The sequence below is a fragment of the Monomorium pharaonis genome, chromosome 3 (genome assembly GCF_013373865.1).
Source record: "Monomorium pharaonis isolate MP-MQ-018 chromosome 3, ASM1337386v2, whole genome shotgun sequence".
Lineage (NCBI taxonomy): Eukaryota > Metazoa > Arthropoda > Insecta > Hymenoptera > Formicidae > Monomorium > Monomorium pharaonis.
Genome location: NC_050469.1, coordinates 11,665,559 through 12,818,991, shown reverse-complemented (window position 1 = coordinate 12,818,991; position 1,153,433 = coordinate 11,665,559). Strand labels below are relative to the sequence as shown.

The window sequence follows — 1,153,433 nt, the reverse complement described above, 5'->3', positions numbered from 1 at the left end:
TCGCGTTTACATATATAACCCGAGTTAAGTAGGAACTAAACCCTGATGAGGGCTCTCACGAGGGGGCCGTACGGCTCTCTGCGGAGGATAAAGATTCACCTTCCTTTTCCTGAAGCCTATAAAATGGCCACGCAGCCCTGGAATATATTAATACCGCGGGCGTCAAGATTTATATCGAATATTGAAATAAGTATCATCCTCCGATATGCCTTCATGAATATCTCGCGCGACAGCCCGTATTTTTCGTTTAATCGCGTACAAGCGTGGCGCGATATTCTGATAAATCATGCTTTATATAATTTTTTGGTCTGTCGCCGCTGTGAAACATGAAGAAACGTGCGCGTTGAAAATTGACTTTAATAGCTGAAGAATAATTCACCTGTCTGATGTATGCGTATAAAATTAAAACGAGGAGGGAGGCTTTCCGTAAATAATCCGATAATCAATATTTTCGACTTTGCCTCTATAGTATTCTTCATTACGTAATAAGGAACTATCATTTATCCTATTCATTAGAAGTGTCAACGGACTGCGCAATTCTTATATTTCGTAATGTACACGCTAATTATCGCTTTTCCACGTTTTATAGGAAATTACTCTTCGCCAAGTTAAAGGATCGTTACACAATAATTGAGGGCTCGGGAAGTGGTTTAAACGAATCGTTCTAATAGTTAGCGATGATAGTTCAACCGATCGTTAAACACGGCATGTTAACTACTCTGATATTTAGAGGTACGTGCGCAGGTGGTTCGCGATTATATATTTATAATTAGAGGTGTGAAAGCGTGATCGCTTTACGCAATCAGCACTGAGAAGCAAACGGACCTTATACCGCCGTGGGCCGAGGAGATCGTCATCTAAATTGTAACGACTTATTGCTCGCAGTTATGCGTCGGCAAGCGTCCGCCACCGATCTTATCCGATTGCAGTAAAACACGCGTGACGCACCTGTCATCGTGCCATTATTATGTAACGATCGCGCGACTCGCGACACGTTTTACTCTGTCATTTTCATCGATTCGACGAGGTCGGGCGGTAATCGATTAAATTTAATGAACTGATGGAAGTAATTTAAAGCGGTTGTCATAATTAGCGCCTCATGCCAAATATATTGTAGTCAAACAATACTCAACAAACTTCATTAACTATCTGTTTCTATAAGCGCTTTTTTTATTGCTTTTTTTACAATGACGAAAAGTTAATAAGATATACAAATATTTTTCAATAAAACCAAGAACATTTTTCGAGCTTATCAATATAAAAGTATCAGACTTATGTATTTTACACGTAACGTAATTGTAACATATTTGAATATAATATGTCAGTGTTTTAATTGATGTGAGTCATCAATCAACATAAATGGATAAGTCATAAAAAATTAAGATTCGCGTGTTATAAGAATAAGTTCATGTAATAATTATCATTAGCGTGTTTTTTTATTGAACAAATTGGGTGTAATATGCCAGATGTATCTGCAACATTTTTCTTTTATTTATACTTGTGATATCTACGTAATACGTTAAAAAAACTTATTGCTTTTTAGCAACGTTAGAGAAAAATAGTTGATATAGAAAATAGTAATTAGAAATGTTTATTTAAACGGTTCATTTATAAAAATACTATTTATTTTTTAAAATATTTACAAAACACTTTAAATGGTATTTTTTATAAGTGCAGTCTCTTTAAATAAATATTTTTATTGAATTTATCTTTATTTTTTCCCAGCCTTGCTTTCTAGAGAAAGTACAAGTAATACCAAATATTAAATTTAAGCCAGGTAGTTTAAAAAGTAATAACGACGAAAGAACGAGGAAGACACATAAATATACAAGTAAATTTTACGTTATAACTTCAGGACCAGTCTTTGGATTATGTAAGGCCCATGTATACAAAGGCCTTAATAAACTTAAATCCTGTCTAAACGCGTACTTATATAAAATTCTACATGTGTCTGCGAAGCGTGATAAATCTACACTTCTCTCAACGGTATAAAGCATACGGGATAATTTTTGGGCTTCCTTACAGAGCTCGCTTCTTATGTTACCCACGTCTCACTTAACTCTGTGAGACCGGGGATGGTCGGCACCTCGCGAATCTCCAGAAGAGCGCGGCGGATCAGGAATAAAAAAAAAAAAAGCGGACGAGAGGTGGAGCGGGAGAGGAACGGGGCTCGTCGCATTATGCGACTTGAGTCCTACTTCATCGGAACGCGAGCTGGTAGACAGAGGCTGGCCCCTGTGCCCGCCATTATCTGATCCGAACCGGATAAGTTACTGACCACGTTCAAAGTTTGCGTAGCAGTTTCGCTCGAATTCTTTCGCCTAACAAAGGTGGCTGCAATTTGTGTAAAGTCTTGTCTAGCATTTCGATGTTAATTTATTACAAAGTTAAAATGTAGTGCGCGATAATAAAACGCGGAAGTGGAAAAGCTTGCATTATAAATGCTCAATTAGGTATTAGGATAAGTAAAAGGAAGGTAGTAAAATATCCATTACTCGAAGATACGTTTATAGCTAATAAATACTTTTGCAAACTTCATTAACATGCTATGCGAGTGCCGCATAATTTAATGGGAAGGGAAATGTTTATTAGTATTAAATGTCTCCATTACTATAATTTATATCAGTATGCTGATATACCTTCTACTGAATAATAGTGCATAAGAATAGAAAGAAATTGTTGCAGTGATTGTTGCACAGTGATTATTTTCATTTGAAAATATCAATGATAGACAATTAAGCTTTCTTCAATTAACTTTAATCGATGATAAATTTGACTATCAGAATCTCTAAAAAAGTATTTTAAACTTATAATATATGTATATTAATTCCAATCTAATCTTGTTTACATTTAAACAAAATAATATTGGTATTACTTGAAAAGTTAACCATCAATTAAGTTAACCGGACGGAAGTCGCTTGTAATTGATTCAGTTGCGTTCTTCGAAGATGACGAGATATTTAAAGATTCACAGTCAAACCTCGAACCTCAGGAATCGAAACAGATGGTAAGAGGTAACGAGACAACGAAAAGGAGGCCAACAGAGAAAACGCGAAAAGGAGGAAGAAGAAAAAAAAAATGAGAAGAAGGGTTTGAAAAAAGTTGTAGCATTGTGTGGTCGGAGGCCTACTTCATCAAAGCACGAGCGCGGGCAAACAACGGGCAAGAGCCCCGCGTATCCGCCATTGTTTGGCCCATGTGAGGAGGCATGCGGCCATGTTTCCTCCCGTGTACCGCGCGACCGGATAAAAAGAGGATGGCAGAAGGGGAGCAGGAGGTGTACGTAAGGTCGGCTAGGACGAAGGTGGTGGGGAGGGGGCTTTTAGAAGGGCGAAGGAGAGGAGGGCCGGTTGTGGGCCCGAGAGACCGTCGAGCCTACGCGGCACGCATGCCCCCATCCATACGTGTGCGTGAGTATGCGTGAGAATATACTGCCTTAGTCATATATCTATGATTATGTTTTTACATTGATAATTACAATAATTAAGATATTACATCAATTTCTAAGTAATTCTTTAAATCTAAATAAAGTCCTTTAAGATCTCGTCGTTTTTATTCTTTTTTTTTTAGAACGAAAGGTTTTTGAAAAAGTTTCACCTGGAACATAAATGTTTAATACATACCGTGAACAAATGCGTACACTTGCATTATTACAAGAATATATTTGCGCTTCTGTACAGAAAAAAATTAGTCTAAATCTACAATCATTGTCTCATATACTATAAGATATTCTTTAAGAACTTTGATAATCTTGAACGGACGTAACTTGTTCGCATAAGAAAATTCTACATAGTTTTATCGAGAAAAATATATTTATTCAAAAATAATTTATGAGAGGAGAGGAAAAATATATGTCAAACAAAGAGAATAACAATATTTTCCAACTGAGAATTAGAATTTTTAAATATTATCTATTATTATTATCAAAACAATCTTATATATTATGTTTTTTAGATGGCTATTATAATATTGAAATAAAAATACAATATTTTGCTGAAATTTAAGATTATTGGACCCCCCCCCTTTAAAGAACCCTTTAAATCTTAAAATTTTATATTCTTGCTTATGTATGGGACAATAATCGTTAAATTGATACTAATTTTTTTTCCTGTGCGAGCGAGGAGCCAGCTCGAAGTATCATTCAGACTAAGTATCATATATATACGTGTAACGTAAACGTATACACATGACTGCCTGCGTACGCTCGTGTACGTCGGAGTATGCGGTGTGTGCGAGAGAGCCCTCGGCTCGCCGAAGTAATTATATCCCGTAATGATCGGTCCATCAAATCTGATCGGTCGGACGGGGGAAGATCTACCACCTTGACGAACACCGGCACCGACACACCGACCGCGGCGCAACGACGACGTCGGCTATCCGCCGACGCGCCGCGCCAACTAAATGAAGCTTTTACGCACGCGGCTGGATTGAGTTTGTTATGGGATCAACACTTCCACGGCGCCGTACCGCGTTAGGCATACGCTCTCTCGGCCTTAGCAGCCTCTCTCTCCTCTTTCTCTCTTTCTCTCTCTCTCTCTCTCTCTTTCTCGCTTTCTCTTGCCCTCACGCATAATCGTTTCTTAAACGTAGACGTATCACTTCGACGGCTAAATCGCCGAGATGCTTTCTTACGTGCCCGTCTTCTCGTCCGTTTCTTTTTTGTTCCCGATACCTCATCGGGATGGTATACAGTGATCGTTGACTGTCTAATTAGAGCGCTCCATCGTAACTCTCTATTCTAAAAGTAATTTATTCCTTTCGCTCTCGGATGAAATAAATAAATAGGAAATCGACGATGAAAGAATTTGTGAGGCAAGGGGAAAATTTATAATATAATTCTTTACATGTTATAAAATATTCAGTGTTGCGTTTTGATAACTTAAAATTATTGATAACTTAAAATTATCTAGCTAAAGATAAAGCTAAATAACATGTAAATACATAGAAAAAAAGCAAGTGTCAAATTAACTCTTATATGCCCATACTAAACGCATTCATTGTTTCATATATACGCAACAATATATAATAATCTTAGAAGAATTTGAAAATGTTGAATTTTAACAATATTATAGTTTTATTTCAATACTATAATTGTTATTTCAAGAATATAATATAATTATTTTGATAATTTTATTCTAAGAAAATTATAATCTTCGATTTGAACATACAGTATTTTCTGTCCAATATTTTTTCCTTATAAATATCATTTTTTTCTTGATTAAACTATATGAAATCTTAAAATAAATCTTTATTCCAATAAATTTTTTTGATTTAACGCAATACAATCTTATTTCAAGATTTTCATTTTGAAACTAAAGATATTGTTAAAATAATAATATTCTTTTTTTCTGTGTATACATGAAAATAACATACATTCTAATAATCTAGATCAAGTTAAGATAGAGCTACTTCTTTATTTAAATAATTATCTAGATAATTTTGTATGAATAACAGCACACTGAAAATGTCCAGCATTACACGCAATTCCATTATTTGACGCTAGTTCAATGTAAATGAGATTTCATTGTGCGACCGGATTGCGCTATTTGTGTGGCTTTCCCTGCGGTTTTCATAAATGATTGATAAATAACAGCGATGCCCGAGCCATTGAGCGACTGTAACGAGCGACTCTAACGAGGAATTCACATTGAAAGCATTTAAAGCCGCCGTTTAAAGTCTGTATCCGCCGTCATAAAACCGGCAGTGCCTTAACTGTACATAGAACTCCGTCAAAGCCACTTAATACGAACTCCAAACGGAAAGGAATACACAATAAAAAAATGGCATGTTCAAGCGCAATGAAAATTGCGCGCGCGACTAAATTTTAATACACGTCCCCGAAGCCTTTGCAATACCATAAAACGGCGGTGGACTCGTTTTCGACATAATGAATACGCCCTTTCATTTTCACCCCGGGTCCGACGCGCGAATCCGCCTCGCCTACATCCCCTAACGATGTAACAAGCCGACGGCGGTGTGGAAGACGAGCGAATAGGGCGGATTCTCCACGGCAGATGTTGCGTCTCGGTCCACCCAGGAGATAATTGAGTATTGTAAGCCGACAACAAAATCAAACTTCCCTCGTGTGTACACACGTCCTCCCCCCCCCCTCCCTCCCGTCTCCCTTCCCGAGTATGGCGACTGCGACAAGCGTTTGGATTTCGTCGCCATACTCGTCAGTCGATTCGCTCGTAATTTTTTTTCCCCCCCCGTAATTCGCGCGCGGCTTAATTTTCGCGTAACAACGAAAAATTTGCACGCGACAGCGCAATTTCCGACACGCGGCGGCAGCTCGACGAGGATTTCAGATATCCTGTAGAAACTTGTATGTAGCAACGGCCGCTACACCATATTTCACACGTGCACACGTAATTTTCTCGCTCACCGTCTCTCTGTATTCTTTGCAGCGTTAATTAACTGTTAATCTTGGGCAGTAAACTTTGCTTTTACATAACAGTTAGTAAATAACGCAGAACGTCGCTCTGATTCAAAATCTTGCTTACTTAAAATATTTCACACTCGTGTATCGTAAAATTGTTTGCCTTGCCAAAAGAATGAAGGAATTCACATCCGAGGGAGAAATTTATATTAAATTCTCAAGCGTATAAATTATGACACGTACATATTTACCTATTCGAATAAATAAAATTCAAGCGGTCTTAGTAAACTTGATTAAGCGAGGCAACGCTAAGGATTTCCGGCATTGATACGCGTGCATTGTGTCTTCGTGCATTGTGTTTTCGTTTAAAGAGATAATATCCCATCGGGACGCATCCGTCATCTCGTTGTTGGCAGATGGAACGCGTGTGCCATTTGCGGTGTTTAGCGCGACGAATGGATCTCCGTGTAGGGTCAGATGTTCTCTTATTGGTTAGTTCGCGGAGAATCCCATCTACGAAGGATCCAGGAGTGAACAGATTGCAATCGTCGATTCGCGTCGTCAGAAAGTGCGCCGTATACACCATAGAGATATCGCGGCCAGAGGATTCGCGGTTGCAAATTATCCGCGGGCGTACGAATTACACCGTTTAATTAACGAACGTGATGATCGCGTCTGATACAGTTATCTTACGAAAAAATGCCTTTTATCCGCGTCGTTTTTCGATCGATTAATAACGAGAAAAACTTTCCAGCAAAGATCTTATTTGGCGGCAATGAAACGTAACAAATCTTACTTGTGCTCCGAACATTTTGTTAAATGGTGACTGACAAAAGTTTTTTGCTCGAAATGAATTTATAATACTTGACGGAGATGTAATTTACTCGAATGCGCGCATAAATGTCGCGGCGACGACTTTCGTAGAAAGATATCAGGGGCTACGCGGAATGAACGACGATAAAAATGTCAGGACGACCCGTCGCCGCTCCCCGCGCGGTTGCGAGAAAACGCATCCAGCTGCGCGCGCGCGCGCGCGCGCGCACGGAGAGAAGCGCAGAGGGTATAAAAGCCTTATGGCTTCCGCGAAGCCCCGCGTCACGGCCACCGCGGTCTGCGGCTTTATACAAATCCCTCTAACGAGTGTCGAATTAAAAGCGATTAGCCGGACAATTCCGCGAACGTGACCGCGGCCGAGAGTCGCCGACTCTCGTTGAAGCCGTCAAGCGATACTCTTAACGGGGCCATTCCGGCGCGCTTACCTCTCATCAAGACGTTTCTGATTGTGAACCATTACCACCCCGGGAGAGGAAAAGAGGGAGGGGAGGAAAAAACGTGGCCGTGGACAATGACGTCGATGAAAACGCGGTTTATTGTTCTTGCTAGGATTGTTACTTTTGAGCCGCTTTGGATATTCGTAGCTTCGAAGGAATTTGAAATTTCGAAGCTTCAAATCTTCGAACTTCAAAGGTTCGAGGATTCGAAGCTTTTTGAAGTTAACTCCGAATTTTCAAAGGTTCCAAATTAACCTCGAAGGCTTGAATTGAAGCTTCGAAGTTTGAAACTTTTACACTATAAATTTTTTCACAACTTTGAAAATTCGAAGTCGCCAAAAGTAACCCAGTCCTAGTTCTTGTTGTTCGAGTGAACAATCCACCGAAATTGCTTGCGAGGAATGTTAATGCGTAACGGTGGTGTGTGCATCAGGCTCGACGGTGCCAATAGTGCACCCAGCCTGACTCGGCTCGTTAGCGTATTGATCACACCGCCACCCTTTCGTCCTCCCTTTCCCTCCTCCTTCTCTTCCTCCGTGTCACGTATGCACTTTTAACGTCAGACCCTTCGCACCTCTTTCGCCGCGTCGACCTGCGTTCCGCGAGGCGCGATGGACGAGCTTTGTGCATGCGCTTCAACCCTTCCAGCACCGGATCCGCGTGGTTATCGAGAGAAACATCTGAATTCTTTATGAAGCCACTGTTAGACCGCAAATGTCTCGGAAAGCTCTTTTTGAAAACTTTGGATGACTCGGCTTTTCGCGTATATTTTTACACAGAAAAAAAATTAGTATTAATTCAACAAACAATTGTTTTATGCATAATTAAGAATATAAAATCTTCTTTAAAGAGTTTGATAATCTTAAATTTCAGCATTATTATAATAGCCATACAAAGATATATGATTGTTTCGATAATAATGGTATTAAAAGATTTGATTTAAACATGTGTTATATTTTACTCGAAATTTTTTCTTTTAACTTAATGAAAATCAATATTGAATATAATGAGAATACATTTTTTTTATAAGACTATATAAATTTTCTTCACGTAGCAAGTTATGTTTATTTAAGATTTCAAATTTTATAAAGAAAAGTTTATACTTTTGCTTATACAATAAGGTATAATGATTGAAGATTTGAAACTATTTTGTTCAGTGTGCGATTGTTAATTATGAGATAATTTGTATAAGTCTGTACGATGAATTTTGTGATAACGACCAGACTAAGTGGTTATTAATTGTAGGCAAAACGAATTTTCCATATTTTATACTACATGATAGTCTTCTGTATGTTACATTAATATTTATTTATGAAATGAATTTTAAATAATTACAAAGAATAAAAAAAAGTAAACAGAAATTAAGAATTTTAGGATTTTTAAGAAGCATATTAGAAAATTCTCTTTAGGTTTAATTGTTCGCAATTAACGATATTCTGAAACTAACATTTTATTTGTCATTTGTTATAAATATTTGAGTGCGATTTTATCACATTACATCTCCTTTTTATCATTTCAATTTGTTTAATCGGCGATCGATCGAGGTCCTCGCAATTGAAGCTTTAGGATCGCTCGTCATTTCGATGTGTACTTCGCGAGCGTGCTAATTAATCTCCTACGCAGACGTTGGATCGCGTACGTTAACGCCGAATCTCCTGAAATACGCGCGCTAACGTGCGCGCTAAACGGCTTATCGCGTTCGCGAGAATCACAACTCTTCTCTCGCCATTTACGCCCTATACACCCGAGCCAAGAGGATCCGTATGGGTATCGCGATCGCGATCGCGAAAGGATCGTGAGTTACCGGCGAGGGAGGGGCACGACCGGTAGCTACGTGCACGGTAGCTACCGGAGCAATTAAACGCGCAATTAAGTGGGAGCGGTGGTTGGTGGAGCGCAAGCGTTTTCGCCACCGCGCGCGCGAAATTCGCTTTCCCCGGCGAGGGCCGCGGGGGGCGTCCGTTAATCCTGAAACGACTGAAACGACACCTTCGTCGAAACATCCCTCATCCTTATCGCGAGCCCCATTTTCTTTTTTTCCGCTCGCGGGCACATTCTCCTTGCGCGCTCTCCTCCGTGAGTAACGAGCGCCCGATTCCCCGTGAATTTCCCCGGTCGGTCGTCCGACGGGTAACGTGACTGCTGGGCATTACCTTGGGCACCGCGGCGTACACCCGGCGCTACCGCGCCGCTCCACCACGCGATCTCTGTCACCTAATAACGCTCCTCCTAATCGGCCGATAAGCCGACACGCGAGTGTCGTTGCATAAATAAAGTCAAGATCCCGTGAGCGTGGCTCACGAGGAGCGGGAAACGAGCGCGCTCTCCGCGGCTCCGTGTTCGTTTCGTGGAACGCCGATGTGGGAGCCAAATTGCGAGAGCCGCGTTATAAACTTATAAGTTACAGCCATCCGATAGCCGGCACGATTGTTATTAACGCACCCGCGGTAATTAGGCATGCAACTCGGGGGCATGCCCGCGCGTTGTAGGTTTGCGCGTTCGCTCTTTTAACTTTTTCCCCGCGCGCGAAGAGCGCGGGGAAAAGTCTATCGAATCTGGTTAACGTTAATTTAATGACAAGTTGATACGGCTCTCGGCCGATATTATCCGGAGGGTAAATTAATTATTGAAAATTAGTTCACCGCGCATATACGTTCGAGATTTCTCCGCTCGATCGCCTCAAAGCGTGAACTGTTCACATTCCATCGCGGTGACTTACGACTCGCGATCAATCTACGTGTATTTATGCGCGTTGAGAAAACGCATTTGGTGAGGGGTCAATTATATCCAGCGTAGGCTTATCGAAGCTTGAGTCTCGATTTTTCTAAAATCATATTTCTTTCCTTCCGAGGCTGACGGATTTCTCTCAAATCCTTTCGCGAAAGATTCGTGTGACAAACAATTCAATTCGCAGAAAACCTCGCATTACTTTTCACAACTTCATACGTCTACCTTTCTCATGAACGGATTGTGGCAATGTCAAAACTTTTTTCAGCATCGCTCGTCATGCTCGAAGCTCATACTTTGACGGTTCAACAACATATTCTCAGACCTGAGTCCAGCTAAATTATTATTATATTATACACTTCAGCAAAACCGTTTCCTCCGGTGTAGCCTTGTCCAATTTTATATAATGCACTTAAAAGTGTAATTCTCGTCGCGAGGGTTGATCGGGACACCCCGATATCTCGCCGACAGCATCGTAACTAACGTCGACGTCATTATTCACAGTTTGTACAAGATTGATCCGCCGAACGCTCGTGCCTACGTACACACAACTCGCGCGCGTTCGCCCGTTGTCACGAACCTAATCGTGGAAGGCGGACAGCGACATGAACAGCATCGCCCGAGCGTCGTACCTCGCCAGCTCGCCTCGAGCTGAATCATTACGGGGCGAGAGCGCGAGGAGATTTTTACTTTCCGAATTCGTAGGAGAATAAATGTTGCCCGGATGACTCGGCATACGGGCGCTCTCTCGCGCGAGAGAGGTGCTATTCTCCCCCTACGGGTTCACGATGTTGTACCTACGTGTATACCTGAGAAAAGGCCCTCGCCCGAAGCCGCCGAGGACGTGGATGCATCGCGGGGCGTGACCGGGGAGCCCGCCGAGACGATTTCGTGGCCGGGATAGTGTTTTGACGTGTTTTGACAAACGGGCGCCATTATACGGCCGCCACGAAAGGCCCCAAAGGCGGCTTTAAACACCCGCCAGGGTCGTAGCTCGTAGACCGCGACCTAGGTGGCCTCTCTCTCTCTCTCTCTTTCTTTCTTTCTCTAGGGCGAGGGAGTTTTCAACGGCGGGATACCGCGAAACGGATCATTCCCGCCGGGAGCCTCTAGTTAACACCGTCGGGAGACAGCGCAGTGATCCCGGTTTGCGATTCCAGTCTCCCCGAAACCGGCCCCTCTCTTTCTGTTCCGTCTTTCGGATGTACCGAGACCGAGCTCGGCCTGTTAACGAACCGCTAAGCTTTTGACGGCGGATCACGGCGCCCGCGGCGACAATTTCATTCCTCCCGTCGCGGAGAACTATATCCCGCATGCATATGATTTACATGGGTAATGAGATAACGCTCGCAAATGAGCCGGCCAATCACGAACTTTTTTTGCGAAACTTTTGAAATGTGATGCTTTTAAACGCGGGCCCGCGGTTTGAAAGACGTGCGCGTCTTTTGCCATGCAATGTTGCGAAGCTGATATGAGTTGCGTGACACGGCGATTATTTAGCGTGCGATAGACCACGCAAAAGAAATTCTTGAAACGCGATACATATAGCGCACGCCGAGAGGTTCGATTTTAAATTTGTATCAATTGTCGGTAATTTATCCGACCGCTAGGGTTTTAATTTCACTCGATTAATTTCAGACACCCTCAAATATCTATTCGACGAGGTTCTACGGCTTCTTTCCACCCTCCACGGTTAAGAGTAGATGCACTTTCGTTACGTTTCGACGGGATGTGGAAATATTTCGGGTCGACGCCGTTTTCCTTGTCGCCGCCTTTGACGAAACGCTCCACCCTTCGATTTCGAGGAGACGAGGGAAAAGAGATGACGCTAAGAATCCGGTCCGTCGATAAACGTCGAGAAAGAGGGAGATCCCCGTTCGCATAATGCGCGTCGCGTGGGAATGAAAGTGTATATGCGGGACCTCTGATGTACGGTCTCTCTCTCTCCCTATGACAGGAAACTTTTTCTCTTTCCTCCCTTCCGCGCAGGAAAGAAACACATCTGCCGCTTTCCCAAACTTCGTGCCCCTGTCCCGGGGTCCACGAGTCGAAGACTCCTGTCGCTGCTGCGCTCTTGCGGTCGGTTCTGATGTGTCTTCGAATTGTGCACTCGAAGAGGCGGCATTTTAAGCCAGCAATGCCAATTTCGAGAATCTGCCACCAAGCTACGACTGCGGAGGAACAAACAAAATTAAGGGTGAGAACCAATGAAGAATAATATGAAAAATATGAAAAATAATAACTAACACTTGATAACGCATATCTTTGTTCTCGGATTCTCATAACACATAATCGTTCATTGTTCTGTTAATTTTTATCATGAAAGTTAAATAACTGCCATATATATTTTAACATTTTTATAAAATATTTGTACAATTGCATTAAAAATTATATGTAAGTGTTACAACTAATAATAAACAAGTTATTTCAGAAAAAGTTCACAGAACACAAATGTCCAAGGTAAGCGTTAAGTGTTAATAATAAAACTAATAACCAATATAATTAAGAATAATATCTAAAAAACAACATGTTTAATAAATATAATAGCATAAATATTTTATACATATATTAAGGGTTGGTTGTTCCAACTTCTTGGTAAACTTATCTACCAGGTAAGCATGTGTCTATCTTCACTTCTTTTCTTAAATAAATAAAGACAAGCATATATTTATTTGATAGGTAAATTTACCAAGAAGTTGGAACAACTGACCCTTAATATAGTAATAATATTTTTTAACATATAATGCATGTTTTACTTAGTCACTTAATAATAATTTTTATTGATTGTTGCGTGAAATAATTGATATTTTGAATTGCATCGGGCGGAAAGAAGAAATTTTTCAGCTTTATCTGCGTAAATTATTTAATTCTCGCGGAGCTAATTAAGTGACCCGAGAAGTGGCTCCACTTTACACCGGCTGCAGTATCGATTGCGTTTCTCGCTCGGGGAAGAGATTGATATGTCATTGGGTTAACAGGCGTATTCTTCCGCCGAAGGATCGATCACGTTGCGTACGATTAACGGTTGTTTGCGACGAAACATGGTGGTCAATAAACCGTACCGATTAGAGCATCCACTCGAGCATGCGTGCGGGAGTGCGCGCGTGTGTAAGGCGAGTATGCGCAAACAGTGCGTTAACGCGTGTCAGCGGTGTCTCTAACGTTGTAGTCGAGCAAGAGAAAGACCGAGAGAAAGGAAGGGAAGGAAAGAGTGTTGCCCCCCCCCCCCAATTTTGCCTAACGACCGGTTCGCCGTTCGTAACAACAGCACCGTGCGAATTTCCATGATTACGGAGTCACGAAAACGTAGACGCTCGCTCTTAAACGCCGAACTTTAATCACTCTCGTATTCCAAGTGTATTCGCAATGCGGCGGACGAGGCCGCTTGGAAACGGTCGAGGAAAGGTTAATCCGAACGTTTCGATCGCCAACCCGAACTTTAACGGTCGATCGAACGGAAGACGATTTGCCTTTCGATTTCATTTGTCGAGAAAGGTTTTCGCATTATTCTTGTAATTCTGATCAAAAATTAATATACTTTTAATTCAGATTTTCTATCATCTCACTATATCGTGAACAGCTCGTGTGGAAATTTAAAGGTCTAAGATTCTGGACAGTTTTTCCAGATCCATCTAGCATTCACCTAGGAAAATAACTAATACCGAACTATATATATGTAACCCTCTGAATCTTAGTCCCTAGACTGAGGTCGCCTTTAAATCATCGAACACTATTTCGGAATATTGGATAATTCTAATTTGAAAATTCCTTCCTTGTAATCTCGGAATTCTTTTTATTGCCGCGCCAACTGCCAGACACATTCAGCAGCATTACACGCTAATGCGGATTTGATAGGCTTCGAAGGTTGTTCTGCCATCTCGCGATTGCCGTTGCCAGGGCGTAACCAAACAACGGCTAATCATTAGAAGTGTACGCCCCTACATGCGAGCGATAATGAATACATAGTATCCGGTGGGTGGGGGGTGGGGGGAAAGGGGAGGAGATTTCAACTGATCGTCTCTGGAGAATGAACGCGGTGTGTGAGACGAAAGTGCGTGTGCGTGACGCGCATGCTGCGATGTTGATAGATCGCCCCACGGAAAGAGGATGTTTCGATCTCGAAACGCGATAGGTGCAAGCGATATTAGCACTTTGCCCTTGGACACCTCGTTCGGGCTACGCCGCGTATCGAAATTATCACGTTGAAGGACGCTCGATCGCTAACGAGCCGGGAATTGGATCGCAAAAATTGAAAGGTCCTTTAAATAAAACAAACACTGTCCTAATATCTGCAGCAAAATTAGACGCAGTAGTATTTTTTTAGGATAACACAAGTCTAAAATGTAAGAAAAGAATTGAAAGTGAGTGTGGAACTTAACTTTCAACCTTGATTTCTATAAATCTGTAACGATCTGCTTTCGTGCAAGTCAACTTCAATTCTCGACGGCATTAAAATGTTCGGTTCGCTTGCAGGAACAAATCTTTTTTCGTCGCGTAATTTCGCCGGTATGCGTGTCGGTGATCCGTCGCTGAGAAAGCGGCCGGGGAATTGAAACGAGACAATCTGAAAATGAGACATCCCGATGGCGCGGTCTTGTGAGGAGCGGTCGAGTCGCGGCGGACCGGTTGTGAGGAAGGGTGGCTTGGCCTTCGGGGATGTCGGAGAGAGAGAAGAGAGAGAGAGAGAGAGAGAGAGAGAGAGAGAGAGAGAGAGAGAGAGAGAGAGAATTGAAGATATCGGCGAGGGCCGATGTCGGCGGATCAAGAGAAGGATGTCATGGTGTCGCGAGATAGGGATCGATGAGGTCTTCTCGAAGGCAGGGGGCAACCGGGATAACCATACGCTTCTACGCTGTCGAAGGCACGCCCCGGATGGTGCGGACAGTGCAAACACCGTTGGAACTCTCTGCGGTGACATTAACGGTTGGCAGCCTCGACCGCCTCGAAACCAGCCAGGTACAGATCGGCCGTTTCTCCCCTCATTGCTGCTTACGACGATCAGTCCGGTTCGATTTCGAACGTCTGTCAAATACTTTACGCGGCGACTATTCAGATAGGTAGCGTGTGTGAGATTTATTTTATTATTAAATGCACAAAATATCTCGCGTAACAAATATTTCGTCTCTGATAACAAGAAGATACACACATTAAAGTAATGGCAAAGGCACGAATAACAGCAAAGGAAAATTTATTGTGTCTATTCGGGTGCATAATTAAAATTTTTAGAATGTAAAAATGTAATAATAGAATTGTGCCCTGTGACAACAACATGCGGACATGCCATAAACATTTAGTTTTCGAATTCGACATCCATTCGCGATAGCTGGCAATAAAAATGCATGTATCTCTCGCACCTCGGCCCACCGTAATATTGTACATCAGATGATGATCCACGCAATAATGCGCTGTAAATAGGTTAAACAGGGCAACAAGACGATGCGTCGGCTGTGTATACGCGGTGACATCAATGGTCGGCAATTTAAAACGGCCTGGGTCCAAATATACTGCTGCCTCCTTTTTCTCTGTCCAGATCTATCTAGATCTTTTGTAAAGACCCGCACACTTAATAGATCCCAAGGAGCCGAGACCTACGATAATTTGGTTGTCTGTGGTATAAACAGAGCGACACCCAATGATCTATATGGCACGTATCGGCACGAAAGGGACCGCAAACCACTTTGGTGTCCGAGATGGCCCCTTCGACATCATTTAAGGGTGAACCTTTAGGTTTATCGAAGGGAAAAATGGGGAAAATTCAAAACATTAATCTGTCTCAGCTCTTCAATAAGATACGTGGTTTACGACTTGTCTCAAAGACTATTCTGCATTTAACTGCATTAATAACATTTATAGAAACTTTAGAAATTGACAGGAAATAGGATCGAGAGACTTAAATCATAAATGTATATAAAATAATGCTAATTTCTAACCAATAAAGGAGAGTTAGAATGGCCATCACATTCTCCTGATTTAAACCCTCTTGATTTCTTCTTATGGATTTCTTTCTTCGTCAAGGATACCATTAAAATCTCTTAACTTGTGCTTTGTAATCATATTAATATCATATCTGTAACAATTAAGATACGAATGTAATAAACAAACTATACTAATGCTATTGGATATGTTAAGTTAATAACTATATCACTATGGTTGATCTATATCACTTGATTAAAAACAATTTTATTTTTTTGCGCCATCTATGCAGTGGCTCAAACTAGAATGAGCGATGGAAAGATATTTATTTTATGGTTTACAGTTCTTTTACGGCGATTTTTCTTGCCGGCAACAAAGTTTTTCAACAAAAAGGTTTTTCGTGTCGAGCCGAGAACGCTATATAGATGCGGTCTGCATAATATTAAGAATGCAACAACGACACGGCCACCCAGAGTGTTCACAGACTTCTTGTCTTGTCGGATGCCACGTTCAAACCGATTGACTCCGAACGATTTCTGAATGCTTGGATGATTTCATAAAGCAATGACATGTGACGATTACGACAGCGTCTCAAAATTATTCATGTTCTAATCATCTAATCTATGAAATAGTTACTCGATCTTTTGGGACACGAAGCAATCTCTGACAAAGTGATCAAGCGTGCGGGATTTGGGGAGAATTGTCGCGCCGAAATGATTATTGCGTGACTTTTTCGTACACTTGATTGACGGGAGAATGAGTTACTTGTACGAGCAAAGTATCCATGTACAATCAACGACTTTGCGGCCGGTAAAGGACCACGAAAAGGATATTTTTGACGCACATGTAACAAAACTTTACTTTTTTCTATTTTAATATTGACAATAAACCTTCTTTCTTGTTGCAGCTAGAGATAAATAACTTTCTTTCTCGTTTTTGCCAAATTTCAAATAAAGACCTTACCCATTATGGAATAGACTAACACGCCATGTGAAAGAAGCGAAGTTGATAAAAGCAAATGAGTGACAAAGCAGATTTCTGTCCGGAGGTTTGGGTTCTACTCAATTGTATATCTGTAGTCTATTATAATATGCTACCGTCCGGTCTATTTCATCTTTAGTTTTCCCGTTTTTGTTAGTTTACTGGTGCCTTTAAAAATACATAAATTTCATTTTAAATAGAATGTATATTAGTTATAAATAATAGGCCTAATACGTTGCGATTGATAAGAAACTCGATCAAAATTCAAAGGACTTGTAAAAGATCCATTTTGTGCGAAAGCATCATGGAAACCTAAAATGAAAATTAGGTCACGCGCCGCATGCATTAGACAAAACACACACGAGCAGTAGAACACATGTGCAATGTCCATATAAAGATGAAAGAAAGCGGTAGCATGAAAGCAGGTATTTTCTTCGTTTTCTTCGTTCGATCTGAGAGGTATGAGGAAGAAAGGTTATTTATTTGTATATTTACCAAAAAATAAAAACTTGGTGTGAAATATTTATTACCGTAGACAAAGAGTGCTTTCTCTTGAGACACATCTGTGTTTTGGAAACTGTATTTCACACGTGTAATATACACAATATTCTGTTAAAGAATGAAAAAAAAATAACCATTGCGAAGTGGTAATTTAAAAGATAATTGAGTATCAGTAGTAAATGTGTTACTTTCCCTTGGACATAAATTTATAAGGTTTAGAAGAGAAAAGAAGTTATTTGTAAACTTACCACTGTGAAAAGAAACGTCAAATATTTATTACAGATACATCTATCTCTGTTTAAAAGAGATATACACCTTTAGATGCGTCAAAAGTTTACTTGTCAAGTTATGTTTTAAAAAAACAACCATTACTGCTTTTACAAAATTCATTTGAAAGTCAAATAAACAGGCTTTTTTAAAATTAAAACACAAATTTAGTTGTTAACGTATGTAATGTTTTTTTTTAATATGGTGTTCAAACAAAATGGTAGCTGGTAAAAATCAACGATCATTGTCAACTACAAGAATTAAGGATTATATTATTTAAAAAATTTCAGATAATTTTAACATCTTTATTTAAGATTAAGAGGCCCTTTTATCCTTTTTATTTGTTTATCTTTATTTGCTATGGCAATGAAGGCAATGGAGAGTTGAAGTTCGTGAGCTCATGAAGATTTTAAATCTGATCTACATCAATTAAAAAAAAAAATTTTGTCATACATGTTATCATTTCTATTACATGTATAAAAATTACAATTATTTACACAAGAATTTTGTTCAAACATATATAAACATTTTTAAAACGTCTCAATGTGAATATATTTTAAACGTACGTCCAGTAATGTTCTCGAAACATTTGTATTACGTCAATGGACATTTAGACCAAAAATGGTCCAAAATCAGATGTATGTTGTGTGTCGTCTGGGTAAAAAAATTCTATGTAGCGAACTAATATTTAGTGCTTAGAAAAAGTAAATTACAAGTAGCCTTATTGTCAAGGTACATGGTCACGCGGTTTTTTACAGTGGTTTTAAAAACCACATTTTGAGAAAAACGCGTTTCAAGTTTATATTCTGTTTACGACATCAAGAGTTTTACAGTGAATTGTCTTCTTAGGGTTATAAAACTGACCTTCTGTTGGAGAATGCTTCTAAAAAATCGCTTTGCCTTCTGTCGCCTGCGACGTAATCTCTTCCTTTGTGCATCGATGCGGTCGACTATAATTTTATGTAACTTTTTAATTTTTTTTCTATTGGATTGTTTTAAAACTTTATAGAAATATTCTTAAGATATTAAACTTTAGAAATATGTATTCAGAAAAGAAATAAAATTGTTGAACTCTTTTAATTATATACGTCCCGTTAAGTTTTTTTCTTCGGCAGCTTTGGCCCGAGAAATCGTATTGTTAAGATACAGAACAACATATTACAAAAAAAAGAAAAAAAAAACGTAAAATTAAATTACGCATAAAAATGTAAACTGCAGGCTTCATTTCGGGATGCATTTGATGACTATGCACATTTTCAGCATCCAATTCCATGGAGTGTTATAAAATGCTGTGAGATGATACATCTCACGTTTACACCGGGGCCCTTTATTGGGAATCTACCGGGCAGAAATACGGGGACACCTTGGGTGGGATTAAAGGAGCGGTCGCGAAGGAAATCATTTTACCTAATACGATGTTTCAAAGGGAGAAAAGTCCCGGGGGAAGGACATAAGAATCACGACAAGGGGTAACAATTACTTTATTTTGACTTTGCGGCTCGCCGTCTTTAGACCGTCCCGCTTTCCATTGTCCCCCCGGTGGCTTCTGTGTGCGACAAAAAGCGCGGGCGTGAAAACGTTTAATAAAAATGGGCGTCCCGGTGTGACAATTCTGCCGGAGAATTGGAAAACTTCGGGCCGAATTGGTTTAGATGACTCTTTACGAATCGCCGAATTGAATGTGAGATGGAGGGGCAGCATGTGGTAGGTAGCTTAATAGCCCTTACGGCTTTCTCCGTAAATATGCGTGTGCATTTCGTACAATGTGCGCTCGCAAGGAATTTAATTCGATTGGAATTTATGACGCAGAATCAAAAACGACGCTATGCGGAAAGCGACGGCAATAAATAACATGAGAAAACTCCTTATATTTGCCACATTTATGTATAACACAGATTTCTCTATTTATCATGAGCAGGTAGATGTAGATGAAATGATGTTGCAGTGTCGAACAAATAAGATTATTTCGAAAAGAAAATGGAAAAAAGAACAACGACAACTCTCTTTATCTGCTTACAGAGGTGATTCCGTATTCAAAGCTTTGAAAATTTCAAATTCCAGTGGTATAATATCACGGAGAGGTGACACCTCAAGTGAAAAAACCGACAGGGGGATGCGACGGTCACGTCGTTCACGCGATGATAATGCGACATTAACGCGAGGATACCGGTTCGTTTCACATGGAAATTCATGAACTCACCTAGCCGATTTTCACGGGCGCCTCCGCACGAAAAATCCGTATTTTTCGTGGAAAAAGTACTCGAGAGAGCTCTCCCTCTCTCTCCCTCCCTCCCTCTCTCTCTCTCCTTGGGAGCGGAGAGGACGTTGAAGGATCGCCCCTCGTACGCCATCGACGCCCTGCTTTGCACTTGAATAACCCAATTTCGGGATGGCGCAACCTCTTCGGGGTAAGTAAGCTTACGTCCGCAAACAATCCATTCGACGAAGATTTACGAGCTGAATTTTATCGCGCGCACGCTTCGCATTCCCCGCCGGTTACATACGTGCCCGCCGTGAAACTTCCTTAATGCGGCTGTACTTCCTCCTACTTTGTTCTCAACGTTTGTAAAGAAACAAAACAAAAAAAAAAGAAGAAAGAACGAAAAAAAGGAGAGAAACGATCGTGGACGAAGGTGGGCTCACGCGGGACGTTTAAGTTCGTGAATGGCGCGGATGCATTCGTCACGGATGTGTCCCTCGGACGCGATCTCGCGTTCAGCGCATAAAAATATTAATACGCATTGTTGTAATATGCGTCCTCTTTTTTTTTTTTTTACATTTCTCAGGAACGGTCTGCGTGCGCTTTGCCTGGAAATGATTTCAATGACGTAGGAACGCTCTTCCGGAAATTGAAATGGATCTAGGAATGCAGGATGTGTTTATGATAATTCATGCTTTATTGCTTAATTATACGGACGGTCGAGCTTAGCCGAGGCCGCGGCGGGAGGGAGACGAATTTGTGAAATGAATTTCACGGCGTGGCAACGAGGGATCTTTCGTCGAGAAGAGGAGACGCGGCGGTTGTGAAAAATCGACCCGGTATTGGGATTAGGGGAGAACGGCCGCGAAGCGTTCCACCCTGCTTTGCACCTGAATGACCCAATTTCGGCGCCATTGCGGCGCATCTCACGGCGTGCGCGTTCGCGAGAAAGCGATCCGATCTATGCGGTGTCCCATATACTTGGTATCCGCGCTGCTTTGCAAATGAATGGCGAGACACTGACACACACACACACACACACACACACGCGCGCTCTTGAGAGTCCCGGGCAGGAAGGCACAATCTCGTTGACTTTTTTTCTTTACGTTTTCCCATTGTGAACCAGCCATGCGAGCGTGCGCGGCTTGCGGCTTCTCATCACAATGCAATTATGCGGGTCGTTCAGTCGCGCAAGATTCCGGCGAGATTTCGAGTCGAGGGTGGACTCCGCGCGCCCCGGTTTTCGAGAGCCCTCGCGTAAACGAACCGTTTACAAGCTCGTCCTTTCAGCTTCCCGACTTTCCGACTTGGGCCCTTTTGTATTTCGAGACCACTCGAGTTTTCACGTCGCCGGAATAACAAGTCGGCGGATCGACGTGTTTTTCACCTCCGAGAACACCTTCCAGAAGATTTATTTGATGTGATATGTCGAGCAAATTGATTAAAAAAAAAAAAAAAAAAAAAAAATGTGCCGCTCGTCAACGAAAATATGGATTACAGTATATACGTGAGGATGACGGCTGTGCAAAATTGTTTCTCGCGGAATGTCTGAAAAATGTTGTGCAATTTGTTAAGCGTGGCATTACGTTATATTGTTTGTAAAAGAAAAAGCAAATAAACGTGTCTGAGAGCTATTATTAAACGCGGTGGGAGACTTTATTGTGTCGCGAAAAGAAGCGTGTAAGCGTGACATCGAGGTGGACGCAAAGTCCGTTTTCAGGATAAACGTCGCAGCAGCGTAGTACAAATGCTGTTTCATTTTTTAGTAGCCACACGAGCCGGCTGAATCATTTTTCAAAGGAGGGATTATTCGCGCTAGAGCGTAACCGTACGCTGTCGGAGATCGTAGATCTCTGAGGCGAGACAATGCTATACCTTTTTCTTCAAGTGTGTCTTTATGACTGATAAGAATCTGCAATTAAGTCCTGCTTTGTTATAATATTCTGAATTTATATTTCGTAATATAATTGCACATGCAAATGATCCCCGAAAATTCTCTTCAGATGTTAAACATAAATATATCATGACACGGTGATAAATAAAATTTTATCAAATTTTTATGTTAAATAAGTTATTTAAGTTTTTTAATGTGTACCACTATACTTTATAATAACTACTTGAAGTATTGCCCTTTTACAGAAACAATATAATCCCACTTCACACGTCTAGTCTTTTCATAACCACACACATATGTATATATTTTAAATTTAGAAATAATGTAAAAGGTCACTAAATATTCCAGAATAACAGGAAATGCAAAGTCGAAAATCTACAGTTCAAAAATATGTTTGAATATGACATGGCTTATGATTATTACTAATATATAAAAAAATAACTTTTTGGTCTAAATGGTACGTAATACATTTTACATTTTTAATTTTACATGTGTATAAATATGTATTACATATGTATATATATATTAAATTGTATTACAATTATATAATTTTTTAAATTTCTTTGGATATTAAATATGATTTAATTAAAAACCTTTAATTATTGGAGAAATGTAATTATATGGTACATCAGGAGGATATGTCTGACAGTATATGTCCTTTCGAACGTAATATTTTGTCTTTTTAGGAACCTCCGTGCAGGATTTGCACTCGCGTTATTCAATCAGCTGCTTTCAATCCACGCACCTTGGAAAGCCGTTATAAATCGCCTGTCACGAGACGAAGAGAGTACTACCAGCCAACGACATATAATGCGAAAGTCGGTACGGATTTGGTATACGAATTTAATTCAGGTTCTTACAATGTTGAACGTGGTGTAAACAAAATTCAAGAACTGAAGAGAAACGTTCAGGATCCCGACAGACCGAAGTGTCATGACGAGACGGTAATTTAACAAACACATTGCACAAATAATAAATAATAAAGTAAGAATAGACTAGCTTTGGATTATATCTTGTGGTATACCGTCTTGAATTTTAGAATAAGTTTCAAGAGGAAAGTCTGTCGGAATCGTCGATGGCTAGAATTAATGATCTGAAGGAGGCTCATCGTGCGGTAATTACATGTTTGCGGGAAATGGAGAAAATAAAAATGTTTTTGGAAGATGAAAATTCTTGGTGGAAAATTCTGAAGGCACGTTCGACCGATTGTTGTCAACAAAAGATGCCACATTTGCATGGGGTTTTGGACGGAGCCTCGGTAACTTTAATGTTGCTTGAAGAGGGGACCGATGAGGTACAATCTCTTTTAACTTTTACCTTTATAAACGTAACGATAAAATGAAATGTAGAGGAAGATCGTCATTCCACTTACTTTTTCGAGTGTATTTCTTAAAATAAAAAAAACTATAAAAATATAAATACATATAACAAGGAATTTTATTGTGATTTAATAAAAGAAAATATTAACTTATAAACAATATCTTTCGGTAGACTCCACGTCATTTCGTAACATCGATGTCGAAAGAAGAAAGTAATGTTGCTGACTCTAGATTCGGAACTTCTTCGAAAGAATTGACGAGTGAAGCGAAGCGAGTCAAGCAGTATACGGATCGCCAACCGGAACACGCAGACGAGTATGAAAACTCTTATACAATTCCATATTACAGTCTCGATGTACAATCAGCATTGATTGAAGTTACAAAGTAAATCCTTAACCTTAAAAAATATCATATCATTCTTTTGAAATATATAATTACATTTTGCTATTAATTAGATTATAATACTTTATATTAATTATTCTTATAAAATTAAAATTAGGCACAAAAATCTAAATTTTAAGACATACAAATATAAAGATATTAAAAAAAAAGATAATTTTCTATCTTTTTCTTTTTAGTACCAATAGCTACGAACCGACTCAACGATACATTAAAAGAGCTGTTATGAGTGACCAAAGTATTGCTCCTTCTGAATTTTGGACAGAAGTACAAGAAGATGAAAGTGCCGAACACCAGAGAACAAAAACTCCAGAGAGGCTACATAGCGACGAGTATCAACGAGCGAAAACACCAGAGAGATCACGTAGATCCAAAGAAATACGTGACATACAATATGAAGCTAAAGAAAAGATCGAAACATCAAACAGTAAAACAGACAGAATTATTATATACATTATATATGTTATTTTACTAGTTATATTTATTTTATTACATACGCAAATTGATAAGAAAATAAAATCAATTAAAATTTGCTGATAATATTATTCTGGAATTATCAGAGTTAAATCTTTAACATATGACTTGCAGTTATGCCATCGAGAGAAATACGATATGATCGGAACTTTCAGACAACGTTTGAAGATCCATTAAAGTTCCAAGAGGCATCTAGCAGAGAAAATAATGAAAGCAAGAAATATACAAGCGATTTTGAATCGAACGTGGATTTAAACACGGTATATCAAACTTGTCTGTAAATCTCGTTTTTTAACATTTATTAATTCTGTTAAATACATTCTTTTTAGAAAATACCAGCCAGAAATATGTCAAGTCACAAACCAAGAGCAAAGACAATCGTTGAAAAAAGTGTTCGTTGTATTCAAACCAAACTTCCGACAAAAATATCAAGAAATAAGAGCAGAGATTAATTTTCGAAAATACAGATAAATCTTATATAAGGTATTTATTTTTTATATAAAAAAGTATTATCTTTAAAGAATAATTATTAATGATTTTTAAATAATACACACACGATATAATTACATCTGCATTTCGTATGATCATGCATCAGACGTGAAATATATCGATTATACTAATCGAATTTCACAACGTTCAACTTTCAAATTTTAGTTTATTGACTTCTTGTCTACATTTACAAAGAGTAACTTTATTATAATCAAAATATTTCATAATTTCGGCTTTATATCACAGAGTTGTTAAGTTCTGTAGGAATCTCTCGAAAAGGTTCCGAAATGTATGCACGCGATCTGCGAATAATGATAACCAGGTTGGGTCAGATTATCAGATTTAATTTATATAATTATTACTTATTTATTATAAATTTTATAAACAGTGAATAAAAAGAGATACAAATTTGTGTTTTGAATTTACGTATCAATTTAGACACGCGAAATGAAAAAAGTGCTTATAATAGCAAGAAGTCCAGCTTCTACTATTGACGATGAATTAAAAATGGGTTCAACGACCATCGTAATTCTTCGCGAAAGTGCAATAATGAGATCTCCGTTTCCTATTTCAAGTACTTCATTTACAAGTATGAGCTGGATATAAAATATTTGAGATATCTTGGTTAATGAAAAGAGTACTTAATTTATTTTATTTTAAAAAATTCTATTTATGGTGCTATTTTTAGAAAATACACTGTATTTTAACTCTACTTTAAAATGTTAAGATATATTGTATTTCAAAGTCTAAAAAAAATAGTTTAAAAAAAATTTATTTTACCTTCTATAACTCGAGCATTTTAATTGATATTTTAGATAAAATATTTAACTAAATTTGAGTTTTACAAATAATTTTTTGATTATTATTATAAATTTAATAAAATAAGAATAACATTTATAAAACATTTTTATTGATTAATAATAGATCGAAAAGATCGCAAATTTCGAAAAACTATGCGCTGATGAAGCGCAAGAAATCGGTCAATTGAAAGAGATTTCGTAGAAGAAACGAAAGAAAGTTCAACAATAGAATTTGAAGAAACATATATATTAATATTCCCATAACATGGAAAGGAAAGATGAAGAATTGACATCTGTTAATGGTTCTACTTATACCTTGACTTTTGAATCATTTGAAACATACCTGAAGTTGGAAAAAAATACATCAGTAGCTGACAAGAAACGATTAAGGTCATACAAATCTATAGAAAAGATGACATCATCTTCCTCTAAAAGCAAATGTCCAAAGTTATGCACAGAGTACAGAGAAATCAGTTAAAATGGGTATATTTTGTATTTTAAATAATCAATCTTGCTAAAAGAATTTTAATTGCCTTGTTAAATGTTTTTTTTTAAACATAGAATTTTATTATTTTAAAAAGTTAAGGAATTAATCAAACTATAAATTTAGATTAATCAACATTAATTATACACATAATATTAATATGTGTCTTCGAGATTTGATCAATATTTATTAAACGTGCAATTAATTGAACATGTCACATATGCCGATAAATATTATAATATTAAGAAATGGCATAGACATATCGGAGACGTACGTGTATACATCCAAAGAATTAATGGACACTTTTCTACATACAAGCCATCTTCACGCATTCTGCTCAAAGACGGTTCGGCCGTACTAATGTTAATTATACACTTTACATATATTTTAGACCTCAAACGTCAGACTGCAAACCGCAAGCGTTGCGTGAATCAGCCTATCGTCAAAAGAAGGCCGAGACAAAGCCCGCGGGAGAAATGCCACTGTTCGACCGACTGAAAACGAAAATGAAAGAAACGTCGAGGAAGTTGCAGGTTTTTTGTGTGTTTCTTCCCTCCGTCGCTGAAATATTTTTGCGCTGGACTCTCAATAGGCAACTTCCAACAGAGCGCTTTGCCAATTTTTAAGGAAACGACGAGGCATACCGTGGCAGAAGCGAGGTCCCTGTTTGTCGGCCTTAGGAAGAAACGAGCATTGGGTTTTAAGTGCGACCTGAAGAAATGCGACAGTACTCTAATAGATTGCAGCGCGGGAACTTGCAGGAAAAGGAGCATGCTTTTCGGTGAACCTAGTCGTCCGTCCGGTTCAAAAACGGTCAAGTTCAGCGTCAGTGACACTTTGACAGTGTCGAGCACAAGTGAAGATAGCTCTTAAACGTGTCATGATTGACGATGTTATTGTTACACGTTGTTCGTTTAAATATCTCATTTTTTATAAATTTTATTTCTCAAAAACTTTAATCATTATCCGTCGAGCGTTTCGGAAAGAGAGAACAGAAAAGGGGGAAAAAAGATAAATTAATAAAATTGGGAATTGCCGGATGCGTTTTCTGGTTTACGCGGGCATTAAATAGTGATATATCACTGCCTGGGTAAGCAGGCGAATCGACTTTTATTGCTTTGTAGCGCTTGTAAGCTGCACTTCAAGCCGCACGTGTAATCTGGAATGTAAAGAGCTCGTTATTACGGAGGCGCTATTCACGATCGGACTACCAACTGACACCGAGACTACATGCTGATAGGCGGATATGATCGCGATATTTTCTGTGAACGTGCCAGTTGTCGCTTTGTCGGCTTTTGTGCCACAGAAAATTTCAATTATGTTCAACAAAGCATATAATATACATGCTTTATAAATTCTTGCGTTATTACCTAACGCCAAATGGCAATCAATACCATGTTTCATAATATCATGTTTTTAAGAATATTTTCGTGATTTTACGTAAGAATCAAAAACGAAAAATTAGAAAACTTTAAATAAGAGGATTATACAAATTTTACATAGATATTACATTTTAGTTTTTAAGCAAAGCAATTTATTCGAATTAAAGGCCCTACTTTTATTATATTAAATTAATGTTTTAATGCCTATTCTTACTTGACAAATTAAAAAAATACCATCAATTAAAAAGAATTTGGAGAGCATAATTGAGGTGTTAAATCACATTAATGCGGGCAAGACGATCTTTAGGATACTTTTTTTTATCAAAATATAGAAAAAGAACTTTTGCTTTGTGGTTTTCCATTTATTGAAAATCTTATTCTTTTTACATGCTCGAATAATTTTCTCAGGATTTGAAATTTTTGAATTTTTTCAAAGCTTTATCTGAACTAGAAAATTTTACAGTTATTTTTAAAATATGTATTGTATACGTTATTACAATTCTTAATTCAAATAACACTCTTATTCAATTTTTTATAAACCTTGTTATATTACATTTTATTTTGTTCAAAACAAAGTACAAATATTTGTTTTAGCAATTGGAAAATATGTTTATTAATTTTTGGAGTTTATAAAAAATTATTTTAAATAGATGGAAAAGCCGGACGCGAGATACCTAATAAAAGTTACATTTTTTCGAATTATATTGTGAGGGTTAATTTGTTAGAAAACTTTATTTTGACTTTTTTTTTATTAACCGTTCGTGTTTACCCGCAATCGAAGGAACGAAGATGAATCATGCGCGATCTGTCCACCCAAAATCGAAGTCCCATAGCTTTCACCCGCGGATCGCATAAATCGCGTGTTTTCCTTCTTATGGCTGATTGAATAATACATGTAACCGAATAGTATTAAACTGGCTGAACAGGACACGCGAGGTCCATGACGCCTGTCATGTCGGGCGGGTCATGCGTCAGTATTTTGACGAGTTGTTTAAGGTCGATCAATTTATCGCTCAAGATACACACGGAATGGCTGCTTCGCCTGTATTTGTCGATGCAGAATTAACGACGTGATGCAAGATAAGAACCGCGGATTTATGAACGCCCTGTCTACTATCAATTCATCATTTCATATCTATGCTGCGTCCGTCCTAACGTTAGGCGGTTCGATCGACACGTCACGTTCGCAACTATTATTTACATTATTGCTCATGTTTCTGTATGGATACCTCGGTCAATAGTCACTCAATCCGACAAGGATTTGATAAGCACGGGAAAATGTATCTACGCGTACTTTCCAAATTTATTCAGTTATTCGAAAGGTGATAGACGCTCGCGACGCGCCTCTCTTCTGCCATTTACCGCATTTTTACGCAGAATGAGACATTATAGTTGAGCGAGGCGTATTACGACTCTAAATGGCCGTCGACATCCGTAAACGCGCGCAAGAAATTACGGTACAAGCGAAACGTCGAAGCACTGAGTAATATACAATTTCTATTACGACGCTTGCGTCCTTTTGCGAGACGCGTTTTCGCGAGAACGTTAGGTTCCTGGGGGATGTGGCCAACTGTGGCATAGATGCATAGCACTATACAGAGGAGGTCCCGCGCGTCATACATTAATCGCGTGCAATTTCGCGACGAAGTGTAACCAAAAATATTATTATTTCGACGCGCATAAACGGCAGCGGACGGAGGGAGAAAAAGTATTAATGACAGAGTATTACGTGGCCGAGTGTAAAAATGATCGCTAAATCACCGGCCGGGCGGCCTATAATCTCGCCTATATATATTCAGGGTAATTTATTACGCATTGATATTTGCGATCCTTTATGGTTAATATCTCTCTCCGCGTCGCGACGATTGCCACGCGCTGGCTGGTAATGCGAAACCTCCTCGTCCGTGAGGGCAATGATGATCCCCCCGAGATTGCATATTTAACCAACGAATTGACCTTCCTAGCGCCCCATTACACGACATTTGCGAATCAATCAAGACAAGTGGGCGGCAAATTTACATCTAATTACGGTGCACGCGGATATATCCGAGAGAGATGCATCACACGTTATTTCTTTGATCTCTTGCGAAACGACCGAGAATTGTGCGTTGCACGTTTGCTTAATAATTGAATTACTTAAAGTTAAACTGCAATTGAGAGTTGACGTCAACAGGATCGAGTTGACAATAATCGCTTTCAAAGAACCCACTCCTGTCGATCCTTTTAAATTCGCAGATTTATCAGATCACACTGTAAAAGATTGCGACCTTTGCGCGCTGCAATTCGTTCCATTTTGAATAAAAAGAGTGAGAATAGAATTCGAATCAAACACCATTTAAGCTCTTTGTATTGCATTGAAAGAGATATTTGAAGAAGCGATCGGATTTTTTGTCGATTAACAGATATTTACAATCATTTAATTGAACAAAAATTTGATCACGGTTTATTAGGAACAGAAATGAAAATAGCCGATAGAAACTGAAAACTTTGAGAAAAAACTTTGATAAAAAACTTAGTAAAAGAAGAGCTTTTGACTCCGATTCTGCAAGTTTTTTTGCTCGCACGGATATGTATTCTTTTCGACATTTAATATATTTATTTTGTTATATTTTAAAGTGCACAACGCGCGCTTTTGCCTTGATTAAAAAAAATTATAAATAAAACTATATTAAGTAATATAAAAATAACATAGTAACATTACGTTTTAATGATAAATAAGAAATTCTATTATATGTCTTTATTACAATATAATTGGTAAAAAACAGATTTTTTTCTGTAAAGAAGACTTGTCTTTTATTCAGTTTTTTACTTCAAAGTCCAAAAATACCCGTTTTTTATCTCTAATGGAAATAAAACCTTCGGAAGTGGACGAAAATATGTGTCAGTTACTTTTTGAATACGAATTATCCGTTCACTTCCGGACAATTTTATTCACAATAAACCCAATGATCCGATTGTCCGTTCTAAATGGTATCATAAAAATTTGTTATTTTTGAAAAGATATTTCGAAAGGGACAGTTTTCTTCGCATGGTGCCAATGTTTAGTTTTTTGGTTGAGCTTCAATTTCGCATGCCTATAATCCCTTGTGAATTTACTGTTAAGCTGAGAGAGAGAGAGAGAGAGAGAGAGAGAGAGAGAGAGAGAAGTAGGTGGCCCCACAACACACACATACACAAACGGGGTCCCAGCGGTTGCATAAATCACAATGAAACGCACGCCTCATTATACTTGCCGGCACTCGTGTAATTGCGACGGGCGTGTCCGCGCGTATTTACCCGTGCAGATCTGCTGGGCCGGCTGGTTGCCGAACATTATCGCCGCGTATGTGTGTTTGCATTTAGTTTCCATTTCTTCTTTTTCTTCTCTTCCGCCGCACATCTCGTCCTTTTCCTCCTCCAGCTCTGTCATTCTCTCTTTCTCCCTCGCCTCATCGCTATCCGCGACTCCAATAGAATCCGATGCTTTCCGCGACCGGAAACGGGAGGCCGGATATGGGCGTGATACGTGGCGCAGGTTTTAAAAGCGACGTGGAATTATACGCGTTTTATTTGCTGAAACGTTTCTCGCCGGTTCGACCAGAGCGGCGTTGCGGCTGATGGCCTCTTCGGCCAAGGCGAAGATACGCACCGTCGTTCCGATCGTACGGATTATTTTCAAAATCGATAATAGAGGCCTTAGACTTCGTATCGGAATACGTATAATGAATGATGGCAGATCGGGCGCTCAACGTGCAATTTTACGTGTCGATCACGATCTATTATGACGGATTCACTTCGGCCGGACCGGTAATGTTCTTCGCATGATGACTGTAAAATTATCTCAGTTAGCACAAAGGCTACATTTACCTGGGTTTTTGAATTTTTATGCTCTTCATCATACAAAGTATACGAGAGATTGGTATGATTTATTTTAAAAGATGAATAGAAAAGCTTATGTAAAGATCTAAAAGAGTATTAAACTGTCGAGTCATTTTTGGCAATGATTCCGATTCTCAGAGAGAAGAAGAGATTTTGAGGAGAAAAATTATGTAAAATAGGTGGCATAGAAGGTGTCAGTCATAGAAAAATAACATTTAAATAAGTATAAGAGAAATTGGTTCATAATAACTGCCACGGTGATTCCTGATTATATCCTGATAATATCCCGGCGTTTGACTTTTCAACTTCAGCGTTTTGACTTGGCACCCCGTTGGTCACTGGTGCCATTGTAAAAAAGCAAGTCATCTAAGTATCCAAATATGCAGCAAAATGTTAGCAGCATGCCGATGGACCAGTGATTCATTTATAACCGTAGAACAGATTCTATTCACTGTGTCGTTTTTAAACTTGGTTTCTCCATTACGTATTTGTCGGTCGTAATAGAATCACAATGATGTATCACGAATATTAGCATATCTTGTCATCATATCATAACGCAAGGTCTACTTGTTTTTTTTATATACTCTTGACTTATGTTAGAGAAATAGTAGGTTGACTTGGCCGTTGCTAGATTTCTATATAATACTAAGCAATGCACATTTGCAATACATGCTCTTTGCAAGCTTAGCTATCTAGATGCATTCAGAGAAAAAAAAATTATATCAACAACTATAAATTCATGAACAAATGGCATCTCAACTGTATTATAGTTTGTAATAAAAATAATAATTATTACAGTCGTACATTTAACTATACAGTTTATTGTATATGTGACAGTTCCACGAATAAAACTTGTGTAGTTGTCACTTGTATAGTTGCCACAACTATGGAATTTTTCTCTGAGTATGAAGTACGGTATAACAAATAGATAACAGTGTAAAATAAAAGTGCGTTATTCGACAATTAAAAAGTTTTAATTTTAATCCTGTTATTAAACATTTATCATTGTATACGAAAATTCTGCATTGCGGCGTGTAAGCTAAGGCAAGAATTCGCTGGGCGGACAACACGATGCACGTTAGGCAATTTTTTCAAACTCTCTTTTTCCAACTGTAAATTATACGTATGCGATATATCGAAGTATTGAACCCGCGCGTATTTGTGAAATTATTTATCTCTGTAAATCCGCGATATAAATCACGGAACAATATTAATAATTACCACATTAGATAGCAGGATGCTTAATGGAAAGGAATGTCTATCTAGCCGCTCGATAGATCACGGTAAATTGCCCGGCGAGCGCCATTGAACGTAAAAAATAGTCGGGGGAATACGCGCGTATCACTATAAAGACGTCGACGCAATTAATTACATCGGACACGTGGAGCCGAAGCGTACCGGCGATCGTTATCGGTTTAATCCTCAGCTACGAGTATTGATATTCGAAAACGTTACCTCTCCCTTCGGCTTCCTCTTGGTTTTGATGAATTGCGCCGCGATTTAACTGGGCGCCGCACCGTGGAAAACCATAACTCGCCGTGAAACAATGAAGGTGAAACGTATCCCCGAATAAAAAGAGAGAGGAGAAGAGGAAGACAGAGGGAAGGGGAGAGAGAGAGAGAGAGAGAGAGAGATAGAGAGGGAGGGAGACAGCTCGTTTGAGAAAGAGTGACGACCACCCACGGTGTTTGCACCGGAGTTCCGAAGTTTTCACGCTTTTCTAACGACCGGTTACATCTCTTCCACCCCCCCTCGCTGTATCTAGCGTCTCATGTAAATGGAGCACCGCTGTCGGATGAATACCAAGCCGGTTAAGGACGGCTCAGGTGTGAGGCCGTCCGCCGAATTCGTCACGGATCGTTATTCAAAGTCCACCGGCCGGGGGAAGGGGAGGAAGGGAACGAGTCGAAGCGGGGCGGCTATTAACCGGCGCTCAAGAGCGACGGCTAGGTATCGGGAGGGGAGGGGTTATTGATACCTCGGCGACAATTTATTGCACGCGGGACTTTGCGTTTTCGGCGCCGCAGAGGCGCTGCACGCGGCTCGACGTTGACGTTTTTTTTTTTTTACACGCGCGTGTATACGTGGGCGCGCACAATTGGCACGCGCGAGAATCCACCCCGAATCGCGCTTAGACGCGTAGAGTCGTCGTCGGTGGGCCGACGGTGGAAACCCACTCGGGAGAAATAACGGTCATTCTCGTCTCCGACGTTGAAGCGGCAAAAGTTATAGCGGGGTTATTCAATATGAAGGATTAACCCCGCGTCGCGCGTGGGTCGACGGAAAATTGGTACGTTGGTGAGGGACATGATAGAGGCGCGTATTTTGCATAAAAGAGTAGCGGACAATTGAAAGGGCTATGAACCCCTTTTTTCCCCTTTCCTATATACGTTAGTAGCCAGTTAAGAGTTCTACGTCAAAAGCTGCAATTGTGTGCATTTGACGTCGTCACTTACGTAACCAATTGAAGGCTTCCGACGCGGGACGGATTTGAAAAAATGCGAATACGTGATGAAACCTTCAATTTGCCCGGCGAGCTCCGCGCCTCTCTATAGTTATACCTTCCGCATTGTCGTACACGTTTATACCTCATGATTTCTATATCTTTCTCTCTTTCACAGAGAGAAAGAGAGAGAGAGGGAGGCCACGTGTACGGCGTGATCGCGTCAGATGTCAGATTACGTGAACGTGAGTTATATGCCGTGCTCGCCGTTGGATTTTTCTACTGAAGTATCGCGTTTTAAGTGCGCCTAATGAAACCGGCCGCCGCCGGTGTCTTTTCAGATATACGATACGTATCATATTTCTGGCGCGGAGCCATCCCGGGTCTTCCCCCTGCGATCCCGCGCTACCGTGATATGGTTTAATCTATGTTAATTCGGCAAGTTACGTTTCCGAGGTCGTGAACGCCAGAGTTAAGCTAAGCTCGCGCACGCTGATGAGTCAAATTTTTTTTCCGAGATACATTCTTAATGAGATACCCAGATATATGGCTGATTAACATTCGGTTCTAGAGCTGTTACTTTTTTAAGTTGCTTTCGAAGTTAACTTCTGACTTCAAAGATTCGAAAGTTTCAAGGCTTGAAGTTGACCTCGAGGGTTTAAGCTTCTAATATTAAAGTTAACTTCAAATGTCAAAGATTCAAAAAACAAACAAATATAAAGAGCTCGTAAATGCTAGGCAAAGATTCAAAGCTTCTTCTGAACTTTCGAATATTCAAAATTATCAGCAGCTCTGGTTGGTTCTATATCTGCTAATTAATTGATCTGTCCCCCTCAGCATCCGGAATTTTCGCAAAATCGTCAGATCGAGCGATTCCTTCTCCGACAACGAGACGTCTGGCCACTACGCGTGGAAATACTTAACTTATCCGTATTCACGGGGACTAATCAGCGATCTCGTGCATCTTTGATCGCGGATATGCCTGTCCGTCGGTCACGCGTTTACGTGCGCCGTACACCCACGCGCGCGCGCGCGCGCGCGCAAATCGGGCCCTCGCGATGCGCACAACGCAGCGCGGCGGAGCGCGCACCCGCGCGCCGGTGCCCGCGTCCAGATGATGAAACGGTGCACTCCAGGGCAATTTGACTTACGACATTTTGAAAGCGAGCCGACCGCTCGTGGGCGTGTGTTGAAACGTTGGGACGTCGGACGGGTTTTGCGTGGGCCACGGCATATTACATCTGGCCAGGTACGGGCCTTATGATGGACGAGACAGGTGATTACGCGTGTGGAAACCACCATGCGAGGTGCGCGCCATTCGAGACACTCGTACTCCAGACGCGCGTATGCATGCGTGCGTGCGTGCGTGCCTGAGTGCGTGGACGCGTTTGCGTGTACGTACACCGGAGGGTACATCGGAACAACGAGCGCGCCCGCGAACAGAATCGCGCGTGTTCCGTCTTATCCCGCGGGATCGCGCCGCTAAGAAGGAGGAGGATGATGGAGATGAATTTCTTGAGGAGGATGCGCTCGGCGCTTCGATAATTTGACAGCTGGGCGCGTTAATGCGACCCGTGATTCGCACGACCGATGCGTCGCCTTATTTAATTTGAATTAAATGTAATGTTGATTAATTTTGCGTCGATGGAGAAAGAAATAGAAAGTAATTCCATGATTTATAATTCTGCTGGTAATAAATACGGTGAAGTGCCTGCGGCTTTGCGCGGTCCCCGGAAAAGCCGAAAAGACGGTGTCGATTTTGCGCAGATTCAAAGTCTCGACCATAAGGGAATCGGTTCGTTGGGATTTGGAGCGTACGCCGGAATAAAAGTATAATGAGTTTGGATACATAATGACGCCGGCGTACAGTTATAACCGACTAAAATTGCGGTGTGTAATGGGAGGCATAATGGAGCCTGAAATTGTAATATGTGTAATTTATTGCAATAGCAATTACGTGAGATGATATCCTCTTTGTCGGCGACGTGTAATTATACATTATATAATCGCATGTATTAGCATTATTCCGGCAATCGGCATTTAAAGCTGGTTTTCATTATAATGACGTGCGACGCTTTGTAACGCACTCGATTCGAATCAGTCTAAATTGTAAGAAGAAGATCGTTTATCTCTTCTTCCCTTCTTCTCCCTTCAATATTTTAAATTTAACTTGACGGCAAATACTGAGGTACTCTTTGATTTTTCATATTTTTCATAGAGAAAAATAGAATTGAAGTTTTAATGGAAAAATTTTTGCAATTTTTTGTCCATTCCTTCTAATTTTGTAAGTTTATGTTCCATTTGATGGACTAAAAGAACGAACCAATTTCTTCCCATTTAAAGATATAGCATTTCCCCCCTTCTTCGTCCTGTTCCCCGTTCTGTTTGCATATATAACCACAAAACACAAACGCGCGGAACGAGAGGATCGTTTCGAATCTCGATCTCCCCCGCGCGACTCCGAGAAGCCGATACGGCGCGGTGTGCGTGATCGGGCGATGGCAATCACGCGGATCCATCGTGGATCGTTAATGTCTGTCTGTCAAGCTGTCGCGTGACTCGCCTACGTCTTCCTCCCGAAAGCCGAAACCTGCCCTGTCTGGATCATCCGCGCGTATACGATCGCTACTCCGGACAAGCAGACAGCTTGGTGGTTGAGGACTCTAACTATAAAGCCATTTAGTATCGAACGTTCTTTAGGAATCGTGACAGTCGAATAACTTTTTATCTTATTCCCCCGATATATTAAGAATTCTAGTTTAACAGTAATTTAATTGTAACACAATTATAAAAAGCTTATAAATATTAAAAGTAAATATTAAAATTATTGTGTCATTTTCCCACTCAAATTACTTAATAAATTCGTAGATTTTTCTTGGATACCATTTTTGAAATTTTAAATATTTGTTAGCATTAAAAGGATGCAAAGCAAACAAAGTTAAAGAGTAATCAATGTAAAATTGAGTTATCTTAAAGTCGTTTTTACTATATATTCCTCTTCTTTTTATCTCTTTCTCTATCTCTTTTTATCCTCGTGCGTATCGTACATTCCTATTAATTATACATATATATATATTTTTTTTTTATGCTCAAGACGCTTCCTATTTCTCATTTAAATTTTATGCGCATACATCTTCTACGGTTCAGAGAAAGAATGCGCAGAATCTCGTCCTATATGGTCGCGCACGCCTTTCGTCGGTGCACCAAGATCGCCATTTTTAGTTGTTTCGTTAATTAATCCTGAGTGGCTAGCGTGAAAGCCATTAGTTTTTGTCCTCGAGCGAGCGCGTACGGTTAACTTGGTCGGTGGTGGACTCCTTCGAAGCATGGCGGACCTCGGCACGCGAGTCGTGTTACGATCTTCTTTGCCTCGCCTTCCAATCGTTGTTCGCCTCTCTCTCTCTCTCTCTCGTTCCTTTCCACGTTCCTCCTCGTTCGTCCGCGAACGCTCGTCGCGATTCGACCTGCGTTTCTTCGACGGAGATTTTTCATTTCCGACCCAGTTTTTTTTTTTTAATCTCCGCCGTTCGATTAAAACGCAAGCTCTTTTTATGTCCGCGGACACTCCACAAAGTGGAAATGTTAAGCTGCTAAATTCGTTCGCGACATATAATTATTACACGCGGTGACACACGACATCATTATCTGCAGAATTTATTGCTCGCCGACAACATTACATATTGCACAAAAAAATATTGCGAAGCGACAGGCTTTTATGCCGAGAAACGTTTGCTGTAATGTGAACGAAATGTTATTCGTATTCGAGAATATTTTTAGCTTCCATTTCCATTTCCATTCTCCGAGAAATTCTAATGACTTTCCTCTTACACGTGTGCATGTGTGTATGACATTAATTATTGATATCATTAATATAGTCGTTAATCGCACAAGTCAAATTTCATATCTTATGAATAATATAAAATATTACTCTTTTATGCAAAAATATCAGAGAAAGGAGTATGTACAAATGTAACTTATAATTATCTTATATCTTAGTTAATAATTATATCTTAATGGCCTGTTTCTCTGGTATAAATATTTATTATCCTATGCATACATTGATACGATCATCCACTTAAAATAAAATAAGTATAATTAAATTTGTTATATGATTAATTTAAATGTGTTGTGCGTCTCGAATAAATGTTTCAGAAATTATTTTAGAATAATTTTCTCTACGAATAAATGTATCTCGCAGTTTTGTTCAAGCTTCATATTTGAACTGTATGGATTCTAATAGAATTCACATTTCTTTCTTCTCGCTTGACTTTCTGGACTGGTTCTCGCTAATAACGAGATTACACGTGTAAGTATACAAACGATAAACCTGACATCAATTTCCGTTCAGCGGAATATCGCTGGAATAACCGTGGCTGTAATTCATCGCCGGGGCATTAACGGCGTGTCTGTGCAGAGTAGATTTTTTTCCCCGAGGCCACAAGACGCTTGCAAATATCGCCGCTCGTAGGTACGTAACGACGAGCGAAGTCGAACGAAACGATCGGGTCGACTCGTGCGGCCTGCCGCAAAATTGAGAGTTAACGAACCTCGACGAACCCGCTGACACTCCGGGTTGCACAATCCCCCGATGACGGGTGTGCACGCCTATGCACACGTGCGCAAATACAGAGTGTCTCAAAAATTATTCCCTGCCCCTCGTGAATTCAGAGAAATGGATCTCAGATCCGATATCTTCTTTCCGGCAGGAACTCTGTTTATTTCTTTTTTTTTTCCTAAAACAACACAAAGTTTTGGCCTAAGATTAGTTGCAAAAAACAATTTGTAATGTTATTTCCTCATTAAATTTGTAGGTATATAAATATTGCAAAATGCAATTTTACGTGCAGTAAAGTGTAATTTTAATAATCAAGAGTAAATAAAAAATTAAATAACTTTTAATCTTATGAGAGAATTGTGTAAAACAATCTATAAAATTTTTATATTTTTGAACAGTGCTTAAAATGTGAGGTCTTTTATTTAATTTTATTATTTAATTTTTCATTTTGCGATGTGGAGACGATTGTATCTGAAACGTGCTGAGATTTCCAGTTCTCCTGCAATTAGCTGCTATTTGCAATTCAAGATTGCACCGACTTCTGGGACATTCGGTGCGCATATGTACGCGCGCACATACATGCATGCGAACACACACACACACACACTTTACGATTTACAGCTCGCGGCTTTGCGCGCACAATCTGCGGCTGCGAAGGCGCGATGTGTCGGGTCTGAGAATGTATGACAGGTAATTTATTCACCTGCGAAATATCGGGAGAGTTCGAGTTTCCGCGCACGTACGCACCGACAGGTCGTTTCCCTAATTGCCTGGTTAGTCGTTTAACGGTTTGTTTATACGGGAGAATTCCCGAACTCGCACACGATGAAGAGCCGCTGAAGAAACGCGCTTCTCGCTTACGTGGATCGCGACAGGCGTGGATGCGTTTTAAAAAACTTTATCGTCCAGCGGTTTTTTTTCTCCCTGTCCTTTTTCTTACGTCGTCCGACCTCGGACGACCTCGAAACTTAACACGGGGCGGCGAGTCCTTCGAAAGAGATCTCTGAAAAGCATGTGCGTCGTATACGGAACGTCGGACGGGCTTGACGTTATCTACTTCATTAACGACGGAATAACCAAAGTGCTCGTTTCATTACCCACGAAGTGGGTGAATTTTTACGAACTTTTAATTCATATTGCGCGGTACATGTATGCGCGTGTGTCGTAAGTATTTTTCCAGCGTTTCCGGCTGACGTGGACGTGTCAGCGCGTTAAATTGGAACGCGTCAGGGAAGAGGAGCTTCGTTTACGAAGTCACTCCGTGCGTTTCGCGGGGACAAAATCCTCGTAACGTCAGTGGCCGTTCCTCAGCACGAATTGCGGCCCACCATATACCACGGAAGGCGTTCTCGTTTCGTATGGGGCGTAAGGATCGATCTACGGACCGCCATCAAGAGAGAGAGAGAGAGAGAGAGAGGGAGAGAAAGAGAGCCCAAGAGCGTTTTCTGGTATCACCTTATGGCGAGCGGCAGATGTGCACCCGTGTTCCTGTTCCTATCTCCTCCCTTCTTTCTTTCTCTCTCTTTCTCTTTCTCTCTCTCTCTCTCTGACCCTCCGCGTCCGTGGCCCTTCTCCCCTCCCCGTACACGAGGCGTATTGTCTATTTTATGGACTCGTCGCCCCCGAGACCCCGGGTCCCGTATATTTACCATAAGGCCATAAGCATCGGCAAATACCTAAGCGACATTTAGCGACTACGCGGGCCACGGCCTTTCTAATGCTACCATTACCCGAAAACTTTACCGGCAATAAATACGCGAGGCGGTCGTCGGTAATAAAGGAGCGTGTTATCGCATAAATCACCGTTGAATTACCGATACTTAGCCCGCCCGTCTTCGCAAATGCCGCGTCGTTATTGGACCCGCGTCGGAAGAATCGGCGGAAAAATTGGCATCTCGCTCGCCGCTGCGAACGAGCTTCTCGACGTATGGTGTAATCGCAACAAAATAAGGTTTAAAATTTGTGTTTAAACAAAGAAAAAAACGAAATACAAACGTAAAAGAATACGTATGCACGTTAAAAGTGGATTATTTGCAAAGCATTTGAAATGAATCTTGTTTCTGAGATAAGCAAGATTTTCCGTTCAGGTTTGAAGGAAAAAAAAAATTCCTTTTTTGTGCCGGCGTTGAAAGCCGACACCATTTTGTTCCTCCTAATTCGGGAACATGAAAACGATACCGGTCCCGACCTTTCTCCGCATGGCGTCTTGTGGGTATTCCTACCTTGTGTGGCACAGACACACAAAGGAAAATAATTATCTCTCCTGCCGATGTAGACAGATAGGCGGGTGTATATAGACACGTTTTTGTAAGGTAAAGATTATTACTAGCCAGCAGGACGCGCATCGGTATTAGCTCAGGTATACAAAAAAGAACGTTAATCGATCCATCTTGATGAGACAATCTTAAAGATCGAATCGTCGAATGTTCTGAAATTTTAAGTACAGATTACATTAAAAAATATACAGGTTAGATAAAAAAAAAATTATTTTTATTATTTTACTAGCAAGTATAACTTGTTACTAATTGTAACCACAAAATTAATCTATATTTTATTTTGTTGATTTGGTGTGTAATAGAGAATTTACGTTATAATTTCATGTTAACACGGTATATTATATAAAATCGCTAGAAAAGAATTATAAATTTGTCTTAACAATTAAATATTTACCAAATTTTTGCATTTATTAAATCACAAAATAAGGGATATTGTCAAATCAATATGCTGTATGATCTATTGCGTATCAATTTTTAACAAATTTCTTTTATTATTACAAAGATTTATTACAAAGATTTCATTATCATGGGGGGGAAAAGGGGCAGGTCGAGAGGAAGGGATTCGCGACAGCCGAGTTTCTTTACGCATTCGGCACTCGAAGCCTCGTTTAGATTCTGGGATCCCAGGCACGATGAAGAATCTCGTACGGCGGACCTTCCTGACATTCCTGCGAGTGAGGCACCGACGACAGAATCTGGACGCGTTCCGTTTGAGAGAGTCCGCGAATTCCGCGGGCGCCGGTCGACCGCGGGACGGCAAACTGGAATCGGGGTCTCCCGGGTTCTTTTGATGGGTGGAATAAAAAAATGGGCGGCGCCTTGGATGTGCCGGGGCCCGATCTAAGCCCCGAGACGGGGCGAGCCGAGGCCGGACCTTAGATCCGTCGGTCCCTTTCCTCCCCTCCCCTCCCGTTCGTTCGGGCCGCTTTCCTCTCCCCGCGCGTTTCATCTCTCGTCCATCCGGAGGGGAATGGAAGGGCTGACGTCAAGGGAGCAAGTGGATGAAAACGGCCAACCATCGGCAGCCTGCGCGGCGACTTACGACAAGAATATCAAGAGTCTACAGGAATATCCCGCTGTAGAGACCCGGACAAAGGCGACTGTTGTTGTTGTTGTTGTTGGTGTTGGTGTTGTTGTTGTCGACATCGTCTTCGATGGTCGTCGAATAAAGTTATGGGCTTTGCTCGCACTCGTTTGTCCTTGTTAGGCTGAGATGCCTCGGGGCTATGGATCGAGTCGGAGTATCGATATCCCTCGGCGAAAGATGCCGTTTTACGCGCGGGCGCGATGCGTGTTTTGATATCGCAATTACTTGTAATGAGGATCGATCGAAGAGAGAGATTGATTAAAGTTTATTTAGCCTTCTTTAGCTATTATGTTTTACATAAATTTACATACATGCTTCTTTAACATTCGTTTAAATACATCAATTCTTTCACAACTTCTAATTTCTGCTGGCAAGGTATTGTATAATTTTACGCCCTTGTAACACACGCTTTTTTGTGCACTTTTAATTCTAACGAATTTTATTGCGATAGTCCCTTCCTGTCTTGTTTTTCTTCCATTTTTATTACTAATTACTTCTAGTCTATCCCTTAAGTAATTTGGCGCCAAGTTGTGTAAAATCTTAAATATAAATATACATACATTATAGTGTAGTCTCTGTTTTATAGACATACATTGCAACGCTTGTAACATATGTTCTATTTTGGTGTATCTATTACATTGTAATATTACTCGCATAGCCCGATTCTGTGCTATTTGCAATTTATTCAATTGCGTTTCTCCCATATCTACCAGTAGAAACCAGGAGAGACCGGGAGAGACCGGGAGAGACGGGGAGAGACTGGGAGAGACGGGGAGAGATCGGGAGAGACGGGGAGAGACGGAAGAGACGGGGAGAGACCGGGAGAGACCGAGAGAGACCGGGAGAGACCGGGAGAGACCGGGAGAGATGGGGAGAGACGGGGAGAGACGGGGAGAGACCGGGAGAGACCGCGAAAGACCGGGAGAGACGGAGAGAGACCGGGAGAGACCGGGAGAGACGGGGATTGATTGATTAAAATTTATTTAGCTTTCTCAGCTATACATTATAGTGTAGTCTCTGTTTTATAGACATAAATTGCAACGCTTGTAACATATGTTCTATTTTTGTGGTTAGAGAGAGAGAGAGAGAGAGAGAGAGAGAGAGAGAGAGAGAGAGAGAGAGAGGGAGAAATCGTTATTTAATAAGCACTTTAATTAAATAGTCTCAAGTGCTGCAAACAATAAGTAATGACAAACAGGATATACAATATTAAGAATATTGCAAAATACCAATAATAAAAAACAAGCAAAACAGAAAAATAAATAAACTAATAGTAAATAGTACATTCAACTAGAATTAAGAAAAATACTAGATACTGAAAAAGTGTAATAATAAAATGTATATTAATATGTATATTTAAATAGGAGCATCTATCGTTGCAACAAAATGCTTATAAATTTGTGCATAATAAATAATATAATTAACATAAAGTCGCGCAGAGGCAATGAATGCTTTGTAGGATTTTATTCCAAAATTTACGATTAGTCGCACAGTTACAAAGAAAAGACGGTTTAGAGAATTTGGCACAGCAAATGACAGATATCATTAAATAACAGGTAAAACATATAATAATCTTATACAGCATAAAAGTTTATTATGTAAATAATTAAAGAGAGAGAAAGAGACGAGATATCCGAAAGCAAAGAGTATGAGCGAGGAAAACTCAATTAATTCTGCTGATCTTTTGCGCGACAGAAATTCGATTTGATCTTTAATCAATTTCGCATCTTTCGCAAATTTTCATTTCAACGTAAATGCAAACTTAAGTCGCTATACACAAGATTACGCAAAGATTATCATATTTAGTCAGAAATTCACGAAAATACACGCGCTGTTCGCTTCGGCACGCATTAAACTTTTCTTTCGCTGTTAATTTTAATTTACGCTACGATAATCAATAGGATAAAAACTGAATTTAGCCCAGTTAGTAATTTCATCTGCAGAGGTGACCGACCGATTCCAATTGCCGACACGAATCTTCGAACTCATAAATTCTAATCATAGAATTGCAGATCGCGACGGGCCGACTCATATAAAGTCGACGTGAGAGCTGTTGCGTGATTGCTGCGACGCTCGTCCTCTCTCTCTCTCTCTCTCTCTCTTTCTCTCTCTTTTTCTCCTTTTATCCGGAGGCCCCGACAACCCTCGGGAAACGACGACCCGATAAGCGGGTCCGCGAACGGGAGGCGAAAGGGAGACACCGTGGAATGAAATATCTCTCTCGCAGGCCACCGGTAGGAGAAGAAGAATTCTCGTTTCGTCGGGTAACACACGCGCGTGCCAGCGTGCGTGACGCGCGCGTCCGCGGCTGTGTTCGCGGCCGGCCGGTACGTATTAATCACGCGATTCGTCCATAACCGTATTTCAGCTGGTTCGCTCACTTGAGCCGGGCGGCTTTAGCAACTGCACTTCGTGAGACCGGCTCTTTCCTTCTTCATATCTCTCTTTCTATCTTTCTTTCTCTCTCTCTCTCTCTCTCTCTCGCCTTTTCTCCTCCCGTCTCTCTGCAAGGGAAGATTTTTGTCCCGGCGATTACGTCTGTGCGCGAATTTTTGCCGAACTGTCGGCTCCCGTGTCCGCATCGTGTCCTACACTTTAATTTAATGCGTATCTTCTCCTCCCGTAAGCGCTGCTGTCCCGCTCAAGATTGGTAGCCCTTGGAGAGAGGCGTTGCTCGTGATTATTAACTCCCGTGACAAGCACCACGAATCATATTGTCGGAACGGATTTTATTGCCTTATCGCTTTTTCGTTTGGTCGATCGTAAGACTAGGTTTGGTTTATTCTTACTATTTTTTTTTTTATTCAGATAGAAGTTTTAGACTTTCCACGAGACTACGATTATTACAACGAGGCTGGAGCTAAGTCAGGTATAACACAAAATCACAAAATCAAAATGATATTTAGTATAACAAAAAAATCATTAGGAGATCATACTCAATATACATTTAATAATAATTTTAAATCTTCGATATACCATTGCTTGTAAGATGTTAAAGTTTATTATCAAAAGTGTTATCGAGTGAGATCATAATGATCTTTTTTTTTAATGACTTCTTCTTGATCTTATTAAGATTCTGTCCTACCTGGAAATGAAACTTAAATGTTTTGCAAAGTAGCTTTAGTTCAGTTAAATTACATCTCGACTAAGCATTCTTGATTTATTAATCAATTGATAATCGATAAAGAGCAACAGGATTCGGTTGTGAGGAGGGAAGACTTTTAAACGATCCTTACGACACATAAATATTTATGTTAAACAATCGCTGCGGTCGAGCGTAAGTCGATTGATCGAATTCTCGGGACTCTCGTATTCAATTTCGCGACTGCGAGAGCAGAGAAACGTCGGGAGGGACAGGGACAACGAGCGCACCGATGAGAGGGCTGCGCGAAGGGAAGGGGGAAAGAGAGAGAGAGAAAGCGAAAGAGAAGGAGAGAATCACAGGGGGGGAGAATGGGAGAGTCTGAAACGAGTATCGTAAGCGCGGTGAAGAAACTATAGTGAATTTCGTCTTGGGTGGTCCAGGATCGGCAGCGAGCCCTGTCGCGTCCCCGCGCCGCGCGAGCCACCTCGTCGGAACGAGGGGGCTTCTCCCTTCCCTCCCCTCCCCCAACCCTCGGGCCCCGCTGCAACCACCGACGCTCCCGTCCCCGTCCCCCGCGTCCTGTATACCCCACTAACACGACGGCGGCACACTGCGAAGAAGGCGAAAGGCCACTCGCTGAAGCTATATCGCGGCCGCTACCAGCCGCGAGTGGAACGCGGCTCGGGACGGGAGACGGCCCGCCGTGCTCATTTGTATGTCTGTAATTAGATAGCCACCCCCTAATACGATCCCCGCGCGAGTGTTATTATTTCCAGCCACGAGAAACGCCGGTCTTTCCGTCCCTTTCTTCCCTCCTCTCCCTCCCCTCCTTCGCGGAGAAACGGCGAGTCAAAACCTCTCTCGGTCTCGTCGATCCTTCCTGCGGCCCGAAAAAGATAATCCGTCGCACGGCGTTTGCCGGCGTTCCTTCATCGCGAGATACCGAAATGCGCCGCGGCTGTTATACTTGCAAACAAGGAATTCTCGCGTAGCGCGATATTCGAGGGCGGGATAAAATAATTTTGAAATCGCCTCGCTCACTCGAGCTGCGCCGTAACCTTAGTCGCCGCGCCTGTGTTCTTTTGCGCATGGGCATTTGATAATAATTAACAGCGACATTGGATTTATCATGCACGTCAGTACGTGTTGTTCGAGATTCACCCCAGATATATATGTTGCTGCATCTGCACTTTTCGTGCGTTTATGTTCTGAGGAAACATTTACATAATGAGATTCGTCGCGTATGTTCACGCCAACGAAAATTTAAGCTGATAATAATTTTAGGTAAATTACACAATCGTTTAACTTACGTCAGGCGGCGGTTCTACGTCGGCAAAAACGCCAAGTGCTAAAACTACCAATCTGAATGACGAATGAGTTAAATATACGCGTGCGCTTCGCAGTTTATTACTAGCGAAAATTACACATAATAACGGTGCCATCCGGCAGGGTTTATATTTATTATTCAATTCTGTTTGCGCACGAAAATAATTACAACTGCGATTGTTAATTTCAGATTTATCCGAGGTGACAAATGGAGGGGGAAGAAGACCGACTTTTTTGTTCTTGACATTTCACTGCCTAATGTGTAAGGTAAAAACTTGGCGAGATGCCATATCATTTGCTTGGACAAAAATAATTACATAATTGTGGAAAATAAAAACAAGTGCTTTATAAAGCTCCCTTTGGGCATAAATATAATTTCGCATCAGATTACAATTTTATTTGTAATCTTATGTGCCACTTATATACATTTATTTTTTCTTCATCTTAACTCTTTAAATTTATTTTTTATCATAGCAAAAAATTATAAATAGAATTCTATTATGAATTAATACAAACTCTAGTCCGTAAATTAATACTAAATTAATATATCAGTCTAATCTACAAAAATATATTAATTTTTTTAAAGTGTGTACGTGTGCACACAAATTTCTCTCCTTCTGCTATGAGATATCAGATAAATTTCAATCGTTCATATTTACACAGCGAAAGAGCAGCTAGGATTTATTTACGCTAGTCAAATGATTCAGTAATAAAGCGTGCGTTGTAGGGGAACTAGATTACCGGGGCCTGCAAACAATAGGATTCAATTAAACGGCGTAAAAATGTAAGTCGGCCAGTCACACGGCCGCGTATATACGCGTCACAAACGAGGGGGAAAGGGGGGGGGGAGGGAGGGGAAGGGATCGTAGGTGATAATTTACGATTCCTCCCCACTTGTCGGATTAATAGAGGGTTAATTTAGGCGAGTATCCCGACGCGCCTGTTATCTCCCACGCAGTATTTGCACAGCTCATCCCAAATCGTACGTATCTCCCCCATCGGCCGCATAATTATTGCCGCAACGGCCCGTCACGGCTCGTGGCTGTGAATTTTGAATCCCCGACGAGGCGTGTAATCGACGCGCGCCGTTGTATCCACGGCTATCCACGGTGGATTTTCAAATATCGCGTCTCCCCTCCTTCCGCATGTGTTTTTCGCGTTTGTTATTGCCCGTCGTTAATTGTCGCCGCCCGCGCGCGCGGTGTAAATAATCGCGCTTATCGACCGCGCGTTTCGACGCTATTTATTTATTTCTTCTTTTTTTTCCTCCCCCCCCCCCCCCGATTATCCTCTCATTATCGACGCACCCGGCGCCATTTCGTTGGGCACGTTAGAGAATCGTCGTTCTAGAAAAATGACCGAGTGGCGAAATGATGTAAAGAAACGAATCACGAATCGCGTACTCGTGACGTCTCCGCGGATCACGACGAACGCAGTCGTTCGCTCGGGCAACTTACTCACCGCATCCAGACTCCGACGCGCGCGGGACCGGGTCTCGTTATTGGCTCCCGTCGTGCCAACGCAAACACAGATGGCTCGATTATTTCGCGCGGCGAGTAAATGAGAAATCGCGCGAGATCTGCGGGCCGTCCGTCCGTCCGTCCGTCCGTCGCTCCGAGCGAGACCCGTCGTGCTCGCATGGGAGAATCGATTTACGAACGACGACGGGCGCAGCAGCAGCGTAGTCGTCCGATTACGCACATCGCGTAGTAACGACCGCCTCTAATCGATGATTAGAAGCTACCGTTCGTGTCTGCGGCTGTGCGTGTGCGCAGCCACCAGGCACGCCGATCGTTTCGTCGTACTCGAGGTTCTCGTGCTGGATCCTCGTATTACGCACACTTAAATCATCACGCACACAGACTTTGCACACAATTGCACAGGTGCTCCCCGTGAAGAAGGTGGGAAATGATTCTCCTCTTCGGCTACTCGAGTGCCGCTGAAAATATCTTATCTTGATTTTTTTTTTTTTTTTTTTGATTACCCATGTTATTACATTTAAGCTTCTCCGCGGACCTGTCTTTCACTGCTTGGACAACTGTCAGGTCATGGTTCCTAAGGGATTTTGGGGCTTAAAAAAAAAAAAAAAAAAAAAAAAAATCCGAGAAAGGTTCTCGAGGCAAAATCGGCGAAATGGGAAAAATTGTCCGGGTCGATATGAGACTGTGACCAGTTGAGTCCGCGGAGGGTTAATACCCCTTTTTATTTTTGGTACCCTTTTTAACAATGTAGACTACACGGAGAAAATTTTCTCTTAAAATTTACCATCAAAATCTGGTAATTGTAGGATAATGTGTTAATTCGAGGAATTTTACTAAAGTGTATGGTAAAATTTTTCGAGGTCACACATTATCCCACAATTACCAGATTTTGAGGATAAATTTTAAGAGAAAATTCTCTCCGTGTACGAGTCACTCTTTCTTTTCGAACGACTTATTTTTAAAATCGTAACTACCAACGACTTCGTAGCTCTTACGAAATTTGCTATCAAAAAGTAATCCAATATTTCCAGCTTTATTTTACAATTGCAAAATCATAAATTGAACATTCTTCAAGGAAAATTGAATCTTATTATCTTAATTTACCCGCAAAAGTCTACTATTATCGAAATCAACTGTATCTGTTCTACTGGGGTACTCTACGTAGCACGTGCATCTACTCGTGCGCGAGAATACCGCCGCTGATAGTTTCCACTTAGCGCGTACCATCAGGTTAATTGTCGCTCCTGAGATACATGCGCTTACATCGTTTCCACGTCGTGACCGAAGTGGAGGATCGTCGTTGAGCGTGGACGTGGGCAATTTCCACGGCAAACAATTCCAGCCAGCTTTTTTCGCGGCGTAATACTACGCTCTCGCGTTTACGTGGTACTTTAGCTGAAGATGATCGTGTACGTGCGGCGCGGCGCCGCCGCGAGGGAAGACGCCGATGCGCTAACGCGAGATTCGTTAGTCAACAGTTCTGATGACTGCCTTCCAAGACGCTCGCCGTCAGGAACACAAGTCATAAGGAAGACGTTGCGAAGCTCGGTTCTGCGTTTAAAAGATCTCCAGTTGTCTGGAGAGGAGTTTTAATACGACTGCAATTTGCTCTTTTTCATTTCTCAAAATAAGTCGATATTTTTCAAAGGTAAATCACACGCCGTGTGTAAAATTACTCTTCTATTCCAAAAATGCGTTATTTATTTCTATTATTGTAGATCAATTTTATATCTCAGATTAATTTACTTTTCGTCCCTTTTCCCTTTAAAAGTGAACTCGAGAAATTGTAGCGACGGTATTTTCTCTTTGAAATTTAGAGAGAAGAATTAGAAAAATATCAAGGATAATTAAAATCCGAGATTAAAGTTACCTTACATTGAAAGTGAACATCGGGCAGTTAAGACGTTCCTTCCATCCAGCTCGTAAATCGTCAAGCGAGTCCCTGAGTACCTTATCGCCCGCTTGCTCCACTTAAAAGATTTCAGATCCTCCGTGATCCCGGCGGTGAATCAGGAAGAATACGAGGAGACGCGTGGAGACGGGAGAAATCGCGGTGCTCGCGCGGTGATGCATCTCTCATTCATCGGGCGCATACGAATGCGCATGGTAATTACCCGAGCTCTTCTAATCGGTCAACGTCGTCGTGGGTTATTAATAAAGACGCAAGCGCCCCGCGCTTATGCCTATCCGCGTCCGAGTCGCTGTATTCCATTTACGACAAGATCCGCGGGCCCCGACGCCGACGTCCGCGCGCCGCCGGTTTCATCCGTAGTCATAATCACTCATTCGGACATTAATGTACGAGCGTATTAATTAATTCGGTTTCATCGTCGGTAGCGTTCCTCGCCGGCAACGGAGACGTTTCCTCCTCTCCCTCCCCCCTCCTCCTCCTCCTCCTCCTTCTCGTGGGAGAAGTATCCAGCGATACATCTGCGTGCGAGATATGCGCGACATATGAAAACGCGACAAAAACTCGTTGACACGTCGTCGCTACCGTGCGATTTTTCATTTCTTTTTTTCCTTCGCTTTCTTTCTTCTTCTTCTTTTTTTTTTTTTTTTAATTCAAACGCATCGCCGCGTATACGACTTTTTATCCGACGGATCGGCGAGGAGAAATCTCATTAAGCGCGATTAAATCTAACGTGGCAGGTGTCACACGAGGACCGGCGATTCCTCGCCCCTTTTTTTCCCTTCTCCGAGGCCCGTCGGAGTCTCATCGGGACTCTCGTGGAATGACGCTCGGAACTGCGAACGGGTATAATGTAGATCCTTTACGTGTACTCGGGGCGCATCGCGAATTCAATTCCATTAGCGTCAAAGAAACCGAGGGCCAAAAGAACGACGCTAATTTTCTGTCGTTAAGAGAGCGGCGATATACTTGGCGAGGTGACACGGGATACCTCGCGTTACCGGCGACGACGACAGCTGGCGACAGAATTCGGCCGACGAAGAAGTAAAAAGGTGCGGTGCGCCCGTAACCGACAATAACAATTAATTTGCGCGTTAAGGCTACCCTGTGAATTCAAGCGTGTAAAAACAATTAATGCCTCACCCGCGTGAAGTAGCAGCGAAACGTGTTGAACTACGTTTGAACTACGTTTGAACTACGTTTGAACTTGTAAATACATATTTCTATGCGTTATGCATTTTTTATTATTTTTCGCGCGGGGAAAAGTCACGCGCGCGAATGAAGGATTTTTGACGCACTCGGATTCAGAGCGCAAATGATGCGTTGACGATGTTCAGGCAAATGCTGAATTAATGAGGTAATTCGTCCGGTATGGATGCGCGATGATGGAAGAAGTCGTTTGCGATTAAACAACCGTGCTAAAAACGGGACGAAACGAGTAGCGTGAGTGGAAACTCATCCTGTAGTCATGGATATACGTTCATGAAGACGTGCAGGGACGGGATTATATGGAAATTAATTAAAATATTATATTTTTTTCTCATACGAAAATCAATAGGCAAAGACATCACGTTTGGAATCTTGAAAATAATGACCGGTAGAATTTAATAGAAGGTATTTTTCCTCGCATTATTATAATTATATTGTAAATAATTAATCATGTAATGTATTGTATTACTAATATTATAAAAGTTAAAATCGATTAATGAATTATGATAATTTATATTATTGATAAAATGTTATAAAGATATTAATATAGAAATCTTCTATAAAAAATATTAAAATCTGTTAGAAATAAAGACAGTTATTTCAAATGAAGAATTTTACTTCACAAGAGCCACGTGTATCGCAAAGTTCGATGTCAGTTGTTGGAAGGTCAAGGGGCTTATTCTCGAAAAATGTGGTACACATCACGTTACGTGGTATAGCTTTAAGAATAGCCCCAACGATTCTTCGTTATCGTCACGCTGCAAAAAAATCGCAATCCGTCCCTGCGTAAGTGCTGATGCGCCGATACGTTCCTGCACGAGGACAGGATTCAAGGCGGAAAAGTTGCAGGAGTTGCTAATTGGAAGATTCTGCCTTGGACATTGTCGCGACAACTCTTGCACGAAGGATATATTTCAAGGCTGTGCGTTTCGATAACGAGATTCTTAATAATCGAAGTGTAACTTTGTCAAATTATCCCTCCGAGGCTTAATTAAAATTTATATACTGCCGTCCTTCCCAGCCGCTTTAATATTATTCCCGGACGTAAACTTCCCTCCGTAATGGTATTTAAATTACAGCAGTTTCCATGCTGGACATAAACTCCTGGATACGTTTCATTTGTAGTCGTTGATATAGTTTAATTACTCTTTGTTTTAATTTAAAAACACGGTATAATTAAAAGAGAGAGAGAGAGAGAGAGGAACTGTCCGTCAAAAAAGCATATAATTACCAACGTGAGATGTCACTCTTTTAAATAGGTAGAATTGGCGTTGTAATGTCGTTCAAAGGGGGTCTTAGTAATTATTTGCCGAACGACGTAAATTACCCATCATCATCAACGTAATTTAATACCCGGCCCGCCACGTCGAACCGTCAATAATCGTCAAGGGGACCGTCACGGGGCAAAAAGGAGGAGTCATCTGCGAGGCGTCGTCGTCTCGCGTTCGCCCGCCGCGAGGACCGTCGTGGGATCGCGTCACCGTCGCGGTACGTGTTTCCGGCTTACTTTTCCACCAGCGCTAATCGGTCCCACGCTGCGCCGCAACCGCGAACGGCGCCGCGCCCGGCGTAAAGACGACGCGCGGGCTCGTCGTAAATTTTTTCCCCTTTCTTCCCCTTTTTGACACCGCCGGAGCGGAGCGTGCGACTTCACGCGGCGACGCGCCGCGCATACGGCTTTCCACGGGGCTGACAAATCGACACCGACCATGGCATTTCCATCGGCGGTTTTTTTTTTGCCCGGGCCCCGCCGTGGCATGGGTGGTCTCAAGCCTTCTCCGCGGGACCCCTCGAACTCCTTCGTCCTTTCGCGTGAGCGAGCATCTTCCCGCTTTCCCTCTGCCGCGCACGCGCGCGTTCATTATTATTTTATGCGGCGGGCGCGCGCGCGCGCGCGCACGCGAGACGAGGGAGAGACGAAGGAGGGCCCCTGTAAAGGGTGCCCGTCACAGCGCCGGGAATCGTTTATGGGAGATTATGGGACACCGGCGTTGTACGGAGGGGTTGGCGAGGAGATTTTATCCCGCCTTTAAGCGAGGGCAACAAATGCCATGGCACGTTCGATCAACCGACGCCTCACGGCGCGCCGCGCCGACCGCGGCGACTCCGGCTCGGTAATTTGCATTTCCGAGACCCTGAGATGATCGCCGAGCTCTATTACCGAATATAACATCGCGGGAGAGAACCGCCGCGGGAAGTTAAGCTCGAGGGTGGATAGGCTGCGCCTTTATTTATCCAAGACGTATGCGCGCAATCGCACGAGTAATTGGCCGTGCAATTAACTATAAATCATTTGTTTATCTTTTGATGTGGCACTTACGGCACGATATCTGGCTAAGATTTAAAAGTCACCGAGCTAGACTGTCGTTTAACTTACGTCAGCTGAAGGACTCTTAATCGCCAGGGTTGGAAAAGTTACACGGAATTGAAATTAGTATCGATTCAACAACTATTGTTTCGTATATAAACGAGAATATAAAATCTCTTTTTAAATGCTTGTTCAAGGGTCATCATTTTTTAACTGTTTAATTATATTTTCGTTTGCGTTATTTCATTCATGTTTAAGTTCATACATATTGGTAATTTATTATGACTGAAGAGGACTAAGTATATAGTCGAAACGTTTCGAAATTTTTTAACACAGCTGTTTTTTTAGTCGCGTTTATAATTATATAATGTTTATTTAATAAATTATATTGTATTAAGAAAATTTGTCTTGGCGAGCTCTTTATATTTGTTTGTTCTGTCTTTTTAAAGAGTTTGATAATCTTAAATTGCAGCGAATTCCTCAGTATTACATCACACGTATACAGCGGAAATTGTGTCACAAATAGATTCAAAATGTAAAAGATAATAATAAAACTGTTAAATTTGTTGCTGTAACTGGATTATTGTTATCAGTATGTTACTAAAAAAAGAAAAGACAACTGTAATGATCTACGTTACTTCCCGACCCTGCTAATCGCCGTATTATACGTGTTCTCTGGCAGAGATTACATCATCGATCGTGGCGACGATAAATTTCGCGCGAACGTCACGGCCGCAAACGTCAGGCAAATAAACTTTTATTCGTCAACATTTAACTTAATTAAACGACGGCATGCCATTACGAGCGATACCGCGCAAGAAACGCGCAGCTCGACGAATGGCCGCAGAAAGAATCGAACTTCGCTCGTCAGAAAAGATTCCCCGGCGGAGTGGCGGGGTAGGTGGACATTGGCGTTGGCATTTTTGAGAATTCGAGTACTAAATAAAACATCACTCGGCAATGCCTCCGGTTGCCTCCTTCCTACCCCCTGTCCCCCTTCGCCACCCCCTTCGCTGACCAAAGGAAGGACTAGTCGTTAGTACGTCCGACGTGTACGTCTCGCGCACACGATCTGGTTCTCGCGGTTACCGCACCTCCCGTCTCGCCTCCCGTCCTGCCTGTCGCCGTCGTGATCTTCTTCTTCTTCTTCTTCTTCTTCTTCTTCTTCCTCGTCGTTGTCGTCTTCGGCCGCCATCGCGTCGTCGACTCTCCGCGCCGGTGATAGAGAAGCAAACCGCAAGGGCGTCCATCACTGTCGTCGGGTACAACCGGGGCGACACGCAGTGCGCGCCCTCGCCGACGAGAAAAATCCCGCGAACGAGAGCGGAGAAGAAAGGGGAGAGGAGAGACAACGAAAGGGATCGACTGGCGGGGCGGCGCGAGACGGCACCGCGAGATGCGTTCTCGCATTCCGCGGCCTTGTCCCGCCCGGTGTTTACAGAGGTAAACGCGAGCGCACGTGCGCACCGCACCGACGTGCATCGAATATCGCGGCGCGAGAAAGAGGGGTCGTAAAGTCAGATGGATTGGCGTTAATTGGCACTCGTGCCGAAACGAGACGACACCAGAAATGACATCGACGGCGCGAGATCGGTAGCGAGAACGATGGACTGTGCGCACCCCGAAATTTGAGTTCTTTGCACGGGAAGTTAAAAAAAAAAAAGAAACAATTGTCGGTGTAAGCATATAAGAGACCGATGGCGTTGTTGGCAAAATAATTTCAGCTGGTTCGAGGAGAAAAAAAGAGACAGAAATCTTGAACCACGAAAAGGAAGGGGTTGGTAAAGAAAATCCACAGTTTATTCCACGCATCGTGAAACGATCTCGTGCAACAACGTTGAGTGCGAATGCGCAACAAATGACCGGTTGTCCGTCTATTGCGGCTTCCTTTCCATTTCACATCGATAGGATCTATCGATCGGACGTATAGGTATACATTACGTACAATGCCAGCCTTAGATCGCCGGCTCTCGCTTCAATCCGGTATACCGTCGTGTCACGGCAGAAATAGCCGCGCGCCAGATGGGTCGAACCGATATCGGGAAAGATATCGCGCGCGCGCGAGGTTCGCTCTGATCTGATTTGAATAACAAAACGCTACACGTCTTTGCCGCTGTCACGTATCCCGAGAAGGAGGTATGCGACGCGTTAACGGGGAAAACGATCCTTCCGGAGGAAAGTCTATCGAGGCTTCACAGTTGCTCGTGTCTTGTAGGAAGAATACATAAATATATATAAAGTTCTATCGTATAAAGAATGTATAACGAATTTAATCGAACGGTGAAAAGGAAATGAAAATTATATTGAATGATTATTTCTTAATAATCTTCTAGTGTGATAATCAATAATTTTTAATGTAATTAGTTTTTAAAACTCATTTTTCTTACAATTAGTACAAAACTTTTTGAGATTCGGATTTTGTCACACGTGGGCATTAATTTTTTAACACATACAATCTGTAATTTTTTTTCAAAAATTCTTATCAGTTAATATTGTATAAAATAAATACAAAATATTATTTTAAGAAACGTATTAATGTTTCTTCAAAGGTTTCAAGAACATCATGAAAATATAAATACTCTAACTTGCTAGAAGAATTATTTTTTTTACATTAATTTGTATAATAAAAAAAATAATCTATTTTATAAATATCTTTAAGTATTTAAATATTACAATCAAATTTAAGTGCTATAAAAAGTATATTTGAGATTAATAACAATAAATTTCTGTGTTTGGATATAGCGACACATTTACCTCGTTAGAATAATTTACAATAAATCTATTCTATTTCAAACTGCCAACAAGCAACGTTATAGATTTTAGTTATGCGATCAATTATATTATTAATGCAATAGATCTATATTTGCAAACCGTTACGTTCCACGCTAAATGTGCATTACAAATACGAGTCCGGGGTGTTGAACAGTACAAAGTGGTTGGAAGTGATTTAAGGTTGAATGTGGGTAACAAGTAGCGAGAGCGGGGCATCACCATGGGAACCGATATCGATTGTGGAGAGGGGCAAACGGCGCCGATAAATGCGAACGGTGCGAAATCGCGTTCCTTTTTTTTTTTTATTTTTCAATCTCTCTTTAAAACAGCAATATCAAGTAATTCAATCCGCCGTCACTCTGATCCAATTACCCGCTGTCGTCTACCCGTGCCGAACCTTTTTTTTTTTTTGTTGCTTTTCGCGCCCGAGATAAAGCAGATTCTCAAGCGGAAACTTTTCGTCCGTGGAATCGATCGACTTTGATGTTGCTATCGTATTTTCGTAGTTTCGCGCTCGACACGAAGTCGAGTGTTTATTCAAACGTTCATTTAATTATCTACAAGGCGGCTGGTTGCGTGCACGAATCTCGAGATATCCAGACGTAAGCGTGTAATTTCTCAAGTGCAATATGTCAGTTATAATTTAAGCGTACGTCGGCTAGCCAGCCGGGCCGGGCCGGAGTGTATATATGTGTACGCCGTTTGCGCTCTCTCCTCCTGCAATTGTATACTCAAATCAAATAAAGCGGGAGAGAGAGAATGAAGTAGCGCGATGTTATCGCGCGGCACCGTGGCGAACCAATTACCGGCGCGCTCCTTAATTTACGATCGTCAAATTAACCGGCGGGCCCTCTCTTACCGATAACAGCCACGATGGATCGTTTATTCATCGCGATGCGGACAATTCCGCTTTCTTCCTTCCTCCCGCCCTCCCTACCCTTCCGGACGCTCGAATTTCATCGTCATAAAAGGGGGTGGAAAGCGCGATTCACTACGTTTCCGTGGAGCAACCCTAAGGGCCGAGGGCCTCGTAGTGCCTCGCCCCGCTCCGGCGAGAAAATCAATTCAACGCTCGGAATAAAAGATAAGGCGAGAGGGCAGGCGCCAGGCTAATGTATCAATCATTCTGTTTACGTAACCTCTGACACGTGTTCGTCGAACGCGCGGATGCTCCCGAGCTCCATGTATGCGCGCGTGTACGTACACGTACACATACACATGCGTGCGTGTGTGTGTGTGTGTGTGAAGAGAACCGGAAGAGCCGTGTTGCAAGCCACACTAACCCCCGCGGAATCAATAAGCCTATGCTCTTCTGGCGCTCTCCCTCCTCGACCCTTCGGAATGTTCTCTCTCTCTTCCTCCCTCTCTCTCTCTTTCTCTTTCTCTTTTCTCGTTTGACCCTCCCTTTAACCCCTCTTAGTCTCCCCCGCGCCTTGGCGCGGCGCCCATCTTTCCGCGCCTTTTCACAAACCAAGTCGTTTCCCCTCTCACCCCCCCGTCCGTCCTTCCGCCCCATCGCCTCCACGATAGTCGAATCAGTTTCTTCGTTCTCCCCTTCGCGAATCCGCATCGCCACCCTTCGACACTTCCATGGCTGACGCGGGGGCTTTCCGGATACTTTTGAGAAGGGGAACGGAAGAGAGCGTGAAAACGATTCCCGTGAGGAATTCCGCAACGCCGACAAAATGCGCGTTGCGGATACGATACGCCCACGGGGCGGGGGAAGGATCGCCGAAATAAATTGAATTTTCATTTATCTTTTAATCGCAACCTGAAAGTTTTTAGTCCCGGAACGTTGAGAAGAAAATAAATAGCCTTTGAAACTATTCCCTACAAAACAAAATCAATCGATCACACGAGGATATCGCTCTTGGATTGCGCAATTCAAATTTTTTTTTCTCTTCGTGGGGATGAGGGAAGGATATGCAATTTTACGCGATACCTGCCCTGGGTATTTAAACTTGTTTATTCGCTTGAGCCTCGTTTCTCCCTGCCCCAGCGTTAAACGTTTAAATATTTACGGAAGCGTAAGACGAGATAAGCTGGCGAGGGCAAAACGCGTGGACGACGCGCGCTCCTCGCGCAGCACAGCATGCACGCTGGAGTTCCGGCGAGATCGACGCGAGATCTCGGGGAGGTCTATCGTTTCATCTCTCCCCTCGTAATGAGGCAACGGCGGAGGCAACGCGCGGATGCAACGAGGATCGTTCAATCTCCGCGAAAGCGCGGGAGTCCGCCGCGCCGGGAGGCGGGGGGGGGGGCGGGTTCCGTTCGAGAAAACCGAACGTTCACCGATGCGGACCGATCGGATAAACCGATACGGCGGAGAATGTGTTTTCGTTGTGGATTCTTGATTTCTCCCCCCTCCTCCTCCTCCCCCGTCCTCTTCCTGCCTCCCGATGGACGAAGCTTCGCCGGGGGGCGAGCCGCGTTCTCTCCATTCATTAAGGCGCGCGGGCGCTTATCGGATCTCTCTTACCGCGCGATGAAGGCGCTTTCGCCTGACCGGCGCGCCGAGGTGTTACGGTTCACGTTTAATTAGGAGCAACGCGCCGGAATGAATAAGTTAATTAAATGGCGACGCCGGGCGGGGAGACGCGGAAGAAGAAGGAGGAGGACGCGCGAGCTGGATTGCGCGGCTTCGAGTCGCGGGGATTAATCGGGAAACGGGAGATGGGGGGAAGGGAAAGGGGCGGAGAAGAGAGAGAAGTTTTCAGTTTGGAGTCGAACGTCTCTTAATCGCGGCCGCCAGATGAACGCGCACGGGGATTTCATATCGCGGCGACGACGCTTGCGAGGCGAGTGTGCTTCCGCTCAGCGAGTTTTCACTTCCGATGGTCGGGCACATATATATATATATATATTTTTTTTTTTATCGCTTCGTTTTATTAGAATGACGTCCTCGGATTCTCGAGGTAAATCTAGCGTGAGATGCAGGGATCGTAATTTCTTTCTTTTTGATCCGACAGCTGCGCGTTACGCCTGGAGAGGCAGAGTTTCAAATAAAACTGTTTGAAATTGAATAGGAAAGGAGCACCTTGAAGATTTGATTTATGCCCCCAATAGCGCGACGTGTATAAATAATTATATACCGTTAATAATTATTATTATTATTACTGAAGCGAAGAGAGATTTATCGAAGGAGACGTTACGCAATGTGGAAGCAATGTGCGATGTTCGTAAGCCTGTAGATCTTTGATTAAATTAATGGATGGATCGGGGATGGAATTAAATTAATTAATTCTAACACGGCGCTTCCTAAGGTGTCGCGTTAGAATGCACGAAATAAGATGTAAAATGTTACATTTTTGCCTATCATCTGTTCCTTATTTCACGTTTTTGGCACTAAATGTTACTTGTTAAGCAAGTAAAAATGTAAAATATTGACGAGATTTGCGATTTAAGCGACCGGAGACCCGGTAGCTCCTTCCATACTGCGGCGCATAATAATAAGTATCCCAAAATCTTCGTGTGCAATCATATTCCGATATTTCTTTTTGCCGACCGCCGCGCCCTGGCGAGCCGAATCCGTCGCGATGCAACTCGGACGATGCGCAGCGTTCTGCGCGATTCTCCCCCCCCTTCCCCCGCTCCCCTACAGGTCGCATCTGAGCGCGGCGCGAGTTCTGCTCCGCGAGCGGTTTTCTGTGCACGCCTCACGTGTGCGTATGTGTGTGTGTGTGTGTGTGCGCGCGATCGCTCGCGTGACTCCTTCTCAGTCTTTCTCGCGCCCTACCACCCTCATTACTGCCCTCTGCCTCGTCGCGGGCTTCGGGCGCCGATCGAAATAACGAGCGAACGACCGCGCCGATCGTAACCCCGTATAGTCAAGTGGTATAGGTAACGTGTCCGATCCGCGCAGCCGGGTCTGTGGAAACGGCGGCGTCACGAAAATGCGCGCAAATACGCCGGCGGGGAAACATGGCGGAATTAATTGCATATTACGACCGACCCTTGCGCGAACCTTGCACTTACGCCGCCGGTCGATCGGAGAGAGAGAGAGGCGCAACGTGTATACCGGCGAACCATATTAACGCCGTCGAGAGATACACGTCTTTATGACGGGAAATACCTCGCTGTCGTTAGCGAACGTACCGCGTCGGCCAGGGATGACGTGTTCTCGTCCGATTTGCGATCCGTTTCGGAATTGGAAATTGGAGATGAGTCTGGCAAAGTCAAGCGCGCGATCGACAATTGATCGATACGTTCTTTGATGCGTCTAACTAATCTGCAAATCCAAGTGTTCTATTTTTATAACGCTTAAAATTCCTCGTAGTCACTTTTTAAGCGTTTCGTAAACGTATTGAATATAAATTAGTGTTTTCTGTTTTGTGTATAATAAATAAACGTGTTACTTATGTAAAACAAATTTAACGTTTTATAATAAGGCATTATGGTGTTTTAATCCAATGTATAAAACGGTTATCCTGTTTTACTTTCATATATTTGATCCGACAAAACACTTTAATGTTTTCGTTTTAAAACACTTGATAAAACACTTAGATTCGGAGAGTACGCATCTTCGACTATGCGAGCTAATAAAAAGGGCTGTCTCCGAAGAATTAAAATAGCATTGTCGCATCTCTGTCTTCTTATTTTAATACGTTTATCTTAACGAAGTGAATGACGATTAATTGTAAAGGAGAATTGATTGATTCAACTGTTCCTCTAGCGAATCGGTTGGGCAAGATGTTTCTGTCGCTATGGAAAAGGCATTCCCGCAGATAACGTGCTAACGAATCGTAATCGCTTGGAATTTACATGGCTCTATGCGCCAACTGGCCAGACCTGCAATTACGCGCACACGTGAACGGACGCGCCGCGCTATTACGCTCTTATAACTGATATTATTTACGGGCGCGCTCGCGATCTCGGGTCTAACCCGCGAGAAATAACGTCACGGAAATCCATAAGTGTATAAAATGCCGCTTTCAATTACGATTGCAATTAAAAGAACATTGCGGGAAACTAATCAACGCGCGCGTATTAAACGACTGTATTCCCCGCACGGTAAATTATTTCTTATCGCGGGCAGCATGTTTCTATATGTAAAGAGAGCGCTCCGCTGTTTCCTTGCATTTTATTTGTAATCACGAGAGAGATATATGTGCCTGCATTGTGGTCGACGCGATGCGGATATTCTTTCTCCTCCTTTACCGTCGTATTTCTCTTTTACTAATTTATAACATCGTTATGTAATACACGTCTATTTATCTAGATGCATTATGATACCGTAACAGTTACGTAAAACTGCAGAACGTAAAGACAAATAGTAAAAAGTGCCTAAGAACGAAAGGTTCACTGTATAAAATCTCAACATTCGTATCATTTTATTATTATGTAATTATTTTTCTAAAAAGAAAAAAAACCGTGTGACGCTTTAAATCAAGCTTTTGGCGCTCTAATGATCAGTTGGTAGTTGCATGGCTCTTTTATTACTGCAGTACAGTCGAAAGGTTCGTTTAGAAGATCTTTAATTCCACAACGTGGAAGTCGCGTCGTGCGACTTTTCGCGCGCGATTTTTCATCCAAAACGATTTTTCTTACTTTTTGGTTCCATCTCCTCCCCCCCCCCTCTTGTTCTCGGGCTTTCACGAGTTGGTCGTAAAAAGCGAAACGAAAGAATCTGCTTGGTTGGCGAGAACTGCGAACCGGTGCGAGCCGAGAGCGGCGCGAAATAGGCTCGCCGAGAGAGAGAGAGAGAGCTCCTCTTGGCAGTGACGGCCTGACAAATCAAGCTGAAAATTGAATTCTGGGGGCGCCCGTGGCCTTGTACGTACACGAACGCACGGTGTGGGCGTGCACGCGCGTGTAGAACGTGCCGGCGAGGGCTTCCCATCGCGTTTGTTTCTCACCCACCGCGCGCGATGGGTGAGAGATCGCTAATCCAGGCGTGTACGACGAAGGTGCGGGCGAAAAATAAAATTTCACGAAACAGATTAAATTCCGCCGCCATTTTTGTGTAATTACTTAAAGTCAGCGTTATCCCGTTTGAGTTACGGGACACCTTGCGAGTCACCCCGCGATTATTGCGTGATTGTATTTGAAAGAGAAGTACGCAGTGGAGTTGGAGAATGTTAGTATTTTTAATATATTAATATTAATTAATAAGAACACGTAAACATTATTAATAATGATTTAAAATATTATAGAGCTTTACATCATTATTTTTGCGCTCCTTTAAACGTTTTACACAAGTCAAGTTTCTCGTTCGCCATACTCTAGATAAGATCTTGGCTCTGAAATATACGAAGTCGTCAAACTAGGATAGCGTTCAGTTTCGCATAAAAAAAATCATGTGATAATTTTATGGCATTTTCTATTACCGCGATGAATTCGCGATTTCTTCTGAAAGAAGAATGGAATTTTAATGATCTCTGAGACTCGTTTAAAGAGCCATGAGTAGAAATGTTTTACGAGCTAAAATAAACATCTATTCTGTTATTCTGATTAGCTTATGTGTTTTACGCAATTTAAACGTAAAAGGAATTTTTAGAAAAGGTATATTTATAAGTAAATTGAGTGAGTGAGAAAGAGAGAGAATTAATTGTAATAAAATTGTAACAAAAGTAATATTATAATATAATTGTTTTAGATAAGAAATAAAACAAGTTAATTTAACGAGGAATTCGTAGGAGAAAGATTTATTAAATATGCCGCTCGATATTTAAGCCGCAGGTTATTTAGGCACGTGCACATGATTCGTAAAGTACCAATAGCTGCTTATTCACTTGTGTATTAATCATATATAACTGTATCATACATAAGGCACCCGACGTGACACGTGTACTTAAGGAACTGCCAACCCGAGGCGATGCTGTTGACAAGTGGGTTGCTCTATGAAAACCATAATCGGCCCTGCGACATGGCTTATCTCGGTAAGCTGTCTCCTGGCCTATGTCACGCGACACCCTAACAAATTTCCAACCCCTCTTACATAAATAGGCGCCTACTGCGAATCGAGATCGCACCGTTGCCCGGATATTGGAGGCACGGAATACCGTCGGAACTCTGCAAAATAATTTATTTATATATATTAATTCTGATTTGTTTACATAAAAAAAAAGATTTTTGTTGTCAGAGTGAAAATTTAGTTTTTTTTGGACAATAAAATGTATCATTTAAATGTTTGGTAATTGCAATAAAAAATTGGTTAGATCAACCTCAACGAATTCATGTGTTTTGCTTCTTCAATAATACATTTACTTATCAAAAATAGTAACATAATAACGTCAACCAAATCTGTATAAATATTTTAGTTCCAAATAAAGATTAATTTAAACCAGAAATAAAGAATAACTTTTTCAGTGTATATCTCTCATTTTTTGCAACAACAAATATTTTATAACAATTACATTTCTTTTTCATTATCGATAGAAGCTATCGCGAATTGTTTCCTTGCATGAAATAAGTAAGAAAATAATGTAGAATAATATTAATCCACTTACCGTAACCGAGAGCGTCTGGAAACCGTAGAGGGGAGAAAAGAGAGCTCGAAATTGGTTAATTTGAGTCGCGTGCTCGTCCCGTTTTCGCAAGTCGGGAGAAATACGCGGATGCCATTTGCTTTCGCGTTCTAAAATATTCCGCGATGTCAGCGATGTTGGGTATAACCGCCGTTCCTCCACCCCCCTCCCCCTCCACCGGTCCGCCATAATTATGCGGGCGAAACTCGTTCGCGTACTTCGTTTTAAGCAGCGCGTCGCTACCGGAATTTCAAACCGCGCAGGAAGACGCGAAAAACCCGCGGCCGCCTATTCTAATGGTATCTCATTAGGTTCTTTTAATCACCGACATTACGGCAATCCGAATAATTGCCGTTGCTCCGGGCAAACCGCCTGCCGCGCGTTTATTACGAATATAATGAGCCGCGGAGCACCTGAGCTTGTGCTCCTCGAGGGGTGAAGCGGGACCACCTGAAGTCTCGAAAAAAATCCCCGCTCTGACAGGTGCCATTTTTTTTCGGGCTTCCAGACTGGGCCATGCCCGATCGATACGCGGCCCTAAATTTTTCATTTTGAAATGAACTTATGGACCGCGTACTCCTGGCGATTCGCTTGATGGATAAGTTCGGAGAACAGGGGGTGAGAGATCGATGGAGGAGCCATGCTTGAATTTGCGATGCTTGGTATTATATTAATTGCAAGATGATAATTTATAGAGAATTGGATTTGAAGAATTTTTCGAATTCCAAAGTAATACGACGATGCGATTTTTATGTTAACAACTCTGGGGAAAAAAGGTACGGTGTTATAACTTTGGAGTCCACGATTAAGTAATCAATTTATGTTGACTGCACATAATCTTAATTTTACGTTTATTTATTCTTTCAAATTAATCCCGTGTAACTAAAATTTGCAATTAGCTATTTCAAAGATTTTTAAGTTATACTAATCAAATCTCTCAATTAGTTCCGTCGATATCCAGTAACGCAAAGATAATTTCTATACCTATGTGGCATTAATCAAAATATTAAGTTGCTTAACAACAAAAAAACCGGTCAAAATTTTTCTTAGAGATCTCATTGCACCCAGTCCGTCATTAACGTAAATTGAAACAAAGAGATCAGATGGTGATTATTATCGCATAAAAACAACTGAATCCAAATTGTTATTGCTGATTAGGATATGCAATTTGTATTTCGTGCGAAATTAAATGTATTTCTCATTTAATTATGACTTTAACGTGATAGGAACATTCGAGCGGGGACACGAATTCAATTTGATCACGGGATGATGCGATGACAAATATTTTCGTCGTTTTGGCGCGCTACGAGAGAGAGCCACTTAGACGTTTTACATAAGGGTGCGACCTACGAAGGGTCTGGTATGCCAGACACGCGCCGTGATTTGTTTTCCCTTTCCACAACGACCGGTCCCCTCGCTGCAACTGTCCGGGAAAATATTAACTCGATCCGTACCTCGTGCTGGTGATTGCGAATGCTCCGACCACGACTTCACGTCCCGGTATCGACGTGCCAATGCCAATTCGCATTGTTTTGTTAGCCCCACGTCATCCGGGTCGTTCGATTTATTCGATTTCGTTCTTTTTTCGCAAAATAGGTGGCATCTTTTATGTAATGTACCGTTTTACATTTTCTCTTTTTGGTAAAAGGGGAAAAACGCGAGATGATTTATTTTCGCGTGCATTGCCTTGTGGGATATTAATAATTTTTCAATTTTTAGTCACGTAAATAGTATAAAAATTCACGTAGATATGAGACATCTGAGTGCTTAAATGCCCTCTTGATGCTCAATAATATTTTTCCAGAATAATAAACTCAATATTACAGATTATAGACTATCGATAATATTATTCAATAATTTGTACAACGTTTCTCTAAACAATACAAAACTCAATATAGTTTCTAGACGACCAATAATATATCGTGCAATATTTAAATATTGTATAATGTTAGATAATGTAAAACAAATTCAATGTAGTTTCCAGATTGATAACATTGTGCAATAACATCGAGCGTCTAAGGATCGCTTCGTGAAGTTGAAAGCCTCTTAAAAGTGAGAAACAATACACACAGAAGCGCGCATTCATTTTAATGAGGCCGGCTGCGATCTCGAACGAGCGGATGTACACTGTGTTTTGACGTTCGCTTGGGACCCGCCGTTGCGGATCTATGCAAACGAGCGGCTAATTATGTTGCGAGCCCGTAAAAACTGCACCTTGTTATGCTGCGGTAGCGTGACGTAACGACGAGCGTATGAAATTCGCAAAGGGAGAGAAAGGAGATTGGCAGGAGATGCGAGTGCTCTCCCCGCACGCGTTCTGCTTCCTTCGCTGACAATCAAGGGAATTTGCGTGAGCAATTGGAAAGGAAAAGAATATGGAATTTGACGTGGGCTCTGATATGCTTCGCTAGTGCGCGCGGTGAACTCAAAAAAATAATCTTGCAACTTCAACAAGAACTATGTGTGTGTAAAAATTAGCTAAGATTGCTAAACGATTAGCAAATACTGTGCTATGCATATGTATTGCACTTAATCAATTTAACTGACAGAAGCAGAATTTACAAATCCTATACGTTACAGCCAAAATTCTAGCACATACAAAAATTACCCCATATCGATGTCGATTCGATGTACTATTTTTCACTGGGTAGCGATACGTTTTGGTTGTGGCGTCAAGAAGTCTGTTTATATCAGCAAAAAGAATTGTTTGGATGTGCCTTCAATACTTTCTTATTATCTATTATTGTCAATATATTGTCGGTATTTTGGTATTACAGAAATTCAGTAGTCTAATACCTATATATTTCATTGTTGCAGTATTTCCTGCGTAAGCACAGTGTAGCAATAAAGCAAAGTTAACACTTTTTGTTCCTATTGTTTATACATCATATTAAATTAATCTGGTTACGTCCACGAGTAATGCAACATCATTGTATCGTAATATCTATCTATCTCGTGAAAAGTGCAACCTTTCTTTTTTTCCGATCAGGCTCGGGCGATTTGTAATAACGTGACAAAATTGGCACGGCCGGCTAGTTGGACGTTTACGGCGAGGCGTATTTCCTAGAAGAAACGAAACGAGATACGCGAGATGCGGCGCCGCAGCCACGATCGGGCAGCTAATTATTTTCTTCGGCACCATTCCAGTATCCAGAAAACGCTCAAGCCGGTGCCGGCTTGTGCGTTGGATTAGCGATCCAGAAGCCGGTCTCGTCCGCGCAGCGCAGATACGAGACGACGCGCGAGAGCACCTGAGCGTACAAACGAAGCGAGGCTAACGAGAGGAAGGAGGATGGTATTAGACGAGCCGGTAATAAGCCGAGCCAATGGGAGGGCCAAGGAGGGTAGCATGTCCTCCGCGAGGAATCGGAGGAGGACACGGCGAGGCTTCCTAAAGTAGATTCGTGCCGAGCGGCGGTGTATAATGACGCGCTCGCACTCGCTTGCTCGCGCGCGCGCGCTCGCGCACGCGAGGGCAAGAGGCGAGGGGGCGACGGAAGGGTAACAAAGGAGGAAAGAGGACCCGACGTCGTTCGCGCCGTGGGGTGAAGCGAGACACGTAGACGGAGGCAGTAAGGGTGGAAGAGCGAGGTTAACAATGAAGGAGAAGGAGAAAATGAGAAAAAAAAAGATGCGACGAGGAAGAAAGAAGAGGAAGAAGCCGGAGAGGAGAGTGGAAGGAAAAGAAGAAGAAGAAGAAGACGAAGAAGAAGACGACGACGACGACTAAATAGGAGGGGGAAGCTTCGAGTGTCGGCACCTCGCCGCCAGAGCGGACCACACACGTCGTCAAGTGGCTCTCAACTTGAGGATATCCGCTACGGATTGCAGCGGACCGAAAGGCTCGTCGAATTTATGATTTTCGTCGGGGCTCAAGATTATTTTTCTTTACACGTTTACATCTGTCGCTATCTCTATCCCGCGATCTCTATCCTTTCCCGCGCGAGGTGATTCCCTACGCAACAACATCGACAGGCGACTTGAAAGTAAACTATATAGTCACTTTATAATATTGTCTTATAATTTATCTTAAAATAAAAGAGGCGTTAACTGCGCGTGAAATAATATTTTTTATCGAGGAGACATGATTGTGTAACATGGGGAGCTGCGTAGGATTTTGTTGATCCTAAAGTTTCGCGTTACGGATAATACGAAAGCTCGAGAGGGTTCGCCTCGCAGGAACCGAAAAAGCCTCTCGATTAATCAGATACCGCGAATCCTCCGGGGAATCGCATATTTGAGCGTGGGAACTCGTGGCCGCTATCGCGCCGTCGCATCGGGAATGATACGTTACTTTGTATGAAAGATGTGCCCGCCGCCCTTGTTGCGAGAAGAAAGCGATATCTCGTGATGGCGTGACAGGTGAAATCACGGCGAGCGGTTCTCGCTCTACTTCCGCAGGGAGGACACTCGGGCACTTTTGGCACGGCAATCTCGTCCTACAGAATTGTAATGTTACATGGACTATAACATCCCACGATCCACTGAAAAAAGAATTTTGTTGTAAGAACAAAAATTTAGACTAAACAACATTTTGAAGTACAAAAAATTCGTGTGTTTGTTTAATAATACCCTCCTAGAAAGGATTTCTGATACCAAGACGAAAAATATTCTTGACATATGATCTTACTACAACCTCATGTAGCATAAAAATAAAACAAGATTAAGATTAAATCAGAAATTTCTATCTTCAGATCGGTTTATTCTTAAATCTAGAATATCATAAGATTGTCACAAATTTACTAAATTCTAAGAAAATTAATAAGATAGCATCAAAAGTCATCTTATTCTAGATTCAAGAACTTTTTATTTAAAAATAAAATATTCCTTATTTGATAATAAATATGATTGGCGCTATACCGATCCTATTTTATGATAGATCGAGGAGTAATAACATTAGGTCCAGAAATCTTTTCTATGGGTGTACATTTACTTACAGTGTAAATAGAAACTAAATATGCTAAATCTATACAAATATCTTTTTAAGTTTCAAGTAAAAAGAAAAACTTTTTTTGATGATGCTGTCGTATTTGGAATCTTGATAACGCGCGCGAAATCGAACGCCGAAATTACATATTTCTCGCGGGTAAAGTGTAAAAATATCGGCGTGTCCATCAACGCGCGCGTAACGCGTGTAACATTGCGTCGCGGCGACCATCGAGATAATAATCGATTCGATCTTGGGTCGTGTTAACGTATACATAACGCGAATTTCCAGCCATCGTCCGCTTCGCGTCGCCGCGCTCGTAGCGGCGCATTAAAATTTCCAATTAAATGCGCGCGCTGGTCGCCGAGCGGCAAAACAATATTGCGGATATCGTGTCACGCGGGGCGCTTTACAATAATGAGATGAGATGTACGTTAGGACGGGGCACGCCCGCGAATTATAAGCCGAGCCGAGGAATAACGATGTTAAAGCGTGGCATGACGGGTGAAATCTCAACGAGCGGGCCCCGATTCGCCGTGCGCCTCTCCGCCGCGTCTCTCCCCGTAGTGGATGATTTTGCGCCGCCGCAACAACACAATGATACAAAAAAGTATCTCCGGTTGATTAAAACGGAGAGAAATGTCATCCCCGCAATTACCGGCCTCTCCCGGTGCGCGGTCATCGGTATGCGCGCGGAGCGCATGCACGCACAATCATGCGCCAATGGCCATCGATCTCGGCCAGTCCTAACAGGCGTCGTCGAATTACCGTCCTTCTTCCCGGGCATCTTTTCATCGTTCTCACGGTGACGACACCGGGGAAGAAAAAAGGTTTGATAATGATAAGCAAACTTTGAAATAATTTTAAATGTTTTATTGGATATAACCGAATGTTTAGTAATATTTAGTAATTCTATCAATACAGTCATTAATTGTAATAATAATCTATCATCGATTACTACACCGAGAAAAAAATGTTTCATAATTTGACTAAATTTTCTAATCGAATTAAATTTTGTCTATTCAAATATTTATATATTTCAATTAACTATATAAATACTTGAGTCGAAATTTGTGCATTTAAATTAAATGCATGAATTCTTGAACTGACAAAATTTTAATTTAGTTGGCAAATTTTGTCAACAAATACTTTTTCTCAGTGTAGGTTTACAATAATTATTAACAAACTATTTTCAGCATGCACGATTTTAAATTGCAGCAAGATCGAAATTTAATTTAAGACTCTCTTTACACTAATTAATACGCGGGTGTCCCGAGTCCACGCATTCGAACTGATATACTGATTATTTCCGAATAAAATGATCATCTCATTGTGGGGGGGGGGGAAATTCCACGCTACGGTGCGACAGTATTAACTTGAACGGCGACTGTCACTTTACGAGTCGTGGACCTTCGGATTTCTTACGGGAATACCTCTCGACTCTTCGTCAATCCCCCGATTCCTTTTATGCGCACGAATTTCGTACGAATGCCCACGGACTCCTTTGACCCTTTCACAGCCGCGAGCCACGCTGGCCGGGAGGCTGGGAATATCGTCGACAACGCGCTGGCTGCCGCATTCACATGCAAATCGCCATTGAGTGGTAACGTTCTCAAATATTTGATCACTTCGATTGCAATAAGGGAAGCTGGTTTCGAACGGAAACATTGACTTTCGTCTCGGCGATGTGGACACTGCGGAGAACACAATTTACACCTCACCTTAATTATAACCTTGCACTTAAGGCGAATCTGATTAATTATGGGCATGCTTGAAAATTCTCCGGCGGTGGAACGATGAAAGTCTGGCGCGAGTTGACGAGTTATCTTCTCGTTTCTTTCTTTTTTAACTCGTCGATTTTCTCCCGTGTTATGTGCGCGTTTGCAGTACCTTTAATTAAATCGAGAATATTGTAATATTCGCGCTTATGTCGCACTTCGTAGTTTCAATCAGGTTTTATATTTATTTAAATTCGCCATACGTAACGGCGCTCAACCGCGGCCTACATATTTAATAGCATATACGACACGACGTGCAGGCTTCAGTTCGTTCCATTTTCTTTTTTTTTTCCTTGATCGTTTTTCCCGCCTCAATCTGCTACGAGGACTTTCCATTCTGCCCTTTCAATTTTTCCTCGTCCGTGGCCCGTTTTTGCCCTTTTTTTTTTCCTACTCCATACTTCGATAAAACGGCCGCACGCTAATACATTCCGTGTTAGTGGCAAAAACGCTTCACGGGCGCGTTTGATGGCGCGTTTTCGAGCGTGTCGTTTCCAACGGATTCGCTACGCTATTCGCGGTGCCGGCGAAAATGGAAATCTGGAGAGCCTCACCTGGTGAAGCGATAATGTCGAACTCTGCCTGATTTTTTGTACCTGGAGAAACTGGCGTTCCCGATTCTCATTATATTGCCCGTCGTCATATATGTATATACGGCTGGTCTTAATAATAAATTGAATAACACAGTGACTTTAATATATGAAATAAACGATAAATTTTAGTAAAAAAAGCATTCCATCGAGGATTCCCATTCTATTGTTATATATAACGTAGTATGCATTTGTATAATATACTCTGCAGTATTGCTTATAAAATGTTGAGATGTTATTAGCCCTGTATTCGTGAGAAATTTCCAGTAAGATATGTAACTTAATAATAAACTAAAATTTTATTATTTCACCATTAATTGTTATAAAATTCCTTTTATAGTCGCTTAAGAATCAAGAACCACTCGCACGTTATGCGAGTTCGACTCAGGAAACCCAGTCGTGCGGAAAATCTTGAAACTCTTTTATAAATTTTGTTATGATTTGCAGAAATCTCTCTTTACACGGCAAATTAGAAGAAAGGCGATGTTTGACTTACGATCACACAGATCGCGTTGAAAATCACGGTGAAATTCGTGTATCTCCTACGAGTTAATCGCTAAATCCTATTTGTTGAGCCGGTCCTCTTTCGATGCGCTCGCCGTTGCCGAGCAGGTATAAACGTGTGTTTGCGTTTTTCTTTTCACGCCCTGTCACCCTTCCAAATGTCGAGTGTCAAAACAGGTTGACGGACTATTTTCTTGGCGAACGCGGACTATTTTCTAGGTGAATGGATCGAATTTCCTACTTTCGCAACGCTTAGGATTTTGTAGAGATCTAGAAACACCATTTTACTACCTCGCTGAATTTTCTTACCTAAGTCTGAAATTCTGAAACTAATATTAGATATAGACAAATATTAATCGATTTTCTATTTATTTTTTTTCTTATTTCGTTCTAACATATTTATTTGGAACAGCGAAGTATCAAAAGTTTTTAACCCTTGTTTGTACATTAAATACTTTTTCTATATTTTATTATTATTAACAAAAAAAATAATATATCAATAATCATTACAATATTTTTTGTTTTGTAAATTCTTCTTATCTATTTATTTTAGTGCATATGTATATGAGCATAATTGCTATAAATTTGAAATAAATATAACTAAACAAAAAGTTAATTTTTTTCTTTAACACATTTCTAGCTGAAGATTGTTATGTCTGTTGCATAAAGCATAAATTTTATAGTTTTACCACTACAAAAAAAAAACAGTACTATGAATTATCGTTATTATGATAGGTTTTTGGGGATAAAAAGTATGATTTGTGATTTTAGGAAAAGTCGGTCCATAATAAATAAAGATCTTTAATATCAATGTTAATCCGAGAGACAAGACTTATCTGTTGTTCGTAAATATAAATTTTATATCGCATAAAAAACTTATAGAAATAAAGTTTTTAGTATTTTATGCTTTAGGAGTACACCAGGAAACGTCTCTCATGAGACCAATGTTTTTCTGCTAGAAGAAATCGTACGAAGGGATGGTCAAACGTGACATAGTTTTGACATCTTAGTCACAATCCGATTTGGAAAATCCGATTATCTCTCTAGGAAGTGAGAAAATCCTTATATTTTGTCACTTCACCTTCACGGTGTTAGTAGAAAAGTGTGTCCTTACTCGTACGGGTGAACACACTCGCCTAGAGTTCACCTTCGGCTCGTGCGTCCATTTCCCACACTCCAAGGAAATAGCGGACTTTCCTCGTTTGTAACGCAAATATCTATTGTGACTTGAAAATTATGTGCCAGGCAATAACTATCCTATTTTCTAGAACGATAAAAATTACATAAAACTATTTGTGATTCGTAATGAGTAAGTAATTTGACGAACGTTTTCAGTACATAACATTTTTTGTGCAATTCGATTCAGTCATTTTTAAACAAGAAAACAGGTGCGCTTTCCAAGCAAAAGGCTTTTGTCACGCAATTGGAAATAATAAGCAACGTGGCCTTCTGTCACTGTCCTTCAAATCAATTATAATACTTTATACATTTTCTTCGAGTCTTTTAGTTCAAATTAACCCTATTATGCTCCTTTTCATCCGAACCGAATGTCTGAACTAAGGTTGAAAGAGATATATTTAGAGCTTAGTTTAAAGTCGCCACATGAGATTCAGAACCGCAATTGTTGTCGGTAAGTAAAAAGAAATTGGAATAGTTCCGCTCAGCCTTTGAACCTTGGCGTCGTTTTACGCTTTAACGCTGACTTTGGAGGAACCTTGTCAGGACATGACAGGAAATGACTTATTCATGCGAACAGAAAAAGTTAATTGGAAAAGTGCATTATTCGCCAACGTAATATCATGTTGATGACAAGTATAATTTATTGTCGGGTATGCATGTACAACGTGCATAAATACGACAAACTACGTGATAAGGAAGTTCGCCATGTTTATACTTGTAGAAAAGAAGAATATCTTCAAGTACGAAAAAAAATCTCTTATTGTATATATATTTATAAATAGTTATTTTTTTGTAGTAAAATTTCCTTGATATATGGCGCGTGAAAATTATATTGAGAAATTTAAAACAGAAATATATAATAGAAAAGTACGAATGCGGAAAAAAATTCTTTAGATACGTTTCGAAAGGTGATTATTGGATTTATGGAAATTGTCGTAAAATTGAAAAATTTCCTAGCTACATGCTTATGTTTTTCTAGTGACAAGACAGATCGAAATGAATTCTTCGAACGAAATATGGATTCTTTTCACGCATATCTCGTGAAAGAAATTTAGTGATTCGCCTCACTTTTTTTCAACTAATTTGATTTTGAACCGTTGCAGTTGTCTAACAATACAAGATTGCTTGCTTCTTTTACAAACTTTGTTGACGAAAGTATAATTGACTCGTGTAATTCTATTTACGACATGATATTGTGAGTAAAATATTATATAAATTGTAAGTAATAATCTTACAGGATGATCAAAAAATCTGAACAAATTGTGTGCACTTATGAAATATATGAAAAAAAAAAATAATGAGGAGTATAAAATACATATAGAAAAGAATTACATTTTTATTTACAAAACAAAAGGAAGAAAAAGAAAGGAGGCAATATTTTGATACTGCACTGCAACATAATTTATTAAATACATTAAAAGAAGTAATAAATTATTCATGATATTCTGATTAATCAAGCGTTGTTAATCTTTCGTTTCAAAGATTTATGACATTATTCGTAATTGTTAGTTTAAAACAGATTTTCATAGAGATTCAATCAAGATGCATTGCACTTTTGCTGCGTGGCAGAGCAGCATGTTGAAAACACGCATGCCTGACTAGAGTATGTTGTACCTCCTTTATAAATTACTACCCTTCGGCGTATAAAACGATAAAGCATGATTAATGGCGGTATACTAGAACCTCATTGAATTTATGGTCGCATCGCTCGGCTGAGACAATCAATATATAGAACCAGGGTCTCGCGGAATTGAATTTACGCGTCTCTTCTGACCATTGACGACATATGCGCGAGCGTGTAGATAAGTGACATACTTAGAGTCGTAAGAAAGAAAACTTTAATGGCAAACGTATAGCTTCAGAAAGTGCAGGACGAAATTAATAGAACAGTATCTAAAAGTTTTATAGCACATAACAATTAAGTCTTATATCATAATTGAAATACCACTTTGCCAATCGGTTTGGCACACTGAGAAAGTAAACAATTCACTTTGATAAGACCAACAAAAGGATTACAGTATCGTGATAGAAACATAAGTGAGAAAAATTATTGTAAATTTCATTGAATAACAATGGATTCCTCTCAGCGTTCGGGGTCCTAAACGATCTAATTTAAAATGCCTGTCGGAAGATTCTCCACTTCGACAGTGAGGGACCATCGTCGTTTTTTGTTTTTTTTGTTCGCCGACAGTTTTTAGCCGATACGATATCATTAGGCGTTCCGCAAGCTCCGGCATCTCCGCGCGGCCGAATATGGCGCTATACGGTTGGGATCCTCTCTCTGGTCCGGTGAACAATGTCCGAGGTAACTCGAAGGTAACGACCACGATCGTTCGACCACGTAAGCTGGGCAACGGGTTAAGTAGAGGAGACGGCCGCTCGCGTATCCCCTTCCCGGCAAAAACCGCGTTGGTCGAGGAGTGCGCGGCCAACCGGGCGGAGATGCGTCCCGCGTCTCGCGTGTGTATGCGTGCGCGATGCAAGCCGGGATGTACGACTTACATCTATTTTCCGTGACGTTCCGTCCGTGTACGCGACGGACGAAGGTTTACGGCGCGCGTACGGGGGATTGCGCATCCTTGTAGCAAATGAATTCGTAAAGCAGCCCCCCGCGCGCAACCGGAGAGATACACGGGTATTAAATGGGACGTTAATTTTTCAGCGCGTCCCTTCTCCGTCGCGAAAACTGGCAACTACTGTCCGCGCGCGAGACAAGTTACATTATTCGGCGAAGTTTATTTCCGTATGAACGACCGTGCCGTTTAAGTTAAGTCAATTACGGCGTCCCCGTAGTGGAGAAACCACCTGGTTCCCTTAAATTGTTACGTGATGTACGGTAAGATGGTAAAACCGTGGTACGTCGGTGCCGGCGAACTCTTCAATTTAGCCCCCGTAATCTCGCCGTGACGGAAGCGTCATGGTAATCGCGGGTATTGTCGTTTCCCTCGGACGTTCACGGGGCACTCTCGATGCACACCCGAGGATGATGAAGCACGGAACCGATGGCTGGCGCGGGAGGGGGGGGGGCTGCTTTTACGGGGGAGCGGTCGGCGGGGACAGTTTCCGCGGCGGTGAGGGTGAGGCTGAGGCGCAAGATGAACTCGCCTCGTTTATCACCTCCCCGCCGATAAATCAGTATACGCGCGGAATGCTTTGCGGTTCCCCATCGTGTTAGAACGGTTCATAAGCAGCGGGGGCTTCCCTGGGGTGCGGTTATCTTCGCATGTACCGGGTGTGCATTATCTCAACCGGCCCCTCTCGCGCGCGCGCTGCCGTATCAAACGGCGCGCGCGCGCCCCGCGTCCGCGCGAAACGCCGCCGTCGAAAGCATTATCGAGGGTGGAACAACGGGCGAGAGTGGGTGTGGTCCTGGTGTGTTTATAAACTGGATTAAGGGGAATCAACAGCCCGACGTTCCGTTCCGCTGCGCCATTTATTCAGTGCACACGCTCGTCCGACACCCCGGCGCGGCCCGTCGGACGCTCGCTCGTTCGCCCGATCATTCCGATTGATCACGTATTTAGCTCGAAAGTATACCACTTGCGTGTGGTCCCATTATTGAGGATCGTGCTGTCCGGCGTAATGGTTTACTGTGAGAATGTATACGCACGAGAGGGATGCAATCGGCGCTGGAAGGTTACCAGTTAGAATCGTTGATTCAATTTGGTTCTTATCGAGTAATCTTCGTTTATTGTTGAACAGTGAGTAAAATTACAGGTTCTTGTGTTCAAACATTTTTATAAGTGTGCAATTATTTATTAGCATCGGATTAGAGACTAAAGGATTTGGAATAACGTAGAGTAGATAATAGAGAACATCACAAGCTTCTCTTAAACATACTTTTCAACGCGCCATCTATGTAAGGCACATGGCCAACTAAATTAAATTCTTTTTGTATCGGGTACACCAGTCCTTTAACAGCAAAACTGTATATTTTTACTCAGCATTTAGCAGTTAAAGTTTCACAACGGAGAATAGGCACACGTGCGTGTTCCGACCCGGCTTTGCCACAACAACCGTTGTAAAAGTTCAAATTCACAAACCACAGACGAAGGGGATGAGAAACAGCTCTGCGCAATATTCTTTCTCGCGCGCGCATGATTACGCGTAGGATTCTGCGTTGCTCCAGAAAATATTGTTCAGCTTCGAAAAAAGTGTACGGTGGACGAAGTCGCGTCGGAAAGAGAGAAGAGGGGAGCTACGGAGGTTAGAGTCCCTCGGTCGCGGCTGCACGCGAAGTTGCATGCGAGCCTCTCCCTCCCCCTGTGGGCGGGTGCTCGCGCCTGATCCCGCCCACCGTTTCCCCTCTAACGGTCGAACAGTGGGGCACCCGTCGTGCCCATTGGCCGCGGACCGGTTCACGAGGTCGTACCCGCATTAATTATTCTAAATAAGTCGTCGCCCCTGCGGCGGCTGATTATAGAGTTTGCAGTGCCATAAATAGAACCCGTTTACAAATCGCGCTCAGGGAATAATGATCGCCGCGCGCTAGAGACCCGCGCGTCTCGTTGCTCGCTTTTGGGGTGAGGGGACTCGCGAGACGAAAAACCCAATCAATCCCTGACGTCCCAGAGCGGCGATTGGTTTCGCCGTAGGCGTTTTCTCTCTTCGAAAGACTTCACGGACCCGCTTGCGGCGCCGCGCGCGCGTTCTAACGAGGGGAATAAGGTTTGCATTTCGGTGATTTGCCTCTATTTCAATGCACATAACAAGCGATGGACCAGTGGCTCAAATAGGAGCGCTTGTAGTAATCTACGTTTAAATCGTTGATGACGTAGCCAATTTGGTCTTGTGAATTGTAATTTGTGACTGATATATGGTGTAATAAGGTTGGAAGACTTCTCAGTAGTCACTATATTTATGCCACTTTATAAAATCAACTTAATAAAATCACGCCGACTAACAAGGTATAAAATATAATTTATTTTATACATAAAAAATTTTTTAATTATTTTTTACAACGTCCTCTCTCTCTCTTTCTCTCTCTTTCTATTAAGAATAAAAAGTAAAATAAATTAATATAAAAAAACATCAATCTTTATCAAATCTCTCTTTATAAAATTAATAAAACAACATAAAGCACATTTATATGGTTGCATCCTGTTGTATGTCTCTCTAATCATATTCTTCATTATTAATCAAATTACTGATAGATAATTAAGCACTATATTTCTTTCATTATTTATTGAACTAATGATTTCATCGAAGTTTTCTTCATCAATAAATTTAATAAAGACACAGTCTAAAGTAAAAGAGAAGTTATTCAATAGCATCTGGTAAGCTCGTACAATCAGTCGACCTTTTGCTTTTGTCCGATAATCACATATGGAAATTCTCGAAGTCTAACCCGGCCTGGCTAGACCTTATTGATAGATGGACATGTTGCAGTTATTTATGGTTGCTATCTTTATTATTGTTTCTACACAAGGCGATCTTGTGGCTAATGATCGCCCTGCGGCTTACGTGGCAGCTGGTGTCCCTGTAGGTGTGGCCATTAATAAAACCGTCGACCGTAACGACAATCTTATGCATTTCTTCGTAGACTTTGCGACGAGGGAAACAAAGGAGCCTCGCCTTCTGTCGGGTCGGAGAAACCGAGAGTCGACAGAAGCCGAGCAGCGACAGTTATCGACGAGGATACGAAGGGCGCACGTCCGCGCGGCAGAGAGGTATCTGCCGTTCGAAGTTGGTTGTCGCGTTCATCACAGGGAATTGTATATTCTCTTTCTTGGAATTTTGGGTCTTTACGCGAAAAATGAGAGACGTAAAACGAGCGAGGTGGAACAATTCGCCGACATTATAGACTACATTGTGGCGACTGAGGACGCCGGTTCTCGAGATGAGTATAAAAGATACACCTCGGGGTAGCCACGTCAGTTGTTGTAGCGGCGCGGACGATAATCACAGAGAATTGCGGTACCTTCCCTTTTACCCTGTTCATTGCTTAAAAAGAAATTTATTTTATTTTCAGCTCTAAGCGTACCATAATGCAATAAAGTCCGATATGATGGAAATAACCGCATATTCGAGTTTGACAGGTACGCGAAAAAAAAAAGAAAATTAGTAATAAACATTAATTAAAATAAATAATAAATATGTAAATAAATATAAAAATATATAAAAATATATTTATGGATATACCTTTTAATTTCACATTCGATTTCCACATTTTCGTGTTTGCGTAATAAAAAAAAAAACGTAAGTGCAATTATATTTTACCTATTGACAAAATTTGGCATTTATTTTAAGTTATGTTTTATGATTTATTGCTTCGTTATGTTGACTGACGAGTGATTTAATTATTGCAAAATTATCGGATGATCAGCAGCAGACGTAATTAAATAAGATGAGAGATATGTTAATGAAAGAAGGTATAAATAGCGTCATTAACCAGCGGAATCAGTGGCTGGTAAATTGTAGTGTATTATTCGAAGGCCATCGATGTATGGACAATAATTGGCGTAAAAAATGAGTATTCCATAATTTATGATGACGTTCTACCTAAGGCAAAGTCAGGTGAACGATGATCAACTGATCGCTGATAAAAATGTTGATTTGTCGAGTATACATATAACTTTTTTTTTTTGAAAGCTTACTTCAGTGCATCACGTTAATTACACGCTTACTCCTTGCTACATATTATTCTATCAAATAGCGTTAATGAGCTTATTAACTCAGGACACTTGGCAAAACAGTTAGTTAAAGTTCATTACTTTGCAGGCGCCTTGTGAATTTCTTAAATGATGCATACCTTGTTAAATCATCGCAGAAGTCGCATTAGTTAGCGATCTTTTTACAGAAAAAGTCGTAAAAATATGCATCTGATATGGCAGTCCATGAAAAGAGAACATTTTTTACATTTTATCTGATATGCTGAGGTACATATAAGTTGCTTGTATATCGGATAAGAGTATTTTCCATTTAAATTTCATATCTAATAAAAATAAATATTTTTTCTAATATTTTCTCTATATTTTTTTTCTCTCTAGGCTACTAAATATTTCTAAATTTATCGCTTATTGTTTTTTTTTTCCTTCAGATATGTGCAGAGTTTTATTGAATTTGCAGATTGATCGCGTCTCTTGGATATAATTTTCAATTTTACGTTGTCGCGTTGATCAGGCGTGTTCTTCTAGGCGTGAACGGCAGGTCGAGTGTCTCCGCCAATTACCATGCGAAACACTTGACTTATCGCGTGCGACCTTTACATCACGAGGCGGATTTCTTTACGAGCTTTAATTGCAACCGTTTTAATGACGAGTCTTTATACATCTCGCGTGTTTCTAATGCGTAGACCCGCTGCTTTCATGTCAGGATCGAATAACACTTCAAACGGAGGAAGAGTATCTCATAAGTGATTAGACGTTAAAGAGTTAATGACCGTAATTTTGTTCCGTTGATTAACAGACGAGAGTATCGTCGTTGTTGTTTCATGTAATAATCGCCATGTAGCAAGAAAAAAGAACACAGCTTGACGAACAGAAAGTATCCGAGACGCCGATTCAGTCTAGTTTCTGATAAATCGCACAGCATGTATAAGAGAATAGAATTACAACGATCTCGGAAAACATTGTCAGATGGTAGATAATGCCACTTGTTTTACATTTGTCGCGCGTTAAGAGTTTCCCATTTTTAGACAAATATATTAAGCAGGTATATTTTCAAACTCTGACGTATTTTGATAAAGTATTGTAAAGGTGCTCTTTAAAATTTTAAATATTCAAATGCGATGCGTGTTAAGATTTACGAAGCAGAACTGATTACGGAAGGTACATTACACGGTAGTTGCATCGTAAAGTGCCAAACAAAGGCTTGACTACGCTGTTCCTCTCTTTCCAATTGTCCCGCTGAACCGTCAGTATGATTAAGCGATCTAGGAATAAGTTACACTGAGATATATAGATATAGAGGTTAAAAACTGTACAACATACATATGAATGTAGAGTGGGGAGAGAAAGAGAGAGAGAGAGAGAGAGAGAGAGAGAGAGAGAGAGAGAGAGAGAGAAACATTGGAAAAGGAACAAAGAGGGGAATGGCATCTGTCATAGGGTAGGTAATACATTTGTTCGTTAACCGTCGCAAAGCCGTCGGAGCCAGAAAAAAAGGAGAGTAGCGGATCATGGCGCTGATGGTGTTCGTGCAAATTTTTGTATGAAGCGATTCCGACGCGCGACGATAAAATCCACGTCTCATTGGGTTGAAAAGGGAAGAGTCGAGAGAGAAAAAAGGAGAGCACTCTTTGGCTTAAAGAAACGAATTAGTCGGCTTCAACCTGATCGAGTCGACAACATAACCATGGTGGGGAGGAACAAAAGTATGGAGTAGTGGGTAGAACACAGTGGGAGGGATGGTAGGGTGGGCGTGGTATTGTAGGGGAGGGGCGAGGACATGGGCGAGACCTGGGAATGAAACTTGTGGTGGGGAAAACTCAAATGGGGGCGGAGAGAAGTAGGTATTCTCGTTATTGTTTGCAGTGGCGCGAATATTTGTATATATTCCCAATATGCACAATGTTAAATGAACTATAAATCTCTGCAAACAAAATTTCGTAAACGGTATTTTACAACAGCTATTTATCTGTCTATTCTTGTAATAATTTCTTAAACAGAAGTTGATATTGATCTAAGAAAAATTTTATTTAAAACGTTTTTATTTGTATACATTTATACATTTATGTATATTTTTATATTAACATAATGACGTCGATCTAATATAATAATATATCTAATATAATAATAAAATTCTGTATAACAAAATTGACAACATTTTTCAGTATCATGTTATATTAAAAGTTAAAAAGTATTTTTTTTCTCTTTGTTTATTCTTAATATAGACATTTTTATAGTGTTCAAATTAAACTGTACAGTATGTTATATAAGTAAAACACAAATCAGTTTCCTAATAATTGACTTATTCGGTTAAATGTAATTTACTCAAATATAGTAAATGAAATGTTTGAACTGTGTCACTGCACAAGTTTAATTTTTTCACCTATTAATTGACTGGTTATGGCAAAAGTGTAGAATTAAAGAGAGAAACGAATCTCGTTGTGAAATTGGGAGTCTGGAGGTAGGTATGTTTGTAACATTGATCCGTAGGAAATTCGTGAGCGCAGTCCCCTACTACCCGTACTACAGGCGGTGGGGATGACGACAGGCGGAAGGGAGTACGGCACACCTTACGCCAGTGGGCGGAGCGTTTGACCGAAGAGTTAATAGAGATACAATCGAGGGTGTCTAGTGCACTGCACTCCGGACTGCGGCGTAGGAGGAGTGAAGGGACAGGGGTGAGGAGGGACAGGCGGTAAGTAGGGACCCCAGGTCCCCTAGTTTAGACATCACTGAGCGACGGATGGACAGCCAGTCAGACCCGTCACAGCACTCGTTGGAGTACTCGGAAATCTCGGGAAAAGCCGATAGGAGTCCTCGGCTTGGACCGGCTCCAAAGACGAGCCGATAATTAACACGCCGGGAATCAAACTATATTCGACGTATTAATATTTCTAAGAACTTCAACGTGATCCCCTTTACAACGACACGGCACGTGCAAAATTTTTATAATGGATTCGACAATTTTGAAGAATTGATTGAACAGTGAATCACAAGAATCACAGTGCAATCACGAAGGGATCCGTGGTAGCCTTGGAGGAATGCAGCGCGTGGACAATATGCCTCGTCGCGATCATTGGTGACACGTGAACAGTGTATACGAGAGATTTTCGAAATTAACAATACAGTTGCATCAAGTGACAACGGTGGAATTTTATTCAATGCGACAGGGCGAACATTGACAGCAGTGAATAATGAAAACATGCGTTTTCTTCTAATATTGTCCTAACGATATAGTGTCGCTATTGACTTTTTATTTTCTTTTATCGGACAAATTTCGATATATGTATATGTATTAAAATGAGCGTAGCACTTGTGACTATGGATACTATGTACGGTCTGCGACTAGGAGTCACCAGCCACCAGCCCCATCATCATTATCGTCATCCTGTGCTGTCGCCGGAGAGCCACGTAGTGCCGCCTGAGGATCGTCAGCCTGCCCATCAGCCGGCTACCGAGACACCGTTACGTTTCAGCGTCCTCAACATCCTCAGGCCGGATTTCGGTCGCCAGGCTATTCTTACGACGAAACAATCCGTTTCTCCTATATCGTTGCAATTACCGCGCAGTCCGCTCCCCCTTCCACGTGACCTCAGTCTATCGTCCGCCCGATTGTCACCGCAGTCGGTCCACAAAGAAAAGGACAGCTTCCCGTCTCACAATGGGCTCACGTCACCTTTGCACAGGCAAAACGGGCTGAGCAGAAGCGGCAGTCTTGAAAGCCTCGCGTCCAGCAGGAGCTCAGTTACTAGTAGCACGGTCACCGGCTCGTCCTCCTTATGTTCTACGTCGTCCACGATTGGCGGTGATTCTCTAAGCGGCGACAACGCATCTGGCGGCGTTACCGGTAGCACGTCGTCAAGTCAGAAAAATAGCACGAACGGCCAGAGCCAGTTGTGGCCCGCGTGGGTCTACTGTACCAGATATTCAGACAGACCGTCCTCAGGTAATTTCGAAAGACCTTCTTTTACATCTTTGTTAATATTTATTGGCAATAAATTTAGTGGTAATATTTCATAAGGAGGCGACATAATTGCCACGGACCAAAAATGGTCGATGTATCAAAATTACATCTTATTTTAATAATATTAGAGAAATAATTTATTTTAATTTTTGATTTTTTTCTTTCTTCGTAACGTGTCGCCTCATCGCGGGTATTAACTTCGCGCTTGGTTATTGAACTGGTACGTTCTAACGATGCTTAAAAAGCAAACAAGTTAGAAATTCATCAGATTTTCCGTGCGCGTGGTACGTGACTTGCGTTTAGCTTTGCGCATGCAAGAAGAAACTTGCGTGGTAGCAACGTCGGAAATGTCTATCAAGATGTTTTGTTCACTTATGCGCCTCATAATGCGCTCCAGTTACAAAATCACGATCGGCCGCTAATTAAAATCCCTACCGAAACGTTTGAAAAATTATGCGGCATGAAGATAAGTAGAAAATCCTTTCACGAGGCAAAACACGTGGCTTTCGTCCGGCGGCTTATCGCGAAGCTTTGTACCTGGAAGTCACGGATCGAGGAAAAAGCCGCTCCGCGTTCCCCCGGCGCGATTAGCGGGAGCTTAAGTATAATCGCTGCTTTTTACATATGTATAATCGCGATCCCTTCGCATGAATTATACTTTCTTAATTTAGCGACTCTATTCGTTTTTGACAAAAAATGAAGAGAGAGAGAGAGAGAGAGAGAGAGACGACGAAATAGACGCGAAAGCGCATGCACGAATGCGGCGCATGGAGAACGCGATGAATACCCTAATGGTACGAGTGCACGAGAGACGAACGGATCGCGATCATAAACCGTCGCGATCGCGCATCGATGAACTTATTTAAATGATTAATCGCTCGCGCGAACTCCGCGCCAACGGCGTCCAACTCGTGCGGACGCGAGTCGTCATTATCCGCGACGCCTCGTCGACAAATTGCAGCCGATCTCTGCCTCGCGAGAGTATCTAATTACGCGCGCTCGCGTTAGATAACAGTTCGCTCACACAAATAAATTATGTGATGGGAAACATACGGGGGAGGGAGAGAGGGGGGGGGAGGGTGGGCTAATGTCTATCCCGCCGCTCGATATTACCGCAATAAGTTATTACACTCCGCGCAACTTCGTACGAAAGGATACATCGCTACGTCTAATTGTACGTATAGCTAGGCGAAGCTAACGTACGGCCCGATGCCACCTGCCATCGTTCGCAGAGCTTAATTGTGCAGAACCTACATTCTGCGAGCTACATTCTGCAATCACTGCCCCACATATGACGCCGCCTTCTCTGTCGCGTCGTCTTTTTTTTCCCCCGTGCGCCTCTACGTTTATCCCTCTTTCTCCATCGGGTGAATGCCCATCGGCCTGTCCTCCACTCGGGGTGGTCCGTGAGTTTCGACCCGATAATCTAGTTGTTAATTGTCGAGGATCGCCCACTTATCTTTCGCGAGCCTCTTCATCGTCGTGCATTAACCTTTAAGTGTGGTTTCGTGTAACGTTTTGTACCATTTACTGATATGTAGAAAGAGAGAGAGAGAGAGAGAGAGAGAGAGAGAGAGAGAGAGAGAGAGAGAGAGAGAGAGAAACAAAAAAGAATAAAAATGTTTAATATACTTCCGCAACTTTATTAAATTTTCAAAAAGTATTTTATGATAGATAACAAAATTAACGCAATCATAAATTAAACAATTCACTATTACTCTTTGTTTTTTTCTCTTATTTTCTTATGAGTACTTAGTGTATCACGCGCTGTTTGTCATCTCGAGTTTCTCGATTGCGTTGATCTCAGAGAAGGTTTCTCGAATCTCTGTGAAAACCTACCTGACTCTAATTATCACGGTCTTACGTCACAGCATTAAGACTCGCTTTGTTTGCCTTCGAATGTGAAATTGCACTTGCTCCGCGTGCGATATTTTCGCGGACCCTTGATGCAATCGCATTCATCGTTTCTCATATTAATGCATTTAGTATGCCTAATAATTTTTTTTCGTACGGATTGTAAGAAACGTTTTACGTAACTCTACGAATTCATTCCTAATCTCAGACTCTTTTCGCACCTCCCGCTGCGTTTCTGTCGCGCCGCAAACAGCGGGGGGGGTCCCCGTTTGAATGAGGAATTTCTTGGAAATACGTGCGGGCGGAGCAGTATTTATTATTAATAACAAAGAGACCAAAGGAGACCATTGAAAATCTATAAATTAGAAATTATCATATATATGGTCGTTCAATGATGGGATTCCCCATTCATTATTTATGATTGAAACTGAAGCGATGATCGTGGCGAGAAGCTTTACGGGTTGCGTTTCCAGCCGGTGGTGACGAAATTAATGTTTGGTATTTTTGAAGCGACAATAATGCCGACAGTTAACGATCGGTATGTGGAAAAAAAAAGCGATCGGATATCCTTTTTTTAAAATTACCAAGTGTCGGAATACACGACTCCTTTCAGAGGTAATAATAATGCCGCGACAATTATGTGTGCTTAACGTACAACTATCGCTAGTAATTGCGTCCCGTCGTGGAGATATATTTTAAGCTACAAACAGCTGAAACGATCGGTTAACGGGTTCGCCCCCGAACCGATAATAACAACATCGGCGATAGCGCGCGCGGAGGCACGCGGATGTATCCCCGGCTCCGAACATCGTTATGCGTTATCAATGCAGTTAAATAAAAATCGAGAGCGTGTAATGCTAATGCCCGGGGATTCTCCCGGCGATGAAACGCTACCTTCGGCACGGCGGGGCGAGCGAGGACCGGAGGGGCACACTCGTTATCGCGTTTAAAAGCATGCCCCGCGAAATTCCGATCGTTAACGTGAGAGAGGACGCATACACGCACACGTATATACGTGCGCACGACTCGATCCTTGACTTTTCAATAATGTAACCGTATCACATTAAGTCGTACGGAGAATATAAACGGTAGACCTTAGCGGGAGAATAGTCGCGTAATACTGCAGTTCCCCATACGAGCGCAAGTGTAATTTCAGATACGCCGTGGTTAGACGAACTATTTCCGCCTTTGTTGGATTCCAAAGCGGTTGTTCAGATATAGTTATCCTCCTTCCTCTCTCTCTCTCTCCTCTCCCGAGCGGATCCTCTTCCTACGAGGCGAGCGAGCGCGTTCTCTCGTCGTCGCGAAAACGCTGAATCACGGCGGTGTGTGGACAAATTGATGAGAACGCCCACTTTCCCCGCGATAATGCCGCCTGCCTCGCGAACTTCGGCTCACAAAAGTCGACACGGGAAGATTAATGCGTCGCTCCCTTTTGTCGTTTCAGGACCGCGCACGAGACGAGTGAAACGCTCGAACGGGGAGAAGCCCGGCCCGCCGGAAGAGAAGAGGCCCAGAACGGCCTTCAGCGCCGAACAGCTGAGCAGGCTGAAGCAGGAGTTCAACGAGAATCGGTATTTGACGGAAAAGAGGCGGCAGCAACTCTCGCGGGACCTGAATTTGAACGAGGCGCAGATCAAGATCTGGTTTCAGAACAAGCGGGCGAAGATAAAGAAGGCGAGCGGGCAGAAGAATCCGCTGGCCCTTCAGCTGATGGCGCAAGGCCTTTACAATCACTCCACCGTGCCGGTGGACGAGGACGGCGAGGAGATTGTGACCGGAAGGGATCATTGAGACTCGCATAAATTCAAATGGCAGCGACGAAACAGCAGAATTAGAGACTAGAGGATGACACGTGGCTATATAAAGCGCTCTTACAAGCCGTTGTCAACGTTGAACGCTGTCGACAAGAATAAAGCCGTCAAAAATATTATTTATGAAGAAAGTCCGAGTACATAATGATCACTATACGGATTGAGTAAAGACTGAGAAACGGAACACAAGGAGCAGAACTTATTATTATCGTAACGAGGAATGATATTCGCGTGACGATTTTATAACAGTGCAATTGAAAACTATTGAACGGATATTACGTAAATTAATATAGATAGTCGATAGATAAGATGTGTTTTTGTAAAGATTAGCGCCGAGAAATTTTTATAGAGTATCGTAGAAAATTATCTGGTTTCAATATTTCCGCGCTTAATTAAACTAGAATATCTGCAGAGTATTTGCCGAAGAATTTCAAGTAAACTAAATTATATTGTACTTTGTAAAAATATGCTAAAAGAATAATTTATCAGTAGTCATCTGCACTCGATATATTATATTCTCATGTAAAGTTGCGCGTTAGTTCCCATTTATTATCCATTGCCGTCCGTCGCAAAAGAAAAAGTATCTGTATATAACACATCTTAACATTTTCAAATTCAAATCTGGATGTTGTTTTGGTCACACGAAGAAAAACGTTTCTAATATGAGGACTGAAATTTAGATTGTATCTAGCAAGTACGTCGTTAATTCTGAGACTTACACTTATTAGCTTATATATAGCAAATAGAATTAGCTTCAGTTTAAGGATAAATTATTTATTTGTATATAATGTAAATATAATGATAATTTGTGTTCTTGTTTATATGTAAGATATAAACTAAAAGATACAATGGCGATTATTATACCACTGCGTAAAACAATTTCGCATTGTATATTCTTCATTCATATACAAGCCTAGATACATATGTTATACAGCTTAGATAGAAAGTACGTATAACGTATATATCCTAGTGTTTTCCGCAATAAGTGATTATAATATTCCATGTAATCTGCTTATACTTCGTCGCCAATTAAATCGAAGTAAAGAGAACATTTTACTCCTCAATATCTGCATTCTTTTCTACCCTTTTTTATCTCTCTCAGAACTTTTTAGTTTTAATAATTAAAGAAATAAATATTGATAAAAAGCTTAACAAAAACTTTACAAGTAGTAACTTTTACATTATAATATTATAAATTAGTAAAGTTTGAAAATAATGTAACGTAGACACGTAATAATAAGTTTTAATGAAAATTACTGATAAGCATTTTGCATTTTTCCTTTATGTCTTTGTCAAAAAATGTAAAATATAAAAAATACGTTCCAAAGAGTTAATAAATTAATTCAAAAATTAATGATGGAAACAACAAAGTATAAATTTATGTCACCTTGTGAAATTCTTTATATTTATATATTAGACATGTAACGATATAATTTAATTCGATTGTCAATTAAACCATTGACATAATTAGTAGTTTAATGCAGGAAATGTTTCAAGCACTATGATAAATTAATAATAAAATCGTAAAATAAGAAAAATGTATTTAGTTATGAGAATCAGGTTAATGATTAATTAGGATGTGGAACGCGGTCATTCAAAAAAAAAGACTTATTCCCATGTCATTTTTACTTACACGAAAGTAACAGGAATAATGATATAATGATTCAATCGTCAATTAAACGTCCAGCAATTACATCGCCGAGAGGCGCTTAGAAATACCGTCATGCTGCTGCGGTATAAGCACTCGAACTAAAATTATCCTCACGTTAATTAGTATCGTTACCATACCGGCGCGCGGCGTTCTCCACGCTATTCGTGCGAGCGCACGACAAAGTCACGTTTTTGGAAAGGCGTTCTGTTTCACCGGGAAAACTCTCAAAGTTCCCGTTTTCGGTGACGCCTCGCAGGATACTAATTGATCCTGAACTAACGAGCCGTTCGGTATCTCGAGCGCAGCCAGTGAGGTACTCAAGTGGAAGTCTGGCCAATGTGACATGTGATCTCCGTTACCGCTATTAATTTTGTTCTACTTTAGCGCGTTTGAAATTTATCGGTATGTTGCACATCCGGATTTGCAAGTTCAGGTATTAAGCGCGCCTTTTAAAGGTAAAATTAAATGCGCGTTTAATATATGTGTCAATTTAAAATTTTACTTTAAAAACTTAATAGATAAAATTTTTATAAAGGAATTAATGCTATTTAATATAATACCTTTTTTATTTTTAGTGAATTACATTAAAAAAGGGGGTCTCTTTGCATTAATTAATTTGGAAAGCAAGAAGATTTAAGTGCATCTTTTAAAAAATAATTAAAAAGCCTCGAGTTCTCCCTAGTGAAAATATAAATCGGAGCGTAAGTCGAATGTAAGGGAGAGTGATAGAAGCGTTAACGAAACTTCTGTGAAGCGTAACTTGAAACAAGAAGCGTTAAACGCCCCTTTTATATTTCATTGTTTCAATTTACGCTTCACAGAAGTTTCGTTAACGCTTCTATTACTCTCCCTTTATGTTCGACTTACGCTTCAATTTATATTTTCACCAGGGCTATTATAATAATGACAAATTCTGTTTGGCTTTAGCAAACGCACTCAATCATGGATATACGTACATGCAGTCTTGTTAATCAAATCTTTTTTTCTCAGTGTCACATAAAAAAATTTTGTTTGTCATTGATTGAAATAAGAGTTAATTATTGTACTATTAAGTAAGTACAGTACACCTTGATGTATAAATCTTACATTATTTCTTTTTCTTTTAATCAGAAAAAAATTTAGCTTTCCGTCAGTTTATTTTATTGAAAGAAGAAACGGCGAATGTTGGCTTTGAGATGTTTTTAACGGAATTCGATCGAGGATGACTGTAGGTACGTCAATATTCGAGCGTGTTCGCACGCGGATTTGCGGCGATCGACCCGAGATAAGCGAGATACGTGTGCACCTGTTAGACGATATTGCGTGCACACGTATGCGTTTAAGTGCTCACAGAGATCGGATTTACGAGCGCGTTTTTTTTCGGCATCGTGTAGCAAAGCTATCGGCAGTCGCGAAAGGATTACGATCGTTGAAAATGCGAGACGATATCGCACCCGTATATTGCTTAATTCCGACGTATCGAGAATAATATGCGAATAATACGTATACGTAAGTGTATGGAGTCAATTAAAAATCGAGTGATCACATTAATGTTTATTAGAGATGAAATTCGCTGCTGCATGTAGATTTTTTAGACAGTTTTCGATTCTTAAACATTTTTCGCGAAATATCTTCCGAGCCACAAGCATCATCTTAATTTATTATCGTCGATTTGATCTCGCTAAAAGTGACTTTGGAAAAGCTATAGTATATAAGAAATAAAAATTTTTTCTTTCCTTTTATAAGTAGATGCCTTCGTTCAGCATCACATGGTTTCAGTATTTACGTACAGTTTGTAAAATGTGCGTACAGGTTTAAAAGAGATATTCGTATATTTTTTTAAATAACTGTTCTTAAAGCATTGTGAGCGAATTCATCAAATTGTGATGCGTGTTATGAACGTATATAAAAAAATCTAAGCTCAATGTAATAGGAAATGTTTCACGATGCGCGCACGTAATAGAAATAATCGTGAGATAATAATTGCGCGCAAAGGCACTGAAGCTGTTATTAGCAGTAAAAGCCGCGAACATCGCGATGGTCATGAGAACGTCGATGAAACACGTGCTACGAATTTTTATTTTACGAAATATTTTTACCTTACATCGTTTTATCACGTCCTGTTATCATTAGCGCAAGGCGATTAGTAACTTCATAGCATCGATCGTTCTTTCGTTAATCAACATTCCTTAATGATCCTCGCGTCAATTAATTACGGGCAAGCGGGAAGTAAGTAAGCAAGCGATACGTGTGTCGTTCGCGCGAGCTCGTAAATAAGACTTGCAAATTCGCGTTGTTTGGCCTTTATCGACGCGTCCATTAAATATATGCACGCTGCGCGTGTGTGTTGTCCGTGTGTAACATATATTATTAATTATCATAAATTTGAATGAAGAAACGGGGAATACGAATAACAACGACGGGCTCTGTCGTTAGAGATTCATACGCCCACCGTGACGGAATAATTCACGGAATCGTATGCTTATCGCCCATATAATATAATGAAGATCCACAATTAATATATTATAAATATCGGTCGTACGCATGAACTGAACGCGTTTATGTACGATAAATGTACGCACTGTGCGCTCTAAATCCCCAAGCAATAATTACTCGCGCGTTATCGCGGACATCAATGTTAAATTTCTAAACAAGAAGTAATTTGGGTGGCAACGTGATGTTTTTGTATAATCCGCTGATAATCACCCGACCCGTATTTCACGGCCTGGCAACGTACGTCGTCGTCCCGTGCCCACCCAGCATTATTACTTATCATTAATTTAAACGAAACGCTGGGGTGGCGAATGGTCGCGGAACGCGGGCGCGGAAAGGGGCGGCGACGACCTCCACCGTCGTCGTCGTCGGAAACAAACGCACGGGCGGGCGGACGGTGGCCCAAAACCGGGGATAAATTACAGAGTCGTTGTCCTGGCCATTGTATTTAACTGCGGCGATGCGTAATTGCTGGAACGCCGTTGCATACGGCGGGCGGGGTAGGAAGAGGGGAATGGGGAGAGGGAAGGAGGGGGGAATTCTCACCGAGGGGGAGTGATCCGATAGGAAGCGAGAGGGAGCGACGAAGGGGTAGCCGGCCGGAACGGAGAACGAGCTAGAACGCTGGAAGGGACCGTGCCTCGCCGTCGAGAGGACCTGGGGAACGGGGCCGAAAGGGGAATTGCCACTGTGGTCGAGAACCATAGTCATCGGAATGGCCATTAGAGGTCTGTACGTTCCCACCAGTGGCTCACTAAATTTCGCCTTCTTATGCCCCCGCGGACCACACGACCGCCGCCGCCTTCCGCGCGATCCACGTGAATTAATGGCCGTGCGCGGTGTGCGCCTCGCGCGCTCTCCGTTTATTACAATATCAGCCGCTGTGTGCGAGTTCCAGCGCGGAGCTCGAGCGCGCGTTGCGCGACGAGCCGGTTTCCTCGGATCGGAAATCCACGTCCGTCGTTAATTACCACGCTCGAAGTTACGCGGGGTTTATACGATTCCGGTCTCTCACGCTGGAACTCAATTCGAATTAATATCGGCTGACATCTTTGTGAATCACGTCAGAAGATGCAGTCTTCGTTTTCTTTATTAATCATTTATTGGAGATCGATTAATACTACTATTGCGTGACCAAAATTTTCAATTGTAATACGATTTGTACCCCTTCAATAGCTCGATGCGACATGAGTACACGGTAAAAAAATTTTGTGTTAAATTTAACACATTTCACATGTCCCAAATCATTCACTCAAATTTTTGTATTAATTTAACATATTAAGCATATGTTAAATAGTAACATAAATATTGTGTTATATTTAACATAAATATAAATGTAAATTTTATCATTTGACATAATTTTTATGTAACAACTTAATGAGAAAAATTGTCAAAGTCAAGTACGACTTTCGAGCAATCTGACCGTTTAATTTCTTTCAAGCAGACGATGTAAAATTTCACAAATTGTTTTGCAATTCAAGAAGAACGTGCACAGAAAAAAAATGTAATGTAGCCAATAACATATGTGATTGCGGGCTGCCAACTACATAAAATACTCAATACAATAATATTTGCTATTAATACAAGTACAATGTTGATACTGCAATAGCATATATTATTGTATTGAGTATATCTGTAATTGGCAGCCCGCAATAACATATCTTATTGAATATATTACTTTTTTTTTCAGTGTACTATTACAATTCATTATTTTCTGTTATTGATACATTACCACTTGCAGGCTGTTTACAAAAAATATTATTCTCTTTGAAAGTAATTACGCATAATTACATAATTAAATCGATTCTCGTGACGCATGATTGAGAAGGATCGCTCCGTCTTGAAAGCCTTTTCTAGGTATCACAGGGAAAAAAAAAGAAGAATCACAGATCGGCCGCGCTTTTCTCCGCCGCGTTCTCGTTCCTCCCTCTTCGTTCGTCGCTAACTAGTGTAACGAGGTTCCGGCCCGTCAAATTAAAGGCGGATGGCGCGGCACGAGCGGCGAACCAAAATTTATTGTCGCGCTTTCGGGAACGAAAGTCGGGATAAAGGCCACTTAGCTGCCCGTAAATGCGTCGTCCCTATGACGACGCGCGGCCAGATGGTTCGCCAATAGATCACTTCGCGCGAGGAAGAGAGAGAGAGCCGCGCGTCGTGTTAAAGAACCACGGCGGCGTCTCGAGACGCCACAAGAAATTCGAGATCCGCTCGCGATTTAATTCGCGGGTCGCGACGCGTCAAAGAAAGAATTATCGCCACATTAAATCCCCTACTTACTGTAAAATTTATATCTTTCGGAAGTTTCAAAGGAAATTTAAATCTCCATTATTAAGCTTCCTTAATTCGTATCTATTTTTACGTTGCGCCTTAATTAAAAGACAGACATGTCGTAACCGATACGTATCATTAAAAGCGTCAAGCGTATAATATTTTTACGTGCGATTGTCTTGCCGAGCCGGTACGGTCAAAAGCCATCTGCTTCAAATTTGTTCAATGTTAACAAACGTCACGAGTACAGATTTGACGAGAACCAAGCTCGCTGCTCCCCGATTCTCGTAATCGACGTAAATCGCGCGAAACGGAGCGACAACAGATGTTCCCGTCGGCCGTTACGACTCGGGAAACGCCGAAAATAGAAAAATCCCGGCGAAATATAAATCCCGGCTAATAAGCGGACTCCTTCGAGCGAGCCTCTTCGAATCCGCAACCGCGCGCGCGCGCGCGCGCGGACGCGCCGAAAGATACGTGTCTCGGGCCGTAACCGCGCGCGTAATTGGCCGGGCCCGCGAATGCGACATTAGATCCTCGTTATCCTAACGAGCAGAAATAGCGAACGAGCGATTGCGGAGTGGAAAGATCCGACGAAAATCCCGCGCGATCCGCCCTTCAGCGCCTGAAGGATGCCGCGCGCGATGGTTGCTCTATTTTCGCGAGCGGAGCGTGACACGACCGCGCGTTTTCACAACTTCGAGATATTCGAGGGCGATTTGTTAGGGAGGCTGGGATTTATCGCGCGCCACGAACCCATTCGTGAAGAGCGAACCGTTGGTCAACAAATTGTTACGAATGCGTTGAAGAGCCAATAACGATAATGATGATGATGATGATGATGATGATGATGACGAAGAAGATGGTAACTATCCCAAATGTTCTGCATAGAAAAAAAGCAAGTGTCAAATTATCTCTTATATGTTCATATGAGCGCGTTTATTGTTTCATATATACGCAATGATACATAATCTTCTTAGAAGAATTTGAAAATCTTGAATTTCAACAATATTACAGCCTTATTTCATATCTATAATTGTTATTTCAAGAATATAATATAATTATTTTGACAATTTTGTTCTAAGAAAATTGTAATCTTTGATTTGAACATATAGTATTTTTTTCATTCAAGAAAATTATTCTTAAATAACAAGAATATCATTTTCTCCATTAAACTATATAAAATCTTAAAATAAATCTTTATTCAAGTAAATTTTTTGGATAAAGATATCAAAATAACAATATTCTTTTTTCTGTGTGGTTACTGTATATCCTGTATATTCCTTATATTAACGAAACAATCTTATGTTGATCATTATAGCTTTGCAATGTTAATTTGTTAAAAGATAACCTTTGTTCATATTACGTCTGATTAAGTAAAATTAATAAATGCTTCATTAAAAGACTGGAAATTACGGTAAAAGTGGTAGCAACGAAAGATCAAGTTGGTCCTGGCAGAAGATCTCCTAACTTCGGTATGCAAATACGCAGCCCAAGGCACGAGACGATCGCAGCTGGCCGGGCACGAAAGTACCAGGCGAGAAAAGTTGTAATGTATCGTTCAAGATCACCAAGTCGAAACGATTCGATTCGGTACGTGGATAATCATAGGAGATGAAGGCGGAGCGAAAGGACGTGGGGCAAAGCGCGCGCGAAACGCGCGGATTTACAACGACTGGGCGTTATCACGTCGGTAACAATGGAATAGATACGCCTTTTATCACAGCGGCGCAAGATAGCTACCGTAGAGACTCGAACGAGCTGTGCAAATCAGAACTTTAATGTTAATCATATTAACGTAGAAAAGTCTCGTGTGATGTGTCAGAAGCAAATTGATAATATAATATGACGATATAATTATGTTATTATTTTCTTTTCAAACTTACCTTAGTATACTTTGCGATCCATTCTCGATCAGTAAAACATTAAAGCGTTGTATTCTTGTACGGCACATTTTAGTTCAGTGATCTGTTAACGATAACGAGATACGTTGTACAGAAGATTCATAGGGATACATTTCGATCTGCCAAGTGATCATGTACGGATTATTATCTGACGAAGCCCTGACGATGTCGACGCGACATCGATCGATTCGGAGTTCGCAAAAGGTATAGGTATTCTCGCTCGTTACCGTGACGTTTCAATACCAAGCGCTCGTATACGATATATCTACCTCAGACTACCTCAAACCGAGCGAATTAAAGGTAGCGCGCTGGGCAAGGCTCTCCGCGTTCTCTCGCTTCCTCGTTCCTTTTCCGGTTCGCTGAAGCACGCGTACAACGTTCACGGCGTTTCCCTGACGGCCTCCCACGTGCGCGCGTTTTCCCGTGCGCTTGAGCTCACCGCCGCGGTGTATAAGGGCATAAAGGTTTGCTCTCGCTCTCTCCCTCTCTCTCTCTCTCTCTCTCTCTCTCTCTCTCTGGATTCGCCCGTCGTCGTCATCGTCGTCGTGAGGGTACCCGAACACGGTAGAACGTGTGCACGTCTCTCGGTTATATGGGACCGGAGGAGTCGGTAAGAGTAGAGAGACCACCCAACGCGATCGCGCGAGACTTCTGGTGAGAGAGGGTGGAGAGAGAGGATCAGAGAGAGAGAAAGAAAGAGAGAGAGAGAGAGAGAGGGAAAGAGAAGGAAGCAAAAGTGAATACAACGGAGGAAGAGAGAAAGAGAGAAAGAGAGATTGCCGGGGGACGAAACGGGGGAGAGAGTGCGGCGGTAGGGGGAGGAACGGGCATCTGGGCAAGGAATGCTTGTCGGGTCATTAATGCGTCTTGCTATGCACGCTCCTTATGGATCTGACCAAATCAGTGACCGATTGCCCTCACCCCCTGTGTCCCTTTCCCTTCCCATCCTGCCCTCCCTCCCCTCTCCCCCCCCCTTTCCGTTTCTCTCTGCGGAACGGCAAAGTGGACCGCGGGTAGATCGGCTTGGGTTTGCCGATGTATCCGTGATGTCGGGCCACAAAGTTCATCCGATGTTTGATGCCGGTGGCGATGTTCGTTCCGGTGCGCCCGCTAGGATCGGCTAACATTTATCGGATCGAGAGCGAGAGAGCCGCAAAAGAGCGGACGAGCGCTCGTGGAAATGAATTCTGAGAAACGAAGAACATAATTGTAACGGGCGCGGAAGGGGAGCATAGAACCGCGACCGTGTCTTCGCGTGACTAAATCAATCGTTTCTTTTCTCTTTTTTTTTTTTAGCACAGCGGCGTAAAAGTTTTGTTGGAGCTTTTGGTTGCGTTAAAAGAAACTGAAAAGATGATCGCCACGAAGCAGGGAGAGACAACTGCTCGCCACCCTAACATAGTGAACACAAAGATTGCTCTCCGTCATCATGGCCGAAACGATACAATTATTTACACATTCGTGTGTATAAATTTCGGGTAAAATCAAAAGATGCGTTAGAAATGTAAATTAAATATTAGATGGCAGCGTATAGCCGTCAGCAATGGTCAAAATATATTAAAGTTTAGACAAAGAAGATTTTCATTTAAAATATACTCTCAAAATTGGCACAATTTAAATTTTATTAAACTTATAATAAAATTCTTTGAAATCCACGTTGTTCCCACAATTTTGTGTGTGAGAGTAAATTCTGAAAGAACATATTTGTCCTTGTATAATCGGACACGTATCGCTTGAAGTTAACGATCATAAAACCGATCGAGTTGGCACGAGGAGGGGTGGCGGCGCAGGGTGCAAAAATAGTAACGCATCGGGCCCTAATAAAGCTTTATGTCGTATCCATTTCATGCGTAATTGCAGCGCCAATGGCGGGAGGTACTGTCGGTAGCGACGCGGGATACCTGCCATACGCGCCGGTAATTAAATTCTTTGAGAGAACGATCGCGGAATGTACAGGCCGGGGGCACGCAATTAAAAGGGAAACGTTTCGTTTCGTGGCCCCAAAGGACGCCGGTAATTAAAAGAATACGGCCACGGTAATCGAGCCCGAATCCCTCGGCCGCTTTTTTTTTCCATCCTCCGCTTGCTTCGCTGATTTCTTCCTCTCTCCTCTCTTTCCCCCTCTCTCCACCCCTTTTTCGCACCCCGGCTTCTTTCCTTCCTGCTTCCACCGCTTCCTCCCTCCCCTCCCCCTTCCCGTTCTGCTCCTTGAAGCGCGAGGAACCGCGTCCTCGAGAGAATCGCGTAGGCGAGAGGCTGTCGGCCGGCATGCTAATATTCTTTTTCACCCAATCCTTAACCGACCACCCCGTCTTCCACCCTCGCTTTAAAAGGCGTGACGTTTTTATGAGAAGGCCGGCGGAGGGGCCGCCCCCTCCGATTGAAATAGTTCCGGACAATTATCACGCGCGGGAACGACCCCATCTACCGCCGCGTTACACCCTTATCAAACGTCGCCCAGCGGCTCTCTCTCCCCCTCCGTCTGACCAATGGCGCGAGAGAAAAAGTCATTGCCTGCCGCGTGTAAGATCACATTTTCTTGGGCGGGCGCGGAAAAAAGGTTTCGCATTCCTGCGCGATCGGCCGGGCATGGATAATATTTTTCACGCCGACGAGTCGATCGTCCGCGCGGTCGTGGATTTTTTCAGGTTTTCGGTTTCATCGATCGAGAGTGGAGTTTATGTACAAGGGTGGCTCACTAGATAACATGATATTCGTCCCCCGAGCGGACGAGGGGGAACAACGGAGGGCGCCGCCGAGATAATTCGAGACGCGGCGCGCCTCCGGGAGATTTGCCTGACTTCTTTCAGTTTCAGGCACACGCTCCGTTGTAACTTCGGTTGTATCTTTATTGCAATACTTTAATAGGACTCCCGACACGCGAGGCGGTATAATAACCGACGGGTCATTTAGGCATCGGCGAGCGCGCGGCCGCGCGCGATTCCGCGTCGCTGTTCGCATTACAATTTCAAATCGGCCGTCCGTCCCCGAGCGCGAACGAGTATCGGGGAAAAATCAGCCGTGAGATTCGAAACGCGAGACACGTTTATGTCGGAGGGGGTGCCATAAACGGCGCGACGATAGGGATCGAGGGAACGAGGTTCCCGCGAGGAAGAGAGAGAAAGAGAAAGAGAGAGAGAGAGAGAGACGGAAACTTCTTTCGAGTTTTATTGCCCCGGCGTGGCTGATTCGGCACGCTTTCAGGCGCCGCTCAAAAATCCGACTTGATTAAATTTTTGATCAAATTACTTCGAGTTAAATAAACATCCAGCCGTGCGGCGCGGGTCAGCTCTCGTCTCTCCCCTCGAAGAGTCGCAAAAAGGGGCGGACCAACCCCCTCGCGCGCGAATTCCACGCGTTCGTTCGTTTGTTCGTTCGTTCGTTCGGGACAATGTGAAACGTTTGACAAATTTCCTCTTCTTCGGGTTCGCGCAATTGTGCGATCGCGGTTAATTTACCATTTTGATGACAATCGATTGACTATTTATTGTGCCGTAAAGAATTTTTTACTTGCGAAACCACGATATTCTAAGAATTTTACAATATCTTTCTTAAAACTTATAACTTTGAATAAGAGAAAGTATATTTTTCAATAAAGGTATATTTTTATAAAAATAAAGCTTTGGAAACATATAACAAAAAGTGTCTTTCATTTATACAGCAGGTTTTGTAATATCGATACATAAATTATAATTATAAAAAAATAACATAAAAATAATTCTTGGTATTTACTTCTTTAATTAATTTTAAGTAGATCACGTTTTTATTAGTAAGTATTAATATTTAGTTTCCCATATAGGTATAAATTTTCAAGAACTTTACAGTATTCTATACAAAATGTACAATATATATAGAAAATGTAGTTATATCTTGCACTCTCTCACGATTGTATATATATTTGCAATACTGTTTCGTACGTGTCCAAGGAAGACGAGATATGCCTAACAGCCATCGGAAGGCGGACAGAACTCGAAGCGAGGCGCCGTCTCGCACGAGCTGCGTTTCGGGGGCGGCACGATCGCGCCCTCGGATCCTTTAATTAATCGCGGGGCTAATGGCCTGAGAGAATAAAGTTCCTGCCCGGGTTCTCGGTATCACGGGAAACGAAGACGAAGAAGAGAGCAAGGGAAAAAAAGGAACGGCGATGAAGAGCCCGCGTTTCTTCGTCGACGCTCTTATTCGCGCTTCGTGTCGAGGGTGGAGCGTAACACCGGGTAATATAACCGGCTGTTGTCATTCTCTCCACCCCGGGGAAGAATATTCGCGTCGTCTAACCCCTTCGGGGACGGCCGGCAATGAGGCTAATAGACACGTACAAGTCGTAAAAAGCGCTCTCTCCAGGTCCGTAAAGTTAAATGCGAGGAAGCCCATGGATGGAAAGGGTGAAGCTTCATCGACTAAAAGTGCACGTAGTCTATTGGAGTGAAAAAGGAAGAGAAGATATTTTTTGCAAACAATGACGTAGTATAAATGTTTCTCTATCCTTTCTCTCTTCTTTATTACTATAAACTTAGATAAACGGACATACTCATCACTACGTATTGCGTTGCAATAAAATTACACGGGATTTCTTTAGACTTTCCCCTTTAAAGTGACCAACTGGTTTGGTAATTTCGTAAATGACATACGAATTCTGTAAATGACTCACAGTCAAGGCAACGAAAAATTACTTTCGCGTTCCCGAGGACGTTTTCTCGAAACGAAGTTCAGAGAATACGCTACGTCATGCTCATAAAGGTGAAAGTCTGTTGGGGAATAAGAATTTACTGACGGTGGAAAGAGAGGTCTTTCGCGAGAGCACGGAGATAAGCTACCCTTGAGCGCCTTCGTCTCGATGAAGGTCGACGTTCGCAGGCAGTTAATTAAAAAGCAACGAAGTCGAATTATTTTCTTTGAGCAAGTGGGAAAAGTTTTACATGAGGGACAGTGGAACTTTGCGTGCAATCACCAGCATGATGCGAAAATCTTCATTGTGACTAATCATCGTTTGAAGTATTTTTTTTTTTTTGGAGTTAAGTGATTCTTTGCAGAATCGAATTCCATTAATTATCGAGCGAAGCAATATTAGAAGTTACAATTTTGGTTTTCACGTTTCTCGATTAAATAACTGGCACTTAGCTTTAAAAATATTCAATTTGCTTAATAAGTTTCTATTTTACATTATAATAATTATTGTCATATCTTGATGGTTATCATTATAATTATAATTGATAACGTAATCATTAAGAAAATTAAACTTTGTTACTAACGTCTCGCCATCACATCTCGTAGGATTTCATTATTTCATTGACATATGGCGGCCTCGCACTTCGTCCCATTCGGAGACAATAAAATAATCCAGTCGAGAGAATCACATTCCAAAGGAGCGGGTCGGGTGTCCGGTATCTCGTGTTTTCACGACGTTTCTCATTGTGATGCACCCCCGTTCGCCCGAAACACAAGTCATGCACTTCATCGCCTGTTTCAATTCATCGGTGTGGTTATTTAATCAAACATCTCTCCCGGAGCTGGTGCTAAACGTCGGAGGGTGCGACCCTTTTCCAGCGAAGCGGTGCGGCTGCGAGAAGAAGGGGCGGGGGAGGGGAAGGGGTGGGAGGGAGGGAGGGAGAGCGGAGGCGAAAACCATTTCGTCCGCAGAATCCGACCTTCGTGCTATCGGCACCGCGCACCCCCCACGCTTCATCGCGAGTAGGGTGGCCCTGGTAAAACGACCCGATAACGTTGGATCACGATACAACACTTACTTTTCCGGCCGTTTGTCGGGATTTGCTCCGGGGGGGAGTCCCGAAGCGGTAAGCTTCGCACGTATTCATCTCGACGCCACGAGACAATATGTCGCCGATCGACTCGCAAGAGGGTCCCTTCTCGTTTCTCCTGTTTGGATTCATCGTATTTGTAATCGTCGCGACGCCACGAAGTGAAATCTCTCGTTCAACCGACGGTCTCCTTCGCACGAAATGACAAAGCGGCTTACGCGTCCATTACCGCGACTACCGGGATTACGATAATCGGAGAGTCAACGCAGGAGAAACGGTTTATATAAGTAAGACTGTAAAAGTTGGATTTGACTTTATTTGAATTCTATTTCTAGATTTATTATAAGTTACATTTAATCTTATATTTTTAATACAATAATTGAGAAAAAATAATTAATACCTACAGAAGAGCTATAAACGATTATATAATACTTCTTATGATTTAATATAAATTTTTTAGTTTTTAAATTGAAGCGGTAATATCAATATTTATTTATAGATATCTATTAAGTTATAATAAATGCTTGTTAGTATCAGTAATATTAAATAAATCAATTTAATATTGCGATATTACTATTCTGGCTCAACTTAAAATATGCGTTTTAAAAATATCTGCACTTAAAGAATTAGATAATGTATATAAAATTACTGTTAAAATTAATGTTATTATTTCTGTTAAGTTATGAATTCTTAATAATTTAATTTTAAATACTCAATAATTAATATGTACTAAGATCCTGCTACGACCGTTTATTGGCCTTCTCTAGATTTTAAATAATTATGTTACATGTTCATATTTTTAACAGTATTAATATTTTAAAAATCTGAAATGCGAGGAAAGAAAAATTAAGAGTATCGCTATTTCTTTCTTTCAATTAATTGTTTTATCTGAAAAAAAAAAAAAAATGACTGCGATGAAACACACGTTTTGCTTGGTTCGCAACGTACTCTCGTTCTATTTCTAAATCCCGGAACGTATTCGCGCGCGGTATATATATTTTCACGGCACTCGGAGTCAGCTCTGTCTATAACGACACTTCGGCGGGGTTGCCTCTCGCATCGTCCGCATCGCACAACGTTGACAAATGCGAGAAACGGACCGCTTGAAACGCGGGCGTCGTGGAATGCGTCGTGTCTCGGAGGTGAGAGTTTAATGTGTACCTGTCAACGGGCCTTTGAAGGTGGATCGCGCGGGGCTTCGCGCCGATCTTTTAACGATCGGCAGACCACCTCGGCACTCCCGTCAGAATCCACCAGGAAGTCGGCCTCACTTGTCGAATCGTTCGTTACCAGTCATTAGCTATGCTCATAAATGTATATAGGCATCAATAAGAAGACGCCGTCAGCAGCGCTGATCATTTCTCATGGCGGATCGGGGCATAAATATCGGGCCGCAGTGATCAGCGATCGCATTAATCGTGGCGCTCTCGTTCTCGCGGCCCGGAATTATAACGATTACCGGCTTAATAAGATCAATGCGCGGATAATGATTCTGTTAGCTGTGAAACGTTCAATACCCGAGTATACTAGACGCGTAAAAAGGCCTGTAAAGCGAATGCCGTTTGCGGGTAAATGTATCGTGTAATCAGCATCGCAAAATGATTTAGATATATTTGAAATTTCGTACCCATCTTACAATTCATATTTGCAACTCAGTTTTTAACCATTTTACCACGAAGTAATGGGTGGTTGAATTTTAATAAAAACTTTCGATTAATTAATATAAATTACGATATCGCTACGTTTCAGATTAAACTTGGTTTGACACGGTAATCATGTTAGTCGCATTTAGCCACAATGAGCGAGGATTAATGGCTTTGGGATAAAATAGATACGAGCGCGCGGACGTGGATCGCAAGATGGATCGGCGAGGATGGATCTGCCTCGAGAAACTTCTAAGGCTCAGACTCGGGGATATTCAGGGTCGTACGAAGTCGCGTGTAATATAATCGACGTGTTCTCAAAAGGGTACGTCGCGGCGAAACCATTAAAGCGCGTCGCGCCGGTGTCCGCTCGGGTTTGAATACGTTTTGAAAGCCATCGGCGAGACCCCGACGCGACTTAGAGAGAGAGAGAGAGAGAGAGAGAGAGACTCGAGGTGTTCCTCGAGGTCACAGGCAAAACCGAGCGCGATTTCCGTCGATAATTTATGGCGATTATTATTTTCGCGCGCGCCCGCGATGGTTTGCGCGGGTCGACGGGGGGAGGGAGGGAGGGCGAAGAAGGGTGAGGAGGACCCCGGGTGAATCAGATTTATCGCCGGTTTCTGAGTTATAAGGCGGTGTATAGGAACCGAGTCTAAGGCTCGTAAGTCATGCCGACGTATCGTGCGCGTACACGTCTTACACGTGTGCACCGTGTACTCGTCTTTTACCGCGGGGAAACGACGACAGAGGATCCGCGGCGGAGGCAAGAAGCCCTTTGTTCCTGATTGCTGACTGTCGTGCTTATAATTAGTAACGGATCGCAACGTTTGCGGGCATGGCCCTTCGTGTGCCAACAGGGTGTACGTCCCCGCGACGCCTCTGATGAAGTTGAAGCTTCATTCCCTCCCGAGCGATTCTGCGGAGCAATCATATTTGAAAATATTCGACAATTGTCTAGTTTTATGTAAGAGAAGAATGAAGATGTAATTTCCTTTAATTTCCTCTGTAACTACATATTGTCCGATCTTAAGTCGAAGGAAGCATAATTGTTGCAGAGTGATGGAAATCCAAATAATACAATTTTGGTTCACAGTAACGTGATGTTTATTAGGAATGTCGCAATGGCGAATTTGCTAGATAACCGAATAATCTGGCATGTGTTTCTACCGGATAATCGAGTATTACTCATCAATTAAATCATTAATTTAAATCATCAATTAGAAAATTAAAAAAAAAATTTAATCGTTGTTACATTAAGAAAGGAAAATAAATTAGAGATTAAAATTCGGTTAATTTGAATAAAATAAATAGAAAGGAAATAAAATGTAATTAGTTAAAATATAATCTCCAATTCATTTTTCTCAATTTGTAATGAAAATTTTAATAGAAGCTTAGTGAAGGTAAATAAGAGATGCGAAACTTTATCTCGAATAAAGGAATTTAGTAATTTATCTTTTCCTCGAGAGAGAGAGGCACTTTCTGTTAGAAGTCGAAAAGTATGTAGCTGCAAGTAAGAGCGAAGTCTTGTTGGAAGATTAAGAAGGGGTTAGTCTAGTGTTACTAGTCAGTTGCATGTGACATTCAGCATACATCATACCTTTTTATACATATACGTATTGTGTATAACGTAAATCACACCGTTCATCGATGATTATCAAAAGTGATAATCTTGTCAATTCTTGTCTTTGATTTAGAAAAAGTGTTTTTATTCTTGTTTCTCTGAAAAATAGTCTTTTTATCGTTCATATATAGATATATAAAACAAAATTAAATATTAATAAATCTTTTAAATTCTGTTAAAGATGCGACATATAAACACGACACGATTTCGTTATACTTTTCGAAATGCGTTGAGCTTTGCAACCAGGAATGAGGCATTGGGAAGTCTCGGAAGACGAAGATCGAAGGAAACCCGAGACACGTTGCGTACTACGCGCTCCCATGTCGTGAGAAATTGTAGATAATTACTCAACGAAAGAAAGGTATAACGTTACGCAACAAAGCGTTCGTTTCTACTATAAAAAATACGCACGTACTTCCACGCGGACAAATTACCGCGGAAGCTGTCGACCTTACCTTGGGCAAGGCAGACGAAGACAAGAATTTTCCCTTTAGAGAAAAATAGGATTGCGAGGAAGTTGCAACGGTCGAACCTGAGGGAGAGAAAGAGAGAGGAGTCGGGTGGCGCGCTTCGCGGTTGAGAAATCGCGAGAGTGGTTGGAGGGGAGGGGGAGGGGGAGGAGGTCTAACTTTACGAGTCGGCGAAGTGTAAGTTATTGTTTATGGGTGCGACCGGGATGATCTATCGCGATGGTTGCGCCGGGCCACGATAGCGCCCGGCGCAAAACGTAGCCGCCGCGACCCGCGCGCGGCCGCGTTCTCAACCCCATTACAAAGTCACCGATGCCGGGACACGATCTCAAATACACACTCCCCGAGGGCTGCTTCTTATCAGTGGAAGAACAGTCGTACACACCGGGAGCCTTGTCATTAATCAGCAGAAATAATCGCACTTTCCACCGTCGACGAGGACCTGATGTGGTAAGACGCGATCGTACGCTTTCGAGGGGGCACTATCGCATTTTACAAAAGGCATTTTACCAACGGAAATCGTATCGGTGAATTGCTGGTGTTCAGATACGCGCCGCTGCGTTCGTGGGGTAAACGGCTGAAAGCTCTGATATCTTTTGCAAATAAATGTAGAAGCTGTAGTTTAGACTTTAAGGCAGCTGTCTCACTTTTTAAGGTGCGTGTTGCTCTTTTCTATCTTTACTTTGTTCGTTAATTCATATTTCTTTTGTTATCGCAATTTTAATAAATTGTTATTACTGTTATAGCAGAGGAGCAACATTTCTTCCTAACTATTTCATAAGTAGTTGTGGAAAGTGAGATTTAAAAAAAAAAATCACTATTTCATATATAATTTCTTTTTATAATTTAAGAAAGGTAAGAGATCCCTTAACACTCTCTTTTTTCCGCATCACGAGACCCATCCGTTATTCCGCGCGGAATGTAAACGGCGCATCGTCAATCGGACATACCTCGGCACCGAAGATGAACGATCTCGTCGTGCTCGTCGTGCGTTTTAAAGTAATGAAAAGTCGTTAACCGTGCCAGCATGAAAATGGCTTCGGCGAAGAACAATTGAGGCCACCGCGGAGCACCGGGCTTCTTTCAAGTCGCGGGGGCCCGAAAAAGACGGTGGGGACCGCGTAATACCGCGCATCGCACGCGTACACACATACGGAGCGATGATCGAGACACTCGCTCTCGTGGCTCTCCGTCCTGGACACTTCTTGCTCGCAGGACTCGCTGTAGCGTTCCCCGGATGACAGCCGAACGCTTTTATTACCCGTAATCGGCAGTACTTAAGGCTCGTTCACTTGCGCGATAACGCGCGGCGCTTTAAAAGAAATGCCAATCCCCCCCCCCTGATTCGTGCCCTGCTCGGAAAGGACGATCGTTTCCGATCGCGTCTCTCACATTGACCATCAATCCTGATGGCATAAAGATTGTCGACAAGAAAATCGTTATATTTTACAAACATTAATTTATTTGGAATAGTTGTTGAACATTAAATAATTTTATTTTGAAACTGTAAATTCTGACGGAATAATATCTGAGGTGAGAGTTTTTTAGAAATTTTTAAGGGATGAAACAGAGGAGATTTTTTTGTACACACATATCATACTTAATTTATTTTCAAATCGTTATCTCTCCACAAGGTTGATTGGGAGAGAAACATCTCCCGTGTCTGCCAGCACACAATCTCTAGAATACTACTTCTCGCAGATAAAGGACTCACGCTCTCGACAAATATCGTCGCAGCGGCTTTTCGTGGGGGAGGAAGGAGGGGGTGCGCGGGATGCCACGCGTTCTCACGAAGATCTAACGGGTGGCGCGTCGGATCGCGCATTCCTGCGTCCCGCACGACGGGCGGGCGGGCGGGCGAACGAAGACAGGGGCGAGGGGGGGAGGGTGGAATGGGTGGGGTACGCAGGGAAGGGAGGGAAGGATACGAGAGAGGCAGGAGGGGGGTACGTAACGGAATGAGATTTCGCGTGTAGCAATATTTAATAAGGTCCTTAGCGAGGAAGCCACCGAGGGGTATAATAGCGAGAGATGGGTGTTGTGAACGCGTCAGCGGAATGGGACCACCCAACTGGGCCCCGTGCCAGAGGCCCCGCATACACGCGTGCGCATACGTACACACACGCGGTCGGCGGTAACCCGTGGAACCCATGGGGTCCCATGGATCACTTTGCGTTTCTCTCTCTCTCTTTCTCTTTCTTTCTCTCTTTCTTTCCTTCTTCTCTCCCCTTCGTCCAATCCCCGCCCTGGGGAATGTCACTGAAGTCACCTAAGTCGGTAGCCGAATTGTTTCCATGCAAACGAACGGGCAGCGATTAAGAAAGTGTCCGACTACGGGCCCCGGAATGCCAGGCGGCTTGAGCGGAAAGGGACTTATCGAGGTGTCCATCTTCGTTCTCTTTTTGTGCCTTCGTTCGTTTTGTAGAGCAAAACTTACACGGCGCTCTCGCACCGGGCGAATCGCGTCACCGTGGAACAACTTTCGTTGGGCGCGCACAACGTGGGAAATTTGAATATCGCCGGTAAATATAGAATTTGAGCACTAACATTTATTTGCGCAACTAGAAGCGTTGTGGGTCTCGTCACACTTATCCTCTTCAGCGTTTCGTTTTAATTAACAGTAATAATTACAGTATCACGATCACAATTGTAGATAAAGTATGTAAAATATCCACTACTCGCAAATTATGTACAGAAACATTTTTGTTAGCGCAAAAATTTCAACGCTCAGGTTTTATTGCTTAACGTAATATAAATATTATGCGTTAAGAATTGATAGGTATGTGCATATTATTTCGATGCCAAGCGAGTAAAAAGACGCGTGTGATCGTTAACTCGTGGATCGTGTAATTTGTGCAGATTGAAGTTTACAGGAACTGAAGAGAAAAGAGAGAGAGAAAGAGAGAGAGAGAGCTCGCTTTCGCCGTTTGTAAACATGTACGCCGCTTCGGGAGAACGTTTATGGCGATCGTTAACGCGGATGATTATAAATACGTCGCAAAATGCAAGTGGACATCTTTATTTGACTTGCAAATGCGTTTATTCAATCTTAATCCCCGTACCGCGGCGATTAGACGTGAGAAGTGTGATCACCGCGTAGCGGCTAATTTATTGAACGGATGAATAAGTAATGAATCATCGATGAATATTTATCGCTCGCGAATGTTACGCGTTGCGCCATCAAATTCTGCATATCGAAAGCTTTTATCGTGACTACCGTTGCGTCAGCCTGCGACGGTGAGGTACGAAAGAGAATAATCTTCCTGAAACGCTGGCGGAAGAATTTGATGTTTGCAAGTTTTCGGATTTCATTAAGGAACGCCGTAGATTGCGCTGTAAAATGTCCGAAACGTTCTCTTCTTCGCTTCGGTTCTTTTTTTTTTTTTTATAGGAACGTTTGGAGCCCGGTCTATTCCAACGATTTCGACGTAACTCGCGGCACATCGCATGTAGAGCGCCATATAAGGGTTTCACGTATAATCTACCGGTTTATCTTAAGCATCTCATGTTGCAGCTTTTAGAAGAGCGCGCGGTATCCGGTTTTTCCTCCTCGCATCCCCGCCCGGTGAGAGCCGTGTAAGTGGCCGTCCCGTAAAATCACGGTCACCGGCGATCGAACTCGAAAATCTAAATCCACCGTACAGTTATGCTCTCAGCTGCGCTTGCAATTAAGGATCGATAGCGCGACGAGTAAGACATTACCGTGTCGAAGACGAATTCTGTCCGTGTGGTTTTCAGGCCGATAACTTTAACGACGGCCGAAGTCCCCGAGCGGAACGTGTCGGTTCTCTTAGGGAACGTCTCTCGGCAGCGCATGCCGCATGCTGGTAATTAAACAGAAAATGGACGTTAATAAATTCTCATGAACGCCGACCAGTCAGATCCGCCGTCGTAAAATGCACCGTGGGAAGAGGGATGCACTTTCTTTCTCGGTGATACTCTTTAAACCGTTCGTGTGCGCGATTAAATTTTTATCGCGCGCATGAATTATCCCGCGTGCGCGGCAATCCTTTTTTCCACAAATTATACATAAACGATCGCGTCCAGATATCCGCGTCCCCGCGGCAGCAGTTTTTATTCCAGGAACGTAGAACATCGAGTCCAACCGAATGCATGCACGAGATATTTCACTTGCAAAATTTTGATTGATAATAATTGGCGGGAATTAATTGCTATTATTTTGTAGTTAGCAATTTTTGGAAAAGTAACCGAAACGTCTTGCGCTGATTTAAGCAAATTAAATTACGACAAATGGCATTACATTAATTTATGCGTGAGCTTTTTAGAAAACTTGGTACGTATATATAGCAAGAAAAAAGTAATCAGTATAGTATTTAATTACAGGACACTCTCTAAATTCTTGTCACTGCAATTCAAAGACTTGTTTGGACAAAATTTTAACGGTATCGCCTATTTCACATTTATTATTAAAAACTTTAAGATTATCAAATTCTTTAAAGAAGATTTTACGTTTATACTTATATACGAAACAATAATTATAGATTTGAGGCTAATTTTTTTTCTATGTGCTGTGAAATCATTTAGAGTCGTAGAATCAGCTTTCCGAGCAAAAATCGCGAGTTGAGAGGCACTGCGCTAGATGAGACGACGCTATCGTCAAATTTATGCAAGAATGTTGTACGAGAAAACGTAATAACGAAGGTCTTTTCAGGCCGCACGGCTCGGAAACTATCTGGATCACGGAATTTCGCTTTTTCTACGTTCTTATGTCAATGTAGCGGTGGGGAAAGTGTTGCGCGCTCGCGCGATACATTCATTAACGCGTCCGATAGGCGCAATTGAAAATGTAAATGAATTAACAATTGGACACGGGGGGGGGGGGATTGGGCGATCGATTACGCGCCACGTAAATCGATCGGCGGCTACCGGCGTGATAAATTCCGTCGCTGTAAATCAGCGGTTATGGTTTGCGTGCGCTACGTACGCCTGTAATAATTAAGCGATGAAGAGAAGATTGGTTACCTGATTACCGCGCCCTGTTTGCTGTACATTGCGCGATCGATCGTCTCTCGGCAGTTAAACGCTGCCCCTCAAATTACAAATATCAAACGTAAATTCAAATTGTTAATTATGGTGAAGGCACCGCTTTTGCCAAGCGATCACGTGAGGTTTTGCAAAACAGTTTGCTTGCGAAATTCGGCTGTCGAATACGCGCTTGCTATTCTTAAAAGTCCCGCTCGAAAGCCTTGGCTGAGAAAAAAATCTCGAGTTTCCACTGTCTTTTTATTTACTTCATGACGCTAACAGGTGCCTGTGCGATTTTCAGTTACTCAAGTATAGTGATCATTAACGTGAAATTATCTACAGCATAATTAACGCGCCCTCTAAATTGTCTTCGATAATAACAGACGCTTTTTAGAGAAAGAAGATCAAGTGTCTGATATTACACACCGAGTGACTTATAAGTATCAACGGCCGATCCCGAGGGGGTTGAGAGTGACACGGATGGGGGAGGGGGAGGAAAAAAAGGGAAGCAGCGGAGAAGGGGGGGGGGGGTGGGCGAGGGATCGTAGGATCGTCGCGGCGAGAACGCACGCCCGAACCTCGAGTTACCGGGTTAGATTCATCGGGCTCTGATGGCCCGCTCTCGCGAGGTAATGGCCGATTTTTTGCTCGATCCGGAGACACAGGCACAAACCGGGGGCTTTTATTGGGGCTTAAGCTGCCGGGAAAAGAAGGTGGCTCCATGATAGATGCGAGCGAACAACGGCTACATGGGTGGCCTGCACCGTCACACGCGGCGTACTAGCCGCCCCGAAGACATTCGCCGCGGCTGCACGGTGATACCGAATCGTGTGCGCTTATATTCGACGTGGCGAGAGCGTCGCGACGGGCGCGACTCCTGTCCCCCCGGCGCAATCGCAAGGGCGCCGGCGCCTCGCCTCGCGAGCTGTTGCGTAACATCCGAACGGTATCGATAGGTCCGTAGACTTCGTCGAACATTGAACATACAATTGGCTGCTGTGCCACTAATTTAAAAATCCTTATCTCTCTCTGTGGAAAGTGATTGGAATAGATTTTAATGGGATTGTTCGTTGTGAAAAAAAAGATTTACCGAGGAAGAAATTTTGGGGGAGATTCTCCAGCGGTTTTATTAAAAAATCTTAGATAAATGAATTTTTTTTTAATGCAGCTTTGAAATAAACTTATTAATGTTTCCTTAATCATACGATTATATAGAAAAGTTTTGAATAAATTAAAAATGTTGAAAGGATTTACATATGAATTAAATATGGCACATGGTCCGCAATATACTCAATGAAAATAAAGAATTCGAAAGGTGATTAAACATACAACCACCAATTTAGACTAAATGTAGTGTAACGTCTTCTATTGTAACTAATTTTTTTAATAAAAACTCGCAAGAAAAATGTACATGGGTTTATTGCTAATTGATTTTGCATCCTTCCAAAAACATCCTTGAGCACAAACAAAATCCATAATTTTCAAAGATAAAAAATAAATTTTCACAAAATTCTGAGCTTTTCCGATAAGTAAACATTCCGCGGTGTATGAAAAAAAAAAACCTTGGTTTTTATAATAATTACAAATTGATCATCGCGTATATTTATTTAATTACAGATACGCCTTTGTACAGTCGAGAAATCGGCGATTTAACGGGAAAGACGGCGGCGGTCGCTGTCAACGAGCGGCTGATCTCTGTGATTTTCCTCTCTCTTTCTCTCTCTCTCTCTCGCGGCTTTCTAATTCCGTAAAGGGATTTTGTTATGTTTAAGCGAGAACGAGTTGACAAAGCGAGGACAAAGCGTGAAATTTAATGAGTCGAAAACCGCCGGTTGTACCGAGAATCCGCCGTGCGGCGCCCGCGCGCGGGCGCGAAACCGTGGGTATCGCTTAAACACCGTGACCACGTTTCGCGAGGCCGGCCACAAAAGCAAAGTATCGCGCTAACTGCACTTGAAACGCGTGAAAATGTCTGCGGCCGTTATGTTTACGATTACCGCCTCCCGTTTATTGCTCCCCTGAGAAGACACTTAACCCTCCGTGCGCCGCGGAGAAAATTGTAAACCGTAAACCCCGGGGTCCGCGAGAACCGTGCGGATCCGCGCGGCGCGCTACGACGAATTTACAAACCGCCGTTCCGTCACACAATCGCTCCCCTTCGCGGCCTTATCGTTATTCCGGCGAAATTTTAATACACACAGCGGTAGATATTTAAATAGACGCTGCATGCGTTAAAATTGTTAGTCTCATGAATTATTTCTCACACACCGAAAAAAACGTTTATTCTACCGCCGAGAAAAAAGCAATTGCTCGATTTACTTTTTTTTTTTTTAACAAGTAATAGTTATCTTTAATAAAGAATATTTTCTTGATAGTCTGAAAATATATATTTATCACGAATTTTTGAAAAACTCATTATCGTGTACTTGAAAATAGAAGTTGTACTTTTTTCGCAGATAATTGTAAAATTCAATTGAAGAGAAGCCGAAGTAATAAATAAATCGAGTTTTTATTTGAACTTAATATTTTTAATTAAAGTATTAAATTACGATTTAGAATATATTTTGACTTAATTTGTTATTTACGATATGACGAACTGGCAGACAGCCAAAAGCGGGAATCAGTTCATGCTCCATTTAGAAAACATTCTTTAGATCGTGTATTAATAATTATACGAGGAAACCTTCATCTACTTGAAATAATTTCCACAAATACTGAGTGTTTAATCTTATCCCGGACACTCTTGAATTATCACCGCCTCATTTGCCACTTGCCACTTGTCAACCGTCCAGTACTCATCCGTCCGTTCTCAGATTGAGGTATAGTTAATAACAGTAAAAAAAAAAAAAAAAAAAAATGACAAGTCGCGTACGCACGCGTTTTCTTTTAGCGGAGCGTCCTCTCCCTTCGCTAAGGCAATTTGTGCGTAATACGTGAAAACATCGATTCGACAGCGCTACGCGATATCACTCACGCGATCGTTATATCGCCCGCTACGCGAGGCTGCCATTTAATCGCGCTTGAATTACGGCCCCCGGAAATACAAGATACGTATAATTATCACGTTTACGTTATACATGTGCCTCGAGAATACGGTGCGCCACACGGCGACGGTTGCGACACGGTAACTTCATGTTTAATGCGTCGCCGTGTGCGGCGATCGCAACTTCATCGCAATTTTTTTTTTCCCCCCCTCTTCGACGTATATCTATTCCGCAGAACGTCGCGCTATTGTCGCACCGTAATTGATCGTAATCCCGTCCCCGGCGCGACGCCGACCTCGTCTGTCTCGTTCCACGTGTGTGGGGCACGCGGGCCACCCGCGAATTAAGGTGATACAGAAGGGGACGAAAAGCGCGCGAGGGACGAGAGCAAGGAACGCGTATCGAGGAATCCTTCTCCGACGACTGCCCGCGGCGTGATTTTGTCGCATCATTATCGTGGCCGACATCGCCCCCGGGATCGCCGCGGTATTATACGACGACAGTCAACGGACCCGCTAACGATTTCCGAGTGACTCCGGCCTTTCCCACTATTCCGCCTTTCGGATCGTTCGGCCGCGATGCGCTCGATTACGCCTGATCTGTTACAGATTATTAGGGGGAATATTGTGCGCCGGCGATTGATTCGGGCATTTATCTTATTTTACATGAGTCGAGACTTCGAAAGGGGATCCATTGTGGATTCGCGTCGCTTTAACTTCGTTCGCTTCGTTCGCCCCGCGATGCATATGTTGGCCGTGGCGTTTAAATTGGTATCGGCCGTCTGCATGCTGCACAATGCCGATACGATGCCAATAGGTTGGAAATGTTTCAATTAAAAAAAAAAAAAAAGATTTTACCCATAATTATTACGAAGTACGAAACTTGTAAGTTTTATTGCGTTAGTTACGATTTTGTTACTTGTAACGTAAAATTTACGTGTAAGAATTCCAGATGATAAAGCGTAACACGTTGCACACCCGTAAAATTCACGGTAATAGATTTACTATTCCTGTCGTTCTCTCGGTGGCATTATGTAAGCCTATTAGGAGGACACACGAGATATTCGTGAAAGGGGTACAGACGACGTTTGAGGAATGCCGAAAGCCGAGAGAACAGGGAGGTCAACCAGCGGCGGAGGCTAAACAGCGAGGAAGGGAAGCCAGAAGCTCGATGAGATCCTGGTTTTAATTAGTTGAAACCGACATGTCGAACTATCGACAGAATTGATGATGTTACAGATATGAACGTGCCTCTCCCTCCTGCAACTTCGTTCGGTTCCGAATACCCTTGTCAGTTTATGTCATGTCTTCATATGCAATAACCATTTGCAGTATACGAGCATGTTAATTGTACATGTACACGTTCTATAAAACGGAAAACATATAATTATTGATTATTTTTAAAAAAATGCAATTATTTTGCAAATATTTTCAAGGAGTGCAAATGCAATATACAAAATAATTAATATTTTAATTCCCAAACATTTATTCCAATGCGAATTAATCGTAATCATTAGATCAACAATGAGTAAACAAATAAAGTGAACTTTGTAGATTGAAAAAAAATTGGAATTTTTTAAATAAACTAAACGTACTAGACGTAAGAAATCTGCTGCGACAGTTTTCCATTTGATCCGAGCAAATTCGTGCGCGGGGTATAATGTGGCAGGCGGATAATCGGGGCGAGCAAACAACCGCCGGATGAGAGCCACTGGGTCGTTTACAATTAAGCAATGTAACCGAGTCGCAGACGCGTGGAGCGTCGTGTGTGGTCCCGGAGCTCCGGTCCCACCTCTCTCTTTCCACTCTTTCCACTGTAGTACCACCACTCCGTGGCGGTGTCCCCACCACTTAGAGGTTCTCTTCGGCTGCTCGTTTCCTCCTTTTTGCTCTCTTTACCCCTTTGCTCTCTCTCTCTCTACCCTCCCTCCGTGCTCGCCGTGACTCTTTACGTTCTACGCTCGGCCCGAAGATGGTGACTCATCCACCTATTGGCTACCAACGATCGTTCGGGAATTCCGCGTCGCTGATCGTTCTCCGATTGTCATAACTGAATTTGCCGAAGAGAGAAATGTCGACGTGTCGCGCGCGCTCGGACTTTCATAAAAAATTCTTTATCGAAGTCGCTCTCGTTGAAGGTGAAGTGGCGATAGAGCTCGTCGATGAAAACAGCAACACGATACGGCGACGATGGTCAGTATTGAGTCGTTGAGCGGAATGGCGTATGGTACAACTCACTTCTTTTAGTTTAACAGGCAAAAGAGAAGTTTTACGAGAGAGTTACCTTCCTAACGTAAAACCTGGTTATTTCGTCGTCATAATTCTTCGCCGTGGTCGTACTATAAAGAGAACAGTCTGAGAACTCACATTACGTTCTAACAATGAAGGCACTGAAATGCATTTCTACATGAAAGTACAGTTGTCTTACTGCGGAATGTAATTTCTATTAGAAGAGAAATATTGTGTTTCCTTTTAATTTAAGGGTAACCTGTTTTTACAGGACTCGCCGGGAAGTGGGCACCAACGGGTCCCGCTGTTGGATAGAGCTGTGACGCGCAAGGGAGTTCACAGGAAGACGTGTTTGGAGTTTGGACTTGTCCGGAGGCGCGGATGCGTTAAGCTGGACATGACACTATGAAACTAAATACGGATCACATCGGGCCCGTCGAGATTCTCCGTGATTCAAAAAGTGTCACAGGCCATCCTATGTCACGGCACTCTCTCACTTAATTTTCGTTAAGATCGATCTTACGGGTCGGATCAATAGCGAGACAATATCGCCTTACAGACGCCCTCTTCTATCCACACCATATTGGGTTGCAATGAAATCACGCGATAAGTTTAGGTTTCTATTTCCTTTCACATAAAAACACGGAACAAATAAAAATAGAGCGTCGTACTCTTTTTTTTTATTTCTCTTATGCAACAAACGGATCGAAATCAATTTGCGATAAATTCCTTATAATTGACAGTTGAAGTTATTCAGTGTTCATAAAGTACAGAGAAGATATCGTAGCTAGATAAATTGCAGTAGATAAGTGATACACTAATGCGAGAAAAAAATATGTGTATGAAATTGTCACTATCTTGGCGATAATAAAAATAAGTTTTTCAAACTCTCATTAATTTTAATAAAAATCAATTGAAAGTCAATATCAATACATCTGATATGTAGGCATCGGAAACAAATAACATTGCTGATATTGAACGGTAGTATTTGAAACATTCGCAAATTGGATATTGTCTTATCATCAACGCGCAGACTGTTGATTTGCACGAATAACTAATGTGATAACGATTTTATCAGAAATTATGCCCACAGATTCAACATTATCCGCATAGCAATGGAACATCCAGTGATTAATATCTTTTTTGCAAACATCGAAATTGCTTTGTTATTTACATAAACTCTTGAAAAATATTGCAACCTTCATAAAATTGTTTATTATTTAAAAGATAATTCCTTGCAATGTTACCTTCTCGTCCAGAGGCGAGTGCCGTCGTTTCAAAGAGGAGAAAAAAAAAAATGGATTTCACGTCGACGTCGATTTTGCGAATCGCGTCCGTCGCACCCCTCGCGCGCGCGCGCGCGCGCGTAATGTTCTGCACGGTTAATGAAGAGTTCGCCGTACGTCCCGGGATGGCAGCTGACGTTGCATTCATGCATGAGAGCGGCGCGTCCCAGTCATTTGGCCGCTCGTGCGTCTAAAAACAAGGCAAACGCGCAAGTTTTGTCCCCATCGAGTTTTGCCCAGGGTAAACGCGCGCCTTCCATGGGAACTCGAGCCGGAAAGAAAATTTCGGAGGGGAGATCGCGCGGCGGCCGTTTGGCCCACACATCGTGTTGCCGGAACATGCGGATTGAGCCATTAAGGGCCCTGGTTGTGGGGCCCCTCTTTTCGGGGAAATTCGCGAGACAGAGAGTTCGTTATTATCGCCGCGCGGCGCGTCTGGAATCGCGCGTTAAGCAGTCTAGACTGCCGGGCATATCGAGGCAGAATCGTAGGACTATTTTTAAAACGGCAGGAACGGGTCCTTTATGACGCTGTAATATAACTTTGTTGATCTTTTTTTTTTTCTTTCTTTGATATACGCTTTTAGCTTCTCTCCAATTTTAATCGTATTAGATTGCATTATCGTTGCAATTATTATATTCTATATATATCATCTGCGCAATGTACATAAATACTTTAATGTCTAGAAATGTTATCATTACTACAATAAGACTGCCAAAAATGAAGTTAACGAAGCTAATGAAATTTTCACTCGTCTCATACGGACGTGTCCGATAATCGTCGCTGACGCGCTCACTTCGTATCTTCCCGTGCAATCGAGCACCAATACCAAGAGATCGACGAAAGAGCGCATTTTTTTCTGTAGAAGGGAAAGAGCGAGAGGAGATCGGCGGCCATCACGTGCGAAACCTCCCTCTCCCTCCTCCTTCAGAGGGAGATAATTTATTGGTCAATCAAAATGACGCATGGAGGTATAAGGTGACACGTCAGCGTACACGGCTGACCATTAATTTTAATACCCGTCAGCATCAGATCCTCCGACCGACGTTGCTTTCCGACGTTCCCTCACGTCCCCGCACCCCCCCCCCCCCTCCCTTCCACCCACCCACCCGGCCACGGTGAGCGGTGCGTATCCATCGGCATCGGCTACCGTGCGACTAATGCCCCGTTCCTCGCCAACGACAATCATCCTCGGGAATCTCGCTCCGATCTCTCACGGCCGCCACGAATTATTATCCTCCTCTTAATCCCGGGGATCGCCGAGCGTGAACGCCGAGCGAGCGAGCGCGCCGCGTCGCGCCGAGGCGTAACGCCGCGCGGGAAAAAGAAAACGTCGCGGAGATACGATCGGTTTCGAGGCTGCGCGCGCGAGCGAGCGTCGAGAGGAATGCGAGTGTGAGCGCGGCGTGTCGATTGATAGCGCGACGTTCTCTTATCGGTACATTACATCTACCATTGCGCATTAGCCGCTCGCACGATCCGCCATAGATTTTCCGCCGCGCGGCTCCCATCGTTCGGTTAACGATTATCGATGGGTGCTCGCGGTAATAGATACCGGACGTGCCGGCCATTACGATCATTAATTTTACGAAACCCACCCTCTCTGTATCGTCTCGCTCTCTGCCGTGCTTGAATCCGCGTGCGAGCGGTAAATTTTCCGACACGTCCGACAGTCTTGTAGGATATCTGGCTATTAGGCAGCTAAATTCATTAATTAAGTAATCTCTAATAATCATCTCGAGGATATTGCACCTTCCCCACAGTCGCCTTATTGAGTAACGGGGAGGAGCGACGGAGCCCGTTTGCCAGAGAAATATATCCGTTAACGCCTTCAATTTCCCGTTCATCAATTCCAGGAAAGCCGTCAGCTACTTTCGTAAACAAGCGGCCGGAAGTGCTTGATGGTGTTTAAATAACGAGCCCAGCGTTTTCTTATCAGTCGCGCAACGGGGTTAAAAAATGCTTACCGCGCGCGCGACTTCGCCGGAAACGATTCCGGTTTATCATCTCATAAATGCGACTGAAACGCGACATTGCGACGTATAAATTGTCGTCTCCGAAGCGAGAGCAAAACAGACGTGCAGCCATGTGCAATAATATGCGAACTAGCGAACGTTAACTAACAGTAAAAAAAATCGTCTTCAACAAGTAAAATATGATCACGAATTCAAAAAATGCTTCGACAGGAGAAACTCGAGTAGATCGATAAGTGATCCGATTCTCAGAGACGGGATATTAACGCTAAACGTGGACACAGATGCCTATCTCCGACCGGTATCGCCTCGCCGTGAGTAACGAGAGAGATCGTCGAACGAATCACGAGGCGAAGACCAACGAGACGGATGCATAATATGAAGTCCCGAGTTCCTCTCTCTCTCTCTCTCTCTCTCTCTCTCTCTCTCGTTCACGAGAGATATACGCGGAATCTTCGAGAATGCCGAACGAACAGGTCGGCCGGGGTTAATGCCTGCGTACCCCCCTCACGTGTATCCGCTTTTCTCTTGGTTGTATCTCATTTGTAAAGATTCCGGGACAAAGGAGGAGGCCAGGAACGATCGTCTTTATGGATCTGGCGTGGCGTTTGACCCCCCCTCCCCTCCCGACGCCCAAAGAGCCTCCGCATCGCTCCGGACGTACGGACAGACAGAAGCGCGAGTCTGTCAAGTACCGCGATTCTAATCTGACAGGGACGTATTGGGCCCCGCCGGCGCTGCCCGGCAGCGGGGGCCCCGAGGGGTCGGTCGGCCGATCGGCCGGTCGGTCGGTCGGTCGCTCGTGTATACCACTTATTATGAGTCGTCCTAACCGAGCGCGGCATGGATTTCCATATATATATTCCCCGAGCGGTTCTCGAAACGCGCATGATTTCGGCGTTTCATCATGAAATTCGAAAATACGCGTCGAAAGGCAAATCAGATCGCCGACGATACGTTCGGCGACGGCCGAACTATGCACATTTCTTTCCCCGATATTATAAAGTCCCTTCTCGAACGGGGGGAGAGGGGGGGTGAGAGGCAAGAGGGGAAACTGCTTGAAGAGAGAAGCCTTGACACACGAGAGGCACACATTTTTCTTCATTAAACGTAAACGCGAGCGAACGAAATTAATGGCACCGCCACATGTATATAGCTGGATGCGATAAAAAGTTTTACGTTATCAACTATTTTTCAAGATAAATTATGATTTCGCGGCTTCGCACGCGCGCGCGCCATTCATTAGTCATCTAGCTTGCAAGTTTCTAGTGCAAGAGCATTCCGTTTATTTCGGAGCCAATAACGGCCGAGCATTTGTATCCCGCGTATTGCGTGGAAACCTCAAAACGGTGTATCGATACGTCTAATCGTCATGGCGTTAAGGAGAACCATTTCTTCTCGTGGACGAGGGTATAACGGAAGTTCGCCTAGTCGAAAGTGACTATATTCGTCGATTATTCGTCATGTCAGTCCTTCCACTCTGCCGTAGCTTGTACGTTAATGTTACCTATTACTTACCAGGCGTCCCTTTTGACAGCAGCGTTCGAGTCTCGATCTTCCCTCCGGATATCATCGGTTTTTAACCTCTGACGACAAAAGACGTTTAATTGCAATTCCCCGTGGAGGAATTTCAAAGTTGGTCCGATTTTAATTTAAAAATGCGGAAATAATTGCTCTTTTCTCCCTCGCCTCAAAATGAGAAAACTCCGGATCTCGGAACAGCGATAGCGGGTGTCAAAGAGAATCACGGTTATCATTCGAGGATTTATACGCAAAATATTCAAATAATATATTATATAATTATATATTTTTAAACGATTTTGCGGATTCTCAACGGCGCCGTCCGTTCAGAGAACAAACTCGTTACATAAGAGTTACGCGGCCGCTTTCCCGGGGGAAAAATTCAATAATTCCCCGTAAACGATGTAATAAAGAGATGCGAAAGGGAGAGGAGACAGGGACAGTACGTGGTGTTTCGCGCGGACGGCGATAGCGGAGTTAAATGAAGTATGACGCGCGTTAACCGACACCACTCGCGATCAGCGTAACGCAACGCACGCAGCGCGTTTACGGTAAAACGTAGGCGTGGCTGGGTTGATATCAACGATGGCCACCTTTTGACTGTAAATCAATCGATATCGCGGCCGCAGGAGGGGCTTTTCATGGGGCCTGCACGATGCCTGAAACGATGCCGGGGGTGGAAGCATGCGCCAAATGCTGAATGCGAATCGACCCGCCCCGCCGCTTTCATCCGCGTAGAGATCGTCTCGACCGTCGTTCTCTCGCTTTCCTTTGCAACGGGCTGGAAATATTTCGAAAAAAATCTGTCCGGCACTTTTATTTTGTTTACGTCAATACGAATTATTCGCGCAAGACAAATAAAGTAACCGAGATCTATAGAAATTAATAGAAAGTGTAAAACTTTGAATTTCATCTATTACTTCTTCTGTTTACGGTAAACTGTACAAGAATAAATTATTTTAAAGCCATGCCTCTTACAATTTTAACAGAAAAAGCTTTGTATAAAAAATTTGCAAGTGTATTAATCTTTTAATTACGTTTTCTTTAAACAGCTTAATTTATGAGACACGTTTCTGTTGAATCTAGCATTATTCAAATAAGTAATTCGTTTTCGTTTCAATGATGCATCAACTTTATATATTTGCCTGTTACAGTCATCGATCGTGACATGCTTCGCGGATGACATGTCGCCACGTCGTAATTCATTAATCGGGTTCCCGGCGCGCAGCTGTCGACGTCCGTCGCAGATTATATTTCGCCCCGCGAGCAAATATTCACGTGGCTTGGCGGGAGAGAGGTAAGGTGTTGACAAAATAAATCATGCTCGCTGGCTTGATAATGGGAATATTTAATTCGAATTTAAATAATCTTACAAGTATCAGTTGTCGCGTGATCGTTTCGTATGCGCGCTCGCTACGCCTCATATACTATACGTAAATAAATAGCTAAGTTACATTTTAAACAGTCTATCGGGACAACGTCCGTCGCTAAATGGTAAATTATGTACACGTCGCTCCGCAATTACATATACAACACACCTATACATAACTCGTCTCTATTTACTTCCCTCTTTATTATGTATAATTCTTCTATTGCACGTCGCAATCACTCCAGTTTTTCGCGATATATAATATATCTTACATTTGTACAATAAATTAACGAAAAATCTGATCCTCCCCCCCTCCTCTTCTTACTCGTCCGATCCCGCTTTTCCTTTTCGTCACCAGACGGCTCTCTCAGTTCTCGCGTAAACAATCTTGCCGGAAAGAATTGCAAAAAATGGCACTTGTTAATCTCCTTCGTAACAAACTAACCGCTGCATGCCATCGCACAATACACTAATCGAATATATTTTTTAAAATTAATTTTGCGAGAAAGTTATCGAATAATATCAATATCTTCTTGTTGAAAAAAGACCGTTTCTTTTTCTATCGATAGAAAATTCTTTATTAGTTACATCTTAATTTTTTATAATCAAGAAGACAATATTTTATGCAAAACACTTCAGGAAATACGTTTGTTCTCCGAGGCGCCTTGCATCGTCAATTGCTTTCCCCCTTACAAAGTCTGAATCCAACGTGTGCTGCGATCTAGGAACGTGTAGCATTTATCGTATTTTCTTTTAAAGCGATGGCAGGGAACGGCGATCGTAACTTATATTCGCGTAACCATCTCGGTAAAACTAATCTTCCGCTCGCGATTATTTCGAACGAGCTGGTAAGCAACATTCGTCAAAACTGTTGTTCTATCGGAAGCTCTAATTACAAGACAAGAATTCCTCGAGTTAACTCTAACGAGTTGTACTAATACGTCTAGCGAAATAAATACTCCAGTCTTTCATTTTAAGGAAGAGAAACGACAGACCGTTGACCTTTGGTCCGCTCTATAAGTTTTTTTTTTTTATTAGCTTTTTGACCTGATGATACTCTCTTTAAAAGTAATATACTACATATATTTAACATTTTTTAAAATAAAATATACCAAGATTTACACCGCGCTTTGGTTGATTTGTTTTCAAAAACCCGCAGTTGGCAAAGAAAGACGAAAATGCGATATGTATCACTGAGAGAAAAATTCATAGTCGTAGCAATTATAAAGTGACAACTATACAAGTTTTATCCGTAAAACTATTACACATAGTTCAATAAACTATGTTACAGTTATTGCAACTACAATTTTAATTGCAATATCTATAAAAATAGTTTGTATTACCACGGTAACATAATTTGTATAACTATTAATTTATAGAGAAATAAAACCTCAACTATAATTATATAGTTATACAGACTTCATACAAATATGTTTTAACAATATTTTTCCAATTTACGGCCGATGTATACGATCGTAATAACTATATGCAGTGAAACAATCGTGGCGTAGCATCTTAACTGTTAGGAATCAAAACGGAAGGAATCCGAGTTCGAATCTCAGGTATTTTAGTTTTTTCGTCACTTACATTTGTATTACTATTTTTTCACAGTTTTTCCAATTAGAAATTCACTACAAATCATTAATATTACATTTTCTTAGTTCGTACTTATTGTTTCTATTACAAACTATAAATACATAGTTGAGGTGCTATTTGTTCATAAATTTATAGTTGCTAATACAATTTTGTTTCTCCAAGTGTACGTATGTTCTTATCCTTTTGCGGAAGAAAAGATGTTATTTTCAATAAAGAGGATATTTTATAAAATCCTAATATTATATTAAATGTCTGTTGATTCGTACTAAGAGATTTTTTTTGTATTAAGTAATCTGGTATTTTCACATTTTCTATGTTCTCTCAATTCTTCTAAAAAATACTTACGAATTAAAACCGAATAGAGGATAAATTCGACCTTCACTTATAGCTTCTTTAAAGTCAGAAATTCAGGAGTCAAAGTTTGCAAAGTTAAATTTTGCCGAACGTTTATTTAAGCTTGCAATCGTCATTTCGCTTGAAGCTCCGCGGCCTGCTCCTCTTCCTCCTTGGTAAGCGGTACCGTCGAATGATTGTAGAGCCCTTGTGCCATCAGCTGAAGGGCCAGAGGATTTTTCTGGCCGCTGGCCTTCTTGATTTTCGCCCGCTTGTTCTGGAACCAGATCTTGATCTGCGCCTCGTTCAGACCCAAGTCCCTCGAGAGCTGCTGCCTCCGTCTTTCCGTCAGGTATCGATTCTCCGCGAATTCCCTCTTCAATCTCGCTAACTGTTCACCACTGAACGCGGTCCTGGGACGTTTCTCTTCGGGGGTGCCGCCGCCGCGTCCGTCTGTCCTCTTCACTCTTCTCGTGCGTGGACCTGAAACACGGGATGATTCTAACGTTAACTCATATCTGTCAATATACCCACCCAAAAACATCTCTATTCAACGCGTAATTAATATTCTATGCATGTAAATACCATTCGGTTTGAATTCAAATAAAATAAAATTTTCCAAATAAACTTATCTACTTAATTTGTACAAGAATGTGTACAAAAGCTAACTTTTTTCTGTGTTTCTTTTTATATCTTCATTCAGATTAATCAGACTCTTGCGTGGGAATCAAACTGACTCAGACAAGCTGCAAACTTACTCGTTACATATTTAATGTAATAAAATATTTTCAAAAATAGGAATTTTTTATAATTTTAAACCTTTTTAGAATTAATATTTATTACAACAAAATTAACATTTGTTACTTTAAAACATACCTTCGTTTATAGCTGCTTAGAAAACGCTAATGTCAAAAAAGTTACGGTTCGCTTATGGGATCAGCGAAATTTTTTCGAAACGTATTTTCTCTGTCATAAAGTTTTCATTGTTTTTTCCCCCCTTTTTTTTTTAAATAAAAACGTGAATTTCTCAATCGCTGTTGTTATACGAAGAAGTGGAATCTCACAGATGACGATACGCAGGACGTTCTAAACAATGCTTCGCAATACCCGCTTCACGGGCAGACATTGATTCAGCAAGTTTACACGCCGATAAATCTGAGAAATTAACGAACCACCGGTTGGCAAGTTTTACGGCAACTTTTATTGTTTAGGTCTGTCTTAAGTGTTTTTCTCTCTAAGTCTAAGTCCGCGTTATGCGCGTGTGCGTCTATAACAAGCCAGTTGCGCTTGGGAGGAGCCGCGAGAGGTCGGCAAGTTCGTCGATGGAATAAACGTCCGGCTGTAAGGATCGTCCTCTGCCGACGAAGTAAATCCTTCCGTCTCGATTCTGCCTGCCTTATCGTGCCTGCGGACGCGTTCGCGCGGAATCGCCGTGACGTCGGACGGATCGCCATCGTGGCGGCGGCTTTATCGTAAATCAAACGCATTATTATTGCCGCCACGTTGCGCATCTTATGCCCTGCCGCGCAACGTCACTATTCGCACGTTCACGTTGCGTCAGCGCGGAGATCCGACCGCGCGAGATTTCGACAATGAAATCCCAAGACGAGTCTCCTCCCGAGAATGAGATAATTAGAAACAAAAAAAGAAAAATTAATCTTATACTTAAAAAATTTATATTCAAGTAAAACTATTTTATTTCAGTATTTCCTTGATCCAAAGAAATTTGTTTTGTAAATTTGCAAAGAAATTAATTTATGCTCGTTAATATTTACTCAAACATGGGAAATAAGAGGAAAATAAAAAGACTTACTCGACAAATTGTTTTCCCATTGTCAGTGTATATAATGTGACAAATATATTCGGTTATGTTTCGTAGTTTCGTATAGAGAAGTGTAATCCTTTAGAGCCTGTTCGGAGCTCGAGTTTTCACGCCGGCGCATCGCTTCGCCAACAAGGGCATTTACGCGATTCTAGATGCAACTCGTTTTCCCCGCGTGACTACTTCCACTCCCGTGTGATTTCCGCATGTAATTCCCAGCTAATAATTCACGGGATAAACACTGTGCGCCGCCTGGTGCGACACGAACGTTTATAGTTTATGCGCGCGCGGCACCGGCAGCTATAATTGCGTATAAATCAAATCATAACGATCGGCGTTATCGGTCGATCCGATCTGCTGGATATTCCGTGGAAATTTCGAGCCTCGCGATGATCGACCTGCGCCGTACACGTCGATACAAAGCGAGAACTCACAAAACATCGTGTGGAAAAAAAACGCGTAGATCGACGGCTCTTTACGCGATTTCGAACCATCGATCACATCGCGCGGTGTCCATTGAAGTTAATAAAGCTGAATATCTTGAAAGCAAAAAAAAAAACCGATTGCGAGAGCCTTTGTACATATAGCGAATAAAATTCTTATAATAGTTTTCAACTTATTTCACGTTTCTTGATACCATATTTCACGTAGTTGTTATATTTAAAATTATTCTTTCTTTAAAGAATTGATAAAAGTTCGAAAACTACTAGAATAGTAAAGGTGACTATTTGAATTTGAATTTTTTTTACAATTTCGAATCTAAGCTCTCTAAATTGCAATCAGTGCATTTTCACTAATTCGCAGTGGTATACTTATAACTGTGATAATTAGTGTTCATTGACTTTTAATGATTTTTACTTCAGAATTAATTTCAGTCTATTTATTTTACTGATTGACGAGTTATAAGTATACCACTGAAATCAGTGCATTTTTACTAATTTCAGTGATTTTTCATCAATTAAAGGGAGAGAGATTCAAATCGCATATTAAAAATTAACTTTATAAAATCACATTTAAAATAATTATATCATGTAATTAATATTATTTTTCTTACATAATCATTTTTTCCCCATTATCCGTATCTTAAAATTCAACCTAACAATAATTATGTTGTCAATTAAAAAATGTTTTAACGATTCAATTAAATTTGTATAAATTTTTGTCGGCGTTCAAAAAAATTTGCATATTTTCATTTAATATATTCAATTAGCTATTAACCTTTAAGAAGGGAGTAGTCGCGCTACAAGTATGAAGTATCAAATATCCAGATAGAAAATTCCTTGATTGCGATCTATAATACGTAATGCCAAACAGTTGGTCTGTGACCGGGCTTTAACGATCGACCGGGTGAGATCAGAAATTACAGGCTTGTGGAATACAAGTCGCATTGCAAATGATAATTATCGAATGTTGCTGCGCGCGCGCGGCAGTAAATTCCCGTCGACTAGTCGCCGAGAGTCGTCCGGCACGTATGAATTTTCGCAGTAAAAATCATTTTACAACGCGTAATCATTCAAAGCGAAGATCGTAGTACATGCTTTAAGTAATATTATCGGAAAAGCAGTTTGTTCCGCACGATCAAGCATCGTCGGCGGCACGTCGACGAGACTTGAGTCGTTAGTTTCCCGTCTCCGATTGGCTCTTACAGCCGGCGACGCGATCGATTTCTACACGTGTGGCCATAAAAAAATCTCTCACGAGAAATTCATCTTCGTCGAGGCCCCGATCATCGGCGCCCGTAAAATATCTCACAAGGAAACTGCGACTGCTCGCGACGCGCCGCTGCCTTTTTTTTTCCCTTGCGTTTCGCCAGACGTGCCGATATTTAGAAAGAGAAATATTTATCAAGATATGCAGCAAGATGTTTAACGACAATCCGTCATACGCTATATTTATTAAACGATTTTTATCTTTCCGCGAGTTTACCTCTCTAATCAGCAAAATTTATAATGAAAGGTCTACATCCTCAAAATTTCTAAACTAATTTTAAAATAAAAATCAAATTCTTGGCACACACCGAGAGGGCAGGGAAAAGTACATAAAGAATAAATAATTATTCAGAGCGCCTTCCGGTAAAACGATGAAACGCGGAGCGAGTATCGCGGGGGTATATCGAGACGTCGGCTTAGTCGCGTTAAAACGTACGCATACCATCCCCTGGCAGTTTTCTCGTCCTCAGGAATGAACTGAGGTAACGAACCGCCGGCAGTCTAATTACTTAAGCGCGAGGCAGTCTTGCAGTCAAGCGTAGGAAACGCGCGCGCCAACGAGAAGAGCTTCTCCAGACTCCTCTCTCTCTCTCTTTCTCTTCTCATTCCCGCCCTTCCCACTTACGGGTAATCCCTCTCCAAAGACTCGAGGGTAAAACCAATAATGCTAAGACGCCCTTCTCCTGCTTAAGCGCAACCCCAAAAGTACCCTCGGAATAACCCGGCGACGTGCGGCCGTGGAGAAACACTAATTTCCTTGTCCCACTCCTAGAGATAGACGTCAGCTCGTAGCTCGGTCTGTCAGTTTAATTGCATTTTTTTTTTTCGCTGCACAATCGTGCACGCGCGCGAACGCGAATGCGTAGCGGCATGACATTTATATTGCTAATCAGTTCGAAAATTGCTCTGGCAAGAGTGATTTTGATAAACATCACTAATTACCTATTTGCATATGAATAATTTTATCGCATAAAAAAATAGTCTCGAATCTACAATCATTGTTCCATAATTGAAAAAAATATAAAATCTTTTTAAAAAAGTTTGATAATCTTGAACGGATGTGACTGGCTCGCATAAAGAAATTTGTATAGTTTTGTCGAAGAAGTCTAATACATCTTAATTCAAAAATAATTTCACGAGTAGAAAGAAAGAAATTATCAATCATGGAATAACAATTATATTTGAATTAAGAATTAAAATTGTTTAATACTATTATTATTAAATATCAATCATACGTCCTCTTTAGATAACTATTACAATATTAAAATAAAGATATATTTTAGTGAAATTCAAGTTTATTAAACTCTTTGAAGAAGGTTATATGATATTCTTGTTTATATACGAGAGAATGATTATCAAATCGATACAAATTTTTTTTCTGTGTGCAAAATATAGACTCGACTCTTCGATGTCGGACAAGAAGTGAAAAAGTGCACCGCATAATATTCACGCTACCGGTCAATACAAAGGATAAAGTTGTAAGATCGCTCGTCGATCCATTGGCGATCGGCCGCACTACTAATTTTCTCGTTCTATTCTTGAGATAGATGTCAGCTACTGGCCTCTAGTTTCTCCTTCGGGCGATTCTCTCGCGTAACGAATAGCTATTCTAGTGATCGCCCTTTCAGTCCGTTGCTCAACTTGCCCGTCACGTTGCTTTTAATTACATCCGTATCGGCAGAAACGCGAAGGAGGCGCAGCGCGGAGGATAAAAAGGAAGAGCGGTGTCTAGAATTCGTTAAAAATGATCTGTAAATTAGTAGGATTCCGCGCGGAGCAAATGGCCGACGATCGTGTTCGGGGAGCGAATTGCCTCGCGCTCTCTGCTCTGTTAAATTTAAAGCAATATTTTAACTAAACGGCGTAACGAATGGCACGATCGGAACGCCGATGTGACTAAACGTGTCGTGAAATTAATGACGAAATATATATTTTGGATAAATGTGCATACTGGCAAAAAAAGCTTGGTAATAGCTACCAAATGTTGAGTAAAGTAGTATTAAATAAATACTTAGCTCATATAACAAAAAAATATACTTGATAAATATTTAAAAATTGTTAAATAAATCGATAAATTATTTTGAGTATATATTAATCAAACGTTTTAATATTTGATAGATGATAGTTTATCAAATATTGAAATAGTTTTAATTAATAAATATTCAGTTAGTCTAATTAAATATTTAATATTTTTAGTAACCGTTTGATAATCGATTGCTTATTGTTAACATAATTAATGTTATTATTAATTATAAATCTTACATTAATAAAATATTTAATTAAAGTAATGTTGTCAAATCTGAATTATTATTATCAAACCTTATTTCGGCGCACTCGTTTATATCATTCAACTAGTTTGTAAAGATAAATTATCATACCCGAGGCGAGAAACCCGAACGTAGAAAGCTGAAACTGCAGTTTCATCTGACAGAATTAGAAAGTACGAAAAACAATACGATAGAAATACTTCAGAATTCAGTCGTAAACTAATAATAATCGTAAAAACTTCTGCAACGGCGCACACAGCTTTCGCCCGAGTCCCGCGGCCTTTCTTCCTCCGCCGCGGATCTTTACGTCCCAAACGCCGCGCGTGACGCGATAATTACAGCGTTTACGAACGAAACCACTCCGTACGGAGCGTGTCGACGACACAATGAGAGTCGGCAGTCATCCTGGATGATGCACCCGGGCGAGAGGGATGCCCTCTCCTCTCGGTTAGTTGCGCCTCTCGCTTTCCAGATAGGCCGTGTGCGATTAAAGTGGCCGTAGGCGAGATGAGCCGTGCCAGTCACGGATCACATATCGATATGTAAAGCGATCTACCGCGCTAAAGTGCCGTCCGACACTCGCTCGTTCGCGCGGAACGTAGAAGCGGAACGTCGCCGGAAGGGAAACGCGACGCACGAATGACAAAGTTGAGAACGCCGTTGTCGAAGTTGTCGTCAAGCGTAATTGACGCTAGGGACGATTCGCGCTTGCAATGACGCACGAGTTCCACGCGTGATGCGCAAAATGTTGCTCCGGATAAAAACGACCTGCGTGTCGGTTTGGGTCGTTTATGTATTCATGACTAAAGGCGGCCCTTTCTCTCTCGTCCCCTTTTCCTCTTGCTCCTTCCGTCGACCGATGTCGTCCGGTGATCACGACAGCGGACTAGCATTGACAACTTAATGATAAGGTTTCGTCGCTCGCGCGCGCGCAAAAAAAAAAATACGATTATTACATTTTAATGGAACGCACTTAATCGAAATTTGTTACAAGAACGGGTTCTTTTGCGAAACGTAATTTTGACAATTTGAGCTCGTTATCGTTGTAGACGGGACACGTCGAATGAGGCACAGCAATTTACGAATTTCATTTGGAAACGGGCGACGTCGTCACGGATGTGGGGGGGGGAGGGGGGCACGCGTTTCAATTGAGAGAAGAAAAATCCACCTTGTTCACCTTCGTTCGCGTACATTATCGGATTGCCCGGTGTCCACGTAGCGAGCGTTAAATCAGCGTTGCGAAATTTATCGCCGATAATTATGATATCCTCGTTAAAAGGCGGCGACTGAGCTGATACTCGGAATGATACGAAGGTAGAGGAGAGAGAGAGACGACGACGCCGTGTCGTTAAGTCGTTAAGGCCATTGCCACGGCGCGGTTGAGCGAAGGCGCACTTCGCTCAATTTTCACCAATTACCCGCGGCAAGCGCTCGCGATGACGAGTCCTAATGCCGTGCAAATAGTAGGTGCAACGCTCTCTAGCACGGCCGTTAGCCGATATTACCTAGAGGACGAGATAATCTCGCGCGGGAGTGACATCTTGAATTCTCTCCTTTTCGGCAGTCCAGAGTTTTATCCTTACGCTCACCAATTATAGAAATTCGAAAAACCGCTCCGAACATCCTTGATCCGACGATGGTACGATTAATTCACAGGTAACAGCTAGGCGACTTTAAGAGCAATACGGAACGCGGAGAAATATCGGATAACGACGCGCGAGGATTGGCCGCGCGATCGAGCGGTCGCGTCGTTCTTGTCGCGAATCGAAATGGAACGATCAAGTGATCGGACAGATGCGCGAGCCTGATCGACCTGTCCTTTCCGTGAATCTGATCGTCTCCCCCCTTCCTCCCCCTACCGCCGGCCTTGTCCGGGTATGCGCGTCGAGATATGTAGGAACAAGCCGCGGGAGCGGAGCCGCTTGAGTTATGACTACGGCCATTACTTGGGACAAACGAGGCTAAAGCGTGTCGACACGGAGCCGAGCCGAGCCGAGCCGAGCGGAGCGGAGCGGGCAGGTCTCTCCTCGATTCTCCCAAGTCATTCTCGACTCTCGAGAATTACGAGTGCTCCATCCTTCTTTCTCTGTCTCTCTCTCTCTCTCTCTCTCTCTCTCTCTCTCTCTCTATCGCGAGTCGCGGGGCCTTCAGCATTGCTCGCGGCTCCCGATTGACAGTTTTAAGACCCGACGTTCGATTCCGCGACGACGGCACTCGTTATCCGAGAGACGCGGATTCCGCGGACAGGCAGGCAGGCCGGCTTCATGTATTTCCTAAGCTCGCGGCGGGCTGCTAATATACGATATCGCGAGCGGCATAGCGATACCATGTATAACCCACATTTTCGAATTATTTACCGTCGCAAGGTTTTTGCGGGCCGCAGCTGTCTCTGCGTCAATGCCGGTGGTATTTCAGAGGGCATAAATGGTACGAGGTACGGAACGAGGTGAGACGAAAAAGGTGGTTTATGACAGCGCAGTCCTAAGGAGGGTACTAATTCTCTCTTCGGAATTGAGAAAAACTCTCATATCGAGTAAAATTCCACGCACGCGCAAAGAAAGTGGAATCGAAATGGAGACGCGGAATCTTGGGAAGCTAATAGACGCGTTTAATAGACGTGTTCTTGAGTATTTGGAGAGAGAGAGAGAGAGAGAGAGAGAGAAAAAAATAGTGCCTCTCCAAGTGAACGCGGTACTCGACGTCAATATACTTTCAAAGCTGCATATGTGATATATAAATTAAACGTTGCATTAATTTAATTAGAGTGCAAATCACAAAGAGGTGAAAGTCGTCTTACATTTTGATGGATCAATCTCATTGCAAACCACTGGATATCCGTATACGCGTCATTGAGATATCGATTTATACACGCAGACGTGCCATCGATCGAGAGCCAACACGTGGCAACAAGCTTACACAATAAGCGTATTAATGGCTTCGTCTCAGAAAAGCTCACGTTCCCCGATGCCATTTCGTCATTAGTCTCGTCTAGCCCGAGTACGACTCGTATCTGTTGTGGGTCGTTACTTACTTCGTCCTGAGAACAAAAAAGAAAAAACACACCGATTAAAACTCCTGTCCTTTCCGAACAACTTTATCAAATGCACATTCTATATTTATTTATTGAGTTTTTGCGCACATAACGTGTCGTCCGTAAAAACATCTTACACATAGACATAGTCAATATAAAATTTCAAACGTCGATAATTGTTACAACTAAGCGAATTCTAAGATTCAAAATAATTTTGGAGCGCACGCACACGTCCATACTGACATTTCAGTTCTCATCTCGTTAAAACGCCGTTGGCATGACTTTTCAGTCAAGGAAACGGTACTTGCAACCAACGTTAGGATTTTTCGTTTACTCGATAGATATTATTGCGAATAACGCTTGTTACGCGCGGCGGCTTCCCGTCGCGATTGGCCGGATCTCTTATTACGGGGTCTCTTCGTTAAGGTGTTTCCCCCGAGTTAACCCGTAGAACTGTACGAAAAGTAGCCATTGGATCCGCGGCTATATCCATAACCATAAATAATGATCACTGATTGGTCACTCGTCGATCGTTACTCGAGTGTACGTGACTGCGTTTACGTTTCCACGGGTCGTTAACTCGTTTCCATTAAGGCGCGGTCTCTCTTGCCCGCTTCCCTTCCTTTATCGCCGTTTCTTCCCGTCCCTTTTCCGCGTACGTTCCTCTCTTAACGTCGATTAACCATCATCCGATTTTAGACGCGCGCGGCATGTGTATCTTTACATCACGGCGATTAAGCACCGTTCTGAACGCGACTGGTATTTCTTAAATGACTCTTCGGTATAAAACACCGATGCATCATGTTCTTCGAGTTTCCATATAAGTCTAGAAGTACTTTCTGGCAATTGTTATTGTTGCGTAACTCCGGTAAAGTGATCACATCTTTTTCACGGTAGGTCCGACGTGACGAATTAAATAATTATTCAAAATTTCAATTCTTTTTTTATGTATACCTCGAAAAGTTTATTCTGGGTTTTATAATTAAGATTTTTCTTATTGAGACTGTAATCATATGCCTTTTTCAAGAGCGCAAAATTATTAAAAAATTTAATCTTTAAAATGTATTTTTTTTTTAAAGATTCATCTCCCCCCTTTCTCTCGATTTATATGCAAATTTTAGATCTTTAGAATTCACAGACGGGAGAATAGAAGCTCAACCTTTCAGATATTAATTCACACGCGAGGGTTGTGCAGCTCGCGATAATAAGCATCGAAAATTACGAGCAGAAGACATTTGCGAGTAATGCGTAGCTCCAAGAGACGATTAATAGCTTCATTGCATCCTACGCTGTCAATGCAGGAGTACCGGTTCCTCCAACGAGACCGCCCCTTTCTTATCCCTCTCGGCCTTTGTATTTGCTTTCGATTTTCCTCCTTCTCCTCCTCCCCCTCCTCCTCTCTGACTTCGTCACCTATTCTCTTCGCGCAACGATTAAGTATGCAATGAGCAGCGATAACTTTGAATACAGTCCCCCCAAGTTGCGGTTATTTATTACTTTTCACGAATCTATAATTAGTCGTTCATCGACATTTTAAAAAAGTTCAGTGAGAACGTACACATTTTGCTGTTACGTTTCATATGCACGCGGTGCAATTGTACAATTTCTCGAGACCATATTGGTTCTTACGGCGCTCAAGAAAGACGTGTCTCTACACTTGGGTCCCGAGGATGAAAGGGTTTAGAAAGCGGCGATCCCACAAACGAGCGCGCTGGATCCCAACACCAACCGCCAACGTGGCGCAAAGCAGGAACTATAATCCGACGTCTTTCGCCATTTAGTTTTCGTTGTAGCCTCGATGTTATCTCGAGGAGGAAAGTCACCGCGCAGGGATCATTGAGCCCCAACGCGCAGTCACGATCGCCGTATATTGCTACACATCGGCGTCGTGTCTTGTATGTAGTAGGCGTGACCGGCGTTGTTGAGATCTTTATCGGTTCGTCATTATTATTACGTTACATATCGGGATTACATCGCTCTCCTCTCTCTCTCTCTCTCTCTTTCTCTTTCCCCTCCCGACTAGGAGGGGATTGTATTGTTACGTCGAGGCCCCGAGTTAACGAGCGGATAAGCGCGCGAGACATACGACACCGCGAGCTGGAGTTGCCATCAGCGAAACGGACCACCGCGACGACGCGCGCGATGTACATTGTTCTCCCGCGTTATTAATTATTATGTTGCGCGTATATACCGCGAGTTATCGCGCGGATCATCGATCGTCACGGCCCACGGGTCGTTTTCTTGCGTTTATCTCGTCTTTCGGCGGAATTACGCGGGAGAATTTGAGACTCCGGTAGCTGATTCGCGTCAACGAGCAGTCATGTATAATAAATGCTTTGGCAAAATCTGTTTGGGATTTGAGAGAAGGGTGGCATCTCGATTTTAGAGTTGCTACAAAGTTGAAGCAAAGATTACTCGAAGACAGCTATCCAGTTTCTTTTCTTCGAGTAAACGGTTCACTTGTTTAATAATTTATTTGATATTTTTATGCATGTAAATATACAATCAATATTAAAAGAAGAAACGAATAGATACAGATTCTCGATCAGTAATGAAACTATCTTAATATGTAAAAAAACATCGCAGGTGATTACTTTCGGATTAAATTTAATTTTTGGTATTTCATTTTGCGTATAAACCGTTATAACATATTTTTTTTAAGCTCGTAATATTACAACGCATTCGCAGCGAAGATGGATTTGCCGACGACGTGTGCTCGAAGTCCTTGAGAAATACGGAGCGAATACAGAGAACCGAGAGCAAGAGGCAAAAAAGAGAAGCTCGTGTACGTAGAATTTATTAAACATGACAAGTAAGTAGATTTATTCCGATACGCATGATTTACCTTTGAGGCCATCTTGGGATTACCGATTTACGAGGCTATCATCTTACAAGAAAATTATTAACGTTTTCATTCGCATATTATAAACGAGATATCGTAACTTTGTGCTGAATAACGCCGTTCTACTCTTAGATATTCTGAACGCTGACGTAATGACGATTAATTGAATTAAAAGCGAGACGCATGAATTCGCACGGATTCGCGCTCGTTCGCGGATGATTCGCGCGCGCGCGGCTGGCGCAACGCGCGAATGAATTACGATGCCGGTGCACATCGATGCCGCTTAAGTATCATTAATCAGTGAATTCGCGAGAGGAGTCTATATTTCGAGCGGATCATCGCAAATGGCAATTATGACGCCGTGATCTCGCGCGCGCGCGCTGAGTATCGTCTTCCAAACGTCTTTCCCACGACGGGGATGAAACGTTTTCGCGCGTCGACGTTTCACGCGAACCCGCGCACGTGCATGCACGCCGGCGCGTAGAATCCGCGCGTACCCGCGATTTAACGATCGGTCGGCTGCACATCTTTACGATCGAATATACAGCATTAACGCTCGCGATTGCTCGCGATCACGTAAGCCCCGCGGGTTTTTCATCCCGATGTCGTGAACGTAATGCGGGGTACTTCGGCACTTTAAGCTTCGATTCACCTCACGACAGTCGGCACTTTATTTCTCCGAGGCTTCAACTTTCAATCACGCTCGTTTAAAATGGACATTAAAAAGTCCATTGATTGCCTCGTATTCGGTTATTCAAGTTTAATATAATCTATTACAAAACTTTTTTCACTTGTAATGCATTAAAAGAAAATTAAAAAATTTTTTTACCGTCTTGAATGACTTCATATTTATTACTTATAATAATTGTAATTTAATTGTTAAAATTTTGTATTGATCTATCATATAGGCAATTATATATTAAACATGCTAAATTTATCGCAATTGAGAATCAAATTAGTTGATTTAATGTCTGCATTTGCAATACTTCTTTCCAATTATATTCATTTATTATAATATATTCAACTTATTATTGAGATACAAAATTTAATTTGTAATGCTACTTCTTTATCAAATTTGCAAATGAAGTGCGATTTTATGTAAAAATCAAGAATAAATCAGCAAAAAAATTAATTTTTAAATTAATAAGAGAATTACATTCAAATTTTATAAAAATACTTAAATGTAATAAACAATGTAAATATTTTTAATGATAATACTCTGAAACGTAACACATCCTTAAGCTGCATCTCGTCTTTTGTCTGCTACCAATTAGTTTAAATGTATACTGCATATCGTCTGCATGCCAACTTGTATTTGCAGTCCAATAAAGTTGACATTATATTAAATACATATAAACGCGTTTATACTTATCGGAGTTACCATTTCGTACGTGACTTGTTATCTTGTTGCTGTTCGTGTTAAACGAAGATAAGACGTTTAAAGGGACGATGTTAGGTAGAGACGTAATCCGTTTCGCACGCGGTTCCCTTCTGACGCGCGAAAGGTCGCGCGCGTTAACACGCGACGCGCATTTCCGTGCGTTTTCGCGTATTCTGCACCGTGTTATTTATCCAGGCGCGCGTTACACGTATGTTCAACCTTATTTTCAAATGCACGACATTATCTCGCCTCGTTGAGCGCGACGGGATAACCGCGCGCGTGAGGAAACACCGTGATTACCCGCGCGCTACCATAGATTACGCTCCTCCTCCTGGCGATTTTGTCGAATGCACGTTTGATATTTAACCCCGCGAGAGATTCGTTCTAAAGTTGATAATATTAGCACCGCTGACTGATTTATGGAAAATGATTAAATCGAAAGACGGGCTTCCCTCCCTCCCTTCTCCTTCTCCATCTACCTTTGTGCTGCGATTCTTGCTTTATCTATAATATTTTTCTACATATTTTTTTGCTCTTCTCATAATTATTGTAGGCTTCTTATATCTCTCAAAGAGAAATAATCTTATATTCTCATACACATTTGCAGTCAATTGATAATCACCTTTTAAGTATTTAGAAACGTATTAAATATAAAGACATAAAGTGATTTTTTTCAAAACACGTGTTTTATTTTGACGTGGATTTAATGGATTTAAAGTGTTTTAAACACATACATGTATTCTTAAAAAATACAAAAATTCGAGAATATTTTATACTTAAGATAAACATTTTCACAATTCTGTTCATTCTCATTTTTCTCAATTTCTTTAATAGACCGACAAAGCAATAACATAGCATTAACACAAAGTTCCTAATTTTTTCGTACTACGAAAATGCGATCAGACCACTGTGCGATGTATAAAACGGTTGTCCTATTTTATCTTCATATATTTGATCCGATAAAACACTTTAATGTTTTATTTTTAAACACATTATAAAACACTTAGATTTAGAGTATACACAGACGATGAATGTTACGATCGTCGTTTCTCTAGATATAAAGTTAAATCATATCAATTATTTCTTCGTTTAGCGAAGTAAACTGCGACTGGGCTTCATGCCGCCGCTCCCATTCCCGTTTGCTCATAGATCTCCTCTTAACAGATACTTTAATAGACACTTTAACCGCTCCTCTTTATCTCCGGACTGCTTCCTGGTTCGTGAATTTAGCAGTTTGATTAAATCTCACGGACGCGCGTTTCACTTTCCCTCGGCCGGGGAGTTATGTTTATCTGATTCCTGGTCGAGTCAATACAACGAGAATGCGGCGCAATTAGTATCTCATTAGACAGCGCGAGACTGTTCTAATTCCTTAGTTTCGCATTAGAAACGTCACTCCGCCGTGGAACGTAACGTGACGTTCCCTCGCGCCGGCTCTTCGGCTCTTCTCTCTCTCTCTCTCTCTCTCGCCGGCTCACCCTCTTCCGCGCCCTATTACGTTCCCTCGGCTTCTCCAAGCATGTGGCGAGGAAACTTGGTACGCACCAAAGTAAACTACCACCACTCTGCCCGCTCTTACACGATGATTGACGCGAGCCGAGTCGGTGTCTGCTCCGCGAGATGGTTATCCGTTTACCGTTTCAAAACGTGTTATCGAAATGGGCTGCATCTTGCGATCCCTTAATGCACCCATCGTTTACGTTCTTTAATAAGAGAGAAGAGAGTAGCATCCTCTTCGAAATTTACTCTCTAAACTACAATCAGTTACCACTAATTTGCAGTAGTATACTTGTAGCGAGTATTGATTGTCTTTTAGTGATTTTCTCTTCAGAATTAGTGTATAAACTGAAAGATCGCGGTGTATTTATTTCACTAGTAGACAAGTTGCAAATACACCACTGAAAATCAATGTATTTTACTGTTATTACACGGAGAGAATTTTCTCTTAAAATTTATCCTCAAAATCTAGTAATTGTGGAATAATGTGTGACCTCGAGGAATTTTACTATACTTTTTAGTAAATTTTACTAAAGAGTATAGTAAAATTTCTTCAGGTTACACATTATCCTACAATTACCAGATTTTGAGGGTAAGTTTTAAGAGAAAATTCTCTCCGTGTACACGATAAAAATAAAAAGTTCTGACCAACTCAATTCGCTGACATTTCGCATAATGCAGACCTCATTGATTTCCTATCTCCATCGAACGTGTCGTAAAGAAGTCTCTTCGCCGGGACGTGAGACGTAATTTAACGGTGATTTGATATGAAATTAGCGGGGCTCGCAGCGATTGCCACGAGGGTGGTCGCAAGAATAGGCACGGCTCTTTATCACTGTCTTCTCGCCGTTCGGACTCTCTTCTTCGCGATCGAGCCACGTGCCCGGGAAGTTGCCGTTTCGCCGATGTAAACCATATCGCATTCGCCGGAGCGGCACGAGCTCGGGAACGAAACGAGGTGCGCCCGACAATGAGAGCGCACGAGAGCGGCGTGAGTTGATATGAAATATGACTAAGGTAGACGCGCGGAGAGGACATGACGGAGTATCAGCGCGATGAGAGGCGACGCGGGCGAGAAAAGCGAGCCGGCTGGCAAAAGAGAGGATCGGGGAAGCCGGAACGGGGGAGAACGAGCCCTGCTGATGCGGATACGTGCGGAAACAAACAACGGAGCCTCCGTTCCTGCGCGGTTAAATATAGGAGAACGCACTCGAATAATAAATGATGGCCGCGCATTAGCGCGCGGTTAAACGAGCGTGTAAGTAGAAGAAGAGAGAGAGAGAAACGCACAACCGTTTGTAAAGAATCGGAAGCGCGAGCGAAATGCGTTTCCATTATTCCATGAAGGCTGTGAGTCGCTTTAAACAACGTCGTCGTCGTCGCGCGAGAAGAGGAACGAGGAGGCAGCCAGTTGGTCGGTCGGAATCGCGGATGCGTAAGCGCGGTGGAGGATAATTATGGAAGAAAGGCGATTTGTAGTAATTAGCATATATATGAAACTTGATGATGCTGCGTATAAGATATGCCGCGCGCGTATTTACATATTTATGTACTTATTTATAACTAGTCGCCGCCGCTGACGGGACGCTTTGCAACGGCAGGGCGTCCTCTTCTTTTCGCCGGACATCGGTGCGATAGACACGCGGGGGAGTAGTTTTAAAAGGACACGCGTACACGCGCGCACATTCCAACAAGATTTTTTACGTACGCTGTTTGCACGGCGACTCGTACGCTTGTTGATGTATGTACTTCCGTAATAAACGTTTATTCGCCAATATAACACATTATATCGGGACACGCGGTGCGATAAATGCGAACGCATGTGACGCGTCTGTTTGTACACCCGCGACCTTTCTTTCAGCTCGGTATTGGGTAACATTATTGAGATAAATACCAAGTAAAGGAGATGATGATGAACTCGTGTTCCAAAACAAGCGGACGCATTTGACAGATTTAATGTAAGCGAATACCACGCGGGGAGAATTTTCTCTGAAAGATTACCCTGATAATCGTGGTAATTGTGAGACAACGTGAACCTCGAAGAATTTTACTGTACTTTTAACAAAAAATTCATTACATTTTGCCTTTTAAGGGTAATTTTTTTTAAAGAAAATTCTCTCCGTGCGCGCGTATTCGAGAGATATAAACAAGAAGTTGTAGAATGTTGTGCCCACGAACGTGCGTTTCCGGCTGACACCGGAGCAATAAGCAAAATGTCAACGATTTTAGCGCGACGACCACCGTCCGGAGAACTGCGCAGGAGTGAACCACCCGAGCAGAGCGATCTATACTTCGCGTGAACCCCGCGATGATCCGCGCGAGCGCACGTAGGCGTACTGCGCGCACTCGAACGGTAATTTACGTACCTGCGCAATTCGCGCTAACACTAAAAAGGGCGAAGGAAGCGGAAAGAGCCGAGGAGCGAGTGGAAACGCACTCGGGGGGCACGGTGGAGGAGGATCGGGAACGTAAGGGACGGAGGGAGGTAGAAGGGGTTACGAGGAGGAGGTGGAGTACAGAGACAGGAACGAAGGGACAAGGAAGGGACTGACGAAACGACGGGAGCGGGAGAGAAGGAGATAACCGCGGGGTCGGACCGGGTGGTTGAAATTAATGTTGCCCGCTTAATTGGAGCCACCGAAGAGTGTGCGTGTGGCCTAAGCGGTTCTCAACTCAAGCCGTGTGCACGCTGCGCGAGGCTACGTCCCGTTCATCGGTCCCGGGCGTGCTCTCGCCCGATGACCGGGCCTGATGACGACTCTCTCTCTCTCTCTCTCTCCGATGTTTAATCGTGTGCACGTCCGTGGGACGGGCGGAATTCTCCGAATTATGTCGATCAAATTTACACGCCGGATAATAAACGAGGCGCGGTTTTACGTGTAAAATTTATTTCAATGTAAAACACGCTCCGAAATAATATGGATTCTCCGGTCAAACTTTTTTTATTGTGCGCTGTAATAAATTTATACGTGTATGCGCTCTTTCCTTTTCTCATATATAATTTCTGACTTAAACACACAATTCAATATGTTTGTAAAGTAAATGTGAGATTCACGCTTGGCGACATGAAATCTCACGTTTTCATTGGAATATCGGCAATCGAGCTGGCGTGGAGATTTCGCGCACCCGTAATCGCGATTAGATTGATTTGTGAGGAAGTCGCGGTGAAAAATTTGAGTACCAACGCTGGCGAGGAGGTAGCGAGGAGAGATGGTTTGCGAGCAGGTTCGTAGCAGGTGCCGGGTGCCGGGTGTTCCGTGCAAATGCACACTGTGAGGGTTTCGACTCTCCGTCCGATGATTTCTTCGTGCCCCCCACCTCCCTCCTCTTTCTCAGGATTTAGCCCGATCCTCCGTCCGCGAGGTACGTCGGGAACGCGCGTTTTCGTCCAAGTGCTTTTTGCAAGCGTCGCCGGCGCGATACTTGTTATTTGCGTCCCGATCGCAGCAAGAACAACTGCACCAGCGTCGTTAGCACATCGTCGAGGGACGAACAAAGTTGCAGAGGCCGAACGAGGTCGTTCTTCTTTATTGTGCGAGATTCTGGGCAACTTTTGGAGGCGATTCCGAGAAGCGTTCTTTGATACGGAGTTGCAAGGCACGACGAGAGGCGAGAGACGAATCCACACGCGTAAACCGCCCGTTCTCCTAATAGGCGGTGATATCACTGCGGCCCGTTTCTGGCAATTGGAAACAGCGCCGGTTTCGAACGCCGGTAGTATAGGCGATGCCTTTCTATCTCGCCTTCGCGATAGACTCCAAAACGATCGTCTTTTTCCGAGTAAACCTTGAGATCGCCGGGCGGAGAGTTACGCGGCGATTCGAAACACGCGCTGCACGCGTCAGCGATATTGAATGACGGGTGATGAAACGGATGATTTTTTTTTTTTGTGCTTGTGTGCGTATACGGGGAATTTTGAAAGTGAGCCTTGAGAGATCGTCGGTACGAGTCATCGATGCGATTCGCCACATGTGGCTGACGGCGAGGAGCGCGTCGGCGGGTGAGCGAGAGAGAAAACTGAACTTCTATAAGTCCTGGAAGTCGAAGGCTTGCAGCACCGCCGCGTCGACGCGCGTCGTCGTTCGTTGAAACGAGAGGAACGCCGGTAAGTATCGCATAGATACCGTACGAGGACGCGAAGAGAGTGCGAAACGCGCCGTATTTTTTCAAATGCCTCCCTCGCCGCCCTCTTCGGCCGCCTACGTGTCACAACCCCTTCTTCCTCGGCCCTCCCGCGCTTTCTTGTGCGTGCGCGTCACGCGAATGTCGAAAGGGAGACATGGACCCTTCTATACTTACGGGTTACGGGGTTTTGGCACGCGAGCGGAGCTAATGTGTTAATATAACGTATGGAACGAGAGGAGGGAGGGAGGGAGGTAGCTCGCCGGCGCGTATCAGCGCCCACGTAAGGACACGCATGTACGTACACGCGTGCACGCATGGTAAGAACGGCGCGGGCATGGGCCGCGCCATAAAGTCGACCCACTCAATCGTCGCCGCGCCACCATTCCGTCGTCGAATTGCGCCCGATTGTATTCATGAAGGTTAATCGCCGTTCGTCTCGTGGTAATTGCGACGACGCGTTCGTCCGTTCGCTTTACACCGTCCGTACCGTTCCGTTACCGCCGTGCCTCACGCTAATGATCTCTTGACAGAGACCAAATAGGAAGATGAATGAAAAGCGCTGATACAAAAATCTCAAAACTGGTAACGAAATTATATCGAGCATTATGGAAAAGAGAAAGGAAGAGAAAAGTATAAACAAAACAATTTGACGTTGCTATAAACATGTAAAGTAATACCGTTATGTACCAACAATATATATTCACTGTTGTTTAAACAAAATAATTTGCAAAAGAATTGTAAGAATATTATTTTTGCTTTCGAAAAATTTGTTTTCAGCTGATTTTATGTAGAAATAAGTCATAAATAAATAAATTATAAACTTTTATTTGTTTAATTATTTAACCATGTTTTTATCAATATTTAACGTACAATATTTCGTTTATGAGAAATAAAAAAGTATCATGTGTGTTGGCATTGATAATTTTCCTCTATGTCCAATCGTGAGCATTATATAAATGAATAAAAGTTAGAAATTAAACATAATAACTTAAACTTGACACTTAATTTACTATACTTAAATAATTTATACGTTAAATTGATAGTCAATTTAACTGAAATTTTATTTGACACGTACAAATAAAATAATATCAGGCACGAAAAGTTAAATGGCTCGAAAGCTGCGAGTGCTGCACAATTGTACACGTCATTATATTTTACGATAGAAATTGAGGTGGACATTTTTTAGCAGTTACTCGTAATTTAATAGCAAACGCTATTTGTAAACCCGTTCGTCTTGTGCTCAATTTTAATATCCGTTTCGTGAATCGTCAATATCGTCATGCGGGCGAAGTCCCGTGGCATCTGTTTTCACGATCCGATTTTACGATCATCGACGGCCATTATGTTACGGCGAAGCCGGGTTTTTTGTTTTGTACACGCTTGAACAACGATACGCGTGGTCACGCGACAATCGGTCACGGGATGCGATGGCAAGAACGAGAATAAAATCGTGCCCACCCGTCGTGCTATTACCCCAAATTTGTCCGCTCTTAAATCCATCACGGCGCATCGCGCTGATCGCCCTATTAATCGCGATATTCACGCGCGTTGTAGGCCTGGCATGGTGCGCGCGACCCGATCGCACGTGTTTTATGTCGATGTGTGACGTAAAAGAATACTACGATTCGAATTGGCCCCGCGCGTTCGTCGTATTTGAAAGAGGCAGAGCAGTCGAGATCTCCGACTGACAACGAGATATGTGACTTTCTTTATTGCGTAGTAAAATTCTTCAGTCGCGCGGACGACAGATTCACGTTTGTTGAGAAGATAAAATAAAACTTGTAGAAGGAAAACACAATCTGAAATTGATATGTCAGTCCACTATCAAAGAGTGATTTCGGGACAATGGAATTCTCTAGTGAAAACTCAAATATAACTGCAACGATAATTCGTTGTAAGTATAATTTATGCAAGTTAGACATTGTGAATGATCAAATAATTGAAACAATGTCGAAGTAATTTGACGGTGTCGTTATAACGCTGACATCTCGTCGATATCTCGAGATGTGATTTCTCGTACGCACACATGTACCGGTATTTACAAGACTCGTTAGAGACGATGTCCGGATTTTTAAGGACTTGTTGAACAATCGAATGGACTTCGAATGGGTGTGCTTGATTCCAGACGGACCCCGTTGCGGAGGCGGAAAGGCGCGTAGGCGTTGCGACGGATGCAAATTGGCCACACCAGATTTCGACGATACATCTTAATTTCCTGGCCTGCTAAAAGTACCGGCTCGTGCCAAGCGCCAGATTTACGAAAGACTTCAGCATATTAATAGAAGGAATGTGCCCAAAAAAAAACATTGTTTAACCAGAAATTGAATTTACATAACAATACACCAAGTATAGTAAATATTTATCATTAATGAAATGATTAATGAAATTAAATCTTTTAACCGTTAATGTTTAATTTAAAATTCTTCGCGTGAAGAAATTTAACAATTAATAATTAATAAACATATAGACAAATTGTGGAAGACAAAATTTTGTAAAAATAAAAAATAAGTTTTATTAATTGATTGCAAACTTTGTTCTACATATTAAAAAATTAATAGAGCAGATTATTTATTATAATGTGCTATGTAAACTTTAAAAAAAGTTTTAGAATCCGAAGAAGAGAAAGTGTTTTTACTTTGACCCTAGAAAATTTAATTTTCGCGTTTTCTTAACAAATTTATCAAATTTATTCGTGTTTCTTTTGAGACGAGAATCGCACGCTAACCTGCCGTTACCGAGACACACGTTGTTAAGGAACGTTTGAGAAATGACTTCCTGATAGATAGAAATTAAGCTATTAATTATTCGTAATAGCCTCAGGCTTGTGCCACGTTTTACGCTTACATATAATCCCACTTTATAAAGACGACAGTTTGCAACGAACATGTGGCCATGTCCTTTTTGGAAGCAGATTAATTTCAATAAAATGTATCGAGGGCAGTCCGGTGCACGCAGGGGTATGACGACTGAATGATATTACAACCGAAAAAAAGACAATAAAAGCTTTATGTAACAAACTTATCTTTGTTATATAATGTAATAAGAGTTTATTACAAAACAAAGAGAGAATAATGTCAATATTTCGGTAGTAAATTATTTTGTAATTCATGTATAATTAATTTTTTAGCATTATATTTTTTGGGATTACAATATATTCAAACATTTTTTAAATAATTACAATGTTCTTATACAAACATGTTTGTGAAAGCATTCTAAATTTACAAATATACACCGAGAGAAAAAAATAGTTGCAGTAACCATATCACTATAATTTATAGTCATGTCTGGATTCAACCATATTTCTATAATTATACAATAATATAAATTATAATTTACTTACTCTCTAAATTGCAATCAGTGTATTTTCACTGATTTGTAGTAGTATACTTATAACTGTGATAATTAGTAATTATCCACAGGCTTTTAGTGATTTTGACTTTAGAATTAGTGTATAATCACTGAAAGATCCAGTATATTTATTTCACTGATTAACAAATTATAAGTATACGACTAAAATCAATTTTGATTAATTACAGCGATTTTTCACTGACTGTAATTTAGACAGTACATTATATTAAAGTTCTCATAATCATAATATTGGTCTATGCAACTTGTAATATGGATGCCATAATCAAAACATAGATTTTAATAGTGAGTTGTATTATACTATAAAATAATTACTCTAAGAATCACTATAAGCATATGGTTATATTTACCAATATTATAGTAATAATTGCTATAAAAATGATATTCCGGACTAAAATTATTTTACTGTAGAATTATAATCGCAAATGTCATTTTTTTCTCAGTGTAATAATTCAGTATTAAATGAGAGATTCTTCTAAAAGATCTTCCCTACTTTGTTTCTTATTGCGTCTGTGAAAATTATGCGTTACTGAATAACGGAGCCGAAATCCATGCGTAATATTCCCAATGACGTTGGCACGCGTTTGTCGAGAGGCCAGACATCGCAATTTGTTCCGATGGGCGAAATGTACGAACATGTGTTATCGGTATGTTTCTCATTTGCGGACCAAATAAAAGACGACGGGTGCGTAAGACTTGAATCCCACGATTCGTGAATACATGAGCAGCATTCGCAAGGCCATCTCCGGGAATTCCGCTTCCAGGAACAAAACTCCTTACCGAATGGTCGCATTTGTTCAAGTGATTAAACCTTTGAGGCTACTGTCTTCCATTCTTCTAAATATTTGCCACTGCCAACGTTGATTACCAATCGTTATATATGTTTCGGACCGTCATTATCTATGTAGCTGAAGCTAGCAGCCAAAGGCAGCAGCTAAACGCCGAGCGGCCAGAGCCAAATGTCATATAGTTGTTTCCAGGAAGCACCATTCAATCAAACGTTAAAAATTCCCTGGTTATGAGATTTTTAACAAACTTTGAAAAATTTGCATAGGGTTAAGTCATTACAATACATAATTTTAAAAATATTTATAACAATTAGGAAAATGCACGTCCTCTCGCGAATGATCGATCAGTCGATTGTACGTTACGGAAAGATATTTCCAGCCATATTCGGAGGAAATCGTATTTTGCGTTTAGGCGTGAGGCGCAAAAAACGATAATAATTAGTTAAAAAATTTATAATATACAATTGGTAAATTACAAGTCTTGTCGCAAATGATCGATTATGTATTGTAATGGCTAAACCCTATGCAAATTTTTCAAGGTTCGTTAAAAAACTCATAAGCAGGGAATTTTTAACGTTTGATTGAATGGTGCCCCTTGGAAACGCCTATATGACGTTCAGCCCTGGCTGCTCGACGTTTGGCTGCTAGCTTCAGCTACAATCATTATCTTTCTATTTTAAAATAATTCCTAATAAATTTATCGTATTCAATCATGTCTCGTTCATTATTTTTTTGTTGCAATAATTTTGTTGGTTTTTGCGAGAAATTTAAAGATACAGATATATATCGTGTTTTGGAATAAACTCGTGCGCTCGCAATTATGGTTACTATTTGTAACGTATTGACGCTACACATACATCCGTAGCACACTTTGCGCATTTCAATAGTCAATGACTATTAAATTTAACTGTTATGAAGATTTGTAATGAACATATCGAAATGTGGGTCTGTCTCGTGGCATCTCGATTCAGAGATACATCTTAGGCAAATGGCTCTACCGCGGTGGTCGTGAGATTAAGTTTAATTGGGCGGTGGTCCCGGCTGAATTGAGATTTATGAAGTAAATTCATTGTTTCGAGTCGCCACCGTGGACCACCAACACCGATCCAGCGCGCTCGTTTCCTTCCCCCGTCCACCGCTATCAAACGATGTCCCCTGCAACGAAGCCCACAACAACATCTGACAATCCGGCTACTGTGGGCCATCCGAATAAGAAGAAGCCAACCAAACGGTAGCCTCTACATCATCTTGACTTCCTTTATTGGGCTGCCCCGCGTCAAGATTGTTTCCGGACGGAATAAAACGGGCGTAAATCGAAAGTTTAGATTGACAGTGCCCTGTGAAACTGCAATGAAACGACAACTCGGCCATTCATCATGGAATAAAGTCAAGCTGCTGCACGCTTACATAATACACCGCATTAGAAAATAAAACATGAGAGCGTACGTTTTAACCGGCGTAATACGACGCGATTATTCCGCTGCATAACGATCTCCTTTTTGTAACTGTTAAAGAAATAATGAATGATAATGTAGTTTGATTCTGAACGCGGGGATTTCATTCCCGACGCGATGAAGTTATGATCAATACCATTTATTCCGGTCGACCGACCAACCGCTTATAATCGAGAGTGTAATCTGAGAAAGGTCGTCGCGAGATCAACGAACCATACCGTAGGAATAGATTTATTTATCGCCGACGCAAATCCGACCGATCAAACAGAAATGTTTCACATTGTCCCGCCGAATTAATTCGGGATTAATAACCTAGGCGGGGCGTGCGTTTAATTGAGGCGCATTACACGTTACGCTCGCGCGGGATCGAAGTGTCTCCCCGTGTGGTCCCGCGAAATCGCTTAATTTCGTGGCTCATATGAGACCAAGGTGAATTTAATATACTCTCTCTCTCTCTCTCTCTCTCTCTCTCTCTCTCTCTTTCTCTCTTTCTCTCTCCGAGAAGCGGGAGCCCGCACGGGCGGGTTGACGATAATGATGAGGGAAACGGAGACGGAGAGAAAGAGAACAGCGTGACGAAAGCCAGCCAGGGAGAGAAATGTCGGGGGACGTTCAAAAGCCCGGATGAAGACAGATATGCGGCGCGCGGGCAAATTTACTGTCGACGCCCCTGTCGTACGTATACGCTCGTCGAACGTGCGATATTAGCGCAAAATTCTTACTTTCAGCGGAGATGCGTCCGCGCGTCGAGCGACCAACACGGATGTTATACGACAAGGAGAGAAATTTCTGACGCTAAAATATTTCCAAAGTATTTGAGCGATAAGATATAGAAAATACACGTGACAGATGCCGTCATTCGACCAACGAACATTAGTATTAAATGATCGTGGTGGTCGACGTGCGTCGAATCTACGCTCGCGTCGAATGCGCGGCGTAAAAACCTCACTGACAGCTTGTTGCAAATAAATATACCTGTATCGCGACATCGTAATGATAGGCTGAAACAAGAAGAAACCATGATTGCGGGTTCTATCGAGAGAGAGCGAGAGAGAGAGAGAGAGAAAATGAATTGAGCAAACACGAGGATCGAGAATACGCGGTAATTTCCGACGCGGTGTAACTTTGCCTGCCTCGATAAAATGGCATTACATGTCAACGGAACTGGACTATATGCGGCACAACGCTCAATTTGGAACAGCCACGGTTACGCAGAGATACGCATGAACGCGCAAATGCACGACGCCACACGCCGCTCGGTACCACACACATGCTGGCTGGCAAATGCGATTCCACCACGCTCTTTTCACGGCTTCTCAAAGCCGCGTTAGCTAGACCTTTACTTACTCGGTGGAGCTACAGAAGACCGCAAGAAGTCGTTTACCGCGACTGTTAGTCGAGTGATTCGGTCGATTTTAAAGAGTTGATACATATGTAAAATTAAATTTACTCTTTTTCGGTGAAGCTCTTCGTAACTAATTTAAAAAGTTTATAATATTAAAATTCATTAGAGTTTGATGTCGTAAAAGTAATATATGTAACATCCAGATGCCAAAGAGTCGGAGTTGTAAAGTTCCCTTTTTCTTTTTTACTGCTCGAGACAATCTCTTTCTTTCGTCAATATTTCTGTATATTCTTAATTCGTTTTATAATTCTGCACACACAAAGTATATTTTTCTAAATTTATTTAGTTAAAAGATCAAATAAATTATTAAAGAATGTTTAACGAAAGCCTTGAAAGAGTTAGCACTAAAATATCAAAAGTTAAATCTTAATATCAAACTTTTCAAAATCCATAATCCGAGACATATCTAAATCTTCTATGTGTGTTACGTACTCTCTGAATTTTTACTGTAATTAAAAGTTACTTATATATTTATTTATAATAGGAAAAAGTATATAAATTATATAATGTAACAAACTCTGTTTAAATATACGTGTAATCACTCGGAATAGAGTGATTAAAGTTTCTGTAAACAGCAATTTAGAAAAGTATTGATAATTAGAACTTTTATGAATATTTTTGATTTTAGCAGAGATTGTGAACATTCCTTCTCCGTGTAGTACTTGATAATATTAACTTATCTTTTTTACTGCAATTTGCGTGACGAATAATTTACACAGAAAGCGAGGGGCCGAAAGAGGACGGATAATCATGCGGCTGTAATCTCTTTTCATCGATGACACTACGATACGAGGCGGATTAGCAAAGTATCATGTGACCAGTCGTGCTTGGAATTCTCGTGGAATTTCAGGGTCTACGGTTCCAGCCGGCGCAGGGCGCCTCGAAGAATTTGCTACAGTGAAGCATCCGAGACTTTTATGGGTACATCGCTCGGCCGAGTCATTAGAAGCTTCGTGATTTGGTTCATATAATTCCCCAACAATTTCTGAACTCGTTAAATAAATCTCACTGCAGGATTTATCATCATTGTAAATCCGATATTTAAAAATATCTGGTTATCTATTTATAACGCTAAATTATCATTGAAATTATAATTATTTTTATTTGTCGCTTTAAATATTCTTATATAACATTGCACAGAAAAAAAGGATATTGTTATTTTGACAATACCTTTAGTTTCAAAATGAAAATCTTGAAATAAGATTAAATGATATTCTTGTAATTTAAGAATAATTTTCTTGAATGGAAACGAAAAAATGTTAAATAGAAAATAATGTTCAAATCAAAGATTATAATTTTCTTAGAATAAAATTATCAAAATAATTATATTATATTTTTGAAATAACAATTATAGTATTGAAATAAGACTATAATATTGTTGAAATTCAAGATTTTCAAATTGTTCTAAGAAAATTATATATTGTTGCGTATATATAAAACAATGAATGCGTTCATATGAATATATAAGAGTTAAATTGACACTTGCTTTTTTTCTGTGTGATACCGATATTTTATTATCTCTTATATTATTTGTCGCTTCTTAAATACCAATATTTCCTGTAACATTTTCTAATTCTGGACATTTTTACTTAAAAATATGATTCTGAGAATATATTCCTTTTACATACAGTTAATTACCTCGTTAGTAATATATTGTAAACTGAGCTGAAGAATATCACATGAAGGAAACTTGAAAACGATGCAGACCACGCGGTTAAGACGTTGCGGGGTCACGAGACGACAGGCTGCGTCGACCTCGCCGAAATAAATTTCAGAAGGGACATTTTGTACCGGACCGTCTTTCAAGTGTTAACGGACTCGTTTCAAGGCGGGTTTCGCCGTGCAACGAAGAAGGAAATAGGGAGAAAGAGAGAAAGAGAGAGAGAATAAGTGACATAGGTATAACAAATGATACAACGCGCGGCGATACGTGGACGACGACGTTGTTCGCAAATGTGTCGAAGTTAAGACGTCTCGGGGTCGTTGCACGACATGCCTCGGCGACCTCGTCGAAATAAATTTTGTCCCTCCCGCGAGAGAGAGAGAGAGAGAGAAAGAGAAGGGTCAGCGGTGACCTGAACGCGTCGGAGTCGCGGGGTAGGTCCGCAGCCCGCGGAGGAGGAAAGGCAGCCGGAGCACCCAAAGTACCTCGTAACGCACCGAGAGATGGGATCTCGCGCGCGCGAGGGGGACGGGGGTGAGGTCGGCCCGAAAGCGCGGGCTGTCGTCGACGGGAAAGAGTACGACGGGTCAGTGAGCTCCGCGGCACCAGACGGATAACTCTTCGGGAGGATCGCTCCTCGGAGTGCGAGGGGCCCCGGGAGTGGAGTCCTCTCCCCCGCTTAAATACCTACCCCGCGACGAAGGTGAACCGTGACGTAGTGGTATACGCACTTTCTCTTAGGAGGCGAGACCCACGGTGAACCCACGGAGCTCTTAATAATATCCTCCCCACCGGCAGGAATGCAATCTCCATAAAACTGCTTCCGCTGCGAGGTATGCAACCGGCTTTGCAAAATTTGAGTTAAGTCCACTCCCACCCTCGCTGTCTATTTATCTTACCTCCTCCGGTGGTGCACGCCTTCATGCCTGAGCACGTACGTGCGCACACTTTGCCGAGTGTGCACGATAAACCCCCCCCCCCCCTTCCCTCCCCGTGCCGCTGGATGCGCTCGTTTGTGATGACCTTATGACGATCGAGCCAGCGCGAACGCGGAAAAACTTTGGCCGTCAGTTCTTGCCCGGATCGGCGCGGTGCGACGAAAAATGTGATTTCCGTTCGAGCGTGACAGAAGGGAACGCGCCTATTTCCCGTTAATTGCTCACAATAGTTATTTGATGAACCTCGAAGCGTGAAAATGCGTCCCTCTTTCCCTATCTTTCTGGAAGCTCGAGAGCCGTTACGTCCACCCGGATGATTCGTGATGGACTTGGTGGCCATGTAGAAATTAGTATTGATAAATATTCGATGAACTAAATATTCGAGAACGTAACAAAACTCAGATCTAAAATAAGATTCTTGCTGAGAATTAATGACGAAATAAAGAGATTTCTATAACGCGTCATGATTCTTTTTGAAACATACGTTACTTGCGATAGACGTTTGCATGAATTTAATGTCTTTTTCGAATTTCCTTCCTTAAATGATAAATGCAACAATACACGTGGGACGTCGTTGATTTTCTAACTTGAACTCGTACGAATATGTGAAGCAGGAGCGTGAGCCAACTTACAAGCTTTCTCTCTCTCTCTCTCTCTCTCTCTCTCTCTCTCTCTCTCTCTCTCTCTCTCTCTCTCTCGTGTGGGCTAATATAGTGACAATGGCTCGCAACGCTTGACTTTATGAGGATCGCGTTAGCGGGCAGAAGAGAACGTCGAACTCCTGTCCACGAAAGGTGAAGTATTTCAAGGATCGCCGCGTCAATAAAATACACGTCGCTTAAACGACGGGGCTTTGTATCTCGAGGACCACCGTCATCGAGCGACCCAAGTGGATCGTTTCGTTCGAGGGCGAAGGCCGTCTCGATTTTCGCGGTTACGATGTCCTTACACAGAGAAACGTTAGATCGGCACGCCGTTTTTTGTATCGCCATAAAGAGTCATCAACAAAACGGTATCAATCGTCTCTTTTCCTTGTGGGACGTACACGAGGTGTACCTCAAGGATATTCTAAAAGTAAGAGACAAAAATTTACGATATAAACGTAGCTTTTCATTTTTTTTTTTTCATAATTTTATATTATATTACGTCTTTTAACGTATTTTATATTAAATTTTATTACACTGAATCCATTCAAATGTTCCATTAGAAAGATAAGTGCGCATTTGTGATTGAATCAAATTTCTATAATTACAACGTGAACGTTATTTTTATATGATATCCTAATAATGCCTGTAATTTTTCCAGCTGATTATATTTATTAGCAAATTGGCATTATATAACTAGTAATTAAAGGGTCAAATACTTCTGCTGCATTTCCTGAACATTGGTCAACGCGGAGGAAGGTCGTCGCACCGCGATGCTCTCGCACGGTCGTTAACATCCGCCGTAAAACCGAAAATCTTCTATTATAGAATTAGTGAGATGATAGACCCGTCAATAACAGGTCGCATCGGCTTAGCCAGGTCTTTCGGGGAACGCGAGAGAGCGGAGAGGTGAAATGGAGACGGAGAAGACGGAGTGGATGGAAGGCTGGAGTTCCATGGAGGAGAAAGGAGAGTCGAAAAAAAAAAAGAGAGAGGAGTCAAGGCTGACCCATAAAAACGTCAAACTTCCCCTAACCTAGAGAAACGTCTTCATTACCGAGGAGGCTCGGCTTCCCATCGGGTAGGTCGGCTGGGTTATACGAACGATGAATAGTGACTATGTATAGTCTCGAAAAAGGATGAAGACGAGGGACCCGTTCCCCCGCGTGATTTCTGTGTGGGACCTTTCCATTGCATCGAGTGCCCTCCACGATGTTTTCTCGGCTGACCAAACACGACCGAACACACGGATTCTATTTCGGAACCGGGCGCGAAGTGCGCGACCAACGGCGGAGAGGTGCGGACAGCGACTCCAACTTAGTTTACTCGTCACCTTTAAGATAAATAAATTCGTATCCCTTTAAAGTAAATAATATAGGCCGGGAACGGATATTAGAAGTCACGCTTGTGTGGCCAAGCTTGAATATGGTTATTGACTCAACAGAGGATGTTTCTTGAAGGAACACACGAAATAGCCCGTGGCGAAGATTCCCAAGTGTTTATGTGACGTTCATTGTTGGATAAGATAGTTTAATTATTAATATTAGCACGTACATACTGACGTGTTAAGTGAGTGGTAACGTTAAGTCCGTATTAGCAGAACCATTTAGAATTCGGATCTCGAATATTTTCTCGATCTCACATTTAATCATTTTCCTTTATAAAATCCTGCTATTAAAGTGCGATTGGTAAAAAATTCCAGAATCCTCATGCTTCGAAATAATTTCAGTCGCGACTGGAAACAAAGATCTCTCGTACAAGCTTTTGATCTCAATTAATTCGAAACGACACCCTATATATGCTTAATTCAACTGGTCTGTCAAGTCTGGCTGAAATATTTGAGGACCCCAAGGAGAGAAGTCGCAGCTGAGGTCGTGCAAGTCTTTGGAATAATCGCGTAACGCCCAAAATGCATCCCCCAAAAGAAAGTAACACGAGAGCCTTCATGCTCCAATTCGACGTAATTTGTTCTCTCTCTCCATTTCTCGTTTCCCCTTCCTCTCTCTTTTTGCGACGTGATGCGCGTTCGCTTCTAAAAATTAGGCGACTACTCCGGAGGTCCGAGCCGGCTGCTTTGTCACTTTGTGGCAACACAACGCTATGCGTTCACGCACCCGCTCACGTAGAAAGAGGAAAGAGCGTGGCCCAGGCTTCGTTAATAAAGCAGTCGACGTTTTAATACTGTAGGACGACAGGGTCTCTTTTACTCTCTCTCTCTTTTCTATTTGTTGCTCCCGCCCTCCTCTCTCTCTCTTGTGCGAGATGAAGCAAGATGAGCCGCGGTGTCCGGAAGAGAGGGGAGACGGTTATAATTAAATCGTGCAATCAACTGGCTAATTTGTCCTCAAGCGTATTAATAAAACTCGACCCACCAGGCTCTCTTTCACTCTCTTTCTTTCCCTTCTGCGTCCCCCACCACTTTCTCTCTCACTCTCATTCTTTCTCTCTTTCTTGCTTCACGCGTACGTTCCTCTTCATCGTCTGCCCACGCTCACGCGAAACTATTCTTATCATTTCGCATTTTGCGTCTCTCCGCGGGCGACGCCAATTTTTCATTCCCAGATCCTAAACTCTCGCTGCCGCACGAAGCTATTTTCAGGATTTTTCATTAAGCCCCGTGAAAGCTATTTAACGGCATGTTGCACGGCGTATGCATCATGTACGCACGCGGTATACGTAGCGCTGGCGTATAATGAAAGACGCCTTGGCGAAGGCGTCTCGTTAATAGGCAGACACTCGAGACGCGCGTTGCTCACAAGCACGAGGATCGTATCGGTTCCGTGAGCACGAAATGTCTAAATCAACGTTCGCCTTGGCATGAACGTTCGAGCGGAGGCTAGCTCCGGAAGACTATTTAACGACGTAAATAAATCGCATGCATTATTCATGGCACAATTAATGCATGCGAAGCATCGCGGAGAAGACGCGTCTGTTTCGCCGCGTGTCGATTGAGACGAATTCGGCATACAATTCGGTGATTCACAACGCGGTAAATAATCCCATTAGTAATTTATGTTATGTGACGAGTAAACGAGGGCCGGTCGATAGCGGGGCGACCAGCAAAATCACGAATAACTTGAATTTAAATTGCTTCCATTCCTCGCGCAATAATAAAACCGGCGATCCTCTTCCTCCCACGCGAGCCCGCTCGATGAAGCTTCAGGGACCGCGAATACAATGAGCCGTATAATCGAGATTAAAAATTCGAGCCCCGTGAAAACGTCGGTGCCGAAATCGGTGATCGTCGTCTCCGCGACGTTCGTCGATGGAGCAATCGTCCATCTGCCGTCCACTCCGGCCGTTGGTGAGCTGCGCGCATATCGACGAAAGAAAAAGAAATGATTCAAGTCCGGAATAATTTCTCTCGGTTTTACAGCTTTGTTAATTCGCCCGGTTGTCCGAGGAGCCGCTTTCATTATCTCGTATTATCTCGACTTAAACGCGATACCTTTCCTTCGGAGGAGATTCCCCAATCTCCATTTATCCGACGGGTAAGTCGACGACGACGACGACGATCCGAATGCCCGGCGAATTAGTCAAAGTCGCGGCAACGACGTGACGCGCCGCGGCTGTCGTCCCGGCTGTCCGAAACCCGCGGACCGGTTTCGCAGCGTTTCGCTCAATTGAGCGATACACCGTCGACCACACGTGCGCGCGAGTGCGCCTCCACCTTCTCGTCTCCGCCTACCCCTACTACAGCACCACTTCCTTTCCCACTCTCGCCGGACACCCGGCGTGTGTGTGTGTGTGTGTGTGTGTGTGCGCGTGTATATCGGTAGGTAGTAAGTAGGTATGTCGTATGCCGCTGGCAAGTTAGTCCAACAATATGGACGATCGAGTACATGGTTTAACGCTTACGAGTCTCACGCACCCGATACCCCGGATTCGCATTGCTCACACTGAGAGAAAAGTGTCTAGTATTTGCAACTATAATTGCATAGTAAAATAATTATAGTTGCAAATATCATTTTTATAGTTATTATTGCTATAATGTTAGTGTAAATAACCATATATGTATAGTTGTGCCAAACAGGGTAAAAAATTTTACTATAGTAAACTAAAAAGTTTACTATAAATTATAATAATTTCTACCATACATATTCTACCATACATAAATCACAATTTATTATGGCACGTTTAACCATACATACAGCTGTATGAACGAATGCTTTAGCTATTGTAACAATAATATAGTGTTAAGTTAACTATAATTTATATTGTTAATTTAACTATAAAAATATTGTTACGGCCAAAAATAACTATAAATTATGGTAAATGCAACTATTTTTTTTCTCTCAGTGCACCTTCGATTGCTTGTAGCTACTCTACTAATAATTCATTTATACAAAAAAAAAATTAATGCATAAATTCCAAGCTTTTCAAACAATCTATCGACCATTCACTCTTGAATTTGGAAAATTTGAAACTTATGCGTTCATCTTTTTTAAAACACAAATAATTGAATTATCGGCAGAGTTTGACAATAATCAATCAGAGATGAAAGACGTTTTTCGTGAAGAAAGTTTTCATGAATTTTATTCGGTGTAATTACCTCGGCGTTTAGTCACAGGAACGTTTAATATGAAAAAAAGGAAGGAAGACGCCATATGTATAAATTTTTCCTTAATTGAATTAGATTCATCCGTTCGTCAGCCAATTGAGAGGACTTACCGCACATATGTACACTCGAGACAGCAGCCTGGGGAGTTAACGCACAAGCCGGCATTCACGCATCCCGGACGAATAGGCTCGCGTTATTTTCTTTAGCGTAGGAGAGAGAGACTGCTAATGCAGCGTGTACCGCGCGCGTGTGCACGTGTGCAAGAAATGTGAATAAAGTGAGAGATTTAAGATGCGCATACGCACGCTGGCGCGTTACACGCTATTCCCCCTTACGGTGCCCGGTACTTTGTCGGAGGGACGGTAAACGATACGCGTAGGTCTTCCCTGCACGCTTCTCCTTGTACAGGAAAGACTCCAGACAAGTAATTCCACGTGTAAAAAAAACCGCCCTTTCACATTACACAGCGTTTTTCAACGCGCTCTGCGAACAAACTGAATATGCCCGAATCGATACGTTCAGTCGGGCACGAAACTCACCGTGTTACCAGGGATGGTTGAGAGTCGTCATAGCCTTTACTCTCTTCGCGGTCGTCAGAAACGATCCACGCGATCGTGCCTAACATTCTCTTTTAAGAAAGACAGATAGAGTAAGAGAGAGAAAGAGAGAAAGAGAGAGACGGATGCACTGACAGATCGGTCATGACTTCATGACAGCGCGACGGTGCATCAAGAGGCTCGGTCTCTTACACGAATCTCGCGGCGGCTACCACACAGCCGACAGTGTTTGAACGCGTAACTAAATGCGCGAACTTACGTGACGAGAAACGAACGAGGAAAGAGACGTACGGCGCGAGGAGGGAAACGGAAAGTCCAGTCGGGAGAAAGAGAAAGAGGGACGGAGAAAGCGTTTCTCGCGTGCATATCACCCCGTGCGGAGGGGAACGCAGGGAAACGGGAAGACGAGAGAGAGGGAGGGAGAGAGAGAGATAGAAAGAGAGAGAACGAGAGGGCGAAGTGCAGCGGAACACAGGAAGGGAGGGGGGGGAGAAAGAGAGAGAGTAAGGAGTAAATGAGAAAGAAGGAAAGAGACGGAAGGAGGGAAAGGGAGAGAAAGAGGAAGAGAGAAGGATAGAGTATATAGTGCACATAGCAGCGTGCCCGTAGCATAGGGGAGTGCCTTGGCAGGAGGACGTGGACCACCCACACGGTGCCGCGGGACCACCGTGCTAGCCCACTGGCATACATTAGGCGCTCCACGGCTCCCCGAAAACTATACCGTAGCCCGGTACACTCGCTCCGCGCCGATCGGTCCACGGTCGCCTCTCCTCGCCGCCGCCGCCGCCGCGGCCGTTAGGTATTTTGATACAGTCGACACCCGTTTAATTAGCATTCGATACGGACGCCGCGGGACGGAACTGCCGGACGAGGCCGCGAGCATCTCTCCTCCTCCTCCTCCTCCTCCTCCTCCTTCTCGTCCTCCTTTTCTTTCCTCGTCTTCTCTTCCTTTCCGCGACTGATTTCCGTGTTTCCTGGACCCAGGACGACGCTTCTTCGAGAGACGACCTTCACGAGAGAGCCTGGATATGAAATTAGCGGTAGTTTGCGAGTGGATTTAATTTACCATAATAAGGTAGGTGTAACTGGATAGCTTGCTTGTTATTCACATGAATTACATTATGTAAATACAGTAGAAATTAATAAACCGAACAGATCGGTGCTCAAAAATGAATTCTGACAAATGAGCGAGTCCAAGGCTCAAGGCGGATTGAAAGCGGACATTCTTCAACGAGAGCGATTTTTTTAATAACCAAAATTGCAATTATTTAAAAAAAAAAAGTGTACGCCTGCGTAATCGACGAAAAGTCCATTTTCCAGAGAAACGTCATCTCGATCGCGTTGAATGCAATGTGTCCTGCAGAAGAAATTATGAGCTTCGTTGCGGAATCTTTCAGCCTCGGACGGACGTGATTCACGGCTCACGATCCTTGCCTCGTCGCATACACACGGGAGAGGGGGGGGGGGAGGATTCTAAACCCGCGTCGTTCTCTCGTAGGCGTGACGTCATCCACGTTTCAGGTCAGTGGAACGGGAGATGAATTGACTCGTCAGCGTCGATGCCACTTTTTTAACTCGTGCCGATGAAATCACCAGAGCGCAGTGCGCTCCTCCCGGAGGGTGGGCTAACAGTGATAAATTGCGGCCGAAACGTCTCTCTCTCTCTCTCTCTTTCTCTTTCTCCTGTTCTTCCCTTTTTTGCGTATCGAAAACTCGCAAAGCTGCTCCTCCTACCCCGGGATTACATACTGCAGAACGAACGACTGTTGTCCGGATGTTAGTCACGAACCTTACGATACGATGACTCGTCCGTGCCAAAACCGTGACGGCGAAATTTGTGCATTATCGCTCGCGATGAAGAGACAGTAACGTTTAATCTTTAATTTGAAGAATAACGAAGGAATACGCTCGTATATTATAAGTGCAGTTTCGTATTAAGTTTCGGTCGTTAGGATTTTTTTCTAAATGGCACTTTTAATGGATACGAAATGCATACCGACGATCCTGCAAAGAATCTCGACGCGAGATTCCTTCTCTCGTGCAACTGTTATTGTTATTATCCGGTAGGGTAATCGCGTGAAGGGGCCTCTCCTCTCCCTTCCTCCCCCCTCTCCTCCCCGAGTTTTTGCCTTTAATGATGATTGACCCGCTCCGCGATAATTTCCATATTACTTCCTTTATTTTCGTTGGCAGCGCGAAAACCGTACAGGAGTCTGCAATTAACAACGGCGCGGCGATACGCCCCTCGGCAAAATTGCCTCCTTTGCAATACTACACGTACTTATTGCGACTTCACTTCGCGCCATTAACAGACGTCATAAAGGGCGCCTTTTTTTCTTCCTCTCCTGTCGCGGAGGGTGGGCATCGGGGTCTTTATTGCCAGGATTATTGCCGGCCGGCGACGCTTTTATTCTTGCAAATCGCGCGATTAGCGACAAATTAGTGAGCCCCGCGAGGAGGAATACGCGCCATCCGCCGTCAGGGAGGCTGCTTAATTATAGTTCAGTTTACGCAATCTCTTTTGCGCCATTAACGGCACTCACGCGATTCGCAGTAAATCGCGTGCTTTAGTCCACGAGAGAGGGACAACCGCGCGGGCGCTTTGCACTTTCGTGTATATACGCGGCAGCGTCGGCGATTTACGCACCGCGACCCCCGAGAGCCCGTGTATACCGTGGCGAATCGCGCACCGTGCACCGGGTATATACATTCCGCCTGCATTATTCCGGGAATGGCAAAAATGCAATTTAAGGCCTCTCCCCCCCCCCCCCCGATAAACGCGAACTGCCTTTCGCAACGCGAAATTAAGCGGCGATTATTTTCGACGAGTTCGTGAATTTACGTGGACCCTAATGCGACGCGTGCTCCCGCAATCGTTACTCACAGGATCCACCGCCGAGGGTGGCCCCCGTAGGAGAGCCGGGTTTCCGCCTTAATGATGATTAACCTGCCCATCGGTCGCGTTTTGCACCGCCAGCCACTGGCAAGGACACGCTGAACCGCCCGCGCGGGCGCCCGAACGTCCCTCCCGCGAGAGAGCCACGATAAATATTTCGTTCCTTGAACCTCGTAACGAGCTGCTCCTTCCTCCTCCCCTCCGCCGTTAATCGGAAATATTGTATTTTACAGTGACGCTTAATTGCCGACCGACGTAATTACGGGGGCGTTTACTCCGGCATACACCGTCGATAATTTTAAACTTGCCAGGACACGGCCTGCAAATAGAAATGCAGTCGGCCCGCGCGCGCGACTTCGTAGCTCCTTCATTACTTTTCCGCGTATATTTCTCCTGCGGCAGTAAGGTAGATTGTAATTTTCTCTTCGACTTCTGCTGATTTGAAGATTTTTCATTACAGTTACAAATTCCGCCTGCGCAATTTTAATCAATCGTCACGTTCATCCTTTCGTAAATAAGACGACGTTTAACGATCAATTGTTTTAAACAATTATTAATACCAGTGTATAAGCAGTGAATATTATAAATTTCAAAGAGAGAACACACCGATCCTGATTTTTGCAAAAATATTAAAGTGTTTATGTATGAATCTCAATCACAGATATTAATATAATATTAAATATTTTTAATGTCGAACATTTCCAACAGTTTTCCCGCGCACTGTAAAAGCGCAGCGTTAATCCCCGATATTACATCGTTGCAATCTTCAGGCTTAATAATTCGTGAAATTAATTCATTACTAACAACGAGCAGCCGATCTGGTTAGGTCTGTTGTCTGTTCCTACCTTCGGCCACGCTCCTCAATTTGACCGGATTGCGTTAAAGCGTTAAAGTCGGCGAACTACTCGGGCAAAAAAGTCGAGAAAGCTCGTTTCAGGAGAACGCTCGGGCTTGTCTTAATCAAGGGCCCGCCGTTACCAATTGCAATCTGCATCGGGCGCCGCGGCGCGTAGAACCGGATATCGGCGCGCACTGGGACTTCCCTCGTCGCGCCGGCAATATTTTTTTTTTCCCCCCGCGGGGAGAGATATTGCCCTTTATTAGCGGCCGACAAGCAGCGCGCGGGACGACTTTGTAATGTTTCCGCCGTAATTAAGAGCGTACGCAAGGGTTTATCTGACGAGTGCTCATGTGCGTGCGCGAGCGCATACAGACGTCGGACTTAACGACGTGCAACATTATTATGTAGAGGAGCGCGGCTAAATGGGTATATCGGCCTAAGAAGGGAATGAAATTAAGAAAACTGTTCTCTTCTCTCCTCTCCTCTCGTCAGCGCGCGCGACTAGATCTATATCGATAGAAAAGGAAAAGGAAAGGCACGAGGTCGGCGAGCTACGTCGATTCATATTGCTACCCGCGGGAAGATGTATTTGTTTTCGCTCATTTTAGGATAAAATAAAATCTTTTCATATTCAGTATATCCGGTCGATTTTTATGTACAAAAGTTTCTTGAAATTTTCGAAATTATTTGAATTATACATTTTATAATATTTATTTCCAAATAAAGTACATGACATTTGTTTCAGAATTTTGAAAGTATTTTCATGCATTTTTTTTTAGAGATTTTTCGAAGTACTTTGAGTGATCGGAATCGACAGTACCTATTCACAGTACATTAATGGTTAATCTTTAATTCTGCAGTGTAATATAAAGATAATTATTTTACATGTAAATCGCATTATAAAAACTCGTGAATGAATTAATTAATAAAATACTATTATGTTTATTAAAAGAAATATAAAGCATTTATAAAATCATATAAACAATTGTTTTCTAGTAAGTTTCCGAGATACAATTTTTCCAAAAAATATACTCACTTGATGGACGTTTCGCTCTAAATTCCCGCAGCTCTTTCTTGCCCTGCAGCTTGTTATTTTCATTTAATTAGAGGAAAACCGTTTCCTCGACGCGGTGCAAAATATTTACAGGCCAGTACATTCGCCAACGCGCGATATATCATCCGTGAGTGGCGCGGCGATTGCGGACGGCGATAAACCGGCGAATTTAATTGCGATTAGGGCCGGCGTAAGAAGAAGAGAATCGGCGGACGTCCCCCCGTCCATCCGTCGTCGTCGTCGTCGTCTTTGCATATTTCATAATTATCCTTGTGAAATTGCCGTTTTGTAAACACGTCCGCCGGCGGGGTCGCGCAGGAGCACGCAACGCCACGCATGATGCACACACGCGGGGGCATTAACGTGCGCGACGCGCCGCTCGTAGAGGCCAAGTTATGCGGAGTCGCTCGGACCATAAGCGAAGAAAGGCAATTGCCTTTTACACATCCTCGCTCCCATTTTCTCCTCCTGGGCGAGCGGGTGCCATTACGTCTCCTAAGAATCGCCTGTGTTACCTCGCCCGTGCGTGTAGCGCAGCCCGAGTGTTTGCGCGCGCGCGCGCCTACGTGCGCCTGTAGTTACGTGTGCGGTCGCATGTGCACCTGTATACGCATATTGCATGTGCACGCTCGTCGTCGTTCCCGGTCGCCGCGGCGCGCCGCGGTGGCTATCGATCGACGACGGTGCAACATCGTGTTACGGCCGCGCGGTTTCCTCGTCCTGGCGACGTATATACGCGCGCGGAGGCTGGGATTTAAAAACTTCCGCGGCGATCTCGGAAAAAACGCCGTCGACGCACGACTTCATTTATCGCCTCGCGCGAACGTTGCGAACGGCCGGCGTTCGTAAAGATTGGCCTACCGCCGAACACGAAATGCCGCGAGATGTTTCCGCGAAGCGGTATCCCCGTCCCGCTACGCGCGTTTCGCGTTTAACGGCGGTTTTATTTATCGCACAGGCGGGAAAACCGCCGCGAGTTGACGGCCGATAATTGCCGCAACGTGCAGCCGGCGCAAATTCGACGAGATTTTATTTATTGATTATTTCTCTCGTCGAAAGCGTATATATCATGCCGCATTGCGTCAGGCTTTGCCCACCAGGGTCCAAAGGTTGTGCTTTAAAAATGACTTATCGACTACGTGGCAATATTTAAAATTTTCCTGGTGCTGAAGATGTCGGTAGCCGAGTAACTCTACAATATAAGTTAAAAACTATCGAGATTTAAAAACTGTAAGCTCCTTAGATTTATTTCTTTCTTTTTTTAATCAACAGCGAAAAACTTTAGCCCTGAGACCGACCGCAAAGAACGAAACAACGAAAAGTTTGACTTATAATTACTTATACGGAAAATTATTACATTTTGCTACAGTTTTTGGTAAGTAACTTTCGAAACGTGGATTGAAATTAATTTTCGCACGAATCTTCATTAAAATTTTATTAGTGTATGTAAGAATTTTGATTTAATTCGTAATACTATTTTCTCATGAAATTCAGCAAAACGATTTCACATCACAATCGAGAGTGAAAAAAAAAGGAAATTAAATAATCTTGAAACTAATTATATATCCTTGATAATACTTCGAGATGTAATATAATACATGCATTTTTAAGTATGAGTGTTAAAGACTAATTTCCCTCACGACCAAACCTTCTTTTTTAAAATAACGCAACACGTATTTTCGAAGCTTTTCGAAAGGAATGAATATATCCACGAAACTTCGCGTTTCGTTTCAAAGTAGAGAGACGTAGACCTTAAGGCTCCCGTCGCTTCCACCGTTCCGGTCTCACGGTTTGAAGGAGAGCCGTCTCCACCGGTCAGGAGAAATTCCAGCCATACTTGGAATCGAAGCTGGAGCCATTAGCACTTCTAAGTCCATCAGCGAGGAACGGAACGAAGTAAACGGAGACGACGGCGGAAGGCGGGAATGGCAAACGTCGGGACTGTCGAGAGAAGTGCTGGTAACTACGCGACTCGGGGAGGGGGGTGTGCATTAAAAGGGGAACACAACGAGTTTAATTAAACACACTTAATTAACTCTAATGTATGACAGTGAGCACGTACGCGAACGGAACGAGATCTCACTTCTCTCCCTCTCTCTCCTCTCTCTCTCTCTCTCTCTCTCTCATTCTCTCTCACTCCTTCTCTTTTCTCGTACCAGCGGCACACGTGTCTGCAGTTGTACGGTTGTGCAGCGCGAGCATAAATGGTTTTGTACAACACGTGCTTGGCTCTTGGAAGCCGGTCGCATCAGTGATTATCGACAGCGTACGCAATTACGCTACGTAACGCTTCTCTCTCTTGGAAAATACGTGCGTAAGGAGCACGCGCGTCCAGATTTATTCGACGGAATGGAAAGGAAAGAGGATCGTTGCGCGCTCGGGAAGGATATTTTCACACGTTGCGCGTTTAATATTCTACCGTACATGCCTAATAAACTGATAAACATAACGCGCGATATTCGTCGCTTCTTAGGAACGGCCGACGATTTTACGAACATCTACCGGCGATTTATGTACCGCGTCGGTCGTATAGAAGGCACAGTCACATTTGTAGCGCGATTAAGCGGATTTAATTAATTCCGACACGCGACCTTTGGTATTACGAGCGAAAATGACTTGTCGCGTTGTGATCGACGGTGAGTACATAATATTCATCAAATTATGCTAATTTCGTTGGTGTGTGCGCACGGAACACCCGGCGTACCGTAGAACGTATGGTCCATTTTAATTTCCTCGATAAACATACAAGAGTTAAAACGCCGTCGTAACTACGATGTAAGGAAAATATATTATAATGAGTGTAATCGAGAGAGGATCATAAAGAAGGCTGTTAGACGCGGGAGCCGCGTCAGTACAGTTAATAAACAATTTGTCAGTGCCAGCTTTGACGGTACTCGCAGATAAATTCAACGTTACGCGCGACAGTAATGTTCATCTCTCGAATAGATTTCGTTGTTTCTACTCTCCTGTGCCGTCTGTCGCGAGCTGAGCAATTACGAATACCGTGCGTACAGTGTATTTGCGATTCTGGACTTCGCATAAAACGAACCATGGAGCTATGAGTGCGTGTTCCATGCAACGAAAGTACATCATGACAATCGATCGGGAACGAATAATTTGCGCGTCGATCGTCCAAATCTCGTTATTCTCATCTCGAATGAGAGAAGACGGTACTTGCAGTCTGTAACTCTGTTTCTATAATTTTTTCGCGAGAATACTCCCAACAATGATTTGTCGTAGACGCAAGGCGAAGGGAATTTTCTCACAGATCAAACGCATATACGAAGAGAGATATTGGGAAAAATAATCGTTTTTAAAAACCACAGGACTTTAACCGTATAATCGTTTTCCGAAGTAATGACAGAAAAGCGGGGCGTGCCCGAGTTATTTCCGGTCGTCTGGTCGGCTTTTATTACTCGATGACATGCGTTTCCCCGATTTAGCCCTTCCACTCTCCGATCACAAATGGATCCATAAGGATGTAGCCAGCGACGTCGATTAGCAGCCATGCCGGGAGATGGTACGCTACTTAAGGAAAATTGTTACCTACTTGGGAATCCCCCCCCCCCTGGCCGTCGTGAAACAGGTGCCCCGCTATGAGGCCCCTGAGAGGCTCTTGAGGAAGGAAATCAGGTATTTATACACGCACTAATGGTACTTAGGCAGGAGAACAGGATCCATTCTGTAGAGATCCGCGCAAAGTGTCTCGAGAATCTCGTGCGTAGCGAATTGTAATTTGTCGCTGTGTCTAAGCTTTCACCCGGCGATTATTTGGCGACAATAAGTATAAGCCTACCTGCCAAAGTAGACATTTTTCTTTCCACGGTTATTCACAGGTTCGGGGCTACCGGCGGCTACCGTAGCCAATAAAACTGCTGCGCCGGTTGTAGCGGCGGTGGCGGTGGTGGTTTTAAGAAGAATGGCCGACGTTTACGTCCTTCCGGCAACAGATGGTAAATGAAGGTTAAGGGCTACTAATTATCTAAGCGACCAGTGGTGCAGACGTAGCTGAATATGGTGGCACAATAAACAGCACAGTAAAATTATGCATTGCAGTTGAATCAACAGTAATAAAATCTATTCGAATATTAAAATGTTTGAATATATTTTTTCACTATTCACGAAATGTTTTTAAAAAATATTTTAAATTGTTATGTATTTTTCTTTCAAGTTACATCGGTTTCATAAATTTCATATTCTGTAATGCGTGACACAATATTTTGTCGTTTATTATAAAGATTCAGGAGCAGCGCTGTTGCATATGAATAAGTCAATTGTATTAAAATCCAGTGTTTATATCACGAAAGTGTATCATAAACAGAAAAATTATCTGAACATCGTTCCTTTCCCTCAAAGCGGATTTTACGTCGGAGGAACAAAGAACTCTGGCAGTTTGTGTGGGGCGGTGTACGCCGTTTTATGCGGTTCGCATAATAAAGGGATGTGCGTGCGCGAAAAAAGAGGGGCAGACGAAAAAGGGGAAAGAAGAGAGAGATTTAAAGCCGACCAGTACTTCATATTCGAGCGAAGGTGCCACGACGGAAATAGGTATCTGAAAATCGAGGAGCACGATACCATCTCGCACTTCGAAACTCAAAAGAGCGGGCGGTGGACGCGAGGGGTGACGAGGGACGAAGGGGAGGAAGAGAGGGAGGGGAGAACAGAAGAGGAGAGCGGACTCAAAGAGCAGAGAGGAGTCGAAGGAGGACGGGTTCCGCAGCGGCTCGTCGTAACTCAAGTCTAGTTAAGGGAGCCATAATTCAGGGGATAGCACCAGGTCCTCAAACGGCCCATAAATTATGGGCTTTTAATTTCGCGATATTAACGGGACGATCGGACGAATGCCGAGGCGAGCGCGATTCTTAAAGCGCTTCTCGCGGAGGCGCTCCAGCCACCCCTCACCTTTCCCCCCTCCCCCCCCGTTCCTCCCGCGAGCACTGACGTCAACCTCAAAAGAGTCCGACGGGATCCGCCTCGATTCTTACAAGCATCCTTCTGGTTCTCATTAAATCGCTTATACTCGATTTATATGCCACATTACCTCAGCGAACGTTTCTGCGGCCACTGTATGCGGTAGAAAAAAAAAACGTTTTGTTCTCTTTAGAATTTTTATGAAGAATTAACCGGAAATGTATTAATCTCGTGCTATTTTTGGTATTAAATCTTCGAATTGATGGAAGATTTTTAATTTTTGTGTACTGAAAATGTATTCAATGTTTTATTCGCTGTAATTGCATTTTTAACGAGATTATTATTTGACTTCGTGGTATTGAAATTACGCTCGTCGCTGAACGATGAATAGACATCCACGCCATTTGTATTACCTACATCAACGTTTACCTGTTATTCATGTACGGTGGATACTTGCACGAGAAACGATCTTTCTCATGTAGCATTTAATAGGTACAAAAGAGTTCTAAAGGAGGATATTCTCAAGTCTTGGCGCGCCAAGATAAATATCTCTCTGTGCCATTGCAGCAACGCACATGTAAACGTTTTGTAAAATTTCATCACACCAGCTACATGGTACGTGTACCTCTACGACGGAGAAATATCAACCTCAGTTATTCAGCTTAATATTTTCTTCTTTTCTATTATACATATAGTTCATGGAACTTCGGTTGTGGTTAAAATCTGAGAATTATAACTCTTATTCTTATCTATAAGTTTTTTTGGAAAAATTAAAGTTTATTTCTCTGGAATAATGAATAATTATTATTCAAATCATTACTAATAATAAATAGTTCAGTTATATATACATCTTTTTATATGTATATGTAAATATACTGTTCATATGAAAGATATCTTTAATATTTTTATAACACATGGTATACAAGATATTTCATACATCTTTAAATTTATTTATAATGACGATAAAAAATTCAAACATTGAGCTTGAAAAACAGGTAATGTACCATACGTATCTCTACATCATCTTAATTTATCATCACAACAAGTTGTTATGCCGGTTATAATTATGATATATTATTTTAAATGTCATTTTGATTGGACGGACAAAAAAGAAAAGTTAGTACCAACGCACCACATTTGGATACTTCACTGCGTGCTGAATTGTTATTCAAAGAAAAACCCAGCCCTTCTAAACAATTTCAAAAGTATACGTTGTAGTTTATTTTGTAATCTCTATTAAATTCGTCAACTAATTCAACGCAAATGATTCGTACTGATTGCCATTGTTAATTGATCTAATGTTTCGCACGGCGAACTTCAAATCCGCTTTAATTACGCTCGTGGCGGTTGTAGCCAATCAAAAGTTTATAATGAAGTGTTCGCCCCGAGGAATTTGCGGCAGTTTTGTCGAGGGCTTATCGTGCCACGGCACGATAATAAAACCGTTTCCCCTCTGCGACAATTATTTAATGGCTCATTATCGCATGGCGACACACCTCATCCTTAACATGGTCTTTTCGCGGATCGCTCCGTCCTCCGTTCGAATTCACATAATTAATTCGAATGCTAGAATTCGTTAACTCACTGAAATCCCCACGAGATAACATCGGCGGGCAGCCGAGTTGCTTAAAAGAAATTCTGTCGCGGCACATTATTCTCCGTCGGCGTAATTAACCCTAAAGCCGGATTCTCAAGGTCGTCAAATAATCTTTCGCGTATCTAACATTTCGTGAGAAACTTGAGGAACTTGACTGGTATTCAACTTCTGTCATATATTTCTATTGTAAGGTGTATTTTTGTCTTATTATTATATTTATATTCCTCCTTACTTACACACATACAACTTGTACTTTTAACAGACGTTCGTGATGCTTAATCATTGAATCTCAATTAATTTACGATATAATATAATTATATGTTAAACCATTAAAATTTTATTCAATTTCATAACGGAGAGAAATATCGATTGATAATCCGTAAAATATAATCATTGAGAATGCAGTGTGCTAAGCTTAGCTCGCACAAATTGGAGCTGGCAAGAAAAGTATACTCTCTCGGGGCCACCGTTAATGACTCCGCGATTCACGCGATCGGCTGGTCCAGGATGAAGTCATAAACTCTGCGGCAGGTGCACGATCCGATGCTTATCTCTCTCGCTCGAAGGCTTTTAATGCCGAACTAACAAAATGCCTTTTCGTTCTTACTTTGTTTAAACACTCAACGAGCCTATGATGAAGCTACAAAGATTACAAGCGTTACAGCTATAACCACGTATGCACCGCGTGTAAGCAGTTGTATTATATTTTATCTTTAATTACATCTCGCAATAAAAACAATTTGCGATATATTTAGTTGCGAACGTTGCGTACATTTATCGATGGCAGTATTTCTAATTAGAGCTAAAAAGATACTTTTCGGATTTAAAGTGCGACGTGAAATTGCGGATTATCTATCACCTAACGATGTCTGTAATCTGCCTTCACACTTGATATTATTACCTTTCACAGGTGTACGCGTCGTCCACGACGCTGCTTTGAGTTTGTCGGTTTGAGTACTAATTTTCATATTCATTATACAGATCTTGGGATTAGCATGCTAATTGCAGTAATGAGCCGTGGGGTAATGCGAGGACTGTTACGCTCTTTATCTGCGTCAGTCAACCGCCATACATCATCATCCAACCGTTGCACTCGATTTCGATTACAATCTCGCGAAAAGTCATGGCGTCGCTTCGACCTATTTAGTTATATTAGCTTTGTGGTTTTTCTTTTTGGTCTCTTTCTTCCTCTACATTTTCGTCTCATGATAACTAAATTTTCTGCATCAAATTAACATAATTACGAACGGGACGTTCATACTTGAGAGTTTTTTTTTAAACCGCTTAATAAAGTTATTTAGTCCGACATTTACTTAGAGACCGGTCGAGATTATTTCGCAATACTGATGAAGTCGGAAATTATCGTACGGCCTGCGTAATTAGATTTAAACGGTATTTAACTCCAGCAGAGATCGGCTGCACGTAAACGTTAAGACATCTTGCGCTTCGAAAGGACGAAAGGAGGGACTCGTCACGAAAGGGATTCCGCTTTCCCAAGCCGGCGGCGGCACCGGCTCCTCCGTCATCGACCTCCGGCGTCGAAGGTTGAAAAGTGGCCGGCGTAAAACGCGCGCATTACTACCGGCGAGGTACGCGGGCCTCCGTGCGTTATAAAGTCGCGTAACACCTGTTAGGCTCGCCGGCGTTCCGCGCGTGACGGGACGGGTAATTCTATTCGCTCGCTAATGCGCCCCGCATTGATTTACTAGCGAATTTACTCTCCTCATCTCTGGTTTCCCGACCCGCGATTTCGCGTCGCGCCGAACGGTTTCCGTTTAAACGCGCGCCGCGGAGAAGCGAAAGGAGGAACCGCGCGTGTTTGTGTTTCCCCTAATAAGGAACCGCGCGCGGCGCGGCGCGGCGCGGCGGGAGCCACTCTCAAGCGAGTGTGGAAGACGACGGGCAATAATTCCTCTTTTACGCACTGGAGTTACGTGAGTGATGCGTAACGCGGCATCGAGAGGCAAGTTATCGCCCGATTGAGTACTTAGGAACGACGTGAAATTATTGCGAAAGAGAGAGAGAGAGGGGGAGGGGGTGGGGAATGCGTTTTACCGAGAGTTTCGAACGTGGATAAGAAAGTTGCAGGTATAATCAAGTAACGTTTATTATCTTCGCGCAGTAAATTAAACTGTTCCACGTGGGAACGATTCTCCAGAAGTCTCAATTTTAAATTAAAGATGCAAAGGTGAAAACGTTTCCTCCACTGGCGATAGCCGCGCGAATAAAATAGAAAACGGCGTCGTGAATCTAACGATGCGTGCCAGTTAATTTCCGCAACGGTTTCGCAGTAGACCATATGACAGTCGACGCCGAGCCCCTGCGGGGTTAAGCGAGCCCGCCGCGTCGGGCCACGCAAAGCGCAACACGCTCGGGCGCGCAACAAAGTTCCGAGCGCGAAACTGGAGGCCGCGCTGTAAATCCGGACGGTTGCCGGCGGCGCGTAATCGAAGGGCCTCCCGCGCGGAATCGCGCGGACGGACGGTCGCGCCCGGGTCATCCGGTTCATTCATTCATAAACGACCGCGCGCGGTTCGTTTCCGCGCGATCGAATCCCAAGAAAGAGAAAGATAGATAGAGAGAGAGACATTGTTGCGTGCGTGCGTGCGTGCGTGCGTGCGTCCGACGGTTGCGCCGCGCGGCAGGTGTGTAGGTGTAGATCGCGCGTTCTCAACGTACACGCGACGCTCGGTGTGTAGGTGCGTGTATGTGCCGTCGACAGAGAGTTGTGTAGGAACGGCGTAAGCCGGTCTACTTGGGTGGTCCGTCGAAGAAGGGACCGCACGCAGCGGCCTGCTCCCCCACCAGAAAAACCACGCCGTCCTCCCCACTTCGGGGAGCAACCGCTCAAACGGGCCTCGCACACACTCCGCGAGCGCGGCTCGTATACGGACGTATACGGCTGACCGTTGCTGTGTGTGTGTGTGTGTGTGTGTGTGTGTGTGTGTGTGTGTGTGTGTGTGTGTGTGTGTGTGCGCGCGCGCGCGCGGACCAACAACACACGGGGGAGGGGGGTGGAGGGGGAGGGAAAGGGGACGGCTGGAATATCTCTCAATCTAGCGGGCTGAATTCCGGCCGATGCTTACACCAGGACTCCGGTGAGGTGGGAGCCCGATGGTGTAGCCGCCTAAACGCGCGCACACGTACGCTACATCCGCGACGCCCGATGCGCGCTCGCCACGAGCATCCCCCGGCTTCGTGCAGCTTAATTAATTAAGTGGAGTGTGACTCTTTAAGGCCGGCGGCCTTAAGCCGCTCCGGAATATCGGGCCAGGTCCGTCACGTACGGCAAGAAGCTTCTCTCTCTCTCTCTCTCCCTCTCCCTCTCGGCTCTGCACGCGCAATTTGCATAGATCCGCGAGGAGACTCGAACTCGATGCGTCTTGCACGCTTTAATTGAAATTGCCATTTCCTCGCGTTCAGATATACGCTCGGATAAATTAACCAGGGGCCTCGCCGAATTTGCCTAACCCATTTTGAGATACATCGCGATCCGCACGTGCTCGTGCATCCGCGTCCTCTACGTGTGTGTTCGCGCGCAGCCCTCGAGACGATGAGAGGCCGCCTTACCACGTGTTCGTGCTGCCGTTCGTTTCCTCGAGGGAAAGGGATCGATTGATCGATCGGTACATTAAGGTACGATACCCGCAGCCGGGGTGATCGTGGGCCCACCCCCCGTCCTCTCGATCAAAGTCGTGAATCCCGGCTCGAGGATCCCCGCCCCCTCCCCCCGCCCCTGGCTACCCCCGAAGGAAATCCAGATTAAAAATCGCCTTTATTATCAGATCTCTCTCGTTAAATACTCAGCCCCGTGATAAATGGCGGCACGAATTATCGTATTGTCTTTAAGGAAGTCTTATCGGCCTCGTCAGATCGCGACCGTGCATCACCCGTTGGACATCCCGAGGCAGAGAGCTTGCGCAGAGAGCAGAAATTAATTTTCACCTTTGCACGCTCGATTTTGTTCCTGGTTCAAGCGAAACTAGAGAGAGAGAGAGAGAGAGAGAGAGAAGGCGGAACTAGAGAGGAGAGACGAGGGAGATGATCCTCCGCCCTATAATGATCTTTTTTTATATTCGAATTGCTCAAGCTGATTGCATCATAGTCCAAGAATTGAGATCGTCCGGTAGAGATTTGTACGTCCAGTCCAGGTTCTTCCCATGAAATTGTGCGTGGGAGTCCCCGCTGTCACAGCTCGATTTACGGGCGAAGTACGCGCTCGTCACCTTCGCAAGCCAGCGAGTTCAAACATCAATGCGCCGGGGAACTTTAATCGGCGTTCGTATCCGTAAACAATTGAGCCGATGCCAGACAAGGCGCCGTGTACAAATTACGCACAAACCGGTTAATTTACATGTCAATTTGTGTCGTTTATGTCATAATCGAGTGGCGCTGAGAAATTAATGGAAATGTAAAAGAAAAAGAAAAAAAAACACGCCAGACACATGTAAAATTGAAAAAGAAAACAAAAGAATTTTAGACGCAGCTATTCTTGCTTTCCGCATTCGTTGCACCTTACGCGCGTCGATAGTTAGGCGGTGGTAAACCGGTCGTTTTATATGCAAATTTTCCACTATTTATATCGCGAGCGAATCGTAATGACTAGTCACACGAACGTGCGACTACAAGGGCTTTGAGCTCGCCAGCGTGGTTTTTACCTCTCTCGATGATTACGTCGTCAAAGGCGACCAGCGGCGACACTCATCCATTGGCGATTAAAGAGAAAGAGAAAGAGAGAGAGAGAGAGAGAGAGCCGCTAGCCGCGGTCTGCACGCTATGTTTCCGCAATAATCGATAATTATTTTAATTAAACGTCGAGATAGCGTAAATTACAACGGCAACATCGATCCAATGATGAATCTCTTAATTATCTCGCGTCACTCAACTCGTAAAAGTCCATCCTTCACAATTGATAAAATCACGCGTGTTAAGATCTCCATTTAGCGCGTTTTAGATCTCCGATTAGAATCGGGTCATCAATTATCTCGCGCGAAATCTGAAAGTAACGCCGCGTGTAGAAGTGACAAAAATTTTGTAAAAATAGCTGTCCAATAACTTCCATTATTAGGGAATTGGAGTCCGGATTTAATACAGCTACCTTCGTATTTTTTTCTTTTCTTTTTTTTTGTGGTCCCTGAACCATTGGGAGAGAAAAGATCGCGCGTTTTTCCGCGCGGAGCACGTCGTCGAATCTGCATCCCGTGCATTTGGGTCGAGGCTAATAAAGCGATTTCGCCCGGTACTCCGTTCAAGTATAGGCTGTCCGTCGGTTTAACCGAATAAAACCAGTCCACTGGCTGACAGTGCAAACAGGCCCCGCAATTTTCTCAATGACCCCGGTACTTAACCAAAGTAACCGCTAGCAATAAGGGAGACCTGGCGATTAGGTGGAGAGTACCGTACCCGGGGGTCTTCCCTGTAGTCGGTCCTCGACGGAGAGAGTCAATCGTATAAGGACTCGGCCCGTTCGACGACTCCGGCTCACTCGTCAGCGAGTGAGGTAGTAGCCTCCCTTTAAACCCTCGTGTTTCGTAATTGAGTACCCTCGCGCGCGATTAACGCAGACGTTTGCGGGCAAAACGTCTCGCTCGCCCGTCGCATACCCGGCCCCGGCCGTTGTTGCGTGCCGCATCATTTCTCTCCGCGCTGGTACGCACGGATTAAAATGTACGTGAGATACATATTCGTGCTCGGTGGGTTTTAACGAGCAAGAAAGAACGGCGTGCGTTTACGTCTCCGAGATTTTCTTCTCTTCCCTCTCTATCGTCTATCGAGATATTAACAGCTGTCGAATTATTGTTAGCTCGCGCTCCTCTCTTATCTCCTAACCCGTTAATGTCGGGCGCAATCATCGTCGTCCGTGACCACCGCGTTCGTACTATCAGACATCTTCATTTCTCCCTATGGAACCGGACCCCTCGGACTCCAAGCGACTCGGACCGCGGTCGCTAAACGAGATCGCGGAGACAAGGCCGACGTGGCGGTCCGAGTTTTGGAAGGATAAAAAACGAGCTGCGTCGTACGCGTGTGTCGCCTGGTGGTGGACCCCTCTCACCTGGGACAACAAGTTATATAAGATCGGGACCCAAAAGTATCCATTATATCGGGCACGATATCTTCGTACCTGGTCGTTAGAGAGAGAACAGTCCGCGACCACGGAGAAGAGCGCACTCCGAGAAGAACTCGTTACGTTACAGAGTGGGAAGGGTGGACCGTAAAGTGGCCTTTGTCATTGGAGACTTCCTTGAAACTGGTCGCGGGTCTCTTTCCGATCATTGAATAGCTACTCCGTGCGCCTCGGTGCGCTACGGGGCTTTGGGTACTTTTCGAGAGCAAGCTGTCCGACGCGAAAGAGAAAGAGAGAAGAGATAATCGCTGCAACGAGTTGCGTGATTGCTAACGGCTCGCATCGGGGCGAACTGCCTCGTTTCATTGCCGCCGAGAAACGAGAGACATAATTGCAAGTTTCGCATTTTTTTCCCCTCTCTCTCCGTCGGATGTGTACCACGCGAAAAGTAAGTCCTTCTGCGAAGACATTTCTGCTCGGATGATTCATTAGCGGTAATTGTTAGTGAGCGAGCGACCGAAAAAGTCTGGTACTCGCATCATTTCCTTCTTTTTCTTTATCTGCTTTTTTTTTATTTAATTAACTTAAGCTAACTCGCGTAATTTCCAAAAACGCTGTTACACTGTCCGTAATTTCCACAACGGCCGAATGCACTTGTCAAACTGTACGCGGTGCAAAAAAAAAAAAAATTGCGAATAGCGCGAGTCGTTTTTGAGTGATTAATAATATACTTTATGTCGATGTGCGCGAGGGCTTATATCATGTGTTAAAATTGCTGCCCTTTGGCAGCCATATAATCACGAGATACCCGAATGATAGATTACAGATTGCGCCGTTCATCTGATAAGAGGTACATGTGCCTATCGATGCCCGCGTTACGTTGTACGTTGCCTCACGAAGTTGATACTCACGTCAGCTGAAATGCTCGTCGCGATCAACGAATTAGAACGCTCTAAAAGTGTTGTACTTCAATAAATTTACATGACGTAAAGCGAATAAAATTACACTTAATTTATAAGATTGTGTTCGAGTTCTGACACGTACTTTTAGGATAAAATTGTTATACGCTTAATAAATCGAGCAAAATGCAAAAGTCAAACTGGCCTTTTGACAAGTTTATTTCACATTGAACGAGAAATCCTTGTAAACGGCAGACGAATCGAACACGTTTTGTCTACGAAGACTCGTGATTCACAGGCAGGATGATCGACTGATAACATAGACGAAAGGAGGAGAGGGAGAGAGTAGTTGAGACATATTAAGTCGAGTTCACGTGTACATCGAAGGGGCGTGACTTCGTGCCTCACCTGTCTCCGTCGCAACTAATTGTGGAACACGGGTGACGTTGCATTGTTCCGTGCTGTGCCATTCAGATGCTAAATTGCCGAACATTTTCGTACTTCTCACACACTTCTCAAACACACTAAACATTTTGACAGAATTTATAGGCAACCACAGATTACAAGTCAATTAAAAGACGAAAAGTTATCTTGATAATTAAAAAAATATACGACTAAATAAATCGATACAAAATATATCTTTGTTTCGAAAATTAAAATCCCACACACACAGAAATTGCTCAGGGAAAATGCTCTTTTAACATAAAAAAATGTAACTGCTTATTTGCTACAATAATAACATAACGATTTAATCTGATTGTATAGAAACAAAAATAATGAATTCTTCATTCATTTCTCATCGGAATTCTCTTTTCTTGCAGATAAGCAAAAAAAAAGACAATTCTCGAGTTTATGTCGCTATCGTAGCAAATGGCGATGCGTTTCGATCACGGTCGTGACTGCGTTACGAGCTGTGAACTTTCGTCGCTTCCGTTTCGGTTCGGTCGCGCCGGTTCTGTCGCGCGATTTCGCCGACTGCAGCTGCACCGATCGCAGCACCGACAGCATTGACCCGCGCTCGGTGGTGGTTTCGACTTGGGGGGAGTGAAAAAAAAAAAAGAGAACTCGCCGCTGCCGGACTACCGCGTGGGCGGAATGCATTCAGAGTCCGGTTGCAATAAAGTAATAAGCTTCTATAAATAGCGGCACGAAGCGGCGTGGAAGGAACACCGTAGAGAGAGAGAGAGAACCGTGGAAGCATGGATGAAGAGGCCTGACCGCGAAAGTCAAGAACATAATCATAGACTACGATCAAGCGGACTCTTCGTCCTGCGCTCATCCCTTTCCCTTCTGTCTCTCTCTCTCTCTCTCTCTCTTTTCCTCTGCCTCTCCCTTGCACGCTTCGGCGCGTCCATCCTCTTGCATTGAAAGGCGACGGAAACATCGTATAATTTTCTTACGGACCAATTAATGTAACTTCGCCACCCATGCTGCCACGCTGTCGCAAAAACGTCCGGTCTGCCCGAGCCGAGCGCGCCCGGCCTGGTGTGTAGGGCCGACTTGGAAATGAAGTGGTGTGGCCCGACGATAAAAGGAAGAATGCGTGTCCCTGATATAATTCAAGCCGAGCGGAGCCGTTGATTGCGATTGCGCTCGCGAAGTCGCGCATCGTTTTGGCGTAGAAGATTACCGCGGCCTTCTTTCCACCGGCAATAGACGGCAGATTTACAGCGAGATTACTCGCGGCACCGCGTGATTTATCGATTGCCTTGACGCGTTCTTGGAACGTACGTACTTATACGTAGACGTTCGGAAAAACTGCCGATGCGATGAAGACGAATGATGGACAGTTGAAAATCGGGTAATTGAATTCACCTGGCTTCGACAATTAATTTACTCTTTCAACATAGCCATTCTTTTATCCCCCTCCCCCCCCCGACGGTACAAAGGTACGTTGATTGTCACGTTCGTACAGGTCGCTTACGCAAACGTCGCGCAGAACGAAATCTGCGATCTAAAAACTCGGCCGATCCGATTTGGCTTCGATAAACGTGGGAGAACGTTAACTGACCTTGCTGCCGTACAGGCGAACCACCACGCGGGATATCGTCCGGGGTTCGTCGTTTCAATCGATTAATAGTATTCAGGAACGTATTCAGAGTCCGGGCAGGCCACCCTGCAGTCGACTTTCGCCACACACCTCGCCGGGATCTCGCCGTAGGCAAGAAGGCGGTCGGCGTCTCGGCTCATTAAAGCTAATAATATGGATTTACTAATCTCCCTACTCTGCCGGGCGGACGTACCCCCGGTGCCGCGCGCGTATCTTTCCCGATGTTTACTCGTCCTCGGTCAACTTACTCGATGAATTACGGAAATTCGCGAGTGACTCGGCTCGAATAACCCGTTCTCCCGCATCTTCCCAGGGCGCGTACTTGACACGATAGTAATTAAAGTAGAATGTCAAAATTATCACATTTGTTCAGTGTAGAGGCACCGCAAGTTATTTCCCAAAGTAGGGAAAGACGCGGAAAATGTATTTGTAATTGCTGGACGAGTGTCACGCGTAGAAAAATTACGATCTGAAAGGAAAAGCGCGCAACGGACGTGTGCATGCCTTCGAAGTGACAGTAGACACTCGACTTGCGAGAGGAATATGCTGTTTGTCTGTGAAAAATTAGCCCAAGTTCTACTTCTCCGGGGGAAAAGAAATGAAGTGTAATGTACGATGAATGAGAGGACGGGAAAGGGGAGGCATAATGCGAGGTTTCAAGCCTGACATAATTAACCGGCCCCCGAGCGCCAGTTATCGCGCCTGTAGGAAACTTATGGTGAATACACTGAGAAACCCATATAGTTGAATCAACTAAGCTCTCGTTTGGATATGAGCAAATACATTGGTTGACGCGAGAAAAAGAATGTAGTTGAAATATTTTGTAACAAACTCATACTAGTTGAGAATCAACTAAATTTTTGTTTGGATATGGGCAAACAACTACATTGTTTTGTTGCGTCAACCAACGTATTTTTGTGTCAACCAATGTATTTGTTTGCCCACATTCAAACAAGAGTTTAGTTGACTCAACTAAACGTTTCCCAGTGTATGTATGGCGGTCGTTATGTAAAATCTCCCGCGGAAAGCCTAATTGGATGTGGCGTACAGCTATTATCATCGGCAGGAGAAAACTGCGATATACGAGAACAAAACTGTGGATAATAATATTCCAGCGGTTGGAAAAAAATCCGCGGACTAAGTCTCAGATTAACATCTCACCGCGGGAATATTGAATTACACGCTGGTTAGAGCCGGCTTGAAATAATTCGGAGGAACGGAGCGCGTTTTCTTTTTTTTTCGTCCCTCTCGAAACGGTTCGTTCGCGAATCCCCGCTCTTATTTCGATAACCGGCTATTAATCGAAACGCCGCCGGTTTTGTTCTCGACGTTTCGGTTAATGGCACGTTATTACCTATGCGCGCTCTACGAGAAATATCGCGCGAACGTGCCTGAACTCCGTGGTAAACTAGCGCGATGCAAAACAGCGCGCGGGAGTTTGACTCCTACGTAAGGATCGTGTGCTTTATTGCGATTACGGGCGCGATCGTCGTAAAGTAGGTATACGTCGGGGCCAGCGCTGGCCACTTCCACAGCGGATGAACGTAATGACACGAGGTGTGTACGTGTGTATGCGTGGCGTACATAGATACCTGTTCCCTTCGCGTCCGAGAGACCCGACCGCTCGACTATCGTCGAAGGATCGTAAATTTCGGACTCTCGAGCAATCACGCGAGCGCACCGCGATTACGTAAAGACGAGCGGATATTTATATCCATAAGCACCGTATCGCGCGGAGTGGAGGATACCCGGCAACCACTCCGTTGAAAGGTCGATCATCGACCTGCGCTTTATTCTCGCTTTACCTCTAACCGGGTTATAACGCGGATAAATTCTTTATTTTCCCCGCGATGCCCCCTCTCCCCACCCCCCCGTCCTCCCTTCCGCACGTACACGTACGTGCATTTCGAGTAATACGTTCTCGAAAATATGTGTGCCGTGAGACTAGACCAGGTTCTAGTGCACGCCCCGAGCGAGACTGAGACATTTGTTAACGATGTTACGAGCAAACTTCACGGGGCCGCTGTTAGCGTTGTGTAAATCTTTAAGATTGCTTTAGTTAGATCGCCGTGTGTCGCCGCGGTAGGCACGCGAACCCCGGAATTATGCACGACTTGTTTTACTCGAGGCTATTAAGTTACTTCTGCGCGATACCGTAATTGTCTTATATCGGTATCAATGTCGTTCAACTTTTACAGATATATCCCGCCGCAGCGTTATTTTTGCTTTTCTTTTCTACGAAGATGCGAACTATGGACTCAACGCGTGGCTTTCTCTTTTCATCCCCTGGGAACACGAATTCTTCCGGGAGCTACTTCTGCAAGCCGGAGAATTTTTGGAGTCTCCGCCGAGAATGGGGAAAGTCCCCCTCCGAGCCTCCTATAAATTCATTAAAGCAAAACCCCTTCGACGCAGGGTGTCGCGCGCGCGACGTCGATCGAATTCCAGACATACCCGCCACGAGGGTGAGCGGAGTCTTTTTTTTTCGCACCACGTGTCCCCGGCCGGGGTTCACGTGGGGTTCGATAAGTAACCCCGTCGCGGTATTTGCAGTTGATTTATGTTGTATCCGCACTTTTCCTTTCGCGAGCGTTAAAGCGGACACATTTTTTTAGTCTATCTGAAATTCCTCTCGTACAACGTGAACGTCGCTTCGGCACTGTTGCGGCGCGTGTAATCTTCTTAATGGACCCAAGATTACGTAACGTCCCGGTATAGGACGGCTCGGACGACTGACTAAACGATTAAGCTTAACGATTGAATTTTTATATCGCGACGACGTCCGTTCTAACGCGTTTTGCGAACGTTCTGAAGTTCAGCTCATTCCGTAAAGTCGGCCGTTCAAACGCGAAACGCTGGTTAGCTACTTTAGCGGTCAGATAATCTCCGATACTTTATGCTCCTCCACCTCCACTCTCCCACATATCTCGCGTAGGCATCGCGAATTCAAAGCCGTAAACGTGTCTCCCTCGTGACGCGGCGACGTCTCGAAAGAGGCAACGAGATGCACGAACGAAAAATAACGAAGTTGTAGAACACAGGCGGAGGGTGCGGCGGATCGCGCGGGGGTTCAAGAAGAGAAAGAGGTTTGCGGTAATTACGTAAGAGAATCAATTAAGCGCGCGAATACCTGAAGAGCTATACCCAATCCACCTACCTACCTACCGAGATTTATTAATTAATGAACTCGTCAGATATCCGTTAAACGTACCCAGCTCGATCGTGTGGCCGCACTCTTCTCTTTCATTCTCTATTTATCTATCTATCTCTCCCTTTTGAGTGATTATTCGCAGGTCCGCCGCCGTTATTTCGTAGGCAACGAGGACGAAACGGTAATTAATATTGGAGTTCATGATGCTGGAGGGTGATCTTTAGTGGATGGGCCACAGCTAGGGTGGGTCCATCCGGTGGCGCCGCCCTTGATATATCAAGGGGGTGTCTACGTAGATAGATCGAGGGGTTTGCCTTATTTCCACGCTGAGAACACTTAAGCTTATTGGATTTTATGGTAAATACATCGCCGCCCGGTGGAAGATCGTAACTACCGTGGGAGGGTACTTATTGTGGTCCGCTTGAGCGATTTTTGTTATTTTCGGATCGGGGATCGTTTCTGTTAGGTTCGTAAAATTAGGCGCAGTAAAGATTACGCGCGGGGGATTTTGGTGTCGCTTAGAGAGACGACGGAATTCTCTTACCATCTGCATTTTGGTCTGAATGACGCTCCTCTCGCACTAAACACCCTCTCAAACATTAACAAATGGCTCGAGCGCTCGGCTGTTTTCTATTTTCACACGTGGCACACGGTCATTAAATCCTGCCTAAAAGTCCCACAAATCTTTCCCTATCTCTACAGTTTAAGTACGCGAGGCTCCATGAACCCCGTGACTTCCGAGCGGGCGTCACGCTATAATGAATTCCGCGATTGCGCAAGGCCCGCGGTATCGTAATGCGGTAATGCGGTATAGATATAATTCAGATTAGATAATCGGGCAGGATAATCGCGCGTTTGTGCCGCGCGTATTCAATTGCGGAGCGCAATTAACTTCCACGGGCCGTGATTAATCGAGACGCGTCCATGAATTTATGGATTTCATTTAATATCTCAATGCGCGCGCCAAGAAAGTATAATTGAAACACGGCCTTGCCGATTGAAAGGCAGGCATCGGGAATGAGCCGGGAATTAAAAGGTACTTAACAGTATGACAAAGTAATTAACCATAAAGAGAAACTTTAATCAGATAACGTACCGCGGGGCGCGCACAGTTGACTGCACCTCGCCGCGAACCCACGTATACGATGTAAGTAAGCGCAACGGTATAAATCTCCACGTGTTTCTTTTACGAGCTCGCGGAACGTTCGGCGCATTTTACAACGGCCGCGTATTGTAGCACGCTCGTCGGAAATATTATTAACATTTCAATCGGAGAGAAGTGACTGCACATTAACTTTATATGTACATATATTCACCCTTCATCTGTCTCTATAATACATTTCTTCATCTGTCTCTTGACCATTTTCCAATCATCAATCATGACGCGGCAGAGATAGGAAAGGAAAAAAAGTTTACATCGCGAGAACGCAAACGCGATAATTCACGATAATCTTCTTTTTCCTCTCATTCTCGAGAAGATTAAATTCTGAAGAGAGGCAATAAAATTCATATTATAAGTCGACGAGATGTAAATCTCCGGTATGACCTAACTCGGGGCTGATGATTATGGAAGAAATCATCGTTGTTTCTTGCGAGATAAGTGCGCGCAAACGAGACGGCGAGGAGATCAGCTCGGAGTTCGGAGGTGGACGGGAGAGGAAGAACGCGTTCCGCTGGCATACGTGCAAAACGCCTTGGCGACGACGACGACGACGACGACGTCGAGGCGAGCTGGAGCAAAATGACGTAACGATACCTCGCTAACGACGTAAGCGGGATCTCCTCCTCCTCCTCCTCCTCCTCCTCGACGAGCGAGAAGAGATCCACGTCGATCCACAAAGAAACGCAGGAGGATGCCATCCTAATCGCTCGAGCGACGGTAGGGTCGATCGCACACGCGCGCACATCGACGAGACGTGTTCTCCTTCTTCCGCGCGCGCATTATCTCTCTCCCTCGCTCTAACGACCAGTCAGTCACTCCGGGGATAAATTATAGCCGTACGGAAGGAACAGCGGCCGGTTTTTCGGGCCCGGTAGTGTGGGTGGGCCTGTCGTGTCTTCTCGAGCACGCTTGCACATACGCACGCGCGGAACGCGACGCGCACGCAAGTACACGTATGTATGTACGTACGCACTTGCGTATCTCGCGCGTGTCGTGTGATACGGCCGCGCAACAAATTTCCACCTGACTACCGGGGGCTTAACGAGTCACCGCGATCGGATAGATTTTCGATCCCGCCAGCGGGATGCTTTTTGTTTCGCCTTCCGCGAAACCCGCCCGACCGGTTACCGAGGTCTTTCCTCCCTCCGATTAAAAGTCCACCATCCCTCTCGCTCCTCTTCGCGGTAGTGCGCGTCATCCGTCATTGCGCGCGCCGATCTTGTCGCGCACTGTCAGCGACACGTGAAATACGCATAGCTCGGTGTCGATGATGCCCGGACGACGGTTCTTGCGGCCGTCGCGTTTTTCGCGTCGCCGCCGCAATTTCGCGCGATGGTATGCCCGTTGATAATTGACGAAAGGAAGTGTCCCCCCCTTCCCCGTCCGCCCTGCGTGCCGGCGCATTCGTCGTCGCTTGAATTCCAGCTCTACTCGAACTAACCATTTCTTCCCTCCTATATATATATATATATATCGGAAGGGCACCTGTTCGCGGAACACGGCGGGGCTGAAAAATTTTATCGCCGCACTATACCTATTGTTATTAAACCTGTCCGGTCTCTTCGAGTTGTAAAAAAAAATAAAATAAAATAAAAAAAAAAGAGGATTGCTAAATTCCTGGAAATTTTTCAAATTCAGCGGAAATTTCAAACTTGTTCGAAAACGGGCAAACCCGATCCATCGCGCGTTAACGTTAATATATAACTGCAAATTGCGTGGCTTCGTGTTGCTTCCTTCAGCTTTGTGGGATAATTTAACACTTTCTAGGAAATCACGGCTCTCCACTCTTGTTCATCCTACGGTTAACGACGTATACGACGTGCAAAATATTATGCGTGTCATACGCATTACAATTTACGTTGCGCGCCCTCGGGGCGCCGTTGGTTGGTGAGATTTTCTTTTATAAAATATACGCGTATCGTGTGCGTACGACTGAAACAAGAGTTGAAAGACCAATTGGTCACGCTACGGTGAACTATCATTTGTGTGTAAACTGTAATACGAATGGGAGACATTAAGAGGCGAGGAATTTTTATTGTAGGTTGCGGTTAATTGACGGTTCGACCGCCGTAATGTAACGATTGTGCGTCCGATAATGAAGAAACTGTCGTTACACATTTCGTAAAGTATACACCAAGTATTTTTCTAGATGTTGTCACTAGGCGGCGCTCCGGCTCTCGCGTGCGGAAGGCGCGCACCAAAACGCGCGCGCACGCGGGGTTTGTATCCTATATCTCTGCTATTGCTAATAATTTCCTCAATCTCGTTAACAATGAAACACGCAAACACTTCGCGGCGGCGGCGGCGGCGGCGCACGCAAATGAACACGGCCCATTCGTACATGTATACACGTACGATTCCGAGACGAGAGCGAACCGGCATTTTTGACTTCGCTCGTCTTCCACGAAGTCGTCCGACCGGTTGCCTCCCGCCTTCCATAAATATTCTGCCCCTCGTCGTAATGATGTCATCCATTACCACTACCGCGAGTCTTTTTTGTCGCATTATCGATGAACGAAATATAGATATCTCCGAGGCGAATGGCAGTTAATATGATAAGTTCAATTAAGAGCCGTGTCTCGCATACCCGATCGTCCTTTTTTTTCCCCTCGCTACCTCGCGCAAAAGTCGTCGGTAAAAATTTATTCGCGGTACGCCAGGCTCGTAACAGAATCTATCGATTATACTTGGTATTTATGATCGAAAACGGTTCCTCTATAAGAAATAAAAGACATATACATCAATGCGTTATCGGCGAGGAGATAAGGGAGATTTTTGTACCAGCAATTTAGAATGGTGGTTTATACGCTCGCGCGTGTTACGTTCCCGTACAATTAAGCTTATATAAACGTCAGCGTGTACAAATTTATTGCTAGTACTCGATTATAAGTGGACGTAAACAAGTCCGATTATTTCTCTCTCTCTCTCTCTCTCTCTCTCTCTCTCTCTCTCTCTCTCTCTCTCTCTCTCTCTCTCTCTCTTTCTCTCTCTCTCTCTCACCGGAGGCAACGCGACGGAGCGTGTCAGAGTGCCGAGCAATCCATCTGTTCATAAATTTATAAATACCGTACAAAACGACGACGTAAGTACGAAAACAGTCTCGCGCAACAACAAGATGTGTATTTTCTTAATACAGTCGTCACGCGCGAGAAGAAGGCAACGAGGCGCTAGACGCTCGGAGAGAAAAAGAGAGAGAATAATTTACCGAATCTTCCGACGATCTTGCCACGTGTCGTCGCGGCGCCCCCCCATCATATGGGAATACCGCGTGCCCGAGGAATCCGTGACGCGCGAGGCGGCCCACCCACGTACGCGTGCAAGACTCTTCTCTCTTTCAACGCAACGGTACCGCACAATGTACTCCGATCCTCGTGCGAACGAGCGAGCGAGCGAACGAACGCGTACGTTCACGGCGGAGGCGAAGAGAACGCGTTCATCGTTGCTCGTCAACGACAGGACCGACTTCCGGCTCGCATTTGCGCGCTCGAGCGCTTCCTCGTGTCGCGAACGAAGCCGGATCTGCCTGAGGAGCTGCGAGGCGACGTGATTGACGTCCTCGGGATGGTCAACCCGTGTGATCCACTATGCTCGGCTTAAGAGACTTGGCTCTAATCGACGCTGGTCTCATTTCAAGGGTAGACATGTATTCGTGTGTGTGTCGCCATTAGTACGTTATACGTACGTCTTATACGAATGGCAGCAATTATGATTGATATCTACAGTAACGATTGCGTCCACTTCTGTCGATTAACTCTAATCTCGGTTTAACTTATTCTCCATCTTTTTCTAATTCTAAGAATTAAAAAAGAAGAAAGTGTCAAGTCGAGATTCGTTTTACGTTAATGGAAATGGGTATTAAAGTGACGCATTGAAATATTCGGAGACTTCAGACATCGTGTCGCTTGAACCTCTTCGCGTCCATCATGACGTAACGAATTTAAATGAATCAAGAAAATTTGTTAGTGTTGAATGTAGACTTTTTGTTTGATAACATATGGATAAATTAATCGAGTATTGCGACCGGTCGGGTTTTCCGCGGCTCCTAAAACAGTAACTTAATACGCGACTGGTACACGCGCGGCTAAACGGACGATTTTCAATTTATACAACGAGCGCAAATGAGAGAGCATGTCCGATACGTGTAAAACCACTGCCGCCCGATGTAAGCGTATTATAATGTACGTCGTTGTGACATATTCGGTGACTTACGTGACTGCGGGCTGAATTAGCTGCGCCCAGTTACGGAGGAACGTAAGGACGCGATCATTATGTCGTAGTCTCGGAGCGACGACAGGTCCACTCTCGTGTGTGTCGGTCTAAGCACTTTCTCCTCTCCGTGAATTATTCGCCACGAGAGGAGCCCGACTTCGTGTTCGGCTACGAGACACGGCCGTTTCCACAAAGCCGTTACCTAAGCGTTTAGATGTAAACGCGAATAGGTCCCGATCGGGACCTTCTGAAAAAACGTCTTTTAGAAAGGCAACTTCTTGAATTAAATAACATTCATTCGAATCAATCGACGGTGGTAGTCGCGTCCGCGCCATTGTCGTACGTCAAGCGTGTGAATTTGTTGGCTGCCGTTGTTGGCGACAACAACGGCCATTTAAAGCGCGTCCGTTATTCCGACGTGCATTCACCACCGCCTCGATGTGTACGTACCGAGAGAGATGATTGATGTCCTCCAGAAGACACAATCAACCACTGAACGCGTATACCCATACCAAAGAGGGAAGGAAACGCACTACCGTCCTCAAAATCACGCGCGACTCGTCGCGAAAAATTTTAATAACAAGCGGAGATTTATTTTGTCATTTGCAGTCCCGCTTAAAGAGTGATCAACACACCTCATTGATGCGACGAGTCCCATCTCCCTTCCTCTTACGTGTTCCCGGAATTAACAAGCACAGAATTCGATAACCGTCATACGCGCGGGATATGTCAATGTACGCGATCGTAATTTGTGATGTTGCAGCGTTGCAAGCCTGCAACGGCGATCATTCAGCACCGATTCTCCGAAACGAAACAATTTCAAATAAAGCTTCTAGGAATTTACGGCGCACGTGTCACACGCGGTGACATCGCGGGTCCTACGCGTGTAAAACGCGATTATACGAATTCGTGATTGGTGTCACGAGGCGGATGGCGATGGTAATTTCCGTCTATAAAGGCGTACGACAAACAGCTTCCTCCCGTGAGACACCTACGCCCGCGTGGTCTTATTGCTACGCGTGTAAATCTTGCGGTCGTGGCCGATGAGACAGGCACCGTCGGCGAAGTTGACGAAAAAAAATATGCCCGGTAACGATGAAAGAGATTCGTGACTAATTCCGACGAAACTTTGTTTGACATATTGACAGAACATTTTAATAAAGTGATATGTTAAGCGCCGCTAAGAAAAAAAATTTGCATCGCACGGCACTAATTAAACCGCGAGATTAGGATGTAGAAAACAAGATTGATCGTCCAACACGCGGATACGAAATGCAAACTAAAATAAGAGTAAATTTTTTAATTAAGTAAAAAGTATTTAAATATTCAAGTTTATCTTCTAGAAAAGAGCGTCCAATACCTATAGTACTATATTTATATAATTAATTCGTCTAAATGTAATTACAAAGTTAAAACTTGACTGTCACATTTTTAGCGGGGAAGAACATCGAAGGAATATAATCCTACGATAATAACGCGGATCCGCATTCGTTTCTGATGCCAGAGTGGATTCTGCGATGAGTGCGCGTTTTGCGCGCGGATCCGAGCTGCGATTTCCTTTCACTGATAGATTCTTTATGCCTCCCTGGATACCGATTAGCGGCGAACTCAATTTCTAAACGCGTAATCGGCCGCGTGTGCCTCGCATTACACCTACGGATTGCCTGTCTGTCAATCCGCAGGCTCATTAGCGGGGCTCGGTATAACGTTCTTTCTGCCGTTTATTAACCAGCCAGAGATTATCCCGATATAGCGATACCAGCCGCGCACTATCCACCTGGCGTAAACAATTTCTAATTGAAGACACGCATACACTCGCAACGTCTCTTTGTGCCCGTTCCACCGGCCGCGTATACCGATAATGTATTTAGCTGTGGCACCGTTATCGCGTCGCGCAATATCGCACGCTCATCATTCTCCTATCGACATCGGCTTTTAATTACTTATTAACTGCTAATATATTACCGAGAAGATCGATGGCTGATCGAATGCCTCGAAAGGACCCCGTGAAAGGTTACCTCCGTAACCGCGCGTCTCGTTAGTGCTACCGTGAATCATTTCAATCGCGGCGGCGGCGCGGCGGTTTCGCAAATTTTCACGCTAACGAGATATTAGACATTTACACGCCATTTTAGACCGTATACAAACAGCCCTATCGATGTGTGCAAGCAAAAGCGCCGACGTTGTACTTTAGCGTCGGCGAGTTCGAGCGAGCGTAAACATCACAAATCGTCTCTCGTCATGATTAACGCACTTAGCGCCCGTTGCCACCAATGTGGCTTAAACTTACGCTTTATCATTTCCCAATTCTTAGAATTCCTATAGAAAAACAAAAGAAGTAAGTTAAACCGAGTTTAAAAGTACATTGGGGTACACACAAAAGGGTCTGTAACGGATTTAGGATAAACTTTTGATCGCCTTTCAAGACGTCTCGTTACATTCGCGCATATTTCAGATAAGGAGCAGAGATCTGATCTCCGATCGGCGAGTAAGAACGACGGCACGGAGAGAATAAGGCCTATCTGTCTAACCGTGTAAAAAAGTTCGCTTCGTTCCAAGCTAATACGCTCATAAGCCAGTAGACATTCGAATGGCAAGGGGAGGTGCATTCCGCAGTGCACACAGTAAATGGATCCCCCGTGGTGTTACCCCACCGTCTACGCGCGTCTCCTGCTAATCGCAACAACTTGCGCGCCGGGAGGATTCTACGGCGTAACGACGTCCCGGGAACGCTGACTAATATTGACTTAGCCATTAATTAATTCTACGGTGACAACGCGTAACGCGAGCCGATGACACGCGAATTACAATACGAGACAACTACACACGCAAATATTACACGTCAGACGGTGATCCGAAGAGAAGAGGGGGAAAAACGTATCAAGAGAGCTGTGAGTTTCAAATAAGACGGATTGACAGTTCTAGGTTGCGCGATACGATCGTTTCATGGTAAAATGGCATAAAATTAATCGAATGATATTAAGCCGTGGATCTTATTACGGAGAACCAATTTCAATCTCCCTCCAGCGTGACGATAATCTATATCTCTGTGCGATGATACTTACCGACTAGTACCTACTTCTTACGGTGGCATCTAATTGTGGTCGACACAATGTTTTCCTCGGGGGGGCCCCCGTGCACTTCAACTGCACATTTCATTCTAATGGATCCGCAAAGTCTCAAAAGGCTATTAATTATCCCGCGCCGTCGCGTACTCATCGCGCCATTAACAACAGCTTCGTACTTGTCACGACAAAATTTTCAACAGCGAGCTGCTCCCGTAAATCGCGCGTTAAATGACGCCCTCAGGTACGCGCGGTTTCCCCATCTATCTATCGCCTCTTTCAGCTATAGGATTCAATTTTCCGTATGCGCGACCGGGAAGAAGTTCAATCCGGTTGCGCGATGGACCGCAAATGATAATGTCTGCGGACAAGAATGATAATTACCGGAGTCATTAATAGATCGTTAGGCGGGATTTCATTCGGATGATGAAACGAACGTAACATACAACTCGACTCTCTTCTTTTTATCCCTCCCCCCCCTCCCCCTCGTTGTAAGGCGTCGCGTCCCTTCGCTCCGTTGCTATTACCTCTGCCTGGCGGAACGGAAGCTGCCCTGTGATTGTTACGCAATTAACGGACGTGGAATTGACAGACAATTACCTCAATGTAGATATAATGATAGTGTCTCGCGGCATCATCGCGACTCCTCGCGATAGAGACACATCTCTTCCGCTTTGTAATCGCACGATACGCGGACAGATTTTTTAGATTAATCAATCTCACCAGTCCATTTCCTCTCCTCGACGTAATACGCGGAATCTTCAGCTCATCCTGATGATCGCAACCTAATAGTCGGGGCGAATACGAACAACCAATGGAGCCCGGTTTGCTGCAAGTAGGAATGCAACGACGGCCGGCTGTCTTATCTGAAAATTCGCGTTACGGTATCTGGAGCGCGAACGGAAGCCACTCGTAGGTTTTGTAACCGCCTCCGGGGCCACACCGGGTCGGTATACACGGCTCCGGACTGGATTTGTTATCGCGTCCAGCCGTGGAGAACGAGAAGCACCTTCGATTTAACCCTAATAAGATCGATGGATCCCGCGAGACCGCCCGATACAGAGAAAGCGCGCTCGTTTGCACACGTATGCCAATTGCGCGTACGTACGAGAGAAAACGGGAGATAAGGAGCGCGAGAAAAGGAGAGAAGCGGAGCGAGGCCACGGGAATCAAGTCCGCGAATATTAATCCTTCCTCCTTATTCGTTAAAGGCCCGGTGTACATCGCTCGATGCAACGCGAGATGCCTCTATCACCAATCGCCGAACCTATATTTTAATTATCCAACGCCGCGCCAATTCCACTCCGCCGGCTAATAATGACGAACAAATATCGGCTATCGTTCTCCCTTCCTCACATAGGAACACAGACGGGATTGTTTCTCAAACGCGAATACAACACGACCTTTCGCGCGGGACAATTCGGCAGTGTCTTGGCTTTCGCGTGATGCAGCGAGATACCACCATAAATTGACAGCCACGTTAATCACGCGAACGATTCCTTCCCGTCGATCGCCGTTACATTCCCGTTTATGGCGCGCGTTGCGACACGCGTTTCAATGCGTTCGTCCGTCGCCGATAAAGCGTGCAGATTTTTCAAATTCTCGGCGACAAACAGGCGTATAGCAGAAAGAAAATTAGTCTCAAACTACAATTATTGTCTCACGTATAAGCAAGAATATTAAATTCTCTTAAAGATTTTGTTAATCTTCAATAGGCATGGCTTGCTTGCTTGCATAAAGAATAATCTTGTATTGTCCATAAAAAAATAATAATCATTCGTTGAATTGAGAGAGAAAAAATGTTGGATAAAAAATAATATCTTTAAACAAGAATGACTATTATATTATGACTATTGTCAATATATACACTAAAAAAAAAAAGTTGGTAATTTGACTAAATTTCCCAGCTAAATTAATTGTGTCTTTTCAAGTACTTATATATTTCAATTATAGACTACATAAATAAATTAAATTGAAATCTGTGCATTTAATTTAAATGCCTGAATTCTTGAACTAATAAAATTTTTTATAAATTGGAAAATTTTGCCAAATGAAACAATATTTTTTTCTCAGTGCATAAAATATGTAATATTTTGTTTAAACTTACCAGACTCCGTAAAGAGAAATTTATGCACGAAACAATGATTGTCGAATTGACAATAGTAATCTTTTTTTTTTTCCTCTGTGCAGGTATACTGCACTGTCCTTTTCCGACGGTGCCCCGCGGCACCAGTTCGAGCCTCGTTAACGGGAAATCGCCGTCCGTATCCGAGAGACCGAGGGAACTGATTAGCCATAACTTTCCGTAAATGGATTTTAGCGCGCGATACCGCCGGCTTTTATTGCACCTCGCGCGGTCGCGCTCGTTACAAGCCGAGAGCGCCGTGCCACCGCCGGCCGCCGGTCCGGTGCAAAACGTATCGGTCCGCGTCCGGCGCGACGTCCCCGTGGCCGCGAGAGATCGCAACGACTATTCGGCGACTGTCACGAACTTAATTATGCAACACTACGGAGCGCGCTGTTTTATTGTCGCGAACTTCGCCCCGTTCTCTTTCCGACGAGACGGACGATAAGTACAAACGCGCCGCTTGATCGATCGTCATCGCGTACTTTCCCACGTTACGATTACGGAATACAATTTTGCTCTAGAATGGTATAACGGCCGACGTTAACCTTATTATTATTTTTCATCTGGGTCATATAGGCGCGCTGCGTGACAGCTGCTCCGATGAAGTTTCATTAAATAAAATGATCTTTAATTAATTATCTGCATAAGCGACTGTTGTCGTCTTACGTAAGCGGGAAGGAATATGAGTAATTCGACGTTCGTCCATAAATCATGTTTAAGTATTTTTGAGAAATACAAAGTAATCAATGTTATCCCGATATGTATCCTCAAAGTACTTCAAAGTTGCGAGAGAGAATTCCTCTGAAAAAGAGTCTAATATTCTAGTGGCTTATCACACGATACAGTACATTTATACCGAAGCGTTTACGAGTCCCTAACTCGTAATTAGTAAGTGGTAATTGGTCGATAAATAGACCGATAACGAGGAAAGAATTTTGTTTTCGCATTTAATTACCGCGGGCGTGAAAGTCCCGGTGCGTGCGACCAGCGATACGTCACCGATTAGATTCGCGCTTGTCCTTCCATCTCGCTGAATTCCTCCGTCAATGCGGATGCGGCATTTATAGAAATTGCCCGGCCAGCCTTGTCGCGACCGTATCGCGCCTATTCACCGGATATTAATGCACGCAAACGCGCGAAAAGAATAAAACTCCTCGTGGATGCACGTCGACCATGATATCAATGAACTCGCCGCACGAGTGTAGCACGCGCAATTACAGTAATTAGATTTCATAGCGGTCGTTTTAACAGCTCCGCTTCTTATCTGCCCGTCGCGGAATTACGCGTTGTAAAGACATAATAGGAAAAGGTGATCCAATAATATATCTCCTGGCAAGAGTATTTATCTATTCGTCACGGTGTTTGGTGTAATAAACGATCCTGACGGCGATACATTACGATTATAAAGTTCGCGCATTGGCAAAACGCCGTAATGCGATGTGCGGTTTTCACTTAAAGGAAAATGTTATCGCGGCCGAGCGGGACAAGACTTTAACCGACAAGATACGGAAATACATATTACCGCAAAAAAAAAAGGAAAAAAAAAACGTTAGCATCCCGATAATTTATTATGTATAACCCCGAGTGTGTTACAACAATTGATAATTCTAGAATGCAAATCGTTATGGGCCGTAATACAAAGGTACGGAGTGCGCGCGTCGTGTATAATAATGCAAAATATGTAAAGCGTAACCGCGATGATGAATGTATTTATCAATTATATAAATTTATCGATCGAATTTTTGCGCAACGTCAACGGCAGGCGTCTTGGATCCGCCTAGAAAATTGTTACCCGGGGTACCGGGTGAGAAATGGCCGCGCTTGATTTATGAGGCAGAGAGCGGCTATTTCTCCGACTGCTTAACTATTGTTTCCTGACAATAAGCGTATATCAGATATGAATGACACGAAGAAACGTTCTCTATCATTCATCAAGCTGGCACTCGGCCGGGAAGTAAAGTAATTACACGTTTTCCTGTGTCACTTGAAAGGACCATCTATCTGCCGCCGATGCTGCAGAAAAAAAAAAGCGGTAATAATACCGGCATACTTCTTGCGGAAAGCAGATGATAATTAACTGTCCGATCAATAGCGTTAAGGTGCCGTGATACATAAGCAGGTCGTTAAAAATAAACTTCAGGCAAGTCGCGGATCGTCCACGTGTTGCACGACTGTGTATATGCATTGAAAAGCTACATGATGGTAAATCATGTTTTGCCGATAAATACGCAAACATATGTTGCTTAAATTAAACCGATAAGGATCTTAAATTATTTGCCATAGGACAAGGATATAGCCACGGTCTCCGTGCGTTTACAATGCACGAGAGAAACTGTTTCGTTTATGAATTACGTGATTATTTTCCCGCGCTTCCAAACACGTTTAATGTGTTTATACAGCTGCACCACATTTTCGCCTATCGAAGCATACCGTAATTAATGTGCGTATGTGCCACCACGTTTTCCCTAATTAATTATTATTTGAAAAACGTGGCAGCCGATTTCACGAATGAGCGGTTTTATTATACACGTCAATCGTGACAGTAGTAAATTGCAGGCCGTTTTACAAGCGCTTTCTCGCACAATGGCGAGAAGCATTTTCTCCCCGGTGTTAAATATACATTTCTTCTCCGGCTAAGAAATTTATACATTCGGCATCCACGAGCCATTATACACGCTCTTAATGAGAGGCTCCATCCAAGCGGATTGGGCAATCCCGCGCGAACAATGAACGCGCGCAAAACTCGCATCGCCATTTAAAACGTTCCGCAATATATACATCTGCGAATATTAACTACACACGTAACCGCAAACTTCTACGCGACGGATAAACAATGGTGGTAAACCTTGCGATTAATCATATTATTAATGCAGTATATTTACCGTTACATTCTCACACGAAAGTTTGTGTAAAATACGTAGAATTTTGATGAGATCATAATGCGAATTGTCTGTCATACTTCAACGACGATGTAAATCATTGTCCCCGTTATGACAAATCGAAGCCCCGTCGTCATCGTGACGGCGTTACATAGGCGGTTGCCAAGATTTCGCGTCGATTACAGCACATCTCGATAAATAACTTTCTCGAATAACTGTTAAAATAAATTCGTCTCCCGATAAATTGCTATCAAGCTAGAGACACGAGGCAAGAAGAGAAAAAAAGACAATTTACATAGCGCAGCGTCGCACGAATATCGCTCTCAAAAACAATATTGATAACTTACCTGAGGAAGGCCTGTCCGAGTATCTGGTGCAGTAGACCCACGCTGGCCACAGCATCTTCCCAGGATCGGTTGCCCCCGCTGGAGCACTGGGCGTCGAGTTCCCGGCCGAAACACCGGTAGGCGAGGCGTTGGTCGTCGTCGTCTCCGAGCTGCTCCTCTCGGAAGTATCGGAAGACGACTCCAGGAAGTCTTTCGTCAGATCGATCGGCCTCGAGGACACTTTCTTAGGCCGGGACTTCTTCAGGGAGATAGGATCTGTGATTCTCCTGCCGAAGTCCGCCTTTAGAATATTATCTATACTGAACTTTAGGCTCGCTTGGTGCTGCAGGTTGTTGTTGTTGTTGTTGTTATTGTTATGATGATTGGCGTTGTTGCTGGTGCCGATGCTGTTTTGTACGCCATTCGCGGCGGGCAGGGTGCGCCCGTCCTCCCTGGCGACGGGCGACGCCGGGCTTCCGGGTTCCCGTTGCAGAAGCTTGCTGACCGAGAGCCGATGCTGATGCACCGGATTCGCCGGTACGTGTTGCACCTGCGAGCCCTGATGCAGATGCGTGTGGGCGTTTGCGTGATGCAGATGCTGACTGTGATGCGGCATCAACGAGGTAGTTTCCCGCGGGTCTCTGCAGGCAGTCGGATGGAGAACTGGCGTCGTTGCTTGAAGCCCGGTGACCGTCATGGCCGACGGCGGTGACAACGAGAGCCTCGTTACTAGAGGAACGCTTATTGGGGTACGATGTAACCTCTCTACAGTGGGATATACGATTTCGTGACCTAGGCCGTGCTGAACTCGCGCCGTATAGTCGGAAATGTCGGGTTCCCTGGAGGAGTAACGAGTAAGGAGGTGTTGCTGATGACTGGATTGGTACCTAGGTGCGATAGCCTCTTGTATAGCTTCCGGCCGACCTGGGGACGAGGCGGTAGCCGAGGAGGAGGCCGGAGATCTAACGGAAGACGCCGTAGGGGACGATGGTGGTTGACTGTAACCGGGCGGACTCGGTGCTGGAACGTGATTACCGGATGTACGCTGGTAGTATAGGTCGTTGCAGCTGGCGGAGCTGGACGGCGATGGCGTTGCCGACGTTCTCGTGTTCTCCTCGTCGCGGAACTCGCCCCGGCTACTCGCGGATTCCCGGTCGTATCTCGTGGAGCCGCATACACGCACTCCAACCACGCTGGTCGGCGTCGGCTCGCTGCCAACGCTCAGAACCTCGCTCGTGTCGCTCTCGCAATCGCTGTCCGCGTTATTGCATTCCGTCCCTCGCGTCTCCCGATCCCGTTTCTCCGCGTCCTCTGGATCCTGGTCCAGCCGCGCGATCAGGTGGCTCGATCTGATCTCCGAGTCCGACGAGTCCAGACCCATGGGTGCCTCTGGGAGTGCACTTGACATATTTACCCGAGGGAACACCTTCCCCGCACAATGACGAACTTAGTTTTTTCTTTTTATCCAATCACAATGGAACTTTCGTAGATCGCGTTTTCATGATGCCCCCTTCTCCCCGAAACGCTTCTTCAAATCAATCGTAATTCTCTTTCCACTCAATAACATTTTTAGTAATCTATCTCACGGAAATGATCCGTCTAGCACTGACAGATGACGTCATTCCCATATTTGTATCTTTGTCGTTACTTATTTGAGTTTCACGATTTCTTTTTAACATACATGATCGATCAATGAGATCGTAACTAACGATTTCCGAATGAGCCTCTTGCAGGGGGGAATTTCGCTTCACAATTTTGCACTTCTGTGACGTTTATCTTCGACCTCTCGCGAATTACTGTCTCACCGCTTAAACCGTGGTCTCACTCGGTTTCATCCCGACGGATAGTTTCGTGGAACTGTTTCAGTCAATATTTATGCTTCATCTCACTTTCATTCTCGATTCTCGTCCCTCGCTGTAGAACTTCTGGCGTTGTTTGCGTACCATAACCTGCTCCGAACAAATTTATAGCTCATCTGTGGTACAGGCGATCCCGATCGGAATCCCTGGGGCGCTATCTTGCGGCGGTTCTACCCTCGGTCCACGAAGCATAGCCTCTCAAAGTACTCGCTATATTAAATTTAACACGATGCACTCTCACATGTTCTCAGATCCACGACCGGTTAAAAAATGTTCCTTGCGGCGGGGTAGCGTACGAGACTCTCACTGACGTTCGTAATGCCGACGGCAACGCATCGAACGCGCGTCTCCGTCTTGTACCACGGCTAGTCCACGGATCAGGACGGAAGTAGCGGCTGCGACGAAGAGGTAAGAAAACGTCAGGAGTCGGCTGACCGTCCCCCCCGAGGTGGATCGTGCCCGATGAAAACGTGGAGTCCTTCGCGGCGCTGGTAGACGCGGGTTTCGACGGAGCCGTAGTGCGACGCCGTGAAACCGGACCAGACCGGGCCTGGTTGTCCAGTTGGTTGCCGCGGAACGTCTGCGGCGAGGAAGCGGCGGGAGGGCTCGCGATGGGCGTTCCTGGGTGTAGACGTGGAACCGCGTGCACGCCTCCCGAGAGTCCCAAGGTGATCCCGAAGGGACGAGGACGGCGGGATGTGAGGGATACGGATCGCTCGACATCTGGTGGCTGACACGCGAACACGCCGCACCGTAACGCCCCCGGCTCTCCCCCACTCGAGCGACCCGACATCTCGCGGAATCGCCTCATAGGTGGTCACCACATCCCACTCCGCGCCGCGAGCGGTGGCGTCGCCCTACCTCGCGCCGCGTCTACACAGGCTATCCTTCTTCCGTCCGTCGCCTCTCACCACTCGGCCGATCCCCACGCGGCCGGTCGGCGTTGGGTGGTGGAGGTCTATTGGGGCGACTGCAGCCCGTCCCTCCCTCCCTCCCTCCCTCTCTTTCGCGCGGACTTTATTCCGTCGCGGCTCACGCGGTGTGTGTATACTCGTGTATAGTCGTACACCCCGCGTTTCTTCCGAGTCCTGTATCTGCCCCGTATAGGCGATACAGCCTCGCCGTGCTATTCTATCCTCGTCGGCTCGTTTGTTGCCCGGCGTCTGTTGTCCCTCTCGCTTTCATCCCCACCGTTCTGCCCTCGCTCCTCGCCAGTTGCTTCTCTCGTTATTCTCCTCGTTCCGTCTGTTTCGCCCCGCACGTTTTACGCGTGCTCTTTTTGATTCCTCTAGCTTCTAGCTGCTCATATATGATTTAACACTTAGCCTCTACATACCACGCTTAAAACAAGATGATATCGTTGCATTTATCTTGTTTAGTTATACGAACGTTTCTACACATTTTCAGGTCTGTTGAACCTGCTCCGACTTTATTAGTTTCTGCCTTCTTTACATTTATGCTCCTCCATTATCTTTCGCTCGTTACCTCTTTTTGCCGTGTTCCTCAATGCGCGATAAAAATAAACTCGCCCAGAAATAAATTTTTACGGAGGATAGCATCGTAGCTATAAATCAGGCAAGATCATAGACTTGGATCTAGATGTGTCTATAATGAGATCCTCTCATAATTACGGAGAAGAGGAACCGAAGAATAAGGGAAGAGTTAAGAGAGCAACTCTCGCGTGACATGGAAATGCAAAGCAGATAAAGGCCGCGGAATCATCGGTAGCGATGGAATTACTCGACTATCGATTCTCCACGATGCATTTTATCCTCCTGGTGAAGATAGCGTGCATGCAGCTCGTGAATCATGTATTCATTTTTCGCTCGGCCGGTGAGGAGCTCGGGCGCGCGTCAACATGATCCCGAAGCGATCGTTAAAGCTCATTATAAGTCGATCTTCATGCGGATAAGGATGTAACGAAGGTAAAAACCTATCAGCTTGTAAATTCCGATCCTGCAGATTTTGTATTACGCCGGGAGATTAATCCCGCCGTCTCGCAGTCAATGTTACCGTCTGTCCGCGTAATCAATTTATACATCAGCATTCTTAACACTGTAAATATTTATAGCGAACATTTTTTTAAATAAGAATGGATATCTTATTTCGATTAACAATTCAAATTGGTCTTCTCGACGACGCACACTGTTAAGAGTGATACATTTAAGACCAACCAAGCCAAATTAAAATCCATACAATCTGTTTGAACAGATAAACAAATTCTGTTAGTCAATAAAATCCAATCGTTGCCCGCAAAATGTTTTCAAGAATGCTCTTTCGCTTTCCTTTATATCCCGCTAGTGTCCTCTCTCAGCAAATTTTCATTCCTTCAAGCCATAAGCGCCATCGTTTGCGGCTTTCGATACGCGCACGCACTTCTCAAGTCAACACGCACAAATAAAAAACTATGAAACCAATGTACACTCGGCTATTGTATAAGTCACCATAATGACATATTGTTAGCGGCACGTTAACACCTCGTAAATTTGAATAAGAATCCCACATTTTACCGGGAACCAAACAAGAAGTAAGACCGAAGTAATCGCGAAGTTTATTATTCTTCTCGCATCGAACTTACTCTCTCTATTATTGATTGTGACAACAAAATTTTATTTATTCTTATCGCGAAACAAGATGTGCTTTATTTATTTTTCACTAAACAATTAAAATATGAAATACGATTCTAAAAGAGATTACATGTAAATTTATATATGTATAGTATATAATAATATATATATATATTACATCTTCTTTCTGCATGTACGATGTATAAATTACGTATTCGAATAATGTTTTTCTCTTGCAGTTTTTCAACGACAATTTCGAAACGTATCTTTGAACGAGGCTCAAGAGGGAGGGAGATGAAGGGGGGAGGGGAGAATGCCTCGCGGTAATTCAGGTGAAATTGACGAAAAAAGGGATATTCGAGAGAAGCAAGAACGTGGTAGTTTCGTCGGGGCGTACGTAGTACGTATAATGATGGAAAAAAGACGTCGGTTAACAGCCGCGATCGCGGGATTAAGGACGATATCCACCACGCTCGCAGCGTGTAGCGCTCCGGCCTCGAACTCGTTACCGTCGGCCGGCTTCGTAAATTTCGTTAACGCGGGCTACCCCGCATTCCCGCCTTAACGAGCGTCCACGTGCTCGTTAGTATCCCTAAGGCCCCTCGCTTAGGTACACCCTGTAAGTTAGCCGGGGCTTGCTGCGCCCGCTAATTCGTAAGCGGCTACTCTCATTCGTCGAGAGGATGCAGCACTCGTGGAACGAGGTGATGCATCCTTCCCAGGGGCGGATCGGTGCGGAGCGCCGATGTCTGCGAATCCCTGCCGGCGTTTTCGTGGAAAAGCGACGACGTGCCTCGTCCTCTGATTCACCATTTTCGTCATCCTGCTGGATCAATTAGGCGCCGACAACATTCACCAGGACAATAATTTCCCGTCAATCGAGCCTTTTGTTTTTTTTTAATTAAACGAATAAATATTGCAAATATTAGTTGGTACGTATTTATTATTTAATAGGCACATCTAGGCGGCCTGAAATATTCTCGCAAATCAATTCGTTCAAGTTTAAATAAGAAAGTTACAAAGCAAGATTTTATATTGATTTGAGCACTTTATTAGTTTTTATTAAGTCACACTTTGTGTTACTCAAATATATAGAGCGAATTTTTTACAACTCTTTTATTTGCATTAGATTGCATTTTTTTTTATTTTTATTATAATGATGCAATCCGGCGTCGCGTAACCCGCGGGCGCATCCCCCATGTGAATCAATTTGCATAATTTACACCTTAACGCCCGAGTTGACTAATTCTACGCTGCTGATTTTTATCCCTAGATTTTATTTTAATTATGGCAACCGTGTTATTTACGTTCCGCGTAGATACGAATCCGCTTAATGATACAATAATTTACACCGTGCGAAGTTAGTGATGCATAATAAGGCTGGGAAACTCTTTTTAACGTGATTTACGACGCGCTCGTGTGAAGCGCGTAACATTGCAGCAAACTGAAATTCTTTTCGTGACATACAAAATTGCGCCTCACAAAGTCGGCGTTGTCGCGGAACATCGCATGTAATTTTTCGACTTATTTTGATTTATGGCACTCAACTCGTGCAATTACAGAAATCTTAATGTCTTAAATCAAGTAACGATGCGCGGCTACTCTTCCAACGGAAGAAACATTGACACTTTTAGCTCAAGTCATTCTATTCCACCTCGCAAAGTTTTTTGTTAAAAAAAAAATTAACATCGATACCTTCGTTATATTTCTCCCGCAGCGTATACAAAATACACGAAAGACTCGAGGTACTTTTAACGGGAGAGGCTGCGTCCCTGTTACGGTGCGTACGTATCGATTTCTCGAGTATCAAGCTACCCGGCAGCATTAGCATGGCAAAGAAGGCGCCAATTTGGTCCTGATAGTGGCCTGCCATGAGAAACAGGGAAGGACACTATTCTATCGCGTGTTTTGTTTTAAGCTGCTCCTTTTTGCTTCCACCTATTATATAGCCTTGCAGTGTCTACTTTTCCATTTAATAACGGTGATATGTCAGTGCACTTGTCATTTCAGCGAGAGACTATTATTTTCTCCGTCTAAACACACAAACGTACGTTATTCCCGATACGACGTGATTGAGCTTGTAACAAGAAAAGAAAAAAAAAGAAATGAAATAGCCAAGTCACGAGAGGCTCGCCGCTTACGCAATTAATTGAGGCAAACTTCGTTGAGATCCGTAGATAGAATTCTTCCTTAATTAGTTCCCCTTCGCACATAGATTATGGAGAATTAAATCTTACAAATCATTAATCCGACTCGCCTGACAGTCAGGTTGAAGGGAGCGCGGCGGGTAATGTAATTAAATTATTATTAATTGGACATTTAGATAGAACCTGCGATGGACAAATTGCCCGTCGTTTGATAAGGCAGATACACGAAATTGCGCCACATGCGCAATAATGAAACATCATGCGCTGCGCGTCGCAGTCCTGGAACCGTACACAAAGATAAATTACGACGGAATGCACAATGGAGTCTTTATCAGATTAGCTGGGGATTCGCTCGCTGCACGTCGCTCATTATTAGGAAACTCCTCTTCGACGGGGAATCCGTCCGGCGCGCGAATCGTCATTCTCGCAGTTAAATAATCGCGGTGTTGCAAATTGCCCCGGATTGTAATGGTGCACCGCGCCGCGGGCGCTAAATTTCGTGGGATCACGCGAGAGGAGAAGACCCCGACGAGCTATATTCGCGAGGGAAAATCACCGAGGTGCATCTATCAGACTTATCTGACGGCGGAGTACCTTTGGCAAACGTCCGACAATCTTATTTATGGCTCGCAACGAGAAACAGACAGCCGCGGTCGACGAAACGATTTCGATTGGAAACGATATCATTTAATCGATCGCATGCTGCCCGACGAAGGTTAAACATTTTCTACAGGTAAAGAGATATGACAGGGTAACGTGCTCGCGGCCGATGACACTCTTGTCAGATAGCATGCGAACGAGAGATTGTTGAATAATCCGCTGCAATTAACGGCTGAAGCTTTTTAATTAACACATAACGGTACGTGAGTATGAGAAATGAAAAATTCTAGGCACAAATAATCTTTTAAAAAATAATTATCTCTTTTGTGAGAATATATACACAGTAGAAAATATTTTCTATTTATGCTAAAACCGGTTTTTGCTAAATTTTTGGTGCTGAATTTTTAACATATTCAAATGCTAATTTAACATGATGTGATTATGTTATTTAAATATTTTGTGTTAAATTAATTTCAACATTTCATAGTATTAAAATAACACAATTTATGAATAAATAACATTAAAAAATGATGTATTTAGAACATAAATTCTAAGATTAATGAATGCACATATATATCAATATATTATAAATGTTAATTTTACTAAAAAAATACGCTAAACAAGCTAGTTATTTAGATATTAAATATTTTATTAACATGGGCTTTCATGGGAATCGATGAATTTTCAGGATTTTTCAGTTTTTATTATCGTATTAAATGTAGAAATAATGAACAGATGTTAGTGAAACTTACAACGATACATCTTAGCTGTCCAAAAAAGTACTATTAAATTTTTTAAACGATGCACTTGCTCGTTTGAGTGAAATAATTGATAAGATAAAAAAGTTTACAATAATCGAAGTAATACAGCACGTAAGTGTAGTAAAAGTTTGCTAGTGATATAATATATATTTCAAATTGTTGTATTTAGTTATCTAAGGATGATATAATAGCGAAGAATGTTGATTCTCAATTAAAAAAAAAATTATTTCAGTAAGAAAAGTAGTACTTTATAGCTTAATTTTTTCTTATATTCACCTATATTCACTTATATTAACTTTAGATCATATACAGCAAAAAAAAAAGAAGGCAACAAAATGGTCATTTGAATATTTTTCTTTACTTGAACCCCTGTACCACTTGTTGTGCCGAGCCTGAGCAGAGGACCTCCCTTAAGAGCCTTCTTTACGTCAGATTCATAAAATCAATTTGGTTTCCCGAACTAACAAAAAGAAACAAAATTCTCGCGAGTTAAACAGGCATACTGCTTATATACATTAGCGATCTTTTAACACTCGCTTCATGATAATAATACGATGAAATTTAGTTACGACGTAGCCCAGAGAACACGATCGCAGCCAAACGTAACTTCCGTCGGGTTCGCTATCTCAGCACTCCACACCTCTACTTTATTTGGACGTATGTACACCGTGTGTGCACGGTGTGCCGAGCTCACACACGTGGTGTAGATACACGCTGGCACGTACGTCAAGTAAGCGGATACGTATTCGGGCTCTCGTGTGCAGCTCTAACGGTACGAGGGTGTATTGGTGATCCGCACCCGGTAAAACCCCGCCTCTCGGCTCCGTATCGCGCGATAACTCGATTACCCGCGATAACCGAGTATTTATTAGCCTGTGAGATTTCATTTTGATATCCGCCCTCTTCCCCTTCTCCTTTTCGCGGTCCTATCTGTCTCTCGATTTTCTGCCTTCCTCCTCTCCACCTTTCATTCTTAACGCGTACATATGCGCCTTTCCCTAGCGACCGAATGAGATCCCATGAAAATTATATGTAAGTTTTTATGTTTTTAGAAATTATTTGTAACCACATTTGGGAAACATAGTTTTCAGCAAAATAATTATTTTAAATATTTTTCTTATTTCAATACGTGTCGATTCATTTTTTACATAGCGAAATAACTGCATGATATTTGCGTAAATTCTTTAAAATGGTCATTGATGACTATTGTATTATAGAGAGAATCTATACAATAATAGAAAATTTATCAGTTTATCACAATGTCTCTTTTTTTTCGTAGAATACTTTTATCTGGACGTTATTTTAATCTGGACGAAATTTGTCTCAGCGTGATTCTACATTTAAAAAAGTTATTTTATTGAAATTAAATTGATTTTATAAGAGGTCACACGTACACGGGGAACGATCGATCGTGATATACGTATGTATCGAATTACGAGCGCGGATTATCATTGGGCGAGGATCAACGGTCTGCCGGGGTGTACAATAATTATTTCTGCGTTAGCCATAATTATTGTCGGGATGGCAATTAATTCTTGCCGGAGCGGCAATTAATTTATTGTGGCTTGATTAATTACCGCATGGTAGGCGGGCGAGACAGTTCGTTACTGCGGCTGATTACCCTTTTGTTGCACAATAAGGTTCATGGCTGGTAACGCCTCTTTTTCGGAAAGAATTTGGTGACATTGAGATTTAATGCGTACATTGATAATTAGATCTCAAATAAACAGATTAATAGCTCTGCAATTATAGTGTACATCCTTTTCCCTTTTTATTTTTTATTAAATAGAATAAAATTCTATTTTAATTTTATCTTATGATGTGATACAAATACCTTTGTTGAGAAAGTTTATAATGACGTTATTCTTTAATTAATAAAACATGAAAAAAGAATTGTTGTTTATATATTATTTGATATTTTAATGCAGAATGTACACTGATATTATTTTCTGTTGATATTGTATTATATAAAACGTTACAATGATTGTCCCTTTTTAATCAGCCAATGATCATCAAATTTATGTAAGTGTAAACTTATGCAAGTAAATTTCACTCGTTGGCGACTAAATTCATTCGTTAAGACGCGTCCCGTCCATCATACTCTATCAGTCTATCTGTTATAAATAATTAAAGCAGAAGCAGTCCTCGAATAATGTTCTTCCCTTGTCAGATGAATCGAGAACCGGTCGTTTGGCGATTAGCGCGTTTTTCTTCCGTTATCGAGGGATCGGACGATAAATGACGGTCACGGTTCGTCTTGCAGATGAGATATTGCGTGGAAGTTTTCACATTTCATCGGGATATCCCATTTGTGGCGGCGATTGACCGACGTTTTTAGATCCGTCTCGTAAGACGAATGCGCTGTTTGAGAAACACGATTTGTTCCACTCCGTGACCATTATGCCTCGAAACATCTGAAATTTTTCAGGACCAGCCAGCCAGGTAGATCTCTGGCTTTCGTCACGCCGGTTTCTAGATTCCTTTTGCAAGCGATCACATGTCATAGTAATTGGCATATGTCAAGTACATTTATGAATATAAATATAAATAAAATAAATATTATATATATTATCTATAGGTACGGCTATATGTACAATTTTAACAAAGAAATTAAAAATTCATATTGTGTAATTTGAGATAATAGAAATATAAACCATCAAGCAGATGTAAATCAAAACATAAAGCAAAAAAATAAAGCAAAAACTTTATAAAAAGATATAAATAGTATTTTGATTAAAATCGTTGCTTCTCGTTTTAATATTGCACCCCCCCCACCCCTCAAAAAATAGAATATAATTTCAAATTAAATTCTTTAAACTTTTCTGAGACACGGTGGTTAAGATAGGATCACTTTTAACTTATTCGTTAATATCATAAGTCATTCCCGTTACAGTAAGAGGCTAACATTATATTTATGCGAGTTACGAACGTCAGATAAGACATGTCAGAACGCAATCTTCTTCTATTATTTATTGGAAACCTTGATACACTCGAGGAGCTTAATCATAAATATTATGAGTCATGATACAACACTATATTTACAGATAATTAATCGAGCAGTTGAGTCCTGATACTTAGCGTGATGCTCGAAGGACGGAGGGAAGAGGCACGGGGACTTGGAATCAATGTGGAGCAATAAGAAACGGAGGGAAAGGATGCTGTAATGTTAAATTATACGAAATGTAAAGAGGGGAACAACCAGGAGGGGAAATTAATATTTCACACATAGTGGCGATAAATCGCGCGAGGTTCGACAAATTTCTGAATAAATATTAAAACGAGAGAAGTGAGCTACGCGACTCTTTGGCGGGGCGGTCTCGTAAAATATTATTTAATCCTCGCTGGCCGTACACCCGATGCGATTCCGTGTAATTTTCTTCCATTCTGTGTTTTCTCCTATTATATAGGCTTCACACCTTCAAGATACTATGTATGTATAAGTATATAAACCTAAGCATATTCGTTTGTTATATAATTGATATTCAGTTAAATCTTAACACATTATTCACGAACATTCCGGAACGATAAAATTAAAGGATGCCAATTAATAAAGCAGCCAATTTAATTTTTGTTGTCATGTCTTCTTCCAAAATAAATATGTGCACTGATTAATTTCAAAACAATATGAAGATATTTTGTTTTCAAGAATTGTAGAAATTGTTTTCAATGTTGTGCAGTAACATATTTTGATTGTATATAAATTTAATATATATAAAAAATGGTGAAAAATGTATAATTTTTTATTTTATCTTGTTTATGAATATTTTTGAAAACAAATATCTATATTAATAAAATAAATTTCTTTTATTTTATAAAATTTTTGTAATTCTTTTGTTATAAGTAATAATGTAATATTTTAATTAACAACGTTTATCTTGCTGTTTGACATTTGTTAAATTAAATATTAGATATTTTATTAATTTATTTTAAAAATTAATCGTTTTGAGTAGTTGAGTCGCTAGTAAAACTGTTTTCACGTTCCTGAATATGGCGAGTAATGTCATAGATAGATATACATGTAAGTACTGAATCTTATCAACGACAATTAAGCGTCGTACTGACATTACGTTCGTTTTGATCTCTAAATGTGCCGTATGCGAGATCGAAATAAGCAAATAAAAAAAAGGACGACGTCATGTCAATTGCAAGAAAACTTATTTTAAATTACCGATCGACGCAGTAAATAAAGATCGAAGTCTTATTCTGTTGATCGCACATTCGACACCGAGATCGTGGCATTATCGACAACTTCTACCTCTATTTATCGATGAGCGATAACTCGCTACAGATACCTCACTTGTAACACCCCAGACAACACAATGTCTAAAATCGAAACATAAGACATTTTAAAGACATCTTTAAAATATTTTTAATCATATTTTTAAAAGATGTCTAAAAGACGTCTTATGTCCCGATTTTAAATATTGTGCAGTTTGGGAACATATACATCAATTAACGAATGAATATCGATTAACACTTCGGTAAGTAAGAGAAGCGAGAGTATAGCAGCGAATATTAATTATTTATATGTAAAAAAAAAGCATTCGCACACAAAGGATCGATGAGACCTATTGTATCCATGGGAGCCTGAATTATCGACGACTATCAAAATACGTAAGGCACTTCGCACTGTGTCAATCCCACGCTTATCTTAAGTTAATAGAGAGAAGAATAGAGAAGTTTGCATTTAAATAAACGTTCTCCTAAAATTTTTATACAAAATTTATATCTTTCCAATTTATATATATATAAAAAAAAAATAAATTTATTACCGTATATCAGCCAATGTTAACTTATCAGCAGCTCAAAGTTCAGTCATTTATATCGACCATTTCCTATCTTAACGACGCATTCTTATATTACCGGCGGAGCACTTCCTCGGCAGCTCCATACAAAAGATGCGAAGAACAATCGCAACTGAATGAAGCGAGAAGAAATAGGCCTCCGCATGCTAGAAATGTTACCCTAGTTGATCCGACCTTTGTGCGTCATGTAGCTTATACTATCCGACAATAATTTTTCTCGCGCTTGCCGTCGCATTCGCGAACACATGGCTAGTATCGTACCGGCCATGATACAGAAGAAGCCACAGCCGAGTCCTACTATTGTACTGGCCACTGTAGATCTCAAACACACCCTGTCAGTCGTAGGCTCGCTAAATCCTGCAAAAAAGATTGTAATCGTAAATTAATCTGTTTTATATAAGATTCAAATATACAATTAAATAAATTTGCTCATAACGGAAAAAATAATAAAAAACAATTAATTGTGTTCTGAATGTTCACAACTACTTTTTTACACAAAAATCTTTTAAATAAATTCTAAAACAAAATTTTAAAATAATAACATAGCATCAAATGTCTAAAGAAAATACACATCCAAGTAAAAAAATTAAGACCAGAGTAACACATCGTCTTTTTATTGAATATTTTACTTAAATTTTTATTTTTCTTATTGAGTTCGATTCTATACCTATTTGTTTGTTTAAGATACAAAAGATACATCAATTAAATTTATTCACTTCAATTTATTTGATAATTATTGCAAAAAATTCATTATTTTCTTCACTTTGAAGCATTGTATGTAATTTTACTTAAGTTAAGATTTGCAAGCTTTGCTCATTAAGAATTGCCATTAAAAAAGTGCAACTGCAATAAAAAAAGTGGAACTTCTTACTGACTGAAACTAAAAGATAAATGCACAGCTTGACGTAATTGTTCTAACAGTAAAAAGTTATGTTTTTGGTGTGTGCGTGCATGTGTGTGTGCATCTGCTTTACCGCTGCGAGAGAAGTTGGTAGAATTCTGGAACAGTTCCGTGTCCGCCTCGCCTTCCTGAAGAACGCGAAGAGACTGGAAGAGGTTCACGTTCTCCGACAAACTAGTTGCCGGTGTCGACGGTCCACCGATTTCCGACACCGATCGTTTCACCACATTCTTTGCATTTCTCCAATGGCAAGGTTGACTCTGAAATATAGATAAATCGTTTAAGCTTAAAATATCTATTGAACTGAAATATCTATATTTTCAAACACGAATAATAGAAATTAATGTGCTAAATGATACAGTATGAAAAATATCCATTTAAAAGTTAGATTGTCTATGATGTTTTTGTTTTCTAACGGTTATTTGTTTCATTGCAAAGATTAAGAAGTAATATAGATTCGAAGGATTATTAAATACGTCACATATATTATAAGACATTAAATTTTATGTGTAATAAAATAATATTGATGCCTAAAATAAATTTGAAAAGTAAATAATATTTTAGCATATTTAATCAAATTTAATATGATATTTAAATAAATTAAAATAAAGTGTAATTGATTAATATTGTATTAGAATATATCTAGTTACCGGACATCTTCCGTGACACATGCGAACATCGCATTCAATATACAGAGCCGGCGATCCCGTGAACCTAAATGTCTTCATATACGCAAAGACTTGCGTCTCGAACAGACCACTTTCCGACCAGGAACCACGAAACCGGCTGATCAGTTTGTCATCCACTGGACATCCGTATTGATCGATCAGTTGAATCCTTTTGTTCCCGCCATTATGAGCGTAACAGTCATTCACGACAATATCAAAGCCATCTACAAAGAAAATCAGCGTAAGCATTCACATTTATTAGAAAATCACAAGTGTTGTGTCTGTGGAAATGATAATATTAGAAGGATAAGACATAGTTAGTCATAAATTGAAGTCGATTTGAGTAAATTTGAGGAAAGATTACGACTTTAAGAGAGACCGTGATGGATACCTGAGATTCAGAAGACCGTTCCTGGAGATTTATTATAATTAAGTAAGCGATTATTAGTTTCCATGAAATATTCTCACAGTAACGAAACCAATTACTCAAAGGCGGCGAGATGAAGATAAGATATGACGTTCTGTACCTTCTGACACAGATTTGCATGACGTAAGCAATGTAGACGTAAGTACAGAAGCCTGACTCGTTAAAGCACAGACATCTGTCGTTACGTCGAAGCGCGCATATTTTCATATCTTCTCCGCCAGCATTTCCGCATCTTTCGCAAATTACCGAGCTCGGACTGACTTAGCCGACTGACAAACTCCTCTGCTGTTCATCTTATACCGTTATCGCTGTCGAATGATAGCTTGGCGGAATCGGACGTTGTATGATTAAGTTGGGCGTTGAATAAGAAAAGAGATATACACGAAAACGCGCGCTGTGAGTGATTTACAGGAATACTTGACACAATATTACAGATTTTTTGTCTTGGACAATCATTTCTGAATACACGATTGTAACACTAAATGTTCATTGGTACTTTATCATTGTTTCATATAAAAATTAGATTAGACTGCTTTCAAAAAATAATAAAACCAATGTTTATCGAAAAAAAAATACAAGCGATAATATGATTCAACTAAGTTGTTGCGTATAATACGACTGAGCCTATGGGTCATCAATCAGTTATTAACTCTGATTTTTTATATGTTCCACATAAAACGTCTTTGGTTTGCTGTTTCCATTTCGAGCGTTGGGAACCTAGTAAGTTGAATCCATTATGCGTTCTGGATGCGATTTACGTGGCGAAGCGCTGCGGTTAAAGCTGTACGTATGAGGCTCACCGTATTTGCTGCGCATGTAGATAATGAGAGTCAGGGGATCGCCGACGCGAACTGGTCCGGCCACTCTAGTTCCAGTGGTCCCGTAACCGTATCTGATTTCCATGTAGCACTCCGGAGGCTGCAGGGTGAAGACTACGGGATTTCCCGTGGCGACCCTGGAAGAAGGTGGGTGCGTAAGAGGCAGGAAGAATGCGTATCCGTTATCTCGCGAGCGCAGTACGGCCTACTTCGCGCCAGCAGGATAGCACAGATGTTAGACATTATCGCAGATATTACGTAAACGCCTCGCGCGCGAAACGTTCCATCGAGTCCGCGTAATCGGAGGTTTCAGACGAGATGGATCGCGTACCTCTCGCGTGCGTTACAAAAAACGACTCCGATCGTCTTTGATCGACATGAACCTTCGATACTGCTTCTAAATTCGAATCTCTGCATCCCAGCACTCTGTTTCAAAAGTAAAAAAAGATCAACACTCACTCGACGTCAAGAAAGGGAAACGTCACCGTCTTCCAGAAGTCGTAGCCGTACTCGCAGGTCACCTTAAAGTGCTCGTCGAATTCCTCCTCTATTAGCGGATTGTACTGCACCGTGACCGTGTTCCACATGAGATTTTTCTGGAAAGAGAAGAAAGAGTAAAAAATGCGAGCGGTGTCGCCGAGTCTTATTTCTCACGTGAATCCCCCCTTCCCCATTAGCCACCATCATAATAGCGATGACTAGCGGCGTTCCCGCGCGGTCTACGCGCGATGTGACATCTTATCATCTCTAATTATCGAGATTAAAAATAAGCCGCCGCCGCCGCACTCTCTCATTTTTCCTCGGTGCTGTTAATCATTATTATTCCTTGTCCGAGCGGCGGCGACGCGCCGGCGCACACGCTGAAGTAATAATCCGTCATTCCGCGACGCTCGTCTATTTTACGTACCGTCGGATTCTTCCTGCTGTCCTGATGATGAGTGTTCTCGCCGAGGGTGCCGCATCGATTCAGCTGAATGTAGAACTCGTAGTAGTCGCGGCCGGTCCCATTAACGTACATGCAATCGGGATCGTACGAGTAGCCTGCAATTAAAAGCGATTATTCTCGTTCATCCGGAACGCGGCATCGACATCGATATCAACCGATATCTTCGTCGAATCACGATCCTCCTCTCTCGACACGACGCGACTCAGGTGTGCCGCCGCGCGAAGAATGGGCGGACGTACCGTGCATTTTCAACGCGAGCAAATGGCAACGGCGAGGAAACGCGAGGCACGCTCGTTATAGCGTTGGTCTTGGGAAGTCGGAGATTAGGGTAATCTAACTTTTTCTTAGCCGTCCTGCCAGATTCAATCAGACGGAGCCTCAGTGTTTTAAAAGAAGCTACCACACCATCCCGCGTTAGAGCACAAAGGGGCTTCATTATTGAAATGTTGATTAACGGTCTCGTTATCGATCAAAACGAGAGAATCGCTGATTAGCAGAATCGGCATTGAACAGGTGCGAGGTTCAAGAAGAGGTCACCTTCCTCGTCGGATGACGCGCGGAGAAATCACTTCGCGATGATGCAGTTTTTTGTTGCCGCGGTTGCACCGCGTCCCAACCGCCGGGAGGTACGGCCGTTCTTCTTTCGAAATAACGGAAGTATCTTACTAGAACGAACAGATGGACTTACGACGGCAAAAGAAAAATTCTGGCGCGGCCGATGTGGACGGGCACCGATCGCTTTACGATAATTTCCGCCATTACCTCGTTAGCGCGGACTCGTATACTCGCCTCACTGTCTGCCGAGGTAATTGCGGATGCCGGCGATGCAGCCAGTTATGCGGCCACATATTTTAGATGCGGCATTATGTCGAATCTTTCGAGTACAATTGAAGAGTGGCATCACAAAAGTCTTACAATTGGCATCATTACTTTAATCAATATTTAATATCTGGTTTCAATATTATTATTGATTATTTATATACGTAATTAATATCGCAAAAATGTAATAGTGCTCGTCAATGATTTAAAAGCAAAAAATTTTTAGATAAATGGCGCGATAGTAGAAATAATGAGTCGTTAATAAGCAATTAATCATTAATTTTACCTGCTGAGTACAAGAGGCCAGCGAAGGATCCGTTGAATCCGATCCTAATTTTCATGTAGTCGTCCTGACATTCCGCCTCAATATCTAAAATATAAAGGGTAATTAACAATTATGCAACAATGTGTTGATTAAAAGAATTGTATAAATTTTAATCTCTATTTACACACTTTTTCTTCAATCAGCGTTTTTCATGATTATATCTGCATTCCGTTAATTTATATTTCATTATATGCATAATTCTGTTGATTCATCAGCGCGATTTCTATCTTTACATATTCTTGTATTTGCGAAACCAAGAAGGTCTAGGTGGACTCTTTGATGTCGAAAGAGATACGAAAAACTGTGTATCCGGATGTATGAATTAGCGAGAAACAACATATCGTGTAATATTACTGTCTCTATATTATGAATCAACTTTGGAACAGTAAATTAACATGTCACTAAGTGACCAATCATTTTTGCCTATTTAATTTCTTATTTGCTATTGATTTTTATATAAAATCGCGTTTTATTTGTAAATTTAATAAGAGAAAAGAAAGTAGCATTACAAATTAATTTTGTACATATAAAATGTACTCGAATAAATATTTGTGCAAAAATTTATTCCGATTCACTTAAAAGTTGTTCATCCAAAACTGTAGCAAAACAGAGTCATTTTCGCTGCATAAACAAAATTTTTCGTCATTTTTTTTCTTATTCACAATAAAAATTGTTTGTCGTTGATTCGGAAAAGAGAATGAACCTAAGAAACCGTGCAGTTTTTAAATTTCGGTAACTTTCAGCCAGTATTTTAGTTACAGTTTAAATGTAAAAAGATTTAAACTGTATATTATAATCGATGACAATCATACAATCGCAGACAAATTACTTGTGATCAAGGATCTATCCCACTTGAGGATCTACTCTGTTTAAGGAAACGCAATCGATGGTTCTCTTTCAGGAAAGCTGCTTTCCCGCGCAGAAAGGGTTCTCAGGGTAGCGCAAATAGCGTTACCATATCGGGCCGGGTAATTGTCATCTCGTGTTCGGATTCGAACGCAGGATCAATCGCGGAGAATCGAAATGTGTCGATCGGTCATCGTGTGGGCGTACGTTCGCGGTCAGGAGAGCCTGTCGTCACTCGCGTGTAGAAACCGGGCGCGGAAAATCGCAGATTCGCGGATAGGAGCGAGTGGAAAACCGGTCGTCGATGACGAGTGAAAGTAAGTTGGGGGTCCCGTATAGGCGCTCTTCGTGGTAAGAAGCCGTTTCCACTGTAGCAACGTAACCGCAAAGCGGAATGGAGATTGATGGAGGATGAAGATAGTTACACTCGAGGTGGCCGCCGATGATACAACCTTTTTCGTTTCGTGACCCACGCTCTCATCCTACGCACACCGTCGTCGTAGGACGCGCGGTCATCCTCACCGTGACACCTGTATATGTTTGACGGACGTCCCTATTATGTTTAATTGGCACATAAAATCATCAGGTTTTTCAAAATAAAATTCACAAATTAATTAATCATTATTAGGCACCAAGAACTGCCTCGATCGAGAAATGGCACTTTTTCTTCTTTTCCTCGTGTTATTACAAGATTGAGCGGTTTGACACTCGACTTATTAATTATTAATTTAAGTTAATTTAATTTTCGTTAAATAAATTTCAACGCAAATGTTAAAATCGACCACGAGCCAGGAGTAGGTAAAAATTAGTACATCGGTCACAATTCGATTCGCGCGGTAAACGGCGAGGTAACGAAAGATAGGCTTGACACGCGCTGGTCATAGATTCGTGGAAAAATAATAAAAGATAGTAATGAGGAGATAGTTACACCGGAGGCGCATGCCGATGATACAACCGTTCCGTTTCACCCTCGTCCTACGCATCGCGCCGTTACGATGAGCGTGTGCCGGAGCGCATTTTCGAGCGGCCGTACCGTACGCGCACGTATATACGCACGCGCTTATTAGAATTGCGGATACGTGGCTTTGTGTTCATCGTCCGGCAAAACTCTGTCAGTGGGCAGACAATGGAAAGAGGTTGAGCAACGCCGATATTTGCCCGGAGCGGTGGCCGGAGAACGATCGCGGAAAGACGCGGAGAGAATAGCGCCGGGTTCCCCCGACGGCGCCCCGGTGCTGCCGTTTTTAATATGCAAATGGTGGACTCGACTTTCGATGCTCGACGCTTTTATTTATCTGTCTAAATCCAAACTGGAGATCGATCGGTCTCCGAGGAGCGGCTGAAAACGCGGATCGCGTGGGAGAGACGGGGTAAAAGGTAGAAAAAGAGGTAGCAGAGTGGAGACTCGGGGAACCCCCGAGGACGTATGAGAATTGAACCTCGCCGAGGAGGATACATTAAACCTAATGGGCTCTCTTTCGCGTAATTGACGATACCGCGGGTGGCCTCAAGTTCCCGCAGAGAACGAGCGGCTCGACTTTACGACTTCATTGAGCCAGCATGCCTCACAGGCCGGCCCGTAGCATTCGTCATTGCCAGTGGCAGAGGCTCATCCAAATGTTTTAGGAAATTTACCGTAGCAATCGCCGATCATCGATCGTACTCCCGTGGCCTCGTGGTGCTTCGGGGGGCGCATCGATCTCTTGAGAAATTGGATCTGCTCGATTGTGGCGCGGTCGATTTTTCTCCGCGCGAAATTTCTCTTTTAAATCTACGCGTGGAACGATTTATCAGGGCGAAGTAGATTTATGCGGATCGCTTATAACTTAATCCCCTTTCGATGCCTGGCCACTGTACGGAAGAAGCCATTGTCTTGCTTAAACTGTAAAGCGACACCCTCCCCTCCCCTCCCGTTCCCACCCCGCCGCATACAAGCTTAATAAAAGTATTTCTCAATTTTAATTTTACGATTCTCTAATATTGATTCTCTGTTGGGCTCATGAATAACAGATGATCGTTCCACGCGAATAACAGGTATCGGCGCGGCAAATTGCCGTGTAATGATTTAGTTAAGAAACATGAAACGCTTAATTGCAGACGGTAAAAATGCAAAATGTAGTGCAAGAGACGCTTCGTTCCGCTCGAGCGAGCGGGCAGGGTCGAAACGACGTGTCGTTAAAGCATTTTTTCTCCGCAGAGCGCGGCTGCCAGAGTGTGGCCGTAATTTTCCGCAAAATGCAATTAAAAGGGAGCCTACGCGGGGAGGCATTTGATAGCGGTGTAGCTTGATAGCGATTCCGTCCCGTAAATATTATTTATTTACATTACCGCGAAATACACGGCGTAATTTTCTCCGGGGGGTATCAGGCAGTGACGTGCCCGGCCGCCACGTTGATTGCTCGCGCGTACGCGCGAACACTGCGTGCGTGTGCGTGTGTGTGTGTGCCAAGGCATTCACAATATGAACTTGTGGAGGGGCCTCCCCCAGAAAAATCGCATCGCGGCGGATGAGCGTAACACATACGCGCGGCGTAGGAAATTACACGCACGCGTAGGAAATTAATTTTGTTTTCGCAGGACATTGTCTATTATTCTTTCGTAACGGGACACCGCGCGCGTCGGCGCTATTAACGTCTTGTTCCACTGGCATTAATTACTGCCGCTCGCTATCCGCTACGCGGAGATTAAAACTGAGGCATCGGTCGATCAGAGATTTTTAATGGGACGTCACTGATTAAACTTTATTCGAACGAAATAAATGCAAATCATACACGGAGAGAATTTTCTCTTAAAAATTACCCTGAAAAATCGTGGTAATTGTAGGATAACGTAAGCCTTGAAGGATTTTACTATACTTTTGACAAAATTTACTAAAATTTTAGTAAATTTTTTAAAAAGTATAGTAAAATCCTTCAAGGTTTACGTTATCCTACAATTACCACGATTTTCAGGGTAATTTTAAAGAGAAAATTCTTTTCGTGTAGAGTCAATTATAGAGGCGGTAAAGATCCGTTGCAGAATCATGAAGCTGTGTAATCGCGAATGCGCATCGAATGCAAATCGGACATCGAAAAATCGATCGCCGTGAAAGAAGACCGGGTGCGAAAAGAAATCGCGAGATGATGACTGAATCGCAAGTTCGCGACGAGGATCTCGCTGTGCATTACAGCGACGAGATAACGTTAAATCATTCAAAGAATTCCCGCGGACCCGACGACATAGCTTCACGTCACCGTACGCGCCGGCGCGATAAGGGAAGGGAAAGGAAAAAAACTAACATAACGGCCGCTCATAAACATCATTTTCATTGCGACGCGGCGTCGCAATTTTCTCTCGCGGTAGAAGCGACGCCAGAAACGAGCCTGTCGTCGATTACCAGCCGCCGTAACATATACAGCCGCGAACGTGGCGTATCTCCCGCACACGGAGGCCCCGGCTATGCTCGAGTTTCCACGAGGCAATCGCGCGATCCAGATGCGGATAATGATGATCGCGCGGGACGATGATGACGGTCCCCTCGGCAACGATGATGACGATTGCCATCGGAGAGGTTGCCAACGGGTAAGCGCGCGGTGGTGTGTACACTCTGCCTCCGTACCCTCGATGTCGTGGAGCGTCGTACGACTTTCCGACACCGTTTTAATTGCCTCCTCTCTAACGGTAGGCACTCGCCATCGCACTCTGAATTCCCGGGACCGGGCGGCTACGGGGGTCCCCCCCCCCCCTCGAGATGGGGCCGAGATGGATGGATACATTCGCGGAGAGCGATTCTTCCAAGCTGATCGACCGAGACACACCGGAGGGAAGTACTTTTGTCCCATAACGCTCCGAGGGCTTCGGCCTCCTGCCGGATAATAGAGAGAAAAATAACGGATCGACATGGTAAAGCAGCGACGACGACACCGCGCTCTTTTCCTCCGAGGCATACTGACCCACCAGACCGATACCGTATAGACGCGGCGCTTTTTGCCGGCGCTTCTATTCGGACGGGAAATAGCGGAACCCCCCCGTTTACGTCCCGCCCAATTGTGGCCGCTAGAGAGTCCCCCCCATCGGTTCAAACGTCCTCTTTTCCTCTAGATGTGCTCTCCATAATTCTTGCCCGTGGACGCAATAATGTAATCGCAAGTTAAATTGAGTCGATAATCCATTATCGGTCAAATAGCGATTCCTGTTGGCTCCGAGATCGACATAATCAATACCCTTTCGTAACGTATTTCCGTTGAATTAGCGTCCTGATGCGAGCCGCCATTAAAGCTACTTACAAACCAGGAAATTTCTATTAGCTCGGGAGATTGCGCCGGCCGAAGAGTAATCGCCTCTATATAGCGTACCCACTTGGTTTATATTTAATTTACCTCACCGAAAAAGCGCAAACGGACTACTAATTACGGCACTTACGGGAGATCGTTTACCTTAATATTATCATCAAGTATGTCTACACAATAATAATTTAATTCAGCAAAAGGATAAAAAGAGTCGCGTTCGTACTCACGTTGCACTCTCGTCGTGTTGGGTCTGTACCTTCGGTGCTCGCGGTCCCACGTCTCGGGATGTCTCCTCCAGTCCTCGTCGCCGACTACGCCCGTACCTCCGCTTCCGGAGAGGCCTTGCAAGCCTTGGAGAGTCTGAAGAGCCTGAAGATTCGGATTCAACGGTCGGGTCTTCAATGAAGGAACTGGCACGTAAGCGGCGCCGTCGCCAACGTACACGACCTTTCAGGAAAGTAAAACCATTTTTTTAACAATGCAATTAGCATAATATGGATAATCGTTATTTGTGCAATCATTTAAATATATTATTTGTTTCGATAATCATTATATCTTTTCAATTGTTTGAAAATTGATTGAAAAAATTGTATTTCTTACAGCTGATAGATATTAATTGATTCTATGCTGAATGTGTAATTTGTCAATTTGTCAATTTAATAAAAAATTAACATTCTCTACATACAATTTTGTCCTGCAAATTTTTCTTCAAAAATTTAGAAACACTAAATAGTTATAACATTTATATACAATTCTTTTTAAACAGGCAACTATTCAAACACTTTCTAAAAATGTTAAAATAAAAATTATTAAAGGACTTTTTACACTTGTGAGACAAATAAAAATTAACTCAGAGCTCTCAATGTTTACACACCAGTTTAAATTTTATATAAAACAATATCATACAACTTGACGAGAAGAAAGCTCCGATAATTTTAATATATTAAACAAGTTTTTTATAAATTCGATTAAATTCAATTTAATCGAATTAAGTTCGATTAAATTGAACTAGTGCACACGTTGTTTGCTCAATTAATGTTGTTTCAAACTACCGCAATCTTATCAAAATGCCGATAATCGATGCTCAAACTTTACGTATAAACTTAAGTACGAACTACATATCTCCCATAATTATTCTATCCTATTATTAGAAAAACAAGCGCGGACCGTGTACGTTCAGACTTGATTGCTCACGCTAATAACAATCCTAATGACCGGCCACCCGCGCCAAATTCCTCATACAACTGATGATATTCATACACCGGGGGCTCGGAAAATGAACACGAGGAATCCGCTAACGAGTCGCAGGTAGTGATTTGCAGGTTCAAAGCCGTTAGCCCGCGCATTGCGGTTGCAAGCGGGATCCCGGCAAAATATTCTCGCGTATAAACACACAGGCCGGCTTATGCAAAACTATCCTGTCTTGCGGGAGCCCTGACCTCTTCCACGTTAACGATCCGGTTTAACCCCCAGAGCCCGGTGCGGATCGCTACCGCTCGAGCGATGAGAAAGGGCGAGAAAAAACGCCGGGGGGTCGAGAGAGAGAGAGAGAGAGAGAGACCGGTGAGTGACGCCGCGGTGAGGGGAAAACACGCGAAAGAGAGGGAGGTACGGCGACCGCCGTCGGGCGCGCTGCGTCGTCCAGAGACGGAGAGTCCAGGAGAAAAGTCGACAGGAGGAAGTCTGAAAAACGGACAGCACGAGTAGCGCGTGACTAACGCTTTACGAGCCCATTCTCCCCGTCCGAGCGTGGGTACCCGAGGTCTTTCCATCCGCGTACGGGTGCCGCGCGCAAGAAGAGGCGCAAGAAAAGCGAATGAGATGACGACGGCGGGGGCGGGCGAGGGGGAGGGATATTATACTTTGAGGCGCTTGTCAGCGGGCACGACGGCAGGTGGGTAGGCACCTACTCGGGCGGATCGCGCGGCCGAGGGCGAAAAGGGGAGGAGGACGCGCGGGCACGTGGTTAGTGCACGGTGTAGAGAGAATGAGAGGGAGGGGGAGGGAAGAGAAAAAAGTTGCGAACAGCTTCCATATGCCGTGACGACGAAAAAAACCGCCATTCCGTTCCGTGCCGCCTCCTTCGTCCTTTCCGATTCACCATCACCTCCTCCGTTCTCTTCCTCTCGTTCGCGTTGTTCTCGATGATGTTCCGCCTGTGGTCTCCGACGCGACGTAAAGATTGCCACCCAACAGACTCTCCGCCGCGGCGCAGATCGGCAGGGAAATTGCCTCTCTTCACGGATTCCACTTTTGAGGAATTTCAGGAACTCGAGTACGACGCTGCCGGGAAACGGAGCGGGGCACCGGCGAAGCGATGTGGCGTACGGCGTTTATGGGCCAGTAGAGTAGTTAGAAGATCGTTCCTCCGGCCAAGAAGCCGGGGCCCGAGCGGGGCCGGTGTCTGATCTACGTTCCGCGGAAAATGACCGGCGGTCTTTGAATCCGCCGCGGTATCTCATTGGAATGCATTACGGACGATAAGTGCCGATTACCCTCGGCTCCTGCTGTGCTGCTTAACTACGGACGCTTCGGTATTAACTGTACCGGGCTGGGTATAGGAAATGTAATAACGCGAATGCACCTTCGTGCCGAATGCGCCGCCGCCGTCGCCGCCGCCGATTCGATCTCCTCGCACGACAACCGTCTTCCGTTCTTTTGTGGGCTCCTCTTCCAGGAACTTATTACTTTCAATTTGACACAAATCTGTTTTCAATAACTGTTTCGAAAATTAGCATTCGCTAGAAGCAATTCGAGAGCAATATTTGTACGCATTAACGTCTTATACGCATCCGGCGACGCGGGTGCAATTTGTGACATTGAATCTTTGCGCATAATAAGAACATTTTCCTTAATGGTCATCGACATCCGCGATATAAGCTCATCTTTCATCAAAGAAGAAATATGAAGTAACCGTTTAGATTTCATCGTTTTGTTTCACACTGGGAAATGACGGACGGGATCAGATTTTTTTTCTCTCGGGTGAATGTTAATTTCTTCCGAGGACCTTATTTCATCAAATCGCGCCGAGACATGCGCATTCATGCAGTGATTAACGGTAGCGCGGTTAGAGTGTCATTAGTCATTAGCCGAAGTAAGATCGCTCGGATAGTTTGAATAAAAAATACACTCATCTCTCTAGGATCTTCTCCCAATGCTTATATAGATCGAATTCTACAAACGTCAAATTAAAATTTGCTCAATTATGCAAAATATACTCAATGGAAATTAATATATTTTTATATTAATTTCATGGTTTGTAAATATATCATGTATTTTTATTTTTAATTATAATACATTTTTCTGTAATAATATTTATAAAATATTTGCCAATAATTCATTTAGTTTTAATCTGATTGGTTCAAAATTTTTAAGAAATATTCATATCTTCTTCTCTCGTCCGATGATTTTCCCAGTAAGAAAATATCTTTAAAAAATTCTTTACTGTTTTTGCAAAAATAAAATTTTTTGACTTGGCTGTAGAGTTTAAAACAAGACTATATTTATTAGACTAAGAATCTTTTTTATTTTTTAAATTTCTGATAATTTCTGCAATCGTAACAACAGTGAAACGGTACTTTTTAACACGCCCATACAGATTTGCTAATAATTATTAAAAATATCTATTTTAATGTTCGAAAGAAATTTGTAAAGTATATTCATGTCTAAGGATAAATGTGCTAATTCAATTTTAAGTTTACGGTTTCTATATTTTTGTCGAAAATAATTCTCCTAAAATTGGATACACGCACCAGAAATGATATCCAAAGCGAGAATATCCCCTGAAGACAATTTTGAATCGATGCACTTCCGTGCGATTAGTCTTCGCCTCTTGAATCGGAACGAGCGGAAACACGTGGCAATATGCAGCGCAGATGAAATTGATCTTGTCTCCCGTTTCGCAACGGAACGCTCGTAAGCTAAATAAACCGCTTCTGGTGCTCTATCTTTTTCCTTCTCCCTCTCTCTCTCTTTCTCTTGTGTAATGGGGCCTTTCCCCGCGGAGAATCACGAGGCGCAAGAAGCGATCTATCCACTCGCAATTTGCGATATAACGAAGGTCGCGCACGGACGTGGCCGCGATACCCTTTCTCTCTATTCTACTGGAAACTGGTTCACATTTTTTCGCGATCTAAATCGATTCCGCGCTCGAAAACTAGTTTAAAAGCAATCCGTAAAGATCGCCGATAAAGAGCGATTAATCAATGGAATGGCCTTTACTTTGCTTCTTCCCCCTCGGTGCTTCCCGTGCACCTGATGCACCGAGATGCAACCTTCTGCCCTTCGTTTAGCAAGGGCCAGCGGTACATTCTACGTGCCACGGGAAGGAGAAAGATTACCGGGGGACGGAATAAACGCACCTGTGCAATAATTGATTTTTATTGAAAGCCGATCCTCTCGCCGATCTTTTATCCGATACCGATCAGCACCGAGGATGAGAGTCACACGAGGAAAGCAAGACGATTGACCGCGTCCGTCCGTACAATTTTCCCCCCCCCCCACTCGATCGGGGACACTCGTCGGCGATCGAGGCGTCGGTCTTTGCTGCGGTTAACTGTCGGCATTTCCCCTTTTTACTCTCTTGAATATCATAGCGGATGCAGAACACCTGCATCTAGGTTCTCCCTCCGTCGCCGTGCGGCCTTGCGCGCGAGCATTCGTTAACGAGAAATCACGCAAAACCGAACAGATGGGCAAGTATCATTCCTTCACTTCCTTTTTTACCACTCCGCTCTCGTTAGGTTCCTTTTTTTGAATCCACTTTCGAGGAAACCGTTTGCCAATTAAATATAACTGGACGGACGCGATCGTACGGCAGATGCGCGCACGCCTTTCCTCTTACTTCTCTCACTTTCCTCTTTGTTGTCACGCACATATTACGACATTTGTTGTCAGAAACCTGTAGGACTCCCCGATGACAGAGTTTACTGTCTATTGAATTTTCTGGCTTTGATAGCTTAATAATGAATAAAAACGTGACGATACTGTACAATTTTCATCTCAATCGACAAGTTAGCGACGTTAAATTTTTTTTTCTTTAAAGTTACGTAACGGAATCTTCTAACATTGATCCAACAAAGTGTAATATTCTGAACGATTTAAGGCACATGGTATTATTTGGATTTTTGCCAGTTTCTTTTGTGAGCCCTCACATGCTCCTTTCGTCAATCGGTGCGCAGCGGAAAAATAAATAAAATGCTTCGTATAAAGGTAACGGAACAGAGAAATAACAGATCGGGGGAGAAACTTTCTTGCGCAATATCTATCATGAATTTCAATAAGTAAGTGCGCAACGCGAAACAAATTGGCGGTGCGTGACTTACAGCATCGTGGTCGCTGGCCTCGTGGGTTAACGCTTCTCTGGTTTCGTTGTGAGAGGAGGACTCATCCTCGTCGGGTCCCGAGCCGCTGCCCGCCCAATAATCCTCGGTCGTGTCGTCGATAACAGAATCCTCGGAATTCCCCTCCGCCTCCGCGTTGTTCTCGTGACTAGTCGCCTTCAAGAGGAAGAAAATTGTCGCCTATGAAATCCCGTGCCCTTTGCGAGCAGTCGTAACGTGTCTTGAGCAAGATATATATATATTTACCTGACACCTCAATGTAACCGCCGTCAGCATCCAGACGCAGATGTATCTGCAACACAATATGTTATTTGTCATTAAAATGATATAGAAAGTTTGAAAGCCTCAAGAATTACGCAAGACGTATCGTGAAGCAATGATATTCCCGAGATTGCGTAGCGAAATATTTTTTGATACATATAAACGTCTCCTCATTTTAAATTCAAATTGTATCGTATACTAGGTCACTGCTCGTGAAATGCGGCTTGAGAGTTGTGGGTTTGAACGTAACTCTCTTACACCGGCGTGACCAAGGACGCTCATGCAGAGGCCGTTATACGAAGGAAAGCGCTTACGATAGTAGCAGAAGCCTCCGAGCGGACAAGACATCCGCAAGAAGGGTGTTACAGTGGAACGAATACAATAATAAGATAGGAAAGAAGAAAACACAAATATCCGGAAAGAGTTCTGTCGCCTTCGAAAGCATCAAAGTTACGAATTAAAATAATTACAAATATAAAAAATCATTAACTATATATATTTTATTAATAATTAAAATTAAAAGAAGGATCAAAGAACAATTTTATATTTAATAAATAATTGTAATAGTAAAAGATAATAACACTGCAAAATAAAACTGACTTGAATTTATTTTTGCAACTAACATATTTTGTTTATTATTACACTGAAAAAAAAGTTGTTAATTTGACTAAATTTTTCAACTCAATTAAATTTCTTTAATTCAAGTATTTATTCATTTAACTATAATACATAAAATATTTGAATTTTAAATCAAATCTTTATATGTATATTTGAGTGAAGCACACAAATATTTGAATTAAACAAATTTAATTAAGCTAAAAAATTTAGTCAAATTAACAACTTATTTTTCTCAGTGTAGTTTTACTATTAATATTTATCATCTTACATTAATATTCTTTGAGGAAATTTAATAGATTTTATAAAAATATAGATTCAATCTTTTAATAATAATTATAAATATAAATGTAAACTATTTTTCCTAAAATATAAACTTTTTTAAATAAAAATATAAAAATTCGGTATAAAATTGTATGATTACATTATCAAAGTATAGAAATGAAGAGGACAAGGGACTTGTCCTTTGATTATCTGAAAGGACTTGGAATTTTGTAAAGTCAATTTAAAGATATTTTTTAACACAAAAAAATCAATAATGTTCTCCAGGATCCTCTATAAAATATATGACGCGGTACACATTCAGACAGTCTCCCTTGTAAATCGTACACATCGCGCACACTACTATGAAACTTAAGTAACGTGAATCGTGACGTAGTCGGTGAAGTAAGAGCATCACAAAGATGACCCGCAACGTCGCGGACTTCTTGTTTTCACGTTTTTTTTTTTCCTCCATCGCGACTTCATCTAGGATGTGACTCATCTCTCCTGCTGCCTCCGCTGCTACTTCCAATGCACCTTCGTTCCCTTGCTACTTCTGCGTGAACTTCAAATGAGTTTCTTGCCTCCGCACTCACTCGCCGTTTACAGACCTTTTCGGTCTGTAACCGCCGGCAATCTCGCGCTATTCGCACGCGCTCGGCGACCTCGCGTCCCGGACAATTGTTCATATCAATCTCCGTCCTCTTTTCCTCTGAATCATCTAACTGGGTCGAAATTCACGGTAATTCGTAGAGTTTTCTACTTTTTGTTACGCTCCTTGCTATTACTTGTGGCCTATCGCTGGTCTATACTCACGTTTAAAATCTACAGAGATGCTTTGCTCTTTTTGCGGATAATGAGATAATCCCTCTTTGATTAAATCTCGTAAATACGGCGGTTTAATCTCACATGCTGTATTCAATAAGCGACTCTCCTCGCTTACCTGCAATCATACCGCGACTGTTTCGTGCAAAGATGCGTGAGATGCAAAGTACGGGGATTAATCTAATATAATCTAATCTTTGACCGTGCTACTTATCACTCTTTAATCTCGAGAGGTTCCCCGTCTCGAAGACGTTGAGAAGTTAAGCGGGGACGCGCTCCGTGCACGAGCAACGAGAGTTTGCAAGTCGGTGCACGTCATGTCGCTGAATCTTTCATACTTGGGCCTGCCCGCAAATGCTGCGGAGACTTCATCTCGCTCCACTATCCTCGAGTAGAAATTATCTGCACTTTCATCGTGTTGTAACAATAATAATTACTGCCAGTAGTTGAATAGCGCCGTTATCAATGCGGCTCGATCGTTCTCTCTCTCTCCCCCTTTTGCGATTTTCCCAGGGTCACGGGAATCGGCTGACCGTGGTTTTCCGAGACGTTATCGTCGGAAAGTTTAAGCGCGTATTACTTGGGTTACGAGACGGCCCGGACGCGGACAGTCGCGAACGTTTCATCTCGGACGGTTAAGCAGTAGTTTTGAAGGAAGGGAAAAAAAAGAGTGGAATGCTTCCAGCATGCCAGATAGCGAAGTTGCGCCGGGGGAAATTACTCGCATCAGATCGGAGAGCGCGCTAAGAACGCACGCGAGATTAAATAATACAGCGATGCTTTAGCGAAACCTGGGTCTCATCTGCGGTCGAGAAACTAATAGGATTACCACACAGATTCTAAATACCTCCCTATAATTTTGTTATTAATCTTGTTATTAAATTTGAATTTAACGCGTTGTCAAATAAATTAACATTTATTGCGGCCGGAGACATAAACGTGCAACGAACTTTAATTGCGATACCTGATTCAGAATCCAGTTTGCTAATAAAACGCCTTTTGCCGCGCGCGCGCGGTCAGCACGCACGCACGACGCGTTACCCGCCAAAAACTTATTTAACGACGTCCGTAATGTAATCCCATTATTTTCGCATTAAGGCAAAAGGGTGAATTAAGAAGAAATGGAAATGTACCCCGCATCGCCGGAGCGATTAAACGATAATTATCACCGCGTAACGGTCTGCGTCGCCGATTCGTCTTCTTCTGCAATATGTTAGACGATGACAAGGATGATGCCTTGATAGCAGTCCCAGAGAGAGAGAGAGAGAGAGAGAGAGAGAGAAAATATTGCTCGCGCGTAAGATGATTATAAATACCTCGCGGAGGTATTAAATGGGAAAATTCATCTTATCCCGGCGCGCAACGGAATCCGAGCCGCCGCGATTACATCGGTTGTCAACCGGGATAATGGGATAATGGCACATACATAATTATAATAATTAATTTATCGTCGCCGTTAATTGTACGAAGTGGCGCGGGAGGGGTGGGCGAGGGGTGTCGCGATTATCGTTAGGCGACAATCACGCCGACGCTTTACTCGCTTTTTCGTCACGGCGTCTTTCGCGATCGAGGAAATTAACGTCCCATCCCGGTCGCCGCGGTTCGTTGCTCATACTTCATCGAGTGTCGTCATTCAAAGGAGTGTGAGTCGTGTCTCTCGCCGCATGATTTACGACACACTTCTCCGCGCGGCGCCTAAGCAGCTGCTTAAACGTACGAACGCGCGGCGGCGCACTTGACTGAATTACCCGGGGTGACATAAGCTCGCTCTCTCTCTCTCTCTCTCTCTCTCTCTTTCTCTCTCGTCTCGAGATCGCAAAGGTTTAAATGGGGCGTCCTCGAAGAGACGAGGACAGGATCTCATCTGCGCGACACGTGCAACGATGAGTTCGCGGCTATTGAACGGACAGAATAGGATCAGCATACGAGCGATCGACTCGCTGGCTCGACTCGTGCTTTAAACTAACAGAACAGAAAAGTTTGTATTTTGATCGATACCGAAATAAATATTCCATGTATGCCGATCACTCGCCGATACGCGTCTGGCCCTCGGCGTCATCCTCGAGGCATTGGCGATAAGCACTGCCGGTTTCTCGTTCGCGATGTTTGCGCTACGCGTTACAGAAACGATCGATAATCCCATCGCCCGCGCGCGGTTCCCACGTCGCTCACCTGTTCGCCGAGGGATCGAAGGATCGCGTCCAGCACCCGACCCATCCCGCGCCCGCGTCTCGGGTGCATCGCGTGATATTAATTATTGCCGCCGAGCGCATTGGCAGCGATCGATAATTTCGCGAAACGTCCCGCGGGGGGCACTCACGAGCGCATGATGTAATTATTATTCGTTCGGCCCGTTCGCCGCCGCGCCGGTAAATGGAACGGAAGGTGTTAGGCGTGGGATGAACTCGACCAGGCCGCGGATCGCGGGCCGCGCTACACGATTATGATGATGGCTGTTAATCACGTGGCGTCGTGGAGCCGCATCATCCGCGTACGCGAAGTGCAACAATATATATATATGTGTGTGTGTGTGTGTATGCATTGAGAAAAATATCTGGTGAAATTAACCAGAATTCTGGTTACACGATTATTCACTATACGGTTTAGTAAGCTGAATTTGAATTCTGGTGAGATTAATCAGAAATACGATCACACGATTATTCACCAGAATTCTGGTTAATTTCACCAAATACTTTTCTCAGTGTGTGTGTGTGTGTGTGTGTGTTTGTGTGTATAGGCGATATGTACGCGATCGCCGTGTGCGTATCACGCGGTGCGTTGCACGCACCACCGCGCGAGGTACGCCGGCGGATCGCCGATCGCTTCGAACGACACGCCGACGTGCGCGCAATTAAGCCGCCATCCAGTTTTTCAGAGCACGCGCGGAGCGAGACGCGCCAGCCCGGCCGTGAATGACACGTTTCGCTTCCACTTTCGCAGTCACCTTTTTTTTTCCTTTGATCAGCTAACCGGTATCTGGATTCTCTCAAAGTCGTGAGACTTTGAATTTATAATTAAAACCAACGCATGTCCTGTTTGTTGCGGTATGTACATCATAAGGAAGAGTTGTCGACTGCGTTTAAGTGACCTTTTTTTTTTTGTACTTTTCACTCGATACGATCATTTGATACATTTGTATGCAAATAATCGTTGGAAATTATAGCTTCAGGTACTAAGTTAGCCTTTTACCAAGAACAAATTAACTTATTACAAGCTTTTTTGCAATATGCTGCAAAGGTTTTTTTAACAACCAAACACCTAAATCGTATCTCTGTAGATTCCCTAAGTTGCCTTTAAAAGCATCACAAATTTATAAATTGAAATAATTAAAAATATAAGGAATTATTTGTTGATACTTCTTCTGTTAATAATCAATTTAATATTTATATATAATAAATATGCGTATATAATAAATGTAAAATATTGTACAATATCTAAATCTTTAAAGAAAATGTAAAGTTGACGATTATATCAGTTGCATAAAATGCATTCAAAATTTAAAGCGCTAACACTTACACAACAAAATGCAATCTGTTAAAGGTTTGTCTCTATTATTCATTTCTTATATTTTTGTAATTAATGTTTATATTAAATAAAAATATATAATATTGAACAGATACAATTTAAAAAAAACGGGTTTGTTTAGTATCTTTATGTCTTTATGGACATGAAAAATGAGTATTTGTTTCAACACAGATCGGTTAAATTAAAATCGATGAGCATTCTGCAACTTTCTGGAAGCTTTATATTTTTTGATATAAGTATAACGGTACCGGAAAATATATAACGATATGTGTTGAATAATACTACGAGGAAACATAATTCACTTTATGCGAATATGCGGGCAGCGAGGCGGAAATCGCCCATGGCGCTCCCGATAAACACAATTAAGATGCTTCGGGAGTTTTATGGAATCCTAATCTAATGGTAGTCTCGATTAATACGCTAAATTCCAGGAATAATATTCCGTTCGCTCTATCAGACGCAGTTGGAATTACTACCGTGAACCCTCGAACGGTCAAGCGGCGTAAACATGTGTAACCTAATAGAGAAACAAAATCTAGATTCCGCGGGCGGATGTTTGCGCGAACATTTATAGATTGCATCGTATTTGTTCCGTGGGTGAATCTAACGCCGTTGTAACGCATCAATCATTCTCGCGCATCTCGCCGCACGCGCGATCGCGAAACGCGGAGACGGGCAGTAATTCCCCCGCGGTCTTAAAAAAAAAAAAAAAAAAAAAGAAAGAAAAGAAAAAAACGCAGAGCGAAAAATATTTTGTAAATTTTCAGATTATATCTCCTGCGCATTACGGGGAGCGCGCGAACGCATTAATGATTCAGCCTCGCGTTACTGCGTCGAGGAGTAGAAAAACGCGCGACGCCACGAGGTATGTACCGCGATGCACAAGTGCATACCGCCGTGAATATACTCAGCGTGCGAAGCCGCAAGTCACGCGCAAATGAAGCTCACGCGTCGAAATAGAGGGATTCATCACCGGCGGATTGCAACCGACGCGTATGCGATTCCCACTCGTGCTATAGGGTTTCGATATTAGGGATTATTTCGCGCCAATTGCCGTGCGACAGGCCCTCACTCCTATCGCAAACGATATTAAATAATGAGATGTCATCCCGACGTGCGAGGGAGAAATATCTGGTTACATTACGGTACGAGGCCTCCTCGGGATTTCCCAAGGATTTACCGTTCGTTTCATTCCGCTCTTCCGAGATCAAGACCCGTCCTTCGGCTCGCGACGCCGCGCAACCGGAGAGTTCCCCGCCCTCGCGTCCATTATTCCGGCGGACAATTATCAAATCACTCGCGTCAAATCTGTCTCGCGGGGGCGCGCGTTTCGGATTTTTTTCATACCTTCGCCCGCCTCTGCGACCGCGGGAACACGGCGCTATTTCGCCGCTCGCCGCTCGGGGAAGATTACGTCGTTGGGAAGTGAAATGAACCGAGCACGAGATGCCCGCGAGGGGCTTCTCCGGCGCGATCCGCGATTCCCCGCTACGTCGCATCGCCGCCGCCATCGTCTTTCAATTCCGTTACCCACCGACAGGCAGGAAACATTTTTATTCCGGCGCGGCCTGAACGCGCGCTGCGCTTCTGCCTCCGCGCGCGTAGCCCCGGGCGAAGGCGCGAGGAAAACTGCGCCGCATCGCACGCGCGTAATTGCGTTGCACCCGTCGTCGTCGTCGTCGTCGCTAGCACCGCAAGCCACGTTTAATCGCCCGGTGAACTCGCCTCCGCTTTGTTCTCGCTTCAACCTGCAGGACCGTCAGAGTCCCTGGACCTCGAAGTCCAGGTAGATTTCGCGGCTGAAGTCTGCGCTCCAGTGGGAATCAATTTTCCAAACGTTATCGAATGAAACTGAATGTTTACGAAAGATAGATCTTGTCTTGGAAAGACCGGTTCTGCTAAGGTATACAAACAAATTTAGTTGGATGCGGAAAACTTTTAAAATAATCATGCACTGAAAAAAAATATTCAATGAGATATGTTATTGCGGGCTGCCAATTACAGATATATTGTATACAATAATGTATGCTGTTGCAGTATCAACATTGTACATAGAAAGAATTTTCTCTTAAAAATTACCCTGAAAATCGTAGTAATTGTGGAACAACGTAAGCCTTGAAGAATTTTACTATACTTTTGACAAAGTTTACTAAAATTTTAATAAATTTTGTTAAAAGTGTGGTAAAATTCTTCAAAGTTTACGTTGTCTCACAATTACCACGATTTTCAGGGTAATTTTTAAGAGAAAATTCTCTCCGTGCAGCCCGCAATCACACATATGTTATTGGCTATACTATTTTTTTTTCTGTGTGTAAAACTCGCATTGTATCTGTTGTATTGATTATATTTATCAAAGAAAGAAGATTAATTAACGAAATTAGTTTAATTAAAGTAAACCACCTCTGTACACATTCTCCCGCTCGCACGTTTCGTTCGAGATAAACGCAGCGGTATATAAAAATAAAAGGTCTGAATACGTAAATCCGGTTCCAGATGAGTAAAGAGTGGTTTTACGGGCAAACGGTGTCTGAAAAGAAGTTAACTACATGGCGTTGCGCGAAACCGGAGCGCGCTCGCGGTTTACTTTCTCAGGCACTAAACGCATCCTAAAGTCTTCTTGCGGAATGCAAAATTATTCCCCGCCGGTGCAATCTTACCCCATCTTACGGTACTTATCCGTCCCGCGGCCTGGAAGGGTGGACTTTAGAAGATCGTTCGCGTCGTCGCTCATCCCCGCGAGAGGTTAAGCTTATTTACCGCACGCACGCACGCACGTACGCACGGGTTTTAGCGCCGCGTTTCTTTAAAGCGATCGTTAAGCGGACGGTTAAAAAGATCGCCTCGTCCGGGGAACCCGGGGATCTGCGGGAATCGAAAGTCAGTCGACCGAAACTCGAACTTACCGTTCGGCGGCTTTGCCCGCACAACGACACGCGAGGTACGCGGACTTAACGCCCGTCCAACCCTCGAAAGAGTCGGCGGTTAACCCTTTCAAACTGGAGCAGACACTTCACCGGCCGGGCGGCCTTAACTATGGCCTGGCGCAATCTTTCCGACGAGCCAGCCGTGTCGGAATAATCTTCACGACGACATACATCACGGCGTAAATGCGCGCGCTCGCTCGACGCTTTAACACCCTTTTGTTTCCGAAACGCGGACCGAACCTCCTCCTTTCATTTTACAACTCGTATGTAACAAGTGAAAAATCTTCGCGTTACGGTTCTACGATCTGAAGCACCTACACCCCGATACATTCTACCGATCCTCCGTGGCAGGTCGAGTAAGCAAAACCTCTCGATAACGCAGAGTTTACCTTCAATTAATTTCGGTATTCACATTCGTACGGCTCTTTACGCTCTGGTAAGCGGTAATTAATTGACGGATGACTGCACTCTCCGGCGGCAGCCGATGCAGCCGTTGAACTCTATCGATGCTGTGAGAATGCCCGCGGAGCTAGGGCAGCGGACATTGTTAGAATGACGCACAAATTTCATGCCGCTGAGAGACAGAAGAAACGCGCGGCACGTTTTACTCGATGTTTTAATCGACGCTTTAGTCGCTCGGCGTCCGGGAAAGGACCGCGGAAAAACGGCGCTCTCTCTCTCTCTCTCTCTCTCTCTCTCTCTCTCTCTCTCTCTCTCTCTCTCGCCGAGCGCCCAGCCGTATCTGAACGTTCTTCTTCGGCGCCGCGTACACATCATCGATCGCCTTTACGGGGCGATCCGCCGCGCCGCGGCGCAAGAACGTCGTGTTTACGCCGTTGTCATCGACCGCGAAGCGGTCCACTCGTTCGCGGAAGTAGGTGCGGGGAATATATCTGCATTTTCGCGTATGAAACACGTTTAATTGCGCGCCACGCAAATCAATGTCAGTCGCGTTTAGCGAAACGCTATTGCGAGGAGGAAAAAAAAAAGAGGGTCATTTACAGGACCATTGAGAGGTCGTTTATACGTGTAGATCCTCGCTTTATACCACCGGGAAGGGGGTGGGGGGTGGTGACGATCGATCCGCTCGCTTCACGCGTGCTCGGGTATTTGTTCGCCTCATCCACTGACATCCCAATCATCGCGATGTATATGCAAACTTACGCCTATCCGCATGCAAATCATCGGACAGAGGGAAACGTCGTATTTACTTTATGGCCTCGTGTAAGCGAAGCGCCGACTCATTCGATTAGTTGTACTACGCGCTGTCATGTTACGCGGGGCAAGATATACGGACCGATGCTCCACTTGGCCGCTGATATAAGAGTGCCGATAAATGTTTTCCGAGTAGTCATTCGGAAAAAGTGAGCTGTCTTCTTCGGTATCCTGCCGGGTTCGATTCGAAAGGTAAACATTTGTTGCGGTTTGCGCTGAGAAATAAAGCAGCGCGCTCCATTTAACATATAACACAAATTCCTGCGGTATTCTCATTCCACGTCGTACGTTTTTTTTTTCCTTTTTGGTTTCCTTGCGGGGAAAATGATATACAGGGGAGAGTGGCCGTATGAGTACCGGCTTATGTTACTTTTTATCACATTTCCCATTTGCTTGGAACACTGATCTGTACGCAAACAAACGTCGGGAATTGTTTCAGGTATACTTGTTACTACCTTGCTTGACCTTTCATCAATAAAAAACATAATTTATCATAAGCTTTCTTGCAACGTGCTGTAAAAGATACGATTTAGGCAACTGATCGGTGCTCGCACAGTATGCAGAAAGTATCAGTATTATTAAGTTAATTATCAATTAAAACTAATTAATGTAATGAGGCATAGTTCGAAGAATTAGAAAATGTATAAAAAATCGCGTAAGAAATATTACTTCAGCATTAAGATCTTGCTATGATCGACATCGGCTTTTCTCGATTCGACTGTCATACAAATCTCACACTTAATGCAGCCTTCTATCTCAATTACCGTTAAAATATACAAGTTATCGCTCCGCGAGAAATTAGCTCGACATCGACGCTTCCAAGTGATAATAATACGTTGTACACACAACATGGAAATTAACCCGGGATTTAAATATGATGATAAAATAGTTTTAAACTGATGAGTCAGATAATTAATGAGGCTCGTTGTAACACTCGATGAACTTCTCCAGCCGATAACTTCCGGTCATTCACATTCTCGTTACTGATATTTCCCACGGGAAGGCAGGCGAGCGGGGTGAAGCGCGAGGGGGGAAGGGGGCTATAATAAAGGGGCCACCACCGCGCTAATTAACTTCTACACTCGGGCGAACATTACCGGGCTTTCTTCCGCGGATCGCGAGCGCGGATCTGATTTCCCGGGAACGGGACGGATCTCATTTGCGCTGCCCCCATCGAGGTGAAATGTTTATTCGCTCGCTGGCTCGGTTACGATGCGCGGCATAAAGCCCCGAGCGCATCGTCGACAATTAGCGGCTGCTCGCTCAGCCGGTGCAGCCAGTGAACCCGAAGCTGTGTGAGAACCCGCCGCCGGGGAGGGAAGCCAGCCGGCCGGCCGACCTAGACTCAAATTTCCCGGTCGTCGCGGTCAGACGGCGCGGATACCGCGACGACGACGACGTTCGACGCGGGCCGACGACATTACGATCGAAGCGAGGTTGCGGTTAACCCTTCTGAAACTTGCGCGCTGTTAACCGTTCTACTCCTCCTCCTCCTCCTCCTCCTCCTCCTACTACTACTACTACTACTATCAGAAAAACATCCTCCCGATCTAACGGTCCGTGCGATATTTAGCTTAAAGTTATGAAACGTAAACGGCCGTGCGCACCAGGTAGCTTCCGATGGCCCCGGCCCTTATAGTTATCCAAGCCTTACTTCTAACACGTTCCCAGAAGATGCCCGGGAGGTTGGTACGCGCGATTAAACTAGTGGGACGGTGACTCATCGCGAGTATAGCGGTTACTAATTACATTTGACGTAAATTGCATGGTTTATATGTATTTTCAATCTTACAAGAGTACGATGTTGTTACTGGATACTCTTGCCCGGAGTATCGCTATATCTTACCGAGAGAGAGAGAGAAAGAGAGAGGGGAGGGGGGAGGACATACAATATTATAACGTATAACATACACTCCTCTTTTCAGATTGTCATGTTGCGGGACGCGTACTTTTATCATCTATACGATAGGATAGCCGCGAGCCTCGCGTTCTCATGTTCTTGCTTTCGAAGAGAATCGCGGTTTTGACTATCGCGGCATCGAGCGTCGCGCGTGGTGCGTGTTTTCCATTCTTCCACTTCTGCGAGAGATCCAGGATAATATATTGTAAGAGGCGGGACGTGCGTACGCATATATATATAAATTTTCAAACCACCCTGCCCCTCTCTGGAAACCGGAGAAAATGGACGATCGGTTAGGTGCCAGTTTGCACGCGGTGTACACGATAACGAAAAGTACAAAATGAGAAGATGAAATTGAATCGCGGCGCGCTGATGGAGCATGCAATTTCCCCTCCGCTGTACCCCGCGCGATTTTAATTACACATCGCGGTGATAAACTGCGTGCGAAGAAGGGTGGCCGCGATTAGGGTCATCCTCTCGGGCGTATTTCGCGTATAACGACGGCATTCTCGAACCTGCCGCTAACACGTTTGCAGTTTGCAGATATGCGGATATCGCGTGCGTAAAGCGCGCGCGCGCCGCTTTATGATGTAAGCGTCAACGTATACAAAGCCTGGAAGCCGCGATTTCAAGTAGCGGCAGTTACCTGTTTGACCAGGATATCGCGGAGAAGAGAGAAGGCAACCTCCCCGTGGAGCTCGCGTAAATATTTTTATTAGTCCGCGATTCCCGGCGCGCGGAAGACCCGCGGACGAAGACGGAGCGTCGTATAATTAAATGTAGCGCCCGTCATTAACTTATCAGTCGCCGTGCGTTATTTATTGGTTGTCTATCTAGTCGAGACTCGTCGCAATAATCGTTTATCACGAATCGAGTGCGGACGTAATCGTAGCGGTTTCCAGACGAGGCGTAGACGTGTACTTTATATGCTGCGTCTTTTTAACGGAGAATTAACGGAACGCCGGATTATTTGACGTTTTCCGGACGACGGCGATAAAAATTAACGGTATACTCGCGGTCGATTTGAAAATTTGCCGCGTTATCGCGATGCGTTTTATTTAACGTCGCGACGTTGTCGCCTTAAAGTAAAATTACAGTAAAATCTTACTACGAACACTGCAACGTCGATGAAAAAGTAATATACGTAACGATTATGCCTAGGTATTTATAGCAGCATTGATGAAGCCCCGATCATCTATCTTATTTTATGATTGTCTTTTAATGTCATCGTTATTTCTTAATTTATTTCGCGTACAAATTTATTGTTTAATTTCGTTATTCGCGAGAGTTACGACGTTTGATAACCTTCGCGTCATGTAACGTAGTTGTGAATATATTTTTATGTTTATTATTATATTATATATTATTTTAAAGTTCGTAATAGTGAATATAAGAAAAAATTCGGCTATAAAGTACTACCTTCATTACATGAAATAATTTTTTTTTAAATTAAGAATAAACATTTTTCACTACTATACCACTCTTAGATAACTCAATACAACAATTTGAAATTTATGTTATATCACTAGCACACATTTACGTGCTGTATTACTTCGATTATTGTAAACTTTTTTATCTTATCAATTATTTCACTCAAACGAGCAAGTGCATTGTTTCAAAAATTTAACAGTACTTTTCTGGACAACTAAGATGTATTATTGTAAAGTTTCACTAACATCTGTTCATTACTTCTATGTTTAATACGACAATAAAAACTGAAAAATCCTGAAAATTCATCGATTCCCATAAGAGCCCATGTTAATAAAACATTTAATATCTAAATAACTAGCTAGTTCAGCTTTTTAAAATTTCGACGGTCAATTTATATCACTAATTTGAACTTCTATACAAAGTTTCATGGAAATCTGTTCATTTTGATTTAGCAGCGGAACTCCCTTAAGCAGTTTCTTGCACCCATGAATCGCCGTGGTACACGAACGCACATACGCACACCGGCGCACACCCACCTTACGTTCACGCATACGTACGCACGTCGGATCATTCGCCTCGCGATTGTACGGCGAATTTGCATCTAACTGCAATTAAGAACGGTCTCGGTGCGCGGAGGCAAGGAAACGGCGAGACGAGAGAGGCCGGCCTGAGGAGAAATGAGGAGCGACGGAAGAAACGGCCACGGGGAAGGGCGTTGTATTCGGTTTACACGCGGAGCGTAATCCTATCTCGTTTTATAGTTTTTTTTTTTTACATAGCGACGTCGTACATGCGACGAGCTCGAGACATCCGGACGGTGGTAAATCCGCTTAATCCGTCGGTTACGCTAAAATAATGTAATATATACGAGTCATTCGTTTCGAGGAAGCAGCCAAATATAAATTCCAAAGATCTTATCGCGTTGGGATTTTTTAGCGTGTCTCATCTCGCTCATAAATATATTAAGTTATCGCGAGATCTGTCGCGCGTAACGTATCGCTCGCAAAAAGAACGAGAAAGTGTCTCACGGAGGAGGAGAGAGAGAGATATATTTTATTAATTAATATGCGCGACTAAAAAAAAATTCTTGTTGCGCGTGCAAATAGCCGCGCATCTCATTACCAGCTAAAGTCGCCAATTTTCATTTAAATTATAGTAATTCGTACTGATTATATGATTAATCGTAACGCGCAATGGGCGCGTACATATAAATAGCTTGATTTATGGGCACCGCGCCACTATGTGGTTAGAATCTATAAATCACAGCTGATAAATATACATCGCGCATAATTTACCGTTTATAGTCTCACATAGCGTGCATAATCCCCGCGCACGCTCTGCGAACGGAAGTTTCGTGTACTTGGGATTTTTTTCCAATCTTCAGCGCGGTCGCAGCGCGATTTTACATAAATGAACACGATCGTTCAATGAAAGATGCGTCCGTCCGTCCGTCCGTCCGTCCGTCCGTCCGTGGGACAGGGAGAGAAGTTCGCGAACGGGATAAAACGGGAGAAGGCAGCAAGAAGTAGAGAGAGGGAGAGAGAGAGAGAGAGAGAGAGCGATCGAAGGGACGAGAGAAGGGAATGATCCACGAGCCGAGTTACCGTTGCGCCTAAGTGAAGCCGATACGAGAGTGCAGCCTCGTAACACAATCGTTATTCCCTCGGAAATCGCAGAAGAGGGAAACGGAATATAAAGTTGCAGCTGTGGATGTTCGGGTCCGGTAAACCCGGGCGCGTAATCGTCCTGTCGGCGTAAATTTAACCTTCGCTCGTAAATAACGCGAACGCGAAGGTAGTAGCGCGAACGAGGAGAGAGAGAGATGAAATAAAAGGCGAAAGAGAGGAGAACGCGCGAGTGGAGGTAAGGATGTTCCCGCGCGGTCAATTAAAACGCACGGCCAGGACACCCGACGACGACGACGACGACGCGAGAAACGCAATCGCATCCTCTCCTGCGCGCAGGAAGGCCGATCGAAATCGCCTCTCTCTACGTTAGAGATAACAGTAACCGAACGGTTTTCTATTCACGTTCGCTGAAAACACAGCGTCGCGTTCGTTCCTATAACTGAGAAGAAAATTCTCGCCGTCGACAATCTCGAGCGATGACAATGGGAAATCTTCGCCTTTTCGCACGCGACAAAGAGATCTCCGTCTAATCTAACGTCCATCGTGCGTTCGTTTGCGAGGAGACGCGAGAGGACTTTCCTCCGCCGCGCGTCCTCGCGCCGGTTATTGACTTGATCGTTTAACAGTATAACCGCACTTTATCCGCGAAATCTGCGGACCGGTGACGAACCGGCGGCGTCACGGGCGGACGTTCGAATCACCGTGGAAGCCGGAAGTCATCGCGGACGTAACTGAAGTTTTACCGCACCGTTTCTTCCAAGGACGACGGAGGCGCAAGAAATATATCGACGCGCGAACATCCCCGTATATACCGTTGTCGATAGTCGCGCGTGTTATACGTACGTACGTACGAGCGTATTTTCAACGCACCGAACGCGTTTTGTGCCGCGTCACCTTATATTTCTCCGCTGCAGTACTTGCTTTTGCAACGCCGCTTTTGCTTTTTTTTTTCCCCCGCTCGCTCAAGTCCGACGGGACTTTCCTTGCGGCAACGGCTCTTTTGTGCACGAGTACAAACAGCGGCGCGCTCGTCCCTGTTCAGAGAAAAGCCAGAAAGCAACACGCTACATAATTTATTTATCGAGAATACATGTACCGATAATCTTCCCCGGAGCGCATTATGTCTCTTCGCTCCCGGAATTCCGCCGCACGAGGCTGTTTCCTTTGCCGCCCATGTTGTTTATCGGGAATGTTCGCGCGGATTCCAAGGAACGGAACTAGACCGATAACGTATCGCAAAGTTTCTCTCTCTCTCTCTCTCTCTCTTTCTCTCACCGCGATCGATCGTACGTTAAATCTGGCCTGGATACCCCGCCAGAAGAATTCGCCGCTAATGACGATACCGACCGTATTGGAATTCCGGGGCCGAGAATCGTGCCTATAAATCGGCCGGTCGGTCCCTGGCTCTCGAAGACGAGCGCGGAAGGGAAATGTTTGGTCACGCGTGGTTGCAGGCAGCTGAAACGGTAGCAGTTGCGAATAAACGATCTCCCGCCTCTTCTTCTGTTCCTCCTACCGAATCCCTTGCCGATTTGCATACTCGAATCCGTTAACTCTTTCGATTCGTCAAGAGTCGTCTCTTTTCCTTTCTCCCCCTTGTTTAGTTTTTTTTCATTTCTCATCTTCGTTACGCGACAAACAACCCCGATTACCGTCTCGAGAATGACTCGGGTTAGAGAGGGAAAGGGAAAGGGGAAGGGAAGACGATAGGGGATAATCCTCTAATGCATGTACAAATCCGATAATGACCGTCGCAATGTCGTTATCCGCGGTTACCACGCGGTCGTATCGTAATAACTGCTGGTAGTAAAAGCTAACGCAACGATCCGCATCAATTACCGCGGCAAGAAGGTGTTAATGCCGAGATGAAGGGAAACATTTATACTACCACGGTGCTATTAACCTTGTTGAAAAAAACCGTCTAAAGCCGCTATGCTAAGCAATCGATTTTCTTGCGGTTTTTATTATTTGCTTTATAAACACTTTATTTAGTATCGTAATTTTCTTCTCTTTTCTTTCTTATATAAATCATTTCTACTTGATAACAATTTGTGTTTGTTTTAATTAATCGATGGCAAGTAACACTTGGTGCAAAGCCATCTTTCAAAAAAATTATTAAAAATTTATATCTATGCATACATTTGTATACGTTTCAAATAATTATATAAATTATTATATAAAACAATCCTTTTACTTACGATTGTTTTAATTTACAAAAATTAACAAACAATTATTTGTATAACTGACGAAAGCATAAACATAATCCTTTTTCTGGGTGTATTCTTTTTTTGGAAGATGGATCTTATTTCACTACACCACAATAAATTGAGATAAACATAAATTGTTATCAAATAAAAATAATTAAAAGTTAACTTAATAAATTCAAGTGTTCTTCCTCTTCCTTTATTAAAAAATTAAGACATATTTTATCAAAAACAGTGAACATTCAAGAATTATCACAGTGAATATTCAAGTATTATACATATGAAACTTTACATATCAGCAAATCCGTGCTAATTTAATCCCTTTTATGCTTGCATCTCCTATTTTGTGAGGGCAATTCTAGAGGATTCGACGGAAAAATAAACAAGCGCGTGAATCAACGACGGACGTAAACCCAGCAAAGCACGAATACAATCGATTCGTTAAGCATGATCGGGCTTATCCGTTACCTCGTAAAAACATCGCGTATCGCGCACTCGCGAAGATCTACAGCGCTGTTTACGTTTAAAGAAATGAGAACGTTTGCGTTAGAACAGTACAGCGCCATTACGCAGGGCAGCGAAGCATGCGTCGCCGATGATTTCCGAGAAATTTGCCTCGATAGATCGTCTCTTTGGGAATCTGAATCGTGTTCGACTCGAGGAAGCAATAGATCGCTCTTATGACTCTTATGGCGATTATCGCGATCATTACGGGTAATTTGCTTTCGCCAGCGACGTTATTAGTTGCCGATCGGGGAGGAGCGCAAAACTCTTCTTGCGGAATCGATACGGCGATTGCTCGATCGCTCGATCGCCAAAGATCGTTCGGCGCCGAGCAAAATCGCGGTCGCGGTGGCTTTCAAGGGTTCTGACCGTCCCGCAAATCGGAATATGTATCTCTCATCTCGCGGTGGGAAGTCTGATCTGTAAAACCAATCTTATTTTATATGAAAATGTTCAGGCAGGAGAAAGGGTCGGGGAATTTTTCAAGTGCAATTGAAGGCAGCCCAAGAGCGTAAGCGTCTTTCGCGAGATGCTAATTTCATAAATGTTGTAATTAACAAACGTTCGCAATGTATAGATGCGCGCGCAGGAGTTCATTGACTTTCCCGGTATGGAAACAAAGATAACGTAACTGTTGATGAAAAACTATAAAGTTAACTTGAAACGTTAATTATGCAGGATATGCAGCTGCCCTGGCTTCCATTGTTTTCGATGACACGAAGATTTAGGGTTTGCAAACCTCATTATCATAGTGTTACGATCCACTTCCCACAATTGCGGCTGTGTTTACCGTAATGCTGGGGTAATAACATTATAGTTGCTGTACGGAGTCGCGTTGTTTAACAAGAGTAACACGCCACCGCGGGGCACCCACGTGGCATTCGAGTCTTCGTTATCTTTAAGCAGAAGCCCGTAATTATTATTACAATGTTACCTCGTAACAATATCCGCGAGATCAGACCGAGAGAAAGAGCGGCGGCAAGAGTGACGTAAGAATTAATATATTACGTACGAGAGCGAGCCGGGATCGCCGCTAATGGATTAGATCGCTGAACGAGATAGGCGCGATTAATTCGACGTAAAACAAATCCTAGCCGACGTCCTCCACCCGTCGACATATAGGTAGAATCGCCTCGGCAATTTATAACAGCGCGATGAAGCGGTAACAGTCGCCGTACGGGCCCGCATTGGGATTCTCTTCCGCGCTCGGGGAACCCCCTCCCTGCGCGCGCGCGCGCGCGAGCCCGGAACACGCGCGTTATATTTATAACTTTACGCCTCCTCCTACGAATTTGCAGATAATGGGGCGTTTCGCGGTTCGCTAATCCCGGAAAATGGGTCGTGACGCGCGTTGCACGCGGCCGGGGTTATCACTCCCCCCCCCCTCCCTCCCCTCGCCGCACGCGCGCGATTCTCCCCCGGTCGCCACCCTTCCATAACTGTTTATTCTAATCTGCATCATATCGGCATACACCGCGCCGATAAATCGCGACGGTGCACGCCCACCTCGCGCTTCCTCTCTTGCACGCTCTCGCGTGCAATTTTCGCCCCCTTACGCGGCTCGTTACGCACCCGCGCGCGCGCGCGCGCGCGCGCACGCCCGAGCGGTCGATCCGCCCGAACAATAGCCGCCGCCGTCTCTCCCTATATAATCAACGAATCGCGAAAAGAATCTCGCGGCCGAGATAAGAGCGCTAATAGCGTACTTTACGGTACGGTCTCACTCGTACACCGGCGTCGGCGATTAACGCGTTTCGCGCGCGATCATTGGGCATGCTCGATGAGCGCGCCATCGCAGATACCGTTGCGTGCCCGTGCTCGTGCTTTTATCAACCTGTCGGTGATATTTATCGAATTTATCTATCTTAACCTTACAGAATCGCCGCGGCCCGAGGAGGAGAGGCCCGGGATATACCTCGCGTCACACGCCAACACCGGGCGCGCTTATTATTAGCGATAACGTCGCTGGGGAGAGTCGGCTATAATACGGCGGGGAATTCTCCTCTCCGACGTTACGACGAGGATATATACGCGGACGTATTTATATACGCGTCTGACATCTCGAGCGTACAACACGGAGAATTTTACAAATTAGAATGTATATTATGTATATAGACGGCGTTCTAAAGAAATAATTTTACAATATGGTATTAACAACGGGCTCTATCACGAGACTTGTTCCCCGGAAAGGGAGCGCGCGCGGTCGGTTTAATGCGATTGAAACGAACGCCATTATCCGCTGTCCGTGCACCTTCGCGCTCGGCGCAACTGTCACGTTGAAATTGCCCGCGTCTTAATGCCCCCTTTGTGTATTATACATACACACCGTACGGCGACGTAGCGCGAGTCCGAGAGTCGGGGCGCTATCGCGATCGCCGGCGTTCGACGCGCGGCGTCGGTGACCCCCGCCTGCCTCGGCGAGAGAGATCGAGTGCGAGGAGAAGGCGCTCCTTGTGGCAGACGCGTCCCCGTCACGGTTGAGGTGGCACGCGCGCACGGATGAAGAGGCGACGCGAGGAGGAAGCGAAAAGCAAAAAGGAATCCGATCATCCGGGGGATTAGGGAGGGGGAGGAGATTGGAGCGAGGTTACGAAGCGCTCGCTGGGCCCCCCCCAAGCGCGCACCGCCGCCGCCGAGCCGATACACGGCGAAGCGCGATGGTAACCGTAGTATCTCTCCCGCCTGCGCGAACCGATGAGGCGTCGCCTTACCGTTATAAGAGCGCATATTCGCTCGCGCACCTGCGCGCCCGCGCGAGATCGTTAAGCGCAAAATCGCACCCGTAACGCTCTCGAATCCCGGCGATTCGTCCAGAGGCGCGCCGAGGAAATGCCGCGGGGTCCCCCCCCCCTCCCCCGTGTCTCCCCCGTGGTCTCCGAAGCGTTTATTTACGTTTTGCTCGATCGCGACGTGGAAGACAAGCGGAGTGACGTGATACGCCTCGGAGCCGAACGTTAAATTCCACGGCTGTATGCGTGCGCGCGCTCCTGGCGATTTAAATTAAAAAAAAAATATATATATATTATACATATTTCTGTACACGCGTAGGTAGACATATAGGCTGGCGTGGCTAGCGCGGATAAAGCGGAAGAGGCGCCCCTCGACGCAAGTCCCGCGTAGTAAATTGGTGCATTCCGCGGAGCTCGGTTTGCGATTTAAAAAAATTGCGTAAGTTGCAACCATCTCTGAATGCTTGCCTAAGCAGCGCGTTTACCGCAACGCGTGCCGCACGAGCTTAATCGGTGCCTCTATAACATAACGATCGAGAAAGACACCGTACGAGATACGTAAATGTGGGGAGAGAGGGGAAAAGTTCAACGTGAATTTATGACGGTAACGGAGGAAGCCAGCTGCCATCGAACGCCTCTGATAAGCCTGAGAGCCCCGATATTTCTCCTGATTTATCGCGGGGATATAAATCGCGCGCGTGTGGCACGCGCCTCGAAGACGGGGCTCTTAAGATGCCTCGTTACGGTTTCAGCGGCGTCTCTTAGCCGTCTCTTTGCGCAATCAAGATCGGCCTTTTGCGGTAAACGCGCACGCACGCATGGGTGTCCTCCGTGCGATTTGCGACGACGAAACGCGACGGAGCGTTACCGGATACGGTTTTCGGTGGGCGTAACCGGAAGAACGTCGCGGGAGATGATACATTGCGAGTCGACTTATGTATGTGCGAACTGTTATGGAGAACGTGCTCGTAACGAGTTCTAGTCTCTTTCATTTTTTGTCTGGGGATTAAAGCGATTTGAAAAAAAGAGTGCAAATGTTGCCAGCGCTTAATCAATAAACAAGTGTCTACAGCGCTAAGAGGAACTTTCTGTCTTGAATATTTTATTGAATAACCAGGAAAGAGAATGTGTATAATTTGTCTTTCTTTCCCCCCCAAAAAAAGAAAATATAAGAAAGTTATTACAAAAGTATAATTTCATAATCGATGTTTCACTGTATACTTTGATATCTCGCAAAACTAAAGTTACTTTCAATCGTGAATACGACATCGCGTGTCGATCTCGAGGAGCCTACCGATCGCGAATCTCTCTCTCTCTCTCTCTCACTGTCATCTGGGAACTACTTCCACTGGACAACTACGAGAAATTGCAGCGTGGGAAGAAAAAAAACGAATGCGCGGAAGAAAGCGATATTCGAGACGAAAAAAAGAAAAAAAAAGAGAGGAGACGAAGAATGAAGGTAGCGTGGGAGATGCAGTTAATCAATTGGCGAATTATTGCCCGTTACTGACCTCGTCCAATCGTTCCCTTCTCTCCTTCCTTTTCTCTTTCTCTCTCTCTCTCTTTCTTTCTGTACGGAAGTGTACATGCTCCGCCAGGCTATCTTACGTTCGTCGGACATCTCATGCCCCTCGAGCGAAAGCCGTCGAGCCGTACGATTAATCGAATCTAACCATCCCCACACACAACGACATCGCGGGCTCTCTCGCGCTCCCAGCTATGTCGCTCTCGAGCCCGTCCGGCGCGCTCCTTCGATCGGGAGGACGAGAGCCGGCCGTTCGAATCGCTCGTGAAGGCGCAATTATGGGATTCCCATGAATCGAGGCGAGGCGTCGAGTACCGATATCGGGGGAACTGGACGATTCCTAGGCGTAAGAAGCTCCAAGGCCAATGCGATCTCCGGGCATCGGGTAATCTGTTACATTTCACGGACGATCGTTGGAATCGTCGACCGCGGCTGTCACTGCACGCTCGGTTAATTTCTGCGAAAACCTGAAGGTTTAGAACGTGCCCGCGAACGCGCGTATAGAAGAAACTGATAAAGAGAAATGAAGACGATATAATTTCAATCCTGAATATACATTAATTTTTAATCTTAATGATAATTTTGTAAAAAAATTTACACTAGCTAGCCTATTGACAATTTCTAACTCTTTCGAAGCTTCGAAATACTCGTCACTGTCAAAAGCTACAGTCCTGAATTCGAATAAGATTCTTGTACTTTTAAATGAAATGAAATAACCGACGAGGGCAACGGTCATCTCGCGAAGTGACAAGTTCACGCTTTCGTGGCAAGTGTCGGATTAATTCTTAGTAGCGCCGCTAATATTCCGGATTATGCCGCTCTCTATCTCTCTTTCTCTCTCTTCACGGGATGAAGTAATAACGTGACGTGTATAGGCGTCCTCCCGGAGGAGAATAACTCGCCGTCGTCGTGAGGCTTTCTAGTTAACATGACGAATCCTGGCACGTTAATACCGCGTTTCACATTCCGATAATTTCTTTAACGGCGCATTAAGCGCACGCGAGGCGAGCACCGCGGGAGTTACGCCGATCCTGCTGAGACTCGATTACGACAGGATACGCGAGGGTTCCAGTAGATCGATCATGGAGAATTCACAGAGGTGTCGTGTGGGTTCAAGGCCAGGCCTGGATCGGCTGCCAGCATGAAACCCATTTGACTCTTGTTGCAATTAGTTACCGGCCGCTCCTGAGAGCCTGATGATCGCGACGTCTATCTCTTAATCATTGTCCGTCATTAATGTATCGTCCCCGACTGCGTTAACGTCACGGCCGATTGGGATTGTCGGCGATTTCAGCGCGGAATAGGATATTACGATTGATAGTAGTCCGCATGAAACGGTGACGAGCAATTTTGCTGAGATTTATACCTCTGGCGTATTACCTAGATATTCCTGTTACACTCGCGTAAGCTTTGCTTTCCAAAATTTCCAATTACGTACCAAGATTTTTTTTTTAAGTAAAAGATCAACGTACACATCTCTCCCCTCTTTTTTTCCTCGTGTATCGAGAGTCGCGCGATATAAGATTAAAAATAAAAATCTGCAACTGTACATACAACTAAAATTACGGGTTTGATCATGATCGACGAGCAATTCTGACCTTTTTGTAATTTATACCTCACCTCTGTCAAGACAACGCGAGCATGGCAGGCCGTAGACCGCGAATGCAAGTAATGAAGTGCGTGTTTAACAGATGCGTTTTTAACAGATCATCCGCAACGCTAGCTATTTTATTATACCAGTCGACTTCGAGAGCAACAGGATGTCTGGTGATACGCGAACTGGTCGTAATACGATCCTCGTAACCGCGGGCTAGGATAACTAGGTAACGGGTAGCAAGCACTAAACGCAACGTGTCCTATACCGCGGCACGGAACCTTCACCGTGCATTCAGAGGATGTTCACGTACTCTCGAGAGATACGTTCAGGATGCGCGAACGTATCATCGAGACAGCGAGCGTTATAGCGGGATAGCGTATATCGTTAAGTAAAGAAAATTCCGTAATCAATTTCAGACGTGTCTTCTCCCCGGCTTGTTTTATCCCTCGCAATCGTGTGTATCTCGCTTTATATAATAATAATTTGCCTATTTATTCCCATATATTTTCTAATTCTAACTTACTTGAGCCTTACGTGCGTTACACGTGGTTGTACACACAGCAAAAATTACCTGCCAAGATTTTACGCGGCGTGAAAGAATGCGGGTGCACGCGGGATAAAAGAAAGAAAGGAAGATTTCTGTTCCCTCATTTTTCCGTCCAATCTAAGAAATTCTATTGCAATAAGACTAGCCCATTTCGCCTCGCTTGTTTTACATTCGAATCCTTCTTTTATATCTTAATGCGCGGCTTGGTGCAAGTACATAACGAGCTATGACGAATGACATCGATGAAGTCGAGACGGCTCCTTCAAATAATAATACGCGTGAAGTAGATTTTCCCAACCGTTCGATCGAATAAAAAAGCCGAGAATCACCTCGCCGCTCTTCAATTACCCCACCCCACGGAGGGAAGATTCGCGCGATTTTTCATCCATTACAACACGCAATCCTCTCTTCCTCTCCCTTCTCTCTCTCTCCTCGCTCGTTACGCGAAACGAGTTCGCCTTCTGTCTTCGCCACGATTACATTACTAACCCCCGTAAATACGTTGCGGCGTATTTTTATTGGTGATACAGCGGAGTACTCTGCAGCCTTGCAGGTGGTCCGCGTGATTCGTCTGAGTTTATTGTGCATGTCGCGCGCATAAATGGATCCGTGGGGAAAATGAGGAAGAGGAGGGAGGCTTAACACACGGCGGAAAAGAAACAGTGGTCGGATTAAAAAGAGAGGAACGTAGGAAAAGAGAGAGAGGGAGGGAGAGAGAGAGAGAGAATCCTGCGGCCAGAGGATTCTCGCGGGCCCTCGGCGGGTATCCCCGGGAACTTTACGAGGATATATCGACGAGACGACAGAAATCACGCCGTGTTAACACGCTCCTACCTAAACCGTTATCGCGGCCGGGCGCATCTCCTCGCGGCTACGTTATGGTGCATCTGCATGCTCGCACTTAGGTGTATGTGCCTACACGGCAAATTGTCGACGCACGTAAATTGCCGCTCGAATAATCGCGAGGGTGCGCCGAATGACTGGTCGAGGCGTCGTAGGATATGCGCCGCGCTCGCACTCGCATTTAAGTACATTAATTTAAGACGCGCGCCTCCGGCGTGACAAGTGTGTGGTGAAGTCTCATGCTCAGCGCTTTATTTCCATTCTACTGTTTCTCCCAGGCAAGGAGGCATCGGGATAATTCTAAGGGAAACGGGGCAGAAGCGATAGCTTTAGCACGATCCAATCGCCTTTTGATCATAGGCTTCAAACGATATGTACTTATGCTACTACACAAATTTTAACTGTTTCTCCTCGTTTTAATAAAACCAATTGGAAAGTGAGCCAAACGTATTTGGATTTAGAAAATTTAACGAGGGATTCTAGTGTCAAAATAGTATATTCTTTTTTTATGCACCAATTAAAAGTACAACATTTCAATAATATGCTCATAAAATTTTTATAAACATAAAACACTCAAAAACTCTCCAAAGATTCCTGATTGGAAATATAGTTTTCTATTCAGATGTATGTGTGTGTCTGACAAAAAGATTACCGAGAGACAAGAGCGTTATAGGTTATAAAAGATTTAAAAGAGAGAGATCCAAAGAAGTTTGTGCAGTCCGTAAAATAAAAAGAACAATCCAGCAGATTTTTTTTCGAGGAAGAGGAAGGCATATTTTATGGTTCGGAATAACAGACAGTGAGTATCGTAAAACTTATTCATCCAAAGCTTTAAACGGGTTTTGCTCGAACCCATATTTTTCAAATTGACATGCGGGATAACTCAGAAACTAATTAACCGACTTTGCACAAATGTCATTCAGTTTGTTATGAAGTTATAAGTTTCTCCGAGTGGTATATCTAAAAAATTTAATTGTATCTTACATTTATCAACAAAATAAGATCGATCTTTTTGATGGAAAAAATGATTTTTTTTTTCGAAAGCTACTTTTTCAATATTTTCACTTTTTAATTTAAATTTAAGTATTAAGTTCAGAGATAAGCTAACTTTAAGAAAATTTTGTGACTTTCGGATAATTCAGAACTGTACAATGGCACGTGTGCACCACTGAAAGTACTTGTACTTTTATTGTGCGTTGCTGTGTACGTAACAAAAAAATTTAGGACACATTTCTTTCGTCAAATACAAAAGTGGGACGGGATCGATGCCTCGCTGATTTTCAGTGATTGTTTCAACGAATGCTGAAACCAGAGATAATCATTACGATAAGATGGCTGTCGGATCTGGAGTAAATCTCTTATCTCATTGATATGGGGCACATGAAAGCGTTACGCGAGAGAGTCAGTAGTAACGTTTTGCTCCTATAACGCTTATAAAGCCGGAGATAAGATAGCTTCATCTATCCAAGCCTGATGTAATATCCGATGTAGTTGCTCGTGTTACCTCATATCGGTACGTACTTCGCACCTTGAATTCTCAGCAGGATGCGGGCATCGCGTGTATATGGTGCACATAACGTAATATTATCCAAATGTTATCAGGTTTTGACGAGCACGCAATATTTTCAACAAGGATATAATTACAATAGGTGGGCATAACGATCTGAAATTACATCGAAAGGCGGATGCGTGCGCGATAACCAATAAGTACGATCACTATTGGTATTAAACTACATCCGCATTAAGTTTACCTTTTGCCGGCAGAGCCTGCGGATATAATTATATGGACGCTTTGCGAAAATTCGCTCCCGGCGAGATTGATCTGATTCGATCTGTATGCGTAAACGGATGTGCGCACGTTCCGTTTTGTTCTCCGCGAGCGCATTTATATTCATCGAGAATCATTCGGAGAGTTGAAACAAAGTTATCTTCTGTCAGGATAATCAGGCGGCATAGCGACAGTCGTCTTTGAGCTTGTTATTAAGGTACGAGGCAATAAGAGAAAGAGGAAGGCTGGGAAAATTATCTATCGGGAAGAAAAGCAACGCGAGCGCAGGGGAAGAGAAGCGTAACGGGCAAAGCAGAAGATTGCATTCAGCGAAGCAAGAAAAGGTCCTTAGGTTTCAATATTTGCGTGACGGCACACAAAGCATCTGTCAGCGGTTCGCGCGCTCACAATCATCATCGCTGTACTGTTAAAGCGCATGCCGCCTAAAGTCCTCGAGAGAATCTTCGCGCGATCGTATCTCTCTCTCTCTCTCTCTCTCTCTGCGGTTTCCAGGTTCGTGAAACGTTTGCCTTAAAATACGGTAAAAGCTACGCGGATTACGCTACAGCGACAGTAGCGCGATATTCAATAATTACGTTGATCAGGGTTTCGACTGAACTAGATGAATGGTCTGCCTGTCTGGCAGGTTGATAGCACCCTGTCCCGAGTGTGGATATAATTAAGAAACTGAAATTTATGCGAGCTGCAATGCCTCGTTGTGTGCGACACGCGCTCAAGCGAATCGGAATCTTATCCAGCGACACCATCGGTATCGATAGCAATACTAATAATTATTAGAAATAAAGCAGCGCGCGAGATGGACCGAGCGCGCAGCACGTGCTGCATTAACATTCCGCATTAACATGAAAGTGTTAAGTGTCACGGCAGAGCGCACGTACGATATCTAAACTCGAATTACCGTCTCGAAACGCGTCTCGTTCTATCGTACGCAGCGAGGCGAAAAGAATCCGCAACACGGAAGGCAACGCGTATGACAGATATTCGTACGATATGTGAAAATTATCGGGCGTAAATCTCCCGCTAAAGTCCGCGAAAGTTCCCGTATCAGCGGTAAACAAAAAGGCGAGAGCGGGAGAGAAGCAGGAAATCGCGCGAGGTGAAACAATTTAGTTGGCGCGATACGCGGAGAGGAGTTTAGTTAGCGGCACGTATTGCGCCGCGTAACGAAATTGATTTCTCCGTTCTCTTGCATAATTGGTTCCCATCGATAAAGCTGACGCAAGAAGACGAAACGAGAGTACCACGAAGCCCGACATGAGGAAGTGCACGCATTTACTTTCAAAAGGAAAACACGTTATCGATGCCACGCACTTGGATTAACCTCGCGTTTTCTTTCTCGCGCGGTTTGCGAACTTTTCTCATGGTTCAAGAAGAGAAGTGGCAGATGCATTGTTCCTTAAATGTTTCCGCGCAAAGTTGAATAAATTAATATATTTTTTTTAATTAAACTGAATGTAAAAAGTTATAACAAAAGTTACTTTAAAATTCAATTAAAAGTCAATTTCAAAAACATTGTTTATATTAATATTAGTAAATTAATTTTCTATTAAATAGAGAAAAAAAATATTGTTTTTATGTAATTCACTCTTTTTTGTTATATAGATAAATTTTTCAAGTTGGGGAAAAAAGTTAATTAAGTTTGAAAAATAACTTGTTAAAATTAGAAATTAATTTTGAAAATGGATAATAGTTACCATTATTTTGATTTTGTGCTAAAGTTGCCATTTCTAATTGTTAAATGCATTTCTAGCTCTCGTTCTCTCGCTCTCTCGTTTATACAACGTGGATTGATGTTCTTAATGATGGGCAAGTGATAGATACAAGGCAGGAGAAGAGGAATGCGTATCAGTTGGTTCGAGAGCATGCCGAGAAATGCAATTTATCGACCGCAACAACAAGGAAGCGAGGCGACGCGGAAAAACAATACTCCTTGTCGACTGAGTTAGCCACGTCGTTAGGTACACAAAACTGTCGGATTTTATCGCGTGGAGACGCAAAGGAAAAAAAAAACGGTAAATTTAAGGAGAAGTGCAAAGAAGCGCCAGGCGGTGAAAAAGTATAAAGTATGAAGATGAGAATAAATTCTGCGTGTTTTTTAATACAATAAACATACTCGTGTAGGATGACGCGTGAAATCAACGCGATTGCGAATCTCTTATTTGCAAAGCGGGCGTATAAGCGGGGCGGCGTTCCTGTGAAACGCGAATTTGTCGGCATCCGTCATCGTAGCGATCTTATTAATTATTTGTACTTCCTTTCTTATTACACGATCGGTGCCTTAGCTTGCGGTTTACTCTAAAAAAAAAAAGGACAACATACGCGTGATATCCGCCGCTTGTTCTTATTTGCTCGTTATAATAGTCACGATAGCGTTATGGGAATGTCAGACGATAAATTTTCTCGGCTGTGTACGTGACGCCCGTCGTAATGGGTTTCCCGCGGATTTCCGCGATGGCGAGACGATAATTACACCGCGCGCCTTTAACGTCCCGCTCGATAGAGCGTAATCGACGACGGTTTAGTTGAATTGCTTAATACGTATGAATCTGGAAGTTCGTCCGAACAGAGTTTTGAAAAGAGCGGCCGTGGCCGCCGTGTCCTTTACTTTTTCCACAAGAAACTTCCTTCAATGCTTTCCAACTACGTACGCTATTAAATTCGTAGTGTTGAATTATACTTACCCAATATAAGTTATTTTTAATCGTTCCTATAGCTTGTTGTTGCTCATATATCAATACATCATTAATTTAACTGAAATGATAGAGTCAAACAATTTGAAAAATGTTAAATTTGACCTAAATTTAATTCATTATTTATGAATGTTATGGAAACTAAGCAATTTATTCACAGAAATGATTTGATCGGATGTTGTTTTTTTGTTAACTACACGTTTTGTGTTAAAATATTAAATTCTGACAAAATAAAAGTTACAAAAAGCTACCTAATTCGAGAAATCGTTTTAAATATAACCTCTTAATATTTAACAGTATTACGTTGTACACTTGGCGAGAAGGGGGAAGGAGAGGATACAAACGGGACTCCGTATCGTAAGTCCGCGCACTCTCACGCACACCTGTAATTTATTGCGGGCGCGTTTGTTATTATTATTTATACGTATTTGCTTCTTTGACCCCCGTAATGGGTGCGTAATGACGATAACGTCGACGAGCGTTCTTTCAACGGGGGGCTACGAACGCCGACCGATCGCCTCTTTGCACGCGGTCCGCGTTATATATATACCCGGTGTCCGTAAATCAGGCCCCCGCCGTAGTGTCAACGGCAACGGGTGGCCATTAACCAGCGTCTCTCAAAGCGGGGCCTGACTTGGATCGCTCGTTAACTCACCGCGGCCCTTCTACCCGCGTCGCGCGGAAAAAAAGCATTGCGAAGGGTGCAACGAGACGGTGCACAAGCGCGAGGAAATATACGCTTGACGCGAAGAGCGGAAGAGAGAGAAAGAGAGAGAGAGAGAGTAAAGCGCAAAGCGAACGAATGACGATGGAAAAAGCGAAGCCGATGACGCGACATTACTCGTGTATCGGCATGCAGACTTTCGCGCAAAGAACTGTTCAGGCCAATGCAAATCTTGGTCACGAGAGACACATAAAGGGAAATTGGTTTATTAGGTCTATCGATTCGCAGATCTGCGGGTAATTTTAGCAGTTTCGTAAGACGAGACGGCTGGCTACTTCTTTCGCGGATCTACGTACAATTTCTCGGATTCTGCAAGCAAGTGCCGAGGTAGACGCGAGACAAGAGCGTGACTTATACCCGTTTTTTCTCTGTGCGACGACGCGCGAACGCGTTCAACCTAACTGACGCGCGGCGATCGCGGACGCGGACGCGAGAGGATCGATCGGGGGGGGGGGGGAGAGGGGAGGGCAACGCGATTTCCTGTTTACGGATGATCCACGGCGCGCCACGGATCCACGACGGCCGAGTCCATCAGCGCGAATTGACGTGTGCGGCACATACACGTGGCCGTTCGTTGTTCGGTAGAACGGGAGGGGAAATGCCGAGGGGACATTTACTCGGGGCGCCGCACGGAACGGGACCGTTAGACTCGGTTTCGTAGCGTAGACAGAGAGTCGTCGGAGAGTCTCTCCGCGCGTCTCACGGTCTTCCTTCTCGTGACAGGCGCGAAAGGGGGGGCGAGAGGGAGAGTCGAATTTTCCAGAGTCGTTTCGTGTCGCGCGACGGTATAATTATCGTCGGCAAACAACAACGACGGATGTGCAATAGCTCGTGGCGCGGAGAGGATACCTCTCGACTGGCGGCGCGTCGCGCGGAATATACACCTATCTCTCTACCTTCGCGCGCGATTATTTCGGTGCGTTCGTTGCGGGCGAGACGTAATAATGGTACGCACAATTATTTACAGTTAGCAACCACGCGGCGGTGGCGGCGGTGGCGACCGGGGCCGGGGCCGGGGCCCGGGGCCGGGGGCCCATCGCGCGCGAAGTATCGAACAGCCGCCGCGCGGCGCGCGATGGGGCTCTTAAAATATCGTGCTTAACGTCCACCTAACAGTACGATCGACTTAAATACGTAATTACGAGCGACTTGTTACGGCGGTTAAGGCAACTGTTTCGAGTTATCCGAGTCACGATGAAGTTATTTAGGAGGCATATATTTATGAAGCCGCAATTTCAGAAGTAGCAATCAGAAGAAACGCTCCGCGCGCCTCCCTCGTCCCGCCATTACGTTTCATTTTACGGCCAATTCTATTATTACGTCCCCCTCTCCCCCACCCCTTCGCTTTTAACGTTCTATTCCTCGTGAATTGAAACGTAGCGGAAATTGCGCGTAGGAGCAACAATTTTCTCGGATGAGGTGAGAATTTATCTCGAGGAGTGCTCCTTTAAAGTAAACTTTTACTTCACTTATCGCGCCAGCGCGACGACGACGACGACGACGACGACGACGACGGTCTCGCTACAGGGAACACGTGCTCTCTCGAGGTTCACGTGGGGAACCACTGGCTTTTCCTGGTCGGCCTGGCCGTGCCGTGCGCACCACGCTGTTTCGTGTTGCCGGATACTCGGTCGGGTACTCAAAGTCGTCTAATTGTCGGTGACCGTTATGGACTCACTATCGGTGAATACTGCCGCGTTAGGCAGCTGTTAGGCGCGCGACTTGCCATCTCTCTTTACTCCATTTATCGCGCTGTCGAAGAGAGAGAGAGAGAGAGAGAGAGAGAGAGAGAGAGAGAGAGAGAGAGAGAGAGAGAGAGAGAGAGAGAGAGAGAGAGAGAGAGAGAATGAGAGAGAGGCAGACGCGATCGCGTTAATACGAACCGGCGTAATCTCTGTATGGGATATAATGATAAGCGCGCGTTATCACTTGGATCTTGCTTTACAGCTCCTATACGGAGATAATGACAATGGCGATCCTGCTAATACGGGCGATTAAGCGCGTACAACCGCGAGGCTATTACCCGACAATTAGCGTCGGCGCGAATTGGCGCCGTCCCGATTTTTTTTGCCGCGGCATTTACTTTCGTGTTGAGTGGCACACATATGCAAAAGAAAAATACTTCGTTTAGCTTCGTTTAATATTTAATGACACAATTAAGAAGCACATGTTCACCGTGCGCAATTATAAATATGGATAATTAACAATCGTTCGTAATTAGAACCGTTATCTATGTGTGTAGACATATGTACGTTTCATAATAACTCCGCAAAATCTAGGCGATTAATTTACTATGTAACGTCGTAAAGCCATTAAGCCCATCGAACGGCATCTTGGAAATTTTTCGATAAACCACCTTTTCCCCCATCTTGACAAAAATCGCGAAACAAAAAAATCGAACGAAAGAGCGGCGGCTCCTTCCAATAGGGCGGTTCCGACTGCTTTTTGCTCGCTATTTAAGAATCGTTTCTCGGAATGTTACGAAGCGCGTTTTACTACCGTCCTGAGAAAAGGACGGGGCACTTCCTTGATCGCGGCCGGATTCTTTGAAACGACGCCTCGTCCTCGAAAAATCTATCCTGCGATAATCTTGAAATCGCTGAATCGCGAATAAGGATTTCGCATTTTGCGGGTCGGCCATTCCGTAAACCTAATCAATCATGCTTTATGCATCACTTAATTTCATGGTGTTATCGTCGCCAGTGCGGAAAATTATTTCCGCGCCCATGGGCGTTACTGCACGTTCCCCTACCTCTGAAATAATCATAGGTCAGAGAAGAGAAGCGTGAGCATTGCGTTGCCCAGCTATGCCACGAGAAAACGATTTGTTATAAAACGTAAAGAGCGCACGGGGGAAAAAAATGACCCTCGCAAATTGAAGCTTTTTATAACGTTGGGATTTCTTTTGTTCTTAAAATATCCTTTTGCACGAAAATCATTAATGTCGTACTGAAATATTTGATATTTTTGTTTTAATCGACAAAATCTACTTATTTCTTACTCTGCGCTCTCCTATTCCGACTTTTGTATCGCGTATGTAGGTATACAAGACTGGAAGTTTTCTTCGGCGCACGAATAGCTCCATTCCTCTTTCCTAGACACAATCCAGCAGTCGTATTCCGTTTTTATTATCCCTTCTGCTGCAGTTCATTCTTAATACATCGCGAATGCGTTGTTAGCCGCATCGGCGGCCGATACTTAGGCCTAATTACGAAATACGTCTGAGATCGTTATTCGTATACGAGACGGCCGTTCCTCGGCGTGAGGGGTAACTAAAGCAGGGCGTAACGCCAGCATCTCTCCTGTTTCCTGTCATCGGCGTTCGAACATTAACATTCCGGCGTCCCATGACGTTACGCTCCGGCGCGCCGCGTCAAATAATGATTTACGCTTTTATTACCGGCAGCGCTACTGTTCTTACACACGATCATTACTGTCGGGAATCTCTTTCTTGCGGAATCCTTGCGCCGCGGCACAAACGACGGTACACCGATTCGCCAATAACGCGCGGTAATTGCCCGCCTGCATATCGAGACCCAGATATCCCGATCCCGAACAAGTTTTCTTTTTCTCCCACTTCGCGTCGCGATCGAAAATATTTCGCTGAAATATTTTAGAAGGATAACAATATTCCGCATAATAAATACAAATTCTTTTTATTTGAGAAAAAAGACGACCCCCCCTAATCACCTACCTTCCATAATACTTTTCTCCCAGAGGACAATTAAGCCTCGGTCAAAGAGACTGCAGTCATGAAAATTGCAGGTTGCGGCCGCAACGAACGGCGGAAGAAGCAGGAGAGGAAGGATCTTAGTAGGTCTCTGCATTGTGTGTGATGTTTGAAAAATTGAGGACATGCGGGGGGGAAAAAAAAGAAAAGAAATAGGGGAACAGCGCGCGCGAGTTGAACGAGAAGGAAGCCCGCGAGGAGGAAGATTGATGTGAATATAATAGCGCTCGCGTAGTCAAAAGAGCGTGATTAATTGAAATCCCAACGAGAGATACCTAAGGGCATATATTTTACGCTGTTTATAATGCACACATATAACTCGGTTCTCCATCATTACCTCTATAATTTAAGTTCACCGAATGACAAAGATACGATAATCGAAGAAATTCGTACTTGTAGCCGAAATTCTTCGCATCTCGTGGAAAGATTGCCAAGACCAAGTTTCTCTCGCTACGAAAGTCGCCATTATACTATTCCTGGAGTAATCAGTCGATTCGTTGGAGAGCGAGTTAATTACGAGTGCGACATTAACCCTCGACTACCTCATCCGATGGCTGAAGAAATTCATATACCCGCGAGCCTGATACCTAGTTCTAGCCGCTCGTCAAAAAGATCATGCTGCATCATCGGGAAATAGAGGATCTCATTAATACATGGTGCGTCATTAATCACAGTTAACAACGGTGCGTGCCCCGATCGTAACTTTGACACCCCGAGTCACCGACATTGTTCGAGCGGTGAGCATTGATAAGTAACGATTAATGCTTTCCGGGCAGGTTCCATTTAAGGAGCGTCGAGCGCAAAACCCGGAAATGTATGTACTCGTGCGCGCGCGCGCGCGCGCGCGAGCCTGACTAATGCGCGCGATTGCGGATGCGCGTTTTGCGCTCTGCAATATTAATTTTCCGATGAAGTAAATCCTCCCGATTCACTTATAAATATCCAGCGGCTGGGACAAGTTAGACAAGAGATATACCTGTCACTCCGCGGCAACGGCGGAGAAGGAGAACCAGATGATAGTTAGTCCATTTTTCATCCTCGCGTCCCGCTTGTGCGCGAACAGTTTATTTTACAATTTTACATGAGACGCGCGTATAATTTTCGTAATTAGCTTCCGGCCTTTGCATGAACAAATGTGCAAGATACAAAGATACAAGTAATCTGTCTCTTCCTCGCGCGGCGGGGTCAACAGGTATCTTTATCCAGGACAAATCGGCGCGCTGTTTCCCGGACGTTTAACATGGCGAAATAGCGAAAATGTCGGTTGCCGGACCGTTGGCGAGAGAGCGAGAGGGAGACGCGGCAGGCGGGAGCGTGGTAAAAGGAAGAGAAAAGGAGAGGGAGGGAGGGAGGAGAAGATAGGAAAAGAAGCAGAGGAAGACCCGTTAGGACGACTGACACGTTGTTACCGTGGCGTCTGCCGTGCTCTGTTATTGGTCCGTAAAACGACCTAATGAATGCATCGCCCACGGCCCCCCGAGCCTCTCCGTATGCCATGTAAAACAATTTCAGGGTATACCCCGCGATCTCTATGTGTTATTTATCCCGCGGAGTAGGTCGGCCCTGCCTGCCGCGGGAAGACTTACCGCGAGAAGAACCCAGGGGTTCGTGCATGCGCCTGGACCCTGCCTACCTCCCCCCCCCCCCCCTCGTCGCTACCTTGTACTCGCGCGGTAAACTGACCAACCACCTCCGTGAAAACGGTCGGGTTGATGCGTGCGATGATGATAATGACGACGACCGTAGAGAAGGATACTGTTAGCGGGGAATTAACGGCTACTTTACCCGGCGTAAAAGGATGAGGCCGATCGCGCGCCGTCATCACCCTCGATTTCTTTCCCCGCGGACTGACCTTGGCGGCCGGTGGTAACGGAGTGGCCTTGCCGCGCACGTACCTGGAGAACGTGCGTGTCTTCGGGGAGATATAACTAACGGACGTGAATATTTCGTTCGCGCCGCGACGGGGTCGTGAGCGCCCCGAGAGCGAAACGCTTATAGTGGCTCGCCCGATGGATATGTGAGATAAGTGCGAACCGCGAAGACGGTTGAAGACGTCTCTTCTCCACCCCCTGCGGCCATCTCCTCCTCGGAGAACATTACAATCGGCTCGGCCATTGTGTGGTGAAATCACAATAGCCGCGCGATGGCGTACGATCACGTCGAAGCTTATTCGGAAATGAAAAATATCCGAAACCATTATCCTAATGGCACACGTTGGTTTCAATCCTTTCGGAGGGTAATGCTCAACGCGGTAACGACACTGGGATCTTTGAGGAGGCGAAGGCAACGATGACATCCTCGTGATCCAACTGTAAAACATGACCGCAATAAACGAACGTTATTTTCCCGGAATAATGAACGCCGCAATCTTAGCAATCTTCTGCGCGAGTGGCGAGCTGGCTATAAGTGTACATTCTTGGGTTGCCGAAGAGATAAGAAAAACGGGCGGGAGTAATGCCTTCCTCGTCAAACCGCCAAACGTCCTCGAAGTGCGAGGAGAGAGAGAAAGAGAGAGAGAGAGAGAGATTTTAATCTCGAAAATGTCAATCGAAACTCGCGCGCTGCAAATTGAAGTCAACCATCTCACCCTCGCTCCTCGTTTCAACCAGACAACTCCCACGTCCAGCTTATTGCGGTCTCCTTCGCGAAATTAATCCGCGTGGCTATCAATCACTCACTCAGAGTCGAGTCACCGAGAGAAAGAGAGAGAGAGGGGCAACGCGCGAGCGTAACGTTTTGCGTTTTGCGGGCTACACGTCGCAACGTTAATTCCGTTTACCCAGATACGAAGATTGCGAGGGCCATCATCTCTCTGCCACCGCGTCGTCCTCGCCGCGGATTCCGGGGCTCCGGGGCTGCAGGAATGTGCACTCCTTGCGATGCGCAGAGAGAAGTTAAAGTAGGTCTACTTCATCCGGCTGACTAACTGCTCTCCCGTCTGCTACCGCACGGCGGGCGCTGTGCACGGTGATTCGCGAAATTAACCGCGCGAATATACTGTTACGGGCCGCGCGATAGAGGGCCCATTCTGCCAGGAGATAAACGACGGCCGGAGCGCGGATCCTCCTCATCCCCCATTTTCCGGCACGGTGAGGAGAAGAGACGGCCGGCCGACCTCGAAATCTCTCGAGGTAACGGAGCGACCTTGCGCGTCATCAGCGCGGAGCCGGCTAACAGCTGTTCCTCCTCGCCTGTTGGCCGATAGGCCTCCGCGCGGATCGGAGCCTTCGTACGGTCGCTGTCTTCCGCAGCCGATGCTGACGAGCGTTTACAAACGTCGCCGCTAGTAACCTTGACATCGGCGCAAAGATTACGGCGCGACGTCGGCGTCGGCGTGTGGATGCCACGTTATGTCACGTCGCGGTGATTACGAGCGCGCGGTATTAATTATCCTGCCCCGTGCGCGAGAGATGACCGAGAGACGGCCGACTACACGACTATCAATTGACATCGGCTCGACGACGGTGTGTTTCCTCGTAGCTAATCCCCCGTGCGTAAATATAGCTTGGGATTTCTGTTACAAACGGTCTTACGGTGAATACACCGCGTTCGCATCCGTTACCCCCCCCCCCCCCCCACCCCGTATACTCGTTGCCGAGTTCGTTGTCGTTATTTGTATAGCGCCGTGATTAGAACATTATGCGGATATCGATAGCGCCTGCAGCTTTTTTTTCTTCTTACTGTTATTACTGGAATACCCTACGCGGTATTATTATAATCCCGCGCGCGTACTCATGATTCCCTTCTCACGGCTCTTCAACATTCTTTCCTACGCCGCGCGCCGTAGGGCCGATTAGTTCCGCGACGGATTCTGATATTCGGATAATGTACGCCGCGAAATTACACCTTGTCGGGGCTATAGGGGCATTAACTCGAAGCACGAAGCCATCATAATAGAGAGATCACACGGACGCTGCATATTGGCGTGCGGTGGCGGCGGCGAGAGAAAAAAAAATATATATTTGTCCGGCATGCAAATACGAAAGTGAGAGGGGTCCCCGGCCCGCATAAAACGAGTCGGCGAGAGTGTTTCTTCGTGTTCGCTTCGCCGGGAGAAACGGTGGGTGGCAAGGCCTGTCCTGCACCGTTAAGGTCAACGTACAAACACAACGACGACCTCTGCGACGGCGGGATGGGGAGGAGGGAGAGGAGGAAGAGACGCGACTTCCCACTACGGCACGATCGCTTCCAGCGGGATCCTCGGATGATGGGCTATACGTGTTTCGTTTGTTTACCCTTCTGTAATTCAGAGCAATTTGCCGTGATAATTAATAATCGCGGTAAGCCCAAGTTATTACTTCGTAACACGTTGCAACGTGATGAAATTGTCAGAGAATTTTGCTTATTTCGTTCTGTCAAGCATAAGCAACGTTTTACAATTTATTTTGTAACCCACGCGATTAACACACGTCGCTTTATATAACGCACAGCTGCGATTTATTTCATTGTAGTGTTTCGAGCTTCTATATTTTATCCCCTTTCCTTTTTCTCTGCTCATTCGAGTAAGGAGCAGGCGCCTGCGCGATATTACGCATTTCGCTCTTTCAGCCGAAGTGGCCGACGCAATTGTGGGAATATAAATAGCTTCTTCTATCTTTTTTTTTTTTCCAACAATAACAACGCCGGCAATAATTCACGTAATAATAATCATGAGAGTCGCTCGTGCCTAAACTTTCGACTTGCGCGAGTTATGTAAGTCGTGCGCGCGCGAGGCATAGCGATCAATTCGCCGGCTTCGGAGTCTATGGTTAGCCAAGCTGTACCGCTCCTCGGAGGAAGATTGAAGTGTCCCGGGGCGAGCGATACGCGGAATTATCCGCGAATGAAGATGCAACGACCGAACACAACGGCCGGTACCCCCCCCCCCCCCCCGGTAATCGTTCCCAGCCGTCTGCCACGATTAGCGGCTAAAAACCGCTCGAGTGCCGATCGACATTTAAGGACGTAAAACGGGCCCCGAAAAGGCGAGGGGCCAGAGAGAGAAACGTGTCAATGCAATTTGTCGGCATGCTTCCTTACGGGGAAGGTAGATTTGATGCTCCGCTGCGCCAGCCGGCCGCGGGGCGATTCGCGTGCTCACGCGCTTCCGTACCGGCACAAAGGCATCGGTGCATAGTGGTGTACAATATAATAATGTTGCGTAATATGTTGAAGTCATTGCCGGCCGAGTATTCGCGGGCTCTTCCTGCCGTGATACGTACTATATGTATCTAATTTTATAACGCTCGCCTCTCTCCCGCGCGCGAAGTCACAGACCGCCGGAATATTTAGACATAACGTTTTATACGCATATGTGAAATCTACTATCGGATTTGATTACTCGTCGTTAAATATTCAGTCGAATTTAAGACTCCTGTTCACTTACTACGGCCATTTGGAATTGATGACGAGGAAATACACCGTGAACATTCTTGCGACGTACATTAAGGTAAAGACGTTTTTCGATAAATTATCATTTTTAATCGATAGAGCAGACTTGCACGTACCGAAAACTCTCGTATCGTTTGGATCGTCAATAAATAATGCCGAATTAAAATGTGACCCGATCCAAGATGAAAACAAGACATTAACAGCTGTCAAATTAAAATACATTCATACGTAATATCGTAATAATAGTCGTATTTTAACACTAAAATAAAAATGTATATTATTTGTAAGAATAATTTATCCTTTTAATGTGCCATTTTTCACGCATACATTGAATGTATAAGTATGTGTGTAAATATTATATACCGATTCTTTCTTCTACCACTTTGAATTAAATCACCGCAATCGACGCTAACCTTGCAAATATCCAACTTTCATCGCAATTTAGAGAATAGTGAAAAAAATAATTTCCCGATACTGCTCAATGTATCTTTATGTCAAGAAATAGCAATCCGCCCCGATTTGTCTTGCGTTTCCAATGTATTCAAGTCCGTAGATGTACGCTGGTTCGAATTTACCCCTAAAAAGAACCCTTACGGTAATTGTGAAGACGGATAAAGCGATTTATTCGCGGGTCCGCTGGCGCAACGGGCGGCGTAAAATTACTCGGTGGAAAATATAATGGCAGGAACGATCATCGATCGTTTGTGCCTTTAACGATCCCGGCTTTCCATCGGTCCGCGCGGAACGTCCAAGCGGTGCAGTTAAGACGTAGTAGTAGTAGAAGAAGAAGAAGAAGAGGAAGAAGAAGAAGGCGCCTGCCACGATGGAAGCTGCGAGGGTCGGCCTCGTAAAAGGGAATATATCGGCCCCGGCCATAGTGAGCACGATGCAGATGCGCAGAAGGGATAGAGTAAGAGTACCGCGCGAGGAAAGGGACTTTGAAGAAGAGAGGAAATCGAGTCTTCCGGTATCGCAGAAAACCGCCGCCATCATAAAAGTCAGCTACGTCGATTTAACGACCGTTTGCGCCCTTCTCGCGAGGCAGGCCTATAAGGGCCGCGTGGAGGAAAGGTCCGAGAGGCAGTAACCCGCGCGCGCACCCCGGATCGAACGATGTTTTATCGTCGTTCACCCCGACAGGGGAGAGAGAGAGAGAGGACTATCGCGAAGTGGTGAAACGCGGCAGGATCGCGGGGAGATACGATCTTAATTAGAATCATTTAAGCGTGGCTGTAAATCATGTTTGACGGACGATGAGAGTTATTTATCGCCACTCATGGCGCTTCTATTACGACCGTTTATATCTGTGTGCTGAAGCACACGACTTTATGTACGTTTCTATATGTGCTCGGGTATAATTTGAAAAATTTTTTAATTAAAATAATTAAAAAATTTATAAATCTAACGTATTTCCAGAATAACAAACAATTATATTGTAGATACGTGCGCGTTATCAAAAGTGCGCTGTTTCAAATCAAAATGCAGATACAAGACGAAACACCCTTTTCACTTTCTTTCCGCTTCGAGCAAAAATCTATAAGAACGATAAAATTAAAAATTGCAAGCATATCGAAGACCTCGATCGATCAGTTAAGCTGCTTTAACATTAAGTTACTCTTTTAACGTTCAGCTATTGAAGGAAAATTTAATTTGCAGATTACTCTTGAATGATACAGGTACGTCTGTCACGGAGATATAATCACGTCATCAATCTATGTTGATCTAGCAATGAAATACTATCTAGCAATATATCATCACCACATACTTTTGTATGCTTATTTTAAAACTGGTTTCAATCTAAAACTATCTTTAATCACGTGCACATAACAAATGCACCTTGTACGGCACGATTTTGCAAATTATATTTCACGCAATCATATTATTATACTGATTAAGTGTAACGTTGTTAACGAGTAGTATCATCCGGACATTTTCCCGGCAAAATACGTATTTCCTGTAAATGTCCATTTCATGCCTAGTTTTAAGAAGCACAAATTCGAGGCAAGCGTTTCGTGATTACAGTGTACCGCAGTTAAAGAGTTAATACCGAAACGGTACTGGAGTATAATTGCGGCGGTGATATAGCGACAATGGTTCACAGGGGAGTGTCATTGTCGCCGTGTTCTCGTGTTAAAGTGTCACCACCAGTTATTGCCGCGGCGCGGTGCTCTGTAATATAACCCGCTCGAACCCTCTAACTTCGGTGCCGCCTGTGCAACCGATTGTTCCTCTTTTCTTCTCTCTTTTTTTTTTTTACGAGCTCGTGCCCGCGTTTCGAGATGTCAGCCACCCGCGAAAGAATACTCATAAAAGTTAATCGTCTCCTGGGAGGTCGGTGTTCCACCGTTCCAGATCTTGCTAAGCGGAATCCGCGCATTCAATTACACGCCTCGCGATTTTATATTGATGCGAAAATTAACCTTTCCTCGATCCGGGCGAAGGAAAGAAAGATTTTTCTCGTGCTTTTTTTCTAATTTTCAGATTGTAATTAACATCCTTTTAAGTATCCTTATACCTATCTCTTATACAGTACTTTTTACACGAATGATTATTGACTTTTTTGATTATAGATTTTCTTTCTTTATCGATTTTCTCTCATCTTTTTTATATTAAACTTTTATATCAAACATTCATGGAATTTTCTGTTGCCTACAATTTCTTAAGATACGTCTAAGGTTCAATTTCACGGAAAGTTTAAAGTCTACACGTGTATCGTGTAAATATCTCTGAAAAATCTCGTTGCACCAGTTCATCCACCGGAGATGCGGTCTTATGAAAATTGGAATAGCCACTCGCAATCGCCGCGCGCAACAACAGCAGCAATAACAGCAGCGACGGAAGCGGAAGCCGACGCGGAGTCTTCGAAGACAGGAGGACCGCTCAGGATCTCGTAAGAGGTTTACGCCGCGGTTATTTTATGTGTCGGTGGCTCTTTGCCGGATATACGTATTTCTTTGCGCACGAGCGAAGGAAGCTGGTAAGAGGGCGAAACTGTTTCCCTATTACCACCAGGCTACCGCCGATTTCCAGGTATGCCGGACCGCGCCATAGCGAAGTCCAGGAAGCAGCCCTTCGAGGAGCGATTTTGTTTCCCCTCTTTGCGCGTGCCCGCGCCTATATATCGCGCCCCCCGTCCTTTTTCCCCTTCACCTTTTTCCCCCTCTAGTCTCCCCCTTTGCCTCTCTGTCCATCTTTCCGGCCACTTCGCGAAATTATGACGCCAGTGGGATACCCTCCTGATTACAGAGGCGCGGAATCCGTCCGCGGATAAGCCGACTTCTTCGCTGTATAGAGAATGAACTCGAAGGGCCGATCGTTCGTCAGATATTACCCATTGCGAGAAACCGCGAAGGCGAAAGCGAAGATCGCAGCGATACTACGCCCGGGGTCACCGGCCGTGTCGCTGGCGATTGCCGTTTCCGGCTACAGCGGATTTTTCAGCGGCGAAAATTTCCAACCGTGATTGAAAGATTGTCCAACCTCTTCCTATAGCGAAATTGTCACGAAACTTTTTATCATTTTTATAAGAAATAATTACAAATTTTTAATTTAACTAATACGTGTCTTTATATGTAATTTCGTGTGCATTTTAATTCTTTCTGGTATTATATATCTTATATTCTTCTTATATTCTTCTTAGTATTATATATCATTAGCACTTTTTACTATTGTCGTAATAATTAATAAAAGCTTACTCTCTTGCGTAATTACGATTAGCACTGACGACAGCGGTAAAAATTGGACCAGTGTTTATAGGAAATTGCTTTCTTTTGGTAAAATAAAGTATTTTTATAGATTTTACATCAATATTTCATGCAAATATTGTATACGTATCTAAAGCGCCCTACACCCTTGTAAGTTTGCCGACGTTTGTAGAATTTTCACAATCAGATTACCACCGTTGCATAATATGACTAATGAATTATTCTCTCACTGTGAACTGCCGTAAGATAGGGATCTACCCATAAATCGTCGAAGGGAAAAATCCACCGTAACCGTTATGATCGTTCGCGAATATCATCTCGATATGTACTGACATTTCATGTTCCCGATTGACTCGCCTGATACCATCATTGTTGAAGGTCAGTCCCACCACGAAGGTCAATTTCACCCGCCCTCTCTGTCCGTCCTGCCCGTCATCTTCGTGCTCTTCATCGTCATATCTTCGTGCTCCTCGTGGTCACGCCGCGCGATCATTCGTCGTTCGCCGCGCCGAAGTGGATACGCGGCGGATAAAAAAAAAAGGGGGGGAGAGAGGGAAAAGGGAGAAAAACGGAGATGGAAAGAGGGACTGGGTGACTGGCCGGCTGACTGAAGACTCGATCGTAATTGCAACGGCGTCGAGTCATGGTCACGACGACAGTCAATGTCGTTGTCCTCTTCCTCGGCCGCGCCGCGCCGCTCCCTCATTCCGCACGGAAATCCTTGCCCCGTCACGAAAGCGAAGAAAGTCGGGGGATCTATACGTGCGCGCAATCTCTTTCCTCTCTTTCTCTCCCGACCCGGAGAAAGGTCGTGACGTAAATCACCTCCTCGGGTTACATACATCTCGTTCGCTTTCGTCACCGATCGATCACGCGGACTCTCTCTCTCTCTCTCTCTCATGGGACTTTTACGGCTGTCGACGTGATCTCGCGATTCAATGGCTTCGCGGTGGTTTAAAACAAAATGAAAACTAGAAGAATAATCTATTCGTTTATACTTTTAAATTAACTGTTGATAGTGCGGAAAAGAAATTTACAAAAAAAGTTACAGCGGCAAGAATTTGTATGTGATGGCTATATTTTAGTTGTACATATAACAGACTTACCGCTGCGACTGATCTTTATTCCGCGTGACATCTCAGAAAACAATTATTTCATACAATTTAAATTGTACATTTTCAAATGAAAATTATAAAAAAACAAGAAGTGTTTCATTAGAAGAAATAAGACGTGTCGCGCGGTGGGACGCGACTTTGTACGCAAGACAAACTATCGCATGGCACACTCGGCGATATGTGGATTAAATCCAGCACCTGTTGCACAGATAATAACTCTACTCCGTTCGCGTGACAAGATGCAAAAACTAGATCTCTATAGAGGAGCGAGCGGAACCCGGTCATCAAATTATCCAGACGCAATTACAAGATTATTCGTATACGCGATTCGCTTACGCGGCAGGTTTGAATGGCATCCTTAGTTATCCTTTAAATCAGCACCGCTGACTCGCCTCGCGAGTCATTGATCGCCGTACACGCGACGACGAACGGAAAATAAGTCGAGGGGGATTGCTTTGACACACGATGCGCCATTGAAGGCAGACGGCGCGGCGCGGCGCGTAAAGCAATTAAGCGTTTATCAGATTACGTCGAAAAACGTCGTAATTATCGCCGCTTACGGAATACATATGTAGTTCAGTAGCTCTTACCCGTCGGAAGCGGTAACGCGGTTAATTATGAATCCCCGTCCGTTTACAGCGGATTCGCCTGTTACATTAGCGTGACATAATCGGACACGTTTTGTGGCAACCGGTCGCGAGAGTTCTGCCTTCTCGCGAACGGATCCTTATTACCGCAAATCTCATCTCGCGAGGGAGAGAAAGAGGGGGAGGGGGGCGGGGAAGGAAAGGCGCGCGCTCGTTGCGCGGAGATAAGGATAATTAAATTAAAGTGGACATTTTGTTTTATTTTGTCTCGACAAAGTCGCGTTAACCAGGCACCGTTATCCCTTCTTTTGGTTGTGAGACGACCACGTCGTGGTGGCGCGCTGCATATTTGTACGTCTTGATCGGGAGACTCGGCTAGATCAGATGCAAAACCTCGAGCGCGAACGTGCGTCGTAAATCCCAAGGGAGAGCATCCCAAATTCACGACGCGCGCGTACCCTCGACGTTCTGTCCCCATAAGTACCATTGTGCACTCGTGTCACCGCTCGTAAACATGCCCATATTTCTCTCGCGCGAGAAAAATTCTAAAGGTCAAGAATCTCACCGCATTCTCACATTACAAATTCGCTTCATCTGCTTCCGCAGGTGCATCTCGTTAATTCTTTCGTGCATAATCGCTACAGCTTTCTCAAATTCAAATGTAAAGAGAACTGTACACTCTTGGAAAAGCGCGACACAGAGTAGCTCACAGAGGCATGTAGATTTACATCTACAGTGCGAGGATAACTGAACTTGAAGGAGGGGGGGGGGAGGGAGGAGAGTTACGTACTCGTGATCACGAACCGTATTATTTCGAAAAAGAACGAGATATTCCGCGCCGAATCGGCGTTTCTCTTTATCTAATCGTCATCGTGAATTTTGTCACTTGCTGACGATTTAACGGAACACCCGGTACCTCGGCTAGTTGAACACCGTAATTGACTTGCATGGAAGTTCGTGACTTCGAGTCGAAACTCGGTGATTGCCGGGAAACCTGTGAAACTTGCGGTACTATTGCGAATAAAATTCAGACGTATTCCTCGCTGTGAGCGATCGTGTAATAGCCGGCATATAATTATTGCGAGTCGCCATTACAGGAGGATATCCCCGCCGTTTCAAGCGGGATATCACCGTAGGCGATTACTGTTCATCCCGTCTTTTTTAATACGCTCAGTAATGCAATTACAAATCTACATTAATGAATAATAATCTTATTTTGAAATGCCGCGATGCCATATCTGATTACACGACTTTACATACAATTCATCGATCGTGCGATTGTCGATGCACCCGATGACGATCGATGCAAATGAAATAAGCCCGTTATGTGGCGATTAGAATTCAAAGTTATTGTCTGATATCGACAACGTTACCGTGCTGCTAACTGCGCTTTCCAAAAATAATATATGTGAGCTTGTAACACGAATATTCGAACTATTGCGAAAAGCTTTTAAATATTCCGAATATGCCGCGCATATATCTTTTTAAAATGAACATTCAAACACAGCTTACAACAAATTGCAAAAATTGAGATTATTTTCATTAATCGATGAAAGCAACAAAACGAAGATCAACCTAGATAAATGCTAAGCGCGAAGCTCGAGATAACTAATAAATTTATCTTACCGATCGCGTATACACACATACAAGTGAAACCATTCTCACGCACACGTACGTACAATGGTCAGTCAGAAATCGAGTTACGCGATCTCAGCTTTCTGGACCGCATGCCTCGTCGGCCACGATCCTAAGAGCGCACAATACGCCGTCGACCGGTCACGTTCGGCAATCGCTTCTGCGTCAGTTATGAATATCAATTTACGTCCACCTGACTACTCAAGATTCATTGCATCCAATTTACTACATTCGCGCTTGCTGCGCTCGGCCTTACGCGACGTATGAACGCCTACCTTAACTATGAGCTGATGAGCAGCTTTGAAATATGAAAACAACGCGCTTTCATTACCATCGATTTAAAACAATTTATTTGTTTCATTATTATGTAAATATTGATTGATGAGTGTCGTCAAAGTATAATTATACAATTAATTAAATCTTTCGTTTTTATTTAAAAGACGAGTAAAACACAAATAAAGATTTAATTGCTTGTATAAAAGGCATATCTATACTGGAAAAAATGTCCAGAGAATAATAATCAGATATCCTATTAAAAGTAACAAATCATCGAATGAAATCATTAAAATGTCTGAAAACAAGCGGAAAATAAATATCTATTTATCCCCTTTTAAACGCATAATGTACACGGAGAGAATTTTCTCTTAAAAATTACCATAAAAATCATGGTAATTTTGAGACAACGTAAACCTGGAAGAATTTTACCGTACTTTTAACAAAATTTACTAAAATTGTAGTAAATTTTGTCAAAAGTATAGTAAAATTCTTCAAGATTTATGTTGTCCCACAATTACCACGATTTTCAGGATAATTTTTAAGAGAAAATTCTTTCCGTATATTTTATCGAATATTTTATTCGAATATTCCAATGATTTCATTCCCAATAAAACGTGGTCAAATTTTTATCCGATCTAAATATCCATTTGTTACTTTGCGATAGGATATCCGACTATTGTTCTCTGGACATTTTTCTCAGTGTAGTATTGGATTTAAAAATAAAATTACATTTTATTATAAATTTATGAAGCTGAAATTATGGGGAGAGGAAGTGTATATTACATGTAGATAGACTGAACATACTGTATTACATATCTCGTAATAGAGAAGCAATATTAGAGTACATGATGGAAACAGCCGATCTGACCTACCAAGATTTGCGTACTTCACTTCACTTTACTGATGGAATTGCGAGGCAAAACCGACCTATAAATGCACGTTTCAACTGCCACTTAAGATTCCGCTCGCTGCTCTCCTTTTCTCATCTTCGGGTACGACGGATCAAGAGAGAGGAACAGGAAGAGCCAGGAAATTGTTCTCCTGGAACAATGTGGGGGAAAATAGCGCGAACGAATATTGACCCCGAATGAAGAGAGCAAAATAAAGAGTTACGAAAAGATTCCGGAATGTACGTGATCCGTGCGCGCGCGATTACCTTTGATTGATTGTTTTCATATTTTATAACGCAAAATAACAGAACAACTTTTCGAGAGAATTTTAGCAATATTTTTTTCAAGCGCCTGAGCATGAATCAAATTTACGAAGCCTTGAATAGTAAATGCCAGACAAGTAGCAGAACAGGGACGAACAGAACAAACGATGACTAAGATGAATAAGCGACTGGTGTGTATGAACTCTCTCTGATACGATTGGTTACGCAATGCGAAAGGAAGACCGCTGGAATATATCTGCGGTGAAGAGCGATCGGACTGGATGGTAACTCACAATACAGCTGGTAATTCACAGTATATAGTTTTTCACCTAAGCAGCCCGAGACGAGGAGCGATTGCCCGTGCCCTTGATGGGCCACAGGCTAATCGCCTGGAACGCGAGAATCAGACCGCAACCGAAGAAGCCAAGGGAAAGGCAGAAAAAGACGATAGACGAAAGCAGTGTCACGGAAGATCGGGGATTTTTCTGTGAATTTTACGCATCACGAAGCACCACTGCAGCACCGGCGCGATGCGCTGCGTGGTCTCGCAATGAATAAAAGATACAAATGTTATATGTACGGCATAACCGGCGCGGAATTTATATCGATATACATATATATTCGCTTATACACAGAAAAAAAGCAAGTGTCAAATTAACTCTTGTATACTGATATTAACGTGTTCATTGTTTCATATATACGCAACAATATATGTCTTTTTAGAAGAGTTTGAAAATCTTGATCAATTTCAACAATATTATGGTCTTATTTCAATCCTATAATTATTATTTCAAGAATCTAATTAGTTTGATAATTTTATTCTAAGAAAATCTTCGATTTGAACATAGAGTATTTTTCTATCCAACATTTTTTCCTTTCCATTCAAGAAAATTATTCTTAAGTAACAAGAATATCATTTTCTTAATTAAACTATATAAAATCTTAAAATTTTCTTTATTCAAATAAATTTTTATATTTAGCAATATAATCTTATTTCAAGATTTTTATTTTTAAACTAAAGATATTGCCAAAATAACAATATTCTTTTTTTCTACGTAGTTTTTTATTTTTTACTATATTATTAACATTAGCGGGCGACATGCAAGTTCAGTTGCGATCGATTATGTTCAACGTATGATAATTATTTTTTATTCCATTTCAATTATTATTCGTAATTGTATTTCTCAAACATTTATTATATGTAAAAGTAACACATTCATTGCAAACATAAATCTACGATTGTAATACAGTATTTATTTCTAAAAGTAGTGAAAAAATTGTATTTACTATATTTACTGATGCAAATATGGCTAAATATTATTTCTGTAATTATAATTCCTTTACTCTTCTTAGACTCTTGTTTGTATGCTGTATAGATATTGGTGTACAAACAATTGTTTACACGCGCGTTGTTACGATTTCTCTCTCTCTCTCTCTCTCTCTCTAAATATATATATATATATATCGATAAGATCGCGCATGGAATCCATTAACCCGCAGTTAAAACCTACAATGATACGTTAACCCGCGGTTAACGTGATTAGTATTAAAGTTACCGTTTATTACGCTCCTTACGAATGGGTAATAAGGCGGGCGTGGCTGTGGCGAGAAAAATCATGTTAATTTGGTGTTTTCAGCTGGAGCTGACTATCACGCTGGCCGGTCACGCGAGCTTTCTTGCGGCAACGTTGACGTTGCTCGTAAAATTTGGATCACACCGGGAAAATATCCCTCCCCTTCCCCATTTCCTTCGATCTCCTCTTCTGCGATGGCTTCATTAGGATTATCGACGCGAACGGAGAATCCGTGGGCGTCGCCGTTACCGCTGTGTGAAATTGGAGCTCGAGAGCAAACAGAACTCGAATATGCGTCACGACATTTATTGTGATGTGAGATCGTAAAGCGCGAGGACGACATTCCTGTCGAGTCACCCGTGAAAAAGCTTCCGCGTTGAACGCTTTTATCATCCCCGACGGCGACCGGAGTCGAAAAATCGGCTGGTATCGCAGACGGACGCTCGTAAAACCGAGATTAAGATATATCAACGGGATTTAATCGTTTAATTAAATGGGATGATACGACCATGACGGAAGACCATGCGACGCCTATAACGAACGATTCTTTCCCACCTGCTTACGTTCTGTAAATTACTAATCGTCAAAACATATCTTTTATTCTTAATTTTCACAATAATAACGCTGTATATTTTTGATGAGAGGCATAAGAAATTATATATAGCATTTATATTAATAGATTTAGAATAATTTATAGAATAATTATATCATCGTCTTAAAATTAGTGCAATACGGAGACCGCAGAGTCGAGTACCACGGTTGAAAGACTCAAGCAAAGTTAATCATGAGGATGATTACATTGATCTCGGTTCGTGATTGAGGAAACTGGAGCGTTTCCGTGATTATAATCCAACGATGTATTGACAACAACGTCGGAGCTGCAGGCTCCGGGAGGAATACAAGCTCTAGAACTAGCTGTAAATTAACCGCGCACCACGATCTGGTATTCCTTCTGATACATGTTTTTGCTTGTGTATATATGTCATGTTATATACATACGTAACTCTCCTCTCATCGTACCGTGATATATAGTTAGCATATATCGCTGACACGATCTCGCTTCGATGTATCGAAGCTCTAATATTATATCTTATTTTGTACGTGGTCCTCTTTTTTTTTCTCTCTACGATGAATAGTGAAATTACGTACAATAGCATAAATAAATAAATGTGAAAACCTTACGGCCGCCACGGTATGGTACTAGTAGCTTCGCGTGTATTTCCGCTATTATTAATTCGCCGCTGTTAGTGAGCTTCCTCGCTCGAATAAAACAAGACGAAAGAAATTCAGGAGCATTAAAACCAAAGAGCAAACATATAAACGGTATCGGGATAAATGGACAGTCTACGTATATCGTAAGAACTCGAAAGCAAAATTCCGCTCCGCAAAACGGAGCCCTCCGGACGGTATATATACCCTCCGATTAATTGAAGGCAAATACGGTTCTAAATGCAATTCCGTTGCATCCAGGCATTGTACGACACGCGTGTGCACGGATAGACGCACGCACATCAGCAACTGCCGGAGTAGCTAGATCGCCCGTGATCGCTTCCTTTCTCGGTGCATGCAAACTAGTGCACGATCCTCCCGAGCACTGTGGTTAATGTCCCGTTTGATTGGTCGGCGCACCGATGGTACGCGGTGAACGATCCAGCGCGGCGACGATCGAGCGCAAGATCGAGAACAACCTCGTCTTCGAAACCCCATCCTTTTTCACTATTCCGAATGACCGAGCGATTTATGCTCGATCTCGGATTTATCGCGTCCGATTTCTGTACGATTTTATACGTCAGAAAGAAATAGCGCGAGAAATTACCCGCCCTGGCTGAAATGAAAATTTGAAGTACACGGAGAGAATTTTCTATCGAAAATTGGTACGATTATATACCAGCGAGGTAACAGACCGTCATTGTTGCAAAAATCAATATGTTTATGACAAAAACTGGCTGTGTATACAATATTATATTATAGATTGAAACTATATCAACTTTTAATAACTAATATTCCAATTTTGTCGTGTTTTAGAAAATAGATTTGACAAAAATATTAAATAGTAGATTTCTTTCTAATTTTAGATTAATTCCATACCAAAAATTTCAATTGACAATTGAAATATGAAGAAACAGTACTGAAAACTTTAAAACTTAGTCTGTTACCATAACAATTAATGTAAGCAATCGTTTTTTTATTCAAAAAACATGGATATAAGAAATATGTATATGTTTAAAATGTTTTTAAAAATAAATGTTTTAAATATAGTTTTTTTAAAATCATGGTTGTTTTATTATTTTATGATTTTTGAGTAATACTATTCAAATTTAGAAGAAAGAGAAAAGAGGAATAAGCGAAATGGCAACGCGACGGGAGAAAGAGACATTACTGAAAAAGACATTACTGATTTTTGGTATGGTGATTCCTAGGAAATCGGTTGAATGTATAATTGTTCCCTAGATGTATTTACCATACTAAAAAATTATTAAAATTCTCTTCTAAAAAGTAGTAGAATATTCTCTCCGTGTACGTTTAAGTATTCCGCAAGATTTTTTACATAATATTCTGGTTAAGGTGTATTTGTTATGAAGTGAATTGAGAAAAAAAAATTGCGCGTAAAAAAGATATTGCATTTTAAAGCTTACGATTTATAAGCCTCGCAAAAATTTCATTGGTTTGCTCTTCAGCCGTAATCCCGGATAGTTATTTGTTATCCAGAAAGATTAAAAGGTGATGAAAATTTTAACTGCAAATAAATTTTCTTAGATATATCGATATAAAAGGTATCGATATCATTACTCGCTGATATCAACAAAGAACCGTAGCAAAAGATGTGCACAAGAACCTAGAAGAAACTGGGGCAAAATGACGGGTGAGGCAAGATAACCAATAATTAATAACTCTCGAGATTGCCGACATAAGCGATAATACATAGCGAACAGTAATTATGAAATAAGCTACTGTGGAATATACAGCAATAAGTAATGCCGCTCTAAAACAGGTCCTGCATTAAAGATGTTATATTCTCGGTGTGGCTATACTATTATTTTATACGTGTACGAGATTTCAATATGATGAAATAAGCTAAAAAATATAATGCTGGGAAAAATGTAACGTTTTTCCCAGCATCGCTATTATAATTTATTTATACGCGTGGTAAATTATATTAAATTAATTTTACGACATATATATTAAAAATAAGTATAATTAAGAAAAGTGACTTGTGATAATTAAACATATATTACTATTTTCCTACTGTACCAGATTTCTCGGTCTCTCAACCTTTTTTCCCGTATGCGTTTCTATTCCGCGAAAATGCGTGCGTCTTACGCGAAACGAAAAATCCAGTAAAAATCCGACAAAAAACTGAATATACCCGGCAGGATGGTAGCAGTTTCTTCTACTTGCGACGTGACAAAAATGCAGCAGTAACACTGATTTAGGTTTCGTAACGGGAGAAGATGGTATCTGTGCCGCGTTCCTTCCGAAAGAAAATGGCATAATGGAGTAATTATAATTTAGGCCGACGTACTGAGAGACCGGTGTACATAGCTTCTCGGAAGATCGGATACCAAGTAGCCGGATAATAGATTAACCAGATACATGTTGCCGTTCCGCTACGAACTAATCGATTAGGTATTTTTGAGGAGGGAGCTCCTCTCGCGCACGAGATTCTACGCTTTTTCGTATCAGCGTAGCAAATCGCGGCCGTGCCCGTGAAAAACGCGCGCGGTGGGTATAATATTTCTGATCTTCACGTAAATTAGTCGGTAATCAGTACTTGATACGATAGCGGAAAATAATCTATCTCGGAGATCAACCCACGATTTGGTATCGAGGTAAATTACATGGATTCATAAACGCATTATTTTAATTTGCCGGCCCGGGGGGTATAATTAATGACGGGCTGCGACGACTGTAATTACGCTCAAGTATTTTTCGTAAAAAGTCTCGCTGGCTGGATTATCATAATATCAAGCCGGTGCTGAATGTTGCGAGAGGAGGGAATACAATGGGAAGGAATTCGTCGTAAAATTCGCGTGGCGAATTGCTAGCCATAAATTTGCATCGCGATAAAAAGCACGGGGACTATATTGAAGGATCTGTGTGAACACGCGGATCTCCTAAAAATCTTCTATAAAGATACCGTCTTTGTTGATAGCTCTCTCGTTATCGGAACATCGAGCGATTCGTATCAGCTGAGAATTCGTGCGAAATAAATAAACATGGTGAACTTACAGCATGATCTTCCGATCCATTCTCGCAGCAGCCATTCTACCCGACGATCTCCTTCAACCCTCTCGGCAATTGGTCCGGCTGGGAGCGGTTTCTGTGAGGATCACCCGAGGTCTCTTAAATCTCACGAATCACAGAATCACTCGTAGAAAGCGAAAGGCGCGCGCAAAGCGTATATACACGGATATATACGGCCGCGATTTTCCGTTCACCACTCGTACGCGGGACAGGTCCTCCTCCACTTGCGCGCCTCCGACGCGCGATATCCGTTTATTCCCACTGCGGATGTCAATCGGACATCCCCGCGCGCGCGAGACGATTCCCCGGGGACGACGCGGACGACAGTGGAGAACAGAGACCGTTGGCGACCGCGCACCGGATGAGTCTTCACCGAGTATCGGTTTGTCCCTTTCTCCTTTCTCTTCTCTTTTTCTCCGCCGGTGGTAGATCGAACGAGCGGCCGCGGAGATTCGCGCGAGTGTACCTCACGGCGGTGCCGGCTGCGAGAGTGCGCCTAGAGCCGAAATAGAGCAACGTCTGCGCACTGTTCTCCGGCCGTAACACTCTGCCGAGATAACCGCCGCGCCGGTGGGCCGCGGTGCGCTCTTCTTCCACGGTCGCGGAAGGTGGGAAGATCAGGAGAAGGACGCGGAGCGCCGCTACGTAGAAACGTAGAGTAGAAGGTGACCGCGGTGACGGTGATGACTACGGGTGGAGGTGGCGGTGATGTACTCGTAGTGGTGGTGGTGGTGATGGTGGTGGTCGTGGAAAGGTAAGCGACGGTGGCGATGGTGATATGGTGGCGGCGGCGGCGGCGGCGGCGGCGGAGGTGGTGGTGATGGTGGTGGCGGTGGTGGTGGTGGGTATAGCTTCGTGAGAGGATGCTCGCTGTATGGAGCACTGCACCGTAATGACATGGTCTAGGAGATGCCAGTCAGTTTTGTAATGACGACGGTAAAAAGTGAATTTCCACCAAGGTGGGGAAACGCGCCTAGGGCCAATCCGAGGGCATGCTGCCCACTACCGGTGACCAATCGGAGCGCGACATTCCAGAATGGGACTATTCTTCTTCTTCTTCTTCGTCTTCTTCTTCTTCTTCTTCATCTTCTTCTCTTCTTCATCTTCTTCGTCTTTGTCTTCTTCATCCTCTACTTTATGTTCTTCTTCTAATGCTCTTCTACGACATGACATCCGCCCCTTGTACCTCCCCTGCTGCCAACCAAGAACGGCTCCAAGGTACGTGGCTTTAGGCGAAAGTCTTTGTGATGCTTCACGGTAGTTGTTGGAAATTGAATAATCTGCAATCATTATGTCATTACGCTCCATAAGTGTGCATTAAAGGGAAGTTGTTGATTGCAAGTACATGTAGTATAGGTAGTACAATGTAATATAAGAGCGCGGCGCATTGCGTGCACTCCTCGAAACCTGCCGCTTAAGTTCGGATGAGATATGCGAACGCGTTATAATTCCCCCCCCCCCCCGGATTATATAAATTAAGATAGAACGATGTTTACTATTTTAATTAGCGGAGTAATTAGGTTTCGCGACCTCCGTGTGCTCTAATTAGTTCTAACGATCTCCGTATCTCTAAGCGGAGACATAATGAATTAACTTGTATACACCTGTTAGCTTTGTCATTTCGCGCGGAGGATAAATAATTCCAACGATATTGTTACAGGCCGAATGCAATCTGCTTGCACTTCAGCAAAACTTCACCGGCGAAACATTCACTAGCGCAATAATCAGTTGAATAGTGAATACATTCGAATACTTGGCGCATCTCCGGTTCTGTTATCGTTCCATCGCACGCGTGTCCGTAACGGAGTACTTTGATTCTGAAAGCTGTTCCTCTTTTTTTTTCTCTCCTCGCAAACGATTTGCACCACCACAAACGGATTCCGGATACCACCCGGAAAACGTGCGAGAAGGAAGGGAATCATCTTCCTTCTGCTAACACTGACCCAGAACTCGAGGTAACCGGCCGGTTGCGGCGTGCCTCAGTACATCGAATCATCATTTTGCGAAATTAACGCGAGCGCAGCTAATCACTTTCTCCGCGTGGCATACGGGGAGGGATATTAAAAGCGGCAGACACGTGTCGGAGGAGGAACGTTATGAAAATCGAACGATACGTCGCGGCGGACAATAACGCGCGTCCCGATATTCAATTGCGAGCGAAACGCTATATTACGGTCTGGTATATTATTTCATCCGTCCCCGTGGTGGTTCGTATTTAATCGTAATGGGCGGTACAGTTAAGAGTAAGGTAGCTGTATCATCGGGTTAATATCCCGATAATTTATCGCCCCGACGTCTCACTCTGGTATGATAATTGTCGGGAGACGTGGCGCTCGATATTGATATGAAAATGCCGCGATTCACGGCGCCGCAACATATGTTGCACGCATCAATACGCAGAACGATAAGTCGTTCTTTATTGCATAACAGTAACGCGTGCGCGCGCGTATTTCTTAAAACCCATCGGCACAGGCGCCGCGTTATACTCCCCGGCCGCGCATTCTCACCGGTTCATTCTTGTTGCTTTCGTACATTGGCGAAGGTATGTATCCACAGGTAGGATACGTTTTACAGCTGTCGATGAAGCTGCGAATCGACAAATTTTACCGTTCCGCTTCCAGTTCACGTTCCTGCGTCCGCGCACCTGCCGATTGATTGACAATTAAACGCTCGAGATTAACTCATCGCTGAAACTTGTTCATGTAGAAACTTAGTATCGCAAAATACGGAAGGATTGCGGAAAAGAACTTTCTCCCGGTGTGTGGCATAAACAGTTTTATTTCATTTTTACTTACTCTGCGTAATCGGTGCAAATTATCCGAGTACTCGAAGCTCTTGGTATGCCACGAACATAATTGTCCTTCTCACACCCGAGGAGCGAGACACCGTAAGAAAACGTCTAAATCGCTCATTGGCGACCAGTTACGGTTACAAGCGTTGTTAATTTACTACGGACGATAAACACTGCGCGAATCCTTGCAGAAATGTCGCGCGTATCGAGGAAGTTTATCACTCCTTCCTTTTGTCTCAGTCGATTTGTGTATCGGTGGATTGTAGGACGGGTATAAAAAAAACTGACGGCGCTTAGGTTACTTAGGAAGAACTGCGTATACATTGGGCGCGTTCGGCAAAACAAATCTGGAGGCTATGTTGACACACATTCTGTCTTTGTGGTTATTTTCTGAAATTGAACAAAGATAGCACTCCGACGTCTGAGATTTGCTTTACCCAACGCAGTAATTGAGGATGAATTACCGAACGTATGCACACTTGGTGGTCGGGCGCGATCCACTCCCACTTTACAGGCTGATGTGCGCGCGTGCCCTTCCGCCATTACTTTTCGACTGTCTTCTTATCGGCCAGCCTGCTAGGCCCGCTCGCCAGGGTGCACTCGCTAGACTCGCTCGCTAGGCGCACATGCGCCCTCAAAATCAATCAAACGGGGCCTTAAGCCGCTATCGCTGCAACGCATCGCGCGTTGGCGTGCCCTTACATGAGAGCATAAAATAATTGGCCCGTTCTTTTTCGCTGCACTGCTGCACTGGTGCGATAAGTTAGAATGAGAAAAAATGTATTTGTCTTACTTTAACCTGTTGCACCAGTGCACAGTGTAGCAGTGCAGTGAAAAAGAACAAGCCACATATTTCGCGCGTCTGACCTTACAGGACAATAACGGCTATTGCACGTACTTTTCTGTAACCATTAAGAAATTGATCAATACGATTGGTTAATTCGATCGGTTACGGCTGATTTGAATTGACCAATATGATTGGTCGAAATCTTACAATTACGATTACGGAAATGTACGTGTATTTAAACATAAACTTGGTCTTTAAATATAAACTTTAAATATAAATTTAAGAGAAAACAAATGATATAGAGAGAAAGAGCGAGGGGGGAGGGAGAAAGAAAGAACATGAGACGGGAGAAAGGGGAAAAGCGGATAAAGAAGAGAGACGGAGGCGCGGAATAGGAATTCTCTCGCGCGCCTTTTCTCCAGTCGCAGTAAAAAGGGCTATTGTTCAGTAGGAACTACTGTCGCTTCGCGAAGCGTTTCCGCGAAGATTCCGCTTCGCACTCGGCTAACGGCATCCCGCGCATCGTCCGCAGGGAAATTGCCAAAGTGGCGGTACCGCCAGGCATTCCGCAATAGGTCGTTTCCGCGGCCACAGCGTGCAAGAAAGGATGCTTTCCAGAGGCGTATCCTGTCCTGCCGCTTGAACGTTCAAACGGGTCCTTAACGACGGATTTACAGGTCCGATATATCGATGATTTTTAAAAAAATCACTTTTATTATTGTCACTTGATTATTTTATTGAAACTCTATTGGTGTCTTTTTATAAAGGATAAATCTAAAAATAATTATTTAGGTAAACAAAGATCAAATCTGAGAGAGTAAAAAGTACACGGGAAAAAAAAGAATTATCTGTATAGCGACAAAAATCTGTGCAGCTGCTAAATTTCACTTGTGTACAGTTAAAATTTAACGCGGACCTTTGATATTGCAAATAACTGCAAAAATAACTTTCTTTCGTGTGTAAATTTTTTTTTAGAAATTTCTTTTTAAATCGCTGAGCAACGAGATCGCCAGTTTTCACGAGGAAATCATGTACAATCTGTACGCTTCCACATTTCTATCTGCGCTAAAGGCAAATGTTCAGCGCTCGGCATAACGGGAGCTACGCCAAACAAGATTTGCGAAATTGGCGGCGGCGCACGAGCTTCTCTCACACTCTCGGGGTAGTTTCGCGAAGTGAGGAAGTCACCTCGTTGAACGTTGTGTACACTGCACGAACGAAGAAAGGAATAATGAACGACACCGACTCGTCTTGTAATCTCGATTTCCCGCAGCGAGGCAACGGGTATAGCAATGAAATTTATTTATCGAAACTGAGAAGTTGAAACCCTCACGAGGAACTTTGACCTCATATGTATTATTGATCGACCTGGCGCACACGAACCCATCATATTTCCCATATGCAAAGTTATATGATGTGTTATTCGCAAAATGGCGTTTACGAAGGTACATATTACACGAAGCGATGATGAGAGTAGTCGAAAAACAATAAGACCACGGAAGATGTAGTCGCGCGTGGAATATTGAATATAGCGGAGGCGCCGCCGCCGCCGCCGCCGCCGTTTCGAGTAAGAGGCTCCCGCGTGTTTGCGCGTTCGCATAACGGGAAAGCGTATCCAGCGAGATATTGACGAAATTGACGGCAGGGAGAAACTTGCGTGGCGGTGTTTTGCGCGATCCGAGGAGGATGCTGCGCGCGGCAGCGAGTACGAAAAGGAGAAGTATAGAAGAAGAAGAAGCCGTCAAGGTTCCGGGTTCGATTCCCAGGGCTGCCACGGAGAAACGGCGCTTCACTCCCTCGTCCGTGCGATCTAGATCGAGGGACCTCAAGTACCTACCGGAGTACCAGAGAGAACACGAGCTTGGTAGCGATAAATTATTGTAGTACGGATGATTTCGCGAGGGCAGGGGTCACAGCCGGCCGAATACGGGGCGGCACGGAGGAAAGAAGGAGACGTAAGCGCTCTTACGTTACTTCCCTGACTAAAACTATATTAAGCGGCGCGCAATCGAGATTGCGTTTTAAGTCTAGCATAATAGAGAGAGAGAGAGAGAGAAAGACAGACGCTACAATGAAAGATAATTAAGAGATAACGAAATGAAAGAACACGCAGCTCGGTGCATTCACGCAGAATCGCACATCGGAAAATACGGTAATCAATCAAGGATAAATTCCAATTATACGTACGATCCATTTAATAAACATTTTGACATATTCGTCTAATAAGACAGATTATGAGATTGTAAAAACCATACACATCCTCAGATTTATTTATAAATTGTATGTTGCGTTTTGAAAAGCCTATTTGTATAACATTAACTCTTTACATCAAAGTGAAATTCTTTTAGGAATCCTTACATACATTAACTTAAGCAAATATTTTGTACAGATAACTCGTGTAAAAGGAAAAGAAAGGATAATGTGACACCATAGTGTCTCCTATGTCGGATTTAAAACATATTTTTGTCAAACGCTCATATTTGCTTATCTTACGAGATGTGTAGGCAAGGGATGCACGGAGGGGATTTACGGTTTACCCTTAACGGATATCTTATTTTTAAACGCAATAAAGTTTTGCTACGGATTTTCTTTTATGTTCGATTGTATAACGCATCTAAATCCTCCTCGCGGAACAATTTTTAAAACCGTTATTCCCACAGAGAGAGAGAGAGAGAGGGGGGGCGGGGAGGGGAGAGTACACACAGATTTTCAGATATTCCTCCAATCAAATGTTCAAAGGGTCGTAACAAACCGTAGAACGGTAAACATGACCATATAAAAAGAAATTATCCGTGAGAACGTCTAAAGAGATGCGCGATTGTGGTATCCCGCGTCGAATGCTCTGACGTAATCCGTAATCGCTGGTTAAAGAGATCGCCGGCTCTCATATACTCCTATCGTTTGTGCGCGATATTAGGATGACTTAGGATAATTGGGCTTAATATATATGTATTAGCGATATCAATATTATCTCGTAACAGTCGGCAATATTATCTTATAACATCGGGATCGCAAGCGAGCTTTTTTCTTTTTCTATTGTCGGGGAACTAATTCCCGATTCAGCTCGTTTTTGCTCATTAACATTCCATCCCGAAAGTTACTAACAGCTTTGGGAAACATTCTGAATGCGTGGAAGTTAAGCGATGCGTCGCGGATGTGCGCTTCGGAACTCGCCGCGTTCCAGAAAATTGCAATCTCTTGAATCTCCTTTCCACGATTGCGCATTCTTATTCCTGACGATCTGTCTACGGTGCAGAACCCCGCCGTATATACCCGCGGTACTTCCTTGTGAGGCTGCTGGAAGTCTAATTCGCGGAACGCGGCTGATCCGTTGCGTGAAATGAATCGGGTAACGTGTGTGTGCGTGCGTGCGTGCACCGCCGTAAATCAAAGAGGAGATAATAAACGCGCCAGGGATAGATAATAATAAGTGCCCCATTGTTCCCTAATCACGAGACTTTTCGGGGGACGAGGACGGGGAGGTTGAACCTTGATCCTGGAACGTTGCGCTCGTCGCGATCGTGAAAATTATCCGTAGGCGCGATGATAAATCGTATTTACGCGCGCGATGTCTCGCACAGCGCGTGTTTACGCACCGCGATTTTCGAACGGCCGCGCGGGCGGCGTGCAACAATAAAAGATGCTGGGCGCAACATCTCGTCGACGCTCGTCCGTGCGGCCGTAGCAGGCCCGAGCGGGATGATTTTAAGATGCCACGATTTTCCGGATCGCTCGGCCGCAAGAATTTTTACCGGTCAAACCGGAGGGAAACACTCTGTATACATAATGACAATGGAATACAGCTACTCCTGAGAAGCGAACGAACCGATCCATGTCCGTTACATCTGCCGTTAGTGATTTACAGGCAATTCCGCTTTCCTTTAATCTAGGTCTTTAGCGACAGATAGCTAAGCGCGACAAATGTGCATTACTAAAAGGATATTACCGTGCGAAACGTCGAAAAAACGCGCCGCCGCCGGTTAAACGGTGCCTCGCGCTCCTTCTCCTCAACGCCGACGGGCGCGATTCGATGTCGGCGGATAATCAAAGCAGTCATCGCGACCTCGCGACCATTTTTTTCTTCTTTTCTCTCTCTCTCTCTCCCCTTCTTTCTCTTCCTCTCCACTCGTCTTTTTTTTCCACGGCCATATTACGCGTGGAACGCCGCGACCAAGCGATAGCGATCGTGTCGTTCTCCAGATACTCGACCGACTGCTCGAGTTTCTCGATGATCTCGGGAGAGGACCCGGTTCACGCCCTTGCGCCTCTCGTTATTTTCCGCCGAATGAGGGTTAAACGGGACCGCAGAGGCATCGCGACGACGATTATGCTCCGTAATACGGCATGGGGGTCGATCGGAACCCACGATAGCCTGACGGTGACGCTGCAGTTTGACAAAGCGCACACCGTGCGGCTTCTTACGGCCTATTGTTCAGGGGTTTGTGTGTGAACTTTCGGAACAGCTGAGTACAGAGGAGCGAACAGCTGAGGAGGTACGTACGTGCACACACGTGCGTGTCGGATTCTCTGCACAGTTATGGCTGCGGCATCTCGAAACCTTGAAAGGTACCACGGCCTAGGTCGGCGCATTAACATCCGACATGGCACGCGATCTGATTTAGACGGATTTATACTCGCATCTCACTCCAAGGTCTCTCTTCTTCTTCTTCTTCTTCTTCTTCTTCTTCCTCTTCTTCTTCTTTCTCTCATATTAGCGAATTCAATCGCAGAAACACTTCTGCAGCGGCTAATCTCAATCGATGCTCCACTTGAGATCTTAATTATAGTTAATTAATTACATCATTTATAGAATCCCCAAGTGTGTACGTGTGTGCAACGAACGGGGAGCATTCTATTCATTAAAACGATGCAATTTAGTTCAAATTCTTCGTTACTACTTACGCCGGTACTGAACTTCAAAGATCAGTTTTTTTTAAGAGCTAGGTATCAAAGAAGTTTCTGTTAGAATTTTGTATTTTTTTCCTGATGTTAAAAAATTTAATCAAATACAATGAAATAAAAGTAAAGAAGTATTATTTTACATATTATCCTCGCATTTCTTAAATTAGTATTTTTTTCCACTTTTATTTATACGAGCTTATACTTAAATATAAAACAGTTTATCTCACATATACATGTAAATGGAATTAGAGCAAAATTATACTTAATAAATTTTACATGGTACATTCAAGTTTCGGAGTTTTTCCTCGGTATTTCGAGTGATTTGAAAAATACACCTCGATTTCCGGAATCCACTTAAATTTTAATAACTCCTGGTGTTAGTCTGCTCATAATGTATGAGGAATGGGAATAATCCGTGAGAAAGGATGGCGTCTTGCTTTGCACCACATCGTTCCCTCGTAAAAGTCAATCTCGCCGTACAAAGTAGAGCGAGATTTTCCTCTTGGGCAACTTCGACGAGCTCGGAAGCTCGGTTCCTTAACGCGCGGTTAGACGACCGCTCATATATATGGACCAGTAGACTTAATACTCGAAAGAAACCTCAAGGCTGTATGTATTCTGAGCACTTTGTGCCGTGAACAAAACTTTTCGTTCGTTTTCATGAACGCAACGTAAAAATTAATATTATTAAAGAATACAGACTTTTAATTGTAGAAAGGATTTTTTTGCATGACTGTACCGAATAACTAATAATTCGAATTAATTAAAAAAAATTTTTTACTTAAACTTTCAACAAGTAAAAATCGGTTTTTACCTTTAATTGCGGATGACTCCCTTCTTCAGCTAATTAAAAATCTGACGGAGATGTATATTATTTTTATTTCTCTCTCCCTCGCTTAATTTATACATATTTATTTAAAATATTAAACGGCACCGAGGAATAAATAGGTTACATAAAATTTTATTCCGTTGTGTTCCGAATTTTTGTTTTAATTTCTCTGATAATTTATACACAACATTATCTGTAGAAACAGATATCAAAATGGTTATTTAATTCCTATTTTATTGCCTCGTGCAATTATGCTATAAATGCGCGCGATATTAAACCTAATTTTCCAGTTGGCTTGCACTTCACTATTTCAAAACCCAAATGAGATAAGGCTCGTCCCATTAGTTCGACTAGACATTTGATTTATAATTAAGGATTTGCAATTGTTTATCGTTTCTCCTTGGAATCTTCTCTCACGGGAATTAGTCGGGCATATCAGTTCTCATTAACATGAAAACGGGCGCGGGCATCGCTACGGCACGGTACTCCCGGGCACGGAGAGCGGATTCATCTGGCATCTGGCTGTTGCGCAACTCGCGGCTCGTTTCCACGTAACATCCGGGTGGAAAAATGCACGAACCTTAGCGAAATCGAACGAGACCCTTCTCGCAGGGGCAATTCCGAGATGCACGACTCGCTGGAGCACGGGCAAGGATCTTTAACGCGCGGTTAGAAGAACGTACATACCTCGCAAGCGAGAATAATCGATGGGAGCACCTGGGAGATTACGTTCGGAAATCCACGAGAACGTGGCGGATCGCGCCGTCGTTGCTTCCGTTGCGGTTGTTGTTGTTGTTGTTGTTGTTGTTGCTGCAGTTGGTCCATCCGACTGTGGGATGGATCGACTCAGGCCGGCGCAGGCAGCACTTCTTAACAGAAGATCCACCTGCGGCGGAGAGAGAGTCTTGCCCTTGCTCTTCTCCTGTCTCTTAACAGCTCATTAAGCACGTCCAGCTTCCATCGGCCTCTCTATACGCGAACTGTGCTCTCGTCCTCGAGACACGCAAAGTCCTCGACCTCCGTGAATTCCTCAGACAAGCGGCGCCGGAAGACGCCTCGCTACTCTTTGGGCAGCGTTCAACGTTCAAAAGTCTCGCGAAAGATGTGATAATTAAAAAACGTCGGATTTACTTCCCGAATGCACAAGCTACGTCGGTCCCATGTATCGGGGATCACAAAATGTTCGTATTAAACTAAATGGGAATGCTGAGAAATGCGCGCGATGCGTGCACGTATCGTAGCTTTTTTTTGTAACTTGTTGCCTTACGCTGTTGTTAAGTAGCACCGCTGATTGCAGAATAATCTGCCTTTTTTTTTTCTTGTTTCCCATGTGACCGCGAAAACTCACAAGCACTCGCGGTGCGCACAATACTACTAAGAAAAATATCATAGATCTGAAAAATAGAAAGAATTTACCGGGTACTCGTCTCTTCACATGAATTCGGAAACCGTTATGTCGTTGAAATAATTTCATTCGGGATGCGTGGGCAAGAAGAACAATATAGAGCCTCTTCGATTCGTGAAGTCGATAGCGCAATAAGAACCAAATCGGATGCGCGCGGAAGATCTGTTAAAATCATTAGACTGCTCAATTAAAGCACGCCTAATTGTCTTGTCACATCCTAGACACTCGCCGTTAGATACATTAACGAATGTAATGTACGATGACGAATGGAATTAAAGATTGAATGATAAGGTAAATTGAAAGTAAAACGTTTACGCGTTAGAGAAAGTACAATAATTAATAGATACAGAAATAATTTCTTTTTTTTTTAATCGGTAAAAAGAGAGAGAGAGAGAGAGAGAGAGAGAGGACAGGAAGGAAAAAATATAGAAATATACACCAAAAATTTAACATAAAATCTAATTTTAATCTAATTTTAATTTTAATCAAAAGTAGGAAAATCATTGTATTTGTATTTATATACATTTAGCTACCATGTCAGACGTACAAAATGCGGAACAGAAGAACGTTGCAAGAACTAAAGTAATGGACGAGGGAGTGTATAGTCACGCGATCTTCGGTCGCATCAGAAAGCATCCTTTGCCGAGATCACGGGGCATTCGTGCTTTCCCACTGGTTACCCCTTTTACGGAACTATAAATTACATTTTCGAGCACCTACCTCGATATATCCAATTTGTTGTATAAATCCGTACATGCTATTTCGTTTACACTTCAGAAGATCAAGGTGAAGCAGGCCTGTTATTATTATCAATCTCTCTGATGCTGTAACATTCCTTTTAAGTCCCTAATATCGACGGAATAGGAAGCTCATTTGCCTATATCCATATGTTCTTTACATTATTATAACAGAAGATTCCTATAATCATATAATGAAATAATCTTTTAGAAATTTTTGATTAAGAATAACAATGCAAAAATAAGACTTACGATTTGCGTGCCTACAAATGGAATATTTCATTACCGCGCTGTAATTAAAAATGAATTTTAACAGCAATCGATAATTAGTTGCATCAATAACATCGATCCGTTGAATTCACTGGATACCCGCCAGATACTATCTTACAATGAAATTAATTTAATAATTATCCGCCCCGGCATATCTCTCTTCCACTCTCTCTCTTTCCGTCTTTCTCTTTCCCCGAGAAGATTTCCTTTTTAACGTATCGCATTCGCGCCGGATAAAACTAAAGGCGACTGTGACTCGCTAGTAAGTAACTTATAATTAAATCACGAGGAGGTATGTACGCCCATCGCCTCGTCTTCCTTCATTATTTCTGTACACGTCAATACCCGGCATTCGCCGGACGCGCTTCCGAAGAAGTTTTCGTCCGCAGAGAACGATTGGAGAGAAGCTCAAAATAATTTATTACTAGTACTTTAGTACTTCCATAGCACGGCGTTTTACAGCGCGTCATTCTAATTAGCCATTCTAATTAGCCAATAAATTATTCTGCAGATAGAAACATCTAATAACGACCGATTATTTCATCTTTCATATATTGCTAATGCTCTATTACGTTTTAATGCAATATTAATAATAAATTCGAATTTTTTTAGAATTAAAAAAAATATATAATTTTAGCGCCTGTCGATTTTTTTCCGCGATATCGACAAAAAACAGGGAACAAATAAAATTACCAATATATTGTTCTCCGACAACTCGTGGGAGTATCTGGACGTTTTCATGGTCATTTGCCGCCACGGTTCGGTGAACTCCCATCTTTCGTTCTCTTTGTTATTTTCCACAAGCGGCTAATTTCATTACCGACACGAAAGACCGACAGACACACATCCCACATGACGATGTCGGCAAAAGTTCTGAAATACGAAGGTATTATTAAAAAAAAAAAAAAAAGAATTGTTTCTGAAAACGCGAAGAGCAACGAAGAAAGCTTACGGTGTACATGTACGCGCGGGCACAGCATTACTCGATCCCCAGGGGAATTTATCTGTCAACGGATAATGCACTATATAGATAGATGAGCGGATAATTAGATAAGATTGATGAGCGGATCACGCGGGGCCGACAGATAAATCGCTAATACTCGCGCGTGCGTACCGCTAGATAACACGCGCAGATAAAGAGAAATACAGATAATATAGATCAATACCGTTTGAGCAATTACACTCGCCGACGGAAAAATGTAGATACACGTGTAACACAATAATTGCAAACATCTCACAGGTGCGTGACGTTCTTTCTCCCTTTCTCTTTTTTTTCTTCCTTTTAAAGAAAGAAATAGATTGTGCCTTGTTATCGGAGCACCCCCGCACGGTCTGAATAGTGATACGTTTTCTCGTAGATCGCTAATCGCGACGATGGATGCAGATTAGAATTGTGCGCGAATAAGGCGCACGAAATCGTCCGTGTGCTTCCGGATTCGATGAATAAGACGTATTGCGGATGTAATTCTAATGTACCGATAATGATCCGAGGGGTGTGGTCCGGCAACCGACAAAAGGCAATTATATTCATATATGATTGTAATTGAACAATTGTACGGCGAAAGTGGCAATTTGTATTATAAGATTGCAGCCTTCCTCTTTTCCATCTCGCCGTAGGAATTACTTTCCCTTTCTTCACGTGACGTTTAATAGATGTTAAGATGATAAAATAATTAAATGTAATGATAGACATAGCATTATCCAGCTAGTTATTATTTTCAAAATGCAGAAACCCGAATTCAATGTCGAACAAATGTTGTTGCGAGATACGATAAGATGATGATAAAAAATGAACACCGAGGGAGGATCAAATTGCAGTTGTATGCATGGAAAATATGTACATCGTCAAGCGACATCGGGCGATCTTCGTATGGATTTATTCGTGCATCGGTTGCGAATGCATTGATAAATAGTTTCAAATCATAGTCCTTCTTTCCCAGAGATCCGATCTAACTACAGATAATTGCGACTTATTCAAAGCGATCGGTTGTGCCCTACAGTTACCAGAGTACATCCAGGCTACGGAAGCCAATGGCTACTAGAGAGAGAACTCGTAAATGATGTAAGAATCGTGTTCTGCAGCCTATTGTGAATACAGAATGTCAGGCAATGAATTAACAGATCGAGCATCGGCGGAATTTAGAAGATAACAAATTTGCTAATAATTTATAAACCTAGTGGAACTTAAAATTGCGATTATGCGCATGTGTACGTGTGTGTCACATCTTACGGTAATATAATTAAAATTAAAAACACCGTTATGCAACGGTGCATCTTAATCAGAAGAAGATCAATAAGAATCGGCAGATGGGGAACGTATTAAAATTATCGTTGCGCTAATCTTTGCACTCGAAAGTTGGCAGACGCCTATCGAGACGTGCGTGCTATTCGCTTGGTAGATCGATAACTCGTCCCTCTAGCAATCTGCGATAAATCGTTAATTACACGATCTAATGATCGAATCCGCTCAATTCCAGGCGACGTGCGCAGACGAACACCGGATAAAACATGCGGCGGAAAATATTCCGATGCAGCCAGAAATTAACGAACAAAGGTACACGAGGGAAAAGTGTTTCTTCAAAACTCAAAGTTTTGAAGATATGTATGTTTTTCCAATAAATAATTTCCACAATTAACAATATATACATATAATAATAAATAATTTTAACGTGTTAATCAAATAAGCAAAATGAATTATTATAAAATAAGTGTAAGGCAGAAACATTTTAATCTTCACTTACCGTAAAGTCTCATTACACACAATAACAAGAATTGTCAAACACATTCTTTTATTCTCTGTGATATTATTTAATATATAAGTCAAATATCAAAGATTACGCGTTAGATTCTATCTTGGGGTTCGTTGATCCAAGGAGGGTGACCCTGACGATCAGGGTCGTCGCGGTGTAACAATAAGTTTGAAATCCTATTGAGCACAGGTCACCCGATCGCGTCGATGTACCTTTGTTCCTGCTCGTTTTCTTCGCCGACCCACCGATGTCATCTCACGCTCCGACACTCTGCGGTCAGTCAGTCGTCACGATCTGCGGAAAGGCTTTACACTGGCAGAGATTGATCCTCGTCGGCCAATAGAATGCTTCTGCTTAATAAGCCGCATTCTTTTTTTCTTTGCGTTCACGTCGAACAGTCGCAAAAGTTGTCTCGCGTCGGCAGTGTTCGCCTCCGTTAACCCTTTCGGTACGGAACTGCGCAATGAGGGAAACACTCCGTGTGGCCGCAACAAAAATAGTACTTCTTCTTACTCTAAACGTATACCATGTACCCGCAGACCGAAATGAACTCCATCCGAGCCGCATATACGCGCGAACAGCAAACTCACAGAGGGTTAATTGTGAGAAACGCCCTGGGTGTAATCCCCAGGTAAGGAGAGGAATCTCTACCTGATCGCTCAATTTACGCGAAAGTAAGTAATTATACAAGGCAAGTTGCGCCTCAGTGTCGGATCAATCTCTTGTATCCGCTCGAGCGAGGAATTACGAGCGAAGAATTACCGCAATTGCGCAAGATAACACTGATTAGTAATATGATTTTCTGAGGGAACACAAAAAATGCGGCTCAACACACTGATCATTTGAATTCAAAAGCAAATCTCTCGCCTCTCAACGACGAAGCACTAAATGTATGTGCTTTGCATATTATGCACGTTACATTGTTGCTCTAATGAAGCTGCTTGAAATAGTACCGCAATAATTGCACCCAATTATATCAATTATTAAGATTTGATCTCTTCCATCACGCGACGTATGCAATTAACATTTGTGATATTAATTCTATAATTATTAGATTTATATCTATTACAAATCTATTCTAGTAATCTATTTTAAAATATCTACATCACATTACACCTATAATATGTTGAGTAATAGTTTAAACAGAAGTTCAAACAAGATATCACCCGTCACGTATATATTCTGTACCTTAAAAAGATACTACAAATTATATGTAAAAAATATATTTGTATAGGTGATTATTTACTGGTCAAAATAAATAATATTAATCAAGAGAAGAAAATGCTAATTCTTGATCAAAGCGGATCTTTATGCTTAATGAAATTTATCAATTATTAAATATATTTTCTATTATAACTGCTTGTCGAACTTGAAATTATAGACTAAAACTAGAATTAATATCTCAAATGAAATTGATCGTCAATTTGATTGATATAATTCTTCCAAGCATCTTAAGAAAACTGTAAAAAACTCATTACAAAAAACATTACTTCAGGACTTGTTGAAATTTTACTTACCAAAATTAATGTTTAATAATTTAAGCAGTTGTTTTGCTTTTTTTTTTTGCTTTTAAACGGATAATAGAAATCAATGTAAATCGATAATTCTTTTTTAAACACTTTAGAGAAAATTATTAATTTTGTAAAATGTAAGGAAACTTATATTTAAACTTCTCATATAAAGGTGCCGTCTGAATGCCATCATTACAGAAATATTTACTTTGAGCTTTCACTTTTATCCGTACCCCACTTGTTTCTATAGGAATTGTGGTGTCACGAGGAAAGTTATCGGGTCGAAGGTGTGCAACGTGCGTGCTCTTCAATTAACCCTTCGCCGTATCGATAGTTCCGATCGGGGATCCGCGCGAACAATCGCGAGCGTATTTTCGTCGCGCTGCCGATTCGCAGCATGATTCGATGCTTGACAACGTTTCTGCATGATCCGACGTGCCGACTAGTAAGAGGATTCTTTTCTTTTTTTTTTTTGCGAATGCAACACACGAACGCACGCGCGCGTGCAAACGCATCAAGTCTCCTCGCGGTGACAACACCCCGCCGGTTGTACTCCAGTTGTTTCATCATCACGGTGCAGAATATAATAACCGCGCTATTATTGTCCGCAGCGCTGCAAGAAGGAGATTAAAGATGCGAGGGACAGTTTACTATTAATATTGCACGAAGTGTAACCCCCCGCGAGGCCCCTCTAGACACGAGAGCAAGTAGAATGGAAGTAACCGTCTCCCGTGTGCTCGTCGATTTATGATTTTCTAGCGATAGTGAATGTAAAAGAGATAATATCGCCAATCGGGATTGTACTGAGATGACAAATGTCTTTCTTGCGTGAGAAGGCACGTTCTGATCATATTTATACGAATTAATAATACGCATATGTTAATTATTGTAAGCCAAACGAAAACTGTTAATTGTATGTATGCCGTGGCATTGAGACAAAAATAGAAAATCATCTTTTAACAGTAACAGGATTTTATGCACTTTATGAGTGAGGCTATCTAAGCGTGCCAACTATATTGTGCCGTTAATCTAGCAAATCTCCCTCTCATTACGGAGTACGTAAACTGTTTTAACGGGATTACATGAATCACTGATTTTTATCTGCGACACTCCGCCATTTGCTCGCATTTTTCGGCTGCTTTGCGGCTAATTTTTGTCATATAAAATGACGATGACGTCGTATATCCATTGCGCGCCCATAAACCGCGCACCTCTTGACCGGATCCCGCGGACAGATGGAGGCTGTCATCTCGTGAGTCCTGTTAATTAAACACCTAGACATTTTTGCCAATTAAAAGCGCTCCAAGTGCTCGTTCATATGCACACACACACGCGCGCACGCACACGTACAAAATGTGTACTCGTATATATGTTACGCGATATAAACGAACGCGCGGAGTCTCTATGACTGGAGGCAACGGTGCTCGGTAACCTTGAACTAATTATGTACACCATATATTTCGCCAAAGCGGCCGGTTTTGCATTTCGCCGGCTGAGGAGTTTTACGCCTTTGCGGACGATCCCTCGTAAATAATGGTGTAGCAAGGAATGCGATTATCTACACGGAGGAATCGCTGCTCGGTGAATTAACGAAACTGCGATGTAGCGGGCCCTAGCCGCCTTTCCTTATTACGTAAAATGACAGGTTGCCTCATGGTATATCTAAAGATTTACGAAATACCACTTTGCATAAATTTAACGCTTTTACCGTAAAAAAAAGAGGGGGAGGGGGAGAGAGAGAGAGAGAGAGAGAGAAAGAGAGAGAGAGAGAGAGAGAGAGAGAAAATCGTACGAAACGGGTTTCTGATTTCCTCGCTGTCAGAGTATAGTAAGACTTTCTAAATTTTTTTTTTATTTTCGTAAAATAATAATACATATGTAAAACGTGCACCCGCACACGTCCGCGTGCAAGCACGTCATCTCGGATCTCTGCGAGCTATAAGCATCGCCACGAGAGCGTGGCATCTAGGAATTTTATCGGGCTTATATCGCTATTTACATTCCCCTGAATCTCTAAACGCTATAGCTCGATCTAACGCGCGTCCGTTAGCTTCTCCAACAAAAGGACGTCTCCTCTCGTGGAGTTCCACGTATATCCGGGTCCAGATAGATGCAACTCTCGCACGATCCACGGATAATAAAAGTGCACCGTGGTGCTCGGCCGTCGATCCGCCGCCGCGCCGTCGCGATGTCAAAACGCTCGTGGAAACGCTCACCATCCTGTATAAAACGCCGTAAACTCTCGCGCGCGCGCGTGTCCCCCGGGAGAATCGGGCCGATTAGTCGACATTGAAAGTTGCCGAGCGGTACCCTAACGTTAACGGTGTCTCGGGCAATTAAGCCTGCCGCGCGCCTCCGGCTTGCATGCCCCTCACCTATACCAGGCGTGCGTAGACACGCGTGCACGTATACACGTGTGCGCGTGTACACGCGCTCAGCTCGCTTACCTCGCTCGTACACAACAATTACCCTTTAAATTGCCGGTGATCTTGCAGGGAAGAAAGTTCAGGGTGACGTGCTCTTTTTTTTCTTTCCTCTCTCTCTCTCTCTCTCTCTCCCTCTCTCTCTCGTTCTCTGCTTCTTTCGCTCGTCCTCTCGAAGATTCACTCCCACTCGATCTATCTCTGTTACCAACGTGACCGGTCGGCTATACGGAATAAGCGTGAGAAGAAATGCCTCACTCTCCGTGGAGTATCCTAATACAGCGGAATACGCGCTTGTGAGATTTAGATGCCGCGGTTGACGGTTGAACGGATTAATTGTCGGGCGAGCATACCGAACGCTTTTTTCCCGCGTCGACGGCTCAATTGACTTCCTCGATTCCCCGGGTGTATTAGCGAATTCGTAACGCACGGCTACCGGGATGAGGACGCCTCTAATTGCGTGATTATAATTGGAAATTAATCAATCTCGATCGAGAATCTATCTGCGTAAGTGTAATAAACGTAAGGTACAGTTAGGACTGCACCAACTCAATGGACCTATTAATAGGTCATAAATGGCGTGTTTATGTTATCGTGACAATAACTAATAAAAAATAATTGGTATCAATATTTTAATTATTAATGTATATGAAAACAAATGTATGCCGATGTAAAGAAAATAGATAAATAAAACATAAGGGGAGTAACTACATGTAACTAAAATACATATATATTTTTCCTATAACATATAATATTAGATTTTAAAAAACGTTATTTTATACGTAACCTACTTTTTCTAATAAGTAATTTCTAAAATAGAGATGAAATTAAAATAATTTTAAATATCCGTTAATTTTTGGAGGAAATCACGTTTGCTAATGCATTTCCTTTGTGTAGTCTCGCCGACCCAGTTAAACGACACATTTACGTGTACGTATGTGCGCGTGTGTCAAAGATATTCGCTACGGATAACAAGATGTTAACATTTCAAATGTCCGATCTTCGCATGGATAATCAAATTGCCTCGCGTAATGGCCTCAACTTCTCAGCTAATCCCGCAATATATTGATGTAGTGTGTCGCAGTAAAATCACGTGATTGTAAGGCTAATTACACGAATGAATTCCCATGCAACACAATACGTTTAATAAGTTCATGCACGGAACGCATTAGAGGCAATACGTATACGCACTTATCGCATCTTAGAATTTTATTTTTAGAGGTACCGATGCCTTTCATTTGCTCTCAGGTATCGTAGAATTTGTTACAATTAATAACGCACAAATGCGTAAGGTTACAAAATATATTAAAAAAACAACAACGCAGCTTAATTCTACGAAAATAAACTCCATCTAACTTTCTGCGACAGTCGGCCGAGAAAGCGCAGGGGACGTGAAATTACGGAATTTTAGGAATCCCCGTTGCACCGTGCTATTTGCTACATCGATTACGTTACGTAATAACTCACGTTCCCTGGAATTCCGATGTGCACATTGCCTGCGAACGGCGGCGGCGGCGGCGCGGCGCGGCGGAAGCCGGCGTGCGTCACGCGCGAAATCGCCGAGCTGGCTTCCTACGAGGACGCGGGAGGATCTACGACCCGCGCCGATCGGAACGAAAAACCAGGCGAGGCTTCCTACATCGCTCGCCTGGAGGAGGAAAGGAGGTATAGGAGCGTTGAACCGGGACGGCGCGGAACGTCGACCTATACACATCGCTCGGGAGGCATGCGGACGGACGGACGGATAATTAGCCCTGAATCCATCCGCGGTGATATGGATTTGTCGGACGACGCGGGCACGACGGACGCGAGCGAGGGGGAGGCGGGCATTCCTCCGCGTGGCATTGTGCCACCGATCGGTAGCCGCCGATCGCTCTTCCCACGAAGAATCCGATCGGACACGCCTGCCCCGCCGCCGGGGAGAGGGTTGGGAGGGGATGGGGGAATCCTCGCGCGGTTGTAAATCGCGAATACACACAGGCAGCACGACGACATCTCGTCCGCCGTTGACCTACCTATAGAAGAGCGGTAATATCCCTTAAGAGGGCCGCCGCTTCATGAAAGTGATTATGTAAAGCAGCATCTCTTTGAATCGCAGATTCGAATTATCCCGGCCCGTACCGTAGGCCACGCTCGCGGCCACGCATTATGTGGGCATAAGGTCTACGGCCCTTCCCTCTCACCCCTCATTCCACCTACGATAAAGATCGAGAGTACATATTTCCGTAATACGTGCTCCACGAGGATGCACGTACGAAAGGAGCGGGGATCACTGCAATGCCGCATGATCTACGACTGCTAAGAGAATATAATGGCTGATAATCTAGCCGGGCGTTGTTGTACGGGCGTAACGAGAAGAAGGACTGTGTCGCACGCTCTCCGTGTGATCTGCGCACCGCGATCTAGAGCAAGTGCGGTAACGAGGTGAGCGATCTTCAAGAAAGTTGATGTAGCTTATCTCTCGTCATTAACCTTTAGAAGACCGGAAGACGTTACAATGATATTCTTCTCTAGTTTGGAGGGTCGTGCCGCAACCAGGCTGTGCTACATTTTTCCGTTAGAAAAATATGAAGCTGCAATAAGTTGTAATATACAATTTTTATCAGATTTAAATTTATATATATATATATTTTTTTTTTCATGAAGAGAAATATAATTTTAAACTTATCAAATAGGGCTTAAAGGTTACTTAAAAAAAAATGCAGAAAATTACAATAATAAAATAAACAATTGTCCTTATCTCTCCGGATACGCGTGTAACTTGTGTAGTATAATTTTCAGAATATAATTCATAAAATGTACTTTGGTTTCACATCGCACATCTCTCTTCGGAATCTGTATTTAAGTAAGAGTTCACAGTTTCTTGACAAGTAGAATCACACACTTCCGTTATGTTCGATTCTGTCTCGCTATTCATTTCGGTATAATTATGTCGACGATAATCGCGATCCAGATGAAAGTTGTGCTTGAAATTTTCAAAGGCTGACCAGAGCTCCGCGATCTTCTGGTCTATTCGCTTCATTAAATCGTCGCGATGCTGTTGGGCCTGGACTTTAACAATATGCTCTATCCTACGTAGAAACTTTGCATTGTTCTCAATTTCGGCATTAATTGACTTGTAAGATTTATCTTGCTCTTTTATAACTGCATCACCGCAGTCGTACGCTTCGTATTTCTCTTTTCGAGCATTCGACGAGTTGATTGCATTTTGCATTTCAGACCTGCAACCATCGTATTTTTGGACTTGTAATGCAAATGTTGCGCAGACTATATCCTAACATATAGTGATTTTTGTCAAGAATTATAATCTTTAGAAGAAATTTTGTTTCGTTAAACAGAAATCTATAATTGTTTTTAATAATAAATTATTTTGATTATCTAATTTTTTATTGGTATAAAATATAAATTCTGTTCGATTTACGATTAATTCAATTTATGCTCAAAGTTTGGAAACATAACCCCGTTGTAAGTAAAGGGATATCTGCAATATTATTACAGGGAAAACATGATAGTAAGATGAAACTCTCAGAAACCAAACTGATCAACTTTACGAGAAATAGAGAAAATCGACAAAATTATAAACTAATCGATGTTCAATTGAACTAGACTTAAGAAATCTACATAAAATAAAGTTAATTAATTTGGCTCCTGGGAAGCTCAAGAATTATTCACCATGCTCGGAATTGCTCGTTCAGCTCGATCAAATTGTTCTCGTGTAAACTGATAACGTCCTCTTTAAGCCGCTTCTCCCACGCATCGATTTGCCTTTGAAAGTCAAAGTAAGATTTCGCGCTTTGCTTCTCCAAGGCCTCCAGATGTCGTTCGATATTATCGTATACTTTCCTTATGTCGCCCATCTCATCGTGTATCCTCCTCCTCTCCGCCAATTGCCACCTGGCTACTTGCGAGGAGATCCTCTTTTCGTGCTCATCCCGCCAAGTCAGCAGATCCCTCTGAAGAATTTCACATCTCTCGTGACTCTGGCATTTCTGCGGACCCTGGTATCTCTTCAGGGCTACGATCTCCCTCTCGGCTCGGGACAATCTGCACTTAAGCTGTTCCACGGTGGTCTTCAAGGACTTGTCACGGAGACCGACCTCTGCCTCGTCATTGTCGCCGGAAGCTTCCGCCTCTGGAACACGCATTCTTGTGTGACATAACAGGTACACATATTCCGTTTACTTTATGCAATGATAACGTGGAATGTTAATGGAAAGCACGAAGAAGTCCCGCGCGTTTTATGACATTTCCAATTATTTTGGTTATATCCCCGGCTTTACGCTTCAATTTTTTATTATATCTTACGCGCGCTGCTTCTCTTTACTAATCTCTTTCGCGTAGGAGTTTCAAAAAAGGCGAAAATACCTTTAAAAGAGTCCGATTCAAAACAAAAATAGCTGCCTGTGACCCTTCTAAGTTGATGATAACCTTCCTCCATTCGTTCGCCTCCGGAGCTACTATTCCCTGCCGAATGAATCGATCTTCTTATACGTTAAAGTGTCAAATTCTTACATCGGTTCTTGCTATCGATTCTTATTCTATCTTATTCACAACGCACGTCTCTGCTACCTTCCGATTTTGTCGCTATCCTTTGGTAATCATCGTAGGAAGATCTCGTCATCTGATAGCCACTTTCTTCGCTGAAACTGGTAGATGCTTCCTTAAAAAGTACCGTTGATTCGGATTCCTCTTCGATAGGCGACAAGTTGCCAGCCACTCCGAAATTCTCCTCGCTTTTTCGCACGTACCCGATTCTGTTGCTGACGCATTCGACAGCCTTTGGATCTTACATACATCTCACATGAATAAATAGTAATGTATACCAGTAAAAGAAAATACATTATATTTTTTAAAGATAGAATAAAATTAAAAAATTTATAAATTTAACATTGCTTAAAAAAAAATTTTAGTATTCATATACACATGCTTCTCTTTTCACGGAAAATTTAAATATCTTATTATAATAACTTATTAAACTTCTGAAAATTAATTATGAAATAAATATGCCTGAGAAAATTAGTGCGCAAAAATTCTGTTATTATGATACAATTCTATAAAAAGTAACGCAGTAAGCATCGACTAAGCTAACCCATAGCTCCCACTCTTGAATTCACAAAAGCTCGTCCCTTCGTAAATCCGACAAGAAAGTCTCTCTCTTCCAGTGACCTTCGTCATGCGCGACACGTGAGGAGCAGAAAAGAAATCCGCGTCCTTTGGTCGTTCAATCGCGGGAAAAAGAAATGGGGGGAAGGAGGGGAGAGGGAGGGAAGGCTAAAACGACGTGGAACGGCAGGACTAACAGCAAGAACGAGCTTAATGGGCCTGTAACTCCGGCAGCGGGCAATTTTCAATTTCGCTGACTCGCACGGAAGTGGCTTTCCCACCTCCGTGGCAGAATTGAGACGTCGCTACGAGTCACGGGGCACTTGGCACCGCCGGATTTGACATGGACAGCTGGTCGCATTGGACGCGTTAGGAACACCGTAAGGAAAAGGAGCGGATTTCCCCGGATAGTTTGTGCACGGCATTTACCCCCTCGCTGCTTGATATTTGTCTTTCTGTTGGGATAAAACGTGAAATTAAAGTCAAGATTAAAGGGCTCTCGAGCAAATAATGGGCGCGATTCTAGGCACCTAGACTTTCAAAGCATATTAAATGTATAATAAATGTTATAAATTTTCAAATGATGGTACTGATTTTCTAGCCCTGGTGAAGCATTTGGATTGGTGCAATAGATCTTGGACTTTCAACTCATATCAGGGACCGTGGGATTATTTTCTAAAAATTATTCAAATTTCGCTGACGATAGATTTAAATGCAGCCAAAAAAATTTTAACTTTGAATGCGCGCCTAGAACGACGTGCCTTTTCTATTTGCTCCATAATTTTATTTATTTATTTGCTTTGAAATTAAAATCTCTCCTGTGATGAAATAATCTCAATTAAATCAATATTTCTCTCTAACGTCGTCATTATGAAAAAGAAGTTTCTGCGGACATTAACTGTTCTCAGGACAGGCGTAAAACGTAGTTCTAACTTTTAACAAAGTGCAAAATATTTATCTTCATCCTGGCGTATGTAATTTACTCATAATTATATAGTTGATTTTAGAATACACGTTCCATCACGGAAATCTTACTTTTATTTTTGCGTATACGCCCGATAATGATCTTAACGTTGCAACTCTCGGAGATCTTCAAGATTTGATCTCTCATCTGAAATAAATAATAAGTATCTATATATATATTATATATATAAAAAGGCATGTAGAGTTTGTAATAATTATCGAAGATGCTTATCCGTTTACGTCAGACGTTATAAGGTTATTCGACTGCCGGTTCTCGCGATGTTCGCCCCGCACACGCGGAAATGGAGGTGAGGCCGGCCGTTCGCTCGCTCGTTCGCGGTGAATGCGGATCGTTGCATGAAATTAAGCGAGGAACGAGCCGCGAATCGCATTACGGCTACGGAGAGATAATCGGGGTGCCGAAGCTCGCGCGAGCCCTTCCGCCTGGTATCCCAGTTTCGCGGCGAGAGGAAGATCGGTCGCCTCCTTGTGTGAGAACACCTGCGGCAAACAAGAGCACCGCGGCGAACAAGAGCGGGGAGGAGGAAGGAAGCGTAACGAAGAAGGCGCCTGATGCACGCGGAGAGGGTACGAAAGAATGGACGGGCAAGAACGGTAAGGAGCAAAGAGTCGCACGGTGTGTGTTATGGGCATAGCGGACCTAGCGGTAGATACCTGCGGATAACGCGCTCATTTGCATAGGCAGGCGCATAAGTGTAAAGCAACGTGACGTTAATGAATTGCGTGCGTAACGCGTGAGGGTTATATGGGTGAAGAGACGAATGCGAATTTCTTTTTGTGGCGCAGGTCGATTCTCTCGTTTGTGTCTCGAATCGAAGATCGGGATGCGCGATACGTCGCGATTCATCAAATCGAAGCTTCATGTATGCGCGTTACTAAGAAACGTAACTAATAACATTAAGTATATATAGGGTATATATGGTTTTATTAACTTTATGTAGAAAAAAATCGACGGTTGCGCTAAAGCGGCACTCTTACTTTTTGCAAAATAAACATTGCACTATTACTGATAAAAACATAATCTACTTGGATTAAAGAAATAAAAATCCATAGTTTACACATTTATAACTTTTTCTATATAAAATCTATAAAGTAAAAAGATTTCTTTAAAAGCCCATCCACTTTGCAAAAAGGAGATGTTATTGATATTGTTATTGCTAATTGGCTGTCTCGCTATCTCGTTATCAAGTGATTTGCTTCACTTTGTGTCATTTCCAGCTGTCAAATTATTAATTTTGATAGTTACAATTATCGTTACAATTTATTTTTAAAAGGTAAAAAACAAAAAGCTAGCGCGAAGCGCGCGTCTGTAGTGTCTAATAAGAATAAAATTTGCTTAATTTTGTTTTGCAGTTGTGCCTATAAAAAATATGAGCTAAATAATATTAAACTATTTTACATATTTATAGTTTACTAAATTGCTTAGTAAATCGCTTTTGTTTTAAGATATGTTATCAAAAAACAAAATAATACGTCGGTATTGATAATCTTTCTTTATATTTCTTCATCTTTCACTATATTTATTTCGTGGGCACTGATTTTTTTAACGTAACTGCTTTTATTTTTCTTTATAGGTAAATATAAACTGAGACTCATGTTTCAAAGATAAAATAATATTTTTCAAATATTAAAAATCAGAAGAGAAATCCATATTTTTAAAGACACCTTATTATGTGACATTAGGCAAGTTTTTTAATTCATCACTTTTGTTTAACAGAATAAATAAAAATATTATTTAAAAAATTTTTGTAATTTTAATTTTCCAATGTGGTCGGTTAGGTATATACTCAACACTGTCTCCGAAGAAGCTGTATGCAAATGGCAGAAATGGAAGCGACTTCGCTATTGTTTTATCAGTTCGGTCAAATGCCGATAACGGGGGATCGTGAGACTGCTTGTTAGCAATCGCGAGAAAATCCGTGGAAGAAGAGGAGAATTAACGAGCGTCACGCTAGGCGATTGTTGCCGTTATCCAATTTGTACGATGATGCGATCAAAACAATATCGGGTGATAAATGCTCTACAGCCGAACGTAAACTATTCACGGCTGAATTCAATTCGAAGCGTTAAATTTACTCTCAATTTATTATAACAAATTTAAGAAATAAAAATTTATATCAATGTACACGTAGCCAGTAGCCATACTATAATGCTATATTAATTGAATTACTCTTTTTCCAAAATTGAAAACGTTTAATCATAGACATTGTACATTATGGAATAAAAATTTGATTTGTTTACAACGGCGAGAAGAACGGCGATACCGAGGCTGCCTCGATAAGATCACTTCAGCGTGTAACGAACGCGTAATCGAGCGTCTCTACATCGAAATTGTATTTTCAAGTTCACCTGCCATAGAACGGACATCAGCATCCGGTTATTGCGCCGCACAATGAAGAAGACGCGCGATGAACCACGCCGAAAGTGACTCATCTATTCCGCTGCGATCGGACACCCTGGAACCAATTGGCTTTGACGGAGCCGCTCGACTAACTTGTCACCGACCTCAGGCAGCATGTCATCAGAGAAAAACGCAATTGTCTGAGACCAAAAGAAAAAGGAGAGAGAGAGAGAGAGAGAGAGAGAGAGACGAGAAAAAGACGCGTCTACGATTAACGCGGTGCCGCCGTGACTCTTATCGCCACGCTGCGTCGGTAGCTGTCGTTAATTAATTTTATACCGATTGCATGGCCGTCTCCCGCGCGAAAGAAGTAACCGCAGACGGCGAACTTGCCGCAAGGTTGACGTCCACTTTTCAACCTTGGTCGGTCTATTCCTTCAATCAACCTTCGACACGTCCAGCCGCATCCTGCTTCTCTCTTTTCTCACTCTCGGTTTTCGTGGCCGGTTCAATTAAGTCTTTCCGCAACAGAGATCGCCACAAATGTTGGATAATGTAGATAATTTCACTGTCATTCGATGATCGTGCGCCGAAGAAATTGTTACCGCTTCTTAATGCTTCCTTGATCAAAGTGAATGTTGATCTAATCTCAAATCACCGCATAGAACAGTGAAACGCTACGGAAAAATTACAAAAAGTCGCCGATGTTGTGACTAGGTTTTCTAAGGTGACATCTTCTCATTTGCACTATTAATTGTAAAAACATGATATATGAAAACGTGTGGGTAATTATATTGTTGATTCGTTTCTAAATAAAATAAAAACGAATTCTTCAAATGCAAAAATAAAATTGTTATATCTATATTTATACTTTTAAAGTTCTATTTTTAGTTTAAAAAAAAATAAATAATCCAAACACAAAAATAATGTGTCAGTATATAGACAATCTTCCTTTAACGAACGGCGACGAAACCTTGAAACTTGAACATTTGCACATTACGGACATCTACAATATCCGTTGTGTCTTCTGTGCGCGTAAGACCGATACGGTCGGGAAATATAACGGTGACAAGAATGCCGTCATCGGCGGCGGACTTCGAGAGCTTCATCTATACGGTCGACCGAATGGAGATGCGGCGATAAATAATAATAATAATAATAAACGGTCAGCGCGCGCGCGCGCGTGGACTTTCTCGGTGACTCGTCGCGAACGTCACGGGGACGAGAGTGGCAACGGAAGCCGCGTGGATATCCCCCTCTCGAGAGAGTGTTCACCGGAAGGGTTAACAGTATCGTACCGATACGATAGCGATGCGACTATCTTGCCGCGGCGGTACCCACGGGCGCGGAGCGAACGATCGGGCGAGTAGCGGCCGTGAAATCGCGATACGACGATACTTCGTGCCCGGTATAGAATGATTAGAGAACGAAGAGAAGTGATTCTCACGAGCGGAACTCGCCCCGTCAACGGGGCCCGTTCTTACCGGCTTTCTTCCTTCCACTCGGAGCGAGGTGGACACGTCCGGAGCAATTTCCATTTCAGCAGTAAATCCCGATAATTCAATTTGGTACAATACTGATGAGACTTTTTCGATGAAAGGCTCACTTTAAGATTGAATATAAAGGCAGTCTAATTAAGGATATCAGCATTGGTTGAGCTGCAAGTTGATTGAGGCTAGGGAAATATGCCTCGAGATCAATTTGCGCGTGAAACTTCTAAGCATCTTATTCCATTGTTGGATAAAATGGATGATTGATGTAATTAATTTGTGAAAAAACAAAGTACATCATATATTGTGTTATAAAAAGTATTCTTCCCATACTCTGTTAATGTTAATAGAGTGCGTTGTATTTCAAAATATATCGTTGAAAATATCGTGCGCGCGCACATATGTGTGTATGTGTGCGTGTGTGCGTGTGTGTGTGTGTCAAGAAGATATTTCCAAAGAGACCCTTATAACATCTTCGATCACGCAAATAGGATGCGGTCAGGAAGGTGCTAAATGAGATTGTTGATGAAGTTGTCGGAGGCGCGGGATCGTTGTTAGGATACAACGCGTGCTCACGGCTTGCCGGGTACGTGCCGCCTTTTAATGTAGACATTGGGTTGCGCGGGATAGAAGAAATGCAGACGCGTTTTTCCACTGACGGATAGTACACACATTGCAAACGTGTGTGCGATGCATAGCTCCCTTCCGCAATTTATACGGAATGCAGTCCCGGGCGCCACGTTGCCCTTATACAATGAGAAACGCCGAAGAAACCACGGGACCCTACGTGGTTTCGTTAACAGCTAAATGAGCGTGCGATTTGATTATATAACGGGCATTTAACTATCTAATCGTTACGTGAACGAGATGCAGTAAACAGGATTTTTTTTTGCAGTGCTCGTTATGTTTTGCTAGTGCGTTAATTTATAATAAAGATTATTATCAAGTAGAGACTAATTATGTTTTTTTTTCTTGCTATTTATGTGTACACATGTCTACTTATACATATGATAGTTATGCATTTATAATATAAATATAAATATATTAATTATCTTATTTGTATAAACAAAAAGAAAAGAAATTTATATCATATTCATTCTCAGTATCTAAAATAACAAACTGTACACTGTAAAATGTACAGATGTCAAGCACATACAAAATCAATATGTGTTTGTCTGAAAATAATTTTTTTTTTTTAATTGTATCAGTTTTTCGCCGTACAAATAAAAAATGGGAGCAATTAATAAATCCTACAATTACCAACTTACCATACATTTTTGAAAATCACTCATTTATTTGTAAAATAAAAGTTTACACATTATCAAATATTATGAAACAACTAAACGCGCGCTGCGCTTCATGGTTCTTTTAATTCGCATATTGCATGCCCAAGAACATTTAAGACATTTCTGCCATGGATTCGATTATCAACAATCGTAATGATACATTAAATACAACTATAAAGAATCTACGCCATGTTCACACGTCTTCCTCTTTTTTTTTTCCGAGGTGACGACTCGCGGACGTGCAAATTCACTTACGCCGGTACATTTTATTGCACCGATCGACGAAGGTAGTGAGGTCCTGAGATCTGCGATAAAGCTGCGTCCACACAAGGAGAAGCGCGGGATAGAAGGGGATGAGCATGTGGGTGAAGGCTGGAGGGCTCTCCAGGATGTGTCGAAAGTGAAACTCAAGGTCTCATGCAGTCTTTCGCTGTGTGATACATGTACATATGCATGGCCATTGTCCGCCCTCATACGGGCTCGATCATAGCTCGCGATAAGTTTCGATTCAGATCCTTGGAACCTCCAGTTCGGCTCTGCTAAACGAACGTGGATCCTCCAAGACGGAGATGTTATTACACTGAGATAGTCGTAAGAAGTGAAACTTGCCTTCCGCTCAAATCCCTTTTCGATCTCATAAGATCGGCATAACTTACACCATATGCTTGCGTGTGCTTGGTATGAAACACGTAAGAATCATGCACACTAAAAATTAAATTAAAAATAGAAGATAACAATGTAGAGAAAATAATAAACTAACGTAGCATTGAATGTGATTAAATAAAACATTTAACGTAGTTCCTTTTTTTACATCATTTTTTTTTTAGTTATGATGCTGCTTATAAAATTGATTGATGAGGAAAATAAATAATTTGTTATTAATATTGTAATTCTTTAATACGTGTACGTATTTAAGATTTCTGAATAAAATGCATACTTACGCAAAATGAAGCCTGCCAGATTAATGATTGGTGCTATACAGCCACACTCGAGTAAAACAGGGAATAAGAGATTGCCAACTATCACTCCCATTCTTCCTACTATCATTTGCATGCTTACTGCCATGGCCCTGACAAATTAAAAATAAAACGTGCCCGTATTACAATTACCTTTTGTTTTGTAAAAATCAATAATAATATTACTTTGTGAGTTTAAATAACAAACCTCAAAGATGTGGGAAAAAGCAAAACAGTTGCGCCAACTACAACGTTAAACGTTTTGCCGAATAATCCAATGTAAAGGCACGTGAGTATAAGGGTAGTTAACGTATTTGAAGACCAAATTAAAGCTATTAGACATAAAAGCGAGCATCCAAAGCCGACAACTATATTCAGTAGAAAATAGTAGAAAAGTATAAAATATTAGTATTTTCTATTTTTTCTTTAATATAGAATAAAAACATGTTTAGTGTACAAATCTTACACTAAAAGAAACTTACGTAATAAATATCTATGTTGCATAAAATTAACCAAAAAACTAGCACTTAATATAAAAATACTAGTAGTGATTGCTACAATAACCGTGTCTCTGTACATTGAATCGGCTACCATAATCTGAAAAAAATTTTATTTTATGTAAAAAATGTAAAAAGAAAGAAGTAATAAAATATGTTAATATCTCTTAATTGTAAAAGTTTCGATAAATTTCTCAATCTGCACAGATGTATATTCTATGCAGTAAAATATTGCAATAATAAATAAACACGTAATATATAATAATTAAATTATACATGACATGTACTAATAAATATTTTATAAAATAATTATTATTGTATCTTACGATTTCACAACTTGATATTTCTTCTAATGTAACAGTTTTATTTGCACTAATAGACATTGAAATATCCAATATTTCGCAGAAAGTAGGATTTGTTACGTTCATATTAAGACTATAAAAATTGTCTATTGTCGCAAAAAGTTGTGGCTGCCAAAGACGAAGAGTATTCATACTGTAAGTATAATACAAAACATAAATTATTAATGTATAAATGTCAGCAAAATCATATAACATATGTTAAATAAATCATTAAGGTATACCATGAATGCATTAAAGTACAATATATAATACACTGAAACTTTTCAAATAATTTATGAATAATAATGAATTTATAAATAATGTTATTTTACCTTTTTCATTAAACTAATTAATTATTAATATAATTGACAATATTATTTATAAGGCCTGTATTATATTCAAATAAAAAGATAAAGAGTTTCTGTATGTATAAACATAAAATAGACTCTTTATATAATATGCTATCAAAGTTGCATTATTTATTTTGGAAATCGTCTCAGATATTTTAATTATATTATTAATGCAGTTATTATCAATTTAGTTGTTATCAATGCACGATCTACATTAATGGAAAATTTTCACCAAGTTCGATAATACCTCCGAGTATAAAGAGAGTACGCAATTTAATCGCAAACTGCACAATTGCACGATAAACACGTTTTTATTTTTGTTACTGCCATTGGTATGACGTCCCTTAATTTAAGAGAAGATTTTACCCGAAGATTTAGTAGAAGATTTAGTAGAAGATTTAGTAGAAGAGAGATTTGAGACTTCTGAACCGGGGACGATGTGTATTCAGTTTTATGTTTGTCTCACCGGCTGACATTCCTTTAATTTAAGAGAAGAATTTAGTAGAACATGTGATGTAGGCACGTAGTATCCCAAGGTATGTATCCACAGATAATGGGAATATATCTCAGTTAACAGCAAAACAGATGTGTGTGTGTGTGTAATTTCCGCGCTGATAAGGTTGTAAATTCTCTGTCATTCAATCATCAACGCGGCATTTATATGATACTAACCGAGATCTTACATTTTTACGACGAGTCATCTACCTTATTGTATTGTCGTGTAAAAAGAATTCTACGGGAGCATTATACTCGTACGAATATTATCACTATTACCATGTTACTCGCCGTAGCGATTCTGATAACTCCGAGATTTACAACCATGACGATCACAATCTGATGATTCTAGGCAAATTATTGTGCAACTAATAATACTGTCCGACGAAATTTAATCTTTTTTCGCAACACTAGTGTGAATAATTATTTCCGATTTATTTTTGCTTGCTGAATCCGAATCCAAATTTGATTATTAGGTAACAATTTTATAATAAGAAAAGTAGTGTTAAAAAGATAAAAAACAATAAAGGTTTTAAAGGTTTTTGGTTTATTTGTAGACTTTTTTATATTTATCATTATATTTAAAATACATTGAAAATGTTTAATTATGCTTACGTTGCAAAATAATGTTAAATTATGTAATTTATTTAAAAAAAACAAAAAAGTATTATTTTTGAATGCTCTAGTTATCGTAAAGAGTCTATTTAATAAGCATATAAATAATGTTGTACTTTAATACTTTTACACTTTTATAACTTTGTTCAATATTATAAAATATATTTATATTATAAAATATATTTTATAACAGTAAACAAAGTTTTATTTTAATTAAACAATTTACGTATGAGAATAATATAAAATAAAACTACACATAATTGAAAAAAATATTATACATATACATATAGCTTGTATACAAATAAAATAAAATACTTACCACAACATTAAACAAAATTGTATGGTAACAAATAATAAAATGAGCGACAAATATGGTTTAAAGAAAATAGGTTTCATCTGTTGTATTCCGCTCTTTAAGCTTGCTTTTGCACTGTTTTGGCAGTTTGATTGTTGTACAGTTGTATTGTTTACATCGCTCAAGTTGCGTATCTAATAATAAAAAATATACAGCAATATTTATTTATAAATAACTAATTTAAATAATAGTATTATTATATAAACTATTATAATTATAATTATGCTTACAGGACAGTTATCCTCAGGCAGACCAGTGTTTACACTGTAAATCTTCTTGAAAACTTCAAGAGCATCTTCATTACGATTTTGTGACATCAAAAATTTAGGACTCTCCGGAAAGAAAGAGAGACAAATAACACCTATCAATGTCGACACTCCACAGAGGGATAAATAAATCCTCCAAGAATTATAAACGAAAGCACCGTCCCAAAGAACGATTGACCATGGCTGAGGCACTACTAACCAAGCCAGTGCTAACAAGTGCATAAATTAGGTATTACTTTTACATAAAACTATATATTTATATTAGGAGATTGATAACAATTATATAATTTATTATATAATTTATAAAATTTATTTTCTATAATATAAATAAAATATTTTACCTGCATTTACTACGCATCCAAACGAAACTGAAAAGCCAACAAGAATTGGTATCTTCGCCCTATCGTTGGCGCCATAAAATTCCGCACAGTATGCCATAAGAGTAGCATACGGACCGCACACACTGTGATTAAAGTTTAATCGTTTATTAAGTTTTTTTATTAAACAACAAATATAGGATAAGCACTCTGACAAAAAAAATTATACATAGATCTAGAATTATCGATGATTTGAAATATATAACTTTGTAGAAGAAAATTGTACAACATGTTTTCTAGGATTAAAGAACGAAGTTGTGTGTTTCACATAATCAATTTGAATTCTCTTATTTAAAGGGCAAAGGTTTTGCTTTCACTTTTCTAACTTAATTTTCTTTGAAGATCCTTAGAAAGCGAGATAGAAAATTAAAAAGATTTAGGTATATATCAGTATATGACTATTTTTGTCAAAAAGCTTTTGTCAAAGAGCTTTTATTAATGAAAGTTAAACATGAGTAATTATGACAGAAATATACGGAGTTCGGTACACATAACAGTATTTTGTAGTTGTATAATTTTTTTTATTTTTATTTAATTTTATTTTACTATATTTTATTTTAAATTTTTAACATCTTTGGTTTTGAAGAAAAGTTATACAATTAATAATTTCTACAATCACATAAAATATTTTTACATAAAAAACTGTAATTACTTATAATGTATTACATTAAAAAATGCAATTACTTGTAATGTATTTAATAAAAATAATTAAAATTTTATTTTTACTTCATAATTACTCGTTTTGACACTCTATACAAAAATTTGGAATTATATTAAGATTTATATAAGATTTAAATAAATCTGTTTGGTATTTTCCTTCAAATAATTATATTATCAAATTCAAAATATTTTGTAATATTTTTCTTACATAAGACCACTGAGAAATTTAAAAAATACAAGCGTCCCAAAGTTCTGCGAAAATCCCGTAAGCACATTGCAGATACCATCCGCCATGTAGCCGTATACTATAATCTTCTTTCTTCCTCTGACATCAGCAAGGAATCCCCATACGACACCACTTAACACCATACCTAATATAAATTTGAATAATTATGAAAATTTTTTTGTATTATTTTATCTCTTTTATTCTTTTTTGTAAATTTATTTTTTTAATATTTTTAAAAAATGGTTTCAGTGTTACTTGAAATAATTTATTTAAATGCATTAAAAGTACAAATTTTTATACACACCTACGTAGATCATAGCATTTAAAAGTCCTTTGTCGAATAGTGACAATTTTAAATCGCATTCCGCCGATGCGAGTATCATCGACATGTTACCCGTATCTATACTCGATGCCCAAGAGGCCGGGATAATCGCAAGAATGAGAAGATATTGGAACTTCCCAGTGCCGGCAAGGTTAATCGCCGTTTCGAAATCCGCAGTTTTCTCATTTGGCACATCTTCGATTACTATAAGAATAATTCTAAAAATTTACTGCATATGCGTCACACATTTTTATTAAATAAATAACTAATAAATATATATAGATAGATAAATATTAATAGCTGTTTTCCAGCTGGGTACACAGACGACACAGTGTAACACTGTGTCCAACATAAAGTATTCCAAATATGACAGTATATTTAGACATAAAATATATCAGTATTACCAACTTTTTAAGAAGTTTTATATTTAATATGTGGTAACAATGGTAATTTTTAATATCAATTTTAATAACATAACTTAAAATTAGAGAAAAGAATAAGAAAGAATGTCCAAATAGCCAGAATACACAGTATAGGCTGAGGGCACACTAAAGACTTGACACAAAAAAAACGAATAACAAAGGAATAACAAAGTTTTACATTAGATCACTCATAAATAGAATCTAGAAAGCTATTTAGATAAATATGTTTTATTATTAAATTTGACAAAGTACATAGTTTAAATAAATTTTCTGGAAAAAAACTTTTTAATGTAATCTAATGAGACATAAATGTTAATTGTTACATTAATTAGTACCGTAAAAAATTTATAAATGTTGAAATCAGATAGCATAAAATATTTATAAAATATTTATAAGAAGGAAAAATATTTATGATAAATATTTTGTACATATTTTTATGTCCAAGTTTGTCAGGTATAAAAAAATTATGATAAATATTTATAAAAATACTTAATATAAATATTTATACTATTATTATCAAAGAATATAAAAAATATTTTAAGTTCATATATCATAAATATTTTTTAGTACATTTTAAAAATATATTCTATATATTGTTGATAATAATTTTTGTATCATTTTTAAGTGGTTTATAAAAAATAATTGTATAATCTTTAAAAAAATATTATTTGAAAATAAATTTGTAAAATATTTATAAATATTTATGATAATATTTTGTGCTATCTTTAGGATATGCCTTCAAATTAAAACGAGGAAGATTGTGATTAGTTTAATTTGATTGAATTAGTAAGAGTCTTTTTAATTTTGTTATTATATGTAGATATATGTAGATATAGCTTGTAGATGGCTGATCACAAGCTATTTCTGACAGTATCAGACAGTAGATCAGACAGTAAAAATATGGAATGCAAACACACTCTGCTGATGTTTTCTGAAACGAAGTTTAGAGTTCTAATTGTTCCAACAAAGTTACACAGTGGAACACAGTGTAGCATTAGCGTGTCCTAGCTGGAAAACAGCCAATGATAATAGAACCTGACGTGTTTGAACCGCGAAAATCGTTTCCTATAGCTATTTGATAATAAAAGTACATTTATAATACTTCTAAAATATATTTTTTATAATAAATTTTTAGCTATCATAAATAAAATTAATTAATTTTTAATTATTATGAACAAAAAAGAGCAGTTTTGTTTTAAAAATATTCCTTTATTTTTAAAATGTTAAATATAACGTGTTAAACAGACATAATTTACTTGCATAAAAAGTTTTGTGCAACTTTTTATTTAAAAAAATATATTCTCATTATTTAATAATAATTTTTGAATTAAGAGGAAAAAATAGCAAATAGAAAGTGATAATATTTTTCAAATCAAGAATTTTTTCAACACTATTATTAGATATTAAAATAATTATGTTGTGTATTTTAAGTAATCATTATATTATTAAAATAAAAATATAATATTTTATTGAAATTTAAAATTATTAAAATCATTAACCCTAATCCTACACGTCGGATAGAATAAACCCCATGGTTTTTGGTTTTAGTTTTAGAGTTAGTCTTTTGCTTAACTCCATAAATTTTTAAAAATGTTTTAAAATTTAAATTGCCCCCAAATAACTTTTAAACATTATTTTTAGAAGTTTGAGGAATATTAAAAATTTTTTAAGCCAAAATGTTTCACAATATACGAGTAATAACCATTTAAAGAAGCTGGGATATATTATACCCTTTGTAGAATACCGAATTATTTAATAATGTATAGGATTAGGATTAAATAATAATAAATGATGTATAACCAAAATTATGATTATTTTATATATATATAATATTTTTCTGGTATATTGTATGTATATATATATATATATATATATATATATATATGTATATATATTTACACAAGGTATAATTAAAAATATAATTTTTTGCTTATGACATAATGATTGTTAAATACTACATCATTTGAACCTGATTTTTTCTGTGTGCTTACTTGAATCTCGTTGTTGAATTTGTTTCTTTTCGGGCAGGTTTATTACGCTAAGTTTGATGTTAGATTTGTTCGACATCACGGAATACTTATTTCACGAAAAATATTAAACGATGGTCACACGACACATACTCCACGAATGATAGGATTTTCCAAATTTCCGCTACGTGTGCTTCAAAAGGAAACCGCGTTCCGTTCAAGCAGCTTCTGTAGAATGAGTGGAATACCGATAACACTGATTATACAGCATATATGAGACACACAGATTCTGCAGAGGGTAATCTTTCACGCGCAAGTTGATGAAATCACTCCTTTTTCAAAGACGTTTCCTCTCCCTGTCACCATTTCGAGCTCATCGCTTAATATTATTCAAACAATTTTATCACTTGAGTAAACTCCCAACCCGTTGATTTACTATGCGCAGTACTGTGCGATTCTAAATTTGCCGACGGAAATCGACAGCTTAGCTTAAAGACGTACACGTGTCTAATGTCACATCTATATTTAATTACATTTGAGTTTTTTTAATTATATAATTTATTTAGAATAGGTAAATTTAATTCAGCAGTTATAGAAAAAAAAAGTCTTTTGCTTTTTACAAAATTTATATAAACGCGATACTGATAAACTAAATTATTCTAAGATGATATTCTATTTTGTCCGAAGGAACAACGTCAAGAACCGTAACGTATAGCTCCACTCAATACTTCGTATTTTCATAAGTCATTTCGTAAGTCATGATATTCCAAGAATGCGGTAGAGATTTTCCTTCCTATTGTTTTTTGTGCAATAAACAGTGCGCGAAATAGATCTCTCTGAATTTATGGCTATGATTCTATTGGGTATAAAATCAATAAAGTCAATCCAAAGATATACGATCTACTTATATAAAATTCCAGATATTTTACTGTAATTTTACATTTAACTATAATTTCTCTAGACTCTACTTAAAGATTTTCAAAATAGAAGTTTAATATCTTTGTTTACTTACATTAAATTTGTTATTCTTTTTTCTTTCATTAATATTCAAGAAAAACAAAAAAGTATGATATCTGAAAATTATTTTTACATTTTGTGTGGGACACATGCTTATAAATTCTTTTATCAAACATTAGTTTAGCGTCTCTATAATATACATAGCATAGCATCTTAACAAAGTATTCGCTAAATGAATTATAACAGGCGCTCTGTAAATTCATTTGATAAGAAATTGTAAAGAAGACTAAATCCTACTAAAAAATCTTTTAATCCTTAATCAAGTAGAATCGTTGCCACTTATAATACTTGACATTTTTCTTCTTAACTTTCTTTTCTATTTTTTCTATTTATATATATTATTTTGAATATACATAAATTATTTATTTATTATTATCATTTCTAAATCTACGAATTAATCTACAAGTATTATTGTAAAAATCTTTCAATTTTTAAAATCAGCAAAACAATCAATAATAAACGTTTAAAATGTTATTTAATACACATAATATTTTTTTCTGTTAGCTTTTTCTTGCTTTTATTCTCTTATATAAAGACTAACAATTGTAAATAAATTTATGTAATTATGTAATTTATGTATGAAAGAGCATAGCAGAATAAGCAGGTGAAATCTACCCCCGCACTAATCGAGCTCAAATTGATATCATTAGTTGGCACCCTTGAGATGTAAAATTTCCCCAAAAATTAGCTACAAAATTGCATTTTTGGGAGAGTTATGGAGAGGAAAAGAAAAATAAAAAAGTGGTTTTTTTCGAAAATGGTTGAACCAATTTTAATAAAAAAAATATATGTTGTAAACATCGTTTAGACAAGTTTAAGAAAAATTTAAGTAATTTTTGTGATTAAAAAACCCCAATAAAAAAATTTTTGAATTTTTTGGGGGTAATAGTTCTGAGATACCACTTTTATATTTTCACAAAAACATCTCTAGATTTTCTTCTTTAACACGTATTTTTTTCAAATCAATCAGAGTGATGGAACATGGTGCAACATATAAAAATAATAATTTACACCGCGCCGCCGACTACCGCGCCGCGCCGGCTGGACAGGGATGGATAATCGCATGTAGAAAAAGTTTCCTACATTACACGTAAAATACGTATGTCATTCAAAATGTATGAAATGTAAATTACATACAATTATTCCACGGAGCGATAAGCGATAGCACATAATACACTTACATTCATCAGTGCCTAGAATTTTTCTGTCTGCATGCAATTCATTGCCAATTGCTAGATTGGCCTAATAAAAATGTAAATAAAAAATAATGTAAATGTATAAATAAAAATGTAAAAAAAAAATATAAATCTAAACTTTTTATATTCAAATACTTTTAATATTCAAGATGATTTATGTAAAATTTCATTGCAATGCAGGAATTAACACCTCAGTTAAAAAAGAATTAATAAATATCAAGTTGATACTATCAACTCACATCGCCGATTGGCTAATTTAATACATTTAATACAAAATTTTCTGATTGGTGATATACTAGAAAATTTCTAGACCCTGGCCGATGTGAATAAATAGGTTTGTTCGCGTTGCTTGAAATCTCCAAATTTTTTTACACTTTAAACGAGATAAATATATACTCGAGCACTGGAGAAAGAGAAAGCGAAGATGTCGAGTGCGAAAAGGGCAAGTAACGCAAATAGAATTTAAAATAAATTACGATAAAATTAACTGAAATACTTGAAATATGCGATAATATGTAATATATACGTAATAGAAAACCATCCATGTATATTACATAGTTTACTACGCGACGTATATTACGTAATTTACGTTACGTATTTTACTTACCTATCCCTGCAGCTGGCCGTGGCGTACGACGATTGTTATCATGTTGAACTTACATATGTACTAGTTGCAGCGTATGGCCAAGAAGCATGAGGATATGATCGTAGAGCATGCGCACATGGCTGCAAAGTGTCATGTCGCAACATTTCGTCGGTGTGACAGATTTTTTAACCTGAATATTCGTCAACTTTAACGATTAATATCTCGCTTCCCGGGGCAGAGTGACGCTTTTTTCTGCCAAATTCGTTTGTTTGATTCAAAACCGCGTCGAATAAGCACAATTACATCGATATTTGAATACCAGTGCCTAAACTGAATAATTAGCGATGTGTGCAATTGAGCTCGTGCGCAAAAGAGTTTGTAGGCAATCGATTTGTAGGCAAACGGTTCTGTGCGCAAAAGATTTGTTGGCAAACGGTCTGTCGGTAATCAGTGCTGTTGGCAATTAATTTGTAGGCAGTTGGGGCCCTCCCAAAACATAGACAATAGAGACAAAAATACATTACTGATATTTTTAGTTGAAATATCTGCGGATAGTTTTGGCGGAGAAAATTTTCAATTGTTACGTCAAGAATGCATCAATTATCATTAACATTCGTGATGTCAAAATGAGCCATTGTTTGCCTAAGAATTCCTTCTCGCGTTGTAAATTCGACAGATCTGAATAAAAGATTGACCTCAGCTGTAACTTTTCTCGAGATTCTATCGCATTGCATGTAAGTCTTACGTTAAATTATACCGCTCATCGGTATCTTTGTTCCTTTGTTGCGTCTTATACAGGAAATACTATATTCTTTCTTTTAGTTTTACGCTCGCGATATCTATGTATTGAAATGCTCGAGGGATTGCGAGAAAGCTGAATTTACTCGAGAATTCTGAGTACATATTAACCACGTGGCAGTGACTTATTCGTAATCATATCCCAAACAACACGCGTGTCTAAAAGATCTTAAAGACGTCTTTTAGATATGCTTTATGTCACAAGAATATATGATCTCTCGATATGTAGATAACATACCAAAAAATAATTACAATAATTTTAATTTTCCAAACACTCTAAATAAAAGCCTCAGAAATGTCTTATTAAAAATTATGTGTACAATTCTTTTTTGAGACATTTAAAAATATATAAAATATTCTAAGTAGTAAGAAATTTTGTATATATATAATCATAAATAAACAAATACACTAATATAATTTAACCAATACAACTTTCATTGCAGAACCGTGGAGATCTACTCGGTTTCTGTGTTAGCTGCGTGTTGATTTCTCGCAGACGACTTGACTCCATCCAAAAGAGAGAGTCCTCGACTTTTCATCCTACTAGATTCCCGGGCTTGTTGGTACGACATCGACTCCATATACTCAACCACCTTCGAAAAGAAAGAGAAAGAGAAAAGATATACGCAAGGTCAGCGTATCGTAAGAGAGCGAAGTTCGTTTCACCGGAGTAATTAAAGTTTCCTGCATTTGAGCCGCGGAACCGACGTTGCGTGGCAAGTGGCCTGCTTTTCGACCGACGGTACTTTTGTCGAACAAGGAGAAATAAAAATCGGCGTCCTTTTACTAAATGAATTAGGGTCAGCATCGAACAGATCGCACGGGGCGTATGATCTAACGCGTTTGTTTTACGAAGGTCGCGCTAAGGATGCTTGGAGCTGATAAAAATCGTTAACAACGGAAGTGTCGGTTAAATAAATGATTAATTAAATAAGATAACCGACTGGACTACAGTATGGTTTCCAATAGGAAGCTGGAAATATTTTCACCGATGAGCTAAGTTCTATTCGATTAGATTTGTAATTACATATTATATAAGTTGTTCAACTATATTTATAATTAAATACTTTTCAGCTGTGTGAAATAAAATAATGATAATTTAAAGTTATGAATAATTTTTAGCAAATAATTGAAGTTATATATTATCTTATATGAAATCTTATATGAAATTAAAAGAAAAGTGGATTTTTGTATTCCAGGTTTTTCAAACTTTAATAATATGTCTTATAAGTAGAAAAGTAAAAATGTTATATAAACATCTTAGGGTCCAAAATATTTTACTAAAAAGTTATACCAAAAGAATAAATAAAATTTTAAACTTATATTTATAATATATAACATTCTTTTTTTAATTTTGTTCAGAAAACGTAGTATTAAAGTAAAAATCTAATTTCTGGTAACAGCGCCATTAAATATAGATAAAAACATAATTAATATATAAAATTTTACTGAATATAACTAATGTGTTGCACACGGAAGCATCCAGCAGATAGGAGATGAACGACAATACCCCTGATGGAATTACGGAAGTTTTGCAAAGTAATTTGATAATTAATTACATGTTCCACCGTATAAATCTCTAGTGCACATTAAGCGAAACGTCTGTCTAGTGCACATTAAGCGAAACGTTTTATATAGACTGTCTTGTGTGATCAGTGCCCCATAATGAATGCAGCCGACATAATTAATTAATGATACACGACGTTTATGACTGATCATTGAGCATGCTTCGTTTTCTAGCAAGCAAAACTAATGCTTATTCAGATTGATTAATATAATCATTAAAATGTGAATAATTTAACAAAGAAAACATTTTTACTTTTTAAATGTGACTTAATATTTTGTATTTCTAGAAGTTAATTAAAAAATTATATTAACAAAATATTGATTATATGTAAAAAAAAATTCAAATAACGATTGATTCGTTAATTTATTATTAAAATCAATTATTTTTCTTTCTAAATTATGCATAGACAATTTAACTGACTATCAAAAAGTGATTAAATGTATAACCTGATTGTTATAATCGAGGTAGCCCACTAATATTTCATGTGCAATCATGCCAGTAATGCTTAGAAGAAATATTCTTTGCACTAATATTTTATTTTGAAGCCACTTAACCATGATGCTGAAAAATAAACACGTAATTATACTTAAAATATTTAAATTATTTTAATTGATTAATAAATTACCGTCTGGACAGTTTGGATATTAATCAAAACATTATTTATTCATAAATACATTTTTGAAATTATAAGCACTAAATTTTTTATCTTCTATGAGGATAAATGTTAAAATTTATCGAAATTCTAGCAAACCATAAAAATTTGATTATTGACAAACTTCATATTAAATGACGATAAGAATGAGAATATAGAAATATGTGGGAATATACATAACATAATAATTATCCAGAATATTTATTAAAGAAACCATTTTTTAATTTCTCATTCTTATTTCTCATATTTATTATTCATATTTAATAATATTCTTAATACCAAATTCCAAATATCAAATATTCGGGTAAAAATTTTTCACATAAAACGTGTAAATGATGCATATGTATATATGTATAATTATATGTATATATGAAATATGTCTATATATGTTTATATTATTTTCTTTCTTTTTTAATATTTTTGTTTGATGTTAAAATAATAATTATACTAAAAAGACAAAACTAATTAGTAACTAATATAATTTTTGCATTGTTTTTTTAACCAAAATTTAAATATAAAGAAATGAAAAATAATTGCTCATGTATAATAAAACGGGGAGTTTTGTTAAAGTGTCCACGTGCTGCAGTTTAGTGAAAACATATCAAAATTGGATAAATGGATTAGAAAAACTCCTCGTGCTGCAATTGTGGAGCTCCACGTGCCATTGCTGCTAGGGATGAGCGTCGGCTTTGACGGTTAGTTAGGACAAATCGGCGCGCTGTCGTCAACGAATTGACCACGCAAATAAATCGTGGAGCCTTCAGACAAGTATATCTTCAGACAGAACCCCGTTGCGCATTGGACTCTGCAACAGACACTTACAAGAAAACCTCGCAAACTCGAGAATTCAGATTTTTATGAAACTTGGCATAAATGTAAAGGGGGTAAATACATGAATTTAAAAATTTTTAGTTGGTGCCCAAAAACGGTTTGAAAGGGTAAAACCACCCTTCAAAGTTCAGACGATTTTTGCGGTTTTTCGATATATCTCGTAAATTAAACAAAATATAAAAAAATGTTTCATACGAAAGTTTTACAGTATAAATACCTTTATTTAACTATATTTATTAAATAAAAATTTTTTACAATTTTCTTTTTTTTCCGAAAAATGAATAACGTAGTTAAATGGAGGTATTTATGCTGTAAAACTTTTGTATGAAACATTTTTTAATATTTTGTTTAATTTACGAGATATATCAAAAAACCGCAAAAATGTATCAACTTTGAAGGGAGGTTTTACCCCTTCAAACCGTTTTTGGGAATCAACAAAAAATTTCTAAATTCATGTATTTAACCCCCTCAACATTTATGCCAAGTTTCATTAAAATCAGAATTTACGGATTCTCGCGAGGTTCCCTTGTCAGAGTATTGTAAAAATTCATCATTTTCCGCAATCGTGATAAATTTTTACAATACACAGAGCGTTGTAAAAATTAATTTCTGCAATAGGCTGACAATTCCAGAAAATATTGAATTTCTACAATACACAAAGTGTTGTAAAAATTAATTTCTGCAATAGGCTGACAATTGCAGAAAATATCGAATTTTTACAATACACAGAGCATTGTAAAAATTATTTTCTGCAATAGGCTGACAATTGCATAAAATATCAAATTTTTACAATACACAGAGCGTTGTAAAAAATAATTAATGCAATAGGCTGACAATTGCATAAAATATCGAATTTTTACAATACACAGAGTGTTGTAAAAATTATTTTCTGCAATAGGCTGACAATTGCAGAAAATATCGAATTTTTACAATACACAGAGCATTGTAAAAATTATTTTCTGCAATAGGCTGACAATTGCATAAAATATCGAATTTTTACAATACACAGAGCATTGTAAAAATTATTTTCTGCAATAGGCTGACAATTGCAGAAAATATCGAATTTTTACAATACACAGAGCATTGTAAAAATTATTTTCTGCAATAGGCTGACAATTGCAGAAAATATCGAATTTTTACAATACACAGAGCATTGTAAAAATTATTTTCTGCAATAGGCTGACAATTGCAGAAAATATCGAATTTTTACAATACACAGAGCATTGTAAAAATTATTTTCTGCAATAGGCTGACAATTGCAGAAAATATCGAATTTTTACAATACACAGAGCATTGTAAAAATTATTTTCTGCAATAGGCTGACAATTGCATAAAATATCGAATTTTTACAATACACAGAGCATTGTAAAAATTATTTTCTGCAATAGGCTGACAATTGCAGAAAATATCGAATTTTTACAATACACAGAGCATTGTAAAAATTATTTTCTGCAATAGGCTGACAATTGCAGAAAATATCGAATTTTTACAATACACAGAGCATTGTAAAAATTATTTTCTGCAATAGGCTGACAATTGCAGAAAATATCGAATTTTTACAATACACAGAGCATTGTAAAAATTATTTTCTGCAATAGGCTGACAATTGCAGAAAATATCGAATTTTTACAATACACAGAGCATTGTAAAAATTATTTTCTGCAATAGGCTGACAATTGCATAAAATATCGAATTTTTACAATACACAGAGTGTTGCAGAAAATATCGAATTTTTACAATACACAGAGCATTGTAAAAATTATTTTCTGCAATAGGCTGACAATTGCAGAAAATATCGAATTTTTACAATACACAGAGCATTGTAAAAATTATTTTCTGCAATAGGCTGACAATTGCATAAAATATCGAATTTTTACAATACACAGAGCATTGTAAAAATTATTTTCTGCAATAGGCTGACAATTGCAGAAAATATCGATATTTTACAATACACAGAGCATTGTAAAAATTATTTTCTGCAATAGGCTGACAATTGCAGAAAATATCGAATTTTTACAATACACAGAGCATTGTAAAAATTATTTTCTGCAATAGACTGACAATTGCATAAAATATCGAATTTTTACAATACACAGAGCATTGTAAAAATTATTTTCTGCAATAGGCTGACAATTGCAGAAAATATCGAATTTTTACAATACACAGAGCATTGTAAAAATTATTTTCTGCAATAGGCTGACAATTGCAGAAAATATCGAATTTTTACAATACACAGAGCATTGTAAAAATTATTTTCTGCAATAGGCTGACAATTGCAGAAAATATCGAATTTTTACAATACACAGAGTGTTGTAAGCCTTCTCCTAGTCACAATTTTTACTTCACCGAGTAGATGGACGATAGCGTATTAGGCGTGAAACATCGAAGAAGCATCCGCGCGGCGACCTTTGTTGGCAGAAGACAAAATAGACAGTGTTACGACGGAAGGAATATTTTCGTGGTATGGATTGGATCCACTGCTATCTATGGAAGGCACTCCGAATGCAAATTGCGTACTAAAATTTCTCCGGTCTCTCGCAATCGCGTCTTCCGCTCTCCTGCAATCGCGTGCCCGCGCGCGGCGGAGCGGAGAGCGCGCGCGAATTTCAATATTCAAATGCCACGCCACAGTCGCGCCGCGGCAGTAATTAATTCCCCGCGCGACCGTTCGGGGGCGCCAGTGTCGCGCCGCGCGGCGCGACCAACGCGACGTTCGGTCGATAAACAGCGGAGGCGCTTCGCTCCCGTGTTCTCGTTCCCATTAGTACCATCGGATCGTGGATTGGACGGTTGACGTTGACCACAAAGTTTTCGTTGTCTCTCTCGCTCTTTCCCGTCTCCCTATCCCCATTTCGTCGCGCGTGTTGGCGATTCGAGAAAACCGTCGGTGGGTATCGCGGCGTGACGGGAGCGACGGCGAATATGTCGCGTTCGCGTAATCAATCGTGATATCGCGGCCGCGCGCGCGTCGCCAGGACGTGGAACGGGTGACCGCCGCCCGCGGCACCGCGCGAACTTACAGCAGCGAGTCCGAAACATGCGTCCGCGCGACGGGGAGGATCGCGCGACGACGACGACGACGACGACAACCACCGAGGCTCCTTCGAGGAACTGTCAGGGGGACCGTCGCCACCACCATCGCCGCCGACGCCGCCACCAGCACCGTCGCCACCGTCACGCGTGAGTCAGTGCGGGATCGGACGGAGGCGACGCACGCAAAATGGCTTCGGGCGACAATGTGGACGTGATCGAAGTGGTCGAGACGACGAGCTTCCCCGTGCCGGCGACGGCGCACCAGCCCGCGGCAAAGGTGGACCATCTCAGACCGGAGCTATCCACCGTCGAGGAGGACTGTAAGTGTGACCCGTGACTCCCGTGCTCTATTTTCTCTCCTCCCCTTCCTCCCCACTCTGCTCCGACTCGTCCGACTGCGGACATAACCTATAACACCGCGATCCCGAACGCCGAGCGTCGTTTCTCTCGCTCGACGACGACGACGACGACGAGAATGACGATTCGTTCGTCGCGGCCGGCGGACCGCGAGGGTCGCCGCGCGCTCCTCCTCGTCGTCGTCGTCGTCGTCGTCGTTGTCGTCGTCGTCGCTCGGTCGATCGACTTTGAAACGTCAGCGTGACAGCTAAGTAATGGGTGTCACCCGACCTACAAAGCGCGGACGCGGAGAATCCGCAATCGTCCGGTCGGGAGATGCGAGGAACGATTCAATTGAAAATGCGCCTCGCGTGTCCGCTCCTCCCGCCTTCCGCGGGAGGACCGACCGAGATCGATCGGCGGATAAGTTTGACGGTCCTCCGTCGGTTTCTATCGCGGGAAGTAGGATGCTTCCTCTTGGCGAAAGCCAAGCGTCGCGATCTCTCTCTCTCTCTCTCCAAACGGTTCTTTTTATCGCTCGCGCCGGCGACCCGACAGCGACTGATCAGTCGCGAGGTCGGAGCGACACGAGAGTTCCGGGAAACCTCCGGGAGCTCTCTCTGCGTGACACCTGACTCCGTTCCGATAACCCGCCGTCACGGACGGAGATTTTTCAAGCGTCAAAACGTTAAACGCGCGCGCGTATTGTGTCGTGGACGCCGCGCCCGACAAAGGCGACTTTGTAACATACGTGCATATTCTCGTTAATAAAAACACCACGCGTTCCACGCATGACACACTTTCCTTCCGCGCGGCATCTCGCATTACGTAATTACACGTAGAGAGATATCTAGGCGTCGAGACTCGCGGGAGTCGAGGAGGCCCCCTGCACGGCGTTCGAACGCGGAGCGTTACGAACGAATACCCGTTTTTCCACGGTTTCGGTTAGGTTAGGTTAGATTCATATTCTGTCGGGATTTTAGAAAATTGGACGCGCTCGATCGAACGGGATGGCCCCGTTGAGAGATCGCCGGGATCGTCTCTCACTTCGTTGGAGAGGTCGGTTAAAGTCCCCGACGGACAGAGAAAACGAAGAAATAACAATTACGGAAAAATACTTTGTGCTTTTCTCAATGTTTATCGGTCACTAATTAATTTGATTCGAATAAAGAAATATATATTTCTACGAAATGTCTCCTTTCCTTATTAATTAATTATTAACGTCTGAGGTAAAATTTTATTTCGCCTCATCTTTTAGCAAAGATTTATTTCGGCGAAATAAAATTTTGAAGCTTCTCTCTTTCTCAGTTAGAGTTTCAAAATCCTCGTACAGTTTGTGAATTTTTAATATGATAGTCTGCAGGTTTCGACGTCATCCAACGTCGTGTATAGCGTTTGAGTTTTGGACTCGTTTGCGCTCTGATTTTCGTGTTCCACCTGGACGAACCGTATGAGGCTGACGCGGCACGGCAACGGCGGCGATTCGTTCGTCGCGACTTCGAGGCCGACAGGCCCGTGCGTTTGACAGCTGACAGGGCGTCGAGCCAGCGGCACGTGGAAACCCGTGCTCTCCGGGATTTCGCGTCGGATTCCGCGTCGATCGCGCGATCGCGATAACGCTCGCTCGTTATCAGATTCCAAGGAATGCATGTTTCCTCCATCACGGAAAAAAATAGTTAGAAAAGGCTCGTGCTCGAAATGTTTGTCTCTTCTTCGAATGACATCAGCTCTTTGTTGGGCAAAGATTCTTCCCGCCTACACAGAAGAGAAGAATATTCTTGTTTTGAAAACGTCTTCATTTTCAAAGGAAATGTTAAATATTGAAATGAGATTACGTACACGGAGAGCATTTTTTCTCTTAAAAATTGTATTCTGAAAATCGTAGTAATTGTGAGACAACGTAAACCTTGAAGAATTTTAATAAAATTTGGCAAAGTTTTAGTAAATTTTGTTAAAAGTATAGTAAAATTCTTCAAGGTTTACGTTGTCTCACGATTTTCAGAGTGATTTTTAAGAGAAAATTCTCTCCGTGTAACGTTAGACCGACGTAACTTACTTATATATTTTGTGAAAAATTTCGTACAATTTTATTTAAAAAAATATATACTATACATCGAATAAATATAAATATCGAATAAAAATAACAATATTAATTTCATACTATTATATTTAAAACAATCACGTATTGTGCTCTTTAGAGTGCGTTCCACTTAACGCTCGCAACGCTCTTGGAATTTTATCCTTGTTGTTTATCGAATACTAAACAAGGATAAATGATGCTTGCAAGCATTGCGAGTGGAACGCACTCTTAAATGACTATTATTGGAATAAGAATACGGTATTTTGCTGAAATTTAAAATTCTCAAAATCTCTTTAAAGTTTTCGAAAATAAAAATGTTTTCAAAACAAGAATATTCTTGATTTCGCCACATTCACATATTTTTAGACTGGAATTTCGTGAAGCTTCGGAGTACTGCTTTTTTTTCTACTCCATTGTCGTCTTTAGAAAATAAGGGAAGTTGCATTCTCATTTTGCGTTTAATCCTCGATGTTTAAAGTTTGTAATGTGAAGTATCATCATATTACGTATTCAATGGCTTTAATTCCTTCTTCCTTCCGTCCAGACGCCTCTGGGGACTCTTTGTCCGTCACATATTCTTTCTCTTGAGCATTACGCGACATTTTCGAAAGTGTCATTTCCTGACTTTTTGATAAGAATGTTATCAAACTTTATCTTTTTATCTCGTTTTCGGAAAATGAAGGAAGTTACGCTCTCTCATTACGGACGTTTCATCTCGGAATAAGTTTAAAGCTCACGATGCAAAATATCATATTACGCATTCAGTGACTTTAACTCCTTGCCTCCTTTCAACTGGGTTTTTCCTCTCGAACGATTACGCGACACGTAATAATCGGGATTATTTTCCAAGTTTCTTTTTTTTTTACGTCGAGAATGAAAGAACAAGAGAATATTATCTCGCTGAAGAATATCTTTATTATCTCAAGGATGAGAGAGCCTTAAGTCATCGTTTACATAACACAATTCATTCCGCTTCGAAAGGAAATAGGTTCACACGTTTCTCCACCGATGTACGCAACGTGTAGTTTTCCCTTTTCCGCGCAAACATTTGCGGTAGCTTTCAGAAATTCATTGACTTGGACGATTGATGATTTTATTGACGCCGCTTTTTTTGCGTTTTCGTTGCTGGAAAAAAAAATCTCAGCCGAACAAAGACCACCGCACGCGTTTGTGAGTCACACGAGCTCACAACGAGGAAGACGAGGGTTAAAAATAGAAGGCTAAGTAAGGACATCTTGACTCGTTGTACCCTTATTCTACGGGCTGTCATCATCCCAGGGGCCTTTTTTACTCGATATCGCAAACCGCTATTCCCTCGCACGTACACGTGCCGCTTTTTTTTCTGCAGCAGCAAACTCGATTATCGCTAGTAATTTGTTAATCCAAGATTCACTCGAAGCGATGAACAATTCGTCGTTCGTTATCGCTAAACCTATCGTGACTCACAGGCTCACGGAGCCTTGGAAACTTGTATGGTATTTAGCGATTTGCAAAAGTGATTTACTAATTTTGATTCTTGTTTCAAGAAGTTGTTTAAAAATGTATGTGAGAGATGTCATGTCACTTAACGTGTGACATGACATCTCACACACACATTTGTTATAATAAAAACGTAACACGTTTATTATATATTTAATTGTGAATAGCATATAAATATAGAACGTAAAATATAGAACATGAATATGTAACGTAGATATAACGTTTAATTACGTGTAATCTATACAGATAGTGTTGCCGTTTTTAGTGACAGTCTAAAAAAGAGCAGCATTGAAATAATTTGAACAATTAATTAACAACGTTTAATAGTAAATGTACAATAGAAATATGGTCCGTGAAATGTCAGTAAACACAATTAATATTTTTCAAGAGTCTATTAACTGCTGGAACATACACGTGTTGCATTAATATAAAAGAACCAATCTCGCTTTAGTGAATCGATCGCGCAAAAATGTCATTGAGCCTCCTTGTGCTACTTTTATCTAATAATTTTTTAAAGCACATTTTAAAGATTGTTGATTTTATCGTGCAAATTCTCAAATTTACTTTAAATGTCAGTGTTACATGTATTGTATTTACACGAATGTCTGTTAAAAAATTATTTTTAATAAAAAAAAATATATTTACCAAAACAAATAATGAATAATCTCTTGATTTATTTTATCGGATTATTTATATAAAAAGGGTCATTTAGTACTTAATTATTTGAAAAAATTATATAAAATTTTTGTACTATTATAATTGTTATTAATAATTTTATTTTTTACATAATTTTCAATACGTAAAGTTGCGGTTTAATAGTTTTTACGTTTTATACAGATCATACATGATGTATACGATTACTATACAGGATCTTCTTATTGTATGTGAAATTTAATTATTTATCATTATTTTATTGATAAAGAACATTGAATTGTTCTACTAAAATGTCATGTTGCTTATGTTTACAAAACGCATTATCAAATACGTGCGCTGTTTTTTTATCAAAATACATACATTATACCATGCAGCGTAATTAAAATGTCTTCCTCTCTTTTTGCAGATAAGTCGACCGGAGAGAAAATAACAGCATTTGACGTAAGTATTGATTTTTCCTTAAATAAATGTTAGTTTTAAAATATACGTTGCCGAAAAAAGTACGCGCGTTCCATTTTATTAAATGACAAAGACATTTTCTTTTAACGCTTCATTAGCACTTCAATGACCCGTTTAAATAATTATTAGCAATTAATACAATCACATAAATGAAGACAGATCTTCGATACGTGCGCGCGTGTCAAAAGTCAACTCATAAATAATAATTTCATTGTTGATATTAACAATTCAAATGAAATAACCACGTTCATTTACTTCAAATCTCAGAATATTTTTATGCTCTGTTTTGTCCTTCTTAATTATCTTATGCATTACACATCGCTGTCTTTGTTTATGATTAAATAATGTAATGTTTTATATAAAAGCTTGCCTAGCTTTTACTTCTTAAATAATTTTAAAAAGAAAGCATTGATGGAAAAGTCCCGACGCATGTGCTGCATTTCATCGTCTTTTAATTCTTTTCCGTTAACGCTTGCTCCACTTTTGCGCGGATTCACATTAATATTTCACTTATTGCTAATCGCGATCGCTTATATCCTCTCCATTTGATTTTTATCCAAGTACATCCGATAGGAGCGTGTTTATTTATTACATTCCAAATAAAAGTAAAAAATTTACAATACGCGTTTAAGATAAGATAGAAATACACAGATAATAATTTGGGGCAAGCAGATTGCTTAATTCCTTTTAAATTGGTTCAAAATAGATTAATATCGATCACAAGTTTCTCCAGTTCTTCTATTTACAGCCAGTCGCGCCAGTTATATCCTACGTTTACTCGCGAAATCATTTCTATTTTCGTACGACGTACAGTACAGACTGCCCGTCATCGGTAATTTACACTCGAGCATCCAAGATCGATTCTTGCACGCTTGCGAAGTTCGCGTGGAGTCAAATTGCGCATGAAACAGGTTTTTGAATTTGCGACTTGCTCTTGTTATTACAACTCGCAAAACGCGCGTGCAAAAACACGGAGAAGTGTATCATAAATCACCGTTGCACGATTACCGCGGATATCATGCTTCGATAATCGTACATTTTTTGCGAGATGTATAACCGAGCGCGGCGATACACTTATCGCGACGAAGCGGCATTTATACACCCCTTTATCTTCTTAGTTGTTTAATTATTCATCTGAATAATCAGGGACACCTTCGGTATTTCCTCCGTATAGCGCTAAATGCCACAGAAGATATTTTGTGACACATGTATATTACAAGACCTTGTGTAAGGCGAGATAGCCGGAACGTACAGCTAACGTCCTCTCTGCGCGCATTTCAGATCACACTAAATAATTATTAGCAATATAAGTGTGGAGATATTTTCCTCAAGTATATGTTCGGTGTTAACAAGAATATGTTATGTACTATCAATTATCTTTGCAGAACTCAATAGTACAACATGGTACGACGGGTGGCAAGATCCCTGTGGGGATATCAAGAAACAAATCGGAACGAGAGAGAAAGATTGGACATCGAAGAGTTGGAGTGGGAGGTGAAATCACGTATAAAAAGGTAGGGGAAGAATTCTGGTGTAGCACTTTTAATAAATAGTTTGCTCAGATCAGATTTTGTGCTTTGTAATCAAAGTTAAAGGGTGTTGTTAAATGAAAGAGATAAATAAATAAGCTTGTACTACATTATGTTGAGCAGTATGAGTGGTAAGGTCTTTTGATGTTAATGAAAGAGATAAGCTACTTGTCTTATTCAGCTATCAAAGAGTGATAATCAGCTACACATGTATTTACCGATTCAATCACTTCATTCGAGTTGCAGGAGATATTAGATTTTCTCTATTTAATAGCTTGAAACATTACTGTCATTTCCTTATTAATATTAATTATAGGCATGAAATTAAGAATAAGAGTATATTATACTCTATAATTTTATCTTTATGATTAATTAATTTATTTTATTTATTTTATACAGATCCAAACCACGCAAATTATGGGATCGATCCAACTGGGTATACAGCACGCGGTTGGCGGTCTCGCAAGTAAACCGGAACGCGATTTATTAATGCAAGACTTTATGACGGTGGAGACAACGAACTTTCCTAGTGAAGGATCAAATCATACTCCGGCCCATCATTTCTCGGAGTTCAAATTTAAAACCTATGCACCCATTGCATTTCGTTATTTTAGAGATCTCTTTGGCATTCAACCGGATGATTTTTTGGTAAGATAAATTTTGTTTTTTTTTTCTTTTTAAAAATTTTTTTCTGTATAATTATAATGTTAGCCTTGTACTAATTATAAAATATGCACTTAGATGTCAATGTGTAGTGCACCACTGCGTGAGTTATCAAATCCTGGCGCTAGTGGGAGTATCTTTTATCTAACGGATGATGATGAATTTATTATTAAGACTGTACAACATAAAGAGGGAGAGTTTTTGCAAACTCTACTTCCAGGATATTATATGGTATTCTATAAATAGACTTAATTAGAATATAATATTCATTTGACATGAAAAACTTTTTTATAACAACAATTTTCTGTTATTCTCTGCAGAACCTAAATCAGAATCCAAGAACGTTATTGCCAAAGTTTTTTGGATTGTATTGCTATCGGTGTAATAGTAAAAATGTTAGATTAATTGCCATGAATAATCTCTTACCATCATCCATAAAATTGCATCAAAAATATGATTTAAAAGGATCTACATACAAGAGAAAGGTTTGTAACATTACGATTGAATATTTATAAATATTGTACATTATATATTGTATATTGCGTGTTTATATATTGCATATTAAAAATTCTAGGCCTCAAAAACGGAACGTTCGAAATCTTCTCCAACGTATAAAGATCTAGATTTTATAGAGCATCATCCAGAGGGTATCTTTTTAGAAGCTGATACTTATAGTGCATTAGTAAAAACTATTCAACGGGATTGTCGTGTATTAGAAAGTTTCAAAATTATGGATTATTCTTTACTTGTTGGAATCCATAATCTTGACCAGGCTGCGAAGGAAAAAGCTGTAAATATCATGTGACATTTTTCATATCACGTAAATGTCAATATATATTTGTCTTTGCTATATGTGCTATACACATATATATATGTATTACAGCAAGAACAAAGATTATCGGCGAGCGCCGATGAGGAAGTTGATGAAATGGGTGGCGAAAGTGACGGATTCATTCAGACTGAAAGAGAAAAGGAAAGAGTGGATAGAATAGGCGCTGTCGCTTTAAATCGATCACGCAGTATAAATCGTCAAAGGTTGGTCGCTCACAGTACAGCGATGGAAAGTATCCAGGCTGAGAGTGAACCAATAGATGAAGAGGATGACGTACCGTAAGCATGATATATATTTTTCTCTAGATGAATGATCTATATATTAATATGTTTTTTAATTATAATAAGATTCATGTTTATGTTCTTAACAGTACAGGTGGCATTCCTGCCAGAAACGCGCGTGGTGAACGCCTTTTATTGTTTCTTGGCATTATCGACATTTTACAAAGCTACAGGTTGAAAAAGAAACTGGAACATACGTGGAAATCAATGATACATGATGGGGTAAGTGACATACATAACACACATGCGCGCGCGCGCGAGTTTATAGATTTCTTTTTACAATCTAATTCTCACGCAATATCTTCAATTTTTTTATTGATCTCAACATCTCTTATTGCTAATATAATAAAAATGTTTCTTATTTTCTAAGGATACTGTATCCGTACATCGCCCAGGATTTTATGCACAACGCTTTCAGGATTTCATGGCCAAGACAGTATTTAAGAAAATACCGTCACGTAAGTACCACCCGAATCAACCTGTCCTAACAAGTTTGACTACAAGGCTACACTCAGCAAAACTCGCTAATTTTTGAGTAATTTCACGCTTACTTAACTATCGACAACCATTGTTTTCTGGTTAATCACGTTAATTCAATGGCATTATACCATCAACTTCCTACAAAGGTAAAAAAATAAATATTAGCTATAATTAGGGAAAATAACCAATGCGACGTGTTTGAATTGTGAACATGAAACAAATATCCATTTATAATAATATTTGCATCTTGTGATTCAACCATATACAATGGTTTCGAATTGTACCTTTTATTGACGCTTTTGAGATATATTTTAAACATTTAATGCGAGACAAAAAACGCGAAAACTAGAACAAAAGTTCATTATAAATGAAGCTCAAAACTGGTACTTACAATATATATATAGTGTTACGATGATATAATTAGTAAGGTACTTGTATTGTTAAAGCATATACCAAATCTCATAGACAGCAGTAAGCCGTAAGCTAGAAAACTTTTTTTCTTGTTAAAAATTACTACAAAAGACTTGTTTTTACTTAATTTACTTAATTTACTTGTTACATAATTTTTCATCTAATGTGTAACAAACTCGTTTAAAGAGTTAGAATATTTAGGAGACTCAACAAAATATTAGCTTTCTTAAATATCTTACGCATAATTCTTATCAGAATCAACACGAGAGCGATGCCAGTTTTAACAACTTCTTTATCTAGTTATTCGTATTTTAAGAGTGTTGAAGCGCAGGTCAGCGATTCAATTTTGTCCTAACAGATTTTATCACAGATTTAGCCGTCCAAAGAAATGTTCTAACGATTATAATAGCGTTATAAGATATTTGAGTGACTGCAGAGAATGCGACAAATACTATGCGGATATCCGAAAATTATCTAGATGCGATATTTGCATCAATATCATGGTTATATTCGAATTTTATTGATCTATCAGTGCCTTGTATAAGTTAATGAAATATCATGCGTAAATCAGAATTATTTGTTGTAAAATAAGAATAATGCTTTTTAACAAATGCGACATTTACTAGAATTCAATCCGATCCAGAACAAAACTTTTCGGATACCTGCATTCGTTTCGAATCAATGCTGTGAATAAGATATATTTTGGATCTATGAGTGTCAATTGATCATTTCTGGGTTTTGTTTTGGTGTAACTAATTGCTAACACAATACACGTATGTACATTTTATTATATATAATTTCTTTATTTTTTGATAACTTTGTTTTGTAAGTTCAATCTCATTATGCATTTCATATTTTCTTCTGACACACAATTTTATTTTGATATATTTATTAAAGAAAGAAAAAGAGTGAATTACCAATCAGTGGTGTCCACAGGTATAGCTGAGTATTTTTTGTATATCGCTATATTATTAATGTTGACTTTTAACTTTCATTAACGTTTTCCATTTTATATTGGACTTTATTCAGAGCCATATTTGTAAAGAAAAATCGTGTAAACAGTAAGACTTCCATAAAAATATTACATAAATTATAAAAATTATATACAGGGTGAATCTTATTGGATGTCCTGGCCTTTTACCATAGGAAATGAATTACCGACTGCAACCTTAATACACACATGTACGGCCTATACACACACATATGGCGTAAATGCGTGTATTAATTAAGGTTGCAGTCGATAATCCATTTCCTATGGTAAAAAGCCGGGACATCCATTAAGATTCACCCTGTACATACATAGAATTATTTTTGATTGTTAGTGACTTTTTTTTATCTAGTCTGTAATATAGTTGAGAATATATGTGCACTTGTTAGTGTACAGGTTATCACGATTGCAACGAATTTTATTGTTTATAAATTTTTTTATCAATGATATCATATGCCAAAGTTCTATAGAAATTCTTTTAATGTCAAGAACAAATAAATCTTGACTGAAGTTTCTATTTATTCGATGCGCCAAAGCAATCATTGATATTTTCGTCCATCAAAACACATTAATAAAAAAAAGATATAGGACGCACGAAATACATCCGAGCATTCAAAGAGTTTGCATAGTATGACTGCTTTTTAAAAGAAAAAAATGCATGCTATAGTATATTTTTCCCGACAAAGGCTCTTTATAAAAAGGCTAGATAATTTTGTGCGCTCTATATACCTGTAGAAGAATCTCTGCGATATATAAATAATGTTGAACGTATATATTTTTGGCCATACAGTAGTAAATGTAGGACCGCGTGGGTGAGATTAATTTGAGGGAGAGTGCGAGAGTGTGAGAGCGAGAATAAGTATCGGTAGAAGTAGAATTTTTTTTATTGTAAAAATATTCAGCTATTGACTGAACATGGACACCATTGTACATATTTATATATTTTACAATAAACATTTTCGCTGTTTACAACTTCATTTCATTTATGAGCCCACCCATACACTTATAACTTACCGTTACTATACTACTACTATTACTCTACTATTACTACTACTACTACTGTTACTACTACTGTTACTACTACCACTGTTACTACTACTGTTACTATTACTAATGCTATTACTATTACTATCATTATTCTTGCTATACTGATACTACTACTGTTACTACCGTCATGTATACTACCATCATTATTGACATTGCTCCACTTATTATGATTTATATCCTCTCGTAGTCGTTATTCATATTGAGTTTCTTGCACCATCAGCGCGTTACACTTTGTATATTGTCTTAATATTGTATCGTGCAATGTGTTTGTTGTGTTACGTTTACGTTTTTTTATCCACTTGTCACTTTATACTTTACCATGTGAATAAACAAATTATTTACGAATTGACAGCCCAGACATCCTAGGGAAAGTACAATTAATGTATATCTTTCTCGAATTGTTATACGTTGAAGCATTGTTAAAACAGCAGAAATTTGAGTCGCATAAATCTTTGGTTCAATTTATCTGCTTAGATAATAATTTGAGACGGTATCTACGATATTAATTTTCCATATCCAAGTACAGAAAGGAAGCTTAAAGTCGCTTTGACACGTTTAAAAATTAGGTGTACCCTGGCTTTTCTTTAATGTCTCTATCTATTCTCGGCAGTGCTTATGATTTTTCATTCAAATGATCCGGTATACATAATCATATTATAAGCGGATATTAGCTAAATGTTGATGTTTTTGTGTCTCGTGCACTTCTTTTCGTGTCGACCCCCAATGACCTCGTCTGATCTGCTACCGATTGAAACTCGAAAATTGAATACCAAAAGTGGACCTGCCTGAGATTAAGGGGAATCATCGCAAATTCCGTAACCTCGTCACCAGCTACATAGGTAACTCTGTCTATGTGTGCGTCCATCTGTCCATTTTTGTACAAGTGTATGTATGTACGTTTGTTTTCACATAATCCTCTGCCTGTATATATGTTTCTTTTTATGAATGATCCGTTTTTTATGCTGTTTTTTTTATTTTACAGTGTGTGGATTTATCTCACCGCTTATTTTTATGCAATTTTGCATTGAGCAGATAAAACATCTATTATAATTTTTGGAAGAATTTGAATGATTGTTTTAAAATAATTATTACAAAAATAATTTACGAAATTAATGTTAGATTTCTCTGCATGCGATACTTAAAAATAAGATAATATTTAATATATAAGTATGGCACATTTGTTTTATTTTTACGTCTTATTTATTTTTCTATTTGTTGAATTAGAATTAAGAGAAATAGTAAATTGATCTATTTAAAAAAAATAATTACACGCATATATCTAAACCCTTATAAAAATGTAATACTGAACGGTTACGTTTTTGTAAGAGAAACTTGTTTTATATCCGCCAACATAAATATATTTTTTAAGCAATAAACTTTGAGCACTATTTTTTTGCTTACTAACACGTATATTTTTTTAACTTGAATGTTTGTACTAAAAAGTCTTTTTTAAACCAATTTTTTTAAAGTGAATTTAAGCGAAATTAGTGGAATTATGCGAGTGAGTTTTTTTTTTAACATCTATGAGTGTGTTTTTACTTGTGATGCTTTTGCAGCCATTGTGAAAATTGTACGCCTGACATGTACTGTTTTTTTAAATCACTTTTTACATATATTTCCGTTCTTTATTTTTTTGACACATTTTGCAATATACAGCCCAAGAACTTTTTTTTTATAAATCTAGGTTGTTCTCTCAATATATCCAAGAATAACAACCGTGATGTTAATTATAGACGATAGAACTCTTCACCCTTCTCCAACACTATATTTTTTCCACTTCTCAGAAAAGGATCAACCAAGAAGATTTCTATAATAACGTTTTACTCTCAGCACTACTTTCTACTTAATTTCTTTATCTCTATAAATTCTACACACAATCTTAAAATTTTTCTATCACATTCGGTATCGTGCAGCAATTAGTTTAGCCTAGACATACCCTGCAATCACAGCACGGACCGATAGATTAATGGATAAACGTCTACGCAATTTACAATAAAATCTAATTGTTACGTATGCATAAAGTGTATTTCTACAGACTCCAGCACAATTCTCATGTACGTACATATTTTTTCTGTGTGATTAATTACATAGGCATGGATTAAGATGTAGTACGTATACAGGTGATAATTGCTAATCGTAAAGACAGCTGTCGCTTAAAATCAAACGGGGCCAATAGATGTTATTCGCTTGATTATTATCGTTTATTCGCAATATATGTTAGATATTCTATGCCTGCGATTAATATAATTAAAATATAAATATTTTATGATAAGTATATATAATTTTAAAATTTCTTAACAGATAGAAAAATAGCATAATAATTATATATTAAGAAAAGAACTGTATTTATATTGTGGTGACATATGGCAAATACAGTGCTGTAGTGAAATTTGTCAAGTAGAAAATTTAAAAATATCTAAAATTGAAATTATCTATCTTATGAAAGAAACTATCGCAATATATATAAAATTTATTTACTTTCTGATTTTAAGATTAATTAACAGATAAATTGATATATTATGTAACTTACGCGTAATTATTTGAAATAATTAAAATAAATTACATATTCACATAAATTGCGTGTTCAGCTCTATAGGGCTAAAAAATTATATATTTTTTACAATTTTTTTTTTAGATTTTAGAATAATTGATTCGCGAGGTAACAAAGCAGAAAATAATTAGAAAATATTTTATATGCATAATTATTATAAAAATTAAATAATTCGATATTTTATTAAGAATTTAGTTTATGATAATTTTTGCAAACTGAAAACAGTAACGAAACGAAGTCAATAATGATCTTTGATCCTTGCTACTTTATGTCGGCTTTTGTAGCGTTTTAAGTCTTTTTGATAGACTTACTTAACATATACGTAATTTTTGTAACAATTTTTTAAAATAATTTGATGTTTAGGTCACACAGCTCACGCAAGAAATTATCATCATACGTTTTATGTTACAGCCTTGAAACATTCCCCGTCGAAGAGGAAAAGTATAAGCAGACCATTGAGGCCGCTGGAGGGTGATTTTGATTCAACCGGTAAGCCAAATACGTTTCTTTTATACTTAAACGACTTTTTTCAATTTTCTGTCATTCAAAAATTCTTTACGCTTGTTCACGATATCAGCGAGAAATTGATCGGTTTTCGGAACGTAATCAGTAATCGACCGTAAATAATTGTTTCCGCGTTTTTTTAATAAATGAATGTTTTTAATGTTTATCTTTAGCGCGTCTAAGTAATATCGTGACAAAAGAATTGATCATTAAAAGTAACGTCCGATTCCACGTAAGACATGTCGGCATCGCGATTAGAAGCTTTAAACATTGGAAACGTGAATTCCGAAAATCGTGGCCGAAGATTTCGACAGAACGTTTCTTCACGTTTCTATCATTGGCTTTTGCGCTGGATTTTACTGTAGCCAGGCACAGCGATCAGTGCAATAAACTTAGTTGCGGCATTCCCACGTTACCTGCTTCTAAAGCATTCACGGCAATACCGATATGCGAAGACATCGAGAATTCTAGATGAAGTCCCGTCCGATCCTATCCGCTCTCCCTGTCCTTTGCTCCAAGCTGACTCCACTACACATGAAAGGAGCGTATGTACATCTATTATAATCTCTAATTGTATAATTTAGTAGATAATCTTAATCTGCACCACAAAGGCACACGTTGTAAAGATTTTAATTATAAAAAATTCAATCTCACGTTAGTGTAAAGTTTCTCTCTTAATGGTGAATCGAAAGTTTAGAGAATTTTCCCGTCTGAAACGTAAGTTTGTACATATATTTCACATGGATTCAAGTCGCAGTCACAGCGATGAATAAGCGGTAAAATTAGTGTAAATATTAAATACAAAATTGTATATTGTACATAACGAAGAAAAAGCAGATTTACATCTTGTTAAATTTATATTTCACCTGGCAAAAGTGATTCCACCAGTGACACACACACACACACACACACACTCTCTCTCTCTCTCTCTCTCTCTCTCTCTCTCTCTCTCTCTCTCTCTCTCTCTCTCTCTCTCTCTTCTGCATCTCAATTCCACTTTATCTCCTTGTATTCCCGTAATCAGTCCGCTCACCGTCCTATGTATACAGCTTTACATCGTGAATGTCCGTCAGTCGTTCTGTTTCCCCGTCACACGAATGTCCTTTGCTCGAATCCTCGGGATTCTTTCGGCCAACTGGATACGACAGAGAAACTACGATCGCGCGATTTCGTCGGGGTTCCAGCCTTTATCGTGCTTCGCTGCAAATGAAACGCTTGAAGGAACTTTGCGTACCTCATGATGAAGCAGGGTTTGAACGATAATCGCGAGGAGGACGAATCGCTTGATCCCGATGATAAACACGCAAGAATGACTTACGCAATTTTGTCGATAATAGCACTAGTTTACAAATTTCACACTAATTTTAATTCAAGAATCTGTCAGAAAAATTCTATCGCGTCGAATTTCTTAAATATAACACGTTGGTAGCACCGTTCGACTTGACAATACAATGTATTATCGTTTCTTTAAAGAAATATCGCATAGAGCTATTGTTTTAATTTGTGGCATGAAAATGTCGATAAGATAAGTCTAATTTAAATTGTATTTTGTATAATCAAACGGTTTTTTTTTTCAATGAACTCTCGGTACTTTTATATTAGGGGAGAAAAGTTTTTTTTTTTTTTTTTTTTTTTATATCTCAAAACCGGATCTGATGGAAATATTTTAATAGATTTAAGCTCAGCGTCGAAAGTCATCTTTGAAACAGTCTTCATATGTTCTTACACAAAACCTTGTAAACTAGTGTAATTATCGAGAATAATTAGCGGAATTGAAAATGCGAAGCGCATATAGTCGCGCAGCATCGATAAATTCTACGTTGCTGCCATAACGGTTTCAAACCCTATGACAAAGAGATTTCGTGATGTCGAATACGAGATCATCTTGTGCTTGTGTAACGCGCTTTCGGCACTGAATGGCTTCCGCGTTTTCGCGCCTCCTCGAAATCCGCGTGGTGAGTTTCTCTGTCCTTACATAAGAGCTAAACACGTACCGCAGAACGGTAATGGCACATGGTGTTGTATGGTGGTTTAGCGGTGGCGGCAACTGGAGGTTCGACAATGCATGCTACGTCACCTACGAAGGCCGGTGAGTCTCATACGATCACTTACTCTCTCGTAATGTACAGTTGTTCATTGCCGTGTGGAAACTATTCTCAAGATTCGCGTCGCGATATCGCGAAAATGTACCGTTATCTTTTGAAACGGTATTTAGACTTGGAAAACGTGGCGTACATTTTTCTCATTCAAGAAGTAAAAAGAATGACTGTGAGAAAAATTTTGAGAAGCCGTGTACAAATCGTTCTCTATATATACAGTAATTGAGCCTATTTGAAATCGAATCTACTTAAAAATAAAGATGAAAATTATTGAATTGAAAATAATTTAATTGACTCCAATTACAGCAACATTTGTTGTAAATCATGTATCATTTGTCGCTTTAATTACAATTGCAAATGATTTTTTGAACGGGCTGTGCAACGTAAATTCGACGCATTCGTGAATCGAGAATGGTGCCAAGGGATTTCATATTATTACGCCTTTTTGTAACAATCTCGTAGCAAAAAGTGGACTTTACGTGGATATTACACTGGTCACGAACCTACCTTTGATTACGAGGACACGTGTATATTATAAATTGCGATATTTACAAACTATTGCGCCCACGGATCACTCTCGTGTAAAGTGAACCGGAGAGTGAACCAGAGAAGAATCAACGTTGCACGGTTCTACGATCATTCGACTTTTCTCATCCGGCTTCTCTGTTTCTCTCTTTTCGCCTGTCTCTCTATCTCTTTATCTTCCCATCCCGCGGCATCGCGACGCTGCACACGCGACTCCCCCGTTGAACCCTTGGACGGCCTCGAATGACCTCGAACGACCACGCAGCAGTTAGCTCGCCCGATCCTGCGATCAGCGCGACGAACGCGGCGGCCTCGGTGCCGATCGCCACCTCCACCCCGGTTAACCTTGCCGCCGGTCCGCTGAGCCCGCCCCCGTTGACCTTAGCCGCCGGTCAAGGGCCGCACCACGAGCATCCGCCCGGGGTCGCCCCCACGGTCAAGGTCACGAGTTATCCGGCTGTGCTGAAGGGTAGAAGCGCGGCCAGTCCGCCGAACCCGAATCTGGTGCCGTCCGGCAAGGTCCCGCCGCCGGTGCCGCCGCGGGGCATGGGCGCCTCGAGGACCGCCAGGTCCTCCGAGGATCACCGGGCGGCCGGCACCGCCGCCTCGACGACATCGTCGATGACTTCCAGCCGAGGTGATGAAGCAGCCATAATCACGAGATACCGCTTGCATGACAGTTCGTGCGACCTGCACCATCCGCCCCACCTATCTGACCATTCCTTTACCTCTACTTCTATCACCACCGCTAAGAAAACCGTGGCCTCTACTCTCACTGCTGTTGCTGCTGCTGCTGCTGCTGCTACTTCTACTAAAGCTACTTCCGCGACCGCGAATGCGTTGCATGCCCGTACATCGACATTCAATGCTTATCGCGTCACGCATCATCACGGTCATTTCGACCGAGAAGCTGGACGGGTTCGGCCGATGGATTCGATTCGAGATTGGTATACCGAAGAACTCACCGAGAACGAGGAAGAGTTTGTCAGCGTGGATAAGGTCGAGGACGCTTACTTCGTTAAGATTAGCCTGCATCCCGTCAGACCGGATAGGGGAAATCGTCGATCTTATCACTTGAATGATTCCGGTAAAACTATGGAAACTGATAATCGCAAAGTTTCGAAGGAGGATAGAAAGAGCAGGGGTGACATCAAGACGGATCATCTGGCGAAGTTTACGTACTTTTTAAATCCAGGCTCTCGAACTGATCTGATAAATTACAAGATGTCGCGAAAGGACAAGAAACACTCCGAGACGTATTACGAGAGGGTAAAAAGAAAGCAGAAGGACCTTGAAGCATCTATCACGACGATCACAAACCGTTACAAATCAATTGAAAATACGAAAACGTGTCATACAGGCATATCTCATGCGGAGGATAAATCTGCTGAAGAATACAAGCAAAAAATCTTGAAATTCGCGTCCATTAAAAAAGACAGTATTTTGCTGCAAAAGATTCGAGAGAAATCTAAAAGAAAGAAACGACTTGCGCCGAAACCGTCGATGAAGAAACAAATGTCTGTGGAAGAAACTTTTAATGGAAATTTAACCGAAACGGAGAAAAGAAAGGCAACGAAAGAGGATAAAATATTGTCTTTGAAAATGAGTTCTCTAAAAGATAAAAGTAATAATTGTCAGATTCAAGAGAAAAGTAATAAAAAGAGTGTAGATCTTTCAAGCGAAAGGCAATCGGCGATCAAATATGATGAGTCGAAACAAAATTGTTCTTCAGATAGAGAAAATAACCGTCTTGACAAGAGAAAGAACATCTCTAAAACTATAAATGATGAGCAACAAAATAATAAAAGCAGATTCAAAGGAATATTTGCGAATGGTTATCGTGTTGAAACCGAAATCACGGCAGATAAGATAGTTCGCGAGAAAATTAGTAAATTTGACCGACATGCTAACGAGAGATCAAAAAGATATAAACACGAGTTTTCGAAGGCCGATTGTAAAAATTGCGATGAACCTTCTTTCTGTAAGGAAGGATCATTCGACCAGATTAGAAAAAGTAATCTGAAAAATGCGAATCAATGTAAATTGCTAAGCACCAACAAGAGAGAAGAGTTTATATCTTCCAGTTGCGGTGATATTCGAAATAGAAATAGCGTAAAATCTTCCGTTTCTGATAAAGTGAAAAGCTTGGAGAAAATTAAAGCGGATTTGAGAGACGAAATGAAGAATGCTCGGGGAAAAGATGCACGTTTAGATAACCAGGATTATAGAAATGAAATTAGCACTATTAAACAAGAGTTTGCACTGCCGATCAATAAAATTCGATTGAAACGCAAAGAGGAAAACCTTGTGTTAAAGGGAAGATTATTAAGTACTGATCCCGAACAGAAAATGTTTAAATCGCTTTCGAGCGACCACTGCGACAATTTATCGTTTAATATAGAGTTTGGAATGTTGAAACCGAACGTTTCCTTCCTACATACTTACCGAAAATCATTCACCTAAAGATATTTCTTGGTTGCTAATTTTAGATTATTACAAAATTTAATAATTAATACATATATATGAATAAAGAAGAGAAAGCAACTTAAAAAGGTATTAATAATGATGAGAGTTTTGTATCATCGAATCGATAACGATTTTCGATTGCGTAAACGATAGTATATCAGATCTTTTTCCGAACTTGTAATCTTATAAAAAGAACCGCAGTTTCCAGCCTTATAAGGAAGAACTACAACTTTCATCTTTCTCCACTGAACGCTTACGTAAAATGTTTTTTGAACTCTTTCTATCACTGCTGCATGACAACACAAGCACGCGCGCTCTTACAATTATCATTTTCTGCATATCATCCGATCTCATATCTCAGTGATGATAGTATTTTCGGTAATCATCAAGAATTATCGAAAATGATGTGCTACGTTTACTATTAAATGTGTTCGGCCATTATTAATAGACACTGAAGATAACAATCTGTTGAACTAATATCTTCCTGATCTCTTTTCCACGTCTACGACGTCTGTTTCAATGTTAATCGATTTAAGACATCAACGAGGTACCGTTATATGTAGCAAAAGTCGTTCTCAAGTTTTCCCTGCTTATTGTGTAAAATTATCGTTACGTTGTGTGATTGATTGGCGATTCATTAGCGAGTTTCATTAAAAACGCACGCATAGAATTTCATTGCCACTAATGAGTGAATAAACGCAATCTGTCGTACAAGAAATGAAACTTCGTATCAGGTTATTATTCTCAAAATAATATCTCGTATTACTATTGTTATTAATTTACTCCATGTAATTGGATATACATTCATTTAATTAATTGCGTTTATTTACTTCTTAATCGTACTGTGCCATTTAATCATTTGTGTATATATATATATGTATGGAATCGTTCTGAAGCTTTGTTAATAAATTGTTCAGTAATCAATTATCTCACAACACAAGAGGACGTTTATACAAGTACGTTTATGACGTAACAATCGCATCGTATAAAACTGAATTTTTCCTACATGTTTTAGTTAAATTAGTGTATTTGCTGTTGCATTTATGTAAATAACATATAAACGAATCATATAATACTTGTTCGAAGTTGCTTCTATTAATTTTAAATATAAATGCTTTGTATTAACATTTCCAACGTTTTTAAAAATGCAATGATTTAAGTTGATAATATTATTGCAACATAAAATTTAGTCAGTTTGTCAGTTACCTTTTTAAAAATGTTGAAAATGTTATTTTGCTCTACGTAGTTTTCTTGCTGCGTATATACAATCACGCTTATAGAAAAAATTATTTTTCTCTTTTTAAATATTAGAAGTTGTTTACCCTAAGCTTCATTAGTCATATATATACATATAAAGGCAGAATAATAGATTCATCGAATTAAATATTATTACTATTTTAAATGCACATGTGTTAAAAATTTCTAACAGTTTTACTAAATTAGATAGATTTATGTATAGGATGGTTTAGAACTTTCGTTGATTTAATTTTTGAATCTGCATAAATGTACAAAATCAACAGTTTATATATATACATATAAAATATATAACTGTCTTGTATGTGTGTAAAAATTGCAAATTTTTCTTATAATGATAATCAAATTAACGTATGCAACTTGATATGATGACAAATGTCATGTTACGACAAAAAAATTTTTCCCAATTTCTCAACCTTTTTTTGGAAATACAAAAAGACCTTAAATCTTTGAAAAAAAAGTCGTGATATAAGAAATATATTTATAAAATATACTATTGCTATACGAGAAATAAATTGTTAATTTTCTGCCAAACATGTGTCGTCTTCGTAACATATATGAGTGTGATTATTAGTGCAAACGAATTTCTTATTTTATTCATCCTCTGCCGCCGTTCTATCCCTGTCTACTTCGGCGTTTATTGCGCGTGGTATTAATTAGGCTAATCGTAGCGCGCTTTTTGTAGGTGGCACCCTTCCTTCCACTTGCTCCACTCCGCCCCCGCCCTTTGACGATGCAGTCCGCTCGAACGACCAAACCCTGGCTTCCGGTGGTCATCTTCAACAAGGCGCCGGGACCACCATCCTCGCGAGCAGTCTAGCCTCTGCTCATCCCAAACCAAATAAGGTTGTTCATCACGTTACTCTCACCAAGACGTATCATGACACTGTAAGGTGAGTACTCTCATTTATTAATCGCTAATCATTGACAGTATTAAAATACTTCAATTCTCAACCAGTAACAAAATCAACAGAAGAATATTATCCATTATTTTGCATATTTGCATTTACAATAAAATTAGCTAACAAATTTAATATACTTACAATGATATAATTGTGAAATTTTTTTTTAAGCATACTTTTTTAAAAATAGATGTTACTGATTGACAGTATGCAATTAAAATAAGACATGTACACAGATATTTACACCGCTTGAACTTTTTTTTTAATATTAATATCTATATTTAGCCTAAAATATATTTTATGCTTGTCTTTGCACTTCGCACGCATCTAAACGAAAACATTCTTTTCTTTGCTTTATCACGGCAACACTTCAGGAAAAGGAGAATGTTAGTATTTGATTTTAATTTAATCACACATGGTTACTCGAATTCTTTGATTTGTCGACATTAAACATCACGTACGAATTTATCCTCAGCATATCAGACGTACATTTGGAGAGTAGCGGTAGCGGCAGCGGCAGCGGTGGAAGGGAAACCAAGTCGTCGCTGAGCGTCGAGAGCGGTGGCAGCAGCAGCCGAGGTGGCGGCGGTCTCACGTGGACCCCACCGGCTGGAAGCGCCGAAGGTTCGACGCCCACGTGGACCGAAGGCACGCCATCCTTCACCGAGAGCTCCAGCAGCGGTGACATAGGTAAGTTGCTCTACGCGCTGAACATCTACTATGGCTCCTGAAGGATACTGCCACGAGGACTTCTCAGCTTCTTCTGCTGATTCCTCCCCCTTCTTCTGTCTTCTCTGAACGCTTCACCGAGGAGACGCTTGTGCGAGAACAAACGTAGACGTCGTGTTAATTCTCGCGGTTTGTTGTTCAATCGTTAAGTGTTAACATAGATTTTTTAGATTTTATAGATTGTTGTCTTTTGCGAGAGAGAGAGAAAATCAACTTAATTTTTCTAAATACATATATCATGCTAATTTTGTGAAATCTAAAACTTTTTTAATAAGCTTTTTTGATTGATATAAATTAAATGATCTGATAGAATAGGATGTAATAGAGTTAATAATATTGACAATCATTTTGACGATAAGCTCGATAATTGTTAGTATTGTAGAATTATTGAACACTTGAACAGTTTTATACGTTGAATATTCAGTTCATGAAAACATTTCATCTTTTTAAACACTGAACATTTATTATTTTTTAAATGTTCCATATATGTAACACATTATTCTCATCAATTTTTAAACCATACATCACAATACAATTTCAGATTATTACATTCCAGTATCATAAAATACGACGAAAAATATTTTTTAATATCTAAAAAAATGGAGATATTAAGATTCTTATTTACAATAGAGTAAATAGAATGAAGACATGAAATTTAACGTATAAATTAACACATACCAAAAAGATTAAAACATAAAATATAAAATTACAAGTTTTAATTTTCTATATATTTAAATAATATTTTACTATGATTTTTATTTATTGTTATAACTTTTTTTAAAGCAAAGATTGTTTTATTAATGTACAATGGATAGAATATGATGGAATTTAATGATCTCTAAATACACATAAATGCGATGACTAAAAAGCAAAGATTTAACTTTAATGTTATTGTAATTAATCTTATTGTTGCGTATAGTTGCTTCACAATTATACTTTAATTGTCAGTCAAATGCGAGAGAATAATTTCTACTCAATTTTAATTAAATAAAAGCATTTTGCACGAAATTGTAGTTGTTTTGCATATTTTATTTTGTGCATTATGACAAAATTAATTACATCAAGAAGTCAAATAGAAACAATTATAATTGATCATCATTGTTCTGTCTAGCCCTGTCTAGCTAATTTAAATAAAGCTTTGTTAAAATGCTTGATATAACTATGAAAGAAACAATAAAGAAGAAAAAAAATACGAAAACGCGAAACTTAACTCTTTCACTATTCTCCTATCTATACGTTAATTTTATTTTTCTCTCTTTACATCTGTATATACTAAGTATATATACATTTTTTATTTTCAAGAATTATTTACGACCGCTGACAAATAAGTTTCAATATTTTTCTATTTTTTAATTTTTTCTCTGTCTGTGTATCTACTGTTGGCTCACGCACTTCTTCTCATGCACACAATTTCTCGAATGCACGATGTTTCATGTTTCGCCAAACAAGTTGCTAAATCTCAAGAAAGAGGACCATTTTCCATTTAAAATCATTTATATAAAACATTTATAGAGATGATACGCATATATTTCTCAAATGACATTTTGCACTGCGATAAGTATATTCATACATATATAAAGATTTCTTTATCTCTCACAGTTGCGATTGCTTTTTTTCGAATATAGAGCTAATTTGAAGAGATCACTCGGGGTACCTCTTGCCTTCCGTTAATGGTAATCTGCGAGGACCGGCATTATTTTTTTGCACGATGACGATTAACGATAATTTTAGGTTGCCCGACAACGCCGATCAAGGGTAATCAACGTCAGGCTGACGGTGGAAGGATCGCGGCCACTGTGGAGGAGGCCCTAGCGAGTCTCACGACTGAGATGGTAAGTTCTAATTCATTTTATTAATCTATCGGACACATAAAAATATAGCTGAAGTAATGGACAATCATGCTGATATTATAAAATAATATGTTTATCTTATATTTAATATATATCCATATGTATTGGAATATTTAATAATTGATTCACAAACGAAAAAAATTATTAAGTTAAGTCTACAAAGAGAAAAACTTATTTTGGAGGCATATCTCTTTTTCTTATTTTAGTCTTAGATTTCTATTAATAGAAGCTTTACTGCTTTAAGTATTTATAATTTTATTACTAATATATTATACAATATTATACTAGATATATATATTTTAGTCTTTTAGTTTGTTTACAATAATACTATTATGATTGTCCATTGCCACCGCTACATATTTCCATTGAACAGACGATTCATACGAGATGGTAAGTTTGCTATCGTCAGTGGCCGATTGATCGAATTATTTAAACGTTTTATTCCCCGAGTGACCGAGGATTACTGTAACCATTAAACCTAGGTGTGTCATAAGAACCTATCGGACGGTAATTGCGTCATCTTTAAACCCCTTTAACGCCCTTTAAGTATTGCAGGATTTTTCAAGATCTATGATTCTACTAATCGTGAACCGCATGGAGCGTGCCAAGCGAATTTTATTTAAAAAAAAAAACGAGATTGAAGCGCGCGCTCGAAAACGATACTACTGCCGATATTATTCCCGAGATGTTTCGCGCCGAGATATTCGCGTCGCGTGACAAATGCATTGACACGATGCGTCAATTCTCTATTACGCTGCGCCACGCGTTTTTATTGAAAAGTAAACAAACGCTTTATCGCAGGACTGATGACTGACGAAACGCAAAAATATGCGCGTGAAGTATACACGTCAGCATGATTTATGCTGCGCGTCACGCTTTTTGCTTCTCGCAAACAGCGTCGAATATATCGGTTTAAACGTCGAACAATTTTAACGTAACTGTCTTCGAATAAAAGGAGAATGTCGGAGATGTTTTTTGGAGATCGCGGGAGAAGTGAAGTATCTCGCATAATCGTCTACAACTCGGTAGCTAAACTAGTGCCAGAGTATCAAACCTCGTGAGAAGGAGAGAAAGAGAGGAGAGACGGCCACGTGAGCTGCTCTCTTCTTTTACTTTTTGAGGATAGGCCTTTCTCGGGCCTCATTAAATTCTGACGGAAAACGAACGGCCGCTTTGGAACGCTCCATGCGTGAGAGTCAGACTGTCTGAACGCTTTGTCTATTTTCCTGAATCAGGAGATACTGCAGCGCGAGTGAATGCACGACTCTCGTCCTCCTCCAATAATCTCCGTCACCTCGTGCACAACATGCTCTGTGGGGGTGATCTGCACCGCTGTAGCGACAAATCTTCGAGAAACTGAGAGGGAGAGGGAGAGAAAGAGAGAAAGAGAGAGAGAGAGAGAGTGAATGGCTAGCGTGAATGCGAGCGTGATAATCACGGAGAAGCGAAGTACAGTTTAACCCTTGATTGGTGTCGCGTTGGAGTAGGTTGCTAACTGTGCCCGGTGTACAATTCGCTTTTTAGGCTGTTTAACAGCTGCGTTTAATGTTTGATACTGCTGGTATCGGTACGTTGGTAGTTGGATTTCTCTTCGCAATAACATGTAATACTTTATAATGCTTTATTTTTTAGAAATCTGATTTTTTTTATTCTCCTCACGCTACCAGCCTCTTCTGTCATCGGAGTCTCTTACCAGGTTCTCTTAATTCTCGTTTTATTCTCCCTCCCTATCAGTTATTCATTTTCACTTTCATTCACTTACATTTGCTACTTAAATCATTTCCAATCAATTCTCTAGCTTAGATAGAGAGTGGCTCCTAAAATAGCTTGCAAATTGGAATTTATATATCAAAATATTCGCCATTCATTTAATCCTAAAACTACTTGATCGCAAGACTACTTAAGGGTTAAAAATTAAAGGGTGATACGAATAGCTTCATCGAGGATCGAGGCGAATATGTGATCTGTTCTTGAGATCGCAAAGACCATTCCATTTTAACAGTGCGTCTATGTTTCATTTACTGTGAAAAGTTTCGCTACATTCGAAACGTTTGTAGGTACTTAACGCGATTTTCAGCCATTAAACGTGTGTTCGGTAGAGACATTCGTCTCGATCCGCGACTTCTAGCATTAATCCGTTATCGACATGTATATCTGTATACATAAACACGTGGGCGATTATCTCACTCGAGTGTACTTCCCGCTATGATAAGGGAACACTTTCGATATATCCTTACATGGGCATCCGTAATTCTTCCTGGGTATAGGAGAGTCAATATCATTACGATTACGTATTTAACAAGAACGTGATACTCGTCGGCCTACAGTACTCGATAAAGTTTTTGACATTGTTCCAAATCAATTCTCTCTCTTTCCAGAAGTGATTGAAATGCCATTTTTTAAATAAAAGTTTAGAGGTACGTTATTTATCAAACATTATATTCTCTTAATTTAGGCTTCTAAACTTAATTATGATTCGGCAAAATTTATTTATTTTATTGTCTCTACTTTTCTTTCGTGCATATAATCTGCATTTGTCTACGAAGTAAATGTATATTTGTATACATAAACATGTGGACGATTATTTCACTCGAGTGTGCTTGCCTCTATGATAAGGGAACACTTTCGATATTCTTATATGGGCATTGCGAATTGACAGCTTTCGTCGTCATATTATATAAGAGTTGTTAAAAAAATTTATAATTTTTTTCTTTTTTACTAAAAAATTAATTAGAACCGTATACTAGCGGGGAGAGACAGATAGAGACCGTGAGAGACGGGGAGAGACCGGGAGAGACGGGGAGAGACCGGGAGAGACCGGGAGAGACGGGAAGAGATCGGGAGAGACGGGAAGAGATCGGGAGAGACGGAGAGAAACGGGGAGAGACCGGGAAAGACGGGGAGAGACGGGTAGAGATAGGAAGAGACGCGGAGAGACCGGGAGAGACGGGGAGAGACGGGTAGAGATAGGGAGAGACGGGGAGAGACCGGGAGAGACGGGGAGAGACCGGGAGAGACCGGGAGAGACGGGGAGAGACCGGGAGAGACGGGGAGAGACCGGGAGAGACGGGGAGAGACGGGTAGAGATAGAGAGAGACGGGGAGAGACCGGGAGAAACGGGGAGAGACCGGGAGAGACGGGGAGAGATGGATAGAGATAGGGAGAGACCGGGAGAGACGGGGAGAGACCGGGAGTGACGGGGAGAGACGGGAGAAACCGGGAGAGACGGGAGAAACCGGGAGAGGCAAAGAATGTTTCTATTGTATTTAAATTAAGGTAATAAGAAAAATAAAGATAGCTTTTATTTTATTGGAAAAAAAAAGAACTTATTTAAAACAGTCTTTTGAATGGATTTCTAAATCCATGGCAGCTTAGAAAAAAAGTTAGAAGTACGTGAATAAATGAATATTAGATTTATTAAAGATAGATAAATGCTTATTCAAAAATAAAATAAAAAGAGCAACAGTAAAGTAAGGCTCTTGAAAGTTAAACAACGAAAGCAAAGAAAATTAGAAAAAAACGTAGCATAAGAATAGAGAGCCACAGCAACGCGTGGCAGGGCTAGTTTAAAACATAAATATGTTTAATTCTAATTTTCTTTCTTGAATTTCCTTTATTCTTCTTTTCAAATTTTTACAAAAATGAACACGCGTCAGAAGAATTAGATATTTTTATAATCTATTAAAACCGAAGGCTTATTTTAAAACGTAAGAAAATAAGATAAAAGTATCAAAATATTCAGTTAAATAAAATAAACAATTTGGACTGAAAAGAATTTTGCAGATAATCGCGGAAATTGTATCAAGAGTTATAAAAAGTAATCGACATATATTCTCAAGGTTTAAAAACCTGTCAAAATGGCATTTCATCTACTTCCGGACGTTTTCACACTGTCCACACATAACTCAAGGGTCTTTTTCCTAATCGAGTCGTTGCCGTCGATAAACTAATATCGTAGATTTCACTAACACGTGAGAGGCTGTGCGAACAGGGTGACAGGAGCCACCGACATAATTAACGCACGGTGAACGAGGAGCTTTGTAAATAATGTGTGCTTGCGCATAGTTTCGGCTAGCAGAAGCCCCGCGCGATTCCTTTTTATTGCGAGATATATAGTTAGTGTTATGTATCTATATGTGTCTCACGTTCTGTCTGTCTCTGTATGTACCTATACATACACATACGTATACGCACACGCAAGAAACCGTGTGTATCGTGTATACAAATTATAAATACAACATGCTTGTGTATACTCGCAAAGGTAACACATTGACGAGTTGTTCCTCCCAAATTCTGATGAGCCTCGGCGTTAAAACAGTCTGAGAAAATAAGAGATGCATATTTTTTATATATATGAACTTCGCCGCGGATATGACGGGAACCCCTTGTTGTACAATGTACTCGGCGTATTTCAACAATTCTAGATATAACAACATATCAGGGATGATTCGAACAAAAGAATATTTAATATTTTGTAAAACATCCCTATCTTTTTCCTCAAAAGCGCCTAAACTTTATTTCCACGTAACGTAACGTAACGTCATTTCGTTTTTTTATAGTGTAATAAGAGTCAGTGAACTTTTTAATTTAAAAAAATAATAAAATTAAAAAATATTAACAAAAGACAGAACAAATTATATTGCATGAAACTAAATTTGTCGATTGTTTCTATAAAAATTTGCTCATTAGTTTGACATTAGAAATTGAACTCTAATTAGGAAAGAATAATATTGTTAAAATAGAAACCAAAATTTTGAAGAAATAAATAAGAAATAAGTTTAAAGGTAGCTACTCGAGATAAAAGATGTATGATCACCGTAAATTAATAAAGATCAAAGTTGTAGATATCGAAGAAGTTAACAAAAATCGCGGTAATAAAAGTGTAACATTACAGATGATAATACATGATATATTCTGATATGGAGAGAAGAATCGGAAGAAAGATATATTCTATTCAACAGAAAAACATTGTCCGATATCCTAGAGACGTAGCGCATCCATGTAGCGGAAGAGATCAAGCCTGCAATAAAAGGTAGACTTCCTTGCAAATTTTCTGCAAACATGTCCGACGCTCATCAGAATCAGGGTTCAATTATACGAGAAAAAAATGTTGCCTCTTGCCGGTGCTGTATTATACATATATAATAATGTGACGCGCGATGCGTGGTGTGAGGACGATTTTTGGCGAGGGGAAGAAGAAAGACTTCTAGTGCCGTGTACGTACAATACCCCGTAGTAGCAGAGCATTCAGATATGTAATCGCGTTGCTATAATAGTACGTGAGATTTATCGCGAATGTTTTTGAAACGCCAGAATGTTGTTCAATTATACGTATTATTATCATGAAACGCTTCTGAACATGTCGGTGTAACATTTATGATTGGCGGTAAAATCTCACCGCATCTCGGTAACGGATCTTTAAATTATCAAGTCATCTTCAAGATGCGTTTTTTTATTAATGTACCTTTTATTTCATACATCGGCACATTCCGTCGCGTATTTCCACGATGTATTATCAATTGAAGAGGCATTTAACCAGATTTTTTTTCCGAGAGAGAGAGACGCTATTCGAACGCGAGAAATTTTATTTGTGTCTTTTTGAGCAAAACGCGTACAACGACGAATGAGAGTATTAGTGTTGCAAATAATATTTTTATGATCTAGATCGACTGCACCTTACCGCGAGCGAGGTCGATAAGAATCCACGACGGTTATTAAATACGGTCGGACGGTTTTACCGTGGATGCAGATTTTACTGCCGAGATAGCTTCATGACACAGTAGCTTTGTTAACTCAATACTCCCTTGCGGGTATTGCTATTATCGTAATTGTTAGGATCCCGATCCCGCGTGAACGTACCACTAACAGCGTTAGCAATTTCGAAAGTGTGATATTTTTTTAACATATCCTCGGGAATTAAATATTGGAATCTCCAGATTAACGTTGGCGCAAAGTAATTTTTATTAAATCGCGCGGAAAAAAAAATTCAGGGAAGATGAGAATCGTCGCGTAAAAGTATGTGTGCGCGAGAAAGATTGCTGTGTTGCTTATACAATATTCTGAGATCATTCTAACATAATGTATGTTTATTAATTTCCCTTTTTTTTAATTGATAGAGGAAATTCTAACATAATGTATGTTTATTAATTTCTCTTTTTTTTAATTGATAGAGGAAATTGTTTACCGCTTAAAATTTTTTTAATGTGATTTTCAGCGATTTTGTCGTGCTCTGGATTACCATGTGTGCACATTCCTTCTCGATTAATATAAATCTCTCTTGCTTTTTCAAAGCGCCATGTGTGCTGGACGCAGATGTTTCTCTGTGTGTTTCGTGTGTGCTTATACAAAACTGACGTTGATACCGCTCATGAAATAACTTCTGTAACTTTTCAACTATTATTTGAAACAGATCAATGTGCTTTGTCAAATTATAGCAATGTGTCTTTGTTATTATTATATAATTATCCAAATATGCCAGTTAACATGCCTATATGTGCACAATATTACGTTCTCTTTACCTTCCGATTCAATCGTGCTATGTTCGTACATTATGGGTCGTTCTTCATAATTTACGACAGCATTAAAAGTGTTTGAGACTTAAACACTTAATTTTTATTTCCATAGCAAGAATATGACATATATCAACACTTTTAGCCGTTACATTAGCACTTATAGTTATGATTCGTCTTCTAATTGGCCCAATATGCACGCTATCACCTTTTATGATTTTACATTTTATATGTTAAACAAATATAATCACAAAAGTTGTAAAATGTGTATCTTAAGCTATAAAATTCTTATATAAATCTTGCAGTTTTTCATATTATTATAACAGAGATTATTTTTAATAATAACTAAAGACGTTATATATTCTTAATATGATTTAATTCAATTGCATTTTATTTTCTAATAAAATTTTTGAAAACTAAATTGCATTTGAGAAATTAGAACTTAGTTATTAGAGAATTATTGTGCATATGGGCAGATGAAAATGGTACAGTGATATCTTTCTGTGTTCGAATCATTCAGAGACGAACCAGCCAAGACGGGCAACAACAATTGGAGCAAAGCACATCCTTTTCGTTCTATCGTCAAATCAGGAGAAGCTTCAAGCGCGGTAGCTCGAACCACGTCGCGATCATGAGGAATATGCAAAGGGCATTAAACATTCGTCGGGCACCATGATGCACGCAGAGTTCATCAAAATTAATTTAAATGATGTTTTTGCAACCGTCCAAGTTTTTGCGAAACTAACAATAACTAATCAAAACATATAAAATGCATCGATTAAGTAATATCAAAGCTTTAGATCTGAAATGTGGTTGGATTGGGTCAAATTACATGACGTTGAAAAACTAATTCTCGATAATTTAACCATAAATCTAATTGGGCGTAAATAACTTTAAATGCAGGACGTAATATTAATGAGAATAATAATTATTTTCATAATATCTATAATAATGTGATATAATGATAAAATATTTTGAATAGTTGTGTTCTACGACAATTAATTTACAATTAATTTTATTTTTATTGTTTTTTTATAAATAACAATAATAAATTAATATGCGTTTCTGATTTCAACGCAAGGAGGAAATTAAAGATCAGTATATTTAAGATTTTAGTTAATTTTTTTAGTGACTTAATATTAACATACTTCATAAATTTATATGTATGTAATAATTTGTAAATTTAATAATGTTAAGTTTAATAATGTTAAGAAATTAATGAACAAAATGTTTAGCTTTAAAAAAATAGTTCTGGCTAACACGCACATATAATTCGCATCTTCCTTTGCAATACATAATAATACGCGCTATATTTATATCTATTTTATCGGTGAAGGAACGATAATTTCGCTGATAATCAAACTCAAATAAAAATTTATGTTGCAGACATGCATGTTTTTTAACCGTACAAATGTGCTAAGATTTTGACAATAGGCAAAGGGATTCGATACAGACACGTGTCTGTTCATGATCTATTGATCTACACGTTTCTTCCATTTCTGCATTTGTTTGCTATATTGTATCGTTTCAATAAGACTTTTTTTATATTGTATCTAAATTTTGTCCACTTACGCAAAAATTCGTATTACGGTCCGTAATTAATTAATATATTATTAAAATTAATCATGCATTAAATACTATTACTTTTAAATTATTAATATTACTCTATAGATATATTTGAATTTAATTCATGGTAGTACTTAATGATTATATATGAGAATTTTTTTCTATTATAATTTAATCTTTAATTCAATGATTTTTACATATAACTGTGTAATATATCAAAATTATATATATATATATTTACCTTTCCGACTAAATTATTTACAAAGCAGCAATTTTTTTACAAACGCCTCACGCCTTGTTGTAAAGCAAAAATGATGATTTATAATAATTTATTGGAGGTCTGGGTTTCCAATGTGTGCAAAACATTATAGAAACTATATTTTCTTAGTTCGTAGTTTTTTTTACTATTTTTTTAATTGTCCGCCCCAGAATGTCAATTCGTATTGCGACTAAAATAATTTGTTAGGTACTCAGATGAAGTTATATATACAGTATGTATTATATTTGGAGAATTTGGGATGGAAGTTGGGTTGAGAAATCACGTGCGTATGGCAATCGATAGCGATGGACTAGTTTTACCGAGCTTGACACTTCATGCATTAGATTTAAATGAAATAATCGATGCTTTTTCCTCTTAATTGTTAAACAATCTTCGACGTCAGTGTTATTAGAAGGAGTATATTGTCGACCGAATTTATGGCGCCTAGTCCATTCCTATCTGCCTGAAACTATTACGTAATAAAATAATTAGTTAATTTCAGTAAAAGAGCGATCGTTTAATTATGTTGTCACGAATGAATTGTCACTTAATCAAGATGTTCGGCAATATATAAATATACGTATATTATTAATATTATTTAAATAAAGCAATTATTATTATTATGATTGCTGCTGTTATCGTCATAGAATAATTTACACATTGGCCCTTCGTACATCGTTATATTCTGATGTTCTTCCTTTGCTAAGAAATCGCATGTTTTTTGATATTAAAATCACTGAAAAATAATTGCATTACCATTATCATTAAATGGCTCTCTCTTTCTGCTAAATACGCAGAAGCCTAAACTGTTGAAACATTTTATCGTTATGAAATATTAAATTGATCATCTTAAAAATATTATTATCTGTAGTATTCTTATGAACCTCCCTCGGTCTACTATTTATTTTTGTTTTATTTTATCGAGCGTTTCTTATTCTGGTTTCTTTATTTGCTACCTTTCAGACTCACCTGTAGGCAAGCGAACACGGAGATAATTGTAAAAAAAAAAGTGAAAAAAGAGCGAGACAGAAATGATTACGGAACATGACTGGCCTGACAGGTAGTTGGTGCATTTAAAAATCTCTGGAATTAGTGTGAAAGAGGCATTAGGATTATTAATGTAAGTCCAAATGTAGCAATAAGCAAGTGTATTCGGAACTGTATGGGATGTCACTGACATATTCCTTTATACCGAGAAAAAAATTAGTGCAATTAGATTCCATTAGAATTTTTACAAGACAATTAGAAAGTGCAAGTACAAAATTAAATTGAAGAAAATCATATTTTTGAGCTTGGGCAATCATGAATCATTGTAGATTATTTGCTCAAGAAGATATATTTTCCTCTCGGATATTTTCTGTTATATTTGTTCGTGAAAATCCGAGAAGATCTTTATTTATTCGAAACTCAATTTTATAATCGCTTAGTTAAATTGTATCATGGATTATGAATGTTTAATATAATAGAATCTCTTAGATTTTTCAATAACAAAATCCAGAAAACATTCTGGATGTATATCATGCATAATTTCATAATAATGCGCAAAGATGAAGGCAATTTCACATTTATTCGCGATAATTTACTTGTGGATATTTTTAAGATCTGGTCGACTGAAAAGAATCGGAAACACGTTTTTCAAGTCGATCACCTCGGTCTGCTTTCGGCAACGAGTACGCTACATTTAAGTTATTTATTTTTTTTTTGCTACCGTGCGCTGCCTTACATATCTATTTAAGGAATTCTTACGTGGCTATCGAGTACACGCAATGTGCATCACTTCCGGAAGTCTATATTTATGAAGACTGCTTTCACATTTCTATCGTCCTTAGAGTAAATCCTCTAACGATCCTTCTACCCAAAAAATCTCTCTTTTAGATCTTTTTATACTTTCGAGTATAATTATGCGCATAATCTGTCGAGAGCAGCGGTATTTTACTTATGCAGATCGTTTTATCAGGGCGCGCATCTTACGATTGCTGAAGGACAGTTTGTCATTCGATAGCGTTCGCGTTTAGATACATTTAGACGTGTCTGTAAATGCGTTTTTTGAAAGCTATATCCGCGAAACGTGAATGAACAGAGATCGTGAGTGCCGAGATATAAATTGCATTGGAAGATATTAGCGGTAAATAGCAATTACCTCAATAGATCCTGGCGTAGATATTCTAATGCGAAACTTGCCTCAATTGCCACGAGTTAATTGTCATAACAGGCACAAGTTTCCGTTGCGTTTCTCTGCCACTGGAACTGTCGAATCCGCCGCTAACATCGCGTTATCATTCCCTATGTGCTTTCACGAAAAACACATTCTTGCATAAATCTGAGCACTTTCAACCTTACCTAAATCATCGGTGATTTAGTGAAGTGTGGATAATTTAATATTAATAAGAGCGTTTTTTTTTTTTTTTAAAATTTAATTTGTACAACATTTCTTTCCGCACTTACGATCTCGCACGTTGCGATTTTACAGTTCGGGTTTCGCTCTTTGCAAGCGAATGCGGTTTTTTCGTGTTTCTTGTACACGCAGTATTAAAAATAGATGTTTTTTCGAGGAACAAGAAGCGACCGTGCGAATGTAACATAATTCAGGACAGCGGCAGCAACACGATTCCAAAAATAATTTGGAGATAGTTGGCATTTGAATTGTATAGAAAATGAAGAAGAAGATGATTATCGTTAAATTATAAGCATAATGATGCAATAATTATGGAAAATAAACGGAGAACGGTTGTTGACTTCTTTTAACAGCATCGTACTGATTTCTATTAACCTAATCTCTAATTTAGTATATTAAATTAATTCTATTTTGAAATACTAATATAATGAATTAGAGATTAGGAAGACAATAAAGTCGTAAACAAGAGTAGTAAACTAATTTATGGCGCATGACGAAGTATGTATTATTGTTGTAAATTATAAATTATATTATCAATTGTAATATAATATTTATTAAAATAATACATAAATTGTCAATTATATTATAAAAACTGAATAGTTGTTTCAAGAATACTGTTGTCTTTTATGACTTAATTGTTCCATTGATATGGACACGCGAGTGTAAAATATGAAGAAGTCAATAACCGTAAGTATTATATAGCGAATTTAACAATATACAATATTAATAAAAAAATTAGATAATAGGGGGTATCGAAGAATCTCATAACGATTTCACGTATCGCCCTAACGTGCGGTTCAACAACGGTTAAAATGTAATTCTCTACGATATCGGTGATATTATTGTGAGGACTCGACACGCTTGAACCCACGTTCAAGTGTCGCTCTCGACGTTCGTTCTGTATATATTCACAGGAAGATATTATTTGCAGATATTGAAAAATATATATTTATACATGTGTATGTATACATAGAAATGGCGCACTTACTCAGACGTAGCTACATCAGGCGAGATATTCGGCAATAAGCGTACTTTGTGAGCAGTAAAACAGCGATTTTTATCGAAAAATGAAAAATTTTTTAACGAAAACGTCTATATATATATATATATCAGTCTTACTGTAGGCAATTAAAAGCAAAAGACTTACGGCGATTTTGATTTTCGATAAAGTGTTATTCAGTTCATCACAAATATGCTTATTCTCGAACACTCTCTATATCGTCACACGACCACGCGCGGTGTCTTGCATTTACATTTTTTTCTCCTTTTGTGACATTTATCACGATGTCTCGATACCTCATTAGACGGATACATTAGTCCAGCCAACTGATGTACGATAATGAAGAATAAATTATTGTTGCGTCCTATTTAATTTATAGCGGAATTGATTTTACATGTTCTCTCTTCGATTTCCAAAAAATCCTGAATCTGTCCCGTCACAAAAAACACCGTTAATAACGTTTAAATACACACTTATTTTATTTATATTATATCTATTTATAAATAAGAAAAATCCTCATTACCCAGATTATTCTTAACAAATTGCGACAAGAAATATTATTTAAAAAAAAGAAGATGAGTACGTGAAGTGACACGCGAGAGCAAAACGCGTGAACACAAAAAATTTATGTCGTGCAGCTCACGTTCTAACCGGCACTTTGGATTCTTAAAATCTATTTTGGAAGATAATGGTGCAATTAATAATTTATGTTATTAAATATTAAATAAAGCCGACGAATTTTAAGTTGCGGATTATGTGCAGATCATTATCTTAATTAGAATATAATCTCGTAATAACGTCCTGTAATAACGAAGAAGCTGTTGGCGAAATTGACAAAGCCACGACGACGCCAGGGGCTAACGAGACGGTGACTCAGCTTATCCTAGAAAGGCTTGCGTCGATGAAGAATTAGGACGAAACCTCTATCTGCGGTTGGTTGCAACGTATTCTGTATACGGTAAGTGCTGTTTCGCAATATATGTATACGCTAATTCATAAATAAATCTCAATGAGCCTGGGGATTTGCAAGAAATCATTCGATTGAAGTGTTAAAAAGCAGAATTGGAAGTTTACACGTAAAATATCAATAATCAGTATATATTTGTGTAAACTACATGAAATCTACATGCAAATAATGGTAAATAATGGTAAATAATAATAGTAAATAATAGCGAAGAATAGTAAAAATTATATTCCATTTTTTAATTTTCTAATACGATATATTTTTACTTTGATATTAGTGAAAAAGTTTCGTGTAAAAATAACATAAAACGATATGTAAATAATCCATATAGTAATCTTGAAATGTATGGCAAAATCTTGTTAAAAACTTTTCTACCGGGTAGCTTAGCGTCATTCAAGATATTTCGGATACTTATACGTTATTATGCGATGTTTAGTATCGCGTTAAATGCATCCCCTTAAATTCTGAAAGACCCACTTCTCGATTCTGAAAGACCCACTTCTCGAGTTTCATGGATATTAAGCGATCTGGGAAGTGAACAATCAGTTTTGTCTGGGAATAATTCTTCCATTAGAATCAGTAATTATCAGAATCCTAATAAGTGAGCAATGTTTCTATGCCAAGCGAGACGATGATGATCGCGTTTTTCCTAATTTGTAACGGATCGTAATCGCGTACTTTCTCATACTGTGCTCGCACTAGTTTCCCCCGTAATCTCGTATCGCGATTTGCAGTAGATGGCAAGCTCCAAAAACGCTCTGAAATCCATAGTGTTACGCGAGAAGACAAGTAGATTAATTTTCTTGGAAACCAATAAAAAATAGGGTCCTCTTCCCACACATCGTATTTTATTTCAGAATGGGGAATTCATATGAAATCGCTCAAGTAGACAACAAAATTGAGAGAAAGAGATATCGCGCTACCTACTTTAGAGTGAAAGACGCCGATCTTTTTAAACTCTCTGCGAAAGTTTGAATTATAGTTTATATATTAAAATAATGTGGCGGTCGCGTTGCGTTTAGGTCGCCTCGATCAACAGGCGGACGTCTGCACGCGTCGCATTTATCGACCTCTTCTCGGGCGATCGATGTGTTTAAAAAGCGTGTACACTCGGGCGAGCGTACTCGAGCAAGTGGAGAGATCCAGCCGTATATGAGTCAAGGCTGTCGAAGGACCCTTACCTACTTTTTCCTTATATGGTACTGAAACGGACCGATGACTGTAACTGATGAGATGTAACGGCCGATCTTGCGCAAAAAGCTCACGTAACGATTTCGCGCAGAAGGTACATTAACGAATTACACGCGGATATTCGATTTATTGACGCGCGGGTCCCCCGTTACGCAACGCTCGCTGTCAATTATCGTCGGAAAACTACATCGTCCCGATAAGGCGACGCCTAATCTATAACATTTAACATCGCTCGAGAGGAATTGAATCGAAGCGATTGGCCCTAGATCGAATTATCGTCACTTACGGTATTATTTCGTGGAGAGGAAGAAAAACCATCGTTCGAGTCATAACGGATCGACCCTGACACGAGTTGATTCAAGGAGATCGAGGTGGCTATACGTTGACCCCAATGCCAAAATTATCAGCGTTGCACAAACGATTCCTAGCGTTATATTTTGTTGAAAACGGAGGTGCTGTTTTCCGACGGTCTACGTCAGCTCTTCTTCTCTCGCTATGTTGTACCCTCGCTCTGTTTATAGATAAATCCCGGAATGATCGTTTTAAATGTCACTCGCATCAGCAAGTCTCATAACGACCTTCCTCAAAACGAGTGACTCACGAGATAACAAATCGCGTTTGACGATTGAAGTGAGCAAATCAAGGTAAGAATAATAATGAAAATATGTTAATAAAGTAGCGACTGCATACGAAGCTAGGCTTTTTAGGAAATGTTGCAGTTCCAGAACCTCTAATAAATAACGAAAAAAATTAATCTCAATAAACAAGAATACAAAATCTTTAGAAAGAATGTGTTAACTTAAACTTGCTTACATGAAAAATTTTGAAGAATTTATATATATTCTTGTTTACACATGAGATAATGATTGCTGAATTGATGCTAATTTTCATTCCGTGTCCAAGCATCATTTCATGCGGATCGCGATGTGACTTTGACTTTGCCCCCGAGTTTTCGCGGACAACCGGTGGCCGATCGGAATCGTCGCGACGTCCAGTTCCGAGCTTCATCTCCCGCTTCGTGCTGCTTTCCGAGGGGATCCTCCCCGTCGTCGCCGAAATAGAGCGCACACGCACGCACTTACGCGTGTCCGCGATCTAAAGATAAATCCGCGGGCGGCGGCCGGTGTACATTTTCACAGATCCAGACGGAAGGGGAGGGGGGGTGGTACACACACGCGACGGTGGGGCGGCCTACGTCGTCGTCCTCGGCGATCTCGAGGAGCATCGCGAGAGAAGGTGGGAGCCACGGCGAAGCGAGCCCCGAGCGCCTCCTCGTCGCCCAGTCGTGACTTAGCCCGCAGATCGGACGCATCCCGGACGGATACGAGAACGTGAGTACCTTGCGCGTGAGTACCATGTGGTGGTACCCCCGTGCGTACCAAGGTCGGGGAGAGAGGGCCGCTCTCCTGGAGCGCGGCACCGGGTCGCCCTGCGCGAAGGATACAAGTGTGGTGCCTGCGTGTAAATATTAGTGGCGAGTGATACTTTCGCAAGAAACCGCGGCAAATAGGCCGGTTCTTGTGTTAATGTCACTCACTTGTCGGTTTGTACACATACACACGCATTATCTCGCGCCCGTCCTCGCTTCAGCGAATTCCGGCGAGCTTGAGTAAATAGTCCGCTCGCCGAAGGACGAGGATTCTCGAGACGAGTTCTCACGACGGGGAGATACGGCACTCGATACTTTGTACGTACAGGGAAAAATACTGTTCTCTTCGCGGAGAGAATTCCCCGACGAGATTGAGCATCTGCGAAAGGCGGACGAAAATCCTCAGCTTGGCCGGGTTTCGATTTTTAGTGCGCGAAGGAAGAAACGATTTCGATTCGGCGTGGCATGTGACCGTTGTTCGTTCTTACATCTTTTTCGATGACCATATTTGCACGTTTATTTTTCGAAAAAGAGTTGTCTATTGTCGTACTTTCCATAAATTTATATGCTATTTAACGTTAAATTGATGCCAATGTACAGATCAATTTTAAAACGGTCCATAGTACGAACGTAAGTCTCTAAAATTATTCCAGACAAGAATAGTACTCACGTAGCAAGCGAATCTATTAGCGGTAATCTCTGAAGCGTTTTAAGAATGTGAGTAAATAAAAGTAAAAACACAAATTCTAAGACCGAAGATTTATAATAACAAGGAAAAAGAGTATTTCTTTACAAAGATAAGAAAAATATCAAAACTGTACGTAGATTTTTTTTAGCAAGAATATTTGCGACATTGAACGCTTGTTTTACGACGTCTTTATTTAATTGAGGAACTGATATCGCCCAGCTTTATGATCTATAGTATCTATACGATATAGATATCGCATGGACAGAACATAAAACGATTACGTCCGGGAAGATGACTTAATCATCATTGAACAATGAGTGACGCGTGTCTATGGGCAAAAAGTGAAGTAACTCAATTGTTACGTCAAGTAGGATTACCTTCGTTCTTATTTTGGAACTGAACGAGATTCTTGAGCAACTTCACAGCTATGTAAAATGCAAAGAATCTTGACGGAACTCTTAAAAAGTAATTCTCTCTATTCGTAGTCTAGCAATTTTATCTTTCATTTTATTCAACTAATTTTCTTAATATGTTGAAGACAAAATAAAGTTACTAGAAAAAGAACGAATGCCAAATCTTTGAAAAGTGCCTTCAATTTCTTATGATTTACGTTATAATTAATATAGTTATCGTTATAATCTAATTACTTTCGATAATCGCCGAAAATAAAAGAGGCTTCGCAAAAATGCACACCACACGATAACGGGTTATCACAAACCGTGCGGTCGCTGTCTTATGGAATGCAGTGACTCACAGAAGGATTTTTCTTTTCATTCGCGAGTAACCACTGTGACAACATTGCACAGACTTCCGATCTTTTCGTAGTTACGGGGACAAATTTCTTCGGCGCGTTCCATCAAGAGTGCCGAGCTAAGCGCGTTTTACTCGAGAAAAATGAGCTAACGTTACCAGCGATTTACGATGCGTGCTAACTCGCAGAAAAGAAAACAACGTCATGCAACTCGCCGAGATTACATATATCCATATAGAAATCTTGTGTAGTATTCATTAATGGGAAAAAATGTATAAAAAGTAATTTCTCCGCGATATATGCAATTTAATGAAGAAACTATTATGAAGCATGGAATAAGTTAAAATTTCTAGTCAATCTCTAAAAAACTACGCAACAAATTTTTTTAGAAAGAAGCAGCATAACGGAGCCCCTTTGATTTATTTTTTTACAAGAGATTACTTGCGAATGCTATGGGAAATATAATTCTCCCAAAATACGGTTATGACCCACTTTATGGTCCATGACTAGGTAATCAAATCACTTGGATTGTTCGTTGATTAGTATAACTTGAAATAGATAAAATAGCTAATTGCAATTTCTAGTTAATACAGGATTAATTTAAAAAAAAATATAGGTAAAATTAGGGCAATTACAATCCAAATGATTTGAATGTTCCAAAATGGGTGTTATAACTATATTTTGGAGAAACTCTTTTTCCTAGAGTGATTAATATCTAACGACGTGAAATTTTTACAATCGCGGAAGCAGTCTCACGTATTCTCACGTACGAGAGAAAGAGAGAGAGAGAGAAGGACAGTCGAAAGTTCGCAATCGGTTTGCCTCCCGTAGCGCGTAACAAGACACCGCCGAGTTAAGTCACTCGGTCGGTGCGTTTGGGAGCCAGCGCGATGCCCGCTATGCGTAACCCGAAATGGTTCGGCCAGCGGCGACGGCAAGCGGCAACGATTCTTGCCGCTCCCCCCCCCCCCCTCTCTCTCTCTCTCTCTTTCTCTCTCTCCCGTTAACGCATAAAAATAACTCGTCGGACGTCGTGCGTTTTTGGATCGCGCGCGAGGATCGCGTTCCGACAAATCATCGATAGCCCACTTCTCGAGGGATTCCACTTTACGGGGGAATTTTGGTCGGCGGTCTCAAGATCTCTGCACCTAGACGTCCTTCTGTATCTAACGGAAAAGAAAACAAGGAAGAGAAAAATGAGAGAGGAACCAACGGAACTGAGAAATATCGTTTCGCTGGAATTGTATGTATTAAATGTTTGTAGAACCTACGATCACCGGTGCGCACCGGTCGCGTGTAACTTCGCAGAATCTTTCGGCTAGTATTCTTGCGAACACCGCGCAAACATCCATTTCCCTCCCGTTCTCCGCTTACCAGGCATCTCTGATTACCGGCGAGCTCGGAATCCCGCGTGCGTATTCGCTCGGCGGAAGAAGCTGCTAGATGCGACTCCACGTCGTTTGCAATTGCAGTGGCGCAGGCAAAGGACTTCTTCAGTACCTTTAAACGGATACGTTTAGTATATGCAACTGGCGAATTATTTTTGTTTCACTTTAAATCCACTTTGGTCAACTAGCAATTTGTATTTTTGCTGCCAGATGTATAATGACAGAAATTACTGAAGAAAAATATACTTGATGTCGCGTATCCTTCGACGAGCGGAAGAAAAGAGTGAAAAACAGGTTACAAGTCGGCTATACTATATATAAAATATGATTCTAATAATAATAATAATGTAGTAATAGCCTCGGGGGAAAAAGTTAAATAAAATCAAATGATCGCAGTGCCGTTCCCCGGTGTCGTCAACATTCAGTTAACAAACTCTCCTCGCGAAACGAAGTACTTGGGTCCTCAGCTTATGTCGCGGCATCGCGATAACGCCAAGTCACTTACATCCTCGCGTCTCCGCGACGGGGGGACGTGTCGCGATGGTATCGTCATTGAATTTCAAACCAACGCTTATCGGGATACCACCTGGAAACGGAGCCACTTTAAAGTTACTCGCTGCCTCGGACGATCTCGTCGAGGGAGGTAAACCGGCGCGCGCCGCACCGGTTTTCATCTTCTCTCTCTCTCTCTCTCTCTCTCTCTCTCTCTCTCTCTTTCTCTCTCGATCGCGTCATTCGGAGAATTCGATTCCGTACAAAGGACGGTCGCGACGGATTTTTGTTCTCCCCTCTCCCCCCGCGTGGTGCACGGAGCTCGCATACCTGAACGGCGGGCGTGACGTCACGACGACGAAAAGAGGCAGCGGAGCGCGAGCGCGGTTTGATATCGGCTTCTTCCGCGGCCCGGGCCTTTGCTCAGCGAGAAGCCGCCTCTATAAATAGGATATCCGGTCGCTCGCTAATTATACATCTATGCACACGCCTGTGCGCCTCGCGCCGAATGGCGAATCCGCGCGCGCAAAAGCAAAGCTCGGAATTTTCTCGCGCGCCAAGCGCGAGAGGAGGATCTCACTTCCGCGATCGACGAGTCTTCTTCCTCTCCTGCCCCCCCCCCTCTTCCCTTTTATATCCTTGAAACACCGTCGTAAGTTGCCGCGGAAGGATAACGGACCACGAGCGATCGCACGAACGATCGTGGCGTGCACCATTCCACCCTATATTGTTGCGAGGAGAGTCCGCAGAGTGCAGGCCGCATTCCGTCGAACAAAGAAAATTGCTGCACGCGACGAGAAGAAAAACCAGAGCATAATTAATCGTTCATCGAAGCGGTTTAGAATGATTCGCTTAGCGAAGGTGTGAAGAGAAGCGAGAGGAGGAAAAAATCTTGACGTTAATTAGAGGGCTTTGTATAAATTACCGTGGTAAATTGACGAGAAATTTTCAATTTGACAATCGCTGTCGCGAAAGTAAAATTCAGTAGACTTGGTAAATTAATATATTTTTTATCTTTTGATGGACCACGTAATTGCGAAAATTCTCGAGTCGGTATATCATTACAATGGCACTTTAAGTTTTACACACAAATTTATGTAATTAATTATGACGAATATTTTAATTTATTTAAACAGATCGGAAAAACACTATATTAATTCTGTTTCTATTATGAAAGAGAAGATTAATGCGTGCTCCTTTCCTAATTAATATCACAATATTTCGAACATTCCATCACTCGTAATCACATTCTCGTTTGATGCCACAGAATTTCTTCTATTGAACGAGTGAGGAGACACAAACACCACCATGGACGCGATCAAGAAGAAGATGCAGGGAATGAAGCTGGAGAAGGACAACGCGATGGATCGCGCGTTGCTCTGCGAACAGCAAGCTCGTGACGCGAATGCACGAGCTGAAAAGGTATAAGAAACAATTATTCGTCATGATAACTTTGAAATCAGTCACAGTTGTTCGTATAAAAATGTCTTAAAAATTAAGAATGCAAAATTGAATAAAACAAGTTGATTTAATATATGACAACTTATTTATATTTACAAATTAAGTTATAATAATACATTTATTAAATGATAGAGGAGAAATGATGAGATATTTTGACATGTAGGCTGAGGAAGAGGCTCGTGCTCTGCAAAAGAAGATTCAGACCATCGAGAATGAGCTTGATCAAACTCAAGAAGCTCTTATGCAGGTCAACGCAAAATTGGAGGAGAAAGACAAGGCTCTGCAAAACGTAAGTCAGACCAATTTTTTTATTATTCGACGAAAAGGAATTCGGGATTATTGCCCGATTGGGCGAGAAATTAATTTTATTTAGCAATTATTTTGATTCGAATTAATTGATCGAAATCAAATATTTATATATTTTGCGTTGCAGCCGTCGATCCCGCCTATATTCTCTTACTTGCTAAGTGTTCGAAAACTTTCCAAAGAATGTACAGAATTTCAGTTGCTTCCTACAGGCTGCTCAATCATCATAACACAAAATTCGGAAACGGAAGGTATTCAAAGAATTTCGAGAATAAATTTGATTTTACATTTATTCGTATAACAAAATAAGAAATATGACGTAACTGGTGCAGTTAATGTTAAGAAAAAAAAGAGGAATATTCTGAAATTTTGAACAACAAACTTTACTCGGGTAATCAGATAACTTGAAATATTGCGATACGCATTAAGACGTTAGATTGCGAGAAAAATCCGATAAATCGGAGAATCGAATGATACAATAAATCCGAGGACCTCTCGATCAAAATCGCGAAAAGCCGCGGCGTCAACAACAACAACAACAACAACAATACGAATTATCGGCGATACGCGATGCAAGCGTGCGCCGAGCGATGGCGCCACTCGCCCGCGCAGGCGCAACCCGCGTCGGCGCGAACTCTTCGTCGGCGTTACTTCATCGGGTGTCTCCGGGATCCTTTCCTCCCCCACTCGCGGTGATGCTCGACCGCGTGGTGGGGACGTCGCTCTCGCTCGTCGTGCGCGCGAGCGAGACAGACGCAGCGTGCCCAGCGCACCGCGCAGAACCGCGCGCGCCGTACTCCGTTCCTTTGTGTATGCAGCGGCGTGTGTGCGTGCAACGGTGCAACGCTACGGCCGGTGTGGACAGTGCGCCGCGACACTGGCGCGGGGTAGAGAGAGGACTCGTGTCGCGCGATCAGTGACAGACAAGATGGCGGAGGTGCGCCTGGTGCAGTGGTGGTAGAGCGGTGCATATCGCACGGGCCCCGCGTCAACGTGTGCTGTGCGGGGTAACGCGTGTGTGCGCGCGCTCGCGCGCGCGCGCCCTCGCGGGGTGGTGGGGAAGGGGAGGATTGCGGTCCCGCTGGCGAGAGCACCCTCCTGACAACGACAGCTGGACGTGTGACATGGAGCAGCGGGTGTTCTCGGCGGTGACGACGAAGCGCCGCGGTCACCAGCATCATCCGCGGCACACCACGCGACGACGTCTCGACGCCTCCAGCAGAGGACCCGCGCAGTGTGGCCCTGCTGAGGGAACCGTCAGGAATGTCACGCTCGACGACGACGACGACGACGTCGTCCGACTCGTCGCCGCGACGGAGCCATCCGTGCCGCAAGTGACACTGCGGCCTGCCACGAGGCAAATCGTCGACGACGAGTTCGGGACGAAGGAGGAGAAGGAGAGGAAGGAGGAGGATGAGGGAGACCGCAGGAGCGACGACGACGTCCGACAGAGGCTCGCGCAGTGTAGCCCGGACGTTCCCGCGCTCGGCGAGAGCAAGGACGCCGAGCGCGGCGAGATCACGCAGGATCACGCGGGGGGGTTGGGCGGCAGGAGGAGGAGGAGGCGGAGGTCCCCCCGATCCAGTCCACGTGGGAAGAGCCCCCCCGCCGACAACGGTCGTCCTCCGCGGAGCAAGAGCAACTCGCCCGAGCCCGAGCACGCGGTCGCGAGGGCCCGCGGCGACGGCAACTCCGACGACGAGTCCGCCAACGTCGAGGAGGACCTGGAGCTGGCGGAGCTCGCCAAGCTACGCTGCCCCAGCGAGCGCACGGAGGTCCAGGCCGAGCGGGAGGCCCGCAGGCGGAAGAGATGCGCCGACTATCCCGGGCTCGCCTTCGGCTGCTCCATATTCTCCAGCGACACGATGATGAAGTTCAGTCTGATAAAGAACGAACTCCAGAATATCATGGGCAATCAGCTGAAGCGGGTCAGTATCGCGCACGCCGTACGCTGACGATGACGGCGCGCGCCGTCGCCGATAGGTACACGCGTCTGGAGGTCTCAAGGTCGCCGGGACCTTGATAACGCCGATCGAGAGGTCCTCGGGGGTGGGGGAGATGGGGGTCGACTGCTATATACGTTTATATCTACCAACTCCCGAAATTCTTTGAATGCTACTTCCGCTCTCCCTCGTAGTTTTCTTCGAAAATACGTTTTTAGGTATTTGATAAAATTATATTGCTGATGCACCGAGATCTCGATGATAGTAAACCGCGACGAAGCGTGGACGAGGGCAATATATAAAGCTCGTAATATTTTTAAGATTGCTGCCTTCAAAGAGTAAAATCGATGTCCGCGGCGGTGTAACCTGACGTTATCAAGCCCGGCTTCTTGGCGATAACGTCGGGACATTATTAGTGCGTTACGTTGCCGTTTAAATTGACGACACGCATGACACGCGATGATAAATGATAATTATTCCAACAGCGTTTTGTGATACAAGGATATAATATAGTTATTCGAAATAATTTAAAGTTTGATTCTGAAATTTCGTCGGTTGAATTAAAAAAGTATTAGTAAAACTATATACTTTTTTTTTTTACTTTAACGCTCATCCTTTCTTATCTTCGACGCATGCACTTTCTAGTTTCGCGATAATAAAAACCGCATGTAACACGGATTATGTAAGCGACGACAATACAATCGCACGCGACTCCAAATTTCCATGGGAGACACGTGCGATTGGATAATACCGCGAGTTCTCGTGTTACCAGAAAATTGACCACTAATGACAATCATTACTACGTTATGCACTTTTTTTTTAACGATCCATTGATGTCACCGATCAACGTTAAATGAAACGAGAAAAACGAACGGACTTCGTGCCCGTTGCATACTACCGTGCCTGGTATATTTATGTGTTTATTTGCAATTGTAATCACGCGAGAATTGTCGTGGACTTTTTCTCCCGCGAAGATATGAACTCGAGTCGACTTTAGAGATTACCAGCAAGAAAAAAAATTTATATAAATGCGCCCTCTGAATGACTGCGAACAAATTATCTAACGTAGATTTTCAAGAATGCATCACGTCAAACTGATGCCTGGTTACCTTTACGTGTATGAGTATCCGTTATTTTCACATAACTGTTTTCCTTTTCAAGACTCCGACAACCTAGAACCGATTCAACTTTGCCACGAAAGATTAAAAAGCTTAAGACACTGCTATATCTTTTGTTGAGTATTAATAAATACTATCGTGATTAACGATCGGAAATCATTAAATTGCTATTTCATCTGCAGTGACAATGATTGAAGAATCGAATAGCAAAGCGTAATATAAGTTAATTTCTGTAACAGATTGAATTAAACATCTTGTACGATAATGTAATAAGCTACATTTTTTCAGATAAAAAAAACAAGGTTACTATTTTCTAATCTTTTAATTGATCTTTGAATCGTTTCGACATCTAACAGGATAATTAGATTCTCAATAACTATATATCGTCAAATCTCTATTAAAATTTATCGAGAAATTCTAATTCTCTATAGATTATGGTTATTTATTGCAATTGGAATATTTCTCGAGTTTATCTCAAATAAATGCCAGAATATATCGGACGCTGTATGAAATTTTTTAATATTAGAGTAGCGCTCTAAAACAGCTCCGCACGCAACATCCCTGGAACAACAGCCGAGAAAGTTACCGGTAACGACGTGTGTTAGTGCGAGATCCTCTTGGCGACAAATGGCATTTATTAGGGTTACTGAACGAGGACAATAGGTTACGCGCACACGATTCTCTTGCCCAATACACCGATAGAAAGTCGTTGCTACACACAGTGCATCGTTATCTACTCTATTTATTAAAGATATAAAATCTCTTATATTTCTCAATATGTTTGTCAATTTATTTTTCAAGTCGAGATCAATACTCATGTATTAATGTCTACAATATTTGTTAACATCTTTTTCGTAAATTGTCAGTGATTCAGTGTTTTATTATTCACTGATTTGTAATGCTATACTTATAATTGGATTATTCCAAGGATTATTCACTGTCTTTCAGTGATTAATAGGAAGATCCTCTTACTGATTGGAATCAATATATTATCATTAAAAGACCATATATCACTGGTTGATATAGTTATGAATATCGAGATTAGGCTATGTATGTATACTTATTGTTATTCAATTTCAATTTAAATTTTTGCCTTTTGTTAAATAATGCTTCATGTATTACGTGTTTCGATTCATTAGCACGTTTTCTCTGGGTTGCGCTTTGCAGTAGAAACTGGAACAGTTATATCGCATTGAACTTTATACTATATTTATTATTCGATTGTAAATGCTTTTATTTAATTTCTTTATTAACGCATTACGAATATTAATTCGAAGTATTCAATTGCTTTCTTTAATGACTTTATTTTTGAAGTTAAAGCTGGTATCCTAACGATCCATATCTCGTCAAACTACGAGAATTTACGATTAAATAAATATATCTCGCGCATATAATTAATTAATCGCACGAGGCGTATCTCCTTTCGAAAATATATTTTCCAAATTGTGTTTGTGATGTCACCGCAGTTTGTGCCAGGATTCGTCGGACTTTATTAAACGCTCTCTAATTATAGAAGCTTTAAAAATAAACGGATCATCCATTCTTGATTGTAGAGAAATGACTTTGTCTAAAAATAACTTTGTTAATTTAATAATAACTAAAATGGAAAATAAACCGAAGCAAAAAGAAAGGGTATCTCTCTTGCTTGCGACAGCCTCTGCATTACATCGAAGCCAACCGCATATAATAGGATATGTCGCATTACGGTACATCGAATCGTTACGGTATCCAAATATATTTTATGATTCTTCGATGACATCCGGGCACTTTCCCCATTTGTAATGCACGAAAACCAGTTTCGAGGATAAGATTATATGCCGCGGAGGCAAGGTAAAACACCTTCTTTATTTACATCGTATGATATTTGCATAATTATTTATTCAGATCCACCCTTTGAATTGGAAATTTCATTACGGCGTTCGAGTTTCATTGGCGAACTTTCTTCGTCATCGCGAGAATTGAATTTGTCTGTGTCGTCAACTGTCTTTATCCTCCCCAGTAACGACCAATTGAACGACCATCTCTCGGCGATGATCAACGCTACTTTGCTCGTTGTCGTCGTCATCGGACAATGGAAAGCCCCCGATCTCCGGGTTGTTCCTCTCGGCGATGCCACTCCGTCATTCCTTTTTCTCGGGGCCCCGCCCTTTCACGCTTACGCGTCTGGCAAGTCTGCACAATCTTACCACCCCCACGATTCGACTCGTCAACATTTTAAAAATACATGACGGCCGTGATCCAGCGAGACTTTTATTCGGGAGCACCAGATTGCGTAAGCTCTCGTTCCCGGAGCCTCTGCACGAATAAATCCGCTGTGCGTTATGCGCATCTAACAGAGAACGCCCATCTTAAGGTCAAAATTAAAATTTGGACAGTTAAAAATTTGAAAGATCTTCACATTATTCCGAAAATTAATAAAAAATTATCCATATTCCCCTCTCCCTTTTTACATTAATCAAAATTGGGATATATGTAGGGATACAAAAGTTGTATATTAATTTTTTTCTTCGAAGCAATTATATTTTTTCTTTCTCAAAGAACTTCAGCGCTCATCGTTCGCGAGAAATACCATGCCTTAAAAACCATGGTTGCTCGATTTAAACGATGAGAAAGTATCGGCTATCAAAGGCGCATCGACATAAAAAATTTAAAATCCATTTGAATTCCTATCCTCGTTGCGACGCACCGTTGCGAAACGCCCACGCGCAACGCGGGGATTTGGAACGCGCGCTAATTCCGTTCACCTTCGACTTCTTTGTCGCGCGCGACGCCGCTTCTGAAGCTCTTCCTTGGTTCTTCTCTTTTTCTTATCGGGGACGATGTTACCACGCCACATTCCGCGATTTCTCACGTTCCGACGTGCTACCATCCACGATCGATGCTCGACGATTTAAGACGCGAATGAAGGCTCTTTCTTTGCTAGGTGAAAGCCAAGATGATGGTCGTAGTCATCGAGTGTTTTACGAGCAGCGTGAGTCTATTATTTTCAGCTGCATGTATCTTTTACTTTGCGAAAGATTAAGGAAGAAGAAATCGCGAGGAAAAGAATAGATATCTCTCTCTTTTTCTTTCTCTCTTTGCCTTACGCGCGCGCCCGATTTCTCAACGAGATTGAAACAATGCTAAGTCGAATGCACCATTTGGAAAGCAGATGCAAATGTTTCTGATTGGAATTTTGAATCAATGAAACTGTTGAAAATCAAATCGATGACGTGATTAAAAGCATAAATACTATATGCGATAATATAATTGTCTTCTTTATGTACTCTTAATTTTCTTCTAATTGAATTTCTTTATTCAATCTGAAGCATCAACGGAGTTTGTGATATTGATGCTAATGTATCGAACATTTAAACTAAATATGTTTTTTACATTGAAAAACAGGAAATCTGTTGGAAAAGCGCAGCTGGAACGGCTTTCTCAACAGAATTGGAACAATGCCAGGTTGAAACGCCATTTGGAGAACAGGTGTAAACATCTTAAAATTTTAGGTTAACGAAATTTATAATTGGAATTACATCGCAATTAGCACACGTCGAGAAAGGAACATTCCGTTTAATAAAATTAAATTACAATTCAGATTTATTCGAATTCGGATATGTATTCGAATTTCATAAAGCGACAATAAGACTCTTATGTAAATATTGAAATCCACTAATTATGTGAAGCATTATGAAATTAAAATCACGTTAACATTATTATATTCGAAATTATTCAAAGTAAAATTAAATGTTATTAATTCTCGCTATTATGTTACAATTTAAACAAATGTATATAGTTCTTAGAATGAAGATTTTCTTCTTTTAATGGAAATTACACGCAATTAAAGTCGGAATTGATTCTAATTATCCGGAGCATAGGCGAGGATTATTTCATCAAAAATATAAATCGCGATAAAGGAGATTCATTGTGCTCGCGTGCGCCTTTAATTAAATAGTAACGGTACAATCGTTGAGTTGCGAACTATATACAAAGCGAGTTATGCAGAAATGGAACGGTAAAGGTTCTAATGTGATGCTTATGTGCCGTGGAAATTATTGCGAGTATAACAAATGCAGCGGAAAAAATTTATGATTGGCGTTCGAGCTTATTACATATATGTTTAGCTCTTTCTACTCCAGTGTGTTATACATGTGGATATCAGAACCATACTTATCGCGTATTTAATACTGTTTCTGCAATGACGAAAGATTTGCGTCATATTCAGCCTAACCGAAACGTAAAAGATATTATATTGACTGAGCTGTAGTGCCGAGTGCATTCATATTAACTAGAATCGATACACATCGAGCGGATGTGTTCTTAGCCATCTGAACGATAGGTTCTTTGAGATGCAAAATCAATCTTCACGATATATTTTATAATAAAGTAGTTAATTACGTACTAATTTAATTTTCGCTGATTTATACTTTGATTATCTTCTAGAAAATTAACACGTAACGGTTAATTATTTTATAATCATTATACATGTTTTTATATTAATAATTAAAAATAATTATTGACAATAATAATAATTAATTCAAAAAAATATTTCTCGATAAAAATGTAAAGAAAAATTTCAATTATCGATAAAGCAATCGCGCATGTAAGTTCCATTTTTCTTTTTGAATGGCTAAATAGCTCAATGCATAATTATCATCCAATTGTATTCCGTTTCTCAAGGCACGCAAGTTACGCACAGTTGCACAGCGTGCGAAATTAACCTTGGAAATTATCTGACTGCAATTATTATTACATTTCTCTTATCTACCATTTCTGTTTTCGTTATCTTGTTAAAGTATAATAAAAAATGCATACGGTATCATATGAGACATCCGAACCTACATATATAGATATACGAACACGTACATTAGATTATATCTATAGTGCCGATTAATGGCAGTGTATTGCTCTCGAGTGGAGTAACGCATGTAATTTAGACGTCATCATCCGAGAGCTCTGCCACGTGCTGAATATATTAAACGCATCTGCCGCGAGGTCACTGCGCAACCTATAAACCAGAATTGCGTTACACAGCGGGACAGCTTTATCGCGATGTAACGTCTAAAGGCGCTCGTGAATAGTTTCGTGGGAGAGAAAGAGAGCTGTTTTATTTAAAAAAGCATTCAGCAAACAGGACGCTACACATGTCAGTATGCGACGTGGCATATTGGATCAACGCGGTCTCGTTAGATTGCGCTTTTATGCAGCGCGAAAGCTCGAGATACCGCGGAGAACGGAGACATTTGAAATTCCCGCCCCAAGGACGGAGCGATTCAGGCGTTCTGCTTCTCCGAGTGTCCAGAAGAGGCACTGAGGTCGGAACGTCAAGCGAATTAAACGCAAATTAAAGTCCATTCGGTGTAAATTGCGTGTAAATTATTTGGAATTTGATAACGGCTACTAATATATTTTATTTTCTCTAAACTTTCGACTTACTTTTTCCGTATTCGAAATTTTAAACAGTTCTTAGTGTAACGAATTTAAAGATGTGCGAATCTAAAATTTTTTGACACCAAATCGAGTCGATAATTAAAAGAATAGATAATCAAAAAATGTCGACATAAGAAAAATAATATTAATTGTACGATATAGTAACTTTACATACAATTTTACAAGATTGTCAATACGTGCGATTCGACTGTATTCGAACATTTCTAATATTATCTTAATATAAGAAACAACGAGATAAAGCACCGAAATAGAACTTTACAATTAGATATAAATCCAAATCAAATGTACGCTTCGCGAGACAACATTCCACAGTGATCGACAACACTCGACTCGCGCATCGGACATTTCAATATACAAAAGAAATAGGCACTGGTGAAATAAGCAAGGAAAGATGAAAAAAAAAAAGGAAAGAGAGGGCTCGAGGGGCGGATAGAATGTTTCGAAACAATGTACGAATTGTATACCGGCGATTCGAACGGCTGGGCGCGCTCGCGACAACGGGCGCGGTATTTCCGGGCGGGGGGGCTTTGCGCGCGGCGGCGGCGACACGTCGATCGGCGTAGCGATACTCGGGTGCGCGCACACACACACACGCACACACACACACACACACGCGCGCGCGATTTGCACCGGCAGCGGCGGCGCGGCGCGACCACGCGCGGCGCGTGCAGGCGTGGTCCTGATCGCGATGGTCCCGCGCGCGATCGCTCGTCGCCGCTCGCTCTCGCGCGGACGGACGGCGTCCGCGGGAGGGAAAAAAAAAAGAAAGGGAGCCGCGCGCGCGACGGCGGCCCTTGACGCGCAGGGCCGCGCAGGGCACGCTGGACGGGACTACTTGACGCGCGGAAGGACGCGCTGCGCACGCGCGCCGCGACCACCGGTGGCGGCCATCTTGCGCTTCAGTCAACAGCGGCGGCCGCAGAGCAGCAGCAACAGAGCAGCCAGTGGTCGTCAGTGCACGACAGCTCCGGGTGCGCCGTACGAAAACCCGTGCTCTGCCTCTCTCTGTCGCGCACACCAGCGCTCGGGTTCGCGGCACAGATCGTCCTCGCGTCGCGCCGCGCGTCACTTCGCTCTCCCGTCAGCCGAATCCGCGTGGGAACCCGTCGACGGACCGGCTCGCGCGTCGCCGTCGTGTTCCACCTCCTCCTCCGTGTGTTTCTCTCTCTCTCTCTCTCTCTCTCTCTCTCTTTCTCTCTTTCTCTCTCTCGCTCTCCGTCTCGCACGCGCGCAGCGTTCAGTTAGTGCCCTTCGCGGCGTTTTAACGTGACACGTTACGTATATACCCGGGGGTCCTCTACTGGCCACCAGCATGTCGGCGCAAGTGCAGGGTACCCTCCTCGACGTCCTCAAGAAGAAGATGCGGCAGACGAAGGAGGAGATGGAGAAGTACAAGGACGAGTGCGAGGACTACCAGAGGCGGCTGCAGGTGGAAGTGATGCGCCGCGAGGAAGTGAGTGAAACCGAGAGACTTCGCGTCACGCTCCTTTTCAGCCTCTTCCTCCTGCAAAAGCGCGAGAGCGCCGACCCTCGGAAAGTTTCCAAGCGCTCCGCCCCTCCCCCTCAGCCCCCTGCCTTCCCTCGTCTCGCGAGGCCCCGATAATGTAGTGACTTCGCGAGATATCAATTTCGGCGACGACAATCGACACGAGAGCCACCATTGGCCTCGCGCGCGATCGCCCGCCGACGATAACTCTCGGGGAGGGACGATAATTCTCGGAGCACGGCATTCTTCGCGAACAGGTTTCCAGGCGGAACGTCGCTTCATCGAGGTTCCGGATTGATACGGACGGCGCGACGGCTCCGCGCACGAGGAGAGGAAGTCTCTCCTCTCTCGCGCGCGCACGTTCCTCGCCGATCCCGACGAGGAATGCCGCCGGGGAGCCGGCGTCCGCGGCGCTTGTAGAATCGATCGCGGGGGTCAGACACGTCGTCGTCAGGCCGCGACGGATGGTTGCGGGCGGGTGAAGGGGCGGGGGCGGGAGGATAAACGAGAACGCACGCCGACTTTCGAGACATTCCTGACGCACCGGCGGTCGAGGAGACCGGCGCTCGTCGTGAAGCTGTCTCAATGAAAGGTCAAAATGTGTAATGCACGGACGTGACCGAATCGATCGAAATTGTCCGGAGAGAACTCTGTTCCCTCTCGCCGTCACAGTCGACCTGACGTACGAGCGAACCGGATATCCGTGCGAACGATATCTTTGTCGAAACCGTTTGGGGACCGTTCGTTGTCGAGCACCGAGTCAAATCGAGAATCTCGCATGGAGATCGATTTGAGAGAATGAAATTTGTTTTTTGTGACAAAACGTCCACGATCGAAGTGGAGCGATTTCGTCGTTAACCGACAGCGAACGTGAATGAAACTCGAATTGAAACGAACTTTCGATGCGAGAGGCTGGATTGCAGAAAGCCTCTCGTAAGGGAACGTTTTAATTACCGGAGGGATGATTTTTTAATAAAGATTTTATTTCGTATACGTCATCACGAACCATTCGATTCCATTCGGTTAAATTTTTTGAGATTACCATCAAGTACGTGTTCAATTTGATTAACTGTATGATTGGAAGAATTTTTATTCGGCTTGATTAATAATTGATATCTGAGGATCTGTGTCAACACGTTGTAAACAACGAAGTGTTGTGCTTTAATAAATTAATGTTTATCTATTCATAACATACTAATATTATACATATAGATATAATTTCTCTAATATTATCTCTAATATATAAATGAAGTTATTAATAAATTTTATATATAAAGTTATCTAACGTTGTATTAGTTTTTTTACTTATATCTAAATATATCAGTGTTGTGTGTTATCTATATTTTACGCTATTATTTTTTAATAGATGTACTTTATATATATCGGACACTCTTTAATATTATTATACATATGTATAATATTAGTTATATTGATTAATTAATTTCTTTGAAAAACAATTTATTTTAACATTACCGTATGAATTGACGCAAAATGACGTGACAACAGATAAGCACGGCTCGTAAAAGAAACTGCGAGATATGTTTCAAAGAAACTACGATTATCTTCAGTGAATTCTGTTTGCGTTATTATTACACATTGGCAATAATATTTTGTTTCTTACATTTCAGATTCTATTAGAATCTGAACGTTAAATGCACGATGCTTTAAACAATCGTGCGAAAGACAAACGTGCGATTAACAGTTTTACGGAATTTTATGTATGTCGTTTTATTCATTAAAAATTTTTAACTATTGTTAACCGCGAGAAAAGCCGTAATCTTCTTTCCTTGTAACCGCTTCCGAAGCTGTCGTTTATTTGCAGTTTGTTGCACAACTGGCATATAAACTTTATTAAATACGCTGTTTATCTATAATAAAAACTAGCTATACGCAACGTGAAAGTGCATTAAATCTTGGGCTTAAGATTCCTCGGACATCCTCCGTTACGCCTTAATCCGTTAGGCTTTTCTTACCGCGAGACTACCATATTCGGACAATTACCAATCTATGTTCGCTCCGGGACTCTCCCCATAAATACTTTTTATGACACCTTTTTACACGAATACAAAAGATCAGGTCGTAGAACTCTTTTTCATCCTTTTTTTTGTGTAGAAAAATTTTGTATATAATTTATTATAATTTAGTATTATCGAAAAACATTAGAAATAATTTAGTGCTTTGCGATTATTTAAAAATATACAAGAATTGTTGCTTAAAAAAATTCTTAACAATCGATGGATTTACAGCAACCTGAAAATTCCGTACGAAAATATATAGTGAAGTTTGTTCTGACTGAAATTGGAATCGTAGCGTTCTGCAGTGTGCAGTTATGTCATGTGATATGATCGTCCCTAGTCACGGGAATTTTTCGCGACGAGGTGATGAGATCATTACGGGGGGGAGGGCTTTGAAGTTATAACATATTAAGTCACTTTGCCTATTTGTACGGGCATGCCAGCATACGTAAAGCACACGGCTACGTGGCAGTGTGCACAAGTGAGACAAGCCGGAGCCTCCCGGTGAGCCGTTCATCAGCCTCGATTTAACGGATTTAAACCACGATCTTGGCCGTTTCTCGCTCCTTTTTCGCTCGCAAATGGCGATATAACGCGCGTGCTTCACACCGAGGTGCAACAGTCCTCGTCAGGTGTCAAAGTCACGATCGGCCGATCCGTGAAATTGCTCTTAACAACAAGTACGGCATATCAAAGCGAAGTTGCGAAATAACTGGGATACGCGTGATTGAAACGATTAAATTGGGAAACTGATACGAAAACGTATTTTGATCGTTTGGAATTTTTTTAACAGTCGAACAATGTTATAGACAAGGAACATTTTAAATCGTAACTCTTAATTGATCTAATTTGTAAAATTAAAGAATTATTTTACAATTATAATTAGAGACAGGAAACTTTCCTGCATTATATTTTATTAATGACAATACAATATTATTATTTGATATACGGGGATGTTCAGTTGTAGCCTTCTGAAATTATAACGGACCGAATGATCGAAAACCCAAAGTTGTGCAATTGTTCGGGAGCAATGACACACAATTATATGTAAATTCAGCGCTCTGCCGTAAAATGCAGTGAGTCATGAAAATATAAAGCGATCCATTTTACTAAAATCGGCGCGTTGCGTTTTTGCTTTAGGTCAACGTATAATTATTCAAAACAATTTTCAGATTAATCTAGAAAAGATGACAATCTTTTTTTTTTTCGAGAGAGAGAGAATCGTTTCGGCGAACGATTTTATGCTTTATAATATTTATTGATTGTTGTACTGCTTTGTTCTGCTTGAGCAGAATATTACTTATCATCGAAGTATCAACGTAAAATATTTCGCGGACATTTACGTAACATCAGTTTAAAGTAGATATTCAGTCTTTTTTCAGTCAATCAAATGCTGTGATTTATTTTTAAGTGGAAGTATTGATCGTGTGACGTTAAAAGTACCTATTGCAAATATTTGCATGGAATGCCGAATGGATATGTCGTTTCTATCGCGTGTGGAACGTAGATGCATATTTGTTCTGCCGTCGGGCCGTATCGAAGAAGCCTATCAACCGCTTTAGTATCCTGTCCCGTATAAAATGGCAGGCGTCAGTATCCTAATTGAAAACGCGAACCAAGCTCAAATGCACTATCACTCATTACGGGATCATTTCAATCGCATAAGACTAATATAGATTACGCGTTGTTACATCATTTTATTACATTATACGCGTCGATCAGCAAGAATCACCGATTTCGACTTTCGTCATTTTTATACTGTTTCGTTTTACAATTATTTTCATATTCACATCAAGTACGAAAAATCTTTTGTAAGATAAGTTAAGGTAGATAAATTTTAGAAATCTTCTATGCGCGCTACGTCGAAATAATACATGTGACATGGCGAATCTAAATGACTCGAAATGGAATTTCTGAGCTGCATTTTCGCGCTCGGTGTGACGTAACGTCGGAATAATAACGCAGCGTGCGCGCTGCATTTTCCGGCGCAGTGGACAAGAATCCATCGCGAGGCTCCATAACGCGCACCCGCGTGACTGAATGCACCTGATAGTGCGCGCAATGCGTTTTTTAAAGGCAAACGGCGACGGATGCACTCGGTCAGGCCGCACTAATACGCTTTTGTCACGGAGCGGCAAGGTGCATTACCGCGATTTTCCCATCTTTTCTCCTCACTCTCTCCTCTTCGAGGCTTCCAACGCTACGATAATGAGCGATGCACCGAGCGTTTCGCAAGCTAATTCAATTATCGTAAGGCTTATCGTCGCTCGGACGTGATAAGGCAAGTCTTATTGACTTGCTCGCTCATCGACGACGGGTCGATCAGGCGCGAAAGCGATATCTCGGAAGATTCGGAGTGACCGTGTCTCTGTTGCCGAGAAGTTTACATAACAGAATGCCGATGTCTCTCCCTCTCGACGTTCTTCTCGCGATGCCTTGAATTTATTTACAAACGTATACCAGAGCCACGACGGCGCGCATATTTCGCCGATTTCCCCGCGAACGAATGCAAAATAATATCGTACACCGTGGTTCTCTCGAAAGCTTATCTTCGATTCACGTCAGAATAATCCTTAAATTCTTTTATATTAGAATCTTATTTGTGAGATCCGACAAAATGTTTAAAAATTGAAAAAATGAAAAAAGGATTTTGGAAGATGAAATTATTCGTTGAGCAAATGAATACCAGAATGATTTTTTGCATTTACATCTTGCAAATGTATATCTATTTCAAATACAAAGACAATGTATCTCGCGGATTCTCCCACTTTTCAAATCAGTTCCATTATTTTCTCACAAACAAAACTACACGGAAAACGAAATTACTAGATTGAAATAAATATTTTTTCACATAGTATCAAGCAGAAGTTTTGTAAAAAATAAATAATATTTATTTCAAATAAGATAATATTTTCTATAATTTATAAAATGTATTATACATTTTCTATCAATCTAGAAAATTATAGAAAATATTATCCTATTTTTTGATATAAATATTATTTATTTTTTACAAAACTTCTGCTTGGTGCTATTTGAAAAAATATTTATTTCACTCTAGCAAATTTTTCTTTCAGTTTACGATTTCTAGATCCCATCTCCTTTCAAGATCCTATCTTATCGATAAAATATCCACTGGCTGTAAGCTTATATCCAATCTGAAAATGTACTTGGCTCACTAAATTATTAGCGTGGCTTATACGATGTCGTTCGGAGTGCGAGGACGAATCAAATGGATCGTGATGGGTACGAGAAAGGGTCGGACGAAGCGGAAGTTTGGCACACTTACCAACACTTCGCCGCAAATACCGTCGGTGTGACACGACCTGTCCGCTCGACACGAGTGCGAGTGGGCGTGCCGATTTCCTCCGAATACAAAGTTCGCGTCGGTAAGGTAACGCGAAAGCGTGCGTAACGCGTTGCGTGCACGCACTAGCGAGCGTGGAACAGCGTGGCGAGCCACGCCGCGCCGCGCCGCGCCGGCTAGGTTTTCACAATCGTTGAACTCGCATCAATTTGTTGCGGAAGTTCAACAGTAGTAAATGAACTGCCCCATGAAATAAATAAAAATGTTTTATACAGCCACGCGTGTTTTACGTGGCACGTGGTTTTCGCGGAGCGGATTATTCCCAAATATTTGTGACACGATGTGCGAGTCAAGATTTTTTTTTATTGACGCCGGAATTGAAATCAAAATCAGTCAATTTTACTAAATCGACTTAAATTAAATGGAATTTAATCATTGAAACGTGATTTTTAATTAACTACATAATTATTAGATTAAATTTTAATATATAGATAATAAAAAAGATTTCTATATAGAAAAATAATATTGATTGTATAATATAATTCTGTTATCAATCAATCTTCATATATTGTATTATAAAATTGTCAATATACATGAATTGTATTTAAATCTCAGATTCGAAATTTTTGAATAGTTTGAATTCAAAACGAATAGTTCGCACATCTTTACAAATTTAATTGAAAAATTTCATAAATAAAAAGAAAATTTTATATCGTGTCTTTTTTATTTTCATTAATGGTAATTTTGTTCTGTCGAGATAACACAAATATTATAACAAAATTTAGACACCTCCATCTTATATTTGGGCAGAAACATTTGACAAAATAAATATAATTATGATAGTTCACAATACAAATTGAGCGAACAATCAGTCTGCTGGCGGGTCTGTAATTATCGCGATTCCGTTTGGATGATTATGCAATCATTGTTGTCAGTCCGCTGACATCACCCCCATAAAATCGACGAGGAGGTGCGCCGAAATCTATGAATACCAAGTTCACGCACCGCAAATAAAGCCGCGTTGTAAAGCGATACGTTCACTGCGTACGGGATGAATTAGGGCCATTTACGAGACGCACAATCGTAGGCAGGTGCAGCTAACGAGGACAAGGGTCCCGAATTGTGTACGCGGATACACGTGTAATCGACCGTTAAGTAATTTTTATTCGTAAAAATCGCACACTTCGCTCAGTCTAATGTAATTCTGTCGATAGAGTTACCAATTATTATTTGTAACAATAATTGCAATTAAAATTAGAACCTCATTTATAATCTTAAATTGTCTCCATTTCTTAAGACTTTAATAATTATTAAAAATAATGAATACAATTGAATACATTTACCATTAAAATTAGTATTTAATTGTCCTGACAATAAAATTGAAACAATTTTTGATAATTAATTACATTCTTTGACAGCAAGCATTCGTGGTTGATTTTACATTACTGTCTGAAACATTGCCACACTTTACAAACGCTTATCGTTTCATCGAAAAGCAATCTATCGTATCGCCAATCTGAAATCTAGTAGCGTTTATCTCGTCGACCATATCTACATCGATATATCTTTACTATTTGACGAGCGGTGGAGCAACGTGTATTTACGAGTCAAAAGTTTGGTTGAAACCGATGACGGCGATGATCCGTTCGATCCAACTCTTAATGCAACGCACGAGACCGCCTCGAGGTCATTGTTATGCACTCGGATATCTCTCTAGTCCGAGTGCTTTGTTGTTACAACCTCCGATCACGCTCGACACGTTACAGCATTAAATTGGATTCAGAATGTTCCTAATCCAGCATCGACATGCGCTCGATTACAACGTCGTGCCGGTAGGCCACGAACAATAACAGCGCATCAGCCGTTCGATCTTAAGTTACTTCGTTTTATGACTTAGCAAGTTACTGTGTTTTTCGTATATACATATCGTACAACAAATTATATTATTTATTTATTTAGTAATTTAGATGTAATCATATCATAGAAATAATATTCATTATATCATTGACTTTTATCGATGTATACTTTTCTAAATTTTTTATTTCTAATTCATTTTTTGTGTAAGTTTTTTAAATGATAATAACGTGATTATTTAGATGTCAATTTTTCCCTCTTTTAAGTTAAATTAGCATTTACTCCTATTTTTCTTCTTACACGCTGCACAAAAATGCGAGTATATCTTGCGTTGTTTGTCCATTATACTTTATTGTTTATTAATGATAAGATAATGTAAGATTAACAATTGCAAATCGCTTAGCCTTTATTTTATTCGAATTTCCTGGTATGTTACAGGCTGAGTCTGAAGTTGCCGCCTTGAATCGCCGTATTCAACTGCTGGAGGAGGACCTTGAGAGATCCGAGGAGCGTCTTGCCACGGCCACCGCCAAATTGGCGGAGGCATCGCAAGCTGCCGATGAAAGCGAACGGTAAGTGTCCGTTATGATATCCGCAACATAATTGTTGCAATTTTTTTTTTTATTTATGCGAATCATGGCTCTGTATATTACCTACAATGAGCAGTTATCAAGATACACATAATTTCACGTTTATTTTGTAATTGTTATATGATGTATAAATACATCTGAGCGCGATGCATAAAAAATAACTGCTCGTTGTTACGTATTTTCTCTTTTAAAGAATGATTAAGAGACATTGACGTTACGATTAGATATTACAGGTCAATTGTCAATTAGGATTGGCAGAATTTTTTATACATTGTAAACGGTAACGAATGAATAATAGATGATTGTTGAGTAGAATATATTTATGAAAAAACATACGAGATTTATAATATTTTACTCTTGATCATTCTTATTAATATAATTGAATAATTCTAAATTATTAATGAATTAATTATAAGTGAAATGCAAAAGTGGTGTAATGCAATACTTTTACTGTTTTAATTTTATCTCATTATTGTATAGAATTAAAGCTAAAAAATTCTTTGCCTTACATTTTCTCTATATTTCATTATGTATATGAAACATGAAAATTTCTCATAGCTAGATATTTTTAGAAAATAAAAAATATAAAAGTTTAAATATACAAATATATTTAAAAAATTATCTTTCCTCTAATTTTGTTTATACCACTTTTGCTATAAATCCATCATGTATTCTGTCTGCATAAGTACATTACAACATAGTATATAATGCAGACATAGAAAGAATTATTCTACATATATAATAATATTGAAAGACAATTTTAATATATCTCTTTAAAAGTATTATTTTTTTGTATAATTTCGCGTTAATCTTGCATTGCCTCACATTGAAAGGATCTGAAAAAGACACTAAATGTCTCTTGAATCCTTTTTGCGCGACTTAATTATATGCAATATAATGCATTGCGATTTGACATGACTAATAACGTGCCAAATATAGACTCGAACGCAACAGCTCTTTAATATTCTAGTTACGCATATATAATTATGATAGGTTGAGAAATTCACATAATTATTATACCAATTTCGTTCCATTATCGACAAACGTGCACAAATAGGTGTCTAATTATTGTATATAAAGTAACGGTGTCATAAACGATTTTAGTCGACTATTACAGAATTTAAAAATTAATACATATAAAAAAAGAAATAGTTTGCGATATTCTCTCTCTTTTGTACTTGACAATACCCTTCAAGTAGACTCGAAATGAAATCTTGCGGATTTTGGAACGCCACATCCTGACCTACTTTTTGTGGTCGCATATCGCATCCGCTACGACAATGATTTACTTTTTAGTACACAAATGTTTTCCGTGATTCTTACGTTAATTGAAAATAGATTCCAAATATCCTTTTTTGTTGATTACGTATTGTTAACAAATTTGCTACGACGTTGAAAGAATTAGAAACGCTGTATTTTTCTTAGTTTAATCTATTTGATTTTTTTTAAATATATAATGGAATGCATATAAAATATTGAATATAAAGGATGGTCATTAGGTGTATCATTAATTTTTAAAATCTAATTGCCGCTTATGATTTCTTTATGGCAGTACGTAAACGCTTAAAATAACGTTAGACTTGCTTATCGACATTGATAACGAATGACTTACGTGTACTTACGTGTGCTCCGTACGATTTTGCTACGATGTACTTTCTCACGTACGAGAGTAAAATTATCAAATACGTTCTTCTCTAATTTCTTGATTTTTCATAGTAGAACACAAAAATTCATCAATACTTAAACATAATAATTTGCATTGGCAGAAAAATTAAAAAATTTGATCTTATTACCTTTATATATTTACATGATTTTTTATTGCATTCTTGTTAAATTTAAAAAAATCGAGGAAATAATCACTTCGTGCGCAACGATGATCATTCTTTCAACGACGATTAACTTGTTTCTAAAAATCGACGAACGATCGATCATTAGGATACGCAAGGCTCTCGAAAATCGCACTAACATGGAGGACGACCGAGTATCCTTGTTGGAGCAGCAGCTAGCACAGGCTAAACTGATCGCAGAAGAGGCGGATAAAAAATACGAGGAGGTGGGTCACCAGCGAACAAAGAGCAAAAAAAACTAAGGGCCGAAGACCCTTGATTTCTCTTTATCGGAGACAAACTGCCCAGTCGTTTAAGACGTTGAGGTGATAACGTTTGTATTCTCGAATAAAAAAAATATTTGCCTTCTGTTTATCGGAAACGGAAGGAATAGCGAATTAGCTTACGAAGAATTTTTACTTTCGACACATTGGCAATTCCGTGTAAAAGTAGAAAAAGGTTCGTCCAGGACAGCGGCAGTTCGTCTCCGACATTATTTTCCAGATAAATTTCACAGGTAGACGAACTCACGTTGTGAGCTGTGAGCTGAGCTGAATTGAGCAGAGATGAGTTTTCCTCAACGATTGTCCCAGAAATCTATCTCTCTTAACTTAGCCTATTTGTGTAATCGACTTTTTTAACCGTAAACTCTTTCGTTCGACATGTGTCCACCTTAAAGCGCCCGCAAGATTCTCGAGAATCGCAGCTTGGCGGACGAAGAGCGCATGGACGCCCTCGAGAATCAGCTGAAGGAGGCCAGGTTCCTCGCCGAAGAAGCTGACAAGAAATACGATGAGGTTCGCGCGCCCGCGGCTACCACTGTCAAGCGTGTTGGATGCAGTGACGATGATAATCATGACGATGATGGTTCCTAGTCGATAGTCAAAATAGTGCCTAACCCCGTAACTCTCTGTCTTCTCTTTGTGTGCTCGAAAACACCGTGGTTCGATACGTATGTGTCTTCGCGCGCGGCACAGTTCCGTTAAAATCGCTGTCGGTTGGTTCGTCGGGGTTTCGACCGTTTGTTTAGATAAAAGAAAGAGAGAAAAAAAATTTGAGGTGATCTTTCCGCGTTGCCCGCGTCGCGAAGCGAAAGTTTCCGTCGATAGAGGTTGAGGAGGAGATCCGAGGATCCTCATCTCGCCCAGTGAAATCTTGTATATGGCAAGGGTAATGTCGTGAATGCCGATCCGCGATGATCGCTATCTGGGCTGCGTATGAAAGTGAAGTTTTTTTTTCCCTGCCTTTTAGAAGGGAGTTTCTTGCGCGTTCGCGACAAGTGCAGTGCTCGAAAGATCGTTCCTTTCATCTTGCTGTTAGCATAGAGAGGATTCTAGGGAAGAATCTAGGGAAGAAATAATAAGAGGAGAAAGAGAAAGGAGAGAGTGGTGATATATACGTACGAGTGTTCACGTGTTTTACGAGCGCGGCTCACGCAAAAATCGGGTATCTGTGATTTCCAAGTGTTTTTTTTTTTTTTTCGTTACGGTTACGACAAAAAAAAGAGCTACAACAACAAAACGTCTCAAAAGTGCCAGTTTCGTAAATAGAGTTTAATCTTGTTATTGCTGCATTATATATTCCTGTTACTAGATACTCGTAGATTATATAGAGAACGGCCGCGCGATCAAGTTCGGAGAAGTTCGTGATAGTTCGATCTCTTGGTATCGAAAAGTCGTCGTGGGAGTTTTTTGGGGACCGCGTGCTCGGCCTGTCGCTCGCTTCCCTCCGCGTTTCCTTCGCGGGACCGGCCTCGCTTGATAAACTTAAACAAGAGTTACATCGTCAATTGTGTTTGTGATAACGCCGCGTGAGGACCGCGCGCACTTTATCGCGGCCCTCCGCGCGCGTCAACGATATACATGGTGCTGCTGCGCTTTTGTCAAGCTTGTCTTTCGCTAAGATGAGAGCGCGTTTCGCTTTGCTGGAATTCGGAAAGTGATATTACGCCAGAGCAACGAGAGTTGTGATGGTAGGTGTCGGCCCGACGATAACGTTGAAATTACGGTGATACACACTTCGCTATTTGTCCGGAGATTACAGTATCGCATCGCCGGGATAAGATATCGCTCGAGATCTTTTTCGAGGCATCCGCACGAATACGTCTGATATTGCAGATTATTATTTGCGATTGTATGACCCACCGGTATAATTTTATACGCGATATGTAGAATATCACCGTGACAAAACGCATCACTTTTATTATATTTCCCCATATGTTTTTGCAATATTCATTATTTTCGGTTCAATTTTTGATAATATTTCGTTAATCTTAATTTTAAACAAATCTTGAAAAATTAATGATTATCATTATGAATCTATTGTTGTTTATATACTTTTAAAACTCACCGTAACTTCAACCAAGTTATCTTCTCCATCCGATGACGTTCCATGCGGTCTATTATAATCATTAATTAACAGTATGCGTAGAAACTAATCGCGGTATGCGAGATTGTTTTTGTCGTTATGTTAATTAAATTGTCCTGATTTATTTCAGTAGATAGTTGCTTCCACAATCGTCCGTTTTGATTAACGATCTAACTTGCCTGATCTTACAGAACTCGCAAACAGAGAAGTTCTAACAGCAACCGAGTGTACCGATGTTCTTCGTTAAATCTTTTGTTTTCTTTTTTTATATACATGTATAAGAAGACGACTTAAAATCTGTCGTTTGTTCGCAAAAACGTGTCGCGACTCCATCGTAAAATGGTCGGGACGTAAAATGGTCACGAAATAGGCGAAGTTTATCGCGCGCACAGTCATAAATTTTCATAAATTATGCGTCATAATTTTCCTCATAAATGCCACGCTAAAATAATCATGTTATAAAATCGCGACACGACGCGACAATCGCCGAGCTTTTTTGCACTTTCTCAACGAGTTAAATAAAATTCTTTGTTTTCACCGTCTCGAAATCACGGGTGTCACTTTTCATCGAGTATCACGCCCAGTCATTCATAGAATTGGCTGGGTGAGATCAAATTGAATGCGAGGCATCTCGAGACACAACGAGCGAACCTGTGTGCGCCAGCTGTGATAGAAAATTTCCGCGGTAAGAAGAAACGAGCGGGGAAACGCGGAAGTTGTTAATCGGAATCGCCGCGCTAATATCGTTAATCTCTCAATTGAACTTCTGTGGGAGAACCATTTTACGATCGATCGCGTGTCACGGCTGTGCGAAAGTTGTGCTGCTTGCATGAGCGGAAGATTGTCGTAGGACAGAATTACAGACACGTCTAATCGCGGCTAATGCATATATCAATCGCTGTTAAGAGGCGCTAAAAAGTTGTGCTCTACGACGATCTTCTTTCCCCCCCTCCTGACGTGACCATACATTGCCGTCTTACATGCGCTTACGAGTCCCATCAGGACTCAAGTCCGTCAGGAGCTGCAATTTGCGTGACGCGACTCGCGTGTTGTATCTCTCCGAATCGTTTGTTTTTCGACGGCCGTAGCCGATTGGAAGAGGCTACCTATTTGCGACCGTTCAGGAAGATTGCTCGGAGAAAATTGACGTTAATACAACAGTTTAGTCCGCCGTTAACGACGCGTTTTAATTTGAATGCAAATTCGAAGCCACGAGTTTACCGAGGGAGAGAGGATTCTGTGCAAGAAGCTGCATTATTAAAGTTCTCTCGATCGATGAAGTATCGTTACTTTTCGGCGGAAACGGTATACCGATTGGCTCTCTTTTTTTTCTCTCGCGATTGATTTGCATATTCACGGGTTAAACGCAAAGGCCACTGCACGAGTGTCGATAAACTTTGAGCGCATGAGAGAATCTCCGCGAAGATCGTAACTCTTCCAACCACGGCTACGACGGCGATGACGACGACGGCGACGACGAGACGCCGGTATCTCGTCATCCCGCCGCCTCCGGAGTTTTCAGAGGCGGCGTGGAGCTTGTTGAGGAGGAGGAAATGGTGGAAGGCAACACATGTTAGAAATCGTATGTGTGTGTCGTTTATACAGGTCGCCCGTAAATTGGCCATGGTTGAGGCCGATCTAGAACGCGCCGAGGAGCGTGCCGAGGCCGGAGAGTCGTAAGCATCGTTTTTATTAGGCATCTCTTTTTTTTTTTGATTCGGCACCTTTTGCCGAATCAAAAAGTGCGAACGATGGCATTTCTCCCCTCGCATCTCATCCAGCCGCCCCCTTTCTCTCCACGCATCGTCGAGCGCGTTTTCGGCTTGCTCCCGTAACTTTTGACAGCACCGTTAGCCCGCAACACGTTCGTCGTTCGACAACGACGACGAAGAAGGCGGAAGTACCCCCTTAACCACACCCGTGCCCGTTTTGCACGAATAACGATACCTTTCGTGAATGCGTTCTACCATTAAAAGCTATTGTGAAGTATATCCAACTGTAAAACGTCGCGGAGAGCCAAAATTACAAAACATTAATCTAATATTGTTAAGTAATATTGTCTCATAAAAACTAAGTATCTCGATGGTAATAATGGCTTTTCTACGACACCATCTACGTCTAAAGGAAACAAGCAAAAGTTACATTGAATTATCATCGAGCTTTCAGTCAATCTTATCTAATTTTTTAATACTGCAGTATCGAAGTACATTCAAAATCATTTGTCATGTTATTTGATCTAATTATCTGTAAAATAATTGCCACCTATGGACGTAGATGTGACCCCATGCGTAATTTTAATTAACATTGTGACACAGCGTGCACTAATCGTTTAGCAGCCACGGGACGAGCCCGAGAAGCCAGGAGACAACGGATTTTTTATGCGTCTCTGCATGCTAACACCCAAATTTTTTTTTTATATTACTATTTCATGTCCACTTCCATCACCTTTGTTTTTGCGCATGACACGTATGGCTGTTGATCACAGGTCGCCAGGAAACTAGTCATGATGGAACAGGATCTCGAGCGCGCCGAGGAAAAGGCCGAGCTTTCCGAATCGTAAGTGCAATCACATGCATGTGTTCACTGTGTCTCTTTTTCTTCATGTGCAACACTGCAACTCCCTTGCTATCGTTCGCTCGTAATACCATCCAAATATAAATTATCGACGAACGTTTTAATTACGTAATTAAAAAATGCAAAGACAAAGGAATTGATACATATTGTATGTTCTAAAATATTTTTTATTGATACAAAGACTCAATGTTATAAAACAGCTATATAAACTTAATTATTGATGTTTTTTAGATAGAAAAAAAATTTCATTTTATTAGCTTGCGCCATAAACACTTTTCAAATTATTTAATTATATTTAAAAAATAAGATATGTAAAAATATTGAAAACGTTTGTCTGCAATTTTTGACATATTTTCCTTAGAATGACTCACATACTTTTCAATATTAAATGATTAATTAATTTTACAGCAAGATTGTCGAGCTTGAAGAAGAATTGCGTGTCGTCGGCAATAATTTGAAGTCCCTCGAGGTCTCTGAAGAAAAGGTAAATTATTTTATGGTGATTTATTTTACGCGCCATATATATCGCAATCAGAACGGAACGTAATTCTGTGAAATTATATCGCTTTCCCAATTTTCATTTTATATTACAACGATCTTCTTAATCACACACACTAATCCGTGTCTAAAATACTGGAAAATATTATGGATAGAAAGTATATTAGATATTAGAATATACCGTTTTTATAACGTCCAATTTAATCGTAAATCATAAATTTGTGAAAATGCCTGCCAATAATTAGATTGAACATTAATGTACGAGCATTAATTTTAAAACAAATACCTTTTTTTAAGTATTCTAAAGTATTTTATTAGTCAGTATATTCTTAAGAGAAAATCCACATTATTACACGTGGGAGAAATAATATTTACGTAATTGTACGTAGGCCAACCAACGCGAGGAGGAATACAAGAATCAAATTAAGACCCTTACTACTCGTCTAAAGGAGGTACACATCCTTTGGGAGTGTCTTGCTTTGTATTTTTTAACGTGTGACCCATCCTCGCGTCATAGGTCTTGCCACTAAAATATTAACTCGCGTGCCCCTATCGTTTTGCATCTGACCCCATTTTTTTAAGAAGTAACTAAACAGTGTTCTTTTGCGTTGCGGTGAACTAACGAAAGCTTGTTTTGTCTTTTTGTTGTGCTTGATTAAAAATAGGCGACGCAACGAGAGGAGACATTTGAGGGCCAGGTGAAGATTCTCGATAGTCAATTGAAAGAGGTAAGTGTAAGCGAATAGGATGCATACTATCAGAAATTAAGATATTTTTCTGCAGATTGAAATTCCATTTTATTTTGGTTATATTATAATCTATATAATTTTAAAAATATAGAAAAATACACATATAATTGTATCGGAAATAAAATAAGATCTAAATATGACAAATAATCAAAAGAAAGTGACTTTAATTTACTGTATTCGAAAATGAAAAACTACGAGAGGCATGCATAATTTTCGAGGCTCGTATAAGCACCTAGAAATCTAAAGTTAAATCACAAGGTACGACAAATACAAATGTATCACAAAAGTAAGGTTTTTTTTTTAGTGAGCTTATTTACCAAAAAAACAGAATGAAGCATTGTTCTCGATAATAGCATATTAATCGTGCAATATAGTATGTCGCAACTAAACCTTTCAAGGCTTAGATTGAGATTCAGAGTGTAGGTGCAGTCATGTGTAACGTGAAATTTATTTTACATGCATGGCGTGAAACATTGATACCAATTATTAATTATCAACGTTAAAAAAAATCGAATTAAAAGTCTCATTGATTAATTGTTTTATGCGTTCCTGTGAAATAATTACAAAATAAACAGCTTTTTTCTTTTGTCTTGTCTTTTGCTTTTTTTCTTTAAAATCGATGAATAATTTTATTTAAAGTATGATTTCAATTATGACTGACTAAACATTGTGTTTGCGTAGGCTGAGGCACGCGCTGAGTTTGCAGAGAGATCCGTGCAGAAACTCCAGAAGGAAGTTGACAGGCTCGAAGGTGCGTATACGGCAAAAAAAGAATACGTACACACTTATATATTAATTATTTTCATTCTCTTCCATAATATAATTTAGCTGAATTCAATTATATTTTTCAATGAATGTGTCGACATGTGTTAGTACAGATATATTTTTATCTCACAGATATTCATGATTTTATAAAATATGTATTGAATTTCTTATCAAATGGAAAGAGAGAAAGAATTCAAAGAGAACTTTGCAGAGATATTTATAATAATTAGCAATTATTTTCTAATCGATTTTCTATCCAATTAGCTAGGAGTTCTAGAGAACTAAACTTCTCAATGCTATATCAATAAAATAATATCGAAAACACTAATCGTCACGAATAGTTCTTTATAAATTTAATATTTTTTAAAAAGACCAAAGAAATTTACAAGATTGTTTCTATCTCCATTGCTTAAATCAAAGTGGTCGAAGTTAAATATTTTTTAAAAATTCATCCTAATCAGATTTCTTAATTATTATATATATTAAAAATATAATAATTCGACAATCGTAAAGCAAACCCCAATTTTTCACCGTGTGTGTATGTGTGTGTGTGTGCGCACATCGTATTTTTTTGCGCATTTACCCATCTAACCGCCGAAACGCAGTGTATTACGCTCGCGTGTAGCTTGCCGTGTGTTACTTCCCTTTAACCAGTGATCTTTACAGACGACCTCGCAGCCGAGAGAGAGAAAAACAAATTGCTACAGGAGGAGATGGAGGCCACCCTGCATGACATCCAGAACATGTAGATCGTATTTTTCGCGGTGAAAATTAACGCGAAAATAACACGAGAACATTTAGAAAGCAAGAGAATAATCAGAGAGAAAGAAAGAGAGAGAGAGGGATTGAAAAAAACGGAAAATAAATACAAGAAAATAATAGAATGGCGGCAACGAGAAGTGAATGAGAAACAAACACGCCGTTACACGGCGCGAGCGCTTCGTATGTGGTGCACACCTTACATTAACGGATAAAAATACAGTCTTTAGACTAGTCTTATACCCTCCATTACGTCCATCCGCAGTGCGTGTATGTATTATGCGTGCTTGTATGCGTTCGAGAGTGTGTCGTATGCGTGTCGCGTGTCGTATTTGTATGTGCGTGACGTAAGAAACTGATGTGGGATGAGAGGAAGAGTCGAAAATGTGTACATGTGTGTATGCATGCAAGGAAAAGTAAAGAAGATATAGAACGAAAGGATCGGTACGACAGAGAGAGAGAGAGAGAGAGAGAGAAAGAGGAAGGATGTAAGAGATAGAAAGGAAGAAAAAGGAAGAAATAAATAATAGGCGACAAGAACAGACGGCAGGATAGTTTCGTACATAATATGAAGTTATTTGTAATCGAAATCTGATTTTTTAGCTTTAGATTTTAACTTACATATATGTATAGTCTGTCTTTAAATTTTAATTCGAGAAAAATTGAAAGACATGGCTGCGACCGGTTTGAGGCGTTCTTCGAACACGCTGTGATTTAAATTTGTTACGAAAATGATTACTGGCCGTGGGAGCAATACGTGAGTAGAGATTAGAGAGGTAGGAAATAGGAGAAACGGAGACGAGACGAATCGGATTATTTGTACCGAGAGAAGAGACTCAATGAGAAATTAGGAGCCAATTTTTTCAAGCGTGTCAATTTTATGCGCCAAAGACGATGTTTAAATACGACATGTTATATAATTATAATATTGTACTTACCCTAAGGTTCGATTTACGCTCAAAGCGCCATTGGCATCATTCTATCTTTATTTACTAAGGAGTAGAACGATAAAGATGGAATGATGTCAATAGCACTTTGAGCGTGAATTGAACCTTAGCCTTAATATATAATTATATAGTAAACTGCTCTCGACTTATCTGATATCTGCAATCAGGTTCCGTCCCCATTAAAGATAAACGATTATCGAGTAACAAATCTTTTTAGAAGTGACTTATGAAAAATTTTTTTATCCTTCAATTGATTTGTTTTTCATCGAATCGAACCTTTCATCGAATTTAGCGCGGTGCTTCTCTCGGTACAAAAATACGCGTAGCAGGATTGTATATAATGGAGGGAAATAGTGTTCATTTACTTTTCGCACCATTTTACATTTTGCATTCCACGCGGCTCAGCTCGTGCGAGAAGGGAGATTCTTTCGTCAGTTTCTTTCGTCTGTCAGTTTTTTTTTTTTACAGCGACACTATCGCGTTATCTTCTCATTGCCGCCGAAAGCAAAGACGACGAATGATGCAATAACTGTGCATTTAAGAGGACACCACTGCCAAACCTTCCCAGCAATTTTTCTAAAAGATATATTTTCGTAGTACGTTTTTGTCTTCGTTGTGCAATATTTAATCAAACAATTACAATCGAATTACCAACGTAGTATTGCCATAATTAAAATCCTTTTTTTCTTCATAATGTGAAATAATTGAGATTTTGTATCTGGCCTATCTATGCAGACATATGTATGTATCACGTATGCAAATTTAACTTAGAGCCTACGGAAAATTGATGAGCGCATAATACTTAAAATGCAAACAGGGAAGCAACTGGCTACTTGATCATGCAGTGCAGCTTCCCGTGCTAGCTGAGTCATTCCAATATTTTTTTACCGATCGTGCCTGTATATATTTATGATATAAATACTAACCACGGCCAAACATCAAACTTCGATGCAGGGAATGTGCTTCGTTTCGAATGTAAGAGCGAATGAAAGATCGGAAATAATTACCGATTGTCGAAATAATGCATATCCGATATTCTACTTCGCGACACGTAGGTCGCCTCGAATTTATTATAATTACTATTAATTGATACAGTTGTCTAATGTTACTGCTATTTCGCGCTCGCCATCGAGTATCGTTTATCTCGCGATTGAAATTTTTCTCTTCCAATCTTTTTTTCTTTCTACTGAAAAGTGTAATTTATGTCGCGTGTACTGCCTCGACCTCAATGGGTCGTAACCTATCAGAGTTATTCTTATAGCACTTTTCCTGCAACATTATTCTTGGATGGCCTTTTGATGTAGGAATGTACATCGTCCTCTTCCCGTTCCGATATATAAATGCATGTACATTATCGTCGCTCGCATAATCATTGGAGCAACCATGAAGTTATATTAGACTAAATCAAGTTTGCGTTTTAGGATCAACTCCCGATACTAAAAAGATAGAAACGTTTCGCCTTTCACGCGAAAAACACTCTAATTTTAACAATTAGCTTTTTATAGTTTGTTAACATTGCATTGATTTGTTTGTATAAATCAATATTTGTGTAGTATTAATATAATAAGTGTATTGTTACGTGATTTTGAAATATGATCACGTATAATGACGTCTACCTAAACGTTATTGGTGAAATAACGTTTTGGAAATTTGGACTAATTTCAAATTATATATCTCCTAAATATTACATCTTTATTTATACGTACGAAGATGGCGATGAACTATCCAAAGTACAGTAATATATCCGTTATCGAAAGGCCATCCGGAGACATCGTTTGTTCTCCAAATTAACGCCGCCACGTGCAAGCGTTATTAAAAATCAGGAAAATAATCGCGAAAAGCACAACCACGAGACCTATATGTCCTATCGTTGATTTTTGTTAGCTACAATTCTTTTCTTTCTGAATACACTACTAAAATTACGGAAACACAGATACTTGAGTTTAAGAGAGTTTTAGTTTCTTAATTTACTTAATATTAATAAAGTGAATGGAATGATAATAATACTAATATCATTGTAATAATAATTGATTATTATATATTACTATTATAAAACTGTTTATAATATATATTTTAATTTTGAAAAAAGAGTGTGTCTGTTTTGTTTTTCGTTGTCGTTTTTCTTTTCTTTTTTTACCTACGCTAACATTAATCCTCTACCGTTAATATAACGATGTATAACTCCACTGTCCACGCGATAACACTGTGTGGTCACATTGTTGTTAGACAGTCTCGTAACAAAATGCATGATGAGAGAAGACAAAATGGTACGTATCCCATTTACGGTGAGTAAATCTACTTAATCCGATTTTGCTTTTTATTGCATGACAACTCTTCCTATTTACAATATAAAACTTCACGATTGTCATAAAATAATTATGATTATTTTATAGATATATCTCTTCAGTTATTTACGTAATCTATTGATAAATTTCTTTTTATATATTTTTTATATCGATGTAATTATTTTAACTGTAAATAGTTGATCAAAAAATAAGATTTATTTTCACAAGTAACGTATAATAAATAAATAAAATATATTATCGAAATATATTTGGTAAAAAAATTTATTAAGAAGCTATTGTATAGAGTTAAGAATAGAACTTAAGTTAAAGATATTAAGGTACAAATTACATTTAACGTTTATAAGACAAGATTTTTAGCAAACATCGGAGTAATAGATTGATGAATTATTTGTATAAACCGCGTGCGTTTTAGCGCGAATTCGCGTGATCCAAGTTCGTTTAACTATTTTAGTTTAAACTCATTTACTTTCACTGCTATTTTTTCATCGTTCAATTATTTTCGTGCTTGGCCGACCCATATAGTACTTACTTAGCGCGATTTTAACAATATTAAACACTTTGATCTTTTTCGCACTTCTTTTTCCGAACATTTTTCACGCCATGCAGTAGACGAAATCTTTCTAACTAAATAACGATTATCTGTAACGTTGCAAATGCTTGCAGATGAGATGGTGACCGAAAAGGAAAAATTCAAGGAGGTCGGGGACGGCCTGGATATGGCGTTTTTCGAACTCTATGGCGTGTAACGCAGCTACTAACAACTCTCCTAATGCTTCAACAAAAATAAATGAAACAAAAAAGATACTGAAAGCCTTTCTTACAAATCTAGCTTACGCTTAACAAATCTTCTGTAAGTTTACCCGTCTATGCTTTTTAATCTGCTCATTACTAAAACTGCAGCTTCCTAACTGTGTCTTCTGAAAGAATCCTTTCTAAACGATCGCGCAAAATATTTCTATTTATCTTCTTTTTATACACCGCTTAAAACTAAATATTCCATATACGCAATAATTAAGCAAGGATCAAAAGTTCACGATATCTACATCTTTTTTGGTTTTATCTTGTATCAAAGTTCATGCAAATTATCAATGCACCTAATTCATACGTACTGAACGTGTCAAAATACAACTGATAAAGATATAGTAACTGCTTCATTTTAACAACGTTACGTTTTCTTGCAGACGAGCTCGTCCATGAGAAGGAGAAGTACAAATACATCTGCGACGACCTGGACCTCACCTTCACCGAATTGGTTGGTTAAATCGGCTATCAAATCTGCATCCACCGTCGAATTATCTGGCCATAATTATCAACATCGTGTTCATTATTCGATCGCGGTCGAGTCACGGCCATCATTCGACGCGTACACTTTCGTTATCGTAAACTAAAATCAATGTACTATAAATACGTTCCGCGTTCAATGTACTCCCTTTTTTTATTTATCAACGATTCCACTACTTTCGATTTCGTGCGTCGATCCGCTGAGCCGCGATTATTTATTTATAATTATTTATTTCAAAAACACGCATATATATATATATATATATATATATATATATATATATATATAAATAAAAGATCAAAATTACGAATTAACTTCTAACGCAGTTCTAATTACATTATGTTGCTTTGGTAAGCAATTGAGTGTGCGGTAAGTAGAGCGAAAAGAAAAGTATCCGACTTCTATACGTGTCATTAATAAAATATGATTAAATTCTAAAAATATATGTTAATAATTGTTCATAAATAGCTCGATTTAAAATTATTGAAAAACTGTACAAGGCCACTTTTGTTTCTAATACTTCAGAGAATAAGATAAATAAAATATCACATAGAATCTGATGTGCTGTCATTTTTCTTTCACACCTAAAACATCCTGTCCCTTATAATTAGTTAAAATAAATTGCAAGATATTTCTAAATATATATTCACTTTAATCTTATATTTTATCTTCCAAAACAAAAAGCCAATATTTTTTCTCAGATTTTAGATAATAGGACTAATTCAGTTAAGCATAATTTTCCTTGTCACTTTAAGCCGCTTTACAGATGTAATGATCGTCTAATCCTAAATGATTAACCACGAAAATTATGTACCCCTTGCGTTCGTTCTCTCTCTCTCTTTCCTATTAAAAAAGATTAAAATGTACACCCGATTAACCATCGTACCATCCACTAATACCACGTTCCCTCCCTTCTCGTTGCAGACGTGCTGGTAAACGAGCGCTGTAAATACAAAGCAATCGCCGACGAGATGGATCAGACGTTCGCCGACCTCGCCGGATATTAGCAGGCAGGCTAAAATGCATTCAACTGGGGGTTTTACACGCGGGGAAAAGAAAGAAAAATGAGGAAAAAAAGAAACGGTTTGTTCACGCTACGACAAAACGACACTGCCAGCACGCGGACCCTTCGCCACACGTCGTCTCGTCCGATTACATTAGCATTCTACACGTACTACTCGCTAGAGGAAAGTCGAGGACGAGGAGGATGAGACCGCTGACATTTAGCGTTAAATCGCGCGTGGCTTAACCGTTAAGCCGAGTTTTTCGCTGAAGGCACCGTCACGCGTTTCACATTCCTTCGACTCGATCGAAATCTACAGTTTGAGCAGGCTCGTCCAGCATCTTTTGTAAAAGTTTTACATAGAAATTGCCTCGGGAACGAAACTTTTTTGAATGGCGGTAAGATTGTCCTAAAGAAAATGTGCATGTCTGAAGACTCTTCGGAAATAAAAATATATGCGTATTCTTCCAATGAACCTTTCCAAAAAACCTGGCACGAAATTCCTATTCAATAACAGTGGTGATTTACTCCAACATTGGTTCTGTTACCTGCGCCCGTATCCCCGCACAGCAAGGTGTCTTATCTTATCTTATCCTTCACGTTCAATAAATTCCATTATTTTTGTCGAGATCTGTACACGCAAATTCATATTATTTTCTGAAATTCGCATAGCTTCTTATATCTGTAATGATATTAGTTAATAGATTTCTTGCAGGATAAAATATTTTTATCTTGCTCAACCGCATAATTTATGCTGAATATTACCAAGTCGCGCTGTTTCGTTAACAAAAAATACACGCAAAAAAGATATTAGCTCAAAAGTTAGATTTCGTCCACGTTCGTTCGAAAGCACAAGTCCATATGGCCTTAAATACAATATCCCAGTTCATTGCTACAAACGTGTTCAAGGCACATCTCTATACTATAAGCAGGAAACCAAAATAAAATGTACAAACCTCTAGCGCGACATAATTACAACCAATCTGTATCTATTGTATCCACAGAGATTAAAAAGATAAATTATAATTAATAAATAACGTCGAAGCGATTAGTATCTATAGAATACAAATAAATGACACATTTCCTGCTTATGATATTTCTATTTCCATTTTCGTTTAAGAAGCAGCGCTAACATTCATTATCAATCACAAATCTATTTTATATTTGCATATAGTCTACCGTACGATTAGACAGTGCGGTCTAATTAGTCAGGCTAACGCTTAAGTTTCTTTCCATTACATTTTAAGGAATACCATGTATCATTCCACATTTTCAAGCCACGCTTCTATGTTGTATCGTGCAGTATTGTGTCAAAATATTGATGAAATTATCGATTGACTTGCTAAAATATCTCGTTTTTAACGAGATATAAGTGTTCATTATAGCATATAAAGTTGCTTCTATGATTAGAAAGGTTTGCAAAGCGATCTGGGCTGGATTATGATACGAGAGAAATAGAAAGTCTAATGAAGATAAAATGACATTATAAATGCGAGAAATATATGTTTGAAATGATCAAATCGCGAGGTCGATCAAGTTCGATATATCCATGGCTCTCGGCAACATACTTTAATGCTGAAAATGTATATCTTAGTCTTTTTAATCTTATCCAATGCTAATTCAACAGTTTGATAATCACGCAAATGATAGAGATTGACAATGAATCTTGTGATGGACCAAGCTCAGAAACTTTCAAACATGCGCACTCGACGCAGCGATCTTGACTATCCTTATGTGATAATTATCATTTTATTGTATTTATATTACTTTCAATAAATATGCATATTTTATATCTCTGCATACTAAATGTTTTACTCGATTTTGCAATCTCGTCATGTCAATAATCATTAGACTGTAACGTTCACAGTTAATTCAATTCATGAGCATCTGTTACACGGTTGAATATTAATTGCCTTGCGATAATATCGAATATCAATACCATCATTGGAATTTGCATCTCTTTAAACAGTATTAAATACTCTAACATTGTCGTGATATTAAAACTTATCGCGTGATCATTTTAAAATAGATGCTTTTAATATTTAAAGAAAAATATGAACATAGTATACTAGAAAAATAAGAAGTTATTTGTTCAATTCTGTAAAAAAACTACTAATACATAATGTTTATCTTAATTATATATAAATAAAATAAAATATAAATAAAATTATATATAAATAAAAGAATTTTTCGGCGAATATCCAATTTACTGGATATGTTGATATGAAATAAGTGAGTAACAATAAATTATATGTGTGAATAACAATAAATTATATACATTATGATAAAAAAGCGATATATGTGACTTGTTTTTTTCCAGAATAAAGACTAGGAATTATTCAGAATGCAGAAAGGAATTCATCGATAAAAGAAGACAGAAAGGGATCATATTGAGTGCAATTACCAATAAATTGCATGGTTTACATAACATATTCATTATTTATGATTTGTTATAATAATATAATATTTGTCTAAACATAACGCTAACATATATTTCTGTATTTTGCAATTAAAATATGAAATCCTCTTATCAGCAATCTAATAATTATAAGAGTGCCGAGTAACATGTTTCCAAAAATATCATTCTCTTCCTTTATAAATGAGGTCGCGAATGACGTCGCGTGTAACAGATAACGAATTACTTATAACTTTTACATTGTTTCGTTAATCTGTACAATTCTTCGTCGGACATCGTTCAATAATATAATCTGCCTGTTCAAGTAAAATGGGATATAGATACATTTCTGAGGAACCAGTTTAGTATTAATTTAAAAACGCAATAAGGTACTAACACCTCGCAGTAGTAAACATGACATGTTAATGATCTCAATTCAAACGCAATTGTGACTACACGTTGACAAATGATGAATCAAAATAGAAAAACCTATCTAGAAGATTAATTGTAATGTTGGCCAACATAGATAATACTACATTTTTAAATAGAAATTTCATAAAAGGTTCGATATTTGGATAAACTAAATTAAATACAATTGATTTTCGATTAAAAATTTTTGTATTATTCGGTAACCTCAGAATCGTCAAATAAAATAATAACTTATGTCAACAATGTAAATTTAGAAAGAAATGCGAAGCATGTATGTATATTATACGAAATAAAACTTAAGAACTATGCAATAAAATATTGGTTAATTAATTTATATTTATATCATTAATTAATTGTGGAAATCATAATGATACTTAACAATAATTTTCATACTTCATTAAAAAGGAAGGCAAGCATCTTTCGCGTCAATAATATTATATTCCTCATTATTTTTATTTGCTTTATATTCGGGGAAAGACACGACGATTATTTGTATTAATTTTTTTGACATTAAATGAAAGCTACATTAATACAGCAAGTAAAAATTTGTTGGTATTTCTTATTCTTTCATATCCTATTCTGATGCACTTTCACATGCAGCTTACATTATGATAAAAAATCCGCTACTATTTAATAGTCTACACGAATAAGGCACATTGCAATTATTTCTTTTTGAATGCAACACAAGATTTTGTCCTTTCATTACTAGATTTCGCGACTAAAACACATTTATGAACCTTTCCGAAGAAGTAAAAAAAATATTTAAAAAATAATATATTACAAAGACAAGAAAAGAATAACTAGCTATAAATGCAAAATGGTCGGAAATATGAAAATCTGTATAATTGATTGGTTAGTTAATACAAGTTTATATCGAATAACAAATAACATAAAATTCTCGTCGATAAAAATAATGATTAACAGAAAGACTCATAAAGAGCCTGTTAATTGAATGAAATTAATATATATTTTCTTGATATTTATATTTTATTATATAATTTAAACTCTAAAAAACATCGAAACGGAAAAGTGATAAAAATTTCAACTAATAGAAAAAAAAATAAAAGTGACGCTATACAGAAAACTGCATTGAATGAAAGATATATCTTATACTTAATTCCTTTTAATTGTTGGTCAAGGCTTATGGTCGCTTCACAAGCTGTCAGAATTTAAATTGTGATCGGCACAATTTATCGCAGTTGTGTAAAGTTGGTCCCGTTATGGAATTTTAACATATAAAACTACTGTTATCTAGAAGCCGAAAATACTCAAATGGAATACTCGTAAAGTATATCTTCAACAAGTTTTATAAAACTGATTTTGATTCCTTCTTAAATCTGTTTCTTTTATTAATATATTTTGGAATACTCGGCTTCATCCAAACATACGTCATGAGCAAATTAATATCAAGAAAAATGAATTAAATTTATATTAAAGTTCCAAGATACTTTACAAAACACTTCAAAAATATCTAGTCATCTGATTTTTTAAGGTGACAGTTTACCATTTCAATCAAACAAATTGCCTAGGTCGAATAAGAGCCGAATAGAAGCTGCTTTATCTCGAGTATTGTATTACGTAATTTTTTTCAATATTATCCATTTCTTCGGGGTAAAACATCTTAATTAAACGCTCTGATCAAAGTGACGGCAACAATTAGTGAATGGAAGCTCGATCTGAAAAACATTTAAATCTGCGCCGGTGCGACATAATTAGCGGGTAGCATGCCGTGTCGTCCTGTACGCTGCACCAGTCCGGTCATCCAACCCTCATCCACGGCTGTGCAGTTAACAATCAAATCGCCATCGCAGAAACTCACTTCGTCGAGATCTTGCGCCTCGTAATCATACATTGCTCTGTACACTCTCTGCGAAATAAAATATTTTCATAAAGAAAAAGAAATGTAAAACTATGTAGTCATTAATTGAAAGACAAAATAATAATTGAGGAAAGTAAAGTATTACAGGTAATAAAAGTATTTTCTGTCAACTTGTGCTATTTTTGCTCTAGTTGTTATTTAAGAAACTTATTTAAGAAAATTACTTTTGTAACTTCTTAAATAGTTTTGACTTTTTTATAAAGATTGGTAGACATAAAATTCTCAATCATCGTTTTAAATTGTTAATTGTTGTAAAAATTTTATATCGTAGCGTAACAAATAAGTCACAAGAGACAACACAATGAGACAATAAGTAATAAAAAAGATATTTACTCCAACGTTGGAGGGCGGTGGTGGTGATTGATGTTGATGTTGATGTTGATGTTGATTATTGTTTATTGTCATGGCTGGCGTTAACGATCCATAATATTCGTTCACTGGGTCGATGTCGGCAACCGAGCCGATTTTTCGTGTCGGTGGATTCGTTACTGCAATGTATCATATTTTTATATACGATGTATAACTTATAGACAATTTTCTACATTTGTATACACTATTAGAAATGCTTAATTCGTTCTGTAATAAATCCTTTTGTCCTTCAGTTAGTAACAATTTGTTATTTGGCACGATCCTGTAATCTACCGCATAAATTATTTCATGGGTTTTCAGGAGAACGAACACGGAACCGCAGAATGAGGAACATTAAACAAAAGCGATTACACTTTCTATTTTCCCAACAAGGTGCACGCGGCGATGTCGCAACAATTAATCCCAGTGCAAATTGCTTCAACGATTTGTCTTTGTGATGAATCGCGTGTGACGACGATAAAGGCATAATGATGCAAGTACGAGCGTTTAAGTCTGATGAGCGACAATAAAGCTTTGGGCGACATCATTTGGGCGATCGTAAAATAAGTCTGGCATTGCAATGGGAGTAGCTAAGCGTTTGTCTTCCGTAAAAGACTAATTCGATTGAAGCACAATCTATTGAAACTAATTATGCATAAATATGAATCTCATCTCACATTCACTATAGTAAAATAATCGCGAAATACAAGTTAAAATCGAACATTGAATATTATTAAAATTCTTTTTCCATTGATCTTCCACGAATCTGAATTATAACTTAATTAAGATACAACCATGAATATATAATTTTAATACAACTATGAATATATAGACATCAGCGCGGACGTAAATAATACAAATCCCAAATGTCGTTCATAACATTAACAGCAAATTAGAATTCAGATATCAAAAATAACGTTACATATTAAATATGCAAATCGTATTCACTTATCTCAATCTACAAGATTATTACACTTTGCTTTGCACATGTATTATCTTACTTATATAAGTTGTATTACAATAAAATTAATGTTATAAAATATTACTATCATACTATGAGTTATTATTAAAATTAATGCAATTATTCTGTTATAATAGTATAGTCATGCAACGTCTCTACACAGCGAAAGGTTGCTGCAGCGATTGCAACCGCAAAGGTAAACGCACCTGGTCCCTTGTCGCTCGTATAAATGACAGTGGTAGCAGTTTGCCTTGCGGAATAGGGACTCGGCCTGGCTTCGCTAAGGGGATCGTAATCGGCGATTCTACCTGGTGTCCTCTGTATCGGCGAATTCGCCGTTCTTGCTGGCGGCGGATTGGCGTTTATGCTCGACGCAGGTGCGATCGTACCGTCTGTGTACTCTACGTACTCTATATCAACAATGCACGAAAAAGAGCTAGCGATACGTTCAACGAGAAGCATCTGCGATCTGCCCACCACAAACGGTATGGCGAATGCGTAATGAATCATGAACATGGCGGGGGAAAAAAAATTAAGCGATAAGAGTCCTAAATTTTGTCGAAATTTTACGCCGTCGTTTTGGTGGATTGATTGCAGCAACATGTGTATCTTTGCGATTGTGTTATTCTTAGTGTACAAACAATTTTAAGTAAACTGCGAATCACAAATTAGTACATAGCGAATCCACGAATACTGATGCATACACAATGTATAATCTGCAATTTAATGATTACACAGATACATAAATTGTCGTTAATTAACAATCAAGACGTCAAAAGTTAAACACGTAATTATACTGATTATATATGATTAAAATCGTAAATACAATATATTATGTATAATTACTGATACGGGATGGATGATTTGATTGTGAGAGAAATAAAGTTAGATAATTTATTTTAAAAGTTGTATAAGTTATAAAACACATATTGATATTTATGAAGATAAAAAAGAAGAACAAAAAAGATATTCCAAATCCCGTTAAAATTACATTTTAATCACTGTGGTATTTCCCAACGCGAAAATGAAAATTCACCTAACTTTGTTGCGACGGGCTTATAATTTTTTTTAGCTCGTGGTAGTAAAATTTTACACGTTTATTGTTATAATCTAAGACAATAAGAAATAAAAACTTCAAAACAAAAATGTATGGCTACATCTTCAGTTATTTTAGTTGTTAAATTGAAAAAGATATATTATAATAGAGAGAAAATGTTATGCACGCAAACCCACCGTCGAAGAATTCGCCACCTACCTATTTGCTCGCCGTTTTCTCCGGTCATTGTCCTCTTTTGCTCCATGATCGCCTTCTTCTCGAGTTCACCGTGATAAGCGACATTTGAGATAATCTTACTGTTCTGCTTGATTCTAAGAGTCTCCGGATCGTCCGCTACTTGTGTAAACTTCCCCTTCGCTTTCTCGAACTCGGCGTGATATTTGACGTTACTCTGTATCTTCGTGTTCTCCGCGATACGTTTCAACTCCGGTGTCTCTGCCATCGTGGTGGCTTTGGCTTTTGGTATATGTCTGCCCAGAAAAGAAAAAAAAAATTGTCATTTATAGAACGTCAAGAAATTGCTCCGAGAAATTATCCAAAACGGCTAAAAGGGCGAAGCACACTTAAACAGGAAACCGAATAAGTTCCAAATCTTTTCGGGCACCGTTTAAAACACCGTTTTGGGTACATCCGGTACGTCGTACTTCACACGAGTTTCAATTTCACGTTTCTCTCTTTCTTTAGCGAGAATATCTCGCATATACGAGCCTCTCGCATTATTTTACATAGATTCCCTCGGGGTGACTTCCTACACAAAGAAAACGTGGAAGTTTGCTGACTAATGCAAGTTCCAAGTGAACGACAAGCGGTCAATGACGTCAGTCTTATCGTGAGCATCCTTCGTGCAGCTCGTCGATTATAGTAGCTAATTATAGGAGAGGAAAAATAGCATAAAGCGAATTATTATTATATTATTTAGACGTCACACATCCGGAATTTCTTACGAAATCACGTACTTAATGTGTACTCTGCACACGATAGCGATATTTGCATTCTTGCTACCATCGCTACTCCATCAGGCAACGTTATCTACAACTGCAGAGAAATGTATGTCTGCTGGGAGTAGTTAAACGCACGAAATTGATATTTACACGCAGAAAATTTTTTACCTTCAGTTTAATCCGTTTTAAAACCTCAAAAATTGTTTTTTTATTTCAAAAACTTTTAATCTTTTATTTATACAACGAGATATATCTTTTGCTTGATTTTATACTTTAATAAAATATGCATGTACGTTATAGAATAACGACAATTAAGGTATATACCTAATTGCGACAAGAATTCTAAGTTGTGTCTCAAGCATGTTATAAGAACTTATTAATTAGACAGGCAAGAAATACGATATGTTCCGAGAGAAACCGCCGTGCGATTAACACATTTTGGCAAATTGAGCGTGCATAAACGAGCTATTTTAAGCAGATTATTCACCTCGCATGTGTAAAATGTGCTTTTTGCTGTACACGACGCGTGTTAACGTAGAACAAGGATAATTGTTAATCGACCGGCAATCGGGTGGGGCGAGTGAAATTCGATAGAAACCTTCTGGCCGGAAACTCGACCGATTTAATCGTGGCACAGGTAACTGTCCGGTATCTACTTAACGAGATAGAAATCAGTGCGTGAACGCATAACGATATACGTGCGTCAGTAAATGACACGCGTGAGAATGCAATTTCAGTGACACGCGTGAGAGTATCGACAGTATCGTATTGCGATCCGCATATTAAAAATGTCGGTGCTGACGCAATTAAGGAAACGCTTAGCATTGTATTGATAATTGAAAATTCCGGTACGTTAACCCGTTACCTGTTGCAAACTTTCTATTTCACGTTTTACGAGTTAAAAGTCTGTGTTTATGAACGAGTGTATATGTAAAATCTTGAAACTTTTAATTTGTTATATATTTACATAAAAATGCTATTTTATAAATTAAATCAAAAATTGCCCTTAAATAAATCTATTCTTGTAATAATTTTTCACGACTAATCGATCGGACCATGCGACTAAAAAACGATCATCGAAAGTAAATTGTATAAATTGTATAACGCACTAACCGACTTTGCCATACGCGAGGCGTAATCGAGATTTGTGTCACGACTTCGTTTCCCATATACGGCGGCGTTGTCTGACCCGGTAATTGTGCCACGCGATTACGTAATACTCCAGCGCACCGTACACGAATAATAGGCGTGCACTCTGACTCTCTTTGTTCGGAGAAGACGAGGGATAGTCATTGTTACACGGCCGACGAGGAAGAATTATCCTGCCGACCGATGCGCATCCGAGTTCCTCGGAATTTAATGTGGAAAAAGGAGGAGATCCGCTAAAAGTATCGCTGAGAACGGAGGAAAATTGGAAGACACAATGCGGCCCGCGTCTTCTCGTGCGACTCGTGCGTTGCACATTTCCAATTGTTATACAGATAACGTAATAGGTAGATGTGATAAGAGATAAAAAAACAATATTATATCTCATAACTTTGTTAGATAATCCAACGGAGATATGGATATGACAGAATTATAATTAAAGATTGGCTAACAGGATAAAAAGGCGTGAACTTTTAAATGTCAAATATCTCTACATTAAGGTAAACACGTCCCAGTGAAAAAAATAGCATTAAAAAAAAAAAAGAATTATCTACTAGCAAAATATAAAAAATTAAAATTAATGATTTAATTTACACACCTAAATAATTCTATGAAACAAATTTTTCGTAAGGCCAACAAAAATCTACAAATACACATGTGATTAGACAAATAATTTTTTTTCTAGGGACTGGCTCACAGACTATACGCCGAACACAATTAATACGCAACAAAGTGATTCATCGAATCATTTAACTACATATACATACGCGCGATGACTAATCTCTTAACAAACGCTTGTCTACGTACTATGATATATGTCCGTAATATTTATCGAGAATTTTTCTGCCTCGCTCAGAACGTATCTTAAGCGGAAAATGTGGGAGTTTGATGCCAATATAACATATGGCGCGAATAAAATATTTTTTCATCCGAGCATGCAAAGCATTTCATCCGAGTTGTAGTAGACTTTAAATGATTACACCACTCGTAGAGCGATGACGCATTTGATACAATGAGTAGTCATTTAAGAAAAGATACGTATCTTACTCGAATACATGGCCGAATTTTGATGCGACATAACAATTCGAATGTTCCTTTCGCAAATATAATACTGGCAAATATAATGTAACAAAATTGTATTTAAATTATTATTTATCAAACTTATAAAGACCAAATAATATAGTGATGAAAATTTACGTATGCATATCTATCTCATGTCTTATTGTGTGTTCGAAGCGAAGCTTCGCGTTGGATTACTTGTCTACATCACCAGTCACTGCGTGTGTAATTTATTGAATACTGCGTATATAAATGCCATCAATGTACCGGAGAGGATAACATCTGTTGCACCTGGATATCACACTGGTCAAATAGCAGCAGTGAGACGGTATCGATAAATTATGGCCGAGAAATCATAATATCGCTGGATAAACGAATAATTGAATATATGCATCATTAAACACATTAGTTATATGGGCAATAGAATTTGAAGATTCCAATCTGATAACATAAACGACAAATTTAAACAATGAAATATATTTTATGATTTATAAGGCTCTTTATAATAACATTTTCTCTTTTGAGAAGTTTGGAACAAAACTTTGTTAAATTGAGCTAAAGAGAGATAAAGAAAGTATTTTATAAATTTTCAATTCTTAAATTTAATTTTTTCTCTTATTTTTTTTTTAACATATCTAATAACATAACAAGTTATTAACAAATACCATTAATAAATCTTGAAAGAGTTGAGAACAAAAGACAGTTTATTTAGTAAACCCATTAAAATTAAAAATATATTTTACTTTTATATTTCAATCCACTTTTATTTTTCTATCCTGATTCGATCGAAAGCCAAGGGGTTTCTACATATGCAATTGTAAATTGTACGCTGTCGACCTTACAAATTTTATTTTCATAAAGTGTTTCTCTTTCAATATGAATACAGAAGCGGAATATAAAGTGGCAGCAAATACAAGACTCAAAAACCGCACTTCTCGTAAGAGCGATTACGTATAATATTATATCGATGCGCACGAAGTTCATAAAGACTCGCGCAATGTGCTTCTTGTCACTGGAGAAATTTCTCGGGGCGGATCTATTGGATTCCGTTACTGCGGTTGAGTCTCAACTCTCTTCGAAACGTGCTGCACGTCAAACGTGACGACAAAGCGAAGCCGTACGGTACGGCCCGTACTTCTGTGTCCGCATTCTAGAAATTCTCATGAAGGCCGAGATAAACGAGTATAAAAACGCCCGCGGAAAATATAAATTGTAAAGCTTTGTAAAAATATCAAAATTTATTTTTTTTTATTATTATCTCAAATAATATTTTCAGAATATAAAAATATTAAAAAATGTATATATCTTTTTTCATTATTATTTCAAATAATATTTTCAGAATATAAAAATATTAAAAAATGTATATATATATACATATAAGTGTTTTAAAAATACGATATAAAATTCTTTGGATGATTTAAGTGTATATATTAAAATGCCTCACATAATTATTTATTCTACTACATATTAATTATAATTTTATACTAATATATATTCGAAATTAAAAAAGAAATTAAATTAAATGTAATTGACGTTGGCAAAACTAGACGCCTGTTTGTAGCCTATAATCTGTTCGATTAAGAAATATTACTCATATCGTAATATGCAATTACTTTGTGATTTAATTAGCTATAGAAAATTACACTCATAAACAAGCATAAATCTCTGCGTTGAATTTGCCGTCTTGCTTGCATACGTTAACCTTTCAGTAGAAATTATTATCTCAACAGAAAATTGCCTTACAAAAGTTCAATGTACACTTTCCTCACTCTCCCCCACGTAAAACAATGGAATTGACCGTTTAGAATTTTTTTCTAGCAATATATACCTATTAGGATTTATATTAAAGATCGTGGACGTGCGTTTGTCATGGATCTTTGGTTACGGGACTACTTCACAAAGTAAGACGATACTCAAGCGTTTTGCATTCTCCAGTCCAGTAAAAGAAGGAGAGGCGTAAACGCTGGATGCCATGATTTAAAAAATCCCGTGACTCTCCCTTTCCGACGTAATAACGCGAATCTTATGCAAGTAATTTATGCAAAGCTTTACGCACTCACTTTCAATATCGGGCTGGAAACTCTGCACAACATACTACTCGCTCATTCCGACTCGCTTTGCGTGATTCGCATAAATCGCGCGCCGTGTTACGCAGAAGAGATAAATGCCGGATGCGAACGCGTTCATAGTGATTTGCTTTTAATCACCGATTTCCAGACGCGAGCGATCTTGATGCGTACGTTGCCCCATGCGTGCGGACGTGGACTTCGTATTGCAAAAATTTCATACCGCCCGTAAGCGACGGCAGGGCCCAGAAGTAGATGCATTGTGGGACAAGGTCGGTTCACCGTAGACACGCAGACAGGCCACGCTAGGCTGGGCACCCCTTTACGACTAGCTGTTAAATTGTTCGAAGCTAAAAGTCCGACGTGTCAGGCGGCGGCGGCGTTTCCTGTTCCATGCTCCTGCTTTCCCGTCGAGGCGAACGACTGCCAAATGCGATTCGGCATGGACACGTTTATGCGTTGCATTATACACTTGGTCAAAATTCGCCTCATTTTCACAAATACGTATATTTAGACACTGCGTTGTAATCGCCAAAATATAATGAATAGGATGTGTAAATAAAAATAATAGATGAATAAACATTTCTAAAATCCATAATACAATAAAATATAGATTAAATGTAAAAATGTGCATGTACTTATAAAAAGAAAAATCAAATAAATGCAAAAAGCGGTAGGCTAAAAATAATAAATAAATGAGTCAGTTAAAACCAAAATAGATATTTGTATTAAAAAATATCGGATTACAAAAATTTCTTACAAAACGCTAAATAAAATGCAATGCTTTTTGAAAGTGCAAATTAATCTTTTCCAGTACCAAAAAAAAGTAACAGCAGCAGTATTTTAATACAAGAAATTTATCCTCATAAAAAACTTGAATGTATTTTAGTATGATTAATCTGTGGTTTTGATTAAAATATACATATATATATATCCAGATTTGCCGCGAGACGTAAGCAAGAGACATCCTTTCCAAAGAGACGATCGTCGAAGGAAATGAATCATTCGTGGTGAACCAACGACAGTCACAAATGATATCATTGGTATGATTTTATTAAAATTTGGGGAAAAGGCGTGACAGGATATAAAAATAGTACGCGACTCGAGAAAGATAAGAAGATCGTAGCAAAGAAGAAACACAGTTAAAAACAAGGCGCTTAAAAAAAAATCACGTTTTTTTCTCTTAAATATAACTTTTTTACTAATTTAAGGGCAATGCTAATAAAAAATTAATAAAAAGTTTAAATATGTAATTTTCTTGCGTAAATATTTTATGTAATTTTGAAAGAAAAGTTTTTAATATAAAAATTTCTATCTGAGAAAGCACTTTCGTATTCGCGCCGACGACACGGCAAAAGTAAAGAATGAAGAGGGAACGCAAATGTGAAATAAGACAGGCGGACAAAAAAGATGCGGGTCTCACACGTGTTCTCTTTTGCTATCCGGCGAAGCGCTTAATTCGACGTGTATGTATAGCTTGTCGGCGAGGCGCGTATATATGTGCTAAGAGAGCCCTGAACACGTGTTTATTTAATCGTAACGTTATATCCGTGAAGAGACCACTTTACTTAATTCGCAATACTACTCTTAGAAAATCTCGATAAATAAACAATCTCCAAAAGTAGAAATTCAAATCAGTTTCAAATCACGCTCGATTGTACTCGTAACGAATTGCCTCAAGTAGAGATGGAATAGAAATAGAGACACGTAAGAATTAACGGAATTAAAATGCCTACAATTATCATGTAACGTATAACAACATCGTTAAAAATTACATTACCGTGATAATTACAACTGTTAAGCTAACTATATTCAGTAGCTGTATTACATAAAACAAATCTTCAGTTCATAAAATTTTATGAAAGTGTACTCTCATATTTTATTTGGAGAATTCCGTTGCTAAATGAAAATTAACAGATTTTCATGAAACTTCGTGAAGAAGTTCAAATTACTGGTATAAACTGTCAAAATTTCAGAAAGCTGAACTAGCTAATTATTTAGATATTAAATATTTTATTTATACATAGGAATCTATGAATATTCATGATTTTTGGGAGTCTATGAATATTCAGATTTATCGTCCTATTAAACGTAGAAATTAATGAACAGATGTTAGTAAAACTTTACAATGATACATCTTAGCTGTCCAAAAAAGTACTGTTAAATTTTTGAAACAATGCACTTGCTCGTTTGAGTAAAATAATTGATAGAATAAAAAAAGTCCATAATAATCGAAGCAGTATAGCATGTAAGTTTAGTAAATGTGTGCTAAAGTGATACAACATGAATTTCAAATTGAGGTATTTAGTTATCTAAGGGTAGTATGATAGTGAAGAATGTTTATTCTTAATTTACAAAAAAATTAATTCAGTAATGAAGGTACTTATAGATGAATTTTTCTCATATTTACTATTATTAACTTTAAATCATATACAGCAAAAAAAGCAATAAAATGGTTGAGTATTTTTTTACTTGAGCCTCTGTGCCACTTTTTGTGCCGGGCCTGAGCAGAGAAACTCCCTTAAGCATTTTTATATATAAAAATGCTTCAACAGAAATGCTACTCATATGACTATTAACACTACTCTGAATAAAAAATTTACCCACAAAATTTTTTCCAGAATATTTTCTTATTTTATAGATTTTGTAAGATTAAAATAATTAAACTAACTCTGTTTTAATGTAAATAAAATCTTATCAAATGTTATTATTTTAAGCTATCATTTTATTTTAATAACAAAAAATGTATTAAACTTGGCATAGCACAAAAACTCAAGTACTTCAGGATAAAAGTTTTTTAATGTTTCATGTATATTTCTTAAAATGACAAGTCTGTTTTAAATTAAAAACGTAAAACATAATGATATAAAAATTCACTTTAACAAGCTACATGTGTTTCATCAAAACGCTATTATATTTAAATGTTTGAACTATTGCAAAAGAAATTAAATAACTATATATAGTGTGGGAGCAAAAATAAATAAATTGAGAATGAATTGAGGTTAGTTCGCATAGGGGCAAGATAATGAGCGACAGAGATAGAGTTGTGTAAGAGGGAGAGATAAAAGAGAGGCAGCTAAACGAATGAATGAACGGACCTCGTAGCTCACATGTGTTCGGCTTTACTTACTTATTCAGTGTATCGTCTGATTCTACACGCATCGCTGACACATACCCTGTACGTTGTACGGAATACGAAAGTATCTTTCGATGGGACATTATTCGCGTTGACTTTGTGCCCATTTTCTTTAATCAATTTCAAGAAAGGCAAATGTCTCCTCGATAATAAATGCGGCTTTACGTCAAGTAAGCAACTTTCTAGGCAATAAAATGCAACGACCGTGTACGCGAGATGCTTAAAATGATACATAATAGCTCCAAGTAGCGTCTAAATTAACGAAAAGTCGTATTTTTTTTAATCGAACAAACGCTTGCAGTTTAAAATTTATTAATAATTTATGATGTAATCAAGTTAAATTCAAAATGTAATTTATGCGATACGTCACAGTACGTGTACTATAAAGCTTAAAATTTATTTCATAGATGCGTGGCCAATAAAACAGTGATCTTTAAATGTTAAAAAAATTTACGGAAACTGCCTCAAAATTTATAAAACTTATACAATTATTTTTAAAATTGATTTTATAAATTATAAATAAAGAGAGAGTTGTATCTTATTTGACGGTCTTTTAACGTTTACGACAACTTCATGATCGATCAAGTATTTTTCTCCATTTTGTGCGTTCCTTTTTTGAGTGTATCCGATGACGCTTTCTCGACGAGAAAAGAGGATTGAAGCGTCTCTCGAGCGAATTACTTGTCATTACGCAGCATTATACTATATGCCATATAAGTACTGAAGAGAGAATCGTAAAAAGAGAGAAATGCAGATTCGAATCGCGACTCGGAGATTTCGTCATCGTGATGCACAACCGGAATACTGTACGAGTCATCTCTCGGCGCAACGTGGCATGCCGACGTAGTGGACGAAAGCGCGCGCGCGAACGAGAAAGGCGAGAAATCGCAACGCATCCGATTGTCGTCAACAGCAAATCGAATCTCAAAAATTAAGGAACTATGTGATCTGCTCTCTAACGCGTCATCACAATAATTTAACTTTTATCGCGATCTGGGAAAGACTTTAGGTTTAACACATAACATCACAATCCTTATTTAAAATTTTTTGTAAATGTATTCTGTTCTTTTATTCTTAACATCGGCAAATATACTTATATTGTATTATAAGAATAAAAGGAATGAAAAAATATAATTGAAAAATAAGCGAAAAATATTTCATTCTTGATAAGCAAGCAATTTTTAATAAATAAACAATAATACTCCATAATTGTAACAATCTGAATTGAAATTATAAAATCTTTCTTTCTCTTCGATAAGTTAGACACGATAAGTAGAAAAATCATTCCGTTAATGACCCACAAACGATGCCATAAAAAATTGATAAAAAGAGATGTCAGGAGGTTATCGCAAGAAAACGTTAGAAAATTACACACGCTTCCTCTCGGGACCTCCTATTGCATAAAAAAAGTGCCATTAATATCCGTCGGGGCCACGAAATCAACCGCAACGTCAAGTTAATTTCGTCGTGTCACCTGACGACCCTATTTACTTTCAAATCATATTAAATGGCTCATGTTTAACGATACTTGAATAAATTCTAAAGATAAACGTTATCGCAGCGATATTTTTTTAACGGTTATTTTTATTTTCTATAGAATTTTCATTGTGTGCTGCGTTCAAACCACAACGTTTCTCACTTCGTTCAAAGGCAGCAGTTGGATCGCGACAGGAAATTTAATTTATAAATTATTATCGATGTTACTGGAACGAGTAAATGACTGTCGCAAGACGAAATCTCTTAGTCATTCCTATTAACGTCTTCGCTCGTTGCTTCGTCGTATTTCTCGAAGTAAGTAGCTTGTTTTTTTTTCATTTCGAAACAAAATAACGACGAGAAATATCCGTCACACGACGGTATTAATTAAAAACTAAATTATAATCCTTCCGGATTATTCATGTATACGTATGTATGTTTACGTTGTATTGAACATCACATCGTTATATTGAACTATAAAATCAAGTGGGACAGGAATAAAACTGGTTTTCGTCGATCGGTTATTATCGTTGCTTTGATCCAGCCATGATCTCTCAATCAGTACATTATATTCATCAATTTTAAATGCATTTTCCTGTTCACGAACAGTGTGTTTGAATTTATTTCCAACATGGATGAATACAATACAGGACGTTGCAGGAAATTGTCTAGAATTTTTAGGTTTAATATTACCTCAACAAACGGCCGCTAATAACTAAATTAAAGAAAATGCGCGGCGCAATCAAATGTAATATACGGTGACGTGCCGTCGCTTTTCAGTTTAATTCTTCATTTGGATGAAAGCGCGTTTAATTTGCGAGACGAGCATACGTCGGGACTCTAGGCGTAGAAGATGATATTTATTCAGCACGGCGGAGATGCCGTGTGAGCAGGACACCCGGGGTGGAGCTTATGCAAAGCGTTTACGCTACCGGCGATGTGTAAAAGGACACGCGCGCGCGCGCGCGCATTTAAAAGTCCTCGCCGCGTCCGAAAGGAGAGAATCCTCCTCCGGCTCGACAACCGTGCATTATCCCGCTCGGAACGCTTACGCGCTTTCGCTGCACTGCGTCGCGTCGCGTCGCGTCGACACGCCTGGTATGCGTTCATCATCAACTATCGGAGATCTTGCGCGCGCGCGCTATTTTCCTCTCGTGTGCTCTTCTCTTACACACGGTAGACGCCGAGTCCTCAGCCCGTTGTTCACCGGATATTAAACGTCGCGTTATTGCTACGCGTGCACACGAGGGTACCGAGGAGCCCGCGAGGCGCGTGCGTGTGCCATTAGCATCGCTAATATCGATGCTGCATTTCCTTTCCCATGGAGCGTCGAGCGTTATATGTATACCCGCAGCGAAATCAAATTGCGCGCTTAAAGAGATCTTGAATAAACATTTCGCGCGTTGCATGGATCCCTCGGCACTCGACCGCCGTGGCACGAAGACGACGTTTATGGTGCTCAAATGCGGGATGGGAACGGCATGTTTCTTCTCGAGTAGTCAGTAATTGCGGGAATGATTCGTTCTTAAATTAACTGTACGAGGATAGAAATGCGATACGTTGAATCGGGGACATTGCAGTCAATTTATATTGAAATACTGTGACAATAGCGATAAAATATATACAAAACGCATGAAAACACATGAAAACACAGTCGATATCTACTACAATGTAAAGCGCACAATACGAAGCGTAAAAAAGACTTGTTCACGTTTTCATGCTTCATTAATTTCCTCTCCAGACAATGGCTCTCGTCTCAACAAATGTTAAGATATCGCGATTAATTTAGCTGCGTAAAGCAGTTTATTACGCGACAGAAGAAAAAAAAAGGATAACGTGACGAACAGTTCGGCACGCCGACAGCAATTTTCACGGGTCAACTTTCTTTCTGCAGTAAAGTGGAACGCGAATTTCATCAGAGACACGAGAAGTACACGATCACGTAAAAACAAGAAATCAAGTACCAAGGCACACATAATGTTTCTACTTACGCCTCGCAATATGGCTGTTTGTTGAAACCCTTGTACGTCCTCATATTCAGGGTCATACCGCAGCCCTGACACTTGAAACACTGCTTGTGCCATATCTGTAACAAGGAAACGTTGTTACTGACATTCCATGTCGATTTGTCAGGTTCAATTGCATAACAAACAGTTACAGAAGGGAAAAAAAAATAAAACTTTTGAAATAATTCGAATTTTTAAATATTAATCGAATGTAAAATCTACTGTGATACAAGTCACAATGTGCGACGCGCACATTTCATTTAACACTTTAACACTTTCAATATTTACATATTAAAAAAATTAAAAAGTTGTTTTATAAGAACTTTATTTTGACTAAAGTTATTCCACTTTATTTTCGGTATACATATGTATCTTTAGAACTTCTATATAGCTTATAAAATATTTACTTTCACCAGAATAATTTCATCACGTAAAGTTTTATTGCACTGCACTTGCGAGAAATAAACGTCAGCGGTAAGTAACGATTGATATTATTGGCGGTGATAACATTACGGCACGACAATAATATCTTTGCGTCCTTATTCCGCAATATTATATTATGGACCGACAATATTTCATATAATGCTACCGATACGAAGGCAATCTAATTTCTTATAGATAATCATATAACATTAACGAGCAATTATCACAATTTCCTTTGCCATAATTTCTCTCTCTCTCTCTTTCTCTCTCAATGAGATATTCTTCAGTATTTAACTGCAATTAACTCTGCTCTGCTGAGAGATTAAAAACATTGTAATTTTAGGTCAAAAGTTTAATCATCATAGGAATGAATTTTAAGACTGTTAAAAGTTTTTGCCTAATCTTAATTAATGCATAGCAGGCAAAGAAACAATTAAATTATTTATAAATTTTTAAGCAGATATTAACAATATATACTGCACACAGTAAATACAAAATTATTTCAAAATAATTAAAATTATTAATGAATGATATAGAAACAAACAAAAATGAATTATGCTGTTTCTATACAAAATTAGCGAATGTTCCATCCTACACATAATAAAAAAATAATTATATTATTAGTTACTGATAACCTCGCAAATCACTAACAATTCTTCTGTCCCGAGAAATAATCGCGCATAAATAACAATGTATTCCGACCTAATTCGCAAAGTTATGTGCCGATAAGGGTGAGAAGTATAGTTTAATATTCAAGATAAAATTCTTCAGATACTTAATAGCATTAAACGTGCATCTATTATAACGCTTTCGTCTCGAAAAGGTTAAATGACATTTAGTTAGATCTTCTGAAATGGCACTCAACCTTGTCATGTTATACTCAATATGTCATTGATAAATAAGATACATGGCATTCGCGATACAGTGCAACGAGCATTAACCAAATATGTCTACTACAATCTAGCAGCTGTACGTATCATCATCCTCCCATAATCTCTTTCGCAAACATTACGAGATGCGTTAAGATTCTTCAAACCGGAATGATGATGTGCGAAGCGTCATTATGAAGCTTACGGTAAAATTATTCTAATATGGGTTCCCCTGATGCGTCTGCAATGTAATTCTAGATTTGGCAATACTTCACGATAATCTTTCTAATGAGCTGAATATTAGACATCAAATGGAAAGTGGTGTATTATAATTTATTTAGTAACTAATATTAAATTGATAAATGTGTTCTACAATACACATGTGTGTTCTTCATTGCACAGATTTGTAATTTCATATATAATATTCAATTCTTCACTTTTTACTATTACAATATATTTCTTAATTTATATTGAGAATTGTTTGTATCTACAAACTTTGGTATGTCTTAGTTTTTATGTTACGTAAATTTAAAAACACATTTTTCAAAATGACTGACGCAATTTCTCAGAAGTGAGAACTAAAGATAAAAACTGTCAACTTCTACTTTTATGTAAAATACGTGTTTGTTTATCGCCTGAACTAAGATTACTTGCAATACCTGTAATTAACTATTTTTATCATACACGTTAAATTAAATTCAATACGAGTTTGTTGGAAAATCAATATTTGTTCTTTAAAACCGCACAATTTTAATAATTTACAATGTTATAAATTTTATAATATCGTTTATTAATTCTAGTTTGTTCATTAATCAAGCAATAAAGCAAGAGTTGAAGTCAATAGCTCGAATAGTTTTTGAGAAATCTAACGTATAAAAGTTCATTTTTAAATTTACATAATACATTTGGCCATACCATAATTGCAGATATTTAGTAAATATATACAGGTAGATTTCTAAAAATGTAGAATAAAAATGTGCAAGTTATCTTTTCAAAAATTTCCAAAAATAAACCATTTTTTTCCGCGCTCTTGAATATTCTCTTAAGTCGATAACTATAGGTTATAAAAAGGTAAAGTTAAGGTAATCGCTATTTTTTTTTTTATAAAACTCTAGATTTAATTTTCCAGACTAAGAAACTTCGCTAACAGCAGGACAAAGCACATGTACGGCTTTATTCATCGCATCAAGCCATATATTAAGCTAATCTAGACAATCGAAGGTCGTCGTAGTCGTATTGAGGCCCTCGGCAATCGGCAAGGCCGTTCTCAGGAATCGACAAAGGTTACAGATCGAGAGAACGCAGTCGTCGACAGCTTGATCTTGATAGCATGAAAGACGACGAGATGATTCATAACTATAAAATGAATCAACTCTGCAATTTCCTTTTTATAATCCGTGTTGAAGAACGGGAGAAAAAACTACAGTAACTTTTCAGCTATTAAATATCTTTTGGCGTAAAAGTAAAAAAAAAAACCAGTATTGTATGCGAATGAAAACGCGCATACTTTGTAGTATTCGGAGATGTAGAGAGGCACGTTCATTAGCTATTCTTACATACATTTTATAATCACGCTAGTAGTACACAATTTTCTCATAAGACTTCCTTCGTTGCAAAATAGAATCACGAGCAGGAAGTTGAAGGCACACCGCAATGTTTTAACGATCCTTTCGAAAGCCACATATGTTAGAAAATAGTTACGGAGACAAAGGGGAGCGGATCCATAAAACAATCTTGCGAGCCTCGCGAACTAGTCTTCGTACTCGGCAAACTATAGTTATAAATAACTATGGTATAGTCATAACCATAGTTATTTATAAATAACTATATTTTATATTTTTCGAAAAAAAATTTGTCTCAGAAAAAAATTTTTATATTTCTTTTCTCTACCAAATATAAAAGTGGTTATATTTATTAGAAAAATCTCAACTGGCTAATAATTAGGCGCATTAGTCAATATCATCAACGTTTACTTTAACCGAAAAAATAAAAATAAAATAAAAATAAATCGCCAAATAAAGCGCGACTTCATTCGTGCATTGCAAGGTCGAAACGTCGCGAAGAGGAGTTTTGTATCGAGCGGCGAGACTTTCGCTCTCTTAATTCCGTAAAATATCAGCGAACGGCCGTATTAAATAAAACATTGTCGGTAGGGAATTTTTTCCTTTTCGGAGCGCCGCACGTTTCGATTTCTAGACGGCGAGGTCACCGATGTCAATTCACGAGACGGTGTCGGAATGCGACTGGTAAATGAATGCAACGGTACCTTATTTGTATCGTGCGATCGGCAAAATATACATTGTATTTGCTGCTAAGGAGCACGACTGTATTGTTAGACAGGCATGCCTGTGGTTACACAAATTGACCTCATATTTTATCGCTCATGTTTAATATGTCGCAATAAACCTTTACAGTCGAGAAAAGATTGCGTTAAAATTAATCACATAAAGAAAACAAGTAAACGTAAAAATAAATCGGAAAACCAACGAATTTTAACGTATTTTAAATTACGCGTACAGGATATAATTCCATTTTCTATTGTGCCAAAAAGAGGAAATTAAGGAATAAGGAATTAATTAGATTGTTTCGTACGTTTTATTATATATCGTGGTTATGCAAACGTGGACATGCGTGGGCTTGCTTTTAATTTGTAAGGATTATAGCGTACAGAGTTGTTCGGCCTGCCTGATAAGAAATCTGCATAGGGAATAATACTGTTGAGCGCCTTTCCTGACCGAGCACTTTCACCCGATTTCGGAATGTTTTTCGCCTGTGCAAGGCTCTCTTGTTTCGCAAGAGATATCTTATTTATAGTTGCCAGTATATACGGTGTCCTGGATCAAGAGGAGAGCGGTCAGCGTGCGGCAAAACCGCCCATACATCTTGAATGTGCCTCGACGTTACGTACGCGCGGCGCTATGGGATATGTGACCTTAATTATGTGCTTAGGTGAAAAGCGATTTAATGCCCCGATACGCATAAAAACTCAAGAATCCGATAATGGCCGTACTCGAGAGTGCTCTGTAACGCTCCGTTCTTATCGATGATGACTTGCGATAAGATAGAACTCCGTGATTTTGTTTGCCGTCATCAACCAACACCCCCCCCCCCCGGTATTCATTATACATAAAATAGACGTAATTACATAAACAATTTATTCCTAATAGGCATCTGTTCTAATATTTTGTTATTAAATACCGTGTTTGAGTATTTATAATAATTACTAAGCCACAGCGAATCACGAGTTGCTGAAAAAGAATTTGTTGTTGCTCGTTTAAGAGGAAGGTATTATATCAACAACGCGGAAATATATTTTCGTCGAAAAGCCGAGGAAGAATGGCGCTTAAATCGATACTATCGCCAAAAGTGAAAGTTCGGCTGCGTTGTGAATTGTCGAGTAAGTGGCAATCAGTGGAACAATGACAACCGATCTCGCGTGCCTTTCTAACGAGATGGATATTGAACGTACGTTACATGACAAGCGTGATGCAAATTACGCTTTGTTGAATACTTACGTCGATCGCGGTCACGGAATTAAACCTAATAAAAAATATTTTAAATATTCAATCGGTATGACGCCAGTAAAAAAAAATCCATTGTCAAGTAGAGGGTCCATCTAAATCAGTATAGGTTTACAAAAAAAAATAATAATAAATTACTATTTACAGAGGAAGTAAAATGTATATTTTATTATTCATTGTATCTTGACATTTAATCTCTTCTTTAAATAGTAATTCGTTGGTTTTTTTTGTGTAAAAAGCTACTTATTTATATCGCATAGTTCCTAGTACGAAGCATTTATCAAGCAGGTTATCAAATTTTAATAAATGACCTCGTAGGTCTATGTTTTATCTATATGATTGGAATTCATGTTGCCACGAAATTATCACACTAGCGGAACGAAGCCATTGTGAAACTGTCCCGTGTTCTTCGCTTATGCGATCCCCTACAGATTGTATATCGCGATGATAAAATATAGATTAGAATTGACTTATATCTGTGAATGGACCGTAAAATATAAAAAAAAAAAAAAAAAAAAACTGTTAAACGTTATAATAGCTCCATTTTTTCCGCATTTTTAAAGAACCGCGTATGCCACGCGTACCTCCTATGTAATCGCTATGTTCGCGCCTTCGCAATCGACGGTGGGAAACAACCGGATGCCGCACCGCATCGCTGGCATAGCAGGAATACTTAATGATTGAAAAGCAACGGGTCCAGAAAAGTGAGAAGTCGTTTATTCGGATCGCGGTCAATTAAATGCACGAATCGCTCTATGACTAAATCGAATAAACTCCCGAAACTTGCGCAACAATGATAAATTTATAAATAGGAACGTCGCGATGACAATACTACCGTATGACAAAATAACACGTTAATCCGACGATTTCATTCTCGCATATAGAAAAGATGCGAAAAACCGTGACGATTTCGACATACGTCGCATATAAACACATAACATTTCGACTGCGTAAAAGACTACATAAATGTTTCATCTTTGCGATATGGGCATTTTGCAACGAATTCTTCGAATTGGTGAATTTCTCGATTAACAAAGAAGCAACAGGTTGAGATTGACTCCCACCTGTTGTGACGCGCACGCGAAGCCCACGCAACGGGTAGCCTCGTAATTCGTTGCAGTTCGCTGCAGGTCGATCGCTGGACGCACACATATTCACAGTCGTAAACGATATTACCGTTCTCGTCGTGAATAAAAAGTTATCCCCGAAGCTTTATTAAAAATAAGTAAGAAAATTAATTTTGTTTTATAAAAATAATATTAATATACACATATCTTTTAATATGTATAATGCTGTACAGTACATATGTCAGTTATATATTTATTTTTCACCATTAAATTCTGTAGGGAATAATTAATATTTCTAATTTCAGCTTTTAAAAAATATGAATATAACAATACCGTACTAAGACAGTCTTGGTTTAGAATAGTCAAAATAAATATATCGTAATAAATTAGAATTTTTGCGTTCAATTATTTGTTGTTTTTTCTTTTAGGAAAATGTATTTTTTAAAAAAGTAATAATAAAATAACTTTAAAGTATTTGCAAAATATTCGCAGAATTATGGTCAAAATAATTATTTAAAAGACATATCGTGAGGGGAGATTGAGAAACAGCAAGTAGTTGCTCTTCACTAATAGAACATAAATTAATCACTGTTCCTCATAACATGGATCGCGCGTGCCGTAGAGAACGCGAGTTGCGCAAACCCGGAGTGAAGGCGAGTAAAAATTACATAATAAACAATCAATTTGAACATCTTTATATTCTTATAATAAATGCTTCCCATTTGTGACACAAGTCGATACAAGGACTTTTTTAATTACAAGCAAATATTGCGAACAAATATCGCAGTATTGCACAAAATATTGTATTTATCAATATTTTTTTTGAAAAGTCAGAATGATAAATGATGATGACGATGATGATGAGGAATGATCAATATCTATCTAAAAAGCAGCGGGATATTAAAATTATGAATTTCTCATCTAAGATTGAAAAGATAAAGTTTGATGGATTAGATTTTATGTGACCATTAGCACCATTAGAAAGTAACATAAAGAAATAGAAGAAATAAATAAAAAGGCACTACTCGCGCGCGAGTTTTCACAAAAAGAATTCCTCACTCGACACAAAAAGCCGATTAGCTACGAACGTACCCCTTCTCATTAAATCCTTCCCCTTAATTTTTCCTTATACACTTTAATCCGTCTTCGGTCTGCATAATGTTGTGCCTCGTCTCAATTCCTCCTTGTACCGCGCCGCTCTTCTTTCCTTCTCTGTTTCTTCGAGGGAATGCAGTTGCAACTTGCAAACCGCAATATCACAAGACATCGTGAACACACGGTGGAAACAGGCGTGAACCCCGGCGTAAACAACGATCTACACGTATTATAAAAGGGCATCAACCGTGCCGTAATTTACAAGTGTTCTAAGCGAGCAAGAAAGATATCTCTACTAATTACCTTCGTAATACACATGCTACTTTAAGTAATTCATAAAATAGTTTAGACGTAAACGCTAAGTGCATTTAATTGCTCTCGCAAATTAAAATCAAAGGAAAACAAATGAAAAGTAAAAAAAAAACATTCAAAAAAAGTAATTTGTAAACGATTGGATCGAGATATGCGTTAGTATCAGAATATTTTTTCGTTCTCTATTTTTCTTATCTTTGTAAGCCTTATACCGCGACGAGAGATTTTTTTTTTTTCATTGTCTTTGCGGGAGAGACACCCAAAAATGGATGAAGCGTGTGACCATGCAACGCGCGAGTGGATTTAGAAAACCAACGTGGCGATCATGCGGCACGATACACATCCAAATTTAGGAGCCTGACTTCCTCTACCTCCTCTCGAACGCCTGAAGCTTGTTTTCCGGCGAGGAATGCCGCCCACGCGATTAAGAAACTCCCCGTTAACTCGCCCGGCAAGTTTTATTAACCCTCTAGTATCGAGCTATACAAATGAAATACCTTTCGCGCATATACCACGGTGTTTCCTGTGTTACTCGGCCATTTAGAGATTTCACTGATATTAAAAAAAATAAGATCTCGAAATTTCGTGAAGTAATAGGCATGAAAAAAAGAAGACATGTGCTGTCCTCATATAATTTTTAGACTCTTCCAAAACGGAGCAATAAAAAGTTATATTTCCTTCCGTATTTTTTCATGCCATTAAAAGAATACCAGAGATCTCGAGTTACAAGAACACTGTGTATACTTTTATGTATACTTTTACATAACAAGTATCTTATTAAGTAGACAAAATAATCACACGGAATAAAATCCGAAAATTTATAAGTACAATTACTCACTGATTAAATTCCTTTTAAGGGAAATTTAAATTGTAGTAGAAGCTCATTAAATAACGTATTCGTATATTTGCATCCGGACGCATGAGAATAGATAAGAAAGCTAACGAAGTTTATTACTATTCATACTTCTTCTTAGAGCAAGGCGTAATTATGTAATACATTCGTGATAAAACATTTGATTTTATGAGAAATTCGCGGTAAACAAATATATAAATTTATATAAAAATTAACGATAAAAGCGACAGCGAACGGATTATCCTAAATGAAGCTGTACTGACGTAAGATTCCAAAGTTCGCGCACTTCGTTCTAAAGTTCATTTCTAATGCAATGAGATAAAACTTTGAGTACACAGCGTCGTCTGCACTTGAAGAAGGAAGATTCGGCATAAAACTGACTAAACAGACAAATCTTTCTCCCTCCCCCCCTCTCTCTCTATCTTCTTTTGCCGTTTCTCTTTCTGTATGCAAAGAGACTGCGCTCAGTATCGGTCATTCAACGTAAGGATAAACGAGACGAGAAATATCACAGCGAACTGAGGACGGCTCGGCGAGCGGAACTAAACGAGAACGGTACATCCTGTAATCTATCTCAGAAAAAGTTTCAGTCCGCTATAATGTGCTGATCTTCTCGACATCTCGACAACGGCCGCGAGAAAAAAAAAGTCTGATACTAAAAACGCATTAATTGTATATAAATTATAATTCTCCATTGTAAAAAATTAATTTCCTATATGACGTGCTTTTTGGAGTAAAATGTTTCATCGCATTTACAACAATGAAAACGGCACGTCAATTCCATGTGTATAACAAATTCGAGCTTCTATAATAGGAATAATTAATTCTTGAACTCTGGAGTTAAGTAACACAATTTCTCTCGGTTTTTTTAATATTAAAGTTATAGTCGAGTTACAAATCTCCTTTAAAAAATTAAATATTGCATTCCTTTGCCTAATTGCACGAGCCTACATTTCATAATGTTAACAAAAAATAACGCAAGATTGAAATAAAATTTATAATTGGCTGACTAATTCCAGACTCCTGGTCTTTCCGCGCGAATAAAGTCGGATAAATTAGCACAGCAAATGGAAGTAAATAGGAGCTGCACGCCACGGTCTTTCGCGATAAAAACACTCGACTCGCAAGGATTCGCATAGAGCTCGCACAATTTTTGAGCGAAACGCTCAAGTCATAAATCCGGCACTTCAAGGCTTATCCTCGAAAGCGGAAGTTGTTACGTATGCGATGAAGCAAGAGAGTATTTGCCATACATTCCGCTTGAGCGGCGGCTAGAGCGAAATAAATTTCAACGCGAGATATATTCATTTAGAATATACAGTTCAAAAGAATTCACATAGAAACCAGCGAGGCTAAAACGGGAACGGACATCATCCTGCTGCCTAAAAATTAGTCTTTTAGTCAACGTATATATCTCGCTTGTTTAAGTAGATACATAATGGAGTACCGTTACTGCGTAATTATACATGGTTACGTAGATAATACACCAGTACAACAGTTTCAACCGATATTCACGTAAAACTGTCGTGCCGCACATAATACATATTGTGACTGCTCTCGTAAAAAAATGCTAGGAAAATACCGAGAAAAGCACGAAACACATAAATGAAAAATAAAATAAAATGCGAAACACTCTTTTTAATTTTCTATACTCTTTCTCACATACTATATGTATCCTTCTTGCTGTTACGTTCCTTTCAAAATTGGCGCATTTACAATTTATGTTTTCATCCGTGGAAAAATACCAAAGAATAAAGCTGATGCAGCTATATGCACTTCCGCAATCTACATTTATAGATACCAGTTATAACGTAGAGTTGAACCATGGCAATCGGTTTGCGAACGGTACATCCTGCCGTGTACTCCCACTCCGTTTCTGCGTATCTCGAAAAAAGCTGCGTACCCGTTCTATGCCGTGCCATAAGCGTGACTACATATTCTACAAGCGTTCGGAAGAGAATCCTCGCAAACGGCACATGTCGCGCCTCGAAGAAACGATGCACGTTTAGCGCGAATGCGATTTCGGGACGCGATTTATCCAGTTCACGCAAACAGAGACTCATCCTTTATTATTAAATGTTATTGTCCATGTGTTATATGTCCATTTCCACTAATGTATGTAGATTTACTTCAATATAATAGTTAATTTAATTTATCTTTTATCTTTCTCTAGGGGCTAGAAAAAAAAGTAAAGAGTAAGCTAAATCGAGTGAAATAAAAATCAATCTACCACGGGTGGAAATGGACGCGAGAAATGTAGAAGCGGATGCCAAACATTATCCTAACATTTGATTGTATTCGAGAACGCTCTATGAGTGAAATCGGTAAGCCAGGTAAACAGGAATTATCAAGAGAGTTCGATAGTTCAAGACAAGGATGTAACGGAAAGAGACCTTTTTTACTTTATCTTCTCGCCTCGTGCCTCTCTATTTTGTGCGCGCTTTTAAAAATATAATCCATCAATCTCACATCCATTCATGTCTGATATACAGTTCGACGCATGTTCCCGTAACCGTTTGACATCTTTCGATTTTGTCCTGCTCGATTTGAATTGAAAATAAACACGAGTTTATATCGCAACGGTTTCCAACAGCTCCCTCGGTGCGTACAGCTAATCGAGTTCACTACACTGTACAGTGTCCAGAGTGTCCTCTCGCATCTTTGCGGCACGCGGTGGGGAACTGTCTCCTCTCGCGGTCCTTCCTTCCTTCCATCCGTCGGGTGAACTTTGCTCGCTCGCGTCGCGAGAACAGCCACGCGCAACAAGTGGAGATCTCTCTCGATTTCCTCTTTCCTTACGATTTTCAATTTTGCTCAGAATTATAATACGTATATACGTACGCATTTTATTCGTATGCTCGAAATCGAATGAAGCCGAACGAAACCGAACCATCCGCCCGGCGCGGCACGTCGAGAAGCAACAAGTAGACGACTCCCTTCGGCGAGGGTTCCCCCTCCCCTACCTTCCTCACCCCGTCGTTCCGCGACGTTAAACACGCGTGCATCGTGCACGCACGACGGCGAGGAAGGCCGTCGATCGGCCACGGCGCGAAGGCCGCCACTAGGGGCCGAGCCCTAACGCTCAATGAGGCCGAACGGATAAGGTACGGATCTCTCCCGCACTTCTTCCCGGCACTCCTCTCGGAGATGGGAATTCGAGAGGGGGTTTGAATTCCACCGGGATACGCTTTTACGTCGGAGACTCGCGCGGGGACTCGCCCTAAGGGAGAGAGACGGACAACGATGATGCGCGGACTACCGATGATGATCCTTACGTACCTTGTCGAGACACTTGAGCTCCTCGATCGGGTAGACCGTCTTCTCGCAGCGGGCGCACGTCTTGCTCATCTTTATCACCTCTTCCTCTGTAAGCCTCGGCTACTCTCGTCTCCTCTTCTCTCCTCGGCGTTCACCGCCACTCACTGAGAGATCCGCGCGACTACACACGCACGCACGCACATACACACACATACACACGCGCACGCATGCACGCACGCGAGGGTGTCCTCGCTCCTTCGTTTCTTCCTCGGCGGGTTTTCACCGAGACACCGAGGGCACGACACGACACGGCACAATACTCACTCACGCACGCACGCACGCATGCACGTTCGTTATACGTGCGTACACAACGATGGATCTCGGTATCGCACGTGCGTGACGTGTGTATGTATATATACTAGCGGCACATCCGCACGACCGCCGCCGTTGCTGGACAACTGCCTCCTCGGACGACCTGCTGCTGGCGCCAGCTCGCTCGCGAAAATCCGGCGGGAAAAACCGACTGGCTCGACCGTGTATTTTTCCGACGACTGACGACTCGACGGCGTCGGACCCCGTAACGCGGCTCGTTCGCGTCCCGTTCTCTACGTTCCCCCCACCTCTCACTCTCTATCTTTCTCTCTCTCTTTCTCTCGCTCTTATCCTTGGCTGACTCACACGAGAGACCCGCGGGAAACGAGCAGCAGCGGGAAAATCCTCGAACTCACACACACACACACACACCGCACAGTTTGTCAGCCGCACCGAACCGCACTGCCCTCTCGGTCTCGCCCTAATCATAAAAAAAAAACCCGTCAAATAACAGCGATGGTGGGACGCGCACTGCGCTAGTCAACGCGGTGTGTGTGACGACTCGGTGTGTCGTGAACTCCGCCGCGAGCGCGTGCGTCACGTGGTACAGACCGAACGCGCGCGATTGGCGGAACGCGAGCGCGGCTCAGGAACGGCTAGTTTTACTACTGGGCGCACTTTCGACAACTTCGTTTCGCAGATGCGAATGAAAATTAAGAAAATGTAATCATCTAAAAAGAAATTATATTTCTATATATAATGTAAACTTCTATTTTTACTATAAAAAAAATATAAACTAGTTACATGGACTTTAATAACATTTGCACAAAAATACGTTTTTAAAAGTTATCAAAGCAGCATAAAGAAATTTATTAAAAAATAAATTTTCCTTTTTCGACTACAGCGCATGAATAAAATAAAACAAAACGTTTACGCCCTTTTGTATACCCCTATTGTAAGAACTAACTTTCAGAAAGATACTCACTGATAATTAATATTAATACACGGAAAAAATTTTATAATAAAAATTATTATACGAAAAAGTTATTATACGAAATTATTATACGAAAAAGAATTTCAAAGAATAATATCATAAATATACTATGTATATTAATTTTATGAAATTCGTAGTAAAATTTTCATAATTTTTTTTTTGTTAGCGTTTACTATTTACCATAGCAATTTTTACTATAAAATTTTCTTTGTGTACAGCTATAACAATTTATACATATTAATTATGTTAGATTCGATAACTGTAAATTTCATTTTTGACATATTATATTTCAATTAATTCTTAGAATGTTTTTCTATATAAAAGAAATAATTATATTAAATATATGTAATAAAATTGAGCAGATTTCAGTACTACGTTAGTCAATGTTAGTGACATTAAAATATTACTATTTTATGGATTCATTTTCCTTTACTTTATGATTTAAAATAAAAGTACAATATTCTAAAAATTCTATGTATAACATAACTATTTAATAATAAAGTTATCTTTGCTATTTTATCACACTTTAAAATTGTATACTATAAAACTGTTGATAATATAGGATACTAACATATCAGCATGTAAATAATTATATAAATAGTAAAAAGTAAGTAACAGTTAATGTTATTATTTATATAAAACTTTTTTTATTAATTTCACAAAAACATAATTTTAAAAATTAAAAATATTATTTAAATTTCCTCAAAGCTATCACAGTTAAAAATTAAGTCACAAAAATCATTTTTTATCTTTGTAAGAAATATTAATAAAAAGTGAGCTTTCTACTCCATCCACATTAAATACACAATCTTGTTTTTGTTATTATTATTTCTATTATTTTTCTCAAATTAGATTATGTGTGTGTCTAACATTTTCGTCTATTCTTAAATAATTATAAAATTATGACACACAAAAACAAATATGCATGATTGCATGTACATAAATGTGAGTGCTCACATATTTATAAACTGATAAACTATTAACATGTTTGGTAAATTTAATGCAAAGTCTACAATGTCAGCAGGAGTAATAGAGTAAGGAGTAAGAGTAACAATTGACCAATTAAAAACCGGGAGTAAATGAAATGGACAAATCTCATTTCATATTTCTTACTTCTTAGTCTCTCCTTTCTTAATCTCCTACTCCATTACTCCTGTTGACATTGTAGACCTTGCATAATTGGAACAGGATAAAAATTTCTGCAAGATATAGGAATCATTTAGTCACTGTCTATCAACTGGTGCCCTCTACAGGTTATAGAATACGGATGAATAATACAGATTTATAAGCATGTGAAGTTAAGATGTTGGATTTAAAAAAAAAAACACAAAATACATCAACTTTTATAAATAATATCAAATACAAAATTCGTTTATTTTATTCAAAACAATGTATGTCTTAGTTTAATAAAACTTAATATAAACTTCCAAGTCTGTTCAATTTGTACCTTTAAGAAATTGGTAGATCACGCTGAAATCCTTATTCGAGAATCCTTGAGCGATAACTGCTCTATAAATTTGATGCGCTAAGGAACCGAGAGGAATCGGAGCTTGCATTCTGGTCGCAGCGGATTGCGCCAATCCCAGGTCTTTAGCCATCAATGTTGTTCCAAAACCACCCTATATTTTATGCATAAATTACATTATTTGCTTCATAATCATTCAATTCTTGCACTCAAAGAATAAAGTAGCAGCAATTAAAAATTTGAAGACAAATAGCGCCTTAACCATCCCGGGAAAAATATCTTCGTAAATATCAAAATAGATAAAATTATATCAGAGCGGATCTAATTTTACAAACCAATTGATAATTTGATTTGATCTATAATTTGATTCTTGATATGAAGAATTTTTCCCGAAATGTATTACAAAATTTTTAATAAGAACAGTAAATAAGTTACATAAACTAAAAAAAATAGAGTAACCATTTCTTGAATAATTATAGAAAAATTGTAACACAAATGTAGGCGATAAAAAAATTACGATGAAAGAACCTACTATTAATTCGAACTCTTTTGTTCTTACTTCTAACACCATACCATGATTACTTCACTCAAAGAGTACACAAATAAAATCAATTACGGACGATAATATTCAAATAAATACAATAAAGCAATTATGCCTACATAAAATTATTTACTTTCAAATACAATAAGCTATCAGTTTCATAGTCAAGAATTTCGCAGCGTTATAACTTTATAACGTTATCTTCCTCAATGTTACTTCAATTTCTCTGATTGGGAATCTGTTTTGGCGAATTTGCATGTAAAGAGAAAACTGGGATACATAGAAAGTCTTTCATACTAGATTACCTCATAATTCTTCGAACTGGGCACATTAGGCAAGATTCCTGGAACAGGATTGTAAACATCGGAAGACCAACATCGGCCTGAGCTGGAATTTACAATGTCCGCCAATACTTTGGGATCCAAGCCTAGCCTGAAATATAAAGAGTATTTAAATTACCTGCTTAAAGGGTAATGAAATTATCAATACATAGCCCACCGCTTGTATCTCACTTTTGCCCAAGGTTGAACGCCTCGGCAGTACCGATCATACTAATAGCTAATAACATATTGTTACATAGCTTAGCCGCCTGTCCCATGCCTATGTCACCACAGTGTACTATCCTAGACCCTAGAGCTTCGAGAATGGATTTCGCATCGTTAAAATTTATTTCTGAACCGCCTACCATAAATGTCAACGTGCCATCCTTGGCGGCATTTACGCCTATCGAATTAAAATATAGGGATTTTTTACCATAGATAACTTATTCGAGTATAATTTACGTCTACGTTAACTTAACACTGATAATAAGTATATACAATGACCATTTGTTTAATTATGTTTATGTTCACATATACATTATAACAGGTATAAAAACAAACCTCCCGAAACAGGACTGTCGATAAACCTCAAATTACGTTCCCGAGCCTGCGATGCAACTAACTGAGACACCGATGGATCCACGGTACTGCTGTCAATCAGCAAAGCATTCTTTTTCGCTGCACTAAAAATAAATTTACGATGACTAAACTAATATCAACTATGTAATATGTATGATGCATTTATTTAGCAAGTTTGAAAGAGTGTTGGATTTTAAAATTGTTGTTTAAACACCTAAGCACACCATTCTTGCCAGTGTAAACATCAAGGACATGTTCATTCGAAGGTAACATTGAGATAATAACTTCAGCTTCTTTCGACATTTCAGCCGCACTTGATGCACAACTCGCACCCGCCTCCACTAAACTCGTCACCGCCAATTTATTCACATCATATACAATGAGCTCATAGCCCTGTGTGAAACAAAATTAATTATTAATTATTAAGGCTTATTTAGAATTGAGAAAGACAGTAATTTCAAAAATAAGAAACTTTCGATTACTTTTTTTAACAAATTCTGTGCCATGTAACCGCCCATGTTGCCTAATCCGACGAATCCGATTTTTGAATAACATCTTGCCCCTAAATTAATTGTAACTTTATTATAACTATAGTATATGTATAATATAATTATATAAAATTTTAATGATTTTTTGTATATATATATATATATTATATACATATATAATATATGTACGCCTTGATATGTTTATTTAATATGTACTGATGTAATTTTTAACATCACATTCTTTTACGGAAAATTTTTGTGATTAGCCGTTTGTCAGTTGAAAACTTACGTCTAAGAAATTAGCATAGGAATCAAAAGGTTAATTATGTGCCTTTGTAATTTAATAGCTTAAACCTTTAGAACAATAACTGATACATAGCTAGATATATTAGCCTCTATTTAAAGCACTAAGGTCTATTTAAATCTCACTGTAGTACATAAGTATTTCGTGTCTTTTAGAATTTTTCTGTTTTCGAAACATTTGTTAATTACGTCTAGAAAAATATTCTAAAAACAATTAATTCGGCAATTTAAGTACACACGTAATTAAAACGTCGATTACCGAGACATTCAAAATAGTAAAAAATAATTATTTCAATGAATATTCAATAGTAGATATTTATTCATGTTTTTGCAAAATATTTTAAACAGTCTAATAATATAAATAAAAAACTGTCCGCTATCAAATATCAATATTTGCAAGTAACAAAAGTTAAACGTAATTTAATTAAAAAAACATTCTGTATTCTTTTATTTATAGCCTCCAATTTTTTTCTATAATTAATATAAATTACAACTGTAACGTCAAACATTATTAAATGTTATTAAAATTCTTATCTGTGCATAATAATAGTTTTATTAGAATAATTTCACGAATAGAAAATTTTATTGATATGAAATGGTATTTAAAGAATTAAATAAACAGAAATATTACCTGTTGATGTGTTAGTAGATATTTTTTTAAGTACCAGACGAACACTCATTTTAAACACTTCTTGAATAAGAGAGTAAATTATCAGTAAAATAAATTATGTTGTGATTTTGTAACCAAAAAACAACGAATATTGATTCTTATACTAATCAATTTGATATATTATGCTAATAAAAACTCGTTTCAACATGTAATTAGCTGCTCATTATTATACGTTTAAGTGATCAAGTAAAAGAAGCCGGATTAAGTGTCAAGAAATATAAAAATCTTTCGCGAAGAAAAGGATAAACTTAGGCTGTGAAAGAACAACACTGCCGAATGATACCAAAGTCACGACTGCAGCGACGTCTCACATTTATGACATAGCATGAAAATACATTACGTAACTTGATAAGAATTGATAATGAATGATGCTTTATTAGCGGGCAATTTGAATAGATTCTATAGTTTGCTTATTGGTAATTTTCGCAGTATTATTAAGAATATTACTTTACTGCTGATCCTCAAAAAATTAATAATTACAATATATAATTTTTTGTATAAATTATGCAAAGTTGGGCAGTAATGCGTTACTTATAACTTCATTACCATTACTTTTTTTTTTAAACGAAGTTTTAATGGCGTTATTTTTTCTTTATAACTTTTATGTATAAATATATAAATTTTGTTACTTTTTACAATTGGTAATTAATTATTATAGTTTTAGAATAATAGGTATATTCATTTCTCCAACACATTATAAATTATGATTTATTTGAAGCTCATGAACCTTTCTGTTTAACAGTCTTGTATCTTTTTGCAAATTGTTAGTTCATGGTCATGTCAACAGAGACCATTTAGAGAATATAGAACGATTAGGAGCGCATGCAAATTATTAATATTTCTATAATATGTAGTTGTTTAGACGACACAAGTATAAACACATCAAGATATAATAATCGTTATTACTGCCATGTCACATGTTCATTCTGAAAAGCCATGTCTCTGTCTCTTAGAAATATCTATATTAAATATAAACGTTTAGCCTTGTGACATTTTGTAACACATTGAAGAATTATTAACACTATGTTATAATTCCTTTCTTTTACTTATCTATCTTTATTTGCTTACTATATCTATAAAAATGACATTAAATGCACTTGTTTCTTATCCGAATAAAAACATGTAAATCTTAAAAAATTTTATTATATAATTTGCAATATTTGATAATAGTTAAACGCAAATTTGTTTGAAATATCAAATATCTGCACTAATTATTTGATTACATTTTATTAAATAAGTTATTCAGATATATGAAAAAATACAGATATTGATTATTTACTAAAATAAGACTCTTGAATTCTAATGTTAGTATGTCAGGTAATAACGTTAATTAATTAAATAAATTTAAATAAATTAATTAAACTTGAATAATTTAACTAATTTAGAAATTTAAAAATTAAATTATAATTAAAAATAAATTATTATCGGTATCTATATACAACCAAATTTTTAATGTAAATATCTATAACAATATTGTTAATTATAATAAATTATACTAATAATAAATCCTCTTTACATGTAAATGTATTATCATAAATCTTCATGATTCAAAGTAAATATTAGGAAAGTTTTTCATGCATATCTTATTGAATATCGTTATTCATTACTCCACATAAACACTGGACATCAAGTATCTTCACATAGATCGGTAGTGTCAAGGACACTTTGCGATAACTTATTAGACAACCCTTCTCTTGTCGAGATAACCGTAATAAATTTACCACGAGTTTCGTTGTTACTATCACGAAGCACATTATCGATCAATTTTTTATGGATCACCAATTAAGCTCGACGTACGCCACAGATAATTGCGCGTACATTTTTTTTATGCGTCGCGTAATTATACTTATGTCAACCATGTTGGTCGTAGCTTGTGTTTATTTAGTTATCAAGGTAGTTATCTGCTGTCAAATTGCACTTCGTGTGTCTCACCATACACAAAGCTACACAAACTGCATGTATGAGCGTGTTCATACAGACACTATCCTACGTGCAATTCCATTTGGAGTAACTTACCAAGTCGACTCTCATTTTCACGCTAGACTTATTCGTGTTATGTGACTTGCTGTCAAGTGTAATAATCTGACAAAAACAAATTTTCGACAAACTTATTGTGGCAGATAAAATAATTAAGCAAATCGATTTCGACAATTAAAAATTAATTTAATTGTAATTAAGTGTCTAAATCAATATTAATTTAATACCAAACCAATGATAACACTATTTGACTGATGCTAAAAGCGTTAACTCTTAATTAAGCCTTGCGTTAAAAAAAATCTTATATAATATGTTGATTTGCGTGATAAGTTATTAAATAGTGTTTATTTTATAATTCTGAAAAGGTTGCAATAATCAATACAGGTATGAGTAGATATAATGATTAAGAAAATAATGAAATATATAATACATATAAACACATACATGCAACATCATTAATTTAAGAGACAGTCAATTTTTTAACTTTTAATTTTTATATTTAAAAAATTTTTGAACATGCATAACTATTTATTGACTTGTATCACTCTTTAGATATAATTAAAGGCTATTTGCATAAAAGTTACATTGTTACATTGCAACAATCTGTTTAATAATGATTCATTATGAAAGTAAATGCAATATTCGGTGTTTTATCATTCATTGTTATTCCGGTATTAACTGACAAAAGAAATATTATGAAGAATTTCAAAGTGGAATCCTGGATTTCAACTGAAAATTTTACGACAATAGTTAAGAAATCGTTTCTTTACTCAAAATGTTGTAATATCTTTTTAAGTGGTTTGTATGTGCATATTTACTTTAAAAAAATATATAAACAATATGTAAAGTGATTTTTTTCTACAGAATCAGTTTACGATGTAGAAGTATTATTGCATCAATTTATCGATATTTATCCGCACGAATATCTTCTACATAAAATATTTTATGACTGTCAAGGATACTTTTTGCTGGGACCGACGGATAAGGAAATAGAAAAGGCTATGCGAATGTAAAAACCTATATATATTCATATGTAAAACATGACACGCGTGCGATAATAAGATTAAAATTATTATTTTAAAATTCATGCAAGTATATACTTTTCCGTCAGGGTACCTTCATCCATATCAACAACAGAGATTCTCGTTATTGTTAATAGTGAATTGAAAAATATTTCAACACTTTTTAACGTATCTCTATACGGGAATTCCAATGCAAATATTATATCAAGATCTGGTATTTGGACCTTATCAGAAAACTATTTAAAACCCAGATTTTTTTTAAAAGTAAATAGGTATGCAATTTTTGGAAATTTTATATGTTTACATTACAAACATCCAATATCTAATAAATTATATATTCCGATTTTTTTAATATAAAATGTAAACTAACAATTTAGACACTTTGAATGATGTAAACATTATATATTATAGTTACGAGGAATTGATGTCTGAATTCAACACAATTAATATGAGAGGAAGAGAACTGCAAGTGTGTACTTTTTATCAACCACCTTTCTCCTACCTCAAGAAAACAACTACAAAAATAATTAATGGCGTTGAAAAAGAAGTTTTTCTAGCAGATAATGGTGAATAAAATTACTTAAATTAATTTCAATTAATATTTGATAATTACTATCCCTGAAATAATTAATTAATACTAATTAATATCAAAAATAAGTAAAATTATAGAAAATTAAATAATTGTAAAAATAAAGCAATAACAATAATGTGTTTATGTGTCTTACAGATAAAGAAAAGGATGGAATAGAAGTGAAGCTGTTTCTAACCATAGCAGAAAAATTAAATTTTACTTGGACAATACAAAATTTAAAAGGAAATGACAGGTAATTTTACATATCATTTCTAAGTTCTTACCATGTATTTATCATGTATTATATTAATACATGATAAATCTTATAAATAAATTAATTTTTAGATATGGTCGGCCCGTAAATGGTACAGAATGGAAGGGTGGTGTTATTCAACTTATACGGGAAAAAAAGGTATAATTATTTAAAATAAATTTGAATAAATTTTCTAAATAAGAATTCTTTTCTTTGCTAAAAATATATTTAAATATTGGACTTTTTAAAATTTGAATTACAATATAATAAAACAATAAAAAATAATTTATAATCTCGTTGACAAAGGTTGATCTAGCATTTGGGAGTGTTTGGTTAACGCAGAATCACAACGAATTCGTAAACATGTCCACACCGTGGATTGAGATGTTCATACATTTTTTGGTACCGCGACCACAACCGATTGCCAATTTCTGGGCGCTTATGAGACCATTTTCAGTGCGATGTTGGATACTTATAATAATTATGTTGTTTGTTACCAGCATGTATATGTATATACGCGCTAGGATAGATCCAAAATTTCCGCAACGTAAGTTAATCCATTACGTACATTAACACTAAAACACAGAGCAGTATGTAATTTGGGTTTTTTTTATTCTTTATAAATGCATTTAATTTGATAAATATACTACAAATTTTATCACACAATTAGAATTTTTTAAGTGCTATATAGATTTGTAGATTAAAAATAAGATTTAGAAGATAAAAACGCAGTTCTTATCGTGCGCTTAAGTTAGTGACATAGAAGTTATATACTTAGTTCCATTTTATTATTTTTTTATTTCATAAAAATCAATACAAAACAATAATAATTTTTAATTTTAATTGCATACTATGATATAATATCTAGGTAAAATGTTACACAAAATGTTAAATAAAAAAACATTTTCTTAGGTTTTCGGAGCATTTTCTGCACAATTACGGAATTGATCGGTCGTTTAGTTGGCACATGGGTACCCAAAAATACTGCCAATGCTAGGTTCGAATTGCATTTGTGGAACACTACAGGATTCTTGCTTGTAACCGCCTATTGCAGCAGTCTTGCAGCAAGACTTGCGAGCTCGGAATACGAGGATAGGTAGCATTAATTCTATTATTTTTAAATATGAATTATTTTTATTTAATTAATTTAAATAAAAAGTTAGTTATCACTAATTTTACTCATTCTTGTAATAATTTGCACTTTTTATTTTAAAAAACAATTTGCATTTTTTATTATTAAATAATATTTTTATTATTAAAATATTAAAAGAAATTGCTTATTATTTAGGATCGATACTGTACGTCAATTTCTTCAGGCTAACTTAACGTGGGGTCATATGAAACAAGTGCCATATTGGTCTGACTACTTTGATATGGACGTATGTAAAATTAAAGTATGCAAATGTATTTTTTAATTATTCATAAACATAAAGAAGAGTTACCAAATACATAATTAAAAATTTGAGAAATTATTAATTATATTACTTATTTTATTAATAATTTATTGAAAAAAGATCAAATATTTAATAATTAACAAATAATAAGAATAATGAAAAAACAAAGACGTTAAGACTGGCTTCTATTTTAATTTTGCAATTAACATATTTTTATTTATATAATTTATTAGATTAACTATCACTACTTATTTTAATATTATTTATCGTAATAAATTTTGTAATACACTCTCTTGACATATTATGTATAATAATAATAATATTGATTTGATCTCTATAATAATTGCATATATATGTACATACAATAAATGTAAATATCTTGCAATAAAAGTTCTTTTATTTAAAATTCTTTAAAAATCTTTAAAAACATAAAAATTTAATATAAAATTACACGATTACTATCGGTAAGTTAATAAAAAATTATCAATTATTGTATCTGTATTTTTTAAGTGTTTTAGCATGCACAAATGTCACAAGATGTAACTTGTTAAAATTTTATTGATATTACTCATTTCTCATTTATTTCATATTTTTGTTATTAAATATTGCTTACGATTTAAAGTAACTAATATAAATTTAGCAATTCTCCCTCTATATGCCTTTAGGATCCTTACACAAGCCAATTACCGTCTAGATATATATCCGTGAGGGGTCAGGAAGCATACGTACACGCATTAATCAAAGAGCGTAAATTTGCAATTTTTGGGAAAATTATAGGTTCGATCTTCTTTCCTGAAGAAGATATGTTTAACGAGCATATTAAAGTAAGATGTAAGAATGCGTCTATTTAAAATACTAATATTTAAAATAAAAATAGCTAAAATAAACTGTAAACTATATTTATAAGGGTTACAGACTTATGAAACAAAGCATAAGCTATTATTATTCGTCTTTTGTGGTTCAACCATGGCTGTTAAAACCAATTGACACGGTAATACAATCGCATAGAGTTATTAATTATTATTTATATGCTTATCAACTTTGCTTATCAAAATGTCATAAAGATATAATGTTTTTAGTTATATTTATCATTTTTTCTTTATAAAAACTTTTAAAATATTAAATTTATATAATTAATATAGACATGTTATATGATTTTAATGTTAACAATTAAAATATAATTAATATAAATGTTGCTATTAAGTGATATGTAAGCAATTATGGTAAATTATTTGAAATAATAATACAAAAATTTGATTATTATTTGAAATAATAATACAAAAATTGTTTTTATCGTCTATTTTATTTTAATGAATTTAAAAGAAGTTTGTGTTGCGTAGATGTAAATTCAATAAAATGCTTTTTTTTATATTTAAAAAATTTCTTTATTTTTTAGATAACATTACGGCTGAAAGAAACAGGTATCGCTAGTTTTTATCTCAAAGACGTTGTCCATCGAAGAGCCACTTATAGTTTACGTGAAATTCACAAGGAGTACGATGGTCTCAATAGCAATTTTATAGTCCTCGGACTCACACCATTAGGCGCCGGATTTATGGCGCTCACCATTGGCCTTTTGGCATCAACAATAGTATTTTTTTATGAGTTGAAACAAGCTGCTAATTCGCGACCGATTCGCGAAGTGTTTCGAGATATTCAAAAGAAACGGGAAATATACAAATCATCGATTCTCTCTTACAAAAGAAAGTCGGAAAGAAGCTAAGCTAATGAATTACAATTCAAACAAAAGTTTCAGTTTATTTGTAATTATGTCTGCCACTTATATTGCAAGTACTGATATTTGCACAAAAATCGAATAAATAATAAAATTTCTCACAATCGTTTACAATTTTATATAACATATTAATATATATAAAATATTTCTTTTCCATAAAACATTAAATTAACATTAAAAATATATAAATATAATATTTATAAAAAAAAGAATACAATTAAAAAGAGAAATAACATATTAATTGAATATTAAATAAAAAAACATAATATATTTGAGATAGAAATCGTAGCTTAAGTAAACTGCATCTTAAGTTATATTAAATTTAAATAAAATTATAAATAATATTTATATAATAATACTATAACTTTACATTGAAACATAAACTTTAAGAAATAATTTACACACTAAAAGTGTTTTACTAATACAACGTGTTTATGCAATAATGGTTTTCTTTTGAACTGTACTAATGTGAGATAAAATGAACAAACATATGCGACCCTTGAACATTTAAAATATCTTACAGTTCGTATTATCAATGTTATTATCCCAATTAACAAAGTTTTTTAAATGTTTTCTTAATAGTTATTATTTAATAATTATATTTTATATACTTTATTTATAAACATAAAAATTGTATTTGTTAAACATTTGTTAAAAATTTATTTTATATTAATTGTATACTCCACATAATGTTTAAAAAAGTATTTATAATACTTGACGTTTATTTAACATTTATATTGCATTAATAATTTATTTGCAATATTAATTTTAAAAAGATTTATGTATGTAAGTAAATTATTCGATTGGCATGTTTTAAACATAAAGATAAAGCAAAATTGCCCATTTTAGTCTGTAGCGTATTTTAATGCTATAATTTTTTTATATATAATTATGATTTTTAATTTAACCACAATTGGTAATTTATTTTATGAATTTAAGTATATATTACAACGTTTCAATTCATCTTCAGATCCTTTTTAACCAAAATTAATAATATTAAATTAGTGGTCAGCGCCACATATTCTGCAGTGTGAAAAATTTATTAAGAAGAGAGAGAGATGGTAAAGATGTTTTTATCAAGAAAAAACATACAATAAATTTATAAAAAGATATTAATAATTTAAATCCGATATACAGCCGAATTATTAAGTTACTTTAACTGCTATTTTTCACTTTGTTTTTGTTTTCTTTCGAGTCACGTATTAGTCGCTATTCTACTTCCTTATTGTACAGACGTATTCAACCGTCACTTAACAACTTTTTAATTTCATCAAATTGACATTCACATTAACACGGGAGACATATGTAAGTCCACGAGATGAATTTGTTGGAACAAACTCATGAACTTATAACGTTCCCACGATATTAATTGTATCATTATTATTCATTTTTTAATACTGACTATCAACTTTATTTAAAAAGAACCTAAAGATAGCTCAAAATGTTGTAATACACACTTAAATTCATAATAAATTGCCAGTCGTGATTAAATTAAAATTTAAAAATCATAATATGGATTCTTTGTTAATTATCACTGGCGACTAAAAGAAGATTTCCTATTTATCAAACAATTTTTCGTGTAACAATCCACGTATTTTTTGTATTTATTAATTTATCATTATATAGATTTATTATTTTTATATTTATTTTTGTTTTTTTTTAGTTTCCAAATTAAATACATACAATATTTTTGCTAACAATAAGTAATACTATTAATATATTATACTTTTAATTAATTTAAAAGATTATAAAAAATGAAAAATGAATAAGATGATTAATAAAAGAAATGAATATTTTGAAGATATGACCAGGGCAAAACAATTTCATGATTTATTTTAACGACGTAGAAGTTTTTTAACTTCGATACGGGGAAAACTTCTGTGATCTGTAATAATCACGTAAAACAAACATTTTAATGATAGTCTCAACAGTATCTCCTACTGAACAAGTAGCATTGATAATCACGTAAAACAAACATTTTAATGATAGTCTCAACAATATCTCCTGCTGAATAAGTAGCATGACGTTCAAATCTATTATCGGCATTTTCTCAGTAACGGAAAAAAAAACGAAGATGCTTTATTACGCCACCAAATGTACTGAAATGTGAGCTCTATAAATCTTGCGTGGCGGAATAATCTGTAACATTATTGCCAAGCTTTCGAAATGAATAGAATGTGTAGTGCTGTATAGTGTTTCATCTTCGTTAATAACAAACAAGTTAAATTTTTACAATATCGTGTTATCGTGTATAAAGTAAAAACGTTTATTCCATTTATTCCAAAAAGAAACAAATTTCTATTAAAAGTAGTAAAAATAATACTAACGTGTGATTTAAACAGAAAGATGAAGAGAAGGCACATCGACGACGGTAAGTATGCCATTTTTTACTTATATAATTGAATAATTTTTATACAACACGAACTAAATGATGCGCGTTACAATTACGTACAGTTTAAAGATGCATTCATCAATAAATTATACTGTGTTTTCCTCTCTTTTAATAATGTATTTTTCGAAGAGTTAAAATGTTTTTATTTGATGTTTTCATACATTCTAATATGTTCTAATACATTATTATAAAAATAACAAAACAAAAATTCTTCTTTATATCTATTAGTATATCTATTAAAATGTAAAGAAAATAGTTATATTTATTATTAAAAATTGAAATTAAGAAATTCGTGAAATTAAGAATGTAAATCTGAAAAAGAGATTTTCATAAAACAAATTTGTTATCTCTTCTAAATTTTATTCTAAACTAAACTATTGATAACGTTTTATTATTATAAAAACTATTGAAATTTTAGCTTAAATAGATGTATTTTAATATCTGTTGTCACATCATGTAACTTAATTAATCTTATTTCTACATTTCTTACCATTAACATTGTTATGTCACTTGTATATTACTTCCTCCCATTTATTATTGTAAAAACTATTAAAATTATTTAATTTAATTTAAAACGAACGTATACAGAAGGGATCAAAAATTCCCCGTATGTCATATCCTCCTTTTAAAATAAAAATTTTGTTTAATGTCAAAATTATAATAAAAAATTATGCAACTATAATTTTAATTAAATTGAATTTAATTTATAGTGATTAAAACATTATAGGTTCAATAAAAATAATATACACACTGTTATATATAATTAATAAATCAAAAAAATAAATAAAGAATGATATACATTTAATAAATATAAATTATAAAATTATAATATATATAAGTAAATAATTTGAATTTATACATTTATATATTATTTTATTGTAGTTCAAATGTCAACGGTAGATGAACATTTTAATTTACTATTAAAGGATAATAATTTAATCGAACAAAATTTTACTCGTGTTACACATGAAGATCTTCCAAGCTGGTATGATGAAGAATTATTTAAAGAGTAAGTTCGTGTATGATACGTGATAATAAAGTATTGAAAATGCATTTATAGCTATAATTGATTATAATTAACAATTATGCTGTATTTGGTAATAAAAATGTAATCCATATTATAAATTAAAAGTTCTGTTCACTGAATATGTGAGAAAATAATAATCAACATATGGATAATAAATATAATTATTACATTATTCAATCTTAATGTCATATTTCTGTGATACTATGTATTTTTGTGATATACAAATGTGATATTAAGAAATTTATAAAATGCTAATTTTAATATGCTCAATGTATTACAGAAATTTATGAACTTTGTTTACAATGCACAAATAATACATTAATATAGTGCACCTGTTAAGCTATACTTTTTGCTGTTCATCTTTCTTCTTTATTTTTTCTCATTAAAAAAAAAAGATAAATTGTATAAAAAGTTCAGTTAAAAAAACAAATCTAATACTTTATAAGTAATAATATTTTAGTAGCAATTAGATTTGAAAGAACTATACATTTTCAGAGGTCAAAACTATTATAAGCGAAACATGATGCAAATGGTATTAAGCAGCTTCGTTGGGCTTCTCGCGATAATAGCATTCCCAGAAACATTAAAGGTAATAAAATTATTTATTTTTTATAATTAAATTAAATGTTCTTATACAATTTTTTTTATAGCTGTAAATAGTTTTCCTTATATAATATAAAAGATTTTTTTTACCTATTAATTACAATAATTCTAATATATTAAAATAAAGTTATTTTATGGAATATTTATAATTATTTTTCATCATGAAATAGAACTTGTTAAAAAGAATTAATAAAATATTATTTATCAAGTAAAAAATAATACAATAAAAACAAATTTATTTCTTTTAATAGATACTCAAATACACCGGAAAAAGCAGTTTACCTTGCGTAACTTTTAGCAGATATACTCAAACTCTTCTACATATTTACAAGCTGTATACGAGTGACCCAAATGACCCAAAATCAGAGTAAGTTTTATCAAAGAAAAGGCACCGAATTTGAAATAGTTTCTTAAATTGGAACTCCCTTATTTTTTGGAAATTAAATATCGCATCATACGTATACAGATAAAAATCTGCTTAGTTAATTAAAGAAATAAAAACTCATATTTCATACATTTATATCCTTTTCTACATAAAATCTGCTAGAAACAAATTCGTCAAAACTGAGAGTTATATTTGTACGATTCTGTCTCTTAGCCTAACGAATAACTTTGAGTCTGTATAGAACTACATAATACATAATAAGATGTATAAATCAAGAAAATGTAAAATTAATACTTCGATCGTATAAAAATTCCAAATTAGGCGCCCATTTCGTCAGATGCCCTTTTTAACATGTGTCACGAAAACATTAATCATTAAAAAAATACAAAATAGTATCATAATAATTTTACTATATTATTTGATAGAAGATATTTTCTAATTTGTATTAATTTCTCAACATTGTTTTTCTAACCGTTATTTAAGAAATATTGTTCAAAAACAAAATTATATTCCAAATTCGGTGCCTTTCACTTATGTGCAGTTTTTTATAGGATTAGTCGCTAAACACTAATCAGTAAATGGTTGTTTAAAAAATATTAAAATAATAGTATTTTAAAATAATAAATTGCAGATTAATTAATTTTTAGATTTTTACAATATTCATATATTTTTGTTAAAATATTACTAGAACATTACAGGCGCGCGCTGCGCGCGCGCTATTTGACTTTTCACTTTAAAAATAATAATAATTGCAATTTGATTTTCTCTATCTTTCGTTTACATTAATCAAACGTCTTCTGCAATTTTAAATTAAAAAATGTAAAGTTTAATTATATATACATACATACATACATACATACATACATACATACATACATACATACATACATACCTACCTACATACATACCTATTTGCATACTTACTGCTACCTAGCTACATATTTATCTAGTTACGCTCGCTCGTTTGCTCCCTCCCTCCCACCCTTTTTCACTCACTCACTCGCTCACTACTCGCTCACTCCTCGCTCACTCCTCGCTCAATCATTCGCTCATTCCTCGCTCACTTCTCGCTCACTCCTCGCTCACTCCTCGCTCACTTCTCGCTCACTCCTCGCTCACTCGTCGCTCACTCACTCGCTTCCTCCTCGCTCCCTCCTCGCTCCCTCCTCGCTCACTTCTCGCTCCCTCCTCGCTCCCTCTTGGCTCCCTCCTCGCTCCCTCCTTGCTCACTCCTCGCTCACTCCTCGCTCCCTCCTCGCTCCCTCCTCGCTCACTCACTCGCTCACTCCTCGATCACTTCTCGCTCAATCACTCGCTCACTCCTCGCTCACTTCTCGCTCCCTTCTCGCTCATTCCTCGCTCCCTCCTCGCTCACTCCTCGCTTACTCCTCGCTCACTCCTCGCTCACTCCTCGCTCACTCCTCGTTCACTCCTGGCTCACTCTTCACTCACTCACTCACTCTTCACTCATTCTTTACTCAATCACTTACTCACTCACTGCCAACCAGCCAGCCAGTCGCTCACTCGCTCACTCCTGACTCACTCCTTGCTCACTCCTGGCTCACTCCCGGCTCACTCCTCGCTCACTCCTTGCTCACTCCTCGCTCACTCCCGGCTCACTCCTCGCTCACTCCCCGCTCACTCCCGGCTCACTCCTGGCTCACTGCTGGCTCACTCCTGGCTTACTCCTGACTCACTTCTGGCTCACTCCCGGCTCACTCCCGGCTCACTCCTGGCTTACTCCTGGCTCACTCCCGGCTCACTCCTCGCTCACTCCTCGCTCACTCCTCGCTCCCTCCTCGCTCATTCCTCGCTCCCTCCTCGCTCCCTCCTCGCTCACTCACTCGCTCACTCCTCGATCACTTCTCGCTCAATCACTCGCTCACTCCTCGCTCACTTCTCGCTCCCTTCTCGCTCATTCCTCGCTCCCTCCTCGCTCACTCCTCGCTTACTCCTCGCTCACTCCTCGCTCACTCCTCGCTCACTCCTCGTTCACTCCTGGCTCACTCTTCACTCATTCTTTACTCAATCACTTACTCACTCACTGCCAACCAGCCAGCCAGTCGCTCACTCGCTCACTCCTGACTCACTCCTTGCTCACTCCTGGCTCACTCCCGGCTCACTCCTCGCTCACTCCTTGCTCACTCCTCGCTCACTCCCGGCTCACTCCTCGCTCACTCCCCGCTCACTCCCGGCTCACTCCTGGCTCACTGCTGGCTCACTCCTGGCTTACTCCTGGCTCACTCCTGGCTCACTCCTGGCTTACTCCTGACTCACTTCTGGCTCACTCCCGGCTCACTCCCGGCTCACTCCTCGCTCACTCCTGGCTCACTCCTGGCTCACTCCTGGCTTATTCCTGACTCACTTCTGGCTCACTCCCGGCTCACTCCCGGCTCACTCCTGGCTTACTCCTGGCTCACTCCCGGCTCACTCCTCGCTCACTCCTCGCTCACTCCTCGCTCCCTCCTCGCTCATTCCTCGCTCCCTCCTCGCTCACTCCTCGCTTACTCCTCGCTCACTCCTCGCTCACTCCTCGTTCACTCCTGGCTCACTCTTCACTCACTCACTCACTCTTCACTCATTCTTTACTCAATCACTTACTCACTCACTGCCAACCAGCCAGCCAGTCGCTCACTCGCTCACTCCTGACTCACTCCTGGCTCACTCCTGGCTTACTCCTGACTCACTTCTGGCTCACTCCCGGCTCACTCCCGGCTCACTCCTGGCTTACTCCTGGCTCACTCCCGGCTCACTCCTCGCTCACTCCTCGCTCACTCCTCGCTCCCTCCTCGCTCACTCCTCGCTCATTCCTCGCTCCCTCCTCGCTCACTCCTCGCTTACTCCTCGCTCACTCCTCGCTCACTCCTCGCTCACTCCTCGTTCACTCCTGGCTCACTCTTCACTCACTCACTCACTCTTCACTCATTCTTTACTCAATCACTTACTCACTCACTGCCAACCAGCCAGCCAGTCGCTCACTCGCTCACTCCTGACTCACTCCTTGCTCACTCCTGGCTCACTCCCGGCTCACTCCCGGCTCACTCCTGACTCACTCCTTGCTCACTCCTGGCTCACTCCCGGCTCACTCCCGGCTCACTCCTCGCTCACTCCCCGCTCACTCCCGGCTCACTCCTGGCTCACTGCTGGCTCACTCCTGGCTTACTCCTGGCTCACTCCTGGCTCACTCCTGGCTTACTCCTGACTCACTTCTGGCTCACTCCTGGCTTACTCCTGACTCACTTCTGGCTCACTCCCGGCTCACTCCCGGCTCACTCCTCGCTCACTCTTAGCTCACTCCTGGCTCACTCCTGGCTCACTCCTGGCTTACTCCTGACTCACTTCTGGCTCACTCCTGGCTTACTTTTGACTCACTTCTGGCTCACTCCCGGCTCACTCCCGGCTCACTCCTCGCTCACTCTTAGCTCACTCCTGGCTCACTCCTCGCTCACTCTTCACACACTCACTCACTCTTCACTCATTCTTTACTCAATCACTTACTCACTGTCAACTAGCCAGCCAGTCAGCCAGCCAGTCGCTCACTCGCTCACTCCTGACTCACTCCCGGCTCACTCCTCGCTCACTCCTCGCTCACTCCCCGCTCACTCCCGGCTCACTCCACGCTCACTCCTGGCTCACTCCTGGCTCACTCCTGGCTTACTCCTGACTCACTTCTGGCTCACTCCTGGCTTACTCCTGACTCACTTCTGGCTCACTCCCGGCTCACTCCCGGCTCACTCCTCGCTCACTCTTAGCTCACTCCTGGCTCACTCCTCGCTCACTCTTCACACACTCACTCACTCTTCACTCATTCTTTACTCAATCACTTACTCACTGTCAACCAGCCAGCCAGTCAGCCAGCCAGTCGCTCACTCGCTCACTCCTGACTCACTCCCGGCTCACTCCTCGCTCACTCCCCGCTCACTCCCGGCTCACTCCACGCTCACTCCTGGCTCACTCCTGGCTCACTCCTGGCTTACTCCTGACTCACTTCTGGCTCACTCCTGGCTTACTCCTGACTCACTTTTGGCTCACTCCCGGCTCACTCCCGGCTCACTCCTCGCTCACTCTTAGCTCACTCCTGGCTCACTCCTCGCTCACTCTTCACACACTCACTCACTCTTCACTCATTCTTTACTCAATCACTTACTCACTGTCAACCAGCCAGCCAGTCAGCCAGCCAGTCGCTCACTCGCTCACTCCTGACTCACTCCCGGCTCACTCCTCGCTCACTCCTCGCTCACTCCCCGCTCACTCCCGGCTCACTCCACGCTCACTCCTGGCTCACTCCTGGCTCACTCCTGGCTTACTCCTGACTCACTTCTGGCTCACTCCCGGCTCACTCCCGGCTCACTCCCGGCTCACTCCCGGCTCACTCCTGGCTTACTCCTGGCTCACTCCCGGCTCACTCCTCGCTCACTCCTCGCTCACTCCTCGCTCACTCACTCGCTCACTCCTCGCTTACTCACTCGCTCACTCCTCGCTCACTCCTCGCTCACTCCTCGCTCACTCCTCGCTCACTCCTCGCTCACTCCTCGCTCACTCCTCGCTCACTCACTCGCTTTCTCCTCGCTTCCTTCTCGCTCCCTCCTCGCTCCCTCTTCGCTCCCTCCTCGCTCACTCCTCGCTCACTCTTTGCTCACTCTTAGCTCACTCACTCGCTCACTCCTCGCTCTCTCCTCGCTCACTCCTTGCTCCCTTCTTGCTCACTCCTCGCTCACTCCTCGCTCACTCACTCGCTTCCTCCTCGCTCCTTCCTCGCTCCTTCCTCGCTCCCTCCTCGCTCACTCCTCGCTCTCTCTTCGCTCCCTCCTCGCTCACTTTTCGCTCACTCCTCGCTCCCTTCTCGCTTCGCGCGCGCTACTTAACTTTTTATTTTTTACTTTTTAAAAATAAATTACAACAATAAATGTATACATAATATTTATACAAATTTGACAGCTGTCAAAATTGCAATGACAGCTACTCTTGCAACACGAAATATGCGCAGCGAGAGAACCAATCGGCATCGCGGAAAAGCGACAACAATAAACTTCGAGAAATGCGAGCAATCGACTTTACATGCCTTTTTTTAGATAGGATTTTTATACACTACTTATTTTTAAACTACTTAAAAATGTAGTTATATTATAATAAGTAAAGCAATGTACCTTATCACATATTGTTATTAACTCACAAATGCAAAAGCGCTTTACCTATAAATCATTTATGTTCAAATATCAACAGATTAGAAGTTGCACTTTATATATCTAGATAAATAACTACCTTTTTAATTTTCAATTTTTAAAAAGTTAATTATTATTGTTGTAAAGTTTTTTAAATTAAAGTACTTTTTTGTATATATATTTTTCTTTTAAAATAAACACTTAAACGTCAATTACACGCATCGGTCATTAATTAGCTCACCGGTTTACTGATGGTTTTTGAATATTATCATCTTTTTAATAAACATATTACTTTCTCTTATTTCTTTAAAACATTACGATATTTTTAAAGAATAAATGTACAGTTATTAGAATTCAGTAATTGATTATTTTTTTCCATTTATGTACTATAATTCACAATATACATAGTGAATTTCTTATTGGTTTATTGTCTGGTTAATACAGTGACTATACTTTTCCTTTTACTAGATTTTGTTCTGTTGTTTCTGAACAATATAGAAAAAAAATACATAATTTTTAAAAATTTTATTATCAGATTTATTGCATAACATGTAATATTTTATTTTACATTTACATTTTACAATTTTATCTTTATTGTGGTTCTTTTTTTAGATAAATTTAAATTGAAATTTTCTAGAGAGCTAAATACTTATTATTTTTTATCATAATTTGTATCTGTAGTAATTTAAAAATAAACAAAAGCTTTACTTGGCTCTTTCTTAATCCACTTTGTCATGTATAATTTACTGTATAATCGCATATAAATACATCTGAATTTATTCTGTACCTTATTTGATTTTCACATCAAACTACATTAAACAAAATTTTTATAATGTAAAATATATATTTATGTACACTATTCTCAAATTTTTATGTTTTTTTAGCTTATATAAGACAATAAACGTAATTCATTTGAAACACAAGATGATTAGTAAGAGAGCAGAGAATGTTGGTATTGGAGGGATTTATCAACGAGATATGGCAATCACACAATTCGCTTTCATAGGATATATGTTAATCGTTCCAAAGTCTATTGGCTTGTACAGTAGGCCGCAAGAACAGGAAGCACTTAATCATTTTTGGCGTGTGATAGGTCACTTGTTGGGAATTCCTGATAGGTAATAGATGTTTCTAATTTAGTAACACAAATCGACACAAGTGTGGTTCCTATCTTTATTACTCATTAAATATCAAGGAAGATAAAATAACGTTTGTGTCAATTACGTATCATTAAATGGAAAGCATTCAATGTATAGTATAACATTAACCCTAGAACACGCACGGGGGTGTCTCTGGGACCCCAGAGCAATTTCTTCTTCTTGTTGCTTCATCCACTGCAACACCGAGATCCCGGACTGGGAGAGGGAGGGGGGAATGTTTATTAGTTATACTATAATTTTGAACGGTTGTCGGCGTCAATCGTCCTTCGGCAACGAAAACAAACAAATATAAATTTTTGCTTGAAGTCTCAGTGATCCCAAAGTGTGATAACGCTACTTTTTTAACAAATTAAAAATATACAACTTTGCAGTTAAGTTTATTATCTTGTAAGTATTATTATTATTGTTGAGAATTATAAGGTTTTATGTACTATTATATTGATATATGTGTGTGTGTGTGTGTGTGTGTAATATTTTCTTAAATTTTGATTAATTAATAAATATATTTTTTATATATTTATGTGTATATACTCTTATTTTGTCTTCCATTTAATTATATATTCGAAAAACAACGTGCGTATCGAAGAAAACCTCTTTTGAAAATCGATGATTTTTAATATGCGAAATAATTATATTTTTTGAAAGAACGCATAATGACGTATTTTTTTTAATTTAAACTTTTTCTTCAAAAAACTGTACTTTAAAGTTGTCTAAAAGTCATATTTTTATTTTTTTTTTAATCATGAAAAAAGCAAATTTTCTCCAATTTTGTCATAAACTCTTTCTCATATTTTTGTTTATAATTTTTTTCAATTTCTTAAAACGTTTTTTTCATGTAAATATTCTAGAACTAAAGATTCTGACAAACAAAACTAGACCTTAAACGTTTAAATCCGTTTAATTTCCAGGAAATCTGTTTGAGTGTTCATGAGGTCTCCAAGACCCCAGATTGGGTTTATGAAAGGTTCTTTACATGCATGTTCTAGGGTTAAAAATATATTTTAATCAACTCATCCATCAATAAATCCTATATTACGTAGTTTCTAATATAGTTTATATAAATATATTAATTCTATAATTTTTTTTATTAGTTTTATTAATTATTTATCATTATTTATAGATTAAATCTATGTCGTAAAACTGCAGCAGAAACTCACAAATTATGTCTAAAAATAAATGACATCTTAACAGATTGTTTAAATAATGCTCCATGTGAATTCTATCACATGGCATTAGCTATATTAGATGGATTGTGGTATATTGACATGACTTTAGATAAACATGCGTTTTTAAAATTTACTTATCAACTGCATGGTTTAGAATGTGAGTATTTAAATAGTTTTTCTTATTACTTACATAATTTCATTTAATGTTATACTAGATATCAAAATTGTTTTTATTAATAATTTAAATAGTTTTTATTAATAAAAAAGTATTGTTTTATAAAAAAAATATATTCCACAAAAAAATATCATTAACATTTCAGATAATAAACCGCTTGGATGGTATAGTAGATTAAATGCAAAATATCGTGATTTTGTACTTTATCTGTGTCGTAAGTGTTCTATATATAGATTTGCATATCTTATATGCATATATTATTTTTAATTTCCTTTCTGTTTTAGTTATACCTTATGTCGGAGCAATAGTAAAAACTTATTATAAGTACGTTCTTCTATTTACATTATGGCTTGTGCAAAAATGGCCTATATTAGCGTGGTTATCATTCGGAAAAAACAATTCCCGGATCACACTATATTAAAGATGTAATCGCATCGAATATAATTACCGTTCTTTTTTTGCTCTTACATAAATAATTTTTTTCATGTAACAGTAAATCTATTTAAGTTATACTGACAATTAATTAATTAACAATTAAATAACCGCATGTAATTCATTTATTCGAAAAATTTTACTTAATTACGGTGCTCAAAACTTTATATTATCGAAATCCAATATTTAAAAAAAAAACCTTTTAATGAATTCTACTATTTAAAACGAATCTTTTTGTAATCTAAATCTCCTTTAAAGTTTTATATAATTTTCTTGACTAAAAAGTTTTAAAACGTTTTAAAAAATTCTATTAATTTTATAAAGTACATGACTATAAATTTGTTAAGAGAGTTCCTCTGCTCAGACCCGGCACAACAAGTGGCACAGGGGTTCAAGTAAAGAAAAATATTCAAATGACCATTTTGTTGCCTTCTTTTTTTTGCTCTACCACCCTTAGATAACTAAATACAACAATTTGAAATTCATGTTATATCACTAGCACACATTTACCACACTTACGTGCTGTATTCAATTATTGTAAACTTTTTTTATCTTATCAATTATTTCACTCAAACGAGCAAGTGCATTGTTTCAAAAATTTAATAGTACTTTTCTAGACAGTTAAGATGTATTATTGTAAAGTTTCACTAACATCTGTTCATTACTTCTATATTTAATACGACAATAAAAACTGAAAAATCCTGAAAATTCATCGATTCCCATAAGAGCTCATGTTAATAAAATATTTAATATCTAAATAACTAGCTAGTTCAGCTTTCTAAAATTTTGACAGTCAATTTATATCACTAATTTAAACTTCTCTACAAAATTTCATGAAAATCTGTTTATTTTGATTTAGCAGTGGAACTCCCTTAAGACATTTATTTTGGATTCTTTTCTGAATTAAATGCTCTTTAGTAAAAAAAAATATATATATGTATAATGTGTGTGTGTGCGTGTGTGTATGTATGCGTGCGTGTATTGTAAATATGTTTCTAATTGTTAGTATTATCACATTGATTGCCGATTTCAGTTCCAGAATATCTGTCATTATAATTTCTGTTTAATTTACAAATTTCAAATAAAAACAAATGTTTTTATCTTTACAACTCTAAAACGTTTTAATTAAAATTCTTACATAATTTTTATTTTTAGATATATTTATTCTTGTATTTCGTATAATGTATTGATAAAGTGTTATTTTAAACTTTTTGATAAAAAATGAAATAACATTGTCGTTTGGCACGCTAAACGTAGCTGAGCGCGCGACCGGCGCGACGTGTGTATGCGTGCGGTTGGATTCGAATTACTCATAATCGCCGCCGAGCCACGTATTTTTACCTTTTCGCCGCGCACTGTTTCAATAGAGACAGAGAATAAACAAAAAACGATAGACGAAACGTCTACACTATCTATTTTGTTTATTTTCCGACTTATTCTGGCTGCGTTTCTTTTCGCGCTTACAGCGCTTGTAAACATCATTTGTCCTTGTTTAATCATGATGAACAACAAGGATGAAATGATGCTCACGGCGCTGTGAGCGCCAAATGAAAAGTAGCCTCTATCGAAATAGCAACGGTGGGCGGAGCATAATTATGTTACATAAAAACCAAGTGCAGTGCATTCAGTTCGCTACTCACAACTCTTGCGCGCTGAGTTGGGACAGACCTGTAAGTTTGCAACTGTAATTTTGTCCTAATTGTAAATTTTGTAATTGCACGTTATATTCCTAATCTGCATTCATAAAAAGGGATAAGCATATAAAATTATTGCAACGTGATTACATATAAAATTTGTTATTCTTTACTTTCTTTTTTGAAGCAATAGTGGTAATAGTAGTAGTAATGCCAGAGGTGATTTATCGTGAGCTGGTTAGTTTTTAAAAAATGACAGAGACGTAAATCGTGAGCTAACTATCCGGGAAAAAATGCACATGCATGATCATACGATTATGTGGTAGACACTCCATACTAGGGATGCGTGATACACTAACCGATACATGAAATATCGATGTATCGGCTATTAAATATCGATATTTTATATCAATATTTTATACAGTGATATATCGGTGTATCGATACTCTGCGAATCAATATCGTCTTTCAATACAATAAAGTATATAGAAACTATCAGAAGCATCTTTTATGCTCGGTCTACAATGACCTAGTAAATAACTAGTGAATGTGTTTAATCATTGGCTGATCAGCTTAAATTCACTACTTGATACGCCTACCAAGTGCTCGGTGTAAACTAGGCAATAGCAGGAGTAATGGAGTAAGGAGTAAGAGTAACAATTAACCAATTAAAAACCGGGAGTAAACGAAATGGGCATCTCATTTCATATTTCTTACTCCTACTCCATTACTCTTGCTGACATTGTAGACAATGTAGACCGAGCATTAGGGCTCAGACACAATGAAAGGAATAAGGAACAACGAATTAAATATAGAGAATTAGGAATAGAGAATTAAATTTTGACCAATAGGAAGTCATGTTAATGTATATTAAGGTGAGTTTTACATATATTTATTTATTTATTTATTTTTTAATGTCTAACGATATCGGATCGATATTGGCAAATATCGATACTTTAAGGCTGATGTATTGGATATATCGATACAAAAACAATCAATACGTATCAATACCAAGTATCGATATTTTTTAATGTATCGCGCATCCCTACTCCATACATAATCATGTATGAGTTTTGACCTGATATGATCATGCATGATTATATCTAGCCATATATGCTTATGTATGGTCATATACGATCAGCGCCGTGAGCATCATGTACATGATGATGTCAGGTTAAAACTCATACATGATCATGTATGGAGTGTCCACACATGATCGCATATGATCATGCATAATCATATATGCAGTCGTGTCGGCGGGGCTATATATTTATGCGACTATATAATATCATATACAATTCCATACAGTAGCCAAATTTTCATTCACACGATCTTTCGTATAACAGCCTTTATATATTCATGTATGGTTCCATACAAATCCATACATGAATGAATATGATCATGTGCGATTACATACCCAACTATTCATGATTATATACAATCATATATTAATATACAAAATTATATATTGTTTTATGTATGATTTTATATGCTTACGTATAATCATATACGATCATGTATGGACATTTTTCCCCGGGTAGTTTTAAAAAAAATGTCAAAGACGTAAATCATGAGCTGGCTTATTTTTAAAAAAATGCTGGCTTATCGTGAGCTGGCTATTTACAAGAAAAGTGCTAGAAGCGATTGTCATGAGTTAGCTAATTTTTTATTTGCTGCTAGAGGCGTACATCGTGAGCTGGTTAATTTTTTTTAATGCCAGAGACGTTTATTGTGAGCTGACTAGTTTTTAAAAAATGTCAGAGGCGTTTATCGTGAGCTGACTATTTACAAGAAAAAGCTAGAAGCGATTGTCATAAGCTGATTTTTAACTTGTTGCCAGAGGTGATTGTAATAGGCTTGCTATTTTTAATTTATCGCCGGAGTCATAAGTTGACTATAATTATAACGAAATATTAGAAACATTTGTTGTAAAAAAAATATTACTGTGTGTTTATCATACGAACATAATTTTAAACTCTATATAAGTCTATAAGTGTATAATTATGTATTATAATGTGCGTGCGCGTGGGTGTACACGAATACATTATAATACACGTAATTGAAATTCTAATATTGCATATAAATGTAGATATATATCCATGGTCTGCATTTTATTAGAGCAATATACAGAATTTTTTAAAGAATAAACGGTATATATAATTCATATTTTTAGTACAAGCTAAGCTAAGAGTAATTTTTATCCCTTTTGTTAGACGTAGCACATAAACAGATTTAAAAAATATGTACAATGTATATGCAATGTATTGTCAATACATGTATGTATGTGACGTCCTGATCTAAAATGGTATTAGACGTAAGGAAAACTGGCTACTATATTGCATATGATAGTACAATTGATATACGCATATGGCATTTGGAATAGGACACCTTTACATGTATTCCGTTATATGGAGTACCACTAATGGTAATGCAAAAAATAAAACTTACATATAAAAATCAGAATTGTGAATGTTGACATGACCACATTATTGATTTTTAGTTTCGTAAGCGGTAGCGCAGGACCTCAGGAGTTCGATATCAGAGCTAGAGAAGGCTGAGAGATAACACGGCTCGGTTTTAGATGATCCTTGAACGCGATACGCCCTATGTGGATCTTGAAAATCATGCACATAAACTACGTAGCGAATATGCACGTTTGGGCGAGCAGGTAACTCATATGTGCACAATTCTGATTGCGTTCTGTGCTATGTATGCATGTATGTACACAAAATGTGTCGGTAGCACAGAGTTATTGATTTTTCGAGCGAAAAGATATGTATACAAGAGCGAGCGAGATGTTAATAAGAAAGAACGAGACAATAATAGGAATAAGCGAGATGAGAATAACAACACGCCGAACGCTGAAGGCTCGAGAATCGGATCCTTTTCCTGTTACTCCTACCTCGCTCGTTTTTTTTACTGTCTCGCTCGTTCTTCTCGGTCTTCTCGCGTAAGGACTGTGTTTTAAGCGATCGGCACATCCTTTAAATTTTAAATTAACTCTCCGTCTGTACACTGACCCCAAAAGGGAACAAGCAAAATTTTTCACTTGTGTAACCACAAAACTGGTAATAGGCAAAGCTTGGCTCTCCTCCCTAAAAAAAACTTAGTAATAATAGGTACTCATACTCGAAAGAACGCTTTGATCCGTCACTTGTTAAAACGACAGCATGTAAACTTTTCAAGTGTTCCCAAAAAGACCCAAAAAGAGTAAGTGTACAGACTATGTTAGTATTTCGTGACAGTAAGAAATATTTGATTTTTGTATTTTTCTTAATTATTTTGTTATTTTTATGATGTCTTCCCGTAGGAAAAAATTATGCAAAAAGTACTGCACAAAATTTTGTGCATAAATTTTTGCAGTTTTTACAGATTTTTGTACAAAGTTTTCGCCTTCAGAATTTTTCTGTAGAAATTTTTGCAGAATTTTATGTAATTTTTTCTGAAGGCAAAAAGTTTCAGAAAACATTCGTTGCGATCTACATTAGTCCCAAATCCTTAAAATTTAAAGTTTCATTTAAGGGATTTTAAACCTTCCACAGTTGGGTACACTGATATAGTATCGAGATATTAAAAGGCAAAAAAGAGAAAGGCCAACTACCTGAGTTTCTACCTGAGTTTATTCAGAACAAAAACCGCTCAAACAACATATAAAACTACTTACTGTGAAAGTATACTGAAAAATAACGCTTGCTTCAAAATTGTATAATTTGGTTTCAAGTTCATCAATTTTAATTTTGTAAAATGGAGGCTACTTTTGAAAGTAAGTAAAATTTTTACGTAATCTAATGAACTATAATTAACAATGTGTTGCATAATTTACTAACATTTTTTTTTGTAAAATTTTATGTGTGTAAATTTTGAAAATCTATAGAAATATCATGTTTTACAGATTTACACCAAAATCTATTTAGACGTTTAGTTGATTAATATATAGTAGAATAATAAAAATTAGAATTTCTAATAAAAATTTGAAAATAATCATTAGTATTATATAATAGATGTCATCTGATTGTAACGTTAGTTTTCAAAATGTTATGTGCAAATACATTTGACGAAGCAAGTTAAGCACAATGCATGCAATATGTTAACAGATTGACAACAGATTTTCTCAGAAATTAATAGTAAATTAGTTGTGATTTTTATTATTTCAGCAATATGCTTACTATTTGCTGACAGAATCTAATAATAGATTGGTGAACAAATATTGATTGACAAAATCTACATGCGTGGGCAATTTGATGACAGAATGGTAATAAAAATCTAACAAAAGTTGTAAATCTTGCTCGAGTACTGTGATGTCGCCAATCTGTTGGTATAGCATGATCAACAAGCTTTGTCATATTTTTAATTGCAATTTACTGACATTTTTTAATGTTACAAACTTTGTGCATAATTTGTGGCGTTTTTTCTGATAGCAGCTGATAGTATACACTTGGGCTGCTATTCCGTAAACACTTACCGACAACTATCGATGTTGTTAAGTGTCTTTGCGCATGTATTTTAATATATAAAAAAATATAACATAACGAAATAGCAGCCTTGATATGATCTGCTTTCGACAGACTTGACTACCTAGGAAACTATATATTAAGGCCCATAGTCAAATTAGCAAGATTAGCTGAACAATAATAGAAATGAAAATGAAGCATGAAAAAAACATTTCTGATATTAAAAGTACCTTGAAAAAATTAATTTTGTTACTAATTGTAAACACAAATTATTAAAAATTTATTATATTATGTTCTTAGTGGAAAACTAAGAAAAAGTTATATCCGTTATATCCGTTTCTTTAATTTGTAATGTTTCCCGTAGATTAAACGTAATCAGTTTATCTATATAATTATTTTTAATAATTCATTTGTAACAATTAATTGTAAAATTAATTTTTGCAAAATTGCTTTTTATATCAAAAATAAGTTTTAATAATATCTTTTAATAATCTAATCCGTGTATTGCAAATTTACAAAAATTGTCTTAAAAAATTAAATACATCTATTATTTGCGTTTACATAACAATAATAAAAGAAGATTACAAAATTACACAAGATTACAAAATACATAAGATAAAGATATGATTAAATTTATATAAATCAGATATTGAATTATTATAACTTGATTTTTGTCTAGAGTTTTTAATTTTATTTTTAATTTAAAATTTTTTTTTTACTTTTTTATTAACTATGTTTGTATTTTGTATTTAATCTCTAAATTTTTATAGTAATTTGGTGATTTATATAACTTTTAATATAATAAATGTAATTTTATTATTAATTATTTCCATTTTTAATTCAAATTTTTTAATTTTTATGACCAAATAAATATTTCAAGTTTATTGTTTTTTTTGTTTTTTATAATTTTAATTTTAGATCAGCGAAAATCTCAGAATACCAAGTTTTGACTTTTAATATTTTCTTAACTATATATCTGCTATTTTATATTTACTATTTTGTTTTTTTTTTCTTTAGATTTAATAATCAACCACCACGAAAATCTCAGGATATCAAGTTTTGTATAAATTGATTAATGACTTCACATTTCTTAGATTTAGGACCATTGTGTGACGTTATATGAACAGAAGCAAAAGAAGCAATTTATATATTATATTATAATTTTTAAGTTTGATAAGTATGTACACATATCTATATTGTAATCATTTTAATCTTTCAGGTTCTATTTCAAAGATTAATCAGATATAGCGAGGAGAATCCATAAGAGAATATGTATTTGTCGAGCAAAGTAGGGGAAACGAGTGCTAGTGAAAGACATTAGTCGTGGAACAATACGTCACTTCAGTATCAAGTGGCACTTCAACAAGAGCACACGCACTCTTCTAATCTGCCGATTTATATTCCACAACGCGCCTTTTTAATATTGTGAAATCTATTGTGACTTTTTTTGTAATTTGATCGTGATTTTTAATAGAAATATACAAAGCAGAAATGAAAAAACATATTGACGATGGTAAAGATTTTAAGAAATTAATTATGTATTAAATTCTAACTCATACGTGAATTTAAACATTATAAATAAAATTATATGATGTAATTAAAGCAGTGAATTTGAGTGAAACAAAGAGTAAATCTTACAAGAGAAAAGTGTATCTTAGGAAGTTGCGATAAAATTAAATAATGCAATTTCAATTTCAAAGTAATTGAATTATTATGTGTTATACAAATTCAAAGTCCTTCAATTTATTTATTTCTTGAAACACAAAATCAATTGAATCAATTGAATAGTCATTTGTTAGATGCCATAATAAATAGAAGGAAAGAACAAATAAGAAGAAACTCAGCGAATAAATTGACAGTTTTCACTTACATAATACCACAAAGTCTCATTTGAAATAATTATATCTTTATTTAATTACTGTAATTGTATTTTTTCTGACGTCGTGTGTGTAGCTTTCTTAGATAATTTTTAGGCACTGATCATATTCTACACAAAATATTTGTATACGATCAGAATATTCTATACAAATATATTGTACACAAAAAAATTGTACGTGGAAAAACTGTGCACAAGAATCTTTGAATTAAATATTGCATACGGATATATGACTATACAGTTTTTCTACGCACAATATATTCGTGTGTAATTTTTAATTCAAGGATAATTCTTGTGCACAATTTTTCCACGTAGAATTTTTTTGTGTACAATATATTTGTGTAGAATATTCTGATCGTGTACAATTATTTTGTGTAGAATATGATCAATGCCAATTTTTAAGATATTTATAATAATTAAATAATAGTTGTATCATTTTATTTTGTTTAGTTCTTAACCTAATTGGGTCTTGTATTAAGTTAAATTACACTGATTGCATTATTCAATGAAAAAAAACGTCAAAATGTGACTAGTCTGTTTCTTTAATTTTTTAAATGGTAAATATATATTCGTTTTTAAATTGCTCCATTTTTAGTAATTTGCAGTTAAAGTTACAAGAAAAGAACTTATTACGTACTTTTCATATGCATTAGGATTTCATCTCAATGCGTAGTAAAAGAAACCTTTGTACAAGTTGTAATTATAAGATATTTATGGATATTAAAATTTTTTATTATCGCTGAGCTGAAAGTCAGAGCTATATGCGCACAGCTTGGTTATATAAGTTTTTATTTCAATTACTTGCGCAACGCGATCAAATATTACTCGATGATGTTAGAACTGATTTCACCAACTCCGGTTACTCCATTAGAATTGACTAATCGTATTTGTCGTTAAGCAAAATTAACAAATGCGATTGGTCAATTCCAATGGAATAACCGACCGGTTAAGGTAACCGGAGTTGGTGAAATCGGCCCTTAATATAATAACGCGGTCAATGTTTCACTGCTTCATATAGTTCATATAATTATGTGCTGTATGGAATTTATCGTATATTTATGTGTTAATACAAAGTGTAATAATTAATTAAACTGTTTTTGTTTCCGTATATATGTAAAATTAGGTTATTAAATCCGTTTTGCTAAAAATTAAAGTGGCAAACGGAATGCATACGAAGTAAGAAAAAAGAGAAAAGGAATAAAAAAAGAATAAAGAAAAATTCCATGTTTGATTTGAATTGAAAGGGAAAAAGATCTTTATATTTTAATTTTATTTTTATTATACATATACATGCGCGTAACTACGAAGAAATATCGAAATATAAAAGTGTCATTGAGATGATTCATCATTATAAATGTCTAAAGAAAAATCGCTATAATAACGTGTATAGTATATAGTTAATTAGTAGTAGTAATAATATTATCAAGGAATTAGACGTAATGGAATAATTAGAAAATTAGATTCGTATATAGCATCCAAAAAATAAGAAATGACCAATCTTATTTTGATGTTAATTTTTTATTAAATGTTTATGTAGACCAGACTTTTTTAATATTATGGGAAAATATGATATGACATTAAATATCTTGCACTAAATCTTGCACTAAAACAATTATAACAATTGTACATAATTATATTAGAAAAATGCAAGATTGACTAAGTTAATATTCTTTTTTAACTAAATTAAATTAAAGTTAATGGTTTATAAAATTAATTTAATTAAGTCACAAGGTACATGAACAAAAAACTAACTCAGTTAAAAGTATGTAAGCAGATTAAATTAAATTATAAATAAATTTATAATAAATTAAAAGTTAATTTAGAAAAATATAATTTGAATCAAAATATACGCAAAACTAAATAATTTGTACGAAAACAGTAACAAAAGCACATCACATATACTTGTCTGAATTCAACTTCTTATAATGCACAAAGTTCAAATAATTTTTTTTTGTAATATGAAACTTCTATTTGAAGATGATACTCAATTTTTCTATTGTAATGCCCCATTTAAAATATAAATTTTTAAATATAAAAAGTGATAAAACTTTTTTCAAATATTATTTTGAATGCTTGCTTCTCTAGGTTTCTTTGCATAAAAACTATAATTCTCGTATTAGTAAACTTTAAATGAGCATACTTTTTAAAGTTTATATTTTATAAATTAATTTACGAGTAATATAAACAAAATTAATTTTAAGTTACAACAATGAAAAAAAACTGTACAACAATGAAAAATTTTGCGGGCATGGTCAATCTCCTGTGTATCGTGAAAGTTAATTTAATTGTCTAAAAAATAACACTATTACTTTATTTTTGCTTTAAACACACACATATATATATATATATATATATACATGTATAATGTATGTATTGCAGTTCAAACGGAGACCGTTGAGGAACATTTTAAATTACTTTTAGAAGATAACAGCGTAATTAATCCAAAATCAACCGATGTAACACTTAACGACCTTCCAGTATGGTATAATAAAGACTTATATAAAAAGTAAGTACCTGTTAAGTATATGTTAATTTAAAATGTTAAAATTTCTTGTAATAATTCATGAAAAGTAAGAGAAAAAAATTTTAATATAAAAATTAAATTCGGTTAATTAATAACAAAAAGAAACGTATAGCTCAACTTATAACTCAAGAAAAATTAATAAGTTATCTATAAAAATAAAAATATATAGAAAGAGGAAGTACTACGCTTTAAAAAAATTTTTTTAATATTTGTGTGTGTGTGTGTGTGTGTGTGTGTGTGTGTGTGTGTGTGTGTGTGTGTGTGTGTGTGTGTGTAAATATTTATTATGTTCTGTGTAAACTGTGTTTAAAAATTTGGAAAATTTTAGAGTATATTTTCTAGAGTATATTGTAGAGGAGAGCAAGTGATTATAAACAAATTTTCTTTTATTTAAATAACTCAAATATTTATATGACATAATCCTTGTCGGTGAAAGTTATCTATGTATAAAGTTCCACCAATTATGTTGTAAGCAGAAGTTTCTCGGATATACATGATAAACATTATTATATAATTAACAATTTACTGGAAAATGATTGCGATTATGGAACTTATAGGGAGCGGAACACTACCAACACTTCCAACAAATATTTTCAAAATTATTTTTATTTCTAAAAGATAAAAAATTAACACTTGTAAGCAGATTTTGCACACTATTACAAAAATATCAATATCTTATACTTGTCACAGAAAAATATCAAAAATATTATATATTATAAAAGAAACTTTGGCTTTTGCGACTTCGCGCATTATATAAAAAATAATATAAAAGTATTATAACAAACAATATATTAACTAATAAGTAAAAATGTAAGTACAATCAAATTACATTCGAAAAAATTACTTAGGCTTGACTGCACGAACGTCATTTTAACTTTAAATCAGACCTCAATATATGTATGTCTTTATTTAAACTTTAGAGAAAAAAATTAAGACAGGCATGTAGTTAATAAAATAAATATTCTTTAGACATTATAACATGCTCAGTAGCCATGTTATAATGTCTAAAGTAGTAAAAAAAATTAACTTGGATGATTATCCCCAAAATTCAGTACACGAAATATCGTGAATTTCGTAACCCTACATCTAATCCATCACCGTTTTCTCTCCTCTATAAGATTAACGTAAATCAGACATTTATCTTTAATTTCACAATAATTTCTTTAGCATTGTCCATTTTATTTTGTTTTAATTAACATTTAATTTTAGAGCTCAAGACTATTATAAACAAAATATGATGTCGATAATAGCGGCACATACAGTAGGACTTATTTTAGTGTTTTCTGTGGAAACTATACTAAAGGTATTAAAATTTTATAAATTTGTATTAACATATTAAAATATAAATTTGTCAAAATAGTATATATAAATTTGTTAAATAGCAATACATAATTATTTTTTTAAATACAATAATTCTTTTTTACATTTACGAGTTTTGATTAAATCATAATTTTACTGTAAAAATAAGCTAATGCTATATAAAATATTACAATTAAGATTTTATTATGTTAAATAAAATTTATTATAAAAAGTCATAAATAAAATATTATTTATCATAGAATTATTTATTTCTTTCAACAGGTTCTCATATGCACAAAACGAAGTAATACCGTTTGTTTGGCTTTTAAAAGATATATTGAAACTCTCTTACACATACATAATTTATATATGTGCGATCCAAATGATACAAATTCTAAGTAAGTTTCCTTAAATTGTATAATTTTTACTCACATTTCCTAAATCCTTTGTTATTCACAAATAATATGTTACAAATTATTTATTCTTAAAATGCAATCACATTTTTATAGCTTAAATTATAGATAAAAGAAATTTAAGATTTACAGAAAACTATATTAAGGTCGTAAAAAACTGAAAACTATTTTCAGATAGCAATAATGACGTTCAGCAAAAAAATATCTTTATTTAAAATTGTTATAAAATTTTTTTTTATATTTACAGTACGAAATAGTAAATGTAACGATTGATTATATTAAACATTTTAATCAAAATTTTTTCGGTCATATAGAATAGAGAATACAAAGTATGAATTTTTTTAAAATATATAACATATATCATTTTAATAAAAAGTAAATAGCGTTGTTAAATAAAAATATTTTTGCTATACATAACTATTGCTATTTTACTTTTACACACGCCATGTTAGAAAAATAGAAATATTTAAAAAAAAAATTCAAACTTGTGTTATATAGAAATATTGAAAACTTTAGAAAAAAACATTGTAAAATCCATACAAAAAATAGGCGCAAAATTGTATTTAGAAATTGCACGCTAAAAATGTTTTCTGAATTATATATTAAAATAAAATTTTAGTTTATTAAAACTTTGTACTTGTACACTTATACTTATTTGCACGTAAATTCTTAAAACTTGCTAGGTGGTACAAAACGATGAATGTAATTCGTTGGCATCATAGAATAGGATCCAAAAAATCAAAAAATGCTGGTATTGGAGAAATTTCTCAAAGAGATATGGTACTTACTCAATACGCTTTTGTGGGATTTGTTTTAATTACGCCTAAGAATTTTGGATTGAGCAACACATTAGAAGAAGATGAGGCATTTTATCATTTCTGGCGTGTAAATGGTTACATGTTAGGAATCTTTGACAGGTAATAAGTAAAATAATGTTAAGATATAGTTTTTATTATACTAGATTTAGCGTCTAAGTATTTATATTACTTATAAATTTGTATTAATTTTATAATTTATAAATATGATAAGAATATATATTAATTTTACAATTCTAATTTTATTAGTTATTTGTTTTTATCTACAGATTTAATTTGTGTCGCAAAAATGTAAAAGAAACCGCCGAATTATGTCAGAAAATCAATGATTTATATAAAACTTATTTAAGTAAAACTTCAGTTTTACCTGAGTTTGATCTTTTAATATCAAATGCGTTAGATGCATTATGGTATATTGATATCACCGCGGATAAAGATGCTTTCATGGCATTCACCTATACATTACATAATCTCCCATGTAAGTATTCAATTTGCGCTTTGATTACAAATATATTTTTATTTTGAAATAATATTCCTTTTCACAAATACTTAATATTATTTATTCTGAGTTTTTGAATTTTGAGTTTTATTTTAATTCTAGCACATTTTCTTATTTAATTACTTTACTTTACATCGGCATATAACATATTATACAAATATTATTATACAAAATAATATTTTTATCAAAGTTAATCTATATTTCAGACAAAAAGCTGGGATGGATCAGTTGGTTAACTTTTCAATACCGCGCATGGCTGTTTTATCTACGTCGTAAGTATTGCATAGATATTTGTGTGATATTTTATTAATACAATACGCTAATTTGTGTTTATTTTTTTTTTAGTTGTTCCTTATATCGGAGTAATAGTAAGATTATACACTTATTATTTGTCTTTATTTCTACTTTGGAGTTTGCAAAACTTTCCTATACTTGCATGGTTGAAATTTGGGAAACATAATGTTCAAATCAATTTGTATCCTAAATATTAACAATTTAAACTCTTACGTTTATAGAGAAACAAAGGTTTTTATCATTTTAAAAATTATATACAATATTATTTATATATTTTGATCTTTTTGTTGTGAGAAATTGCGGTGCAAAATGCGCATATAGGCAATAAATAATTAACCAATTGTAGATAATGACTCCTTACTAAAGAATAATTATTAAAATTATTAAAATGCTGAATTGTTTTAGAATAAAAAAAATATTGATTAATTTGTAGTTTTTATTCAATTTAATAAAATGTATAAACATTAAATATAGACCATAAACAATATACAATCGTTGACGATGACAAAGTAATCATTAAAAAAGTGTTAGTAATAAGTGACGAGCGCCTATAAACGTTAATAGTTAGTGTGAACAATTATTTAGATGCTTTTAAGCATTAACAATAATAAAAAAGTTAAGATTTATATTAAAAGATATATAATTAAATTTTTATTAGGTTTTATTATTGTATAATAAATATTGTATAATATTTATACAGATAATATAGTTGCTGTTTTCACACAAACAAACACACACACACACACACACACACACACACACACACACACACACACATTATATTACATTATGGCGATTATACAACCACAAGACCGCTGCCGATTTTAAATAAAATTACAGAGCAAATATTCGAATGTCATAATTTGTATTGAAGTTTCAATGTCTTATTTTATCTATTATTATTTTACTTTTGTGGGCTACTTGGGATCTGTGAGGTACGTAGGAAGATCGATTCTAGTTCACCGATAGTTGGTTGATTATATACTACTTTTAGTGTGCTTGCATGTTATCTGGGAATATAATTGCCAGCTAGCGTCTCGTATCTGCTCACGTAATTACAAATGATAAATGACGTCATTAATAAGTTTTATATCAACGAGAAAAAAAATTATGTATTTGCGTATAAATTATGAATAAATTACATATTTCAAACGTGAACAAAAATAGAAGGTCACAATCTTCTATTTGCTGTTGCTATTTGCAACACATAAAAAACTTTCAGGGCTGCAGTTCTTATATAATCTGCCACTTCTTTCGCTTTTTTATCTTAGCTGCGTGATTTGCACTATATCTCGATCCAGCAGTCAATTGGAGAAAAAAATGATATAAGATTCAAAAATAATATATCTATCCGTCAGTAGAGAAGTGAACGCCAGTGAAAAATGTTGAGTGTAAAATTTTTTCAATATTAAGTTAGATTGATTATCAGAAAGTAAGATAGATTATTTTTAACATACAAAACCTTTCGTTAATTGTGACTTTATTATAATCATACCAAGGAGTAAAATGAAGAAGAAACACATCAATGACGGTAAGATAATATTTTATAATATTAAACATACATTAAGCACATGGAAGAAAGACAGTTTTTAATCGAAGCGATGGATTTGAATGAATCTTTAAGAAATAAATTCTCTAACAAGAGAAGAAAAGTGTGTTAAAGTTAAAGCACGCAAAAGACTACGCAATTAAAATTACAAATAGAAGAGCATTTGTGAAACGTCGTCGGCGCAACGCTGTACGAGAACGCGGCATGTATTCGGAAGCCCTTCCTATTGGAAGCAATATCAATAGTCATTGTTTAAAACTGTTTTATTCATGATTTGTATTCAAATAAAGTTATTTAATTTTAACTTTAGATAAAAAAAACTTACAATAAATTAATAAGAGAACAATGTTTTGGTTAATAAGTAATTAATTACATCAAGATTTAAACCATAACTCAGAAAAATAGAATTTAGAAAGAAGTTATTGTAATTAACATTTAAAAGGAATTTCCCAATTAAAATTAAAAACTGAAATATTATTATTTATTTTAGTAATTAATTTAAAGTTTATAAACATATGAAATAGAAACGTTTAAAGATAAAACTATCAAGTAAGAAAATAATAACGCGTTTCAAATATTCTAATAGTGCGAAATACACCACAATCGTAATAAAATTTGAAACTAAAATAGTTAATTAAAATTACTAAGTATGTAAGATGTGAAAAATTAAGAGAAAACAGAGAAATTGAACTAATACAAATTAATCTTAGACAATTTGATTTATAAATAAATTAAAGTAGACTGAAAGCCGCTGACAGTAATACTTAGCTTGAAGAAAGTGCTATTAGCACCGCCCAATCGCTTTCGACTGGCTTACATTTAAACTTTTATCTGAGTTATTTTTCTTGTGATAAAGCGCCTCTTATTTCTATGTGCTCTGAGCACCTTACAGTAACTGGTATGCGTTGTTTATTCATTTATGCTTTTTAGGCAAAATTGCCTCTACAAGAACTTTCGGTTGGAAGATATTTTTCAGATCATTGCTCAATAACATCACGAATCCGTGAGAGAAAAGCGTTAAGAAACCGACAAGATGTCAAAAGATAGTTTTTTGTTATTTACAACAATAAAAATTGCGCTCGATAGCACCAAACTCAATTAGATTCGGGTTGTTATGCTGAGCAAAAGGCGCCGTATTTTTTAAACAGCCGTGAAAGCTTTAAGTCTAAAAAAATATTCTTATATGTATGTGCAACATTATTAAACTTATTATTATTAAATTACGATTTTATGTTTCCGAAATATTAATGTCATGTTACTACAAGTATGCTGATACATTTATGTAAAAACTATCTAGAATAATTTATTATATGATTTTTTAAAATATCTCGTTATTCTTATTATTCTGTATACAAACATATTAACGCATTGCAGTTCAAACGCAGACTGTGGATGAACATTATAAATTACTCCTAGAAGATAACAGTGTAATCGATCCGGAAATAATCGATGTAACAATCAATAATCTTCCAGATTGGTATGATAAAAAATTGTACAAAAAGTAAGTACTTGCATCAATTTAAAATATTAAAATTTCAACAAATAAATAATAATCAATATTACATTAATTCATAAAATAAGAATTTTTTTTTATATTAAAAATAAAGAAACGCATCAAATTTTTGATAAAAATTAATATACATATTATTTATAAAAATAGAAAAACAGGACTGATAAAATTCATTTTCTAAAATATTAGTATTTTTGATATTTAATATTATAATGTATGTATTAATATCAATGATATTTAAAAATTCAGGAAATTTTATTTAATATATTATACAAGCGTCGGTGACAGAGATATTTATTTCAAATTATACAATAATCATTTAGTACTATCCATATTTTATATCTTTGAAAACTAATGTTTAATTTTTTAGGGCTCAAAACTATTATAAGCGAAATATGGCATCAATTTTAATAGCAAATATAACAGGGTTTATTATAACATTTTCAGTGAAGACAATACAGAAGGTAAAATTTTATATATTTCTAAATTTATATTTTAAGAATATATGCATTTTTTTAAAATTCATATAAATATTTTTGTATAATAATAAAAATTCTTTATTCTTACTTAATTAAATTGTAATTTCAACATAAAGATTATATTATACATAAAGTAAAATCATATTAATAAAATAAAATTATATTTATTGTTGAATTCTTTTAACTTTTGAACAGGTGCTTTTATATACAAAACAAAGTAATTCGACAACTTTAGCTCTTAAAAGATATGTCGAAACTATATTACACATGCAAAACTTATACACGTACGATATAAACGACACAGATTCAAAGTAAGTTTTTTTCTTGTAGTTCATGTAATTTTTTATTCGTATTTCTATTCTTATATCTCCGTTTGTGATATAAAATTTAAGTATTTTAAACACGTCACGAAATGTATAATTAAAAATTTATTTTCTTAGTAAAGTGCTATTAAACTAAACATTAAAAACAGATTAAAAAATAATATTGAAATATATATATTGAAGTTATAATATTATATTTATATCTCAAATTATTTATATTTAATTTATATTTATATTTAAAACTTATTTTATAATTTTCACAAATATATTTTCTGTGTATGATTGTTATATTAGTTTTACACTCGTAAAAATTTTAACAAAAATATAAAAAATTCTTAAAAGAACTCGTTCTCGTAATATATATGTAAAAGCGTTATCGTGAAGATTTCACAAGTATTATAAATTTAAATGCAGAATTGTATATTTGAAAGAAACATTTACAACCATGCACTAAAAATATTCTCTGAATTAGATCTAATAAAATTAAAATTTTAATAAGTATTAAAATTTTTTATACGAAGAGACATAAGTATATTTGTACAATTTTTGTTTAGATGGTACAAAACCATGAATGCAATTCGTCGGCATCATAAAATAAGCACTAAAAGATTAAAAAACGCTGGTATTGGAGAAATTTCTCAAAGAGATATGGTATTTACTCAATATAGTTTTGCGGCATTTGTTTTCGTCATGCCTAAGTCTTTTGGACTGAGTGATACGCTAGAAGAAAGAGAAGCATTTAATCATTTCTGGCGTGTAAATGGCTACATGTTAGGAATCTCTGACAAGTAATACATATGATAATGTTGAAAGATAATTTTTTTATTAAACAGATTTAGCGTCCAAGTCTAATATATTTTATTATGCAATCTCTATGTAATAATTTTTTAATTTGTCAGAGATATATGCACATCTAATTTTATTAGTTATTTGTTCTTGTCAACAGATTTAATTTGTGCCGCAAAAATGCAAAGGAAACTACTGAATTATGTCAGAAAATCAAAGATTTGTTTGTAATTTATTTGAGTAAACCTTCATCTGAGTTTGATTATATAATGTCAAATGTGTTAAATGCGTTTTGGTATTTTACCATGGCTCATATAAATACAAATTGTGCTATGGCATATACTTATGAATTATATGGTCTTGCATGTAAGTATTCTATTTTTGTCTTGATATAATAGTATAATACATTATATAACAAGTGCAGAAGCCCAAATAGCCAAGTATTTTGGTATTGCAGTCATATTGCCAACAATTGTTGCAGCAACTAATTTAGACTAATTCGGAACAAGATGGGACATCATTATGTTTGTTAGGTTAAATTCATATAAATTCTGTTTTTAACAAGGCATATTGATAGGCATCAATTTGTTATCAATTATTCGTTATTGTCATGTTGCTATTATGTCGTAAACGATAGAACGTACCAATATTGCTGATCGTTTTTTTTAATGTTCTTAACTGATTGTACGTATAAGTATTATAGTTATTACTGAATTTGTAATGTGTTTTATTTCAATGTTAGCAATTATATGCAATGTGTTAGTTTGCTCAGAATGCTACATCACACTCGGTTCTCTGAAAGGTCAGCTTTTATTTACAAAACGAGATAAAAAATTCGCTATTGCCCACAATTGCGGGAAGTGAATGCATAAACCGAAGTGTATTTACACGCACTAGTTTTTTTTATAAAAAATTATTTATGTTTCAGATAAAGAACTTAAATGGGCTAATTGGTTACATTTACAATTGTTTAAATGGATACGTGATATATATTGTATGTATTGCACAAATATTTGATATACAGGATGTCCCAAAACATGTGGGTCAACGCTCGTAAAAAGATAGAAGGGATCGAGATGAACATAAAAATCCAATATTGTCTTGAATTAAGTCTTGGGAAGAGCTCGATCCGCTCGAGCATAACACGGAAGAAATAATCTATTATGAATGTATGATAAGCTTTCATTAATTTACTGTTCACAATTACGATAGAAATTAATTAGATTATTTGCAAATTCCATACGTTAATATCTCGATTATTGGTGGACCTAACCCAAGACAATATTGGACTTCTATCTTTTTACGAGCGTTGAGTCACATATTTTGAGACACCCTGTATATGTAATATTTCATTGTATCAACACAATATGTTAATTGGTTTTTTGTCTTTTTTAGATATTCCTTATGTCGGAGCAATAATAAAAGCGTGCATTAATTACTACGTTTTATTCGTGCTTTGGTTTTCAACAAACTTTTTTTTACCTACATTGGGATTGATATTTGGGAAGAATAATGTATCGGATTAATCTATATCCCAAAAATTAATAGCTTTAAACTGAATTAATTTCATACGTAATATTACAAATTAAATTGACTAGCAATTTAATATTTCATTATACTAATAATACTAATAAGAATTCTTTACAAATTCTTTTAGAATACATTATACTAATAAGAATTCTTTATGCATTTCTAAGATTCTTATTTCTATTAAATCCCATCCCCCCAAAATTGTAAAAAGATTGCATATTTCGGTTAAGAACGGAGATTAACAAATTTGTCAACGCATAATTTGTACATGCGTGTTATAGTGATTATAATTCACATTCAGGTTCGTATTAAATATATATATTATATATGCTACTAGAACTGCTAATTTTATATATTTAAAATAAGTATAGAAATGGGAGAAAATGTGAGGAATAAAATATTTAAAAAAAAATATATTAGATAAGCATTAAATTTAAATAAAATTTAAAAAAAAGTTTGATATAAATAAAAAAAGAAAAAAAAATTATATTTAAAAAATGTATAAAAAATATATTTAAAAATGTAGTAAGTAAAATTAATAAAAGGGAAAAGGCTAAATGGCGCCAAAATGTAATGTTCTAATTTATTTTAAAAAAATCTCGTTACAAGAGTTATTGCGTAATCGATAAATGAATATAGCATGAAACAGAATCAAAAATCGTGGACATAGCATGGAAAAGACTCAGAAAATTATGTATGTTACTTATAGATTTTTATAAACATTGGCTACGTAGTTCAAAATGCACGATTTGTACATATTGAGGCGTTGGTGAATAGAAGCACTTAAAATACGTATATAGTCGGTATTCGCAGTAGAGTCTTAATTATTTCAAGACCGTCTCAAGTAATATATGTCTTAAGATGCTGATACGTACTCTGTGATTGATTGATGGCATCTTAAGACTGTGATTCTATATATTAAATATAAGATTCAACTATAAATACCAACCATACACGCCTATGATCACTCTCACACGTTTCTCTTTGGTATAACCAGAGAGGAACCTCTCTGTTATTGCACACGAAGCGACCGACAGATTTATGGCGGATAATTTACCTCTACATACGATAATCTCAATTGAATGATGTACAATAAATCATGAAATATAAAACAAAGTTTTGTTGTTTCGAAATATCTGTATTATAACTTTCTTATTCTAAATAAAATATTTTATTTTTAATTATCGTATCGTGATACATAATCTTAAATTTTATGTTTTAATATAACCAGAGAGGAACCTGAGAGCGGTCATCGCGTCGTTTTAGGTGTTTTCATCCATCAGCACCTCTATGTGCACAAAATGTGCACATTGAACTATGTAGTCAAATATCTATGAATCCCGTAGGTAATGTGTATGACTTTTATGCTATGTCCACGGTCATTTGGTTTTGTTTCGTGCTATACTCGTAAAATTTACAATTATATGCATTCATATTTTAAATCTGTTTTATGCAAATGTGCAATACTGACACTGTACGGAAATAGCAAGGAGCAGAACCAATATTTTATCTCGCATCACGTTTATCACATATCATTTTGTTCCACATATACATGATAAAAATTCACTCACCGATTGCTGTCGCTGCTCCTGCTGCTGCTGCTACTGCTACATTCCTTTTCCGGAATATCGAGTCACTCGAATCCATGGATGCCGCTTTCTGCTGACATCATCCTGCTATTCTCGAACCGCACATTAATAACGATCGCCCGATACTTTATTCGGCACTCCCGATATTACGGATAATATATCATACACGAGTAAAACGTAAACCGCGCGCGAGAATTTCACTTGGCGCGACCGTTACATTAAAAAAAATAAGTGAATGCATACCCTCCTTAAGCGAATACGCGTACACGAAAACTTTGCCCGGAACGAAAATCAACATGGCACGAAAGTGGCACGTCGCGTAACCGCACTTCGTGGAAACGCAGGCCGAGGAAAGCGGTTGAATGAAAATTACGCGCCGAGATACAACAAACGAAGACAAGTTTCGAGAATTTTGTATGCTCGACTAGTAGCACTTCACTTAATTGGCACTCGCAATGTTTTACCGAACGTATCCCCTTCGAGCAAACACTTCACTCGAAACCGAAGGCACGATGTCGCGATTTGGACATAAATACGACCTCTGCTACGATCTCACATGGCTCGCGGGTCGTCTGTTAGCGCGACGGCACTCTCAACCAACACCGTACCTGCGCACAATGAATTCTGAACACGCGAGACACGCAGAGACACGCACGGAGTCGACAGAGCGTCCGACCGGCGCTGGAGTGGCGTACGTACTGGAGCGCGGAGCAACGAAGCAACATGGCGGCAGCGGCGCAGGTGCGGCGAGTGGCGCCGACTAGCGCCGAGTACCGCCGAGTCTGCCTGCCACCTCAGCGCCGGTCGGACGTTCTGTCGACTCCGTGTAGGGATGCGCGATACATTAAAAAATATCGATACTTGGTATTGATACGTACTGATTGTTTTTGTATTCATATATCCAATACATCAGCCTTAAAGTATCGATATTTGCCAATATTGATCCGATATCGTTAGACATTAAAAAATAAATAAATAAATAAATATATGTAAAACTCACCTTAATATACATTAACATGACTTCCTATTGGTCAAAATTTAATTCTCTATTCCTAATTCTCTATATTTAATTCGTTGTTCCTTATTCCTTTCATTGTGTCTGAGCCCTAATGCTCGGTCTACATTGTCTACACTACAATGTCAGCAAGAGTAATGGAGTAGGAGTAAGAAGTAAGAAATATAAAATGAGATGCCCATTTCGTTTACTCCCGGTTTTTAATTGGTTAATTGTTACTCTTACTCCTTACTCCATTACTCCTGCTATTGCCTAGTTTACACCGAGCACTTGGTAGGCGTATCAAGTAGTGAATTTAAGCTGATCAGCCAATGATTAAACACATTCACTAGTTATTTAGTAGGTCATTGTAGACCGAGCATAAAAGATGCTTCTGGTAGTTTCTATATACTTTATTGTATTGAAAGACGATATTGATTCGCAGAATATTGATACACCGATATATCACTGTATAAAATATTGATATAAAATATCGATATTTAATAGCCGATATTTCATGTATCGGTTAGTGTATCGCGCATTATTCATTGTGCGCAGGTATGATGTTGTATTGAACGTGCCGTCGCGCTAACAGACGACCCGCGAGCCATGTGAGATCGTACGAAACGGAGGTCGTATTCATGTGTAAAGCGCGGCATCGTGCGTTTGCCTTCGGTTTCGAGTGAAGTGTTCGCGTGTGCATTCGAGCGAAGTGTTTGCTCGAGGGGGATACGTTCGGTAGAATGTCGCGAGTGCCAATAATGAAACTTTAATAGTTGTCGCGCAATCATACAGAGATACAAAACTCTAGGAGCGAATTGATTTACTTCTGTTTAGTGTGTCTTGACGTGCGCATTCAACGATTCTTGACGCTTTTTTCGGGTTTTGTTTCGTGACCTCATGCATCATACCACTGTTATTTAAGTTCTAATTGTAAGTAAATTTTTTTTCATGTGAACGAGAATAGTGATTGAATAGGATTCTTCGAAAATCGCGTTTGGCCTATTTGATTTTAAGTGCAAACGCTTGTCCGAAATTTTTTCCGTCATAGAAAAAAACCGAGGCTTCCGCTTCGATGCTTCGGATAATCGCTTCTCGGAAATCGTTGAGGCTCCGGGATGCTTGTCCGAAGTTTTTTCTGTCGTCAAAAAAAAGCGAGGCGCCACTCAGGCGCCAGTCCCCTCAACGAATTCCGAGAAACGATTACCCGAAGCATCGAAGCGGAAACTTCTCGGAAATCGTCCCCTCCACGATTTCCGAGCCTAACGGTTATCTTTTCTTTTTCGCCAAATCCCCGAGTCGCCCGACTCACGGTAGCCAATCAGCTACTAGCTCCGCCTACTATTTTCTCCTTCCCTCTTTCAAACGCTTCGACGACTCCGCGCGGACCGGGCTCAGTTGCCTGACGAGAGGGGTTCGGTGAGTCAGTTGTGTCGCGAAGATTCAGTAGTGAACATGTACGCTGCTCGTCTATCGGAAAAGAATATCGCGATCGCCTCGTGTGTGTGTGTGTGGTGTGGTGTGGTGTGGTGTGGTGTGGTGTGATGTGGTGTAGTGTGGTGTGGTGTGTGAGGTGCATCGTCGTTGCCTTCCTCGCTGCTTCAGGATTATCTTTGCCGTTGCCTCCGTCTCTGCTTCAGGACGATCGCTGTGGACCGCTGCGAACGAGCATAGTAAGTACATTATATTTTAGTAATACTTTTGCCTGCCCGTCCACAGCGCACCATTATCTAGTTATCTAGTACATTATACTCCAACAGATAGTTGAAAAATTTTTTTACTCGCATACTCGCGATCTTAAAATTTTACAATCGCAATCGTGCGAGTAACAAAATCTTTCGACTATTTGATGGGATATAATGTTCTAGATAATGGCGCATGGCCCCGGGGTACATGTTTTACTAACAGTTTCGTCAATCTATTATTTTTTAACATTTATTTTTCCGACCGTCGGCACCGCATTCGCGAGAAGCGTAAAGTGCAAAGTTATTAAAGTTTCCATCATTATTCTTACGACAGTTTTCGCTAGTTTTCACATAGCTCCGACTATTTCCATTTGTTTTAATAAATAATTTTATTAATTAATTATTTTTCAAAAATTTTTTTTCCTACCGTCGGCACAGTAAAACTGTCGTAAGAATAATGATCGAATCTATTTGCACCTCATACTTCTGCTGAATGCAGTGACAGTTGTCAAAATAAAAAATTGTTTAAAAATAATTAATTGACGGAATTGTTATTAAAACGCATGAAACAGGTCGAAACTGCGAGAACTATTAAACTGTAAAAAAAGTGATCGAAACTGTTTGCACTTTTCGCGTCTCACGAATACTGTGCCGACGGTAAAAGTAAAAAAATGTTAAAAAATAATTAATGAACCAAATTATTATTAAAACGCATGGAAATGGTCGGGGCTGTGTGAGAACCAGCGAAAACTGTCATAAAAATAATGTTTAATAACAATTCCGTCAATTAATTATTTTTCAACATTTTTTTATTCCGACCGTCGGCACCGCATTCGCGAGAGGTGAAGTGCAAACAATTTCGATTATTTTTTGACAGTTCTCAATAGTTCTCGCATAGTTCCGACTTATTCTATGCGTTTTAATAACAATTCCGTCAATTAATTATTTTTTAACAATTTTCCATTCCGACTCCTGTCACTGCATTCAGCAGAGGTATAAGATGCAAACGGAGTCGATCATTATTCTTACGACAGTTTTCGCTAGTTCTCACACAGCCCCGACCATTTCCATGCGTTTTAATAATAATTTTGTTCATTAATTATTTTTTAACATTTTTTTACTTTTACCGTCGGCACAGTATTCGCGAGACGCGTGAAGTGCAAACAGTTTTGATTATTTTTTGACAGTTCTCAATAGTTCTCGCACAGTTTCGACCTATTTCATGCATTTTAATAACAATTCCGTCAATTGATTATTTTTAAACAATTTTTATTCCGATTACTGTCACTGCATTTAGCAGAAGTATGAGGTGCAAACAGATTTAATCATTATTTTTACGACAGTTTTTGCTAGTTTTTATATAGCCCCGACTATTTCCATGCATTTTAATAATAATTTGGTTAATTAATTATTTTTCAAAATTTTTTTCTCTTGCCGTCGGCACAGTAAAACTGTCGTAAGAATAATGATCGAATCTATTTGCACCTCATACTTCTGCTGAATGCAGTGACAGTTGTCAAAATAAAAAATTGTTTAAAAATAATTAATTGACGGAATTGTTATTAAAACGCATGGAATAAGTCGGAACTATGCGAGAACTATTGAAAACTGTCAAAAAAGTGATCGAAACTGTTTGCACTTCCCGCGTCTCGCGAATACTGTGCCGACGGTAAAAGTAAAAAAATGTTAAAAAATAATTAATTAACAAAATTATTATTAAGACGCATGGAAATGGTCTGTGTTGTCTGAGAACTAGCGAAAACTGTCGTAAAAATAATGATCGAATCTGTTTGCACCTTATACCTCTGCTGAATGCAGTGACAAAAGTTGGAATGAAAAATTGTTAAAAAATAACTAATTGACGGAATTGTTATTAAAACGCTTGGAATAAGTCGGAACTACGCGAGAACTATTGAGAGCTGTCAAAAAATAATCGAAACTGTTTGCACTTTACCTCTCGCGAATACAACGCCGACGGTAGGAGTAAAAAAATGTTGAAAAATAATTTATTAACCAAATTATTATTAAAACGCATGGAAATGGTCGGGGCTATGAAAAAACTAGCGAAAACTATTGTAAAAATAATGATTAAATCTGTTTGCATCTCATACTTTTGCTGAATGCAGTGACAGTAATCGGAATAAAAAATTGTTTAAAAATAATCAATTGACGGAATTGTTATTAAAACGCATGAAACAGGTCGAAACTGTGCGAGAACTATTGAACTGTAAAAAAAGTGATCGAAACTGTTTGCACTTCACGCGTCTCGCGAATACTGTGCCGACGGTAAAAGTAAAAAAATGTTAAAAAATAATTAATGAACAAAATTATTATTAAAACGCATGGAAATGGTCGGGGCTATATAACAACTAGCGAAAACTGTCGTAAAAATAATGATTAAATCTGTTTGCACCTCATACTTCTGCTGAATGCAGTGACAGCAATCGGAATAAAAATTGTTTAAAAATAATCAATTGACGGAATTGTTATTAAAACGCATGAAACAGGTCGAAACTGTACGAGAACTATTGAACTGTAAAAAAAGTGATCGAAACTGTTTGTACTTCACGCGTCTCGCGAATACTGTGCCGACGGTAAAAGTAAAAAAATGTTAAAAAATAATTAATTAACCAAATTATTATTAAAACGCATGGAAATGGTCGGGGCTGTGTGAGAACCAGCAAAAACTGTCATAAAAATAATGTTTAATAACAATTCCGTCAATTAATTATTTTTCAACATTTTTTTATTCCGACCGTCGGCACCGCATTCGCGAGAGGTGAAGTGCAAACAATTTCGATTATTTTTTGACAGTTCTCAATAGTTCTCGCATAGTTCCGACTTATTCCATGCGTTTTAATAACAATTCCGTCAATTAATTATTTTTTAACAATTTTCCATTCCGACTCCTGTCACTGCATTCAGCAGAGGTATGAGATGCAAAGAGAGTCGATCATTATTCCTACGATAGTTTTCGCTAGTTCTCACATAGCCCCGACCATTTCCATGCGTTCTAATAAATAATTTTATTAATTAATTATTTTTCAAAATTTTTTTCTCCTACCGTCGGCACAATATTCGCGAGACGCGCAAAGTGCAAACAGTTTCGATCATTTGTGCGCGCTAATTTATTTCTTAAGAATTTATTTTTCAATGTACTTTAATATTAATAAAAACAATCTATATTATTGTGGATCTCAAATTCGGCCCCAAAAAATAAAGAAGATGAAATATTAAAAAATTCTCAAGATGCAAATAAAAAGTTTAATCTTTTATTTATAAATACGGAGATATTTTTACTTTTTGTGTTAAAAGATTTAACATTATAATTTCAAGCTATTTTAATGGAGGGGCCACATTATCACTCCTGTTTCTTTCCGATCCGATTACGCATTGTCGTTATATTTCATAAATAATATCCTAAGTATTAGGTTTTATAATTTTGTGTCTAGAATTGATTAAACAAAACTCTGTTCCTCTTCTTTTGGCTGGTTGATATTAATGACATTTTCCACTCTTACGGCACCGCCATTCTATTTATGCATTTCTGAAATAAACTTGTCAGGTGTTGCCAAAGCTTTCTTGTTTTATGTTTTATTAGTTTTGCAGGGATATTGCCGGGACCTGGTGTTTTTCCGCTTTTTAACAATTTGCAGATTTTTTAGACTTTGTTTACATTTAGTTATTTTGATTGAGGATGCTATTACTTGGACATTCTGTTGCTGTTGCTACTACTGAAAATCTGGCTTATTTTTTTTTTAGTAGTTTTGAAAAGTAACTGCTGAAGCGAAATTAGCGTATTATATCCTTTTTCTTATCCAGTCGTAGTGATTTTATAATTATCCAGCTTTTCGTACTTTTCTGTCCTCGAGGAAGGAATTAATCCTGTTACATTTTGTTTCCCATGCTTTGTTTTTTTTCTTGGCAATCTTTTTTTTAACTCTTGCTTGGGCTTTGTATTCTGTTTTATTTTTATTGATTTTTGAGTTAAAAAATACTCTGTACTTATTTCTTTTTTCTGTAATGTCCTTCTCGATTTCTTCATCCAATTAATAGGGTTTCACTTATTGTTTTTTCTCTTGGTGCCCCAGTGCTTTTTTCATTGCTTCATTAATGTGAAATGAATAAAAATTTTATAAAAAATTTTAAAAAATTAAAAATTTTTTAGGAATAAACTACGAATTTTCTATAAATTTTGAATAAATTTTGTATGAATTCTGCATAAATTTTGCATGAGGTTTGTATTTTTTTTTTAATTTTGTATATTAACTTTTACTATGTGTATAATGTTAACATATCATGTTAACAAATCAGATAAACTGCGATTTATGAAGTTTTTTTTAAGACAGATATTAGTTGTCCTAAAAAATGATCAATAAAATAAATTTTTTGTTCGCGATAGTTACTCGGCATTCGTACACAGGCAAAGTTCAGACTGAGACGTGACGTAAGTTGGACGGTCCATAAGCATTTAGGTCGCTTACTGCTGTCAGCTGAGGCGAACGTAATATTGATAGATGTGTAATGACCACTATGTCGAGATTATTTAACTGTCATCATAAACTATTTCATTTTTTAATTAAATATTTGTTTAAAAAACTAATAAAATTTGACTGCGCGTAATAATTACTTTTAGATACTATTTTTCCATACATATATCTATGTTATATGTATATTGAGCCAAAATACACTATAAAAATGTTTTTAGGCTTTAAAAATTCTTTCTGCCTTAAAGTTTATAAATTTATTGTAATTTTCGTAATCTCGCCCAAAATTTTTATTAAGGAAGACATTTTTACTCGAATTTTCTTTTGATTGTAGAATGGATGTGATCTTGGATTGGTCCCGGCGGACTTCAAGGATCGCAATTAAATGTATGCGAAGTTCAAGCGGGATACAATAAGTTATCCGAAAATTTGCGAAGATTCACACCGCAGGCTTTACAGTGCGTCATTTTTTGCGGTGGGTCCAGATGCAAGTATGAGAATCCGAAAACGTGGCCGGCTGTCCACATGGCAATACAGAACATCTTTTCGCATTGGTGAGCACACAGGCATTTATTAAATTTTGATAAAATTTTAAAAATAAAAAAAATGGTATTAGTGATACTTTACAAGCATAAATTAAGTTTTGTCAACAACAATAAGCTCATTGTTTCTTAAATACTCAACAAAAAAGTAATTTTAAACAAGTTTTATATCGAACAAACGTTTAAGAATAACAAAACATATAATAGACCTTTAAGAAGTATTAATTATTAACTGCTAGAACTTGGGTAATAATATATAAATATCTACAATTATTTGCATAATATGTACTCATTCTTTTATACAAAGTTCTAAACGTTGAATATTACTCGGTACATTTCTAACTCATCTGATAATTTATGTCGACTTAAAGACGCGCCCTATAATGTATTTGAATCGTCTAGTTATTGACATTCTGTCAAAGCATCGCTCAACTTCAACAGTACCAAAGATTTATTTAGAATTTAGATATATAGTTAGCATATTAATATACATTCCATTGCATCAACATGAATAATTAAAATAGGTAGTCAGAAATTTGTTGTCACACGCTGCCAGCTTTCATATCAGTTTTCAATCTAAGTTCAGTTTAATTATTAAAATATTTTAGGGTAACTGACGATGTCCTTGCAATGGCACGACCCAATACTGCGCAAATAATAAAGAAAGATATAATTTCCCAGTTCCAAGGGTGGAGTATAAAAACCATAATAAACCTGCACACACCTGGTGAACACGCAAGCTGCGATGGTCCACTAGAAGAGAGCGGCTTCACGTACGACCCTAATGTTTTTATGAAAAACAACAGTAAGTATTAAAAATAAGTATTAAAGTATTAAAAATACTTACTAACATTAGTTTGCAATATTTATTAATTACTCTAAATTTATCTGATTATTCAGTTATCAAGAATAATTTTAAAAAATGTTGATTGCTTTTTAAATATATTTTTGCTATAATATCAAATTAGATATAGAAAGGTATAACTTGTAGTTTAATAATTTTAAAAAATCTATATTTATCTCTAATAGCTTTCTTATTAATGGATAAATTAAAGCAATATATTAATATTTTATGTATTTATGTTTCAAAAATCGAAATCGTTTCCGCTATCGTGTAATACATTGCAAATAATGTAACGTTTGAAAAAATTACTTATTCAAATCATTCTTCTTACTGTATCGTATTTCACATTTACATGATTATATGTAAATTATGAAATAATTAAAAAATGAAACGGCAAAGAATTTTACTTTTAAATTAGCAAGAATAATAGCGAAAATGGAAAAGAGGGGTTGTCCTTGTGTTAAACGAATGTAGACTATCGTGTGAGAGCGTTTCTTCCCCAATCCTAACAACCACCAGTTAGATCGAAGTGTTTTACAATATAGTATACAATGCAGTAAACGCGTATATCTGTAGAGAGAGGAAGAAAAGTTCCAAAATAATTTGCTGCCACTTATTTCTTGATAGAAAAGTTTTAAACTCGAGCTGTCTCAATTACAATCACGTGAAAATCTGTGTGTTACAGTTTACTATTATAATTTTGCCTTGAAAGATTACGGTAGCGCTACGGTGGGAAAACTTTGGGACATGGTCAAGGTTGTAGCTTTCGCTGTGCAAGAAGGAAGAGTGACCATTCATTGTCATGCCGGTAAATCGATTTTTCTGGCGCTTTTTTCGGGTTTCGTTTCGTGACGTCACTTTTCACATATTTTTTCAAATGGTTGCGCCAAGAATGAAATTCTCGCGCGCGGTTTACGTTTTACTCGTGTGTGATATATTACCCGTAATATCGAGATTGCCGAATAAAGTATTAAATATATTACGACTCGGTATTAAATATATTATTTTTTCAAATGATACATTTCTTTACCTGCTTTTGTGTTGAGTTTAGGAATAATATTTATCACATTTTCAGAATCAAAACCGGAAAAGAAATGTAGCAGTAGCAGCAGCAGCAGCAGCAGCAGCAGCATCAGCAGCAGCAGCATCAGCAGCAGGAGCAGCGACAGCAATCGGTGAGTGAATTTTTATCAAATCAATTATTTGAATTTATATCATGTACATGTGGTATTGCACATTTATAGAACACGATTATGCACATTTGCATAAAACAGATTTAAAATATGAATGCATATAACTGCAAAATTTACGGGTATAGTATGAAACAGAACCAAATAAACGTGGACATAGCATAGAAGAGACCCAAAAAGTCATGCATATTACCTACGGGTTTCATAGATATTTGACTACGTAGTTTAATGTGCACCTTTTGTGAACATAGAGGCGCTGATAAATGAAAACACCTAAAACGACGCGATGACTGCTTTCAGGTTCCTCTCTGGTATAACATTTCAGTTTATCAATTGAGTCATTTATCGACCCAGGTATTTTAATTTTACCTTCTATTGCTGCGAGCAAAGATAAAATGAGTATATCCACCGTCAGATAGCGTTGTAAGTCTTTTTGTGTAATAATAAATTTAAAAAATTCCTCCATATTCATTACATTTTATCTTTATACATATTATTTGATCTCATTCTTTTGTATATTTTGTATATCACAGAAATTATTAACTTGTATAAAATAGAGTTTTTTATTAAAAGAGATAAATTAACAAAAATTGAAAATTACACGAATTTGCGCATTTACGAGATGTTATTTTTTTTTTTATTACACATCTTTCTACAATTTGTAACGAATCTCACATTATCTTATAACATTTTGAATATGCTAAGTTTTAAAGAAAAAAAATAAGAGTTATAGTATTTTCATGATGTTTCATGAGTAACTGTTTACGAGATAGTCAACGGTTTGATATTATCAGGATAGACCACAGTTTCCAGTTTCCTGTCCAGAAATAATTAGAAATTGTATCGCAAAACGAATAATGCTACTTATATATTCAGTTTAGCACATGTCAGTTATTTGTACAGCAATTATATTTTCCACAAAAACAATTCGTTACATTTAAACATAATGACAATTAATATTTTAACATGAAACAGCTGGTAAATATCATAATTACAAGATTTTATTATGTACTACAAGTTCAATTCTCTATCCGTATTGCATTTTAACGTGCATGTAGATCACCTAACCAATAATTTAATCATTTTGTATAGTATATAAGATTACAACAAACAAATTAATATATAAGATTCATTAAAATCGTAAAATTGGTTACAAACTAAACCTTTCTTCACTTCTAAAATTCAATTTTTGTTTGGCTCAAAGGTAACAATATCAGTGCCTTTATGTATTGTAATCGTGCAATGTGCTTTTCCGTAACGCATTATATAACAACGTTTCGAAGATGTTCATCATCGGGACTATATCCTGCGCACGGAATTTCTTTCTCGTTTGTCCGCCAGTGCCGACCCCGAGATCTCCTCACCGCGATCTCGGGCGGTCCCCTCGCCATACGTACCACGGGGAATCATTTTTACGCGGCTCGCGTGATTCCAGGTTTGCCGGCGTCTTCGATTCGAGCTGGTTAGAGCTTCCCTCGCGTGCAAAGTAAACCTTCGCACACGTACGCACGTGACGAGAAAGAGAGAGAGAGAGAGATGGAATGAGAAAGAAAAGAAATCCCCTCGGCGCTCGTGCAACGCGCGTCTCTCGCTCGCATGCATTCACACACCGATAAACGCGCGCTCGTATACACACACCTGCTCACTCTCTTTCTCTCTCTCTCTCTCTCTCGCTCTCGCTCTTTATGTGGACGACTACGAAGGAGTATGTAACGCGCGGGTCCAAGTACATAATACACAACCATATATCCTTCTGTCCCGCAGCTACTCTCCCTCGACCCTGTCGCCTCTTCTCGGTTCCTCTCCTCGTTCGTTCCTTGGCTCGCCGACCCTTTCCCCTCGGCCGCCCGGTATCACCCAGCCCCTTTTCGCGGCCCTCCTCGCCGCCGCCTCTGCCTATGCCTCTGCCGCTGCCGCCGCCGCCGCCGTCGCCGCCAGCACGACCTAAACGAGATGACTCGTCGTGAGGACAGGACGGCGAGCTACGGCGCGGCGGCGAGGAACGGGGAAGGGAAGGTAGAGCGCGCGGCGGCGATGAGGGAGCGGTCGGGATCGGGGACGAGGGTATCAGCAGAGGCCGTCCGGAGGAGAGAAGGAAGAAGAAGCCGGCCCTCCGGCCCTCGCGTAGCACAAAGAGATCCGCGCGCGCGGGGCCGACTCTCCTCTAAAGCTCGATCCATACGCGGCGGCGGCGGCGACGACGACGTTTCTCCTCGCCTCCTCACGAAATCGTTTTGCGCCGCTGTAAATTGCCAACGCCGCGCCGCGCCACGCTGCGCCGTATCGCTCGCTTCCGTCTCGCTCTCGCCTCCGAGCTGCGGGACGGGGAAGAGGGCGGGCCGCGCGTTAGGACACCCTACGGTCATATACGTCGATACGTATTTCCTCTAGGGAACGACGCGCAGGGAGTCACGTTATTTCGAGGAGCCGGGCCGCGACGAAAGGCGGGCGGTAGGTGGGTATATTCATCCCATCCGTCGTTCGCGTGGGTCGTACGAAAATTAATAGCTCCCCGTCCGCGTAGACGAGTCGAGGCTTGTCTTTTGGCGTTCCAGTGGGGATTAAACTCGTGAAAAATGAAACGGCAGGATATTACGCGAGCGACGTATTTTTTTTATAGGAAACGTGTACCGGAGATTATCACCACGACTTCTTCGGAACGTATACGTCCCTCTGCAGTCGTACGTGTCTCCAACCGTACCAGCCGTCCAAGCGTATTTCGCAAAACGCGCGCGCTTCTCCTGCAAGTGCACATTGCAGTTCGTTGCAAATTATGATGTACGATCTTCGAGCAGCGAGACCGTATTTAACGGTATTCGTAATTGCCAACGCGGCCGACAACGACAAGCGAATTCGTCCCGCTGCGCGTAACTGGCAACGGCACCCGCGCCCAATTTTCATCGCGACCCCCTTACGAACTCGGTCGCGTATATTAAAAAACGTAAAAAATCGCAACTGCCTGCGCGTCGCGTGCACGTTTTGTGAGGCATGAATAAAGTAAATGTTACTACGCGTTTGCCGCTGTAGTACCCGAGGGAAGAAAATTCACTTCACCGGGCGCGGTGTAGCCGGGGCAGAAAACGTAGACGTTCCTATTTTCGCGAAACAGATTATTCACGATTAAGCGCGCCGGCACGATTCCGGCCGGCGAAAATACACCCTCATATGTATGCATCACACACACACACACACACACACACACACACACACACACACACACACACACACACACACACACACACACACACACACGCACGAAATACGCATGTAAATATATATGTACACATATATTTCTATCTCGCTTCGCGCTGCATTAGTCAGCTTCGCACGCGAGTTACAAATAGGATTGCAATATCGACACTGTCGGATATCGATAATGTTAGCAGCAATATTGCAGGGAAGTATCGACGCGAGTGTTTTGCGCCGGAAAGAAAGTATTGATAACGATTTACATGTATGACGCAAAACATATATTTGGACTAAGTGAAGTTTATGAGGAGCTCGCTTTAAGCTCGCTTTAATGTCACCCTTAAAGCTTTATAAACGCATGAAAAGTTGAACAGTGGACGATATGTAAACGATGATACTGGGAGATACTACAGTTCAATCTCTACTACCAGCCATAGAGATCGCGATTAAGCAATTCTTTATGATATCGTCAATTTTAATCTCAACTAGTTAGATTTAACTGTATTTTTTCATTAGACAAATTTTCATTAGACTTCCTAAAACTTTCATGGTAATCGCGAAAAAGATCTTCGCGTGGCGACAGATGGAGAAAATATTGAATGCGGCCATGAGCTGTCAATATCGCGATTATGATCGATATATGAGGAACGTCTTTCGATTTATCGTCGCTTTCTCGTAATAACTTATTCTAGCGCGCTCTCTCTCTCTCTCTCTCTCTCTCTCTTTCAGCTGGTAAATATATTATCTTATAAGATAAATGAATTATATACACACATGATCCATCTGCGTTCATGACAAGATCTTTGTATTTGAACACTCGTGAATGCTTTAGGACAGAACATAAATAATTTCGACAAATCTAATGATTTAACGGCTAATGTTAGCGTTATGAAATATTTAAATTGTAAATGTAATTATTTTCTTGATATAAGATTACTATTATTAAGATTATTACTATATTGTTATACTATATATACTATAATTAACAATCTTATTATGTATAATTAAGAATTACTGGATTAAAATCAAGCGCAAGTTCTATATATGTAATCATGTTCGGAAAGTAAAGCATATTTGCATTTGAGATTAAAAGTGTATATCGAAATTATTAAATAATTGTATGAGAATGGCCAGTTCGAGGTTTTTGGTTTCCCGTTGTAAGCAGGTCATCACCTTATGTCTTCTATCACAGTATGAAATATGTAACGTAATTTTGCGCAAATGTAGTGAATTAACTACGGATATCCGCCTCTCTCTCTCTCTCTCTCTCTCTTTCGCCAGATAGCAGGATTTCTGACAAAGGACGTGAGTTATAGCGAGCGAGGAGCGTCCCTTGCCAACATTCTGGCAGGCATCTCGCAGATGTTTCTGCCGCGATCACGCGACACAGGAAAACGTACCCGTTAAGAAGAGAACCGACCTGTACAGGTGTGTAAGAAATTTTTCTACGGAAAATGTGCTCCGCTTCACTACGGGAAGTATAAATACATTGTTATCAAGTAAGTAGCTTTGCCATCCATAAGGAACTGAATTGGTATCTGCATTATTATTAACGTATATACAGGCTGGCACATCAAATTAATAAGACAACGCTGGAAAGAATTAAGCGTAACAGCAAGAAGTCGCTCTCGAAATCGCTTCTTAAATCTTCCATCTGTCAACCAGCGTCTCATATCCGCTCATTACGCGGTCGCAAACGGTGAACGACGTGGCGAACGAGTTTCACGCCGGCGAGAGAAGAAAGTCCGGCGCTATATAATCTCCCGTTTCTTTCTCTTTTTCGCTTTTTTTTTTATTCCAAGCTGCGTGATTCGCTGCGTATATCTTTCACGCTGCCAATTGGGTCGCGTCGGGGCTGCGAAACCGTGCGCTTCGTGCGGAAAAACGGCGACCGCGATGCGTACCGTTCGCCGCCGTCGCGTCGTTACGCCGCGCTGCGGCAGGTGCCTCCCCGGAGATCGTCGCGCGCGGAGATTGTCGTAAAAAAGAATTCCACGCGACCGGTAGAGCAGGAGAGACGGTGGGGGCGAGAGAGAGAAAGAGAGAACGGGGCCTTCGTTAGGCTTTCACGAGCCGGGCTAGATGATATAGCCGGCAAACACGACGGGTATTGCGTACGATCTCCGACGCGTATCGCATCTATTCGGACGACGACGCACCTTTTTTTCCTTCTCCTCCCGCCGTGCCGTGCCGTGCACGGCCTCTCTCTCTCTCTCTCTCTCTCTCTCTCTCTCTCTCTCTAGCTCGCTCTTCCCTCGTATATTCTACCATTCTCCTCTCCACCCGTGGATCTCGCAATCCCTCCGCTGTTCCTGACCCCCGCGTCTCAGCCGCGTCTCGTAAAGCGTTCCTCGCCTCTTTCTCTCCGCTGCCGGCGTCCCGCGCCGCTCCTCCCTGCCGATCCTTCGCTTCTTTCTTTGCGCGCCGTGCGGTTCACGAGCTGCGCTCGCTACGTACCGAGAGCCTGCAGAGCTCTTTCTCCGGATGGGAAACGACCTGACGCTCTTTCTCGAGTCGACGCGTAACGACAAAGTGCGCGAGGAGGACGTTAATAAGCGCGGAGCGATAGCTTCTCTCACGGAGCTGCTCGATCCCCGGGCGAGCTTGCACGTCGGTCTCTAATTTTCTCCCCTTCAGGTTTTTTCGACTTCTGGTACCTTCGGAAGGAAGGCATTGGTATAAGAGGTACTTTTCTTGTTCTCACGTAGCCAGGAGCTGCCTGATTATCAATAGCACAATTGGCTGTATAGTTTTTTTTTGGGGGGGGGGGGAGGTGGTTAAAAAAGAATCGACAATCAACGAAAATTTTATCAAATTTGATCTTGAATTCCAGATATGAAATATATACAAAACTTTCGAGAAATAGAAGAGCATAGTGAATTGTTATGGTGTAATAAATGTTTTTCGTAATAAGTTTATTATGTACAAATTAATTCAGTGCCTTTATATTTATACAATGTCTCATAATTTTATTTTAAATTAAATATATCTTCCTGCCTTTTCTGCAGTTTGCAACCGTGGATCTCTATGTTCTCAAAACACTATATATCTTGACAAGACAGACATAATTTAACAAAAATAGCAGTAATTGCAATGGGCGTCCGAAAGGCAGGACTTGAGGTACTTTTTCCTCATTTCATTAAAAAATAATGTTTTCGAAGCCACGGAAATGATTCGTTCTGTACTAAATAAAAGTGCCAGTAAAACTTGCTCATAAACATTGCAAAAAGTGATTTCGGAGATTTCGAAGGGAAAATTTCATTTTGTGACACAACATTCGACCACATACCGCAAAGAAGACGAAAGATCTATATGTTTTGAGCTAGGAAAAAAAAATTCTCCGTAGGGATTTTTTCCCAGTCCCAATGAATTTGTTTTGTCCCAACATTATCTGATGTACATTTCAAGATAGTGAAAAAGATCCGAAAAAGTCTAGAAATGTTTATCGATTAAACTGTCAAGTTTTTTTCTGCGAGGGTATTCGTCAACCACTCGATAGATAGGACAACGTTATGAAAAATAATGGAAATTATGAATTCAAAAAGAGAATTCCAAATTAAAAAACTTTAAGAAAAATTTAAAGAGAACCCAAATATCTAGATAAAGGAAAATTACGCTTGAGCGCTGATTGTGCAGCCCCGGATGAACTCTCGTCTACAGCGGTCGCGCGTGCTTTCCGTGCGCTCGCGTAATTAATAACGATAAATATTTAACAAGAATCTATCACGGAGGGGAGGTCACGTCGTTCAATGAACTATCGCGCGTCCCATGTAAAGGAGACACCCGTTAGGTGGTCGGGTCATGCGGCCCGCGCGCGAGCTATTCGTAGACCAATTAACGTAGTTACAGGAGAGCAGAGTTCGCCAACGGCGGAGGTTTTATTACGATTACGACGGGAAAGTAACGAGGTAGCTGTATCGACCTTATCGCAAGCCGGGTCTATCCGCCGCGTACGCGGACACACAGTCCGCGTTACCTCACAGGTCACCGAAATACGCCGAAGAAACTCACCTTCCGCCTCTTCACGGGGATATCCGCTAACGAGAAGCCGATAAAGACCCCCGATGCTTATGGTTTTAGGCTCGGCAAATTGTAACGGGGGTCCTTGGGTTTCAATTTTTGTGCTCTTGCCCGCAGGAAGCTTGCAACTTCCATTACGTTTAATAGACATCGACAGACCTGTCGCTATAGTTAGCACGATGTATATCAACATAAATAAACAAATGTCAATAACCGCCGCGAGAGGACAAACGGATGATATTAATTCATGAGATTATTCCAACTGGCGGTTTGTTTGGAGTCACATGTAATCCACAATATTCAAATGTAATGATCCCGTGGACTAATATTGGCCGTTTAGTTGTTTGTGATTATTACTAAACTGCATAATAGTTATATATGAACAATATTGAACATATTGCGTGTATTCGAAACATTTTCTTTTACTTGTAAAACTTTTAAATCTCAATTTTTATAAGTTTTCCTCTCAAAATCTAACGAGCTGACGAATTAATTTACTTTAAAAGTGAACCTCTTAACTTCAGAATACTTTGAAACGAAAGTGTGTCGCATCCATGTTAGAAAAGCGCGGAAGCGCGATGACCGTTGCGGCTAAATGTTCGATCGCGTTGGTTGCGTTACGTAAGTTAGGAAAAGGAGGAAAAAGAAGGAAAGGAAAGGTGGGAGGCACTCGTTAGGGACGTAACGGCGATTCCTTTAACGACGCGCGGCGGAAAGGTCGAGGCAAAAGAGAAATAACAGTAAACAATAGGGTAAGCCGTAACGTACGGCGATAGCGTCACAATCAAAGCAAATTTCAGGGGTAGGAACCCAGTTCTCCCAGTCCTTGCATCCCTTTGCCGGGATGCCAAGCCAATTGCAATATCGCGGTGCAAAAAAGCGGATAATGTTTATGTTTAATTACCGCAACGCGCGACAAAACGGCGATGTTAACTGAAAAGCGAGAACTCGTCCGACGCTCCCCGAATAATCACGTAATCGCTCGCAATAGTCATGTAAATCTATGTAAATGCAGCTTTGGACCTGGCTGCAGTAGCTTAACTCATTAACTGTGACGACGTAATTTTGGAATGTTTATTTTCGGGCGAAATAAACAGGCGGCTGAGGAAATATAATTGCAATTAATGGAGAATTACTGAAAATAGAATTGCAGAAATAATTACGGTTCGCTGGAAAATGCTACGTCACATCAGCGGCGCGACGAACGCCACGGTGGTGGTGTCTTCGAAATAACCACGAGAATTGTCGCGGCAAGTTTCGTCTTAAACTTTTGTTGCAGCATACGCGACACTTGCCATTAACATTTAACGTGTTCAAAGTGCACCGTTGTAAATGGTCTCTATTGACACGGAGATCGACGTAAGATAGATGATTAAACTTTTGTATCGTCACACACGCACACACACACACACGCACACACACACACACGACTGAACGGTCCCTATCGGATAAAAAGAGCCGACGATTTTGACCATGCGGTAATTGCGGGATCGATTAACGGCTTTCCCGAGATGACTTGGTACCTTTTTGGAGAAAATTCTATTTCGCCCTTCGTATCGTCCAAGTTAATCGCGCCGTTTTCGGTCCCGGTCCGAAATAATTTCGCCGGGATGCCTCGGTCTTGTTTTCGTCGCGTATATTTCAAGCACAACCGTGCGCAACTTCGGCAAATAGGTTTTTATCATGGACTCCATCGTACTGCATAATTTATAAGACAGAGAAGGAATTCAAAATGAAATATGACATCGAGTTGTCGCACAATACGAGATCGCTATGTAGGCGCGAGACATACATAAATCCTGATAGGACATTTTATTAAATTATATGACGAAATCTTGCATAAAAATTATAATCCGTAATTATTTAGGTACATGTTATTATACAAAATAGAAAAATATAGAGATACTGAGAAACTTTTTATAAAATATTGATAGCTATTTGCCCCATTAATTTCGATATATATATATATATTAGCAAAATTATAATATGACAAACCATCTTAATATGACATATTTTCAAAATTAAATTTGAAAAGAAATTGTTCAGAAAATCATCATTGTGTGTTAAAAATATAATTGGTTTATACATACGGTTTACAAAAATGTATAATTATTCTTAAATTATAATGTAGAAATATAATATAAAATATTATGCTTTTAGGAAGATAAACTTTAAAATAAAAATTAAATAGCTTTTTAAATAATTGTAAAATATTTATACTTCAAATTTGTCTCATTTTTTACAAATATTATTTACAAATTTCATTTTGACAAAACTGCTGTGTTAGGACATATCATCTTACAATTTTCGTTAATTTATGAACTATTATTGTGCAATATTTGCGTAGGGTATCTATCGGGGACACGTAAATGTTGTATGCATCAAAAAAGTTTTCTTAAGACGTTTTGTGTCTACGACCGAGTACATTTAACCCTTTGCGCCACTATATGGCCTCCTTGCTAACCTATTCTTTGGAATGGAACACTACTACAATGGCTTCTCTCTAAACGGTCTTTTGGGAAGAATGTCATTATAGTGACTTTTTTCTATGCATCGATAGCTATACGGAAATATTCTCAATTGTGATCAGCATGTGTTTCACTGAAGGGACGTTTGCATTTTCTTTTCCTGTCGATCTCTGCGATGAAGTATCTACAATGATACAGTTCCGTGTATGTAACTCAACCGTAATCAAAGTAATCTTAGTAATTAAAAAGTTAAAACTTTACCACAGGTAATGTACTTTTTCATAATATGTAAAAGGAATTATCATTAACATAAATGTTGTTACTGAAGTAAATAGTAAGCAAGTGGTAACGCAGAATAGTTGCGTACAATACAAAAAAGTGATGAGATGCATTATTTACATACTGGAAAACTGAGATTTTTCATATACATTTCTATATTGCGGTACACCGTTATCAATCTTTTCGAATATTCACAATTTGTTTGAATTTATTAACAAAATAACGCCAAAAGATTATATTATTTTTGGCGCTCGTTTTGGTGTCTGCCTTTGGTATTATGCCTCATCTCCAATGAGTCGTTAGTCGTTGATCGTAAGAAATTTAACTAATCATGTTCGCTTATTATTCTCTAAAATCAACTGTGATTGGTTAGATTTCTTACGACCAACGACTCATTGTAGACGACGCATTATTCATTCGTTACATCGTTCTGCAACCAGCCGCGTCGATTACGCTTTCTGTTACGATTCGTCCTGTTTCAATCATTTTCGACATCTGTCGGAAGATGTCGAATTTATTTCGGCGCTTTAAACGGCAGCTCCGTTTCAGGCCGATTGCACTTGCGCTATTTCTTATCTGCTCCTTCTTCCAAGATATCCTCGTTACAGCAGTTCCCGAGCGCCGCGACGTGATTGGTCCGCCGTTTGGTTCGATCGTTAGGGAAATTCGACGATCGTGACGTCACGTCTCGACGATTTTGAAACGCGGTCAGTTTACGGAACGCGTCCTCGCGAATCGTCGGGTTTCTCAACGCGCTCCGTTACCGCTCGCGATTATTATCGTCGCCGAAAGTGTGAATCATGCGCGACGCGTGGTGAAGCGGATTTGGCGCGTGATATTAGGGCATCGAGCGTACGTCGCGCACGACCGGCGTCGCACCTGCGACGATACGTTTCCGCGTGTTCGAAGATCCTCGTCCCGTACGCGAGGCATCACGCCATTTTGTCGCCAACGTGAGACGAAGATTGCGCGACGATTAGTGCGCGATCGTCACTAACACAGGTATCCATAAATTATTATTACACTATAATTAAGCGCGCCGCTATCTCGCGTTCTCTTTGCTAAAAATAGCATACTCTCGCGTTGCCGTTAACAGTCTTACGTTCCTTCTTGGTTCGGTGCTCGCACACGCGCGTACGCGAGTCTTTTTTTCTTTTTTTTTTTGTTTTTTTTTTCCCTCCGTAGCGTTTTGTCGGCTTCGGACAGAGCGAAGCTCGGGAATCGGAAATCGTAGTCGCGGAAATAATACGGCCGAATCTGTAATCGCGTTTGTTACCGTACTTTGTCCGGGTTTTAATGCGGGATATACCGTAAATACGCTTAATTAATCGGGCTCGTAAATACATTTTCGCCGGTATTTACTTCAAACATTTGAATAAAGACTCGAGGGGGCCCCCCCGGTTCTAACGCGGATTCGTTTTATTGGACGTACGCGCGCGCGCATCGATGTACGCCGCGCGTTTCAATGCGAAATGTAAATAACTCAATGCGCGCCTCGGCGAACCAATTTTTCCTCTCCCGCTCTCCCCCCCTCCCTCCTCCTCCCCCCGCCCCCTCCCCCGCGAACCTACTCCATTTCCACGGTCGTCCGCATCGCGGACGAGATGGTGCGGTGCGGGCGAGTTACGTCGAAACCGATTCAGAATATTACGCCGACAGCGAACTTTTACCAAACGTCGTGACAACTCGGCGGGGCTGTTGCCCCTCGCGCCCCTCCAATCCCCGCCGAATTGCGCACGTTGTAACGGCGACGATGACGACGACGACGGCGACGACGTAGTCGAGAGGGAGGAGGGTCGAGGGATCGCGCAAAGCTACGACGTTGCCACGATCGCGTCGATGTGCATCGGTGGACACCCGTTAGAGGTGTAGGAACGAGGAGGGGAGGAGGGGGGAAAGAGAGAGAGAGAGAGACGGCGGTGGGCCAGGTGGTCCGTCCGTCGCGCGTCGGTGCGAATATCCATTATAGATTCGGCGGAGTGTAGCTGTCGTATCCGCGCGCGCGCGCGAGCGCGCTTGTATGTGTGTGTCATCGGTGCGCGCGTATTCCGGTTCCGTGGTATTCCGGTCTCCTCGAAGAGAGCGTCGCGCCTGCGAGTGCGCGCGCGAGCGCGCCCCTCCCCTCCCTCCGGCGGACCGGTGGGCGGCCGCCACCGCCGCCGCCGCCGCCGCCGCCGCCGTCTAAGTTGACGGCGAGGGCGCCAGCGTCGGTGCTCGCGGCGCCACCGGTTCACTCCGCCAGCGGCGCCCGCGACGTACGGACGTGTCGAGAGCGAGAGACGTGTGACCGTGCGCACGGCCTCCTCTGGAGCGCCGGTGTTTCCTCTGGGCGGACGAGCGCGAGCGCGACGGCGAAGAAGCCAGCGGCAGCCCGAGCGCGAGTGAATCTAATCTGTCGCGTCCGGGAATTAAGTCGTGTTCTCTCAGTAAGTAAACGCGCGACGCGGTAACCGCGTAGACCGTGTGTCGTCTTGCCTGCTGCAGTGTGTCGGAAAGTGCGCGGGAGAAAGAGAGAGGGGGGAGTTGGACGCGCGGCGCGAGGACGAGAAACAATTGGCACATCATCGATTGTCCCTCCGCGCGATCTATCTCCGTGTGCGTCGGTGTCGACGGGACGTCGAGGGGCGGACCGAGACGGCGGAGCGACCACGAGAACGGAGAATGTGAAGACAGAGTGCGGGAGCCAAAGTTTTCCCCCCCTTCTTTTTTTTTTTACCTCTCTCTCTCTTCCGTCCCTTGTTTGTCACGGAGATTCGCCGGTTTGTCACGGCTCACGTTACCCCCGAGCTTGGAGCGCGGAGTGTCGAGGTTCTCTCCCCTCCCCCTCCCCCCTCCTTTCCTCCTCGAGAGTCGTTCTTCTTCGTGACGCGTAAACTCAGCGGTGCCTACGTTCAGTGCGTTTCAGCGTCACGGCGTGTCTCGTGACAGCGTAACGGGGTATTCCGGATTAAGCGCGGAGTGACGCGGATGGGAATGGAATCGTGTTCGCGGAACAGCGGCGTCCGGGAATAGGAGGTGAAAGAGAGAGAGAGAGAGAGAGAGAGAGAGAGAGAGAGACTCCGTTCGCGAGCGACCGGACGACGCGACGTACACACATACACGCAACGCGACGCAACACCACGCAACGACGCGGCGCGACGCGATCCGACCCGAGCCGACGTTCCCATTTCGGTTTTCGTCGGCCGGCGGCGGCGTGGAGTCCCACGGAGAGTGAGAGAGAGAGAGAGAAGAGAGAGCGGTGATGCCCGACGACGAGCTCTCGTGAAACCGCGGAAGGTGACACGGCGCGTTTGTGCATTCCAGGAGTAAACGAGAGGGGCCCCGGCGACTTCGCGTCAAAGAAGCCAAGGAGAGAGCGGAGGAAGAAGAAGAAGAAGAAGAGTCTCCCCCCCTCCTGCCCCGCCGCCATCCCCTACTCTTCTCGGACGTGCGCCGCTACAGGAAGTTCTCTCCCGTGAGTTTCTTACCAAGTGTTAATGTTCTCCTTTTCCTCTCGTCTTCTGTTCGCTTACGGGGCCTTCGTCTCGCGCGGCTTACGCCGCGCGCGAATTCGTCGCCGGACGAAGATAGTGCTAGCGGAGTTATTTCGGAATTGAGGTACGCGCGCCGCGGTCGTCGCGAGGAGAGAAGCGGCGACGCGACGACGCGACGGTATCGCCGAACGTTTTTCGTAACGGCGATAATTAACGACCGCGCGCGGCTGTTCCCTTTTTACGATCGGAAGCCCTCCCCCCCTCCCCTCCCTCCCGAAAGTTGCGAAACCCGCGTCGTATCGCTGTCATGTGGTTTCTCAAGCTTCGCTGCTCGAACGAAATGGAAAACATCGGAGCTGTGTAATTCCGCTGACTCGACTCCGTTGTCGATGCGTTCGTCAAATCTCTCCGGGCCTCGACGCGGGCGAGCGAGCTTCACTATTCGCTCCACGCGTAGATTAGCAGTTTGAAGTTAACTGCTAATCTACCCGACAATTTTTGCAGGACGCCTCTTCCGCGCTCGCAAACGTGAAAAATTGAGCCGAACGAGTTCACGTTAGTTACGATTTTATCGTAAGGCGCGGCGAGACGAAACGGAAAGAGAAAGAGAGAGAGAGAGAGGAGTCGGAAAAAATCGGAATATAGACGTCGTAGGGCATGTGCATCGCGATCACGGCTATAAGATAAATAATGGAGCCGTCATCTGTCGCGGTTGGATATCGAGGCGTCGAAGAGACGGGCAGGAGAGAAGAATGGAATCGAACGCGCGCTTTAGCTTTTCCAGCCGATTCCTCCGTACGAAACAAATGATGAGTATTTGTCGCCCGCGTGCATTACGTTCTATGAAGACGTGAAGGAACGAGCGAGCGAGCAAACGAATGAATGCACGCACTACGAGTGAAATATGTATGTTTGCATTTCCCTCATAGCGCATGCATTCGGTCGTTCCATTACGCATTCATACGGTAGTGCACGTGAACGAAAGGTAGGTACTCGCGTATTTCGTAGGAAAAAAGAGAACCGGGACATTATATTTTCGTTTCTCCCGTCTCTCTCGCTCTCCTTGTTCGCGCGTTTCCAGACATTTTGGATTCTGACTATATAATGTCATTTAACTTTAATCTCTCTGTTAGCTCTTTTATGTTTTTTGTTTTTTTTTTCATTAAATATCGTCATTGTACAATCCAAAAAATCTGGTGAATTGCCGCGAATTGAATTAATTGAGATATTTCCGGATTAAAGAGTTACAAGTGTCCAAAATTGGTGGGCGATCTCGCGTTTCGAGTGCATTACGTAAACGCCACGATGCCTTGCAACTGCAACTGCAGGCCGGTGCGGCCCGACGCGACGCGTTTCGCGATTTATCGCGAGCTGCTCCACAGACGTTTTTAGCCGAAGCTAAAGTCGTTATCTAAGCGCGTAAGTAAAATTCAACCGAGTACGATTAATGGCTGAGCGACATTTGAGTGAGAAGGGAGGTAGGATGGGGAGGGAGAGGAAACCGAAAAATCCTCGAGGCGCGGCGCAGCGCCACGTCGTCAAGTGACATCGAGCAATTTCGTTGATGTCGCAACGGATCGTTCGTTTCGCGCGGGCGTCCTTCAAGGAGGCTCGTCCTCGGAGAAACGGCGACGCGCGTGGAACAGCGCGCGAAGCGAGTAATTAGACTCGTCGCGCGAGAAACGCGCGCGTTCGTTAGCGATCGCGCGGTTTCTCTCTCTCTCTCTCTCGAAAATTTTTTCCTGTCGCTGCTGCGCGCGCAAGGAGCAAGGTGAGATCTCGTAGAAATCTCGCGGAGGAGGAGAATAACGGAGGACGCGTTTTCGAGTACGCGCCGTCGGAATATCGACTCTGATTAACGCTTTTCCGCGCTTACGTAACGAGCGCTTACGTGCAGCAAAGTGTGTTACGGAAGCCCGACACTATAACGAATTATTATGCATCCGCCGTCGTGTTGTAACGTGAATCTGAAATAGTCTGAAGGGCAAAGGGTTGATTCTTGTATACGTTACGTCACTGCGGTACTGCAGATTTATTCCGTTCTAGGACAAGGGATTCTTTCTTATTTCTCGCTTAACCGATCTGCATGACAATCTGTGATGTAAATATTATTAAAAGAATCGAAGTCGAATTTGCACGCATATTACTACGTGGAGAGAAATGTTACAATAAGAATTACTATGGTAAACGGTAAGAGCGGACCAAGGAATTAAAATAAAAATTTTTATCATATCTTTCATTAAATTGCCATAATATTTACGCTACTTATGGTATAATTCTTTGAAATTTTTTCTTGTAATCCGTGGCTACTGTCACACATGGTAATTTTTTATATAAAATTTTCTCCGTGTACGAACAGTTGACACAGATAAAATTCCTTTGCATGATCTATTGATAATTAAGCTTAAGATGTTAAATTTCGTTATTTCTCTCTACAAATTTGTTTCTCGAGCAATAAACAAGCTGTCCGACGTAGAATTCTCGCGAGACGCATCCAGTCGTTCTCGCGGAGCGAGCTAAGCCGGCAAAATCGAGAGCCGCCATCGGTAACGGATCTGCCTCGGTTTCGCGAGCGGTTTCCTCGCGGCGTTTTACCGTTAACGACCTAAATCGGACGGCAGGTAGCGAGAGATGCGCGCCGTTTCGCGAGCCGCGAGGGCACTTCTTGCGCCGATCGAGAAACCGTGGCTCGATTCTTTCTCGTTTTTTTTTTCGGTCTCTTCCGATGGAACATGTTAAATGTTCCGCGAGAATCTCCCGAGATGCGCGCTATCGCGTGTCGGAAAAATTCAGAAACGCTAACGAAACGATCGATTCGCTTAGTAAAGACCGTCTTGTCCTCGCAGCTTTGCTGTCATAACGTTTTGTTCTTTACTGGTGCTTAATCGATGGTAGAATAAGTCTATCTTTAGCACAATTGAAAAAATTACAATTATGGCATGAGTGAAGTTAGAGATTCTATTGTAAAGTTTCTTGACTGCAATACTGAAGTGCAATAAATCATTTATTCATTATTCATTCATTCAAAATTAAAATTGTTTGCATCTTTATTGAAAGCAAAAAATTTTCTTGTAATGTTTACAAATTATATAAAAGTTACATATATTTTTCTACCATGACAAAAGTATTTCAACGCTTTTGTTTGTATACATATCTTGTTTGTATACAAATTTTGTTTATATACATATACATGTAACTAAAAAGTAATTTATAATTTTATAGAAAAGTACAAACGGTATCGTAGTAAAGAAATTGACACGTCTTTACGTTTTTGTGTGCTCAAAACAACTGGAAAAGAATTTTACCTTCCATCGAAAATTAAGTTAGCAAATTTGTGATTCGCATAAAGCTCCGTAACGTGATGCTGTGTTCGCCATTGCTTCACCGGATACCTACATGAGCAACAATAGTTTACGTCTACATGAACTATCACATGATCTACGTGGATTATGCATAATCCATGAACCGTGCGTGAACCGTACACATACACACACACACACACACACACACACAATTCTGCTTGATTGTGGATCTAACTTAACGCAGGGGAAGCACACTGCTCTGCGGTTTGATCGATGGGTACACACGTCTCGCTTGTCGATGAGTCGTATCCGAACGTATCGCCGGTTGCCCATCCGATCGATGTTTGTCTTGGTTGAATCGTCGTAATCGGTATCGCGAATCGTTCGCGGCGTTCTCGTTCGTGGATGCTTTTTTCAATGGCTTCACTATGACACCAATAAACCTTGAAATGACGATAGCGAAATGTTACACAGGAAAAAGTTAGTATCAATTCAACAATCATTGGCTCATATAACAACGTAAAGTCGTCTTCAAAGAGTTTGATAATCCTAACTTTCAGGAAAATATGGTATTTTTTTTAATATCAATATTATAATAATTATTTAATGAGCATCATACAATTTTAATAATTATAGTATTGAAAGATTCTTTGAACAAACTGTTATTATTTGAACAGGTATTGTCCTTTTTTATCCAATATTTTTTCCCTCTCAATGTAATGAAAATTTTTGTTGAATATGAGAATTCAAAATTATCAAATTCATTATAAATTTTATATTTTTGCTTATATGCGAGACAATGATTGTAGATTTGGGAATAATTTTTTTTCTCCGTAAGAGAGCCATTCGAGTGGTAACATCTTTCAAACTTGGTAAAAATAAAGAGATAAAAAATCAAATTTTTTATAGAAATATTCGGTGAACAATTCGTGCAGAGCGACGCCTATTTATGGAATGTTTGTCAAATGAACGCATCATTCGTGATCACCTTTAGGCTGTTGAATTTGATCTTTTTGTTTTTGTCTGCGCAGGAAGGTCGCGTCTTGTCGCGTCGATTGGTGGAATAAACGGAGTCGCGCATACAGACATACCGCGCGCTGTTATCGGTGATAGGTGCGCCTTGTTGATGATTAAGCGGTCGATAACGCGACAGAAGGCCGTGCTGCGCGCGACTATAATCTCTCATTCAGCTGAAGTTCCGTTTTAAATTTTTTGTACACGCCGTAATGCCCGAGTCACGCTAGCGATTGCGGCTGCGTCTGCGTTCCTCGACCAATCGGGGGGAAAAAAAGCTGCTGCAATTAGGCTCCTTTCTGGACTAGTCTCGAGAAACGCCAAGGCAATCGCTAGTGCGATTCGGGCATAACGCAAAGACGGCTCGCGCTTTACGATGTACTGATGACAACCGAGAACCGACTGAATATCGCGACATACGATGATGGATGATTTTCCGTGTTGTCTGCCAAATTTCGGGAAGGAAAACGTTAGGGAAAAAACACGTCGCGTTCCGTATCGCGATCGTGAGTCCGTACGCACACAACGACACAATTAATCGTTTGCGCTCGACAGCTGACTGTGATAATGCAATTGCTTTAGATACGCGGAACGTAAATGTTATCATTCAATCATTACTGATATTACCCGGTTTGTAAAAGATTTATTGCAACTGCGATCCGATTATGTTATTAAAAAGTACAAAGTAATCTAATACAGTCAACAGTATCCACAAGATTAACTATTACTTACATTAACAATAACAATAATGCAACATCTAGTTTCTCGAGTAAACACGAGGGATCCGAGGTTGTCGAAATAAAAATTTACGCGGACACGTACAGCAGAGGAGGGAGGGGAGGGGGGGTTCGCAGGCCGACACGAATGGCCGTTTAAAACGCGTTGCTTAGCAGGCGGCCCATTTTCGCGCAGCGGTCGATCGTCCCACGAAATCGAAACGTGACTAATCGCCGAAGGCGAGGAACGCCATGGTGGACGTGGTACGACGCAGCTGATATTTATCGGCGCTGTGAAAACCGGCGCGCGGCGACGTGTAATATACGAACGTTAGCCTTCGTCGAGCGACGACAAAGAGAGTTGCCCCTGCACTCGGATCTCTCGCACCGCACGCTCGATCAGAGAGTCGTCTGTGCCGTCGCGATTTAATACCGCACGTATGATTTCTCTCGTCGAATTTGACGTTTCTCACGGCCCGTCGGTTTAACAGTTGAAGATTAAATAATTATTGACTTCGGCCGCTTAAAATGCAAGAGATGAATTGACATCTCTCCGTTTGTCCACGAACCACATTTTATTAATTTTTTTCTCCGTCGAAAATCCAATTCACTGAAATCTGTATGACATACATTTCTTTTTTTTAACTGACGAATCTGAAAAATACATGAAAATGTGGAATTATTTTACTTGGGAGAGAAAGTTTCACTTCCAAATATCGCTATCTTTTCAATTATCAATAGTCTTGACGACTATCGATAACGTCTAATCATATAATTATAAATCTATTCAAAAACGTGTTCGATAATATATGTGTGTCGACATTTCACGGAATAGGTATCGACTGTTGCACTCGGGCTTACCGTGATATCTACTAAATCTCGTGACCGGCGTAATCTGTACACCACAATTAGCATACATGAATAAAGAAACCATGAATTCGAGTCGAGTCTATTAGCTAGCACGTTGTGAATGAATACGTATTTATTTTGTCGTATATACGACTCACTTTATTCATTCTCAGTTCGTCGGAACGGTAGCTGGACGAAAGTCACGTTTTTCGAATTGGACTTTCGAAGATCAGAATGTTGACGAGTGACTTTATAATTGTACTTGTTTTTTTTTTTAACTTGATTCGTGAAATTACTTTATATGAAAATGAGCGATTTTTGAAACGTAAGCACAATACATTTTGTACCGGTCTACATATCGGAATTAAGAAGAAATTAATAAATTATTCTCTACGAGAGATTCGCGGGTGATATTAAAAGGAATACGTAGCGGGAGAATTTCTCGAGCGTTTCTTCTTAACTCAAGTATCCGGCAATCTCTCATTACGCTCTATAAATCCGACGAGATTATGACGACCGTCGTGCGCGCTTCTTTGACGCGAGATCCCCCTTTCTCCTTACCGGATGATTTAGAAACAGCGTGCACGCGAAATGTTAAAGAGAAAGAGAGAGAGAGAGAGAGAGAGAGACTTGGCATACGTAACACGTTTCGATCGTGAGTTCTAATCCGCTCGGCTTGGAGAGGCCGATTGACGTCTCGGAACAAAGGGTCATATTCGTCGCGGTGAAACACTCATCTTCTATAAATATGTGCCAGTATAACATATTCGGGCGAGTTTGATGAATGGACCTCGTGTAGCCGTGTCCCAACTTTGTTACTTAACTGCAACACACAAAAGTTCCTCGTATTAATTTCAAAATGTATATAGACAGGCACAAAGGGATTACGCGGGGGAAAGCGTTGCAAACTTATCACTCTTATCAGATGCGAGCCTCTAATGCGAAAATGTTTTGCCTCAACTTTCGCACAGCGGCGCCGTAATCGTTACACATTAGTAACATTAATTTAAGCTGACGCACTAGCGTCACAAATAATTACAACGAAACGAGCATACAGTCATCGCACGTTACATACGAACGTCAATATCGTACACGTATGCACACTTTTCCTCTCTCTTTTCTCATTAAATTGACCGAAGTAACAATGCACGCGACAAGGAGACTTATACGCTGCCGCACGTAGTTACGCCTTCGGACGATTTTTAGTCCCTCATTACGAGACCTCGGCTCGCTCGCTCGCTCGGTCACGCAATGACGTCCGTATCGTGGGAGTCTCGTATTCGTTCACGCGAGAAGACGACCGACGCGAGTAGGTATATATTACTCGCGAGGGAAGACAAAGAACGCCGAGAGGAGAACCGTGTTGCCGCGCCGCGATGACCCGCGACGCGCGTTTTCGACGGAAATCGATCTGGAAAACGTTGCCGCACGCGTCGTTGTCGTCGCGCTACGTGCTCGCTCGATCTTTCCCGAGCATTGGCTTTCCCCGCGCTATCTCTCGCGCAGCCTTCGGCGTTTCAGAGAGAGAGAAAGGGGAGCGGAAAGGGTTCTCTCTCTCTCTTTCTCTTTCTCTCTTTGTCTTGCCTTCGTTCGCTCTCCTCCCAAGCTTTGCCGTTCGTCGAGGGACGGCGACGGGGCGAGTTCCCGAAATAATCGTGCGTATCGATCCCCGCGCGACCCGTACAGGGTGAATTTATTCTCGTGCACGGGGTGAACGGAGAAGCGAGAGGCGAGGAGGAGGGACCGAGCGAGCGGGCGAGCGTGCTTCGTTACTTAATCGCTCCGTGTTCGAAATGGGGGCCATGTCGTCGGCAACGGCCATGTCGTCGGGGCTGTCGCCACGTGCGTTTTTTTTTTCCCCCCCGAACTTAAACGAAAACGGAACGCGACGCGAGCGAACGAGAGCGCGCTCCGGCAATAAAACGAATTCCCGCTAGAATTTTGGCACTGATACGAACTCAAAACTCGGGGGGGGGGAGGGGCAATTCGTGCCCCCAATTGCTTGTGAAAATATTCAGAAATAAGTAAGCCAACGTGGAACGTAACGTAAATTATTTTCAACGGTAAGCTTCTCGCGAGAATCATTTACACAGCTTCCGAGATAGAATTGCCGCAATATTTCAAGCGTATAAGCGTCGCGAGTTTTATTCCGCGAATGTCTCAACCGAATGACACATGAAAATCTCGAGTCGTGACCATTTCCGCGTGGCTATCGTAGTTGAGCGCGTGCGGAATTTTCCTGCATCAGCCGCGCTGTTTAATAGTGCAACGATTATCTCGAACGAATGTTCTAATTGCTAATATTTAATTTTGATACTCAAGGTCGATTGTTGCTTTATAAGTAAATCTTCTTTATTGCGTAAAATTAAAAATGCATGCACATTGTGTTACTTTTACACTTTTTTTAGTTATTGTAATAGTTTAACACCCCACTCGGATTAACACAACAGGAATATGGTAAAGTAATAAGCAAATGTGTTAAATTTTGACATAGAAATTTTAAGCAGAATATTTTTTAGCAAGAAAACACATTTTTCAACTGTACATATTTATTCTTAAATAGACAAGTTAGGAGGATTGGAGGAAGCATTAATATTATATTAAACGTGAAGATAACGTATGCACTTCTTTTTTTTTACCGAGAGACACCGAGAATGAGAGGCGAAAATCGCAAGAAATGAATATTCGAGGGACTTTGTGATTCGTTCGGCGACTTGGAGAAACTGTTCTTGCTTTCAGAGTAGTTTTTTGCCGGTCTCTCGCTCCGTCAAATCCAGCTTCCTTTTTTTCCGAGTTCATTGTTTCGCGCGCGCGTTTTGTCTGCAACGTCATGTCGTATTGTATTCATTGTTTGGAGGACGGTTAAAAGAAGAGAGAAAGAGAAGGTCGCTCCGTGTGATACGGCGAGAAATATATTCGATCGTACATCTCACAAATGTCGTCGAGCTAATCTTTTATTAGCAATTTGCATAAATTTCTGTATTAATCACGTAATGTGATTTCCTAGAGTTTTCGTCCAAATCTGGAAACGGCATACAAAGATCCTGAGATTCGATAAAATCACAATAATTGGATTTAACTTTAAGGTTGAAAAACGCGAATTAGGAAAAGAATGTAATTTTGTAATTTTGCGTATGCAGGTGCATTAAATAGATGCATGCATAAAAATACTATTTGAGATTCAGTAGTCGAGTGTATTTCTGAATATGCAAGTGCTTTCAAATTATTGTAATCGAACTACAGGCAAATGTTAACCTGTGAGGGCACATCACGTATGGCGGCGTTCACACAAAGTCAAGGCTGCGTAAGCAGGTTTCCGAATATACAAACAGTGGCCGCCAACCAGGCGTGAAATTAACTCTTTCTCTCTCGTTCTTTCTTCAACGACGGGATATGCGGCAGAAGATAATTCTAAGATCGACTTGTTCCGCTACTGTTTTGTAACTGCTCGTGAAACGTCAGTATTTATCGGGTGTGTTTGCCGAGACGTTTTATAACTCGTATGCATTCTTCTTCCCGTACTTTGCGCAGTAATTGTATAACAACGTGGAGATCTAAATACGATTATCAACGTGGAATTGTCAACACACGACAACAAGTTACACAAAAATGATTTCACATAAGATAAACATTCGGAATACATTCGGAGATAATATTACTCGCACTGACGTAAATTCTATTTATGTACATTCATTGCAAAATTGAATCGTCTAGATCAAAACGCCCTTTTGTACTTCTCTCTTCGATCGCACGACCTATTCGAACGGTATTTTTCTACAAGAAAACAGTACAGCCGCTTTTCCTATCTAAAACGGTTTGTGTTTATGAACAACATTCCGACCGTAGAGCGGCACTTTCGACAATACAATGAAACCTTTCTTGATTGTAACGCAGCTTCACGAACGAATCTCCGAGCTAAAATGTAATCCACGGAGCGAGTGGCGTCCGTCCGCCCGTCCGCCCGTCCGTTCGTTCGTTCGTTCGTTCGTTCGTGCGAGCGAAGCGAGTAGACTCATCGCGAAAGACCTTCCCCCGAAACAGGCGCACGAAACTCGTTTTAGCTCCATCCTCACAGCGAGGCGGATCTCGCAGCGTTCCTCTCCGCATACAACACAACCGTCCGGCACACACATTTCGTCCAGAAGTCACGTCGTCGTGTCGTATTCGTTGTTCGGCGCAGACGAGCGGAGCGGGCGGAGAGAGAAAGAGAGAGAGCGAGAGGAAGGCAGGCAGGCAGGAGAGGCGATCGCCTCTCTCGGTAGAGAATAGGCGCGAGGAAACTCACCAGCCGACGTATCTTACGTTGAAATCATCATCTCACGCGTATTTCGGGGTAGGATGAATCCATACATCCTCGCGGCACGTACTACGAATCGTTGATTAGATTGACCGTAGCAATTGAGGCTGCGTTGGAAAACATTACAACATTCGCAACCTCCGATCGAAGTGCAGTCTTCAAACAGAAATCTTTCGGCTTAGATACTCGCAGTCGTCGCACGGTAATTGTTGCACTGCACTCCTTTTTCCCCCCTCTCGGTTGCCTGCGAGCGTCGTGGAAATTCGATTTCTGTGCAAACGAGTGAAATCAAGAAGAAAGCGGTGGACGCGCCGGCGGCAGCGGCGGCGGAACGGATCGAGGAGAGTAGAAAGGCCGCTCGTCGTCGTTGAGTGTATCCGAGCGTGTGCACGCGTTCCGCGTACGTTCGTGTGTGTGTACGAGAGGGTAGGACAAAAGGCGGAGGATATAGGAGAGTGTGTGTATGTGTGTGTGTGTGTGAGAGAGAGAGAGAGGTGTGCAAGAACGGGCGAGAGAAAGGATGCGCCCGGGTTCTCGGCGTTGATCGAACGTGGGCCTCGTTGTTCGCTGCGTTGTTGGCTGCGGGTCGAAGGGGGGGAGAGAGGGTCTGAAAGCTGGAAAAGCCGGACGGACGAGGGAGGCGGGAAGAAAAGGCGACAGGCGGCGGACGGAGGAACTTGGCTTCTCTTCCGCAGGGCACGAAATAGTTGCGTGCCGTTGCGACGAAACGCGCGATAATTGGTCGCTAAACATTGCGGGGACTCGAGCGAAAACGACCGCTAATAAACGATTGCTATTATCGATGCGGAAAGAATCGGTGATCTGCTTTTAGAGAAGAGAAATGAAACGTTGTGTCACCGAGCTGTTAAATCGGAGGTTCAATTTTACGAATTACGTTCGTCACGCCCGCGTTTTAAATGTTACGCGTAATCTTCAGTAACACAAATTACGTAAACGCATTTTCGAAATTTGTATAAATGAATGAACGTAGCATGCGCGTCTTCCATTTAGCGTTTTACCTATTTATGATTCGGAATGTGCGTGCGCGTTTATTATATATCGGGCGTGTTAGTAGCAGTGTGCGATTACGTGCGCACTTTCTTTTAACGTAATAGCATTCGGTGACGGTCGTTTTTTGCCGGTTGATAATTAATTGCGTCCATTTAAATATAAAATTCGTATCACCGCGCGCGAATGGAACGGCTCCGCCATTGGCAATCCGCGATCGTAAAATCGACAAGCGAGCGATAGTCGTGCGTGTAGGTGTATCGTACAACATTACGAGGAGAGGATTCCGAAGTTTTCCATTTACCGTTAACGATTCCCGGCACCGCCCCTGTTAGGGTCGTTTCCCCGCAGAGTGATTGACCATATAGAGGCAGCTTTCGTAGGTACTTTTGGGATATGTAATCTGTTTCGTCTAAATACGAAATTTTGCACTGCTTGATAGCAACCGTAATTTAATCGCGAACGAAACCATGTCTAACCGTCATTTTCAGCCAAAAGAAAACAATATTTCAAAAACAAAATTTCGCCCAAGTTCTTAAAATGTGAATATATAAGCCAATAATAAATATAATTTACAATACTTTAGGTATTCCTAATGCACATTTTAATTTTTATGACCCGATAGCACACATTAAAACGGAATGATCGATTTATGCCGATACTAAAAACCTTTAAACTTGATGTTTATTTGTCGACAAGAAAGAAATAGCACAATTATTTGCCCGATAAAAGTATTTTCTAAAAATATATATGATTGTATAATGTGTATCAAAGTTTGTTTTTATTCTTCGTTTGTAGTCTTTAAACTTACTTTCACGAATATTTTTAAATTTGATATTCTGTTCGACGATAAAAACTTGCAGTGCCCGTTGCACGTTTATTTTCTTATTTATCTTTTTTTTTTTTCACGTTGGCGCTAGAACAATGAACGTCTATTACGCGGCGCACTCTTTCAGCTTTGACGCTAGATGATTTAAATGACAATGACCGTGTCAAGTGGAGTTAGTTCTGGGCACTGTGCTCGACTACTCGATCGGCTCTTACTCTCACCATTATGCTAATAAATTGTATTGTTGTCAGTTACGATCATATATTAGTTGGATACTAATAACTCCTTTGTTTACTTGCTTATTCAGAATTTAAGGTGTTACGAGACTTGCGCGTGTATATGTGCTTCACGTTTCTCGTTAATAACACAAATCACCAAATAAGTACGTGTAATCGCAATCTTAAAATATAAATTTATAAATACGAAAATTTCCTAATTTTTACGGATTAATGACGATTCTGTGTTCTTAAATATCTGTAATGCACTATAACGCCAAGAGACACTTCACGAGTTGAAACGGCATGATCTAAATATATTATACGTAGTATTATTATGCATAATATTATTAGCGTATGCACGGATGAGTGTGTATATGCAAATATTGACTGTTTACGTTTGAACAAAAATTACCATGTGTATAAGAGTCGCGCGAAAACGTCGATACATTTGACGTTGCGTTCGGTGATAATCGAATTTCCGTAACGTCTAACGACGTCTATCGACTCATTAGGTGTTGCCCATTATGGAGAAGGGGAGACACGATTACACCGAGGGCCACCGGGTGATCGATACGAGTTGACTTGTGCACATTCGTGTGTCGTGAATGCCCCCATTCGTGGGGTGTATAAAATTAAAGTGTTCAACTTCCATTTTATACGCGCTACAAATAAACTATTCTATATATCCATTAATTATAATTTAAATTCAAAATAATTACAGTACTTCGTATTCTTCCGATGAGATTGATTTTATCAATTGTACACAATTAATTCGAATTAACAGTGACAGTTACATTGTTCGTGATATAGAGCTCTTTGAAAAATCGTATTGTAAAATGTTTATTAGAAATTATAAATTTAAATATAAATTTTAAAAATTTGAACAACTTTCTTCTAACTTTGTTTTTAATTATTCTCTGTCGAGATATCATTATCGAATGATTCAATAATATGAAGTTTCTCTCTTTTTTTTCTCTTTTTCTGCAAACGATATCTATTAAATACAATATCGGTAAATTTCAGCATAATCTAAAATGAGAATTGAATTAATGATACAAGTACTTCTACAGTTGTTAGTGGTAAACGATTTGTTTTGAAATAATCAATTTAATATATTACACGCGTCGACAACAAATTAATATAAAACGGAGAAAAGCGCAGCGTGTTCGATATATTAATTCACTGAAAAATAATTTATCGTACCATTTATGCGATCCACGATCGCGAAGAGGTGCATTGTTACCGCGGTTTCATTCATGGTGATTATTTGTCTCGTTTAACACAGACCTTGTCTTTCCACGCGGACTCGAGAGAAATCAATGACAGATGTTATACAATACGCTCGAACAATGGATCGACGACACGGAGATCGCATCCGTTCGATTGCTTGTGTGAGCAATCGTAATAAGATGGGAATGCAAGTAAGTCATATGTGCAAGGTTATCTTGGCCACTTGGAATCGTTCAGAGTAAAATAAAGAGTTTACCTAAAATACCTTAAATACCTAAAAAAAAACTTTATAATATTCTTTTTTTTTTTGTATCTTTGTCCAAGAAAGAATAATAAAAGAATTTTTTAATTTGTATATACATATCACACAGTACTTGTACTGTGCACGCTGTTGTTGAGATAAGGAAACGTTTTTTGTCACTAAATCTTTGCATTGCAATGGGATTCACAATGACGCACGTACATCCTGCCGTATCTATTTGCGATATCTATTATCGGCGCAATCGCAACCCGTATACAGAAATTAAACGATTGATTAATAATGCGAGTATTTAAAGCAAATAACGTGTTTCATTTTTTTCCCCATTATTTTTTACTGCTTTCGATACTTTTTCTCGCGCAGGAACTAGTTCACAGATAGAAAATTCACGCACTTTACATACTACATGATGTTACATTTACATATATTCCGATTCCAACGGGTATAATGTATGCGCGATATCAAGTCTTTTGTTTCTTCCGCGGTAATCCACGCATGGAAATCCCAAGTGACGTTTCGCGTGTTACTAATAAACACATCTAGCTTACGTAGGCAATAATTTATGCAATATCCGGTGAAATGATACAGATTGACTGATATAGATATTAAACAAAATAGAAAGCGTGGAAATAGAAAATTCATAAATTGACGACGAAGTCTTACTCGCTTGTACGTTATCACACACTTAATAAACAGGTCTTTAAAATATGCTATTTCTTTATGCAGCCGCAATATTAGACGCTTATATATTTTTTTATTTAGCTAGATTTCTTTTATCATTATTATTTTCTATGGAATAACCTTAATCTTTTATTTTAAGAACCCTTTAAATTTGTGTACAATATCAGAAACCAATAGAAAATAATGCAGTTAAAAAATTTTCAAATAAATGAAAAACCTATATAGACTAACATTTTTAGCCGAGGCTGTATATATAATTACGATTGTCTTAATTAAATATATTTTTTTACTACCAAGCACAAATTAAATCTTTTTCGTATATGCATGTACATAACGAATAATGAAAACAGTTAACACAGATAATAATTAATAAAATAATTACACTAGCATTCAAAATACTGTCAACACCTAATTATCTAGGAAAAAAGGCAGTGCAAAGCTAATTTGTTATCGGACATGTAATGTAAAATAGTGAAGTAAAACAGTAATGTAAAATAGCATTTTACATTGCATGTCCAATATCAAACATGATCGATATTCGAAGCAAAATTGCGAATATTACGCCAGTATTGTTCATCAATATTTGATTGTTGGATCAACATCATCGGGCCGTATTTCTGATGTTGGCAAATCTCGTTCGGGTATCTTTACATGATTAACGAAGAAACGGTCTATCCAGAGAGTAATTTGTTTCGCGACACGTACACACGCGCGCGTACGCACCGGCCGGCGCCCGTATTATTTTCCCTCGGTCGTTTCTCAAGCGTACCTGCTCGCACGCGATTCCATATAAGAAGGTCGACGTTGCGCGTCGTAACGTGCCTCTTGAAACTCGATATATGTGTGTGGCACAGATTCGTGCCACGCATACACACAGATATACACGCACACACACACACCCACACGTGACACGTACATACGCGCGCGCGCGCGCGCGCGTATCGAGCGGACAGGAGCGTGCGGTAGAGGTGAGTGCACAATAATTCCGCGTCGTTCGCGCAGCTGTCTTAAAAAAATGGAGAACGGTCTCCTGGTAAAAAGAAATAAAAAACCCGATACCCGTAGACCCCGCCCCGTACTGACGAACGAAGCCGAAAAACTTTCCAGCTTTTTATCGCCGGCAGACGACGGGGAATCGTCGATTCTCCGTTTCGTTCCCCTCGCCGAAAGATCGGGCGCGCGACCTTTATATGCGAAGTTCGATCGTACGTCAGCTGTTGTGCGTTAAACATGTGTAAGGACTGCACGAAAAGCGAATCGCTCTCAAAAGTTTAATTCTCTTTTGAGTGGTAGCTCGGAACATCGTGCTCTTTATGTGCGGGTATACCAAGTTTCATGCTAATTCAAGTAAAAGAGGCTTAAAATTATCACCGCAGCTAATTTCTTCAACAATTAATTGTAACTATTATCGCACTTAAATTAAGTTTTATAAGTATTTCTTCTGGGGGGTCTTTTTTTTATCCGTTTTGCTTCTCGCCCCTATTCGTTCTATTTGCATTGCACTGCGCGCTACAAATAAGAGTTAGACATTATACCCAAGCAGGATGAGTTTTACACCCATAAAAAACTTTCAAAAGTACAGTGAATGGGACGCGTACGCGTGATGTAATCCTCTTTTACGTACTTTTCTCGGATGAATATACTAGCTGCTTGTATAAGTTACTTTTTTAATGTTCCTAAAGAGCGAGCGAGGCAAACGAGATTTATTAAAATCTCGGGCATAAGATACTTAAAGTATCAGATTCTTTATTCTGCGAATTTTACCTTTTCTACTCGAAGTGTAATCCAAAACAATGAAAAGTGTGATAAAGAAAAAACTCAAGCTAGCGATTTTTCGTATTTCCTTATTATTTCGGCGCGACTGATATCTTATTATTGAAAAATTTATTAATAATGCACGATTTATCTTTAAAATTGTTTTGGTTATTTTAAATTTTAGTTTCTATCTTTATAAATTTGTCAGTGATTTTAAAAACTTTTTTAATGATAATTTTGACGATAGTACATTGTCAATGTCTTCTTGAATGGTAACTTACGGGGTTCGATTTATATTTCAAATTGACGTGAAAAAACTGAACACTTAGAAGACACTGAGTGGGATACAAGCAAGGACCGGCATTAATTGTGACATATCAGCCATTGAACGGCTCGGTGAGAACGAGGCTGACAAATACCGCTATTCAGGTTTTCTGCATTATACGATTCGCTGGCCGCGTCTTCTATTGATATACCGTTCTCCTGCTCCCGCAATGTTCGTTCCCCGTTCTAACTTGAGAGACGAACTGGCCCTCTCGCGCGTGCGTTATTGATTAATGTATTCGATATTCCCGATCGACGCCGCCACCGCCACCGCCGACTTCCCCCTCGCTTCTCTCTCACTCTCTCTCTCTCTCTCTCTCACCCTCGGTCCCTCCCTTCCTCCCCTCTCTCTTCCCCCTCTTCTTTCTCGTACTGCTCGCGTCGCATGTCCCCCAATCTTATCGATTACCTATATTCGATTTTAATTGTTCGCTATCTCTCCTTCGTTACGTCACCTAGCATTAATTTCTGCGTCGCTTTCCACTGCGTTTGATCACCATGATTTCCTGATACCGCCGTATAAACTGTTACTTGATGAGTAATAACTAAATTGCTGCACTATCCTAATTTTATATCGGCTATGTATGATCATGTTTATTATCGAACTACTGTACATAATGAAATATAAAAACATGAATATTTCATGTAATATATTATTTTAACAGATTATTAATATTTAATATTTCTCATATACTCTTTAAAACAGATACAGATAAGGATTGTGACAATTTTAACTGACTAAACATTTCCAACTTTTTTTACGTCAATATTTTATATTGAAATAAAAACTCAAGAGATGCGTGTATTGGTTATGAAACTTTGAAAACGGTTTTTTTTTTTAACTTTCAAGCACTATTAGCTGTGTACAGTCTCTTAGTGATTCTAAACGCAATTTTTGAACTATCTCGCATAATCTGCCACGCGTATTTTGACATCTTCGCTTCGAATCGATAATGTAATGCCAATCTGCCGAAACAATCCGAATAGAAGCCGCATAGAAGCGTTTAATCGTCGCTCCCCCTTAACCGATTTCGACGGACGTTCCTACATGTGGCTCCCAATTTGCATTCCTGTCGGCCGACCCTCCGACTGAAGACATCCCTTCTCTCTCTCTCTCTCTCTCTCTCTCTCTCTCTCTCTCTCTCTCTCTCTCTCTCTCTCTTTTTCCTGCTCTTCTCCCTCTCCTCAGTCATTCTCTCTATGTCGATTTCTCTCACGCGAGGACGCTTCTCGGCATCGTTAAACCTAAACCGCTCATTTTGGACGCGCTGAATATCTGGGGATTTGCGCTCGCTGAGCCTAAGAAGTCAGCCACGACTGGACGGCTGGCAAAAACGCCGGCATTTCGCTCGGCATCTCCGCTCATGCGAGAATGCTCGAGAAGCATGGAGAGACGGAGGTCGTTGCGAGAGATACTGTATCCTAACTCAGCGTGGAAACGACGACGACAAAAACAACGATAACGTTGATGATGACGCGCAATCCTGGTCTCTGTCTTTCACTCTGTTTTTCTTACCTTCTCGCTCCATATTTCTGCTCTCTTTCTCTCTCTCTCTCTCTCTCTCTCTCTATCTTTCTCTCGTTCTCACTCACACTTTTCGGCTCTTTGCTCGTTCCGTAATCTGGACAGCACAGCGAGTCGCGATTGGACCGCGGAAGGGATCGCCGGGAAGAAACGGCGTGGGAGCGAGGGAGACAACGGACGAGCTAGGAAGGGATCGCGGACGAAGGGGTTGAAGGAGGAGGGAGGGTGTTACCGTCGCATTTCAGAGAGAACTTTAGCGCGCTACGAACGGAGGTAGGCTAGTCGGAGCGAGAGCAGAGGAACTGTTGCGAGAGTGAGAGAAACTATGTGCGATGAGGAGAAAGAGGAAGACCCGTAGCGGGCGGTCGTGTCAGAACGAAACAGAGAGAGAAAGAGAGAGAGAGAGGGGTGAGGTGGCAATGGGAGGGGGAGGGGATCCACAGAACCGACACGTCTCTCTGGCTATGCTGTATGCCGCCAGGCTACCCTGCTTCACATCGGCTCCAACCTTCTCTCTTTCTCTTGTACCTTTATCCATCTCTCTCACTTCCTCTTTCTCTCATCGACGCGACCCAGCTCGTTTCTCTACGTCTGTCTCTTTCTCTCTCTCTCTCTCTCTCTCTCTCTCTCTCTCTCTCTCTCTCTCTCTCTCTCTCTCTCCTTTCCTCGTTTGCCACGCGGTACTCGTTCGTTCTCACTCTCGGTCGCCGCTGCGCTGCCTCTGGTCTCCTGGTTCCTCTCTGCTCGCGCTCGTTCGTTCAATACTCCATGAGAGAGAGAAGTAGGGGAGGGTGGCAAAGGCTAGGGAGAGAGACGCGACGGCGGCGGCAGCGGCAACGGCGGGCTCTCTCGCGCGCGCAAACCCAACGGACTCACGGAACACGATTCCATCGTTGGTTGGTGGGCTACGGATGGTTCGTTCGCACGATCGAAACCAGCCCGGCTGAAGGAGAGTCGAGGGAGAGTAGCGGGAAGAGACCCGGGTTCTCCCTTGCGCTAATGCGGAACGAAACCACGCTCTCGATCGGGCCGAAACGCGCGGGCCCTCGCGAGAGACGAATCGGACGTGCCGTTTCTGAATAGTTGAGGAGCTCAGTTACTAGCTAATAACATGGTTTATAAATCGACGGTCTCTCGTTTATCCACCAAACAGGCGAATGTTGACTTATGCCGCACCATCCGGATATCTATTAGATAATTCAAAACGTACATACGAAAGAGAGAGAGAGAGAGAGAGAGAAAAGAGGGAGAGAATCTATTAAATACGCGATCCAGTTTATGATTCAACATTCGGGATTCGAGATATCAGCGATGCATACGAATAAGAAATGATAGCATATACTCGGGATGGAGTTGCAACGGAACAGTCATCTGTAACGTTAATTTTGAAATATTATTCATATTTATCTTTCTGTTTGGTCTCTGATATAAATATTATTATGGAGTATTATGAATCTCCATGCCACTTTTTTTTATCTCTCCAGTCTTTTCAAGCGACGTCGTATTTTCTCTATCTCCCTCTTGGTAAATCGATTATAGGCTATAAACCAATACGTTCGCGTACGAATATATTCAAGTAGAGAATTATAGCTTCTATTCGACTGGCGTTTAGAAGCCTTAACTTTATTGGAAAGATGCAGACATATGTGAAATTCAGTCCAATAAATCCTAACGTGGCGTGTCCCACCGAGTATGGCAGTTCTCTCTGAAACCGTGTCCTCCATTCACGTCGATCGGCAAAGCCGATTGGCATATTTTGTATATGGGGATTGTGTCAGACAGTCCCTGCCAAAATCAGCACGCCAATTAGCGAAGTCTGACATATCCCCACATACAAAACGTGTCCACTAGCTTTGTGTCGATCGGCATGATGGAGATATAGCTTAACATTTATCATCGATAATGTATACGCGTTTATTCCACAAATGCGTGTATCCTATATCAATCATTAATGGCGTACGGCGCGCCAGCATCAATTCCCTACCGACACCTCCTTTGTCAATGCTTATTTTATGCAAATCTCATTTGTTCGAGCCGCACAAGACGTAGCAGCGCCCGGTAGCCGGAAAGCCACGTTTTCCATCGATCTCTCTAATGACAATATCTAAAGGCGATGCGGTTGTTTGGCGTTTGTCTCCAAGCGATACCAATACCGCGCTTCGAAAGTCGTTCGGATTAAACGAGTTTCCTCGTATGCCGCGAGGCGTTCTCAATGATGCTCTGCTGCTGTGGCGAAACGAGGAGCACTCGTCCGCGTTTATACGCGGAAGTGCTGTCCGTATGACTCGAGCAAGTTCGAGTCATCATTCCGTTCCGCGTCGCGACGTAGACCCGCCAATTCGTCACATGTTTTCCTCGCTCTCTCCGTGGTTCTCTTCTTTTTTTTCTGTTTCGTTCGCTCCGTCTATTTTGCCTCTCTTTCTCTTTTTCCTCTCTGACCGCGCTTTTTCGCGTTTTCTGATATACACGGTCATTCGTAATCGTTGTAAGCCTGCCCATGTGTGTACGTATACTGTGTACAGATGATATGCATACACACGTTCGTACATTCATATCTGTCTGTTGATATCGTGACCTCTGATGATCGATACAGAGAGCTGCTCGTTTGCTACGAGATGAAACTCCTCTTACGTCCACTCATCAAATCTCCCTCCCAGTCTTCCTCGCCTCCTTTTTGCTTTAGCGAGAGGGTGGCGTCTTCTTCTACTGACACTCAACGAATAATTAGGACAGCTTCGTCATTAGCGCAGATATTCGCCGACTGTCGTCTCTCTCTCTCTCTCTTTCTCTTCCTTTTTCGCAGCATTCTCCTTGTGCTCTCTTTTCTTCGCTTCACTCTATATCTCTCTTTGGTAACAACTAGAGTAAGATGTAATGTCGTGATGAGAAAGAGAGAAGAAGACAAACGAATAACAGACGAGAAAGAGAGAAGAAGACAAAAACGAATAACGGATGAGAAAGGAGGTGGAAAACAAAGTAGAAGAAGCTGTAAAGTAGAAAGCACGAGAGAGAGAGAGATATAAAACGAAAGGTTGAAGATGTCGAAAAGCAGAAAGGGGAAGAGAGAATGGGGAGAGAAAGGAATCGGAGGTCGCACCAAGTTTCGGATAAAATTCAGCGAGCTCGATCGAAGAGTCTTCTCTCTCTCTTTCTCTCTCTCTCTCTCTCTCTTCTCTGTCGCGTTTCTCGATTGCGCGCGTTTCTCCTTCGGCCTTTCTCTCGCAGCACGTTCGCACTCGTTCCTTCACCTCGCCTGCTCGCCGGTGCACGTTTTTTTCCAACCCGTTCCTCAGGTATTCCGCCGCTCTTAACGGCCGCCTGCTTCTCTCGCTCGCGGACCGATGCGAATCCGCTTCTGAGAGACGTTCCTCTTCGGCCCTTTTTCGATTCTACCGTCATAAACCTTTCAGTGAAGGGGAAACCAAGTTTGTCGGAAACTACCTTGAAGCTCAATGTTAAGCTAAGCAAAGAGATGCGATAACGGATCGTCAAAGGATCTCGATATCTATTGATTTCAAAGCCTCACTTTGTTGTCCAAAGCTTTTATTTCGCTAGTATTTTTTTTACACTTGTTAAAAAAAATTAATGTACTTTAAATTGCATCTGTTAATATTATAAATACCAAATGAAGCAATAAAATCGATATATTCATGTCAACTTTCTCCGTCCTGTGTTTTACGAGGCAAAAATTTGCTTAATAGATATTTGATGGCTGTTTGAACTACGCTTATGTTTGTTTCGAGGTTACGCCGCGAGATATATCACCGCAGCGCGTAACGCTTCCGGCTAATTTCTGCCTGTTCCTCTTACGGTATCGTGACCGCGGTCATTACTTTATTGCTACTCGCCTCGCGGACGAGGCTAAAGACTTTGCGAACGGACGAACAAATTATTGTCGCGTCTTTCGTTTTCGCGTAATAAATACGATAACGGGACATAAAATAATAATAATGTACTCACATCAACGGGAACCACTGCCAAGTATATTAATCGTTAAAACACATAATCGTTGAAATTAAGAAGAAACGAACAACATGATGGTATGAGGATATGATTCATAGCGTTTATTAACGTTTTTCATTCACATTCGATGGTGCCATGTGTTTCGCCGTATTATTGCACTCCGCAAGAATATAACTCATTGATAATTAATTCACGGTCGAATGCATATGCACCTAGCTCGGATTTATGGTCGACGCACTGTACCGATCGGCAAGATCGGCGTCAACACGACGACGGTGACGACCTTGCAACCGCGCATAAACAACTCATGTTTATGCAGCGCTAACTGGGATACCTCGTGAACCGAGGAAACATTTCGCGCGAATGTCTCTTTCGGCTCCAACTTTCGACCGAGTTCGACTAAGATTCGCATTTTGTGTTCTCATCGTCCGGACAATATTCTTGTAATAATCTCGATTATACAAATTTCCGTGATTCCATCAAAAGAGCGAGTTGAAAGTGAAGCTGACTTTTTGGACTTTCTGTTAAGTTCTTTGAAACGGGAGAGTCAGCTTTAAAGATTGATTTGGGATAAGATAACGTCGTGCTTGAGTCAAAATGAAAATCGATCTTGTTATATATATATGACAGTGCAAAGTTATTCGGCAGAAGTCTCTGTGTGCAGTAACTACTTGTAATAGTATTAAATTAGCACAAGTTGAAGGTTTTCGTAGTTCTACACTGTTACAGTTGGAATTGTGAGTGCTTTAATTTCTACATACTTGCTGTTCATCCTACATTCAACCTACATTCAACCTACATCTCTATATTCAACTATTCTTTTGAGAAAAATTGGAATTTTATCACGGAAATACTCGATTTAGAGCGCGTCGAGATCCATCGCTCCCGGATAGAATAACTTTCCATTTTTTCAAAACCATTTCAAAATATACTATCAACATTTCGTTGACACAACATAAATCTATATTTTGCAGCGCTGTATAGAATCGATAGCTTAATACTTTTAATATTTATCTGGAATATTATAAATTTGACAGATTTCAAATATTTACTTAATCGATTAATTTTGTGGCTGTGATTTAATTCCCCCGAAGAAAGCAAACAGGGCAGAGCTTTATGCGTATTCATTAACATATGACACTTTTTCCTCGAGTTATCGAGCGTCGCTTGGCAAAATAATCTTAACAACTGATATCCGCATAATATCCTTCGTAGTCATCGAATAACATCGACACCCGTACAATTGTTGCAACGAACGTAAACGATTATTAGCTGCAATATATCACGTCTCGCTGCGCGAACAAATCGGTCCACAACGTAACGCAATGTTATCTTGCAACGCTTTCAGGTGCGCAATGCTATCATTGCATATCGTTTAGTCTTGATTTCCGCCGCCCTCGCGTTTGTTACATCAGTCGTTATATTTATTACGCCGGCAACGCATTAATTCGCGTTATAATGATACAAATGTCCCATGGCGGGGACGGAATGATGGGGCGTATCATTCGCTGTCGATTCGACGTTTACTGCGTGTCAGTCAATATTATCTACCTATTATATTATATATAAATGCGCGTGAAAAAACGTTAATATACGAAACAACCAAATTACAGTCTGATCGAGTAAAACTTTTGATTTTTTATGAAATGATTAATTTGACAAACCGGTTTTCTAATTTAAAACAACTATATATATATTACTTTTTCAAAATGTATATGTTAAAAGATGCATTTTTAAATTATCAATGCAAGTAATGAATAGTATGCGAGAGATAAATTAAAGTGCATTTCCCGCAAGTTTTTAAACGTAGTCAATAGTCTTTTGTAAGTTTATAAGAAAAATTGGACATTTAAATGCACAATGAATTCGATTTTTATTGAATTAATTTAAAATACGTTTCCATTACTTTCTATAAAAATAATTATCATACGCGGAAAGTTAACGAATAACCGGTTATACGCGTGCGGTTATCTGAATAATCCAGATAGCAGGAAGCAGCTGACAGGTGCTTAGTTCTAGTGCTCCGGGAAGATTTTATTATTAATAAATCTGTCAATGACTTTTAGAATTAATTTTTAAATAAGAAATTACCATAATATTGTAGTTACTTCAACGAATAACAATAATATCGTTCACGTTGAAGCGTCTATAAAAAGTACATCGTCGAAACGCAGCGTCCAGACGAGATCCGGATAAACCGCCGGCACTGGCAATTTACGGCGCGGTATTGCGAATTTATTACGGACATAGTCGATTATGCAGTTACGCGTAAAATAGGAACGATGAAAAATCGGGTCGGCCGATATTGCGCTCGAGAGCGGCGAGTTACACACGGTTTGTTCCAGGTATTCCAGCGTTAGGATTTTTTTTTTTACTGATTCTGTGATCGTATGCTGCTAGTGCAATTTTTTTTTCACCAATTTTGCGATCAAGGTTGAATTTTTCTTGCAAAATCAATTCAGCGGTATCGTAGCCCTCTAAAAAAATTAAGAGAACGCACTAATATATATAATTTTTTAAATTATTATATGAATAGAATTGAAAATTTTTTATATAAATATTAAACAGACACATTTTATTCATTATTTTATGTTTTTAATTTAATTTTATAATTTTATACAGCCAGATTTTTAAACTGAGACTTTGTAATAATAAAATTTTATATTAATAAAATATTATTAAACTTGTATATGCACAATTAGGATTTGCGGAGAAATTGTTTTGAAATTCGTGAAAAAATTCATAATGTAGGTCTTATTGCCGAATATCTTTCAGAGGCAATCACGTGCTCTTCCGACATCGAAGAAAAGACATGATGAAGCGCGGGTAACGAGAAAGTCTAGAAAAGAGCAGAGAGAGAGAGAGAGAGAGAGAGAGAGAAGAAGGGAGAAAAGAAAAGAGGTGGATTATCCGGAAGCGAGTGGTGCTCGTAGAAGCACGTACGCTTCGTTCTGCGCGCGACGTTTACCGCGATATGAAAGATGAAACAAAACGATAAGACAGCGCTGAGTACGTCCGTACGTTCGTTCATTTGTTTGAATTGCGTGCAAAATTGGAATGTATCGTTAAAAGGACATAATTTTTCGTATTAAGACGGCGTGTAGCATGAATCGTGTATGGGTCGAATTTATTATAACATTTATTAATATTTATTAATTTAACAATTAGAAATAAATTGGGCACAAATCTAAATGTATATCATCAATATATATATATAATACAAAATTTCTTAATTTATTATAAATTTATTATAAATTATAAATAATTTTTTGGTATTTTTATTTAAATTTATTAATTGTTAAAATTGCTATTTTATTCAAAGATATTTTTAGTACACGGAGAGAATTTTCCTTCAAAATTTGGTAATTGTGGGAGAATGTGTGACCTCGAGGAATTTTACTATACTTTTTAGTAAAATTTACTAAAAGTATAGTAAAATTCACTATGCTCTTAGTAAAATTCACTAAAAGTATAGTAAAATTCCTTGAGGTCACACATTATCCCACAATTACCAGATTTTGAGGATAAATTTTAAGAGAAGGTTCTCTCCGTGTACGCATTATACGTAATAAGATGTTGTAAATGTAAACAGTTGGATATGCACGCAGGTGCAAGGCGAATAATAAGGTTCGCACTGTCGTCAAGAGAGACTTGCTCGTCACTGAATTTTCGGCAGGGAATTTCTGCACCGGTGTCGATTGCGTGTTCGGGACAATTCGTCACGCGAGGGTGAAGAAATAATTACTCGGCTGCGCCACGATTATCCGATCGATATCACTAAGAAAAGCCAATTTAGCCGCACGTAATATGACAGGAAACATTCACACCGTTAACGGTAGATAATGAAGATATTAAATTTGTATATTCTGAAATGTATATATTGATCTTCGAGAATTGCCAGTGTAATTTTATTAATACGTTATTTAATTTGCTTTTCTTCGTTATACTGAAAGTTACTTTAGTAACGTCGGAATCACATAATTCTTTCAACAAATATAAAAGACACATATTTTAATTCTATTTTCTGATTTTAATTTACTGTCGAATGTCTGGATAATTTCTATCATTCACAAACTTAATGCGATGTTAAGAATAGCACCTTTCTTCACGCGCATCACGTATATTTGCTTTCCTAATAATAATAGTTGTACAAGATAAAGGTAAATTGGTTGCATCTTTGTTATCTATCTTAGTAGTACATATCGGGAAACATTGTAAAACCTCAGTCCATAATTCGCGCGTGGGCGAGCAACACCGTTACGATCTCGTGGTTGCGCGATCCGCGTCGGACTCGGAGCTGGTGCGAGCGTTGAATCGCGATTTCCACGGAGAAACACATCGATGACGAAAAAAAAGTGGCCGCTCGCTGTGTTGCGCGCGCGCTCGCGCTCTCGCTCTCTTTCGCGAAAAAGAGAGACACACACGCACGCGGTCGTACGCGTTCTTCCCTTCCGCCGCGGTCGGCGGCGTCGTTAAATCGGTCTCCAGGAAATGGCCGCCGATTATAAAAGTAGTAAATCATCGCGGGCAACGGCAGCGACGTTAGTCGCCGATTTCTAAATAGCCGTTAAATTGCAATCGCCGCCCGGGCGTTGCTTGCCCGGTGAGAATCGGCCGCAAAAATTTACGTAAACACCTCTCGCGCGACCCCGGTAGCTGGTAACCGACCGTGAGATGGCTATTTCGCCGTCGAAGTACTTTTAAAGTGACTCAAGTTTTTTATTGGACAACTCGCGATCGGGTTGCGGCCATTTGCGGGCATTCGTCACCGCTCGCGTCATCGCGTCGCGTACATCGTTATACGACGCTGGAAAGCCGTTTACATCTTTTGTTTTTCGCTGTCGCGGATGCGTTACGTGTCATAAAGGGGACAAATACCCACTTCATGTAACGTACAATCTAATCTGATATATTTCTTTTTAAATTCGAATTCTAGTAGTTGTAGTTTTATCACTTGAAATAGCTCGAAGTTGATTGTCACTTGAAACGAAAACCGAATCTCTTTACGTGAAAGGAAGAATGGACTTTTTTTTTTTAAGAAGCCATATTTTTAATCAGAATTTTTTCAAACGATTGACTTAATCCTTCTCTTTTCTTCGCGCTCGATAGTAAGCTTTTAGGATCAGCTGTTTAACGTTGGTTTGATTTTCAAACCCATTGACGGGCCTCGCATTAATCGCCGGTGTAGTAAATACGCGCGGATAATTTACGTTGATATTCCAGTTATCGTCTCATGCATAATTCATGCGGGCGAGTGACGAAGAGCAACAACAATTTTTTTATCGGTTATTTAGATTACTTGTAACGCGCGGCAGAGCATCATTGCGGACAAGCATTCGGCCGTTTATACACCGACACTTTCATCAAGGTCGATTCATCCAAGATCGAACTCTCTCCTCCCCCCCCCCCCCTCGTCGAAATCGCCTGTCCGCGAATCGCGCGCGCTGTCGCGATGAGTAAGGGGCTCTTGCGCGCGGATTTACCGCGGCGCAAATGGCCGGTAGTTCTCGGCTCCGCGCGAGGTGCCGTTCCGCGTGAAATTTGATCGCCCCGCGATATCGCGCCGACCGGCCGAAACGGACGGCGCGAAGGACCGGCGCGGGAGAGTAGATCCGCGTACAATATCGCACGCTGTAAATCAGCCGGAACAACAAACGCGCCCGTCGGTATAAACGCTACGCGCGTCCAGCCTGGCGTAATTTATCTCCGCACGAAAACGATAATTAGTCCTGTCCCGTCGCGACGCCGCCGCGCCGCGGCGAGCGCTAGCGATCGCGTATCCGTTGCCCCTCTACTTTTTTGTTTTTTGCGTTAGGAGATTCTCGACCGCGTTCATTTCGTTTCCGGCCAGTGGACAGCGGACGGATCGATGGACGTTGGGTCGCGCGCCGCCTCTCGGGACGTCTGTTCGCGGGTGATTTGTGTGCGACGATTCGCAAGGAGAAATAAGGTCCCCTGCTTTTCTGTGAGAGATCCTGAATAGCGATAAACGAACGTTTACCAAGCCGAGCGCTAGGTTGATGACGCCAATGAATGTTTAAAGAGGATCGATTTTCTCCACCGTCATCAAATATCATAGGTGGAAACGTATTTTGTCTAATTTTGTATTAATAGTGACAGGAAAAATGCAGTAAATTACAAAAATATTAACATAGAGAAACAGAAGAAAATAGAAACACGTGCTTGCCAAAGATTATTAGAATGACCCAAGCTGATCGATAATTTCCATTGAGCACTTCGTCCCTTGGTATTAATATTTAATTAATGTTAATTGTTAATATGAAAACGTCTGAAAAATGATGGGCGTAAAAAACAATTTAGCCACCACGAAGAACCCCCCCCGAGAGATCTTCCTCGCGTGATTAATGTGCGCGAGGAGCGACGTGAGATGCGAGCGCGTTGTTAAAGGCGATAAATGACGATAAATAGTCCGGGCTAGACAAGAGAACGCGATAAATAGTCGCGTGTGTTTAATTTAATTTCGTGCGGCGAGCGGACCGACGCGCGCGGCCTTTCGTTCCGATAAAATTGCGCGTTTCGTTTCTGCCGTCGTTGTCGCGAATGTCGTAACGGCGACGCGCAGTTGCGCCTTCGGCCAGCTTGTAATTTTTGATCCGCCGTTGTGTGAGCGGACAAGGTGTGATGTAACCGGCGCGCACCGCGGCGATGACGGTGACGGCGGCGGCGGCGGCGGCGGCGGCGGCCACTCGTTTCGATATTGGAAGCGGATGCTGCGATGTTAGCGAGAAAAGGAGAGAGGGAGAGAGAGAGAGAGCCGTTCGATATTGTCAGTTATCGTACGACGTTTCCTGCTGTTCTTACTTTAGCTGGGAGAAAGAAAGAAAGAGGGTAGACAGAGATAGAGGATGAGGCTTCCGGTCTGAAAGTGTTGCAGACATCTCTCTTCGAGAGATTCAAGTGTTTTTAAATAGTTGAAACGTTGCTCCAGTACGCGACACGGTTCGTATTCCAACGCGATTGATAATGAATGACATATATTTCCTAAGTCGCACGGCTGCATGTGCATATCTTAAAGCGTTATTAGACAGACGGAGATGGCGAAGTGAAAGAAGGAGGAGGAGAGAAGAGTGTTTTCTTCACTTTTAAGAATGACTACTCCGCGATAAAAATAACTTCTCTCAGATATTTATTTTCAAGTTGTGTAATTATAGAACTTGCGCACTTATATATCTCATTCTTTGAGAAATGTTTATTTTTAGTATATCTATTAACCTCGAGTAACCTCGGGGAATTCCGATATTTTAATTGAATAATTTACACACGTTATGCAAATTGACATCCTTACAATTTATACATATTACCGTACATGTTGTTGTAAAAATTACTCGCATTTATATATCGTTTACTTTATCGAGCGCAATCATTTTTCAATACTCGCGACGTGCAATGCGCGGACGATTCAAGGGGAAATTAACTATCGTCCTTCCTGCTAATTCACCTGCCGCGCGGGCTTATTTCGCCCGAAAAATTCACGCAAAAATACGCGGAGTGTGCGTAATTACTCGGGCAGAACAAAATCCGGCCCGTAATTGCACGCCCGGAGATTCCAGGACGGCCCTGCGTTCACACTCGCGTTTCGTCGTACACAGCCCGCAGATTCGTAACTTTCGGACCACCCCGGCTCGAATTCCGCGACTCGTTTTCTCCCTTCCCTCCTCCCCCTCCGACTCGCTCTGGCGGGGACACTTATCGCGTTCGTGTCGGTATGACCTAAGTTAGGTATGCGTAGCGTGCTGACGAGAGAGGGAGAGAGAGAGAGAGAGAGAGACTGCATCGTCGTCGCTCGTGTTCCTCCTCTTTCGCCTTCTCCTCCTCCTCCTCCTCTACCTTCTTCATCATCCCTCCCCTTCCCCGCGCCGTCTCTCTTCCTTTTGCCGTCCAACTCTTCTCTCTACGTCGCGTGTATGCTCGTCGTTGCCGCCGCTTCTGCTCCCACTGTGACTTTATACTCGACCGCGCGCATCCAGCACGCATACACACACGCGCGCGCGCACGCACGTGTATAAAGATACGTGTGAACGCACCGCGCTCGACCGCATTCGGACCAAACGTGTGCGACTCGGCTCACGAAGTCGCATACATACGCCACGTGTGCGTGAGCGTGAGCGCACGCACTAATGGACGCGCACGGATGCGCGATAGTAAATGCACACGCTCCGCGAGAGATAACCGCCAAGTAGACGCGAGAGCGCGCGCGGACATGTGTGTATGTGAATACAACCCGAGGATACGGTTACGTACGCGCCGCCAACTGGCGGAGGAGGCGCAGAGACGAGCGATTTCGATCGGAAATTGTTGATTCTGAAAATTAACGCCGTTCCTTCCATTTTTCTTTATTCGCGCGTAATACCTTTATACACGTGGCGTAGCGTCGGTGTAAACCGACGAATACCCCGCGCTTATTGCCGCGCTAAAACATGCGAGTACTGTATCACATTGATGAAGCGCCAATAATGAATATTATCTTTATAGTGAATAACGTTAGATCTGCTTTAATATAACGGTAACGTATAATGAGAGTGAAAATTTTGTAATATGAAACTGAAATGAAACTGAAATTCTAAATATTCGCATTTTTTTAATGAATAATATGTGACTAACAATATGTCCTATTCTTCTCGTTGAATCAAAATGATTAAAGTAATATTTGACTACTTTATTTGAAAAAATTTTTTAAAGTTACTGTTACTGTATCAACTCCAAATGTGCTTTTCACGTTACGAGAAATAATTTCATTCAAAAATACATAATTACGCGTAAAATATTTACTCGTTGTGCATGGCGTACGTTATCGCCGTGCATAAATTTGGAAATATATGAGTTATTGAACTTTTTGTACACTGTAATATTTATTTCAGGATGGGCCTATTTCACATAGGATGGATGAAAGGTTATACGCAATATCAGATCGTATTATTCATTCATGTTATTAGAAAAAGATCGTTCGAGCAAGTCAATGCGACATTATCGCTCATGCCCAAAGCTACATTTACGCGTATTATGTGACAAAGTCACGCATATTTATATTTTGACTTGTAGGTTGACCAATCTCGTGACTTGTGGTATCATTGACTTGTGTTAATTGAATTGATCGAGTGTCGTAAGTATAGCGAACCTATTTAATTTAAACAAAAAGCTACACGTTTTATCACGCTAGTGCGATTTAAATATTAGAAAGTTAGCGGGTTAGACGTTAACGATACTTATGAATCATTTACGATACTTAATCATTCATTGTCGTGAATATTTACGAGTCAATTAACACGACAGTAAAAGTATCGTTCGCGCATTCCACGGGAAACATTACGCTGGCTCGCTCTCCGTACTTCTCTAAATTACACCGGGAAGATATCTTTCGTTTCCCCACGCATCGTCGCGCACGTGTGCGATCGGCTTTCACATCTCGTCCGTCGATCGCCGGGGTCTCGATTTTCGAGAGGCACATCTAGAAACGACGTAGAATCGTCAGAGTAGGTTCTCCCTAAGGGAAAAGTAAGTGGCAGAGGACGAGATCGACCTTGGGCAAGGTGATCGGAGATCGATGGAGCCTCCTCGATGATAGTTCTCATGGGGCAACAGAGATTAATGGAAATTCGTGAGATCCCTTCCTCCCACGCTGAATATCCTGGCTGCGTTCAGTTATCGGAAATGATTTTCGAGCCGGGGTTTCGAACAATACACGGGACAATAATCCAATATTACGCGCGGTATTGAGAGAGAGAGAGAGAGAGAGAGAGATTTTTTAATAACGCGTACGCGCGAAGCTTTACGAAGGAGAGACACAGTGTGGATTAATATATCTAAATCGAAATAAAATCCGCGATACCAGAGCGCCAGAGATCGGTACGTCTTGAACTTTTATTCGTGATACAGGAGGAATGTTTATTTTATTATTACTTCGTCGACTTTATTTATTCGCCGAGTCCTGCCGAACGCGCACGGATCAAACGCAACAAATGCAATCGTCTCGTGTCAGTCTGCAATGTGGCCTGCCTCTTTATGAACATTTGCGTTACGTAACCTTTTTAAAGAGTGCCGCTGTATCGTGCCCACTCGATGCCCCGCGCCACATCCATCCACAAGCCCCCTGACAACGTTACGGTTGGATCGTGCATTGTCATCGTCACATACAAGCGTAATGCATTCGACCGTGTCTCATTTCTTGCAGCATCGTTCGTAATGCGCGGCTAGCAACACGCCTGCCCGCGAGCGTGCGAGCGAGCGAGCGAGCTGGCTCGGTTCTTGCGCCGAAAGCCTCTGTGTACGTGTACGTATCATCGACGGCGCGGCGTTGTCACTTATCGCGCGCGTCGGTTTACAATTCACATCACCGCGAGGAACACGTCCGGCGGCGCGCCGGAGATATCGCGCGGTAATCCCGAATGTAGATTCACCTTTATCAAACAACGTAATAGCCAGGGTCGGGTGTAGCTATTCCGGCACCTCAGGTAATTGGGTCGGGTTAGGTTAAGTGTGCGGTAGACACACAAACGTTCGAATGAAAGTGAACGTCTCCGTGCGTCATCGTGAAAAGTGATTGCTTTGGTGACGCGCGAAATCCATAATTCACGTTCGATAAGTTTCAAAACGGGTTGTTTCTCCTTTGTCCTTTTGCGATTTTTTTTTCTCCTCCCTCCCCCTCCCTCCTCTGCCAAGAGTGCATCGTTTCCTTGATTAAACTGGTGAGCGTGATTCTGCGCGATGGACACCGAAGATAATCAGCGGAGAGCTCGTTTAAACGCGCGTCATTACCAGCGGAAAAGTATCGGGGCCCCTTGTCAACCGAGTTCCGAGAGTAACGCGGAGTTACCGCTGGCGTTAAAGACTGGATAAAAATTTATCGCCGCGCTATCGCGATAAATTTGATTATGGCGATAAAGCTAAAAACGTCTCGTTGCGACGACGGTATCGTTAATAAACGAGTTGCAAGGCGGCGGTGGCGGCGGCGGCGGTGGAGGTCCGTAACCGGGAGTAACCGAGCGAACACATCCGAACTGCTACGCTTCTCGCATTACGGAACCGTAGAGAAAAGGAGGAAAAGAAGAAGAAGAACGTATATGGAAATATTTCGGTGCGCGCGAGGGGTTAAAGAGTCACGAAGCGAACGAACAACACTCTCGTGTGCCCGCGAGCCAGCATGATTATCGAAGAATTTCCACGCGCGTATGCACGTGTGTGCATTCCGAACCGCATCGACGATAAATCCTCCTTCCCGATGCACCTCGGGAAAAAGGGTTGCACCGAGAACCCTCGCCCGGCTTCCTGGTGCTAATTTAATACTTTGTTGCCGAGCGCGGCACGAAATACGAGGTATTTCCCTCTCCAAGTTTACCACGTATCTGCTCTTACCTGCGCGGGTTAACCCGAACGTCCAGGGTTAATTATACCGCCGCGGGAGCAGGGCGGCCGGCGGCAGCGAGGAGGGAGGGCGAAGAAGGAAGGGGATGGGAGGGGTGGAGAAGGGTAGATATTTCATCCCGTGCAGGAACCTTCGTTCCACGCGGGGCCGCACCCATGGGAGCATATCGGCGCGCTCGACTTGGTGTGAACGTTGCTTTAAACCTCCTCGCTTTGGCGGAGGGCGCGCGACGTGATTCACGATCGCCGGCGATGATTCACGGCCCCGCGACGTTTCCTCGTTCGACGTGCAGAAACGCGCGACGCGGGGAGAAAATATCGTCGCGCCCGTATCGATCTCCTCCAAAATCTCGCTGAGTAATAACTCTTCGGACGGTATTCTTCGTCCGACGACGGTGTCGTCGGTGGTGTTCCCTAACTTTTTCCTTCTACCGTCGGTGTAACAGCTTTTATATCGCTTAATTTAATAAACGGAATTTAATTGTATCGATAAATCGATTAATTACATTAATAAAATAATTACTTGAGTAAATTTATTTGCGGCAATTTTCATTTATCGTCCAATTGACTCGTTACGTTGAAAGAGGTTGAAAAACGCTACTTTCGCGGCTTGAAATTATTTTCTCCTTCGAAAATGCGGCGAGATCGTTTACAGACTTTAAGGTTTAGCGGTTACAAAAGAGCTAAAGTGGTCGGCTTGAGTTTCAAATGAGTACTTCTCGCTTCATTTGCCCGCCATTATTTATTCCTTTTTTTTTATGCTTTCTATATTTCACGATTTTCCGCCTTCCATTTTTAACGGCACGAAAAATTCTTTGTGAAATGCCATATATAAAAAGGTTCCATATAAATGAATATACGCGTGTGTATATTGCAGCTGTACCATCCTTTTAGTATTATATAGGGTGTTTCTGGATTATCTTTTTCGATAAATAGTTAGTGATTAATAAAAGTGCCATGTTAATCTGAAATTCTTGCGACAGCTAAAGAACATATAATAATTTTGCGGTTTCGTGCAATCTATTTATCTGTGAATTCCCCAAGTGAATACATATTCGTATTCTCTTTATTACAACAAACCCTGCGAATAGATGGAATATTTTTCTGTATCGCGTGAGAGAGACTAATGCGGCGATGCCTCCGTCGCCTTCCTCTTTTCAAGCGCGATCGATACCCGCGCGATATGTAGACACTTTTCATGTTCTACGCGTGAAATCTCTCCGTTTCTCTCGCACCGCCGCGCAATAGCTGTTACTTGCACTTTCCTCGAGCGAGCGTTTCCTATTTTTGTCGCGACGGAGATACGTTGTACACCGAGGACACGCGCCTCGCAGAGTGGCTTCGTTTTATCGATGCTTTTTCAAGGCGCGCGAGCTACTTAGTTTCCAGTAAGTCCGCGCGATTTTACATAGGAGATGACGATAAAATCGTCGGGCCATACGTCTGGTATTGATGTATAATTCAGTATCACGATCGCGCGCGGAAAAAGTTCGCGTAGTTTACGTTGGCGTCTATATGAGCTAAATTGTCTCGCGCTTCGTGGCTGAAGATATATACATTGATTGACTCGGTTTGTCATAATAAGCTATTATCATTGTTTTGTACTCAATCATAATATGAAGAAAAATTCTTAATACGTGATATGAAGAGAAAGTTCTTGTATAACGTTAATATTGACTATAAGGCATGATATAGAAAACACTTTTTTGTAGGACATGTAATCTTTTGCATTGTTTCTATTTTCTTTTTAAATATTTTTCGTCAAGTTAAGCAATGAAGAAAAACAAATTTTGCTTTTTAAAACCACTGCTTCTGAAAGTTTCTCTTTGTGAAATAAAGAGACGAAGGAATTAACCGATATCGGTTGATGATACTTTGTTCTCTTTCTAGATCGTATTCATAAGCATAATATAGAGAAAATTGATTTAATCAACCGAATAGACAGTTAGTGCTACCTATTTTAATCGCACATTTTAACTTCCGCAGCCGCGCGTATCATTGGACGACCGATTCCGTCCGAGGAATTTATATTAATCAATAGCCACCGGCGGCGATTAATCGCTGATTATTCCGTTAAGTGAAATCCGATAGCGACTAAAATGGACACCGTCCGTCGAGCGTTCACTTTGCACCGTGGAATAAAGGCAGATAATACAGCCCGTGTGCGAGACCGAATAATCGATAGATGCATAAGTTTTTAACTTTGCGCTCAATCTCAGCCGGAAATCGCTCTTGCAGGAATATGTCGTCGGTAACAAAATTCATCCTTGACCACGTCCTCTCTGTTATTTCTCACTGATGTATCTACGTGTTAGTTAGGTCACACTTGGACTCTATATCAATAATTAGCATATTACTGTTGTAATACCGTTACGTATTGTCAAGTTATATATCCAATTGCAACTATATATTAAATCTCTGTATAGCGACAATTCCAAAAGTTTTTCCAGATGTATATCTCCTTTGCGTCGAGTCGTAGGAATATCTTCTCTTACAAAAGACAGTTAAAATATCTGGTATATTACAGGCATGCGTGCCTATGCTGTGTACCCGCACATATATCAAATTATATTCCCGCGTGCATAATTTGAGCCTCCTTAATTTCACTTCCCTGGCTATCGCTTTAGTTTCACCTCGAAATACAATGTAACCCGGAGTAATAACGCGTAATTCGATATTAAGACATAATTTCTTGCCGTATAATAATTCGCGGGTATAAATATTAATGAGCCTAGGAGCCGCGATTCAGCGATAATACCGCCGGAGGTAAAAGGTGCACGCGAAAAAAAAGGAGCGAGATGAGGGAAAGCTGTGCGCGAATCCGGCATTGTACCGATTCAACCGAGGGGGCCCCGCGCACCTGCGAGGAGGTACCTGTCCATGTCGAGAGGAGGCTGATTGGCACGTAGGTAGAGAGAGAGACCCGATTATAAGCAGGGGGGGAAAATCTGCCGAGCAAATCTTTGTTGCGAGCGTACGGCGTTTTCGCGCCGACTCACGATTCCATCATATCCATTATGTTTATCATAATTATAGCGCGTTGCGTTAATTCGTTAAACGCTACGTTGCGAACGAGCGTATTTATTATCATATTAAATTGGATGAATAAGTGTGATAAAAAAGAACATTGATTACAGCCGTAGTTGAATCGAGACTCGTATGCAAATCCTACGGAGATTCGACGATCCATCCCTCCCCTCGGTTGCGCGAATGCGCTTTAGCGTGCGCATATTAAATTATACATTGTTAACGGTTTAAGAGGCGCGTTTTGACAATCGCGCCAAAGGACACGACAACGCGTGCGACACGGTTTTCAATGTAAAACCGCGTTCTCTCTCTCTCTCTCTCCTGCGTGCCAGTGAAATTAGGCGCTTTGAATCCCAAAGTTCTCGAAACGAATTGGCGCGCTTCGAGTTTATTTCCGTAACGAATCAACCGCAATCGGCTCGCTGTACGCCGCGTCGCGAGTGCTCCGTTGGCTTTCCGCTCAACATTTTTATCGTCACGCATAACCACACCCGTGATCGTGCAGGCAGCAGCGCGCGCGGCATATTCGGGCAGCGCGACAGCGGCATTCCACGTGTGCCGCGTTCGCATTCGCGCTGACGGTGACGGTGGTGGTGGTGGTGGAGCCTAAGCCGTGTCATAATTTAGCGATAATTTTTTTTCCCCCCCAAGTCGGTTAATTGGTCGAAACAAAGGTTAATGCTATCTCGATACGAAATCGCGGGGCTACGAAGTCGCCGCGCCGCGCCGCGCCAGTGTGGAAGCGAGCAGCGGCAACGAAATTACATTAAATAAGCGGGGCGGGGCGGGGCGGCGGCGGCGGCGGCGGCGGGACGCTAACGTGCGCGCGCGGCCGGCTCCCAGTAATTTCGCTCGAAACTGGCGAGAGTTCCTGGCTGCCGTATCTCGTTCGGGAGCCATTTTCGCGTTGCTTCGTTTCGTCGTCTCTTTGGCATCGCCTTTGGCGTCCCCTCGCCCTCCCCTTTCCGCCTCGCGCCCGTCCTCCCCCGCTGCCGCCGCGCCGCGCCGGCCCCCCAAATTCCCTCCTCGTTCGCCGCGGCCGCGCGAGTCCCGTCCTTTGTCCGTCTTTCTCGCCGGCGAATTGCAGGTGTCTGCGGGGATCTCCCTCTATCTCTCTTACCGCCTCTCTTTTTCTCTCCTCCTCCTCGCTCGCTCTCGCGGTCCTGCTTTTGCGCGCGCTCCCGCTGAGAGCGGCATGACGAGAATGACGACGCCGCGCGGAGGACATTGAGTGGGAAAAAGAGAGAGAGAGAGATGAGGAAGAGGGGAACGGAAGGCGCTCCGGGCAAAAACGCAAGAGCGCGCGGAGACGACGACGACGACGACGACGACGACGACGACGACGACGACGGTGACGACGGTGTCGTTGCTCGTGGACCCAGAAACGAGAGTCGACCTGCGCGCCCTTCCCCGTTCGTCGTTCGCGCGTCGAGCGTTCATTCGCTCGCGCGCGAGCGAGTTGATCGCGCCAGGCGTAGTGAACGCTGTACCGCGAAAAATTTGTCCGGCGAGAGATTGCGCGTCGTTGTAACTTTCCAGACGCGCGAATAAACCAGCCCACGTCGATGCGAGTCGTAATAGACGCGTCCAATTTAGAAACGTTCAATTTTATCATGAATCATCGAAACGTCATATCCGTTATAAATAGGAGAAAATGGACCTTTAGACAAATGAGCGTTCCGCAGGTAGGCGGGCACGGCACATCGTTATTTATGACAACGCTTTCGTTTAAAGTATAATGACAATGGCTGAGCGGTAGAGAATACTGAATCTATTATTTATCACGATATTATTAGCACAGAACTCGACTTTAGGGGGTTGATTCGACACACTGACCTCTCGCGTGTGTACTTATAACAGTACACGTGCATCTGTCACGCATACGTTTAGAACGTGCGTATGTATAATAGAATTGTCTTTTGTTTGACGATCATCGTTTAAGGCAAATCGCATCATTGTCAAAATTACTGAGCACTTTCAGGTTTCCGTAATGTTTGCATGATTCAACGACACGATCGATAATCGACAGCAAGGACGAATCACGTTTTATTAGAATTTCGAGTTACGATACTTTTGTCAGAAAACATTTCGCCATCGCTTTTAGCGAAATCAAACAATATCACTATGATAATAGTTTGAACGGAAAAAGGAAGAATGGCATGAAACTTTAGTAACCTCGGTAACTTGAACTTGTTGCGATATGAAATAAAATATTAAAGTGAAGGAAATATATTATTCCCGAGCTGCAAAAATATATTTTAATTTCTGCTTTTAAGCTTCTGCTGTTTTTCGCGAAAAGAGTGAACGTTATTAATGCTTTTTAATGCCGGTTATATGAGGCAGCGCATATCTTTTATGCTTGCTCAGAATTTGGCGGAATAATTCAACAGGCAGAATAATTTAGTAGTTAATTGATTATTTATTTGTAAGTTAGATTTAAACAATGTTTGATTGAAGCAATTATACAATAATTTATAGAACACCTTGGCTTTTATTTATACGATTTAATATTTCATTATTTTCAAGAAAAACAAATATTGCTATATTATTGTTACCGTTGTAATTTTAATATTTATTACATAACGAATTGCGATTGTGAATTTTCAGTATTTTATGATTTCTGAAAATTTAACGTACTCAACTTTTTATAACGTGTCCGTTACAATGCAAGTCAGTATTAAACGCAACACGGTCACGATATAATTAATATTTTAGGAATGGCAATACATTTCGAAATAAGCGTAAAGTACACGTATTTTCGATTGCAACGCGAAAAACATAAATCCATGGTAATCGGTAAATAAGTGAAACATGTCGACTGCACATGTTAACGTGCTGAATAAATAATAGAACAATCCGGCTCTCGGATAGTCATGAAATACCGTAGCTATCGAAATTGTCAGGATGCCACCGCAGAACGGAAATATATAAGCGACTAGGCCGTAAAATGCAGCGAATTTTAAAAAGAATTATATGCGTTACGCACAGCAGTTATTTTTTTGTTTTCGAAATATGCGACAGGGTATACCATAAACTTTCGTATGACCTGTCCCTTCGCAAAATTTATCACTGACGTATCACGTAAGTTATTAATCGAATTTATTTTCTTAACTGTGTTACTACCGTGTTATACAAAGGTCGAAATTAATCGCGGAGGAGTCTCGTCGATTTTCTCTTATTTTTCTTTCTTGTCGTACGTAATTTAAAGATCACAAACGTAGAGACAAAATCGTGTGTATCTTTTAAATCGGCTTCTCTCGCGCTTCGCCGTAATCCGTGGTTATTCCTCGCGTCTTCTGGGACACGGTGGTAACCTCTGTTGCGGACTTCCTTCGTGAATCAAATTACGGCTCGTGGAAAAACCTGGGCGATCGCGGCCGTAACGGTATTGTGCGCGCACGTCGTCGTCGTCCCTCGCGACTATTTTAAAATACAGACGATTAATATCTCGGAATCGCTTTAATAATCCGCGCAATCTCTTTTCCCCGGTACATCTAATTGCCTCGTCGTGTCCCGTAACGGATCCAGTTTTACGCCCGATGGAGTTTTCTTCCCTCCTCCCGCGCAAGACGTGATTAATAGCGCATTGTGATAGCGTGCGCGCGCGCGCGCGCGCGATACTCTTTCGATTCTCCATCGAAATCCCGACGCGTTATATCGACTTTTGTCCGGTGCGGCGTACACGATAAAGAGTACTCCTGAAGCTTTCCCGTGGATTTATTTACACGCGAGATTGCAAAAAACGTGGACGCAATGGGAGCTACAAATCCATTTTCGTAAAAGCGTGTGTAATGATAAATTTACGTCTCTGTTTATTTTACAATGCGACTTGGGATTTTGTCAAGTGCGAACTGTGATATAATTCTTTGCGATATTTGATAATAAAACGATAACTTCTTTGTTTGGCGTGTAATTTATATATTTCACTGCAAGTCCAAGTGTGTAAAAAAAGTGCCTCGTTCATGTATGTAATTTAGTTTTCCGCGTAAAAATAACACACATTGTGCTGCGTAAAAGGAATTTATACAATTAAACGTGTAGTTTAACACGCGTTTCGCCGTTATTTTTGCACAGAAAATCACACACACACATGAACGAGAGGCACTTTTTACACTGCTTGAATTTGCAGTTTTACTCTTAACGACGTATTATTACGACATATTATCTTGACGAATTATATCACTGTAACGACAATATGGCGAATAAATTCTACAGGCTAAAATTCGTTGTGTGCGGAATGGAATTGTTGGTATCGAGAGCAATTTTTCACAGAGCCTACCTTCAACTACCTGCAAAACCGAGTTTATTTCCCGAGGTTCCGTCTTTGTAACGCGTGATCGATATCCCGACACATTCCGCCATTATGCAGCCACTGAGCGTCGATTGGATGCGCTGTACATAATTTGCGACCTGAAACTCCATCCGCAATTCAGTTACGCGCTGCGTTTATACGTCTAACGGGTGTCCCGATGATAATTTGTCATCGTTGCGCATTCGCGGAGTGCCGTTCGGTTGTTTGCGACGCTTGCACGTCATTCAAACGACGGAAGCGGAGGTTCGCCCGTAAAGAAAGCAGGCGGCGCGCTTGCAAGAAAAAGTTTCATCCGTAACGGCATGCTGCTCTAACGCGAAGGACAATGCACCGTAAGGTATATTTCACGTGAATTTAACAGAATCGTGTACGATTATCATGTGAGAATTCTCTGGCGTTAACATGTATTTAAAAAAAAAACCGTGATTAATAAAAGATCTAATCACTGGTATTTTTCTATAATCTTATTTATTCTTTAGTGTAATCTGATTTATTAAATTAAAATTTCGTAATTATTTCAATTATGTAATATCCGTGAATGAAGATTGCGTATCTTGTTATTCATGATTCTCATAACCATGATGGCTTCCGCATCAGAGCCTTATAACCATATTTGGTATGACTAAGCGCGCACCGAAATATTTCGTGAGTTAGTGACAGCTGTTTTAACCGACAAATCGTTCCTCAGCGATATTTGCCACCTGCACCAGGCCTTGTCCACGATGTCGCTGAACTCGTACGCACGTAACGGTTTTACATTCAACCTGAGTTTGCTTTTGCATTTATCATCTGACTCAGCGACTGTCGGTACTTTGTTGCCGAGAACAAGGTTATTAATACAAAAGATCGCGGAAACTTTATCATGCCGAGTTAGATTATCTCTTCGTTCGCCATAGGCTGCCAATCAAGGACACTTTTGTGACCTAAAGGCGCATTTTAACGCAATGAAAGTGATTTGTTCTAAATATAATTTAGACGTGGAATAAACTTCCATCTTTAATTTATATGTCAATTTTTGTAATTTTGCCAACGTGTTTAATACAAATTATTTCAATATATTTGTGTATTCCATAAATTTGTTCTTACAAAAATATTTTCGTAGATCACCGAGTCAATTAGCATCTCCGTATGTTAATGACTCCCTTGTTAAATGATCGATCCGGCAACACGTGTCGTTCAGGGGGCGTATATCGAAAGGTCCTAGTTGCGAGTTGTTGAAACGTGCATTATATGGCGGCTCGTTCGATTATTTATGGCCACGCATTCCTTACCGTCTTGTGAACAGTGGAAGGTGAAGGGTTACTGACGAGAACGGGAAGATACACGACATTTCGAGGATGTCGCTTTCTTTACAATCGGCATTAATGTAACATTGATTGTCGCGATTGTGCGATTCTCTAATTTCTTCGCACCATTCACTCATTCGTTGCGATATCGAGACTAATACATGCAGCCTTTTTTTTTAACTATAGTCACAATTAGACTATTCGGAGCTAAAGTAGACCGCTTCCTTAGACTTAGAAGTCGGTCTCTGCCGACTTTTATTTTAATTTGCAGCGTATTCAGTCGAGCGAGTAAAAAGAGAGAAACCAACGTCTCGAGAAACCCTCGAAATACGCGGTAATGGGGAAAAACGGGTCGCAAAGACGCTCGCCGGCGTACGTTATCGGTCATTCCAGCTTGCGTTTAATTCGTGTAAAATTGCCGGGTTAAACGCGCTCGTCATCCATCGTATATCTGCAACGTCGAGCGTGCACGCGGTTGTCTAACGGGTGTCCCGGTAGCAACCCGGCGCACCCACCTCCTCCCTACCGCGGTAGGTCATTCGGTTATTTATGGCCCCGTGCTCGCGCGCTGCGGAGCAGGGCGTAGAGGAGGGCTTGCTTGCGGCGAAGGAAGAGGGTGGCGTTTTCAGGGAGGTGGCGGACGACTGACTCTTTTACTCGTACGTACGAGCCGCGGCGCGAGAGGGCGGACAGAATGGCGAGGGAAAGGTGGAAAGGGGGGAAGAGAGGGGGGGGAGAGAGAGAGAGAGAGAGAGATAGGGAAAGAAAGTGACAGACTAACGGGCGGAGGGAACCCGACCAAGCTTGTACGGCGCGTGTAGCGAAGTCTATAAAGGACTGCTTTATTGATCTCACAGTTCGAGCGCGCTAGGATACCGATATAGTCGCCGAGTAATACTGTAACAGTCGTCGGGTCTTTAGATAAAAAGGGGAAGGTCTCTTTCAACGTATTAACACGCGAACCGCACGCACGTGTGCAGTTCTGTGCGAGCGCGTTGCGTCGAGATCGCTTTTAACTGTCAGGCACGTAAATACTGCCGCGGAGTTAATTGTTTATCGTCCAAGTTCTCGTAAGCGCGCCCGAGCACGCCCCTGGCAATTATGAAAGAAAATGCAAATGATATTCAACGTCCTTCTTTAGTAATTAAATTTTACTATTATATAATATTGTGCATTACAAATATTATTTTTATTCAGATATATCTAATAATTCCTGCGCTTACGATCGCTTGTATAATTTGATCGAGTATGTCGTTCTTTATTTGTATTTATGGATAATTAATATGTCTCATAAATAAGCCTTTAAACAGGACTGTAATATATTACTCGGTTTTCACTCTCTTTTTATTTGCCATATACAATTCATCACTCGTGAAAGGATTAAGTCGTCCTCGATGTGACATTAAACTCGTTCTCTCTCTCTCTCTCTCTCTCTCTCTCTCTCTCTCTCTTTCTTCGTTTTATTTCATCCGTCTTCTTAAACGGAGCACAGTGGTGCAGATCATATTTCCATTTTCGAGCGTGACTGTGGCGAATTTCGTATGCGTCTCTGCAATGGTAAAACGCGTATATTTCAACCGTACCTCGGGTGTGCATTCACGCCGCGAACGGTACGCACTTTGTAGCTCGGCGGGGATTTTGCTTTCGGGTCAGCGAGCGGGAGCAATCGGTATGCTGGGTAGATCCGGCCCTCCTGTAGCCAATAAGGGTTCCCCGAGTTTGCAGCGCCAACGGTGCCGAAGGTAGACCATCGGAGAGAAAGACGGGACCTTTGATCGAGCGACCGATAAAACGCCTTGAATAAACCGTCCTGGAAATTCTGTTTCTCGAGACGACCGAGCGTCATGTCGATGATACTACGCGAGATACTATTTTGCGAGTAACTACGGAGATAACGGAACTGCTACGGAGAGAGAATGTACATCTAAAGTCGCTTTGAAATGATATCGGGAGATAGATATTTGCCTCGTCGAGGTTACAAGATCTTGATCGCGAGAGATTTATAATTATTAAAATTTTGTAATTGATTAATATATTGTCATTGATACCTTTTAAACTTTAATTTGTTAATACGTTTCTATTAATTTGTACTAATATAATTTTTGGGGTTTTTATTGTTTGAACTTGTCGGAGTTATTGACTGAATTTTTTGAATAATCTTTTGGAGAAATCATTAGAATGTAGTTTGGAGTGATACTATCAATGTGATTTTTATTAAGTGTGCCACGTGCTCTCTAAATCTAAATCAGCGAAATCTCACTGATTTGCAGTGTTATAATAGCTCATCAGTGATTATTCGTTGTCGAGAATATTCTCACTAATCAAAATTAGTGTATTATCACCGAAAGATAGCGCATATCGCTGATTAATATAGTAATAAGTACAGCATTGAAATCAGATTGTTCATTTTCCTCCAGTGAATAATACACCGATGCCGATTTAGAAGAGGCGAAGTTTAAAGATAACGCGACGTCTTGTCGCGAAATTATCGAAACGACAGAGTTAACGTTGGCAAGCCAGGGTCGCGGAATTCCAGTAATTTTTGCTTGATTACTTGAGATCCGCCATGAAAGGCGCGCGACGATACGACAAACGGCGTGCTCGTAATTAAGGTCGATCTTAATTGCGTTGTGTGACGGTAGTGCATGGCCGAGCGTCACCGCCTCTCTCGGTGCACCTCACGTCGCAATCTACGCGATCGGACTTTCCAGAAGCTGGCGACGTGACTCCCCGTCAGTCTACCGATTATCGCGTCACGGCCCAGGGCAAACAACCTTGCACGAAAAGTCGAGGTCTTGCAACAAAATGGCGAACGTTTGGAAGAGAAAAATTCGTGGAAATCCTGTTATACCAATCTGACAATAAATCCCGCATCGAGTATTTTCGATGCACTTTTCATCAAGAGTCTCGAACCTGCAACGATACATTTTGCAGGCGGAATAAAATAGAACGGTGTGTTTTTGTAATAATACCTCTCATTGTCAGTGATAAGGAGATAAATGTTTTACACTGATTTTACTTCTACTTCTGTCAGTCATTTTATTTGAGGAATTTAATTCGTTCAGTTACTTTATGCTTCCATGAACGGAATTATACGCTGTGAAACTTGGGCTATTGAGGTGTCAATAATACATTTTGTTGCACATTTCCCGAAGTATCAGCGATTTTCAGTACGTATCAACGTTAAACTGTCGATATCTCCACGCTGATAGCATGGATCCCGATGATATCTTGTGACTGTGAGCTATTCAAAATAGAAATATTTGACCGACAGACACGATGCATAATCGACATATAGCAACGCTTCATTGCGTATCCAATGTTATTTTTTCTTGTTCTCCATAGATATATACAAGTTATGATAATCCATCTACGTTCTTGGCCAACGATTCGATCGATGTACATGGCGATTGACTTCTACTGCGATGTTACGTACATTATTTAAGTAATTTAAGAAAGTCACGCGAAAATACAAGTTCAAATGTATTCGAAAAGCGTAATCATTTATAACGCTCGCATAAACATATGATAAAGTTGTATTTAACGTAATAAGGAAGTATTTGTAAAAGTGCTCGATACTTACGTAATGAGATACGGTGTTCGAGATACGTTGTAACAAGTTCTGCAAACTCACCGGCAAAACAGGTTACGACCTTTCGTGCATTTACATTATTACAAACGATCGTTCGCGCGCGGGCGGAATAAATTCACGGCGAGGCGCATCGAATCAAAACGATTAAAATATCTCAACGATATCGTTGTCGTTCACAAAGCTTGATGGCGCGATAATAGAGAGCGAGATCGTCCGCTTGTTCATTTCGTGTCATGGTCAAAGGCTTCCGAGGGTCAAAGACATTAGGCCCGTCAGTTCCGTCGAGGGGCATGCGTCGTGCGATGAAATATGCTCCCTGAAACCGAATATCCAGTGCTGTCGGGCCCGCTGGAAGGACATCGTCGAGACTTTAAGAAAATTTCGTAATGCGAAGTCCGAGTCCCCGATTCTGCTTGACGCTGTGTGCGATAACGATAACGGCGGTACATGCAATAACAGGAAAAACAAAATACGGATTTTTAAATTCTATCTCTCATGTGTTGAATATTATTTTAATATGCGACAGTTGTATTTTTTGCGTTGAAAATACAATACGGCTGATAACTGATTTTTCGATAATATTTATGTGCGAAGCTTTTATATGAAATCTTACTTTTCATTTTTAATCGTTTCATATTGTAAAAAAATATATAACGTTATCCCAAACAAGGGATTTACTTTTACATTAGGTCTCTCTCTCTCTCTCTCTCTCTCTCTCTCTCTCTCTCTCTCTCTCTCTCTCTCTCTCTCTCTCTCTCTCTCTCTCTCTCTCTCTCTCTCTCTCTCTCTCTCTCTGAATCACGAGATACGAATTAGATTCTTTAAAAGAAACGTCACCGCATCACTGAATCACCTAGCGCAAACACTTTCATATAAGTTCATCAATCCAGAACGTGGTAGACACATTAGTCCGAATAAGAATAAAATTTACGCAATATCTCGCATTCTCGCGGGAAATTATGAAATTTATCGTCTTATCCTCAACAAAATTCTTTATTGTCGCTATTACCATAATGCTCGTCTTCAATGTCACTGGAGCAAATCGATACTCGTGAGCGTAAGAGAAACGCAGGTTGCACGGAAGAATGCGGGTAGCGTAGGTATTATATACGTTTTGAGCGGAATCGCGATACCGGATATTGAAAAACTTAGTTCGCGTAACTTTGGTCTTTAATTGGAATCGTGTTTTCACTTTCATTTTGTATCGACGTTTTCAGAGTGCGACACCGCTTTTATTTCAGGCACTATTATGTTAGTTCAAATGCTAAGGCAAGGTCGACCCCAATCTGCTCAAACAATCCGGAACTGAAAGTTATGACGGGAATTACGGAACATACAATTAATTAAACTTGACATCATTTAATTAAAACGCACTAATTAAAAATCAATTAAGCGTTGAACGATGCGAATTAAAGATTAATCGTTAAAATAGCAGATGTAAAAACAATAAAAATTGATTTAGCCCGTGGACTAGAAAAATGTTTTCAATTAAATTTTTTTTTATTCCCAGAATTGTAAAATGTATCTCGTGCGACCAAATAAATTGAACAGATGACAATTGGTTTGACGTGAAACTACATATATAACGCAAATATACACAGTAAACAAACGCTGCGTTTTATGCCCGGCTGTTATGAAAAGGAAAATAAAACAACTTTTTTTTTTTATTGCCGCGCATTGCCGTGGGATAACGTGGAGTGGTCGAGTTAATGAAAAGTCTATAATTTATATGAATGATTCAACGCATATTAAAGGCTCGAGAAATTCCTGCTCCGAGCTCATGAATGACTCGTTGTAAGCTGAATGAAAATATTTTGTAGTTTTCATTACAAGTAATTTAACGCGATGTTATTTCACGCGATTCGGTCTATCAACGCGTCTGTTTGTCATCCGACTTCCGTCGCGTCTTACGACAAGATAGCATTTCTTTATCATCAAATATTATTGTGTATTAATGTGTTACGCTATCTCGATGATTTTGAATTGATAATTGAATTTATATAAACGTGTACAAAACTGAATGCGGGACCACATCTGCGCGTATACATATATACATGTAAAGCCAACCATTATTATGAGTAAATAACGATCTGACCGTGTACGTACATGGTATATAAAGCGTGTGCAAACGATATGTAACTGTTCTCTATCGATCGTATATAACCATATTCATTCATAAGGTACGTACAGCAGCAGCAGCAGCAGCAGCACTAGAAACGAGATGTCTCGTGGGTAATACGAATTCCTGGCATTATTTATCATTGTCCAGTTTTCATATTTTCATGATAATTTATGTCGCTTTACGCACGCCTTTCCGCGTAAATAGTAATCGACATTCCCATAATATCAGGTACATAATATACACACAAACGCGCGCGGATAGGCATGCACGGGACACACGTGGAAATCTCCAATCCGTGTATCTCGTCTATACTCGCAGAAAGTTCGTTGTTTTATTCGGTTTTGTTAAATTTGCGCGATTTTTTTTTTCTAACTCGATGTTTGCCGAACCCAATCTCAAACTCAATTACTCTCATCCGTATGACGTTTATTCAAAAAAACTCGCGAATTGATATCGATTACGCACTTTGCATGTTATGATTGCGTTTAGATGATTCAATGGAGAAAGGGGATCCAATATTATTTTTATTCGAGGTTTACGCTTTTCTGCGCGTGAATTAATCTCCCGGCGATACGTTGAAAAACCGAGACGAGTCATTTTCCGTGAAGCTCTCGAGCGAGAGCCGGCGTCGCATCGGTCGTCGTCGCATTACGAGACAAGTTCTTTGCATTCTTCGTCGCTTCGGTCGCCGAAGTCCCCCGACTCCGAGGCAGCGGGATCTGCACTCGCGCTAATTATCCAAGTCCTCCATTAAAGCTCCAGCAGAACTTACTTCGGCGGCGCATCGGGGCTCCCAGGCCGCCTGTCCTTCCGGTGCAACAACCCGGAATGCCTCCCAGCGCAGCAGAACTCGTCTTCAAACGACGTCCGCGTCTCGGAGCGCGTCGCTACGTTACGAGCGCCGTGTCCCCGCGTCCTCCTTCTCCCGCACCCCCGCGCTCTCACCCTCTATCCTCCGATATACCAATTCCGCCCAGTGCTTCGCGATGGAACGTGAACTCGCCTCCTCTTCCTCCTCTACCTCCTCCTCTACCCTCCGCCCGCTTCATCTCTCTCCCTCCCCTCCTCCGTGCCCGGTCTGTCTCGCGCATAGCGATTCAACGGAGAGAGGACCGGCTAGCGGTGCTACGGAAGAAAGAGCGAGAGACACGCGCGCGTGGAGGAGCGCCGGTTGCGAGAGGGAGAACGAGAGAGAACCGGTGCGAGAAAGCAGATACGGAGCGCGGAACGGAGACGGATTGATACGCGCGGTGCTCTCGCGTGCGCCGGAGGAAGGTGGATAGATAGATCGAGAGAGAGATAGAGCGAGGGAAACAGCCGGAGGGACGTAGAACGTGAACCGATGCGGCTGTCGCGAGAGGACGAGGCATGCGGGGGTGGGAGGGGGAGGGGGAGGAAAGAGGGGATAGCGGAGAGGATCCGCTCTCCGAGTGTCAGGAACGAAGCGAGGGACGAAGAAGAAGCGGCTGCGGTATGGAGCGAGAAAGAAACGGGCGAATCGAGATAACGAGCGCGACGGAGAGAGAGAGAGAAAGAGAGCAGGTCGGAGAAGGAGACGGCGCGATACGCAGAACGAGGGACGTGGGCAGATAGAACCCGAAGAGCGGTAGCGCGTGCTCACAAACTCAAACCCAGCGCCTCGTCGTCATTGCTGCCTCCTCCGCTCTACCGCTACCATCCCCTTCCCTCCTCCCGGTTCCCCCTCATCCACCCTTCCTCCCTTCGCTACGTCACCCTCTGTGGTGTCCGCCTAACCAATCCCACCCGATCCCTTTGCCTCGCTACCCCCTGCTGCCGCCGTCGCTGCTGCTGCTGCTGCTGCTGCTGCTGCCGCCGCCGCCGCCGTCGCCCCCCCTCCCCCCTCCTCCACCTCCTCCTCCTCTCTTCGTCTGTCCACCCACAGGCCCGCGAAACCGCTCGTTGCCGTACCACCGAGCCACCCCACGTACCGACTCCCCCATTACCCCGGCCGCCTCCGATCCTCACCCTTTACCCGCCAACCCCCTGCCTGCTTGCCGGCCGACTCCTCTTCGCTTTGCGCGACTCCGCTCTCTCGGTCTCTTCTCTCTTCCGACTGCCATCCCCGTTGCGGCCCTCGTCTCTCTCCCTCCCCCTCCCCCTGCCACTACCTCGCGACGCCCGGCGTCACCCCCTTCGGGCAACCAGCACACCCGAAAGCCGTGCGCTGTGGAACACGACAGGCAGCTCCGCGATTATCTTTTGTCCGATCGTATGTCGCGCGTGTATGCGTGCGAGAGAATGCGAAAGGGGTGAGGGAAACGGAGAAAGGATGCGCGAGAGGACAGCAATTTAGAAGCAATATAATAGAACGGAATAGGAGAGAATAGAAATCGTCCTCGATGTTCTCGAAACGTTTTACAAAGGGGAAATAATCAAAACCCGCGTATGTCTAATCCGAACGAAGTCGTTGGAAAAAGAGGAGAAAGATATATGTACATTTGAAATAATGAAAAAATGATGATCATCGTTGTTTTGCTCATCATTTACGTCATCTCATCTCATCACTCGTTTACATTCACCATAATTATGTTTACTCGATCGTGATTCCTCCAAAGTAAAAACAGGAAAGGGATAACATGATTTAAACAATTTGATTCAAATAAAGTCAATGTTGTCTCTAAATCTGCAAAAGAGGAGGCAGACTATTTCGAGTTTTATCAATAGACAATTTGAAATCCGGCGATCTCGAAGTGGTAGAGATAGTGGATAATACATAAAATCGATGATCCCTTTTCTATATGCGCTGCTGCACCCCTTTCGAGCGACGATTGGGGGCATCTGTGTTGCCATTGATGATACCGTCGTATTTTGTGATGCGTGTTTCGAACAGAGATTTAGAATTTTACGCATTTCCATGGGGTGGGGAAGTAGCAGGCGGGATACGATATCGAGAGCGGTTTCTAGAGAGGAAAGCGGTACGTAGATCTCCGCCGATATATTCGCAGGGAAAAGGGACTTGTGTGCGCGCGGCCGCTTTGTGTCGTCGTCCGTCTGTGCCGAGAACGCCCTTCGGCTAGGGCGAGGTTCCCGCTTTGTAACACCAGTGATTTCGAATCGATCGCTCCCGCTCCTTATATTTTGCGGGAAATTTTATGAAACGTCGGGGTCGATCGCGAAACGAGATACGAAAGTTGCCGCGCATGATCAAAATAGGAAATTGTCACCAACGAGAATCCAGTTATTAATGGCGCTTTATTACGTGAATATTTTAATAATGTACTTTAATTTCGTTACGTATGTGTGTCAAACAAGTTACACGTATCATGAAACGTATTTAGAGAAAAGGGGATTGTTTAGGAAAACACCCTTTATTAATTTTAGAAATATTTATAGAAATTTGCACACGAAGAGAAAGATCCCTTTAAATTTAATAAACCGTTTTGCTCGACTATTCCAAAGCATATATTTCTTTGTTTCTAATAAATTTTATTAAATCTAAAGAAATCTAAATTTAAGTTTAAAATTTATTCAAACCAAAGAAATGTATGCTTTGGAATAGTCGAACGAAAGTGTTTATTAAATCTGAAAAAATCTTTCTCTTTGTGCGGAGAAAGGTGCTATAATAAGGTAATGAGTATTTTCTTTCTTTTTTTTTTTTTTTTTGACAAGAATTTTAATTTTACTTTCCCAACTATCTACTTAATAATTTGCATAATATGCAGATAACGTCAAGCGTAATTTATGTGCTCGCGTGTGTACTACAAAATATTTGTAACCTTTAAAATACTAGCACGAAGCGAACTAACATAAGTACTCGCTTATGTACAGCTTAGCACTTTCGACGTGCAAAAGCAGTTGCACCTCAATTTAGCATAATTACATGAGCAAATAATTATATAAGTGTATAAACGTAATCTTGATTTAGAAAAAGATGTGGGATACATGTATAGAATCGGATGTTTCCGTTTAATCAACACAGAAGCAAGAACGTAGGTAAACAAAACGAATGAGAATGGCGCCTTTCAAGCAATTAAATGTTAAAAAAAAGGATTATACTGTTGTTATAGCGTACTGTATTTAGAAACTAATTTATGCAAACATTATGAACATCATTACTGCTCTTTCTTCGTCTCGATCCTTTTTTGCGGAAACCATAACTGCGCGATAATATGACACATATTCCGACGCGACGCAATCGCTTTATCCGCATGATCATGCCTCCGCATGATGCGTAACCGTCATTACCACCGCAATTACTACTGCCATAACGATTACGCGCCATATCTTCCAGTTCTTACCTTTGATTCTTTTTTTCTTTTACAGAGACGAAGGCGAGTAACGATTACAGGATCAGCGCTGACATCGCGCTTGCTGCACCAATGGATCTATTGCGATGGGGCCCGAGATAGAAAATAGGTACGTGCAAAAATAATCCATGGAAATTTTTTTGTGACCGCGATTTAGCAAAATGCGATATAACTATTAGAATTGTGTAAATTAAACATTAGGTATATATATATATATATATATATATATATAAAATTGAGACTTAACCATTATGCAATCGCTTTTAATCTGTTTTCTTTTTTGACCGAGATCCGAGAAAAGGAATAAAGTGACGAAAAATATTCTTTCAACGGATTGAAGCGACATAAATGACACGTTAAATGCGATTGTTACCGTATTGCCAGTAAACTGTTATATCATGCTGCTTATATGAAAATATATAGAATACAAAAAGTATAATTTATTAAAGTAATTTAAAAAAGAAACGAATTTTTAAACTATATAATAGATAAGTGAAACGACGCGACATATATTTGCATCGCCAGATTACGTTGTTTCATGCGATATTTTCACGTGCGAGCGGAGTTGGAACGTTGTAAAATCTTCGTACAGATTTTTTTCGTGCGGCAGCTACGCGGAGTTGCGAAACCAGGGGCTTTTTATTATCCTCGTTCTTCCCTACGTTTCATTCTGTGCGTGGCAGACCGGATTCCGGAATTTTGTGGATTTGAAGGGGTGGGGTTACGGTGGACACGTTATCGGTAGTGGCTTTCGAACCAACGGTGTATTCAATCGAATCGGACCTGTATATAGTTGCTGCAGCGCTGTTTTATTCCGTTGACGATCTGCATGACGAAAATAACGAAAATTGATAGCATCTTTAGCGTGCTTAACATGACGATATACCTGCTTTTATTTACATTGAGCTTATACAAACTCTAAAATGACATAAATCGGGGAAAATTCAAACAGCAAATTGTTCGCGGCTGTTGATGATGGGAAAACGAAAATTAAACAACTCGACAACAATTGACGCTTCATCGTTGGCTGCGTGTATTTAACCTTAATTATGGAAAAATTTGTTATAATACTAATTTTTATTATTGTTCCCGTTAAATGGAAACTATATTGGAATCTGCGGCACACGCGTGCGCGATCAACTATTACTTTCTAGTTAAAATGAAGCTAAGTTGGTTTCGATCATATTGTAACAATTTCGAATCTTTTGGATTCATAGTCGAGCAATACCGAGTAAAATTTACTTGTTATCGATACAACGGTTTTCGGGCTGATAACATGGATATTGGAGTATCGTTGTAGTGTTTTCTATGAAACGAGTGGCATCCGGCGTGACGTAAAATTCACATCGCGATGATATAGTCAAATTCCATCTGACGCGCGTATCGAAAGCGCGGTTTGCTCGATGAGTGGCGAACGTTTGTACAAACGTTATTATATAAACATAATGTTATTGCCCACCACGAGAAATCGCTTAGTTTCGTTGAAATAATTTAATGCTTTAATTTGCAGAAAACATATATATGATTTAAAATTTAAAACATTTAAAACCAGGGTTGTGTCGTAAATTACAACATTACGTCTACATGGATTATTTATATATCGTTTACGTTAATGTTTACACGAAATCTTTTTTATGTAGACAATACAAGCAATATAAATTAAAACTGAATAACAAAATGCAGAAAAAAATCAAGTTATAAAATTGTTAACATGTCTGACTTTAATATTTATAAAATAAAAGGATATAATAATAAAAATAAAAATGAAATATAATCTTCACTATTTCTGATAAAATCTGAATATTTTATATCATTTATATGGATTATTGTTTACATATATGTCACGTAAAATATTCACATTGTATACTTATAGTTGTAGATTATTTATACACTAAAAAAAATAGTAATATATTCAATAAGATATGTAGTTGCGGGCTGCAACTACAAATATACTCAATACAATAATATATGCTATTGCAGTATCAACATTGTACTTGCATTAATAGCAAATATTATTGTATTGAGTATTTTATGTAATTGGCAGCCCGCAATCACATATGTTATTTACTATATTACTTTTTTTCTGTGTATTTTTCACGTAAATACTAATCTTGTTTAAAACTTTTACTTAATGTTTCGCAAATTTTTTTTGGTATAGTATTTTAATTTATAAATTTTAGGATACTCTGTATAATTATGACATAATTGGAATTACGTATCGGGGCAGAGAAAAAAGGATATCAGTGCGAAAATACATTTTTAATAAATTCATGTTGCATTTGCATCCGTCAGATTATTGTGTAGGTTCATTGATTTAAAAAGTAAAATTTTCTTACAACAGGTCAAATTGTATATTTGATATATATGTAGCAATTTTTTCTCTCTTTCTCACCCTTTGTAAAGCATATCTGAAATACCCAACAAAAAGTGTTGTCGGTGGAAATCTATCTCTAAAAACATAGTTCATGGAACATGTTTCGCAAACATCTCTAGATCACTTTCACGTTTTTTATATCGCGAGTATATGTATGTGCATTAATGCGTATGATGTAATTTAATCATTTCAAAAATAACTGGCGCGGAACACGCGTATGCTAAAACTTTGTATTAAAAAAAAATTTTTTTTCCCCTCTTTGTAAATATTGTGCATCCTGAAACGGTAAATTTTAACTCTTCTGATAAGAGAGCTTCTGATAAGATACTTCTCGTAAGCGTAGCACATCTTTTACTTACAATTTACACCTTGCCAGTCGGTTACATAATCCTTATACCGAAAAGGCTCGTCGCGGCTGATCGATCAAGACGTGACCCGTCGTTCAAATCTCCGGTATTATGATTTTAATTATGCCGCCGGTGACCTCACGGCGGCATTTAGATTCGCGTTCCCCCCCCCCGGAGAATATTCACGCGGCTCGCGCCCCGGAGAGGAGGCACCTCGTGTAAGCGCGCTGCGGCGGCAGGCGTGTCGAACTTCGGGCGCGGATCGAATAAATCGTCGACGATGACGTCAACGGACAATTCTGTCTCTTACTGCACACACGTAGATACGTGCCGGCTGATTGCAGCCTGCGCATGCACGGGCACCTTGCGCACGGCGTTGGCGGGGCCGGGCTATGGGAACTCGCCGTCGCATGGAATGACTCAACGACGGGCACGTTTCCTCGACGATGATCGAAGCCACCCACACGCTTTCTGCTTGCGACCGGCGCTTTCTGTCGCCGCGTCAAATCGCACAATTGCAAAACGTCGCGATATGTAGGCCGCGCGCGCCGCGCTGTCGCGTCGCGCAGTTACCCGGGCTACTTACGTGCGAACGTTATTTCGCCAGGTGGGAACGCGAGGGGACGCGAATTTTCTCACGTGGGCGCGATGATCGCGCACATTTTCGCCGTTTCAATCTCGATGCCGCTCCAGGATGTCCCGATGTTTCCGCGAGGAAAATGCCGCGAGGCCGTTACGTTTAGAATGTAACGCGGTTGTAAGCCCTCCATTTTCTCATCTTGCGAAACGCGAGGGAAATTTGTGGAAGTAACGTAAATTCCGACTTTACCTCTATTGCGGCGCTCTTTCGCGCTTCTCCTTCCCGCGCAAGGAGAAACCAGATACAAATCGAAACTTTTGTTTTTATCATATATATATATACACGCTTAATTCTCTTGCGTTTGCAAGGGAATTTGTACATTTTATACTCTTTATATTTAAACTTCAGTAAGCACATATTCTGTTTTCTCTTTATATTAAAGCAAATTTACCGGAGCAGAAGTTTAAACAGGAAAGATAAATTCCGCTTTTTTTTTTTTACTCTCTGTGTACTTTCTGTATCAATGTACCCGCACTGTATTGCCGCGCATTATGCAAACATTGATAGGAGAGGCATAAATGCCTCGATACGAGGCTGTTCTCCGGCTTATCTTGATCCTGATTACTCCAAAGATCGATAGCTTTGTTCTTTCGGCAATCGCTCGAGACGATATCGCATAACAATGCCGCGCGTGACACGTCATTAATTTAAGAGAACGGTAGAATTCTTGCCGCGTGCTGAAACCGCGTCGGAGCGCGGGGCGAGAATAGATATATCCCGATAATAGATGATATAACGTTTCGCTGTCGCTGGACACGTTTGATTTACAGCTCTCGTTTCGCGTTGTTATTAATCCGACATCTATGCAAATTTTATTGTTCTTGCTCTTTGTGCCCGGTCAGCGCACTCGGTCGGAACTTTTCGCGCCGATGAATAGTTTTTTTTTTTTTGTTTTTTTGTTTTAATTCGCGTATTACCGTAGCTCACCGATGCGCCGCGAACGAAATGCATCATCGACGATTCGGGTTTGTTTTACCCCGGAATGAGCTATCAACTCGTATCGGACGAGCCAGTGACTCGCGAGATCTCTCCTAACAAGCGCGACGTGTTGCAAGATTTAAGATTCGTAAATTTAATTGGGAGAAAGAGAGAAAGAGAGATTTAATGTATTTGAAATGTGAGTAATGGCTCAATTAATATAAGAGGGGAAAAAAAACTGGATTTTACGAACGATTAGAGAAATATATTGATGTCGTGCGTGACATTCTTTTTAAAGCTCTTCTCTAACAGGAAGGAATTAATTTAATGGTGATACAATTTACACACCGTAGAAGAATAAGATACATGTATTTCTCTCGTAATTAAATATCTCGTTTCGCCGTAATTGAGAAAAATTAAATGGCAAGTTGAGCCGATTAAAACGGATGTTCTATCTCGGAGCGGGATCACATTAACTTTCAACTACGACAGTCGCGAAACTCGCCGAGGCACGTGCCAGTTACTCCAGATGTATAATACAGAAATATCAAACTTTTTCGATATATGTACATGTTGATAACGGAAGTGCGCTTTCCCGCAGTTTAATTCAATGTTAATTGAAATGTTATTTCTTTTTTTGCGCGAGAGTTCGTAAACTGATAATTTATATCGCTAATTATTTTTGCGTATTAACGGCCGTATTGACATTGAAATTGCATGTTACGTTATACCTCACGCGATAAAATTCTGTTTTCTTATCTCGTAATTTCAATTTTTTCGCAGATTTATTCTTTAGAATAATTTTTTGCATTTCAATTTACACGCCGTTTCACCGCAACGCGGGACAAATTTACTACCACGTTCTGTAAAGTGTTGCGTTTTATCGTGGAACATGTGCGCGAGTATAAAGAAATTTCACAGCCGGAGGTGCAAAATTTATACTTGTGTCCGACTATGGCGGGACAACATGTACAGAAATTTAGGCCATAAAGGGTTAATTGGTGACACGTCGCGCGCGCGCGGCGCATTTACCACGTGCCACCACGTGGCGATGCATTCTCGAGTGTTAATCCCCTTCGTGCTCCTCGCATCAGAGGTGGACAAGTGCTCCATAATGACGGGGCGAATTGGGTTCGAAGTTTCTCAATCGAGGGTAACTCGCACATTGACTTCGACTAGTTACGCTCGCGTATTTCAAAGTGGCGGAATTGGATGTGCTTCTATAAAAATGGGAAAAGCTCATTGAAATAATAATAACAATATCGATCTTTTCTGCGTAGGAGAAAATTTTATTTATTTCAGTACAATGTAACGTATATTAAGTGCATCTTAATTTTATATTAATCTAAAAATATTGTTACACAGAAGGGGATTATCTATTTTTTTAATTTTTTATTTTTACTTTTATTTATTTTAAGTTTGCTCTCATATCAATTTTCAATTAAAATTAGCGAAAATCGAACGACTATAAATGGAGAAAAATAAAAGACGTAAAGAAAACAATGTGCAAAAATATAAAGGAAAGGGGCCATTGACATCTATATTCCAATATATTACACAAAAACTTAATATTATTGGACTCTGATTTTATTTATTTTTATTCCTATAATCGATAAATCTGTACAGAAAGCTTGTTGACTTTTTAAATATTATTCTTGATATCGAATGAAATTTTTTATAAGTTTGATCTAAACTCTTGCCGTCACTTTTAGACACGTTTGTAATATATATTTTTAAACCTTTGTGACTAGCCGCGAACATAAAGTATCATTGCTACTTTTGTTACATCAATATACTGGTTATAACTCTAATAAAAGTGCTCTTTGCCGTTTTAATCTTTGATATTTATTTTTAGTGCTTTTAATGTAAAAAAATACTACTTTTGCGTTCTCGTATATACTTGTTACAACTCAGATAAAAATACTCTTTAGCATTTTAATCTTTAATATTAATTGTAGTAGGCTTTGTCCACAATGAAGATGTAAGTTCTAAACCGTAAGAAATTGACCAATCACAACTGAATAGTCTTATAAAAAACTACTGTGATTGGTTAGTTTCTTATTTCTTAAAGCTTAAATCCTTTATTGTAGACTAGGGGGTTAGTGCTTTTAAAGTAAAAAAAAAAAAGATTTATTCATTCATTTACTTGAAAAATTTGAATCTAAGAATTAATTCGAATTTAGTTTTCGCGTTTTCACCGAAAGCTGTGGAAATCCATGAAAATCTTTGAGAAGAGCATAAATAAGATGATAAATTACACGCATTAACAATATGCTTGTCGAAATGCATGTAACGAGAGCAGTTAGTTCCGCTCGATCGAGTGAGTATCGAATCGCTTAATCTTGTTGGAATACTTCGCCGATTTACTCCGAAGCGTCCGAGTACTCAACTCCAGACACAAACCTTAGCCGTTCATGCATCCAGCATTAATGTAGTTTATCTATTATGACATCAGTAACTCGAATCCATTTGAATATCGATTGCACTCGCGCGCATACCGTATTTTATCCGAAAATATCACTCAACTGGAATCGTTCTCTCGAATTTCGAATAAGACCGACTATTTTCCACCGACATGTTTTTCTGTCTTTTTAAGTAAGAGCATTAAGTTTTTAACGAAAAATAATATTGTGAAAAATAACATTTACGTTTACATAAACAATATTTATTTTACAATTTTGTAAAACAGTTAAATAGCCATTTCTTGCATATATCATAGGTTTATCTGTACAAAAGGCAAGCTACGAACTTTATATATGAAGAAACAAATATAAATCCGTTCTTCTTCCACTATTGATTTCATACGTCGCCAAAATATTTCACGCTAGCTCTATTGATTTCGGAATCACCTTAAAATTGCTTGAGTTTCTTTCCGTGGCTGAAAATATAGGACCGAGGCATCGAGATCGGTATAATTTCGATCAGCTAAAAGGAATTTCGATGCTATCGGCACTCGAAACTTTATCTTTGCGTCTACTCGTAATAACGGAGACTCGACAACTGGAAGGATAAAGCGATCCATTTTTCGCTGTCCGGCAGAATCGAACTCGTTGAAATTACATTCGGCTCCAATCCCAGTTCACAGGCAACGAAATTTCGATTACTCGCGCCCGCTCGACCGCGCGCGCTGGTTCCGCCCGTGGTCGCGCACTCGCTCGGGGACGGACGTGGCGAGCAGAAAGAGGCGCGCGCTCGCCGCTCGCGCGCCGGCGTCTCCGCCGGAAATTATGCCAGAGAGCTCTATCTCTCTCTCTCTCTCGGTTTCTTCTCTTGCGTTCTTGATGTAAACGGACGGCGAGGTAACGCCGAGCTTAGTCCGCCACCGCCACTGTCGTCGTCGTCGTCGTCGTCGTCGTCGTCGTCGTCGTCGTCGTCGTCGTCGTCGTCGTCGTCGTCGTCGTCGTCGTCGTCGTCGTCGTCGTCCATGGTAGTAGTGCGGCGGAACACGCCCCCAGGAACTGCGTTTCTCGTGGGCGACGGCCTGAAATATCGAGCGCCTTACCCACGTACACACGCGAAAACGATGGAACCCGGACGACGGTCGAGAAAGAGCGTGGAGCGAGGCGCGGCGAGAGAGAGGAGGAGGAAGAGACAGAAAGAACGAGAGAGAGAGCGAGAAAGAGGAAGAGCAAGAGTGCGAGACAGATAGGGACGTTAGTAGCGGAGAGGGAGGATACCGGTGCGCGGCGAGAGAGAGAGAGAGCGAGAGGGAGGGAGAGAAGTGAAACAAGGAGAGAAAGAACGATCGAGAGGTTTCGAGGGATAATTTTCTGCCTTCCCGGCCCGTGTGGCCGACGAGTAAAGAGGCACGCTAGACGAATTCTGGATTCAGCTGTGCCAAGCCGGAGCCGAGTCGAGCCAGGCCAGCCAAGCCAAGCCAAGCCAAGCCAAGCCAGCTGTACGCGTTTATACGTGGGCTTAAACGACCTGGAAATGACACGAACGTCCGCGTTTCGCCCCGCCGCGAGCTATCGCGTCGCATTTTTCCGTCGCACGCGCGCGGCGAGGTTTAACCTTCTACCTTTCGGCACGAGTGCCGCATAAATTTTGATTATTTTTTTTATCGAGGACCTAATTCGGGATCACGAATTGATGCAGATTAGGCGCAACCTTTAACAAATCCAATATATTACGGCGTTTAATTTGCCTCTTATTAGCGATCGGTTGCCACGCGAATTGTTTAATTAGTGAATTTTATATGCGGAACGTATCTTGTAGCGGTTTATTATTGACGGTCATTGATGGACAGAACGTACATCTTCATGGCATTTATTACATTCTACAGATACTCGTTAAATCGTACACATTACGATAGAACATAGCGTTGGGGATTATATTCATTACAAAATAGGAACGTAATGGTCACCTAATCTTTTGCGTGAACAAACTACAATTTATTTGAAATTATTACGTATATAAATTTTAACTCGACATTTCTTAAGTATCTATTCGAACCTGATATTTCGCTTGCGATTAAAGCATTATGTTATTATAATAGAGTGTTTATTTACATACTGTGTATATGTCGCGAACATACTATTATAAAAGGATTAATTCTCCACATTAATTGTCTACGGCGTCGCGCAAGGAGTTCCTAGATCCGCCAGTCTCCGAGAATACGTTAGAATTTATAACTTCTCAACAATGCTGACGTGTACAGTTTCGACACATTCATTCCTGCTGGGTTGTCTCGAATGCCGTGCACTCTCAAGAATTAAATATCGTCCGTGACAAATGGCAACTTTCGCATAGGATATCAAATACCTAATGTTCCGTGTAATGAGCGCAACAAATTCACGCCGGTAGGTTTTATGCGACACCCGAGAGTTCTAATTATATTGATTCACGTATAAACCTGCGCATTAAGCACTGATACAAAACTTATCACGGTCATATAAATCTATAAAATAGAAACAAACAATTATGTCTATTTACAACTCTATAAGAAGTAGGTGTAAGAGAAATATAAATGTGCCAGTAGAGCACAAAACATTCCGGAGTCGTAGGGTCAGTATTACAATAGTTAATATTGACTTTGTATTGTATAACATGTACTCTTGGGCTATCAAAATATCGGAGTATCAATAAATGAATTTTTCTTCTTTTTCCCTTCTCTCTTTCTTCTTTCGTCTTTTCTGTCGCACAGACGGGAAATTCGGTAATGCGTATAACGTAAAGCCGCACGGTGATGGGCGAGGGAAGTGCTGGATGAGTGAGCAGGGAGGAAAGAGGGGAAAGGCCAAGCAAGAGGGAGAAAAAGAGAGAGAGAAAGAGGACGCGATTCTTTTGAGCCGCGGCCAAGTTTTGTGGCCTGCCGGCCGGCCTAGTGGAATCCAGTTGCAGGCGATTTCTCGTCTCTGCGTCTTTTAACGTACCGGCGGTGCGTGTCAGCCAGCGTGAATGCACATGTGTTGCGTATATACGTGCATGTCACGCTTACGCGTGCGCGCCGATGGACGTAGATGAAAGCGGTGATACGTGAAAGGAGAGGAGGAGGAGGGAGACCGAGAGACCGTTCGCGCATTTATTACACGCTCGTCTCACGCTCGCGAAAACGTTCCATTAGATCGACTTGGATGCAGATCGACACACGTACAGGTTGACACACACGGTACTGCGCGGGATGCCCGAAATGTGATTTTCCTTCACTTCTTATTGGCTTAACGAGATGAAATTTCGATGGGAGTGTTCTTATGCGTTATCGATTTTCGCATTTCAAGATCTTCGCTGATTTATACAAACTGATTGTTGAAAAAAAAACTTCAATGTGGCTTTATCGAAAAACAAACTTCAATAATCCTTCTGAACGCTTTACGAATTGTGTTATAGATATTTCATAAACATGTATATTTCTTCTCTCTTTCTCGAAAAGCTAAGACATGCTGAAGGTTAATTCTTAAAATGCCGGTTCCATCAGCCATCGATTAAATCTAAGTATAGTTAACCGAGTTGTTACCTGTACGGTCGGCACTACATTATCGTTCGGAAACAAACAAAGGATTAGCTTACAACTGCAACTACAATAAACATTTTTGGCGCGCACAAAGGTCTTCCCGCGCTACGCAGCGTGTGTTTTTGGCTTTAAGCGTATATCGGAATGCAATGAACGCAGCGTAGAATTTCGTGCCTTCGTTATTTCAAATTGGATAGCGCACAGTGACGCAGCCGACACGGCCGTATATATGTTATGTGTTATTCTTGCAATGCGCGTTTGCGTTTTCCGACATATTGACTGTTACGATGGACGCCGCGTCGCGATCACGTACGTTTTATGCGAGGTGACACACCGAAATTTTCTTTGATGACATTTGACGAATTTGGAATTGATTCTTGGTAAAAAAAAATTCTGAGTCTTAACATCAACTACTCTACGCACGATTCGACAATCTTGTCCTACGAATTTCTTTTGAGTATTCTTTGAAAAGCCAAGAATACTTTAATTGGTTACAACATTTATATACATTTTTGAAATAAGCAATTATACTTTCTAGAAATATTAAAGTACATGTTAGTATAAATATGTAATAAAAAATTGGTTTATACTTGAAAAGTAATGAAAATTAACTCAAAAGTATCGTGACTCAACGTGCGTAAAGAATGATAATTTTGTGATTGTCTTGCCGAAAGTGAATAGCCGAGGCTTTCATTTTTTATTAATCCCGAGTAAACTTCAACGAAAATACAATTTAGCACTCGTCGAGATATTTGATGTTGAAAATGACAAGATTTTGTTTCCGAGAATTTTCGACAAAGAATTCATTCGAAATACGTCAAAGAATCTGTCATTAAAATACTTTCAGCGGGATACTCTGTGTATCGAGCAAACCCGGTCGGAAATATTTAACGCTTTGGGTGCCTCGAATATTCAAATAATCAGCGAGAGCGGATACGAGCACGTTGCGAGCGGTGAATAGCGCGAATATTACGGATAGCGGGAATACGGGAAACACGGTGCCGATTCCAACCAACTTTTTTCTACTTTTTGCAAACTACGTGAAAAAAAAAACTCCCTGTTTCATCACGTTGTCTTCTTCCACATCTATATAATATCTCCATTTTAGTTGGAAATATTAGCGGTGGCAATAATAAAAACAGAAATCTTTACATGCGCTTCAAATTAAACTGACACTTTGTTTCGATTGAAAAATTGGAAGTCGATCCTTTTAACTGTCGAGTTGTTGAATATTAACATTGGCATCCCGCAAGAATAGGTCATTAAAAGTTGATATAATCTCGTGGATGTCATGATTAAAACGATATCCCGTCAAAGAGATTTAAGAGACGCTTTTCATCCTGACCGAATCCCGCGATAAGAGTGAGTATGGAACTTTGCTCTTAAAAATGGCTTCTAGTGAAATAAAAGTTATCACTGTATTTTGTAATTGCTCGCGATTCCCACGGACTTTAACTAACGATAATGATTATAAGTACGACCTTAAAACTTGTTCAATTTTCTGATTAAGTCAGTTTTCTCGTGGAAGTTCTTCAAAAGATTAAACCTGTGGAATGTAAAGCGAACGAGTTTTGAGAAAGTTTAGTGTCGCCGGAAATAAAAAGTTTAGAAAATGAGTAAATATCAATCATTCGTTTATACTCTTTATCTGCATTCGTCTATCCTTTTTTTTTTAATTAGGTAGAACATAACTTTTGGTATTAATGAGGATCGAAGTAATAGCCTCACGGAAAGAAACTGTATCTTTTGTTATCTTTTTAGTGTTCTTTCGTCTTGTTTGCCGTCTTATTTTTCATTATCCCCTCAATTCTAGGTTTTAATTGGCGAGGTCAAGGTAACAAGATCTTCCGCGGCCGCGAAATTCACGAAACTCGTCAGGTCCCGACGAGATCTGCGCTTGATTTTTTTAGTCCGATCGCGCCTGCAATTAAAATTTAAATGGAGATGCAGATCGGGTGGCCCATCTCACTGCGTAGGTAGAATGGTACAGGTAGCGTTGCCGGTCGTGATGAAACTTTGTTACCACCGAGGTATTTTCAACCCCGAAGATCCCGTTGGCCCCCGGGCGAATCCATTAAAGGTAAAAGCTTCTCCCGTTTACATCTGCCGCCTTCCTCCCGTAGGTTTGCCTCCTCGCGTTACGATTCCCTCGGTGGAGAGGCAGCTGCTTAGCGAACGCCGCGCTCGTGACAAAACGCTCGCAGTCGAATGTAACTGCCGTTCGCTGCACTGCGTCGCAACGACGACGACGACGACGACGTTCTCGTCCTTTATGCGCGCTCTCTCATTTTTTTTTTCTTTTATCTCGCGGTAATATCGCGATGTATTTAGCGAAGGCACAGAAATGACGAAATGCGTAGATAAGAATGAACGAAGCAGAGAGCGTGTAATGTCATTTATCTCATCATCTTAACAATTACAGAACGCTCGTCGGCATTTTATGATAGAGATAAAACGTCTGGGTTTCAATATTTCGATTTACATTGACTAGGTTTCAGTTTTTGGGGCGTTTTATTGTAACGCGTGGCTCGACGGTTTCTATTGAAGTCACGTTCGTACAAAACCATTTGCTTTACAAGCTCAGGTAGGAATTTAGAATCTTCTCGATCTCCCACGACTGTGTCGTTGCAACATAAGAGAGGGGAAAAAAAATAGTAGGAAAAGTCGGCACTTTCAATGCGGAAATAGCATAGAATAGTCGAACGTAACGTCCGACTTAACTGCAAGCTGATTTAGCTGCGAACGAGAGAGAACGCCTCTCGTAATCGCGTCTCGAAGGACTCGAGAAAACGCTCGTGCGTTTGTTTTCGCAATCATCTTTCTTACCGTTTCGAAGAAACATCGCCGATGACGCATTCGGTCGGTCTTACGCGGCATTACGAACGATCAAGTATTCGCGGTTTCTTCAGAACATTCCATTATACGAAACGTCAATTGCGAACGTTCATCGGTGAAGTGACATATCCTCGATCTAAGCTTCGCGGGGGACAAATTTATCGATGGGAATTCCGTATTTAGCGCAAGTGCAAACTTCACTTGATCGCATTATGCACATTTGGGATTAAGTAATATTTATACCGCGAACACAATAGCGTGGAAATGGGAGGAGGCTAATATAATTCTGCGTTATTACGAAAATACTATGAAATGTCACTTACTTCTGTGTTGCTTAATGTGATACGATTAAAATTATCTGCAGTCATTGTGTGACGCCGGAGCGAATCCATTGGTTTTGCATACGGCTTGATATACGTTATGATGAAATGACGGATTTAGCGGGTACGAGGAAAAGACATTATCATCTGATTTCACCTCGTCGTAAAGCTATTGCAGGAACTCGAGCCGATAATCCACGTCGGCGTGTCGATCGTCCTCGGAAATCCATCAAGCGCGGAGTCGAGTTTGCGATAGAAAACCCCAGCTATTATAACGCAACGCTAGGAGATAAATTGAGATAATTCTTCCGGAAAACGAACCGCCGCGAATACGCATTGTTGGACTCGACGTTTTCAACGCTAGCGCGCACGCACGTCACGCGTGTGTACACACGCCACACGCACATGTAACGAGTACACAAACACACACACACACACGCGCGCGCGCACACACACATACACATGTGCGCGCGTGGTACGCCGGGAAAGTCCCGGCGTTTACCGCGCGCCGGGTTCTCAAGCCACGTGGTATTTTATGCCGGTTTCCGTGCCGTGGTGCAACGTTGATCCTCCTCTTTTACAGCGAATGCGCGTTCGGCTTAATCTCGTTAATCCCGTGTCTTTATACAGGGTGTTTAAAAATCGCCAGTGGATATGATAGGTGCCACACGTACTCGTAGATGAGAGGTCCCAGAGGTAATACGGAAATTGTCTTATTAATTATGTACGTCCTTTTCAATTTATTTCCAGAGATATTCATAATAATCCCCAAAATTAGAATTCTTGTTAATTTTGCGAATATCTCTCCGACCTGAGAGAAACCAATTTCGGAATGGCAACAAATCTATATTATTAATGATAAAAAAAACGAGCTATGTTTTATTCATTTTGTTTGAAAATTTTCATAGAGGAGTACGTGCTAATTGGGAGACGATTTCTAATTGATTTTCAAAATTTCGTAAGCAACCTTGAAAGCAATAATTTCATTAGTGAAACGTGGTTATATCTCTGAGACAAATACTGTTGATTCTGAGGCGTCACGAAAGTGCGAAGGATACTTCTGTGTTATAAGGCTCCTTTAGCTGTTTATGTAAGAGATATCTCGGTTGTGACTCGTTATTGATCCCGGCGATTACGTGAAAATTGAACTGCATCTGTGGAAACTCGTGTGTGCGCGAAGCGTGGAGGGAAGCGAGACCGCTCTTTATCTACCGAGGTAGCATCTGTGACGAGCATAACTAATCACTTTCATAATTCATCGCCGCACCATCCGCTTAACTCGTCCGAATATTGCGCACCCGTTTGAAAATGTGCAGCCGTTGGTAGGCTCATACAGAGTGTCCCAGAATTGAATTTTGCAGCGCGTTCAAAATCATGTTTTTCTGAGCGCGATTTTAACGATCGCCCTCGTTTGTTGCAGGCACTCGATCTTGCATGTTAAATATCTCCAGCTTTTCAAAGTTGATCGAAAAAAAGAGTTTCCATGACAGAATATCTTTAACCCTTAAAGATGCTAATCGCAATTTTCTGACGTTTTGACACTGCTCTGAGCGAAAATTCACTCACAAAATTAAGAATTTTCTTACACTTAAAAACATTTTTAGATTTTCAGATGTTGCAAGGTGTGTTAGAATAACATTAATTTCACGTAAAAAATGTTATCAAATGTTATTGTAAACTACTAAAATTATAATAACAAAAACTATATTAAATTTGAATTACCTCGAGTGGAATATTCATCCACGGTGGTGCTTTAGGGTTAAACCTCAATCATTAGACTCTTCTCTCGTATTCGATGTTAAACGGGTTTCTTCTCTTTGTAATGGAGCAACCGTTTGACGCCTCGAGACATCTCGCCGTTTATTCTTTCACGCAAATGGCTGAAAAGACAACAGTCAGAACACCCCGATGTATACGTATCGGCAATACATACGTCAAGTTACGTAACATACCGCGTATACCGTGCATTATATGCCAATAAATTCCTCTCGCGTGCAGTTTCGCAGTAACGAGAGGGAAACGGTACGCCGGATGTAAGGCCACGTCGGACACGCTCGTATTAGCGCCTCGAGTGACAAGATGACGAGAGAAGATGTTTTTCGATAGAATTTTTACATGCCGGCGAGGAAAAAAAAAACGGATACGTATAGCCGTAAGAAATAACGATCGGCGAGATATTCATAGCGCGTCGAGCATTTTGTGCACGTTGACAGTTTTCCTGCAGCTTGTACCTCGTGACGACTTTAACCGTCGCGCCTCGCGCACATTTACCGCAATGATTTTAGCTCGTGCAACGAGGGTTTGCCCCCCTCCCCACCCCTCGCGCGCAATCATTTCGCGACGGTGCGATGACGCCCCGCGTGATGTACGTACGCATAGCGCGAATGCGGTCGGGTCGATACGGGTCCGGATGCCAGGTGCCGGGGAGGCGAGTTTTCGATGCGTCGGACGGGAGATATGTACGAGAAATTTGGAATTCGCCCGATGTAATAATCGAAGAGCCCGCGCCCATGATATCCCGCACATACGCGGTTTCATTATCCGGATTGGACAGGCAGGCGGGCGGCGGCAACGTCGGCGGCGTCAGCGTCGGCGTCGGGGTCGGGGTCGGCCTCGTGAATTCGCCCCGCCGTTATCCAGGTTAATTCCGTGTTTCCGTGACGCGAGTGCGTTTCCGAAGAATTATGCGCACCGTACGACACGTACTTTTGTAATAGATATCGCGGGCGCCGCGCAATCGCGCATTCCCGGCGTGTGTACGACGAGAGAGCGAGATAGAGAGAGAGAGAGAGAGAGTTTTAACGCGCGCATAACTCGTGGTTCTTAAAAACGCGCCGCTAAATTCATCGCGCGGGTTTATTTCGGTTCGATACCGAAGCAGGTCCGATCGGACTGAAGCTATAGACACACGTTTCAGAGAAAGTATAGCGATCGAGGACACAATCGCCAGCTGAGTTAGAAAAGTAAGTTGAAGCGAGTGAAAGTGAGACGGTGATGGAGTTTTTAACTTCATTTTCGATTTATTCGCAGTTTTATTTTCGCCTTAACCTTGCACGGGAATATGAATGAAAAATTAAAAAATTCCCCGTGTCATTTATATATCTATTAAAATGTACATATTTTTCCATTATCTCCATATAATTATTATATTTTCAAATAATTTACAGTAAAATACAGTACTAAAATAAAATGTGATGAATTAATACTATCTTTTACTACTGAATATTTAAATCTATGGATTGCCTGGCTATCTCATCTCTCGTGTTTCTGCAGCAAGCACAAGAAACGCGTCTTTATTACGCGCATTTTATACTTTTGCGCTTTGTTATGTAAATGCACGTGTAATAAGTGGCCACATGGTTGGCGTTTGCACGTATAGCGTCTGGTTATTTTCATAGAGGCGGATCATGTAAATTTTCGCGATTCACGATTGACTTTACGTGACATGAGAGAATTTCAGAGAAATTATATATCGGGGACACTCGTTTAAGCGGACGTCAGTAGAGAGCGATTTCTGCGTTATGGTAGCGAAAATCGGATAGTATCGAGTACCAATGTGGGCAAAATACGATTGTGGTTTATTAAAGGCCGAGCTAATCGTGAATAATCGCGAGGAAAAGAGCCTTTCTCTATCGCGTCATCATGGAAATTTACGGCACATTTTCTATGAACGTGCGCGGAACGTGTTTCTTTTTCTCTCTTTTAATGACATCGAAAAGTATTTAACCTTAACGAAAAACTGAAATCAGACTTATATATCTGTAGTAATAATGTTAAACCGCTCTGCTAACCGCACATAATCGATCATCAGGCTCGACTGCCACGTTCCCGACACAATTTTGTTATCTCGGTCAGATCACCGGTGACAGGAGGATAATGAACTTACAGCGGTTGTCAAACTATCCGATATACGCGATCGCATTTGGTATCAAAACGTGTGGTGTTTATGCGTCAATGTCTTACGCAAATTAGATCAAGTTCAGCGCAAACTCTGACCCAACCAATCATTACTTCAATTACGTAATTATTTTGATAAATAACCAACGTGGACAAGAGGCTCATTAGGAAACGTGACGCCATCTTCCAACATTGGTGTTGCGTTAGCGGTTTAAACATAACGTTAAAATTATGATAAAAGGTATCAGTTATGTTTAACTTTAACGAAAGTATTATATTTTAAAAATTACTTCAAAATAAATTTAATCACAGGTATTTAAATATGCTAAATTAAAAAATTCTATTTTCTTATAGCGAGTAGAGAGGTAAGATATAGCTGCACAATTCTCTAGCCTCTTGAAATACATCTTTTTTCAATATTGAACAAGACATCGAATATTTCACAGATGTACAGAATTGGAATTGCCAAATTTGGAAGTTTACGATACCAAAACAAAGAATATATTTCAATTTTATTATTCGGAATAAATTTACAGTTCTCTATCTCTCTCAGAGTAAGAGACGGAGCTAGAGAATGACGAGAGAGGAGAATCTGCATATATCTCTCTCTCATCGCTCACGTTAGAGCTACCCCATCTCTCCATCTCGCTCGATCTCTCTCCTCTCTCTCTCTCTCTCTCTCTCTCTCTCTCTCTCTCTCTCTCTCTCTCTCTCTCTCTCTTCTCTCTCTCTCTCTTCTCTCTCTCAGCTCAATTGGGTTTCCATAACGTCCAACAAATGTCATTGTAGCATAATATTTCTGATAAGAATCTCTGTATGCGCACGCGTACACGAAAGAAAAACAGTTTTGCAAAAATATTGACAAATTTATTATTTTAGTTAGATACAGGTCTAAAAATAATTTTCATAGTCTAACAAGAGTTTCCGAACAGTGTCTTATAGCAAAATTTTTGAGTGCTTTGGCACAAAATCGTTTTTTTCGTGTACATAGGTACGTTATTGCGTATCCGCCGCGTGTCCACGAAAAGAGAAGGGATGCACGTACGGGGAAGAAAGGAAGGGACACGAGCGGATCGGAACGAGAGGGAGGGAGAGAGAGAGAGAGAGAGAGAGAGGACAGGCAGGTAACGGAATCGAGTTTTACGCCATTCGATTCGTTCGCGGTGCGAGACACGTACACGTTACCGGCGTCATCGTGCGTATGCACGCACGCACGTACGATCTTCGGGTCTTCGTTGCTGCCGTGTGTGCAGGTGCCGCCAGATATGGCCGTAAAAGTTTTATTTACTCGTTTACTACTGGCCCTAAAAAGCGCGGTAAATACCGGTCGAAGGAGGATCTGTAATTACGGCGATAAAATCTAAAATGCGGCTGCTCGCGATAAATGAGCGGCTTCTTCGGTCGCCTCCGTTTTTCTCGCGCGCAAGTACTCTTTTGACGATAATAATAGAAATAATCGGCGTCGACGCGGCAAATCAATTACGCGAGTGTCTAATCGTCGTTACGAGCTATCGTCACCGAAGATACTGCAATATCGTGGGATACGCGTTCGGTCACAAAGGGATCAGGAGGACCGACTTTAACGAGGGGTGAATTTTGCACCTCACGCGCCGAAATTTTACTGTCGCAACTCGTCATCGAATTTTGCAACAGATCAGTTCCCGTAATCGAGACGTGTCTCTACGGCGTGACGCGAAAATCGGCGCGCTTCTTCTTCGTTAAATGCTCTTTGCATACTGATTGGGTAACAAGAAGTTTCACCGTCGTCCGCGAGCGCAAGAGCTCGTAACGATACAATTGGACGGATCTCCATCCTTTCCTTTCTTCTTTTTCTCTCTTCAAGAAGACAGGGCGACTCGCTTCGACGACTTCTCGTTACGCTTCGCGAACATCTCTCGACGCGACGAGTCCTTGTGAATTGTGTGTCCGATCTATAAGGATCATTCGCAGTAATAAAATCGAGTTTTGCCCGGTAAAATCCCTCGAAACGAATAAATATCTCGAAAATATTGAACAGATTGCAACTTTATAAATAGACAGACACCGGTACATTCAATTTATGTATCGCGTTTATACTTTAATCAACACACTTGTTATCAAATAAATACTTTTAGGTATTGTTAAAATATGTTTTTACGCGATTCTTCTTTTAGAAATAGTCAATGCGTGTTTTGGTGAAAAACAGCATGATATTTCAATTTAATGTTGCTGACTCTACATGCTGGTTGTATTAACAAAAAAATGGCTGAAATAAATAAGTTAATTCATGAAGTTAGTTCATGAAATGACCATTATACTTTATACAAGAAAATAATTTATAATCAAAGAGAAAATTATTATATTTTTTCGAAATTAGCATAAGACTTCTGATTTTTGGTTGACTTTTACATTTATAAAGGTGGATTTTTAATTATACAACAATTAACTCAAATACAATTAACATACAATTAATACGTGAGAATATCAAGTGAATTCGTGTGTTTTCCCGTTGAAACCCGCATTACCGCGATAAATTATCCGAGAACGAGAGAGAGAGAGAGAAGCGTGTAATGAATTTTAATTTATCTACTTGAGTTGCTCCAAAAGTAATCTTCTCAAACAATGTTCGATATCGCACACCAATGGAGGTGGCTATAGCATCGCGTCGGACGCGCGTGCATCATTTCCCCGTTATCAGAATTGAAAACAGCGTCCGCGGACGAGCGTTGCGAGGTAGTAACGAGCTGTAAGGTGGCGGGCAGCGGCGCGAAACTTTTCTGCGGTCGTGTGTTTCGGCGTAATATACCCCGAACGCGGCGTTAAAGTCTTGCGAGCGTGGTGTTGCATTCCTTGCTCTCCCACGCGGGGGACTCGAGCGGCCGTTGCCGTAGAATGCCGGCGTATCCGTGTAAGTTGTTCCGCAACATCGTGCCCGACGAACTCGGCAAAGCTTCGATGGAATATTCGAAGTCGACCTACATCTTCGCGAAATAATTAAAGCTCTCGTGAAACGTGCAAAATAAAACGTTTTTTTTTCTATCTACTTCACGTACCTTTTCTCGTCGACATTTTTTATCGGCTCGTCTATCCAACTGTCGTTTTCCGTTTCGTAACGTCGGTCAAGATTGCGTTTCTTCGATCTGCCGGAACAACCCTGTATGTCGGAGTACGCGGGTTCTTGCATGCGCGCGAAATCGTGCCGCCGTTCCGCTCGCGCGTTAGACGCGCCGCAAAAACTGGCGGTGCATCGCAATTACGAGATGCATCGTGCGCGCGAGGGCGCTGCCAAATATACGCTGCCGGGCCTCGATCGCCCCCGTAATCAGCAGCGCCGCACGTAAAGCCCCCGTCGGACCGTGTGCGATATTCCCAACCTGTTTTCTTGCCGTTACATTCGCTCATTTTCTTGCCGCGAGAGTTTCCTGGCTCTCTCGTTAGCGGCTCCCTCTCACCGCCCCGGGGGCCCTGCGATCGAATTTCGACGATATCCCCGGCTTGGCGAGTAAGAAAACGGAACGTAGGAATAACGTGTCTGCACGTCTGAGGCGAAATTCGAGGATACATTTGCACGGACTTAAGGTTGTCGGGAGGGGGAAAAAAAAAACTTGACTTGAAAAAGTTCCATCGTTCTCGTCAGTATCGTACAACGCCTATTCTTCCGTACACAACGACGAAAAAGTATTGCCGATAATAAAATTATTTGTATTTCGTGTAATTCATTCGCGCGGATATTGATGAAAATTGAATTTAATTTCGCGCGTGAATATACCATTCATTAATTTTTCTCCACGGATTTTGATCCCCGACGCAGTACGGATAAACTGAACTCGCCGAACCAACGCATGTAAAAGGGGGTGGGGAGGGGTGGGCGAGGAGGGAAGCGATCGTCATTATAAATTTGCTCGTATTCGAGATATTCGATACGGTTTGCATTATAATTAAATTGCACTTAATCGCAGTAATTTACATTATCAACAAAAACAAATTTCCCTTTACTTATCACTGTAAAAAACGGACTGCAAACCGTATTATTATAACATTAATGTGTATTATAACAGCGCTATACCATATCACGCTACCGTAATCGCGTGTTTATGACATAAGTGGCACGGTGCTTAAGGCCCATCGTGTTTATGGATCTCATCTCTTTTACACTGTGCTTTTCAATATTTCAAGTGACGGATAATTGAAAAAAAAAAAGAACGAAATATTTCACAGCCTTTAAAATCTTTCTCCTGAATTCTAAATCACCGTTACGAAATCAAATATTACGATTCGGCATTATTCTCGTTGGTGCTGCTACATGTTACTGGGAAACTGATGTTGCGAGATTAGCGTACGGATTTTCCGCCGTTTATCTCCTGCATTAATTTCGATTGCCGCGTACTTAGCTTATGCAACTTCGCCATTTCCGCTGGATGCGAGCGGCGAAATATTTTCCGATCGGGAGCGAGCCGTATATATTCTCCGCATTAAATAACTGCGCGACCGGACGGACGGACGAACGAACGAACGAACGAACGAACGAACGAACGAACGATTGCATTGGCAACAACGAACGGGAGCGGAGCGTCTCGCGTTATCGACCCGCCGCGCCGCGTCGCGTCGCGTCGCGCCGCGCCGCCTGATATTTGGGACGAGGCTGACCGCTCGCTCGTTCGGCTTGCCAAAACGCTTCTTTTTTTCCTCCCCGGACCCGAGAACTGCGGCACCGGCGGAATCCGAGGGAGAGAAGACCGGCGACGCATCGCTCGCCGCCCAGCCTGCGCGAAACTGGTTTGCCCAGAGAAATCACGCTGAGTGGCTTCCAGAGAGAACGTTTCGTCCTTTTAAGACCGGATTCGTCCGGTCCGTCTATTCGATGAGACACGTTCTCGCCGAGAGACGAATGGAAACGAACGAACGAACGTGGCCAATGCGACGCGACGCGACGCGCATCGTCGACGTTTCGGGCTTTCGAGCCCCGCGGGGGTATCGATCGAGCGCGCGCGAACAAGCCCTTCTAACTTATTCAAGGTACCGCACGATCAGCAGCAACGCCGGCCTCCGCGTCCATTTTATTTACGACGCTGACGACGACGACGACGGAGACTCGAAGCCGCGGGAACGCGCGCGCGGCGTTTGCCGCGTGCGCCCGAAAGGGGGGAGGGGATGGGGAATGGGGAGCGATATTCTCGGGATAATATACACTTATACGACGAAAGAAGCGAGAAAGTACTAGTGCTCAAAAAGCTCGCGATTTACATCGCAAAACATCGTAACCCCGCGGACTAAGACGAGAGCGCATAATCCATTACTCCGCCGCGCGTTAAAATTAATGAGGGGAGTCGTTACTTGCAATTATACGGTTTTGCGAAACGGGAAGATACACTTCCAGTTTCGTTAACATTTCGATATAATCGAGATTGTTTCATTAAAATCTCATTTTCAAGTTGATGCGAGAAGGATAGCGGGCATATAATTAACTGTACAATTAGAGAGAGGGAGAGAGAGAGAGAAAGAGAGAGAGAGAAAGAGAGAGAAGCCAGTCGATAGCGCGACGCGCGTCGATATTTCGAAGCGAAGATAAACTTCCATTTTCGCTAAATAAAGCATTAAAGCTCGCTCGCCGAAGTTTCCAGCCTCGATTTGTGATTCAATTATTTAAACACGACGATAATTATATAACAGCTAGAAGAGAGAATTTCGCGATCGCGCTGCAATTTATTTTTGGACGAAGATCGAAGCACGTTTACGTAGATCGACGGATGAAGGAGACAGATGATCCTCGAATTCCAAGCTGCTTGATCATTCGCTTAGTACCACGTCATTCGCGAATAATTAAGGTAACATTTCAATAACGTCGACAATAACCTCTCCTTAATTGACGATACCAGATTCATAATTGTTTGTTTTTCTCGTTTTACCCCAATGTCGATTTAGATTGAAATAAACTTGTATTTAATATTCAAAGCTATTGATCGGCAGCACGGAAATCCATCCGCGGCTCGATCGTAGATTTAATACATATATTTTGTAACGGGCAGGAGTTAGGCGGCCAAATAATTAATAACTTTTATTCGTAATAAATATTTATACGCTTCCTTCATGCACGTGGGTAATCTTGATTACCCAGTGGAACGCGTGTCGGCCGGAAACGAGCTTTCGAGTTTAGCGTAGATTATTAGACGTTGCGTTCCATAGTCTATAATTCTAACGCACCTCCATGCAATCTTCGCCATATCATATCGGCATTAGTATCTCGATTGAGTGAGATTGTCGAGATATTCTTTAAAAGATGTTAGCGGCAAATTCTCATTTACGGTAATGTTCTTGTTATCGCGCTTGAATATACACGATTAATGCACGGAAATTTATGTTTCAAATATATAAACTCTCTTTCTCTCTTTACCGCGAATTTTATAAAGCGATTACGCAGAAATGGAATAAAACCCCCAAAAACCGTGTTTGTAAAAATGTAATTTAAATATCCAAGAGGGATACATTTTTATCAAATAAAGACAGAATCTTTTTTTTTTTAACGAAAATAAAAATGGCCAAATAGGAGTCTTGTAAATGAATCTTCACATGTTTTCACATATTTTAATTTATTTACATAAATTGCATGTTAATTATCGCACACAGCGTACACGCGTCGCTTTATATCGTGAAATATCGTGCCGGCTGTGTTTCGATATTTCCGCAAAAATTGTCCGCGAGCAAATAAATAAATGTGTAAAGAGAAATTCTTTGTCGGATGACATTTTCGGGATATATTGCGCGGGAAGATACTGGCAGCGGGAGATTCCACAACGAACGGATCCCGCGCGGGAGATACGTGCTGTAGCGCGCTCCGGCACACACGTGCGAGTTTAATAAAATTCCGGAACGTCGCCGCGGCCAGCGGAATCGGGCGGATTTTTGTCACCGCGGCCCCGCCGTCCGTCGATAATGATGACTCCCGATGCGGCGCGGTCGCGGCGACCGTTGCCCACAAGCACACTATATAAACACAGTGACTAACGACCGAGCTAATTAAGCTTAATTACGGTTGTCCTGCCCATTAATTAATCCGTTGCCACCCCTCCCCCCCCCCTCTTTCCCTTTACCCGCGCACCTGACATGAGTGCGCGCAATTCGCCTCGGATCAGCGTCGGCCTTTTAAGGTGCATTTATACGCGAACATGAGAGAGAATGAGGGGAGGTGGGGGGAGGGGGAGGGAGAATAGATTCGTTGTAGCGTGAACGGTGATTGAGAGCCGACGAATTCGATTGTTCGCGCCCGTTCCCATTGTTTCCCAGCGGTGCCGTCGGTATTTCATATAGGGATATTCGGTGGTGTCTTAATTATTAAAAAAAGTGTGCCGGGATAACGATAGCGAAGAGTGACAATTCGGTGCGGTATATCGCGTCTTCCGGGTCGTAGGAATACGTAGAGCAAAGTCGAATCGCTACCACCCTCTACTCGCCAACAACAACGTCCTCATTTAACGAGACCGGAAACGCTATTAATTATTACGCACGCCTCCGCTATGTAAAGATATAACGATAGCGGTTTGATAACATTTTGATTTCATTGAATAGTAAAATAACAGGCGGATCAATTTTACCAATACGTAATATTCGAGTCAAACTGTATTACCGGCTCTGGCAGATTTGTTTGCCGTACAAGTTTATCTTTATATGTACACACACACACGTCGCGCGTGGAAATATGCGCGCTGTTAAATCGGTATTCCTCCTCGTCGTCATTGTAAGTACATTGTAACGAGATTCATGAATATTTAGCTAGCTCGTGATTACATAAGAACGTCGTTACGCGCGACGTATAGTCTCAATGCGACACGCAACAACAACAAAAAACCGCGGGCCCTGCTGAACCGCCGATTCTGTAACCGAAGAATACTGAGCAGTCCCGAAATCGCTTGTGTGTATCAGGACGCGTCCAAATGAATGTGTCGCATAAAAATAGATAATGATAATAAAAAGATCGGAAGGGAGATGTCATATTATTTAAAGAGACTTTATTTAAAGAGATTTTAAAGAAGCAAGATGTTTAGCGTTCTAATTTCCGTTCTATTTTGATTCGATTTTTGAGGAATATAAATTAATAACAATGCCTTATTTTTACACTATCGGAGACGCGATTTATATCAGGAAGAAGAGGTCAAGATAAAAAAAAACTGCAATAGCTCTTTGATATTCCATCGCACTGCACGCTTCTTCGTGTTACTGAATATATAACTTTTGATTCATACAACGCGATTATCGATTTGCAGAGTACAATATATAAAAACAAAAAAAAACAAAAAGAATTGAAATTTGGGTTTTTCAATATTTTTCGAGACGCGCCGGAATTACGTTTCTCGTGACGCTCGCTTTTTAATTAGCGCTTCGCTCGTTAGTGAATCAAAACGATAATTGAACGAACGAACGCAAAGAGCGCGTCCTTCTGGGAGGATTGTCGCGCGTCAAGCTCGGATAATAAATCCGCGGTGGCGGGGACCAGCACGGGACGAAGCGTCAAATAAACGTGCCCCGACGAAGCCGAATCGATCTTCTGCCTCGGCCGTCTCCCCTTCTCTTTCGACCCCTCGCGCTAATTCGTATTCTCCGGCGGTTGCAACGCGCGTCGGTTGCAGTTCTGGAGACGCTCGAGTAGAGGAGCCTGGCCAGTTCCGCTCTCTCCCGAATCGACCACGTAAATTCTTTTCGGTGAGTATAATTAACGTAAAATCGCAACATCGGTGCTCTAACTTAATCTTAATACCTCGTCTCTTTTCCCCCGCATCGATTCGTATTCTCCAAAGTTTAATTCTATTTCTCGTTTATTTTAATAAGAAAAAAGAGATTAGAGTTAATTCCGGACGTTTCGAAGTGCTATAATCGGTATTAAAAAAAAAAATCCATGTCTCGTTGAAAGGCCTGGAAGTTAATCCGTGTGGAAATGTGCACTTTACTCGCCGTATACACGCGCTTTCCGCTTGTGTGTCCTACGCGCATTCCTCTTCCCTTCCTTCCTTCGAACTGCCGCGGTCGGGTGCACGCGTTGTAGCGTTGAATCCGCAGATCGAGATCATCGACATCCTCGGCGCTCGGTCGGGATCGCCGCGCGCCGCCATCCGGGAAAAGGCCGACGGCGGAAGAGGCTGCTCGCTTTTATCGTTAGTGCCTCGTTCACGGAACACGTTCCGCGGCCGGACAGCCTCGGAGTGTTTGCATTCCTTATTCCTCGTTCCTTATCTCCTGGACGGCCGTCCTCGGCGGCGAGGCAGCGGTAGCACGTACGCCTTCCATTATTCGCCTTTTTAACGCGCGCCACATCTTTCATGCAGAAATTGGCGATGAATTAATGCCGCGGCTTGAGGGCTTTAAACCTGGAAAAACATTGGATAATGAGACACCTGTGATTTTTCCTTTTCATTTGGAAAGCTTCTTCATCTCCGACACGTTTGCGCATATTATTATCTCTAACAGCGAGAATTCCTCTCTTCGTTTGCCTCGGCAATTAAAGTTTCTCGAACGTCACAAAACGAACGTCATACAAGTTTGCATTTCGTATTTATTAAATAACTCGTCAATTATGCGAAAAAGCAACCTGAAAACGTGTCACCTTCCCGAGTCACAACTACTAATAACGCGGTCAGTCCGAAAGGGAAAAAAGATGACGGTGATGCGTAGAGTTAATACCCCTTTTTACGGCATCGTTGGCCCGGGAGATTTAGCGGTTACACCCCGTAGTACGTCGTAAAGTCCGAACGCGAGAGCGGGGAGAGAGAGCAACGGCAAAGAGGGAGGGCGGGAAGGGAGCCAGGCGGGCAGGCTGGCAGGCGGACGATCGAACTTCTCGCTCACGAAATAATCCGCGGGTCCGCCGGTTTCCCGGTCTCCTCCCCTCTTTCTCTCTTCTTCCGTCCTTTTTCTACCGCCGCGCGCCCTTAGTCCCTTCGTACGTCGATCCTGTCCCTCGAACGGTTTCGAATCCGTGCACTCGGGTTCGACCGACCGCCCGGTGGCGTCCGTGCGTGCGTGCGCGCGCGCGACTCGAATGCACGCGCGTGCATGTCGCACCGCCAGTGCCTCGGTAGGCTCGTAGGGTGAGGCGGAAGGCACCGCACGCATATTTTCGAGCGTGACGCACCTTGGACGCTGGGCTTGGCTCGAAAGATATCGGCGCTGCTCCGCTGTCGCTCTCTCTCTCTTCTGCACGAGCACGTGCGTGCGCGCCTGCATACATTTCGTCTTTCTTCTTTGCTTTCGGCGCGGGTGCGTGCGTGTGCGCGCATACGGGGTGTCCCGAGCTGTTACCGCACGGGCTGCCTCCTTTTCAACTGCCTGCGATCGAATTCGAGATCATCGGCGCTCCTCGCGCGGTGTTCGGTCGCGCCGAGCGGAGGACAGCCTCTGCCCGGGGTTCATTGCACCTTGACCGTACGCACGCGTCTTTGTTTGTTCGCCGCGCGAAGTGAATTCTCTCATGGAGATAAAACGGTAGTAGTGGCAAGAACCGCGGTAAAATAGAAACGAATCCTCGAAGCGCGCGGAGCGCGAACTCTCATTCGTCCGTCCATTACTCTCCCGTTTAGAGTTTTTATACGCTCGATTTTCTATATCGTTTACATTCTCTACCCGAGGCGATTATCGTTCTCGATTATCGCCTCTCTCTCTCTCTCTCTCTCTTTCTCTCTCGGCGCTCGTTGTCGCCAACAGATCGCCTATATGTATCTGGTAGTTATAACTCCAGGACACCCCTTATATGTTCGCGCGAGGAAACGAAAGGAGCGCGCGCGGCTCTCGGTAAGACTGAGAGAGGCAAGACGGGAGTGAACGAAGGGAGCACGGAAAGGGGAAGAGTGAGAAAGAGAGAGAGAGAGAAAAAGAGAGAGAGAGGAGAGGGAGAATCGTATGGTGAAAAAAAAGGGAGCGAGAGACACGACGCGACACGCACGGAGCGTAAACGGATACACGGCGCACACGATTAACCGCGTCGCGTCGTGCCGGTTCGTCGGAGGAGTCTTTATACGACTGTGCGCCGCCAGGTCGCTCTTTGCCGGCTGCCAACCGGTACGTTAACCGTCGAATAACCGGCAGTGACCGCGCATCGCGCACAGAGTGTCCCTCGCCGTCCGTGGATTCCTCGAGCGATCTCGAATCTTTTCGGGAAACAGTCGGGAACGTTAACAATCTCCGAGTTGCGAGTGATCGGCACAGTGTGTTAGTGAACGGAAGAGCATCGGTATATGTGACGAGAGAAAGAGAGAGAGAGAGAGAGAAAGAGAACAGAAGTTTTTCAAAGCTGCAGGTTGGAAAAGTCATTAAGATATAGTGAAACCAAGTTCGGTTTGATTCGATTTATCGTGAAACGAACTGTGAAACGAAATTATGAATGTGGAAATACGAGGTTTAATCTTATTGTCGCTAATGATAATTAGCGAGAATAATAAAGTCTCCCTTATAGACGTATTATCGACTCAAATATAAACTTTTGTTAACTTTATTTCACAGTTCCTCATTTTTCAATGTTAAATTATGAAATTGCTGACACAAACGGTGTTTCTGTGATAATTGCTACTTAAAAGGATCTAAAACTAAGGTCGAAACATAAATTTTTTAACTGAATCAATAAACTTCGCCAAGTGTGTCGACCGTAAGAAGGCTTCTTTATTCTTAGTAATTATGAATGACGCTTACAGAGATTGAGTGAAATAACGTGCGGCACGGCTCTCCGCCAGTCTCTCTGGACTATAAATTGTTTAACGACGAATTATAAAGAGGAGATAGTCACGTGAGGAAAAAGTCTCGGCGACGGTACACCGGCATTGTGCGCCGTGCATACGAATTGTTTTACGAATTCAGAAAGTTTGCGACCTCGGTAACGGGAAATCGGGGGAGACTCGTGACACCGTGGCGCTATCCTTCCTTCTGATCTCCGCGCGCTTCTGCTTATGTTCGCTTAATATCCACTGAAAGAAAAAAAAAAGTCGAGAATTACGAAATTCCGCGCGCGCATACCGCGCGCGCGTCGTGTCGAAAGAAGTCGACGAAGATTATACGTTGCTGCGTTTTGTAAGCGGCTCCGTGTTAATTGCGTCGCCACCAACGTGACAACATACCGTTCTCGCGACTTCCGGCCGCGACAACACCACGAATTTTCTACGCGGCAATTGATTTGAGATGGCCGCTCCGCGAGTGCGTTATTGCCGGCGCTGGGTGTAACTTTTAATCTCGCGCACAAGCGACAGCACGAACAGCTGCGCACAGTTCGGTACACAAATAGTGCGAGTGCAAACAAGTCGTAATGCTGACTTGTGTCAATCGTGGATATTAATCATTCTCCTAAATGCGTTTCACGCCGAGGAGCATTAGAGGTCAACACAACCTGTTGCACTTTATCAGCCGAGGCGTACTGCCGATTTAAATAATCGCGCATTCGTAAGTACTCTCCGATTTTGTTTTCCCCGAAGCGTGGAAAATTTCCGCCTGATTTCCCTCGCTTTTCATCGCCGCGCGTGATGTACGTCGAGCGAAGTGCTTCAAGTACGGGTCCACCGCTGCACGACTTACCTTCATGCAGATTTATTCTACCGTTAATAATCCGTCCGAATATGTGCGCAAAACACATTCGTGTACGAACGACGGCGATTGCCGTCGGTCTTAAACTCGCGTCTTATCGAAAATGCGGGACATCTCGAATTATGTGTGCCGAAGTTAAAAACTGGCAAAACCTTAATGCGAGGCGCGTCAAATAAGTTCCTCGATAAATATTACATTGCACGGGAAATGTGTCTATGATTTCTCACGCTTATTTTATCACCTGGAATATTTAGCGTTTAAAACAAATGAATATACGCTGAAAAAAATGTAATATATTACTGCAGATATACTCAATACAATAATATGTGCTATTGCAGTATCAACGTTGTACTTGCATTAATAGCAAATATTATTGTATTGAGTATTTTATGTAGTTGGCAGCCCGCAATTACATATATTACTTTTTTTTCTGTGCAGACACTCAAATGTTCGTGCCTATCGCGAGAATTTTAGACTTGCTGCCTTTTACTATATATACATTCTTCCGTTTTCGGGGAAAAGCTCCGCGACCGAGACAAGAGAGCGGTTCGGCGGTGTCGTAAAATCGGAACGATGCGCGGCGTCGTGACTTGTCGCGGATAATTTCGCGACGAGAATACTCGCGATGCACCTGGAGGTACACGTCGCGCCGGATCTCGAACGGCCGTAACGTCTGCCGCGGTCTTTGACCCCCTGCCCGGTGCAATCGGGGACTTGCACCGTTCCCAAATCGGTGCACGAATCAAGTAACGGAAATGGAACGCGCTGAAAAGCGCTGTTTTCATTTATTTATTTATTTACTTATTTATTCCGTCTTCCCGTGCGATGTCCGTGCTAATAATGAAAACTCGCGTGGAAGTGCTTGATGTATTTTTAACTGAAAAAAAAAAAATCTATCTTTTATTATTACAAAAATCTTTGTGTGTTTCGAAGCACAAGTTTTTAATTGTGAGGAATTTCCCCGAAGAGTTCTAATCCGTGGCTAACGCAATAGAGGAAGGTATTGGATTTATGCTGAGAATTCCGTTAGCTAGGCGAGGCCGCGTTTTGGCCTCGAACACGACCGAAAGTGAATATTAAAAAAAAAAAAAAAAAAAAAAACGCCGCCGCGAGTCGAGGTGCATTTTGGCCGTAGTGCAATGTGTCCTCCATTACGGTCATGATTTAACCGGCATTCGCGGCATACCTCGCGTGCATACGTCGCGAGGAAAACACGCGGGGGATGACGCTCGCGTATTCCGCGTTCGACAAACTTCTCTCATAAACGGCATAAACGCACGAAAGTTGCCGCTGGCTCGTGCTCGTTTCGCGCAATCGCCCGAGGTGACGCGAGCAGTCGCGTTGTCGATATTGCGAACGATCCCCCGACTCGAATTCACGAGGGAACAAGGAAAATGCATAAATTAGGGTGACAATTATTTCGAAACTCGCGAATGACGGACGATTAATCTGCGAAAGATTAATCGTGCGTCGTAAAAAAAAAAATCAGTCGGATCTGCTGGATCTAAGCAACGATTAATTACAAAAACGAATTTGGAGAGGAAAAAAAAGCGTGCTGCTGCTGTAAAATATTTTCGATATTACCACAACACATCATTGTGATTTCTAATTTATCAGGCGTTATTTACTATTGTTTAAGATAAGTAATCTATACGAGCGCGAAAACTATACACTGTCTGCTACTATGAAAAAAATTATATCCACTGTTCTAAGAACTTTTAGAAACCCTTGCATTTTATATCGAAAGGGGTGAGATATATGGTCACTCATGCGTGAGACAATCAAGCTAAACAAAAAATGCAAGAACTAAACACTTGGTATACTCCTTTATTATCCCTCGATACTATACTTATACATCACGAAATAACCACTGAGCCTTTTACACTCCCTAGAAGGAGAATAATCATTTTATGTATATTGTAATACATTGCTGCGCTATTTGCAACAATGACAAATTGATTCAATTTACTATGGTTTTGTTAATATTAACAGGAAGAAAAAGCTAAAATTATAACACAATATTAATATAGCTTGTAATAGAGTAATTGCGACTAAATTACCTTCACTATTTCTATTTTTTGCGTCACTTTAATTATAAGTTTCACTTTGTGATTGCTGCGCAACGATAACACGAGGATGCGTCCCTCCTCGCACGTTCGCTCCTATACTTGGGAAAGAAAAAGAACGTAACGTTCGACACCGCGGGATCGAAATACAATTTCTTTTCTATCCTTACGTTTTATTCTCATATCTCTCGTTGTGTGTCGTCAGAGCATCGCGTGGCGAACTCGGTGCCGTGCACCGGCGGTGTGACGGTTTCGCGTTTTTGCAACGTAGAGACGCCGGGCTTTCGCGTGCTCGCGTGACCCGCGACACATCGCTTGATAGCGGGGGTGGCAGGAGAGTCCACGGGAGGGAGAAAGTGCTAACTCACATTAATTGCGTTTTGAGGTAGAGGCGGGCGAAAAGTTTGATTAAATTCGCCGCTTTCGTTTCTCGAGATTCTTGAGCACTTTATCCTATCGTCGTCGTACGTAATTATCCGTCTCGTAATAAGTCGTTGTGTGAGAGAGAGAGATGCGTCGCCCCCCATCCCAATGCACCCGTTAAATCCGATTCAGCGATCGGAGGGATTATGTTATTTCTAACGAGAAGCAATCCAGCAAACGGGGCTGATACGTTTTGGGAGAATTATCTTTCTAATTCGCCGCTTGTTTTTCTGACTGGATTGCGCAGCGTACAAAAATATATAGATTTCTATATATGTGGAAGAAAAATAGGGAATTCCGATGTTTTTACATGTTTTTTGAATAATATTTCTATCACGGCGAATTAATCGGAGTTTTCTTCGAAATAGTGATTTTTTTTTTTTTTTTTTTTTTTCAATCGAAAAAGCACTTCGTTCCAATTGTTCGTTAGTTTAATGTACACTTAACGTATGCCGAATGCAACACTGAGCTTTTTATAAGCAGCGATCGGCGCGTAACGTAATTTACCGTAATTTGAATAAGTTAATGAGACATCCGACGCGTGTGTAATATTTCTGATAATAAGCGGTTCGATTTACGGTTCTCTTAACGCACCCAATTAACCGCGGACTACGTATGTAAACGTACTACTTCGAGAAGTAGTTTACGATTGATTTTAATTACGATGTTTGCATACACATGCGAATGAAAATGCGATGTTTTTACAGCGTAGCTTCTATTATCGGTTCTAGCCGTGGGTTCACAGAGTTTATTCGTGCGAATAAAACCTAGAAAAGAACGCAATAATTGCTCGATTCCAACAAATTAAATTGCGTTAAATTGGGAGTACAGGTCAGAAATCAATTTCGCAATTAACTTTATTCAAATACCATTCCAAAAATACCAAGAAACGATTTTACTCTGCACATAGTTAGACAAACAATTTTTGAACGAGTTCTATTTCAGCTTTTTTCCTCTCGATTTATCCGGGATAATCTTGAACTGACACTTTTTTTTATGCATATCCGGCTGTACATCTTAATATTGTTCAATATTTTTCGTATCTCCCGAAAACAAGAATAGTCGAGTAAACTTTGTTTTTTATCTGGACGGAAAAGAAAAGTTTATTTTTAATGTGATCTATAATAAGATGCACTAACGATATTCTGTTGAAGTGTATTTATTTATCGAACATTGATTAGTATTTGTATCTCAAAACTGTTACGCGATATCAGATTCAGTAATGTATAATACCGTGTCTCTAGTCAGGAGATATTGTTGAGCTACTCTTGATTAGCTCACATCGAAAATTACGTTTAGGAAGCTAGCAGTTGCCCGTCAAGGGACAAGGAACGGGACGTAAATCTGGCAACGCTTTTCTCGGGGACTAGTCTTGATTTAGCGACGAAGGACGAGGGAAGCCGAAGGTCGAGAGAGAGAGAGAGAGAATCGTAGAGAATCCAGCCTTCTAGGACGCGTTCGTAACGACGTTTGGTAGAAGCCTTACGTTTAACCGCGCTCCGCCTCGGTCGCGCTCGTCGAGGAGGAGAGCGCCGCTTGTTTTTGTTCACGTGGCGCGCGCACGGGCGGCCTCCGGCCACGCACGCCACGCATACACACGCACGCGAGTCGCCGTCACGTAAAGGCGAATTTACACGGTTCGTTCCTCGACGCGCCGAGTGAATCATCCGCAGCAAATGAGCTTAGACGCGTACCGTCGACGGCAGTCTATCCGACAGCGAACGACGTGTCGGCTCTGTCGATGATCCCTAAATTTACCGGAACCGAAAGGACGGACTTAAAATTATAATACAACGCGATCTCTCGCATCAGGATAGGAAGTTGTAAGATTCCTGAGGTGATTTTTTTTTATCGGTAAGAGACAGTGGGAGAAAAAGAGAGAGATATTCGTTACTCATTGCCAGATGAACTATTGCCATTGTGATGAATAGTTCCAAACCCAATCGACACGGTATTCATTATATAATTTTTGTATTTTTATAATATGAAGCTTGCAGTGTTATATTATAATTTCGCTTTTCTTCGATAATAATGATGGTATATTTAGAAATATAATTATTTTCTTATCTAACGCGCGCGTCTTTGTAGTTCCATTGATTAAATTCTACATTGAAGCATCACGCCGTACTCATACATAGCGCTCCCGTAAATAAAATGTAACATTTGCACATTCATATCACACGAAAAGAAGCAATAGTTACAAGTAACCATATATAAATATCACGAAAAATCTGTTAAAAATGAGTTATTACTCTCAAATTATATCAATTACAAATTTCGCCAACTGGGGAGATTCTCCTCGCTTGCCTGTAGCATTGAAACTCGACTTCACCGAGGATGATACGGCTTTCGATTCACGATCTTCTCTCATTCCGATCGAGGCCGTCATCTGTCAAAAGCGTATCGCGTAAATTCGCCTTAAGCATCGACGATCCTACGTCTCCCAGCGTCAGGACCCTCGTCGCGGCCGTCAACCGGCAGTAGCAGCAGCGGGCGAGACGGTGGCAACGGAAAGGACGGTGAGGTGGAGGAGGAGGAGGAGAAGGAGAATGAGGAAGGGGGAAGGGATACGACAATGCCCCACCCCGGTTTCTGGTATCGATCTGCCGCAACGAAAGTCGAGATACCGGCGTTGGAAGTATCAGCCGGCCGGATAAGTCCGAATTATATCGGACCGATATACATACATGCAATGCGTGTATCGCGCACACATATGTACGTGTGTGTGCTTATGTACACATCGACATATACGTATATATAAAAATATATATATATCCCTTCGCGCGTAATATGGCCGCGCTGCGGGTCCCTTCAGCTGCTACCTGACTCGACGAAGGCCAACCCGGTCTCGCTCCGAACGACTTTTGTCTCGAAAATGTCGGTTGCCCGCGCTCCTCTCTCGTTGCCGCCGCGCCGCGCCGCGTTCTGTTACTACAAGACGAGAGAGTCGAGTCTCGAATACGGGGCCCCCGCGCGTTATCGTCACGCCGGGAATTATTCCCGCCCGTGCAGAGACCGACGAGCGCGCGTCGCGCGTGGCGTGGCGTGGCTTGGCGTGGCGTCGTGGCGTGGCGTTCGTCGTCCGGCGTGGAACCCAGTCGGAAGGAAGCGGTTACGAGGCGACGAGCGGTTCTCGGATCGTTCGACGACGACGTGGGCGACGGAATTCCGAAAGGAGAGCCGATGGTGACGGGTGGTGGCTTTTAGATCCGCCGGATTCGCGAGGTAAACATTCGACGGTGTATATTGCACGTGGGATCGATCGTTCACACTGCGACGAAATCACGATTAATTGTAATAACGTTGTTAAAACTCGTGCGCAGATTAATCGCGCGTAATCGGAAAAATTTCGAGAATGTGTGTGTGTGTGTGTGTGTGTGTGTGTGTGTGTGTTTTATTTCATATCGAAAATTCGCGTATAACGGCAGCGAGATTAAATCAACTGAATTCCAACGGAGCGTAACGCATTACAAATATAATATATGTATATTACGCGACACACGCGACACTTGACACGCACGCACGCACACCGTGGAATAATGCAGCGCGCTTTATCGTTTTACATGGAAATCGCGAAAGTTCTCCATGCTATCGCACGGACAACGGATCCAGCGGTTCGGAGCCATAGGATCGCATTATAGCCCGTTGAATCTCTCTCGAGTACTCGGTGGACCGTTGGTTTTCGCAATTCCGCGCGATAATTTGCAAAGGATTGAAAAGCCGACGATGGGTACGCGCGCGCGCTCGCTCGCTCGCTCGCTCGCTCGCACCGTTAAAAACCATTGAAAGCATCGGGACCATTGAAACGCGATCTCTGCCGGCTGAGAGGTAGAGGCAGCATGCAAAGCCGACAGCTGCAAGAGTGCTCTCCGTAGCAGGTATGATGTAGGCAGCAGAGGCATGATGCGAAATTATGGCAGCGATATGTGCGTAACGCGCACACGTACGTGCGAGCGTGTTACGGCATCCTTGACTGTGTTTGTCGTCGCGCGTTTGCCGTCGCACGTGCGCATGAAAAATCGTGCGCTTCTCGGAGGCCAATCCGCTCTCGCGGCCGGACGACGGCGCAATTTCATTGCGCGCACATTGTTTCGCGGTAAGCGCGCGCGAAAAAAAAAAAGGTAAAACAAACGCCGACGATGTATCAACGCCCACCGTGCGATAAAGGTGGGGTCGTTTCAGAGGCGACGGCGGCTGCGGCGGATACGCGCGAAAAGAGGACGATTATCTCGCGTGTCGCGAGCGAGCCGCGCGGTTTCCGGGATAATCTCGAAAAAGTCGCGTCCGTCCGATGAATCGGTGAGGCCGTTTCAGAGTGCCGAGATTCATTAATCGTTCGTCACGCGATTATTCATTATCAAGGGTGAGCGCGGCGGTGTCGGGAAGAACATCAGCTGTATCACGGCGTAATACGAGATGGCAAGATGACGCAAAAGTTGATGATGCCGCAAGGCATCGACATCACCGATGTACAGTCGATTATAGTGTAGAACTTCATGCTCACGCCTGCGCATTCCTGAATGCGCTCTCTGCATGCGTGGGTCACTTTATTCCCGCCGTCTGACACATGGAGTTCTGAGAACAAGTCTCTTGTATGCATGCTTGCTCATAAAATGATACAGTTTCTATCTTATACAATTTATAATCGATTAATGAGGAGGATATACAATAAAGGATAAGATAAATGTTTACATTCTTAACGCGTAACTTTTTTTACGCAAGTGTACATTTTCTTCGTGTACAGAAAAAAATTAATATCAGTCAATTAATATCAATTTAGCAATTATTTTCTTATATACAAACAAGAATATATCTTTTAAAGAGTTTGATAATCTTATATTTTAGCAAAATATTATATTTTTATTCCAATGTTATAACAAGTCATCTAAGGAGCGCAATATTGTTTTGATAATAATAGTAAAAGATTCTTTGCTTGAGATATTATCATTTTTATCCAATATTTTTGCCTCCCATTCAAAAAAGATGAAAAAGATTATTGAATAATGAGTTTATATTTTCCTTGGTGTACAATCTTCTTCACAATTGTTTGTTATTTATGTCTTCAAGATTGATAAATTCTTTTAAAATTTTATATTTTTGCATGTGACACAAATTGCAAATTTAAGACTTTCTGTGATTTCTCTTATTCTCTTATTCAAAAATTTCTCTTATTAAAAAATTAATAATAAACTGTAACACACGTTTTAAAGATAAAATAATTTTCAAATACAATAAATAAAAAATTATATATTTTTTATTTATTTTGTACGTAATATATTTAAAATTAATAATTTCGCAGCTTACGTTTCATTGAAATCAGTTTGACCTTACGTGAGTACCTTCAGAGTTAAGGAAATGATGGAGATGTAAAAAAAACATTTTATTCTACGAAGATAAATGAACAACACGCCAAAAATCTCAATCGAAAAGTTTCGATTTTACGTCAAGCAAAGATATTAAAGTGAAAAGTTCTCTCCTCTCTACTCGTTTCGGTCTCTCGGCTCCGCCATAATCTTACCGGTCTCACAAAGCTACTAACACATATTAACGTTATCCGATCGATGTATGCATTTATTTTTGAAATTGAACTCGTTTAGTTTCGAGCCTCCGCAGTTTTCAGCGTCCCACTTCAGCGACGACGCGGCGTATCCGTCGAAGCGATATAGACGCGCACGCGCTCACGCGCGTAGCTCCCGCTCATCTGCACTTATCAGTTAACACATTCCTTAATTAAACGAGGCGGTCGTCCCGACGTTAGGGAAAACGAGTAACGAGGCAGCGACGAGCGGTGCTCGGACCGCCTCGCGTGTGCGCGCACCTAGCGTAATTGCGCGGCTGTATAATTATCGAGTGCCATCCGCGCGTGCACACGTTTTCACGAAACGTCTTCCGCGAACGGCGTAAGTAATTTTAAGGGGATCGTCGCGCTCTCTTCGGGGAAGAAAAAAAATATTATTTTCCTTCGGAAGCAGACGCCTCGCGCTTAATGGGTGCGATACGGAGAACGAGACACGTGTTTGACAGTCAAGTTCTCGAGAAATCCTCTCTCAAAAATAGGAACGACTTAATAATCAAGTCGAAAATCGTTCGGGTTGCTTTCTCTTCAATCGAAATTCGTGAATCGAATGATTAGTTAAAAGATGCTCTCGTTTTCTCTTCTTGTTATGTTAGAATTGGTAAAATTTAAAAAAACGTTTTTTTTTTTTAAATTTTATAAGCAGTTGTTGAGTGGAGATCTACATACGCTTTATGTAGATCCTGTGCGCTAGCCGTCTGGTACTTGAACATTGTTTGCAAAGTAGTTACGTACGTCTGCTACATATAATATCGGGAAGTTGGCCGAACTCACGCCCGAACTTTCCACACAATGCGTGACTTTAGCGTGTACGCAGCTACAATCGACATTTTACACGTCTGTCTCGTAATCGAGCGCAATCTGAAACAATAACAGCATCCCGCTGCGCTACTTAATCGGTAAAAAGAAAGAGCCTTAATAAAATCAGAGTAACGGATTGAATCACAAAAAATTCCCATAACAGGCATTTCAATATACTTAAAATATTCTGTTTTGCGTGCAAAAAAATATACGCCTCCGATAAAAATATAACTCTCTTTGCGTTTGCACTTTTTTTTTTTCCCCTAGCAGAAATTGTTGTTTCTGCGACAAAACTGCAAGTTTTAATAAAAACATGACCGCCGCATTTCCGCATGGAGAACTGCTGAAATACGTGTCCGCTCTTCCGCGTTTTTCTCGGAGGCGCGTCCGCAACGTCATTAAATTTGCGAACAGAAGCGAAATTGCAATAAACCGAATTCCTCGCCTTAATTAGTTGGTCGACGAAAGTTTCAGAAGGCTGCCCTCTCGTGAAACGCGCGACTGTGCTTCAAAATCGAGGCTGTACGTCGTCGAGATATTCCTCGTCGCTTTACACTTCGATAAAAAGTTGTGTCCGTGACATGTACGTCGCGGCTCTCGGGTGTTCCCCCCTTTTTTTTTTTGCTTCTTGTTTATTAAGAGGCACGACGTCGGCGGCGGAGAAGAGAGGATTCGTCGGCGCGCGGAATAACGAATAATCTCGCAGGGACTCGTCGATCTTTATGGGGCCTATTACAGGGATAGGCCTTGAACCCGTGTTCCTCCAGACTACGGAGATCGGTGCGCGCGCGAGAACGAGTCCCTTTGTCTTTCCCGTTTCACACAGAGGAAAGGATTCCGCGCTGCTCCACGTAATCGGCCGAACATATTTCAGGCGCGGTGACGCAATCGGTTACCTGACGCCGCGCGACGATCGAGCGCGAACATCCACAAAAATCACCTTTAACCTCTCGAATTCGATTCCGATGAGAGTAGGCATACTTCTCAAGATCGAAATGGCGTACTCTCTCACCCGAGATTCGTTCAATGTAATCCAACCATCGATTTCGATTTCGCGAAAGTGACGTAGCTACGCGCTGCTCCGGAGCAATCAATTTTCTTTTTTTTTTTTAATCAGTTCTCTCGCGTTAATTTATGTATATAAGCAAACACGTCGTGCATCTGTTGTACAGAATTCTTTACCAGAACGAGAGCAAGTGTAGCACGGAGTACGTAGGTAGTTCGGAGCATGTTCTTTATTTTCCGGTTGCGATGTATCAAAATTTATATATATATATCTCGCCCTTCGTATTTTCCTTCCCTCTTTATTATCGGCGCGTATCGGCGGATACCCGGCATAGGTATAACTATTAACATCGAAAGCGCGGCCGCTTCTTCGCCCGCGGAGGCAATGCAAACACAAACGGTATATTTGCATCCACTGAATAATCATCAGTATTGGTTTATGAATACTAAGAATTCCCGCGTGCATCAAGGATCGCGATTCCGAGCTCTCGCTCGCGCCCTATGATCGATCGTTCCGTCGAACGAGCGGATGCGTCTCCGCGATTCTGTGGAGAATGAAGGAGAGAACGATGAAAGAAGAGCGGCGCGAGAGGAAGAGAAGAAAGGTCGAGAGGAGGACGAAGGAGTAGGACGGAGGAGGGAGGAGAGCGAGAGAGCTTTGGGGAGGCTGATTTATGGGCGACGGCGCTGCGAGGCGTTTTCGCTGCGTAACTTCCGCCAATTTCGTTCCGTTTTGCCGCGGCGAGGGATCCCGGGTTTCCGGTTTCCAACCGAATGGCCGACTGCGACTCGCCCTCCTGTTATTGCCCCAGTGCGCGGTGCACTACCAATCCTCCTTTTTCGCGAAATACTCCGAAGTATCGGGGGACGCGCGAATCAATGCCGGATATGCAGTCTTCGATATTTCTTTCAAACAAATCTCCATTTTACAAGAATTACAAGATTATAGATATTCTCGAGTGTGTTTAATATCGGCTCGGTAGATATTTATCGCGGAAAGATTTAGGATAGTTGAATAATAGTTCGCGAATCGAAATTGAATTTAAACGGGATGAAAGAAAATAAATAGAAAAAGGAGACTTTATCGATATCCTTTTTACACAGTTTTTAATAAAATACATTTCTCACATGTAAATTTTATTTAATAATCAAAGTAATTGTAAAATGAAATAGCAACGCGCAATAGTTACATGTTTCGTTCATTATGCAATCGTTCATTAACGTGTTACGTTTCTTTTACAAGTAGGAAGCTCGAAAATCTCTCAACGCACACACAATTTCAATCTCTCCATGTTAAAAAGCAAACAAATATTCAGTTATATGAAAAATTTCGTAAAAACAAATTTCAATGGCCTCTATTGTTATTGACATTTTTTGTTATCTCTACGTACGACCGGCTCGTGTTGGTCTTTTGTTTGCTAGTTGACTTTTTAATCTTCCCGCCTCTTTCGATACCTCCAAAAATATCTTTTTTTTTTTTCCCCTCGACAGCGCGATTGTTACCGTCGATGAGCCGCGAGTCGAGAGCGCGATGGCGGGAAACTTGACGAGCGAGGATTACCGCAGAGGCGAATCGTAACAGGGCGCAAAATCTAGGCCGTGCGGCTCTGAGAACTGGAACGTGCGTGTGCAGGTGCGAAACCTCGCTGGGCTCGAGGAATCGAGAGAGAAAGAAAGAGAGGGTAGGGAGAGAGAGACGTGTATTTCCCTTCTCTCGAACCGTTGCTCTCGTTACACCTGGACGGTTGGGTTTGAACTGTACAAGACGTTATGCGATCCCCGCGAGTCAAGCACGACGATTTCTCGCCATCGACGGCAACGCTGTATTATCCTCTGGATAGCCGTCACTTTTAAAAGAGACAAACAGGAAGCGCCGAGTGAAACAGCTCGCGTAGTTTCGCACGACAGCAGGGCAATCGTATGACAATCGTAAAGCAATTTATCATTACATGGCTAATTTGATTCACGTAAATGAAACGTAAAACCATACGTTTAATATCGCTAATTACTTTTACTGTTGGGCGTTATTGATTGCTCTTTCTCTCTCTCTCTCTCTCTCTCTACCTGTTAAGCGTACTTTACAAATAAACGTCTCGAGCAAATCAAACGCAACGCGGTTTTTAGAATTCGTTATTTTTTGTTACGAGCAGGGTTAATCTTCGTTTCAGTGGAACGAACTTGCTCGAGGGAGGACGCTCCTATATCGATTATATATTGCGACAGGTATAAACGCGTTGCGCCGCGGTGCTTCGCGAAAATTGTCGATTAAAACTTTGAGGTCGGCCATTAGCCTTCACCCACATTGCTCAATCGTAATCATCGCCGCCGATTGCGTCAATCGTTCTTCGGTCGCTCCGTCGCGACGAAACGTGACATATCGAAGGTGTTGGCCGCGGAATTAATTCACGCATTAATTATCGTGAGTACTTAAAGTTCCCCCCCGTTCTTCTTCGGTGTGCACATACATTATGCGCGCGACGCGTAATATTATTCCGCGCGATCGCTGCCGCGCGAACTGCATTTTCAGCCAGCGCTTGCGATTTTATATGCGGAGCGCCCGTGAGGCGTTAGAAAAAGAAGACTGCGAGTCACAGTTATAAATTTTACAGAGGCGGATAATAAAAAAGGAGTCACACACTCGGGGGCAAAAAGTGAATAAAGTTCGCGGCTAAACGTAGTGTATGGTAATAGGTACATTTGATAAACAGGAAAGATATTCGTTCTTGATAACTCAGATTATTTCGCTTCCTCTAAAATTTACATTAATTTGAATTGTACTTCCTCCATTTTTGCTGTATTTTTATTTCTGTGGTTTTGTTACTCGCGTTTTGTTACGCTCGTTATTACTTATTTTGTCATTTAAATCAAGTAAATGCGGTAATTATGGGAATGCGCATTTTTCGATATTAACATAGAGACAAAGTGATAACGGTAGCAATGACAGGGGCATATTATTGTAATACTTTCGCTAATACACAAATCGCCCGTACAACATTCGGAATACAATACCGCACAACAACGGAGAAGATTCTCGTAATACTTTTTGCATAATTCTACTCTGGCCAACAAGGAAAAGCTTTTTAACGGAATCTCGAAAATACTGATGATCCATTATTACATTAATACATCGGGAAAGATACGTGGACACCGCTGGACATTGCATTAGAGATGTTTTGCGTGGAATAAAATTGCACGCATTAACATTACTGTTTAACTACATCGATAATGACAATGCGACAAGGAGAAAAGCAGCGGAGAGAGCATTGTCGTTACGTAATTAAAAACAACGGAGTATTTCGTGGAAATGTATTTGTGGCGTTGCGCGGGAACTTTCAGGCGCAATTAGCAGGATCTCGTAATTGATATCAGGCAATTTGATATTCTCGGTTCGGAAAAAAAAATCGTGCCGAACAACGATATCCTTTCTCATATTAATTTTTATTGCTATTACGAATTACTCAATTATGAAGTGTGCTCCACGTTAATTCGATGTTTACGCGCTTCAGTCGTGTCGGACGTCGTCGTATTACAACGTACAGCACGACTTTGAATTTGATCGTCACGAATCATCATTGTTATTTTCAAAACTTTATTCGCAGGACCTATTTAACGCGTCTCTTTACGCCAATATTTATTTTGCAACTTCGACGAGACGCGCGTAATCTGAATTGCGTCGTCAGTCGATTTTAAACAATTCAGTTCGGACGAAGCGTCGCATTATTTCGTCATACTCAAACTCAATTTTAAAAAGCCTTTTTTTTTTCTCCATTGAAGCCCCCATTGCTATTAAATAAAACCGACTGTGTAACACGCGGGCGCGCGCCGCGAAATATGTCGGTGAAAATTTGATAGAGGCGCGAGAGCGCGGGTCCGCCGTCTGTGCCAAATAATTTTCCGAAAAATGCATCAAAGTCAGGTCATCTCCCGATGACGAAAATGCAGGGTGCACGCGGGACTGAAGAAATCACGCTCGCATGTCAAACCGCGGATCGAAATTGCCACTCTCGGGGAAGACACTGACCCAGATACCGACGTACATGGGGGAAGGTCGTATGTAAACATACATATGTGCACATATATCGGTGTACATGTATATTTATATGTGTATGCATGCGCGTGTGTACACATATATAGATCGACGTACGTACATACTGTCGAGTGAATAATACACCCGTACCGCGACGCGTACACGCGTGCGCCCACGGATGGCGTATAAAACGGAGGTTGGTTTACGTATTTTCTTCTCCCGCTCACGAGAGCTCGCGTGCGCGTCGCCCCCGTTTATGTGCACGCCGGTAATGGCAATGTACGCGCACGTCGTGCAATACGTATCGCGAAATGTTTGCCACGTTGATTAACCGCGCGATAGGAACCTTTGAACAGAAGCGAAATTAAATTTGGTCGCGCGCGCTCTCGCGAGCAAAAGGGTAAAACAATGAATGTCAAGGTGTCTTTAGCGGGGGAAAAAAAAGAATGAAGTATCGAAACGTGAAAAGTCGATATTGTTTAAAAGTATAAAGAAAAGAATATTATGCAATGCTCACCTTGCGACGTAAACAGAATTTTATGATAATCTTTACGACTAATATTGCAACAGAGGAACAAACGATATTATGGTCACCCGTGTTATCTCTGTTATTAGGAATTTTAGTGATTACTTACGGAATCATTCGTTTAGTAGCCAATATGTCATTACGTAATAACCGACATTTGTTATTGGAAGTTTTGAGCATTTTGAAACTTTGCCAAGATATAAATATTTTAGCGTTGAACTACACATTCTCTCATTCCTTTTAAACTTGTGAGTATTATCACATAAATGTATAAGTATTTGAGTGCTTTTTTGTTATTTAAAACATTTTGTTCGGCTATAGACATTTCAAATTAATAGCGTGTCTCTAACAGTAACATGTCTCAACAGGCATAACACGATCTCTTTTTCATAGTTTTATTTTCATATTGTTATAAATCGATTGTAATTCCATTGCTAATATATATTTTATACTATAATACATCTGTTTGAGATTTTTAATACTGCAATTTATATATTGAAGAGTTCATACATACGTATATTTGCATATATTCTCCTAATATTTTCCTGTTATTTTGACTAAAATGATTAAACATATATTGGCAAATAAAAATGTTAAGAGAGAGGGGAGGGAGTTTTCAGTTTTAAATTAATTAGCAAAATTATTGTAGAAAATGTAAATGAGAGGGTCATAATACTACCTTCTTCTCTATGCGTTATTTAACACAAAATGTGAAATGTGTTCCAACGTGCTTGGAATTTTGTATACTTTTTTTTTACGCCATAAAATTCAGAAACGATCGAAGAGACTTCTTGCGCATCAACGATAAGGATAAAGTTGTCTGACGTATTTCTATATTCACGCTCGCGTAGATATTTACATAGCGACGACGTATACGTGCGTATCCGCGTGTATGTGTCAGCGCGTAAAAATGCAATGCTTGTGAATGAAACTGTAGTAGTGACGAGTGCACATACGTGCGTACGTAAAGTTATATCGATGACTCAGTCAGTCCCGCTGACTGTCGTTACAACTCGCGCAATTTACAAGCACTTTCTCAAGGGATCGTTGAACTCCACTGAGCACTGTCTCTTTCCGAGGTTTTTATTTTTTTTTTTTATTAGCCGTCGTTAGCATAGATCGGATCAATGTAGAAATTAACGTCAATCATATATTGTAATTGGCGTGTAACGAAGATTTTTCAAGACTTCCGTGAAACTCAAGTAGACGCGAGATAGTTGAAAAACGACTTGGAAACGAGAGTTTATAACGGGGGTGTGGTCTGGATGTATTTATTGAATTATTCACTATCTTAATACGTACATTACATATATTGCAATATGTGCGTTATCCTCTTTAAAGTGTAATTAGAAACACGAGAGAGAACTCGAATACATGCTGTTGATCGATTGGGGTTATAATGATTGCGTTTTACATTCACTGTGTATATAATATCAAGAATAGATTCGTGGTTTTTCATTTTAGGGATAACAATTGATGTATGAGTAAATGAACCATGGGCAAGATGTACCATGATGGCCACGATAATCAATGGTTGTGGTTGATGGTATTCTACTGTCTGTATCAACTGTTAACAGCGGCAAAATGGCCATTTCGTGTTCCCATTCGTCGTTGCGTGCCGATCTATAATTTAACAAAATGCACCCGTACGAAATGATCGATAGCCGAAGATAATTATTATTCCGCACTTACATTCACATTCGCGAATATGGCGCATGGGTCATGTAATTGGGTTTTGCTTTGATGAGCATCGACGAGGCGCGTAAAGGCGTATCTTAATTACAGAGCAATGTATGTAAGTGTTAATAGAAAGTTGTGTAATACCTCTTTTTTTTTTTTTTTTTTTTTTGTTAGCGCAGTCGGTCGTGCCTTATCGCTTCACGTCTCTTTCCGTTTGAGATAAAATGAAGCAAATTGTGTTGTCGGATCTATGACCGCAACAATGCGATAATGAAATCGGTATAATTTACAATTCATACTTTATAATTCCGTTTCACGAGGCACAAAAGTGAACGGTAAAAGATTAATATGCTGACGCTTTGCGTCGCGGTATTGCCAATAAAAGTTATTGTTATTGCGAACGATGCCGCTAATTTAAATATCCGCAAGCGCGCGTGTTATGTGCGTTATATGTGTGTGTGTGTGTGTGTGCGTGCGTGCGCGCGCGCACGATTGACGTTTGGATGACGGACGTCACGTTATTCATGAATTATGGATACAATTGAAGCGCTTGATATCGCTGAAACGTCGCGGTACGGCTTTTCCACGTTCATATGCGGGGGGGGGGGGGGAGGAGACGCGCCTTTCGACGCTCGATTGCGCTAGGTCGAGGCTTTTTGGCCGTTATCAACGCCAGCAGATAAGAGCTTTCCTCGTTAATTAATGAATTAATGCCCCGGCAGATAAAATCGGCCGAGGTCGGGCAAACCATTGAGAGTCCCGGACTCTTTAATCCGCGTCACCGGGAGCAAATCGCCTTCCGCGCGATGAAAAAAAAAAACTAAAGGTCGTGTCAGGGTGCACGTAATTAATTGCACAACAGATTATTGATTATTCGCGGACGTGTCGAGAAAGTTAAAGCGCGCGGACGATGTAAGATAGCGGCGAACTCTTGCCGCTAATGACATGGTTTTTCTTAAAGATTTTTCTTTCTCTGTGATCGAGAGGGAAAGATAGTTACCGGTGATAGACGATATTTATTTGCTATGTACGGTAAAGGTTTACCGTAATCTTCCTCTTTAGAGATATGTACGTATTTGGATTTGCGGAATACGTCGTACAACTGTTTGGCTTCATAGTTTACAATATATCGTAGTACATAAGTTCTCGATAAGACACAGATTTTGCTGTACGTGTAAGTGTGGGTGCAATGTATTTTTATAACTGTAACGTCAGATATAGCCTTCTATTACGCACATATCTCATGTTCATTGATAAGCGAAAAGAACTTTGGCGAAAAGTTAATGTATTCAGGAATGTAAAGTTGCAAGGTTTCGAGGTATTTCTTGCTCGAGTTTGTTGAGAATACCCCATCCCGTTAATAATGTTATCGCGAGGGTATATTGTCCTACCGTCTTTAGGTCTGATTGTGAGTGATAATTTGGTTTATGAGGCAGCATTTGTGGGTTGTATCCAGAACACGGTTAGTAAACTCCATGAGACTTCACACAGACTTATTTTCGTCTCAGTAGAGCGATATTAATGTTAATACATAATATCTTTTTAAAGCGTATATAATTTAGTATTATTATTATTACATTAGTTTTTTTCTTTCTTTAATACTGCTATAAGAAACAGTATCATTAGTCATGTCACTAATATCTTAGCTATAGGTTTACAGTAATGTAAAAAAATTAAATGATCCGACGATAATCTTGGACGACTCGTGTATAAGATTATAATATTTAATGTAAATGTTTTATCGACGATCATTCCATAAAAAAAAAAAAAGATCTGTTACCCTGAAACTATAGAGATATTATTGTGGAGAGAGACGGGATTGGACGTCGCGTACCGGTTTCGCGAGTGGCTCGTAAAAATCTGAAGCGCCAGGGCGTTTAAAAGGACGCGCATTTGTATCACTCCCCGCGCTGGAGAATGCGCCGCCGTACACGATTGTCTCGGTACGAGACGCATACGTTCGCGATATCCATCGTATCGATCATAATTTCTGTCGAAACGCGGAGCGGATGCGCGACCGAATAGCGACTTCGCAGCGGCGCGAGGCAGGCAACGCTAACATTGACTCGGCATTCATGCATTAGCGTACGCCAGTGTAAACGCTTTGCTACATTCATGTGTTTCCTTTCCCGCGGCAAACGCGATCGATGGCAAATATTACTTTGGTCAATTCCAGCCGGCAGTCTATTTACTTGTTTGTGGTATCACTTTGCTGCGCCGATAGGGAAAAGTCGTGCGAGAGCGAGCGAGAAGTAGAGGCGAACGCAGAGAGACGGGAGGGTGAGGGGGGGGGGGAGGGAGTGAGGGGGCGAATACCGATACGGATGTGATTCTACGGTTTGATGTATGCACGGTGCGCTTTCGTGCACCGTTTCGACTAGCGCACGCGTAGTTACAAATACCAGATTCAGCCACTTATCTCCCCCAACGAGAACCTTTTGGCCAGTTAACCGTTACGATATGTACGTCTAACGATGACGAATGATTCGGAAATTAGTCTCAATTTCGGAACTGCTCCGGAATTATGACTGTCGTTACGGAAGTTACGGGGAGCCGAGTGTTTTCAATTTATATTTTATTACGAGCACATTACCCTTTTATTATTATCCATTAATATGAAAAAAAAAGAGAGAGAAAACGGTATATCTTTATTGCATTAAGATAACTAGACTATTTTTAGAAAAGTATTTTTAGTACGTTTGACGAAGCTTCCAGCTGAGAAATTATCTTCTTCTCGAGAGTATCCAGCAATATTTTTAATTAATTCGTTAAGTGATTTGAATATTGCGTCTCCATTAATAAACATCTCCAGACGAGTGTTTCTGGAACTGGGATGAGAGACGTATCTTTAACTACTAAATCCATAACGCGTCTTATTATAAATTTTAATCGTTTTGAGAATTTACCATTATTCGTTAATTGCATCCTTACATAATCCAACGAGAGCTCCTTCCTGTTTACAGTAATTGCTAGTTTTCTAAAGTTGCAAAGCGCGTTTGAATTCACTCGCGGCACACTATCTCGATAAAGTCAATTTACAAACATGGATTACACGCGAATTTTAGAAACTGGAGTAACTCTCTCCAGAAACGGGAAGTTTGTTTTATCATCCACCGTCGGGGATTCGATCGGAACGCGTTTATGCGCACGTGGATGCGCGCGATATAACGAAGCGATTTTCGTTCGACGAATTTGAGAAAATTCGCGCGCGCCGATGAGATACTCGCTAGTTGCGATTACGCGCCTTCGCGCCTTAACAATCCCCGTTTGGCCGCGGGTGATACATATAAGAACATCCTAGGACATTGTTATTAACGGCGTAATGTGTTTCTGTGTTTCAGGTGCGATGGAGTCTCGCGGAGCCGGTTTCTACTATGAGTTGAGGCTTCGTAATTAATAGTGAGTACACGAGTACCTCGAATACTTGTAAGTGTGTGTTGTGTGTGTGTGTGTGTGTGTGTGTGTGTGGCGCGTACACGTACACGGCGTACGGGCGTTACAACGAGAAATAATCGTTAAGCGATGCCCGTACGAAACGGTATCGTGCATACGTAATGTCCTACCCCCAAATTGCGAATCTAATATCGCGAGTTTTATTGCCCCGCGTTCCCTCGCTCTTCCTCCGTCCTCCCGTAATTTACATTCGACAATTACGATTATATTAATCGCCGGGGCTCACGCGGCTCGTTAATCGCGAGACGGACGACAAAGTCGAAGTGGCCCGCGGCGATTTTCGTATACGCACGAGCGTTCCGACGTGTCCGCGGCGGCGGCGGCGGCGATCGTTGATCTTTTTCTCCGCGTAACGAGCGTTAAGTGCGTCGAGAATACGGGTCGCATTAATATTTCATTATCGGGTTTTCTATTTTTACGTCGCGAGCGCTATGTAAGAAACTTTTATACGTCTCGTGTGCGACTGTTTTTTTTTTAACGTCTCGTAAAATAGCGTTTCTTTAAACTTTCAATACGACTATAGAACTCGTACATACATAAAATGCATCAAACACGTGCCGCTGCCTTCCATGTGTGGCACCTTCCCTCCGTATTCTTCAAGTTTACGAATCAAATTAAAAGTTGTAAAATGTCGTTTTCCTCTTCATACCGCACACGATACATTGCGTTTCGTTAAAACATTTGCAGTAAGGATTTTGTTAACGAATAAAAAAATGTTTATAACGATTGTTTTCGAGCATCCCGTCGGCTTATTCATCTCAAGCCCGAGCGCGGAGTCCGATCGCCGGGGGTTTGCTGCATTTATACGCTGAATAAAGTGCCGTTTGAGCGTTAATATGACTTCATTCCGCAATCGATTTGAATTCGATTCGCCGCGAACGGGGGCGGCGGCGGCGGCGGCGGCGATTTCCACCGTGGGCGTCGCGACGGCATTCTCGAAGGGGATTACGAGGGCGCTCGTGGGGGGGAAGGGGAGGGGGAGGGGACCCGGCACGGCGCATTTCTTCGTACCGATCGCCGTCGCGAATACTCCCACATAATAATTCGCTTATTACAGCTTCCGCGTATCTCCGCCGTTTTCCCCACGGCATGCCCGAGTTCGCGGAAAAAGAGTTGCCGTATGCAAGCGCGCGCTCGGTCGGGGAGAGGAACACCTACTCGCGTTCGTGCAATCTCGCTCGCTCACGCCAACGTTTCTCCCGTTTCTCGTGCGCGCTACGCGCTACGAGCATCGCCGCTATAATTGCAGCCGATGCGACGTATGTACGCTAGCATGACGCCCGGTCGCCCCGACCGTTGCGTACGCGCGCTCTCGTATCGGTGCACGGATGTGCATGTGCATCCTGCGCGTGTATTCGGCGGACGCGTGGGGAAGTCCCCGTTAACGGCGCTGTAGCGCGTTTGTGCAACCGTTGTATTCGCGCCGGTTTGAGAGAGAGAGAGAGAGAGATAGACCAGAGGAGGGAGGGAGAGAGAGAAACCGGTGTGTGCTCAATAGAGAAAGGGAGAGAAATATCGGCGGCCGTTCAAGGGAGAGAGAGAGAGAGAGAGAGGGGGGGAGAGTGAGAGAGCGACACACGGAGTAGTCGAGGGATGGTTTTGCTCTGCTGGCTCTGTATTGATTGCTGTGCTGCTCCTCCACCTCCACCATCTCTTGCGACGATCTCTCTCTCTCTCTCTCTCTCTTCTCTCTACTCACTCCTGTCCCGCGATCCCTGCCGCCCGCACACCAACGTAGCCGCCCGTAATGTTGGTTCGCTCTCTGCGAAACCATCAAGATCCGAGGTCCTCGTTGCGCCACGTATCTCTTCCCTCGAAACGCCCCGACGAGAGAAGAGTCCGCCTGTAATTGACGCAGATAGGAGTGCCATCTGCCACGGCACGGACGGGAAGGAACGGGGGGGAGGGGGGGGGGGAAACGCGCGTAATGCCCGTCGTCCTCGGTGACGTGTACCATGTAAGGATTCATTGAATGGGAAACTAAGCCCGGCCGCACTCTTCGTGACTTCGTTGTTCAGCCTCGCGTGTTTCGCGTCCCGCGTCCCGACTCGTCGCAGCGCGGCGCAGCGATGTTGTCGTCTCCACCAAATCTGTTTGTCGTATTTGCCGAGCTATAACGTCTCTCGATAAACGTGCCCTCGTCTGAAATTCTGAAACTTCGCCGTTCGCGTCTCACCGCGATCTCCACTTCGACACTCTGTGACCGTAACGTCCTCTTATTAGCCGAGCTATTAGGATCGGCCGCGCTGTCACAATTTGTAATTTTATATATCACATGTTTTATGCGTCTCCCTTTGTTGTTTCGCGTTCACGTCCTTTGCGAGCTTTTCGAAACGAAAATTCCGGTTCGTCAAATATTATTATATTCACATACATCTCGTTTCATTACGGCAATTAACCGGGATAGCGATGGACTTGTTGCAAATTGGCGTTCTATTTAAATTTGCTAATTACTGTTACGACATAACGATGATACGCTCGCTTCAGGATGAAACATTCATGTTGCAAGGTCCGCGTGCGGCTGTGTGTTTTTCTTTCGAGCACGGGGGAATGGAATTGGGTATAATTAACGTATATGGAAGTATTATCTGATGCGGCACAGTGACATCGATGCAACTCTCCGTAATTACGTCTCCCCGCCGGCGTTGCCGCGGATGCAGAAATGGGTTTACGTAAAAATGTTAAGTCAAAGTTTCGCAGCGTGTGTATACGGTCGATTACGGGAAAAAGATATTGCCGGGATAGTAATCATATTTTAGCTTCGCCTTGAAGAGCGTAGTTATCGCGTAATCTCCACGCATTTTCCTTCATTCCTGTATACTAAAATAGGAAAACACATTAGGCACATATACCGCATCCCGCATTACATTATTAATGAGGGCGTACATGCGAATGTGTCATTAGGCCGCGTTAGCAGCCCAGGACGGTAGAACTGTTTGTTGTATTAATGAATACCGAATGCTTCCTGAAAAATTACAATTTCGCGGTAATTCCGTTCCTTCCGAGCGAACTGATTTATCTCGATTTCGTGGATTAATAAGGTCGAGGTACACGAAGCGGAAAGCGGAGGAAGCGTAAGAATAAACGCAATAAGTTGAAGTCGAACGCGCCGCATTGTCGGTCGCAAGGGCGTCGCATTTCGCGAACAAACGGGCGCGTTTCTTCCTCGTCACCGGGCTCCTTTCTCTACTACGACAACGACCGTGTTCCAGCCTGGCACCCCCGTGCTTTTCCCGGCCGTAGGAAAGGAGCGTAATACCGGTCGAGAAATCGATGGTCGTCCGTGTCTTCCTTTTGCCCTCGGTTCGCCGCCCCCGCGTTCCCTTGCCTTAAGGCGTCCACCTCTCCTCTCGCGCCCACTCCCCCGCGCCCTCGTTCCTCGCCCTTCTCTTTCTCGTCAATTTACGGGCATCTCGAAGTGTGCCCGCCTAGCTGAAAACCGGGTGGCGTCACGGACTCGCCCGGATATTCCGGACGCCGTGCGGGTGACGACGGTGTCGAATCGCGAATAGGTGTCTTTACCCTCCCTCGATATCGCGAAGAAAGTGCCCGCGTATCGGCACTCTTATTTTTGTTACGTGCATTTTAGATTACGATAATTCAAGAAAACTCCGATAATTGAAGCTAGATAACATTAATGAAGTTTAAATTTTGTCTTTATAAATTGAAGATCGACCATTAATAATTAGCTAATGGGAAAGGATTATTTGAAAGAAATTATACGAGTGGGAAATATTGTTCACATTTATATTATAACACTTATAGCAACGCTTAGACTGATTTCACTATGACAATAAATTTTCTTAATTATTACAAATGATATTGAGATACCTTGAAAAAGTTTGATATATACTTGCAGTACCGAAGGGGTACTGTCTAATATCGATATTTGTAGTCATAAATATGCCTGTTTACAAGTTGTGTATGATGTACGCAGGAAACAAAAAGCTTTTGTGAAGAGATTGGTAGACGAGTAGTTGCCGCAGTAATAATTGCGCGCTCGATCATACCGTGTTATTCGGCGCACCCGGGAGACGCGCGTCTAATTATGCGTTCGACGGATGTAGGTGATAATTTCAACCGTGGATTTTAATATCTCAGCATCGCGCGCATACTATAAGAAATCGTGAAAATTGTTCAAGTTGCTAGTAAAACGGAACATTCATAAACACCAACATATATGTTTTAATTGCATATTATCTCTTTTCTCATACCGTTAAAAAGCTTTGATGTCGTTCAGGTATAATGAACTTTAATGATATGCAAGATCTAAATTGCAAATTTTCAATTTTATTTAATTATGTCTATTGTCTATTTAAGAATAATAGAATCACCGTGTGGTTTTATTATTAAAGCCAGAGCAACTTAAATTAGAAATTGGATGGTATAAGAAAATTTTATAATGTCAGAGACTCAATTTTACTTTAAGCATCTGACAGTTCTGTTTTTATCATTTGGAACATTGATCAGTAGGCAAAAACCGTGTCTCTTTGTTCAAGCTTATTTCTAATTTTAAAAGAAAAGATTGCATCAAGTTAGGAACTGCATCTATTTTACTTTTTATGATAAGACATCTTTTCTTTTAAGTTGATAAAGTAAAACAATGTTCATAATGATATGTGCAAATTATTGGAAAATAATTTACGAGTTTTTAATTATTTTAACGAGTTTAATTTGTATTGAGAGTAAGAGTTATATTGAAGTTATCAATTTTATTATTTGAAATAGTTGAAGATACTCTATTAATTACACGAGACTCGACATTTTCGTAAATTAGAATCCGTTACTTCTTGCTTTTAGTTATCAGTTAGAGGAGTAGAAATAGTAGCAATAATAAGAGATATTGAAAGGACGTTTATTTCCTGTCATAGTTATTTGGAGAATAATTTCCGGCGGCGAAGGGCTTCTACGCGGCTTCTTTTGTCAATTACAAACGAGAAGCTTCGCCCGACATTACCATTCACGAATCTGAAAGCATAGTAAAAGCTATTCCAAGAATCCTTTTCTATTAATTGCAATCCCGATGCAAAATAATTACACAAATTCCATGGAAATTCTATCAATAATCGTTTGTAACAACGCGGTGTATAAAATGACTTGTCTATTATTAAACTAAAATTTTCGCAAGTTAACAAATGAATATAACGAGTAGTAATTGTTAATATTTGTAGAAGTAGTGCATTTATGACAATATAAAATTTACTTCGTAATTTAATACAGTAGTAAAAACTCAAAATCCTTATAATGCACTTTTGTATTTTCTTATATATAAGTGGATTAATTTTTTTTTTGTATAAGCAACTCCTCGAATTCCAAGGTGACGACAAATTCTATTATATTGATAACCATGGATTAAAAAGATCGTGCAAATGAAAGGGGGAAAGAACACGGTTTAAGACTGTAGGTATATATATTTAATATAAAATTTTTTACAGACTAATCTCTTTTTTAACTTGTTAAGTATCCGCATACCTTAAATGTACAAGAGGCATTCTACGATGATCCTCTTAGTAGGTGGCTTATAAAAATAAAAAGAAAAGAGAAGCCAATGGAGAAGAAAAAACGCGGAAAACATAGAACGCACGCGTTAGAAATATCACTGAAATATTTAAATCGGATTATCGTACTTTCTTTCTTTCGCCTAAGCAATGTCACTCAATACTAAGTGCTTCCTTTATTCGTCTTCGTCCATTAGATTAACGAGAATAAAGACGCAGAATTATTTATACGTTACTTTCGCCATCATTCAGCGGATCGATCACGCGACCCTAGAAATCCTGGATACTTGGCGAGGCACTTCAACAAGACTGTACGAACCGATAAGAACGAGGGACCAACTTTAATCAATACGTCGCCGATAACGATCGCGTGACGACTTGTGGCACACCGAGCGAAGGCTATTGTGTGTACCAGACCACGGTGGATTTTCTCTCTTCGGATTTATTCCGGCTGTGACATGATAATATGGACGGAATGGAAAGTGGGCCTGCGTTAGGACTTCTTTTTTCTATTTTATCGTTGTAGCGAATGATACGGATGGTTAATCGATTACGCGTCGCATAAATTTTAACGGAGACAGGCTGGATTCGTCCACGAATTTCGGCGCACTACGGAGACTGGAAACACGCCATCTTCTTCACATCAGCGATACGTTCGTACAATTTTTCCAGTATAAAAATTCTACATTTTCAACAGAATCAGGATTCATCCGCGTTTGAAAATGCATTCCGCTCGCGTGAATAGTGACGCTCGCGGCGTGCACGGCTATATTTAAGAACTAACGAGTTAATAACGGTAGTAAACGTCGTTTCAGCATTCCATTCGAACTGAGAATCCGCGCTTTATATCGCTGAACGACGCACTCGCGCTTTCTGAAACGACGCTCCTCAGTGGCGGAAAAAGAGAAACAAAGAGAGAGAGAGAGAGAAAGAGAGAAATAATTCCACACACACATTGGCGTACGCCTGACGCGAGCATTCGCGATATTAGTGCGGATATCAGCGCCACTGAAGCTTGGGTTTTCTAGAGAGAAGGGCACCAAAAGGGGTACGAAAATATGAAAAATTACCTCGCTCGCGTGGCAATTAATTAACGTAATCGCGACGGCGTTAATCGTTGTCTGCCGTCTCGTACGCGGACTCGTACGTATGATAATTATGTTGGCCGTATGATAATAGCAGCGGCGCCGCCGCCGCCGCCGCCGCCGGTGCGCATCGTCTAGCCTAGCATCAGCCTAACCTAACTCAACGTTGTAACGATGTATATTTATACAACAGCTGGGCGGCGGAGGGAGGGGAGTGCGCCAGTCAGCTGATTGAAGCGCTGGAGGGGAAGAGATGGAGGGGAGAACGACCTTTATTTAAAGCGCCGCCGGAGGAAGCCTTTCTTCGACTGGTAAACAGTCGTCGAATGCAAATGTATGCGAGTCGTTGCGTGTACGTGTGCGTGTGTACGTGCACGTACGGCACGCCTGGGACGTATAAAAGCGACGTTATTTTGTTTTTGTCGCCGTGAAAATATATTTCGCGACGAAACGCGAACGTTTTCCACGCTGATCCGCTTAATTGCCGCAATTAGATGGGAAGAGCCTGAAATATCTGCGTTCCTCCGAGGCGACGACGATGCCATGCGCCTTCGCATCGCGGGCTGTCGTGTTACGTATAGGAAAATTATGTGTAAATCATTCGAGAAACGTCGTGTTCCTTAAATGTGTTAATTACAGATCACGATCTCTCACTGATGTGGAAATTAAGATTTAATGGGAAAGTAATTAAGAGTTTAACTGGAGTTTTTCTATTTTATTGAATTCGCGCAATTAATCCTCAACATGCAATTTATATTTAATTAAATTAGCTCAGTAGTGGTTTTTTTTTTTTTTAATAGAGAATTAACGATATTACAAACTTGTTGAGTATTACATTTTATAAATGCGTTAATGAAAAAGTGAAAAATGTGTGTCTCCGTCAAAGTTTTATTACACGGCACGGAAGCTATGTATTTATTAAGTAAACAGGTATTTTTAATTCTTTCCGCCGTAGAGACCGCCGATAAAGCGCGCCCACTCTCGTCGTTTTTCTTCTCGAGTAATAATCTCCCGCGTCGCCGGGGCTGCACGCCTCGCTCGAAAATTTCGTGCGTCCGAAATCTCCGAGATGCACCGACCGCGACGCACCAACTCCACCGTAAATATCGTGCAAAACCTGTTCCGTCCGTTCCTCCTCCCTCTCGTCAGGTTATTCGAGATAAAGAACGGCGAGGTGCGGAGTCCTTGACGCGTTGCGCGTGAGAGAGAAAGAGAGAAAGTATGTGTGTGTGTGCAAAGTTCTCTGTAACGAAACCATGGATTGTGCGATGTTTCAGGGGACTGGCATGGAGAAGGAGAACTCCGCATCAGGCGGAGGCGGTGGAGGCGGCGGAGGTGGCGGAGCTGAAGCGGCGTCGGCGACTTCGGGCGCCACCTCCACCTCCGAGAAACTCCAGGCGGACCAGGCCAATCCGTTGCTCGATCCTACTGCACTCTTCGGCGGTAAGTCATTTTCGCTCGTTTCCCCCTCGCCTTCCTTCTTTTTCTTCGTTTTTTTTTTTTTCCATTATTTTTCTCGCGTTTCTCTCCCTTCCGTCCCACCGTCCACACCGTAAAACTACGCGCGGACGCGCCGCGTTGCGATAAGCGGCATCATTATGCGAAGCGACGAAGGTAGGTCGGGGAAAGAGAAGGAGCCCGATAATGGGGAGAGCGCTCTCCGCGCTCTCTAATGGTCGGGGATTTCTTCCAGTGCCAGGCTAGTTCCGTCTGTACGGTACACCCCCAGCGTCTCTATCATTGTATAATCGGTTATCTTAGGAAATAACTACGTCTCAATTATAGTAATTTTTACGGAGAGATCGGGGAAGATAATGCATATAGGGTTTCAGAGATAACAGAAGGAGAAGCACTCGCGTGTCCACGTGGGCGGACGGACAAGTGCGGAATAATTTTTGTTGCCCGTGACGCAATAATGTCGTTTGTTCATTAACGAATTATCTCGTTTGCATCTCGTAACAAGTCCTTCCGCTTTGTTCTCTTTTCCCTTCCCCTCCCGCTTTGTTTTTCTAATTTTACCGGTCGGGAGCGCTTGATTTTATTTGATTCTCGCGATCGTACGCGATATTGTTTAGACAAAACGGGCAAATATTTTCCGTGTAACGTGGACGGTTTGTGGATGCGCGTGTTCCGACGGCATATTTGTCGGCGTGAGTTATGGTGCTTGTTCAAGAGGAAGTTTACTCCTGGCGATTCCAATTTCGGTCGCTGAGGCACGTTTCCGCGAGTTTCGATTTCGCATGATCGGACATAATGAGCACATGAGCTGACAAATTGGAAGGTGCAACAAGGAATTCGAGAAGAACGTCAGGCTTGTTTTCTTCCTATAAATACATGCGCTCTTTTTCGACTTACATTCACAACTTATCGCGAGTTAGTCTATGCACTCAACTTCTTTGAAGGCTTACGCTTCCCGCGATATTGACATTTCTTCTTGCTTCCTTTTATATACAGATTATTGATCAAACAACTGAATTTTTCATGTCCTCTGTCTATTTAATATACATTTTATTTTTTCAATCATTAACGTAACTACAAGGATGGTGAGAAGCCTTGTCCGCGTGAACGAGCTCTCTAATGAAATCGGGGGATCAAGAGAGATACATTTTGCGCGCGCGCATGGTTTAAGGTTATTCTCCCTATGTACCGCACCGTTATGACGCCGTTGCACTTGCTGTGGAGATTTACAGGGTCGTTCGAAAGCTGGACGCGTGATGCAAAGCGAGCCCCAATACACTCTTGCGCGTCAACGCGATATATATCAGTGCCGCCTTAACGAGCGAAAGGCCTCCCTCCCTTTCTTCTGCCCCTCTATCTCTCTCTCTCTCTCCTCCACTTCGTCCCGAAATCAATTAGTCCCGCGCGCCCACATTCTACCTAACCTTTCTCTCCTTCCAAGGTTATCGAGGCTCCTTTCGTCGATTCTCGTCTGCCGCTTCCTCGCGACAAAGGAAAGAACTCCTCGTCTAGACTCGTTCCGAGCATTGCTTCCAGATACATGGCCCTAAACTTTTTCACACTCGCCCAAGCGAAAGCCATACTCAAGTATGAGAATGGGAATCGATTGGCAAATTGAGATCTTAAGGGTTCTTCAGGAAAGTTATTCTCTTTCGACGTCATAGTTCTGGAGCTTGTATCCCTCTTGACAATTTTATATTATTGAAGTTCCATTATTTCTTTATTTATTTCATCTTAAGGCATTTAATCTTAGGATGGCTGTCATTGGTACTTAGCGAATCACTCACTTATGAAAAAAATATAAGTCAACGAAAGGTGACAATGTATCACGAGTTAAGAGTTACAAAACCAATTTTTCCACGATATGAATAATAATATGTAATAATGATACTTTAACTGTAGATCTAATTGTAAGTAAGTAATCTACATTATGGATAAAAGAACATGTTTTTGTTTGTCTGATAAGCCACGTGCGTTTCTTACGCGAGAGAGTAGAACAAACTGCCGTTAATGCAGCCGAGGGTGCATTCAGCGCTCCTCCTCATTTCTTAGCTCGTCTCGATTTCACTCTGAAAGCCTCTCTCGCTGAGCGGCAGGATCTCCGTCGCTCTCGACGAAGACGGGACCACGTCGTTTATTTCGTCCCTTCACCTTCGACCCCGCCGTCCCTCTTCGTATTTCCTGGACCGCCATCGAGCCGCGCTCTCTCTCCCCTCGGCCTTCTCTCTCGAGCGGAATCTCTCTCTCTCTTCCCCAAGTTGCCCTTCGCTGCGTTTTCTGTCTTCCTCATCTCTCTCCTTCCTCCGTGCCACCCGGGTTTTCTGTCCATCGCTGTCATCCGTCTCCGTCTTCGCCGGTGACTTTTTTCGCCCGCGCCGTCTCGCTCGATCCTTCACTGCGCCGCTTTTTCTCCTTTCTCACTCCGGGTTTAGGTCCGTAGGGCTTTGGGGACGCAAGAACGAACGAGCGAACGGAACGGTCGGTCGGACGGATGGACGGACGCAACTGGCGAGGTGCTCCTCTCTCTCTCTTTCCCATCGTTCTCTCGCACTCGGTCCGTCGCAGCTCGTTCGTTCGCCCGTTTGCTCGCTCGGCCACCCTCCGTCTCTCTCGCTCTTCGCTGGTTCTGTATATTTATTGATTGCCACCTCACCTCGCCTACCACGGGCAGACCGAGGTCTGCGGCAGTTTCCCCACCCCTCTCGCGTTCCTCGTTTCCCTCGTCCCTGCCTCATTCTGCAGCAGCAGCACCACCAGCAGCAACAGCAGCATCGCGCGCTACGAGGAGCCTCTCTGTTCCTCTTTCTTGCTCTCTTTTCGCGCTATCACGCTCTCTTCGCTTCCTCTCCTCCCCTTTCTTTCTCGCTCTTTCTTTTGGCCGTCTCTCGTTCGCGCCCGTCGACTCACACTACGTCCCGTTTCATTCGCGAAGCTTCATTCGCCTTCTCTTTCACGTCCCACCTTTATCCGCGTCTCTCTCTCTCTCTCTCTCTCTCTCTCTCTCTTTCTATCTATCTATCTCTCTCTCCGCAACCCCGTAGTGCTTTTACTTCCTACGCTCGATACAAACTCGTTGGACGCGGCAGAGTTTTCGTTTGAAGCTACCATCCGGGGCTTGCGATATATACTCCACATCCACACCGCCGTCGCCACCGCCGCCAACCAACCGCTTCCTCCCGTCTTGACGTCGACGTCGACCTCTCGGCATCGTTAATATCTCGAGGGTGGAAAACTCGCGGCGGTATCAGCGCCACGGCGAGAACGCGCTGTGAGATGAGAAGACGCCGTCATTTAGGCAAAGTAGGGAAACGGAAAGGTCTATGCGGGTAAACGATACTCTTCCGCTATATCGCAGTTCCTCTCCTCTGTTTCCCTTATCTTTTTCTCCTTCTTCTTCTTCTTCTTCTCTCTCTCGCTCTTTCTCTCGGTTTCCTCTCTACGATAATAACAAGATCCACCCGTACCCTTCCTCTTCTTATGCGCCAAATTAGTCGCGATAACGTGAAATCTATGCATGTGGAGAACCTCGCGTACGACTGATGGTGCTGGAAAAGTTCAACGATCGAAAACCTCCCCCGTCAAGTCTTTGAGGGTGTCAAATTTTACCATTCGTTACATTATGCAACGTTAATGGCACATTATGGCCATTCGGATGTTATTTTGTTTCACTTCTTCATTTCAGCAACGCACTTTGACGTTTCGCTTATCGAGGTCTTTATCGCGCTCGTTTGTCTCTCGTGCATGCATCATCGTTAGCTTGTGTCGTACGTCGGAAATAAAACGCTGTCATTCGTGGGAAATAAAAGACGAAGAATCGAGCGCAGGAAAAAATTACTGTCTCCCTTCCTCTTTTCTCTCCGTCCCACCGCCTCGCTCGTTCTTTGTGTTCCTGTTGCGCTCTCTGTCTCCATCCCTCCCCCCTGCCTCTCTCTCTCCTTCTCTCCGCTCGTTTGCGATTCCATTGCTCTGTGACCCTTCGCGACCTGACGGTTTTACCACCCACACCCGACACGAACACGGCCGGGCGAGCCATGGTCTCCTCTTAAAGCTCGTTTGTTGTCGAGCTCATCGTGCCGCCATGCGCGCCGGCGAGCTCGATCGAAGACGCGAATGGAGACGCGATTAAAACGTGAGCGACGCAATAAATCCTGCTGGTGGAACATTTCTAGGATTTCCCATGCGCGTTTAACACGCAAAAATATTCCCGCCCTGCCCCGCCTTGTTTCCTTTCCGAATTTTGATTACCGCGCAACGAAAACGGAATCAATTAATCTCGAACTCGCTCGGAGAATCTCTGACGATGATATCGTGCGCTTAATGCGAGGTAATATGAATTTATTTCGCGAAAAGTACAATCGAATTGATACAAATGCGAAATGAAAATTTTTAATTTAGCATGAAATGCGTCGTAAAAATACGGATATTTTTGTGTCGTGCGCTCGGTGATAATAATCCATTCAGCGCATTAAGCATTGTAATAATTCACGCCATTGATATAATGATACAATAAAAGTGGGAAACGTATAAATGTTCAGACGAATTGTTTCTAATTTTAGTTCCCGAGAGAAAGAGCGAAAAAAATTCGCTTTTATCTCCAGTTTAATAACAGCTTTATTTCATTCGGGACAATTGTTTTACATGCGTTAAAAAAAAAAACGAGAGACACGAGTAGTTACAGCTATTACAGCGGTGTCTACATAGATTGCGCGTTATCTGCATAGATTACATCTAGAGAGATCATTTGCATAGTTTATGTGCATGCGTAAACTATTGTCGTTTGCGCGTGCACGTGGCCGGTGCGAGAGAATGCGTAAATGCGAGTACATACTTTAACTCGGCGCAAACGACCCCCCCCTCTCTCTCTCTCTCTCTCTCTCTCTCTCGTTTGTACGCGCGCGAGAACGATAATATGTCGGACCCACACGTGGCCGCCGGCTACACACGAATACGCAGGTATGTAGCTATCACATAGCGTAAATAAACAAAACCCATAGAAAACCCATGAACGCAGGTGTCACACGTCTCATTTCTTTAACGCGCTGAATATGTACAGAAAATTTACGAAGGAACGATATTTTTCCCTGCGATCTCGTAATTAAATATTAAAAATTATTATAAATCTTCGATTACTGAATTATCAGGTGGAAATCGGTACTTTATGCTTATTTATGATCGATATTAATGTGTTTATTTTGAGTTTGATTTATTTGATATGACTTAATGATGATGATAATTAATTCAATATTAGAATACAAAATTGGCATTTAACGTCAATCTGGACTTATCCATAATTCATAATTTATTACCTTTTTACTGAAAGCAGATATTGTACGGGGTAGTTCGGTGTTGTCTATCACACGTTCTTTTGATTGATTACATATTTAGGAGTTATTTTAATCAAACAATATTAAAGTGAAAATTAATCGATAAAAATATCGAACATAAGAAAAGAGAGAGAACTCATGCATTTTCAGTCAAGGCTTTGGTGTCTAATACGTAAAATCATTATTAGGCGTCAAAATCTACTTTGATCGAAGCTCGCTCTCTCTTCTATTTTAATTAAATAACATTAAGTACTTCTCATATAAATTATAAGTAATTTCACACGTGATTTTTCTTATTAATTTTGGTTCCATGCATTCGATTTTTATATATTTAATATTTTTTTTACAGTTCACTAATCCGCATATGAATTAATAAAAATGAGGGAAACGTGTGTAATAACGCAAGAAGTATAGCTACGCTGATACGAACGCAACGCGCGGCGTCCATTGCTCTCTCGTTTCCACTCGCGTAACGTTCCCGCTCGCGCGTGGCTTGATAAATGCGTTTACCGTGCCTCGAATTCGGTACATACACGCGGCTCTCGAGGCGATGAAAAAAAAATCCCCGACCGCGAGAGAGCAAGGGGAAAGAAAAAACTACGGAGGGGAGACACACACGAGCTCTTGAGGGGCGCGCGCGCGCGATGTGTGCACGGTTACTCTCCGTGCCCTGTGAGACGCATCCAGCCGAGAAATACAAAAATATCAATCGACTTTCAGGAATATATATACGCGCAATCCTCCCCCGTTCCACCTTCTCTCGAAAACATTAGGCCACTGAATTATGTAACCGAGGGAAATTTCTTTCGCGCGGAATCACCTCGGCGGGAATCTTCCGCGTGCCACGATCGTTTCGCAGTGCACTGCATAATGCACGTGGCTTCACCTGGACTTTGAACCGCCGATATCTTTCGATGTATACGCTTGTAATACTTTCTTTGTCGAATGATCTTTCGGGAGAACGAGGGAGGACGGGAAGGACGTATCACGTGTGAGAACCGTGCATTCTGCCTGGAGACAAGCGATAATATTCATAGCGTAGACGTTAACCGTAGAGTGCTACTGTGGATGAATTTTCACTCGGTTGATTCAAGTTTGAAATATTTTTGTTATTAGAGTTTTGATAGTTAACATAATATTAAATTTTTTCGCATAAAATTAATTCAGTTTTTCTGACCGTTATAAAGAACTTATAAAATAGAAAAGTGTAATAAAGGTCTTAATTACGTGGGCAAATTTTCACCTGCAGTAGCATTAACGTTAGAAAAATATGAGTAGCACTCTAGGGTTAAAAAAAAACTGCAAGATAATATCAGATGTAGTCGCCACTTCTTTTAACTTGCAAAAGTCGAAGAGATAAGCAATTGTCCATCGATCTCGAATATTTTGCTTTTCATTTTCGAAATTGCGAATATAATGCGGCATTAACAGATTTGATAGATAGCATTTATTCTTACTTATCTATTATTAGTTCATGTTCAAGTTGGACAAATTAAATTAAATTGGGAAGATAGTTCGTCTGTTTTTGCACACAATTGATTCGCGACGTCGTTGAGAGAAACGATGTTGGGTAAGGAGATTTCGAAATGTATTTCACTGTCGAAGCTAACAAAGTTTGTCGAAATGAAATGTTATACATAGAATAATTTACATTTCGAGCTCTACCACGTATATATAAAAGTATATGTATACAGTGATAGTAAACTTACATATAAACCTATGCTTCTTTTAGCTTTTCAAACGCGGATATCTCTGGAAAGGAAGCAAAAAAAGAGGGAAGAGAGGAAATGCATTTATTTATTACCCACTTTGACCGCGCACGTAAATGACCCTTAACCTATTATTAATCTATTTATGTAACATATAATATCGTTTACGTATCGTAGTTAACCGGTTATATTATACTTACGCACGTGGCTGACTCTACCGGGTGTCGAGAAACTTCTTCGTAACAACTTAAATAAGATTTCCATAAGTAAGAACATACCGAGTCGCGGCAGAAAAAGTAAATACTTCAAAGTTTGCACAATTCACATGTACGTATACGGAATAGCGTCTCGTGTGTCACGCTGCACGTCTTTTCCGTTTTCACTTCCGTTCACTGCGAGCTGCACGACGAGCGCACGAATATCGCCGAGTAATCTATTTTCTTCTCCAATTTCGTCCGATCTGTCCACCTGCCGTTTCCCTCGACCGTACTTTTTCCCGACCTAACGACCCGTCGATGAATCGATAACCCGCGCGGACCTCCTAACTGCAATTTCGTCAAGTTTACGTCACGGCTAATAAACTTACGCGTTCGGCTCACCCGGTTATATCCGAAGAAGGAAATACGCGAGCTACGAGAGAGTAACGCGATTAGGTGGTACAGAAACGAGTTAAGCCTGGGGCCACCTTAACACCGACCTCTCCACCCACAGTGATCCGAGTGTAAATTCCACAAGAGATATTCTCTACATCGGAGAGAGCACATTTAACGGATGCGACATTGCATTTTGTATTTTAAGTATTCACTATTAAGTACTTAGTGATTAAATTTAAATTACGAAGTTCAGAAAGTTATACGTACACGTTTCGTGGAACGCAGAAGATTCACTTTTGTTCCGGGACATAAAAAATGAGGTAATAATATAAAAATTTCAGTGCCGCGGATATTAAGAAAATACTTGTACAAATAATTCTTTCGTAACTGAAATTTCTTAACTCCATTATCGTTTGATAATTAAAGGTGAGGAGGGATGTATATTATAATTTCCAAATAAATTTAAATACAAAGTTTTCCCTTACGAAACCTCCTCTTCTTCAGTTTGGCGTTTAAACGCGGTCATTCCGATTGGACGTGAGCACGGTGGTGAAAATCTCAGCGATCCTGTCGCGATGCACCCACGCGATTCTAGCAAATCGGGCAGCGAGCAACCGGCAAGATTGCCGTCGCCGTTCCTCTCGCGTCCCGTAAACGAAATTAAACGGATTTGGAGGCGAGCCAGCCATCGTGTCGTCGTCGCTCGTCGTTATCTACTCCCGCCCCGACATTCCGATCTCTCGATCGATCACCCGCCGGCCTCTCTTCGACACAAAGAGCCTGGTGAAGGGTGATGGTGGTGGTGGTGGTGGTGGTGGTGGTGGTGGCGGCGGGTTTGTCGCCCCCTTCCTCCCCCCTCGATCGGGATTGGACAGTTATGACCCGAAATAATGACGAGGTCGCGTCGCGAAGCGCCGGTGGAAAGAGAACGCGGACGCGACCCCGGGATTTCGTCGAGTATCGACTTTGTATTAGGTCGAACGCCAGTAATTGCGGTTTTTTTTCCGACCAACGTCAAAGCGCTCGCTCGAATTCCCGAGGCGGACGGGAGAGTCTCTCTCGGACCCCCCCCCCTCGCGGATTTCAGTATGTTTGATATCGCCCGACTCTGTTCGTCGCAATTCGTTACCTCGGCGTCGGCCGATGGACGGAAAATGCGTTCCGCTTCGTTGTAAATTACATTATACGAGTTACAGTTACGTGCTAGTTATAAACATCGACACGGCAAGTATATACGTAACGCGATAAACTTGCATGCGCGCGGCAACGGTGACGGACGCAGGAGAAATTTTGACAGAGAGAGAGAGAGAGAGAGAAAGAGAGAAATCCCGGATGCCTTCGAAAATAATAACCCGACGCCGAGGCGAAGTTGTAAAATCGCAATTTTCACATCCGGCACAAACGCGATTATCGTAACGCACGGCGGCGACGACGGCAGGAGTTGGCCGTCGCGCAAGGTCTCGTTAAATATTTTTTTATTAATTTTTGAGCGCCGCGTGTCCGAGCGGCTGTTTCAAAGCTGTAATTGGGGACGAGGGGGACCGGTTTATTAAGACCTCGGCGAAGCGGATTTTGCTCGTGACGCGCGAAATAATGCACTAGAGGCGCGATATTTTGTGCCACGCGCATTTGCGGATGAAAACTCATTATGCGCTCGCAAATTATACTACATCTTGCTTAATGAATGAGCTAGCCAATCTATTGAACTCAATAGTGTCTTCATAATTCGCTCAAAAACATTTGGTACCAATTCTGTGCATTATTTTAATTTCAATTTATTTGATATAACGTACATGAATTTAAGTGCATTAACGTTTCGACAATTACGCTTTATTTTTTTACGGTCCATTTTGCATACTAAAAAACTCACTATCCGCAATGAAATCTAGAGTCACGTGTCAAATCGTTTTACACCGATACAGAATTTTGTAAAACTTTTTTTTCTCATATTAATTATTATGCAAATTAATTTTGTTTCTTCTCGTATTATGTATTTCACTTTTCGCAGACAAGGAAGTACGTTAAAGAACAATTTATTTGCGTTATAAGTACATTGAACGTTGTATGTTTGTATGCATGTGTATGTATATATCGAGGAAGAAGGAATACGAGACAACCGTCGAGATTCCGAGTGAATTTATTCCACTCGCGCACAGATGCCGGTCATAGTTTATTTTATAAGAACAGAGTACTTTCGCGCGAGTTTGCGACTTATAACCCTTTTGCTCCCCCGGCCGTGAATTACACACGTGGAACACGGTTCCAACATCTGCTCGCGGAGAAAGATTTATGATCTATAAATCGCCTGATTTTTTTTTTTTTTTTCACCGCGTTCGACTTTTAGCGCAGCGCGGATAATAGCGAATTTAATCGCAGAAAAAAATGCGGCATTTGGCAAATCCGAATTCAATATCGACCCGTGACGCGTTAGGAAGAATTTAATATTAATCTTCCATATATCAAAATAAATATTTCCGTATAATTTAATATTAAATTAAAAGTTTTAAAACTTTTGTAGTCTGGACTACATTAAATGTAGTCTGCATTATAATTTTGTTTTTGTTTCTTTAGTATATAGACTCGGCCATCTATTTTTTTCTCACTTATTAGTAGCAAAATTAATTAGTCTCTACGATAGTAATAAGCAGATCATTTAAATGACCGGCACACGTTTCTCTTGTTGGACAGGCTCCGAGGCGAACATCTCGCCTCGTCCGTACGTAGCATACTTAATTGTTGCCCCTAGCGTGTGCATGTGTTCGCGCGACGCGGTGGCGCGGCGACACGGTTGATTTTCGTGGAAGTTGCTCGCCGCCGTGTCGTCTTTCCAGGCCGCAAGATCCGCGTCGTTACGCGACGCGCCGTTGGTCCGGGCTATTTTCTTCCTGGCACGTTCCTGTCGTCGGGGCCTGGTGCACCGAAAAAATTCCAGCCGTATATTCTGCGCCCCGAAAATAGCGACGACGAGAACGTTACGTTACCGCGACGGTCTCGGGGAAGCACAGAGAAGCTCTTGGCCATTTTCAGTACCGACGCGACGCCGCGTCGCGGTGAAAATTACGGCCGAGTAAATGCGCGTGTTTCCTACGGTCGCGCGCTCTTACCGCGGAAAATCGCGGGGGCCGTTAACGTCTATCAAAAGGAAATTAGCGTCGTAAAACGATCGCGAGGAAGTCGATAGCGCGTCCCAGCTGTGATTTCTGTTCGCGTACGCGCCATACTCGCACGGGGAAATTGTCAATTAAATCTATTTGACTGTTAAAGTAATGTCTACTCCGGTATAATGTTTAAGATCTTGAGAGACAATTAAACTGCGTGCGGGCCGCTGGAATTTCTATATACACGGGGAAAAAAAAGTTTTTTCTGTGACAGCAAAACCATCGTTGCTACGGCATGTTGTCGTGACAGCAAAAGAAATTTGTTATTATAACTAATTTTTCACGATGTTGATCCTTATAGCAAAATATGTATGTTTTTTCAGTTACAACTAAACGAATTTAAAATTAGCGCTCTTAGCAAATCGTTTTGCTGTCCATATAATAACTAATGAAATTTGCTAGGACAGCATAAAGCTTGCTGTGCCAGCAAATCATTTTTCTCCGTGTAATCGTACCCCTCCCTCCAAAGTTTCCTCTTTTCCTTTCCAAAACAACCGATGACCACCAGTTGCGGAATTAATTAAAAAAAAAAAAGGAAAAAGAGAGTACATACGTTGTACGCGTATATCACTTTGAAGATACACAAAGGAAGAGGCTTCCTCGGCAACGAATTCAAGTATCGTCGCGTTAATTTCTTCCGCCTCGTCTTTCTCTTTTCTTTTTTTTCCCCCTCCGTTCGCTTCGCCCTCTCAATTCTCGCCCATTTTCGCCGCGCCGAAAGTACCGGGTGTACGCAGGTCCCGCGCTTCTCCGGGGCGAGTAAGGGCCACCACTCGTAATCCTCGGTCCCTTCCCGTAATCCCCCCCCCCCCTCCCTCGGTCGGCTGCCGCGCGCGCTCATCAGCCCCGCGTATATCTATAATACGCACGTCGCTCGCCCCGTCTTCTCTCCACCTCGCCCTAAACCCCAGGCCCGGCTCCGACCCCTCCCCACTGGCCGGAGCACCGATCGATTTAATAACACGGCCATTTTCCCGGCTCACGGACCGAACGAACACGCTCCTCTCCCGAGCGACCGAGATGCTGCTGCAGCGCGACCGACCGCGCTCTCACATCTCGTTTCATCTCCCGCTTGAGCCCGCGGCGAGGCACGGAGCGTGTTTCGCCGCCGCCGCCGCCGCGCATCGGAATTCTCTCGCTGTGCGTGCGTATCCCGCCGCGTGTCGAGTGGATACGAAGCCTCACACAGAGCCTGCCCGAGCCACTCTCCACGGCGAAGATTGAATCCAATCTTTTTGCATTACTTGCTAAATCGCTATCGTTAATTATCGCTATTACCGGGTAATACGCTAGACGATTAGCGCTAAGCGCAAATCTACAAACGTTTTATGATACTAATTACAATTCTATCAATTACTGATCTAAATGAATAATTAGAATAATAAATTCCTTTAGGAGTTCTGCTTTGGAGCTTATGATTAAAATCCAATACGAGTTTACGACACGTTCAATTTTAAACTGAAACATATTTAATTTTGTGATGTTTACGAACGAAGCCAACGAAGCCTCGTTCAGTTTATTATCATCGTCAATCATTATTTTCTTGTTTCTCTGAAAAAATGACTAAAGCCAAAGCTAAAGCTAGGCATCAACCGCGATCCGTCGGATTTCGATAATTCTGCAAGCTGCACGCGCCGTGCGACTCGTGCAAACGCAACGACGGGAAAGGATTAAAAACGCGCCGCGTCCCCGGCTTTGCTTATTATAAACGGCACTGGCCGCCGCTGCTGTGCCGGTTTTATTAGAAGCGGTCGGTAACATGGACGTTTCGGAGGCGAGCAATTCCGATTTAAGCCGAGAGGGATGTCAACGGTCCGACCGGCCGGACATTCTCGCCGGCTGGGATTGGCCAGGGGGCTAAATTTACTATGGCATCCGATACATCCGCGGATAAACGTATTCTCCGTCAGGTCCATATGTTTAAACTACATTGCGATGTGTTAACTATATCGATCGCGTCCTTGCCACTTTGTTTCCGGCGAACCGGTGGCCCTCGATTGAAATGTCATAATTTCTTTATAATTTCACACGTGGGGAGTACAATGTTGCGGGATAACGGGCGACACGGGTCTAGAACTTAGAGGCGCGGACTGCAGCCGCGAGCGGTTTCACGCACTAATTATAATTCCATACCGTCGACCTGGACTTCACTTCGGAAAACACGTCGTGTTCTGATTCATCGGACGACGAAAGGAAAACAAACGTGCGCCGTAGCGCGTTTCACTCGGCAGCGTTACCTTGAAACTACTCGTTGAACGGAATACCCGACAGAATGAAGCGAAAAGCCGTTGGAACTCGTTGAGGGAAAAGTTTCCTAATGCAGTCCCGTTGGCTCTTTGTAGCGTTTTACAAATTGGGCTCTCTCCCTCTCCCTCTCTCCCTCCCTCTCTCTCTCTCTCTCTCTCTCTCCTCTCTCTCTCTCTCTCTCTCTCTCTCTCTCTCTCTCTCTCTCTCTCTCTCTCTCTCTCTCTCTCTCTCTCTCTCTCTCTCTCTCTCTTTCTCTCTCGTTCTCGTATCGCGGGGAGATACTTCATGCTTCCGCTTTGAGGCACAAAGTTACTTAAATCGACGGCTCGAGTGGTGCAGCCGGATGCAATAGAGAGAATAAGTCGTACAGAGAGGAGGAGGCTTATTATAATATTATAGGAAAATATTCCTTGCGCGACAGTCAACCTCTAAGAAAACACAAAGTGCGTATCATGCGCGCCTAACGCGGATATCAATTTCAAGAGTGGGAAATCGAAGTGGCCTTGATTTTCGCAAGAGCGCAACTGATTTGCATCCGTCGGGTAAAAAAAAAAGCCCCTCGAGCTCTCGAGGCTCTCGAGCTCGTCGATTAGCAAGGGAGAGAGGAAGGAGGGAGGGGAGGGGGCGAACAATGTACGGGGATGAGGAGAGAGAGAGAGAGAGAGAGAGTCCTTCATTAGCGCGGCACGAAAAACAGGAAATTAGCGTCGCGGCGCGACGCGACGCGTCGCGCCGCATCCGAACGAGCGTTGGACGGCGGCGACGGCGACGGTGACGTGTGCCAACCGGACGGACGACGATGACCCCACCATCGCCGATCGTCCTCTCTTTCGCTCTTCGTCCGCTCCGCTCCGTCGCGCTCCTTGCTTCTCCCTCCCCCCCTCTTCCCCGTCGTTCGCTCGTACGAATGCTTAATCACAAATCGATAGACGTGACGCATCGCCTCGGCCTCTGAGATACGTCGACTTGCCGCCGGCCTCGGCTTATCTGCATTTCCGACCGCTTCGTTCGCGCGTGACTGGCGGCGGATTAGAGATCACGGAGCGGGCGATCGCAATCGTTCCCCGAAGTCCGCCTCGCTTTCTCGTCCTCGCGCCGCCGCCGTCCCTCAGCGGGGCTGTTAATTAATGTTAAATTCAACATTCGCGAAAACGTTTGATTTAATTTGCTAACACGCGAAGAGCACCCTGATAATTTCCCCAGACGCGCGCGCGCGCGAGAGAGAGAGTCGCGCGCGCGCGCGCGCGCGCTTCGAGGTCTAGCGGAGTGACGTGTCCGGAATCCTCCCCGTCGCCGATGAGAGAGTGACGTAAGGCATATGTAAAATCTCGGGGAAACCGCGCGCTTGTCAGGGGAGAGACAGCCCGGTGCACTCGTTACGCTCAGTCGCGCTAGTGGAACCGTCGTGAACGCTGGCGTCGGGCGATATGCCGCGGTGACGCCGCTATAATGGAAAGGAGAGGTTGCGCGCGAGTGAAGTGCAGTGCAATTACGTTCGGGGATAATAATGGTTTGTATTCGTCGGTGTTCAATGCGTGGGTCTCCCGCTCGCTTCTCCCGGCTCGGTACGGAACTCGCGAAGAGAATTATCTCCTCGAATTCCGGGCGCAGCTTAGAGGAGCTTCTTCCACTTCGTATTTGTCTTATACGCGTGAGATCTACTTTTGAACTACTTGATCCTCGCAATCCGTCGTTCGATACGGTTCTTATCTCAAAGTAGCATCCTATCTTGGATCTGTGTAGCGGCTCTCTTTTTCGTTTCTTTCAAGATTAAACTGGAGACACTTATCGACATAAGCGCGAGTTGTAGCTCGAATCTTCAAATGTGGCAATTATTCCTGCCGTTATTGCACGCTAATAATTTGCGAGATCTAATGACTATTAATACTGTAGAGAACTTTGTAGTTGTATTGTGAAATAACAGTTGATATCGGATGGTAATTTTTAAGATTATTTAATTTGAAGATAAAATGAGTGAAATGTCTTGTATAGTTTTACTTTCCAAACTCGATTCATGCGCGTGACGATAAAGTTTAAATTGCATTTATTGCATTTAATATCGTGTCTTGTCACAAGTTTAAAGTTCGTTCTCTCGGTCGAGTCAGATGTAATAAAACTTGTAATCCGAGCATACATTTTGTACCCCCGCATTAAATATACATGAGAATAGGCTATTATCATCGAGCGTTGCTGATTAGAGAAATGTCGGGATGGTGTATGATATTCCAATTAATTTTGCGTGGAGCATAAGCTACCTGTATTGATTACGGCAAATTATATGCGCGCTGTGATAATTAGTAGTTCGGAAGTATAGACTTTACATTCATAATGACTCGGTTAAAAGCCCCCATGTAGGAAATAAAAAGCAATATTGCTACACAAAGTTCTAACGCGATTTATATACAAATAATAATATGGTTCGGAGGTTTATATTATTATTTATGTATAATGTAATTAATCAAACGCGCTAAAATGATAGATGCAATATTTACATCGCGTATAACGAGATTTTATGAAAATCTGTAATCATGCAAATTGTCGTAATTTAATCTAGAAATGAGCGCGCGCTTTGATGTGATATTCTAACGTCGGAAATACCGGAAAGACGCCTAGGCGTTTATAAATACAAGATGGATCGAGTGACAGGCGTATCATCAAATAACAAGTCCAACGTGAAAGGAGCAGAAAGTATCTGTTGAACTCGATTGATCGGTACTCGTTGACCTAACACACGTTTCGCGCATCTCGTATTTCTTCTTTCTTTTTTTTTTTTTCCTAGGCAAAGGTACATCCGCCCGCGCGCGCCGTATTATGATAATCTAAACAAAACGATTCGCGCCGTATCGCATCGATAATACGGACGTAATTTCCATCCATTCCGACGATATAGGTCATGCCACACGTGAATACGTGTTAATGTCGCGCTTCATGTCGAATGGAAAGGCATGCAACGATGGGACGCGTAAACGTAAACCGCCCCGTCGCCGCCGCTCCTTCCAACGAGCGTATTTTATCGGCTGTCTTTACGAGCCCCGACACACACACACACACATACACACACACGGCAACGTTACATCAAACGATATATGTATTCGAAAATGGCGGCCACGGTTAATGCGTTAACCGGCCGGTCGTCGGTCGTTCGAATAATGGATTGCCGTTAAAGCATCTAGATTAAAGAGGAAGGTACACGATACGAGACGACTTTCCGCTCGTCGTTAAGTCATTAAGAAAAGAAAATTGTGCTCCACGCACGCGCGTTATTGTAGGGTCGCCGCGGAACAATCGAGGTCAGAAGCCGGGGACGGTATATGTACGGCGAGCCGTATTGTGTGCCGTCCAGGAAATTGATGGTGAATGAAATTACGATGGAGTGAATTAAAAAGCGCGCGGGGTTATTGATTAATACTTTTTCAAATAGCATTCGGCTACTTTCCTTCCCGCGTGGTTATCGGTTTATCCCTCTTGGCGCATCGACATTTTTTGGAACTGCGCCAACTCGATTCTACGCCCGCGATTTAGTCACGACCGCGCCTGAACGTCCCGTTAAAAAGAGATAAATAAGCGAATGAGAGAAAGAGAGAGAGAGGGGGAATGAGGAAAGTCAAATTTTTAACGTCTCGTAAAAAATATGGAATGCTCGTTCTCGGCCTCCCGCGTACGTTTAAAGACCATGGAAAATCGATGACGGAGTGAAACTTTGATCCCGCGTGTTTCATTCACGTGGCAGTGCATTGTAAACACGTGCGTATGCACGTAAACCATTATGCGGCTGCAACGGCGGCGATGGCTGCTCACTGGGTGAAGCAGTCGTATAAGCTGGAAGTTCAACGACCGGTATAAATTAAAGCGGCGCTCGGATTTCAATGCCACGGCCTTGCTCAAGGCCGTCGCACTCGTAGAAAATCAACGGTACATTTGCGCCGACATTCGTAACAATAAATTTGTGCGAATGGTACGTGAGCGATCGGAGCGCGATCGCCCGCAAAACTAAGACGACGTGAGATAGTAAGATGGGTCTTTTTTTTTTCTGTACGGCAATTCGTTAGTTAAATACAAATTTCTAAAAATTGCGCCGTTGCGTCGGACGTAATTCTTCAGCAATAGGAATTCTCTCGAGCTCTTTCTCTCTTTAGAAATACGATTTCTTTCAGAAATGTAAAATGAAAGACACGAAGAGATAACACAATTAAAATTTCTATTTGTCTTTCAAATATATATGCAGTTTGTGTTTTACACGTTTTTTTTTATTTATTCTAGAAAAATCACTTTGATTTGGCTAGCGCCGGTATATACTGATATTATCGTAACAATTTCTTGGCAACTCCGTGAACTTAATACTTCTATCGCGCCTGCAACGGACACGTGTACTTAATTTCTGAAATTATAACACGCATGCATGCACGATTTACTCAATTGCATCATTTATCCGTTCTTGCGTTACGGGGTACTTCGTTGTCGTTATTATTAACGCGCGTAACGGTTAATGCGATTTCGTAGGAGCTTTAATTGCGGGATTGCCGAGAAGAGACCGTCAGCCGGTCGGCTTATTTGGACGCCCTTGTGCAAGTTTATAATTTATGAGCAGAAAAAAAAGAGAAGAATTCATCGTTTGACGAAGAGCACGTACGTGTTCGCGCTCGTTGCGAACGCAATTTTGTTCTCGCGTCGAAAATATTTTACGGAAATAACATTTCGCAAAATTATCGCGACGTGTTTAACAATCTCGAAGCTCTTCGCAAACATTTACGGTGCATTTGTAACGAAATCATTTCCCGATGAGCAATGTATTTATTCACCGCGCGTGAGATTCGCCGGTCGCGCCCGTCCCCGGTCCATCCCGATGCGATTTTTCCGCGAACTCATAAATGTATTCCGTCGCACGATAGAGCACGATAAATTAGCGTTATTGCTCTAGCGTGCGGTATTATCGCGCAAACAAATGGCATACGCGTTGCTCCCGGGTAATTAATTAATTTACTCAAATTGCCGCGGGCGGGCTTTGATACGCAGTACGATAGGCATCGACATGAGTCTATGCAAAACAGTTGTCGCACTGTGTTCGCCCGATACGACAAAATCGAGGGGGATCACCGTTGAATAGAGTAACGCAGAATTCCATAAAGCGCGAATAAGTCTCCACGTCTCGTAGCGAGAGGATAGGACTGAATCACTTGCGAATTGACAACTTACTCTCGCGAGAGAAGGGTAGTTTTTATATTTATATAAAAATAAATATATGTGACTGTGTGTAATAGTTTATATATATCAATCATACCTAAATTTTAGTGTGGTATTTCTTATATGATCGAATAAGGCTTATCTTTAATTAGTTGTGCTAGAACACATTGGTTTGTGTTATCTTATTATTGCTCCTCTACGTCTTTATATTTATTTTTACTACTGTGAATCAAAGTAGTAATAGGTTGGATAAATTTGGAGAAGTACGTAAAATTACAGAAGAAATAAAAGCAGTTTACTTACGATTTTGCCTGCTTTGCGAGGCAAGAAAATCAACCGTTCGAAGTCTGCGTTTCCGCCTTATCGTATCGACAGCTGTATCTGTGAAAACGCGGGGCGGGGGCTACATCATCGTTCTCATTGATTTTATTTTCATTTCGTACATAAACGCGTTCGCGCTCGAGACAGCATCGCGTTGGCTCGGGTGTCACTCATCGACGCGCGAGCTTATGTAAGGGGTGCGCGCCAAATTCGCGGGTTTGCGAACCCATTCATAACGGTCTCCCTGATTTTAATTTTAGCATACTGGCCTCGAGGCGACAGCGCAGCGTCGTCGCTCTTCGGCGGGATGCCGGGTGGTTATGGCCTGGGGGCCCCCCATTTGCCCTCGGCTTACGCTATTCTGGGCCGTGGGGGCTCGGCGCCCGGCTTCGGGGGCCACACACCAGCCTCGGCGCCACCCCCGTCCCCGTACCCTCATAGCAGCCTCGGTACACTCAGCGTGGCTGCCAGTCAGGCTGCGAGTCTGGGTAAGTAAATTTTCCGCCACAACCCTTCTATTCACCCTTATCTCTTATATACTCATCCCTCCCCCTCGTGCGTTTCTCAAGTCCCGGCAATTATCGCGATTACACACGTTATTGAAACTAACGTCGCTTCTCCCCAGAAACGTGTCTTTCACAAGACCAACTCTCGCGATAATTCTCGGGATCACTGCTTAGCCTAACATCAAACGCGACATGTGTAATCACTGTAGGGAAATGCCATCGTATTTTCATACATAGTTAATCGACCCAATTGAAACTGCTTTTTCAACTCTCTACTCAATATGAAGAAGAAAGTGATATTATATCTCCCCTATTTACATTTTGTATAATTTTGTTAATAATCAATATTTTAAATTGGAAACAACACATATTTACAATCGCCAATATCAATGTTTAATTCTAGAGTTAAAATTATAATTTATTTAATATTGAGGATATGTGTTGTTTGTAGAAAATTTATAAAAATCATACATTATATGATTGCACTTTTTAATTCGCGCAATGACTGATTAATTTAAGCAAATATTATTAAAATTCTATATTTTTTACATAGATTTGATAATTTTTTTTTTATATATGCACATTCTAATTTTTGTGCCATCCAAATCAAGAAGATTAGATATATTTTCTTGTCACGAGACGCCTTACTTTACAGATTGCATTTATTCATTTACAACAAGAACGGTCCTTTCTGTAATTATTTTGTTGTACTTCTCTCATTGGCTCATCCAGACCCGAGCAATCGAGCGATGTTGAGCCGTGTTTCGAGATGGAATTTTATGGACCGTACGGATTTACCGGAAGCATTTGTTTGCGTTACAGGCATCAATCCAGCAGCTAGTGCATGGTGGACAATGGCCTCTCATCTAGCGGCGCAAGACTACCTCGCGAGGCTACAAGGAGCGGCAGGACTCCCAGGATTTCCGCCCGGTGCCGAGAGCCTCCTGCCACCCTATCCCGCCTCTCTACTTAATCCCCCGTCCCTCTCGTCCCACAAGTCCAGTAAGTGTAAGTAACAACGATCGACAATGTTGCGATGCTCGAGAAACACTCGCCTACGTACGCTTAATCCTCGATCGCCGAGTCCTTTCGAGATAACAACGTCGCTCGAAATAGCTGGGTGGTATATTTTTAATCGTTTTCTCTTTTTTTTTTTTACGCTAAACCCGACTGAGACGCGATTTTTACTTTCTGCTTTTTTAAAATTTGTCCACGTTATATTATCCATATCGCGGCTTTGTTTCCTTTTATTGCTGTAATTATTTTCTATTTTGCGAGCAAGGCACTCGAGTTTGATACTTTTTTTTTTATATACTTTTCTTATTTATATTTGAAGTCACAACACAATTTTGAAGTTGCTCTCAAATTTCGAGTTAAACGAGGTTACTTGTTAACGAGATAGAAACTTGAGACTCTTGAAAATTTATGATCCTACTTCCGTAACAATTGACAATCGCCGGTCTTGGATTTCGAACGAACGCGAGCATTTTTCCAGACAGTAATTTCAGATTATGGGAATCAGTAGATGTACAATTATGTTTACGTTTTCGCGGCCGAGCAGCTAAGTCAAGCAAGAGTCACAAGACACCAGCTAGCAGTAGTAGCTCAACGACGCCGAGTATGACGAGCAGCAGCCTGCCGGCTGTATCCACTCAACCATCGGTGACGTCCTCTCATCACAGCACCCCGGTCAGCAGCACGCCAAATTCGCAATCGAACGTCGTCAGGTGAGAGATTATTCGTTTTGCGTATTAAACATGACAAGGCTGTAGATGGATTTAACTCACAAAAAAATTGTATTTTCACGCTATCGTTTTCCCTACCGCGCTACAGTTCTGCGAAGGAAGGAAGGTGAATATATATCAGTTCGATTAAATCTTTCACAACGCTCTACATTTTACAATAAAATTGGAATGTGTAGACGTACGCTTAATTTTTACGTCAATAAAATTGAATTTGTGAATTTGTCTGATTGTTATCAGTTTAGTTTACTTCTGCCGTAAAGGATAAGTAATTTAAAGTGGTTCGATACCAAAATCAAACACGCGTGAGATTGAAATGAGACTTGGAGAGGTTGTTATTTAATACAAAATGCATCTTCTGCCGAAATTTTAGTTGATGTTGCCGACAAAATTTTGGAAAACAAGCTGTTTGAAAATAATTTTTTTAGCTCGTTGTCTTTGTTGTTCTTAAGGGAGTCTCTCAATATTTTACAGAAGTCATAATAACTTTTGGAGAAAACTGGAGAACAAATTCAAAAATTAACCACTAAAGCTTGAGATCACAAGCTTTACAATAATATAAATTAATATATAGGAGGTTGCTGACCAAACGTCAAAGATATCGAATCGCGAAAAGGTAGTTTATGCATGCCTATCTGCTAGCAGAAGGCCAGCGCGACGCTAACGCGTACGCAATGTTCGGCGTCCAATGCTCATCAACCAAGTAATAAATTAATTTCCGATTATTGCAAAATTAATAATAAAAATCAACTGAAACATCGGGAAAATTATCAACTTAAAATATTAAATAAATTTAGGGATTATTTCTATGAATTTGAGAAAGTTTTATGTTGGTTGTGCTATTAACTAAGAGAATCGAACTACCCTAAGGGGATGCTAAAGCTGTCCTGTTTTATCGATTATTTTGCTTATTTTCAATTCACTAATCTTTTAATTGTATTTACAGAATTAAAAATTTATTTCCACAATTAAAGTACAGACGGTAACATAATACGCACGTAAGAATTTTATATAAAAAACGAAAAGAAATTTAATTTGTAAATTATATTAATTCTTTTTGCGTTTTTTTTTGTACAAAATTCTTACGCGCGTATTATGTTACCGTCTGCACTTTAATTGTGGAAAAGAATTTTTAATTCTGTAAATACAATTAAAAGATTAGTGAATTGAAAATAATCAAAATAATCGGTAAAACAAAACAGCTTTAGAATCCCCTTAACACCGTGCGATGTTTTTTCTAGTGATCCTAGCAGTATATTAGGAGGTGTGCGTCTACCTCCCGACACGGAGATCATCAAGTATACGTCGAGTATAGTCGGTCCGAAGGTTCCTGGGACGACGAACCGCGGCAGGAAGAAGACAATATCCTTGGACACTCCCAGCGTTAGCGTACACCCGCCGCCCGTCCCTACCCTTAGCGCACATCAGACGAATACGACGTCGTCCTCGTCGCTAATGATGGAACCGAGGAAGTATAATCGCACGGTACGTTTGGCCATCACATATTTTAGTCGCAATTCTGAAACATCTAAACATAAAATTACAAGCATATCTACTTGATATTATACTTTGTTGCGACAATTATTTAAAGATACTTGTATAAGTAACCCCTAGACGATCGATAATAATATTGTATAATACAATATATTTTTAGACAATTTAAAATAAACTCAATATAGACTCTAGACGATCAACATTTAATACAATAGTTATAATAACATTATACCATAATTATTAAACATTCAGGCATCGCTTTAGTAGTTAGTCTAGAGATCGTTTTAGTACAGAATTAAATTTGGTTTCTTAATTTTACATTCGCTACGAATCTGTAATTGTGCGCGATACGTTATGTAATCGTGTGCATTTCGTCTTTCCTCCTCAGACCGACTCGAACGAGTACAGAGATTCGGTGGATCGAGTAGAGGTAATCAAACTGCCGGCCCATTCAACGAATGGCTCCGTTCTGTCGGCGCCACCAACATACACTAGCAGCAGTAGCAATAGCGGTAGCAGCAACGTGAACAACAACATCAACGATTCGGACGCGCCCCTAAATCTCTCCCTGAAGCCCGCCACGACGAGTAGCAGCTCGCCGATTTCTGGTAGTCAGCCGCTCAGTCAGCTCAGTAATTTAAGCCAATCGTTACTTGCCTCCGATCGAACGTGTAAGTGTAGCAACTGCACGTAATATTTTCCTGTGTTTATCATTTTAAAGCCAGCGTGGCATAAAAAGACGTCGCGTGTTTTTATTCAATAGAAATATTATTTATGACACTCGTAAAGAGAGTTAAGAACATTTTTGTACGATATAGTTCATTATTTAAGTCTTCTTTTAATCTCATTTAATATCTTATTTTAAATCATATTTTTTTAAGTCGGTCTTTCAGAAAATTAAACTAAATTAATTATCAAATCAGGAGAAATATTCTGGTTATATTCTTTCACATTCTTATATTTATACATCTGTTTTCAAAATCCATCAAGATTTTACATACGCAAACGAGCTAAGAATTTCAACCTCGATAGGAAAAGTTGTTCTTATTTTTGAGAAGTGACTTTTTCTGAAAATATTTAACAAAAATGTTATGGATTTTATCGTAGCGAGACGAAAGCCCGGACCGAAGCCGAGAAGAGTGCCGCAAAATTCGGTGCCGGTGCCGGCGTCGCCTAGTCCCTCCTTGGCGCAGCTTTTTGCTGCCGCGGACTCGCCACAACGGCCGAGTAGCGGCAGCGAAGAGAGCGAGAGTGCGAGCACTACCACCCACCACAAGGACGGTAGGCCGCGAAATCTCGGCCGCGGTGTATCGAAGCCTAAGAAGAACACAGTCGCCTCGTTGCTGGCTCAAAGCAGGGCTTTGGGAATTAAACCTACTCCGGCTTTGGATCCAACTGTGCCATTGTCTCATCAAGTGTCGTTGCTGAGATCAAATATACTGGCGGCTCAAATGCAAGTCGCCACTGGCCAGAGTGACGATAAGAGTCAGGTAAGATCTGGCTATTAGGTTCAACGTTAACAAAATACCATCGTCGTAAAAATATTAATTTTAACGTTATAATTATAGTACTTTAATAGAATATTATTTTTTTATTCTAACTTCTATGATTATCTAATTTCCCCCATATCTTTACGATTATCTTTTGTTAAAGTACTATCACTTGCTAACGAAGATACAGAAGAAGAAGCGACCTCGACCAATTCGTGCTTCATGGGCGAGAAGCCATGTTCGTTTTTATTTTTTTTTTAACTTATGATTTTGCACTAAAACCATTCTCCCTATATAGAAATCTTTGCAGGAGAAAATGAAAAACAAGTTGCTGGAGGCCTCGGGAGAAGAGAGTAACATGGACGTGACCAGCGAGAGCGGCAGTAACACTGATGTTGTCACGGATACCGATGATGACAATGCGGAAGGCACACCCAGCGCGAAGAGGAGAAAGCTCAGGCCCAGCGAAAGAGACCTTCAAATACCGTTAGAACGCGGTTGGAAGCGTGAAACGGTTATCAAGGGACTAGGAAAGACGGGAGTGATAAAAGGCGACGTGTCGTATTACAGCCCCTGCGGGAAAACTTTTAGAAGCAGTCCCGATCTGGTGAAGGTTGGTTGCAAAATATTACGACCGATGATGGTTGGTGTACGTTATCAAAAGTGATTCGCATGAAGTTAGTAAGAAGTACGAAGTACTTTGCTAAACTTTCTATCGTTGCTTTTGCTATTATCGTCATATCTACACCGCGGTACATAATAATAAGGACGCAAAAAGAAAACAAACATAATTAGATCGAGATGAAATTTAAATTATTATGGGTTGTTTTTTAAGATAACTATTTTTTCCATTTCAGTTTCTGGAGCAACAGAATCCAGCTGAGTTGACTACCGCCAATTTTTCATTTTCGTCCCGCCCGTTGGTCGGGGAATTTCTGCAGCCTACGATGGGTCTAGCGGAGGCTGAATTCGTCAGACTCGGTGCTCAGGAAGTAGCGCGAAGACTAGAAGAACTCAAAGCGGTCAGTGGTTTTAGAGACGCACGAACAAATAATCAGTATGAAAGAGACAAGCTGGCTTACGCGAAGAAACTCGCGAAGGAAGAAGCGCAACGGCACAAAGAACAAGCTAGGTGAGACATATCATTACTCAAATATGTTGATTATTGTTTAGACCAATATATCTTTAAAAAATGTTAAATAATGTTAGTCAGTGTACGTTAAAAAAAGAGGAAGAGCCGATATGCAAGAGTTATTATCTGATGATTACTTTATAAAATTATAGAAAGTTAATAATTGTGCATAATAGTCAAATAAATTATGAAGTTTATTGAAGTATTAATCTCGCCGCTGTGACAACTATTAAGTATTTATTTGCTTGCTGTGAACTTAATCCGAAGTTCTATGATTACAACATGTTGATTTAACGCCTATATATTTATCATTTCTTGCTATAAGATTATTGTATGCGCGTAGTCATACGTGCACGTTATTGAGCGAAAACCTAAAAGCGAACGTCGCTTTAATTTGGAATTCGAATTCTCTCGAACGTTCATAATATTTACGGACGAATAATTATGGCAACTCTTGATTAATGATTCAATCGAACGTTTTATCGCTCGGGAATTATGTGAACTTAATGATATCCTCATTGTAGGCTTATTAAGGAGCAAGAGAAAACGGAGCGACTAGAAGCCGTGAGACGAGAACGGGAAATCAGGAATCAACAACTTCTCGAGGTAAGTCGACGTCTATCACCGAGTTTCCTTCACGTTTGTCTCGATCTCGTTGTTTCATTCACACAAAAAACTGTTCTCTTATTCTATTTGGGATACCTACGTTTTTTTGTATTTTGTCCACCTGTCGTGCGTGTCGCATGCTCTCTGTGTGTGCCGTATTTATATATATATACATATATATATTATCTCCGTATATATATATATACATCTGTCTATATATACATATTATATACAACTTTTTTTAATTAATATTCTTGTATAGAAAAACTCTTTTCTTATACTATATATACGTCCAATGAACCTTTTACAACCTCTAATGTCCCAGAATACACGAGACACCCATAGCCAACCAATAAACCGCTAGCGATAGTGACAGGAGAATCCAAAGCATGTCCTCCGACCTTACACCCCTTTCCCTCCATGCACTTTTTGATTTTTTGTTTTTTAATTTTGTCAAATTATTTATTTAAACCTTCGATGAAAATCGTTGAAAATTGAGTGTTATAATTTTGTTTTTATTAAACAAACGCAACTACTTACTATAGAAAAAGGGAACAAAAAAATAAAGTAAAAAAAAACGGTTCTGGCATTCAAACTGTCTAGTAAAAGAAAAATGTTATTCTTTTTATGATCTACTGTTTCTTTTTGGTGTACATACGTTAAAAAAAATACACACGCGTCGAATTTTTAGTTTTTTTTTTTTTTTTTTTATGCGAACGCAAGGATCGTGAATAAATTAATATGGATGCCAGTATTTGTTTAAATTCCAAAATTCTTTACGCGATATTCGATATTTCATACACCGAGATCTGTTTTGAAACAATTCCATGTGTTCTCAATCGATACTGTTGATGCTTTTATGTACGCTATAAACAGAAGTATCGTTGATAAATTTTGTTTCCCATCATTTTTGCGATGTCATTGGATAATGAGACAAATAATTGCTTTTCATTAAGAATTGTTTTTGACGACGAAAAATTTACGTGACAAAGAAGTACTCGGTTATCGAAGAAATAGACGAATCGTATTATCTGAAATTTCATCCTTCGATCAAAATTATAATTTCAATTGATATTTCCCCGATTCTACATTTTAGTCAAAATGTACATCATTTGTAATCGTATGAGAAAGTTATCGTTACTACTATTTCTAAAAATGTTTTAAATTATGCAAAATTTTTAAGGATTAAGGCATATTGAATAAGGAATCACATTGTTCAGAAATGTTTCCCATTTGCTACCGAATCCCATCGTATTCCATAAGATCGAAGACAAATCTTTCAATTTTAATCTTGCAAAGGACGAGGATACATTTCGCTATTGGAATATAATCGTGTTTAATGGGATTGACGTTATTCTGGAAATTTCTCTGCGCGAGAGAAAACCCCGAAATAGAGGTGCGCGATTGTAGAAATTTCAAAAGTCCATCCATTGTGATAGTCCTCCAAACTACCCCATCGGAATCCTCGCGCAAGCCAGATTATCACCCTGTCTCCCTCAATCACTGTCACTCATTCGTTCATGTTTCCTCGCATTCACACACGCATTCCACATCCACACGCACATCACTGGCCCGAACATACACACACAGTCCGTGCAATTTGAAAGAATAGAAGGAGACGTCAGACGACACAATAGTGTAGTAACTGTAGCTACACGTGGGCTCATATGTAGTGGAAAATACGCGAAATAGGGATGCCCAAAGTGTATATAACCGATCCTAATCGATTTTTTTCCTGGAACCTAGAGAACGAAATACGAAACGGATGTACATTATCAGATGCACATTACATTTAGATGAGCTAACTAAGATTGGCGTAATTTAGTATCGATGTAATTGAGAGCGTTATTATTTTGTTATGTGTGTATTGTGTTGTTATATTATGTTCAACATTACGAGAGATAGTCGAGAAAATTGTTTTATATCTTCATAAATAGTCAACAAGTATGTCGCGTGATTTTTTTTCTTTTTAAATGGTAACCGCTTTTATGTGCTTATATAGTATCTAAATTGGCTTTATCGGAATTACACATATTTTAGTCTTTTAAAGGATGGTACGCGGAGTTCATAAAACCGCGATTATCAGAGTCATTAATAAGAGCAATAATAACGCGACCGTAGAATCAATTTGCCGATAGTATCGCATTATTTTTAATCTATTTATTCTTATGAAATATTAAATAGCGATATGTACTAATATATTTATTTCTAATATATTTTGCATGGTAAATATTTTCTTGTATGATAAAAATCTGCATAATGATCTCCGCGTATCGTCTCGATTCAATCCCGGCCGGTCGATCGCGAACGACCGGTCGCACGTGGTTACTAAACGACCACCTTCCTTCCCGATTAACGCGATCGATTATATATTGGGCATCCCTGTAAACCACCACCAACGCAGGGTCGAAAGCGGCTCGCGTTCACGATCAAGCAGAAAATGAAGATCATCCAAGAGATCGAGCGCGGCAAGAGCAAGAGCGACGTAGCTCGCGAGCTGGGTCTGGCGAGCAGTACGGTTGCCACCATCTGGAAGAATCGCGAGAGCATCGCCGAGAGCTGGCGCAATCGGGACATGATGCATCAGACGGACGTCGAGGATGTGCCGCCGAAGAAGTCGCCGTCGATGTCATCTCTCGTGTCGACCACGGCCGCACTCTGCACGCCGGTGGCAATGACGACAATGACGACGACGACGACCGCGATCACGACGATGCCGTCTCTGGTCTCTGGTGTAGTTGTGCCGCCTCCGCAGGTGCAGGTGGTACCGCCAGTACTACCACCGCCACCTTACCCCACCCTGACCCTGCCGCCGGCGTCAACGGGCCTTGTGCCGTCATCGCAGCCAATGACGACATCAATCTCTTCGTCGAACCTGTCATCGATCACCACGTCGACCGGCACGACGACCACGACCATGCCACCGGACAATACCCAGCAGGCACAGACCCAGACACAGAGCCAGGAACTTCTGGAGGTAAGATGTCGTATGACGCATCCCGACCCCTCCCCACCCGTGTCATTCTGTCCACGGTTTTGCCCGCCCATGGACCCGTTGATTCCCCATTGATATCCCTCACGTAATGTATCGAAGCTCGATATTCCGACATATGCGCCACTTGGATCCATCATCGACCACCACATCATGTTCACTAATGAGTGTTGTCATATTGTCTTGTGAGTCGTTATTACTTCCGGATGTCCCTGTCTTTCTCCCCTTGGCTTTAATTTCCTCCGCGATCCGGACACGGTTTGCGATAGAAGGGCGAAGAGATCCCCGGAGGTAACAACTACCGTGAGTATACCCGGCTCGCGGCCCGCGATTCTTCTACGTGTGTTTGCGTGGGGTGAAATAATATAAGTGCTTCCGGTGCTCCCACAGACGAATATCGTGCGAATTTTACCATTTTGCGTCAGCCTTCGTCGTCTCTTCAACACGCTTTTCAACGTTCTCTTCAACGTTTTTTTGCTTTGAAAAATAAAGTCCACTATAAAATTCTATCAAATTCCGTTTCAATGAAAGAAATAAATGGACACATTGACGTTCTCTCTTCTTCTTTATAAAGTATACATTACAAGGAGAATGTTAATTCTCCTTGCTAGTTTTTCTTTTTCTAATTCTTAAATTTATTTTTTATTTTACAAATACAGACGCAAATTTTTAAATACGTTTCAACATATATATATCATATTAACAAACAATATCTCAGTTGTTAATTGTCCAAATATCTTTTTACGGTTTATGAATTGAAACAAAGATAAAAAATTACGTTTTGTGCATAAAATTCCATGTTTCTCAAAGTCTTTAATGTTTCTACGCGAACAAGAGACTCTCTAGTCGGAGAGTTTCATGATATTTTTCTAATCGTAGCGTTTCACAATTCTTCGAGCTTTCTCATTATAACATTCAACAATTTTCAACGTAATGACGTGTACCACCAAAATGAAGAGACGAACCTGCGACTGACGTCATGAATTCACTCCCGTTCACTACTTTATGTCGCATAGCGATGAAACAGAAAATTACATATGTATACACACACGTACATGCATATAGATGCTCACCACCGTGCTTTCGTAGAGTTGAACGTGGCCGATCTCTTCGTCCGGCCAAGCGGATTTCGGAATTCTATTTTTATTACTACAGTAACCGTGTTTATTATATAATATTCGTAAAAATATTTATTTTTGATAGTGAAAATTTTATTTAATTATATTTGCTATGAATTAACTTAAAAAATTGTAAGTTTCTATTAATTGAATAATTTATCTAAAAATTATATAAAATTTTATAACAAAATAGATTCTTTTTGTATCATAAGATCATTATTCTATCATTGTCTTTAATTTGAATACACACACTCAATTTACATTACTTTTTCACATAAGAAAAATTAATATTATCATTACCATCCTTCATTAACATCTCATTAAAATGAAGATAAAGCCTTAATTGAAGTAAATCATCTAAAGTAAATTGATTTTTTACTCAATTTAATATTTTTAATTTAACTCGAGGTATATTTCGAAATTGGTGTTTAGATTTATGATTTAGTCATCCGTCCATTAGTAGTTGCCGATAAAGGGCAAATTTCCAAACGAGAAATCTGAAATCCGCCGAATAATTATAAAGAAGAAGCACCAATGTCGATTCTCGTGTTCTCGTTGGCCAGCGTGTTTTTCGAGATCGGCGAAAAACCGTGGTCCATCGAGAATCGCGGGATCCAGATGCTAGATCGACACTGCGATCGAGGCACGTTAAGGCTGACGATATACGTAGGCACGATATATACATACGATAATATATGAACCTACTGTCGCAATGCTATCCTGTGCCTAGCTTCTCCTGTCACTATACAAAATAACAGCTAGCTACATGATTATCCAGCATGCCATACTTCTCGAAAGACCTGTCTCTAGTATTCGAGTATTCGCTACACAAGTATATACAAGAGCTTTCCTTTACCTTCTCGTTGTACTGCGGACGAAAAACGACACACGAATTACCCGCGCAATATGGATATGACACCTGTACTTTTATATATACACATATATATAAATATATATACATATATATTACATATATTTTTATCACTATGTATTATCTACTGTTATATTTTTATATTTCCTAGGTGAAACGACACGATAGCCTTAATATTTTATCAGCTTAAGCGATGGTACATATGTACCGTTGATATATTATAATATGTGCATACATAGGCGAGTATTGCTTGGCTCCTTGCATGCCCGGCTGAGATTTTTCACTTTTCCACATATTCTACTTTTCTTCGGTCTCTGTTTATCTTGTTTAATGGTGTTGGTTTATAATAATAATTTACGCTCTTTCATTATCTCTCACATATAGTTGGACTCTCTTTTTCCTTCTATTTATATATAATAATTAAATATAATTATTTCAATTCGTGTTCTCTTGCTGTCGAATTCGCTCTCAGATCTTTCACGAGCGAGTCAGTCTTCGTTATGCTTGGCTGCTGTCTCGGCATATACGCGTCAATTTCTTGGTGGGGTTTTTATATTAAATCGCATGCTTTTACTACTCTTTTTCTCTTTCTCTCTTTGTACAAGGATACAATTTGTACAATTTTTTACGAGGACCTATTGCGCTAATTGAATATGCGATGTCTATCGGTATGTAGAAACTGAGCGTACGTTATTTCACGGCTATTACAATGAGCCTAGCATATCCGATGATAAAGAATCCACGAGAGCGCAATAATCGGATCGCCGAGTCGACGGAAACGAGAGTAAACTACGGACATTTAGCAGAGCAGATATATAGTTTGTAGTATGAGCGTAGCTGGGAAAGACGCAAAGATACGATTTGTAATCCCGAAACCCCAGCGTAGTCTGTTTTTGACGTATTAAGGGTGCAAACTGATAAAAGTAGGTTGTTTGATTCTTTAAATTCAAAACGGACTTTATCAAAACTTTAACTCGATATTTAATTAAGTATTCGAGGTAGATTATTAAAAAGTTACGACGCCTTCACAGAAAATCCGCGCTGAGGAAGGATCGGCTTGAAATAATGTGGCATTAAAGTATAAAAATGCATCCGTTACTAATTTCCAGCTATATCCCCGAACTTTAGAGTAGTGCTTAATCCCTATCACTGATCTGCGCTATTTAGATATCGCTTTCCACACATAGTCTTCGAATCACAATTACACTGTAAATGTCACGAAATCAAAACCCGAAGGAAAAAAATTCCCGCGGACGGAAAACTTTATAGTGTAGCTATTGATTGCACAATTTAAGAATTTCTTTCGTCCAAAAAAACGTAATTGTAAATCGGGAAGCGGAAATCGAGACGGTCGGTTTATAAAACAATTACTAGTTTGCACTGAACATTCGCATTAGGAAGGTATTTATAAATGACAATTTATTGTTGTCAAAATTATACAGTTCGGAAATCTTGAAAGTTGTGACATTATCTCTGTAACTTTAATTTCTAAACAGTGCTGTACGTAATGAATAAGAAAAATTAACAAATATTTCTACAAATTATTTTATGAAATATAGACTAATTTTTTATAGAAAAAAATGTAAAATCTTACATGATAACTTTCATAAATTTACTTCTGACTTACAATTATCAAATAACGATTACAAGAACAAATTTAATTATTTAATTTAACGTTTCCGGCATATTTAAAATGAAACTGAACTTTGTAATAATAAAATAGCTTCTCTGCTCGTGCAACCCTCTCGATTATCGCTGCGAAAAATGAGTACGGTAATTTTAGATCTACCAATTATTAGTGCCGATAATGAGATAGTAGTTTTTGTCGCCGAAACAATGTCTCTTTCTCTTGTCGTAAATGTCGAGCGGTCCCGCGAATAAAAGACAAAATTGCCTAAGTTTCCTCTTAATAAACATGATTACGGATGCGAGTGACGTGTGTATGGCGTATGCGCAGGCACGGAAAAAACGGCAGGAAGAGGTGGAGAAGATCCGACTGGAAGAACAACAAAGGAAGCAACAGGTAATTCAACAATCGTTACTATGTTAATGTGCGACCCTGTTCTCTCGAGTCGCCTAAAGTTAGATGTAATACGCGAACGAACGACCATGCAATACCAGAGTTGTATTAAAAAGCCCTTTAATTTCACAGGAACGAGAGCTGAAGAGGCAGCAGGCGGTCATGCTAAAGGAGCAGGTGAGTTTTTGCCTTAAAACGAACCGTTCTCCGTCAATCGTTTCGTCGCTGTAGATTTGCGTGAGTGTGGGTGAGCGTGTCTCTCGTAGACGTAGAGGTGCTCTGTTTTACTTTTATCGTCTTCGTTCGTTGTTTCCCGTTTATTTTTACGATGATACCGAACTCTGAACAAACCGGAAACTCTGTTTGTCTAGAAGCGTATACAGCATAGTTACTTTACATAGTGTGGATATGTCAAACAGAATATTTTACGTAATAGAATTTATTAATCAATCTCGGAAAAAACGGTGTTTGCTGGTAGTGAAAACTTCGTGTAATCTGCATGCAATTTTTTCCGTAGGAATGTTTGAATGGAATATTTTATTTCGAAATTTTTGATATTGTAAAGATTTGTAGACATTTCTGCAAAGGACTTATGTCTTTAATTTATGACATGAATATATATAGAAATATAATCTCAAAAAGAATTGATTTAAAAATATTTGATATTTTAAAATAAAAAGTTATGTTGTTTCTTAAAAACCAAGAAATTATTTCTTTCTACATCACGATCTTTTTGCGTTTTAAATGAACGCGAAACATTATTTGCAATCTTAAAAAATAGTATATTATACAGTAAAATTATTCATGTCATTGTTTCCAAACAAGTCGCGTTTCTTATTAAAAGCAAGACAATCGTATTATTTTAATGTGAAATTGTGTTATTTTAATATTTAACAATAATTTTTGAATAGGAATTACATTAAAGAAATTAATTGCATACATACATTTAGTGTATACGAGGAATACAATGCTATTATTTTATATATTACTTCAGCTAATAAGTTTCAATTTACGTTATAAAATATGTTCACTTTAAAAAAAAACCTAACATTTCCTGTTTCAAACTCACAGCTCTAACTCATTATTTATATTACCAATATTAATCGACCAATATTCATTGGAAAAATAAAATTGCTGATGCAATTAATATATCATTTTCGGGAAAATGTATTTCATCAATGCATATTACACGCAGGATGTCCAATCTTCGCAATAGGTTTCAATTACAGATCAACTGACGAATTTTAAGTTAAAATCTTTTTTAACGAAAAAATTATTGCGAATCCGAGTTTCCATCGAAATATATACAATACAACAAACATAAAGGGTTCGTAAAGTAAAACTGTTCGGAACAGATAAAATTTTAATCTTTTTTTATTCGTTTTTAATAAACTTTAATAAGAGCTCATTACAAGAATTGCATTGTAGTAAGACATTTAATCATATTAAATATAACAAACATTTTAACTACTGAAAATTGCAAAGTGTTTACATGTGATGTTTTTAAGTTCTTGCAAAGATAATGTCGACAACTCTGTATTTGATAAACGAAAATGAAGATGAGACACCCTGCTGTCACTTATCGTGCTGGCTTTATTTTGAAATTGGAAAAATCAATTCAGCATAACATTGTTCAACAATCTTGTCGCGAAAGGACAGTCAATCATGCTGCCAATTTCGCGACACGATTTAACTCTGTGGCAGAAAAGTAGTCGATAAGTAGAGAACATCTACGCGGTAGGGAGCGAGGGAAAGATTGTTAGATTGAGTGTGGCGGTTTGAGCACTAGTGGACTGTGGATGTGTTTTGTGCCGCAGATGTACATGCAGGAGCTCACCAAGCAGCGCGAGATGCTCTACACCGTCGAGCTGGTATGTCACATACCCAATCTAGCGTCTAACAGAACGGCATTAACGAATTAGCGACTTGCAACTAACTCGCATTGGCTCTGCGTTACATCGCAAACTGGCGGCGTGCACACAAACGGCTTATGCATTACATTCCCATTGAGTTTTCGACGACTGTCAATTCGAGATCTAACGATGGCTTGTGTCGGACCACATGTCGCGGTTTACACGTTATCATCTTCGAGACCTCTCTCGGCATGTCATATCTTTGTCCGCTTATTTAATCGATCTGTAGCCGCTTCAGCTTCCACAAATCATTGCAGTTCATAAGCTTACATCCTGTGAAAAAAAAGTACGCGTTCGCACCTCTAAATTCAGTACTAGGGAACCGAAAATTTCTTGTTTGTGTTACCATATAATAACGCGTTCGATAGAATTTTTTCTTGAGATTTTTAAGAACTTTAGGACTGAAAGAGACCAATTCTCATAGCTCGGGCTAGATCTGGTTTGCTAGAAACTGCACGGTTTTTTTTTCTGCGCACTGTCAATGTAAACGGACGGTTTTTTGTGTCACGATGCGCTCGAATTGCTCTTCTGTGACTATCAGTGCATCCGTGTAACAATACTGTTCGTAATGTGTAATGCGTGGAAGAGTATTTGGGACGGTTGTAGAGTTTGGTCCATGCGTGACATACAAAGACAGAGTGGAAGATCACGGAAACCGTATGGAAATTTGGATAATAATTAAGTGCTCATTCCTTTGGACATTCGAATTAGCTAAATTTTAACTAAATTTAACTTATAAATATGCTTTTCAAAAAGCATGTGAATTTTTTATATTTTTCAAGATATATTAGAATAGATCTATTTTATTCTGAGTTTGATGAACAGTAAAAAGTAATAGTTTCTTGTAATTTTCCACTCCATACATATATACTACGCTTTATTGGCAAAACATAATGGAGAGTCTATACACTATTCGCAATTTTGTCTTGATTCGTTATTATTTGCATGAATGCTTCAATTAGTTTTGCTATGTGTTACTATAACGATGAACGATGACTGCAGGAGAGGGAGAGAAGGAGGCAGCACATGGCTCTGGTACGGGCCCTAGAGAACCGTCGGAAGATGGAGGAGAAAGAGAAGAAACGCCTGGAGGCCAGGGCCGAAAGGATAGCGACGAAAGAAAAGCGGGCAGAACAGAGGAGAGTCGAGATGGAATTGATCGAACAAATTCGCAAGCCTGTGGAGGATATGGAACTGACAGGTACGCGAACAAAAGAGCGACTGATACTATGCGATGAGAACATTGCCCTTACTACGTCATGTAGCGAGTTAAGAACTTGGATTGAAACTAAGTTTATGCGGTTTTAATTAATGAGATTGTTGAACTAATGACCTTCTAACTAATTTTGTCTAATCTTTTAGATCATAGACCACTGCCAGAAATTAAAAGAATACCTGGACTTAAACTCTCTGGGCAAGCGTTTGCAGACATTGTCATGGTATTCGAATTTTTACACAATTTTGGAGAAACTTTAGGATTTGGTGAGCACCTTTTGTTTTATATATTTTGCAATAAAAAATTCATTATTTTAATTCGAAATCGATTATTATTGTTCTATTTTGCAGACATGGAATCGCTACCGAGCTTGAAGAGTCTTCAACTCGCTCTTCTCAACGATGAGGAAGCCGAGGAGGAGATGCTGTCAGTTATGACGCATCTGTTGGTGTGTGCCATTGAAGACCCAGGAATCCCGCAGCCGGCCAGACACACTACGGGCTTGGGTCAGAGTTTGCGTCAAGCTGACATTACTCACGCCAACATTAGTGAAGTACTGCGAATTTATTTGTACGCAAACGCAACCGGAGAAGTAAAGGCTCTGACAGGGGTGTGCCTTGAGCGTGAACGCGACAAGAAATTTGCCGATCATCATCAGAATGGCGGCGATTACGCTTCGACTTGCTCGGGAAAGAACGCACAGTTCTATGAGCACTTACATAACAACGAAACGTGGAAGATGTCGGAAAGATTACGAGATAAGCCTTTCTTAGCGTTGAATCCGACGCATAAGGCGCAGATGCTCGCTTTCCTGTGCAACGAGCTACTGCAAAATAAGGCTGTGATCAGACAGATAGAGGGAAGCCTCGAAACTGTAGCTCAGTTGAGGAAGGAAAGATTTGTTCTGGATACCAAAATTAGAAAGTAAGTTGTATGATATGAGGAAATAATTGATTAAAGAATGGCATTATGGATTAATAATATTAAAAAATATTAAACACTTTTTACTAAAGATATGCAAGAGAAGCTAAATTAAATTAATTGAAGATATATTACAAATAAATTTTGGTTTTTTTCAAATTTATTTTGATAACATTGTTTATTGTTTTTTGTGTTTATACAGGCTTAGACAATTACATAGTAGAAAAGTCCGAATGGAGGCTGTGGGCGTAATTGTAAACAAGATTGGCGATACAATCACCATCGAGAAGAAGGAAGGTGAGGAAGAAGGCAATACTACGTCCACTGCCGTAGGTACGACACCTACACCGGACGAAATTCATCACGAGGACGAGGTAGAAGACATGTCTGAAAATGAGAGTGAAGGCACTCAGCCAGAAGAGGTATCTTAGAACAGCTCTCTTAAGTTTATTCTTAAGTTAAATTTAGATAGGTTGATATTGATGAATAATTTGAAAAATTTTTGTTTAGGAGGAAGACAAGAATTTGTCTGGTGAAGAATTGGGTAAGAAATTGGATAAACTACTGAAACAATCAGAAGAACAATTGCAAAAGCTGAACAGCTCTTCGAAGCAACTCCGTGCACATATATTCGGCCAGGATAGGTATTGGAGGAGATATTGGGAATTAGCATGTTCTGGCGGCATCTTCGTGGAAGCTATGGAGAGTGCCGAACCAGAAGTTCTTGAACTTCAAGCAGAGCTTGATGAGAAGTACAAAAACATGCCGGTAGAAGAGAAATCCGAGGTGAAACAAGAGGGTGATAACAAAATGAATTTTGAAAATCGCGAAAATGAGGCACCAAACGAAGTTAAAAATGAAAAAAAGCACAATTTGAACGAGCAGAATAAGGACACGAAATCTCATGGGGATAAAGTAAAATCCGAGATGGACGAGGTCAACTGTAAGAAGGAGCCTGTACAAAATTGCGGCTCGGAGAATTCCGAGGGTGTAAAGGAAGAAAAGAAAAACAACGATGCCGATAGTACAATGACAGATGCGAAAACAAACGTTACATCCGAGGAAATAAAACAGGAGACAGAAGTCAATACAGATGTCAACATGAAAGAGGAAGTAAAAAAAGAGAATGAGGAAACGGACGAAGATATGACGAAACCTTTGGTGAAAATGATGGAAGATAAAATCGTCGAAACAATACCGAATGGCGACAAGTTCAACCATGTCAATAATCTACATAACGGGAAGGAACTCAACGGCTCCTTTATTTCCAGTGAGTTTCTATGAATCCCTGCCTGGAACAGACTCTTCAATATTTTTAATTAATATTAGTTATGTCGATTATTTCAGACAACAGCAATCCTGAGCCTAATTGGTTTTCCATCTTACCGCGTGAAACGTGTGATACTCCAGGACCCAGCACTAAGCAAATCTTTGGCATAGCTGAACCAACGGAGCTCAGAATCCCAGTGTTCCCGCCGCCCGCTAGTCCAAGTTACGATAGATGCGACAGTCCAGCGCCCCTGATATTAACTCAAGATGAGGCAGTACAGCTGGAATATTTGAAAGTGCACGGTTTACCGCCTCCTGGTGAAGCTAAACCGGTGCCAAAAGGTAAGTCAAATCAGTTCGCGAATATTAAAATGAGAATATGAAATAAGAATAATTGTGTTTTCTAAGTTTTTAATCGTATATGACTTTACACAGATCTGAGATACGGTTGGTGGAGAATAACAGATGTCGATACGTTCCAAGAACTTCTTGAGCATCTACATTCTCGCGGAGTCCGTGAGAAAGAATTGAAACGCACAACATGGGCGACAATGGAGTCCTTCCTAGCTGTAACTGGTAAAATTAACGTTGATCCTGGCAACATGGCCGCCACGGAACTTCAAGTAGAACCAGACGATCCCAACACGCCAATTCCCAAGCCTGATAATCCAAGCAACTGGGGCGAACAGGTTGCGTTACGAGTAGATGCTCAACTCTTGGAGCAAGTAGAAGCGCTTGAAGATAAAGTGGCTAACGCTAGCATGCAAGTCAAAGGTTGGAAGCTACCGCCGCGAGCGGGAACCGAAGAAGCCGAGGAAATCGATAAGTTGAATGAGATGGAGAAGATTAGTGCAGTCGAACAAGCGCGGCAAAGGCTCCTTTCTTTGGAAGCAGCTATAGAAAGGAGATACTTGAAACCACCTTTAGGCGTTTGGTAAAATAAATTTTTTTAATTATTTCATTTTTTTGTATATAATAATTATGTCTCAAAATTTCTTCAGTATTCGGTGATAAAAGGAAAACTTATGATTAGATATTTTGCAGAAAAATTGTATATAAAAATTATCGACAAAATATAAATAATTATTCTTAATAAAATTTATTTTATTATTATTATTAAAGCATTAAAATAACATTTAGATCAAATTTATGAAGAGCGAAAGGTTTACAATATACAATAATATTTTAATTTTGTGATAATAATATTTTGTAGCACGGGAGATCCCAACTTGGCAGCTCTCAAGGCGGAACAAGCAGCGGCCGCTAACGCAAACTCGAATAATTCCGAACAGAATAACCAGGCGCCTGCACCGCCAGAGGAAACGACGCCACGGGGTCTGAACACCTGGCGGGAAGCGACAGCACGAGCACACACGTCGGCGCAACTTGCCATGGCGCTCTACATGCTCGAGGCCAGCATCGCATGGGATAAAAGCATCATGAAGGCTGTGAGTCTAACAACAGCTAGAAACTCGGTCTGCGCCAAGCTACGAAACCGCTGCGTCTCACTCAAAGCTACCAATCAGTACAAACAGCTATTGACTACTTCTCAGACCTCTGTGGGTATTCGCACTAACTTACTAACCGAATCGTCCTTTGCTACCTCTCCTAATACCCTTTGTCCTTTCCATTGAACACAGGGTTCACAGAGCATACGTCGCCTCGAATGGATATCGACAGGTGTCTACTCGATTCGATGACCAAAACCTAAATGTTTCTCACGCGATAATATTTTTATAACATCCGCTTCCAGTCTCATTCCAAAATTTTCATATACATCATGTGCGAAGAATATGGCAATAAAATTTGCATACATCCGTTGGATTTCGCTCTGTTCGCGCGATGCCTGGACACATATTTACGTAATTTATGTGGATGGAGTTGATATATTATAATTAAAACGCACATCCATCGAATTATAAATTATTGAATTGGAACACATAATGTTTATATCCATATCCATACATTAAATCATAAAATCAAAAATAGCGAAATATTCGTCAAAAATGTACATTCAATGGTGGTCAGAGTTTAACGTAACGGTTGCATGCAAAACTGCCGCTTACTATTTGTTCATTTTTTTATTGTTTACTTTGTTTTTTAACTTTTGCGGTCGCATAGCTCTAGTTTGCTTTTTTACATTTTAATGCGTTCAAAACTGTCATTGCTACTTTTATTATTATTATGATATGTTGCTCACATATATTATTGCACGGATTTATGTTAATTTATTACAATATATATTTATTATTTTTTATTATAATATATAAATGCATACATAGCATATTTTATTTTATGATATATGATAACTAAACTCAAAAATAACATTTATTATTTTGTGAATTTATATGCTATACTAAATTTGGATAAATTATATGTAGATCTTGTTTATATAATTTAGTTCTTGCGCAATTTTTAATCATTTTTGCGCTTTATTAATATTATCACAAATTATTTATCTAGAGCTTTGTTGTTTGCTTTTAAAAATTGTTCAAAATGCTCAACTAACAAACAATGCTATAATCTTTATGCTATTTTAGCTATATAAAAGATAACTTCCGTTCTCCTTTAAATGAGAAGTTTATTCATTTTGGTTGCAGAATTGCCAGTTTTGTCATAGTGGAGACAACGAAGATAAACTGCTGCTCTGTGATGGCTGTGACCGTGGCTACCATACTTACTGTTTCCGTCCAAAAATGGAAAACATTCCTGATGGTGACTGGTGAGTAACGTTCTTTGTGTATTCCTATTCGGTTCTACTTTAAGTAAAAAGTTACAAGCTTTTCCTACTTGTTTATTTCAGGTATTGTCACGAATGTATGAACAAAGCAACAGGTGAACGTAATTGTTTAGTGTGCGGAAAGAGAGTGGGTAAAAATCTGGTCCTTTGCGAACTCTGTCCTAGGGCTTATCACACTGACTGCCATAATCCTGTTATGCCAAAAGTAAGTAATTGCTGAAAGGTGTCTTTGTAGATATTTAATATCGTTATTTAATAAAGTCAAATGTGCAAGCATTTTAATGTAACACATTCTGCTTACAGATGCCACGAGGAAAATGGTATTGCTCTAATTGCCACAGTAAACAACCAAAGAAGAGAAATAGTAGTCGAAGGAGTCATACCAAAGGGGGAGGCACCAGAGAAAGTGAAAGTTCTGATCATCCACCAGCTAGGTGATTACGTTAAAAACAAACAAACATTGTCAAGTTGCTGGCTTAATGACGTTTCATGCGAAGTATATTAGAAAACAGTATATTCATCGCAACCGCAAATATGGCGGACAAGCATTATTCCCGATTGAATAAAGTAATCTCAAAACGAATCTAACTGTATACGAAAACTATCTGTATACATTGTACTTATGCGATTACCTACTTAATCCTCTCGGCCCGTGTCGCAATATCGCCGAGAATTTTTGTCGTCTTGAGGAACTTTTCCTTTCATATGCAGGGTGTTCTATGAGAAGCTATATCTAATTTTTTATTCTTTGAAGGCGGTTGTCACTGATAGAATTTTTTCGAGTGATTTCTGTTCCTTCAGTGTCTCGTCTCAAGTTTCTCCGCCGGGCACCCTGTGTACATTCATGATACATCGTTGTTGTCTAGTGTACTTGCGATCGTCGACTGTGGGATAGGTATTTTCTCAGAAATATTCATCGTAACAGTAGAGCCGCCTTCAAGTCGAGTCGGAAAAAATGAGAGAGCGCAAGAGGGCGAAAAATAGAACGGAAAAAATAATAAAGAGCGAACGAGAGACAGAGAGTCAGAGAGAACGCAAATAGAATTCATCGGGAGCAGCGTACCCGTCTCAGCCGGACACACGATCGAATCTTATGCAATTCGTCCTTGCGCATTCGTCCAGAGGCTTTTATGACGGAAAACCTCCTGCAGAACGGAAGCTAATCGTGCAAATAATTTCTCTGTTGTTTTGCGCCGCAGTCCAACGCCATCAACGGCATCGAACACGCACGTAGAGGATGTCAGTTCGTCGGAACCGCCGACTCCTACCGCCTCACCACGGAAGGAGGGTAACAATCGGACGCTCACGAAGAAGCAACAACGAGAGCTGGCGCCTTGTAAGATACTCCTCGAACAGTTGGAGCAGCAGGACGAGGCCTGGCCGTTCCTCCTGCCGGTGAACACCAAACAGTTCCCGACCTACAAGAAAATCATAAAAACCCCCATGGATCTCAGTACGATAAAGAAGAAGTTGCAGGACTCCGCGTAAGTTGTTCAATACGCGCCAGCGATTAGTTAAGTGAAAGTACTATCTTTAGCTGCCTTTCAAAATCTCTCAAAATCTCTTGGTCTTTAAAACAGGCCTAATAGATCTAACATATACACAGACTGATCGCAAAAAAAAAAAAACTTGACCGATCGTCAACCTTGGTCGGCATTGGAAGGCTGAAGTTTTTCACAACGAGTGCTTCTCGATGCAGGTACAAGTCTCGCGATGAGTTTTGCGCCGATGTCAGGCAGATGTTCATCAACTGCGAGGTATTCAACGAGGACGACAGTCCTGTGGGCAAGGCCGGCCACGGGATGCGCAGTTTCTTCGAAATGCGCTGGACCGAGATCACCGGCGCACCGCCTCCGCATCCACAAACCCATAGCTGAGGTTCGGTACGTTCGCGCAACACCTGCAACAGCTTCGCTCATTTCTACTATTAGGATATGCGCCGCGTCACTGATCGCGACAGTCGTCGAAAAGGACTGGTCCATCTCTCTACCACTTCACTTCCGAGCATTAGTCAGCCTCGTTCTAGCGGCCGACCGAATTTTCCATTGTAATAGTAATTGTTGCGAATGCGGGTATACTCTCGCCTATCGTATCATTCTCACTGTTTATCACGTTCGCGAGTGCGTTTTTCTCGCGTTTCATAAAATGCTCTAGTATTCGGGTATACTGTGACACAAATGTCTCGTACTTCATTTCTTTGTTAGCACCTATAACGCGGTTTTTGTCAAACTTACTCATTGTAAAGTATTATAGCGAGACGCTCTCACAATACAGCCGATCGGACATTCGGCTTTGGTTTAACGAATATTGATAAAGGTGTCTTCAGAAGCTTCACACTTAGGTCGAGATTTTGGTCCGCAAACAAGCATTTCTCGACATTGACGTGATTAATCGGATAGGAGTACGCGCATTGTTTTGTCTTCATCGATTGGAACGAAGCAATGCGAATGGTCATTGTACTTACCGATAAACAAGTGAACATTTGCCTAAGCGACAAAAATGTAATTTGCGATTGTATTATACGGGCTTAATGCCGATTGTCGGCAAAAGAAATATTTTGCAAAGTAATAAATGTGAAAAAGAGAGAAGTTATATATGTATATACAAATATATAAATATGAATATGAATATAGTGTATATGTATACAGAATCTATATACATATATTGTACACATGTCACAACATACATACATTCAAACGTACATTTGCCCACGGATGAGCACGATAAGGGTATTATTCGCCGTAGAAGTAGAATAGACAAAACGATGAACGAAGTTAATGTTTGAATTTGTAATACGACAGTCTAGATAATCAAATATGAATGAATGAATAGAACTTTATTCTCTTCGGCACAAGTGAAGGAATGATCAACAGAGAAAATAAAAGTTTTTTTACAATTTACGAATAGGATTCATTCCGACCATCTGAACCGTCGTATTGCAAATTGAAGAAAAGATCTTAACACCGTTTCGCATAACCATTTTGTTTTTTTATGTTTTTTGCATTTAGTTTCGAGTTTCACTTATGAATTATGTGACAAAACATGTCTGCAGAACGAAACTATTCATAATATAAATGAAGAGAAAGAAAAGAAAGAAAATATTCATATTTTCACACATCAGTATTCTAAGACAAGGCTATACATATATCTTTACTGTGACCGTTATATTGATTCGCGGATGTTTAAAATTTGATAAAATTAATAAGTATTAGGATCTAACTATTACCGCAATTACGTTTTTAAAAGCGAAGAGATTTAGACGATTATTGTAACGCATAATCAGCGATTATTCCCACTAATTAATTAACTACGTGTCGGGTCTTGCGTACCCCATGTATGAACGATAATGTTGAGAACATTGTTCGTAGAAAAAAAGTAAAATCTTTCTAGAATACTCCGTCTGTTTAATTTATGCAACACAATGTCGTTTTTCGACTAGTATATGTTGCGTGTGCAAATCCAAAATCTTTCACTGCCGTTAGAGAGATTCGCATTGCGTTAAGCTTATCAATCTAGAAATTTTATTTATTATTTAGAGGTTATTAACTAATTCTGCATACGCGGAAATGTTGATCATTACCTTCGAAAGTAACATCTAGTTTTCTGTTTTTCGTTCGTAGAAGTCATAAAAGTTCTGCATCAACGCAACATATATACAGATAAAAGTAGATGTTCAGGAACATCACCAGAAACTTAATTAGCGCGTTCAAAAATACGATCAACCGTGAATAAACAGTGAAGATTATTCGAATACAGTAAGAAGAACGCCTTGCATAGAGAACGCCTTTTGAGAGTTTCGAATTTTTAACCGGGAGTAACGAACGCGATTGCGTTTTTGTTGTCATTAAAAAGCTAAGTTTTCGTATAATTACACTGTGCGTAGTATTATTATTATAATGTAAGAATTATATCGCAATTTTACCTCCGTGTCGAGTTCGACGACGCGGAGACTCGCGTCGATTCTCTCCTACATCAGAGCGGAGTTTTCTAAGGACAATCGGCCGATCGTCGAAAAATCTTTCGAACGAAGTATCGTCGCAGTGTTCTCGTAGGTGTCCGCGATGGGATTATATCTCGTGCTGCGAACGATAGATCGTCAAAACGGCGGCGAGTTTCTCTGATTAATAATAACATGGTATATTTGTGAGTGCGACCATCTTACGCGAGACGGTGTCGACAATGTAACAAGAGAACATTAACACTTATATCTTGTTTTGTATGTAATTGATGTACATTATTGCTCGTAATAGCGAAATAGTTGGGTAATAGCGAGAGAGACCCGGAGTGAGGGAGTTCATCCGTAGTGTGACATGCTAAATGATTACGATTTAAAGAAAAAGGAAAAAAACATTCGTAGCGTGTAAAAGTATTAGCTAGAGTATAAATGCCGGCGGAGGGGCGATTACGAAGTAAAGAGTAATTAATATCGTTCGAGGTGCGACTGAAACAGAGCGTCGTAATTTAGAAACGAACATCCGGTAAGATCGCTGACGAAGTTGCGCGATGACTATAAAATTCCGAAGCGTCTTAATGCGTCGAGTGCCAAGAATTAGCTCGTGAGTTTTACTTGTGAGAATTTACTGATACAAATAAAAAATATCTAAATCTTATGATTTTAAGAATTTATAAATTTAATTATTATTAGATTACTATTTCCGCAGCTAAAATGTAAAATTTATCACGATTTGCGCACACTCGGCGTATTAATTTATAAAAGTTATGACTAGCCATTTTATTCGATTTCTCTTTTTTTTTTTGTCTCCACTTCATTCTCGATATCACGTATAATTTTACCTTCTTCAACAACAAAAATATTAGCATTTACAATAGCTTTTACAATATATAACGACAAGAGACTGCAATTAGTTTACATACATATAAATTCACTAATGTAAAGCGCAAATTTTAGGGCATTTTGTCGATCTTACCGAGTTGTTCTTCACCGGCCGTGTTGCTTAGAGCATCGCGCCTCGCACCATCATACAGTAGCCGATACGTTTAGACATCCATACATTCAGACGACAAAACCGACACGCAACAGAAACAAATAATTTTTTAAAATTTAATTATTATTTAAATAGTACAGTTACACTGTTAGTATGAATAAAAAAACGACGCTTTTTATACGAATTTTAGTTTTTAAACGTCGATCTTACGATATATATGTATATATATCATATGATATATATATATAGTACATAAAAATGAGAGAGACAATGGTAATAGTAATAATAATTAATATCGATTAACGGAGCGGATAAAGAGAAACGAAGGAAATGTATAAGAGGAAAGCAAGTGAGCAAACACGAGAATGAAAGAAAAAGAGAGAAAGGTAAATGAGAGTGCATGTATGCAATGAAAGTGAGTGAATGAATAAGTGAGAAAGAGAGGGAGAGATGTTTAAGTTAGGTGATTGTTTGTCTATCGTATACACGAAGGCATACGTTAGGTAGCCTCGATGCTATTTAAACAGACTTAATTAATGTATTGCAAATGAATTAATAAAGTGTAAGCGAAGCGTGTATCTATATAGTGCGACTTTTTCATTTGGCAACTACAATAAAATTTTTTGTGAATGGTTAAAACTTCCTAACACCTATAAATCAAGGTATATAAAAAATAGACCAAAGTATTTTTGCCGACAAAATAAATTTATTGGAATACTTCTGCAAATCTCGCGGGTATTTATCATTCTAATATTTTAATTAAATTTTTATTATTCATACTTGTTATTTGACGCGTGTGAGATTTAAATTCGCCGCCGCAGCGCACGCGCAATGTTGATCAATGCAATGAGGCTAACTTCAGGGCGAATCATGCCATTGCATGCCATTGTGCGCATTATGTGATTATGGTACTGTGGTACTGATGGTAGTGTAAATACGACGAGGACAAACCGTACGGCTTTATTCGCGACAGTGAATTACGTGTATACAGGTACAGGTGTACAAAGATAACGAAGTACGGTACTCGATCGCCGCATGGCTCGTGTCGGCGAGAGGGGATTAGTTAAGCGTCTGTCGATCAATCGTTCCGCGGAGCGGCTCATCATTCGCGACGGCTCGGTGTTGCCCACGTGAATGTTACCTCGATCATCATGCGATGACGGTTTTCAACTACTTTTGTGGAACTGCTAGTAAGTATGATAATTCGGTTTACACGCGGCGAACAAGTGTATTCGCCAAACGGTTTCTTTGCATATTTTGTTTTGTTTTACTGTATTTTGCATTTCGTTCGTTGCAATAAATTACCTTAAAAGCATGCAACTGATAAGAATTAACCAGCGCCATGGTTATCGGAAGAATAACGGATATTGGGTATCGTTGAATACATCTTTAGAAACAAATTTTTTCTTATCATTTTACTGGCGTTTTACTGGCTTCTGTTGTCCTTTTGCTGACAGCAAAACTTTAATGTATACAAACTTAAACATATCACCCGTTTCAAGCGCGAAAAGTGCAGTAAAGTGCAGCGTAATGTCATTTTTATTTTTCCACGCCATGATTTGCATACTCATGGTACCGCGGATGATATTGGTTACGTTCAGAAAACATAAGTGTGATCCTTACTGTTAGATCTCTAAATTTGGACCAATTATATTAGCGAATTACTCAACTGTTGTGCAACGGTTGTGTTTTTTGAACGTAACCATTGACTCAACCATTTCCAATAAGAACAACCATTTATAAAAAAAGATTAGTGCCTTATTGTCCTAGGTATTTAAATATTATTCACTGTAGTACATTGTATAATGGAGCACATTCTTATGACGTTTTAATTGACCGCTCAATTTTCATAATTACTTTTTATCAACCGATTAAGCAACAATTTCATATCATTGAAAGATATATATCAGGTCAAAGGCAATCAAAGAAACAGTTTATCGTATTTTATAAGAGAATATTTTTTTCATATTTTTGGATGTAACATGCTTGAAACAAATTAAAGCTCTACCTTTAAAAATGCTTTAATCTTTCAATTAATATTTTTTACATTCTTATTTGACAAATAAAAACAAACGAATTAATTTTATTAAATTATTTGTCTAATTCATTTTTTGATTAATATTTTACAATTTAATTATTATAAATTAATATACATATATATGATATTTTCACAAATTTGATCTAATTTTATCACGTATTTTGTAGTGATTATTCCAAATAAAATCTAGAAGTTTATAAATACATTTATTTCCAATTTCACAATTAATTAAACTTGATAAAAATACATATTTAGATACAGCCTCTAATACTTGATTCTATTAAATTATTATTAATATTATTAAACTATTAAATTGTATTATTAATAAAAAACAAAATTAGATTAATTTTTTAATAAAAATATTACGTTCATTAATTATACATATGAGAGAGATAACATTTGATCTCGTCTAAAACATAAATTAATTGCAGCAGCTAATATTCACAATTTCTTTTTAGGAACGTTGCAGCTTATACAGTCTCCTTCTAATGTATACAAGAGTCTGCGCTTTTTTTTTCGAAATGAATCTAGTTTTGTGCCTAAAAAAGTACTTGTTGTGGCAAAATTATCTCGGTACCATTTTGAAAGATTACGGGAACCCGGGCTCAACGAGGCCCAGCTGAAGTTGAAGCTGCTAGAAAGAGGTTCGGATTATAATACCATGTTCGCCAGCCACTTAGCCACCAAGGCTGTAGAAAATCAAATTGTTCAAATCTTGCAAAAAATGAATGTGGAGTATAGGGTAATAGATAGGTAAATTTAAATCTCTTTGTAAATCAAAATATAATCAGAAAAAAAAACAAAGTTCCCATTCTTTAATTTATTAAGTTTGTAAAACGTTAAAAAATATATGTGTATAAATAAACTTAAATAAATTATTCCTATTTTTTACTTCATAATTTTTGAAATATTAATCTTTAAATGTTTATTGTAAAGAAAAATTTGTTGTATTTTTTCAGAACAAGTTTACGTCAATCGCTTTTTACATGGGCGGACTTAATACTGCCGATCGGCGGTGACGGAACGTTCCTTTTAGCTTCGAATTTAATATTTAACAATAAAAAACCTATAATGGGTATTAATTCGTATCCTGAAAAGTCAGAAGGGTACCTCCTATTACCAGCAAAATATACGAATACTATACCAGAAATTTTTGAAATGCTAAGAGCAGGACATTACAATATACTCATGCGAAGACGAATTCGAATCACTTTAAAAGGAGAAGAAATATGGCAAGCTTCTTTTCATATGCATGAAAAAGGACGTTTTATTGGCGACAAGTACGTTCTATTAACGTTATGATTAATGTTGTAATTAAATGATTAAACATGTACATATTTATATGTTGCAAACTTTACTAGCAACAGTCAATTTTTTTATATATACATTTTATATATACATTTTTTATATATACATTTGTATTTGTATATTTCTCAGTATAAATTTTAATTATTATGTATTTTTTACTTGTAGGTTTTATTTGAACGAGAAGTTCGAAAACAAACATATCAAATTACCAAAAGAAAGACGTCTACCTTGGTTGGCGCTTAATGAAGTGAGTTTATTAATGTTCCTCAATATACATGCAAGTATTAGAAGTCAGGTGATCCAACTTACTCTTTCATGGATGTCTCAGGCTTGGTTTTTGTCCCTAGGTTTTTATGGGCGAAACATTATCGGCACGGACGAGTTCTTTACTTGTAAAATTTGATGAGGAGCAAAACTATCATAAAATAAAAGGTTCCGGTTTGTGTGTGAGCACTGGGACAGGGTCAACATCTTGGTATAAATCTATACACAGTCTGAATCATCAAACCGTGCGGGAGATATTAAACCTCATAGATACCAAACGGAAATTTACCAGTGACGAAATTGATATGATCTGTTCGTCGTTTAATAGTAGCTTACGATTTGATGCAGGTCAGTACGTGTTATGTAAATATGACTTCTCAGTGGACTTTATAAGTTCATTTATCTTACACGGATCCATACATCCCCCAATGATGTTACGTTAGTATAATTTTGTTTACAGAGGATTCCAAATTGTGTTATTCCATAAGAGATATGATAATGAACAACGTAGTACCCATTCCAAAAGATGTGCATACTCGTGGTTTCTGTAAAAAGGTCACTGTGAAATCACAATGCTTTGATGCAGGTTTGGTTCTCGATGGTGGAATAGCAGTCCCCTTTAACTTTGGCACCATCGCGGAATTAGAAACTTTTCCTGAAGATTCTCTACGAACTATTACACTTCTTGGTTGAATTGACAGCTTTTAACGGATTAGGACATTCAGTAATATTTTTGAAACTTGCGCAATGTCAATATAAAATTTTATTGTAAATATCATTTCTATATTTTTTATTAAAATTAATAATTTCTATGAACAATTATTTAAAATATAATGTGTATAATATTTAAATATTTGCAAAGCTAATTTGAAATGATCTAGTAATCTAGTAATTTATTAAATTCAGATATTAACGGAACTTTCCGAAAAAAGCAAGCTATGTAATTTAAAAAAACTTATGAATGCTAAAGTACTACATAATATCTATGTTTTAAAAAAATACTGGTAAGAATTCAATTCATTGAAAGAATGAAGAGCTATGAAAAATAATACTTTTATTCCTCTACAATCAATAGATCATTTAAATCATTACTTTAAAATTGCATAAATTGTAAAAAAATATAAAAAATGTTAATATTATAAAAAATTGTAATGATTCAAAACAAACTGAAAAAATTTGTTTTTTTAATTGTGTAGTAAATGAATGATATATAGACACACACATAATATGTATAAAAATTTGGTTATATATATATATATATATATATATATATATATATATATAACACTACATATTATATGCTATCCTGTATACATATAATTACTAAATATTGTAAGCCATAACCAAATCATTGCACCAAAGTTACATTAAAAAATGTTAATATTATAAAATCTTAATAATTCAAAACAGTCAAATTATAAAAGTTATGTAGCAAATAAGTGATATGTAAACACACACAAATAGGTATTTAAGATTAAGTGCATTACATATATTACGTATTATTATAAGCTAGCCTATTACCTATTCAATTACCAAATATTATAAGCCAAAACGAATCAGATTGATACTGTTTTTTATACATCTAGAATATTTTAGTTTATGCAAATAAAAAAGACTAGAATTTTTACATTATACATCAGTGTATTTGTGCTTATTCAGTTGAACTTGAATGTATTTTATGATAAAAATGATTGTATAATAGATTATAGTATATTTTTATAATAAATTAATACATCTTTAACTTTTTTTTTAATTTTGAAAGAAATGTGTTCTCCAACTTTAACTCTTATCTAAATATATTCTCCTTTGATCTCCTTAATAACTTTGATAACTTTAAAGTTCTCAAAAGATGCATTTTCAATCTCACTATTTCTCCTATAGTGCAATTAATTTTTTAATAATTTATTACATATATTTGTTTATAATATATATTTATTATATATGTTTCTATAACAAATAATTGATGTTGAATTTAAAACCGGTATTATAGAATATATTCTAACATTTGTATGAAAATCATACAAAGTTATTTTTTATCCATGATCATAAGTTTGCTCTTTGCGATATGTGTTGCACTTTTTGCACTTGAAATGAAACGGAATACGTGATCGGACATTGAAGGGAAAGAGGAACGATGAAAAGTGCAGTGTGTCATGGTATGTCACAAGGAACAAACCGATAAGTATATGCATGCTTTGTCGTGTGAAGTTGGACATGTTTGACAAACACGGTTCATCGTTCATTCAGGATTCCAAAATGCTTAACTTCAGGTGTGACTAAACGTCACTGTGCGCTTTTTTTGTTTACACTCAGTAATGTACTACGTGTGTAACATAAGTTTCGTCGATACATAATTCGACTACCTGGCCATATCTATGAGAGTTCCCGGCTGCGGAACGGTAAGGAACGAAAGAAAGAAAAAAATCAAGCAAAAATATCTTCAGCCACCAAAGGTCGAAACAGGGCGCGACGATGCCTTTGTTTGCGACGCGAACGTTTCTCGACTGACGGCAGTGACGGCAAGAGTACGTAAAGTTAATTCTTTTTACGATTTTTCTAACTCGTCACGCCGACGAGAAAAAATAACAACGTAGCAATTTTGAGGTTAAAATGTTGAATTAACCTCTGACAGAATTGCTAAATGGAATATTCCTTCTAAACTTCCTTCTTCTTGAAAGATTTTTGCCAAAACAACTCAGCAAAACTATATTTACGCAGTATTTTACACGTGTTTTGTTGTATAACAATCTCTATATGAAATTTATAAGACTTCTTAACCTCCTGGAAGCAATCTGAGTTCTTTTTTTACACAAGCACAATTTTATTCTCAAATTTTAATTTTTATTAAATGAAGGTTTTAACATTTGTGTTAGAAAATTATTTGGTGATATAGCATTAATAAAAAATAACCCGGAATTTTTTTTAGATTTTTTAAAAATTCTTAAACAATAGAACAATTCAGGCTAGACCAAAAAGACCTAAATTGCTTACGAAGTAAGTAAAAATATAATTGCTTAAGGAAAAAAGGTTCGAAAAGGAAAAGGTTGAAAATTTAAATTAAATTAAGATTAGTAAATTAATCTTAACAAAAAGATCTGCAGATACTTGAAGTAATCTATATTTTACTATTTAATTTTATACTTCTATATTTTGATGTAATTTAAGGTTTTTATAATTTGTGTATGTAAATCAAAATATATTATATATATTTATATACTTCCGTTTGTATATATTTCTTCATATATCATTATATTATATGGAATGTAATAATAACAATTACACTCTATCTTCTTGAAGTGTAAATTGTTATCAAAATTGTTCTCGATTTTGATTCATAGCTTAAACTAGACTTGATAAAAAATCATAATATTAATATTTGTATTTGGGTAACTTTGTTTTAATATTAAATATGTTATAAAGAAAAAGCAATGTGCATAATGATAACAATGTATTCCATTTTAATCTACCATGATATTCTATTAGATATTTTTTATTTAGTCAGCAAAATTGTTTATAGTAGAACACATGTAACGACCGATACATAGATATGTATTATAAGGCTAAAGATTAAACACTGCGTTTTACTAGTCATATCGTTCAGAAATATTGCAAAATAATTATTACTAAATATAATATTATAATACTTAGAATAACAGATTTGTTTAAAAACAATAGAAATAACATTGAGAAGCGATAACGAAAATGTCTTCTTACAAGAAATATTACATTTATTAATATTCAAATTTATCCACAGCATGTATAGAAAGTTGCGATAATTTATTGTAATTCTATAACTCTATGTAAATCCTTTGTTTTCTTATGTAAATTGTTGATTTCGAATTTGCGATAATTAATAGATGCATTGAATAACGAGAAGAAACGCTTTTTCTTAGAATTTTATCTCAATGATCTTTAATATGTTTGTCATAAGAAAAGTTGTCACTCGCATTATCAAAACAATGGACTTGATATAATTCTATCCATATTCACAAGATTGTATTATTATAACTGTATTAATATGATTGTGAAACATTATTATACAAGAAATCATTTTAACCATCATCATTTTTGTTGTGCATATAATAGTGATATTTATCTTGTGCATGCAATATAAAGCAACTAATAAGAGTGAAGACCAGATGATGAACAATCTACTGTGTAATATGTTTATTTCATCAATAATTTGCTGTTTGACGATTTATTCTTATTAGCACCATTTGTTCTTTTAAAGACATAAAATACTCATATATTAGAGATGATACATTTTAACTACATTCCTATCATCACATTTTCTATGTTTAAAATTTAATAAATTTTGAAAGAAGAAATAAATTGGAAGAAAGAAAATAAAACGTAGAGAAGGAAACTAATAGTCATGCCATTTTATTTGTTCTACTACGTTAATTTGCGTGCTTACTACATATCCCATTTTCTTGCACTGAAGGTCGACGTTACCACGACGACATTGAAAGTATATCGGAAGGATGGCGGAAGATGAGAGACAAATTAGAATAGCGGCTGAAGCGATACTAAGTGGCTCGATCAATTCCCAGAGGAGCTCGGTTACTCAACACAGCATGACGAGAACGCCGGATATTGTTTTTAGCGAGGATTTAATCGCAGGAGCAAGACAAAACGGCAGGATGTCAAACGTCAGGCGTTTCTTCTGTCTGTTCGTCACTTTTGATTTACTTCTTACATTCCTCATGTGGCTCATTTGCACGATGGTATGAATCCTAGACATTATCTGAACGTTTAATTAATTTATTTGCGTATTATTTATTGATAATGAAAATATATTTTTACAATGTATCTTTATAAGAAGTCTATAGAAATTGGTGGAATAATCTGATAGTTTCTATATATTACATTTTTTTAATTGAAAAAACAATGTCGAAAAATTTTGTTTTACCACCTTTCGCCAGAACGGGAAAAATTTATTGGAAATGTTATGCATAAGTGTCTATTTGACGAAAATAAATCTTGAAATGTCTAGAATTGCCGGAAAACTTTTGGTACTAAAACAAAGACGCAATTTATAAAAGATAATAATAGTTTATAGAAACTTATAGAAGAATTTCTACAATTTATTGTGCCTACAACTGCGACATCTAGCGTCTAGACTAGACTTGGTTCCACGGACGCACACGGAGCACGCAAGAAGAACATGGATATCCAAACTCTCTATTAGGAATATTATTTTTTAAAACAATAGTGAAAACACTTAGCGCTTAGGAGCACTTAGGACATAGAAACTCTTTCATAAGTTTATCGTTATCTTTTATAAAATACATTTTGTAACACCAAAAGTTTCTCCCACAATTTTGGCCATTCCAAGATTCATTTTTATCAAATAGACATTCATTCTCAACGTTTCCAATAAGTTTTTACCCGTTTTGTTAAGAGGGAGAAAAACAGGATTTTTAACATTGTTTTTTACCATTGTTTCACTACATTTACAGATTGCAGGCGAAAGTTTAAGTACTGCTTTCACAGATCAGGTGATACATTACCATATAACGACGTCTTTGTTTGACATTGTAGTAAGTATATTCCGTCATTCATTAGTAATAAGTTTAATAATAAAATGACGACAGTGACATTCAGTTCGTCATAATTTTTCATTATTCATTGGGAACAGAGATTTTACGGATTTCATCTTCTCAGATGGCAGCGATTTGCAGGTTCACGGTTTTGTTACTCTTTTACGCGCTGTTGTATCTCAATCACTGGATCATTGTAGCTGTGAGTATATTTGTCAATTGAATCTTTTTATGAAAAAAAATTTACTTATAATATATAATATATAAATATATAATATATTTACTTATAATATATATAATGTACAAACAAACAAAACAAGAATAAACAGTAAAATATTTTTTAATTTATTATCGACTTTATTTAAAAATGTATATTATATGTACATATGATATGAAAAATTATTTTGATCTTGTATTTTATAGATATCAACTGCCACAACATGTGCCTTTTTAATTGCCAAAGTTTTTCTTTTTGACGTAAGTATTTTTGAAACACTTTGTCTATATATTAATTTTTAAATATTTATTTAATGTCGTGTTTTCAGTGGACATCAGCTAACCAACCAGTATTCCAAGTTCTACTGATTTTGACATCTTTTGTACTAGCATGGGCAGAGGCTTGGTTCTTTGATTTTCGCGTGATACCTCAGGAAACTCAAGCAAGAGATTGGATTCGAAGTAAGCGATTTCTCCCCCCCCCCTCTCTCTTTCTCTATGCGATCTAATTTTTTTCTTGTTTTTAAATTGTTAATAAATTATATAGTATAAACGACATAAATCTGAACAGCCGTATACAAATTAAAAAAAATATTTCATAAAAACGTTAGTTTAATAACATATAACAGCATACGAAAAGAGTATTACAATTTGATATTTGATACTTAATCTAAATTTTTACATATTAATCTGAAAATATAGAAAAATATCAACAAGCTTATGAAATTTATAGGTTTCCCTGAAACAGAAAGAACTCCGTTATTACATGGCATTACTGAATCACGGCAATACGCAGCAAATGTTGATCACATGAATACGTTTTTCACACCCGTGGAGTCTCCGACACATTCTGATGATGAAGATATTCCCAAGAAGCAAGCAGACTCAAGCAAGCTCTCAAGATCAAGTGAATTATTTATGTTCCTAGCAAAACTTACACCCGACAAGGTTAGTGAAATTGTATTTTTTCTTAATTCATCTTCTTTTTAATTTATTTTTATTGAATTTTAAGTTTAGTTTAACGTTATTATCGAACGCTGTAGTTACGATATGCACTATGTATTACGAGTATTTTAATGATTCTTCAGATGTTTGATATTTATATTTATGAGAATTTTATATTTATATTTTATATTTTTTATTTATTTATAGAGTTTTATATTGATGTTTTAATATTTATATTTTTAACTATTTAGTAAATATGTAATCAATGTTGAATATATTTTGTCTATCTGTCTATATATGTGAATAATTCTTACTACTATTTAAAAAATATCTTTTTAAATAGTAGCGAAAAATTGGTGGGGGACATAACGGCGGGGAGTATTGCGGGAGTAGCAAAGTACAACGGCATGGTTAAAAGAAATATATCTTTAGTTGATTACAAAACTTCGTGTAAAGTAGATGGACAGTTCGTGTTTAATTTTGTGTATTTTACTGTATTAAATTTTAATTTGGGAATATATTTTATTTGATTAACTAGTTATTCATTAAAATAATTTTATTATTTTATTGATTAAAGGGTTTACATTATGTTTTTAATTGTTGACTTTATTCATGTGATTATACGTCCCTTTTTTTTGGGTGATTCCTTGAAATACTTACCTAAGCCTGTTAAAAACCTAGGATTCTCGGCAAACAGTAAAATATTTTTTGTGAGTCATTTTGTTTATTCATTTTATTATTATTAATTTTATTTATTTTATTATTATTACATTTTATTACAAAATCTACGAAATTAAATCAATTTATTTTGTGTATAAATTTGATAACGACCGAATGTTAAGTTTAATTATAAAGAAAATTTTATTTAAATAAAATTAAATACAACGTAATACAATTTAATTAAGAATGTACGTGTCACATCTCGAAGCGTTACCAAAAAAATTTATAAATTATTTTATTATTATGATTGATCTTCAAATTTGAGCACAATTTTATCACTAAGAGAATTGTGTTTAAACTTTACATATCAATTATAATAATAATGAAACAATTTATAAAATTTTTTGTTAGTAATTTAATTTAAATTTTATTTGATTATTTTATTTATTCTTGATTTTTATGTAAAATCGCGTTTTATTTATTTACAAATTTGATAACAAAAGAGTATTACAAATAAAATCAAATATTTTATATAAAACTCTAATAAATATTCGAACAGAAGTTTATTTGGCTCTACTTTTTTGTTTATTTATTTAATAAACTATAAAAAATAGGTTATTTAAGCTGCAGAAGCTATTAAAAATTATTCAATCATTCATTATGTTCTTCAAATTTTATAACCAAAATTTTTTCTTATTAGGAAAAAAAGTATAAATCGGAAAAACCTGTAATTTTCTTATTTTAATAACTTTTTGTTGATATTTTATAAAAAATGCATTTTTTATTGGAATACAAAGTAGAAAAGTATATTATATCTAATTCTATAATTATACAATAATGAAATAAAGGAAAGGGGAAAAAAAGAAAAAATTAATGATAAATTTGTATAATACATTGCACGGACACTTGCACTTGAACTTGTTGGCTTACACTAATTTATATGTACTCATTAAAATCTTTTTTAAATAACGAACTAAATCTTAATTTTATTTTGTACTTAATAACGCACTTTTTAATTAAATGTTATAAAATATTATGTAGTTTATTTTAAAATCATAATAATATGAATTAAGGAAAATTTCTATTATCTCTTAAAGAAAAAAAGAAATAATTTAATGAACAATATTTAGCTATGCGTTCTTTGGAAAAATTTTTTTAAATAACGAAAAATAATTTTTATTTTGTTTTGTAATTAACCTATCTAACTTACAATGTGTTTTTTGCTTTCTGATTGTTCTTTTTTCTATTGCTTTATTTTCTTTTTGCATATTTTATCGAAAATGCAAGATAAAAATTTACAAACTACGAAAGAGATAAGAAATACATGTGACAAGAAACACGAATATTGATAAAATAGTATACGGAAAATAAAAAGATAATAGGCAAAAACACAAAATAAAAAGCACATTATAGATTAGCCTTAAATGCCAATATTATTGTCTATACTAACAAAGCGATATTAAAAAAAAAATAAGTAAAAGTCAGTGTGTTACTAAATTAAAAAATAAATGGATTTAACGAAATAAGGTTTTCCCTTAATTTGTCATAGGACGTGAAGTTCAACATCGGATATTTATTAATAATTTGGATTAATTAATGTATTAATTAATAATACAACAATTTTTTATTTGATGAACGGTAGTAAATATTATTTGTATATCCCCGAAATGTGTACTCATCTATTAATTATCTATTAATGTCTCGTACATTCGTATGCACTTCAAATTATCAAGTGCACATGCACCAAAATATAAATACATTTGCCAACTATATTTTTACGAGTGCAATAAATCAATCGTACTATTTATCGTTAACGCAATAATAGATCAAAAGATCGAGCGCATTTTTATTGAATATGAATATTTATGATTACTAAAGCTAATGCGTCATTTCAAAATTTCAAATCAATATAAATATAAATAATATTTCAATTTTATATATATAATACTTATATTTTTAAAATATTTAAATTAAATTTTTATTTATTACTAGCTATGCCCTGCCACGCGTTGCTGTGGTTCTCTATTCTTATGCTACGTTTTTTTCAAATTTTCTTTGCTTTCGTTGTTTAACTTTCAAGAGCCTTGCTTTACTGTTGCTCTTTTTATTTTATTTTTGAATAAGCACTTATCTATCTTTAATAAATCTAATATTCATTTATTCACGTACTTCTAACTTTTTTTTCTAAAAGCTGCCATGGATTTAAAAATCCATTCAAAAGACTGTTTTAAATAAGTTCCTTTTTTTCAATAAAATAGCAGCCATCTTTATTTTTCTTATTACCTTAATTTAAACACAATAGAAACATTCTTCGCCTCTCCCGGTCTCTCCCGTCTCTTCCCGTCTCTCCCCGTCTCTCCCCGTCACTTCTGGTCTCTCCCCGTCTCTCCTGGTCTCTTCCCGTCTCTACTCGTCTCTCCCGGTCTCTCCCCGTCTCTCCCGGTCTCTCCCCGTCTCTCCGCGTTTCTCTCCGTCTCTCCCGGTCTCTCCCCGGCTCTCCCTGTCTCTCCCGGTCTCTCCCCGTCTCTCCGGTCTCTTCCCGTCTCTCCCCGTTTCTCTGCGTCTCTCCCGGTCTCTCCCCGTTTCTTTCCGTCTCTTCCTGTCTCTCCCGGTCTCTCTCTGTCTCTCCCTGTCTCTCCCCGTCTCTCCCGGTCTCTCCCCGTCTCTCCCTGTCTCTCCCGGTCTCTCTCCGTCTCTCCCCGTCTCTCCCCGTCTCTCCCGGTCTCTCCCCGTCTCTCCTCATCTCTACCCGTCTTTCCCGGTCTCTCCCCGTCTCTCACGGTCTCTCCCCGTCTCTCACGGTCTCTATCCGTCTCTCCCTGTCTCTTCCCGTCTCTCCCCGTCTCTTCCGGTCTCTCCCCGCCTCTCCCGGTCTTTCACCGTTTCTCCCGGTCTCTCCCCGTCTCAATGTGTCAAAATTTCAATAATATTAATGAAAAACTATTTTTTACACTTAAATTATGGCCATCATTTTTGAAACACCGGTATATCCAAAATCAAACCCCATAAGAACACTTCTGTTTTCGAATGCAACATTGTGTAAAAATTTCAAATCCTGCCATTGATTCTAAATTGTCATATACACGCTAAAAGAAACATTCTCAAATTAAAGGCCTGCATTTATGAAACGACCAGTAATAAATCTAATATTCATTTATTCACGTACTTCTAACTAAATTCAATACAACGTTGTGTCAAAATTACAAAAAAATATCATTAAAAAAATATTGTTTAAAATTAAATTATAACCGGTGAAAAACTTACGGAGATCTTAGATGAGGAACAAACATTTACATTTTTATTTATATAGATAAAGGATCTTTTATAATCTTTTTTTTTTTTAGATAGAAGAATATAAAACGAGAACGTCTAAGATGTTACAAAATTGTCACGATTTGTTAACATCGAAAGAATGGAAGGACACAATTATAACAAACAATGGTGATGAAATATCATGCATGCAACTTCCAGCAGAATGGAAATTAGATGGAAAAACCGTAAAAATCACAGTGAGTCGCGTGTTATGAGGTACAGTGTGTCAAGAACCCAATGGAATTGAGTTAATATAGACAAAATAATTAAATTTTTTTAAAATTTTGTTTATTCAAAGAAAGTCATTGACCGATGTAACTTTTAAAGAAATAGCACCTTTTTAGTGACATTTTTATTTTTGGAGAAAAAATTACACAGAGAAAAAATCAGACGATATGATGAATTGAGATTGATTTTGAGACCAGAAATTGGTGTATAACAATCGAATTGTACTTGCATATCACGTTTTACTGACATAAAATTATTTCAACTGTCACAGTGAATGTCATTACTCAATTTATCATCTATCATTTAATCGTCTATTATTTTTTTGCATTTAAATCTCAAATTTAAATCAAATAAGGATATACTATTTTAATAATATACTTTCAATAGATTGAGCTACAAACATTTGCAAGCAAAGTTTAATCCTGTTGAATTCTAGACATACTGTATATAAATTGAAAAAATACAGAATTATACACAGCAAAAATATTTTTACTTTCTAAACGATTAAATCGTTATTTAAGGGTATCATTGACGCACCTGCTAGTATACTGATAGATTTATTATTTGATCATGTCGAGGAACAAAGTTCGTGGAACAAGCTCGTGACAGAATCAATAAGACTACAGGTTAGTAAAATTACAATTTTTTATCTCTTCTTTTTCCTATTGTAATATTTTGTTGCATCGATAAAAAAATTTATTTTTTTTAACAGATTATTGACGAAAACACAGACATTGTTTATCAAGCAACAAGTCCTTATGGTGGCGGGATTATTACAGCACGAGATTTCGTTATTTTAAGGCATCGTAACAAATGCGATAATTATTATATCAGTAGTGGTATATCGATTCCTACCGCAGTTCAAGTTCGTCCAAACATGACAAGGTAAGAAATAAGGGTCCCGAAATCAATTATATTTGATAATGTATAAGAAAAAAGGAAAAAGAGAGATGAACAGGAAAAGATTGACTATTATTTAAAAAATTTTTTTTAAGGGCTGAAAATGGGATTAGCTGTTTTGCAACAGAAGAGTTACCTTACGAACCTAATAAATGCCGTTTTACTTGGATCCAGAATACAAATTTCAAAGGCTGGATACCACAAACTGTTGTGGACAGATCTATGTCCACTGGTCTAGTTGATTTCATGACATATTTAAGGAAACATTTGAATGATATGCAATCATCGTCAAACTAATACAACATTGTTCATAAAGGTGATAAGCAGGATTATCTATTTTTTTTACGTGTTATGTTTTTAATCTATACATATTTTTTTATTGTATGAATTGTATGCATAAAATACATACATACATATAAAAAAGAATAGTGAAAGTGACATAATTATGAACTTGACAGAATATGCTTTAAAATAATTCAGAAGGCAAGGTGTTTTTAAAACACATTGTTTATAGATGATTTTCAAGTGAATATTATTTCAAACATCAAAATTTATTTGCTAATGCAATTAAGAGATGTACGGACTGTACAATTTTACGATTTATATAAACTTGATTCTCCATGTACATACGTGGATCTGCAGCAAAGTAACGTGTACTTGTAGTTAAAAAACAAACAACTCTGTTTATCTGGCTCCTTTTGAAAAAACATGTAGAATGGACTAGAAAGACTCCAGAGTCATTACAAAAAACCAATATATAGCTGACTGTCAAGCATGTTGTAAAGTCTTATATGGACGTGAAAGACCAAAATACTTTTTTTCTATAAATTACAATTATGATAATTATTTATAAAAATGTTTTTATTCAAAACAATTACTTAAAAGATTTTCACAAATTGTCGCTTTCCTATCGAAAAAATGGAAAATGGAATAAAAAAAGTTAGTTATTTGTGTATCAAAGTTCATTAAAAATAAAACAATCGGTAATATTTACTAAAATGATTATGAATTTTTTAACTACAATGTTTGAAAATGTTTCATAAATTTTTTCAAATTTTTGAATTTTTAAGGTAGGAAAAATAGCGTTAGATGTAACAGATTCACGTGCGCATTGAGAAAGTATTGAAAAAACATATACAATTGAAAGATTAAGTAAGTTATACATTTATACTCATAAATGAATTATTCTCATCAATTCTTTTAGGATAAACATTTTATTGCTATCGATAGATGAATATTATCTACACACTACCATATAGTTTATTTACAAATTATATACTATTTTCTTCTCGAAAAATTATTTCTATCGCGATAAACAAAAAAGAAATGTACTACTCTATTATAAATATATATTTTTTAATAAAATATGTCGTGTAGTAACAGTTAAGAACTATATGTATTATATGTTTTTCGTAAGTGCCTATGAATATTCGGTTAAGTGCATCTTTTGACGTATAATGAATATAGTATATTGCAAATGTGGCATACGTGTTTAACACACATGACAGCATCTATTATGCATCTACAATATATCATGTAAGAATAAATTCGTGGTATTAAAAAAATAATACATACATAATAATAATAATTCATCATTTTTTACGCATTTTTTTTTATATGCAATTTATTAAAAAGGTTTTCTTTATTTTCTTGAATTGCATGAATTATAGCCTAACATATGATAACTATTATATATATATATATATATATATATATATATATATATATATATATATATATAAAATATGCATTTAAATAAAGCGTGTAATCATTAAATGAATGTCTTTGAAATTCATAATAGGATTATACGTATATTGTGTCTTCGACCAATTTCATACAAATAATTATAATGAAAAAACGCACACTTCATTACATACATTAAATTAATAATTAATAAAGCGTACTTTATTGATTTTTTTTTTAAGTCATAGAAAAAATATATAATTTGTTTATTCCTATAAACTTTCTCGTTTAATTAGCATTAGTTTGGCGATAATATGATACAGTTTCTACGTGATCTAACAAATGCTTAATTGTGCAATTTTTGATGATATGTTTATATGGAGATAAAAACATAGTAATAAACACGCTTCCAAGTTCGAGAAATCTGCTCTGTGTTTACGTTATCTCCATTTATGTGATCGATGTTATGTAATTTTGTTACCTAATGTATGATAGCAAGCGTTGAATGTTATGGAATGAGCATATTAGAAAGAAATGATAAAATAATATATTAGAAAATGGATAATGATAATATGTTGGCTTTATTGATTTTTTTACAAAAAGCTATTTTCCTAGCGGAGAAAACAACTAAATAAAAAATAATTGGCCTAGTTTGTTGTAAAATAACATGTGTAATTTAAGTGTTTAGATTATATAATTTTATAATTTGTTGAGAGAGAGAAAGAGAGAGAGAGAGAGAGGGGAGGGCGGCGTTAACTACCATTAGTCAAAAGATCAATTTTATTGAATGTGTGTGTGTGTGTGTATAATATAAATAAGTATATTGGACGATCTCTTAAGAAGATCGAAAATACCATGGTAATGTTAATTTTAAGCTATTCAATATATAGCGCATCTCGATTTTATACACAACGTGTCCATTTAATCAAATATCTTCTCATTTTTAGATATTTCATGCGTTGTGAACTATATTATTAAAAAGACTGCATGAATTTGACACATGACTATTACGCAATGAAGTTAAGCGACAGAATCTGCGAACGCTTAGATGTCCTGTAAAAAATATATATATATACTATTTTATTTATATATGTTCGTAATACTGTATACGTCAAAATAGCAATTTGTATTAATATTTCGTATGTGTCGTTTACCGTTTATCTACGTCACTTGTTTAGTAAACTCCTGCATTTTTTCTATGGAGATGCCTACGCGACACTTTAAATAGGTCAACAATTTGTCCTGGCAGGATAGAATAAAGGTAGAATAATCGAAGATGATTTTATAAGTATAATTATAACTCGGATTCGGATGTAAAGACTTTAACTTTAGGTCAATAAATGCAAAAGATTATATACTGGTGTGTGTTTTCTTAAGCCGGTATTTATAGTCGATTCTTATTTCAAATTGACTTTAAGTAATGTCTCAAGATGTTAATACGATTTTGTGATTCATTAAATATATTTTAAGATGGTTTTAAATATAAGAACCGACTATAAATATCAATCATAATTGTATCAAATCTTTTGTGTTGAGATAAGCATAGCAAAATAATAGAAGTGTTAACTTGGTCGTTAGTTTCTATTTGTCTGTAATCGTGTTGAGTTCCGTCGTTCTTGTGGCGCATAAATTATTGAACACCTACCTATTACTCGTAGATTGTTAAATGTCCAAATATGTGCGCGCCACGAGTATACGGCACACGAGAATGGAGACACGAAGATTAATGGCAAAACGGATACAAGCGGTAATTGCGGTAAATCCGTGTCCTCTAATATGCATTAATTAACATGATTACATGGTGGCGCGTATCGATATTGCCTCACAATAATGTTACAGGACATGATTAATCTTGTCGCGACGTATTCTGCATATCAAAATATCAAAAGAATTTAATTTCATCGAATACATAATTACGTTGTATTATATTCTGAGCAAAATAACAATTAACATATTTTAATAATTTGGCAAAATAATCGTAGGAACTTTCATATAAAAATCTTTTAAAAATAGACATTATTTTGATATTATTTAAGGAAATTTAAACAATTTGTCAAAATAAATAACATTAACTATCTTATAAAATTTTGAAAAAATACATTAATAAACTCTAATCTAATTTTTAAGAGTTGTAAGAGTGTACTTTAAACATTATAAAATACAATCTAAATCGTTGAATATCAAATAACATAAATTCAAATTTGTGAATTTTACTTAAATATCTATGTTCTATGGGGTTATCAGATAATAACTGGTTCATTAGTATGTAACTGTTTTCTCGATATCGAGAACTAATATTCTCGTAATTCAAAGTTTGATATAGCTTGTTTCATTGTTTATACAGTAGAGAAATGCAAACTGCAGTCAACCATCCAGGTGTGACATAGCATTAAAATTTGATATATTGTGTAATTTCTACATCCAATCCTTGATTCGCAACATTATGGAATTTACTAACCTTTTTAATTTTATTACATGAAGTTATAATAGCATTATCTCTCAGCTTTTAAATTTCTTATGCATCTAAACAAGAGAATATCAGAAAACCGTAGCATAAGACCGGCATAAGATTATTATATTAATAACTTGCTCTCCTTTGTTCCTCAAAATTAAATTAATTAAATAACGTAATGAAAATGCGTAAATTATAAAGTTCAGATGTAATATAAACAATTACGATTAATGTATCTAATTTTTTCAAAAGAGATCAGAATTTTAATTTCTCAATGTTTTGGTGCGAAATATCAATAAGAATCAGAATATTCAAGACACGGATAATTGGAAATAATAATAATTATGGATTGTTCTATTAATCGTAAAAAGACGCAGCCTGAAAAACGACACATTACATGCAAATTTTTTTCCAATTCGCTCAAATACGACAAATTTCGCACGGTTACCCGAGTAATTAATTTAAAAATTAATCTATGCGGATCTATTGTGATCAAGTGACGTCGGAATAAATGGTAATCCACGCTTACTATTGCAGTTATAAGGATCAGAACATTATTACGACGTGCACATGGACAATAGACATGCATCGCGGATTGTATATGTAGGATGCAACTGGCAAGGTAAATTGTTCAATTTCGAACATTATTCGCGATTCCTCGCACGTATTTTGCTTGGCGCATAAATCGTACAAATTGACGTTTGTGTATCGCTGATGTATTTTATCGGTTTACACATCGTAAAAAATCATCGTTGCTGTGTTTGACAATTTGTAGGAAATAAAAGAGATTTTCTAGGTGCGCGAAGATGTCAGAAAAAATTTGTATATATCATATTCTTCTGTATAATATTCAATATAATAATCGACGCCAGGAACCAAATATATGCTTTCGCAATTGTCGTTTAACGTTAATAATCACAACATTTTTATATAACAATATTAATTTACATAAACAAAAAATGATATTAAATACAATATGTAATTTTAGTACAGGGAATGAACAAAATAATATGGATACTTAAAAAAAGCACTATTTTTTTATTAATTACTTATTAAAGCGATTAATTCACCAATTCATTAATATTACCTTTAATACAGATCTTATTCTTATTTGAAACAAGGCTAAACAATGCTTAAACAATCACTAATACAGTGTTACATAGCATGTATATTTTTGCACCTAGGTTATTAATTATTTACCACTAATCAATTTGTCTCTATTTGAAAGCAGATATTCGATAAAAGCTAGCCGATAAAATGGTCGGTAAAATACGAAAGCAGCTGATAAAGCTCATCGTAAAGAAAATATTTGTTTGTCGACTGTATAGTCAACGACTTAGCAATGAGGGAAGTAATTTTTCAAGATGCCGCTCTATAAAATTGTATTTGGTTTGGCGTAACGTTTTCTGCTGCAGCGAGATAAACAATTTCGTCGCGAGGGAAAGCTCGAGTGGAACGAGAGTTCCACTGACAAAGGCTAATGTGGCGTTGAGAGGGAAGGAACTCTTCAATTAGTAAAATGAAAGCTCAAAGGAAAACGAAAGTGGAGCAAAATACGGTGAGAGGCCGACGGTTTCAGATGTTGACTATATAGAGACCCGGGAGAGAAACAGCGCGCGATAGAATCAAATACCCGTTATCCTGTATTAGTATATTAATTAAAGCGATGGAAAGGACAGTCCTCAATTCGAGTTTAGTAAACGCATGCCGCGCGATCTCTTTTGATCAGACGGGAAAGGGGATTCTTCCTACGTCGTTTTACCGTGGTATTATTACAGCAGGCCTGGCCGGACGTAACACACAGCACACACCTCTCAAAAGCCTCTCTGCCGCATAAGCGCTTACAAAACCGCCGTATCGACCTGTGCATTATGAGAATTTCAGCTCTCGATATCGAGAAACGCAATGCAGCTGTGCGCTAATGTGCCAAGGTATTACCTGCTATCTAAAGAGTAGGAATCTTTGCAGAATTAACTCGCATTTGTGTCACTTAATATTTTACGATTTAAATGTTTGTTTTTTTCTTTCTCATAAATAATGGCCGTCGGCTTTTCGCGAGATATTGCAAATATTTAGATTTTTGTCTCGATATTTAGATATTCGATATTGGAAATCGCGGTATTTAGATACAATCCCTTGCCTCCACGTGGATTAAGTGGATTAGGTATTTGATTAAGTGTAACAGATCAGGTATTCAGGATGCTCGTGCAGTACTTCGAAGAATCACCTCTTTGTCGCAGCGCAGGACAAGGGGGGTAAATGCAGCGCGGGTGATTTTTGCGCGGGCGGACGGCTGCAGGGGCAGCATCCGTGCGGAGCAGGTGGCGCTGACGCAGGGGCCGGAGATCTCGGCGGGCGAGCCGAGCCAGTCGGCTCCGCGCTTCACGCGTGTGCGCATCTCGTGCTGCGTTTTTAACGTGCCGTCACATCAAGCGACTCCGTAACAGCTCCGACAGACCGGGAGGGAGAGAGAAAGACGGATAGGCAGCTAGAGAGAGAGAGAGAGAGAGAGAGAGAAAGACAGAGGCCTCCCGACGAGACGTTCACGTTGTACTCGCGCGGCGTACTGACAGCGATCAAAAATCAGCGGTGTGCGTGCGCGCGCGCGCGCGCGCACGGTCCGATTTCCGCGTCTCTTCTCTTTATCTCGCGGGGTCTTCTTCGACGCGGGGCGCCGGCCGAGGAGGACGATGAGGACGACGAGGATGTGAGAGCGGCGCGCACCTGGAGCGTCCGCGATGGCGCGGAAATGGTAAATACCCTGCCGTTTATCTTTCCTCTCGAGGAGATTTCGCGTGATCCTCCCTTTCCCCCTTCAGTCTCTTTCTTGCCTTTTTTTTCTTTTTCTCGCTTTTTTCTTTACGCGCACTTCGATCGTTTTATTGCTCGTCCCCGCAACACGCGTCCGTCCGCCCGCCGGTTACAACCACCCCCTCGCTCTTCGATCGCCCGCGGAGAAGTACTCGATTTACTTTACGCGCACCGATCGGCACCGTTACGTTTATTTTATCATGATGTGCAATGGGTGTGAAACGCGGATAGCACGTATTCCGATGCTACATTCGATTAACCCTGGTCCAACTATCAAACAAACGTAAACTATCGAACGTGGTTCAACGTGTTATGACAATACGAAAGGGATTGCGAAAGAGCGTGATATATGTAAATATTTACGGTTCTTCGTGGAAGCGATAACGTCGTCTTACAGCGGGGGAAAAAGCAATAATTGAAAACCATTATTTATGTACATATAGAGCACAGAAATAGAATTATATATCTTATTTTTATACGATGGTGAATAATTCAACATTTAATTGAATTTATGCTAGAAAAGAATATTTAAATCGCGCAAAGATTTCAACAAAGATTCGCGTTGAGAGCTGAAAAATTTAGCGAGTAAATTATTGACCGATAAATTGACAGACATTATTCAATGGAACTTTCATTATTGTACACCTCGTGGTAAATATAGTTTCTAATACTACTAATATCTCTGGCTTAAACTCCAAATCTCACCGATGAATTATTTCCTGGGCAATGCGAGTCGACACTCGTGTACGAATTTCACAGTTAAGTCTAATCCACCGGATTATTTTTTTCTCCGATAATATATTATAGGCGGGATAATTATACTCTAGGGAGAAATAGCTAATTTAAGAAATCATGGCGAAATCGAGGGTGATTAATTTATCGGAGGTATATCTAGTGGCAGGGCAATCGGTTACTAATACAAACATGCCGCGGTAATTAAATAGAGCTCTTTCAAAGTACTGCAGGAGGTCATTATTTATTTTTTGCACTATACATGTATATGTCTTTCATCATTCAACTCTTGTACAAAGATTCTCTACTGAAATTATCCGAATTATCTGATTTCGTTTACCTGCATATATCCTTGAATAAGAACGCACGTCAAAGCTAAGTATCTACCATTAAATGTTATGTAATATTAGGACAATTTATATACTTTAAAATCTATACGCTTTATAAGCTGTATCTCTAATATTACTTTTTCAAAAAAGGATTCTTTTTTTATCAAAAATAAGAAGTAGAAAGAGAAAGAGAGAGAGAAAATCTGACAACGAAATTGGCTTTGTCTATCTTCCACTTGGTATAAAGCACAGTTCTCACGAATGTTTGTACATGTGTGTGTGTTTGTATGAGTAAAATCAATGTAAAATCTTCCAAAAGACAGGCAGAGAACGTGGCAAAATTATTTTCGCTTGGCCCTCGGCACTCCGACGCCTTGACATGCCATTCACTCACATCATTCGGTTCCAATCTGAACAATTAATATCCGACTGTGCGTTTTTAATTGAATATTCTTCTTTTGTTGGACGCTTAATTGGTACGTGTTCGAAATTTCGGCCGGCGGTTACACGAAACGGAGCCAATTTCATGCCCTTTGTCAGAAATTCCTTTTAACCTTTGACCTTCACAGTGATGTTATATAGTGATACATACTTATATATATATATATATATATGTATATATATATATATGTATTCGCGCGCGACTTGCGGCGCGATGCCCTCGTTCTGCGACACGAAAGGCAGGATCCCGTGGTTTCGAATGCATTAACATTGGAGCGAGCTTGAAAAAGCGATGCAGCCCGCTTTTGCAGCCGCGTTTCCGCAGCTTGATAACTTAGTTTAAAACTACTTCGTATAACTTACAAAAGGGTCCAGGTCTCACTATACCATTGTGCGACTTTACCCCATCGGCATCGCGATTTGAGCCACGAATGCAGTTGAATGCAACGAACAATCAAAAATCAATGGGCGCGTGTTAAATTTCTATAACATTTGATCTAGCTTTCAACATAATTAGTAAAAAATATGTTTGGAGTTTCGCATCAATTGTAAACTTTCGACCTCCCGAATCCGAATTATAATTATTAGGAAATTTAGTTATTAGAGGTTTGTATATATTTTTCTGTTAAATGTAAGGGGTTGTAGGATGCTATCGAATTGAAAAATAACATATACTTTAATACTACAAATTTGTATCTAAAAAAATAGATAAATGATGTGTTTCTGCTTCAGAAATATGTATTTTTGTCTAAAAAGAGTAAAATGAAAAATTAGAATATGAAAATAGATAAATAATAATGGAACGTTCTAAATAAATATACTCATCTGCATGGTAATTACGATTCAGTCTTGATAAATTATTTGAAATTAAAAAGGAAGCAATCATTTTCGAATTACGGAGGCCTTTTTCGATTTTTAATTTTAAGTTATAACAAAAAGAAATAGGATGGCATGATGTTAAAAAAATACGTTATTTTTCGATTCGTTAAAATCCTCAAACTCTCAATTATTATAATTTATAACTAAAAGCTGTAATAATTTAAATATTTCCATTATTTAATTTGTATTATTCCTTAATGCTAAGTGAGTGGTAAACAAAAGTTTGCATATTTTGCACGAATACCTAATTTTAACGTTGACAGATGTTGCTTTAATAAAATTTCTACCGCGCTTACGGACGGAGAGTTAAGTCCTCCAATTACATCCACCATCCGCCGAATATAAGAACTGAATGCTTAATGAGAGAGCGACCTGAATTCGTCGCATTTATTTAAACCGAGATATGTATATTAAATGCGCGATTTACGCGTTACATTTACACAGAAACAGACTTTAGCCGGAAAATTGCGCGACGTGCAATATTCGCAATTGCCGGACGCGTCGTGCTTTGAATCATTCTCTTCGCGTCTAAACATAAACCGTGACGCCGAGAATTCTTCGCGAGTTTCTGCAATCGAATGTTACGGTAAGTTCGTTTTGAAGAGTGATAATCCATGCGTCTGTCAAGCGTGTGGTAATAGTTTTACGTGCAACGCCCTTGGGGTTGTCTTCCTGGCGAACGGACTATTAATTTAAAGTTGGCTTTAATTCAAAACTAATCTATCTGGCGAGTGAATACTTGTATCCGAAATTTTCGCCCTCTCTCTCGTGGGGAATACCGTACGGCATAAAAATAGAGGAGAGACAAACGCCATGGTTGAGACGCTGACGAATGGGAAACGCGAATTTTTATGAGCAGTAAACCGTAATCGGCGGGAGTATCATCACGGTATTTTAAATCGCTCGCTTAGCAAATTTCATCGTGTGCAGCAATAAACGTACACGACATCAAAAGTATTAACAATGATATTATTAAGCGTAATTTTATCTTTATTAATTTGTTTTTTCTTATTAAAGAAAATATAAATACACTGTAGAGATCTTGTACGTGATATGCTATGAATTGTTGCATATATTGTACGTGTTATTAGTAAATAATTGCATTTAGCAGATAATAATTAAATATTGTTACGTAAATTTTCCGTTTGCCGTCGTTCTCTTGATTAACTTTTGATTTATTTGAGGATTACTCGGACATCTGCCATTTACAAAAAAATTTCTCTGACACACTTATTCATTACGATCAACCCCGCAAGTGTACACTCGCTTTTCTTTCACGTTCATTTCGTAAATGTTTGTTTCACCTCTGCTTTTCGTACGCGTTATACAGCCACGTTGTTGAATTGTGTACATTCGAAGTAAAAGTAACAACTGCCATTATTCGTGAATGAAAAACCACTCTTGCTAAAAGTTTTTTTTTTTATATACGCGTTTACAAAGTGCATTTCAACAGGTTGTCGATTCGACTGTCTATTATTTCGGTTTGAAATCATCAAAGGAGACACAGCACAGGTCTCTCCTGTGCAAGTACTATTTCGTTATTTCGGAAATCTGACTCTATTTTGAAAAGCTTTTGGCGTTTGCATTTATTTACAAAACACAAATCTTGCAGAAGGTATTTTCATTTTTTATTTTATTGTCGGGGGAAACAGTGAAAAAAGTTAAACTTTATGGGTTTACTTTATTGACGAGTTGTACATTATTTTTTGTTTTACGACTTTCTATTTTTCTTCTATATTTTTCTAAATTTTTAATCAATTCTGCACATTATAATTCATAATATATGTATAAGTATATATAAATTTTATACAATTCATGTCTTACATAATTAATAAAAGACAAACTGTATAAATTGTGTAAAATCTGTATCTCGAAAAAATTTGGTATTAAATAAATATTACATACACTCGATATAAAAATTACATTTATACTGTTAATGAATATAACAATTCAACATTTTGTCTTCAAAAGCATGCCGCATACATCATACAAATAGCATAATGTGCTGAATAATTTTGCTGCATTTAGAATATCTTTTCGCGATGATTAAAACAGAAAAAAGTACAGAATAAAATCAACAACCTGTTGAAACGTATTTTCTAATATACACATCCACACAAATTTCTTTCGTCAACAGCATGCTTAATTGTCAGAATCTAGATTTGCAAATAAGTGTTCGGGCGGGAATTGGGAGAGGAACGCCTGTCGGAAAATATAAGGCTAAATTAACTATATCGTACGTATACGCATCGGAGTCCTGCGTCGGGTATCACAAAGATGTCTGAATAGCGGGTGCTTAAATTGTTACGCGTGATCGATACAGGGAGCTTTGCGTGACATAAAAGTAAACGTGACTTCCACGTCTGCTCTCTATGAATATGCATCGCTTAATTATATACTCCGCTCGACGCGTTTGTAAGCGATTTTCTTCTGCAGCCGGACCGGAATTTCAAACAGCTCTGTGTCGCATGTAAAAACGCTCGATCGTACTTCACTGAAAATTCAAGGACTGGCGCCTGAAGTATTTGCGGGTACGTGTGGTTACGCGCGGCTTTATGCGCGGCTTTCTCTTCCACGTTTCACGCATACCGCACAAAATTCGAGAACGGGAAGTGTACGGGCGACGGCTTTGTGAGGGGGATTCATTAGCTGTTTTACATACATAATATATTCGCCGAGTTAATTATCGAGCCACGCATTAGACAATCAAAATTCACGAGGAGAGACGCCCATCTGTCGCCGAACGTGAGAGCGGGCGGACCGAAATAAATCCGTATCGAATTTCGGGCTGACTACGCCATTAAGTTCCACGATCAGCATTGAAAACTACTTAACCGTATTAAGAACAATGAGCGTCGCCGCGGAAGCTTGGACGACTTCATTAAACGCGCTTCATCGGCGGCGACTGTGGCGCGTGCACGCATCACTGATTTACTCGGTGAAAAATGGAAAACGAAACTTCTTTACAATTCATAAAGCTTACCGTTAGTTTCCTTTTGACTTTATGCCTCTCGATCCTTTTTTACGGCGCGCTCGCGAGATCGCGCGATGAGAAGCCTCCTCTCCTCTTCCTCACCCTTTTGTCCTTATTTTTCTTCGTCTCCTTCGAGAGTTTCGCGCGTCTCTCTCTCTCTCTCTCTCTCTTTCTCCCTCGTTTCCTCGCGTTTCCTTCACCCTTTCGCAAGCTCCACGTTCTACCCCACTCAAGGTCAACCAACGGAGAATACGTTACCATGACGACGCATGAGCTCAGCGTGACGTACCACCCATTCCCGTCCCTTTTCCGTGTAGCATGCACGTGCCTATCCGTCGTGTCGCCGGTCGAGGAGCACGTCTCCCCCCGGAGCGGGGGTCGCATAATTTCGACAATGCGAACGGCGAAACACGTCGCCACTTCCGACGGGGTAGGGCCACGCAACGAATACAAACGAGAGGTACGAGAGACGCGGCGTAATTTTGAATATATGACGCATCGACGAAAGATTTCGGGGAAGCGGAGGATTGTCGCGCGTAAATCAGCCTCGGTAATTAATTTGGAGCGACGCGCTACGCGCGTGACGTATCTACGTATTCCCGATGGTCTTAATTACCGTCGACAATGTAACCGACGCGCGTTGCTTCTCGTGTTTGCGCTTCGCATTTCCAAATGCAAACACGCCGATACGTAAATACCGCAAAATTTCACTTCCCCAGAGAAGGGATTACCGCGCGCGTGCGAGGGTGTAAAGCGCACCCGTCGCGCCGCGCCGTCCGATTGGAGGAACGCCGTAAGAATGGTATTGTCCGCGAAAGTACATCTGGGACAAGTTGAACGGGTTCCAGAAAGAGCGTTGCCAGCGGAATTCTATCGTCTTTGCAGCTGCCGCCGAGGAGCATTTATATCGAGAGAGAGGTATACTTGGATATATATGCGAAAAAGCACCTACATCTTGAAAATAATTAATCATCCCTCCGCGGCATAATAAATTCCGGATTTATGCAAAGTACGACGTCGTATTCGTACATTTCCCTCCTGATAAATCGAGTTTCACGAGACCCACATAATTATCAGTCGTATATCGGTATTTGATATTCTGCGGAAAAAAAAGCAAGATGTGCGAGAAATTGAGCGAGAGAAAGAATTGGGCTCCACGACAGAAACGGTCTGTTTCAGACTATATATAACGACTCGAGAACCTAAATTTTGTCGCGGTAGTAGAATTTTATTTCCTCGTTGCTCGTGTTTTTGCATAGAAAACTTTTCACATCGGCGCGACCGTCTCGTCGCCATTGGATCGAGATTAAATTCCTGTTATTCCACATACTGTTGCCAGCAGTTTCGTAACTCGGGGGGATACGTTAACCATATTAGACGGATGCCATTGACATCGAGAATGCCAACCAACCACCTGTAGAAGCTATCATTACAATTATCTTACTGTCATCGCCAGCCATTGCAGTAACTTATCAATTGTGTATACGCGCGTTAATGATCCGCGTTGTAATTATTTTTATTTCTTTTCCGCAGAAATGACAATCATTAAATAGAATTAAGTCGTGGGTAGTTTGATTAAACTTACTATTGAAACATAATTCCCTAAAACATAATTAAAACTGGAAGTATTCTTTGTATACGAAAATCTATTTTTTAAACAAAATATTTTACATAACAGTTTTTTACAAGGTTTTATACGGAATTCAACGTATCTTTAAATTGAAAAATTGAGTGTATTTTTTTAATGTACAAAAATGTATTAAAATAATAAGATTCTGAAACTGTTAAAAGCAACTAAAATTCTTAAGAACTTAGAGGTGCATAATTAAGTAATAAAATTAAGTAACTTGAGACTTCGTCCTTCGTAAAGAATATATTTTAGACATATTGCATTTAAATATGCACGCCGTAACAAGACCAGAAGGTAAATAGTGGAAAACTCGGAGAAACAATGAAGTGGACAAGTGCATTGTTTACTTGGTTTACGCTACAACTCTCCGAAACTCAACTTAGCAGAAAGTTGGTTGCCTAGCCTTAGCGACTGAAATACTTATCGTTCGTATTCATTTTGCGCGAACGTTTCCGCGACATGCGCGTATTACGTATACGTAATGTACGAGCCAGCTGCGGTCATAAAGAAAAAAAAAAAAAAAAATTCGCGAATTTATATAAACACCGGAGAGGTCACGGCATAAAAAAAAATTGAAGGAAGCACGGCGATGCGCGGTTACGTGCTCATTTAGCCGTAGGCGAGAATCCGTGTTCGCGAAATGGAAAATGCCGTTCAAACGGGGGGGATATGCGTATCATAACCATTAGCGCGCGAAGGGGTAAGCGGAAAGAAACGTCAGCCGATCAAACGCGATATTTTGCATCGATCTCGATAAGCGCCCGCGGATTTTTACGTCGGGATGAATTTTCGAATCTCGCACGTGCGTCCTCTTTTACGCCCTTTTGCGTCGCTCTTCTTCGGAAAGCTGACGGTCTTCTTTCTTTTTTTTTTTTTTCAAATCTCGCACGCGCTTCACAAAAGAGCACGCGACATTGTTATCACGCTCTGGATACCGGTTGCCGCGTTCGATTGACAGGCAATTGTCGATGCATTGTACGAGTTCTACGGGATGATTAAAGCCACGGGCTACGGGCACAATGGGATCCGCTGCCCGCCGATCGTTTGTTTTCATTCAAGGCGCCGGTATAGGAGACGGCCAGTATCGCATTTTTCTTAGAGCCGTGACGTATGTATCTATGAACTCCACGTGGGGCCGCGCACGTTGGCAATACCCCTCTCCCCCCCCTCTCTCTTTCTTTCTTTTTCTCTCGCTCCGTCTCTCGCTATACATTCTTATTAACCGTATATCTACGTTAGCTCGCAGTGGTATATACCACTTACGTATCAGACGCAAACTGCTCACTGAAGCTATTCTTTACGTAAGCCTTCGCCTTCCTTTAGTACAACATCTCTTCGTTGAATCACTTGAAACAGAGAATCGTGATACTCACTCTATCGTCTAATCTGCGATTCTATAGGAAATCCTCTTTGGACCCGTAATCCACGAATATATTCCAGCGACAAGATCTACTACTTTTACATCCGCGGACATATCTACGTACGTTGCAGTTTTATATTGTCGCTTCCGCATTTATTACGGTAAAGTTAAGAGAGCTAAAAGATTAAAAAGTTTTCATAAGACTGAGAATAATTCGATAATGTTTTAGATTTTCAACATGTTCTAGGAGCCAATTTTTTTTTAGTTTTTTCTTTAGCGAGGGTACATATAGTATACGATCTTTCGCAAAGTAAATATACGCGTTCTTCTTAATTAATCGTCTATAACCGTACGATTTAGATGAGATTATTTATTGCATATTCACCGATATTAATGGAACGTACATGTTTTTGGAGCTTCTTATTAATTCGAAACGTCAACGATCGTGATTCCACCTCCGTATGTCATGCTGTATTGAACGTATGACGCACATGGCCTGCACGCGACAGTCGTGTCTGTAGTGATTGCCAAAATTTTCAGTCACTTAAACATGTCTCTCGACCGGCCAAGTCGAGCGTAGTGCAATAAATTTCTCTAAATAAAGCTACTCCCGAGATAAATCTTATTCATTTTGAGGTACCATTACAAGTACTAACTAACTGAGATATATTTAACAGACTATTTTTGCAATTTATGAACGAGCAAATCAAATTAAGATAACGAAGAGAGATAGCAATAAGTGCAGTGGTAATTAAATCCTTGTAAGGTCATTACAGAAAATTACATGCGTTTTATAACACACACACCCACATTTTTTTAAATTTTTATACGTACTAACTAATACACGTATAACATTATTTTTTTAAAAACCTACTTTATAAATGAAAAAATGTACCTACTTTTATTACTTAATTTTTTACAAACTTATTTTATGCAAACTAATCTTATTATCCTTAAGATACCTTGTATATATATAATGTTACAATTATATTATGTTATATATTATATTAAAAGTAATTATGCCGTGATTGATTATCGTCGTAATTGATATACCAGGCGAAAAAGAAAAGACTATGATATTACTGCCTTTTTACAAGGCAGTGTCTTACGCTATCGGTTTGAAACGGCGCGTTTCCGGATATATTTCTGGATACCCGGGAACTGAAAGGGGAACTAAAGCGGCTACATAAATAATTACTGAACTTTCAGGTCGACGCGCCCACGAATTCTCGCGCGGAACCGTATTTTTCTCTTCGCGTCGTCACCCAAGAACTAACGCCTTATTGGGGCCGTCTGCTCAATGTATCGCGTAAGAGTAGATGTTATCGACGACAATTTATTTTCGCGAAAGGAGAAACGACGAGCGGTGAAATAGGTAGCGCCGGGTTATACAATACGCCTCTCCCGACCCACCTTGAGGGATGGGTTCTCTCTGTCGACGTGGACGCAGAAAATTCGTCCGGAAAATACATCCGCGTATAGGCGATTGCTTTCGCGTCGGAGCTGCCGCGGTCATGTATGAAAACGCATTTCGCCGATATAACTGCCGGCAAATTTAATACGCTATACGCCGTCGTGTAGGTATCGTCGACGACGATTTTCAACGCGGCACTCGGCAGTCATGTCGGCGCATGTCGAGCATAAAGTATCGAGCACACACCGAGAAAAGGGAGGAGCTACCTATACCCTCCGAAGTTTTTGTTACAGTAATGCGAGCGATACGGATTCTATTTGAGTGCTGTGCATCACGCAAGAAAATCTACCGAGAGGAAATCGATAAGATTAACTCTTCGAATGTTTGCTCGTTAGGAACAGTTATATTCGAGTCCCCTGTGCCGAGTCGTTTTCAGATGACACTTTTGTTTGGTGAAATATTGTCAACCGCAAAGGTAATGATTTACATTTCTCTCTCTAAATTGTACAAGATAAGCATAGTTTCTTGCTCCTCGTTTACTCCTTGCGATATTAATCGCTTATTAATTATTTCTTGGCAACGCGCGAATAAGAGAGAGAGATGCACCAAAGGGAGAGGGAGAGAGAGAAAAAGAGATGCTCCAGTCTCGTTATCGCGACGCGCAACTGTACTATCGCGCGAATACGACAGATGTTATCAGCGATAATTTATCTTCGGAGTGTGGGCGGAAAGCGATGCAGCTCCCCGAGGTGTGCTGCACTTTATGACTCCGACACGTGAGAAGGCTGCCGGTGAAAAATTCTGCTCCCTCCGACGCCTACGTCGCGCTACGCGGTGACAATAGCAAATCGGCCGTCGACATTAACACCCCGCAGTCACGTCTCCTTCAGGATCAGACCTTGGCTGTTCCGTCGCACGGGGCTCTCGAAATAACTCACTCTTCTCCTCTCTTCCCGGGGCTTCTTCCCCGGGGTTAAATTATTTGCGCGCGGAGTAGCGCGTTCCAAGACACGGTTGAACATTAATTCGAACGAAGCGCCGCGCGCCACCCCCGCTTCCCCCCCCTCCCGCACTTTGGTGCACTACTTTGGAGAATTAGGCAATATCTCAGCCGAGAATTTTCAGCTTATTTCGAGTTAACACATCTCGCTTATCGGAGCAATTTTGTTTAATAGACGAATCTCGTTTCTCAAATATTTTTTTTACGCATTTTATTATTCTTCTTTAATGAAGTCCTCTCTCGACGAAAGGGATGTAGAATTTGAAGCCGGCAAAAGACTTAGAATAACAGTAGATTAAAGATCATTGTAATCCTTAACGTATTGTTCGTTGGACTGAAAGTGCGCTAGCGATAGTAAAAAAAGATTAACGCCTTGTAAATATGTGTGTGTTATATATATGTATGTATGTATATATATATATATATATATATATATATATATCGAGGAAAAGGATCAACACGCCTCTCTAGTTTCAATGCCAATAGCATCGACGTTACTGGTTCATTAGTTTGTTCACGGTCGTTCTAGCTTATTTACAGCCTCGAGGCAACATTTATTTTACGGCCACCGCTTTTTCACAAAATTCACGCTCTAGCAGAATACGAGCCCTGATCATGTAATAACCGATATCAAAATTAAATCTGCTGAAGTAACACCTATTCCAATATCCAGCCTAAGAGAATGAGATATCTATTTATATTTAAATTCCTATAGAGCGCGGTATGTCTTGTGTAATTAAAATTTTTCTCTTTAAAAATAATATAAAATAAAATTAATCTCGTATTAATAATTTTATTTTACATGAAACATGGTGATAAAATATCAATTTGAAAACGATTGAAACGCGAAGAAAATATCGATACCTAACCGTCAGCGCATAATTGTCGCAAAAATAATCAAGCACGCGAATTGGACGGCTGCATCGTTTTACGACAGCTCATAAAAATTAAAATAAAATTGCACGCCCGCACGATGTGACTCGGATGCCAATCACAATGTATTTGCAAGTCGATTACGCGGCTTAAATCCACATGCGGATACATCGGTGCCCGCCTGTTTGTGCGAGTTGCGAGATGGCTATCGATCGTTACGATATTATAGCGTAATAAATTTTAATAGGCAACGTCGAACAGGCGCGCGAGTTCGTCGTTGCGTTAACCACGTTATGCTTGTGGATGATCCTGTTTCGTACGAAACACCCGCAATTATCTATAGCTACGGGTATCGTCGTTCGGTTTATGAAAGCGACGGACACTCTGTCCACTGAGAGAAAGGAAGGAAAAGAGGAAAAAAGGAGAAAACGAGAGAGAGAGCTTTCAGTCCCTCATCCTCCGGCATAAGCCTCTTTAAAGTCTTGGACGTTTTAACGCCGATTGCTCGTCCGGCCTTACGCTTTTACGCAGCTGTGCCACAACTCAAACAGGGTCAGGGTGGGAAATATTCCGGAGTCTAATAATTCTTGGTTTAATCGAGCAACGGAGATGTTAAAGGGAACGTACCCTCCTCTTCTGCTCTATATGCATCGCATAGCTTTAAAAAAAATTGGAAAATATCGCCGAACAGAATTACGCCCGCGGAGCGTTATTCTAGCGGAATTTTAATCCGATTTATTTGCCGAGATATCTAATGTAGAAATTCTTTTCGTCCTCTGTGAAATTCTCTCGACTTCTTTTCTCTGCAGAACAAATCGACTCTAACTGCAGCAAATTCAGCAATCTTTAACAATAAGAGTTTTCCAGAGTCTTGTGAACTTTTGAACTTTTCTTTTGTGCCGTAAGATGAACCGCTTTATGCGCCGATTTATGCACGACCGTTTTATGAATAATTATCAGTGGAAACAGTGTCGTTAATTTTTTTTTCCAAGTCTGCATTAGCGTAAATGAGTAAAATTTGTCAAATTTTTTTTGTGACGCTCGTCAATGCATTTAAATTAATTCGAGCGTCATTAGGCTTATGAACGCGCATTATTGCCTCATTAATTATCTGTTTATTTATTCGAGGCGCAATCGATTTATAGCTATATCATTATAATTTGCGTCGATGATATGCATGAATCGATAATGATAGTTACGTCGAGATATGAAATTCGCGGGAAAAACTGTCTCCCATTTATATAATTACTAATATTTAATTAGTCTTTAATATGAGGAAAGAGAATAAGTCAATTACTTCTCCTTTGTGATTATCCAGTTTCTCTCTCTCTCTCTCTCTCTTTCTGTTCACTGTTATTGGCAAAACCGAATAATAATACCAAACTAATTTATCATTATGCGTCATTTTCAATTATTATTGTCTTCTTTTACTTCTCTTGTATTTTAAATACCACATCTTTTTTTCATATTTATAAGTTAGATGCGCATATTGGTGATCTATGATAACACGGAGAAAGTTCGTAACTCTTTTCAAGGACTCGAATCACTTTGGTACGAACGTTACCGGCTAAAGGCCATTTAGATAGCCGATAATACGATTATAAGTTTTCGAAAATACCTCGAACGCAGATAATCTCATCAATAACTGTATTAATTCCAGATCACTAATACGCAGCACATACGATGTCTTGTATTGCGAGAGATTACGTTGATCTTCCTGATTCTTGAATAATGTAATCACCATCGAATCGTTATCGTTAAACGTTTAAAAATTATTTGTTTAGAAAACTTGACAACTTTATATTTCTTTGATGGTATTTAAATCAAGACTTCAAAATCAATTAATTTAATGCATAAATTATATTTTTTTCATTTTCAATATACCACAAAATAGAGCAATAACATACTATACTTTACATACTATATTTTACAGAAATAATGTAGCTTTCTATATCTAGATACATTAATATCTAGATTCTAATTCTGATAATTAACTTTTTATCGAGTTTTAGTTCCAGCAAAGACAAATAATTAAGTCTAATTGTTATTAAATATAATCGTCGTTAACGAAAACCGTCTCCTGCTCAAACAATAATTTGTCTGTTTGAATATTGCATCTGTTAAACACCTGAAACCTATTTCGCTCAATCTTTTGGAGCTTTCACGGGTCACGAGAGTGACAGATAATAAGTCTAAGTAGCAGTCCCAAAGAGCTTCATTAGGATTGAAAGGCCTCAAAGGAACATATCTTCCGGTTCTCGGAGCGAATAAGGGATCAAAGATTTTTTTTTCTTTCTCGGAATTCCTCAGAGCACCGAGCGCCAGTGTTTTTCTTTCTTTATTCCTTTTGATCCCTGAGCTTTATTCCCCGTATGCCTAATCTTTACGGCGACGCTATTCAAATATCTCTCACTCGCAGACCTTAGCGCGTGGGCGCTGAAGCGAGCCTACGTGTCACTGTCAACTCGAATATCTCTCCAACTTCAACGTATCTCCCAACTTTCCTCGAGCCACAAGCTGACCGAGAAATTTCAACAAAACTGTATCGCAACGAAGTATTCTTGAAATTGGAAAATCTAACGTAATGTTGCTGTGACGTTATGATAGTTTTCTAATGTCTTTAATGTTTATATTAATATTTAATTCATATTTACTGACTAGCAGGTTATTGTAATTTAAATAATTCATAATATTCACACGACATTTTGCGCGTTTAATTAAGTCCGATATCAAATATTATTGATATAAAAAGTTCAGCATTGTACTAACAGATATCTGAAATTTCAAACTACAATTTCCAGCGTTTATTTGTTAAATAACTTAAGTTGTGCGCAACTATCTCCTATTTACTTGATTGCTACTTGGCAATAAAGAAGTAAATCTATAAAAAAAGATAAGAAAAGGTGTTTTTACATAGAATTGCTTTGTAATTTAATTAGTATGTAAAGTATTCTTTCTTCACATATTATAGAGTTTTTCTTTAACGATTCTCGTAAAATGTTTAATGTAATCGTCATCTTATTAAACTGCATTCCAATTTTCGGCCGAAGCAAAACGTTTCCTCACCATATCAAAGCGACATATTGTTCGACACATCACGGTTCTGAGTAAGCACTCTGTCTTCTATCAAGTGACACTATAAATGACGCTGAGTCTTCTATCTAATTACATTCGACCCAATTAATTATACAATCGTTAATTATCATGTGATGGGCGATGATTGTATGTCGATTTCCGGGATCAATAATAAAACATAATGCCACGAGATTAATTATGAGAACAATTCAATTTTGTATAATTAATATTACTAGATACCTTATCTGTTTATATTGTTTAATATATTTCGAGATATAATAAGTGTGTGTGTGTGTGTGTGCAATTGTGGTCCAATCGACAAATTGAAGAATAAATAAACTGGTTAAAAATTCCCAAAGTCTTTTTATTTCAGAGCGTGTAAACAGAACTCGGTAACGTGTACGCGTTAATTATTGATGCACCGCCTGTTTCCGCAAATTTACCAACGCATTTCCAGTTCTGAGTTCGCTTGGGGAGAATGTGATTATACATTGTAATATATTTTCGCAGTCTCGGTCTCTCTATCTCTCTTTGTCTCTTTAATAATATCGGCGCGGTACAACGGGAGTGTATTATAATGTACTTCTGTGTACTTCTCTACACACGTAGGGAAATAAATTTCTGTCGATACAGAGGAAACGGCTTTGTCAAGCCGAATGCGGTAAAAATAAAAAAGCGGTACTTTGTACCACTGATCGAAATTGCCGGTATTATTGGTTACGCAAAAAAGCTCATATTACCGTTTGGATATCGTTGCATCTCTCTTGAGATTTAAGCGAAGTTTAACAGACTCGGAATTGTGAACGCGTTGGATAACTACGGAAACACACGGTACATCAATATTTAACACATATGAGGTTCTCCCATTACGCTGAAGACGTCGTAATGACATGCGCGTCGTGAGTTAAGCTTTGAGAGTCCTTTGAGCAGCAATGTTCAAACTCGTGGTAAATCATACTCAACTTTGCGCGACAGCACGTTTAAGATAGTGACGCTGAGTTAAAAACGGCAATTAAATTTTTTTATTCTGTGACAATGATCTCAAAATAATATTTTAACTTTTTTTTTATTTTTACATTCAAATAAATTATAAAATATATTTGAAATTGATAAAAATTATTATTAACATGATGCTACCTGGAAATATTTATTTATTCCGTTTTATACGTACGTCGATCACATTTATTTAACAAGTGTTACTTATTAAAGCGTTTAAATAAATTTATACGTGCTAAAGCTTACGCGAGCAGAGCTATTATAGCTACCTAACACAGTTAACTAAATCAGTTCGATCGCAGGAAGTTGTACTCGTCAAAGGAGAAGTGTTGTCGCAATAGAGGAAGAATATTTAGTCAGGCTCACGGTTAACGCTAATCGTCAAACGATTCCCCGTTGTCGAAGGACGATGTCGCGAAAAGCGTAACGCAGCTCGCAGTAAGACGATGTCGCGTAAGTGATCGGTGGAAACGGAGGCAATCGAAGTGTAATGATATAATTCGATCGGACGAACGGAGGTGAGGGGGAGGAGGGGGGGGAGGAAGGGGAGGCGTTGTCGAGAGATATGGGCGACGAACTACGCCGCCGCTTGCAAAAGGGTCGTGACTGACTACACGAGAGCTTCGAGGCGGGAATAGGTTGGGTCGCTTTAACGAGATCCCGGCGTCGGCTAACGAGACTTCCATGGGGGATTTAGATAGCGCGTATAACTAGGCATAGCTGCGGTAATGACGCGACTGGGTGTCACGTTTGGTATCGTTTCATGCTCGGCTCGCTCGAGAACTTCGTGCCAGTAGCCCCCCCTCAAGCTTGTAGCGCGCGTGCGATATATTCGCCGCACCGTGGCGAGAGAGACATTCGTAAATGAATTTTGAAAGCATCAATTTCGAAAGCGTCACAAGCGTACAAAGAGCGCAATTGCGTTATCGCACGGACGTCCGCGCTTATAGACACGTATATATCGGCCTCGGTACGATTTTATGTAGGTTTTTCTCTACGCGGACAAGCCAATCGTCATTTATTTGATTTTTATTTCGTTTATTAACAAATAAAATCGTTAAATATATACTTCTGCCGTTTTGATCTCGTATACGACTTTGACTTTGATAAAGAATCGTGTACGAATCTCGGATCAGCGTGAGTTATGTCACGGAAATCTTAAAGAGAAACGTATGTATGAAAAGAAAATATTTGAATGATGAAGGATAAAAATGTGCGATAAGTTTTCGAGGCATTTTTCTTTTTCAAACAATGTAATGTTAGCTTAACATTTTCGTCGAAGTATTACCTCGAAGGTAATGTTTCGACGAAAAATAGCGTCGACAATAACCACGGTTCTTTTTTTATTTTTATTCGACAAACAAAAATGTTAGAAGATTTTGCGACTGCATGTTCCTTCGACTAGACACTGATTCTTTTTATTTCTTCAATAATTGTATACTTAACATTACCTTCGGGATAATGTTTTCATAAAAAATAATGTCGAAAACAACCATGAACAATTTTCACACGACAAATAAAATTTGTTGAAACGTTAAAATATTTTGCGATGCATGCTTTAAATTGATTCTGTCAATAGACGGATTTTGCCTTTTAATTATTTTTTGACAATTTCGCGCCCTCGTTCTGTCACCCAATGAAACTTTAATTATCGATAAAAAATACATTTTTTTTTTACAAATACCATACCCTCATAAATCTTATTTAAATGTCGAAAAAAAAGAAGTTAAACCACCTTTTAATTTGAAAATCAATAGTTTTTGGATAAAAATGCATACCTTGTTTTTTAATCATATCTGGCATTTTGCAATAAAACGATCTGTCTTTAGAAAGTGATTACTTTGATTTTGTTTCAACTTTGCGAAGCATTATTCATCGTTCTGTATCTTCTGACATAAGTTATGCTATAATGAGACTTTATTTTTCTTAAATTTCACATCCCGGTCGTCGCAAGTAGACATCAGAGAATTATAAGGTTCATAACTCACCCTAGGTTCGCATTAGACTCGCACTTATCTTATTTTTCTCACGTTTGCACCAAGTGCTGCTCAGCCGTGGTACCCCAGTTCATAACTCGTTGGAATCCGTTTACGGTTTCAAATGGAGCTTTGGGCGACGTACAGACTTCCATTTTCCTAAATCTGCATATCGCCACGTTATCCCGCCGCAATAGGTACTTCGCAATTTGAATCGAGAAACGCTTAATGTTCTGACTAAACATTTACATAAGCTTAGAATAAAATCAGATGTCTAGTTAAATATTACTCCATTCGATCGGAAGTCACAATGAGTTATAAAGATAAATGGAAAGAACGATTTTGTTGAAGTATCCATAGATTTAGCTAGATACATAATTTTGTTAAACCATCTATAATATAAAATATTTATATAAAGGAAGTTCAAGCATGCCGCAATAAATTTTAATAGTAACCAGCTTGAGCATCTTACGTAATTATTTTGTTGGCTTAGCAAAATTATTTTCAGATCTTTATCCACACATACAGATAAATTTTTAGATTCTTTAACAAAATCGCATCAATTATAATTTTTGCTGTGCACCTCAATTAGAATCCTAAAAATATTTAGTTGCGAATTTAAGACGCATTATTAGCAGAATGTCATTTTTTAAAACTCTTCCTTTTTCTTCAAATCATAATCTTTCACTCATAATACATCCTTCTTAAACATTTCTTTGTAATATCATGAATAGCTTAATGAGAAATTTATTGACATGTTGAAATATCAGAGATATAAGAGAGAGAGAGAGAGGAGAGAGACACTAAAATATTAATCTTTTAAACACAAAACCAAACTAATAAGAAAAAATAAAATTGTGAAACTCGTTGCCAATCCAGTTGTCAGTTTGAGTTATCTCAATGAAATCTCCAGCATCGAGTAATGATGTTCCATAGGGATTTTGATGCCCTGTATAATTAGCAACGCGGTAATGACTCGACCTACCCTCATTTCGGATCGCGTAATGTCAACCCCGACCAAGATTACATTCGAGGCTTTAAATTATGTGTAATGTCACCGGCTATCTGCAGAACTGATTCGATTACCGCATGTCGTTTCCGGCACAAAACTTCCTTACTCCGTTAAAAATGCAAAAATATTACAGCGATATCTGCAACATTTTCAAGAAAGAACGAGAAAATGCAAAAGAAACATAATTTATGAAGATTTAGGATATCAGAACACATAATCGATAGATGGAATCATAAAAGATTTGTCGCTGACACGTCGGGGAATTTTGGTTAAAACAAAAACGAGCCTGTTTAAGCAAAACGGTGTAACAATTTGCGGAAATTCTTCGGAAGTTTATGAGACTTTGCGTAAAGCACGTCAGCTTTCCTGTTAACAAACTTCTCGAATACAAAATCCTGAAAGACCTCGCATAATTATAGTGTACGAACTTGCTGCGATGATGACGTTCCGTCTGCTGTTTTAATATTTACGAACTTAAACACCCATTCTTCGCACTTTCAATTTGGATAGTAAACAGGTGTTTAATTTTCGTTTTTTTTAAGAACAAGTAACGCGCGCTCTGGCGCAAAATGGAACCACATTATTGAATAATGTCGGGGGTCAATGGGAGATCAACATTAAATAAAATAATAAGCGATTTTATATTACATCGATAATGAAACAGGTGCTGTACAAAATAAAATAGAAAAATATTTTTATATATATCTTTTTATATAACCTCGGATATTTTTACATATATAAATATATATTATTTTCTATTTATTTTTGTTTTGTTTTTACATTGAGATATAAAATGTCGACATTAAGTTTTCACAGAGAACCGTAAGTAACGTTTTTTTATTTTTGTCTGCCGATTTCAATTGGCATGATACTTTCTTACATAATTCTTCAAGTTCTTTATCTATCTAGAAAGTGCCGATTTTTTGAAAAAAGTCTCAACCCATGGAAAATTTCCAAAGAAAAATATCTTTAACAAAAGTGAACGATGCACGATGATTAAAGATTGATAATGGATGAGATAAGTCTTAGATAAACTTCGAACTGCACGGCAACGATGCTGACGAGTGATAATATTATCGCGTGAATACGCACGAGCGAACAATACGTAATCGAAATAACTACCGACGTCGCTTTATCGAGGAAAAACATCGACGATGCGAGGGAGGAAGATGCGGAAATCGAGCAATTCGTGAAAAAAAAAAATCGACGCGCCAAGCGATTCCTATCGTGCGTAACACGAAAGCAGTATATCTGATGTTAATTATGGGTAAGCGGAGAAGCTGGGGAGGGGTGTGCGACAGATGTGCGATAATCAGCGGCTAATTAAGTGGAACGCAAATAGAGAGTAAGGAAAAAGGGGGTTGAACGCGGAAAGGGGAAATGGCGGGACGGTATAATTCCTGGAACTTTACTCGGACGGAAAACTTCGGTGTTACACAATGGTAACGAGCCACGTTCGCCATGTTCGATCGCTCGCTTTTATCCTTTTTGTCTAAAGATCTTTTTCCTTATGCTCTCTTCACTTCCGCCTTTGCTCCAATAGCTCCGTATCATGGAGCCGCGATGCGTATCCCGCTGAAAACGCGAGGATTCGTTTCCGGTACGATTTCCGCATGAATCCATCCATTGATTGCACATCGCAGCGATTGTAATCCAGCATTTCGCCTGGTAATTCTATGCATGGTAATTCTATGGCTTACTGGAAATCGGCTCGCTAATTATTTACAATAAAACGACCACTATAGTGTTTGTGCGGTTCTGCCTTTCCGTTGCACAGATCTGTAATTTCTCATTCACGGCTATTTCCTGTGTTCCCACAGTCTTAAAATGTGCAACGGACATTTATTTAATTTTATCCTTTTTACGTATTATATCTATTTCTCGTTTTTAAATTAATGATTTTTAATGCGTCATTCAAATTTAAATTTCATACAGAGAAAAAAAATTAGTATATTGATTCAACAATTATTGTTTCCGGCAAAATATTACATTTTTATTTCGATTATTATTACAATAATCATCTAAATGACACAATATGATTGTTTTTATAATAACAGTATTAAAAGATTTTAATTCTTTATTTAAAGATACTGTTATTTTTTATCCAATATTTTTTTCCTTTCAAAATGTATTCAATGAAAATTATATTATATTAAATAATGAAAATAAATTTCTCTTGATGAAACTATATAAAATTTCTCCATATCAGCAAGCTATGTTTGTTCAAGATTAACAAATTCTTTGCAGAAAATTTTATACTCTTACTTATGAATGAGACAACAATTGTAGAATTTGGAACTAATTTTTTTCTGTGTAATGGTATATCTATTTCAGCAAAATAACTCACAATCAGTATTATTCAGATTTAAGAATTTACTCGAAATATGAAAGTAATAATGCATATTTTAAAAGTAAGAAACAAGAAATTCAACGTGCAATGTCTCTCGAATACCGATGTAGTTCAGTATTGAAGTGAGCTTAATTATACCGTGCACAATTACATGATCGATACGTGTAGCGCGTATTTCATCATTACATGAAGCAACTGTCGCGGAATTCGAAGCGCAACAAGACGCGGCACATTGTACCTATACTTGTCACACGCGTTCAGATTTACAGACAGATTTACGTAACGAATACGCGTGAATGTGCGCGATGTCACCGCAACGCATAAATGCATCCGTCCTGACGTTTGCATAAATCCGCGCAGCGTATTAAATGCGCGGCGGGTATGCCGCATTGCTCGCGCGAATTATCGTGACGCGGACATACACACATCGGTCATTTTTGGACGAGCGAATGCACACGCACGCGTTCTGCGTGGAGCAAAATCTTCAATATTCGGATCACGTTGCCCCATAAATCACCGTATCTATATCGTGCTACGGGCAAACGTAATATTTACAGTTGTAGCGAGGGGCATAACAGATCCGCGCGCGATTCTTCTTTAAGCGCGCCAAGCCCGATTTCGCGCGCGTAAAACGCGCGTCTCCGCGAATTGCGCTCGTGCCAGCACAATTATGGATCGCGCGGGTCGTATCGTAGGAATCGAGGCGCAAAACAATCCGCAGCTTGGGACGGATAAATAATCGTACGCGCCGCAATAACTTGACGGCGTTCAGTTTCGGAGTTTTAATAGCGGATTGTAGGCGGTACCCGGAACGCGAGTTAGATTATATTTGCCCGGGACGTATAACGTTGTAATTTATTGCGCAAACCGCGAGCGGCACACAATACGATGGTGTACGCGAAACACCGTGAGCGCGAAACACAACCCCAACGCGGGGCCACACGTAATATTTGTTTCTATAACCACTACGCGCGCGTCGCAAGCGTATTACATTTATAGTACATTCCGCGCGTATTCACGATGACTTAACAATTGCGTGAGATATTCGAAGATAAGATCGTGGCGCGAGGCATTTCCCATCGGAATTTCATTTGGAATTTCGAGTAATATTTGCCTTCGAACGAAAATACGAGATCCAATTTATATATAGATATGTATTTATTCGTGGCTGACCAATACACCATTTTACTACTTAAAAGTATCTCAAGAGTCGAAAAGAGGAAACCTTTTTTTTTTTTTCAAATATTAAGAGAAATAAGATAATAGGACGATGATAACGATGTGACGCAGAACATGTCACAACAAATATTTTATTCATATTTCCACCTTTTTTTTTTTTTTTTAATAAAAGTCACGTTGGATATTCACGACATTACAGGGTACGTAATCAATCGCATTGTTCGTAAGTCACGCACATCTTCGATCTGCAAACCGACTGTTTCAACGGGGAAATTTATAGACAAGCTTTCAGGTTGAGTTCACGAAACTCCGGCGAACTCGGATATACCGAATGATACTGGAATACACTGAGTACACGAGTGTAGACGATATATGCGACTATTTGCATAAATTCGTTTCTGTGCACACGCGAGTTGCCAGGCGCGACAAAGGGGCACGTTGTAAGTCATCATTGACAAAGTAGCACGAAACGCACACGTTACGCACGAGAACGCAGGCACGCAATAACCGATTCTTTTGCCAACTCGTATACACTTTGATTCCAAGTGCATTATATGAAAAACGGCGACTGTTTCTGGCCTCCTTACAATTCGTAAAATGGAAAATAGTCGCTTCGAAACGCGTATATCACCAACGAAAATTTATTTTTGACGAAATCCCCATCTTACTTTTTATCAAAAACTATTTGTTTCCTTTTCGTACAATAAAGTTTTGATATATAGGAGAATTTATTCCGGCAACTGAGCTATAAATTTGGTTCTGTACGCTCCGAATATTTTCTCCGGATAAGCGCTAAAATAAAATCGTGTTTGTTACTTAACAAGTTTTATAATATAAAAGTTTTAATCTTTTAACGTTAGACATCTCTTAGCAACTTAATATCATTTTGGGGGGAAATAATGACAATTGTCATTTGACATAAAACAAGAAATTGTCTTTTATTAATTCTTCGTAACTTTAAATAAAATCACAATCGATTGAGAAGACTGATTCAAATGCAAATGGGTTTGAGGTAGTGCTTTTGTTATACGATTTTTTAAAAAAAGAATGAAAAATTTTTTATCCTTTCGCGGCCGAAATTCACGATTATTTATGTGACCTTAATCTTCATCTACATTAGCGCAGTGTTTGTGCGCGGGGCACCGGGCCGCTAAACCGCACGCGAAGCCGCATTGTGTTCTTAACGTATGTCGACCAACCATAGTCCAACACGTGAAATCGAATTACCTATGTATGTTGGGACCTCGTCAAACATTTTGAATGGGAGGCCAAATTAGTTCCTTTGAACTTCAACCTTTGGCCGCTGCGCGCGCCAAAGGAAAATTATTATCGATGCTCATTATAGTTTCAGAGAGGGTACGAAAAAAGAATTTATAATATATATATATATATATATATATATATATATATATATATATAATATATATGATAATTTCTCATATAATTATATAACAGTATTTAAAGAACTTCCTTGTCAAAATGACATGACGTTTCTCCTTTCTGTCACAAATTCTACTATTCTACAAATTATATTAAATATAAAATCTATTCTACATTTCGGACAACCACTAAGATAGTTATAATAATACGAAACGACCTCGAAAAGAAATCTATTTTCATTAGCACTTAAAGCCAGCACTACTCTACTTCGCTTGAACGCCGACGTGAAACACTTGTCACTCGGAGCTTCCGGTCAGAGAGGCTGATGACACCTCTCGGCCCGTAGAAATGACTTCGGTTTCCGTACAAGTTCGCAACCGGGACAGATTGAACGGTGCGAATATGGCTGGAAGAGCGATCCCTTTGAGATCGCCTTAGTAGATAGGGATCAAATTTCCTTTGAAACCTGCACGACTACGGATACCGCAAATTAGCTTTTTCTTCCGTTCCTTTTTCTTTCTCGGTATCATCTCGCGGGCGAACGCGCTGAAAAAGCACCGGGAGCACACGGAAGTGTGCGGTCCCAGGAAAACGAGGGGGGAAAAGCTCAAAGAACCTGTGTTCCGGTACTAAGCAGCGAGAAAAAGTCGGTCGCGAGAGAAGAAGAAGTTTCCTCGTCACGATACAGCCACATTGATATACACACGTACAAATAACATACACTTGTGTGTATGTGCGTGTGAAACAAACATACAGTTTTCTCCTCTTCCGAGAGATACTTCTGCCCCTTATCAGTTCACAAAGCTTCTGCTGCGTTTCCTCAGAAAAAGCGGTCTGATTTCAAACACGGCGGAGCTTTTTAAATTCGTCTTTTCGCACCTCTTTCTTTCTCTGCGCCAGTTGTGATTTTACGGCCGCTGTATAGATTTCCGGGACTATTATCACAAATCATGCGTAGCGTAGCTCTTCTCGCCGAGCAATCCTCCGCGGCAAGAATTTCTTCTCGGGGAAGTACTCGGGAAAACTAAGAGAGGTTTCGTTGCTACGTGACGCGCATAAAAAACGTTGTAGCATCGATTTTTTTAGTCCGAATTACACACGCAGGAGGGATTGTGAAAATAATATCGCAAAATCGTGTGAGAGGCAATATTGCGAAAGACAGATACGTACATCGATATTGCGATCAAATATCAATATTAATAACTGTACAATTCAGACTACTAGGTATATTTCGCAAAACATTTTCTACTCCTCGGCGATATCGCGATTCGATTTCGAATTCTGCGTTTCAGATTTAGCATGCTGAAATCGCATCTCGATTTTTATTCACGTTGATATACATGCGCCGCGTTTCCTACTCGTTATTCCGGAGTTATAGGATTACGAACGTCTTTTATTGACATCCGTTCCTAGAATCTTTTTCTTGTCAGAGAAGTAATCGATATATTATAAGATTTTCTCGGTATTTGTCAAGTTTATAATTGAAGACAGAGATAATTGGTTTGACACGTTGAGACACAGCAGATGCTGAGCTCACTTGGACGTTCTATAAAAAGATGACGTACAGAATTTATTGTCACTGTTCAAATTTATCTTGACATTAAAGAATAAAGTCAATTAAAAAGTATATATACAATAATTGCAATATCAGGATTTTCAAATTTTACGAAAGCTTCCTGAAAATTCAAACTTCCCAAGAATTTTATTCAAAATTCTAGATAAGATTGTACAATTTTTTAGTAATTTAATAATTATTGTCACTTTTTCTGCAAAAACTCACGAGCCATACGAAAATATTATAAATGTCCTATATGTATCGATTGTCATGTGAATGTTTTGCATTATCAAGAAATTATTTTCAAAATATTATTGTTAGATAAAGATGGCGAGAGAAAAATGTCAAATTTTTAGAAAACTTTCAAAATTTGCTCGCGTATCAATAAAATCCATAATTTTTAAGAGAAATGACAAGCTGACAATCCAATTTTTGCGTTTGTGCCATTTGCAAATAAATTTGTAAAGGACAAAATAGTACATGAGATCATCTTAGTATACTTCTAAAATATAGCGCATGTCTTTATCCTTTTTGCTTGATGGTCAATACATAACTAATGTAAAGTAAATGTGATACAAGGCCGATTTTTATCTATCGTATAATAAAGAAAGGAGAATGTTTTTTTTTATGTAATAGTTAGCTATAATTAGCAAATCGCGTCATATTTTGAGGGTTTTATAAGCACATCACAGCACTAGGATACAGTGAGTAATTACGGTATGCCACGGACGCAAAAATTGGATTGCCAACGTGTCATTTCTCGCCTCTGACATCACAAATTCAATATGGTTGCGGTGAAGGGTCAGGAGTCTTAAGGATAAAAAAGAAATTCTCTGAAAATTCTAGGTTTTCTCGATTTTTCCCGCGGTAACCACCCAGTAACGGTTACCACCTATAACCAGGATGGTAAATACCCTGAATCTTTGACTATATAAGCATGGACTGCTAACAGCTTATTTTTTCCCATTAGAGCAAGTGAGAGGTTCCGTATCCAACACGACAACGATCTGCAGCGCTATCAAATACCAAAAATTAAAAATACGTTAGTTCGCCGTTTTTCCGTTTGGTATCTCGTAGCGTTGCAGATGTTGACTACGGGCGGCTGGCAGTCCACATACTTAAATAGTCAAAGCCCCGAATATTAATATTTAACATTAATATTGAATATTTTCTGAATAGTGATATTTAATATCCTTTTTAAACAAAATCTGTGTGATTGACTGGCGCCATTTAAGCGAGGAAATGTTCCACCATTAGTGTCTGATCGTCCTAATTGGAGATTGCAAGAGCAGACATTTCGAAATTGTGGAAGTTCCAATAATCATTCATCGACTAATGTACGCTGTCAGCGACAAGGTGTCAGAAATTTATCGTCCTTATGGATCTTGCGAAAGTTATATCACGTCGTTGGATCCACCTTCGACCTTCTTCCCTCGGCAAAAAGTGCATCGTCCGACAACGAGCCTTAAACCGAGCTCGTAAATTTCCTTGTGCTGATTCGTCTGTTCGCCCGCGTGGACTATCAATGGTCTCTACCAACCGGCCGGCACGCGCATGAGAGCACGATTTCGTTGCCGTCAGATGCCCTGTAATTTATCGTTCTCATTGCAGGAAATCCGGCTTTCGGCTAGCGCGCGAGACCCGGAAGTTTTAATAAAAGCGAGCGAGCGCGCGAGAGCCAAATCTTTCGGCTCGCACCAATTGCGAGTGCGACGACTGCGATTTCGCCAATCGCAAGGCGCATTGTCACGTGTACGCACCATACACTTACAGGATAGTTACATTATTTTTGTATTTTTTTTTTCTTTTTACTTGCATCTGTTTTTTCTCCCCGTTTTTTTGTGCGCTTTAACACACACTGACTGCCATTTTCTTTCGCGACAAGGAAAATATTGACTGGTAGGCGATGGTCGCGTTTATCGAATCGATTTGGCACGAGGTGTCTCGTATGTCGGCCTCCTCTTTCGCTTCTCCGTGCCGACCGCAATACGCGGATATTAAATTGGAATTACCGGCATTAAAGTGGAATAAAGTTTCGCCGGGCACAAGTTTTTCGCGAGTAAAAGTAATTTCCATCCCGGGGCGGTAAACTTTAAAATGGCAGAGCGCGGGGACGGCCGAGGTAAGAATGGAATCTTCGCTTGTACTTATGGAGAGGAATCGTTTTCTCGTTGCGTGAGCGCAGTCAGACGCGCGCGGCAAGAAGTTAATTAAACTCAAGGATTTTAAATCCTTCATCTTCTCCTGCTCTCATCTCTCTCGACAATATTCTTTTAAAAGATCGCTCGATGTAGCTTCTACCGGCGATCTAGCGTTGCTTCGCTGAAACACGCGTCCAACGAAAGCCAATTTCTACTCGAAATTCTTGGAAATTATTCCAAATATCGGAAGCAGCCTTCACTCGAAGTATAAGTACACCGAGAAAATGGAATTGACTCTTCCCTTGCCTCTTCAGGCAGCACGCTAAGGTATCGATATCTCGTGGATGTCGCGGGTTTATGCACTTATCGTCAGTGCTAACGTCAGATGGAGCGTTGAATTTTAAAGCTCCTCGTATACGTGCGCAAACTTTGATATACTACGACCTGTATTCTTCGCGGAAACTTTTTAAGTCCCGCTGAAGTCTTCGGAAACGAGGACGTTCAGTTTACGCTGCGATTCGAAGTATCGGTAACCACCTGAAGGCAACGTCGTCGTCGTCGTCGTCGTCGTCGTCGTTGTCGTCGTGGTGCTCCGAGATTTGCATTTAATTTCAAACTCGAACAAAATTAAGAAAATCAACTTGAAATTATATTAGCGCGAAGAGGCACGGAAAAGAGTATATACCGATCGCGCAAGCACAATCCACCCCGTTCGGGTTTCCATCCTCAGTCGCGACGAAAGAGCATAATCCACGGAAAGAGGGATCGACCGATCCGATATGCCGGAAGTAATGTATTACCGTCATGCTCGCTCGTCCGTCGAACAACCGTTACACGCACCTTCGCGACGAATAATCAATTTGTAATGAGAAAAGTGCACGTAACGTCACTTCGTTCTGTCACGGTGGAGCGACCTTACGCGGAGAGAGAACGCTCTTAATCCGCCGGGAGAAAAGCGGAGAAATCAAGCGCACGCGTTTCATCCATTCCCGTTTCGAGAAGAAACGTGGGAGGAAACGAGATCTTTTTTTTTTTTTTCAATTTTTACCGTTACCGACGACGAGGAAAAGAGATACGCGTTTCGGAGACGGACTCGAAATACTTTTAAATCCCCGCTGCTTTCCTCCTCGCTTCTATCGCCCGCGCGCTACGATCTTGTCACTCGCCGAGATAACCGCTCAAACGTGTTCCGGACGGTTAGTACGTATTGATTCCTTTCCTGTGGCACTTTCCACCCTTTCCACCACAACCACCACAGTCCATCCCCCGGCAGAACACCCCGTCGGCAGAAAAGCATTCTCCGCCCTCGGATCCTCCTTGGCGCTGCTATTACGAATGGCTTTTCAACAGATCGCTTTTGATCTTGTGCGTCTCGACGCGTAATAAGAACATCGCGACTCCCGCGACGTTAGGTTAATCAGATCTTCCGGAGGCCAGGGGCAGGGGGTGAAAAAAAAAAAAAAACGACCGCGCTCGAATCTATTTATAAATTTACACGGAAGTGTCAAAATTGGTTTTCTGCTATTTTACGCGTGGCTGGTTCGTTGCCGCGATGCTAACGATTGCGCAGTTGCTCCTCCCGTGGCAATTGCGTTTAAAACGTATCATTAAGTAGCGCAAAATCTGGCGCAGCTGTCAAGGAAGTCGACCCAACTTTTTTAGTCCCTAAATGTATTTTAATGAGGCATTAGGATGTTAATAATGGAGCGATATGTACCTATGGCAGAGGGTGGTCGAGATACTTTCTATAAGAACAATACATACAGTGTGCGGTAGAACCGACTGAAGTAAGCACCTTAGACCAGCGTAGATTAGTGCAGGATAAGTTGGAACGGCACAAGAAGGACGCACAACAACTTAGAGCACCACACACGCGAGAGCTCACACGTAACGCGCGAAACATATGTAGCATTAACATCGACCTAATTTGTAGTACTTAAGGGCATTTACTGCTGTTGAATATAACCGGCCGAAATAAGGCAAAGATTTGAGAAATGTACATCTTTTAAACTTTTGTCAATTACGCTCGCCAGAATTGCGCTGAAATTTAATTTGCGTAACAGCTAACAGGTAATTTTAATCAATCATCCATGTTTGTTTCACGCTCGTTAATATTGTTTAAACGTTTCGCACAGACTTATCTATCTTAATTAGAATATAATAAATTATTATTCCCCTTAAACTGTTCGCTCAGCTATGAAAATAAATGAGTAATTTATGTGCACGTGTGATGACACGTAACTTGTATTATACAGCGTCGTGAAGCGGCACAATCGCGAAACGGATACTTTACGTAACCCGTAGTTATTGACAATATCGCAGTTTACTCCGAAAACTATTAAGTTGAATGAACTATCTCGTTAAGAACTTCGGGCCTTCGAGTACTAAGTAGATTAATAGATGCGGGAACAGCGTGCTCTCCGAAATCATCGGAATTCTCTCGTTGCGCGAGAGAGATAATAAGACAATTCTCGTTGCGAGAGAGAGAGAGAGAGGGAGAGAGAAAAGTAATTAAATACAATTAGTTTACCGGCTTAGCCACATACGTGGTTCGTCGGACAGAGTATATTTTTCTTATTGATAAATGTACCTTGTTAAAAGAGTAGGTCAAACGAATTAAGTTACGCATGTCCGAGTTTAATGTAACAATGCGATTTTAGATAATGATAATTAAATAAAACGAAGAACGGAACATTTTCGTTTTTGCTTATTCATCTGATTACGTCACTTAATTAAAGAGAAACGCATGCTTGCACATGTTCCTTCTCTCTATCACGGCAAATTGCATTTTGCGTTTGACCTCGTATGCGAAGACATTACCGCAGATAAGCAAAGCTCAAATCGCAAATTCCCGTGTTATTATCCTCAATCCCATAAATTACTATTGTATTTCATCTGGAATAATTCACTAATAAACTACGGCATCGGAACGAACATCGCGTTTGCGAGGCATGTTAAGTTCTCTGTGTCCAGGCAATTCATGTAACTACTCTTAAGCGATGCAGAGATGCTTTCTAATAATATCTCGTAAGGATAATAAGTGTATTTCACTAATTACTACATAAATCGTTTCGGATTGTTCCACTTAGAGAAACTGTTTTGCATAACAATAATATAAATCAAGCTGAAGAATCAGTTTAGCAAGCGTTTATATAATGACAGTCAAATGTCAAAACGTTCATGTGAATTTTTTTTTCGTGTAAATAAATCAACAACCTTTTACTTTCTTACAAAAAAGTAGAGATAATAAGTTTATGAAAAAAAAAAAAAATATGTATATGTCATAACAACAGCAATATATTTACCTCTATGTTTTTTTACACTTTTCAGTTCATATACGAGAATAAAAGTTACCATTATTCGCTACACTTCATAGAGACAGTCCGTTTGGTCCAGACTTTATTTACGACGAACCAGAAATCGTGAAAATTCATTACGGTTTTTTACAACGCCTAATAAACTTCGCTATTCGTAATTCATCCGCCCCTCTCGACAACATCCGGCGGTGAGGCCAAGCCTCTGTTTTTAATTAAACGCTCGTAGTGTCCCCCGACGCATCTTTTTTCTCGGCGGCTTTCTCCGTCGCACGTATACGCGTCGGCCACGCAAGCCTTTCTGTTTTTACAGGCATCGATCGTCCCGCATCGTCAGCGAGGCCGTAAATTTAAAAGCCGAACGTTTGGCCGGAAACTGAATTTCGATTCCATCCAACTTCGAATACCCGCGAGAATATTTATATGCGATTGAAGATCTCTTTATTGCCGCGCCGTTTTTAAAACTGCATTTCCTAGGAAAGATGGGAATTACGTGTTACGAAGCTCCCTGTGGAGAGCTTCTTTTCAATCGCCCGTGTTTATAACGTTTTTATCAATAATAGTCTCGCGGAGGATTAACGAGATAATTTGCAGAAAGCAAAATATCGCTTTAATCCACACAAATAATTTGACTGTTCCGGCACTTTAACTTGGGCAAATCCGTTTTAAATACGTATCGTAATGACGCGATAGGAATGTAGGCTTAATGCAACCATATATGCATGGCCGTGCGCGCGCGCGCGTGTGTGTGTGTGCACGTAGATTGACGCGTTCGATATATGCATTGCAATTTGATTTTCATATCGCTTTGATGTAGCCAATCAGCACGCAATGTATATGATCTGCGATATTAAATTCAAACGATCAAAACGATATTAAATGAATATGCTTCTCTCGTGTCGCGTTGCCAGATGCAAGGTATCTCAAATTTTTTTTTTTTTAGGGTGATATTCCCCGTTGTGATCGCGTATCGAATGTATGCGCCAGCTTTGACATTTCGAAGTCTGGAAATCTGATACAGCGCTTTTTATTGCAGCGGTACAGGAAACCTTTTCACGAGTGTGTGCGTTTCATTAGGTTTTACCGGAATATAAATATTTATGCTAAAATAAAACGTAAGATCACATTGTTATTACGCGCACGTAATCCGTGTTCTACTGCAATGTAAAACGTTTCTCTTATCGTATTATTATATTTCGCTTGTTACGAGTGAATTCGTAGATTCAACGTAGAGAGAGAGAGAGAAGGAGCAGTGGAAAAGATATTACAGATCTTTCTCCGATAGCGATTATTTTCACGACTGCCGTAAATACGACTCTACGCGATGACGCAGCGCGAAGGGATCGAGCCGAAGAAAATAAAAAGAAGGGATTTCGAATTACCACTACGTCGTCCACTAACGTATCATAAGATATATCGAGTATCGTGTTATCACAACGGGGGAACTGCATGTTTAATGTATCCATTGGTACGCTGTAAAATAAGCGTGCTATTAGATAAACACAAGTTCACGTAGTTTAACATCGCCGCATTTTGAATCACAACCAACGGATACATGTTCGATTACGCAATGCAGTTGCTATTCGCGTTCCTGTTATCGAATGTTCCCCCATTACGACGAGGATTGGTCATTAGCACGTTATGCAGTTACGAATGCATTATTCCGACACGCGATTATACCGACGTATCCCGATCGACAATTGAATTTGAAGTAGATTCCTTAAGTCGCTATTTAATTGCTAATTTACCCGATTTCCTTGCGTTATCGCACTAATTAATGTTAACTGACGGCCAATAAGAGGACCGAGGATAAAATACACGTTCTCACGGAGAAAGATGGCAAACCGACGTCTTTGAGATGCGCTACCGCGCGTGTCGCTCATTATCGCTGCGAGGGCGCAATTACTGAACAATCGTGAGGCGCTTGCAGAAAAGAGGCTATAATTGTAGAAGCGTTATTTATAGAAGTATTTATGACTTCAGACGAAAACAGAAATAGTGCTTGAAAAATAAATAATATTGTCAATTCGCAACACGAAATCTTTTTACGAGGTGTACAAAAGTAGCTTTTAATAAAAATTCATCGTATTAATAGAGACAATTATATTGTGTAATATAATTATACGAATACTAAAAATGGAAATTGCAGTAATTGTATAAGCGTTATTTGTAATATCGTTTACGACTTCAGACGGAAATAGAGTGTCTTGATCGAAAAAAATAAAACTGCCAATTATGTTAATTATAGGAACTATTATGAAAATTGGGTTTATATAAACGGAGCATATTTTATAAATATATATATATAAGGTGGCTGAAATTTTTTTACATCAACTATTTTATCTCTATACTAAAAATTTTTTTAGCGCTTGTATAGAGGTAAAATACTTGATTTGCCCGATCCACCGCCAAATACCGACAAGTGCGCGGCGAGATAAAACCGCCTAGCGAGACGTGCGTCTGCGATCGCTAGAAAGCTTGTAAACAGCTTCCCAGCTAACGCTATGTAAAAAAATTTCTGCCACCCTGTATGCGTGCGCGCACGTGTGTGTGTGTGTGTGTGTGTGTGTGTGTGTGTGTGTGTGTGTGTGTGTGTGTGTGTGTGTGTGTGTGTGTGTGTGTGTGTGTGTGTGTGTGTGTGTGTGTGTGTGTGTGTAAAACAGGATTCATCTTTCTTGAAAATAAGACTTAATCTACGAGAAGGCTTGTGTTGTACTTTCTCTAACGGGTATATTTTTACCGACTAATTATAGCGCAGTTTGTGCTTGCTTGGGCTTTATCAATGCATAAAGTCAGACACGTGCGGCACCCTGATAATAACGCCGTAATGCATATATTACACGTAATAGGAAGAAGAATATTTCAGCCGATTATCTCGTTCGCAGAAATAATAATAATATTAAGAAATTACCATTGCTTATACACTCACGGTGTCATTCTTAGCGTTAGCGAGAATGTTACACGTGCAATTTACGCGCAATACGACTAATTTTCTCAGCTTTCACACGAATGCATTACCGTAACGTACCGGAGTTAAGTATATGCATGTGTTTAATGTAGGTTTATACACACAATGTATGTACACCTTAAAGGTGTGTCTCAAAGGGTGCCCTAATTATCCTCCTAATCTAGTTAATTGCAATCAATGCATAACCATTAGGTGCCATGCAAAAATCATAAGCTTCTTCGAGAAAGACGAATGTCTAAAAGATTTAGCAGTTTTTGCACTAGAGAGTTTCAATATCCTTTTATTATCTGTCTCGGGTTTCGCCGCTATTTTATATTCATAAAAAACTTACCCCATTTTATTACCCTACATACATTTTAATTCTTCTATGCAATGCAATAATTTCATTATCTTTTATTGATTTCTCAATAAAATGGTTTTGTAAAAGTGTGACTTATAACGTCGATAACAAATGTATCTAAAATAGCAACTTAACTTTCGTATACAATTCTAAGTCAGACCATGATCATTTTATTACAGCTGTATTTTCCGGCAATACAATATCTATTGGCCAAGTCTACTTTTTAAAACCGGAACGGTTTTTCACTGGAAATGGTTATTAATAGCCGGGCAAATTCTGTATTTCAACGTCAATCGATTACGTAATACGTTCTTTTTTTTCTATTTAACAAGCGAATATCTTTATAAAGATGACAAAGTTCTACGCGATTTTAATTGTAAGTACGTAATGGTCCCTCACGCGGAATTATTTTATCACGAAGCGAGAGAGGAGAGAGAGAGAGAGAGTAGAAAAAGAAAGAGTAAAGAAAGGCTCTGGACTTTACGTACCTTCCCGTTAAATTCTCTACGCTTTGAGCAACGCATATTCACTGCGGCATTATCGTAAATCAATTATTATCATATCAGCACGAACGAACGATAGAAAATTTTTCACTTAGTCCATCGATCCGTCTTTTAATTTTATTTCGCCGGCATCACGATTGATGAGCAATTTTCGGAACGCTTTCTAATTAAAAAGCGAAAACTGAGAACAGATGAGGTGCATTCAAACCACGAAGTGATAAATAAATTATAGCAAATAATGTTGAAAAGTAGAAGTTAACATCAAATATTTGTATGCATTGTTGGCTTTACTATTGTGCAAAATAGCTCGCATAAAACCAATGAATGTTACGCAATGGATATTTCATTCACATTTTAATTAATTTTAATAATTAAAAACTAAAACTAGACTCAAAAGATTTAAACCGTATGTGTATTAATTATTCTATACAAATATATAAGAATAAATTGAAATTAGTTTATTTCACTCTTATATTATTTATAAATAGTCTACTTAATTTTGAATTTATATATTTACACACTTAAATAAACAGAACTCGACTGAAATGAATCACATACCTATAATTTCAGTGAATACGTAACATTTGTCTCGTCATCAGAAATAATTCCCTCTGAGAAAAAGCTGAACGTATTTTCGCGTCGTATCATAATTTACATGATATATTACCTTATATTTCTCTCTCTCGAGCAGTCTCATAACGGCTTTACTCTTTGTCAATTGCAGAAATCACCTATCCGCAAAAGTATTCCATGAACAGCGTCGCTTAATATTCGTGCAGTAAACTGAGAAACCGTCCTTGTCCCCATTAAAATAATAAGCACAGAATATACGTAATCAAGATTCCAAAATCATTATTCCCGTTACGTAGTTTCTTCTATAACACGTCAAAATTAACTGAACGTAATAAATACGTTTAGAGAAATGTCTCTCTCTTTCTTTCTCTCTATAACATAAATAATACAATAATATAAATTATAAACTCAGGAGTCTGAGATTGTAAACGAGAATTTATTAAAACAGTATTAACACATTTTGGTACACTATTGAATTTTTCTCTCATACTCATACAGCGCAATCTGAGCAACCAATATTTCGCGGGCCATGATTGTCTTCGAGGATGGTCCTATCATAGTTAACTTGACGAGACGGCGTGTATTTCATTCGGCTGTTGGGACAGCATAATAAATTTACTTAACTACCTCCCGTCAGCGATTTCATCGGTCGTTGTAAGCACTGTAACGCGAAACAACGCCGTTACATTCTGAACGAGTTTCCTACAACGCGCAAGAAGAAACGCAATTTCTCCTTCCAGGCTGTAAAAATAGAAGAGATTAAATCGCGAAACGACAACGCGCGAATACCTCTAGCAATTACGACGTCCGCGGAGTTACCGTGAAGTATTCATCTCATTTAGATGATGGATGACGTTGAATCCGCAAGATAGTTCCTTACCTACAATTTGTCTTGAAACTTTTACGCGCGTACACCTTACGATCGGGATAAAAAAATGCGAGGAAATAAGTTTTTTCATTTAAAATTATTTTTTTATAAGAAAATTAATTTTTTTTATTATCCCCGGCACAAAATGCGGAGACATAATTACATAGTGACATATTCTCAATACGACAAAAACGAGAATGAAAATCCATATGAAAAAAACCCTGTGAATTTCGATTTTCTAGCCGCAATGCGTTATTGTACCTGACAGGAGGTAATTCGTCAACTAAAAAACAAATCATGGAGAATGTATTTGTGAAAAAAAATTATTTCTATAGTAAGACTTACTTCAACTTCACTGCAATTAATTAAAGAGTTTTTAAGAAGCGTGTCTTTTTAAATTCTTTTTTGTACATTGTTATGTCGCAAATATCTTACACAAATGAGATATATACATGTAAAAAATAAATAGATCTTTTTTTCTTGGGAGTACGTTTTGTTAACGTTTTTAACGTAATTAGCGTAGGACCGCGTATATAAAAACATAAATTAATCAATATTTATATAGTATAACATATTACATTTAATTTTCAATTAAAATATTTAATTTATCTTAATATAAGTAATTATTCAACTATTAATTATTTCATACTTATTTTTTTTATCTCTTTAATTTTACTAACATTAAATTTTCTAATATCCAAAAAATCATTTCAAGATCGAGAAAAAACCTCCCCATTTGAATGTGGATTTGATCCAATCTCTTCTAATCTAATTTATTATATGGTTATATATGGTTACGTAATTGCGCATTTATTGCGCATATTTCACATTTTTTTGAAAACCACACATTTGTAACTCGGGATTCTGTAAAATAAACCCGTCGTTTTCGGGGCACGATCTGCCTTCTCTCCATTTCGGCAAAAAGCGGCGACGCGCAAAACAAAAAAAAAAAAACGTCGCAATCGCGTCCGTCCCTTGCGTGGGATTTATTTTCCTCCGGGGGAAGGGGGTGGATTAAACGGCCTGCGCCAGGCCACATCTCGAGCTGTCCTTCATTCGGATTCGTGTGCAAAACTAATTACAACGTCGCTCGTCCGTCGCGCGCGCCGCATCGATTGGTGGCATTTTGTGAGAGCGCTCGGGGACCGTCAGATGTAGCGGACGGCCGACGGCACGCGGTAAATCACGGAAGAAGCCAGCGGAGCAATAAAATTGCATTTCACGCTCGTGGCGCGCGCGCGAAGGGCCGCGCGTGCACGCGAGAAAACCGCGCGTGTACGAGCTCGCGCCGGATCCCGGCCTCGCTGCGCGTTAATCCGGATTAACGAAATTATCGGCGGGTCCGCATCCCGCCGGGGGCGAGCGAGAGTCACCTCTCGGTGGTGAAGTATTACGTAGGGGAGGATACGTCGGGATTAACGCGATCGCGCGTCGCGTGATTGTCCGCGTTCCGTATCCACGGGACGCGGCGGCGTTGTATGCACGTCGCGAATTAAAGGTTTCGCGCGAAACAACGGGGATAATCCGCCGCGATGCTAATCTACTAAATTCTTTTAATTTGCCGCGTTATCGCCCGACACTCTCGTTGTTATCCGAACTCTTGCCTTTGAATGGAGCGCCGTGTGCTGTTGGCTCCGTTAATTCCAGTTCACACCCGGTTTGTCACGAAAACCGCGGCGTAGAAGTACAGTGTTCAGTGAATACTTTAGTATTCATAAATAGCACTTGTAGACAACAGAGTATTTATAATGGCAGTGCAGATAGAACAGTTATAGATAGAGTAGTGTGACAGAGATGTGTTAATAAAAAATTTAATTAATGTTTAACGATGTGAATTAGGAATTTATGAAATGATAATATTTTTACAGAGGAATACCGTGCGACGGTGTCGCTATTAAATATTTGGAATGACTGGGGCGATTGTGTAACACGCTGTGTTTTTCTTTTATTTAATAATCCTATAATATGAAAAAGAAGCATTAATATTGCGTAAAGAGCATTTTCGAATGCCGTAATGCGTAAAATACTTCGAATGCCATAATTATGTTATGTAAATAAACTCGCGGTAACACTGTGTTTCTCATTATGCAGGGCGTCTAGCGGCTATTGTGCAATGCATTAACAGCGTATTTTGGATATTAATTTGAGTTGAAAATGTTGATACGAGAGGAGCACGATGGTCTCGAGTTATAAACGATCCAAATTGATTAATTAGTATCGCATAAAGTTTGCACGCTCAGTCCCGTAATTGCATGCGGATCAATTTGTTATTCATTTTTCCAATTCAAATATTAATTTTTATTGCTCGGTTAATTTTGTCTTTTAACTTCTTGCGTTCTATTATGTGTATTACTGTCTCAGTTAGTTTGTTTTATTTCAAAGCCGAGAGAATAAATTGGATAATTTATGACAAATTAATACAAAATTGACGCATTATAGTAATAAATACAATCAGTAATAATTTATATTTTTGATTAAATTGTTAGAATATATAATGTTACGTGAGTATAAAATATTTACTGTCACTCTTTCATTTATGTCATTCAAATATAGACATTAAAAAAAATCTCTTAATATATTGGTTTCTTGCGTCAATTTATGTAATATTAAACCTGAAAGGGTCATACGCATATCCTCTCAAATTTTATTAAAAACATACTTAAAAAAGAAAAAAAGAAAAATAAAGTAACGCATTTAAATATTAATAGCTTTTCCCTACGTTTTTCTATAGAGATATATTAACCTTTAATTAGTCGTGCGGGGTCGCCGCGACCTCAATTATTTTATTTTTGTAATGTTTTAAAAGTTAGATTAGTATAATTAGTGTAACGCTGTTGCTTAAAATAGAAAAAAATTATTTGTTATTTACTTTTTTTTCAGTTTATTTCAGGTAACTGTTGCGATCTCATGCGTCAAACGACGTATTTTCGCGTGAACTAATGATTAATTTATTTTTACTTTATACAAATACAAAAAAACGGGAATATCTTGTCTTCATTCTCCATGAAATACATGAGAGAATATTTAATTTAAAAAATTAAATTAAAACTTTTTAAAAATTTAAATATTTTACTCGTATATATAATATTTTTTATACTTAAATTAACATATCTTTATTCACAACTGCATTTTTTTAATATTTTGCATTTGCAGGGTCGCGATTGTGTTCAATAATTAAACACATTACCAACATCAACCAACGTTCTTTTTAAAGCTGAAAAACCAAAAAATATCAGCAGTTTTATCTCAGTGACACTCGTTGAATTTCAAGAAATATCGATCAAGAAGTAATTATATTACGCAGATATTAAAACAGTAATTTAAGTCTCATTTTCTGCCGGGTTTATTTCTAACTTTCAACGAACAAATTATGTAAGACACTTGTTTCAATTAAACAGCCATCGCTTCGAATATCTGCTTATTAATCGTTCGTTACGAAAGCTCATTATTCACGGAGTTCGGTAATCGTTAATTGTATGTAAGGAATAATCGCATTCTCTAGTACTGGTACTTATCGCGACCGTGTTTCCATGGGGTAACGCGACGATATACGATGCTGCTCGTCCCACGTCCCACCCGGTCGACCTCGCCGGTGACAACAAAGCGACCGAGTTACACGGATACTTTGTATATACACAATAACGCGGCGTGCGCAAAAACAAACGTCAAGCGGTGTGCGCGGGTGTGCCAACTCACTGTTGTCACGAAACATTTAATGCACGCTGTAAAATAAAGGTACGTCGAATATTCTTGTATCTCAAATCAACATTGATGAATGAGTTTATTATCGCACATCGCTTTGTTACGCAGACCCGTCAGCGTCGTTTGAGATAACGATTAATTTTCGGTAACGATCGAAATCATTTTCTCCCTTATGGAAAGGAAGATTATATAATTTGCATGTAACGGTTAAAATTTGTTATTCAACGTAATCAAATTATCACTGTCTATTAATGCATAAGCGCAATTATTATTTTTTTTTCTTTTTTTTCATTGTTTTACTTTAACAGAGAAAAATTGAACTTTTAGAGGGAGGAAATAAACGCGATGTACGTGTTGTAAGCGGTTTCTCGCATCTGCCAAATAACTTTTTTTATTCACATATTGGTGGTGATTGGTGGAGCGTAAAGTTGCATATCTGCTCTCTGTGCCAAAAAATTAAATCCATCTAGAATATATCAGATTGTTTATTGATCCACCTCTCGGAAAGCAATAGCAAACCATTTAGAGTATCTTTGCCAAGTCACTATGAATATGTCTCAAATGTGGAGATCACGAGTCCATCATCAATCACGATGAACTGACTTGAAAAAGAGATTCCGTATTGATTAGTTATGAAGAAAGAATGTGTTGTTTAACGCACACTTTTATAGTATGTCATCTCTACTTATCGGTTATTATAGATCGCGTTTGTTTCCAAAAATTTAATCAAAAATTCAATCTTTTGTTCGAATCGTTTGTTACCTGACCGTAGCAAATTTTTGAAAGGAAAAAAGAAAATTCAGCACGTTGGACACGTGTAAATATCGCCTGGTAGCTTTTTCTTTGTGGATAAAGTTTTGCGTGGCTCAGCCAAAGACAGTACAGTGAAATGGGGATAGCGAGCGTTCAAAGCGCCGAGCGAATGAGTTTCATTGGACGTCACGGGTTTCGCTGACAGAGCATGTGTCCAGCCGCCGCCACATGTTTGCGAGAGAAACACGTTCGATCGTTCGGATCTCTCTCTCGCGCATAGGCGCGTTTACAGCGAGAGAAAAGCGGCCACAGCGACCGTAAATCTGTAATTTTAGCACGAACGACCGATACGCCACGAATGTGTGAAATCGCGGTGGACTATATTAGTATATTAGTACAAACCACTAGCACAGTAAATCAACAGTAAACTTGTTTCTAGGTTGATTTAACAGATAATTTATCGAACTAAAACCGCACGAGTTCCGACGAGTTTTCCCCGATTTCTTCTTGTTAATTAATTAATTTAATTTACGTCAATTTATTATTATCTTTAATTGATTTGCTTAAATGATGGTGCTTTCCACTCGAGGCAGCCGATTGAACAGAAGGATAAATATATATTTATACGCCATTTTTAATATTCGGAAAATGAGCTTTGTCGGCTGAGTGTGTTACACAAAATAATAAAAAATGCAGAAATGGCTCAATATTGATTACATTATAGTTAGGGGTGTAAACACAAAATGCTTAGTATAGCGTAAAGCATAGCATAAGACCACTGGATCGTTGAATAATGAGCATCTAGCATGAAGTCACCATATTGATTTGCATAAAACATTGTCATTGGTCCAGTGGTCTTATGTTATACTGTGCATTTCATGTATCGTTTAGCTTTTAGTCGTTAAACAGTCTGACATTTTAATAAGTTAATTGAAACTTGTCGAACATATAAGTATTCTCTTTACGATACTAGTAATAGTAAATAATTTCAAACAAGTAAGAGGCCATAGAACTATTTAATTAAGCAACTCTATGAAGTAGAACTCGAATAATGAAGCTGTGCGAAAGGATTCGATATCGGTCACGTTTTACAGATAGCGATATCTTTTGATTTGCAGGTGACGAATTTCAGTATCCGACATTTGGCCACTCATCCTGAGGGACACATAGATCAGAAGTAAGGATGACCTTCCACTGGGATAAGCTCTCGCCAGCGGAATTCCAACAACTTCAGGACTTGGCAGCTTGTAAGTAACAAAAGGAGGAACCGAGAAGGAAGTGCTGAAACGTGTAAAATAATGCGGATAAATCACAACGTAGGGCACGACGCTTTCTCCCTCTCTCTCTCTCTTCTTTTGAATTTTTTTACAGGTCATAAATCCCGAAGTCCGCGTTCCTGATGAAGTTTTAACAAAGTTTGACTTATCTAGCGTCAGCAAAATTTAACACGAACAACTTTATATACTTCTGGCTAAGTTTTCACTTAATAAGCGCTGTTATTAATTTGCGGACACTTAGCGAAGATTAAGCCCCTAATTATTTATCGATATTCCAGATTTTAAACTTGTAAATATGAAAGATCATGTAATATAAAGGCCAAAACGAGTTCGATGTTCTGTATAATATTCACAAAATTCACTGATACTCATTTTCAACGAAGGTAGAATACTTGCACCTTTATTGGCAATGCCAATGTCAATATATTATTTTTCTTGACATTTTTTAAGTGCAATCCTTAGTCTGTATTTAATTAGGCGACCATCTACGCAGCGTCGCGCGAATGAATTGAATTGCGTGGCGTAATTTTATTTATCCCGGATCGGATCCAGTGCGCGATAATTTTATCGCGAATTTGCTCATTGAATACAAATGAGGTTCTCGTGATGCCTGTTGCGTTCTTTAAAAGTTTCGTTGCGATGGAAATGAAGTTAATGGCGCTATCGGGTTACTATCGTTGCACGAACCGGATTATGGTCACGGGAAATTAAGTTATTTAAACAACGAAATATAATATAATAGTATTATCCGTTACTGTCAAAGTGTAAACCAATACGTAAGAAAATGCACTGTAATAAAGAGCTCTGGCATTTTGCCGACATGTTTGCAATTACATGCTCCTGATAAAATAAAATGATATTATGTTTCATTTCCGTGAAATATGTAAACTTTCTACTTTTGATTGTCGTAAATTACATAGAATATGTTGTAGTGAATATTCTCAAATTATATGTACCAAAGACACTACCTTTAATTACAGTTAGCACTTAACTTAATTAAATATAACTGAAATGAAGTGATAATTGGCTCCGTTCAATTACGTAGAATGAAAGTCAACAACTGAAAGTTTGTTGAAAGAAAGCCATTAAAAATACATCAAGATGGATTATAAAACGTAAATACTATCACGTTGAAAAGGGAAATATGAAATATGATCAGCAATTTATATGTCTTCATTTATTCCCTTTTGCTACAAAAAAAGTGTTATGCATATTGTCTCAAGTAAATAGTTTATAAACTAATTTGCATTGGCTTTAATTAAGAACGCTGTATTGGTTAGCTTTTGACGTTTTCAAAACGAAAACTTCGCAGATATTTTCCATGATGTTGCTCTGGATAAAATCAATCGCGACACATTTCGAGAAATTCTTGATTGAACTTGATTGAATAATTAAAACGAGCGTGCGTATAAAGTCGCCTGTGATATAATTTCGCTGATGTAACATTCGAATGATGAAATTCATACAATTCCGTTGTATTTCCGTACGATTTACCGGCCGGCAGCGAACGCGCTTCGAATTTTCCGCGTATAAACGCCTCGATCGCGAGTTTGACGACATACAGGTGTTCCTGCCGTCTAGTATGTTACATCTGGCTGGCAACGCCCAGCACGTCTTTCGAGAAGAGGCAACATGCGCGACATTCGCGCAGAAAAGCCACTAATTCATCGTACAAACGGTGCACTTTGTCGCGCGAGCGAATAATAAATTGCCGCCGTTCGTCAACAAATTTACTGGCATTACCGTAATGCGGCTATCATCCTCGTAATCTTTTATTCGAAATAGAACAATGTCGTATGAAACGCCGAAGGAGGGCTCCGTGTTTGAAACCCACGGAAAAAGGATTACGAGTCAGACAAGTATAGAAAGATTACGAGTAATAAATAAGCTGATAAAGAATAATCGAATATTACACATCATGTTTATTAACACTTCGGCTATCATCGATAGAATAAACATTTCCTTTCATTTTCCTCAAAGTTAAATAAACATTAAATTTTTTTTTAGTGTAACTATATAATTATAAATTAAACGACTATTTTTTTTTTATCGAGAATTGTTTAACTGAAAGCCATTTATTAAATTTATTTTAAAATTATTACTCGTGTGTGTATTTTTTATTAAGAGGCTCTTATAAATATCTGCCGAATCGTAAGAAAGGCAACTTACGGCAGAAAATCTTTCTGCCAAGTTGTTGTCCGCCGTCCATTAGTACGGACTTGTGTTCCACTGTTATAAAACAATCGTTCAATAATCGTCAACAGCTTTGCGGAGGGGGCGAGGAGGAGCAGGGCGGAACAGCGAGGCGGAAACATGAATTTTAGCTGGGGCGCGTTAATCATCTGCCCGTCCGAATACGATCCATCGTGGCCGTCAATCGACTCGAAAATAGTAGTCGCCCAAAAATATCCCGGTCTGTTAAGTGCATTATGACGTCGGTACGGGTAGATTAGGCCAATGGCCTCCTATTATTAGTCAATTTATCGCCGTTGTTTCTTCTGTAAACAGTTGAATCCAAGATGGTTGATCAATCGCCCTCCCTCCGCCCTCTTCGCTGTCTAATCTATCAGAGGCGAACTTGCTCATGCCACATTCGCTGACAGGTTAAATGTTGCACGAACGAGGGAGGGGGAAAAAAAAACGTTCCCTCGCGAAATATTAATTTGTATATTGCGAAATATTAATTAATTTATAACTGTGACGTTTGTTTATTGCTTTGTTACAACGTTCGATTTATAAAGGTGAAAAGGGAAGCGAGAAATTTTGAAACTTTTTAATATCGTACGCTTCACATGGCGTCAATTAAATCTTTTTGTCCAATAAAATTACGTTTTTAATTTGCCTCTACATTTTATATATGTAGTCAGTAAGCAACGTTTCAGTAAATTTTCGACATATGTGAAAGTCGATGAAGTACCGTTATTCAGATTTTTGACGTCTGACAATTATTGTTGTTTCCTTCTGATGCCGTTAGAATGGAGTTTAATTGAATGCAACAAATTATTGAATCATTAATTGTTTTCTTTTCAGATTCCACGCGCAAGCTCCAGGATGTTCTGGCTGAATTTTGTGGGAGCAACACGACGCCAAGCGGCGTGCCGAAATATCATCCGGACGGAGTGAGTCATAAAGATTGGTCCATATTTTAGTCGTGGCCGATAGCGTGCGCATTTAAAATTTAAGAGGATACCCCTACTATAAAAAAAGATGTATCGTTCCAAAGACGGGGGCGAAATTAGGAAGATGTATATTCAGCGTGTGCCATGAAAATTGCAAATACTCCATGCAATGTTATCTGAATTTTTCATCCGATATACTTTTTATCGCGGTACTCTGTTCGGTAAATGTTATTTTTTGTGAAGTATACGTTTGATTCCATAGAAATTTCCGCAAGTTTTTCTGTGTAAATCGATAGATGTGAAGGATTCCGCCGAGCGCGAACACGATTTCGTCGCCGTCACTCGTCTCAGGTGTACTTCAGCCTTTCTATAAAATGAAATTGAACGATCGGTGCGCTCGAGAGTGCACTTGAGCGACAAATATCTACTTAACTTGTACGCAAACTGTTTAAACAAGCTTTTCAGGAAACGTGATATTTTTATGGAGAACCGCGACAAGTATATCCCGAAGATTCACGTGAATGATTAGTCTATTTAGGTTCTTTGTGTAAGAAATATAAGTTTTTATAAAAAGAAAACCTAGTTGATCGAATGCGCGGTTCGTCGATGATAAATTTCCATCGTTAAAGAACGGCTATCCCTCCAGAAGAAAGCAGCTACTTACGATGCTTACTTTATCTGCTTCATATCGACTGAAGTACTGTCAGATTATATAAGGGTAGTTTATATTTTGAGTGAAAGGTATATAGGGGGGGCGACGTAACGCGACGGTATAATATTGTGTCCGTGTTACAGTGAGAACGCATTTGTTCCATAAAATCGTAAACTACTCCCGCTAGAATAACATTCAGAACACGTACGATGCTCCGCGGGACAGGTGGAAGTTATTGCGTGCTTGCGTTATACAAGGACGAACGTGTAAGAGAGTTCCATTCGACGACGCATTAATGATCGACTCGAATTCCTTACGATAGTCATAAGCGTAAGTTATCTCCTCCCGCGCGGAAAAGAGGCTTTTTTTGCTGCAAATGACGGACGTACGCATTTTGGCCGTTAGTTTAAGATATATTTTATGAGAAATTATATTAAAAACAAAAAAACGTAAAAGCGATCTCTGGATGTATTCTAAATCCGCGATAAGCGCGCAAATTTTTTTTTCAACGATGAGAAAAGCGCGGATTCCCCGGAGTTCTGAGGATTAAAAAAATTTTTTTTCGACAGCTTATAATGCGCGAATTTGTCTCGTGAATTTCACGACGGCGGAACTAGACTCGTTCTTCCAACTTCGGCGCCTCTCGCGCCGTTTCCTGACAGTCGTTTTACTTTTACGGTCGGTACGCGATGTATTGCCGGAACAATGTGTAACATACGTTTGTAAACACGCGGGAGCACATTTAGTTCTCCCGAGGAATATTAACTCCGAAACTAAAACAGATTGCTGAAGTTGCGAGGATGCTGGAGTTTTTTTTTTTTTTTTATTTTATTTAGTACGAAGTACCCGTCGACACCGTGTTTACCGTTCGTCACAGTTTGTCGTAACACGCGTTGCATCACGATGATGTATCGATCAGAGATTCTTTTACGCGTACCTCTCTCTTGTGACTAATGGAGCAATTTTTTGCAAAAATTTTGCATCAAGTCTCATGGGAAAGGTCACGAGTGTCGTCATAAATATTCAAATGACTGATACGTCGACGAATACGCGCGAACTTTTTCGAGAACCACGATAATTTTATTTAACAATTCCATTTTTATATTTTTGTTTCCGGGTTGAAGATTCAGGATCAGACATGCGTCTCTTGTTAATGTTTCTCTCTCTGATAAAGTGAAACAGTTATTACACTACAACAGGCAGCAAAATACACCCGCGTGTAAACGATTTGAACCGTTTATTTTCGCCTAAATTCTCGAACCCTTATAAAACTGTTCCGAGTTACAACAAAAAGCCCGGCTCGATCCCGACGGTAGTAATTCCGTGGCACGTTCCAAGCTGGGGTCCCTTTGAGGAGCGATCTAAATTACTTTCTTCTATGTCGTCGGCGTCTTTCCGCAAATTTCGACCGCGTGACACTTTCAGACGGCGAACAAATTTACTGCCTCGCCATCGACGGCGACGTAATCCACCGTTCTCGAGTGAGATATTCTCATATGAGCGGCCACGAACGGAATTTCACGATGTATTAGTCTTCGCGTAATTATTTTATCAGAATGGGCAATAAAGCTTGAATTTCTTATAGGATCGTAAGAAATTGCGGCGCTAAAGCACTCGGATATTATAACACAAATAAGAAAGGATAGCCTTATTCGATCAAAGCGAGAATCTTGGTGCATAATAATTCTTTGCGTGAATTTTCGAAAAGTGAATCCAATGTAATCGACAACTCGAAACAGTGAGGAATTTGGATTTTTAAAGACGACATTTGCCTATTCAGTTTTATTATTAATAAAACAAGAGAAGATACCAGGAATAAATAAAAAGAAAATTACTACTGTGAGCCACCGTAGTTGCAAGAGCAAATAATTAATAATGAATAAATTAATACTTATTAAAATATTTAATAATTATTAACAAATGAAAATTATTATTTTACTGAAAAAATTATTCAGTTTTACATTCAAAAACTAAAAAAATCTAAGGATGCAGATAAGAATGACAATGTATATATATAAAAATGAAAGAGAGAACAAAAGAGAAAAGATGGCAGAAAATTTTAATAGAATATGAAAAAAAACGTGCAGTAGCTTTAAGAACATAATCTATTTTTAGAAATGCGTTAATATTTATTCTTTAAAGAAACTGTATACGTACGAAAATTGTTTGTAACATTCTATTTTAATCAAACAATACATTTTTATAGTTTATTTACTTTATTTGTTATTTTTTATATTATTTGTTATATTGAATAATATTGAAATTTATAAAATAATGAAAAAAAATTTCAATTTTTTGGTACAAGTACTTTGAGTATTTCTTTAAGTATTTAAGATAATTTATGCAAAATTTTATTGCAATTCTAAGCCCAGTTGTTCTGTAAATAAATGCATTTTGTTTATTTATTTATAAGAAAACTTATCTCTATATCGGAATGAAGTTTTACATAAATTAAATCCTACTCTGGTTCACTCTTCAACTCTCCATCTCAAAGGATCAGAGATTTGCGTTACACCGATTACAAATTTACGAATCTGAGATGTAGAATCGAATCCGAGACCGTCAATTATGAATCTGCCGCTCTCAAACGGAGCCACATGATATCCTACTCGGATTTTACGTTAGACACTTGTCTGAAGTTTCGCGGTTCTTGAAACGAAGAAGGCTGACTTATATAACTCGTACGTATACATCGTAATAATGCTTCAAAAGCTTTCTGTCGTTCTGTAGAATGGTACGTGCCGTAGAAATTCGCAAGACACCAACGGAACTTGTTCGTTGGAAAGCACAGAAATTGCATTATTCTCACTAAGAGTGTCACAACGCTTACTCATCTTATTGCATACAAAGTGACAGTTAAAATCCATTAACGTTGAGCTATTGTCACGAGAAAGATTTCATAAACTTTATTGAGCCAGCGACGCTATTCGCTCAGAGTCATCAAACATCATTCAATTTATCGTAACTACATACAATACGATCCAGTAAAAAAATATTGTCGATTTCGAGGCACGATTACATAAGGCACGATTACATAAGGCACTGATGGATATTTTATGTAATTTATTTAAAACAAAAACTTTCGATTAACACTCGGTAATAATTTGAATCTCTGCACACATATATCTTCAGAATATGTATATACATAGAGAGAATTTTCTTTTAAAAATTATCCTGAAAACCGTGATAATTGTGAAACAACGTAAACCTCGAAGAATTTTACTATACTTTTAGCAAAATTTACTAAAATTTTGTTAAGAGTATAATAAAATTCTTCAAGGTTTACGTTGTCTCACAATTACCACGATTTTCAGCATAATTTTTAAGAGAAAATTCTCTTAGCGTACACAACAAATTTTATATTGAAAATTTGTAAGCAGTAAGCTCGGATCAAGGAAAAAATTATAAAAAATTTTTACTATGTTATTCATCAAATAGCCATAACTTTTGTACTATTAATGGTATAATTTTTTGAAATTTCTTTTTATGATCCGTGACTGTTATCATACATAATAATTTTTGATATAAAAATTTTCTCTGTGTATATATATCTATAAATTTGCTTTCTATAGCTTGTGAATATATTTCGTATTTTTAAATACTCACAAGTCGTATAAAAGAAAAAACAATAAGATAAAATATAAAAAGATAGCTAAAACGACTGCTAGATGCGCTCAATATTATTGCACGATATTTGAATACTGCAAAGTATTGTTGATCACTTAGGGGCCATATTGAATTTATTTTGAATTGTTCAGAGGAATGTACAATATTATTGATCGTCTAGGGATCGTTTTAAGTTCAATTTTAGGTTCAATTTTATATATCTTTGTAAACCGGAGAAGTGAACTACATTGAGCGGTCTAATCGATTATTTTTATTGTCGCAATATCAACATGAAGTACTTCAAGTTTAGTGACAAAACCACTGAAATCGGACTGACCAATATTGCGTTCACATTTACAAACTTTGTACAAGAGAACACAAACTTGGTAACCCCCGCGGGATGCGACAATCGACATCAAATGCTAAGAGGATACGACGGTTACGAGATCAAGAGGTCCAGAAATTCCCCCGTGGACGCGGTCTTTTGCCGTGAAGCGTGTCGAGAACTCATAATTGGAGATTCCACCGAGGGACAAACGTGCGTCAACGGCCGATAAGAGGTCACATTCAACCGCAAGTCCATCACACGAAACACGTGCTGCAGCACTCGACTCCCTCGATTATAGTTAGTCGAAACTGTGATTTACTCGAACGGGCACTCTCGGTGTAAACGAATGGAATTGTTTGAAAATCGCTAGTTTTGTTCTACGATTACACTAATTGATCATCACATTGAATTACTAATTGTAATACTGTTTTTTATCCATTAATCTGTCTAATCTGTTTAGATACAAGGTCTGTCTTCTTATATTTAGACAAACATTTTGTAACTTTAATGAAATTTATTTATACATTCAAAAAGCAAAATATATACTCTAAAGAAAGAGACGCTTTACAAGTTATGCAAATATTATAATAAATGCCAAATTCAAAAATTGATTTTTTTTTGTAATAGTTTTTAATTGTTTTTATTTATAATTTAATTATTTTTATAAAATTGCTCACTAATCCTTCACGTTTTATTTGTTTAAACTAGGAGTGGAGTGATTGTATTGCATCTCGCAAATATTGTATCGTATTTTTCACATTTTAATCAAAAGTTTTATTTATTAATTGTTTGGAAGCATCATTGCAAATGATACGAATAACGCGGTCACCAAACAATAACGTTAAGGTCCGATAATTGTGAGTTTAATTGAATAAATGCGTATATATTGCCAACAGAAATATTCCTGCCCGATAGCGATAATAGTCAACGAAATGCCATATATGTATACAAAAGTGGAAAACAAATAGCGCGGCATTAAATCAATAAAATTGCGATGGTTGAAAGGAGTTGCTTGCGTCCGCTCATTAGTACACGAAACACTGCCGAGATCTTATAACCAAGAGGGAGTTTAGGTTTTGCGGCATTGGTCTGAACAATCAGATTCAAATCTTAACTTCCTACATTAACTGTAGAATTTCGAGAACACCAATTTATACCATCAATATGGCAAAAGTTATTGGATTTATTTCGGAGATATGACTTAAATGATTGACAAGAATTATTCATCAAAAGTTGAAAAGTTTATTCAATTCTACAAAGTAGCTCGATTCTCTTCCGCCGTTTATATTCAAGAAATATGAGATATTTATATATAATATTCATTCCAATTTTATAATTTAATTGATTAAGCGGGACGATAACAATCTTGATAAACGAACGTTGCCAAAGGAACATTTCACAGGCCTAATAAAAGTTTCGAAAGATTCAAAATTAAATCTCAAATCGGATGAGAATAACCAAAGACTTTGACGTCAGAATGAAATCCGAAAAGTACACTTGCTGGTCGTCTATCCGCTATCGACGAAAACAGAATTCTCGAAAGGAGAGAAAGTAATCGAACAAGTTAGATCGCGATAAGAAGCTAGACGGAGGGAGGAATAGGGGGTGAAAAGGAAAAGCCGGTTACATCCTCTTAAGACGAAAACCTTCGAAGAACATGTAACTGGATCTGTAAGCAGAGAATTATGCCACTTGTACGTCGACCGTACCTCATTTCGTTTCACTATTCTTACATAGGTTTAAGAATTTAGACTGATGTAATAATGTAAAAAAAAAACTATTACATTTTCGGAAAATTGTTTTTAAAATGCAATACGTATAAATGTGAATTTCTATTTAAATTTCTATTAAAAAAATATAGTATATCATAAAAATATAAACAGAGAGAAAGTGACAAAAAATGTTTCTTTGTATCGCAGAAAGCGATTGAACAATATCGGATAGAACGAGCGAAATTTTACACGTTACACAAATATGAAATAAAATCATTTTAGTATTATGCAATGTAATACACACGGATTGTCACCGATTTTCTCGGATATATTCACACAAAATTATTTATAAGTTCAATTTTCGGCAAATATCAGCATCCCGTGCGTGCAATACTTTTCCTCAAATATTTTTGGACCATTTATATTAATATTTTTAAGAATGAAAGAGATTATTTTCTTCTATTTTTTGTGCAATAAAACTTGTTAATCACGCATATATGATTTTAGTTATTTTTTCAAAAAGAATTCTTTCTGCATCAAAAACACACAATGGTATTAAATAAGATATAAAGATATTTAAAATATGCGATTACGCGATGAAATGAAATAACTGGATATTTTTTCGCGAGATTTCAAGCGAAATTAGAAATATTGAAAACAAAAATTATATCTCGCAAATAACGTGTAAATATATCACGCTATATGCATAGTATATAATACGTAGAAATAAAGTTATCCTTGCATCGAGGATTATTATAAATCGAGTATAAAAGCCCATTTATTGTTCTATCGCAAACCAAATTATAGAGATTTGTCTTTTTGTTGTTGGGTATTTTCAACCACGGACGTGTATTATACGATTTTCATTGCTTTCACAGCGGAAAAATCCGAATGAAAATAGTACGGTCGACGCGTGTCAGAGCCTGACAGTTTAAATCGAGCGTATCGAAACGACGAATTAACTAAATACGTTCGGTAGGAGTATCCTCTTAATTGAAATCCGACGCGAAATAGACGAGACGGATCATTATGAGAAATCGTTATCGTAATGCAGCTTTCCGTGCTCAGGTTGATTGTCTTACCCGCTATCTCGTTGCACAGAGAATAGTATCATTATGGAGCACGTAAAACACACCATTTCTGTTTATTCTCCTTCTCTATTTGCCTTCCTTTCTCTCGTATATATAATCTTTCGAATACATTTATACAATCCTAAGATTTCTTTAACTTTTCCTGCACGCCGTTTTTACACACCCCTTCCCCTCTCCCTCCTTCATCATCATTTCAAATGTATAAATATAATATTCAAATACCGATTAGAAACTATTATCGATGTCTAATTAAATTCATTAATGTTCGTATAACTCGTTTAAGGGTATCCATTTTACAACGTACTTAATAAGAGAAGAGATATGAAAAGAATGTGAACATGTTATCCACACGATCTTGGGAGATAAAACGCTCGCAACTCTTTTCCTCACTTTATTTTCCATAACGTTAATTAAGAGGCGTTGCAGCGTTGGAGTTTCATTTTGACGATAACGATTAACTCGTTGTTGCTAATTGAATGAATGCAGCTTCGCGATTGTAGGTGTATTAATGTTCGGTAACGCGGGCAGCTCGGAGTTACGTAATAATGATTCTCCTTAACCTCTCGCTCTTTGTATTCCGCGTAGTCACGCGAATGAGAGGGCTATCCCCGCTTGTCCTTATAAATTTCTTCCTCGTATTTTGGATTGTTTCGCGGAAAGAGTGAGCACCGCGAATTGCATGTCCCGTAGATATAAAGTGAGACACATATTTCGTCACGCGAAAAACGTAGAAAGAGTATTAAATTCACCTTAATTTCATTGTTACTCGCGCTGTTATCGTCCTCGCGAGAATCTCCGTGGGTTTCAGGCGAGAAATAGCTACATATATATTCTTCTACGATACATAAACCTTTTTGCGCTGTGCATATGTGACGCGGATATTACGAAGAGACCATGCAGCACGTCGCGCATCGCCCGTGTAGTATTCATGCTTGACTATCTTCCTTATGTATACCTATGCATACACACGATATATAACCGCGCACGAGGTGCAGACACGGATAAACAGCAACGAACAACAAGACGGAACGTGCGAGAGGGGGAGTTTCTATATTAAGCTTTGTGAACGAGATATTCTCGGCGAAAAGTCCCTTACGAGGGTCGGCAACGGACAAGGACATATATCAATGCCGTGACACGTTGCCTAGGATCGCATTATCGATGTCACTTCCAGTAATGCACCTTGCTTGCATCCCACGCCGTCGCGACAAATCGATTGTTATTTGACTTTCATGCGGGAATGATTAACGATACTGACTTTCGCGCGCGACGGACGCCGCGCGGTGACTCCCTTGCGGACTCCTCGATTGGCTAAAAGCTAAGGAGGGACGTGGAGCAATCGGCGCGGTGGAGTGAGCGTTTTACTCGCCGTCATTTATCGTTTCACCCCCCCCCCCCCTCGTTCCGCTCTCCTCGATAGTTAGCACACACCGCTCGTTCGTTCTCCGCTTCGTTCGAGGAATCCTCGAACGTAAAGGGAATTACCGATAAACTACCGGGCGATAAAGGTTTTGATGACGGATGAAACTCGTTTTCGAAGGGGATGCACGCGCGGCGTGTCGCAGCGTAAACCCGCATCATTACCCGGTTTGGTAACTCAATATTCAAACTTTTCGAAACAAACTCCTGTAACGAGATCGAACTGGATCGTCGCCGATAATTATATCATCGATACGCTCTCCGACTGCGTGACATATATTTCGTGCGATTATCCGGCAACCCGACAACAGCTATTTCGCTTCTTCACTCGAGGGGATCCCAGGGACTGTGTAACTTCTTATCGAGCCACCCCGACATCCCGCGTGTATGTGCACACGTTTCCCCCGGAGCTCCGTCCTTCGGCCCGTAGTAAGCGCGAAGGACAATGAGAAACGGCTGCTGGGGACGTAAGGCATGGAAAAACGGGGTCTTCGTGGGCCGCAAGGGTGCGGTTGCCTAGCTACGTGACGTCATCTCTGACGCACCGAAAGGGAAGCGTGCCGACACCCGGGGTTGGTGCGACAAAGAGCGGATACCACACACGCCGAGGTCACCGCGTCATCATCGCACGCACACACGAATCCTCGGCGAAGAGGAGAGAAGGCTCCCGTGGCGGATTAGACAACTACCTCTATCCCTAAGAGCGATCGAAGATCCGCGCGCGCCGCGCCGGATCGAATGCAGCGGCCAATAGAAGCCAGGATAGATTGACCCTCCACGTGACCGTGGAGAGGGTCGGTCTACTAACTCACGCTGATCTAATAGATCTTCGTCCAAAGAGAATCTCCAAAATCCACTCGTGCGTCCTACTTGCGCGGTGAAAAGATTATTGTGACTGGTCACCACCTGACTCAATTAACGTTACTTGTAAATTGCAGTTTGGACCAACTTGTCCTGCTTCTCCGAAAGCTAAAAGAGATTCTAATCTGAGGAAGAGGCACTCTTATCGGCTCGCTTAGAATGATGAAAAGAAACTATTGAACGAGTAATCTACTTGCTTACCGTCATTTTCTTACTTACCGTCGCTTCAATAACGATAGAAATATAACAGTATTTCGATGGGAGCGTGAATTCAATGCTTTTTTACACTTTCATCGGCACGATGCGGTTTGCGTCGATTCAATCAACTTGTATTAACTTACGATCAGTTTATAAATATTTATAGAAAATTCAATTCTTTTGAAAAACATTCATGTAAAATCCATATTTTATTGTACTGAATAATTTTTCCTAACACAGGTAGATGTCTATTTTAGATCTAGAAAATTATGTATGAAGTGCACATATAAAATACTTCCGCCTGTACGGCCTCGTTAATTTTCAATAATTGACTAATTAGTGTGCGCCCGGAGCTGTACTTCTTTCAAATATAATATGTAGATGTATCACACGTATTCTCAGCAGCTGAGAAACACGCTGTCCTATCTCTTTAAGAAAGCTATTTATCGTAAAGCGAAATTTTTGCGCCGTCAAGCTCGCGCCGTCGCTTTACGATACTCGTAGTCTCCGAACTACGGGCTCGTAAAATATCGCTGTCCAGATTTTTCCTCGGCTATCCGCGATCAAATCTGTTATCGGCGATAAGTTTTTTGGACGACCCAGCGTAGATGGACCACCTGGGAAGAAGTATAAAAATTGTTTCTCGAAGTATTTGCCTCGCGCATGTGTGATTTCTACCCCTCTCCCTTTTTCTTTATAGAAAACTCATTTCTTTTCCCATTGATTGCTCAAGACAATTGCTACTTTTCGTGAGAGCGAGGAGGCGTTTCATTCAGCATTAACTACGAAGGTGTGTGTCCCATATTAAAACGAACGTCATTATTTTCCAATATTTTGATAATCCGTCAAACGCAAGCGGGGCGTTCTCCACGGGGAAAATGAAATCTCGTGAAAATATCATTTCAAATCCCGTGAACCTGGCAAGCGAGAGAATACGCGTGAACGCGGTTTATTTCCGATAGTTATGACTGGTGACACTGAAACGCATCGCGGGACCGCGATGAGATCGGCCGTACTTTTCGCGCGCGAGGGCGATTAAAAATTCAAGCGTCATTGTTCAGAGGCCAACCGCGGGATTATCGATTTTCCGCGGGGGTGGGGGGGGGAGGGGGGGATTCTAGCATTTTACAGGTGGAAAACGGTGATAATGGACGGATATTACATTTTCTTCGGGTCGTCTCACGTTACCTTGCCGCGATTATAGGCGCCGATGCCAAGTTGTTCACGCTCGGCGGAGCGCGGCACGCTCCGGTAAAGGCACCTCAAAACGCAAAAGCTAACCCGCTTCGTCTACCGGCTTTCACACTTGCAGCTCGTGCAAGGTCTCGACTATAAAACGAGTATGTTCTCCCCCCCTCCTCACCACTTCTTCCGCCTTCGCGCAAGTGCTACATTTCCATATTGAATTATCGAGGTAAAGTCGTGAATGCAATAATATTCCGTTACTGTTGTTGCTGGTGACAGAAAATTAGATTTCTTTTTTCTATTGTTTCCTTTTTCCCCAGGAAGCGCAAGTACCAAGTTTCTTCCTTTCTTCCTTTCCTTCTACCGTTAGCTGCGGATGGCTCCAGAATGTGTAAATAGATTTCCGTTTCCTTCTGTGTCATTCTTTTCTCACTACAGGCGAAATATCATACGCGCTCCCATTGTTTCGTCGGATTATGAAAAGAAATAACGGACAAAGGCAGCGAGGATAAAATAGCCCTTTTTAGAAACTAAATGAAACAATTTTATTAAAAAGAACTTTGTAAGTATTCTACACCCAATAAAGTGCTTTACTTCGTTTATTTAATCACTAAGAAAACGAGCTAATGAATCTTACTTGATTATTTCTACACTGAAAAAAAAATGCAATATATTCAATAAGATATGTTATTGTGGGCTGCCAATTAAAAATATACTCAATACAATAATATATGCTATTGCAGTATCAACATTGTACTTGCATTAATAGCAAATATTATTGTATTGAGTATTTTATGTAGTTGGCAGCCCGCAATCACATATGTTATTGGCTGTATTACATTTTTTTTCTGTGTAACGATATCAAACATATATATATATTGCAAGGTATCAGTACATCTATCTTTTTATCTTTCTTTATAAATGATATGCAGACAAAAAGAGAAAATAAAGAAATAAGTGGCATTCAGATTAAGTTGCAGCATTTTTTTCGTGTATAATTAAACGGTCAAATTAGTTTAGGTACTACAGAGTACAAACAAAGCGCTGTCTTTTTTCTCACACTTTGAAGAAAAGAGGTCACGTCAAGCTGATATTGCGCCCTAACTTATTGTTAGTAGTATACATTGTCTACTTTTTCGCATAGTATCCGCCTCGTAAGTGCTTAACTGAAAGAGTGCACCGAGTGGTCACTCGAGCGCTAAAAATGACACTTTTTCTCACAGCCGGTCTGCAAACCATTTCATTAATTTGAAACAGGTGTTACCTAGTGCTTTGCGAAAAAAAAATTTCGATTCGCAGTATAATATAAGAAAATAACGAAAGTTACTTATAAACTTATTTTTAAGAAACTTCTTTGTTAAGTATATCATATATCTTTATGTTTATTATCAGAAAGTAATGTTAATGATATTACTTATTGGATAAAGTTTCTTCTACGTGACCGTTGGTTCGACCTTAAGGGCGAGATAATCCAGAACCACCGTGGATACTGCACAACACTTCCGTGCAGAACACTCGCCTGTCTCATTGAACTCATAAGAACGTGAACCAGAGAACAGAGGTAAAACTGGAAAGAATTCACGCGGTTACATGTCGAAAATAATGCCATGCGCGGTGAGTAAATCGTGATGTTAAACCGAAATTTATTCCGATTTTTCCACTTGGCCTAGAAAGCTGACAACGTGAGAAATCTTTACAAACCTCGTTCTTCCCATACCTCGTTGAATAGTATTAGTCGTGTTGCAATCATCTGTATAAATCTCACCAAATCGCTCCTTATCTACATAACTTAACGGCGCCTTGGTATTTCTAATACGATCGACGAGAGACGAATTTAAAATCTTGGAATAAAATAGTAATCGATCGAGAAAACATGTAGTTAAGTACACAAGAAGAAAACAACTTCAAAGCATACTTTTTAACATTTAGAGGAATAGTATTAAATTTTCATATGATTGTCGAAAGTTTATATCAAACGTCACGGAATTAATTGTCTAAACACAGGATTTTGGGAGCTCATTTTATGCTATGGCAAAATCAAATATAAAATTTTTTAGAAAACAAAAATCCTGAAAGGTAAAAACTTACCAATGATACATTTCCATCAAAAAGAAAACTTGTGTTCAAACTGGAAAAAATTTATTGGCTTGTTATTAACATAGTCAGATGTGACAAAATTTGCCATAAAATTGTAAAAGAATAATATTAAATAAACATATAATCTTATACATTTGTTTGCACCTATAAGGAGTTTATTTTATTGTACAAATCAAAAGCATTTTAAAAATACTTTTCATGGAAGTGTATTTTCTGGTTTCACTTTTAATCGAGTTTCTCTTTTAAAAAAAGTGTTTAATGAATTTGTAGCATAAAATAAACTTCCATATCCTCTGAACCACGCGAGAAATTGGTCTCATTGACTGTAACAAACATGTTATTTTAAACATTTCACGGTGCTCTTCTGTTTTGGACTTGTTTCTCTTTGTTGATGAAAGCGTTCAGTTGCTATGAAAATCGCATAATCCGAAAGTGACACGGTAAAAGTGACACGGTAACGAGCAGATAGCAAAGATTTTCATTTCGAGGATAAAAATAAATATTGTTCGATTTTGTGTGAGCAATTACTTCTCTTTGCACCAAACGTTTAGCTACGTTAAATTTCATTCCCAGTGATTTTGTTATAAACCCGCAGGGTTACGTCACGTCGCTAGACGAAAAGATCGATTGACAGCCGCACCAGCTATTATTCGCTGGTGTACCAATACAGTGGCTATTAATTCGGCGACAGTGTCGATGGTGTTGAAGGATATATTGTAGCGTCAAAGGGATAAACGGCGGGCGATGAAAATGTCGAGAGGCAAAGCGGTTACTCGTAAACATCGCGGCAATAAAGCAACGCGGACGATAAAGAAAAACTTGTACCGTCGGATGCTCGAATGAGGTTTCGCGCAGCGAAGGAGGAAGAAAAGGGAGAGAAAGAGAGGAAGACGCAGAGAGCTGTATAATTCACAAGTCTTTCTCGGTAAATGTATCTGCTGCCCGAGAATACTCGGGAAAAGGCAATTGCTGAGCTTGCAGTGAAAACCTCGTATCGCCTACGCTCTGTTATTCAACGATGGAGTTAACATTTACCGAATGTTATGAGAGCGCAGTGATATTTGGAAATTTAAATATATGTTTTCAATCAAGACACAATCGTCAATAGCATGACGTATGACGCTTTCTCAATAACAAAATTTGTCCTTTTCCAGCAGATTTTCCAGAAACAAGATGGATTTTTTTTGTCATATTTTTCTAATTGTAAAAATGCATGAAATAACTATGAGATTTTTGCAGAATCGTATAAAACTTTCAAGAATTCTCGGGTCGAAAAAAAAACGACCATTCGGGCCAAGTTTGAAAACTACATTTCAACACGCGAACTCGACTCTTAATTAAACAAACTCCTCCCGAAGCAAATCGCCAATGTTGTACGTAATCGCGTGCTGTAGTCACGCACGCATTCGAGATCATAAATCATTCAGATGCGACTGTAATATCCCTGCGCGCTGTCGTAACAGCCGTTATACCAACGCGCAACGTTGAAAACACGTAAACATGTAACAACTTTATTGCGTCTACCGACGGTGAAGCTTTAGAAACCTAGATGACTGGCGAAACGCAGAGCTTTTGAAGAGCTTGTGTCGTCATAATCAGGTGTGAAATTTCTCTTGCTTGCTTCCCGCAAATGCAACGCGGATGTACCATCTTCTCAAAATCGATGAAAGATATAATAAAGGAAGAACGCGCGAGAAAGCGAGAGAGAGAGAAAGAGAGAGAGAGAGAAAAATGGTGGACAGAGTGACACGGGGTCGTGGGGAAAAGGGTGAGCACGCAAAAGGCCGGAAGCTGCGTTTGTTGTGCTTCGTCTTTCTCGCGCACGATAAAATTCCCCGTTGCCTTCCCAGCGACGTGGAGCTGGAAGAAAATATTTGCCGTCTGCTCGCGCTTTTATCCAAGCAGAAGGAATAAACGCGAAATTAAAGCGGCACTCGGGAGCTGATACGCGTCAATCTAATCCCTTTTCTTCATTACATTCCGGACGATCCATCGTTTGCTCTTATTGCCGGGCGGACGAGGAGATTGTAAAGGGACCGGCCGACGATCGATTCGACTTGATCGGTATTAAACGAGGATCGAGGATGGAGCTGTCTCCTCCTTTTCATTCACTATTTCACGCCGCGTTTCGTATGTCTCCCGGTTTAATTTGCACGCGAGTCAAATGGAAAAGTTATTTACCACCTGATTAAATATCTGTCTGAGGTATTAGATGGATTAACAAAAAACTCGGAAATATGAATCACATTATTGATCAGAAATAAATTTTTCTACATGCCGCGTTTTCGCAGTTTTTCTTATAGAAACCTTATAATGAAAGGTCCATAATTTCTTTGGAGCTTTCTTTAGAGAAACTTTATTTTACATTAAAAAAAAAGTTGCTAATAATAATTAAGCTTTGGTGAAACAATTTCAATTAAATGTTTAATGAAATATTTAATAATTATTTATTAATTTATTTTAGTAACTAAACATAGTAATACAGCAACTAATTGATTGTTAAATGATTACTAAATATTACTAAATATTTATGATTATATTTATTTGATTAACTGATCATTTAATAATTAAATTAATTGAAACTATTTTATAAAAGCTTGATGATCATCAAGGCTAGTTATCATTATCAAATTCTTTTTTCAATGCAACAATAAATTTTAAAAGCGTCACAGCTAAAAACAACTTAATAAACAATTTAATAATATCACAAATCTACAGATTGCGTAGCAGAGCATGCGAAAGTACAGTACAATTGAGTGTTACAATGTAAATTTAAATAGGACAAGCTTTTTGTCGGAATTGAATTTTCGTATAATGTAAAGTTTTCATTTACAAAGCGGATAAGCGACATGGAGGAGAAATGCTAGAAAAACGAAGAAGAGAAGGCAAAGTTAAACTGGGCTTAGTGGTAATCAGAGTTAATCTAATCCATTTTCCACTACTATCTACAATCCTTCTTTCTTTCTTACACTCCAGAAAAGAGAGACGAGGTTTAAGAACATTCTATTATTAATTTATTACATTTTATAGAACTGAAAAATATATTCAATAAAATTGATACGAAAATATTATTAAGCATTAATAAATTTATTTGGCTTTTTATTTTCTTATTCACATATCGATCCAATATATCTAATTTATCGTCATTGCATTTTGTATTTTTAAGTCATTAAAACTTACGAAAATTATAGAAATTTTTAAGTTTTTATAATTACATTTTCAAGGAAATAGGATCTGTTTGTCGAATATTTTTGTTTCGTATATTTCGCGAGGAATAGAATTTTCGAAAATTCGCCGCGTACATCACGCTGAAAGTATGACGTCATTGTATCCATGGAAACAAGAGGGGAGACTTCGTCAATGACGTCACTACCTGCAGTTCAGTGCTTGCTCAGGTTAGCCGAGGTCGATGTCCTCGGAATTGCATCTGGTGTGCATCTGTGATACGACGTCACTATCCCTTTAAACTTTTACATGATCACAACATTTACGTTACCGCATCGTTGAATCTCTATGCATTTGTTCATGCAATTTTTTGGCTTTGCCTACCGTGAACTATTTCTAACTTTGTTCGAAAAGGATTTTTACGGTCGTAAATTTTTTCATAGTCACACGAAACTTTTATTTGTTTATAGAGAAATTTATCGGCGTATCTGGATCGTGAATTTTATTGCCAAAAAATAAAGAAGAACCTTTGCACTTTTGATAAAGCTTTAAGAATAAAAATCTGTTCTATTTTAGCGTATTTCTTATCAATTTGTTTTTTACGACTTACACTCACATATAACTCTTTCATATAGTATCAAGTAAAACGAAATGCACATGTGCGCCGCAAGGCTATCAGGAAAAAAACTGAATGGCGCTTGTATACACCGTTTGATAACGAATATGAAATCCGATCTCACAATTTCCGAGACCGACATGGGATAATCCATATTAATAAAAAAGACTTATCTTTAAAGCATTTTATAATTCTATCAAATTATTCGCATGGTAAAAGAGTACGAAAAATGCATAATTTATGATTTGCCCTTTAGAAAATTGTAAACGGTTTTATAAAGAAAAGTAATATAAACACAGGTATTGTGGAACAATATACGAAACCGCGTGGGTTATAATTCTCTATATGCATAGAAATTGAAATTCAGTAAGTCCTGGAGGAATTTTATAAATTTATGAATAAATAAATTTAAAAAGACGGACACGAAAAAGCTAGAGAGAAATTTTTTAACTAATTCTTATTATGTGCAACAGTTGAGTTAAAATTATAAACATAACGTTATTATAATAAAATTTACATTTTTTATAAATTTAAAAAATATTCGTGAAAAATATATGTATATGTGTGTGTGAGGCAAAGATACACACAAAAAGAAAATGTTACAGATACTATCTTGAGGATTATGCTGATAAAAATCAAACGCGATTTGTACCAGTGCTTTAATATCTCCCTCGTAACCATTTCATTATCATATATCCCAAGTGGAATAACAGGGCTCATTCAATCCAGAGATAATTATAATACATATAAAAAAATCATTCCCATCCTAAGAAAAATTACCCATTTTTTATTTTCTTCTTCTTTTAAATAACGATTATCTTTATAAAGAATATTTTTTTGATGAATAGTCTTGTTGCTCATTTTTTGAAATGAGCAACATTTATTTAAAATAAATTTTTGTGTATATACACATAGCAAGATATGTAATAATAATTGATGAATAAATTGATGAATTAAATAAATATCACTTCAAATAATTCATAAGTTTATATATCCGCAAATCTATCGTAAGTTTGTCAAATTTATTCAAAATATATTTTAATTTCTAATTTAAAATTTCAATAAAGAATATCAAGTTTAAATAAAAATTTTACTTATTACTTTTCTTCGAGATTCAATTTCGCAATATTCTTCGAAAGAGTAAATTCTCTTTTCAAGTGTTAATAAATTTTGTTAAAATTTATAATAAGTATATATTTGTATCATTATCATGACCATTATCAAGAAAATATTCTTTGTTGAAAACAACTGTTACTTATTAGAAAAAGAAAAGCAAATTGGGTAATCGCTTCTCTTGGCAGTAGAATAAATATTTTTCTGTGCAGTTTATGTCTTCAGCTCTGGCGCAGGTAAATAGGCCAAAATAAAGTGAGTGTATCGTTAAGTAATACTGTATGCAAATTATCTTTAACTTTTCTCCTTTTTTGTTGACTCGACATTTTTGTATATATAATATGTCTTCGCCCGTCTGCATCCAATTCAGATTCATCTCGCGTCTGATCTATATCTTTGTTAACTACTGCAAGTAGCATGCTGTACCGCAAATTTAAAAAAAAAAAAAGAAAAATAGCTTCAATTAATTCCCGCAAAGTCTAAATATGCATTTTGTTATATTATCGCAGGTTCGTTAAAAAATATCTCTCGTACATATATACAGAAAGATAAATTTTCGTAAAAAAATTTTGCTTAACGATATCGTCATTTTTTACTCAACGCTTATATTTAACGCGAAAACTCCCTTCCTTTTTTTTTCGCGCAACCTCGAAAAAAGCGCTTATAATCGCAATTTTTATTATTTTTGAATAACATATCGCAAAAGGACGCGATTCTCCTTGTAAATTTATGCATGCCACGAACAATTTTCCATCTCACCCGTGCGCTACATGCGTGCGCAAACGGCGTGGCGCTCCTATGCACAAACAAACATCGCATCAAGTGCGTACGGAATTGTATGACGGCATAGTCGCCATTGCAGAAACAAACACAGCGGGCAGCTATTTCGGGAGTATCGGCCGGCCGGCATATTGTATATTTAGATGATGTGTATACGCCTGTCATGCTCATGAAATTGAGCGCATAGTATCACTCGTTTTTCATATTACGCACTTCGGTGGTGAGTGTCGCTGAACTGCCCGATAAACCAGTGTGAATTACATAAGAGAAAAAGACAGTTTACTATAGTCCATGTATAGTCCGAATATTCTAGTTATATTTGCCAGTAAATATAACATTACGCAAGTGTATCGATAAATATGAAACGTGCTTTATGTGACACAAGTCAGTAAGTTGAAAACAAATTGTATTTTTATCACGTAAACTTCAATAATCGTTTAGCTCGATTTCTTCTGCATTTTACATAATTAATTTTTTTTTTGCAAAAAGTTGACTTATTTTTAAAATGAACAATTACTTAAGAAATATCCCATGTTTATTCATCGTAATCATTCAGTGTACGTTGCAAAGTATCGTAATTAGTCAAATCCTGGTGAACATCGTTCTCAGAAAATCGTATTAATTCTCTAGTCTTCGAGTCTCATGTATATTCATTGTCTCCTTAAGAATTCTTTAAATGCCTCGGAGTGTAATAATGTGACTTATACTCCTTGAGTTGCTTTAAGTGGCTTAACTAAGAACTGGACCATTGCCAAATTTTCAGGAACTTACAAGAGACTCCGTACTTTTTAATCTTGAAATTTTTTTTCTGAAAAAATGGATGAACATAGATAATGTAGACGAGATCTCGTCGCGTTAAGAAAAATTGTCAAGAAACCCCTTTATTCTGGACGACAAGCGAGTCTCTGATAACGGTCTCTTGAATACAAAAATTTACATATCACCCGGGTTGAAACATTAACATGAAGACTCGCAAGACATCCGCTCTTCACAAAATCACGTGAGATTAGTATTTCACGTAGATTTTGACTTTGTTTTCACGGGCAGCAGTTCGGAATTCTTGAAAAATACCAACACGCTATTCTTAGCGAACGTTCGTCGCGAATGTATTATTTGATCTCTGCAAAAGTATCAAAAGCGAAACAACGATTAAACTCGTTATAATTCATTTCGGACAGATGGTGGCGCAAATATGTCAAGAGCCACTCTTTGAAAGTGCATCCCTCGCACGAGTATGCATTTATCAAACGTGTGATTTTAAAAAATTTCCGTGGCGCAGTAAAATTTATCGTTGCGTTTTTATTTTGTATTTAACATTCGCAAACTTCTTGAGATTAAAATATCGTTCTAGAAAGTGCTGTACACAACTTGTAAACAAATTCAATAGAAAATAAAAAATGTAACGACGAATCGGAACGTTAATTGCTTGGGTTCGAAGCTTAAATTGTCGAGTTAGTTGTGTCTGACGGTTTTGTAACGATTGCTTGAACAAATAACTATGAAGAATTTCATAACGTCTCTCCCAATTTTTCATTTCGCTCGACTTTCAACGGTTTCGTCATGCGGAGTTTGCAGGAAATATTGAATTTAGCGGCAGGAAATTCAGTCCTCTCTCTATCTTGGCGCGGACAATAGTTCTTTAAAGGGATGACGTGTTACACGTGTGCCATAGATGAAAAGTATATAGAGAATACGTATTTCGTTAGGATTTTATGAGGGCAAGGAAAGATTCGAATTTAAAATTATCCATGAGAGAAGTTTAACCCGCTATTCAACATAAATATTTTACGTAATTCTACGTAATTTTCCGGTAAACGAACATAGTAAGACCACACGCTAAAATACTAGGTCGAAAGCACTATGCGCATTTCCGTATAAAATCAGTTCGATATCTGTTCTAAAATGTTAAAACTTGAGATTACCTCGGTGATTCATCCCCCGCGTAAATTTAATTCCACTATTTTTTTTTTATGAAAATAAAAATTCTTAAGTAAAAGCAGCATCAATTGTGATAATATTTAAAAGATGTAACAAAAATTTAACTTTTATTTAATAACGCTTCACTATTGTGGATATTTAATTCTACGTTTCCAGAAGTTTTATGTAGACCGGAACTTTACGGATTTCACATTGTCGCTCTTACAAAAGACGATAACGAGGAAGTTTAACCCAGAAATCGCAATCCGCGTATTGTCAAAGGAATAAGTTGATTTCAGTCTCGCTGCGTCGAATAAAATCGGCGTTAAGAAACATCTGATTAAAGATGAACTTCAAAGAAATGAGAATTAAGAAGAGAACTCACATTCAAGGTATCAGGTCATTCAAGTATCTCGATATCGTCGAATATACGAGAATTAACATCTTATTATGCATAGAGCGGGATGTTCAACGCACAAAGCTTCTTCGGCTTACGTGATGGAAGTAGATAATAAAAGTACGACGCGCAAAATTGGTCTCGGTGAACGTGTTATCTTGCCTCCATCGGCGGTATGCTGCGCAGAAATAAATGGGGCTTTGGCAAAAGCTGCCGAGAGTAACTGCCTTACTTTAGGCGAACTTTGCTCGCGCAGCCGAAAGCATCGGTGGGCCACTACAAAGCGTTCGCCGTTGCCGTCATATCGAATTGAATTAGCGAAACGGCTACCCGATATGCTTCGGCGGCCAATGAAATGCGACACTTGGACGAGCTTTGCCGCGAGACAATAACCCAAAGAGGCGGGTCTCGCACACGGCAATGGAACTTAACAGCCTCCAAGCGAAGCGCGAGAGATATAAATCTGATATATAGAATCGGTAAGATATATATATATATATATGTAGTCTAACCTCTCTCTTGCGTGCAAGTTACGCTGAATCGAATCAGGAGAGATTGGAAAAGCGACTTAAACTGAAGCACGCGAGCACCGTAACGAGAAACTGATTCGACGAGATAAAGTCCACTTTTAACTTCGCAGCAAAGAAAACTGTTATGCTAATTAGCGATCACAGCGAATACCTTGAGTATCTTGGATATTGACTTAACGCTATTCTATTGAAGTATTCGTATAAGAACAGCATTTGTAGTACAGTATATTTGTAGTTTTGATAACTTATCTGCCCTCTTCTTTCTCTCCCGCTTTATGAAATTAAATTACGAAAATAGGAGTGCAGGAAATAAGTGAGCTTTAACTGTAATCGCGTTTTCGGAAGTTATCGCCAGATAAAGCGGTATACTAATTTTTCCTGTTCGTATTATGCATATTATTACTGCTTTAATTGTTGCTTTGAAATTATCCAACTTGAAATAAGCTTGCTAAACGTTAACAGTACTGTGCTTACAAGAAAGCTAATATTTTATTTATGAAATTATCAAGAGCGAAAATTTAATCGGCCAATCTTCCGCAACTAGTAATCTCATAATTTCATTACATCTTAACGTTTTAAGACATGCTGTCTTCGCAGTGATAACAGCACTAACAAAGTTAAGGGAAAGTTAGTATATCGCTTTATCTGGCGATAATTCTTCCGAAAAACGCGATTACAGTTAAAGCTCACTTATTTCCCTGCACTCCTATTCGTAATTTAATTTCACAAAGCGGGAGAGAAAGAAGAGGGCAGACAAGTTATTAAACTACAAATATACTGTACTACGCGCTCGCTTTATGACGCGGGCGTCATGACTTACAGGAACGTCAGGTCATTTATAAACGCGTAAAAGACGTCGCGTCTATACAAAGCGCAGGAGGCGCGCAAAAAATGTGTATGTAATGTGATATATCCTGATCACGAGGATCGTAGCAGGTGAGGGTGAAAAATTTACTGTGTTTGAGCAGGGTGTGGGTCCCTCACCGTAAGAGCTTTTAATTGAAGCCACCCCACCTCGAGAACAGCCTTTGGTGGTCTTCTTATAACCAGGTATATGGACAATCGAGCTATTCTTGATGCCTAAATTGTTTACACTGCGACCCCACACTCCCCTCCCTATCGAATGATCGCGATCGAGTGTATACGTCGGTGTGTACGTTCGTGTTGAGCCGCTCTTAAGTACCGTTCACACGTGTAAGCTCGACCTATCTCGAGCGCGGGCGACGATCAGGCGTTATAGATTTCAATTTCGCTTTAACTGGAAGTGTATGCCGAAAGGTACACCCAACGATAAACTTTACGCGCGGCGATAAAAGCGTCCACGAGTGAATAAAAAATAATCGTAACCTTCTCTCTCGCATCGGTCGGAGGATTATCTCGTTTGTAAAATTCCCCCCATATTTCCAAGGGTGGATATTTAGGAGTTGCTGCTCTGCTACGAGACGCTCTAAATTTAGCGTGTTCACGTCGTTATTTGAAAAACTACATCGCCCTGCCGTAACAAGATAAGTTGAGTAATGAGACTTTAAAGCCGATGCTTTTCCACTGCGAAAGAACAACACTCTGAGAAGCGAGTAACAGAATAACGGCAACATGATATGACGGAATAATATGCGTGGCTATCACTTCTGATGTGAAACCGAGATCTATAATCCGGTGTTTGCTGGACCGAGACGTGAAGGATGAACGGAGTGACGGGCCTAAGTGACGTGATATCGTCAAGCTCGTGTCACGGCGTGATCTCGATCGCGATCAGGGTTAATGGCTATTTTCGATATATCCGGAAAGAAGGCGGGGGGTCGCGGCTTTCGCGATTTCGAAGCCCGCGATTTTGTTAGCGGGATGTTTATTTTTATTGCCCAACACACATAAACTCGTCGATACCGTCGTACACTAAACGCGATCAAAGTGTACGCAAATGCCGTTTTATGAATTATTCATGTAAAAGTCGATCAATGCTTTGCGGTGCCGCAGATTTGAAAAATTACCGTGACGCCGATAAATAAACCGATACTTGTTTTATATTAAGCACTGCTTCTCACAATTCTCTGGCACTTTCCGCCCATCACTTATTGCCGGGCGAATTTGAAATAGTTTTTCCTCGCAATGAAAACCTTACAATCTTCCTTTCCCTTCGTAATATCATTCTTAATATTAAATAATTTAATAGCGATAAACTTTGAACTTAGTAACTTAAAATCTTAATAACTTAATCTTATTAAAATTATCGTACAAAACTTGTTAACTTATCAATGGAGAAGACAACGTGATTGAAATATACAGAAATATATCTAAATTAATATGCCACATAAAAAAAATTGTAAATTAAAAGATAATTATCTCGGAAGTAAAAATTGATGTACCGCCGTTATTTTATCGGGAATTTCCTAATAATTTCGAGGGATTGCCGTCCGGTGACGGAGTGAAATCACAGAAAATGTGTCATCCTCGAGATGACACGTTTTCACTTAACTGAAAACGTACATTTCCTTCAATACCGTAATCGAGCGAACGGGAGATGCGTCGGTCTAGCTCCCTCTCGCTCTCACCCTCTGCGACCTATTTTTCCGCTGGTGTTATGACGCCACCACGGTGACGTCACCGCCGCACTGACGTCACTACCACTCCCTTACGTGACCATTCAGGATGACCTCGTTTCTCTCCCTTCGAATTTCACCCTCCCCGATTCGTCCCGCTTACCCCAGCGACTCTGTCCCTAGAGCTTAATGGCCACCTCCTGCGCCATTCATGTGAACATTTCCTCGCTTAGCGGATGTATTTTATTTCATAAAACGGCTTGTTATGTGGTCGTGTAAACGCGATGCTTTCCATGACGCTCTCGGCATAATGTAGTTTCTTCAGGACTGATAAAAATTGTACCACTTGCATGTTTCTGTTATTATGTCATTTATATTTATGCATAAAAAGATCTTACAATTATTAATGTAGTATTATGGTATGAATATAGTATGTACTATATAAATATAGTATAGTATAAATATAAATATCGTATAGTTACGGAGAGAAAGTTAGGTGTATCTAATGGCGAATTCGATTGCACCGGTGCGCGCTGAGTGCGCCCTCGTTTAGTGTAGTTTTTTTCCTATTCAGAATACAAGCCAACAGAATACGAAACACTAAACGAGGGCGCACTTAGTGCGCACTGGTGCACCCAACCGAATTCGCCATAATTCTCATATTTGATGTTGGAATTCTTAACTTATCATAATTGTACATACACTGGAAAATCTTAAATCCTATTTTCTAATCAAGCGATATATTTCATCGCGATCTATATTCTGTATCCAAATCATGTTAATATGCTTCAAAATTTATTAATGTTATTTTAATTATCGGTACGTAATAAAGTAAATGTAACTTTATTTAAACCGTTGAAATTATTGAAAGCACATAACAATTGCCTTTGTACATCATTATCAACCTTCATTTCAAATTATAATTTTCAAAAGCGCCTGTTTCAAAAGTTCCAAATGAGTCACTTGAAACGTACGCGCAGTCACGCAAATTGCAGTTGAACTGATTGAATATTTCGAATCAAGTGGTCTTAACAAGCTCGCGTACGGTTAAACCACACGATAAAAATATGAAGGCTAGTTAGTTAGAAATATCGTAGGCTGACACTAAATCATTTTAGTTGCACAATATCGATAATAGAACACGTTCAACCACATGCTCTATATAACTACGAGATTGATGAACAAAATAGGATTAGGACCAACAGACGCAAGCACGTTAACGGTTCAGTAGTAAATCCAGATATTTCGCCGACGTAGGAAAATTACGTGAAAATTCGATACGGATTAAGCAAAAATTTATCGTTTGTTTCGTATTTCTCATCGATAAAATAATATTAAGTCTTATTTTTCAAAAAAGAAAAAAACTGTAGAGTATTATTGAGTTATAGTCGGAACTTCAAACATTTTTTATATTAGAATTTGAAATTGTAAAGTATATTTAGTAAAAGAAGGACGATTGCGAAAATAGAAGTTGTAATACATATAATTATGACTACGATTATTATAAAACATTACTGGAGAATTATAGAATTTATCAGATTGTTCTATCTACATAATTTGTTATATTCCAAACTTTTTTGTTCAACGTATAAGTTTACCTAATAAAATTTAATAAGATTGGATTAAATGGACACATCTGCAAATTCTGTATTGCAAATGAGGTAAAATTACTTTTTATTATTTATTAAACTACATAATGGTGTAAATTAGCTGTCTGAGAGAAAGAAACATGAAGTCTTTCCAAAGTTATATACTTGAGTCTACTTATAAAACTTGGTTTCAAAGTAAGGTCGAAGAATTTCCATTTAATTTACCACACAATACCGCGAGACCTGCAATGATCTTGCAAATTAGAACGGAAGAATGACTTATCACGCGAAGCAAGATGTTCGTAATAATAACAGCAGCCTAATAATAACGGTTTGCAGTTTTCCGATCGTCAAGTTGCTAGTCGAAGAGACGTGAAAGAAGACCGCAGATACTTTATAATTATCGGATCAAGAATTCTTATTATTTTACCAGATAAAGAAAAGGGAGATGCAAACAAAATATAATTTGATAACTTCTTCTCTTCATTCTGCCAAACTTTCATGATTGCTACAAATTTGTTTTCAACGATCTAACGCAAACCGCGCCCTTTGCTATTCCGTTTGCGAACTTTATTGCTCATAGCGCAGGTTTAACGGAGCTAGAAAAAAAAGGGTAAAAGGCGACGCCCTGCGTCCTTGACTAGGAGTATCGATAAATGTCGCAGTGGTTCTCCCAAACCTAATCAAAGAAAATTCGAAACTAGGTTGGTATTTCACAGATCTCATTTTCAGTGCTCTTGCAGTCTCGACTCTAATTAAAAATTTACGATTGTACATAAAACATGTTTCAAACGAGATCAGTTAAGAGGGTTTTCTAGTTTAGAGCGCGAGGAAATTTTGGAAATTTTTTTAAAAAAGAAATGCTGCAATATTTTTCTTTTACAAATCGACATGTACATATTTGGTAACTATCTACAAATATTGAATGGTTAAATATTTATTAGTCTTTACGTAACATAAATTTTTATGTAAAAACACATTTTTCAAGCTGACCGGTATTATTTTTCAGAAACTACTAAAACGAAAGTTATCGGCTTCCACTTTTGTATATATATGTAAAATACATGTTTGTAGATAGCATCAGTATTTTCTAAGAAATCGTGTCAACTGACTTGAAAATGTATTTTTAAATTTACGTAACTAAACTGTAAAAAATAATGACTTAAACAAAATTTGTACATTTACTAAATATGTATAAATGGATGTATACAAGTAGATGTGTAAAAGCGTAGAATGTGCACAGTAATTTCCCTTAAAAAAAATTTAGTTAAAAATAGACCAAAAATAGACCACTTTTTCGCGTTCTAAATTAGAATATCCTCTTAGGTTGATTAATATCTTAATCGTTTTATCGATTAAATACTTTTGATTTTGACATTTTTACCTGTTCAAACCGATTATTGTTGAGAGGAAAAATGTTAAATCTTATAGAATTCACAATGTGAATAATAGACAATAACGCATTTTAATATGATCACTCGTTGATCATTAATTGAGAGGAAAAATGCTGCTAATTAAATTGCGCGGGTTGCGAAACAAGTGGTTTTTTCTCCTCCCTTGGTACCGAATCACAGCTTCTGCTATTATTACCCCGGGTGAATTTTACAAAGTGAAAGAACGAATTTCAGTGCCAAATGAATTTTCGTCAGAGGCGGACGCGCGCTTGTCCGCAGTTAATAGACCCAATATCTATGCAGATCCGGTTGAGCGAATGTAGACTGTGTGTCTGGAATTGACCAATTTTTTCGTCAGTCTCGGAGAAACTCGCGCAAAGACGCGTGCGAACTCCGACTTCGATTGCGCATCGCGGATGTCATATTCGACGCTGCAACTCCGTTGCTTTCCTGTCTAATTTTCTACCTGGGGAGAGCGAACATCATCCAGTTTAATTAGCTCCTGCTTTAATTAAAGTGAATGAACAGGCTGCGCGGAAATATTCCGGATTTTAGGTAGACTTTCGACATTTGATGACCGACCTTTATCAACTATAATACAATGTAACTTTGTTTATCCTACAATTTAGTTCTCACTGTGGCTCTGTGCACATTTACGAGATATATGCAGCTGAATACATTGTAGCAAATATATTTATGTTAAATATGTTTTCCAACTAAACTATAATATTATCTGTAATAATCCATATCTATGTGTGTGTGTGTGTTTGTAATGAGTGTTGCAACGTCAACAGGAAAAATTTGTATTTTTATATTACTTCACATAAATTGGACAATTGCGCCCGTTATATTTATTCAATCACAATCGATTTTATAGACAGCAGACGATAGTTGTGTAAAGATATAATTGATTTGCGTTCTGTCCAATAAATACGTTCACATATTCGATGGACTTTTTGTTTAGCAAAATTGGATTGTTTAAATTCGATATTTTACTTCAATATTTTGCTTTTCTTTCACCAGGAGCCCACTGTACTTTCAAAAGAGATACTCAATTTCATATCACTCAATCATTTCGTTATTTTTTAAGCTTTAGCCATAAACCTTTTAAAACGTCTCATCTTTTTTTAGATTTTATTCTTTTAACAATTATGCATGCGCGACAATTATCCAGGCATTCATCGTTTCGACGAATGCAAAATTCAGAAAATGTGACATTCGGAGAGAATGCAACATTCAGAGAATGCTGGCGCCATTTGAAAACTTCGGATAGTTTCGTGGAAAGACTTCATCTCTCTTAGAAGACGTAGCCTAAGCGCGTGCAAACTCGGTAAAACGAATTCCGTGAATAGCAATCAACGGAGCACGGTTAATCGCATTAAATACTATCGATCCATCCAGAATGTACAGAATCCAAATACGCGTCGCCGGATGTAATTGTAATCAGTCAATTTGCGAAATGTGCACCTTGCGGGCTTCATTGTATCGGCAGAAGCGTCACGTTTCGTTGGGCTTTAATCTTTCGTCGAATGAAATTCACTTGGATCGAACGGAATCGAAATGAACAGCGAGAGACAGCGGCTTACGTGTATACCGGATTAATTAAAGATGACGTTTTTTGTGGTACTCGTGACGGAAATACCTTTAACTGCAACTACTGATTGTAAAAAGTGCGGCGCTGAAATTCGATCGCCAAACGCGGTTTAATTTTTAATCCGCCAATTATTACTAATGGCTTACATATAGTAGTTAAAAATAAATCAATTTTTGCTTTAATCACATCTTCATAATAGTATCTTTAAAGTTGATTCGGTACGATTATATGTTACGATGTTCATTTTATAATAAAAATTATTTTATATTTCAATTTGTCACGTTAAAATTGTTACTCTTTAAAGAAATTCGCCGATCATATTCTACATAAAATAATTGTACACGATCAGAATATTCTATACAAATATATTGTGTACCAAAAAACGTGGAATATTTTGATGGTGTACAATTATTTTGTGTAGAATACGATCAATGCCGAAATTCGCTAAATAACGTTTTCTTTCCTTTCGGCTGTTTCAGGACATCGATTACGAGGGTTTCCGCAAATTCCTGAATTCGTATCTGGAGATCGATACACCGGATGAATTATGCCGACATCTTTTCCTTTCGTTCGTCAGGAAGGGCTCGCGCGGAGTAGACGGCAAAGCCTTCAAAGTACGTATCACGTTTAAATTAATAAAGATTACCAGTATTATACCGCTGCCGCGAGTAAATAGCCGTCAGCGCAAATTGGTCGCAAAGGAAAGAGGGGGGGAAAAAAAGGGAATTTGCGCTGAGAAGTGGCATTGCAAGTCCGAGATGCGCATTGCAGTCGCAATCACGTTGAGACGGAAAAGCGTGGCGTGTCATGCGAACAACGCGCTTTCGGCGCATATAAAAAGCAACAATAAGAGATACTCGTAAACGAGATATACTCTCTCTCCCGCGCGCGCGCCGGGAATTAAAAGCCGCGTATTATCCGCGTTTGTTGGCTCCCAGGAGATGGCCGTGCTCTCCTCGACAACCGCCTGCGCCGCAATTACATCGCACACGACTTCCAGCAGTAACGTTAATAGCACCAGCGTGCTAGGCGGTGCCACGGAGAGCCACGTTGGATCCTCGCTGGCCGACAAAATTCACGGAATTACGGAAAAATTGCAAGCGCTAGGCCATCACAGACCGGAAAGCGAAGCCTCGAGGACGCGAACGGGTAAAGTATACCCCATGTGCAATTATTTTTTACTTTACCCGCCATTATCTCTCCTTGTTAAATTATTTCATTATCCAGTTATGTAAAATAAATATATAACGTAAACTTTGTATTTTTTTTTTTAAGAAAACAATAAGCTATTATATTCTGCTAGATGACAGCTCTACTTTCAAAGATCTTTCTTCTACACAATCCCGCCGCAAAAATGAAATTAATATTTTATACCGTTTTATTTATATAAATTGTATTTTTTTTACGATCATAAAATATAACGATACACAAATACGGTAACAACGCGCTATTGAACGGTCAGCCAAAACAAAATGGTCATTATTTCAATACCTTTTTAATGCAAATATTTTTCTTCTCGATTTGTGCTGGCAGCGCGCTCTGGCCTTCCGTTTCTCAGGCTGTATTTTTACGCTAAGAGAATACTCTCGCGATTGGACAAAATAGGTCAGCAGCAGGCAGAAAGAAAATGACAATTATTTCCAATGGTTTCAATTTTTTTTTTTTACCCCGCATCACATATCGGCGAATGCTATTGTTCCCTTGGCGGCCGAATAATCAAATCGATCCGATCCGAAGAAGCCTTGAATATGAAGACTCCTTTAAACGCCGTCGGCACAATTCGACGTTGAAATAAATTCGCTCTAACTGTAAACTCGTCGACTTATGATTCTCTAACGAGTTGATTTAGAGGGACATTATGAAAATATACACGAAATGAAATCTCGCCTATATATTTTTAATTCCCGAATGTAATACTTGTAGGCGATGTCATATTTACCGAAGGGGGAGGGGGAAGACGAAGAAAGATCCTTGTTTATTTCGCTCAAAAATAGAACAGCTCTTGCAATCTAATGTCATTATTGGAACGCGGGGGATCTTGGACGTCCCGTATAAACAGATGTATATTATTCGGCAGACGCGAAGTATAGAACACCCCCCACTCCCCACTCCCACCCCCGGAGAGAACATTAGGCGTTCGGGCTCATCGGGTAATGAATATTTAGCCGATGAATCTTTCACAAGGCGCCGCATTTAGAAGTAAGATCAACTTACAAAGCCGATCGATCATGCTGTTTGTTTTTCTTGTGTTTCACGCAATCACGCATGGACGATTCAGGAAGCGTGCATCCGATGTTAACGGTCACCCATACGTCGTACAGCTGTCACGACGTGCTGGAAAAGAAGAGCACGGATAGTAGCCCGAGTCAAAGCCAAATGTCGCGTAATTCATCCAGGAAGTCGAACAATTCCCTCCTTGTCAACAACGGGAAATTGGAAGGTATGGGCAATCGCTGAATCCAATACGGTAACGGTATATTAAGTGCAATACTGTTCGCAAACAGCTAAAACCCCGTGTTTCACCATTGAGATTATTTCAGAATGGATTTCCGTGCTTGGATTGGCACACGCATGTCCCCGTCCGCCGGGTTAATCTTTCCCTCTATATCTTTCCCATCCCGTCCCTCCTTCCTTCATCAAAACCCACAGAAAATATTCCTCGCTAAATTGACTTGATCTCGATACACGCGCGATCTCTCTTAACGAGCCTCCCGCTTCCCTACATCTTTTTGCTCGGATGTAATCCCCACCTCCTTCTCTCTTGCCCTCTTCTATTTTCACTCTTGATACTTGAAGCTTACACGTTCGCAGGAGCCTTCGATAAAGAATCGATTCTCCGTGATAGAGAGCACTTTTTTTCAGCAACATCTCCTGCATTGAGGTGCAGCACGGCTTTACGTGAACGGACGCGGAATTAACGGGACGCTAGATTGCTTAAGAGATTTCTCTTCCGGCGTACGTGAACACGCGTATCCGTGAAATTCGCACGACGCAGAATTCATTTTTGTCGGAGAGTTCTCGCGCCGCGTGGCGCGTGTGACAAAGGGTCCATTTTAGTCGCCATCGATCTTACAGTGGCGCGTTATTCTCTGCCCTCTCTCCCCCTCTCCCAAACGAAAACCTGAGATCGTAAATGCTGCAATGAATTACGGCTCGGAGGGACGTGACATCTCTTTCAGAAGTGTACTTCACCATATCGGAGTGACAGTCGGCGTAATAAAAAAAAAAAAAAAGGAAAGAGAGAAAGAAAAAATATAGCGACCGCAATGTACCGATGCCCTGATGTATACCGCTCTTACGGTATCAACGCAGCCATCGGCTTGCTTCGTTATGCGCTTCCGCGAATTTTGCCACGACGTTTTTCTCCCCGCTATTTTTAACGCAGAGCAATATCTCACACACATCTTACTCGAGACCGCATTTAATGACGTTCCGTTGTTAGAGATGTTGTCGGGGAAAAGTTCCACGATCAATTTTTGTCTTAAAGTTCGACGTATATCGGGAACTCGATATTAGATCGGTCGGCAAGAAAGTCCCAAGATCAAGGAGCGATTAGTTCCGTCAGTTTTCCAGCGCGCGTGACACGTAAGAAGTAATCGATTCAGACGACTCGGGGCGAGCGAGACGTCAACACACACGGGGTGTTTATGTCTGCTCTAAATGAAGACGCGTCGGTAAGTGACGGAAATAATCAATGCTTACGTTATGGATTTCATGGAAATATTTATTCACGTCTACCGTGGCGATCGTGCCATCGATCGCGGATATAAATTCACGGTGTGAGGATACAGGAAATGGATATTGCTATTTTAAATTCTGATTTTACGCGACAATTTACGTGTGCGTCAAGAGAAAGAGAGAGAGAGAGACGAGAGGCGGGCGAGCTTGATCCCCTGCACGAAATGTCATGAGGCATACCGGAGGCTGTGTATACACGCGATCAAGAAAACTCGATGCGGTTCTATTTCCGGTTCTGTTTGAGGAAAGACGGGTCTGATCTTATCATCTCTCTATGAAAACACGTGCGCTTACGCGTCGAAATACATCGTCGGCAGCGATGAAATCTGAAATTAAAGCCTTCCGCGCGCGCCACGGTACACGTGTCTTGTGAAAAATGCAAGGGAAAAACATCATGAAATATAATCCGAAAATAGAAAATATATACGACGAATCGATGTACCGATAGCGCTACAGCGCCCCCGAGCTACTTTGAAATTGTTGCCGAGCTGAGCTGAAGCGGACTCGATCTCTCGGTCTTTTATGAATCTGAAGATGAATAGGCGCCTCCAGGTGCTCGCCTCGTAATAAAAAGGATCGTAAAATACATCATTTGAAAAACATACAAAAAGGACAGGAAAGGAAAGAAAGAGAGAGAGAGAGAGAGAGTGGAAAAATTGCTTCGGCGGAAAAATTATACGGAAATATTCGATTCACCCAAATGCATAATGAGGAAATTCAACGGCCTTCCTGACGACAAGATCTGATAAAAATCCGCTTCCATCTTCTGTATAACTTCTACGTTTCCGCAATTTGAATTCCATATTTCCGATATTTTTAAACTGACAAATTACACCGTCTCGAGCGCAAAAAGTACATGTATTTAAAAAGTACCGCTTCACGGGTCTATAACGTCATCTCCTTAATTAATGAACTACTAATCTAGTGCCGCGTCGGTCCGCGAATAGCGCGGAGCGGGACAGTGCGCGCTTCGAATTATTCGCGCGGCATCTACAAGGCAGCGAGTTCGCGTAGCGCGTGCACACGTGGCCAGTGTCACCAAAATAGCTGTACCGCCGGTATCATCCGGTATAAATGACGTCACGAATGCGCGAGAGAATGATACCGGGTTCCTGGGGGGGCCACGTCTCAGTGACTCTTGAATCGCAGGCGAAGCAACAAGTGCTAAATCATTAATCGCACGTTGACGTCAACGCGACCACTCTCCGCGGTCGGGTTAAGCCTATTTATTCGAGTCTGCCTAGTAATTCGTTACGATACAAAAGAGAATAGCTAATCCCCCTACTCTCTTTTTCGTCGCTCTTGATAGGCATGAAAATGGTCCAGTTACCAAACGTGTCGGGAGTGAAGCTGAAGGAAGGTGAGATAAAGTTCCATGACCTTTAAGATCGTGGCGAAGATTCGCCGTGTAAAATGCCGGAATATCGACGCTTGAAAAAAAAAGTGCTCGATTTTTTTTTTTTGCACGTGCGTACGTGCGTACAATCAGCATTTGTAGCGATATTTGTAGACTCTCTCTTTTTAATGCGGCAAACATATGTCAATCCATTTACGCGGCATCGACTGAATAATCCACGCGTTAGCCCGCAAATAATAATTAGTTCAATTTACTGAAGTCACTCATTATTCACGGTGGTCATAGATTTTCATTAAAACAAAGGGCAAAGCTAAATGGTTGATGTGAAATTAAGTTTAATAAATTTTGACAAACCACATTCACATTAGGGGAAAGAAAAAACGAGGAGAATTTCACAGCTCAAAATACGGATGTTACATAGGCAATAAAAAATAATTCAGTATATTTATTTGAAGTTTCAGCAGCGTCACGGTGATTAATCGTCAAATACGCAATCAATCAGAACGTCGCGGGTCTCGTTGCCGACGTAACAAATTTTTTTTAGTGTCGTTACCAACACACTTTTTCCACGATTTTCACTTGGAATAAATTGGATTGTCGAGTGTAAAAAAAAAAGAACATACAATTTTATCCCGCATGGATAAAGCGCGTGACTGCGTTAGCTCGCGCGTCGCGTCGTCTCGTGCGAATGTTTATTTTTAACTTGGTCATCGTCATGCAAAATTATTCCTGCGAGACGCGCGATACCGTCCAAAAATAAGACCAAAGAAATCGAACCATCGGGAAATCTTATGCTAATTCTTCTATTAATGGAAAATACATAATTACGTATTCATGGAACGTATTCGAAGTTGTAAATCTTTCAAAGGGCAGGATTATACACGTGTCTTTATACAGACAATACCGATCTCTAATAAATTGTGTTTCGAAGATGAAATTGACGTTGAATTAATTATTATTGAATTTATAACAATTAGAGTTTTTAAAGTGATATCAATGAGTTTATTTTTTTCGTACGGTGAGAACGTAAAATATATTGTTCTATTGTTCCTTTTCCATTTTTCATCGCGAGCACGAGATCGCGTGCGTTCTTTTTTTTTTATTTCAAACACGAATTCGTCGATAATAATTTCAGTCTTCCGGCAATTCAAATTTCGAAATCGCAACTGCGTTCAAGAATAAATTTTATCGACGGCAATTCAATCGATATAGAGCTACGTTGATTCATGCAGAACTACACGTTGGATTCAGATATAAATAGGCGATCCAGAAATACGGGCTAGACGTCGTCGACCTGTCTCGAGCCGCTAAACTCTAACAATCTATTATGACAAATCCAATTTATCGCTTATACATATTGACAACCGCACTGCCTCGGTCGGAAGCAACAGGTCCTTTAGACTTTTAGGTACAATTACTCAAGTCTGTGTGAGTGTTTATCTAAAAATACGACTCGATCGTCCTGCCGAAATCGCGGATTCTCCGATTCACTTTAACGCCCGAGTGCATTGTGAATTTTCCACGAAATATGAGGCACGAAATATGATCCATCACATTTTAAGTCTGGCGATTCTCACTCTACCTCGACATCTAGATACTTTAGCGGAGCGACTTTTCCGCGAAATGCGACGTCAAGGAAAATCCCGGTGAAAATTCAGTTTAACTCCTGTGAAACAAAAATGATAGTCGTAATAATTTCCACGATTTATTCACGATAATATAACTAATAAATTAAGAGATCACGTCGCTAGCACTTGAAAGAGATTGTATAATTAGGACTCCGTTGTAGATTAATATTGTAAGAACTGTAATTATCTGATATTTAATGTACGCTGAAATATAATGCCACTCTAAAATATTTAATTATAAATTTATGATTTATGACATAGCATAAATCCGAGTTATTTTATAAATATGATATTGGATTAATTATGCATCACGTTTATTAAACTGTAGTGAGTACCTAGCGTGAGATTGCAAATTGAAACTAAATTTCTGTTTTTCAGAAATGAGGCACCTTGTCAGAAAACAAAGCACAATAGACGTCCAGTCCGTTAAAGTCAGCCTCAAAGATATCGTTTGTTATCTCTCCCTCTTGGAAGCCGGCAGACCGGAGGATAAATTGGAATGTAAGTACATATATACCAAAATAACGATTATCTCGAAATTCGCAAAACTCTCGTCGGCTTTCATGCCGAACAATTCGTCAGCGAATGATCGACGACGCTTTGAAACAGATCCGGGCGTTGTTTTCTGGAGGATCGATGCTATAACGATTACACGGTTGTTTCCTGTATAATCAAAAAACATGCCCGCGCATAAATCACGATGGAATTCCGTTCGTTTTTAGAAGAGCGCTATCAGAGCGATATTTCACCGGTGTGCACACGTTAAATAGTGAAAAATTGTTTCGCGGAGTATGTATGTACACACAATATCGTCGTGAATATCTCCAGACTTGAAAATCTCCAAACTTTGATCTGCATTAAAAAAAAAATTTGCCTTTTTCGCACATTTGTCTTTCGGCGTGAAGATTATTAAACTTATTTACATGGACTTCTTTTTTCTGTGAAAATAAAAAAATTTACTTTCATAGAAAGAAAGAATTAAAAGAAAGAAATTAAAAGGCAATATCATTTAGGATATATTGAAGTAACACGTCAAAATAATGAGAGTTGCGAAGGAAGCTTTTTTTACGTAAATATGCGCGCGTTTTTCGATACATGATTCGAAATTTTGAACGAATTATTTTAAACGAATTTTGAATGAATTAATCGAATATTTTAACCCCAAAAAAGAGAAAGAGAAAGACAGAGACAGAAAGAGAGAGAGAGAGAGAGAGAGAGAGAGAGAAATTGAGATAAACATGTACAAGAAAAAGAAACGAAACTAATATATAGATGTATAGAATTCACAATGGGACTCGCGTGTCGGCCGACAGTCATTCTCGATTTTCTGCTACAGTTGTTACAAGTCTGTTCCGTCTGTACTTGTAGTGCAGCTGCAACTTGTTGCGCGACAATTTCGGCTTGCGCTAACTCGATAATCCTTTTTTTCCAGTTATGTTCAGACTGTATGATACGGATGGGAACGGCGTCCTTGATACGAACGTGAGTAAAGAATCATCGTTATCAGTTAACGCGGATGATCACGCAAGCAGTGACACGTGCGCGTAACACTATCTCTTACAATGTCGCTTGTACCACGCAAAAATGTCGTTAATTGTCATATGTTGTTATATACAAGGTGTGTTCAAGAAAGTAGGTGACTTTTAAACATAGCACACGTACATTATGTTTGAAAAAGTTATTTGTGCTAATACTTCCCTCCACATGTTTCGATATTTCAGTCATTTTGGTTCAGTTAGTTTATTTGCTTATTAACATGCTGTTTTGGTTGTTCAGCGATTTTGTGAATTTGTTTGAGTTTCTAGAGCAGGGAGCATCAAAGCTACAAACTTATTCCCCAAATAGAAACAGAATATGTTCCTCAAGATAATCAATATGATGCGTATGATTTTTTTTTAAGAATCTAATCTCGAGATGGGTATGGGCGATCAGGAAAGGCCGTCTCGTTGCCTTTAAAACGATAAAATTACTGTAAATTTGCTTTTGTAATAAATAAGCTGTCACATTTTGCCAAGTTTGAAGCTTTGATGTACATTCTTTGTTCTAACAACTTAGACATTGCAAACCTAACCATCAAACAATTACAGCATATTAAACAAATAAGAGTCATAAATAAACTATTAAACAAATATAGCAATTTACCGCATATGTAAAAAGGAAATATGTACAAACATTAAAAGAGGATATGTTATGTCAAAGATCAGCTTCTTTTTTGAACAGGCCTTGTATATTATAATATTACATGACAATTACAATAAGTTGCATGTTAATAAGATTAATGTTAAAGCGAATAAATGCTCTGTTCTCATGTCGCGTTAAAATTATTACGAGCAACAGATAAACGACTCGCGACAGAAAATATAGCTGAAAAATAATTCTAATTCCAATTTACGCGGGCAAAACCGACTTTTTTTCCTCGGCGAAAATAGATTGACCTTTGCTGCTTAAGTAACAACGGCGGTATAGAATAGCCCCGGCTGATATTAATAGAAGAGATAAATACTTGTTCTCCATACTGCTGGCCGCGCCCATAACAGGCACGTCAATTGACATGTACCCTCTGCGATCCGTTACAACGTGAATTACGTGGAACGAGTGTAATTTCCGGTGCTTCGGTGACGTGCATCATTGACCTCTTTACAATTGAGAGCCCAGAAAACTGCATCAGTTGACTAATGCATTGCTATTATGTGAAAACAGTCCGTTTTATATATCAGTACTTGATTACGCGTCAATAGAATAACGTTATCAATATTTATCAATCTTTTCTGCGAATAGCGCAGCACTAATAAAGATTATCATTATACTCGTTAATTTAAGAATACAGTTCAAATATTTTTACGTTTAAATGATTAAGAAAACGCCTATCTTTCTTCGATAGAATTTTCGCGGAACACTGGAACTCCGTCGTTTCGTGGTACACTGATTCCAAAATGTCGCGACGGCGCGGCGATAGTTTCGGAAAGAACAGAATAAGTGTTTCACATTCGTTTTAAATTGTTTAGTCGGGGCGTCAGGTGGCCAATGCATTTATCATTCGGGCGCGACCCGTTAGAGATATGCGCGCACATATGTACTACAGTGCGGAGGCGCGATTTATGCGTTGACATGAAATTACGGCCAAGAAGGATGCCGGGGGAAACGACGGTCGCTCGGGTAATGAGTTCCTCGTTGAATAAATCATTGATATGCACGGTGTACAAATTGTGCGGCACGCCGATAAATATTCACGTTGCCGATAGCGGAGCCGCGGAAAAAGCAGATGAAAATGAAAATGCGACGAAGGTACTACCTTCGTTCGGCATCCTATTCAGCCAGGGTGAATAAATAGCGTCGAAGAAGGTACGAGTTTTTAATGAAAGCTGTATTAAGCTCGTATATACAACTCGATATGCATAAATGAAAAAAATGTATATTCGGTATACATGTATATACACATCTTTCGAAGAACCGACGATCGATATCTCGATAAATTGCGCGGCTTGCACATAGTTTAATCAGCGATACTCATCATACGACACGCGCCGATCGATAGAACGTTTGTTTTTTTATCGTTGTTACTAATATCATTGTCATGTGTATCCAGGAGATGGACTGCATCGTAAATCAAATGATGAACGTCGCGGAGTATCTCGGCTGGGACGTCTCAGAGCTGAAGCCGGTAAGTTAGGAACGAGGACAGCAGATTCGAATGAATTTATAAGGACTGGACCTTTCCGTTTACAGTTCAATTAATAGCTTTTCTCTATTTTCGAGAAAATATCAGAAAGAAAATCTGAGAAATTTTTCAAAGAGAGCTACAGTTAACAATTGGAATACGGGACCAATACGTAGAAAGTATAATTCCCATTTTAGATTCTGCAAGATATGATGATAGAAATTGACTACGACGCGGATGGCACGGTCTCGCTGGAAGAATGGAAGAGAGGCGGCCTCACGACAATACCCCTGCTGGTTCTTCTGGGTTTGGATTCCCACGTGAAGGAAGATGGGAATCATCTGTGGAGGCTAAAACATTTCAGCAAACCCGCGTACTGCAATCTCTGTCTCAACATGTTGGTTGGCCTCGGCAAGAAAGGGCTTTGTTGTGTCTGTGAGTAAGAAATTCTTGATGTAATCCTACCTCTCTGTCTCGCGATGCCAGAACAAGTTAAATCAGAGTGACGATTCTGCAAAAAAAAACGGAATTGCACGAAGAACATTATCATCTTTGTAAACGGGCGCGTTTTATTCAACACCAACGTGCAATCATCGTTGAATAACAAGATCCTCCTTTCCGGATCAGTTTGCAAGTACACGGTACACGAGAGGTGTGTGCAAAGAGCGCCAGCCTCCTGTATAGCCACTTACGTCAAGAGCAAGAAGACATCCCAAACAATGGTTCATCACTGGGTCGAAGGTAATTGCCACGGAAAATGTTCCAAATGCAAAAAGACGATCAAGAGTTACAATGGCATCACCGGCTTACGTTGCAGATGGTGTCAATTAACCGTGAGTATTTTTTTCAAGTTTATTATATCCAAAACAGAATCTATTATCTACATATATATATGTGTACATGTAGTATACACACATATTCATAACTCCTTCAAAAGTCGTACGAGAGAATACTTGAAATAAATACTATAAAATAAATTATAAATTAGATAAATATTTTAGAGAGTGCATCTAATTGTACATTTCTCAATGTACAATTGTTTGATATAACTGATTAAGTAATGCTGGCAAAAATAGATACTTTGAGATTAATAAAAATTTTAAATACATTTTAAAATGTACATGTATAAGTAATATTCGTCGAAGCGATAAAATGATAATATCCCTAATTGTTTACGTAAATATTTTCACGGAAATATTGCAGTTGCACAATAAATGTGCGTCACAAGTGCGAGCGGAATGTACGCTCGGCGATCATGCGGTACACATCCTTCCACCTACGGCAATTTGCCCCGTTGTACTCGATAGACAAAGGTCATTGTCAAGGGACAGCAAACGTGGTAGCAAACACTGTCAGGATAGCTCATCGGTCAGTTCCGTAAGTACAGTACAATAATCCAATTAATTGTCTGTTATCATTGAACGTCTACCTCGCGAAGAAACAAATACGACATATAACCATCTCGCATTTAACTATTCTAAAAAGTTGTGATTTACGCTCTTTTTGGATTGTAAAACAATGTTCGCAAATTAAATGTATAAAACTTACACAATTAATATTAAAACCAATCAATTTAGAAAAGTAAATGATAATCTAAAAATGTTAAGAAAAATACAAATTAAAATTAAAAAATTGTTAATTATAAAAAAAATGTGTTTCAAATGCGTGACAATAATATCGTATGCTCCATATTTTCTAAAACGTACAAATAAATAAATGCAATAAATCTAATAGGGTGTTTTCCTGGGCTGCGGTAGTTCGTCGAATCAGCAACCAGCTATGTCCTTTCAAATTACACCACTGGAGAACACGACGCCACTTTTGGTTTTTATAAATCCAAAATCGGGCGGCCGGCAGGGAGAGCGAATGTTACGGAAGTTTCAATACATTCTGAACCCTCGGCAGGTCCATAATCTAGCGCTCGGTGGGCCCATGCAGGGCCTGCAGATGTTTAAGGACGTCGAGAATTTTAAGGTGATCTGTTGCGGCGGCGACGGAACAGTCGGCTGGGTTTTAGAAACCATGGGTACGCATCGCGATCATTTAATTACGATGTGTGAATATTCAATTAAATTCACATCGAGAACACGAGTGAAATGGTTGTATAATGGCAGCGCATAAAAGCGATGCTTTGTATAAATAAATTTTGCAATATTATGTATTAATTGTTAATCGTGCATGTATTAAATCCGATAATAGGTTCATCGGCTACTATATAGATTGGCGAATGGCCTGGATTTTAATAGACCTCCCTCCCGTTAACCGATTACACATAATAAGTTCATCATTTCGATGCTGCCTTTCGATGTCGCTTTAATTGATTACTAATAATTTAACATTTAACGGCAACCGCATGTTGTAATTATTGCTCTCACGATGCCGTTTCATTTAGATCGCGTGCAATTCGAAAAACAACCTGCCGTTGGCGTTATACCTCTCGGTACGGGCAATGATCTCGCCAGGTGCTTACGCTGGGGTGGTGGTTACGAAGGGGAAGCGGTACACAAAGTGCTTAAGGTAAAGCACATGTTCTAACATGTGTAGATTCTAACTGAGAAAATATATAAGTATATGTATTTTTATACATCATCGAATGTCTTACATGAGTTACCTAACGCATTCGCAGAAAATAGAGAAAGCGACGCAGGTGATGATGGACCGCTGGCAAATAGATGTGGATCAAAAGGACGAGAAGAAACCGAATCAAGATAGTATACCATATAATATCATTAACAATTATTTCTCGGTGGGCGTCGACGCCGCCATATGCGTCAAATTCCACATGGAGAGGGAAAAGAATCCCGAGAAGTTTAATAGCAGAATGAAGAACAAGCTGTGGTACTTCGAATACGCAACCACGGAGCAGTTCGCTGCCAGCTGTAAAAATCTCCACGAGGATCTCGAGATAATTGTAAGCATAATTTTAACGTACAATGTAATCTGGTTCGGTTAACGTATCGGGGTAGCGAATAGAGCTGAGATTCAAGGGGCGGGACAAGAATTAATCAACCGATTCCGTTTCTAACATCGTCCTGAATGCGTACCGTCAAATCTGTAATCAATCAATTCAACGGAATCAATGGAATTCGTGACGCTACGTGCATTTCATCGATTGCAGTGCGACGGTACGCCTCTGGATTTGGCGCACGGTCCATCTCTGCAAGGAGTCGCATTACTAAACATTCCTTTCACTCACGGGGGCTCGAATCTCTGGGGCGAACATCACACGCGGCACCGCCTTGGCAAGCGAAAAAAGCGGCCCGACAAAGAGCTCAGCACCAGCAGTTTCAATTCCGTAGATCTCACAGCCGCTATTCAAGGTGAGCTCAACACGCGAAATATAATCGCGGAGAAATCATTTTCTCCCGCGTACGCATACGCAGAAAGAACGTGTGCAAACACGAAAAAGTGTTTGGTAAAGTGAAACCTTGAGTACTTACCCATTGTTCGCAGATATCGGGGACAATCTCATAGAGGTAATCGGTTTGGAGAATTGCTTGCACATGGGCCAGGTAAAGACCGGACTGCGACATTCCGGGAGAAGGCTAGCCCAGTGTAGCAGCGTCACCATCATCACGAGCAAACGATTCCCCATGCAGATTGACGGTGAACCTTGGATGCAGGGTCCTTGCACGGTGAGCTGAAACGGAACATAAATATTTCTAACGTGACAAATATTTTCAGAATACGACAGAGCGAGATTTTTGTTCACGAAGATTTTACCGAACGCTTTGTTAAAGTAGAAAGCATTCTTTTTTCTTCTTTTGATTTTCGAATTCTATTTTAATAAGCGTATAATTTCACCCTGCATTAACTTTATCAAAACGTTCTAGCGCTAAGCAAAACTCAAGTATTATTCAAAATAAATTCTGTTTCGAAGTTTATACATTATGATATTAAGGAACATAACTAATATTTCTTGTCCTTACTTAAATCTCAAAGTAAATGGAAGAATTATAAAAATGTTTCTTTGGCGCAGATTCGTATCACACATAAGAATCAGGTACCGATGCTGATGGCGCCGCCGCCAGATAAGAGCAAGGGCTTTTTTCGGTTCTTAAGGAGATGAACGCGGCAGCTTTACGCTTTTCACCTAAAAAGGAAGATGGATACTGTCGAGTGAAAAGATCGATTTCACCTGTCTCTACCCAGTCTTGTCATCATCCGGCACGTTTATTCCTCTTTATTATCGCAGAAATGTATCGGTTTCCATCGTATGTAGTCGCAGCTTCGATACACGTCTAAACGCGAAGAAACGCGAGCGTCAACGCGCCTTAGGTATTCTTGTGTACAGTATTTTTCAAAATAAACGAAATTTTATGTCCTAGTCTTAGACGCCAAGCGGTAGGCTCGACCGTATCTTAAGCCTTTTAAGAAACTTCCGTTCGTTTGCCCTTAACTGGAAATATGTGGAGCGAAAAACGATCGGATTCAGCCGCGAGCTCGATAAACTTAATTTACAAATTCTTTTTCAAATTTAACGAGAAATAGACTCGTCGAGACGAAGACGTCGTCTTTTCTGTTAAGGGCCAAGTTAAAATCTCGCGCGAGTAATCAGTCGCGCAGCGGGTGCTTTCACGTTCCGAGGTTTGAGTCTACCGCTTCTTGCATGTGCAGATCGATCCGCGCATGTATTTACGCAACAAATAGACGACATATTAACACGGCGAGTATTGTGCGGCGTCGTGCAAACGAGAGTGGAGTTGTAACGGCCACTTCAATCAACTTGTATAACGCGGATGTGTGGATACGATTCTTTCAAGATCTATCGCCGAACAATTAGCGTCTTTCTAGCGTAGAAAGGATGGACAAGCAGATGGACTGGACTGGTCGACATTTTCGCTTGTGATACGTGATATATTCCTAATTCTGGTTCTCCTTTGCACGAATCCGTCCGTCAAACAAATCACATACTTTCCTCAATTAACTCTAGGTTTTTTGTACCAAAGGCTTAGCCGTAAACGCTTAGGCATAAATCACGACTCGTTTATTATTTATTTGTATGACGTATTTATTTATTTATTTTTCACGTATATTATAAGTGAGAGCAATATATCATAAGCATATCAACGAGCAAGTGCGATTTCGTAGCACATTGTAACATATTTGGTTATTAAATATTTATATATCGCGAAATTGTGAAATCAGTGAATATCATTTAACCTTCGCGGATTATAACTAAATAAACAAATATATAAGGCAATAAAAAAAGGAACCGATCCGCGACTTGATGACAGCACAACATACAGTCAAATACTGCTGATAGCAGGATTTGACATTTATGTGTAAAATATAAATAATCTATATTACGTATATACAATATAAACTGTTTTATGTAACATTTATTTTACGTAACATTCTATTTTTTAGTTTTTAATATATACTTTTTTAAATCATTATTTTTAAAGTATATTTCCAGTGAAAATTTTAATTTGAATTAGAACACTTGAGAAAAAAACTTTTCAGAATTTGAAATATTCAAAGTATTCGTAAAAATATTAAAAATTTTTTTTAATTATATTCTGAATAATTCTGAAATTTGCACAAAAATTCCTGAAAAATTATATAAAAAATTTTATGACGATAAAATTTTTTCTCAGAATTTATCATATCGCGCTGTAATTCTAAAACAGCAAACGTGGGACTTGGGAAATTTACCACAGAGATTCTTCAGGAAGCTAATAATAACGAAACCGAATTTAGTATTTTGAGTGACACTCACGTTTTAAAAAAGGCCAAATGTCATAGGAGGATAACGAAAGATGAAAAAAATCAACGAACAACACAAACAAGTTGTTGAATTTTTTCGACATTTTTCGAGAATCGTGCTGCTATACGATTATTCAGGCTTTTCGTCATCCTCCAGCAACATTTGCGGCTCTTTTTAAAACACGAGTGCCACTCACTCAAAATACTGAGTTTGGTTCATAGTTTTGTTACTATAAACTTTACAAAGCATTTCAAGAATCTCTGTTTCACATCGCAACGCAACACTAACACAACGAGATCACGAGTAACAAGTGTTCTAATGTACGAAACTTGACGCCACGTAGCAGCCTGACACTCAAAGGTCTAAAGTCTCGTCTAGAGAAGTCGTAAGCATCCAGTTGCGACTTGCGACAACCAATGACTGTCGAGGTTTAACTAAAAACTATGCGTTCATTGACTGTCACAAGTCGCAACTGGCTGCTTGCGACTTCTCTAGATCTTTAGGCGTTGATTTCCAATTTGACTTTATGTTGTGCTGTTACCAAACCACGAGTACAAGTCGATTTCTTTTTAATTGCTTCATATACAACTTGCGTGTTTATCATTTTATACATTTATCGTTTCTAATAATTGTATATAATTATATTTTTCATAGTCACATTTCCACATCTTTCATGTTTCTGCACTTTGTGCCCGCAAAGAATTATAATTAAATTTCTCTCGTATATCCATTAATCTATACGTTGTCTTATTACACGTATGCGAACATCTATATTCTACTTATATTATTGGTAACCCTACGCTGATCTAATTAACGGGTGCTTCAAAACGCTTCTCTTCTTCTCTCTGCTACGGTTATTCCAATTTAAACTTCGTACACCAATGACGATCGATTCAATATCATTTCTTAAGATTTCCGTAAACGTTAAGGAAGAAAGTAGCTCCCCTAATATAGCCATTAAGTGTATCGTCTATTAAATCATATAGATTCTATATTTCCGTGCACTTGTTAGACACGTTTTGTTAGTACGATACGAAATCTGAGATATATCAATTTTTAATCTAATCGTAGCGAAATGGAACTTTATGTTTTTGTAATTATATATACATATATATATATATGCGCAGCCAAAGAGAAATAATAATATACAATACAATTTAAAATCCCGCAGGGACCATCTCGATATATAAATGATATAGATTTTAAATTTTCATATCTTCATGCAAACCGAGATTTTAATCTTTTGTAATATTTAGACCGTCATTTTTTCGCGACATCTCTCGCGGCTATTTTAGATTTCACTTGTATCAAATGCGTTACGCGGAATAAATAAATAAATTGGAGAACAACGCGTGACAGTTAATTGATTTTAGAGCAGCAAGTACTGTAAGTGTAAATTTTACATAGCATAGTTTCAAATTCAAAAGTACAACATTACACCTCCGCTAGGTAGATGGTTTAGCTTACTCTCCACCCATCCGGGTGTCACTCATGATCGTCATTGTTTTTTTACCACATTATATTGTGTGCGCATATGATTTATGTATGACAATTAACGCGGTCGATTAGTCGTTAGATAAATCGAAATACTACGCTTACAAATAAACTTGCAATCGCGGTGAAGGAAGGAAACGAAAAGGAAACTTTTAATTTTCGAGTTATTATCTACTAGCGAGTGAGCTCTATATAGGAAATGAAAAAACGACGAGAGAGAGAGAGAGAGAGAGAGAGAGAGAGAGAGAGAGAGAGAGAAATCGCCGCGAGGACAAACGGAAGTCTATCCTTGCGGTCCTACGTCCCTTCGATCTGTGAATACTAAACGGCACAATAACGACGATATTGTTTTTCTATTGGATTGGCGCAGTGTCTCAGTGTGCTTTGTCATTGTGTAACATTATATATGACGCGAGAAGAAGACCCAAAAATTACACGTTATGCGGCAGTACGTGAATAAATGTAAGACATTTGCGACGGGGGCTTGTTGGAAATTCGAAAGCATCTAACTTCGCAGCGACGACCGTTAACATGTACCTGTGACAAAAGTATGTAGGAAAGAGCTGTGTACTATAATGCCCTCGAAGTTCTAAAAAGGCTCTCGTTGATATTTAATCTTCGAAATATTATAGCCATTTCGTCGTAAAGAATGTAGTCGTGAGGAGTGAATCGGATCTGAAATCAAAATTTTATTAATTAGGATTGCTATCGATCCTTGCATCTTGATGCAGAATGAAAACAAATGGATCGATCATGCGCGAGAAATGTACAGAACAAATGGTAAATATTTAACGTGTACGATAATAACAATGAGATACAGGGAGATTGACATAATTAATGCAGATCACTTAGAATTATGTGCAGATAACATCTGTTAATAATAAGATCAGGAGAAAAAATTATTGCTAATATTCGTTTGAACCAATAAGAAATTTTGAATAAGTTTTGAAAGGAAAACTCCTTTATTTTTACCTTAGTTTATTTTTTAATAACTAATAAGATTTTTGTAGAAATCTGAAAAAATAGATTTTTTTTTAATTTTTGTAGGAATTTATTGTGTAAAATTATAAATTATTTTCACGTACTTTGTTTATAAACTTCTTTGAATATTTTATATTTTATATTTTTTGTAGCTATTAAACAACTTAAGTTTAATTCTTGCATTTGAGATTTAAAGTAAATTATCGAACATTATCGTAACGATAAATTTTTTACAATTAATTACAAAAGCTAATCTTAACATAAATGAAATTAATAGCTACATTGAAAATAAGTAAAAAACAGAGCAATGCAAACAATTTCAAATTAATTCTTCATCTGGTTTAAGAATTCGGTTTCACAGAAATTTTTAACTTTCTTACATTGTGTTTAGTTTTCTCGTGATTGGAAAGCGAGCGGCGGACATTTCGGACTCTACATTGCTAATAATTACACAAATTTATATATTATTGACGGTATCATGTTATTGCAGTCCGATTCACTTTTCCCTCTTCGCTTTCGATGAAAATACGTGATCCAAAATAATGTCTGGCATACGGAACGTACGCGATTTAGTCGTTAAGCGCTGCTTGTGGAGCAAATTAGCTGAATTTTACTGCCATCTTTTTTTGGGTCTACGTACGTTTGAGCACTACTGCCATTTTCCAAAGGATAGACACATACGCGAACGAAAAAGCCTGTCTATAGTGTAATATAACATAAGAAATAAAATGTAAATTTATCGCGAATGTCCTCTTCCTATCAATGGATTCCTGACCTTTCGATTGCGTCGACAGCATCGCCTATATGGTCAACAAAGGCGAAATAATAATTATCTACGCGATGCAAACGATGTTTCACGATTTCGTGAGCAACACATATACATAATTGACGGTTTAAATTGCCGAATAAAATCTTCTGATTAATTTAAATATGTATCCAACATTTTAACATATTTAAAAAAGAAAAAAGATTAAGATGATAATCATCATCCTGTTTAAGTTTCTTCAATTCCCTTCTTTACTCTTTGTTTTATATTGCATGCAACACGCACACACACTCACGCACGCACGCACGCACGCACACACACACACACATACACACACACACACACACATCATACATTTTTTAGGAATAAAATTTTTGCTTATTTAACTGAAAACTCACCAAATTTGACCGAGCAGATGTTTTATTGCCTCCGCATATTTTAAATAAAATGTACTGTATCAAAGGTATATAGATTCTCAATTCGATATTCGACAATCTTTATGCATTTAAAATCATACTCACGATCAATTGTTTTGTGCACCATGCAGGAAGTGTCTCCCCGCCACTACCTAAAACAGACAGTGAATTCTTCGTTAGTAGCGAGGAAAGATGTCAAGCCTATAGAATCTTTAATCCTTGATTCCTCGATCGAACAAAAATACCTCTCTGCGCGAAAGACGGAGGACGGAGACTGCATAAAAACCGCGTTCAACGACGATGTTATCGACGCGCGCGCTGCTACTCACACGTCCGCCATTACTGTGACGATTTCGAATTTTGAGAGCGCGGGCTTCTTTAACAGGGGGGCCAACCAAAAATCCGCGTCTCGCTCTACAATGATTGCGATTGGTCGCGGCCACTCGCAGCGACTGACGTTTGGAATTTTTCCATCGGAACCAATCGGAAGGTCGTACACCGAATCGGCTAATCGGCAACAGCCAATCGGACGCCACTAGAGCGCTCGTATGGAATTGAAATTCCTCCGGTGAATTCCTCGGCGGGAATTGCCCGCCCTGCTCTGCCTATTCCTTCGTACTGACAAGTGGATGATGGCCGCCTGACATTTCACTTTCATTGAGTTCCACCGAATTGGTCTCGCGTGTGCGTGGTCTCTCGAGATTGGCTCTGACAGGCGGTGAACGGTGATGAGCGCGTGGCTGCACGACTGATCCATTCGATCTCTGTACAAGCGACACGACGAGAACGGCGGCATTTATGCCCGAGAGGTGAGGCAGAACGGATCTCTTAATGCCGCGGGTCAGACGATCGGTACCGCTGACTAGGGTTAGGAATCGACGTAGACAGAACAGATCCGTAAATACCTGTAAATTGGTTTACAGGAACACGACCGGCGACATGAGCAAGACCGGGGAGGGCAACCTGAGGCATCTCCACTATCAGCAGACAGTGTAAGTTCCCTGTGAGAGCTTTAGAGCTTTTTAGAGACCTTATCGCGCCTCCAAGTGATAGAAATGAAAATGTTGTAATTGTCATTTTCTATCGAATTTCCGAGGGGATAAAGAGATGTAGAAAAAAGAGCGATTAAAAAATTTGAATGTTTTAAAAATCAGGAGATTATTATATGGATTGTATAACTTAAATGACTTATACTTTTATTCCCACATCTCGTAACTACAAGATAAATAGCTTCAGCTATCAAAACAAAATTTTTTTCCATCCCTAAAACAATTTACTTGCAACAGGTTTATGTTGAATAAGTATTCTTCCATTTAGTTTAATTTAATGCTTCTAAATTTACGAATCATTCTTTTTTTATATGAGAAATTGAAGTACGTGTCGATTGGTACAGTTCAATCAATTATTATGATTCCATGTTTTTAAAATAAATCTTGGCTATCTCCAAAACAAGTTTCCACATAAATATACTTAACATTTCTGTAATATCTATTATAACATTATTTGTTTACTTTTTTTCTTTACATTGGAGTATGTGTGACATAAATTTCAATTTATATGAAGATACATATGATATTCTATTGATATTCATATGATATTTACAGGGAGTTTAATGGACGTGAAGATCAACATTCAATTGAATTATGTAGTACAAATGTGACCATTGTCTCTTCCCCTGGCAATCATGACCATGGTAGTTCTAAAGTAAAATTGAAGAACATTGTTGACTTTCAATGGGATCATCATCTTTATCCTGGCCAGTTGTTGGCCGTTCATGTATCCGGAAAATATTTTGCCTATGGTTTAAAAGGTAACATTTGATAAGATTTGCTGTCAAAAGTGTTGTTTGTCATTTGCAATGTTTTTTTTTTTTTACAATAAGATATGCTTTATTATATGATGCTTTAATGAAGGAAATTGATTTAAAAAAATTTGATTTTATGCAATTAAACATTAATACATCGAAAGCGATTCAAGTAATATTTTTATATTTAGATAAATTTTCCATCTTCTAGTTGGTACCGGTGGTGGGGTAGTTCGTGTTGTGTACAAGGAATTAGAACATAGAACTCTACTACGAGGAATGCGTGGTGCTATTCAAGATCTTGCGTTTGCCCATGTTTCAAATGCAATTCTCGCTTGTATCGATTATACAGGATCACTTTTTATACACACACTTGAACCTACACCATCTGACTTATTACATAGCTTAGTGTTACAAGTAGACGCGGAAGATGCTTCCCCAATTACTCACCGAGTTATCTGGTGCCCATACATCCCAGAGGACGATGCCTCTGATGGAGATGAAGTATCAAAATTATTAGTCGTAACTCGTGGTTCTAGGGTTGAATTGTGGTCGGTTGCAGCATTAGCATCGAGGTTTAGTTCAATAGAAGTATGTAAATACATACGCGCCTCCATAATTTTTATTTCATATGAAGTACACAATGAATAATTACTAATTCCTTTGCTTAATCAGGCAACAAATCCAGATGTTAAAGAAAATGGTGGCATGATGGAAATTGATCAACACTCGGGAACTATTGTTGAAGCCACACTTAGCCCAGATGGTACCGCATTGGCAACTGCTAGTACAGATGGAGAAGTAAAATTTTTTCAAGTCTTCCTTCACAATAATTCTCACAACAACCAACCACAACCACGTTGTTTACATCAATGGAGACCTCATGGAGGACGACCTATTTCCTGCCTATTTTTCCTTGATGATCATAAAAATTATCAACCTGAGTAAGTATTTGAAAATATTACTTTGCACATATAATATGTTCAATTGTGAATAAACATAATTAAAGGAAATATCTTTGTTTCAGTGTTCAATTTTGGAGATTTGCTGTGACGGGGTGTGACAATAATTCAGAACTCAAAGTATGGTCGTGTGAATTGTGGACTTGTTTACAAACAATCAAATTTGCGCCAAATCCTTCCACGGGCAAAGTGCCAGTACTAAAGGCAGGATTAGATCTTAGTGCTGGATATTTATTTCTATCGGACATATATAATAAAATTTTATATATACTAAATCTTTCAAAGGATAAAGGTGAAGCGTTAGCATGTATAAGTACAATATCAGAGTTTCTCTTGCCATATCCAATTTTAAGTTTTGGAATTGTTGATGCCGATCAACGTAAGATACGGTCAACTGGCGAATCATTGGAAGATCTATGCGAAGAGATTGAAGATAATGATGAACAACTTGTCATCTATATGTATCTAGTCCAACCAAAGTCATTACAAGAATGTCACATTGCTTTTAAACCTGCCTCACAAGCAAGTGGCAACTATCTTATAGATACACTTACTCATGATTCGTTGGATTATTCCGAAGATATACCTGATATAGGTACTGTTACTCACAATGGCATATCCGGGGAAAATTGTGAAGAAGAACGGTCTTTAGCCACTACAATTGAAACCACAATTAATCATAGTACTGGTGGCTTAAATCTAATGACGCCTGACGCATTCAGTTCACCTGCAAAAAAAGAAAACGAATTAGAGTCTAATTCTGAAAGTCCGGATTTAAGGAAAGTCTTATCCAGTCCTCTTGCACAAGCGGTCCAGGCTTTGAATGCATCTGATCCGTCACTTGTTAAAAACGAAATAGAAGAACAAGCTCCTGCTAGTTGTGGTAGCAGTCCATCCAGAGAAGTAAGAGAGATTTTGTCTCTTACTAAACCAGATGAAGAAACTGACATTGACATCAAACCCGAACCGAAAACGAATGCCGATGAAGATTGGTCCAATATTCCAATGGTCTTGCTTAAAGATGTTAGTGTGCACGCGATGCAAGAAGCGGAAGAATTTCCTGAAGACGATGAGAATAACGTGCAAAGGCAGAAAATGAAAGATGAACCAAAAACACCGTCCCTTCCTACTGATGAACCTGGAACGTCGTGGAGAACGAACAACGATAATCATGAACTAAACAACAAATTGAAATCTATTTTAGAGATAATTCAAGACCAATCTCAAGAACTAAAAGAGTTACGCACGGAAGTCACTAGATTACGGCAAGAATCACCAGTATCCGCACGAATAGAATCGGCATTTGCGAGAATGTCTCAACAGCAAAATGCGAACCTGGAACAAACCCTGTATGATCAAATGACTCGTCAACATGAATTTCTAAACACATTTGAAACAACGATCAAAGATAAAATTGAAAGTACCTTGCCTCGTACAGTTGAAGAGACGATAAAGCCTTTGAAGCATCAAATGAGATTGGATGCAAATCAAATGGATGAACTCTTCCAGAAAAATATAACCGAATTGATAAACAGTACTCATGTAAAAGATGCAATATCTTTAACAACTGTAAATGCAGCTAAACCAGCTCTAGATGTTGCTTTTAAGGAAGCATTTACATCTGTCCTTTTACCTAACATGGAAAAAGTTTGCCAAGTGATGTTTAAACAAATACAAGATGTCTTTCTTAAAGGTACTCGCGAATGTAAGTAGCTCATTTCATCGATGTCATCAAAACAATTAAAGATTTTTTTCAATGTGTTATATAATTTTTTCTAGACGTACATCATATTGAGTTAATCGTCGATAAACAATTTCAACTTTATAATGATCAACTGAGCAAAATATTACCAACATTAATACATGACGAGGTGCAGACAGAATTGAATACAGTTTTGACTGCGATGCAAGATAGTACTATTCGAGCAGTTCGTGATTCCATACGAGAAAATCTGAATCAACAACTTACAGAAATTTCTAATGCGCGGTAAGCTGTATCATAAATCTGAGATTTAATATCACAAATACTATTACGTAGATTATTATTTAACCCTTTTTTTTCTCGAAATTTATAGATCAAGAGCTACAACACCTGCTATACCTGTAGCCGCTGTAGCTGACGCTCAAGCACGTGTCATGTCCCATCTTCAAAGAGGTCAACTAAACGCCGCTTTTCAACAGGCTCTGAGTGCAAGTGATTTAGGATTAGTAGTACTAGTGTGTGAGAAAACAGAACCGTCGAGAGTGTTTTCATGTACAGGAGCTCAAGGACAAGGTACAAGATGTATCTTGCAGCAACCCGTAATTCTTTCTCTTGTGCAACAATTATCTGCTGATTTAGGACATCGCACAGAATTGAAACACAGGTACTTTAAATTATTTTCTCACTTATTTACATAAATCATATCATTATAAATAGATTTATTTACAATGTTGTATTATATTACTTATAAAGTTATAATGTATTTTATAAATTGCTTACTTTTTAGGTGGCTGGAGGAAGCAATATTGAATTTGGATCCAAATGATCCTGTAACACGAGAACATATGGGCACGGTGTTAATGACTTTACAGAATCAATTAGCTGCATTTGTAGCAAGTAATCCGAATCATCGATCGACACGCCGCATGAAAATGCTCGCTATGGCTACACGTGCACTATTAAATCAACATCCTTGACCACCACGTTTATGAGATTATTCAAATATATGATATAAGATTTTTTATGTTTTGTTTAAAGACGACTACTTTTGTCTAAAAGCAATATTAACGGAAGTCGTGTTTAAGACTGGCAGTATAATTTTTATATAGAGTATAAAATAGATACAAATATGTGTGAAATCATTAGCACTTATGCTACTTTAATACAAAACATTCAGATTTGATTTAATTTTATTTAACAGATATACATAAATGTGTTTAATATGCCATAAATCTTCATTCATTTTGTGCTTAAGTGCTTTAATGAATTTTTTTAAAACTTATAGTTTTTACATAAACTATGTCTGATTTAATTTGAATATGAAAAAAATATTTTAAGTTCAATGTAATATTGATTTGACGAAAGATTAGTACTAGAAAATGTTCAGTGCTAATGTTGAAAAAAACATTTTGTTTTGTTTCCTATATTGCTAGGTTTTGCATGAACAGTGTTACATCCTACGTGTAATGACTAAAAATCAATTTTCACTTATAAGTTGATAGTAAAAATTACAATATTTCTGTAAATTTTGCAACCTAAATATAAATACAGTACATAGATTTCATAACATGTAATCATACTTTTATGAAAGAATGCATCTGTAACAATTTTTATTAAAACATCTAACTCTTTCAAAGCTTTTGACTTAATAATTGTTTAAAAATATAATTTTTTGATCAAGAAAGATTCTATTTTTATGACGAGCAATTTGTGAACTAGGAAAAATCTATCAAAATAAATATAAAATAAACAATATGTTACAATAATTGTAATATTGAACCGATGAGATAAAATTGGAATTATTTTACTTATAATTGAGTTTAAATATCTGTACCTAATAGGAAAAGTATGTTATTTAACTGCATATAGTGGTAGATCTTATAAGATAACGCTTGTAAGAATTATAACCCTTTGATCTTATAAGATAACGCTTGTAAGAATTATAACCCTTTGATATGCCAAAGAGCTATCATACATGTCAAAGTCGAATTTTCAATCGGAATATCTTCAGCTCCTTCATAAAAAATTTTAAATTTCTCATTTTCTCATTGCAGGAAAGAGTTAATTAAAAATTAATTCTTAAGAATTAATGTATATATAACATACATAATTATACATGAAATATATATTAAATATATTTAAATATATATAATTATGTTATGTATGTATTATGTAATATACACATAAATTTTCAAGATTTTTAACTTTTATATCAATTTTGTTAAAAATTTATGCAAAAATGTTCGTTTGCAGAATATTGAGAATTTAAGAACTGTCTGAGAAATATTAGCTGAATATAAAAATCTGCCACTATTTAACTATGATTATCTTATAAATACATATTTATGATAATATAGTATTAAATATTTGAAAATTCTTAAAGGCTGTAAATAATACTGTGCCACCTACAACGAAAAGATTATTTTCCAACATTTTTATACTTTCTATATGTGGAAGTTCCTAATTCCAAGTTCATGTGTTCAATTATATGTTAAGATATTCTAGGAAAATGACATTATATAACATTATTTAATATCGTACTGAAGGTTGTAATATACATTTTTTTCGAAAGCCAGAGCTTTTTGTTATTTATTTTTCTTTGTCACTACATTTTTATATTTAAATAACATTAATTGTAGTTCAAAATAGCGTCGCTATTTTTTCATTAATGAAATCAAACACTAAATTATCTGTTAAATAAGTCATATTTTGGTCACTTAAGACAAAAGTTTTATTAATACCATAACTGTAGATTATAAAAGATTCTTCCGTAAAATATTTCACGTTTAACACGATCGTAATAAATGATATCTTCTGTCATAAAACTTTATAGACTTATACGTAGTAAAATATTTAAATAAATATTTTACTGTTTTTCGTCAAAAAATATTGATCCAATATGAAAAAAAAAAAAAACACTTCTCAATTCCTATTTTTTAACAATTTTACTTCTTACATATTGTGGTTTTACAATTATATTCACAGAATAAATATTTAAGATTCGTATGATTCATAATACAATTCTATGTTCTATGTTTACTTTTCAGTTCTGTTAGTAGAACATCTTTGACGTGTGGAGCTATTTTAATTTTTCTTTTCCTGACCTTGCCAGATTTTGTACCATTTTTGTTTATCGTTGATGCCAGTTTTTTCTTTTTCTTCAAGCAACTAAGCGGATTTGGGCCTCCTTTTTTCTTTTTCTTCTTCAATTTACTTTCTTTCTCTTCTAGTCCTGCTTGCTCTCGTAATACTTTTACGTTTTCTTTTTCCCATATAGTCATACCCAAACCTTTTTGCATAGCTTCAGCGTGTTTACGGCTCGTCTCTGAAGGAGATTCTAGCGTAGGTGCTTTTCCATGTAAATAAATAATAGGAACGCCAGGAACCATCCTCAATTTATCCTGAAGCTCACGATCTTGCGTTGCAATGATATATCTATAAAAAACCAACAGTTTTATTTAAAAAATTTATATTAAATTATTCTTGATATTTGTATATTATGTTTATTTATAATACATTATAGTGTTATTTAAAATGTTATATATACTTAAAGCAATGAAATAAGAAATAATCTTTCTTCCTTTAATAAAAGATATGTCAGCTGAATACCATTTTCTTGAAAAAGATGTAATATAACTAGAAATATTTTATTTTCTTCAAAATATATTTAATAAATTGGCTTATAACACACTTAGAATATAACAAAAGAGAACTTGATTTTTTTATTACAGAATTTTTGAAGACATTAAATTTTTTTTAACGCCAGTTTCCTTATATTTTCTAACCATTTCAAATACAAAAAGAAAAAATATATAACCTGTTGTTCACAGTTAAAAACTATGGGTTTGTTTCACAAAAGTCATCTTATATCTTATATATTTGTTACTTGGACAAATTTAAATTAAAAATTTTCAAGTAGTATTAAAATGTCAAAGATATTTAAAAAATAGATTAAAAAATTCATAATATGTTAAATCTTCAATAGATAAATGTTACTCAGTCTACAGTGGATCTTTGTACTAAACATAATTTTTTCTTTTAATAAAATATTCTTAACTTATATAAATTGCACAATTTTATCAATCTTGAAACTCTTACTAATTAGATATCAATGTTCAGAAGAAGCATCTTTAGAATCCAGGTTTAAATCCTGGCAAATGTATTATTTTTGCAATAAATTATCTATAGTTTTTGTAGTAAAGGGAGATTTTAAAGATGCTTCTGAGCATTGATATCTAGCTAATAACTGTGTTTCAAGCTAATGTAATGTTGATAGTTTATATGAGGCAAGAATATTTAATAGAAAAAATTATATTCAGTGGTAAGTTTTGCAGAATAGCCAATCTTAACTTTATCTTTAGGTATAAAAATTATTATTTTCAATCTCTCAAGTATGTGTACTTAATTGGTATATAAATGATGTACCTTGTACTATTGTTTTTTCCTATCATAAATTGTAAACATTTTGAGCCGCTTATTGGTTTCTTTTCATGTCCACATCTGTGTACAGCATATTGCTTTATTATTTGCGTGGCACCATTAACTGCTGGAGAGAATATACCAAGTTTTTCAGTCTCTGAAATGATACACGCTGTTGTTAGCAGCTTTATTTCAGATTGAAAGTATTTTGTAATCTGTTCTTGAATGTTAAATTTGTTCTGAAAAAACAATAAAGTATAACTAAAGCAAATATAAAGTAAAATTGAATATATTGTCTGATAATCTGATAAAATCTCATAGTAAATATAAAATAGCATATATAGATAGTTAACCTGTAAAGCGAGAAACGCAAATGTGCCATCGATAAGTACTTGAAATGGTTGACGAAACTTGTAATTGTTTACATAAAATCCAAGCGTTTTCCGGGCTTTTTTAGCTCGTGAGGTTTTCATTTTTAAATGGTAAATTCAATTAAACTGTAATCTTTTATTTAAAAATTTGCACATCTTAACTAACCTAACCTAACAATCTTTACGCTCCGTCCCGTATGAGTATCAGAGATGATCAGAGAGGATGAGATACGGTTCATACGGTCATCGCGTTGTTTTAAGGTGTTTTCATCCATCAGCGCCTCTATGTGCACAAAATGTGCACATTGAACTACGTAGTCAAATATCATGAATCCCGTAGATAATGTGCATGACTTTTTGGGTCTCTTCTATGCTATGTCCACGTTTATTTGGTTCTATTTTATGCTATACCCGTAAATTTTACAATTATATGCGTTCATACTTTAAATCTGTTTTATGCAAATGTGCATAATCGTGTTCTGTAAATGTGCAATACCACATATACATGATATAAATTCAATTAATTGATATGATAAAAATTCACTCACCAATTGCTGTCGCTGCTCCTGCTGCTGATGCTGCTACTGCTACAGCTACATTCCTTTTCCGAGTCGCTTCATGGATACCGCTTTCTGCTGACATTATCCTGCTATTCTCGAACCACACATTAATAACGATCGCCCGATACTTAATTTATTCGGCAATCCCGACATTACGGATAATATATCACACGTGAGTAAAACGTAAACCGTGGGCGAGAATTTCACTTGGCGCGACCGTTACATTTGGAAAAATACGTTAAAAGTACGGCACGTCAAGACACACTAAACAGAAGTAAATCAATTTGCTCCTAGAGTTTTGTATCTCCGTATGATTGCGCGACAACTATTAAAGTTTCATTATTGGCACGATCGACATTCTACCGAACGTATCCCCTTCGAGCAAACACTTCGCTCGAATGCACACGCGAACACTTCACTCGAAACCGAAGGCAAACGCACGATGCCGCGCTTTACACATGAATACGATCTCTGTTTCGTACGATCTCACATGGCTCGCGGGTCGTCTGTTGGCGCGTTCAACACAACACAATACCTGCGCACAATGAATTCCGAACGCGAGACACGCACGGAGTCGACAGAACATCCAACCGGCGCTGAGGTGGCAGGCAGACTGCTGGCAGGCAGACTCGGCGGTACTCGGCGCTAGTCGGCGCCACTCGCCGCGCCTGCGCCGCTGCCGCCATGTTGCTCCGTTGCTCCGCGCTTCAGTACGTACGCCACTCCAGCGCCGGTCGGACGCTCTGTCGACTCCGTGCGTGTCTCTGCGTGTCTCGCGTGTTCAGAATTCATTGTGCGCAGGTACGGTGTTGGTTGAGAGTGCCGTCGCGCTAACAGACGACCCGCGAGCCATGTGAGATCGTAGCAGAGGTCGTATTTATGTCCAAATCGCGGCATCGTGCCTTCGGTTTCGAGTGAAGTGTTTGCTCGAAGGGGATACGTTCGTAGAACATCACGAGTGCCAATTAAGTGAAGTGCTACTAGTCGAGCATACGAAATTCTCGAAACTTGTCTTCGTTCGTTGTATCTCGACGCGTAATTTTCATTCAACCGCTTTCCTCGGCCTGCGTTTCCACGAAGTTACGTGCAGTTACGCGACGTGCCACTTTCGTGCCATGTTGATTTTCGTTCCGGACAAAGTTTTCGTGTACGCGTATTCGCTCGAGGAGGGTACGCATTCACGTATTTTTTTAAATGTAACGGTCGCGCCAAGTGAAATTCTCGCGCGCGGTTTACGTTTTACTCGTGTGTGATATATTATCCGTAATTTCGGGAGTGCCGAATAAAGTATCGAGCGATCGTTATTAATGTGCGGTTCGAGAATAGCAGGATGATGTCAGCAGAAAGCGGCATCCATGGATTCGAGTGACTCGATATTCCAGAAAAGGAATGTAGCAGTAGCAGCAGCAGTAGGAGCAGCAACAGCAATCGGTGAGTGAATTTTTATCATATATATGTGGAGCAAAGGCTGCGTTCCGATATTCACTGGCAGTACTGAAAATCTATAGTTCATGTCACATACACTGTAGAATTTCAGCACTGGCAGTGAATATTGGAACGCAGCCAAAATGATATGTGATAAACGTATGCGATATTGGTTCTGTTCCTTGCTATATCTGTACAGTGTCAATATTGCACATTTGCATAAAACAGATTTAAAATATGAATGCATATAATTGTAAATTTTACGAGTATAGCATGAAACAAAACCAAATAAACGTGGACATAGCATAGAAGAGACCCAAAAAGTCATGCACATTACCTACGGAATTCATAGATATTTGACTACGTAGTTCAATGTGCACATTTTGTGCACATGGAGACGCTGATGGATGAAAACACCTTGAAACGACGCGATGACCGCTCTCAGGTTCCTCTCTGATACTAACATAAAAGGCCACAAGACAGTGCATAAAGATTGTTAGGTTAGTTAAGATGTGCAATTTTTTAAATAAAAAATTACATCTTTATTATTTATCAATTTTAAAATAATGAACACAAATTTTATTACAATATTTTATTTTTTAAAAAACTTTACTTTTATCTTGATGTAAATGTACTATTTTTATTTTATCTGTTACATGATTTTTATTTGAATGTTGGTCTTAACTATTTCATGTTATTTCTGTCAGTTACCAGATAATGCATACTGGATTTTAAACCCTGCAAATAAAAATACATATTTAATATTAAACCTATGTTTAAAATAAAAATAACTGTACACATAATACACATTTTATTTACTTACAATTTCCCAAGCGTAAAAATGCAAGGATGTAAGCTTGTCTAATGGATCAACCATATGAACATTTAAACACTGTGACTGATCAATGAAAGGTCCCCGAGAAGCTGCCATTTCAAAAATAATTTTTTGTGGCATTTCCCAAACGGTTTTGTAAAGCAGCTTTAAATCTTCAGGTATACCCTCGATATTCTGAAAAGAGCAGCCCACTTAGAAAATAAAATATCTAATTTATAAATATTTATGTAGCACATAAATCACTTTATAACATAAGTTAAATAATAGTTACTTGTATAGATCCGCCGTTAGCCCTAATTTTGTTGCACATATTTTCATCCCAAAGACCCTTCTCGATTAGATCACGTAGTAAACGTGGTTTAACGATCAGAAATTGTTTCGATAACGCATACATCATATATATGTTGCTCGTGTATGGTTCAATTGATACATTGTTTTCTAACATTTGCGCCATAAATGCATCCGACATTTGCGCTATTAACAAAGAATTGCGCACTCCGTGTTTGGCAATTTTTGCCTTTAAAATATCCCACTCCCATAAATCCGTTGGCTTCACATTCCACATATCGTATTGGAGAATCTATGAGAAGAATTTTTCATGTTTTAGACGTAAATAATTTTCAAATTAGTAGACAATAGAAAAATATTTTTTGCAAATACATACACCTTTACTGACTGGGCTGCCTTCATATGACTCATAAGGACCTTTTTGGGCAGCTATTTCGCAACTAGCTTCTAGAGCACCATAATAAAGAGTCTCAAAAATTTGGACGTTGAGTTTATTAGCCTCTTGGCTTTCAAATGGATATCTCATTAAGATGAACGCATCTGCTAACCCTTGTACACCAATACCTAAAATTTTAAGTTTAAAAAAAAAAGCAATGCTATAACATGTGAATTATGCAAGAATAACTTACCGATAGATCTATGTTTATCACAAGACAATTTCGTCTCTGGGAGAGGATAAAAATTAACGTTAATCATTTTATCCAAATTGTAGGTAACGATTTTCGCTACTTCCTTAAGTTTATAAAAGTCGAAAGTTCTCTTAGTAGAATTCACGAACATGTTAACAGCGATTGAAGCCATATTACACATGGCGACTTCATTGGAACTTGAATATTGAACTACTTCAGTGGAGAAACTACTGCATTTAATTGTGCCCAAATTTTGATGATTTGATTTACGATTACAATGATCTTTATAAACTATATACGGCACTCCTGTTTCATATTGTATCTGAATGATGAGGAGCCACAAATCCCTGGCTTTAACTTGTTTTCGAGACCGTCCTTCCTTTTCATATCTGAATATAAACATGCATTCTTTTCATAATTATGTAAGTTCCAGTATAAGTTCTAATAGTAATAGAAATGTATAATTACTTGGTATACAAAGCTTCAAATTCATCACCCCAAGCTTCAATTAATCCAGGACATTCATGTGGACACATCAAACTCCACATATCATCATTATAAACACGTTTCATAAATAAATCTGGAGTCCACAGTCCATAACACATGCCTTTTGCCCTCAACTGTTCCTCACCTGCAATACAGTTGTTTAACATGTATTTCTATTTCTATGTATTTAAAAGTTGTGCAAAAAAATAACAATAAAAAATAATAACCAATACTCCTTTTGAGATCCAAGAACTCAAAGATATCGGAATGCCATGGTTCCAAATATACAGTAATCGGTCCTTCACTTCTGCCATTTTTGGATACAGTTGCAATAGACGTATTGTATGCTTTCAACATGGGCACTAATCCGTTCGACACACCCCCTGTTCCCCTTATAGGTGTATTCTTTGCCCGAATGCAATGTACATTAAAGCCTATTTCGCCATTATGATGACAAAGAATAGCAAATCGTTCCAATGTATCCAATATTCCATCTATACTGTCACCAGACATTGTCAACAAAAATGAGCTGTAAACATACCATTATAAATATTATATTTAATAAATTAACACTTAATAAATTTGCTCATTAGCAAAGGTCAAGGTTTTAATTACCTAGCCATCTGTTGTGTAACAGTACATGCGGTATCTATCGTTTGAGCAGCATGTACAAAGTAGTGTTTTGACATATTATTATATGTTTCAATAACCTTATCAATGTCTTCACCGTGAATACCTACAGCCACTCGCATCAACATATGCTGCGGCCTTTCAACAACTTTTCCATTCAGTTTCAACAAGTGATTACTCTCAAGCATTTTAAATGTAACATAACTATAATTAAAATCTCTATCATATATTATTGCAGAATTTAACTTGTCTGCATTGTTTTGGATAATCTGATAATATTTCTCACTGATTATAGGCAAACATTTATTCGTGACTGAGTTTTTTGCATGATACAAATCAGCTATCACCTCTGTAAGATACAGTAAAATATTAATAACAAATTATATATCAATGAACGCACAATGCAGTATCAATATTTGAAACAATATCTCACCACTAAAGACCTTCTTTGTTTCCTTGTGCAGATTGGATATGGCAATTCTAGCTGCTAAGGTTGCGTAATCTGGATGCTGGTTGATCATAGTTGCCGCAGTTTCAGCTGCCAAATTATCCAATTCGATAGTTGTTACTCCAGAACGTAAATTGGTTATAACCCGAAGCGCGATCGCAGACTGTAAAAGAAAAATACAATGTATTTTTTCTTAACTGACGATTTTATATGAGTCACAGTTAACCCGACTTTTGAAGGATACTTAATTAAATGCAAAGATAAGTGAAAAAAAGATAGGATAAAAGATTCTCTTCCTGTCTCAGCAATGACAAAAGGCATATATGCAAATACTTACTGGATCTACATGATTCATGTCCAGACCATAACATAGTGTCTCGATTCTTGCAGTTATCTTGTCGAAATGTACAGGTTCCTTGCGTCCATCTAACAACAAATAAGATATTAAATTTAGAGAGGGGAAAGATTTGTTTTCTTTACGTTGAGTCTCGCCCAGTGTAAATGCAAGTGCAATTATTTGTGTAAATTACCGCGTTTGAGTACGTGCATGTTTGATTCCTCGAACGCCTTTAAAGCGTCGTGGCTTCAGTGAAATAATATTTACGTCGATATTGCTTTAAACGACTCTACGACAGCACAATAAACAACCGGCACGGTTGAAAACGGTCTCGGAACGATTTACCCGCGAAACGGAAGTGATGAGCTAAACAGTCACGTGTACCACGACCAATCGCAGCCTCGTTTTGCGTTGACGTCACTTCCACGGACTTTGCAATTGTTTTTTTCCCGTATCGTTTTGAAAACTCAACTCAATTTTTCCGTTCTAAATATTCGGATTTTTATGTGCTTTAAGAAAACTGCATCAAATCTGTAGATTTAGAAAAAATAACCTAAACGTCGCAACAATTAAAATCTTACCAGAAAAAATTGAGATTGTAGTAATAAAATTATTGCGCTCAGCTCTCTCTCGAGTTATGTAATTCGAGTATCGATCTCATCGATACGCAATTGATAGCTAGAGTAACAATATTCACTTGATAAAAACATCGACACTCAAATCTCGATTTATCGATAAAATTCGACCTGCAATTGAAATAAAGCAATACATTTAATACATTTAATTTCTTTTTCCAAATTAATATATATTTACAATATAAGTACAGAAAGAAAAAAATTTGTTAAATGCAATAAAATAATAAATCTGTAAACATAGTGTATGTATATATGTATGTACACACGTGTTATATATATTTATAAGTCAACATACTGAGAAAAATTGCAAAATGTATATACAAATATATGTTTGTACACATTATTTATATATTTTAAATTAGAAAGTCGTAATTTTTTAAACTTAGATTAGTTTACCTATATTATAATTATTTTATAATTATAATATGGATAAAACAAATTTAATAAAAATAATTAATTAAAATAATTAAAGCTAATAATTATTTAAAATTAACTAAGTTAATTTAAAAGTTATTAACTTTTTTATAGTTATTATCCAACGCAGATTATATAAAAGAAACTCAGGCAAAATTGGACTGTTAAGAAAAGCAAAGAAAATAAGACATTTTTTTCAACAAACTATGAAAAAACTAATAATATATTTTGAATTTCTAAACTATTTGAATTTGCAGTTGATCTGATAGATTTTATATTTTTAATTACTAGCTTCGATTACTGCTATCTTTAAAGATTCTTCTGATCAACTGCCTCGATCAGATTTCCAATCATATTTATACACCATCTTAGAAAAGAATGAATTAATTAACTAAAACTAACGAAAAAAATTTAAGTACATAATTTGGGCAAGGTGGGACACTGTCCCATCTGGGGTACTTTGCATTCAACTTAACTATTTAATTAAATTGAAAGAAAAATTCAATATAACACTGGATTATTAAAATATTGTGGAAGCAGATTTCTACTAGTTGAAAATGTGAACAAATGTGTACAGTGTAAATATAAATAGTCTACTTTCATTGAATCACAACAAAAGGCTGATAAATCAAAATATCTCGACTGCGGACAACCTTAAGCTTTGAAAGACGATTTCATATTGAAATTTAGTTGATAGCACTCTTTATCTATACTCAGGTATCTTACCGCTATTTAATTATTGTTATTATAGTCGAGAAATAGCGAAAATGTTTTTTCTTGTTCAGGCATACCATTTTGGCCGGGCTTCCCCTATACTTAATAAATTTACAATAAATAAACGGAAATAGGAGTGCACATAATGCCGCAGTTTTATATCAAAACGACTTGAAGTTTTTGTCAATTCTGATCTGAAAAGTGCAGGGCAAAATACGGAGTACAGAGCAAGATGAAAGAGAGGGGGAGTGACACGCGCGCGCTGCCGCGCGAGATTCAGCGAAGCAGCGAGATGCGCTGCACGCTCTATATATGTATGTCACCGAGGTGGTGTGCTCCATCGCTCCGATATTCGTATCAACGCGAGCTGGCCGTTAAGTATCGCCGCTGACGTTTCGCTGGCCGGGATGACGCATGAGTGATTGGGAAACGGCAGCCCGAAGTCGGTGTTACGTCGCGGACGCCCGGACGATAGCTAGAATGCACGGACGCCCTCGCCGCGGCACGACGTACGTGTACTCGCAAGTGAGCCGAGCTCGCGATGGACGCGGCCATGTTTCCTGCTAGCAGAAATCCTGTCCGTTAGTGACTCGCGTTGATCGTGTGCCACCGAAAGAGCGGAGCGTGCAGAATGCCGAAATGCGATGTGAAGACGAGGTATCTGCCAGCTACGTTCGCGTGGACAGTCCTACTCGTCACCACAGCGCTCTTCTTCATCTTCCCGTAAGTTGTCTTTCCTCTCTCTTTCTCTGTCTCTCTTTCTCTCTCCACCCGCTCCGCTTCCCATACGCACGAGCATGTTCGCCGAGGCGGAGCTCCTCTTCGCTCCTCGGAGAGACTAGGTATCACACATGTTCGTTCATCCGTAGGTGCTCGAACTACTATGTCTCTCGATGGGGCTGGTGGGTGCCGGCTCTGCAGGGAGGCATCACTTTCTTCGTGGTAATAAACTTCTCGCTAGCGACGTTTATGGACCCCGGTGTTATACCAAAAGGTATTTTAAAATTAGACATGCCTCACCTCGTTATAAATCGCAGATGTGCCGAACGATGTTTTTTTCCCGTTAAAGCGCCTCCTGACGAAGACCGGGAGGATGATTTTCGAGCTCCGTTATACAAGAGCGTGGAAATCAATGGCATTACCGTGCGCATGAAGTGGTGTGTCACCTGCAAGTTTTATCGACCTCCACGTTGCTCACATTGCAGTGTCTGCAATCATTGTATTGAGGTATACATATATCTTTTTAAATATTTTGTTGTAAACAGATTGCAAAAAGATGTTAATAAGCTTCATATTTTTTTAGACGTTTGACCATCATTGCCCATGGGTAAACAATTGCATTGGTAGGCGAAACTACAGATACTTCTTCTTTTTTCTTCTGTCACTCAGTTGTCATATGATCAGTATATTTGGGCTCTGTCTATATTACTTACTAGAGCATAAAGAGCAGCTGAGTGAAGTTAACACTATTGTTGCGTATCCTTTACAACAGAAGATGTTTTTCAAAGCATTTTCAAAATGTGGCTGCATAAGATTTATGTGATATTGATTTTATGAAATCCTTAATCTTCGTATGTAGACTCGTACTCATGGGAGTGGTACTGCTCTTGTTCATTCCAATTTTTGGACTGACTGGTTTTCACGTGGTCCTTGTTTCCAGAGGACGTACTACGAACGAACAGGTAACTGGCAAATTTAATGGAGGCTACAATCCTTTTTCTCGTGGCTGTCTGCGCAACTGCTGTTACACACAATTTGGACCACAATACCCAAGGTATTGCAAGGAACCAAGGTATTAATTGAAATTAATTTTGAGTGTGAAATTATTTTGTTATAATAAATTCTCTGTGTGATTTGCAGCTTACTTAAGCCCGATAAGTATTTAGGAAAGCGACGTGGAGCATGTGCATCGGAAATATCTACTATAGACAGTGAGAACCAGGTAAAGACCTACATGGATAGCAGCAATGGTGCTGGTATTAGAAATGCCAGTTCAAATGCTTACAATAAGGTAAGAGCTAGCGCAGCTCCTGCTTATCTTCTAATTTTGTAAGCAACAATGATTTCACTTTATAATCTAATACTTGAAGTTAAGCTTTTAAGTGAGGTCTACAATACACGGAGTAAGCATAGAGTAAGACGTAAGAGTAGGAATAACGATTTTGTTGTAAGTTGCTTACAATAGTCTTGTCTAGAACGATAAAGTAAGTGTATTGTAGACCTCGCTTTATACTCTTATTATGATTTGTATCTCCTTGCTATTTATTAGCACAGTTACAAATGATTTTTAGATGAAGTGCTATATCTTAAGCACTTTTGCTTATATGCAGTTTTTAAGCATGTATAGCATGGCTAGCAATGTAGTTGTAAACAATTTTGTATGCAGTACTAGCTTTGTAGTACACTTTAGTATTTTTTATAAAAATTTATATTTACATCCTTTTCACTATACCTATAGAGTATCAGTATGAGCAGCGATGATATTTCATCTATCAGTATTGTTCCATCCAGAGTCCTAAGATGCCTTCATTGAATTTCTTCCATGGTTTATGCATATCCCATTCATCCCAAATTGATCCTAATATTCGTAGGAAATATATGTAATGTATATTACAGAAAGAAATATTGCAATATATTGTTTTTGTTTGATCTCTTTCTGACGTGATTGATGACATTTGTTGATTTTTCTTTACAGTTATCTCCTGGACGAGATGGATCGGATACAGACATGGAACCAACGGCGTCTCAGTCCGCGGATTGCGAACCTACGCCACCGTTGCAGAGACACGGTTCCAAAAGTAACTTCTTCCTGCCACCTGTGGAGAACAATGAATCTCCCAGGCATCCTCTGCCGTTGCAGCATCGCCATCCAATACATTATCCTAAAGGCAGTCCACATCCAAGGCCAAGGTACTTGCGATAAATGTTTTACATGATTTTTAATACACAAAATGCTCTATAGCACAATATACTCATATTCATTATATTCACAGAGGGATGAACGGATCTCGAAGTCACACTCCCGACCCGTTGTCACCGGAAACGAGTGGCTCGCCCGCCACAGTCCCTCAACGTCAGGGTGGCGCCAGTCCTACGATGCAACAACGTATTAAAGCTATTGGAGTACCCACTCCACTTGCCATATCCAGCCCTATACGAAGGTACATCATACTTGTGCATTATTGAGAAAAAAAATCAAAGTATATATTAATCCAATGGAGAAGTGTCTTCTAATAATAATGTGAACACACATTTACACGTGATACAAAGAGAACGAAGGATCGATTGATTGAGTGCTTATATTTGGTGCTTACTCTTATCCGAAATATATTCGAATATTACAATTTCAAATTTACTATTTTTAACTATTATATATATATATATATATATATATATACACATATATACATATATATAGTTAAATATATATATTAAATATATATAACTTTATATATCGCGATTTTCACATTGCACAAAATTATCTCAATGTAGAGAGCAAGAGAAAAGCGCCACACTAGTATAATAGTTACAATGCATCTCTTAAGCACGCTGCCAATACAAAGTGAACGATATTCCTTTTACGATATTCCTTTTTGCTACCCTTCGATATGATGTCGGTCTGTTTTGTTAAAATTTCCTATCCCTCACTGTCAAACATCTCACTCTTGCTCTTCTTTCTCCTCCTCTTCTGTTCATCACTATTCTCGCCTTCTGGAGGACAAAAGAATGTGTCACAAAAAGGAAAAATATGCAATGTAGCTTACAATAAATATGGTAGAGGATTTAGTACTCTCTGCATGTGTATATATTACAAGATATATGGTATATAGATAAGTTTGTGTCTCCCACTGCAGGGGGTGGTAACTGCAAGGAGCTGCTTTCTACCATCGTGTTGCAACCTACTGCAGGTAAACACGAACTTCATCCTACGAGGACATACCGTAGTTTACGATTATGCTTTCTTGCATATATCTTTGTATATATATAGAAAAACATGGTTGTAAAAATATACGTCATAAAAACATATACACACGCACACACACAACGCAAGACACTCCCACCATATATTTTTTAGATTCGCTATCTTTTATGTTTCTTGAATAGATGCTAATTTCTTAACAGGAATGATGCGCTGCGCTCTCTCTCTCTCCTGTATGTCTCGCCAGAGCCGTATTTGTATGGCTACATATGCTCAAGCACTCGCATATTCATCTTGGTTCACTGTACTGTGCATTTGTCGATTATCGAAAGCATTTTGCGCCGCCGGAAGGGATCTAAGATCCACTGTGTCTGTTACAGATCAAACCCGGGTACACCGACGCAGGTTCGTCGGCCGGATTTCATAGGCGTGAACGAAACGCCGACGTATTACGATGTACAGCAGGGAAACAATATGGCAGTCGGCGTTCCCGGTTCCGTCATTACTGGCTACAGCCCGCAGCGGCGTTTCTTATCAGAAAGCGAGCTCGTGCGGCAGGGTACCGATCATCCGTATTCGCGAACCAACAACACGGTCGACAACATACGTGAACTGGCGGGTTCTCCGCAACGCGGTGTTTACATGTGGAAAGACAACTCTCCTGGCAGCTATCCAGGTCCACCTCTTGGACCTGGAAGTGTGGTAAGCGGCGCGCCCCATCAGTCGCCTTCTCATCGACCGCCTCCGGCGTACGACTACTATCGCTCTAATCCCACGAGCCCGACTCAGCAGTCGCAGTACGCGACGAACGCTCCCAAGGCAGCGTATCATCCAGCCCTGAGGGGTGGAGTGCCTGTCTTCCCGCCGCATCAACCGCCGCACCAGTCGCCGCAAGTCAAGCGAAAAGCGACTACAATGGCGACACCCACTACGCCGACCTCAGGAGACGCGCGGCGTCGACCGATGTCATTCGTCAGAGCCTTGGAAATGACAGACTCCATGGAAATGGTTTCGGCACCCAACGACTCGAGAACACAGAGACCAACTACACCGACACCGGACCGCGCTAGCGTGTACGATATGAACTACGAGATATCCGTATAGCCCATCTTTTCGGTCTCCGCACCCTTCTGCGGCTGGACGGAGATTCTACGAAAACCGCCGCCAAGTAGCTTGCACGTCTTGTGCTCCAACGAGGAAAGGATGTATGCCGTTTACGAGATATCCGTCTGAATTCTTCCGTGATTGATACAGTTACGCGCGTTTAACATTTTCACATAGACGGCGGTAAACGTGAACCGCGGCTGGTTCTTCAGTTTCGTTTATCGCCGTGGGATTATTCTTACAAATACGTGAATATTGGACTTGCCACAGCAATCAAGATACGCTACGTGCACATTTAATAAATTGCCATCAGTGATATATATGTATGGATGATGAGTGGATGTATGTGTGTGTCTGTGTATGCGCGCGCGCGCGAATTATGTCGTGATTGACAGTATACAGCATTCATTCTCGGCGAAGTCGGTCCGTCGACGCATTTAATTCGTTAGGAATTCACATGAAGCAGTAAATATGATGTGGCGAATCTTTATTTCTTCGATTCTTCCTTCGGCATTGGAATCTTACGATACGGCAGTAGAGAGTCTGCATTTTACACGCGAATCGAACCAACCAACCACAGCACACGAATGTCCTGTCGTATCAATAATATCATTAGTCATTGTTAATAAATAAAAGCATAGGTTCCATGTACGCGTAGCAACGATATATGTCCGTTACGTCGAGAGTAATTTAGCGTTCGACCCGACTGACGATCCGAATTAATGAGTCACGGAGGCGTCAACGAAAGTATATTCCGAGCGCACAGAGGTTGACCTTTATTGGAACTAATACCGATAATCGGTCCTCTCGCTTGACAGAAGCAATTATATTTTTTAGTACACACATTAAGGTCAGTTTAGATTTTTATACAATGACACCGTGACTCATCCTCCTATAGAATATGATGTTAATCCAATGTCATCCTTTTTTTTTTCTCTTTTCTTTTCTTGTTCATCTTCATTGCCGACAAGGCGCACGATTCGATAAATGAGAAAAGTCGTGGGGATCATTGTATTGTCATCCTTAGTAGCTACTCTTCAAACACCAGAAGAGTCCATTGGAAAAAAAAGGAGTTACTTAACCAACTTAAGTCATTATCGAGAATAGAATAACAAGTCTGTGTAAAATAATCGTGGAATATGTAGCAAATTTTTAATATACATATTTAACAATATTTATACGTAAATGATAAAAAATATAAGACTTTATAATTTGACTTGTTTGTTATAAATGATGATTTTATCGATATGCCCATTAACATATTTTACTTCTATATAAAGAATTTGCAGAAGAGAATGTAAGAAAGAGAAAAAGGTATGAGTGTATGAAAAAAATTTAACGTGTGAATGAGAGGAATGCATTTTCAGAATAGTGGAAAGTACCAATTTCTAGTTTTCTTAAATGTATACAGGAGTGACTGTTCATAATATATGTGCGAACATAAAATAAAAACTATTTTGATTTTGTTAAAAAAAAAGGAAGATAATTGTAATATACACACATTGCATAAATCCATTTGCTGCATCCATCGCCGCTGTTAAATTTGTGATATACATCCCGCTTTTGAAATTGCATGATGGTTTCTCTATCGTGTATGTGCATAGAAGCTAATAATTATTGACTATAATTACATTGTTATGGACTGCAACGCTATATTAATTGAATTTTGCGTACGCGCTCGATTTAAAATGAATGGACGTGAAATATTGACTTAGTGTTACGCAACACATATCATTTTGATGTCAAACATCGAATGTGTTTTAGATTGGAAAAAATTGCATTGCATTTGATATAACAATTTCTTGACTACAGATACATATGATGTTATAACGAGGATTATAAGCATTTCTTCCGTATTTCTTGATAAGACATTTAAGATTCATTTAACAAACTCATTTTGTTTCTATTAAGATAACAAACTGTGCCAAAACTTTCTCGTACTTTTCAATCATATAGTTCTTGTTTGAAATAGCATTTAATGAGACAACGGTACAACATTACGAATTGACTAAGGTAATAATAATGTGTAAGGTGTATGACGAGTATTAAGTATTTATAATTCGGTGTACTTGTACATAAATATTGCTCGTTCTGTCACTTAAATGTACATATATCATTCGGTACTTACGTATCGCCGCAGCAATCTACAGAATAAAAATCATGAAACATAGTAAATTATACTGTGTTGTATCGTGGCAATATTTTTTTTATTTTGTGTTTTTTTGTTTTTGTGTTAAGCCTAATTATTTTGTTCAAGAAGAAAAAAAGAAAAAAAAGATTTAGATGAGAGAAAAGATCATTAGACTAAACGCATTTTTAACTTTACAATCATGTGGTTGTGTAAAAACAAACTTTTTTTTCAAATTAAAGTATGTCTCAATTAAACAAAAATATTGCATGCAGATATATCCAGCACCAACATATGTGTTTTTATAACATTTATATCTCACATTATAAATTTATTATATATATTTAAAATTAATGTTATAGTTAAATTAACTTTGATATTGAAAATAAGTACCTTCAGTGTTAAGAAATGCTTATTGTTCATTTATTATGGCAGTTAAGAATACAGACAATCTAATTTGAAATTGAAAAGTCGCTAAAAACTTAATTCTAATTTATTAGCAAAATGAAATTAGCTGATTCCAATTGCTTATCTGACTTGAAAAATACCTTGGAAATATTTTTATATTTCAATGTTAAATAAATTAGTATAGATGTATATACGTACACATACACTCACACTCAAGGTGTGTCCTACAGTATACGTAACACGCTATACATATCTTGTACATATTAACAATTCAAAAATCTGTACAAAAAATCATTTTCTGTTGATGATTTTAAACTCCTAATAGTTCTAATTTCTTCAATGTTCCCATTTAGTATGATGCCTAATATCCATCTTCCATTTCCGAATCCAGATCTTTAATTTTAATGTAATTTTAAATTTTAAACAAAATACATGTAAATGATACACATAAAATAATGAAATAAATCTCACCATGATATAAAGTGCGATATTTCACGCTCTCATTAAAATATGTATTTGGATGTTCAAATAATGTGTTGTTCAAACAATTGTGTTTAATTTCATAGTACTTGTTACATGCTGCAGAATATTGACCGTCTTTGGATAAGCTTATTATTGCTGATCTCTCTGATTTAATAAATTAGTTGATAGATAAAAGTAGTAATTAAATAAACGAATATTTTATGTATTGTGATACTTACCCAATGTGTTAAAACCACAATTAGTAAGTTCGTCTTCAAGTATACCATGCAGCATATGTTTAAAAGGACATCCGTGATAATCTCTAGGTCCAACGATCGACGACTCTATAATTCTCTGGCACCTATAAGGCTGATAATCTCGCCGACTACCTTCCTGACCAAAGACAAATCTTATGGTGTAACTGTGTTCTTTGTTAAACACAGCATCGTTCATTACTTTTGTGAATTCATCCTTCCAAAAAGTCATCACGTCGGACAGAGAAAGTCCTATGCCCTTCAAGAACAAACAGTATTGTATTCTACCACCATGTGTAAGATGATGATTTTTCTTCAACGCTTTATGTAGAACTCTCATACAAAGAGGATAAGAAGTTTCCGCAAGCTGTAGCAAAACAATTACTATTTGTTACAAAATCATTTAGCAGGTCAAACAGTTAATTGTTACAAGATATTGTTATAAAATATTTAATATTATATGTCACTTATTAATTACAAAATTATTTATGATTATATTTATAATTATAATCAATATTACTTACCATATCCAACTGGTCAAGCGAAACGTACTGTTGTATTTCTTGTTCTTGTACCAATATAGTATTCTCCACATGAATATTTTTTTCTAAATTGATAAAGATACGAGTGAACCTCTCGTCGGCATATAAATTGGCTCTATATTCACGTGCCATCTGGAATGTAATATATAATAAAAAATGACAACTGTTGTTGGTAGACTCATAACAATCATTTTTTATACCCACTTCAAAACTTGATATGAGACTTCTCTTAAAGTGTGATGTAAATACAAATATCATTTCTTGTTCAGGTACAAAAGCTTCGCCTTGCATAACAAAAACTTTACGCTTTTTAATTAAACTGGCTATGTCAGAGAATGGTACTTTGTAAAATTGTATATTGTTAATATCACTGGTACATGAAGATGACATTTGAAGATATTCCTTGATATCTTTCTTTTCACTTTCACTAATCTGAAAGCAACAGAGAATATTAGTAATTCAAGATTTTGAGGAACATTACATTTTAAAGCAACAAGCAATTATAATAAGTAATAACCAACCAGTTCAAATTTAAAATTGTTAATCTGTATAAACTGTCTAATTCCCTTATTATCTAATGAGGAGGACCGCCACTTAAACAGCCGTGTTTCTTGTTTAAAGAACCAACGCTTTTTGAATACATTGAAAGCAAATGCAGATCTTAATACAAAGTGAGATATATGATCTCTCCTTCTAATATATATATTACATGTACGTGTATTGCATTTGTCACTATGAAATTTGCATCCTGGACTATCAATCAATCTTGCAAATTCATTCAGTCCTTCTTTGCGTAATACTTCGACCAAGGCAGCCTTACGTTGTGACACCGTCATTGTTAATTTTTGTAAATGTATACGTTCCACCAAACAAAGAACTACAATAAGTGACAATATGTTAATCATAAACAATTGATTTGTATTGATATATGAATAATAATGTACTGAATGTGAAACAAACAAAATGCGAAATTCAATTAATCACCTTTTAGTCGCATTTCACTAATTTCTTGCAACTCGTTTAACGAAATCACTTCGTGTGGAACATTCTGATATAATTGTAAATCGTGAGGATACATATTGGCAGGACACATTGACAAGCCAAAAATTTAACAGAAACTTAAAATCTCTATATTATTTTTTATATTTACTTGATTATATTTACTTGATGATAAACTTGAACAAAATCAAAAGTGTGGGAATATTAAAAATTAAACAAAAGAAACATAAGTCAGACAAGTAAACTGATTACTTGCTTCTCATAAAATTAATTTGCTTGTCATTTAAACTATTTAAACTGGCAACTTGCAATAAACACTAGGTTTGTTCGCGTTGCTTGAAATCCCCAAAATTTGTTGCACTTTAAACGAGATAAATATATACTCGAGCACTAGAGAAAAAGAGAAAGCGAAGATATAATATGGTCTGTTCTTTCTAGCTGCACTGTTGCACCGGTGCAATAAGTTAAAGTAAGACAAGTATATTTTTCTCATTCTAACTTATTGCACCAGTGCAACAGTGCAGCTAGAAAGAACAGACCAATTGAGTGCGAAAAGTGCAAGTAACGCGCGAATAGGCCCACTATTAGGAAATGTGGGGAGATGCAAACTAGAGCATGCGCAATAAACTCGTTCTACATTAATCACAAGTAGCCAGTTGCGACTTGCGACAGCCAATGACTATCGAGCTTAAAGGGCCATCTACAATGGAATGTTTTAGCCGTAACAGCACTAAAACTACGGCAATGCTGTCTAGAAGAAAAACGACGTAGCAATAACATACAAGCCGGCCATCAAAGAAAGGCAACCAAAAACTAAACCCGAATGCCCTAACGCTCATCGTAAGCACGCAATAAATTGGCTCAATGTCTGCTGTAGGCTGTAAACAGTAATGCCCAGTCTACAATGAGTCGTTGGTCGTTGGTCGTAAGAAATTTAACCAATTATGTTCGGTTATTCTTCTCTAAGATCAACGGTGATTGGTTAAATTTCTTACGACCAACGACCAACGACTCATTGTAGACTGGGCATTAGCGTTGTTACGACTAAAACACTCCATTGTAGATGGCCCTTAAATGAGACTTTAATCGCAAGTCGCAAGTTGCGATTAAAGTCTCATTTAGTTACACCCAATGTACACATTTTTACATCCAATGAGTACCTAGTTCTTAGTTAAAACTCGACAGTCATTGGATGTCGCAAGTTGCAACGTGCGATTAAGTAGAACGGGCTGGAAAATGTGTGATGGCCTTATACCCAGTCTACAATGAGTCGTTGGTCGTTGGTCGTAAGAAATTTAACCAATCACAGTTGATCTTAGAGAAGAATAACCGAACATAATTGGTTAAATTTCTTACGACCAACGACCAACGACTCATTGTAGACTGGGCATTAACCTTTCTTTGCTTGCATGAAATTTCCGCTTTATGGGATGGCGCCATTAGCGCCAAACGGTGGCGCGGGTGGATCTAGATTGGAGACGATAAGTATACTGCCATCGCCATGACAGTCTCATGGTAGTTGTATCGTTCATTTTACCGCGTGCCAAGAGTGATTTAACGAGACAATTTGATAGCGTCGTCCGGCCGAGTTTTTGTCCGGACGTTTTGTCTCTCAACTGGCGTCATTTCGTGCGAGGCGGGCGCATTACTTATGACAGAATACCGTCGTAAAATCAACTTTATGTCCCGGTAGGCCGCCATTACGTGTTCGCGTCGTACAGTTGGCGTACATCATCCGGCATTTGAAGCTCGAATCGTTCAGCCCGATAGTACAGAGCTATAAGATTCTATTGCCGCTAATCATGTGAGTATTCCCGTTATATACAATTGGCAATTAAGCAACATTTGTTTGGATTTTAATCCTTGCCTTTTCTTTGCATACCCGGTGTTTGTTATTCAGGGCTCGGAGCCGAAAGGATAGCACTGGTAAGAGTGACTCCGAAACTACAGATAAGGAGAACAAAAAGGAGAAAGGTAGAGAGAGGGAGCGAAAAAAACGTGCGGCTTCCTCCTCCAGCAGTGGTTCTAGGTAGGTAATAATAAAAATGTTGAAGAGAGACAGCATAAACTTATGTTTACAATAATAACAGTAAGTTCTAATTAAAATCTTTTTTTCTTTTTCAAGAGCTCTTGCAGGACAAAAAATGAAACTCAAATTTTTTGTTTGATCACCTTTTATATACTAAACTATCCAATACCTTAAATTATATTTTATTGACAAATATGTATTTGTGTTTATAGCTCATCAGATAGCAGCTCTGGATCTTCAAGTTCTAGCAGTGGCAGTAGTTCCAGATCAAGTTCTACTTCTAGTAGTTCGTCCAGTAGTTCTGCTAGTTCCTCAGCCAGTTCCAGGGATCGAGGAAGAAAAAGAAGTCGTAGCAAGAGCGTTGATGCTTCACGAAAACATGATAATAAGGAAAAGGAAAGAGATAAAGAAAGGGAAAGAGAAAGGGATAGAGATAGAGATAGAGAGAGGGACAAGGACAGAGAACGCGATAAGGAAAGGAAGAAAGGAAACAATGTTGTCCCTGATAAAGTTAAACAAAAACGATCCAGGTACTATATTTGTTATAAACTGTAATCTTTTCTTGTTTATAATTATTAATTATAGTTATTACTAATTATTTTCTTAATTTTGCAGATCTCCCTCTCCACGTAGGAAACGTAGGGAGCGTTCGCCGATTCCTCGACCAACAAAGATACATATTGGCCATCTAACACGGAATGTCACCAAAGAGCATATCATGGAGATATTTTCGGCATATGGTAATATAAAGATGGTTGACTTTGCATTGGATAAACTTCATCCAAATCAGGGAAGAGGGTTTGCTTACGTCGAATTCGAAACTGCAGATGAAGCGGAAAACGCTATGAAACACATGGATGGAGGTAAAATATGGTTCTGTATCAGTGACTTGGCACTTTACAGTCACTAACGCATTTTGCATCGATCTGTTCACAGGGCAAATAGATGGCCAAGAAATCACAGCTGCTCCAGTATTATTGCCAAAACCCCGACCGCTACCAATGCGACGAATGTCACCAGGAATGGGAAGACGTGCACCACCACGATGGGGAGGAGGTGGTAGAAACACACCGCCACGTTATCGTAGACGTTCGCCGCTCATGAATCGACGCAGAAGTCCGCGACCACCGCGGCGCAGAATAAGGACTCGATCGCGAAGTCCACCGGGAAATCCTCGACATCGACATCGACGTTACACAAGATCCAGCTCGAGTAGTTCCCGATAATTTTCCTCTTTTTTTTTTCATCACATTGTACATAAAGAATATCGAACTAAATATGACAACATTATCGTACAGTTATGTTACTACATTAAAACCAAGTAAAGCGTAATGATTACGATTTTAATTATGATAAGGTGCATTCGCTAAAAGCGATCATGAACTCATTTATAAATATAACAATAGTTTCATGTCTCGTCTCAAAGCACACTTTTGAAATATACTAAATTTCACAATATTGATGTATTGATTGGTCTTTTGTAGTTAGTTAACACCTCAAATTTTTATAAACCAGTAATATTTATACTGTTTATGATGCTATTATAAGATAAAGAATATAGAAAAAAATTAATGTGACAGTTTAAAAGATATTAATATATATTTTTCTAGTCGTTTATCTGTAATTGTATTTAGTGTGCTGAAAAGGGATCGTAGAGTTCATTAAATAATTTTTTTACATGAATAAAGACAAAATGTGTTTAATAATGCTCTGTAAGTAAAACGATAGTCTGTGTAAGAAAATTTGTCCTCTACTATAAAATTTATTATTATATTTTAAAATGTCGACTAGCAAATTTTTTAAAATGTCTCACGTTCATTTTTCACTTTTAGTAAACGAGATATGTATATATATGTACATATTTATTTGATCCCATATATGTGTTAATCCCAAGTTATAAATGCAATCTCAAGTTCGACAATTTCTTTTGTTGGTCGGAAGAAACGTTTTTAAAGCAAGATCAATCATTTTTATTTGATTATGTTAAAAATTACGTGCGTGTATATATATATATATATATATATATATATATATATATATATACACACACACACATAGTTTATTAAGTCATATATAAAATTTTTAATAAAAAATTCAACAATCAAATTAAATCGAAATATATCTTTTATTTAGTTTACGTTTGAGTTTTGACAACCATATCGGGTTTACAGAACTGAAAGATATATTTAATAATATGAAAATATTATCAAGTACAAAAATCCGTTTTGACTAAAAAAATGGCATTTCCTCTTATTTCTTGCATAATATTTAAAACAGTTAAGTAAAAATGATTGATTTGACTAAATACATTTATCCCAAACAGAATGCTGTAGGCGCGCGCGCGTATATATGAACATAATTTTTTCTTTTTTATCTCTTAGTTTCGTTTTTGTTTCTTATATACAGTTTTATACACAGGACTGGTAAATGTATTGAAAACAACAAGATTGATAGAAACTATGATTATTAGATCCTTTTACAAGAATCAGTTTTAGAAAAAACCTATTCACACAAAATCCTCTTTTATACTTCGCGATATCTACATGAAAAAAATCATTGCATCACATTATAACTTTGCGTCGATGAAAAATATCTACAATTTTTAAACTGCGTGTATATAGTTAATCATATAATATACAATTTTACTGTGATTTTACAGTATAAATGAAACAGTTTGGGAATTACTCCAATTATTCAGAAAAGTCGCGTTTTTTCTTTTGAGGTACCAGGAATATTTGAACGTGACCTGGTCCATGGCACAGAACTTTCTAGGAGATCTCATAATTGGCTCTCTGGTAACACAATGATGTATATGGCTGATAATTGAGAGAATGGTTAAAAGAAAAGGATAAAATTGCCAATTTTCATGGAAACGTGAAAAAAACAGACTTTGAATGTTATATGCACATGCACACAATATTAAATAGTCTTTGATTGAAGCACTTTGGCACGGTCAAACTGCTGTTATATTAAGTATCATCCTGTGTTTTTCGATATCAATTAAGAACAAATTAATTGTCATAACTTTATCAGAGATAGTTTGATTTTATTTGCATCTTCGATTTATAATTAAAAAAAATTCATAATTTACTACTCTTGATTAATTTTTCTTTTTTTATATCACAGGAAAGCACAAGAGTGCTTTTAGCCAGCATGCAAAGGAAAAAAGCATGTGCCGCCGAAAGCCAAAGAACACTTTTCATTTTATATACCCTTTCCTCTTTTTCTACCGTCTCTAATATACAAATTAAAGTCTAAGAAGTAAAATTTACATTCGATTGTATATTACATCAATTAAATAAGGGCAAATCTTACGCACTTGTACGTCAGTAGTAGAGATTCAAATTCGTTCATACGTCGCAATAAATAAATAATTAAATAATTTTTTGAGTAATAATAGAGATCCGCTGGATTAAATCTTTTTCCTAACTTGGATTCGTTTTTTTCCCCTTTACGTAGCCATCGCCTCACGTTCTATAATAACTATTAATATTACACACGATACTTTTTAAAATGTACGCATAGTTATCGTCGTAATAGTTAGAGCTCGTTACCACTACAGACAGTCAGATCACTGAAACTGCAGAAATCACATAACGACAGCGTTATTATTTGTGATACATCAGCGATGCCTCCGTAATTCACGAAACGTCATCATTTATTTAGCCGTAGTTATTGGTGGAACACCGGCATTAATAGCAAGGCATCTTCGTTACGTTTTCTCATAGTTCTACGCGCTTCCGTACTCTTTTTTTTTCGATAACTATAAATATTATAATATATTTATTACATATATAGTAATATGTACACTTTCTTTTTAAATAACGCTTCTTCTCTGTTAGCAAAATATCAGCACCGAGCTCAGAGCATTAACTGGGTGGAATGCTCAAAAGGTCGGCCCCTCAGTGCGTTCGCTCGCAGAAACCGAGGACGCCGGAACGATGTATCATCGGGACTGCGATCCATCCTCTTTTTTGTGAATATCCGCATGCATGAGGGCATTTTCGAGCGGACGCGGCGGTACTCCTGGGCCGGGTCCTGCTCTATGATGCATATGTAAGTTACTGAGCGGACCTGGACTAGGATCCTTACTTCTCAGTGTGTTTACCGGCGGTGGAGGATAGCCGGCGTATAGTTTCGCTCGTTCCTCTTCTTCGGCTCTGAAGGCCGCTACTATCGGATTATATCGTAATTGTTGTAGCGTGTCGAACCGGTATTCCCTAAAAGGATCGCTTGGCCAAGGGGCTCCCGGTTGACCGGCAGGCGCAGATGGCGGTGGAAAATGTTGCATCGGATGTGCGCTTAAACTGGGAAGCATAGTACGCGGTATAGAATGCGAAGTTGGCATACTATGCGGATGCCTCGTAATATAGGAATGCGGATGCGGATGATGGTATGATCTCGGGTCAGGCAGTGGATTTGGTCCAGGTCCTGGCGCGGATCCTGTCGTTCCGGGACCAGGTACCGGCGGTCGTGGAAGCATTACAACCTCATCGTCTTTGCTACGTGGTTCCTCTTTTACACGCACTTCCCCGGTATCTAAAGGCGCCGAACCGTTCCTGAGCGGTGAACGATCTCGAGGTACAACCACGTGTTGTCGATTCTGATGAAGTAGTCTTTCGCGCTCCATCTCACGTCTCTCCATCTCGCGGCGTTCCTTATCCCGCCTTTCTCGCTCCCGTTCGGCTGCTTCCTGCTGTTTTCTCTTCTCCTCCTTCTCACGTTCCCGCCTTTCTCTCTCACGTTGCTCTTCTCTCTCTCTCTCCCGTTCTCTTTCGCGTCGAATACGCTCGCGTTCCCGTTCGGCACGTTCACGTTCTCGTTCGCGTTCTCTTTCCCGTTCACGCTCGCGCTCCCGTTCCTCCAACTCGGCACGTCTGTCTATCGCAGGAGGTTCCGGCTTCAAACCCCATGAAACAGTAGTTGGTGGAAATCCAGTGGTAGCGCGTTGCAATCTGAAATTATACAGGTATAAAAGTTAGTGAAATGTGTTGACAATAGAAAACGATTAATGACTTGATAACTGATTAGATTAAATGTTTCTTATACATACCCTCGCCATGGATCATGCACTGAACCAAGTCCACTGAGAGGTGGCATTTCCCTTGGTGGAAAAGTTGAAAGATTCGGAAAATTGGGATTTGGGGCGCCAAACGTTGAAGGATATCTTCCAAAAGGCGATATTCCTGCTCCTAATATAAGAAAAGATCATAGCAATGATGAAACACTGATCATCATATGATGCAGTTCGATGTATTTACAAACATAACTGTGTGCATGTAAGAATGCGAATCTTGGTTACCTCTATTACCTAAATGTGAGGCCGTTGTAGACAGAAAACCGACAGGATGAGGTGGAGGTGGTGCGGGATGAGCAGATGGCATGTTAGTGGGAAATGGAGGTGCCATTGATGGTGCACCGAGTCCAAGACCACTGGCTGGTCCCCCTGGATAAAGATGGCCCGGTGGTCTTAGTAACTCGGTTTTGGTACTAACGACACCTCCTGCTTTAGCTTCAGCCTGTTGCTTTTGTTGATGATTATATATTTCCCACGCGATGCGCACGTGCATCGCATTCCACTTTCCACTTTTCTAAATTGAAAAATCAATCGTTTAAATATATATATTTTTATATATGCATATATAAACTATGTAAAAAAATTTTTAGCTTTTTGTTTAAAAGTACCTTTGGCGCAAACGGAGTTAAGTGATTAGGTGACACAAAGGGTGTCGAAGGCGGTCCAATTCCAGGATGAAGAAGGCCAGTGTTAAAACCAGAATAACCAGAAATGTTTAAGTTCCCACGAAAAAATGGTGAATCGACTCCTCCCAATTTTGGGATGTCCTTAAACTATTAAAAGATAATTTCATCAATTTATATATGCGAACAAGTTACGATAAGTTTATCGTAATCAGATGATCGATCTTATGATGGATATAAATATTTGATCTCATTAGATAACAGACATATTTCTTACAATTGGAGGTGGAAAAAGCGATGACGCTGCAGCTGTTGGCAACAACGGTGTAGTATGTTGATGTACATGCGTGTGCTGATGCTGATGATGATGCATTTCTGTTCGAAGATATGCTGGTGGACCCAAATTCCCCACTCCAACTCCAACATTTCTGTCTTGAGATGCTAAGAACCTACTATCGAGTTCTCGTCTCAAAAGATCTGCCTGACCTGCAACATGTGTCACCCCTTCTTTTGGTTAGTGCATTTATTGACTGCTGATATTCATATAGAATGCAATACGTTAAAAAAATAAGATTATAAGCTTACTTGTTTGGAATAGAGACTCTGCCGAAAACGGATTAGGATTGGTCGTCGGTGGAGGAAGTGAGGGCAGTGAAGTATGCGGACTTGAGCTAGAAACTGGAGGTGGTAAAGGCGCTGCGAACATCGGTGGTGGAAACGTGTGTATGCCAAGTGGCACCGGTGGCGGAGTTGGCCTCGGAACAGACGTAGCTGTCGCTGGGGAGAGCTGGGATGCTGTGTTGTTGCTGTTTTTTTTTAAGACAAAAGATTATTATACTGCTTTTGTGCGACTTTTATCAAGAGGTTTAAACTTGCTTGAACTTACCTAATCCAACCTTGTGACTTGGTGTAGGCAGGTAGACTAGAATTGGCTGGAGAGGAGGTGTTTGGCACACTAACAGGCGTTATGCTGCCCCGACTTAGACTACTCACGTTACTGCTGTAACAGATATTATAATTATTATTAAAATTTCTTGTTGATGGTTGAATTATTCAATTCTAGCAAACGTGATCATAGTGCGATCAGAAGGAAATATTTTACCTATAACTATCTCTTTCCCGACTGGGGCTATGTCCACGCGGAGAGTTGTTTCGTCCGGACAGACTGCAGGCTACCATGTCTTTATGAGCAATAGTGTTTGCCGTGGTAACTGTGTTAGTTATAGTGGATACGCATGTTGTGGTGGCAGCGCTCAGTGGAGTATTATTATGACTCGCGAGGTTATTTCCTATAGTCTGTTTACTTATGTTGGTACAGGGGGAAGCTCTACTCCCTCTCTGAAATATAATTATTCTCGTTACAAATACTCGCATCCCGTATATTTGAGATAAACAATGTCAGTAAATGTAACAAAATAACTAAACAAATGTCGATGCTGTACAATATGACACTTGCAACTTACCACGTCAGCGCGCGACGAAGCAGAGTGAGAAGGGGATGGTACCGCAGGCGGAAGATACGGGCTGTGATTTAAAGCGGTGTACGGAGTGTAAAGCGGTGGATACGATGGTTGCGTCTGCGGATACGCGGCTATAGGAATGGGCGGTGGATAACTCGTGGTGGCCGCTCCGTTTGATGGTGCTGCTGGCGTAACACCTAAACTGGCTACCGCTGGACTAGTTGTATGACTCGAGACAAGAGGCCCGATGGGTGGATGCAATGCAGGTATCGTAGTGTGCGGTTGTTGAGATAAGGAGGGTGGTGGCAGAGCGGGGGAAGCTGGCCGCTGTTGCGGAGCTATTGCACGTGGATTCGCTGCCAAAGGACTAGTCATCTAAAACACAATTAACAACGTTACGAACCTCTCCCGCGTGCGCGAAAAGAGTAAATTGTTCTAATGCAGTAACTTACAGGAGGCTGAGATATGTGTGGAGGCAACGTGGGACTGGGAGGACTCGGCGCTGTTGGAACTGGTGCAGACGCAGGCACAGGAGGAGGTATAGGTGCCGTAGCTGGATTAGAAATTTGACCACCCGTGTCCGGTGGAGATCCGCCTGCCCCGTTTGTGGGTGGTACGTGTGGCGAAGAAGATGGCAATTCGTCTAAAAATGAAAAATCATAGATAAAAGATATCTCGCACAATATATCCAGTAATGAATAACATTATACTTTCAAATGTCTATATAAGTATTAGCATTTTCCATTTCCAAATTTCCATGTATTACTTACATTTACGTGTGAGAGGTGGTGGGGTAGAAGATTCAAAGAGTATAGATTCGGCATCCGAGCCCTATAACATAAAAATAATAAAGTGATATTAAAGCACATCAATTATTTTCTTCAATATAGTAGAGAATTTACAGGAAATGTGCATACCTTATCGTCTTCTCCTTCACTATCACACTGAAAAAAATGTTACAAGATTATTAATATATTTTAACCTTAGTATTGACAAAACAAAAATATAAGATTAAAAATAAAAGAAACTGTGAATATAATTTTCATTATTTTTGAGAATGAAATATGAATCTTCTATGACTACAGATTGTTTACATAGATAACACGTAAAACGTAGTTTACGTAAATTATGGTTCAAATTGCTATTGGCGAAATTCTATGTTTATCATTTATTACATATAAAACAAGAATAAAGTGATGGCAATAGCGCTTTGAGAGTAAATCAAACCTTGGCCATAGTTTACATTGTGTACACGTAATGTAGATTATATATATTTTCCATGTAAACGTCCACCTCTGCTTATTATCATAATAGAAATAGAATTTACAATTTTCCGAGTGTATACTGATTGTAGATACTTACGATATAACCTTTACCCGAACTGCAATGACTGCTAGCCTGTATTATAAAAATAGTTTCGTGAATATCAATGTACCAACTATAACTTTCCAATTTTTTTATTACTGATTCAATAAAGAAATTGTAGGGCAAATATTTTTTATCCTAATTGTACAGTTAGAATATATATTTAAAAAGTGAATGTCAATGTAGGAAAATATATTAAACAGACATTTGCAACACTTAAAAAAAACATTTGTTACACAAATTTTTACTTGTTACAAATTACACAATCATAACACATAGGACTTACATCGCTGAGATGGTCCCTGGAACTGTCTGCGTCCTGGCAATCCCTAGGTATACCAGGGCCGTGCAACCGTTCAGACGCTCTGCCACTGTCGTCGCTTGTACCTGCATCTAGGCCCTGCAACAGAAATTGTCAACACCACTATCATTGCCGATCACTTTCAATTTAGAGTATGCCAGCAAGCTTGGACTCTCTATGTGATTCACAACTCGAGATCATTCAATTACCTGGTTTAGCGTCGAAGGTGTCAGTATGGAATTGTGTGTGTAATGGTTGTGCTTGAAATTGTTTTTGATGTGATGCTCGTTGTGCCTGTTATTCTGCCCTGTGTCCACCTTTGGTTTCTCCTCTGCTATCGACAGCAACGTATGTAGCTTCTTGACATTATTTTTACCAGCTAGCTTTATTGCACTCTGAAAACAGAGAAAAGGATGCATAAAGTAGGAGGAATGATCTCTCTTGGGTACACAAAATGTATAAATGTGTACATATGCATGCACACACACATACACACACACAAATGTATTCCACTTTCGTATATTTCATATACGTCAATATTTTATTTCTATTTTATTTTTATTCTGCAACGTCATATTGTCCACATTAAACTCAAAAAGTTGTGAAAGTATGGAAAACCAAACGTTTACAAAAATACAAGTCATCGTAAATTTTAATTTTACATTTCGCAAGAAATCTGCATTATTATTCCCGTAATAAACGTCAAGGACACAGTAAGAACCGTCCAAGTATCAGCGTTTCACTCCTCATCGAAACCTCCCGTCAGCACCACATTTATCGAGCTAACATCATTAAATCGCGTATGAAAATCAATTCGCGGATACGCCGCGGAAGATGCGCCCACCTGCGTTCGTCGCGAGATATGCGAAGCGTCGCCGCAATCGGGCGTCCACAGCCGCTAGTATTTCGTAGCGGTGTCGAGTTTCATTCTTCGCGCCCGCGCGACGCTGCTCCTAACGTGCGGCGGTGGCGGCGACGACGACGACGACGACGACGTCGCCGAGAGCCATGCTTCCGAGCCGCGAGATTCCGCACTGTGTCGCGCACGCACTCCGATACGCGTAGCGCACACACGTCGTTGTAAACACAGCGAGCGAGTCCCAGCTACGAGGTGATAGTGGTGGACGGAGACGAGCGACGGCTTCGGGGACACAGCGACGTCATTGACGACGACGATGTGCGACAAGATGAGAAAGCGCGACGTAGGTTCGCGGAACTTTCGACGCTGTTGCGCGCGGCCGCCGGCGGAAAAAGCCCGAACGAGAAACGCGAACTGCCGCTGCCGCTGCCGCCGCCGCCGCCTCCTCCTCCTCCCCCTGCTGCTCCTCCTCTTCCTCCTGCTCCTTCTCGCCTCCTCGGAACGCGCCTTCAAACCGCGGTGATACTACGGGTGCACATTTCCGAACGCACCGCGTTCTCTTTCATTCTCCACCGTGAACAACGTTACCGGTATGATTCCGCGCGGTGTGTGCGTGCGTGCGTGTGCCAGATTTCGCCGTGTGCGACTCTCCGCCGCCCGCCGTCACCGCCGCACGACGACGACGAAGACGATGACGAGGACGAGGACGCGGATGAGGCCGACGGTGACAACGCGCGCGTACTCGGGCGCGACCAACTGATTTCTCACGATCGCGCACGGCGCGGGATAATCCTGGACGGGCGTTCGTTCCCCAAGATGACAGAGGGATTTCGCAGGCAGGCAGGCAGGCAGGCAAGCAGGCTGGCTAGCTGGCTGGCAGGCAGGCACCCGTGTCTCGTGTGTGCGCGATGCAGCACGGGAGTGCTACTGGTGGGGGAAACGATGAAAGAGAGCGGGGAGCGAGAGGGAGCGAGAGAAAGAGCGCGAGGAGGGATGGGGAGAAGAGCGAGCGAGACAGAAGGGAGGGAGCGAGGAAGAAAGAGAAGACATTGACCGAACGAGCAGCCGCGCGACAAGGCCTCCTTCGTCGTGCTAGGCCAGCTGGAAGGAGCGAACCGTGATCCGATTGCTATTTCTCTCTCTCTCTCTCTCTCTCTCATGTTCCCCGTCCCTCACCTCCTTCCTACCTCTCTATCTCCCCTTTTTTTTTGCGACAGGCGCGTTACGCTATCTTTCTCTCCCTCCGTCGCGCTCTCCTCTTCGCGCTTCTCCCCCCCCCCCCCTCCTTCGTGCCTCTTCGCCATTCCCCCTCCCTCGTACCACGGGTGGGTACCAAAGAAAAGAAGGGAAAAAGCCACTAGAGACCTCGCGGTTGGCGCAAAAAACCACCGCCGCGGCCGCTCCGCTACTACCACCACCACCACCGCCACCACCATCGCCACCGGCCGCCCAGCAAAAACCGCACTCCACCTGCGCACGTGTGCCAACTGCGAGTCGAAACCCCCTAGGACGTGTTCGTCGCGATCGAGGATCGCATCGCGTGTTCTCCTCCTCGGCGACGCGAATTAATTGAATAAAACCAAGCCGCCGCGCGCCGCTCGGAAGAGAGCGAACCGCGTTCAGATCGAACTCTCGCGATTACGCGTCACCGTCAGAGATTTTCCTTTCTTGAATCTCATTTCTCGGGGAAAACGAAAATGAGATAATATATCCTTTCTCCGCTTTTCCTTTCTGTCTCTCTCTCTCTCTCTTTTTTTTTTCCTTTCGAGAAAAGATGCGCCAAGACGTGATTGATGAGAGCTATCACCAGTTGGCAAGCCGCTCGTTCATTCATACGGCTGAACTGAATCAGCTGACGCGCATTATTCTTAGAGATAGTCGGCACATTGTACGCCCAAACGACGCGATGTTTTGTCAGATTGAGATTAACAGACTGTCGCGTGATACACCGCCGCGAAAACGAGACACATCGCCTGCGGAAGCGGCGGCTCGCACGAGAGATCAACAGTGTCGATTCGTTTCCTCTTCCCTCTGCCCGTACGAGTTATTTTTAGAAAAAGAGTCGCGATTGCAACGAGTTTTTCTCTGTCTAATATAAACAATTTTTCTCCGAACGTTTGTATTGCGTGATTTAAAAGAGCTCCTCTGCTCAGGCCCGGCACAACAAGTGACACAGGGGTTCTAGTAAAGAAAAATATTCAAATGACCATTTTGTTGCCTTCTTTTTTTTTGTTGTATATAATCTAAAGTTAATAATGGTGAACGTAAGAAAAAATTCGGCTATAAAGTACTACCTTCATTACTGAAATAATTTTTTTTTAAATTGAGAATAAACATTCTTCACTATTATACCACCTTTAAGATAACTAAATACAACAATTTAAAATTCATGTTATATCACTAGCACACATTTACCACACTTACGTGCTGTATTACTTCGATTATTATAAACTTTTTTATCTTATCAATTATTTCACTCAAACGAGCAAGTGCATCGTTTCAAAAATTTAACAGTACTTTTCGGGACAGCAAGATGTATCGTCGTAACTCTCTAAATCACAATTAGTGAAAACTCGACCATATCAGTGGAAATACACTGACTTTCAGTGATATACATACTGATTATCAGTGTATATATTTCACTGACAATCAGTGAAATAAATACACTGATCTTTCAGTGACTATACACTAATTCTAAAGTGAAAATTACTGAAAGACAGTGAATATTCACTGATTATCACAGTTATAAGTATGCCACTGCGAATCAGTGAATATCCACTGATTAAGATTTAGAGAAAAAGTTTCATTAACATCTGTTCATTACTTCTACGTTTAATATGACAATAAAAACTAAAAAATCCTGAAAATTCATTGATTCCAATAAGAGCCCATGTTAATAAAATATTTAATATTTAAATAACTAGCTAGTTCAGCTTTCTGAAATTTTGACAGTCAATTTATATCACTAATTTGAACTTCTATACAAAGTTTCATGCATGGAAATCTGTTCATTTTGATTTAGCAGCGGAACTCCCTTAATTTACCTTTTTTATGATACACAGAAAAAAAATTATTTCAAATACAATCTACAAATAGTTGTCCTCATATGTAAGGAAAGATATAAAATCTTTAAAAAATAGACACAACTTACTTAAACGAAGAATTTTGTACAGTATTTCACCAAGAAAAATATGTTCGGTAAAAATTAACAATGCCTTCGAACGAAAATCTTTTAATACTATTATTATCAAAACAATTATATTGTGTTCTTTAGATAACTATTATAATATTCCCACATAGCACAAAAATTGCAATTACATTGTAGCAATATTGTTGCAATCTTGCAACCTTGTTGCAACATTGGTAATGTAACAGCAATTTTTGTGCTACATGGATTAAAATATATCAAAATTGATACATATTTTTTTGTAACAATTAACGCTTGTACCAGCTTCTCCGTCGAGAATTATTTTATTAGACGATAATCGGCCGCTTGTACCTATAGAACGAAACACTCGACGATTATCGCTTGTAAAATACATTACGAAGATTATACCAGATCGGCAGGTACGTATAAAAAGCCGTGTGACTCATTTCGTGTGCGCGCGTTTGTGTATGTGTGCGCGCGCGCGCGCTCGCGTAATAAAGGCCTGCTCGCAAAAATCGAGCGGGTATACTCTCTGATTGACGTTAATACCGCGTTGGACAGGAACGCTATCATCATGTGTATCCACAATGATTAAATCCTTTCTCCCGTTTGGCCGCGACCGTACAGCCGCTGCAGTCGCGAGGCTTTAATTCCGCACAAAATCTCCCCTCCTACAGCTTTTACCGGAGGTATGTCACAACGCGCCTTTCGCAAGAAATATGCGCACGATAATTCATTACGCGCGGCCGCATATAATCGAGACACGCTACAGTGCGGTATACCACGGGTCCATGCCCGCCGTGTGGAGGAATCGTCTCTTCTCGCCTTCGCTCCGCGAAAATCCGAACGAGCGATCTTCCAACGGGACGGGAGAGGAAAAACGGACGACCGAAGCGCCTGGAAGCCGCGCGCGATTACCACGCGCTTCGAGGAGCCGCGAGCGGCGGTATTCGAGCCGACGAATTACATGACTCGTTGATTCCGTAACGAGCTGCCGCTGCTGCCCGCCGTCGTCCTGTCCTCAAGACACCATTCTATTACGGGAACGCGACACAAGAACTTAATTACGATTAATCGCCGCTGCATAAATGACGGAGAAGAAAAAAAAAAGGAACCGAAGGGAAAAAAGACTCGCGGTGTAATTATGTGTTTAGGCGCGCGTGAAAAAAATGCTTCAAACTTTGTCTGTACCACCGCTCTCTCTCTCTCTCTCTCTCTCTCTCTCTCTCTCTCTCTCTCTCTCTCTCTCTCTCACTTTTTTTCGCAAGTCACGGCTCACGCCGCCCGGGGCGACGCGATGCGATAACGCGCGCGTTTCTTATATACGCGTTACGCAGACGTTACGGCGGTAACGAAGTTTCTTCACGTCGCGATACGCAACGTTGCATATTATTATGTATATAATTTTTGTCCGCGCCCTCTTCTCTCCCGCCCGTTTCCCTCTTTCTTCCCCCCTCCCATCCCTCTATCCCCATCCCTTCTTCGTTCGTTTTCGTTCGACTGTGTGATTTGCGTACAAATGGTACGAGGAGTCTTATGAGAGACTATAAAACCTGTACTATTGTCCATAAATCTGTGAACACAGACAAAAAGAGGGAGGGGAAGGGGGTAGATTTTTATCAGTGAAAATGTATTCTTTTCATATTTACTTCGGCTGACTTTTTGTTGTAAAAAAAAGCGTAATAAAAAAAATCAACAGCGCTACGTGCCGGATATTGAGATGTAAAAGCCATTAGTATTCATGAAAAAAAAAAAGTACTAGAGTTGAAGAGTCGGGGGCGCAACGGGGCAAGTCCACTTTTTTCCAACAAACGTTGACTTGTTTACCATTCGGCACTCAATGAATAGTGAAATCAATCGATTGTCTCAAAAGCGGCGCGTAAAATTAATGCGTGCATACATGTGTCGAAACGCGTGTAGAACATTATTAACGCGAAATAAAAATGTGCCGGGTAAAAGTAACAAGAAAAAAAAAAATCTTTATTCGTTTCAATTTGTTTACATCGTTTAAAACTTGTTGCGAGAATGCCAAAAGTAATTGTGTTCCTCTACTCTCATCCTCCAAATTTCCTAGGTGCTTCCAGTTTTCTTATTTTTATAGATGTGTCATAGTCGCCAATACCCAATCTTTTCCTCTCGTAAACATTACGTTTTTGTTTGCCGTGGAAATTGCATTTAAATTTCTTCCTAACCAAAACTAATTCTGAACTGACCGCCTGTAACAAAAATTAACGTTCAAGCTGTAAAAAAAAAAAAAAAAAAAAACCTTGCAAGACAAAAATTGATTTCAATTGAGTTTTCATTAAACATATGAAATAGAAAAAAATAAAGCTCTATGGGGAAGGGGGGGAGGGGGGCAAAGAATATTCCCCAAGAGGCAGAAAAACCAAAGGCTGCACTGCAGGATCCTCGATCCGTGTACACACGGGAGAAATCTACATTCGTCGCGGAGAAGAACGCGCGCGCGCGCGCGCGCGCGCGAGGAACGGGATAGAAACTTCCACGGGCGAGCAAAGTTCCTTGGCTCGACGCGCCGTGCGCGAATCGCGCGGAGGGAAGGTCGTTCTCGGACGCGCGGACGTTCCACCGTGGGCAGACCTGCCTGCGCGCATGCATGCCTGCGTGCCCGTGTAAGCGTGAGTGCGTCTGTCTGCATGCGTGAGTAGTGCGTTGCATTCGGGACCGGCGGCCGGCTACCAAAGTCGTCCGCACGCCGCGCCGCGGCGTTGCCGCGTCTCCGTCTCCGCCGCGCGAGTTTCGTTATGTTGACACGAGACCGCGAGGGCTCGTTCTAATCAACCGGCGTTAATCGCGCGTTCTCGCCTGTACGTATGCGTTTATGCAGGTTACGAATAACGTAGACAACAGATCGCCGCGCGATTTACCCGCGTGGAGAGAGAAACGCTGTTAATGCGTTCGCGGGAAGGGCGATTATCTGGTCTTGTCGAGCGCGAAGGGAGGGTGAAAGGGGTGGATGCGCGATCGTATCGTTAATTCACCGTGAATCTGCGGACAGAGGTGACGCTTTCTTGTAAACACACGTATATATATATATATATATATATATATATATACACGTCTCACGGACGTCGTTACGCTTCTCGCGTGTACGCGCGCCGCTCTAATTTGTCGCTGTAACGACGCGGCGCGAAATCGATTTTTCGAAAGAAGACTCGAGATCGTTCGATCTCTCGCAGAGGCGCCGGCACTTTTATACGCGGTGCACGGGGGGATAAGCTACGCGAGAGAGATTGCTCGCAATTATCGCCGTGTCAAACAGGACGTTAACACCGTCCGGGTTTATCGTCGCCGGGCGTTTATTAATCCGGTCCGGAGTCGCGGTGTTTACGCGGGCGAAATAATTGCGTGCAAATTATGCGGCCCCGGGTGAAAAACGCAGCGCGGGGCGCAGGTTAAACTTGTAACATTTATTTGCGCTCGTGTGTTTCAATTTATGTATTTATTTTATCGGCGGCGCAATAAAGGCTGTCCGAGCGCCGGCGATTTTACGGAATCGAAACCGCGCGTTTGCTCTCGCGCAAGGACGTATCTTTTTTCGGCAGTCCCAGTCTTTTTTTTTACGGTTTCGCGTACTTGGCCCTCCAATTAAGCGTTAACGAAATCACTTTGCCGTTAATAATCGCGTCGTGACGAATTCTGCGGCGCTCCGACGGATTAAAGGCGCGGATTGGGTCAAGTATATACAAGCGAAAGAATACGAGCGCGGCCACAACTTTACTTCCCATTACCCCGTATAAACACCGGGGTCTGTTTCCATTGGCGTCTGCAGGGTGAAACAACCCCTCTCGTTGCGGCGCTGTATTTTTATAGTCGCCATAAATCGCCCGCGAGAACAAGGAAGGATATTGCCCGGCGTGCACAGATTTACATTGAGCGAAATAAAATAAAACTGTATCTCGCGCGCGTGCGAGATAAACCCGTGTGCGTTTGCACGCGAGGAAACACGATGATTATCCGTTTTGCCGCGTATTTTCACCGCGCCAAATCGCTGAATTACGCCTCGAGGTTCGCGCCGACGACGCCGACGGAAAACCCGGTCGGGCTTCGCGCACGGCTCGACGAGAGAGATTTTTCACGGAAGAGCGGCGAGAACGAGATAAATCACTCGATAAGCGCGCGGCGTTAAATTTGACAACGTTCTCCTTTTTGCCCGCGCGCGCCACGTTCGACTCGTTCCGCGTGTAAAAAGACTCCGCGCCGACACACGCTCACTTTTCCCGGGGCGAGGGGGCTGACATAACGGAGCGTGCGCGCGCGCCCGCGCGAGGACATATGGTTTGACAAAGATTTCGGCGGTTTGCCAGTGGGGAAATTGACGCGGTGAACGGCGTCTGGCGTTCGTCCAAAGTTACACGAGGGTAAACACGTATCATCCCCCCCCTCCTCCCTCCCCCGAGCATGTCGCTCGCGACGCGCGAGTTACGGCGCGTTGCTCGTCGCAGTTCCGCGCGTTTATTTCGCGCGCGTCGCGCACCCGAGCGTAATTCGTTCATTAGCGACGTCATCGCGGTGTGGATACGACAACGAAATAAAGATCCTCGGCATCCGCCTCGTTTTACGCGAGAGAATGTGTCCACCGATGTCGTGTCCACTGGTGCAAAACACTGTGTTCCCGGCAACTCATGTATTTTTTTTTATTTCTTTTTTATATCTTGCCTGTGTAATAGTAAGAATTCACATACAGACGATGGACAAAATAACGTGATTATCGAGGAAACAGAGATTACTTTTTTTCCTATTAATAAAGATTAATTTACTATCATTTACTTTTAATTTGAAATGAGATCATGCAATATACTTGCATAATCACTAATGGAATATCGTACTGTTCTTTTAATATCTTTCAATTGTTAGATAATGAGTGATGTTGGAAGAAGAAATTTGCTGTTTCAACATTGCTTTCTGTTTTTTAAAAATTCAACGTTTTTCTCGCTTAACTTGAATATTATCGTGTCAACAGTTTTGAAGAGCAGAATAAAAAACAGATATTTTTCTCTGTAATATCTCTTATTGCTAAAAGATTGATATAATATTGTATTTGATTGTTTAAGTGACTATTTAAGCGTATGATTTGAAAATAGAAAAATAAAAAAAAAACGTCAAAAAAGTTATGCAAGTGCTGGGGATTAAATTAATGAAGATGTTTGATTGCCTGATATTACACGATAAAAACATTTTTGTATTTGTGTCAATATCGATTTTTGTATTTTGTATTAAAGTTTTTATATTGGATTTTTAATCTATTTAAATGTTAATATAATGTAATTTTATTTGCATTTTGTGTTAAATTGATATTTAGCATTTCTTAGTGTTAAAACAACACTATTCTAACTATTTTACAATAATATTTAAATTATTTTGCGACATATTCATCTTGTGTTGAATTAACATGAAAATTTGGTAGACTGACATGTGAAGAATGCTAAATTAAAAAAAAAAAAAAAAAAATATTGTCCATATGCGTTGGTTCAGTTGAAGCTCAATTTGCGAAAAGTGCTTCTTATAGTTCCTAAATAAATTTTTAAGAATTCGCTATACAGCGCGTATGAATGGAGCGTATGAATTATTGTCATCCCGCAAGACAGACAGTGTGTATTTCAAGTATCTCCCACAGTCGACCAACAGAGGGGACGATGTTACGTGAGACGTTTATTCGACACGAAGGCGCGCACGCTCGCCTACGCGGGATAATAAACGGAAGACGGCCGGATTGTTTGGTTTTAAACGGCGGAACACGGCGGCGTGTTGAGAAACATTGTCAAAATACACTACTGTCGTCTCTTTCTCTTTCTCGAGGTAATCATGGTGCAACTTTTGCGTCACCGCGAAGGGGGAAAAAGTGTATCCTTATCGCGCGCGTGCCGACGTGTTTTCGCGTTTAAAACACGATGTGAACAGAGGGAGAGAAATGCGATTTATACAGGCAGCGCAACAAGCGCTTCGACCCTGTCGTTTTGATCGGAGAGAGTTGCATTATTGCTCGGCTCGTCAATGCAACGTTCGCCTAATAGTGGTTGGCCTTGGCGAGCCAACGTCACGCACGTATCAATGGAATTATCGGAATTATCGGAACGTCAGTTTTATCGCTTCTTCCCGTCTGTAAGCTCGAATAAACATTTGTGTGGAGAGAGAGAGGAAAGAAAAAACAATTCACTGAAAAAATATTTTCGAAGTATCGGCACGCGATTATCGAGAACGCAGAGATCAGGTCACGTCTTAAATCATCCTCCTGGCAAGAGCGTGTAGAAAGATACGTAAATAGAAAATAATCACGAGAACACCTATGGTAGAGCGACGAGAACATAAGAGCGAGGCTAAATCTTCCATTGTGTACTCTCTATGGGAAGTGCGAACACCCGTGAACATTTTCTCGAAAAGTTTAACCTGGTGGCCGAAGTGAGGCATTAGATTTTCCATCCCGCTGGGAATCGACGAGCGTCCCCGAGTGCCGTGCGTGGGCCACTCGCTTACGCCACTGGCCCGTCCGAATCGCTCGGCAATAAAGCATTTATCCCGACGTAAACGAAAAAAAAAAAAGGAGAGAAGGAGAGACAGACAAAGGGAGGGAAGGTCGAGAGGGGAGGAGAAAGAGGGAAAGAGAGAGAGGAAAAAAAAAAGAAATAGCGGACCGACAAACCGGTGGCGGTAAAAAGATTTAGCGCGGCGTAAACGCGGCGATAAAGTCCCGGGCGCGATCGTTTCCGCGCGAAAATCTCTCGCCGATTTGCGCGGCCGCGAGAGAGCGGCCCCGGTGGTAATATTCTCCAGCCCCGCTATTACCGCGCGTTTCAACGCGCGCGGGATTCCCCGTACGCTCCTCGCGGCGACGACGGTCGGAAAAGTGAGCGCGCCAAGCGCGTCATTATCCTCCTAATGTTCATCGCGGGTAACAACGCTTATGTCCGCTTCGATCGCTTCCGCGTGCGAGCGAGCGATCGGCGTCACTTTTCAGAAAAGCTCGCGCCGGTCTTCAACGCGCGAAGAGTAGGAATTTTTTAACGAAAAACGTCGCCAATTATTTAGATAAGCAAAACGGTCAGCTGTCAGTCACGTGAAACGCGGTAATGAATAGTAATAAAGCTATTAGTTTCCCCGCCGAATACATTACGTGTCCACTGAAATAGAAACTGCGTCGAAACACTTTGGTAAAATCCTCGTAGCACGGCACTTCGCCGGAAATGCACTGTAAAAAAAAAAGTATGTAAAATTGCATAAATAATGTGTGTAAAACTTACAGTTGATGGCGGTATATAAAATTTTTCAATATTTTTATCTTTAATTGTGCAAATATATTTTTATATTAAAGGGAAAACTATATTTGCACAATTGGAAATAAAAATACTGAAAAATATATTTTATATACTTCCATAATAAATTGTGTAATTTTACAAATATTATTTACGTAATTTTACATAATTTTTTTTAACACTGTAAGAACTTTTTTTATGCATTTTATGAATAACAAACGCGGTAAATCTTTCTTTTTTTTTCGTTGAATTTTTTTTTATCGCGATAACAGTTTTCGTATCAGGCAGAATGCTCCGCGAGCGGCTCTTATTGATTAAAAAAAATTTTTTTTTTTTTAAGAGAGAAACTTACTTATCCCTCGTTTCTCTAAATTTTATCTCTCGAAGAATGTAAATGGACAATCATGTCGTCTTCCACGTCACGGAACGTATATATTTGAAATATTTATTCATACGGTCTCGGTGCCGTTCCGACGGAACGAAAGATATCGATTTATCTTCGAAGGCTGTTTCTATATAAACACGTAAAAGAATACGTATCTCTCTCTCTTGAAGACTATCGTATCTGATATACCCGAGGCTCTTCAAAATCCGAGAAGCGCAGCCGTTTCTCGTCATACGGGTTCCGTTTCCTTTTTCTTTTGCGAAAGCAGCCGCAACGATCACGACGCAAAGGAAGAGACGCAAAGGTAAGAGAGACGCTGAGACTTTCTTCCGTATCTTAGGGAATTACCGAGCGAAGTGGGTCACTTTTCATGCAGGTGCAAGCGACTTTCTTTGTCACCGGACCGATATGTCCCCATATCGATCTCTCGACCAGCACGCGCGCGGTTAAAACCCCTTTTTTTCCCTTCACCCTCGTCGAAACGCTGCTCGTGGAAAAGAAAAGAGTCGCGAGCGCATCTGTACGTAGCGACATAGCGCACGCAAGGTACATACGTCGTTTTCCGTCAGAACGCGATAAATGGGAGAAATAGAAAAGTTTATTTACGGAACGGAGCGTTTATTCGCCGCACGTATATCCCGATATCATAACGTTGATAATTAATCGCCGGTAATTATCCAACGGATCTCGCGTATATTTTGCTATATATCGGTGCCCGTTGAATCTCATTTATTTACCAGTATTAATAAGAGCTTTTGTATAATTAACTAAAAGCGATAAATGTAATGTAGTTTTTATTAATAACCCAGGGATTATTTAAAGGACGTAGGAGCGAGCGGCGAGCGGCGAGCCGATCGAGCGCATTTTGATTTATTATTAAAATATGCTACCTCGTTACGCATTCATCGTTGTATCGCGTAATTCGGGATAATAGAATTATTCGCCGATGATAGTCAATTACATTGTGTTGCCTTTGAGTGCCTCGGGTAATTTTTATAAATCGCTCGCCGTAAAATAACTCAAAGCGCATGCTTTATTATAAGATAATTAGGTTGCCACGCGTCATCCAATTGTTACCGCTCGTACGGCAATTAGCGGGCTGTCGGTCGGTCGAGTTTATTATTTTTTAACGAACTGTGAATAACGTAGCGCGATGCACTCGCGAATTATTTCACGAAGCAATCGAGAGAACGAAACGAAAAAAAAGGGAGCGTAAAAAGCAGAAGAGCAGCGAATTCTGTTGCTCCGATATCGCGAAAAAATAATATCGTTTCATACAATAACCTACAGTGTTATTCCAGCCAGTGCTAAAATTGTGCATATACTTCGAATTATTACCGACCGTCTGGTGATCATTTTTACGTGCGTCGAGATGAAAATTGAACACGCGACGAACGACGTATATGTATATCGAAAAAAATATAACAGACGCGAAAGCGGACGGAACGAACGTCTCTCGGAGAGAGATATTTCATCGCGGGGATAGGACGCGGCGTTTACACGGTAAAAATTTGCGACGGCCAAAAAAAAAAGGATGTAGCTTAAAAGATTCAAATCAACCTATATCTGTTTTGCGGAATCGTTTCCCTCTAAAACAACAATTCCAACAAAAGGAACGGCATTTGAAAGGTTACATTCAATCTTCTTGAAACGCCACGCGTACCAGAAAAAAAAATCTCTCCCAATCGTCGCGTTTATCAAAAGCGATAACGAAACCAGCGAGATACAACAACGCAATTGTGTACGCGGTTGGTAATTAAATATAATTAAACGCGCAAAGATAACGAGTGTATTTTTAAACGCGCACGGTCCAAGCCACGTACGGAAATCGTCGCACGATTTTCGAATCAAATTTTCGCACACGATGTACCCCACCTCTTTCCCGAAGTCCGTCGTCGAAGCCACAGGACGTCCGTCATCCCTCCTCCCCATTGGCTCTCGTAACCCTTGCGCTCGAGACTCCCGTCGGGACGTTTTCACCTCGCGAAGGGCTACGTCCATGTGTGTGTGTATATATATATATATATATATATATATATATATATATATATATATATATATATAATATATACACACATGACGCGGTATTTCATCCGGGTGATCTCCGCTGACGGATCATGTGGCAGAATTCGACCGTCCTCGCTTCCCGGTCGACATCACACGCGTGTGTCGCTCGACGCAGCGGCTCTGATTTATTGAGTGGAGCGCTGCTGACCTCGCTTCGCTCGCTCACTCCCTCGGCATTCACGGCTAACGACATCACGAGCCCTCCGCTGATCCTCGCCGAGCGTCGGCGATTTCGTCCGACGCAAAATTACGTTTCTCGGCCGACGAACTCGAAAGCCCTCCCCCCCCCCTCTCTCTCTCTCTCTCTCCCTTTGTTGCTCGACTCTTGTTACGATACAAAAGTTTCGAGACGCTCGGCCGGGACATCGGCTCGTCGAAAACGAGTAATTCGAAACCTCGTGCAGCAAGCGCATCGGGGATCTTATCGCCGGGTCTTATCAGCGCGGAGAGTCCCCTCGGGACGCACTACGAGTGTTTATTTTGTATCGGCCCGTGTATACCGACGACGATACTTTACTTCGCGTCGGCGCCGCATGTGCAGCACCGACACTGTCCGACAATTTGCAATTTAAATTTCTCATATCCCTTTCCGACTTTAAGCTTCGCGTAATCCCTTCCTCATTGGGCCGCGACGAAAAATATTGCAATATTGTAACTGGGTAACTGAATTTTTACGTTCAACGCACTTTCGCGAATCGGGACGCTCTCGAGAGATAAAGGAAATGACCTCCGTGTCATCGTTCTCTCTCCCAGCGGCAGAGAAGCGGGGCGTGCGATGTAACGGACTCGTCAATGCGCATGTATATTAATTAATTTCGTTCACGTTCGAAATCTTACGAACTGTAACACGGAATAAACGCGTATAATTGCTTGTCAATTAAATCGCAATTTCACTCACCCTTCCTTCTCCTCGCGTAACGCGTCCATGAATAATTTCAATCTACTGTCCACATTACCGTAAATATAAATAACATTAACAAAGTTATCGTTAATTCGACATTTCATACATTTCATGCAGTTTCGTCAATAACACAGGCTCGGATTACCTCATTAAATTATTAATTAAGACGCGTGTCACGTTCCGTTAATTCTTAAACTCACTCTTTGTCTCTCTCTCTCTCTCTCCTTCCCTCTCCCTCTTTCAATCGCGGTACCATTTGGGACGAATAACGTGTTGTCCGGCAAACGCGGACTCATTTGTCAGACAACGTGACACTGACCTCATCCCGAATTCACAAGCGTACTTCGACGATTATCGATCGGGGCCGGTGCCTTTCGGCTTTTTAATAGAAAAAACCCTTCGTCGCCTTCGGGACGTTGCCGCGCCGTCAACATTAATGATCCACGAATCCGATATTTCCGTCGACGTCCCCCGAGAAAAGCGCGATCTGACGTAACGTGGCTCGCGACGTCTTAATAGACTATAACGACAGGTCCGTTCTTCCTGATGCGCTCTATTCATAGACCGTACGCCATTTATCGCGACTTTCTCTCTCTCTCTCGCTCTCCCCTCTCTTTCTCCCTGCCTCTCCTCCTCGTGAACACGGATGGACGACGACGACGATTTTAGCGAAAAGCCCATAATCGTAAATAACGATACCGTTCTCTCTTGATATTTTCAAGTTAGCTATATAGCAGTTTGTGGCTAGTAGAATGTGACAACCGTTGCGGCAAAAGCGATAGACAATAATGATTCTGAATGAGAAAATATGTTCGCGGAGCGCGAAACAGATTCGTGTGTGTGTGTGTGTGTGTGTGTGTGTGTGAGCTTTGCTTCCCCCCCCCCAAAAAAAGACCGGCGTTAAAAATTCAATCCAATTTGGCGGACCTCGTCGCGGTAACCGCTGTTTTTTTCATTGCCCCGTGCAATATTGTGATTTCGCGTATCCGAGATTTCGTTAAAATAAATAAATTGTCCCGAATAGCTGTTAAATCGCTGCAAACCATACGAAATCGCGTATTATGTCCGAGCACGAAAACAAAAAAAATACACAAAAACAAAAAAAGCCATGCCATAAGCACGTATTAATTCGGAAAGCCCATCCCGGGTTGGAAAAAGGGCGCACGGTTGAACGACCATTGGCAGAGACCATTCCGCATTATTATGGCCTGTGACACACACGTGGCTGACGTGGCGTTCTCCGTGACTTCGTCGTGGTAATAACTGTATACGCCGCAATTTAATTACGTAAAAAAAAAGTGTATCGCGAAAATATTTTGTAATCACGTTACGCATTAAATTGCAGCGCTATTAATCGCGGGCGGATTTAATGTAACGCGACGTTGTGAAGATGCGTTGGAAATTCGCGTTTAAATATGTACGCACGCATGCACGATGCCCCGAAGCGTATTTTATTATTACAACATAATTACGCATGCGCATACATTTCACGGCGACGTTAACGCGCGACGACATATTTTTTTGAAAAACGCGCGGGACGTCTCTCTCTCTCTCTCTCTCTCTCTCTCTCTCTCTCTCTCTCTCTCTCTCTCTCTCTCTCTTTCTCTTCCTCTCGAGAGAACGAGAATAAACGGCGAAGAGACGGTGGCGAAAGACACTCGTTGTGAGAGAATCGGCACCTGGCGGCGAGGTCGGCGGAGTTTGCATTCCGGCAGGATCGGAGATACCAAAAGGATCTCTTCTCCCCGCCGTCTCCTCCTCCACCTCCTCGACCTCCACGCGCGTCGACGGCAATTGCAAAAGGACACGGTGGAGCGCAGTGGCGCCTTTGACATCGGACGCGCCAAATGCAATCCGAACGACACTCTCGATCGCGAAACATTTCGTAAAATCAGAGCCGAACGTTTAGCGGCGAATGAAATTCGCTCGCAAGGCCGCGCCGCGCGCACTATATTCCCAAATAAGAGAACCGAGGCGGGGAGGGGAGGAACGTCATTTTTAACAGGATCGAATTCTCTTGTGCCGTCTTATGCTAACCGAAGGAGAACGAGAGGAGGAAAGAGGGAGCCTATCGTCGCGCAGAACTATTCGAAGCGCTCTCTATTTGCCGCGACAACGGAGATTCTCCAATAACCAGAGAAGTGGTGTCGATAACTCATGGAGGTCGGATGTGCTTTCTCGCTACATCCACACGGCGTGATCATTTCTATTTGCAACAGATTACAGCGCGAGAGAGGAAGAGAGAAAGAGAGAGGGCGGAGGGGAAGAGGGCACATCTCTCTCGCGGTACTTTTAATTAAAAAAATAAAAATAGTGGATTTTTCGCTTTGTACATCCGGCAGCTTTGAGCAGCTTTATTCACGCCGGAATATATCTATTCGGTGAGTGATCGACAGACCCGTTTAGACGGTCCTCATGCTACTCCTTCCTGCCCCGTCATTCGCACGCGCGATAACAATAACGTCGCGTTTAGCGGCGCTTCAACAGGCAGCACCGAGTATTAAACGGTACCTGGTTGTTTTACAACCGCGTCGCCGCAAGGACGATCGTACGACGTTCTAAAAATATTTCGCTGGAACAAGAACCTGATGTATCGAGAAGTGCATTTCATTGATTTACATATGGTGATCCATTACCGGAGGAAAGTAGACGTGGGTAGCGCGTTCCCACGGAAAATGTAGAATCGATCCTCGCCCCCATAAAAACATCCAAATGTCCGAATATTAAAAAATGCAAAGAGCTTCTCTGCGAATTATAAGGATCGAAAAGAAAAAAATTATTAAGACTCTCTAAAGTGTTAGTAGGACGTCAATACGAGTACTTTGGCAAATATGTTGGCACAATCGATATACACTTAAAGTATTTGTAAATTATTACCGTATTCAATGTACCAGTAAATCTGACAATCATTTCTATTACTGAAAAAAATGTATCGATTTGTGTTCTGGCGTAAATTCGAGAATACACGCGCGCGCTTCAATTTTTGTCTTCTGTAAAAAAAAAAAAGAAAACAAAATTGGCTATGAGGAAAAAGAAGTTGCTGCGCCTTGGCTTCGTCACTTTTGACCTTCAGTCGTGACACGATACAAAGTAAAAGAACGCACGAGGCGATAAATTTGCAAGGCGCGCGCGCTCACATAGCCCGAAGTCGGTTGCATAAACAAGCTCAGCGAGCGTAATGATTATGATAATGAGCGGTTACCTATGGTGATACGTATTTTGCAGCCGTCTCGTAAAACGGTTGCTTGCAAAGCGATAAATGTCGTTTTTTCTTTTCTTCTTCATTTTCTTTTGCGAAATGAAAACAAGCGCGCAAGAAGCACCAGGGAGGTTGGCAGCTTCTACGTCACCTCGAGACAAAGAAGTCTATCTCGGATATCGAAGAAATAATTCTGCTGCTCCTATCATCGGGCTGAAGACGGCGCGGAATCGGGAGGAGGAGAGAGAGAAGCACGCGTGTGAACAAATTACAATAACGCACCGTGAAATGACGTAATGGTATCATATAATTATTCAATTTTACACGTGCCGAAAGAATCATTTTGTCGAAGTACCAAGTAAAAATTTAGCTGAATACAGAAAAGAATTTTTTTTGTTAGGCCAACAAAATACATAGAATATGCTCAAGCTGGTAAAATGTAAAAACTTTTAGCAGTATTGCATATCATGCTTGAGCGTTCCACTTAACTATTATTATATAATTTTTGATGAACCAATGAAATACTTTCAGATTTGTATCTAGTTAAATTTTAGACACTTTAATCAAATCGTTCTTTCCATATAATAAAAATGTTAATTATTGCATATCTTTTTTAAATATTTTGCGCTAAAGATAATCTGAAAAAAATCATGGTATGAAAGTGATGGATCTCAGACGGAAAATTTCGTCGTCTTTAATTTATTATACATCCAAGTGATTCCGATTTAATGAACGTCGCGTCGATGTCTGGCTCCGTCTTCGTCGATACTTGAAATTCGATCGCGACGATACAAACTCGACATCGAAAGGAAAGTCGGTTTATTAAAGGGGACGAATAATTTCGAATAATTTGCGATGGTTTTCACGCAAATTGGTGTTATTTGTGGACCCGCCACGTGCTATTTAGAAACCGACATGCGCTCATATAAATGCGGGTTACATTTTTATGGCGAATTATACAGAGGCGGGATAGACGTGTTGTATAAACCATTGGAATCGGGCGGGTGAATGGTTGCAACAGGCGAGCCACCTGCAGATTCAAGCTGCCGGCTGCATGGATGCCCATCGTCATAAACACGCGGCAACCTTGATAGATAAACTGTATAAGATGCTCCATCGATACGCGAGGAAAGTGCCCCCGAGTGCCGTGCGATTAAATATGGAAAACGGAAGGAGATCGATTGAAGGGTCAACATCGTGCCGTGTGTCGTGGAACATTTAAAATTGAACGGGGCTGTGAAATGTTTACTTTAGGAATATACCGTAAAAATGTTCCTAACGAGGCAAAAAACAAGGCATCCGTAATGACGATGGGGGCTTCGCTCGACGATTATTTTCGCGATTATCGGTTTGCAAGGCAGATCCGGTCGTCGATATCGAGGGAAATTAAGTAAGGTTGGTTATTTTTGCAATCCCGACGAGAAGAGTAGCGTAAAATTAGAATAAGCGAGGATTATGTCACACGTAAAATCAGTTTCAAACAGAAATCGTTAAAATTTCCTGAAACGCGATTATTAAATTTTAAGAGGTCCTAATTGTATTATACGCGATTTAATATCCCGACATTATTATTACGCTGAAAATATACATCCGAGCTTATTGAATTTAAAGAAAATCTCACTTTGACTTGACGTTCGTTTCCCCTCCGGTGTATACGTGATACCAAAAATTGAATTTGCACCGGCGTTTTGATCGCTGGACGAGGGGAGGAGAAACGGTGTCGCGCGCAAATAATAAAACGTGACGATTAACTTCTCGGCCGCGATAAATCACGATAAAGGCGCTCGCGCGCGCGTAATTACACGCCGTGTCTTTGAGTTAATTTGCGAATTTAATGCGCGAAACGCGCCGCGCCAACTTTTTACCGCGAAAAGAAATAATAATCTCGAGCGAGCGACAACGCGTAAATCACGACGCAGGGCTTAGGACGTTAGTGCGATTAACGAAGTGACGCGAACTTTCGCCGCGGACAAAACTGTGTAATTCGGTAATGGAAGCAGAGAGGCGTCAAAACTCGCGTTGCTTTCTCCGATCGATCCGCAAATTGAAAAAAAAAAAAAAAAAAAAAAAAAAAAAAAAAAAAAACGCACGGCGAGATAAATTTAATGCAAGGCCAATGCGAATCGATCGGATATTTATTTTCGTTTCCCCCGGTGATAACGACACCAGGTATCGGATAACTTTTTTTGCCTTTTCAATTCGTTCTCATTGTTAATTATGTTTCTGCTTGAAAACAGAGATTACGCGTTTTCTTCTTCTTTTTCCTTCTTTTTAACAGGAAAAGAGATAAATCGCGTTTACTTAGTGCAAAGTTAGCGTTATTATCTTACGTTACTCATCGTTAATTGCACGTAATGAGATGCTGTCTGCAGCAAACAAACAAATTACTAGATTAATGTCGACCGCATTAACAGAGTCGAGATTTAATATCCCCGCCGCCCTTCGCGCCCCGCGCGGTCGGCGATGTAGAAGAGCGCTGAAAACCGCTAATCACGCGCGATTAAACCGATCATCAAAACAGTACTGCGAGAGAGAGAGAGAGGACGGGCGACGCCGACGAATTCGGAGCGCGCGAGAAGAGGAGTCGTCGACGTACCGACGCTCGGCGAGGTCCAAGTGGCAGTGCGCACACTCGAGCATTTTGTTATCGAGGATCACTCTCGGAGAGAACGAAACTCTCTCAATTGGCCACTCATTAAGTGTCGCTCTCAATGTACGCCGGAAATTTTACCGTCGAGGATTGCTCGCGAGGGAGTAAAACTCTCTCGAGTGGCACTTTCGTCGCGAGCGACGTATGCATCGACGAGCATTTACCATTGGAAACGTCGTCGTTCGTCGGGACGAGCGGCATTTTTTTTTTTTAAATAAACCGACAGCGGAAAGAAACAGAGACTAGCGTCTATACTTTTTTTCTCTAGGTCGTTTTAACTTTACTGCTTTGGCTCCCCGGAAAATCCCTCGTTTCAAAGCGCGAGGATCGTTCTTCCCCTCGAATGGGAATGTCCGAGAAATCGTTGTGAGATTTCAAAATTGTCGCGGGAGAAAATGTCGTTTCTTTTTTCACTCGTAAGTGAAGAGGAAAAAAACCCAGCAGAGTACGCTTAAAAAAAAAAAAAAGGAACGTCGGCGATACCCGCAAGGTCGCAATTCGTTACGATGCAAATTTATGTCAATAGGGGGAAAAATAAGCAGCGCTCGCCTCGCGAGCGATTTACGATATCTCTTATCGACGAGCTGCTCTCACGAACACGGACTTATCTGCCTTCGGAACGTCCGGCGCATATTCGCACTATCTTCGATTCGAATCTTACTTTGAATCGCTCTATCTCGGAGAAGATAACGCTTGTTAATTCTTTAATCGGTTATTTACGTTTACGATTAATGTAATCGGAAGATTACATTAATTGTAATACATTACATTGAACAATTATATTTTATCGAATATAATTTTAGTAATTAATATATAACATATACATATATATGTATGATACATATATATGAGGTATTCAGAGAACTGGAGATCAATATCATATCTCGTCGTGTCCAATTCATTTCAGATAAGCTTCCATATTTTAAATGACAAGTCCTACAAATTATACACACTCGCTCCTCGATGCGCAAGTTTGTAAAATCGGATAAATTTTGCAAGAGCGTTTAATTTAAAAAATACTGCACTGTTACATTTTGTATTAAAACCAGTCTCTCTCTCTCTCTCTCTCTCTCTTTCGCGAAGAGAACTCGCAGTCTCGCGCACACGGCCAGCGCGGATTCTTATCTCTCGCTGCTCGTTCGCGCGAGGAGAGCCTGCCTCGTGAGTATACCGTTACACGCCGCGATGAAATGGCCGGTACACGCATTACGACGCGACGCGAATGCGAACCGCGCGAGATAGGAGCACGCTTGCGTTGCTCGCGCGCGCGAGGAGAAGCGGCGACGGCGGCGGCGATCGTCGAGCTATCAGTCGCCAATATCGGCCGTTCCAAAGGCCGGTTGCACATCGGGAGGACGACGCAACGTCGGTTTAACTCTAACCGCGATTAAACCGCGCGAGTGGCCTGCGAGAGTATTTCCAATATAATTTGCCGACCGAGTATCCGGTTGTTGGAAAATAATTGCCGATATCGATCTGTCTGATTTCAGCCACTTATTCCGACATAAATATATACGTGTCCTTTTTATTGGGTTTTTTTTTTCTGTTTAACACTCGTCAGTTTGCGACTTGCTCCGATTATCCGCGCCACAGTGACTCTCCCTTGCACTCTCGCAGTTGTGAAACTCCCTTCTCGCCCGCGTGCGATGCCAATTGCGTACACGGTTTTCGTTATCAATTAAAGCAAGCGAAATTTTACCAATTGACACGGAGCTGCTGAGTTTTGTGCTCGCTCCAGACGGCAACTAATATATCCTTTTCGCATCGCGAGCTCGTGGAATGCGATTTGAGAACCACTGGCGACGCGCTGTCAACGTTTCTCACGAACTTAATTTGTGTTATCTCAATTAATTAGAAGTATTAATCAATCATTATTTGCCAATTAATCTAATTCTGCATACAAACTTCAAATCCACTTAAAGACTTATTTGAGCAAATTTAATAAACTTATCGAATACTCAGTCTTCTTTAACGAAATAAAACTTCTGACATTTAAGCAATTGTAAGATAAATCTTATTTCATTGTTTTCTGTGTGTGTAAATTTTTTCCTATATAATAAAATTTCTATATAATAAAACCGCAATTTGAGAAAGAAAACAAGATTATTAAAATTTCTTAAGAGTTTACTGTAACTCGTAAATCTTGCTTATGCCCAAATAAATTCATTGCAACAACTTTGCGGTAATATAATAGCTTCTCTTTCTGTTGTATATAATAGATAGTAAAAGTGCGATTCATTGAAACTTTCTCCACGATAGGATCGTAAACAACGCGATGCGCTTAAAGCCGGCGATTAAGAGAGAGAAGGTGTGACGGACCTTTTCTACCGAGAGGAAGAGATCATCATTACTTCTTTTCAAAAGTGTTGACCAAACTGGACGATACGCTCTAATCGCACAGCGTGACGTATTGGAAGCAGAAAAAAAAAATCTTTCCATTATCCATATATTATTCAACTACTTACGCGACAACCGACGGTAGGAAGTGATGGACTTCCTCGGGGCGACGGAAAAACTCGAACCCTCTTCTTTGTTTCTTTTCTTTATCTCTCTTTTTAAGATAACACGAGTAAAATTCCGACATTGTTTTCTCGATTCAACAGGCGTCTCGAGGCGTTTCGTAGATAACTTTGAAATATACTCGAAAGTAATTCCTCCGTTGTTCTACAAATATTTGCGCGAATGTACAATGAGTCTGGAATGATTAATGAGAGGCGAGATAAATCTCCGGTATCGTTTTTTTAGTGTTTTTCAGTCCGTACAAATGAATTTAAGCTCGTTACTTCGTTTCAAAATTTGTTTTTTTTTTTCAGTTGGAACAGAGAGTGTAACAAAAAAGTTATAGTGTAAAAAAAAACACTAATGTCGCAGAGAATCAGACAGTCCCTTATATTGTTCCTTGTGTCTGAATTATTTACGAATCGATTCTCTTTGATTTCAATATAAACCGTGCAAATTCGCATTTCCAACTTTCTGTTTCTGAACTATGTTCAAGAACATCTGTATTCCCCCCTCCCCCTTCCCTCTCCTCCCTAAATCCGAGAGAGGAACAAAAGCCGGGTAGCGAGTAAGAACTTGTAGGTTATCTCCAGGTGACTTTTAGGTTAGGTGGCAATCCCGAGACGGGGGAAACGCGGCTTCTTTCCTCCCCCTCCCCCCAACGCCCCCCTCGGCCAAGCCACAAGTCACCCAATCGTCAACCACCTGGATCGGCGGCGCGCGGAGTTAAAGATTTCACTGACCTCGAGGTCCTCGTACGTGCGGAAGGCGAGGATGGCGAATCCGTCGATAATGTCCTCCTCGAAAGGTGGCTCCTTCTGGTTGCCGGCCGCGAGGGAAGACTTCTTGCGGGGCCTCGGGGGTCGCGGCGGCCTGGGCGGTCGCGAGTGGCCGTCCCGCGGGTGACCGGTCTTGGCGCCGCCACCGCCACCGTCGCTGCCGCCACCGCCGGCTCCGCCGCCGCCGCAGCCGCCGCCTCCACCGCTGCCAACGACGACGACGCCGCCGCCGCCACCGCCGCCGCCGCCGCCGCCACCACCAGGGTCCTCATCCTCGCCGCTGTGACTGTCCTCCTCGTCGTTTGGCGGCCGTTGCCGCGACTGCTGCGACTGTTGCTGCTGCTGTTGCTGGTGCTGCTGCTTCGCGGTGGCCAGGCTCTCCCTCTGCGCCAGCATGCGCTGCGCCCGCTCCCGCCGTCGGTTCTTCTGGCTGCGCTGCTTCGCCTCGATCTCCATCTTCGCGCGATCTCTCCACGCACACCACGTATTCTTGGCACACGCGGGCACTTTGACTCTCGGCAAAGGGAGTCAGGTCTCTCCGCGGCTTCGGATCACTCGCGGCGATCAACGTGCGCGCCGGAGGAATGTAGCGGCGACAAAGGGAGCGCGACGACACGAGCAGACGACAGCGGCGATGCTCGTGGCAGCGTTGTCGTCGTGCATTCTACGGTCGTCCCGACCGATGGGAAGAGAGCGAGAGGGAAAGAAAGGAAGACGACGTGGACGATGGGGAGGAGATGGCGGAGGGAGGGGAGAAGGGGGGACAAGGCAGAGAGGAGAAAGAGAGAGAGTGCACCGCGCCGCCTCGGGACACGCACTCTCACGAGACGTTGCCGTCGGCACGCACACTGTGTGCACGGCTGCTGTTGCTGCTGCTGCTGCTGCTGTTACTGCCGCCGCCGCTGCCGCTGGCTCCCCGATATGTATATTGTTTCCTCTCTGTCTCCCGGCAGGACGACGACGAGTTCTCGTCGACCCGAGAGTCTCTCTCGCGGATTTCGCGACGCGGTTTAACGTCCACGGCACGATGTCAGATCGATCGCTCGCGCGCGCGGTGGTCGAGGACAGAGAAACAGAGAGAGAGAGAGAGAAAGAGAGAGAGAGAGAGAAAGAGAGAGAGAGAAACGGAGTCCTCCGCACACGCGAGAAACACGCACGCAGGTCGCACGGACAGATGAGACGGGCAAAGAGAGAAAGAGGACAGAGAACGCGTGCGTGCGAGCGAGTGAGAAAATGACAGAGAGCGGCGTATACACCGAGATGGAGCACACGTACTACACAGCCACGCACGACACACCACACGTACACACGCGCGCGCCCGCGCACACACACATATGTATACACACACAAGCGGCGAGCACGCTCTTTTTTATTTAGAAGGCCGTGGAGTAGGACGCGCACACTGTTATCATCCGATGGCCAGGTCCACGCACTACTCAAGGGGGGCTGCTGCCCTCGCTATTAAACACCACTGCGAATCACAGGAGGGGCAACTGTTCCTCCGTGTTCTCTCCTCCTCGTGATCGTGGTCGTCCACGTCGTCTCGGCGGTGATCGCGCACGCCGTTATCATCCTCCTCGCGTTATCGCGACAGCGCGACGGTCCACGTTCCTCCTCCTTCCTTCCTACCTTCCTTCCTTCCTTCCTTCCTTCCTTCCGTCTTCTTCTTCCTTTTCGTCTTCTCCTCCGTCGCCGCCTTCCTCTCCGCCGCTTCCTCCACGCTTCCTCCTCTTGGCCCACCACAACCACCGTCGTCGTCGTCGCCAACGTCGTCGTCGTCGACGTCGTCCACCAGCGCTGCTGGTACTACCGCTACTGTCGTCCCCCCGCGACGTCACGTCGTCCTCACCTTCACGTTACGTCCCGTCGCCGTCGCCGCCGTCGTCGTCGTCGTCGTCGTTGTCGTTGTGCAGGCGCACCGCCTTTAACCGTGTGCGTGCGTGCATGCGTGCGTACGTGCGTGCCTGCGTGCCTTCTACCCACTCGCTCGTGTCCGGCCGTCCAACTGGCTGACTGGACGCGCACAGCACAGCGTGAGGCGGCTGAGGAGAGCGACGCGGCGAAGCGCCTACCGTCGGCGACGCGGCACGCAGGCGGTACTACTGCCACCGCGATCTGCCGTCATCGTCGTCGGACCCGTACCGCACGTAGCGCACCGATTGTTTGTTGGAATGGCGGATCGAACGAACGGCACGCACGGTTGCCGCATCGTGCGGTGTAAACCGATGTAAAAATGGCCGCGCCGACCTGTCCTGGCCCCGCGGGAGCGTGTCCCCGCCGTCCGTAGCTCCCGTGCACTACCCGACTGACCGATCGACTGACTGGCTGGCTGACTGCCGCTGCTGCTGACTCCCGTCTTTCGTGCACGTCTTCCGTACTCCTCCCCTTCGCCCCGTGAGCGGCGAGTGCGCGCGGTATATCACCGTGACGGACGTCGTTGACTGCTCGTCGTCACTGCTCGTCACTGTCGTCACCGTCGTCGTCGTCGTCGTCGTCGTCGTGGCCGCCGCCGTCGTCGTCGTCGTCGTCGTCGTCGTCGTTGTGTCACGGGACGATGACGCGTGACGCGCGCCGTCGCTGGCGCATTGTCGCCCGCGTGCACGTATTACACGTTAAATAAACCGGAGTCGGCCGTGTCGCGCGCCGTGGGAAAAGACGGAGAACGAGCGACCGAGCGAGAGAGAGAGAAACGGCACAAGGTGCGGAACAGGGACGGAGCGAGAGATCGCTCTCTTCTCTCTCTCTCTCTCTCGTGATCCACACGTCGCGTACCACCACCCTCTGCCCCGTGTTGTGAATTACGACGCGCGTACGAGAAGGCGAGATTTCCGCCGACGACGCCGTTGCACGTCGTTTCACCGCGCAGTCCTCGCGCTCGCACGGCTACGGTGCATTTCTGTCATCCGTCCGGCTGGTCCCCCTGTCTTCTCTCCGTCTCTCTCGCGCACCGCCGAGAGAGAATATGGCGTATGTACACTACCTACGTTCCACAGACACGGCGTTTATACGCGTAGGATACGTACGTACACACACCACACACACACACACACATGTGCGCGCACGCGTATACGAGCGTGTGCGAAACGGAGAGAATCGCCCTACGGTCTCTCGTCTCTAGGGTCGTGGCTCTCGCCACGGCGCCGCGAGTTTTGCTCTCTCTCGCTCTCGCTCGCTCCTATTCTCTTCCTCATCGGTCCTTGCCCCTCTGCCCTTCCCTCTAACTCCCACCCCCCGCCCGAACATTAGCATTTCGCCTTCTAGAAATGACTAGGATCTTTCGTTTTATCCCCTAGAGAAGACACGCCGAGTCAACCTGCCACGACGCGTGGCGCCATCTGCGCTCTCTTTCTGTCTGATAGAAATTCAGCCCGCTAGGTGTCGACACGTACCTCGCGCGAGCGATATCGATTTTCGATGCACCGCACGGCGCGTAATTTTGATGATGCGATCGTGCCGAGAATTGAAAATGGAAGCCGAATCTATACCGCAGGCTATAAACGTCTGGAGGATTAATGAGCGAGACCTCGAGCAACTTGACGCCCTTTCGAGACGCACTTTCGTCGATTGAGATCGTAACGTGAGAATTTTCGCGACAGACAGATGTCTCTACATCGCACTGTCCTAATTTCGTTCTGCGCGAACGGGAACAAGTGACGAGGACAATGATTAACGACAGAAGAACGTGCTGCACGAAAGATCTTTTCAAGTTTGAATCGTTCGTAACAAAAAATAACAAAGAAGAAGAAACCTTTTTGTTTTTTTTTTGTTTTTAATGTAGGGTTTTTGTAACATCAAAAATTTAAGAAAAATGCATTTGCATCGATCATCAAAGGAGCGTAACGCGGAGATTATTCTCGTATGTATATATCGATCCCAGACGCTCGAACGGTAGGCTCCGCATCCTTAAAATGACGAACGAGGACGTTGTGTTGGGGACGCGCAAACCGGCCTGGTGACGTCACTGACCGCCGATCTCATCTCTCCTCGCATCGTCGCGGCTAGGCCGCACCTGAAGAGGCGCGCCTCCTTTGAACCAGTTCGCGAGAGAGTATTTACGCTCCCGCTTTTGCGAGAATGCGCCTCGTTGCTCGCTATTCCGCGATTCGTGCCTATTTGGCGCGGTAAAAAAAACAGTTGAACTAATCTGAAAAACACATGGTATCTCGTTTCAACATTTAGATATTCACAATCAAAATTTCTTGTCGTTAATTCGGAAAAAAAGGAATCTAAAAAGCCAGTAGTTCTTTTCAAATTTTCATAACTTTTAGTTGTAGAGTTTTTACCAAGACATCTTTTACCAAATATCTTGTTTATTTCAACTACGATTGTTTTTCCTTGCGCGATCTGCTTTCGGAGATCGGCGAACGTTTCCAGATCCATGTAGGTAAACCCGTCTTCTAAACTCGCCTACGAGTGCAAAAGTCGATCTTGATGACCTTACAAAGATGCATATCAATTAAAGTTAAAGTCTTTAAACAAGTATTCATATAAAAAAACGTTACTTTTTAAACCTTTGAACAAGTCAGTAGATCCAAATCAATTTTCGCACGATTGTTTATTAGAGTTTTTTAGATTTACTGATACATATGTAAAAAAAAAAATGATTTCATTCGTAATGCATGTTACCTCATTAAATTTGCAAATAAGTATCGGAGGACGCGATTTTACATAAGAATCAACAAATAAAAAATCGAAATAATTTTTTTAGAACAAATAAGAGAACATTGAGTTCAAATTTTTCATTTAGATACTCAAACGTAATAATAAAATCTATGAAATTAAGAAATTTCTGGCAGCACTTTAAGATATGACACACGCGCTCACCTTATCCAGTGTATATTGACATTGACACAGTTTCCCCGATATATCAGACGCATTATGCATTAGCGCCGAGATTAATGCGCGCGTTTTGGTCCCAAGGTCTCGATAACTTTGAGATCTGCTCTTGCACAATTTGCCGCGGTTGCGCAGAAATCAGACCGCCGTCAAGGAAAGCGAGGAAAATTATGATCGTAGACGGGGAGAACGGCGCGTGTAATAGATGCATTTCGTACGGTTGTCGAGCTTTCTATTGTTGATTTATACTCGCGGCGTGTATCGGCGTGAACAACATATCTCGGCGTTATCGCTTGACTTTTGCATACATTAGAGCCGATTAAAACCGGCTGTACCGCTCGATGAATGAATCGATGACAGTTCATCGGATAACAATTCGCGGACAACGTTTGAATTCAATCCTGCAGGGATTTCTCTACTTACCGATGCGATTCGAATGATGACGAAGATAGAAGACGAGTCGGGTGATTTAAATACCGAGTGACTTAAATGCCATTTGCAATTAGCCGAGAAACGACGTTGTTGTATATTACGTGCCACGTAATCTCCGTGGTGAGAAACAAAGCTGCATAATAATAATAATCGTCGATCGTTCAAAGAACTAATAACCGCAATGACAAATCCCGTGTCACTATAATCAGCGACAAATAGAGCAGATCGGCGTATATCGTCGATTCGTCCGCCCGTGCTGGAATCGTCGGTGCGGCAATCGGCGGTGCATAGTGCCGGACCAATTCCGATTTGACGAAAACGAGAGGAGACACTCTACCGATGTTGTCTCGCGTCGTTAATTGATCATCGGGAGCGACTGGCCGTCGTTGATTTTTCAGGTCAACCTTGCCGCACGGTATTAAATTGCCTCGTATATGCGGAACCACACTGTACGAAAATTTGGAAATAATACTCGAGCTTTGGTGAAACGATTTCAATTGAACAGTTTCATTAATTAATGTTTAGTAAACATATTAATAATGAACGCGCTTATCAAATTTACAATTATTGTCTTACATATAAACAAGAATGTAAAATTTCTAAAGAATTGATTTTGATTAATTTTGGATAGATATAACTTGAAGAATTTTATAGAGTTTCATGAAGAAAAATATACACGAGTACATTTTCATTCTTTAATAATAATTTTCTTTGAATTGAGAGAAAAAAAATATTGGATGAAAGATGATATCTTCAAACAAAAAATTAGAACATTTAATACCATCATTATTATTAAAACGATTATATTGTATTGTGTTCTTTAGATGACTTATTATAACGTTGAAATAAAACTATAATATTTTTAAAACTTAAGATTATCAAACTATTTAGAAGAGATTTTATATTCTTTATACATAAGACAATAATTATTGAATTGCTTTTCTGCGTAAATAAATATTACTAAGTATCCGATTACATGAATATTTAATATTGAATAATAACATTAAAAAATGAATAATTGTATATGCTTAATTAAAACTGTTTTATCAAAGCTTAGAAACTATTATCTAGACTTGATTACCAAACTTTGCTTCAATGCACGGGGAATTCGGGGATGGAACCGGCCAAAGAAAGTCGTGTTTTGATGGTACGATCCGGATGGAATGAATCACCTTACATGCCGAATCCGATGCGCGGTATAAGGCGCTCGGTCGGAACGCGTGCATTTGCATATTAACGACCTCGAGAGCGCTAAGAATGGGCTTCTGAAAATGTAGGCTCGCGCGATTGGAACGTACCTACCTACCTACTTATCACGTTGGCGCCGTTTCGGGGACGCCGAAACGCGCGGATGTTCACGGGACCTTGTAACAGGAAGTTAAATCGAGAAACGTGTGGTTACACACTTTTTCAGATCGCTCGCGCTCACAACTCGCGAAAGCGAGTGAATTCGTTGGTCCTTGAAATGTCAGCTAGATCAAGGTTCCTCAAACTCGTGTGGACCTATCTAGTTTTGAGACAAGGTATAAAAAAGCGAAAGGATGGAGCAAATTGATTACTCCTTTTACTTTTTTTTTATAACTTTGTAAATCTACTTTACACCGCGAGAAGAACTGTAAACATAAGTTCATCAACATTACTAACATTTGTACGTATATGTAGTTTATGTAACAACTATTAAAGTGAAGATTCCCACTTACGGAGCTCTGCAATTATTTTACCGCGCAATTATAGCCGCGAATGCCAAACGTTACAATATACTTTTCTCTCTGCTTACATGTTTTTATTCCCGTCTCCGTTCTGACGCAATACATTGGAAATTAATAATAGTGCTCTCGCGAAGGGCATTCCTCGATTCTGCTCGTTTGACATTTTTGGCACGAGAGATTTCGCAACCGCGCGGCTCTTCGCTTCTAGACGCTCTCAGTCTTGGCATTCCGAAAATTAAATGATAAAGGAATCGCCGGCGCGATGGATATTCCATAATCGAGTCGGCGCGGTGAGTCGAAAAGGTCTCAAGGCGATCGCGCGGTTTAATGGGTTAATGGAACGTTAATCTCCGTCTCTCGCGCGGCGATATCTCTGATTGGACGAACGGCACCGTGGCGAGAGATATACATGGTGTTTGCCCATTCGGGCGTGTACTCGACTGTCGCGTACGTGCCTGTTGTTTACAGTGGCTTCGCCCCGCTTCGATTCCTCACCTCCTACTACTACTCGATACCCCCTTCCGACAGTCTCGGCATAAGTCGGCGAAGCTCTGTGTTTCTCCGTGTCCGCAAAAAATTCTCTCCTAGACACTTAAAACGATTTAACAAAATGATCTCTGGACTCTGAAAATATCTTTTTTTTTTTTCTTTCATTTTTTCCCCCGCAGTACTCAAGCGCGCCGCTAGAATTTGTATTAAAATACAAACAGCAGCGGGGTCGATTATGTGCTGATAGTTTTACACGAGCTGACAAATTCTTTCGGAATAAATGAATAAAAATCAGTCAAATGAGAAACGATTGTGTGTTGGCTCGCCTACAAACTATATTTAATTCAAGGCCAGAGCGAGTCCAGAGAGCGCGGACGTGCAATAATACGATTACATCTTTTATACGCACTTCAACTTCTGGGCTTCAGTATAACTTCTTGCGCGCGTTAAAAAAAGTCTCTCTTCTGGAGTTGGTGCTCGAGCAGTAATTTCTGTAATGCAACGACGCGGTAATTGGATAATCAAATCCACATCTATTTGATGTCTGATATATACGAATAATAGAGATGCATTTCGTATTCTTGCCTTCAGATCCGAAACGGTCAGCCGCCGCAGTCGTCGTTTGGGAATTCCGAGAGAAAAAAATCTGGGACATTTCAAGGTACGCGTCGAAACTTTGTAACGAATTACAATTCAATCGCGCGTCTTCGTTCCTATTCCGCATTCGTCTCCGGGAGACGTTTTCCTATTTAGGAAACCTCGAGGAAGGAAGAGGGTCCATCCCATCCATCGCGATCTCCCGAAAGATTCGGTGTCACGGATCGTGCGCGGCGGATTCTATATTTGTCTCTCTCTCTCTCTCTCGGTAGCCACCGCGTCGGGAGAGAGTGCACCAGGCGGCGGTAACCAGCGGTAACGGCACGCACTCTCTGGGGCGCCTCACCTGCTAGACTCGAGCCTGAGGTGCCCCAGGTGGATCCGTCAGAAAGTGCTCGACGGCCGGACAGTGTATCGCGAGCGCTGGCTGGCGCGAAAGCACGCGGCGCGATCGTCTCGACGGCGAGTGCTAACTTTCGTTCCGCGCGCGCGCGTTGTCGTTCGCGTTTGCATTTGAATCCAAGCCCTCCTCGTTACAGGAGAGGATTGAAAAGGTTAATCTCTCTCGGGGGAGGTGGACGCCCCCGTTCGAGGGAAGACGAAGGGTCGATTTCTTTAAATTTCTCAGCGCCGTCGTCGTGCCGCGCGATTGATTTAATTCGCGAGAGGAATCCGTTGTCGGGGGATCCGCGCGAACGCGCGCGGAGTGCCGTAGGTGAGTGTAAACAATCGGCGTTTCCTCCCCTTTTACTCTCGCATTCCCGGCCTTTTGTCTTCTCGCCTGAAAATTTCACTCCGCTCCGAGCTCCGCTTGTACACAGGCGTGTCATCTCTCCCGCGATCTCTCTTTCTCGCGCTTCCGAGAAAGGATTGGCGTCGCGTCGGCCGCCGCTTTTCCTCGCCGAGCATTATTACGCGAGTGTGGCATTGTCAGCCTCTTACATAACGCGTCGCGCGGCAGAGCCGAGCGATGGGAATCTTCCCAGTGAGCGTCGCGCGCGTGTTTCGGGCGTTCGATCGAACGCGTTGCGCGATTTATCATCGGCCGAGGGTTTTTCCCCGCCGCCCCGCCCCGGCCCCCTCGATAACGATCGCTCTCGATGATCGGCCTCAATCAACTTTATTTGGCGTGAAAGCCAAGGTGGCCGGTTTCCCGCTCGAGAGATTCGTGTGTGTCGCGCCCGGTCCTAAAATGGATCGCGAGCGCGCCTGTGCTGATCTCGAACGAGCCCGCTTCGCATTTTCAGCCAAAATGGCGACGTCCTTGTCGAGGTCACGTGTCCGGCGTCGTTCGCCGCGCGTCAGCTCGCGCTTAAATCGCCCGCTTTTCGCGCGTCTCTCGCCGACGACACGCGTTGAAATCACCGCGCGTCGCCGGCGCCCGGCGATTCAAACGGTCCGCGCGCCTTATCTCGATTTATTTCACGAAGGAGAGTTCGTTCCGTCACCGTCGATTAACGCTAATTTAATCGCCCGTTGCGTTTACGCGGCAATTGGGGCCGCACGGGCGGTCAAAGTTAATGAGACGTTAGTGAAATCTCGTCGATACAGCTTTCCGAAGAAATGCGGGCGTAAGCGTCTCAAGAGTGGACTTGTAAATTGTGAATTGTTTCTTTAAAGGAACGTAAAATGATACATTTGGTGCTACTTGAAACCTTTACCTTGAAAACCTTGTAAATGTCATCTAAGAATTAAAATTTATTAAATAGAGATTGGTGTTCGGCAAGTTCAAAAAATTAAAAAAAAAAACGTTAAATCAATCTATTTTATCCTTTCCTTTTGTAAGAAATTTGCTAAAAATCTCTCTGTACAAATTACATAAATGTGTCGTAAAAAATTGCGAAAAAAATTGTAAGAAGTACATTTATATTTAAATTTATATACATGTCAAAAATTTGCTGCATCAATTACTTAGTCTGCCTTTGTAAAGAAATATGACAAGAATGCTCGTGAATTGTACGAAGAATGAATGAAATTATTACTTTCTATTAAGATATGATTTAACGTCCCCGTTATTGTCAAGGATAGTTGGAAGGAAATTTTTTACCGTTACTCTCTCGCGAGAGTTCATCCTGTTCTAGGCAAAGTGCGTAAAATGTCACGGACTTTTCGAGTTAGTCGCTTTTATACGCGCTGACGCATCTCTGACGTCACACGCATATCAAATAAGGTGAGACTGACATGACTGTATGGCGGATTACCAAAGAAGTATGTTGTCAATGCAAAGTGCATGCTTATTCCCTTAGATCTATTCATGAGATATGAAACGTTTATTGGCGCGATGTTTACATGTTCTGCGTCGAGAAACGGTGGGAAAGCGGAGAAACGAAGGAATGTTAATTTCTAAACGTGTTTACAAAGTCATTAAACGTCGAACATCTGACGCGTGGAGATATTTAACGAAAGGCTTAATTTGTAACAAAATTGTTTAATTTGCTTATGATAATTTTTCTCGAGTTTTCTCCTAATTTATCAGATGTACGATAAAATAAATGTCACGATTATAGCGGCAATTAAATAACTTGTCAATCAATAGCGCTGAATAAGTTAAACGTCATAGAGCGTTAAAAGATTATGCGACAACTGTACTTTGCACATGTACTGCGGACTCCTACGGAGTACTTAGAAAACACATTAAGCACATTTAACTTGCAAATGTTTTCAAAACCACACTTTACAATCATAGATCCTAAAAGGTAGGAAAAAAAGCCTAAATACTTATACGTACCTGTCCGTAATACGAGGTGGGGAGAACGCGTGCGTAATTCGAACCGCAAGGACATGGAGTGTTCAGAGGCGTAGGCAAAGTTCTTTTTTGAAACGAATTAAATTGCTCTTTGTGACGAAGCGACGATTGAAACGATCAAGCTGAACGCTTAATTTGGTATAATCAGATCAGTGAAACGTTACAGAAATAGCGCGCAATCGGTATATATCAGATACTTATTATCTGTGAAACCGGAAAAGTGTAAGTCCTGCGTAAACATATATTTTTTTCTCACTCTTCTGTTTTAACACATTGTAAATGGAGAAAACTTTCTCTTAGAATTTCTGTAAGATTATGATAGTCGTGGGATAACATGGACATCGAAGAATTTTATCCAAATTTCATCAAATTTATAGGATAAATTTTTAAGAGAAAATTCTCTTCGTGTATACTACTATTTTTCTGTTATTCCTATTTGAAGAAAAAAATCGCTTCGCTTATTCTGCAGCTAGTGTATTTCATCTTTTACAATTTCTGGGAATTATTATCTCGATAATAACCGCAGAAATTAATCGTTCTTTAATCACGCGTCAATTATCCTTTTTGACGAATAACTCAATCGAACTCTCCGATCATTTGCGCATCACTTACGCCATTGATATAGGGCATAGAGCAAACGGCTGTACCTGGTGTCTTTAGCCACATCTCGATATCGTATCGCGCGTACCATATCGAGGTTACTCGCGACCACAGGCTCGCCACCGCGGCCTTCGGCTTTTCTCTCTCTCTCTCTCTCTCTCTCTCTCTCTCTCTCTCTCTCTCTCTCTCTTTCTCTCTACGCAGAGAGAGCTTTCCAATGAATTATTGCAGCTTCGCGAGTTGCGTGTTCCTCACATGTGCGTCGACGTAAGTCGGAAGAATGAAAAGAGGGATGGCAAGATTGACATCTCGAATCGAATCCTGTATTATCGAAGAAATGGTGACATTCCTTCCACTATTCTCAGATCCTAATTGTAAAATATTGGACAATCATAATATTAAATAAATTTAAATATTTAATTATATATATATATATATATATATATATATATATATATATATTTATGTATCGATTTCCTCAAAGAGCATCAATGCCACACAAAATTATCGTTAGCAGGAGTTGAAGTTCCTTCTCGTTTCCCTGAAAGTTTCACGCTTTGCCGATTAAAATAAAAACACCATCGTTTAATTACAAGAAAATATTGCTGATCAAAGTGTTTATTTTTATTTGCATTTTATATCTTCTTAACTTTGTCACACAAATTGATTACCGTTTCCACGAAATTGTAACAGAACGTGAGGCGGAAACGTCGTTGCTCGTTTGTCAGCTGAATTCCACCTCGCAAGGACAAACCAAAAGTGATCCGATCATCAGGAGCATCAGGACTATGTAGCAGACATGATCGAATGATGGAAGTGATTTCGACACGCCGATACGAGGCCCGTCCACCGGCGAATACCCACTCCTCTATTCTCGTGAGTAACATTTTCTCCGGCCTCTTCAGAATGCATTTTCTCAGACGCTCGCGCGTTTCTCCTTCAGAGTTCATATTCTCGGGCCTACATTCCGCACCTGTTCGAAGGATTTAATGTACGAAGAGTTGACGAAATAAATCTGAGTGATCATTAAGAAAAAAATTTGTTGAGTTTGTCGAACTGAGAAGATTGGCCGAGATTTATTGAATAAAAAAACATTTCGCTGTGTGGTAGATAAAGCCATCGATTTCTTACTTTTCAATTAATGCAGGCTTTTCTCATACTTTCGTTCGAGCTTAAACCTGCAGTACATTAAATACTTCTTGTACATATTATATTAATTATACGCGATTGCTTGTAATCCGCGTAATTGTGTCGGACAGAAAATCCCCCCGCGAGTCACTCGCGCGTTTATTCGCCGGAGTCGATCTTGCGAATGATCTTACTACCACGTTAACGTCCCTGTCGGATCGGAATCTGCCGGGTGTCGGTCAGGAGTTTAGTCGCGTGTAACATGGAGTAAGAAAGCGGTTACCGCGAAGTTATTTGCGGTAGACGTACTTCTCGCGATACGTAACTTCCCCGGAATGTCCTTAAGTCGAGAGGAATCGCTCCTTCGCTTCTCCGACATTCTCGCAGCGAGTCGTAGGCGGATTTACATACATATTGTTTCCTTTTTTCAGGTTGACCCTGAGAACTCCGTGGCATTAATCAAAGAAGGTAAATTCCTCGAACGGAAATGTTAATCCACAAGCGAAAATGGTAATCCGTGCCGGCCGTTTATGCCGCCGGTGTGTGCGGGCTAAAATTTTATTAAGATGACGCTATTAACATCGGCACACGCATAATTCATAACCAGAGGGCAAAGAACAGTAAATGCGTTATTTATAGGAAATACGTTGTTCCGTATGTGAAGCGGCAGGTAGATTTTACTACTAGAACGTTTGTCATTTTTTTTTTTTTCAAATCTCGTGTTTAAATTATCCAAGACGCTTCCCAAGACGCACGCGCGCCAGCAACGTTAAAAGATGGCTGTAATCTCGACCCAGAAATTTTTAGTATTTGAGCGGTCCGGATCTATACCTGCCAAACACCCATCCCTTTGTCGTTCAAATAAGAGATAAGATTTCGTGGACCGTGGGCATTTCTTTTTTCTTTTTTTTTTTTGGAAGAGCAAAGAATCTTTTCCAGTCGGTTTCGTTTCTCTCTATTTGACAAACATTGCGATCGCAAAAGTAACTGTTTACTCGGGGCGGATAAGCTGTTATTTCGTTCATTTGGCGCGGCCAGAAGTGCACGAAGGCGCGATAATTGACAGCGATGTCGATCGCGGCACACAAAAGAGACCTCCCCTCCACCTCCCCTATCTCCCTCCTTCTATCATCGTCGGCTCATCGTCCGCATTTTATGTCCGTTTGTTCGGGACCGAGAAATTAGTTTTGCGAAACAATGCGCCGGTGCTGCGAGCCAGGCTGAAAGAACGCCCGCTTCCGGCTTTCAGAGGAATGGGAGACCCGCAAGAAGAAGGAGATTACCACCACCCGGCAGATCGAGACGAGGGTGAAGCGGCAGGTCGTTCTCGAGGACGGCGAGGTGGTCGTCGACTCCGGGCCCTTCGTCACCACAAACACGACCGAGGACGTTGAGCAGCAGGAGCACACGACTCAGGAGGTTCGTACGTTTTTCGAATAGCTGTCAAAGTTCCGCTAATAAACTTGGCACGATAAACACAAATGACGTAAACGAACTCTTGAAGTCTTATATTTCAAATTTTTCTATTATTTCATTTTTTTTTTTGTGATAATCAAGAGGATTTCAGATTGCGTCTTATTCCTGATAATTCTTACGAGACGAAAGATGCAACAATCGCGAGAAATTCCTTCTCCTTCCTCGTTTTCGACACGCGCCTATTGTTCATCGATTCTGCATACATTAGCGTATGCAGAATCGGCTTCCTTTGTAGTATCGCGCGCGCGCGCGCAAGGAAACGTGCTTTTAACTGGTCCGCGAACCGGTGTTTAGAGACGCACGACCGGGGATCAACCGCAGGAGGTCGACTGGCGGCGGCCGGCGGCAGGTGGTACTGTGACCGGAAATGGCGGTAACGTCGTGCAGAAGGAGCTGAACGAGACGGTGGTGAGAAGTCGCGAGGAGATCGAGGAGAGGCTCGAGACGGAGGATCGCCAGCAGTTGGGAGATATCTCGGACGAGGTACGTATACATATACGTAATACACGTATATGCGCCCGCGACACACCCACCCACCTGAATTCCACCTGCGCGTGCCGCGTGTGTGTATTCGCCGCGCGCATTCTCTCTGCCGGCGGCGTCACGCGCCGCGGAAAAGGTCGCGCGCTGTTTGTTCTCCAGAGAGCGAAAGAGAGAGAGAGAGAGGGAGAGAGAGAGAGAGAAAGATTCGTCCCGTCTGATAGACTCGCTCGCGCGAGTCGACGTGTCTTTTAGCTCGGCGCCAGATATTCATACTTTGCATTACAATTATGTATTCTCTATATAACGGTTATAAGTCCCAATATCACGTCTTGCGCCGAGAGGAAAAAATAGTCGCAGCAACCACAATGTCATCGTAATTTGTATAGTCATTTTTGGACCCAATACTTTTATAGTTAATATTCAACGATATAGATTATAGTTAAAACTATATTGTAGTTTTCATAATCATAATTGGTCTGTGCAACTTATATATGTTTACCGTAACTAAAAATGGAGATTTTAATATAGAAAATCCTCTCTTTGATTTATAAAATATAAAAATATTACACTTATTTACGTTCCTCTGAAGTAACACGCGTCACGTGTTTCCGACGGCTATTTCATTATCGTGTTCGCTAATCACAAACCATAAATTAAGTACGTTAGCCTGACGTTTACGTCGTATCGGGGCAAGGTAATAGCGACGGATCGTGTCACGTTCCCGGTGTCATAATAACACGGCGCGCATTTAACGCGCGTCGGCTAGACAAACCCGAGAATAGCCACGAGGGAGAGGGGAAAAAAAAGCCCTCGCTCTCCCCCGATACGCGATCTACGGCGGCGTGCAATCGCATCCACGTAAATCGCAACGGAGCGGTTTCACAAACCTCGGCAACGGGGAGATACACTCGGGAGAGGAGTATGTACCCGCGGATCGTTGCGAAAGACGGGCAACAGGTATAATACCGGGCGAGAGAGGAGACGCTCTCGCGCGCATGAACGATTCAGGACGATGGAGGTCGAATCGCTCTGGGACGAAGAGGACGAAGGAAGGACGGAGTTAAACGGCGAACGGCTCTGATGGCGAGCGCAGGAGAGGGAACGGATGAGAGCGAGAGGGCGAAGGAGAGGGGCGATCGCGGAAAGCGAGAGACAAAGAGAAAGAGAGAGAGAGAGAGAGAGAGAGAGAGAGAGAGAGAGAGAGAGAGAGAGAGAGAGAAAGAGAGGGAAAGGGATCTGAAGAAGTGGAAGTCGATGATCTCTCGATTTTGCTCTCCCTTCACCCAATGGCGATGAAGGGGCCCGTGAGATGCCCGCAGCCCGCAGCCGCAGTCTCAGCAGCTGTTCCGCACGTCTCTCGGGTGCCGCGGGTGCGATCAGCCGCGAATCCGCCCGCCGACAGTGTCCCGCTCGTGTACTCGTCCACGTCCTCGCCGCGGAATTCCTCCACCGTGTGGTCCTGAAACGCCTCGTAGTCTCGAGATTCCTCTCGAGAGTCGTGTCGTCCGCTCGCGCGAGAGAGATGCCGGGACGCCGAAAAAAGACGTGCGCCGCTTAATCGAACGCGACGTGCCGGCGAGATCGCGCGTACCGTGCCTCTCTTTCTCCCCCTCTCTCTCTCTCTCTCTCTCTCTCTCTCTCTCTCTCTCTCTCTCTCTCTCTCTTTACAATTTTCTAATCTGTCACTGTAAAATCAAAACTGCTCCACATTTTACTTTACTTTGTACGTTCTTAAAGGGCTTGCCCTAGAATGTTTAAATAAACGCTTCTCTCTCTCTCTCTCTCTCTCTCTCTCTCTCTCTCTCTCTCTCTCTCTCCAGGGAGATAACCGCAAAGAGATATATAATTAATTGTCGCATGCTCGCGCTGAAATCGAACGGAACGCCGAAGTGCACGAGTGCCGCTGCAACACCGCTGCCTATAGATCGGAACACAGGTTCGATTGAAAATACATATAATAATGTCGCACGATGGACACCAGTTTTTCCGATGTGGCGATCTCGTCATGCTCGTCATCATCCTCCGCGTGCTCGAATAACTGAGTCGTTCTCTCGACGGAAGTCGGAGAATCGCGTCGTGTCATCGTAACCGGCACTTTGCACAATTTTTAATTTATTTGTCCGACGACACGCAACGCAGACGTATTTCTTGATACACGTAACTACTTGACGTATTTAAATTTCGCTCGAGTAAAATCAAAGATGCTTTAATCGAATTCATTAGATGTGATATTTTAAGAGAAACTCATAAAGAATAAAAGCGAAAGAGAATGAGTGAATGAGAGAGAGAGAGAGAGAGAGGAGGAAAGCGAATTTAAAATGGAATTAACGATTAAGATAATATTGAAACATGACATATTTTTGTTCGTTAATTATTCATCGCGGATCGTTTTATTTATACCGGGACGAAAGAGCAGTAACCGATAATTATTATTGTCGGCGCTTTTCTGTGATTAAATTTCAGTAATCTAGATGATATCTGCGTGTCAACTAGATGTCCATTAATTAAAGCTCGCAAAGATGAATTTCTGGTTTATCATGTCTTCTCTCTGATTTGTGATACCTTTGCATATTCATTAGTATACGATTACGCGCACTTGCTCCATTACAGCTGGTCTCGAGCGTCACATTCTTTTTTAAAAGCAATATAATTTTGCGGAAGAAAGAGAAAAATAGGCATAGAGCCGGATCAGCCGGTTTACTGTTACCAAGGTCGCGTTTATAAAATTGCGCTCAAGGGTTTGTGCCCTTCCCCGCCATAAATAAATAATAAATAATTGACAACTGTAATAGCTAAGTTACTCAAAACACATTTGAATTGCTAAAAATATATGTAGAAACAAGGACAAATAATTAAAACGTAAAACCTTTTTTAAAAAGTGCCTTCGTCGGGGTTTCAACCCCAAAGGGGGGGGCTGACGAGAGTTAATGCGGGTCCACATCTGGCTTTCAGGCCTACCAGAAGGCGGTGCGCAACAATAGAGGCGACCTGCGGGTCGCTCTCGCCGAATCTTCGAAACAGCTGGCGCCGCAGTCCGGTCCGCGGGTCATTCAGCACACGACTAGGTCAAACAAAGTCATCGACACCGAGAAGACCTTGGAGAAAAAGGAACTGAAGGCTGATGGATTAATCGTTACCGAGAAGAAGCGAACGGTCGAGCACGAAGAGGTGAGTCGCGACAGCAAAAACTGGTTAATATACTTCCATCATTATAGTTTTCTCTTCGCGTCACGATTTATCTCCATCATTTTTACGAACTGTAAAAGAGTACTTAATTATGTACAAAATGTAATTTTCATTATACGCAAATAAAATGTAATCGATGTAACTGAAAATTTGCGAGTTCTGGAGAGATGGTTGCTAGTAACGATGATTTTTCCGCTTCGAAGATCAAAGACGACGAGGTTCCGGACGACGGGGAGGACGACAACGACGACGCCTCTGAAACGAGGAAAGAGAGCTCGCAGAGATACGTAAAGAAGAGGGAAGAGGACGTGGTGGACTACATCTCGGCCGGCGAGAGAGTCGGCCGAGAAATGCGCTACGTCGCAGAGACAACCGAAGGAGAACGAATAGGCGACTGGTCACCATCACCGACGGGCATGCGGACGACTCGTTTTCACAAGTATCCCGGTACGTCGCCTTTCTCTATTGATTTTCTATCGCTGCGTTCCACATGTTTACGAACGACTGGCCAGGGGGTCAACGGATAATCGCGAGTGGCATCAAAGTATAAAAGTCTGACAGTTGATAAGCTGATTGAACTCCTCTTCCACCCTCCTCTGTTGCGCGCGCGCGCGCGCGTGTGTGTGTGTGTATCTTCAATACGACAAAGTTGTGTATTTAATGAATTTTTTAAGAATTGAAGCCTATTGAAGGAAAATAGTAAATGCAGTTATTTCCACTTGATACGTTTCTCTTTTCCAAAGCAGTAATTGCATCGTCAATTCTTACAGGTTTCTCGGATGCCGCCCGGAAAGATGCACTGACGAAAAAGCCGCTGGACCTTGAGGAAGAGGACGAGGCGAGAAAATTCGAAACGTCGAAGTGGCTGGAAAGCCACTTCGGCAGCGATTCTCGTTCCTCGCACGGGTCCCTCGACGCCGACGATTCTCCTCTTCCCACCGGCACTAACACGAGCTACATCAACGTCACGATGAAATCCTGCGCGCCGAAGGAGCGCGATTATCAGAACGCAAGCTCCAGCCGCAATCAGCGACGTGGTCGAGAATCAGGCTCGCCTTCAGAATATTTTCATGGGATCAGCGAGTGGTCGGAACGATATCAAGGGAAAGGTAAAAAGAATTTGTGGTAAATAGTATTAACTTATTCACATAGTGTCATAGTATAATAAAATGAAATTGTAAAATTTCTTTAAAAATGGATAACAGAAATGTATTATTATTTAAAATTTAGAAAATAATTGAATTGTGTACATATTGCAACTTTATCCGAACAAATATCAATTAGTGCACGAATTCAAGTAATGTGAACATAATTCTACACAGAGAAGCAAAATCACGCGCGAGCGAACTCTCCGGTTCGGTATGTGGAAGCTCCACGAGTCAACGGGCATGCCCACGGGCACAAGAGAAATCAAGTTGAATCATCGCATTCGAAAACTTACGAATCGTTCCGACGCGAGTATCAGGATTATGTCGACGAACGGCAACGTACACCATCCCCGCCGGTGCGTCGAAGATCGAAGGAACAGGTATAAAATTTTTTCCCTCTTTGTTGTGAAATTTATAGAGCATTGGGGTTATTGATTATTATAACTTTTTACAGTGGGCAAAATCGGAAGAGAGGATTAGTTCGAACGAGCCACCGTCAGGTCGCACCTCAAGTCCGGTACACGTGGTGCAGAGAACCTGGGAGAGTCGTAATCGCGACGTTCGATCGCAGACACCCGAGCGCGACTACAGAAGTACCACGCCGCGATCGCGATCGATCTCACCGAAATCGCCGATGAACGGTCGCGAAGAAAAGAAGTCGGATAGTTCACGGGCGTCGAAGGGTGAGTTTTCTTTCGCGATTTCATTCAAGCTGAAAAGTCTAAGTACTCCAGTTAGTAATTTACAATTATAATTTTAGTTGAAAATAAATCAAATTCATTATTACGATCAGACTACGAGGCAAACTGATGATACGTTGCGATAATTGCAAATTTATTCGCAGGTCAAGGATCTAAGTACAAGATCGGCGAATCCTTTCGGAAGCTGGTGGGCAAATTACGTTCGGCCAGCACGGAGAGAAAGAACAAACGGGCAAGCGGTGGTTCGACCTCGCAGCTGACGCAGACCGACGACAACGGCCCGACCTACATGCAGTACAACGTGATCGACAGGAATATCCCTTTCGTGAGCGAAAGGGACATGGACGAGAACAGCCACAAACCACCGGAGAGACCGCCGCGATCGCCGCGAAACCCGTCGGGCAAGGTCGCCACGAAGACTACCACCAGGCTGGCCGACCACGGTGTCCAGGAGTGGCAACGCAGCGAGTCCACGCCGCCGCCCTTGCAGAGATACTACCTGGGCGAGGATCCCTTCGGCGGCAGTATCTACGGCCGCGAGAAGGGATACGAGAACGACCGAGATCGGCCGCGGCAGGGAAGATCACGTGGCTCCGGTAAAATTGCCGTAGATTCCGAGCACAGGTAATCCAAGTACTCGATATGGCGTAGCGAAAGAGAGACAAATTTTGACTGATAAGCTCTCTTCTGTATTTTAATTAAAATCGCCCTGCGACTGATACTGCCCTTAATACCCTTATCGTTATCGTTATTATCGCCCCCGCTACTGAAATATCTTCACGTAACGTGTGATTGTACAGCGGTGTCCCTTGTAAAATATATTGCGTGAGTCTTCCGTTCTTTTTTCATGTGGTTTTTTTCCACATTAGGTATTTAAAAGAATTACTAATTAAAATCTATGAGATTTTTATGAATTAAATTAATGTTTTTCTTTGATTAGTATCTAAATTCAGTGTTTGCGTTACTAATTGGGATTTGTAAGATGGTTTTTATAGAATTTATCGGATGATATTCTTTTATAATTTTCTAATCTTTTGCTTCCTCTTTTTCTCTTTCTGCCTCTCTTTGAGATAAGTGAAATTGCATATGTAAAGAGGAATATCAAAGAGTGACAAAGAATGACGTTGATTCTCACCTTTCGAGGGAAAGTCGACTTCAAATGAAAAGTGCGAGGGATCTAACTAATTCCGAGAGTAAGCTCTACAGATCTGTCTATGCATGAAATATGTTAGGAGTGACATAGCGTTTCGAGGATATTTCACGCGCGCGCTTTCACACGTTGTCAGTGAAAATTTGTCTCTCGATCAGAATCTGTCGTCGTATGAATAGAACTCGCTATCTCATCGCTCGATCGCCAATCGACGTAGTTGTACGAGCTTCAGGAGACGCCAAAGTGTGAACGTCTAAATCGGGGGCCGCTTGGGTAATCTTTAAAAGTCTCGCATCCTCGTGCGAATCCGTGCTTCGATTTCGGGGGTGAAGGCTGCATGAAGGGAATCGCATGAAAAAGGGAAATCGAACGTATGTACGGCTTGATAGGCTCATTCGATCGTCGACGAGAGAAAGCGCTTCCACGCGACTCGGGAATCACCTTTCGGAAACGACCGCGTTTCAGCGTCGCCACCAGCAGCTCCCTCGGCAGGTTTAGCAAGTCCACCGGCAGACTGACGGTTGGCGATCACGAGAGGGACGAGCACTTCCGGTCGACTCAGACGTTACCGCGGAACCTGCACTCCGCCGGTGACGGACAATCGGCACGCCCGCAAGCCAGACGGCACCAGAAGGCGAACATCGCCAGGTACGGCACACCCGGCAAACTGGGCCAGCATCAGCAGCAGCAGCAGCAGTACAGCAGCATGATCAACATATCGATCAAAAACACGGTGAGCACGTCGCCCAAGGTGAACGCGCCTCCCGCGTACAGCACTCTTCAGGCACCACCGAAACCCGAACGTACGTACAAGTCGACCCTGTCGCGCAGCAAGAGCTTTAACGTCGAGGCCGACAGGAACGGCGGCGCGCCGGCGGTCCGCGCGCCGTATACCTCCAATTTACACCTGAACCGCCTGGACGAGACGCCGCCGCTCAAGAGCCCCGGCATTCTCGCCAGCATTAGCCGTAGTAACAGGGATCTGTCCAGAGACGGTAAATACTGAGGTGGTCGTCAGAGACGTGATAATAAACCATCCGTATCCTTTTTAGGACGCTAATTTGCGCTATCCCTCTCACCAAACACGCGGGTACACGAAGTTTTTTCGAAATATGAATGATACAAATTTTAAGCAAAAGTCTACAGATGTAGTAAAGTAATCAACTATATTTGTGTGTGTTTTGCGTGTAGATTTCGGACGTATGTACTTTCGAGAATCTTGTAGTACTTTTGTTTTTATTCCCCTTTTTGTTATCGTTGAAATCCTCAATCCTATTCTTAATTGCGTCACTGATGGCCACACGTTCACATGTAGATATTACATATTATATTTTTTAATTTATTCTCATTAAACAGTTGGCTTTATTTCCATCTTATCACGTATCGCCTAGTTACGCGTTTTAATATAGAATATCGTCGGCGTGACGGAAATAATAGTGATAGTAATCAGATACAGCTTGGAAACTGTTCAAGAAATTAATAAGTGCTGAAGTTACGATTTGTTTTATTTGTAGATGAGAAAAATATAAAGTTCTACTTACTATTTCGCGAGATATATATATATATATATATATATATATATATATATATATATATATATATACTTGTCCGATATTATCCTTGCGAATTATTTAATGTGAATCTATTGGAAACGACGAGGACTCGTTCACATTCTCTGAAATCGATCGTATAAAATTTATTAGGATAGAATCGGGAACAATCGAATCCTAATCTTTTTAAATATTGCAAAACGTTTCATATATTTTTAATTCTAATGTTTACGTGTCCCATGTGTTTTCGACAAATTACTGACATTTTCGCAAAATAGAAAATGTAAAAATCATTAAACGGTTTCTAGGCGTTCAATATCATTACATAATATCAATAATTATCTCGAGGCTTATTCAATTTGAATGTGAATAGCGAGGAATATTGTACAATGTTATCTAAGATCATCTAGGAGCCGCTTTATAAACATCCAGTATGTGCCGCATCATTATACTTCTTACCTTCTTAATATTTCCAATCTGATGTATACTTTATCCCACATGAATAATTGCAGCAGTGAAAACGGCAGCATTGAAAAGAAATATCGCGGAACATTTCGCATATCATCGCATGTAAAATTTTATTAACAAATAAATATACAAATTTTATATAGATGCGATATTATTTATATAGTGTTCATATATCGTTGATTTACAATAATATAAATATATAAACGGAAGTTTTTTTATATATTATTTTTATATTTAAAACATTGCGTAAATAAGTATAAAAGAATTCATTGAGTTGTGTTTTTGCAGTGCATAACGTGAAAAAAATACCTCAATCTCTTTCGTTATAATAATAGAAGTATCAAAGTTCACATTTATCTACCTGAGAAAATCTGTATACAGTAGAGAGTCATTCTAATTTTGACTTTATGAAACGATAAGAGCGAAATGACAAAATTAGGGAAACCAAATTTAATAAGCCTCTACTGTACCCAGTGTAAATAGAGAGTACTATTACAACTACTATTATAACAATATCTTCTTGAATGATCGTAAAAAAATACAATTAACTTTTTAAGATCACTTCATCTTCTTTTTATGCGTGTCATTCGCGATTAATTTTCGGAATTTCTTAACGGCGAGGAACGTGATCACGAAGTTTACGATGTACGTGCAAACGCATACAACGCAGATATTTTTAAGCAGATATAATATATAGGCTAAGTATATTGAGAGTATATTAGAGAGTATTCCCAAAACAACAACGACGGCCGAACAAGCGTAATTATTAGACATACCTGAAAAACAAATTCTGTTATTGTTGCGTAACATGCAAAAGCGTGCAAAGACGAGAGTATATAATATAAATTGAATACATACTTAAAATCGATAACAGTGTATAAAATGCTAAACCATATATAGGATTTGGGATGTTAAAGACGGAATCTTTTGGGAGCAGTCCAAACCCCTTGCCATATCTGAAATACGACACATTATTTTTCTATTATTTTGTATATTTTTCCGAAGTTATTTTTACGATGGTCTATTTATATATAATAATTTCGCGATCACGTCATGCTATTTTATATACATGTCTAATGTTTATTCTCTTTGCGTTTTATAAATCTCGATGTATCGCTTAAAAATTCGCGCGGTTGAAGATAGCAATTATGGCGAACGTATGGCGTCGTCATATTTCGCCATTTTTTGCTATTCAATATTGAATAGTAATATTGCTATCTACGCTTTCTTCATTTGCGAATGTATCATATCGGAATATTATCTTTTTTAAACACTAGAGATATAATAATATTCGATATCCAAGATAAAATTGAATGTCATCAGAGCATGTTCGAAATGTAAAAAAAAATCCATACAGTAACCAATAAAGTGTTCTCCTGGATAGCTTTTTTCATATAGCATCTATTAGCGGTATCTTGTAATTGCTAATTACGATGAATCGAGCGTATAATGCAAAAATCAATCTCAATATTAAAACATTTATATAGCGATATTATTATTACTATATATATTAATTATCACATTATATGAAACAATAATGTCCGTGTTTAAAAAAATGAAATTTTAACAAAAGTTATATTTATTCACTGAATTTTGTTCATGTTTTGTAACACGATTCAATAAATAAATAAAAACGAGTCGGACTAGACGCGATAAACTAAGAGTGAAATGTTCAATTGTTTTTTCCTACACTCCAGGACCGAACTTCTCACCAGTTTATCTTTCCTCGTTGGAGAGAAAACGAACCAAGCAAGTACAGCCCAAGATTGTGAAAAAAAAAAGAACAGACTCTTTAATTAACGCCTGCAGGCATTGAACACGTTCAATCACATGTGCTGGGATTGAACGTATGAAACATATTTAGGCGCGATTATGCTGACGCATAGCAGCACAGTACACGATGGTACACGAGCTTCGCTTACTCCGTCATGAACACTTTGGTGCAGCTGATGTGCTCGGAGATGTCACACATGGCCTCGTACGTGTCGTCATTCTCCTTCTCGGTCTCCACGACGTACGCGTAGTACGATAAGCCGAGACCGATCACGCACGCGGACAGGATCCCGACATTGAGTTTTCGTAACCCGTAATTTCCAGGCATCGTCGACACCACGCTACGCTGTGAACCGTTACTGACTGTCCCGGAACGCTACTGGATCGCTATCGGTACACGCACACATCGAAGTGGAACTTTTCTGCCTTGCCTAACACACTGACAATGCATACACATTGTAGCTCTCGAGATTGCTTCGAGACGTTTTGATGACGTCGTACTTTAATAACAAGAAGGTAGACTGTAAGGCGAGGATCGATAATGGAGCATTAAGGACATCATCGAACCACTCTCTTCGCTGTCGACGACGATTTGAGCGTATGCTCGATGATGCGGAAAATATCTTGCTGGAACAAATTTACATGTAATTGCATAAGACTCGATATAAATTGCAACGCATTCTTAACACTCGTCTTGGTTTCGTGTTTGAAATCTTTTATTTTTCTTTGAGATTTGTACATTACTTAGTAAACTCTACACATACACTACCATATATATTCAAGAATAGAACTAATATAGATAAGATATCGAGATATTTATTTAACAGCTGCTACTTCTTCGTGTCTCCTTAAAAAATAACATCGGTAATCACTTACGAAGACTTAAAAATTAAAGTTTAGATCAAAAAATAATTCTGCCTTAAAGTATACATATTCTGTCGTAATATGATCTTAATATTAATAAGAATATTCTTTATGTGCGAAAGTATTTATATGTGTTGATCTTCACATGATGTACATTACATCTCCAAAATTTCAAGACACATGAACGGAATAGTCGGTAAATAAATGTTAAGCATGCGACTAACTTAACTTAGTTACAACATATATTAATTTTACTCGTAAAAAAGATTAATTATAAAGAGTTATAGTTTAGGATAGTGTTTTTTTTATCCACATACAATATCTTTCCCACATATTTTAAATATGTCAACTTTTGACGAGTTTTCTCATGATTTATTCCTGCGGAGCCATTACCCTGGCTTGAGCTTTAACACGCTTCTCATATTCCAGACGATTTTGACTGTAAAAAAAGAATATTATGTTATCTCCTATATATCTATATATGTTTAAGATTAGAATATGCATTTTACAAGTAAATACCAATATATTGTGTACGCTTCAGCTTGAGCAGGATCTTTCACGTTTGGCTCATTCAGTAGATCTTGGATACCAAGCAGGATCTGCTTGATCGTGATGGCCGGTCGCCAGTCCTTCTCCTCGTCCAGGAGCGACAAGCAGACTGTGCCAGATGGGTAAACATTCGGATGGAACAGCGGTGGTTCAAATTTACACTTTGGTGGGCTCGATGGATAGTCATCTTTGAAAATCATGCGTAACTTGTACAACCCCCCCTCCCAAGGAGTCTGCAAAATCACGAGTTCAATATGAATGTATGCGCAAACAATTTACTCGGAACTGATTGACTTACAGATTTCTTGCCAGGTATTGCGCACTCCCAACTCATCAGGTTCAGGGTACCATCTGGGTTCTTCGTTGGCCTAGCTACAAAGCCCTGCAAATTATTCTCGAGTTATTAATTGTTTTATATGAAAAATGAAGCCAACGTTTTTACAAGAGGTCTTTGAATGTTTCAAGGGATTCTAATAATACAGAAACACTCGAATAATCTTCTGTAGAATTAAAGGACTCTGCTTTACAAATGTTTATAGATTTAAAGTTAATTAGAAATTTATTTTCTAAAAACTCATTTTCTGTCTCTTTCTACGGACAAAATTGGAATCGCTCATGAATGTGAGGAAAAAACTCTTTATCGTTCAGTCTTTCGTTTCTGTTGATCGGCTCGAAGCGCCACGCGAGCCATTGTTTACAATCGCGACGAGTAAACGGAGAATCGTTATTATCGGCGCGTTTTGCGCGCGCCAAGCGGAACAAGACTGACGATGGCGCGATCCGCTATCCGCGGATGGAAACGCGTGCTCGCAGCGGAATCTGCTCCAGCGGGGGGTAGCGAAACTCACAAAGGGATGGTCCTTCCTCCATGCTTTGCGCTCCTCGGCAAGCCTGGCGATCGCTATGCCCGACATCGGGTCTGCGACGATGCGGCACGATCCTCGGACGGGAAACACTCACGGCCGGACGATGTGAAGCAGCGCCCCACGTACTGTCAATCACGTCTGCGACGTGTCTCGCCACCCGTGGACAGTCCTGCCTGCGGGATTTCAATGTCGCCGAATCGCCGATGTCGACAGGCGAATCCTGAAATTGCTTAAAATTGCGCACTTCGCGAGGGTGCAGCCGTTGACTGAGAGGCTTTAGAGGGTTACACGCCGATTGCGTTCGTAAAGGCGCTACAAAGTTACGAACTCGTTCGCGCGCGTATCGTGTTGTGATCGCGGGAAGGTTTTTTTTTTTAGCGACGCTAAACTGACACAACAACGTCGACTCGGTCGGTAAGGAGGAGCGGATTTTCTGGACCAAATATACAGATGTGCACCAATAGCGTGGACCGTAAACTTGTCCAGCTCGTTGATTCGCTAGTCCAGAATATAATCGTATGCGGCTCGCAATTTGAAAATATTGTGCGTAAGTTTATGCAAATTAAAAAGTTAAATATTGAAAACAGTAGACGTAAATCGTTTAAATTAACAATTCGGATTAGTAACGTAAATTAATTTTGTTACGTATGTTGAATAATTTCTATACTAAAATAGTCACTATTCTCAATTAGTTTGATACTATATGATAGAACTAGTTCAATACTATATGATAGAATCATATATAGTATTGATTCAAGAAATATAGCATTATTTTGATTACGCTATATTTATATTATTTTTAAATTTTATTTTTATAATTAAGTAAATTTTGCCAATATTTGGCAAACAAATTTATTCGACAAATATTTACGTTGCGTTTGGTTAAATTTGCGTATGAGCACGTTTTGTTATATTTTCTTTCACTTTTTATTGTTTTAGTTCACTGAAATCATTACTTTCAAATAACTTTGAATAGCTTGATTCTCAATTCAATTTTATTCAATGCAGTATTAGATTTCTTATTAAACAAATCTTACATGTAGACTTCGATTTGTCGAAAATGTGTTTTCTTCATCTTTTTTTGTTCTATAAAAATAAAGTATATATTTTGATATTATGAATAAATATTTCATTCGAGATCAACATTAAAAGTACCAGTGTCTCCTAAGCCAAAATAAAGTTTTACACATATAATTTTTGTAAAAATTGAACACAAACGATTTGATTCAAATTTCTCTCTACAAAAAAATATATCTTCTTAATTGTTGATAATAAAAAACGAGATGTCTGCAGTAACATTGTCGCAAATAGTTTTATGTTTTGCAATTATTTTAAGAAATACGAAACTTATATAATGCAAAACTAATAATACGAATATCGTTTACCAACTGACACTATAGGTTTAATCTGTTTGAAAAATGTATTATCGTAATAAACATCGCTGTACTATAAGGTAGATCCACAGTTGTTATCGCGCAATATACGTTAAGCCATCGGATCGCTTTAGTTATCCACCTGCTGACACGCCGAATATATCTTCTATTTTCTCATTAGCATCATTGTCATTCTTCATACGACACTCATCGCGATTGCGCACCTGATGCTGGTCCGTCACTAGGTCGACGTCGCGTTAAAAAAAAAGTACCGAGAGTGTGACACTGGATTTCTATTAAATATCTTTTATAAACTTTCGTTTATTTCTAAACAAGCATAATCGCTTGCGTAAATACAACTCCATATCTATATTTATTCATCTTAATCTTTCACGCGATGGGAATGGCAGTGCAACAAACTTTTCTGTAAGTATTTAATTTTTGCTTTCTCTATTTTTTGTAGCTTCCACACTCTTTACGCGAATTTTATTATATGTAAATCATATCAATCGATCTAATCAATTTATTAGATTAATAGAAAACTGATTTGCATTTGTACTTACGAAATTTTAATTAGGAATCTTTTTGTCTCTCTCTCTCATTAAAGTTTTTAAAAATATTACAATATAAATATTTATTAACGATCAAATAATAATAGAATTACTTGCCAAGAAACGCAGTTAATATGTTAATATTAAATTTTGAAACAATATTTAAAACTAATATTTGAACAAGAACTAGATTAAAAAATTGTCACTCATTTTACTTATTTATTTTCGTTGATTTAGATTTACAAATAAATAATATCATGTAAATGATCACATGCGGTAAATAGAAAAGAAGCGCACTTGATGATGAATAAGTAACGTACGTTAACTTTGTGATAGAGTCTTCCGCACGAAGGACGGTCCACCATTGGGCGGAGAGATAACTGTAACAATATTTGCACGATATTTAGTATCAGCGCGACAATACCGCGTTGACAATCAGAGGCAAGATCAAGGCGAAAACATCACCGCGTGATTCGTTTGCACTCATTAGGCGTTTGCATTCATGCGGGCAAATGAATTGTTTCGGGAAGCGCCGGCTGATCGATCGGCGAAAATGTTTCGAGCACTGATAAAGTTGAGACGATCGCGGTGTCGCGCCTCGTCGAAGCTGAGGGGAGAAAGACAGATGATAAATGCGAGATATTAAATTATGTACGTAAGAGTCGAGTTAACGCCGGCGAGTGTATAACTCGCGGTACATCGGTCTCGTTATCGCCGTCTTGCGCAAATAATGAAGCTGCCAAGTAATAAAGATTATAAATCTCTCACGCCGGTCGCCACCCACTTTCGTCGAGCGCCTTTTCGCCGACGAGTGTCCGCGAATTGTGTAATGTCGTTAAACAAACATTGTTATTTTACGATCAAACAAAGGATAAATTATGCCTTGCGCGATCACGCACGGATGTTTAAATATGACGAGCGCGCGGAGGATAATTTTGATTTCACGAAGGAGCACACCAGAGCCGGGAAGATAACTTTCCCCCCTCTCCTCTCCAAATTTCTCGCGGTTAATTAAAATCTTTTTTATTTACAGAGTCGCGCTCCTCTTCGTACACGTACATTTTTCGCGTGGCTTTACGGAAGACGACGATGCTTGTTATCGTTCGCGCGCCGACGATAGTCCCGAGTGCGATTTTACAAAAAGTCGTCTCGTCTGTTTTAACGGTCTTAAAGATGAATGGAGAGCGAGGTGAGTTTATGAATGACGCCGCGAACTGAATCTAAAATATAAATTCCTCTGCTCCGTACAATTATCAAGTTGACACCGTTGCTTTCTTAAAGTTGCGAAATCGAGGTTTACAGTGTGATTTGACATATTTTATATTTCGAAGCGCTTTAAAAAGGAGGAAGCAAGATAGCACTGAATTCTTTTTTAGGGCCGGAAGCGTGCACGTACTTATTCTTTGCGCATGGCCGAGGGCAACGTTTGACCCGCAGGAGATTCTACGGGGATTCACAGTCTTACGAAATTTAATGATCGCCAACAGTAACTTAACGCGATTGTCCGCCGCATTTCCGAGCGAGATGCAATTTCTGGAGGTAGAGAATGCTTGCCAATTACGCTTGGAGAGCAATCGAAAGCTTTGCCTAGACTTCATTAGAGTTGCTTACTCGAATTTTCATGGGCAATGCGCGCGATAATTTTATCGTTATTCCATCAAAGAGAATAAACTAAAAGATTTAGTAGTAGACTCTCGCGGAAGATATATTGATCATGAAAATTCTTATTCGCAACATATACTTTGTGTGCATTTTATCTCGAGAATATTTATGGGAGTTTGGAGGATGTTTGTATCGATAGAAAATCAATGTGACCGGGACGAAACTGCGCTTCCTACCGAAGGATGCGTTCTCTAATCTGCGGACTTTGAGATGCCTCGATTTAAGAAACAATGCTCTCGAAGAGATCAGTATTAGGGCTTTCAACGTACCTACGTTGGAACATATTTATCTGACTGGTAAGAATAATAATTTAATGAAATTTTAATGAGAAGCTATAAAAATTCTTCACATAAATAAACTGTAACTTGAGGAAAATGTAGCCCATTAAAATTCGTCAAAATTTCGTCAAGTAAACAATTTGAAAAAAAGAAGAATTTGAAGAAAAAACGTGACGAACTAAAATTTACAATTTTATCCAAGTAGAAGTGAATCAAGTCGATCGATTTAAAAATTAGTAACTAGACAATGTTGATTAGATTAAGTTTTTTAACTTGTCATTAATTAATATTAATATATATATACGGTACATAATACTTCTATAAGATTGAGATTTTTAAAAATGTGTTTAATAAATTGTTCGATGAAAATCGCTTCCGATTGATGCGCGAGTCGTGGATAATTAATCAAGATGTACTGACGAAGGTAATCCATTGAGATGTACGGAAGATGTAGCGTGGATTTTGGACCCCAGTGAAGGATCAGCTGCGAGTAAAGTCGTCGACAAAGACAAATTACTTTGCGCCACGCCGTATGATGGAAGACCGCTTGTCCCAATCGTCGAGATAATCGCGGTAACGAGAAAATACATCCTTTTCTTATAATTGATGATTAAATACAGCTCTTGAGTTCGCCGCTAAATCAATTTGGTTTTCAGACATTGAAAAAGGAATGCAAAAAGACTGTTTGTGACTGCGAATTAATTTACGTGGCTGTACGTGCGGGCAAACTTATGCAGAGGCAGCTTATAGCTTTTATCTCGGTCAATTGTAGCCATCGCGGTTTGACGGAAATGCCCCAATTTTTACCCGCGGATACGACGTCCCTTCGTCTAAGTGGAAACAAGGTGGCTTATCTATGCAATTCTACCTTTTATAATTGATAAGTTTTGTCTTAAACAAGTATACATATGTAATGACAAAGAAAGCAAATGCATGATTTCATAATACATATCTGTAAATCTACTTTGTATTCTACTTGTTATCTACTTTGTAAATAATTTATGTGAATTTAGTACAATATAAATTTATTATATATTTTTTTTTAAATACAAAGAGTAAATCCAAAGTATTGAATTGTTTCTTTTTACTTTTCTTACACATTGTGCATACTCTTAACATTTATTTATAATATTATCGACAAGGATTCACATGTGGTAGGTGATGTTTTAATCTAATCTTTTGTTTACTACACAGATCCAAGACCTAACTCCGCTTGCGACAAATCCCGCTTACAAGTCCGTCCTGGACCTCTACATAGACGATAATCTGATAGAATCTATCGCTCGGCTGGAGGGATCAGACTGGCTGGACCATTTCCGACTTCTTAATCTTCGAGGAAACAAACTTACCGATGTTAGTTTGCCGTGTCAAAGTTATCAGATGTCACGCGAGCAGACAATCTGTTTTATATGACGGAATAAGGAAAAATTGTTTGAGTTGATTTCGTGCGGCACGGTATATGATAATAAATTGAGATACGCGATTTAAGAAGATTGTAAAGTATCACGCGCATATGTTCTATATCATGGCGTGTTGCTATTTCGTATGTGCACGAAACTATAGGTATAGTTTATGGTTCTTTATTTTGCGTCTTTCAGCTGCCTACTTATGCTCTGGAGAACGCGTTGCTGCACAATGGCAACGTGGCGGGTCTGCATCTCGGCAATAATTCGTGGACGTGTGACTGTCACTTTACACCGAGCTTTCAGGTACAATTAAATTGATAACAAATTAATTGCTAATTAATTTTGGCGTAATTACCATTATCAAGTAATTTTGACATTTTCCATTAGACAAGGCTCAAAATGGATAAATAGAAATGAAAATGTAAAGAAGTAAAATTGTATATCAGATTTCTAATAATAGATGTTCACAATAAATTTTTTATGTAAATTTCTTGTTTCTAATTTTAAAAAAATTAAATAGCCATTATCAGCTTAATTATTATTAATTTAATTACATGTTTCTATTTATATCTTTTTGTAGGATCTCTTGATTAGACACTCAAATATAATAAAAGATATCAACGACATTAGATGCGGTTTTATAAGTGACAGTGATAACTCAAACAAACAGGTAATTAATTATACATCTTTTCTATCAAGTCAGTTTGAAAAGCAAATGCATTGATAATGTAATTAAGATGAAATCGCGTTGTGCTTCAACGTTTAATAAAACTCTTAGATCCGTGATCTTACGCGGACAGAGATCTGCATTTCACCGAAAGAAGATTCTTGGCTTCATCCCCTCGACGTTTTGAACATCGTATTGGCGTCATTAATATTCCTCGTGCTTGGCAAGCTTTTGTATGATTACTGGTCTTTTAAGAAAACCGGAAAGCTACCTTGGATCGTTGCCAAAATACCATGATAGCGGTACAAGTGTCTCTTATCTTTTACAAGAGAGCGATCGAGAGTTCGATCGTTAGAGTAACAAAGGAGATTACGAAGAGATGAATATATTTGCATATATTTTTACTTCAAAAGTCTCCAGCACATACTTTTATTTTAAAAACCCAGCGTATTAATCTTGAATTTTTAATTAAACCTTTTCAACATAAATTATAAATGACAAAAAGATATACGAATATGTATTTAGATCAAATAAAAAATTTTAATTATGTAAAACTTAATCGTTTTGTGTGTATTTCAATATTTATTTAAATTTTATTATTAAATATAAACCAAGAGAATTAGCAGTTATATCGTAATAATTGATGTACAATTTTTGAATTTATATTAATTGTTCTTCCTGAAGTATATATTTCTTATATAAATTCTCAGCCGCAGCAATCTTAGCGCTATCTAGTCTCACTCCTTGTCCTATAAATAATACAATATAAATTATTAATAAGTATTATATAAATAATACAATATAAATTATTAATAAGTATTTGATTACATCCAAAAGAAACGTGTGATACAAGTTTTATGTCATATTTTGTTTGGAATGTAAAATGTTTTGTTGAACTTTACAAAGTAGTAATGCTATATCAATTTTCTGCATGGTTAAAATTTAGAATTTAAAAAAATTTGCAAAGATCCAAGCCCATTTAATGGACTTACCAACTTCATTGTGACCTAAAGCTTCGCAGTGAGCTGTGTGCACTAATCCTCGATTTGTCCTCGAATGGCGAATGGTATACTTCGGAATGGATTCTCCTTTCTCAAGACAAAATTTGTAGAGTTTTTGCGACGCGTTCTTTAACTCGTCTCTATTAAACTCTATTATCTCTAACATCCTGACACAAAGAGAGTACATCAAAAATTATTTTCTATAAAGCGAATCGTCTCTTTCGAGCGTTGTTTCGACAAGTCATAAATCGTCGAAATCCATATATTCTAATTTTTCCACACACATTTTTGCACCATTAAACTTACTCCTCTCTCGAGAAATCTAATAATCCATAGACAGACGGAAGTTTCAAGTCATCCATCTGACGCTCGGCTATGATCCACAATATTTTTGCTGCCAATTCGTTTTTGGCCTGATCTGGGGTCGCGGCACACGACATTGCTGGCACATTATCCAAACTATGTTTAACAACGTGTAAAGAAGCACTTGCAACATTTTATATGCCGGAGTTATACGGACGAACAAAGATTAAAATAATCGTTAAGTAATAACCGCAGGGGGAATAATCTGCAGTGTTACTGGGATGAAAAAGTAATACTCAGCATGCATGATGCGGGTGATAATATTCCGCGTAATCTGTTTGTACAAGTTACTAAGTATTTACCGCGAAATCCACACAGGTCACCGTTCATCACGTACATATTCGATTTTGGTTTGTACTTATATTTGACCGACGCTTTGCACCGTTTTGCGTATTCTTCAAGGATATCCAACGGTGAGCGATTATTCACAGTTGTCGCAGAACATTTCACAACACTGACCTGTATTATATTTAAACGTTTCTTATTTTTAAAGCAATAGTAATAAAATGAAATTTCAGTTAAATCTAATTTCTATTTTATTTACGCGTAATCGAATAAAAAGATAAAATAATAAATTAAAAAATGCTTATTAAAAGCTTTCTCTGTTTCCACGTTGCAATTTCAATGTGCTTCATTTTTGTTCAACTATAAGCTAAACTATGAAATATAACGTGAGTGTCTCGATAGCTGTAAATATTCAATTACTTTTTTCTCGTCGGTTTTGCCGTATTCGTCATCATCGTCGACCACCGATGAATGGTTGTCCGCATTCCCGTCGACACCCGGACGAGTTTCCACATTGTTATCATCTGAGACTGATTAAAACAATATCTATTGTTTTTGCTATTACTAACCGAGAAATGAAATAAACTTTATACCTTTTACATCTTCAGGCCGTTCTTGTAACACGTCATCGGTCATTTTCATCCATCCTTCCAAACTACTCGTTTTAGTCACTGCTTTCATCAGCCCTATGTACAAACACAGTCGCATGCATTGAAGCACATCCACGCGCAAGTAATATTAAAAATTTTTCTACGTCCGCGAATATATATATCTCTCTGATAAGATTCCTCTTTCTAACTATTCTCCGTGTCACAACTCACTTTCTTCCGAACTAACGCCGATTGCTTTGTCAGCATTATCCTTTACGTTAGTGCCTGATTCCCCCTGGGAATTGTGACACTTATTCATCGAGCTCGTTTTGAAATGTTGAACGACCTCGTCGACTGTTGGAGGTGAATTCAAATGATATCCCTGACAGGGATGTTTCTTCTCGCGCTGAATGGATTGTTCACTGCAACGTCGAGACTCTAAATCCGCCGGCTTTTCGTGACTATCGTGTACCGTAAATTGTGCTTCAACATTCTCGGTGGCCTCGCAATATTCCGTACTCTTGGAAAAGAGGCACGGATTATTATTATTATTATTTTTTTCATTTAATACAACGAGCAATGACAACGTGTAACAGTAAGTGGAAAATGTGGGATGAATCTACGTACATTCGTTTCTTCCGCGAACGATTCTATGTCGGATACCATCGAAATCGTCGCATTAGATTCCCGGGAATCCGGTGTGTGAAACGAGCTGGACGTGTCTGTAATATCAGATGAGCGTCAGATCCCACGAACTAGAGCACAAGTTAGACAATATTGCCGCGTTGTAAATTTTAGATTCAGATCTCGCTGAAATTTCTGGAATATACTTGGAATATACATGACATGAAAAATTATTACGCATGATAATTCGACAAGTAAATTAAAGGCGCGGATGTAGCTGATTTAGTAAATCAGCTTATGCTTATCGCATCGTGTCAGATTACATCGCAAATTTTCGAATAAGCACTCTTTAATTATTAAACGGTGGATTTACAAAATGAAGCAAATGAAGGATTATTCCGGATAACAATTTGGTCAATAAGTCCGTGATACAATTGGAAGGATAAATGGATGTAGGTCGCGCGTATACCGTACACATTTCTATGAAAGATAAATCTTTCTCGCGAATAAATTATTTGTGTGTTTCCCGTTCTATCATGTATACCATTAATTTAATAACGTGATAATTACAATGAGGTTAGCCGAGTGCACGAATAAATGCAGGCTATTTGCATAATTGGATCACGCTGTTGTAATCATTAATTTCAAGCTTAAGCTCGTTATTTTGAACGTGTTAAATCGTAAAACACGTTAAACTGAGTACACTAAAATTCTCCAAGAGAGAAATTAACTGTTGGCTCATTATGCGCGTGCCCGACGTAGGAAAAAGAAATCGTGGCCCGGGCACGCGAAGAGGTGATACCGTTTTCCTGAGCGCAAGGCGTCCTGAGCTGCTGCAGCAGATCCTCCGCTCGTTCGATCACCGTTTCCATCTCGCAGAGGAGCGGCGCCGCATTCGGGAATCGCCGTGTGATCGTGTCCCAAATGACTTCGGCATCCTCGACACCGTGCAGCGATCTCGGTGGTTCCAGCTTGCCGTGTATCGCTGTATCGTCGAACGATCCACTCCCGTTGGACATTCAAGGATCCCTTCTTGCCGCGAGTCTGTCCGCGACGTGATGAATATTTCATCGAGATCGGCGCGCGATAAATCTGGGGTTATGAGCGAGCGAGTTTTACATTTTTCGCGGACGGAAAGTTGACGGACGGGAAGATGTGTCAAGAGACTCAAGAGGCAAACAACGTAGTAGCGCGATGTCATCCTGATCGCGATGAACCGTGCATGTTTTCCGCAATATGAATTTTTTAGGATAGTAGCGAATAAAAGTGAAGCACGTTATTAGTAGTCAGAAGATAGAGACAGAGAGGCATTTGCATATTGAATTTTTAAGCAAAATCGTATGTTACGTAAAGCTTTATGAATACTCCGCTACTTTTATTACAAAGCGATCGCTTTGCATTTTAAAATTATTTTTATCACGGTAAACATTCATGTATATATTCTATACCGATATATGTATATATCGTGTAATATGTATACCATATATCGTGTACCGGTTAAAAATCTACTTATAATTTCGTGAAACAGAACTTTTAAAGAAATAAATTGTCAACTGGTCACGATTTCATAAAAACAATTATTCTTGCAAATAACCTTGTTTTTTTTTTTTACTTTTTCTGCATATTTGCTGCAAGATGGTTTTTGCTGCAAGATATAGAGGTGTGTATGTGTGCGCTACATTTTTATTTATATTTTATATTTTTGAAGAATTTTGCTTGCAAAATATTTCTGAGCAAAAATTAAAAATAAAAACTTTTATTATTTCTGTTATAATTAGTTCTGTTATAATTAGTGTTACGGTATTATTCATCATGTTATGAAATTTGTATGTTGAAAATAAGGAAATGCTTTTGCATTGCAAATCATACAAGAGATTGAATGAAAGTTGCACGACATTGCGACGTGATGTGAATTTGTAAACTTAAATTAGGGCTAGAATATGAATAGCGTTACTTCTGAAGGAACTGCGATTGAGAAGGAGTCTCTACAATCATTACGACGGAGTTTTATCGAGCAGAGTTGACCTAAATATCAAAAGTTTCTGGATTTTTATACAGTGCACGAGAAAAAGAAAATTCAAGATAACTTCTTTCTTCTAGCAAAAATTACTTATTTTAAAACATCTTTCATCTCGATTTTTTATAGATGTTATTCATATTATGTTATTTAAATTTATTTTTTAATATTGTTTATTACGTGTTAATTTTTTTACCATGAATATTAGCTATTAAGTTATTATTGACTTAAAAGAATAAAAATTTTTTTAAATAATGGAAATGTAATTTGAAGATTCTTACGTTCCCACGATGAATAATTCTTCTGGCTGCGGTCAGCGTTCATTACACAGATTTATGTAGAACAAAACTTTGGACATCGGATCATACGTCTTCATGAATATAAATACACTTGGCGAGAGAAAGCTGTTTCTGAGAAAGAACAAAACGATAATGAGTTGATTAATAATGCATATCCCACGGCTGATCTGCTGGGTTTCTTTAACGCGATGGTATTTTATTAAAATTATAAACACGGGATTACAATACATCGTGTAACGCGTAATACTTGCTTAGAAACGTCGTTGAATCAAGGCCTCTTTGATTCAAAACTCTTTACCATCCACCTTTTTTTTAGCTACGTGTGTGCGAGCCAGTTTGTGCTACGGCTTTTTTCCTTTTTTTGGGGTTTTTTTTTCGTTTTTTTTTTTTCGTGTACGTTCTTACATACATGCATAGTACTATAGTTTCGTAATCGTAGGACGCATTCTCGATTGAGCGCGACATGGAAGTCGAGAGTCGTACCGTATAAATCCCATGATGACTACACGCTCCACAGTTTAGATTCATATCCGTCAGAGAAATTAAACCCGTTGGTGATCCGCCTCGGCTACGACGACGACGACAGGAACGACTTTTCGGGTATGCTTTTAAAGACCGGGATCACCGTCAACGTTTTGGTGCTGGGAAGAACGCCGGGAAAGTAATATATAAATCGTCGTTCCCTTGTGAATAGAAAACGATGCGTCGCACAATGTTTATTGCGTCGGTTTCCGTCGTCGAAGGACCTGCGCGTTTACTTATTTATAGACAGATTTATCGTGAACTGCGAGAAAACCACCCATTTGAGGATATATATAAAAAATGTGTGAAACGCTTCCTCCTCTTTTCTCTCTCTCTCTCTCTTTTTGTCGGTATCTTATACAAAGGGAGAATCGGGGGAAATTTATTCTCGAAAGGAAGTCATTTTCGGCCATCCAATGAGAAAAAAAGTGATTCCGCTGTTATAGACAGTGATGGATGGTGGCGCGCTTAAATTAATTTCGAACTTTCGATATGTTAGAGTAAATTTTTTAACATGTTCTTTAATGTGGCAATCGCGCGGTTAACACATCGAGGAGCCCGGGCGGGTGCATACAGTTTCGTTTCTTCTGATGCACGCTACGTTATTCGCTAATACATTACTCGTTATCGGATTCCGTCTCTTACATAGCGCACAGAACGTCATATACACTCGGACAATTTTTCGTATTTCGGGTAGAAAGAGACTTATAAAACTTTATGAATAAATAATAACTGCGGCAGTATTTCGTTGGTAGGCGAATGTCCTTGGGTGGTGAATTATTCACGGAACAATTCATGAGACTGGCGAAAAAATATCTTAACGCGGTCGACGTTCCTGCGGGAATTTTTTAAACTAGTGGCACGTAGGTTTGCAAAAATACGATACTAAAATATCGCAATTAACACTGAAAAAATAAAAAATTAATAGGTGCAGCTCTAACTTAATTACCGTCTTCATATGAGATTCTGCAATTAGCTGAAACAATGGAATTAAATGGAGAAATGTTTTTAAATTAAAATATATAAAAAAGATTATAAACATGATGTAAAATCGAGTTGCTTCTTATTGTAATCATTTTCTACGTTTTTTAAAAGGAAAATATGTAAAATTTCGTCTCACCTTAATCTAATTGTTTTCTTAGGAATTATGTAATAATAAGTCAAAGTTTTCTTTTTTTGACTTGCATTACTTTTTTGCTCATTAAGTTTATTTTAATTAATTAAAAAAAAAATTTTAATTGCACATATCTATTATGCATCTTTTTTTATTTGATCAGTGAAATTATACCTCGAAATTATATATTCGACCGCGTTGAGATATCGATTGCCAAAGAAGATTGCGTCGAAGGATCGTGGATCCACCTTCGGCGATGGTTCTGCGTACATGCAAACGTGAAATTTACGCGAGAGATTTATTCCCGATTGTTGATACGCTTACTTCTATCACAGCATACAGACGTACGTCAGACGTGCTTTACCATACAATGTCTATAATAGGCTAACGCGTGAGACTGCGTCCATTTGCTTAACGTTTCATTTGCCTAACAGGATTACAGCGTACACGCTCCTGCAGCATCCAATTAATTACACGTGAGTATCTACGTCTCATTCAAGCCGCGCGTATCGATACCGAACCTAGATTATACAAGTGAATTATCTCACGCCGTCCTTCTCATAAATCACCTATAAAGTTCAAAAAAGTAAAAAATCACGGATATAAATAATGTAAAAAGATTGATTGTACGATCGACATGGAATGGAATGAGGGCCAGCGATCGTTGCATAGTAATGCTCGAGCGCATCGTAATTGTATGAGATGGAGTCACTGATGTAATACCGATAATAACAATTTGTATATTATTACAATATAAAAGGAGTGCAGATTTTCGCCAGACAATATGATAATACAGATTGCGGAAAAGCATCTTGCAAGTTAGGAATTGGTCTACGTCTAATTGCGGAATTTTTATGACATTCATTAAAACCAATAAGTTCTGACTGTAATGAATCCATCCTGATCAAAGTGTCACGGAGTCAGATTGCAAATGCGTAACGATTTTGATATTTAATCCGCAGTAACCCTAATTTAGAATCATAGAATGCATCGCGGCAACGTAGTCCACAAGCCTACGGCCGGTAGTTGGGTGATCTAACGAGAAAAATCAGGCTAACTGGGTGTGAAGCGCATGAGTCCAGTTTTCGAGAGATAGATATCTTGCGTGAACATCAATGGCGTAATCCTCCCCAATCGCACGTGGCTAACTCTTTGTCAATTTTTCTTTTATCTCTCCTGGATCGCGTATCACAGGAATGCATGTTGTGTTACAGATAGGAACGTACGCGATCAAGGGGAGTACGTCCGATCTTTACTCCCCACGGCACGTCCGCGAATATCATTCGAACGTCATTCGCGGTGTCATCGTGTCCGTCGTCGCGTATCCCTTCCGTCACACCGTCATTCACACGTTCAAGCTACCCGAAACGCGCTTCTCTTGCGCTTTAGCGCTCGCATCACCGTCCTATTCTGTTTTTCTCCCTCCATCTCGTTTACTTTTATCGTCGCACCCGCATCGTAGACGTTTACGACATTTTTCGCTCGATAACCGGCTGAGAAAAGTGCACTCAACGGAAACAGCGTATTCTACGTCTCTTAGAAGCATTGCGTACGCGTAAATCGCCCGTAATCTCGGCGCTCTTCGTCCACTCGCGCGTATTTCTCTCTTTCTCTCTCTTTCTCTTCTTTTTTACTCCTAAATCGTGTGTATCTAAACCTACCATGATACTGCGGTGTTTATCGTAAATGCCATATACACGAGCGTACGAGGTGCGTATATACCTCTACCTCTCGTCGCGACTCCTTTTCCTGAAGCATTCCAGGCGTCGTCGCTCCGTCGTCCATTCTCGCGCGCGACAAGCTCGGCGATTATCATACACCCCTATTTAATGAGTCGAATTGCGATTCGCTTATTCAAGACAAGCCGATTGTTATGATTCGATTAGAGGAATAGAACTGGAACCTATGTTTCGCCACCAGCCAAGGTGGCTACCGAGCGCGCACGTCTCGTGCGCTCGCTTCTATGCGCTTCGGATATACTCTACGGGATTTCGTACGATTACTGCGAGAGAGTATGTATACGTGTGTGAGTGTGTGTGTGTGTGTGTGTGTGTGAGTGTGTGTGTGAACGCATGTAAGTCTCTGTGTGCATGTGTGTGCGTGCCTTCGGGATGGGGGCTGTTTGGCTGCCGTACACTTCGGTCCGTTACTCAAGGGATTGATGGAAACTGGTGGAGGAGGATGAGGAGGGCGGGAAGGGGGAGAAGGGAGAGGGGCCCCGAGCGAGGTAGGCAATTTAAAAATCATGACTATTCACACGGTGGTCTCGATATTGGCGATGGCGTATTGTCAACAAATACTGTCCTTCCCGTAATTCTCCAGGTACATTTCCTGGGGCGTGGCTAGGTTGTAGCGTCCGCTCAACCGGCTCCCGGTCAAGCCGTTGTTGTGGTGGGTGTGGTTCACGTGGAGATGATTAACGTTCAGGGCGACGTTCTTCTTCTTCTTGCGCGCCTTGTGCCGGTAGAGGCAATACTTGAGACAGCCGGTCGCCAGCAGGAGGATCAGGAATATACCGAGGGCACCGGCGCCCACCGCGACGTAGAGCAACGTCACCCCGAAGCGGTACGAGCAATTGGCCTCCTCCTCGTCGAAGCCCGAGGGACAGTGACGCACACCGTCGCACCATAGGACAGCGCTGATGCACGCTTGGATCTCCGGACATCTGATGAACAGAAAGGGAGAGCGAGAATTAAATGATTTTATTCCGATTTATTAAATAGAGAAGTTATTTTATACAATGGAAATCACAAACGACAAACCTGTATGGGCAATCTTCCGCGGGCAATATGGCAAACGCGTTGGCGCCCACACTGGGCGCGGCCGGCGAGCGCTTGGAGATCGCGATCCACGTGACGGCGTAGAAACCGGGTTCCCGCTGAAGGAACTCCACGACGAAGCTGCGGGAGTGCTGCGCCATCGCCACGCTCGCGTTCACGGCACTGTAATTCCAACCACCCGAGAAGAAGTCGACGGTCCTGGTGGTATCGGCACCGCCCTCCGGGCAGATCACGCTGCGCTCCTTCGTGTTCGCGGCCGAGTAGACGACGATTCGGTTTAGGGTCGTGCACTCCTCGACATTGTCCAGGGTGATGCCGTAGCCGGCGGTTCTCAAGTATAGAAAATTCATGCGCGCGTCCTCGGGCTCGATCAGCCACGGTTCGTTCACGCATTGCGTAGCCGTGAGGTCCTCCGTGTTCGTCAGGATCTCCTCCACCGCGGCCAAGCCGGAGATCATCCGCGGCAGCGGGCTCCTGAGGGAGATCTCGCCGCTGGTGCCGCGCAATCGTCGCTCCTCGAGTTTCGACGAGCACCCGTGCTCGTTCGATTCCGCCCCTACCGGGACGAAACGGTATTCCCCCTCGAAGAAGAAGTCTCGGTAATCCTGGGTCACATTCATGAGCGTGATAGCAAACCTGACCTCCACCACGTTCGATGTCAGAGTTCGCACGACGATTTTCTCGCTCACGTTCGAGCACAGACAATCGCGAACCTAAGAACAGAGAATTACAACAATTGTAAAAAAAGACAAGGGAATCACAGCTAGCTCGAAAATATTCGTAGATACTTGGAAATAAAAAATCGATCTTTAGAGACAGATTTTTTTTAAAGCGATCCTCTTTAATGAGAGAAAAACAATTAAATAAATATGAAAGAACATTTTGTTATGTGCCGTAACGTACCAGTTCGACTCCTTTCCAAGGATATTCAGCGACCACAATATCCGCCATGCCGAATTTCTTAACATCCGCCATGCGGCGGTCGCAGGTCCATCGATTCACCAACGGGTCCACGTAAGACGCGCAGCTCTTGCCACCGAAGGAGGCCCTGACGAAGGACAGCTCTATCCTGTGATCGGCCTCGGCCTCGAATCTGTACACGCAGCTGAGATTCTGCGCTCCGCCGCGACCGTAGAAGAACACGTTCTTCGGTGACGCGAATTTCCCGGCGTTGGGCGACAAGGAAGAAGACGAAGACGACGAGGAGGAAGAGGAGGAGGAGGAGGAGGAGGAGGAAAAGGAAGAGGATGAGGACGATGTGGAAGACGTAGATGAGGCCGATGGCGCCGAGGCGAACACGTGGTTACACGAGATGGCCTCGTGGACGAACTCGTAGCGCAGCACGAAGCTTATCGGATATAGCGCGCTACCCTGGCGCAATATGTGTTCGAGGGTGAGATCGCGGCCGGTCGACACGTAACTCTCCGCGAGGCTACACGGCCGCGTGTGACGGCTGCTGTTGCGCAGGAGGCTGTGGTCGCAAAGCCGCGGTATGTCGTCCTTGCAGAACTGTCCCATCAGCGTGACGTTCTGCGAAATTATCACATACACGGGATGCGTCAGATAAGAATGCCGAGCATGTGTGTTCAGTCGCGTCGATGTGAAACCCGACCTGGTAATTTTGTTGTCGCGCTTTATGCGTATTAATACGTATAGAGAATCTTTTCACGTTTTAGAAAATTTTTTAACTTATATACCCCTCGCGGAAGAAATCTCACAAACGATTACGCCTCTTGCGAGATACGATTTAGATTATGCAATTTTTGTGCTCCGTAGAATCAAAGCACTCTTTTCTGAATTTGTGTTTATATCTATATTACTTTACTAACGAAGTTACTTGAGTAACGAAGTTATATTACTTGAGTAACGAAGCAAGAAAGTTTCTAAGTAACAGACTTCGTAGGGGAGGGTGGGGTACAATTTGGTACGTACTTTTCGGCTGGAAGTAAGTTTGTCCACTGTGATATCGCCATCCCATATCAGGAGCTTTGCATTGCAATCAGCGGTAGTGTCGATACTCGCGGCAGCCTCCACGCTGGCGGCGTAATATTTAACGAACGATAACCAAACGATTTCATTGAGTTTCCCTTGGAAGTGATAACGGCAAGTTGTGTTCGGCGGCAAAGAGTGTTTCGGATTTTCCAGAATGCCCGACGAGTTCTCATCACCGGATATATAAAAATCGCAGTTGTCGTTTTCCTTAACAAAACTTCGAGACTTTTCATCGACGAAGATGACCTGTGCACAAGAGCGTGAATAAAAAATGATATCGATATATATTATGATATATTTAATGTAGATTTATATTTAAATGAAATATAAACACATAAATTTTGTTAATAAACCCTTAACGATTTAATAAAAGAGGGAATCTAATTATTATAGCTTCACGAATTGCAACTGTCGTACTTTTTTCAACCAACCTGTGACGATATTACGTTATAAGATATTGACGTAATTACGTCATAAGATAAGACGTTGTCCGCGAGCGTTACCTGAACTTCGAGCTCAAATCCTGGCAGGAAAGACAGTGGTACCGGATGAAACGGATTGTCGTACGGGGACGTGTGGAACTCTAACAACATCGTATTGTGACTGCTGATGATGTCTGGCACTGCATCTCCTCCGCACAGCCTTACGAGCACTCGGTCTGAGGTTGAACCTCCGTCATATACCGTTAAGTAATCCTGCACGACGTTGCACTGATCCCACACCCTTGAAAAGCACGCGAATTTTACTTGTATGTGAAAGATCTATATTCTCCGTATGCTATCTTACATTTGTCCTCCTCGAAACATCTCGGTTTGTCTAGCATAGAAAATATACGCTCGCGAAATTACTGATAGCGTATTCATTCGACGATTAAATATTTCATTAACTGAATATCGAAACTTTATTAGCGTTTCATAGCGTTCATTTACCTCAGCACTCGTTGACTTCTGTCGTACTTCACGACCTGGTCCTTAATGTGTATCTTGTGACTGTTCCGTTGACTAACGGCGAGTAAAGCCCGATGACCCACCGGCGCGCGGTTTTGCTCCACCCGATAGTAGCAAGTGACATTCCTGGGGTAAACTCCGGGATAATTCGGCGACTGCAGCCGGCAGGCCCTGGTATCGCATTTGGTGAGGACGCGATCGCAGTACGTGCCGTTCACCAGCTCGCCACGCCATGTGGACATACTGCTGTTTCCGTATCTGAGATGCGCCTCGCTTCTTCTCAGGAACTTGTACGACAGCTTGAAGTCGAAGTTGTAGCCGATACCCTGAGACACGGAAAAATTGTCCGAAATTGTACCGCGATCGTGAGACGCCCCTTTTACTTCACGCGTTACACGTTTCCCCGTTGGAAAACTCTTTTTAAAACATCCCGTTGACACGTTTCAGAAATTCTTTTACAGCACAAAACTGTTTTGGACACGTCAATTTTAACTTTAACAAATTTATAATTTAACAATTGAGAAAAGATAACGATATAGCAGATATATCTCTCAATATTTTTCTGTGAAAAGGCACACAGCCTCAAGTATTGTTATTTAAATTAAAATAACGTTCTGGAACAGGTTCGATGATAGTGCCATCTCGCCTCGGCAAAATTGCGGAAAATCCGATCGCGCATCCTTCGCATCCTTCTTACCTGCTCTGATAAACGTAGTAAATACAAAGTCAGATTGATGGAAGGAGTTTCGCTGTAATAGACGGTGTAGCCCCACGCGCTGCCACACCATTGTCCTCCCGTCGCAGGACGACCTTCCTCGCGAATAGTCATGAAACCATCTGGACATCCTTCCGACGTAAAGGATAGAAAGCGGCCGACCGTGAAGGTATCAAAAGTTAACTGTAACACCGGGGTAGAGGATGAGGAGGGGGCATTATTCTAAAAGTTATGAGCCAGCGAGTATCCGCGCGAGTAACTGGCTAACGGTTTTTGTTGGGAATAAAACCAAGGATAAAAGTTAGAATACAGTTATTACGAGCCCCTTTCGCGATAAAAGTAAATATTTCTATTATAATCTCGTTAATTATTTTGCAATGCTACATTTTGATTTGTGTAATGCCGAGAATGAGACGAGCCACAAAAAGTTTTAATGCAAAATATCGTGTGTAACTCCTGTAATGCAGAAGTATATTAAAAATACAGATTTTTCGTAAATTTTATAACGTAAAACATTTTGTATCAAATCCATCGTAAAATAATAGCTATAATGTGTGTGCGCGAAAAAAAAAACCGTCAAGTATTTTAATGCAATTAAACCGAGAAAAAGCCAACAGTGGTCAAAGCGGATTTGAGCATTTGTAATACCTATTATTGTTTCAACAGAAAAAAAAATTTAACAGAAAGATCTAAAGTATCTTTTAAGTTACAAATATTGATTTTTAGAAGTGCCGAAGAAAGCTGCTTAAAAGATTCAAAAGCTCTCAAGTATTTTCGTGCCGTGATTTTTACGTTTTCATTGTCCCGGGATACCCCCGTCCCATCGACGTCGTGAAAACTTTACACTCTTGACCGCTTGATTGTACTGCGCTAACAACGTAAGTATCGATTCCGTCATCGCAGGAAGATATAATAATCGATGTGTCAATATCAATCGAGGATTGAAAATATATACCTGATGGGAAGTTATAGTTCAGGACGGGGGAAGGGGGATCTGTGGAATAAGCGTATTCCGCGCGATGGCGGACGCGATGTTTACTCAGCGCGGGAACTGATTTAATTTCGCCAATAAACGCGATAAGAATCGTAAAAGCCGGGACATAAATTATTATCCGGGCTCCGACGCGGCGGGTCGGCCCGCTGTCTGTTCCATGACAGACTCCCACGCCGGCCGGGCACCAGTCAGCATTATTTTCTACAACTACATCATTTCTATGTCCAACCTGAACTAGATCCCCGAGATCGGATCCGGCGGCAGTGAAGTTGAGGTGACATAGGAATGGCAGTCGATCCTCCCTTGGCCGGCGGATCTCCACTCTGTAGGTCCGCCCGACGTCACCGTACAACGTCCGATTGCAAGCTGAAACGTTTGTTTGTTTGTTTGTTTGTTTGTTTGCTCATTCGTTCGTTCGTTCGTTCATGTGTTTCCTTTTTTCATTGTGCAATAATTATTCGCGGAAAGGTTAACTGCGCCGGATAATCAATCCCGCACATTATAACGTGCGGTAAAATAATATCCAAGAGAATTTACGCCTAACTAAACGCTCGGTATACATTGAAGCGTATAATGTCCGATTGGAAGTGAAAATATTTCCGTCCTGTTATACGATTATATTGGGAAAATATATATTTTGAAATATTTCAATACTCCGCTAGAATTATGTTTATGACTCGGACGAGATAAAATATTTTATTTGAAGCATACGAAATATACTCTAACTCTTTCCCTAACTACTCTCACGGTTTCGTATATCAAGTCATACAAAGTCCGGCGGTAAGCCGGAATGTTTTTATTGTGCAATTATTATGCGGGAAAAATAAATTCTGAGATATAATTATGCCGGATTATAACACGGCACAATAAAACATTATTTTTTAAAATATGAACTCCTAATTATTCTCTTTCTCTTTCTATCTCTCTCATCTCTCATCTCTCTCTCTCTCTCTCTCTCTCTCTCTCTCTCTCTCTTTTTCTCTTTCTTTCTCTCTTTTTCTCTTTTTCGAATATAATGTATAATAATCTGTACGTTCAAAATTTATTAATATTTATACACATTAAAATTTACACGTTTCACATTTTTATATTTACAAATGTAACTTTTACTATTACAATATTTATATTTGTCTATAATAAAAATGTTTAATGTAACGTTTGAGAAACTATTATTATATAATGTGCAGAATACACTATACATATAAGAATTAATATAATACTAATAAAAAATTTCTATAAGTTTACTGTATTTTTTCCATTCTTACTTTATGGACTACTGGAAGTATAAAGCTACAAGTAATTATTCCACGTAATTAGCTTGTTTGGGCTAGTGTATATTTTAATACGTGCAATTTGAAATTCTATGAAGGAATTGGATCATGAATGCTATAATAAATTCTTCCTATTATGTTACGTTTCTATTGAAATGTGTCGCATATATTATCGAAAATTAAAAATTCAAAGGGATGAAAATACGATATTTGTATAACATAATTATATTTGAGCTTTGCAAATCGATTAAATTTCGTATGAAGTGATAATTACTATTATACCAATAATGAACGGACAAATTATTTACCTCATTAAATTATTAAATAAAAATTATTTAATCGTGTATTTGTATGCTAATACAAATACAAGCTATATGTCGAAACGAGACTAATGACATATATTCCATGGATGAATTGTATAATATGATATGGTTTTGATTTTTATATAAACTGAGCTAAAAGGATAACGCATAGTTAAATAATTACTGGAGTATTATCTGCTTGGATGAGCAAAAACTTTGTTTCTGATTTAAAATACATATTCAGTAATTCATACCATTTTGAGTGTGTCAGATAAACAAGCAGAACCAAAAACCGTTGCAACTGTTTTTTTAGATACCTACTTTTCAACACCAATTTTTGTTATAAATAAATTTTTTTATTCTATCAGTTTGTCTATAGATATTTAATTGTTTGCCTGATAATGATTAATCCGATAGAATATCCTCTCCAATAACAAATAAACAAATTTTTGTACTTATTTATTTGTATTTTAATACGAGTCACTTGACATATGCAGTAAAAAGCTTTTTAATGTTCAAAAACACGGAAATGTCAATCCATTTGTTGAGAATGGTAATCTATTTCGTGTTTTTTGGGATGCTACTCAACGTACGTAAATTCAGATTTAATGAGAGAATCGTAATAATGAATTCTTCCAGGAAATGATTGACTGAAGTCGTTTATTGTTTCTCGAATTAAGTCCTGATAAAAAGCGTTTTCTGGAAAGAGAGAGAGAGAGAGAGAGAGAGAGAGAGAGAGAGAGAGAGAGAGAGAGAGAGAGAGAGAGAGAGAGAGAGAGAAAAAGGAACAGAGTGAGATACTTCGTATCGATTCGCCTCAGCGCGGCGACTTGCTTTGTTCGACGTCTCCGTTCGTTCGCGGGGGAGGGAAGGAGGGCAAGAGGGTACTCACGGGTGCAATATCTCGGTTCGTCAGACTTGTCGTCGCAGTCATTCTCGCCGTCGCAGTACTTGTCCTGCGCGACGCAATGTCCGGTGGTGCCACATTGGAACTCGGACGGTCGGCAGAGCGGCTCGGTGTTGCCGGCTGCGGGCTCCGCTGTCGGACCGGACGTGGACGAGCTCGACGACGGCGAGGACTCGGGTGACGTCGCGCCGGAGTAAACCGCGTATCCGCCCGGGTATCCGGAGTAGTCCGACGACGAAATGCCGAGGTGGTAACTAGCCGAGCCAGCCTCGATCGAGGCCGTGATCGCGGCTGCGATCAGCAGCAACCGCCGACACACCAACATGCCCCCTCACCCTGAAAGTAAATTAAATTGAGTAAACTTTACATAGAGCATACATGTATGTACATATGTAAGAGTCAAATACATTGTATTACTAATTCTATTTTATCATACAACGCAATACTATGATCGAAATTGAATCTCTTTAATTCTACATACACTAGAGAAAACCACTTATTTTTAAAGCATAGATTCGAGACTGAAAATTACCATTCACATATTAAAAAAGTACTGTATTTATTAATTTAAATAGACCAATCGATTACAAGGTTCTCCTGATCAAACAAATAATATTAAATAATATTAAAAATATTTTACGTCATCACTGTATATATATATTTTTATTATAAAGCAGAATTTTTTATTGTATTCTTCTTGCGTTACATATAATTAAATTTTAGTTTTATTAGTATATAATTGTGTTAAAGAAGAGAAAGCGGCAAATAGTTAACCAGAAGCGCCGAAACAAATAATACCAATTAAAGTTGCAATGTATCGATCTCTAATAATGATCAATTTACTTCAAAACTTTAATGAATCAAAAATGGAAACTGTACTACATTAGATCATTAAAATTAAAAAGTAACTTTTTATATTTTACGATAGTCTTTTTTAAGTGTCTCAACGTTCAATCTACTATTATTAATTTTAATGTATTCAATGCATTAAATTGAATACATTAAAATGATCAATAATATAGGTATACATTGATATGAATACATTAAAATTAATAATAACAGATATGTAATATTGAAGCACTCAGCAAGGTTTTCAAAAAGAAGCTATCACAAAATTTTAAAAATATTTTTTAATAATCTAATATAATATTTTTATTTTTAATTCGTTAAAGTTTTAATATATTTATTAGAGACTGACACATTGTAACTCGAATATTAACAATTAATATTTCTTTACTGGCGCTCCATGAATTGTGTTTGACTGTATTAGCTGCTTTCTTTCTAATTTTCTTTCATTTTCTCGCGAGTCCTTCTATATATATGTTTCTTACATATATGTATATAATTGTGTTAAATGTAATATAATATATGAAACATATAGAATATATTGAATATATGGAGTACATGATATTATATTATATCTCGTAAACTTCTAATATTGGTTTGCACTAGATATCCACAGCTTCTCCGATAGTGGTGGTAGTTCTACAAGTTCTTATCTGCACGAAGAGAGTCTGCGGACAATGGAGTCCTAAGGGCTCTACAAATTGTCAATAAATGGCAGGAACTATCAGGTTCTATCAAGAAAGAGAAAGTTTCTTGTTTAGTCTTCATTCTAAAGAAGAAGATAATCCGCGTTATAAAAGAAGCAGTACGTTTTTAGTCCTTTAGCGTTTGCTGCATCGGCGCTGACTCTCCCGCTGCGACGGTGCGAGAAAAAGTGGAAGCGATACAATTCAAAATCTTGAAGAAGTAAATTGATATTGCGGAAGGACCCGGGAAAAGTCTCGGCGAGATCTTGGATATATTCATTGGCCGGGGATATATACCCTCTTAAAAAGAACCGAATAAATAGTCGTAATATTTCACGGCTTGCAGGTGTTGCTTCAGCCTGTTTTTCGTAACACTTTTTAGTGACGGCTCTCTTACACAGCAAAGCCCTTCCCTTTCGTGGTTACATTTTTCTTCCTTCACGTGCGCATTCTCTTGTTGCTTCACAATTTCGTGTATTAGTGTATTAGATAGCTTCCGCTGATCTAATTATATTTTAATAAAGCGCGGATAATATATACTTATTTCCCCCTCCCTCCCGTCTGTCGTTCTTTTAAGTGCATTAAGTACATTTTAATTCTTTGCACAGTTTCGTGAAATTAACTCTGTCAATAATTTAAAGAGCTCCCTTACTTTCACGATATTTTGTCGTATGTGAAAGTACCACTTCTTTTTTTTCAGAATTTTTCCGGTTTCCCATGGAGTCGGCTCAACGATCAATGATTCGCCCGATTGCATGTGAATAAAACGCTTCTTCGCTTTATCTCCGGCCCGCTCTTTCTCTGTGTCACAGGGGATGTTGGCGCGGGATGTGCATCATCAACAACATTGGTTCACTCGATTTAAAATCTTCCCTCCTCGTGCTCCATCTTTCTTTTACAACTGGACTCTTCACTTCTCCCTTTTTTTACGAAGCTTTATTCATTCCACTCGGGTCCTCCCTTTCTCAAAGTCGTTTACCATCACTCAAATACGATTCGACGATTTGTTACTCCGAGGGCGCTAACTCTCGATGCATCCGTTTTTTTTTTTACCTCACAACGCACGGATGACGCGCGCTTTAATAAATAAGCAAATTCTCGCGATAAGCATATCGGGACAAAGGTAATATCATATCGCGTTTGCTTTACGTGTTTCCTTAATTAACGTAAGTAAATCTCATTCACCCCGATATACGGGCAGTATTTCGAACATAAAATGAATGAGCCGGCTTCAACTCGTTAAGACACCAAATACAACTCGACGATTTCCATGGAGTGTTTAGAGAGAGGGATAGAGGAGGGGGGGGGGCGACGGAGAGCAGCGGATTATGTTAATTCTATTCAGAAAACTAACTCCTCTTGTACGTGAATGGACTCGCCAGTTTCTCCCACGTACAAATACCGCGGATCTATTAATTCGCACGGCAACTCGCGCGGATCGATACCGCGCGAGTGTTCGTAACAAAGTTCCGTCGTCCTTATCCGCGAAACTTGATAACACGACGTACGCTTAGAAAGCAAATGCACCGCCGCGGTACCATACTCGTGTTATCCTCTGCCTTTTTAACCCCCGTACGCCCGCGCGCGCGCGCGCGCGTGCAGTGCAACGCGCGTTCCCCATGCAAAACCCATCGGCCTTTCGCGTGAATAATATCCATGCTAATGCAATGTCGTAGTTGCGAAAATGTCAGCGCTAACGAGCGACACGACAGGACGCGCGGCGGAATAAAAATCTGATTTCGCCAACGACCAAGTAAAAATAGACCCGGACGTTGAGCGACTACGTTGGAGACCACCGACGGGGGGGGGGGGAAGGAGGGGGGAGGGGGAGAGGGGTGAGTCAGGGAGATCCGACCGCGGTCGCGCTTGGACGACGTGCCGGCGGAGGAGTGTGGGGGAGGGGAAGGGGAGAGTGGAATCCGCAATAAAAGATAACTGGATTCAAGTGCGGAGACTGCGTTGCACGCGCGCGCGTGACAGTAAAGGCTCTGTTTATTAAGCAGAGAGGAGCGGAATCTGGGCCAAGCCCACGGGAACATGTAGCGCACGGGCAGGCAACACGGGAATATGGTAATTCCGCTCCGGCACTCGGCGGGCGAGACGGGAGGAGGGAGGAGGAGGTTCGGGATGGGCGAATGCGCTCTGTGCCTCACTTCGCAAATATACACGCGCCGTACAAGTGTCACTGAAATTGCACGCGCGCGTGAAGCTTACGCCGCACCGCGCGTACTTGCGGAAAAACAGTTCACGCCGATCGGTTACATTAAATTGCATCACGTACCCGGAATATTGCAAAAATATGTTGTACGCTTCGCGCCGCGAATATTAAGGGCCATTACGGAGGGTGTGTCGTGCATCACCGTCAAATTCCGGTTATTCCGGAGATTAGTTGGAATCGAAAATCTTAATATAAAAGAGTTCATATCGCCGACGGTCCTTGAGTTGTAAGGTTGACCGACGGTACCGTGTAAAATTTGTGCAATTAGACTTATGTCCTTATAGAAAATATATAACGTAAATCTATATAAATCAAAATGTAAATGTTTGTTCCTCATCTCTAAGATCTCCGTAAGTTTTTCATCGATTGCTTTGAAATTTTGACACAACGTTGCATTCGTAACCGGGAGTGTTCTTATGGGGTCTGATTTTGAAAATACCGTGTGTTTCAAAAATGATGGTCATAATTTAAATGTAAAAAATAGTTTTTTATTAATATTATTGAAATTTTGACACATTGAGACGCGGAGAGACGGGAGAAACGGGGAGAGACCGGGAGAGACGGGGAGAGACCGGGAGAGACGGGGAGAGACCGGGAGAGACGGGGAGAGACCGGGAGAGACTGAGAGAGACCGTGAGAGACGGGAGAGACCGGGAGAGACGGGGAGAGACGAGTAGAGATAGGGAGAGACGGGGAGAGACCGGGAGAGACGGGGAGAGACGAGTAGAGACGGGAAGAGACGGGGAGAGACGGGGAGAGACCAAGAGAGACACATATCAAAATATGTGATATAGATGTGAAATAACAACAAGCGAGTAAAAATGTATTTCCAAAAATAAAGATAAGTTTTATTCTAATTATATATAAACTTGTAAGATCGAAAATGTGCCATAATAATTTCCATTCATCAAAATTGCTTTTGAAACATGAAAGAACGAAACATATTTGATCTACGTTAACATTTCTATTTTGTAAAGTCTGCTTTTTAAAACGATCTGTCATTTCTGTCACAAAATACACAACAAATTTTAGAGTATAGAATTACATCTACAACTTTACAACGCACGTTTCGACGTACATTTTAATACATTTTCTATGTGTAAAACTATTCTAATTCCGCGTTTAAAAAAACATTTCTCGTATTATATAAGCGAAACGAGTTTGTAAACGAAATTTTATACTGAATCTCGACACGAATTACTGTCTGAAATGGACTTGACGTCACAGCCTCGAGTTCAAGTGAGCGGGCGTGAAAGGACGCGAATGAATGGCTTGCCTCAAATGAGTGCGAGCAGTGTGCGATCGCACCATTGAGTATTTTACCGTATCGGATAAGTGAAATATTTCATTGAAGAGCCGTCGCTCGGGCGCACAACGCTCGGCATTTGTTTTCGTGACACGCGGCGCGCTATTGTTTACATAAGGTCGCCGTGTTGTCATTCGTACGACGGCTGGGCGACGATACGAGTCGCTCCATTGTTATTATCCTTCGAGATATGCGTTTGCGGCAGGCAGATACATTGAGAAGGCGCTATCATTCAGGAGTAATTCAGTTAGCGATCACTAATCAGTCAATTTTCCTCACTAACGAGTCGATAAGAGTAGCGACGAAGATATAAATAATCTACATTACTAGTAATAGAGTAGTTAATTAAAGTCGATTCAACTGGCTAAATTTTTATTAGATTTATTTATGCAATTACAACGTTTCAGCCCTTACTTTGGATCCTTTTCAAGTAATAATAAAGTTGGAACGTGATCGTAACAGTCACACGGTAAATAAGTGGATCGTGCCAACAACTTATAATTACACAACTAAAAAAGAAATGACGATTTAGAAACTAGCGAATGAACAAGAATATAAACAAATCTACATTACGCTATATGTTATGCAAAATATGTTTTATCTACGTAAATAATAATCTGTGGATCATAGAAAATTTTGAAATTTGAAATTCAGAAATAGTAAAAATTATATTTCATTTTTTATTTTACCAATATTAAAGTCAGGTACATTAACAATCCTATAATTCAATTATTTTTTTTCTACATTGTGTTATTTAATTTATAATAATTTGCATTACTTGTATCGTTCACATGGGAAGGATTCGAGTGAACAGATACGTAAACAATACGTAAATAATTCATGAGACGTAATCTGGAAATTTGCAGCACAACTCCCCGGTAGCAAATAGAAATAATAAAGCAGGGTTTTATCTCCACGCGTTTGTATTTTCGAACGTATTTATCTCATCGTCGTGAACCTCTCGCCGATTCGAGCGTAATTCGACCGTGATTTTCACGTCGAGACCGTGATATTCATACGATCGTTTATTAATGACAAGCCGGCTTTTGCATGCATAATTGTACACGCAGATAATACATCTCGTTGACGATTGCGCATGGAAAACTCGAATGGTCGGCCGTTCGATTGGTAAGTTCGCGACTTATCGCGCGCGCGGCATCGAAGTGAAGTTGCCGACGACACTGTGTGAGTCGCTCCGACTCCGAAGTCACGTTCGCGAATCGGCCTACGCGTCGCTGGCGTCGTCGGTCGCGATCCGTTTGACTGGTAAACACGCTCGTCGCGATTAACCTCGATATTTGTTAAACACACGGCGCGGCATAAATCCCGGGGTTTGCGCGGCGATTAAAGGTCTCCGTCGGGAATACTCGTCCGTCGCGTTGATGGTACATATGCATGCATGTCGGAGTCGTCGCGAGCCCATTGCGACTCTTTTCACGGCGTTAACTCCACGGCGCCATTGCGTCACGTATGTATGGTTAACGTTCAAAAGCGTCGTGCCGAAAGAACCCACGAAATCTGGTATTCTGACGTGCAAGTTCGCGCGCGCGTTTGTAATTAATCGTGTTTTCGCGAGTGAGCGAGTGAGTGCCATAAGGGAGCAACGAGAAATCTGAGAGGAGGAGGAGGGGGACGTCGGACGACGGCGCAGCAACCACGGGGTGAGTACCTTATTCGGGGAGGGGAGAGGGAGGGGGGATCTTATAGATGCGTGTTAGCGTCAGTAATTTAATTAATTTAATTAATATTGTGATATTACTGTTGTGGTCCAACTTAAGAGGCTGCGTTTCGAGATCGAAAGTAATTAGGCATTTAGTATGTAAAAATAGGGAAAGTGTATATATACTTGTAAAGTCACATGAGAAATATTATTTGGACTGAGATTTTTTTTCCGCGATCGTTTCCTGTATCTTTCTCGGTTTTAGTTGCATTGTATACACGTGATGGTCTTGTTCAAATTTTTGTTTCGAGTGAACTTTTATTATTCATTTTATTACTGATGTGTTATTTGTGGATTTTTTAATTGTTTTATATCCGACGTATATATATATATATATTTTTTTTAAAGCGTTGTTAGAATTATGTTATTTGTACGTTACGAATTTAACGGTTTATCCCTCTTCATTTGAGTAGATAATTCACGTTCAGAAAGAGGGGGAGAGCTTTTTTAATTGTAAAAATTTCAGAGTATTTATGTACATATATATATTTGCGTTTAAAAAGAGAAAGAGATTTTTCGTTTCTTTATCCGTTTGAAAATCATACGGATTGCTGTGATAAATATTTTTCTGCCCGAAAGACAAATATTGAATGCGCGCAATAATTATGCTTGAAATCATGATATTGATCGATTTGAATGCTATTATAATTTGGACATATTCTGCTTTATAGGTCGATGCAGTTATAATTCCACCGCTGCCCATCGTATTGGTGAGTGAATGTCAAATTATCTCTTATTTTAATTTAAGATAATGGATTTGCGAATATTACAGTTAAATATAACATCTGGCAAAACCGCTGCCTTAAAATGGATGAACTGGGGCATATTAGTGTAATGTTTAACTCCGATATCTAATGCAACCATCCGTCGACCCATTATGCATACATATGTACAGAAACGTATAGAGCTTATTATTATTATCGATGCATCATTGACCGGCCGGCTAGATCATTTACTATGCATCTCGGTATCTTATTATGCAGCAACATGTAATTAGTATTATTTGATAATTAGTGTTCAGATCAAATTTTAATAGGTTGCTCAAAATTTATAGAAAATTTGAATTCGCAGACAAGTACAAGTGAAGAAAAAGAAATATTTTACAATTATGCTCGGTGAAAAGTAATCAACATGATAAAGTAACTGTCATAAAGAAAAAAAAATCTTTAAATATATATTATATGTATAAAGATATTATATAAATATACATACAACAATATACAAATAGAAATTTTTTAAAATATTTTATTTGAATAAGTTATATGACACATTTCTATAATTGATTTAATAAAAGAGCACATTGTTAATGATATTTGTTATTATAATTCACAATTGTACATTAATCTTTTATAATTCACCCATACTTGTTGATAACATGACTTTATCGGAGAAAAATAAACTGACATGTATAACACACATAATATATGCATAATATAACAAAAGATAAAACTAAAAGGTAATTAAATGAGCATTAAAATTTATTATTTTATCTGTGATCAATTAGTAATAGATAACATATTGTGCAATTACTAAATGTGCAAGATTTATGTGATGTTATTAAACTTTACTCGCTTAAATGATTGAAAAATTATTGCAATTTTAACTTTTTTACATTTATTTATTTATTTTTTTTCTGTAAAAGAGAAGAATTCTATTCCGAGAATTTTCAACTTTTTGTTAACATTTAGAATACGTCGTTCATATAATATGCCCAATGGGATAAAACGAAATTTTTACTTTATCTGGTGAATGACATCTAGGAGCTCTTACGTAAATGTGGATGAAATCTATTTCATTCGGACCCCGCTTGAAATTACATACCCTACGCTCACGTTGCAACCATCGACGAACTTAGTTAAACGCTTAGTCCGTCAAAAAAAGAATTTTTTTACGAGCGGGAGGTCTCGTTTAGCTGCCCCTTCGATTACTGTAACGTCCGCAGGCCTCGCTCTGCGCGGCGCTCTTAAAAATCGGTTCTGACCCTTATCCCACGAATAGGCACTGAAAAAGTGGTCTTCCGCCAATCTGGCATGGCGAAGTGGAGGGAAGACCTGTGTTAAATTGCCCGTGCCGGCCTGGGAAATTGGGTCGATGCACGAGAAAATCGACTGTAGATTGAGAGAGAGAGAGAGAGAGAGAGAGAGAGAGAGAGAGGAGCTTCCAGCATTGGGGATCGAGCGACGCTTCTATCGATGCGAAATTGGAGCTGGAAATCGTGGCGCAAGAAGCCGAAGGGGATTCGAGGAGGCACGGACAGAAAGAGTAAGAGAGCAAGAGTAACGGAAAGTCTAGGAGAGTCGATCGAACGAAAGGGGGCGAGATGCCAGGGATCGACGATTTTCGCGATCGTTCGAATTTTCGTCTATCAAACTGACTGCGTTTCGATGGCTGGCCTTCCCTTCGGTCGTTACGCCCGGTGTTTAAAGTCGAAGAAATTGGCGCGGATCGGGGACGAGCGATTTTCAGCGTAACAGCCAAGTAGCAGCACGCTCGCGCACCGATTCGGGCTTTATACGCCGCCCGTTAACCGGACGCTTGCATCTCTATTCAATAACGACTCGCGTAATTTAAGTTTTCGCTTAAGCTCGCACATTACGCTCCCGCGAGCGTTTCTTCGATCTCTCATCTCGGATTTTCCTCACGCGCTTGAGTTTTGGCGAATGCGGAACGCGCACGGCAGCGGCGGCGATGCCAGTATTCGTTCCGTCGAGGAATAAAATGCATAATGAATGCCGCAATGTTGCGCAACTAGCGAGATGAACTGTCTATCGCTGAGAGAGGTATCAGGGATCATCCCGCAGTTCGAACCGGCGCGAACGATCATTTATTAAAATCCAATATAAAACTTTTTGCAAAATTGTTCTTCGTTTTAACTTTAAATTTTTCAAAACGCTTTAATATCTGCCCGGAGATTGCCAAAGAGAAGTGTTCTGTGTAACGTATAAAATTCACTTTTTCCCTTTTCTCGTGAAGGGCAAACTGAATTGCAGCCAAGCGGTTGCTGGAAGACGGTCGAATTGGCAGGAGTGAGGCGTGCGTTTACGTGGAAACCTGAATTACGCAAATTATCATTGAATAGACGTAAATGTTCCGAGATGGCATATAATTTCGAATTGAAGCGTGACAAGTATTCGATTGTTAAAAAAATAAAAAAACTCGTGATTCATTTGACTTCAATTGAATTAAATGAAATAATTAAAAATGTCAGTTAATAAAAATGCTTCCCAGTATTAAAATATTCAAATGTTTCTTTTAACGTTTTTGTAGTTATTACACATGATCCTTTTTAATAATTTTATAATAACTTTATCTTGTAATTATTGAAGAAATCATTACGTATTATCACATTTATCGCGGTTTAAATTAGCTCATTTTATTTTGTTAATTAAAAAATGGAAATATTAGCGCGCATCTCATTTCAATTTATTTTATATGTGAATGAATTAATTGTGGTCTCCGTTGAGTAGAGAAGCCATTTTTTTGAGAAATTAAGTTATTAAAAGTAGAAAAGTTAATTTAAAATCTAATTGTTTTATTGTACATTTTTTATGATTTTATGAAGCAAAAAATAATACAATTTTATTTATTTAACTAAACATGAAAATTTATATGTATTAATATTTTATTTTTATATATTTTTGTTACATAATATATATATAATAGGTACAATGATTTTTTAAGAATAAATTTACGCAGAAATGTACGTGTTTTTATTCATACAGATATTTCATACAAGATATTCATACAAGACTTTTGATGTTCTTAAACAATTTTAATTTATTTGCATATAATTAACGCAGACACGTACTTATAAGATAATTGGGTAAAGAAAACATAATTCTTTTTTGAAATAATCATCCTTACAAAACTCATTAAGATTCTTCGATAAACGCCAAAGTAACTGAAAGTTTCAGTTAATAAAATAAAGCTTTCCAGCACTGAAATATCCGATTGTCATTTTTAACGTTTTTGTAGTTACAGTTGTAATCCTTTTTAATAATTTAATAATAACTCTGTTTCTTAATTACCGAAAAAATTACTTTGTTATTACATTTATCACAATAGTCGCAATAATTAACTTATTTTATTTTGTTAGTTAAAAAGTGGAAGTAAATTAGTAGAGCAGATATTCCATTTTAATTTATTTTATAGTGAATTAATTGTAGTCTCCTGTTGACTATAGAAGTTTTTTTTTTCATTTTGAGAAACCAATTTATTAAAGGTTAATTTAAAATCTAATATTGTAACGTTGGTTTTACGAAATAAAAAATACAGTACGTGTAATAAGCGCAATAATTTTTTGTCACTAAATTATTTATGCAGAAATTAACGTGTTTTTTTTCATACAAGACTCTTTGAAAAATTCTATTTATTCGCGTATAATTAACATAAACATGTTATTATTAGATGAAGAAAATATAACTATTCTTTTCTGAAATCGGTAGAAAAGAGAAAATACTCATTCCCTCTCTTAAAAACAATGTTATCTGTCTTGTATAACGTACACGTAATTGTTTCAAATGTATTTTATTTTCGCATTAAAATTTTCACTCATTTTGTACTCATGGAAAGAGTAGCGCTGCGAAAAAACGTAACTCGCGATAAACGAGCGCGACGGATACGACAAAAAGACAGATGAATTTCCAGGCAGCATTTCATTCCTCCCCTCCCGTTGAAAGAAACAATAGCGTGCCGCTCCGCTTAAATCGCGACCGAAAAAAATCTCCTTAACCGAGTTCCGAAGAACCCGGCAGAACTTGACGGCCAACGAACGTCGGCGGCGACTAGCCTGTTGCTTTAACGCCTTCGCTGTTAACTCGTCTTCTTGCCGTTCGTTCCGTTTTGCTTCGAGACAAAGAGCCACGAAGAGACAACGCCTGGCATTTCCTAGAGAGCGTCTCGTTTCCGCCGTGCGCCGTACACGAAAATCAATATCCATTTCCATTCGAAACATCGCGACGGCCATATCACGGTATCTTCCGGCCAATAGTTCCCCAACATCGTCTGTCTTTCCACTTTTGAAGGAGAGACAGCGGTCGCCGAGGTCACTTCCCCCTGTTGACACGGATCCGGTGGTTATTCTCAGATATCCCTTGATGTCTTAAATATTTCTCGATATCCACGTTTCGATGGTTCAACGATTCATTTATAATGAGTGATAAAATTTTATAATTTACGATTTCCTTTTCTTGATCTTCTCTCTTTCTCGTAAACATCTAAATCTTTTCGTTATTATCGATCTTTTTAATCTTGCTTGTCTGAAGAATACACGGAGAGAATTTTTTTCTTTTCCTTTTCTTTCTCGTAATTGTAGGATAATGTGTGACCTCGAGAAATTTTACTATATGTACTTTTTAATAAGTTTTACTATACTTTTAGTAAATTTTACTTCGAGGTCACACATTATCCTACAATTACCAGATTTTGAGGGTAAATTTTAAGAGAAAATTCTCTCCGTGTAAGATTCAGAAATAAGTAAGTATGATAGGTAAAATAATTATAGCTGATGCTTAAATCTTCTTAGTTAAATCTTCAGCAGTACAAAGAATAGTATCGTCTTTAACGTTACATAATTATATAACAGTTGGCGTGTAAAATATAACCGTGCATCACGGTGTCGATAAATATCCAGAGCTGTCGGGTATCGGGGACACGGGATTGAGTGTCCAAGGGATATCCAAGAGTATCCATCGGACATCTGTGTTGTGCCGAGCCGCGGTCATCGAAAATCAGCCCTTCGATCCGATAGTTCCCATTGAGGCTCATACCTGGCGGTAGGCCGATACGGTCGCGGCCGAGCGGCCAGATCCATTCGATCCGGAATAGTCGGCATTCAGAGCCGGCGGTCTGCCTGTTCGGACGCAACGAAGCCCGACCGCATATCTGGTTCTACTACTTTGTCGCGCGGGCTGATCCGCGATCACGGCGGCGCGTTCGACATCGCGGATATATGTATATATATATATACGATGAGCGTACCGCGTACTCGATGTGGACGAGAGCGTGGGATCCCAAAAGCCCGAAATCGCTGCGCCGGCAGAAAAGCATTCGGCGAACAAAAAGCGGTTCCAGTACGAAGGGCAGACCGTCTAATTTCCGTAAAAACGCTCACATCGCCGGAATTTGGCTCGCGTGCAACGATGCCTCATTGTTATCGTGTATCCCTTACTGTGTAGCCGTAGGATCCTGGGATCACACATCGAAAGATACCAATATCGCTGAGCTCCTCCCCTCTATTTCCTCCCCTCCTCCTCTACTCGTTACCTTCGGAAGAAACCCTTCAAACGTACGCAGAGAGAATTTTCTCTTACAATTTACCCTAAAAATCTAGTAATTGTGGAATAATGTGTCACCTCGAGGAATTTTATTATACTTTTTAGTGAAATTTACTATACTTTTAGTAAATTTTACTACAAAGTATAGTAAAATTCCTCGAGGTCACACATTATCTCATAATTACTAAATTTTGAAAATAAATTTTAAGAGAAAATTCTCTGCGTGTATAGAGGGAAATGTCGGCGGGGTGGGGAAAGAGCAATTATTTATTTTTCCATACACCGAGAGAAAAATATAATTGCGGTAACCATAATATCATATAATTTAGTTTTTTGGACCTAGAATGTCAAAATGGACAAAAATATCACATTTTTATAGTTATTCAAATTATAGTATGTTTACACTATATTAAAGTTCTCGTAATTATAATTTGGTCTATGCAATTTATGATATTTTTGTTGCCATAATCAGAATGAAGATTTTAATATAGTAAATTGTCCTATAAAACAATCGTTATAAGCATATGGCTATTATTACCATTATTATAGCAATAATTACTATAAAAATGATATTCTTGATTATAATTAATTTACCATGCAATTGTAATTGCAAGTATTATACATTTTTTTCTCATTGTCAGTCTGTGAAAATGTTTTACTCAATCTTATTGCTGGAGATTCATGATTGCACTATTGTTATGCATAATAATTACAAAATTTTATTTGTATGTTATGAAAAGTTGAAACGGAATGCTGATGGTTACACTAATAAAATTTGAGTCATGAAGCGAAATGATTGGAGAACGCGCAGATATAATATTAAGATTAATTTTGAAATTTGCAAATGCAAAATTTAAATGTAAAAGATAATTTGATCACATGATGTATTTATAAAATGGACCTACATTCCATAAATGAAATATACATATATTCCAAATTTAAATAGATGTCTGTATTCAAACTATAAGTAAGAGAGGACCTAGACTTTTGTATTAGTACAATCCAAACTTAAAGCACATAAATATTTTATTATTTTAAAATTATTATATGCAATTATATAATAAATTATGTAGCGCTCATGTGTACTCGCAACGTTTTTTAGAAATAGATTTTGACATATGTGTGCGAAGTGTGATTACTGCATGTTGAATGATCAGGGAAAAGTGCCAGCAAGAGGAGCGAAAAGTGGAAACATAAGTATCGTACCGCGCGTTGCTATTGCATTGCCAAAAATCTCAAGTTTCTCCATCTTTATGCATCCCGGGAGCAAAGCACATTTCTAAATAAAGCTATAACAATTTTATGAGTAAGGTCTTCGTTCACGATAATGGATTTTTATTTTATTTCTGTCAATATATGCGGTAGCACGAAACGGCTTTGATCACTTAACGTGTTGATACACGTTTACACGAACTTTTACCGCGTAGGTAAATCGACAATCGTTTAATTAATAAATTAAGTACTAAAAAGTTGAATAAAAATCCAAAAACAGATTACGTGTGATATTACTTCAGAGGAAATGGAAACGTACGTTCAATATCCTGCGCTAAAATTGAATTTTATAGAATCTTGATTCTGTCCAGTAATTCCGTTATAATCGCATTCGTAATTTAAATTTTCAAGCGCGCTCGTCTGTTGTGGCGCTTGTGTTTCCAATTCACATCAAAAAAATTCACCCGGGTTAAACGGAATAAACGCCGCGATTGTCTCGTTTATGTCATTTAAATAAAATTTTTCAACCTCTGTCAACGATGAGTATATACCAGTTAAAGAGGATATTTTTTTGAAGCCGCGTAATTTCATAATGTGTTATCGAGTAACGTAACATACCATGAAAAACGATTATGCGTTATAACAAGTTTTATTTTAGCTGAAACGTAAAATGTATTACCATATGTTTATTTTATTAAAAAATTTTGTAATTAGATCAAATTTTCTGATAGTTAATCTCTCGTATCATTAACGTGTAGATAAATAACTGTAAATATTAATAAAGTTACTTTCTAATTTTCAAACTCTCCCCAAATTGCGTTAATCGCGGTTTTCTTAAATTCAGTTTTTATTCGGCCGTGGAAAACACAATACTGTAAAAAAATGAGGGGGGAAAGATAAAAAAAAATATGAAAAGGAATAAGAACCTTCCGCTAGTGGAGTTTGTTATCGAATTGCTAACCGATCGACCGGCTGGCAGAACAAATACAAGCAATCCCGAGGGAACAAATAACGGCAGTTCCTTTCTTAGAGTAGCGTGAGCTGAGTAAGTAAACGGCAAACCGGTGCGACTTGGTATCATCAGGATTTTTATCTAGGTACTGTAATTTCTCTCTGGTGTTCATTTCTTGCCAAATATAATACAGCGTGGAATAAAGACGGGTGTAAAGCGACCTATATTCAATCGCGACACGTCAACATGTAACTTGTTCTTTCACATTTTTTATATAAAGAATGATATAGATAATTTCAAGATTTTAAGAAGTATGAAAAATATTTTTCAAACTCGATGAGATTTGTTGTCGTAATCACTTTCATAATAATTTATTCAAAATATTGATAATTAAATAATTATACTATTTGGAACAACGATTATCAAATGTAGAAACCCAATTAGAAACTTTCTATCATGGAACTATTGCCATAACTCAACTTTATTAGATGAACTGTGCCTCGGATATCATTCTCAATGTTCCATAATTACACAATTGTGTTAATCAACAAATTACTTTGAATTACCTCTACACGGTTAATTCAAAGTAAATTGCAGTCTGAGACATATTACAATATGTAAAAAATTTTCATTATGGTTTAGTTTTATGGATTTATATGTTTTATTTCTATGTATTTATATGTATAATTAATTATATATATATATATATATATATATATATATAAAATTGTTATAACATATAACGTTTTAGTACGTTTAAATTCTTCACGATAACAATAACCACAAATCAATACTCAGTCAAGCATCGAAAATAAAAAATACGATTTATGTATAATTAATTATGCAGTTATTAAGTTATTTATCCTACACTCAGTGTTAAACTTTTTTAGAATAGAATTGGTTTTTTAAGTACCGTGGTTTAAAAACAAAATAAATTTTTTAATTTGAATTGAAATTATTAATCTGATCTCTGTACCAAAATATTCCGTTAGTAAAAGAGAGACAACAGTTGAAAACTTATTTATTGATGTTCTGCGAAATGAAAAACAACAAATTTAAAAAATGATTGTACAAACACGTTGAATTAATTACTTTTTAACAGTAAAGCAATTTAAAATCAGTCATTTTAATTTTAGAAACAAATTAAAAAAGGAAAATAATATGACTTAATATAGTAAGTTAATATAAAAATTAACGTTATCCTTATCGTGACAATAACGTAATTATTCTTCGGCAAGGTTATATTAAATCTCTTCTCCGTGACAAATATTTATTAAAAATATACATATGTCTATCTTACATTATTGAGTTTAAAAATTAATGTCGTCTTATAAAATCAGCATTTTATTATTTATTATTCTCAAACAGAATCAGAAAATAGCGTCAACGACAGTCACGACAGCAGCTGAAATCTCACGGGGGTCGTGTTCGATAAAGGATTATACTTTGGGTTTGAGAGAGAGAGAGAGAGAATGCACGCGCTCTATACTGATAAGCGGCTGTAAGACAGAAACTCGTAACTCCCCCGTATAAACTACGAGCGGAGCAGCTTCTGTCTGTGGAAGCAGCACCGAGCACTTGCCCGTGCAATCTAGCATCGTCAGAATATCTTATCCATGTCCGGCAATCTCTACCGTTCATTGCCACCTATGTATGTCGCAAACGCCATCGCACACCACGCATGCTCCGGGAAGCTCCATAGAGACGCGCGTATCTATCCCATTCTTTTTTCCTTTTGGTTTTTTTTTTTTTATATCCTTCCTCCTTTTCACCGTATTTTCGATATGCGCGCTTGGACGCCAAGCAACACGTTCCCATTATACTCTGCTCCTGATTTTCTCGCCTTTCTCTGGCGGTTCTTCCTTTGAATTCTCATCATCATCATCATCGCGCCTGCCCTTCTCTTACCCGGAGAAAAGAATCCCAGCCAACGGGATAATGGCGTACGATTGTTGGCCGTTTCTCCGCGATTAATCCGCGTCTCCGCCTTTGCCCTCCCCTCGCTTCTGACGCAATTCACGGGGACACGCGTGCAAAAGACGAAGCGTATCTGAATACATCCCTCGTCGCGTCCCTGGCAAATGAGAGCGCCATCGACGTAGACAGTATTACTCCGATCCCTTTTCTTCTCGTGGAACACAATCAGTGTGCCGCGAGACGTAATCCCCCAGGCGGAGAAGTTTACGACGAGAAGTGTTAATTAATTAACTATGCCGTCGTAGCGCTGGTACTTTCGCTAACGTCATGCTGCGAGGGCTAAGCACTTTCCGAATAATTCCAGAAAATGGGATTCGACCCGAAGTGCGTCGCTACACGTCGTCAGTTCGTGCGATCGCGATCGAGATAGTTATGTCGACGGAGCGCTCTTTCTTTTTTCTTTTTCTCAAACGGTAATCAAAGCACGGCACGTTGAATCCCCTTTGAAAAATGTAAAGGGATATCGAAAAAAGGGCGCGGTGATTATGGGAAGAGGGGAGGGAGGGACGAACTGCGCGGATAAAAATGAACGATGATAATGATACTTCTTGCCGCATTATCATTTCTTTCGTTCAAACGCAATGCATTCGCAATAAGCGATAAAGAGACATGAATTTCAATTATATTCAATTTTGAATGTAAATTTTCGTTAATTAATGTTGTACTGCAATAAATACTTTTGTAATATACTATGCTACAATGTATTATTATAATATAAATTACCGCAAAATGTTGCACAAAAAAATCTTTTACGCGTTATATATCTCTTTATATGTTTCACTCATTGTCAGAGAAACATTGATATACGGAAGGAATAATAATAACGTAAAAAGCTTATTAAAGGGTTTTATCATATAATATTTGCCCGTTTGTAATAAAACTGGTAGAAATCGATATAATAAACATTTATAATATGTCTTCAAATAAGTTACAAAATAATAGTTAGTTTATTTATTACATTTGAAACTTAAATATTAAATGTAATCCGTTCGCGAAGTAGTAAAATATGATAAGAAGGTGAGATATATGTATTTTTAACACAACTTTCCGAGTCGGGTGCATGGGATGTACAGAGAATATCTTATGCAAAAGATCGAGCCGGTGGATCTCTCCCCTGCTTCGTAAAAGATTATCGAAAAGTATATCTCGGAGAAGGAAAAAGATATATATCCCAGCGGCCCTTCGATCCAGTTCCATCATACTGGCCGCGATCGCGAAATTCGATAAAGAGTTTCATAAATGTCTTATTCGCATCGTGACAGAGAGAAGGAAAGGGGCGCGCGCGGAAGTGGCGCGCGAGGAAATCGATAATGGCGAATATCTGCCATAACCGCTGGCCATTAAACCCCCGCGGGTCAGCGGCGTGTCTCACTAAATTCCCTCGGGCCATAATGCAGTCGTCACGTCCGGAGGATTAATACGCCCACGGTGCATTTATTCAACGTGGCGTTTGTTGTTTCGTCCGCAGTCAAATGAACGGCAACGGCGGCGGCGACGGTGGCGGGGGCGGCGGAGGGGTGGCAGGCGGGGCGATCGGGATCAAAATTTACTGCCGGTCTAGTCCGGGGCCCTTCGAACAAAACCGTTCCGGAGGGAGATCGATGCGACGATCGCGCTAGACGGTCGGGTGAAGAGGAGTGGGAGGGGGGAGGTGGTCAGCGATCCCGGGGTCGGTCGGTTGGTTCGTCTGCGTCGGGGGATGCAGCAACGCGGTGGCGAGTGCATACAAACTGGCGCGTCGGTATGCATCGCCGTTGTCGTGGACGCGTCAGCGTGCCGTATTGTCTTTCACAATATTTGTCCGTACGAGCGAAGGGACTCTGGGGCAATAGACGTCGCATGATTACAGTAACCGGTGACTTAGGTAGGTCCCTTCCCCTCCCCCCCCCGTGTTTGCAGATCGTGAGGATATAATCGATTCGCGCCGATGAACTTCTCTCCCTGGAACACCCGCTCAGCCGGGCTGAGCTCGCGTGTAGCGAAAACGTTCCCGAGTGTAGTAGACAAATATTACAAGAGCCTAATCATCGGTTAGGATACGGTTAAGAAAATATGATAAGCGTAATGAACGGAACGTGAGATGTGCGAGCCTTCTAAGTAAGTCTTGACTTTCCAAGGGAAACATGCAAATTGCGAATAATTTGATGATCTCCGAATAATTTTGCTACTGGATAGACAGGAAGTTCAAAATGTAAACATTTGTATTTTCTGGTTCAGCCATTCTCCATTTAACGATTGCATAACCCGAATGTAAAACGGTAACGTAAAGGTTTTGCCTTGGGTTTTGCTGGAATAAAGCAAAACCTAAAAAGTTGAAAAATTTTTTGTTGAACCATAAATATAATTATGCCAGTGCAATGGTGCAAAAAGTTTTTGACATTCTAGCCATCAGCTGAGGCGCGCGTTCGTCCTCCATAATTACTATCAGATCTGCGTCTCGTTATACATTTTTAGCTACTCTTTGTTCCGTGAACATGTAGTTTAACTGCAGCACCATTTTTTTCCCCCTCTGTGACTTTGCATTCACGTTATTCTCGAACAGTCTATTGATTCAAGCTAACTTGTTTTCACATAAAACAACTGTTCTGTACCGTAGCGGCAATGTCAACATGCAGAAACCTGAGTAATGGGTTACGTTTGTATATCTAAGGGATATATGTAAGATATCCGTTAGATATTCGGGTTGCACATAGGTGTATCGCGTATCCCGCGTTCGTTGCGCGAATCGTTCGCTGTATGTAAAACCCCTCGGCGCGTTTCCTCCCTCTCCGAATGCGTGCTTCAATTTTTCCACCGACGGATTCCCGCGTCCGTGCGCGCGTGCTTTGATCTTTTATGGAACAACGCAATTTATGGTCCGCTTTTTACCGAAGTTTGCCTGTTATACATCCGCGCAAACGCTCCCACGATGGGACCAGTCGTTTCCACTTCGCGGTCTCAGCTCTCTGTAATTGCGTCACGTAAAACTAGAAGAAGAAACTTTTGCAAATGGAGTCATTCGTTATCGACCGCAGGGGCTCTCTCTCTGTCTCTCTCTGGGATGGCGAGCGAAGCGCGACTTTTACTCGCCTAGTGCGAATTCATTAAAAGCGATGATCCGGCCATCCATTCCGCGGAAACGGAACGTTTAAAAAATCCAATCTGCGTGGCGCCGCATGATTCCGCGTCGGAAAAGAGAGAGATCGGCGCCGCGACAATCGTGAGCCCTCCCCCTCGATTCGCGAGCCGATGTTTAAACATGAAGCGCCATGAAATATACATCCGTGACTCGTGATCGAACGAGGGGGAAAAAAAAAGCATATATATGCCTTTCCCGCATAAGGTACCGGCGCCCCCGTTATCTCGACCTACCTGCCTACCTCGCGTTCCGATCGCGAGCGTTGCGAGAGCGCACACGATGCACGCGTGCCTCCAAGGCGCAAGATTCTTTTCGTGCGGCACGGTGCAGTGCAGTGCAATCGATACCACCTCGTTATTTTGGGAGCGCCGCTCACCGAGGATCCTGAGGGGGTTAGAGATCTTACCGGCGCCGCCGCCGCTTGGATTTGCGACATTTATTTTGCGGCTTTCCCGGGCGCCGCGGCCGTGGAGAATAATTAAAATGTGCGCGGCGAAACCGCGGCTTCCACCGCGATCGTCGGCTTAATATCGCCGGGTTCGTCACGTAGTTGGCAAGTAAGAAAAACGAGGAAAGTGCCAGAATACGGCTGAGAATACGAATTTTCAGGGCGGGAAGCCACGGGATGGCGATGGCGCTCTCCTCCTCCGCAAAGTGATAAAATTTAATTATTCATAACGGTATCGTCTATTCGGGGAACATGACAGGAACTCTGATGACAAAGGGTATAATAGTTAATTGATGTCTTCGTAGCGGTTGAAATATGAAAGCTATCCCCTTCAGCGTTGTTAATAAAATATGGATTGCAATGTATTAACGTGAACATTCCTGCCATTTGCCAAATTGTATAACGCGCCTAATCGTCGATTTACATTCCGGCGGAAAGGAAAAGAGGGACCGCTAATAGCTACTCCATCTTTTTGTTCCGGTTCATAAATCCTAAACTCTTTCCTGATTACTTAATCGATTGGTTTAAAACATAACCCCGTAAATATCTTCTCACCGGTAAATAGCGAAATTTTCGGCTAATTGAGGTTCTCATTCCTTATTAATTTTAATGTAGATTGATGGATGGCCTCTTTTCTCGACCGCGCGGAATTAGCACGAATAATAAATTGATAAGTACGAAGAAACACGTGCCCGCGTACAATCCATTAATGCATAAATTATTCACGATGATCTGCATATACGCGTCCGCGCTCATCTCGCGCTTTGAAATATCGCCGCAAAATTCTCTCGCATCGTCAGTTATTCCTTCATAGTTGCGCGTGCATATCGTACACGAATCCCGTTAACGAGCAATTAACATGGTCCCTACCCCCTTAAGTCGGTTAGAACAATCTGAAATATTTAAACGCGCGCGCCGTGCCTTTGGTAGCTCATCGAGGTAGATAGTGACCGCTTTGCAAGTGTTCTTTGTTGATATACTACCTTACACGGGATTTTCGCGAGGTAAAATTTCAAAGTGTTTTCCGGCTGGAACCCCGCGGGTCGAACCGTCATTTAACCCAATCCGAGACGAGCACGAAATTTCCTTTTTGCCTATAATGTCGGCGCCGACCTGATCATACCTGTTTTATTTCAGCCCGATTGAAATTCAATACTTGATATTATAAATGTATATATCCGCATCACGTTCGCGAAGTTATTTCAAACTCCGTGAAACGAAACAGCTACAAAAATTCCGTGAAAAATATATTAATTCCCAAAGGACTGGCCAAATTCAACTTTGAAAGCAAATTCAATAAGGTTACCAACTGCATTAATTATCAACTTTTTTTCTTATCCAAATTAAATATTTATTTGTGTCAACTGATTTAATTTTCAAAAGTTTTAATTTTGTATATCTATATTAGGCAAAGAGAGACAAAAGATTCAAACATATTTTACATGCTTGACCTATTTGAACACTTTGAAGTAAAAAAGAGATCGAGCATCCAGTTCGAATATTTTGGACAGTTCTGAGAGTAAAGAGAAACGTATATGCATTAAAAAGAAAAGAAGAGTTTTTCGCGAATTTTTTTGCTACATTAATATATAAAAATAATTTAGATTCAAACTATATATAATTTCGAACCTTTTGAATTAACAACAATATTTTTTAAATTGAATCCGAATTATATAACGTTCGATTATTTTGAAATCAAACTAATCAATTACTTGTAACACAAAAGTAAATTTCAATTAATAAGTAAAGCAAAAAAAACAACGACAGCGCGTTTGTCAAAGCAAGGAATAATTGGCCCGCGTCCGGATTTCGTGAGGCGCGTAAAACGCATATCGTCTCTGATAAGGGAAATACGACGAAAGAAGGCGGAAGTTTGAACAATGCAGAACGCTGCAGCGACACGCGGTTGCATCGCCGCATCCTCGCCCTGCCGCTCCGTATCGCATCGCGTCGCGTCCACGTTGCCTGTTAATCCGACCGTGCGGACGCAACGAGACAACTCCGAAGCACGAAATAATGCAGCGAAATGCCGTTGTTAGGCTACAAACGTTTTGTTTTAAGGACCAGCCCTCGTGCCTGTTTGCGCGAGACGGCGTATACACGTGCCTTGGGCGCCCCGCGTCGGCCGGGCCCTCCGCCGCGCCGCCAGTTTACGACTAGTTTCCAAAGGAACAAAGGGAGCGTTGTTTCGGGGAATGTAATTATTCGGTCCATTTTGTAACGTCGAACTCGCGCACCGCGATTAAAGGCCCTCTACGTTCCGCGTTAATCGACCGAATCAATTTATTTTTCCCAACGCGCGTCACTGATTTAGTTTTGGGACCGCTCCTCTGACCGCTCAGTCGTTTCGGAACGACGATTCATTTAAATATTCCATCAAATTTCGATACGCGGTACAACGTTTGAAGCGAGGACTATCGACTGTTTCAATAACCGCCATAGTTGTAATTACAGCTATTGTACAATTATCATGTATAATGATGGTCTTTTTCAATCGTTTAATCCTAAGAACTGATATGTAACTTTTAATCTAGGGAGAGTTTTGCATATAAAGAGAAGTTTGAAACTTTATTCCTAGCGGCAGAATGCAGATCGCCAATTGGCAATTATAGCAAAGCTCGCCCTATTGTTGAAACTCGATGTTGGTTCGAATGTTCGAATGTAACGGCATATTGATTAGAAGTCAGGTCGAGAGATGTAGCGGCTCGGTTTTCAACATAGATGTCTGTACATCGGACTCGTCTAATTACAGGATGAGTTGGTAATCGCGTGACAGCTTAATATTTCCCAAGCACGTGACGTTTTATATAAATTATTTTATGCAATTAATTGTTCCGCATTGAGAAAAAAAAAGAATGTAATAGTTCTCGAATTATAATCAATCCAAATAAAAGGCTTTACAAGTAAATTAAGTAAAAAAGAAGTTAAGGACGATTAATTTTTCATTGAATTTTAGATGCATTGAAAAATTTTTAGAGGAATTAACAAATTATTATTTGTTTGATATTAACACAAAGTAACACCGATTAAACATATAGAACATTAATACAGAGAAAGTTGTCGATAAGATCAAGTTTTCGTCTAAAAAGATCAATTCCAAAAATGTTGAAAAGTTTGTTGTCAAGAGAAACTGTAGAGAGAAAGTGCGCAATCCTTGGAATATTCTGTATGCACAGACATCGTAAAGTAAAGTACTAAGTACTTCGAGAGACAGAAGTCTAAAATGGCACCTCATTAGGTAGTCAATATTTGACAGCGAGGATATTATAAGAGCAGCTAGATGTTATGGAACAATAATATTAACGACAAGTTTCGGTTATAACTTCCCGAATGTAGTTCATAGCTATTACAAGACTTTTCTTAATATATCATTTTAATCGTTTTACAAAAATAATATAGATATCAAAAATGAAAATAGAAATTAAATGCAAAACTAATCAAATGCATTATTCAGAATAATGTTTAATGTTTTTTTAGAATAATTATTGTTGGTTCATTATTTAAACGTAGCCGTCGTATTTATGGAATCGCAAGGGTCTATATTAAGGTTTGTTCTACAATATATGGTTAAGAACTCGATAAAGAGCAAGTAAAAAATTCTACACGTTGCTTCTTTTTAAAAAGACTCCTCCATTGTCTATTGACTGCTCATGCATGTTCCGTTAATCCGCAGCTCTTTTGCCGTTTACGATTTCTTTTATATCGTAGCCTCTCGCGCAAAAAGTGAATAAGTGAAAAAAGGCTGCACGTCTATCGCGATAAAAGCGAACAGAGGAAGAGTTTGGATTCCTGTTCTCATGCAAAATACGTACAATATAAAATTATATTTCTAGTAGACAATATCATACTACATTTATGTTTAAAATAAGGGATCTCTATCATTCATATTCACATTGTAAAACTCTATTTTTAACTGGATTTGCATATCGCGATAAGGATAAAAAAAAAGTACTTGTGCGATTAAAGAACATTTTATATTCTTCTACAATAATCTACGTGGACATCAGCCGCTGCGGCAGATAAGTTACCCCTGATTTCCCGAAAACCGTTTCCCACTTTGTCTCTCTATCTCGAGATCTGGAGTGGCATCTTCCTTTCGATGTACGAAAAAAGCGCGGAACGATAGGATATCCGCGACTGTCGCTCGGCGAAGTCTCTCGAGAACGACTCTCGTGACGTTACTCTCTCAGAATCGTCCTCGCGTAATCTAATTTCTTCTTATTTTACATTCGCACCGGCATTTCTCGCGCTTCTTTTTCCCCGCCGAGCAAACAATAATTTATCACGTCGTAAATTCTTCATGAGGATTTCATACGGTGCGAAGGGAGGCTGGACGCGACCGTGGAAGAGGAGCAGGAAGAAGTCGCGAGAGCTAAGGTTGAACCAAAGGAGGGTAAGGGAAGACGCAGAGTGGTAAAGGAAGGAATCGTCGAGGAGTCCGCATCTCTCTCTCTCTCTCTCTCTCTCTCTCTTCGTTTCTCGTCGTCGCTAATATTCCGAGGGCGGCCGTGGGATACAACGCAGCTGCGCGCATGACGGATACGCCCCTGGCATAAAGGCGACATTTAGGTCGCCGCCAGCTTTTACCGGGCCACCACACGGTGTACACGCGGACGACGAGTGTCGACGATGACGACGAGACTCTGTTGCTGTTGTTGCTACTGGCGACGCATCGCTCCGCTGGGGCATTGTTCACCCGCTCATCGACTGAGAGTCTACCGCGACCGGCACTCCATACCGTCGGTTTTCCCTCCCCCTCCCCTTCTTCCCCCCTGCGCGTTCTCCCTTCCGTTCGTTTAATAAGGACGCGCTGCATGATAATGCACTGGTTGCACACCGTCGAAAGAGCGACGCACACTGGCGCCGGGTCCTTACATTCCCCGAAGAAGCTCCACGGTGACTTTCGCGTCGCTGTGATTTCACCCTTTGTGATCCCGCAGTCTATAATAACCGTACAGCTCGGGATGTTCGGGTATTTCTTAGAATTATGCGGCTCCTTTCGCTGCTGATTCTCTTGATAACACTCGAAAGTATTCGCGCACAAATTTTATCGGACACCGTCTTTTCTTTTTTCCATAATTTGAACGAATTGAAATCTGTATTGTGAGTCGAGAGTCTGAGAAATTCAGAAAAAAGTTGTTTATACGCGAATGTATCCTTAAACACCCAACACGTACACGCGCGACACACTGTGGAAATTATATCTAATCGAGGGGATTCGAGCGTTTGTCGATCGTGTATGAAAATAGGAAGGGGGGGGGAGGGAGAGAGGTGACAAACTCGGTAAAACCGAATGCGAATTGCGATTCCTCGCGTACATGTCCGGTCACCTGCTCGAAGGAACAGGGAAACCCGTGAAACATGGGTTTCCCGTGCGGTCGTTCCCCAAGGAAATTAGTACGCCGTCGGCGAAAAACATTCCGGCAAAACGCAGTGTCGCGTCTAACGATGAGCCGCCGCGATGCACGGCAAGCCCCTCCGATTTACCGCAAATTTGCCCCCGTGTTCAAACGGAATTTGAAATAAGGAACTCATGGCTGTAACAGCGGGCGGCGGTTTCGCCGGCAATGAAATATTGCTCCCGGCAATCTAGCGAGATTACGTAAACGATACCTTTAATCTCAGAAATCAATACGCAGAATTTCTGCCCTTAAACAAAATTCCTAGAGTACATATCGAATTTTCAGGTGGAGCTACTGCGCAATCGTTTTACGACGAGGTAAACTTTATATCACAGCGCGGGTATATATTTTCAACATTTCGTGAAATAGAAAATCCTTGTATATTATTTATATATGCATATACGACAAATCGGATTTGCTTAACATTAACCAGATTTGATCCGCGTAAGGTTCGATATTTAAAATACAGACTTAACGTCGGCGTCGTATATATACCTTTTATTCCGGGGAAAATCACAAGTTAGAGAGGGCGGGAGGTAAACATATGTGCAAAATGTATATAAAGTGTCCCGTTCGTTTCGGGATTAAGCTCAGTACGCTATTAAAAATTCACCACAATCTAGGTTTCGCCGTGACAGAGCCAGCCCGGAGCCGCCGTGGTGCCGCTGTGGCACCACTATCGTCGCTCCTTGTACACGGTCATCTTCATCTCCGTGGGTGAACTCGGGCGACGCGACGGGCTAAGTGACAATAATTTGACAGCTGCGAGCGTGCACCGAAATACGAGCGGGCTTATAACGGACGAAAGTTATCGTCGGACCCGGCGCCAATTTTGATCCTGACAGGGTATCTCCCTACGCCGCCGTTGTATCTCCGTGCACACGTTGGAGTTGCGCGTGGAATGTTCTACTCTAGAGCTGTACGTCTAGGCCGCAGATGGAACCAGGTTGCAATAAACGCAGTCAAATGCTTTTTAATCCGCAAAGTAATTTTCAAACGTTAAATCTGGAAAATATGAATTAATGTCGCGCGATAATCTTTTTCTTTTGTTTTTAGTATACTGAATAAAAAGCTGTCAATTAGTCTAAATTTTTCAACTTGATTCAGTTTCTCCGGTTCTATATTTCGCTCAAATGCATCAAATACTTGAACTTTGATCCAAGTATTTATACACTTAACTCAAATACCGCAAATACTCGAACTGAAGAAATTTAATCAAGTTGAAAAATTTAGTCCATGCAGTTAACAACTTTTTTCCCCCTCGGCGTACACAAAACGTGTGTTTTACTGCCTCGTAAAAATGTTGGAAATTAATTAATCGCCGGCATAAATAACGAGATGAGGTACGAAAGGAAAAATCGATAGGAGGGTCTCCGTTTCGAAAGGATAATCCCGGAACCCCCGTACGTAAACTCGACGTGTAACGGGGAATAATGACTGTCCTGCTGCTATCTATGCTAGTAGTAACCGTTTCGTCGTGCGGAACGAGCTTCCGCCGGGACGTGCGAGTCCCAAAGAGAGAGAGAGGGAGAGAGAGTCCGGAGTAACGTTTCTTCGGAGCGGACGGCGCGGTGGCTGCGGCGGAAGCGGCGGCGGTGGCGGTGCAGGATATCGGCCATTTCTATCTGAATTGCGGCCGACATTAAAGTCGGGTTTATTCCGGGAAATTCTGTCGCGATGGAAAAATATGGTCGACCGGGTGACCGCCGCGCCGTCGAGACGCGGAGGGAGGGAGCCGCGGCCGCGCGGGGGTAGCTTTGGTTTTTGATGTTTCCGAACGAAACGACCCGTCCGTTTTTCCAGCCGCCGGCCGACGTTAACAATATTTGCGCAAACTTTGGCGCCCGAAGTAATTTGTTTGCGCTCGCGCCACCCAACACGCGCTCTTTCGAGGTAACGGTGCGCGACGACGGATTTTCAAACGCGCGCCCCAAAACCGTCCGTCCATCCCGCGCGCCGTAATTATTCTCTCGGTCTGCTTTACGCGTGACGCACCAACGAGCGCGATGTTACAACAGCCGCGCCGCGGTCTATAAAGAGTGCAGCCTCGTTAGTTTATTCAAACGTTTTGGCCCCGGACTGACCGATGTGAATATTCGCCGCGCGACTGCGGGAAATGATGACGCGGCTTTTACCGTCGGACGTGCCGAAATGCAAAGAAACGCCGCGCGGCAGTAACCCGATTTTATCCCTTAATAACTCTGTTCCTTTTACTCGGGAGTCTGGCTCTTTCCTCGGGCTTTCTACTCGCGGAGAAGCTTATAAGTTAAAATTTTATCATTGGGGATATAAAGTACAATAAAAATTCATATGTCATTCTTATAATTCATCAAGTCTTTCTCTCTTTCTCTCTACGTAATTTTCCCTCTAACGGTGGAAGAATATTTTTTTAAAAGTCTTAATGTCGAGGTTACGATTGTAATAGAAAGTTATGCGAAGACAATTATTTCTCATATTGAAATTAACTATTGAAAAGAACTATATTGTACGTATATCATACTTGGAAATACGTAACTTGCAGCTGGATGTACATTACTTTATTTTATGAATAAATTTACGTCACAATGAATCAGATAAAAATAATGAAATTGAAATTGTGTATTTTCTCCTTCGTCTATCGGTCGTATTTTCACACCGTGCGCCGTTAATAAACATTCAGGAAACATCCCGAAGTCAAATAGAGCGCAAGGGAGATAGGGGTGGAGGTGGGGTAGATGGAGATTTTAATTCGCTCTAAATTAGTTCTACAATTTATTTGGAGCACGTATTTGCTCGCGTACCGTACCCTCCGGTGGCCGCGTCACCTGCCGCCAACTGCTTGTCATTACAGGTGTAACGGCACGATGTTGACCTTAGTAATAGCGTTTTCGTCTCGAACGTGCGGTCGTCGTAACAAGTGTTTCTTAAAACTCGCATTAACGACGACGCTGTATGAAGAACGCTAATAAAATCCATAATTAAAAAAGTTCGGAGGACATCCCCTTATACTCTCCGACCGTTGAAAGAACACTCGAGGACAAGAAGAGGAGAGACGGCAGTAATTAAAGATCCGGGGGAATTAAACGTGGCAAAATGAGGAACGACGAAGGAATTCGCCGCCAGCGGAAAGGAGTAACGATTTGATAAATATGGTATCGCGCACGTGTCACCGACTGATAACATTGCGCGGGGAAATATCGGGTCGTGCGACTATACCCGCGCGTCGTGAAAAAATAATGAATGCATCCTGATTTCCCATTTCTGTATTCACGATTCTTCCTCCTAGCATCCATTCGCGTAGGAAAAATTCAAACAATCGCCGCAATAAATTGCCGTTCAAACAGGTGCGCGCAAAATTTTGCGCCATGCACGAAATGTCTTTAGCGTCGCTTTAAAAGATTTTCCGATTTCCTTGCGAGAAAAAGTTTTGAAAACTTTATTTGTTTCTTCTTTGTATCACCCGTAAAAATAAACGCGCGATCTATCGATTTATTATTTCCGCAAAACTAATCAATCGTGATCAAGTTCTCAACATCTAAGGAAAACAGATGAATATAAGCTAATGAAATTTATACTGTTATATTCTCTATTTCTTTTTTCTCCCCGAGTGTCTCTCGAAAATTTTGTTGACGAAGAATTATCAAATTAAGCAAATTATCTCAACAAGCGATGGTCTTGTTTCGCGGACAGGGGGAGAAATTCTTCTCCCCCCCACCCTCCACTTGGATATCCCCGCCGTTTGATTACACTCCAGCTGAGGAGCAAAAGCCGATTAATTTCGGATCCCGGTAAAATCAGTAGTATCCACTGCCGGCGGTGAATATATATCCTTGCGAGAGGATGTAACAAATAATGCCGGTGTGAGAGTAGAGAAAGAAATATCGCTCGGTGCGCGCGGCATTTTTAGCGGTCGTTGCATATCGAGAAACGTCGACAAAGTAGAAAAAGTATCGCGGATAATAGCGCGACCACAGTGTGTATCAGCGCGCGATAAGTTATTGCTGAATCAGTCGTCGCGCAGCACGGACGGCGAGATCAATCCCGGCCGCTAGATAGGGCCGAAAATATCGACGCGGCATCTATCGATGACGAGTTACGGTGCGGCGTAAAACAGAGGAAAAAAAAAAATATACCGGCGATATATAGAGAGGATGCACACCGAAATGGGAACGTGGGTGTATCAGGCGGGGGTGTTTTGATGGGAGCGGAACAGCGTCGGCGAAAGGAATCGTTCGCGGTTCGCGAAACTGAGAGATCATTTCCCGGGGCGTGACTTTTGCGGAGAGATTATTTTTGGTGTTCTACCTATATCTATTTTATGCATACACGCTGATCGATATGACCCCGGTTTTTTAAATCACGTTTTCTCCTTTTTTCATTCCTTTTCAATCCGTGCACCATCGGAAAAAAAATTGAAAAAGGAGAGGTTGAGGAGTAATATTATAGCTTCAAAGTGATGACCGTATAAATTTTCATTATATTTATCAGCCTGCGAGATTGTTAAAAATTTCTTAAATAAAAATTGGACTGAGATTGCGTGTGCCTCAAATTACGCAAATATAATGTAAAAAAAAAGACGAAAAAAGATTTCTCTTCAGAGTGTTTTAACTTTCAATATTATCTGATTGCTACTGTTTGCTTCATAAAATGATTTCTGAAAAATTCCGAAAAATAGCAGAAGATGAGATATGATAAAAAAAATTTGTCCATCCTGATATCATATCGATAATCCAAAACTCGCTGCGTTAAAAATACAGAAACAAAGTGGTATTTATTTTTACTCTTCAAATAAAGTAATATAAGTAAGAATTTTATCTTCAACGTTATTTTAACCGATTAAAAACACAAAAAGTGACACATTTATCATTTGTAAATTTAGCATTTCACCTGAGAAATTGAATGTGGCATTTTTGAAATGAGCTCAAATTTCGGGAGAGAATATTCAATAACGTGTGCGAATGCAAAATATAATTTGTGATAAACGATCATTTATTTTTAAATATCGTAGAAATTCAATAGGGGCATGTGTGTCGTAAATGTTGCACGTGTGTATCGGAATATCGGTTAAAGTGTTGTACCTAACACTGCGGTATGCGGCTACCAAAAAAGTGAAGCCGTGTCCCAATATTTGAATTCACGTAGGAACAAACGATATTTTTCATATCGTACGTACGACGCACGAAAACAAACGTTTTACAATTTCGACGAAAAATTTGCGATATCACGTAGCAGCGAAGAATAAAACAGTTATCGAAATTGCATAATATCGATAGATTATATGCAGTAGCACACATCCTGTAAATGCACGCGGGAATTTCTTTTTAATACCCGCGATACATTTTAAAAAAATTATTTCACAACTGAGTAAACGCGCGTTCATGAATGCACTTATGGTGAATTTTTAATTGTCACCGGAAAGGCAATCGCGAATAATTTGAAAGCAGAGTAAAACGTAGAAGCATGAAACTGAATAATAATTGTTGCATATATTTATCTGCAAGAACGCTATTTTATATAATCTCGTTTAACATCAAATATTACGTTATTGATAAAAATTGTTATGTTTCCAAACGGTTTTTAATGACTGCTACTAAAGAGCGAAAGTGTTTAATAACAGCACAAAGAGAGATGTAATAATTTTATAAAAATAACATGCATACGATTCGTGTAATATATAATTGATAATATTTGACAATAATATTTGAAAAAATGAAATTGTTCAGTGACAAATAATTTGGAACTAATGTTCGTAACTTTTTAATTGTTGAAAAACACAATTCATTTTTGATGTATATTATTTCTGACGTTGAGCTGTTGCTGGGCATTGATTTATGCTTTATGCATATTAATTTATACTTTATACATATTTGTTTATACAAATGGAGTTAGAATACAGAGTTAGAATAATGCATTCATCTTAAAACTCAACACGTTGTGACAGCCAAATAAATTGAATTCGAACGAGCGGAACTGATCGAATGGAAAAATCACGAAATTGTATAACGCGCTCGCATAAATATATTCGTCGGAACGTCATTCGCATCGCGCCGTTTCCGAAGCGAAATTAAAAATCGCATGTGTTTAAAAAAAGAACAAGTCACTCGAATAATCGGGGTTAACCTGCCTCCCCGATGGAGCTTCGTATATGCCGCTTTTTTTTCCTCCTTCGAGCGACGGCGACGCGCGCACGGTCACGTTTAATCAACGACCCGATTTCTGGACGAATTAATTCCACGGTTTAATGCACCTGTCACACGTCCCCTCGCACGCACGCCCATCTGTATCGGTGAGTAACGTCATTAAATCGGCAGATTAGCTGGAGCGGCTTGAATTTTGTTTCGCGCCTCATTCGTTACCGCCGCTGCCGACATAATTCGTGCGATCCGGCTTGCTTGCTAATCGTAACAATTTCCCGGTTTCCCAAACGTGCCGTAAAAACGTCGTTTCGGCGGGGGGGGGGGAGGGGGACGTTTCCGAAAATTTCGCCGCGCGGCGGAGTACGTAATACGAGCGAGCGAGGGAGATTTGCGTCGTCGCGACTGACTGTCAACTGCACCGTGCAAATTGCCACCGACTGAGTTCGCCGTCGAGTATATAAGCGACGTAACTTTATTCGATCAACTTTGCCCTGGCAAGGAACTAAAGCCGGTATTTGTCCGTCACTATCGCCCCCGCGCCGGTAAAAAGCGCCCGTCGACTTGATTCGCTTCGAAGTTTATTTCACATTTCATTTAACACTTTGTTTTTCACTCGTCTGCTGCGTGCGACATCATGGCAAATTGTTTCATTAAAGTTACGCATTGTCAAAGACTATTATGCAAATAGTTGTATGCACTATAAACTCAATAAACGTTGAATTTATGAACATTTAACGTCTTCTCTTCCTTAGCTTTTGCTATTACGTTCACATTCCTGCGGAAGTTAATGGTAGTATCCCGGTAACGTGATAATATTAATGTTAGCATCTCCAGTCTCACGTCGCTTCGATAATATGAAGTTGTGAATTCTGAAAATCTTAAGAGATTACTCGCGAATGGAGAATTATCGCTTTAATAAAAACCTGATTGCAGAAAGACTATCTAGATTTATCTAAGTGAAGCATCCCAGAAATATATACTTTAACAGCTGAAATATTTCGTACTTCGAAGATAAAGAATATTGCTCCTTTGTATATGTAACATAAACAAGTCACAGTCCGTTGAAATGATTGCCGTAATTATTTGAAAAAATTTCATTTCGAGGAAACTGTATAAAAATGAGCAAGTGTTATTTTGCATTACTGTTTTTACGCTCTTCTGCCGGGCGGAAGTTATTACGTACTTCAGTTAAAATTTGAAGTATACGCATAAATACGTGGCGTTTTACTTTTTACACGAGTTTTTTTTTTTTTTTAACGAACAACGAGCGAGAGTCGTCACGCAAAGTTACAGAATGTCGCGTTAATTATTTATCTTGTATCGCGGCCTGTTTTTTTATTATGAGTTAACATCTTACACGTCCCTAAACTTCCTGAAAAGCCCTCGCACTCTCCTTCACTCTCCGTGGCTCTCGCTGCCGTTGAATCTCAACGACATACGCAACACACACACACACACACACACGCAAACTTTACCTCGTAAGCAACGCATCGTGTGTAACTTGATTAAATTTAACGACCCGTTTTTTCCCCTTCTTTCTGACTGAGCGAAATTATAAATAATTATATCGCGCGCACGTGATGACGAAATCATTAACTTCGTGTGAAATTTAGTACAAACGTTGTGTTTTTAAGGTTATCCAATAAATAATTATCTTAATTATCTTTACTGACGTTTTGTTTATCGCACAATAGCGGTAAAAGGGTCGTGTAAAACGATATTATGCGCTCGCGAAATGCGGTAACGCGTCGACTCGTCGCGACGCTAAAGTATCCAGAATCCACACTCGGTCGAGGAGGGAAACTGGTCCGACGTAACTGTCGCGGCGACTACTTCTTATTTAGCCGATAGCTACTAAACACGGTGTGCCGTTACTCAAAAGGCCGAGAGACATAATTGGGTAATTTCCAGCGCCGGCAGAACTATCGCTCGAGAGCCACGGAATTGGATTAGCAGATTAGTGAACTGCGACCTGATATACGGGCCCGGGCCGCTTCTCGTTTTGCTTTTACGTTCTAATTCCATCCCCCGTGACCCCGTTCGAAATTGTAATTGTAATAATTTCTCGCCGCCGTTTTGTACGTGTGTTGCGCCCGGGTGAACGTTCTCACCGAGAACGCATTCGAACTGTCCAGTTCTGCATCCGGTTCTGCGCACTTATGCACGCGCACGTACCAGTTATCCGGTGATTTGCCTACGTACCAGCTGCCTCGTAAATGCCTCAAGGATATACGGAGATTGCGAGCGTTACGACGCGCCCCGTGGGGAAAAATTTAGATACCGTAGATATCGCAGAGTTACGTAAATAGTGCAAAATTCCTCTCGCGGATGGGGCGCGGCGGAATGGTGAAGGGGCAGGGTGCGGGGGAGGGGGGGGGAGAAGGGGCGAGTTAATATGGCGGTAATAACGGACTCGCGCATTTATTTGACGTACATTAGCGATCTTACGCGTGGTTTTAGTGCATATGGTGTATGATAATTAATTGCATTTTCAAGCTCGTTGATTAAATACATGTTGATAAATAAGCGCCGCGCACCGCTCTCTCTCTCTCTCTTTCGCGAGCGCGATCTTAACAGAGTTATTAAATATATATTAAGATTTAAGTTGAGAGAGTTTCCGCTCTCCCGTTCTACAGGTGCAAAGTTTCAAGCTTGTCTTGTTTCAGCGACAATCGAGAATTCGATGTTCGTGTGAAGCTCGCGTTGTTTTTCACCTTCCAAATTGAACGGGAACGCGCGTTGCGCGCCACGCGCGGTAATGTTTTATGTAAGTACGAGTTTAATAGAGATTCCGGTTCAAGAGATTGCGACATCAGCTGTAGTTAATTAATATGATAAGCATGACCTAGCGTAAGAAACATTATCAACTATGCTCGGTTTAACTCTCAAGCAACTCTGAGCCTTTGAGCCTTTACTATCTTCTTCGTTTCTTGGTGCTGCCTAAGCTATTAAAACCATTACTCTCTAACCGTCATGTATTTTAGTGCTAATTATACAAGACATTTTACCTCATCGCACACGTTCAAAGACCTCAAAAGCGGAAAAAGTTTTCGCATAGGGGAAACTATACATGCTATGCGTATCATTACGGGAGAAAAAGTTGTCTCTCGCTTTTTTTTTTTATTCATGAGGATAGCGCGTCCGTTTTAGTGCGGATAAGCGATCTCAGACGATGACAAAGAATGTCCGGTAGTTAATTATTAACCCGTCTGTTCCCGAGTTGAACGATAAGCTTCTAAGCTATTTAAATAAGCCGGGACAAGCGGATCTCGCCGTATGATAGATTTGCATTGATGCATGCATCACGGCCTTTCAACGTGGCCGTATAGGTAACCGTCACGGCGCGGCTGCGACTCTTTATTTGGTTACGTAAGGCAAAACACTACGGGGGAGTACATATGTTCTCGCATAATCTACGGGGTAATCGATCATGGAAATCCCATAAAAACTCTCAGGACGTGTCTACCCCATCGGTCTTGAAGTGTCAAACGAGAATTAATAGCGCGCCGCGCTAGTAATATACAATGTATACTAACCCGCTGGCACACGATGAATAAAGATGAGCGGGCAAATCGCTTTATCGGACACGTAGAAACAAAGGAAAAAGAGAAGAACGGGGGGGGGGGGGGAAGGAAGAAAAATGTGTAAGCGAAAGGATGCGGATGGAAAAGAACGGGAAGCGTACGGAGAGGACGTACGGAAATTTCGATTGATGAAAAAGAAATTAATAGTCAAACGCGCCGCGTGTAACCGGGGGAGCTTTTTTGAGATCCCAAATACTTCTGAGAACCTCCTGCTGTAACGATGAATGCGCGGCTCAGCAATGAACAGGAAATAAACGCTTTGGCGCGAGCTAAGATCGGATAAAAAGATTAATGAGAGAAAACCGTTTCCGGGATTGCGATTTTATTAAGGAGACTCAAAGCGGATTTTCCGATGTCGGCTTGATTTACCCACTTCCGTGAATATCGATGAGAAAGTATACGCGCGAGTATCCACTAACCGTGTACTCGAGTTTGTATTATTTCGCTGAAAGGACCGCATTTCGAGCCGTTAATGATCTACGTTTCGTACAGAGAGATTGCGAGAGAGAGAGAGAGACGAACTTTACGGTCTGCGCGCGATGTAAGACGTTAAGGATGGTATATACACCGATACACCCTACGTCGGCCATTTCAGAATTTCAGAGGCGAGGGTAGTAAACAAGAAATTTGCTTGCAGCTCGCATTCCGATATACATCTTGAACTTTCCATTTAACTTTCGAAAATGCGTATAAATATATAATTGAATCAGAATAACAAAGTTACAGCCGGAATGGGATGCAATCGAATCACTTTGAGAAGAACAGATTACTTCGCGAAAACAATTTACTTCGGAAGTACAAAAACACTCTTTACCCGTTGTGTATTAATATTACCGGCACGAGAGTAACAAGAATGTATCCCTCCATCCCCCGCCTTAAATATTCCATCATCCGTATCACACTCTATTATCACTTCTACAAAACTGGTTGAAATACAGATGGGTGTCTACGCTGAAAAGAAATATCATGCAAACCACCCCTCGAACGCTTTTCGAACGAAACTGTTTTCCCCTCTAAATAAATAATTCAATTCTAAATTGAAGCTATTTTTTCGCTCTTATATAAGAGACAGAGAAGCGAGATAGTTTTACGTGTGCGGAAAGTGGACGGGAGTGCATGGTAACTTTGAATAATTCAACCATCAGCTACGTTAAACGAGGTGAAATCAGGTATTATCCTAGGCAGAGGTAGGTCTCTCCGTTCTCCTCTTAAAATCACGGACCTATTAAAACGATACGGCTGGCTCGTATCTACGTCTACCACTTTGCGAAAAACGCGGTGAGGAAGAGAACACATCCCCCGTACGCGCGAAAGGAGCGGCGTTACAGGGAGCGGCGTCGCCAAAGCAGCAGCCCTTCCAGCGGGTGGATTCCTCACAGTCTTTTAAATCCGGGCGCGTCCCGGTACGCTCGGGATACAATATATCTTTGCGCCGATGCCCGGCGGTTCATTATACAAGGCCGTCTCGCCGAAGTTAAAAAACTAAAACTTCAGCGCGAGTTGGAGTTTTCACTCCGTAAAGATTTACGCCTCTCGTCTGTAATTTAATACGGGATACTTTCTCGGGTTCCTTTCGAGGAGTCCCGCCTCTCCTCGGCGTCTCTCCCGGTTTCCCCGGGAAACGTGAGTGGACTTTGTATCTCGGTTTACCGAGCGTATCGGGAGCCGTACCGGCAGGGAAGTGGCGCGCAAAAAGAAAAAAAAGGGGGGGGTGGAGAAAACGGGAGAGAAAAGGGAAGAGGGACGAAGGAAAGAGGAGGAGGAGCGCGGGAGGAGGAAGAACTCGCGCGCGAGAAGAAAGAAACGGGCTGGGAGGGGGGGGAATATGGATATTTCAGTATCGTTATTCATCGCGCTCGGATATCTAATTACAATGACGGGGGGTGGGGAAAGGGCCTGGGCATTGGGCTGCCTGTGTGCTCGCCTGTGCGAAAAATTCGCAGGACGAGGACGTGGATCGTCGATGGTGCCCGGCGCTTCCCGTATTCTCCGCTCGGAGGATCGAGCGGCGCCAATGATTTATCACCGTCTCCCCGTACGTGCGGCTCGGCGAAATTATTCTTTTTCCGAAACGCGGACCGACGATACTTTTACATCCTCATCGATCTCCAACTGTCGAACTGGCATTAGTTGTCGCTAAAGTAGCTGCCGGTGTCTTCGAGGAGCCAGGCGCGGGGATTGCGCGCCGGCAGATCTGAATCTAATTCAGACAGAGCGTCTCGGAGATAGGGGAGGTTGGATCGCTACGCTATTTATACGTACCAGCGATGTAGATAATGGGAAAGGGGAACCGGTCGATTCCTAAATTCGGCGAGTATAATACAAGCTGCTAATTGACTTCAACCTACTGGAAACGCGCTATTTAAAGCGGGTCCGCGAAAGCGCAGATTTTTTTAAATGTTTTAAAGTTTTCCGACACTTTTCCGTCTCTTGTTGTTTCGTAATTGTTATCTCTCTTTGTAATTCGTAAATTAACTTACGCGCTTCTTTAATTGCACGACAACTTTTTAATTAGACGGCTTTTTTATTTTTTCACTTTACTCGAAAGTATACTATCAGTTTTTACGCTTTACAGTGAGCATACATGATTGCTAGAATTGTTGACATATTACCTCTTTAAATTTCAGCAGTTATTAATAATTATTCATTAATTGCGAGAGCCGGGGAAAGAAAGCGGAATCCATGTTATTCCCCTTTTTTTTTATATCCGCTCGCGAAAGCCACAGCGGAGCGCATTATCGCTAACGTATATTTAAAATCTGGTCGACTGACTGATCGTCGATAGACTGACGTCCTATCTGCGGCATTATGGTAATTGGCGATTCAAATTCCGCACGAAATTCTACGAAGACTTCGTTATCGCGGTAAAACCGCGAAAGCGTGAAAGCATACAAAACTCATGGATTATTCCAAATAATTCAACCGTAGAAAAATTCAGTGTTCCGTGACAGTGAAATCTCTTTTTTCCCTTCTGCCCCCCTTCCCCCTTCTCTCACTCTCTCTCTCTTTCTCCCTTGCTCGCTCGCTTGTTCTCTCGTGGTTAAAATCTGAAAAACTTCGACGAGCAATTATTTATCAAAACGATGAATTATTTTTCGTCGCGTTTCCAGGCTCTGTCAATCGCCCCATCATTGGGATCTGTTCGCCAATATTTTATTTATATTTCACCCGTAACCCAATTGTCTTTCAACGTCAATCGCGATTCGGTCAATTGTTCTCAACGAATCGCTCGTGCAAATGCGAGCGTGGGCGGAACGCGCGCGCGGCGCAACGCGCGTCTGCAACAATGACGCGTAATAACCGCGGCATTTTTTTAATTAGCATCGCTGCAACGCGGTTTATCTCGTGGCGCGCGAGCGCTTACCCAAAACACGCGCGCGCACGCGAGAGAGAGAGAGAGAGAGAGAGAGAGAGAGAGAGAGAGAGAGACCGCTCTCCGTTAAAATTACGTCGACCTCATTTTCACGCGGACACCGGCGCGCCAGTAAAATTGAGATCGTGTCCTCTTCCTCTTACGCGTTTTTCCCTATTTTTAGATAAATCTCATTTGCATAATAGCACGGCATGGAGGACGGCGCGACGCATTCTCGCCCACGGCGTGCGAATGGCTCAGGAACGGCCGGACGAATTGCTCTCGTTTACAATGAACGTACGAAAAAAATTATCGCAGAAATCGCTGTCACGTATTTCGTTAAAGATTTAAATAATATGTTTATGCGTTCTCGCATTTTCGCTATCTCGAGCTTCGAAATTGGTATTTGAAAATTTTCAAGAGATTAAAGAACTGACGTATGCATTTGATGCTTACATCATCTATATCAATAACTTTACAAAAAAAGTGACTTTACGGAAAAATTGTCTTTTTTGGATCCGTGTGATATCTCGATCTTTTCCTCTTCTTTCCTTCACTTCTGCCCTAATTATTTTCATCTGTCAATATAAAAATAATTTAACCGACTGAAAGGAAGATTGCTAGATCACGGGGAAGTATCTAGTAAGTAAAATTAATTAACTCGTAACAAAAAGTAACGTAATTATAGCACTGAAATATAACGTTGAGTTTGATTTAATTTACTGGCGAACTAGGACGACGGCGCTATCGCAAATATCGGATCGCGCGCGCGACGAAGATACGAATGCGAAATACCGGTCGTTGCGACGTACCAGCGCGGCGGCGGCGTCCAGGTTGCAGTACATACAGTGTGCACATACATACCCTACAGATAAGCTTGCTCGCTCCCTAGCTCGCGCGCGCGCGAACGACGCGCAAAACCGTCTCAATCGCCTTATCTGCCCGAGATGATTCGATTCGAGTCGGCTGTCAGCCGTGACAATCGTACCCATTCGAGCGGTCGATTACGCGCGCCGTAATAGACTGCCATTCGCCTACCGAGAATCCGTTGTGTAGCGGACAGGTTCGACGGGAGACCACGCGAGAGATGTAGGCGAGAAGGTTTCTACATCCGCGGTCCACGCGATTCCCTTCGATCGGGGATACCCGGATTTGCGGGATCGAAACACACGTGTTGTATCGTTTACGGAGGACGCGCGCGCTGGGCTTTGTCGTCGCGCAATATACCCCCCCCCCCCCCCCCGGTAAGAACGGAGGATTGAGGTAAAAGTGGAGGAGGATGCTGGTCTGGTGTTTTCGAAATCGTTTAATCATTTCGCCGAGAATTCGCCGCTGATTATTTATGATGTGCAAACGAATGCGAGGAGAGTATCTTTGTTATATACAGCGCGTTTCCGCACTTCCGTCAGCCGGTTGACGGGCGAGAGTAATTGACCGTCCCGCGCCGTTTCTCGCCGCGTCGTCATTACGTCAGTTTGTATATGTTAATCACGTTTGCAATATGCGGCTACGTTGAAAACCACGTAGCCTAGGGGGGCTCTAATCAAAGTGACGGCGACGTAAGACGCGAACGTTTGATTAACGATTTTCACAGTGACGGCTATTAGCGATAGCATTGGCGGGGCTGGTCTCTTTAATCTACATTTATTCGCTAAATATTTTCCTTGCGCGCGATTAAAGATTGCGCGATACTAACGAACGGCTTAACCCACGATGATTTATTATCCAGATCGCGGGGCTCCGCGCGTACGTTTTGCTCCTTCTTCTGGTTACCGTCGCTCCACCCCCCCCGCGCGCGCGCGCGCGCGCGCCCCCGCACGTAAAATGTAAATCCCCAAAGGAAGCTAATCAAATCGTTACGCTTTACGACTCTGCGAATCACCGATCGTAAAGAAACGTCGCCGCCGCTGCCGCTATTCTCGCTTTGACCCTTTAACTTGCGAGTACTGTTTCAATGTTTAAAAGCAAATCTTCGAGATTCGATCATGCGGCCCCACCCTCCGCTCCCTCCCCCCTCCCCCCTCCCCCTCTTCCCTCCCGTTTCATCCGTAAAATCAATAGAACGCGCAAATTTCTGTAAATTTTTCGCTCGTAAAATGTAACGGGCAGAAATCAAACGGTAACTGGCAAACTTCCTCCTTCCTCTCTCGTCTGTGTTTTAAAGGCTGAAGTAAGAGCAAACAATACCGCTGTTCTACGTAATCCCCGCTCCTTTTGATGCTCGTCAACTCTTCTTCAGAGATTGTTGCTCGTAAATTAGATTATGCGCGTTTTTCCACGAGACTTGCACGCTCGAGACGATCGATCCTGGGGTTCATTCGCGGAACTAGTTTATCTATTTGCGAAACAATTTACTCATTTACCGCCATTTACCACCGTTCAATGAAATAACTCTATCTCTATTGCCGACGTTCGTCCGAGATACAATCACAATGTGTAAAAATCAAATTACTATATACTCTTCCCTGGCCGTAAACCGATACAGAGGAGTCTAACTGTTACACGTGTATATTCCATGAAATACCGTTAAATAAATTCCATATGTTACCTCAGAAAAAAAATCTGTCGGGTTTTTTTTTGCTTAAATGAATCGATTCAACGGAACAAATTAAATGTTCGCGGGAAAGAACGGTTTTGTTGAAGTGTCCAAAAATTTAGCCAGATTTGCAAATAACTTCGTTGGACCATCAAAATAATTACGCAGGACGCTCAAGCGTGATGAGCAAGACTGCAAATAGTTTTGACATTTCAACAATCAATTTGAATGTCCTACAAAAATATTTTGATGATCCAACAAAATTATTTTTATATCCGTATCAGGATAAATTTTTCGGCATTTCAGCAAAATCGTTTTTTCCGTGAACATTTAATTTGTTCCGTTTAATCGATTCATTTAAGCAAAAAAAAAAAACAACCTCTTTTTTAAGATAACATATGGAATTTATTTAACTTTATATATATTACAGTATATACTTTATATATATTCCTTGTTCGTATCCTTTATTTCAATTCACGTAAATTATCTGCTTTATTGACGCTTTTACTGTCAACAACGATAACCTAATTATCCAAGAACGAGTTATACGGGGGTTGGTTAACTGTGTTACGCGAGTTACGTGAATTTAAATTTTGAAAAAAGTCTCTTTTCGCCGAAAAAAATTTTTTTTCGAAACGATAAGTTTCGGTCGGCAGAGTTTTCTCGTTAGAATGGCGCGAATATTGCATTTCCAAAATCCGCTCGGGGTTTACCCCGGGCGCTCTGTACAGAGGCGAAAAATGGCTGTCAAGGGTGCAGTAAGCGCGCTTAAACGTCGCGCTTGGTGAACTCTTCCACGAAAGAAACGATAGCTTTACTTCTTCTTTATTTTTTATTTTTTTGAACCGACGTCGTCGTAATGGAAGCGTACACGGAATACTTGTAATTACTTGCGAGAATGTATACGGCGCGTAGTATCGCGTGCAATATAAGTGGTATTACCGTGCTGTTTAGTCAGGCGTTACAACGCGAAAGAGGATGCGAAAGCGAACGCGCGAGCAACCCGGGTCGTCCGCTCCATCGGCGACGCAGTTAAAAACTTTATCGGCCTGTCGGTTTCACCTACGATCCGCATTAATTTGCACTGATTTGCATTACGGCTTTACTCGCAGCTTTCGACAAACCGAAATTTGCATTAGCCCGGGTACCAAAGCGACGAATAGTGTCGCTCAGCGCGTTTTCGTAATTGGCCGGATTGCCTTTTAGAAATAGCGCGATTCGCGTGGCTCACTGCTCCGCGACGCGAAATCGATTTGACAAATTCGCTTTCCTCCCCTCCTCCTCTCCCACGCCTCTTCTCTCCTCTGCCGGATTATACTCGTCGGACTGCCGTTAAAACCGACTGCCCCTCCCGGATTTGAAAAACAGAGCTCGGAAACGACGACGACGGCCACGTCGCCCCGAGCGGAGCGAAACGAGCGTAAACCCGTCGCCTGGAGAAATCTGTCGCGATTTACGTTATGTCGCCTCGAAACGCGCCGCTCGGTTCCGGCGGAACGTGACGTCGGGATTAATCCTCAATCTTTTCCTCAGATGCTGCACCGTACACAGAAATAATCAGCGTTGAGTACCTCCACGTGTGTGCCGCGCGCACTGTAAATGGAAATTACGCGTAACACTTTGCCGAGGAGGCAAATTAAGGGTACAGAGAGAATTTTTCCGTCACCCATCATATTTCTATTACATTTGTTTCGCGCGTTTTTAATTTTTCTTTTCTCTGCACGAAAAGAACAAATTTACATATCTTTCTCTCTGCGCGCGCGCGCAGTGTGTGTGTGTGTGTGTGTGTGTGGGTGGGTGTGGATACAGATCTAAAAATAATTTTTAACCATAAAAATACTTATGTAGGAAGCTCAAACTGGTTGCTAATATGTCAAAACTTTTTGCAGCATTGCTCATCATGCTTGTGAGTATCCTTTGTAATTATTTCATCCTCAGATCTAAATCTAACTAAATTGTTTAATACTTTGGCAAAACCGTTCTTTCTGTGTATTTTTATATTTAATACAATGTATAATTTTACAATTCTGACAATATATTGCATTCACAACGTGATTGCGAAGAGGATATAAGTTTAGGTGAAGGGATAGAGCAGGACTTTGAGAATGAAATTTACGCGAGTTGCGAATGCATAGGGCAAATCCGTATCTCTTTCAACGTGTTTAATAAACATCCTCGTGTGCGACGTTAACTGAACGTTATTTTAAAAGCGTTGCGTGGCTACGCAAATTTCCTTCTTTTTTTTTTCACGAGCGGATAAATTCGACTTTTCCATTAGAAAAAACGCGAATAAACCGTTGAGGTCTTTCGCGGGTCAGTGGTGGTAAAAAAAAGAGTAAGCACTGTAACAATACCAGATAAACGTCATTGTTTTGTACGCCTCTCGTCTCTCGATCCGTATTAATTTACATTACAAATGCGCCGTCGGATTCCGGCGAATCAAAATCTGCATTACTTGCGTCGCGCTCTGGTGTGAGTTAATGGATATAGAGTAGGCATTCGATTCTGCAAGTTGCACGACTGCCGTTCAGCCGTAGAATTCACCTCTCGATCGGGCACTCGAAATGGAACAAATCGATTTAAGTTCCGTTTCCTAAATATTGGCGTATATTGCGAAATTAATGATCATCTATTCAAGCAAAAATCATAATCTGATAAGTCCAAAACCGATCAATATCTGTCGAGAAGAAAAAATAAATTTCTTTAAACATATCTAATAATAAGAAAATAATTATTACATGTCTTGCTTCTTGTTTGGACGCTTCTTATAAATGAGTAATTATTTCATTTTTAATAATATCCTATAATGCACATCAGTTTTTCATTTTAAAGTTTCAGATTTTTTAATATTATATTGAACAATGATATATATTTTTAAAAATTATGTATGTTCTTTAATTTTTGATGTTATCCGTTGTGATTTTTTCTCATATTATCGTATCTTTCTGACATGTGTTTTAATTGCTTGTTACAATCATCACATTAGCAGATAAATATGTGCGCAAGGAGAAATTTAATCGTGTAAATCTGAAAGTTTTTCCCAGTGAAACTGTTTCAAACACGTTAATACAACTTCATTAATAAGACGTGTAAGCTAACTATTGCCTGATGGCGCTACGCGTAAGATCGACGAACGTTAAACCGCCCGCCCTGTACACTAACTAGTTACTTCCAGGTCGAAGTTAACTATCAGACTGGCATAAGATCAGGAACTTGTAGCAGCACCGGTAACGTTGCTTCCGCTCGTCAGATTATTCGATTGTGCGCATATCGAGAGCGACGAGCCGTTCCCCATTAGGGTGAATTCACACGCGAGGAGTTGCTACGATTTTAGTACAGCTAGATTTATTATAAGTTATAACGTAATACTGCGACAACAATGTCCGTAATACGTCAAATTAAGCCGTAAATGAATCTTCCAAATTTATCCTTAAAACAAACGGGGAAATTTAATCTAACGCATTTACGTTCTGAACGCTTATGAATCCGTACTCCTAAATTGTTGTACGCGCGAAATGCACTTCATAAATGAAACTGCGCTAGTTTCCAAACTTTCGTAATATATACGTCAGTGAAAACAGATTTTGATGTAACAGGTCAGTGCAATTCTAAAAAAAGCAAAGAAATGGATTTTATTAACATTTCCTGTCGAAGATGTTTATTTTAGATATGTCAAGCGCTATTTAAAAACTTCTAATATTATAACAGTTAATTTTATACAAAAACTGGATTATTTTTTGTCAATCGCTCATACCCAGAGAAAAAATTGCACCCGTAAATATAAATTTATGAATTAATAGCACTTTAACTGTATTAGCTGTACTAAAAAAATAATAAATTATATAAATTAAGTTAATATATTAACCATTTGTAGTAAATCGATGAATTATAAAAAAACAATTATATAATGTAGAATGGGAAAAGCGAACCAACTGAGATTCGAACTTAGGATCCTTTATTTTCACTCCCAGCACTTCCGGCATACACCCGGATTGCTCTACTGCTCGTAATTATTCCGATCGTATACTTAATCGACCGTATATAAACTAAAAGAGAGAATATAATTGTCATAATTTATTTAATATAAAGTCCATATAACCATAATTATTATTGAACTGTTATTTCACTGTAAATAAATAGTTGCACAAATATTGTTGCAGAAGTGATGCAAACTATTTTATAGTTATTGTAACTTCAACTTTAATTGTAATAATTATGAAATAATTTATGAAATTATATAATAAAATTTACAAATAAAATTTGTATAGTTGTCACTTTTATAATTGTCATCATGAATTTATCTTTGATTGCGTAGGATTTAGCAACATAAAAAAAAAACTAAGAAGTTAATAAATTAGTTTAAAATCAGACTTGTCTTGTTTACAGAAAAAAATTACAATTTGTACGATAACTTTTTCACGCGGAATTTACCGATACGTAAAGATAATAATTATCAAAAATTGCTCAACATTATGTACGCGTTTAAAATTAGCAAATTAAAAGGATTAACAATAAATGATTGTTACTCTACATGATCATTTGTTTAACTGTTATAATTCTATCTACATTTGACATAAATATAATAATCATCTCTTAATGCATTTTAAATTATATTAAAAGTATTTCAATCCCTCTTGTATGTAGAGAATCGCACACACGCGTCAGATCTGGACAGCCGCAGCCCGAAGCATTTCGGAAGCAGACGATCGATCTCGCGTCACTGTTACCAGAATCGCTCGTTTCCTTGTACATCCTGCTCCCGAAAGACACATCTCGCGAATACCTCGTTCTTATGCGCGGTGCACGATACGAGATAAATTCTTTCTGATCTGAGATGTTGATCCCGAGAAAAACGAAAACAATCGAAACGAATTGTCGGGTTACGTTGCGCGCGTACATAAAGTCATGCGCTAGACGATGCTACTGGAAGAATTATTCACGAGCGCTTTGTAATTCTGTTCGAGATCGCGAAAATAGAACGTGCACGCGTAAACCTTTATCATATCGCCCCGGGAAAGAAGAACGTAAGGCAAAAAATTTTTCTTTCATTTTCGCTTTGCGTAGTAGATGACAGATTGATTTTTAGAGAATTTTAAAGAATTTATAATACGGTGCCGAAATTGGAAGACTTTCGACGGGGGAGGGTCTCAGCGAAGATATTTAAAGCCGCTTAGAAGATTTTGAAGTTAGCACTTTAGGGAGCGGCGATGATCGACGGTACGCGTGATCGTCCGGTTGAGGTGAATTCGATCGATTGGAAACGTGCGCGCCGATCTCGTTCGCCGGACCGACCGAAAAGCGTATTAGACGGCACTTTCCAGGAGTGCTTACTAACGACCGCACATATTTGTCGGATTTCGCTGTTTGATGAATGGAAACTGTGTTCTCTATCTAAACCGGGAGAGTTAAACGCGCACGTTGGGCGCGTTCCCCGGGCAACCTCGGCCGCGCACGTTGCGTTTATTATCGCGATTGAGAGCAAAGTTCGCGAAGACGGTCCCGAGTGAATTACGTTTCAAACTAATCATGGACGTGCATGGAGATAACCGCGATTATATTTATATGCTCATCCCTATTTTTATGGAGGGAAAAAAAAGCCGGCCGTTAGCCGAAATTCGCCGAGAGAAACGAGAAAGGGACCGAATCTATCGCATTAGTAATTAATAACGATGTTATATTTGATGTCTGTCCCATTTTATGTCTGTCCGTTTACGGTAATAGATGCGAATTAATAGATGTAATAGTTGATGCCAATAATAGAATACGATACAGTATTAATTTCATGATAATGAATTGCGGGCGTAATATCATACACGGATGGATCTAATTGGATTATGTATTTAGTAAAAATAAACACGCATATAATGGACGTTAAGCGCCACGTTTTGCCCGCAGCTAAAATAGACTAATATGAGTATGTAACTTAAGTAATAACATCTCCTGTGTGTGCGTGAATACACGTACATGAATACATGGTACGTAAAATAAACGGTATTAATCTCTTTTTCGAGATACACTTATCTCGAAGATGTAACTGCGGTTCGGCATTGTATGTTCAACTCTTGCCCCTATTCAATGAAATTCCATTTCTTACGTTTAATTAAATTTTATAGAATTAAGAAAATTATTTTTATTCGAACTAAAATCTGTGATATAAATATAACGCGAAATAATAATTTTTCGACGTAATCGGAAAACCTGTCTAATACTTCTTTCAATAGAATTTAAGAAAGAATTGATAGAATATTTGATAGAATTGAAAAACGAAGAGAAGAGTCACAAAATATCATTTTGTGTGGCTATAATAGATATAAGAAAACGTGCGTACTAAAACCGAGTAAATTTTCGTACGTCTCGCCTACGGCTTAGCAGAAACTGACAGGGAATTGACAGGGCTGCGTTAAGAGATACACCCGCGAGAACAAATTCTATCCGAATTTATACCGATCAATGTTGGTTCGCTGCCAACGTCATCCGGTTCTGATCATGAGAGAGAGAGAGAGAGAGAGACTGTAAGAGATATGCATAAAATAATAAAGATGTAATGTTTGTTCGTCGTTATACTTTATTGGAATTTTTTTTGTTTATTTGAGAAAAAGAGCAAAAGTTATACAATCAAATTGCTCTCGTTTCTTACTCGTTCCTTAATATATATATTTTTATTTCTAATAAAAAAATATATTATATATTAATATCATGTAATATCAACATGACGGATAATTCGGATACTTTGCGAACGAACTGGAAACAATTCTATAAAAGCAGAGATGAAATAATGCTCTATAATACGCCACATATATACGATCGCTTAAGGGAATCGTCGCACGTACACGCGTAGGGCTGTAACATCAAGAATTTTCTCTTGAACAAAAATGACATACGGATTGTGTTCTCTGATAAAAACGCACTTTAGCACCTTCGAAGCATTTACTGTTTTACGAACCGTGGAAAGTCGGGCTCTTGCCATTAACAGTGTTTTATTCTGTACGTCGACACTAACTCCAAACTCTAACGGCTCTTACATAAAACAAAACGAATTCGAGTACTACGCCTTTCGAAAATAGCCGACTATAATGCGGCCAGTGCGCTCCGCAGAAGTGTTCAACAAATGCGAAAGCTCCCGCGAGAGAGTCCGCGGACATTTATGCAAAGCTCACTCGTTGTTTTCGATAATAATAATTTTTTTTTTAATGCTTGACGAAGAACACCCAATATGCTAGCGTTCTGTAAAATGATAATAATACAATTCATGCATGTAATTTCCTGCAGTACTAGCAAGAAATAAATGCGTGCGCGCTGCGCCAAAGAAACAAAGACTCTTTCATCAGATATATTCGTGTGATCTCATCACACGTCCGCGCTATTTCGTCAAATCCGGTTAGTATGGAATACCGCTGGATACACCGTAAAGCAGGTTGCCGAAAGTTATCGGAGAAGATTTCGCTTTCAAACAACAGGCTTCTAAGGCGATATCGAGACCGAAACCCCCCGTGTTGCGTCTCGGGGAGCGGGTGCCTGACAAATCTCCTCGGATTCCTTCAATCTTTCGCGACGGGGGCGCACGTTTTCCCTGCGGCGAGAAGGGATCCGGAGGAGGAAACCGTCTCGTAACTCGAGTCGGCCATCTCGCCTCAGACCGCCGCTGCCGCGCCGAGCTTTCGAGGAAAGCTCCAGGGCGATTACGTCGAATTCTTTTTCCCGGAGCTCGCTCGCCCCGTCTCGTCGCACACCCTACCCTCTCCGTCGACCGACCCTCCCCGCGCCCGCACGTCCCAAGGCCCTTTTGCCGCTTCCCCCGTTCGAGTGTTTACTCGCGTGTTCAAGTTCTGTCAGTATCACACGTCGCGTCCGCCAAACAAATCGATCCCTCCTGGCACATCCAGTTCGCGTGCACTTTCGGGACTTTCGGATCGTGTGTATGGCGTATCAGGGCACACGACACGGCGTCGCGGCGCGTCGTCCCGATTTTCCCGTCGGCTTGCGAAAATTGCGGCGATTGGGGCACGGAATCGTCAAACGACGGATGGATGGCGTGTGTGCTGCTGTCGCGGGTTTCAGCGTGTAGAGGAGAAACGGGAGAAGTTCGAGAGCTTCGAGTCAAATTCGCAATCCCGATGATATGTAACACGTATACGTATACATATATATCTAGATGGAAGGCTAACTTCGTGATGGGCTTTCGTGCAAAATCGCGTTTCGAATGTCGCGTTTGGGTACACAGTTTAACACACACGTGACAGGAAAATCTGAGGATTAGATTTACATTCAAACGTATTTTTATCTTGTTTCGCGACAGTTACAGCAACCTAAGGTTATTTGTCGTGACTTTGACGCGAGACATTCGCAAGCGGATCCGGTTACGATAGGTAGATCTCTTCAATCCTACGGTAATTAAATTGAAACGTGTGTCGGTTTTCACCGAAGTTCTGCTCCCGAGTCCCTCTCATGGGAATCCCTGAATTCGATTGCGCATTTATGACATCTCGGCTGTAATCCGCCGTTCTCGGCCCTGGGGGAAGAGGGGAGCGCGGCAGAGCAAACAAAGGCGAGCACGCTCGCGCGAGCGGCCCAGCTGCGCGTTTCGGGGGATGATGAAGAGGGAGAGATGAAACGGTTAATGGTGCATCGGCGGCGCGCCGTGTCATATGGTGTTACTTACATGTCCAAGGATCGGCCACGTTGAACGCCTCACTTAGGTGTACCAAGGGGGGGGTTGGTCTCGGCGCGAGCAACGGCGACGAGCCGGGGTCGAGGCGAGGACGCGCGACGCGGACGACCACGCGCCTGATCGTCTCCCGGTGTTTGCCGCCGACGAGCGCACACGCACGGGTGCACGCACGGACGTACGTACGGCACGCATTCACGGACACGCACGCACGCACGCACGCACGCAGTAGTGTCAGCGGGATTACGCGGGGGCTCGCGAAGTTCACTGCGCACACAATTTCCCGTCGCCGTCGTCGCTCCTCACGCCATGCCGAGCGTATATCGTCGTCGTCGTCGCCGTCGTCGTCGTCGTCGTCGTCGTCGTCTTCATCGTCGTTGTCGTTGTCGTCGGCCACATCGGCTGCATAGACATCGTCGTCTCCTCGCGGGGCCGCTGGTCCAGCGGCGCGGTCGTCACAACACGGGTTTTCTCTCTCTCTCTCTCTCTCTCTCTCTCTTTCTCTTTCTCTCTCCTTCACCGGTATACGCGCGTGGAGTGACACGCGTGCGACCGACGCGAGCGGGCGAGTTTGATATCCCAGGGTTCCGCGACGCGAATGAGCCCTTCCTGCTCGCCGCCTGTCACCCGGACGACCGGGGGTATCCCCTTTTTCTCTCGGCCGGCCGGCTAGCTACCAAACTGGAAAAGGGCGAAGGGTGGCGAGGCAGGGCGAGGATAGAACGCGGAGGATGTGGACGCGCGCCTCGCGAAGGGCGCGATTTTCGGAAGGGAAAGGGAGTAAGGCTCGCAAGCGACGAGGGCGCGAGCCGTATATTCCCCCGTGTGTCGTGACGAGACACGGCGGGTCTCGCAGACGTTGGCGAGCACTCTGCACAAGCTCTCTCGGCCGGGGATACACGAACGTACGAGCGAACGAACGAACGCGGTAGTAGCGGACCGAACGGGGCGGCCAAAACGCATCGGGGGAAGGAGTAGGGGAGGGTATATAGGAGTCGGATGCGGCGGCGGCGGCGGCGGCGGCGGTGGCGGCGGCGGCAGCAGCAGCGATAGTGACGGTGGAGGAAGGAGGAGAAGGTGGAGAAGGTAGATAGCGCGCGCGGGGGATAGTAGGGGCGGCGGCGGCGGCGGGCAAAACGGGGGATGGCTCGCCAAGCCCGGTGGTCTCGCTCGCTCGCTCACTCGGTTGCTAGTCGCTGCGCCATCCGGCTCGCTTTCGCTCATCTCTATCGTTGCCGTTGCTTGCGCAGCACCCGCCGTCTACCAATACTACTACCACCACCACCATCGTACCACCACCTCCATCGCCGCCGCCACCACCGCCGCCGTCGTTGCCGCCGCCGCCGCCGCCGCCGCGACCCGGCCAAACCCAGACCTGGCGCGGGGTAGGTATCGCGGGCTCGCGACTCCGAGCTCCAGGCCGCCCCAGCTGCTCGTGCCCCACCATCCGCGCGCGCCAACATCATCCCCTTCCGGCCCTCAGTGCCGTACACGGGCGTTACGGCGCCACGGCTGTGAAGCGCGCGGATCGACGAATTGATTCGGTAATGAACGTGTGCGGACCGTGCGTTGCTGATGGGTGGGACGATGCTTGCGCGCCGTGAGCGAACGCGACGCCCCGCCGCCGCCGCCGCCGCCGTCGCCGCCGCCGCCGACGACGACGACGACGACGACGACGGCGGCGGCGACGGCGACGGCGGCGGGTCTGAGCGGAAATGCCGCGCTTAATTAACAGCCGCATTCGCGGCCGATAGACGGTCCGCCACGCGCAAGCACTCTCCGAGTGGCTCTCGGTCGAGGATATTGACGAATCAAGGGGCGCCGGGCGAAGATCGGGACGCGCTCTCGGACCTTAGGACCCAGCTCCCGAGAACGTCTCTTAATCTCGGATACGATGATAAACGACGTGATCCCTGCGAGAGGAATCGGGCGTGGATCCGAGCTCGGGGAAGAGCGTGTTGTCTATAGAAATCGAACTTATTGACAAATCGAAGGCCCGAAGTAAGACGCATGGGGGATCATTATGCATTTAAGCTGGCCTTGCAATTTTTCCGGCCTAGTTCAAAAATGAAAGAGTGACGGTTACAAAAGCTCTAGCGCTCTCCGTGGGAGAGAGACGTACGAGTCGCGGTTGTTGGAGGAAGCGTGCCACGCTTCCGGGGATAGTATCGTATTAAACCGGATAGTATCGGGAGAGGTAAGGTAACTGGATAAGAGCGGATAAGGTCGGATAGAAATCCCATCGGAATATATTTGGATCCATGCGGATTTCGCCCGATACCATAAGTTCCGATATGGAATTTTTTGGCGACAGGGGACGGGTAGGTGGAAGGGGGAGGAGGGAGGAGGAGCAGGAGGAGGAGGAGGAGGAGGGAGGGGGTTGAACTCGAGTTGAAAGCCCAGGCGAGGCCGACGACGACGCCGACGAACTCCGCGGAGACCCGCGCGCGGCGGAGAGGCTCGCGAAGATATTTTTATGAAAAATTCAGCTCGCACGTTTGCGGCGTGGAATTTTTTAACGAGCAACGCGGCAAAAAGTTTGGCCGCGAATTGGAAATTCCGACTGCATTAGCGAACTTTCGCGGTTTGGGGATGCGCGCGCGCGCGCGCGCGCGCAGCCTCCCGGTTATTATACGCTAAGAGAACATAGTGCGCGCGCGAACAGTCAAGAACGTTTTTAGGAAAAAAGGGGAGGAAGGAAGAGGCGGGAGGGAAGGGTGGAGGAAAGAACGTCGGTGACATTACTTGACCCAGTTTCTTGCCGCCCCCTGGGTAGTCGTACCGCGCTTGTTTCGCGCTTCTGTGTAAACGGCTCTCTCTTAAAATGGCCTGGCAATCAAATACGTATAAATGGACCGTCTCTGTGTTTCTCTAGATTTTTTACGAGGGACACGTTTGCCGGTGCAAAGAAGCGCGCAAAGAAGCGGTCGCTCTCGATTACGCGATTGAGAGGAAAAAGAGAGGGAATCGTTGGCCGAAATCGAACGCGTTACGTTTCCCTCCGACTTCCGGCTGTTACACGTATATGAATACTTATTACGTGCGCGGTACTTTTTTTTACCTTTAACCCGTTTTAATTTGTTCGAAAGAGAGGGAGCCGGCTAATAATAATTATCCACGCGAAACGGTGACGATTCACAGGGAAGAATCCTTTAAATATCCGAGCAGAGGTTATTGATTCGTACTGAGAATTCGCCGCTTGAATTAATCAGCTATATCAAGTCATAAAGGTAGACTTATTCCTGGATATTGAATAATTAGTGCGCGGCGTGGAAAACGTCCCCTTACATTCGGTCACGGTGTACAGGCAACTCGCGGAATTAACAAAGAACGATACCCCCTCCCTCCTCCCCCTTTCGGAGATAGAGATCGATGTTATTTCATTTTGCAACTCCACAACGCCACTCGGTTCTCTTTTGCGGTAGCATCGAAAGAGTTACCCTCTTTGATGGCGAGCAACGTCAAGGCATACGATCCAAAAAGGAAAGAAAACCAAAGCACTTTAATTGATAGGCTGATAATAGACTATCGAGTGATTGTTTTCTATGATTCAACCCATTTTGATGTAACTGAACGCGCTAAATATTCCGTTTGAATAAATAATCGCGTCTCTCCTTGCGGATCGATTTGCGCCGACAACGCGGCGCCTGTTGAAAAGACGAAGCGCCTTTCTAAAAAATAAAAAAAAAACAATAGGATTGCATCGAGTGTCGATGATTCGACTCTGTTTTGTGCGCGACAGGTATATCTGCGACGTTCATCGTATCATTTATCGTTACGCTGTTCGCTGCTCGCATACAGTTTTTTTCAATATTATAAAATCAATGGGCGAGTTGAAGCCGGTAAAGTGGCTAAGACCTGCTTGCCAAGCAATTGAACATTATTGGTTGTATGCAAAGGTTATTTCACGAGCATGTTTATGCATGTGCTCCACGCATCGCTTAAGTTAAAATTTAAGTAAAATTATTGCTAGTCGAGGAATAAATAAAAATACTTAATATGAGCACATTTTTAAGTAAAAATAATGTTTTGCTCCAATCTAACTAACAGTTACATCTAAGAAATATTATTGAGTAAAAACAACTTAATATAATTACATGTTTCCATACAAACTGATATTTTAATCAATTCTGATGTGAAAATTAGATCTAAAAAATACCCATGTATTTGCAATTCATTATTTCTAAGTTATATTACTTTTATATTGTTCTGAACACATTGTACACATAATTCGACAATTTATCCTGCAAATCTCTTTTCTTTGAAAAACTAAGAGCACCGTAATCGGTATAATAACATTTATATACTGTTAATTTAATCTAATAATCATACAAATATTTTCTACAGATATTAAAGTATATGTAAGTCAGTGGAAAATCTTTTTACGCCTGTAAGAAGTAATGAAAGTTAATTCAAAAATATTACGAGCCAACGTATGTAGAGTGGATATCGAAAAACAACGTGTGTACAGAAAGTTAAATAGTATTTACGCGTGATTTCAGCGACTAGTGCAGTGACCCTATAAAATCGTTGTCAAATAAAATTTGTTTACAAATATTCGTTCATCCGTTGCAGAGAGAAAAAGAGACGTGAAAATAGATTCACGGATAGATATAGCCGAAAGCGTTTAGTTTTTAATTGCCGCTTGTCAATTGCGCGCGCGGTTGAAAAGTAACGATCATTAAATTTATAATGACCGGATATACGCGGATACGCATGGTGCACTTACGCGTACGCGCGCCTCGCTTCATCCGGCCGCAACAATAAACGCGAAAATCGTTCTCCGATGCGCTCGCCATCGTCGCCATCGTCGTCGTCATCGTCGTCGTCTCGTTGTCATTGTCGTCGTTCGCGAGGAGAGGAGAGCATAATGACACTAAATTTCCCGTGACAAACGACGCGGGCCACTTCAGGATACCGGCGGTACCATTTTTTAAAGCTCACGCTCCGCTAAAAACGCTCGCGGGACACGCTCGAAGGCGCGTGTCGTGATTACACGCGTACTACGTGTTACCTGCATACGTAAGCGCGTGTATATACACGAGTGCAAGCTTGTAGATTTTTTTCTGCGCCACGCACGTGTGTAAACGCCCAAGTATCTGTCTCTAACCGTGCACACCCGCGCGGCTTTTGCGCGGATGCATCTGTGTTGGGTGTATGTACGGATGTATATACGCGAGAAAAGCAGCGGGCGCGCGTGTCACGAGCCAAAATCTCTCGCGTATTAAATTCGAGCCTCGTGGGCCTGACAGTCGCCAGTCATTTGGAGAGTGGTACGAGGCTCTTGAGTGCCACCTTACGGCACTAACGCTGGCAAACGCCGATCTCGTCCGCCGCCCCCTTGATCCTCCACGGGGGAGAGAGAGAGAGAGAGAGAGAGAGAGAGAGAGAGAGAGAGAGAGAGAGGACACAAGTTTCTCCACCACCCCCTCCGGACTCACTCCCCTCTTCTCTTCTTCTCCTCGTTCCGGCGGCGGGTCAAGCTCCGCGCGATCAGCATCGAGCCGCACCATACCGTGTAGTACCTGCAGCAGCGCGCCTTGCACACACGCGACGTGCCCACTCGAACGAATATCTTACGATGCGACGAGGAGCCAGCCGAGCTTGTCTTTTCTCTCGAGAAGGAGAGAAAAGTGCGAGGACCCGGTTGCCGTTTACCGTGCACTGGACTGTACAGGGCTGAACATGCATACATATGGGGCATCGTGATATGCGTGGAAACTACTTGCAAAGTGGATGAGGAGAGAGAGATAGAGAGAGAGAGATAGAGAGAGAGAGAGAGAGAGAGAGAGAGAGAGAGAGAGAGAGAGAGAGAGAGAGAGAGAGAGAGAGAGAGAGAGAGAGAGAGAGAGAGAAAGAGACGAATTCGTAATCAGTATCCATAATCCATATTCTCCGTTTAGCATTAAATGTAGTCTGATATACATAGATCAAGTATTCACGAGGCATATAAAACCAGACTTCGATTAATGTTAACGAGCATTTAGTTATTGGCAAGAAGGTTGCTCGACGTGCATGTAAAGGACTTCTTTTCTCTACCCCCCGATCTTACCTTATAGGTATTTCATATTATATGTCATTCTACATAGCCCAGAGGACCGTTCGTGAACGAATGCAGGGACGAGAAGGCGAACAGGCGCGCTTTTTCCGTTCGATCGATCCTTCAGGTTTGATTTTCAGGATGAACATTCGGCTCCGAAACTATCTGGCGATTGTGTGAGCTGACTTTAATCCCAGAAAGCCCAGGAAAAAATTGTAGGCGCTTTAGTTTTCCGTAGACAACGTAGTGCAAGCTATTTTCGTCATTTCCAGAATTAAGCCGTCAGATAAAAAAAATTTTATGTGCTATGTAATCAGAGAATCAATATTTCTGTTTTATTAAATGCTTGTGTATATGTACATATAGGAGAACAATGTATTCAATATAACGTATAAATGCAAGAAAAAAAAGAGTAAAAGTTGAATCATGATAAATATCTACAGTGAATCTAACGCCTGTCGAATGTTACGTGCGTTGTAGTTCAATCTTAATTACAGTAATTGCAAATATGTACATACGTATTGTAACAATTATATCGGCACCGACAATGGTACTGCTAACAAAAACTCGAACGTAAAGTTGAAATGGCACAGACCCGCAGGTAAGTATGCGGACGCGGTCGAAAAATAAATATCATATTGAAATGACGTCAACTCCCGTACGTCAGCCGGGGACGAGAATTCCAAAGTGTGCGCAGCAACAAAAGCTTTTTTGATATCCTACGGCGAAATGCAGACGATTGTACGGGTATAGGTTTCCTGGATTGGACCTTGAGTCCTTGTTAGCGGCGGTTCTAAATTGAAATTCCTCGGACAGATAAGGAGAACTCCCCCCCGTCGAGATACTGAATGTTTCGCCGCGGTGGTATCTTGGTATCGCGGAAAACCGGGACACGCCGAGTCGCAGGAGGTAAGAAATAAATACCAGAAACAAAACATACACTCCGGGGTTTTTATTAAGAATGCCATTAACAACGCTGTTGATTAGAACAAAAAATTTCATGATTTTGAGAAAGTGGGATTAGCCGTAGCGATATCGATCATTTAAGGGTTATTTGGTTAACACAACTAACGCGAGCTTTCTCAGAATTAATTGAACAGCGGAGAAATTTCCGATGAAAGATACAGCGTGAAATGCGATTGTGACACGCAAAATTGCGAATTACTCTCTCGGGGAGATCTCGTGAAAGGTTATAAATTTTAGAGAGCATTCGAAGCGCTAACCTGCACTGCGCGAATGATAACAAAAAAAAGCGGGAGATACGGTAGTTCTTATCAACAAAATGTCGGAGGGTCAAAATTAATTTAATTTTTCTGTTTTCTTAAGTATTAAAAATACAGGATAAGGATATCTCTCTGCGTCACGTCGATTTATTAATTAAAATAAGTGACACGTCGTAAAATGAACTCCCCCACCCGCACTTTGAAAATTGTATTGACATTAGAAAGTGATGGGAAAGTTTACCCGTATTTGATCGATGTTTCGCGTTTGATTTTTGCGAGGAGCGTTTGTCGCTTTTGAGAGGATGTCCCTGTGTGACACCTCCTCAATGGACGAGTTTGCTCGAACGTGCCGTATACGACAAGAAAGGTGCGCGGTCCTCCGTGCGAGGATCGCAAAGATCAAGGGAAGAGAAAGAGAAGGAGAGAATCAGAAATAAAGAGAGGGAGAGAGAAGGAGAGAGAGAGAGAGAGACAGAGAGAATTGGATGAGGAGAGAGAGGGACGAGATAGCCTGGGACAGTAAGAAATGGGGGCAAGTTTTTTCTCCATTCGATCGATCCATCGAGTCTGATTTCTGCGAGGAGCATCCGTCTTCTGTGCGGTCGTCCGATGAGTCCATTCCGACATTCCAGACGTCGCGACGTCGTTTGTCTGTCGCGTTAGTGCCTTCAGGAGAGCACGGGGGTGTAATGTTCCTGAGGAAAAAAAAGTGTTTATCAGCGAGGAAAACTCGTACTGTAATATCTGGTTCTCTGGTAAATTCTCAGTCACTTTCTACAGCAATTGCTTTTACTCTTGAGAATTTTTTAAGTTCTCTTAAAATCAATCATAATTTATAACTTACCTGGATTTTACTGCATTTTCAAAAATATTTTCCATGAAATTCACCGACATTTCACCAAGAAAAGTTTATTTTCATTTTAGATGAAAACAGATGCATTCTTCATCTACAACATGTCTTCTTAGTTCCCAAACTTTTTTATTATTAATAATCCCTCGACAGAACGGAGAATTATTTTTTGAACGTCTCGATAATTCAAAGCCGCTCTTGCCTTACCTCGGTTTGCATTGCGACAAAGCGCGAGATGTCCAATTACGGAATCGTACGGAAAGCGTCAGACAAAACGCCGAATAAAGCGTCTGGAAAATCAGTTGCTGATGGCTCGCGTTAAGATAGATTAGTCGACCGCGACGCGCCAATAAGCAGATCAGCGATGCGAAGAATCCGGAAAGGAGACGGCGACGGCGGCGGCGGTGGAAGGAAGACGTAAAGACAGAAACGCGGCCAGCTCTTTCGCCGTTCGATCGATCTTTCGGGTCTGATTTTCGCGAGAGACATCCGTCTCAGCTACGAACTCTCGAACTCGCCGGACAAGTACGTGATGGGCGCAGGTGGAAGATAAATGGGGAGTTACACTGGGACAGCGTAAAAATGGATTCCACGCTCTTCTCTCCCGCCGCTTCTCAGTTACAGATGTATCTTCGTGCATCTGTTGTGACGATTTTGCGGCAGCATTTTTAGTACGTTATCGGTATCGCATCGTATGTCGTACCGAGTTATTAAAGTGAGAATTGTTCGACGTTACACAGAGAAAAAGATTAGTCTCAAAACAAGAATATGGATCTTTAACTTTAAAGTATTTGTTAATCTTTTACAGACATAACTTGTTTACATGAAGAATTTTGTACAGTTTTATGAGAGAAAATTTATTTTCCTATTCAATAATAATTTTTATTGAATTGAGAGGAAAAAATATTGGATGAAAAAATAACAATGCTTCAAATGAAGAATTAAAATTTTTTATTATTAATACTTTTATTATTAAAACAATCATACGTAGTGTGCTCTTTAGATAATTAAATTATTGTAACATTAAAGTAAAAATAATTCGTTGTATTTAAAATTATCAAACTTTCTAAAAAAAGATTTTACATTCTTGCTTACAGATGGGACTAGTAATTTATATTAATTTTTTTTCTGTTTACCGAAGTAACAAAAATACGCATCTGCGGTCACAAATTGTAATTTAGCACGGCGCGTTTTTAACGATGTGGATACAAGTTAAAACGCGTGCGCGAATGATTAAGAGCGCATCCGAAACTTTGTCGATTTGTTGCACGGAAGGTGCGATATCTCCCGTAAAATATCTCAATCACGTTACGCGCGTCTCTCGTGCCCTTGCCCCATTTCATTATTTTTAACGATTCCATGATTTTAAAAGATACGTTAATTCGATACGCGCCGTTCACAATTACGTTATAATTATATTTTATATACACGTGGAGCTCTGCAGTTATTGGATTGTTCTTTTAATCATTCAATGTAGCATGACGCAACGTTACGCGTCCGCGAGTGATATTAAATACTTAATGGTACCGACTGTAATTGAATGCGCACTCGTTGCCAATAATTTACATAATTATGCAACTTCGACATTCACGGATTTCGCTCGCGGACTATCGCTATGTGAATGCTATCGCGGACAATGTCCGCGCGGCGCAGCGCGCTGCCAAAAACGGATAACGTCCCGGCAATATTCGCGCTCGCGTTCGTTCATTGTTAATCTGCCTCAGCGCGGGAACAATTAGCTCCCCTTCAATTTTTTACACTGCGGCCACGCGAGACAAGGAAAATATTTTGCGTTCGCGCGCACGAGTTTTCTCGTATTTAAAATTCCAACAAAAACAGATATTGTGCCGTAACGAATATTCCGGTGAAAATAAAAAGAGAGGGAGAGAGGGATGAAGGGAAGAGAGAGAGAGAGAGAGAGAGAGAGAGAGAGAGAGAGGGGGGGGGAGAACGCGGTGCAAAGGCAACAAAACGAGGTCTCCAATTTTTCAATGGTCGTGTCGCCACGAGTCGGTCGACGCGTCTAGGGACGGAATTTCGTGGCGCGGATGATCGTCGGGTAGGAATATCGGATCAGCGGTTTTCGGAAAAACCGTCTTATCCGTGCGAGCGACGAGATTGTCGAAATGCGTGGCCGACAGAGCGGGGCTCACCGCGGAAAATCAATACCCGCTTATACGGGGAGATGAACTATAACGTTACGGCTTCTGGCAACGGCGACGCAAAGTTACTCACCAGTTCCGAACATTTTTAACTATTTCTTCGAATTTTGTTTGTTTGATCAACTAGTTTCCCCGACGGCGGGCTTTGATGCCAAACCGAAGTACGCAAACCGTTCGCGCATCGATCGCTCACATCAAAAGTACAGTGCGCCAGAAACGTTTCTAAGCCGTTCGCGATTCGTGTGCGAACTTCCTTCGTGGTTTAACGTTCTTAGGAGGTACGTTGACGAATACTGTTCTCTCTACACACATGCAATCCGAATAGTAGACGAGGTCTGATTCGTGCGATAAGTGCGAATACGTTTGGCGTAACCGGTTTGGCGTTACCGATGATCGCCGAGGATAAATGTTGCGAGAGTAAGTGTCGATATATTTTTTAAACAAAATACATTTCGCGAGAGCGTTTATATCGCGCGTAGAAATTGTCTGTAATGCGGAATGCCGGGACACGGCATTTTTCTTCACGGGAGATCAGTCAGAAGTAAATAGAGTATCCCAGAACCTCCAACCTTCATTATAATTTTAAATTTTAGTGATGAAACTCTCTTTCTCTTCCTCTCTGGAGTCCACTTTTTCCTGTGGAAAAATTTTGAAAGAATTTATCGTATGTTGTAATTTTTTGATATTTAATATTAAATATATTGATAATAAAACTTTGAATTAAACTGTTTAAAGAACATATTAAACTAGAATTTTAATGACCGACGAGGTTTTTGTTAATTAATAGCATCCCAGCAGCTTAGTTCGCAAAAACTTGTGCGAGTAATTACGATAAGAAATAATTGATCTCAGTTGCTCAAATAGCCATAAAAAATCAAGATTGTCTACGGGTTAACGAAATGATGTGTATTTATAAAAAATTGTGTCTTGTTTTCTACTTTCCTTAAAAATAATTCGAAATCTATCGGTTTTTCTTTCTAAAATATGTCACAAGCTGCGAATTCTACGATGTGCTCGTAGCTTATTATGGCCCTGATATTGCATGTTTTGTGAAATTAAAATTGTTAACAGCATTTTTATGCGTTACTGCAATTTTATCGGAGAAAGTAAAAAAATTTGTACAGGCTAAGTGGATATTATTCGCAGTTAACTGATTAAACATCCCCGAGTATACTTTTGCAGTTATCTCAACTTTGTACATACTTATTCTTTATTCTCTTACGGCTTTAGGTCACTTTAAAGAAGGTGGTCTCTCTTCTTCCGTCAGTTTCGACGGCGATGTAGAAAATTAAGTTTCAATCAAAAGTCCGAACACCATTTTTTTCATCGCGTAGAACGAGTTAAGAAATAGACGTAAACAGAAATATATGGGGAGCATAATGAGAGATTATCCGTAATCTGACGGTCTTAACGCCGATGCTTTAAAGATTTCAGACCTACGTTAAGTCCGCCGTTGGCGTTAATGCACGGTTTGCGTGACTGTTCTACGTCGTAAAGTCAGATTTAAAATTGAAGTGGCCGTAAATACATATAAATAATATCTGCTATAGAAAAATATTTGTTAATACAATTAATACGATTAAATTTAAAAATAATAATTATTGCAAGGATCTCAAGAGGACGTACTAATTAGATGGACTTAATAATGAATAATAATAATAAGGAATTAGAATATTTTGTTCAATATTTTTTTTCTATAGAGATAATAAAAGTTTTTTTTAATTCTTAAATTTTCTTTGGGCAGAATATCCATCTTCTTTACGAGAAGATTAGAGTGTATTCAATTAGTTTCTTGAAAATAATTTTTCTTCGTGCGCTGTTTATCGTTCCAATATTAACTTCTTTGTTCGCACGAGTGATTTGCAGAAAACAATTTCATACGACATGCTTTGCATGTGACTTCGCATAACATACATGGAATATTTTATAAATTCGTCTTTAAGTTGTTAAATACATATAAAACAAATAGAAGATATATTTGTATACATTTTTATATAAATACAGTTGTAATAATTATTATAATTAATATAATAATAATAATATTCAATTTTATTTCGCAGATAATATAATGGTCTAAATATCTTCAAGACTGGTTAAATCTATCATTAAAAAATTCTTGCAAATATCTTGACGTTCTATAAAAAAATCTGAAAAGTTTTCAGCCAAGCAACCAAGCGGTTAAACCAATTATGACAGTCTGTGCAAAAATATTACGTATACGCTCTAGTTATGCTGTAAACAATGGCAAATTGTTTTTGTCCAACAATGAGATGAGATCGATAGAAACTTTGAATTTCTAAAGAATTCTTTTATTCATTAAATTTAAAATAGTATGTGCTTAAGTAATACATTTTTTTTTAAATAAAATTATCTAGAAAAGAGAGAGAAAAAGAGGGAGGAGATTTTAAAATGCTTTTAATGTGCTTTTAAAGAAAGTCTCCGCGGATATTCAAAATATTTTTGGTTCTATTTTGGCATTATTACGAGTACATTATCGAACGCGTCATGTAATTGGTAAAAAAATTTACAGGACAAGATTGATGTAAACAATTGCAATTCCCTTAACTTCCTTATCGAGATGACATGTGTTCATTCGATGCACCCAACGGAGCGAATCTACTAGACGGAAACGGAGCTTTTCCCGAGCTTTTTCTTATTGTATAGCGCGAAGGCTACTGGGGTTGTCTCTGGCGTGAACGCGAAAGTGGAGGTAAAAAGAAACACCCTTAATTCTTTTCCAATCAATCGATTTCTCGAGCTCGATTACCGTCGACTCGCTTGCAACGGCGTGATACAAATTGCGCGTGGTGCGCACATTTTCTACGAGTTGAATTAACATCCGACGGGGATTTACCGAGCGGAGGAATGGAGCTGAGATTTTTATGTTGAGATTGATCCGAGATATCGAGCCGACTGAAAAACCTTCGTCAAAGATGGTTGCAATTGTTTTGCGAGGTATTACGTGCTAAGCGCGATACGCCAGATTCTCTGAGATAATTCATTATTCTGTTTCGCACAAAAAATAAATTATGGACCTCATCAAAAATTACTTGGAAAAAAAACAGACATAGAGATTTGAAAAATTTTCATATTTTTTAATGTATTATTATGTATTCCTTTATGATTTTTCAATCTAATCTGAAATTAACTTCTCCTCCGGAAAGAAATAATTTATCAAGTTTAATTTTTAATTTGTTAAAATTATATTATTTTAAACCATTATATTATTATAATATACTTATTTATATATGATATCACGATCTAATTTGAATGTAACTTCTCCTTGGCGACAATGTGTTTTAGCAAATTTAATTTTAAATCTATTAAATATTCGATAAAAAGTTAAAAATAAAATTATTTATTATATTATTAATTTATATCAGCACGTTTATAGCATTATTCATGTATTTACTATAATTATTATATACTTTTTACGTAATTAATTATGTAATATTAAATGCATATTTATGTAATTGCTATAATTATTATATACTTTTTATGTACTCTTCGTAGAAATGTAATAATTATATAAATAGATAATGTTATAAATGCGCTTAATGATATAAAGAAGTAATATGATTTAGTTTATTAACTTTTTATTGTAATTTTAATGGATTTAAAATTTAATTTGACGAATCACATGTTGTCGCTAAGGAGAAGTTATATTTCTAATTAGAGATCGAGAAGTCATGGAAAGGAGCACGTGCGACAAACTGAGATGTTCTGCACAGAAGTATTGTACAATTTGAAGAAAGAAAATAGAAATCGAAAGGTGGAAAATAGAATTGTGCGACTTATGCTTGCCACGTATCACATTTTCGAATAAACTTCTTATATTAATTCGTAAGGTGCGAGGCCGTTTCGAGATTAGATGTGAGACCGGTGAAAATTGCGGTGCGGACCAGGCACGCCTTTAATTTGGCGAGAAGAGAGAATTCGATCGCGGTTTCGCGCATGTATAAAGAACGCAGTCATCCGCAGCTCATCCTATCCGTCTCTTTTTGGAGCGTCGGTATTCGAATCTCTCGAATGTCGAAAAGATCTTCGCGATCGATTGAATTTCACAGCCCACCTGTCATTCACTCTATGAACGCGCGCGTGTGTGGCTGATAAGAATTATATACGGATGGGTAGAAAACAAGCAAGATCCGCGACCGATGGTTGCGAACTTTGGTTGCAATTGCGTCTGGCTTTTTTTTTTATTTACTGTAAAGCTGATTGTGAGATCTCTCGCTGACAAGTGTCCACGGTCTCGTGAAATTGAAATCGACATTGGCTAAGGGTGAGAGAGACGTGACTTTATATGAGATTTCTCTTACGCCACCGGTTAAACTAAGTTTGTCCTCTTGGTTACTCTCTGTCTCTGTTTTGCATTGGGGACTCAGATGTGACTTCTTTTTCTTGACCGAGACCTGGCTTTCGTTCTCCGCCAATTAACCGTCTCGAAAGCGTGATCCTTTTACGCTTCCCCTCGCGTGCGCTTATCGTCCCCGTTCCCGTATCTTTTGATCTCGAGCGTCGTAAAATCGCCTACTAGATGTAAATCGCGTACGCGTCTCGTATCTCATTCAGGCGTGAGATGGAACTCCTGATTCCCAGTAGTGATACACGCGTTTCTATAAGCCGAACTGATTAATGCAAGGCCGTTCGTGATACGCACGCCTTCTAAACAAACGTGTGTTTGTCTATTATTTCTTGTGATTTATAAACTGTGTTAGATTCATATAATTAAAAATTATCTAGATAAAGAAAATCAAATAAATGTTGAAACTCAGTTGAAACAGAGATAATTTATCTTGAATTTATCTGTGTAAATTATATACCGTTTTATCTAGATTTTAAAATAACACTGATAAGAAAAACGATTCAAAATATAAAAACAGTATATTTATATTTTTATTTGTAAATCTTTATTTTTCTCTTCAAAACAAGAGTTTTCAAAATAATTAAATCTGACAAAAAAATGTTTCTCTTTCGATTTGGATCAGTGCAGAATTTTTGAATATAGAATACGCAAATAAAAATGAAGTCAAAAAATATAGTCAAACCATAGATCTCACAAGTTCTGATTAACTGAAAATCGGCCGATTAAATTTATGAATTGCCAATTGCAAAACTTAAAATCGCATTTATTTCGTTTTGTTTATATATTTTCTACAAATTGAAATTTATTTATGTAACATAATACTTTTAATTAATAATTAAATATTTTTTAAATTAAAATAACTTATAAATTAGTAACAATCAATTTTAAGTTTTACAATAAATTCATAAGTTTAATCAACCGATTTTAGTCGGAGTTAGTAAGATCGGTTTTATATAACTCATATTATAATGACTAAAGTTCTCTGTGAAAATTTTCGAATCACTTATAGGGTAATTTTTATATTGTACTACTATATTTTGATTTATGCAATTTGTTATTACTACGTAAAAAATGTTTCTTGTTAAAATAAATGCTAACTCGGAAGTTTAAGCTAAGGGCAATACTCTATATTCGTGTTGTTTATTATATCAACTTGAATAATTCGAAAAAAAAAAAAAATTTCTTTTATCTAAGATAAAGGTAGAAATAATTTAATATACAATCTAATATTCTAGACACAGATAGGATAAAACTATTTCTTCATTTAGACAATTATTTAGACAGTTATATATAAATAATAGTAAACACTGCTTATGAAATGTCTTTTTTACAACGTGAGTCCATGTAATCGTGTTGAGAGCTGTAGGCGGGACTTTAATGAACTCGCTTTTAAGACAATTTCGCTTTATTGAAAATTCAAGTCGACCTTATCGTCCCGTCAAGTTTTATATTAGAAATTAAAAAGTTACGGCGGATAATGTTGAAATATTATAAGAGCCAGGTCCTTCGACCGCGTAGACGTCGTTCCGCAGCGGGGGACACCGATACGTGGGGAAACCTTTAGTCGCGCAAGAGCCGCCGGCGTACAATATCTCGCGAAGGTGCCAGGTACCCGCGGCGCACCTGCGAGAGCCCGGCTACTTTCGGATCGACCGACCGGCCAGATCCGGGCCGCGCGCATATGAACGATACTATCGCGGCGAAATATTGTTGCCGTAGTTAACGAGATCGATGCGAGTGCGAATCTCCGCGAGAGACTACCTACGCCCGTGCGCGCTCATACACGCGAGAGCCGAGGTTGATCTTCGCTTCTCCCTCTTTTCCTTTCTCTCTCTCTCTCTCTCTCTCTCTCTCCTCTTCATCCCCTTCGTTCTCTCTTCTCGCACCCTGGTCTACTGGCATTTCAATCGCCGACTGTCGAAAAGTGAGATATAGCTAATCGGCCGTAAGCCTCCCCCGTGCTGGCGGCGAGCGTCCGGCGAGCGCCGGAGCGAGCACAGGAGAATGGGGACACACCCTCGGTGTCATCCAACCCCGTCCTTTGTGAGAGTTTGCGCGGATTTCGCACCACCGACGCACGATCTCTTGCGTGGGTCGCGCGATGCGTCTTTTGTTGCGACGTTGTTAAACGATGCGTCCGCTCGTTTTGCGATCGGCGGGACGCAACACGAGCCCGTTTGACGTTGCGTGTCAGATTACGAAACGTCCTCATTTCCAGCGCGCTTATGCATAACGGGAATCTATGTATAGAGAAGATAGGTGATATTGTAGCCCTTATTTAAATTTTACACAATAATTTTAGTTAATGGTCAGTGTTTTAAATTGAAAAGTTAACGATTATATTCAGCGAAGTTCTTCAATAGATTCTAGAACTCAAAGTTACATATTTATTACATTAAATATTATTTATAAATATGTAGCGGCGTTGCATAATGAGTTGAAGAGGAATTGGAGGTGATAATATTGACCACAAAAATAAATTTAAACAATTGGTTTTATAATTAAAATACACATGGTTTTGTTATAAAATTATATATTTATTCAGAATAAAGAGGAAATATTGTAGAATATATGCAAATATATTCGTATGTACGTACACATAAGTTTCTCACATATAGACTACAATATTGAAAATCTATAATGTAATGTAAATTATAGATTAATAGTAAAATTACAATCACCTTACCGAATAACTATTCCAGTATGACTGGAACTTTGAAAAAGAAACTATATTAGACTTATCATTTCATTTTATCGTTTAACTTTGCATAACTCGAAATGTGTACAGTCGAATTAAAAATTCAAAAACCACTCAAGTGTAATATTACGCTCAACATCGAGGAAGTATGTGCGATTAAAATGTATTTCGAAAAAGAGAGTTTCGAAACGCTCGAAAGTAAAAATGCCAGCTGTTATGTATTGGCATATTAGCGTCACTATATAACAATAGATTACTAAACAAATAATCCCATCAATAATTACTAAAATTCGTCATCTAATAATGAAGATAATGTGAATTAGAAGATTTTTGATTTAATTAGTGAAAAATATATATAGTTGCAAAAAATATTTCATGAAAGTTTTCATATTTTCTCGCGCAATAAGGAAAATGTGATTAGTGTGAAAAGTAAACTTTGAAAAAGAAGAAAGAAAGAAAGAAAAGAAAAAGGAGATAGAAATTATTTTTTTTTATATTAAAGTAGTTATTCTGTAACACTATTTAAAAAAAAATTATCAGATTTATCAATTATGCAATGTATATATACTGATACAATATTTCAGTTTTATACTTCGATCTAAAAATACTTTGTAAATTTCCACCGACTCGCCATCAATAATAAAAAAGAAAGAATTATTGTTTATTCAACGCGAGTTTTAATCAGTGTCACTTGAACGATTGAAAAGTAACACTTATTTAAAAGCGATTCCTTAATCGAGGATGAAACGTCATTCATTTACTGCTGCTTCTCCAACGTGTGGTATTAAATCGGACACGATCTCTGCAACATTAAACAGCCACATTCGGAGCCGCAAATGTGAGGTGAGAATGTGAGCCGATGAGTTTCCTGTAAACGTACCCGTTTTATCAAGATTCTCAAAATTTCACCTCCATAGCACACTCGAGATAAGCGTGTTGCATAAGCGCCGCTGGGAAATTCAAGCTTTACGAGAAGGGAAAGGATAGAGACAGAGAGAGAGAGAGAGAGAGAGAGAGAGAGAGAGAGAGAGAGAGAGAGAGAGAGAGAGAGAGAGAGAGAGAGAGAGAGAGAGAAAGGGAGGAAGAAGAGGGAGAAGGAACGCTGAATGCTTTCGATAAGCTTTCCGGTTAGTTCTCAAGTTTTCGATTAGTTTTTCGGTTACGCGACTCGCGATTTCCCGCGGATATAAACGTTCGTTGTATCCGCGGGATATAGATTATCGGATATTTACCGCGGGAAAGGAGAGTCACCGGAGGGAGGATGGAAAACGCGCGCGAGAAAGGGGTCGCGCGAGGGTGAAAGGGCAAGAAGGAAACCCCAGGCACCATCGAGGATGCGATTGAGATTAAGCGGAAATGCGAGTCTACCTACCGTCGCGGCCCCGGCTTTTATTCGCGTCCTGCTTTGCGACTCTTGTATGGTTTTGCCTCGAGAGCTGCACCCGTGTGAAATTGAATTTCAATCCCTCGTCACGGCCGACAGGGAAATACGGAACCTACTACTACTACTGCTACTGCTACTGCTACTACTACTACTACTATTACTAGTACTACTACTACTACTACTACTACTTGCGACGGTGCAAGCGAAGAAGCGGGGACACGCGACAACGTCACCTTATTGTTCGCGAGCGAGAAAACTCGCGACTTGCCCCGCGCGCTCAACCGGGTGTCGTTGTCGGTTATTTCGCGCTCGTTAAATCTGCATACGGATACGGTTCTCGGTCGACCGGATATCCTCCCGGTCACGTATTTCTCCGAGACGAGCACGACGTCGAATTTTCCCCGGTGGGAATTCGGCCGACGGACCGTCGTTCGTCCTGAATGTCGTTCCCTTTAATTTACAGCCGCGTTCATATAAACATGCGGACAAGTAGGGTCGCAAATTGAATCGGTCATTTTGGAAGGGAAGAATTATTTTAGAAGCCTTGTCCTCCTCGAAGAAACGCACAAGTCACGTTAATAAATATATTACCATAATATTTTATTGTTTCATATTTTATCAAATATAATGTATTGCACAGAAAAAAAGAATATTCTTATTCTGACCATATCTTTAGTTTTCACACGGAAAATGAGATTATATTGCGTTAAATCAAAAAGATTTACTTGAATAATATTTTGTCATTTAAGAGTAATTTTTCTTGGACGGAAAGGAAAAAATGTTGAATAGAAAATACTACATATTTAAATCGAAGATTATAATTTACTTAGAATAAAATTATCAAAGCAATTGCATTATATTCTTGAAATAACACTTATAATATTGAAATAAGACTATAATATTTTGAAACTTAAGATTTTCAAATTTTTCTAAGATTATATATTGTTGCTTATATATGAAATGATTGCGTTAATTTGTATATATTATACATAAGTTTCAATTTGAGAGTAATTTTTTTTCTGTATGTGGCTTATCGTAAAATTAGACCAAAATCCTTTTTATACACAATTGCGATGATTATATGAGGAACGATCGCGTGTAAAAATTTATTTTTAAATCTAGCCTTTTATGAAATGAATAAATCACAATTAGGTTTACCTTGAGAATCAAATCAGATGTGGTCCAAGAAGATGTTTGTGTTATCTTATCATATAGTAGAGTTAGAATTAAACTTCTTCGCACGTACAGGTAAACCAACAATACAAGAAAGTGATTATGTTATTCTAGATTGCTCAACAAGTTTCATACGATAATTTGAAATCTTATCATGCGTAATAGCACACGAGCAAATTTTTATATCCATTAGGTATTCACAAAACTTCATTGCCGAATTAACTAATAAGTATTTTATTATTATTATTATCATCTAAATTCAAAAATTCTACCGTGGCGTATATGATAAGACGTACAAGTCTCGTCGGGCGGATAACAAGTGTTGAACGAGCAAGTCTTTTTGGCGAAGCAAATAAACACGCCGTCTTAAGTAGGTGTCTGAGGACACTCGGCAATCATTCTTCTGGAGCCGGACGGCCGGCCTAAAACGAAAGTTCAAGAGAGGATACGCTGTGTCAAAGTTAAGCCTGGAACGTGGATTACGTATACTCGCGAAGACGTAGTTAACCCCCACGCTAGCACTGATATACTAATTGAATTAGTTATTTCGAAGCAGAAAGTTAAGGGCACGTCTGCGCCAAGTTTTCAACATGAAATAGCTGGCAGAATCGACGTGCTAGCACGCCGAGTTCGAAAGTTCTTATTAACCCGGAAGTTTCGTTCAGTATCGCGCCTGAGTGTTATTTAATTACTAATTCGAAGAATATGTGGCCTCGCGCGCTTTTATGAGGGACGGGGAGAACTTTTTCCCGATTAATTTCGACGCTTACCCTTCCCCATCCTCACCCCCGTCCCGTCCCCGCACCCCCCGGAGGGTCGGCATCGATTATTAATAACGGATCCTGGAATGCGCGACGTGCGGGATCGTAATTTCTGCGGGATCCATCCCCGTCGCCCGTTCGTCCCGTGAAGGACCGTTTTAATTATCAATTTTTCGCGTTTCATTTATTTATTTGTTTATTTTTTCGCGTATACACACCTGCGCCCGCGCGCGAGCACTCTCGCGGCGACCCCCGCCCTCGCTCCGCGAAAATGCTGTTAACGCGAAATGCTGCTTAATGAGGAGATGAATAATTATAATCTCGCGTTAGCCATGGCGCGCACTTATCGAGGTCTAATTTGCGCATGATAACACTCGCGAAATGAATTAGGGGGATTAACGATTCATTTTATCGGAAGCAAAATCCACTGCTACTCGAAGCTCTCACCCCCTCCCCCCCCCCTCTCTCTCCGACCACTTCACTTCAGAGAGGAGTGTGTGCGCGCCTAGTCCTCCGCTTTTTTTTAGAGTAAACGCGGGAAGGGAAGGGCGCCACCGGGCGATTAAAATATTTTATACATGTAAAGTATCCTATCTTCAGTACAGCAAATTTTAACGATAAGTTCTTTGATGAATAATGAGTCGATTTTTCTTTCTGACGGGAATATAATATAATGCAAGCAGGTTTCGTACCGTATCAGCTCGGGCGTTTTGCGCATTTAGAATCAAGTAAAAAAGGGAAGAAAAGCAAAATCGTCGCTTAAAATGGCATCAACCTGAAGTTAATCGGAGAAACAAAGGCGAAGAACAGATTTTGCTGTTCATCAACTGTTTATTAATCTCTCACGAACTCTAATCTCCCTAAATTCAACGAACGACACGTAATCCCGTGATTAAAGTACCCCACTTTAATATCACCGTCAGACCTCACGACTCTCGCGTTCTGAGGGGATCCCCGGGTTTAGCGAATTCGTCGCGAATGAAAACATCCACACATCGGCACAGAAGAACCTATATTAAACTTAGGCAGGTCTCTCCCTCTCCTCCCTCCCTCTCTCTCTCTCTCTCTCTCCAACTCCCGTGTAAGCTCCGTTCAACAAAATATTCGTAACGTTCGGCAAATACAGCGGATTGTAGTACGATGGATCTCGCCTGCGCGCGCGCGCGCGGAGGGAGTTAATGGCATGCCGGGACTAGTGTTGGGTCATTCCACTTGCACGGGTTGCATATAGGTTTACAGAGCGCGGTACCCGGGGATGATGGGTCTCGCGCCGCGCTGCAGAAGATATAAGCCGCTTTATGTTCTCCTCTCGCATCTACAGCTGTAACGCCTGTCGCGCTTTGAGTTCGGTCGTCGTGCCGACTACCGACGGACCCGCGCAACCGCGCCGCGACCCTCGTGAATTTAAAGCCGATGTCTTCCGCGACGCTCCATCGATCTCTATCAAGAGCCCGCCGATTCCGCGCGAACGCGAAAACACGTGCATAATTAACTCGGAGGGTTACTCCTCGACGATGACGTTCGTCATCTCCTTCTCGTCTCCCTATTAGCGCGTATCTATTTTTTACGCAATTCTGTAGGCACGTACAGCGAACGCGTCGAACGGTACCCTCGCGCCGAATATTTAATAACGAAAAGGACGACCGCTTTCCCGAAGCGGTGGAAAATTAAAATCCGCAATAAATAATTAGCGTAGAGACCGAGGCTCGACGAAAATTCAGCGCTGACGTACGTTACGACCCTTACTTAAGGATGTATATGTGTCACATCTCCAAATATCTCAACAAATGTAAAAGTTTTATAGATTTTTCAATTATGTTTATACGTATAAAATTTGAGCATAATTCTCTTGATTTAAAAATTAATTAATTTTTCATTTCCTCTTAATTTTTATATAAAATCGCATTTTGTAGTACTTACATTTGCATATTTAATGAAAAAGTAGCATTAAGAGTTAAACCGAATTTTTTTACATATACTAATAAAGCTCTAAGTCCCGGTTTTTCTCACTCAAATGAAGCATTGAATAAAACAGCAGGTTAAGGGGATCCTAAAGCTGTTCTGTTTTACTGATTATTTTGATTATTTTCAATTCACTAATCTTTTAATTGTATTTACAGAATTAAAAATCCTTTTCCACAATTAAAGTATAGACGGTAACATAATGTGCACGTAAGAATTTTATACAAAAAACGAAAAAAAATTTAATATAATTTACAAAATTCTTACGTGCGCATTAATGTTACCGTCTGTACTTTAATTGTGAAAAAGGATTTTTAATTCTGTAAATAAAATTAAAAGATTAGCGAATTGAAAATAAGCAAAATAATCGATAAAATGGGACAGCTTTAGCATCCCTTTAAGTCTAATCAAAAATTAATCGGATAATGAAAAACCGGGGCTAATGAATATTTGCGTGAAAGTTTATTTGGATTCGTATTTATTCGTTATTCGTACATTCGTTATTAATCTGAAACTGCAGCAAAAATTGGGTCGTTTTCGCTGCACAAATTAAATTTTTTATTTTCTTCCTTGCAGCTGGTTTCAAGGCTGCAATTCGCGACCAAAACTTTTTGTCATTGATTAGGAAAAAATAAAGAATAAACTTAAAAAGCTTGTAGTTTTTAAATTTTAATAACTTTGAACTGTGGTGTTATAGAGCCAAAACATCCTGTACGAAACAGACTTCACTTAATGAAACTTGCCGGTTGAATTTCGTGAGTCCGTTATTTGCAACGTCGAGTTTATCCGCGAACGATTTTTCTACGTTTTCGCGAAAACTTTCGGATGTTAAATCGAACCACCCTAGTTGGATGTATTTCAGTTGTCGTACAGTTTCCACGCGAGAATGCGAGGAGTAACGTTTACGCGCGGTCAGTCTTAAATTTCAACAAGGACAGGGGGAGAGGTCTTAACACGAGGCTCGCATGTCCGAAGTTTCAACGTGGTTCCCGTCGACGTGATGCCCGAACGATCGCGTGCTGATTGGACGGCATTCGTCGGGCTACTGTCGGTCCGCCTGCAAGATCAAGAGTACGGAATACACTGATTGCAGGCTTGTAACCCCGGCGCCGCGAAATTCTACTCCGCGGCCTGCTCCATGTTTGCTGTCTGTTCGTGAAAGTTATCATCTCCTGAATGAAGTTTGCACTTTTCCACGCACGTAAGGAGATCATCACGATCCCGAAGGGTAGGAAGAGAGAGAGAAAGAGAGAGAGACGGTGGTGAGGACCGGGACAGAGGGGAAGGAGGGAGGGGGCTGTAATTTATGACGCGAGGAATTGATGGTGACTCGACTGATTCGCGACTTACAATTTGACGGGATATTTTTAGATTTTTGTGTGTCGCCGATAAGGCGCACGCCAAAATGCAATTAAGCGGAGGAATCGGGCGACGATAGCAATCTTGTATTGTAACTTATATCTAAGATATACACACTGCTTTTATAGTTCTATTATTTTCGAACGAAAAAAATGTTATGGAGAATGGAGTTTTATATCGATCGTGAATATTTGATCAGCTCCACCGTGTACTGACAATTTTATTACGTTTTTTACGATACGTACGCGATTTCTATTGTACTTGTTGGAAAAATAAGGGCTGTTATCTTACACGCGGGAGATGCTTAAAAATTTATTTATTTTCTTTCAAAAACAGTAAAAATGTTTTTCACATGTTGTGATTTATGTGCTACCAATGTAATGTGTATAAATACGTGACAAATAACAGGTTATATCTTGAGGAAGAATACTCAGTATTTACAAAATAAGATATTCTTCAATTATCCCGAGCGATATTGAAAAGCGATATCACGTTTCAATATCACGAACTTTGTAAAATGCAGATATGAGAGAATTTACTTGAATAGCATCGCGACATCCAGAAGCCAGTCTTTTCTCTATCTCTGCCATTCTGCACAGTAAATCAATAAATATCGGATCGGGAAAATCAACTGAAAGAAAAGGTTTATTAATAAATAATAATCGTGAAAATATCGCACATACACATTTGAAATACAATACGTACTTTTAACTACGCACGCGTGAATTTCTGTCAATATGTCTTGCAGCGCAAGTCCCTTATTCAATTTTAGCTCTTGAATCTCTATGTAATATTAACATTAAGGATGATATAAGTATAAGAATAAAGAGTGGCTTTGCGCGTGTAAAATCTCTGTTATCGTAAAAGGATACTCCTATAACATGTGTCGTAAGAATCGTTTAGCAGCCAGTTTACAATATTATTTATGTCCCTTGGTAACGGATGTCCAACGCAATTATATACATTCTCCTGGTTCACCTTACCGTAAGCGAACCATGTACTTTGAAGCACACTTATCACCTTCCTCATATCGCCGCCGCTCAATGTCATTAGTGCTTCTTTTCCATCCTCCGTAACTTTTAAGCTACAAAATTTTCCATTTCAGCTGAAGATCTCAGAACAAAACATGAGAATAATACAATTAAATACATAATAAATCTATACTCACTTCTCTGCTTCAATGACGTGATTCAGTCTTGGCACAATTTGCTCCGCCGCAAGAGGCAGGAATCTAAACCTGGTGCAACGCGACTGCAATGCTGGGATGATCTTGCTGAGGTAGTTGCATATAATACAGAAACGCACATTATCCGTATACTTCTCAATGACTGAAAATAATACTCAAGATGTAAACATTCTGTAGTCTATGCGCAAATATCGAGATCATACTTCTTCTGAGTGCGTTCTGAGCGTCGATCGTCATAGCGTCGGCCTCGTCCAGGATAATTAATTTAAACTTGGATTTGTACATGGTTCCAGTACTGGCAAAACTCAGAATCTGGCCTCGCACGATACCTATGCCTCTGTCATCAGAAGCATTCAATTCTAGCACCTAAACACAAATATACAAAGTAAGGCGCAAGAAGCACCGACAGATACGGAATTATCAGGCGGTGGATACGCAACCATTGAATTAAACTGAGCCGGAGTATAAAGTTTACGAGCACACGCCAGTATGGTGCTGGTCTTCCCTGTCCCAGGTGGCCCATACAGGAGAAGATGCGGCAATTGATTCTCGTCGATGTATTTGTTTACTGTAACAAGCAGTTCCCTCCTTAATGTACTCTAGAACAACATACATCTACGTCGTTTACTTACTCGTCTTTATTATTGTCTCGTGGGAGATGAGATCGTCCAAGCTCTTGGGACGATATTTTTCGACCCTAAAATACAAGAAAGATCTCAGTTAGGTGTACATCTCACGATTAACGTCTCATACTCACCATGGTAAATTCACGAGCTGTTCGTTGCTGGACGTCATCGTGTCGCGTAAAAACACCGGCTCCGAGCTTTCTCGAACCGTTTGAACAACTTGAAGGTTAGATTCTTGCCGCGCGTTTCGCCGATGACGCCGATTGCGCCATCGCACATGACAGTTCCGATAATCAGATGTATAATCAGATCGTGCGACCAATTGCCATGTGTTTCAGAAACGTAAAAACATAAAATTGTTCCACGCGTTTGTTACCGCTAGCGTGTAACTTGATCTTGTCACAACAGAATTGCATTAGTTCACAAAAAACTGATTATTAGGTAATGTCAACGAAATTGTCAGACTGGAAGAACTTTAACCTTCAACTGTGGAGTTACTTTTTTGCACGGAGTCAATCTGAGTCAATCAAAACAGAGGTTCTATATTGTGCTCACAAAGGCTCTTTTTAAAACAAAAACTTAACTCTGTGCAGAAAAGTAGCAAGAGAAATATAAATTATTGTTCTCCGTTCTGTATTATACTTTTCTCCTTTTTTTTCGTTTTCTTGTTACCATTAATTATGTGCAAAAAATTTAATTTGATTTTAAGTGGAGAACGATTATTTTTACTTCCTTTTTATTAAAAAAAAAAAGTGTTTTCCACTAGTATGCAGTAGTAAATAAGACTTAAGCCTGTTGATAGTGTTCAGATAATGCAGTTTTGCTTTTTTGTCAGTGATATATGTTGACCAACAACTTTGATGTCATAATAATAATTTAACGCGACATACTTGCACGAAATTAATGTCTCGCGATAAACTCATTCACAACCGATTGAACAAACAAGTAATGAAGTTACTGAAAAACTGAGTAAATAAGGGGTGAATCAGGCTACGTGACTTGATGTAGATTTTTTTGTTTGGAAATCACACAGGGACATGATCCACTCGTCGTACAGGGGCTAAGTATGGCTGGCCAGGTTCTTCGAAGGTTTCCCAGAACGTTCAATCGTTCGGGCAAGGTGGTACAAAAACTCGAGTATCTCCTCGTGATGGACTTTGAGGCCACGTGCGAGAGGTACGAGGTTCTCAAGCCACAGGAGATCATCGAGCTACCATGCGCGGTGCTATCCACTCACGATTGGAGGCTGAAGGACGTGTTTCACATGTACGTAAGACCTAGAGTCCATCCGACCCTCACGCCGTTCTGCACGGAATTAACCGGGATCATGCAGGAGATGGTCGACGGACAGCCTTACTTCGCGGACACATTCTCAAAGTTTTGCGAATGGTTAACCAAGGGAGGGTACTTCGACACATCTGAAAAGAGCTCGTTCGTCACGTGCGGCAACTGGGATTTAAAAACCATGTTACCGAGTCAGTGCGAGTTGGATGGAATCACTTTACCAGATCAGTTCAAGCAGTGGATAGATCTGAAGCACGCGTTTTGCGAATCCATCGGTCATTACCCAAAGAGTCTGAAGGAAATGCTCGTCCGATTAAATATTCCGCTGGAGGGGCGCTTACACTCTGGTATCGACGACGTGAAAAACATGGTTTCGATAATACTAGCTTTGAAAGAGAACACGCAATTTAAAATTACTTCGTCGTTAACAACTTCGGCGATAAACTTTAGCCACTACGGACAGACTGGAGCAGCTAGGAATAGATTGAAAAACACGTGATAGTTTGTTAGAAATTAGTCTTGCATTAATAAAATATCTTTTTTGTAAAACTTTTCAATTACAATAGTTACATATAAATAAATATTCTCATTGTTGTAAAAAAAGTATACTTGATGATTACTGTCGTCTCACGATAACTTTGATTAACACATCCTGCTTGTTATTCTCTGTATAAATCTCAAGTATAGCCTGCATATTACGTTCTATTTTCTGTGAACACTGTATCTTTAAAGGAAAGCTCTTTTTGCTGGGTAACATTCCTTCTGCGGGGACAACACTAAAGCTATCTGAATCTGATAGGCTGGTCTGAAATGGCTCAGCTGCTTTAGAAAAACTAAAGATAGTTACAGTCCCTTCATTTTGTACTGGAGGACTGAGAACGATTGTGGACGGAGTCACACTGAATTGATCTCCTTGCAATTCAGCAGACTGAATTTCGTGTTCTACTATAGTTCTGTATAACAAAATATTATTTTGACAAGAAATATTAAAATAACATTTTATCTAAAACTGATGTAAAGAATAATAAGAACATATTTGAATGAATAAAAAGTTTCTTACTGAGAAGCGAAGAAACTTGCTCCACCTGCTTCATCTACGTTAGTAGTGTCGCTTACTAGAGAATGATACATCTCTGATTCATCGGTATCATAATGTACAGGTAAAGTATCATCCGCGCACGCTTCCACTGTGAGCATTATCTCGTATTGATGAACGCCGGTGCACAAATCACTTAGGTATTGCTATTTAAACACACGCTATCATTATTACAGTAAACAGTAATAAAGATAAATAATTGTATACACTTACAATAGGATCACGAATTGATGTTAAACCGGGAATTAATTGTTCTTCAGGAAAAGTTTTACATATGGGAAGGACAATATTTTTAAATGCCTCATTTTCATTTCCAGTTAATTCACCTGATTCTTTTATTTTATTATACAATCTGAAAGAGTACAGACACATTCGTCAGTCACAAAAATTAACGCCAATAAATGTCTATTTGTCTCAACATACAATATATATCTTTTACCTGCGTATTCGCCAGCGAGTCGGTTCATCACCGTAAGTAACGTTGATTGTTGCGACATGCGATACTTCCGAACGTTGTAATAACGCGAAATCTTTCTTCGGATGAAATTGTATTGCTACTTGCCGAGATTCTTTAGCGTTAAGTATTACTTCTTTTGGATTTATATGCCAACTAGAGTCCAATGTTGGGGAAATAACTGGAATATATAAATGTTTTTCTATGTAATTCATATAAAAATACTAATGTGTAGTTAGATAAATTAGTTTAGCCAAACCTTTCGGCATAACCATGATTTTAGCGAATGATGGTAAGTCGCCCATGTTATCCAATTTAATATTTCCATTCAAAGTCATAGTGTCAGAATACAAATTGCCAAGTGACAACCACATTTTTCCACTCGCATCTTTAAATGTACCCGAGATTTTCACTTTACTACAGCCACCGTATCCGTACAAAGGCATCTGCCAATGTAAATTGTAAAATATTATTCTCTCCAAACTTGTTAAAAAATAAATTAAAACGTTTAGTATTAAATCTACCCACTTTTTTGTACTGTTGACAATCGCTATTCTCTCTTGTATAATGTTTGATAGTAATTTTTCCAACTGCTGGGCCTATATTGTATGGATTGAACGCAACTGCTAGTGTCTTACTTTCCTGACGTTGCATCGCCAGTATTATGCTTGTGTTGGTAGTTTGTTTATCTCCTAGAAACTGTACATAGATTATTACAATTATTAATATAAAATTCATAAACGTTTTTCTTTACATGTAAAATGTGTGTATGCAGTACCTTAAAACTTTTACTGCTGTCACATATGTCTATTTGAATTTTAATCTTGTTATTACTTGTGTTACGAATTGTAAATTCTTTAGTTTCACTTTTTCCTGTTTTTACACTATTCCATACTAGGGCAGCATGTGTAGCTCTGATCGGAATTATATTTCCTGCTACAGCCAAAGTAGATACTGTACTGATTGGTGAATTTCTATCATAGAGCCCAGATCTATAAATAGAGATTATTACAGTTGTAAAATATTTAGGTGAAATATCGAAGTATCAAAAAATGGCTGAGCAAATAGCTCAGTTACGGAATAGCTGTCTGAGAAAGGAAAGACCCAAGTTCGAATTCTGGCATTTGAAATTTTCTTATGTTGTCGCCTTATACATAATTATTACACATGTTTAAATACCTATTAGAGGTGACACTTTGTGGTGATGTTGCTGGGCTTAGAGATGCAATATTATTAGGCGTATAGCAACGCAAATAATTTTCTTTTTCTGATTCTAATAATTTTTGCTCAGTACTTATGATGTAATGGTAAACATTATTCCCAACGACCAATTTAATCTTAGCGTATCTGAAATGACAATAAATAATTAAATAAGATAAACTTACTATTAATACTTACTCAATACTTATTGTATTGAGAACTTATTATTATTGTAAATAGAATAAACTTATTAAATACGATAAAAATAAATTTACAAATTGCGATTGTCACCTTTTATCATCTCCGGAATTTGCATCCAAAGATTGTGGTTTATGTACAATTAAAAATGAACTTTTTTCTCCCACTTGTAAAAATATATTATCTGGTTTTATAAAAAAATCTTGCATTGTGTTTGGATGCCCTTCAATTGGCACGACAGTAACAGATACGTGAGTTGCTACATTTCCCGAATTAATGATATTTACCAATTTGCCTTGTTGTCTTGGGACAACTATAGGTATTTCTGTATCAATAATTTGAATTTTACAAATTCCCATTTGTGCGTAAAGAGGCACTTCTTTCTTGAGTAATTCAGTATCATCGTTACATTGTACATATATAATTAGTTTGCTCTTCCAATGTTGTGGCTGTCTTTGTGGAGAATCTATTCAACGAAAACTTTCTTATTTCTAATAGAAGAATGTACGTATAAAAAAGTATATTAGTGCAAAAAGAAATACTTACCTACTGTATGTGATATAGGTCGCGATTTTTCACATTTTATATTAATAATAGATTTTTCAAGTGGTTTGAGTATTAAATGTGTTGGTCCGTCGATACTGAACATTTTTGATTCATTCTATGAAAGATAAAAGCATATTATAATTAAAAAGAGTATTCTATGATATTATAAATATACAATTTTTTAGTAATTAAGTGAATTAAATGGTATTTCAGTAAATTTACAATCTTACATGTAATATGTGTAGCTTGACAGGCATGTTAACGTTGTTTTTGTTATGCAATATTATAGGCAGAATTTTCGTTGTTTCCTCTACACTGTATTGAAAATCCAATTCGTTTTTGTCAGAAGGGCATATGATATCGAGGTCAAGTTGTTCCGGATTAACAAAGATCGCGTACTTCATGGACCATTTTGACTTTGCTACCATATCTGATAAAAGTATATTTAAGTCTAGAAATATTGGTTTGCATTTTTGTGTTACTTTTACCTCAATCTGAAAAAAATAATCCAATATTTAATAATTATCAATACAAATAAAATTCATTTTCTGAAACTGAATTATTATACCTTTGTAGATTGAGTTTCATTAGGTTTTATTAAAATTGGTTTTGAAGGTAGTTTTAATTCAATATTTTGCATATCTCCTACTTCAACTAGCTTAATGGTATATGTGATCCATCTATCTCCATTATTTATAAGCTCAATATTAACTTCATTCGTAATACCAATGATACAAGTACAAATGTGTTCTGCATTCTTGCCAAAAATGATGCTCTCTGAAAAATTGGAAAAATAATGTTATCTGTCATATTTGTTGCAGAAAAACTGAGTTAATAAATGAATGAATTGTACTCGAATTAGACTGCATTTCCATATTCGTGTTCATTGAAAGCAATGAATTTGTCATGCTAGATTTTGTTTTTATTTCTTTGCCTTGTATATTCAAATTACTATAGCTTTCTTCATCAAAACTTTTGTTCATTTTAAATGGTACATTAGATGGCGCAGTTAATTTTTTGTTGCATGGCAATGTGGAATTTGGTAAAGAAAATTTAAGATCTGATGTTGACGATACATCTAATGGAATGTTAAAATTATTTGTTAAAATAGTTACATATTAGAGTTTTAATATCTTATTAAATATTAAAATTAAATAAAAATATATTAAATATTAAAATTAAATATTTTATAATAAAATCAATAAAAGCATAACATAGTAAAAATGTTAACAAAGTCTCAAATTACATACCTGCGTCTTGATTAAGAGAAGATATTAAGTTTTCATTACACACTTCCTCCTTTAATATGTTCTTTTTAGATACATTTGTGGATTCATCCTTTACATTTTTACTTGAAGGAAATGATACTCTCGTTCGCTTCTGCTTCAGATCAACAATTTCATTTATAGGTTCATTTTTAATTTGACTGTCTATCGACAGTTTAGTTGAACGATTCTCTACAATAATATCGTATTTGTTCGAATTTTTAGGAGACATTGTTAGGATAGACTTTTGATCGGAAGGCAGTGTATAAGTTTCTTTTCTTGTGTTGTCTAATACTGTTGTATTTTTCTTCTTCTGTGCCATTAAAAGCTCATCGACAATTCGCCGGGGTGTCGCGCTATTAAGATCTTGTAAAGTATGAGCAATAGCACTTAAACTTATGATACTGTTTTCATCTACATCTCTCGTTGCATTAGGAATAAGTGTACGTTCTTTTTCTATTAATTCCATTGGCGTTGTTGCTGCAATATACTCTTTTGTATACAAGGAACAATTTAACCTAATTTAATTAAAAACTGTAAATTACCATCTGTCAAGATAGTCGATTCAATTAACGCTGGTAATTTGCCCACTCTTACAGGAGTTTCTGAAGCAAAGCTTGGTCTTATTTTTTCATTACTTCCCAACATTCTTATATTATCAGATTTACGTTCAAAATATTGTCCAACAGACACTTTTTTTCCAGCACAAGATCTGTAATTTAGACATTTTATTACATATATTTTGCAGATATATAACGCATATATGTATACAAAAATATACGAACTCTAATGTTAAATCCAGGTCTCCAATGATACCAGAAAAAGAACTAAAATCCATTTTTTGTTTTTCCGTATTTGTTCCTGGCAAACCATATGTATGATTTTGTTGCAATGAAATATCATTAAAAAATTTTTCATCCAATTTTGAGCCAGATACGAATTCTTCTTTATTAATTTCTGCCATTAACTCATTATTAATTTGTGCCATTATGTCATCTTCATTGAAGCTGATGCGATTGAAGGATTTGTTCAAAGGAGGAGATTTACTACTGCTGACGCCAGATGAACGTGCCGTTATTTCATTAGGTTCAAAAGCAATCTGGGGAATTTATTTCTAAAATATTGTTTTTTTTTGAAATCAGATTTTTTAAAGTTACAAATACTCACACTACTTGAACTAACTTTATTTACTGAGTAATTCATGCCACGTTCTTTGTCCAATTCGGATGTGTAAGTTGTAACTGGTAGAGTAGGATTTGATGCTGGCATAATGCCTGTTACATTTTGCACATTGACATTATTTTCTTTATTTGTGTCTGAAACAATTGTCCATGATTATCTCCATATAAATAAAATTCATATACACAGCTCTTATATACTTCTTGTCTTTATTTACCTGCAGTTAAAGAAGGGCTTGCATTGCTGCATCTTTGAAGAAGTTTCCTAGCCCATTCAAGATCATCTACATTGGAATAATTCAATTTTTGCTCATCCTCTGTTGCGCTTATGCTTGTGAGAACTGTCATCAATATCATATGTTAATGCAATTATCGAACCAATATTGATTATAAATAATCTCGAAAGATTTTACCTGACATATTGTCATCCAGAAGACCTAAGGAAGAAGTATCCTCTTTCTGCATTAACTCACTCTCGTATGAGCCTCGTAGATCTCGCTTACCCTTTTCACCTAAATGCTTGTCAGTAAATTTGCTCTCAGCTCTAAAGTAAAATATTTTTAAAACCTTGTAAATATTATCCAAAGTCAACAATAATTGACAATTTTCCATGTGAGGAAGTATTAGGACCAATTGCTCCAATTTCTTGGTAAACTTACCTAGTACTAATATATTTACCTTCAGGTAAACATGTGTTTATCTTTCTTTTTAAATAAATAAAGACAAATAACAGATATATGGGTAACTTTACAATAAATTGGAACAATCGGCCTTCAGACTCGGAAGAATCGATGGACCAACAGGACAAGGATCGATTCAAAACAGAAAGTTCTAATGGAATGTCTGTAAATTCCTGAAGTTGGGATATCAATTTCAGTGAGAACGTACGTGCTTTTCCTTCGAACGGTCGACGTCGCTTGCGGCCGCGGCGTGTTCATTACTGTGACGTTCAGCCCGCCACAATCCTTGGGCTTGATTGTGGGCGTAAACATCGCACAGGTCCTTTGTTTACGATCGCGGTGACGGTCCGACGAGTGATAATTTGTAGTACGGACGAGTCAACGACCCCTCATCATCTTACGATCGTGCGAATTTTTCGTGGATTGGATCGGATCATCTGTGATTCCAACTCAGGCTTCGAACAATAACAGCCGATCGATTTTACAGTTCAAATTTGAAAAGTCTCGGAGGTCACCGACGATTGGACACGGACTCGAAGGTAGCGTAGTTTATCATTCTGTCAACGCCTGTTGTATGTTAATCGCCATCTGCTGGTGAATGTCGTTGTGAAATTCAGCGGTAAAAGGTCTCTCGAGGGAGTTTTCTTGGAGTTTTTCTCGACGATCTCTCTCGCGAATGAAACTTCAACCTCGAAAATTGGAAGTTTTCGGAACGATTTTCAGAAGAGATTTTTCAAAAATATTTTCACTTGCATGTAGCAAAAAACCTGACAATCGATGATGAGGATGCGGTTTAACGGAGGTCTGTTCTTTTCGCTTGAACTTCTTGCAGCGTTTATTTTGTTTCTTTTTCTCTAAAAAAAGAGAAAAAAATAGGTAGCGCAACAAGAAGTGCAGCTGAAAAGAACAAACCTGTGCAGACATGTGTCCTAATTTAGGTTAGGATTCCTAACCTGTTATGAGTTGTTTAAAGCAGTGATATGTGCTTCCGGAGTTTTTTGTCGTATTTATCGCAATTATTCAGTTGGTCAACAACTAAGCGTTTAATAAATTGCAGCCAGAGTTAAGTTTTTTATTTATTCAAACTTCGAGTAATTGTAAAAATAGAAAGTAAAGAAGACAAACCAGTTCAGGAACACAATTTATCCTGAATATCTTGTTAGACCAACGAAATTGTAAACGAATTAAAAATTGCGATTGTGATTTCAATGAAATTAAAATAATGGCTGAGAGCCAAATAAACGCTGCTACAGAAATATTAACCAGTGTGGAGAATGAGAAGAATCCGTATGCGTATCTCGAAAGAGACGATTTCACTTCTGAGAAGTACAAAATAGAAGTCCGCGGCTTACCGAAATATTATGGAATTGGTGAATTCAAGAAGCTCTTGAACGAAAAGCTGGATTTGCAATCGTGCAAAGTGAAGCCGCCCGGGAAAAATCGTAGCAATTGGTTGTATGTATGCTTCAGAAGCGAGGAGTGCCGACAGCGAGCTATATCTACTATAAATGGGATTTTGTGGAAAAACAGTAAGCTCACTGCTCAGGTAATTCTTAATCTCTTCTCAATACTGTGCTTTATCTCATGGCATTTAATATACTGTTTTAATTTTTGTTTTTATTTTGACTCAGGTGGCTAAACCAGCTCCAGATCCTTTTGTGAAAAGAAAATTAGAACAAGATACTGCAAGCAACAAACGTTTAAAGACTGACACTGAAGATCCAAACTGCTCCCCTATGGATAAAATTAAATCCATTACTACTCCTTTGTGGAACATGCCATATCCGGATCAAGTAAGAGGTTTTATTGTATTTTTGTTGGAAATTATCAAACTTTTGCTATACACTTTTAGTTGGAACTCAAACAAAAGGAGATGCGATCTATCCTGATAAAAATGGGTCAGCAAATGCTTGCAGAAAGTAAAGACTCGCTGACAGAGTGGATAAATTCACAGAAAAAGTTATATGATGGATTACCATGCAAACTGCAGAATATACTTTCGGTGAATGTTACTGAAGCATATAGAAATAAATGCGAGTTTACAGTTGGTGAGTATTTCTTATTAGGTTAGAGATATAAAAATTTTATCAAACTTAATTTACATTTTTATTGTTTTTTTATGGCGGCAGGTAAAGACAACGAACAGAGCAAAATTATAATTGGATTTAGACTGTCGACTTATGCTTCAGGTTCCACAGCAGTCGGACCTATCGATGATCTATGCCACATTCCACAAAAGATGAAAACTGCTGTGAAAGTAAATTTCAATTGCCAATTTTTTTCAGATAGAAATTAGTGATAGAGATCGAAATAAATTTAAGATCTAATATATACAAATTAAAGTCTAATGTATATAATTGTTTTTTTAGATACTAGAAACATTTATACACGAATCGAACTTAGAACCTTTTAATCCAGTAGACCACAGTGGATACTGGAGACAAGTTACTGCTCGAATTACTCGTACTAATAATCTGATGTTAATAATAGCAATACACCCTCAGAATTTAAGTATCGAAGAACTTGAGAAATTAAAATCTGAATTGAGAACATTTTTTGAAACTGGGAAAGGTGCCGAGGCTCACGTTACCTCGTTGTATTTTCAAATAATAACTAAGAAGTAAGTATATTAATATGAATGAAAAAATAAATTCTTAAATTTAATCAATTAAGCTAATCTGTGAATCACTTGTGTATTGTGATTGTCTCAGACAAAGTTTTTTTTATCAAATTATGAAATGCTTCGTCTTCTTCCATCTTTAGTCCTTTGTCAAAGAACGTAGTGAATTTAGCAACGTATTTCTGTAATGTGCGACTTTTATACAGAATTTATACAGAATATCTTTGAGAATTATAATTTAAACATCAATTCCAAAAAGTCTATTTAGAAGAGTTTTCATGTCAAGATACTCTCGGTGATTTGCCTTCCGAGAGGTAATGATTAAAATAAGATTCTACGTTTTAAATTTGAATACGCACAACTCTCTCTGCAATTATAAGAAGCAATGTATATTTTTATTTTACATAATTTTGCAGAAGTATAGGCAGTGAAAATAGTGATACCTTATATAACATTAGTGGAACAGAATATATAGAAGAAACGTTACTCGGAATGAAGTTCCGAGTTTCGCCTCAAGCATTTTTTCAAGTCAATACGTTAGGAGCGGAAATCCTGTACAAAGCGGCCATTGATCTTGCCGAACCTACGATGGATACGGCATTACTTGATGTGTGTTGCGGTACTGGAACCATAGGCCTCTGCTTTTCGAAGGTATAAGCAATTATTAAAATTCTGTGTAGATGTACTATTATAAATATAATATTCATTGTTGCAGTATTGTGGTGAAGTACTAGGAGTGGAAATTATTCCTGACGCTATAAAAGATGCGAAGGAAAACGCTATTAAAAATAATATTAAAAATTGTGAATTTTTTGTTGGAAAAGCAGAGGACATTTTGTTGCCTATAATTCAGAGGACAACAAAACCTAATATTACTGCCATTGTAGATCCCCCACGAGCTGGGTTACGTAAGATACCATTATATATAAATAACATTTCGATGTTTAAAATGTCAACATTATAAGAAAGATGTTGCTTAGTTGGTGACTTTTTCTAGATCAAAAGGCTTTATTGACACTGCGTAAGGCAAAAAAGTTGGACAGATTGGTGTATATATCGTGTGATCCTCGTGCTGCCATGAGAAATTTAATTGACTTAGCACGACCTAGTTCCAAGCAATATCTCGGTGAACCCTTGGTACCAGTAAAGGCCATTGCGGTTGACATGTTTCCTCACACTAAACATTGCGAATTAATATTATGTCTTGAACGATTATCGAAAGTAATGAAACTAAACGAATGTACTATCCAAAAGAATCCAAAATAAAGCATTCTTAAAAGAACACACACACACACACACACACACACACACACACACACACACACACACACACACACACACACACACATGCATATATATAGTACCGGTCAGAATTATATACCAGGTCTGTAACTTTAAAATGCGGGTTTTTTCAATAAAAATACGCAATAATTTAGAAAAAATAGAAAAATATATTTTATTCAAAATATCGGCCCTCGCTTTCTACACATTTTTGCCATCTAGTAGGCAAATTATGGATGCCATTCTAAAAGAATTAAAAGTTGCGCGAGCCAAACCAGTCGTCGAGCCATTTTTGGACGTCTTCATAAGAATGGAAATGCTGCTCGGCAAGTGAGTGTCCCATGGATGAAAACGGGTGGTAGGTCGGAAGGAGCAAGGTCTGGTGAGTACGGCGGGTGAGGTAATATTTCCCATCCAAGTGCTGCCAGAGTGTCCTTGACCGGTTTTGCTACTGGGTGACTTGGTGCGTTGTCATGCAGCAAAATCACCTTCCCATGCCTTCGAGCCCATTCTGGTCGTTTTTCGACCAACGCATAATTCAAATTGATCATTTGTTGTCGGTAGCGATCCGTATTAACTGTTTCGCCAGGTTTCAGTAGTTCAAAGTACACAATGCCCTTCTGGTCCCACCACACACACAGCATGGTCTTCCGTCCAAATCGATTTGGTTTTGCAGTCGATGTGGAGGCTTCTCCAGGTGATAGCCATGATTTTTTGCGCTTTGAATTCTCAAAATAAATCCATTTTTCATCGCCCGTTACGATCCGATGAAGAAATGACTTTCTTTCGTGTCTCCGAAGCAGCATTTCACATGTTACTTTGCGGTTTTCCATTTGACGCTCGTTCAGCTCACGTGGCACCTATTTTCCAACCTTCTGGATCTTTTGCATGGCTTTCAAGCGCTTGGAAATGGCTACACGAGAAACATTTAATTGCTCTGCCAACATTTCTTGAGTTTGCGTAGCGTCCTCATCCAATAATACTTGCAATTCGGTGTCTTCAAACTTTTTCGGTCGATTTTCACGTTCTTTGTCACTGACATCAAAATTACCACTTCTGAATCGTTTAAACCACCGTTCGCAAGTGTCGACAGATAGAGTATGTGCACCGTATGTTTCCACAAGTATTCGATGTGCTTTCGCTGCTTTTTTCTTCTGATTGAATAAGAAAATCAGCACGTGCCGCAAATGCTCTTTGTTCGGCTCAAAACTCGACATGTGTACTACCGAAAAAAATATGCTACTAACACTTATGGCCGATTTCTTCATGTCTAGTTATCTTGCGGTTAAAATTATCCAGGAGATAAACTACCAGATCCATCCACGTGATTGGTTAAACTTAAGATTTATCCTCCGGATAACTTTATCGGGAAGTGAAGAAATCGGGCATTAAACGTTTAAACAATGGCGTTTTGAAGCTTACTATATCATAGCTACAAAATGACATAATTGGTTATGACACCAGCATCTATAGGCTTTGTGCGCCATTTATTGGAAAAAAATTCCGCATTTTAAAGTTACAGACCTGGTATATCACCTTTTTTAAGTATAACCAGGTTTTTTAACTTTTGTCAAAGTGCATTGAATACGCTAAAAATTTATAGTAGACACCTATAGTAGCACGTGCATCTTGTGCATAAAGTGTACTGAAGTTTGACAAAAATACACCATGATTTTTAAATTTTTGATTAATTTTCTGAAAATCGCACATTTTTGCTATCTTTGTTTTTCGTGTCACGCTGCCAAGCTGTAATCGATGCCAAAGGTTTTGCTACAAAGTACTAGAGTTGTACAATATAAATTATGGATTTATTGTTTATTTTTAAAGCATTTGTATGTATTTGTTCTGATCAAAATTTATTACTTCAGAGATTTCAAATAAATTGATGAAAAGTTATTTCTTCAGTAAGGTATACTTGCCATCAAAACATTATGATATGGTAAAGATCTATGCATTTTAAAACAAGTTATGATTAAAAAACCTAAGGGTGATATAATTTTGGCCGATACTGTATATCCATTATATGCATGTGATAGCGTATATTAGAGTATTTTTAGATAGTCGACATAAATAGGGAATTGTTGGTAAAATAATTGCTGGTAAATTTTATCAACATTTATGATAAAAAGAGAATGTTTATATATCGTGTTTCTTTAAAAAAAGAAAAGTTAATAATAATAATAGTTCATTTTTTTGGTTAGAATTTATGTCTAAATAATTATTTTATTTTATATATTGTAATAATGATAATGTATATAAACACAGTAGTTTAAATAGAGCTTCAATTATTTTTATGTGCGTATTGTTTAATATATTTAAATAAATTTTACTTGAACGACTTAAGTAATATTTAAATAGAAATATAAAGTGATAATCATATAATAGTATTAGGATGACGGTTATGGTCTTAATTTTCATTTCTTATATACTTATCTTATAATAGATAATAATAATAGGTTTTTTTCATATCGAATTAGATAAGAAAAAAGAAATAAAATTTAGTTACATGAATTTATAATTTCGTAATTTCTAATATCAGTAAATTAAAAAAATATGTGCCTACTAATTAAGAAAAAGAAATTTATACATTGATATTATCTAGATATTTGCAGCACTTTGACTTTTACAGAATCTATGTTGCCAAGGATGTTAGCTTATTATTATTAGAAATAAAGATTTTCTACCCTTCTGTTTTATCATGTTACGTAATTATTTAAAAAAGAAAAGAAATAACGTTGCAAGAGTTTCTATTTTAAATATTCAGAGTTTACGTAAACGCTCATTTATATCATAACAATAAGATATGAAAACTGTATATATACAAGGTGGACAACATAGAACACTTTAAATATCTCACTTAATATTTTGGATAATATAAAAAAATCAGAAGAAAACATTTTTTTGAAAAGAGCAAATGTTGTGATAAGTAAAAAATTTTTCTGAAATCATGGGTTTTAAAATGTCAAAATCATTTTTTGACATTTTAAAACAGAAAAATAAAATTATGACTTTTTACATAATATGATTTTTTTAGGTATTCTGCATATGAAATTATTAATAAATAGTTATTAATAAATAGTTTACAAGATATTTTATGTCTAAATATGTCAAAATATGTCTAAATATGTCTAAATATGTCAAAAATAAAATATAAAATAAACGATTAATAATTTCTTGATAGCTTTATTTTAATACCTTTTTTGCAGAATAAGTAAGAGTCATTATGTAAATAAATAATATAATTTTATTTTTAAAACTAGCAATAACTTTGCTAGTTCGAAAATTTAAAAATATAACTTGAGAAAACCTTTGTACTTGTTACAATATTTGATTCTTTCGAACTAGGTTCTGTTGGTGTTAACAAAAATATTTTCCTCTGACTTCTTTATATTATCAAAAACAAGTAAAATATTTAAAATGCTCAAGTTATGTTGTCCATCCTGTGTACATATTTTAAATACGCTCGTTAATTAACATCAAATAAGACAGAGACTAATGAAACAGAAAATAAGAAGGAAAAAACTCGCAAAAGCGGATGTCAAAACTGAAAAAAAAAACTCACATGACTTAGGTTTATACCAAACTATTTCATTTTGGTTTGATATGCTTGAAGAGAGTTATTTAATTGATAACAGATGTTCAGTCAGTTACTTTATAAGCAAGAGAGAAAGTAAGTGTAGATTATTTTTTCTTGATGCGCTCTTATCACATATGATTCGCGAATAAAGGGGACGGCGATATAGAGGACAAGAGCTTAAAGGTAGAGCTTTGGCGCGCCAAAAAAAAAAAAAAAATGAAGAGATCGAAGGAGACTCGTCTCGTCGTTCCAAGTTATAGCAAACGTGCGAATTTGTGCTACTGTACATTCTTGATCTTTACTTGTTCTTTTTTACTCTAGAAGAAAACACCGCTACAATCTCTTCGTGCTGCTGCAGCTAAGTCGAGGAAATAATACGAAATTTCGCGTGCTTTCTTTCGGTCTTTAGGAGTTGAGGAAAACTTGACGGCTGCCTAATCATTATCACTTCTTTTTGTAACACGCGAGAGCATTGAAGTAACAAAGCCAAGGATCATTCTTGTGTCCGCGTCGTTTCAGGTCCATCTGAAAGTAAGAAAGAAACGGAGACGTGGATTATTACTGCAGATACATTTAAATTTAATTGAAGCTATTAAACTTTTCTATGTAGTAATATGTGATATTTTTAAAGTTTTTAGAGCATTGTTACCTTTTTACTATTATTCACTTTCTTCCGATTCGGCATGTTTATATTTTTTTCACTTATTTTTTTTCTCGGTATATATTATCTCGCCTAGTACTACTTTTATTATATTAAATTATTATTTTATTAGGTGTACAACCTTGCTTCCGCCGTTTGATGACTTTCAGGCGTTTTGAAATGGCTTGTTGAGTCACTCCCAATGATCCTGCCAATTCTTTTTGCGTTTGACACGAGTCAAGTAATGCCTCCAATTCTGCATCTTTGAAAACCTTCTCTCTTCCACCGCCATGCCGGTCTTCGACGTCAAAATCACCGTTCTTGAACTGTTGAAACCACTCTCGGCACTTCTTTTATTAATAGCGGCCTCATCATTTGAGAGCATTCGATGAGCCTCAGCCGCAGATTTATTTATATTAAAGTAAAAAATTAAAACCTCCCGCAAATGACGAGAATTTGGCTCGTAAGCTGACATTTTCAATCGAGAATAATTTTATGATGCAGACATAAATTGACTAATATTTCGACGGCGTTATGTTTAAAAATGCCTAAGCTTATTGTATGATGTTTATTTATTTCGACCACTATACTTACCGCTACAACCATATATTGGAAAACGGCGGAAACAAAGTTGTACACCTAATATATTTTATTAAAATTATTATTGAAGTATAAGGCGCACCATTAATATGACAATTTCTTATAACGATTAAGCGGACTTTTTAAATCACATTGCAGTTTACATAATCAAACTTTTTAAAATTATAGTTACAAGAATTATTTTTTATTTTAATGCTCAAGTAGATAATACTACTGCTACAGAGATATAAGTGTGATATTAAAATAAGAGAAAATATGAGCAAGTTCAAAATGTATTCGGATTTTTTCGAATAAGATTATTTAAAAATTAATTTCGAATTTGTTACCATTTGATCATCCACTATAGGAAAGATTTCCGAGTTGGCAGCTAGGAAACGATGCGTTGGTGACTTGCTTACAACTTGCTTATAAGATGTACTTCCAGTTGAACTTTTTCCGTGATCAACGGCCTTTTGTAGAGCTAGCAGAAATTGATCGAGTAATAGAGCCGCTCTTTTTGGCATTACCTGTAATAAAATTGAAATTAGAAATTAAATATTACTAATTAATAAAATTGATAAGATTTAATTTTTATTTTTGTAAAACACACACACACACACACATACACACACACACACACACACACACACACACACACACACACACACACACACATACGAGTACATACAAATCAAACGAAAATCTCCTTAATTCAAATATGTTCTTTACGAAAAATCGTACATTATATATTTTATATTTTTCGTAAAATATGTATAATTCCATGTAAAAACACGATAATTTTCAAATGTACAAAATATATTTATTTATGAAAAAAATTATATTACATACGGCAAATTTTTCTTCCAAGTTTCTTCGATTTTTATCTAAAATTTTTTGAGTTTTTAATAAATAAAATAATATATTACATTAAATTGAATATTCTATTATTGCTCTCATGTGTGACATAACTTTACAAATACATAATTAATTTTACAAATAGTATAGTGCAATTCAATTCATTGTATGTTTATTAGTTTCAATTTACAAGTTTTTTTTTAAGGAATTCTTTATCAGGACATCTTTTGTTCATTCCGTTACAATTTCCGCGAACGTGCTGTAGTTTCTAATGAACATGCTAACAAAGTGTTGTGAAAAACAATAAAAAAAACGACAAAATGAGAACAGCAAGTGATCGATAGACTGTAGACTTATTTCCTCAATTTGTCTAATTGACAGATGCGCAAACGCACACGTGCACGGATTACCATTTAAAGAAGTTTAAACGAAAATTGTAGATACCTGAATGAAGAAAAAAATTCATCATTATTATTTGATCTACCATACCCGGACAACTAAATGTAATTTATGATTTGAAAGATTAACTACAATTATAAAAAAAATACATTAATAATTTTATATATTTTTTAAATGATATTACATTCTTTATTTTTTCTATTTTTAAATAAAAAAATTATTTTTTGAATATAAATATTTGGACGCCATTTTCCCATTAATATTTACACAAAAGCATCGGTATCAAATTATATTGATGCATATATAATTATTTTTTAATTATAATACCAGCCAAAAATACTAATATATTTCCCTGTGGTTGTGTTATATGAATTTGTATAATAGATATACAATTTATATAACAAGCACCAGGAAATATATCAGTATTTTTGACTGGTAAGTGTTATAATAGTTAAAAGGCGGGAGTTGTAATCCGACGCGAGCAAAATCACAAAGCTGCTGGTTTCGAACCTGAGTCTACAGCTGGAGAGTCCAATCTGCGTGTGTAAGTTTCCTTTCCCTCTTTTTCTTTCTTCACTTTTTATTCAAAATTCGTGTTTTTTTATTTGTACCTTAACTACAATAAATTTATTTTTAAGTAATCGTACTTCTTTATTATCATCATTTACTACTAAGTAATAAGCAAAAAAACTGCATCGTAGAAGATTAATTAAAAGATATTGGAATTTTAATGAGACAAATTAAACAAAGAATCCTCGACGTTCTCGAGAGTGAAGAGACGAAAATATGAGAATCGAAATGTATCTGTTCGTCATGACGAAATCGATAGTTTCTTTGTCCTGGAAGTTAATACTAGCTAGAACGAAAGATAAATCGACGATAAAAATAATGAGCGCTCAAGAGAATTCAGACGAGATTAAAGATATGTCTCGATATTCTTTACCTTTTAGGTATAACCTTTACCTTTTAAGGATAATCAGAGCGAGAAAGAATTGATGTTACGAATTTAATCCAGTACCATCAATATATATATATAAAACGGTTGTTATCGAAATTATATCGCGATCAAAATTATGACATTGCCAAGATTAAAAAAGAAATGTGTGAATTCACCATTTTAAGATGGATGATGATCTTTCTAACGGAGCAAAAAATATAAGCAAAGAAGAAAAAAGTCACAATAATAATCCATTTTTTCTATTTTTGAAATTTCTCAGAATCTTTTCCGAGAGATTTTATTTGATTACTGTATATTTTATAAAAAAACGTAAGATTCTATATTTTATTCATAAAGGTTTTAAATCTTAAAGTGAACAATAAAAATTAAACTCCATTCTCTCTTAATTTTAATTAAAAAAAACTAAGAAAAGATAACATGTCTGAATGTTTTTCGAAATCAAGGATGAAGTAAAGAGAAAGGTAAATGGCAGAGTAAAAATTAAATTCCATACATTAACGGAAACTGTTGATTATTTTTTCGCAATTCAGTATTTTCGCAATCCATTCGCGATCTATATCGTCTCGCTTTTCTTTGGTTTGTGCTTTTCTTCTGTTTCTGCTTCTGGTTTGACGTTCGCGATCTCTATTTCTTTTTCTTTCAGAATCTGTATCAGCACGTCCGATATTATTATATTACAATCTTTTTCTGATAAATTTTGTAAACTCAAATCAATTTGCTCTTCTTTTTCACTCGCTTTTTCGTTCCATGATATTATTGTTTTTTACAATTTTTACATCGTTCTTTTATAATAGATTTTGTAACAAGATTATAATTTTCCGATTAATATAACGAGACATTTAGGAGAAGAGTCAATTGGATTATCTATATTACTACATCAGGCCCTCTGAAACTTGTGACGGTACAGATCTAGTTAGCTTGTTCATTACGTGCGTAGGTGTCGTTTATTAATCGGACAATTTTAGAGACGAGTCCGATACCCGCAACAGTTTCTCGCTTAGAACAAGTTAAATCCTCTGCTCTGAAAAATAAATGTATTTTATTTTACAGTGACGTATTTACATGGTATTTGAGTGTTAGAGCCATTTGACTAAAAAGTAGTTTCTTCTTATTTTTAGATGAAAGAAAGGACGAGAAATCTAGGATGTCTTTTACACATATACGCGTTCTTTAAATATTTATTGCAATTCTTGTTCGCAATTTTGTTGCGTTGCGCAAAACCAAACATCGAGATTGCCACGTACTCTATACGCGCCGCATCGGTTTGTTGAAGCAAACAATCATTGGCTTGTAACATATATCATTGCATCTTGCATGTACACGCACATATTCACTAGCTCCTACTTTATTCATTTCAATCGATTTCCCAAAGGATGGCCAGGACACTTTTCTTTCCTTTCATTACGCCCGTGACGTTTCGTGGAAAATCGTGCCCACGCAACCGGGATTTAGTCCAATGAAGATTAGAGCTGTGAGACCAGCTTCGTGAAAGGGCATGAGAAACGTAAATCGCTTACTCAATGTAAGACACACTTCGTCTGATCTCTCCGCGCGCACACGGAAGAGCTTCCTGCATTCAAATAATGCAGCACACTATCCTCATTCATACCTTCCAATTGAGACCCAGTTTTAAATACGCAATGAAACTGTACATGACATTTTCTCTCTCCTCGGCTTACTTATAAAGAGCCCTTATCCAAATTCATTGATACGTGTGCTTTTAACATTGCATCATGCAACAGAATATAGATTCGTATATAGAATGAAAACCCTCTTAGGATTCTATTTATAAAATTGCGTTTGACAATCGCAATAATGTGCGTAACAACGGACTTTGGAATTGAAATAAAGCCATTTATCATTTCGCAAGTAATTCGTGAACTTTGGTAGATTTTCGCATTTGATAGAATTTTTAGCTACGGAATAATGTCAATTAAATTCAATAAAAAGCTTGCTTTTCGAAAAAAAAAACGATTTTCCTTTACATGTAGGCTAGTTATTATATAATATCATGTATGTAACCGTTTCATTACGTATTTCAATTTTATCGGGAAAGAATAAATGATGGAGTGGAACTCAACGTCAAAGAACATTTTGTAAAATTTAATTTCTGAGTTAGTAATGTATAATTGAAATTCCGATAATCCCAATACTTCATTTCATTTTAACGCTCAGCTTGAATGAAGAGCAACAAAAGTCTTTCGATTAATATTAAATCGGTTTGACAATAAACTTATTAGCCAAATTAAAAATGTAGAAGCAATTTTGATTCTGCAAATTGTTTTTTTTAAATTATTTTTTTTAATTATTTGAGATTTTTTTAACTGAAATATTTAATTCCAATTCAATTTCTTATAAAACTAGGTGAGAAAGGTAAATTAGATAGGTAAAAATTAAACAGATAAAACGTTTTATCGAGTTACTGTGTTTTTCTTTTTAAAGAAAGGAGTTTTAAATCTCTTTGTATATTTGTTTAATAGAAAAGAATGCAGTATGATTCATATTAATTGCGCGCAATTATATGTCAGTGTTTTGTTATTCAAAGTTATTTTGTATTTGAAAACCGCCGAATGTTCCAATCAACAGTGTCAACTACATTTAGTGAAACAATTTTTAACGGGAAAAAACATCGATAGCCATTCGCAAAAACGACGAATGGAAGAGAAAAGAAAGCGGAAACGATCGGTCGCGGTTGCGACACTGGGCAATCAGTGTTTAATTGCGACATTCATGAACGCTTAAAAGCATTATCGGCGTTGCAGAGTTTATTATTGTCACGTACACCAAACAAATGTTGATTTAAAGAGAAAGGCAAAACAAAGAGAGAGAATGAGAGAGCAAATATACATTTCTATTTTCATTTTTTACGAAGTGATCGCCATTCATTCATGAAGAGTCTACCTACACCTAGGTATGCATAAAAATGTACGTATGTCATGAAATTTCAAGCGGAGAGTTAGCAAGCAAATTGATTTGTCCATTTCGCGGAAACAAAGCTGTTTCATAAAGTAGTTATCATTATTTATTCGATGCCGAATTAAGTATGAAAGCTATAAAATGTTTACATGCCAACTTTAATATAATTAATCTTTAAAAATTCTTAGTACAAACTTTTCAACGAAAGTCTATTTAATTCTTTTACCGCTACGTTCCAAACGAGTGATAATGCATTTGACTTTTAAAAGCACAAAATTTTGTAGAAATAATAAAAGTATGTATACATAATATTATAAACGAAAAAAAATTTTATTCTGAGACTTGATCTAATGTATTATTTGAATGTAATAAACTGTAACGAGAGAGAATTAAGAGAGAGAGAGAGAGAGAGAGAGAGAGAGAGAGAGAGAGAGAGAGAGAGAGAGAGGAGGGGTGGAAGAGAGGAGCGGTATTGGCGAATATATTTTTTAACATAAAAAATTACAATAATAAGTATATTATAATATATTACAATAATGATAATAAGTAGGATATTAGACCGATGATACAAGAAAAAGGAAAAAATGTCTTTTTTCGATCAAAACGGATTTCCTATGTTTAATAATATAATTATATAATTACTAAATACATTTTCAGTTTTATGAAATGCGTGCCGATTGTCGGACTAAAACGCAATTGTATAAAATAAGCTAGAAATAATATCTCAAATTAATTTGGTTGTCAGATTTAATAATAATGTGTAAATGCTTGAAACACTGGAAAATTTATTAAACATTAAACTTATAAAAAATTTATTTCGTAAAATTTATATTTTTAACGTATTGTAAAAAATAAATTTTTACGCTGAAAAACATTTGTGTCAATATAATTGTAATGTATATAATTATTTATATACATTAATAATTACTGATAGTTGAGAGTTTGTTATATTAGCTTTACTAATTTACTATAATAGTGTTTAGTAACTTTAGCTCCATGTGTTGTATTATTTAACATTATTCCATCAAATTGATTTCTCACCTCTAATTATGTGCACTTTGACTCAAAGAAATTCCAATTACAATTGCAATTACGAAATTCCTTCAATTACTCAACTGTTTGCCGTGCTTGCATTGTTTCCAATAAGTAACATGTGTAGCAAACCGCGTGTTAATGGCTTGTATTTGAGATACTAAAATGTGATGAGTGTTAAAGAATATACTTTCTTGCAAACAGTACGTAAGAAGTTTCTACATAGTGCAATAAACTTAGACATTGGAAATAATTTTGAATATTATTTAATTTTTATACAAAACGATAAAGCAAATGTCCCTTCTCAATGTTTGGATGCATTTTTATTAATAAATATAATATATTTTGGAAGAATATTATTTATTATTTATGTCATTTAAATGTCAGTAAAAGATTGAATTGAAGAATTGAATTATGAAAATTAACAAGTTTTTCTTAACAAGTTCATAGTCAAGATATATTTGTAATGTAATTAAAATTCGCACGATTTTTGTTGCATACTTATCTCAATTCGACATTTCAATCATAGCAGACAGGAGTAAAAAGATAAAAATCACTGACGATAAGGCCGGAAATAGAAAACTTAGAGTTAAGCGCATGATTTCGTAGGTTTGATGCGGTAGAAGACAAATATTGAAATGAAGCAATTTCTTTAATGGGAAACGGAGATTGAAAAAAAAGGAGAAAGAAGGCAAAATGATATAAATTATGAGTAAGCAAAATGCGCGAAGAAAGACACGTGAAATCTTTCGTAAATTCGTGTTATAAAAACAAATGCCGTTTTTAAGAAAAAGAAACAGATTTGATTTTTAAATTAAAGAATTTACACTGTAAATTAAAGATACTTTTTTATCAAGACATCTATTATACTTTAATGAGCAGTACAATCATACACGATAAAAACAGTTTGAGCCTTGCGTATTAATAAATTATTAATAAAAATTATGAATAAATTATTTGAAATAAATTTGTTTTATTATTCTACAAAAAGAAAATTTAATGATATATACAAAATATCACAAAAATGTCTTTGAAATATAAAACTTTATTTGAATTATTCGATTAAATTTATATATCTATTCTGTAGATAAATTTGAAGTTGCAAAAACACATTAGGGACTTTTATATGTATCTGTTTGAGGAAAAATTGAGGCAATCGTAAACTAGCGCTCTTCTTTAAACTTCTATCTAAATAGCAAATACTAGCAGAACGGTGCGAAAGGAGATATAAGAGAAGTAGCAAGTTTCTTTTTTAAATATAATTTGCCCCGAGAATTTTATTGAGATTATTGGAAATAGAAAGTTAGGAAAATGCACATGTATACATAAAATATTAATTATATTTATCAATATTCTATTGCATAAACTTCAGAGAGCGAGAAACGCAACAAAGCTTGAAAAGATGATGAAAATTGCGATAAAGTTTTAAAGTTAAACCCGAAGAAGAAAGGAGAAAGTTTTCGCTTAGAAATCGTGTCTTAAACGCATCTACGAGACTGTATTGCGTTAATAGACAAAGTAATAAAGCAAGTTAAACTTTGCAGCTACTTCGTGTAGTGACTTCATCAAGCTTATAGATTCCAATATATGAAGGTGCTCTTACATAATCTGCGAAAGCACTTTATGTTAATATTATAATAGCATCACGCATTATAACAAGTTTTTGTTACATTGTATTAATCTTTTATGTAGTAATAATATAGTAATTTATGCGTTATTGTACACAACAAAAAAAAGTAACATGATGTAGTGCTAATTATTTTTTATAATTATTAATTAATTTTTAACAATGAATCTGTTGGCTGCGTTTCATGGTGCGGGGACGAGGAAATATTAAATGAATCCGTAATTTATTAAAATACACGTGCCCAGCTCGTAACCGCACATGCAACAAATGAAAGTGAGAACTCGCAACTTTTGTTGGCTAATGAATAGTTCATCAACTTTTTCGATGAAAAATAAATATTAATAAAAAACACTGTCTATAACGAAATTTAGTTAACGATAAATCGCAGTATTGGATAATTACATTCATGCGGGCACGAAAAAGTTAAGACAGATAAACTTTTTAGATAAAATGTATTTGAATTCTTAAAAAGGGATCATAAAACGACCCAATTTCAGTTGATGTAAAGGCCCACTTGTCCCGCGCGCGTTTCGCCATTCCTCGTATATATACGTTTCAAAATTTCATTCCAATCCAAAATAAAACCCCTTAGGGATATATATTCCTTTATGATTCCTGGTGTACGCATTACCACTTATATAGCTCATGTATACGTATATTGCGCATATGTCCGCTTAAAAACTGAAATATATTTATTTAAGGGGAAAGTTCCCGCAAAGGGCGATCGTTTTGTCATATATACATATAACTGTCTTAAAAAAAAAAACTTGTTTTTACGAGAGGTTCGAAAGAAAGACAGAGAGAGAGAGAGAGAGAGAGAGAGAGAGAGAAAGATACTCTCCGAATCTTTCTGTGAAATAACCATAAACATATTTACGATCGTCTCTTAAGTCAGCAATTCCAGGTCAGAATCAATAACATTACCGATGCAATAACGCGCGACGATCGCCGAATAATATTTTATCGGCGTTTCAGCAAACGTTTTTCCTTCGAGATGCTCGGTCTTCCCGCGAAGCGGAATGAACTTAACGATGATTAGAGTCATGTTAGGACTAACGTAAAGTGTTCTGTCGCTATGGCCGGGCAAATACGGCGATCCATGAACTGGAACCGGTTGATTTCTGGACAATTTGTAACTGTCCTAGGCCGACGTATTAATCCCGATAAAACGTCGGATTAACGATTAGCGGGGCACGGAGATAAAATTTATTACCGCGCCAATGAGACGCGGGACTTTTCTGCGTCATCGCGCATCCTTCGCGTTACGTCGAGGCGGGAATTAATTGAAGCGTGTTCGGGCAAACGGATTCGGGTTGACCGATATCAAAACATATCAAAATGTTACAACATGCAATCGCACGTACGCGCGGGCGTGTCCGTGTGCGGAAACGCGCACGCATATGAAAAACACATATTCTCGCCCAAACACGATCTCACGCCCAATTCAAAATGAATATTAGAGTGCCATCCGTGTCAGATCCGTCTGTTGGAACTCCATGTCACTTCGCTCCGTGTTAACTTTTTGCGAGAACTTTTTCCAATTTGAAACAAAATGATTTCAAGAATGTGATTCAATTGCAAGCAAAAATTTAAAAAAATTAAAAAAAAACGCGTCGCGTTTAGATCGCCGTGATTCTGGGTGAGGGGGTGCGTAAAACTCGTATAAATTACACGCTTCGCCGGACGTGTAATTTCTCTTTATCTTTCTTCTGTGATACGCGCGATACATTGGACGAGATATATGTGAAATGCATGAAACTTCGCGCAATTGTTTCGGGAATAACAGAATTTGTGATATCGTCGACTTCCAACACGCGGCGACGACGAAGACGGGAAAACTTGCGAGATGACAGAGTTGAGAAAATATGCATATTCATTTTTTCATGTGCGCGCGACGTAGGGTGGGAGATTTTAATGCCTGAAATATGACGTCTCTTCAAGCTGCACTCATTCATCTATTTTTAGGATTCTGCCTCCCCCTCCCCTCCCTCCTCACCCTCGCTCCTTCCGCCTCAGCTATTGTCGCTCCTTCGGATACCGATAAGTGTGCGATTCAAAGCGAGAATAAGGAGTTATACCGACGCATCGCGACGTAACTCGGAAACAATACGGTTGGAACTTCAGCTGAACAACGGAGGCCGCGGGTCTTGACACTATCAAGTTCGCTGTAACTACCAAATGCACAATCTCATGTATGATAACCTCCGATATGGGTAAATATTATTACTTTGCTCATTATAAATGTATGTGTGTGTATAAATGTTACATTTTTGATATAAAATATTTTATTATTAACAAAGTTATTAGGCAAAATGTAAATTGGGAGGATACAATCCCTCTCTCTCTCTCTTTCTCTTTCTATATATATATATAAAGGAAGGATCATTACATAATGTCGTAAAGACTTTGATTTGAGAGACTGTATATTAACTGTCAACCGCTTAAGCCAATTTTACTGTCAGCTCGAATATTTGAGAAAGACACAATGCATTATTATAGTCCTAAGATTGCTATTACGTGATAAACTTTCGCACCTTCATGGAAAATATAAGGAATGTTCTATATCCGCGAATATCCGCATCGACTCTCATGCGTATTGTTGGCAACGTAAATACGTCGACTTTACAGAAAATGAATTTCTTTTGTCATAAAAATGAGTCATTTAATCATTCCAAAATTTTCACGTTTATTTTCACGTATTTTCGACGCGACTGACATTAAGCAGGATACATTTCAATAAGTCACGCGCGATTTAATTAACTCGCTACGCAGGCCAAAATAAATTGCCTGACACTCTTGCTACATCGAAATAATTAAACATAATTTATATTAATCAAAGATATCTAGATTATCAAGCTGTCGCGCATATAAGTTTCAATAAAGCTAACATAAGAACGCAATAGAGCCATGTCGATCTTCTTGATCATGAACGCTCTTAATTACGTTTCATGTACATTAATTAATTCCAATTTTGCCTGATGTTGAAATATACGTATATTAAAAAAATTAACGCAGCTGGTGATGAAAATATGCGAATTAATAGCAAATTTTCTGCTGCTTTACAGAAAATCCTGTAATATAATTTTTATAGATAATATATGTACAGATATAATTTTAAAATATATAGATTTTGAAGAATGAATACTGTCATTGTGGTTAGAAGATATTGCATATTATATATTGAAATAGTTTTATATTAATTGCCCCATTTTAAATAGTTATGTAATTTTTATTGTTTATTTTTGGATGCAACATATATATATACATGTATACATGTAAGCATGCAGGTACAACTTGTAAATAATATAAATAATTTTTTTTGCAATATGAAAATTAATTAATAACACTTATTTTTCAAGCATTGATAAACTTTATGTAAAAACATTACAAAGAAATATTCATATAAATTTTAATTTTTAATTGCAAAGAGTAATGCAAGAATTATTGAAATTATTAAATATACTGATTGATTTGCAACGCCATGAGCGAATGACGGCAATAAGAAAGTAATTAAACGTTCAATTTTTAATGAAGGCTACAGAAAAAAACTGATAAAGAAAGTAAACTCAGACGACATAATAAAATTTATTCTTTTATGATAATATTGTGTGAAAAATGTAGATATATATTTAACTTATTATAGAATATGCTATTTTCTTTCTTTTATTTTCTTTTATGTATATTTGTTCACATACAATTTAAATAATTAACAAAAATTAATTAACAATTTTAAAGATATAAAATATTATAAAGATATATTATAAAGGCATTTTTCGATCTCGACATTTAGTTTTCGTAAGATAAATGATTTAAGTAGGATTAATAAGAATTTAATTCCACATAATTAAATTTCTATGCTTCAAAGACAATATTTAATTAACAACTAAATTTCTTTCTTTCTGTCTTAATTATTTTATTTCCAAAACATTGGTTTTACGTTTCTGTAAGGATTCAGAATTCAAACTTTGGATAGATGATTATTACAAATACGCATAGTTTTGTCTCATCCCTTATAACAAATTTTTTAACATTATTATTATTAAAGAGATGATAATTATACTTTAGTTAACGTTTCAATTTAAAACAACATTATCGCAACGTCATTGGAGCGAGCGACTTGAACGAATTAATACACATCCAGGGAATTCGTTGGCCTCCTCCTCGAAACGAAAGCCAATCGAGAGGGCGATCACGGAAATGAAGCGTCGACAAAGTTGCGCGACAATGTGTCTCCGTCTAAACAGAGGATCGTAAGTCGTAGCCGATAGAATTAACGAAGCGCGATTATTAACAGGTAATGGAATCATCGTCTGAGAAGTTAATAATTCCACGGTAAGTGGGACGAGGTATTCGCAGTTCGTCGTTAAAGCGATACGCTGTTGCAATCAACTCCTAGTTTCTTCGATCTTTCGTAGGCAGCCTCGCACAAACTGTTTTCCCAGTAGTGTAACTTGTAAATGAGTATTTGCGAACAATTAGCTGCGCTTAGAGCGTTTTGCTTAATCAAGCGTGAAAAATCTGCGATTAATTAACGCAAAGACACATTACGAGATATACGGCTAGGAAGTTAAAAAGATATTACAGAGTGTGCTTCTGCAACTAAATAACATTTATCATCCCTTAGCTGATCTTGATGATATTGAGTTATGAACAAAAGCAGAAAAAACAAAATTTTTAAGCGCCGCGTAAGAAGAAATCAAAATAAATTGTTACTTAATAAACACTAAATAACAGTAACATAACAACAATTATAATATCCTATTGTTTATAATTTCTTGATAATGTAAATATTATGTATAATGTACATTATATTATATTTACATATATTAAGCGGGAAATTACAATATTATGTTACTGTTAGTTGGTGTTTACTGGATAAACAGCGCAAAATCTAAATGCCTTTGAAACGCTGAGGGTGTAGAAGATATTGTCAAGAGTACAGTTGCAAATGGATGAATTATTTCATTTGTAAGTAATTGCAAATGGAACAATTTTACATAGTCTTTAACAAATTGCAAATATAATTTTTATTCTAAATCAAATCATTGAACTCTCTTGACAGGACGAATTAATATATTTTCTCTTAAAAAACATTGATGTAAAATTTAATATTCTTAAGTTTTATCTCTACATATATTTTACGCCGTCGCTAATAACATTATGTATGAAGAAAAATGTACTGAGAAAGAAAAAAACTTTTAATAAAAGTATTAACGGGATAAGGAGTCAACGAATCGAATCGTGATAAAATTATACAGCCGAAGGTTAGATGGTTCTCAATTGGCTCTTTTTCTCTTTATGATATTTTGATCATCACCTGAGAACAATCCTTCTTCGCCATAAAAATACCAAAAATATTCGATATTCGGTAATGTGAAAAAAAAAAACGAATATAATAATGTATAGTAATGGATGTAAAAAAAACGAAACGTGAAATTATAATGAGTAGTAGCTCATACGTTATATCCAAAATATATTTGAAATGTATTTAGTTTCAGCAGACGCAAAATCAGGTTATATTTTGACATAAAATTTTAATAATTTAAAAACTCTTTTATTATAAGTAATGAGAATATTATTTTTTTAAGTAAAATGGAACTTACAACAATGTTCAAGATATCACGAACAATGTAAGTGTACGACATGTGGACTGCTAGGGTTAATCTTAGTAGTCGAAGTAAGTTGGTTAAAATGGCTTATAGTATAGTCTTTGATATGGTGTTGGATTACCGTAAAATTTACAAATTGCCAGTTCTCGTGCGTTCAAAGTGCTGCATTATGATCCCGTAAACTCAACATTTCGCTTGTTAAAGTAGCGTGTATTTCTTTGAGTGTAATCAAAGATCGAAGTATAAAAACACACTGATGTACAATATATACATATTCGGTGAATATTCGGTTACGTTCTCGATTCGCTTCCGCGGGAAACATGATAGAAATCGTTATTATAATTAGAAAATATAAGAAATTTCGATGAGAAGAGAAAAATAAAAGTCACCGGATACAGAGAAAGAGAAAAGGAGAGGGAGAACCAAGAAGCGGCAGTCAGAATAAATGCGATAAACGACTCGCCAGTGTCTTCTTGAATTTGAATTTATGTCATAACGTAATGCAATTACTAAAAGGAGAATCAACGGTTTCCTCTTTCCAGATGCAGACGAAGAGAATTATATTTGATGAATTTTCTGTACAGTTGTTTATTTGCTATGTATACATTCTAATACATATGTTTATTTATTTTAATTTATTTTAGAAAAAAACTTGGAAGAAAGTTTTATATTATTTGAACGTTTTTATGAGCGACATATTTTGACGTTTGCACAATCGTGCCATGTTACGATGTGGTCAGGTTTTTCCATTTTCTTCATTTTTTTAAGTGAAAGCCCGATTTCGTATTTCAATCTCGTCGCAGATTTTCGTGCAATTCTATTTTTTACTTTCTTTTTATTAACTATTCTATTTTGCAATGTTTATAGAATAAAGTTCTGATTGTAAAAAATAAATAAAAAATAGAAATAATAATAATGAAGAACAATATGTTTTTTTATGCCCGTGCTCACGCATTTATGTGGGTTTCTCGTACATAATGCTTATTTGGCTAATATCGTATCCAAAATTTCAATTTCCTCTTCGGACTGCAATAACATTTTTGATTGCAATAATATTTTCGTATAATTATTTTCTATGTAAATGAAAAAAAAACAATTTTTATTTTGAAAATAAAATAAAATAAAAATTTTTTGTTTTTATCTTCACACCTACTTTGTTCTCTCAAGGTAAAAATTTTGTATAGATGTTTGTAACACTTTATAAAAAAGTATTCACATGTGGAAAAGGAAACAGTGAATTAATGTCGAACATGTAATTTTCGTATATTTTCGAACAAATGCAGAAAATTGCGGAAGATAACTTGTAAAATAACAGAGCATGTCATGTACGTGTAACACGATCTTAACAGAGTATTGTTTTGAATAACCATGTAGTACAAAAATAGCAAATTAATGGCGAGCACACAAATTACTTTTGATTGTGTCACAAAAATCGAATGAGAGAATGCAATCTTTTTTAAGTAAACGCGTGTGAAATTTTATGATTTTGCGTGTTTATTTTCCTGATTCTGTACACTACATATTTCAAAAATGTTCAATGTTTTCAAAATTCTGACAATCACTTATAACAGTTTAAAGAAAATTTGGATCTGTCCGCATTCTAATCAAGGAACAGATTTCTGCGCAAAACGACGTTGGGATCTCTCTCTCTCTCTCTCGCTCTTTCTTTCTCTCTCTTCATTATCGAATCTCTATTATTGAAACGTTTTAAGAGCAGTTAAGACAAATATTGAAGCTAAAGGCAGAAAATATATGTCTAATGTCAATTTTCACCAACGTACATTAACTTGAATCGCGGTTTAACTTACTCTTGCTTTTCTAATTCTTACAACTAAAAACAGATAAAGGGTGAACTAAATCGAGATCAAAATCAATCGAAATTAATGGAAATGAACAGAACGAGTGAGAAGGCACTCGTGACTCGCGCAATTTCGAACGTCGTGCTAAATCCGGAGTAAATCCGGACTAAAAACGGAATAAATCCGGAATGATCAATGTATCCTTTACTTACCGGATTGCTGTGTTTAGGCGACGAGTAATCGGGATAGTCGATGTTCTCGATAGCGATGCTGTCGCCCGTGGTGCTCCTCTTCCCCACAGCACATCCGAAACTACCGGTGATTATCGGTACCATAGTCACCACGACCAACGAAATGAAGCTGATGCCCATATTAACAACGCGCGATCCTGAATCCTATCGCCGGGATGTTGCGTAGTCTTGTTACCGCGCCAGTGAAGCCACCTCGACTTACGACATGCGGCGCGGTGGTTCCAGGAGGAAGAATCGGCACGCGACGATATATGGTCGCGCAAAAGGCGTCCACGCGGAACCAGGAAGACGAGAATGTCTCTTCGATGTCTTCGAGACGTCTGCTCGATCCCGGTCGATCGGGCGTCCACGACGCAGCAACGTTCTTCGAGGTGGCGCCGATCCCTCGGCCCGAAGCTGAGAGCACCGACCGCCACTGGGGGTGTCGCGACTTCTGCTGAAGCTGAAGGACGTATGTCGGGGGGATGCAATGTGACGGTGGCGATGGGCCGCTACGATCCTATATACTTCGGTCTGCACGCGTGGTCGGCATCACGCAGGCGCCCGTACTTGCCCGACCGACGACGCGCGTAAGAAACGGAAGAAGCCCCGCGCGCGAGGAGAGGACCGACCGCGTGTTCACTTGAGGGATGTCCTCGCCACTGTTGCGCTTCCGTTGCGAGCACGCCGAGCTCGGCGAGGGGGCCAAAGTCGGGCAGTTATTTTTGCTTACTCCTTCCTCAATGAAAGTAATTACAGTCCGGCTGTTTTCTCAAGAATATATATATATATATATATATATATATATATATATATATATGCGCGCGCGCGTGTGTATGTATATATACATTTTATGTATATGCACGGTATAACGTTAATGAAGAAACAGAAGTAGCGCGGGCAGCACAAGTTACTCGCTCATTCTTCTTCATAACGGATGGTAATTAAAAGTTTTCTTTTTCAAAAATGCTTTACCGGGTTGTGCCTTGATCCATCGCGATGTTAAAGCGCGATGTTTCAATGAACAGTTTTCTTTTTCTCTGTCTTGAGAGTCGTTCTGAAAGAAACTTGTGGGCTTGTACAAAGTGGCAAGATGACGAAAAAAAAGTTGAATAGATACTTATTTGCTTACCTTCTTTAACTTTTTAATTGTAACATTGTGAATTTACATTCGGCGAGTTTTACCGAATTCGACATAACGCGAATAAAACGTTCTTTCCTTTTTTTGTATACAATGAAACATGAATCAAGTTTAACGTTATATTTGTAATGCATTAATACTTTAACACATTAAAAGAACTTGATAAATTATAGAATTAATAAATCGATTTTCTTAAGAAGATAAAGCGCGTCTTTCACATATATAAATCTTTTTCTGAAATTTATCTACATACATAAGTATTAAATTTACAATTTTTTGAATCCAAAGCTGAAACTAATTGAAGACAAATTAAAGGACAAGTTATTAGATTTCATTTTTCTAGAAGTAAACCCAAGTAGCAAACTGACGTTATTTGTCGTCACCGATGACGACAAATAATGTCAGCTCGCTGCCCGAGAAATAAGTAACACATTTTCAAAGGTTACGACTCTTTTGTGCGAGAGAAATAAAAATTTTATCACAAAAATAAAATCTTCTCCGTCGTCTCAAATAAATCTTTGATACTTTAATTACTTGTGATAAAACAGAGCATTTTTGTTACAATTTGTTATATGAAATAGCTACTACTTTTATTTAAGAAATTACACAAATATCGTATCGAATTACAAGACGGGGTTATCTGAGTTGATATCTCATATGAGACTCTTTAATTTACAGTTCACATTTCAACAGGTACGAACGGATTTCTGACGGCTTAACAGGTGCAGATGGGAATAGTGGCGTCGGGCTAGAAACAAAGTCGATGATTGAGTGGAGGAGATAATTCTAGAGATGGAAGTTCATTTCCACCTCTCCAGTGCTATAATTTTTTTATAAAATTATAGATTTTATAGAATTAATTGTAACTATTAAATTATATAATTTATATTAAATTATAACGCAATTTAGCTGTTACATTAAAACTGGTAAGTAAATTAGCAAAAAGTATTTAAATAAAGAGCGATACGAAATTTTAATAGGAAAAATATTAATTGAATAATTTAATTGAATCATGCGCGGCTTGCAATTATTATTTAATTGAGTAATTAAAAAAATTTAGATCCACGATATATTTGTAATTAGTATTCAATTAATTCAATAGCTTTCTCGCAAAAAAGAAAAGAAATAGCTATTGTGTCTAACTTGTGTTCATTTCGATCAATGTAGATTAATTATGATCTTAGTTTAACTTATTCTTTATCTTTCATAATTCTTAATCAAAAAGATAAAGAACAAATTAAATTAAAATTCAGTTAACCTGCATTTATGAAAATTAACTGTTTGTAGTTATTTGTAGATAGAAGGAAGGTGATCATGTTAGATTTCAGAAAAATTAGCTGTAAACAAAAGGTGAGCCAAGACGTCGTGAACACATCTACGCTGCGAAAAAAAATCAGGGAGTCTGTTTCCACAGGAAGGCTGTGAATGTTTCCTATTGTTGTGGCCAAGACGTCGTGAACACATCTACGCTGCGAAAAAAAATCAGGGAGTCTGTTTCCACAGGAAGGCTGTGAATGTTTCCTATTGTTGTGGCCAGGCGCTCTTGGCGCGCATCTATCTCTCATTAACAAGACGGACAAGTGGCGATGCGTTACTCGCAATTATCTACAAAATGGCCGAGTTATATCGACCGTCGTCCGTCTTTCAGTAGAGTTATAACCGTGAGTGGGAGTTATTGCCTGTAGACGTGAGTGAGAATTCGAAAGCGCGACGTCGAAGGTGAAACCGTAACGGGGGTTGAAGGTTGATCATTTTTTAGAATGTCAACGCTGTACCGCGCGCCACGACGTCACCCTCCTACTCCTCATTTTCACGTCCTCACTAAAATTACATATTACAAATCGGCGATTTTTCCTTGTCTGTCTATTCCTACCGGATGCTCATCTATCTGGTAAAATACGAAAAGTCAAAGTCGTTTTACACATTCGGCAATTGTAATTTGAGAAGAGATTTATGAGAGAAAAATTACGCTAAGATATTTTTGTAATATTCTTTCTATGGTAATGTAATTTACGTTAACTATTTTAGGAATATTAACTTTACGTCTTATCGATTATTTTCATAATAAAGAACAAAGAACAAGAGATAGCCGCATCGTTAGCCGCGAAAAATTGCAGAATTATTTTAAGCTTGACACTACTCTCTTGTGTATCTTTCTGTAATAAATTTTCCATAATGTGTGTACTAGGATCAAATTAAGTGTTATTATAATGATTAAAGTATGATATGATGTTCAATATACAAGGTGTTATAAAAAACCATTCAATATTCGTATAATAGATAAAACGTATTATACTGGATAAAAAAATCCTAAACATAACAATTTTATATATTACTATGACTGACTTATTTATTGACTTTGATTTATTGCACTCGTTAGATATAGATAAGCTTTCCTATATGTTGGTTCTGCGATTTTCTTCTGTCACACTTGAAAATTTAGTACAGATGAAGTATGTAGAATTTGAATGTGTGTGGTTGTGTGTAGGGGAAAGGGGACACACATTTAGACGCGGTTTAAACACTGAGATAAATTTTCACATTGCAAGGTCTGAGAAGGATATTCGATGCCGGGAGTTAGTGCTCCTTTTGTTTCGAGAATGTTTCAGTTACTTTATCCATACTATATCCAACGAGTACAAGACATGTGTACTGAGAAGAAGAAAATTTTAATTAAAAAAATTATATGTGGAATATAAATTTACTTAAAAAAAAAAAAAATTTAAATACGATGAAATAACATTATATTTTTAGCAAATAAACCAATTAATAAGAAAAATGAGATACACAGAAATATATTTTTGTTATCAAATCATTTATAATCATAAAAAATTTGATTTGATAACAAAATAAATATCCAAGAATGCGTTACAAGTAACATTTATTTGTTAATATTTTGATTTTTTTTTTAGTGTAAAAGTCAGTCATGATATTAACATATAAAATTGTTTATATTTTAGGAACAGTTAAGTTTGTGATCAATATTTATTAAGATTTTTTATCTTATACGTTTATATGTGGATATTTAAAAACTTTCAAAATCGATGGTGTCTAAATAGTATCTTAATATTTAATTTTTTCATTATACATAGTTTATACATAATTCTTTTTCCTAGAAGTAATAAAGCTGTTAAATTAAAAAATTACCACAAAAAATTACAAATGCCACGAATGTTTCGCGAAAAGGAAAATCGATGTAATTAAAACTCTGCCAACGTCATGTATATCCGATAATTAACGACTAATAACTTTCGGGCCATGCATGATGAATGGTCACTCATTCGAATATTCTTAGAAATGTTATTTTACATGTTGTTCCAATTTACATGTTGAAGAAGTATTAAACGTCTTATCTTTTATATAAGAATTGAATTTAAAACATTTCTTATATGATTTCTGTCTCTCTCTCTCTCTCTCTCTCTCTCTCTCTCTCTCTCTCTCTCTCTGTCGTTGATTTTTATAGGATAATACCTTTTTTAAAACATTTTTTTAATATTTTTGTAAAATGTTTACCTCTTAAATAGCCTGATAGATGCTACTATTTAGTTATAGATGTTAAACTACTCATTACATGATTAGCGGCCATACAATTAATTAGCTAATTATAATGGAATTAAATTTGAATTCCATTCGCCTATACGTAGGCGAATTTTGCTTTGAGATCGCTGTTTATTGCGTGAGCAATGAACTATTATAATAAAATAAATACCAAACATTGCTATTTGTTATAGAAATCTTCCTTGTAAGTTCAAATGCTTTTGTCTATGAATCACACACATATATACGCACAACATGTATTTTATTTGTATTTATACATAACAATCGATTTATTTCAATTACGTATGAGAATTTTTATTTAAAATATTCCTTACAAATTTTTTATAATAAAAGACATTTTTGTAATTTTGTTTTTTTTGTACTCCGGATATGTTTTCAATTTAAGTGTTTACTTCGATGATGTAAAGAAAAATATTGTTGCTGTAGGTATGAGCATTTACGTCACTAAAAGGAATCGGAGGTACACGCCGAAGGCAAGCATAGTAATGGAATCATAATTTATAAATTTTGTTTATTTTAATTTTCACTGTCGAATACAACGTAATTTTTTATTTATTTTTTATCGATTTAATTAAAGAACCTTAAAATATTGATACATTATCTGGAATAATTTAGGAATCAAATTTCAATAGTATAGGAAAGTTGATTGTAATTTAATTTTTATTTGTTAAAAGATTACATTTTTATTCGCAAAATTGAATTTTTACAATCAATTATATATATTTTTATTCATTTTTATCTGTTAATTTGATATTTTTTAAAACGTATATTTATATAACTGTTAGTTAAATTTAATTATATAACTACGAGTTAAATAATTATTTTATGTAAAATGTAAAAATCTGTTATAATAACAAAAAAAAGTCTCTAACAACAAATAAAATATTAAGTTAATGTATAAATATATAATGTATAAATATAATACGTAAAAAGATCCTAAATCTTCAATGTGGGAGTAAGTTCCAGTTAAATCGAAAATAATGCCATTTTCTTAGAAATGCATTTGATTTTAAAATTTCATTTTTATTGTATGTGTGAAAATTGGAAAATCTGTCGACGTTTCAATCATTTTTATTGTACAATGACAAATGTATCGCCTGATGAAGAATCCGCGCGGATTCCATCTGACAGTATAGAAGATTTCAAACAGTTTTGCGATAAAAAGTTTACGACATAACGATGAAAGAGACGTCTCTGTTCGCGATTAAGATATAAAATACATTTAGACATTCTCAAAAATACCATTACATTTATATGATCTCATGATAAAAAATGCACGTATATTGAGTTTTGAAATATTTCCGAAATGATCAGATACATTAAATATTAAAGATTCTCCTTCTATATTTATAAAAGAAGAGAAAATTTGCTATTTGCTCGGCTCAATTATCATTTTCGATAACATTAGAATGGAAACTGATTTTACTAATTATCCGTTCTCGCTTTTTCATATATTGGAAAGGTTAAAGCCAGAGATATATTATTCTTCATAATACACATTTAGCATCGCGGATGCAAATATCGCGCGCGACAAGTAAAACTCGGTATATCAAATTGTCACATTTAGCGTTAAATATGTGACGAGAATGCACGCTTTGTTGATGCAGTCCACGATTTCGCGGATTGTGCAGAAACAGAAATTATAAATATGAAATTATTACTTCCGATGTGCAATAACGTGATAGCAATATGAGCCAATGGTTGATTCTTGTTGCTATTATGTTATCGGGAAAAATAATTTCTTATTCATAATTTCTGTTTGCTGTTCCTATTGCCTGTCCCCTGCCATTGTGCGATACTCAATAGGGACTCGGAAACGATCGGAGCTCGCGGTCGAACCGATAAATTGTTCTAAAGGTTTTCCTGGTAGCACTTAACCACCCGCTGACACGCATTTCTTTTCCCTTTCTGCCACAGGGTGAGCGGCGAAGACTCACCACGGTAAACTCAACGCTTCTCGACTTTTGCTCAATCCCCAATGAGGGTATGTCGAAAAATCCGTTTTCTCGTCGAAAACGTGTTTTCTACAATCGTCGATATCGGCCATGTCCGCCAAGCTAGCAAATCTCGATAATTAATGATGGTAAAACGGAAATGTCGGATAATCGTATCGTCTGCAAAATTCTGAAATTACGCCAAGATGACTGATTTCGCATTCATGAAAGGATTGTTCATTCAACATTTTTTAAATATTTAATTATTTAACTTATTCAACAGTTACTTGACTTTTTGTTCTTTTTGTACTAGTCAATGATATATAAATTTCTGAAAAAAAGCTTATATATATATATAGTATTTTTGAAAATTAATTATAGGAAAAAATACAAATTGTGCCTGTATCTAATGGATAGGTTGAGCATAAAATATTTATTTAGAAGCGATAGAAGTATATGCGTCACACTGTGTCTTTTTTTTATCGCTTTAATCGTCACCGCGGTCCGATATAGAATAGTCGAACGCCCACGAATTCATTCTCGGATTGACGTCCCTTCTGCATTTTATCGATAATTTTTATTAGAGAGGGAAGAGGGACAGACTATGAAATAGTATTGGTTCATTCCCTACGTTCATAGCTTTCATAATTACAATATATTAATAAGATCTTTAATAATCTACACCGCGAAGAGAATAGACTAACGATAACAATGCAACAGGTCGATCAGTGTCAATTTACTTTCTGAAATTCTTGTTTTATTTGACGCTGAATTGTGGAGAAAATGAATTGAAGTCGATGACCTTGTCTACATAAAATGAAAATAGCATAGGGTTGAAATTTGCACTACTTGGTTATGCAAAAAAATGAGAGCAATGAACTGATGAAGAGGAAAAAAAATGAAAAGAAAAAGAATAAAGAACGACCTTTTATTATAGTTTTTTTATATCACTTAACATAAAAGGAATTCTGTTTGTAAATAAATTTCGTTTTGTATCATTGCGTGATGATTAGAACATCAATAGAAAACATTTTTGTTAAAAAGTAAAATTATATATCAAATAAGATGTATAATCAAATCATTCTAAGATGTATAATCAAAAGACAAGCTGAAACAAAGATGATAGAACCTGACACGCGAATTTCGGTACCATACAAACATACAAGTATGTTAGTATATACAATAATAATTATTCGATATTATTAATCACTTTAATTACATTAAGTAATTTGGTTTCAATTAGGACTTTCCTATTTTTCGATGTTTTCTTATTTCCCAATTGTATAAAGAAATTTTTGATATTAGCAATCATTAACAAGAGGAAGCGATTATGTATCTTATATCTTGTACATTAATTCAACGGATTATTGAAAATATTCAAAATGTATACATATGAATCTCATACAGTATTAGCCGAGGGAATGCCTTAAGATATTCGAATGTTCTTAAAAGTCCTTTGGAAGTATGTACGACAATATATTTATACAAACACAGATTATCTGTTTCGAAGAATCATCTATTCCGTCGAGAAATGGACGTTTCCACAATTCCTGGCGCGCTTTCAGCGCGTTCCGCGTGAAATTCTTTAGAATTGTCATTAATGTGTCTCGTATCATTAAACATACAGTCATCCGTACTCTCAGAATTCACTCGCGAGATTGTTTCCGCGTCTTCGGTGTGATCAACAGGTTGAGATAATTTAGAAAGTAAAGCGGCTTTTTCTGCTCTATTCAGAGTGAATCTAAACATATAATTATATTTTATATCAATAATGTTAGATATAGATTCGATTTAATATTGAAAATGTGCTATAAGTTTCTTTTTTTGTCAAGCAGCGTACCTTGTACTGCTTTGCGTTGCTAATTTTTCAATAATTTTAGCGTCCACGTTAATCTTTTTCGGTTTTTGCATATGGCTTTTTAACTTTTCTATATTTTCCGTAAGTTGATGAACCTGTACCTTTAACGTCGCATTTTCGTACGTCAATCTATTATTTCTTTGTACGACCTGAATGATTCACACGATATTGTGTATTAATATGTCGAATTCAAGAGTTGTGAACAACAGGAAACAGAAAGAGATGTATGTATCATTGTTTACTTGTAAAAATTTAGCTTTATTAAGAGGCAACGGTTCCTGAAATTTCTCCGACACAATTAAATTAAGTTCCTTTCTCGCTTCATCCAATTTCTCCATCATCTCTGCCATTACTAGCAAATGCTCCTGCAGCAACTGATCCAATTTATATCTTAATGTGTCTTTAGCATACTTCATACGAAGAAACTTCACGCATAGATTATACGTAACTTTGTTTTTGTCTACCAGTTCCGCTCTGAGCCGCTTATTTTCTCTTTCCAAAGAATCTTGCGTTTCTTCGAGCTCTTCATATCTTTGCCGCTGAAACTTGGACATATTGCCAGTATATCTGCCTTTGTACCGTTGCATTTCTTCAATGAAATGATCTTTCTCTCTTTGATAAAAAATTCTCTCGCCATCTAACTGTTCTACAATAAAAATAATTAATACATACTGTTTTATTTTCGTGTCTGTTTAATTAATCAATTTATTAAAGCTTATTACAATATCCTTTATACAAAAACCTGATTTTATAAAAAAAGTTGGGTGTAAAAATTATATATTTTACGTATTATACTGTGAGAGTGTAATTTAATTGGAAATAAAAATCTGATAATGTTTTAAGTTTTAACATATATCTTAAAAATTATACACAATGATTAAGTCTTACGTTTAAGATTTCTGTTACATCTTTGTTGCTTCTTTAGCTCTGCTAGTAACCTACTCTTCTCTCGATGTGAGTTTTCTAATTGTACATCTTTTATTTGTATAGCATCTTTCAAATTTGCTATAACTTCATTTAATTTTGCTATCTTGATGCATACGATTAAAAATCAAAGTTAATAATATATTCATTAATAATTTATAAAATTATAAAAATATGCAAGCAATAATATTTAAAATAATTTACCGACAAGTTATTTATATAGAATGTTTTATATTATAAATGAATAAAAATTTGATATTTTTTCTTATAATTTATCAATAATTAATTTATTGATATAATTAAGTAAAATACTAACATACTTGCGGTGAAGTTACAAATTCATGATCAACTGTTGTGATGTCATTTTTTGCAGAGTCACATGAAACTTTGTTTTCGATATTAGTAAAACATTCATTTAAGTTAACATTCTGCATATCAATATTTAACTCCAATCCGTAATACCTTTTTTAGATATATTAAATGATTTTCTTATTATGTTATTATATTGGTTATATGGTATCAGGCATTTCGTGTTTAACTTCAGCAGTCGATGTTTATATTATTCAAATTTTTTTAATTATATGCGTATAAAATTGTTTTAAATTGAAGTTTCTACACCATAAAAGTATGATGGTTTTTCTTTAAGTTTAAGATGAAGTAAAAGAGAACTTGACATGTTACACATTAATTCTATATAAATAACCTATGTAAAGTTACAAAGGTTACTTGTCAAAAAGTTTGAAAGTAATTGTAAATATCATTCGTATGTGTGTGTGTGCGTACTTATAGATTTAAACGATTTAATTTTATTTGAATTAATAAAAAAATGTAATTTCTGCAGAAATAATTATTTTTTAAAATAACATTTAGATTTTATAAGAGATTATAAAATATTATTTGTTATAACACGGCAGGTTATACTCAAATGAATAATTTACTCAAGCGATACGGATTTTAAAAGTTGTGAAATTTTTTATTGTATCGTATATGTACAAAATAGGTGTACAGACTACTTATCAATCGCACGTAGTTTTTTTATACATGCATCACATATATGCTTTAATAGCACAATGATACTGATGCAAGTGTATTTCTTATCCAGTACACCTGTAACTTCCATTTCTATTACCTTTCATCAAATGGAATGAATGTGGAGATGACGTGTATATTCTTCTTTCAATGTTGATACTTTTAGAGATTTTACATAAGTATAATTTTGGAATTAGGATTTTTGAGTGACTAATAATCCTTTCCCCATCTTGTACACACGAAAATAATAAATTATACAGGAGCCTTAGTTTTATAATTCTTTACATGAGAACTATTTAAAAAAATCGTGTTTAAATGGTTGTCAGAATATATTTCCGAATCTTTGAAAGAGTCGTGTCGCTATGAACACACATCGGGAAAAAATAAAAAATACAATATTTTGATCCATTCGTGCTTTCCATAAATTTTACAGTAACAACAACTGGGCCAGAAATTATTAGATACACTGATTTGTTATGTCAAAACTGTGTATTTATATCTTAATTTTCAATAATTCATCTAACAAAGAAGAAATAAAACACAATATTTATTTTAATGTTTTCTCTCTTTAATCAGTAACATAAAATTTTATCAGAAAAAATTTAATTCTACCTTAAATCGCAAGCATTTCAATATAATAAAACATTTTTTAAAGACAAAGAAACTGTATTTATAAAAATTTTGCAGCAAACATCTGCTTTTCTTTAATGTCGGTATTTCTAATCGCTAAATATCTATTATACTGGAAAAATATTCAAGCATACTAGAGGCATGCATAGTCTATAATTGAGATAATAATAATAATAATAAAGTTTACTTTGGAGAGAAGCATTAAAAAATTAGCCAAAGAGCACAAATCATTTTTTCAAGTAAAGCAAATCATCTTTTTCACGAGCGAAATCTGAAATTATTTGAAAATTATATCTTAATCTTATTAATATTGGTCCAGTTGTGTTTTAGAAAGGTGGAAGGCAACCGTTTCGTCTCGTGTGTGGTAATTCGATGAAATGATACTAGATTCGCACAAAACGCGGATGATAATGATGGACTTATGTATAGTAAATCTTAACTTAAGAGTTTGTTTTATTTCCATAATGTTAAGGCTTATGTTTATTTTTTCTTGTTCTTGTTAGCCTGATTTTTGTATTTAGCTGCAGCTGCTAATTTAGCGTTCTTCTTCTTAGGTTCATCATCTTCATCATCTTCATCTTCAGGATCCTACAAGAAATATAAAATGTAATCATAAAATTCGTTCTACACGCAAAATCATTGATGATACTTCCGTATCTAATAATATTTAAACATTGCATATTATAAAATATAATTAAAGAAATAACTATAGGGAAGCTTTATATATATATATAATACATTTACGTCATATGCTCTGTTTAGTGAAAATTTCAAGGAAAAGAATATGTAATTCCGTCAAATTTACAATTAGATTAAAATTTTAATTTATTTACTCGTTATTCCAATAATTATAATTTACTAAGAATGTTTTGTATATTCGTCAATAGAAATATTAATATATGATAATATTAAATTTTTTCTAGAATCCAACAAACAATTCTAATTCATTCAAATGCATCACAGCAAAAATGGAAAAAAAAAAGGAAGCGTGATTAGTAAGAAATAAAGCAATGTTTTACAAAATAAGATTTATTTTACAAAAATAAAACATGAAATATGAATGAGAACACAAGAAATACATTCATGAATTTTTGTAAATTACGGCAATCCTTTCCCTTCCTTAAATTCTAATTTTTCAAAAGTATCTTAAAAGATAAAATTTCAAGTTAAATAAAAAATATTCCTAATGCATTATTGTAATATTTTTAAAAGATGCACTCTATCGCATTGTTTACTTCTGCCTTATTATTCTATTCTACATTTACGGTCGTACTTATTAAACACCGTTTTTTTTATCTTCTGATAAAAGCTTTCGCTTCTTTCGCGGTGCCTGAAATGGATATTTATAATATATATATAATTTAATATATTAATGTACAGTGCTTTCCAAGATTTATTCTGGACATTGGCTTATCATATATTGACATTCATACTTATTACTTTCCATTTTCTTAATGAAGATAGAAAAAGGAAAGTAAAAGATACACTCAAGTCAATGACTAGTTACATATCTTGGGCAGCACCGTTCTAGTAACAGAGAAAATAAACTAGATATCATGGGTACATACATTAGCAAGTTCTTTACAACAAATTATAATTTATAATAATTTTCAAATACATTTTGCATTCAAAAGAAATTTGCTACATTTATTGTATTAATAATTAAATAAAATAATTTCTATTTTTATTGTAACATTTATGAAATTTTTATTAAATTTATTATAATAAAATTTGTTAACTATAAAATATGTATTTCAATTGTCTTTCGATGCATAATGTATATATGTATGTATATTTGTATAGACGTTGTAATTCATACCTTTTCATCATCTTCGTCATCGATATTCTCTTCCTCCATGTCATCATCTATTTCATCAAATTCTTCAATGTGGGCACCTATAATAAAGATTATGATAGAAAAAAAACTCTATTTTTCTAACAAGAAAGATAATTATTTAACAAATTAATTTTATTAAATATTGTGTATTATTAAGTCCATGTGCATATCAGGTATAGTGAATTAAAATAAAACAAAAGTAAATTTGATTGCTGAAATTTTATGGATTAATTAAAATATATCTCTCTCATAATATATGTATATAATAAATTATTTTATAATAGTGAAATCAGATTAAATCAAATTAAATACAATGAATATAATTGTCACTTTAGAATTACAAACACGTTAATATATATGTGTGTGTGTGTGTGTGTGTGTGTGTGTGTGTGTGTGTGTGTGTGTGTGTTATATAAATATATACACATTGCAAAATTTATTTTATATCCATATAGTTTTAAAATGTTTATGTATTTGATGCTAAGTAGAAGAGTATGCATCATTTATATACATATTCAAAACTAAGAAATAAAAATATATAAAACATTTATAGTATGTAAACAATACATATAAAATAATAAAATAATTTAATATTTTTATATTTTTATAAACTTTCTCAATATTAAAAAAAAATTCTCTTTTTTTAAGGCGTCCACCAATTTCAATTTTATCGCCTTTATTTAATATATTTTTATAAATATAGATATTGACAATAAAAAAATTTTCCATTGACAATTTTAGAACGATTAGAAATACTAGATTAGTAATAGATATTTTTAACATTTGTTAGAAAATATGTATATTTGGAGGTATATAATATTTTGTATTTAATTGTAGTGTACAAGTACAACATACAACATTTAATAAAATATGAAACATGAAAACATTGATGGATACTAGATTAACTTGACACTAAAGTTTGCTTATAAAGCAAATTCAGGTTTAAAACTCCAGATATAAAGAATTTATAGTAGAAAAATATTTTGCTATATGTAATAAGAAGTTTTCAAAACATAAACTTATTCCAAGGATAACAGAGTAAACAAATCAAATATGATCTTTTAGATATTAATTATAAATTTACTCAACTCTAGATAAATTTATTATGTAGAAATACATACCAAGCAGATTGTGTCCTACTATGTGAACAGGTCCGCTGCCCTTAACCAATGTGAATGTGACTGGAGGATCTGGGAAACTAAGATCAAGAATAATCTGTGCTGTTTTTCCCATCTCCAGCAAGGCAATTGGCGTTTTGATGGGTCCCTTTAATCCCATCGCTTCAACTTGCAGAACATTGAGCTCTCCAGGTTTAGCTTCTGGCCCCAGAAGAGCCTAAAAAATATATAATAAAATCATGCAAAAAATTATATATATAATTATATTTAATATGTGCAATTATAACTATAATTACAATTTAAAAAAATTTTTTTAAATAATTTTTATCGACATTCAAAAATTGTCCTAAATTTAAATGTTGTAAAGTAGTAATTAATTTTTATGAAAAACAAAAGATCAGAAAAATTATAGATTTAAATTTCTTTTAATTTTTTCTATTTTTTATTAAGTATATTTTTTTATTTCAAATAAATTTATTCTTGAAAATTATCCGATTAATTTTTATCTTTTAGGTTAGGAAAATATTGTCCCTGAAAAAGAAATAATTATACACAATTACATTTGTGTATATAAAAGAATAAACCCCCAAAAAGATGGATTTACAATATTTTTGTGAATTTATAGTTTATTATCAATTATAACAAGAATTGCAAAGTATAAGAGTGTCGTGTATCATGTATATCGTAATAACATTTTTTTCTTGCAAATTTAGCTAAAAAGTGATGGAGTAGATGAACTACGTAGATTTTTACAACATTACTCGCGACAAGCATATTAATGTTCATTATTTACTTCTTGGTTGTACACTGTAATTGGGGAAACCGGTACGCGTACTACGGAATTCTATCAAAATTCAAGCTACGTTCCACGAGATAAATTGTTCCGATGCTCGCTCATTCAAATCGACTCAGCAACGAAATTTCCGTTATAATCTTTATATCCCGCGACATAATAGAATGATCCTATCTAAGGTAAAGTGGGGGGAAGGGCGAAGCCGTTGTGAAAAAATGGCGCCAAGCATCAAACTTTCCCAGTGTTCGTCAGAGAGACGAGCTCGCAATTATGGCTGCGTTTCCGATATACGATGCTAGTACTGAAAAACGACAGTATGGAATTTCGGAACACAGCTTCTAACGAGAAGATGAATCAATCGCGGCGTTATAAATGAGATTTGATAGAAGACCTCTCGGTCGAATCGGAGGCCTTGGAACAGTCTGTACGTGTAGACGACGCGATCGCGTTCCTGAGAGACGAGACAACGTGGCCGACTGTTGTCCCGAAGATTCGAGAGCGAGATCGCTCGCGCGGTCGACGAGCTTGAAGTTTCGCGCGCAAAACGTTCCTCGGCGACGACGAGCGCTACAAAGAAAAAAATCGCGGGATCTCCGATTGAGAACGCGGCATGCGGAGTCGTCGGAGAAACCGGACATCGCCGCGACGATGACGATGACGATGACGCGCCGCGGTCGAGATGTACGCTCCACCAGGTGGTGGGTGCAGGAGGGCGTCGAAGATGCTCGCGGAGACGACATATCGCGCGCCAGCTCCTCTCTGTCTCTTTCTATCGACAACGGGGACGATCAACGACGTCCCCGTTGTCACGCTACGGAACCTCGTGGCACACTCACCATTTTTATAATAAGCTTCTGATCGGCGCCGATGTGCTGAGCCGCGCCGTCCGAGTCATCGTTCTTGTGCTCCGGGTCCCATACCTCATTTGCGTTCGGCCCCTCAAGGGTGATACCTGGACACACAAGTCACAAGGTCGTACTCCCGGGGACGAGAGAATGCGGGGAGAGCGGCGGCGATGCCGGCCGGCCCCGGGCCGGACACAATGGGGACTCGGCGCCCGAGTCGGCAATGGCCGAAGGCCCGCAGCCGGCGTCTCGGACAGTGCATCCCCTTCGCGCTTAAATGGCCGACGGCACGTAAGTAACCGCGTGGGCCGCGAAATAACTGATCCACGGCGACCGCGGTACCGTGACCGACGATACTCACCGTACAGATACTCCTCTGCCATGGCGATCGGTCCGCTATCAATGGATTCTCGTCGGCGTGTAATGCGTGGATGTGTATGCCCGAGGGGACGACGACGGTGGCGGCGGCAGCGGCGAAGTGGACGTGTGCGTGCCGTGCGCGGTGATGGAGTATGGAGTGTCGGATTGAGACTTGAGAGAGAGTGACGCCGCGCGCGCAACGGTTGCTGTGTTACTGCGCGAGGGAACGGTCGCAGCACGTGCCGGTCGTCGCACGAGCGCGTAGTAAAATGAGTTTCGCGTACCCTATTACCGCTGGCCTTGCGTGCCCAGCTACGTTCCGCGCGCCGATTGGTCGATCGCAGACCGCGCGGCGTTGCCACGCGCCCGCCGCGGCCAAATCGAAAAAAGTACTCCGAATTCTTGAAAATCCTCTAGAATCTTAATTAGAAAAAAAGTCTTGATTATTTAATCTTCTCTCTCGTGGTCTGTTCTTTATAGCTGCACTGAGATGCACTACTGAACTGGTACAATGAGTTACGATGAGACAAATATATATTTTTTCTCATTTTAACTTTTATTGCACCAGTTCAGTAGTGCAGCCCAGTGCAGCTATAAAAAACAGACCGATTTCTTATCATTTTCGACTTTCCAGCGATATATCGAATCTTTGTGCCTTTTAAAAATAAGCAAAGAACTTTTGAATAAATAATCGCTAGGAATGCAGCTTGTGCTTTTTAATAATAATTAAGATCAATAATATCTTGTTAAAATTGTTAAATGAATAAAATAAATTTAAATATGACTCATACATCACAGAACGTCTCAGCAATATTGTAGAAATAATGCTTTTACTTATAGGAAAAACATTAATATGTTAAAGTTTATATGTATTTCAAAAATAAGTGCTTAGAGTTACAAATTAATTTGTTTGAAACTAAATTAAGTTAAAACTTATTAATTTGTTTAACTATTTAAATCTAGTATATTAAAAAATTTACAATTGATTATACACGAAATTATTAATGTTGTAACACTCCGAGCATCTTTCTGCAGTGAATTAATTCTATTGTCGTTAGAATTATCATTAATTTTACATGTAGATAAGCAAAAATCGTTCGTAAATAACGACTGTAATAAAAAAAAACTGAATAAAATTATTTTACGATAAAAGTTATTTGTTTTTCGGAACGCACCGGAAGATTCGAAAGGCGGACGCGGCAACGTCGCGTTCCTCTCATTGGCCAGGAGTTGACTCTGGTGGCGACGGTGTGCAACTACCGTCATTGGTTGCGCACACAGACGCAATAAATAGCGAACGCAACACGTGAACGAGAGAGAGTCCCGCGTCCCGCGATAAATGTCATGCCGAGCGGCCGTCTGACAATTTCACGTTGCGCTCGTGTCAGCTGATGACGGACGATCCGCGAGATTTGCACGTCTCTCCGAACGCTCTCCGCTGTCTGTGAGGAATCGCGGTCGTGCCGTGCACTCGCTCCCTCGGTGACGGCAACGTAAACGCAACGCAACGACGACAACGACGACGTGTCCCGTGTCAGAATGCGTGCCGACACGTGCATCCTCGTGCTGCTCTATCTGCCGCTCGCAATTTTTGGCGGCACCGAAAAAAACGAGAGCGCCTTTGTGGCGACGCACGAGTGGCAAACGGTGAAGAAAGGTGAGTGTCCCCGCTGCTGAGCGTGTCATTCGACCGTGGGACTACTTCATACGCCGACCGAGATCAGTCCTTTTCGCTCGACGCACCACGTCAGTCAAATCCGCCGTGCGTGCCGTCCTTCCGCGACACGAAAGCCACGAAAGCCACGAAGGGTCGCGTCGTCATCTTCGGAGACGACGACGCGCGATCCCGTGTAACGCGAGATTTTTGGAGATCACTCGGAGTGGTTTTAAATAGGTAGAGAGCAGCGAAAGAAACGTGGCCAAATCGAATGCTTCCAGTGACGTATATATTCGGACTGGATTACGTGGTCTAAGAGCGAGCGACCTCAAGAAATTGAAATCGTTCTTTATTGCACTACGATACTCTTCCTTTTTTAAATAAACATCAAATTTTTTTGAAATTTTTTGAATGTACACGAATATTAGGATTTTGCTCATAATAAATATTCCAAGAACTTTTTAGAATTTAGATGAATAAATTAACATTTGTAGGAATGTAACTTGTGTTTTTTTTTTTTTAATAAAATATGAACGAATAAAGCCAAGTTATATATGTTACAAAATAAAATCTGTTATACAAATACAGTTTAATATGATTTAAATATTTGATTGATTAGTAAATTTGATTAGTAAATATGTTAATAAGTACAGTAACAAAGTTCTCTACTTTAACAGGAACTCCTATTCCCAAGGGACTTCATGTGAGACATAATTTTGCAACTGGAGTGACGGAAGCCAAATTGATGGAAAACACAGAGGAAGACGATGAGAACGCGAACCGATCAAATTCCAAATCATTGACGCTGCATCCGGACAAATCAGTCCTAGAAAACGAAGAACCAGATCCTGTGAAAATAAAGAAGGTCTCGGAATCTTTAAAATTTCCAATTGATGAACTGAAAGCGAGACTAAAGAAACTCAAGCAGGATGAAGCAGAACATGCGTCAAATATGAATGTAACTATTCATTTTCCTTGTTTTTTACTATTTAAAAATTATGTGTATAATTACTAAAAACAGATTATCAATGTATGAGTGCTATTGCATATGACGATTGCAATTACATCTAAGGTTTTGCCTACGTTGTATTTTTAAAGTATTACATCACCTCTGATTGTAGATTATATTAGTAATTGTTTATCTAGATATAAATTTTGTATTTAATGCAGTTTTGAATTAACAAATAAAAATCAATTTTTATTACATCTTTTCTCTTTTTATTTCCTAGGATGAAGAAACACGGCCGAAAACTGAAAAGCGTTTTAAACGTTTTTACGAAACTTTGAAAGAGGAACTTAATGCTCTTAAAGTCAATGTTACGAGCGACTCGGAATTATTAAAGAGGTTTTTCCAGAAATTCCAAACTTATAAAACTAGTATCACTACTGGAACGTTAACCAGCATGGAGATTGAAGAAGTATTGGATATCTTAAACAATTTGGAGTATCTCCTTCATCAAATAGACAACGCTAAAATATTCTCAGACATGGATGGGTGAGTATAAATGAATATTTGTTTTGGAGACAACAGTTATATTTTAACAAACTTATCTTATTATAGTCTGACTAAAATTATATCGCCATGTCTCAATGGAACTAACAATGAAATAAAATCGGAAGCGTTACGCCTTCTCGGAGCAGCCGCCCAATCAAATCCGAAAGTGCAAGCTAAGGCATTAGAACATGACTTTATTCAAAAAGTAATGCACGTCTTGTCTACAAATAATAAAATTGAAGTGAGATCCAGGTGTCTCTTCGCTCTAAGTGCCTTAATACGCCAATTTCCCGCTGCTCAGAAAGCTTGGATCGATCATGGCGGTTTACAGTTACTCGGGAAGATTCTGTACGACGATCAATTGCAAATACAAATGAAAGCTATGAAACTAATTAATGATTTAACGATTGAAAGACGGAACTTAGAGGAAATTTACGATGCCGAACAGCGTCAGCAGAAAATGAAGGAGTATGCTATTACAGATTTTGAGTTGAAATTATTGAGGCATGATTATTGTAAACTTTTGAGCAATTTAATGGTCAAATGTTTTAAGGAAAAGCTAATTGGCCAATTCAGTATAGAAAACAATGATTTTCTCGAAGTAGTTTCAGACAGCATGATCACGGTTTCGCCTATTTGTAAAACTGAATTTAAAAACATTAAGCGTCTGCTTTTACCCGTTATAGATAATCTCTTACACTTTTATCAAAATCCTAATATTAAACTTACTGTCGATGAAACTGATGTTTTGAAGAGTTTAATATTACTGATTGAGAGATTAAAAGTTTCTATTTTTGAAGCACCTCATGATGAATTATGAATATTTGGAGTTAATATTTAAGGCAATTGAAAAAAATATACGAAAGTATATCGAAGACTCGTGAACTAAAATTCCAGCCTTATGTTAATAGATACATGATATGGTGTGCAATATTGTATATCATAGGGCTTAAATATGCATTTGTTTTAGTGTAAAAAGTTTTGTAAAAAAGGAAAATTATAATTATCACAAGTTTTGAAAAAGAGAATACTATTTGCGAGTGAATGGTTAGCTACAATTACAGATCAAAAAAATCTAAGCATAAAAAGAATATTTTGTTATTCCAAACGTATTTATTATATCCATACTGTAAATAGTTCATACTTACATTGGATCAGTAAAATTCATAGGTTCTCGTCTCTTGTATCTGAAGTATAAAATACTAGTCATTAGAGGTCAATTAAATTATAATTCGTCATTTGAATGGCGTAGTAATTTCATTTTTTTAGCGATTTTTTTTCATTATAAAAATTTTATTCTATCGGCCTATCAAATAATTAAGCGTTCAATCGTTTTAAACTCAAGAGACGGAAACATTTTTGATATTTGATCATGCAAGCTCAATTAATGTTCCATGAATACACCACACAATTGTGTGTGAAGGACAAAGAAATATATTGAAAAGTAAAGCGACTGAAATATGTGTACATAATATGTATGATTTTAGTTTTCTGGCTGTCACATAGTATGAATGTATGAAAAACTTGTTTTTTCAGTTTTAGAAGTAATTGTTTAATAAATTATTTTGTACTGATTATATACTGCATCTTATTGTCTGCAAATTCCTTCGTAGCATATATAAAAGAAGTAAAATATGAACAATCGCAGAATAGTATATTTTATTTACAAATCATAGCGAATTAGCTATTACATAGATATATGAACAATTTTATTTATATAACCGTATAATACATAGAAAATATTTTTGTAAAAGATGTTAATTTTATAACCAGTTTGCCTTCAAATAGGATATCTATTTACAGGTGCAGGAAAGAGCACTCTTGTATCATGCATTCTGAATGAAATGATACCTTGTTTTCACCTGTTAAGTACAAGGATTGCGTTATCTTATGCAACTCGTAAAGTATAAACATTGCGCATGATACACGAGGCTACGTAAAAAAAAAAACGGCTAAATTCCTTCCGAAAATTCCACTCGTCTTTACAAATTGGAAATTTAATAAGGTTTATATTCCATAGGTATATTTACCTAAATTTTATCAGTTATATATCTAAATATCTAACGAAATACGAAGCTCGATTTCTGGAAAAAGATACGCGGTAGTATCTTATAATGATATACTTGACGCAGTACATTATTATGTCTTTTTTGATATATTTTAATGAAAATATATTATCACCATACATTTTTTCTCCAATATCAATAAAGATGCAAATAAATTAAGCATATTTTGCATTTTTCTCGACATTTTCTGTCATGAATGTTTGCATCAAAATGTCAGAATACATTGTGAATATTTAATACCAATTAGTAAAGGCGTAGGTACAAGGAATGTAATTTAATTTTATTCGGTTTGCTCATTAGATCTTGCGTGGTCAAAATGTAATCTATGTTTCTATGCGATTTTACAAGTTTTATTAAATATGTTAAAAAGTTTGCTATATTTAGACTCTTGAAATTTATCAAATTTAAGAGTAGGAAAAAACGAGAGAATTTGTATATTATTACAATTAAGTTATAACAAGTTGAAAAAATTTATTTACCTCTTACGATTATCTGTGTAACCTCATGTACAATGTTATCACCTTATTAATGACAAGATAACTATTATCTTATGAATCAGCTGTCGCATATAATTCATATATACATATATTCACCTATATATACACATGAATATATGAATTTTATCGTATAATAATATTACTCAGCATGTCACAGTGTGACTGATCATTTCTGATAATAAGACAATATACTAGTTAAAAATTAAACATGATATTGATTTAATATTGATTTTACAAAATATGTGTATAGCTTTTTACATTACTTAATTTTTTAATTAAAAAATTGAAACATTCTAATTTTTTTCTAAATCAAAAAAACATTTAGATAATCTGAAAACAGTTTACATTAATAGATATTAAATTTATGAAATGCACATGCTTATATTTTGATGCAATTATTTATGGCATAAAAATATGGAAAACAATTCAATATGCGTAAATATTAAATACCTTAATCGATATCATTATTAAAAATTGTCAATATTTTAAATCAGATTTTTAATATTAGATTGTCTTTTATTGAAGAATTAATTGTATATTGAAAAAATATTGTCTTTTAATTATAATAAATATTTGAGCGCGTTTATGTATAAATTATGTGCAATTTACAATATCTTTCGAATTATTTTGTCACTGAAACGTAACAAGATAATAAATAACTTAATTGTCATAAAGTAATATACAAATTCTCTTTTCTTTTCGCTCACTTGCTCTTCTCGTTCTCTCTTTTTCTCTCTCTCATTCACTTCTTTTTTTCTCTATGTTATTCACTGAAAGAATGCAATAATCTTACAGAGTAATATACGAGTATTGAAAAATATTTTTAATACAAAATATTTTATCACAAATAACCGGAAAGAGCCTTATTCGATCAAGGCTCTTGATGTCAATATTTTTGCGCCGATTGTTTCGGTCTTGAAACACAGTCCCTAATCAAAATATCAGTCTAAAATAGGAGCTTGTATAATACCATAAATTAAATTAACAAGCAATTTAATAGTGCTCATAATTATCTTAAAACAATGCAAAAAATATTTTAGAACTATTTAGTTTTTGTTGTTTAATCTCTAGATGGAAATTGGATTATTGAAAAAGAAGAAACAGTTTTTAATAACTAAATAAAAATAATTGTCATACACTCAAAATAATAACGAAGCAAAATACAACACATGTTCTTTCAATAAATAATATAGAAAGAAAAATATTACAATTTTATGGCAACTTCAGAATATTGTATAAATACATATCAAGAGTTATAACTGCAATTTACATTAACATAATACAATTTTTTAATGTAACTAATTGTTTAATGAATATTTGATCTAAATAAAGATCAACGCAGCCATGATAATGACTCCCAAAAGTAAAGCGGCAAGTTGTTTCAAAGATTCTTTTGTGTTCGTTTCTTTTAACAGATCCGGTAGGATGGTTACTAGACCAATATGTATGAATCCTCCTGCTGTTAATGGCAATATCCAATTAGTTCTTTCCTCTGAAAAAAATAAAATTACAAATTCATACATTCTATTCAATAAAAAATAAATTTCATATAATGGATACTATTAGTAAGTTTATTTATGTTAGAGAACAAAAATTATTCTGTACAAAATAAATATTGTAATATGTCACATCTATAAAATTTTTATAATTAAGTTAGTAAGAGATTTAATTATAAATATTATTAGATTAAATTAGCTCGCATTATTTTTACACTTTTATACTTGAATCTTTATGCTTAAAATTTTTTAAAAATTATTTACCTAAATTGCTAGAAAAAGAGACGGCAGCTAAAGCACCAACGATTCCACCGCTAGCTGTGATTAACTGCGCCCGCGCAGCATCCCATCTGTTAAATCCGCTTCGTAACAGAATAGCGAAGTCACCAACCTCATGAGGTATTTCATGCACCAAAATAGTAAATGTGCTGAGAGCACCAACACGGAAGGAAATTAGGAACGATCCACCCACGGATAAGCCATGAGTAAAATTATCGAGGAAGTTCATCAAAAGATTCAGGTATCCGGGAAAAGCTTTGGGATCAAAAAATTTGCGTAACAAGTCGGAAGTAGATTTCTTTGTCCATGCGGTCAAACGATTAATAATATTGCTCGATGAGCGTACGCATGGAGAGTCAACACGTGAAATCGTCGATGTGAAGCCATTAGCCTTCGTAAGTTTCTCTAAGTAGCTCTTCGCCTCGTCAACCAACGGACACTCGTCATTAGGACATTCGCTTGCTAATGTCGATTTCATAATGTCAACATTTTTAAAACCATTCTTTCGTGGATCTTTGATACTGTTTGAAATTTGCGCAAACTCGATCTTATTGGATTGTTTCTCCGGGAATTGTACCTATTGCACAAAACAGGTCTGAGCATTAGGCAATTGTATTAGTTTTAAATAATTGTTATAGCACATTATACATTTTTAATTACATTACCTCTTTTTTTAGGAAATTGTTCTTCTCTGTATTCATCATGATGCAATTATTGTTATCTATCTCTTTTTCTTTATTTACATCCTTGATCGATGTTTCATCAGTTTGCTGGTCTGCAATAATCGGGGCTTCCATGTTTACGGCGGCGATAAGTTTTTCGACGATTACAAAGAACAGAAAAGCGGACAATACCCACAAGCCCGCAGGCGTAGACGCATGATTATTTTTGGCTGTAAATACAATATGTAGAAAAGATAAGTTAGATAATAATAAAAAGAATAAAGCCAGAAAACAAAATATTTTTAATAAACACCACATATGATATATAATGTATTATTTACCATAATATCACTAAATAAGATTCATACATAAGTTATGTAACTGCATTGTTATGTTCAAATAATTAGTATTAACTGTTATTTAAATTACATAACTTATTAACTGTTATGTAAATTACATAACAGTTTGATTATTCTTTCTACTGACAATGGCAACAAAGACGCGAGATATATAAAGCGAAAGTTAGGGAAAATTTGCAATTTAAACCGAGTAATTTACACGGATATTACCAGTCTGCCGATCACCTCGAATTCCTAACGCGGTTCGGTCGGAGGGACATTTAATTTACGTGGACGCAGCTGGCAATTCAAATCTGCAACTGACGCACAATAGAGTTCGAAGTCGCCGCTTAAATCGTTCATAAAGCTCTGCGCCTGTGCCCTTCAAGACCGTACTCGTACTTCGCTAACGTGCATTGCAAAACGTATTCTGATCATAAATGTAATATGCGCGCTATATATTATATAGAATACTATATAGAACAAATAAGAAATATCAGATGTACACTATATGTATATTTACGTTGTATTAGATTTTGCGATGTCGAAAAAAAATCATTAATGTAGAGTGTAGACAATCTAGGCTACTCGTTTTTTTTTTCATTTTGTTAACGTTTCATCCTAACGCCATCAGTTTCGCATGACATACAAATATCATTTTACTTGTTAATTTATTAGTTGCACAATGATGTAAATTTTATAATACAAATTTTTTTTATTTTACTTATAATTTATTTTTTTCCATGCGTATAGTTTATTCTTATTGTTATTCTCCGTAATTTTATTCATCTACGTTGTATACAATTGACATTTTTTAATATTTTTTAACGATAAAGTCAATCTTATCAATAATAGGCGATATGATACATTATAATATATCTTTTGTGATATATAAAAATATCCTTGTAAGATAAGATAAAATTTGTTTAGTTATACCGCGTACAAAGAGTATGAAAAATAAATGAAATTACCTCTCGTTTGGAATTCGCTCTCGAATGCCTCCGGCAGAAGATGTAGAAAAACGTCGCCCAACAATGCACCAACGGCAAAGCTCAAAAGAATCTTCAGAGTACCACCGTTCTCTGTAATAAGAAGGATAACATGACTAATTAATTTCTTCTCTTAATAATCGTTGTAACGATGACGCGGATCAAAAGATTTTAGTGCGGTCTTCGGTCTCTCTTTCTCTCTCCCTCTCCCCCATCTCTCCCGGTCTCTCCCCGTCTCTCTTGGTCTCTCCCGGTCCTGCCGGTCTCTCCCCGTTTCTCCCCGTCTCTCCCGGTCTCTACTCGTCTCTCCCGATCTCTCCCCATCTCTACCCGTCTCTCCCGGTCTCTCCCTGTCTCTCCCGGTCTCTACTCGTCTCTCCCGGTCTCTTCCCGTCTCTCCCGATCTCTCCCCGTCTCTCCCGGTCTCTCCCCGTCTTTCCCGGTCTCTACACGTCTCTCCCGGTCTCTCCCCGTCTCTCCCGGTCTCTCCCCGTCTCTCACGGTCTCTCCCCGTCTCTCACGGTCTCTCCCCGTCTCTCACGATCTCTCCCCGTCTCTCCCGGTCTCTCCTCATCTCTCCCGATCTCTCCCCATCTTTCTCGGTCTCTCCCCGTCTATTTCTCTCTTTGTCTAAAATAGACAAGTTACAATGCGTCTTAATTAAGTAATTAAGTGTATTATTATGATAACTGTAAAAAGTTCAATTATATGAAATTATATAGAAATATAATGTTTCATATAATTTTCAACACACGATCAATTCTTCACGTATCATTGCGAATGTCTGGTAGACCAAGATAAGTTCGAAGTGAGTTCATGCGACAAAATGAATCCACGGATGTCACGCTTCTTTGCGCATAGGTCGCGGAACTTGCGCGTTCGATATACTTAATTGACTTATTCTGATATTGTCTGCGCACATTTATCCTATATTTAGGTCGCATAAGCGAAGATTTATTGAAGTGTCCAGAATTTCTTCTCAAAAATTCCTTTACGTCGATTCGTACTCGCAACAGCAGAACCGGTAAAAATTAATTTTCCTTCTTGATTTCGCAATATTTAAATTATAATCACATACTTAAAAAAAAAAAGTAAATCATCGTAAATATGGTAATGTCAAGAAAGAAAGTTAAATAAGTGCAACACTGTTAATGCCCGTTAATTAAATATAAAACATGCAGTTAATATAATAGCAAATATTTGCAGTTAAGGGAAAGTGCAATGCATGCAGTAAATTATGAGCACATATCACCATTGCCGACTTGCTCGTCGTGATAACAAACAGAAAAACTTCGATATCGCGTATATAATATGACGTTCGACGCACAATTGATAATCGTTAGTAGACTGCAGCATCAGTATCTGCTGCTCAGTTGCAGCTACAGGATGAAGCGGCCACTCAATGATAACCACTGTGATGTCAACGCGTGATTCATTGGGAAAAAGAGAGGAAAAGGAATATAAATAATGCATGAGCGAGCCTTGATCCCGTTTTGACACGACTATGATTATTATCAACGCTCTTCTCTTGACGAACTCTCGTCGATTGTGGATCACAGACTGTAAAGCTTGTCGTGGAAAATAATAAAATGTAAAACGTTATTGATAACAATTGGGCTTTCTATTATTAGAAAACTCTAAGGTACACATTTATAATCCGATTAGAAACTATCAGATTTTATAAAATGAGGATCGTTAATTCAATGTTTTAAGAACGCGCTATTTATTTATATCAGTCATGGAATGATTGTTGTAAGTTGATTATCCTTTTTTAATTATAATTTACAATGAGACACGTGTATACACACTGTCTCAAATTGAGATTACCAGTAACGTAGATTTATCTGTATCCGAAAATATTTTACACATGTTTCGACCACATTATTCCGTAAATCACATCATATTATTTTCATTAACTGCACGTGATGCATCATTGTTACTTATTGTTCTTAACATTACTAGCTTATTTTTAGAAAATAATCTTTATAATATGTCAACGTCAGTTCGGACGTGCAGGATCTGACGAAACGAAATATAATCGGTTTCCAAGATAACAGCACGTGTCAGCCAGTTGTAAATTCGTGCGGTCGACAGATCGACTGCTTCTCCAATACCGCGACCTACTTTTAATAGATGTATTATTATTACAATTGTATCGGCATTATAAGAGTTGTATCAATTTTCAAAAAAAAAAGAGAGAGAGAGAGAGAGAGAGAGAGAGAGAGAGAGAGAGAGAGAGAGATCAGTCTAATTAGAACCGGAAGAAAAGAAACAAGATGTTGATAGAGAGTCAACATATAACTTGTTGACAACGCTGGCAAATAAGATTAGTAAAGTAATAAAGATAATTTTGGATTCTGCTGTTCATAAAATGTTATCATCAAACGTTAATCTATGAATTTAAGTCTTGCTTTAACATAATATTAAATATACGTATATATCACATAAAATTGTATTATCTACCATGTAATTTTTTGTTAATCTTCGAGAAATTTAATTTTTTAAAAACATGATAAAAGTCTATAAATTGAATTTACAAATCGAAACGTTTTTAAATATGAACATTTTTACAGATTGTTGTCTTTTTGACTAATTCTTTTATTTAAGACTATAAATATAAGAAAATCTACAATATGTATCGATTTTTCATTCGGAAATATTAGATAAATCTATAAAACGATCCACTTTGGCACAAGAATCAGTCAAAAAGCTCAAATTTTGTGATCTTTGTAAGGATTAAAGGCTGATTTAACAGAACGAGCTTTGCGAGTTGGTCCTCTTCCCAAGGGTAATATCGTTTGCAGCGCGCGATATGTGTATTTCATTTGAAATTCTACATACAAATGTGCACAAAATGTATGTAACGGGTAACGTAACAGTGGCAGACTGTTTTATCTTTCGCATTCGTTCTTTTCTGTGAGTAATTGCTTACGGATAAGCAGCATATGTTTTTATGTTAAAATGTGTAATCATACAAGATTAAAAAAAAGACTGTAACTACACCCTGTTGCGCAACACATTGTAAACTTAAATACTGTTACGTGGAACATCTTTCTGGAATGCGTGCACGATTTCATATCAAAATATCTTCGCAAAATCAGCATAATTTATATTAATCGTGATGTAGAGAGATTTTTAAATTCTAATATATCGTATGTAGTTATAATAACTAATAGAATTACTATTTGAATTAAATAAATGTACTATAAAACTTTAAGGCAGATTAATAATTTTCCAGAGAAATTCAGTTTTCTAATTTTTAGTTTTAATTTAATTTTCATTTTAGTCATTCATAATTATTTCATAATTGTTACCTTTCAAGAAAGCATATCATCTTTTATTTACTTCTGTTCTTTGTCATTGGCTTGCGGTGTGTACTTGGAAATATATTGCGTCGAACATTTTACATGTTGCAATAATCATACGCATTGCGAGAGCTGGCATTTATTACCGTTGCATTTCCTAGAAGCGCGTACATGTAATTAATTTATCTTTTTTAATATCGAGCTCTCGAACAATATATATTAAAATTGTTCTTCCTCCATTCGTATAAAGTTACACACATGTAATACTAACTAATTTAAATGACCAAGTTATAAATATAAAATGATACTACGTAATTTTAAAGGCAATATTGTATGTTTACATATTAAAAATAAAGGGAAAAAGAATTCAGAGGAAAATATCATGTGATACGATAAAGAGAGATAACGATGGATGCTCGTAATTAGAATAATGCTATATATGAGATACACGTCGCAAATTCATAATAGATGCTGGAATTGCTATTGGAATAATAATTCTTATTACACACATAAATTCGACCAAGAAATGTGCAAAAAAATAGCTGTAATTCAATTTTTAAAATACTGAAAATTACATAATAAAATCAATAATAAATAAGGGAATTATTTTGTAAATATAATAAAAAATTTACATAATATACGGATATTAAAACCTTTCAATTTAATTCTGCAGCAAAATTATGCTATTTTTAATGAGTTTATTTTAAATATCGCATTCTTATTGACAGTAAACTATAGACTTTTCTTGTATTAATAAATATTTATATTTTATTTTTAAAATGTATACAAAAGTAAGATAAAAATAAAAACATTTTAAGACAATTTTTCAATCTGGACATTGTGTTGTCGGATACTAACTAGTTAAAAAGTTAAAAATTAAATAATAAATTAATAACTTTTAACTTAATTTCAAATAAGTTAATTTTTAACTAATTATTTTTAAAATACATAAACTTTAATCTATTCGATTTGCAACGTATCTTAGTGGTGTTAAATATAATTTTTTTTATTACTTTAATATTCTTAACTTATTTAAACTATGCATCGACAATTTCATCAGTCTTGAAAAACAATAAGAGAAGATTTTAAAGAGAGAGATGCTTCTTTTAGATTTTAAAGACCATGGATATTTAGCTTAGTTAATCGTGTTTCAAGACGGACAAAATTGTTGACGCGCTAAACTTATGAGTTAAGAATACTAAATTAATAGAAAAATTTTATATTTAATATCAAGATCTGCTTCAAACCGAATAGGTGATCTTAACTTTAGTTATATGTTTAAAACATTTATCGATCAGAGAATTAACTTATTATTATTGTCTATTTCTGATATTAAATAAATCATGCACCATTGTAGCTTGTAAACACTCGATGCGCACTTGCATTTAGGTTTTTCCTGTATTACACGGTCCCCAGTATCACGTTTCGCGGTACGTGACTGATAAATAAATTTTTATCATTCCACGACTGCACAATAGACGTGTGCAGAGATTTCAACCTTCTAGAGAAAATAATAACACGTCGAAAGATCGTAACAACTGATTCCTTAAAGACTTTGAAGGACTAAAATACATAGAACTGGGGTGGTTTTTGTGATTTTATCAGATGTTTAAAAAAAACAAACGTATAATTCTTTCTTATGTATGACAAATTTAATTTCTTTTTCACAAAGATAACGCACTGTAGTTTGATATTTAATTAATACATTTTCAAATTAAGTTAAAACTGATAATAGCAAGTTAAAAACGGATTATGTACACATTTTATTAACTAATTATTATTTTCAATTAATTAGTTCAATTAAATAAATTATTTTCAAACATTTGTAGGGTAAAACAAATTTCAACTTCTACTTGAAAACGATTAACATTTAAAGAATTACACCGCATTGTTACAAAGATGCAGAATTAAATGTTATGAAATTAAATGTTATTAAATTTCTTCGAGAATACTGTTCTGTCATTGTGTCTTGATTATTTCGTGTATTTTTTTATGGCAGTCTCATAGGGCGCGTTGCTAAGAATTCCAAAGTGGCATATCCGTCGCATTTTAAGAATACAGACATGACAATTGTATTACCGCATACGTGGTTAGAATAAGTCGCTGTATTTTCTACTAAGATTTGAAGAAAGAATGACATCCCATAAAAAATTAAAGCATTATACTAACTAAACAATATGCAAGTAATTTTGAAACATCTTTAAGATGTTCAATCACTTACAGATTGCACTTAAAGAATTACATCACAAGTATATTTAGTGATAAAAAAGTTTCATTTATCTCTATATCGATATTAACGTCAATGCTATCATCAATATAACAACAAATTATATTTGATTTTACATTGTAAAGACCGTGAGATTAGAGAATTGATTGAGATATTAATAAGCAGTCAAAATTTTTGAAAAGAATACTGTGATAATACTGTGATAAAATTAAAAACATAAATTTACTATATTAAGAGAATTAAATAATTATTCTAGCGATGTAGAAATACGTGATATATGACGGTAATAAAACTATTACACAGTCGCAAATGTTATCAAGTATTTATCGATCAAAGTTTCGAAAGTAGTTTAGTATGCAGTATTGACGATGTAGATAACTTGATGGATAAAGTTCATGGCAAAATCTATTAACATGCTATTAAGTGCATTTGACGCGTTTGACATAAAAAACAAAATCCGTTCTGAAATTTTCATTGTACTTATTTATTAGAAAGCACTATAGCAAAAAAATGAAATAATCATTAAAAACGATTGGACTTTTTCTGTACAATTATCACTTTTTATTTTCAAAATTTCGATATAATCAATAATAGGATGTTAACATTATCAAACAATATCGACACAAGAGATAACTCACGATATCGAGATAGAAAATCTTGATACATATAAATCTTTTTGTCATTTATTTTTTCATTGGATTGATATCACTCGAAAGATCGGTTAGATAAAAAGCGACAAAAATTCAAGTATGAGATGATTAAAGTAACTTTTTTAAATTTGAGATCGAAAAAAAATGTCTTCTTAAGTCAATGGCGAGTTAAATATTCAGTTGACAAAGTTAATCGGTGGGTCTTTAACATGACTAATTCTTGCTTTTAGTTCTTCGCTAGATATAGAAACTAATCATAGTATATAAACACAGAACATTCACTGATCTGTTTTGTCTGCTGAATGTATCCAACTTTAACTTTAGTAAATAGAAATCCATGGAAGTCTGTTAAATATCACATTAAGAAGACGTGTTTTCCAAAAATCAATCTCAAATAAAAACAGTTGCTTTCATTTAAACGTAATTTCTTAATAAATCGAAATTGATTTAATAGTACTTTAATGTACATCCACTGATATAGTATTTTGTTAGAATTTTAATACTTTTAATTGTCAATATATATTATATGTATTGTTAATATTAAATTAAAAATTAAATCAAATAAAAAATCAATTAGTTTTCTTCGTAAAATCTTTAAATACTACATAATCCGTCTGTCCCGGACCGATTTAAATGTCTTTGTATGGAGGGTCTGCAAAAATTTGATTTTCAAATTCGTCGGAATATAACATTTTTGAAATGCAAAGTTGCGAACTTTGTAAAATATGTCGTAAAATGATGGAAAAAAGGACGATTTCGCATCGACGCGCGAATGAATCTTGTCACCGACACGCAAATTAATCGTCGATAGAAAAAGTCAGTGTCGTAATATGGGTTTTTGTATCCGCGCACTGGGGAATGAGTAAACTTTTTACGATATGTACGAAACTTCGTAATGTTGAAGTTTAGCGATATAACATTTACCGTTAATCTCACTCGTATAACGTGGGACCATTGCATTGATTCGGAAAATACGAGATAATAGAGAAAGTTATAATATATACGTTGCTCCAACGCGCGGACATAATTATGACATTAGTCGTAAAATGAGAATAATGTGAATATACCTGAAATTACGGGAGAAATACGAGGCGCACATTTAATTGCTATTCGTTAACTGTATTAAAGTGCGTTAAAAGTTTATTTATCCAATTAAAATCACGCGCTATCGATAAATTTACTATTACGTTATAAGATTAACTTAAACATCCTGGGGAATAATGGAGAAGTCCCTGTCGCCTCGATGATGAGAAAGGAATGGTACAACAATGTGCCGTTTATCTTCGCGCATGCAGACGCAAAGAGAAGGGGGGGAAACTAACGGATGCGAAACGAGCATTTCGCGTCGTCGTCATTCCGTACGATAGTTATTTGAAGTCAGCGATGTGGATGGCAACACGAGATCGATTCTAATTGTCGCAATTACATTTGCATCCGCAAATTCGTGAAACGCGCGGCGTAAATGGAATTTCGGCGAACACCGTCGGACGCGTTATTGCGAATACAAATGCTGGATTTCGTTTGAAAGAGCCGCGATGTCGAAGCTCGAAAATTTCGACGCCAATGTATCTGGCGTGCCCTTCTGTGTGACCGAACTGTTGTAGCACTTTGACTGTATTTTTCGCTTTTTCCAAGGTACTGCGGATGGTGTAACGTAGATGCATACTGCGAGGCAACTTCCTTTTTTTTTCCCACCGTCCAGCTGCGACTGAAAGCTTCGTGTAACGGTTGTTTTTGTTGGATTACAGTCGGCCCCAAAATCGAGAGAGAAACTCGGAGATTGTACCAAAACGATTTAAGTTTTCTGACGAGTTTTCGTACGTTGAATATGTTTATATGTTGATTTATCAGACAACGATAAAACGGAAAAATGATATTATACATAAAAAAAACTTGTTTTAAGTCTACAATCATTGTCTCATATAAAAGCAAGAATATAAAATCTTTAAAAAAATTTGATAATCTTGAAAAGACATAATATGCTCACGTGAAAAAATTTTGTATCGAAAAAATGTTTTTCTCTATTGAAAAATAATTTCCATTGAATTGAGAAGAAAAAAGCGGACAGAGAATAACTATATTGTTAAAACAAGAATGAAAATACTAATATTATTAAAACAATTATATATTATCTTTAGATTATTATTATAATGTAAAAATATAAATATAATATGCTAACATTTAAGGTTATCAAATTCTTTGAAGATTTTATGTTCTTGCTTACATATATGCAAGAATGATTGTAGATTCAAAACTAATTTTTTTCTACGTGTATTTTTCTCGTTTTGAAAAGTGCAATTTACAGAAAGATATTATAAATTAAAATGCATAATCCAAGTGTATCGTTTGTGATGTCAATGTATCTAGCGTTTGTTTGTGTACGAACAAACTGCTGTTTTGAGATATTTGTTGTTTTTTCAAGTGTACTAAGAAAGTCTCTTAGTAAAGAGCAAAATTCAAAGCTGCACGCTAAAATAATTGTACGCAAAATATTTCTTTTATCATTAAACTACCATCACGAGATGGCGCTCGCAGACAATAAACATTGTATGATAATTTATATCGGACTTCACTTATCGATTTCATACCATGCTAATGCGACTTTTATCAAGTCGGAGAAGAGCCGATGTCTTTCGTAATGTCATTGAACTTCGCTTATCGAGATTATGAATACAAGTGAAAACGCGTCAAATGTTCATCAAATTTCCCATTATTTCGCAACTCTCGGTGGAAATGCTATACGTATCGGTTCTGTTGGCAACTATCGTCGACAACAGACCCTCCTCCATTTTGCGTAGTTAGATTTCAACACGTGGTGATACCAATCTGTTTTTCAGCGAGCGCGAATGCACCGAGCTTTATCGAGTGATGTCTATCTAATTGCGCACAATAAAGTAGAATTTTGTTGAAAATACGGAAACACAAAAAAGGGAACACAATTTCACACAGGAAAATTTATATAAATTTTGCTTGCAGCGCATCTCGTTCGAACAAATTAAATAGACGTCTGCATTATTATACAGCCGAACAAAAACTATTTTATTCGCAGGGATAAATTAATAAAACGCGATTTTCTATATCCAGTGTTTTCTGTTATCTTGTCGATTTGAAATAGTTGTGAGTATATAGGTGTATAACAATCTTAATTAAACAATAATAAAATACAGTTTCTGCGTATAATTAATGTTAATCAGCATAAAAACTGTATTTGAATATGTTACTTATATACATAATAATAAACAACGTAATATTAAAATAAATAAATAAATAAAAAATAGTGTACATAAGGTATTTAAGTACTTAAAATAGTGTACAATTCATTTTTAGCGGCATCTATAAAGCTCGGAAATGAAAGCTTTAACAATCCCTCCCGGCACTTCTTATCGTTAAGGAAAATGCAACGATTCATTATTAGTACGTCAGTAGGGCAATTATATTGGTCAATGACTGATTTCTGTAACAAGAAGATAAAAAAAAATCGTGTTTACGACTCGTATTTGTTACTTCGTTATATTATTCCCCGTAGAAAATATTATTGAAAGTAATCGAAATTAATCGTTAGCCCCATTATGGAAATACACAATGGAAGCGCACAACAGAAATCAATTATAAACGAAAATAATTTATTCCCTCTCGCTCTTATCTCATTTGCTTCATTAAATTTCGCTAATTGAGTAAATCGTCCTGCCGTGGTTACAGCAGTAACGGTCTGAATAAATGTACAGCTACGGGGATTTGTTTACAAAGCTTGCTTCGTGCTTTGTTCGAAGTTACCCCGTATTCTCACATCCGTACTCAAAGTCGTCAGATGTTAACAATAGTTTCAGTTAAAGTCGGTGTTGATACATGAAGACATTGGAGAATACGTAAAATAAAATACCAGAATTAATTATAGGAAATTTACGATATGTAAGAATGAGAGGCGAATCAAACCCCTAGTCTACAATAAAAATTTACGTTTTAAGCCGTAAGAAATTGACCAATCGCAATTGAGTATTTTGATAAAAATCGACTGTGGTTAAAGCTTAAAAAATCTTCATTGTAGACTAGAGGAGAGTCTGTTATTTAAAACATCCAAAGTGCAACGATCGAGCATAAGAGTGTAAATCGATCGAAGTTCTTGGATGAAAATTCTTAATTTATCCTTAAATGCAGTCCTGAAAATATGAACGCGATATAAAATATCACGAAGAAATTTGGAAATCTCAGCTCCGCGGAATTCTTTCTCAATGCCAAACTAATTGAGCTTTGCGAAATTTTCGGCCACGTGTAAAAGTTTATTCTCGCGCGAAGATTTCAATTATAAGTATACGTCGACGAATCAAATTGCGACGATCGTCACGAAGATCATCGTGCGTTACGAGAATCGTTCTGCAATTGCTAAAGCTTGACTGCTCGGAAAAACAAGAACGACGTCGCTGAACAAATGCCGCGTTCTACGCCGCGCTACGACTGCATAAATAAGCGATAATAACAAACGGAACGATTTTTTTATCCATTGTGCGCAAGACTCTTCAGTTTTATTGTACGCAAAGTCATTCAATTTTATGATAACGATTCTTTACATTTTTCCCGAAAAGTTTCCAGGACAAGTGAATCGACGTACCGAGAATCCTGAAATTTACATGAATTTTGTCTAAAAGTAACGAATTCATTTGCGGTACGCGTTTTCTCTTATCAAGAAAATAGTGGTGTTAAATCTGTGTACTTTGATACTCGTCTTAATAGAGAGACACGTTACGTACCTACATCTGTGTGTGTGTGTGTGTGTGTGTGTGTGTGTGTGTAAAATACTTCACTCGTTGATATTTTACGCGTCGTGTAAGACTATTATGATTTTTTTCGATGAAAATGTAACGACGCATTGACTAAAGTCCTTTCCGTGCAGTGCGTTTGACGAATACATTGCGACATTAAATTTCAAGAACATTGAAGCATAATTATTTTGCATTAAAAGTTTTAATTAAGAATTACGTAATTTTTATACTGAAATGCATAACAGAGAGCTCACAATTAAATTGAGTTAATTTTCGTTATGCGCTCATTCGAGAATAATTAATTATTAAAATGGAAGTAGCGCAAAAAATTTTGCCCGGTCGCGGGCAACTGAACTTAATTCTCATCTCTACGTCATACGCGCATTCAAGAACACGAAAGTAATTATTAAAATGGAGGGGAATAAAAAAATTCAACTCGCAGTCGGGAAATGTTAAAACGTTCACCTCCTTTTTCCTTTCGTCGAGTGCAAAAGTAATTACAAAATGGAGAAAAAGATGGTAGAGAGAGAGATTCCTCTCGACCGCACAGCTGGGGAACTAAATCTGCTTCCCCCTCCCCCGTCGCCCTTCGTCGCGATCACAGTCATCTTGCGAAGATCTAGCGGAATTGCGTAATTGAAAAAGTTATTCGGCGAGTCACGAGAGGCGAGAATGGAGAGCGAGAAGATTAGATAAAAATAACTTTCACGCCGCGTCACGTACGGAATTACCGGAGTGATAATAATAACAACAATGAGCCGTGCACATGGCGAGAAGGAAAAAAAAAACTAACTAATGCAACTAACCGCCGGTTTTCAGGTCCACGCCGTCCTGGATGGGTATGAGCCAGAGGGGGAAGATCCCCGTGAGGCCGACCACCGTGCTGCCCAGCAGGGAGAATATCCACGGGTTGTAGGTGAAGTAGCTTACGACCTCGTGCCAGGGCAGCCACTCGCCGTCGGCGCCGGCCGCGAGGATGCCGTCGCAGGACGTCGTCGGCAGGTACCCAACCGCGCTCGTGCAGTTGCGCGTGCACGCGTATGACGCCGCGGCGGCCATGTTTGTTGTCGTTTGCGTTCTGTCAAGATAATCCCTGGCGTACTACGCACCACCGGGAGTTCCTCTCGCGAGGGTGGCGTTCCTCGTGGGTCGTTCGCTCTCGGGTTCGACGTCAACGGCTGGTCCGGAGATCGGTAGACTGTTCTGAGAATCTTTACCGGGAGATAACCTCCTCTCTCGCACACACACACACAAACGCGCGCGCGAGTGCGCGCACCTCGAGGAAGACGTGATCACACGACAGCCCTTGTAAGGTGGAAGAGTGGAAGTTTACGGGTTTTTTTGAGGGAGGGTTTTTGTTTTTTAAAGACGTGAGTCCTCGTCGTTTGGGAAAAAAAGATATCGTTTCCCCGTCACCGATTTCCTTGGCTCCACACCGACTCCGTCGTTACTCGGCTGCCGGACGATGGCTCGGGATGGATTGTGGATGGACAGACACACAGGTGGATGGACGATAGACGCGGAGACAACGACCGCCGAGCGACCGACTAGCCTGCACTGAGGACTGAGCACGGACGCTTCGTTGAATCAGGACGTCGCCGCTGCTGCCTGCCGCCTCTCGTTGATTCTTTCCGGCCCGTCGTTATTTCATGCCGCCGTGTCGCGCCGTGTCGGACAAAGGCATCACCACTGACGCCGCGGCGATTGAATACGCGCGATCACGACGAGCAGCAGCTCTCGCTGGAGACGCGCGTCGCGTCCCCTCCGTCGCACACACACACACGCACACACGCACAAACGCGCGTGCACCTCCTCTTATCGCTCCGCGCTTCCGTGCTCGATTAGATCGCTTCTGCTGCGCGTAGACGGACACCACCGTACACCACACGTGAAAACCTTCGACTGACGCGCGTTGCGTAGACGGCCCCTTTTATAGCCATGTCGGTCGACCGCGCTCCGCGCCGCGCTTCGGCCGTTAGCGGAAGCGAGAGGGAAATGTTCGATCGACGCGCGGCTGACGAGGACAGACAGACACGCGGGACGCCGAGGGGTGGGCGAGGGGAGGCGTTCGCGACGCGGCTAGCGCGGAGCGACGGAGAGCGCGAAAGGGTCGGGTGTAAAAGAGAGAGAAGGAGGAAGAGTGAAAAAGCGCGTGAACGATGCGATCGCGAGGCGAGGAAAGCGAGAAGGACACGTGCGCCAGGCGGGGGGAAAGGGGGGGGGGTAGAAAAAGAGAGACGGAGAGAGAGAGAGAGAAATGCGGCGTAAAAGACGCGCGACTTTTCGAAGAGCTCAGACACCGTACGCTCGGTCTCCTCATTGTCCTTCGACGAAAATTAAATCTAATTGTAAATGCAGCTCGACCTCTCGGTCTCCTCCATCGATCCCGTATTCAGGATGGCGAGACCGGACTGCGGCCCGAGGTCCTCGATCTAGAATGTTCCGCCGGCCTTTCGGCTCCGTTCGTACGAACGGACCGCTCGGACTGGATCGTTGCCCTCCAGTCGAGAACGTTTCCTTCTCTTTATGCAATAGGATAATTTTCTCGTCGGTTGGTGCCATTATCTGCCGATAAGCCTTATTCGATAAACATCATCTTTGACGTTGACGATTTGACGGGAATGATAATTTTCACGTGTCATTCGCGCCGAACGAAACGGGGATCGAATCACGTAGAGGAGAGGGGGAACTGAAACAATTGATTTGCGCAAGTGCTTTGTTATGCCAGATCGATCTTGCGTCGCGTACGAGTCGAAGGAAGAGGAATTGTATTGCGACGTTATAGAGAGTGTCTAGACAATAATTCGATTCGAAGCTGTGAGTTTTTATTGACAAAAGAGATAATCAATTGTAGCGACTAAACGTTTGTATTGTCATCGGGTTTAACATTAGGATGTATATTATACCAATGATTATAAGTCGAATGTTAGAATGTACAGAACGCAACGCTATCTAACGAGTGATCTTCGAGGTATTCGTCGTGCAACCTGCATCGAGCGGTGAAATAACTTTTTCATGTAGCTCGTGTGTTAACAATGATTTTTTTGGAAATAAAAAAGAATAGTGAAATAAACGACAACTGACTGAATTTCAAATAAATATCTGTCGAAACATAATTTTATTCTTGGTTTTTCTTTATTCCTCCTCCATCTTTGCTTATAATTGAAATTATTTTTGAGAAATCTGGCTTGTAACATAATCTTGTGTAATTCAATCTCATGTGCATTTAACACCTTTGAAAATAATGTTACAAGATTTCGAATTAAATGCTCTGAAAATACCTTAATATCTTTATTTATTAACACCTCAATTAAAGGAGGTTAATATTGCGCAATCGTTACTGCTTTTCCGTTTGAAAAAAATACTTGAAAGCCGCCGGAAATAATTGATTACAAGTTGTTGCGTTATCAGTGAGATGTATGATAGAAACAATATTTCTTTATCAATTCAACGAAATATCTTCGTAAAAAAAAGACGAGTCACTAATACTGTAATACTGTAATAACACTAATATAAAATGTGTCCTATAGTGTTAAATTTGTTTCTAAATTTTATAAGTCTTCTAAAATTGTATTCATCAAATCTTGACCCGCAATCACCGTTTGTTTATCGCGGTAAAATTAAATCACGTGAAAACAATCTGACATTTATAATATTATACACTTTTTTCGTATTGATATCTTTTGTTTTATCGCATTGGCGTACGCGTTATCCAATTGATCTTTGATCGATTTTCTTTCGATTCGAAAGTTATGAAATTATTGCACAGTTATCGTATAACTTTCTTCTGGCGCGATAATAGGTTGTACCGTCGCCCCGTTGTAATTTGTTAATCTTATCTATTTTGCGCCAGTCATTTGTTAGTCGCAAATAGCGAGGAAAGAGACGCAGTTCGCATTATGCATGGAAAATGCAATCAAACGCGAGTTAATAATCAAATATAGACTCCTTGGCAGATGACCAACAAGCGTCAACGGATGTCGCGAATGAAAAGTTACGCATCCGGTATAATGTTTATCAGCTTTCATAATCGCTTCAAAAAAACACTGACAATTTACGTAACATTTTATTGTCTAAGCGCGTAACATTGAAACTTTCTCGGAATGTATTTCACAGCGAGAAGATAACGATTATATCAAGCGTGCGCTCGTGCGATCAATAATTCGGTATATAATTTTCTATGTGTCCCGTCATTCAACTTAAAACTATATTTTCTCAAGGCTTTTCAAAAACACGTTTCTTCAACTTATTTCTCTTTTGTTTTTGTACATTATGTACGTCCTCTAACGATTATTGTAGTGGAAATTTCCCTTAGTATAATCATACTTCGATTTCTCCAAACTTTTCGAAGTTCCTTGCATTCCTTACGTTCCTCTGTTTCTTGTCTATTTCGCACGAGGAATGTTCTCGATTGTTATGAAATTATTTCTCTGAATATAATCAATACAAATAATATATATATATACAAGTGCGAGAGAGTTCTATTGTAGTATATGAATATTGATTCGTATACGAGAAAATATTTACGAAATTTATGTTCATTATTGTCTTACGAATTAATGTATTAATATAAGATTAAAGTTTATAAAGTTAATATATTTTATTTATTATATATGTTAACTTATATAAATATTTATCAATGTTTTCTTTTTTTCCTCTCATATGATTAATTATTTTTTTCTTCCACATAAATGCCTTTCCTGTTTATAATATCAATAGCTGCAAAAGCCTCAAAATTAGTACGTAACTATTAATTTTGGCAAAAAAAAAAACAAGTTTGCTTGATTAGATCATTTTTTTACTAATTCAATTTTCAACGTTTGTTATTATACGAAGCACGATTAATGAAGCAGCGTCTTTTAGCGCATAAAATAATATCGCTATCACTCTATCCTCGCTATTAATCAACCTTCTTTAGACAGCTCTTCCGTTTATCATTTGCCAAATAATACTAAATAAAAAAATTGTTAGGATCTTCACTTCCTTCACAGTCTGCGGAAGTGTCTCTAGAATTCTTAAGTTAGAAATTTTTTTTTGCAATTGTAAAAAAATTATTTCTCATGAAAAATTCCAAGATAGCATGAAATGTTTTGTGCTAGGTTTTATTATTACAGATGCTACTACAGAAAATATATTTGTGAGATCAATCAATTTGAATAAACTTTTCTAAAGGACTAGAATGTCGAAAGTATATCCTATATTTGTATTTTTAAAGCTATTTGTACATATAGACGTTCAGCTTTTGTATATTGCTATTCTTGAAAGAACTTGACAAGTTTTGTAAAGATTGTATTGAAAGCATGCTGAATTTGATATATGCGAGCATCAGTTTGTTATTCGTAAGCTATAGAACCAGTATTCGTAAGCTATAGAATAAGTTCTATTCTATTTCTAAAAAAATATTTTTTTCATTTCTTCTCATTGTAAAAGCGCATTGTAATAAATATCTTTGGGGACAATTTTTATATGTAACAATTTAAGTTTTTCGCTTGTTACATAGAACAATTGTTCTATTGTTTAGTTAATTGTTGATTGTGAAAAAATAAATTTAATAAGAAATTAATTTTTTTAGTTTTGCATCTACAAAATAATTAACTGTCAAATTTTCATTCTAGTTGAAATAAAATGATGAAAGACTGCAAGTCTTAATAACGAAAGATTCTATCGAAAGATATTATTTTTGATGGTTCAAAGCTCATAATGATGCATTAATAATAATTTACATATAATAAAGGTTGTGACAGTCATCTTTGATTTACTGCTAGATCGAGACATTTATATAAAAATTACGTACCTTGAGTATCATGACTTACGTATGCCACATTACATGCGACCTTAATTAATCAAGTTGGCGGCAGGTTGCCAAGGGTTTCCGCTTGGATTTTGATCAACGGGAAATTCGTTGGTGATGTTGAACACTTGACCTTCGTGTGATTCTCACGATCTCGAAAGAGGGATGCATTTATTAAAAGAATTTTTCTTGCGCGAATTAAGAGATTAATTAATCATGGGATATGTAATTTTTTTTATAAAAATAACTTAAAATTGAGTAGAAATGTAAAAATCAGAAAGTGTCAGGAAATCAACTTGTGTGAGTGTATACAAAACGGACCAAAAAAACCCGAAAAGAATAAGGGATATACAATTTTATTAATTAAATATACACATTGCGTAATTGGTTGTGCGTGCGGAAAGAAAATAACGTGTCTCCTTTATTTCATAGAATAATAATGTATATGAATCATAACGTTATGAATCATACAGTTGTATTTCTTGGCAGCTTAGGTTCTACAAGAGGGGAGTTATTTACTGACACATTCAGCAATCGTATTAAATTTTTGAATACCGCATATGTTTATTCGACGTTTCATTATCCGGATGATAAATAATCGCGGATTTTTTAATTGCAAATCATTTTCTTTGTTTTTATAATAATTTGTTTGTTTAATTTTTTTACATTTTATTTCCATTCAATATTTTCGAAAATTTTTAAAAAATAAAAGAATAGTGCGAATGTGTATTCATAGGCATTGCATAGCGCTTTACAATTGAAAGTATGTGAAAAAATTAATTGGCTTTTGGAAAAAAATGATGAGTTTCACATGTGATACGCATAGAGAGCGTACACGAGTGGTTCATTGTCTCATTTCTACGATACAAAAAGTTTTCTTTTTTTTTTTGACGGACTCCAAAAAATGTGCATCGGCCGCCTCTTCTCGCTCGAATGAGATCGCCCGCACGAGGTGCTTGTGCTCGCGGAGCACTCCAGTGCGTCTATTTTGAGAAAGCGTTTCGGGAAACACGCGATTATTTTAGTTACAATTTTTCTCCTTCTCGCAGAACGCAGACGGACGTCTATACGAACATCACGACCGAGATGACCGAGTACGCTACTTTTCATTTAACGAACGCGAACGACTGATAGGCTAGATGCATGAAAAAAATCAGAGTCAAACCTTGGAATTAGTCTGCTGAAACTATCGAAGCTTCGTGACGGCGGCAAACGGCTGTGACACAATGGCTCTGCGACTGTGAAAACGTGACGGATAAGTTACTGTGCTTCGCGAGAGTGGAGAAAAAAATTATGCGATAAATCGAGAACGTGCGTTTTCCCGATCGCGTAATTTAATTTGTAATATAATATTTATATGAGTTTTTTATGAAAAAGCTGCGATTCACGAGTTCACACGCTGATCTCCCAAGTGTCGCGAGGAATTTTGTAACAAGTGCGAAAAGACTGTGATATCGATCGTTTTATGATCTGTTCTAAGCTGATTCCCTTTGCACAACTAATAATTGCGTCGGTGAACCTTCCTTACATGCGTTCGTCATTGCTAGGTGGCTTATTTAAAATAACAGCGTGAAAACTGCTCGCTGCTTATCCGTTTTTCCCCGCATCTCGTACTTCGGGATTCTATTCTAATCAATTGTCTCGTCTCTATAATCCCGTCGTCATGGATATGCGAAGAATGTCGAATTGGAATGTCCTGAGCGTGGAGGCTGCGATGCAACAACTTAACGCCTTCGAGGGAGACGACCCGGAGAAGATAATAAAGCGTCCTAATACGGTAAGCGTAATCTATTTTGCAGTATTAATAAGTAATCTGTCTCGAACATTTAACTTAAAAGAGAAAAAAAGACCGAGGAAATGTTTGCATCTGTAACTTCAATCAATTTGAAATGAATTTGAAAGTAATTTAAATTAAAAACAAATAATTTTTTATTCTACACACAGAGAAAAATATCGCCAAAAAATGATTACTTAACTTTTTTCTTCTGATAAATAACCGTTACCTTCAACAAGAAAGATTTTCTTAATAATTCTTAAAATTAATGTATTTATATCACAAATTTTAGAAAAGCTTATTATCATATACTGTTGGCCCGTTATAAGATTAGGAATTTATGAAACGTTGAGCAGCCGATTCCTTGTCTGGTACGAGTTGTTGTGGACTTTGTTTACGCTTTAAGTCGCTATTTCTTATGTTGGTTATTGTCGATATTAAATTCCACAAGCTGAAAGACTATTGGTCGACCAATAATCGTACGATCATACCCTTAATATTAGGATCGAAATCTAACGCTTCGTGTCACAACTTTAACATAGCTTTGTGAGACTCGGTGCTCCATTATGGCATCGTGCTTGTAACTTTGCATTGTTACTGTTCTGGTATACAAGTCCTACGATTATTAAAGTATTTCGAATACAGAGATTTAATTAAGAATATTTAATTTTATATACATATATTCTTCTCTTTTACCCTTTTCCCCCTTTGTCAGCGGTGGAAATGTACGAGATTGAGTCAAATAAAGAGATCGGAAATTATAAATTCTTAAATTCTTTAAGCAAGAACATATACTGAAAAAGGAATTTATACTTTTTCAAAGAATTATAAAATTGAATCGAAGAAAACTCAAAATAATAAATAAATTAAAAATATATTTTTAATTAATATTCTTGAGTACAAATTAAGAAATTACTAGGGTTCAGAATATATTTTAAATAAATTTGATGCTTGTGATAAACTTGCGGATATAAAAATTTATAAATTACTTGCTACTGTAATATTTATTTGATTCAAGAAATAATACACATTTTTTGTGTGTACACAGAAGTTTATTTTAAGTAGATGTTTTAAATAAGTAATGAGTGTATTGTAAGACTATTTATCAAGGAGATATTTTTTTGCAAAGATAACTGTTACTTAAAAGAATAAAACTAAGAAAAGTGTAACTGCTTCTCTTAGCATGAGAGTGATGTTTCTCTATGTGCACGAATGTTCAAATTGCTAGTCGTCAAAGTGGTTCAGCCGAATGTGAGACACTTCACGTCAATGTCGACGTTTCTTTTCAAGTGTCACATCAATGCCGTCGCGGAATGTCAATAGGTCTTTCCATTCTGGCCTGATGCCTACCTGTCTGTCTGCTTGCCTTTATTTATAACTAATTAAAGCAGACTCAGTCGTTACTGCTGACTCTCCCAGGACGGTCAAAACGCCGTTCGACTAGTCGATCTTCGGTTCTTCCGGAGCATCGGTGCGTTTTACCGAATGCAAACGTGAAAACGTTTAGCGAATGAAGTTTTCTTGAGTCATTTTCGTGCTGTTTTTGTCCCGTGAAGTTATTTAAGTTCTAACAATGACTACATGGACGCAATTAGCCGTGGAACATGTTAACGCAATATCCAAGGAAGAATTTAACACGACGCATCGAGGGAAATCGACGGTAATCTTGATCGTTTAAATTATTGTTGCGGTCAAAAGAGCAATATATTATCTTCATAAGTTATTATATTAAAAGACAACTAATTTTTTCTTTACTTTTACAAAAATGTTGTAATTTTTATGTGAGATCTTTTACACAAAGTGCTGCGTAATAGGCTTTCTAGATGAATCTTTCTGGAATATCCGAAATATTTCATGCTTTTAGAAAATTAAGATTTTTTACTTGCATATATTTATATCTTTAAAAAAGAATCACTACATTAATTTTTTTAAATTTAGAATTTTAGAATTATAAAATAATTCTACTGCTACTGGTTTTATGTCTTTTTTGTAATAAATTGCGACGATCGTGTAACTTTAAAATCTTTATTCTATTTATTTTTTTTTATGGTTTGATTAAAATTTTTAATATATATTTATGTCATGAGGACAAGCCAGATTTTATCTCGTTAATCGTTTCAGATTGACAGATGATTATGTATATAATTTTTTGCGAGTATGTGTTTGTGCAAATAATAAGATATATTTTATACGTTTCAAGAATCTAATCTGTCCAGATAATGCGACATAGAAAAGATTATCAAGTTTTTTTGTCAGTTTTTACTCAATAGTTTTTATGTAATTTTTATTTTACACGTTGATAAATAAATACTTGAAGACCCTTATCTATACGTGCAAAAAGTAAGTAGTTAAAGTCTGATAATAAACTTGATGGTTACCAAGACAATCGATACAGACTCTATTATTATGGTTCGATGGTCCGACTAGAGATAGTTTAGTTCTATAGGTATGTAATTAGTTTCTTAAGTTACTAACTCTGCCGGTCAACACGAGACTTGTACACTTTAATTACGCGATAGACGTGTAACCTGTTGCTGGTGGTTCATTAAATGTATCACATTGAAATCGTGCCAATAATTACGTCAGAAACGTATGAAAAGTATTAGGCGAATAATCTAGCGTTGTATGGATTAATCCAGTTGATTTTACATGATATGAATATATATTTGCGTAAAATTTATTAAAGTAAGGAAAAAAACAAGCAATTTTTATTTAAAAAAGCACAAGATATATGTATATTTACTTGATACAATTGCAAAAATGAATAGTAATTACAATAAATATATCTAATTAGCACTACATTTTATATAAATATATTTATATTATACACATATATTGTGCATTTATATTATACATTTCTGCTATGTAAATGTTAAATAACAATACGGAATTCAGTGCCAATTAGTTTCTTTTGAATGCTATTAGTTGTGAGCGAGCCAAGAGTTACAAAATCGTATAAATATTCTCAAAAATAAAAATGTGTTTATACGCATACTATAAAAAAATAAAAAAATATATGTTTTAGAAAATAATTATACAATTTATGTATTATTCTTACATATATATAATAAATTGAATACTTTGATAAATTATAATCATAAAATATTATATAACTGTAGTGAATAGATATAAGATTATGTCAAGAATGTTGTAAAAAAATTTTCTTTTTTACTTCTTTCTTACTGCTGTTAACCAAAGGTTGGCACAAGAGAAGAAGTATGCGTTTCATCAAAGTCAAATCTTTGTTATCTTGTTCTCAGTAATTACAACATAATTTGAAATTAACTTCGTTGCATCGTTCGCATGTTTCTTATAAATTAAGCTTGGTTTAAAATATATAATCTTCATTAATTTTTTGAAAAAAAAAACAAACAAAAAAAATATTATTTGTGTATACGTTATCTCATTAACTATATTGTATGAGTTACGTAGCAATTTGATTAACCAAAGCATCGGTATGAGGAATTTTCGCCGCGCGGTGAAAGATTTCCTGGACAAATTTTAAATAATATTTTTTGTTTACTTTGAATCGGAACGTTAGAAGAAAATAGAGTTCTCTCTATTTTGCTTAATGCACAACAAAACGTAATATTTGCAATTTAATAGGTATGAAAATGATTGTTTCTTTAATAAATATTATTAATTTGAAGCCTTCGTGATTAAGTCTATATTTCTAATTTAAAGTCTTTCGTGATTAGTATGTATTTGAACTGAGATTAAATATATATTTGAACTACAGTCTTGTTTATTAACTAATTTCAATACACGTCCAAAGCAATATATTGCTTTTATATATGTATATATACACACAATATATTACATATAAACTTAAACATTATAACATGAAACTCTCAAAAATTAGGAAAATAATACGGCATCTTATTAAAACAATTGATTTTTTATTATTTTATTAAAAATTATAGCGATTTTCCTCAAATTATATTATTGCTCATATGGTTTCTATATAATGTTTGAATATGATAAATAAAACAATAACTGGCTAATAGACGTTTCTCCTACTTTATGATTATATCAACCTACTTTATGAGTATATCAATATTTTTTAAAGAAATAAAATATTAATTTGTGGAATATTGTGGAATTTAAATATACATTTGTATTTTGTAGGTTACAAAAATTGAAAAAAAATTGTTGATGCTCGAAGTAGCATCTCGTTGTTACGATTCTAAGGAAATACAAGATCCAACGAATATATAAATGCCGATATTTTTAATATCTTTTTAAATACTTTTTTTGCATATTTTTAATCGGTGTAGACTGTAGACATGTATCGTACAAGAACATATTATTTATTAGTAGCTCTTAAGAGAGCTTTGCTAATGGCGGGAGTTGTAACTCGATGTGAGAAAAATCACAGAGCGGCTAGGTTCGAACCCGATTCTACAGCTCGAGAATGTAATTTCTAAGTCAATGCGTGTTCCCAGCTTTTTAGACTTATTCAGTTGACAAATAATAATAATATTAATTTTAATGATTCTTAAGAAAATATTAGAGAATACAAAATGTAAGAATATAGTAAAAAAGGAGTACAAAATGAATTTATATAATACTTTTGCCTTTTTAATTTTTATTTTTTATTAACGTAATCGAAATATGTATTAAAAATCTGAAGATCAGCGTGCGTTCGTTGCGTCGAGAATAAAATAATTACTTCGAGTTTGGCTTTTTATTAGGAAGTAAATTTTATTAAAAATCTTGTACCAGCCGTTGATGTAGACTCGTTGGGGTTTAAAATAAAGTACAGGCAAGCCTTCCAAGTTATATATTTAGGGCGACGCGCAAGCGCGATCCGATTAAAACTCCGCTGAAGTCTTGCAGCTTCAGCTTTCCCGAATTCTGTCCTCGTGTGTCGCGATTCCGGCAGATCGCGTATAATTGCGAACAGTAATATCTTCCGCTCATTAAGTTTCCGCTCACGTTTAAAAATACCGAAGTGTACGAATTAAGAAGTTCGGAACGTCCGATACGCGAGAATCATGCCGAGATAAGCCGTGCGGTGACTGCAAAAGTAAAGGTGGTCTCACGAAAAATAAAATAGTAATAAAGACCAAGAAACAAAATTTTAAACATCTAATTTGTCGGAGAGAAAAAATAGAACGTAAACGTGGGAGCAACCGTCGCGAGAACTCAACGTCTTCATTCTGATCTAACGTCAAAGAAAAAGCATCATGGATCTCGGTGGTGTAGACGTTTGGGGTCAGATTGCCTTAGAAACCTCTCAGATGTATGTTTCTGAGGGCGGTGCAGCTAAAAGTCGTACTGTAAGTTGATTATTTAATACATGAATGTAATACGATCGTTTGTTCGATCGTTTATTTTTCGCGCGATCATTCATTTATTTACGTCAGGTGAATAGAATCTTTATCGGAAGAAATCCAATTTCGTATAATGTGCTGAATATTAAATTACTCGATATTCGTGGTGAAGATTCTACGAGAAGAAGTCAAATTCGACGTCCGAAACTGATAAATATAGTCTGATTTAATGAGAAAGGGAGGTTCGAATAACGTATTTACGTCACAAGTTTAATCTAAATCCTCGACATCGCGCCAGCGAATAAATGTCACACGTTTAATAATGCATGAAAGAAATATGTATATCACATCGCACAAATCGATTTAATTGGCAAAGACGTACTTTAAGCTCGATCGCTTTCTAATTTCTCTTTCAATTTCCTAAATAATCCTAAATAATTTAATCAATCGCCGTTTTGACTTTGGTATATAGATAAAATGTATAAATAATGTATGTATACATAAAATCTTTTCTCTACAGACGATAGAGAAGCTGCCAGACAAAGTTCTCCTGAACGTCTTCTGTTACCTCTCGCACCGCGAGATATGCAGGGTCGCTCGCGTTTGCAAACGCTGGCGACAAATCGCGTACGACACGCGCCTCTGGACGCACGTGTCCCTGAGACCGGAAGTAAGCGGGCTCCACGTGAACTCCCTGGAAAATCTGTTGCATTTAGTCAGGTGAGGGAAAACCGTGATACACAAAAAAAACTCGCGTTTTCCGAGCGTCTCTTGGCCGTTTCGTGCGCAAATTTTCGTCACGGAAAAACCTCCACGTGCACGATTTTAGATGAACATTTGAAACTTGCCTCAGTGTTTGTTTGTCTAAAGATCTGGTTACTTAACTCGAAATCGAAATCGAACAAATGTTTGTTTGAGGTATTGGTGGTTTGAAGAGACACAAAGAGAACAAAGTTCATTCTCATTTTAGATATGGAATCATGGCATGGTAAAACAATGACGGCTTAATATTTCCAGCGTGCGCTTTGGACCATCGTTGAGATACATTGAATTGCCGATCGAACTGATCACACATACGGTTCTCCACGAATTAGCGAATAAGTGCCCGAATCTAACGCACATGTTACTGGACTTTTCGACCGCGATGCAACTGCACGACTTCTCGGAAATGCAAGCGTTCCCCACGAAATTGAAGTACATGTGCATCTGTTTGTCGGAAGTAATCTTTATGGAAGGCTTTATGCGTAAGATCTACAACTTCATAAACGGCCTGGAGGTACTTCATTTAATCGGTAATTGATTAACTTTATATTTCTGTGTTATCTTATATGTGCAATATCGTTTATACATATATCATATAAATCCAAATTCAAATAACGATAGTCAATAATTAAAAAAAATAAATGTAATACAATTATTTATATCTTATATAAAGTTATAATTATTTATATATAAAAAAATATAGTATAATATTTAATATTATTTTCTAATAATATTTTCGATTAATCTATTTCTTTAATTTTTTAGGAACGTATGAAAAAGTCGAAGAGGAAGAAGAAGAAATCTATGAGGTGATCAATGTACACAAACTGAAGTCGGCAACACCTAATTTGAGGGTGATTAATTTGTATGGAATCAATTTCGTGGATGATTCGCATATCGACGCCTTTTCCTCCAATTGTATTCAATTAGAGTGTTTAGCCGTGAATTATTGTGCCAAAGTGACCGGTTCGACTATGAAGACTCTTTTTCAAAGGAGCAGAAGATTAAAATGTCTTCTTATGCAAGGAACAAGTGAGATATAATTACATACTTATGATTGTCTTGATTTATTATTTAATTTGATACTTTCTATAAAAATTATATTTGCCTAAAATATGCATTACCTCGTAAATTTTTGTTTAAATTAATTACATTGCCTAATATCTGTTTCAGAAACTCAATGCAAAAAACCTTCCACGTTAGTTATATCATAGATATAGCTTTTATCAAATTAAAAAAAATTATTTTGCATGAAATATTTTAGATCTGCAGAGCGAATACGTAATGCAGGTTGAATGGGAAAAATCCAGTGTTCAGGAGCTTGATATTACTGCTACTGACCTGTCGACGGAATGCCTGATCGACATGCTAACCAGAATCCCCGGGCTACGGTTCCTTAGTGCCGGTCAACTGAACAGTTTCAACGATAACGTGCTGAAGTCGTGGGCCGAGTTGGGAAATACCAGGAACTTAATAGCGCTGGATCTCGATAGGTCCGATAATCTGACCGACGAGGCTCTGCACAAGTTCCTGTCGAGGCACGGTCATCAGTTATATGGCCTCGTGCTGTCAGGCATGCCGCATATTACCGATCAGCTTTGGCAAAGCGTACTACCGATTCTCACTAATGCAAAGTGAGCATTTATGATATAAATATTCATATAATGATTTAGGCTAATAGAGTTATTTAACACTGGAACAATTAAATGTACACCTATTCTACCAATCTCTTTGTTTTTAACTTTTTGTTATTATTTCAATTTCTTTAATATTTTAATAATTAATTCAGGAATAAAAATTTGACAAAAATTATCTTAATAATTTGTCTAATTTAATCTAGAAATTTAAAACCCGTCTATTTCATGAGTTTGGTTGTCTAGTGTTAACGTGACTTACATTCTTATATATACACGAAAATTATGCTAAATAAAAGTAACAATACTAAGTGTATTCTTCTTAACAGAATCTTAAATTGTCCCTTGTCTTTCTGTACTTAATACAACAATTTTAGAAAGGTTTCTTCCCTGTTTCTCTCTCTCTGTTGTTATAATTTAAATTTAAATAATAAATATTTTTTTAAATTTTAATAATACTTCAGAATACTTGTAATGGGCACTCAAGAGAGGCTAGGAGTTAACATTCACGTGGATCAATTAATGGACGGAATCGCCAATAACTGTCCCAATTTGGAGCGTTTGGAGTTGCGATGGGATCCGGAAAACTTGCGATTTTCGGACAAAAGTCAGAAAGCCATCGATATCCTACGTGTGAAATGCATCAAGATGAAATGTTTAAGTTTAAGGTAAAGAAAAGAAATAGCGATTATATAAGATAAGCAATACTTACAGAATATTTCTTTTTAGTGACGGAAGATACTATGAAATTGTCAAAGCGAATTTCGAGCGAGCTGATAGGCTGACAGTTGTGAGGACGATAACTTGTTGTAGAGTATCAAATTATTACCTTTTGCAAAATTATAAGGATCTAATTTTCAATTGAGGCACGTTGATGATAGATTCTTAGATTGTTTTATGAATGTTATCTGTTGACTACTGTTGAATACTGAAGAAAGTGCTTAAAGAGATAAAGCGATGAAATAATATATTCATGTAAAATACTATATTTTCTTTACGACAGTATTAATATAGCGCACGATAAGGAAATAAAATTTATAAGAAATAAATTCATTGTATTGTAAAATAAATTATGATTTAACATTGCAAACTTTGAATTTTTTTACACCGAACGGTAATTCGCTGTTAAATTTCCAAATTGCTCGACATCTGGCGCAAGGGTGAAAACTGAAGCGTCCCACACGCAGGTGCATTGTCTCGAAGGGCGTTACGCACATTTGTCGTTGTCGTCGTCAGGGTACCCTTCGCGTTCACAATTGCTACTAACCGCGAGGTACGAACGTTGGCGATGGCGCGGTTTCGTTATCGATTATTTGCTAATTTATTCATGCCCGCGAGTAGACGACGACGACGACGACGACGACGACGCCGTACTGGCCACCACTGCCGGTCGATTCGGACCTCGTTCGTCGGCCACAACACGCGAGCTGCCACACTCCATGCCGCGCCATTATAGTCAGCCAGGGACCGTCCCGACAGTATGCCGCTCGCATGATCGCCACCGAGAATCATCGCCGATTTCATCACGTCCCCGATGTCGGACATCGATGAGGAGTCGGTCGAGAAGCGGCTGAAGATCGTGTTCGTGGGCGACTCCGGCGTCGGTAAAGTGAGTTTTTTTTTCGGCGTTATACGAAAATGAAAGACAGAAAGGTGGTTGATCCCTAGTTTCAGTGTTCGATGCTTCTCGAGGGGCTGTTTATTAGCGTATTCGTCGCGTTTAAATTTGTTTGCCGATCACCATGGTGAAAAAACGATATAGCAAGAGACCTTCAACAGGTGACGGAGCGAGCGAAGATGTTTCTATTTGATATATTTTAATTTAACATATAATTTACGCGTGACGCGTGTGTTTATAAATATGCACGTGAAATGAAAATTGGATTTAAACATACTTAAACTATGAATCAACCATTCTCAAATGGAGATGTGCGTTATACGAAAAATGTGAAGGTATAAAGATCCACTGCAATCGTGATTAATTTCTCTAATATAGCCTACGTTCTTAGATTTTATGTAGGCCTGAAAAAGATATCTATGGGGTGACGATCGGGATCGAATTTGGGACTCGCCAATTGCGAATCGATCGTTTTATACATCGCGCTACACGTCATTTCAATTATCATTATACTCGATAAACATTTTCTTTTCATAACGACCGTAAAATTAACGAGTTTAATTCACTTTACGAATGTTTATGATTCTTTATGTTGATTTATTACTGTAAATGTTATTAATGATAACGTTACTACGGTTTTATTGCTGTGTTATAGTAAGTATTGTATGTTTCTCTCTGTAATAAAAAATGTACGGCTGTGCATTGTGCGATATGGATTAACGATGAATGTAATAGACGAGCTAGAATCGATGAGGCCTCCGCTGCACCTTCGTGCTTCTGGATCTAACGTTGGAATCTTACAGTAACATGCAACGTTCGCGGTTTTATTTACCGTATTCTTTTACTTGCCAATAATAGAACAATAAAGCAAATCGGCAGAGAAATTTTCTAATCAATGTGCACTTTTGCATTAACAAGGTTAATCATAGGTCGCAAATTCATTAAATTTTGGAAGCTACTTATTTTCTTTTCATTTTTTTAATATCTGCGCGATATTCTGCAAAACGTCACGAGTATAAAAGATCGGTTTAGTATGCATAATATTTCTTACGTGATTTGAGATAAGTTCTCATATATTCGGATATAACTTTTATTCTTATTTATTTAATAAAATTTGTAAAATGTAAACAGAAAATTATTTTTTTTCTATGTGTAATCTTACAATTTATTGTTTATAAATTACGCGACAAATTGTATATATACTATACATTTATGTTATAAAATTTACAGTTTTTATTAAAAAATAATATATACATACGTAGAAATAAATTGTAATTATAAAAAAAGAAGGTAGATAATTATTTATGACATGCGACAAACAATTGCTTTAACTGCAATTTTTATTTGTCTTTCGGCAATTACGACTATCATTATCATGTTTATTGATTGTCAGATTCTGTGTCACCTGTTATTTTCCAACCGCAAAGCCTGTCATTCTTGATAATTGACATTCAAGGATCCTTCTTTAGACCAGCATCGTCCAGAAGTTTTGCAACAACGATTTCACCAGACAATACGTACCTACCGCGGGGATCGACTTCTTCCTCAAGAACATCAGTGTCGGTTGCTGCAAAAATGTCAATCTGCATTTATGGGACGTCGGCGGGCTCGCCCTGCACGGCAACATGTTGGACAAATACATTTTCGGAGCACATGTAAGATCAATTTACCGCTACTTTTAAAATTGAAAAAGTCATCTTATTATTTAATTTAATTTAATCGAATTAACATCGATATGTCTGTTATTCGTGTGCTACTACGTGCTTGTACGTTGTTGTAAAAATCAGATGTGTATTTATGAACCAGATCATTCTTTTGGTATACGACGTCACGAATAGCTCGAGTTTCGACATTTTGGAAGAATGGCTCAGTAAAATCAAGAGTTTCAGCGACACTTACGACGAAATGCCTCTAATAGCGATAATTGGTAATAAATGTGACATGGAACATCAAAGGACAGTTAAGAGAGACAGGTCGCATCGATTCGCCGCGGAAAACGGATTTGCTTATCACGATATGTCTGCGAGAACTGGAGAAGCGGTAAATTTTTTTCAAAAATAAAAAAAGTATAAATGTACTCTTATTTATATATCAATACGCGAGTTATGAAAACTTTTCCTGGTTTACTTTCAGGTATCTTTGTGCATAGCAGGCTTAGCGGCGCAAGTTTTGGGTGTCAGATTAACAAGGACGGATCAAGATTTTCACAAGCCCATCATTATCGCTGAAATCGGGGACACGGTAGACATGAGTTCGATACAAAAAGTCGTAAAAAGGATTCCTAACAAAAAGCAACACCCAATTGCGTTCCATCCCCATTTTCCTGGCTCGAAATCCGCGGTGTGCACACTACAATGAATGATCTCATTGAATATTTTTAAAATATCTTATTACATTTTTTACTTAAATTTAGTCAAATATTAATTCTGTTGAACCGTATTTCATACATGATGTTTTACACGATATCATTGCACAATCAATTGTATGTCATAAAAATTTCATTCGTTTTGAGTGTTCATGTATTCATAAAAAAAAGAACGGAATATATAACATCGAGAATGTATTTTTTACAATTGTCTGCGCGTGAATGTATTGAATTTGTGGATCGCATCTCATTCAAAATACACTGTATGAGTGAAAATTATATTTATGTAATGCGGGGCCAACGGGGCAAACATAACCACAGAATTTATCTACCGCAGTTGGAAAAACAGAATTTATTAATCGCATCTTATTAATTTGTGATAATTGTTACACGCGCAATACATTATTTATATAACAACATTAAAAATACTTTTATAATAGTCAGAATTACGAAATAATAACAACCAAGCCTATTATATAATGCAAAGATGTATATTATATAATATAGTAGCTCGCGGAAAAATTCAAAATTGCTAGGAAGATTTGTTAAATATTATACTATGAGCTTTGTTCATCGAAAAACAATTTGACGCAGCGTGATTGAAGATCCTATGTGAAAATAATGAAAATTTTAGAAAAGAAAGTTCTGTGTTCTCTCTTTTCGAAATAAAAGAATATTTTTAAAAATTTTTGCATGAATAATTTCTAAAACATTTCGTACTGTCCCTATATTTTACAAATATTATTATTAGTAACACTTACGTATTATATACGTAATTTTTTAATAAAAAACATTTTTCTCCCACATTTATCACCTCTTTCATAAAAAGTCTTCAATTCAAACACATGTACATACACTAATCCTTTTATTCTTGAAAAATTTATCTAATTGGAGCATTACGTTGAAATTATCTGGTTATGGCACGATTTCCTGCTTATGCTAAAGCTGCAGACATTGCAATTAATATGCGTGAATTAATATACATTAATTTAAATTATCAATGTCTTTTCGATAAACATTCCTGTGAAATAGTACTCTACATTGTTTGTAGATAGAAGACATAATACGAAGAAAGTTCATTCTGTGCGTATGATTGGAAAGACTAATTTACATTATATAAAGCGTACATTACGTATATATATAATATATAATGTATAATTTTCAAAATCTAAAAAAAAACAATAATTTAAGATCTAGCTTTCTTAATGAAATGACAATAAATTATTTATTCTAATGCTGCAAAATTATTGTTTTGTTTAATATAATATTTATCAATAGATTATTACCTACTACTTTATACACCGTCTATCTCCGTAAATCATCTAGAACATTAATATCGCATTTAAGATTTTTTTGAAGTATTATAAGAAATTGAATATATATATATATATATGTATATATATAACTATAAATATAACTATATAAATTATATATATATATATGTAATTGCATATAAATAGTTATTTTAAATTTGTTTAAATAAGAAATACCTATTATTAATTCTATGATAAATAACGCAACTATGTCCACCGAGATAAATTATATTTACTAATTTATACGGACGGTGTAATTATGATTTGATTATTCTCTTATCGAATTATGTTATCACATATTCTGTACAATGGTTGCTCAAGATGTAAAATTACGAGTTCAAAATTTTTATATTTCGCTGATTATCCCCACGCCATTTTTAAAAAATAATTGCTAAGAAATTTTCGCAGTTGTTCGCGAATCAAATTCGCATTCTTTTTCTCGTATTATTTAATAAAAATTTTCAGTCTCTTATTACACCACAAAGAGCACAAATTTTGTCTATTTATTTCAAAAAATTGTCGTTTTATACTATAACTCAGATTTTGTGAGAGGCCTCCTTGGCCAATTATTTTTCTCTAAAAGTTTCTCCTTGACGTCCCACAATTGATTGAGCTTTTCGCTTAGAGGTGTCACGTACGTATCAAGCCACTCTTGTATCGTATAATTGTCATAAATATCTTCCATGGCCGTGCGCATCTCCTTTTCGATATACATTATCTCCATCCTGTGTCTGTCCAGATCGGTGACCGCACGTTCGACGTAACTGGGACTAGCAAAAGAATATTTAATGTTGTACGGCTTTAACCATCCCTTGTACGTATTGTCCTGCTCCATCTTCGTTATCTCTTGCGTGAGAGAGTAAAGACGCAAAATAGCCGTATACACCGATACCCCGTGGAAACTGCATTTGGTCCAGCCGTACTGCGGCTCCGGTATGTTTAACGAGACGATACCGTCGCATTGCAGAGCCTCGGATATACGATCGGGCAATTCTATGGGAAAGCCGTTCACATCTGAGGCTTGCAGTATACCTAAATTAATAGCGAGAGATGGCAGTCCCACTGGCAGTAATTCGCAGAGGACGCTGAAGTGATCGTATCTCTGCCATCCGGTCAACATGACACCCTTGAAGGTGATTTGACTCGAGTATCTCTGAATGATCTCGAGCCAACGTTGATGGTTCTCCATGTGATACGAGATGTCTGTGTAATATCTGTCGGGCGAGGTGGCACCCTTGAACGCGGTCGCGACCCAGACTTCTTTCCACACCGTGGCGTAACTTTCCCACAGCTGATCCGTCAGTGTCATACCAGGCTCGGTAGTGTACTTCCAGATGACCGGCTCCACCAACGTGTGGAGGCCCCTGTCAATGATCTCCTGCGGTGATATGTCACGGAACTCGTCGTCCCACATGAGCACAGTCAGTTCCGGGTATCGTTCCTTGATATATTTGACGACCGTGGAGACGTGATCCAGAAACAGCTGTCGCTTGCTCCACTGCCTCTTGGCCATGAGGTCCAAGCACCTCGAGCACTCACCTATCTGATAAACCTCGTCCGCGCCTATGTGCAAGTACTTTGACGTTGGATGCGCGGACACGACCTGGTTTATCATCTCGTAGATTAACGGTAGCGTTCTGTTGTACGTGGGGCACAAGACCTGCGGGTAGCGCGGGACTTCCCTAAAATCCTTATACTTGTCCAACTTGAGCACGAACTCCATGTGACCGAAGGTCTGTATCAACGGTATGACGAGCAGCTGATTGTTCCTGGCTATGCTCTGAATCTGCGCGATGTCCCTCCTGGAGTAGGCGTTGCCGGCGTGTATGTCCTCGATACTGTCGGCGAATGGAAACATGTCCTCGTACTCCACGAGCACTCCGGTGGCCCCCAGCTTGCGCAGCAGTGGGAACAGGTAGCTGTAATAGCTCATCTTCGGCGGGGCGCCTTTCAGATCTAGATGGACGATCTTGTGGCCCCGGAACAGCGGAGTGGCGACGTCTGCAAACGATTTATCGTGAGTTAATAACTCGTTAACCAGTCTGTCCCTACCGTTCTTCAAATCATCCGTCATCATCTGCCCGTCAGCTACTCGCCGCCTACCGGCAGCGCCCTGAGGGCCGTCCGTGAGTTCACCTGGTGATGGTGAGTACACCTCCTCGGCTCTCAGACGCGCGGCGACCTTGCCCGACATCTCGTCGACCTCGTTGCTGAGTATGTGGTATATGACAACCAGCAGGACGAAGCTGATCGTCGCGACAACCATCAGCGACGCGCGGCCCCGCAGACGCGTCATGACGACTTCGGAAGTAACTTGCAGGCTCTTCTCTGAGGAAGTCGAGTCGCCGTCAAACCTATCGCACTGCCACGTTCATCTCCACGATAAAGAGAGAGAGAGAGAGAGAAAGAGAGAGGAGAGAGAGAGAGAGCGAGAAAGGGAAAAGAGGGAGCGAGAAAGAGAAAAAAGAGAGACAGAGACAGCGACTACTGCGGAGCAACGCGAGAGACGGCGTATTAACTGCTGCTCGTCGAGACGCGAACGCGAGTCGCACGCATTCCCGCCTTCCGAGAGACACGTTCCCCCCCGACGACGTTCGAGCTCTCGAAAGAGATCGTGATGAATCGCGCGGTACCCGCCGAGGTGCGCCGAGGTGGCTTCCCACGCGGAGCAGACCTCGCCGCACCTTCGTGCAGACGAGAGAGAGAGAACGGCGTCGTCGGACTGTGTGTGGCCGGATGCCGGATACCGTACGTACAGGGGCGGTGCGAGAGCCAGGCGCGCGGTCTGTCGGCGTCGTCGAGAGACAACCCGGATAACCCCGGAGAGATGGAGACGCCGCGCGCCGAGCCGAACCGAGAGCCGAGAGCGTTCGCTGGTCCGTGGTCCGTGTGGATGGATGCGATAATTATCGATTCCTGCATCTCACGCTACGCCGAGCGAGCCCGTTTTGAATTTTCAGCGGCGAGTGAAGCGAGAAAAGTTAAACGGTAAACGTTTTACCGCAGGCAATCTCTTTCTTCGATAAGTGAACGACAAATCGTGTTAATTTTGAATTGCCATCAAGGCTGTATCGTTACATCTCAAAATATCATCAAGGTTTCTAAATGTCGTGGATCGTTCCATCATTACGATTGAACATTCGAATGAAATTCGAACACGATTCTCTGATTGATGTAATTTCTTTGTTTGCTCTTGATTCTTATGTAAAAGTACTTGTCTGCAAATTTAAAAGTATCGTTACGAATTAAATCAATTTTTTATATATAATAAAACTAATAAATATTTTCGTATAATTTTATTTGGGCCCCCATTTATTCGTTTGAAAATTATTTATCTAAAACTGTATAAATGTCTGTATGTACATACACATAGACGTGGGCTGTGTTCCAAAATTTATTGTTAATACTAAAAATCTATTTACGTAATGTAAACGACAAATTTTCAGTACTTACAGTAAATTTTGAAATGCAATCACATATGACAGATGTGTAGACATGGACACTTATCTATTAGATAATTTATTATATCATATATATATATAGTTTATCCAGAAATGGAATAACCGGTCCTAAGAAGAAATATATATATATATATTAGTATGTAAGATTCAGATCAATTCTAAATAATCTGTAGCGCTTTAGTATACCAGATAGCACAGAGAGTTCAAAAAGGACTCAATTGTATGTCACAAAATTATGAATTCATAATTTGTGACATACAATTGAGTTCTTTTTGAACTCTCTGTGCTATCTAGGATACTATCTATTTTCATTGCCTTTGTCTTTATTGTTCTTTTTACCTCTCCGTTTTTCTAACGGATTTTGATCAGTTTTATTAGGCATTAGGACAAGCGATAAGTTATCGCTGAGCCATACGGAGTAACTTAATAACGTATTTAGATAAGATACAAAAATACAGCATATATGTATGTTCGTGTCGATAGAATAGTTTTGTTGCTGCATGGATAAAAAGTATTTTTCAATGGCTACTCAGACCCAAACCTGTTTGACTAAATTCTTTTTACGTTTTCAAAAATAATAAAGTCTACACAAGAAGAAAGATGTAATTATGAGGAGAGTCTATTCACTCATTCGTATTGCGTTTAGCTTAATTAATAGCTTTCAGACGATCTACTTATTCGGTAGAACTGTCGGCAGTCGATGGAGTGCCGGAAGCTATCGCTTGCGATCGTAAGCCGAGCGAATGTCGTCACGCTCATACGCATTACATCGCGTTGCATTTCCGTCACGCGGATATCAATTAAATATTAATTCGCCGGATGCGCCCAAGCATCCTCGGCACAACGATGATTTAATTTTTTTCATTTTAAAAAATGTAAGAGTACACATACGTAATGTTGGAAAATTGGCCACTTTGGTTATCAGATGCATTCACCTTGCAAATTTCGTTTTCTTGCTGTTATGTGTAATGGAATGTAGAAAAAAAGTAATTAAAATAAACTAACGCGCAGAAATATTGTAATCGTGATGCGATGCGACATCTGTCGAGACGCGAGCAAATCCTGGCAGATCATTAGGAAGCTGAATCATCAAATGCTCGATCTGCAGTTACAAATTAATTAATAATTTTTATAAATCTTTTGAACAATACTTATATTGATCCGTTGGAAAATCAAATAAAGATAATAGATAATAAAGAAACAAGTAGTGTAATGCTTAAATGAGTGTTGTTTATTATGTAAAATATTTAAGATAATCAATTTATTTGCGTTTTTAAATTTCAGACTAAAATTCTACTTATAATTTTATATTCAATATCTTCTCATTAATCCCGCTTCAGATGATTCATAATTCGGTATTGAAATTTAGAATGGAATTCTCTGTTTATAACGACAAACGCGATTAATGATTGAACAATCGCTACAAATTGCGAGTATGTATATATGTATTTCCTCGTTTGTAAACCCTCTCATCCCAATCGTGAAACGACTGGATTACCCGGCACTAAAATATGCTCAGGAAGTAAGCATCGCGATTGAAGCGTTTCGCAAAAATCAGATCTCCGGTTGAGCGTGTAACGTTACAACAGTACCGTGACGCTCGTATATTGCAAGGCTGAGTCGGTTTATTTTGATATATCAAAATATATCCAAAGTGTATTGAAATAAAATTTATACTGAAATAAAAATCTTTTTTTTTTTCGATTATTAATCGTGATTTTAAATTGTCCCTATCATCACTGCAAATAATTTTACTATTTTTTTTAATAATATTTCCTTTCTTTAAAATGAGAGATTAAAAAGTTTCGCAGAAGAGAACGAAAGAGTATATAGTTTGGGATAAGAGAAGAAATTTTCGTGCCGTCTGAATCATGCAGCCCGAAACGCTCGAAACATTTTGTATCTTCTTCGACACGTAATCTCGGACACGGATAACCCGGCGCAGCTCGCCGGTTTCCACGGAATGCCGGGACACCCGTTACGCGAGTGACGAGCCAGTGAGTCACATCTCTGCGGCCACGAAGGGAAGCAGGGGCATGATTCCAGACAATAAAGCCGTTTAACGATCGCACCGTCCGCGCGATTCGAGGCAGACATCGCAGACACGGTCGAAAGCGCTTTTCGAGGCCGCGAAAGAAGCGCGCCGATCGCTTCACACGCGTTACGATTATCGGCACCGTCTTCCTACGCGGGCTCTTTGTCGACAAACGTGTGAAAGAGATCCTGCATTTTCTGTAAAATTTGTACGTGAACTCTAAATAATTCTAATTAAAAAGCGCGCTTTATTTTCAATATTTTGCATTTGCTACGAGCGCCATTGTAATTTGATAAACAAAATGACAATTTGTGTTAAAACCTAGTAGGATCACAATTTCTGTAACTCTTGAATTGTACCTTGAAATAGCAAAAATTGACACCTAATTCTTGTGTAAAGGCATAATCAAATCTACGATCGATTAATGTGTTAATATTAATTTGCCGTATTAATATTCAATATATCAATTTAATACATAATGTATTAATTTAATATTAATTATCAGTTAATACATAATTAGTATATATTAGAGAAAGAGAGAAATTTTACTGTATTAAAGAGAGGCAGTACGTTTATACCTTTTGACATCAGGGTAGCGATCATGCAACTTTTCCCCTAGGGCGGAAACGTGATGATTTCTCCGTTCAACTTCTACGGTAAAAATTTTCACTTTTCACATTATCGCTCTAGGGAAAAAGTTGCATGATCGCTATTCAGATTATAAACGAAAGTATCGACTCGTGCTTTATCTTGAGATTCCATGTACTTTTCCTGGCACAAGAATCAAGTGAAAGTTTGCTCGGTTTTTTCCTATAGATTTTACACAATTGCAATAAATCGTTCTCTTCTGTGTAGTTATTTTGTTAGAATTCCGTAATGTAGATGCGCTTCTCTCTCGTTATATCTCCCTTCTCTCCGAACCGTACAGATTTTTTGCTTCGCAACGGAACATCAATCATCAACGATGCACGCAATAGCGATTCTGTTAATTTATACTTATCGTACAACGTTGTTTATAATTCATCATTTATGTCGTCATTGTGTTTAAAAATTATTTATCGACTTCCCGCGTTCCACAAATTAAATGATCCAATAGTCGTACCGTTTCTGAAAATTTTGCGGGCTTTACATTCATGCGATCTTCTATATAATTTTTATCATGCTCGATAAATCAAGATTTTATTGCGATACAATGTGCAAAGTTTAAATTCTAAAAGGTGGAGCAATATTTTTATATATTTCGCGTGCTGGATCTTAATAAATATATTTCTGTAAAATTGTCTGAATACAAAAGTACATTACATAAATAATTTCTTTCGTAGTGAACAGATTCTCTGATTACTCTGTCAAACTTACGTACCACCGCTATACATATGCATGTGACATACGTAATAATTAAGTGGCATCTTTTTTGTGATATATTCCTGCGAAACCGCGACAACAATGCGCTTCCGCAGCGACTTATGCAGGATGAAGAATTGTCGGGCGATTATTCAGAAGTAGTGATTCAGACTTGCACTTACGCGAAGTAGATATATAAAGTTTTGCGCGCGATTCTATATGTACATATGCACAGCTGCACATGTACGGGACGTGACTGCTATCAGCGTAATCACATAGTCGCTATGTCTTCGCTATTATCTCGCGTAGAATTCTTCAGGCGTATTTGTAACATACATTATGATACGCACCTGCATTTTTATCGCAATTAAGTCATCCATGGTCACTGGCGAGGTAAAGATCCTCGTAAAGTTTAAGAAACAGATCTCGCGATAAAAGCGAAGAATCACCTGGAGAATATTTTTACGATGGAATACGATAATTGAAATTCTATATCTAATAATGTATATTTTAAAATAATTTATTCAACATGCTAATCGAATTTGTCGCATCCTGGATTTTATATAAATCAGTTTTTATTTTAAAGTAGCTTTGTAATAATTTTATAATATTAAGAATTCAATTTTTTCACTTTAGTCAATATAAAAATTTTCTTTCATTGATTTTATGCGAATATTTTCGCATAACAATTTTTTGGGAGGAGGGCTTGGATACCTAGATTATATATAATTTATAAAATCTTGAAATTCTGCTAAATATGTGAGTTTTACTCATTATTTGTAACTCTATACAGTTCGCCTTTTGTGTACTCAGCTGCTGACTAACTGCGCAAACTCTTTTCAGACGCAGCATCAAACAAGCGTCAAAAGCAGCTCGGAAGAATTCATTTTTTCGCTTACATTAAAACAACAAGAAACAAAACTTTTTAAATTAATAATTGATATCTGCTACAAAGATGTCAACAAAAATTTTTATTCTTGAAAAATTCTGTTATTCAATTTAAACATGATTTTGTAAGAAGATACAACGCACACTATTTACTTTTTTATCGCTGGAAGGCACAAAAGAAGATGACTACATTCTAAAGAGAACGAGATATAAAAAAATATTTAAAAAATATGATTTATATATATATAGCATTGTTTCCAGTCTACACTTCTTTTGAGCAATATTTCATCGTCAAAGTTCGTCGTCCCTCTCCTCAACTCAACTTTTTCCAAAGTTCAACATTTTTAGTGCTGATTGCACAACTCACGAATCACGATCAAATCGCACCTTTAGTATCGAACAGCGTGACGCGTCGAAGGCTACCGCGTGGCGCACTCCGCGGAAGGTGCGTGCGTGCGTGGCGCGCACACGCCCGGGTCGGTTTTCCTTAAAGAAACGAACGGTCTCTCGCGTTTCTCTCCTCGCGTGCAGTCCCGCGGTGCCACGAGATAATGTAACGTTACAACGAGGCAACGCGCGCCCGCGCGGAGTCAGTACGCTCGTGGACGCGCGTCGGGGAGAACGCACGCACGAGCCTCTCGGCCGAGTCCGACCGCGCGGAACTCGACGACGCGTCGAGGAAGGGAAGGCAGGAAGAAAGAAAGAAAGAAGGAAAGAAAGAAAAAGAAACTGACACTTCTCGACCTCACGTGGTGGTGCAACGAACAAGCGTGAGTGTAACCGTCTGTCGTTTGTAGGGAAGAAAAAAATTTATCTCGCCGTGCCTCGTTTCTGCGAGTATTCGCGTCGCTCGTCTTCGCGATTTCGGGAAGTGATCGCTGGACTAAATTGTCGATTGCACGGGCGCGATTTTGTGAGACGCATCGACGCGGATCCGTTTGCATTCGCGATTCCTCGAATGAGATTTCAAACGCGCGTGTAACGAAACGGGTTATCTCGTTCTTTGATGCAAAAGAGGTAAAGTGAAAGGATCGCCCGGTGCTTACCGCGAGTACACTATCCGACGTGCGACTCCAAAGTCCATTACACGACGCGTACACGGCGTGATTGACAATTAAAAGTCATTACGGTCTTTGTTCTACGAGTTAAATTACTCCGCAAGCGAGTTGACGGATGTCGCAGTAGCTAAGTTGCGCGTGCGGTACCTACAAAAAAAAAAAAAAAGAGCGAAAATTGCATCTGCGTTTAGGTCGGATTTAGATCGCACGAACGTCGCGTTTGCTGAAACCCTGTTACTGCAAAACCTGTAGCGACATTCAGTACGTTTTCTGAATATGATTAATAAAAAGGACAGACGTCTTAATTTCGCAGAAAAATAAATCGCTATCTTTCTTAAGTATAAAAAAAAGCGTGCGTCAACAGAAGAGATTAATTAAACGACAGATGTTACCGTTATAAAATAAAAAAAAACGCTTACTGAAATTATCAATTAATTAAGTAAATTCATATACGATAAATAATAACATGGAAGAACAGCGAATCGTCATGTTACTTTCTGTTAGTTTTCCCTCTAAAAACGCGACGCACCTTTCCAAGATTCTCGACTGATTCCGTCAGTTCCATGAGTTATGAGTAATTCACGTGTGAAAGTATGTTTCATTCGGGGAAGCGCTATCTTCTTCGCAATACAATCCTGAACACGTGCAAACTTAGCTCGTGCTCTATCAATTGGATGTTATCGGACACTTGGCTCGCCGCTCGTTAATGCACCGAGAAAAGAAAGTTTGATTAAATTTCAGTTAATTATATAAACACTTGAATTAAAGCCCAAGTATTTTACGTACTTAAGTTAAATGCATAAATGCTTAAACTGCAATTTAATCGAGTTGAGAAAAATTTAGTCAAATCAACGATTTTTTTTTTTCAGCATGTATGACGAATATGTATGCCGGTATTTATGTCGTGCATGTGCTGCATAGAAATGTGTACATACGTAAAGCTAATGTGCCACCGCGATGCAACGATCGATGACACTAGTTATGCTGTAGCGAGGACAAGGCAAAAAGAAAAACGATCGCAAGCGTCAATCGCTCGATAAACATGTGTACAGCCGTTCTGTTTCAAGTTAAATTAAATCCCTCCTGCTTTGAATAAAGTATATATTTTTGTAATATATTAGTTAATTACTTAAACGTCTGCCTTTCAGATGTAAATCTAATTAAAAACACTTCTTCAAATAATTATATTGAATTTCATATAATTAAACGATAATAAATCAAAGATTAATTTCGCGGTTGCGTTTAATTCGCGACAAACTTATCGACAAATATCTTTTACTGAAGTGTTCTGTCAAGTACTATGTCAAGTTTCATGTTTTCACTTGCGCGTGAAGGGTGCCTGCTATATTTTGCGAACGCGCTTTGAGAATACGCCCCAGTTTATTGATCTCAACACCGGAATGTCTTTCCTGCTCTAGGCCTAATAGGCACGTACTCGAATGCAAATGAAAGGACCAATTGTCATCTCGAACGCCGAGAATTGTGTATTCCATCGAAGTATCTGTCCGCGTCTCGGGATTTTCGGCCGAGTAAATTTTTTTGCGATCCTCCCTCTCTCTTGGCTTTCGTGCTCGACGGAGCCGAAAGAGACGTTGACGTTGGCGGAAGCCAGAACGGCAATTACTCGCTCCGGCATTATCGAAGCGATCCGCAACACCTGGCGGACTTTTTAGCTTAGGGAAAGCGGCCGAAACCCTTCGGTCGACGTCGGTTTAACGATCGGACCGCACGAGCCCTCTACGAAACAGTCGTGCATTCCGATGAATTAACTTTTAAATGGCCCGCAGGAGAGCTATTCGCCTTGCTCCCGCGAAGCACAGCACGTGCGTCTAAACCTAACTCTCGGGTAAACTTTTGGAGGAATCCTATTTTAGAAGCGCACAAACCTCTGTTCCGGGAACTCGTGTTTCGCGGCGTGAATGAACGCGTACGTATGTATTAATACGACATATCTTATCAAGAGTCAAATTTCAACTTCTCCCCGTTAATAGTCGTGATATCATAAAATAACGAATATACACCGAACAACAATACTTGCGATATTTAAGCTTGACAGTTTGTAATGAATCGACCGCAGTAATATTGTGACGATTAAAAAAATTTTTACTATAAAATTTTCTCCGTGCACAAGAGTATTTTGATGCAGCTGCTATTTCGAACTTGACTGCCGAGGGCGAGACCAATATATTATTTTTAGAAATATCTAATGTTATTAACCTTTGCAGTAAGTAATCGGTGGCGATGTGCATGGATCCACTTTTTTGGATTGTTGCAAAAATGGGATTATATTGTTATAAAAATTGAATTGTGGCGCTGTTATTTTTCTGAATGTCGGTTATGCAATTTAATGAGTCAACAATGCTGTTGACGAAAAATTTATGTACATAAGACGCATTTTAGGAATTTTGTTTCTCCGTTCAAGACACTTGTCAAACGTCATAATTCCTTAACGAAGAAATATCGATTTATTACGCGTTTAAAATCATAATGAAATCATATTCACTTGTGTAAAATTTTACAAAATAAAGTAGAAATCCAATAACACCGATAATTGGTAATATATCGATAGTTTTTTTTTTCAATTACTTTAGCAATAATGATAATAGCAGATATAATAATATTAATAATACCGTAAGATTTGTAACTTTATACTGACTACGAAACATCTTTATTGTATTTTACTGTAAAACAATTTTCTTAATCTAAATAATATATTGTACTTTTGGGGAAAAAAAAACCGTACGGACTGACCAGGAACTAGCCAATTCTAGAAATCTAGAACACTCCATCGTTATCGCTAACAGAGCTTGTAATAAACGAGATGACAAGTGCGCTTATTTCCACAGACACCATGAATAAGACGGAATTCAACATCGTCCTGAGCACGGAGCCACCGAGGACGTCTCCGAGCGTGATTCATTCTCACATTCCGGTGCCGAGAATATCGGCCGCGATCAAGGCTCAAGAGAGATGTCCTCCAAAACGCAGAGGATCCTTCGAGAAGCTCGGCCACGGAACGGGGAACGTGGCAGCCCAAAGAGCGTCCTTCGAGAAGCTCGAAGCTTCGGTCGTACAGCTAAGGTCTCGCAATAACAATCAATTGTCGACCTCCAGCATCGAGATGCGAAGATCTGAGGAGAAGACAATGCCAACGAGTGGTTGCAGGACAATGAACGACGTCGTCAATCTCAACAGGAGCAACAGCTTCTTGGAGTCCAAGTGGAAGAGCAAATATGAGGACTCGGAGAAGAGGCGGAAACACCTGCTACAGAAGAGCGAAGCTGGTAATTACTAATTGGAAGCGTTAAATTGACGCGACAGTCGATTTAGATGGCTAGCGAATGCAACGTGCGATGTATTAGATAACAGCTAATTATACTGTTCAGAATCTGAAATTTGAATTTGTTGATAAGTAGATATATCTTAACTTTCTTTGATATCCGATATTTATCGATTGATATTTCAAACGATTTCAAACGTATACCGAATTCATGATTAAATCGTTCTTGTACTTCTTAAGGTGAGGAACGTAACTTAATTACTTATACATATTTGTGCTCGAATATTGTTTGTAATGTGCTCGATATTATAATAAGCTGGCTTATCATAGTTTGTCGTCGATTTTTTTATAAGATATCTTCTTATTAATAAACGCTCATAAATGGGAAGCGCGTTTATCACACGCGTTTACATTTCACGGATAGCAGACTGAAAATGTCGTGTAGTCGATTAGCATGTCGTGATTCACTTCTGCATGTAAAATCGAGGCATTGACGCGTATTAGTCACACTGTTTATACGCGATAGAATTATAAATTGACGGGGACAAAGTGTTATTGGTACGCGAATCTGTATTCTCAGAACGGTTCGTTGTCATCGATTTACGATCAGCAGCAAGCTGCTCGATCGAGTTTACGTGAAAAGGACCCGGAAAATAAATTTGATCATATCATAGCGGTGAGACTTTTTTTTTTAAGATGATCCCAAAGTACCTCGAATACGATTCATAATTAATAAGCGACAAACGTCTCGTAAGCGATTCGTGCGTAATGTAATGACGCGTCGGAATTTTACCAAGGATATTTGAAGATAGTATTTGTAAATGTGACTTAAAAAACGGAGAACAATATGGCAATCAGAACTTCACGAAATGTTAAAGTAACGCAACTTTCGACACGCATGCATATGTACACAGTATAACATTTTTTGCTTCTTAAATTGTTTGTTTAGTAAAAGGCTACTACACATGACATTTGATGAATGTTCCATCAATGCTAGAATTATATTTTGTTCTATAATACAAAATGAACAATGACATCATCGATCGTTTCTCAATAGTATTCTACGGATTATGTGACCTTAATCTGATTGTCGACTTAATAACTATGTTTGAATTGACTCATTTTACCCACGCACATCCGGGTGCCACTTTCAGTAGAAAGACAAATTATAAAATAGTTTCGTAATAGAAAATTGCGTTCTATGTCGTAATCGAACATCTTTTGCAGTGAATAAGGAGCACGTGGACTTGGAGAAAAAATACCAACAATTGCAAAGGGAAAATAATGCATTGCAGTCACAGGTTCAGGAGAAGGAGCAGAAGCTATTAAAATTGCGAACAGGTGCATATCTAAATAACTTTTGAAACTTCAACTCGTAACATCTACCTTTTACGTCTTCTACAAAATTACTAAATTTTTTTTCCTCGTAGTTTCTGAGGCGGTGTGTAAAGAATATGAACAATTAAAACATCAGTATGACGTAGAAACGAACGCAATGCACAAAGCTATGCAGCAAGCATCTGAGGTAACATTCCTGTAATTTATATTTAATATTTTATCTGCATATCATTTGTAATAATCCGTATGTATACATGAAAATATATCGGTTAAGTAATCTAGTTATTTTAAAATGGTATGTAATTTTATAGTGGTATCGACAAAACCGCGAGCTGAAGCGAAAGTCCCACATTTTGGCGCAGAAGTTTCAACGCAGCAATCCAGATGAAGCATTGCATTTCGACATGTCTGATGAAGTGGATTCAAACTTTGAGGATTTGGATCAGTTGAGGCAAACGGTGAAAGGTCAGTAACTGATTTTGTTTGATTTCCGTGGTTGTTATATACTCATCTTCTCGGGGTTCACGTTTATAATGTAATTGTGTAAACAATAGTTAAACAAAACTAATAGAATAACAATGGAATAATTGATCCTAAATCCGTTTTTAGATCTGAGTGGCGAAATAGCGCGATTACAAACGGAACTTCATTCTGCGCGGCTTCAGGAATTCGAGGCGCAGGAGCAGGTGACGCAGCTGACCACGCAGCTGGAGGAGGAAAGAGCCCTCCGACAAAAAAGTAAATCCTTCATAAGATAATCTCGTGATAAATAAAACGCGATAAATCAACCAATTCGTTTCTTTCGCAGATGAGGAGAAAATTAACGAGATGAAAGTGCAAAAGCAAAACATGGAAAGAGTCACGAAAATGGTAGCCGAAGAAGTGCAGACTCTGAAGACGCAATGCGATCGCGAACGAGAAAGTGCGAAAATTCTGAAGATGGAAGCCGAAAAAGTGCGTCATTATTTTCTACAATTTAATTTTGTTATAAACACACAATTTAATTCTTTTATTTTTTAAGAATATTCATAATATATATCTATTATTTAGATTATCGTTTTAAAGTAAAACTCTAATTTCTACTTTTAAGACAATATGATAAGAAAAACAAAAAGATAGATTTGGGAATTAGAGCATTAAAGATTGTTTATTTTTATATACCGCTGATTAGCCGATTGTTCGTGTAGTTCCAGAAAGAACGAAACGTCTTAGCGCATCAAAGTGCTCTCCTCATGGCAGAGGTCGGAGATGATCCGAATGGAAGATTGTTAAACGTTTTGAACGAGGTTGAATCCCTAAAAAGGCTACTAGAGGAGGAAAAGCAAAACCATACTTCTCAAGTACAGATATTGCAGGAGAAATTAGAGGAAAAGGAATCGAATGTAGAATTTGAGATTGTCGAGGAGAAGTTAAAGCTAGCGGAGTCTGAATTAGAAGTAGCTGTTCAGAGAGCCCTAAGGGCTGAGAATTCGGTAGAAGAGTTGGAGAAGGTTGTGCAATGCTTGAAACAGAAGATCAACGAGTTAGAAGAGAAACTTTCGAGACCGCCACCGCCACCGTTACCGCCACCACCTCCACCACCGTCGATGTCAGCAGTTGGTCAATCATCGATAAAATTGCTGACTAGAGAAAAATTAACCTCAGCTGTAAGCGATATGGAAAATATGCTTGGTATTACGCCGAAAAAAACGCCTGCGGTCACGCAACAACCTGGTAATTATACAATCTATTGTTTTATAATCGGATTAATAATTTTGTTTTATTATGAATGTATAAAAGTTATACATTGCGTGTTATATATGTATCTAATTTCCAGCTATCGACGATATTATTAATCAAATTAAAGGCGGTCGTTTTACGCTGAAGCAAACAGACGTAAGTTGGACTATATAAATATTTGGAGTATATGTCATATAAAAATGTTGAAAATACCATTAATTTCTCGAACGTTTTTTAAATCCTTATATAAAAAAATATTTTTAAATAAACTACAATATGTCTTTTAATCAATATGCATATTTGAGCAAGACGTTGATTTCAGAAACAAAGAGAAGAAGACCGGAAAAGACGACAAGAAGCGGAAAGTAAGCCACCAGCAGTTTCTGAGATGTTAAATATTCTTGGTACTATGAGACGAAGAGCCAAGCCAATAAGACAGTCATTCAAGTTTACGGACACGGCATAATGAAAATTGTTTGGACAAATACAATTTATAATTCTAAAAACAAAAGTTTAACGAATCTAAAACAATTGATTAAATTATACATTATTATTATTTTACAGTATGCTATAGATTTTCGTCATCACACGTGTATATTTTGTCTTATAGATTTGTCTTGCTCAATCTAAATTTATGCAAAATCTATTTATTCGATTGTAAAGATAACTTTTGTACTATTGTATGAAACTTAACCCAGAAGAGGTCTAGTGTAAGATCGGTGGCTATTTTGCAAATATTTTCTAATGTACATGTTAAGAGAAATAAAAGCAGAAAAATGAAAAAAAGAAGTACGGAAATTCTTAGATACAATATAAGCATTAGATAAGAGATATGTTATAAAAAGCTTAATGTAACACATTAAGTTATACATTATTATATGCAGATATATAAAAAACTATCTTTGCAGAAGCATATCTTCTGCTCATAAATAGGAAGCATTGCATAGGACTCGGCCGTATTCGTTTACGAAAATATTAACATCGTTTATAAAATTAAGAAAACTGATTCTGTATTTTATCAAATATGGATTGTAGCTTTGAAGCTTCAAATAGCAATACTCGTCTGTAAGGTATCATCTTATCGTCCGTTTCGGTCCATGTCCCGGATAAACCACTGTCCGCTTCTTCCTCCACGGAAAATTCAAAATTAACAAGTGCCTCTTCCGCAAAAATCTCCTCTTCTGGATTACTCCACAGTATCGATAACTCGTTGTCAGCGTTTTTGTTTTTGCCTTTTGTTTTTTTCCCGACTTTTTTATCTTCTGATTTGTACAACTTACATATTAGTACGAAATAGGAAAAATTATATGGCATATTTTTGCTATTGGCACGTTTCAATTCAGAAATAAGATTTTCAAGAAGTGGCACTGAAATTTTGGCGGGAATGTTGACAAATCTTTCGTTGATAAGCAAACCTAATTGTGCTGCATCGTTCTCCAATATACTTTTTATCATAGTGTTAACTGCGTCAGTTGCATGCTCATCTGCTAATTGTTGTAGTAGCTGTCGAAGTTGTTGTATACACAAAATATTCTAAAAAAAATTTTTTTTTAGTAAATAGAATTGGTAAACAGAAATTAATAATAAACTTTTTAATTTAATATGTAATAATTATATATCAATAATTTTATTTACATTATATAATATATTTACCTGTTTATCAGAAATATTAATAACTGTTGTAATACCAAATACGTCATTAATGTCATTATCTTCATCGTCAGAATCATCTATATCTGCAGACTGTTTAACAACTGATCCTACATAATTTTGTGATATTATTAACTCTGTAAGTCCACCCAAATCAATGTGTGCTTTGAGGAAAAGTTGTTGCAACAACGTTTTAATTCCATGATAATCTGGATCTTGTGGGTTGCGACCTTCAAAATCTACTTGGAATTCCATTCCCTAGAATTCACATTTATTACATCACTAATTATCTTAATTTATAAAGTATATCAATATAATTTTAATTAAAATTTCTAATTGTACCCCAAAAAACATTAGCTAATGATTAATTTATGGAAGTCAATTTGACAGTTTATTAATGCAGTACTGACATAATTGTGGCATAACGATTATGTTACTCATATCAAACAAAAAATTCACGGTTACATTGTCTAAAAACTGCAATTTCTTGCTAAAGAGCACATAGTAATAAAATATGCTACTTGTTTCATTAGTTAATATTATCTTTAAATAAACTAGAAAGAAATTGCACACACTACATAATAATTCTATACTAATTTACATTAATAGATATAGAATCAATATTTTTTCATAATCATTTTTACATAAAAGCAAGAACAATTTGTTTAATAATCTTAATAATCTTTATATTCTAATTTGCTTAAAAAGTACAAACTGCTGTTGCATCTATGCACAATATTGCATAAAATATATATGCATATACTTCCAAAAATTGCTAAATACAAGCAGACTTTTCATCCGTAAGAGATTATTTTGACCATAATTTTCACGTTAATCTCGCGTTCGGATTGGAACTACTAAATAAATCTACAGCATAAGAGAACGCGACCGCGTGCTCGAAAAGTGAGGTTAACCGCTCGGTGATACGTCTTGTGACATGTCTTATCAAATCGACTGTTTCTTACCTGTTCATTCGCGATGTCATATTCCTCGTCCTCGCTGCTGGACGACACGTGGTTCTCGTCATCGTCGCGTAACTTTTCCTGAACCTCACGCTTCTTCACCGGAGCAGCCATCGCAAATCTCCGTACGAACAATTACGAACGAATGACAGTAGCGACGGTGACAATGAGGCCAGGATGGATGAAGCGAGCAAAAGAGAAAGAAGGAAACAGAATGCTAATGGCCGTATTTGTTTCTCTCTCATCCGCCTAATCCGCGTCTGCGCAGTGACATCTTCGCCAAATGCCGGTCGTGCATTGATTCGCGACTAATTTCAGTTTCTTCGGAGCGAAAGGTGGAGGAAGGTGAGGAATGTGGCTGACGACATTTTTTACCGCGCAAATTCTTGATAATCGTGAACAAAATTCTAATTTTATCTTCTAATGTATGATAATATATATTCTATGTTCATTTCTTATCGAACACGATGATGACGAAGTCAGAGTTTTGAATTATTCGAATATTAATCATCGCATGTTAATTGCAAGTATCTATACACGTACGTCCTTCCGTTTTTCTTCAATCTTCTAAAATTTTTGCTTCGCATTTTTCAAGAATATGTTTGCATCTTTTTCTGGACTTTCTTAGGGCGAGTGAAGCCATAATTCTGCTCGCCGTCATCGTCGTGTGCGATTGGAGATGACTTTCAAGTGTAAGAGGAAAAATAGTTCGATCTTCTATGGTACGATTCACCAACGATCGTCGAGAATTTGCTTGCAATTCGTGAATCTCGATTCGCGTCGCGCGCGAGAGACGCGATGGATTCGATTCCGCGGCGCGCCAGTGGATGGCGCCACTCGTGCGGTTTTGCTGGCAACTTGGCGCGGTCGGTGTGCCACAAAAAACCGGTTCCGCTCGCTTAAACCCACGGTCACCGCCGCGTCGTTAATTTCGTCGGAGTTCTCTGTAGTGCGAAGATAGTAAACGTGTGTGTGCATATATGTGTGCGGCGTGCGTGCCGGCGAACGTAGAAATTTGAAGAACGCGGTCGCGCGAGGTAAGTGACAGAGATGATCATATTTTTCACTTTGAGGTTGACAAAGTTTTTTCTCTACATCGTCTTCGTTTTACACCTAGATGTAACCTATCGATAGACGATAAATCTCTTCGATCGTGCTTCCCCTTCGATTAGCAATTTTGAATTGCCGATCGAATGTGTTGATTTTACTCCCGTAAATTCCGCCGTGCGACAATTGATCATTTTTCATATATTTATCGCGTTTATCCGCCATTATGGCAGGTGGTCGGATCGCGACGCGCAAATCGCCTCGGAAAATAACGTGACTTTTCGTAACGACCCGCCAATCGCTAAAATTACACGCGCGACGACACGATTCGACGGGGTGAGAAGGGAAAGAGGGTAAGCTAATGGAAAGAGCAGCGGCGGTTTTCACGCTCCTCTTTCCGACGCTTCGCAGCTTTTTTTTTTCGGGCGCGAGTACCGAACGGAGAACGGCGATCGGCCGGGGGCCGAGAGAGATCGGACGGCGACGCGGCAAAATTCAAATCCCCGCGTCCCCTGCACAGAATCCCTGGAGCCGATCACGTGCAGCGGAGCGAAACCGCCCCCGCCGTTGTCGGGGCGCTGCAACTCGCCGAAATTCGATTAAAGTTCTCGCGCATGGGCCGAAGGAAATGCCGTTTTCTCGAATTTCCCGGAGTCTGTCAGGTGGCACCACGGCGTACGTCGGTCGGGTCCGGGCGCTACGCGGGCGACCGTACTGCGTACCCAGCACGCAGGGGGAGAGAGGAGCCAGTGCTCTTTGTAGGTTATTGAAAAGCACGTCCCAGGCCTATAGACACTTTGCCCCGTTGTACTCGTAGACAGCAACAATTGACCGACACTGACCAACCATCACCACCACCATCACCACCACCACCACCACCACCACCATCAATCGGCAGTCCTCTCTGTCCGTGCTTTCTCGTGACGTTTAGTGAGTGCTTTGAGCTGTGGCGCGGGCGGTGAGATGGCTGTCACTCTCTCTCTCTCTCTCTCTCTCTCTCTCTCTCTCTCTCTCTCTCTCTCTCTCTCTCTCTCTCTCTCTTTCGCTGTTTTCTTTCTCTTCTCCCTCGAATCTTTCTCTCTCTTTCTTTCTGTCCCTCTGTCTCTTTGCCTCTCAATGTTCTGTTCCTCTGGTGTTTCATTCGGATGGATCGAGAGCGTCGTCATCCGCGAGCGAACGTTCTCTCTCTCTCTCTCTCTCTCTGTCTCTCTGTCTTTGTTTTTTTCCCCTCTTTTCCGAGATGAAGCCGCGCAAGGTGCGAGGGGCCACTTTCCCGCGACGTCGGCGTCGCAAGTTGGATCGCGCCGCGGCCGTGACGACGTCTCGTGATCTCGAGAGCTCTGGTTTCCCTCCCTTAGATGTTCGGCTGAATGGATGTTCTCGACCGCCACTCGCTCTCCGTCGTACACTACCTCGTCCCGGCGGCGGCGGCGGTGTAGGTACCCGCCACACATTTCCACACCACGTATACAACACAACACAACACAACGCACACACAAAATACGTATACCTACATCGCGGTGCCCGCAAAAACAACATACTGCTTCTGGTTTTCTTGGCTGTTCGATGTTTCTTAGCGTAGCTGTCTCACCTGCCTTTTGGACTGTCCACTTTACGTTCTCGTTTCCTGCTTCCATCGAGAACTCTCTCGCTTCCCGCGAGGCGTTTATCGACGGGCTCTGAACAAGGCTGGAATCCTGATTTCTGCGAAATTCAGGGGAGGATTACTCTCTCTCCTCTCTCTCTCTCTCTCTCTCTTTCTCTGTTCCCTTTTCTTTCTCTCTGCCCCTCTCTCTCTCTCTATCTCTTTCTCTTTCTTTCTCTTGCCTCGTTCTTGCCGCTGTGATGTTTAGGTAGTAATAAATTTTTACATGTGTCACATTTTTATGCGAAATGGTACAATGTCTCGCGATGTCTCGGTTACGGGGCATCTGCAGCGTTTTAATTCGCAGAACCACGTATAACGTGGTTCGCGACGGTACTCGAAATGCAGAGCACGCGTTCACGGGGCTCTCCAGGGATTTCATACATAAAATAATGTTTCATAAATCGCATTTAGAACTTTTCTCCGATAATGCCGTTGTGTCTTAAGGAGAGTTACCGGTAAAATCCACTTTTTTAGTGATTCTTGTGGTTTTACCTCTTTTTTTCTAGGCGACAAATATAATAATATTTATCTCCACACCGTGAATTGGTGGCAGTAGCGATACAGTTCGATATAATTTTATATATATACATAATATAATATAATATATTAGAGAATTGAAGACATTAAACAATTTCTTCTATTCTGCGTGAATTTAAAGATAACGTGAGTCTACACGTGCGAATGCCCCTTCGAATGACTTCGCAACGGGAGAAGGGATTTCGCGAAGAGATTTTCAGTTTCGTCGTGATAAACAGCCGTCCCGAATTATCGAGGGCTCCGCGGCGACGACGTGCGGGAGAGAGCAAAGGGGATAATTATCGAGCGCGCGCGAGAGAAACGCGCAGGCCGACGTTTATTTCTATCAGAGTCGGGCGTAATGCGGATAAAGATCCATCAATCCCCCGCGGGCCCCGAAGATTGGGACACTCTCTAACGACGATTTATAACGATTACCCCTTTAACGGCGTCTCGCGCAGCTTCTCTCCGTACGTAACGTGTTATCGCGCGTTTTCAGCGGTTACGTGAATCATAAGCGCGCGCCTAATCTGCGCTCAAATCAATCTCTGCTTTTTAGATTCGGATCTGTTCGCGGTGCTTTTTTTTCACGTTCCTGATTGCAAGAATAAGACAATGGCAAAAAGCGATTAGAGGCGAAGTTAAAAATGAAACGAATCGAAATGAATAATACATTATTTCGCTTACAAAAATATAAAAATCACTTCTGGCATAATGACAAGGTACTCTGTCGATCTCGCATTTTTTAAATCAAAAGTAAATTGATCGACTCCGTCGGTCCTGAAATATTCGGATGAATGAAATCTAGAGCACCGATTGTACGATATACTTTACGTGATATAATATTATTCATATTTTTATCTAATAAATCCTGTACGCGCATTCATCAAACTGCCACGATATAAATATCACTCTCGTAATGAAAACTTTTTTTTTATTATAAAAGAAGAGGTCTTTCTTCGCGAGAAGAATGAGATCAGGTTTGATCCCCGGCATCGCGAACAAGCTCTAATTGAAATGCATACAAGCTGACTGCTGCAAGATCATCTCAATGCAATATCGCGGAATTCACTATTATTGGCAATCGAGCGAACATAATCGGCGAGTCGCAACATCGCGATGTCAGCTCTCTCTCTCTCTCTCTTTCTCTCTCTTCCCTCCGCGTCTCTTATACGCTTTTTTTTTTAGTTCTCCGCCTCTCTCGAAGTACCACACGCTCTACGAACGAAATTAAGCCATATGGCTACATCGTAGGGGCGTGCTGAGGCCAATGCGCCGCGCAACTGGTTGATTTATCGGTGCTTCCGCGTAGCGAAAACTAGCGAGAGGGCCGAATTGGATTACGGCGCGTGCACAAATTGCTTTATTCAAATGCGATTTTAGATCGCACGTCTTCCGCAGACTGCAAAGAGGGCCGCAAAACGGGGACGTTTCTTCTCCCTCGCTTTTTCCTTCCCACTTTTTCCATCTTATTTATCGCGCGCGAGAACTTGTTCGCGGCTGTAGGTACGCGCAATTTTGCGAACGAGTTACGAATGATTATCTAATGGTGTCTCCTTGCACAAACTTTCGCGTATTGATAATTAGAGAAGGCACAGCTCTCCTTTTTTATCTCGTTTCGTAAAAGCGTCTTGATATCGCAGGGGGGATGTATAAATATAGAGGAATTGCTTGGAAAAAAGTAAAACTATGTATAATTGTATAATACTAACTTCAATCTTTCTTCTTTATAATTAAAAATTTTGGGAGGATTGTTCTGTTTTTATTATCGATCTTAAATCATATTACACTGAAAAAATAATTTTATTGACGGAATAAAAATTTGATCATCCTGGATTGACATGTGAATATATTAACTAAATGTTTAATAATTGCAACTAAAAATGGTCAATGGTTTGTGTCAATCTCAACGTATTCGTGTGTTGCTTTCCTAATAATACGTTTTTATGTAGCACGAATAAAAATATAGTAATGCCAACCAAAAGATGTTTGCAACAAACATCTTATTTCGTTCCAAGTAAAAAATAATTTTTTTCAGTGTAATGGATTTTGATTCGGCGAAGGAAATCGTTATTTATAGCATCGTTCTAATTGCTGACTTTATGTATTTCGATGTATTCGGCGCGCAATTGACTGTGTTGTGATTCTACTCGTCCGAGCCACCATCTCCTCGTTCAATGAACCTCCCAACTTGTTTACCGAAGTTGGAAAAGAGCGGGTCTGGACGGACTGGGGGAGAGTCGAGGGTTCGATCGCGAAACCGACGGACGTGAGAATGGGCACAGAGTCAACGGTGAGAGCATAATGACCACTGAACTATAATCAACAACCGGAATACGCACGCGGAGTAGCCTTTGGCCTGTGGTAGTTATCGTTAAATGTCAGTTCTTCATCGTCGTGATGACGTTACTGCATGTAGAAGGGGAGGGAGAAATTTATGCAAGTCGTCTCGAAACACACGAAAAATCTTTTTAGAGACGGTTCCTTCAAATTGATAATCTTTTTCGAGAAATTATTGCTTGCTGTTATTTTTCTAAATTGAAGCAGCACACTTTCTAGTATCTTTTGGCCTTTACACGGTGAGAAATAACGATTTGACTCTGGATTTGTTGACGATTCTCAAGTAATAAGAAATAAATATCTGATCCTTTGAGCAGGGCGATTTGCGAATCGACGACGTCGCGATATTTCTCGTCGCAAGAGAATATCGCGAAGCATTTCACCACGTGCGGCTCCCGAACGGAGAAAAACGACCTAGGAGACAATTCGCTTTGGCACCCGCGGCTGGAGATTAATTCTCGACACGTCCATTTCAGTTCGTTCGTATTCCGCGGCTACCGTCACATTTCGGTATCGATATAGCCGACAAGGAAAGGGGAGTTGGGGAGGGCAGGGGAGAGAGAGAAGGGGGGGGAATGATTTCTAAACCGCGGCTCTCGGGGTATATCGCGGGCTGGCTATATTTCATAGCTGCACTCTTGAATCGTATCGCGCAGATGCGGTGCGGCCACGAGTAAACAGTAAATTCATTTCGATCAAGCGTCGACATCAGCTTCCTTTGGGGGCTTAGCGGCGAGATAGACGGCGGTAGACGAAAACGGGGGAGACGAAACCCGGGGATTTATTGCACTCGCGAGCCCTTCTTTATCTCATTTCTAAAGCTTCCGCGCCGGATTGGGAATATCGTGTTACTCCTTACGTCCTTACATCCACGGGATCCCGTCATTTCTTCTGCTCTCCTTGCGATGTTTTTTCTGCTTCATCCCTCAACGTTGGCTTCCCGAAACCATTTATTGTTTCTGCCCGTTGTTACGTACATGTCCTTTCCAAAAGCTCTCGAACGATAAATGCTCCTATGAATCGTCTCTTTAGCCGTTTTAAAGTAAACCGTATTACAGGATGTTTTACTTTAAGTTTCTCGATCCGTATCTTAGACAAAAAAAAAATGTACAAAGCAACGGACTAGAAGGAAACACGATCAGATCATACAATAATTTTTAATTGCTAAGATACTACTTCCTATATATTACCTTCTACTTTTCATAATTTCTACGTTTCACGAAGTGACGGCATTGAAACTTGAAGTGAAACAGTCCGTAATTATGCGATCTACAATAAATTATTAAATGAATTAGTCTTACATGTCGAATTAGATACCAAGTTAGGATAGATTTTGCAACTGCACGGTATTGGGGACACTTTTTGGTACGCTGTTTACGATAACGATGCGATGTATAGCTGTGTCAACTCGCCAAGTATTTTCTGATCGATAAGAAGTGAAAGGGAAAGGTATCGTCTTCAACGGTATGATGTGTGTTGAGTTAATGGAAATTGGTACGCGAGATTGAACTTATGGTTCAATTACTCTATCGTTACTGAATTTACCGGCGCTGGGGAAAGGAGGGAGGGAAGAGGCAGATGGAAATGGTTAATAAAACTGTACTCTAAGTGGGACGAAGGATCTAATAAGTAGCTCTCGGAGAGCAGAATAGACTGCACGGTGAATGGAAGAAAGGCATCATATAACGTCAAAGTAACAAACGGGAAGTTTATAATGTCTTTTATAATGCCGGATTGTTACGCGAGGAAGATTTAAGGCTATATAGCTCTTCTGATCGATGTAATAATATAGTCATTAAATTCGCTATTTGAATTCCGTTCAGCAGTGAAATACCTAAGATTTTTCAGTAATCGCTTTTTCATGTGTTCGTTCCGAGTGCACGAACGCACTGATGTTTATGCTCGACTATTACGTAGATACCCAATTCGACGAATATGGATGTCTAGATTTTTCAGCCTCTCAAAAGAGCAAAAGATACAAAGGAATAAATGATATTAATGGAGTAACAAAAAATAATACTTCTTTAGCGTTGTGATAAGTTCGTAAATACAAGTTAAAGTATTTGTAAAAATACGAAGTTATTATTCTGCCTTACTTTTGTTGTGAATTTCGTACAATCTATCTATAGCATTTTTTCTACGATATAAAACTGCAGAATAAAATAAAATAAATTGAATCAACACTATATAACTTTAATTAATACTTCTTATAATTATTCACGTATCTGAAATTTGTGGGAATAAAGGCGTATTGTATTTTGTAAGGAATATGTATTAGTTTTCGTAACATGCGTGATGGATGTATCTTACAAAAGAGGCGATTAGACTAATTTCGTATCGTCTTGAATTGGTGTGAGAAGATGGAAGGAAAGTCCTCGAAAATTGCGTCCTACTTCTAACGGTGCGAACACGGGGGTGGCGAGGGTGGGTGCACAACACAGAAAGTAACGGGTAGAATAAGGACCGGGTAAGTCGGGAAAGGAAAGGGTGATCGGAGAAAGGAGGGAGGAAAAAACTCCACCGCGGAGAGAAAACCGAATCAATAAACCTACGATCTCATCTCCAGCCTTTTGCCTAGTTATATAACGCGGGACGCACATTAACGAGCCGTTCGCGTCTCGCGAATTACAATCTTAATTAATTAGGCGTCTTCGCGAGCGTCTGCGAACTTTAACTGATGTGACGCAGTCAGTGCAATGTTAATCGTTAAAAGTAAAATGATTGATGCCTTTTCTAATTTAACTCTATAGCCATTAATTTTTTTATTACATAACGAATTGGTTATCTCTTACGTTCTTTCACTCATATTAATAATGAATACAAAGTATACAAGAATGCATAATAAATAATATTTTTTCTTTTCGCGTAATGTAATTGACACGTGCGGAGTTATTTATAAGTTAAATATAGTATAAATGGAGATATATTTATGTTTCATTATCAGTCCGATTAAATATGTCTGCTCGATTTTTAATTTGCAAGTTATTACAACAGATTAATTATAAACATTATTTGGAAAATAATGCTGATTATTTGAGAAAATAAAGTTGACAACAAAATCAGTAAAAAATTTTATACAGTGCAATATATTTATTAATGAGAGTGTAGGTATTGTAAGATATATTGAGACAGGATTTTTAAATATATTTTCAAATTGTCGTCAGTTGTAACGAGATGGATAATTTTACGTTTATTTCTAAATTCCGCAATACTTTGATCAGAATATCGCTTACAATGTATCACGGAGTTTCGATTTCCGTAGACCGCCCGAATCCTTAGAGACGTCATCGCTCTGTTACCTCTACTTACGAGCCTTGTTAGCTTTAGCTCTGAGGCAAAGTAATTATCCCGAAGTATTCTCGAAGCTGTTTTCTCAGATAAATATGCAAAGAATTGCGCTAGGTAATTTAACATCGGTACTTAATTAATATTTACACAGATTTCTTTAGTAAAAAAAATTCCGGTATTATTATCGGAAATATATTTTGTCTTTAGCTACTTTCTAAATTAAAAAATTGAATGATAATCATGTTTTGTCGGATTAATTATAGTAGGATAAATATGTTTTTGTTTGCATTTTTTTAGATTTACCAATAAACACGTCTACAAATAGTCATAAACGTGCCGCGTTTGCATTATGCAAGAACGTATTGTGAATATATTATAAAAGAACGTATTGTTTATTACACATTTTTGTATATTTATTATTAATATGAAAGTTTTCTATTGAATTTTAATTTTTAAAAAGCAATCTAAAAAAGCTTTTTCCCCCGTGCATAAATTAATATTGCAGTCAATTTTCTTTCCAAACAAAGAAGATTAATTAGGCTATTAAAATATCATTATAAATTGAATGTAACTTTCTTTGAAATAATTTTGCAATATAAGAAAAAAGAATTATGTATGCAATATATTTTACATCTGTCTTACGCGATTTATTGTCTATAAATCTCAAGTTCTGATTCTGAAGTAATTGTTGTCGATATCGATAAATCACGTTCGTTCACGATGCCGTAATGATGGGAGAACTGCGCTCGTTTATGATAAAGTCAAAGAAAAGAGTTCAAGCATAAGGACGAAAAGCACAATGGTATCTGGCTTGAATTTTGATCAGGACGTTCATTGTCTTTTACCCTTTTAATTATCTTTTTATACAGCTTACATGTGTATGTATACGTCCGTTTACCTTCTATTGCATACATGCATGAACATTATTCATGAGTTTCAATAAGAGGCAATAATCAGCAATAATAAGGCACATTTATGAGTTCAGAATGTTTTTATATTATGTATTATTTTATATATTTATTTGTATTCATTAATATAAAAGTTAATGAAGATTATAAAGTAAGAAAAATTGTTTATGATGTATAAATAACAAGAATTCTTATTATTTTTCAGTGTGACATAAAATGTGTAATTTTAATAATATATTTTTACAAGACATGTAAGTTCTTCATTAATATTAATTTGTTACAATAATTAAAAAATGTTTTTATTATCGAATAAATTTTATTGGATTAAAAATTACAAAATTTACTTTACGAACTCTTTTACTGATGAATATCTTAAGTGTACATTTTATGATAAATATATATACAACTAAATTTCAAATTTAAATTAAATGTTTACATTTATAAAACAGTATATAAAATTTTCTTTCAAGTTACTTTCTGTTTGTTTTTTGCTCGAGGCGGACCGTTCGATTGTTAGTTACGACATTAATAGTCAGAGTCTATTGTGTAAATCCACAGTGGTCACGTGCCACAGCTCAAAAGACTTCTCCCCTGGGAAGATATTAAACTTCTGACACAATGCCGGGCGCATCTCCACAGCGCGTACTGTAGCGAAACTCGTGAAACAAGAACGCGAAAATTACATTTAACAGTTTTGCTCTCCGTCGTCACGAGAATCATTTAGATCCTTCATTGTCGTAATTGGCGCAACGTAAATATCATGCTGCGTTTACTTTTGTGCCCGTTCTTTAAATTAATAAACTTACGTTTATCTCATCTCGTAACAACGTACCGCTGAAAATTGACAGTTCAATAGCGATAGCCCCGAGCAGAAGAGGGGAACGTTATATTGATTAATGTTATTACTTTTGCCGTGACTTCACACAGATGATCTGGCAAAATAATTTCTGCATCTATTTCTTCTCGATGTTTGTACAGTATGAAATTTAACAGAACCTACACTATGTATTATCAAACAATCTTTCTCTTGTGATTTTTTTAAATGAATTAATCGATTTGTTCTTAGAATATATATTTTTAATGTTAAATTGTTTCCAATGTACTGAAGAAAGAGAGAATTAGATTCAGATTTTCTGTTATGATAAAATTTAAACAAAGATGAATATAATTGAAACTTTATATTTATTTGTAAAATTTTAACTCAAGATTCGTTTCGATCATTTATAATTCAATTGTTTCATATTTATAATTTTTATTAAGAAAACATTGACACATTAATATATCCGCAATATCTTGTATAATTTCTAATATATAGAGAAAATTTGTAACTGACACATAATAGATGTGTATACAAGTGACACACCAACTATAATATTTTCTAATTCAAATACTATTTTTATTAGGTTGATATTCAAAGTTCTCTCTTCTGGTACTGATTCGAGGTTGTTGCTCATAAACGCATCGCGCCCATAAGCTAAGAAAAATTGAGAAATAGGGGTACATGACACTCATCGTGAGCGTGTGAAAAGCGCTTGTCTCATTTCCTTCACGAAATGCCGTTTTAGATTTGTCATTGCGCGCATGACGCGTGCAAAAAAAAAAAATAAGCAGCAGGCGAAATGGAGATACGTAACATGACACAAACGACGGTCGGGAGAAATGGACCTCCTCGCTGCCGAGGTCGGAATAAAATAAGACAAAATATTCAATCGGAGCTTTTGGCGAAAGCTCGCTCTACGTGACTCGTGTATGTAGATTGCGAGCGGCACAAAGCCGCAGTTCGTGCTTTTTTAATTGTGCCCCACCGCACCTGCTCTCACCTCCGATACCTTCTTCGTTACGATCCGTTCTCTTCATCGCGTTAACTTGCGATTTGCGACCTCATTACTCTCATCCTTCGTGGAGCAAACGCTTCTTTCCAAGCTTCGGCGGCTTTAGAGGAGGTCGTTCGATCATTCCGGTTTTGGGGAGCTTACGAAATAACCGAGAGGTTGGCGCACAAATATATTTTACCGACGATATGGATTTGATATTTCTAATTGATTCTGTATTTCGTATGTTAAATTTGTAATAATAGATTTTTTTCAACTTGAATTAGAACTGCTTTAATAATATTTAACTGTTACTTTTTATTCCGCGATTAATACATTACTCCATGATTAATATGACATAACACGAAGGGTGAAAAAGGGTAGATATCTCTTTAATAGCGCCGCGTATCGGTTAAATCAAGGATAGGATTTCTGAAACACTCTGTGTACCCGGTATACAGATCGGAGTAGTCTGCGAAGGAATCGTTGCAGTCGGGGTGGGATCGACTAATTTGAAATTCAGCCTCGTACCCTCGGCGCTCGTCGCACGAGCGAGCTTGACGCCTATTGTCGAGAGGAAGGGAACGGGCGGGACGTCGAGACGCGGAAATGCGGATCTCCGGGGAGCGAGTACATTATTACTCTTTTTTTTCTCTCTCTCTCTCGACGGGCAAAACCAATAGCGGCCCCCGGCGAAATGACGATATGATTTTCTCGTCGCGGAAACGAATTTACGAAACCACGAATAATGCGGTGCGCATTAGAGGAGGTACCGGCTGAATTTATCGTCGCGTATGCGCGCCCGTGCGTAAAGTACTTCAACGGCGCGGGGGAACCCCCGGGACAGGTTTTGGACTTTCAAAGCTCCCCGAGCTCCGAAGAAACCCGATATGACTTAATACGATTCCATAATTCGCGCGAAAATTCGCCGGGATATTTATTAACCGGTATACCGACGTATAGCCGCGGCGCGCTGTTTCGTACGGAGTATCGATTATGAATTTTGTACGTTCCAGATATCAGGAACGCGAGAATAATACTTAATACACTTCACGGGAAAGTTACTCGTTTCCCAATAGATTTTTCAAGATTAAAGATAAATTTCTTTTTAATTACGAGTTAGGAAGAACCTCGGATGTTACATAAAAAAGTTGGTTAATATTGATTTACGATTAATCTAACTTTATGCTTAAGTTTGAAATTTGTTTATTGATTTATTAAGAATTATCAATAACAGATAATACGTCCATTCAAATAACGCAGTAATTAAACTGATAATATTTAAAGATTCACTCGTAGAAATTTCTATTAAATTATTAGGTAATTTTTTTTATTAAGTTAAAGGCGAGAACGATAACACATGAAAAATTGCATCAGCGCGTGTTTGCGGTGCACACCGAGATACATCGATTTCGGAGTTGGCCAAGAACATCATATGTAAGGTTCGATTGGTTTAGTGGCAATTCTGGGCGTAAGTTCAAAAAGTAGAAAATTACGTAACGGATTGGCCGATAGAACAAAAAAAGATATACGAGAATGTAAGAGAAAGAGAGAGAGAGAGAGAGAGAGAGAGAAAGCGCGCGCGAGAAAGAGACAGGAAATAGAAGCGTAGGAGAAACGTTCGAAACGCGCTCTTGAACGAATCGGCGAGGCGAAGCAGCAAAACGAGAATATATACGTTATCCAAGGCATTACAGAGTAAGAAGTTCATTTCTCATTGAAATACCGTCATATTTCCAGCCCTGCCCGCGTAACGCGAACGCCGAATCCACGATTCGGTGCCATTTCGCTGTCGCTAAGAAGTAAATGTGAAAAATGGAACATTTTTATAGGAAGAACGGGTCTGATGCCTCGGTAGATCATGCTTCGAAAGAACGTTACCACGAGCTAATTCATGTGAGAGATATCTTCCTGTGTACATTTTCGAAATTATTACCAAGTTTATTGATATAAATAATGTTTTATCGAATTTTCGTAGCGAAAGGACGATGTCACTGCAGATTGCAAACTGCATTATTACTTTTAAGGCGTCGCTTCTGATTATTTGGAGAAAATGAGAGAAATACTTTTTCTATTCACATTTATTTGCATTTATCCAAACTTCTTTCTCTGTAATGTCCTGGTAATGTACAGTCCCGTTTTCTTGTTTCGTCTCTCCGATTTGTTCAAAAGTATTTTAAACATTTGCCTTGCGCTTTTTTTTCACATTTTTTCTTACTTATGCATTGCCATTAAAATGTAAATTTATAGGTAATTAAAAAAAGAGATACTTATACATTTTTCGTACAATTTTCTTTAAGAATTTAATGTGATGTGACAATATATCTTTAGGCTAATATAACTGAAATATTCATACTTTTCAATATTATAATTAAATACTTAATTAAACGTATCTCGTATCTCGGTTTCAGGAAACGGTCGCACGTGTATGGACATGCATATGGTCATATTCTCGAAATTGCATCTATAATATATATCTTGCCTGTCGTTCGGAACGTAATGAAATGTTTAATTAAATCGCACAATGATGACTGGCTGATACGGTATCGCTAGTATTAGCAAAACTGCCAATGCGATTGTTTAACGCGGACCGCAGAAAGTTTGACAGACATCTAGATATTATCTTTGTCCTATTAAATTTTCTCGGCGTCGCTCGTTTACGATATGAAGACCTACTTTCGTGTGACATTGATGTTGAATCTTTTTACTTTGTGACCTACCTTAGAGAGAATAATCTCAAAAATCTTTGTTTTTTATTGTTTAAGCTTAAACAATGTTTAAACGTAATTTAACTGACACTTTAAACTATTTTTAATGGCTAAAAAATAAGAAATAGAATTATAAATAGGTAAATAATGTGGCGTATGCCAACATTAATTGATATATTAATATATTAACGTATTGATATATCATTGATTATATTAATATATTGATACTGATATAATGCCAGCTTCACACACTGTATATGTTGATATATCGATATTTACTGATAAATTGCAAAACTGAGAACTGAAATAATTGAAAAAAGTAGTTCTTATGCAATTCCAGTTTATTATTACATCAAGTTTTGTCGCATAGATGCGAGCTTTGTTCGAAATAGCTGAATGACTCTTGATGAGTTATTTTTTCCGATATCTCCCCAAAATTTTTTTTTTTACGTCAATATCGCGATTACAATCGCGTTCAACGTTCGAGAGCGATCGCGCGCGAAGAAAGCACCATCGAAAATCGTCATAACGCCTTTTATGCATGTCACGCAGTGAAAGCGACAAACTCACATATGTTCTCACGCAACAGTTTTTCTTCCTCAATCTTTCTCTCTCTTCTCATATCTACGTTCTATTCGTGAGACAATTCGTTTGCCTTTTTGAGCTAGACATTCATATGCATAAATCACAGCAACGTTTCCGGGCACCGCGCTTTCTACGAGCCTTTGAGTACAGTATCCACGAGTGTCGTTTGACCCGTCGAAAGCAATAATTTTATCCGCCCGTATCAGCGACCGAACGTGCTTAAAAAAGCGCGTAAACACGAGGGATTGAAAAAGCTGTTGACGTTTCGCTAGTATTTTGCACGCGTGTCTCGTCGAGAGGCTCAAGCACGTTCGTATTTTTGGAAACTGCATCGTGCAATTAGAATTATATTTAGCACATTTAGATGTCCATTATTTGTGAAACATTTTTTTTTTTATTATATGTGACGAAAATTTTATTGGATTTCACGGTCCATTTTTTTTCTAATTTACATATAAATATGTCTGAATTATAGCCATATCCAATAAAATTACATTTGAAAAGATAAGATTTGCAGTTATTTTATACGTATGAAATAATTGTGATTATTTTTTTGTGAATGATAACTAATAAATAAATAACTAATTTTCTCATAATTCACTCACCTTCGATCGTTGCTCGATGCCTCTCTTTTGGTCTTCATCTCTTCTCTTCTTCCTCCGTTTCTGTTCCTTCACTCATGGCACTCATACAATACTCACTCGCGAAAACACAGTTAATTACGATCGCGCGCTCTAATAATCAGAATACGATAATTGCACAGCACTTTGCACGGTATTCTTGACGTTAATCGTGTACGTGACGTGCACTTTATTGTACATTACGACGAATGAATAAGCAAGTACAATTTGAGTTACAATTCGTTCGATATATGTATGCGGTATTACGTGATTCCACGTGAAAACTTTTGACTCGTTAGCGGGCCCAGGTTCGATCCCGACTATCATTGCATATATATCTAATACCTAGGATTACATTAAGTTTAAGGATTTAAAAAAAAAGGTTGTGAGCAGTTTTTTTTTATAAAGCCAACAAATAAGTTTAATGAATCTAGTTTATTGCTGGAACATTAGAAACTCCAGGATACAAATTATAATAGCAATGGATTGATAAAGATATTTTTTTATATTTCTTGTATTGTTTTGAGAAAATCTGTGCAGCAAATTCATTTACATAATTCTCAAAATTAATAAATTGTATAACAATCAATAATATATAATATGTAACTATAATAATAGTGAATTTTGATTGGGGTGTAAGAATCATCCGTGGGTTAAAAAACGTAAGAAAAAACTAGACAACTATTCGCGGATTAAAAGCACCGTGACGCTAGTGGTCGATCTGTTCCGTGCACGCAAATCATTGATCGTGGAAATTAATTCGTCGCGCGGATTTAACTGATACTTGCTAATTGTTCACTATTGCATTTGCTTCTGGTTCCGCGTTCCGAGGGATAATAACGCTACGAAGCACGGAACGACTTGCGCCGCTGCCTAACAGTTCGAGTGTTGGAGCGCGAATAGTAGCGTGGTGATCCTGTGTATACAATAGCATGTTATATGTCGATATGTATGAAAACAAACATCGAGCGTTGCGTGCTAGCCCGTCACGACTACGGACATTTAACTTTCCACGAAATAACATACACGCCGTATATCTTGTTTAACTGGATTCTGTGCAACATAATACAATTAATAAAATCAAGTTGTCAAGCTAATTAAAGGTCTGTTCCTTTTAGCTAGTTTCTTTCTTGCGCAGTTCATATTTTCTCTTTTATTTTTCTGCAGGAAGAAATTTAAAAAAAAAACAGGCCTTAAAACGCGATAGACTTTTCAAAGATACACAAGTAAAAATTTAATTTTGTACGCGCAATACTCTCGGTTTTCACGTGGAATCGCGTAAATCTCACGAAATACATATATCAGAACGAATAATTGAAGTATTACAGTTTTTGTATTATTTAAAGTTAGATTCGACGATTCGTATATAGCTTTGTGCTTCCTATCGAAAAATGGTAGGTAAGTCACGTTTACAACGGCGGCAAAAAAAATTTACAGCGCGACGCGAGATACATTCGAATGCAAGCCTGACTAAAGGAAGTAATTGTCGCCCGTAAACATCACGAAGCAACAGTCTGTAATTCCTTATCACCTCGGTTTCTATCTCACACGAGTAAACTGCGCGAAATAACCGCCCTGATAATCAGTCGTCGTCTCGACACGCCTACGAATCGTTAATCGCGGGAATTAATTTGCCGCGTGGGCCGACAGCAGCTAATTGTTCGTGATCGCGTTTATTTTCGGTACTCGTCGCGATTGAGTTCTGAGGTACAATGATGCTATGACGCGCGATACAGCGCGCGTCACTGTTTAATAGTTCGAGTGTTGATGTGTGAATAATACCGTCGCTAAATTTTAAATATCTAAAAATTAATTGACCTTAAATTAAAATTAAAATTAAATTGATCTGAATTCCGATGATTGAACTGTATTATTGAATCATGAAATCTCTTGCCTATCGCGTATTTGAAAACTGAAATTTACTTTTATCGAGAAAGTATTCATGCAAGGCGATTTATCAATGATATGATCAAATTTTATCATCGATTTATTATGCCATTTTTATCAGATAAAATGGCGTAATTTTAATAAATCAAGAAATTTTCTAGTCGATTTTAATAAATTGGTAAAATAAAATTTAATCCCGACGCAAAAATATGGTGGCTTTTTATCGTCGTTTCAGAATGTTACTTCCCTCAGTGTGCAAAGATTTAAAAAAAAGAGGAAAATAATAAATTATACTTCGTATTTGTGGTGTAGTATGAGCGAGTAAATTTTATGCGATATTACGACCAACTTTAATCGTTTGTAACTCGAAAACTATTATAATTTCTTGATGTTATCGAGATTTTCAAACATAATTAATCTCTAGGATATTAAAGAATTGTACGACATTCGTGGGATTTTCTACAGAATGAAAGGCATTCTCTCTCTCTCTCTCTCTCTCTCTCTCTCTCTCTCCCTCTCTGAAATAAGTTGTATTATTAGATTAAAGCTATTAAAGCATAATATTGGATTTTGAAACATCTTAACTTAAAATCTGTAACATTTAATGAATCAATTAATACCAATTTTTTAACGTGGAATAAAGGCGACTTTTCAAGGAAAACCAATCATAAAGATTGAGTTATAAATATGTATACGTGCGTATGTATGTACAATCGCGAGACTAATTGTCATATATAAGATTTAGGAATTTATTTTATACAAATATTATTTTAAAAATGTTATAAAAAATATTTTTAGGAAAAATTTGATTAAAAAATGAAAATGAAAAAGTGAAAATCCTTGCTAACGATACATTTCATTATAATAAAAAGTACATTTTATTTATTATAATAAAAATTACATAGAAATACCAGCTTTTTTGTGTGTCATCGAATCAAAATATACATTTTTCCCATTATCTATCTCGTTCCTTTATTCGAAATGCGTTAGCTATTCACAAACTAAGCTCGGTCGAGTAGATACAGAAAGTATATATGTACAAGACGATAAGTACTAGCAAGATACATCGAACGGTGTTGAATTTCTAAGGAGACGCAATTTACGGTAGATTCCGTCATCTCAGAAAGTTGTTGTCTAACTCTCGATTCGCGTTTCGACATTACGTGCAAAGCAAAAAACTATGCGAGGAGAACTAGAGGATGTCTGCTTCATACCAAAAGAACCGAATGGGGCTCAGTGACTTCCATGCAAACATACTTAGTCGCAAATTTCCGAAATTTAGCTAGATAGGATAGGGAGGGTACACTCCGCGCCTAGAACGGTAAAAAGGGTAGAGAGAACAAGAACGATGTTTGGTCGGAGGTAACGCAAGAAGACGAAACCTGCGAGCGTATTCGCAAAGGGTACCCTTTGGCCCCCGCGCGCTTCTCGGCTGGAAACTCCTCGACTCCCTGCTTGCGGTTCGCTGCTGCTAGTCCGAATTTCGCCGTTTGGTGCCCTGTATCGCATTAGGTAGGAGTCCCGTCGTGGCCAGCAAGGACAGGCAGGGTGGAACGAAGGGGGGAGGGAAGGGGAGCAGCGGCGGAGACCGGGGCAGGGGGAGTGGTGGAGAAAGGCGAAAGCTCGCGGGGGTTGCAGGATGGTAGCGGCGATGGTAATAACGACGGTGAGCGATGGCGAGAAGAGGGCCGAGGGGATAGGACAAGGGAGGAGAGAGGAGGGGGCGCACCGCAAGCTCGAAAGTTGGGAAAAAGCCAAGGAAGGGGTTGTGCTTGGTGCGCGGGCCAGCCGGAGGGCGCAAGCTCCGGGTCTTCCTGTGCCCTCCCACTTGGTCGCGCGATAGGTGGAGCTTTCCTACCCGCCAATACATGTCCCGGGGAACGCGTACTCGCTCCCGAACGGCGCGAGTAGTGCCGAGCCGCCGCCACCGCCACCGTCAGTCCTTCCACATCCACACGAAAACGCGCGTTCCACGGTGGTGGCACACCGTGGTGTGTGGTGGCCCCTCGGCGCCGGCTCCGCTGCTGCTGCCGCCGCCGCCGCCGCGCCGTGCGTGTGGCTGATCAGGTCAGGAAGATTGTCGGGGCCCCCCCGGTTAGAGAGGATAACGCGCGCGCGATAACGCCGCGGAGCACCACCCGCGAACGCGAGCGTGAGACCACGGTGAATATAACCCGCCGCCGTCCGTCGGCGCGGAAGGCCCCACCGAGTGGACGGAATGTACGATCGAGAGGGTTGGGTCGCCAGGTGAAAATTAACGCGGACTCACGTCCCCATGGTGTGCTGTGTGCGCGGAGGGAGATGTCGGTGAACGTAAGAATAGTTCTACCAATGTGGACCGATGTGCACGGGAAGATCGGTTACGTGGCGGCGCGAAAAGGGTGAATCTCCGTTATCGTTATCGTTATTCCGGGTCTGGTAAAAGCGGGTTGTGTTACCGCGAGGTATATATCGCACTCGTGACAGAGCACTCGTCGGAATAATCTTGTAATTGTCGTTGCCGGAAGATATTTTCATTGACGATGATGGCGGGAATTTATACGTATTATAGTATAGCATTCTCAAAACAGAAATAATAATTTGATTGAAATGGACATTCCTTTCTCTCACTTTAATTGTCTTATAATACCTTGATGACGATCGGGGAGTGATCGCATGACGAAATTCCGAATATTATACGATACAGTACGTATTAATTTTTTGTTTTTGATTGCTAGCATGAACAAAGTTGCGCGAACTTCGACTGTTTTTTGCTTGGTTTACGATTATGCATCTGTCAATATAATTCATTAATTCTGCAATTGAATCTACTTTTCGTTTAATTTGTTTTCTACTGGTAATGCACGTTATGTTACTTATATATAACAGGTAACTTCTTATAAGTACATTGTACGTACATGAGACAAGTTAACGTTACCTAAAGAATTGTTTATCATTTTGGGTGTGTTAAACAAGTTAAGTTTCTTGACTGTTTTATGATCATTGCGTGACAATTTAGCATGCTTTTGTAAAATTGTTTTGTCATGTGGAAACAAGTCTCTTTCAATGATCGATGAGAATATTAATTAATTACGATAAATTAATCAGTATGTGCTGAGTTTCTCGAGGCATTTCAGTAACTAAGTTACTCGAACTCAGAAAATTTTATGAATTTCGGATATGGCATTGTTGAATTTATTGATTGATGATCTAATATTTAATTGCATAGTAATGAGAAATTCGTGAAAATAAAGTAATTGTATATGAGCTTGCAATGAGCGAATCGATAAAAAATATAAAATTCATAATGATGGAAAGAGCATATCACAATTATATTTAATATAAACCAAAAAAATTACGTGTAGTTACTAACTTAGAGACTTAGAAGTAGTTGATATACTTGAAAATTTGATAGTGAAAAAGAGAATACAAAAATATCAAAAGATAAAATGTGAACAGAATACAAAATGATAAAGAATTATTAAATACAAAAAATATGTAGAGAATATCAGAATAACAAACTGATTTGTATATACATATAAAAATACACATTTACTGTTTTACAATGAATAAAAAACAAATGATTGCCATGAAAAATTTATGCGAGAAAGTTTGCGAAACACTTGGGAATAATATCAATTGAAACTTTTCTATCACGATCTAAAGTTGTACATGCAACAGCGAAGTTCGGAACGTCATGTTTTGATATTTCTACACTTTTATTCATAATCATTTGAAAATGAACTTTTCTTTTCGAGAAATGCATCGCGATAGGCAGAAATTACTTCCGAGTGAAGCGCTGCCAAAATGCCGGGTGTGTATATTCCGCGTGTGCTATCGAGCGGTAGAAAGAGATTATGTACGTAACGATACATAGCAGAAAATGTATTGTTACAATACGCGTTTGAGAGATATTGTGTACTCGTTTTTCCTAGATAGCATCCTAAAAACCTGATACATGCTTGGGAACAAATCGGAGATCTAAACAACATGAAAGCTAAATTTAAAATAAAGTTTCGATGTGTTCGACGTGGTATAAATAAACAATTTGCCAAGAAAAAAAGAAAGTACAGTTAATAAGATATCTGAAAGAAGAAAATATAATTTATAATATATTTAAAACGGCGACTCTGTATTTTTATATGGGCATTTAATTTTTACACCAAGTTGCAAAATATGAATCAGATTTTTGTCCAAAGACTGGCATAAATCTTATTTTATATTATATTTAAAAAATTTTACAAATGTTATATTATTCTGTAAAAAAATTTTTCTACTGAATTACTAAATTTTATCTCTGAACTTTACGTTCATTGAAACGTCCATATACTGTTTTTATTAATTATATTTTGTTTCCATTTCTATCGGAATTCAATAAACTGCATGTCGCGAAACGATGCGGAAGACAGCGCGTGAATAAATTGCTCTTTGTCGACACCAATGACATTTTAATCGTTGCCTTGCGTTACACTTAACTCTCCCCTCCACAATTTTGGTGCATAACATATAACATGCCAGGCAAGTAAATTTAAGTAATGAGACTTTCCAAACATGTTAGCATGAGCTCTTGTTTGCCAGATGCGCTAGCACATAAATTTCTGTTTGCCGCGGCGTACAGTAGTTATGAAATATGCTTCAACGGATGCTTACAAATCACTTTGAAATATCTTACGAATACGGACTGATTTCTCTTGTGTATATGTTATATATGATTTTTTTTTTTAATAACAACGATACGATCTGCATGTAAAACATTGAAGATTTAATAGAACTCGATGTAAAAGTAAGTTCTCATAAACGCGTATCTTCCAAGACTTGTATATAATAACTGTTGTTAATTAGCTTGTGATTTTCTCTACAGCTACTTTCGCTGGAGCATAATATAACGCACATCATGCTCAGAAGGGGGAAGAAAATTGATTTGACAGTGATTAATAAATCAGTTTCGAGATAGAATCTATGCATTGGCATGCATAAACCGAGCTAATAAGATAAATACGCATTCCCAAGTTACATATTAAACTAAATTTTCGAGATATCAATCATATATATAAAGAGGAAGAGAGAGAGAGAGAGAGAGAGAGAGAGAGAGAGAGAGAGAGAGAGAGAGAGAGAGAGAGAGAGAGAGAGACTCACCGTGTCGTAAGATACTCTTCTACGGCTTTTGTATCTGAGAAGTATGATCTTCAGGTAAAGGTAGATCCTACACACGGGCCGCGAGCTGCGTGGTCGCGCGAGAAAGGTGTGCCGTGCGATTGATGTCGAATTTTCTCTCAGTCGGCTTTCAGCCGGTAGATCGTTACCATCGATATCGTCGGATCTCTCCTCGATCGCTCCTCGTGCGTATTGAGCAGTCACTCGTGACTTCGCATCACTCGACGCGCATCGAGAGAGTTTCTCGTCGACGCGTGGCGAGAGATCCAGTATCCTTCTCTTTGCCAAATATTCTTTCTTCGTGTTGTCTAACAATATAAATCCAAATAGAGATACACTTGTTACAATTGTTGTATTCACGCTGCTTAAATCGTTCTGTCGCTGTATCCTTTTTACCCGCCATAGTTTTTCTTCCGACGTTTGAATATTTCGCGATAGATTAATTTATAAATCAAAATTTCCTTTCTCTTCAAATCGAATTGTACGCATTGGTCGTCGATAATAACTTAAAATTTAAATTACATTGGCCAACGTGTGGTAGTTATTGTTATATAAAAATTAAAGATTATCGGGGCGGTTGACGGGGATCTGTCCGCGTAGGAGGATCAGCGTGAGTTTCTCATTCGAGGTGTTCTTTTCGAATTGCAGATCAAATATAAGTGCGCGCGTGTGGTTCGTGTGTGTGTACATGTGCTGTCATCACCACCGTCCGCAGCAGTAACGGAAAAGAAGAGGGCTCGACCCGCAGTGGCCGGAACCACCGAAAAATGAACGCGACGCCGCTACGAGTTATTTCCGGTTTGCTTTTGTTCGCCCTCGCCACATTACACCTCGGTAAGTCCCTTCGATTATTGTAACAGTTAAACGTGCATGATGCCGTCGAACGCGCGACGGAATACGCGACATCACGCCAGTCCGGAGAAATTAACTTGGGTCGAAGAGGAAAATGGCGCATGTAATGGTTCCTTGCTTTTCGGAACAATGTTTCAGATTTCGACCTCGTATAGGAATAATTATGATTATTAATATCTATAACAATGAGTAATACAATGAACACTGAATTATAAGTAATAAATTTCCATGATCTTTTATATGCTAAGTTTTTTCCTAGTGTTATTATCGAGAATACAAGAATTACGATAAAATATATTTTTAATTTTTCTTCCAAATATTTTTCAGTTTTATTTTTTTTATACGTGTTTATCAATTACGCGTATGTATTTTATGAAATTATATGTACTAAACATTTATTACACTTTACTTATATTTTTGGATATTTATCTGGACGTTTTATTAATTCGCACATCCAGCATTATTGTGCCGTAACATTTAGATGCAAATATCCGCATTATGCGTGACGTATTATGAGTACGCAAACATTATTTTTCCGCATACCGTAAGAATTAATATATTTATTTAGCTTGTAATAGACTAACATTGTGGTGTGTAGAGAGAAAGAGAGAGAGAGAGTTGTGTTATAATAATTTAAAATGGATTCGCGTGCGGTGCATCGCGTTCCAGAAGCGATGCAAGCAGTTACTTGTAGTTATTGTTATTATACCACGCCCATTATTTTGCGGTAACGTTCGCATCTCGAGTCTTGTTATTACACAAAGCGATTTAAATTACGTGGTCTTCCGTTTCGTGGTACACAGGCGGATGCAAGAAAATGCCTTATATGGAACGTTCGCCGACCTCTCGACCTTTCGAGAAAAAAATATGCGGTAGTTTCGTAAATTTCGTAAAACCCCTCTGTACAATTTGCATTAACTCCCTGCTGCAAATGCGTTGTTTCATAGTCGCTATTTGGTCATGCCAACATTTTATATTTCTTTTATGATAAAAAATAATGTATAAATCTACTTAAAATTATTATAGAATTTGGATAAAACGGTGTAACAAAGGCTATTGCTATATTGTTGGTTTTTCTTTTTAAGGTTGGGGAGTCTACATCAATGTTACATTTATACAAAGGGTTTTACATATAGGAATAATTTCAGAAATTAATTTGGGACAAAATAATGTTTAAAAGAACACTACAGACAAGATTGGATAGTAACTAATTAAAAAGTTAAAAGTGAAACAATTAATAAAGTTAAAGAATTAATAAATTTTGACTTTGTCTAATAATTTTTTAAGTGTATAAACTTTAACTTTTTTTAAGTTAAAAGTATAAAAAAATTAGGAAAAAAATCATGAAAGTTAAAAAATATATTCCCACGTGAGAAATAATTTTTTGTTATTTCAAATTATATATTCAAAAAATATTATATTTCATTATATTCAAAAAATTATATATTCAAAAAATATTAAATTTATTTGTGTGTGTGTGTGTGTGCTATATCATAATTGTTTTAAGTAACCTAACTTTTAAGTTTAAAATTTTTTAAAATTATAGCATTCCAATTTGTTATAAACAATGCTTTTAAAAATTAACTTTTAATTTAATCTTAATGTAACTTATAATTGAATCAGTTTTTGTTCATATAACATTTAACATGATTAATATTTAACATTTAACATGACAAATTAATTTTGTAAGTCATTAACTTTAATTTAGTTTAATTTAGACTAAATTTTTCACTGCAGGTCAAATTCGGCTCACTTATAGAAATATAAATTCTTGTATAGATAATTTCATTAATATTGTAATAAGCAAAAATACATTTATAATTTTTATTAGTAAATTTATTATTTATATGTATGAAACGCATGTCTGCCATATACAATTACGAGAGGAGCAAGGTTTCAAATTTAACAGAACCACAGACAATTTACGACCTTGATCTACATTTGGCTATTGTCAACTCAAGAAGGACTGCAAAGAATTTCTTTCGGTACATTTTCTCGATATATTCCCGGCTTATTCTCTCGATTTCATGAAACACAAGGTACAACAAAACAGTATTCTTCTGTATGATCTGCATTTATTTATGCAACATCGTTATTAAGATTATATATAAAATTAAAGAATAAAGAAAAAGATTTTTTTAGATTTATATATATTACATATATATAATATTGAGACGTTTTGTGTTTCATAATGTTATCGTGAGAGATCAGTTTGCTATTTCCGAAAGTATCAGCAGAATGATTGTATCATAACGAGGAAAAAGAAAAACAGTAATCTGATAATGGTCTTGTTTCACGCGGCATTTGATTGCGGTGGCTCGTCGCTAATCGGTAAAAACAATGTCGCGATGTCGCCGCCAATATTCTCAACCGCGGCTGTAATTTGAAAACTTTTAGCGATTTAGAACGTAAATTACAATGGGAAATGGGGACGCGGCCGTCTTGGCGATGCGACGCGCAAATAGACGGCGGTAAATGCGTCGCCGTAATTGCATAATGGCTATACGGTGTGTGTTCGCGCCGAGATACCAAAGCCCCTGGCCTGGTTTTTGCTAGAGGACTTTCACTCGGCATCACTATCTTTCTCTTTCTCCACCTGTCTCTTTCTGCCGAAGCTGGGTCGCTTTCCGTCTCGTCGCTCGTTTCCTCTCAAACGTCGGTCTCATCGACCGAACTCGCTTTCAAACCAGTTCGCCATCATCGGTGAATCGAAGGGCTCCGCCAAAATCGTCGGATAATCCATTTCAGCGATTTCACGGCGAACACAAAAGCGTGAATAAGTCAGCGTTATCGTACCGTTCCCTTCCGGGATTTCGATTTGTCTTACTTTACTTTACTTAATACAAATAGATAATACCGGGTTATTCATCTAGTGTTTAATAAAAAATGAGTTACTAAACCTTTTTATTGTTTAGAATGTTCATAGCCATGAATTGACAAGCGAAGTGTTGAAGTAAAACGTGAAGTATGATTTTATATAATCTTTTTATATAATTTATGCTTTTTTATTCTTCAATCTTTATGCAGACGTTTTAACACACACATACAACGACTGTATATTTTCCACATACATATAATACTTCTTTATAATAAAAGTAATTTTTTGAAGAATGGATACGGATTTATACTTTGAAAAGATGATTTTAAGATATACATCATTTACTTTTTAAAATTAATTTTGAATAATTTGAAACGTGAAATTAATTATTTACTTTAATTTGAACTGTCCTTTTAATTTATTATTATGAATTCACGTCACGTGTTAATTTGTAAATATCGTGTCGTACGAAGAAATTTGTAGTTACATTTTTTATTAAACGTTTAATGAAACAACGCAATTAAGTACAATGTAAATATTGCAATTTTCCTTATGCTAAATCTAAATTACATTTGGGAGAATTGAATCCTAAGAACACTTCTTTACGGATTACTTTCTAATCAAGTTCTATTAGTTTCTTTCTCCATGTTCTCCATGCCCGTATCTCATTTTATCCTTATTTACGAAGTGTTCACTTAATAGACGTAATACAATCGAAATTCCTCTGTAATTAAACTCAAGTTTATATATTTGTAAAATCATTGTATTTACACTGGACGTGTTTTATAAAAAAAAACATTTTGTACAATGTTTTGTCAAATTAATAGGAACCTAAGAATTTTTTTTTCTTATTTTATAATTATTTTACATGGAATAATTGTAACTGATTTTTATCACAAATATTTTATAAACTAATTTATTAACCAAGTTTCGCATTCTAGAACTTATTGTTAGCTCGCAGGAATTTTTACTTCTTCATCAATAGGTTATAACTGGAAGAACGATCGTACACGTATTAAGGTGAAATCTCTGCACAGCGTGCTCGCGTGGTAGGGGACTATAGGGGATCCAAGACCAAGAATACTCTATAATAAAAATTCTCGCTGACGATCGCCGGCGTCCACTTCAGAGGCACTACGACAGATTCCAAACGTCGAATCGATGTACAACGTACACCGACGCGCGAGTATCAGCGAGAGGCGAGCGCGTGTAGCCTCCAATAAACCCCGGTCGGGAGCCGTTCGATCGCTCTCGACGAATCTCGAATCGGACAATACCCGGGCCTCCTGGCGCGGATACGGTCCGGGATAACTCGCGAGGTCTCTCGGGCATACTACACATGCGCCCCCCCCCCACCCCCCACCCCATGTTGCCGGTGTAGCATAATACCACGAGTACCCCTCCCCTCTTCCCGTTCCCGGTTGTACTCGTGCGCTATCAAACACGAGGGTGAAGGAGATCGCTATCTCTCTTTATCTTCTTTTCCGGGGATTACTTCCGGGTCAATGGGCCAGTCTCGATTGCGTTCGTTTTGCGCTCTCTTACAGATTACACGGGGTACTTGTTGGTGCGTGACGCGAGGCGCAGCCCCGAAGCGCAGCATACCCGTTAAAGCTGCGAATCCCCCGGGTGCCGCGATCTGTGCGCCGTCTCGAATCACCGTCGACGGCTCGGATATTGCGAATCGCGGCACTGACAATATTTCACCGAGAGATCGACCGTTCATCGCTCGACATATCGACTCACGTTTCACGGGTACTTGTCTTTTTACGGAGAGAGTGTACAGGACGCCAAAAGCCACTATCCTGAAAACAAAACTGGTCGAGAGAAACTTGAACGATCTTTTTTTTTTAAGGATGTGTTACACATATTTTCAATATAAAAAAAGAGATCAATTGTTCTATATTGCATTTGAAGATGATACATAAAATTGTACGGTGATTTTTCTGAATCAAAACATTATTTTAATAAGGAGTAGAAATGTGCTTTAATGGAAATGTAATTAAAAAGTAAAAATCTGATTTTTGAAATATAAATATTTTAAATTTTCAAGATGGTTTATATTAAATGTAGAGATTAATTGTTTTGTAAATAAATTGCAATTTATTTCTTTACAGAGCAACTAAGTTTAAAATTGCAATAAAACTTTACATAAATGATTATGGAATACTTAAAATACTTATACAAAAAATTGAGATTTTTATCATTATTTTTCAACATAATTTATTAATATTTAATAATAAATAAAAGAAATGAATTTAAAAAAGTGTATATTGAAAATGTATGAAAATAGTACAGTAGCAACAATTAAAGAAAAATTATAATTCGACTACTGTTTTTATTTTATTCACTAACATACAATAATAATAATATTAAATTAGTTAATCTTTTTAGGAATCCACATATATTATGTTTGCTGAATTACCGCAAATTAATTTTTGATTTTCGTATCGTGTCTATACCATTATCAGTTTTACATATACGAAACGTTTGTGCTTTCCCTGTTACTTTTCAGTATCGTGGGATTATCGAGCTTCAGTCTACGGTCCACAATGTTCAGCTTGCTCTGCCTCACGGTATCTACGCTTACGATTGTAGTACTCGTCGTAGTAACGTTCGTAGTAATGGTACACGTGAAGGCGCGGGTTGCGCAAGCGCTGGGGTATCTTCATAGATGTGTACATATGTGAGAGCGCCGAGTGCCCAGGGGAGTTTACGTGTACGTGTGACATGTATGTACGTCGTAATCGTCTGCGCCTTTTTGGCGATGAGAGTTTGATGACTAATGAGAATTAGGGGAACGATGAAAGACACGCCGCGGTACGCATTATGAAAAATTATTGCTAATCGTGTAGCAATTGATTTACGGGACATTGTTGTTTCCCCGCTTCCTCCTTCGTTGCGCAAAGTAAAGGGAAATGGTACGCGGGAAATCGAGAGTTATTTGCACAGGCAAATACGTTGTGTAAAAGATTCTTACTAGAGGAAGATTCCTACGACGCTTACACAATCGATAGCCTCGTCTTGGGTATTTCAGATTTTATCTTTGATTTTATATTGGGGTTTGGACACTTTTAAAACATTACATTTGATGTGTTTTTATAATATATAACACAATTATATACCTTTTATTAGTACGAAAAAGCTTTAATTTTTTTATATTCTCATATCTGGGTCTCGTCTTTAATGAATGGTATGGAATATAAGGTCTCGTATATAATTACAGATGTATGTTGTCACATTTTTCGTCTCACGACAAGTTTCAAGTAATACAATGATAAGGCATTCTATACAAATATATGTATATAAGTTAATAATGAAAATATTACAGAGTCTAAAATGAAATAAAATTATAGATCTCTGGATTGATTAGAGCTACTTGTAGGATCGACAATTATACGTTTTCTAAAAGAGTTGCAGATAGATTATTACTTATGCATACCTTGTGCGATGCTGTAATTTTTTATACATCAAACGGTTACGCACAATAAGATGTAATTATACTTCTTCGGGGAGCAACGACGGAATACTTGCGTAGCCTATAGTGTGCGTTGCTCATTTACTTTCTATTTCTTATATGGGGTAGTTGCATCTTATGATTTCGACCTTGCATTCACTACGCACCTTGACACTAATAGAACTAATTTGCAATCGTTACAAGTGCCTGTGGAATTTAAGCAATGCGATTATTCTTTCTCACGCCCGTGATCTAGATTGTTGATATCTGTATCGTTTCTACAAATCGTAAGATTATTAAAAAGCTAATGTTATTATCTCTTATTTGCCTCTATAAATAATTGTTACGTAAAAAATTGTCAAATAAGTTCTGATCATTGTTATAGGGAGATTGTCATGCAAAATAAATTAAATGAAATTTTACGTGAAAATTAGGAATTTTTTATTCTAGAACTACGTGAAATTTATATATCGATATTTATTGATGTATACGTATGTACATACATTACTTGAAATTAATCTATATACGTATCGCATTTGAGAGTTAAATTGAGATTCACTTCATCTTATTATATTTGTGGCTTGAAATACGTAAAAAGAATAAGAAGAGATTTTATTAGTATATTTTATTATTTATTATATATTTATTAGTATATTTTAATGTGAAATATTTCTCACCGTTTCGAAATCGCAGAATGGCGGTCTCGGTACTTCAGCTCGATTCTATTGATATAAAAATTGCAAAAGTTACAGTGTACAGCAGGGTGCACTCTATGTAATTGAAGTCGGTAAGCGGGATACATTTAATGCGTGTACTTGTTGCTCGATCGCCAGATGTGCGATTCCCAGCGTGGCGTTTATATGGACATTGGAAGTGATGAGCATACGGCCTCGGCCATCCCCAAATTCTGCGGCTCAAGCTTAATCGATGTAAATGGCCTATTTGAGAGAGAAAGAGTGGGAATGAGAGAGGAGGGGGATAAGGCGAGAGCTTTCTTTGATCGTTCTTTTCTGCCATTAATCGCCACAATCTGTCGTAATTCACCACCTGTGAGCAACCGCATTACGGAAATCGCGTCGTTCTTTGATCCGGCTTGAATCATGAGGAAATTGCGAAATTTGCGACCTATAATGTCGCCTTTTCTCATATTGAATTTCCGTAATTGCGAAAGACATTCGCCAAACGTGCATATTGAGTTCTTCCGCACAGTGTGTGAACTCGAACACGTTGGCCTTGTTCGAGACCGAACGAAGGTTAAACAATTAATTTGAAAAAGCAGATTTCGTGCGGTTGTCTCGTTTATTTACTTCAGATCTTGATCATCATTTCGCTCTGAAATTAAATATTATAGAATTTCGAAATATCTTCTTATCAATGCGAATTTTAGTTATCGTTCTAGTAAATTGTCAAAAAGTTACCTTCTAAGGTAATTTCAGACTTTTATTTCGTTTGATAAACAAAACAAGTTATTTGTGGAAATAATTTGTTTATTTTTTTTTCTTAGAAGAATACGAACTGATTCTTGTAGCACGTGTACATGAAATAAGCTAACGTGTCAGTTAATCACAAGATTTGAGAATTGAGAAATTCAAATTTGTATTTCTCATACTGTTTTCTGGAAATTTCTTTAGTTGCAGAATTTTTCTCATCTTGTATATCCTTAGACAAGCATCCAGATTAATTTCTTTCCTTAAATTCATCTGTATGGAAAATTGCAAAGGGAACATCTTCAAAAGATATTATTTTGCATATTGTCGTGTTTTAAGTATTTATTTTTGTTATCCGAGCCGATGTTTTCGCTGTACTATTCTGATACCATAAATGCGCTTTTCCAGGAAAAAATGTGATTTTATTCGGATTATGAATGATCTCCATTTTTTTGGAAGCTTTGTGCCATATCTGCTGACTTCTCGTAATCAGATTTTCAACTCCGACTTATCGGCTTCTTACTTTTCAATTTCTTCGATGTGATCTTCTATGTATCGATATTGTAAATTAATCGATTAAACTTTGTGAAAACTGATCATTTTTCTTCTGCGAATTTTTTTTTTTAGTTTCTCGTTCTTTCTTCCTTTTTGTCTTTCCCTTTGCAGTGCGATACTTCGGCAATTGTATCGCGTCTGTCCGTATTACCAAAACGAACAAGTCGATCCCACGGGGGGTGAAGCCGAGGAGTAACATTGAGAGAAACAATTTAACTAATGGATATCGGCCAGGAAAGTCTACGATTGCATTGTGCCTCACACCTTCGACCCATCATTCTGAGTATCGCAAGAAAGCAGCGTTGAAGAGAAATTTCTTCTTTCACAATGACTAGAGAATAATGATTAGAAAAAAAGGGTGTCTTTTTACAACATGTTCATAGATAAAAATAATTTATTAACTGGAAATTTTTAGAAGTAAACGGAAACACGCAATGAATTTGAAAACTACGTGTGTTTTTTTTGCGATACTACGAATACATTCAGTAGTGCTTTCTATCTCCCGCGCCTTTCATGTTCGCTCGGTGGCCGTCGTTGTTGATACGCGATTCGCATTCCTACGGAAACCGATCGATGTAGACTGGTATTCACTTGAGGTACAACGACAGGAATGCAAGATGGGGATTTGATGTAACGCGCAAGGTCTTAATAAATAGTAATTACCATCTAAAGATACATGTAAAAAAATATTGAAATCTCAGTATTGGAAATAATTACGATTCTAATCTAAATATTTTTTGCAATTTTATAATTTGATGTAATTTTTTGAAGTTCTTTCTTAAAAGTAATTAATTCTGAAGATTAATACAATTAGAAAAACTCCAGGATTAATTTTTACTGCGGTAGGAACAAATGTACTCGATATGCTTGTTTCTTGACATATCTTTGCAATAATCGACAGTATTTTACATCTATTTTATAAACGTATTTATATAAATTTATATAAATATCGAGTTAATTGTCGTACTCAATTGATTAAAATGGCTAAATTATTCGACCTGCGATTTGCAGCAACAAGTTAGCTATAGGATATTCGAATTGACTTGTACCTTAGACAACTGCCGTTTGCGCATCTTCAGAGTACATGATGCTTTATTAGATAGGCGGGCCGTACACGTTCCGTTACGAGATCATTATCGACCAGCCGTCTCCTCTGTTTGTCTTCCACAAGTGCTTGCTAATTACATAATTAAATATTTTGAATAAGAAAAAAAGGGTTAATAATTTTACGTAAAAGTTTGCAATTTATACTATAAATAATTTGATTTAGTGTCGTCACTAAAATTTCCTTGTTAAACAGTTTTATAAATTAAATCATTTTATATTATATATAATTAAAAATATGTGAGTGATTTTTCTTTATCAGAAATGACGAAAAGAATACTTACCTAAAAATATTATACGTATGGCTTTTACAAATAGATGAGCAGTTTCTTCTGTTCGAATCCTAAGTCAGGTGTCACAAGCAACTTCTTCTTATTTTAAATAATAATAAATCATTTTTTTCAAATATAGATATATCTATAACACATATCTTTATAATCCCGAAAGCGAAGGTTTGATCGAGATTAACGTTAATTGCCGTTGCAATCGAGTTTCAAAAAAAGTAGTGTCGCTTGGACTAGGCCATTAGTCCAGTTGGGGTGCGACTTTGTGACTTCCGGTAGGTGTTCGCACGCCACGCCACGCGTCGTCATTGTCGTCGTAATGCATCGTACATGGATGCATGACAAATGCCCCGGCACGGTATCATTATCACCCGGGGTTGGCGCCGTCCACCTTCAGCTTTGTTGACGACGACGCGACGGGAGTTTCGCCTAGGGTAGGCGGCGGCCCACCACCTCCGATCTCGCTTCCCCTCGAGCTCCTTCCCAACCCCCCTTACCGACGATTTCGGTTCCCGCGGAGCGTGTTACGTGAACCTGCTTGCCTCTACACGGGACACGTAAATACGTGTACGCCGTTCAATCGATATGCGACACGGCACCCGCATCTGCGTGTCTGCGCGTATGCGTACGTCCGTGTGCGCCGGGGTAGGAAGGGGAGGGATACATTCATATCGCGGTGGAACTCAAACACGAATCGGAGAATGAGAGAGAGAGAGAGAGAGAGAGAAAGGGGGGGGAGGGTGAAGGGAGGGAAGGATCGGAGCTGTGTAATATCGCTTCCTTTGCCTACGATACGCGATGTATGGTGCTATCGACGCGAGAACGTTTGGCACGATCTTCGTTCACGATCACTTTCATTTAAAATATGTATCGCGTCGTACGTATCGAGTATCGAGATAATATGGGCAATTATCGACTACAATATATTCTTCGTACAATTGAATATTTGTTACAATTAATATATAATTATATATTATAACTATAATTGTAATTTTTTAACGTAGTAGTAAACGGTCCCAGGAATTGATCGGTAACACTTAGTAAAAAATAACTTTAAACACATGCATGACAACGTAGATGCTGTTTTAGGAGGAAATAATTTGAACTTAAACTGTCGCAAAATTATACAATGCACGATTTATAGAGCGATTATAATTCTTGTAGATTTGCGGTATGTATTGTATTTCAACGCGAAGAAATAATGAAACTAATATGATCAATATAAAATACACGATTAATCGACCGAACGAATAATTTTTTCCATGTTTTTTTTTTTTACGAACATGGATACATATTTTCTCTCTAATATCGTTTCAATCAAATTTCTTCCCATTGAATCGTCACTCGCTTTATTAATTTCTCTATACTTTGTACATTATTGAAAGCGCAATTTATTTGAAGGGTGAAATAAAGAGGAATCTCGAGGATAAATTTTTTAGGTCGCGTGACAACCCCGGCGCGCCGTAAGACGACGTTTTTATTTCAGCATTCCGGAAACGGCGCTCCGTGGTGCGACTTGAGCCACCGGTTTCGCCCTTGCGGCACGCGTTCGATTTCCTCGAGATTCCATTTCTCTTTTACAACGGCCTCCCCCTGCCAGCGTCCCGCGATCGAACGTTAACTGATCGACCGAGAGAGGTTTCGCGCGTGATGTTTCCAGCGTTCGAGAGCCACGCGAGTGCTTATATATCGGATGGCAAGCGCGGCCACCCAAGAGGCTGGATGGAACGTCGCTGTCGACCTTCGTTGCGCTCGACGAAGTGCGAGGAATATAGCGTATTCGGGCCGCACTCGCCAACAAGAGTCGTACAATTCAGTACGATATTGCGAGGGACGACGGGACGATGGTCTTAATGCATTTGGCGAGGTAGCTGCGGTACGCATCACCAGGCACCCTTTCTGCAAGCTCAGCATTCACCCTCCTCTTCCGCCTCCTCACATACACACACTCTCTCTTTCCCTCTGTATGTCTTCTCTCATTCTCTTTCTCCGTCTCTCGTTCTGTTCTTCTCTTTGTGTCTTTTTCTCTGTGTTTCTATGTGTCTTTCCTTATCCCTTTTCGAGAGGGTATAATGGCCCTAAAACGAAGCGAGCGAAGTCCTTGGCTTTAATCTCTTAACGGGCAAACGACAAAAAATATCAGTCTTACTCTTCCTAGAGATGGATAAAAGCTGTCGACTCGCACGATCGATTAAGAGATTACCTCGTTTACGACAATTATCAGCGGCGATGCGCATCTCTTGTTTAGGACGCAGTCCTTTTAGGGATTTTGCCAGTCCTTATTTAACTGACCCTTAAGTAAAATTTACAGAAATCATTTTCGCCAATTTCGTCTTTGTATTGATTACGGTAGTTCTTATATCAATTCAGTCTAAGAACTGGTATAAGAATGTAGGTAAAAATTTTATTATCATATGTTATGTTCGCAAAATAAATATTCCTAATAAAATAAAGATTTCAATCACATTAATTACTCTTTACTTTGATTTCAAATATAACTATTAATGTTTGAATTCTTTTGTGTATTATGCATTACAAATACACAGAAAATTAATGCTAATTATAATAATTATTATAAACATTTGGAAAGATTGTACGATTGTGAAAACACCGTTAGTTTTTGAGCTTTAAAATTAATACAATTAATATTTGATTTGCCTGATAAAATAAAATAAAAGTTTACTAAACAGTTTACAAACAATTATGGCTAACGAATAATTCTTTAATTAAATATGATTAGAAAACAATTTTTATATTTGTCGTTTACACTCTCGACTTGTGTTATGACGACGACACGACAGCAAGGTTGAATTATGATATTTAGCTAGTGTAGGAATGAGTTAATCATAGCATGTTGGTTTCCGGCGGTTGTATTTTACGAACATGGGTAGGATTTCGTTCTACGATGTGCAAACTGCTTGAACTACATCTAGAAATTACGTTGGTATATTTGAGAACATAGTAACTGCTCTGCTAAATACGCTTTGAACTTGTAATGTTCGAATAAACTTCCCTTATTTGTATGCCGCGGAGAGGGAAACTGAACGTCAAACCGAAGTTTTTAGTGTGTAAGATTAAGTTGATTTGAATTTTTTTAAATGTTAAATTCATATATTCATCACGTATGCGAGAGTGTTATAGAATATAAAACTACTTCCGTAGATAGAACCATGATTCTTAGATTTAAAATGAGAGGCGTAATTCGATATCTAAGCTAAAATACTCCGCGACTCGGTGACAGTAAGAGGAACGGCGGTGCTTATTTTTTTAAGAAATCTGCCTGCACGTTTGATGATTGGACGAATAATAAAACACGCGCGCGTGCAAATCTCTCTTTCCATTAGTTTCAAATTTCACGCCGGGTGTCGCGCGACGACGGCTCCGTCGGTCGGTCGGTCGGGAGCACTTAGAAAATCGATAAGCCCTGGCTCGCTTGATCCGCCGTTGGCTGCTGCCAGGCCATATCTTGATTAAAATCAGTGCCACCGCCCGGTGCTCTCCTTTCTTCGGCGCGTTTCCCCGCCGGCTCTCCCGCTCCTGTCGTCGGCTGCCGCCGTCGCCGCCGCCGCCGCCACCGCCGCGCGATGAATCCGGTTAGTCTCGTTAACGTCCTAAGTCACAGAGAGTCCTCCCGCATCGTCTCTCCCCCCCTCGTACTTACTTTCTCTCTTACGGGGAGAGCCTAGCGTTCGGAGGGACAGGGGGAATCACCTGGGAACATCTCCTGCCGTATAGCTCGCCTATACGATTGAACGCAGTATCGGAGGAACGACGTGGCGTTGGTTCGTTCGGTCGACCGCATTGCGCGTTCCCTGTTTGACGAAAGTGAAAGCGCGTACGTACATACACGCTTGCTTATTGACTCGGCTTAGGAATGTATCTCGAGCTACTTAAAATTCTCGCTCGTGTCGAAACCGGTTGTGGAAAATCGATCTTGTTTTCCTTTATCTTCCCCCTATCGGCTTCCCATGCTGCGATCGGTAATAGGAATTGAAAATCGAAGCTACCTACGGTCTAATTGAGATGCGGGCTCATGTTGGGGAACAACATTTTCGAGGAGCTCGGATTTCCTACGTGCCGCGGACCGATCTCTCCACGCCGAGACAACCCCGGGAGGAGGAAAACGATTTCGCAATGCGATGCCGCAAATGCAAACGCGCATCTAGCCACTTTGTCCCGATCCGTCACCGCGTTACGTACATACATCACTATGCGCGTCCGCGCTTTGTTGAGCAAAAAGCGGATTAGGTCTGGTCGTTCCTCCGTTGAATGCACGGCACAAAGGATCCATCGGATTCGCACTAGTGATAGTAAAGACCATCATACGCGCTAACGAACCTTCTGCCCACCCGTATTTACGCAATTTGCGGCGCATGCAATATGCTTCGCGCCAAGTGACGTCCAGAGGCGACGGCCGAGGGGCATTTCCCAGGGCGCATCAGTCCCTAAGACGACCCCCAGCTAAGATCAATGTGTAACGGGGAACCGTACGAAGGACTTATACGCCGAATTCGAAAGTCGATCGGTAGAGAGAGATGGACGGAGGGAGAAAGATAGATGAGGGAGGGGTATTGACAAGTGGCTACTGTTTACCGTGCTCAAATGTTGACCGAACTCCCTCGATCATCCTAGCACCATATCCTGCTTTCAAACGAATCTCGCGAAGTCTACGGCGAGCTTTCATTTATGCAGGGGTGGCCAGTTAAATGGGAAGCTGAACCCTACATGAATCGAGATTTTGTTGAAATTAGTCTTGTATTTTTTTTTTGAGGATGCGCACGTACAAATGAATAAAATATCACACACACGCACACACACATTGTATCTGCTATATCGAGTTCACACACTCACTTGCAATGTACAAAATAAAAAAGAGTACAATATATTAAACATCTGTAATTTGTTTTTCTTTGCACAAGCAAAGATTTTATTTTCAAAACTGCTAAAATTTCAATGTCTATTAAATAATAATTTTTAACATTTGAGTTAAAAAAATTCTTGGCAATGCAATGGAGATGTCAAAAAGTAACTATAAATTTTACTATATTTTTTGACAGTCTGAAATAATAAGAAAGCTTTGGCTAAAAAAATTCAAATTGCAGAAGAGAGTAAGAATATGATTGAAGTCAGAGAGTTAAATGGCAATCCTTCTGTTTAATATAATAAGATTGCAGCAAATAAAAAATAAATTTAAGTGTAGTTTGTTTCGAACTAGAATAATTTGAAAATAATTAAAATAGCCATATGTTGGTAATTAAAATAGATAACAATATGAAAATAGTTTCTTTCTTGTATTACTCTAGCGATTCTTCTATTTTTTTTTTGTAAAATTAATTTTGTTTTAAAACTATTTTATAAATTACTCATTTTTTCGTGAGAAACACGGAGGCAAATATGGTGTAAATATCTATTAAAATATTTACAGGCGACGATTTGGTCCAAATTAACACGGGTCGAGAAAACTTTTATCTAACAAAATGATAGAGGGATATGTATATATATCGACATTTTTTTTATTTTGATGTCACAGATTGGAATATGAATAAAATTGGCCAACTTGTTTGCTTAAAACTCCCGATTTTACTGGCGTAGAAGATAACCGAGCATGCTCGCGCATGAATATGATTCGTCATTTAATAGCTCGCCATACCGTGCGAGCTCGCTGCACCGCCTGAAGCCGATATTCATCGCCGAATGTTGAGTGAACAAGCTCCAATACAGCGCGCGATCCTTTGAGTCTTTTGGAAAACTGCACAATGAATTTAAACCAGAGTAAGATATACTCGTATGCATCTATCTTAAGGATAACAGTCATAAAGTTTATGCAATTACGTTATAAATCAAACTTTTTTATGGAATTTATTTAAGTTTAGATTAAATTTTTATGACACGTGCACAAATATTAGTAATATTGACATTTGTCTGTAGATCCCTAAAAATGTTTACGATGCTTTAATACTAAACGATACTGAAGGTGGAAATCTAAGCATCCTCAGCCACGTTGACGGGTTCACGGAAGTAGGTTGATGATCGAGACATCGTTGATGTCGGTCTTTAGAAATGACGTCGAAGGCTTTTATCCCACCCTCCCTCATCGTCCACCCCGTTCGGTACTTTCACGCAGACATCGAACGGGGAACCCCGGGCATTCCACGAGCGTTTCTTCGTTCGTCCAACCCTCCTGTTAGAGCAGGAGGATATTACAATGATGCGACAATGAACGCAATGATCGCTATCTGCTGCGTCCTGCATTGGGGGAGGGTGTCGAGCCACCCTTGTGAATCCCGTGGACACGCGCGCGTCTGTGAAGCTCTTCATACACAGTCGTGGACGTGTATGTGTGTGTGTGTGTATACACGCTACTATGCGCCACCGACTAAACTACCCCCGACTGGTGCCTAAACCTGGTTCCTCCCCTTTTATTATGGGCCGCGACGGTTATTGGATTGTACCGTGCTATTTGTTGGCTGCCACGCTAATGGATCCATAATCACCGGGACGAATTAACGCGCTACAACGACGCTAACGGGCCGCTATTTTAAATACAGAAACGCCAACTGCACGCCACTTACTCCACATGGGCACTTAAACGATCGCCGTTAAGCGAATTTTTATGTTTTTTCTGACGCTTGGAAATCTCTATGTCGTTCTTCAAATGAAAGTGTTAAACAATGTAACAGTTTTTATTTTACTTTGTATATTATTGTCATATATATCATACACACACGCACACACACACACACACACACAAATAGTGCTCATGTTGCATAAAGAAAATTAATTTTACGCGCTTGGTCGCGCTTTAGCTTTTTTACTGTCACTTTTGAAAGTAAAATATAGAATTCGCAATTACGTATATTCCCGTGTTTTATGAAAGCTTTATGTTTATGTTGGTTTCAAAAAAAGAAAATAGATATCTTCAAAATATTTAAAATATATTTTAAATTAAAATTCATACATTTTACCATTATCGATTCTAGAATTATTATATGTAATAAAAAATATATCGTCCAAATGTTTCACTTGATGACATTAAATGCATTTTTAGAATCTTGTTCGTTCAGCTAATAAACGGAATATTTTCCACATTAAAAAATTTTTCGTCTTATATTGTAATTGTTTAACCGAGCACTTTTTTGGTACATTGAGTTAAGATAGCGAGAGACGATTTTTGGGTTCGCGCGTGTTCCACGGCACGGCTCCCCAAGGATTAAGGGCTAAGCTCTAATCCGCTAATTTCATTCCACCTTTCCGGATCGAACCTCTAGCTCTATTACCCTTCGGACATACTTGGCTAAGTTTCCATGAGTGCCTCTCCGCATTTCGGCCTTTAAACTTACTCTTCCTAGACGCGCGTCTAGCGATCATCAACGGGGCTCTCCCCGGTCGTAAACGCCCTCTGATCTTTACTGCCAAGGGTGGATCTTGCGATATATATATATATATATATATATATATATATATATATATATATATATATTTGCAGCGCTTGGCTTTACAGACCTGTCGAGCAAATGAAATGAAATTCATGCAAATCGCGGAACCGCGCCACGCCGGCTTCCCTTTGCGCTGTCGAGGCGGCATCGCATCGGTTTTGTATCGGGGTGGCGATGCGTCCAACCTACATCACGAGGGTGAAGCGCACTTCCTCCTCGGTATCCCCGGCTCGCTGCTCGTTTGGACAAAATTCACAAATCACTTTAGCTATCTTTCGAGAAGCTTTAGTTAAGTCGAATAAAATCGTGACGTTGAAAAGCAAATGGTACACGTGCGAATGAAAAGAACAAAAGGATCGAAAATAATGAAAATTACGATTTGCCTTTCTCGCGAACTGTCAGGTTATTTGTAAATTATACAAATTCTTCTCATTTTTAGTGAGCATTGTTGAAACACTAGCTACATATATATTTTAGTTTTACAAATGTATTTTATAAATAACAAAGGATTCTGATTTATAAATGTGAAAAATATATATTATTTTTAAATACAAAATTCAATGATGATGTACGTGTGTGTATGTGCGTTTTAATTGTATCCGAGAAAGAGGAATTATTTAATAACCATGATGTTATTTCTGCTTTTAGTTTACGCCAGAAACGGACCCAATTATTATGGTAAATATATCGGATCCTTACAAGAATACGCGCACGGCATCAAAGGTAAAGTTTATGCTGTTGACGATGCAACGATATTCATAAAAGGCTTTTGTTACGACGGCACCGGTCCAGATGCTTATTTTTGGGTTGGAAATACCAGTCAACCCAATCCTGATGGTTACATTGTACCATATCCCGAAACTGATAAGGGCAGGTAATTGACATCTTTTATTTCTATTTTTATAATACTATAATACTATATTGTATGTGAGAGAAAGAATAAAACGTGTATTTCTTTACAAATTTATAACTCGAACGATCGAAAACGGCACATAATTGATATGTAAATTCACTAGGCCGTTTTATGTTAAACATTATTTTTATATTTATAATATTATATTGTATGTAAGAAAAACATTTTTTTCTTGAAAAAAAAAAACCGATTAATTATATTAAAAAAATTACAATACAAATAGAATTTGTAAATTAAAAAATAGCACACATAATTAATGTGAATTAATTTGGCTATTTAATCTTGCTTATGTTACATATATAACGATAAACGAGCAAATTAATGTGAGATTGATAATCTGACTGTCACGTTTAATGCGGAAAGGTGAGGCTGCGGGTGTATAGAACGTTTTGTATCAAAATGATGCTCGTTGCACGCGATTTTTCGAACGTGTACTAAAGCAAGTGGAAAGCAGCCGAGTAGAAACGTAATAAAGTGCTCGCGCAGATGAAATCCGAACGAGATTGGCGTATAATTCCCGTTTTATTAACTGCACTCTCCCGCGCAGAACGCGACTCACTCGTTCGGCCTTCCTTCTGTTTTTCACCACCCCCGCGTCGCCACCCCTTTCCGCATATATGGCTGCGCGCACAACGGGCTCTTTGAATTTCATTTCATCCCTTGGTTACGGACTGCCGCGCGTTCGCCCTGCATCACTCATGCCACTTCCCACCCGCGCCCTTCTTTTTAGTCTTCTACATGTCTGACCGCATGCACAACCCGCCTTCGTCCATTTCCCCCCTCGGCTCTGCTCGCTTGATCGTTCGCACGGCACGCAGATTCGCCGATGATACCAAGAGGTGTTTAAAATCAGTCGTATCTAGTCGTTATAATAAACGAGATAAGTTTATCTAGCTTCTGGAAACTTAAATAACTGAATAACAAAATAACGTGGTATAAAAGTGTGAGAAATACACTCTAGATATTAATATTTTCTTAATTATAGTATGGTATAAATAGAGCGATATGTAAATGTCTGTAGAAGCGAAACTTGAACTTCAGAAATAGAAGCATAGTTTTTATTGAGTTTTAATTCATAAATTTATAGTTTTCCAAAGCTTGTTTTTTAATTTAATTGTTTTAATTATGGCAATATAATTTAAATCTTCTTATGTTACTACTTTTATCCCCTTTTTTCTATTCAACAGTGATCCACGAGTATTGGAAGCATACAACTACACAGACATTATCCTGAGGTTACCCGGAGGAAAACGTATACGAGACATTAGATGGCTGAGCGTTTGGTGCAGAAGATTTACAGTGAGTAAATTATAGCTATCGCTTTTGATGTTTCTATAACATTATTTTAATGAAACAAAAAGTCTAAGTGACAATTTAAACTCTTCTCATTTCCATAATTTCAATTAATAAAGCATCATTTACATATTGTACCGAAATAGCATAGATAATCGAATATCTCTTTGAGCGCTTCGAACATTTTGCTTGATAGTAACGTGATCAATAATTTGCACATTCTGTTCACAAGTTGTCGATTATACGAGGCGTTTTATTGTCGTCAACGATATGAATTTCTATTTTCGACATTCGCGCGCAAGTTTCTAGTATTTCTCGGAGAATTTAAGTGCGTGAGACGCGCAAGATGCGTTTTCTTGTTAGGCTTTCTGATATATCGCACGACACAGCGCGTTTTATTCCAAACATCATGGATGCGCAGAGAATAGAGATAACTTGATTTTTGAGGAGGTTCAGGCAAGGCTCTATCGGACGCGCATTCGAGGTCAATGGTGCGTACGAGATGAATACGGAAGGCGAGTTCTAGGGGCCTCGTACGCGTGCACGTGCGTGTGAGTGGGTGGGTAAGCCTTTTCTCGCCTTTCTCCTGCTTTTCCATTTGGATGACTACATGCTGGTCTAAACACGCGTGCGATTCGACATCTTTTTATCTTTCTGGTATCCTCTTCGCGCGTGTGCATATGAATAAACATGCAATATACATAAGATAACATGCTGACAAAAAAATATTGCAATTTCTTCGTAACACTCGGTGCAGCTTAGAACAAAACCTGGACTTTATGACATGCGCGCATGTGTGACTCTTATAATAATTTAGAGATAATTTTATTCATGATATTTTCTAAGTGGATGATGATTTTCTTTTCTTTTTCCTTCTATTTTTTTAAATATTTTGTGCCTCTACAGGAAAACCCGTAGCTCCTTTCTTTTATGTTTTGCGCGATATATGTTCACTCTCGAACTAATCCAGCTCAGTTCTTTTCCATCTCCACTCATCAAGAGATACACAAATTAGAAGGCAGAAGATATATTCTCTTAAATAGATTTCGCTCTTTCGCTGAGGGTCGGTGCTTAAAAAAAATCTCGCGCGCACGCGAGTTTTAACCGAGACTACCCTTTAGTTTTCCCTTCTCCCCTTTTATCGGGCTTACGCGTATGAATATAACGACACACAAGCGCGATATCACTGCCTTTAGGAAGGGAAAAAGATTTGAGGCGAGCATATCGACGGTAGAGAGAGCGGAGCTTTTGCTCTTATATTAGAGGAGGGCTTTAATATCGAAGTCTGAGGGGTGCTCCCGCACCGTGACAACCCTCCATCAGACACGCTCTGTCACCGCAAAACGCGCTGTCCGCCGCCTACGGTCCATTCTACCGGGTGTCCCATTACGATCGCCGCGAGTCATCGTCCAAAGGTTTGATATAAATCGCTCTCGTTTATGGCTGCCCCACCGATCGACGAACGTAACCCAGGTGGGGGAGAGTTTCTCGACTCGGGGGAAAGATTTTTACGGCGGTAGGATTCCTGTACCTATATCGCGTCGTAAAAGGAGAGAGTTGCTTTATTAAGCAGCAGAAACGAGCGTTCTTGTTACAAGGAGGCGAGCAATTGTCTATCGGCGATAGTCGCTCTCGTGCTACGTCACTACGTTAAAAAACTTTCCCTGGGTATTTTGTCGGATATCCTGCAACCCCGAATGACGGTACTGTATATAGTACATTGTGTAGAGAGACGCGAAACGTTTCTGATCAAACAGGATATTCCTTGATTATGGGCGATCACAAAAGGAAATCTTATAATGCACATTTATTGAAACGTTTCTAAGAGTTCCGACTTTTAGAAGCGCGTGCTTTCCCTTTTGTGATTTATAGAAGAGGTGGTAGATCTCTCCCAACAGGATGGCTGATACTATACAGCATGTAGGAGAGAGGTGTAGGTTTTGCTCGGATATCTAGTAGACAGGAGCTGTCTGTCAGTCAGCACTCCCTCGCGTTGCACCCCCGGAGAGCGGATGTATTGTCAGAGTAAGCCCTCTTCTCGCTCCTTCTTTCGTCCATCCCTCTCTTCCCGTTGGCACTCGGGATCTCCTTCCGCTTCCTCTTTCAAAGACTTGCTCCTTCGCCAACGTATCCTTCTTCCTTCAAATCCCGGGCTTGCTTTCAAAAGAACAGAGATATCCCTCGGCGATATCAAACCGCTGCTCAATGGATTCAACCATTGAATCAGGTAGGATTTAGTAATTTTTTTTTTCTCCTCCGTTTATCCTTCGGAAGTGCAGATCTTGTGTGTATCGTACGCGGGGACAGTGCGAGAGTGCGGGTAAAAACAATTTCTCATCATCTCATTGCGATCTTATCACCAGCAACGGCGCGGTTCGCCTTTCGCGAGGGAACTCGAATCGTCAAAGCCGGTGATCGGCTTGCCGTCGTTCCGTTTTCTGTGTCCTTCGTCCTTACGTTTCATGGTGTTTTATTTCTCTTTCTCTCCCCCGATTCGAAGACTCTTACTCGCGATTAATCGCCTTCTTACGTTTCGCATCGTAAACGCGTGAGTGGAATACCATCGATCGATTTCAGAGTGAAGGTGCACCACTTCTTTCGCTTATAAATGCCATTTATTGGAAAAATGTTGAACACCCGATGTATAATAATTTAAGATATAATCGCATTGCCCGACGAGAATGTAAATTAAGCGACGTGCGATGTGTCATCTTTAATTTCCGGGTGCGCGAATTTTTTTATACTTTGCACGTAACAATGAACGATAATATCTGAAAAATTAAAGTTACACTAAAGTTAACTAATCATAACATTTAAGTATGTGCAAAATTTAAGATATATTTTGACATTACTTTTATTACAATTGTATTTTTTTTTAATATACAGACATATTTCTATATAACATAATAATATATCATGTTTGCACTCTTTATATAGAAACCATTAGTTTTACATAATCAGCTTTTATTGCAATACTGTATATTCTTACACAAGAAATTTTCGAGTTAACAAAACAATAAATAAAACAAAAAACTAAACATATACAATACAAACCATTAAATTGTAGACAGTTTTAATAATTAATGATGCATTTTTAATCGTCTGTTGCTATGAAGTAATAAAATCTACATGTTAATAATTTTAATAGAATCTACAATTTTTGTGAGCATTCTGTATGTCGGCAAAAGAAAAGTAAAAAAACTGTAATGATTTTAATGCGAGATTAACGTGCAATCGCGTTAATGTCGGCCAACTTTCTCAGGTATTATTAGTCTGTCGATTACAGCATTCTTTACTTTCTGGCTGATCTATGCGTGACTTGACTACTCGCGATTGCGCGATCGCGTCCATCATTTTCTTGCGGCATGGTGACTCATTCGCGCATCCGATTACACTAACGACAGGCCATGTAGAAGTGAAACTTTTTTTTACGTTCTCTACCAATGATGCGTTGCGGATATTTGCGTTACATCATCATGATGATTCGAAATTACTTTACATTATCGGTCTCGTCGTAATCGTTATTTTTACGATGTTATAATAACATTAGCATTTCTAACGAGCATTCTTTCATATATAACTATAATAATTAGTTTCTTTTCACTTTTTCTTGGCGTCTTCTCATTGGAATATTTTATTTTTCTGAACGCTATTTTTGAGGTGACAATACGCTTCGAAGAAAGATACGTATATAGCGTCCTTTTTAAATACTTTTTACGTGTTCTTTTTATATTGAATACTTTTTACGTGAATTTTGTTTTCTTTGTTAAAATGACGATATTTCCGTGTGAAACTTACAATTAGTTGGGACGAAGTGTCAAAAGTCGGTGGTCGTTTTGGTAGCCGAGTTTCAGTTGGAAAAAGAAATGGTTGTTCCGCAATCGTGTCACAGAACATTTGCATGTGAATTCTACGGTCTCTCTTTCCTGGCCTCCCCGGAGTTAATTAAACGCCTCATAGTTTTCGGAGTGGGGTGACAGAGTACGATTGCTTCTGGCACCAAGTGGACGATCCAACCCTGCACGAGAGCGTCATTTAATAACCGCTTAGAATGGATTTCTAAAGAGCCCAAAAGAGAACGTACAAAAGAATCACGTTTTCGTAGAACATAAGATTATGCTGCGTTTACGTACACCTTTTTAACATTAGTATATTTATTAAAGCCTTTAGCATTTAGTTTTCTTTTATTATTTTAAATCTACTTGTTAAGAGGATCATTCTTCAATTAATATTATACTTTTTATATTAAAAGTGTTTCTCTGAAAACTGCAAAGAGATGCTGAAATAAATTTGCTACCATTAGAAATTATTAATGAATACGTTGCTACTTTGTGTACCTACTATTATTTTTTTGTTATATTTATAATCTAATTATTTTACATTGACTTGACTAAATTGATTCGAAATGAGCGTTAATGGAGCCGGGAAACAGAAGCGGTAATAAATAACGCCGCGCATTTTTCGTTGCGCGCTGGTACAATTTATTATTTATAAAATGCATTATTAATGTACATTAATACATCACATCGTTTTATCGTTGTTTTTTCATCTCATATCGGAATAAATACTTGCAAATATACCATGACGAAATCGTTTTTGGTCGAAACTCTGTAACCCGTCAGTCATTTCAGCAGGATAATCGAATTTAGTGACATGTGTGGGCGATTTTGCGATTCCGTCAACAATGTAGAACATAAAAGCGACATTGATAAGTTCATGGCGGCGTGCGTAAAAGCTTTGAAACGTTTTTTCCCTATATTGACATCATTCATTGTATTGGCGCTGCGAAAGCTTTCCGAGCACGTCGTATAACCTCGAAAGCCGTTCCATGCCGCTGGTGGATCTCGGTTCTTCGACGAAGTCGACGTTAATAATCGATTTCATATTGGACATGGGGTTTCTGCCTTCTTGCGCGGAGTATTTGGGGGAAGGATCTTGCAGGAGATTTTAGTTCGGACGTATAACATTTGAAATATTTTCTCATCACTCTTTACACGATGTGACACATGACTATTTTTTTTAATATTGCATTTTTATTTTTTAGTAATATAATATATCAATACATGTAGTATATCAATGGATTAAGAGCCTTTTTTAATAAATTATGAACAAATAAATTGTGTGAATATTATATAGATAGAGTTTCCTGCAAAAATTAATACAAAAAATTAAATTTTTAGAAAACCTTATTTTTAAATTGTTCATTGTGCAAATATGATAATTTTTCTCCGAACATATAAAGTATAAAACTTTGTTTTAGATTTCGAGTAATATTTTGTAAATTTATTTTAAAAAATGGGCCCTTGAAATTATTGAGTCTTGTAAGAATAATAAAATTATTTGTGATGTAACGCTACCAATAAAGAATGATTTGGCGCCATAATTAAGATAAAAAAAATGGACTTGTTTGATTTTTATAGACATATTTCTTCATATATTCCGTTAACTGATATAAATTATAAAGAGAAATTGCATTTACACAATATTTTAATATCTTTCCAATAGAAAGGCTAAACTACAAGGCCTTTGTATATATACTAACAAATTTCACATTACATTTCTATTTTTATTTATATTCTTGCAACTTACATTTTTCTTTCGATATTTGTATATGTACAATTATCTTTGCTTAACTGGAATATTTTCGTGGGACTAATTTTGCTGAAGCAACAATAACTCGTACGACGAGTGCAGTCGGACGTAAAGCATTTATCCATCGATAGGACCATCAATAATCTTGACAAATCGGCAAACGACTTGTCACTGATGGGTGATACAGTAGCAATCGGCATGCGGTTTCGTGTACGATGTCGATGTACAAATCTATAGACAAATTAACTAAACCGCTAAGGCACGTATTTGCGATTTCTGATTACTATATACCTATACTAATTGTGTAATTGAAAATATATGTATAGAACAGAATAATACATAATTAAATTAATTATTATTTTTTTAAGTTTTAAATTATTTATATTTATACTGTCACATTTATCTTTAATCTAAAAACCGTTAACGTCATTACTTAAAGATGAAAAGTTATATTAATTATAATGTATAAAGTATACTCTATGCGTGAACATGATTAAGATGTACACTTAATAAATTTATAGTTATTTTTATTTTTTTTTCTCATTTGTTGGAAAATTTCAAGTTATTTCAATAATCTCTGACGGAAAATATAGAAAATTTTTGAAAACTTCCATTAGCACGTATTATAGCGTTAGAAGGAATAATATAATTATTTCAGAGTAAAAATTAAGATATTTTGTTCGTAAAACATATTTTTCTTCTTACAAGATTATGTAAGAGGGTTCATCTCAAGTTTAGTTTATTAAAAGGTTGTTTAAAAAGCCATTACTAAAATATAATAAGTAGTAAATGTTACGTTTACTTTGGCCGCTAACGGCAAGTCAGCAACAAAATCGCCGTAGGTAAACGTTATTAACGTTGCTGCTAAATAGTGCAGCCAGGCAACGACCCTTTTGCCGATACGCGCGTCAGTTTTCACATATTTGGAGTCTCATTGATCATGCAGAAAATGACTATCCGCGAATGCGAGAAACCTACGCGTTCATCGATTTGATCGGCCGCTCGATCGGCCGGCGCGCGACGCGCGACGCCTCGCTCACTGCGGAGGATGATATCGCGCGCGAGTCGCGCGGGCATCGCGTGTCCGTGGCGCGCACGTAGGCACGCGCGTGTGCACGCGCGTGTATACACGTAGCCCCGGCACACACGCGCGCACACACAAGTACGAACGGGGACACGGAAAACGGACGATCAGGAATTGAGGCAAGGTTGATAGTCCTGGATAACAGTGACGCAAGCGCAGACGCGACAATACCCGGTCGATGTTGGCCGGGGCTGGCTGACTGGCTGGTAGTCGAGGATATCTCTCTCCCTCTCTCTCTCTCTCTCTCTCTCTCTCTCTCTCTCTCTCTCTCTCTCTCTCTCTCTCTCTCTCTCTCTCTCTCTCTCTCTCTCTCTCTCGCTCTCTCTCATTTCCTTTCTCTTTCTCCACGCTTGCCACCCCGCGGATATCACCCATCCTCGTCAGCTCTCTCTTTCATCGTGCAACCCTTTCTTCTCGCGTTTCTGCGTCTCTTCCTCGTTCTTTCGTAACTGTGGCTCTTCGTTGTACCATTTGTTTCGCTGTCGCTCTGTCTATCCACCAGTTCATTTCTGGAAATGATGCGACGCTTTCGTCCCTTTTTTCAACTCGCTCCACATCGTCCTCATCACCCTTCTCGCTCTTTCGGAACTGTCTGGCATGTCCTCCCCTTGCCCTTTGTCTCTCTCTCTCTCTCTTTCTTTCTCTCTTCCTCCAGTTCTGTCCATGTCGCGATATTCCGTATCTCGTGCCGCCGCCATTTTGAAAGTAGAGGGATCAACCCCACGGCCTCGATGACCGGTGAGGTGTCGAGGTCGAGGGCTAAGAGTTTGCCTTCGAAGGTCGGAGCCTTTCGATCCCTGAAGACGGTCTTCTCGTGCGATGGTTTTGATTAGACACTTTTCGAAATCGTTTAACAACTAAATTTATTAGATTCAGTTTGGAAAAGGCTCACATTATTAGGAGAGGAATTATAAACTTGTCTGGAATTCCACATTTTACATGGTACATCGCTTGAACAATATTGATTCTCAATTTATCAATTTATATTATTTTGTCTCATGTTAGAAGAGATATGAAAAATATATTTTCACCGTATTACTTCTCAATGTATTTAAATATCACCTTAAGCGTTTATATTTGGAACGAAAAACGTAGTTCTTTTCAAGAAAGAATGTTAAAATAATTCCATGAAAAAAAAGATTGAGAGAGAGAGAGAGAGAGAGAGAGAGAGAGAGAGAGAGAGAGAGAGAAGACGGAGAGCACAAATTTTTGTTTATACTTATCGTAATTCGCGTATCCAATCATTTCTACGTTCAAAAAATATAAGAGAATTGTGATAATGGTTTCTTTCAATACAATAACGCGCACTTGATATTCGCGCCGTGATCAACCATTGTATTTGTTAACTTCTGCGCATTATCTTATCAATTGTCTAAACTTACGATATTAATACTCACATTTTATTCGTTTATATGATTTTTATTACTTATTTTTCATTACCGTCACTGTACAATGAATAGATTTACGTGTACGTAAATACTTGATGAGAATTTCATTTTTAATGGTTTTGAGGCAGTTTAACGAACTGAATTTTGTTTAATCTGGATTTTACGTCAGTAACTTCAAAGTCAAGTACACACCAGAGTACACGTGTAATCTTCTTCGACGGAAGGTCGAAGGGCATTAAATGTCTCGTGCGCCATTTTGGCATCACCTACGCGTCGACTCGTCCTCGTGGGTGTACATTCCAGCTGATGCTGATGTATGCCGAATGTATCGGATCCTATCGAATACATAGTGATGCACTGACGCACACACGTTCATGCTACATTCTGGATATCAATGACAGCTCGATCGAAAATGGATAAATCGAAATTGGCTGACATAAATGGATTTCCGTGGGTTTTCGACGGTAAACAGCAGCGTAAATTTAAAAAGAACAAATGGCTTCGGAGTTTATTTTTATTACAATTTCGTAGAAAATATTTATTTTTCCGATGACGTAAAAAAAGAGCGAAGTATGAATTTGAATGTAGCTTCGTTGGGAAAATAATCTGTAACAACGCGAACGAAAAAGAGAAACTCAAGTCATTTTTTGCAATATCTGTATAAATACCGTTATTAGTATTCTATTTTATCATGTATTCGTATATTACCTTTATTCGACAAGCAGAGATGTTTTTTTTCTCTGACGTCTAAAATTGGAAACATTCAGTATATATGTACATGAACAAAAAAATTGCTCGCGGCTTTGTACAAAATAAACACCAGAAATTGTTCTTTTTGACGTGAAACATCAACTGCACTATCTTTTTTTTTGTATCACAAGGAGAAATTTGTTTTCACAAAATTATTAATAAAACAGAAAATAACAGTGTTATCATATCTGACGTGACTTTGGCGTGAAACTGCTTTTTCCTTCTGTACGATATCACTCTTCTTCGAGAGATATCGAATCGGAACCCGTAATCGGAATCAATCGACAAGAAAGGTCGTTGGCTCAAAAAGGCAGAGAGAATGCGCAAATCACAGATGTGAAAGTAACTGAAGGAGAAATTTACAATAAAAAAAAAAAAGAAACAATGCAGTAAAGTAAACGAAGTTAACGTCGCGTACATCTAACTACAGTTGCGAATTCTAGCAAAGTTATCATTTTTGACCAGTGTGAAAGCTCTCTGTTTCCTCCCCTCTTGTTACTCTTTCCACATCCCTCGTTATATCCTCTCTGTTCTCTCTAGCTACCTCTCTCACTTTCCAACACGCCGATTGGACGGCAGCTTACGAAAGTTCCAGGTATTCCAGAGGACCGCCCACTGGTCCTTCTGTCGCCGGGAAAGTTTCGTCATTCATACTACAGTAGGATGAGTTACACGCAGTTATTAATATTATAGTATACCTGGAGGGCTCCGTCTAACCATCATTAGAGATTATGGATATTTATGCAAGTCTCGGAGAAGAATATAATTATTTCAATAATTGTTTCAATAATTGTTTGTCAGTTCAGAAGAAAAATCTGTTTTATTTAACACAGAAAATATATATGATATAAAAACTGATAAAATGTAAAAAAATTCTTACATAATAACTTTCTGTTTAAAAGTGTTCGATAATTTTTATAAAATAATGTTACTTGGAATGAAACGAACTATTTTAGCGTTAATCATTTTTTTTATTGTTTCTGTTGATAGACTCATACATTAAAAAGTCGCTATCAACTCTTTATTTCATTTTTTTATATTTTTGAGAGATAAAAAAATGTAATATTTGCATACAGTTAAAATTTAGCTATCACGTACAGATTCTGATTGCAACTAATTGCAATTAATCTTTTTTCCTGTAGTTTTATCGTTCGTTTCTCATTGAATTTCACGAACATTGTATTTGCAGACGAAATTTTATGAGTCAATCTATTTATTATACTCTCTTCAAATATCCCTATGCTAAAACTGAATTTTTAAGCTTAAAACCCACGTAATTAGACTTTAGCCTAGCAGAACATATTTAACAAGAGCTTATCCGGGGGGTAGTAAAAAAGTTTCGGTTAAAAAAGCTCCATTAAATCTGGCGGCTAAAGATATAAAGGTATTACAGAGACGAGGACGCAGAAGACTCCCGTTTAATTTATCACCTACTTAAAGTCCAACGATCTCACGAATAGGAGGCCTTTTTTTAACTCTGGTTTCAACTTGCTATCTTTCTCGCGCCGCTTTTTTTCCTCTTTCTCTCCTGATCAGTTTTCTTGGCAATTGCTTGTCCTTCAAATCCTTGAAATTGGGATTCTATAGAACGCTCGTAAAAGGATACGTTTCGATCTTGCTAAGCAAGATGATACATGTTTACACAAAGACTGTGCCTTTAGAATTTTACTCTTGTTGAACGTTGATCTGGATCTTTTTTTCAATGTAATTCGTAAAAATATTATATGCAGTAAGAGATATATGAAGAATTTTTTAAAGATATATTTTAGGAGAAAATATTGTTAATAAACTGTTAATGCGTCGACATATTAAAAAAATATATTAAAAGCATTAAAGATGAAAGAAAAAATACGTAGGCATGGATATTTAAAAAAATTAGAAAATAATAATTTTAAATCGAATAATTTGTATTCTTTTTAAAATCTTACTAAAAGATATTTATCTTACATTTTTTAATCGAACAACATTTTCTTTCTTTCTCTCTTTGTTTCTCTAATCGTGAAAAAACCTTATAGTTCTATGTATTAAACAATGTGTGAAATAATTTATAATATAAAATTATAAAAGTGTAACAGGTTATAAAGATTTATTAATTTTATACGAAATGACGTACTCATTTATGATTCATCTATTTATACTCTGTCAATTCTATGATTTTGCTCTTTAGAGCTTTCGATTTTATATTTTATTTCTCTCTTTCCTTTTTATTTTAATTTCTTAATATAAGTATTTTTGTGAATTCTTTTTCTTGTTCCTTTTTCTGCATTATTATTTTTATCACTTGTCCATAATTTGTTCAATATGTATATTTTATGTACGCGGACTGTTTCTCTCTAGAGAGTCAGCCCTAAGTTATCAATGAACGCTATTACTATTACTAGCACTGTGTTATAGTATTACCAGCCCTTGAGGAATGATCACATGCGTGCATCGCGTTACAGAAGCTATAAACTATATCGTCACACGCCTTCGCTACAGTCAACCGGTGGAATAGCCGCAAGGGACGATGCTATTGCATCGCCTAACGAGACCTGATGTCTCAATTTCCGAAAGGACGTACGTCCTCGCGATAGGGGGCGATCGCGATGTGGGGGACGACGCCCCGTACGACGAGGGGTGATGCAGACCTGATAAGGCGCTAAAATAATATACAGCCTCAGCTCGGGACCGGAATCTGCGCGATACCTAATGCCCCCTTCGTGCTCATTCGTTTCTTTTTCGTCTGGCTAGTTCCCTTCTTCCTTTCTCTATTTTTGTCCTTCATTTTGCCCCTCCTTGTCCCTCTCTTTCTCTCTCACCGATTTACCGCCGCGCTTTACTCCCCCTTCCCTTCTCGAATTGTTTCTCGATGCTATCCGTGACTCTCCAGTTTGTTAGGGGGATTTATTTGATTGAATATCGACTGCTCGAGTAACCACCCACGGGTTATAACGGGTGTATCAGTAGTGCACAGATCCCCGGATGCGTTGGGGAATGAAAAGACGCCCCCGTAATACGTGGGAAGAGAGAAAAAGAGAGAGATGCGATATTTTATTGGTTTTTGAACGAAGACTGATATTGACGCTTATTATGACATATTTTTGACGTCAATTGCATATGTTGAGTAATTGATTATTTTTATGTCATATCTAAAAATTTTAGTATTTAATTACAAAATGTATATTTATATGCGAGAGAGAGAGAGAGAGAGAGAGAGAGAGAGAGAGAGAGAGAGAGAGAGAGAGAGAGAGAGAGAGAGAGAATATACTATGTATATAATGCTCGAAAGAAATAAAGAAAAATAAAGGTTGGTGTAATATAAAGTACTTTGTTTCTTGTTCTTCTTTGAAAGTACTTTTCAATGCTGATGAAGCTGAAGTACGTCGACTTGAACAATTATTGAGTTGAAGGCATAGAAGCATAATAATTTGAAAACGAGGTTTACTCCTTTTTAAGAAAAACTTACTTTTCTTATTATAGAGTTGAAGAATGCAAAGTTAGTATTTCTTAATTGCCTTATAGTTGCAATAAGAAACTAAATTTTACGAATGTTTAAAAGGAAAAGTTTAAGAAATGTACAATAAACTGCAAATTATTATTAATCGATGAATATTAAAAAATGTTTGTTTGTAAACATTATTATTATTTTTACTTTCGATTACCTTTTTCCGTTTTATCTTTTCTCGGTTTATAATTTGAAATTAAAATTATATTAACTGAATTTTTATTTATGTAAAGTATTAAAAATGTTTTAGAGATCTTTCTGAGTTTTTAAACATTATAGAAAATTTATATTAATAATAACATTCGTTACAGATGGTAATAGGGTGAGTATAAATTCGGCACCGCTTTAACCAGGATCATTTGAGATACTCTCGCGAATCTCTTGCGATCATATTTGTACATAGCCTCAAGCGCGTTTTATCGGTTTTAGAGACAAACATCTTTTGTGGGCTATAGAAAAATAGCCTCTAACAAGATGTCTTACTGTGGAGATGTAGTTGGTGGTGCTTGTCTCAATAACATAGATAGAATTTTTTTATAGAGAATATACTGATAAATAAATGCTGGCTAGAGTTATTTAATATAAACACGCATGTGATTGTATTGTTATTCAATATAATCCGTATAAAATTAGAAGCATAAAAATCTCAATTATCCTTCCTTTTATTACGGAAAAAGAGGGGAAAGTAAGTGAAGCACTGCTTAGTTTCTCGCTTTAAACAACTACTCCCCTGTCTGGCACGTACACACACGCTCTTGTAGGGAAGTTCGCATAATAGACCCTAATCCGAATCTAAATCTGAGCTTACGAGATAAACAGTCTATTAGGGAGGACGGGGAGTTGCAGCGAATCCGCTCGAAGCCTCCAGGGGGGTCGGGGGTGTAACGGTTACATCAAAGGTATCGGATTGACGAGGATATCCCCGCACTGCCGCATCCCGGTTTATAAATCGGGAGATACGCAGCCCTCTCGCAACAGTCGTCAATCGCGGACAATCAGATCGAAACGGGCTTTTCTTGGGAAAATCATCGCGAAAAGATTAAACGGCGGAGAGTCAGACGAGATTTCGAGAGACCATGTCGGTTTCTCGATGAAAAATTAACGGAGGGTCGATATATCACGGCGGGGGAACGAATTCCGATATCATTGAATCGAAGGGTGTGACAGTGGATAAATTTACCTTTTTAAAAAACTTGAGAAAATTGATCTAAATCTGACTTTTCTTCGATTTTAAATTTTATTCTATTCTCGCCAATTCTTAAAAGAGTCACTTTAGGGAATTAATCTTTCTGATTAAATGAACGTTTACAATGAGAATTCTACACAAAAGTTTCGTAATAAATAATAGATTTTTTAATAACTTATTCTAATAAGAATAAAATATATTTCAGTAGAGTGAAGTGCTCTATATACAAATATGCTCACGAATTTTTACATTTTGAATTTGTTGATCTATTTTTTGAACTGCATTAAAATTACTTCGCACGATTATACGTTATATCATAATATAATTCGCGTGTTATAATTCACGTCATGTAGAATTTTTTTTGAACTCGGTTTGAGTGCCATCACTTAATTATTGGCAACATTTCGAGTTATTGATTGATACCGTGTATCTCGGTATCTACGCGATTGAATCTCTAGTGTAAGTGATTTTAAAATCCTGATAACGTCGGATATTTGATAATCCGGTTGTAATAATATCTTGTTATACTTTCTACGATAGAAAAAGAATATGTACGGAATTGCATGCTAAGTAACCTTCTGGTTGGCTCATATTTCTTGTTTAGTTACATTTACGAGTTATGCACGTACTTACGTCTAAATAGTCTGTAAATCAATAATAATTATCAGTAATAATTATCAGTCATACATGAAAAACCCGTTTCTTGATCACACAGATGTTTAATTGTTTACTTGTTTTGTTTATGTAATTGCAATCTTAGTTTTATATTCTAGTTTTATGCACATTTTATGTGTGTATTGCGTCATATTATTTTATGTCATATCGTTTGCTACCATGAAGTCAAATGAACGGAAAATACTCGCAAAATTACTTAAATTAGACGTGAAAATATTGCGATTTTAAAACATATTCTGACTTTCAATGCGACGATTCTCTCTCTTTCTCTCTCTCTCTCTCTCTCTCTCTCTCTCTCTCTCTCTTTCCTTCTCTCTAGCAAGAGATAGAAACTGTGTTTTACATTTTAACTTTACATTCTGTCTATTATAAATTGTAATGTGGGATGTGCGAATCAACACGTCAAGAGGTGGGCGTTTATTTTAAAGCATATTTGATATATCACTGTTTAATATCAAAGGCTATCGGTAATTAAGGAAATTCATGTAGGTGTTATCAAATTTACTGCTAATATGTGCGTCGACATAGGAGGTTAATGTCGCTGAATGGAGTAATTTCTTGTCGTTCCACAAAGAGCTATTATCCTAGTCTCCGGAATCAGTCGAAGTTGCGAACGTAAATTTAGTTCGGAAACTTGCAGTGCTTGTGGTTGTTATCGATTACGCGTATACTAAAATTACCGAAGAAACAGCGTCGCGATAAACAAGTATCATTTTATGATGAAGAAATATTTTAATTTTTCACTGAATTCTAATTTCCATCATTTATTGAATTTTTTTATCGATAAGGAACGTTGTTTAACTTCTAAACAAAATTCCAATTTAAATTCCAATTACAAATTCTAAATTAATCGATAAATATTTGTTAATTTTTTAGTAGTACTCAATAACTGTAACATCTATTCGGCTACAATAAGAGGTTGCGGTTGGAAGACCAATCTTAAGTATGTTTCATTCAAAATGCCATTACGAACCCTGTCTCGCAGTTCATTTGTACAGAACATTTCTGGGGCTTCGCGTACATCGAGCTATCAACTAGTCGAGGGCGGTATGATTGACGAGCCCTTAAACGAAATGGGATTAATGCGCATGCAAATTTTGGAGTCTCAAGGGAGTTTATCCTAACTCGTCGATAATAATTATTATTAATGATGAAATTAGTGGGCGGCCGCGTGCCGTTGATTTAAAACAAAATAATTTGTGAAAAATCGAGGAATTAGTATCCCCTACTTGTAGACTGTACAATTTAGTTTAGTCATACATTGATTTAGTCATAAGCAGTAATTAATGATTCCTACAACGTGATTATGTACATATTAAATTTACAAAACGCATAAATTGAGAGAGGAGATATGGGTAAAGCAAAGTTCAAATTTGTTTATAATAGATAGAATTAAATTAATATTTATTTATTAAAATTATAAGTTTTGCTATTATGTACCTATATTATGATATAATATTAGAAAATATTTTAGTTAACGTTGGTATTTATAATTTCGTCTGTGTTTCTTTTTAACGAAAATAATCTGTGTAAAAACATAACTGAAATTTTGTGGATGAAAAAGTGGCAGCTCGGTCTTATATTTATTTAATATTTTACGATATCTTTGATAATTTGTTAAGGAAGGCAATTGACATCGGAGAGAGAGAAAGAGAGAGAGAGAGAGAGAGAGAGAGAGAGAGAGAGAGAGAGAGAGAGAGAATTAATTACGAAGCTGAGGGGTTTCCAGACTTCAAAGGATACGAGTAAAGTATTTCTCGGGAATGGAAATGTAAATGATGGCGTGGGTATATGCAAACGTCAAATTTTCCAGCCATTTTGCTAGTTGTGCTTGTTAGGAACGAAATTGGCGCACGGCCATATATCATACAAAGGAACTTCTGCAAAACCGAAGAAACTCCCACGCCGTTGATTTGGGTACCGCACGCAGAATTCTACAAAATATACTCTGTAACTTCGAGAGCATATTCCTCGGGAAGCTGTTTTCAGGAAAATCATAGCTCATCGTGATTTCAAAGACGTAATCTTAGTTAGTGAACTATTTACGGGTTGAGGCTCCTTCTCGTATACACATTTTCTTCCTTCATTTAATCTCTCGCAGATACTATCATTTACTTAATTTCTGTTTTAGCAAGCCAATTAAATTTATTTCAATTTTAATTATCTAGTTATTGATCATAATAGAAATATGAAATTACAGACGATGAGGCTCTCGATCAGTAATTGTAATATCTCCATTTTTATTTGCTTAAACGATTGCATCATAAATTTGTTATAATGCAATTACTCAAGAAATTATACATTTATGAGATAAAAAATTCATAAAAGTACGAAATTATTATGTAATAATTTTTTATGGTTTATATATTACATAAATCTAAGTGTATCCATCAGTTCTAAGTAATTATACGCACAACATTTAATAAACATTTGTGAACACATTTATTTTTATTAGTTTAGCTCTATATTTACATTAGAGAGAAGTTCCAATCTTGAGGACTTGGGGTAGCAGTTTGCTTATGCAGAGAAGCTTTTTAAAGGAGGATCTCCTTTTAGCAGAAACTCGATTATATTATTCTCGCGAGACAGAAAACGAAGGAAATCCGCTCGAGGAAGGCTGGTATAATATAAGCTCGCTATTTCGCCATTCACGAATAGATTTGTTCGGGGTTTCGGAATGAGCTAAGAAATCGTCGCGAACGTTGAATTTTCTCCCATAAAACGCTCCCTAGAGAAAGAGAGAGAGAGAGAGAGAGAGAGAGAGAGAGAGAGAGAGAGAGAGAGAGAGAGAGAGAGAGAGAGAGAGAGAGAGAGAGAGAGAGAGAGAGAGAGAGAGAGGGAGGGAGGGAGGGACGGATGCAGCCCCCGCTTGTTATATGGAGGGTGGAATCGGTTTCTCGGATTTTACGAACTTTCGTTCGATATCATACTTCTTTACTCTCTGCTTCTATCTTTCTTTACGTCTTTCTCTCTTTATTCTATTTCCGACTTTCTTCTCTCACGTTCTCATGTCTTTCACTAACAAGGGAACCTCGCGAACGCGAAAATTCAGATTTTAATGACTTGGCATAAATGTAGAGGGGGTAAATACATGAATTTAGAAATTTTCAGTTGATGCCCAAAAACGGTTTGAAGAGGTAATTTACAATACACAGAGCATTGTAAAAATTATTTTCTGCAATAGGCTGACAATTGCAGAAAATATCGAATTTTTACAATACACAGAGCATTGTAAAAATTATTTTCTGCAATAGGCTGACAATTGCAGAAAATATCGAATTTTTACAATACACAGAGCATTGTAAAAATTATTTTCTGCAATAGGCTGACAATTGCAGAAAATATCGAATTTTTACAATACACAGAGTGTTGCAGAAAATATCGAATTTTTACAATACACAGAGCATTGTAAAAATTATTTTCTGCAATAGGCTGACAATTGCAGAAAATATCGAATTTTTACAATACACAGAGCATTGTAAAAATTATTTTCTGCAATAGGCTGACAATTGCAAAAAATATCGAATTTTTACAATACACAGAGTGTTGTAAAAAATAATTAATGCAATAGGCTGACAATTGTAGAAAATATCGAATTTTTACAATACACAGAGCATTGTAAAAATTATTTTCTGCAATAGACTGACCATTGCAAAAATTAATTATTGAATTTTTACAATACACAGAGCATTGTAAAAATTAATTTCTGCAATAGGCTGACAATTGCAGAAAATATCGAATTTTTACAATACACAGAGTGTTGTAAAAATTAATTTTTGCAGTAGGCTGACGATTGCGGAAAATAATGAATTTTTACAATACTCTGACAAGGGAACCTCGCGAGAACCCGTAAATTCTAATTTTAATGAAACTTGGCATAAATGTAGAGCGGGGTGAATACATGAATTTAGAAATTTTTAGTTGGTGCCCAAAAACGGTTTGAAGGGGTAAAACCACCCTTCAGTGTTGAGACATTTTTGCCGTTTTTCGATATATCTCGTAAACTAAACAAAATATTAAAAAATGTTTCATACAAAAGTTTTATAGCATAAATACCTTCATTTAACTACGCTATTCATTTTCAAAAAAAAAAAAAAAAAATTAATAAATAGCATAGTTAAATAAAGGTATTTATACTGTAAAACTTTTGTAGGAAACATTTTTTTATATTTTGTTTAGTTTACGAGATATATCGAAAAACGGCAAAAATGTCTCAACTTTGAAAGGTGGTTTTACCCCTTCAAACCGTTTTTGGGCACCAACTAAAAATTTCTAAATTCATGTATTCACCCCCTCTACATTTATGCCAAGTTTCATTAAAATCTGAATTTTCGAGTTTGCGAGGTTCCCTTGTAAGACGTTTGACGGAACTTAGAATATAAACGAGCCGAAACCCCTCATCGGTACGTCAACTTGAACGTTAGGTATGAGATGATAGATCGACTTTTTCGACGACACCGTGAAGATATAAATGCATACCTTTGAAAGGCTAAGCTGGCGGGTTTGCTGGGACGATTTTGGTATAATATAGCTTTACAAGGCTATAAAAAAAAAAGATTTATTACATATGTAATCGATATGCGCGATTTAATGTTTATTTATCTCTTCTTCATTTCCACGTGTATTGTAAAGTCTGCATTGCATCTATAATTTAACTTTTTTCTAAAACTTGATAAAATTACATGTTTGTAAATTATTAAAATAGAATCAAATAATTCAAATAAAATATTGAAATACAGAAAATATTTAGAGAAAATTGTGTGTGCAAAATATTTTTTTAATAAATTAACTTTTTTTTTTAAAGTAATTAGAATCGTAGAAAATTGTTAGAATTATGCACGGGACAGAAATAAATACCTCATGTTATTTCCTCATGTTCTAGGTTGATTTTGGCGACGTTTTCATACCGCCTGACTTGAAAGTGCCGAAATTGCAAGTACTTCCTGAATTTTCGAGATTAGCGCACGGCCTCCGCAGCGGCAACATCAGTATTCTAGATAGTAAAACGATCTACATTCCAAATTTACATTACGACGGTGGCGGACCGGACGCTTACTTCTGGGTAGGCAATGGCACCGAACCCAGTCGTTTTGGTATCAAGGTCCCTAATGAAATGGGCAGGTTAGTTGAGTGTAAAACAACTAATGAAGGAGTGTAAAACAACTAATGAATTAATTTTCATAAAACTTATTATTATTCAAATCTAGAGGATTAAAATATACGAAGGAGTAAATAAATACTAAAGATATTTTTACGTAATTTATTTTAAGTCAATTTGTACTTTTATATATTTTAACTTTATGAGTCTTACATAATTATTTTGTATAATAATAATACCGATTTTAACTTTATTGACTGCAAAAAAATATAGACAATACAAATAATATTATAGATGATAATAGTAGTTTTATTTTTTTCATTTATCTATACACTTTAAGAAAATAACATTATTTCAAATTTGATTAAAAAATAATGTTTCTGCGAAAATTCGGAACTTGTACTTTAATTTCAAAATTTATTTAACTTACCGGAAAATGATTATTAATCTCTAATCCACAGAATAGTACCATTAAGAGCATATCAAGGAGAGGACATTGAGATCGTTTTGCCGGGGAATTTGACAGTGTACGACATCAGCTGGCTCTCAGTGTGGTGCGTCGAATACAGGCACAATTTCGGGCATGTTCTAATTCCAAAGGATCTCGACGTTCCTCCGGCTCTCGGCCAGACGAAAATTACGGTAAACCAAAATGAGTTCTCCAATCCGCAGCTCTGATACGCCCTAAACTTTCGTACCTTATGTACCCTCATTAACGTTTACTATGAAATGATAATATACGCGGCTTTGCTCTTTGATATACACGATGAAAAGGTTCGCTTTAATGGAGTATTGAATACACTATGAAGAGAGACTATTTGTGTCTTTATATTATAAAATACATGTAGCTGTTAATATTTTAGATTCAGAAATCGTACCAGCGAACTTCTTATTTCAGTTATTTTTAAGCGCAACTGTACGAATTTTCTTAAGAAGTCTTCAATTCTATGCCTCTCTCTCTGAGTATAATTGTTGTCATATTGTCATATTTGTCGTTTAAATATTTTATATTCTTCTTAATAACGTTGCTCTGGATTTTTATGGAATAGCCGCCGTGGTGGTACAATCCAGTAAGTACAACGCGATTGATTTTGCCATAATGGATTCCCCATGGTGAGACCATAGGTTACAGGTTCAAAGCGACTTTTTCTCTTTCAGACGAGCAGCACACCAACGCCTAAGCTAGTGAGCAACTGCAAGGAGATGCTGGATGGCCGTGTTCAAGTGCAGTGGCAGCTGAAGGATGAGGATCACGTGCAGATTCGGATCTCGGGACGTATCAAAGAGGACCAGTACGTGGCGTTTGGGTTGTCGGGTCGGGATGGCAAGTCCGAGATGGTTGGCGGCGACGTCGTCGTGATCGGATACAATAATAAAACCGGCAAGTTCATCGCCGAGGATTATTACATGACAGACATATCTCAGTGTGATGGCAAGAGGGGCGTTTGCCCAGATCAGAGGATCGGTGGGAGGAACGATGCAATTCTCGTACATGGGGAAAGGAAGAATGGCGTAACAACGGGTACGTCTTTTGCACGTTATAAATGATGGCATTACGATAAGAAAGCAAGAAATAATGCATGGTTAATTGCCATGTTCAGTACCCTTTGACAATTTTACTCTTCACGCGACTTAAGCAATGGTTGATCTTACACAAGAGATGTAGTTACGTAACCAGTTACGTAAATTTATTAGTTATGTAATAAAAATTTACGAAGCATTTGTGATTGAATAGTTTAATTGTATTTTGTTATAAATTTTGTAAATAAATTAAAGTAAAAGTGGCATGAATGACAGAAATTTTGTAATTAAAAATATTTATTTATATAAATACTCTTTGCAATATTTAATGCGAGAATTAAAATTATTTTTGAATATATATTTGCGCCATTTTGAATTTTGTTATATTAAGGAAAATTTAAGGTATACGAAATAGGAATTATCGTTAGTGTGATGCGATTTATTTCACTTGAAGTTACGTACACACGTCCGTTGAGGACCAATGAGCCAGAGAAGGACAGGATAATCCCGGAAAGGGAAACGAGCGTGATCGCTGCCATCGGATCTCTGAATGCGCGGGGCGAAGCCAATGCTCATGAGAGATTCGATAAGACTACCGAGGATATTCGTATCGATTTTACGTCGAGGAATGTCCACGAGTGTACAAATTCCCTATACAATATTCCGGACGCGGATCCCGATCTTGAACCCTGGACGCCGGCAGTTATCACCGACAAGAATGTTTTCAATGCAAGAATTGGTCCGACTGGTGCGAAAAGAGGATATTCACGAATTACAGGTATTAATCACAACGTGATTATACGTTTAATTTGTTCGTATTTATTAAGTAAAATTGCATTATTTTGTATGTTAAATGTACGCAAAATTACTTGATAATGAAAGTCGGAACTTAATTAAAATTTAATCAAAAATATTTTATAAAAACAGTATCTATCATAAAATAAGTTTATGGATATATATTTTAATTTATTATACAGAACAATACTAAGTAATATTAGTATCGTAATAATTTTGAATTGATCTTTTTTTCTCGAAATGTGTAGTATTTTAAGGCCAAGATCAATCAGTGATTTTAATGTGATTAGGTACACCTTCTTGGGGCATTGCATGGTATATCAATGAATTGCTGATCCCGGAGATCACCGTCGAGCGAGGACAGACTTATACCTTCATCGTAGAAGGTGGAAATGATCCTGCCAATCCAGCTAGGTCAGTCATATTCTTATATTTGCGATAAATACCCTTCAGAATTTGCATTGTGCGATATTAAATTGTTAATATTCTTATCATATATTTTTATTTTATTATAGTATAATCTATTTTATTCTATTATAATATAATATTCTCAATATAATGATGTGAAACAGATTGTGAAAATATTTATGTGCCATATAGATATCATCCATTCTACATAACTGACAGTCCGGAGGGTGGTCTTGGGCAAAACATAGGGAAACAAATGGAAGAAAAGGTATATGCTGGTGTAAAGTACGATTCCTTCGGGTACATCTATGCAACCGCAGCTGGCCGTTATTGCGAATGGGTTCGTACAACGGTGGATAATGCGGATAATTATGAGACATTTAAGAGCTTCTTCCAAACGCTTGAACTCAAATGCGACAAGGGTGAGCCTGCCAAACTCATGTGGACCGTGGAAGAGGACACGCCGGACTTAGTTTACTATCAGGTATAAATTTATGAGAGAAAAATCAAGGAACTATTCTCATGAAAATTTTTCTCAGATTTTTATACAAATTGGAATATTGTTGAGAAATATTGACGAAGTTTACATCTTTTCTCAGAACTTTTTATGTATATGAATTCTGAAATATTCTAAGATTTGTATTAAAAAATCTGTGAAATTTTTTCGCCAAGGTACTTGCAAACGCATAAATTATTTTAACGATAAATATTATCTTATTAAAATTTATTAGATATTTTAAGTAAAGACCATTGCATTTCTGTAATCGTTACTGTAAGAAATTGAGCAATACGATTGATTAATTCAGTCGATTGCGGCTGATTTGGGCAATATGATTGGTCGAAATCTTATACGATTACGATTACGGAAATATCATGCAATGGCCTTAATCTTTAATTTCAAATTTTATCCACAACTTTTTCTTATTTAGTGTTACACGCACAAAAATCTGGGCTGGAAAATTCATGTCGTCGACCCGCAAAAAAATGGCGTCAGTCAAGTTTTGCCTATGTTTATGATGTTTGTGGCGTCCATTATCGCACTTCTTTTATTTTCGAGATGAATCATCGCGTTTCCTTCTTTTAACGCGGAACAAATAATAGCAGATAAAGATGACGACGAAAACTGATCGGTTTAAGATAATTGTGAAAACTGCAACAATGTACACACGATTGTTAAATCGATAAAACACATACAAGGTTGTAAGAAAGTATTTAGTACATAAGGTTTACTTGTAAGGTAAAAGATTAGCAAAATATTTTTAAGATCTATCAGATTCAATATTTCATATTATATATATATATGAGATATATATTATATATATATACATACATATACATATATATATATATATATACACACAAATACACATATACATGTATGAACATGAACGCAAAATTTCCATACTCTTTAACATCGAGTTGACAATAATATTGATTGGAAGTGGATAGCCAATGAAATTCTGACAATAATCGTGATCAGAACTGAACAAATGAAATTCTGACAATATTATCAGAACTGAGTAATTAAATTTTGACAATAACGAACGATTGTTCATTATTAGGGGAAGGATATGTCAAACGATATCCGGAGACGAGCTGATTAGTGCATAACTATAGGTATAAATTTAATGCGAAGAAATGGAGGTGCATCAACATGTACAATGTAAATTTTGCACAAAACTATAGTTGATCTTAATATAATTTTAAATCGACGCTAATACGTAAGAAATACATTTATAAATGCTGTCGACTTGACAATAATACGTAGTGTAGTCAATCGAGAAAGAGAGGGAGAGAGAAAGAGAGAGAGAGAGAGGGGGGGGAGGGGGGAGAGAAAAGAAAGATTAACGAAAAGTGAATTATGTACAAGAAAGTAAAGAAAAAGTAATAGTTAAGAGATGTGCGAGTTACAAACTATCCCCTATACATGTAACAATGTTATAATATGTATATACTAGAGTGGACCTTCTTAAAACGAAGAAAGTGTAAAATGTGCCTTGGGTACAGATAATAAATGTCTAATTACAAGGATTAGGATCCACTCGGCAAAAGGACACCGTCTAGTACTTTGGAACTGGTCTCTTGTGCGTGAAGCGTGTTGCATGAATAAAAAAAGCTACAAGTTATATTTTATAGAAAAAATATATCGTAGAAACTATTATTGACATTATTTTAAAAAATATTTTTTAAATATGGTTTTATTTATATGTATATTTTATACCGGCATAATTATAATTATTGTATTAAGCAATGCATTTTTCGCAAGTAACAAGAATAACTCCCACAAGTACAATAACAAAAAAAAAAAATAAAATTATATTAAAAAATATCAAAAGCTTGTGCTTTTGATATTTTTTAATATAATTTTATTTTGCTGCAAACTTGTGCAGATATTTTATAAATATAATTCATATCGCAAAACGTACAAGGGACATAAGACGTGCAACCAAGAGAAATCAGCGGAATACATAATCAACTTAGAGTAGTGAATTTAGTGTAATGCCAAGTTTTGAATGTGTGTCCAGCTCCTAAGTGCCGGGGTGTCCATAAAATTCGCAGCAGCAAATTTTTTGCGACTCAACCGCTTATCGCACGAAGACCAGTATCTATACTTAATTACATACATACATACATACATACACACAAGTATCATACATATACCAAACAAAACTCTCTGAAAATTATTATCTAGCCCTTTATAAAGGGTGAAGTGGTGAAACGAGAGATGCATGAATAGGGATTCGTACTAATTACCGTATAAGTAAATAAATGACAATAAAAACGTTTACCGATGTTTGTGTCGCTGAATTTTCGATATGACAATACTTGAGAGCAATCACGATCAATAACGAGATCTTTGCTCGAGGCGTAGGCTATGTCGCTATATTTTTCATTTGTTTTTTCTTTTTCTAAGGAAGCCGTTTGAAAGTAACAGATTCTAGCTTGTAAGTGGATAAAACTCCTACTTCTGTGAATGACAATAATAAATTATCAACTTGCGGGATTTACAACAAAAGCGGGCTGCTCCCAGAAAAGACCGTTTTCTTTCTTACATCAATCTACTATAATCAAAGCTCGCAAATTTACATAACAAACTACATGTGTACGAATCAATCATTCGCCCATATAAATGTACGAAATTATAAGCCATGTATTATTCTGCAATAAAATGTAAGTCGTAAGACGCGTAGGTGAAGTGTTCCATTCGCATAACATGTACATGTACAGATAATATAGACAATAATGTAGACAATAAAGTATATATAAATATATCGTTCGTAGTATGAGTACAAATAAAAGTTCATTATAGTTTCAATTAAATTAACAGAGTTAAATTGAAAACTTTGGAAATGTGTTTCAGTCTCGGTTCAAGTTGTTACAAATAAATAACTATTTCTTATAGGTACACTTTTTTCTCTAAATCATGATTTGTCTATTTTGTTAAATTTGTGAGATAAAACGTGAAAAAAAGAAAGTGAACGCTAGTGAACATCTTTGTATTAATTGATAATTTTTACGTGTGTTTAAAAACTGAACTTTATTTGCTCACGATTATTTAACTTATGTTATCTCTTCAGTTGGTCGGTGTGTATTTCAAATTTTCCAGGAGCAGTCCGATGACGTCCCAAGTTGCTAGTTCATAAGAGACAAATAATAGCTTAGGTCTTAAGGAAACTTTTTGGCTATATTACTGTACATTAATACTAAAGGCTATATTACTGTACATTAATAATAAAAAGGGGAGAATATGTTTGTGGAAGCGCCTGCGAAGACTAAATTCAAAATATTAGTCGTTCGGCACAGCATACGAGCGATTATCGTCAATGTTGTACAGTTTCAAACGTGATTTCGAATTGTTAGTGGTACTTAGCGTGTAATATTTACAACTCTAGATCTATATCTTTGAATTAATATAATTAAAACGATCTACTTGTAAGCTTCCATCCATGCATGGTTACTATGTAAGACACGTGAAGCGACAGAGATGCGGTGAGATAGAATGAAAAATTCTTATTGCGTTATCATGCGAATGCAATTTATGCAATTTTCCATAAACTGCGGATTCTAATGAAGACTAGTTATATAATTATATTAATAGGTTTTGCAAAAGAATTTTGGAGTGATATCTTAGCGCACATTTTTCGTTGCGTTTTAATTGCAATACTTTTTTAGATTTCATACATTTTTCAAAACATGTATTTAAGCGTGGAAACATTCCGAACAATATTGCAATTTTATCCTAAAAAAGCTCTATAATTATTTTATAATATTTTAATATAGATTTATGATCGATTTTTATTAAATATACAACTTATTAATATGTTACCTACGATTAGCAATTATCGGAAAATTTTTGTAATACTGTATCTCTGTATATTACACACATTTCATTGAAAATGATGAAAGAGAAGTTCTGAGATTAATATGAACTAACTACGAGTTAGTATCGGCATTTTTCACTTTGCGATTTTCATTGCTATTCATTGTACTCATTTATACGCAAAATTAACATAATATTGTAAAAGTTTTTTACTAATTTTCATTTTGTTTTTCTTTTTGCGCGATAATTGTATACGTTTCAAAACTGTACAACTAGCTTTGTATACGCGCAGACTAATATTTCTGACAATATATTGTAAAAACGATCGCTTAAATACGAACGGTCTTGTAACTTCTCGGTAAGAGGAATAAATAACTCTGTAAGAGTTTGAGATAAAAGTTCTTTTACAATTTATATTAAACAAGGAATGCGTTGTCAATATGTATACAAAACGATGAAGTCGAATTACACGCTAAAAAGTCTTGTTGAATTAATTAGAAATCTGGTAAGTTCAACTAGAATCTGATTGAACTTATCAGATTTCCAATTAATTTAACAAGACTCTTTTTTCAGTGTACCGCGCTTAATACTTTTGCAAGTATTGCGTCCCGCAAAAATTTCTTTTGTGGTGTGTAAAGCCGGAACGGTTGCAACAACATCAACGTTAATCATCTTTCGATATTATTAATACAATAAAGCTATTTTTTCATAAAAGTAAGAATTATTTTTATGAAAAAATTTATTATTATAATTAATTAATTCAACAATTGAAAGGAGGAATAAAGAAAGATCCACAGACATTTTCTGTTTTTTCCATCTTCAAGAAAAAAGGTTTTTGATTTTAAAATTCATGAAAAAAGGTTTTAATTTTAAAATTTAAAACAGTGCTTAGCATATTTATTAACTTTACGAGATTCATTTTTTAATTTTGAAAAAAATACTCTTCGACTTTTATATTGACTTTTTTAGCACTATATCAATGAAGATTGCGTATATTAAATCGTATTACATCTGATGTTTTTGGTTGTATAATTTTCTCGAGTATTCGCTATTCTCTTATGAATATAATAATGAAAAGGTTGAAGCTTTGCTAAATGCTAATTGATGTTGATGTATCCGATTCCTAGAAAGAATGAGAGAATTTTGTAAAAATTTTAGTGATCTTATTGGAAGCCTCACAAACACTCATTTTTAAACATTTTCTATTCCGCATACGAAAAGCGCATCTGTACTGAAAAATTAGGATATCTCACGTAGCGATTGAAAGTATTAGTCGACAAATGAAAATTGATCGTCAGGACTACATACACGCGCGCGTGTCGAAATATGTCCGAGAAAATTGTCAACCCTTTCATTTCTCTTCAACATTTACGTGTTAGGCTAGTTTAACTAACAACTAACTCCACTAATCGTCTAATCGTTATCAAGGAATCTCTATCCAAGACGCTCGTTTATCTCTCCTGTTTCAAGCAAATGCCCAAACTAAACGAGTTTAAATTCGATAAAAATACTCGAATGCCGAAGAATTCTGACATGACATCGCTCTTTTCACAGCGCGAACATCATGTTAGATAATACCGTGCTGAAAGATGAAAAATAATAATTTTTTCGAGCTCGAATTTATCAAGTGCATTATCATATTTCTTTAATTAATTTCAAATGGATATATATGCAAATAATGCAAATTGATAGATGTCTAAAGGCATCAAAGGAAATCTCTTTAGATGCTCAAACGTATTTTAAACATTCTTTGTATAATGTAACGTTTTGAAGATCTTTTGAGATCTTGTTGTCTTTCGGCGCGGTCAAGTTCTAAATACCTTTGTGTATTCTCCATCTCATGTATTGAGACAAAAATTCATGATGGTTTTCTCATATACGCATTAGAAGAAGTTATTCTAAATATCTGTAGCTCTTCATTCATTCATTCGAAGCAAGTTTGCCTAGAGATCATTAAGATATCAATGCTCATGGTTTCATCGTCGCGAGCACCACATAAAACACTTAATGAGAAGTCAATCCTTAATGTTTAAATCGTATTTGACATATCTTGTAAGATTAAAAAAAAAGTCGGTCAACGTCAATCGCGAAATGCGCGAGCGTTAAAATTCCGATTGTTTAGTAGATAGGAAAACTTGTCAAAAATGTTAATTTTCTTTATATAGTCTATATTTAATGTATCGTATAAATGTTTTTTTCAGTTGATTTGTAGCGTTTACTTAGAAGGCGCACGCGTCCGATCCTTAAAATCAAAGCCATGCGTTCGAAGGAAGAGAAAATTTGATGAAAAGACTGCTCTCGTTTTTCGACAGTACATCGTTCTCTTTGAAAATAGAATAGAATATGCAATGAATCATATCACACTATTGCTTTTTAATGTAACAACATTCGTTCAAGATTTCAATGGGGCGCGTCGTTTTATTTCAGGCTTTATACTTGCATTCTGAACACGCGTATTGATTGTTGTGCACGAATTTATATTATGCGATCTGATCAGGATATGTGATTAGAAGCGTCTTATCAATTGTAAAACCGAGTTCTAAGTGTCGCTGCGAGAATATGTATCTCAGGATGTTCTGCTCTTTTACGAACTATGAGTTTCGTCGTACATTTTACATATTAATCTTAATGGCTTTGATAATAGCGCCACATTTATTAATAATTGGGTAAAAGGAGCATATCTAAGTAATCACGAAGTATATGATATATTATGATTACGAATTATTGAACATTGTATCAAATTTTATATTCACTTCTTGTGGTTGACAATAAACTGGTTTTATAAAAAAAAAAAAGAGAAAAAAAGGAAAAGAATCATAAGGATTGTCTGTACATTTAATGCAACAGCTAGAAAGGCCAGCGCAGCGATGTCTTGATTGATATAAATAATGTCACACTGTACAAATAAGTTTATGCAGTAATATATATTACATATTTATAAACTTCATTTCGGATATCCCCAGGGATCTTTCTTTTGGTCCATTAAGATAAGAGAAGATTCACAGATCTTTTTGAATACTTCGCGTAATCTTCCCTTTGAAAATACCTATAAGTAAAGATACAAAGTATTTTGATACACATAAAATTCACCTTTAAATATGGTACAATAGTTATTTCATTGTTCATACATACTTTGTACAATTGATGTTGCTCGGAGGAAAGTATGTCAGCCAATTGAATGCAGCCATCGTGCTCGTTCATTTCGGACATAACCGAATGAAGCAAAAGTGTGACTTTCGGGATACAAAGTTCGCGCAGTTTCTCTAGCTGATGTTCCCTAAGCTCATCTTCGGACGTACAAGGTTCGTCGTTGTTACTTTTTGAATCGACGAGCCAACCGCCATCAGGAAACAATAAAACATTAAATAATAACTGTTTCACAGCCTGAAAAAGAAACACAAATATTTTGTTTTATATCCGATTTGATTTTGCTTGCGCTATTATATATTTTGCATGTAACATTATTAATATTTTTCGCATACCTTTGTATGATGCTGCATTGTTGACTTCCATCTTTCAAATTCTAAATTGTACTGCGTCTTTCTGTGATCGTACGCAACTTTTTCCGTGAACGTGGCGTACGCCGGCAATTCTTCTGGTGGCATAGGTTTACCATGATGATAGTGAGAGAACCATTCAGCAAAACCTTCTTGGGCGTCTAGATACGTTTTATAACAGAGATATTCCCTTATCGACGCGGCCGCTTTTTTCGATAAATTATTAGTTATCGTAAGATTCGTAAGTGTACAGTCTATACTTGGATATTCACTCATAACCGATTCGATCGAATCTGCTGGAATCTATGCAACGTATAAAAAGTTATTATTTGAATATAAATTAATGAAAGTAATTTATCACGCAGAATTTATTGCGCGTGTAGTTTTAACGCAAAATTATGCGTTAAAATTATGAAAATTATGAAAAAATTCATTATAATATAATTATATGACAATTATTTTCAATTTTTACCTTGTTAAATGCTTTCCGCGCCGCGTCGATTTTTTCATTAGTAAGGAAGTATCTAATCAGTGCGTTTGTTTGCCGTAAAGCCTCCTTTCTCTGACTTTGATAGAAAATCAACCAATCCAGACTATTAATTTTTTCTATATCTGCTTCAGTAACAGTTCCTTTCAAGTCTGTCGGATCGGTCTCTATGTTTTTCTTACGTATATTTTCAACCACCAATTTCGTAATTGCTTCTACGTTCAAGTTCGCGTCTTCCGCCGCGCGTAAACATGCCTTGCGTTGTTCGTGCTCTTTAACGCTCTCTAAATAAGAGGCATAGTTGGTTATTTGATCTTCCTGAGATAATGTAGCTGTGTAAAACGCGATTAAAGTCGGATCACCCATCTTGATAAGAACGCGAACGTATGCCAGTAGTACTTTGTCTTCTACTTTATCCTTTGTACTTTTCCCGATCTGTCTAAAGAACAGTATCAAATGAGCCAGGAATCTGAGAAACTGCGAGTCACAGGCGTCGACATCTATCATACTTTCAATCTCTTCCATTAACTTTGGAATTTGATCCAGTATTATATATTTTTGAATTAGATGATCAGGCTTGTTGGATTGGGCACGTATCACTGGATTTTTCGACGCCTGCAACTCCTTGAATGCATCTTCCAACGAGATTTCATTTTTCCAATATTCTTCTGGCATAATCGTATAAATTTTCACCATCATTAATCTTAGTGCCGATTCAACTTTGATGTCTAAAAGGCTCTTCATGTACGCCCACAATGCGTCTTGCCAAGACGATGCTATTTGTAGTAATAGTTGGACATTGCCACAGAGACTTGCATATATAGCACGATAGAATATACCTATACAGAAATTTTTTCAATAATTTTTTTCTCTATATTTATTTATGAATAAACACAGTTAAATTTACAATTACAAATTAATAGCATTTTGAAGTATTTAAAAATTATTTTAACAAAATACTCTACAATAAGTAGGTCATAATTATGAGCGCAATCTCTCTAGTAATTCTTACCAAATAGTAATACATATCAAATTCTTTACCTATGCGTTTATCTTGAGATAATTCCCAGGCACACAATTTCCAAAGACTTCTATTAGGATTCCCTTCAATTGGCATTTTAGTGTCTGTTAGTGGATTAGTGTAATTTGGATCGTGATTAGGGATCCATCCTAATAAACACGCGGCTCTCCAAGGTTGACCACAATGCATAGCTAATGATTGTGCTTTTTGAAGACGTCCACAACGTACCTGAGAGATACATCCTCTTAAATATATTTTTTTCCTTTATTCTTTAAAATGATTTTTATAGCTTAACATTAAAAGATTTGTTCAAATGCTAATTATAAAAATAATCTTATAATCTCAATTATAAATTACAAATAATAATTTCGGTAAAGAACAAATATGTAGCTTATATATACATACATACATACATACATATATATATATATATATATATATATATATATATATATATATATATATATATATATATATACCTCTATAAACATTCTTTTTTCAAGTCTAGCATCATCTTCTCTATCTAAGTCATGTAACGGCTTGCCCTCCCGTATTGGTGCATCAGGATCAAGGGATGATACCAATGGTCTGGACGAGCTAAATGCAATTCCTAAACTTTTATTATGCAACTGATGGACCGTATTTTCCCAAGCTACTGTTTTATCAGTGAAAAGTTCTATCGAGGGATATCTGTCTGCTTGATCCAGAGCATTCTTTTCTAGCCAGTCAATAATCAATTGATATTCCCTGATGTAGCCCTCAGACTTGTACAAATTTTCTATAACGTCCTTCTCAGAAATATAATTGTTGTTCACAAGCCCGTCATGGTCCATTTGAGTGGACAAACCAGCGCTACTTATACGATTCTGATAGAGACAATAAATTAGTCTCCATGTGTTTCTTTCGCTTTCCAAGGAAATCTCCTCTTCTGCTATTTCTATATTCTCAACCTTTGATTGCATACCTGTTAAACATGATAATTATTTAGCTAAAATTTAATACTGATATTCAAAATAATTAGATAAATATAATAAGATTTGGTATTTCTCAATACCTCTCATTATGTCCAGCGTGTCAGTGCAGTTCTGTATGAAGTCTGCGATGGTGTCAAAAATCTGTGCCTCTGAGAAGTGCGCCTGCACGCTCTGCAGGAAATCATAGTAGAGCTTGGCTTTGGCTTCCCGCCATGGCTCGTTTGCCTTGAGTATCGCCCCAGTAGCCGTGCTGTCCTCCATCATCTCCTTGATGGTGATGTCGTTCCTGTCTGAGCGTGCCATTATGTCGCGGATTTCGTGAGGTGCGAGGGTCAGCGAGATGTCAAGCTCCACGTTGTGGAGTGGCTTGGTCGCCGATCTGGGACCGCTCTTGTCAGCCATCCCCGCCGGGCTGTACGCGTCACCGAGCTGAGCCTGCCTACCACTATCGTCGGCGTCCCGGCGCGACGGTTGACCGGCTGCCGCTTGCAGCGATATCCGCCTCGGCGTGCTGCTCCGTTGCTGGCCGCTTAACCTCAAAAACGTTCGCCGCTGGCTGTTCTGCTGGCTTAGCAGGCGAATCGACTGATCGAGATTCTCTTTGATGTCGGTGGACGAATCCATCTTCTGTCCGACGTGCGATCCGTCCAACGGGAAATATCGATTCAACGTTGAAAGTTGGAAAACGCCACGCGATAGAGGTTAATCTCTCTCACAAACAACAAATATACCGGCACACGCTTCGACAGTCGCGACATCTCTCTCGTTTTCCTCCCCGCCATCCGCCATTGCCCGCCATTCAAGTCATTCAACAGGTTATTTGATAGCTAACGGTTAAATGAGACAATCGATAAAATGGATAATAATAGTGAGGTGAGTTGAGTTTCTCAAAGATGTCGAAGTTTTATTAATATAGGAGAGTAATGTTAGTTAGCTTTATCGCGAATTCAACAAGTTATTAAGAATATGATTTCATTAATGGTTATTAAGGACAAATCATGATCATATAATATAATGCTCTGTATAACTTTATCATTATTTAGTTATTAAGGACTACTTTGTCATTAACGTCTCCTAGGAATAAGTTTTGTAAAGCAGACATTAATCAGTAATTAATTAAAAACAGGTAGCGTCGGTTTCAACCAATGATTCAGTGTTTACTGAAACCGAATCAACTGCCACAAAATGCCACGAGAGAGATACGTCAGTCGACGAAGCGTCCCTGCTTCGACACTTGCAGAGGGCCATCTCGGAGACAACGGAAGAGAACGTCACATACACAAAAGAGACAGCGACTTTATTGACTAAATTGAATGTTGACGTCAAGGCACTACCCAATGATATAAAGGAAGGTTTGGAGAAATTGGCTTTAATCCTGAAAACCGAGAAGCTGTTCGAGTTCGACGAGACCGCGTTGCGAGTGATGAGAGAACGGAAGGTGATAGAGGAGAAAAGGCGGCAGCGAGAAGAGAAGCAGATGTCCACAAAGTATGATGAATTACTTAGGAATTGCATGAAGCTGCAGACGAGGCTTGATCATCTTCAGGACGCGGTCGATTCTCTCGAGAAAACTGTCGAATCTACGGAGGAGGACAAGAACAATGTGTATTGCAACAAGGTTTTTCTGTCTACTAAACTGACGGAGTACCAGCAAGCCGTGGAGAGACTGGGGGCGGATCTGAGCGATATGCAGGTCGATGAACTGTATTCTGAGAAAATATTGAATAAATACAAGCTGTATTTGGAGAAGACGAGTAGATTAGCAGAGCTTAATCAATCACTCGCTCAATATGGTGACTTACCACCTAACTTGCTGCAGGCTAAGTTACTAGTGGAGAGTAAAAGGAAAGAATACGAGAACTTGGAGCAGATGTTTCTGGAAAAAACTCAATAGTAAGCACAAATTTCAACTCCAATATCAAACTCAACTGTATAACTCAACTTAATATATATATATTTGCAATATTGTTTTTCATACAGATGCCATTAATTTATCTTAAAAATAAAAAAGAATTATATGCGTTTTAAATATTAAAGAAAAACTTGTACAAATTCTGTCTTTAGAAACCATACTTCGATTTTGCCTGTTTCCGTGCCATCTTATTCTGTGCCCACTGATTCTTGAGCTCTAACTCCATGGCTTTGGCTTGATGTGCCAGATACGTAATTTGATGCTTCTTCTTGGACTGCGAGCTCATGCCGCCGCTCTGCATAGACACTGGTCTGTGCACAGTCTCCTCCGTCAGAGCCTTCACCAGCCACTCCCTTTCATCCGGTTTTATGTCCTCTCCACTTATCTCGATTATGTCCGCTTCCTCGAGCTCCTTGCGTTTCACGCCCCGTTTACCACAGAGATACTCGATCGCCTTCTCGTCGAAGGCGACATTACCCTCCACATCGACATTGTATTCTTGTTCAGGGACAGGCAGCTTCGGGCCAACCTCAGTTTTGTTTTTCAACAAAATCTCCTCTTTAGGTAGATTTATAACATTACTTATTAACATTTTGCTTGAATCGCTTGACAGATTATTGGTTAAGTTTGTATCAGAATTGGTAGAGGAAGAGTTGGAATCTTCGATATGTTTTATAAGCGAAGCTTCAACACTTGGTTTATGTGTAAAATCATCCAAGGATAGTTCCGTGGAACTATCTGGTATATCTTTACTCGGGGTAAGTCCAAAGAAGTCTATTGTGTCTTCCTCATCAGAGCTCAACTCGTTATGTGATTTATCTGAAGTTGGCTTCCTTACTTTAGAATCGTTCTGACTTATACTGGATTTTTTTGTTACTTTTGACTGTTGAACATTTTTTACTATTGCATTCTTGACAGTTTGAGGTATCAGAATCTTGTTCCTCTCAGTTTCTTTTTTTGGTGCTGTTAAGAGGGTAAAGAGTCCACAGCCTTTCTACAACAATCAATATAATTCACAAGTTATATCCATTCTATGTATAATCGGAGGAAATGTTACTGTAATGTAAACTTATGTACCTGTGATGATTGTATGATCTTGGCTGGTTTCTTCTTGCTCTCCTCCTCCTCCTCCTCCTCGAGATCCTTAAACTGATATGATATGACAGATTAATACAAATGTTAAGTAAAGTTAAAAAGACCTAATTAACGATGCCCGTACGTACATCCGATAAGGAAGGCACTGATATTTTCACAGTCTGCCTTTTTGCTGGCTGTGGAATTTGACTTTTCGTTTCTTTCTTCAACAGAATATCATCCTCTACCTCCTCGACGTTACCCGTGGAAGTGGGATCTCTGGGTTTTGGTAACGCGCTGAGAAAGCACTGGAAGTTATGCTGTACGATACCGTCGTTCTCTTCTTCCTCATCCTCATTGTGTGTACTTTGCTGGACTACTCTTGGAGCAGGTAAGGACAACTTTGTGTTTATTTGCATGGCCACCGCCTCGGTTGTGTCATTATTCGTATCGTTATTCGCGATGATCGGTTTCGTGGGCTCGTCCTCCTCATTCTCGGAACCCTCGTCGCTGCTACCGTACGCCACGAGGCTCATTTTCGATCAGGAATGCGTAAGTTGTTTATGTACATCCAAGCGTAACATAACCTGGTGACGTTCCGTCCGAGCTGACCGAGCTTCGTCAGTGTTCGTCAGTGATAAGGTACCGTCGAAAGCCACCAGAGAGAGCTTACGGAACTTAGCAATCTCATTTCTATACGCTAGATGGCATTACCAAGGCTGTTTTCTTTTTTTTTTATTTAATAGAAAAATTATTTCTTTTCTTTGCATTTCTACGTGTAAAAATTTCTTCACTGGCGCTTTATTTATTCTATATAAATAATACAATTATTAAATATAAAATGATATAATAATAAATATAAATTTATTAAATATAAATAATATAATAATAAATATAAATTATTAAATATAAATTATTTTTTTAGCTTTTTCAAATATTACGCGTCCTGAGTATAGATTAAAATTGTAAATTTTCAACCCCGATGATAAGTTTAAAAATGTTGTGGATACTCGGTAATCTTTACTTAATCGGTAAGTAAAGTCGGATGTGCGCGCGAAATAATACTGTCCTGTATTCCGAGTAATCGATGACTGGATAGTTAGGCGATTGAATATCAGCTGATATTTTTGCACGTGAATTTGAGATTGTATCTTACAAGCTCGGAGACTAGATGACAGCAGAATTAGCATTTATTGGCGCAATAAATGAATCATAAAATATCCATAAGCGTTTTTTTATCTTTTCGATAATAATTTGTTATGTTTCTAAACTTTTAAAGATCGAACATACATTCTAATGTTAAATTTGGCTTCGAACATGAGTTCGATTTTAGTGCTACTTAATCCAGACAAAATCTAAGCTCGAATTATAAAACATTTTGAAAACCGCTACGTAATGTTTTAAAGACATTTTAGAACGCAAAAATAGTCTTAAAGACTTCTTAAGATCCAATTTTAGATTTTGTGTTTTAAATTGATTGTTGTAATTTATCTCTTTTAATAAACGAAGATGCATTTAAACGAATATTTTGTAGGGATGACTAATATGTATTTTTTAGGCCTAGCAAACTCATCCGAGTTCAATGTACTGCGGACGCTTACATATGTTTATATACATTATACGTATACACTTATTACACACATTTTATGAGAGATAATTTTATAATATAAATATTAAAAAAACGGAATATAAATTAATTTTAAAAAAGAAACAAAAATGAAACTAAAATTTATACATTTGATAAGATGGAGTAAGATAATGAAAGATAAATTTTATTTTCTATTTTTGAATAAAAAAGAAATACATTAAACATAGATTATTATGTTTTTACAAAAGCAATATAATTTAAAAAGATGACTGGAGGGATGCAAAACAGTGAAATTATAAGGGAAGTGAAGAAATTGCATTTAAGAGGTCAATGAAGTAAAATGATATATCTGAAACTTTTGAAAAATCAATTATCTTTAATATATAAATATTAAATATTAATTTTGCCAATGGAATAAAATAAAATATAATGGCATAAAATAAAATATACTTTTAAATAACTGAATTGAATACAGAATACAGAAAGACTATAATAAAATAATTGAAGGGGAACTGACTTCCATAAACACTTATTAATATAGATAATTTTTTAAAATTAAGTGAATACAGAATACAGAAAGACTATAATAAAATAATCGAAGGGGAACTGAGTTTCATAAACACTTATTAATATAGATAATTTTTTTAAATTAATTACATTTATTAAATTGAATATTATATTGCGTTTAATAGAGTATTATTTCGGTAGTTTTCCTGTTGCATTTGCATGACAGAGATGTTTTTTTGTTTTAGTTTTTCTTCTTTACAATGCATTGTCTCATAATTTTCCAAAGTTTTGTCTCTGCACCCATATTTACTGTTTAATAGAGTGTAATAATGTAGTTTTTTAGCCGCAGTTTGCCGTATTCGCAGGTACCATCTCCAACGACGAGAGATCAGCCCGACCCTGATCCGTCCGTCTGAAAACCTTGCTCTTTTACGCAATTTTAGCGTTTATTAAAGTTTGCTCGCAAATGAAACGAAACCCATATAACCTACCTAATTTAGCGAGTAGCATTTTCGAGTGGGGGCCACTTCAGGAGAGTAGGAGGAGGAGGAAGAGGAAGAGGAGGTGAAGGGGAAGGAGATGGAGGATGAGGAGGAGGAGAGGTCGGGTTCTATTGACAGCGGTTATTGCCTAACTGCGTACCTCCACCTAATATGCCCGCTTGGGGATTCACATCCAGGGCCGCTCGAACGAAAACTATGAAACACACCCGCGAATCTTTAATTTTACTCCCTCCCCCCGCGTAATCTCTCGTCGCGACACTGTAGCCGCTTTCGCGCGGATTTTTCTTTAAATTTCTCTAAATATTTTCTTTTTAGATTCTCTTTTATTTATTTTCTTTATATATTAAATTTGTTACAACACATATTAAATGTATTATATTTATTAAATTAAAAGATGATATTGCGCCTCATTATTAATTGATTTTGTTTTATATATTTGGTTCGATTATCGATGTATATATTTTAATCACGTATAATTTTAGAGATCGTGCCGTGATTGCCGAAATCATAATACGCGGTGTAGAATTATGCTCATTTTTTGGCACGTTTCAGTCGAATCCTCGTTTCTACCCTTACGCCGACGACTTATTTAACGAGACGAGTCATCGCGAATTGCATCGCGATTTGCCACGGCCGAGACGGAGGACTCCGGGGTGCGACTGGGTTTATCTTTTTTCTCTCCTCCCTTGAGGGGGCGAGGGGGTTGCCTCGATACCTCGGCGAATACATGTGTGCTCGCGAACGGATGCGGGCAAATAACGGCCCTGCCTGCATTTGAAACTCTATTAACTCTCCGAATATTAGCTCGTCGAGCGAGATTAACCTCATTGTGCCCCGTTGAAAATGATGACATCACTATTAAACTCCCGTCGGCTTACGGAAATTGATTAAACTATCAAATTAGCTCTACTAATATCAACACATCAACGCCGCGAGACCGGGCCTCTGGCTTCGAGATTCAATCCTAAATAGCATGAATTTGCCGGTCCGCACGATCGTTCGACGTGCATTCATCGGTGCGACTGTGTTCCCCGAGTTATGCAGTCGTGACTGAAGCTTATAATGCACGAGGTGAAGCCGAGGGAGGTGATATACGACCGCGACGCACCACTCGCCTCTCGCGCGTTTTTAATTTTTCAGCGGTGAGTCAGCCGACACCTTGTCCTCCATCTCTGGTTTCTTTTCCCGTCCGAAACTTAATCGAGTCACGTTCGCGGGTGATCAAGTATCTTATTTTACTTATAGAGAGTAGCTTGAAAAAATTGAGATACTGTAAAAAATTTTTCACTTGGATTAAAAGCTTTCGTGCGGATCTTCGGACGGATTGTTGCACATTGGTCGTATAAAGTCAGACTATGATGCTGACTAGTAATGTAATAGCTGACTTACAATTAGAAAGATGTGCGATATTCTGTTTCAAAAGCGCCAGTTTTAGTGTTCGCGAATAAATTATCACTGAAAATTGGTGTATATATATATATATATATATATATATATATATATATATATATATATATATATTTACTTTCTCAGGTATTCGATTAGCGGTTAAAAACTCCATTCATATAACACTGTATGATCATGTCGTAAGAATTCGTGTAGTAACGCTACTCCCCTTTCTCTGCCACCCTTTACCATCCGGCATTCAGGAACTACAGAGCGTTAGACGTACTGTTAAGGGAAGTGTGAACAATTTCGTGCATTGTCGAGACTATAATATGGATGGCTGGCAGGATAATTATTGGAGGCCGTTTGAATCTAACTGTTTCCTTCATTAGCAGTCTCAGTTCGCCCGTTTATCTCCCTTTCTCTCTTCTCCCCTCCTCTCTCTCTCTCTCTCTCTCTCTCTCTCTCTCTCTCTCTCTTTCTCTGCGCCTGCAACATCCCCTTGCCCTCCCGGGTTGTGCCTCCTCTCGCTCCTGCTCTTTCGTCGTCTCTCTCTCTCTCTCTCTCTCTCTCTCTCTCTCTCTCTCTCTTTCTCCCTATCTGAATTTTGTGCAGAATTACCCGCCATTATCATAATTGCGCTATTACCGATAATATCTACGACTCCGCTTCGAAACTGTACCTTGATGCTCTTAATCCATTTTCTATTTGGACAGCGAGGGCTTACGGTGGACGAGAAGTCGCAAATTCCGTTGCGTAATTTCCGCTCCATTGAATCATCCCCCCCCTCCTCTCCTCTTTCCTCACTTGCCGCGAGATTATATATTTTGCAGCAACAGACTGGATAGCGCAAAAACGAAACGCACGTCTGCATTTCTGACCGTCGCTCGCTTCTACCTTCGCTCAGACTTCTTTTCCGCAAAGACGTCATGTTATTAACAGTAACGCGCAAGTTCAACAATATTTATGGATTGTAAATTGATGGGGATATTAAATGTTGCAGATACTAAACATTGAAAAAGTACAGGAAATTTGGAAGTAACGTATTATGGTATAAATATAATATAAAGATAAATAAAGAGATAGAAATTGGAATTTTTGAATTGTGTGCAGAAAGAGAATAGATCTTTGGGGTTCTTATTGGTAAAACGACATAACTGATTTTCTAACGTTAAAAAAAGAAATAAAAACTTTGCATTGAGTGTCATAAGTTATAAAAAGAAGAAGAGTTGTTTAAGAATTCACTTTTATAATTGATGAGAATTTAGTACATTAAATGAAGTGCTAATAAACAGACTTTTATTTTTCTAAAATCGCGTATTACTTATTAAAAATCACTTTTAAAAATAATATTTTTATAATTTAATGATTTAATAAATTTAAATTTATCTTGAAAAACCTTTATTTTTGAGTTATGCAGTTGTTGCAGCAAATGAGCAATATGAGAGAAGAAGAAATATAGATGTTACAATTGTATTATATTGTATAATAACGCTTTTATTATATTTTCTGCGATTTCCGTTATTCTGTGAAATCATACTATAAAGAGCTCAGGATTTGGAATGTTTGACACTTCGATGCTTGTTTTCCGTGTCCGCAATTAGATCAAGCGGCAGGTGGTACTCTGAACATGACAGTTTTTAGAAGGGTGGTAGAATAGAGGGTTACCTCAATGCCGCACATAAATCCTATACACGTAATTCATTATTACGAGTGACGACCGGTATTTCCATAAACATGGCCGGAATATTCTGAAGCCCTTATGTCATTTCTTTTCTCTACAATATTGAATCAGTATGTTCACCAAAGTTATAAATTAATAGCTAGAGGTAAATTTGAAAATAATTTTGATGACTAACAAAAAATAATTTTTAGATGTATATTTAACTAAATTTTTAAATACTTTAACAAAATGTCTTTTCTGTATTGGCTTTAATTTTAAAAAGATAAAATTTAATGTTGTGGAGATTTGATATTGTAAAATATTATTTATTATTTTTTTCTTTGATATCAATTGCCTAATCATACAAATACACACACATACACGTGTACAGAAATGAGACACATTGTTATATGTGTTATTTTGCTTGGCATTGTTTATTTTTTGTCTATAATTAATTATTGCCAGGCAATAATGGTGAGCTCTTCAGCAGCTACCGTCGGGCACCATCGCAAAAGTTTGAGACAAAATTGTCGCTGGATTTTCCTTAGCAGCTGACAAAACAAAAAAGAAAGGAAAAGAAAGGCAGATATCGTGATGACAACTTATCTCGTTAAATCTCGTTCTTCGACAGCAGGAAGATAACGAAGGAGTAAGAAACGTGCCCCCGGTCGAGGCGAAAGAGAGCGAGAACGGAGGTGGAGGAGAGAGAGAGAGAGAGGCGGCTAAAGGCGGTAGGTGGGGATGTGGCATAATTACGAATATTAATTGCGTTTCCAACGAGCTGCTGGAACCGGAGCTGCTGAGTGCAGATGTCAACCTATTATCATCCCCTGCCTTACAATGGGTGAGATCTCGCTTTCTCCGCGTCGCTTTATCCCTCTTCCTACCAGTCTCTGTCCGCGTCGTCCTACCTCGCCCACCTCCGCGATTACTCCTCTCCCGTATTGCAAAGTTAACAATGTTACTCGCTCGTGAATAGCTGCGGAGTATCATTATCAACGTGTCATCAGCAGGGCGGGGCCCTCCTACCTTCATAAAGTAAGATACTACACTGAGAAAAAATTCTTTCGAAACAACTAAATGCATTTTCTTTGATACAAGTAAATGTTTCTTTCACATTAACAAATAATATATACTAGTAAATAAATATTTCATTTTTTCAAGTAAATTGTTTTATGTCTCAATTTCGTTATTTTAAGTAATGATTTAATGACATGAATAGTATCATTATTAAATTAAAATAAATCATTTCTTTGCAATAAGAAATTCGAGTTTCTTAAATAAGTAAAATCACGTAAAAATACTTTATTGGACGAAGAAAACAATTTATTTGTAATAAGAAAACCTAATATTCTCAAATAAATAAAAATATTTTTAATTAAATATTTCGTTGAATGCAAGAAATAATTTATTTGCAACAAGAAACTCAATATTTTAAAACAAATAAAAATACTTTCAAATAAACGCGCAATTCGCCGCGCGCGCGAACGGGTAGTTTGACCACTCGTCGCGAGGCGGTCACTTTTTCGCGTATAAGATTCGCACACTTAGGAGATAAAAAAAGCTTTATTTTTAGATCGGTGCAAACTGTAAATGGTTCCCAAAGAGTGGAAACAATTCTACAAAAACGTTCGATCCGTCCTTTTTACGACCAGAACGTTGATATTCCAGTCGAGATGAAATAGAATGATTGTACATACATATCAAAGAAATAATTTTTTTGGAGCAAGTAAAAATTTTTTTTTTTTGAATAATTTTTTCTTAGTGCAGGCATTAATAAACAATTAAAGCCTTTGGGACAGATGTTTTTCAATTATCTTGCTCAACGATGATAAATGCTTGTATCGATTAGCGTAATCTCCACTGATTGTGTCATATGTCGAAACGGAGTAAGTAAAAGTCGCGACGCTAAATACTATGTTATGCCTCGCAGCGGAATGATGAATGCAGTGAGCAAAATTCATTAAAAAAGAATATTAAAAAATATAGATATTATAAAATTTTTTACCTCCTAATTTTTAATCGTAGCAAGCAAATTTTAGTCAGCACATATTGTTTTATGGAACACCTTTTATTTTTTTATTACACTGAGAAAAAAATGTTAATTTGACTAAATTTTTCAACTAGATTAAATTTCTTTAGTTCAAGTATTTATGTAATTAACTTAAATACATAAAATACTTGAACTTCAATTTGAGTATTTATACATTAGACTGAAATACACAAATAGTTGAATTAAAGAAATTTAATCAAGTTGAAAAATTAGTCAAAACAACTTTTTTTTCTCAGTGTAGAAATATTGAATATTCAGAATTAAATATTCGTTAACCGCCTTACGATTTTTTAAATATTCTAAATTGTCTATTTTTATCATATTAATAACAAGTAACGATAATATTTTATATAATGATAATATCTTGGACGAGCCAACATGCGTACTAGTTATGTGCTTATTAAAAACTAGTCAATATTAATTAAATGCATCGCGGAACGATCGTTTGTAAAGGAAACTTCTATCAATTGTCGGCGTCTTATTACATTTGCGACTCGTAATTACTTTTTACGTATGACATCACGTCTCTGTCGTCAAAGAACAACGCGATTCGGAAAGATTGACGACCTAAGATTGTCGAGCGCCGATAAAAGCTCCCGGTTGTGTAAGTACAGTTTTTTTACTGCTTAACATGACAGAGCCGGTTTTTTCCAACAAGTCGGATCGGTACGTGCGAACGGAAGACGCGTGCCTTTGCTTTTCAGCCCCACGATATTTCCACGCGTGTTACATAGTAAGGAACTTGCAGTGACTCGTCGATTCGCCGCGAACGTATCATAAAAAGTATCACTTTCCTTCTCGTATTAGGCGTAACGGTGTGCAAGCAACCGAATTACATTGCTTCACGCTGCGATGTGATATGGCAGTAAAAATTTGCGAGTTGCATCTAATTGTAAGTAGATCAATTAAATTAAAATTAAAAGCGTATTTGTAACACGTCGCAATTATTAGCAAGAATTACGATGCGGTATTCCATTCTAAGACTTTCCTAGATTGCTCCTAACGCTTCAATTAATAACTTTGTGTTCGTGAACACTTTAACGAAACTAGCTGTGTACACAAAAGCGTGGAAAATAGCCGCATACGGAAGTCCATAAGGCAGCCGCATTGCGAGAATAATAAGTGTGCTATATTTCATGTATGTAAAACTTCCGTAAACACGCGGACGTCAAGTACCAGCTAATTATCCGCTTAACGAAAATGGTATACCCGACCCAAAGTTCTTTGTAGCGTGTGTAATATTGCATCTCGAGGTAAGTGTCGGAACGGAAAGGTATTCGAGGAGGCCGGAGGGAGGACGAACGGCGGGAGGGAGAGGGAGAGGGTGGACGGAGGGACCGTCGGAGGGTCGTTTAATAAAAGTATGAATATCGTCAATAGCTCAACGGTTCGTTCCCGAATAATTTCCACTTTATCGGAAAATAATTATACTTTATCGGGCCGGAACTGTCTCCCTTCCTGTCCCCGCCTTTTTTTTTAACCCCCTCCCAAGGCGGCGTCTCAAATCGCTCAATTATATTTCCTTCCCCGTTCTTCTGGCCATTGTCTCCTGAATCGCACGCCGCGGCGCGTTACCCACCGGAGAAATCCCTTCGAGAACGATCATCTCCTCTCCTCGAAGTCGATCCTCTGCCTTCTGCTTCCTCTATTGGCCAGCCCTCAAATGCGTAATCGGTGTCTGCGGATTTTGCCTCTATCCTGTTCGATTAAGCCGCTAAAAGCTATTAAGCAATTTTGTAGAACGCCCCGCTCCGCCGTAGAGAAAGACGACATCCTTACGTTCAAATTTGGCGTGTGCTTCTTTTCAAAGGGACTGACATTTTAATAGGATTTTTTAATAGCATTTGTCATTATTAATCGATTACAAATTCTGATATTTCTAAAAAAAAAAAAAGTGTATTTTACTTTTTGCAAAAATGAGAGACGCATTTTGATGTGAAAAAAATTTGATCAACGAGAATTTATTTTTATAATTTTCAGCGTGCCATTTTTGTTTGTTAAAAAGTTCGACTGCCTCGCAATTCTAGATGCCATTTTGTATCGCCGATTGCGATGGTTCATTTGCGAATCCGAGAGCGTCGAATTGCGCAATCGACGTACATCGTCTGCCGCGTCATAATCGTAATTTAATAGATCTCATCGTGGCAATTTCGTATGCTCCAAGGGACAATTAGCGCGCGACACAATAGGGGGAGTGCCGCGCCGTCGCGTTCGAGATAATTGACTAGGATGATTCGTTGTTACTCCACGCGGCTGAAAGGAGACCGAACGAGTACAGAAAGGAAGGGAGAAGAGCCGGGGTGGATGATGGTCGTCGAGAGGGCTTGATCATTTCGGGGATTACGCGCTGAAAAAAAAAGAGAGAAGGACCGTCTATACCGTTCACCAAAAGAGCAGAGGGGATTTCGGTGTAGGCAGTCGCGGATTAAGTTGCTTAGAGGCCCAAGGTGCAAACCAATTTTCTCCGTTAAAAAAAAAACCGCGGAAAGTCCGGAGAATGGAAGATCGACTCGATACCCGTCGAATATTGTTATCTTTTATTCGATATACATGTTTTATAACTTTGGAAAATAAGAATTTACGCTTTTGTTACGTTTCTTTAAGTCTCTGGGAAATCTTAGACGAGCTCCGTACGTGCTTGTTAGGTAATCCGCCACTGTACGTGGGAGGGTGAGAAGAGCGAGTCCTTGACGGTGCGTAGGGGTAGGATCGCGGATGGCACGCGTGAATGCGTCTCTATAAAGAGCAGTCGGTGAATTGATATAAGTGAGCAGTTATTTCGCGATCATTTGGCATTCCCCGTGAATGTGACGTAGGGGAGGACGGCGAGGAGAGAAGAGGGTGAGGGCTCCGAAAAGTGGGGGACGACGCGGTCCCGGGTATGGGGAGCGTTCAGCCACGTGCGAGATGCTGGGTCCGCGTAACGGATCAAAGCCGATGGCTCCGATCGGACTTCCGAATATTCCGCCGGTGTCCGATACTTCTAATCTTGCACGGTCGACGATTCGGCGTGTAATTTTGGTAAACGAAAATCTCCCGGCCACCGGGGATTCCACGGTTGAATTTATTTACAGTCTCCAGCTTTTTTGCCTCGAGTGCGGCTCGATATGCCGTTCTTTCTCCTATACCTGCGCTTCTCCTTCGATTTTTGCCGACATCGAGAATTTTTACCTTGGCAAAGTCAGCTCTCGGATTCGGTCAAAACGAACTCTCCATCTGCAAGTTAAACGGATGGAAGATGGAAGAATTACTCTGACGTTTTGCGAGGTGATGGCACAGTGGTCTGATAAAGGTGGGCGTCACGAGACGAGACGGGATAGAAAGGGCAGAAGGGTGGGGTGAGGTGAGGGATCGTTTCGAGGGACGAGCCAGCAGCGAAGAAATAAACCGGGCACAAACACAATAATTACTATCTCTTTATTTGGCTGTTTGTGTCGGGGTCGAGGTCTGCTCCGTTTTCTCTCTGCTCCGAGCGAGACGTGCGGCGCGCCGCCGTTGTGCAGAAGTTAATAAAATCCCCGCAGTCACGCCGGGGTGTGCAGTAACCCCCCTGCGACCCCCTTTCCTGCCACTGCTCCTCCTCCTCCTCCTCCACCTCCTCCTCTCCCCTTCGGACTGCTGTACAGAGAGAGGCTTCAGTTTATTTAGCAGCGGCGTAGTCGCCGTTCGTTGCATCCGATTTCTCCTCTTTGTCGATCCCTGTGTATCCGTCCGCGTGTTTCCTTCAAACTCACTCCGTTTCCGCGAAACTACATTTTCTATTTTTCAGGCGGTCTCAACGTGTCATTATTACCGTCTCTTTTATTTGTTTCGTTTTTATTTCATCAATTCTACGCATTTTCTATCCTATTTACTTAGCGCTTCCATTTTGAACTGCTGCGGATAATTATTTTTATAAAAGCAAAATTATCGCATTGATCGAAAACGGACGTAGGGGAAGTGAAAGCTCGATACTCTCGCATAAATAAAGACAGTGAATGTCGACTCCTTTGATGTTGTAAGCCAGTAAAAATATCATTTTTTAATTCTTTTATCATTACGGCTTCTCACACATGCCCTTTCATATCTCAAATCGTATTCTATTCTCGTACGTCTTATCGTAAATTATTTTTGTATCGAAGAGCATTATTATGTGCATATATAGAAATAGTACTAAGATTGCTTTTATTCGCTTAGCCAGATGGGCGTGAGCGAAGGATAAGGGAAGGTGTCCTTTTGACGCTAGCGATCTCAGAGGGGGAGGGGGAGATGATAACTCGTGGGCATAATTGTTACATCGTGGATCCGTCAGAAGACGAA

The 1,153,433-nt window shown here is 39.3% G+C and overlaps 51 protein-coding genes, 10 long non-coding RNA genes and 1 pseudogene across 138 annotated transcripts; 33 read left to right on the top strand and 29 right to left on the bottom strand.

The window, feature by feature from the left end:
- The first annotated feature begins 14,550 nt into the window (after positions 1-14,550).
- Positions 14,551-26,118, top strand: LOC105838478. Of its 3 annotated transcripts, none has more exons than XM_036284592.1 (9): positions 14,551-22,590; positions 22,820-23,077; positions 23,173-23,427; positions 23,625-23,836; positions 24,031-24,278; positions 24,440-24,585; positions 24,655-24,808; positions 25,253-25,388; positions 25,739-26,118. In XM_036284592.1, the coding sequence occupies exons 1-7, from the start codon at positions 22,588-22,590 to the stop codon at positions 24,775-24,777; spliced, it is 1,245 nt and encodes a 414-aa protein (XP_036140485.1). In that variant the 5' UTR covers positions 14,551-22,587; the 3' UTR covers positions 24,778-24,808; positions 25,253-25,388; positions 25,739-26,118. The 3 variants fall into 3 exon arrangements, with proteins under 3 accessions (XP_036140485.1, XP_036140484.1, XP_036140486.1); XM_036284591.1 differs by having other exon boundaries at positions 25,253-25,403; XM_036284593.1 differs by having other exon boundaries at positions 14,552-22,590; positions 23,625-23,767; positions 25,253-25,403.
- Positions 26,119-75,451: 49,333 nt separating this feature from the next.
- On the top strand, positions 75,452-78,369 carry LOC105835058. The gene is made up of 2 exons (XM_012678004.3): positions 75,452-75,934; positions 77,776-78,369. Exons 1-2 carry the CDS (start codon positions 75,832-75,834, stop codon positions 78,099-78,101), a joined length of 429 nt encoding a protein of 142 aa, XP_012533458.2. The 5' UTR covers positions 75,452-75,831; the 3' UTR covers positions 78,102-78,369.
- An 866-nt stretch (positions 78,370-79,235) lies between these two features.
- LOC105835057 (segmentation polarity homeobox protein engrailed) lies at positions 79,236-87,537 on the top strand. Its single transcript, XM_012678003.3, has 2 exons — positions 79,236-82,787; positions 86,107-87,537. Exons 1-2 carry the CDS (start codon positions 82,142-82,144, stop codon positions 86,451-86,453), a joined length of 993 nt encoding a protein of 330 aa, XP_012533457.1. The 5' UTR covers positions 79,236-82,141; the 3' UTR covers positions 86,454-87,537.
- Positions 87,538-114,226: 26,689 nt separating this feature from the next.
- On the top strand, positions 114,227-115,346 carry LOC105829153. Its single transcript, XR_001138470.2, has 2 exons — positions 114,227-114,643; positions 114,731-115,346. It is a non-coding gene; the product is annotated as an uncharacterized LOC105829153 (long non-coding RNA).
- A 5,221-nt stretch (positions 115,347-120,567) lies between these two features.
- On the bottom strand, positions 120,568-195,252 carry LOC105831391 (homeobox protein invected). 2 transcript variants are annotated; one of them, XM_036284349.1, is made up of 3 exons: positions 193,844-195,252; positions 131,367-131,372; positions 120,568-123,038 (listed from the first exon to the last, which is right to left on the bottom strand). In XM_036284349.1, the coding sequence occupies exons 1-3, from the start codon at positions 195,228-195,230 to the stop codon at positions 122,671-122,673; spliced, it is 1,761 nt and encodes a 586-aa protein (XP_036140242.1). In that variant the 5' UTR covers positions 195,231-195,252; the 3' UTR covers positions 120,568-122,670. The 2 variants fall into 2 exon arrangements, with proteins under 2 accessions (XP_036140242.1, XP_036140243.1); XM_036284350.1 differs by having other exon boundaries at positions 120,568-123,020.
- A 10,340-nt stretch (positions 195,253-205,592) lies between these two features.
- LOC105834400 lies at positions 205,593-275,103 on the bottom strand. Its single transcript, XM_012676852.3, has 11 exons — positions 275,033-275,103; positions 222,168-222,213; positions 221,904-222,077; positions 216,807-217,026; positions 211,427-211,510; positions 210,283-210,416; positions 209,835-209,971; positions 209,358-209,512; positions 208,113-208,354; positions 207,536-207,722; positions 205,593-206,918 (listed from the first exon to the last, which is right to left on the bottom strand). Exons 1-11 carry the CDS (start codon positions 275,065-275,067, stop codon positions 206,722-206,724), a joined length of 1,611 nt encoding a protein of 536 aa, XP_012532306.1. The 5' UTR covers positions 275,068-275,103; the 3' UTR covers positions 205,593-206,721.
- A 26,041-nt stretch (positions 275,104-301,144) lies between these two features.
- On the bottom strand, positions 301,145-313,469 carry LOC105840678 (synaptic vesicle glycoprotein 2B). 2 transcript variants are annotated; one of them, XM_012687681.3, is made up of 11 exons: positions 312,530-313,469; positions 310,099-310,320; positions 309,777-309,939; positions 308,873-308,994; positions 308,496-308,740; positions 308,230-308,399; positions 306,436-306,604; positions 306,095-306,209; positions 305,821-305,980; positions 305,598-305,725; positions 301,145-305,361 (listed from the first exon to the last, which is right to left on the bottom strand). In XM_012687681.3, exons 1-11 carry the CDS (start codon positions 312,603-312,605, stop codon positions 305,309-305,311), a joined length of 1,623 nt encoding a protein of 540 aa, XP_012543135.1. In that variant the 5' UTR covers positions 312,606-313,469; the 3' UTR covers positions 301,145-305,308. The 2 variants fall into 2 exon arrangements, with proteins under 2 accessions (XP_012543135.1, XP_012543136.1); XM_012687682.2 differs by having other exon boundaries at positions 305,270-305,361; positions 310,099-310,334; positions 312,530-312,615.
- Positions 313,470-315,820: 2,351 nt separating this feature from the next.
- LOC105830794 lies at positions 315,821-322,316 on the bottom strand. 2 transcript variants are annotated; one of them, XR_004962636.1, is made up of 3 exons: positions 318,295-318,529; positions 318,116-318,230; positions 315,821-316,695 (listed from the first exon to the last, which is right to left on the bottom strand). XR_004962636.1 is itself a non-coding variant. In XM_012670375.3 (3 exons), the coding sequence occupies exons 1-3, from the start codon at positions 322,289-322,291 to the stop codon at positions 316,558-316,560; spliced, it is 372 nt and encodes a 123-aa protein (XP_012525829.1). In that variant the 5' UTR covers positions 322,292-322,316; the 3' UTR covers positions 315,821-316,557. The 2 variants fall into 2 exon arrangements, 1 of the variants encoding a protein (XP_012525829.1); XM_012670375.3 differs by lacking the exon at positions 318,295-318,529 and adding an exon at positions 322,173-322,316.
- Positions 322,317-322,340: 24 nt separating this feature from the next.
- LOC105830792 (phosphatidylinositol 4-phosphate 5-kinase type-1 alpha) lies at positions 322,341-358,405 on the top strand. 14 transcript variants are annotated; one of them, XM_012670372.3, is made up of 19 exons: positions 322,341-322,505; positions 327,141-327,175; positions 328,579-328,707; positions 329,122-329,370; positions 329,464-329,616; positions 329,706-329,870; positions 329,960-330,175; positions 330,269-330,495; positions 330,588-330,720; positions 330,869-330,956; positions 334,201-334,263; positions 336,387-336,464; positions 338,515-338,568; positions 339,369-339,740; positions 343,509-343,716; positions 344,100-344,111; positions 344,201-344,415; positions 346,186-346,286; positions 355,602-358,405. In XM_012670372.3, the coding sequence occupies exons 1-19, from the start codon at positions 322,373-322,375 to the stop codon at positions 355,611-355,613; spliced, it is 2,643 nt and encodes an 880-aa protein (XP_012525826.2). In that variant the 5' UTR covers positions 322,341-322,372; the 3' UTR covers positions 355,614-358,405. The 14 variants fall into 14 exon arrangements, with proteins under 14 accessions (XP_012525826.2, XP_012525820.2, XP_028049241.2 ...); XM_012670366.3 differs by lacking the exon at positions 355,602-358,405 and adding an exon at positions 353,334-354,392; XM_028193440.2 differs by lacking the exon at positions 355,602-358,405 and adding an exon at positions 347,540-349,030 and having other exon boundaries at positions 339,372-339,740.
- A 2,994-nt stretch (positions 358,406-361,399) lies between these two features.
- Positions 361,400-401,262, top strand: LOC105838949 (tropomyosin Per a 7.0102). Of its 21 annotated transcripts, none has more exons than XM_036284527.1 (10): positions 361,400-361,519; positions 366,144-366,298; positions 366,501-366,626; positions 384,235-384,368; positions 386,322-386,439; positions 391,065-391,135; positions 391,562-391,637; positions 392,041-392,103; positions 393,082-393,151; positions 393,832-396,812. In XM_036284527.1, exons 2-10 carry the CDS (start codon positions 366,185-366,187, stop codon positions 393,912-393,914), a joined length of 855 nt encoding a protein of 284 aa, XP_036140420.1. In that variant the 5' UTR covers positions 361,400-361,519; positions 366,144-366,184; the 3' UTR covers positions 393,915-396,812. The 21 variants fall into 21 exon arrangements, with proteins under 21 accessions (XP_036140420.1, XP_036140419.1, XP_036140421.1 ...); XM_036284526.1 differs by lacking the exons at positions 391,065-391,135; positions 392,041-392,103 and adding exons at positions 390,185-390,255; positions 392,317-392,379; XM_036284528.1 differs by lacking the exon at positions 392,041-392,103 and adding an exon at positions 392,317-392,379 and having other exon boundaries at positions 393,832-393,914.
- A 1,340-nt stretch (positions 401,263-402,602) lies between these two features.
- LOC105829619 (LIM and SH3 domain protein Lasp) lies at positions 402,603-430,584 on the bottom strand. Of its 2 annotated transcripts, XM_036284530.1 has the most exons (6): positions 429,781-430,583; positions 418,347-418,441; positions 406,730-407,001; positions 405,681-405,884; positions 404,499-404,653; positions 402,603-404,153 (listed from the first exon to the last, which is right to left on the bottom strand). In XM_036284530.1, exons 1-6 carry the CDS (start codon positions 429,847-429,849, stop codon positions 403,974-403,976), a joined length of 975 nt encoding a protein of 324 aa, XP_036140423.1. In that variant the 5' UTR covers positions 429,850-430,583; the 3' UTR covers positions 402,603-403,973. The 2 variants fall into 2 exon arrangements, with proteins under 2 accessions (XP_036140423.1, XP_036140424.1); XM_036284531.1 differs by lacking the exon at positions 405,681-405,884 and having other exon boundaries at positions 429,781-430,584.
- LOC114255476 lies at positions 407,008-412,399 on the top strand (annotated as a pseudogene).
- LOC114255477 lies at positions 414,405-416,591 on the top strand. The gene is made up of 2 exons (XR_003626727.2): positions 414,405-415,049; positions 416,477-416,591. It is a non-coding gene; the product is annotated as an uncharacterized LOC114255477 (long non-coding RNA).
- Positions 418,437-428,040, top strand: LOC114254634. The gene is made up of 2 exons (XR_003625947.2): positions 418,437-427,056; positions 427,521-428,040. It is a non-coding gene; the product is annotated as an uncharacterized LOC114254634 (long non-coding RNA).
- Positions 430,585-432,403: 1,819 nt separating the features above from the next.
- LOC105829621 (3-hydroxyisobutyrate dehydrogenase, mitochondrial) lies at positions 432,404-435,721 on the bottom strand. The gene is made up of 7 exons (XM_036284579.1): positions 435,393-435,721; positions 434,453-434,532; positions 434,185-434,363; positions 433,953-434,074; positions 433,584-433,794; positions 433,377-433,503; positions 432,404-432,684 (listed from the first exon to the last, which is right to left on the bottom strand). The coding sequence occupies exons 1-7, from the start codon at positions 435,439-435,441 to the stop codon at positions 432,502-432,504; spliced, it is 951 nt and encodes a 316-aa protein (XP_036140472.1). The 5' UTR covers positions 435,442-435,721; the 3' UTR covers positions 432,404-432,501.
- A 1,608-nt stretch (positions 435,722-437,329) lies between these two features.
- On the top strand, positions 437,330-442,487 carry LOC105829616 (probable glutamate receptor). The gene is given in 13 exon segments (XM_036284835.1): positions 437,330-438,206; positions 438,273-438,417; positions 438,520-438,702; positions 438,842-438,996; positions 439,158-439,254; positions 439,347-439,413; positions 439,561-439,801; positions 440,167-440,350; positions 440,543-440,633; positions 441,314-441,472; positions 441,556-441,639; positions 442,045-442,358; positions 442,360-442,487. Coding segments are annotated over 13 exon segments (2,004 nt in total). The 5' UTR covers positions 437,330-438,031; the 3' UTR covers positions 442,469-442,487.
- Positions 442,488-444,101: 1,614 nt separating this feature from the next.
- Positions 444,102-455,994, top strand: LOC105841041. Of its 3 annotated transcripts, XM_036284252.1 has the most exons (8): positions 444,103-444,754; positions 445,658-445,784; positions 446,298-446,391; positions 446,657-446,772; positions 452,837-453,070; positions 454,233-454,435; positions 454,599-454,667; positions 454,738-455,994. In XM_036284252.1, the coding sequence occupies exons 1-8, from the start codon at positions 444,730-444,732 to the stop codon at positions 454,872-454,874; spliced, it is 1,005 nt and encodes a 334-aa protein (XP_036140145.1). In that variant the 5' UTR covers positions 444,103-444,729; the 3' UTR covers positions 454,875-455,994. The 3 variants fall into 3 exon arrangements, with proteins under 3 accessions (XP_036140147.1, XP_036140145.1, XP_036140146.1); XM_036284254.1 differs by lacking the exon at positions 452,837-453,070 and having other exon boundaries at positions 444,102-444,754; XM_036284253.1 differs by lacking the exon at positions 445,658-445,784 and having other exon boundaries at positions 444,105-444,754.
- Positions 455,995-458,731: 2,737 nt separating this feature from the next.
- LOC105831804 lies at positions 458,732-469,115 on the top strand. The gene is made up of 11 exons (XM_036284251.1): positions 458,732-458,943; positions 459,019-459,186; positions 460,061-460,281; positions 462,189-462,482; positions 465,225-465,351; positions 466,579-466,672; positions 466,951-467,066; positions 467,765-467,998; positions 468,166-468,374; positions 468,602-468,667; positions 468,741-469,115. Exons 4-11 carry the CDS (start codon positions 462,461-462,463, stop codon positions 468,884-468,886), a joined length of 1,014 nt encoding a protein of 337 aa, XP_036140144.1. The 5' UTR covers positions 458,732-458,943; positions 459,019-459,186; positions 460,061-460,281; positions 462,189-462,460; the 3' UTR covers positions 468,887-469,115.
- A 579-nt stretch (positions 469,116-469,694) lies between these two features.
- On the top strand, positions 469,695-475,032 carry LOC105833938. Of its 2 annotated transcripts, XM_012676051.3 has the most exons (8): positions 469,695-470,220; positions 471,613-471,739; positions 472,119-472,212; positions 472,423-472,538; positions 473,105-473,338; positions 473,497-473,702; positions 474,265-474,330; positions 474,732-475,032. In XM_012676051.3, exons 1-8 carry the CDS (start codon positions 470,196-470,198, stop codon positions 474,860-474,862), a joined length of 999 nt encoding a protein of 332 aa, XP_012531505.2. In that variant the 5' UTR covers positions 469,695-470,195; the 3' UTR covers positions 474,863-475,032. The 2 variants fall into 2 exon arrangements, with proteins under 2 accessions (XP_012531505.2, XP_028045112.2); XM_028189311.2 differs by lacking the exons at positions 474,265-474,330; positions 474,732-475,032 and adding an exon at positions 473,794-474,242.
- Positions 475,033-498,363: 23,331 nt separating this feature from the next.
- On the top strand, positions 498,364-654,942 carry LOC105835952 (bromodomain adjacent to zinc finger domain protein 2B). Of its 11 annotated transcripts, none has more exons than XM_036284647.1 (32): positions 498,364-499,607; positions 551,599-551,691; positions 600,842-600,899; positions 608,814-608,979; positions 627,788-628,015; positions 628,856-629,041; positions 629,595-629,760; positions 629,867-629,884; positions 631,017-631,260; positions 631,658-631,940; positions 632,377-632,759; positions 632,923-632,997; positions 633,070-633,372; positions 633,617-633,891; positions 634,416-634,497; positions 636,902-637,474; positions 641,436-641,501; positions 641,631-641,675; positions 643,316-643,369; positions 644,414-644,612; positions 644,774-644,893; positions 644,978-645,551; positions 645,751-645,970; positions 646,059-646,818; positions 646,896-647,159; positions 647,253-647,751; positions 648,031-648,376; positions 649,418-649,539; positions 649,621-649,762; positions 649,861-649,991; positions 650,757-651,041; positions 651,257-654,942. In XM_036284647.1, exons 4-32 carry the CDS (start codon positions 608,823-608,825, stop codon positions 651,432-651,434), a joined length of 6,978 nt encoding a protein of 2,325 aa, XP_036140540.1. In that variant the 5' UTR covers positions 498,364-499,607; positions 551,599-551,691; positions 600,842-600,899; positions 608,814-608,822; the 3' UTR covers positions 651,435-654,942. The 11 variants fall into 11 exon arrangements, with proteins under 11 accessions (XP_036140540.1, XP_036140539.1, XP_036140541.1 ...); XM_036284646.1 differs by having other exon boundaries at positions 646,878-647,159; XM_036284653.1 differs by having other exon boundaries at positions 498,365-499,607; positions 646,878-647,159; positions 648,031-648,265.
- A 273-nt stretch (positions 654,943-655,215) lies between these two features.
- On the top strand, positions 655,216-659,241 carry LOC105835953 (NAD kinase 2, mitochondrial). Its single transcript, XM_012679637.3, has 6 exons — positions 655,216-655,693; positions 657,000-657,294; positions 657,501-657,821; positions 658,015-658,096; positions 658,197-658,461; positions 658,574-659,241. Exons 1-6 carry the CDS (start codon positions 655,660-655,662, stop codon positions 658,804-658,806), a joined length of 1,230 nt encoding a protein of 409 aa, XP_012535091.1. The 5' UTR covers positions 655,216-655,659; the 3' UTR covers positions 658,807-659,241.
- An 860-nt stretch (positions 659,242-660,101) lies between these two features.
- LOC105837729 (steroidogenic acute regulatory protein-like) lies at positions 660,102-671,485 on the top strand. Its single transcript, XM_012682766.3, has 11 exons — positions 660,102-660,638; positions 662,558-662,840; positions 663,576-663,656; positions 663,781-663,858; positions 664,080-664,133; positions 664,202-664,334; positions 664,606-664,820; positions 668,822-668,986; positions 669,539-669,643; positions 669,730-669,902; positions 670,013-671,485. Exons 2-11 carry the CDS (start codon positions 662,598-662,600, stop codon positions 670,212-670,214), a joined length of 1,449 nt encoding a protein of 482 aa, XP_012538220.1. The 5' UTR covers positions 660,102-660,638; positions 662,558-662,597; the 3' UTR covers positions 670,215-671,485.
- Positions 671,486-676,402: 4,917 nt separating this feature from the next.
- LOC105834565 (diacylglycerol kinase 1) lies at positions 676,403-765,938 on the top strand. Its single transcript, XM_012677137.3, has 18 exons — positions 676,403-676,804; positions 718,299-718,427; positions 721,488-721,576; positions 750,837-750,971; positions 751,296-751,506; positions 752,636-752,797; positions 757,459-757,581; positions 758,513-758,562; positions 760,667-760,741; positions 760,936-761,173; positions 761,366-761,571; positions 761,942-762,115; positions 762,473-762,764; positions 763,131-763,255; positions 763,365-763,649; positions 763,857-764,058; positions 764,192-764,373; positions 764,718-765,938. Exons 2-18 carry the CDS (start codon positions 718,364-718,366, stop codon positions 764,805-764,807), a joined length of 2,703 nt encoding a protein of 900 aa, XP_012532591.1. The 5' UTR covers positions 676,403-676,804; positions 718,299-718,363; the 3' UTR covers positions 764,808-765,938.
- Positions 765,939-767,000: 1,062 nt separating this feature from the next.
- On the bottom strand, positions 767,001-770,585 carry LOC114255147. The gene is made up of 2 exons (XR_003626426.2): positions 770,351-770,585; positions 767,001-770,257 (listed from the first exon to the last, which is right to left on the bottom strand). It is a non-coding gene; the product is annotated as an uncharacterized LOC114255147 (long non-coding RNA).
- Positions 770,586-770,754: 169 nt separating this feature from the next.
- Positions 770,755-776,491, top strand: LOC105834568 (enhancer of mRNA-decapping protein 4). The gene is made up of 9 exons (XM_012677140.3): positions 770,755-770,914; positions 771,029-771,097; positions 771,710-771,915; positions 772,121-772,500; positions 772,585-772,853; positions 772,937-774,576; positions 774,651-774,858; positions 774,947-775,237; positions 775,361-776,491. Exons 1-9 carry the CDS (start codon positions 770,904-770,906, stop codon positions 775,548-775,550), a joined length of 3,264 nt encoding a protein of 1,087 aa, XP_012532594.1. The 5' UTR covers positions 770,755-770,903; the 3' UTR covers positions 775,551-776,491.
- A 1,008-nt stretch (positions 776,492-777,499) lies between these two features.
- Positions 777,500-779,595, bottom strand: LOC105834567 (rRNA-processing protein UTP23 homolog). Its single transcript, XM_012677139.3, has 3 exons — positions 779,346-779,595; positions 778,999-779,231; positions 777,500-778,008 (listed from the first exon to the last, which is right to left on the bottom strand). Exons 1-3 carry the CDS (start codon positions 779,463-779,465, stop codon positions 777,597-777,599), a joined length of 765 nt encoding a protein of 254 aa, XP_012532593.1. The 5' UTR covers positions 779,466-779,595; the 3' UTR covers positions 777,500-777,596.
- A 2,138-nt stretch (positions 779,596-781,733) lies between these two features.
- LOC114254950 lies at positions 781,734-784,938 on the top strand. Its single transcript, XR_003626241.2, has 2 exons — positions 781,734-781,848; positions 784,681-784,938. It is a non-coding gene; the product is annotated as an uncharacterized LOC114254950 (long non-coding RNA).
- LOC105827880 (ribonucleoside-diphosphate reductase large subunit) lies at positions 781,926-785,573 on the bottom strand. Of its 2 annotated transcripts, XM_012666072.3 has the most exons (11): positions 785,195-785,572; positions 785,002-785,090; positions 784,650-784,827; positions 784,202-784,565; positions 783,814-784,115; positions 783,569-783,731; positions 783,101-783,489; positions 782,848-783,035; positions 782,455-782,763; positions 782,172-782,357; positions 781,926-782,086 (listed from the first exon to the last, which is right to left on the bottom strand). In XM_012666072.3, exons 1-11 carry the CDS (start codon positions 785,211-785,213, stop codon positions 782,033-782,035), a joined length of 2,241 nt encoding a protein of 746 aa, XP_012521526.1. In that variant the 5' UTR covers positions 785,214-785,572; the 3' UTR covers positions 781,926-782,032. The 2 variants fall into 2 exon arrangements, with proteins under 2 accessions (XP_012521526.1, XP_036140351.1); XM_036284458.1 differs by lacking the exon at positions 781,926-782,086 and having other exon boundaries at positions 782,291-782,374; positions 785,195-785,573.
- A 1,452-nt stretch (positions 785,574-787,025) lies between these two features.
- On the top strand, positions 787,026-793,254 carry LOC105827878 (palmitoyltransferase ZDHHC5). Of its 2 annotated transcripts, none has more exons than XM_012666068.3 (9): positions 787,026-787,487; positions 787,634-787,758; positions 787,834-787,991; positions 788,068-788,240; positions 788,344-788,556; positions 788,625-788,775; positions 789,460-789,674; positions 789,758-789,925; positions 791,064-793,254. In XM_012666068.3, exons 1-9 carry the CDS (start codon positions 787,396-787,398, stop codon positions 791,785-791,787), a joined length of 2,019 nt encoding a protein of 672 aa, XP_012521522.1. In that variant the 5' UTR covers positions 787,026-787,395; the 3' UTR covers positions 791,788-793,254. The 2 variants fall into 2 exon arrangements, with proteins under 2 accessions (XP_012521522.1, XP_012521523.1); XM_012666069.3 differs by having other exon boundaries at positions 787,027-787,487; positions 788,344-788,538.
- On the bottom strand, positions 789,938-797,026 carry LOC105827879 (DNA primase large subunit). 3 transcript variants are annotated; one of them, XM_012666071.3, is made up of 7 exons: positions 796,566-797,024; positions 796,103-796,458; positions 795,786-796,013; positions 795,564-795,713; positions 795,025-795,406; positions 794,795-794,950; positions 794,315-794,716 (listed from the first exon to the last, which is right to left on the bottom strand). In XM_012666071.3, the coding sequence occupies exons 1-7, from the start codon at positions 796,672-796,674 to the stop codon at positions 794,685-794,687; spliced, it is 1,413 nt and encodes a 470-aa protein (XP_012521525.1). In that variant the 5' UTR covers positions 796,675-797,024; the 3' UTR covers positions 794,315-794,684. The 3 variants fall into 3 exon arrangements, with proteins under 3 accessions (XP_028045359.1, XP_012521525.1, XP_012521524.1); XM_028189558.2 differs by lacking the exons at positions 794,315-794,716; positions 794,795-794,950 and adding an exon at positions 789,938-790,475 and having other exon boundaries at positions 796,566-797,026; XM_012666070.3 differs by having other exon boundaries at positions 794,315-794,950; positions 796,566-797,025.
- A 1,028-nt stretch (positions 797,027-798,054) lies between these two features.
- Positions 798,055-800,458, top strand: LOC105834278 (RNA-binding protein with serine-rich domain 1-B). The gene is made up of 5 exons (XM_012676635.3): positions 798,055-798,384; positions 798,481-798,609; positions 798,822-799,139; positions 799,225-799,472; positions 799,546-800,458. Coding segments are annotated over exons 1-5 (987 nt in total). The 5' UTR covers positions 798,055-798,382; the 3' UTR covers positions 799,836-800,458.
- Positions 800,459-800,968: 510 nt separating this feature from the next.
- LOC105834275 (autism susceptibility gene 2 protein) lies at positions 800,969-834,347 on the bottom strand. Of its 6 annotated transcripts, none has more exons than XM_036283900.1 (16): positions 831,155-834,347; positions 807,645-807,830; positions 807,421-807,534; positions 807,132-807,167; positions 806,687-806,713; positions 806,540-806,600; positions 806,222-806,412; positions 805,773-806,144; positions 805,412-805,647; positions 805,196-805,306; positions 804,895-805,115; positions 804,587-804,816; positions 804,295-804,459; positions 803,912-804,200; positions 803,663-803,801; positions 800,969-803,564 (listed from the first exon to the last, which is right to left on the bottom strand). In XM_036283900.1, the coding sequence occupies exons 1-16, from the start codon at positions 831,644-831,646 to the stop codon at positions 802,556-802,558; spliced, it is 3,879 nt and encodes a 1,292-aa protein (XP_036139793.1). In that variant the 5' UTR covers positions 831,647-834,347; the 3' UTR covers positions 800,969-802,555. The 6 variants fall into 6 exon arrangements, with proteins under 6 accessions (XP_036139793.1, XP_036139796.1, XP_036139790.1 ...); XM_036283903.1 differs by having other exon boundaries at positions 804,587-804,795; positions 805,196-805,309; positions 831,155-834,346; XM_036283897.1 differs by having other exon boundaries at positions 805,196-805,309; positions 831,155-834,345.
- A 4,462-nt stretch (positions 834,348-838,809) lies between these two features.
- On the top strand, positions 838,810-853,423 carry LOC105838571 (muscle M-line assembly protein unc-89). Of its 4 annotated transcripts, XM_012684234.3 has the most exons (13): positions 838,810-839,165; positions 839,248-839,317; positions 843,293-843,475; positions 844,159-844,195; positions 844,977-845,146; positions 845,498-845,686; positions 848,639-848,854; positions 849,076-849,319; positions 849,643-849,981; positions 850,195-850,400; positions 850,475-850,703; positions 850,865-851,345; positions 852,337-853,423. In XM_012684234.3, exons 3-13 carry the CDS (start codon positions 843,407-843,409, stop codon positions 852,875-852,877), a joined length of 2,721 nt encoding a protein of 906 aa, XP_012539688.1. In that variant the 5' UTR covers positions 838,810-839,165; positions 839,248-839,317; positions 843,293-843,406; the 3' UTR covers positions 852,878-853,423. The 4 variants fall into 4 exon arrangements, with proteins under 4 accessions (XP_012539688.1, XP_036140363.1, XP_012539685.1 ...); XM_036284470.1 differs by having other exon boundaries at positions 838,810-839,317; XM_012684231.3 differs by lacking the exons at positions 838,810-839,165; positions 839,248-839,317 and adding an exon at positions 839,326-839,968.
- Positions 853,424-853,611: 188 nt separating this feature from the next.
- LOC105838573 (vitamin K epoxide reductase complex subunit 1-like protein 1) lies at positions 853,612-856,129 on the bottom strand. Its single transcript, XM_012684236.3, has 3 exons — positions 855,812-856,129; positions 854,748-854,845; positions 853,612-854,665 (listed from the first exon to the last, which is right to left on the bottom strand). The coding sequence occupies exons 1-3, from the start codon at positions 855,988-855,990 to the stop codon at positions 854,448-854,450; spliced, it is 495 nt and encodes a 164-aa protein (XP_012539690.1). The 5' UTR covers positions 855,991-856,129; the 3' UTR covers positions 853,612-854,447.
- On the top strand, positions 855,917-856,350 carry LOC105838575. The gene is made up of 2 exons (XR_001139231.2): positions 855,917-856,055; positions 856,125-856,350. It is a non-coding gene; the product is annotated as an uncharacterized LOC105838575 (long non-coding RNA).
- A 10-nt stretch (positions 856,351-856,360) lies between these two features.
- On the bottom strand, positions 856,361-858,245 carry LOC105838574 (SUMO-conjugating enzyme UBC9-B). The gene is made up of 4 exons (XM_012684237.3): positions 857,924-858,245; positions 857,374-857,457; positions 857,046-857,308; positions 856,361-856,965 (listed from the first exon to the last, which is right to left on the bottom strand). The coding sequence occupies exons 1-4, from the start codon at positions 857,987-857,989 to the stop codon at positions 856,899-856,901; spliced, it is 480 nt and encodes a 159-aa protein (XP_012539691.1). The 5' UTR covers positions 857,990-858,245; the 3' UTR covers positions 856,361-856,898.
- A 498-nt stretch (positions 858,246-858,743) lies between these two features.
- On the top strand, positions 858,744-864,432 carry LOC105838576 (protein singed wings 2). The gene is made up of 10 exons (XM_012684238.3): positions 858,744-859,740; positions 860,899-861,054; positions 861,242-861,404; positions 861,667-861,823; positions 862,230-862,378; positions 862,462-862,650; positions 863,000-863,158; positions 863,404-863,514; positions 863,792-863,881; positions 863,990-864,432. Exons 1-10 carry the CDS (start codon positions 859,712-859,714, stop codon positions 864,173-864,175), a joined length of 1,389 nt encoding a protein of 462 aa, XP_012539692.2. The 5' UTR covers positions 858,744-859,711; the 3' UTR covers positions 864,176-864,432.
- An 85-nt stretch (positions 864,433-864,517) lies between these two features.
- LOC105838570 lies at positions 864,518-865,079 on the bottom strand. The gene is made up of 2 exons (XM_028192640.2): positions 864,871-865,079; positions 864,518-864,627 (listed from the first exon to the last, which is right to left on the bottom strand). The coding sequence occupies exons 1-2, from the start codon at positions 865,064-865,066 to the stop codon at positions 864,539-864,541; spliced, it is 285 nt and encodes a 94-aa protein (XP_028048441.2). The 5' UTR covers positions 865,067-865,079; the 3' UTR covers positions 864,518-864,538.
- Positions 865,080-865,227: 148 nt separating this feature from the next.
- Positions 865,228-869,086, bottom strand: LOC118644632. Of its 2 annotated transcripts, XM_036283593.1 has the most exons (7): positions 867,544-869,086; positions 866,745-866,839; positions 866,349-866,637; positions 866,121-866,213; positions 865,948-866,057; positions 865,545-865,701; positions 865,228-865,338 (listed from the first exon to the last, which is right to left on the bottom strand). In XM_036283593.1, the coding sequence occupies exons 1-7, from the start codon at positions 867,758-867,760 to the stop codon at positions 865,253-865,255; spliced, it is 1,047 nt and encodes a 348-aa protein (XP_036139486.1). In that variant the 5' UTR covers positions 867,761-869,086; the 3' UTR covers positions 865,228-865,252. The 2 variants fall into 2 exon arrangements, with proteins under 2 accessions (XP_036139486.1, XP_036139485.1); XM_036283592.1 differs by lacking the exon at positions 865,228-865,338 and having other exon boundaries at positions 865,340-865,701.
- Positions 869,087-869,435: 349 nt separating this feature from the next.
- LOC105838572 lies at positions 869,436-931,965 on the bottom strand. Its single transcript, XM_012684235.3, has 10 exons — positions 931,009-931,965; positions 880,587-880,937; positions 878,351-878,487; positions 877,110-877,310; positions 876,395-876,738; positions 875,969-876,188; positions 875,406-875,711; positions 874,377-875,003; positions 873,456-874,186; positions 869,436-873,358 (listed from the first exon to the last, which is right to left on the bottom strand). Exons 2-10 carry the CDS (start codon positions 880,924-880,926, stop codon positions 872,983-872,985), a joined length of 3,282 nt encoding a protein of 1,093 aa, XP_012539689.1. The 5' UTR covers positions 880,927-880,937; positions 931,009-931,965; the 3' UTR covers positions 869,436-872,982.
- LOC118644633 lies at positions 885,049-888,530 on the top strand. Its single transcript, XR_004962403.1, has 2 exons — positions 885,049-887,318; positions 888,049-888,530. It is a non-coding gene; the product is annotated as an uncharacterized LOC118644633 (long non-coding RNA).
- Positions 931,966-955,291: 23,326 nt separating the features above from the next.
- LOC105836655 (replication factor C subunit 5) lies at positions 955,292-957,063 on the bottom strand. The gene is made up of 8 exons (XM_012680841.3): positions 956,936-957,063; positions 956,811-956,875; positions 956,619-956,746; positions 956,382-956,544; positions 956,161-956,320; positions 955,865-956,076; positions 955,698-955,775; positions 955,292-955,623 (listed from the first exon to the last, which is right to left on the bottom strand). The coding sequence occupies exons 1-8, from the start codon at positions 956,971-956,973 to the stop codon at positions 955,481-955,483; spliced, it is 987 nt and encodes a 328-aa protein (XP_012536295.1). The 5' UTR covers positions 956,974-957,063; the 3' UTR covers positions 955,292-955,480.
- Positions 957,064-957,090: 27 nt separating this feature from the next.
- LOC105836661 (ERI1 exoribonuclease 3) lies at positions 957,091-958,694 on the top strand. Its single transcript, XM_012680854.3, has 2 exons — positions 957,091-957,245; positions 957,838-958,694. The coding sequence occupies exon 2, from the start codon at positions 957,871-957,873 to the stop codon at positions 958,585-958,587; it is 717 nt and encodes a 238-aa protein (XP_012536308.1). The 5' UTR covers positions 957,091-957,245; positions 957,838-957,870; the 3' UTR covers positions 958,588-958,694.
- On the bottom strand, positions 958,591-965,049 carry LOC105836635. 2 transcript variants are annotated; one of them, XM_012680809.3, is made up of 20 exons: positions 964,914-965,049; positions 964,439-964,569; positions 964,244-964,366; positions 964,015-964,163; positions 963,633-963,946; positions 963,393-963,559; positions 962,833-963,327; positions 962,436-962,660; positions 962,151-962,359; positions 961,813-962,076; positions 961,583-961,697; positions 961,130-961,502; positions 960,818-960,985; positions 960,417-960,630; positions 960,167-960,337; positions 959,898-960,084; positions 959,624-959,819; positions 959,398-959,536; positions 959,149-959,330; positions 958,591-959,041 (listed from the first exon to the last, which is right to left on the bottom strand). In XM_012680809.3, exons 1-20 carry the CDS (start codon positions 965,015-965,017, stop codon positions 958,705-958,707), a joined length of 4,263 nt encoding a protein of 1,420 aa, XP_012536263.2. In that variant the 5' UTR covers positions 965,018-965,049; the 3' UTR covers positions 958,591-958,704. The 2 variants fall into 2 exon arrangements, with proteins under 2 accessions (XP_012536263.2, XP_012536271.2); XM_012680817.3 differs by lacking the exon at positions 962,436-962,660 and having other exon boundaries at positions 958,705-959,041.
- Positions 965,050-965,890: 841 nt separating this feature from the next.
- On the top strand, positions 965,891-968,769 carry LOC105836648 (tRNA (uracil-5-)-methyltransferase homolog A). Its single transcript, XM_012680829.3, has 8 exons — positions 965,891-966,251; positions 966,337-966,498; positions 966,558-966,753; positions 966,835-966,962; positions 967,075-967,325; positions 967,742-967,976; positions 968,041-968,233; positions 968,323-968,769. Exons 1-8 carry the CDS (start codon positions 965,928-965,930, stop codon positions 968,589-968,591), a joined length of 1,758 nt encoding a protein of 585 aa, XP_012536283.2. The 5' UTR covers positions 965,891-965,927; the 3' UTR covers positions 968,592-968,769.
- A 3,428-nt stretch (positions 968,770-972,197) lies between these two features.
- LOC105837647 lies at positions 972,198-989,282 on the bottom strand. The gene is made up of 3 exons (XM_012682587.3): positions 988,810-989,282; positions 973,750-973,929; positions 972,198-972,708 (listed from the first exon to the last, which is right to left on the bottom strand). Exons 1-3 carry the CDS (start codon positions 988,966-988,968, stop codon positions 972,628-972,630), a joined length of 420 nt encoding a protein of 139 aa, XP_012538041.1. The 5' UTR covers positions 988,969-989,282; the 3' UTR covers positions 972,198-972,627.
- A 6,527-nt stretch (positions 989,283-995,809) lies between these two features.
- LOC105837640 lies at positions 995,810-999,057 on the bottom strand. The gene is made up of 5 exons (XM_036284409.1): positions 998,563-999,057; positions 998,207-998,348; positions 997,561-997,964; positions 997,301-997,467; positions 995,810-997,201 (listed from the first exon to the last, which is right to left on the bottom strand). Exons 1-5 carry the CDS (start codon positions 998,674-998,676, stop codon positions 996,973-996,975), a joined length of 1,056 nt encoding a protein of 351 aa, XP_036140302.1. The 5' UTR covers positions 998,677-999,057; the 3' UTR covers positions 995,810-996,972.
- A 137-nt stretch (positions 999,058-999,194) lies between these two features.
- Positions 999,195-1,005,109, bottom strand: LOC105837646 (nucleoplasmin-like protein). Of its 2 annotated transcripts, none has more exons than XM_012682585.3 (5): positions 1,004,856-1,005,105; positions 1,004,486-1,004,601; positions 1,002,860-1,003,073; positions 1,001,721-1,001,797; positions 999,195-1,000,489 (listed from the first exon to the last, which is right to left on the bottom strand). In XM_012682585.3, the coding sequence occupies exons 1-5, from the start codon at positions 1,004,875-1,004,877 to the stop codon at positions 1,000,382-1,000,384; spliced, it is 537 nt and encodes a 178-aa protein (XP_012538039.1). In that variant the 5' UTR covers positions 1,004,878-1,005,105; the 3' UTR covers positions 999,195-1,000,381. The 2 variants fall into 2 exon arrangements, with proteins under 2 accessions (XP_012538039.1, XP_012538040.1); XM_012682586.3 differs by lacking the exon at positions 999,195-1,000,489 and adding an exon at positions 1,000,915-1,001,231 and having other exon boundaries at positions 1,004,856-1,005,109.
- A 939-nt stretch (positions 1,005,110-1,006,048) lies between these two features.
- LOC105837645 (nucleotide exchange factor Sil1) lies at positions 1,006,049-1,009,583 on the top strand. The gene is made up of 4 exons (XM_012682584.3): positions 1,006,049-1,006,511; positions 1,007,189-1,007,469; positions 1,007,741-1,008,006; positions 1,008,073-1,009,583. Exons 1-4 carry the CDS (start codon positions 1,006,394-1,006,396, stop codon positions 1,008,824-1,008,826), a joined length of 1,419 nt encoding a protein of 472 aa, XP_012538038.1. The 5' UTR covers positions 1,006,049-1,006,393; the 3' UTR covers positions 1,008,827-1,009,583.
- Positions 1,009,584-1,009,648: 65 nt separating this feature from the next.
- LOC105837644 (zinc transporter ZIP13 homolog) lies at positions 1,009,649-1,027,190 on the bottom strand. Its single transcript, XM_012682583.3, has 5 exons — positions 1,026,079-1,027,190; positions 1,014,316-1,014,426; positions 1,013,010-1,013,236; positions 1,012,330-1,012,921; positions 1,009,649-1,012,061 (listed from the first exon to the last, which is right to left on the bottom strand). Exons 1-5 carry the CDS (start codon positions 1,026,329-1,026,331, stop codon positions 1,011,892-1,011,894), a joined length of 1,353 nt encoding a protein of 450 aa, XP_012538037.1. The 5' UTR covers positions 1,026,332-1,027,190; the 3' UTR covers positions 1,009,649-1,011,891.
- A 4,751-nt stretch (positions 1,027,191-1,031,941) lies between these two features.
- On the bottom strand, positions 1,031,942-1,041,362 carry LOC114253929. Of its 2 annotated transcripts, XR_004962581.1 has the most exons (4): positions 1,041,222-1,041,362; positions 1,040,979-1,041,136; positions 1,040,217-1,040,405; positions 1,031,942-1,032,301 (listed from the first exon to the last, which is right to left on the bottom strand). It is a non-coding gene; the product is annotated as an uncharacterized LOC114253929 (long non-coding RNA). The 2 variants fall into 2 exon arrangements; XR_003625358.2 differs by lacking the exons at positions 1,031,942-1,032,301; positions 1,040,217-1,040,405 and having other exon boundaries at positions 1,040,652-1,041,136.
- On the top strand, positions 1,031,975-1,041,599 carry LOC105837642 (F-box/LRR-repeat protein fbxl-1). Of its 4 annotated transcripts, XM_012682578.3 has the most exons (8): positions 1,031,975-1,032,157; positions 1,032,741-1,032,840; positions 1,038,634-1,038,833; positions 1,039,131-1,039,405; positions 1,039,641-1,039,907; positions 1,040,140-1,040,509; positions 1,040,974-1,041,177; positions 1,041,239-1,041,599. In XM_012682578.3, exons 1-8 carry the CDS (start codon positions 1,031,997-1,031,999, stop codon positions 1,041,372-1,041,374), a joined length of 1,713 nt encoding a protein of 570 aa, XP_012538032.2. In that variant the 5' UTR covers positions 1,031,975-1,031,996; the 3' UTR covers positions 1,041,375-1,041,599. The 4 variants fall into 4 exon arrangements, with proteins under 4 accessions (XP_012538032.2, XP_012538033.1, XP_012538035.1 ...); XM_012682579.3 differs by lacking the exon at positions 1,031,975-1,032,157 and having other exon boundaries at positions 1,032,309-1,032,840; XM_012682581.3 differs by lacking the exons at positions 1,031,975-1,032,157; positions 1,032,741-1,032,840 and adding an exon at positions 1,033,879-1,034,497.
- Positions 1,041,600-1,041,742: 143 nt separating this feature from the next.
- LOC105837643 (ras-related protein Rab-28) lies at positions 1,041,743-1,045,178 on the top strand. The gene is made up of 4 exons (XM_028189077.2): positions 1,041,743-1,042,118; positions 1,043,597-1,043,782; positions 1,043,934-1,044,167; positions 1,044,261-1,045,178. Exons 1-4 carry the CDS (start codon positions 1,042,044-1,042,046, stop codon positions 1,044,483-1,044,485), a joined length of 720 nt encoding a protein of 239 aa, XP_028044878.1. The 5' UTR covers positions 1,041,743-1,042,043; the 3' UTR covers positions 1,044,486-1,045,178.
- On the bottom strand, positions 1,044,824-1,049,095 carry LOC105837641 (hexosaminidase D-like). Its single transcript, XM_012682577.3, has 2 exons — positions 1,047,942-1,049,095; positions 1,044,824-1,047,806 (listed from the first exon to the last, which is right to left on the bottom strand). The coding sequence occupies exons 1-2, from the start codon at positions 1,048,099-1,048,101 to the stop codon at positions 1,046,335-1,046,337; spliced, it is 1,632 nt and encodes a 543-aa protein (XP_012538031.1). The 5' UTR covers positions 1,048,102-1,049,095; the 3' UTR covers positions 1,044,824-1,046,334.
- Positions 1,049,096-1,050,968: 1,873 nt separating this feature from the next.
- On the top strand, positions 1,050,969-1,061,711 carry LOC105837650 (shootin-1). Its single transcript, XM_012682606.3, has 10 exons — positions 1,050,969-1,054,300; positions 1,057,435-1,057,872; positions 1,059,096-1,059,209; positions 1,059,299-1,059,393; positions 1,059,518-1,059,671; positions 1,059,816-1,059,944; positions 1,060,015-1,060,160; positions 1,060,394-1,060,919; positions 1,061,023-1,061,081; positions 1,061,248-1,061,711. Exons 2-10 carry the CDS (start codon positions 1,057,440-1,057,442, stop codon positions 1,061,389-1,061,391), a joined length of 1,800 nt encoding a protein of 599 aa, XP_012538060.1. The 5' UTR covers positions 1,050,969-1,054,300; positions 1,057,435-1,057,439; the 3' UTR covers positions 1,061,392-1,061,711.
- A 198-nt stretch (positions 1,061,712-1,061,909) lies between these two features.
- On the bottom strand, positions 1,061,910-1,063,683 carry LOC105837651 (protein BCCIP homolog). The gene is made up of 3 exons (XM_012682608.3): positions 1,063,541-1,063,683; positions 1,062,579-1,062,833; positions 1,061,910-1,062,458 (listed from the first exon to the last, which is right to left on the bottom strand). The coding sequence occupies exons 1-3, from the start codon at positions 1,063,649-1,063,651 to the stop codon at positions 1,061,919-1,061,921; spliced, it is 906 nt and encodes a 301-aa protein (XP_012538062.1). The 5' UTR covers positions 1,063,652-1,063,683; the 3' UTR covers positions 1,061,910-1,061,918.
- Positions 1,063,684-1,064,480: 797 nt separating this feature from the next.
- LOC105840171 (protein Skeletor, isoforms B/C) lies at positions 1,064,481-1,135,264 on the top strand. 6 transcript variants are annotated; one of them, XM_036284406.1, is made up of 13 exons: positions 1,081,745-1,083,580; positions 1,085,736-1,086,064; positions 1,086,677-1,086,862; positions 1,104,610-1,104,835; positions 1,106,062-1,106,173; positions 1,125,209-1,125,447; positions 1,125,886-1,126,066; positions 1,126,474-1,126,494; positions 1,126,583-1,126,946; positions 1,127,400-1,127,723; positions 1,128,031-1,128,154; positions 1,128,341-1,128,632; positions 1,129,078-1,135,264. In XM_036284406.1, the coding sequence occupies exons 3-13, from the start codon at positions 1,086,796-1,086,798 to the stop codon at positions 1,129,207-1,129,209; spliced, it is 2,082 nt and encodes a 693-aa protein (XP_036140299.1). In that variant the 5' UTR covers positions 1,081,745-1,083,580; positions 1,085,736-1,086,064; positions 1,086,677-1,086,795; the 3' UTR covers positions 1,129,210-1,135,264. The 6 variants fall into 6 exon arrangements, with proteins under 6 accessions (XP_036140301.1, XP_028044898.1, XP_036140300.1 ...); XM_036284408.1 differs by lacking the exons at positions 1,081,745-1,083,580; positions 1,085,736-1,086,064 and adding an exon at positions 1,064,481-1,064,574; XM_028189097.2 differs by lacking the exons at positions 1,081,745-1,083,580; positions 1,085,736-1,086,064 and adding an exon at positions 1,065,260-1,065,342.
- Positions 1,092,007-1,103,787, bottom strand: LOC118644805. Its single transcript, XR_004962579.1, has 3 exons — positions 1,096,526-1,103,787; positions 1,094,574-1,096,314; positions 1,092,007-1,094,487 (listed from the first exon to the last, which is right to left on the bottom strand). It is a non-coding gene; the product is annotated as an uncharacterized LOC118644805 (long non-coding RNA).
- On the bottom strand, positions 1,107,094-1,113,116 carry LOC118644806. The gene is made up of 2 exons (XR_004962580.1): positions 1,112,562-1,113,116; positions 1,107,094-1,111,990 (listed from the first exon to the last, which is right to left on the bottom strand). It is a non-coding gene; the product is annotated as an uncharacterized LOC118644806 (long non-coding RNA).
- Positions 1,135,265-1,135,286: 22 nt separating the features above from the next.
- On the bottom strand, positions 1,135,287-1,139,096 carry LOC105840168 (nuclear pore complex protein Nup107). The gene is made up of 7 exons (XM_012687031.3): positions 1,138,529-1,139,096; positions 1,137,954-1,138,438; positions 1,137,495-1,137,702; positions 1,136,439-1,137,292; positions 1,135,952-1,136,269; positions 1,135,602-1,135,853; positions 1,135,287-1,135,515 (listed from the first exon to the last, which is right to left on the bottom strand). Exons 1-7 carry the CDS (start codon positions 1,139,070-1,139,072, stop codon positions 1,135,414-1,135,416), a joined length of 2,763 nt encoding a protein of 920 aa, XP_012542485.1. The 5' UTR covers positions 1,139,073-1,139,096; the 3' UTR covers positions 1,135,287-1,135,413.
- Positions 1,139,097-1,139,204: 108 nt separating this feature from the next.
- On the top strand, positions 1,139,205-1,140,484 carry LOC105840170. 2 transcript variants are annotated; one of them, XM_012687034.2, is made up of 2 exons: positions 1,139,205-1,139,321; positions 1,139,575-1,140,484. In XM_012687034.2, the coding sequence occupies exons 1-2, from the start codon at positions 1,139,304-1,139,306 to the stop codon at positions 1,140,340-1,140,342; spliced, it is 786 nt and encodes a 261-aa protein (XP_012542488.1). In that variant the 5' UTR covers positions 1,139,205-1,139,303; the 3' UTR covers positions 1,140,343-1,140,484. The 2 variants fall into 2 exon arrangements, with proteins under 2 accessions (XP_012542488.1, XP_028044914.1); XM_028189113.1 differs by having other exon boundaries at positions 1,139,319-1,139,429.
- LOC105840169 (proline-rich protein PRCC) lies at positions 1,140,380-1,142,084 on the bottom strand. Its single transcript, XM_012687033.3, has 3 exons — positions 1,141,584-1,142,084; positions 1,141,438-1,141,509; positions 1,140,380-1,141,354 (listed from the first exon to the last, which is right to left on the bottom strand). The coding sequence occupies exons 1-3, from the start codon at positions 1,141,968-1,141,970 to the stop codon at positions 1,140,509-1,140,511; spliced, it is 1,305 nt and encodes a 434-aa protein (XP_012542487.1). The 5' UTR covers positions 1,141,971-1,142,084; the 3' UTR covers positions 1,140,380-1,140,508.
- Between the last annotated feature and the right edge of the window lie 11,349 nt (positions 1,142,085-1,153,433).

Coding starts and splice junctions, on each gene's coding strand:
- LOC105837646 (XM_012682585.3), bottom strand. CDS start 1,004,877: ATGGCAGAGGAGTATCTGTACG. Junction 1,003,074..1,004,485: donor AGAAGCTTATTATAAAAATG/GTGAGTGTGCCA, acceptor TATATTTTTTAG/GCTCTTCTGGGGCCAGAAGC. Junction 1,001,798..1,002,859: donor AGTAGGACACAATCTGCTTG/GTATGTATTTCT, acceptor TCTTTATTATAG/GTGCCCACATTGAAGAATTT.
- LOC105838573 (XM_012684236.3), bottom strand. CDS start 855,990: ATGCCTGGAAATTACGGGTTACGAAAACTCAATGTCGGGATCCTGTCC. Junction 854,846..855,811: donor ACCAAAGTGTTCATGACGGA/GTAAGCGAAGCT, acceptor GTCGTATTTCAG/ATATGGCAAGGGGTTTGGAC. Junction 854,666..854,747: donor TACACTGTTATCGATTTTAA/GTATGTATTCAA, acceptor TTTGTTTTTCAG/GTATGTCTAATAATTACGCT.
- LOC105834568 (XM_012677140.3), top strand. Junction 772,501..772,584: donor CGAGGTTTAGTTCAATAGAA/GTATGTAAATAC, acceptor TTGCTTAATCAG/GCAACAAATCCAGATGTTAA. Junction 775,238..775,360: donor CGCACAGAATTGAAACACAG/GTACTTTAAATT, acceptor CTTACTTTTTAG/GTGGCTGGAGGAAGCAATAT.
- LOC105838574 (XM_012684237.3), bottom strand. CDS start 857,989: ATGTCGGGCATAGCGATCGCCAGGCTTGCCGAGGAGCGCAAAGCATGG. Junction 857,309..857,373: donor CAATACCTGGCAAGAAATCT/GTAAGTCAATCA, acceptor GTGATTTTGCAG/ACTCCTTGGGAGGGGGGGTT. Junction 856,966..857,045: donor GAAGCGTACACAATATATTG/GTATTTACTTGT, acceptor CTTTTTTTACAG/TCAAAATCGTCTGGAATATG.
- LOC105837641 (XM_012682577.3), bottom strand. CDS start 1,048,101: ATGACGCGTCTGCGGGGCCGCGCGTCGCTGATGGTTGTCGCGACGATC. Junction 1,047,807..1,047,941: donor GGTGTACTCACCATCACCAG/GTGAACTCACGG, acceptor AATCGTTTGCAG/ACGTCGCCACTCCGCTGTTC.
- LOC105831391 (XM_036284349.1), bottom strand. CDS start 195,230: ATGTCAAGTGCACTCCCAGAGGCACCCATGGGTCTGGACTCGTCGGAC.
- LOC105834565 (XM_012677137.3), top strand. CDS start 718,364: ATGACCTTCCACTGGGATAAGCTCTCGCCAGCGGAATTCCAACAACTT. Junction 721,577..750,836: donor CGAAATATCATCCGGACGGA/GTGAGTCATAAA, acceptor CGGCTGTTTCAG/GACATCGATTACGAGGGTTT. Junction 762,116..762,472: donor ATAGCTCATCGGTCAGTTCC/GTAAGTACAGTA, acceptor TAAATCTAATAG/GGTGTTTTCCTGGGCTGCGG.
- LOC105837651 (XM_012682608.3), bottom strand. CDS start 1,063,651: ATGGCTGCTCCGGTGAAGAAGCGTGAGGTTCAGGAAAAGTTACGCGAC. Junction 1,062,834..1,063,540: donor ATGACATCGCGAATGAACAG/GTAAGAAACAGT, acceptor TGTGAATTCTAG/GGAATGGAATTCCAAGTAGA. Junction 1,062,459..1,062,578: donor TTAATATTTCTGATAAACAG/GTAAATATATTA, acceptor AATTTTTTTTAG/AATATTTTGTGTATACAACA.
- LOC105830794 (XM_012670375.3), bottom strand. CDS start 322,291: ATGGTGGTGGCGACGGTCCCCCTGACAGTTCCTCGAAGGAGCCTCGGT. Junction 318,231..322,172: donor CATGTTTCGGACTCGCTGCT/GTAAGTTCGCGC, acceptor TTTATTTTTCAG/CATCATGGTTAAGTGGCTTC. Junction 316,696..318,115: donor ACCTCGATTATAACAATCAG/GTTATACATTTA, acceptor TTCTTTTCGAAG/GTGGTTGAGTATATGGAGTC.
- LOC105835058 (XM_012678004.3), top strand. CDS start 75,832: ATGTATACGCACGAGAGGGATGCAATCGGCGCTGGAAGGTTACCAGTT. Junction 75,935..77,775: donor TCTTCGTTTATTGTTGAACA/GTGAGTAAAATT, acceptor ATTTCTTCGTAG/ACTTTGCGACGAGGGAAACA.
- LOC105837643 (XM_028189077.2), top strand. CDS start 1,042,044: ATGTCGGACATCGATGAGGAGTCGGTCGAGAAGCGGCTGAAGATCGTG. Junction 1,042,119..1,043,596: donor GCGACTCCGGCGTCGGTAAA/GTGAGTTTTTTT, acceptor ATCCTTCTTTAG/ACCAGCATCGTCCAGAAGTT. Junction 1,044,168..1,044,260: donor CTGCGAGAACTGGAGAAGCG/GTAAATTTTTTT, acceptor GTTTACTTTCAG/GTATCTTTGTGCATAGCAGG.
- LOC105834278 (XM_012676635.3), top strand. Junction 798,610..798,821: donor TCCTCCAGCAGTGGTTCTAG/GTAGGTAATAAT, acceptor TTGTGTTTATAG/CTCATCAGATAGCAGCTCTG. Junction 799,473..799,545: donor TATGAAACACATGGATGGAG/GTAAAATATGGT, acceptor ATCTGTTCACAG/GGCAAATAGATGGCCAAGAA.
- LOC105840171 (XM_036284408.1), top strand. CDS start 1,086,796: ATGAACGCGACGCCGCTACGAGTTATTTCCGGTTTGCTTTTGTTCGCC. Junction 1,086,863..1,104,609: donor CCTCGCCACATTACACCTCG/GTAAGTCCCTTC, acceptor TTCTGCTTTTAG/TTTACGCCAGAAACGGACCC. Junction 1,106,174..1,125,208: donor TTTGGTGCAGAAGATTTACA/GTGAGTAAATTA, acceptor CTCATGTTCTAG/GTTGATTTTGGCGACGTTTT.
- LOC105836635 (XM_012680809.3), bottom strand. CDS start 965,017: ATGTTTACGCCCACAATCAAGCCCAAGGATTGTGGCGGGCTGAACGTC. Junction 963,947..964,014: donor ATAAAGTTAGTTCAAGTAGT/GTGAGTATTTGT, acceptor TAAATTCCCCAG/ATTGCTTTTGAACCTAATGA. Junction 959,820..959,897: donor AATCATGGTTATGCCGAAAG/GTTTGGCTAAAC, acceptor TATATATTCCAG/TTATTTCCCCAACATTGGAC.
- LOC105838572 (XM_012684235.3), bottom strand. CDS start 880,926: ATGTTGGTGTGTCGGCGGTTGCTGCTGATCGCAGCCGCGATCACGGCC. Junction 878,488..880,586: donor CGAACCGAGATATTGCACCC/GTGAGTACCCTC, acceptor CAAACGTTTCAG/CTTGCAATCGGACGTTGTAC. Junction 874,187..874,376: donor CTTGGAAAGGAGTCGAACTG/GTACGTTACGGC, acceptor CTCTGTTCTTAG/GTTCGCGATTGTCTGTGCTC.
- LOC105827879 (XM_012666070.3), bottom strand. CDS start 796,674: ATGTGTCCTGCCAATATGTATCCTCACGATTTACAATTATATCAGAAT. Junction 795,714..795,785: donor GTCTCATATCAAGTTTTGAA/GTGGGTATAAAA, acceptor ATTACATTCCAG/ATGGCACGTGAATATAGAGC. Junction 794,951..795,024: donor TTGTGGTTTTAACACATTGG/GTAAGTATCACA, acceptor TTATTAAATCAG/AGAGATCAGCAATAATAAGC.
- LOC105838949 (XM_036284516.1), top strand. CDS start 367,768: ATGGAGCAGCGGGTGTTCTCGGCGGTGACGACGAAGCGCCGCGGTCAC. Junction 390,256..391,561: donor CGTGCCGAGGCCGGAGAGTC/GTAAGCATCGTT, acceptor TTAATTTTACAG/CAAGATTGTCGAGCTTGAAG. Junction 392,380..393,081: donor TCGATAGTCAATTGAAAGAG/GTAAGTGTAAGC, acceptor GTGTTTGCGTAG/GCTGAGGCACGCGCTGAGTT.
- LOC105838576 (XM_012684238.3), top strand. CDS start 859,712: ATGGGAATGGCAGTGCAACAAACTTTTCT. Junction 862,651..862,999: donor TTCGTCTAAGTGGAAACAAG/GTGGCTTATCTA, acceptor TTTACTACACAG/ATCCAAGACCTAACTCCGCT. Junction 863,882..863,989: donor GTGATAACTCAAACAAACAG/GTAATTAATTAT, acceptor TAAAACTCTTAG/ATCCGTGATCTTACGCGGAC.
- LOC105827878 (XM_012666068.3), top strand. CDS start 787,396: ATGCCGAAATGCGATGTGAAGACGAGGTATCTGCCAGCTACGTTCGCG. Junction 788,557..788,624: donor AGGTATTGCAAGGAACCAAG/GTATTAATTGAA, acceptor TGTGATTTGCAG/CTTACTTAAGCCCGATAAGT. Junction 789,926..791,063: donor ATATCCAGCCCTATACGAAG/GTACATCATACT, acceptor TGTCTGTTACAG/ATCAAACCCGGGTACACCGA.
- LOC105836648 (XM_012680829.3), top strand. CDS start 965,928: ATGGCTGAGAGCCAAATAAACGCTGCTACAGAAATATTAACCAGTGTG. Junction 966,754..966,834: donor TAAATGCGAGTTTACAGTTG/GTGAGTATTTCT, acceptor TTATGGCGGCAG/GTAAAGACAACGAACAGAGC. Junction 967,326..967,741: donor TTTCAAATAATAACTAAGAA/GTAAGTATATTA, acceptor ATAATTTTGCAG/AAGTATAGGCAGTGAAAATA.
- LOC105837644 (XM_012682583.3), bottom strand. CDS start 1,026,331: ATGGCCGCCGCGGCGTCATACGCGTGCACGCGCAACTGCACGAGCGCG. Junction 1,014,427..1,026,078: donor CGTGGACCTGAAAACCGGCG/GTTAGTTGCATT, acceptor TTCTTATTACAG/AGAACGGTGGTACTCTGAAG. Junction 1,012,922..1,013,009: donor ACAATTTCCTAAAAAAAGAG/GTAATGTAATTA, acceptor TTTGTGCAATAG/GTACAATTCCCGGAGAAACA.
- LOC105837640 (XM_036284409.1), bottom strand. CDS start 998,676: ATGCAGAATGTTAACTTAAATGAATGTTTTACTAATATCGAAAACAAA. Junction 997,965..998,206: donor ATGTAACAGAAATCTTAAAC/GTAAGACTTAAT, acceptor TTTTTATTGTAG/AACAGTTAGATGGCGAGAGA. Junction 997,202..997,300: donor GCAACGCAAAGCAGTACAAG/GTACGCTGCTTG, acceptor TTATATGTTTAG/ATTCACTCTGAATAGAGCAG.
- LOC105827880 (XM_012666072.3), bottom strand. Junction 784,566..784,649: donor AACAAAGAAGGTCTTTAGTG/GTGAGATATTGT, acceptor TGTATCTTACAG/AGGTGATAGCTGATTTGTAT. Junction 783,490..783,568: donor TTTGAAGCTTTGTATACCAA/GTAATTATACAT, acceptor GTTTATATTCAG/ATATGAAAAGGAAGGACGGT.
- LOC105840678 (XM_012687681.3), bottom strand. CDS start 312,605: ATGTCGAACAAATCTAACATCAAACTTAGCGTAATAAACCTGCCCGAA. Junction 306,605..308,229: donor CAATTTTGTTTAATGTTGTG/GTAAGTATTTTA, acceptor TTATACTTACAG/TATGAATACTCTTCGTCTTT. Junction 306,210..306,435: donor AAATATCAAGTTGTGAAATC/GTAAGATACAAT, acceptor AATTTTTTTCAG/ATTATGGTAGCCGATTCAAT.
- LOC105837729 (XM_012682766.3), top strand. CDS start 662,598: ATGGCGGAAGATGAGAGACAAATTAGAATAGCGGCTGAAGCGATACTA. Junction 664,821..668,821: donor CAAAACTTACACCCGACAAG/GTTAGTGAAATT, acceptor TTTTTTTTTTAG/ATAGAAGAATATAAAACGAG. Junction 668,987..669,538: donor GAAAAACCGTAAAAATCACA/GTGAGTCGCGTG, acceptor TCGTTATTTAAG/GGTATCATTGACGCACCTGC.
- LOC105833938 (XM_012676051.3), top strand. CDS start 470,196: ATGAAGAAGAAACACATCAATGACG. Junction 472,539..473,104: donor ATAAACGACACAGATTCAAA/GTAAGTTTTTTT, acceptor ATTTTTGTTTAG/ATGGTACAAAACCATGAATG. Junction 473,703..474,264: donor TGAATTATATGGTCTTGCAT/GTAAGTATTCTA, acceptor TTTATGTTTCAG/ATAAAGAACTTAAATGGGCT.
- LOC105836655 (XM_012680841.3), bottom strand. CDS start 956,973: ATGACGTCCAGCAACGAACAGCTCGTGAATTTACCATG. Junction 956,876..956,935: donor CAGCTCGTGAATTTACCATG/GTGAGTATGAGA, acceptor CTTGTATTTTAG/GGTCGAAAAATATCGTCCCA. Junction 956,077..956,160: donor CACGTCATTGAAGCAGAGAA/GTGAGTATAGAT, acceptor AAAATTTTGTAG/CTTAAAAGTTACGGAGGATG.
- LOC118644632 (XM_036283592.1), bottom strand. CDS start 867,760: ATGTCCAACGGGAGTGGATCGTTCGACGATACAGCGATACACGGCAAG. Junction 866,058..866,120: donor ACGGCCTGAAGATGTAAAAG/GTATAAAGTTTA, acceptor TGTTTTAATCAG/TCTCAGATGATAACAATGTG. Junction 865,702..865,947: donor GCAAAACCGACGAGAAAAAA/GTAATTGAATAT, acceptor AATATAATACAG/GTCAGTGTTGTGAAATGTTC.
- LOC105836661 (XM_012680854.3), top strand. CDS start 957,871: ATGGCTGGCCAGGTTCTTCGAAGGTTTCCCAGAACGTTCAATCGTTCG.
- LOC105837647 (XM_012682587.3), bottom strand. CDS start 988,968: ATGGGCATCAGCTTCATTTCGTTGGTCGTGGTGACTATGGTACCGATA. Junction 973,930..988,809: donor CGCCTAAACACAGCAATCCG/GTAAGTAAAGGA, acceptor ATTTTATTACAG/GTAATGCCAAAAAGAGCGGC. Junction 972,709..973,749: donor CTATAGTGGATGATCAAATG/GTAACAAATTCG, acceptor TCTTACTTTCAG/ATGGACCTGAAACGACGCGG.
- LOC105829621 (XM_036284579.1), bottom strand. CDS start 435,441: ATGAGTGTTCGTCTGGTACTTAAAAAAATATCTACTAACACATCAACA. Junction 434,533..435,392: donor ATCTACTAACACATCAACAG/GTAATATTTCTG, acceptor CAATTAATTTAG/GGGCAAGATGTTATTCAAAA. Junction 434,075..434,184: donor GGCAAGAATGGTGTGCTTAG/GTGTTTAAACAA, acceptor ATTTATTTTTAG/TGCAGCGAAAAAGAATGCTT.
- LOC105834400 (XM_012676852.3), bottom strand. CDS start 275,067: ATGGCTGCTGCGAGAATGGATCGGAAGATCATGCT. Junction 222,214..275,032: donor ATGGATCGGAAGATCATGCT/GTAAGTTCACCA, acceptor ATTGTGTTGCAG/ATACATCTGCGTCTGGATGC. Junction 209,513..209,834: donor TTTCCCTTTCTTGACGTCGA/GTGAGTGTTGAT, acceptor ACCTTCTTCCAG/GGTCGCCACGGGAAATCCCG.
- LOC105831804 (XM_036284251.1), top strand. CDS start 462,461: ATGAAAAAACATATTGACGATG. Junction 465,352..466,578: donor AATAAAGACTTATATAAAAA/GTAAGTACCTGT, acceptor ATTTAATTTTAG/AGCTCAAGACTATTATAAAC. Junction 468,375..468,601: donor TACATTACATAATCTCCCAT/GTAAGTATTCAA, acceptor TCTATATTTCAG/ACAAAAAGCTGGGATGGATC.
- LOC105837642 (XM_012682578.3), top strand. CDS start 1,031,997: ATGAGATCGCCCGCACGAGGTGCTTGTGCTCGCGGAGCACTCCAGTGC. Junction 1,032,841..1,038,633: donor TAATAAAGCGTCCTAATACG/GTAAGCGTAATC, acceptor TTTTCTCTACAG/ACGATAGAGAAGCTGCCAGA. Junction 1,039,406..1,039,640: donor GGAGGTACTTCATTTAATCG/GTAATTGATTAA, acceptor TTAATTTTTTAG/GAACGTATGAAAAAGTCGAA.
- LOC105834275 (XM_036283897.1), bottom strand. CDS start 831,646: ATGGAGATCGAGGCGAAGCAGCGCAGCCAGAAGAACCGACGGCGGGAG. Junction 806,413..806,539: donor ACCACCTCTCACACGTAAAT/GTAAGTAATACA, acceptor TTTCATTTTTAG/ACGAATTGCCATCTTCTTCG. Junction 806,145..806,221: donor CACACATATCTCAGCCTCCT/GTAAGTTACTGC, acceptor ATTGTGTTTTAG/ATGACTAGTCCTTTGGCAGC.
- LOC105835952 (XM_036284646.1), top strand. CDS start 608,823: ATGGAGAAGGAGAACTCCGCATCAGGCGGAGGCGGTGGAGGCGGCGGA. Junction 632,998..633,069: donor CTTCATGGGCGAGAAGCCAT/GTTCGTTTTTAT, acceptor AAATCTTTGCAG/GAGAAAATGAAAAACAAGTT. Junction 648,377..649,417: donor TGACTACTTCTCAGACCTCT/GTGGGTATTCGC, acceptor TTTTGGTTGCAG/AATTGCCAGTTTTGTCATAG.
- LOC105837645 (XM_012682584.3), top strand. CDS start 1,006,394: ATGCGTGCCGACACGTGCATCCTCGTGCTGCTCTATCTGCCGCTCGCA. Junction 1,007,470..1,007,740: donor AACATGCGTCAAATATGAAT/GTAACTATTCAT, acceptor TTTATTTCCTAG/GATGAAGAAACACGGCCGAA. Junction 1,008,007..1,008,072: donor ATATTCTCAGACATGGATGG/GTGAGTATAAAT, acceptor ATCTTATTATAG/TCTGACTAAAATTATATCGC.
- LOC105830792 (XM_036284507.1), top strand. CDS start 322,373: ATGGCTTCGGGCGACAATGTGGACGTGATCGAAGTGGTCGAGACGACG. Junction 329,871..329,959: donor GATCTACATACAAGAGAAAG/GTTTGTAACATT, acceptor TAAAAATTCTAG/GCCTCAAAAACGGAACGTTC. Junction 330,721..330,868: donor AATCAATGATACATGATGGG/GTAAGTGACATA, acceptor TTATTTTCTAAG/GATACTGTATCCGTACATCG.
- LOC105829619 (XM_036284530.1), bottom strand. CDS start 429,849: ATGAGCAAGACGTGCGCCCGCTGCGAGAAGACGGTCTACCCGATCGAG. Junction 405,885..406,729: donor AGAAAACGGCGAGCAAATAG/GTAGGTGGCGAA, acceptor TTGTTGATATAG/AGTACGTAGAGTACACAGAC. Junction 404,654..405,680: donor TACGAGCGACAAGGGACCAG/GTGCGTTTACCT, acceptor GATACATTGCAG/TAACGAATCCACCGACACGA.
- LOC105835057 (XM_012678003.3), top strand. CDS start 82,142: ATGAGCGTAGCACTTGTGACTATGGATACTATGTACGGTCTGCGACTA. Junction 82,788..86,106: donor TTCAGACAGACCGTCCTCAG/GTAATTTCGAAA, acceptor TTGTCGTTTCAG/GACCGCGCACGAGACGAGTG.
- LOC105838478 (XM_036284592.1), top strand. Junction 23,078..23,172: donor CGAAGTGTCATGACGAGACG/GTAATTTAACAA, acceptor CTTGAATTTTAG/AATAAGTTTCAAGAGGAAAG. Junction 23,837..24,030: donor GCATTGATTGAAGTTACAAA/GTAAATCCTTAA, acceptor TTTTCTTTTTAG/TACCAATAGCTACGAACCGA.
- LOC105840168 (XM_012687031.3), bottom strand. CDS start 1,139,072: ATGGATTCGTCCACCGACATCAAAGAGAATCTCGATCAGTCGATTCGC. Junction 1,137,293..1,137,494: donor ATCTCAAGATAAACGCATAG/GTAAAGAATTTG, acceptor ATTTCTGTATAG/GTATATTCTATCGTGCTATA. Junction 1,135,854..1,135,951: donor CAATGCAGCATCATACAAAG/GTATGCGAAAAA, acceptor TTTCTTTTTCAG/GCTGTGAAACAGTTATTATT.
- LOC105840169 (XM_012687033.3), bottom strand. CDS start 1,141,970: ATGAGCCTCGTGGCGTACGGTAGCAGCGACGAGGGTTCCGAGAATGAG. Junction 1,141,510..1,141,583: donor CAGTGCCTTCCTTATCGGAT/GTACGTACGGGC, acceptor ATATCATATCAG/TTTAAGGATCTCGAGGAGGA. Junction 1,141,355..1,141,437: donor AGATCATACAATCATCACAG/GTACATAAGTTT, acceptor TGATTGTTGTAG/AAAGGCTGTGGACTCTTTAC.
- LOC105838571 (XM_012684234.3), top strand. CDS start 843,407: ATGATGGAAGTGATTTCGACACGCCGATACGAGGCCCGTCCACCGGCG. Junction 848,855..849,075: donor GAACGGTCGAGCACGAAGAG/GTGAGTCGCGAC, acceptor TCCGCTTCGAAG/ATCAAAGACGACGAGGTTCC. Junction 850,704..850,864: donor TAGTTCACGGGCGTCGAAGG/GTGAGTTTTCTT, acceptor ATTTATTCGCAG/GTCAAGGATCTAAGTACAAG.
- LOC105837650 (XM_012682606.3), top strand. CDS start 1,057,440: ATGAATAAGACGGAATTCAACATCGTCCTGAGCACGGAGCCACCGAGG. Junction 1,057,873..1,059,095: donor GCTACAGAAGAGCGAAGCTG/GTAATTACTAAT, acceptor CATCTTTTGCAG/TGAATAAGGAGCACGTGGAC. Junction 1,061,082..1,061,247: donor TTACGCTGAAGCAAACAGAC/GTAAGTTGGACT, acceptor CGTTGATTTCAG/AAACAAAGAGAAGAAGACCG.
- LOC105838570 (XM_028192640.2), bottom strand. CDS start 865,066: ATGTACTCTCTTTGTGTCAGGATGTTAGAGATAATAGAGTTTAATAGA. Junction 864,628..864,870: donor TTTAGGTCACAATGAAGTTG/GTAAGTCCATTA, acceptor TATTATTTATAG/GACAAGGAGTGAGACTAGAT.
- LOC105834567 (XM_012677139.3), bottom strand. CDS start 779,465: ATGAAAACCTCACGAGCTAAAAAAGCCCGGAAAACGCTTGGATTTTAT. Junction 779,232..779,345: donor TTGCGTTTCTCGCTTTACAG/GTTAACTATCTA, acceptor TTGTTTTTTCAG/AACAAATTTAACATTCAAGA. Junction 778,009..778,998: donor GGAAAAAACAATAGTACAAG/GTACATCATTTA, acceptor GGTTTTTTATAG/ATATATCATTGCAACGCAAG.
- LOC105841041 (XM_036284252.1), top strand. CDS start 444,730: ATGAAGAGAAGGCACATCGACGACG. Junction 453,071..454,232: donor TTGTTGGGAATTCCTGATAG/GTAATAGATGTT, acceptor CATTATTTATAG/ATTAAATCTATGTCGTAAAA. Junction 454,668..454,737: donor TTTTGTACTTTATCTGTGTC/GTAAGTGTTCTA, acceptor TTTCTGTTTTAG/TTATACCTTATGTCGGAGCA.
- LOC105835953 (XM_012679637.3), top strand. CDS start 655,660: ATGACGGTTTTCAACTACTTTTGTGGAACTGCTA. Junction 657,822..658,014: donor GGACGTTTTATTGGCGACAA/GTACGTTCTATT, acceptor TTTTACTTGTAG/GTTTTATTTGAACGAGAAGT. Junction 658,462..658,573: donor TAGCTTACGATTTGATGCAG/GTCAGTACGTGT, acceptor TTTTGTTTACAG/AGGATTCCAAATTGTGTTAT.